General features: G+C 42.1%; 3 protein-coding genes and 1 non-coding gene across 18 annotated transcripts; 2 read left to right on the top strand and 2 right to left on the bottom strand.

Moving 5' to 3' along the window:
* Nucleotides 1–6,093: 6,093 nt before the first annotated feature.
* On the top strand, nt 6,094–466,076 carry FHOD3 (formin homology 2 domain containing 3). Of its 6 annotated transcripts, XM_046025395.1 has the most exons (28): nt 6,094–6,381; nt 65,455–65,561; nt 76,216–76,280; nt 201,405–201,472; nt 208,362–208,467; nt 274,270–274,364; nt 288,016–288,127; nt 295,602–295,696; nt 302,157–302,300; nt 319,982–320,214; nt 329,685–329,693; nt 343,661–343,747; nt 346,489–346,833; nt 352,397–352,504; nt 369,031–369,165; nt 373,614–373,664; nt 379,807–380,021; nt 397,019–397,297; nt 405,633–406,513; nt 416,591–416,749; nt 424,358–424,540; nt 425,930–426,049; nt 426,747–426,908; nt 432,722–432,912; nt 439,175–439,367; nt 444,745–444,919; nt 455,522–455,683; nt 465,478–466,076. In XM_046025395.1, exons 1-28 carry the CDS (start codon nt 6,217–6,219, stop codon nt 465,558–465,560), a joined length of 4,728 nt encoding a protein of 1,575 aa, XP_045881351.1. In that variant the 5' UTR covers nt 6,094–6,216; the 3' UTR covers nt 465,561–466,076. The 6 variants fall into 6 exon arrangements, with proteins under 6 accessions (XP_045881351.1, XP_045881345.1, XP_045881348.1 ...); XM_046025389.1 differs by lacking the exons at nt 329,685–329,693; nt 343,661–343,747 and having other exon boundaries at nt 346,486–346,833; XM_046025392.1 differs by lacking the exons at nt 329,685–329,693; nt 343,661–343,747 and having other exon boundaries at nt 346,486–346,833; nt 369,067–369,165.
* Nucleotides 466,077–475,037: 8,961 nt separating this feature from the next.
* On the bottom strand, nt 475,038–543,198 carry TPGS2 (tubulin polyglutamylase complex subunit 2). Of its 3 annotated transcripts, XM_046024697.1 has the most exons (8): nt 543,021–543,198; nt 534,418–534,497; nt 494,044–494,131; nt 492,264–492,392; nt 479,841–479,954; nt 477,919–478,079; nt 476,510–476,663; nt 475,038–475,266 (listed from the first exon to the last, which is right to left on the bottom strand). In XM_046024697.1, the coding sequence occupies exons 1-8, from the start codon at nt 543,196–543,198 to the stop codon at nt 475,070–475,072; spliced, it is 1,101 nt and encodes a 366-aa protein (XP_045880653.1). In that variant the 3' UTR covers nt 475,038–475,069. The 3 variants fall into 3 exon arrangements, with proteins under 3 accessions (XP_045880653.1, XP_045880655.1, XP_045880654.1); XM_046024699.1 differs by lacking the exons at nt 475,038–475,266; nt 476,510–476,663; nt 477,919–478,079; nt 479,841–479,954 and adding an exon at nt 481,306–481,636; XM_046024698.1 differs by lacking the exons at nt 475,038–475,266; nt 476,510–476,663; nt 477,919–478,079; nt 479,841–479,954 and adding an exon at nt 491,462–491,656.
* A 60-nt stretch (nt 543,199–543,258) lies between these two features.
* On the top strand, nt 543,259–875,882 carry KIAA1328 (KIAA1328 ortholog). Of its 8 annotated transcripts, none has more exons than XM_046024689.1 (11): nt 543,259–543,559; nt 550,394–550,429; nt 551,139–551,278; nt 561,876–561,970; nt 589,607–589,722; nt 663,233–663,360; nt 745,903–746,576; nt 755,399–755,506; nt 810,082–810,263; nt 822,960–823,068; nt 869,488–875,882. In XM_046024689.1, the coding sequence occupies exons 1-11, from the start codon at nt 543,259–543,261 to the stop codon at nt 869,696–869,698; spliced, it is 2,100 nt and encodes a 699-aa protein (XP_045880645.1). In that variant the 3' UTR covers nt 869,699–875,882. The 8 variants fall into 8 exon arrangements, with proteins under 8 accessions (XP_045880645.1, XP_045880646.1, XP_045880652.1 ...); XM_046024696.1 differs by having other exon boundaries at nt 543,513–543,559; nt 551,215–551,278; XM_046024692.1 differs by having other exon boundaries at nt 543,515–543,559; nt 550,394–550,452.
* Nucleotides 565,552–565,660, bottom strand: LOC123954754. Its single transcript, XR_006821131.1, has one exon. It is a non-coding gene; the product is annotated as a U6 spliceosomal RNA (small nuclear RNA).
* Nucleotides 875,883–882,181: the final 6,299 nt, after the last annotated feature.

Consider the following 882,181-nt stretch of genomic DNA (forward strand, 5'->3'; position numbering starts at 1 on the left):
TAACAGGGCCAGAGGAAAGAAGCCAGGTCTACCTTACTGGAGGAGAAGCTACATGGAGGAGATATGAACCATCTCACCTGAAGTCCCCTAGACCAACCAGCTACATATTACCAATACATATTACCAGGTTCAGATAGAGGCTTTCTTAGTCCAACCAGCTCCAGTCAAGCTTCCAGATGAGTGCCACTGCGTGAGTGACCCCAGCTGAACCTAGCCCAAATCGCAATTGAGAACAAACGAAACAGTTATTGTTTTAAGCTACTACTTTTTGGGGTGGTTTGTTATGAAACAAAGACTAAATAAAAGAGAAATCAGTACCAAGGAGTTAAGTGCTACCATCATGAAACTCCAAAATGTATGGTATTGGTTTTGGAACTGGGCTGGGGCAGATGCTAGAAAGGTGGTGAGGAAACTGCTATTCCAGTAGGCATGCAGATGAGGCATGGCTAGCTTCTCAGATACCGCACCTCTGATCCAGAGACCTGTGACCTAAACTGTTCCTTAAACACCTAATCTACAATGATGAGACTGGGATGGAATAGACACTTTCATTCGAAAAGAAAGGGATGGTGAGACACACAGCAGTCACTGATGGCAATTCTGAACTCCAGGCAGGACCATGCTGCCTGTTCCTGCTCTGGGGAGTAGGGTCCAGTTCTGTTCCCTGTCATGGTTCCCAAGTTTGCTGTTCTCCAAGATTCTTAGCTCCACCTTCTGATAGATCCTTACTTTCCCAAACAAAATGAAACAAAACAAAAATCCAACAAACAAAAACAAAGGCTCCATGTTTAAGCTGAATAGCTTTATTAACCTGTTTCTTATCCACTGCAGGTTGGAATTCCAGAGGTTTCTTCTTATTTTGAAGAATTTTAGTTCCCTTTTAGTCCAAATTTGCTGTGATTTCATCAACACAACTATCTTAAAAACTTTGTGGATTTTCTATGAATCTTATTAGGATTTACTCCATGTTCCAAACACTATATCCATAATTCTTTCTCATTCGGGTCTGTTAGGTTATGGAGTAACAGCCTTAGGATTCTTAGAAACCTCTTTGCTTAAATGAGAATATCTAATAGGCACTGCCTTAAATCTTTCTGCGATCTTATCAAGGGGTCTTATAGCCACATTTTAAAATTGATCTTTACCAAAGTCAGTCACTAGCTGGACAGACTGGGGATGAAAGATTATTTTATTTTACAACCCAGCAAGACTTAGGCCTTCTATATTTCTGCTAAATTCTGCTTGCAAACAGAATATTATTATATGCAGTTAGAAGCACCTGATACTTTCGATACTGTCTGGAGCTCCCCCAGCTAAGTCGCTATTTCATTAGATACATTTTCATTTTCCAAACTACTGTAGGCAGTTGGGTAGTCATTTTGCCAATTGTTTCACTGCATATAACATAGTTAACCATATTCTCAGTCTTCAGTAGTAGTTTTCTTACCACTTTTCTGAGGCTAGACCTGGTTTCTTTACATGGTAGTCTCAGGTCAACATTCTAAGAGGGTGAGAGCAGAAGTGGGAAAACTTCTTGATCTCTCATTTCAGAAGTCACACAAAGCCACTTTCAACATATCCTATTTGTTAAAGCAAGTCACAAAGCCATCTCCATTCAAGGGGTGGAAAAATAGTCCCACCTTTCATGGAAGAAGTGGAAAAGTCAGGTTGCAAAATGGTGGGACTAAAAGGAGTGGGAAGAATTACTGCGGCCATTCTTGCCAGCAAAACTACCACATTGAGACAAGTGTGAGGATAGAGAATGCAAATACTTCCAGACATAAAAGTGATTAAAATCTTTCTTTTCAGGAAAACACTAGGGTGTGTATTGACAAAAATGAGAGTATAAGTAAAGAAAGAATAAGACAAGGGATGGAACCAAGGGCTCCCACACAAGAGAGAAGATAAGGAACTCTCCAGGAAGATAGGGTTGAGAGAGCCACATTCCAAATGAGAGCAGGAGCATCAAGGACACCGAGGGGAGTATCTCTGAAAAGGATATCTTAATAGAAAACACAACACTGAGAAATTATTTGACAGTATTGAAAGAGACATTTTCAGGGCTGTTGCAGGATATGGGAAGACCTAACAAACTATTCAGGAAAAAAAAAAAAAAGTAAAAAAATTGAAGCAAATATTAACTTCAGAAAAACAAAAAGTTGTACAAGAAATGTCATGTAAACAAGTGCGCTACTTGGCACAAAAGTGAACAATATTAACATAATCATCATTTAAAGAAATCATTGAATAAGAATTTAATTAAAATTGTGAGAAAACTATTTTGGGAAGATGAGAAAGGAGAATGGTCTATAATGAAGCAAAAATCTTATTTAGTGTGAAAGAAAACAAATGTATTATCTAAAATTCATAGTTCAAAATGTATCTGTGTACTTATATTGTTTAGAAATGGGTGCCTCTAAAAAAAAGGTGCCTCTGAGAAGTGGGGGGGGGGAATGGTGGGATGAGAATGGGGGTTGATTTTTTTTTGTTAGAACTTCTTGTTACTCTTGACCTTTTAAATTAAAAGAAAGCATTATATTACTATAAAAGAATGATTTCAAAAAATAAGTTGAGGAAAAAACATTGACTACTAATCAGGAGAAAAAAATCATTGCTAAAAGTAGTCTCAAGGGAGTGTTTGGGGCAAAAATCCTTAAAAGAATTAAAGATAACTTACATAATTAAAAATCTTAAAGGTTTCACTTTACTGCCAGTTGCTGTTAGAAGTTTTGAGACTAAAACTGAGTAAGGCAAATTCCCATCCTGGAAGTTTATAGTTTAGTAGAGCATAGGTAAAATATAGATAAGCATGTATGAAAAGTGCTACAATAGGGACATGTAGAAAGTAGTCTGAGACCACAAAGCAAAGAGAGACAAGCCTCGTTTGGGGTTGAGCTGGAGATGGCTTTCTAAAAGAGTTGATCTTAGAAATGAGAGGTAAAGGATAAGTGGGTTTAGGTGGCCAACTAGATAGGGTAGAGCGTTCCAGATTAGAGAAGCTCACCATGAAAAATCCCAGCATGTTTGGGAAAGGGTAAAAAATTCCCCATGCCTTGAAACAGGGTAGGAAGCAGGGAATGACCAGGATGAGCCTGGTGTGGTAGACTGGAGAAGATCTTAGAGGTTCTTGTGAGTCATGCTAAGGGAGGTGGCATGTAAGAATTTTACCCTAAGGTGTGACGCATTAAATGCGCATCTGAGAATGATCACTGGTTCTGGAGAAACCAGTAGAAGATCAAATTTGGGATTTGCACTCGAGGAAGGGAGACCCACTAGAAGACTAGACAGGAAGAAAGAGGTGAGAAATATTTTAGAGACTGAATCAGTGATACATCCTAGTGACCAGCTGCAAGAGAGAGGAGTCAAAGATGACATTCAGGTTCACTCATCCATTAGACATCTCTTGTGTGCCTTTTCTGTGGTGGGCTCTCTGCCAGGCCCTGGCAGGGGGCATGGGGAGTCATATGGTTGAATACATTTTGGTCATTGCCTTAGAGGGCTTTTTCATTTAGTGGGAACATAGGAATAAATTAACAGTGATTGTAGCTGTGCTGCCCTATTCTCAAGAGGAGAACAGGTTCCAGAGGGACTCAGGAAGAAGCTGCCAAGGAGGAGGAAGGAGGAGAGCCTGGAGTTGGTAGAGCTGTGGGAGCTGGGGAAGAGTTTGGGGAAAGGGTGGTCCATGGTGACAGATGCTGCCAAGGAAGTGGGCATAGGACTGAGGTGTCCCCTGGATGGGGCAGTTAGGATGGCACTGATGATCTCAGAACGGTGGGGGCGGGGGGGTGCCCATCAGGTGTTGCCGGACGTGGAATGAAATGCTGGTGAAGGTACAGAGAAAGGAATAGTTCTCTCTTTCAGAGGCTAGTCAGGAAGTGAAGGAGAGATAAGCCAGTGAGAGGCAGGCTTTGTAAAGGTGCAGTTTGAAGATGGAAACCACTTGGGCAGGGTTTTTTTTTTTCTTTTCTTATTGGGACCAGCTACCTAACGTGTAGAGCCTAGCACATAATGAAAATTTGGGGCCTCTTGCTAAATTATTAAGACTTGTAAGACAGCAACAGCAGAGCACGAAGCCAGTGTGGGGCTCTCCTAAGAGCGGGGCTCTCCTAAGAGCAGGGCTCTGTGACTGCGCTGGTTGAATGCCATGAACCCATCCTTGATTCTCAGGGGAAAGAGCTCAGGGAGGAAGGAAGAATGGGGCTGCTTCAGTAACAGAGCCTGGTCCCAGAGCAATTGGGAAAGGAGGGACTCAGAGTCCGGATGGAGGTAGAGCCTTGAGTGAGAGAAAAACAAGGCTTTGGTCATCTACTGAGATGTGGGAGACAGAGGATGTGGATGGCAGATGGAGAGGAGGGGGGTGCTGGAGACACGAGTTTGCATACTGAATCATCTACAGGTAGGAGGGCTAAATGGGTCACCGAGAGTGGCCCTGAGCTCAGCAGGCATTGGCAGATGGAGCAGGGACAGGAGCCAGCCTGGGACTGACAGGTAGGAGAGGCCCAGGGAGTGGTGTGGCAAGAAGGCCCCTAAGAGGGTGGGTGGGGATTCCTTTTGGGACAGTGATGAGAAATGGGGTGGCCGGAAAGACTGGTGGGCTCTCTCAGTGAGGAGGGAGTTGGGGATGAAAGTGGGAAGGTAGGAGGCGCCTGGCAAGGGAGTAGAACTTGGGGGTTTAATATTCTGGCCATGAGCTGATGGGGAAGTTGGTGTAGGGCCTGCCCAGAGGATTCATTCAAAGAGTTAAGGAGCAGAAGTAAGGAGAGCTAGGAGTTCTTCTGGAACGAGCAGAAGTGTCATTGATCATTTTAAGACCAGGCATACGTGTTGCCTATGTGGCAGGGAGAATGCATGGTGGGGGAAAGCATCAGGTACTGGTGAAGGGAGCACCTGGCTGGCGAATTCCGCTGAGCGCGCGACGCTTGATCTCAGGTTGTAAATTCCAGCTCCATGTTGGGTATAGAGATTACTTAAAAATAAAATCCTGAAAAAAAAAAAAGGTGCCAGGGAAGGGACCAACTATGGGACAAGGGTTTCTTTCCTCTTGAAACTAGAAGAAAGGGTGAGAGATGACTTAGAGCCACCTTGTAAATAGACGCGGGATGTTAAGAGCCGTTCGGTATTAGCCCAGGCGAGGTAAGAGGAACCAGCAACTTGGCCACCACCTGGGAAAGGAGAGAACCGTGGAATTCCTACTGGAAACGGAGGGGGTCGCCCGCGAGCAGCGAGGAGAGCGGCGGGAGGCGGAGAGGAGGAGTCCCGGGGCGCCCGCCTGGCCGCCGCGGACAGGCTGCAACATTTCCGTCCACGCTCTTGGTAGCAAGAAGGTCTCTAAGCCTCCGCCGCCCCTCCGCAATTCGGTGACCTCGTCCGCAGCTCCAGTTAGGCTGCAGTGATACAGAGGGTCAACCAGTGCCCACCAGGTGGCCCCGGTGTCAGGCCCGGCGCTGGGGTCCTGGGGCAGGACCTCGCAGTCCCCCAGTCGTCTCTCCTAGCACCCCCTGGAATTGTTTCTTAGGAGCTGCCTGTGTTCCCCGGCTCACCCTTCTTCCTTTAAGCTTCCCTCTCCCAAGAGAAACCTCCCGGTCACCCTTGCCTGGGTGACTGCCACTACCCCGCTTGCTGCCGGGGGCCGGCTCCCTCGCCTGCAGGTGCCCAGCTGGGGGTTTTCAAATCCAGGGAGCAGGAACCCAGCACCGCCTCCTTCATCTGGAAGGGGTTAAGCCCTCTCTCCGATGCGGAAGGCAGGATGGCGATTCCCTCCAGTTCCCCGAGCTCGGAGGGGTACTGCTCCGCGGGTGCTCCCTACGCCGAGCGGCGCACGTGCAGCGGGCGGCCCAAGCGGCGCCTGTGCTGCCGGAGTCATTCCGCTGGGGATCCCCGCCCCGGGCTTGGCGCAGGGCTGCGGACGCCGCGCGAGCCGTTCTCCCTTTCCCTTTCCCCGCCGCAGGTCCCACGGGTCGGGGCAGTGGGGCCGGGCGCTGGGGGCCGGAGGAGGGGAGGAGCCGAGGAAGGAGGGGACACAGGAGCCCGTGGGCCCCGCCCCCGCCCCGCCCCCCGCGGCCGGAGCCCGGGCTGCAGCCGGGCGCGCCGGAGCCTGCGAGCCCGCGAGCCAGCGAGCGGCGGCCGCGGCCTCCCCTGCTCGCGGTGTGACCCCGGCTTCCCGGCCCGCGGCCCCGCCGATCCCGGCGCCCGCGCTCCCAGGGGCAGGGATGCATCATGGCCACGCTGGCTTGCCGGGTGCAGTTCTTGGACGACACGGACCCTTTCAACAGCACCAACTTCCCCGAGCCCAGCCGGCCGCCGCTGTTCACGTTTCGCGAGGACCTCGCGCTCGGCACCCAGCTGGCCGGGGTCCACCGGCTGCTGCGGGCGCCGCACAAGGTACGGCCGACCAGTCCCGGCTGGATTTTCTGGACGCAGCCCCTGCTGCGGAGCGCGCGGGGGTGGGGGCGCAGCGGGCAGGCTGCGGTAGGCGCCCCCCCCCCCGACAGGCGCCCAAGGGCAGACCTCCCCCCTCCCGGTTGGGCAGAGGAGCCCCGGGCATCCGCCGGCTGGCGCGGGATCTCCCGGGCGTGAGAGGAGGACAGCCCCGCGCTCCGGCCCAGAGCGGGCGGGGCCGAGCAGGTGCCGCGCCGGCCGGAGGCGGGATGGAGAAGGCTCCCCGGCTCGGGGCCGTTAGCTCTGCTGGGTGGGCGGGGTGGAGCTGGAAGCCGGCGGTCGGCCCTGCCACCTGGGCCGACGCTGAGCTGGGCGCGGAAAGAACCGGGGCCCCGGGGACTCAGGTCTAAACCTCTCAGGCCTCTGGGGCTGCTGCGGGCGGCCGCGCGACCCTCGCGACAAAGCACGCTTCCCAGGGGACACCTCCTCCTCCTCCTCCCCCCGCGGGGCATCGCCGGGGACGCCCACTGCGCACAGAGATAGCGCTCCGAGTAGTCCCCTTTTCTCCGGAGAAGCAGGTGGCCTTGGGAACCTTAGAGGAGCAGTCGCTGTGGGAGGAGGGGCGGGGGCGCGGAGGGGCGGCGCGCTCACAAAGCCCGAGCCTCGAAGCCCGAAATGAGTGTCCCCTGGGAAGAATGGCTTCTCAGTCCACCCGATAGAGGCTTTTTTCTTCTTTTCTTCTTCTTCTTTTTAACCCTTTGCAGGAGGACAGGCGTCTTGCAAAGTGTGTGTTGCAAAGAGCTGGGCATTGAAAGCTAACCATTTCGTTACCCAAGAAAACCCTTCCTCCTACTTAAACAGATTGCACCTTGAGAATTACCTCCCAGCACATTTTTTTTGGTTAGGGTTCATATCAAAGCTTGGAGATGATTTATTCCTTGAAGATCAACATTGATAAGTATTTGGAAGAGATAACCCTTGATACCAAAAAGAACAAAATTGATTTTTCAAAATTCTTTAGATTTCTGTATGATGTTCACCTGCCTTGGAAGAGAGGTAGATTGTATGTGGAAACTGGTGAACTTTGGCAGTGCCGTTTCTCTCCCTCTATTCGTAGTGTTTCAGTGCTTTCCTTCCCTACTTAATTAGTTACCTGTTTTCAGGGGTGAGAAATGGGGCAGTTCTATCTTATTCTCTCCATGTTGGTGCAGAATGGACGTCATGGTTTGGAGGAATCTCTTTGGCCATAAAAGCAGGTTGGATTAGGAAATGGAGGGACAGAATGATGTATTGTGAATTCAGTTTATCAGAACCACTTTTGTGAATTATTTGGGTCTTAATCAGTAGATTGAGTTAAAAGTTTTCGAAGGGCTTTTTTTGGCATCACGATATTCCATTCATTATGATCTCTGATTACAGTGATCTTTTGTTGAAACCACAGAAGGCTCAAAATTGTGGTCCTATGACCTTGAAGTGGTTTTCTTGGATTTCAAACCCTATATACATAGGTTGAACTTTCAAGCTGGAAGCTGAAGTACATTTTTATGTTTCCCTGGAATAGCCCCATAGTCTTGATCCAGTGTCTCTGGTCTAGTCTGGTAGGAGGAAATCCTGATGCTCCTGTGTCGGCTTTCTGCACCACCACCCCCTCCCACCCCCAGAAGCCGCAGCACTGAAATTGCACTGGCTCACAGAATTTTCTGAGGTGTCCTCTGCAGAATAAGCAGAGTCAGAGGTATCCCATGGAACCCCTTGACTCCTTGTCTTGGCAGCCAGCCAGACTTACTCCAGCATCTTTTGCTCAAAGACCCCTACAGTATATTCAGATGTTTGGCATTGTTTTCACATCTAGAGCTGAGTGATTGGCTGGTACTATTAGCCAGGGTTCTGTAAAACAGAACTCAGGGCATTTATGTGCCTAGGTACACATTCATGTTTTAAAATGCTTGTTAGTTTCTAGCAGGGAATCTTTAAGTCGGATGAACCCCTGTGATAGAGCTCAAGAGTTTGGTCACTTGGCATATCGGTATACACCCTCTGTCACAGAGATAGGGATGTGAGCACACGGTCTCACTGAATAATACCACATGCCTCCGTGAAGGGGATGCTTTTACAATTCCTATTTTGCAGATGAGGAAATTGAGGCTGAGAGCAATAAAGTAACCTAGTTTCTCTGCTGGGAGTCGAGAGCTGAGATTCAAGCCCAGGCCTGAGTGTCTTGAGCCCCCCTCTTGGGGCTGCTCTGCTCCCTGGACCAGCTGTGTGGCTGTGGACAGAAGCAGCACCTCCTGGGGGCTCATCCCATTAACTGGGGGGAGCTTACCAAATCGCTTTTGTGTGCCAGGTACTTTTTGGCCTGGGGCAGGTGAATGTTACAAGCATGAGTAAGAGCCCTGAGGCAGAATTCCTGGGCTGGTAGAGTTCACCTGAGTGGTGGAACAGATAGTTACCAACACTACTGTGAATTAGCTGATGGTGAGGGAGGGGGCAGGCTGTCACTCCAGGCCCTGCCTGAGTAAGGCTGCCCACACCACAGGGAACACTTCTCCCAGGTTGGGCCTGGCCTTGGCAAGATGGGGAGTGTCTTGGGGCAGGACCATCTGTGTGATGGACAGGAGGGAGAAGTGTGACCGTGGGACATGCAGACATCCTTGGTTAATCCAGCCATCCAGCACAAGCAATTCCCCAGGGTTAGTAAACTTTTGTTGCTTGAAGTAGATCACACAAACGGAAAAGTGTGCAGGGCACAGGTGAGCAGCCGGAGGCATGGTCACCGAGTGAACACACCTGCGTAAGCGGCATCTGGAAGGACCTGTGGCGGGTTCTCATTTGTATAGCCCCCCTCCTAGGATTCTCCTGTGCTGGGAATCTGTGAACTGGATAACCTCATAGGCCTTTCCCAGCCCAAACTGGAGTCTATGCATCTTTTCTTTTCTTTTTAAAGATTTTATTTATTTGAGAGAGTGAATGAGAGAGAGAGAGAGCACGCGCGCTTGTGCGCGCGGGATGTGGGGAAGGGGTAGGAGCAGAGGGAGAAGGAGAAGAAGACTCCCCACTGGAGCAGAGAGCCCTACTCAAGGCTGTATCCCAGGACCTGAGATCATGACCTGAGCCAAAGGTAGACACTTAGCTAGGTAGACACTTAGCTAACTGGCACCCAGGTGCCCCATGTACATCTTTTCTCAACTTAATGATATATTAATTTAGATCATGTCTGCTAACTCCTTAAGAAGTTAGTTGTTTATTTAACTAGTATCATCTTGGACAAAATGATATATTATGCTTACTATGCTTTATCTTCATTTTTTTCCCAAGCTGCTAGTAGTTCCAGGGAAGATAATTAAATTAATGATGAGTTTGATAACAAAAAGGTCAAAATAGATGCTGTATTTTCACTGGGGAGATGTTCGTTTTGGTGGTTATATGTTCTGTCTGGCCCACGTAAGGCCTTTTGTTCTCAAATGTTGCATAAGTAGGTGTTTGTTTCTGGTTTAGTGTTTTAAAGAATTATAATCATAGGACTTCTAATTTAGAAAAATCTATGCAGTAGAAATAGTAAGTCATAGGCCTTTCAAAATTTAAATGTGTTTGGATTGATGGATACAAAAGGCTAAGGATTCTTGTTTCCTTTTGATAGACAAAAGTTGAATTGGAGAATATTTTTACAAAAAAAGAGACAACTAGCCTACCTGTTAAAATGGCAATTAAGACAGTAATTTAGTTCAGGAGATGTTTCGGTGCCTTTTATGGACTAGACAGAGTGGAGTGACAGTAGTGACCATGTTCTAGGTACTTGCAAGTCTAGGAGCGTCCTAGACTTGCACCATCTCGCCATGTCCAGGGATCACCTAGGTACTGGTACTGTTGCATTTCATAGCAGAAGAGACCCAGAGCAGACGGAATTCCCCTGGTCACATGAATGGGAAGTTCCAGAGGTGGCATTTGACACTAGTCTGAGCTCTTAATGACTCCGTTTTATGTGTTGGATGTCTTCCTTCCAGGCAGCTTGTCCATTTGCCAGAGTTCTTTTCCAACATGCTTTGGTGATTCCTGTGCACACTACAGTGGAAGTGGCATGGATTATTTGAGATCATTTAGGTCAGCCTCTCACTAGGTGGGACTCTGACTTGTTTCCCCTGTTGCAGATAAATTCCTGGAGGGAGAAGACCTGGCTGTCCAGTTCTGCCATGTTTCTCTTGAAGCTAACTAGTGCTAAGATGGCGTGTGCTAAGTTGATTGATCGGTGTTAGTTATAGAACACAAATCCACTGGTATTATTGCTGTAATGAATTTCCACCTTAATCCTCTTAAGGGACACATTTGTTTGCTACATTACATTCGGATTTTTAAAAGATGAGATCACTGGTAAAGTTGGCAAGTGTGTTGTGTCACAGAGCATCTTAGGACAAAACTGTCTGAAGAATGTTGTATGAACTGCTAAGAGCATCTCTGTGCGAGCTGAGTTGAATCTGATTCTACCTTAATTAGCTCAGTTGGTTGGAGCCGGGCTATTGAGATCAGGATCATGGGATTGAACTCTTTATGGGTCAGCTGGCTTTGCTTCATGCATGGCCACAGACAGCATGGGTAACCCAGCCAGATGTTACGCAGGTGCTGTCAAGGCCCCCTGCAAGGATCTGGGTTGGAAGGGACTGGCAGAAGTCTTTGGGTGGCAGGGGAAGGAGACGTGTAATGGGAGTGTGCTGGGCACTACATGGTAGGCCCTCATGCATAACTTCATTCAACCTCATAACAGCTCTAGCAGGTGGACAGTAGTATCCCCAGGTAACAGATGGGGAAACTGAGGCATGGGGAGGCTAAGCAGGTTATCTGAGGTCACACTGCTTTTAAGTGAAGGAGCTGAGATTTAAGGTCAAGTCGTCGTCGTCGTCTTCTTCTTCTTCTTCTTTTTTTTTTTACTCCAAAGCCTGTAGCCAACTGTGTCCCATTATTAGAAAGCCAGCAGAGCACATGCTTTCTGTGCTGGAGGAAGGGCAGGTGGGGGAGGGGCCGACTACGTTGCCTTCTCACTCCACAGCTGCCTGTCACAGGGCTGTGACTTAAACGGTTGTGCTCGGGTAAGTTCTTCCAGCGAGGAAGCCCTGTGAGTCTGTGCCTTTTGTCCTCAGAGTCCAACCTGGGTCCCTCTGGAAAACAACAGGACTGCCTGCCTCCGCCCTCCCCCTGCGGACTCTGAAATGTTAGTTCTTAATGGTGGCAGATTTAAAACTGATTAACATGCTGAGGCGGCCGCTGAGCACCCCTCCCCCAGCCTTCTTTCTCCTCCAGGGTTTATTCCTCTGTGCAGAGGAAACTTTGAACATTCGGCGAACTTCTCTACCCTCTTCCAGTCGCCGCTCGTGGCACCCTCCCCGCCTCCTCTCCTGGTGATGCCCCTTGTGCCTGTGGCCCGCTCTGGAATGTCCCCAGTGTAACCTGGCTTTTGAAGCAGGGACATTTTCAGCATCTTGAGTTTGTCAGCGTCTGCTCCTTTACAGAGACAAGCAGACTGCTTTTTGTTTTTGTTTTTGCCTTTTTGACAATTTTATTGGGAAGTGTTTTTGGATCTTGTTCTGAAGTAAGTAAGAAAGAATGGGGAAAATTAAGTTACAATGAATGTTAAACCTTACCACAGGGGTGCAATCAGCGAAATCCAGATTGTGGGCAATTATAGTCTCTCCAAAAATTAGACTGCAAAGAAAAAAAAGAAGAAAGGAACCTTAGATTCAGAGAGATTTAAGAGATATATCAACAACCAATTGCAATGTATGGCTCTCATTGGATACTAATTCAAACAAACATACGGTTAAATAAATATTTGAAGTCATTGAGAAAACTTGAATAATGACTTTGATATTAGAATTTATTAAATTTAAACTAATAAAAATAACATAAATTGATATTAAACATTAAAGCATGATAACAATATTGTGGTTATATTTAAAGGCAAGTTTGTATTTTTCAGAGATACATACTGAAATATTTACAGATGAAATTATAGGATGTCTGGAATTTGCTTCAAAATAATCCTGGATGCGGGGCGTCTGGGTGGCTCAGTGGGTTAAAGCCTCTGCCTTCAGCTCAGGTCATGATTCCCAGGGTCCTGGGATCGAGCCCCGCATTGGGCTCTCTGCCCTGCAGGGAGCCTGCTTCCTCCTCTCTCTCTCTGCCTGTCTCTCCGCCTACTTGTGATCTCTGTCTGTCAAGTAAATAAATAAAATCTTAAAAAAAAAAAAAAGAAAAAAAAATAATCCTGGATGAGGGGAAAGTAGGTGGGTGAGTTTACGGGGGAACAAGACAGACCGTGAGTCCAAGTTGGATTATCGGTGTATGAGGAGGTCATTATAATATTTTCTATACTTTTGCATATGTTGAACTTTTTCTTTTGAACTTGTTAAATAAAAGAGCTAAAAAATTAGGTTATGAGTTCCGGTGTTCCCTTTGGGATCCGAGTCCTTTCATTAAGTGTCACTGGTGTCCTGGGCGTGTTCGCTACGGCTGAGAAGGCCAGTCGTCAGCAAATTTGCTGTTGTGCTTCCACTGGTATTTTTCTTCCCGTCCTGATGGTTGCATTCTCCTTAGGATCTTTGAAAAACAAGCGTAGGACATCAGTGTTGTTATGTTCAGGATCTCTTTCTAGGCTCAGTCCGTTCTTATGATGAAGGCAGCTCAGCAAACATCTGGCTCACAGACTCTCGGTTTGGTAAAGGAAGGGTTAAGGTGGAGAATTTAAATGAGGAGTTTCAGTAGATGCCCCCAATTTTTATCACTAAGCTGAGATGTTGCTCAGGCTGTAATTAATGATACTGGTATAAAGGCGCTCAGTTTCCCAGTGGCTGGTAGAGCCTGTGACTTGCTCTCATGACCACACTCGAGGTCTTGATTTCCTCTACCTCCACCTTGAGTTTGCCTCAGGAGAACCGCTCAGAATGCAGTGCATGGCGGTGATGCTGTCATGTATTTGAAAATGTGAGTTGGTATATGTTGGTACTCTGACAGGCAGCTTTTGATTTCTATGGGCAGCTTAAACCATTTTTCTTTTTTTTTTTTTTAAAGATTTTATTTATTTATTTGACAGATTGAGATCACAAGTAGGGAGAGAGGCAGGCAGAGAGAGAGAGAGAGAGGAGGAAGCAGGCTCCCTGCCAAGCAGAGAGCCCGATGTGGGACTCGATCGCAGGACCCTGAGATCATGACCTGAGCTGAAGGCAGCAGCTTAAACCACTGAGCCACCCAGGCGCCCCCAGCTTAAACCATTTATGGATGAGCTGTTGGTGAGGGGGGAAGATAGATCATTAAAAAAAAAAAATAGATTACCATGCATGAGCAAAATTATATACCAGAAGTTAATCTATTTTTAGAGCCACATAGTAACAAATGGTATTACACTGTGTCTTTTTACAACTCGGGAACATACTTCCTCTTCGCCACTTAGGTTTGTAACCAGAAATCAAAATTTTGAACTCTAAGGGGGAATGTTTAGAACTTAATATCAGGAAAAAAAAGTCTCAAAATTGTGAACACGATGGGAAAAAGGGAAAATGTTAAATAGCTTGCAATTAATTATAGCACAACGCTCTTAGATTTGGCCAAAGGGACACAGAAAAACGGATTTGTTGATTACCTCATCAAGTGTTTTTAACGCAGAAGGAGACTTTCTTGTCATTGATTAGGCTCCTCTGGTTCTTTGGGCACTGGTATCATGGCACTGAATGGAATGCCAGGTCCCCGCCAGAGTGCACAGGACACACCAAGGATTATTCTGAAGTTCTCAGAATGGAAGATGTAGTGGACGCAACTTCCAGCAGGTCTTCTGATCGGATCCCGAGAGCGGCTTGCAGCTCGTGGCCAATGAGCGGAAGGGCAGATGCTCCTGAGTGGCCAGACTAGGATATGGTTAGAGCAGGTGCATGACAGAGCAGTGGGTCCTCGGGGGAGAGAATGAGGAGAAGGGTCCTTCTGGCTAGGTTGGGGTCACACGGTACTCCAGCCATTGGCTTTGCCTGTTCATACTGGCCAGAGTTTTGACTAAAGGAGTTTATAGCACTTACTTTTTATATCACTTTAGTACTTGCTTTGTTTTCCCTATGATTTCACCTTCCCCAGTCCTCCCCGCGTGATAATTATCAACCCAGAGTCAAAGGTGAGTCCCTCATGACTCGTGAACACACGTGTGTGATGGTGTTGGGTCTGAGAGAGCTGACTGCGACAATGTTTCCTTCCCCTCCCCTACTGTAATTTAACTAAATGAAATTCAATATTGTTAAGTATGCTGCACCCCGCAAACTTAGCTTTCAAGTCTTGTGAACAATTATGCGGGGACTTCTGTCTGGTTCTCTGATTTCACCAGGGACGCTGTGCGTAGCCAAGGCGCAAGGGTGCGGGGCTCCCTGGGAGAGCAGCCGACTGAAGACAGGTTGATGATACCCCAGTCCAGAAGAATTGGGGGGTTTGGAGCCCAGTCTTCAGCGGTGCCGCCCTGACCCACAGGCTCGCAGTGGGGGTTGCTGGGCTGTCTGCTCCATTGTCTAGCTGTGTGTTCTTGTGCTAACTCCCCACTGGCTGACTGTGGTTCACAGTACGTCTTGACATCTGGGGGTGGACGTTCTCTTCTTGCCTTGCAACATAGACATTAATAGGAAAAAGGTGAAAAAGGTGAAAGAGGGTCCCTTTAATGGATTTTAATGTGAAGGGAACCTTACCAAACAGGCCTGTGTGACCCATTAAAGAGGGAAGAGAGAGGGGCACCTGGGTGGCTCAGTCGGTTAAGCGTCTGTCTTCAGCTCAGGTCATGATCTCAGCGTCCTGGGAAGGAGCCCTGCCTTGGGCTCCATGCTCAGCGGGGAGTCTGCTTGTCCCTCCCCCTGCTCACGCTCTCTATCTTTCAAGTAAATAAAACTTTAAAAAAAAAAAAAAGGAGGAAAGAGAGAGTCAGAGAATGTTACTCTTCTGCTCCAAACCTCCCTCAGCCCCCTGTCCTTCAGGGTCAACTCCAAAGCCCTTGAGTAGCTGGCCCATTGGTTCATGAAGGTTAGGTTGGTTGGCCCGTTTTATGGTCGGTTTGGTTTACTGATGTAGCCCTAGAGCCTAGAACAGCGCCTGGCACAAAGTACATATCTAGTAAGTGGTTGTTGAATGAGCATATTACCATAACATTCAGAGCTGGAGGGAAGGAAGAGTGGTCTCATTCCAACTCTTTCCATGCAGAAGGTCCTTCTGTAAAACCTCTGGCCTATGTGTTCTAGAATGAGAGGGAGTAGTTTCTTCTCCCTTCATGGGCAGCCTTTCCCATTTTTGAGCTCTTTTTGTTAGAATTTATTCTTTATTTGTGTCTGATTTTCACTTATAGAAGCAGGTTTTTCATAGCTTCACAGATAGGAATGGAGATGGGTCTGGATAATTTATTGGCTGACTCTGCCTAAGAGTGTGGAAATAGGATGGATAAGCCCAAAGGGCCGTGACTGCAGGGGTTGGTAAGTGAAGTGAGCTGTGACCTGCAGATAGTGCCTAAAAGGGGATGCTGGAAGGATCAAACTTGTCCCTTTCCCCTGTCATGGTGGAAGTAAAAAGCTCCTTTCCTGTCATGTTAATGCGGAGAAATATGGTCTGTGTTCCTCATCTGAGTCAATATTATCTGTATTGGTCTGTGTATGCTTGGTATCCTAAACTGTCTTCAGACTTGTGTTTCCACCTGGCTGTGAACTTAAACTGTGTGTTTGGAATCCAGAGTGATGTTGCTGGGGAGAGGTTACCATTAGCAAAGCTGGATTCAAGGAGAAAAAGACCAAGAGGCAAAGAGTCTACCCACGTGAAACTAACAGAGCATCTGTTCCCAGCACAGAACGAGCACGTGGGTAAATTTGGAAACTGCAGAAAAGCACACTGAAAAAAATACCACTCTTCTCACCACCCAAAGGGACCCAACTACTTTTACCACTTTGTGTCTTATCAGGCTTTTAATAGCTAGGCATTTTAAACTGTAACATTATGAATATGCTCCCAAGCCATTAATGCTCTTGGAGCATATCCTCCTTAATGACAGCATAGTGATCCATCCTGTGCCCGTGCTGTGGTCCATAGAAACATTGCTCCCCTGCTCTGTGAGGGAAAGGGCTCGGTCTCTTCTGTGGTTATTTGTCCCGTGCTCGGTGCTTAATAAATACTCATTAAATGCATGCAGGAGTGAATGAACCATTGGATGTTTAGGTAGTTGCCAATATAAAAACACAGATAAAGCTGTAATATATATGCTTGCAGAAAGAAAATCCTTGTGCTTATGTCTGATTATTTTTTTAAGATGAATTCCTAGGGGTTCAGTTGCTGAGAAGAAGGGGGAAGAATTTATTTTGGATAGCAGTCAGTTTCTGCCATTTTAAGAAGAAGGTTGGTTCACATGTTGGAGGGCTGGGGAAGAGCTAGGCCAAGTGAAGCCCAGCTCCAGGGTGACCTTGTCCGGATATGGCAGCTCACATAACGACTGAGAGGAACGTTAGAATTCTGGGACTACCACCTGGTGGGACTCAGAGAAGACTGTTGAACCCTTTGTAAATTATGTAAATGTATGTATCCCATTGCCTCTCCCTATTTTGAGGGACAAAATCATGACTATACTTTAAAAATCAAAGCTAAACTTAGAACTGTTACATTGTATGCATACAAGTAATAGTACTGTGTTCCTAAGACAAAGGGGTTGTGAGTGACTCCACCTCTTTCTAGAGACTGGGCAACACGTACAAATCATAAAAATAATTATTTTTGACCCAGGACCCCCACTTATAAGAATTGTTTGAAGAGATAGATAAAAATACAGAAATATTATATGTATAAAGATATTCAAGGATTATTTTAATAATGAAGAGCTTAAAAAAACCCCTCACTGTTCCATGACAAGGGAGATATTAAATATATTATGTTTTATTATGGATAGAATATCAGGTAGCTATTAAAATAACTCATGTCCTCATATGAGGCTGGCTGTTATAGCAAAATGCCATATAGATTGGGGGGCTTAAACAGCAGACATTTATTTTCTCAATAGTTCTGGAGGCTGGAAGTCCAAGTTCAAGGTGCCAGCAGATTTGGTTCTTGGTGAGGTCCTCCTTTCTGGCTTGCAGATAGAGAACCACCTTCCTGCTGTGTTCTCACTGGGCAGAGAGAGAAAGCTCTGGTGTCTCCTCCCCCTCCTCTCTCGCTTCCTTTCCCCCTCTTCCCCCCTCCCCCTCCTTCTCCCTTTCCCCTTCCCTCCTTCACCCCTTTCCACACTTGCCCCCTTCCCCCTCTTTTCCCCCCTTCCCGCTCCCCTTCCCTTCCCTTTCCCTTCCCTTTCTCCCTCCTTCCTTCCCTTCTCCTTCCTTCCTTCTTTCCTTCCTTCCTTCCTTCCTTTTCTTTCTTTTGTGGTTTCATACCTTTAACTTCCTTTTCTTCCCTTTCTCCCTCCTTCCTTCCCTTCTCCTTCCTTCCTTCTTTCCTTCCTTCCTTCCTTCCTTCCTTTTCTTTCTTTTGTGGTTTCATACCTTTAACTTCCTTTTCTTGTCAGGGTACTAATCCCACCATGGGGCCCCACTCTCATCTAAACCTAATTACCTCCCAAAGGCTCTACCTCCTGATACCCCACATTGGGAGTTAGGGCTTCAAAATATGCATTTGGGGGAGACATATTCAGTCCATAACAACCCACATGAATCATCAAATTGTACATATGGAAATGTAGCAAAGAAGTGTCAAGAATGGAACAAGTAACTTCCTTCTCCCAGACCGGCTCCCGTGGCTCTCCTTCATCGTACTCATTACAAGCGCACCATGAGAACTGTGAGTCAAACTCCATTCCTCTGCTCGCACCCAGGCCCCTCCTCTCCATTCCTGAGTCTTCTTGGCTCTCCTTTGGACTCCGGCTCTGGAAAACAGCTCTCTGATCCGTCCCCCCAACCCACCCCGTTCCCTGCCTCCTTCTTCTATGCTCTCGTGGCTGCCCACTATTTACTGGGGGAAGTCCCAGCCCTTCATAGGGACACTCAGGGTTCTCTGTGACCTGGCCTCTCGTCTGCCACTCCCCCATGGTCCCTGACTCTCCTTCCCTCCCTGCCCTTCCCAAACCCTGTGCTAAAATGCTTGCTGTTCTCCTCATAGGCTGCCCTGGATGGTTGTTCAGGTTCTTGCCTCCACCTGGCCGGCTTTTTCAGCCCTCCAGCTGCCCCCAGACCCAGGCGGGCTGTGCTCCAGGTGCCCCCTCACCCATGGCACCTTGTGTCCGTCTCCCCACCGGGCGTAACCCTTCCAGAGCGGCAAGTGCGTTGAACTTACCTTCCAGTTCAGGGTTCCTAGCACAGGGCATGACACATAATAAGCCCCAGTACATAATTTTTGAATATTTGAAAGAATGTTCAGCGGAAAAGTGCGTTATGTATTTATATCATGATGATTACAAGAATTGAGTAGACACTTTTCAAGGTCCCTCCTCAGATCCCTGGTCTGAGAACCTGGTTTGCGTGTTACAACGTCCCCCACAAACGGCAGGTGAGTGAGGGAGAACCAGTTCTTCCATCTCTCGAAACCCTGTTTTCTGGCCTTTTCCACACTGGGTCTGTGCTAGGATCTCGGAGAGGAAGCCCGGGGTCAGCAAAAGAAGGCCCACTGTCCCGTCAGGGACATCTCCTGTTTGGGCTGAAGGGTGGGGACGAGGCTGGGTGTCCGCTGCATTGGGTGGTGAGGGCTCCTCCAAGGGGCCCGGTTTGAGGCCTGTCGTGCGAGATGGAGAAGCAGCACCGCCTCATGGGCCAGATGTTCCCGTTTGCCTGGTTCCTGGCCTTCTTCACGGCCTTGCTTACTGTTCCTGCCCAGGCTGAGCCGTGGGGAGGGCGAGGAGAGTTGCGAGCGTGTGGGAGGGCTAGGGTCGCTGAAGCGGGGGGGAGGCCGCTGCCGCAGTGATGAGCGGGAAGCCCCCGCAGGAAGGTGGGTCTGGGAGACCGGAGTGCTGTCGGCAGAGTCCAGCCGCCCTTCATTCCACACAGGAAGCTTCGGCCCTCTGCCAGCCGCGGAGGTTGTGGATAGGTTTTATTTCAGGTGATGACACTCGGCTCACAGGGATATATTACCCATTGGCCATATCAGATCATCGTTTCAGGCTGCAGGAGCGCTCCGGCTGGCTCCTGATCACAGCTTCCAGAAATCACCAAGCCCCTGGCTTCTGCAGGACCTGGTGCTACCTGAGGGGCTAGTGTCTGGGTGGCCAGTGCCTGGTTGTGGGAGAGGTTATCCAGCCCTTCTGGGGGTCCTTCATTCAAGGTCAATAGCACCGGGTATTTGGGGGCAGGAAAGAAGAGCTCTGGCCTTCCTGTCCAGAACAATAGTCAAGGATATGAGTAGTTTTTTGTTCCCAGAACTGGGTGCATTTTTGTGGACAGTGATTCATCGCTGAATTTGCCTGTAATAGAACCGCGGCGTGTCTGTGCAGTTTACAAGGCATGGGGACACAGGTTTGCTGGCTGATCCTCACACAACCCCAGAAGGGGGTGAGATGGGTCATTTAGGCTCCATCTCCGAGTTAAGGGAACTAAAATCAGGTTGGCTTCTTGACTGATGCCCAGGAACAGCCCCTCAGTGGATGGCAGCGCTAGAACTGTGGTCCCACGTCTTCTGTCCTCCAGGCCCCCAACTCTGTCCAGTGGGGACTCTCAGCATCCGTCTATCAGAGATAAGCATGGAGAACATAGGTGGACACCCATATGTGGAGTGCACACGACTGGGAGGAGATTCGGCTGAGTTCATAGACGTTCTATGTAACCGGTTGGTGATTATTTCTCTGAGAGCTGCCGAGCAGAGCTTGGTTAAGTGGGAAGCTTTCTTTCTGTCAAGCCCCTGATCTCAGGCCATGAAAGCCATCTCCTTTATGGTTATGATTGGTTGGGGAAATCAGTCATAGACACAACAAAGAATGAAGTAACAATGGACAGGCAGCATATGACTCACGTCTACATGTGACGTCGGCGGCCAGGGCTATGGAGATGTCAGAAGTGGGAAAAATCGACGTGGGTTCACATTCCAGAAAGCCTCCTGGCGAGAGTGGGAAGGGTTGAGTAGGTGAACAGAAAGGTGAGACGTGGATGGGACTGGGAGGGGGTGGGGGTCAGGTCTGGATGGTTCTGGGCAAGTGAGAACAGTCCCCAATGTGGAGAGGGGGACCCACAAGGGTGGGCGGAGGGGCCGGCACACTGGCCTGTTGTCAGTGAGCACAAAACCATTTCAGAAGTTACTTCCGTTCCATGTAATGAAAACATAAGGGGAAAGGATGGAAAGAGGAGAGAAAAATGAAAGTCTGAAAAGGGGAATGATTACAAAGAAAAGGGGAGAGAAAGAAACTGGTAAGAGAAGAAAGGAGAGTGATGGACAGGCAGTCCCTGAAAAGCCACTGATGAAGAATGTGTGGGAGGAGGAGGATGGCTGGGGACAAGACTTAGGATGGGCCTGGCCTGGGCCTGGAGGGCAGAGTCTCCCGCTGCCCACGCCCCTGGTCACTGCTATTCGCAGTGAGTGCAAATGTTAGCCGAGGGCTAAGATGACCCTTTTCAGGGACTTTCCCTCCTTCCTCTCTTTCGCAAACGTTTATGCAGTGTCTTCTCAGCGTCAGACTCTGGGAGGGCCTGCACAGAAAAAAAAAAAAAAAAAAAGGAAACCAGGGGTCAGCAAAATCACAGTGGGTGACCACTCCAGCCCAGTCTGTGCCTTCCATAGTCCCTCTCTTAAAACCTCAGACCAATAGCCTCCTCCCTCACAGGGCTGTGTGGACAAAACCAAAAAAGTATCCTACCATCGCATTAGCGGCTCTAGCCTGGCTGCCCTGGGGTGGGTACCTGTTTCCTGCCCCCCACCCCCCACCACAGCTGTGACTGCAGACACAACGCAGCCCCTGCTTCCCACCTGGTACCTTCAGCCGAGGCTTCCCTTGGGGATTGTTGCTTTAGCAAGAGATGGTCTGAGGCTTTGGTCATCCAGAAACCCCTCCTCCCTGGCCACAGTCAGCTTTCACCGCCATGCATCTTAGACCTTGTCCGGGCTCTGCTGTTTTACCTCCTTCTCCCTCCTGTTCCATTCTCGCTCCTGCCCCTCCACCACCGTGAAACTGCCCTTGCTAAGGTGCTCATCCTTAATGCAGGGGACGGTTTTCTGTCTTTATCCCATTTAACCTCTTGGCAGCGCTTGCTAGTTCTGGTCATCCCCTCGGAGGAGTGCTGCTGTTCTGAGTTCGATAGTGACAGATTCCTCTTCCCCTTTCTTCCTTCTCAGCCCTCAGTGTCCTCCTGCCCTTTGAGTGTTGGCCTTCCTCAGGGCTTTGTCCCAAGACCATGCTTTCTCCTCACAGATGATCGCGTTTTCTGGGTGGCTCCCAGAGCTTTCTGATAACCCCCTCACTCTTTTTCCTAGCCCAGCATTCTCTCTGGTCCTGAGGCCAACGATCCAATGGCCTGTGGACGGCTCCCCTTGGATGTCCCACGGATGCTGAACACGCACGGGGTCGAGATCAGATCTTCTTATCTTCCCACAGACCCGCAGTGCCTCTGTGAGGAACAGACCCTGTGTGGCGAGCTGCCCAAACCAACAGCCTCTCCCTGGCTCTGGTCGCCATCTCTCAGCCGTCCCATGCTGGTGATTCTGTTGGCTCTTGGCACTTCTTGCCCCATTCCGTAGATAGTCCCTGGGATATGGAAAGTGCCCAGCAAATGGTGAAATGAAGGAAAAATAAGCAAGATAATATGTGAGAAAGTGTCTGTCACGTGGCAGTTGTCCAAAAAGTGTCCCTTTATTAGTTACCCACGGCTGCGAACAAATCCCTCTGAAGCATAGTTGCTTAACATGTTCGTGTTCTCTCTCCCAGTTTCCTCGGACCAGGAATTTGGGAGATCATGCTGGGTGGTTCTGGCTCGGGGTCTGTCATGAGGGTGCAGCCAGACCACGGCTTCTTCGGTTCCTGGGCTGGACAGATGCAGGGAGCTGGGCGCTCCTGGGGAAGCTCTCGTTATCTCTCTGGTCTCTCCATGGGTCTCTGGTGTCGTGGCTTCCAGGTAGTGGACTTCTTCCATGGCCGCTCAGGGCTCTAGACGGAGCCCAGGGGGGTGCCGTCTCCCTTTTTTTGTCCCTCTCATTGGTCCTCTATGTGTTTGAGCAAGTCAGCAAGCCTGGCCAGCGTTCAAGACATCAGTGGCCCATGGTGCAAGGTGTCAAAGATTTATGAACTTCTTAAAAAGACATTTATACACATTTATACATTTATAAATCGCCTTGATTTTTGGTGTGCAATCCTAGGAGTTTGGATACAGGCAGAAGTTGTCATAACTACTAGAGGATATGGGAGCGCTCCAGCAACTTGAAGAACTCCTTGAGGCTATCCATTCACCGTCAGACTTTCCCCTCGGCCTGATTCCTGGTAACCACAGGTTTGTTCTCTCTCCCTATAGTTTTATGTTTTCTGGAAGGTAATATAAAGAATCATTTAGCATGCAGCCTTCAGAGACTGGCTTCTTTCACTCTTCATAATGCCCTTGAGACCCATCTAAGTTGTGTGTTTCGACAGTTCATGCCTTGCTAATGCTGAGTGGCATTCCATTGTGTGGATGTACCAGTTTGGTCATTCATTCAGTCCTTGAAGGGCGTTTGTGTTATTTCCGGTGTTTGGTGATTACAAATAAGGCTGCTATAAGCATTTGATCTGGAGGCTCATGGCATAGTCCGTATGTCCTACTGCCTTTTCTGCTGTAAACGTTCATGTAGAGATTTTGTGTGAACATACATTTTCAGTTTTCTAGGATAAATACCTAGAAGTGGGATTGCTTTTTTGGCAGAGAATGACCTGGCACTCTCCTTGGCAGGCCTGTCAGGGGCTTTTCCTTATTAGGCAAATTACCCTTTGTCAGAAGAATTTGTTATTCGAGTCTTTGAACTTCAGAGTAGAAGAACCTTTCCTAACCCTGCCCAGAGAAAGGACCGTTCATGTAAAAATCATTGTCAGTAGGTATCTTACAATTCCTTATTCTTTGTAGTCAGAGGCCCTGCTGGGGATGAACAGGAGGTGAAGCCCCGAGGTCCCCCTGTAGTCTCGTCACCCTGAACTGTGACGTCACCTGCCACTCACTCTGTACCCTCCTTTCCACCACTTTACAAAGGGACGGTGCCTGTGACAGAACTGTGTGGGGACCGTTTTTCAAACCCCATGGGGCACAGATCATCAGCAATTCTCTCAGCTGGCAAAATATCATAAATCAGTGAAGCAGCAGGCAGCCTTGGAGGGTCTCAGAGTATGAAAAATGCACTTTGATCATCACAGAGATGCAGTGAGCCGCGGCGGGTAGGTGGCTGGACGGCTGTGGCTTTCTTCCTCTGGAGTCAGAGAAGAGACCCGTCTAAAGTGAAGGGGTGGTGGTGGGATCAGTGGGGAGAGGCTAAACCCTTAAGAAGTCCAGTCTTAAGAAGAAGTGTTAACGATTTGTTTGTTTGCTTTTTAAAGATTTTATTTATTTATTTATTTGACAGACAGAGAGATCACAAGTAGGCAGAGAGGCAGGCAGAGAGAGAGGAGGAAGCAGGCTCCCCGCTGAGCAGAGAGCCCGATGTGGGGCTCGATCCCAGGACCCTGGGATCATGACCTGAGCCGAAGGCAGAGGCTTTAAACCATTGAGCCACCCAGGCACCCCCTGTTTTCTTTTTTAAAGATTTATTTATTTGAGAGAGAGAGTGTGTGTGTGCAGGCATGAGTGAGGGGGAGGCGCAGAGGGAGCTAATCCTCAAGCAGACTCCCCACTGAGTGTGGAGCCCTATGCCGGGCTCAATCTCAACCCACGAGATCATGACCTGAGCTGAAACCGAGATTTGGACGCTTAGCGGACTGGGCCAACCAGATGCCCCAAGATCTGTTTTTTATTTTATTTTATTTATTTGACAGAGAGAAATCACAACTAGGCAGGGAGGCAGGCAGAGAGAGAGGAGGAAGCAGGCTCCCTGTGGAGCAGAGAGCCCGATCATGACCTGAGCTAAAGGCAGAGGCTTTAACCCACTGAGCCACCCAGGCACCCCCCCAAAGATCTGGTTTTAATGAGTTTCACCTTCTCTTTACTAAGGGAGCTCAGGGTCCGGAAGGTTGCGAAGACCTCAGGGTGGTCCTCGGTGGAGGACCCCCCTTCGTCAGGCTTCTTGAACATTCCATGTGTCCTTGGCTAAATGAAGCTCCCAGCCTGGAGACCTGCCTAGAATGTACAAGCAGGGCCCTCCTTTTAGCTCTCTCTCTCTTCTGTGGGGTTATTGGGGATATTTAGTTTCCTTAGGATATCATAGTACATAAATCAGGTAAATACCTAAATAGGGGGAGTTCGGTGTGATTCTCTAAGGATCGGTAACAACTGAGGACGTCGGTGCTCCTCTAGGAGTAAACAAGGGAGTGAAAAGTGAAATCAGGCCTGATGTTCACAGAAGCCTTTCCCTCGCCCTACATCCATTTGAATTTTTGCTCTCTGTCGGGTCCCTGCATTGCCCTTGGAAATCAAAGAAGAAAAAAGCCTGGGCCTTGTTGCCAAGTGTTTATAGGCCGCAACGGTGACAGGTTGGCCTGATAGCCTCACCATATGTATCGCTTTATTTCTATGAAAAATGCATTCAGAGTTGCAGACACCAAGTCATGGTGAGCTTTTGAATGTCACCCATGGGTAGGCTGGGGGCTGTGTTTACACAGGTAATCGTGATTGGCCTATATTCAGTTTCATCGACCCCTTTGGTTTCTGTCAAGATGTTTAGGACAATGTCCCTTGGTTGCCTCCCTGAGAAGTCAGTCTCGTCCTCTCTCTCTCTCTCTTTCTCTCTCTCGGTTTCCTGGTCTCTACCCATGTCCTTGGGCACTCAAGAGCTCTCTTTTCCGGATTCTGCCTCCAATGACTGAAGCCTTCTCCCTCTGATACATCCAACGGGCGCTGAGCCTCTTGGTTCTCTCATTCGTCCAGAATTCAGAAGCTTCCACCAGCCTCCCCTTTTATTTTTTTTATTTTAAAGATTTTATTTATTTATTTGACAGAGAGAGATCACAAGTAGGCAGAGAGTCAGGCAGAGAGAGAAAGAGAGAGAGAGAGAGAGGGAAGCAGGCTCCCTGCTGAGCAGAGAGCCCGATGCGGGACTCGATCCCAGGACCCTGAGATCATGACCTGAGCCGAAGGCAGCGGCTTAACCCACTGAGCCACCCAGGCGCCCCCAGGCTCCCCTCTTAGAAGAAAGTGGGGGGGTCCTCTGAGGGGATGTGGGGTTAAGCTCTTGTGTATCCTGAGATTTTGAGTTTTGTTTCTAACGCTTGTGTTTGGGAACGGTGCTTGGGTTAAGGCCCGGCCTGATGTCAGCGGGCAGGGAGGGTTTAATGAAAGCCCAGAACCTGTCTGTGCTGACTTATGTGCCTCATTAGCTCCTGCTCCGTGCCCGGCCTGCCTGGAGGCCCCTCTGATCTGCGATATCCCAGCGAACACCAGCAGTGCTCAGCTCAGCAAACTCCCTACTCCTATCGTCACCTTGACTTTGGGAAACATGGCTTTGGCTTCCTGATTTGGTGTGTGTCTCCCCTCTTGTCCTTGATGAGCTGTCCCCCAGCACTGTGACCTGCCAGGCCCTGAAGTGGCAGCTCTCTCCATGTGGTGCCTGGTCACGCCCCCCCCCCCAACCCCCTTGCCCCAGCCTGCCGGTGAGGCTGCCATGGGAAAGACAAGGGCTAATCCTAGGCTGAGGAGCGGGAAGGGAGAGGAGGGGCCCTCACTGGCCAAGGGTTCTTTGTGTCTCAGGGCTCTGGTGTCTGTAAGCCTCTTTTCTTCCCCCGCACTCTGGGAGAGCCATTGCTTTCATTTCCCACAAGTTCCTTGGCCTGCCTGGTCCCCGAAACAGAACATGCGAGTACCACTAAGTTAGTGAATGCAGTTCTGCAAAGTCTAATCAGGTTAAAATGCGTTATTCTGGGCTGTGCTTGTCTGGCGGTGAGTGCTTGCCAAAGCGGGAGGGATCTGTGATGGGGCAAGCACAGGTCTGGCGGCTGCAGCCCCCCGCCAGGCTCCGCTTCTCCCTTCTCGTGTGGGAGAGAGCAGGCCTCCCTCGCGAGTGCTCGGCCACACTTCTGCTTTTCACCCCAGCGTGGTGTTGCTCTCATTCTCCTGCTCGGGTCACCGGGGCTGAAAACCCATCTGATGGGGAGCGGGTCAGCTCTCTGGGTTTACGGAGCTGTCTGCATATCCCACAGCGCATTTTGTCCTACTGGTTGATTGAATGGCCTTGGATGTCATTAGTGTTTCCAACTAATTTATATAAGGTCAGAGTAATCGAGGGATTGGGGACGGACCTGATATGGCCAACCGCACTAACCTCCCCTCCCCCACCTTGACACCCCATCATTCTGCAGCAAGGCTCCCTGTAGGGGGTCTTTCGGGGAGGCTATGGGAATCCTTCTGGGCCAAGAACTGGCAGTGAGTTGAGAAGCGGTGTGATGTCCTCATGGCATGTTGCTCACGACCGTGGGTCATCCGCTATGGCAGCCCCGCTTTTACTGGGTGCCCGCTGTGTGCCAGGCTCTGTTTCAAGCACCATAGAAACAACAGCGCGCAGAACAGGCAAACATCCTGACCTTTTGGAGCGTCTGTTCTAGTGCAAAGATGGTAGAGAAAGAGGTAAGAAAACAAGTAGCGAGGGCATCGTGTGCTGGGTGATCCGCGCCAGGCTCTTTCGGCCTCTGTCTTCATCTGCGGAATGAGAAAGCGGGACCGGACCCCCGTGGTCCCTGTCTCCAGCTCCTCTCTAGGTCCTCCGATCCGTTTTTTGCACATACGGGCAGCCGGCGGTCTTTCTTACCTGCAGAGACGCGTCAGGAGAACACAGACTTGTTTCCAGCTGTGGGGTTTGGCGTGGCCACTCCCTTGGGTGCCAGCGGGCAGACGTCTGTAGGTGTCCAGTGGGAGGTGGTGCGAGTCCACGCTCTACACATAGCATGTGGCCCGAGCCTGTCCCAGCTCCTGGGGGTGTCCCGAAGCCCAGCGCTCCCACGTGTGGCCTGTGGGAGGGCAGGCGGGTACCCTTAGCCATGGGGGCTCCCCACTGTGGGTGTGCACAAGGGGAGAAGGAGAACCTGGACCTGCTCAGGCCACTGCTTCTGGACAATGGGCTGTGGGCTACTGTCCCTGTCTTTCCGCTCCCGCCTGGGGCTCTCTGAGAATGGGGCTGCTGCCAGCCTTCGTTAATACCATCACACTTCCGGAATCTACAGAGCTCTTGCTTCCCCCCCAGCTTAAGTCAAACAGTGGCCACCAGTCCCTAGGCCAGGTGCAGGGGACACGAGGGTGAGGAAGTAGCAAACAGCCCTCCAGGGGCCTGACGGCCCAGTGCCCGGAGCAGAGCTTGAGCCGTTTGCCTGTCCCACAACCTGCCTGACCATTGAGTGGCACGTGGCGCGTGTGCCGGGAGGGCAGCTTGTCACCCACAGGGCAGGGGAGTGGGCTTTCTGTTTCCTGTGTCCGTGAGCCATGAGGAATGGTGCAGGGCTACGGGCGACACCGTGGGCTCTCGGAGGCTCGCTCAGGTGGGAGTGCCAGAGTGACAGCCAAGCCTTGCCATCCACGTGTCCACGCGCAGCGGCAGAACCTCCCGCCTCTGGGATGCTGTCTCTTGGCAGTGTTTGAATGTGAGGGGCACCTGGGTGGCTCAGTGGGTTAAGCGTTCAACTCTGGATTTCAGCTCAGGTCATGATCTCAGTGTGTGAGATCAAGCCCCATGTGGAGCTCTGCGCTGGGCCTGGAGGCCGCTTGGGATTTTCTCCCTCTCCCTCTGCCCTCCCACAAAATAACAATAACAAAAAAGCAAAGGAATGTGACTTTGCCAGCTTTCTGGATGTGAGTATTTGGTGGTTGGTAAAAGGGACCCAGTGTAAGCGTGGCTCCTCTCCCCTCTTTCTTGCTGAGGAACGGGGTGCTGGCCATTGAGGTGGGGGGGTTCTTCTAAGAGGGTGGCAGACATGGGGGCGGGGATGGTTGTGAGCGGATGCCAGGGTCCTGAGGACAGGTGAGGAGGGAGGGTGGTGGGGCTGCATGGCTCCATCCTTGAAGAGGAAAGAGCCAGGTGGCCAGAAGCCGGTCCACCTTCCGCCCTGGGCCTGGGGACACCCTGCTTCCTCCTGAGAGGGTGGCAGAGAGAGAGAGAAAGACATCTTTGGGGGCTCTCGGAGGACAGTAAATCATGCTTGTTTTCTTCACTGCTGCATCCCAGGTTGGGCCCCGCTTACAGCTGTGTGGCAGGTGGAAGAAGAGGAAGGTGGAGCCGAGGCCCCAGTCGGGAGCTGGGGTTATCCTGGAGCCTGTGGGCCTGAAAGGAAGAGCGGGTTTTATGGGGGAGCTGGTGGGTTTGGGGTCAGGCACAATGCATTAGAGCTGCAGGGCCCAATGGGCTGCTCCCTTCAGTTACTGGTCATCACCATTGCCTGGGGGCCTGTGTACCTCCAGGGACCTGGCAGGTCGCCTTTGTCCAGACTCCTCCCTCATTCTCTATCTCCCATTTTATGATTTAGCAACATGGCTGCCCTAGTCCCTTACATTCCTGGCTGCTTCAAGCTTTCTTGCTTTTGCTTCTGCCTTCCCATCATCTTCCCACCCACTGCTCTTTTTCCTGGCTGGGTCGTCCTTATCTTCAATGGTCAGGTTTGGTGTTCACTCACTCATCTATTCCACTGGCACTTAGCGCTGCCTAGAAAATGCCAGATGCTGTCACTGGGCGCTGCAGCCTGCCCCCTGCCCCCTGGCTATGTAGTTGCCCTTGTGAATGCTCCTTTGGGCCTTCCTGCAACACCGTGCTTTAAAGCAAGGCTTTGGGTCCCATAGACATGCTTGCAATTTCTCTGAGTTTCAGTTTCTGCACATATAATTATAGTGCTCTTTTTTAGAGGGTGGTTGCAAGCCTTAAATGAAATGACATTTGGAAAATATTTAGCATGGGTGCTAAGCCCACTCAGGGAAAGGGAGGCCTCTGCCGCTGCTTCTCTTTCTTGTTTTATCACTGGCTTAGGATTCCCTGAGTGGGTCCTTTCCCCTGTGGGAGTCAGACCCATGTGGCCGGGGTGGCCCCAAGATGGTGGTAGGATGTAGTTAAGTATGGAGAGAAGATGTGAGTGTAGGTGGGTGGGAAAGCAGAGAGGAGGTTGGAGGCTTGGAGAGGAGCTGGGGATGAGCCAGGCCAGTTGGGGCAGAGCCTGGGATGCCAGGCCTAGGTTCTGGCCTTTGAACCAGGATTTGGTGTATCCATAATCACGGTCATAATAATATGTCCTGCTGATCAGCAGAGCTGTGGTCAAGCTGCAAGGCTTTCAAGCAAATCGAGAAATGCAATCAGTCTGTTTTGAGTCTTGGATGGAAACCAGGCACTGAGGCCAGCGGCGAAGCTGCATCCTCCGCTGCTGGGATCAAGAGTTTTGCTTCACCTGGGTGGCTCAGTGGGTTAAAGCCTCTGCCTTCGGCTCAGGTCATGATCCCGGGGTCCTGGGATCGAGCCCCGCATTGGGCTTTCTGCTCCGCAGGGAGCCTGCTTCCTCCTTTCTCTCTGCCTGCCTCTCTGCCTAGTTGTGATTTCTCTCTGTCAAATAAATAAAATATTTAAAAAAAAAAAAAAAGAGTTTTTTCTTCTCCTGACCACACACCCTGGGGGTGCTAGAAGGCATGGGGAGAGGTGTCAGATATGCCTGAGGCTGGATGCTGTGACCCCCAAGCCAGCAAGGGCTGCATTTTTCTCTCTGAAGCCTCATCATTATCTGCAATCTTGCCTTACAGACAATCCCATCCAGTGTAGGCTTTTATTTTATTTTATTTTTTGTCTTTGCCATGGTGCTAAGGGAAGATTTTGATAGTGTGCCCCGTTGCTGGACTTCGTGTTCTAAATTTTGCTTCCCATCTGCTTGGTGTGCTGTTGCTGACGTCCCACCTTGTGTGGCCTTGGTCGTGGTGCTCGTGAGACAACAGTGCTGAGTGGAGTGGAGAGCAGAAAGTTGGTTTGCTTAGAAAAGCTGTGCTTTGGATCCTGAGGCCAAAGGCCCAAGTAATTTGATATTCTTTACTTGACATTCATGGCCCTCCACAACCTGAATTGAGCCTGCCTTCCATCCCACTGTCCCCTGACCCATCCGTCCACCAGCCATTTCTTGTCCTTTCTCAGTATTCCTTCTTTCTAGATCCACATGACTGTGCAACCCCTGGTCCCTGCAGGAACTAGAGAAGCTGGTGCTGGGACACAGCCTCTTCCTGTGGTGCCCAAGCTCTGTACCCTTGTGAAGGCAGGTTTGAGATGCGGGAGATAACTGGGTTTCATGCAACTGCCTCCAACCATGTCCGAGCTCGTCTTGGACTGAGCCAAGCTCTGCACCCCCACACCGGTGCTCAGCTATTTCCGGTTCCCCAAGTCCTCCCCGTTTCCAGGGACTGGCTCAGATAGACATTGTTGTCCCCTTACATGGAGGCTGCTCTGCCGACGGTGGCCAGAAGTCACCATCCTCCTGCTTGCCTTCCCAGTGATGGGTCTCCACCTGTCCCAAGTTTTCCTTCTTTTTAGATTAGGAGAATGTGTTTGAATTCCTTTTCCCCGAGGGAAGAACACTCATTGGCTCGGATCCTCCTCTCAGTCATCTCTGTATCCCCAGAAGTCATTGCCATTGCCTCTGCCAACACTTGCTCAGCCTTTTCTTTTTTACTTTTCTTTGCTTCATGTTTATGGTATTATTGTTTTATTTATTTATTTATTTTTGGATGAGTTCTCCATCCTGGTTCTAGGTTTTTGGTGTGTATGTTATTAGAAAGCGATCTAAAGACTAAATCTGAAAAGGTCAGTACCATCTCAAACTTAATTTTTCATACGTTATTGTCTAATCTCTGAGACCCCCCCAAGTAAAAATGGTTGATTCATAAGCAGCCCAGTTGAGAGGGTGAACAGCTGAGCAGAGCTGTAAATAGTCTTATGATGCTAAGGAGATAAAAATGAGAGTTCAGGGCTCACAAAGGTGGAGAGATCCTGGAAACACCCATGCTTATAAATACCCTCCCACTTTAGTCAGCAACCCTGAAGGACTATAGCCTAGGAGAAATGGCTTGCCAAAAATAGGCCAACTTTATAAAGACCGAACCCCAACCTCAAACTAGCTGACCAGAAATATAGAAAATTTACGAAGACTGAACTAAACCTCAGATCAGCTCAAGTGCAAGTTTGGATTAAAATGGTCTGTTCCTGATCTGGTTTCCTGTCCCAAACTAAGAAAATCAGAAAATCATGTAACACCACCTACATCCTTTGTAATTTTAAATATACATACATACATACATACATACATATATGTGTATATCCCCAACACTCAGTTGAATAAATACCAGGTATAATAAGAAGTGAGGTCAAGAGAAGAAAAAGATTCAAAACAGACACACAGATGATAAGATATTGCAGTTATCAGACAGGGGCTTTAATATCAGTGATTAACAGGTTCAAGACAGTAAATGACAAGATGGACAATGTGATCGGAGAACTAGAATCTATTTACATAAAAAAGCAAATAGAAAAAAAATCAAATAAAAATTCTAGAACTGAAATAGAATCACTGATATTAAGCATAAGCAGGTGGATTTAACAGTGGCTTAGACGCAGCTGAAGAGAGATTACTGGTCTAGAAGATAGGCCGGTAAAAAAATATCCTGCCTAAAACAGGAAGAGGAAAAGAAAAAAGAAAAATAAAGAAAATGTCCATAAAAGAGATACAATATGTAATGAAAAGGTTTAACATACATGTCATTAGAACCCCAAAAAGATAATGGAAGAAGCCGTATTTCAAGAGATACAGAGAATTTTAAAAAATAATGGTATACCAAACCATAGACTAAAGAAGTGTTAACAGTGGGGGAAATGTAAAGAAAGACACAAACACATGTCACTAAAACTTTAGAATGCCAAAGACAAAAATAAAATTTAAATATAGCTCGAGGAAAAAAAAGACCCATTACCTTCGAAGAAGCAACAGGAAGACTAACAACAGAGTTCACAACTGAAATGACGGAATCCAGAAGACCATGAAATACACCTTTAAACTGTTTAAGGAAAATAAATGCCAAAGTAGAATTTTATACACAGATTTTCCTTGGAGATAAAGATGAAGCAAAATCATTTTTGGAAACAAAGACTGAATTTATGCCAGCAGTTATACCTGAAAAGAATACTACAAGGGGTTCCTCAGAAAGAAGCATATCGGATTCCAGTCAGAAGCAGGGAGAAGCAGGAAGGAACGAAGAGCAATAGAAAAGGCAAACATGTGAGGAAATCTAAATAAATAAATCTAAATAAATAAATACTATAAAAAACAATAGTAATGTCTCATGGGATTAAAGTGCATTTAAAATCAAAATATACATTAAGCAGCAATAATAAAAAAAGGAGTGAGGGGATAAAAAGAATTGAAGTATTTTAAAGTCCTTTTATTTTCTGGAGAATGGGAAAAGTACTAATCAATAATAAGAGAAGGATGTTATTTACATGATAATAAAGTAATAGTAAAATAATTAATAATTAATAAGGTAATAGAGAAGGGAATATTTAAAAAAACAAAACTTGATTAACCCAAAAGATGGTCAGAATTGAAAGACCTGTGAGAAAAAGGAACACTGAACAATAAGAAAAATGGAAAATGTGTAGGATGTAGATTTAAATCCAAAGGTATCAGTAATTGCATTAAGTAAAAATGGGTTAGAGGTGCCTGGGAGGGACAGTTGGTTGAGTGACTCTTGGTATCGGCTCAGGTGGTGATCTCGGGGTTGTGAAATTGAGCCCCAGGCTGGGCTCTGTATTCAGCACAGAGTCTGCTTAAGATTCCCTCTCTCCCTCTGCCCCTTCCCACCCCCACTCTGCCCTCTCGCTCGCTAATAAATAAATAGATAAATTAATTAATCTTTTAAAAAAATAGGTTAAATATTCCAGTTAAAATTGTGAAATCTGATTTTAAAAAGCCCAACAAAATCCAACTAATTTGCTTACAAAAATGCCTTAAACATATGGACACAAGAAGACTGATGATAAGTGAATAGAAAAATGATATTCCATGCAAATCAGGTGATACAGCAAATGAGACAAAGTGGAACTTAAGGCAGAAAACGTGACTAGATACAAAGAACAATCAACCAAGGAGACACCAGAAACTTCAGTTAGTTTACATCTAATTACAGAATGTATGAAATAAATTTTGACTGACAGAATAACATGTTGTATCATATAAATAGACAAATTTACAATTAGAGTGGTTTTATAGCATTTTTTTAGTAACTGAGAGCAGATGACAAAACATCTGTTTGACTATAGAGGATTTTATTTGGATATTATCAACCGATATAACCTAATTGACATGTAGAGATTATTACACCCCATAATTATGGAATATACATACTTCATAAATGCAGATGGAACATTCGTCAAAACTTACCATATTTGGGTTTTAAAGAAATTGAATCTGCAAATAGGCCTTTTCTATAAAGAAATTCTTAGGCTCAGATATCGTTAGTGAACTTTGCCAAATATTTAAAGAACAAGCACTGGGACACCTGGGTGGCTCAGTCGGTTAAGGGTCTGCCTTTGGCTCAGGTCATGATCCCAGGGTCCTGGGACTGAGTGCCATATAGGGCTCCTTGCTCAGCAGGGGGCCTGCCTCTTCCTCTGCCTGTTGTTCCCCCTGCTTGTGTTCTTTCTCTCTCTCTCTGACAAATAAATAAATAAATCTTAAAAAAAAAAAAAAAAAAAAAGAACAACAACTACCACCCATCTTATACCAGCTCCTCTAGAGAATGGAAAAAGAGGTGAACAATTTCAAACTCATTTTATGGATATAACCTTGACCCCCAAACCTGGCAAGGACGTTACAAGAAAGAAAAGTGCCTGGGTGAATCTCTTTCATAAGCATAGATACAGACTTAAAGAAAATGTTAGCAAAATAAGTTAAACAATGTATTCAAAGGATAAAACATGGTAGTACCTAGTTGGATTAATTCTATAAATGAAAATTTGGTTTAATATTTAAAAATCAGTGTTATTCACTATGCTAACAGGCTGAAGAGAAAAATCATGTTCATAATACAGAAAAAGCATTTGTTAAAGTTTATACTTATTTGTATTAAAAAAAAAACTCTTAGCAAACTGAGATCTCAGCAAACTGCAGATGTTGATGAATGATATCTCTTTAAAAATAGAGCAAACGGGGCGCCTGGGTGGCTCAGTGGGTTAAGGCCTCTGCCTTCGGCTCAGGTCATGATCCCAGGGTCCTGGGATTGAGCCCCACATTGGGCTCTCAGCTCCACGGGGAGCCTGCTTCTTCCTCTCTCTCTGCCTGCCTCTCTGCCTACTTGTGATCTCTCTCTGTCAAATAAATAAATAACATCTTAAAAAAAATAGAGCAAACATCATATTTCATGGTAAAATACTGAAAACTCTGAAACTGGGACTGAGACAAGGAAGTCAGTTTTAATCACTTCTTCTCAACATGGTTGCTGGAAGTCTCAGCAGGTCCAACAAGGCCAGGAAAAGAAATAAAAAGTATCAAAATTTGAAAGGAAGAATAAAATTGTCATTTGTAGACTTCATGATTATATGTAAGATTATCCAAAGCAATCTACATAGCTTATAACCTAGAATTAACAAACTTAGCAAAGTCACTGGAGATTAGTATGCAAAAATCAACTCAATTTCTATATTACAGTGACAAAAACTAGAAAATAAAAATGATGAAAAAATAAAATCATCAGATATCTAGGAATACATTTGACCAAAGATATTCTAGACCTCTACTCAGGAAATTTAGAGATATATATATTTTAAAGATTTTATTTATTTATTTGAGGGTGAGAGAGAGAGAACATGAGTTGGGGGGGGGAGGAGGAGGGGGGTAGGGAGAAGCAGACTCCCCACACAGGTAGCCTGGCACGGGGCTCAATCCTGGGGCCCTGGAATCATGACCTGAGCCAAAGGCAGACACTTATCCAATTGAGCTGCCCAGGTGCTCCTAGAGATACTTATAAACAACTGAATTAAGGGGCGCCTGGGTGGCTCAGTGGGTTAAAGCCTCTGCCTTCGGCTCAGGTCATGATCCCAGGGTCCTGGGATCGAGCCCTGCATCGGGCTCTCTGCTCAACTGGGAGCCTGCTTCCTCCTCTCTCTCTGCCTGCCTCTCTGCCTACTTATGATCTCTGTCTGTCAAATAAATAAATAAAATCTTTAAAAAAACTGAATTAAATGGACAGATACACAATGTTCATAAGTTGGAAGGCTTGGTATTGCAAAGATGTAATTTGTCCTAAATTAGTGCATGTAATCCCAATTAAAATCCAAGTAGATTTTCTTTTTTGTAGAAACTAACAAACTGATTCTAACATTTATGTGGAAATGCACAAGGCCGAGAATGGCCAAGGTGGTCTTGAAAAAGACAAAACTAGAGGACTTACATTGCCAGGACAAAGACTTGTTTCTAAGTTATAGTACCTAAAACATTGTGGTATTGGTGCAAGGGCGTATCAGTAGACCTTGGAACAGCATGGAGTCAGAGACATACCCCCGCATGTATTGGCGACGACAGAGGTAGTGAGAAAAGGTTTGTCCTTTCAGCAAATGGTCCTGGGTCAATTGGGTATCCACATGGGAATGAAAGCATCTTGCCCCTTATCTTGCACTATATGAAAAACTCAGTTTCCAAATGGATTATAAATGGTGAAACATTACACAATAAAGCCCCTAGATGATAGTAAAGGAAAATATATTCCCAACTTTGGGTAGGCAAGGCACAAAAAGCACTAGCCATAACGTAATAAATGTGATAATGTGGAGTACATTAAAATGAAAGTTTGTACATCAAAAGGCACCAATACAAGTTGGAAGGCAATGGGAGAAGATCTTTTTGGGCTCTTTCTCTATCTGTGTGTACTTATTATTCAACAAAGGACTCATATGCAACATCCATAAAAAAACATCCTCCTACTAAATTAATAAGAAAGGATCATCTCATAGAAGAAGAGGCAAGAGACTTAACGAGGCACTTCAAATGATATCCAAAAGGCCAACAGACTTTATTCATCAGGGGCATGCAAATAAAAACCGTTTTAAATTGCCCACCCCCCAGAATGGCTAAAATGTGAAAGCACGATAAAACCAAAGGTTGGCAAAGATGCGGAACCAAAGAGATGCTCACATACTCACTTGTAAATACTCTTTTACAAGCTACAAAACTGAACATCTGCATGGGCCATGACTCCCCGATTCCATTCCTAAATTGAGACCCAACAGATACATAAACATAGATGCCCCAAAGGACACATATAAAAATGTTCACAGGAGCAGTCTGCGTGACACCAAATAACAGAGACCGCGCAACGGCTGTCAGGCCTGGGACGGAAGGTCGTGTTATAGTCTACAGCAGTGTGTTGTACGATACTGAAAAGGAACGGGTTGTTGCATCCGTGCAGGAACCTGGATGGATCTCACAGACGTTCAGTTGAGTGAAGGAAGCTAGACACTGGACAGCACCTACACACTTCATATCAAGTTCAAGTACGGGAAAACTAGTTTATGACTTCACAGGTTAAGGTAGCAGTTACCTTTGGATGAAAAGAGGGATTTAGTGGCTGGGTGGGGCCTCCGGGTGCCAGGAATGTTCTACGTTCTTATCTGAGTGGTGGTTACCTGGAAGAATTCACTGTAAACATTCATTGCTTTGCACCCTTTTCTAAATGTGTTATACTTAGATAATAAAAACAATTACTTTAAAAAAACACAGAGGAATGAAGCCGTTGGCATAGAATCTCTTGGCTTTTGCCATTTGGGAATTGGTTATGTGGAAAAGAAGGAGGTGACGATGAAGTCTGGGTTATTTTCCAGATACTGTGATTGGGAGCCTGTTCAGTAGCAGACTTAGCTTCATCCCTAAGCACAGTGAGTGCTTCAGCAACATGGTGTCTGGTGCCTCAGGACCAGCAATCATTGAAATAGCCATTTCTGTGGCCCTTCTCTTCCTTGGAGACGCCAGAGCTCCATCGTCTCTGCCTTACCCGCCATAGACGACGCTGGCTGTGGGCAGGGTGCTGTGGGTGGAAGGAAGGAAAGCAAAGGCTCTTTTTTGTCTCCTCTTGTTCCTCTCCTTCCTCCTCCTCTTTTCTTACTCTGCTGCAAAGAGTGGAATTCTTGATAGGGGAGCCCACACCCACAGATGAAAGAGACAGAAGGACATTTATTTAACAAAAGGACAGATGTAAATTAGTATTTTATAGACTGAGATGCAAATGCTAAGATTTCATAATGTAGTAGAGCTTAGACCCAGTGGGTGGTAGAGAGGGCTTCTTTGAGAAGGCAAGAATTTCATTTTCAGAACGTGCTTGAAAAAATGTTTTAAAACAAAATCATATGTTAAAGCTTTAGCCTCCAATGTGATGGTATTTGGAGGTGAAGCCTTTGGGTGGTAACTAGACTTAAATGATGTCATAAACCATGACTCTGTTGGGAGTAGTGCCCTTGTATCCACCTAATAGGGACTTGGTGTCCTTAGAAGAAAAAGGCAGGAGAGATCCCTGTCTTCACATGGAGGTACTAAGGAAAGACCATGGGAGCTCACAGTCACAAGGTGGCCATCTGCAAGCCAGGAAGTCCAGGGAGTGAATCTGCTGGCATGCTGATCTTGGACCTCCTACCCTCTGTGGGAAATGAAGATCTCTGTTGAAGCCACCTAGTCTGTGGTGTTTCGTTAGAGCAGCCCAACATAAGACAGGGAACTAAAGCTTCACTTGGTCTAATGGAGGTGGTTCCCGCAAGCTGGAGCACTTGCAGGTTATTTCTCTGTGGACTGCTTTTAGCTGCGACCCCTCAGCAGCCTAGCCAAGTCCATCTTGTGTGAGCCTGGTGGTCGAGCTGAAATAAAAAATGCCCTGGGTAAGCACTAGGGTTTTCCAGTCTGGCCCCGTCTTGGTAATGGGGAAGTCAAGGAATGAAATGCAAGGCATGAGTTTATGGGAGTTGAAAGATTCAGCTCTGTGTGCCAGGGCCGTAATGAAGTTGACTTCCAAGTCAGGCTTTCCCTTTAAATTCTGCTTGTTCGTCTAATCAAATAAGTTAAAAACCTTATTTACTTCTAAAAAAGAGTATCATAAAAGAATTTGCTATCAGTTCTTAGGGCTGCTTCTCATGTATCCACTCCGAGTTGAACATTCTTTTCTCTGATTTAACAAACCGTGAATCAGGGGTGCCTGGGTGGCTCAGTCGGTTAAGTGTCTGCTTTCAGCTCAGGTTATTATTCCAGGGTCCCGGGATCGAGCCCCATGTTGGGCTCTCTGCTTGGCCGGGAGCCTGCTTCTCCCTCTCACTCTGCCTACCACACCTCCTGCTTATGCGGTCTGTCAAATAAATAGTAAGATCTTTGAAGAAAAAAAAAAAAACCCAGTATGTTTCAACGGTGCAGAATTTTCCCAAAATATTCTTTCTTTTATATATATTATGTATATATGTATTTTTTATATTCTTTCTTTCTTAAGATTTTTATTTATCTGTTTGACAGAGAGAGAGAGAGAGAGAGAGAGAGGGAGCACAAACAGGGGAAGCAGCAGAAGGAGAGGGAGAAGCAGTCTCTCTGCTGAACAGGGAGCCCAACATGGGGCTTGATGTCAGGACCCTGGGATCGTAACCTGAGCTGAAGGCAGATGCTTAACTGACTGAGCCACCCAGGTGCCCCTGAAATGTAGTTTGTTAAATTGGAGAAAAGAATGTTTAAAACCTACTGAGCCGGGGCTCCTGGGTGGCTCAGTGGATTAAGCCGCTGCCTTCGGCTCAGGTCATGATCTCAGGGTCCTGGGATCGAGCCCCGCATCGGGCTCTCTGCTCCGCAGGGACCCTGCTTCCTCCTCTCTCTCTGCCTGCCTCTCTGCCTACTTGTGATCTCTCTCTCTGTGTCAAATAAATAAATAAAATCTTTACAAAAACCTACTGAGCCACCCAGGTCCCCCCACACCCACATATTTCATAGTACTAAAGTGGTTCAAACTTTAGAAAAATACTTGAGAAAATAATACTGGGTATTTGGTTTGTGAAAAAGTCAAAAGAACCTCACTGGCTTAGGAAATGGAGCCCTAGCGGGAGCGGGTGCCCAGCAGAATTTGCCATTGCCACGCGGCTGTTCCTCTGCTCGGAGTCTGGCATTTTAAAGCTGGTGATTCAAGAGTTTTGCCTCCGCAGTGACCAGTTATCTGCTAACCAGCCAAAAATAGCCACCACATCAGTTGCTTTCCATGGTATCTCTGCAAAGTATGTCACGAGGTTTCTTTGAATCTGGAGATTTTCTTGCTAATTTGGGAAGCAGCTGAGGAGACTGAGGTCCTGACTGTCCCAGGGACCCCAGGTGGCTCTCCGGGGCAGCTCAAGGCTTTCCCTGACTCCCCAGAGTCCGTCCTTTCCCATTGTGGAAGCCATGGACTTCATATCCTTTATTTAAAAAAACTCAGTTTTTAGAATTGTGTTAATTAGAGATCCAGAAAACCCACTGAAGTCTTGGCCCAGCCCTGTTAGAGTCTCTGTGAGGGTCGTGAATCAAAACACGTTGTAGCATCGCGATTGTGTGGGATTGAGTAAATTCTCAAACAGTGGTTAGTCGCACAGATACATGGTGAGCTAGCTGTTGCTAGGGGCTTTACCTACCAAATCTTAACTCCACCCAATAGTTCTGCAAGGTGATTTGTAGTGTTTTTGATTTTACTGAGAAGGAAAAAGAGCCTCAGAGAAGTTAAGTTACATATGTAAAGTCACACAGCTGGGGACTGAACCACCACTGCCATATTCTCTCTACGACTGTCTCTCCAACTGGGGTCTGAGCCTCCTGGAAGATTGGCAGATGTTTTATGTGGGAGGATTGTCCATGAGTTTCCAGTTTGAAAGGTTCTGTTTTATGGGAGAGGTTGACCAGTGATTTCTGTGAAGGGCCAGGGATTAAGTGTTCATGCTCTCTGGGCCACGAAATCGCTGCTGGAACTGCTCAAATCTTGTGCTGTGGCAGGCCCTTTCGGCAAAATGTAAACAAATGCCCATGTGCCAATAAAGCTTTATTTGCAGGAACAGGTTGGGGGCTGGATTGGGCCTGCAGACCATAGTTTGCCAACCTCTGCTTTATTCCATGTTGCCTTCTTTTCTCTTCAAGCCCCTCCATCCTTGGTGCTCCCACTTCTCCGTTAACAGCATCCCTGTTTTCTTAGAAGCCTTCTATTCGACCTGCTCTGTGTTCAAAGTCCCACATTCTACTAACATTTGACTGGGTGCCATGTGCTGGGCACTGGGGATAAAGCGGTGGCCAGAACAAAATTCCTGACTCATAGAGCTGACCTTTTGTTGGGGAGACAGACAGGTATATGTCAGGTGGTGAAGGATAAGAAGAATAAGACAAGGGATTAGGGGGTGCCAGGGCTGCTGTTTTACATGGGGCAGAGAAGAAAGAGCTCCAGAAAGGTGACATTGTAGCAGAGGCCTACAGGAAGGGAGGGGAGAAGCTACTTGGCACACCGGAGGAAGAGTATTGCAGATTCCAGGCAGAGAGAAGAGCAAGTGCAAAGGACCTGGGGTAGGAGTGTGCTTGGCATGTTTGAGGAAAAATTAAGAATTCAGAGTGGCTAGGGTGCAGCGAGTGAGGGGAGGCATAGTGGGAGAGGCACACAGATAAGGGGCAGTTCTTGCGGGGCATGGCAAGTCACCGTAGGAAGGATGTCACGGTGGGTAGCCGCTCAGGGGGGTTTGAGCAGCAGTGTCAGGCTCTGATTCACACTACAGAGGATCCCTTTAGCTGCTGGGTCCAGAGAGTCTGTAGGGTGAGCAGAGGTGATACCAGGAGGCTCGTTGGGGGTGGATGGTGGCAGAAGTCAGATATCCTGAATATATGGTGAAGGCAGAACCACAAGCCTTCCAAAAAGATGGCATGTGCGAGGAAGAGAGGGGTCAAAGCTGACGGGCAGTTTTGGCCAGGGCAGCTGGAAGGTCAGAGGGACCCCTTGCTGAGATGGGAGGACTGTGGGAGGGGCAGGTTTGTGGGCAAGGTGAGGGGCTTAGTTTGGGTGTATCAAGCTGGGGCACTCGGTTGGATATCCGAGTGCAGACGTCAAGCAGGCAAGGGATTTCAAGTTTGGCTTTTCAGCCGGGGCTGTGTAATAGGGATGGGTGTCTTGGATGCCCTGAGTGGGTGGCACTGCCCAGGAAGTGAGTGCAGAGGAAGGTCGGGCAAAACCAGACACCGTAGCTCCCTTCTGATTTCATGTCTCAAGGGTCTCGCCTAAAACTTCTTTTTCCCCCTTAGATTCTGCTTTATTTGGTAAAACTCAGAAACTAACCACCACCTCACTTCTCCCCACCTCCTCCTCTCCCAAGAAGCCAGTTCCCTAGAGAAAAAAGGGCTGTGGCTTGGGGGTCATCCACCATCCCCGGGCTTCACATTCGGGCAGCCCACGGCCTGCAGTCGGGCCTCCAGACCCAAAGCTCTTAGCGGCAGCAGGAGGGAGCAAACGCCAGCTCCCTCTTCCTGCTGTCTGTGATCCACAGAGCTCCCAGAGATTCCAGAAACTCGACAGCAGCTCCGTCCCTCCCCTCTGAAACCTTTGCTATGTGCACAGAAGCGTGTGCAGGCACCTTCGTCCCGTGAGATCAGCCGCGGGCTGCCCTTCCACCCTCTCTCGTGTGCCAGCAGCCGCCTGCACCCTTCATGTGAGCGAAGCAGAGGAAGGTTCTGTCACTCTCCTTCCCTGTCCCGGTCTCCACGGTTCTGCCACCCAGAAGAACCACTCCTGTACCCGGTGTCATAGAATACAGGGGAAGCTTTTGTGCTAGAGGCACTAGAAGATTCTGGAGAGACGTAAGTCACTGCCATGCACAGACTTCATCTTTTTTTTTTTTTTTAAGATTCTATTTATTTATTTGACAGAGAGAGAGCACAAGTAGACAGAGAGGCAGGCAGAGAGAGAGAGGAAAGCAGGCTCCCTGCTGAGCAGAGAGCCCGATGCGGGACTCGATCCCAGGACCCTGAGATCATGACCTGAGCCGAAGGCAGCGGCTTAACCCACTGAGCCACCCAGGCGCCCCCACAGACTTCATCTTTGAGAAGTACTCCCCCACTACGGTGAAGGGGTGGAGGTGGGATCAGAGACGTGCCATGGCTTTGCAGTCCGGTGGCTTCAGGGATGCGGGGCAAGGTGGTTCAGTCACGCACGACTGTATTAGGGAGATGCAGAAAGGGGGCGGTGGGTGGGCGAGTCGAGTTTTAGCTTGACTGTGAAAGAAGAGAATGGGACAGGAGGAGGAAGGTGGCCAGCTGGTTTGTGGCCCTGCGATGTGAGCACGTTCCTGGCGAGGCGACAAATGTCTTGGGGAAGCTTGCGCGGACCCCTGAGCCATCTTGCAACAGGAGAGGGAAAGCTAGGGAAGAACTCGAGCAGGGCGCCAGGGCAGCGGTGGCTTAGGACAGGCAGGGAGCTTTCTGTGGCTTATACCTAGTTAGCCTGCCCCGGGTGCAGCTTGGAGGTCAAGTCTCAGGTGGAAGGGCGAGGTGATGGCTTAGTCACGTCTGCTGGGAGCGTGTGCATCTGGGTTTGCCTGTCTGGTCCTGGAGGCTGTTTCTGCATAGATAGAAGGTGTTTGACTATCACAGTGCCTGGCTTTCCCCACATACCTGCGGGAGATCATGCCGCACGAATCTGATACCCACTGAATTCGATTTGGCTTGAAATTAGCTTACCTAAGTGCAAATTAACCAAATCTATTATTATTATTACTTTTTTTTTTTTTTTTTTTTTTTTTTTTTTTTTTTACAAGTTGCAGGTTTTCTCCTTGTGCTCTGGAGGTGACCCTTAACATTGTTGTGGTCTGTGTTTTATATCATGGGGTAGATTACACAGAAGCTTCTCAAGAAGTGAAAACAAAGCATCTGAGAGAAAAAAATATCCAGAGTAGTGGGAGATTTCCTTTCCCAAAAGGAAATGTTTGTAAAAGTATTTTGAGTGCAGTAAAGTGCCCCATGGATGTAAGGACTTATTAGTACGCATTGCTTGAGGCAAACCAGCTCAGCCATAATGCCAGCAATCACGGAATGGACTTCCTTCTTGCTCTTCAGTCTGTGAATCTCCGGCGCGTGGACCCTAAAGGGGACCCCTGAGGATGAGGTTGGCCAGACCTGGGTGAAGGTTTGGCTGGTGAGGGCAGCTGAAGGCAGGGGCGTGTGACCTTGCAGAACCTGTTGTCCCTCCTTTGGATGGCCGCTTCACCCAGCAGAGATCCAGCCCGGGAAAAGCTGACTGTTGCTGACTGTGAGTTGGCTTCACATCGGGAGGTCAGCCTGGCTACTGAAAATGGCTGTGGCAGCTGGGTACCCTACTGTGTATGGACTCCGTCTCCTCCCAGCAGGGAGGCCCCCTTGGGGAGTCAGGAGCAGCTTAGTTAATGTGGCATCAGAATATGTATTTCATTCCATTCCAGTGCCCTAGGTGCTCAGAACCTTCTGGCGAGTGAGCAAACGGATGAGTGAGCGCAAATGCATTGGAGCCATGATGGTGGCTCACAGACAGTGGCAGGCCCGGGACTGAGCATGCTCTGTGCTCAGTCCACCTGCCCTCAAGAGGAGACATTCCCTGTTCCCTACCAAGTCCCTCCCCTGACCTCTGGGTAGGGTTTCCTCCAAAGAGGTGTATATCCAATTCTTTCCATTTCTTTTTTTTAAGGAAGAGAGAGAGAGAGAAAGTATGCGTGAGCATGCTTGTGCATGAGGAAAGGGAGGGGAGGGGCAGAGCAGGAGGGAGAGAGAATCTTAAGTAGGCTCCATTCTGAGTTTGGAGCCCCATGTGGGGCTCGATCCCACCACCCTGAGATCACAACCTAAGCCGAAATCAAGAGTCGGAGGCTTAACTAATTGAAACACTCAGGCGCCCCTTTCCTATTTTCTTTTGTAGAGGTAAAAAGTCATTGAAAATAAGGTACACATAATTTTGCCTGTGTTTGATAGAAATAGTCTGTGAAATATTCATTGTTAGTAAGCATCCAGAAAACTTTTAGATTGACTGGTAATTTGAGAATCTTCCAGAGGAGAGCTTGAGTCACCATTCCTGGCTTCTGCGCGTACTCAGCTGACAGAATAAGATCGGTCATCACACACTACACTGCAAGCTAGTGTCCCTACTTTGTAGGGCCCCCTTGTTCCTGTGAGGCCATCGGTGTCAGCAGATGAGCCACACAGGGTCTGCTGGCTTGGCTGTACCCCACTAACTGTAGGGCTTCTCTGGGGTGCACCTTCGGAACAGTTCTTCTGGCATCAGGGTCTGGGTCCAGTTGGGAGTAGGAACCACACCGTGATTTAAACAGGAGAAGCTTATAAAGAATTATTAAACTATGATGAAGGACTATAGGATGTACGAAAACTCTCCATGGTACCCCAGGGCTGAGGGAGAGTCCAGGAAAGGACAGATTTGGAAGGGGCGTGGACTTTGCTGGAGAAGGGGTAGTTGATTGCACCAGATGGCAGAGAAGTTTGCTGGTTTGCCTGCTCCTCAGTTACTGGGCAAACAGGAAGCAAGCTCCTGGAGTTGAGGCGGGCTGGGGAGCTGTGGTGGTGTGGGTGTCCAGGGGGAGGGGACTCCGGTGTGGGCAGGAGGCCAGGAGCCCAAGTGTCTCTGTCCAGGAGGCTGTACCATCAGGAGGACCATAGGAGAGAAACCTGAGGAGGCAGTGAGTGAGCAGAAGGAACTGGGGTGCTGGGGGGGCAGGAGGCCGGAGGCCAGAAGGGCTTGATGTCTGTCGTGAGAGGGACCACAGGAAGGCGATGGTCGGGCTGGCTGTGCAGCGCCTGCAAGATTGCTGGGAGCTGGAACATTCTGGGTGTGGATCTGGGGCCGAGCCCCTTTGGATGTCCTCAGCCCATATCCTCCCCCTGCAGTGCTTTCTTCTTGCAGCATCCCTCCAGGCCCTCTGCTGAGAAAGCTTAACGTTGTGCTTCTGTGCGGAGACGAGCAGGGAGGAGGAATTCCTTCCACTGACGCAGAGTACGGAGGGAGGGGTGAGTCTGGAATGAGGGAGAAATCCCCAGACGACTGGCTTCCTTGGGTCCTCCTTCCTGCTGCCCCTGTGGCTGCAGCACGGCTGTAAGGAAGGACAGTGCCCTCTCCTCTGGGCTGCCCTGTTTGTGTCTCTAGTCTGGCTCTCGAAGGGACTGGCTCTCCTTAGAAGGCGGCAGCTGGGGCGGCAAGGACAGTAGGAGAGGATGACGGTGACCCCTGTCAGGCCTGCGGCACAAGGATCGTGTGTGTTGGGAACTGAGCTCCTGCGGGAGAGGCATATTTTACGACTTTGACCTGATGCCCTGGGCTTGGGGCAGTGGCCTCTCTGATGGCTCACAGAGGGTGCCCCAGTCTCTTTCTCTCTCAGGCCAACGGGAGGTGCAAAATGCTCGAAGGATGTGTGTCTCTGCAGGCCCGGACTACTCTCCAGGCACAGCTCGGCCAGCTCCTGGAAAGAATCTCTCATTATTGGTGCACTTGGGGCACAAGGGCAGATTCTGGCCCGATGCCATGAGGGCTGGACCTGGCTCTTGGGCTCAGCTGGGGTGGGTGGCTGTGCCCTTAAGGGTGAGGCGCCAGGTGCAGGTTTGGAAAGACCAAGGCCTTCGTCCCCTGTCTGCCGGGGCCTGAGCGCCTGGACAGCCCGACTTCCCTGATCCCAGGTGGGCTCTGGCCTCTACAGGCTCTACTGGCCCCTCGGCCTCCGCCGTGCGGTTGGAAAGCACAGCCCAGGACAGGCGTCAGGTCTGAGCCAGTCTGCTCCCTGGGGCTGTGCCTCTCGGCTCGTGTGGGCGTTTTTTTTTTTTTTTTTTTTTTTTTAAAGATTTTATTTATTTATTTGACACAGAGAGAGATCACAAGGAGACAGACAGGCAGGCAGAGAGAGAGGAGGAAGCAGGCTCCCTGCGGAGCAGAGAGCCCGATGTGGGGCTCGATCCCAGGACCCTGAGATCATGACCTGAGCCGAAGGCAGCGGCTTAATCCACTGAGCCACCCAGGCGCCCCTCGTGTGGGCGTTTTGAAGGCAGAGGTTTCTCAACCTCTTTGTGTCTCTGTTGCCCGCGCTGTCCTTAGCCAAGGGCAGCCTTTCCGGAACTTAGGCTCACCCACCAGGCCTCAATTCCCTGGACTTGGTGAGTTGCTGGTGCCCCAGGCCTACCTCACGGTCGGCCCCAGGAGATCTCGGACTCCATCTGTGAGAGCTGACTTTCTAGACTTTCTCAGGGCCCAATTATTACTTGCCAGAGGAGGGAAGGAGGAAGATTCGTCTTGGAGAGGATGGCTGTGGGGCAGAGATAACTTAGTCTCAGAACACTTGACCACCTGGCATGGAGGGGTGGCTGTTTGCCAACTCAGCTCTTCCCTAGGAGCTCATTTACAGACCGAGAGGCTTCCATGTGGTCCTCACTTAACTTGGTGGGATGGATTCAAACCCATTGGAAAGCCTGTCCAGAGGGATGGATGATTGTGCCCTTTTGAATTTATAACCATCTTTGCCTTGGCAGGCTGTAACATGAGCGGTCATTGCCATTTCCGGATGGGAGCGGTCCACTCTTTGAGACAATTCAGTTGTCCTCCTTGGAATGTAGTGTGGGTGGGAGTGGGGCAGAATCCTTTGTCTTTGACAAACCCTATCCTAGCGGTTCTCAGAGTCTGGTCCCTGGACCAGCAGCTTCAACAACACCTGGGGAGTGGTTAGATGTGCAGATTGCCCCTCTGTCAGTGATTGGGAGACCCTTGGGGGTGGCTCCCGGCATTCCGTATTGTGAGAAACCCCCAGATGACTCTACATGCTCCTGCTTGAGAACTGCTGCCCTACCCAGTAGTCAGACCAGATAGACAATTGCCTTAGTGCGTCATGAGTCCAGTTTGTGGTTTCTTCTGTTTCTTTCTTTAACTTCCAAGACTTCATCCCTACCCACCCCTCCATTCTTCCTGTGTGCCTTTTGAAATCATGTCCATATTCCTGGCCATAGTCATATATTCCTTCCTTCATGATGCGTTGCCTGACCACTCCTCTCCCCCCTACTCTGGACAGGTGCACTTTCTCCTGATGGAGCTTGCTCTGTCTCTTCCCTCTCCATCCCTCCTCCTTCTCCTTTCCCACCCTGCTTCCCCTCTCCCCTCTCCCCTTTCTCTCTCTCTCTCTCTCCCCCTACCCCTGTCTCTCCCTCTCAGACCTTCACTGCGTATGGTCTTCCCATAGAAACGCCAGCATCAATGGGCTCTTGTTAGAAATGCAGAATCCTGGCCATGCCCCCACCTAGTGAATTCCACTCTGAGTGCACTAAAAAAAATAGTGTTTTTTGCTGATAATAATACATTCATTAGGAAAAAAACATCTAAGATATACAGAAGCCCAAGAGATTGACACTGACAGGAGCAGACTCTGGGGTCATTATTCATGTACCTGTTTCAGCTTTGTTCTAGAAGTAGCGATACTCGGATGACCTGTTTTTGAGACGGGAGTCATGCTAACACCAGGTCTTGCATAAAGCAGGGGTTCAGGAAGGATTTTAGGACACAAAAGAAGGAATTAAGAATTCTCTACTACTATAAGGTATTGTCTCCTTTCTAGAAGTGGGAGTCTCTGTGTATTACAGAGGTAGATCAAGGCTGTTTTGGGTTGAGCTCTTTGTGGCTACTAAGTCTTGGTGTGTTGGCCGTAACGTCTGTCTGAAACCTGCACAGCCCGGCCTTCCTGAAGGCTGGGAAACTGGGGGAAACTCTGCTGTACACAGCACCCAGGCCTGGTTGAGATGCTCTGTACCAGGAAACCCACTTTCTGACCTAGTCTGAGAACTGTAACCGATGATATGATTGTCGCTTTTACTAGAATTCGCCAGTGGGAATGAGAGGGGGGTGGGGGTGGGGTAGAGAGGGAATCTTCCTGCCTGCCACTCTGGCTCGGAGCCTAGCGACTAATTTAATTAATCCTGTATGGAGCTCCAGCAGCTGGTGAGAGGCCGTCCGAAGCATTCCAGAATCCACCTTTAGCCCACTCGGCCTAGGACCCCTGGCTGGGTGCCCTGTCATTCTGTAGCTGTGTCTGAGGCACATTGCCACCCTGCTTGGCCTCAGGAGTAGCTGGACCTGCTGTGGGCTCAGGGATGCCCACAGGCGTTGCCTAGTAGAAATAGCTGTGACCTTGAACTTACAGTCTCAAGGTTCTAGTGCTGTCCAGCATTTCATTTTAGTACACTCTGCCCTGTTTGTCTGGCTTTGCTAGCGCTGGCTCAGGGAAATAGCCGCCTTGCACACATCACCGTTCCTGTCCTCCAGCCAGGTGGGAACTTGGATGCTTCTGTGCTCCTTACGGACCTCTGTAGCTATGGAGCCATGGCTCTGAAGGGGTCAACACATGGCACCTAAGGCATGACTGGTTGGTTCCTGCCTGTCCGGCCATCACCCTCCATGAGGGCGCATGAAGGTGTGTGTGATCCCCAGGTGTGTCTGTGCGCACGGTGGTCTGGGCATCTGCAAGAGTCGCGTAAGGGTTAGAGGCAGCTTTATAGGACACGGGACATGTTCCTACACCAGACACATCTGGTGCTGTGGTCTGCGTGGCCAGAGCCTTTCTCTTGAGCATCTGGGAATGATTAATGTCTGCCTGACAGCCAGACTGTGAGATGGCCCTAAGACATTCTCGTTTAGGTGGAAAACAAATAAGCAGGCAGATGCACTCAACGTGTGCTCCTCCATGAAAACAGTAGTTACGAGGTTTTTCTCCCACAAACGCCTGAGGCCCTTTACCTGAGTGTTCAATCAGAAAGGGACCCGAGTGAAGTCCTGTCGCAGACAAGCTTCTTCTACCTGAAGCCACTGCGACTGTTTCTGGGAACTGAAGAAAATTTCAATTTTGATTTTTTTAAAAAAAGATTTAATTTATTTATTTGAGAGAAAGAATGGAAGATAGTGAGAGAGAGAGCATGAGAGGAGAGAGGCCAGAAGGAGCAGCAAACTCCCCTTGAGCAGGGAGCTTGATGCGGGACTCGACCCTGGGACTCCCGGATCATGACCTGAGCTGAAGGCAGTTGCTTAACCAACTGAGCCACCCAGGCGCCCCGATTTTGTTTTTTTTTTAAAGCCAACAGTGTTGTGTACTTTTCAGTGGCAGAGTATCCCCAGATCCCAAACAATGATGACCGACGACTCCTCTGAATCTACAAGTTCAAAAGCTCAGAGTGGATTTTTACTCACCGGAAAATATATACTATGTTAAAAAATATTCATGGGTTCTAAAAGCTTGATCTTGAACAATCATAGACTGAAAATTATTTGTGTATGAATAGTCGGATTCTCCAGACCCTCCAGTGAGCTAACCTGGAACGAACATGGCTGGAGTCGTGTCCTGATGGTCTTTATTTTCGGTTCCAGAAGTGCACAGCCTCTGTCAGGAGTGCGATCCCCGAATGCCCCGGACCTGGTTACGGTGCTGGTCCTGCCCAGGCTGCTGTATAATGTGATAATCCCAGAAGAGGAGGTGACTTTCCTCTCTACAGCCATTTACCAAACACTCGTTAAAGATGACATGTTTGGGGGTTTTTCAGGGAAACGTTACTTGAAGCAAGCGGCGTCCTGAATGGAAGTGCTTCCACATTTTTGGCTTTCCCTGCACATGGCTGTGGGGAAGGTGATCTTACAGAGGCCGGAAGCTCCAGGAGAGATTTGTCCGAGAGTCCCGTCTCTTCTGCTCAAGAGTCAGGGCCGTGTTTTGTTTTGTTTTTTGTTTTTTAAATTAACTATGGTAGCAATTTAGAAATTCATGGATGCCTGTGGATTTTGAAATTGGATTTAAAAAGTTGTGGCCAGGAGTACAGGGCCCAGGCTTTAACCACAGCTCTCCCCAGCCCTATACTTTGTCGTGCGAGGTGGGGGCAGTCCTCGTCACCAGGCAGGGCCCTCAGAAGTGGGGCATCAGGCAGCTCAGGGGACAACTCCTGTTTGCTGTGGTGGCAGGAAAGAAGAAACAGGGGAGCAGTGGATGCTGACTTGGGTACCTGGGACGCTGAGTACGCTAAAGGTGGCCCAAACCCCAGTGAGTTGCTAAGGAGTAGAGTGTTTTGTTGAGGGGCTCCAGCCGATCACTAACTGAGGGCTGTCTGGTCACATAGTTAATGAGTTACTAAGGGAACAGAGTAGAGTCAAATAGTCTGCTGATCTCACACTGCTGATTTTGAAACCCTCCGGTTATTCAGAATGTGTCAGGCAGAGAACGTTAGTGTTCTGCATGGTTGAAACTCAATGAAGAAACTGCACATTTTGTCAGAGAGCATTTGAGGAAAAAGAACCTTGGCATCCCCTGAGCCAGGGTCCAGACAGAGGATGGAAAGAGAGAGTCAGGTGGGCAGGTAGCCCAGGGGACCAGAAGAGCCTGTACCCCAAATAAGGGATGGGTGCTGCTCAGCTCAGCCTCCCTGGGCCTGGAAGGGATGGTCCAGGGCATCTGGACTTTCGCATTCTGCAGGAGAAGGTGGAAACTTGGAAGGATATGTACAGCCTCTTTTAACTATTTGGCAATTAACCAGAAATACTTTAAAATGCCATGCAGGCCAAGCTGGGTGCACGCCGCCATCCGCCAGGTTCCCTCATTTTACAGGAAGCGCTAACTGTCCGGCCCCGGGTTTTGCTGCTGCCTTGGCAGCAGCTGTAAATCTAGAGACCTGGTCTCTTGACTCTGTGGCTGATTTTCTTTTCTCCCCACAGGCTGCTTTTGGGGGTGCTGTGGAGTGACTGGGGTATTTAGGGTTTCCTGGCTGGCAGGTAGCTCCCCCTCTAGTGTTCTTGAAAGCTCTTCCTAGAAGTCACAGTCATGGCCAGCAGGACTTCCCCTGAGGTGTGGCTTCTGCTCCTGCGTGTTTATGGCACACATACCAGGTGGAGCTGGATCCTTGGCCCATGTATGTGCTTTCCTAGGATAAGAGGATAGCTTCTCTGGGGCATGGGCTTAATACTCCACCCCCCACTTGGACCCCAAGACACCCTGGCTCAGCATGAGCACCACACACACCGATGGGGTGGAGTAGGAAGGAAGTGCTGGGGACAGGGTGAAGAGGGCAAGTTTCCAAAAAATGCAGAGGGTTTGGGGCCTCCTCCCTCCCCGCTGAGTCTCTGCTCTTGGCCCTCAGCCTATGCCGAAACTCCCCCCACCATCCCAACCCGTGAGCTAGCATGGTGTCTTTGGGCCCTGTTCTAAGGGATGTTCTAGGCCCCTGCATCAGATCACCAGGGCTGGTGGGAAATGAGCAGCGTCAGCCCTGCCTGCCCAGACCTGCAGCATTAGAATACTGGGGTATGACCCCAAGCTTCCTCTTAGACACATGTCCCAGGAGGTTATTATGCACCCAGAAGTTTAAGAAGGACAGTTCTAGGGTTAGCAGAGACCCTGGGCATAGAGTCTGTGCACCCAAACCGTGTTCTGTAGGCCGCGCCACAGGAGAATATAAGCAGATCAGTGGAGTTGGTGGGTCAACCAGCCCGTTCTGGCTCATAGCCCACAGCCCATGAGGCAGAGTTAAGGGGTGGTCCCAGGAATGCTTTCGCTGGTGTACCACCAGTATTGGCCCACAGGGCCCTGTACTTGGGGGTTAAGGCTCTGCTTTTAAAAAAGCACCTTTTAATTCTAGGAAACAAACTGAGGGTTTTAGAAGGGGGGGAGCGGGGGGGTGGTGAGCCTGGTGGTGGGTATTAAGGAGGACAGGGATTGCATGGAGCATTGGGTGTTATAGGCAAACAATGAATTATGGAATGCTACATCAACAACTAATGATGTACTATACGTGGCTAGCATAACATCATAAAAAAATAACATTGAAAAAAGCAGCTTTTAAAACACTTTAAAAAAAAATACTTCAGAGGGGGTGCCTGGGTGGCTCAGTGGGTTAAAGCCTCTGCCTTCGGCTCAGGTCTTGGGATCGAGCCCTGCATCGGGCTCTCTGCTCGGCCTGTTTCCTCCTCTCTCTCTCTGTGCCTGCTTCTCTGCCTACTTGTGATCTCTGTCTGTCAAATAAATAAATAAAATCTTAAAAAAATATATTTTAGGGAGAGAGAGAGCATGCATACACATGCTTGTACACATGGGGGGAGGAGCAGAGGGAGAGAGTCTTTTTTTTTTTTTAAGATTTTATTTATTTGACAGAGAGAGACACAGTGAGAGAGGAAACACAGGCTGGGAGAGTGGGAGAGGGAGAAGCAGGCTTCCCACCAAGCAGGGAGCCTGACGCGGGGCTCCATCCCAGGACCCAGGGATCATGACCTGAACCGAAGGCAGATGCTTAATGACTGAGCCACCCAGGTGTCCCAAGAGAGTCTTAAGCAGACTCCATGCTGAGTGCGGAGCCTGATGTGGGGCTCCATCTCATGACCCTGAGATCACAACCTGAACTGAAACCAAGAGGTGGACACTTAGCTGACTGCACCACCCAGATGCCCTTTAAAACACTTTTGAAATTCTTAATAATTTTATATTTGCTTTTGTCTTTTAAATGAAGACTGAGACAATAGAGCCTGCTCTGGGGGCTTAGAGCCCCTCTTATATGTGGTTTTACCTGCTTCAGTCTCCCCGCGTCCCCAGGACTGGTTCTCCACTGTGGGCTCCCCACACTCCTACCACCCTGCCTGCCCAGTGACTTCCACTGCCCACCATCCCAGCAGGTAACATAGACAGAGTCCTAAAAATATCTTCTTGAAGGCATCAGAGAAGCTCCCAAGGCAGGCAGAACTTGGGAAGCCAAGATCACAGAGAGAAGAGAGAGTCATTGAGGTCAAAGTCAATGATCCTGACATCCAAGTTGTTTTTCACCTTGATGAACTCATCAGTTCATCAGTGGCAGGTCCAGAGACTATGAAGGCAAGTAGAACGTGACTGTGAGGAGGTTGAGAAGTCAGGGAAAGCTGTTAGTAGTTTCATAGTGCTGGGGAGAAGAAAACAGAGCTCAGAGCTCACCAAGGTAGACAAATCTTAACAAACACTCCATCCATTCAGTTGAGACCCCTAAAAATCACACCTAGAAGTAAGGGTTAACTGAAAACAAATTAGGTCTGCAAAGAGGGAAACCCAGTTCTAAGAGCTCAGTCCTTGATTGGATTATGGTGATGACTCCTATAGCTTGCCAGAAGCCAGGGAAAATCCTCTCTGGAGAAAGAAATCATCCAGAGCCTTGAAGTTTCTTCATAAACAATTATTGCAATCAATAAAATATACATGGTATATACAAGACTTGGATCAAAGAGCCATCTTAAGTGGTATAGATGCTAGACATGATCATTAAAATGATTATGATAAATACTTTAAAAAAATAGACAAGGTAGAGAATTTTAACAAAACAAATCAGGGGTATACAATATAAAGAAGCAAAGAGAAACTGTAAAAACCAAAAATACAAAAATGAAGAATGGAGTAGATAGGTTCAACTGAAAATTAGTCACAGATGAAGAGAAATTAAATGATCTGGAATATAAGTCAGTAGATGATGTGAAAACCAATTTATGGAGAGCCAAAATGGAAAATGCAGAAAAGAGCATAATAGACATATGGTACATGTGTCTAAAATACAGTTATCAGAGTCCTAGAATGGGAGTAGGAAAATGGGGTGGAAGCAATATTCGATGAGATATGGTGAAGATTTTCCATGACCAAAAAAAGGATGGTAAGCCGCAAGTTCAAGAAGTGCTATAAACCTCCGGCAAGATAAATACTAGGTTAGCCAAACATAAGCACTTCATAGGAAAACCAATGGAAATGAAGACAAAGACAACATTAAATGCAGCCTGAGAAATTAGATTCTCTTTAAAAGAACAATAGTAAGATTGACAGCTGATGTTTCACCTGAGCTGATGTGAGCTGGAGCGCTATGGGGTCACAGTTTGTGAGTACTCCAAGGAGATAATTGCTGTTGTAGAATTCTGTATCCTCCAAAAAAGTCTTTCAGAGCAAAGGTGATATGGTACCAAAAGTACAACAAAAGAAAAGTAAATTGTGTTTTATCGAAATTAAAAGCATTTGTGCCTCAAAGGACAACCTCGAGAAAGTGAAAAGACAACCCACAGAGTGGGAGGATATTTTGCAAATCACATATCCAAAAAGGGACTTGTATCCAGAATACAGAACTCAACAACAAAAAGGCAAATAATCCAGTAAGAATGGGTTAAGGATTTGAATAGGCATTTCTCCATAGAAGATCCCCAAATGACCAATAATAAATATGTGAAAAGATACAATCATAAGCCATCAGGGAAATGCAAACCAAAACCACGAGATACCACTTCACATTCATTATGATGGCTATAATCTAAAAGCAAACAAGTGTTTGGTAGAATTATGGGCCAATTGGAACCTTCATGCATCACTGGTGGGAATGTAAAATGGTGTAGCCTATTTGGAAAACAGTCTGGCAATTTCTTAAAAAGTGTACCCAAGTGAAAATATATGTCTATACAAAAAGTTATACAGAAATGTTCACAGTAATTCGTAGTAGCCAAGAAGTGGAAACAATTCCAATGTCTATCAACTGAAGAAGGAATAAATCAAGTTTGCTGTATCCATGCAATGGAATATTATTTTGCAATAAAGGGAATGAAATACTATAATATGGATGAACCTTGAAAACTTTACACTAAGTAAAAAAAGCCAGCCACAAATCATTACATATTGTGTGATTCCATTTATGTGAAATGTCTAGAATGGGCAAATCTTTAAGACAAAGTAGGTTAGTGGTTTCTGGGGGCTAGACGGGGGTGTGATTGTGGGAATGAGGAGTTACAGCTAATGGATATGTGGTTTCTTTTTTGGGTGATGGGAATATTTTAAAATTGATTGTTGTGATGGAGGCACAATTCTGTGGATATACTACAAGCTGTGGAATGGTACACTCTAAATGAGTTAGAGGATATATGAATTGTATCTCAATAAAGTAAGGATGTTTCCAGAAAATAGGAGCTGAAGAAATTTGTTGCCAGCATACTCTCCCTAAAGAAATAATAGAGAGTTCCTCAGGCAGAAGGACATTATCACAGATAGCAGCACAGAAATGCAGCAAGGAATGAAGATCAAGAGAAAGGGTAAATGTGTGGATAAATTTAAATGAATACTGACTGCTCAAAATAATACCATGCCACAGGATTCAAAATACGTTTCCTAATATCTCAAAAGGTATAGACCACATTAAAATGATCTAGTGCCCTTAAATTGTCTGGGAAGCGATAATGTTCATTTTTAGTAGGTACTTCTGACTCAGGAAGCCATGTGATTATCTATAGGGTAAGTTACTGAGAGAATTAACACAAGTGGGTCGCTAAGAGTGAATACAATAACAGAGAAATGCAAAGGATATATGGAGTAATAAAGAATAGGAGATTGATCCAAAAATTGGCAAAAAAGGAGGAAAAGGGAAACTAGAATATGTAGATTTGAACCTAAATACCAACAATCACTTTAGGTTAACAGACTTTGATTAAATACTTGTATTAAAACACTGAGATCGACAGATTAGATTTTAAAAACCCAAACTATGTTCTCCTTAAAAGAGACACTTCATTATTTATATATCTATATCTATGTATCTATATATCTATATCCCAAAGTGAAAGACGGGAAGACGGTAAACCATGTGGTGCTAACCTAATGAAAGTGGTCTGGTTGTCCTAGCAACAGATGATGTCATGTTTAAGGTCAGTAACATTCTTGGAGATAAGGAGGAATCTCATACTCCTAAGAGAGTCAGGCTACAAGGAAATATCAATCAATCAGTTAGATATTGACCAAATTAAAAGGAAAAAGGAAATTCACAGCTGCAGTGGGTGATTAATACGCCTCTCTATAGAACAGGCAGGTTATTAAAAGCAGTGAGGATAGAAAGCTGAGAATTCCACTTAACACTGTGGCTATTGAGGACATATCCATTCCATTTACTGGGCCATAGGTGAATTTTGAGAAATTTCAAAGAATTAAAATCATACAGAGTATATTTTCTGACTACAGAGAAATTAAGCTGGAAATCAATAATAAAAAAGATACTTGAAGATCTGTTTAAAAAGATTTTACTTATTTATTTGAGAGAGAACAAGAGAGCACAAGCAGCGGGAAAGGGAGAAGCAGGCTCCACACTGAGCAGGAAGCTCCATGTGGGGCTTGATCCCAGGACCCTGAGATCATGACCTGAGCTGTGGGCAGATGCTTAAGCGACTGAGCCATCCAGGCGCCCCTACTTGAAGATCTTCAAATATTTGGGAAGTATGGAACATATTTCTAAATAACCCATGGATCAAAGAAGAAATACCAGTGGAATTTAGGAAATTTTGTGGACTGAAGACAATAAAAATATGAAATATGGCATATCAGATATTGTGGGCTGTAGCTAAACCTGACAGAAGAGAATTATAGTCTAAAATGCACATAATTGAAAAGAGAAAAGACTGACAATCATAAGATCTTGGATGCTAGAAAAAAGCAGCATATCAAACACAAAGAATGTAGAAGGAAGGAAATTAATGGGATTAAAAAAACTTAAAATGGTGTAAAAGCAATATAATGAAAAGATTTTTCCTTTGGAAAGACAAATAAATGAATGAGGGGGCCTTCCCTAAACCATGAGAAAAAGAGAAAGCATAAATTAGCAATATCAGGAATGAAAAGGAGATACCATTCTAGATCTTCAAGATAACAAAACGTGAGCTGTTATCCTTAGATACACCAGTACGTTTGTGAGACTTCAGCTGCCATGTTTGTATTTGCACCTGAACCCCCCAAACTGATTTCTCTACTCAGTGTCTCCTCTTGTTTTAGATGTAACATGTTATAAACAAAACCCCCAATTCTATCCTGTCTTGCTGCCCACAAGAGCTTTCCTTCTCATGTTTCTCATGTTTGTAAAAGGTATCACCAATAGATATTTAGTTTGCTCAAACAAGAAACTCAAGATTTTGCTTCCCTCTCTTGGGTACCCCTGCATCTGATCAATCCCCATGTCCCTCTTGCTTTTCCTTTTCCCTTCCCCTTTCTTTCCACGAATCAGCCCTCTCTCTCCTTTCTCTTCATTCCCACAGCTTCCACCATTGTCCAAACCCCCTTCAAATCCTTCCCTGGCATCTTCATTTGTCTTCTCCCTTCCATCCCCGCATTGCAAAGCTGGTCCTTCATGCATCCCTTTACAACCATTTCATGGCTTCCCATTGCCCTAGAATCAAGCCTAAACTCTCCCGGGGCCAGGACATCTCCTTTTCCAGAGCCCTTGACTTCCTTCTTTCAGAGTCTTTACTCCTCACACTCCTTCTCTGGAAGGGATTTTGCATCCTTTAGCTCCCTGCTCCCCAAACCTGTCCTATGATGAAAACCAGAACAGACACAACAAAGGTCACGACCTCATTGTCCTTCTCATTTCCCTGAACGACAACCAGCTGTTTGGGGATCAGCCCCGTGTACAGGTGTGAGTGCTGCCAGGGCTGTCCTGGTCGTGGTCGGCTCCCTAGGACATGGCACGGTGCCTGTCACAGAGAATGAGCACAGGAAAGGATTATTAACCTGCATGAAGGAATGGGTTATTGTAATGGAGCATATATAATCCTGAACTTCAGTGCTGATACTGTTTTTCAAATTGACTGAAATGAAACAGAAAATGGAAAAAGGTACCTGTAAACACAAGCAGATATTCTAGCCTCTTTAAGAGAGGTTAATGCATTCTTGGTTATTTATTTAATGATAAAAAAGTCTTTTAAAATAACTCAAATATTTACCAGATTATCACATCCCCTCGGCTTGAGCTCTTAATGGGAAAAATCTTGCCGTTGTCTTTCGTGTAGACTTTGGCAGAAGCCCTGGCCTTTGGTTGGTGAGCTGTATGGTTTTGTTGACTTAAATAGAAATCTGGAAACTGCCTAAATCAATTTCAGGACATTGCTTTTCTCACTGAATTTGGTGGCCACAAATAACATAACTTACTAAAGGTTTCCAAGGAAGTAAAATCTAGCCTCTTTCAAAGTAAATGCATTCGTATTATTTCATAACCCATATATGCTGGATCTTCAAAAATATCCTTGTACTCTACGCTAAAACATTTATTAAAGTACCTGTGATATATTTGTTGTTCCAAAGAAGTTAAATGGGCACCTAGGGATTTAAGTTTGAGTAACGTTTGTTGGGGTTAGCCAATAGGATCTGTTTTCTTCTGATACCATGTGAATCCATTTCATTTGGTTTTTCTGTAAGAAAATGGACCAGTAAAAAAAAAAAAAAATGGACCAGTAGATGAAACGAATCATTTTTCATTATGAAATGTATTATATAGAGAAAGGAATAAATGTGAAAGTTTTGTATGATTTGAAGGACAATGAAACACATGCCACGTCTTCAGTACCCATCTTAGGAAATGTCAGGGGGCAGCCAAGACGTTCATGCCCTCCTCCATCTCGTCCCTCTGCAGTGGGTTATGGGAGAACCAGAGCCCACAGATGCTGGAATGGCTGAGCCTGGGTTTTGTCAGATTTTGTTAAGAAATCGTGGATAGACCTTATGGCACTGCTTACTGGAAAGCTCTCTTTCCTACTTTTTTTTCCCCCCGTCACCTATGTCTAGCTCCTTGTCTCTGCTGCTTTTAGAAGGAACCACAAAGTTTAAAGAAGCCATAAGCTTTGTGACTGCCAAGCAAGAGAAACAGCATTTGAGAAGGAAACAGGCATAGTGTTTAGACCTGATGAGTGGAAATGTGCTGACCACTTTTCACTACTCTTTGAGCTGGGATGAGCCTAAAAGGGGGGCACCCAGGGAGATCCCTGTCAGCCTGCCCTGGAGAGAGATGGGACCCAGAGTCATGCTTTGTTTCTGAGCCCATAGCAGGGCTGGCTTTGTGTGTGGTCAGTGCAGTCAGAAGAGCCCTGCGCTGGTAGGTGCTATCTTGAGAATCTTCATGCTTTCGTCTTTGAAAGTACATTTTGTACAGTGGGACGATGGAACGCGCTCTAAGGGCTCAGATCCACAACTCATGTGTTGTTTTACCTTCTGCTGCTGCCTTATCTCCCTGGGAGGGATTCTCAGCTGACTACTCTCCCACTCCTTGATGCTCCCAGCCTTTCCGCCCAGCATCTGCTGTTGTCCTCTGTTCCAGGTAGGGACTCCGGGAAGTCTGCTTTGTGGCCTGCTCTGTGGCCTCGGAGGACTGGGCATTGTGGTGGGATTCCTGTACTGAGCGGGCAGTGTCATGTGTGTTCGGCAGCACCTTGGGGATGAGAGCCTCTCACCCATCACCGATCCAGGCACGGAGCACCCTAAGTGTGAACTTGAATTCCCTGGGGGCTGTGTGTCTGCAGTGGGGTGAGGTGGCAGACCCTGGGAGGGGGAAATGGACCTAAAGCAACAATCATAAGACGTTGCTCCCAAGTCTATGGGTCTACTGGGTGGTTCTTCTGGTTTGGGTCCAGTGTGGCTGACATCTGCTGGGCTCTCTTGTGTCCGTCATCAGCTGGTGGATCGTCTGGAGGCTCCATGACCCACGTTGGCCTCCCTTAGTGTGCGGCAGTTGGCAGGGTGTCACAGGGGCAGTAATAGACTGACAGACGTCACGAAGGCTGGCTATCCCTAGCTACTTCTGGCGCTGGCAGAGTTCCAGGAGCATTAAGTGCGGACAGCCCTAGGGGAACGAGTATCTTTCAGGTCTCTACGATGTCACATGCTGAATTGGGCAAAGCAAGACACAGGCCAACCCGGATTCTAGACGTAGAGAAAATAATCCAGCTCTTGATGGAAGGAGTCACAAAATCATACTGTAGACTGTGCAGATACAGGATGGGAGGAACCAATTAAATGATGTGAGCAAATGATATTTTAGCTTTTATTTTTCTTCTCTTGAAAATCAGCCTATGTGTTCCCACTTCTGAACTATTACCAAAATTAGCTTAAAGAATAGCCCTTGTATATTTATAGAACGGTTCCGTGCAAATTTATTTTATTGCCTAGCCTAAGGATCACTGTGGACGCACTGGCCAAACCGAGGTAATCATTAAACCACCCCAGGAACATGCATGCCACTTCACTGGATTAAGGAAAGAAAAGAACATACAAATCGAGACGTGACATCAGCCTTGTTTAAGGTTTTTTTTTTTAACCCCCAATTAGGATGGTGAGGCTGCCTTTTCTTTTTGAATGCCCTGTCTTTGTAGGAATAAGCAAGAGAACCCCAGAGTGGCCTTGTGCAGCCCGCCTGCGAGGGGTGGACGGCCTGCTTTAACGGTGTGCGGAGGTGGGGTGACACAAAGTTCTGGAGCCCTCCTGTGTCTCCGTGGCCAACCCCCTCCTGAGCACCCTGCCCCCTCACCAGAATCTGGCCACACGTCCACAGCTGGATCTGAAGTCTCCCTGCCACACAGTGTCACTGCCGCTAGCCTTCCCTGCCCGCCGCACTCTGGAACAGCCCTGTAACGGTATCTTCCCATGGGGCTCCCCGCTTTGTCTCATGTCCTGCGGTGCCCGGCAGTGTCCTGACCACCGCACTGAAAGCCAAGAAAGGAGTGCGGGGAGCATGCTGCCAGGGGATCAGGGCCGACGTGAAAATTGTCGGAGTCAGGAAATTCCAGGGCCCTTAAGTCACTCAGGAAGACGGTTGACATGAGCGGCCAAGGGAGGGGATCGGGTTGCCTCGGTGGAAGTAGGAACTGAGGTTCCCTGGCGGGCACTGGTCGGGCAGGGAGGTAGGTGTCTGCGTCCTCTGTGCAGGTGAAGCTGGGAGAGTTCTCTGTGACCCTTTAGAACAACCCGGGCGGCACGAACGTTGACTCACTGCCTGTTCGCGTGGTGTGTTCTCTTGAAACAGGTATCCCGACAGGACTGGAGAACTCATTGAGGGGACTCACCAGTTTGCTTTTAAAGTGATCCCTAAAGTTGACCCTCCTTTAGGGGTTTTCACGGTTTCAATGCGTCCATCCAGCAAAGAAGCCCTTTCTTCCGACTCCTTGGCCCAAGGGATGGTTTAAATATTAACCTCCCGTGTCTCAGGTGCACCGATGAACTGGGGCTTGGGTAGTGGCGTGGAGCGGGTGGTGTGTGCCGACTCGTGGGGTGTCTTCACAGGCTGCGTGTGTGGTTGGGACCCCCGTGGCACTCACGTGTCCCGGTTCGCTAAAAGCTGTGACGTCTGACCTTGACCCCCTTCCCGTAGCTCTCCTGTGAGGACGCCACACATTCTTCCTGACAGATTAAAAGACACATGGTCATCTCCCCTGGCTTAGTTAACTAACACTAGCACAGATTGCCCATCTGTTAATTAGGGGAGCAGGGTCGTGATGCTGGCTTAAGAAGAAATGGCAGCCTTTCTTTTGGAAGGAGGACTGGGGCATTTTTATGGAGGATGCTTGGGTCGCGGGAGCCTGTGGCTGCTAATTATAGGGAAGGAGTATGACTGAGGATGAACTTCCACACATGATAACAGTTGGTTTAAATGGCTTTTAATTCTCTTCTGTGTTCTATTTGTGTGTTATATTTACTCAATAAAATGATCTTTGAGGGGAGGAAGCGTTTATGTCTTCCTTGGTGCCCAGCCCGTGTCTGATATATAATTTTGTTAAAATTGAACTAGGGAAAGGGTAGTAATGATGCCCTGAATGTGAGGAGAGGAATGATGAGAACAGGCAGTTCTGCTAAGCTTTTGGGATTCTGTTGCTGGAAGCCAGGGAGACTGTGGGGTGTTCTGTTGTGGTTCCGGGCTGGCTGGGAGCGTGCTGAGGCTGATACTTGGTGAATGTTGAGGAAAACCGGATATTTGTATTCGTCTCAGGCTCCTGAGAATAAAGCAGAAGGTATGGGATGGGCATGGTGGGTAAACTGGCCACAGTTGCTGGTAAGAACAGGGTTCAATCTGCTGGTGGCCAGGGAGCTCTGCCCCTGCTAAGGCGACCACGAAAGGCCTAGGTGGGGTGGTGAGGACGGAAAGCCCATACAGGGTCCTCAGCCTCTTACGCACCTTCTGCTGTCTCTATGTTGGGTGCCTCCAGTGAATGACATGGCAGGACCAGAGGGGTGTGTGCCAGAGTTGGTCTGGGTGGCTGGAGGGACTGACATGTGCATTCTTGGGAAATTTTATGAGCTAGTTGTTGAATGTCGCCATTATTAAAAAGTAAAGGATATAAACATAAAATTAAATAAGCTATATTTAAAACAAAGCTAATATATCCTCAAAACATTGTCACTTCCTAATTGTTGTACTGCTACTCATGAGTCTGACATCTTTTTTTTTTTTTTTAAAGATTTTTATTTATTTATTTGTCAGAGAGAGAGAGCAAGAGCGAGCACAGGCAGACAGAGTGGCAGAGTCTGACATCTTTTGTATCTGGTGAAAATACTATACACTGGTGGGCTTCTGTGTCTCTTTTTCCAACTCTATGCTCTGTGACTTTGCTGTGGTAGCTTGAAATAGGCCTTCGCGGCAGTATTTATACCACACGTACGTGCCCATTCTGCTTCTCTCCATGCCCACAGCAGCACTTCCTCTCCGTCTGGCCCGAGTGTGGACCCCATCCCTCAGAATGACTCAGGCCCCCTGGAGGAAAAGCAGAAACTCTTTATCCAAAAGCCTCTTTCTCTGGCCTCATGCGATTCCAGGGGCTGAGGCCAAAGGAACTGTTACAGTCTGAAGGGCTTTCATTATCCCCATCTTCTGGTCTGTTGATTATCGGTGGTATGCAAAATAAGCAACAGTGTTAGTCCTATCAACAGGACAGATGGAGTCAGTTTTCTTACTCACCTCAGCAGGGGGTCCGAGTAAGCCAGAGCTGTAGTCATTTCAGCTCGAGTCATGGTTTGGTGTACTTGTTCACTGGTCCCGTTTCTCATGGAATTTTCCATCTATGAACAATCAAGTCTGATTTCAGTCCACAGGAGACCCTTGGCCCAGGAGATGCCTTCTGCAGGAAATCCTTCCTGTCGGTTGCTTCTGCAGGCTGGGGGAGGCAGCTCCCCTGCGTGTTCCCCCAAACTCGGGGCGCACCTCTCACACCGCAGGACAGTGAGTTTGGCCAGTGGGACCGTCGGGTTTAGATGCTTTCTCAAATGAGATGATCCATCTGCAAAGTGCCAGGCAAGAATGTTGAAGCTCACCAGTGTGCCTTTAGTAGCTAAGGGGAGCGGTTTGTTATTAGAGAAATAAAACAAGTGAATCAAATGGGATTAACCCCTTCAAGTGATTTAGCTAGGTATTTCTTACAAATAATAATTAAAAAAACCCACAAATTCCTTTCATTCTGTTGAGGATAACTAGAAACAGGAACTGCAGGGTCTCTACAAGAATTAGCCCCCTGTTACAGATGCCGATTCTAACCAGTCGGCGGTCTATATTTCTCTTGTTGAGGATAATAAGCAAAACCTTTCCATCCAAAGAGACTAATTCCTTGTTTGAAATCCCACTTGCAGTGGGAGGATTTTCAGGCATTTATCTAGATGTTTCAAGGGAGCTAAATATTTGCCTTTGTTTTCCCCCAATCTCCTGTCATTTTGGAATAAGAGCCGTAACTCATCAGGTAGGTGAAAACTAAGCACCACACTTATGACCCCAGAAATGAAGCGTGAATTTGGATTTCCTCATCATGTTAATCTTCAGTAAAATTATTTTCTTGTGTGTGTGTGGTTTTTTTTTTTTTTTTAATTTTCCTGTATTTTCAAGTGTATCGATCATTCTAAGTGTCATGCAGTGCTGGCTGCTGTAACAACCTCACAGTCTTAACAATTTACCACAGCAAAGGCTCACGTCTTGTACTCTCGAAACCAGCCAGGGTGCGTGGTAGACTCCGGCAACAGGATGTTCTCTTCCATGCAGGGATTCAGGAACCAGAGTTCCTTGTAGCTGGGGCTCTGCTGGTTTCCAGACTCTGGAGTCCTCCTCTGGCTTCTCTGCCTCTGGGTGTGTGGGGATGTTAAGACCAGGCCTGTTGGGGGCCTTTTTTTTTTAACTTTCTCTCATATTCCATTGGTCAAGCCTCAGTTACGTGGCCATTAGCCCTGTTATAAGGCTGAGATGTATGCTCTCAGGGCCCAGAAGCAAAAGGGAAGGGGGTTGGCAAACTTGTGGCATGATCTTGGCCATACCAGAACACTATGATGACACATACTGCATTTTGCAAGCATGGTATTTTCAAGTCCTTTGTAGGTTTGTGCCATAGAAAGGATGCAGGGCAGCATAGGGATCAAGAGTTAGGGATCAACACAAACTACCAGCATCCAGATCCCAGCTCCACTATTCCCCAGGTGTGACACTGGGCAAGTAACTTAGTCTTTTTCTGTGTCTTAGCTTCGTCTTTGTAACATGGGGAGGGCAATAGAAGTTAATAGGGATTGTGTGAGAATCAAACGATGTAATCTACGTAAAATGCTTAGAATTAAGCATGGGACATAATTAACAGCATGTCGGTGTTAAATAATTAAAAAAAAATAAGACTAGTAACAAAAAGACCTAATGTCTTCTTTGGAATGTTGTAATTTGAATACGGTGTCATTCAGATAGAGAACGTTTCAGTTCAACTGTAAAACTGTTTATTGAGCAACTACTAATTGTCACGTACCAGATAGGACCATAGAATCTGAAGGAGTAAGCTTTTCATTGAATCAAAGGAAATGGCATGTTCTGCCCACCAGGTTTGCCTTTTAGACTCTGTGACTCTTAATCTACGGTCACATCAGCATTGTGATTTTGGTTTCCACTCCCCAAATCCTCCATGGCTTATTTCTGGGGTCCTCAGAGTAGAAAGTGACACGGCATCAAAGGGCTCCTTCTCCTCCCCTGTCCCCTGGACCCTGTCAGTGCCAGTCCCTTCAGAGGTGTCATTGCTGTCTGGTCACTGTGTCGTGTGCCCCCAATGGATGTGGACGAACCTGCTACCTCTTCCAGTTACGATCTGAATTTCAGAATCATGCTTGATTTTCAAAAACACCTGAGGGCCCCATGAAGTGATTTCTCCATCCGAAGTCCGCATCCCAGGAGCAGGCTGGGCTTAAAGGCTCTTTCTCTTGCAGCTGGATGACTGCACACTGCAGCTTTCCCACAATGGCGCCTACCTGGACTTGGAGGCCACCCTGGCAGAGCAGCGGGACGAGTTGGAAGGCTTCCAGGATGATGCTGGGTAAGAGCGACAGTTGTCCCTGCTGACTAGTCCAAACTGTCCAAGATACCGAGATATGGGGGTATATTAAGGCCTTAAAATACTCAGAAGAAACCACTCTAGCTTTGACCTTCTCTGCACTCACAGTCACACAAGAGAAGGGAGATGCAGGTGACTGACCAGCAGTCATTGCAAACCCTTTTGCATTTTGAGTCATTCTTCTTGACAAGGCCACTGAGGGGCAGAAAGATTTCTGGTATAGTTTAGTAAATCACATTCTATTGACCTTCTAGGTTTTGTTTTTTTTTTTAAACTAAATATAATTAAATTAATGTTTTCTTGATTTAGTAGTTTGACAACTATTTTAAGCATTGTTTTTAATGATAACTTCCTGGATATTTCATTTCCTTGGCAGATGTCCTAGCATATTATTTTATGCTATTTCACCTTTTGAACTCACAGTAGTGGAGAGAATGATTTGTGATGGTGTTAATTAACATCCAGTTACTTTTAGTCTACATCTAGAACTGCTTAATACTTCTGATTGCTGTGAATCTGAAAAAAGAGATAGATTAAAAAAACCAGGTGGTCAGAAAGTCAAATCACATATAAATCACATATAAACATACAGTCAGCTCTTCCTGTGTTTATTTGGTTATTGAAATAGCCTTTTTTAAAAAATATTTTATTTATTTGATAGAAAGAGATATCACAAGTAGGCAGAGAGGCAGGCAGAGGGACAGAGAAGAAGCAGGCTCCCTGCTGAGCAGAGAGCCCAATGCAGGGCTCGATCCCAGGATCCTGAGATCATGACCTGAGCCGAAGGCAGAGGCTTTAACCCACTGAGCCACCCAGGCGCCCCTGAAATAGCCTTTTGATTGGGGGCCCCCTGCCTTCCTTATGTCCTCATCCATTCAGAACCACGTGTATCTCATCACCTTCCTCCTTAGAAACCTTCAGAGATTCCCTGTTGCTTTTGCAAATAAACTTAGCTGTTTTAAACCACTGAGCCACCCAGGCGCCCCAAACTTAGCTGTTTTAATCTGGTGTTTAAGAACCTCCCCAAAAGTTGCTTTGAAACTACCTTGCCTGAATTAAAAATAGATTACACCCAGATGAATCTTATCTGGGAGTGCTGATTCTTCATGAAAGGTTCAAAAATGAGGGAAAATGGAAACCTCTTTAGTATTAGTTTTCTACCTGATTCTAGTATTTACGATAGTTTGCTGGGTTTTCCCTACACCTGCCACCGTTCATGGTGCTTTCTCCCTTAATTGTTCCCTCCCTCAGTTGTCTGCTGCTTAACCAGTAGGTCAGTACTGGGCTTGTCTGAGTATCTGTCATCTAGCATTTTTTCAACACATTTTAGGTGCTTACTGAACATTGGTAGTCAAGTAAATGGCAGGATCCCAGAATGGATTCCTGAATAATATGACCATGAGCACTAAGGCCAAGATCCTTGGTAGGAACCAGCAAGATTTTCTGAGGACCCAATGGGAACAGATCCTGGAAACTACCACAGGCTATGCACACACTCGTTATTATGTCACACCAGATTCTACTCATCATAATTAAAAACAAAACCAAAAACATTAGATTGATAGACTTGGGAAAATTCCATTGCTATAGTGTTTACTGACAATGACATCCCTTTGTATAAGATGTCAGAATTCAGGCTGGATGACTAAGTGGATGACTTCATGGCTCATTGATTAAGCAGGCACCAGTTGTGTTATGAGTAGATTATTATCAACTTGAAAAATATCTCTACTGGTGTTACAGTTGAAGACCATGCCCTGTTTTGACTTTTTTCTTTCTCATCAAAATTCAAATGATTTGGAGATGGGAGCTTAGCATGGAAAAAAGCATCACTACATTAGATAGCAGTATTTAGAGTTGAGGGTGGGGAAGAAAAGGGCACTTGGGTGGCTCACGTCATGATTTCAGGGTCCTGGGATTGAGCCCTGCTCTGTGCTGGGCATAGCATCTGTTTGAGATTCTCTCTCTCCCTCAGATTCCCCCTTGCCCCGCCCCCAGCACGTGCACACTCTCTCTCTAAAAGAGAAAATTCAAGTGCGGAACAAAATAACCTTTCTGGAGCGCCTGTTTTTGCACTCACAGTGCCAGGCACCTTGTTCACGGTCTGTTTATTTAATAGTTCATGCTCTTAACAGTCACGTGATTGGATTTCATTGTTTCTATTCTTCATCTGAAACAACTGAGGGTCAGGAGGTAAATTCCACGTCCAGGGAGAGAGAGCCAGGAGCTGGGAGAGCCAAGTTTGAACACAGATGGACCCGATTCCAAGTCTGTACACCCCTGACCCTCCCAGAGGTCCTGGGCAAAAGCGTTTTGGGTTTACTCAGGAAGTATGTTGGCGCCTTTGGTGATGTAAGGTTGGTTCATGCAAGGACACCATCGGTCCCAGGCTAAAATGCTGGATTTGGTTCAAAGAGCACTCAAGCATGCTGCACGGTGGCTCTGGGGAGGACGCATTTGCTGCCATCATCTGGCACTGTCGGCATCAGCATCCTGGTGCTCGTAGTCTCCGCAGCCATTCCTCAAGAGCCAGGTACCCAGCGAGCTCCCTAGAGGAGACCCTGGGGCTTGCTTCCTCACTCTGTTCCTTTTCGAATCATCACCTGGCCATGGTGCAACCTTGACCCCATTTCTGCACCTGCACCTAAGATGGATTACGGCAAGAGGAGAAGACAGGACTCATATGTGGGCAAGTGTCCACCGGAGAAGGTAGCCAGACCCTGCTGGGTAGCTGTGGTTTTGACAAGTGGGCCCCAAACTCACCCCAGAGGGGGCTTTATGTCTTTGCCAGAGTCCTGGTTTGTGGTGATCTTCCCACCTTGTCCTTTGGAGTGTACTCAGGATGACACTTCTTTTTGTCTGGAAGAGTATTAAGATGCCAGCTTCACTGACCACTGGTGGGATGGCCCCTCTGTCCCTGGCCTAGGTTGCAGAAGACAGATCGGGATGATGCTGTCCTGACCTTGCTGGGTCCTCCGCTCCCCCCAGGCCACTTACTGCCACTGAGCCCCAGCAGCATATGGCAGCTTGCTGGGAGCTTGTTGGAAGCGGCCAGCAGGCTGAGTCTTCCTGCACAAGTGGGCGGTGTCTGGCCACATCTGCCGTGTCATTTGCACCGAGTGTCCCTCCCGAGTCCTCCCCTAGGAGGGTGGCATTTGGCAGTCTGTATGCCTGAGAACTCTTGTCTCCCACGAATGGGAGTTAAAATATAATTTCTTTCTGGTTAAGAATTGCCCTTTTGAGGCATGAAAAGGACATATAAAACCATTCTTTCTCTTGATTTCTTTGTGTGAGCTAAAGCAACAATCTGCTAATGTCGTGACCATATAATGACAACGTGTGGCAGGCCGTGTGCAAATGGTGGTGTTTTTTTCCACAGGGTGTTCTGAGAGAATTTTCCTTGCTGGAGGAGTTCCTTTGTTCTTGTCCATTACCCGGCTCTTTTATGCCAAGACTAAAAATTAACTCACTCCTTGTTTAGAGTTATCACTTAAGCTATAGCTAACCAAGAAGAGGAGAAAGACCTTGAAAAGTAGAAGGACAAAGCAATTATTATGCTACCAAAATGGAGCCAGGTCTATTTACTGCCTTCCCAGGCCAGGGAAATTAGCCACCATACCATGCGGCACAGAACCAGACACTCCCAGCCCTCTGGGCGATTATTCCTGCCCCTTCCTTGTGTGTCCTTGTGCAAGCCACTTTATCTCTGATAGGAGATTATGAAATTTATTTGTAAAATAAGGACAATACTACCCAATTCCATTTACATCCCTGTGTCAGCAGGGATCCCAGCAAGGTCTCTGCAATGGAGGGGAGCCCCGCAGGGGGCAGCATGGCATAGTGGTTAGGGACATGGGCTTTGCAATTGGCTTCATGGCTGTGTGGCCGTGGAGATGCTACTTTCCCTCTCTGAACCTCAGTCTCCTAGTAACTGGGGATAATTCTAATACATCCTCGTTGGGCAGTTGTGAGGAAAAAATGCAATGACGTATAGTATCTAAATCAGCAAGCCGGTTCCCAGCATATAATACAAACTCGAAAGTAGTAGCCTTTACTACAATTCAAGAAGCGTTCGAGAGGCAGATATACTGGAACGGGAATCACTGGATTCTAGACCAGGAGGGGTCCATGCAGGCCAAGCACTCTGAAAGCTCATCTCTTTTAGTTAAGGAAACCAAGGCTGCATCCTTGCCCACAGGGCAGAGCTGGCCAGAGAGCCCCGGCCTCTTTTTTGCTTATTTCTACCTCTCCTGCCTCCAAAACCAGGGACAGCTGAGGGACACAGGGACCTGCCACAGAGGAGGTGGGGCTTGACCTTAGCCCTGTAGGGGACAGTGGCCTTGCGAGGTCGAGGGGTGAGGGGGCCATCTGGAGGAGCATGGTAGAGCTCCCAGGGGCTTGAGGACCAGTGTGGTTGTTGCATGTGGGGTGAGCGTCCCTGAGGGGTCCTGCCTTGGTCTTGGTCACTTACGGTGTTCACGTTCCCCTGCGCCCCAGGGGCAGCTCTGAAGAGAGCTTCTCCCCATCCCACATCGCCTGGGGCGCTGCTTACTCCTCCTCACCCCCTTTCTGCTGGCCCTCACAGGGCTGTGTGTGGTGGGGAACCGGTGCAACCCTGTGGGGTGGGGAGAGCTTGGCAGTGTGTGGCTTGAGGCTCGGGCCAGCCAGGGCTGGAAAGGGCCAAACATTGGAAGGTACTTAGAGCGAAATACCCGGGACAAAGCTGTCTCGAAGTGCTGGCTTCTAGGTGCCTGTTTCAGGAGGCCTGGTGTGAGGCCTGGGATCCTGGCCTCTTCAAAAGCTCCTCAGGTGGTCTACTATTGGGTCAGAAACCTCCAGCCTAGGTTCTCAGTGTTGGAGTGGGGACTGTGCCCACCTGGGGAACTTTAACAACTTCCCTTCCTGCTCAGCTTCAGACCAATGAAGTCAGAACTTGGGGGTGGGCCCAGATGGTGCTGCTTTTTAAAGCCCTCCAGAGCTGCCTGGGAAGGCCATTCCTGAAAATGCTGCTGGACATTGAGCAAGGGAGCGTGAACTCCTGTGCCAAGTGGACGGTGCGGTGGGACGGCCCTGAGTCCCCCCCAGGGCAGGTGAGGAAGCCAGTCTTCAGGGGCCCGTGTGCCCTGAGGCTTCCGGCTTTGTAGTCGACGTGCTGAGGGGCACGGAGCTGAGGGGCACGGAGGGGTTGGGGAGAGCTCTGGTTGGGCTCGAACGTGCCTAGCTTCTTGGCTCGTAGCTTGTGAACCCCATGGAAACGTGTGGGGGGCCCATGGATCCCTGAGGTTTCTGCCTGGTTTGTGGGCACGCAGGGTTTTAAGTGGGAGAGCTCGGCAGGGAGGAGTGGAGCCCTGAAGTTGCCACGGCGGCCCCTTCTTTTTTTTTTTTTTTTTTATCTATTTATTCGACAGAGAGAGATCACAAGTAGGCAGAGAGGCAGGCAGAGAGAGAGAGAGGAGGAAGCAGGCTCCCCACCAAGGAGAGAGCCCGATGCGGGGCTCGATCCCAGCACCCTGGCATCATGGCCTGAACCGAAGGCAGAGGCTTTAACCCCCTGAGCCACCCAGGTGCCCCCGACCCCTTCTTTTTGAAAAGAGTTGGTTTTCTCCCTCACCCGGACCAGCGGCTGGTCTTGGTGGGCTGCAGTTTGAGCCTGGCATCCACTAAGAAGATCGGAGACTCCGTCTCCTTTGCCGGTTTGCCCCAGGGGCCCCAGACAACACGCCTGCACTCTCAGCTGAAGGTCGTCCCCTGGGAGGAGAATAAGGAAAAGCTGCTCCTTGTTTCCCGTCCGCACCTGAGCCAGAGTCTTTCAGCTCATGCAGCGTTTCTGTTTGTGCATGGCTTGGGTTTTTAGATTTGGGTTCAAAATGTAGGTGACTTTTCAATGCTGCTAAGTCTAGAAACAGAGGAAACATGGACCAAAAGGTGACTGGATGAGGTTTCCTATCAGACAGTAAGAGGGGAAACCTTCAAACTTGACCTATTGGGATGCAAAGAAATCTTTGAGAATCTGATGGAAGGCTGTGGAACCCTGCCCCACCTAAAACTTTGCACACCAGCCCCAGGCCAGTTCTGGGTTGCCTCTGAATTACCTGGAGGAAAGCTGCCTTGAAATGCTGGCTTTTAGGCACCTGCTTCAGGAGGTTGGTCTGGGGCCTGGATTCTCACCTCCTTAAAAGCTCCTCAGGTGGTCTGCTGTTTGGCTGGGAACCTATGGCCTAAATTCTCGGTGTTGGAGCGGGCACTGCACCCACCTGGGGAACTTTAACAACTTCTCTTCCTGCTCTGCTTCAGATCCAGGAAATCAGAACTTGGGGTGGGCCTAGGCAAGGAGATGGTTCTGTAGGAAATCAGGAAAGAGAGCATCCACTCCCATGCTGAGGGGACAGTAGGAGTGGAAAGTCTCTAAGTACTTTCAAATGTTAGTTGCATCACTGGACAAAGATGGCATCCTGCAGGAGTGGGGCAGCTCGGGTGGGCACTGGGCTTTAAGGTGGGGGTAGGGAGTCAGAGAGACCTGTCCTACAAAGGAGGAGTCTTCCTGGAAGCCCAATAATGGGAAGGGTGGTGTGAGTAGACAGAACTTTGAGCTGGGAGGCAACTGTCCGATGTGGCCCACCGTGATCTCAAGTACCTGAGCCTGGTGTCAGAGGAAGGCGGGGTTGGGGGGTGGGTTGGGGCCTGTGGTAGAAGGGGAGGGTGCTGTGGCACTAGTTGACGATGGCGAGACAAGAGTAAAATGGGCACATGACATCAGTTGGCTCATGTACAGATAGCAACTTTAGAAAAACAATGAGCTTCTGGAGGTGGAGCCATTAGGGGAGGGAGAGAGCGTTTATACAAATCAGGTTACCTTGAACCATACTCAAGGTGTGAGGTGGCCAGGTGAGGAACAGTGGTCTAGGACCCAGGTGAAGAGTATCAAAGACCAGAGAGGCTGGGGTGATTCCTGGAGGAAGGGAGTTGTAAACCTCAAACTTCTATTAAGAAAGATTTTGAGACAGAGAGTGGACACGCCAGCACACCAGTTGCAGGAGAGGAAGAGAATCTTCAAGTAGATTCCCCTGCTGAGTACGGAGCCTGAGGTCAGGGCTCGAACCCATGATCCTGAGATCATGACCTGAGCTGAAACCAAGGAATGCTCAACCCACTGAGCCACCCAGGCACCCCTAAAAGGACTCCACCTCTGCATCCAGAGGAGTTGTTTTATTTGTTAAAATTTTTTGAGATATTTTATTTTTTTAAAGACGTCATTTAGGGGCTCCTGGGTGGCTTAGTCATGAGGAGTCTGCCTTCAGCTCAGGTCAGGATCCCAGGGTCCTGGGCTTGAGCCCCGCATCGGGCTCTCTGTGCAGTGGGAAGCCTGCTTCTCCCTCTTTCACTCCCCCACCTTGTGTTCCCTCTCTTGCTGTGTCTCTCTCTGTCAAATATGTAAAATCTTAAAAAAAAAAAAACAACAAAAAACAACAAAACGAAAACCTTCATTTATTTGAGAGTATGAGCAGGGGAGAGGGGTGGGGGTTTAGGGAGAAGCAGAATCCCCGCTGAGTGCAGAGTCCTCTGTGAGCTTTGATCTCATGACCCTGAGATCATGACCTGAGCTGAAATTGAGTCGGACACTTAACCGACTGAGCTACCCGGGTGCCCCTTGATGTATATTTAAATAAAACCTAGAGCTCCCTGTAATTCTTACTGAATTTTTGGAATAAGCCTAACTTGATTAGCCAATATTTTCTTAATTTACATCTTAATTTTCTAATGTCCTTTTTGTTAGGTTTTGGTATTGGTTACACCAGTTCCCTAAAAATGCCTAGACTTTTTATCCTTGGTAAGCCCTGGAGGAGGTTAGGCAGTCCTCCAGCAACAGGCAGGGGGAGCAGGTGACCACAGACTCTGTCTTCTTTCAGCCTGGGTCTGTTTCTACCAGCTGTGTGACTTGAGGCATTTTATGTCGTTTCTACTAGTGTGTTCTCATCTGCAAAATGGGCACAGCAGTGGTACCCATGTTGAAGCTGGGAGAAAGCAGGGATGGGAGATGGAGGACAGCTTCTGTGGACATAGCTGCCACTTACCATCACTCCCCTCAGCCGAGGCCAGTCCTCTCCTTTGCTAGGAACTCCTGGGATCTGGGGCCACCTTTCTCTCAAGTGGCTTCCACAGCCTGTGGCTCCCAATTCTACACAGGCTTTCTTCCATTGTAGGATTTCATGTTCAGGGGCAGATGGGGAAGGAGGTCGAATGTTGAAGCAGAGGAATTGTAAATGATGAAACTGCTACAAACTGCCTTTATTCTGTGGTCTTGTAAATTCCCTCGGGGTTTAGCATAACCAAGCCAATTGCCTGCTTTCTCAGTGCACTAGCGCAGAGAAGACACCCCCTCTGGGATGGTGCTTGTTTCTGCAGACGCTTCCAATCCCAAATTGCATCACCCCACGCCCCCACTGCGGGACGAGAGAATTCTGTGGGAAAACAGGGACATCCTCAAAATTCGGTTTTGTAGTTGCTTGACGCTAAAAGCAGGGCTATCAACTGGCACTCCTGAACTTTTCCAGAACTTGAGCTGTTCTGAAATCGTTTCCCTGGTCATTCCATGCATTTCCCCCCATACCTGGGCACCTAAAGCATGTACTTTTGTCTACATGCTTTATATGTCGACTCCTAATTGCTGAAAATACTAGGTACAGAAAATCTTGAGGTCTGTGGACTCAGGGTTCTCTGTTACTGGTCATTAGGTTCTTGGTTCTCTGGTTCCTGCTGGCCATTCTCTTTGGTTCTCTGGTTCCTGCTCCAGGCCAGACCTCTGCTCCCCACTGGGTGAAGAAGTGCCCCAGCTGGTGGCTGCTGGCCCCATCCCAGAACACCCCAGAGTCTGTTCAGTCATTCAGGTCCATGCACTTAGAACTTTCTAGCATGATCACAAGAATTAAAGGAAGGTCAGCATCTGGATTGTCCATAGAAAGACTCGTGTGTGTGAAGAAAGTTTCGTAGCCTGTGTTGATAGGAATCCCAGACTTGGGAAGATGGGTCAAGGGCTGTGTGCTTGGGAAAAGCTCCTTGAGACCGGGGCTTCCACACAGCAATTGTAAAACAATCAGATGAACAAAGAAAACATAAAGGAGAGTCTTGTGGGCATCTGAAGGGATCGTGAATGCAGATTTCCTGCTCCTGAGCAGCTGCGGGGCTGGGGGCTACTGCATGTTTTTGTAGGCGATGCAGGTGGTTTTCCTTTCTCCTTTGTAAGAGACCATTTTATTTTATTAAAAGCTTTTATTTATTTGACAGACAGAGATCATGAGTAGGCAGAGAGGCAGGCAGAGAGAGAAGAGGAAGCAGGATCCCCCCGAGCAGGGGGCCCGATGCAGCGCTCGATCCCAGGACCCTGGGATCATGACCTGAACCAAAGGCAGAGGCTTTAACCCATTGAGCCACCCAGGCACCCCTGGAAGAGACCATTTTAAAAGCCATACTTCTCCCTCTTATCGGGTCTCAAGAATGAATGTGCAGTGATTATGATGAATTCATAATCACGGTATTAGCTGTGTGCCCTGGTGAGATTTTGTTCCTTTGCCTCCAGCACAACCCCAAAGCAGGAGAGCACTGCCAGACTGTTCTGGAGTGGGGGTGGGGAGCCCTGATGGGGAGAGAGGAATGGCTAGAAAAGTGATGGGAGGGAGCTCAGCCACTGAGAGACCCCATAGATTATCTGCCGCCGTGCTGCTGAGCTGGCTCCATTTCACCTTCATTCACGGGCTCTTCCCTTTATCCAAATCCCAAAGCCTTTGTTACCTTGAGGTCACCAGGACTCCTGTTTTCTTCCAATTATCCTCCCAACTACTGTGTGCCTTAGTCCTTTTCTGCCCAGGGTGGGACGAGCCAGGAGCAGAATGGGGTCCATCTCCTTTTCTTTTAAAGGGTTTAAGAGTGTGTGAGCACATGTGGGGGGCAGGGGCAGAGGGAGAAGGAGAAGCAGGCTCCCCACTGAGTGGGGCACCTGATGTGGGGCTGGGTCCTGAGACCCTGAAATTATGACCTGAGCAGACACTTAACTGACTTGAGTCACCCAGGCACCCTCCCCCATCCTGTTCAATGAAGAAGGAGGATACAAAGGTGTGGTATACATTGGCGTTGTTGAGACTAAATAGCCTGTAAGCTCTTTGGTGGACCGCTACCTTCTTGTGAGCGAGGGGTCAGCGCTGTAACCACCTTGACTTACCACACAGCAAACCGGCTTTGTGTGATGACCCCGCTGTGCGCCTTTCTTCTAAATTCAAGAAGTGTAAAAATGGTTCAGAAGATGTGTGTTGTTACATTCCAGGGATCCCACTTGATGGGCACAGATTTGAAAGTTTTCCCAACGTGGTCAAGCATGCTAACGGTACGGATGGAGGGAATTGACCAGGCTTGTTACGAAAATGTGTGTGCAGTCTCCCAGGGTTCAACCTTCTCATTTAATTTTCTGTAAAGCCTGTGACCTCACACTCTTTCAGGGTAGACTCTCGTTCTGTTTAGGTCCCTGCTTACCTCAAGTCTCTTGGATGTGAGTGTGACAGAGCCTTCAAGCTGACTGACAGCATGTGGGTGTCATCTTGGCCACCGCTCTGATACCCGTGTCTGTTTTGTCTTCCGTCTCCATTAGGCGGGGCAAGAAGCACAGCATCATCCTGAGGACACAGCTGTCCGTGAGGGTCCATGCCTGCATCGGTGAGTGACTTGTGCGGAAGCGGGTGCTACCATACGCCCTCCAGTGATCAGACGTGTGCTAGGAAGTGTCCTCGAAGCAATAAAATGCTTAGGATACTTAGGGTTCTGCTCTCTACTTCAATAAGCCCCCATCCCAGATTGTTAGTTTAGTGAAGCCATTTCCGGCAATGGTTTCCGAAGCCGTGTTTCATGCTGACTTCCTTTGCTGTTCGGTGAGTGAATGGAGCTGGAGGCGAGACAGACTGATGATAAGGTTCTTTGTGGGGCAGTGTCTGTGGGACCCTCCATGTGCCTCCTGGTGGCTCTCCGCAGCTCCCTGTGGGGACGTGGGGGGGTTGAGGCCCCAGGCCGTGGTCAGGTGACAGGAGGGGATCTCTCGGGTTTGCGTAGGATGGGGCATACGTAGATACAAAGCAATATGGTGTCGAGGGGATGTATTTGTGGTTCAGAATGGTTTGTGAGCGGTCACAGGAACCCCCCCCTTGGGCCATTCCTACAGCCTTTTCCTGTACCTGTTGGTTTCCCCACCTACACGTGTGGGTTGAGTGGCAATGAAAGCAGTTACTGATGTGATGTAGATCATCTTTATGTGAGGCCTATCTAAAACCATGGCCTGGTTTCCTCCTGGCACTGGGCTACGTTGAGGCAAGTATCTAGTGTCATAAACAGAGGAAAATTAAAATTCATACACAGGAGTTTTTCATATCCAAGTCATTTTGCTTTTATACTAGCTTGTGGTCTTAATTCAGAACTCTCATGAAGAGAGCACAAATTATTGTGTTGAGGGCTAGTCTACACCTGGAATGTGGAGTGGGAACTTTCCCTTCCTCCCTGCTTCCCTGTTGGAGACCCAGGCATGGGTTGAGGAGGTAGCTGAACGTGAAGGGGAATCCATGTAATTTTAGGTCACCTGGTGTTTTGCGTGTGAGGCCGTAAGCGTCTCCAGTGACAGTCTGAACATGTGGCTGTCGAGGAACTGGATAGCAGGTTCCTCAGCCTTAGGGTGGGAGGGTTCCTAATCTTGATGGAAACCTAGTGAGATCTGTAGAAGCTTCCGCAGTGACTGTTCACTTCTCAACTGCTGGTGGCACCGAGTGACCATGAGCCATGTACTCTAAAAATATACACTAGATATTTAATCCTTCACTTTTTAAAAATTACCTGCTTTACCTCGTTTCCTGTTATTTCATATATATATGAATCATGTCTACCTGAAGAAAAGGCCTGTGACCTAGGACTTCTGGTAACCTCACCTTCCCCCACAACAGATCTACAGCAAATCCCAGTATGTGCTGAATCCTGTTGGAGTTAACTATTGGTTGAAGTATAGTTCATAAGCTGTAGAGATTTGACACATGAAGATAAACTGGTATTTCCCAAGATAGTAAGGTGGTGGAAAGCATATTAACACTAAAAATGGGTAGATCGGAATCCTAATGAGCTAATTCCTTCTATGTAATTCACTTTTTGTACTTCAATATTTCAAGTGCAGGAGTTTTTAAAACCAGCTTCTGGGTTATTGACTTGCTGCATTAACTTAGGTATCATATAGTCTCATGTAATCTATGTACCATGTAAAACACATCACTTCTCCCCATAGCACGCTGAGCACCAGCAGCCGTTCCATGCTCTCCCTTCCTGCTGGAGGGATTGACCTGGGTGCTGACAGGATCAGGGGATTTGTTCCCAAACCTCCTTAAAGCCAATTGCCCTTGCTTTGGATTGAAATAATTGAATGAAGTCATAGGTGCATATCCTATAAACTAATTCAATAGGAGTCTTAAAAAGTCACTGCTTTGAAAATTCATTGTTTTGGACAAGATTCAGAATTCATTACTACTAAAGTATTTGTCCACATAGGTGGGTGACAACAACTACAGAAGTTGGAGTAGTGCAAAGAATCTGGAAGGGCTGTAGTCTTCACAAGTGTCTGTTCTTGCTTGACTTCACAGAAAGTGAGATGGGAAATCCCAGACCACATCGGTGGAGGAGCTCATGAAAGAAGGTCCACAGAGAATTCTAGTTAGTAGACCCTTATCCAAGAAAGCTCATAGCTTGAAAGTAGGTGTGATTGTGTGTCCCTACTGTGCCCAATGTCTCATAAGCAAAACCAGGATGATCATGTCCTATAGCTGCACATTAAAGTCTTAAGGTATTTAATACTTTAAAAGGATTTTGCGCTTTGATTCTCATCATTCGTTACCTCAGCCCTACTTATGTTAGATGGAAAGGTTTGACTGTATAAAATTATCATCAGTACCTAAGAAGGCAAAGTTTTTCCTATGTAATAAAAACCCCTCTTTCTTGTCCCATTGCCTGTTATTGGCAAGATCTGGAATAGATTTATTATAATAGCACTAAATATTATCCTTTGGTTATGTCTAGAAAATGGAATGTATGCATCGTGTGTATGAAGTACCAACCCCCATTGTGACATATTCTTTCCCTTTCCAAGTGGCAATATTAGATTTCTTTGGGATGAAAAACCCAAACCTGGAACAACCTTCAGTTGAAATGACAAAAGAAAACATGACAAGAGGGGAGGGAACCTTTTTCATATCGGTTGAGTTCTTGTTTCTTTTCCCGATGACTTCCCCTCCTTGCCATACAAGCAATGGTTGGACTATCACAGGCATCGGACAGTCACTGTTCCCTTATCCCTGGCACCCATATACCATCTCCCCAGAGACCCCTTCCCCACCATGAGATTGGACTGGAAGGATCCAGGGGTTTAAAATGCTTTTATTAAGTTTTTTTTTTTTTTTTTAAATTAATGTTTAGAATCCAGGACTGCATGGTGATGAATTGGGAGTAACATGCCATTGGAATTTTCCATTGTTAACTTTGCAACTCTGGACCCAACGGGGACAAGAGTGGAGTGGATCCTTTATGGTCCACAACTGAACAGACCTTACAAAACGTGAAGGCTGTCAGGCAACTGTTTTGAAGGTCATGGCTGGCAGCCGACACAGGCCTTTTCTGATAATGCAGCAGGGCTGAAGCAGAAAGTTGGAATGAGGTCTCGGTATGGAGAGAGATGCTCCTCTCCACTGTGAATTTTATTTATTTGCACAGTTTCGAGTATGACTGCTTGATGTAACATTGTAGCAAACAGTGCATGACTTGCTTCCAAATCTAGCTTCAATCCTCAGAAAAACCGGTGGTCACATTGTAGGCATGAACTTAGATATGGACGGAAAAAAAAAAAAAATCTATGACGGGCATGTAAAGTCTGCATTTTTATGAGGTTAGCTAGAGAAAATAAATTTTTTGGTCTCTGCAAGTGATCCTATTTCCAGACACCAGGAAAATGTTCAGAGGGCCAATTGGCTCTGATGACTCAATCTCCTCTTGAAGAGAAAAGGAGTGGAAGAATTGTAGGGGTGAGGGATGGAATTGAGGATTTAAAAACAAAGACTTGAAGTTGTTAGGATCCTAAAGGTAGTATCCGAATGTTTGCTACTGGCATGCTTTGGAGACATTTTTTGGACTTAAAACCTCTGTGCTTCAGTTTTCTGGACCAGATCCTGTCTTCTCATGAAGAGAACAAACTGTCTAGTGATTGCAGCCCGTAAGGTTGACACTTCCAAGTATCCAGCACTGAGTTAAACAAAAGGGACGATTAGCTGAAGGTTGCAGAGTGTCATTTCTGATGACAGTTGTGAAGGACAACCTGGGACAAAGGGTTTTTAGAGTCTTTAGTGGCATTTCCTACAAACTTAGGAGATGATGAGATCGCTCATGAGGATAGAGATGAGGTAGGCAGAAACTGGCAAGGTAGCTGAGCTGGCTAATCTCTCCATTAGGTTAGTCTCCTTGCTTGGTAAAGGTCAAATCACAGAGGACCCTTGTAGAGGTAAGAAAATCACATGAGGAGAAGGCTTCTTCACCCACTGATGCAAAGAGTAGTCCGTTTCCAGCAACACAACAGAACGAGGCATCAGCTGTAATTTGCCAGGGTTTCTCCTCTCCTGAGCTAAATCATGCAACTCTGCTTCGTGCTCTACTGTTCCAGTAAGGAGGCGAATGACGAATGGGGGCGGGGAGGTGACCGCATCTCAAGAAGAACCTTCTAGTGCAGGAGTGCCTGAGGAGATTCAGCTCACATGCTGGCTGTTCTAGAGGTGGTGGCTCCCTGGGGCATGGTGTTGAGAAGTATCCTGAGGCCGTGTGTTTCTTGATGGGGAAGGGTCTGGGATCCATGCCAGCTCTTGCTGGTGGTGATAGGTGTTGTGAGTCTGTCAGGTATGACTGACAGCTGAGGGGCCCCCAGTGAGATACGGGTTCTGTCTGTGTCTGAATCTTCTCTCCCTACAGTGTAGAGGGCTCTGGCTTCTGTATTCAGAAGGCAGGGAGTGGAGCTCTAATCATGACCCCTGACCGCACCCTACCCCCTACCCCTACATACGTTTTTGTTCTTCAATCCTTTCTTTAGGCTCTGCCTTCTTAGGCTTGAGCCTCAGCCTGGCTGTACCCTCTTCCATCTTGCCAAGCTTTCTGACTGGGCCCAGTACCACTTCTCTGCTTCTGAGCTTCTTTCTCCCTCAGTGTTACTTTTGAGCTGGGGCTTTGTGTGGCTGAGCCCTTCTGGCCCTGCAGGGAGGCCTCCCTCCAACTATTTTTGATGTTGCACTTGCCCCTTGGGTGGGCTGTTAATTGGATTCCAATGTGGGCCTCCCTGCCTCTTGACTCTGGAATTCCCATGAAAACTAGAGGTTTCCTTCTCCAAACTGCAAAATGGCTTTTTGACGTTCTTTGGCTTCATAGCAGCTGGGTGGTATTTCTAAATTAGCTAATCGAGAGGAGGAGCCCCTTTGTGGGGGAAGGGGTGTGCTCAGATCCTGGAAGCCTGTGTGGTAACTTAGGTGTCCTGCCCCTCTGGGTGCTGGGAAGGGGAGAGGGCCCACACAGGTGCTGCTGGCCCTATGTTGTCTGAGGGGCAGCCCCCATGCATCCCTGGGGTGACCGTGAAAACCGTAATTGCGGCTTTTGTGATCAGAACACCCCCACAATCTCTTTCCCCTCCTGGCACCCCCTGCCCTACTGTGTCTGACTCCAAGTCGTGGGCCTGAGCTTCTCGCTGATTCTGTTCTGCACTCCCCCAGCTGTGGCTCTTAGCCTGCTTCCACAGACTTGAGACAGGGGCAGGGCTTCCCTCCTGCCTGTTTGTGGATGTCACGGTGGCCGAGCTCACAGTGTCCTGGCTATGTCCTTCCCTAGTGGAGTTAGGCACAGTGGGTCACATTTCCTATTTTCTGTCCTTCGATGTAGGGATCCATGGATTCTCCAGAAACCCTGGAGCCCATCTGTCCCAGCCTTTCTGTAGAGACTTCAGTGGCTGGCTGTGGCCTCGGCAGAAACTGGGCTCAGGTTTGAAATCCTGCGTCTACCTTTGTAGCAGGAGACTTTTAGTATTTAACTACATTAAACCTCTCTTTTATATCCCACCCAGTCTGTGACCCGTTTTTACCCACAGTTCTGTTCTCTAGGTAAGAATAGGCTCTCCAGGCTAATCAGATAAATAGCTCCCATCATCTGCTTCCTATTAATCCACCCAGCTCCCAGGTGCAGACACCACAGAATGTCTAAACCTCTAAAAGGCTGCTGGGTTCGGGTTGGGAGAGGCTGGCCTGTCAACCTTTCCACTCTATGTAGGTGGCAATTTCTAAGGTAACATATGGCCAAACAGTGATTGACAGATGGGGCCTCTCCAGTGCCCCCCAAGGGAGAAAGCATATCAGGAACATGCCTCTAGGTGATTCAACTGCCCAGAGTCTAGGGTTTAAATGCTGATGGCTATTGAGTTCTGTCACACCTGCCCACACATGCTGTAATCTTAGAGGACAGTATATAAATAAGGCAGGAATAGTTTGTTGCCAGGAATTAGAAGAACAATTAGAGAATGAGTTTGAAAATGACTCTGGTGCCGACAGACATGCAGGTAAACACAAATACAGGGAGTGAATATAGAAAAGGAGACACCTGTGCGATACTCAGCATGAGAACCTTCCAGATACAGCTGGAATCTCGGGTCCGCTATGGGAATTAGGAAGGAAGGAAAAATGAGCAAATGTGGACTGACCCACAGGAAAGAAAAACAGTTATACGAGGTCTCATAAGGCAGTTTGACGTCCCATTTGTGCGCTCACCTTCCCCCTTTGACTGTATATTTAAACTGTTCATTTGTTGCCTCTTTAGGACTTTGTTACCTTTTACCTCTGAAGAGCTTCGATTGTTGCTTGATACTAGAGCATTGCCTGAGAACCATTACTGATGTTTACTTTGCCCTGTCCTAGAAACTGCTTCTATCCTTAACAGGAACTTGACATTCTGGCAGAAATGGACTCCGGAGAATAGTCCTGATTGCGGAGGAGGGGGGACACGTGTAGCAGATGTTACGAGTTTAAACCACGTGCTGGCAGCTAGACTCCAAAGTTGCTGTCCAGCAGGACCTTCAGTGTTATCCAGAAAACAAGTCCTGGCAGGGAAACCACCATGCTTTTGAATGAGTTCTAGACTGTTGGCTATATATGCTTTTTACTTACAGGTCTGAGCTGCAGGGGGATGTCATTAATGCAGGCTCTCGTGATGAACTCTCTGCACCTGAGCTTCTCCCTCTCACCCCCCCCAACGCAAAGAGACAGCTTCATTTTTTTGTCATAGAACAATAAGAGTATGTTAAGAAACACAGTGAGTTGCTTGGTTATTAGAAATTTTGGTATCCAGAGGGCATGGGAGCTGAAAAGTAGGCTGGATGGCTTGCCCATACCTTGCTACAGGGAGATTGTTTAAGGAGTAGATGGGCACCCCTGTTTTTCAGGTCTTGTTGAGGAACCTAGAAAAAAAATGGATTCTTGGGTGGGGATTCTTGGTGCATTTTAGCGATTCCTGTTGGGTTAGAAATACCAAATGGGAAATATTTTAACTTGGGAATCAAAACACATGGAAAGCATTAGAGCAACCCGTGCAGCCAGTTCAAAATTTGATTCAAAGGAGGTAAAAAAAAAAAAGGTGTTTGGGAATTGGTTATAAGTGCTGTAGTCTCCAGTTGATATGCCAGAGTAGTAGCGACAGACTAGCAAGAGGAGAAAATGAAAAAGGTTAGTATAATTGGAATCTTGCCAGTGTAATTAGAAAGAAGAAAACAGGGGCGACTGTGTGGCTTGGTCAGTTAACTGGCTACCTTCATCTCAGGTCATGATCCCGGGGTCATGATCCCGGGATCCCCACGTCGGGCTCCCTGTCAGGGTCCCTGCTCAGCGGGGAGCCTGCTTCTCTCTCTCCCTCTGCCCCTCCCCTCCCACCCTCTCCCCCACCACCCTGCTCATATGCTCTTGCTCTCAAAAATCTTAAAAAAAAAAAAAAAATGAAAAGAAGAAAACATTGTGTTAATTGTACTGAGAGGTGATGTGATTTCTTTCTATCCTAGAAACTGGGCTGTGTTGGGGTGCACAGGAGGGGGTCCATTTTCAGGGATTTAGGGAAATCTTTGTGGGACAAGGTACAGCATTCAGCCTGCAGTCAATACTTCAGTCCTTTCTTAGCCTTCCCGCAAGATCGCCCTTGAGGTTCGAACGGCCAGTTTACTACCACTCTGAGAATTAGATAATCTGCAAGTATTTCAAATTGTAAAATGCTACGAAGATAGAGCATTCTACTAAATTAGACTGGTTACTTTGGCCATTTTATTTTTTAAAAAATTTTATTTTTTAGAAAGTACGCAAGTGTGCAAATAGCTGAAGCAGACGCCGTGCTGGGTGCAGAGCCCAGTGTGGGGCTTGGTCCCACCACGGAGGTCATGACCTGAGCCAAAACCAAGAGTCAGATGCTCAACAGACTGAGGCACCACGGTGCCCCCTACCTTTGGCATTAAAAAAAAAAAAGAAAGAAAGTGATGTGAGTCATGTTTAGGGAGCAGCACACTTGTAGCTGGGTCCTTTCCCACCCTCGGTTTCAGGGATCGTCACTACCACGGGTGGGGCTGAGAGAGTGAACTTGAATTTCTCCATTCTCCAACTAGTGCCCTTAGTGCTGGCCTGTCCCTTTGCTCTTTAGGCCACTTATATGGTCTTCAGCCCTCTTCTAAATACATGATTGCAGAGCCCGGTGCGACCCTTCAGACCCAAAAAGTCCGAAGGGCTACCCAAACCTCTAAACAGGTCTTTCAAAACATTTTCCCTAAGTGAAGTTTCAGCAGGCTTCCAAGGACAGTTTGCAGAGTTCTGGTGTGGTTCATGGATAGCCTTAGGGGAAGGTTAATCAGCTGAGACAAATGGGTTTCACCCTTCAAGAGCTGACTATGTTGAGTTAGGCAGTTGAAATCCTTTTTTCTGAGCCGGGCTGCTGACTGCTCTAGAAGGAGCCGGAGCATTCATGTTCCTTCCAGGCTTCCATCCTGCCTGGCTGGAATGGCTTCTCTTTTGAGCTTCAAGAGGGGAAGACCTGATCAGAACTACCTGCTGTCAGCTCTGGTTTTAGGAGCTGTTGGAAAGGAATGCAAGGGCTCTGGGCAGGAGACTGTGTGTCCTCTTGCTCTTGGTTTGGAGGTCTGGTTCTTACTGGGAAGATCTGGGGATAGGGTTTTTGTTCCAGGTAGCTCTTAGCTCTTGAGCACTTGAAGGTGGACTGTTTTGTGACTGGCCCACAGAAACAGTCCCCAAAGTGTTTGTTCATTAAGGAAAGCCACTGTACTAGTGATTTATGATAAACACCTGACCTTATCCTGTTTTTGGCACAGAGCTCCTAAAATACTTGAAATTCCTTAAGTGATAGGAGCAACAAAGGTGCCTTTTTATTATGTTAATGAGGTGACTTGGTCCCCACCTTGAGGATGGGGGTGGGTTATGGGAAGAACCACCCAAGTGACTGGAGAGTTGGAACTTTCAGTCCTATCCCTGACCTCTTAGCCATTGGTGAGTGATTCAGTCAATGGTGCCTATAATGAAACCTCCGTAAAATCCCAAGAGGTAGGGTTCAGGGAACTTTCTGGTTGGTGAAGACAGGGAGATTCAGGGAGAGAACATGGAAGGGCCATGCCCCTTTCTCATACCTTGCCCTATGCACCATTTCCATGTAAGTTACATCCTTTTATAAGAAACTGGTGATCAAGTGAAATGGTTGAGTTCTGCGGGCTTCTCTATCAAATTAATCAAACTCAATTAGGGATTCATTGGAACCTCTGATCAAAAGCTGGTAGATGAGAGGCACAGGTGACAACCTGGGTTTGTGATTGGCATCTGAAGGTGGTGGGCAGTCTTGGAAGACTGAGCCCTCAATCTGTGGCCTGTGATGTAATCTACCATTAGCATCAGAATTGAGTTGAATTATGGGGTGCCTGGTTGGTGTCTAATGCTTGATGGTGTGGGAAAGCCTACACACACAGATGTCGAAATTTGGTCCAGGAACCCAGAATTGCTGCTAAAAGCGTCATGGTACTGATGCGTGTTGAATTCATTTACTTGAGCAATGAAATTGTTTGGTATTTTCTTAGGAAAAGGAATAAAAAGCAGTAAGTAGAATGTGAAAGTAAATAGTAACAAATCTGGGGATGTGGGTGGAATGTCATTTTAAAGCATTTCCAGGAGCGCTCTGGGTTCTGTGGGGGAGTGTGTGGACCCAGAAGGCAGGCCTGACCAGGCTCTTGGCCTGGGTGGCCCAGGTGTGTGCCAGGCAGAGCCATGTGACTGAGGCCTGGGGACTCCCTCGCTACCTCAACCTTGTGAAGTCTGTCTGCTTATTTATAATGGTGAGGACCAGGGGGCCCTGGTGCTCTCTCCCGGCAGTGCTGGGGAGCCTTCATGGGGATAGCATGTGTACGAGCGAGCACTGTGCCCAGCACGTGCTACCTTGGGCAAACAGTGGTAAACATCCTCGTCGTCCACCTCACAACTTTGTGTTTTGTTCCTTTACAAATTGTCAGAGCAAAGCCTTAATGTGATTATTTGGTTCTCAAAGAAAAAGCACTTGTAGACTATTGGATGTGTGGAGAGACAGAATAGAATTGGATGAGATGCGGGTCTTGCCTCCCATTCTTGAAGGACCGTCCTTCTCCAGCACTGGGTATCAGACTTGTATTAAACATTAGGGTAAGACCTTGTCGAACTCTTGAATATAAAACCCATATATAATGCTCAGCTAGTGTTTGAGGTAGGATTTAGCTGCTCCCTCTTTCTGCTTGGCGGACAGACTGGAAACTGCAGGTCAGTAGGTTTCCATTAACACTATACTGGATACGATGGAATGGAGCTGGCCATCCCGCGTCCATGATTCCTGAGTAACCAGTGGCATTGTGGGCTTTTTGTGGTGTTCTTTTCTGGTACCCTGGTTTTGACGCATTTTAGAATGTTCCAGTGTTGGCAACATCCAATAATCAGCATGTTTACTGAAAAATTCTCCTCTTGACTGAAATTAAGTGGGTTTTGTGAGAGTGAAGGCAGCTTGATGCTCCCCTTCTGTGTGTTCCCCGATGGTGTTCTCCTGAAGGAACCCCCGAAATGGAGGGTAAAGTTTCCAAGAGCGTGCTCAGGCATTACACAAGACAGTTGGGTGCATGAAAAGCAGTGAAAACACCATAATGTAACACCAAGTGCTAGTTACATTGTGTAACTTCAAAGTGGAAAATTATGTTCTAAGCACTGCAAAAGTAGTCAAAATATTCTGTATGAGTTGATATTTACAGAACGGTCTGATAAGCTGTTGAAATTGCACCAAAAATATGTATATAATCTGTATGTTTTGTCTACAACTACTCTAGTAATGGTAAACTTTGACACTTACATAACCTATCACAGTCTTTGTCAACAAATCTGGAGGATTTTTTTTTTTTTTTAATGACTTGTTTAGCCCAGGATACCTTAAAAAGCTGTCCCACCATTTCTGTGTTGGCGTCTCTCCCTTCACTGGCTTAGGCTCCAAGGCCTCAGAAGCCACCAGGAAGCAAAGCAGAGTGGCACAGGGCACTTCACACTTCATCAGAAAGCCGTAAAACCAATCACCAGCCCATTAGGGACTTGAAAAGGAGCTCTGCAAAGCTGTCTTCCCTGGGAATTGCCAAGGCCCATCTGAGTCAGGGATGAGAGTCATGTGTGGATTTTTCTTTTTCTTTTTTCTCGTTCCTTTTCCTTCCTTCCTTCCTTCCTTCCTTCCTTCCTTCCTTCCTTTGATGGGAGATAGATTCTAGAAGTGAGGCATGTTTGTCGGGATGGCCTCACAGAAAGCCTAGAACAGCTCAGGCTGGGCTTCTCCAGGGTGGAATTGGTGGCCCATGTGTTCACAGCAGGTATTGGGATGATGATCCTCAGAGCAGCTCTGTCTTGGGGTTCTAGTCGTGGCCATGCCTTTCCTTGGCTGTCCTCCAAGGTTTGGAGTTGAGCTCTCTCTGGGATCTGACTCCAGGCCCGGCCTCCCTCAGGACTTTGAGGGAGCACCAGGCCATGGCAGCTGGCTCCGGGGCTTGGGGACTGGAGAGTGCTGAATCCACCGTGGACTTGGGCCTTGGGGAGCACTTGAGAGACTCCCAAGTGCGGAAGGACTCGAAATGAGGTTGTTCCTAGGATCCAAGATCAAATAGTGAAAACATACTGGCGGAGATACATCTATTTTATAGAACCCTCCTTTGGTGTGTTTTCATTTTACTTATGCCTGAGGAGGGCAAAGAAATAAAACTAGATAAATAAAAAGCAGGTGCTCAGCCTGCAGCGGAGGGTGCTGCTTCCTCTTCAGGGGTGTCGTCGTTGGTGGGGGGGCAGGTGGGATTTGAATTCTGGAATCCACACAGTTATGCAGCTAGACCTGGGACATGGCAGGTCTCCCCAAGAACGGAGACCCTCCCACTTCCCTCACGAACTGCTGAAGGCACGGATGGGCCACACAGCTGTCTTACGTCAAGCACCTGCCTTCTGGCTGCCCTGCATGATCCTCGCGAGCGTGAGCTTTGCTGCTGTTGTGGAGAGTCAACAGTGTCGTGGGTGGGTTTGAAAACGTCACCATCCCTTGTGTGACTGTAATGTCGGACATGGTCCGCTTCCCCCCTGGACTTGGAAAACAACTCTTCCACTCTTAGTAATGCCTGCTGGGTGCCACCACCGTGTTCATTGCCAGAAAAGAAATAGGCCTGAGGCTTTTTCATCTGCGCTCATGATTCTAAGGAGAGGCTATAGGCTTGCAATTTCCAGCTCTCCCAGAGCTCAGGATCTGCCATGGAGATCTGTGTCGTGTCCACTGGATACCTGAACTTCGTCCCACGTCCATCTCCTCTGCCTCAGCCCCCGCGGAAGGACTCTGTCTCACCCCACCCCTTGCGTCCCCAGCACTGGGACACTGACCATTCACCTCTTGCTTCTCCAGTTGGATGATCTGTGTCCTATTTCCCAGGGATGCTGTGTGATCTTAAGGGTGGGATGGAGGACCTTCCTGTCTGTCAGGGTGGAAGGGTAAAGAGGCCTGAAAGGAAGGAGCTGGTTTCTAGGAGCCAATCCTTGAACTGCCCGGAGCCTCCATCTCCTCACCTGAACTTGGGGATGGAATTCATTTCAAAGTAGAATTTTCCATACACCTTTGAAATACGTTTTTTGTCTCTTTGATAGTATGGCTACATTGAACTTTCTCCTGAATCTTGCCTTTGTTGTTCTCCAAGGAAGTTTGTTCATAAAATTCTTTTTTTAAAAAAATATTTATTTATTTGACAGAGTTCACAAGTAGGCAAAGAGGCAGGCAGAGAGAGAGAGGAGGAAGCAGGCTCCCTGCTGAGCAGAGAGCCCGATGTGGGGCTCAATCTCAGGACCTGTGATCATGACCCGGGCTGAAGGCAGAGGCTTAATCCACTGAGCCACCCAGGTGCCCCCATAAAATTCTAATTATATTCCTCATTTCTCCCGATCCTGTGTGCAGAATCTGATTAAGTGTCAAGCAAACTAAGCAGAGAGGAAACAAGCCCCCACGTGCCTCCCAGGTCCGTTGTTTCTTAGATAGGAACAGAATGGACAAAATGTGTTCTGGGGACCAGAGCTCAGCTCCCCAAAAAGGCCCAGGATGTTGGAACAGGCAGCTCTTCATTCCTTGCATTGCTTTTTTTCTCTCCTTACGCCTTGAGGAGGTCAGCAGTCCCAGACCCAGGAATTGAAGAATTAATCTTGTTTCCTAATGAACTTACATAGTTACTGATTATTGTCCTTTCCTGGAGCACTGATTTTTTTTTTTTTTTTTTAAATCCTAGTTCCGTGTATACATTGGGCCTAGGATGATATGCCATGGATTTTTATTTTCCTCTAATATGGGTACATCTTAGCAGAATCTTTGGATCCTTTTTTGCCCATTAGCAGTGGGAGCAGGGAATGCTCCTTGGGTCCTCAGGAGGACACTGTGGCTGCCCTCGCCCCAGCCAGGGAAAGATGGGTAGATGTGGGGGAAGGCCGTGGGCCAATGAGGCTCAGCCTCTCCCTTTTCTCGGAGTTTCCTATTGTGAGGATCTCTAAGATCTCTTTTTCGCCATGGGTGAGCAGCCTGTTCCCACAGCGGGCCAGGGGTCATTCCCTGAACTACTAGGAGCCCATCTGGCCATGGGTGGAAGGTCCGTTCTCTCCTGGGTGGCATCAAGGGTAAGGCATCAGGGCAGCCGGAACTCAGCGGGGAAAGAGCACAGTGTGGTCTGGACCTCAGAGCCCCACAGAGGAGTTCCCTGTGTAGGAGGCTCAGGAGCTGGGGTTGTGAGTATTTTAGCTTGATCCCTTCCCCCAGAGGCATGGAGGGCCATTGCCAAGCAGCATCCATCCGAGATGAGCTGTGTGCTCAGCACAAAGGGGTGGTGTGTCCGGAGTGGACAGACAGCTGCTTCTGCCTTTCTTGCCTCTGCAACATTTCCAGCTTGGAGCAGCGCGGCTGTGCCAGGCTAAACTAAAACGGGAGGTACCCCGAGCTGGCTGCTTTTTAAGGCTAGAGTATTTGAGGTTGAAGAGAGGGAGTGAGTCGAAAATAAAATGTGACTCTGTTGGCGGTGTGCAGCCAGAGGCTCTCTTGGTGCCTGCTGGTCAGGAAGAGACAGAGCCTGCTCCGTGCTGGGGTCTTGTTCTGACCTGCGTCATGGTCCTTGTCCTGAGCTCGGCCATTTTGATTTTTCTGGGAGCACGTTCTCTACTTAGCAATTTGTGGTCAACACTTCCTTAAGTCACAAAAAACAATTTAGGGCATCATGCTCTGACTTCTGGCTTGGTGTATCAGGGTGTGAACCAGACACGGTTTTGGGACGAGCGTGTTTGTGGCACACTCTTCAGAAAGTCCCCTTGTGAGTGACTGACGTAACAGGGCATGTTCGCTGACGGTGGTGGTTCTGTTACGCCTGGCGTGATTCTCCACTCAGCATTCTGAGGGGGAAGCGGGAAGCTAAACTATTAAATTCTGGGACCTGGAGAACTCATGGAATAGTTTTATGGAAGCACTGATTGCAAAATTTGAGGGGCAGGAGCAACAGGACCACGTAGATCAATACCCTGTCATTCATGCATGACACCGGCCTGTAAAGATCAGGAGCTCACCTCTGTGGATGGGAAATGATACTGCTTTAGCTCTTTCCTCCTGCCGTGAAAGGGGCCTCTGAGTACTGCCCAAGGAGTGACAATTGCCTGTGCACTGCGGTATTGGAAACTGGAGGGTAGGGAGCCCAAGAATTGAGCTGTAGTCATTAGGGTTCTGTTTCTGATGCTGGAGCATCTTCCCATGAGCCGAAGGCCTGGTTTCATGTGCTGAGGCCAGTGCTCCTGGGAGGGGACGCTTTGGGTGGAGGCCTGCGAGGCTTAAAGCCTCTCCATGGCCTGGGTTTAGAAGACCTTAGAGGCCATTGGCACATGAGCACCTGCTTTTGAGGGAGAGGGCTCGTGGAACAGGTGGCGGGGTCATTTTATCTGGGGTTGGCCCTCTGCCCACGCAAGTACCTGGGCCCCTGCATCCGAAGGGGTGCTTCTGGGTGCTTGCGAGTCCACATGGGGATCCCTCAGCTGGGCTGGTTTTGGAGCCTTGGTTGGACCACCAAGCAGCTTGTGACTTGAGTAGGTGACTTCGTCTCTTAGGGTGACTTTCTTGTAACTCTGTGGTCATCATTCCATGCATCTCATGGGAGTGGTGGGGGGGTCTGGATAAGAGGCCTTATGTCCTGCCTCTCCAGCTTCAGCTCTGCGGGGCTGCTGGGGACCCGTCAGGCCATGAAGCCCCATGACTTGGTGCCCTCCACTTGTTGACTCCTACTAAGACTTCTGGGCTTGGTTCCTCTATACCGCTATACCACCAGGCTGGCTGTTGTGTGGCCAGTCCCACTCCAGGAGGTTGGGTGTTGGAGCTGGTCCGCCTGGTTCAGCTTCTCTTGCCTGCCTTTTCTCACCTGTAAAATGACACAATCATAAGGTTGGTTGTGGTTAAAGGAGTTAAGTCAGGTGGTGAGGACCCCTCCCTCCCCCTCCCCAGGGCACATCGTCAGCCTGCTGAGAGCTCCGTGGAGCAGCTGCATTGGGCTTCCCCAGGACAGCACGGTGGGCCTTAAGATACCCAGAGGATAAGAAAGGGAGAAGAGTTTGGGATTATGGTCAAGCTGAAATCCCAGGCCAGAGAGTTGTCTCCCTCACCCTTTTTTTTCCCCTGAAAACCTCAAGATTCCCTGTAGTGCTGATAAAATAGGCCAAGGCTGAAGAAGCAGCTCAAAAAACCTGTCCCAAGCAGGGGACCGAGGAAGGACCTCTTCCCACCGTCCCCGGTCCTGACCCCCAGCCTCAGCCTCTGTCTGCTCCTCCACCCCTGCCCCAGGGAGGCGGCAGGGCTGTGGCGGCAAGGGCCTAGGTTGACGGGAACAAGGCAGGATGCAGCTCTTGCTTCCCCTACTGGCCTTGTCTGCATGGCATGCTCGGCAGCTAACCGGTACTCCACCATGGAGCCCCTTGACTTTTGGCTACCGTGACGGCACATGGGAAGGGCGGTTTTAACGAATTACTGTTTTCTTTTGGAGATTGAGCTTTCATTATGAATGTAATTGTGGACACTTCGCCTTCTGATACTGCCATATCATTTGCCAATTAGGATAATGGACTAGAGAGTCCCTTGGAAAGTGACAGGGACAAAGTTAAGCCTGTAACTGGGCTTGGGGTGCTGGCACATGGAACGTTCTGCCAACTGGAAGCAACATATATCAAGTCTATCCGCAATGTGCATGTGCTAAGAGGTCTGAAAATATTCCTGACCTTTGAGAAAGAGAGATTAAAATTAGTAGGCAGCCATGCGCCAGCCAGCCCCAGTAGTTTGTGATGTGGTCATTCTGGAGTGTCTGCCATGCCCACCACATGCTTCTGGGACGGCTGCAGGGCAGGAGGCTGAGCTGCTTAATTTTAGAATTCGGTAACGAGATGTAATGTTGAAAGCATTTATGGTGGGTCTGGATCTAATGTCATGATGTTGCCTTCACTTTTCAGGGGTCTGGGTCTCCTGGGCACTTTCTCTTATTTGCTCTAGAGCCAGATTTCCTCCCCTTGGCAGTGTTGATGTTTTGGGCAGGATACTTTACTGTGGGGGGTCCTGTGCAGTGTGCAACGTTGACCACCATCCCTGGCCTCTGCCTGCTGGATGCCAGTAGCAACGCCCCTACCTGTGACAGCAAAAAATGTCTCTAGACCTTACTGACTAACCCCTGGAGGGGAGAACTGGATGCTTCTCCTCAAATTGTGCTAACTGGATCTGTTCCTAACTCCTAACTGCATTGATGGTATGGCCTCAACCTTCAGAAAACTCGGAGTCTGTGGATACCCTATGTGAGGGCAGAGAGTTAATCCCCCTGGATTTGGGAGCGTTGAACTGGTCTTAGGTGAAGTCTTGGGAGGTGGTGAGTGGTTTGATGAAAGCCTGGAAGGATTACACAGGTAACATGGAAGGGAATTGAAGAGGTACTTGGAGGAGAGACACCAGAGTGAACGTGGGCGGGAGGAGAGTGTATGTGGCAGTAGAGTGAATCCATCCGACTTGGCCAGAAGATGGAAGCAGGGAACAGTTGCGGGGGGTGGGGGGGGGAGGGAGTGTGGACCATGGGGGGGGAGGCAGGAGAAATGCCTTGGTTTTCCGACCTATCTACTAGGGAGAATGCTGTCTGCTTTCTAGCTTCGTGAGCAAGTTCTAACTGATAAGACCAATTTAAATATTGGGTTGCCCAAATAAAGATGGTTATTTGTGTACAATGTCTTTGTGTAGGCAGTCTTTAAATACAAGATGTGATTTTTATTTTCTTTGCTAAATAGAAAATCAGGGAATCATGGAAACAAGATTTTGGGCAGGGGAGTAATATGGAACAGGCTATAAGGAAGACGATTCTAGAAATGGTTTATGGATGAGTTGGAATAGGTGAAGCCAAAAGGTCAGGGCGGAGGAGTGGAGGCTGGTGTGGCTGCTCACTACCAGAGTATTTCAGGGGGTCTTGGTGGTAAGGAGGGACTCCAGGGTTATAACTGAAGTGTGGTTGTGGGACGAGGCTGTAGCCTGATTCCATGATCAACTGAGGATGGTTGTATTTTTCCTGTTCCCCAAAATGATTAGAAGTGATGTACAGTATGAAAACAACACAAAATAGTGTAGGGGCTCCTGAGTGGCTCAGTCAGTTAGGTGTCTGCCTCTGGCTCAGTTCGTGATCCTAGAGTCCTGGGATTGAGTCCCGCATCAGGCTCCCTGTTCAGCGGGGAGTCCATTTCTCCCTCTTCCTCTGCCCTTCCCCCTACTTGGACTTGTGCCCTCTTGCTCTCTGTCTAATAAAAGCTTTTTTAGAAAACCAAAACAACACAAAATGGCATATTAAATATGGATCGTAACAAATCAGAAAGAACAAAGAAATAGGTGGTTCTAGGCATCAGGGCGAACTGGTTACTGCAACTAGTCATTCACCATTAACACTAAACTTGCTGGTGGTTCAGTTGCCAATGGCGACCACTGCCTTAGAACCTAGATGTGGTTCTTGGTGTGGGGTATCCCTGTGTGATGTTCTAGGGAAGAAACCAGCGTCTTGGCTTTGATTTAGATTGTTATACATAGGCACAGAATGTTTTTAACTACAAGTTAAAAAAGCAAAAACAAAAACCACCCAAACTTTGTTAACATGGACATTAATTTCATTGGGTCTTTCTGGAAAAATAGAGGAACACTTAAAAATCTTGCCCCGTTGGTCTTAAGGGTGTCTTTTGCCAAAAGGCTGTTTTTGCCAAACCCCTTTCTGAAGCTCAGCTGGTGCCCCATGGAGTCTGGCAGGCCTTGGCCTGGGTGGGAGGTGGCGGTGGTGGCGGCTGACTTGGGGATATGGTCATGCATTCAGTTTAGGGCAGGCTGAGCTGAGAATAAGGACGAGATACCTTGCTGAGAAAGATGGTTCTGGAGGCATGTGGAAGGGGAGAGGTGGGCTACAAGTTTAGGGTTGCTTGTGATGCTGCACACAGACCTAGGGGTGGATAGAATTAGGATAGCATAGGGTTACCCATTCACAGAGGTCCCAGAATGGCAACACTATGACCACTGGCAATATAATTACCTCCAAAGTTAAATTTCTTTTCTTTTTTCCTGTTTTTACTTTGCTCACTTGTATAGTTACAAATCTACACTATCAAGATGTAGAGCCGTTTCAAACTGTCCTGTTCATTTGAGCCCTAGTTTCCTCCTTGGTGCACAAGCACCTTCTTGTTTAATGTTCACCGCCAACCCTTATGTGGACACCTTTCTAGTCCTTTGTGTGTCCAAAGTGCATTCCCTAGTTAGGGAGTCCTTGAGGTCCAAACTGTTTTCAGGGATGCCTGGGTGGCTCAGTCAGTTAAGCATCTTCCTTTGGCTCAGGCCATGATTCCAGGGTCCTGGGATTGAGCATCACTTGGGGCTCCCTGCTCAGTGGGGAGTTTGCTTCTCCCTCTTCCTCTGCCCCTCTCCCTGCTCATACTCGCTCGCTCTCTCAAACAAAATCTTAAAACAAAACAAAACCCTGTTTTTGTAATAATTCTAAAATGTTATTTTCCTCCCCCCACCTCATTCTGTCATGAGTGTACAGTGGAGCTTTCCAGAAGCTTCTGTGTAACTTATGATCTCACAACAAATAGTTGAGTCAGGCTGTCATGTAGTAGGAGAGAAAGAGATTTATAAAAATAACAGTGATACTACTCTTTTCACAAATTATTCTTGCTTGGGAAAACAGTTGTTTTTCCTACAGTATTACTTATGAGATATCATAAAACATATCTGTTATTTTTTTGATTAGTAAAACATTTAAAAACTTGTTTTAATTTCTAAAAGGTAAGTTATGTGGATATCACTCACATACACCAAACTCTTTGGGCTCCTCAATAATTTGAAGAGTGTGAAGAGTCAGAGATGACTAAAATATTGCTGAAACAAGTCTGGTGGGGGCACTTGGGTGGCTCAGTTGGTTAAGTGTCTGACTTAAACTAGGGTCATGATCTTGGGGTCCTGGGATGGAGTCTCACACTTGACTCCTTGCTTGGTGGGGAGTCTGATTGTCCCTCTCCCCCAGCTCATGCTTAATCTCTCTCTCTCAAATGAAAAAGTAATAAAAAAGTAGTTTGGTGATAATTACTCTTCTTTCCTTCATAAGTCACCGGTTTTTGCTTAGATACCCTCTTGACTCTTCCCCCTAGCCCCAGTTCTTCAGTAACATTCAGTAATCAGAACGTGTCTTGGTGTAGGCTCTCCCAGGACAATATTCTCAGGCACACAGTGTGCTCTTTCAATATGTATTTTCAAATACATGTATTTCTTAATTTTAGGAAAGCCTTCTTGTATTCTCGTTTTTTGTAGTGGTTCTCTTGTTTGGCTTGTTGGCTTCAGGGACTCCAGTTTTCTGTATGTTAGATCTTCTTTGTCGACCTGTGGTGATTCACTTTGTTTTGAATCCTGTTCTTTTGAACTAACAGAAAGTCCTTATCTAAATTTACACATGTTTTAAAGCATTATCTCTTCATTTACTCAGGTGTTCTAGTTTTATATGTCTGAACTTATTTTTTAATTTCAAATACCCGAGTTCTCTCATTTCATGTGTAAGTTTTCCTAATTCTGATTTATATTGTTTTGGTTTTCTCTGTATCTTTTATCTCACTTTTAAACAAGTAGGTTATGGATTTATTCTTTAGGTATGCCTTTCCGGCATGTTTTCATCGTCTGTAAGGTGATCATTTGACTTCTTAATAGTTTTTGCCCTCTAGTAACTCTGTAAGTGATTTGGCGTTCATACTTTATGTTGCTCATTTTTATGTGAAATTAGTTTTCCTAAACTTTGAGAAGGTGGCTTGGTTTAGTGTTGTTTTCCTAACATCAGAGAGCTCCCATATCGATTTCAGTACAGAGTTCAGGGACTTGGCTCATGGCACTCTTAGACTTCTGGGCTCCATTCCTGTCTATTTTTAACGGGATCATCTCTTTCCTCTGTATTGTTCCTATCTTGTTCAGTTTTGATACCACTCCCAGCAGTTTCTCCTATCCTGGAAGGGTTCCCTGGCAGCCAGTTTTAAGAGTTCACAGGGGCTAGGACTTCTCCAGGATCATTCAGTCCCAGCCATGGGCCGATGGATTTGCCTGGTAGAGGACTGGTCAGTACCCATCTCAGTTTCTGCTGCTGATCTCAAGTTGGCCTACCATACTGTTCAGTGAATACCTGTTAGCTATTTTGGGTTCTGTTTTCATGTCTGTCAGATGTCTCATTGTTTCCTCTGTTTTCTGCTAAGCGGATGACAGTACCATGCATGTCTTAAGGCTACTGGTGGTTGTCCTCACTGGCTTAAATTTTAGTGTTTTGGGGTTTTTCCCTTACTCTCTTGTATTTTACATGTGCCATTTTATTAGAAAAGATGTTATTGGGGTTTTTGTTTCATCTGGTTGCTTTTTAAATGGTAGAATATTCTTAATATTGTTACTTAAAATTGTTTACCTTTGTGTAACAAAGCACTAAAAATGACAGCGAATGGTTTGAAGATAGAAGGTTCCTTCTTTATTGTGTAAAAGAAGTCAGGGCGGATGCACTCCAGGGCTGGTGTGGTGGTCCCAAGGTCATTAGAGACATAGTTTGCTCTTTCCTGTTGGCTCTGTCATTCCTGGCATAACCCCTCAATGACTCCTATATTTTAGGCAGCAGAGAGGAGGGAGGGCTGAGGAAGGGCCTTTCTGGAAGTTTCTGCGTATATCAGATTAGCCAGAATTGAGTTCTGTAGCTACAGAGAGCTGCTAAGGTGTCCTGGAAATGAATTCTTTTAGTAGGCTTCAGGGGCACCCTCAGGAAAACCAGATTCTTCTCATGAGAGAGAAAGGGAGAGTAAATACTGGGGTAGGCAACTCAGGCAAATGGACCTTTCCTACCATGTGCGTGAACAAACGTAACAAAAGTGAATAAATATATAGGAAGTTAGAAGGACATTTTGAGTATGATTCTGATCTCTAACATATTTTTCTTATTAAATTTATGCTGTTCTGCAAATGAGAACAATTCAGTGCTATGTATTGACCTTGTACAACTCTTGAGCTGCAGATGGCATCTCCATGCAGATCTTGAATCTCTTGGTGGGAGGGACAGGTGACTCTATCTGCCTTTCTAGCAGTAATTCCTTATCAGTGTGGTCTTATCAGTGTGGTGTTATGCCAACCCCTGAGTACATCCATGCTGTGACATTTGGATTTAAAGGATTCTGTGGCTTCTTGGTTTATTTAGATAGGTAAGTGTCCATATAAGCCATTAAAACCTGTGTATCATGGCAAAAGTGCTGGGCGAATTCTCCACTTTCTTCCTGAGGCTGGAATGGCCTCGTGGGAGTTTCTGCAGTTCCCTACTGACTAGAGTCAAAGCACTTGGCAGACTCTGGGTCTGATGTTAGGTTGGAAAATTTGTTTTGGGCTCACTTTTGGGTAAAGTGTGTGGAGCCACAGATGGTCTTTGGTGCTTGGGTGATGAGAAAACACATTGCCTTTGCCGTTCTGTGTGTGTCGGCCATTGCGAATAATGTACTTGTGAATATTGAGGTATAAATCTCTCTTTGAGACCTTGCTTTCAGTTATTTTGTGGGCATAGACACTGAAGTGTTGCTGCTGGATCCTTGAGTCATTCTGTTTCTCATTCCTTGCGGAGCAGCTGTCTTGTCCGTCGTGATGGCACCACTGGACGTTCCCGCCAAGAGTGCACGAGTTTCCAGCTTCTCCACACTCCATCCGTACTTGCAATTCTGTTTTCCTTGGATAGCATTAATTCTAAGGAGTAGGAGCCAGTAGCTCACTGAGATTTTAATTTGAATTTCTGCCATTCTATTTTTGAGTCCTTTCTTTCATTCTCTAGGTGGAGAAACGATAGGGTATTGTGTTAAAAGGATATTTGTTTTGGAATATTACAGGTTTTCAGGCGGTGCTAGTGCTGTCAGCTGGGATGGAAGAAGCCTCCGGGGTGCTTCAGGGAGTATTTGTTAAACTCGTGCACTGAGACCGTTACCTCATTGTACTTGCATGGGGGGGCCATGCGTCTTTTGCAAATATAAAATACAGTGAAAGCACACAGGTTACAGTAAATTGCCTTTTTAGAAAATCTTCGGAAGCGTGAGGGAATTATTCTGGCTTTTTTAAAATGCAGAGGTCTTGTCGTGGCATGCTTGCTTAAAAATTATTTGCTGTTTATTGAAAATTTAATTATAAATATAAATATAAAAAATATATATTGGTCCTTGCTGTTCCAGCACAGCTCATAAATCACTTTCAGGTTTGCTGTTACTTCTTGTATCAATACGGGACAATTGTACTAACATTAGCCATTGCCTGCAGGTGTACCTCGTTTGTTTCTCACTAGTTCTCAAGAAACCAGAGGGTCTGCAATTAGACTTTGAGAAGTAGGTAATGGGGAAGTCCAGAGGTTTTTTGTGCATGTAGCAAATTCTTTTGTAACCAGCTGAAAATAGTTACTGCTGGCTATATAATGCCTCACTGCCCTGAATAAAGTCAGCACTGTTGGACATCGTTCTCAGTGCTCCTCCTGCCCCCGCCCCCCCCAAAAATATATATATAAATAAATAAATATAAATATAAAAATCCTGCTTAAGTAGGTGAGATACTGAGCTCTGAATTCGGTAACACCCCATACTGATTGTTCTCCCCGCTGAAGCTGTGATGTGTAACTAATATCTTTTTTCTTTTAAAGATTTTATTTATTTATTTGATAGACAGATGACAAGTAGGCAGACAGTCCCCCCAGTCCCTGGCAATCATCATTTTACTTTCTCTTTCCATGACTTTGACCACTCTGGGTTGCTTAGAAAAGTGGAATCTTAGAAAAAGATGGAAACAGCGTTCCTGCCCATTTCTCATGGATGGGCAGGACATTAAAAAGAAAAAATCAGGTTGGCTGCCCACTGCCCCCTACCTCCTAGGTCTTGAGTGGAGACCCCAGGGTCTGTTACTCAAGGTGCAGTCTCCAGACCAGGTTAGAATGCGCTCTTCTGGCCCCACCGGAGTCTGCTTTTTCTCCCAGGTCCCAGGTGAGTGGCGGGCACCTTCAAGCGTGAGAAGTGCCTCGAAGCCTGATGAGGGAGGGAGGCCTCTGGGAGGCTGGGCAGGACACCTGTAGCAGGGACAAGGGAATGACGCGAGGGAGAAGCTTTTCTTAGTACATCTACAGAGATGAGAGCAGGTCCGGTCCTGGGACAGCGAAGTGATCAGGGGGTGAAGGTCTAATCTTATGTGATGGGAAAGTGGCTATCTTTGGCTATCTCTTCTGGAGCAGAATCCTTGTTTGTCTGCAGACAGATGGAGGAGAAGCTGTAGCCCAGAAGGAGAGTAAATGGTCAGAGGAGAAAAGGTTGCAAAGGCATTGGACATTGAGGAAGGAATTTTAAGGAGAGAGAGAGATAGAGAGCCACTGGCTTCCTTCTCTGTGTCTCAGATGTGAAGTCCGGAGCTTGGCGGGTGTCTTGCTCAGAGGGAGACAGGGGGAGGAGTCTTCATTCCAAGTGTGAGCCACTGAATTTAAGTTATGGCAAAGGAATGTTTTGGAGGATGTGATGCTTTATCTTTCTCATCTGCCAAGAGCGTGGGAGGGAGGGTCAGGCAAGTGTCTTCTAGAGAGTGCTGGACTAGGGAGCTGGATCCCCAGGTTCATGCTGGGCACCATTTCCTGCTGGAGTGTGACCTTCTCTGATCCTCAATCTCCCAGTGTGTGAAGTGGGCGCAATGACACCCTGTACTCTCTGGGCTTCTGTGATGAGCAGATGTGGTGAAGGAAGTCCAAGTGCTAAAAGCCAGTGAAGCACTTTATCTGGTGTTCAGCTTTAATCGATGCGGCATCTCACCGGGAGAGCTCTCACACGGACGGCACCGCGGGATGGCCGTAATTGGCTCCACCAAGCTGAATGCCCCTTTTGCCAACTTAGTGATATGTAGAAACAAGTTAGTCGCACAAGAGAGGACGGTCCCGTAGACGAGGCTGGCTCACCTCTCTCTTCCTAGGTCTGCTGGCTGGGAGCTGCCTGCAGGTGGCTCTGAGGGGGGCTTCCTTAGTTGTGTGACTCAGGGATTTGATGGTATCAGGTGGGCGTAGCCTCGGTGATCAGCCTGTCTCCCAGGGACTGAAGGCTGGGGGCAATTTTCTGTTAGTATGTCACACATCCAGGTGCATAGACTCAATATTTTAGGTTTTGAGATAACATTGACATACCCTAAAACTTCCTCCCCACTTTTGAAAAAGCATTAATCTAGTCTCCCTTGTTTTTCAGTATATCCAGAGTTGTACAACCATCACCACTAGCTAATTCCAGAATGTTTTTACTGCCCACCTTGTGTCCGTTAGAGCTCGTCCCCATTCTTCTTCCCAGGTCCTTGGCAACCACAGATCTCCTGTCTGTGTGGATTTGCCTCGTCTGGAAATCTCATATAAATAGACTCCTAGGACATGTGGCCTTTTGTGTCTGGTTTTGATTTTGCATATTTTCAAGCTTTGTGTGTAGCTTGGATCAGTCAGTACTTGATTCCTTTTTACAGTTGAATAATGTTCTCCTGGATAGATATACCACACTCCGCTTATCCGTCCCCCAGCTGGTGGACTTGGGGTGTTTGCATTGTTTTGGTTGTTAGGAATAATGTTGCTATGAATGCTGATGTTGAAGTGTTTATATGGACCTGTGGCCAGTTCTCTTGCATATGTTTTTAAAATTCATTTAAAAAATCCATTGGTTTTTTAAAGGCAGAAGTCTTTTAAACGTGCTTTTGAAGTCATGATGATGCATGGATAGCCCTGAGCACAGGAGATGACAGGGAGCCGTGGCCTTTGCGGGGAGGCCGGATAGAAGTGCTGAGCCAGCAGGGCTTTGCCTCTTGGTTTTTAAAGGCAGAAAACCTGGGAAAGCTACACGGTTGAAGAAGGCCAGCATCTATCTATTTATCTATGTATCTCTCTTGCTTGCTTTCTTCCTTTTTTTTTTTAAGATTTATTTATTTATTTGACAGAGATCACAAGTAGGCAAGAGGCAGGCAGAGAGAGAGGAGGAAGCAGGCTCGCTGCTGAGCAGAGAGTGAGGCTTTAACCCACTGAGCCACCCAGGCGCTTGCTTTCTTTCTTTCTCTTTTCCTTCCTTCCTTCCTTCCTTCCCCCCCTCCCTTCCTTTTCTTTCTTTCTTTCTTTTGACATCCAAGAGGCCTAGTAAAGATTCCTGAGCTTGGAAGACTGAAGAACCAAGTGCTCCCTTGGGTTAATGTCTAGCTACATATTTGCTCATGTCCCTGGAGAGGTGACCTGTCTAAGGTCACACAGCTAGCAACTGCCAAGGCTGGGACTGGAGTCCACTTTGCCGTGATATTAGATCAGCCCTCTTTCCCTGACCGTCACTGCTTCCCCTCTGATGTGACACTGTGGGACCTCTTTGAGCCGTGCCCGTCCTCTGTGTCTGAAAGGGAAAGGGCTGTGTGCTGAGTGGGATGTCATCCTTCTGAATTTTTCAGGCCTCAACAAATAGGTTCCAGTTTGCAGAGTATCTGAGCTAGAACCACAGTGAGTTTCCATCAGCTGCAGAAAACCCAACATTTACTCAGATCATCTTTTGTTTCACATATGCCGAGAGGCGTGTCTGTTTGGCCGAAGCTGTGGCCAACAGTGACGCAAGTTAGAAACTCAAGCTGGCTTGGTGGTAGGAAAGCTCTCCTTGGTTAGACAGAGCTAAGTCATGACCATGAAGAGGAAATCTGCGAGGACGGTTTTGTTGGGGAGGGGCTGGGGTGGTACAGGGGTCAGGAACCTTGGCTCTGCATGCATGGCTCCGTGAAAGCCCAGAGCCGGAGGGGGGCCTGGGCAAGTGGAGGATGCTGGAGCAGGTCTCTGGGTCTCATCTTCCTGTTTACTCATTGGGGGGAGGGGGGGTTGGTGGCCCGTGCTGCCTTCTGCCCTGGGGAATGAGGCTGGCAGAATAGAGTAGAACATCGCTTAAGGTGACATGTACCCACGGGTGTCAGTGTAGAAAGAAGAATCCAGATTAGTTCACGAAAAGCCCGTAATTGACATTGTACTTCTAATAAAAGACGTCCGTGAGGCTCCCTGCAAGGTGCGTGGCCAGTCTTCCTTCCGTGCCACCTACCAAGACAGAGACATGAGAAACCCTCTTGTGTGTCCAATTCCGGGTACCAATCCTGCATACTCCTCAGTTTTAGGGACCGCACTGTTCATCTTTACAGCAAAAGATAGGCCCCAACAAAGACTCTTCACACTTAGTCATAGCAAAAACTGGAGATCTTATTTAAAAATACAAAAAATGGGGCGCCTGGGAAACTCAGTTGGTTAAACATCTGACTCTTGATTTTGGCTCAGGTCATGATCTCGGGATATTGAGACGGGGCCCTGCGTGGGGGTCTACGTTCAGCAGGGAGTCTGCTTCTCTCCCTCTGCTTCCCCGTTTCTGCACACACACACACACACACACACACTCTCTCTCTCTCTCTCTCTCTCTCTCTCTCTTTCTCTCTCTCTCTCTCTCTCAAATCTTCAAGAACAAAAAAAAAACAATAAAAAGTTATAACAAGATGTTAGTACAATACTTACAGATTTCATTAGAATAACTCACGTAAGTTATTCCATAATTTTCCCAGCACCTGTCAAAGACACTTCAATTTAAGGCAGGAATGTTAGTGACTGTATTAGGATCACTGAGCAGTTGCTACAAAGAGCTGGTGCCTGGACCCTGCTGCAGGCCAGCGTGGGGTCCCACACTCCGGGGTGGGGCCTGGGCATTGGTGTCCTTGAAATGCTTCCCCAGAGGACCTCAAGGGTGCTAACTCCTGCTTCAGTGCCCTCAGGGTAACTAGAAGCCACGCTTGCTCTGTGCCCCACCTGTGCTAAGCACTCTACTGATGGGATCACATTTCTGCCTCATTAAGAGAGAGGTTTCATTATTCCTTTTATACAAAGGCAGAAACTGAGCTTAGCTGGGTTAAATAACTTCAGGCCCCCCTTCCAGCCCCCAGCCGCCCCCTGAAAGTCTGGGCAATGCTGGCTCCCTGCCCCAGCCTCCCTTACCTCCAGGGCCACACTGTCTCCTGTGGGGTCACCTGGACAGCGCCTCTGGAGAGCCAGCCCCAGGTCCAGCCCATGCCAGGTGTGGTCTGCTCCTGGGAGGGAAGCAGCAGGGCCTGGGGCTGGCTGGGTGTATGGACCCAGCCTCTAGGCGCTCTGTGACCTCCCCTCCCCTCTCCAGGTCTACGCTCGCTCACTTGTAAATCAGGGATTGCAGTGTCTGCATCACAGGGCTGATAGGATTACGTGAGCTAGCAGTGTGAAGGACCAGGCTCAGTGGCCAGTACGCCTACAAGGTGAGAGCTGTATATAACTCGGCCTGACCCCCCACCAGGCTGCAGATGTGTGAAGGGTAGTGTTTCCAACTTCGGTCCCTTGTGCATCCCCTGGAGACCTGGATTTGGTAGGTCTGGGTGGGACCAGAGATCCTGGGTTTCTGACAAGTTCCTGGATAATACTAAGGCCCGACTATGCTCCTGGGAGTCTCCTCCCCTACCCGGTGGCTAGCAGGGCACTGGGGGCACGACCACGGGGTGAGTCAAGGTGCCCTGTGTTCACGGTACTGTTCTTCCTGTTCCCAGATCCAAGGGCGGCTGAGCTGCCAGCTCTGGTCTGGAATGGTGTTGAGTCCTTTGAGATACCAATCACTAGAAGGGATTATGAAGTAAAAAACGTGGTGACACTTTGGTGGGAAACCGATGGACGACTAAATGATGTGTCTAATGCTCTTCAATTTTCAGGCTTTTGTAAGGTCATTACTACTCATTTCTGTCTTATAAAAAACATCAGCCCCATCAAGCAGAATGAGAAATGGACACGGGGCTGGAAGTTCTGGGTTTAATTCCTGGCACTGCCACTTAGTAGCTGTTTCCTCGGACTTCTTCAGCCTCCATCTGTGCGTCTGGGAAATGGGCCCGAGAGCAGCTATAGAACCAGGTGGTTCAATGGAAACCATCCCAAGGCACAGAGGCTGTGATTTTGTCTAATTATATTTTAAGGGAAAATTTTAATTTGCAGAAGGTTTTAGTGCAAAGGTCAAAATATATTTTTAAAACTCTGGAGATGTTCCTCTTGCTTGCCCCTTCTGCCTTCTTAGACGGTGGTGGCCATGAGGGGTGCGGTCACACCAGGAGCCAAACTGACGGCCATGGAATGCTTGCAGGATCCAATTTACATCTTAAAGTTCTAATTTCTGTGGCTCCATTATTTGGTGGATGTGTGACATCTTAAAGAAGGGTTTCTTGGGGCGCCAGGGTGGCTCAGTGGGTTAAGCCTCTGCCTTTGGCTCAGATCATGATCCCAGGGTCCTGGGATCGAGCCCCCATTCTGGCTCCCTGCTCAGCAGGGAGCCTGCTTTCCCCTCTCTCTCTGCCTGCCTCTCTGCCTACCTGTGCTCTCTGTCTGTCAAATAAATAAATAAAAATCTTAAAAAAAAAAAAAAAAAGAAGGGTTTCTTGAACATTGAAAATGCAGGTGAAAAATAAGATGATAAAAAACCAGAGGAATAAAGCTCAGGACCTATATCTGTAGAACTCGGGATGAACAAACGACACATCTTCATACACTTCGCAAGGACCCTGCTGTGAGGACCTTTCTATGATGATGAACATGTCAATACAGAACAGATGCGCTGCATCTCCTCAGGGAGGAATAACTCTTGTTCGTGGCTGTAAGGTTCATGGGTGCTGGACATTGCGTAATACATATTTTCCCTTTCCATTCTCGGTTGGTTAAAGTAAGCAGGGCTGTTTCTATTTAAAACATGGTATATCAAGTTTGCCTGTGGGTTCCAGAAGTTCAACCAGCTGTGCAGGGGTCTGCCCAGCATTACCAAGCATGTAGTAGGTTCTTGATGATGGCTTGGTGGGAAATTATATCAGGAGTGTGTACTTTGATGGACACTGATCTGCCCTAACCTCATACCGGGGCTTTGTCTTTTTTTTTTTTTAAAGCAATATGGCACCTGCAGATGCATTTAGAGGCAGAGGGAAGTGAGTGCTGGCTGTCACAGGATCCTGCCAGCTGCTGCTGGGTCACATGTTGGCTGCAAACAGCCATTAACAGGCGTCGCCACTCCAAATGGACTTGTGGAAATATGGCCCAACACAGAGATAGGAATTTGGGCTGTCTGAGCTGGGTAGCTCACCAACGCACCCATCTTCCTACCTTCCTTGGTATTCTCATGTTTTTGAAAGCTAAATATTCTACTTTTGTAAGAGTTTTCCTTTCCAAGAGAGGGATACAGAGAGCTCTGACATGTGACATTCAGAGGAGGTGCACTTAGACTAGCAAACTCTTCAGAAAATCTGCCCTCTCTTGTCTCAGTCATTCTCACCTGGAATGAATGAATTTGATTTGTTGTCTTTACCTGAGATCAGCTTCCCCCTGTCATTAGGGAGTGTTATTAGGGAAGTTAATGATGCTGCATGTTGTGGCTGGCAGCTTGAGAGTCAGAACAGTTTATAAACCACCTTCATGGGGTGGTGAAGAGGAAGGGCTGTTGGCAGAAGGTTGTGTATTAATGGTAGGCCACACTGGGACTCATCAGTGAGTGTAATCAGATCATGCATGAGTTTTCGTTTCAGCTCGTCACACCATCCATCCACTTGGCCCCCATCCACCTGAAAACATGTACTAAGCATACATGCTTCTGTGTCTGTTGAGGGATGAGGTCATATATGAGTCCAGCGCTTTGCACATAGCAGACCCCCAGGGTCCATCGATGGGCAGTGTCAGTGTGTGGTCTGCCTGGATCACGCAGTGATAAGGCTATGGCTACCATCCTCTGGCTGTCCTCTTCCTCTCCACTTGCCTCTCCTTGTCTTCTCCCCATGTTCATGGAGGTTTGTTTGTTTCTTGTTGTTTTGTTTTGTTTTTTAAAAGCAGATGTAGGGCAGGCCCAGGGGGCTTTGGTAAGGCCACAGAGCTTCCTGCCCATGTGCAGTTAAATGAAGAATTACTACTTCCTAAATTCTCGTTTAGCTCTAGTCTCCAGGAATTCCTTAGGCCTCTTAACTCGCATTTCTCTGCAGGTGCTGTTGGTGTTGCCTGTGCTCATGAACAACAGCCATGGGAGTAACAGCCCTGGTGCTGGAGAAGCACATCTGCCATGGGCTCCCAGCACGACTTTAGGAGGCTCACACTCAGGTTCAAGTCTACCAGACTTGCAAAATGGGTAGTCACATCTTCATCTTACAGATAAGAACTGAGGCTCAAAAAGATTCATAGACCACCAAAGACACAGGTGTAAATGGCCTTGGCAAGAATTTGTAGGGAGGTCTGCCTGACTCCAAAGCCATGTTCTTGCTGCATGTTACGCTGCTTCACTAAACTCTGCTTTGAGCTCTATAGACACCTTATGTTAAATCCCATTCAGTGTAGACTCATTTCAGAGTGTGGACTGGATTTGAATCCTGGCACTGCCACTCCTTGGCTGGGGTCTTGAATATCCTTTTTAACTTGTGCCCCTCAGTGTCCTCATCTGTAAAAGGGTAATGATAACACCTGTACAGTGACGTTGTCAATGATTATCAACCATTTAAGTAGCATAGTCCTTTCTAGGAGGAAACAAAGGCAAATGCTGTTGGGAGTGTTTGAAGCCAAGGAGTGAGAGGCCTTGGCTGCTTACCTTCCTGCAGGGAGACACCCTGCAGCCCTGAGGCCACCTTGCAGAGCTCTTGGGCTATACTTGATGACTACTTCTCCAGGGTAAAAGCAAAATTTAAAGTACATTACTTCATCAAAAATGGATGAGGATAGTCTTTTCAACAAATGGTACTAGAACTGGATATTAACATACAGAAACATAGGTTGTACCCTTACCTCACACCATACACGAACTCAATGGATAAGATCTAAATGTCGGAGTTAAAATGGTAAAAGTCTTAGAGAAAAACATAAGTAAACCTTTATGATATTTATGATTATGATATTTGATCAGCCAATGATTTCTTATAGGACACCAAAACCAGAAACAAGAAACTGATTGTAGGCTTTGTAACCTTCTGTCTTGTCCCTTTACCAACCTTTAAAATTAGTAGCAGGAAATTCAGTGGGTGGTGGTTATGGTCAGTATAAAGGAAGAAAAGAGCTGAATCGTGTGCAAAATTGGGGGATATAAATGTGGAATCTTAAAGATGGTCTTTGTCACTAAGAGGAAATGCCCATATCAGCCTGGCAAAACTCAGTCCCCCTTGGCAGGATTTATAAGGCAGGACCTGCATCAGTGGAAGGTAATGCATGCCCAGGAGAGGGGTGTTTGAAAGGGTTAACCCTCTAGGTGGGGATGCTATGGACAGGGCTGACAAATGTTACAGGGCAGCTGAGAGGGAGATGTGAAAGGCATAGAGAGCATGGGGTGGGTGGAAGCACTGATGGCAGCAAGTGGGAAAGGTGGCAGTCTCATCAGAGGATGAAGCTGAAGACCAATGCATTGAGTTGGATCATATCCAGGAAGCTGTGCCAGTGACCACCTGGAGGGAGGGCTGGAGAGCTGGGGACTTGTCAGGGAGCAGCCAGGAACCCAGGGACTAGAATCTGGTCAGGGCTGGAGAATGTCCATCATGAGGAAGACCAAGGATGCCCCCAGCCCAGGAGTCAAGCCCAGAGTGTGTGGTGGTTTACCTCCTTGGAAAGGGCAGGCCTCTTGACTCCACAGTGAAGGGGTCACATCCCTGGGCTGGGTAAGTAAAAAGTGTATGAGCAACGACTGGGGAAGTGGTCTGTGGTAGATGAGTTGACCAGGTCCTACAATCCTTGTTATTGTTGGGAGGAGCTCCTGAGATGCTTTGCTTACTTCCCTGCTGGAGAGCTAGGCCTGAGAGCTTTGGTGACTGGGTTGAGGTGATAGAACCAATTAAAATCATAGAACCAGTTAAAATCAGGGCAAAGGCTTGAGTTGAGGCCTTGCTAATGCTTCTTAGGGGCCTGAGCTTGGCAGCCTGCCAAATTCCTTGTCTCCCAGGAGGAGACCATCTGAAGCACCATCCTCCATTGACAGTGGGTCACTCCTCTTCCAGTAGTGAGGAGGAGCCACACTCCTCCTGAGTGTGGCTGAGGCATATGCTCATCTCCTTTAGCTCCTGCTTTTTAAGGCCTGGAAAAAATCAAGCTTCTGGTCTGAACATGTAGGCATGATATCAATAAATAAACAAGAATGGTTGTTTTAATGAGTAATAACACATGGTTGGCTGTTCCAAGAGTCTGTAAAAACTCCTCATTCTTGCTGTTGTTTGTCACGTCTGTTCCATGCTGGTCACCCTTCTCTGCTTTTCCTCACCTGGTTAACACCTTGTTGTCTTTCACTGTTCAATTCTGTGCTTGCTCCTCCAGTGAACCTCCTTCATTTGACCTGCCTGGTCTGGATGCCCACATGTGTTCAGGTGCCCCTATGTGTTATGGTTGACTTGTTGACTCCTTTACTAATCTGGGTTCCTTGACTTTGTCTTTCGTCTTGGTGTTCTCAGCACCAAGCACTATGTATATTTTAGGGCCTGGTAATAAATAGATGTCAATAGATATTTATTGTTTCAGTGAGTGAACAAAGGAAGAGGTCATAGTTTGCTGTCAGTCTTCAGAAGTGAAGATCAGATGCAGACTTCTGGCCACTGGAAAAATCCATAGCTTTGATATCTGTCCCATAGCTCTGCTCGTATGGTGTGTGGGGCTGCTTTGGTAGCTGGGGCAGCAGCTTTAGGGAGAAATAGTGCTCACTGCTTGAAATGTGGTTTCATAGTGGCTTGTCCAACTCTTACTAGGACTGGGAAATAAAATATCCTTTCTTCCCTGAAGGCCTTTGTCAGTTCTATCATGGGAGTTGGAGAGAGAGCAGTTAGAGAAACAATACTCATGAGAAAAATGATCAGGAGAAAAGAACATTGACAAGGAGTGTCATCACCTACAATCAATTTCTTCTGATTTTGGTGCCTTGTAAGAAATTGTTGGCTAATCAAATATCAATGATATCAAATATCATAATCATAAATATCATAAAGTTTATTCCACTTTTTTTCCTCTAAGAGTTTTATCATTTTAACTTTGACATCTATGTCTTTGATCCATTGAGTTTGTATATGGTGTGAGGTAGGGGTCCAGCCTATTCTTTGGCATGTTAATATCCAGTTCTAGCACCATTTGTTGAAAAGACTATCCTTATACATTTTTGATAAATTAATGCGTTTTGAATTTCACCTTTATAACGTAAGTGTTTTTGTTAACTTCTTTGGGATCTGTTGTAAAGAAAGTTACTAAAAATAAGGTAATTCCTCCAAGGGCAATTATGTGATCCTTAAGGAAGAAGTAATTGATTCCATAGCTCTGTTAATATTTTAACATTTATAAAAGGATATTTAATCATTGAATTTTAGTTCTTAGAGCACACAAAGATCTGACCTCTAGACCCCTTGTTCCTATTTTTCAGTGGTTGTTTTTATCTTATTCACTGTGCCCTATGTTTATTTGCTTCTTTATTATTGCTTTTTATTGGTATAATAGAGTGCCCACATTGAAAATGTTTGGAGCCCAATATAGAGTAGGTGCTCCCAGGGATCCATCTCCAAAACCTGGCCTCACCGGCACAGGACAGTGCAAGTGCAGCAGTTAATTTCCAAAAAGAGAGCAGAACCAAGATTCTGGTTCCTCCTCCCCAAATGAGAGAGTATTTAACTTATTCCAGAATTACCTGACACTCTTCTGCTTTAGAACCTAAATGAAGGCTACTGTTCCGCCATTGGCAGATTGACCTGCCTGCTGCCTTGCTCCCTTTGAGTAGGGGCTGTTCCCAGCAATGGCTGCTCCCTTGGCCTCCCTCTCCCTCCCACTGAGACACTCCTAAAATAGATATGGCCCTTATGGGCCATCTGTGGGGTCACTGGAGTTGTAGAGTAGGAATTGAGCCCGTTGTATAAAGTGTGCTCTGTACTTGCCTAATTATAACCAGGACTGCCCCTCCCCCCACCGCACAGAGGCAGCAAGGGGGGGGATGTTAACAGTGCTGGGGCTATGTAGGGGGAGGGTGGCAGGGGACAGAAAAGCTTCTCAAACAGAGCCCTTTCTTTAGCACTTTTAAACAACTATAATAAGGGTATCTGTACAAATGCAAGGGCCTTCCATTATGTTCATCCATGCATTTAAAGAACAATGTAAGATAAAACTACTTACCGAGAAAATAAAAACGACCTTAGTTCTTTTTAAAATTAAACTTATAGAAATGAGGCAAACTCTAAAGCGAAAGTTGTTGCCATTCTTAAAACAAAAAACAACTAAATGCTGTTTAAATGCACACGATTTAAGATCAGGATGATTGACAAGCGATGAGGAAACAGTTGTATTTATTCTTGAACAGCTGGGAAAGCTATCTAAATGTCTTGGAAGGTTACGGTGACATTTTCCTCATGGGGAGGTGGATGGGGTTCTGGGGAAGAGTTGCCCAGGTGGATTGCTTCCCCACTAAAGCAAGACTGAAGGTAGAGAGAAGCGTTGGCTCTTAAAGCAATTTTGTAATAGTCAAAATAGCTTTTGCCACAGTCTTTTCAGATTTTTTGCTTTAATTAGTAAAAGTTTACTATTGAATAATAAGGACAAAAAATATTGGTTAGGTGTGGAAATCTAATAGTGCTTAAAAGAACATAAAATCCAATACGTGAAAAAGAGTGAATGATAGAATTTGCTCACTGCCTGGTGGCACGTGGCTTTGGCACATGTGTCCCAGAGAGCTCACCAGTGAAGTTGTCCCCAGAGCCTGACCAGGGCCTCTGTCCACCAAGGCTGCACAGAGAACCTTGTTTCCAAGAAGGACTCAGTGAAACAGCCATCGATGGGTGGGGTCAAAACCAGAGGACTCTCCCCCTCGCAGAAATTCGGTTGTATAATTGAAACAGTCTAGTTTTTAGTAAGAGTGATTGGAACCCTGTCAAAAAGGTGGGCTCTTCATGTTTTACATCCTAAGTCCAAAGTTAGTGTCTGGTTGTGTTTGTGAAAAGTGGCCTTAAGTTGGGTGGCCGACGCTGTCCCCTTGGCCCAGAGGTGAAGATACGTGTTTCCCAGGTGAGTGGCCCAGTACCACCTGTGTTCTGATTCACCTGCAGACCCCGATGAGCCTGCGGCTTGCTCCCAGAGGTTTCTTTAATGATTCCCCTGATGAAGAAAGCAGTAAGTGTGACCTGTCCTTAATGTGAGCCTGGAACATGGCACCAGGTTTTTGCGTGGACTGTGCTCTGAGGCCCCAGCTGCTGATGGGAGCAGGGAGCCCGTACTCTTTGGCAGCCTGGGGAAACGGGGGGCTGCTTTCCCTGTGGATGGCGAATTGATTTTGGAGTCGAGATGGATCCTCCCGGGGTCACATCTCCATTTATCAATCCTAGCCACACCCATAATGCCAGGCAGCCCAGGTTTATAGACGTCCTTCATGGCCAGTTCTAAGGCACACTTAAACTGATTGAAATGCTCGAGTTCTCCTTATTCTTCAGCACTTGCCATATCCTGTATATAAGTCAATTAAATGTCACTGCGGTAAGATACATATAACAGACTTTGTTATTTTAGCCCTTTTAAGCATACAATTCTGTAGCACTAGTTACATTCAGTGTTGGACCAGTATCCTCACTATTGCCAGAACTTTGATCTTCCCCAATGAACTCTGTACCCCAAAGCAGTAACACCCCATTCTCCTCTCTCTCAGCCCTGTAGCCCTGAATCTACTTTCTGTCACTGTGAATTTGCCTATGTAATTTTAAAACCTAATTTAATACTATTAAATTAACTTAATACTATTTTAAATTGGCCTTTGAAACAAAGTTGAGCTAAGAGTTTAAACCTTGGATGGCTTGCTTCAGGTCGTACAGTCTTTCAAGGGTGCACGCTGACATCAGCAGGCCTGCCTCCTTTCCCACCCTTGGAGCGCTGCTAGGAGAGACTGACAGAACACGGACTGAAGGCGACTGATCTTGTGGGATATGGAGTGAGCCCAGAGGAGCTGCGTGGAGGTTTCTATGAGCAGCTCTTTGTGCGGCCTCAGGGAGGGCGTCCTTCCTGCTTTAAGATGATGAAACGGATTTTCATTGTGAAGTACATGGACCTAGAAGTCCTACTAATAGAGGAGTTGGGAAACCAAATCCTTCTGACCTCCACGTGTCCATCTCTAGGACTCCGTCTTCCAGAATGCAGAAAGGACATTTTTTGGGGGTGGGGGAGGGACCCTACATTTCTCTCTGTAACTAAATATGGCAGAGTGTTCCAGAGCACAAGGTATCAAGAAGGGCCAGAGCGACACCAGGACAAAGCAGGGGGAGCTCCTCCCTTACCCAGGGCCACTGGGTCACTTGTCTACCCATGTCAGCTCATCCCCAGGCCCTAGGGGGCAGGCCAGTGGCCCCAGCTGGCTGCCAGTGGTGATGACAACCATAAGGACAGTAGCAGCCCCACTGCCATGTTTATCTAGCACATTCTATGGGCTGGGCCTGGGTAGGGGATTTCATGAACATTGTCTATGGCTCTCATAGTCCCTAAGAAAGATGGCAGTGGATGGGGTTTGGGGAAAAGGAAGCTCTCAGAGGTCAGTTGAGGCTGTCAGGAGAGCACCCGGCTCATGGTATACCATGGGGCTTGGGAGGACCTCACAGTGGGCGGGGGGTGCTGCTGCTGCTGACCTTGTAACCCCTGCTGTACCACCCCTATGCTCTGCAGTGGGTAGGGCAAGGCTCCTTCTCCCAGGCCATTCCTCTGTGCAAAACAGACATGGAACCTGGCCTGTAGGAGGAAGGCGTTGGGGGCCTGGGGAGCAGAGACTGCAGGACAGGGGTGTTGCACATCTCCATTTCTTTTGGAAGGTCCTCGATGTTTCAGGGGAATGCTGGGCCTCTGCAGAGTGCCCCTTTCTCTGTGTGAACAGCGCAGGCTGAGGTGGGGGCAGGCTTCGAGCCCAAAGCAACCAGAGAAGGTCATCTGCCAGAATTCTAGGTGTTTGTGCTAATTTGCTCATTGGAAAGGCTCTCACACAATTCTTGTCTATTCTTACCTTGCATATATTTCTGTCAGCTTTGATTTTGTTTCTTAGTCACCAAATAGTGACAGAATTAAATTAGCAATGAGTCTTCTCTGATAGATAATCACAAAAACAAGAAGTAGGGGTGTAGGATGAGAGTTGATTGGGCTGTCAGTGAGAGAATGGGGAAGAAAAGAGAAAGAGAATTGGACTTTGTAAAAATGACTTTGTATGCAAGGATCTATTCATACATCATTAAAATTTAAATTGTATGCTTTGGTTTGTCACTGAGGACAAGCAGTCTCTTTTCAGCTTCATTTCATTTGAACTGTTTTATTAAGGCAATAAATATTTAATTGGTTGAGGTCTTAAAGTTTGCCAGGCTGCAGTAAATCTATATTTAGCATCAACCCCAGTAACATTGTTAGTCATTTCCAATAGGATTAAAATTATCAGCGTGTTTCTCAAATCCTAAAAGAAATACCAAACCCTGGGGTATTTACAGTTGTTGATTCTCATTTGTAGACAGACCTTTTTGTTCCACCAGCCAGCGATTCTTTTTCCAAGACCACAAAGGGTGGTGCTGCTCCTTCCCTTGCCGTGGCATCCCCGCAAGTGAAAGGAATCCAGTCTTCTTGGTGAAGGTTGATGACCTAACTGAACGGTCATCAGATGATCTCCCGGCCTTCTGTATTGCTTAACTTATGAATCAGCTGGAAATAAATTTTTCAAACAAGCCTCAAACACCGTAAGTGTCTGAGTAGCTTGGACATGGGTATCCTTTTTAGCCATGAAATTTAGAAATGAAATCTAGCCATGAAATTTAGAAATGAAGATCTGCCCAGGACATTCTGCTGCCTTCAAGGCCCACCCCCTCCCTTGCCGTCCAGCCACATCGGTGCCCTTAGATTAGTGCCCAGGCCCTTCCTCCTGCTGGCCAGCGCCCTCCCGTGCCCTTCTCTCTGCCTGCAATGGCCTCCCCACCTCTTACCTCCTTGGCTTGTCCAGCATTCTGTGGTCTGTCCAAAAGAACTGACAGGTTTTGGTTGTCTGTCAAAACCAAGGAGACCAGCTTCCTTAATTCTATGTAAACTTCTTCCCCCTTGGTGGGAGATACCAGAGGACTCAGAATATAGGTCCATATGCAAATGTTTTTATATCATGAGATTCTGTCTTTTGGAAATTTCTTGAACCACGTGCTTTGTCTCTTATTCCTGCCATTGAGATGTCTGACTGGCAGAGGATTAAGAGAGGAAGAAGACAAATAGGGAACTTTCAGTGACATTCCCTCCCCAGATAGTTGGAAAACAATTAAACCAGTCAGCCAACGAACTGCCTTAGAGACAATTATAATGTTGGCCTTAATTTCTTTTACCAACTTCTCATTTCCTCGAAGTGCATCTAATCAAGTACTATTTACTGGCCTGGAACTTTTTTTGGTGTCGAGGCATTATTTATTTTAAGGTTACTATGCATTCAAGAAATTGGGGCTGAAAAGTGTTACTTTTAACAAACAGGAAACTCATTAGACCTATTAATGCATAATTAAGCATAATAGACCATATTCAGTTTTCCCACCAAAAATAATCATTTTTGGTCTCTGCGATGCACTACCTTTTGCTCCTGTAGTTCGGTGGCGGTTTGGAATTTGGGGCCGGGCATCTTCTTGCATCTAAATGAACATCCCCATTTCGGATTAGGTTCAGAGTGCTGGGGTCAGCTCTGGGCATAGATGCTTCCCCACAGCTTTGTGTTCTAACGTAACCTGAAAAGGAATTTCACAGAGCTTAGCGTCTAGAATGTGTCTCATTCCAAGTGAAGACTTTAGGGGTAGAAAGATGGAACAAAAGGCTTTCTTCTCTGTTGCACTTCATTTTTATTTTTTTAAAGAAAGTACACATGTTGCTTTTGTGAACCCAGTCTGAAGATTCTCCATGTGGGTTTGAGTGCTTTGTACTCCAGACCTTGGCTGAGATTTAGGGGTACCCCAGTGAAACTGAGGTAACGGGGGTTGAGGCTTGTGACGAAAACGTGTGCATGGAAGGCATGCAGAAGTCAGACCCTTTGGTCAGAGCCTACATTCTCTTGCCAGATGGGAATTTCACTCTTCTAAGTAGGAGGACGAAAACAGCGGGCTGCAAGGGAAGGCTCCACGTTAGTGGGAGAGGAAAAGGAAGAGAAAATAGAGGGCTCTCAGAAGAACTTTGAATAAAATTAAGGCTTATTCGTTTTACAGTTGGTCTGGCCGTAAACATATTAAATTCTTACCCGTATCAAATTCAAGGAAAATGTTGTGAAATAACACTGGATGCAGTAAAAGGGATTTTAAAATAATTACAATGTGCCATTCCTCTCTTCAGTCGAGAGTACTTTGGAATCCGACGCCCCAGCAGCGAAGTCAGAAGGAACCGTTACCCTTCCGCTAAGCCTTTGGCCTTGCTTCGGTGTTGACTGTCTCCCCTTCGGTTCACGGGGAGGCCTCCTGGGCAGCTGGTGGCCGGGGCAGCTGCGGTGACCTAACTCCATGGTGCCCCTCCCATCGACGGAGCTCCTGATTTAGCTGTGGGGTTAACCAGCGCGGCAATCTGAGCCCTTGCTTTCTGTTTAAATAAAAAGGCAGATGCTTCACACATGTTTTCATGAATTGACATAAACCATGGAAGGAAAGAATGCTGGTACTCAGGAGTTGCCCTGCAGCAGCTTGTTGCTTGTAATTTTTAGGTTTTCTGTGCGAGCAAATGCTGACAGTCACCACGCATCTGTGCTGCCCTGGATTAGGAGGAACCCAGGCTCTTTTAAGTGCTTGAGGGGTGGGCGATGGGGCATCTATAAATAGGGGGCTCGTGTGTCTGACGGAGCTCGGAGAGACGGGAGGGCTTCCTTGGGCCAGCGTCGGCCCGCGCGGCTGAGGGGGAAGAGGGTGCTCTCTGATTTGGCCCTACTTTCCCATATCAAGAAGAGCAGATGCTTAAGTCATGGAATGAGTCCGCTGAAGGGCCTCAGCTCTGGAACCCAGGCTCCTAGGAAGCCCTAAAAATAACCTGGAGAAAGGGTTTGCCTTTTCTTGAAGGTACTGGCCTCTGTGACTTTGGAGGCATCAGGGGGCTCCCAGTGGTCTGTCCTGTTAAGTGACCCTTGATGAACGCTCGTGTTTCTTCCTGGGCTCCCTTCCTTATGAAGCTGATCTTCTCCTTGAAGGCAGGGGCTAGCAAGGAAGGAGGTGGGCCCCGGATATTCCCGACAGTTGTGGTGGGTTTATGCTGATCCATCCGTAAGCGTGCCAGGCTCACGTCCGTGTTGGATGAAGTGATGGTGAGCACACTTGGAAGCTGAGCGGTAGCCTGTGACCGGCTTGTGGCGTCAAGTCTCGCATGGACTGAGCTGTCCAGCCTGCAAGTCATGAACCTACTAGGGACACTTAGGGAATGGACTGTTTGTCGTGGACCCATCTAGAGTGGTGGGTCCTGCTTGTCACCTGGTATGGTGGTGTCCCCTCCAGGGTGGCTGAATGCCACACACGTCAGTCTGCTCACACACGGTGGAGCCTGCGTGCCTTGCCTGCTGCCTCGGCGGGGCGGGGGTTGGCCCCACGGGATCCGAGGGTGGGGCTGGGGGGCAGGTCTATTAAGTGAGCTCAGCTTTACGTGGGGCTGGTCCTCATGAGGGCAGGACAGCCGGCTTCAGAACAACCCTCAGATAACGATGGTTACAAATTCAGCATTAAATTGTTCTCATCCTCACACTTCAGGGTTTTTCTAAAAAGTAGTGTTTGCCTGAAGGCAGAACCGGCTTCTGGAAGCAGGTCAGGCAGGAGCCCTTGTATTTGGCTACTGTCCTTTAGCTTATCTGTGATTAGCTGAGATGCTTAATAAATTCTTCTCCTGTTCCAGCAGCTTTATGACCAGTGGGGTCTGAATGTCTGGTGGCAGTTGAAGATAACCAGTAGGAGGTCACACAGTCTGGGCGGTGTGAATAGTATGCCCAGACGTGTCTTGCTCGTCTTTCATTTCAGCCGATGACTCTGAAGTAGTGCTGGGGTTCTGATGTTTACCACGATTTCTTTCACTCCTGCCCATTCCTTACCCCAAAGACAAATGGTGAGGTTAAATATGGCTGTGACTCAGCCAACGCTTGGCGGAAGCCCAGTCGTGACCATGGGGAAAGCTGGTGCCACAGTCACAAGTCTTGTTAGAATTAGCATTCCACTGTTCTTCGTTTTCACTGTGAGGTTCTCATAGCTCATATTAGAACTTATTCTGACCACTAGTTAATGAAGTACTCCCAGGCATGTTTCAAAAACTAAAGCATTTTTTAAAACAAAAATAGAGATGAGATTGATTTGCCATGGGACATTCATGTGAGAGAAAAGACACACAAAGCCTAACACTTATGCTCAGATAAAAAATTGTTTTTCAGGGGCACCTGGCTGGCTCTGTCATTAAGCATCAGCCTTTGGCTCAGGTCATGATCCCAGGGTCCTGGGATCGAGCCCATGTCAGGCTCCCTGCTCAGCAGGAAGCCTGCTTCTCCCTCTCCCACTCCCCCTGCTTGTGTTCCCTCTCTCACTATCTCTCTGTGTCAAATAAATAAAATCTTAAAAAAGTCTTTGAATTTTCAAATACTGATTGAAGTAGAAACCAATGAGGAGGTTGGATAACCTCTTTTGTCAGGACTTCTCATTTTTTTAAAGTTAGTTGGCAGTAACCTCTTTGACCTCAGCCACAGCAACTTCTTTCAAGACACTTCTCCAAAAGCAAGGGAAACAAAAGGGAAAATGAACTTTTGGGACTTCATCAAGATTAAAAAGCTTCTGCACAGCAGAGGAAACAGTCAACAAAACAAAGACGTGACCTATGGAATGGGAGAAGATATTCGCAAATGACATTACACACAAAGGGCTGAATCCAAGATCTACAAAGAACTCCTCAAACTTAACACCCAAAAAACAAATAATCCAGTCAAAAAATGGGCAGAATACATGAGCAGACACTTCTCCAAAGAAGACATACACATGGCTAACAGACACATGAAACAATGTTCATCATCATTAGCCATCAGGAAGATTTAAATCAAAACCACATTGAGATACCACCTTACACCAGTTAGAATGGCCAAAATCAACAAGGCAAAAAACATGTGTTGGAGAGGATGTGGAGAAAGGGGACCCTCTTACACTGTTGGTGGGAATGCAGGTTGGTACAGCCACTTTGGAAAACAGTGTGGAAGTTCCTCAAAAAATTAAAAATAGAGCTACTGTATGACCCAGCGATTGTACTACTGGGTATTTACCCCAAAGATACAGATGTAATGAAAAGAAGGGCCATGTGTACCCCAATGTTCCTAGCAACAACATCCACAATACCCAAACTGTGGAAAGAGCTAAGATGCCCTTCAATGGACGAATGGATAAAGAAGATGTGGTCCACATATACAATGGAACATTACTCAGCCATCAGAAGGGATGAATACCCAACTTCGGTATCAACATGGATGGGACTGGAGGAGATTACGCTGAGTGAAATAAGTCAAGCAGAGAGAGTCAATTATCATATTGTTATCACTTATTTGTGGAACATAAGGAATAGGACAGAGGACATGAGGAGAAGGAAAGGGAAAATGAAGGGGGTAGAAATCAGATGGGGAGATGAAGCATGAGAGACTATGGACTCTGGGAAATAAACGAAGGGTTCTGGATGGGGGGTGGGTGATCCTGGTGGTGCGTATCAAGGAGGGCACAGATTGCATGGAGCACTGGGTTTTATATGTAAACAATGAATCATGGAACAGTACATCAACAACTAAAGATGTACTGTATGGTGACTAACATAACACAATAAAAAAAAAAAAAAAGGTTAGTTGGCTCTCAAAACTTGAGTCCAACCTAGCATTTGTGGAGCTGAGGTTTCCAAGACTGTAAGCATTGCAACCTAAAGGAAGACCTGAGATTGTATATAGTTAGTTTTTTGTATGGGTTAAATCCTAGAAGGAAGAATACAGTAAGTAAAGTGGTGAATGGCTTAATTTTTTTTCTTTAGAAAATATTTCTGAGGAATAAATGCAGTATGTACTGTTGAAAACCTATAAATGGGGCTCTGGGTCCTCCCCCAGGGGATGTGGCTGGTGGAGCTTCTGGAAGAATTCTCCAGATTTAGTAGTTGACAAGAACATAATAGGGACATGCAGCCTCGTCATCCAGCCAGGGCTGCCGTGGATGCTGGTTGTGGTTTTTGGTCACATGCCAGTTCTAGGGGACAGCAGGGCTGTGCTGTGCTGGTTCCTGGGTGGCAGCTCCTGTGTGAGTAGACAGTTTATAATGGGGAGAGAGGGTAGGCTACATGAAGAATTACAAAGGGGTCAACATTGGAGTGGGTGGAGCTTGAATAGAGACAGGAAGAGGGGAGCAGAGGTCCACTGGATCCCTGTGTGTGCCCAAAGTCTCCCTCCTAGATTGGCATACAACCATTGCTTCAGAGTGGGGATGGTATTCCAAAAGGTATACAACTTTTTTTCTAAATTTTTAAAGTAGTTTAATTAAACTGGTTTATTATTATTATTTATTTATTTATTTATTTATTTATTTTTGGAAGAGTGGCACATTCACCTGGCCCTAACCTTGAACAGTGTAGTGAAATATCCTACCTTCTTCTCTCTGGCGATATTCTCTACTCCCATTCCCCAAACTTACCAGTTTGTCATTACACGTAATCAGTGTTACTAATTCCCTGTGTTTTTATGAATGGAGAAAAAGTATAATTTACCTCCTTAGAATAAAAAAAAATATAATCTATTATATGCACTACTTCTCACTTAATATTTTTCTCTTTCTTTCTTTTTTTTTTTTATTTGAAAGAGTGAGGCAGTGGGAGCTGGACATGAGGCTCCCAGGAACCTGGGATCATGACATGAATTGAAGGCAGCCACTTAACCGACTCAGCCACCCAGGCGCCCTCACTTAATATTTCTTGAGGCTCTTTCCATTTTAGTCAATAAAGTGCTTCCTATTTTAACAGCTGCATAGTATGGCATTGCATGTATGTAGAAACTTCTATTCAGTCCTCTGCTCTGTAGAAGAATAGTTGGTTTCTTCTTGGCTATAGTAAACAACGCTACGATGAATAACTTTGTATGTGTGCCGTTTTGCACATGTACAAGTGTATCGGCAGGATAAATTCCGGAGTCAGGTCTGTGCACTTAGAACTTGGGTAGATATTGCCAAATTGCTTTTCACAGGACTTGTTCTAATTTCCCCTCCCACGAGCAATTTGAGATTGATTTGAATGGGTTGGAATACTTCTTAGTGTGTCAAATAGTAATGGAAAAATCTTATTCTATGCGTAGGTGTGAGAACACCATCAGAAATGGGATTGTAGCACATCCCAACAGCACAGGAGACCCCCAGAGGCCCGATGTCCCGTCAGAGAAGCCCACCCCGGACAGTAGTGCTTGTTGGACCCTGACCAAGGAGACTCACCCCTGGAAAGCTTGAATGGGCCTGTGATCCAGCTCAACCTCCTGGCTGCCCGGAGGGGCATCGTTCCCTAATTACCCCGGCAGCAGCTGTGGCTGAAAAAGCCTTTTGAGAAACAAAAAAGATCCAATTCAGATTAGGAAACACAAAGTAGGGTCCCTGAGTAAGGCCTTAATCAAATCTGATTTAATTAAACACTGACAGAAGCTATCTTCATCAGATGTGTAAGAAGGGTGTAACAGGGAGATGAGCAGTCAGCTTAAAATCTCCGTATTTTGACAGCACAAAAGATTCAATGTTTGCATCATTGCAACATGAAGACAGGAAACCACCAAGCAGGAGGTGGTAGGATGGGAAGCACAGCTCAGGGAGCCTTCCTGGGTGTCCCACTGCCCCGGATTCCCCACCGTCCCTGCCATTGCTTGCTCAGGTCCTGCCTCCTGGGGTTACGGTGCATATGCCCCCCAGCCCCTGCCTGCTTCCCCCTTCCTCAGCTTTGTATCCAAATCCTTATTGGGCTATGAACTTTGATATGTAAGAACTGAAAGCTTTCTGGTGATTAGAGCAGCACACATTTATGATAGACAATTGGCAGGGTTTGATGGAAAGCTGTGATTACAATTTTGGAGTCTTGTTAGGGGTTAGTTTGGGTTAGAATAAGGAATGAGCAGATGTGGAAAAGGAAGTTGGGAATGGGCTGTACTGAGTTGGAGTGAAGTTCTCAAAGTATGTGAAACAGCTGAAAGTTCTCAACAGCATCTTGACCACAGGGAATGTGTGAAGAGAAGATAATCTACCCCTCTTTTTTGCCAGGGTGAATCTGCGGATTCCTGAACACAAACCAACCTGATGGGGGACATTCAGATGTGTTTGGGCTCATTCATCACATGCGGAGCTGACTTGGATATACTAGACTGCCATTTTAATGCGTCGAATCCTGTTGGATGGAATAGTAAAAAGTCTCTGAGGCCCCATGGAAGGGCTGTGGGCAGTGGGCACAGTGTTGGGAGGCCCTGGGACCACAGCATACACTTGGGAAGGCTGGAAGAAGCACCAGAAGGATGGCAGGCTTGTGCATAAATGTCATGCACTCAGGGGTTTTTATTAGCAGTAGATATAGAATGAAAACAGTAGTAGAGAAGAATACATTAAAAAATTCAACCAATACCCTAATTCTTAGCTGTCCTTATTATCCTGCTGCAGTTTCTCACAGCAATTACCACCTTATACACCCAATTCTGTATACCACTTGGTTTTAAAGCACATGTTTATTTCAACGTGCTTGATACAGTACTGAACCATTTGAGCATAACACGGACTTCCGATTTGCTTATGTGTAATTGCCTTTGCAAAAGCGCTAGATGGATGCAGAAAATTGTACCCAGCTGAGCCGAGCCACGGAGGAATACACGGCGCACACATGCACACCCCTGAAATGTCTCCCGGCTGCCTCCGTTCCTGTCTTGTTTCATGAGGCACATTCTGTCCCCATGTGTTCCAACTTTGATCTCAGATAATCCTCCTACCACTCCACAGTTGCTCTCAAGCTGCCATCCCAGTGTCCGCTTCCTCAAGCACCCTTCAGGTTCTATTTTTTTTTTTTTTGCAGTAAAGTGTTATATTTATTGTAGTATTTATGTATTTCTTAATCACTCAGTATGTTTAAGATTGTGGTCATTTTTACTAGGTTCCTGCCTTTGCCCCCTCATATGGCTTTTGGTGTTTATTGTGTGATTTTTGCATAACATGGTGACTTTTTAGGGAAACATGTAGTGGCTAACAGGAAAGGAGTGTGATTGCTTTAGGTTTATTGCCCATTGTCTTGTCTCTGCCTCCTCTGCCAACAATGTCATTTCAAGGGGGCGGGGTCTTTTGATCATAGTCTCACAGTTGCCTTCCCAGGCCCCGGAACAGTGTCTGGCCCAGAGCAGGAGCTCACCAAATACTTCTTGAATGAACGAGTTATCAGTTCTTTTACTGGAAATAACATCTAGCCACATTCTGATATGAATTAATGGTTCTATTAAAATTATTACAGTGAAGGGATATAACACAGTGGATGAGTTTGGCAGATAGGTCTGGCTCTTTGGCTGACATAGCTCACTAATGGAGGGCAATAATGGAAGTGTAGAATATAGGTCAGACAACTTTTTAGAATTTGAATTGGAGAAGAAATGGCCTAACATAGCAAAAGTCAATTAAAGTAAGAACAATCAGAATAATAATAAAAGTGGCCAGCCCCTTGAAAGAGGTTATGTTCACATAATAAAAAGAGTGAAGAAGAGAAGGGATCTTAATGGTGATGTTTGATCCCAAAAGAATTCAATAAACAAAAAAGGAATTTTAAGATACTTTGGAAGGACCCAACTTTGTTTTTTTAAACTAAAGTTCTTAAATTAATGAATCATGGCCTCAGCACCTAGGCGTGTATACTGAAAATATGTCTGTAGTTCTCAATAAAAGACGGACTGTGTGTGTGTGTGTGTGTGTGTGTGTGTGTGTAAAACTGTTGGCTGGAATTATTGATACACACATGTGCAAGTGTATAACACGTACACACGTGTGACTTTGCTGCAACTCTGGGAAGTGCTCCATGTGCTGCCTCTAGTTTATGGTCACAACAACCCGACATGGCAGCTGCTGTTACTTTGTTCTCTTTCGGATGAGGACACCAAGGCTCACAGGGGCCAAGCAAGTTAGTGGGGATGGTGTAGCTGGTGAGTGTTAGAGCTAGGATTTGGGGATTTTGCATTCAGAGCCCATGTCTCCCTGCACTGAGGGGATTGTATAGGTTCTGGTGATTCCAGTTAAGAAGAGGTGTCTCCTGCCCTCCCTCAGAGGACATGGAGATGTAAATAAGAAATAGCAGTGGGCTTGGTACCCCTGTGAGCAGAGCATGAGGTTGGTGGGGTTGGGGAGCAGAGCAGAGGCTTACCCTCTATCCAGTGACTAGATGCTTTGGAAAGTGGCCTACATCAAAAGGAACCAAAAACTCCCCCCAAAGAAGAAAACGCAGGCATGCACGTGCAGGAAGGAAATAACATTTATTCGATTTCTACTTCATTCTAAGACTGGTCACTTTTTATACCTTAGTAAGCGATAATTGGAGATCCTGATTTTGGGATAAGTGCTTCTAGTTGTTCCATTTCATTTACTCTTGACAATATTTCTGAGGTTGGTTCTGTTACCTTCATCTTCTGTAAAACTCATAGAATGTATCCAAAGTCACTTTGGCTTTGTTTGGTTCTTATGCACCAACCAGTGAGGACTTATCTGAGAAACGATGAAGAAACACAGAGTGTAGCGTGGTTAGGATTTAAACTCAGGTCTGTCTTGATAGCTTGTCTTTTTCCATTGTAAATAAGGCATGTGTTGAGTGGAGGTGTGTTTCTAGAAAAAATATAGGAAGAGATTTGAACAGAAGTGATGATGTTTCAACAAAGCTTAATAAAAATGTGTACTTAGAATAATGGAGGTCTTCTTACTGAAGCACGTCAAGCTTCTCTCCTGAAACTTGCCTGATAGCCATTGGCCCTTGGATTCAGTGCTCAGGGTCACTGTGCAAGAGGCTTAAGACAAACTAGATTATTTGCTCACTTCTGGTGTATATGTTGTCTGTCCCCTGCTAGAATATAAGCTTCACAAGGAGAGGCACGTTTGTGGTGTTACAGTGAAGAGGGTTGTCGGTGAGGATTAAAGAATATGGGTCTTACAGTTGAACATGGCCATCCTTTAACTAAATTTAAGACAGAGGTCACTTTTAGCCAATCTAAGGATCTCTAGTAGATTGGACCTTTGGCATTGACCATTGTCAGGTGTAAATTCTGGAAAATTTTTAATGAAGTTGATAAGATTCTGGAAAAATTTCAGCAGGAATCAGTTGAGAGGAGAATGTTAAATTAAGGGGCTCAGGTTGCTCAGACTTCAGGTGGAGATATATCACACTGGGATGTGAAGCTCTGGCCTAGGAAGTGGCACCTCATGAGGAGTTCTGAGGTCTAATGAGAAACAGAAGATGGTCAGGCTTCCTTGTAGCAGAGACATCTGGGAAAAACAAACCAGCATGGCAGGTAGTAACTGGAGTGTCATTTAGGTGCTTATTGCACTAGGAATGGCGATGCTGGGAGGCACAGGGCTTCTTTGGGCTGCTGTATCTGCTGTGTCTGTGCAGGGGGATGAGAGTGGTAAATTAGCATGGTATTAATTGCTACCAGTCTTAAAGGATGAGCACACCTCAGTGGGAAAGGGAGCTGAAGAACTAAGTAGACTTATAGCTAATGATACTCAGAACCCCAGCCAAAGAGGTGTAGAGAACACCCAGTTTTCTGGCTGGCCCCAATGGCAGCCACACAGACCTCTGTTCTCACAGATGACCAGTCTGCTGCACTGGGGCCTCCCTATTGCCTTTGTACTTTGGAGAAATTTTCAGATCTGTTAAGGATGAAGTTCATTTCTTTGCCATGGGGAAAAGGAAGGGCTTTAAAAAATGTCAAAGTGTGCCTGAGTGGCTCAGTTGGTTAAGTGTCTGCCTTTAGCTCAGGTTATGATCTCAGGGTTCTGGGACCTAGCCCTGTGTTGGGCTCTGTGCTCAGCAGGGAGGGAGTCTGTTTCTCCTGTTTGCTTACATGTTCTCTCTCTCTAAAATAAATAAATCTTCTTAAAGTGTCTATTTTTATAATAAAGAGTAGGACAGAAAACAATGATACAGAAATCAAAAACAGTACAGATCAATAAAACTAGGAGATGGTTCTTTGAAAGAGTGTGTGATGGGCATTAAATAGAACAAGTGATGTGATGAGCCATGGGAGTTACATGCAGCTTATGAATTACTGGACTCCATGTCTGAAACGCTGGCTAATTGAATTTAAATTTAAAAAATTAGACTGATAATCTCCTAGTCAGACTTAAAAGAGAAAGGAGCCAAATAAAATCATGAAAGAGAAGAGATCACAACCAACACAAAGAAATACCATTATAAGAGAATATTATGAACTTTCTCATATGCAAATTAGGCAATCTGGAAGAAATGGATAAATTCCTAGAAATCGATAAACTACCAAAACTGAAACACGAAGATATAGAAAATCTGAACAGGCTCATAACCAACAAAGAAATTGAGTCAATCATCAAATACTGATGAAAAAATGCTCCCATCTCTCAGCATCAAGGAAATATAAATCAAAACCACAGAGATACCATCTCACTGGTTCAAGACAAGTGGGCTTCCCAGGGGTTTTCTACCAAACATTTAAAGAAGAATTACTACCAATTCTTCTGAAACTGGTCCAAAAAATGGAAGTAGAAGAAAAACTTTCAGACTCATTCTATGAGGCCAGCATTATCTTGATCCTCAAACCAGAGAGAATCCCACTAAAAAGAATTACAGCCCAATATCCTTGATGAACATGGATACAAAGATCTTCACTGAGATGCTAGCTAATGGGATCCAATAGTATATTAAAAGAATTATTCACCACAGCTAAGTGGGATTTATTCCTGGACTGCAGGTGTGGTTCAACATCATCAAACCAATGTGATATATCACATAAATAAAAGAAAGTACCAGAACCATATCCTTCTCTCTGTAGATGCAGAAAGAGCATTTGACAAAATACAGAATCCTTTCTTGATAAAAGCCCTCCATCATGTAGGGACACAGGGAACATACGTTAATATCATAAGAGCCATATATGAAAGACTCACAGTGAGTATCCTCCCCTGCGGGGAAAAACAGACAACTTTTCCCCTAAAGTCAGGAACACAGCAGGGATGTCCCCTCTCATCACTGTTGTTCAACTTAGTTCTGGAAGTTCTAGACTGAGTAATCAGATGACAAAAGAATAAAAGGCATCCACATCTGTGAAGAAGTCAAACTCTCGCTCTTTGTAGACAACATGAATGACTCCACCAAAAAATTGCTAGAACTGGTAGAAGAATTCAACAACGTCACAGGATATAATGTCAATGCACAGAAGTCAGTTGCATTTCTATATACTAACAGTGAAGCAGAAGAAAGAGAAAGTGAAGCAGAAGAAAGAGAAACCAAAACCCGTAGATACCTAGGAATAAACCTAACCGAAGAAAGGATCTGTAGTCAAAACTGTAGAATGGTTATGAAAGAAATTGAGGAAGACGGAAAGAAATGGGAAATTGAGGATTGGAAGAACAAATGCTGTTAAAATGTCTATACTACCTAAAGCAATCTACACATTAAATGCAATCCCTACCAAAATACCATCAGCATTTTTCATAGAGCTGGAATGAGTAATCCTAAAATTTGTATGGAAACGAAAAGACCTCAAATAACCAAAGTCATGTTGAAAAAGAAAACCAAATCTGGAGGCATCACAATTCCAGGCTTCAACCTCTATTAAAAACTGTCATCATCTAGATAGTATGGTACTGGCCTAAAAACAGACACATAGATTAATGGAATGTAACAGAGAGCCCAGAAATGGACCCTCAACTCAATGGTCAACTAATCTTTGACAAAGCAGGAAAGAATGTCCAATGGAAAAAAGATAGTCTCTTCAACAAATGGTGTTGGGAAAATTGGACAGTCACATGCAAAAAAATGAAACTGGACCATTTCCTTATACCACAACACAAAAATAGACTCAAAATGGATGAAAGACCTCAATGTGAGAAAGGAATCCATCAAAATCCTTGAGAACACAGGCAGCAACCTCTTTGACCTCAGCCGCAGAAAATTCTTCCTAGAAGCATTGTCAAAGGCAAGGGAAGCAAGGGAAAAAACGAACTATTGCGACTTCATCAAGATCAAAAGCTTTTGCACAGTAAAGGAAACAGTCAACAAAACCAAAAGACAACTAACAGAATGGGAAAAGATATTTGCAAACGACATATCAGATAAAGGGCTAGTATCCAAAATCTACAAAGACCTTATAAAACTCAACACCCAAAGAACACATAATCCAATCAAGAAATGGGCAGAGGACATGAACAGACATTTCTGCAAAGAAGACATCCAGATGGCCAACAGACACATGAAAAAATGCTCCCATCTCTCAGCATTAGGGAAATACAAATCAAAACCACAGAGATACCACCTCACACCAATCACAATGGCTAAAATTAACAAGTCAGGAAATGACAGATGCTGGCGAGGATGCGGAGAAAGGGGAACCTTCCTACACTGTTTGTGGGAATGCAAGCTGGTGCAACCACTCTGGAAGACAGTATGGAGGTTTCTCAAGAAGTTGAAAATAGAGCTACCCTATGACCCATCAGTTGCACTTATATTTATCCAAAGGATACAAGTATAGTGATTTGAGGGGACACCTGCACCCCAATGTTTATAGCAGCAATGTCCACAATAGCCAAACTATGAAAACATCCCAGATATCCATCGACAGATGAATGGATAAAGAAGATGTGGCATAGATATACAATGGACTATTACTCAGCTATCAAAGGAAAGACTTGCCATTTGCAACCATATGGATGGAACTAGAGGTTACTATGGTAAACGAAATTAGTCAGACAAATACAATATGATTTCACTCATTTGGAATTTAAGAAACAAAAAAGATGAACATGGGGAAGGGAAGGAGAAATTAAGATGAAAACAGAGAAGGAGAAAACCGTAAGACTATTAACTCCAGGGAACACCCTGAGGATTGCTGGAGGGAAGGTATGTGGGGGTAAAGGGTAACTGGTTGCTGGGCATTAAGGAGGGCACTTTAAGTAATGAGCACTGGGTGTTACATGCAACTGATAAATCCTCAAAATTCTACCCTTGAAACTAATAATTAAAAAAAATCTTTAAAATGTCTATTTTTAGTCAAGGAATTCTTAGAATTGGAAAAATTCTAAGGTAAAAATTCAAGGTAAAAGGGAATTCAAGCTTGATAGGAGAGGAACACGACATGTGGGGCAAGAAGGAGCGGACGGCAGAATTGAGGGAGGGAAGAAGCAGCTCAGCATCAGTGGAGGGGCCAGAAGAAGGATGTTTCTTGGGCGAGCAGCCTTTCCTATTCCCTGGACTGTCCGGAAGGCAGCACAGCAGTGTCGGCACTGGGAAGGAATCTTGTCGCTTTGCAATGAGGAAAGGTGCGAAGTAGCTGTCTAGAGAGCTGACCTACTAGCAGAGCAGCATGTCGTGTTTGCACAGTGGGGCGAAGAACCCGACCAGATTCTGTGAACTCGCTGGTGGACTTGGACGGTCGTTGCCTCATGCAGACTCTAAACCTGTGTCCATCTCCGGAGACCTCAAGGTTCAAGCTGTGAAGTGGAGAGATCTCAGAATACGGGAGATCGTTTCCTCTCTTCTTACAGATGAAGGATCCTCATTTGAGAGAGAACAAAGATAAGGGACTCTGACAGCTCATTGGTGTTGGTAGAAATTACTGGTTATTTCGTTGTGATGGCTCTCCATTTACCAGAGGACTAGGGAGGGCGAGTAGCCAGTTTTTAAAACCAGAAAAGAAACAAGTTCAAAATGTTGGGCTCCTGGAAGTCTGGCAGCAGGCTTGAGTGAAATCCATACCACTCAGCACATAGGAGATAAAAATTTATTGAATACAGAGTGAAACTGGGGGGCAAACTGATAGGCATATTGTGAGCATTTCTGAGTGATGTAGAATTAGGAGGAACTGCTGTGGGTAGCCAAGAGTGAATGATGCTGATCCTGTCTCAGATAGGAGATAACAGTGGGCTGGTAGGTCTTATTTTGGGGATAGATTTGATAGGGATTCTTGTAATGTTCTTGTGGACTAGATGTTAGTATTGAAACAAATCACCATTTCTTCAAAAACAGTCTTATTTTAAGTCATCAGAATGGACCCCACGAATGCCACAAGGCTTTCATGTCTTCATTTAATAATTTTTAAAAAAGTGTCCTGTATCTAGGGGACATACTCCAAGCAATTTCAAGTGTTCAGAAGCTGACAAGAATACCTAAACAATTGTGGGCCCAGTTAAGATCTCAGTTGAAGTCAACCAAAAATGTGGAACAGGATGGAACTAAATGTCTCGCTTCTTGGGTTAAACATTTTGACAGGAATATGGGCTTGAAAAAATAACAATCCTATAAAAGACCTGTATGTTTTGCAGAATATAAAGCTTTATAGGAGGGGACGGCCTATAAACCTTTACTTTCTGTTAAAGGCATATAAAGTGCCTCCAGCTTCAGTGCCCTACAAGCCCTGTCTTGGGGGGCCCTGACCCTTTGGAGGGTATACGGAAGAGCATTCAGGACAATACCGGACTGCCAGAGGGCTGGGGGAGGCCTGGCTGGAGAACCTGGCCCGGTTGTACAAGGCCTCTTCCCGATGGTCATGTCTGTCCTGGGAAAGCAGCAAGCCTGTTCTGGGTGCCCCCCAGGGCAGCCCTACCTCTGTGGATCAAGGTTATTGGTGACCAGATTGAACTCCATTCTGAGCAAGCCTGATGACTGGGTTAGGGTGTGTCCTTAGTGGGTGGAGAGCAGAATCTGGTAGCCTCTCTAAATCGGAGATTTTGCTCTACTGGACAATCTACATTTTAATTTTGGAGTCACTACCATATGGTTTAGAGATGGGTTGATCATTGTAATTTGGGTTGTGTAATACTATAAAAGGAAACTGTGCTAGGACTGTCCTTTAAGTGGGAAGGCTCAAGGAAATTTCCAGAGAAGTGAGAGAAACCATGACTGGTTTTGCAGAGAACGAGTCCTGTGCGATGTACTTGTGGGGACACAATGATCATGTTACTCAAGCAGGGGAGTGAGGGGAGAGAGGGCAGGAGCAGGGGACACAGGCAGCGGGCTGCGTGTGGAATGAGGCCCCAAGAAGGCATTTGCATCGAGCCTGTAAAGGTTGACTCCATTCAATAAATCTTGAAGATGAAACAAAAAACCCTTTTCCCCCTTTGGTCCTTCTTTTTGAGCATTTCCGCTTTCCAGTAATCACAGCTTTGATTTCCCAAGAACGCTCTGCCTCTCCGGGAGTTGTGTATTTCAGAGCGGTTATTAGTGCTGGCATGGCTGGCCGAAGCCCGTCAGGCCCATGGCCTGGAGACTTTCTTCAGAAAGAGACCCTGATTACTCCTTATTTTTGCTCATGTTGTTTTACTCTAATCTGTAATTTAAAATCCACTATACAAAGAGTCTACAGGACGCCAGCTGGATGCTAGTTTAAAGACTTTCTTTTCTTTCTCTCTCTTTTTTTTTAATTTTAAATAGGACTGTCAATTTTGGTGTTTGCTGTTTAGAAATTGGTGAGCTGCGCCTTTGGGTCTCCTTACCTTCCCTGCATGGGGAGGTTGAAAACAAAAGCGCCAGTTTGAGATTTATGTTGAAGCCCCCACGCCCAACCCCCCAACAGAAAAGAGGGTAGGAAATTCCTGCCGTGCCTTCATCTGACATCAAGGAGGGAAGGACCAGCAGGTTTCTGGAATTAGTCCTCTGATTACAGCATGGGAAGCTGTGAGCTCAGGAGGGTGTGCTGGGTGCCTGGCCCTGCCATTCTCTGGGTGTGTTGGGGTCACACGTGGAAGGGAGGAAGGTGGGCGGGGCCAAGGCAGCGCTGGCACTCATGGGTCACGGTCAACCACAGAGGGCAGTAAATGGCACCTTCTTGCTGTTTTTGTAAAGCAAATGCTTCACTCACATATAATAATGTTTCTGTCTTGACTTTTGTTTAGTGCTCTTGTGTTTGGACTGTGGTTTTCTTTTTGCGGGGGGGGGGTGGCTTTTCTTGATTTTATGAATCTCTGCCTTTTCAGCTTAGCTGAAAACCTTATCTTTTACATTCCCTCTAACTGTTCAAATATCTTAGGCCCACACATGGCCTTTTGAACAAAACCATTTCTACACCCAAGCTCAGTAGGACGAGGTCTAGTGGACATCCCCAAACTTGGTTCTTGCTCTGGAAGTACACTTCTTTCAGAAAAGCAATGAGGCAGTGTGTGTTTAGATATTTTTGCTATTTAGAAAAAGCCTTTACAAATTTATTTTTTGTCCCAGTCATTTAACTTCCAGGAGTCAATCCTAGGGAACTCTTATGAAATACAAGACCTCAACATGTCCATTTTATTATTTTTTTAAATTTTTTCAAAGATTTTGTTTATTTATTTGACAGAGAGAGAGAGAGATCACAAGTAGGCAGAGAGGCCTGATGCAGAGAGCCCGATGTGGGGCTTAATCCCAGGACCCCGGGATCATGACCCGAGCTGAAGGCAGAGGCTTTAACCCATTGAGCCACCCAGGTGCCCCAACATGTCCATTTTAAAGCATTATTTATAACAATAAACTCTAACAATAGTGTAAACAAACTTTATGTCTAATGGTAAGGGGATCCATGTTATTTCTACGCATCTGTATTTTTTTTTTTTTTTTAAGCATCTTGTTCAATGTGTTCATTTGACTTGTTCCAGAAAGTCCCGGGACCGGATTTCTTATGGATGAGAAGCTAGACTAGATAAGGTTTAAATCACTTTGCATGAACAGCTCATGTAAGAAAAAAAAGATGTTTGATTTAGAATATCTCCTACTTGTTGAATGTATACCCTGGGGTTTCTGTTCCTGGCAGTATGGGAGATTTTAAAAGCCCTCCTTTTAGAGAATGCCAGTACGGCTGATGGTAAACCATTGAGCATCCTTTAAATGTGTGCAGAGAGAGGAAGCACTTACCGGAAATCCCTTGTGTCCAAAAAGCTTTTCATGAGGACTGAGCTGATGCTAGGGCAGCTTCAGGAAAGCTGGCCAGCTTTGGTAACCTTGGGTCGTTTTAGAGGTATGGGCAGAAAAGATGAGTCCTTAAGCCCAAAAGAGGCGGGGACCTCTATTTAAAGCCAGGTCTAAACAGATGTTGGCGAGGATGCGGAGAAAAGGGAACCCTCTTACACTGTTGGTGGGAAAGCAAGCTGGTGCAGCCACTCTGGAAAACAGCATGGAGGGTTCTCAAGATGTTAAGAATAGAGCTCCCCAATAACCCAGCAATTGTGCTACTGGGTATTTACCCCAAAGATACAGAATGCAGTGAAAAGAAGGGAAGCATGCACCCCAATGTTCATAGCAGCAATGTCCACAATAGCCAAACTGTGGAAGGAGCTGAGATGCCCTTCAACAGATGAGTGGATAAAGAAGATGTGGTTCATATATACAATGAAATACTGTTCAGCCTTCAGAAAAGATGAAGACCCATCATTTGCATTGACATGGATAGAACTAGAGGGGATTATGCTAAGTGAAGTCAGTCAAGCAGAGAAAGACAATTATATGGTTTCACTCCTATGTGGAACATAAGCGATAGCACAGAAGACTATAGAGGAGGGAAACCTGAAAGGGGAGAGATCAGAGAGGGAGATGAACCATGAGAGACTATGGACCCTGGGAAATGAACTGAGGGTCTTAGAAGGGAAGGGGGTGGGGTGAGTGGGTAACAGGGTGATGGGTATTGAGGATGGCACGTGTCATGATGAGCACTGGGTTTTATGTTACTAATGAATCATTGAACACTACATCAGAAACTAATGATGTACATCAGAGTGGCTAACTGAACATAAAAAAAAAAAAACACCTTAAAAAAAAATAAAGCCAGGTCTCTCAGGACTATGTACTTGGTGAAAGAATGGACCCCAGAACGTGTGCCCATCGGACTGAGGAGATCACCAGGAAGCTGATGTGCCCTGGCTTGGGGCTGGGTGTGGTAGGATTGGTATCCTCAGGCCGGCCCTCCCTTGGGTTTGGGAATTGTTGAATCACATTAGCTTGTGTAAGTATCCCCAAGCTGTTAAATTAACGTGAGGGGGGTCCTAAGCTGGCGATGCCCTTCTTGAAGGATACGCTATGCTCGGGCTGTCCGGGATTCTCACAAAATGAATGCTCCTGACGATGGGCTCATGATCTGAAATTACCCCCGAGAGAGCCATTCACCTCACTGGAGACTCCATACACACGGGCAGCAGCGGGGTTAGAATGCTATAAACTTGAATAACATTGCTCGATGGAGCATATTAAGTACATTTAAAACAACGGGAGACCTACAAGAAGGAATTTAAAACAAAAGAATAAAAACATGGTATGAAAAAAGATTTGAAAAAATCAAAGGAGAGTAATTTACATACTCAATAGATAGGTTAACCACCAGATTAATGACATTGAAGACAGAATTCTGAACTGCACGGTGGATGCAAGTTAGGGAAGTTGCTCTGAGCGACATGCCTCCTGTGGGATAGATCCTGGGAGTCGTGGAAAAACACACAAACCGGGGCCAAAACAAGCTGCAAAATAGAAAAGCCAGTAAGTATTACCGAGCAGTGTATAACTTTAATGTGTAGTTGGATTGTTTCCAAATCATTTTGTTTTATGACAACTAGGGTGTCAAGTAGATGATAAAGAGACTAGTAATTGCTGCCATTTTGAGCACTTGCCCAGTTTTAAAGCCTTGTTTTCATACTTTCTATTCTGTGAGGAGGTACTGGTGTCCGGGGGGTGGGGGGGTCTGTGATGTTTCCACTTGCCTGACTCCCCTCCTTCCCTTGCTGTCCCATTGAGGGACTGCCCTTCAGCAGGGCCTGATGTTTGGGGAGGTCTGGGGGAGGCCTATGTGTGAATCAACTTAAACCAGAGCTCCCTGACTCAGGTCCTGCTGCGACATCTGTCTTGTTGGAATCCTGGTCTTGTGGGGGCAGGGAGGGGAGCAGGATCAGTCCCACAGCAGAGGCTTCTGAAGAGACACCAGTGGTCAGTTACCAGCATCCCCAGGGCTCCTGTGTTTCCTGCACTCCCCGGGGCCCAGCCATTAGCGTTTCTTTTGATTCTGAGGGCTGTGCTTACATTGTTAAGGCATTTCTCTGTTGTTTATTTTAGCCGGTAACTTTCTTGGTTGTGGCCCTGCGGTGGAGACTTAAACTGATTTAGTAGGTGTTTAACCTTCTGTCTCTCTGATAAGCAAGATGAGGTGTGGAGAAGTGATTCTCTACAGCTCCCAGGGTCAGAAGGGTGGAGGTGAACTGGAAACCAGATCTGGCCTGTGCCGGAGACTGCTCTCACGAGTATGACATGTGGCCTCCCTCCATGGGGTCTTCTGTGAATTGAGCTAGGTTATTTCCTTGTGACAACCTGGTTGCATCTGCTTTCTTTTCATGATGCTGTCTCTGTATACTCCCACATCCTTGGGGTGGAAACTTGCCAAAACTTGTGTATAAATGTAAATTATATTTTTGGAGTCTTCTCTTATTGGTTTCTTTCTTTCTTTTTTTTTTTTTTTAAGATTTTATTTGAAAGAAAGATCACGAGCAGGGGGGAGGGGTAGAGGGAGAAGCAGACTCCCCCCTAAGCAGGGAACCTGATGTGGGACTCGAACCCAAGATCCTGGGATCATGACCTAAGCTAAAGGCAGATACTTGACTAAGCCACCCAGGCACCCTCTTACTGGTTTCCTATTGTTGTGTAGTAAGCTAGTACAAATTTAGTAGCTTTAAAATACACATTTATTTTCCCACAGTTTCCATAGGGCAGGAGTCCCGGCATCACTTACTTGGGTCCTCTGCTAGGGATCTCACTAAGCTGAAATAAAGGTGTCGGCTAGGTCCTGTTCTCATCTGAGGCTGAAATTCCTCTTCTAAGCTCACTGGTTGGTTGTTGGCAGGATTCCATTCCTTGAGGTTGTAGGACTGAGGCCCACAGCTTCTACAGGCTACCTGCTCTTGCCTATCATATAGGCTCTTGTCAACATGGCCGCCCGTATTTCAAAGTTAATAGAGTTTCTCTGCTTGCTCCTTGTCTCTTACCTTCTGCTATTAAAGGGATCACCTGATTAGGGCGGGCCCATCTAGGATAATCCCCCCTTTGATGGACTCAAATTGATTTGGGACTTTAATTACACGTGCAAAAATCTCTTCTTTGCCTTATAGTGTAACCTAATTGTGAGAGTGATATTCTGTCCTATTCATCTGTCTCATTCACTATTCAAGGGGAGGGGGCTATAGAGTTTGTATGGCAGGGAAGGGAATCTTGAGGGCCATCCTAAAATTCTCTCTCTCACACTCCTCTAAACATCTGCTCATTTAAGCCTCAAAGAATTACACAGGACAGTAACCATTTTCCGTATGGGGTTTGCAGTCCTTGCCTCCTCCAGCTCACTCATTAGCACTTTATTAGGAATGTCACCAAAACCCCTATAAGGGAATGAACTTCACTACTAATTTTAGCGTAAGTGAAGAAGTTAACAATTTTGTTCAGTTTTAAAGCACGTTGAATCTAAATTATCCTGGGCGTGCAATTGAGACACGGCTACTCAAAGTGTCTATAGATTACCGCTGATCAGCGAGCTGTTGGCTGTCACTTCACAGTGAGCTAAGTACAGAAGCTGAGAGGAAGCGTTTAGAAGCAATCACAGGCAAATATTTTTGCCACACTTTGCTTAATTGTGCCTCACAGATAATGCATTTTTTTAAGTACATTGAAGGTTTGTGGGCAACCCAGCATCGAGTGAATCTTATTGGCACCATTTTCCCAAAATTTGTTGGATTGCTTCATGTCTCTGGGTCACATTTCAGTAATTCTTGCAGTATTTCAAACTGTCTCATTATTAGTTACAGCGGTCTGTAATCAGCAGTTACAACTTGCTGAGAGCTCAGATGATGCTGAGCAAAATTTTTAGGCAATAAAGTGCCTTTTAATTAGTTTCTATTTTTTTTAGACACAGTGGTATTGCACACTTAATAGATGATGGTATAACATAAGCATAACTTTTATATGTACTAGGAAACCAACAAATTCATGTGTTTCACTTTGTGATACTGACTAAACGCGTTGGTTTAGAATCAAACCTGCAGTATTTCCAAGGTATGCCTGGAGCATAATCTAATGTTGCTAGAATATCCACACAAGGGGTTAGGACACCAATCCTGTTGGCTAGAGTGTAGAACAGATGGGGTGTTGTTGGACGGATGTGTGGAGTGACAAATGGTATAGGCTGTGTGTGTCACTCATGTGTTTTACAACCATGTTTCACAGTGTTGTTTTATTCTTACTCAACTTTACTGAGGCAGACCTTATATTCAGTAACATGCACCCATTTCAGTGACAGTTGGATAAGCTTTGACCATTGGATACATCCACAGAATGACCATGACCTCAGTCTATGTGCCTTAAGTTTTCCTGTGCCTCTGCTCAGTTTACAGCTTGTCCACTTCCCACCCTTCACCCTTGAGTCACCAGTCACCACCAACATGCTTTCTGTCGCTGTGGGTTAGATTTTTCTTTTCTAGAGTGTCACAAAAATGGACTTAGTCACTACTTTTTTTTTTTTTGGTCTGGCTTTTAGTCAACGTAATGATTTGGAGACCCATTGATGCGTGTCTTATCAGTAGTTTATTATTCTTCATGGCCAATGAGTGATCCATGGTATGGATGGACCACAATTTATATCAAATGTCAAGTGTTGTTCCCATTTTTTGCCAGCATGAGTAAAGCTGGTGTGAATATATATATATATATGTATATATATGTATATGTGTGTGTATATATGTATATATATGTATATGTGTGTATATATGTATATATATGTATATGTGTGTGTATATATATATATACACACACATATATGATACAAGTATTAAATATTTTTATATATGTATATATATACATATGTATATATGTATATATATGTATATGTGTGTGTATATATGTATATATATGTATATGTGTGTACATATATATATATATACACACACATATATGATACAAGTATTAAATATTTTTTTACCTTTCTTGTGTAAATAGCTGGAAGTGGAATTGATGGTCCTTATGGTCAGTGTGTGTTACTTTGTAAGAAACTGACAGTTTTGTTCCAAAATGATTATACCATTTTACATTAATAATGGCAGTGGATGAAGGTTCCAGTTGCTCCACGTCCTTGACAACACTGGATATTCCAGTCTTACTAGTGTTAGTCATTTTGGATGTTTTTTTCTCTACTGATTTGAGCATCATTTTATGTGCTTTTTGTCTGTCCAGGTATCTCCTTTGTGAAATATCTATCCAAAAATCTTTTCCATCCACCTTTTTTTCCCCTTAAATTTCTGGGTTGTCTTTATCAAATTATGAGTTCTTCCTGTATCCTGGTAACTTGTCTTTTGTCAAACGTACATTTTGAGTATTTCTGTAGCTCGTTTTCTTTTCATTTTCTTAAGGTATCCCTCAAAGGGCAGAGGCTTTAAATTTTGATGGGTGTGTTAGTGTATTAGTTTTCCCTTTTAGGCTTAAATTTCTTTGTATCCTACTTAAGACATTTTTGTATATCCCGCTAATATGAAGATTCTTTCCCTCTATTTTTCTGGTGGAAGCTTTATAGTTTTAGGCTGTGTTTTGGTCTGTAATCCAGTTGTGAGTTAATTTTTACGGATAATGGAAGGTATGGACATCCAGTGGTTGAAAAGACTTTTTCTATTGAATTACACTGGCACTTTTGCTGAAAATCAGTCGACAACATATGTGTGGTTCTAGGTATTGAGTCTGTATTCTCTTCCACTTCTTTCTGTGTCTGTGCTCAGGACAATACCATATCCTCCCTGTCATTTGATAGTACATGTGGAAATTAAGTAGTGTAAGTCTTCAAAATTACTTTGGTTCTTCTCTGCCCTTTGCATTTCCATATACGTTTTAGAAAGGAGCTTATTGATTCCTCTTAAAACATGGGATTTTGACCGACATTGCAGTGAATCTGTAGATCAATATGAGGAGAATTGAGAAATTCATCTTGAGTCTTACAATGCTTTTACTTAAATATGTATCTCCCTTTAGTTAGGCCAGCTCAGTTTCTCTCTGCAGTGTGTTATAGTTTTCAGGGTACAGGCTTAAACACATACTTGAAGCTTATCCCTAAGTATGTCATTTTTGGATGTTATTATAAATTTAAATTTCCAATTCTTACTACTCCTCTATAGAAATAAAACTGATATTTGTGTATTGGTCTTACATCCTGCAGTTTTGCTATCCTCCTTCCTAGCAGCTTTTTAAAATTCCATTGAATATTCTAAATACATAATTATCTCCTATGTGAATAAAGATAGTTCCTTAAAGTTCAATGTTTGTTAAACATTTTTCAGTAAATGGTATATTAATTCTAACTTCAGTGATGGGAAATCACATGCCACTATACTTTTTTTGCAAAGAAAAACGCACAGTAGTCGTAAATGCAAGGTAGTAGTAAACAAAGTAGTGACGGTGGGAGCCATTTTGACAGCAAAAGGTTTTCTGTTAGTTTTCCTTGGCAGTATGGACCATTGTACATTTAGTTTTACAGCCATAATTAGCCAAACAAACTGCCTAAGAATAATATGTTATTTTGTGAGAATGAACTGGCCAAGGAAGAGTTAAGAGCATTGGTACTTAGAGCATTAACAGATTAAAAATATATTAAAAAACAAAAGGCTTTGCTAGTATCCCGTTAAGAGTTGACAGATGTTGGTGTTCACTATTGCGTATGTCAACATGAGTGCTTTGTGGGTTTCTTGTTAAATAGCACTCTGATTTTCTAAGAATAAAAAGACAGTAGGAACATCTGGGTGGCTCAGTTGGTTAAGTGTCTGACTCCTGACTTCGGCTCAGGTCATGATCTTAGGGTTGTGAGAATGGGCTGTATGCTGGGCGTGGAGACTGCTTAAGATTCTCTCTCCTCCCTCTTCCCCCTCCCCCCAAGACCGTCGTTGAGACTGGCATCAAAAATGCTTGTGTGGAAATGTTGGGTGAATCTGGGGCAAAGAAGTTGGTTCAAGTATACTTTCCAATGATGTATTCTGAAAATGAGCTAGTGTTACAGAAAGCCAACCCATAGAACGCATAGTAGAGAATTTTTCATTATAGCTTGAAGAACATGCAGATTTGCTGATGTGGCAATTCTAGTAAATGTGTAAGATGAGCATGAGGTTGAACTGGGAAGGATTCTCAGCTTTATTGCTGATTAACACCACTAACTCTGAACCATATAAAACTGAAGAAGGACATGGTCAACAAGTGTAGTTTGGGATTTCTTTTGCATAAGAGACTGTTCTGACAGAATAAGAATATTCTAGAGCAGGTACATAGATGAGGGAGCTTGGAACACAATGTAAGTCATGCACTCCTTCCTCCACTGAGAAAGCTGTAATAGGAAAAATGTCGTTTGAAGTAAACAGTGTGCTTAGTGATGATGTAAGAATTGTAAATTAGATAAAGGCAAAGGTGTTAAAGTTTATCCTCCCTTTTGTGTGATAATACGGATGCTAATCATTCAAAACTATTACTTTAGGCTGAGGTATGTTTGTTATCTATGGAAAATGAACTATGAAATAAGCTGTTAGTGGTTCTTGAAAACCAGGAACCAGCTTGCTCTCAGTTCTTTAAAGATACCAGTTAGTCAGACTTCCTTAGTTGTTTGATATCCTGGGTGTTGAAAGCAGCATGCTTTGGACAGCTATACACAGAAGAATGAAATCGGACCATTCTGTTGCACCACGCACAAAGATAAACTCTAAATGGATGAAAGACCTCAGTGTGAGACAGGAATCCATCAGAATCCTAGAGGAGAACATAGGCAGTAACCTCTTCGACCCCTGCCACAGCAACTTCTTTCAAGACACCTCTCCAAAGGCAAGGGAAACAAAAGCAAAAATGAACTTTGGGGACTTCATCAAGATCAAAAGTTTCTGCACAGCAAAGGAAACAGTCAACAAAACAAAGAGGCGACCCACGGAATGGGAGAAGATATTCACAAATGAAACGGCTGATATCCAAGATCTCTAAAGGGCTCCTCAAACTTAACACCCAAAAAACAAATAATGCAGTCAAAAAATGAGCAGAAGACATGAGCAGACACTTCTCCAAAGAAGACATACAAATGGATAACAGACACATGAAACAGTGTTCATCATCATTAGCCATCAGGAAGAATCAGATCAAAACCACATTGAGATACCACCTTACACCAGTTAGAATGGCCAAAATCAACAAGACAGGAAACAAGTGTCAGAGAGGATGTGGAGAAAGGGGAACCCTCTTATACTGTTGGTGGGAATGCAAGCTGGTGTAGCCACTTTGGAAAACATTAAAAATAGAGCTATCCTATGACCCTGCAATTGCACTCCTGGGTATTTACCCCAAAGATAAAGATGTAGTGAGAATAAGGGTCCTATGCACCCCAGTGTTCCTAGAAGCAGTGTCCACAATAGCCAAACTATGGAAAGAGCTAAGATGCCCTTCAGCAGACGAATGGATAAAGAAGATGTGGTCCATATATACAATGGAATATTACTCAGTCATCAGAAAGGATGAATACCCAACTTTTGCATCAACATGGATGGGACTAGAGGAGATTATGCTGAGTGAAATAAGTCAAACAGAAAGTCAGTTATCTTATTGTTTTCACTTATTTGTGGAACATAAGGAATAGGATGGAGGACGTTAGGAGAAGGAAAGGGAAAAATGAAGGGGGGGGATCAGATGGGGGGATGAACCATGAGAGACTATGGACTCCAGGAAACAAGGGTTTTAGAGGGTTTTAGAAGGGAGGGGTGTGGAGGGTTGGGTGAGCCTGGTAGTGGGTATTAAGGAGGGCCCAGATTGCATGGGGTGCTGGGTGTTATATGCAAACAATGAATCATGGAACACAACATCAAAAACTAATGATGTACTGTGTGGTGACTAACATAACACAATAAGAAAAGAAACACACTGCATGCAACAAAGGAATGCATCGTATTTTTAAATGGCAGATAAGATCAAAGGGCAAAAACAAGTTTATAGGATTAGAACCCACAGTTTGCTGTGTTAGGTACCATGATTCAGCTATAGTTGTCTGTGAAGCAGGTAATGATCATGTCATTGAACATCCAGGAAATATTATCACTGAATACATTATGAATTCTAACACTTTGAATCTGATTTCCTATCAAAAGAATCCATGCTTGGGAAATTTATGGATCTGGTACTTACTTATTTAAAAAATAATTTAAATTTAACTGTCACTGCACAGGATAGATGGGGTAATTGGCCAGTACAAAAGGATTGAAGTTACATTTTGGAAATACAGCATCATTTGCTTTTGTTTGAGTAAAAGCTAAAAACGAATTTTCTGCGTTTGTCAAAGTCATGCTTAATTCTCTTTCCCATTTCCATCAACATACCTCTCCCTAAGACTTGCTAAGATGAGTGTTACTAAACAAAATGCAGAAACAATTGAGATATATATTATCCCTTGAGAGTAATTTGGCTGTTATCAAACTAACAAGCAAAAACTAAGCTAAGTTTTCTCACGAAAGACTTTGAACGCTGATATATGTAGCTTTCCTTCACTCTATGTGTATTAGGTTCTAATGTGGGAATCTATTTCACTTGTGACTTTTTGTTTGCACGATGACTAAGTTGTAGGAGTCCTAGTGACTTTCTACATTAATTGCCTATGTGCTTTCTTTTAGATGCTTATATGTGTAATTCTTTTTGGGTTACGTCTTTTAGATCCTATTAACACAGAATTTTGTGGATTAAGTCTAATGATAAAGGATTTGGTATTTATTTGTATGTCTTGTTTCATTTCCTTTGCCAGGACTTTATTTTGATTGTAATTGACAAAAGCATTGGTTAACATGTATTGGAAACTATAACCTAAAAAACAGTTCCTCCAACAAGGATAGTTGGAGAAGCACCTAAGTGATCACTTCGGTTTTTCCTTGATAGCATTTATTTTAGATGGCCCATCCCCTGCACTGCCCACCATGTCCCACCTCTAGAGGTGGCTCCCAGGGGCACCTGGGACCTGTTACTGCCAGGTTCCATGATGGGGCTGGGGGGAGCCTCACTGAAGACTGGACAGTAGAAGGCATTATGCAGAAACACAGTTGACTTTGGGCATGCCAGGCAGACCAGCATGGCAGGTGCTGTCAGCAACTGCTTTTGCCTCTGTCCTCAGGACAGGCCAGCACCCTGGTCCCGAGTCCACGTGTCCTCCCTGACACCGCCAGCAGGGATGTGCTTACAGGTCACCAGCTACTTGGCAAAGGCAGGGGCCTTTTTTCTGGTGTCCTCACTTCCAGTGCTTCAGAGGCAGGTTGTGTGGGTCCTTTTTTGGCTCCTGGGGTAACGAACCCCCTTGGCCCTTTGCTTAGGCCTTACAGTGTCCTTTCTCCTCCAGCTGTGGCTTCAGTAGCCTTTCTAATCAGACCTAAGGACCTCCCCTCTGGCCCGCACCTTGGTCAGTCCACAGATGTCTTGGCTCGTAGCCCTCCAGATTTAGCCTATACACAGTTTAGTATCCCTCTTGTCAGCGAAAGCTGCCGGTGGTCCTCCACCTGGCCAGGTTCCTTCCCCACCCACTGACTCAGTTTTGGAGACCCGTGCCTAGCATCACTGCCTGGAAGTCCTCCAGCCTTGCTTTCTGCTCTAATTCATAGCCTGACTTGGCTCTGGCTTTCATGCTTTGACAGACGCTGCTCCCCGTTCCTGTCCTGCAGTTCCCTCCTCTAGCCCACCCTTCACTCAGACACTTGAGCTTTCACTGAAAAAACCAGTTCTAATCCTGAACTGACCTCTCTGTGGCCTTGGGGTAAGGCCCGGACCCTCCACATCCTGGCCCGAGCATTTCTGGCCGTCACCTCGGGTAACTCTGTGTCCACCTTGAACTCCAAGTCCTGCCGAATGCAGTCAGATGCTGACATGGGCCATTGCAGGTTCATGTTTTCTGAAACAAAACAACCCAATCTAGCATCTCCTATTGGGCGAGAGAATGGGCGGGTTTCTAGCCAGCAGAGGAGACTGCACGGAAGGAGCAGTACAGCACCTCATTGATGAACGGAATTTGTGAGGGGCCTTTTATGGTTTTTAAGAGTGCTTTCACAGCAGCAAAAGTATCATTTTCTTGAAGACTTTCATCCAGATCGATCCCTAGCTTTGGACCTCTGGCATCTTTCTGGAAAGTTCTTTTTGAAAAGCTCTAAAGTTTGTCAGCCATGGATTTCTTTCCTGGGGTTGCCCAAGGGCAGCGGCATCCCTCCCTCACTTGGCTCTCCTTTCCCCAGGTCCTAAATTCCCTGGATTTAGCAGAGAAGTCAATGAATGCTTGAGGAATGAATAAATCCATCTTTCTGCCCTCCAGGACTGAACCACTGCTTTTCAGATCTTAATGTATATGTGATTCTCCCAGGGATCTTGTCCAAAGTAGATGGTGCTTCAGTAGGTCAGGTCAGACCAAAGTTCTGTGCTTCTCACAAGCTCCCAGGTGATGCTGATGGGGCTGGCCCAGGCTCCACAATCTGAATAGCTCTAGATTAAATCAGTAACCTTTAATAAAAAATAGTGGGGACACTGGGGTTTGGCCAACCACCTGCTGCAAGGACTAGCCTAGCTGTACCCTTCTGTACTAGGAGCAGGCCCCAGGACGTGTCGGGAAGCCATTCTGCCCCCATCCCAGTGGCGGAGCCTTTTCTTCCTTATGGAGGATAGGATTACCCACCTGATCTCCAACCCCCTTTCCTTATTTGAGGAGCCCCTGCTCATGGGATGGAAAGGACATGAGGTGCTGTCCCGGTTGGGTGCTGGACCAGCTGACTGAGTCTGCTTCTGGAAAATGACCGGACAACCTCCAAAGCCCTCCAGGTGCTCCTCTTCGGCCACCAAGATCCTGACTAGTCCCGAGGGGTGTCGATTATCTTGAGGCAGCAGTGGCTGAGGCCAAACTCTGAAATTTTTGTTAATGGACCTTAGCACCTTCATGGTAGGGGAAAAAAAAAATCCAATCTGTAGTAAACTCTATGAATATCTTTCCACATATCAGCATAGTTCACATACTTGTCATTTTTAAATGGCTCAGTAGTTCCATTCCCTCAGGTTGCCTGGGTGAGGCCATGTGTGGTCATTCCCCCGAAGCTGACACTTGGCTCACCTCCAGGTTGTTTTCCTTGTATTTTCAGTGATGGGGTTGTGTTTGCTGAGATTCTCCCCAACCCCCATGACCGCCTTGGACAACCTTTAAAAATCGGGAACTTATGGGCACAGGTCATCTAGTTACATGATATTTTTTTAAAAGATTTGACTGGGGGAGAGGGAGGGGCGGAGGGAGAAGGAGAAAACCCTCAAGCGGACTCCTTCCTAAGTACAGAGTCCGATTTGGGGCTCGATCTCAGGACCCTGAGATCATGATCTGAGCAGAAATCAGGAGCTGGTCGCTCAACCAGGCATTTCTAGTTACATGATCTTAGAGCCCGGCTATATTTTTGTTTTATTGGACAATATTTTTTGCAATCATAGTTATATAATTTGCATGGTTATGTGTTTAAAGTCCATCTCCCCTGCCCCCTCCCCCCACTAAATTCTCAGGTCTGCAGGTTGGGCCCCTCTCTCTCTGCCATTGCACCATGCTCAGCATCTAGACTGCCTGCTTCTAGACATGTAGAAGCTTGGTTGCATGGGTCACGTGGACAAGCATGTGCTGCATAGCTGGACCGCAGGCATGGTCAGGTGCATCTCCTGCCTGCTGTACTTGACTCCTGGTAGGCATTCGGTGTCTGCATGGGCTGGCATCGTGTCAGACGCTGGTGCAGAATGCTGTGCGTGGACCCCAACTTGGGGTAGCTCAAGACCAGCTGGGAGACTTGACTGTTGGAAGTGCTAGCAAATGTGAAAGTACGGGGATCTTTGGGAACATAGAGGACGGGGAGCGGTCTCTGAGACCAGGGGTCTAAATGAAGTCTACTTGGAGGGAGGGAGGCCTCTGTTTGGGGTGGGGATGGGGTGTCCAGGAGAGTTCAGCACATGTCCTGATAGCTCTGTTGCAGGCTGGGTGTAGGATAGCTGCTGTTGTAGGCAGAGCCCTCACTGGCAGGATTTTTCCTAGTTTTGTGTTGGCTGGCGGGCTCCTTAACTTTGATTTCTAAGGTCATTATAGAGATGGTACATTGAGGAAACACACGTCACGGTGAGCTGGTCTGTGCAATGGCCTTTATGTGCCTTCATTATGGACAGTAGGGTCAAGTTCTAGCTCTCAGTCCCATTGTAGATGCAGTGCCTGCCCTGGGGAACAAAATGCACCTTCTCAGAGTGAGGGACTCACTGAATTTGTTTGGGAGAGCTAGAAGAGAACTTAGTGACACATTGCTCTATAGAAAAAAGTCCTCCAACCCCTGCCAGAAGGAGACAGGCCAAGCCAAGCTATGCTAAGTTAGAATTTTTCACTTCAGTTCACGAAAGTCTGTGAAAACTGAGGAACAGAATAAAAAAAAATGACTGATTACAGAGTGTTTCCTTTATGAGTCACGGTGTGAGAGAGCATCCTTATTTTTCACAATTTAGAAAGGACATTGCCAGCGACTGGACTTCTCCGCAACTTCCAGACACTGGACATTCCACGTGTTCTTGGGTTGCCCCTCCCAGCTCCCATTCCCCCCACGTTCCCCTTCCTGTTCACTCTGTTTCATGTAATATGTTTGCAAGATCGTGGTTCAAACATTCTTCCAAGTATGTGGCATTCGTTGAGCTGAAAAAAGTCTGTGGAGGCTAATTGTTCTTTTTTTCTTACAAAGTATATTCATGATCGTGTTTATCAGACACAGAAATGTTTCCATTTCTAGCTTAAAAACAGTGGATTTTATTCCTCATTTCTTGATAAATGGATTTTCCCTCCTAGATTTTTTTTTTTTTTTTACTGGATGATTTTCTTACCTTGGTATTTGGACTTCCTAGATTGATAGACTTATTTTTCATTCAGTCTGTTTCTCTGTCTTAGCTTAAGTGGTTGTATAGAAAAACACAGGCAAATTACCAAGAAATGAGGATTTTGGGGGGGAAATTTTGTTTAAATATAATTCTGCATTTTGAAATAATTGGGAGACATTCTCCCCTCACATTACAAGATCAGTACATAGACTTTTTGTGTGTCCTTCACCTACCTTCCCCCAAAGTTAACATCTTAAAAACCATAGTACCAGCCTCCAAACTAGGAAATTAATATTCCTACAATACCACTAACTATTCTATACACTCTATTCAAATTTTGTCAACTGTCCCATTATCCCCCCCCCCCCCCCCCCCGCGTTCCAGGGTCTAATTCAGTCTTCAATCCAGGATCCTGTATCTCATGTTAGGTGGCACATCACCGGACTCTCTTCTGCTTTGTGACCATTTCTTAGTCCTTTTCTTTCATGACCTTGACACATTTCGAGGGTACAGGCTAATTATTTTGTAGAGTGAGATTCAGAATGGATTTGTTGGATGTTTTCTCATGACTGAATTCAAGTTACATGGTTTTGACAAAAATATGGCAGAAATGTTGTGTTCTTCTCGGTTCATCCTAGAAGGTGGCGCATGTTATAGAGCCTGTTTCAGTGCTGCAGATGGTAACTTTGGTCATTGGGTAAGGTGTTCTCTGCAAGCTTTTGCCCCTTTGTAATTAATAAATACCCTGTCAGGAGGTATTTAGAGATGATGTCAATATTCTGCTTTTCATCTACTTTCAAATCTCTTTGTAATTCTTACCTGTGACAATCATTACTGTGATGTTTGCCTGTTGGTAATTTTCTCTTTTTTAATGCACTTATGAATTGAAATTGTGTAAGGAATATCTTCCCTTCTCTGTTTGTTTACCCATTAGTATCAGTATGAACTTAGGGATATCTGTTTTATTCTATGGGTTCTAACCCATTACTGTCATTTATTCTGCTCCAATTTTTTTCAGACTTGACCTTTGGGAGATCATTCGAGTTGACTCCTGTGTCCTTTAGATATGCTCCCATAATATTTTTTTGGACTAAAAAAAATTTTCCATCTCAAGGTGTTTTATGCTCATCTTGTGCTTACGCTGTTCAGTCTTGGAAGCTGTGGTTTCTCCAGGGAGCTCTGTTTCCTTTAATGGAGAATGGTGTCTAGAGAACCGGATCACAAAATCTAGGTGTGCTCATTGATACTGGAGTGTCATTGGTTTTTATACCTTCTCAGAGCACAGAGCTAGAAAACATGTACATATGTCTGTGTATGAATTTGCACACTTCCCTGTCTTTATGTATCTATCAAAATATTTGAGTTTGTCATGAAAGGACCTATTCCAATCTACCCACACAGGGTTTATTCTGGTCTTCTCCCTTTTTCTTATTTCTGACTCCTTTCTCCATCAAAAAGAAACCTGGCTCCTGTTAGCAACAATGTGTTTACTTATTTACTCAGTCTCAGAAAACAGAATGAAGTGCAATACTTTCTGAATCATTAACCCATGCACTTAAGGGGGGGGACTAAGAAGAGTATAATAATTACTCTACAGTTCTCTTATCTTCGGCTTTACAGTACCCAGTCAAGATATTTTCTTTGGAGAACTTATTAATAACCTACTTATTTCTTTACCTATTCTTTTAGTGTGGTTAAATTATTCATTTGTAGATTATTATTGTAATTATTCATTATTTCGACTTGTTTCTTTTTGCACTTTATTTTGGGTTCCTCATGCATCTTCGTGAATTTTAATTATTTTCTTGAATGTGAGAAACTAAGCATAATTTAAAAAATGGAAACAATTCAAGAAGGGAGTACTCAGAAGTCTTAATTTACTCTTCACCCATCATGTTGCCATTCCCCCTTCCTTCCACATTGTTGCCAGCCACACCCTGTAGTTAACCAGTCGCCTTAGTTTTTCATCAATCCTTCTGTATTTCTTATTGCACAAATGAACAGAGACCTGAATATTATCTCCTCTTTCTAACACGAAGGGTAACAACACTCTGGATACTCTTGGATTTTGCTTTTTCACTTAAGAGAATGCCAGGGACATCCCTTCTTACCGTTTTGCTGGGATTCTCCCTACTCTGTACAGCCACCTTGTAGTGCCTTGTGCGGATGTACCACAGTTTATTCAGCTTGCTTATGGAAGACCTTCGGGTTGTTCTCAATATATTACCGTTATTGCCCTGAATAAGCCTCTTGCTTGTGAATTTTTATGTTGGGGGAGATATATGGTCAGGGTAAATTCCTAGGAGTAAAGGGAAAAGGGCATTTATAGTTTAGATGTGGTAGGATAATTTAAATAGGACAGGCCGAGCAGACTGACTCTTGTGTCCCAGAGGTGGTGGGCCGTGATGACATTCAGTGCTTGTGAAGAGGTCATGGAGGGCATGACCCATTGTCCCTTCTCTCCTCCTTTCTTCTAGAGCAACCGTACAGTATAGCGGACAGAGAATGGAGGCCAGCTTGGGATTTAGATAAACCCTGCTTTTCAGGTTGTATCAGGAACATATGGGCTGTTCTTCACGGTGGTGCATGAAATGATCTCTTTTAGGGAACCAGCATGGACTGAGTCTGGGGAGTGGGTTAAAAAACTTCTGGGTTTGAGTCCTGCCTTGAGTTTTCGTGGTGTGACTCGTAAGCAGGCTTTTTACTTAGCCAACCTGAAAAATGGCAGAAATAAATACTAGTGTCTGGAAAGTACATTTCATTGGTGTCTCGCAAGGTTGATAGGGTAGGTCTGAGGTGTAAACAAATCGTAAATGGAGTGGTAAACACTGGAACGTATTTCCTTTCTCCGCTCTCAGATCCCATTCACTTTATGGGAAACGAGAAGAGGGATTCTAAATCATTCCAGTGACCATGAGTCTGTGTTTAAAATGCGTACAAAAATGAGCTTTGTTTCACTTCGGTACCTGACACACCTGGCTACAGGTGTGATGAAAAAGGTTAGGGCCTCGGCCTCCTCTCGGACTTCCTCTTTCCCACCTAGGAAGCCTTGTTGGGTGAGTTCAAGGAATTGGGGCATTTCCAGGTAGTTACCACTGTGGCCTTTTATCTGGTTACCACCACCACAACTGGGATTGTAGTCTCCTGGATCTTAATACAAGTCAGGTTGAAGCGGAAGTTGCAAATATCTTCTAAATTAATTAATGAAGTCTTGACCCTCTTCCAGGGTTTTCCAGTGTTTTCACCGCATCCAACACCCTGAAGCCTTCCTTGAGGCTTGTGCTGATGAACGGATGCCCCGGCTCCTATGCTGGGTCAGGCTCTGAGGGCAGGAGCGGGTTGCTAGGACGTGAAAGGGTTTAGAATTGCCCAAGAAGTGGCCGTGGTTCCTCCTGCGGCAGGTACAGGTCTGATCCATGCGGGGTGAGCAAACTGCATGAAAACCAGACCTCAAAATACGATGTCACCCCGGGCCACTGCTTGAGGGTCCAGAACGCTGGGGACCAAGGGGCCTGGGGGTTTTCGGAATGACAGATCGTCAGTAGTGACAGTTTGACCTCACCAGCAGCCCGAGAAGCCAGCAACAGAATCAGGCTGTCTTTTAACAGCTTCAAATCTACATATTGATTTCTCCTACTCAGCAGCAGGAGCCTCTGTGGGCATTTTCTTTTTCCAACACGCTGTCTCATCAGCCCTGGGGACTGCTCCCCAGGGAGGTCATGGGATAATATCTCATTGGCAAGTCTTGCCTCACTTTAATCCACATGTCCCAAATTGAACCCTTTTTTGAATGGAAAGGATCCCCAGGTTTGGAGCATGTGTTGGAGGGGCCCAGACCAGAGCAGCTTTCAGGATGCAATCATCCACATACCTTTGTGCTTGGTCTGGAACATGATGTTCGGTTTGGGGTTGGCACGTGACAAGTGTCCAGGCATCGTCAACTTGGCCAGGCTCAATTGCACAGGTTTGTTTTTCCCACGTGGGCTGGTCTTTACCATAGGGTAGCAAGGCTGGTGTGGACCTCTGCTTCTCTTCACCTTCAGTATCGTTATCGAAAGGTGGGGTTGGTGGGGTTGGGGAGGATAGGCAGTTCCAGCCTTGGGAAATTTTGCGCAGTATGGCAAAAGCTGACCTACATCCCCAGATGGCTTTTGCAGCATTATTTATCATGAAAGTATGAAAGCAACCTTAATGCCTAATTGCAACACGGTAAGTTCAAGCTAATTATCAGTTTAAGGGAATATCATGTAGTCACTAAACATCATTTTTAGGGTAGCCACCTGGAAAAGGATTAAGGTATATAAAAGCAGATTTTGTACTTTAAAACTTTATTTAAATTCAATTAATATATAGTGTATTATTTCAGAGGTAGAGGTCAGTGATTCATCCGTCTTCTATAACCCCCAGTGCTCATTCCATCACGTGCCCTCCTTCATGCCCACCACCCAGTTACCCCATCTCCCCACCTCTTCCCGTCAGCAATCCTAGATTTGTTTCCTATGGTTTAGAGTCTCTTCCAGTTTATCTCCCTCTCTGATTTTTGTCCTATTTTTTTCTCCCTTTCCCTATCATCCTCTGTTCTGTTTTTTAAATTCCACATATGAATGAGATCATATGATGATTGTCTCTTACTGACTTATTTTGCTTAGCATAATGCCCTCTAGTTCCATCCATGTCATTGCAAATGGCAAGATTTCAATTTTTCGATGGCTGCATAGCATTCCATTATATATATGTGTGTGTGTATGCATAATCATATATATACATATATGTGTTTATACATATATACACAATCATATACACATATATGTGTATATACATATATATCACATCTTCTTATCCATTCATCTGCAGATTTTGTACTTAATTTGGAAACACATTAAATGTATATCTGAGCAAGAAACTGGTTTCTTTGGCTGCCTCTGAGAAGGGGAATCAAATAGCTGGGGGGACAGATGGGGGCTGAGAGGCTATTGTACCTTTTGACTTTTATACATGTAAATGTCTTTTTCAAAAATAAAACAAATACGTTTAAAAAAAAAAGTAGCAGGAAAAGGTTAGTAGCTGCGTTCAACGAAGCCGTGAAGCAGGTTTTCATTTCACTCCAGCCTTCTTAAGACAATAAAGAATTAAAATTACTATTTTGAAATAAAAGAGCAAGTGTGGGTATATACATGGTGGGAAGAATTTCCCAAATGTTACTCACATGTTCCAAGTAAAGAGAGTTTGCTGTCTGTTTTCCATGCTGGTACGTGAAGAATGGGGGAGGAGCCAGCTCACAGATAATCCAAAACAATGGGTATGTGAGAGTAATTTGGAAGTTTGGATTGGATTTTGTTTCCGAGCCATACGTTTATTATCATACTGAAGCCGTATTCCCCAGACCCCTGCTGGTGGCCCTCATCAGCGTGCCTCTGCCAGGGCTACTGAGGCCTGGAGGGGCATGGTGGTGGATGCTACCTTTTCCAGGTGGCTCACTGGGACCAGGCTGACCTGACTTCCGAAACATCTGATGCACAAGGTTGCCTGCTTCCCTTGCATGAGAAAATGCTTTCTTCAGACAGCTTGACCGGGCCCGGGCTCAGGGATAGGATCTCAAAGCACTGTTCCTCTTCTGCTTCTTGCCAGGCTTAGTCAAGCTCCAGCCAGAGTGTGTGGGATGACTCAGGATGGGGTGTCTGTCAAGGTACAGAAGGAGGCTTGGGAGCTATCTGTGGCTGTCCCCGGGGCTACCCGTAACGAGTTTGTCCTTGGTGCCTTTCCTTGCTGTGCTTCTTGATTCCTGAGGCCTCAACTCCTTGTACTCTCTGTGACCAAACATGCAGCCTCTGTCCTCCTCTACTCAGCCCAGGGCTCCCCATTCTCCCCTGTTCGACCTCTCCAGCCCCCCCAACTTCCCCCTTCAGGACAGCCATTTGTCAGTGCTCCTTTCTTTTTTTTCTAGGAATAACTGGAAGTACTCCTTTACTCGGAGGCCTCATGAGGTGATTTGTGTTTAAAACCTGCTTGGGGGGGGTGCCTGAGTGGCTCAGTGGGTTAAGCCGCTGCCTTCGGCTCAGGTCATGGTTCCAGAGTCCTGGGATCGAGTCCCACATCGGGCTCTCTGCTCAGCAGGGAGCCTGCTTCCCTCTCTCTCTCTCTCTGCCTGCCTCTCTATCTACTTGTGATCTCTCTCTGTCAAGTAAATAAAATAAAATCTTAAAAAAAAAAAACCCTGCTGAGGGATGGGACACCTGGGTGGCTCAGTGGGTTAAAGCCTCTGCCTTTGGTTCAGGTCACGATCCCGGGGTCTTGGGATCGAGCCCCGCATCGGGCCCTCTGCTCAGCAGGGAGCACGCTTCCTCTGCTCTCTCTGCCTGCTTCTCTGCCTACTTGTGATCTCTGTCAAATAAATAAATAAATATTAAAAAAAAAAAAAAAACAAACCTGCTGGGGGAGTATGGTGTTTTAACCAAAGCAGTTAATCCCTAATGGTAAAATTTGGGGGCTGCACAGTTAGCAAGGACATACTGAAGATGTGGCTCAGTGGTGCTCAAATCACTCTGTCTTAGAAGCGACCTACATTTCCTGTTATAAAGGCAGTTCTATCCCTGGGCTTAACTGCTAGAGAACTGGGGAAAGGGTACATATGTGTTCTAAGTTTTTATTATGTTAAGATCAAACATGTAGGGAAGGCACATAATTTTGATTATACAGCCTGAAATGGTTTTGGTACTATATTTTCTTTACACGTCCATATCCCCTCCATGCTGTGAATGGCCTTGTTATCCTGATGTTCTGGGTAGGGGGGAGAGATTGTGAGTGCTTCAGGCATCTGCCCACTATTGTAGAACCAGAAAGCAGGACTGGAGCCCAAGTCCATCTTACCGCAGAGCTTGAATCACTGCATTAGCTGTTTCCGTTGCTTTACTTCCTTTCTTCCCCAGCTTGTTCCCCAGACTTTCACTGCAGGAGATAATGACATGCATTCTAAAATAGCAGCAAAACGTAAAGCCTAAAAAACTTCCAATATTTTATGCTTGGCTAGAATTCTTGGGATTTTAAAAATGACACTTCTTTCCTCCTGTTCTGATATGCATAATAATTAGTCCAGTAAGCTTTTCTTGAGACATCTATTTTAAAATAAGAATTATTTAGGGAAAAATGTTTTTCAAGTACAGTTTCATTATTGGTTCCTTACTGAATGGGGGCCCATGGTGGGTAGAAAAACACTAAAGATTTTTTATATGATAATCATGAAAACAAATATATGATATTTGGGGGGACTTTTGGAGTCATGGTTTTATTAGAATTTGTTAAAGGGAAGAAAGTCCCACTCGTAATGAGCAATGAGGAATCTAGAAGCAGAGCTAATGAGAGAAGTGGGGTTCCCTTGGGTGGGGGAGGCAGGGTGCCTCAGGGGTCTGAGGTGAGATCATCTGTGGTGTTCTGCAGTGGGGTGGTTAAAATGGGGGGGGCTTTGGACAAACAGCATTCATTAGTGTTTTTCTCAAAAGAAAATTCAGGGGCACCTGGTGGCTCAGTGGGTTAAAGACTCTGCCTTCGGCTTGGGTCATGATCCCAGGGTCCTGCTCGGCAGGGAGCCTGCTTCCACCTCTCTCTCTCTCTGCTGCCTCTCTGCCTACTTGTGATCTCAGTCTGTCAAATAAATAAATAAAACCTTTAAAAAAAATTCATTGTATTAGAGAATAGTTGACATGGTTTTATTTCAAAAAACTTCAAATTCAGGCATCTGAAATAACTGTTGAATGAGCAGTAAAACTAGAGGGGTTGAACCTGGCTTCCCTTCCCTGGGGTCTTAAAGAAGAAGAGTTGATAATGTGTTTGGTCCATTTACTTGCTCCGACTGCAACTGTCCTTCAGTTTGGGCTCTTTGTATAACCTAAATGGACCCACATTTGCCTGATGAATTTTCTTAGCAAACTACTTTCATGTCTTGATCCCAGGAAAGAAGCAAAAACCCAAAGCAATTGAAAAACAAAAGATCACCCTGTCCTGATGTCCCAAATTAACCTACTGCGCGGCCCTATCCTTATGGGGGCGTCACCAGTTGAAACGTGATGGGTGCAGGAAAGAGAACTAGTTGATACTGGACGGTAAAGCCCACGCAGCCAAGGCCACAGATCTGAGTTAAATAGGGTGCTGTGTTCCGCCCTAGGAAGCCAGCACTCAGCCTGTCCTGTCTTGGAGCGGTACCATGGTAAAGAAAGGCTCTCTCTGCCAAAAGTCACTTTGGAAGAGTCCTGGGATCTTTGCTTTCTTCAAAGTGGTAACAAATCTCCCTTTTTCTCCTCTCCCTGCCCGTCAGAACTCAAAGCTGCCTATGATGGAAAAGCCAAAAAAACTAGCCCCTTCCCCACCTGGGAACTGCCACGTTGCCCATCTCACCCTCCCCGCCCGGTCCCCCCTGATCCCCAGTGCAGCAGGAAGTAGATCCGACTAGACAACCGGGTACTTCCTCAGACTTGTGCCTTCCCCCTTCTGCTCTCCTCCTCCCAGAGTCCTGGGTTCTGCACAGCAGTATGCAGGAAAGCTTCCTGATGGGAGTCAGGCCTTCCGCAGGGCGCTGTGCAGGTTCCTTGTGCTGGCGGGAGGGGGAGGGGAGGAAGGAAAGGCACCTTTCTTACAGTTATCCAGGCTGACTGTGCTGTGCCATTGGCATGTCTTACCTGCTTGTCAGATGTCCCGTGTGCGGAATGAACTTGACTGGGTGCCCCCACAATTGCTCAGCCCAGCTGGGGTCTTGTGTCTGCTCTTTCTGCCTCACACCACTCTGCTCTCCCTCCTCCTCTCTCTCCTGCCTGTGGTTCCTTCTCCCAGATGTGCCCCTGGAAGCATCTGTTTTGCCAGAATCCACCAGAATCCACCTCCTCATTTGCTTGCAAGTTCTTTTGAGGCAGGCCTGGGGGCGGGGGTTGGTGCAGGGGGGACTACGGTCCCATTCACCCTCTGGAGTGACTGGCCACCATCGCAAACTGGGTGCAGCTCACTGTCCTCAGGAGTTAGGATTATGAGGGTGTCTCTTGGAATTTTTTTGTGCTGCAATTGCGGGGAACTCTGGGACTTGAACCATGAAGGCTCTGGGGGGAGACTTCTTGGTGCTTGTGCTGTCTTTCCAGAGCTGTAGGGTCTAAGAGTACTTTTCCTCAGAGAATTAATGAAGTTTGCCTGCAAAGCAGGCCTGTCTGGCTTGGAATTAGTCACCATTTGCTGTCCGTGGGAGTCGAGAAAAGAAGCCCAGAGAATCTGAGAAGTCACGAAGGGAGCCAGAGGTCGCTATCTCTGAATCTTGAGGTTCTAGAGATTAATTTTTTTTATGGCAGTAAGAGCATTTTTAATGAGGTCAAGCCTGGTAATTTTTAAGAGTATATATTTTTAAGAGAATAATACAGTATTAACTATAAGCACCACAATGTACAGCAAATCTCTAAAAGGAACACATCTTGTGTAACCGCAACTTCATGCCCTTCGGTTAGCAGCTCCCTGTGTCCCCCTCCACCAAGCCCCTGGGAGCTGCTATTCTTTCCTTCACTTCTATGAGTTTGACTATTTTAGATACTTCGTATACGTGGAATTGTGCAATATTTGTTTTTCAGTGACTGGCTTATTTCACTGGGCATAATATTTTCCATACTCTTCCTTGTTACATATTGAAGGATTTCTTTCTTTCTTTCTTTTTTTAAAAGACTGAATGTCACTGGAGGTCTATACCATGTTTTTTTTTGACCCATTCATTGGTTATAGACACTTTGGTTTCCACATCTTCGCTCTTGTGAATCATGCACCAATGAATACGGGAGTGCAGATATCTCTTTGAGATTCTGATTTTAATTCTTTTAGATACATACTCAGAAGTAGGATTGCTTGGTAAAACGGTATTCGCTGCTAAAAGAAAACTGCATGGAGGCCCCTCAAAAAATTAGAAATACAGACTAAATACTTTTGCCAGAGGTCTTTGTGGTCAGGTTTAATTCTAGCCTGGTGTTGGCCTGACCACACGCTCATTTTCTGTTAGCTTTTTGTCTTAGGTCAGATGCTGTGGAGACATCAGGATCCAGGGTTCAGCTTAGTGCAGTTTTGGGTCTAAAAACACCTTTGCTTAGGGAGAGGGTTTAATTTACATGGTGATTCAATCTCCCGCCAAAGTAAGGTGGTCAGGTAAGAACTGGAAGAGGGCCTCTGAGGAGAGTCAGCCTGGAGGACATACAGCCAGTGGGAAAGGAGAAGCTGGATCTTCTAGAGAGTCCTGTGCCCCCAATCAAATCCTGCGGCTTCTGTGCCCCACTGTGGTTGGGAGTGTGCGTGCGCTCCCCTTGTCTTCCCCATGAGAGGCCTCTCGAAGAGGCTTCATACCTGGTTTTTTGTTTCATGGAACCTGTATTTCAGAGGGGACATGGGTGTCCATACCAATGCTAACTGCCCACAACCTTGAAGTGGGGTGTTTATGGGGCCCGGAAAGGGCTGGAGCAGGGGGCCAGGAGATGTCATGACATTGGACATCCTGCTTGCTTCTCTGTGTGTCTGTTGTGAATTTATCCCTGAATTCTGACAGAGCTTTAAAAAAAACAAAAAACAAAAAACCTCCTCAATCTGTATGAACACATCAGACATTCTACCTCTTCAGTTTTTTTCTTGACATTTTTCCTGGTGCCTATCCCTCTAATCTCTCGCCAGAGAGTGGCGCCACAGGCCGCCATTGGCTTTTCAGTCTTACAATGGGGCACGGTTGGCTTCCTGGCCCTTTGGTACAGGAAAGCGTATCCTAGTATCCGACGCCTCCTTTAAAACTTGCAGCCAGTCCTGTTTTCAGCTCTGTCCTGTGTTCCCGCTTTCTGCGTCATGAACTGACTTGCTCCTTCATGCTCCTGCTTAGGGAGCTTCCCCTGGCCTGCGAAGTCTGAACACGTGCCCGTTGAGCGCTTTATCCCTCAGACCCACCAAACGGAGGTTTGCTTTTGATGGAACAAAGGCATAAAGCCACCAGAACAAAGGAAACTAGAGAGGAAATGCCAGCAGAGTCGGTGTGTTAGGAATATTTCAAAAGCCAGACTGCCTGTGTTCAAGCTGCCATGTGTAGCTGGAAGGCACTTCCGTTCCCTCTCAGTTTTCTAGTTGAGGCCTTGCAGAGACGATTCCAGAACCTTCCATTCTGCAGGGTCCCTGCAGTCCCGTCTCCCCCTGCTTCTGGTGTGGAGCCCACCCAGTGTACTAGTTTATCAGCACAGACACTAGGAAGAGCCCTTTGGGGCAAAAACCTTTCAATACAATTTTATTAAGAGAGACTTGTTTTCCATTTAGACGTGTCCTGTCAATATTGTTTTAAGTGTCCATTTCCAAAAAGCTGTCTAAGCTTCACAGGTAAATGTATTTGATATGGGAAAGACCCAACTAATTTATTAAAATATATAAAGTGTGCTGTGGGGCCTACCTTGCTCAAGCTCTGAGATGAGTCAGCATGTGTTGGAGTGATTGCCACGCACGCTTTGATTCTGGCTGTAGCTACTGTTTGGGGGCAAAGGTAGACCCAGGTTGGGCTGCAGGCTTCAGGAGAGTGGCACATTCCTTTCTTGGCATCTGTGGTTTGGTTCTGTGCTCTGCTCCCTGCCCCGGCTGGAGACACTTGCCAGACCCGAGTGTCTCCTGGGTCCTGACCCCAGTGCAGAAACTCTGCATGTAAATACTGCCAAGTCCGCGTGCACTGGCATTTGGACCCCCATCCCTGAGGGCCTGTACTTTTCCGATGTTTTTTAGGCCTCCCCCATGGAGTTAATGGGGCTTCTGTTCCTGTTGAACTCCTTTTGTCCGGAGCAGTGAACAGAGACAGGTGAGTCCAATGCCTGGGCCCCAGGTAAAATTATAATTAACTGTGGGTCTCAAAGCCTTCCGCTATGCGGGATTTTCCGTCTTTGTACAACCTCTGATGTTCTATGATGAATCCACTTCTGACAGTGATCGGAAAGAGGAATTCTCTGACAAAGGCAAGAGGTTGCTCAGAGAGCTGGGCTGTAAGCTCGAGAATTCAGAGCTCCAGCAGCTCCTGATTCATAGGTTGGAGATGCTTCTTGAGACAGAGAAGGCAGTTGATTGTAAGGCATTAGAAAGTATTTTGAAAAGACACAGTCATTTCTTCTAAAGACAAAGGTGTGCTCTTTGATACTAGGGAAGGGTGGAGGAGGAGCATAGGGCTGTTGAAATCATCTAGCCTACAGTTTTCAAAGTGCTCCCTGAGGTCCTCAGTGTTCCTGGGGGACTGTGTATTTCCCTATTTAGGACTTGTATGTTTGCTTTTGTGGAACAGTGAAGAGAAGTATCAGGAAGATAAGGGTGAGGCTGCTCAGAGCATGACCTTGGGCCTGGTGTGTGGGGAAGTGGGAAGTGAGCCTGAAGGACAAGAGAGAGATTTTAAGGGAATAACTGCGAGGATGCACATGATTGGATAAGAGAGACAGGGGAAGAAAAAGCTTGAGAGTGTTTTGTTGTGTTTTGATATCTGTTCAAGAGATTTCAGTATGGATTTTTAAAAATGCCATTGAGGGTTAATTTGATGTTGACTTGTGCTTTTGGGTTTTTGTTTTTGTTATTGTTCTTGTTTTTTGTATAATGAATGCCGTGTCCTGAGCTATGTGCAAGTCACTCAGTTGGGCTAGGGTCTTGCTGTGATGGGTCCTCAGACAGACCTCCTGGTGAAAGTTACAGCCACTAGTATTGGTGGCTTATCCACTGGGCCGAGCATCTTCAGATGTGTAGGAAGCTCCATGGTAAGCACAAGCTTCTCTACAGAACATCTGGTTTTTGCGAGGATTTTGGCTTAACCTTCAAATTCTGAATCCAGGTCATCCGAATCCAGCAGAGTATTCAGAGGCAGAGTGTTCAAAAGGAAAAAAGAATAGCTTCTGTAATTTGCCTCGATCGGTAGAATTGGTAGAGCTGAAACTGACTGCATAGAGTTTGACAGTCTTGCCTGATAGGATGAGAACGAGGAAAACCGCAGGTCTTGTTGCCGCAGGTGGAGAGGGAGCCAGGTGTCTGCTCTGAGTGTTTGTTCTCTGAGTCAGTTCCTGCTCTTTCTTGATTTCTCTGACATATCTTCAGGGCTTAGTACAGTTAACTTAGCTCAAGACATCACAGCTTGGCGATTGTAAAGAATTTTGTTTCTGCTTAATCCTATGCCATGTAATAAGCAAAGATCTAAGACAAATTATAGCCTCACGGTCTGTGTGCTACTTATTCTTAACATTTGGGAAACATAGAAAGTCCTGGTCTTACTGAGGGAGGGGTAAATCTTGGAGTCCACAAGGAGGAGGAGAACAGTTGAGAACCCATGAACAATTAGAGGAAGAGGAAGAAATAAGAGCAGCACAGACTCCCTTCACCTCCTTAGATCCATCCCTTCCCAGGTACCTAGAGCAAGGAGTGCCTACTGAGAGATGCAAACCAATCATTTGCAGGTGTGAATGATCAACTGATAAAATTCTCCCTGGGGGTATTTAGAGGTTCCCAGAAAACTCATGGGACTGACTCTGGTGAAATAAGGAAGGACAGAAAGGAAGACTTACTAGTTAGGTTGGGCATTGGTGGGGGAGGAGGGTTGCCTGGGGGTCCTTTCTGGTTGTCTTTTAGGGTGGCTGTCTCATTCTCTTGCCCCTTGATAATTCTGCAAGAAGTGACATAAAAGAGAATAAACAGTTTTCAAGAAATATTTTTGAGTAGCAGGTGGCTTACGACGGCTCACTTTCCCTTGTCACCTGTGTGATGCTATGTCTGCACATCAGGGGTCACTGCAGAGAAGACTGAAAATGAGAATTTGAGGGTGGAAATGTCTCTGTTCATCGTGCTCCCCTCTGCTGAAGGGCTTTGCCTGCCTCTGTGGGCTCATTGACCTTGTGCTGCAGCGAGGGGAGGTGGGACAGTCTCAGCCTCTTAACGGACACGCTCATTTATTGCTTGGTGGAAAATCATCCCCCCAGCCCCGTCATCAGGAAAACTAAAAATGGCTCAGTTGCACCATCTGGATAACTTGGCCAAACTAAATTTCATGAATCGTTCTCGTTTTTTAAAATCTTCATATTCAAATAAATTTTAGTTATTTCCAGCCTTTAAAAAAAAAAAATCAGTCTCTGTTGAACTTGACCCGTTTCTGAACTGCATTATTGTATCTGCACGTGTCCTTGATCACTTGGCTGAGGTGGTGTGTGTCCAGCTTCTCCACTATAAAGTTATTCTGTCTCCCCTTTCCATATATGAGCCCTTCAGAAGGAAGTTACTCACCAGATACAGCCCAAACTCAAGGGGGTGAGGGAGTTCTCTTCTTACTTGTCTGTTCGTCCCCTGTATGTGGTTTTCCATTTGTGTCAGTACAGCCTTGTGGATATTGGACTATAATCCAGTGTTACTTTTGAGCAGGGGTGTTGGAAGCCACAATGACAATGCAGATGTGAGACACTAATCACTGTGCTAGATGCCATCCCGGAGCTCATTGTCCCCATGAACCACCGCTGGGAGTTATTTCCCGAGCGGTCCCAGATACCTGTGCGGCACACAGCATGGACAGTGGGCTTCAGCAGCAAATAGCTTTTGTGTGTAGTGGTTTATGGGAACGGGTGTCGAGAGTGCTGGCTGATCGCTGGCTTTGCCATGTGGCCACACAGTTGTGGATCTGAGTCCCGCTTCCCCTCTTGCTCACCCTGGAACCTTGAGCAAGTCACTAAATCTCTGTGGGCCTTAGCATCTTAGGGATCATGTAAGGACATTAAGACCTGTGCCGGAGGGTGGTCATGGGAGGGGAATAAGGGGGCACCTGTGAAATGTGTGTTCAGTTCCCCACTTGCCGCTGTTGCACCCCTGCCCCTCCTGATCAGGGAAAGGGAAGCTCCCCACCCCCTGGGATCTGGAGTGTTGGTGGCGACCCCTCCCATGATAGCAGATAAGAGTTATTAGAAGGGGGGAGGAGCACAGGATGGGGGTGGGGGAGCCATGGACTAGCTAGTGGCTAGGGTGTCCCTGCAGAGTGATGGAGAGCAGGGCTTCCATGGTCCCTTTTTGGAAGTCCTCTTGTGACCCTCTGCTGCTGTTCTGGACACTGAGGTTGGCTGCCCATGTCCTTTTCCATTGCCACCATCCATTGTTCTGGAGCAAGGCTTCCCTCTTTCCCCTATGGGATGGCATCTTTCCCCCATTCTCTCTATCCCCTTGCTCCTGAAGGGAGAAGGACTGTTTTGACTTTGAACCCACTGATACATTGGGCATCTGCAGGAATAGGGAAAGGATTTCTTCATCCCACCCTCCTCTTTTTCCATGAGATTCCTACAGACAGAACAAGGTCTCTTACTATCTGCTAAGCTTGAGCGAACCTGATTTTGAATCTAGGCTGGTCTCATTCCAAAGCCTTTGTATTGACCCACTTTGCCCTCCTAGGTTGACAGCGAGTTGGTTCATGGTTCCGTGCTTGCCCGGCACTGGTACCAGGCTTAGAGGTTTTGGAGGACGTCAGGAATTGCAGAGGGCTCAAGGATTACCCACGTCTGCTTCTCAGTTCACTTTTGTGGGCTGGCCTGGCAATGTTGCTTTCGTAGGGAAATCTCTTTTAAATTTGAAGGAGCTGACTTACCAGTAAGTTCTTGGAATGTTAGGTAGTTTGCCTTGCAGACTTGGGGTTCTGCCTGTCTGTTGTGTAAGAAAAAGCAGGGTTCCAGCAGGGAAAGGGTAATGTGGTGGAAAGAGTTGCCCTAGGAATTGGAAGCCCTCTGCCTTAGTCATGGATCCGTCACAAATTACGGGGAGCCTGAGCCAATCCCTTCTAAGCTTGAACTTTACTTTTTTAATAAAATGAGTTGGACTCAAAGATCTCGATGGTCTCTTTCAGATCTAAGAACGTAGGCTTCACTGTAGAAGGATACACAGAAGTAAAATTGGTTGTGGTGAAGTTTAGATGATTTTATACAAACCCGTTTTCATTAAAGTACCCCAGTAGAAAGTGCTAGGCTGCCCCAACGGTTCTTATGTCCGAGCCCATGTCCTCAGTAGGATTGCTCGGTGGCCAGATATGGTAGGAAAAGGAGATAGACCTCCCAGGGGCTTTGACGGAGCTCTCTGGGTACAAGCAAGTAGGTTTTTCCCTCTAGCTACTTTCTTTCAGTTCTCCGATCTTTGTATTAGACGCCCAGATAATTTTTTATTTGATTCCTTCAGATTATTATTTACCGACCCTGGAAGATTCCCAGTAGTATAAATACAGATAGCGACCAATAGTGATCTATCCTTCCATGCATACTAATCCACTACAACTCTGATGGACATGATTTCTGGATATTTAAGATGGGCACTTTAGTTAGTGGGGATTCTTATTGCCAGAGATGAACTAGTTTTTATCTCCAGAGTTAAACATTCTCAGGAAAATCCAAATTAGTCAGGGTGGTGGTTTTGGGTTTCCATGATCTCGGCACGGTGAGAGGTGAATAGCTTGTAAGGCCGTGATGGGCATTTAGCCCAAGTGCTGGTTCATCTGTGGAAAATGTGAAAGTTCTTAGTACTTTCTTGTGGTTTTAGACCAAGGAGATATTAGAAGTTGGGGAAATTAAAATCCAGTAATTTCTTTCAAGTGTTTCATAGATGAAGATTAATAATGTAACCATTGTCTTGAAAACAGTAATTATTTTTTTCTTATATGGGTCCCTGTTTACTGATGAGATACTCAAGACCTGAAATTCAGAAAAGAGGTTAAGCTAAAAAGAAGGCCGCATATGGATGGAAATGTTCTCACTTAATGACATGGCCAGTGGTTTTTGCGATGAGATTAAATAGGAGAAAGCGACCGGCTTTCATCTGTAGTTAGTCAGAAAAGCCTTCTGTTTTCCATAGCTGGCCTTCAACTTGGACCGTATCTGTGGCCAGGTTGATAATTCTTTTGGGAAACATGCCACTCTACTTGAGTTTTCAGATGATTGCGTCCATATTGACGTGTCGAAGAAATGAACTGCGTGCCTGTCTGATAAAAGGTATCTGGGGAAAGGATTAGAAACGGACAAGTCTGTTACAGAGCAATGCACATTCCTTTCATTAATAACGTTCGAATGGTTCCTGAGGACATCTTGCTGCTCTTAAAATTCTTCCAGGAAAGGCTCTGAATGGTAGCAGCATGCTTCCTGCCCCTGGAGGCATGCAACAAGGCCGACCCGTGGCCCCCCCACCCCCCAAGCCCAGCCTGCCCTGTGCTGTGTGACAATGCGGCCTGGGCCCCAGCACCTAGCAGCCGGAGGCCAGGGACAGATTGGCTCCTGCGGAGTGAGTCAGGCCCAGTCGGGGAAACTTGGGTCAAGAAGATAAAAATTCCATCCACTCACAGCTAAGAGACATTGCATTTCTTTTCCTTTGCAGACGGCCAGTGTGATAACTTGCAGAAGTAGGAAGGATCCCAGTGCAAGCGGAGAAAGCATGCGTGTGCCAGAGACTCAGTGTCAGGGAGGGAGATGTGGCTGGATCCGCTGGGGGGGCGGGGGGCGTAGGCACACAGGATGAGGCAGAGAGGGAGAGGGAGGCCCCATGGACTAGGTGGTGGTGGTTTGGCTTCAGTGGAAGCAGGAACAAAGACCCATATCTGGGCTCCTCTGTTCATCCCTTCCCATCTTCTCATTCTCTCTCTCCTCCCTTCAGTGGGAGGGAGCCGCAGGCCCTGAACATCCATGCAGAGCTGCCCTCCAGTGTCTTTCTGTGAGTGTCTCTCTCATATCCAAGTGCATGTACCTGTGTACATGTTTTAAACTACAGTGTTTAAAACTTCTAAAATAAAACAAACTTGGAAAGGGGACGTGACAATTTCAGACACAAAATAGACAAGACCATCAGAAGGCAGTGACCTTTGTGGACAGGCACATCTGTAACCGTGGGTCCAGAAGGGAGCTAGAGTGACCAGTAGCTTCTGCAGAGCCCTGGGGTGGGTGGCAGGCCCTGCAGCTCCTGCCCTCCAGCCCTGGTGGAGGTCCTTCTGGTTTGTTGCTCTGCCCATGATGCTGTCTGTCGTCCAGGGTTGTAATGGGAGAAGGCTTGGCTGCTGTGCTCCTAATGCTTCTAGGCTCAAACATCTCTTAGGGATTGATGATCCACATGTTGATTTCAATCAAGGATCCCAGATAAGTTTTCATTTCAGGGGGTAGCACATACTTATTGATACTAGATTGCCAGAATGCTGGGTTAAGAGTGATGCGGAGGTGGCGCCTAGCCTGGTGGGTTCGATTACACAGTACCTGCCACAAGCATAGTGGGAAAGAGCCGTGTTTTTTTTTTTTCCTTCTATAATCTAAATCCTCCTGAATCACATTAAACTTAGGTTTTCCTCCCTTTTCTCCATGCATAGGTATCTTTCGCCTGCTCAGACTGAGATGTTTTTTGACCTCAATTCTAGACCATAAAATGAGAGCAAGTCCTTGAAGTAGATAATACTTGTCAGTTTCTCGTAGACATTCTGGGTCTTTCACCCTCTCGTACACCTGTTGTCCCTGCCTCCTCCCCATCTCCACATCCCCACAAAGCTCACGTAATGCCGACATGGTGAAGGAATAAAAATTTGTTGGCTCTGCCGCGGAGTGCTGCCATCCCTCTGGGTCGGGTCCTCTGGTCCATGTTTTCCTGGGGAGGAGGAGGCTCTCAGGCTGTCCGCAAGGACAGAGGTCACTGTAAATGGGGGAATTTGCTGTCCAGCTTGAAGGAGAGCTTGTCCCTGGGTATGGATTTCTGGCTGGGTCTTCCCAGACCCCATCCTCTCCTGCCGAGCCTCAATTCCAGCTCCTTAAATAAAGTGGAGACCGTGCCTTCTGGGAGGCGCCTCAGAAGACAGGAGCTGCGTGTCCCAACCTCCCCCGTGTGCTTCCCACCATCACCTTTGTCTTGGGAGACAGAATGTCCTCCTTGTTTTTGTTTGGTGCCTCTGCTGACTCTGTAGTAATGTTGACAGGCTTCCAGCCCACCACAGAAGATTCTCCTGGGGTGGTGAGAAAGTCCTGGTGTGCTGGAAACTTTCTCTTTCTCTCTCTCTCTTTTTTTTTTTTTTTTTAAGATTTTATTTATTTATTTGACAGAGATCACAAGTAGGCAGAGAGACAGGCAGAGAAAGAGGGGGAAGCAGGCTCTGATGAGCAGAGAGCTCGATGTGGGGCTCGATTCCAGGACCCTGGGATCACGACCCGAGCCGAAGGCAGAGGTTTAACCCACTGAGCCACCCAGGCGCCCGTGCAGGATACTTTCAACATGTAAAGTGGAAATGCCCTTTCCTGGGTACCATGTGTTTCTGAGAGAAGGAAGAGAGAGGGAGGCATCTTGCAGGCGAAGAGGTGGTACCATCCTCGTGTGGCTGCCCCACGAAGCTCTCCACCTGCAGCCACTCGCAGCCAGGGCAGATGCAGGAGGTGGTCCAGGCTGACCCCCACAGTGACGCCAGGAAGGAGTGAGGGAGAGCAAAGGTGCTGGGCTCTCCCTACTTGAATTCAAATCCCAGCTCCTCTGCTCATAGCTGGGAATGACCATGGGACCTTATTATCCTCAGTTTGTTATTTTATCAAAATCAGAAACATACCTACTCATGGGGCTATGGGGGGATCAGTTAAGATTACATGTAAAGTGCTTGTCATACCATCCAGCGTTCTAGAAGCACTCAGTGCTGGCTTTTGTGTTGTCTCTGCCCTCCAAGACTTGCTTTACCCTATATAATGTTTAACCTGCTAAGACTTGGGTCCGCTCATGCTTTGTGCAGGTGGGGAGATAACCTCAGGGGTCATCTGTGGCACGGGTTCCCATACTGCAGACCCAGCAGAAATGGAGAGAGTTGCTAAAATACATTCCATTGCCCAGAAACCCGCAAAGATGTGCCTGTCTGCAGGCGGAGGGTGGGTTTGTCCTGAGTTGGATGGTTAGTGTGGCCCCCAGGGTCTCTCACGGTCCCCAGCCTCCCTACACTGTCATGGAGACAGGTGTTCCTGTGTGAGCTGCTGGGTGTGGGGCGAATGACAAAGTGAGAGCCAGCCAACACTGGCTTTCTAGCACTGACCCCATAGCAGCCATTTTTGTCCTCTGCGGGCCCCCGTCTGACTGGGTGGCCTCTGATGTCCCTTTCACCTTAAAGACTCTGCAGTGCTGAAGCAGTGCCTGGTACTCCCTCCGCCTTTGTCTGTCTGGGTAATGGAGCAGGGTGGGAGCCAGGAGGACAGGGCCGCTAGGGAAAGTGGGGTACTAAGAATAGCCAGCCAGACACAGCGATAAGGGCCCAGATGGTCAGGGATGTCACTTGGGGACAGGGAAGGCGGAGGTGGTGGGGAAAGAACAGGGTGATAAGATAGGGATTGCACACAGAGCTGGGACTTGGAGATGGCTGTGTGAGCGTGCGTCCAACAAGCCCCCTCCCCCCCTCCCTTGCACTGTGGGCAAAGGGGCTGCTCCAGAGCCCTTCCCGGGTGTGCCCTATGGTGCAAGCTAGTGCAAAGGAAGGGCGAGACCATAAACGAGCAGTCCCTGAATGTCAGAACCAGGAGGATTTTAGTGATCTTCCAGCTTTACCTACTTGCCTGCCCAGTAACTGAAGGGGGAGATCTGTGGCTCAGATGTGTGTTCCCTCCAAGGTGGCGGGCAGAGCTTAGCCCAACCCTGCCTCTTCCAGGTCATCCCGCAGGGCTCCTCCCCACCTCCCCTACGCCAGCCAGACTCAGCCGTGGGGAGCTCCTGCAGGAGCAGGGCACCTCCAGGCGGGAGCCAGCAAGGGTACAGCCATTCATAACCCCACAGATACACCTGCATGACCTCTGCACAGCAGCTGCAGGCTTTCTCCCTGGGGATTCAGTGGGAAATACAAGAGATGAGGTCCGTGCCTTTCTGGAGCTTGGGGAGGGACGGTAGCTAGCTAACAACACATGGCGATGCTGGCTCAGACTGTGGCGAGCCCTGGGAGGGAAACAGTAACTTGGGGCTTCAGGCTGCCCTGGGTGGGGAGTTTGGGCTTGCCCCTCCTAGCATGGCAGGGGGGAGGGTGTCTCTCCTTGTAGAATGGTGACCCCGGGACCCTTCCTGAGAACTGGGCTGTATTTTCTGTTTTGCACGTGCCCATGTCCCCCAGCCTAGCCTGAGGGGCGGAGCCAGCTCCCCACTGTTCTTGAGTGCTGAGTCTCTGGGGGCTGGGTGGTTATTGCTGACTTCTTCCTCTGGAAACTTAAGGAGACATTTCTTCTGTGCTTGGCTTCTGTGCATTTGGGTGCAGAGGACGGGCCCATGCAAGCCACACTCCAGTCCCTGGGCCTCGCTCACGGCCTCAGTCACATGCATGGCCGCGTGGGCAATTGTCGGGCCCGGTGCTGTGATGGGGAGGCTGGCGGCCACGGCGGAGCTTCTGTCCCTCCCTCGCGGCCACAGGCTGCAAGCTGGCCGTGCTCCCCTCAGCTAGCAGCCACCTTGTCCTTCGGGAGCAGGGCTGTGAAGTGCTGCTGAAGATCCCGGAAATCAAAGCTTCCTGCTCAGCTGTCCCATGACCAACAAGCGGCTGATGGCACACGAAAATACCTGGTCAGGACGGCAGGCTTCACAAGGGGCTGTAAGGCCTCATTGTCGCCCTCGCTGGGATCCTACTGGGAAACCGGCTGGTGCTCTGAGCAGGTTTGAAGGGCGTTGGTGAGTTCTGGAGCTGCGGGCTTCAGGCCCCGCGGGAACGTGTTGGGGCATTAGGGGGTGGCAGTGGGTCTGTGGGGGAAGCTCCAGGGCTGAGCCACAAAAAGCAGTATTGTCTCCATAAGCCATGTTCATGCCTGTTTCCTCCTGCGTCCTGGATCTGTGTGATTGTGGAATGCGTATGTGTGGGAAGATGGCTTTGGAAGATGAGCTCCTGTTCTTTGTCAGGAGGCTGACCTTAAAGTTGGGGAAATGGGTTATGAGGAAATTCCATCGTGGAGAGCTGGCGGGAGTTCCAGACGGTGGGAGAGGGCTTGGTGGGAGAGGGCTTTGTGTGTGTCGCTTTGTCCCTGGGGACCCTGATGAAGGTCACAGGCAGAGCCCCCAAAGAATGTATGAACTTGGGGCAGCAGTTAGCATCCTCTTTTAACGACTGGAGCCTCCCATATGGATGGAGGGAATGCCCCTTCTTTTCTGGCCCACCCTTGTCTCCTCCTTGCTTAGCAGGTGCCTGGCATGTAGTAAATGCTCAGAGAATAGTAGTGATAGGAACACATGTCACATGGTCTCTTTGGTGTCCGTTTTCTCAGGCATAATGGGAAGGAGCTCCATGAGCTCAGAAATGGCAAAAGGTCTGATCATTCATGTCTGTGACACCTGTCTGGAGGATGAGGGGGCTTTGTGGAGAGGGCAGGAGACAGGGATTTGGGATGGAAATTGGGGAGGGGGAGGTGGAGTGTGCACTTCCTAAGAGGACTTTCTCATGTCCCACGCTCTCTAAAACCTGTAGGTTCTGTAATGACGTATCATTAATATATTTCAAGTTTATACGAGATTTTTAACTGGGATAGTACTCGGTGAACTTCACAGACACTGGATCTATTCAGTGACATTATACAGTCCTTGGGGACAAAATGAGGTAAGTGACCTGCTTCTAGAGTTTAGCCAGGTTCCTGCTTAGCTATGTACAGGGAGGAGAGTGTTGAAGTCTCTTGGTCATTGACGTTCTCACCAGCAATAAGGGATAAAAAGGCCAAGGTCACAGGGTTGGGGAGGGAGAAACAGATAAAGACCTGTCAGGTGGTAGAGACTTAGTGAATGGTGAGTAACTAGCAGCTTCCCCCCTCGACGGATCACCCCTTCCTAGGGAGAGGCCATGGCACCCAGTGTGGGAGGCCCACCTTACCTCTCTGACCAGAGACCTGAGGGCTTTCAGTCCTGGCTTTCAACACTCAGGTGTATTCCTTGCGACTCAGCTGTTACAGTGTCCCAGAGTTCATCGTGTTCATGCTTTTCCTTATATAATATAATATACCCTTATATAATAAGGGTAGAGGGCGTGGCTTTGAGCAGGTGCAGATGCCTCCTGTGGTCCTCTGCCTGGTCCCAGGAGGTGAGGAACCCAAGTGTGTGGTGTGTGGGAGCCGCCGCAGGTGTCAGGAACAGGTGTAATCCTCCCGGCCTCCCGGTGAGCTCCGTCCCCTGCCAGGGCCCTGCTCCCTGGTGCTCGTTCCCTGAGCCCCACTGCCTGGCTTCCTGCTGCACTGTCTGCTTTCCCAGGGTGCCCCGTAGTAGCATCTTCTTCCCAAGGGCTGCAAGGTTGTTATGGCTGGAAACCACTCCTTCCACTTTGCTGGGTCCCACATTGTGTCTATGGCAAGTGGTCGTCAACAGCTGCTCTGCACGAGCGGCCCCGGGCTCCTTCTGAGCCACTGGTCTTGTTCAGAACAAAGAGTAGTCCTTGTGGTTAGGAGCCAAACAATGGCGTATTGAGCACTTCTCCAAGTAAAGATTCCTTTGGTCCAGATTGCTGACTTTGAAAGTTGTTCTTGAGGTTTTGCTGTAGGAAATTAGAATCACCAGGGCAAAGACAGTAAAAGAGAACCTCCCCATGGGAAAATGACTCTGCTGAAAGGTAGTTGGTTTCCTGCTGCTCCCATAGCTGCTGGTGTGTCTGTCCACAGCAGAGGGGACATTTTCTCTGCAGCACACGGAAAGGTTCTTTGTTTTAGGGACAGAGCTTTCAGACTGCAAGTCTGCTTCTGCCCCAGCAAGATGGACCTGAACTAAATGATAGGAATAATGACTAGCATAGGTTCTAGCACCAGGGTTTCCAGTGTCCCAGTGAATACTGGCTAAGAGGATAAAAATTGTCAAGCTAAGGGGGTGCCTTCGTGGCATAGTCCGTTAAGCATCTGACTCTTCTGGGCTTGGTCATTGAGATGGAGCCCTGGGTCTGTCTCGGCACTCAGTGAGGAGTCTGCTTTGAGGTTCTCTCTCTGTCCCTCCCTCTTCCTGGCCCCCCTTCCCTGCCTGCTTGCAGGCAAGCTCTCTTTATCTCTAAGATAAATAAATCTTTAAAAAAATTGTCAATTCAGGTAATGATGTGCTTGAAAAAAGGCGTTTTAAGTCTAACCAAATATAAAGAATGGTAAATGCAAATCCCATTTCTCTATGGTCCCGTCTTGCCATAATCTCTAATATATAAATTATTTGCCCTACATGATCTGCACCTGAGATGCAACTTCTATGCACTTTGAAGCACGAATTAATATCGGGTAGTATTTTTGGCTCATGCTGTTGAAGGCATTGTGAGGGCCAGTTCAGGTCGCCAGTGTTAATAGAATGGCCGCTAGCTTCACAGCAATTCCTTGTAAGTTACCCTTACATCATTCCTGTTTTATGGATGAGAAAAAAAACCCATCTAACTTGTCTAAGGTCACGTATTTAGCAAGTGAAGGGGCTAGAACTTTTAAAAACAGCTTTACGGAAGGTACATACCATAAAATCTATCCTTTTAAAAGTGAATAGCAGACTGTGGTTTACCCAGAGTTGTGTAGTCATCACCGTGTCTGATCCCAGAGCATTTCCATCACCCCAAAAGGAAACCCCATACCCATTAGCAGTCACTCCTCCTCTGTTTCCCCCTCCACAGCCAGGTAACCAGCAAACTCCTTCCTGTCTTTACACATTTGCCTATTCTGGGCAATTCATAAAATAGAATCATAGAACATTTGGTCTTTTGTGACTGGCTTCTTTCACCGAGGATAATGTTTTTGAACTTCATGTTGTGACACGTACTGATACCTCCCTTTTTTGTTGAGACTATTCTATTGAATGTATATGCCACGTTTCATTTACCCATTGATCACATGATGAACACTTGGGTTGTGTCTACTTTTTAGCTGTTGTGCAGAAAGAATACTGCTATGAACATAGTGTGGGCAAGAAGGAGCTAGAATTTGAACCAGGCTCTTCACTCTGCTAGGCACATGTGGTTATTGTAAATGCTTTGCGTCTGCTTGGATTTGCATCTACTAGGATTTTACAACAGGAGAGTCCTTGGTGGTGAACAAAGCCAATTCTGAGCTTCCTTTGTTTGAAGGTATGACCCAAGGCCAGTGGAATGAAACGATCCTCTGATCCTGGCTACTCAAAATTACGGTCTTTGGACCAGCAGCACTGGCTTCTTTGGGGAGCTTGTGGGAAATGCAGAATCTCAGGTCCCACCTGCTGAATCAGAAACCCCATTTTCACATGTTCCCTGGGTGATCTGTCAACTCGTGGAAGTTGGAGACTTAAATCAGGGCTGGGGCTGTGATTGCCTAAACTTCTAGTCTAGGGGATTTCCCCGCCACATCATGTCCAGACATTTTCAGAGTGCATTACTATTCTATACGAGATGAAGAACTTCCTAAAGTGAGATAAGCGTCGACTCAGTGAAAGAGTGAAACCCACTGGGAGATGCTTGGCCCTTCATCGTTGTCAGGGAGTGCTGCTAACCCCTCAAGTCCCCTGGGCCAGTGGTGTCTAACCACCCTGTGCTGAATTTCCATTCCACAGGAATGTATCCGTGGCTCTGAGAATAGCTTGGTAAAGAAAGCTCTTGACTCTACATTTTTTGAGAAGCATCATTAAGAATCAGCAATATTTATGTGCAGGCTACCTCAGAAAGATGGTGGGTTCATTTCCAGACCACCTCACTAAAGGGAATATCGCAATAAAGTGAGTCGAATTAATTTTTTGGTTTCCCAGTGCACATGAAAGCTGTGCTGTATCTATTAAGTGTTCAGTAGGGTTATATGTTTTTTAAAAGTACATACTTTAATTAAAAATACTTTGTTGCTGAGAAATGTTAACCATCATCTGAACTTTCAGTGAATTGGGATTTTCCACTAAGGAAGGTCTTGAGCCATGTTGATGGCTGCCGAGGGATGGAGGGTGGTGGTTGCTGAAGGCTGGAGTGGCTTGGCAATTTCAGAAAAATAAGGCAACAGTGATGTTCGAAGCATTGAATGAATCTTCCTTTCATGAGTGATTTCTCTGTAGAATGTGATGCTATTCGACAGCATTTTACCTACAGTAGAACTTCTTTCAAAATTAGAGTCAGTCCTCTTGAACCCTGCCACTGCTTCACCGACTGGCTTTGTGTAATATTCAGACCCATTTGTTGTCCTTTCAATAATCTTCATGGCATCGTCACCAGGATCAGAAGCCATCTTAAGAAACCACTTTCTTTGCTCATCCGTAAGGAGCAACTCCTCATCCATTCAACTTTTATCAGGAGATGGTGCCAATTCAGTCCCATCTTCAGGCTCCACTGACCTTCTAGTTCTTTTGCTCATTCCACCACATCTGCAGTGAATTCCTCCACTGAAATCTTGAAAACCTCAAAGTCCTTCATGAGGGCTGGAATTAGCTTTTTCCAAATTCATGGTGATAGTGATATTTGGACCTCTTCCCATCATAAATATTCTTAATGGGATCTAGAATGGTGAATCCTTTCCAGATGGCTTTCATTTACTTTGCCCAGATCCATCAGAAGGACCATTATCCAAGACAGCGATAAACCTTACAAAATGTATTTCTAATTTTTTTCAAGGATTTATTTATTTATTTATTTGAGAGAGTGAGTGCATGTGAGTCAGTTGGAGGGGCAGAGGAGACGGAGAGAATCCCAAGCAGATTCCTTGCTGAGCGTAGAGCCCAACATGGTGCTGATCCCATGATCCTGAGATCATGACCCAAGTTGAAACCAAGAGTCAGACACTCAAATGACTGTGCCACCCATGGCCTCCCAAAATGTCTTTTTAAAATAAGACTTAAAAGTTGAAATGACTCCTTGGTCTGTGGATTGAAGAATGGGTACTGTTAGGAGAGATGAAAATGTTAATCTCATTGAATACCTTCATCAGAACTCTTGGGTGGTGAGGTGAATTCTCAATGACAATATTATTTTAGAGGACTTTTTTTTTTTTTTTCCCACCTAAGCAGTAGGTCTCAACAATGGGCTTAAAATATTCAGTCAACCATGTTGCAAACACATGTGCCGTCATCTAGGCTTTGTTGTTCCATTTAACAGCCCAGGCAGAGTAGATGTAGCAGAATTTGTCAGGGTCCTAGGATGTTCGGGATGGTCAGTGAACACTGGCTTCAACTTAAAGCCACCTGCTGCATTAGCTCCTAGTAAGAGCTGGCCTGTCTTTTGAAGCTTTGGAACCAAGCACTGACCTCTGTCTGGCTGTGGAAGTCCTCGATGGCATTTTCATCCAGTAGAAGGCTACTTTGTCTATACTGCAAATCTGTTGTTCAGTATGGCCGGCATCATGAATGATGGTAGCTCGATCTTCTAGATAGTTTTCCATCGCTTTGACATCACCTGCTGCTTCACCTTGCACGGTCGTGTTAAGGAGAAGGCTGCCTTCCTTAAACCTCACGAACCACCCTCTACGGGCTTCAGACTTTTCCCCTGCACCTTCCTCACCCATCTCAGTCTTCCTGGAATTGAAGAGTGTTAGGACCTTGCCCTGGATTAGGTTTTGGCTTAAGGGAATGTTGGGGCTGGTTCAATCCAGACCACCAAAACTTCATATCAACAAGAAGGCTGTTTTGCTTTCTTATCATATGTATGTTCACTGGAGTGGCACTTTTTTTTTCCCCCAAGAACTTTTCTCTTGCATTCACAACTTGGCTAACTGTTCGGCACAAGAGGCCTAGCTTTCAGCTGATCTTGGCTTTTGACAAGCCTTCTTGCTAAGCTGAATCATTTTAGCTTTTAATTTAAAGAGAGAGATATGAGACTCTTCCTTTTACTTGAATACTTAAAGACCATTGCAAGGTTAACTGTTCTAATTTCAATACTGAGTCTTGGGGAATAGGGAGGCCCAGGGGGGTGGGGGGGGGGTAAGAGAAAACAGGAAACTGCTGGTTGGTGGAGCAGTCGGAACACACACAGCAGCCATCGATTAAGTTTGCCGTTTTATATGGGTGTGGTTTATAGCACCCCAAAACAAAAAATGACTGATTGCCATAACAAACATAATAATAATGAAAAAGTTCAGAATATTGCAAGAATTACCAAAACATGACCCAGAGACACAAAGTGAGCCTATGCTGTTGGAAAAATGGCTCAGATAGACATGTTCAATGAGGGGTGGCCACAAACCATCAGTTTGTAAAAATGCAGTATCTGGGGTGCCTGGGTGGCTCAGTTGGTTAAGCGACTGCCTTTGGCTCAGGTCATGATCCTGGAGTCTTGGGATCGAGTCCCATATCAGGCTCCCAGCTCCACGGGGAGTCTGCTTCTCCCTCTGACCTTCTCCCCTCTCATGCTCTCTCTCACTGTCTCTCTCAAATAAATAAATAAAATCTTTTTAAAAAATGCAGTATCTGTGAAGCTCAACCTGAAATACAATAAAATGAGATATGCTGTATTAGGGTTTTCCCATGAAATGGAATCAATAAGATTTGCAGTTGACTCTTGAACAACACAGGTTAAAACCTGTTGAAAGTCCACTGTGATTCCTCCAAAACTTTAATCGCCTGCTGCTGACAAAAGCCTTAGAGATAACAAAGCATTGATTCACACAAATTTTGTGTATGTATCATGTACCGTATTTTTACACTGAAGTAGGATAAAGAAACTGTTAAAATCCTAAGGAAAAGAAAATACAGTTACTGTACTGTAAAAAATGTACATATAAGTGGACCGGCGCAGTTCAAACTTGTTTTGCTCAAGAGTCAACTGTATATATTAAAGATTTGTTATAGGAATTGCCTCATGAAGTTTTTGGAGGCTCAGAAGTCCCAACATGTATGGTCAGCAAGCTGGAGAACCAGGAAAACCAGTGGTATAATTCAGCTTGAGTCCAAAGGGCAGGGAACCAGGGGAGCTGATGGTGTAAATCATGGTCTAAGGAAGACCCAGGTACCAGGAGCATGAACATCCAAGGGGAGGAGAACTTGGATGTCCTAGCTCAAGCAGAAAGATAGCAAATTTATCCTTCTTCCACCTTTTGCTGTATTTAGGCTCTCTGAGGATTAGGTGCTGTCCATCAGCATTGCTGGGGTGATCTTCTTTACTCCTCTACCAATTCAAATGCTAATCTTTTTGAGAACCACCTCCTGGCACAGTTAAAAATAGTGTTTTACCAGCTGTCTGGGCATCCCTTAGCCTAGTCAAGTCGACACAGAAAATTGACCAACACAACTTGGAACCCATTCAGGGAAATAAATCTGAGCCCAATATTGCTGATCCCCACATCCCACCTTTCCCCTTTATTACAGTCCTACAGCAGTGATGTCCAAGTTCTCTATTTAAGTCATTCCTTTCCTTCCAACTTTCTTCTTCCATTGGCCACAAATAGTTAAAGATGGAATTTAGGAAACCATGTTTTCTTTTAATAGCTATGCAACATAGAAAATTACAAAGAGCTTGGAAGGGACTTAGAGATCCCAAAGGGGCCATAATGATTGTTGGTTAACTTTATAAATTATATTCCAGAATATTTACCAGCTGGTTTTATTGACTCCCCTACTGTGTCCAAGGGAACATGGATCCCTATGTTTTGTCCCATAAGTTCAGTCCCTACAGAAGAGATGCACTAATGATAATGGGAATGTCAAATAGGGAGTAAATTAGGATCGAGACATTGATGTTATTTGCATGGGTTTTGACAAATGCCTTAAAGACCATTCTCATCCAGTCCTGGCCACCGTTTGGGCCTGTCTTATAATTGGGAAGCTGGATTTCTAGAGCGGGAGGCAAACTGCCAACTGAGGGCTGGTGATTTTTCCCTATAGTTGGTGGACTTAGAGCCCGACTATCCTTGGAAGACGAGGAGGAAGGCTGATGTCTGAAGAGATGCTGGTCAGAGAATTGGGTAGTGTGGGGCAACTACCAGAGGAAAGTGGAGACCTCAGGGAAGAACCTTGAGGTAGCTGAGTTCTGGCACTCAGCTTCCCTGCACACCCCCCGCCCCGCAACCCTTCAGACCACCTCTGCCTTGGACCTGGCCTGTGATGCTGGGGTGGGAAAGGTTCACAGAACCAAGAAGGCTGGATGCTCCTTTCCTGGCCCAGAGTGGATTCCCAAGGCCTGTGGTCTCCTGGCAGGTTGTTCCCTCCGGACTTTGGAAAGTGTGACCAGTTTCCCTTTAAGCTAAGGTCGAAGCTGCCTGGAGTTGCAGGTCATTCTTGGCTAGTTTTGGGCCAGCTCAGTGTTCAGGGTCTTTTGAGGGGGTCAAATATCCTAAGGTTCAAAGAAGGGTAGGATAGTACCAGAATGTTCCAGAGGTAGAGGTTGTCTGGGTATTTCATGTTGCCTTCATTTTGTGAACCATTAGGGGTTTATGTGCTCTAGTCACCGATAATAAAAAATGTGTGTCTCCACTAGCTGCCACAGAGGATGTTTCAAGTCAGTCAAATAGTTCAAATCTGGGAGCGGGGTGAAGAAACACAAAGGGATTGAGGCTTCTAACTGGAAAGACCTGCTCTGAAATCAAGCAATTTCTGAGAAAGTTTCCCTAATGTAATGAGGTGCAGAAACTGTCATTCACACTACTTAGTTTAAATGTATATATGAAGTCAATCTATTCTGGAGGCATATATCCCAAAATATACAGGGGTAGGATTATAGGAGACTTTCACTCCATATATAAAAACATATAATTTATGGTGTTTTATTCTCTTTTCTGTATAATTATAGCCCTTTTTAAATAGTGGGAATGCATTTTTATAATCAGAGAAAATATACACAATTAAAAAGGTAATAATGGCCTAGACAAGGCTATTTAAATGCCATGAACTGAGAAAAATGTGACAGACAGAATTTATAAATCACTAGATATGTTAGCAAACATGACCCAGTGATTGGTCAAAAGAAACTTATTTTAAAAATCATTTAACTAACATAGTGACTTGACGTTTGAGTTCATGCATTCACTCATTTGGCTTTTGAGTCCTTCCCTGAGCCCTGTTGTTAGTCACAGTGTTGAGCATGTCCCAAAGACGCTGAGGTGCCCTGCCTGTGGTTCCTGGCCCCCTAAAGTGCTGTTTTGCTGACGGTGACAGCACCGTTTCCGTCAGATGCTGCTGGTAAGGAACGTCTGCACGTGCTGCCAAGGGCCCCCAAGAAGCATGCTTGCATCTCTGCAGAGTGGAAGAGGTGATGCCATCAGGTGGGCAGGAAGGGATCTCTGTGTGTAGTGCATAGATGCCCCCCTTGGCCAGGGGTTTGGGACCGTGAGCTGGAGCCCATTATGCCCCATTGGGTAAGCTGCTTGTGGCACTGTGGCCCAGGGCAGACAGGCCATTAGGTCAGAGAGTGAAATTGCTCAGCACTGGGAATGCCATGGTGGTTGGTGCTCTGGCTTCCCTTACCAGGCAATGCGTCCTGGCTCTAAGGAGAGCCCACCAAGATGGTGTCATCCAAGAAGGGCTCCTGGGAAGGGGCTGCCTTTGCAAGGCTGGACCCCTCGGGAGGTCTGGAAATGGTGAGGCGGGGGAGGGGCATTTAGCTTCCTCTCCTGTTCCTCTCACTTTGTTCCATCCTGATTCTCTTTGTTTGCCCTGAGTTGTCAGAATATTGAAATAAGTTGTGTGTACTTGCCGTATTTATTGAACCACTTGAAGGTTCTTATTAAAGATACAGATGTCCTACAATTTCTTTCTTTCCTCCCTCCGAAACAGTCCTCATTACAGGAAAGAAATGCAGTTTTTCTGGGGCGCCTGGGTGGCTCAGTGGGTTAAGCCTCTGCCTTCGGCTCAGGTCATGATCTCAGGATCCTGGGATCGAGCCCCACATCGGGCTCTCTGCTCTGCGGGGAGCCTGCTTCCCTCTCTCTCTGCCTGCCTCTCTGCCTACTTGTGATCTCTGTCAAATAAATAAATAAAATCTTTAAAAAAAAAAAAGAAATGCAGTTTTTCTTTATCATTGTGTTTGCTTTTAGGGGTCCATGATTTTTAGGTGAAAAAAGACTCAGAAGGACTTTTGGGCTGGAGACAGTGATCTAATTAGAACACAGTTATAACCAAACTCCCTGGTTGTCCAGATCTGGGATTCTGTGGCTCTTCTCCTGACCAGGAACCTGCAGGAACAAGTCAGATGAAGCAGTAAAGCTTTGCCATTTTATGAATCACTAATGGCCAGACAGGCCACGGTGGAGACCAAGCCATTGACAGAATGCAGAGGAGGGAGCTGGGAGGTCGGGGCGCGATGTCCCAGAGCAGAGTCCCTTGCGGGTGTGTGGGAATGGGATGTGGACTGGGGTTCTGGGCCCCCTGCCTAGAGATGCCACAGAGACAGCAGTTTCTTTAAGGTGACACAATAAAGTTTTGTTCCTCGAGTGCCCTTTTCTCGAAGCCCCCTGAGACTGAAGAGGAAAAGATCCAGGTTTCTCCCTCTCCAAGATGTTGCTCAAGGTGACTTCTCTGGCTTTTGGCTCCCTGTAGCTGGGTAAGGTCTGTAGGATACTTGGCACATTTATGTGTAAGTCTGTTTTTAAGCCAGTTTGAGTCACTGAATCCCTGCGATCAAAGGCAATCATTTCACCTCTTTTAGCCACTTCAAAGCAAGTCATGGAAAAAATTAGGCATCTGAAAGCAAATTGAATTATACATCAAAGAAAAACTCTCTTGACCTTTCTTCCTTCCATAATCAATTGTTACTGAGTGTGAAGATCCAAACTGGATAGCCAATAGAGTGTGGGGAGGCATGGAGAACTCAGGTACACTACAGGACTCAGGAAACACTTTCCTGACCAAGGAATGTTCCTGGAGCTGCCAGAACATGGAAAACACACAGGCCGAGGCTTTTGTCTGAGAAGTACTTATTAGCATTAGTTGGGGAAGCAAGGACCACACACAACCCCAAAGAGTCCGGTTAAATGGGGGGGGGGGGGGGGGGGGGCTGGGCGCTACAGTGGGATGTGCTGTGAGACTCCATAGTAGAAAGAGCCAGTGTTGGCAGCAGTTGTCTGGCAAGGAGGGATTTCCTAGCAGGTCTCTGGAGGTCTGTAGAGCCTGGTGAGAGGAGAATGGGGCACTCCATGGAGGAAAAGAGGCAGGAGGGGGATACAGGGGCTGTGCACGAGGGTAGTTGGACCTGACTTCTTGGGTGGGGAGGAGGACCAAGAAGTTGATTGGGGGGAGTGGCCGCCATTAAGGATAGGTCCCGGTGGCTGGATGGAATGCTCCAGATAAACAAAGCTGGGTACTAGGTAAAGTAGTAAGGGCAGATTTTAATCAGTAATCTACTGCAAGAGGGAAAAGGGTCTAGCATGAACTGGACTCAGCTTCGATTTGTGCCGAGGTGGCTGGAAGAGAGAGGGAGTGAATGGGGAGGGGCAAGTGGGGGCTCAGAGTCAGGGAAGTGGAACATTATAAAAAGTGGGAAGGAGACATTGGTCCATGTGAAACCCGTGTGAACTGGCACTTAGCAAAGTTAGGCTCCTACCTACCTGCAGAAGCTGGGAGACAGGGGATGTGTCTTTAGGTGTTGACTGCAACAAACTGAATTCTTTTGGCAGTCAGAAGATTTGTCAGGCATGGCCTTTGTTGGGGGGGTGCGGCTCAAGTCATCCTAGGAATGTGACCTTGAAATGTTAGGAACTGTTAGTGTTTGTTCAAGTCTTTTTTTTTTTTTTTTTTTTTTTTTAAAGTAGGCTCCAAGCCCAATGTGGGGCTTGAACTCATGACTCTGTGATTAAGGTTCACATGCTTTACACATTGAACCAGCCAGATGTCCCTGTTCAAGTCTTTACAGGCCAAGGTGGAGGTCTGGTGGAAAAGAGGGCTCAGAGGGACTTGTCTAGAGTCTGGTCAAGCAGACACCCTTCCTCAGGAGGCCAGAAAATGGAGTTGATAAAGTGGGAATAACCTGATGAAACAGACATTAAAGGAGATTAGATAGGCATTGAATATTAATTCTTTTCCATTGAATCTTAGGGCAACAAATGATCAAAGATACTGTTAAAGTCCTCCCTTTACAGAAGAGATAACTTAAATCTAAGGGGTCAAATGACGTGACAATGGTCAGAATATAGGTAGACTACCACTGTGTGTGTGTGTGTGTATGTGTACATGAACGTACCAGGAATGTGTTAGGCAGTATGGGAGCAAAAACATTTGTCCTACAAAAGGACTTCAATATTAGTGAATAATTTGCGTTTCTTATCCATAAGCAGATTTTGGTAATGATCTCAATTCATGATGCCATGAATTGCCTCCATGTACCTCCCCTACCCCCAACCTTCCTCCTTTGATCTGTCTTTCCAGTCGATTGCCCAGTGAGACTGTGCTGATGTCCGCCCCCCATGACTCTTCCCAGCCACAGCTGCAGGGAGCTGGCTCAGAAACAAATGAGCCTTTCCTAAGAACCAACCACCAGATCTAGGCAGAAGCAGCTATTACAACCATCACGCTCCACCAGATAGCTAAAACTTCCTAAGTGATGAGGAGAAACAAGTAAGTTCTGTGGATCAGGTTTGGGCAAATGGACATTTTTCAAACTGACCTGCTTCCATGCAGGGGCACCTTAGTGGCCCAGTGGGAGATGGCTTTTCTGAGTCTCAGACACCGTGGGTCCATTGGCCGGGGGCCTTCTGTTCCTTGTGGCTGCTCTAGACATCCTGAGCCTTCCTAACCTGTGCCGTGCTTTGTGTACTGCCTTCAATTTGCTGTGCGTGTTCTAACACCACATCACCAGGCCATTAAAACCGTGGACAAAATTTGATTTAAATCTGTGGAGAAATATTTGCACACATGCATGGAGATGTCCAGTGTCCATCAAAGATTTCTATGGTAGAAACCAGCGTAGCTGAAATGTCCACTCAGAAGAGGAAATGCGACTTAATTATGGCTCTTTTGTCCTAGGAACATGAAGCATGAGACTCTTGCCTGTGGCTTCAAGGACGTTATTACTATTGATAAGCATTTAAGTTTTTCAAAGGCTTTTTTCTGCTTGAATTGTTTTTAAACTTTATTCTGGAAATTAGTAGTTTCTGCCAGACTCTAGAAAATTGGAGAGTGGCTTGAATTATATTGTTCACTGTTGTGATGAGATGTTATATATAAATTGTAGCAGTCAAATGCATTTGGTTCCTGATTTATATCTTTGTAGCAACCTTGTTCTACAGAACAGGCCAATTTCAATATTAGTGAATAATCTGCCTATCTTATGTATAAGCAGGTATTAGTAATCTCAATTAAGGATCATCATGAGGTCACGAATTACCTCCATTACCTGCTCTGCTTTGGGATTCCAAAGTTTTCCCGAAATCCAAAGGTGGGATTCCAATTGTTTTCCTCCCCTGTCTTGACTCCTTCCTTCCTTGTGGCACTGAAAGAATATTCAAGACTTCTGTGAAATCTCAAGCCATTTCCAAGCCTAGTTTTCTTGTGTTGTGTTGGGCTGGAAGCATTGGGAGTCTTTTTTGCTTTTGAAGAGTGTAACTCTTTTTGGTAAGGCTTTTTTTTTTTTTTTTCAAAGATTTTATTCATTTATTTGACAGATAGAGATCACAAGTAGGGAGAGAGGCAGGCAGAGAGAGAGAGAGGAGGAAGCAGGCTCCCCGCCAAGCAGAGAGCTCGACGCGGGGCTCGATCCCAGGACCCTGGGATCATGACCCGAGCGAAAGGCAGAGGCTTTAACCCACTGAGCCACCCAGGCGCCCCTTTGGTAAGGCTTTTAAAGCATTCTGTAGCTGATGTTGGAAATAAACCTGAATTTCCCTTAGCTTTTTTCTCCCCCTCCCCCGAAGGAGAAAAGCAACAGGCTGGAAGGAAGGAGGGGAGTGGTGGAAAATCATTACTGCATTCTGTGTTTGCTGTCCACTTCTCTTTTCTTAGTAAATTGCTTCAGGAATTTCTGCAGTCAGCTATAATCTACTCTTGAAAGGCTGCCTTTTGGACCAAGCTCTTCAAGCGAGCCAAAACTCTCTAGGACCACAGAATTTCAGAGAAGACAATGAAAAGAAAGGGAGTATTATTAACATGTGGTCCTTCTATTGAGATTGTGAAATTTGCTTATGTTGTTGTAAAGACGGCTGGGAAAAAGGTAGAAAGCTCTGCTTTGGGGGAGGCAGTGTTCACCACCCTCCCTTTCTCCCCCACTTCTTTTATGTTCCTTTCATGCAAGTTGGTTGCCAGAGAGCTTTTTGTATATGGTTCTGAAAATGGGGAGCACCTGTGTCCTACTGGTACCATGGACAGATACCAAACAAATATCTTTGTCTTGATATTTTGAATTAGTGCCTCACCTCAAAATAAACCTAAAATGCGAATTATAAAGATGTGGCTTTTATTCTTCCTGAGTTAATTAACTATGGAAAGTAATGTTGGGCATACATTGAATGCAATTGAAACCACCAAAGACAGAAGTATTTTTATCTGACAGCCAGCATCTTAAAAGACAATTCTTTCCCTTCCTACCCCGGAAAGGAGAATTCTCTACGCTACCAAATCAGAGGCAGGCTTTCTGAACACGCACCTCCTGCCATTGATCTCGCTGAGAGTGAGAACAAATTAATTCATGTTTCCTTAATTCCAAACAATGATGTGAAGGCAGCATGCCACTATTTTGCATCAGGACCTGGGTTGGAGTTTTAAGGAATTAGGCAGCAGGTGGGTGTGTCTCACACTTAAAGATCCTGAAAGCTATTCCTAGCTCTCAGAAATTGTAAAAAAGAAGGGGGTGGTAACAGACTTCAAATACCCTATTCATAAGATCTGAGGAAGAGGGAGGGGAGGGAAGGTACTGATTCTTTCATTTACTCCACAAAATTGTATTCTGTACCTATTATGTGTCAGTCACTGTTTACGGTCCTGGGGCTCTAGCAATGCATAAAGAAGGCAGGCAGAAATCTCTGGTCCAGCAGGGCTTGCATTGCAATAGGGGAGACAGATACTAAGCAAGGCAAGTAAGTAAAATATTAGAGGATGGCATGTGTTGAGAAGAACAATAGGGAAGTGGCTCTGAATTGTGTGTATGTGCGAGCGTGTTGGCAATTTACAATAAGGTAGCCAGTACGGTCGCCAAACTGTGGAAAGAACCAAGATGCCCTTCAACGGATGAATGGATAAGGAAGATGTGGTCCATATACACAATGGAGTATTATGCCTCCATCAGAAAGGACGAATACCCAACTTTTGTAGCAACATGGACAGGACTGGAAGAAATTATGCTGAGCGAAATAAGTCAAGCAGAGAGAGTCAAGTATCATATGGTCTCACTTATTTGTGGAGCATAACAAATAACATGGAGGACATGGGGAGATGGAGAGGAGAGGGAGTTGAGGGAAACTGGAAGGGGAGATGAACCATGAGAGACTATGGACTCTGAAAAACAACCAGAGGGTTATGAAGGGGCGGCGGGGGGGGGGGGGGGGTGGGAGGTTGAGGAACCAGGTGGTGGGTAATAGGGAGGGCACGTACTGCATGGAGCACTGGGTGTGATGCCAAAACAATGAACACTGTTATGCTGTAAATAAACAAATAAAAATAAATATAAAAAAAAATAAGGTAGCCAGGGAAGATCTCACCCAGAAGCAGATATTTCCTTAAAGGTCTGGAGATGTGAGACTGCGAATCAAATGGGGATGAGGGGGAAAGCAAGACAACCAGATAGGATGCCACTGCATGACCCAGGTGAAGGAAGATTGCTTCTTTGTCCAGGGGTGTGGAAAGGCAGTCATAAGAAAAGGCTGGATGGAGGTCCTTTCCTGATTAGACGGAGGATGGAGGAGGGAGAAGCAGGAGGCTGGCCACAGGGCTCTAGGCTAGTGTAGAACAGGCTCCTGGTCCCGCTGCTGTGGTCTCTGAAGCAGTCACCTAAAGACTTTCAGTTTGTCATGTTTAGTGCTTGGTGGAATTGCTTTTACACGAGTTTATAAGCAAATTGGGAGCAAACCTTTTTAATCTTTCCTTCCTACCTCACGAGGTCTAGTAAATGTTGATTTGAACACAACTGAATATTCCAAGATCAGAGACAGCTTAAGAGACAACATTATAGAATACCTCCAGGTTCAACGTGCATGACTTGTCTATGGTCGGAATGATAGCCAAGGGCCACGATGGCCTGTTCCCTGAGCCAGCCAGATGCACTCATGCCCCAGGAACAGAGGCATGAACTCAGAACGCAGGGAAGAGACGCAGAGCCTCTCTGCTAATGTATCCCCCAGGCTCCCCTGACTGTGCTTTGGGAGGGAAGGATTAGAAGAATTTGGGGGTTTTGCCAGGTAGTGACTTCCATTTGGAAGGCTGGTCCCTGCAGGTGACCCACAGTTGTTAGCATGTCCCAAGCCTAGGACCAGGAGCCAGGAGCAGTCTGGGTCAGCGCTACCAGACGTGAACAGAGTTTCCAGTAGAATCAGGCTCAGCTCCAGGATCCACTCAGCCAACCCGTCAGGGTCTCTGAGCTGAAGAAGCAAAGGACGAGTGGTGCCAGTTCATTCAGACGTGCTCTTCACCCTTTCTAGCTTGTCAGTTTCTGGTGTTCTGCTGCAGAGGAGTTCATCTATTTCTTGCATATCAAAATCATGTATCAGAGGCGTCTACCTCCCCTGGCTCCTTTTGTTCTGTTCCCAGGTGGAAAGGCCATAATACTAATAAAGTACATTACCAAGTATTTTCACAGGCACGGGGGGCGTTTTTATATTACTTTCATTTTTCTGGTGAAGGACTGGGTTAGGGATAGAGGAGCCAGCCTGGTCTGTCTAGCCAGTGGCCTGTCTTGACGACCACACGCTGTGCGGTGGATGAAGTATTTTATCCTTTCCCAAGCTGCTTAATGAGCTCTGAGGCTCGGGTTTAAAGATCAGGATTAGAAGCACCTGTAGTCGTTAGGCCTTCCGTGGACTCCTTCAAATTCTAAGTAGCCTCCCCTGGTGGGTGGCCTCTCCTTCCAGGTCCTCGGGTGGCAACTCAAAGCTGCAAAATCAGTGGTTCTCCCAGTGTGATACTGGGACCTGGGAGTGGGTACATGTGCAGAAAGTTGGGCCGACTTCCAATCTATGGAACCCTGACCGCTGACCACCTCCCTTGGAGGTTTCTGCGTTCATTCCAGCAAGAGCTGATGGAAGCTAATGTGCCTCCGCTTCCGGACTGTTGTAAAGGAGACCCTGTCCCATGACCATCTCCACTGGGGCATCTCCTCTCATCTGGGCTGCCCTGCCTCTCATGGCTGCTGATTCCTCAAGACCTTTTTGTTGCTGATTCCTCAAGACCTTTTTCTGTTCTGTTGTCCAGTTCTTTCAGTATATGTCCCAGAAAACGTGTAGTGTAAAGTTCTGATGATCTGCTTTGCAACCAAAGATGGGATGTGACTGAACAGGTTCTCTGTCCCTCCTGTGCCATATGCCACCTATGCCACTGGATGGGGCCTCCGGGGGGCTCTTTAAATTCTTAATTCATGGAGATGCTAAAAATGCTTCCCCGACTTAAGGCTGACTTTGCTTAAATTTAGATGTGCTGTATCTACGGGCATGAACCGGTGAAAAATGGCTAAGATCTCGCCGTCTTAGATCTCAAAGAGAATATATGAAACAGGCCACCTCATAATTTCCAGGCTAGGAGAAAACGAAACAAGTCCCTGCTTCCTTGCAAGGCAAAGCAACAGTTTGGGTGCTTGGTTTTGTTCTAATGGCACCTTTATCTGCAGTCAGTGTTTGAGGGAGCCTCTAAGTGTGGTATAATGACGGGTATTCATGTCTCTTTCCTGAGGAAAGAGCTCCAGCTCCTCAGGGGGTGTGGTGACGGCTGGGGCCCTGCTGTCCGACCACAAAGATTACTGAGGACATTTTCCATGCCTGTGGCTCTGGTCTGTGTGGAGTTAGGGCCGAGCCCAAGGGAGAACCCACTGGGGGCCCCCATAACGAGCCACCCTTGCCAGCTTCCCATTCTCGGTTCTGTCACTCAGAGTGCCGCCCGCCCTCGGCGATTGCCACCAAGATAATGGTTCACGCAGACGGTGCCCTGGTATCACTCGAGTTCCTACTCCCGAAAATAGGTCTGCCCTTGGGAGGGCACACAGGCTGCCGTCTGTGCCTGAGGGGAGTATGTGTGGTGCTTGGGTATTAGGGGGTGAGAGGGGTGGTTGATGACCTCAAGTCAAAGAGAACTTCATCTCTTGAGAAGGCCCTCTGGAGTCCCCTTCACCACCAGCATGCCCCGCCTTTTGTCCTGTACCATTCAGAAGTCTGCTCACTTTCCCTGTCTGAGGTAACCCAACCAGGGGTAGGTCTGCCCACTTCACGGTGATGTGAGGACGGCTCCGTGGGGTTAGAAGAACGTGCCCTTTTGCTTGGCCTCCTTTGTCAGTGGCCTTTTCTTTCTTTCTTTCTTTTTTTAAAGATTTTATTTATTTATTCAACAGACAGAGAGATCACAAGTAGGCAGAGAGGCAGGCAGAGAGAGAGGAGGAAGCAGGCTCCCCGTGGAGCAGAAAGCCCGATGTAGGGCTGGATCCCAGAACCCTGGGATCAGGACCTGAGCTGAAGGCAGAGGCTTTAACCTGCTGAGCCACCCAGGTGCCCCCTGACTCTTTCTTTTAAAGGCTCCTTTGGCTCAGCCTCCAGTATGGCATGATGGTGAGGGCACCGGGGCAGTGAGAGGCCGACCGCGGGAGCCAGTCCTGGTCCGATCACAGCCCATGGGTGGTCTACTCTAGCTGTGCCCAGCCCCCGCTCCCCACCAGTCCTGGCCAATCCATGGGCTGCCCTGGCACTTCTTCTCTTTGCACTGACCAGGTGGAGCAGGTGGAACCCAGGGTGGATCCGCTGGAAGCAGAGTCAGCCAGATGTGAGAAGTGGGGCACAGTAGGCAGGTGGGGAAAGCGCTGTTGGAGTGCTTTTGTTTTCCCACAGATGGCACCACCATGGTAAGACCCCATCCACATCCACTGAATGTAAAACTTAGCACAAAGCCTGGTGTGTAATGGGTGACGTGGTGTTGGTTGGGAGAATATCATAAAAGCCACTCTGTCAACCTTCCATGTGACTGACGACTCTTCCAGGAGTCCGCCTGTGTCTGATCCAGAGAAATGATCCTGCCCATCCGTGGGTCCTGACCGTGGTGTCATAAGACTGCAAAGGTTACCTAGAGACCCCAGGTCTCTCACTTGGGGTTTGTCATATCTGTGCTCTCATCGTAGAAACCTTTGCCTGCCTTTATTCACCTGGATAACTCTGACCCCAGAATTTGCCTGACATCTTAGGCTTCTGGAAACCTCCCTGAACCCCCAAGTTTACTGGATACCCCTGCACCCCCAGCAAGCCCTCCTGTGTTTCATCACTTTCCACATTAGACTGAACCTGTCTGTCGATAGATCCATCCTATTAAACTCTCAGTTCCTCCTCAGCACCATCTTTTATACATCTTTGAGGCTGAGAGCAGCTCAGAGGCCACAGCCCCTGTTCCCTGTGTGATGTCCCTCGAGCTCCGTGTTCCCAAGGGGAAGTTACAGCTTGGCAAATAGTCGATTTCTTTAGGAACCACTGATGAAATATTAGGGTCAGAAAGACGGATTCCCCTGAGGCTTCAGTCACTAAGTTTTTCTGGTCCTCTGCAATGGAAGTCTGCCGAAACTTGAAGCTGTAGGCACGACGCTTCCTAATTAGGGTCTCCGCTCTATCTCACTCTCCTAGTTGTTCCCACAGAGGGGATGAGATGGGACGCTTGGGTCATTTATGGACCCTCGGCTTAGCCCTCCTTGGCACAGCCTAGAAATAAGCACAGAGGGAAAGTGTCAGGACGTTAGGAAGGATTGGGATGTAGCTTGTCATTTTGATGTGTAGAGACCTTCAGTTCAGATGTGAATTTGTTATAGGACAAAATCGATATTTAAGGTTTGCGGTACTTAGCGGTAAAAACGCTATGGTCCTCCCAGTCCTCACCCCTTGGTTAGAGAATAAACTCTTATCAGAAGGGTTGTTGTAAAACAAAACAAAACAAGAAACCAAACTTCGGTCCAGTTTTGTTTGTATTAGGATGCTTGCCATAGATTAATAGCTGTTTCCATCTTGAAGAAGGCTTAAAGGAAGAGCCGGGCCCCAGGGGGTGGGTCAGGTGAACTGTGGGGTCTTGCCACTCTGCTCCATGACATGATTGATGCCAGATCGTTCCCTTTTGACCCCAGCTAATGATCCTTATCTTTTCTCTGGGGATTAGACATTCACTTCTTTTCCTCAAAATGTTTAGGGCAGGGATGGTAAGTGTTTTCCCTGTCAAGAGCCATTGACCCCAGGAAGGAAGAGGCTGTTTCTTTGGGGAGGTGGTCATGGTTCGAGGGGCACCCCCAGAGCCCAGCCAGGGCTGTCTGAGCTCAGGCGACCTTCTCAGCACACAGAAGGACCTGGCGGATGACAGGAGGGGCCTGGCCAGCCCCATGAAAGCCTCGCCTATTCACTATGGGGAGTCGTGGGTATTTTTTTAGAAACGCCGTTGAAGCCTTTCAGGTTGGAGAGAGAAGGAAAAGTGGTTTTTACTGAGCACGAAAATGTGCCTGATGCTTTACCAACGTTATTGTGTTCTTCAAAATGTGGGGATGTGTACCTCTCAAAGTGTGTTGCCCAAAAGAGAACTGAGGCACAGAGAAGAATCTTCTGAAATGCAAACATCAGTTTAGGAGTCTAGATGGTGTTATCCAAGGCTACAGTGGAACAGCACAGAAGGCTAAGGGCAAACCACAGCAGGGCGCAGTGCAGGGTCCGGACCCTGCCAACTGGGAGGGCAGGACATGGCAGGTGATGTGGACACTGCCCCAAGGGTGGGCAGGACAGGAGGTCAGAGGCCAAGCATGGCGTGTTCAGTGAGCAGAGGATGGAAAAGAGGGGCTACTTTGCAGAGGCCAAGGCTAGGACTGTCCTGGCTACAGTCAGGCCTGGGTAAGGTAGCTGAGTATTTTCACGTGTGCGCTCAGGAGCTGTGGGGTGCGTATGTGGTTTCTGGCCCTTGGATCAGGATGGTTCTTTGCTAAGTTTTCTCCCTGGAGAGGAAAGTAGAGTTGGGCTTGATCCCGGATGGAGAGAGATGGTCTCTCCACCTGGGACTCTGGATGCTTCCAGAAGAGCAGAGCTGGGTTTCTTTGTTGAGGCAACTTCCCTTCCCCTTCTGCCTCCCACCTCAGGGGGCAAGCAGGGTTCGCTGCAGGCCAGTGAGGCTGTGATGCTGCGGCTAGCTCCGGGGAGAAACACCCTCAGCTCAAGCAAAAACAGTGCTTTGGATTCCGGGTTGTTATTAGAAGAGAAGTAGAAAGAAAAAAGAAGTGATTTTTGAAAAAACATACATCTAAAGGTTTTAGCTGAATTCTAAAAGAAAGGGAATGATAAAAGCCTATAAATAAAATATCTGGAAGTTCTCCAGTTTCCTAAGGAGGGGAGAAGAGAGCAAAGAGAGAAGAAACTAGAGCAAGAGAGGGCAGGGAGAGGGCAGGAAGGCAGGGAGCCAAGCCATTTACAGGACACTGAGAGGCAGAGGTGTAGACCGAGACGCGGGAGTTCTGAAGTAACAGGTCCCCATTCCATGTTTTTCACACTACTGCCTGGCTCACAGTGTTTTTGCTGCTTTTCCGATGCTCATATGGTCACCTCAGGCCAACAACCTTTTAGAGGGACACTGTCAAAGTGCTGCTGGCCCTGGGCACAGGAGCAGGGGTTCTGTGGTTTGGACGAGGGCCACAGCTTCTCCAAGGGGAGGTGTGGGGCATTGGATGTCTCTGTGGACCCATCTGTCTCTACCCGTCTTTGATCCTGAGGAGAAATTCTCCCCAGAATTCCCGTCCATGACATGGCCTGCCGTACCGTATCTTGCCTCTCTGTCTCTGACAGGGGACACTTCTGTGAAAGCGAAGATGGGAATAGACAGAAGTGTCCTTCCCTGGGCCCCAAAGCTGCCAGCTCCCTGAAACTTAGAGGGAAAAACAGTTGCCTCCAAGTGAAGTCAGAGACGCCTGGCTCTGCCTGGGCTGCCTGCCTCAGTGCCCGTGAGGAGGGTGGCAGCATGACTCCCAAGGTGACAAGCTGGGAAGCGTGTGGACCTGGGCGGGGCTCGTGTGGATGGCCACGGCCAACAAGCCACCAAGCACGTGGTTGCCTGGTTTGAAGTCTGGTGCTGCCTCCTTAGCCAACAGCAGCCAGGAGGCCCTTTGCCACTTGAAGGGGGCCCTGTGTGACAGGTGTTAGAATAGAGGTGAAATGCTAGGAGTTCACAGAGGGTTTGGGTGGTGAAGGACGCTGTCTTCAGGAGGGGGTGATGGGCACACAGGCAGGGGCGAGGTGGAAGAAGCAGGAAAACCATGTTCCAGGCTGGAGCGTGTGGCCTCTTCTGACCAGAGATCTGAGGACAGTCTTCAGCTGTCCTGGGGGTCCGCACTAGGGCAGAGGCACTGCTCGCCGGGGGTGATTGCCCATTGTGTCCCATGTCCCAGGGAGTGGTTTCCCCACAAACCCAGAAAGCTAGAGATCTGGGCGTCCTTCACCCATTTCACCCCACGTTCAGCTCTGTCCCTCAGTTACTCCCCAGTCCACCCCTCCTCGCCATCCCCACTGTTCCTGTTGCGAACTTGGTTTTCTGCTTCTACCCAGTCCCGTTCCAGTTCCTCTGCCCTGGCTGGCCGTACTGGCCGAGTCTCCTAGAACCCAGTGTCATTAGACTCCTTCCTGCTTGAAATCCCTCCCACACCTCTGTCATTGCCCGAGAAAGACACGGAGTTGAAACTTCACGGTGTGGCCTTGTGAGACCGTGAACACGAGGACTCTGTGTTGTCCCCAGGCTCATGCTGTCGCCGTCACAACCTTCCTGCCCAAGTGCTAGCCACGCCGAAGTGAACCTGCTGCTTCCTGGGGCAGCACCCAGGCGGCACCCCTGCTCTTCTCTTGTCCTCAGGTTCCGCTCTGCACCACACTGATCTCTGTGGCTGATTTTTTTTTAAAAGATTTTATTTATTTATTTGACAGAGAGAGATCATAAGTAGGCAGAGAGGCAGGCAGAGAGAGTGAGAGGGAAGCAGGCTCCCTGCCGAGCAGAGAGCCCGATGCGGGACTCGATCCCAGGACCCTGAGATCATGACCTGAGCCGAAGGCAGCGGCTTAAACCACTGAGCCTCTGTGGCTGATTTTTACTTACCCTCGAAGTTTGTTCCGTGTTACGTCTTCTGGATCTCTGCTCCCCAGCCCCAAGTGCCCAGGTGTCACCTGTCCTTCCTTGGCATCTCCTCCGTGTTTCCATCCCCTTCTCACATAGCTTGGGCATGATTTGGGGGCAGGTCTGTCCCCCTCCTTCAACTCCAGATGTCTGAGCGGGTCTTCCTCCACATCTGCTTCGGAGAAAATCAGGGATTTATATAAGGATTATGTGACATAAATATTTAAACTGATTGTACTCTAAGGGACTTTGGGTTTAAATGAAGTGATCTCGCAGGACTCCTGGCCTCTCCATCATTTGCATGTAGTCTCTTCATCCTCAGGCTGAATGGACTGCCTCCTGATGAATGGGGGGCAGGGGGAGCCCTCATGAATCCCTACTCCCCACCATCCCACAGGAACTTCTCAGAGCCGACCTCCAGAACACGAGCCTTTGCTTTTGTACGTGTGATTTCTCTCTGAATTAACATGGTGACGTGGATGTCTGTGCCTGGGATGTGGGCGAGTTTCCGTGGCCTATTTTCTTTGTATTGTACAAACAGAACATAACAGCCAGTTTCCATTTCTGCGAGCCGATTTTGGTCCCTTTCCCCCACTTCTTTGGACCCACAATTCCAGAGCTGGGGCCATGAACTCAGTAACTCTCCGGTTTTAGTTTCTTCACCTGCAAACTGAAGAGGCGGGGTTAGATCGGGCTTTTCCCCCATGGTCCATGGAATGTTCCTGGGGGCACACACTTAGTCCCTGTGCCCTCTGATGTTAACATTTGTGATGACCTGTATATAACTTCGAAATTGTGACTCCAAGGCACTTAAGCATTACTGGGAAGGAAGGATTTCTAAAATCGAACCAAGCCATGCTTTCACTGAAAAATTTTCTCTGGTGCCACTCCGGTGGTTTTCTTTAAAATATCAACACGTCATAATGAGACAACAGTTGCAGGTTGAAGCGGGGTGTACTTTCGGGTCGTCAGTGTGTCGGCGGCTTACTCGAATTCATGGGAAGAATGGCCAGAGTGGAATTCCTTTGACTTGGTGCTGACAGGAACTGGGGGCCGCCGCCATCCTGGCTAGGGAGCAGAGCGTAACCTAAGCCTGGCCAGCGATTTCTGTCCCATTGCAGAATTGTTCTTCACCAGCTCTCTCTGACGGGTGAGTCTGAGGAGGAACTGTCTCGCAGCTAATGCCTGGCAGAGGAGAGCGCCTGTCTCTCTGCTCCATCTGAAAAATCATGGTGGTCACATTCTCTGTAGCTGGTGCCAATAGACTATTAGATGCAGGTGCACACATTTTGTCTGTGACTAAATCTCCTCAGTGAGGTGTCTTTTGTGGCAGCTCGAGGAAAGTTCTTGCTGCATCTGCGCAGAGAGGGGTCTCCCGGTCCTGGTCCGAGTGTTTGCACAGAGTTTGGTTAATGGGTTTGGCCCTGGGTGAGAGAAGGGTGTGCTGAAATTATTAGCATTAAAGTCGGTGAATTTTATGGGTCTGAAGCATGATGTTCTAGATGTATCTTTCACTCCCCCACTTCTTTGGCACCCTCACAGATGCCCTGCGTTCCTCCCCGCCACGTTCTTTCACTAAATGTAAATTGGTTCTCATGTTCTCACCCATTCCTTCTGATGTTCAGGTCTGCTTTCCCCACACTAGGTTTTCTTCCCTGTGTCCTTAGCAGGAAACACAGGACCTCTGTGGCTGTGCCTTTCAGTGCCCATGTGGGCGGGCGGTGCGAGTTTCCTTCCTGATGAAGGAACAGGAATGGTCCCTAATGGCCTTAAATTAATTTTCCCTCTGCTCATCATTATAAACTGGTTTAAAGTGTAATACCTTAATCGTATCTCTTAAAAAAACATGTTTCATTGTAAAAGGCAAGAACCATGGAGAGAAAAGATGGGGGCAGTTATAAAGACTTTAACAAATGATGTTCTGGTCCTTCTTCCTTTCCCCACCAAATGTAGGCTCCAAAGACTAGTGCTATACATATGACTGTGCCCTGGGTAGATTCAGTTTGGGAGGAGGTGGGAAAACATATAAATACTTTCATTTATTGGCCAACCACAGGCTGTGCTTGACCTCAATAGGAATAAATTGGCCCCCATAGCTCCCCCAGCGGCTGGAACTGGCACTGCATCTTCCCTGGGACCTTCTGCCCTCTGAGCTCTCAACAGCTACTATCCCACCCTTGGAGCAGTGCTGGTGGGAGGCAGGTTCCTCTTTGCACACCTCCCACCTGGCCATCTCCAGGCTTTGGGAGAATGGCAAATCTCCTGGATCCCAACCGGAGCCCAGCCCAGCCCTTTACACATAGGATTCAGCTTTGAATTGAGATGCTGTGGGGCTTTTTTGTTTTGTTTTGTTTTGTTTTGTTTTGCCAGGAAGGGACGCACATTTCCCTGCTTAGTCACGTAACCATCTTACTTCACGGTGCTGACTCAGGACTCTTACACAGAGTCTGGCACAGCAGGAGCCATCGTCTTCTGCACCGTCTCTCCAGTAGAGGCTGTGTGTTCCTTGGCACGTGTTTACAGTGTAGGTGGACAAAGAGGAAAAGGGAGAGTCTCTCTGAATTCTTTTGCATATAGAAGAAGACTCTGGAGCTGCCCTCCTGCTAGCACAGGGTGGGCTCTGGGCCTCTCTCCCTGCTCTGCATTTGATGCCTTCTTTCTTCTGCATTGCCTGATTTTCAGGCAATAGGGACATATGGAATTCCCTCTCTTGGGACTCAGGACCCATGAGAAGAGTCTGCACAATGTATTGGGTGTATTTGGAGAATCAGAGGACCCCCGTGCTCTGTCGCATCACCCATAGGCTGAAGCCCAGTGTGCACCTGGATCTGCACACCTGTAGACCCACACAGAAAGCAGAGGCTGCAGATACTGCGGCAGAATAAGGGAGCCCTGTGGGGCTCAGTCATCCTTCCCTGGGAAGCCTTCCATGTACTGTAACCCGGGGCTGAGAATCACACCTGAGCTCTGCATAGATGGGTTGTTTCTTTTTTTTTTTTTTTTTTTTTTTTAAGATTATTTATTTATTTATTTATTTGACAGAGAGAGATACAAGTAGGCAGAGAGGCAGGCAGAGAGAGTGAGAGGGAAGCAGGCTCCCTGCCGAGCAGAGAGCCCGATGCGGGACTCGATCCCAGGACCCCGAGATCATGACCTGAGCCGAAGGCAGCGGCTTAAACCACTGAGCCACCCAGGCGCCCCAGATGGGTTGTTTCTAAAGGAGGAGTGATTAATGTTGAACAGGGAATGCGTCCAAGAGCCATGTCCAGCATCCCCTCAGGAAGCTGCCAAGCCAGCCCTGTTCTAGGGGAAGCCCTTGATAGTCTCGTCTGCACTGAAGGGGAGGCCTGCACAGCCATAGTGAGTCTGACTTTCTGTATGGTGAGGCCTGGATGTACTACAGATAGAACACTCCATTTCTTGAGTCCTAGTGTCCCCAGCAGTGAAAGCTCCAGACTACACCTCCCAAGGCATGGTTAGCTCTGTATCAAGGAAGCCGGGGCTTGGGCTGTGGGAAGCAGGCTGTGGAGGCTGCTCACGCAGGACACCAAAGGCTATCAGTAGTCACTGGTGTGGGACTGATGATGTGATAAAACGTCCGCTCTTCTCCTCTGCCAGCAGGAACCATGCCTCCCACAACGACAGATTATACCAGCTGAGCTCATGTTGTTGTACTTGATTGCACTTTCAGATATTACATTTTTTACAAAGTGAAGTTTTATGGCAACCCTGCATCAGGCAAGTGTATTGGTGCCATTTTTCCCAACAGCATTTGCTCACTTGGTGTCCCTGTCATATTCCAGTAATTCTCACAATATTTCAAACTTCATTATTTGTTATGGTGACTTGTGGTCAGAAATGACTACTTGTTGAAAGCTCGGGTGGTTGGCATTTTTTTTCAATAAAGAATTTTTAAATTAAGATATGTGCACTTTTAAAAAGATGTAATGTTATTGTGCATGCACTAGATTACAGTAGCGTCAACAGAACTTTCATATGCACTGGGAAACCAAAAAATGCATTTGACTCGCATTACTGTGATATTTGCTTTATTCCATAGGTCTGGAACCAAACTTGGAATATCTCCAACGTATGCCTCTATGTCATTTACAAATGTGCTTGGTTTCTAATCCTTTTTGTCCTCTAGGGGAACAGTGGTGTCTCCTAAAATGTATGTGAAGAACCAACAGAACAGGTCAGGTTGGGTCTAGAGACTATTGGTACAATTATGTTTTAAAAATGGCAATTTTGAGTTTTAGTTAAGCACTGTGATTTCATTGCATACCATGATTTTGGTTAAAAAAGATAATATCAGTGATCTTACAAAAAAGTCAGTTTTAGGGGTGTCCGTGTGCTCAGTTTGCTTTCAGCTCAGGTCATGATCTCAGTGTCCTGGGATTGTGTCCTTGGGCTCTGTGCTTACCGAAGAGTGTGTTTGAGTTTCTCTCTCTCTTTGCTCTGTCCTGTCTCCTGCCCCTGAGTGCATACTTTCTTGAAAATAAACCTTAAAAAAAAACAAAGCAAAACAGTACTTTAGAGTAATAGCTCTTTGAATAAAAATGTGGTCATTTTTATTTCAACCACAATGGTGATGATTTCAGTGTTGCTTTCATATGTTACAGAGACCAATGCATGACATTCTTAAAAATGTTGATTGTGTAGGGAAAAAATTGGTTTATAGTACGTGGGAGAGGATATCTTGGTCCATAAAAGTGAAGCTTCACTGCTAGCTGCTTTTACAAAGGGGTTAAATTAAGCAAACTACAGCTTAACAGGTGCCAGATTGGAAAGATTTCTGATCTAGCCCTCACCTAATTCTTTTAACATACAGAATTAAAACACTTTGCCTTTTAAAGGACGTTTAAGCCAAAATATGTAATATCCTTAAATAGGACAGCTGATCTTTTGCATTTGATAGTAAAAAGCCACAACAACAGAAGTGAATCTGTCTCTGAAGTTTGTAGTGATAATTGTTTTGCATAAAAGAATTATTTGGGAATATTACTATTTTATTATTCAGATTTGTTTGGAATAATTATTTAAATGAATGACTATAAACAGTTTTGTAAATTAAGGGCGATTGAAATAGTGCTTTTCAAATAGAAATTATAGGGGTGCCTGTGTGGCTCAGTCAGTTAAGCATCTGGCTCTTGGTTTTGGTTCAGGTCATGATCTCAGGGATGTGAGATTGAGCCCCAAACTGGTCTCTTAGTCCGCTTAGTATACTCTCTCCCTCTCTCTACCCCTCCTTCCTCACCGCTTTCTCAAAACAAAACAGAACAAAACAAAACAAAACACACACAACAAAAAAAAAAAAAAGAAAAGAAATTTTGTTCTAATTAAAAGAGACTTGGCAAAAAAAAAAAAAGGCGGGGGAGAGTGTTTTGGCACCACTCAATGATATTTTTGGCATTTGTACAAGGATGTTTCTCATCAAAGGTGATGTCCTAGAGGTTAAAAATATGGTGAATGCATGTCAATTAAAAGATAGAGATTGTCAGACTGGATAAAAACAAGTTGCAACTCTATCAGAAACTATGCAAATACTAACCCAAAGTGATCATGTTAATATTAAAAATATAGACTTTAAACAAGAAATATTGCCAGGGATGAAGAAAGACATTATATAATGATAAAAGGTCAATTCACTTAGAAGCCATAGCAATCCTAAATGTGAGTGCCCATAACAAGAGAAAGGCAAAGTGTTCCTAAAGCAAACACTCATACAGGTGCGAGAAAAAATGGAAAAATCTACTGTCATGTTTGGTAATCTCAACACTCTCAGTGGTATACAGAAGCTCATGAAAATATAGAAGACCTGAACAACACTACCACTCAGTTTGGCCTAGTGGATATTTCTAGAATAGTCTGTTCTTTTCAAGTGTATGTGAGATGTTCACCATAGTAAACCATATTCTGGGCCACAAAATAAACATTAATAAATTTAAAATAATTGATGTCTTATAAAGATTATATTCTCATCATAAAGAAATGAAACTAGAAATTGGTAACAGATATGTGAAAAATTCCCAAATAATTGGAAGTTAAACAGTATACTTCTAAATAAGCCATAGGTCCAAAACAAAACAAAACAAAACAGGACTTATTCCCTTTTGACCAGAAAGAAATGTTCAGCATTCACTGCATTTCAAATTGAATTAAAATGGAAACACAAAATAGCAAACTGTGCAGAATGCAGCCAAAGCAGCAGTTAGGGAGATATTTATAGCCTTACCTACTTAGAAAAGAAGAAAGGTTTCAGATCAATTGTTATTGAATTTCCGCCTTAAGAAAGTAGGAAGAAAGAGAAAAATAGGCCGAAAGCAAGCAGAAAGAAGAAAATGATTAAGCCAGGAAAGAAGGAGGAAGAACAATGAAATCAAAAGCTGATTCTTTGAAAAGATTGGTAAAATGGATATAACTCTAGCCAGACTAAGTGGAGAAAAGAGACAGACTGATTACCAATAATAGGGATAAGAGAGGAGATTGCTGTAGTCAATAAAAGGGTAATAGGGAATATGATGACAACTTTATGCTCATGCACTTAACAAATTAGATGATTTGGAAAAATTCCTTAAAAGATGCAAACTATCAAAGCTCATTCAAGAAGAAATAATCAGAATAGCCCTATAGTAATTGAAGAAACTAAATTCATAGTTGAAAACCTCCCAATACAGAGAACTCCTCCCTGCCTCCCTCTGCGCCAGGTGGCTTCACTGGAGAATTCTGCGAAACATTTAAGGAATGTGTAATATCAAGTCTACATAGACTTGTTCTGAAAGTAGAAGAGGAGGGAATACTCCCAACTCATGAGAGTCAATATTGCTTCAACATCAAAGCCATTAGAAGGGAACAAAACTAAAGATCATGAATATTCCTCATGAATATACATGTAAAATATCCTCAACAAAATATTGTCATTCTCAACTAAACTTTTTAAAAAACCTGATTTTGAGTATAATACCGAGTACAAATTGAACACAATTAACCATAATTTTCATTCACGTGAATTGGAAGCCAGAGCACATCATCAGTAACTCTCTGTGATGTTATAAGTTCACTTAAGACATACTTCTTCTTGTCACCTAGTGGGGCATGTGCAAGAGAAGTCTACTGCAAGTCTTATTACCTTATAAAGAGGTACTTAGAATTGACACTCTTCAGATGTTCTTACTGGATAGGATAAATCTCCTCTTTTGGGGGGCTTATATATTCCTATGCTTGCATCTGATTTATTCTTATTTATTAGAAATGGTTCTGGCAACAATCAAAATTTCTGTCCTTGGAATTTGAGAAGTCAGAGAGGTTTAGCTGCTGAAACTGTGGAGTGATCACCCTGGGGACCAGACCTAGGGGTGATGCCGTCCACTCGTTTATTACTTGTGTATGCTGAGGCTGTGCACACACTAAAAGGTCAGCTTGAAAGTTATCTGGGCCTCATGTCTTAGGGTCTGTGATAAACAAGATGTTCATTTTAGGGATGACTGATTTCTCTGGAATTTTCTCGGGTCTTGTTTTTAGGAAGGCGACGCATTCTGTCTTAATCAAAACTCTTCATAGTCAGTAAGTGATCATGGACTGCATATTGTTTAGAAGGCCTTGGGATTTAGCTACTTTCAGAGCTAACCCACCCCCTAGACTCTCAAACTGACACAATCTAGCCTCTATCCCTTACTGGGTGTTTTCATAGGTTTTGAGTCTGGAGGAACCTGACCTGCCCAGTTGCCTGGATGAGACCAGAGAGTCTACAACATAGTGACAAGGGGGCTGGGACTGCTTGACCAAGGACTTGACGGGTCCCGCAGAGGATTTTGGATTTCATTCTCAGTGCAGGGGTAGCCTTTGAAGGGTTTGAATGGGACCAGTGATGCCATCAGGTGGTCATTTTCTCCCAACCCTTCTGACCTTGGGTGGAGAGTGGATGGGAAGAGTGAAGATGTCTGTAGGGAGGCCTTTGGGGGCAGCTACTGCCATGCAGATCTGAGCCCCACCTACCCTACAGCCTTTTAAATCAAGGGTGGGAGCCTGTTCCCTTCCAAAGTTACTGTGCAAGCGGGCATATTCTTCTGATGGCCGGACTTCTGCCAACTCTTACAGACCTATGTGTTCTGTGCCCTTCCACTCAAGTCTGTGATATAAGCAGGCAATGTGGTTTTGCGCATTGCCTGCCATATGCTGGAATTGAAGTTCAGAGAGGCTGGCCTCCAGCATGATACTGCTTTTGACTGCTTTATTCTTTAACATTTTAAATAATTTGGCATCACCCTGTACCATATCAATGTTTGATTTAACACAAAAACTGTCTTCCCTTAAATCTGCTGTTGCATGTTCTTATTTTATAAACAGGGGATCTGAGTCTTAGAAAAATAAACTACTTTGTTCAAGGTCATGTAGCAAGTAGGGAGTGACACCAGCTTTGAGACGTAGGCTTTCTGACTGCTTAGTCCTTGCGTTTATTAAATCTACTCTTCACTACCGGCTGCCTAGAACAGTTCCTGGCAGGTGCTCAGGAAATACATGTTGGATGATTTTTTTTATTGGGTCAGTCTGGTACCTGCTGTTGGGAACCTAACCTGACCCCTGAGTCACCTAGATCAGGGCCAAGTTTGAGTCGTGTGAAGCTGAGCAGAGTCCATGCTCCCAGGCATTCTACATACACTGGAATAACTGGTTTCTTGCTTCCTCCTGACCTCAGCACTTGGGAGCTCTACTCTATTGGCTAACTAGTAATTTTAGCAAGTTCATTTGTCTCCGTGCCACATTGTGACCTCTGGAGGATGGGTCCTAGTTCAAGGTCACCTCCTTATTCCTTATGCCTGGCCTAACTGGTACATATTAAATATGACTAATGGAACACTGGGGGTTTTAGGAGTTGGCCTGGGTCTTGAGCCAGAGAAGACCAACACGGGACTCCTCCATCAAGGCAGATGGAGGCAGGTAGACCCAGAGCTAAGGCTATTTACAGAGCCATCCTCAAGTAATCCAGTCCTGAAAGCCACTGTGCTGTCCTTAGGTCTCTTAAGGTGACGGTTGGATCCTGGGGAAAAGGAGGTGTCTCAAAGCTGAGCCCAGCTGCAGAAAGCATGGTGGGTCAGGGGCTGTGAGGCAAGAAGCGGGGAGGTGGAGGGATGCATCCATCTTGGCTGAGTTAATTTTCTGGATATAGTTGGCCATTAAGTGCAGTGGTCGACAAGCAGCTGGAAATGAAAGTCTGGAGAGAGGGAGGGTGGGGGCTGAGGGTGCACAGGGGGGGGGGGGCTTGTCCTCCACAACTCTCTCGCCCCCTCTTTCGGCCACCTGCAGCAGCCCAGACTGTTCTCTGCACTGTCGGACGTGGGGGCTCTGTCTTCCATGGCTTCCATCTACTCACCTCCCCAGTGGAAATTCTGTTTATTTTTCGCATCCTGTGTTTTTACCATTCATTGAGTCAGTTTAATTAATTCTCTATGTTATGTTTTTTATTCCAGAGAAACTGTACAACTCCAGTGGGCGAGATTTAAGAAGGGCCCTTTTCTCCCTGAAGCAGATATTTCAGGTAAAAATCGAAGAAAAGCATGCTCTTAGGTCCTGTTTGTGCATTGCTTATGGAATTAGATACAGACATGTTTCTACCTCTTCCTGATTACAGAAAGAAAAGTTTCCTTGGATTAAAATGTCAGTGAGGTCAAAATCTCACGGCGAGAGTATCTTTACCATATCAAATATTTCAAACATTAGGAAGTAATGACAACTTGATCAAATCATATTTTTCCATATTGACCTCTGACTTCTACAAAGAGAAACCTACTACGGATGAAATTGAGGTCTTGTTTTCTCCCTCATTCCAACCACCATTTCCCTGCCCCAGGTCCCCTCTCTACTGATGGTCACGCGCATGTGTGCTTCTGTACCGATGGTGAAGAGTCTCCAACAGTGTCTGTGTTCTTTTCTGCTACCTTCACATATGATATGCTGCACGGGTCGCACTCCAGCTTGTTTACTAATGTGGGCAGGCATAGGCATGATGCACTGGTGTGGCTCTGAGTGTTCTTGGGTATGAATACAGCGCAAGTTGCCCCGTGCGTTCTTCTGTTGGCAGGCAGTTTGCTTTATCTGCAGTGTTGCTGTGTTAAAACCATGCTGCTCAGGACATGTCCCCTGTGCACATGTGTATGTCCCGCTTTCGGGGTCCATTTTTTCCTTTGCTCCTAAGCCTCCCCTCTTTCCCTGCCCTGAGGAAGTCAGGAGCCTAAGACGGGAGTGCAGACAAGCTCCAAGCCGCTCACTCATGAGAGACTGCAGGGGATAGAGAGAACGAGCGAGCCAGGGGAGGAGGAAGAGGCTGCTTCCCCGGGCAGAGTCAGGACGGCACTCGCAAGAACTGGTGTCTGTATGGGCTCATTGCTCCTTCTGTGATGGTTTTGGACCCTAGGGGATATAGCGTCCACTTCCCCTTAGCTCCTCTTAGCCACATTCTTAAAAAATTTTCATCGTCAGTGATCGTTGTGTCAGAGTGGCAGTGCCCCTTGTGGATGTCTTCCTGGGAAGGGATTGGCAAAAAGACAGGTCAACCATCCATCCCATCTGCACATTTCATGCCGCTGGTCCTCAAACTTGTTCAACCACACCCTCACCTTCTCCCTGAGCAGAGTCCCTTCTCAGGGTCAGCATTTCCGGACATGAGTCCTCTTGGCTCTCCTGACAGTTATGGTTGGGAACCTACCATGTCATCGCCCCCACGTGCTGCACATCGCCGAGATACCTTGGGGTTGGGGTCTGCCTTCAGGCTGTTACTTCTGGAAAAATTGCAAACAGCTCTCTTAGGGCCCTGCCAGCTTTTGGTTCTCTATCTCAGTCTGTTCTTTAATTTCCTACCAGAGATGTTTGAGGAAATCGTTCTCCTGATGGTTCCATGCAGCATTCTGGATTACATCTGGAATTCTCAGTATAACCTGGAAGCCCTGTGGATATGGCCTTTGCTGCCCACTTCTTTGCCCTTGGCTGCATCCTAAATTCAACTCGCAGTTGCCTTCTGGGGCAAGCCATACTCTCTGTACCTTTGCCCCTGGGCCCATTGGTTTTATGCCCGAATGTGTTGCCACCCCACGTCCATTCTCTGTGTCTCTCAGTTTATCTCCTGCTGTCCCCTCCTGCTAGGGAGGAGTGACTCCTCTCTGTCCCTTCAAATACCTCTGATGTTCCCTATATCTAGTATAGAACTTAAGGTACTACAGGGCATCCATCTGAGTCTAGCTATACACAAGCTCCCTGGATTTCATTGCTGGGTCTTTGGGGCCCCGCACGTGTTTGGGGTTGCTTCAGCAAAGGGCGAATGGACTGGGTGAATTGGATAGTCTTCCAGAAGATGCCTATGTCTTCATTCTTTAGCAATTTCCATCTGTATATCTATCTGTTCCTTGTTTACCCTCGATTACATCCTTCTTTTTAACTCGGATCCCCAGCTGCACTTGGGCTGGACTCATTGTGCCATCAGAGGGCCATGCTCTGGCCACTCCTCACCCTGACCCAGAGTCCCTCAACCTGCCTGCTGCTACTGTTGAGCTTTGACTTCTTTCATACTCTGTTGTTCACCTCACTGAGTGTCCAGCGGGTGGCTGAACTGAACAGAGAAGAGTTGGTTATTCCCAGTGGCTTTAAAACACTGTGATCTGTGTATGTTGAGTAAATCTGCTCTAAGAACAAAAAGAAACCACACACACAATCAGCTCTTCATAATAATCTTGTTGCTGCTGATGTTGTATTACTTTTCTGAGACTGGTGTGTGTGTGCTAACTTTGTCATTCTTAGAGTTCTTCAGGGTTAGGATTCTTGGTGTGTGGGAGAAAGAAGATAGAACGGTAGAAGAAGGGTGCCTGGGTGGCTCAGTAGGTTAAGCATCTGCCTTTAGCTCAGATCATGATCCCGGGGTCCTGGAATCAAGCCCTGCATCAGGATCCCTGCTTAGTGGGGAGCCTGCTTCTCCCTCTGTTGCTGCTTCTCCCCCTGCTTCTTCTCTCTCTGTGTCTCTTATTAACAAATAAGTAAATAAAAATCTTAAGAAAAAGGTAGAAGTGGTTAAATTAAAAACTCTATATTCCTGAATTTATTTACTTTTTAAAAGATTTTGTTTATTTGAGACAGAATGAGTGAAATCATATGGTATATGTCTTTCCCTGATTGACCTTATTTCACTTAGAATTGTATCCTCTAGGTTAATCCATGTTGCCACAAATGGCAAGATCTCATTCTTATGACTGATATTCCACTGTGTGTGTGTGTGTGTGTGTGTGTACACAGTGCATCTTTTTTACTCATTCATCAGTGGAAGGACAAATGGCTTCCATATCCTGGCTACTGTAAATAATGCTTCAGTAAACGTAGGAGTGTATATATCTTTTTGAATTAGTGTTTTCATTTTCTTTTAGTACATGCCCCATAGTGGAATTACTGGATCATATGGTAATTCTATTTTTAATTTTTTTGAGAATCTTCATTTTCTCCACATCCTCACCAGCCCTTGTTATTTCTTACATTTTTGAGTTTAGCCAGTCAGACATGCAAGATGTTAACTCATTATAATTTTAATTTGCATTTCCCTGATGATGAGTGATGTTGAGCATCTTTTCATGTGTCTGTTGGTCTCTTGGCCATCTGGATGTCTCCTTTGGAAAAATGTCTTTTTAGGTCCTCTGCTCTGAATTGGATTATTTGTTTTTTTGTGTGTTGAGTTGTATAAGTTCTGTATATATTTTGGATCTTAACCCCTCATTGGATATGTCATTTGCAAATATCTCCTCCAGTTAGTAGATTGCCTTTTTGCTTTGTTGATGGTTTCCTTCATCGTGAAAAACTTTTTATGTTGATGTAGCTGCAGTAGTTTAATTTTGCTTCTGTTTCCCTTGCCTTAGGAGATGTCTAGAGAAATGTTTCTAGGGCTGCTGTCAAAAAAATTATTGCCTATGTTTTCTTCTAGGATTTTTACAATTGCACCAAAAACAATAAATTCTCTATGTGAACTTTAGGATAATCAAACAATAGTTGAGGGAGGAAGTATTGTTTGTAATAATCTTCTAGCTTATAAGTAAGGGGGAATAATAGAATTAAAGTATCACAATTTTGCAACCCTCAGTGAACGGATCAAGCCATTGAGCATAAGGCCTGCTTGTGGTGGAAATGAGATAGAATCGTCTGTGGCTCCTCATGGGAATTCACATTATCACTGATGATGTGGTTAAGCCAACAAAATCAACCCTAGATCTCATCATGTCTCCATAGGCAGGAACCAATTTATAAATGATCTAAGAAGCGCATGTTAATCTACACCACATTGGTGCAGTCAACAAAATCCAGACTAGGTTACAGAGGACAAATAACCTAGTTTCTTCAACATATAAATTTCAAGGGGAAAAAAGGTGAATTAAAAGACCTTTAAATCCACATGTGTGTCTTATTTGGATCGTGGTACAAAATTTAAAAAAAAGAAAACAAAAACACAAAAACACAAAATGATATTTATGAAACAGAATTTGGGTCACTGATTGGACATTTAATAATAAAGTATTAGTCTTTTTTATTGTGAGTACATAATTTTAAAGTGAGTTTCTTCATTTTGGAGATGCATATTGGAGTATTTATGGATTAAATGATGTGATGTCTGGGATCCACTTCAAATTAACATGGCAGGAGACAGACAAATTAATATGGGGTGATAGAAGAAACAGAATTGGTATGAATTGATTGATTGGCACCTGGGGTTCACTAAATTGTTCTGTCTTCTTTTGTATATGGTTAAAGTTTTCCATGGTGAGAAAACTTAAAAATAAAGCAAAATAAACATGTTTGGGGTATTTGTTGCACTTTCCTTCACCGAGTTTGTTCCGTAGTGTTAACTCTGAATTCTCAGGGATGTTGTTTCTACCATTGATTCATCAAACAGATATTTCTGAGCAGTCGGCATTATGTAGGCAAGAAAGAAGGTGCTTGCTACCCACAGTGTATAATCTGTTTGGAAGACCACACACGTGGGCACAGAACAGCTCAAACCTCGGCAGGGATCATTGGGTGTTGAATGGATTATGCAGACTGCAAGCTCTCTGGGGCTTGGATCGCCTTCTCCCACGCCCACAGTCTGCATTTCCATCATCTCCTGTTTTCTACATGCAGGGTTTCTTTCTGGACCTTAGAGTATAAGCGTGTAAAATACAAAGTCCCTGGTCTTTTGCATTGAGTTGGATGTTGCTTGACTAACAGACATTAAAAAAAAAAAAAAATCACAGGTTAAAGTATGGCTAGTGTAGAAAATTCTGAAATGCAGGGATCATCTCTTATCAGTTGGTGTTAACCTTTTGACTTCATGTTAATTGGAAACCAGTGTTTTAAAAATCATTTATTAATGCCTAGGTATTTCAGAATATGTGTTCAAAATCTCAGGCATTGCCAATTTGGAGGACATTCTCCTGAATGTCTATTACTTATTGCCTTATCTACATATGTACATAAATTGTAGTTAGGGTTCTGAATTTTTATAAACACTGTCTCCCCTGTTCATGTTTGTTCCAAGGACCTTTGCCAGGCAGCCAACCCTCTGCTATATTAATATTAGTGATTAGCTTGAGTGATTTCTTGAGAGCTTGTTCTCACTTTTTCACCATGAAGTCATGTGTGAATCTAGTTTTAGTTAAAGTAATAAACATTTGTTACATGCTTGGAAAAACTTTCTGACTAGACATGAGCTCATCTAAATGTTCACTTTTCACATATGCTGGTGGAAAAGGATATGGATGGAGGGAGAATTATTTTTATTTCCTTTATACATACGAGTGTAAAGTAATTTTCCAAAAACTCATGATATTGTCCCATTTTCTCTTGCTTCCAAAACCATGATTATCTTGAAGTCTGAGTTAACACAGCTGCCTTTCATTACCTTCAGGGCACAAGCTTTGCTCCCCGCCTCCCCCCAGTGCCCTCTGAACGTTGAGAGTATTTTCTGGGTTCAAAGGGAGCCTTCGCCTGGCCTGCCCACATTTAGGTCAAGTCCTCCATCCATATAATTGGAAAATGCCATAAAATCAGAATGAGGGGCTGATTTCAGAGGGATAAGAGAATTATGCCCATTTCTCTATATTATTTTTTTCTTTTTTGGAGATAAACCATGGTTGCTGACCATTCCTATAACAAAAACCCTTCATTATTCCATTAAGCTTTCTACTATTTACATCACTGAGGTTTGTTTTTTTTTAATTTTAATTTTTGCTCTGTTGTTATAATTGAAGATGAATGTTCCAGTCTTAGGCTAGCTGCATTTGAGACCAGGCACCATCCAATTGAGGAAATCTCCTGAAATAATAGTGGAAAAATCCCTCTCTGAGAGCTCTCTAGGACCTGGTACTACAGAAAATGATGGGGCTGGCTGAACATAGGTGATCTCAGCCAAAGTTTTGAGTCTTTATCTGTAAAGTGAAGGTAGGCATATGTCGGTGGTCCTTGAACTGACTGCCCTGATTTCCTGGGGAATTTAGTAACAGAGCTGGAGCCCCAGCCCTAAAAATTCTGATGAAATCCATCTGCGCAGAGTCCTGCTTTCTCCTCCTTTTTAAAGTTCCCCCAAGCAATCCTAGTGGGAAGGAGTCAGTGGTGAGGACCATCTGAGCACCCCCGAGTCACTGGGAGGATGCAGTAAGCACACATTGCTGAGCCTCAACCTAGATAGGCAGTTGGGGTATTTGCATTTCTAACAAGTGCCCAGGTGATGCTCATGTTGCCTGTGAGTCTGGGCACTGCTCTTTGAGAACCACCAACTTAGATGGTCCCTGAGTTTCCTTCCACAGACCGCCTTCTGGGGCCTGTCAGAGTGGCCCCCTTGTGGGGTCACGTGGCTGCCCCCGATGCACGGCTTGTCATGCACTCTGCTTCCCAGCTTGTCCTGCGAGCATTCTGGGAGGTTGAGGCATTCACTTCCTCCCTTAGATACCATTTGCAAGACCCTTGTATCCACTGACCTTAAGGACTGCCTTTTGGAACACATGAATGGCTTTGAATCCTCCCCTTGATGGTCTGTGCTGCGATCGGACATTTCCTGTTGCTGGAACCCAGCGAGCTTCATGTGGCCCGTCCCTGGGGACCTGTCGGGGAGCAGAGCCTGGTGATCGTTGAAGAATGAAAAACAGAGTGCTATAAATATTCCTGACAGGGGATTCATTTGCTGGATCTTTATTAGATTGTCCAGAAGGCAATCATTGGTCTTTGGCAACCAACAATGTGGAGACTGGTTGTAAAATTCCTCTGGCAATAGCTCTAGATGCCTCATTTGAATAGAGCAGAACAATCTTCAGAGGTCAGTCTGGCTTCAAAGGCTCGTCCGTAGTTTTAACAGCCTGCATGAAGGAGGGATGGGGACAGTATTTGAAGATTTTTGTGTTTTTTTTTTCTCCCTCCTTTCCTGCCAGGATGACAAGGATTTGGTGCATGAATTTGTGGTGGCTGAAGGGCTGACGTGTTTGATCAAGGTGGGAGCTGAGGCGGACCAGAACTATCAGAACTACATCCTGAGGGGTAAGTTATGACATCCTGCGGCAAGGGAGGCCTGGCAGTGCCTCCAGGAACTTGGATACTGAGAGCTTTTATTTCGTTTTTATATTAATTTTTTTCACTTTTTTTCATTATTATGTTCAGTTAGCCAACATGTAGTAAATCCCCAGTTTTTGATGTAGCGTTCAACAATTCATTAGTTGCGTATAACACCCAGTGCACATCACCCACCCCCTCCGTCTCTAACCCTCATTTTGTTTCCCAGAGTCCAGCGTCCATACTGAGGGCTTTTAAAAAGACTTGGATTATGGAGTAAGGTGATAAGGACTTTCTGTAGCAAAAGATACCACTCACATCAGATTTTATCACTTCCTAAGAACTCATCAGTGACTGAGCTAACTTGACTCAGTTTTACCTCGCATCTCTTCCCAGTTACTAGGAAGAAAAAAAAAAACCTACTTCACATGAAGTTCTAGACAGTCTCTTTCATTTGGTAAGGAAAAGACCACACTAAGTGGGCCTGCATTTCAGCAGGAAGTCACCCAAAACCAAAGAGGCCAACTTATTTCCTGGGAAAAAGTTTTTTTTTTTTTTTTTTTTCCCAGCTTGGGTTGTTACTGGGAGCATTTGTCAGAAGCTCACATTCCTCACTGGGTCCTCATGTTTCTGACTTGGTAGGGTTGGGGTGGGTCCAGGACTTGCACTTTAAAGAACAATTCTGAAAGCTCCTGGTATAACTTTCCTCCCTTCCTTCCTTCCCTCCTTCTTTCCTCCTTCCTTCCTTCCTTCTTTCCTTCCTTCCTTCCTTCTGTATAAAGTGAAGCACCGTCGAGATTGAAGCACTAAGCATTGTTCCGGTTCATAAAGTTAATGCTCTCTGGTTACAGTATTTTTGTCTACCTTCATATAAATAATTTTATTTGATCCCATAAAGATGTGACAAGGGAGAGCAGGAATTATTAGTGCTATCTAAGAAATCAGTGCTATCAAGTTTTGAGCTACAAAAAGAGATGTAATGTCCTTCAGTCTTATCTCCATTTTGCAACAGAGGGATTTGAGACTCAAAGCCGTGGAGCAGTTGTCAAATAAAGTCCGTTTCTCTAGGGCATGGTCAAGCAGGGGCAGAGACCAGCCCTATCACACACATCTCATCTGGGTTTTGTTCCCTCATCTCCGTGTATACCTGCAACCCCCCAGCTCCCATCTTCCACGTTCACAGGAAGGGGAAAAAGAGTGCTTTTCCTTTTATCTTGGGTGAAGGACAAGTATGTTAAATATGATTTACTCTCAAACGTCCATAGTTGGACTTGAATGAGACAGGCAGAGTGAAAACATCTCGAGCTCCTGGTCTCTGGCTACCCAGCAGGGGCCTCCCCTGGGGGACCTTGGCCCTGGGGAGCCATGGCAGCAGAGGCCAAGAGAGAAAACGTAGGGCTCATGAAGAAAAAAAAAAAAATTAAGGACATATTTTTGAGTCAGTGCTGTTTCTGTTCTTGATAAATGCCAAATGTGTGCACGAGAGTTCCTCAGCTTCCCGGTTCTGCTCCACGGTGTTCGAGAGGCTGGGGCATCGCCTCCTTTTGCCCCACTTCCATCTTTTCCTGGGCATGTGGTAGATCCTCATTACGAGTTGTCAGCTTAAGGATGGATTTCATGGGTTCTATCCCTACTGTAGTTAAAACACGGAAGCTTCTACGGGGTGTGTAGACTGATGAACCATAAACTCGGTCCCAATGTTGCCTCCTTTTGCGGCTGTCTTTGTGTCTGAAGAGATTCTCATCTTTAGATTTCCTTTCACACAGGTCCAACTCCTAGAAAAGGGAAAGGCACAGGGATAAGGGTGAGGAAACTCCTCCAGTTTACTTTCCACCTGGCTTATGAATGTTTATAAGTTGAACCACCTGGAAGGAAAGAAACCTAAAATTACCTGATTTTGAATAGTGGGTTCACATGGTATGGATTTGTTGTTGTTGTTGTTCTGTTTAAAGCAAATACACACACCTCTCTATCGAATTAATAGTATAAACATCTACGTGTTTACCTTTCTTCTTCTGACCCTTATCTAGGAGCATGTATAGAAATGTCATTACACTGTAACTCCAGGGTAAGCTTCAGCGTTGGTCTACAGCCAAGGCTGGGTTGAGGGAAATGGCTCTGCTGGTTGGCATCAGCCCTTACTAGGACGGTCACATTTTTTTTTAAAAGATTTATTTATGAAAGGGGGTTGGCACAGAGGAAGGGCAGAGGGAAAGGGGGAGAGAGAATCTCAAGAGTATTCCCCACTGAGTGTGGACCCCAATCCCAGGGCTCAATCCCAGGACCCCAAGATCGTGACCTTAACTGAAATCAAGAGCCAGCTGCTCAACCAACCGAGCCACCCAGGCACCCCAGGAAGGCCACATTTTTGTCAGAAGCCCCTTGCAGACCTCTCTCATAGGTTGGGACCAGGCCACCTATAGCTGTGAGGGAGGCTGGCAGACAATTTGGCTTCCTGGACACAAGTGGAGGCAGCAGAAGAGAAAGGCATGTCTCTAGACCTGACGAATCCGGTTACCAGCACCTGCCACATAGCTGGAGTTAGGAGGAAAGAACTCAGTCCTGCCAAGAAAGCTCTTTCTAGTGAGCAGCCCTGTTGTGGCCCAGTAGGAGGGAGGGAGGGAGGACCTTCCTGCCATGGAGGGGATTGTGCTGGGGCAGAGGAGCTCAGCAGATGTACAGGGCCCCAATGGTGAACTGTGTGAACTGTGCTTCCTGGTCAGGAAAGATGGAAAGTTGCAGAATCCTTCAGCGAGGCTCTCTACCTCAGTGCTTCTCATTAAAGTGGCAGTGGTTTGTCTCATTTTATTTTATTTTATATTTTATTTTTAATTTTTTTGGCAGTGGTTCATTAATTGGCAGTTAGCATTATCAGAAAGGTGCCCACATCCGCTACTGAACGCTTGAGAATCCGAACACCCAAGCCCAACCAGGGGAGAGTCCTGCCGGCCATGTGCTGCTTCTCTGTGTAGAAAACACCACTGACGGAAGACCCTCACTGCAGACACCCCTTCCTTATGCAGGAGACGACTCTGCATTTTCACTGCCGCCACCAGGGTCTTGCCTTCAGAGCTGTCCTTTCCAGTCGTGTTCATTGACTGAAGGTCGGAGGCTTCCCGGGCATTCCCCGGAGAATGAGCAAGGGCTCACTCCCATTCAGGTGATTCCAGGATGTTCCGTTTCCCATGGAGTGGAGGTGCCTTTGCGTGCCTCTGCCATGTCCGCTAAATCTCAGAAGCCTCCCAGTGAGCAGAGCCGCGTGTGCAAACCTCAGCCCACTGTGACATATCTGACCAGAGCCCGTGCCAGGAAGGTACCTTCTGAGGAATGCAAACGACAGATTTCTCAGAGTGTGCCTTTTGTGTTTTTATATAAGGGAACTATCATTTTTCCAAGCCCGCATGTTGAGTCACCCCTTTCTGACTTGGAAGAACTTCCCCTGTAGGCTTTTTAAGGTTTTGATCAGCCGTCAGCAGCCACCAGACATTTGACATCAAGGACAACTTTTGAATTGCCTCCTTGTCCAACCGCACTTCAACCATATGACCTTGGGTGAGGTATGGTGAGGCCAGCTGTGGATCTGGAGAGAAACTGCAGAGTTTGATAGTTTTGTAACTCATAGTTCCCTGGGGAGAACACAGTGTGCCCCATGGAGGCCACTCAGGAGAAGCATGGGGGTCAGTCCTGAGGTAGAGGGAGAGGGCAGGCATCTTTGTTGTGGTTTCCATGGGAGGAGTGGGCGAGATGGGGTAAGACTCAGGAGGGGCTGGTGTGAATAATTTCTGTGGGCCCTGGGGCAGTTAGGGTGGAAATATCATGGCATAGAGTGTGAGAGCCCGCCAAGGCAGGTGGCTGGGGGTGTGCACTTAACCTCCTGGAGAAGAGCAGACTGACCTCTGCCCCTTGCCTCAGAACTGCATCAACAGGTGGGCATTTGGAAAACAATATTGCAACCTATAAAGTGGGTTGTTTGGTAACTGCTGTGGAGGATAGCGTGCCCTTCACGAAATTACCTTAGGAGCTCTGCTCCATGGGACCACATGTGAGTCCCCCAGATCCAAAGGAAACAAGAACATTTGGAGAACCCAGGGCTTTCCACATCTGCTTTTAGAACACGATTAATTTATCTTTCTTTTTGTGCTCAGCCGTCTGTCAGCCTTTTTTTTTTTTTAAAGGCCCAGGAATTTGTTGCTTTTTGTAGAGGATGTATCTGCTGAGAGGTAAAGATAGGTTTTGAGTTATGGTGTTAGTCAAGAGCTCTCCAAAAATGTGAGCCGGCTGCTGGGAAGAGGTCTAAATGCACAACATGCAGAAATAATATTTATCTGACTTATTATTCTTGGATGGTTCTAGCGAATGATCTAAAGTTTTCGTGATAGCCCGTATTTAATATAAGTCTCCTGTGGAATTTTGTACCTCCCAATTATTCTTATTAAAGTAGGACCTAGAATGGTATATTCCTGGGAACTTGGGCACCCATACTGGGCCTTCATTGTGGGCCCCGTCAGGCCCTGGGCATGGGACAGTGAAACCAGTGGGCCCTGGTGAGGCTCCCTGGGGGGCGCCGCACACGGGCCACTTCCCCTGTTTTGTCTCCTACAACTTACATATTTAGAGAGTGTATGTAGGTGATCTGCTTCGGGGAGGAGAAGAGATGAGTAGACTCTGTGAGACCAGCTGCCTTTTCTGGCTGTACTTCAAGGGAACCTGCTTCTTAAGGCCTAGTTTTACACAGAGAAATCTGATTTGATTTCATGTAAAGCAAAGTCCCTGTTAATCATAAAACATCTCCATCACTATCACCAGCTGGATAAGGTCTGAGAACTACTGTAGCTCAGCCCTTTCATTTTATTTGTCCCTATAATGCATCTTTAAAAAAATGGTTTAATGCCTGTCAACATTTAAAAATTGGAACATTTGACCTAAAAAAATAAAAAAAAATCCAGATTTCAGATTTCGTTGGGAAAAACCGGAACCAGAGAATTTCAGTGCTTTGCCAAATATCACTTAACTGTATTCCACTCTGGGGAAAGAAAATGCCTTCCATGTTAGGGGATCTCTTAATGAGGTTCAAGACTCTGAGCCAGGAGGTTTTTGTCGGTTTCAGCAGCACCAGCAATAGACATGTTATAGACGGCGTGGAAGGAGATTCCTGATCTTAGGATCATTTGTACAAAATGATCAAATGGTGTTTAAACCCAAATCCTTCATCCTGGAAAAACTTAGAAGTTTGTGTTTGGCATTTCAAAACATGGGAGGAGGGTAGAGGTTTTGGCTCAGATTGCAGACAGGGAGTGTAGGGAGGGGCCCAAACTGGCCCCAGGGTGGTGGGAATGGGAGCAGGAGTGGGGAGCTGCTCACTTCCTGAACTAAGCTCAGGTCCTGGGCCAATGTGTTTTCTACTGAACAGCCCGGCTTGACTCTCCATCCCCATACACTGGTCCTGGGGTGCCCCTGACCTGTCTTGGCAGAACCTTCCTTCCTCTCCTGAGATGAGCGCATAAGAGTGCTCAGTCAGGGCTTAAGGCGGCCACATAGCCGGGCTTTGATGGGGATGATACAAGGGCACAAGTGTCTAGGTGGGGATCTGTCACCAGCCCCTGGGGGTCGAAGCCAGTGTCCGTGATAGAGCTCTTCCTCACTTGATGTCCTTCCTTGTGCTAAGTCCGTGTGACAGGGACTGTTCTGGTAGGGAATTATGTTGGCTGGCATGCATTGGCAGCCCACGAGGCCCAGCTGAACTGGTAGGTTTTTGTTTGTTTGTTTGATTGTTTTTGCCCGGTAGAATATGTTAAAAATGTTTTAAATAGACGGAACATTAAAAATTGGGAAATTTGGACATAAAATTATGGATTTCTGGCTTCTTTTTGAAAAACCGTATGCTCAAGCCCACACTGCGTCCTCATTGCTGTGTGGCCATCCTTAGCTAGAGTTAGAAGCAGCTGTTGCCTTGACATGGAGCCCACGGGCTCTGTACGCCTCCGTCTCCACCTCCTCTTTTTGTGTTGCCCCTGGGTTATTTCACCTATGTCCTTGCCTCTGTGCCCTGGAGGCGTGGAAGTTTGAAATCTTTGACTGAGGACATCACCGAGGGTGAAACTAGGAGTCCAGTGAGGGAAATTGGAAGAGTCTAATTCTTTCACAGCTGGGCATAAGTTGTGATGTTGTCGTTACTTTGTGGACTTGGCTCTCAAGTCTGACATGAGTAAGTGTTTTCATTCTACCCCACCCCAGCGTTTCTCAGGAGGTGCAGAGCTCAGCAGTGTCCTCTGCCTTCTCCCCCACCGAAGGCTTTACACGAGTATTATCTAGGGAGAGAGATCGGGTCACCATACAGATTGTGGCATCCTCTAAATGGCCAGGCTGGAGAAATGGAGGCTGAGGGTAGGTAGAGCTGCTTACTGAGGCCAGAGCATGTTGACAAGAAGATGACCCTGTTGGACACTTGCTGCCTTAGTTTCTCTTGTAATGTGACAAAAGCAAGACTTTATCTCCGTCCCAAATCATGTGCCCTGGAATCCACTGCTGAAAGTCCTTATTGCCCACTAATCAAAGGAGGGGTCCAGGTGGGTGCCAGAGATGAGAATGTCAGGGTCAAGGCTAGCAGATGGGAGGCAATTTCAGATGGACGTGTCTGAAAAGGAAATGGAGTAAAACCAAATGATGTGCATATTTTTCTTAAAACAAATGGCCTTTTGTAATTTTTTATTGTGCAGTTTGTGAACACATCTTTGTATAGAAAGCAAACAGCACATAAAGGAAAAAAAAGATAAAAACCACCCATAGTCCTGTTAAAGATAAAAGCCATTTTCCACCCACACATGTTCATGCCTACTTCACACATGCCTTTTATAAAAATGAATTGTCCTTTAAGTGTGCTGCCCAGCTGTGTCAAGCCTGGGAGTGGCTTGAAAATGGCCTTGGAAGCTGGCTTTGTGACATCTCTCAGACCTTGGTCCAGTTATTTAACTGCTTTCTACGGCTGCTTCCAGGGATCCAATATCTACTTTATTTGGAGTGTTGTGAAGGTTCAAGGGCTCATAGAAAGGCCTGAATTGTAGCTATGACAGTTATTATCAATAATAATCAGTGATATCAGTGCCGTAACTACCTTTCGTGGGCTAAATTGTATACTTCCCCCAAATTCATATGCTGAAGTCCTAATCCCCAGGATCTCAGAATATGGCTGTGTTTGAAGATGGGGCCTTTATGTATTTTTTTAAAAAGACTTTATTTATTTATTCATGAGAGATGGAGAGAGAGAAGCAGACAGAGGCAGAGGGAGAAGCGGTCTCCCCAAGGAGCAGGGAGCCCGATGTGGGACTTGATCCCAGGACCCTGGGATCATGACCTGAGCAGAAGGCAAATGCTTAGCCATCTGAGCCATCCAGGTGCCTAAAGATGGGGCTTTAAAGAGGTCCGTTTCTGCGCTTAGACCCCTAGTCTGTGATATTTGTTACGGCAGCCTGAGAAGACTTATCCGCATCCTAGCACACAACCCTCTGGGGGTTCCTTGCCTATTACGTAGGGTGAAAGTTTGGAGGATAGTGTTGTTTTGTTAGAAGGTATGTACATTTGTATCTTGTTTGGGATTGAATCATTGTCCTGAGAAGGGATAAGGGAATTGATGCTCCCACCTGTGTTCATTTCTGTTCATTTGCTCCAGGCCTCGGTGATCCTTCCCTCTAAACTTTGTCACTCTTGGTGGTTAGGGCACCCTTATTACTACCAATGAATTTTAATACTCCCTTTAAAAAAGTGCTTTGTAATTCTGGTTGTCACTATGTTAAATCTGTCAATTAATTTGGGAAGAATTAACTTCCAATGTTTATTGGAAAATTCAAAACTGGGACGCCTGGGTGGCTCAGTCATTAAGCGTCTGCCTTCAGCTCAGGTCATGATCTGGGGGTCCTGGGATTGAGCCCCACATTAGGTTCCCTGTTCAGCAGGAAGCCTGCTTCTCCCTCTCCCACTCCCTCTGCTTGTGTTCCCTCTCTCACTGTGTCTGTCTCTGTCACATGAATAAATAAAATCTTTAAAAAAAATGAAAATTCAGAATTATTGCTTACGTGCACGTCTGTGTCCCAGGACAAATCCTTTTCAAGAACCTAACTTTTGTATGTGTTCTTCTGACTCTTGTGTGAGATGTCTAGCTCCTTTGCCTTGGCTACAGAATTTTCGGTGTATTTGTCCTTGGTGTTTCTGTATTTATTCTTGTTGGTTTCCATTTTTAAGTTGGGCCTGACATTTACCACAAGACAGAGTGAGAAGATTCTCTCCATGCCTTTCCTTATTTTCTTGTTCTGTAAATTGGGTTTTGGAGTGTTATCTCCCGAGAAGGGTCTTTCGCACTCCACCCCTGCCCTTGGTATGTTTTGCTTGAAACAGGGAACATTCTGGGGCCCTTGGTTCCTCATTTGACGCAACTTCTTGGTGAAGATGGTGAGGGAGAGTCCGCTCCTGTCCCTCTATGTTTCCGTGTGTGAATCTCTTCTTAGACAGGTAGCCGGCCTGGTGGAGACTCTGTCTGCGGGTTGCGGCCCCCACCAGCCAGCTGGGGTAGCTGCGCCACTTGTATAGCTGGAGGACATGGTCTTATGTTTCGTTTGTTTCTTTTTTTTTCCCCCATGTTGAAATCTTTGCTTTGGTGTCTAATGATCTCTGGGCCCTGGCTGTGTCTGACCTCAGCCTGACCTTCCCGCTCACGGGCCTGGCCTGCTGCTGGTGGTGTGGCCTCCAGGTGGGACCAGCCACAGGGCAGAGGAATTCAGTCAGGGGCAGGAAGACCGTAGCTCGTCCTGCTGGGGAGGAAGGCTGAGTTCCTCTTGTGGCCACTGTCGGTGTATGGGGACAGACGTGCCACCCCAGAGGGCTTTGAGTGTCCCATCTGTGGCCCCTCTTGTCACCGTGCACCCCTTTCTTAAAAACCAAGACAATAGCTAAGAGCTACACTTTGGTCCTTCCTCTTTTGGCCAGTTTGGGCACGGGGCCAAAAATGGGCTCACGGTGGGGCAGCTCACATCTCTCTCTTGTCCTGCCCAGATCATGGGGTACCGTGGGTTTGCTCAACTTTTGTCCATCACCTTCTACAACATGGCATTTCCCCAAAGAGGGCATTGAATGCCAGGTCCAGCCTTCCCCTGGAACCTGCGGCAGCTTCTGGTGTATGTGGCCGGACCCCCGAGTCAGCGGCCTGTGGCTGGCTCTGCCTCATCTCAGGGCTTGTGGGAGCTCTCCACTAGCACTTCTCACTGGTCCTCTGCGTAGATTGGTAGGAGGGTGGTTTGGAGGCTGCTTGCTGTGGTGTCATTTTTTCTGGAAGTGCTGCTATTGTATCCTCCTTGCTTGTGGCCTGTGCCCTGGCATGGCCTCAGTCTCTCGGTGCTGTGGACAGGAACACAGAGGGTCAGGAGGAGGAGCTCTTGCCCAAGGAAGCAAGGAAAGGCCAGAGCTGGGTCCTGAACTTTGTTGGGACAAAGTGCCCTTTGTTTTCCCTCTGAGTGCTCAGGTGAGAGAGGAAGGGACTGGGAGAGACCCCTGTTGAGGCAGGTGACAGGCGGGACCCTGAGCCCCTCACCACATCTGGCAGCCAGTAGCATATCTGCCTTTAGTTTCTAACTCTACATGGACACTTGGGCTTTAACAGGATTTTGATTTTTCCCTTTAACCCCTCTTCCAAGCTGCTTTCTCCGCCTGTACTTAGAGAACATTTGTTTCCTGGTAATTTTGCTTTTTGGGGTTTAGGATTAATAAGGCTTTTCTTCCAAGCTTTAGTTTTCCTAAAGTAAACATCAGTTATTAATACTGTTGAGTGTAGCAAGCATTAAGTAGTAATAGAAACACTGTGTAGAGCGGTCTTTATAAAGCAGTAGACAGCCAGGTCTGCCTGGGAAACATTGTTTCCAACCCAGGGCATCATGAGGCCAAATCAGGTGAAACTGCTGATACTTGACCATTTTTTTGCTTATAGAAATGGTAGGCTTGAATAGTTTTCCATAATATTTGTATCATCATTTAATCTTGCCTACTTCCCAGACGGATTAGATGCTTCATTAAAACTTGCCTTGTACTCTAGATAGAATTACAGCCCTCTAGAAATTCAGGCCAGTTTGCAGACCAAATAAAACACAACCCAAAAAAACCCCTTGAAATGTTGTGCTGTCATGTCTCTGAGAAACTTCGATCTAAACCATATCAGTCAGAGTCTCAGCCAAGGAGATCGTTCCAGAATGTTCCTCTCCTCCAGAAACCTCCATCTTCTCCAGTTTATCCGAGATGAGATAGAAGAAGAAAAAGCAGAGTTACTCAGCCATTCCCAAGTGTGGAGTTTTCTATGACCAAATCTCTCTCCCGTGTGTTTATGAGGAATTTTTCTGCTCTATTCTTATGGAAGATGGGCCTTCTCACCCCGCCCTTCTCTCCTTGCTCGGGAGACTTCCCGAGGGACTGAGGGCTAAGGCTACCTTCAGACATAATGGTTATTTCCTTCGCTGTAAATTTATCTTACATGTGATCTTCTTTTTTAGGACTTCTTAAAAATTCAGGCTTTTAATAGTACAGAATGTCTCCAGCAAATTTTAAACCTAGCGCTAAACGTGGATTAAAATTATCTTCTTGCCTGGAGTTTACTGAGGAAATGTCACTCACTGTGTTCATCAACTGTTGCATTTTGGAGTTTTGGGAGCTCTTAGGAGACTGGCCAGCCTCCCAACAGGATGCGCTCTTCTTCCTGGCACTGTGGCTTCCCCGGCCATCCTTACACACAAGGTCCCCGGCCCAGATCACTCTGCAGGGCCTCAGACCTGCAGAGCCAGCCACGTCCTGGGTATCCCGAGTGCATCTTGTCCAAACCCAGCCCATCTTTGGTCTGCACCCCCATGGTCCATTCATCGTGTGGTGAAGAGCAGTCAATCCTCCATGACATTCAGGACCCTTTACCTCCAGAGCCCTGGTCTCTTCCTCACTCTCTATAATCCTCTGTCCCCTAGTCCGGACTTCTCTGCCTCTTACTCCCTTTCACGTGCCTTCCTTTTTTTCATTCCCAGTTCAGACCTTCATTTTTCTCCTTCCTGATCTGCTCTACCAGCCTGCTGACTAGTCTCTCTGCTTTCCCTCCTGCCTCTCTTTGGTCCTTCTGGAACATTCTTTTGTTACCTGGAGTGACCTGCAATGCTGGCCTGGGCTCCTCAGTCCTTGGTGTAGATCCTTCAAGGGCTCCTCTCATCCTCAGGATGAAGCCCTCACTCTTCCATGTGGGTGGCCCCCACCCTGGGCCTTCTGAGTCTGTCTGTCCAGTCCACATCAGTGCTCTCTTGGACCTGAACATCTGCCTGGGAGGCCCTTCCACACCTGCTTCCCACTTTATCCCTTGCTTCCTGCTCCTACTCAGGATGGGGTTTACATACAATATTCTGCAGGCCACCTTCCTTTGCCCCTGAGATTTTGGTCCTGACACTTACCTCACTGATAATATTTGTTGAGCATGTGCTATGGGCCAGAGACCCTAAGATAATTCTGTTCATGATACTTGGCTTCCTATGTGTCCATTTCCATTCTTGATGCCAGGCATATTTTAGGAATTTAGCAAAAATTGGCTGAAGGAGAAGATTCATGAATGATAGAATGTCTGCGGGGAAAAGAACTCATGCTTCCAAGGAAGCTGCTGGTTTGTGCTAAGGGTTTGAGAGAGCTCGGTTCTGCTAATCTTGAAGCTTTAGCCCAACAGATCTCCTGTTCCGAAGCACAATAGCATGAGTTGATTTGTTTTGTGGTAATTAAAAAGAATGGCAAGTTACTGAATTTTCCTTTTGATAATTTTGTTGGTTCAGGAGGTCAAGGTGGTATATATTTTGATTTTAAAGATGCTAGGATTTCTGCAGATAAAATACATACAAAGTGGATTATATTGTATAACCTGTTTTGTGTCTCAAGGAATTATTTACCTGTTTCTGAACCAGATATGCTATGAGTTCCTTGGTGGCAGAAATAGTGTCATCATAGCCTTTGTGACCCCTGTTCTAGCCTGCTTCTTGATGCCTTGTTAGATAATCAACAGATACTTGATGGAAAAAAAATGAACCAATGGAAGGGGAGCTCTGTCTTGGTCTTAGTGTTTCATGAGTGATTATAGGTGGCATATGCTTTCTATCGAGAACCGTGCATACAGGATCTGAAGATGTGAAGCGGCGAGACAGTAGTATTATGGTAAATGATGAAGTGTGATTTGGAGGGTTTTCATTTACTTTGGTTTTTGATATTCTCATGATCTCAACCACATTATCTTCTGTTTCCTGTGCCTTGCCTTGCCTTTCCCCATCTCCTTAAAAATCAGATTCCCGGGCGCCTGGGTGGCTCAGTGGGTTAAGCCACTGCCTTCGGCTCAGGTCATGATCTCGGGGTCCTGGGATCGAGTCCCACGTCAGGCTCTCTGCTCAGCAGGGGCCTGCTTCCCTCTCTCTCTCTCTGCCTGCCTCTCTATCTACTTGTGATCTCTCTCTGTGAAATAAATAAACAAAATCTTTTTAAAAAAAAATCAGATTCCCCTAAAACCATTCCTGTGCTAGTCTGGCCTGACTCATTTCTGGAGCCACTTCCCGCAGGCACACCGTCATCTCTGCCCCCAGTGCATTTTTGGCTCCTGGGTTGCCTGAAACACCACTGAGGCACCCTGATTGCCCCGCAATTAGAGCTCCCTCCCTTTCCCTTCCAGGTAACCCTTGCTTGGAGCTGGGCTTGAGCCTCCAGGGGCTTAAGCAGGGGATAAGTTTTAGATGTAGTAGGATAAGTAAGGGGTTGTTTTTGGAGGAAGGGACAAAACTGTTGCTTTTGAAGGCAGATTAGGAGCAATGAGTAGGAGTTATAGGAAAGTGGTTTTTGACTGAAGACAAACTCCAAGAACAGAGTTGGAAAATTAGTTTATTTTCCTTGCCAACATAAACTGATCGGTGGTGACTTTCTGGAGCATTCTTTTGAGGATTCTGAAGCCACATCCAGCATCAGCAGAAAAGAGTGCCACAACTGATTAGGGATGTCCGTCAACAGCCTGAGAGGTGGAGAACAAATAAGAATACTATATATGGTATTTGTTTATTCTGGGGGATCCTGGGGATTTTTGGAATGTTTGTTGATTTCAGACAGGTGGGTGGCAATTAATTTTCTAGCCACACAACACACTACTCTGCATTGGGAATGCTCCAAAAGAGAGCAGATGACCTGTTAGGATTATAAGGCTTGGGGCAGGTTGAGCTGGATGACCTCTTTAAGATTCTATGATTCTCAGTAAAATATAAAAAGCCGATGAGGGATGAAAGCAGAGCTTCTTGGCTCTTCTTCTGTGTGCTCTGTGTCAGTTGCTTTAAGATTTCCAGCTTATCACCGAGCTTATGTTGTCCTGGTTCAGCTTCAAAGAAGGCCATCTGTTTGCATGACACAGAGCCCAGCCAAGTCATTGAAAAGGAAGATGAACTGTCCGTAGTCATTAAGGGGCTGGTGTTCATGTTAATCTACAGAATTTCCAAGGACTAGCACAGCTGAGTAATGGTTTATAGCCAGGACTTCATATGTACATGGTGAGGTCAGGAGCACAGGAGGCAATGGTGGGTTTGCTGCTCCTCCAGAGCTTGAGGACCAGGAGCCAGGAAGGCTTACAGAAGCACTATGAGGTTGGGCTCAAGGGTCAAAGCAAGGTAGGGCTGGAGAAGCAGGTTGGTAGCCATGAGGAGAGTGCCTACAGGGCGGGCAACCCATTGCTGGCTTCCTGACTTTCCTTGGAATCTACTCACACTACCAACAGGGCCTAAATCGATTCTCTTCCCATGTGCATTTTCCTGCCTTACACCTTTTTCCATGTTTTCTTCCTATCTTTTCCAGCTCCACAGGTCTTAACTGGAGGGTGGCACAAAGATGAACCTCTCCAAGTTTTAGATTTCATTGCTTTTTGGCAGTTGGTGGTCCCAATTTTTCTATGGTCAGAGGCCTCAGTAAATAAAGATGGGCCAACTAGTTCATTCATTCATTCATGTGACTTGATTCCCTTATGAAGCATTTACTTTGGGGTAAGGCATTAAGGAGAGCAAGCTGAGAATTTAGTACGGGAAGGGATGTGCACGCTATGACAGGCAGAATTCTAAAACGACTTCTGTGATTATGATGCATGTGTGAATATCACGGAACTGTGATTAGATGAGATTACATGGCAAAGGTGAAAGGATTTTGCAGATGTAATTAAAGTCCCAAATGAGTTGAGTTTGAGTCCGTTTAAAGGGAGATGATCCTGGGTGGGATGAGCCTAAATAGGCGAACCCCTAAAACAGAGTCTAGAGGTCGGAGAACTCTCCCTTCTGCTGATCTTGAAGAAGCAAGCTGCCATGAGTTCTCCAGCTGCAAGGAAGTGAATGCTGCCAACAACCACATAAGCTTGGAAGGGGACCCCAAGCCTCAGATGGGACCACAGTCCCAGCTGACACCTTGATTGCAGCCTTGTGAGACCTTGAGCAGAGGACCCAGCTAAGCTGGGCTTGGATTCCTGCCGCATGGAAATTGTGAGATAATACGTGTTGTTTTAAGCTGCTAAGTTTGTGGTGGTTTGTTCTACAGCAGCAGAAAACAAATTTGATCACATACAAAGAAACACAATGCAAAGCCATCTGGTCATGCTAAAATTGGTACAAAATACCGTATCAACACACAAGAGGCAGAGGTCTCTGGTGGGGAGTTAGGGGAAGGTTTCATGAGGTCACCAACTTCTTATTTTCTATGTTGGCTTTTTAGGCAAACATGTTATCCATTCAAGCTGCATTACCCTCTGTGCCCCTTTTGCTGCTTGTGTGTTATCCTCTCCTGTGGTCTGCTCCAACCCCTCACTTGGTCATGGTCATTCCTTTGGGGCTCTCAATTTTGGTGATGTCCATACCCATTCAAGTGAAGAGCTCTCTGTTGTACTCAAGTGAGTTTCTAAAGAAGGTGATGCAGAAAAAAAAAATCAGTATTTGCAGGATGACAGTGTCATGAGAAAACACGGTGGTCTTGTTAAGATTGGGCTGACTTTCAGGAGAAAAAAAGAAAATCCCAAAGCAGTCACTTGGGTCATCTGAGAGTGATCCTGCTGCTGATGTCTGACGTGGGTGATTGGGGCATAAGGGCTCTGGGGCAAGCCTTGCTCCTCTGCAAAGATAGTTTTGGCCCTTCTTTCCCTGTATCCACACCATTTGCTCCTTCACGTGTTCACACATCTGGCACGTGTCTTGTGCAGAGAACTGCAGTGGGGGTGGGGGAGGGCTCCAGCCGAGGCCCCTCACCACAAGGAACTTGGCAGTGGCCTTAGGATAAGAGCCATCGAGTAAGGATGGATATACAAAAAAACACTGTATTAAGTTAGGTTTTGGATGAAAATCCTGGAATCATCATGTTTTCTTTCCTCAACTTTGCTTGCATCAGCATTATGTTTCCAAAGGTGGTTGATAAATTGTCAGTAGTTCAGTCCTATACGATCCATTTCAGAGACACAGGAAACTGTTTTTCCTACCATTTTTCCTTCTTCTTGCTCAGTTGTTCAAGACGTTTGCTTTTCATAATTCAGCTTTTCATTTTTTTACAGAATCAGCGTACTGGATCAAGTTTCATGAGAATTTCATAAGACATGAAATGTCCTTGAATCAACTATTTTCATGTACACCAAACATAGCACAAAGGTTTTTAGGCATTATTGGGCCTGAAAATAAATACATAAGTGAATGGTTTTGTTTCTGAATTCAATGTGGATTAACGAATCCCTGTTCTATCAGTTTTACTCCCAACGGGAAAGGTGTTTGCAACCAAAAATGGCTAACAGTTTTGTAAATTATAGTTGAGACAATAACAACCTTCCAGGCATGTTGTGTGGCACAGTCACTTCCCCATCTGCTTGGACAAGCAGGTATTTGTGGAGGCCGCATCTGGATTCTGTGGCTCCAGGGAAGGGAACAGTGGCTGACCGGCTGGGGGCATTTTCCAGCCAAAGCGCCTTCCCTCTCTTCCCGTGGGAGAGCTGGGCCTGGCCAACATGTGAGCAGCGGTTGCTGTTACACTCCTTCAGTGAAGGGGAGAGGTGTATCATCGTCTGAGTCATCTGGTCTAAATGAGGTTTTCTGACTAGCACTAAGAAATAAATATAATCACTCATAAAAAGGGATTTATTTAAAAGGTACTGAACGTACACGGAGTGTTCTCGAATCTGCCCACTCTTGAGAGAGGGTAACCATGCAACCTGTCTTGTAACCTAATGGACTGCTTGAGTAGATGGACTCGTGCTCCCCTCTTCATTCTTCGGGTTGGCAGGGTACTACTGGGGGAAAGAGTTTGGGGCTATTTTTCCCCATGCAGCTGGTACTGAGTGGTGGTCAAGCCACGGTCCCCATCAGCATTTGGGTCTTCTGGCATGTGAGTGCAGTGGGGTCTCCTGAAAGTTGCCCCATGATCCCCTTGAGGCCATGTTCCTTTTCCTGGCACATGGCCATGGAAGGGAGAGCATATTCATATCACCAAGTGGGGAAGGTAGACCCCGCTCTGACTCTGAGATGGGGCATACATAGACTGGACTCCAGAAGTGTCTGCTTTTACTGGGCTCTTGACCTCTTTGCTTTGTGCATGCTGACCCTTCTTTCTGCCTCCCCACGCTCCTTGGCTTACTGCAAGCTCCCTCTTTACCCACTGACACCTGTTCCATGACCCACCCCCTTCTGTGATGCCTTCTGGGGAGCTCTCCCTAAATCTGTCCATGAGTATGGCCTTCTTACCTCATAGAATATTTATAACCATTTGTCCCCTTGTCCTTCCCCACCACGGGCAGGGTCTTCCTTAAGAAGCAGACACTCTTTCCTGCTCGTATCCCTGTCCCACTCGGAGCAGGCACCTCATACAGTGCCTGGTGTCTGTGAGGCCCTTCATCAAAGAAAGGCTGGTGACCAGATGATGTTGGGGGAGAGCAAATCTGTATCAAGGATAAGGTAGAGAGTCCTAGAATCAAAACCTAGGAAAACAGAAAGACCCACAAAAGATAAATGTGGAGGGGCACTTGGGTGGCTCAGTGGGTTAAGCCTCTGCCTTCGGGTCAGGTCATGATTTCAAGGTCTTGGGATTGAGCCCCGTGTCGGGCTCTCTGCTCAGCGGGGTGCCTGCTTTCCCCTCTCTCTCTGCCTGCCTCTCTGCCTGCTTGTGATCTCTCTCTCTCTCTGTCAGATAAATAAATAAAATCTTTCAAAAAAAATATAAATATGGCTGGGGCACCGAGGGGGCTCATTTGGTTGACAATCCAGCTCTTGATTTTGGCTCAGGTCATGATCTTGGCGATGTGGGATCAGGCTCCAGGCTCAGCGCGAGTCTGCTTGTCCCTCTCCCTCTGCTCCTTCCCCAGTGCCCACGTGTGCTTGCTCCCTCTCTCCCCCAAATAAATGAGTAAATAAAATCTTAGAAAAGATGAATGTGGTTCTAGCCAAAACCCTCTATGCACATGTGGACAGTTAGATGGCACCTTGGGATTCTTGGCTTGGCCCATTTAGGCTATGGTGTTAGGTACCAATGGCCATCTGGAATGATGAGCCCTGTTCTGGGTATTTGGGATGGTTTGCTGGGAACAGAGCACTCTGCATTCCTGACTGGAGCCTTGTGCTTCTAAGGAGTAAAGTCTTCCTTTTGGAGCTCACTGTGTTCTTCCTCTACGGAGGGCACAGGGCTTAGAGAGGCAGAGGGTAGTTGCAGAACGTCCTGGCCTCTCCTCCTCAAGGTGACCAGCTTTCTAGCCTGGGTGTCTAAGCTGGCATCCCCGGTCTCTCTGGGGAAGCTCACCCCGGTGGTCCTCGTGGTGCTGGGGGAGCTCATTTACTGCGTGTTGGCACAGCCATTACCATGCACGCTGCTGTATGCCGTTAGTTACTGTTAGACTCTGTAAGGTATTAGCAAAGGAGCAGGGCTGTTCTGCTCTGCAAAAGCTGACTTCATTGCCCAGCTTCTGCCCTTTTGGAAGGCTGGACGTGCACACATTCCCACGTGTTTTTCTGCACCAGCGTGTCGTGCCACATCCTCGTTTGCCTTGCTTCCCTCATGCTCTGAACCCTGCTCGTGGCTCAGCGTCAGCTGGACAGAATGCTACACATCGAGTCCGCAGTGGGGTGAGGTGTGGACCGGGGGTGACCCCAAGCCTATGGCACTGTCATTTGTGGTAAAGAGGGGCTCTGGAGGCAGACTTCTCACTTGTACTTTTAGAAGTTGATGTGGCTCTTGGCTACGCAAGCTGGCTTTCGATGTTGCTTCCCCTGCAAGAGCCAAACACTCTGGTGTTAGCTCTGAATATGCTTTTGAAGGACGTTCCTATGGCAGTTCTGGGAACGTGGCAGCATTCACAGACAGGGGGGTTTAAGTTTCAATTGCTTTATCAGAGCGATAGACTTGGACGTGTGATTTTGTCTGCTGAGTGCTGGCATTAGCCCTGACGCAGCAGCCATGTCTTTTCCTGATAGACAGATGATTAAGATTTGGAAGTGGTCTGCTTTGGCCACTGTATGTTTCCCAGGGTGAGAGCCTTCACTGAAGAAGTGCATCTTGCTTTCTGATATTTCCTTTCACAGAGACACCGAAGAGACACTGGGGGGACTATTTTCATATCACTTGTATTTTAAAGACGTAAAAAGCCCGAGGCGTCCTAAAGACTGAGAAGCCCGGGTAGTTCGGAGCAGGAGCCCGTCACCCAACACTCGAAGTTACATCTCTGACGAGTTTCTGCGAAAGGCTCTATAGCAGAAGGTGCTACAAGGATTGGCTGGGTTCCAGGGGCGTCGTTCTTGACCTTGAGGGCCTCTGCTTCTTGAGAGACACCAGCCTCCCTGTGTGGGAGGTTTGGCGACGTGGGGGTGAGAGACAGGACCTAAGCCTTGCAGTGTCTTTTCCTGTATCCACCAAAGGTGCAGAGGGACCTCTGCTGGGGCCTGGTTCCCCCTACCCCAGGGGAGCACTAGGCTATCTGTGCAGGGAGGAGGGGGCATGTGGGCAGGACGGGAGACTTGGGATCTTGAGGATGGGGTCTATTTAAGGTAGAAGACTACCTATATTCTCCTCTGTTCATTGCTTCCCTTGTCAGTCATAGTTGTAACTGAAATTATTTTGAAATATATCAGACTTAGGAAAAGGCATAAAGAATAATACAGGTGGATGCAGGGGTGCCCCCCTGCTCAGCCAGAAACATTAGCAATGCACAGTTTAGCAGCTCCTGGCCGCAGTGTAAGTTAGTACCTCCTCCCAAACTTGCTCGCTCTTGCTTCTTGCTTCTCTTCACAGCATACTGTGTCCTCCTACAGGTGTTACTTGGTGGGGGTTTATTTTCTCGGTCTCCACAGTGGGGCAGGGGATTCACCCATTTTACTCAATCACATGTCCCCACGGCCTCAAACAGCTCCCGGCACAGAGTCTCATGCTTGTGGGTGCTTGTTGGAAGGAGGAACTAGAGCGATGTGAGATTTATGCAACTGCCAACGCGGCCCGCATCTGTCCCTTTGCACTACTTGAAAATACTCCAATGCATCGATGGTCATTCTGGTTCTCAGGTGCTCCACACCTAGATTGTGTTCAGTGTTTTTGGAATTGTAGACAGTGGAACATGCACATTCTTGCAACTTCGTGTGAATTTCTCTGGGGTGCACGCAGAGGAGTGGACTTACTGGCTGTTTTGCAGCCCGGGTCCGAAGCACGATGATGGCACACAGCCACCTTCCATCCTCTGCGGGCTGCTTCTCAGTTGGTGAGGCTTTGGTTCTGAGTCTCCTTCCCCCTCAGGCTCCTGGGGTGGGGGACCATGTGACCTAGAGGGCTGGGGACGCCGGTACCAGTGTCTTTGGGCTGGGAAGAGACTTTTCCTTGGCCCATTTCCAGCGGCCATTTGGGCCTTGTCTCTGTGACGGTGCCTGTCCTAGTTAAGCGTCCCATCCAGAGCTGGCCTGCCTGGACACAGGGTATGAGAGCCAGAAGATGCCTTAGAAGCCTCCTGGTCAGGCCTCCCCATTGCACCCAGAGAGAAACTGAGTTTGGAGGGCTGAAGTGACTTGCCAACAGCCTCCCAGCTGCACAGTGTCTGAGCTGGGGGAGTCAGACAGCAGGGTGCTTTCCACAGTGTTGACAACAGGCCGGACACTGTGTGCAAACAGCAGCCTCCCTCGTGCCTCCATGTGTCTTTGCCCCACCCCCTGCCCCATGCAGGCCAGCACTCCTCCCTTCCACCTTCCCTCCCCTTGCTGACCCTTCACCTGTTTTCTCTTCGGCGATCCTGCTTCCACAGCTCGTCCTGTTGCCTTTTATTTCCACCAGGACTCTTCTTTCAGCACTCCTGCTCACTCCTGTCCCATGACACTCTGGCTGTGGGGACCCTTCCCCCTCCCGTGTGGGCACCAGCTCCCTGCCCCCACTTTTGAGAAACATTCCTTGCATCCTCTTTAGGAGGGACAGACTAACCCCAGGACTCATTTGCTGCCCCTCAGATGACATGAACTCCTTGGCCCAAAAAGAGCCTATTTGATATTAAAAAATTGTACCTCGAAAGCTTTTGTCTTGCAGTCAAACTTAGAGGAACAGGTTAAAACCAACTGAAGTCAGGACAAATGTCTCCAAAATGCAAGTCTCTGGGTTGCCTCCTCATGCAACTGCTGCTCCACATCTTTGGCTGTCCACAGCCTGCCATCCCCTTGGTGTCAGAGTTCCCAGACCAGAGATGTGTGCCCGCAGGCCGGCCCCTCCCTGGTTCTCCAGGCATGGGGGTGCGGGTCCCATGCTGCCCTGCCCAGCACTCTGGGCTCCCGGGGGACATCTCACCAGGCTGTGCACTTTCTTGAGGTTGGTCTTTCCACCCTCTTCCTCTGCCCTCACCCACAGCCTCAGCCGTGCTGCTTCGCCCTTGGCCTCTGGAAAAATCTCCCTACCATGCGGGTTTTATGTCTTCATTGGAGGAAAATCCAGAGTTCCTCCCATGCCCTAAATCATGCCCCTGAATGTATGTTCTCCATCACTGTAACTGGAGACACAGCGAGGCTGTGCAGTTTTAAGGCCTGAAGTCAGCTCGAGTGTGGAGTGTCTCATTTTTCAGCAGGTCTGCAGTGTGCGCACAGGAGCGAGCACCACGGTCCAGAAAGTCTTCAGTCTTGGTCTGTGTGTTTGAGAGCCTCCAGGGCACTCCCTCTCTTCTTCCTCCAGCCCCGTCCCTCCAGTCCCACCCTCTGCGGAAGATAGGGTGGATGGCAGGATGGCCCATGGTGTAGGCTCCTCCTGTGAGGCTGGCCGGCCGAGGCATCTTTGGGGTGACATGGCTGGTGGAAGGGGCTCCATGACTGGTTCTCAGCCTGGCCAACGGTGAATTTCCTTCACGGCCAGAGGCATTTCTAGGACTCCCACCTGCACTGCTCTTGGTGTGAGACTGGAAACTTGGTCCCAAGAACCTCTGTGTGTCGTCTTCAGATCCTCTCTGACTCCTGTTTGGATAAGGATATATGGTTTTTCATGTATTACTCCACAAATCTTGCGGTCCCTCTGAGTGCCCCATCTCCTCTTTAACCGCAGAGTCTTAAGTTTGTTCTGTTTTATATTCCAGGCTTGTGTGTAAGCATTCTCTTGAAAAAGGTTCTGTTAGAACAATTAAAGGTCAGAGACTACTGTTAGAGGAGAAGAATGGAGTGTTTCATCCTGTCATTCAAGGCTTTCTGTAATGCGTCTCCAACCAGATGGTCATCTCACCACCCCCAGCACGGTGCCTGCTTGGTGGTCCTCCCAGCTGGGCTCCCTGTGCTGGTGGTAGGGGGAGCTTTGTAAGGGCACCCCCTGTGTGATGTTGACCCATGTGTCCTCTGTAGGGTTGTCCCTCCTGCCCAAGTACTGTCTTTTAGGATCTTGGTCCCTGCCTGTGCAGAACTGGGCTCTGGAGCATTCACAGTCCTTGCCCCTGTTGGGGACCTCCCTGCCCATTTCTCCATTCCCAGAGCCTGGACCCCAGCTCCAGGGAGGAGAGGCTGCGCACATTCCCAGAAACAGCCACCTTTGCAGTGACCTCTCTGTTACCACGTCACTGTTGCTGTCTGGAGCTACTCAGGAGCCCTGCATGTTTAGTCATCATGCCCACAGGCTCACAATGCCAGAGGAAGAGGGAAGGACTGGGAGAAAGATGAGAGAGGGAGGGAGAGCAGAAAGCTCCATTTGAAGTCCAGGCCCGGGGCCCCATTGTTTCACTCATTGTAGAGAAAGAATTAAACATGTTCTTCTGTTCTCATTCGGCCTGCCATTGGTTCAAGGAGGCTGCGTCTTCATCAGCCAGCCTGGGTGTTGAGTAGTGAGGAGGCAGTTCTTTCTGTGGTGCTGACATTCATTCATAGACCTTCACTGACCGCCAGCTGAGGGCTGTGCCTGGAGATAAGGAAGTAAGATAGAGCCCCCACCTTGCTGTCTGGCTGGGAAAACAGATACAAGCTGGCCATCTCGTTCCCAGGGTGTCAGTGCTGACACAGCAGAATCCCCAGGGCTGTGGGGGGGCGGCGCTGTGGTGGGGGGAACTCCCCATGGTTCCCTGGGTGGCAACTGTCCCAGCCAAGAGGCGGTCACGGAGCTAGTATATAGAATGGTGGACTGGGGAGGGAGGAATTTATGATTATGATTGGCAAAGGAACAGGACAATAAAAACACGAGGGCAAGGGACAGCATAACGCCTGCCAAAAGCTTCCAGCTGCCGGGTGTGTGGTGAGGGCAGGTGTGAGTCAGGAGTGAGTAGCGTGGAGGCGGGAGGGGTGGCAGAGCCCGCTGGTGCTGCGAGCAGGACTCAGACATCCAGCAGTGGGCGGGAATTCAAAGGGTCTGGGTGGGAGGGGTTCCCGACGTGGACTGGGGACATCTCTTTGGGACCAGGTAGTAGAATGGTGGGGGAGGGGGGCAGCACCAGTGTGGAGAGAAGTGAGAGAGGAGAAGATCCTGACCCAAGCAGAGGGGTGAGGGGAGCAGCTCCATATCCCAAACAAGACGTAGAAGCATCCGTGTTTACTGCTGGGTGACTTGAGGGTGCCAGAGGCATCAGGGGACTAATGGGTGCCCAGCCAGAGTAATAAGGCACGTGATGACATTAGGAAATGAGTCAAGGTAGTCGGAGGAGCAGTTTGAGGCCAGTGTTTGGGTTGGAGCACCTGGTGGACATTTACGTGGAACTGCCAGCCGTCAGGTGGGTACCCGAGTCTAAAACTGAAGAGAGAGGTGGGACAGGTCGGACAGGCCTGGTGGCATCAAGGTTACCTAGGTGATGGAGAGGCAGCTACCAGACCTCCCAGCCGGGGTCTAGAACCACAGTGGGCTGCCACCGCCTCCGTCCTGAGGACTGATGGGGACAGGCGTGAGACTGATGTAGCACAGGGCCTGCCGAAATCATCCTCAGGCCCAAGTGTGAACAGGAAGTGCGTGTACAGTGCTCTACAGTGAGAGCTGGGGCCAAGGGCACAGCTTGGAGGCTCCAGCCCTAGGGGGCAAGGAGAAAGCAGATGCTGTGAGGGAGCAGGAAGGAAATGGTGAGAGAGGCAGGAGGAGACTCAGGATGGGGTTGTCGTGGCCGCCTGTGGGCAGATGCCTGGGGTCACCGGGGTGTGGGAGAGAATGGGCCTCTATTCTGGGTACTTGAGGTCACAGATGGGAATGCTGGTGCTTCATCAAAGGAAACTGAAACACTCAGGAGACCTGAGGGCTTGAGTTGGGCACCTTGCAAAACGTAGACAGCCAGATATGACTGTCAGGAACTCAAAATTCTCAAAGGGCTAGTTTCTTCCTCTCTAAATGGGATAGCACATGTATTTCCTTTATAGCTTGCTATCGGGTTGAGAGAAGGCAGGCGTGTGATGCACTGAATTCATCCCAGCACCTAGTGAGGGCTGTAGAGAAGCCCACTATACTCCTGGCATGTCTGGTGGAAGGGACAGGCCGGGGACAGAAGATAGATCTCTGGCCACGTCTCAGAGGCTGGCCTGCCTTTTCTCAGATGTTTACAAAGTGCCTGTTCTTCTGGGGGCCGGCTGTGGGACCACCCTGTCCAGAAGTGTTTGTCTTCAGGTAGACCATTAGCGGTGGCTGCATGGGGTCGCAGGGACGGAACTCAGGGCTGTGACCTATTGTTACACGCTCAGGGGCTCCTGCAAAGTTCTGAGGGTCTTGTTGTTGGTCTTCAGATGATGTCACAAGGAATGAAACTGATAATGATAAAGGTGAATGAGACTGAGCATTTGGTGGCCAGCCCCCTTCCAGAGGTCTACTAGGAAGACGACCTGCTGTCGTAGTTACTGAGAGAACCGTGGCGGTGTCTGGACTACCCTCTGGGGACGGTGGAGGCTTCCAGAGGGGCATACAGAGGACAGGAGTGGGGGAGGGGAAATCTGAACAGTGTGATCTCTAAAATGCCTTTATTTCATTGAGAAATAGGTTCCCCCTTAGTGTTAAGAACACCAAGATTACAGGGTCCTTGGAATTAACTTTCCTCCGTGACTGGTGGGTCTCCTACCTCCAGTGAAGGAACTTAACACTCCTGGAGTGGTGAAAACCCAGTTTGGGACATTTTTGAGGACCGGAGTCCCTCCTTCCTGGAGTCTGTGCCTTCATGGTGTCCTCCTCTTGGCCCTGGATGTAACACAGGCAGCCACTTGAATCCCCTATCTGGTGGCAGCCCTTCAGATGTCCAGAGACAGCGGCCACAGTACTGTCGTCTGCAATCCTCCAGGCCGCAGGAGCAGACGGAGCCGCAGCTAAGTCAGGGAGTGCGTGCGCTCTCCACCTGCGCTCGCCACCGAGCTGCCGCTTCCACGGGGCGAAAGGCAGGCAGCCTTTCATGGCCAGCAGTTGGAGACAGGGCAGGCCTCATACCCCAGGGTGATGGGAGGAAGGGACATTCCAGCAGCTGACCCTGAGAGGGATCGGTGTCCACCCAGGATGACCATCAGAGATGGAATTTTAGGGGCGCCTGGATGGCTCAGTCAGTTGAACATCTGCCGCTGGCTCAGGTCAAGATCTGAGGGTCCTGGGATCAAGCCCTGCATAGGGCTCCCTGCTTAGCAGGGAGTCAGCATCTCCCTCTCCCTCGGCCCCTCCCCCTACTTGTGCTTTCTCTCTCGCTCACTCACTCTCTCTCAAATAAAACCTTAAAAAGAATAAAAAGGAAGAACGAGAGTGGTGGCATTTTGTTAGTATGCTTTAGAAACGCGGCATCTGCCTATCTGGTTGCCTTCGGTTTTTATTGTTGACCAGTACCTTTGAAGTTACCCCAAGTACCTTCACTGTTACCCTGTTTTTAAAGCTCCATTAGGCCAGGTGGTTCCTAAGACACCTCCCAGGATGAGAGAGGGGCTTGTTTCCCTGGTGCTAATTTGCAAACTCCAAGGTCTAGCTTTTATTTGACTGTAAAATTTGCTGTCCTTAGAAGGCCCTTCAAAACACCGGGGACCATCTGTTCAAGTTTACCCGCCATAGGGGCGGGGAGGCCCGGAGACCCTACTGGGCCACTGGGCCGCTTTGATGTCTTTATCATGTTTTTCTTCTTGGGTTTTTGTTTTACAAACTTGCCCCATTTGCTCCTTCCAACTGTACTTCACTGCTCCCCTAGGAAGCCCATGTTTTCAGATTGAAAACTATCAGTGTTACAAACAAAACTTAGCCATTACCAAAGCAGACTGGCCCGTGATACTGGGCTGTGAGCTAATAGGCAAGGCTCAGTAAATTGGTGAAGTATGCTACACGTGCAGTTTTCAATCTCCGGGAGTGAAAACTGTGTGCTGTAGGCTAGAGACCTTATCCCGGATGAGAAGAGCCAGAATGGGTCCCTGGACCGGGGTTCTCAACCTGCCTCCCCCAGAGCCTGCAAGGCCAGGCTTGACGTCTGGCCGGCAGAAGCCACTCTCCAGCTGGCTGCTTCCTCTCCCTCCCCATGCTTTGCTCTTCTCCCTACCACAACCACTTTTTTGGGTTAATCTGATGCCTTTCTCCCTACCACAACCACTTTTTTGGGTTAATCTGAGGGCTGAATACTTGAAGGTCATCAGAAGTAAAAATGTAGGTCAGTGAGGCATGCATGCATTTAGCTGGAATCAGTTTAATCAGGTTTGGTTTGATTTCCCTTTGTCTGAAAACAGAAGGGCCCTTAGGAAAAGTCTGGGTTAGAGATAGTTCAACATATTGTACTTGTGGGTCGCCTGGGTGGCTCAGCTGGTTAAGCCTCTCACTCTTGATTGTAGCTCAGGTCATGATCTCAGGGTTATGAGGTCAAGCCCTGCATGGGGCTCTCTGTGCTGGATTTGGAGCCTGCTGAAGATTCTCTCTAAAAATGTATGCAGGAATGAATGTACTTGTTACTTTTTAAGTTAGAGTCCCTTAGGCACATTGAGTGCTGCTTAATTATGCTGTAGGGAAAGGGTAATGACTTAAAATTCATACATTTTGTTCTTTTGATAACCTTAACAGTATTTCAGACTTCTTTTTTGCTATTTATTTATATTATTAATTCGTGCCAGAGATAGCCAGCTTTTTCTGTATGGGGCCAGGAAGAAGATATTTTAGGCACTGCAGACCAAGAGACAAAATATTGCCTCTTGGATACTGAGAACATTGAATAGGCACTTCTGTGATAATGGAGAAAGCAAATATTTACAGACTTTTTACTAAGTTCAGATATAATCAATGAGTACAGTGTTCTTATCACTCAGGTCTACTAATGATACAAATAGAATTTTGGTTTAACTGAGGTTAAAAACCAGTGTTTTCTATCATCAGATTGGCCATGTTTCTCTGCACAAAACTGTTCTTAGCTTGCAGGCTGTTCAAAAGCAGGTGGCGTCCTGGATTTGGCCCATGGGCTGTCGTTGGCCGACTTTGATTTATACAGATGATTTGCTTTGAAAGTTCTTCCCTTTTCCTCATGAATGGGGTCACGGTAACTAACTGTCTGGCCTTACACACAAATACAGTTTTGTCAAAACTGAATGGACTTTAAATGCTTAGGACACTTTGATTGTAAACCATTGCTCTGTGTGTTTGTATAACTTTACAAATAAGTCCTGGTGACTTCGCATCGTAAAGAAAAACGGATTGCAGGCAGTCAGTGCCCCGCTGGGCCCCCTTAGACGCTTTGGAGTGGGCTTGGACAGGGGTCCCTCCCGGACCTCTTTCTCCTGTATGCACAGTCGGCTCCCTGCGGGTTTGCTCTGTCTAGGCCTGGTGCTGGCCCTGCGTGCACCTCTGTGACTGCAGCCACCGGCCTGAGAAGCTGTCCGGAGCATGGACTCCCTGATGGAGGCAGAGAGAGTCTGCGTAGCATACTGGTGGGGATCAAAGCAGCAGGAGGAGGGAAGGCCTTGTTCCCACACACCTAGCTGCTTTTTGCTGCGTAGAGACAGCATCACACCGGGCCAGGCGGGACACACGAATTCTGCTAGCGATCCTGGCCCCAACACAAATGCCCAGAAATATTCCCTTTTTCCCCTTAGTTCAGCTAAAATAGTGTAATTTTTCATATGGTATCTTTTCTAGAAATAACAATAAAAAAGAAAAGAAAAACAAAAGTAGAGAAAGGGAAACTTAGAGAATCCGAGAGGGGCTTGATTAAAATGTTTACCCATGACTAAAATCTGACATGGCCTTGGTTTCCCCGAAGGACAGGCCCCTCACCCTCCTTCACCTGCCTTGTTTTAAAGCCAACTTTTCTGTTCACCCTGCCTGCTTGCGATGTTGGGGTTAGCCTCCATGTTGCCTTGGGTTTGTTGGGTCCTTTGGGTGGTCAGGCTGGCTTGTCTTCACTGTTGATACAAGATCAACTCCCCTTCCCCACCCCCTTCTTGCTTTTGCTTCAGGGAGGGGGCTCTGGCCTTTGAGGTCTTTGGAAACTCCCCATCATTCACACTTGCTGTGGGCCAAGGACTCCAAGGGCTCCAGCTTTCTTGGCATCCCCATTTTCATCATGTCAAACTGTTGCTCTAGGTTTCTTTCTCCACTGTTACATCTCGTCTCCTCCTTGTGGTCACCATGCTATTCTCAGATGAGGAGCTGAGACATGTACCTCCTTCTGGCAGTGGGAGTGTCCCTCCCCCAGGAGTTAGTGGAGGCCACACGGGGAAACCAGACATTTACGCCTATCAGGTGGAAGTGAACGGCTTCCCCTTCTCCCTGTTGGGGTTGAAGACCAAGTGGATAGTTAGGACTTTTACTGCTATTCCGTTGAAACAAGGCAAAGAAAATGACCAGAGACGGAGAAGGATATTATCTAAGGATGAGAAGCTTGGTATACCCGGAAGGCACGGCAGTCCTAAATGTCCATGCAAGAAACAACAGAGCTATGGAAGAAGTGAAGCAAAAACTGGTAAAACTGAAGGGAAAAATGACAATCTGTGGTTAGCATGAGACCTGATTACCCTTTCCTCAACAATCAATTGAACAAATAGAAATCAGCAAGGATACAGAAGATTACAGTAATATCGTCAAACATTTACAGTGCACTTCAACCAGGAAGAGCAGCATATAGAAGCTTTTCAACAGCCTATGAAATGTACAGCAGGATAGACCGTGGACAGAGTCGTAAATCAAACTCAACAAACTTACAGGAAGTGAAGCCAGACGGACGGTGTTCTCCTAACTGGAATGGAATCAGACTAGAATTCAGTGACCGAGGGATAGCAGGAGAATCTCCAAAGCCTTGGAAACTGAACAACACCCTTCTACATGGGCCGCGGATCACAGGCAAGTCTCGAGGGAAATAAAAATAATACGTTCTGGATTGAGTAAAAATGAAACTGCAGATCTTAAAACCTGTGGGTTGTAAGAAACACAGGGTGAAAGGGAAAGTTGTAGAACACCTGTTGATGTTAGAAAGGAAGAAGAGTCTCTGATGAATACCCTGTGTTCCCACCTCCAGAAACTTGAGCAAAATGAACATAAAACAAGCAGAAGGAAGGAAATAATAAGAAAATTGAGTAGACAAGTTGTCCTTCGGTAGGTGAGTAGTTACACGGTCTATGGTGCGTCCCTATTGTGGCATACAGCTCAGCAATTCCAAAAAAAAAAAAAAAAAAAGAATGCCATGGGCACATACCATTCGGATGGATCTCAAAGGCATTACACTGACTATAGAAAGCCAATCTTTGGGGTCCCTGGGGGGCTCAGTCAGTTAAGCATCTACCTTCGGCTCAGGTCATGATCCCAAGCCCCACATCGGGAATCCCTACTCAGCAGGGAGCCTGCTGCTTCCCCTATTTGTGCCCTCTCTCTCTGTCAAATAAATAAATAAAATCTTAAAAAAAAAAAGCACCAGTCCTAAAAGTTAACACATTGTATGTAATATTCTCGAAACAATACTCTTACCAAGATGAAAGATGGAGTTGGAGATGCTGGTGTTGGGGTAAGGGTGTGAAAGCATCCGTGTGGGGGGGTGCCCAAGGGGATCTTTGCAGGAATGGAGTAGTTCTTTATCCCGACCCTGGTGGCAGTACACACATCTGCACATGTGATAAAATGATATGGGACTCCACACACATCATACCCACGGGACACCCATGGCTTTGATGTTGCACTATAGTTACAGAGAATATAACCATTGGGGGAAGCTGGTGAAGAGTATCTGTACTACCTTTGTAATTTTCTGGGTATTTCTATTTCAGAATAAAAAGTTAAGAGCAAGAAAGAGCAGTGGGCTTGATCTGTGACTTAGCTGTTCTAATAGGCCCCTCCTTGCCGCCCACCTGGTGCCCAAACCACCCACAAGCAGTGTAGGCCGCTGCATCGATGAATTTGTCGTGTCCGATAAAGGGACACCACCATCTTCAGGCTGTCAGTACTGATGAGGCCTATCTTGAGGCTGGCTGGAATCCAGGACCTGAGGAGCAGTTGAGGGAACCCAGACAAGGCTTGCCAGTGGAGAGCCTGCTGGGACTTGATTTGAATGGGTCACAGATACAGAAGACACAGAGTTGTGCTGTGGGTAGGCCCTGAGGCCAGATCTCCTGCCAGGGACTGGGTGGTGTGTATCTGGAATGGGATTGGGGCTCAGTGTAAGGAAACCTGGTCACTGGCCAGAGAAGTAGACAGGCTCCAGCTCTCCCACTACTCAAACAACTCTGCTGGTGAGCAGAGGCTCAGGGAGCATCTGCCAGCAATGCTGTCCAGGTGGTGACAGTGGTGGCAAAAATGAGGACTCCATGGCGTCTTTCCATGCACACCAAGGCTCTGGGTCACGTTGTGAATAATGAAATCCATCACTGGTGGCTGGAATCAGGGGTGACCAAATGTTCAAATGGGTCATGGATCTATCTCCACTAGGCTGAGAAAATCAAAGCATAATTTTCTGGGATTATTTTTGGTCCCATTGGGATACTGGCTCCAGAGTAGGAACGTCTGGATTCATTGAGGGTGAGGTGCTTGTTAATGGATCCCAAGAACAGAGAGCAATAGCGAATCAAAACAGGCCGATCTTGGGCAGAGGCCTAGTTCTGATGGGTGGTGATGGAGGTGCAGCTGTATACATCTCTGTGAAGCTTGGACCTCAACAAAGAGAAGCCCTGCAGAAAGTTCTCTGCTGCCTCTGGCTTCATATAGCCTACATTTAAATAATAAGCCCTTTCATTATGTTGCTCCAACAAGCACGCTTTTCACAGATCAAAGCAGATTCCTCGATGACACACACAGGACTGCAGGCATGGGGTGGAGTTGGCCCCAAAATGTTAGGTAGGTTTGTAGGGCCCCTGAGAAAGGAAGAATATTCTGCATCTCCAATACGTCCAATCTGGCCAGATTCCAGGGATAGTGGTGAAGATGTGAGTCCGAGGCAACCGTATCCAATGCTATTTGCATTTGTCGGTGCACAGAGCAGTCGAGTATACTCTCCATCAACATTTCTTCTTTTCAGAATAACTCCCAGAACTGCAAAGACCCCAAGTGTAGGTAGATCATGTGTGGCTTGAGCAGGCACCCTCATAGCAGAATTTGGGGTTACTGGAGGTAGGGCTTTCATAGACTGGTGCACTTGGGCAGAAGGATGTTCATGGTGCCAGTTCGACCTGGAGACTTGGTGGGTCTTGCTGATTAAATCAAGTTAATATGTCTGAGATAATGTATTTGACGTTGCTCTGTCCAGGCCTGCTCTGCCCTGAGTTCTCTTTACTGAGTTGTATGCAAGGATCTAAGCAGGCATAAGGGAGGGGAGCTGGAGGGAGTGCAGAAGGAAGGAGAATTGTACGAAGTAAGGACAGGAAGGCCTGGCTGGCTGGAGAGCACCTTTCAGGGAAGGAGTTGGAAGTGTCCTCATCCCAAATCCTGCCCCCTGGTCACTCTGTCTGGCATTTCTGTCACCAGGCCCCACATCAGTGCACAGCACACTTAATCCTGTGCGCCTTCCCTTGGCCTCTCTGTCCCCCCACCCTCTTCAAGGCTATCTTGTCCTTACCAAAAGGAAGCGTGTTTCGTTCTGTTTGGTTTCTTTTCCTGTTAATGCTGCTCTTCCGAAGGAGATTATTGTAGGAAATGTTGCTGTGAGTGGATTGTTTTGCTTTCCATTTTAGCAGTCAGAAATCTGAAACAAGATAGAGATGTATGTGTGTTTATTCATTCCAAGTAACACGGGAAGTTAATGGGATAGTCAGTAAAAAATGGAACTAGCCCCAGGACATTAGGATAGTAGGAAACTTGTTACATGGTTGAGGTTCTGGGTCCAAAGTTTCCTAAAACCTTTTTAAAGTTTAACCTTTTTAAAGCTGGCATTTGCTCTCCTGTGCCACAGTTGAAACTGAACCTCCGAACTGAACTGAGCTAAGTCTTCAGGTTATCCCCCTTGAGAATCCTGAAAAATTAATGCCCTTTCTTTTAAGTACTTAGAGATCTTCAGATAACCAAAGTCTATGCTTATAAAGGATCCTTTACGGGCGCACTAGCCGGAGGGAGAGGTACGAGATCCGTGCTAGCATCTGAAGGCTCCCAGGAAATATCCACGCTGGCTGGTCCAGTCCTCCTCAGCCCCACATCAAAGCGGTTTCACAAATGGGAACTTGGATCCCAGTTTATAATGCTGGAATTAAAAGGCTGATGTACCATGGATAGAGCTATTTATAATAAGGCTGATTTAATGGGTTTCCCCACAGTCTTTTGTAGAGTTAGTACCATCCTTGCATTTTATGAAGACAGATGCCCTGTGAAAATTAGAAGGATCAGAGCTTGAGCCCAAACAGGAAGTACAACCCATCATGACTTCCGTGGTTAACGTGCTTTCATCGCACAGATGCCAGGGTGGGTAGGCAGGTGGGGGCGGAGGAGCCTTGATCTCTTTTCTAGACTCCCATCTCTTCAGTTTTTTTTCATTTTTAAGCATTTAAAACATTAGCCTTAGTTTTTTGGTAAATTCTCAGAAAAATCATAGGCAGCTGTTTCGCACTAATAGTTCCTGAAAATAAAAATAAGAAGTTAAAGGAAAGGCTACACAGTTTCATTGAGTATTCTGTATCAGGTTTCTTGGCTTTGACATTTACCCTTTTACCTGCTATAAATATTTGTGGTGCTCCCTGAATGACCATCTTTGTCCCAGAATAAATTGGCTGAAAAAGAATTATGCTGGGAAAATATCCACTCTGTCTTAAAGCACTTTTTTTTGGCTTTGTTTTCAAAACTTTGATTTTTTTTTTCTCAAAGAAAAAAAAATGGCATATTTAGAAGAGAAAATTCTTGACCTTGAGACTTGCATGAGTTCCTTTGTAAAGGGAGAAACATTGAAGTTGTCAAAGATAGTGTTTAAAGCCTCACAGTTACTAGGGGCATCTGTATTACAGGAGACATGTTCCTGTATTAAAAAAAAAAACAAAAACACTGTGTAACTGGAAGAACAAACAAAGTGAAGAGGAGGGAGAGGGGAGTACATTAGTCCCCTGTGCTGGTTAATCTTATATGTCAACTTGGCAAGGCCACCGTGCCCAGATAAGTGGTCAGACATCATTCTGGATGTTTCTGTGAGGGTGTTTGTGAATGAGATTAATATTTAGGTCAGTGGATGTTGAGAAAGCAGATTGCCCTCCTTAATGTGGGTGGGCCTCATCCTATTAGTTGAAGGCCTAGAAAGAACAAAAGACTGATCTCCTTCAAGCAAGAGGAAATTTTGTAGCAGGTAGCCTTCAGATTTGAACTGTAGCATTGATTCTTCTTAGGTCTTCAGACTGCCAGGTCACCCTGCAGATTTTGAATTTGCTGGCTTCTACAGTTGCATGAGCCAATTCCTTAAAATAAGTGTGTGTGTGTGTGTCTGTGTGTGTGTGTGTGTGTGTGTGTATCCATGTATCCATCCAATCTATTGGTTCTGTTTCTCAGAAGAATCCTGACTAGTACATTTCTCTTCAGAGAAATCCACCAGCAGAGAAATCTGTGATCAAGTAATTAATTGCATGATGTTTTCCTTGGCACCCTGGTTGGGCCATATGCCATCACATGTGTACGTTTCCTGCTTATGTCCAAGGAGGAAAGTTCAGAGCACTCAGGAGTAACAGCCTGTGGAGCCAAGAAGAATCTCTAATTGGTTCGTCTACCTAGGGTGAGCAAAAGAAAATGTTCTTGAAGTTTCTAAATGCTCAAAAGCTTTTTTTGAGCCAAGCTGGGCTAACATTCGGAAGACCTAGGAGTCCGGCCACTCATTAGGGACTTGAGTGGAGGTAAAGAAACGGGAATGGTGTGTCAGCATTAAGGTGAGGTCCTGCTGAGTGCCATGGAGGAAGGCAATGAAAGGAACAATGTGCTTGTTCTCAAAGCTTGCTCTCTCTACCCTTTAAATAATATTTCGTGATATTGCCAGTGCTGGTGTTTCAAAACCAGTTCTACTTCTTAAAATGAGAATGTTTATGGAAAAAGATCATGCTTCAGATCCCTTCCAGTTATCTCTGTGATGAAAACTGGGCCCCTCATGGCTCAAACCCAAGTTTCATGGTCCAGGGCAAGAGGAGGGGTTCCAGTATAGCTGTCATGAATTAAATCTTCATGCAAAACATAAAATTATTTTAAAGTCTTTTTATGGGTTTCTGGCACATAATAGGTGTTCATTAAATACACCGTATAAAGGAGAAATTCTCTTTTATCCGTGTATTTATGGAGTATTATTGTATTGAACTGTATTGAATATTAGAGCATTGTATTGAGTATTGTATTGAATATTAGAGCCAGTCGGGTGTCACCCTGGAAGAAAGGCTCCTGACCATGTTCTTCTAAGGAGAGATGTAGGTTTGTAAAGTCACTATCAGACGCTGGTACAGGCTCCCTGCCCTGTGTCCCCACACACGCTCCTCATTGCAATGCTTCCCCCAGCTCATGGGATATGACTGGTGAGGAGTCTCCCTTGCTTGCTTATCATGGGTTGACTTTCCTTTTTACTTTTCCTTGTTTGCTTCTCATCTAATTGCATCTAGTCCATGGGTAAGTGCTTTATTAGTTGGGGCCAAAGCCCAGGCATCTCCCGGCCCCATGAATCAGGTCGCGTCTCAAGTCAGCTCTTGCCGTGAGGTGCCTGGGCAATTGAGTCACTGGGAGGTTGGGGTGGCTGCAGACGCCACAGTGACCAGTCACAGTTACTGGCTACCCCAGTGCCTCTGGACGTGAAAAAGTTTTGGCAAGCTGAAAAGTTGGCCCCAGACCGAAAAAACCAAGGAGAACCAACCAGGGCTGTGGAGCAGTAAATGTGTTTTGGAGGAAACCTAAAAACCAGGTGAGTGTGGGTAGACAAGTTGGGGCTTGGGAGCCAAGCAAGCTTGCCCCTTTCCTGCCGAACCTCTCAGACATGTCTCCTCCTACCTTAGCGTCTTCCCCAGGCAGTTCTTTGAACAGAGTGGTGGGTACTTTTCCAGCTCTATATAAACCTCTGAAAGGAAATTTTATAGATAATTTCAACTTAAAAATTAGACAAAAGTATCTTCAGAAGTTGGGATTTCTTCGATTTACGTCTTGGGCAAGATAACTTTCTAGTTTTCTCCTCCCTAAAACTAGGCTAATAATCCTGTCAACCAAGGGTCCCCATGAGGATGCAGTGAAGCGTGGTTGCAGATTACCTCAGTGGTGTCTATCTTAGAACGACATTAGAGTTACTAAGGCAGACGTTTACTTGACACTTGAGAACTTGGAATTTTGCCCTGCCCAGCCTGTTTTCCCACCCTTCTCTTCTCACTTGGGTCAACACACATTCATTTTGTCCCCATGGAGCCAGGACCAGGGTACACAATAGTGAGCTGTACGTGGCCCTGCCTCATGGAACTTCCCACTCTGGCCAAGGAGATGGACAAGAACATATGAATGTCATGATGACAGGCGGTTACAACCGCTGTGAAGAAAGATAAAGTGGGGCTCTGGGATGGAGGGTAGCGGAGAGGTGAGGTGGGCAGGCTTTATATTACATAATGTGGACAAGCAAAACCTCTCTGTAGAGGTGACATGTCACCAAAAGAATGGAGCAAGCTGGAGGTTCATTGGCACCCAAAATTAAAAAAAAAAAAAAAATAGGTGGCTAAAGACATTTGAAGTAAATTCCTGAATCCTTTGCAACCAGTGCTGCTACCAATAACGTATTAGCTCAGGGATGTTTATCATGAAGTGTTTTTAGGTCCTGGAAACAATTTCTGTGTTTCCCTGTCTATATGTATGTTATCTGTGTTTTTGATGAGTGGGGAAATGCCTTTCCCTCGGCATGGGTTACGCTTTATTTTAGGAAGACACCATTGTAGGAAGAGCTTCTCAGCGGCGTGATAGGGCCGAACTGATGCAGTGAGTAGAGGATTTGGGAGATGTTAGTGTTTGGTTCTCTCTCAAGTCAAGGTTGAAAGGAACTGTTGCTTCTTTGACATGCAGAAATGGGTAAAAACTTGATGCAGCTCTCTTTTTAAAAAATCCGCTACCTTTGACTTAAAAAAAGGGGGCGGGGACTGTTTAAAAGGAATTTCACACCCGTGCAACTATCAGAGCACTGAGCTGCTTGCTTGGAAGGAACTGCTGAGAGCCAGCTCCTGGGAGAGGCCCTCCACGTGCAATACAGGCTTGCTCTCCGGAGCGCAACCGGCGTGAAATCTGTCTGGAATCTGAGTCATGGCAGGCTGTTCCTCCCGGAGAATTCAGGGCTGGCGCTAAATTTTGTAGGTGTGCGGGCAGAAGAAATCCCTTTCAGGGTGCATTTCACCTTCAAACGTTTCTGCTAATCCTCTGCATTCGGTGTTACTACAAATGAGCATTGCTTACTAACCTAGGCTCTACTTAGTGGTGCAGGCTCCTAGTGACTTTGGGGCTGTTTTTATTTCACATCTGTGTATTTATTACAGTTTTCTGTTTCTTTGCACCAGCTCCTGTCATTTGCACCGCAGAGGTGTGATATTTTATTTAAAAAAAAAACAACAAAAAACTGACCCCGCGCAGCCCCCAAAGCAACTTTCACCATGTGTGTGCTGGTGGGTGTGAGTTTCAGCTTTGGTGCCCTTCACAGAGAATGACTGTCTGAGGAGCAAAGCGTTTTTTCAGATGTCCGTCTGTTGTTTGCTTTAGAGTCAGATTCATGAGCAACTCAAGGACATCCCCCGTGTTCCCAATCCGGCAGTGGGAAGGGAGAGGAGCGGGTGGGATGGAATGTTCATTAAGGAGAGTTCAGGTTCTTCTCTTTCAGGATGAAGTGGGCTTGAGGCTCTCTCTGCAAGATGATTGTTTCACAACATGATAGGCAAGGTTTACAGCAGAACAACCCAAGGAAGATGAGAATATGGTTTTGTTTTGCTTTGCTAACCGTGAGGTCGATTCCTAACCGTGGAACATGGATGTATTTGCTTGTGTGCTGATGTCTCCACTACGCCCAGTGCATTTGGTGTCATATTTATTGGGTGTTGCAGGAGACATCCAATAAATGGCACGAAGACGTAAGCCATGCCACTGCATACCTGCTTCATGCTTCTCTCTGGGTCTCAAATGCTGACTCGCTTAGGGCTTCTGTTCTTTCTGTTGTTGTTTATGGGGAAATCGGTATAGAAGCTCAAAGCAAGAATTGCCATCTAGGGACTGGAAAGTCAGGGCAGCCTGTGGCACAGGGACTAATGTGTTGACTTTACCACCTCACAGAGCTGACCCCTCCCTGCCCCAAACTGACTCCTGGGGACAGCCTTCACCCTGGCCTTCTTGCCGCCCCCCCCCCCCCCCCCCAGCCACCTGTAGACACAGAGTGACAGTGGAGGGGAGTGGTATCCTCATGGGGACAGAGGGCAGAGGAGAATATGGACAAGGAAAGGGCAAGCCCCTGGCCGTCCAGGAGCTGGTCCATTGCACAGGTGAAGTCCAAGGTCTGATGCAGTGACTGCGGTGGGAGAGAGCTTCTCCCTTCCCTTCTCTCTCTTCAGGATTATTGTTTCAAAACACAACAGCCAAAGACTTAGAGGAGAACAACCAAAGGTCGAAGAGAATATCACTGTGTTTTGTTTTTCTCTCTGTGAGGTAGATTCCTAACAGTTTAAATGGTCTAATTTTAAAACCAGGGGTGAAGACCTTGAACATTTATCCCCTGCAAACATACAGGACAAAAGGGGAGAGAGCGAGAAAAAGGTTCAGCAAGGGAAGTAACACTTGTGGGAGCTGGCCCTCTGCTGGTGGGTTTACACAGCGTGTGTTCTTTCCTCCCTGTGGGGACTTGGCAGCCCCCGCACAAGCCCAGTGTGGAGGCACCCAGGGAGACCGTTCCATTCACCAAGTGGGTGTTCCTGAGCTCGGCTTGGAGTAAAAAAAAGAATGTGGAGGAGTGATATTTGAGTTTGATGAGTGTTTAAGATTTGTTCATTTACTGAGCCAACCATCCATTGAAAATCGACAATTTGCCAGGCACCTCGTTTAGCTCTGCGAGGGCAAAGATTTCTGAGACTGCAAGAGTTTCTGGCTGACTCCCTGAGGAGAGTATATTTGTTATTCCATTGTTTCCTTTTCGTTTTGTAGAATATTTCATTTTCTCCTTTGTTAGGTGCTACCATAGATATTTCAAAACCACTCGAGGTTGAGTTGACCTACGATAAACTGTGCACATTTAAAACGTGCAATTTAAAACATTTTGACATATGTATACACTCGTGAAACCACCACCACAGTCAAGATAGTGAACTATGTCCCTCACCCCCAGAAACGTTCCTCGTGTTAATTCCTTTTATCCCCAACTGCCCATCCCTTCCCTCGGCAACCATTGAGCTCTTTCTGTCACTGTAGATTAGTTTGTATTCTCTCGAAGTGTATATAAATCGGATCATGTAGTAGGTCTTCTTTTATTATCTGTCTTTCACTCAGTGTAATTATTTTGAAATTCATGCAGGTCACGTGTTATTAATAGTTCAGTCCCCCTTGTGCTGAGTAGCATGCTCATGTGTGGATAGACCACAATTTGGAGGACATTTGGATGGTTCCAGCTCTAGACTTTCCAAAGTAAAGTTGTTGTGAGTATTTGTGTCCAAGTGTTTTCGTTGTGAGCTTTGTGTCCAAGTATTTTCATTTCTGAATGGTAAATCCTTAAGAGGGAAGTACTGAATCAAAAAATAGGTGTATGTTCAACACTACCAACTCTTCCAAAGGGGTTTACAATTTTCCATCCCCACCACTATTGTGTGAATATGAGTCTAGTTCGTCCACATCCTTTGTAATACTCGATACGGTTAGTCTGTTCAGTTCTTGCTATCCTGCTAGGTGAATAGTGATATTCCTTTGGGGTTTAATTTGCATTTACCTAGTGACTAATGATGTTGAGTATCTTTTTATGTGCTTATTTTCCATCTGCCTCTCTCCTTTGGGTGACATGGTTGTTAACATTTTTTGCCAATTTTAAATGGGATTACCTGTTTTCTGTTACTTTATATTTTGTTAGGTATAACTATTCCCTATTTCTGTTTTTTCTTTTGAGTTTTGAGAGTTCTTCATGTGTTGCAGATATAAGTCTTTTATCCAATATGTTACTTGCAGATATTTTCCCCAGTCTGTGGCCTGTATTTTCATTTTCTTACTGGAAATATTTTTCAAAGAAGGTATTTTTAATTTTGAAGACATCTGACTCGTGAGGTTTTTTCTTTAATCAACTGTACATTTAGTGTCATATCTAAGAAATCTTTACCTAACTCAAGTTTCCAAAGATTTACTGTGACATTTTCTTCTAGGTTTATAGCTTTAGGCTTTAATTTTATGTTCTATTTTGAGTTAGTCTTTCCATATTGTATGGATCAAAGTTCTTTTCTTTCTTATGTATAAACAATGGTTCCAGCATCATTTGTTGGGGGGAAAAAACAACTGCTATATTTTTCTCTAATTATCTCTGAAACTTTATTAAAAATTAGTTGTCCATATACATGTAAGTCTATTTCTGGACATTCTATTCTGTCCCATTGATTATTTGTCTATCTTTTTAAAAAAATTTTTTTTAAAAAAGATTTTTGTTTATTTGTCAGATAGAGAGAGAGAGAGGGAACTGTAGCAGGGGTAGTGGGGGAGAGAGAAGCAGACATCCCGCTGAGCAGGGAGCCTGATACGAGACTCAATCCCAGGACCCTAGGATCATGACCTGAACTGAAGGCAGACGCTTAACCGACTGAGCCACCCAGATACCCCTATTATTTGTCTATCTTAATGCCAATACCACACTGTCTTGATTACTATAGTTTATAGTAAGTGTTGAAATGAGGGAGTGTTAACCTACCAATTTTGTGTTTCTCTTTCAAAGGACCTGTATTAGATCCTTGGCATTTCCATATGATTTGGCTTGTCACTTTCTAGAGGGGGGGAAAAAAGATCTTGCTGAGATTTAATCGGGAATGCATGGAATCTTTAGATGAACTTGGAGAGAATTGACATCTTCAAAATATTGATTCTTTTACTTCATGAACATGGTTTATTTCTTCATTTATTTTGGCCATTTATCTCTCTCAGCAATATATTGTAGTTTATCCCTAAGTATTTCATATTTTTGATGTACTTTAAACTTTATTTTCAAATTGCTCATTGATATTACATAGACCTGAAAATGAGTTTTGAATATTGGTCTAGTATTCTGTAACCTTGTTAAAGTCACTTATTAATTCTACTAGCCTGTTGCAGATCCCATAGAATTTTCTCCCTAGATGATCATGTTGTCTGTAAATAAAGACAGTTTAGGTTTTCCCTTTTCAATGTAGATACCTTTTAATCTTTTTCTTTCCTTATTGCACTGCCTCTAAGGTTGGACAACGTTGAACGGAAGCGGTAAGAGTAGACATTCTTCTCATTTTCTGCCTTATGAGGAGAGCATTCAGTCTTTAACCATAACCATGGTGTTATCTGTAGGTTTTTTGTAGAAATCCTTTACCAGGTTGAGGAAGTTCACTTTTATTCTGTGTTGGCTGAGAGTTTTTTTTTTTTTTTTTAAGATTTTTATTTATTTATTGGACAGAGAGAGGTCACAAGTAGGCAGAGAGGCAGGCAGAGAGAGAGGAAGGGAAGCAGTCTCCTTGCTGAGCAGAGAGGCTGACGTGGGGCTCCATCCCAAGACCCTGGGATCATGACCTGAGCTGAAAGCAGAGACTTTAACCCACTGAGCCACCCAGGCACCCCATGGCTGAGAGTTTATATCAGACATACATATCAGTAATTTTTCTCCATATATGGAGATCTTTTTGAAAATTTTGTTAATGTGGTAAGTTACATTGATTCATTTTAAAATTATTAAACTGGAATAAACCATACTTGGCCATGATGTATTATCCTTTCTTTTTTTGTAAAGTCTTATTTTTAGGTAATCTCTACACCCAACGAAGGGCTTGAACTCATGACCCTGAGATCAAGAGTAGCATCTCCAGGAACTGAGCCAGCCAGCTGCCCCTGTATTTTTCTTTTAATACTGGATTTAATTTGCTAAAAATTCTTTTGCTGTTGCAGCTATGTTTAAGAGAGCTATTGGTCTATAGTTTTCCTCTAATATGTTTGTCTTTGTTTTCATTTTCATGGTGATACTTATTCTTTGTTTTGTTTTGTTTTTAGAAGTTTCTTTACTTTTTAAGTAATCTCTATACCCGAGGTGGGGCTTGAACACAACTCTGAGATGAAAATTTTATGGTCCTCCAACAGAGCCAGCCAGGTTCTCCAGTAATGCTCATTCTTTTATCATTGGATAAGTTGGGAACGTTTTCTCCTCTTCAGGTCTCTGGAAGAGTTTGTATAGAATTGGCATTATTTCATCTTGAAATGTTTACTAGAATTTGCCAGTACAGCCATCCGAGCCTAGAGATCCCTTCCTAGAAAAACTTAACTACAAGTTTTATTTCTTTAGTAGATGTTGAGCCATTCAGGGTGTCTATTTATTCTTTTTTTTTTTTTTTAAAGATTTATTTATTTATTTGACATAGAGAGATCACAAGTAGATAGAGAGGCAGTCAGAGACAGAGAGAGGGAAGCAGGCTCCCTGCTGAGCAGAGAGCCCGATGCGGGACTCAATCCCAGGACCCTGAGATCATGACCTGAGCTGAAGGCAACGGCTTAACCCACTGAGCCACCCAGGCGCCCTGTCTATTTATTCTTGAGTAAGTGTTTGTTTGTGTTTTTCAAGGAATTTGTCCATTCATTTTAGTTGTCAAAATGTTTCAGCATAAAGTTCGTAATATTTTCTCCTTATTTTAATATTAGCAGAGTGTATAGTGTTGTCCTCTATCTCATTTCCGATATGGTAATTTGTGTCCTCTCTCTCATCAGCCTCGCTAGAGATGTATGATTTTATTTACTTTTGCAAAGAACCAGATTGGTTTTCTTTAGTGTTTTCCTTTTTAACAAAAATTTCATTGACTACTCCTCTGATTGGTATTGTTACTTTTGTTCTGTTAACTTTGGGTTTAACTTGCTATTCTTTTTCTGGTTTCTTAAGGTGGAAACTAATGTCGTTGACTTCAGAACTTTCTTTGTCACATAGACTGGGAACTGTAAATTTCCCTCTACTGCTTTTAGCAGCCTCTCATAAATTTTGATATATTTTATTTTTATTAATTTTAAAACACTTTGAATTGCTTCTCAGCCTTTTGGCTAAGATCAAGTGTAATTTTAAAACACTTTGTGATTTCCTTTTTGATTTCTTCAACCCATGGTTATTTAGAAGTTTTATTTGTGATATAAATATTTAAGAATTTTCAGAGGTCTTACTATTATTTGTTAAGAAGTTAATTTTATTGTGGTCAGAGAATCCTGTCTTGTGTGACTCAAATCGTTTAAATTTATTGAGACTATTTTTGTGGGTCAGAATCTGGTCTGTCCTTGGACATTTAAGTAAAATGTACATTCTGTTGTTGTTGGGTGTAATATTCTGTAAATGTCTATTAGGTCAAGTTGATGGATAGCTGTGTTCTAGTCTTTTACATCCTTACTGATCTTCTGTCTACTGTTCTAGAGATGACTGTGAGAGTAAGATTGAAGTTTTCTGCTATAATTGTGTTGTTTCTGCTTCTCTTTTTGGCTCTGTCAGTTTTTACAGCAGGTACTTTGAAGCTCTGTTATTACATGCATGTATATTTAGGATTGTTATTTCTACCAGATAAATTGACCTCTTTGTTGTTCTGAAATGACATCTTTCATCCCTGGCAATACTCGTTTTTCTTAAATTTATCTCATCTGTTGTTGGTACAGTCATTCCAGTGTTCTTTGGATTAGGATTATCATGGTTTTTCTTTCATCCTTTTACTTTTAGCTAATTTTTTTCTTTATACGAAAAAAATATTTTCTGTAGGAACCACTTGGGTCTTTTAAAAAATACATATAATCTGTTAAGAAATTATTGAATGTTTATCACCTTTATATTTGATGTGATTAATGATATTTTGCTTTAAACATATCATTTTGTTGTTCGTTTTCTATCTGAACTTTCTTACATTTTCCTTTTTTTTTTTTGCTTGTTTTATATTATTTTTTAGGATTTCTTTTTGTTGGCTATAATTCTTTGGTAGGATTTGTGGATGCTTTAGATTTATAGCATACATCTTTAGTCCATTATGACATTCTTCAAGGGCTATTACACCACTTCATGTACCATATAAGAAACTCACAATGTAGTGTCATTTCTCACCTATTAGTCTTTGTGCCTGTTGTCATATCTTTTACTTTTACATATGTTATAAACCTCACACTTCATTGTTATTTTTCTGTTTATGTAGCCAGTTATCTTTCAAAGATATTTAAATATTTTTTTTAATTACATATTCACCCACATTGTTACATTTTCCAATGCCCCTTATTCCTTTTTGTAGATTCATATTCCCATCTGGCATCATCTTCCTTCTGTCTTCCTGCCTCTTATAGTGCGGTCTGCTGTTGATGAATTCTTTCGCCTTCACATGTCCGGACAACTCTTTATTTCACTTTTTTTTTTTTTTTAGATTTTTATTTATTTATTTATTTATTTGACAGATAGAGATCACAAGCAGGCAGAGAGAGAGGAGGAGGAGGAAACAGACTTCCCGCTGAGCAGAGAGCCTGATGTGGAGCTTGATCCCAGGACCCTGGGATCATGACCTGAGCAGAAGGCAGAGGCTTTAACCCACTGAGCCACCCAGGCACCCCTCACTTTTGTTTTTAAAAGATGTTTTCACTGGGTGTAAAAATTAGGCTGACAGTTTTTTGTTTTTTTTCTTGTATGTTATTCCACTATCTTCTCACTTGCAATGTCTCCAGCAAGAAATCTGCTGTCATACTTATCCTTGGTCCTCTTGTGTATACTGTCATTTTTCTGCCTCTTTTAGTATTTCTTTTTATCACTGATTTTGATCAATTTGATTATGATGTGAATTGGTGTAGTTTTCTTCATATCTCTTCTGCTTGTGGTTTATTGAAGTTCATAGACCTGTAGGTTTACAATTTTCATTTCATTAGATGTGGAAAAGATTTGGCCATTGTTTGCTTAAGTAGTTTTTGACACCTTTTCCATCTTTTCTCCACAGGACTTGAATCATACATGTTAGAATCCTTGAAGATGTCCCACAGCTCACTGATGTTTTCCTTATTTTTAAATTACTTTTTTTCTCTGTGGTTCATTTTGGGCAGTTTCTTTTGTATTTAATTTGCCATTAATTCCATTTAGTCTAATGTTCATCTTAAGTCTACTTATGATTTCATCTAGAGGTTTAACTTGGGTCTCTTTTTAATATTTTTCATGTATCTACTTTTAGCTTTTGAATATAAGGAATACTTTTCTAATACCTGTATAATGCCCTTCCCTTCCAATCTGTGTCAGTTTTGGTTAATTTTTATCCAGACTAGGGATTTTTTTTCCTGCTTCTTTGTATGCCTGGGAATTTTTTATTAAATTCTAAAATGAATTTTCCTTTACTGGCATGCTGATTTTTAAATTTTTAAAATTTACTTAATTTATTTTTAAAAGATTTTATTTATTTGACAGAGAGACACACAGTGAGAGAAGAAACACAAGCAGGGGGAGTAGGAGAGGGAGAAGCAGGCTTCTCACTGAGCAGCAAGCCTGATATGGGACTCGATCCCAGGAGCCTGGGATCATGACCTGAGCAGAAGGCAGATGCTTAATGAGTGAACCACACAGGCACCCCTGTTTTTTTCTTTCTTTTTTTAATGTTTGTAAAGTTTGTTCTGGAACACAGTTACTTGGAAGCAGTTTGATCCTTTGAATTTTGCTTTTAGGATTAATTAGGTGGTATCAGAGAAGCATGTAGTGTAGGGCTTAATTTTTATCCATGACTAAGACAAGCTACTTCTGAGTACTATATGTACCCAATGTCCCGTGAATTATGAGATTTTTTTTTTAGTCTGGTTGGTGGAAATAGCCCTGTATGAGTACTGGGTACTTGTCTTTCTAATCCTTTTGGGTGGTTCTTTTCTTGACCTCATGTACTTACATGCACTGAATAATACTCTGCTGACTACTCAAAGGGAATCTTTTGTAGATTTCCAAGTTTTTTTTATACAGCTCTCTCTTGTATTCTGTCCTATGAACTCAATCTTGCTCTCTCAGATCTCCCAACTCAGGAAGGGTGATGACTCCCCATTTCTGCTATGGGTCCTCTTCCCTGTGTCATGCCTGGAAATTTTCTCAAGGCAGAAAGCTGGGATTTTTTATGTTTTAAGCAGCAGGGGAAATTTGATGCTTTTTCTCAATCTTGGCCAGAACCAGAAGCCTTGCAACCATTTATATTTAAAAAGTATTGACAATGTATAATGATTCACCAAAAAATGCTCAAAATTTTTGACCTTAATCCTACTTCTGGGAACATATCTTAAATAATTCTAAAAAGGAAAAAGCTGTGCACACAAGAATACTCTGTACAGTGTGATTTATAATGGAAAATCAAGAGAAATCTATGTGTAAGAAAAGGAGAATGGTTAAAATTAAGGCATATATATGCAGTAAAACAGTGAGTTACTTTAAATGACAATTTCAAAGATTTCCAACATTAAATATGTTTAATGTTAAGCTCACTAATGATGTACAAAAATATTCCATAGTATGCCATCATTACAACCTCATGAAACATTCATATGTATAAACACTCAAAGAGAATACACAAAATGACATAGCATTTTGAGAAGATGGAATTGACCATTGTCTTCTGCTTTAAGAATGTATTCATCATTGTGTTCGAATCTGTCAATTTGCAGTTAATTTAATGATTCTTTTTCGTTTATTACAAAATATCAAAACATACAGAGATAGAAAGAAAAAATAAGATAAATCCCTGTGGGCATATTTTATGCATGTGTGTATTAATGTGTGTGTGTATTATGCGTGCATGTATTTTTTTCATTGTAGCGTGGTGTACGTGTGTGTGGATACTTTCACGAGCCACCTCCTGATGCTGATAGACATTTAAGTTGCCTCAGTTTTGCAGTTTCAAACCTCGATGTTGCAAAGAGTCTTGCTTATGTCTCCTTAGGCATGTGTGTGTTTCTCTAGACAAAACCATATTGGTATGAGAGAACTTAGGTTAATAATTACGTTTTATAGAGCTAAGTTTCATAACCTCTCTTGTTTTACCTGTTCTCTGGCAGAAGGTGTGCCTTGTATCTTTAGGTACATATTAAGAACATTTTTATGTGATTTTTTTTTTTTAATTTATTTGACACAGAGGGATCACAAGTAGGCAGAGAGGCAGGCAGAGGGAGAGGGAGAAGCAGGTTCCCCGCCGAGGAGAGAGCCCGATGCGGGGCTGGATCCCAGGACCCCGAGATCACGACCCAAGCTGAAGGCAGAGGCCCAACCCACTGAGCCACCCAGGCGCTCCTTTTATGTGATTCTTAATCAAAGCCACCATAATTCACATTACTAATCAGATTAACTGGAATTGAAAGGAGAGTATGGAACCTTTGTGGTTAATGCAGAGAGCTATGCCTTAGTTATCTAGAATTAGGGGGGTCTCCTAGAATTTCAGTATCTATTTCGGTGCCATTCTTGTGTGATTCCTTCTGCATTGAGCCTCTGTATAATGAGACTCCTGGGGTTTTCCTTCTGGACCCACCCCAGGCTAAATTCACCGCAGCTGCATCCCTGCCGAGCTGCAGTGTATCCAGGCTCTGCTTTCCTTCAGTTCTCCTGCCTGTGATTCCTCAGCTTTCTGTCCCACTGCCTCTGGTAGCCTGTCCTGTTGCCACCACTGTTCTCACCAAATGGGAAGAATCGCCTGGGCTCCAGCAGCCTCGCTCCTCTTGACTCGTTAGTATAAAGCACTGTATTCTCTCTTGATCTTCTGCTGGGATCCCAGTTATCCTACTGTTCCTTGATGGTTTCTGGGAGGTGGATTTTTCTGAGCATGCTCAGTGTTTCAGAGCAGGATGATGCAGAAAAGCCAGGAGGTTTCAAAACTCTCTGCCTTTGATTCCCCTTGCAATTGCAAGACAAACTACCCGCTGCCCACCCAGTGGCACTGTCTGTCCTCCAGGATCCCCCTCTCTACTGCTGCTTCTCCTGGCTCAGCAGAAAAAGCAGAGAAAGAAGAGCAGCTGCCCCTGCTCCCACACAAATCCCTCCCCAGCTCAGAAGGAGGCTTTAAACATAGGACCAGCTGGTTTACCTTTTCCTCCTCGTAGGTGGCAATTTACATGTGATTTCTGTGCGTTGATTGTATGCCATTGGGCTACCAATGCTTCTGCTCCTCTGAACCTGACTGCATTTCATTGTAGCACCTTGCTTGGACACAACACACACATTCAAGTGAACTGCATATTTCTTCATTGGGTGAGACTGGCGTTCCTGGAGAATGTGTCTATTTTGGCTATAATCACTGTCTTACTCTGAGTTCTCTTGTCTCCAGCTATTTGCTTGTTCAGTCCTATCAGTTTATTTTTCTGCCTCAGAAATCTAAGAGAGTTCTGTCTGGGGGTGACTAGGGTCCACAGAAGTGACTGGGTATCACGTCTTCATACATTAATAGGTACACAGTACCCAGATCTGTGTGGCCTGAAGCTAATATGACTTGGGCGTCCAAAAGAGAATTTTTTTTTTTAAGATTTTATTTATATATTTATTTGTCAGAGAGAGAGAAAGAAAGCATACAAGCAGGCAGAATGGCAGGCAGAGGCAGAGAGAGAAGCAGGCTCCCCGCTGAGCAAGGAGCCCGATGTGGGACTCGATCCCAGGACTCTGGGATCATGACCTGAGCCAAAGGCAACGGCTTAACTGACTGAGCCACCCAGGTATCCCGAAAAGAGAATATTTTAAAATGAGAAAACGAAGCACAACAAATTATAGATTACAGGAGGCTGACAGATACCATAAACATTTCAAAACCCAGAAAAAAAATCTTAACATGAAAAAAATCTTAATATTTTTATTAGTTGGCATACTAATATGCATCCGTAATAGTTTTCCCTTCATTTTCTGGCTGTAACTTTCTATGTTCTTACTATTACAATGATTTTGTAGTGTTTCCTATAGAGAAAGCGGAAGGTAATCCAGTCTTTGTTTTGCATTGATAATTAAGAGCAGTAATCACCAGAATTTTTCTGTAGAAGATCAGATAATACATATTTTAGGCCTTGGGAGCTTCTGTATCAACTAGTCAAGTCTGCCTTTATAGACAAAAGTGCCCCAGGCAATATGTAAATGGCTGGGTGTGGCTGTGTCCCAATAAAACTTTATTTATAAAAACAAGCAGGAGACCAGATTTGCCCAGTGGGTTGTAATTTGTGGGACCATAATTTGCCAACCCGTGCTTTGGACAGTTCTTTTTATCTTCATAGCTCATTCTTGGTGATTCCTTGGAAATGTCTCAGATTTTTTTTCAAATGTGCATAAACCTCTATTAGTTTCATATGGGAACTCTAAGAATTGGAAGAATATACCACAAACGTCTAGCTCTTTCCATCTGAAGTACTGGTTCTTCTATTCACATACTCGTGTTGCCTCACACTTAGGTCATGTTCATATTATAGCAGGACTTTAGGGTCTGCCCTTAGATCACACAGTTGGGTGAGTTACCCCATTGGGCAGCAGGAACATTCTGGACAATCATTCTTTCATCAGAATAATAAGCAAAAACTTCTGTACGCCAAAGACATTGTAAACTATGTAAATACGTCCCACCAAACCCCCGCTTCACCTCCCTTACCTCGATTCCCCAAATGCCCATGATCATCCTTCTACCTGCCATTTGAGAAAAGATGATGGGGGGAACCAGTGTGGAAAGCAACCATGGTCTTGAGTGATTGCTGTTAAAGTACTTTCCTCTTACAAATTATGTGCAGGACTCTGAGAATGCATTGCTAGACCTCTCAAGGTCTGGGAAGGGGCCTGTGGGAGTGAGGGGCTCTGGAACATAAGCTTTCTAGCATAAGTTTTATTAGTCCCACAAGGGGATGCACGCTCGGACCTAACCTCACCTTTGTGGAATGGAAGCATGTATCCACTGATAAAGTTTTAGCAAGAGGCATTCTACTCGAAGGCCTATTCCTTCTAGTGCCCATGAAATCATGCAGAAAACTTTTTTTTAAACTGCTTATTAGTTTAGTTTGTGGAATGTGAACTTGGTGTGTCCTTACAGTATGTCCTTGGGCAACCAGAGTGTGTTTTACCTTGGCTAGAAGAATTAGCTTCAAAAGGGGGGTACATATTGCTGAAACTCTTCACTGACCTAGAAACCCTGCCTGCTGCTGTTCCTATTAGTCATTGGGTTCTTCAGGTTGGGCTTTGCCTCTAAGCTGCTGGAGCCTGTTCTCCTATACGCTGACCTTGAAGCCGGAGCTTGCCCTAGCAGACAGTGGCAGGGCCCTAGCAGGAGTGCAGAATGATGTCCGTGCCCCAGGTCTACTAGTGGAGATTGTGACAGCAGGCTGTGTCCTTCGAGTTACCCTGTTTCACCTGGTGAAGCATGACCAGTCATTACTTAAGCTGGCAAGAGACCGATGTGTTTTGTCCTCTCTCACTGGATTCCCAAGGCAGTCCCCTATGACACATCGTCATCTCTTGTTTTCAGAGGAGCAATTGGAAGCATCACAGGCCAGATCATTGACCCAAAGCTGCTGGTTTGGTATGAGGCCAGGCCACGTGGCCTGATGCCTGGGTTCCTCAGCTTCCGAGCCCGTGCTGGCGACCCCTTCCCTGGTCTGCCCCCTGCTGCTTTTCTTCCAGGCTGCTGTTGGGCCAGAGGTCCGGTCACTTCCACTCCTCATGGCCGTGGGGCTCTGTCCGTTCCAGTGTGGAGGGTCCTGCCCAAATGGGCCCAGCAGAGTGCCTGGCACTTAATACTTGCTCGCCACTGCTTGGTGAATGATACGTGTGTCAGTCTTAGGGAAAGCTGAGGGAAGCTGTGCTGCATGGTGAGGAAGGCCCCTCGCCACGAGTGGAAAGGACCAGAGGGAGATTGCAGCAAAGCTGTCCCCTGGTCTTCCCTGAAAACTTCTCATAGCTTTCCTTTTTTTCCCCCTTCCCTTTCTTTCTTTTCTTTTGTTGTTAAGAGCAGCTGGTTTTTGTTTATTTTTGGTTTAAGGAAAAATCTTTAATTATAGGATACAAAGCAGTGTTTATCAACCCGTGCTTCATTTTCAAACCCCCAGGGACATTTTTTTCTTAATCACCCCTGTTTCTTCCCCCCACCCCTACCCCCCGCCATGAAATGTTAATGCTGCAGACATACTGTGTATCTCTTACACACTGTGTCCCTGCAGAAGACCATAAACCATCCTAATATTTACAATATTTTTGCAACCAAGAACTTGTTGTTCTTGCCCTTGTTTGAGAATGCATGGCCTAAAGTCTTTGTTTAGCTTCACTGGCTGGTGACATGTGAAATGCTCATAGGTTTATAGGAATGAAAATAAAGTCCTCATTGTTGACAGCCCATAATGACTATTAGCATGGCAAAACAATCCAATTGGAATGAACATGTGATCGCAGCTGCCAAGGAAGAGCTATTAATTAAATGGGAGTCTAACGCCGTGGCTAAGGAGACAGGATGGGTAGCGGTGACGTCCATAGGTGCCCAGCCGCGGAGCGATCCAGCAGCTCTGCAAGGGCATAGTTGCGCCCGGGGAAGGACTTCCGGAACTGGTGGAGCACGTGCCCAGGCCACCTGATTCCTAAGACATTTAAATTGCTTTTAGGATTTTCTGCTATGGGTGTGAGGCCATTGGTTTTACTGTTCTGTTTTGTTTTTTTAAAGCTATATCTCATATAGCATATATGGCATGTAAATAACATAACGTGTATATATAACAAAGTTTGCCATGTTAACCAAGTTCACTTGTACAATTCAGTGGCATTAATTCTCTTTACAATATTATACAACCATCACCCCTATTTCCACAACATTTTCATCACCCCAGCAGAGACTGTACCCACCAAGCTATACTTTCCCATTTCCCCCTTCCTCAACCCCTTTTTTTGTCTCTCTGAATTTGCCTTTTCTAGGTATTTCGTGTAAGTGAAATCACAGAATATTTGCCCTTTTGCCTCTGGCTTAGTTGTGCTTAGTGGGGTGTTTTTTTCAGGGTTCATCCGTGTTGTATGTAGCATGCATCTGATAGGATTTTTGGAATATATCCTTACCTATTTCAGCTTTATGACAGCAGATATAGATAATGGAGTGGATGTGTACATTCAAAAGAGGATTTGATTATTATTTATTTTTCTCTTTAGAAGAGGTTCATTATTTCTCTTCCTTTGTTGAACACCAATTTAGGGGCAACAGGTAGAAGTATGAATGAGTCACATGAAGAAGGCTTCCAGTTCTTTGACGATTTTGCCTATTTTAGTTTTGTTCTAGGTCTTAAAATCAGTATAAAATATCATAAAAAAATAATTGGCAAACTTGTAATCTAATAAAGAGCTTAAGCTTAAGTCCTAGGCCAGTAACTCCTACCATGGACCCCCATTTTGAAAACATCCTTGAGAATCCCATTGTGGGCATCTGTCATCAAGTCCTCTGAGAAGAAACTAAGGGATTGTCTTATTTATAAACATTATTTACTGCAGCACATGATGTTATGATTTTAAAATAATGCTTAAAAACTGAAATTTTGAAACTGTCCTTCCAACAAGATGAGGCCCGGAAGCCATTTCCAGCAATTTTGAGTTTTGGGAGAGGAGGAGGCTGGGCTGGTAGAAACAAGTGTCACCCACAGTCTTCTGCCCCATTGGGAAGCATGGAAAATGATTGCTGGACACGGGAATTTGGTTTTTCCTGCGTTTGCCTTTGAGTTTGGTTTTGGTTAAAGATAAGTACTGAGAGTTTGTGAGAGCCTAACCCAAGCATGTCTTCTTCAATAATGGTCAGTTTAGTATCCACCAGTGGTTCACACCCCTGGCTGCTCAGGAGAAACACCTGCGGGACTTTGACAACTTGGATGCCAGATCCACACCCAGGACCAATTAGGGGCTGGAGGTGGGGCTCTAGGGGAGGGGAGCTGTGGTTAAGGCTTCCCAGGCAATGAGTTTTCCTCCGCAGCCCTGCCTGAGAGCCCTGAGGAGGGTCAGTGCCTGAGATACTGGCAGCTAAGGTAATTACAGGGTACAGGTTCTTTATTGATGCTGCAGAGGCAACACCCTGAAGAGGGCCAGCACCGTGCAGTGTGCCCTTGGCAAGTCCCCTCTCGACGCAGATTTGCTAGTAGTTGGTAGAATCTTAGTAAGTTTGAAAGTTTAGTAAGTCAGGAATTTTTTAGGAAGTTAAAATTCTAAAGGGGTTGAAATTCTAAATAGGAGTACAGAATGAGTATACTGGAATATACTCTGATTGCTTTAATGCTCAGAAATGTATTTCTGAGTTTTCTGGAATCCCATCTTGGAGGCCTGGGTCTGCAGACCATTAGAAGTGCTCCCCTTGGTGCCAGACGCTTCATATTACATCCCCACCACGGACTTTGGAGTAATGTTATGAAAAGGGAGAATTTGGGAGCTGGAGAGCCTAGGAGGTCTTCAGTTAAACCCTTATATCGCCCAGATGACAAAGCTAAAGTCCAGAGATGTAGTTCAGCAACACATTGGCAAGGACTGCTGGACCATCACCCTTGTGCTGGACAAATACAGAACCTTGTCTCATCTTTACAGCTGGGGATCAAGGTAGGACTTACCTTCCATTTTGTGCAAATGTGTGAGCTGGGTAACTTGCACTTGTTTAGATCTAGGAATTGGTGGAGGCAACATGGAAAAACAGCTTCTCCCTGGGTCCCAGTTCTATGAATTTTCACTGATGCTACACTGTGCTGAAAGCAGAAATCGGGGGAAGCATCAATGTACTTTTTCTCTTCTCACGCCCTGCAATCTCTGTTTTCTTGCAGTGAAGTGTTCCCCAGCCTTTAAGGTATGACTCTGTTGCCCTCTTCCATGAAGCCTTCTCTAATTAAGCTCCTACGGCCCCACCCTTTTCTAAATTGGGGTGTTTATAAACCCCATCCCACTTCATCCCACCCCGCTTGGGTCTGAGTGCTCTCTCCAAGCCCATGCCTATGGCCTCTGTCATCACAGGGTAGAAGTAGGCCACTCAGAGGATGGTACCCCTTGGGTTCTGCCTCCTGCACGTCCCCTCCGTAGGTCAGGGAAGGAGATGCTTCTCCAGAGGCACTCTCCAGCAAGCCCTTGTCATGGACTCATGGTGCCACCCTGGGTCCCTGCACGGAGGAGCAGGGTTTGGATGGAGCCCAGGAGAGGAGCAGGGTGGGCGGGTCACTGCTGGGCCTGTGGAGTCTCTGATTTAGTGCCTCTCTGACTCCGAGATACCTTGGGAACAGGGTGCACGTCTGCTGTGAGGTTACTGACTGGATGTTCTGGAAGGTCATCATAGAGCACGTCGTTAGAGCGACTCTTCTTTTCGTAGAGAAATTAGGGGTCTGCCAAAACTTTTTAGAAGCTCAAAAGCTGCTAAAGTGTGAAATCTATCTTTATTCCTTTGGTTTCTCCTTATCTAAAAAGTGGAGGAATGTGGAAAGGCAGAGACTGAGAGAGGCTGGGGAGCCTAGGTGTGACCGAGGCCCGAGTAGCTGTGGCAGTGACGAGGCTGTTCCTGTATGGACGACTGGTGAGGCCTGTTGAAACTTTGAGCCTGACACACTGGGGTTTGAACTTTGCTGCTGGTTGGAAGGTGAAGGACTAGGCCAGCAACAAATCGGCCTGTGTGAGTGGTGTTGGATACAGACGGGGCTTGGCTCCATAATGACCTGGTAGGAAGGTCCATCAGGAAGAACGATGCCAATGATCCTGTTCTAGGGAGTCTGTGTGGGAGACCCCTCCTCCCTTCTCTGGATCTTACTGGCGAAGCTTGCAAGTGTCAAACGAGGCTCTTGGGCCTCATTTATTTTAAAACTTATCTTGGGGAACTTTTGGGCATTGGGGGTGAGGGGAGGTTCGTCATTTCTCTAAGAGTGCTTTGGAAAATTTGCATTGCAAATCCTGCTGAATGTCTGCTGGGGACTCAAAACTTTGACACCTTGTTGGAGCTCTTTGTGTTGATTACATTCTTGTCTCTCCTCTAGAATTGGCAGCTTCTTCTCCTTAATTTTCATATGATAATCAGTGTTGAAAGAGTATTTCTTTGACAGTTGCCCTTGGGGATAACTGGGCCCAGGCTTGTTATTTAGGGCGGACAGTTAAGTGCAAGAGCATAATAATAACTCAGACTCCAAGGTCTCCACTTAGTTCCAAGAATGTCAACATTATCAACCTCTTTTCACTATTTCCTGCGGGGGGAATAATGGAAATTGGGGATGGGCAGATCCATTCCAGAATTAAGGAAGAGACTGTTTTCACGGTCAGATTCAGAAAAGTTGAAATCTGGTGTCTGAGATGAATTAGCCCTTCTCAGAAGATAAGGTTTTAGCGGTGGTAGTGGTTTTCCCCTCTCAGGAGATAACTTTGAATTAAGCAGTCTCACTGCAGATTGTCAGAGCCCCCGCTGGGTTCCAATTGAAGAAAGCCATGTCAATCTGGTGCTTCCATTTGATTTTACCCGACAGCTTCATAACACCCATCTTTACCCTTGATGGGCAAGTTACAGGTCACCCCCCCCCACCGTCGTGACCAGTAATAGTTGTTAGTAGCAGACAACTGCCCTTGTGGTGGGGCAGTTTGTAATTTTTTACAGCTTATTTTTCTCCACTTTGAGTTAAATAGTGATTTGTGGTCACATTTTTCAAATGGTGAAATACCTTAGGAAATGGTTGTACACCAGGCTTACCTTCCTCCTGCTCTTGTGAAGAGAAAACCCAGAATGGGTAAGTGCAGTAAATAAGTCTGGAGGTATAAGGGACAAGCCTGACTCCAGTTAATGCTGTGTTAATTTCCTGAAATCGACTAAGAGAGCAGGTTTCAAGTGCTCTCCCCACACACAAATGTTAACCATGTGAGGAGACAGGTTAATTAGCTTGACTGTAGTAATCATTTCACTGTATGTCTATCCTATCATCATGTACACTTAAATATACCCATTTCTTTATTTAAAAATTTTAAGTCTCAGGGAAAGAGAATGATAATGTACACAGTATACAATGTAAATGTTTAATTTGGGTAAAATGTATACAACTAAAGAAGGGTTCCTTGTGCTATTTCTATAACTTTTTTGTAGTTTTGGGATTATATCAAAATGAAAAGTTATCCAAACATGCAAAAAAAAAATAGTAGGAAGGGGATATAGAAAGGTAAATTGAAATACTCTGACTTCAGTAGGCAGAGTCTTTTTCATGATGGAAATGTAGGGTCAGCACATAACTGGATACTTAGTTACAAACCAAGCCTTCTCTAGCACATAAAAGAGCAGTTTTAGAGTAAAGTGTGCACAATATCCCTACTTATAATGGCATTTTAAACAAAAGCAACAGCAGTGCATTTAAAATACATGGGCCTAAATCGTATGAACTCCCCTAAGAAGGTCATGTAGCTCCTGAAGCTCTGTGACTGTTTCCTGAACACGTGTGACCTATAATGTCACTGTAATATCGAATAAGAGGAAAGAATGGGTGAAGGGTTTATTAAAAGACTACATGGGGCAACAATGTTTGAGCTCTTTGTTTAAAAATTCGGAGTGATTCTGCCAGGAAGGAATTACCTTCCAGCTTCTTCAATGGCATTTTTGGCATCTTTGGCCAAAGAAAGGACATGAACAAGCAGGCAAATAACTGATTTGGAATTGTTTCCTTGCATGTCTCTGGGGTGTAAGGATTTTTTTTTTTTTTTTTTTTAAGAAAAATTACATCCAGCTCTGGTTTATGGAATGTATGTGTATTTTATATATTCTCTTAAATGCGAGGCATGGGTAATGAATTCAGAGTTGATGAATTCAGTGTTGAAGTCCTTCGATGGTGGCAGAATGTTCAGAGGCACAGGAGCCCAAGGGGTCTGGGCCAGAAGCAAAAGGCAGGCAGGTTGGCTGGGGGTGAGGGCCCCAGCCTCATCCTGAGGTAGGAGGGAGCCGGAAGGTTTTCGATGTTTTGGGAACTTGGGTGGTAACAACATCTACCTTGGATAAGCTCAAGAGTGGGAGTTGAGGTAGGGACACCAGCTGGGATCTGCAGTGGCTGTAATTTGAGAAATACAATGAAAGCTGGACCTGAGGCAGTGATGGGAGACAAGATGAATTTGCAGCCTGTTTCGGAAGACAAATTGAGGGAATTAAGTGACTCACTGGATGGAGGTGGAAGATAAGGGAAGGAGTCTGGAAGAGTAGATTCTAAACTTTTGTGGCTAGACTCCTACAGGAAAACAAGTTCCTATTTATTTATAATGGAATGAAAACAGTCCTTTTCTGAATAAATGAAATGCACTCTATTTTCTCTTGTGTTTCCTAAAAAAATATATATATATATATATATATATATATGTATGTATGTGTATATATATATATATATATATATGTATGTATGTGTATATATATATATATATGTATGTATGTGTATATATATATATATATATATATGTATGTATGTATATTTGCTGGTCTGGATTCACTAGGTTGATTTCATAACTCCCTAGGGGTGTTCAAAAATGCAAGTTTGCACCTGAGCTCCAGTATCTAGCCTGGGTGACCCGGTGCTGTGTGCAGGAGGCAGAGTGGGATAGGGGATCCAGTGTTAAGGTTGGGGAAGAAGTCAAAATCTAGCAAAGCATCTGGGAATTATCTGTTGACCATGTTAGGATCCCTTTTAAGAGTACCTGGAATAAAAGACCTCTAGCTTAAAAAAAAAAAAAAAAGGATGGAAAATAAAAGAGGAAGGAAAGAAAGTAAAAATGAGGGAGGAGGGAAGAAGGAGAAAGGATGGAGAGGGAAAGGATTGAAAACTATGGGGTTAAACTATGGGCAGAGGTCAAGTTCTGGTGGACACGACTCCCCCAGCCCCCCACCTCCTAGGACGTCCTCTCTCAAGGCCACTTTCCGTGTGGTGTCACTGCTGCAGTTCTTACTCTGAAAGCAGAGAGGGAGGGGAGATGTGGTTCTGGGTGAGATGGAATGAGAACAAGTGACCCCATCTCTCCCATCAAATGCAACCGTAAACCTGGGGTAAACACGTAGGGCAATTAGTCAAGAACTCTGAAGAGTAAATGGCAGATGGGGGGAAGAAGTCTAGATTTTGAAAGAGCATTGAACTGCTGGTACTTTTAACATTTTTCTTGTATTCTTTGGTCTGGACTCCAATCAGTCTGAAACCCAGAAGTGGGCATTTGTGTGGACGGAGAGCATTCCAGAAAAAGCCTTCTGCTTTTGGCTTGAGTAGGAGAAAAAAAGTTTCTCAAACACTCAGGGTACAAAAGCAGCCCATGTTTCTAATTTCTTTCTGTGTTACGTTGCACCCCAGCCCCTAGGGAATGGCAGGCTGAGAACAGCCAGAGCAATGCGTGACCCATGGGGGCCTCTGCGGCACCTGAAGCTTGGAGGGAGGCATAGCCTTTCTCACCGAAAGAACTGTGGTCATGGGAGGGCTCAGGTGAACACCTGTTGTTTTCTTCCCTTGGTTCTCCCACACTTGGCTCCAGATGAGGGCATAGTCACAGAAACTAAGAGGCAGAGTAGGATATATGATGGCCCAGTGTTCTGGCTGAAGGACTAGGATGAGGAGTCCCGGGGAACCTGAAAGCATCAGGGAGATGATGAAGATGAGGCTCAGGAAAGTTACCTGGAGACTTTTTCTTAGGAGCCCTGGGTTCCCACAAACTGTACGTGCGTGAATCTGACCCTACACGGCATAATGGAGAACGTGAGAATGCAGCAACAAGGTAGGTCATGTCCAAGTCTCAAACTAGATGGGGCCCATGCAGGATCAATCCAAAAAGCACAGTAAGAACTTTGAAAACAGAACTGGCATTAGAATCAGAGCCCATGAAAGGCAGGTCAGAACTTGTGGCTTGAGTTGAACCAGGCTAATTGCCTGCTTAGACAAAAATGTCAACATTTTCTGTAAAATTTAAACAAAACCCAGAGCCTTAGAATTTTCAAAGTGTCCAGGAAATGGGCCAGAATTACTTGGCATACAGTAAACTAGGAAAATCTCAACCTGTATGAGAAAAGATAAATCAACAGAACCCAGTGCCAAGGCAACATAGATATTAGATTTTTCAAATACTTTAAAGCAGCCATTCTAAAAATGCGTCAGGAAGAAAGGATGACACTTAGATAGAACATCTAAGCAAAGGAAGACTCAGAAGATCTAAAGAAGAGCCAAACTGAAAATACAGGAATGAAAACTATAATAACCAAAATAAAAAGCTCACTAGATGAGCTCAGTAAACTATTTGGAAATGATAAACCTGACCTTAGATGCACCAATAATTAAACATAACTGGCTTAATCATGGCAATTAAAAGGCAGAAATAATCAAAATGAAAACATAGGACCCAACTAAATGCTGCCTATAAGAAAGCCACTTTAATTATAACACTATAGGTAGTTTTATTTTTTTTATTTTTATTTTTTTTAAAGATTTTATTTATTTATTTGACAGACAGAGATCACAAGCAGGCAGAGAGGCAGGCAGAGAGAGAGAGGGAGCAGGGTAGAAGCAGGCTCCCCGCTGAGCAGAGAGCCCGATGCGGGACTCGATCCCAGGACCCTGGGATCATGACCTGAGCCGAAGGCAGCGGCTTAACCCACTGAGCCATCCAGGTGCCCCACTATAGGTAGTTTTAAAGCAGTGTGATACAGAAATAAATACCATGCAAACACTCAAAAGAAGGCCATGTTAACATCAGATAAAGTAGACTTTAAAGTAAAAAAGAAAAAAGAGAGAAAGAGAAGGGACAAACAAGGGATATTATAATGATGAAAGGGTCAGTTCACCCAGAAAAGAAAAACCTGTAGACCTTCAAAATACATTAAGCAGAAACTTAACTGGAATAAGAAGTAAAAAATGGTCAAAAAATGGTCAAAAAAAAAAAAAAGTAAAAAAAATAGCTGGAGAGTTAAACATTCCTCTCTTTGGTAATTCACAGAACTGGTAGCCTGAAAATCAGCAAAGCTATGGAGGAACTGAACAGCACCCCCCAGATCCATCCCCTCCCCCCAGTCAACCAGCTCTGAGTGCAGGCTCTTCCAGCGCACATAAAACATTTACCAAGATGGACTGCCTCCTGGGCCATAAGACAGACTATGGCAAACTTAAAAGAAAACCATATGATAGGTTTTCTGACCATAATGGAATTAAACTATAAAAAACAAAGATAATAGGAATATTTCATTATGCTTAGGAATTGAGCAGCGTACTTCTAAATCACCCCTGTGTTGAAGAGAACTTGCCAATGGAAATTAAAAAGCATTTTGAACAAATTAGAAATTAAAAGATCAGAAACCATGAGATACAGTTGAAGTAATGCATTGAGGGAAATTTTTAGCATTATGTGCTTATACTAGAAAAAAATAATACTAACATTCACCTTAAAAAACCAGGATTAAAAAAAAAAGAAAAACCAGAGCAAGTAGAAGGAAAGAAATAATAGAGTAGAAATTAGTGAAATTGAAAACAGGAAAAACAATAAGAAATCAGTGAAACAGAAAGATAATTTTTTTGAAATGAAAAATGACCAGCAATGATGATGATGGAAAAAAAGTCACTATTTGCCAACATCTGGAATGAAGAGAGGATATCATGACAGACCCCACAGACATTAACTGAGTAATAGAATACTATAAACTATTCTAAGCACATAAAATTGATACCTTAGATGAAATGGACCGATTCCTTGAAAACCACACACTGCAATGCTCCCACAACGTGAAATGGATAATCTGATTAGCCCTATTTTAACTATTATTAACAGTGTCTACTAAAGAAATTGAATTTGCAGTTACCAGTGTTCTTAAAAAGGAATCTACAGACCCAAGTAGTTTCCAGGTGAATCTGAATATTTAAAGACAAAATAAAACCCATTTTATATGATCTCTCCCAGCAAACAGAAGCAGAGGGAATGCTTCCCAAAATGCTTCATTTTATAAGGCCAGAATTACCATGATAGGAGATGAGACAAAGAGAGGGCACTACAGGCCAATATAGCTCATGAATCAAAACGTAAAAATAAAGCAAAAATCCTCAGCAAATATTAGTAAATGCAGCAGCATGTAATCAGAATAATGCACCAGGGCCAAGAGGGAATGCAAGGTTGGTTCAAATATCTGAAGTTCATTCTGTGTAACCTACCACATTCACACTGTGAAGAAAAAAACACATGATCCTGTTAGTTGAAATAGAAAAAGCATTTGACAAAATTCAGCATCCACTTCTAAAAAAAATTTAACAAACTAGAAATTGGGGGAAACTTCTTCACCTTGATGAAGGGCGATGTTAAAAAAAATCCTATAGCTAATATCGTAATTGTAGAAGACTAAATGCCTTCCCCCAATTATTGAGAAAAAGCGAGGGTGTCCACTCTTACTACATCTGTTCAACTTTGTGCTAAAAATCTTAACTATTGCAGTCGGGCAAGGAGGACAAAGGAGGTTATAACTTGAGAAAGAAAAAATGAAATGGTTCTTGGTCACAGACAGCATTACTATCTATGTAGAAAGTCTCAAAAATCTACAAAAACAAAACCTAAAAAGTCCTAGAATACATTCACCAAAGTTACAGGATACAAGGTCTACACACAAAAATCAATTTTATTGGGGCACCTGGGTGGCTCAGTGGGTTAAAGCCTTTGCCTTCGGCTCAGGTCATGATCCCAGGGTCCTGGGATCGAGCCCCACATCGGGCTCTCTGCTCCACAGGGAGCCTGCTTCCTCCTCTCTCTCTGCCTGCCTCTCTGCCTAGTTGTGATTTCTCTCTGTCAAATAAATAAAATATAAAAAAAAATCAATTTTATTTCTATATGTTAGTAATAAGCAGTTGAGAATGGAAAAGTTTTTAAAATATAATTTCTCATCGCTCCAAAAAAAAAAAAGTGAGACTTAAAATTTAGCAAAATGTCACATACAGAATCTGTAAAATACAAAGCACTGATCAAAACAATCAGATGATTTAAATAAACGGACATGGGTGCCTGGGTGGCTCAGTGGGTTAAAGCCTCTGCCTTCGGCTCAGGTCATGATCCCAGGGTCCTAAGATGGAGCCCCACATCGAGCTCTCTGCTCAGCAGGCAGACTGCTTTCTCTCCTCTCTCTGCCTGCCTCTCTGCCTACTTGTGATCTCCGTCTGTCAAATAAATAAAATCTTAAAAAAATAAATAAATTAGCAGACATGATGGTTCATGGAGTAGAAGAATCAACCTAGCAAAGACGTCAGTTCCCAAAGTTTGTCTATAGACTTCATGTATTTCTCATACTTTCAGAAAGATTTTTAGTAGATTTAGATAAGCTGTTTCTAAAATTTATATGAAAAGGGCAAAGGACAGGAACAGCCAAAACAACTTTGAAAAGGAGTTAAATTGTTGGAATCATACTACCTGATTATAAGACTTACTCTAAAGTGTGGTATTGGCAAAGGGATATATACAGATGAATGGAACAGAGAGTCCAGGAGGAGACCCCCACCCCACAAAAGAACCTGTTGATTTTTTTTTCCAATTGGCAAAAGCAATGAAATAAAAACAGAATAGGCTCTTCAGAAGGTGTTAGATCAACTGGACATCTGTATGGGGGGAAAAATGAGTCTTCATCCACACCTCACAGTTTACACAATTTACCCCAAATGGATCCTATATCTAAAGTAAAATTACAAAATGTTCAGAGAAAAATATAGGACATTTTGATGACTTGGCCTCAGGCAGAGGGTCTGCTCCCCCACTCAGGGTCTTTGAAATTCTTCTGTTCTGTAGACAATGGATCCACTGCCTTGAGATGGGCGATAGAACTAACATTCTTGAGCACGCACTCTGAGTCAGTCATTGTTCTAACCCAATCCCTACAGCACGCCTGTGACATAGATACTGCAGTATTACTGTCTTACTTTCCAGATGAGGAAGCCGAGGCACAGATATTCACGAGTATACCTAGAGCAAAGTCTCCCTGGGGCCAGGACAGATGCTCTGGGCAGTCTGTTCTCAGACCCAGCCTGTTACCCTCCACTCTGTTCCGACAGTCTCCTCTTTCTCATCCTTTTGAAAATGCAGATCACTGCTTTTCATGGCTCCTGTGACCCAGGCCTTCTTTTTCTTTCCGTATGAGTTTTATTCACGGGCCCACATTTAGGTTGGTGGGTTTCAGAGGTTAAATCCGCGCGGTAGGGGGCACCTGAGTGGCTCAGTGGGTTAAAGCCTCTGCCTTAGGCTCAGGTCATGATCTCAGGATCCTGGGATCAAGCCCTGCATCAGGCTCTCTGCTTGGCAGGGAGCCTGCTTCCCCCTCTCTCTGCCTGCCTCTCTGCCTACTGGTCTCTCTGTCTGTCAAATAAATGAATAAAATCTTAAAAAACAAACAAAAAACAACTTTAAATCCGCGCTGTATTAACCCACTTTAATCTATTTGGCGCCCTCTTGTGTCTGCAGCGGATTTGACAGGAAGTCAAGCTTCCGCCTTAGGGATAGGGGACAAAAGATCTAGTGGGAAAGCTTTGGATGATCAAAATAGGACAAATCAGTGTGATCAGAATCTTGAATTCCATTAGACATGAACTTTCTGGCGAGTTACCTCTAGCGTGATTTGTTGATAAGAATAGAATCTTGGAAGGAAACTGACCACAGAAAATGTACAGAAATTCCAGTTGGCTTTAAATCTCAGTTGGCAGCCTTTTGTAGCAAGTCCTTGGCCTTCTGGACATTCCAGTCTTCCCAGAGGATGCACGGCTCCAAAGGCAGAAGAGTGGATGGCCTCCCCCATGCCTTTAGGCTAATTTAGAGGCAGGTGTTAAAATCTGTCCCTGGATGTGCTTCTTCAGTGGCAGAACTAGAATGTGAAAAGGACAGAGGTGCACGCTCCCCTTCCCTAGAGATTTGCCAGTTTGTTTTGAGTGGGAGCAGAGGAAAGCGAGGGAGAAAGGGAAGAATGGGGTAGAAAGTGCTGAATTCTTGGAGCTATTCCCTGAAGTGGAGGCTGTAGCTTCCTGAGGGAGGGGGGAGCACATTGAGAGTGATAGGCTAGGAAAAAATTCTGAAAACCAAGAAGAACTCCTAACACTTTATATTATACAGTCTCATTTTGTTCCTTTTGTATATTTATTTACTTTTCTATTATAGGCATAATTGATGCCTATGATGGAAAAAAATATTCAAAGAATAGATACCCAATCGCTTACTATTTCATGTGTGTTCCTTCCTTTTGATTCATGAAGATTTGCGTGTTTTATTGCAGAATGTCATGTTTATAATTCTCTACTTTCTAATTATCAGAAACATTTTATGGGTGAGGACATAACCTACATAGTTATTTACCAAAGCTGAGTTCTAGAACTTTGATAGGTATTTAGGTCCTAGTTAATCTTAATATTACAGGTGACAGTTTAGTGACTATCTTTGCTGCTGCTTCATTTTTTTCCCCCTCTTAGGGTTATTTCCTTAGGATGGATTCCCGAAATTATCATGACAGGGAAGAGCTCAGAGAAGACTTTCAGGCTCCCAGTACTAACATAACAGAGCCTGCCCACCCTGGTTGGAGGTGGGCTCCCCCCTTGGTATCATTGGGTTTTTAGAGTACATTCCTGTACTATTCAGAGCCTTGTTTTTGTTTTTGTTTTTTCTGTCAAGTGGGGGTAACAATACCCACTGTAGAGGGCTATTGTATTAATAATGCCTATAAAATACCCCCCCCCAGAATGTCCCACACAGTGGGCATTAAATAAATGGAAAAAAATTTAAAACAATTACAGCACTAAGTAGCCTTGTTATAGGATTTGTATCAGTTTCTTTCCAACCATAATGTGTGAAGTTACTTGTTTAACTCCCTAGCATTTCATACCTAATTATTTTTAAAAAAAATACTTTTGCTGAGGGACGCTTGGGTGGTTCAGTTTTTAAGCGTCTGCCTTCAACTCAGGTCATGATCCCAGGGTCCTGGGATTGAGCCCCCACATCTGGCTTCCTGCTCAGCAGGAAGCCCGCTTCTCTTTCTCCCCTTCCCCTGACTTGTGTTCCCTCTCTTGCTATCTCTCTCTCTGTCAAATAAATAAATAAAATCTTTAAGAAAAAATACTTTTGGTGATTTAACTGAAAATGCTATCTCATTGTTTAAATTTTTTTATTACAGTGATGATGGACAAATTTGTGTATTACTGTAAACTGTCTTGTCATCTCTTATGAAATGCTTTTGACTTTTTCTCTTGGCATTTAGTATTTTCTTATCAATGTATAAATTATTTAAACCTTTATCATATTTGCTTTCCTATGTCTGTTTATCTACAATATCTTTACATTAAACTTGGCTTTCTTTATACGTTCCACCTTTCTTATGAAGATGGGAAAGTGGTTATGATTGTGATCTCTTCCTTGTAAATTCTATAGATGAGTTTTTAACCGGGTCTACATTTCTTGCAAATGATGGCAATAGTATGTATTCATTTCCAACCATCCTACCTTCCTTTAATTTTTATGTCTTTTAAATTTGCTTGAAATTCTATAACAAATAATCATGGGGACTAGTGGGCATCATCTTTTAGTTTTCCTCATTTTAATAGGACTATCTCCAGTGTTTCACCATGAAATAGAATATGAATATGCTATTTTCAAAAATGCAATTTTTTGTGTGTCAAGAAAATGCTCGATATTTTAAAATTTTGAGTTTTTCATATTTAAGGGCATCATTTTTCTCAGTGATTATGTGGTTTTGTTTGCTCTTTTGTCGGCTGTAGGATAACAAGTATTTTTAACATCACATATTTCTATGCTTGGAGTTAGTGTCTACTCACTCTTTTGTGTTTTACTGTTTTCATTCGGCCCCATTTTCCTATGACCTACGTATAAATGTGCACGTGCATGAGTGGATATAATAAAAGAATGGAAGAAGAGAGATCCATATATTAGGAATGATTATCCTTAAATTATGGGAATACGAGTTATTTTCACTCCTCTGTGTTTACCAGTTTTCTGCAATGAGATGTCCTATGTGACCAGGAACCTAAAGTGTTGCCTGTTGCCTAAAAATGTCAATCCTGTGCCAATCAATTATGGGTGAAAGAAGATTTGGGAGGTCACGCATGATTTAAGGACCTATTCAGCATATGTAACTTCTGTTTGTTCATTATCTAGAATCCAAATGGTTTTTTTATATTAAGGGCACTGAAAAATTAGAATTAATAATCTTTTTTAAAAAGATGGTAACATGACCTGTATTTTCTTTCTGGTGAATAAAGATAATATATAGTGACTGTCGTTTGCTTAAGTAGGAATCTGGGACTTAGTGTCTGACAAATGATTTTTCTCATGCTTTCTGACATTTCTCTTTTTAAATCTTTAAAAAAGAAAAGTCTTTTAAAGGAATTGCAAATGATAAAACACATATTTATCTCTTCTCTAAAGGATTAAAATTGTATGAGCTCGGGATGGTCCCATAACATCTGAGGCCTTCCAGGTTGCTTTTTAAAAACTTGATTTTTCCTCTTGGTCCCAGTGGGAGGCCACAACCCAGACACCATCCGAGGGATAGGGTTGCCCTGTCTGTGACTGCACACAGATATAGAAACATACAAACATGCATTTATACATCAAGACACACAGAAACAACAATCACTAGATTTTGTACCTTAATTGCATCTTCCAGACACCAGGAATAGCCCTTGCTTCCACTGCTATGGTCAACACTTTCTCTCTGAGATGAGATTTTGCTAATCTCGGAGCTCAGGAAATCTCTTCTGGTCTGGTTTGTGCCCCACTGTGTGCTTACCATATGAAGATCTCAGCTGACATTATGTTCACTGACGATTACATGTACATGTAAAACCATAATGTCTCCTCCTTTTTTCTCTTCTCTTCTGTAGCTTTGGGCCAGATTATGTTGTATGTGGATGGGATGAATGGAGTAATAAACCACAATGAAACCATTCAGTGGCTGTACACTCTCATTGGGTCAAAGGTAAGAGAAGGTTATAGTTGAACATTTTATTCATTTTGCATGTCATACACCTTTCTTTTTATTCTCCTCTCTGAGATGGTTTTGCGAAAGAAATTCTCTTCCGCTTGGTTCCAAGCCCTGTACCAGTACAACTGAGGACTACTATTTTATATGTATAAAAACACACTCAAGTTGCAAAACCCTTTTGAATTTTTAACGCATTTTATGTTTTTTTTCTTTTAAGCTTTAATCGGATGCTTCCGGCCCCCCTGTTTCTTAATGCTTAATTAAAAGACTGTATCATAGATACAGTATCAATCTTAGCTGCTCGGTTTCATCTTCATGTATGTTTAGTGACTTAAGGATATATTTTTGTGTGTACATACGTATATGCTTGTTCCTGTATGTAGTTAAAGGAATGTGAGGCCGCCTTTCAACTCTACAATCCGTTAGAAAAGTAATTGACATTGAGTGAAGGTTGACCAGGTGCCATGGAAGGGGCTTTATGAGCATTATCTCCTTTAACCCACCTAGAACTGTGATAAGATAAATAGCGTTACTGCCATCTCATAGCTGAGAAAGTAGTGCTTAGCTGGGACAATCCTCTCATTTCCCCCCGTGGATCTCGGCATGTGGGGACTTTATCCAGGTATGATGTGGCCTGAGGCCCACACTCTCTGGAACTGTTCCACTAAGGAAACCTACCCATAACTTGGGGCATACTGGAAGTGGGGCAAGGCTCCAGTGTGGTCATCCCTGGGTCTGCCAGTGGGGCCACGGGAGACGCATTTTGCGGGGGGGTGGGGATTGAGGAGGAGTGAGAATGGATCCTGTTCTGAGCAGGTGCAAATGAACCCAGGCTGGGGAGTGGTCAGGTCTGGGGTGAGGGTGGGTGGGGCATCACGGAGGAGATCCACGTGAGTGTGGTGGGCAACATGGTCAGGCAGAGCAGCGTCTTGAGGACCTGGATAGAGGCTTGAACCTGACTTACACAGGTCACAGAATCAACAGAACATTCTGGGGGTCTCTGGAGAGCACGGGGGCAGCCCAGTCTGTTCCCCATTGCCATACTTGCTCCCACACCCACTTTGGCAAACCTGTCAGGGCTGGTGTGCGCTAGCCTCTAGCTCCTGGTGGCGCGTTCCCATCCCTTAGCCCGACCTCTCCCATTACCTGCTTCCCAGAGACTTTGCTGTACCTCAGGAATGAGTGCTCAGCCCAGATTTGACTTTGAGAACAGATCCTGTTTGAGGTTTATGGTCCCTACAGACTTCCAGAGTCCTGGTGATGGTGTCCTTGTAGCGTGGGGAGGGCCTTTCTCTGTGTGTGGCACTGATACATGGGACTGCTTGGATCCCAGATCCGTGATTGACACTTAACATCTCCCTCTCATTTTTCTTTTTCCTCATATTACTGTTGATAGATCCCCCATCCCATTTCATAATAGAAATAGCCTAGTTTCTCTCAGAAGACTGACAATCTTTTCTCACTCTCTCTCTCTTTTTGGCTTTGTTTTCTATGGAAAATAGAAATGACTCTATTTACACCCTGCTGTGGGAGACCTTAGATGCTGAATGAAATGCTGGCTTTGCCTGGTTGATTTGGCCAGGCTGAGGGAAGATTTCTATCTTTTCTCTTATTTCAGTGTTTTCTGTTCTTTCCTCGTACTGGGAGCCTTCCCCAACCTTCATGTTTGTTTGGAAGCTGCTCCCTTCCCAAGGCTCTCTGGTTGGTTTTGAAGACCTCACAGTCTAGGGAGATAGAAGGGGATTCTGCAGTAGAAATGGACTTTTGGTACATGTGGTAGACAAAGAAATCTTTGGGGGCGCCTGGGTGGCCCAGTGGGTTGAACGTCTGACTCTAGATTTCGGCTCCGGTCATGATCTTGTGGTAGTGAGATCGAACCCCGAGTTGGGCTCCGCACTGGGTATGGAGCCTACTTAGGATTCTCTCTCCCATTCCTGTTGCCCCTCCCCTCCCTCCAGAAAAAGAAATCTTTGCAGCTTTATTACAACTGTGATAAAACACCAATAGCCAGCCCTATTTCTAAAAGGAAACAAAACCTAACATACTTAAAGTAGGAAACATGAGAGTCTTTTAGCTCATCAGCAAGAAGGGGCCCAGAGTGAAGGCAAAATCCAGGTGATGGGACTGGAGGAAAGAAGGGAGCACACAGAGAGAAAGGCACCAAGAAAGCGGGGAAGATGGAGAAACGTGAGAAGAGAGATCCCAGGGCAGGACAAGAAAAAGAGGAGAAGAGAAAAAGGAAACAGACCAAACAGAAACCATTTCTCTGCTCAGTAGATGAGAGGAGGGCTCAGAGTGTAATGTGTTTCAACACCATCATGTCGCTGTTTCTTGGGAATTGAAAGGACACCTCCTAGGGTGCCTGGATGGCTCAGGCAATTAAGCCTCTGCCTTCGGCTCAGGTCATGATCCCAGGGTCCTGGGATCCAGCCCCGCACCAGGCTCTCTGTTCAGTGGGGGTCTGCCTCTCCCTCTCTCTCTGCCCCTCACTCTTGTTCATGCTCTCTCTCTCTCTGTGAAATAAATAATAAAATCTTAAAAAAAAAAAAAGGTACTTCCTTATTGCCTTTCTAAATAACATGGAGAAATCATAAAATTAAAAGTCTTCAAGAATGAGTGTGTTGGAATTCTGCCTCCCAGCCTCCTTTCCCTGTCCAGTACACATATATTTGTGACCCTGGGCATCTCTCCCTGGGGTCTCTGTCTAGGGTGGATTGATCTCTTCCTTCCCAGCTGTGGATTCAGTGCTGGTTTTTTCTCCATTTTTCATTTCCCAAAGGAGGGTCCCTAATAGTCTCTGGCTTCTGAGCTCAACCCTGATCCGGTCACTGTGAAGGCGAGAAAATAGAGCCAATGATCAGCCTGAGCCTCGGAGCTTACCGTGTTGTGAGAGAGGGAACTGTGGGGGACACCTGCTGCCTGTGTCCACTTACTGGGATATCAGATGAAAGTGTCGCTCTGTTCCCCAGGGTGTGCTCGGTTCCGGGCCAGTGGCTGAAAGTGAACAGTGGCAGCAGCCATTAACCTGATGTTTGCTGTAATTCTCATGATATCACCTTTTATTTGCAAAGCCAGTGCCGGTGGCCCCTGACATTCTCCCCCACCCCCAATGCGTGGATAGTGAGGAATCTCCAAGAAGTGTGGCTGAACCGACCTGAAACCCTTAGGTCTTGAGAAGGAAGCCTCTATCCCCTCCTTACACATAGGCTTTCCCCCATGCACATTAAAATCAGGAAAGCCAGAGGCCCTAGGGATTTCTTTTGACTAAGAATCTGATTTCTCAGAACCCAAACAGTTTGTCTTAAGATCCCGTTCTTTTGCCTTAAACAGGGACAGAGCTGATGCATGAAATCTTGGGTTAGAGAAACTTTGTCATTCTGTTTTCATAAGTCTTCATTTTCCTTCCATGAAAGGCAACAAGATGTGATTTTACAGCCTGCCAGGGGCTCATTGTGCAATGCATATTTGCAGATATTTGAGACTCCTAGCCAGAGGAGAAAATGAGGCAATTGCAGCCAAATAATCACTTTTTTAAAAGAAAGGAAAAAAAAAAGTGTTTTCAATAAAGTGTTTCATTATATTTACACAGGCCCATCTTTAAGCTCCCCAGTCAGAGGTGAGAAGCCCATGTCCGTCCCATGACTACTCACCCAGCATGGGTTTTTTTCCCTCTTCATACATCTGGAAGTCTAATTAATTGGGGTGAAATGATTTGGCTTGTACAGCCTGGCCTTGTGTCACTCCAACAAAGAACGTCTGTCTCTCTCTGTGACAGAGAGGAGGCCCCAAGGCCCCCCACCTCCCGTGGGTTCTCCAGGGATGCCTCCAGATGCCGTCATGGAATCTGCACTCTCTGGACGACTGTCCACCTTGGCTCACCCCGCTGTCTCCATTTTTCTTTCCGTGCTGTGGAATCTGATTTTTCTCAGCTGTGCTCCAGGGGGCCGATCACCGATCTCTGGGCCTCTTTCGTCCTGGGTGGGGACAGGCTTGCTTGCACAGTATCAGAATCGTGAGATGGTGACACCTCATCACAAGTTGCTGTGAAAACAGAATAATGGAAATATGGGACATTTTTTGGAAAAGCCTCCTAGGTTTGGGTTTCTCCTTATGGATACATGAAAGTGGGAATCAAAGATAGGGTCACAGTTTTGAGTGTGGGCAGCCAGGAATCTGGTATGGCCTCTGGCGAGAAGAGAGAAGTTGGATATTGGGATTCATTGGCAGGAAGGCTTTGACACACTGGTTTTGAGGTGAAGGTCATGTCCACAAGGAGGGCTAAGACAGTGCCTCCATGGTATCCCTTGCTCCAAGAAGAGGAGAGGAGATGCAGAGAGCCCTGTGGTCTCAGGTCATAGGCATGACATTTCTGTATGTTTCGTGCAGATGCCCCCCCTGGGAGTGAGATCAGAAGCTCTCTCTGAGTTACAGAATATCAGACAGAACCCTGGCCTTGAAGAGATGGCAAAGTCCCGTTAAAGACATGATATTCACCAGCCTCCTTCCTGATCCTTCTAGAGGCAGAGGGAGCGCCATTGCTGGGCCCTGGAAGGGGTGGGAAGCCTTCCTTCCTGGGACCTGCGTCCACCTTTCTGATACTAATCAAACACTGTGCACTACTGTTGGGAGCAACACACCCTCAGTTCCCCCTAATAAGCTCTTTGAGCATTGAAAGGCCATTATCATGTCATCCTATCCAAGCTAAGCTTGATGGTTTCCGCAGATAGTCCTTGACAACATAATTTGCAACTCCTCAGAACACTGGATACAGCATCCTTCTTCCACAGATCTCACTTTTGATTCATGAGGCTTTTCCACAACAGCCCTGGGTGCTGGCTCACTTTAGACTGATAATGCCCTAAACCTCCCAGGGGTTTTGTTTTTGTTTTTCTTATACATCCTTATTTGCTAGTTTCTTTCATTCTGCATCTCTGTGATTTCCACCTAAATGCAGGGCTTTGTGTTTGCTCCTGTTGATATCAGGGCAGAGTTCCAACCTCAAGATTATTTTGCATTTTCCTTTGGCCATTTATTATGTAAATTGTTAATTCTAGTTTTGTTTAACATACATTTAATAAGCAGAGCTTATTTGTCATTCACCAAATTTTCGATATAGGCAAGGAATGCATAAGCTTGCAGGTTGACACTTTTCAGTCATTTTAGGGCCATTTTGGTGCAGTTAGTGGAAGGCACCAGACTCTGATCATCCAGCCTCATTTCTTCATTGAGTTCTAAGGCCAAAGTCAAGGTGTGCTACGTCTGCAGTTAAGTGCACGTCTCTGAGGCCAGATACACCTGTGTGATCCTTTGGGTGGATTATTTTTTTCATCTATAGAATGGGGATAATAATCTGTAAAATGGGGAAGGAAATAATAGTGAAGAATATGTAAACTACTGATTACTGCGTCTGCACACAAGAGCCCTGTGTTGCGAGCTAACCTCTCTTTCCCCACAACTCCTACCAACTTCCTGTTTCGGAAAAGGGAGGTAGGCTCAGCTTGCCAAAACCTGCTCACCTGGAAACTGCTGGTCCCAGGGATTTCCTTCTTTTTTCTAAGTTCGGATAAGACATTCATCCAGAAAGCCTTCGGAGCACATTGCCAGGGATCAATACAGGGTTTAATAAAGTGTGGGATATCAATTTTCTACTTCATTGGTAATCCATTTTCTGAAAATTGGGACTTTGCCTTGTTTGAGGTGTCTGCATTGTAAAATCTCAGGACGGCAAATATGCTCACTTATTAGTATCATGAGGGATCATGTTCATTAACAGGTTCAAATGTAAAAACTGAAATAGAGTTGCCATGTCGAGAAGTCATTATCTGAATTCCTGTTCTCACTCTAGGGGAACATCCGACGTACCATTGTTTGACGTACAGAATTTTCCAAGGTTTTAAATCTCTGCATCTTTGGATCCGCACATGAGGAAATGAGTATTGTGTGCCTTCGTTAGAATCATTTTACCTTCAGAAGGACGCTTGTTAAGATGTCCTTGCATCTGGCTTCTGTCCAGGAAGAGGAAGTTTTAGGCTCTTAAAATGTTGCCTGTGATTGACATAAAAATATGCTTTGCATGGCTATAACTGATTCACTCTCTTTTCCTCTGTTACTTTTTGGGCCATTTCTGTTGACTTATCAAGTTAACCGATTCTTTGCTCAGCTGTGTGAATCTTCTGGATGAACTTGGGAAATACGTTCTTCATCTCTCTTACAATGCTTTTTGTTTCTAACATGTCCATCTGACCCTTTCTAGTTTCCCTCCCCTGAAATTTCTCATCTGTTCATGCACCTTGTCCCCCTTTTCCACAGGAATTTTTGACATATTGATTGCTGTGAATGATAGAATTGCAACACTGAGTTAAATCTGGTTCTGTTGCTTGCTTAGTTTCTTGATAGCAGGGGTGGGGAGTTGGGGTTTTTAAAACTTTCAATGATTTTGTCATGATCAAATGAGTAATATTCTTGGGGTGCCTGGGTGGCTCAGATGATTGGGCATCTGCTTTCAGCTCGGGTCATGATCCTGGGGTCTGGGGATCAAGCCCTGCATCAGGCTCTCTGCTCAGCGGGGGGTCTGCTTCTCCCTCTCTCCCCACTGCCTGCCCTGCTTGTGCTCTCTCACTCTGTCAAATAAATAAATAAAGTCTTAAAAAAAAAAGTACCCTCTTTAAAAAAAAAAGAGTAATATTCTCTTCGTATAAAACTTTAGAAATACAAAAAATGTCAAAATCACCTGAAATACTTCTATATAGATTTAAGATACTTAAGATAAATACTTCTACATAGATTTATGTGATCACTTGGATGCCCCATCTGAGGATAATCTCAGTGGAAGAAAAAAAAAAAAAGAAATAGTTTCACTCGATATTATTTTAGGAAGATGTTGGGGGGAGAGACCAGAGATTTGAACCAGACCTTACAGGAGCCAGGATGTGGAGGGAACCCTATGGTCCAGGACGGGTCTCCAGACACAGGGCTGGACAGGAGGAGTTCATTCAGTCCACTCTGAGATGATCCACTGCAGGGAGCTGATTTGTGGTAGGAACCATAACTCTCAAGAGGCTTGTTGATAAACCAGGATAGTAGCTTACTAGTTGACCTAGGCAAGATCCCCATGAAACCAGAGTAGGAGGGTGGGACTGTGATCCTTCTGCCCTGGTAGGAGCTTGGGTCGAGGACTAGCAGCTGTGTTTGGGCAACTGAAGAGGCTAGAAGTGGGTGGTTCTAATAAGAATATTTGGGATGATGCAGAAACCCCAGGGGAGCCTGCGCACGGTTCCTCAGCACAGAGCGCTCTAGGGGAGCTGGATGAGCAAGGGAAACTGGCGAAGCATAGGCTCCTGGGAGCCGGCCTGGGAGTGGCCCTGCAGGCTCAGGGGTGCCTTCATGGCACTGCTCAGCTGGCTCCCACCTGCCAGGGCTCACCTGCCAGCCCTCCTCCACCCACTCTAAGCTGTCAAACTCTCACGAATTCACATGCACCATTCCTTAGGCTTAGTTGTCCTCTGTCAGGTTTCCAGGGCTGATGATTCCTTTAGGAAAGTTCTTTAACCTTGAATCTAGCTCATAAGAACGTATTTGCCTCATTTCCCCAGGGCTTAAGTTTTTACACCACAGGGAAAGATGGGGCTCCTTCTAGTACAGTGGAAAGAATTCACTTGGCCTTCGTGTTTTCCTTTGAGTTCAGAAATGAGTCTTAGGACACGTTGGGTATCCTTCTCGAACACGGGACTTTGCATCTGAGAATGGGCATGTCACTAACCGGATAAGGACCCAACCTCGCTGATTTCTCACCTTCACGTTGTAGATATTATCAGCATGTTCTCCAAGGTCGTAGCTTCGTGCAGAGGTTTTTTGTATTCCTTAGCTCACAATCACAGAGTAGATCTGTCTTACCTGTTACCAACAAACTCCTCATAATTACATGGAGGGTCCTTAAAGGAAAGTTAGCAAAGTGGCTATTTTCTGGCCTGACCACTTTAACCCAAACCTCCTGCGAAACCCCAGAATTTTATCTCAATAGAAAATATTCATTTGTAACATTTTATATTATTATGGTATTTAAGCATTACCAAAAACTCTGCTGTATGTTCCATCCTGCAAGGTGTCCTCTCCACTAACTGGTAAATGCTTAAGGGCTTCCCAGACACACACTTGGCTACTACCTGAATCACAAATGCAGTTTGTTCCCTTTCTGCAAATTCTGTCAAGGTCATAAGCAGGTCAGCCATCAGGCCCTGAGGCCACAGCACATGGCTTTGGGGCAGGTGACTTCCGGTCCTGGCAGATGTGCCAAACCTGGTCTCTGTGCTCCTCCCCCCACTCCCCACGCCAGGTACCTGCAAAGCCACAGCCCAGAGTTCTGTACTCATGGCATCTGTTGAGCCCACACTTGAATTCTGACCAGGCCTATCTCATTTTGCAGACAGCATCTTCAAAGGGGGATAGATTCAGGGTCTGAGGCATCTGTTAGACTGTTTGATAAGCAGTTACAAATGCTTCAGGGCCTGTTCTGAGCTGCAGGCTCAGGAATTCTGAGCTTAAGGATATGTCATTGGAATAAAGAATTTAAATGAGAAGGTCTTAAAAGTAAGTGTCTTGGTTCTTTGCTGTTGTTAAAATACTCAGTGTATTCTTAGTTCTGGTAAGCTGGTGAGCAGTGTGGCAAAGCCTTATGTCAACTACCTTACCAATTTCTAATTAAGCTTTAATAACCAGCATCCACTTCAAGAACATGTATTTATGCATTTTAGTGGAAAATGAAACAAATAGAATGAAGCATGTTTTTCTAACTTCCTTTGTAATTTAAATCCTGAGGTTTGGAAATTGTTTTCTTTTTATGGTTGTTGAATTTTTAGAAGAAGAGTAGGAATTCGGAGATTTTTTTTGGAATACTTTTATTTCTTGTTAATAAGCAGCATATTTGACCTTCTAAGTATAGTTCCTGTGTTTCTCTAAGTACAATAAAACATGAAGGGAGTTCCAGTTTGCTCTAATGTGCAAGATTATTCAGAAACTGGCTTTTATTCCTTTTCCATACATCTGGTAGTTACATTTTATCTAAAACCCAGATACCCGGTTCTGTACCAGCCGAGGCCACACTCTTACTGTGGATTGGCCCAGAAAATTTTAAAAAATAAAATAAAAAAGGCAGAGTGCTATGTTGACGGTATCTTGCCTCCCCTCCCTCGGGCTCAGCCTCCCTGGCACGGAGGCGACATCAGATCCCTACGCTGTTTATGGAATCTGGAGGCTCAGTCCCCGGACTGAGGCTTAACCCGACAAATATTACATCCTTTGGTCAAAAGCATCTCTGTTCCTCTGAAGACTCATGGCCTCTCTTTCATGCTGAGTGAGATCGGAGTGCAAAATGATAGCTGCGGCGGAAAGGAAAACCCAGCCCAGTGGCCCCCAAAGTGTGCTAAATACTTAAGAGAAACACAATTCGCAGCTGGCTGCGCGTTCTTGCCCTGCCCTCATAACAAAGGGGTTGTCTCGGAGTCCCGTTAAATACTGTGATTTAGCTACATGTTTTAGAGCAATATAAAGCATAATTTATTATAATGGACTAGTGTTAAAATAGAATACTAGTATTCCCTAGAATGTAATTACGTGGAAGGCAGGGAACCTGTGGCTCCGAGGCTGAATGTAGACCCCGCGTGTTTCGTCTAGCCCGCAGGAAGTGGCATTATCTGTGGGAGCTCAGACCCGAGGGCCGTCACTCGGCTTTTCTCTCCCGTGGAAGCCCACAGGCATCTGGATCAGTTCCACGCCAGTTCTACTGATGCTCCCTGCCCACTGTCAGGGCTGTTTTCTGGCAAGTGCTCTCTGTCCTCAGCAGCCTGGTTCGGAGGGCTTGTCGTATAGAGGACGCTAGTTGTGGCATGTAGAGGTACACTCAGTGCTGTCTCAGCAGCGAGACGACCATCTCCGTGAAGCCAGCACCATGGCTTTGTTAGCCCCTCATAGAACCCTGCTGGGTGCTGGCCATCTGGAAAGCATTCGAAGTTGTTGAAAGCGGCAGCACAGCCTCCTGCGATGGGAGGGACCTTAAAAGGGGTTAGCCATTCTACCACCATCTAGGTTCTGAATTTCTTCTGCCTTAGCAGGTGGTCACTCAGAACCCTCCAGATGAGAGGGATTTGCCCACTTGGCCTAGCACCACTCCTTCTGAGACTGACTCCTTTTTGCCCTGTACTCCTTGAACTGTTTTATGACTGGTTGCTCTCTGTTCTCATGTGATCCATGTACCTTAAGAACGAGAATCGATTCCTATGGACTTTCCTTCGGTGTAGACAGATGGGCCTGTGTTGGAGCCTGTAAGTCACTGCAGTGAAACCTGTCATTAGAACATGAGGGAGCACCGGGCAGAGCTGAAAATCTAACAGTTCACCTTGGAGGGACAGTGCCTCATCCCTTGGAGGAGCCTTCAGTGGCTGAGCCGGGCCATGGGGTGTGTGCTGGCCCCCGTGCCGCTTGCCCCCCACCTTCCTCATTTGTGGTCCTTGCTCTTGCTGCCACACGGGCCCTGCCTCTCCGGTCTGTCGCTCTCCTGTGGTTTGTCCCTTCCCAGTGGACACGGGCTGGCAACCTCCTTCGCCATTCGTATTAGAATGGGTCTCAGATCAGCACGATGGCTCCAAATGTGGATTTTTAAGAGCTTTGCGATGAGCAGCGTGTTTGGACTTGGAGGAATGGGTGTGTGGCCTCCGCTGTGGCTGTTCCAAGGCTCTGGAGGGTTTTGACTGCATTCCAGATACTTGTGGGCATCAAATTAAATGATTTCTGGATAAATAAGGGTTGATGTAGAAACCTATTTAAAGTAATGTGCTTTTATTACTTTCAAGTCTCTACAGTAATGCTAATAAGGTATTTCTGGGGAGGAGTCCTGCTGGACATATTTGGTGATTAGTTAGGACATGCTTGCAATTAGTACCATGCATTTCCATAAATTCACGTTCTGCTCTTTTTTCTAAAGCAGTTTAACTATCCAACATGTTTGTTAATTTCAGATAGTAAGGCTTCCAAACACACATAAATGTAAACTTAGACTCGATAGAAGCCTAAAATCATGAATCAGAAGAGTTTGGAATTTTTTTTATTTTTTTAATAAAAACACAATGCCAAAAGTGCTCCAAACAGAGCCTCTACAGCAAAGGAGAAGCAAACATGAATAGACATGTTGAGACCAATAAAAAAGACTTTGCTGGAAAACAGCAAATCCCTGGGACTGTGTTGCCCAAGATCTTGTGACCACAGAGATGCTCAGAAAGAACCTTGAGGAGAGGGGCACCAGGGGGGCTCCCTGCTGAGACCAGTTCATGGGAGGAGTGGGGTGGGCACCAGCCAGGATCTTGCCCAGGAAGGCACTGAGAAGGCTTAATGTACTTCGTAATAGTCTGCCCACGGAGGATGTTGCCCGGGCTTGCTAGGTTGTTTTATTTACTTGAAAAACTGTCTACAGTTCTAAACATACAAAGATAGAACAGTTCATTATGCCTTGCCCTCCCCTCTACCCCCAACCTTGTGGGTGAAAAAAATACTCTGGAATTCAGTCTGCGCCTAGTTTGGGAGCAGAGGGCTGAATGCCAGGCTCAAGTTATGCAGGTAAAAACCCACTAAAGAGCTTAGAGCCCTCTAAAGAATTCCGTTTTCGGGGTGGCAAGCACGGAAGATCAAGACGCTGCTTGTCCTCAGTACGATGGTGGAGGGGCCCCGGCGAGAAAAGTGCAGGGTAACCCTCGCATGGCCGCTCAGTGTGTGGCGGGACCTGGAGCTGACACGGGGAGTGGAGGGAACGGGCTGGGATGGCAGGTGGGATGGAATGAGCACATGGGGGAGATTAAGAGTTGTCTTCTGGCCGCCTGAATTTGAGGTGCTTGTTAGCGTATGAGTAGCGATGTCAGGGGTCATGTGGGTGTCAGAGCCCAGGAGCTTGGTCAGGCCTTTGAATCAGAGATAGAATTTAAACCCAAGAGACTGGTTGGACACACCTAGAGAGAGTATATGGAAAGAGAAGGGGAAAAATGCAGGAGTGAACGTTCCCCCACCTAGAGGTCGAGTACCCTAGAAGGAGCCAGCAAAGGAGTGGCCACTCAGGTCAGAGCCTGGGTTCGGCCATGGTGACAGGAAACTGTTCTTGGAGGGAGCAATTGTGTCCTGTGCTGTTAGGGGCTTCAGTAAGCAGAGAAGCAGCCATTAGATTGGACAACATGGAGGCCATTGGCAACCCTATGAGGAGGAAATTTAATTTGCTCCATGGTGATGTAAGCCCTGTCAGGTTGGGTCGAGGAGTCTGTGGGAAGTGAGGAAGAGGAGCCAGGGAGTGGGGCAATCCTTTGGAAGAGTTTTTCTGTTAAAGGGGAGCTGAGAGCCAAGGCAGTGGCTGGAGAGAGATGTGGAGTCAAGGAGAAGAGAGATTACTAGGGAAGTATGCCAGAGGAGCAAGGGCAAGGGGGTCAGTCGACGTGTTTGCATGACGTTGGGGAGATGACCTCATATGGGGGATGTTTTGATGCTGTTCGCTGTGGGGTGTACAATGCTCCAAGTTCCTTGTGAAATCTGCATGTGTCCCTAGTGTTTTGCTGTGAGCTGTCACTTCCGGGAGGCCCTGGTCTTCCTTGGGCTGCAGGTGGAGAACCTGGAGCTGATTCCACACAACGAAGGAGATAGAGATGAGGGGTCGTGCACTGATTGGTCACTCTCATTCATTCAGGGAGCAAAGCTCGCAGAGCCCACTCCATGCCAAATGCGGTTCTGGGTCCTGATGCGATGCAGAATAGCACCCCCCCTTCCCCAAGGTGTTACTTTATGCGGGGTGGGGCATTGTCAAGCAAATGACTAGGGCGGGATGGTAGCCCAGAGTAGGCTTCCCCTTTCTCAGATGCATGATTCGAACCCATTTCCAGGAGACAGTGGGTGGGTGAGTTCCTTTGGGAGGAGGTTCTTGGCAGGTGGGGGGCTGGGAGGGGAGAGTATAGATAACGAATTGAATTGTGGCAGCAGCACCCGGGGGGATGGGGAGGGGGGTGACCTGGAAAACCCCTCCCCCAAGGCTGCCACAGGTACCCCCCAGGGCTGTCGAAGCTTCAGCTGAGAGGCTCAGGGATTTCTCTGGGTGCGTAACCTGCAGCCTGTGTGACAGGAGACCCCTGGGCTGTGGGTGGCTCCTCACGAATGCTGTGCCCTGGGCCCAGCAGGACGGGACTTGGTTCAGATTCCTGCTTGCCTCAGCTCTATGGTGTGGCTTTGGGCAAATCCTTTACCTTGCTGTGCCTGCTTCCTTACTGGAAAAACGAGAGTTGTGATAGTTCCTACCTCACAGCATTCTAGTCTGGATAAAACAAAGCCCCTGCTGTGGGAAGGGCTACCTTGTCTGTCAAGAGACCCCAGGGTGTGAGCTCTGGAGCCAGAGGCCCTGGGTTCGAATTCTGGTTGTTTCCAGCCATGGGCGGGATAGTCTGTGCCTCAGTTTCCTGATCTGTGCAATGGAGCTACTATTAATTCCTGCTCCTGACACATCCGGCAAAGCGTTCTGTGTGCCCGCAGAGAAGAGTTCCCCAGGCCAAAGCAAGCATGGGGGACCAGCCTGCCTTCGGGTGCCCACAGGCGTCCACAACTACGTGATACTTTTCTGTTCTCTGGGCAGTTCCGGCTGGTGGTGAAGACAGCCCTGAAGCTGCTGCTCGTGTTCGTGGAGTACTCCGAGTCTAATGCGCCTCTTCTGATCCAGGCTGTCTCTGCTGTGGACACCAAAAGGGGTAAGTGGTCACACTCGCTATTCCATCGAGGTGGGCATGTCTGCTGGAGGCGGGCTCCCGTTTTTAACATGCTTGAAACAGGATTGAGAATGAGCAGAATTCCCTTTGTGCGGACTCCCTGCTAAAAAATATGGGAACATATTTTTTAGATCGTAAGCACACGAAGATCAGGGATGGAGCATGGTTTAACAGTGCAAAGAAAAGCATTTGTGGGCTTACCCAGGTCAGGTCAGACCCAAGCTTACGTCTATGCCCTGTCCCCAGCCCCTCTGCTGAACCCAGAGAACCAGCTCCTCCTCCCCTTTCCCGTTTTGTCCCGGTTGCTGTGTCTCCTTTCTCCACTCCTCTCACACAAGCTTTATCAGCTCTGACCCTTAGATGTTCCATGAATGTTCTCCCTTCCTTCCCTCCATCTCATACCCCCTACTGGGGCCCTCTCCATGGTCACCTGGCATCCTTCACCTCTGCGATCAGCGGATTCTTCTAAAACACAAATTTGGTTATATTGTTTCCCTGCCAGTCGCTTCCCAATACCTACAGAATTAGGTCCCTACCCTGCAACTGACCCTTGACCGTCCAGCCCCTGTCCATCTGCCACCCCCACCTTCCATCTGGCCTGCACAGCCCCTACCCTAGCATGGGTCAGTCACTCAGACCCCCATATGTCCCCGTCTCCACTGTGTTGTTGTCACTGATGCTTCCCATGAGTGTGCGCCCTGCTGGAGGGAGGCAGGATCTTTGGTTCTCCTCTTGGGGTCCTAGCACCTAGCTGGCCCACAGCAGGCAGGCCTTCCATACAGGCCTTTGGATTTGGCTTAGTGTGTAACCTGCTGTGGGCCCTAGAATATTGTGAAGTCTGAAGCTAAAATGTTAGGATGTTTTGGTTTCGTCCTTTTAAAAAGAATTGGGGGTTTGTTCTCCAGCAGGATATTATTATTATTGCTACTATCCTCCCCGCAAAGACGCAAGAAGAACAAAAACTTGGTAACATTTTCTTTCTTTTTATAATGGTAATTGGGGAAAAAGTATAAAAGAGACCATAACAAATCACCTGTAATCTCACCAGACAGAAATAATGGTTAACATGTTGGTATATTTCCTTACAGTTTCATGTATGTGTCTCTGGGCACACACTTATGCACAAATCAGCCCACATACAACTGTCAAAAACAAGGGGCCTAGATAGCACTCTTTGATTCAAACCATTTGTATCTCTGACTCAGCATTGCTGAGACCCACCTTCCAGGGCTGAATCCAAAGGTGAGATAAAGTAGCTCACTAGTTGCTTCAGCAGTTTGCAGATAAGCTAATGAAAGCCATCCAGGGCCATAAATTGAGCTCCCATACGTTTTCCACGAATGCAGAAGCAGATGTCAGCACGAGGCATGGTGGATGGCAGGCTAGAGGTAACTCCAGGCTTGTGCACGGGAAGGAGGTATGAGGGAGACACCCCCTCGTGTGTGGACAGGGGCCGTGAATCTGGAAGATGGATCGCAGACTGGGGCAGGCCTGTGTGTTTCTACCACAGTGCGTTTCCATCTGGTGCCTCAGTTTAAATCTCTTATGGCCAAGAGCAGATTATGGGGCCAGCTGAGAATCCTTAGTGAAGTCCGCCAGTTCCTCAGAAACCAGGGTTTGTGTTTCCAGGGCCAATTAATGAGGCTTAGGGCCAAAGTGGGGGCATATGGGAAGACAGCGAGGCAGACCATTTTATTGGTCCTTGGAGGGGTCATACTCCATCCCTCAACTTTGGGGATTACATTAGGACAGTTAATGGACTTCTTGTTCTACAGTCCTAAATTTCATGTAACCTAACCCATGAACCCTTTTCATGGGGGCTGAATTTAAGGGATAAGCCTTCTCACGACCTTGGGGTCTTGCTTGGGGTTTTGGGGGTCTTCCTTCAACTTCATTGAGTTGGGAGTATAGAATTTTCTTCCTTAGACTTCACATTCTTTGAAGGGGTGTGTGTGTGTGTGTGTGTGTGTGTGTGTGTGTGTGTGTTTAAAGGGGTGGAGGTTGGGTAGAGGAGTGATAACCGCTTGATACCACATCTAAGATTCCATCAATCAGCCCAGCCTGAGGCTCTCTGCTATCTTCAGTGTCTCTCCCAAGACAAAGCGAAGGCCATCTTTTCTCAACTTGTTTAGGAAAAAAGAGAAGCAGCAGCAGCTAATGGATTGTTTTCTCAACTTGATGGTTTGCCTATCCAATTTCTTAATTTCTTGGCGGCTGCTGCCATCTGTCTGGTACTGAGCGCCTGCAGCTGAATAAAAATGGAAAAACTCAGACATGGCCCATCACGTGGTTCAATAGCATGTTTCTCTGTGGACATGTGTGGTCTTGGCCATGATTTTGTAATGCATACATATAACATCATCCTATTTTACTGCTAGGAAAATTGTTCCTGAGCCCCGTGATGGAATTAAACATGTCACTACGTCATGGTGCTCTGCAGAGAGCACCGTGCCCCCCAGCTGAGTTTCTACCTGGATGGTTTAGAAGCCGCTCTCCATCTCCCTTTCAGCTGGGTGAAGGGCTAGACAGAGGTGCCAGGTGACTAAGGGCCAACAGAGCACGTCTGTCGGTGCACAAGTTTAAATAGGCCATAAGTTTTACTCCTCCAAGTGGCTTCAGATCCATTCTTCTGTGGGCTAGGGTGGGGATGGGATGTGCTGAAGTGTAGACGGGGTTGGTTTGTTTGTTTTATTAGAAAGGACTCTTTTGGATGATGAAAACTGTCAGATTTAAATAACCAGCAAAGAAAACCAACAAGCTGGGAGTCCTCAAAAATGAGCACCGCCTCCAGTGAATGACGTCCAGAACAAATTCGTCTGGTTGCTTTGTAAAGGCAACACACGCTGCACGGGGGTTACCGAGAAGGGTGTGTCCTGTGCATGTGCCTGGTTCGCCCTTGGCCAGGAGTGGGCCAGCCGCGGAGCAGGGCGAGAAGCTGAGGCGTCTAAGTCCATCATAGGGCCTAATAACTGTCTACGAATTAAGGAAAATGAAATATAGCCCCTTTGAGCCAGGCTGTCGGCCTGTCTGCTCGGGGGCGGTAATGGAGAGGGGGGCCGGCGCTCATGTCTGGGGAATGGCACAGTCCCCTAGAGGTTGCTCAGACTTCTCGGTCACCTCTCTCCTGGCATCTTTGGGTCATTTTCCCATCCTAGTGGACAGGGTGTGGCAGGAGGAGAAAAAAGCCGTGAGTGTGGACAGGCGCCTGTGAGAGCGCCTTGCTCTGTCATTTTGCCATCATCAGAGACTCCCTTTTGCTGAGACTGTCCCTGTGGGGGGCGGCAGGAAACTGATTGAGAACCGAACCCGCTGCTCCTCTGGGAAGGTGCCCTTCCCACTGACTCTCTGATTTGCCACTTGGATAGAGAGTGGGGCAAGTGACCAGCCTGGGGAACTGACTTTGAAATTTCAATCCTAAATCTCAAGTCAGCACTTGGGTCAGCAAGTGTTTTGGGGGTCAGCACAGCTTTTGAAGAAATTCCATTTTCACTGGGCTGTGAAGTAATGAGATACGACATCATTCCTAAAGGTGTTGATCACACATGAGTAACAGTGGAGATGAATCCAGCCATCCTTGGAGCCATCCCGTCTCTGACTTCTGCTCGAGGATCTGTTGATCTGTGAAGCACTCCCAGGGCATGGTGGGAGTTCGGTGCTGAAACCCAAGCTCTGCTTCCGTGGTTTTCTGTGGCAGAACCATACGTGTTAAGTGTATTTGTCAGTCATGTAGAAAGACACAAAACATGGTGCCCTTCTGACGGGGTGTGAGACCCCCTCGAATATGAGGCATTGGGCTAAATATCTTTCTTTGGAAGGGAGCCGTCACCACCGAGACCTGGGAGGAAAGTCGGAGGGAGAATGCGTTGCGTCCTCTGCGCTGTGCTTGCTTCTGGGCTGAGAGAGGGGCCCTGCCTGGGAGCCTGTAGAAGCCAGCTGGGTAAGCGTGGGTGTCACCACCGCCGCCCGCCCCTGTGACAATAACTACTTGATATTCAAGTGCCTGTTACGTAACAGACACTGCACCAAATATTTTTCGCATAAAACTCATTTGTTCAATAAACATCTAAGTGCCAGTGGTGTGCTTGAAACACTAGAGGAAAAAACGGGCTCTCGTGGAGCCTCTCCTCCCAGAGCTGGTGTCTGGGGAGGAGCTGGAGACCGACAGAGGTCACGGTTAAGGAAATCATCGTCTCCTAATGTACTTCATGAGCGCTGAGGTGAAAAGACAAAGTGCTTTGTCTTCCCAACAGCTCTGGAGATTCTCCAAGGTTGACACGATCACTCCTGTCCAGATGCGTTCCCTGAGCCTCTGTTCATTCCCGTTCTCTGGGGCTCAGTTTCTTTCTCTGTTATGTAGAGGGGTCAGATCATATGGTTTACAGTTCTAACCACAGGACCACCCCCTGCACACACACACACACACACACACGCACACACACACAGATACACAGACACCCTCTGTGTGGAGCAAGCGGAGGTCGGGCGGGGGCATTGACCTGGACCATTTAATTCCAGCAGGTGCAGCTCCTGGAAGCTGAGCCCCCGGTGCTTCCCATGGGCCAGCCTGAACCCTGTCAAGGCTGATGTGTTGCACCAAAATGATGCCTCCCCTTCACCTTCTTTCTTTTAAATGTTTCCCATTTTCTGGCCCCAAGATAATCAAAGGAGAGTAAACATTCATCTTGACATTGTAGAAATAGATGCAAGTTTCCAGGCTATGAAGTCCCTAAAAGGTAATCAGATACCACAGCTGAAGAACACATGTTTCAGTGAAGTTTTTTGACTAAATCAAACCAGTGTTTGAGTGTGTTCGTTATAAAGGATTAAATGGCGTGCACACGAGTATGTCTGTAGGTGAGAGAGAAGAGATGGTCTGGCTGCACTTCCCTCTCTTTGGGAGCCTGCCTTTGCTTGTTGACTTTTCCTTCCCTATGGTATCTTTGGCATCTTTGGCTGAAAGCATGCACCCAAAAAGCCGTTCTGGGTCCACTAGGACCATCGGAAATGCTTAGCTTCAATGCTAGCTCCTGCAGTCTCCCTCATAACCGTATGAGAGTAACCCTCTAGAACCCGTGTTTTATGCTGAGGTTGGGAGCGGAGCGTGAGTAATGCCAGGTGTGCTGGTCCTAAACACAGAAGTGGTTGGAGTGCTTGAATGGCAACTGGACAGAGGGACCCAAGACCTCCTGACCATAAAGATTGCCTATCATGAGGGCAGAAACAGTTACTTTGCTGGGGCTTGAAGAACAGGTGTGGACTTCAGAATAGTTTGATGGTAAATATCAGCCAGGAGATACGTCAGCAGTTAGCGGGCAAGGGGTCATGCATTTGTGCTTGGAGTTAGAAAGAGTTAGAGAAGCTTGCCTAGTTCTGACCAACAGGGCAGTTTTGCCCCAGGAAAAGGCTTTCTGTTTGCTACCTAGGAGAGCCAGCAGACCTCTATATTAAACTATATCTGTGTTCTTAACATCATATAGTAGTGCCTGTTCCTTTTTAAAATTCTCCTGATCTCCGTGGGGCGCCTGGGTGGCTCAGTGGGTTAAAGCCTCCGCCTCCAGGTCAGGTCGTGATCCCAGGGGACTGGGATCGAGCCCCGCATCGGGCTCTCTGCTCAGCGGGAAGCCTTCTTCCTCCTCTCTCTGCCCGTCTCTCCGCCTACTTGTGATCTCTGTCAAATAAATAAATAAAATCTTGGGACGCCTGGGTGGCTCAGTTGGTTAAGCCGCTGCCTTCGGCTCAGGTCATGATCCTGGGGTCCTGGGATCGAGTCCCGCATCCGGCTCCTTGCTCGGCAGGGAGCCTGCTTCCTCCTCTCTCTCGGCCTGCTTGTGTGTACTCTCTCTCTCTCTCTGACAAATAAATAAAATCTTTAAAAAATAAAAAATAAAAAAATAAATAAAATTCTCCTGATCTCCTTCCGACTCTTACTGTGTGCATTTGCCCTCTGACTCTTTTAAAGGTGCTCTTGCCTGGGCACCTGGATGGCTCAGATGGTTGGGCGTCTGCCTTTGGCTCTGATCATGATCTCCAGGTCCTGGGATGGAGCCCCATGTTGGGTTCCTGGTTCAGTAGGGAGTCTGCTTCTCATTCTGCCTCTCCCTCTCCCCCTGCTTGTACTCTCTCTCTCTCAAATGAATGAATAAAATCTTTTTTTTTAAAGATTTTATTTATTTATTTGACAGATAGAGATCATGAGGAGGCGGGGGGGGGGGGGGGTGCGGTGAGGAAACAGGCTCCCTGCTGAGTCGAGAGCCCGATGCGGGACTCCATCCCAGGATGCTGAGACCATGACCTGAGCTGAAGGCAGAGGCTTCAACCCACTGAGCCACCCAGGCGCCCCGTGAATGAATAAAATCTTTTAAAAAAAAAACAAAAAACAAAAAACCACCTCCCGCTTAACCTGCCTCATACCCTCTCAAAAACCCCCACTTACTCTTCAGACCTATTATGTGCCAGACTGTGCGAAGAGATAAGACAGAGGTCACTGCTGCCCTCGGGGAGCTTTGTTCTCAAGGCCAGCAGATCTGCTCTGACATAACCCATCCAAGAACCTGCATGTGGAAGCCACAGATTTTACAGTATTTCGGGATTTACTGTTACCAGCAAAAATAAGCAATATCCCTTTGAGATCTTTATAGAGAGAGCAGGCATGCCAAGGGCAAGGCAATACTTCACTTCAAATGTTTATCTCAAACATAGGAAATCACGTCCAGATTTTATATCCCCTTTGTGACCTTGGCCTTGACTTGGCAGTCCTGAATGTGATGGGTTTTCCTGCTGCTGTCTCTGGGAGCCAGGGAATAACCACCCCTGAGCCTTCACTTGCAGAACCCCATTTAAGAGCCACTTTTTGAGCCGGGCCCTCGGCGACTATTGGCACAAATGCTGTTTGAGCACCGACAGGGTATTAAGGACAGGTTCTTGGTGAGGTTGGTTCTTTGTAGCCTATTGAGGCTTAAAGAGTATTTGTACCTGGTTTGAATAGATTTAATATACTTCTGTTCTTGAAATGCTTGCTATACAGATTTCACTGGTATTTCTTGGGAGTCCACTGTTTGAGTGAATGTAAAGATCTCCCGTGTCCCCTTTCCTTGTAGGGGATCAGAGCCTAACATGCTGCTGGACACACAAAGAGTATTTATCAGGAGTTTCCATGCTTGGAGAGTGAAATGCACAGGAATGGATTTTTTTCAAATTGCATTTTTAATATAAAGGGAACTTTCAGGCAAATCGAAAGCCACGTGGAAAATAAAGGGTAACATTTTCAAATGGATGAGAATGATGTGGTATATTATTGACAAATTATTGACGTTCACCCTAAGGATAGTGTCACACTTTGAAAGTTGGCGACCAAAGGACACTGCCATCGTTGGGTGATACATCTTTGGATAAACTGTGATGAGTTGGATGAGAAGCATTGACTTGCCATTTTTAATGATTTTTGCTTTATTCCTAGGAGTCAAGCCCTGGTCAAATATCATGGAAATCCTGGAGGAAAAAGATGGGGTCGACACAGAGCTGCTGGTTTATGCGATGACTTTAGTGAACAAGGTTGGTTGATGACTGCTAAGGGTTGTATTATATCCCCTTTGAGGGGATACAGTTATGTTGACGTCTTAACCCTTATGAATATCTGTGAATGCAAACGTATTTGGAAATAGGGTCTTTGCAGATACAGTCAAGGTACGATGAGGTCATTCAGGTGGGCCACAATCCCACATGACCAGTGTCCTTAGAAGAGGAAAAGAGACACACAAAGAGGGAAGATGATGTCTGCACATGTATGTGAGGAAGATGGCTGTGTGAAGACAGAGGCAGATTGTAGGGATACATCTCTTAGCCAAGGAATGCCCAGGATTGCCAGCAGCCAATGTAGGAGAACACGGGGTACGGCCTTGCTCTGGGCCTTCAGACAGCATGGCCCCCCTGACACTTTGATATCAAACTTCTCATCTCTCAAACTGTGAGAAAATACATTTCTGCTCTTTTAAGCCACCCAGTTGGTGTTGCATTGTTACGACGGCCCCCCAGGGAACTAACACAATGTGAAAATCTACAGTTTAACCTCGGAGGAAGAGCCACATCACCTAGGCCCCATGTTGGCAGCTAGACCCGTGGCTGCAGCGCTGCTGTTTGCCAGAGGAAACACTTTCCAGCTGCACGAGGTGTGTGTGCATGCGTGTGCGCTGGTGCACGTGCGTGTGCAGGCCTGGGACTGTGTGTGGGCTTTCTCTGCTTTGTTTTTTTTTTTCTAACGAAACCAGAAAAATGACAGTGAGAACTTCATGATTACTTTTCTTACCATGATGTCCCCCTTAAAAACATTATTCCTTAAGAATATAAATTAAGAAGTTTGGGGGCTCCTGGGTGGCTCAGTTAGTTAAGCATCTGACTCTTGGTTTTGGCTCGAGTCATGGTCGTAGGATCGAGCCCCACTTGGGCTCCATGCTCAGCACGGAGTCTGCTTAAGATCCTTTTCCTCTCTCTCTCTCCCTCTACCTTTCCCCTTGCTCATGCATGCATGCTCTTTTCCTCTCTCTTTCTCTCTCAAATAATTTTTTAAAAAAGAATATAAATCGCAAATTTTACCCTAAGAAAATAGCTTACAGCTCAGGAGAAATGAAGGCAGCCTTTATTCACTGCTTATTGAATTCTCACTGTGGAGGGTGGATCCCGTCCTTTTGTGGAGGTGCTATCACCCTTGTGTTCTCCTCCCTCCCAGCACATCCCTCCTGGTCACTGGCTGGGGAGGGCAGTAGCTGTCTTAAGGATCCCTCCCTGGAGAGGGTGCTGACACCATGCTGCCCTGGGACAGCCCTCTCTCGGGACCAGAGTCCCTTTCTCCTTGAAAATGTCCTGCACATGGCTCTGCCCTACACCCCAGGAATCACACCAACCACCCCACTGGCCTGCCTTTCCTCCCCGAGGTGCTGGACGTAGGCCTACCATACAAACTGCAGTGATGCAGAGAAAATTTAGAACCTCTTCATGAAGTACATCTAGAGAAACATTTCCTCTGATGAGCTGGGAACACAGTAGTAGAAAGCATCATGAGAAGTAATTTCCACTAGATACTTAACTGTTGTGCAGGCTCTCAGGATTAAAACAATGTGGTCCTGGCTCTTTCCTCTGCAGACAGATGATGGGAGCAGAGGAGCTCTGAAAGAGATCTCGTTACGCAGAACAACTCCCTCTAGGACTGCAGTCGCAGGGCGTGGCTTAGCGTCATTCATGATTGGGGGTGGGGCTGTGCCAAATGGAAATAACCAAATACTTCCTTTGACCAATACTGAAATAAATTCCAGACAAAGTAAAGCGTTCAATGTAACACAACAAACAGTGGAAGATTAAGAGGTAGAGGTGAAGTTTAGTTTGTCTCTGGTAGGAGAAGATTATGTTAATCATCAAACCTGTCAAAAAGAATCCAAAGGGAAGGACTTTTTAAATATTTCACTGCATAAAATTATAAACAGACCTTATTTATAAAATGAAAACCACAAACAAAAACTAAGGGCAAGTGGCAACTTAGGACATTGTTTGCAAAGAGTGGGGTAGAAAATTATACAACCCTCAATATATTAAGAACCCAGTGGAAAAATGAAGGACATGAAATCTATTAAGATGAAAAGAAATATATAGTAAAACAACAAACATTTTTCCCCGGGGCTTATTGGCAGGGATTGCTTTTTAATGAAATGCCATCTGTTGGTGAGGACACCCGAAATTCTTCTACGGTCCTGATGAGGAATGGGCAGTACTTTTCTGTAGGATAATCCTAAGAATTCCATTTATGCTTTCAACTGTCTTCGTGAGTTCATTTTACTTTGCAATTTAAAAGCAATTTTCTGTTGTTGTTGTTGTTGTTGTTTTTTAAGATTAAGATCATCTATTTCCTGTCCTTTTCAGTCACTGACATTGTTTTGGAAACCATGGACTTCAGCAAAGATGGAATTTTCCCTCTTGTCTGGTGTTTTCCATTGCAGTACTACCCATCCTATTGGCGGAGGGTATGCTGGGCGGTGCTGAGGGTCCCAGCAGCATTGGGTGGGGGTAGGCATTCTGCTGCCAGTGGCTGGCCAGGACCCAGCGCATGTCACATTCTCCTTGGCATCAGATGGTGCTTAATGTCCAGGAATTCCTTGCTTACTTTTCCTCTCTGGCGGTTTTGTCTCATCTTTCATTAGCTCTGGCTCAGGGGAAAGTCTTATGGACATTACTCCAAATGTCATCCTTTGCCCCCAAAAGGTCAAGTAAACCACTGGCATCCATGCTGGGTTTGTTTTCCTTTGTTGAGTTTTAGTCCTGTTTAGTGCCCCAGTGAGTAAAATCTTCTGAGATCCCAAACAAACAAACAAAAAAATACACCAAAATGTTAATACAGGTCTGGAAAAAATTCAGACTCTGGAATCTGGGAAATTATTATATTGCTTTTCTAAGTTTTCTTTCAACAAAATTGAAGATGGACTAACAACATGGAATTCAAAACAGGAACATTTTTATGACAAAACAAGGGTGCTACATTTTAGCCTGCTTAGGGTTCTGAGGCTGGTGTCTGCTCTCTTTGTTGAACAGGGACATTAATGGGGGGTTTCCAAGTTCCAAACTAACCCCCCATTCCTGCTCCTACCCCCTGACCCCATGTTCTCAGATCTGAAGGAACATCAGAAACTAACCATTTCTCAGCCTGCACGCTAACATTCTGCAATGCCCTGTCTTGATCCAGCTGAAACCCTCTCAGTGCGAACCCCCCACTTTGAGGTGCTCAGGTACTGACCACCATATAGGAAAGGAAGAGGCTGATGAGGGGGCCTGAGTCACAAGAAGTATTACTGTTCCTCTTCCTGGGAGGCTGGCCTGGAGCTTTCAGGGAAGGGGGTGGGGGGGGCAGGTAAGCTGGATGGGATTCATGCTGAGTGCTCACCTTTGTTTTTACATTTCATTTATTGCTAATTACCATACCAGAAACTTGTAAAAAAAAAAAAAAAATTCAGCTGTGTCAGCTGTAAAACTTGTTTAGCTATGCATACCCTTCACAGAATATAGAACATTCCCCTCTCCCTCCAGATCTCCCTCGTGTTAGCCTTTTATCATTATCTCCTGATGGCCTCTTCCTACCCTGACAACCGTTCTCTAGCACTGTAGTTTGTCATTTCATCCCCGTCGAAAGGGACCATACAGGATAGATGTAACCCTTGAGGCTGGCTGCTGTCACTCAGCATAACGCCTTTGAGGCCGATCTGCTCTGGAGGGTGTTAACGGTTGCTCCTTTCTGCTGCTGCAGATACACCACAGTGGGTTCTCCCACTGAAAGAGACTTGGGTTTTTATAGCTTTTGGAGTTCACAAATAATGTTGCTCTTATAATGTTGCTCTGAAATTTTGTGTGCAGGCATTTGCCACACTGATTGCATCCTGTAAGAAAGATTTGATGCAATCAGGGAGAACCCAGGAGAGGCAAAAAACATGTCCTTTAGGACAGAAATTTCTCCCTCGGAGAGATGGCTTTGAAGGTTTACCTGTCACCAGCCCCAGAAGGATGAGGTTTGAGAGAAAGCAGGAAAGGGGGTCATGGACGTGATCTGAAAATGAAGGCATCAAGAGACATCTGCCTCACAGACTTCCTGGGGGTAACCTCTACCTTTGCCGGAAGGAGGCAGTTTAACCATGAGGTGTCAGGTAGAAATGAGAGGATAGGACCCAGGGAGTGGTGGGGGCATGGCACAGTTTGCTGGGCATGTTAGACAATCAGCGAAGACAGGTGAATGTGTTTCTAGGATGGATAGTCCTCTTCCCCTGTAACTGGAGAAAAGCCCCTGTGTTTGTAGGTGGCAAAAGGCCATCTCCCCTGTAGCCACATGTCAAAGGGGTTGGTATGTGGGCTTGGCTCCAGCCCAAATTTTCATGGTGGAAATGACAAATGACCTCTTCATACCCTCACTTCTGGACCTATTATTGAATAAGTCTCCCTGAGTGTGTTTGGTTCTTTGGACCTAATTGTTTGACTAATAGTAACCACAGCCCCCCACCCCCACCCCATCCCACCAACCATCATGGCTGGGCTCACTAAGATAATGGGAATTAGGTCGAGGAATTTAACCCTTTGAAGACTTTTATAAGCAGAGAAAAGGGGAAAGAAGAAGGGAAGGGAACTGAGAGGAGAGGAGAGCCCTCTGTGCCTCCTTGTGGCCCTCCACAGTTGAGTAGGAAGTTTTAAATCCAACACTAAATGTTAACTCACCTAAGTTCCTCAAGTGGGGAATTTGGCAGCGCCCGCCATCAGGGCATCTCCATGCACCAGCCCGGCCCTGGCTTGGGGTCCTGTTTTCTTTTCCTCATCTTTTAACAGGTTCAAGGGTTTTCACTAAAACCAGAGTTGGGTCGTTCTGATGACAGGATTCTTTGAACGGCTGCATACTTTCTCATTTAGTGTCAGGAGCCAGGGACCCCTCCGGGGACTGTGGTCAGCTAATGCGGAGGTGCCGCCTTGCCTGACACTGGCAGGTGCTGGCATGTGCTTTCCCGCTTGGCCCCGTAGGTGTGAGCACCTGTTTATTACGGAGTCTGACTGGTTTGCAGCCTGCTGCTCTAGGTCCTTGCTGGCGCCCCTGATGGGCTAAGTTATCCCGTCCCCGTTATTTTTCACTCATTTCTGAGCTCAACAGCAGTAAGTTGTATCCTCTTCGCTCAGCATTGAAAGGAAAAAGCCATTATTTGGGTCATGAATAGAGATGTTCTTTCCGATTATTAGTAGCCCCCAAATAGAAGCGTTGGAAAAGTTGGTGCTGTGAACCGTTCTTAGGACAGTGTTGGTCTTTTCTGAGTTCAGAATAATTTTGAAATCTACATGGAGGGTTCTTAGAAACACAAAGACAATGAAATAGGGAGTAAAGACCCGTGTTTGGAATTCCAGGCCAGAATAATTTGTGCAGAAGCATGAGTGTGTGAGGAGAGGTGAGGCTGTCCCAGGTCTGCAGGAACTGCTTGTTCCCTCAGGCAAACCCCTTTCCTCCCCAGCCCTCCTCTCATGAGATAAGGGCTTGCAGTGAATCACCTCGAGGGTCTCTCCAGTTCTGAGCAGAAGGCCCATCTGAGAAATCACCCTTCTTTTAAGAGACACAGAATCCAAAGAGACGTCATCTCCTCCCCCCCACCTCCCGCCCGGCCTCACACTTGGGTTATCCTTTCGTCTTTTGGTTGCTGCTTTGAAATTTCTCATGTTTTCCTAAATTTCTTAGACCAACGGGAAGGCCTACCCAATTGAAAGATAAAGGAATCATTACATTGTTATAACGTCAGCTGTCGGTAGATTGATCCTAACAGGAGTTTCTCATCACGGAGCGTGTTCGTTTTCTATTGCCGTATAACAAATTACCACAATTTTAGCAGCTTAAAACAACACAGACTTATCATCTCATAGTTTCCATGGGACAGGCTCCAGGCACCGCCTAACCGGGTCCTCTGTTCATAGTCTCACGAAGCTGTAGTCAAGGTATCGACCAGGACTGGAGTCTGGTCTGAGGCTTGGGATCCTCGTCCAAGCTTTTGTGGTTGTTGGCAGAGCGCATTTCCTTGCAGCTGGAGAACTTGTGGTGGCTTGCTCCTGCTTCAGGGCCAGCAGGGTCATCTCTCTCCTAGTCTCTGAGCTCCGGAAATGCCTAAACCTGCTTTAAAACAGCCCACCTGATTAGGTCAGGCCCACCCAGAATAATCTTCCCTGTGATTAACTCAAAATCAGCTGCTTTGGGTGGTGAATATCTGTAAAATCCCTTCCCCATGGCCATATAATGTACTTCAGTGATGGGAGTGTCCTGCTTAGACTCAAGGAAGGGGATTATACAGAACCTATATACCAGGGTGGGTTTTGGGGGTGTGTTCTGCTTACCACACTAAAGGAGTTTTTCGGAAATGATCTGATCATCTGTCTTGGTTTGTCCCATATAGTTATAATTCTGGCCGCTGCCTAACCTTGAGACAGTTCCCTAAAACATGTTCGTGTCCCGTTCTTTCTTCAGACACTGTCGGGGTTGCCAGACCAGGACAGCTTCTACGATGTGGTGGACTGCCTAGAAGAGCTGGGCATTGCGGCTGTGTCCCAGCGGCACTTGAACAAGAAAGGGACAGACCTGGACTTGGTGGAACAGCTGAACATTTATGAGGTAACAGCACAAACCTTCTGGATGGTGTCGTACAGCTTGTCAGAGGCTGAGGTGGACACATTCTAGTTGGGTAGTTCTGAGCATGGGGCAGCAGCATCCACAGCACCTGGGAGCTTTACAGAAGGTAGCTTCTGGGGTTCCCCTCCCCCCAGACCTCCTGGATCAGAAGCTCAGAGAGCGCACACAGCCATCTGTGTGGTGTAAGCCTCCAGGAACTGCCGGTGCTCCCTCAAAGGTGAGAACCCCTGAGGGAGGAGGCACTCGGTCACTTGCTTACTGTTCAAGATACTACACAGCTTTTCCCTTTCCTCTCTGATCTCTCTTGCCTCATTACTGTCTTTTATTTGCTATTTAAGGCCCTTGTAAGGAAATAAAAATTAAAAATTTAAAATATTAGCATAGGGGCGCCTGGGTGGCTCAGTGGGTTAAGCCCCTGCCTTCAGCTCAGGTCATAGTCTCAGGGTCCTGGGATCGAGCCCCGCGTCGGGCTCTCTTCTCATCAGGGAGCCTGCTTCCCCTCTCTCTCTGCCTGCCTCTCTGTCTACTTGTGATCTCTCTCTCTCTCTCTCTCTCTCTCTGTCAAATAAATAAATAAAATCTTTAAAAAAATATATTAGCATAGATTTTACCATCCATTTTCGTATTACACAATGCCAGTTCAAAATGCAACTGTAAGAGCATTTACCTTCCATGCAGAATCCTCTGCAATTTCCAGTTCTGAGCTCCTATAGGCCTGTGTATCTTGTTCCTATCAGAATAGTGGAAACACCATAGGGGACGAACTCTGTTTGTTACTTCACTTCTTGACACGCGTTTGTTCTATTAACACTCTCCCTTCAGCTGGTGAGTAAGGAAGGGCTGAAAGGGAGAGTAACTGTGGGCTGCCTTAGCTTTCCAGTTTTTCTATGTCATTTCAGTGTAAGTGGTTGGCTAGTACAGCAGAGTAACCCAGGTAAGAAAGGATGTGGTAGGACCCTTGATTTGCCATCTTTGTGCATTCAAAGTCACTTTTGTTTGCATGGAAGGCCTCTGGGGTTCCAGGGCTTAGTTACAAGGGAACACACTTAACCTTGTACTCATTTTGGTTCTCACTGAACTCCCATGGACCGTGCGGCTCTCAGCACTCTGTGCTAATGCGTGCAAGGACTGGACACGTGCCTGTTGCAACTTCTTCTCCTCCCATGCACATGTTCCCTGTTCCACTGGACTTCACTTGTAAAACACAAGTTAAGGGAGGCTTGGGTGGCTCAGTCGATTAGGCATCTGACTCTTGATTTCAGCTCAAGTTGTCATAGCGTGGGATCGAACCCCATGTCAGCTCTGACCTCAGCATGGAGTCTTCGTCCCGCTCCCTCTTCTCCTCCCCACCCACCCCTGCTGCTCACACTCTCTCAAAAAATAAATTGAAAAAAAAAAAAAAAAAACCACCCAGAAATGTAAAGATAAAATTAATAAGAATTTCAAGCTAGCAAAAGAGTATTAAACCAAGCACAGAGCCCTGCGGAGTGTGAGCATGGAGCCGGGCACAGTCGCACCTGTGACCCATCCAGGAAGGTGGCTTTGATTTGGGTTACGCATCATGACTTTGTGGCCTTGTTGACTTGAGTTCAAACCATTCCCTGTGGGTTAGTGTTAAGCCAAATGCCCCCTCATTAAAGTTACTTATCTGATGTGACTCTTGTCTGGACTCTGAGGGTTAGAGCACATCTTATGAGTTGTAGACCACATTCCTTATTGCTGATCCTCACTGTCCCCATTTCCTTTCATGCCTGAAAGGGGCAGAATCTGGAGATCTGATTCCCCTTGGTGTGTGACTAAACGGGAAAGCTAACTACTTTAGACACCTGCTTACCCATAATAATGGTGTGAACTAGGCTATCCTTGAGGACATTGTCCAGAATGTACTCATCATCCCCCCAAAGAAACCTCATACCTATTAGCAGACACTCTCCATTTCTCCCTGCCCCCATACTGTATACCCCAAACCACTGATTTACTCTCTCTAGGATTTACCTTTTCTAGACATTTCCTATAAATGGGACCATACAACCTGTGACCTTGGGGACTAGCTTTCACTTAACATGTTTTCAGGGTTCAGCCATATTTTAAGCATGTATCTATACTTCCTTTTTGTGCTAATGTTCCATTGATGGAAAGCACCACATTTTGGTGATCTGTTCATCACTGGATGTACATTTGGGTTATTTCCATTTGGGGGCCAGCTATGAATAATGTTGCTATGAACATCTGTGTACAAGTTTCTGTGTGGACGTCTACTTTCAGTTCTCTTGGTCATATGTCGAAGAGTAAAACTGCTGGTCATAATGGTAACTGGATGTGTAGCTCTTTGAGAGACTGCCAGACAGTTTTCCACAGAGCTTACCCCCAGGGTTCCAACTTCTCTTCATCTTCCTTGATGTTTATTATTGTCCTTGCTTCAAAATCACAGCCATCCCAGTGGGTGTGAAGTGGTACACATTTTGGTCGTGATTTGCATTTCCCCAGTGACCAATGATGTTGAGCCTCTTTCCTTGTGCCTGTTGGCCATTTTTCTATTCTTTTTGTGGAGAGATGGCTGTTCAGATCCTTTGCCGATTTTTAAATTGGGTTGTTTGGTTACCCTTGAACTGTAAGGATTCTTAATATATTCTGGATACTAGATCCTTATCAAATATAAATTTTAATGTATTTTTCCCAGTATAAGGGTTGTATTGTTCTACTTCTGGACCTAACTGATCAGTCTTATTCATAGTGATATATATTTTTAATCTTTCCTTTTTCCACTTGTAAAAATGATGTACTTGTTGAGGAATATATAAGTGTAAGAGGAAAAATCACCCATGACTTTATTACTAACCATGGTTAACATTTTGATCTATTTTTCTAGACTTTTTTGTATAGGTAGGTGTATGTTCTTAACTATGGAGATAATTGTCTTTACACGGTGTTGTGTACTGAATCTTTACTAGTAAATATGTTGGAGCCATTTTTTTGGTCATTAAATCTTCAAGAACTTAATTTATTAGGGACAAAATATTCTGTCCATGTGCATGTACCGTAATATAGCCAATCTCCTTTTTTTCAGATTTGGATTATTTCCAAACTCTTTGCAATTAGAAATGCTGTTATGATGGACAGCTTTATTCATAAACTTGTGTGCATGGCTAGAGCCCTTGGAGGGATATCTCCCAGTTAAGAGCCTCCATTGGGATTTTTTACTGGATAGAAGTGGAGAGACTGACATGTAATTCACTATCTGCTGTAAGTCATTGTCATAAAAAATCACAGTTGAGGGACAAAACAGAATTATCTTTATGTGATCTTAGGAGAGATCAGAAGAAGCTGAATGAGATACTTGTTATCAGAACTTAAAGCTTCCCATAACCACCCAGCAGACCTACTCCTTGTGTCCCTGCTCCGGGCATCTTCTCCCACTGAACCTCTTTCCCCCAGTTATCTGCTGTGACTTCTGTGTGTCGTTATCACTGGCACGTAGCATTGGAAAGCCAGTGGATAGTGGAGGGCTATATTCTTATGGCTGCTAAATGAGAGGTTCACATAAGAATACCAGAGATGGAGAAGGAAGAAACTAAACACAGTCGGCTTACAGAAAAGTGAAAGGTGGATTTTTCCCAGTACAGATACTTTCTTACCTTAGCTCCTTTCCACCCGATCGGAACTCCCATCTCTGAGACTGCTCAACCAGAGGCTTACTGGAATACAGCTTTGGAGTCTTTGGAATCAATATATATTGGAAGATGGCATAATGCAGGTAAATTTCCCATTAGTGAACCAACTAGGAGAGAATTTTGAAAAGTGGCCTGGATACCTACTCCAGGAATTTGTGTCTGTTTCAGGCTGCACCTGAGCCCACCCGACTCTCAAGCTACCTCCTCATCTTCCTCTTCTCCTTTAAGTTGTTCTCCACTCATTATCTTCTTTTATCAGATTGCATTTGCTTCATACGTTTAGCACCAAGGTCATGTCATTCACAAATATAGCATCTATGTGTTATTTAAAGAACAATAAAACAAATACCTGTTGTGATGGTTAATTTTACGTGTCAACGTGACTGGGCCACAAGGTGCTTAGATAATTGGTCAGAATGATTCTAAGCGTGTCTGTGAGGGGGTTTCTGGATGAGGTGAACACCTGAGTTGGAAGACTGAGTCAAGGAGATTGCCCTTGCCAGTGTGGACAGGCCTCATCCAGTCTGTTGAGTGGAACAAATTCTCTCTGCCTGATGGTTACGAGCTGGGACATTGGTTGCCAACTACCTTTGAACTCCCTCTGAGACTAACCCCGTTGGTTCCCAGGCCTTTGGACAGCCGATCTTGGGTCTTATTAGCCTCCACAATCACAAGAGCCAGTTCTTTGTAATAAGTCTCCACGTATATCCTATTTATTGAGTTTCTCTGGAGAATCCTGACTGGCACCCTCCTGCCTTTAGGAATCAGGACATTACCAGGAACTCGGAAGTGTGTTTTGTAGCCCTCTCTGGTGTTATCCAGTAGCCTCAGCACTATTCTTTCCTTTAGACTTTTACCAAAAAATCACTTACTCTGTGAGCTAACACAAAGGCTCAGGTTATCAAATCTGCCGACAGATCAGAGATCTTGTTACCTAGCTGTGTTAATCTAGTTATGCTAATAATTTCAAGAATACAGACTTAAGAGATGCAGAGGAACCAAGGAGGGGTCTGTTTTAGGTCTTTTCGTCATGGCTCAGACGTGTGCTCTCAGACCCAGAATAGGAGAGGTCTCCAAGTGTGGGGTCACAGGTCCCCCTGCCTGGTGAGTAACATTCCCTTACAAGACATCTCTACTTCATAGCTCAGAGAGTCGTGGCTGATGAGGCCATCCATCTACACTTATTTACCACAGGTAACCCACGGCCAGGTGACCCTTAGCCAGTCCTGTCCTGGTAAGAGCTTTCCAGAAACAAGAGCTCCCATTTTAGCAAGTATCACTAGGCTGTTTATTAAGTAGGCTGGTTATCGGCATACTTAACAAAGGGGTCACTTGCCTTTTTTCTTTCTCCAAAGGCATTGGTCTGTAAAAGGAGTAAAGAGGTCAGAGGCCAGCTGTTTTAACTCCTTCCTCCCAGTCTGGATCCCTAAACAACATATGTTTAATTATGTCTGTTCTCAAACTTTTTACAAAGGGAAATATATCATTTGTACCCTTTTGTAGTTTTCTCATTCGCTTGTTGTTTTTTAAACCTACCCATGTTGCAGCACTTGGGTGGCTCAGTCGTCTAAGTGTCTACAGACTCTTAATTCAGCTCAGGTCAGGATCTCAGGGTCATGAGTCCAAGCCCCATGCTGGAACCAACTTAAACAAAAACAAAAAACCTACCCATGTTATTGTGTGGCGTACTCACTTACTCATTTTACTGCTGGCGAATGTAAGACAGTTTATTTACCTGCTGTTCTCATAATGGATGTTGGCTGGTCCGTGGTGTTGTTGCCCTGACAAACAGTGTTGCTGTTGAGTCTTCTTGTACTTTCCTCTTTGTGTGTATATGCGATACTTCTTTGTACATCAGTTTTATTCTTGCTTTATAAAAATATTTTTTTCCAATGTTCTATTTCTTCTTTTTTTTTGTTATGTTAGTCACCATATGGTACATCATTAGTTTTTGATGTAGTGTTCCATGATTCATTGTTTGCATGTAACACCCAGTGCTCCATGCGATACATGCCCTCCTTAATACCCACCATCCGGCTCACCAATCTCCCCACCCCCCTCCCCTCTAAAACCCTCAGTTTGTTTCTCAGAGTCCACAATCTCTCATGGTTGCTCTCCCCCTCTGATTTCCCTCCTTCATTTTTCCCTTCCTTCTCCTAATATCTTCCATGTTATTCCTTATGTTCCACAAGTAAATGAAACCATATGATAAATGACTTTCTCTGCTTGACTTATTTCACTAATAATAATCTCCTCTAGTCCCATCCATGTTGATGCAAAAGCTGGGTATTCATCCTTTCTGATGGCTGCGTAATATTCTCTTGTGTATATTGACAACATCTCCTTTATCCATTCGTCCGTTGAAGGGCATCTTGGCTCTTTCCACAGTTTGGCTACTGTGGACATTGCTGCTATGAACACTGGGGTGCATATAGCCTTTCTTTTCACTAGATCTGTATCTTTGGGGTAAATCCTCAAGTAGGGCAATTGCCGGGTCATAGGGTAGCTCTATTTTCAACTTTTTGAGGATTATTTGTAGTAAATAAATGTTCAACATTTGCAAATCAATCAGTGTAATAGAACAAATTAATAAGAAAAGAGAGAAGAATCACAGGGTCCTCTCAATTGATACAGGAAAGCATTTGACAAAATACAGCATCCTTTCCTGATTAAAACTCTTCGGAGTATAGGGATAGAGGGAACATTCCTCAATTTGATAAAATCCGTCTATGAAAAACCCATAGCAAATGCCATTCTCAATGGGGAAAAGCTGAGAGCCTTTCCCTTAAGATCAGGAACATGACAATGATGCCCACTCTCACTTTATAAAAATATTTAGAAATTTGTGTCCTCTCTGATGATTTGCTAGAATTCCCTTAGGGAACTGTGTGGGCCTGTGTGAAGAGGAGTGCATCCATATGTGAGTGTGTGTATGTCTGCATGCATGTACTGGGGGGGGGCAGGAGAAAATCTTTGACAACTCTGTATCTTTACTGGGATCAATTTTGCTAAATTATATTTTACTAGGAAATCATTCATTTCTTTTGGATTTTAAATGGGTTATCAAAAAGACATATAACCTCCTATGAATGTTTTTAACTTTCTCTGTGTCAGTGGATATTTTCCCTTTGATATTTTATAATTTTTGTTTGTAATTCTAGACAAAGTAGTAGTTTTGTCTATTTTGTTGTTTTTTTTTAATAATAATTTTGACTTATATACGATTTGTACCACTTTTCTGTTTGTAACTCAATACTTTGTTTTTATTTATTTATTTTTAAAGATTTATTTATTTATTTATTTTGAGGGAGAGCAAGAATGCAGGGAGGAGAGGCAGAGGGAGAGCAAGAATCTCAAGCAGACTCTCCACTGAATGTGGCCCAGAGTCCACATGGGGCTCGATCTCACCACCCTAAGATAATGACCTGAGCCTAAATCAAGAGACACTCAACTTACTGAGCTACCCAGGGGCCCCACAATCCTTGTTTTTAAAATCAAGGTATAGTTGACATATAATATCCTATTAGGTATACATCATAATGATTCAATCGTTTTGTACATTATGAAATGATCCCAGGATAAGTCTACTTATATTCCACTGTAAAAGTTTATTGCAGTATTATTGACCATATTCCCTATGCTCTACATTATATCTCCATGACTTATTTATTTTATAACTGGAGGTTTATACCTCTTAATCCCTTTCATCTATTTCCCCCACCCTCTGAGCCCCTCCTTACTCTGGTAACAGCTTGTTCCTTGTATCTATGAGCCTGCTTTCTTGGTTTGATTTATTTTCTCACATTCCACATAGAAGTGAAATAATCTGTATTTGTCTTTCTCTATTGGACTTAGCATTATGCCCTCTCGGTCCACCCATGTTGTTGCAAATGGCAAGATTTCATTCTGTTTCATGACTGAGTAATTGTCCATTGCATATAGAGACTACATCTTCTTTATCCATTCATCTGCCAGTGGACACTCAGGTTGCTTCCATATCTTGGCTATTATAAATAAAACTGCAATAAACATAGGGGTGCCTGTATCTCTTTTAAATTGGTATTTTCATTTTCTTTGGAGAAATACCCAGAGGTGGGATTGTTGGGTCATATGGTAGTTCTATTTGTAAATTTTTGAGGAATCTCTGTACTGTTTTCCAGAGTGCACCAACTTACTTTCCCGCCAACAGTGCACAAGGGCTCCCATTTCCCCACATCTTCACCAACACATGTTATTTCTTGTCTTTTTGATAACAGCTGATTCCGACCACTGTAAGGTGTTATCTCGCTGTGGTTTTGATATGTTTCCCTGATGATTCATGATGCCGAGCATTTTTCATGTCCACTGGCCATCTGTATGTTTTCTTTGGGAAAATGTCTAAGCCCTCTGCACATTCTTTAATTGGGTTGTTCAGGAAGTTTTGGAGTTTCTTTATATATTTTGGATATTAACCCCTTACTGGTTGTATAATTTGCAAACATCTTCTCCCATTTAGTAGGCTGCCTTTTTTGTTTTGTTGGTGGTTTCCTTCGCTGTACAAAAAGCTTTTTAGTTTGATGTAATCCCATTTGTTTATGTTTGCTTTTGTTCACCTTGCCTGAAGAGACTAGTCCAAAAAGATACTTTTGAGGATGATGTCCAAGAGCTGTTGATGTCCAAGAGATGTTCTTCTAGGAATTTTGTGGTTTGCAGTCTTATATTCAAGTCTTTTCTCCATTTTGAATTTATTTTTGTGTGTGATACAAGGAACAGGTCCAGTTTCATTTTCTTGCCTATAGTCCAATTTCCCATCACAATTTATTGAAGAGCCTGCCTTTTCCTCCATTGTATATTCTTGCCTCCTTGTTTGTCAGAGGTTTATTGATGGCTTTATTTCTCTTCTGTTCTATTGATCTATGTATCTGTGTTTGTGCCAGTATCATACTGTTTTAATTACTGTAGCCTCGTAGTATAGTTTGAAATCAGGGAGTCTGATGGCTCCAGCTTTGTTTTTCTTTCTCCAGATTGCTTTAACTATTTGGGGTCTTTTGTGGTTCCATAGAAATTTTAGGATTATTTGTTCAACTTTGGTGAAAATGCTGTTGCTATTTTGATGGAGATTGCATTGAATCTTTAGATTACTTTGGGTAGTAGGGACATTTTAACAGTATTCTTCCAGTCCGGCAGCATGGTATATCTTTCCGTTTATTTGTGTCATCTTCAATTCCTTTCATCGGTGTTTTATAGCTTTTAGAACATGGGTTTTTTACTGCATTGGTTAAATTTAATTCCAGGTATTTTTTTGGATGCAATCATGCATGGGATTGTTATCTAATTTTTCTTTCTGATACCTCATTATTAGTATATAGAAACATAACCCATTTTGTATACTCATTTTGTATGCTGTAACTTTACTGAATTCACTTATTCTAATCTTTTTTTTCTTTTTGGTGGAGTCTTGAGGTCTTTGTATAGTATCATGTCATAAGTAGTGACACTTTTATTACTTCTCCCTTTCCAGTTTAGAAGCTTTTATTTCTTTTACTTGCCTAATTGCTGTGGTTGGGACTCCAAATACTGTATTGATTGAAAGTGAGGAGAGCTGGCATCCTTGTCTATTCCTGATCTTAGAGGAAAAGCTGTCAGCTTTTCACCATTGAGTGTGATGTTAGCTCTGCCTTTGTCCTCTCTGGCCTTTATTATATTGAGGTATTTCCTTCTATACCTACCTTTGTAAGAATTTTCACCATACATGGATATTGAATTTTTGTCAGATGCTTTTTCTGTACCAGCTGAGATGATCATATGATTTTTATCCTTTGTTAAGGTGATGTATGCTGTTGATTGATTTGTGGATGTTAAACCATTTTTGCATCCCTGGCGTAAATCCCCCTTGAGGATGGTATATGATCCTCTTAATGTATTGTTGAATTTGGTTTGCTAATATTTTGTTGAGGATTTTTGCAGTGATGTTCATTGGGGATATTAACCTGTAGTGTGTGTGGGGGGGGGGCGTGTCTTTATCTGATTTTGGTATCAGGGTAATGCTGGCCTCAGAAAATGAGTTTGGAGGTGTTCCTTCCTCTTCAACTTTTTATCTTCATAATTTTCTTCTTTCTCTTTCAGTTTACTTTGTTGTTATTTTTCTAGTTTTTGGGATTGATTATTTATTTCATTTCCTTACTTTTTGTTAACCGTCCTCATGTTCCTAGACTGTAACGCACTTGGCAATGATGCGTTCTTTTTTAAAAATATGGTGTTGAAATTCTGTTTGTTACTACCTTATTTAGGATTTGTACACAAGTATTCTTAAGTGTAAGATTGGCTTCCCCTCATCCTCCCCCCACCTCTTCTCTTCCTCTCCTTCTCTTTCTATGCCATTTTTATCAGGCGGGACATCACTGTTTCACTAGCCTTTTGAAAGAATGATGCTAGTGTTCGTTAGGTGACTCTTGTGTGTTGCATCTGTATTTCTAGTGACTAAGCTTACCAATGGCTCCAGGATAGCTCTCGGATCTTTCCTCCTCAGTGTCCTCCCCTGGGACCTTCTCTGACCTCCTTTGCAGTGTTGGGGTTTCCTTATCAGACCTCCTCTCTCAGTCTGTGTGGCCTGTTTAGGTTCACCGAGTGATCTCAGCAGCTTTTGAGGCTGGCAGCTGATATTTGACCTTGAGCTTTTGCCAAGGCACATGGCTGCCCGCTTCTCTTCTTGTGTTACATTCATTCATGGGGGCCTAGTATATATCATATACTGTGCTGGGGCTAAAAATACAAAGAAGTTCTGTCTCTGTCCAAGGAACTTTAAACCTGTAGTCTAAGACAAGCAAGTAGCGGATTCCTCTAGCAGCTAAATGTAACAGTGCTGAGGGACCCAGATGGGACCTGAGGTGCTCTGTGCTGGACATGGCTGCTTAGAAACTGCACACGACATGGAACCAGCCTTAACTGAACTTCATTCTTCTCCCACGAAGAAGATAAAAGTCCTGTATCATCTGTTCATTTCTCCACTTCTATAAGCAATAGAGTCTCCCATGTTACAAACCTAGAGGTATCTTAGACTCCTTTTTTTCCCCCTCCTCTGCACCCTACCCTCCCATTTAGAAATCTGATTGCTGACAGTTTCATTTTCTTCTCCATTCCCCTGGCTCTGATCCTGCTGTTTTGTACCTGGATTATTATGATATCTTCTTCTCATTCATTTGTTTCTCAGCACCACTTCATTGAACACCTACTATGTTCCAGGCCCTATTCCAGACCCCAAGACATAGCAGTGAGTTAGACAGACAAAGCCATTACCTTCAGGAAGTGCACACTCTCACAGGATGCAGACAGTGGCCAAGTACATGAATTAGCTGAGAATCGGAAGCCCCAGTCATGTTGATGAAGAGAGGTAGGATGAAGTAGGGGTGAGAAAGTGAGGCAGGGGCGGGGAAGACAGCTTCTGAGAGGGCCTAAAGAAGGATAGTGATGGAGGGCAAAGCAGGGGAGGTGCTCTGGCTTGGCAGGTGCGAAGGGTCAAAAAGAAGTTGGTGTGACCAGAGGGGTCAGGGTCTAGGAAAGCAGCATGACCTGAGCCTGGCGAGGCTGGCATCCTGCAGGGGCTGCATCCCAGGGAGGCCTCTCTGTTTTCTCCCCCCGCCTAACTCCCAGCAACTGAAGAAAGGATCCTCCTGACAGTCAGATCTGACTATGCCATTCCTCCAAGAGAACAAACTCTCAAGTAAGCAGATGAGTGAATGAATATATGGGAAACCTCTTCTGTGGCAAGCAGGATGGAGCCCAGAGACCTTGAGTTGGTACAGGGACCTACATTATCCGTAGCCTTTATAATCCTGTGGCCTTGTCTCTGGCCATCCCTACGATGTCTCTGAAGTCCCCTCCTGTCTCTGGAACATGGAAGGCAGGTCTTTGCTGGGGCGAGCAGGGGGCTTTCCTTCATTCTCTCTTCTTTGCCTTGAGTTCTTCCTTCCTGTTCTCACAGTTGGCAAATTCCTACTCCTGTAGGGGTCACCATAGCTGTCCCCTTATCCATAAGACCTTCATGGCAAGATAAAAGGAGTTCCGACTGCCTGTCCCCTGCTCTTTGCTCACAACTTAAGAGAACTCACTATGACCCTACCTCGGACTGAGCAGTCCTCAGGACAGACTTGTCTGTCAGTCTTCCTTTGAGCTGCTACTCTGAGACATGTCTTGTTTCTCTCTTTTGCCCCAGGACCCAGCAGTGTGCTTGTCAAGAGTAGACATTCAGTAAGTACTCAAATGAAGGTCCCTTTTAAATATCACTTATTTTATGGACTGTATTTGCCAGATGCCCCATTGAAGGAAGGGTGTGATTTAATCAGAATGCAGCTATCTTAAAGGAAAGGTGCCTTGAGTGATAGATACCTCAAGGGGACAGCTCGATGATTGCTATACTGCGCAGAATCAGGGTTTTTATTCCTTTCTGAAAGTGAATGTTTTGAAAAATATTTACCACCACAGGACAACTAAGTTCAGTATCTGCAGGGACAGCAAGGAGGTCTATATGCAGAGCCAGGCTTTTCCTCACAAAAGACTATGAATGTTTTCATGTAATTGTAGAGAACTTGGTTAGGCTTCTAGAATTCTTCCTAATAGTGGAGAATGTCTGGCGACCACATGTCCTGTTCTTTCTGGGGACAGGCCCAATTCCATGTAATTTAAATCCATTTCAGAGAGGTGTTTAATTCCTGTTTAATTAAATTCATTTTAATTTTTATAGCTCTATTTAAGTTTTCAAATACACAAATTCTGGATTCAAAATACAAAATCTTTTGTCAGATTCTATGTTCTTAGTTTTGATTCTAAAAATGTGGTCCTGGTAATGGAAAAGCATATTAAGGCTGGAGACTTTGGGGGTGAGAGTGTGATAATGTGATTTATTTTAAGAAATATGTATTTGGTCATTATCCTCATTTCTGGCTCACAGCTCCCCAAACCCTTGTAATTTCCCAAGTGTAAAGAGTGATAAAGGTATATTTTGTTATGTTAATGAGGTGGCTTTTGGAAAGCACTTAACAGTGGGGACTAGTTGCCAAAGGAGGACCAGCAATGTGATGAAGTGGTTGGAATTTTCAGTCCCAAACCCTGACCCCCTGGGGCTGAAGGGGTGGAGGTTGGATCAGCCAATGGCCAGTGACTTGTCAATCATGGCTACGTCATGAAGCCTCCATAAAAACCCAAGAGGACAGCTCTTTGGTCTACTTTGGAGAACTTTCAATCTTGGGGAAGCAGAATGCTCCCATATTCCACCAAGTTCCATGAGGACAGAAGCTCCTTTGTTTGGGAACTTGCCCTATGTATCTCTTAATCTGGCTGTTGATTCATATTTTTTATCCTATCATTTAATAACCTGGTCAATATAAGTATTTTCCTGAGTGCTGTGAGCCACGCCAGCAAATTCATTGAACCTAAAGAGGAGGTTGTTGGACCCTCCAATGTGGTTGGTCAGAAGAGTAGGTAAGAGCCTGGAGCTTGCAACTGGCTTCTGAATTAGGGTGGGAGGCAGTGGGGCAGTCCTGTAGAACCGAACTCTTAACCTAGAATATTTGATGCTGGCTCTGGGGAGATAGTATCAGAACTGAGTTGAATCGAGTTTAACTCTTAGACACCCTGCAGATGTCCAGGAATTGCTTAATCCCCTAGTGTTGGAATTGGGTCCAGAGACCCTGAAAAAGAGGGGTAGCTATGAATGTTAGGGATCATTAACTAATAAGTCCAATCTCTTAAAGTCCTTTCATATCATAGGTGATTTTTAAAATGTATGTCCATTACCGTTGCCGTGTAGCCAGCAAGCCAAAAACAGTGACCTAACACAGCCATTTTGCTCATGACTGGGTGAGTCAGACATTTGGGCCTGGTTCAGCCGAGAGTCTCATGCTGCCGCAGCCGAGAGTCTCATGCTGCTGCAGTTACCTTGTGGCTTGACTGGGGCTGCGTGTTCTAAGATGGCCTCATTCTCTTGGTTTGGCTTTGGGTGCTGACCCTTGGCTGGGCTATGTGTCTTTAGCGGGCTAGCCCTCACCTCTTCACATGGTAGCAGCATTTTAGAAGGGCCAGTCCCAATGTGCAAATACCTTTCAAGCCTTATTTGTCTCATGTTTACTGATGTCCCATTGGCCAAAGTAAATCCCATGGAAAATGGACTCAGTGTAGGGGGTGGGTACACAAGAACGAGGAAACAGGGAGGCAAGGCTCTCTGGGAGCCCAGCGCTGTGACCATCTCCTACAAGCTGCCATTGGCATAGTTGCTTCTTGAAGTGGTGCTAGCACTGGGATCCACTTCACCTAAAAGCTGAACCAAGATCTATAGGTATAGATGTATACGTAAAGGATTAAGAGGAAGGTGTGAGATAGTAGTATGGAAAAAGTGTATCTATTATGCAATGATGGCTGCCTGTCCCAATGGTAGTAGTAATATAATGATATAAACGCAAAAGAAATGTGGTAGCTTTTGACTTCCATCAAAAATGTTCACATTGTTGGATAGTTGATGGTATTAAAAAATTAGTTTAAGTGGAACAGTGTTATGGTTATGGTTTTTAAAAATCCTTATCTTTTAGGGGTATATACTAAAATAGTTACAGATGAAATAATATGATCTGGGATTTACTTCAAAGTCTGGACTTGGGGGCAGGGAGTGACGTATAAATAACACAAACCTGGATGGGGTTGGTACTTGTTGGACTATCAGGGATGATGAACACATCACAGTCTTCACAGGCTCTCTCATACTTTGCGTATGTTTGAAAATTTCCATAATAAAAACTTGAAAAGAGCATCTAGATCATTCTCCGGCCTCAGCGGTGGATGGAAGCTGTGACAGCGCCCTACACTGCTTCTAACCGCTTTCCTAGTAAGGTGGGGTAGAGTATGCAAGCACTCAGTGCTGGATTGAGAAACCCTTTGCTCTTTATCTGGGTGTTAGTGTATAGACAGTGTTCTACATTTAATTAAAAGAATTAGAAGGTGTTTGCTGAGGGGCCCAGCAAGTGAAGTGCTTCCTTATTAGGGAGAGACGAGAGATTCCCTGGGACATGGTTGAGCTCATCTTGGGTTTGGTGGAGGACGCTCGCTGCACATGTAGTTAATTAGATCTGACACTAGAGATTTGGAGGAAGAGGCCTGGTAAGCGCTGTTCTCTCCAAGTCTTGGCCAGCTCTGCACGTTCTTGACTAATTTGTCGTGCTCCCTAGAATCTGAATAAATGGGCACTCCCACCATAGCCTTGCATGGGAAAGGAAAGCCTCTCTTCCTGTCTCTGGTGGATACTGATGACTCTATGATTCTTTTTGTAAAAACAAAATCATGAGGGAACACCAGGTCCGAATTTTATGTTACACAGTTGCTCGCTGTGAGGCCTAAAGCGGACATTGAACCGACTGGGATTCTGAGCTCCATGACTACCCTTCTGTGTGCCCCTTTCTTTCTTTTAAAGAGATAGATGTTGCTGAGGTTCTGAACTTTAGAAGCCCCCATTCAAATTTGTTTTATGGGGTTGCTTTGATAATTTTTCCAGGTTTTTCTTTTCATTTAAACTTCTTGATTGTCTCCATCTTCTCTGACAAAAGGCAGTTAAAGTGGGTTTTGCTCTGTGCTGTGTGCACAAAGCTTCTCTCTGAAAGGAGCTGTGAGAGGCATGCTATTTGATCCTTGGATCTCTGAGGTTAGACAAGGAATTAGAAATATCTGAACTCGACTTTATCCCCTAATCTTATCATTCCAAATGTGTGCTTAATAAGAAGCAGAATCAATACTTCGGGTCAGAATAAGTTCAAACGGTCTAGAATTTTTATATCTAAAAAACGAGGGATCACAATTGGTTAGAAATACTTTAAAATGCCATCCTTCATTAGATGTACAATCCTTCTCCAGCATCCTCAGAAAATGCCATTTAAAGTGCTGATGTGGAGATGATAAACATAATTAACCAAATGTATCATTTCTCTCTTAGTTCCTGCAGTGATGTTGGAGGGGCGACCCCTAGGAGACGGACTTTCCAATGATATTTTACTTTAGTTTTTTTCCCAATGACATTTTATAACCATGCCTTTTCTGAACTGTTATCAATTGTTACCTCAAACCTCCCCAAATTATGTCTGACTAGTAAATTCTGGGAGAACAAATAGTCAAAATGTTATTAAATTGTCCTCCTATAGCTGAGAGTGTGTAAGAAAAGGTATCTGGAACAAAGATGGCGTTTTCACTAAATCGATCTTACCCAAAAGCTAGAGCCGGAGGAAACTGGAGATGGGAGGGAGGAAGCGGGTGGTGCACCCCTGTGAAACAGACCACCTGTCCCAGGTGTTCATCCCCAGGAACCGGGATGAGGGTGGTCAACCTGGCCTTGACATAGTCAAGCTCGCCTTGCTAGATGAACACAGGGGCCCAAACCTGGGGCATGGGAACCGCTGATTTTGCACTAGCTGTGGTTTTCTACAGACAGGCGATATGAAAACCATATTGCACGCTCAGCCAGTCTGGGTCTCCGTTCTCTCCCCTGTCAGGACTGAACTGTGAAAATGTGACCAACAGCTCTTACAGGGCCGGAGAACCGGCATCTCTGGAGGTGCAGGACCGTGGAACTCCTCGGTTGTGGAGTCAGAGACACTGAACTGCTGGACTTGGCTGGGACGGGTTCAGCCATGCCGCTTCTGTGCGGTGGGGGCATTTGTGGCCATCCTGGGCCCCTGCATCTGACGGCCTTGCTTGAGGAAGGATGAATCTATTTATTGAGTACCAGCCACATAACTCATCTCTATAGAAGCTGTTCTTAAGGCAGTCCCACAAATGCAACACTGTTACCCTCCCGGGGCCAGCTGGAGAAAAGGCAGAGAACTAGCTGCGGGTCTCAGCTGTTTGGAGAGTGGCACTCCAGCTTGCAGGCCAGGTCTAGGCAGCCACAGCTTGTGCCCTTCCGACTGTCCAGTTTTAGGCACAGGCACAGAGCCCACTTACGGGAGCTGGCGATGCAGGCGAGCGTCGCCCCTGGCCGGGAAGAGTGGGCACGGGTAAGGAGGGAGCCACGGCAGAGCCCAGGCCGACGGCGGCAGCACCCAAACCGAGGCCGCTGTAGAGCAGGACCCAAGACGGAACAAGATTAAGAGATGGCCGAGCTGGGCCTCCGCAGAGGGTGCCAACTAGGAGCAGGACTAAAATACCCTTCGGGGGAGGGCAGAGGTCCGGGAGTGTGGTGCCAGCTGGCTCGGGTTCCCGCGGGAAGTTCAAAGTGACCAAGTGCAAGGCGGTTATTCTCCTGGCCAAATATGCGTTACTTTTAAGAGGAGATTCAAAACAAAACGACAGCCTGAGAGGCGAGGTCTATCTCTGGTACGTATTTTTGTGACGAGCCTATGTTGGCTCTCTTGTGTCACTTCAGGCTCCAACCACACTCTGGGGACCAGGCCGGGGTGAGGGTAGGCCCCCTCGCTGCAGTGCGGGGGGAGGAACTGACCTCAGGCAGTCCATGCTGCTGCAGGGCCCTCTGGGACAGATCCACGGCTGAGGCCAGCTCGGCTCACCTGCCTCGTGTGGCTCTCACCTCCAGCCAGAATCCTTGCTGTGCTGGGTCAGGAAGTGAGCTCAGGAATGATCAGGCACTCCAGGGCCCCCCGCGGCTGGGCTTCAGGACAGACCCTTCCTTCTGGATCAGAGCAGAGCAAAGGGGGAGCCCGGAGAGCTGCGGCCCGGGAAAGGACAGTGCTGGGCTCCAGGGTAAAGAGCCTGTCTAGTTACAGAGTCCTTCTCAGACCTACTCAGAAAACTCGGGTTTTCCCTCCCCATTTGACTGGGAAAGTAGACAGCGGCAAGCCTCTTTCAGTTTGCAGACTGCACTCGGGCACGCCTGTGGTTGTGAAGATCTTGCAGAGAAGTGGAGTTAGCAGGATGGAAAGAATGGAAAGTCTCCTTAGAGGGAGACTGAAATGCAGATCACACCTAAGGTCTCGGAGAGGTTGTCACGTCTGACCTTGCCGTGGGCGCTCTCTGCTTTTTCAGGTGGCACTGCGGCTGGAGGATGGCGATGAGAGCGCTGAGCCGCCCCCCAGCGGGCGCCGGGACCGCAGGAGGGCCAGCGTCGGCGGCGCGGGCGAGCAGCGGGGCCTGGACCGCAGGCGCAGCCGCAGGCACTCCGTGCAGAGCACCCAGAGTCCCCTGTCGGCCCCCACCAGTCCCTGTTCCCAGTCGGCTCCTGGCTTCAAGCCCAGTCAAGTACGAGAGCACTGTGAAAAGTAAGCATCACCCCAGCCCTTGTGAGGGGCGCCGGGGACCCCGGAGAGGTGGGAGGGGTCACAGCCCTGCAGGGACCCACCGCCCCACCCTCCATGCCGGCCATACAGCCTCTTCTGACTTGCTCCCCGCCTCTTCTCTCTCCTTAAAACATCACCCCCAGTGGCCCTTGGAACGCCCGCCCCCCCCCCGCCCCCCCGCAAGGTGGTCCTGGGGATAGGCAGAGATTTGATCTTACCAACCCATGAGCTCTCCTTCACACATTTGTGCTTTGATAGTCCTATCTCGGTTAATATCTGTTCAGAAAATCTGTGCTTTATCAAATGGAAAAGAATCCAAAACACAAAACAACGTAGAAACAAATTATGCGCCATCCTGAAAATGTAAGATTGTAAGTCTTGAGATACTTGTAGCAATGCATAGTTGAGGGTGATTTTAGTTAAATAGAATAAACCTGTTTGAATTAAATCGGTAAAATATAGAAACATATATGTACATATACATTGCTTTATATTCATAGGAGTAGATAATATATAAGTATATATGTAGATTTCAGTAAATGCTATTGCCGTCGTTTTTTTAGTCATTTAGCAAACATTTTTATTGTGTATCTGTTATAGGCCAGGACTTTCTGATACAGTGAAGATATAAAGTATGATCTCTGCCCTTTTCAGGCTCACATCTGGGCTGGGAGAAAGTAAGAATGAGGAAGGTAGATAGGAAGGAATAGAAAGGTTGACGATCTCATGAGAAATTATATATATACACACAAATGAATGAATTTTGACAAAATCTATAGGAACTTAGAAATGGTTCTGTAAAGCAGAGGGACAGCCAAGTGGATGGCCATGCTGTTCTGGGGTCTGGGTCCACTGCTATCTTCCCGAGTGAATGCTGTCCATTCACGAGGATGATGGAGCTCTGTGGACCCATCCATGCCAGCCAGGTCCACCTGGATGGCCTGGTACACTGGTTTGCCAGTGCATACCCTCCTGCTGCTGGCATGTGGGAGATCCGCTTACATCATTTGGCTGCAACATTTTCTGTCATCATGGAAATCCACCTGGGAGCCACATGTAGGTCATGAGGCTGCCTGAAGTAGAAAATAACTCAATAAGTTAGGTGCCCTTAAGAGAGTGATCAAGTTATGTCCCTTCCTAAGGGAACACCTGCCCTCATCTTGAGAGAGCCCCGAGCAGTCTGGTACTCATAGGATCCCTGGAGGATGAGCCAGCCATGCCTTGGGGTGCCTCCTGGCACAGAAGGAGAGGAGGGCCTGAGTCCGAGAGTGATGTGCAAGCCCATTGGCATTGACACTCTTCTCTAGCACATAACTATCCATCTACAGATTGTTCTGTTTTTAAGGGTTTGTGTAGAACAACTTCTATTATAATGGAAGGAAGACAAAAACTTCTAAAGAGACTGAGGAATGAGAAGGTCGACCATGAACGTTGTTGCCCCTTGCGGTCTAAGATCTTCAAGACACTTAGACAGTGCTCAAAGGCTATGTAACATTCTCTTCAGCACTGTTGCTAGCTAATGGCTTTGGAAATTAACACGGAGAGAAGTGTGTACAGTGGGCTGAAACTATATGTAAACCAAGCGCAAAAGCTGAGGACAGTCCTCTGGAGTCCTTATCCACAGCATTTGGTGTTCTCTTGTTCTGTCCGACTTGTGTCATGTAGATTCCTGGTCTGTTTCTTGCTGTTATGCTTGTCAAAGGTGCCCATGTTGTGAGCTCAGGCGGCCATGCCTTGTGACAAGTTGGCAAGGACGGCAGCCACAGAGTGGACCATCCTGGGCATCGTTGACAGTTTTAAGGTGCGGGGCTTGGCGGGATCTGGCACGGGAAGCTACACATGACAATTTGCACTCTTCTTGTCTCATTATTTTCAAGTAGGACTGCATTTTCATTTTACTGAAATGAGTACTTTGACGTAAATTTATAGCATTTATTTGAGAAGAACACACTTTCCCACTTGTAAAGACAGATAACATTGTACAGATTGATTATGAAGTGACTTTATCCATGTAGCCTATTGGAGGGATTTTGCCCTCTGGCCCCAAAATAACAGTACAGTTTTGGCAGCAGTGGGAGTGGGATGGAGGGAAAGGGTGACGAGAAGCCGAATGGGAAATGATCCCGGCGTGCATAGCTTAGTCACCTGCTCCACATCTGTGCTTCCAAATGGTACATTAGAATCAAGTAGTTCATTGTGTCAGACAACCCACAGACCTTGAAAGACACAGAAGCGTGCCTGACCTAGACCACTCTTCATCTATGGGAGCATTCTGGCCCTGTTCCCTGCTGACTTGTAGCAACATGCCTTGCATATGGTACTTAGGAATTTTAGACTGGATTTTATAATTCTGACCCAACTAGTGCCAGCACCTCTGAAAGGAAGATGATAGGAACATGCCAGAGGTTAGAGATTCATGTTCTCCCTAAAATGCGTATGGCATTCTCCACTCAAATGGTCCTTTAACGTCATACAGAATTCTCACGGTGGTCCTCTGTAGGATCTAGGAGGATGAACGTCTTCATCCTCATTTTACAAGTGAGAAGACAGGGGCTTGGTGCCTTGTGATGAGCCCAGAACTAAGGGGCTGAGTGGTGGGTTAAACACAAGTCTTTGGCCCTTGCCTTTCACTGTCCAAAATCACACAGGATCACTTCCCAACCCACCATCTCTAACCCTAGTCACTGAATGAGAAGGAATTTTATTTACATACTATGTAGATATATTTTTTTGATGTAAGTATAAAAATTCTAGGAGATAAAAAGGAGAAAATTTCAAAGTCTCCTTATGGTGTAAGCCTGCTGGGCTCTGTGCTTTAATTCCAGTAAGGACTAAGACTCAAAGCACAGATTGTTTGCTTTAGTTTCTTAAGAAATAGAACTCTACACTCAGCCTTTATCAAATAAGGGATAAGTTTATGGTTATTGGTCATCTGTCACCTAAAAGCATCTTTTTTTTTTCTTTGAAAGAGAGCATATTTGTGCGAGGGGTAGCAGGGGGTGGAGGAAGGGACAGAGGGAGAAGGAGAGAGAGAATCTTAAGCAGGCTCCATGCCCTGCATGGAGCCCACGGGCTCTGTCTCACAACCCTGAGATCATGACCTGAGCCGAAATCAAGAGTCAGATGCTTAACCCACTGAGCCACCCAGATGTCCCAAAAATGAAATCCAAAATGTAAGTGTAAAGATAAAGCTCATCATGGCATATGTAGCCACAAAAGATGCTTTAACGGGCGCCTGAGTGACTCAGTCAGTTAAACACCTGACTCTTAATTTTCATCTCAGGTCATGATCTCAGGGTTGCGAGATTGAGCCCTGCATTGGGCTCTGTGCTGGGCGTGGAGCCTGCTTCAGATTCTCTCTCTCCCTCTGCCCCTCACTTTGTACCTCCTGTGCTTGTGTGTGCTCTCTCATTCTTTCTAAAAACAAAACAAAACAGACAAAAATTCATCTTTGTATTTCTGTCTTTGCCCTGGAAGGAAGAAAAATGTTGGTGCTTTCATTTTTTACCAAAAACATTATTTTTAGCCTCGAATCAGCAAAAGAACCAGCGTTGCTGGTTTAAATGATAAGTATATAATCTTAGGAGAAAAAAGTCTTAAAACCTAGAGCAGGGGGCCTTCCTAGGCACTTCCAGGCTCAGACCATCTTTTCTCTGGGGCACCCCATTCTATCCCTGAACTTTTCTGTTTGTAAGGAGGGTCTTCTGACCTAAATGCACTCCACAATATTGTAGCTCTATGATTGCTTGATATTCTGTTATGTGGATGAAATTTCCCCATAGTGTTTCTCTGTTCATCCTGGTTCTTCCCTCTGTCAGTACACACCAGGGCTTCTTCCTGCTCTATGCCAGTCTCTCTGATAATGAACATTGCATGTGACTTAATAATATAAAACCTTTCATCCTGCTGATTTCCACACAACGTTCCAACTCGCAGAGGTAATTTTGACCTTGATTCAGTTACTAACATTAACAGTTGTGTCATGCAGCCTTTAGCCCTGTGTGTATTTTAATACACATGGAAGAGTGACCTGGTGGGTAGTTGATGATGACAACTAGCTGGGAGAGGATGGCACAGAAGCCTGCCATGTGCCCCAAAGGCAGGGGCTGGAAGTTTTCTCTGTCAGGGGCCAGGTGATACATAGGTTAAGCTTTTCAGGTCAGACCTTCTGTGTTGCAACATTCAGTGGCATTCTGCCTTTCCCAAAGCAGCCAGAGACAGGTGAACAAATGAGCTTGCTTGTATAAGGACACCAAGACTGGACTTTTCCACGTCATGAAATATTCTTCTGGTTTGTTTTCAACCATTTAAAAATCTGAAAACCATCCTTAGCAGACAGACGCTATAAAAATAGGTGGTAAGCCCGATTTGGCCCCCACGCTATCATTGGCCAGCCTCTGTTCTGAAGCGCTGGGTTTCTAGAGGGAGATTGGGGGGAAAATGATCTGGAATTGGCAAAGACGGGTCTGTGGGGTGGGAGGGAAGAGCCCATCATGCCGTAGGAGAGGACTGTAGGGAACAACGTGCTAAGTTCAGGTTGGGAGCAAGGAATAGTCCATGAAGACATTGAGACTATCGGGGGTTTTGCTGAGTTCTGCTCATAAGTTCTCAAGGCACCGTGGATGGTTGAGGGGATTGGAAAAGGCAGGAGATGAGTTAGATGAGGGGACAAGCAGAGCCAGCAAGGAGAAGGGGATCTGGCTGTAAGTCCAGGAAAGGTGGGGCTGCTCCAGGAGGTGGAAACAGCCTAGAATCAGTCCCAGTGTTCCATTATGGTTGTGGTTTTGTCCCTCAGGGCATCTGGCCATGTCTAGACCCATGTTTGGTTGCCATATTTGGCACACGGAGTGCTATTGGCACCTGGTGGGTAGAGTCCAGGGGTGCTACCGAACATTCTGCAAGGCACAGGACAGCCCTCTGCAACCAAGAATTATCTGTCCAAAATATCAGTAGTGCTAAATCTGAGAAACCCCACCTTAAAAGACAGCAAGTCATTTGTTGTAATTTTCCATTCTTCCTTGGGATGATGCCAAGGTAGGGTGCCTGTTGACTGTTGGAAGGAGGGGGTGTCTTCCTTAGAAGCACATGGAACTCTGGATTTTCCTTCAAACATTTATGTGCACGGGTCAGAGTTGACTTTATTCAGCGAATAGACTTCAGATTTCTTGGCTACTGTACGGAAAGTAGAGTCCCTTTTTTGCTCATTTCTGTTTTAACTCATTTAGCAAAGTTTTACACTTCAAATTCTTAGGAAGTATGCTGAACCCTCTGGGGAAACCAAAGGTTTGACTCGACCTCATGATTTTCTCAGTAGTCCAGATGCCCAGTAAACCCGGTTCTGATCAGCTTCGTATCTATCACATTCCCCCAAATTGACAAAATGACGCGTGACGCCAGCGGTATTACAAAGCGGCAAGATCGAGCCATGATTCTACGTGATTCTATCATGGAAGACGTGCTGTTCTGCAGCCAGGCTCAGGAATCTGTTTGGGGGAATAGGAACACAGGACAAGCTCCCTGGGTTCGCTCTGACTACTCAGTGCTCCCAGAGTTCGAGTGGATCTGAGTACTCAGTACGGGGAAGGAGCAGTAGGCACGCACCTCTTGGCTGGTGGTATTATCGACTAGTGGTCAAGAAATGAAAAAAGTTGAATTCAAGAATTCCTCCTTTGTTAGGTAAGTTAGACGAGAGGTAAAAATAAGGAAAAAAAAAAACAAACCCCAAGTCTTAATATATGTGGCACCAGAGTACTCATTCTATTAGATTGAAAGTGATAAGAAAGTCAGCAGGTCCATGGGGGAGATTAGGGTTGGGGTCAAGGCCTTGAGCTTGCTGCTGGGAGGGACCAGACATGGTAGTTTGACTGAATATATACCTGATCCGCAAGCTGCAGGGACATGATGTGGCCTGGCTCTGGCAGGTTCCAGAAAATGAGAAATGGAGAGGGACCGTGCCCACGTGGGCTACAGGCCACCTGCACTTCAGGAAGGAGGAGTCAGGCTGGGTACAGTGTGGAGAAGAAGTGTGGACCCTAGCATCGGGAGCTCAGTCTGAACTTGCTGGCAGAGAAAAGACTGTGGCTCCTGAAGGGCAGAGGAGCACTCAGTCCGCACAAGTCCGCCCCATCCCCACCTAGGATGGGAGTACCCACGCTCGGGAGCAGGTGCTTGGCTCCACCACTAACAGCCACGTGTCAACTTAGATACGGCCCCTGGCACCTAGAGGGCACCGACTACATAGCCACTCTGATTTCCAATAAAAATGATGTAGGATGTAAAGACGTAGTACCGACTATGCAGTGTAAAGCAGACCCAGGAGGACCACAGGTGCAAAGGGGGACTGTAATGGCAATTAACAGATGTGAGAGTAGCTCGCCTTTCCTGGGCACCTGCTTATCTGCCAGGCCGTATGCTGGCAGCTTCAGGGTACTAAGCCCATTTTCACCGTTACCCCATGAGCTAGGTGCTCTTAGGGTCTCCATGTGGCAGGAGGAGAAACTGAGACAGAGAGAGTTAAAGGAACTGTCCAGAGTCTCACAGCCAGTGGCGCTGATTTTAGAGTTCATGGTGGAACTGGTTTTAGAGTTCAAGGGGTCTGCGTCTAGAGTCCCTGTCCCTCACCATTTTATTCAACTACTTTTTTATTGCCTGTGATTCCATAGAAATAAAACAAATATCTTTGGTACTTGGCAGTTAATAAGCAATGATCAAATACACATTGCCATCTTTTTATATTACCACTTCCAGATTTTTATGTCAGCACATTTAGAAAAGTTATTGTTTTAGTGTTCCATTATATGTGTATACTATAAAAACAGGATGCCTTCACTCATTTTGCTATGTCTTGATACCAATTTTTTTTTTCTAGTACTAAACTTTCTGGAATAAGCATACACACATGGGTTTATAGACATATGTTGGGTTTCTTTTAGGACAGATTCTTAAGGGTGAGATTCTAGATCAAAGGACCTGACATTTTTACTATTGATATCATACTGCTGGCCTTCAAAAATGTGATACCACTTTGCTATCCCACCCTCTGCACGTGACTGACCATTTTCACACACCATCACCGGCACTGGATGTTTGAGGAGTTGTTCAAAAGTTCAGTGTTTCTGAAAAGTAAATTGTGGTGCCTCAGCATTTCACTGTGCACTTTTAAATAAAAGATTTTATTTATTTATTTGACAGAGAGAGATCACAAGTAGGCAGAGAGAGAGGGGGAAGCAGCGTCCCCGCTGAGGAGAGAGCCTGATACAGGACTCGATCCCAGGACCCTGAGACCATGACCTGAGCCAAAGGCAGAGGCTTGACCCACTGAGCCACCCAGGCACCCCTCACTGTGCACTTTTTGACTACTATTGAGGTGGTTCATCTTTAATTGCTTCACTGGCTGTTGAAATTTCCTGAGTGTTGCCTGTTTGTATCCTTGGCTCATTTGTCTCCTAAATGGTTTATCCGTTTTAATGAGCAGATACTCTATTTTAATACGGGAATAGTCAAATAAAAAGCAGAGAGAAGGTAAGCATCCTTGATACATTATAGATAATAACTTCTGACCATTATGTCACAAATATTTTTACCTTTTCTATTAATATATTTTCTCTTCTGATGTCTCTTGGTGCCTGCAGAATACATATTGCTAGGGGGTCCAATTCGTTAGTCTCTTCCTCTGCAGCTTTAAGGCGGCTTGCTTATTCAGGAGAGTGGATCCTCCTCCTAACCGGCCTCCACTTTGTCCGGGAAAGATGCTTGGCTCTTTCTCCTTCACTATCTAGATGTGTAGTGGCCCCAGGAACAGCACGTAAGGAGCACTGACTTTGTGCTCGCTATGGTGCTGAATAGTTTGCATGTATTATAAATTATATGAAGAGAGTGGTAAACCCTTCCCCTTTTTACAGGTGAGGAAACTGAGGCACAGAGGTTGAAGAGTGGGCCCCAGATCTCACAGGTGTTGGGTGACACGACTGAGTTGGAATCCATTCATTCTGAGCCCAGAGTGTGTGCTCAGAACCAGATATCCCTGGGACTATGCTCTGAACCTATAGAACGTGTTCAACAGTAAGAACTGTTTTGAGGATGAATCAGATTTGCTGAACAAGCAAAAATTCAGAGCAAATATTTACTGTGACTTGGTAATCCTAATGAGCTGTATTGTTTATAATCACTGTTAGATTTTGATCTTGAGATAATCACACTGATTTGCTTGTTCTTTTCAAACATTGGCACTGAAGACGATTCCTAAGGAGTTCTGAAAATGTTCAGAGCAAGAGTTTCAGCACTGGAACAAGCCTTCCTCGAGTTTCATAACTAAGCCTAACAACTATCTTGGATAGAGGAAGGAGGGAAGGAAGGTGTAGGAACAGAAATGTATCTGGTTGAGAGGAAGCCACTGTTAACAATGAGCAGAGGCTGGGCTGTCCTCACCTTTTCGGGGCTCGTGCCTGGTGTGTATCAGTTAGTGGCCTGGTTGGTGGTAGGAGCCAAACCTTGAGCCTGAGCCTCGGAGTGGGAGCAGGAGGGAGGCAATTGGAGAGGGAGTTGTTTTCTATTTTCCTGCAGAAGTAGGAAGGGGTGTTGGCTCCTCTCCACCAGCCACAGGAACCAGTGGGCAAAGGGGAGCCTAATTATGGAAACATTAGCAGGGCGGGTGAGCTCATCTTCCCATATTTTGATGGGAAGAGGCGTGTTTGGATGCCCGGTTCTAGGGCAGTGCCTCGCTCTCTGGTCTGTCTCACACCTTGTCCACAGAACTCCATGGCCAGGGGTCACAGAATTCTCAGCCGATTAGTTGCAGGGTCTGTGACAGAAACAACAGATTAGTCCTAGCTCTCTCTTGCTCAGAAGCAGTTAGCAATGAGCAACGGATTGACAGACAAAGAGCACAAGAGGAGTCGGTGTTGGGTCATTGGTGCTGAGCCGCGAGATCTGCAACTCGGTGACTTGCTCGGTCCTGGTTCCTGGAGGAGGGTTTGACCAAGCGCAGTGAGGGAGCAGCAGCTGAGCTGGCTGAGAGCACAGGGTCCGTCTTCCCAGCCGCGGACTGTGCTTCCTTGCCAGCTTTGGCCTCCGTCTTCTCCCCTGTAAACTCAGGATGATGCTGCTGCTTTAATAGGGTGGTGGGTGATTTAAGAGAGGCAGCACCAACGTGTGCTTAGCTCACTGTTGTTCCTACCTACCGTCACTCCGTGCCCTGGAGCTTTCCTGGGTTTTGTTCTATTAAAGAAGGTATTTGTTAAATAAATACGGATGCGAGCTGGAGACAAGATTTTGTGCCCTGGCATAAACATGCTAGAGGATTACACAACGGCCAGGTTAACAACCCAGCTGGTGCCGTGTGCGGCAAGTGGCTACCTGGGAAGATGCGTCTCATGGCAAATGATTTGCTCTAAATGGGATTCGCCGACAAGGGATGTGACCTTGTGAGGTAAGTGTGACTGAAAGCCAGCCAGGGATTCAGAGTTACCGTCTGGTGCCTAAGAGGCTCTTTCTGGTTTCCTGAGTATTGACGGTAAGGGGCAGGCAGGAGGGGAGAGTTCTGGTGGGGGGGGCAAGGGGGAGTGAGCTTGATATGGGTAGAACCTAGGAAAGGCAGAGATACTGAGGCCTGAGAAAGAGGAGGCTTTGTAAAACTCCTTCTGATTTCTGGGGCAGGATCTCTGTTTTCTCAAAATCTCACTGTGACTAGATTGCAGATTTCTTGGGGGTTTGAACTTTGTTATTTTTTTTTTTTTTTAAAGATTTTTATTTCTTTATTTGACAGACAGAGACCACAAGTAGGCAGAGAGGCAGAGAGAGAGGGGGAAGCAGGCTCCCTGCCGAGCAGATAGCCTGATGTGGGGCTCGATCCCATGACCCTGAGATCATGACCTGAGCCGAAGGCAGAGGCTTAACCCACTGAGCCACCCAGGCGCCCCTGTTGCTTTTTTTAAAGTGAAGAATCATTGAGCTACTGTGTTACATTCCTGTGCACAACGTACTGATTCAACTGACGTTTGTATACATTTGGAGCTTTGCCGGATTGGATTTGGGAATCTTTCTGGGTTCTGAAGAAATTGGCAAAATTTTATCCTTAAAACTGAGCAAAGCTACTGGTGAATTTTTAAGTGAGGTGTGATCAGGGTTGTGTTTGGAAGAATGAAGGGCAGGTGGCAACAGTCTGGGAGAGAGCCTGACTCAGGCCGTGGCCATGGTGAGTAGGAGTCGCTGAGGAGACAGGGAGGGCATTATCTGGGGGACGGTGTCTGGATTTTATGGTGAGAAAAAGGAATCTGGGTGATGCCCAGGCAGCCACTAGCCCAGCACCATGGGATGGCTCTCAGGCCACTTTGCGGGCTTCGGGCATTAAGTGTGAGTGTCCATGGATCACAAGTACATCTTCCCCTAGCCAGCTATATAGATGTTTCTGGAACTCAGGTACATGTATGTGATGGTTGAAGACTAGGCTTAAATGCCGTAACCCGGGGAGACAGCAAGTGAGAGGAGCAGTGACTGGATAAAGCTGTGGAAACCAGTGTGTGGGCTGTCATCTTGTGAAATGCTGGATCCGGGAAGCTCACTTTCTTGCCAACTCAATGAACCTTGAAATTGATTGTCTTCAAGTGTGAGTATTTTTCAAGCCGGAGTGGCCTGCCTTAGTGTGATGTTTCAGGAAGAGACAGCCTTTACTGGGAGAGCCATAGTGAGCACATTTCAAAGAGAAGGAAAGGTTCTTATTTCCCATTAAATCTTTGACTTGCTCTGGAAATCTTCTTGCAGCATCCAACCTGCTTTCCCTTGACCTGTGCAAACCCCACATTTCCTATAATGTGCACCTTCCCCTCCATGTTGTGGATGTTCAAAGCCCTTTATGGAGAAGTTTGATTTTCCTTGGTAGTTTGTGTACGTGAGGGCATGGGTGGTCCTTCAGGATGTGAGCCCCTCTCTCTCTCTTTCTCTGTCTCATGCGATTCCCAGGATGCCTTTGGAAATGGAGCAGAGGCTTTCTAATGATTACTGAGTGAGCTGTTTGGATCCGGTCATGCAAGGAGGAATGTGATTACCTTTGCTTGACAAGGGTCTGCAGAGGAAGCTTGCTGGTAACTCTTCACTCATGAAGGTTGAATGAACAGGGAACTAAAACCCCGAAAATGTAGGTTGAAGAAGCCGACTCTGACCTGGTGAAAAAAGAAAGAGTGGCCAGAGGTGTAGCTGCTGAAGCATTTTGCAGAGGAGCCTTCTGGAAATTGGAGGGGACAGGCCCAAAGGGAGAGAGAGACTGGGGATGATGGCATTGGTATCTCACAGCACGTGCTCACCACACTCACCATGGTCACAGAAGCTCAGATTCACTTTGAAAAAAAATCTTTATTTCTGAGTGAGGTTATGTGTTTGGTTCAGAAACTGAACAGAATTAATATGGACTACAGCCGTGGTTCAAATACATCTCATGGTGCCCTGCACTGTGTCTCCTGGTAGGATGGGGCCTTGGTGGGGTGAGAGAAAGGTAAGAGCCAGGAGACTCACTGTGCACGTGAATGCAGTGAGAAGAGACATTGATGTTCAGGAAAGAATCTGGAAGAAGGAAGGACTAATGGCTTTTTCTAGTCCTTACATGGAAAAGTCTTAGCCCCCCCCCCCCCAACCCCGCAGAGAAATGATCACAGCGGAGGTAGCATAGCACAGTGGTTAGGAGCTTGGGTGCTAGAGCTGGACTACTTGGATTCAGATCCCAGCTTGCTTTTTAGCTGTGTGACTCCAGGGAAAATCTTTAACCACTCTGTGCCTCAGCTCCTCCTCAGTGAGTGGAGTAATACTAGTACTACGTCCGTAGCTCGTGTGAGAATTCAAGGAGTAAACCAAGTAAAGTGCTTCGCGTAAGAATGCCCCACAGAGGGTATATTAAATAACTAGAATTTGCGTGGGCACCCACCTCCACCCCAATGGATCCTGCTTTTCTTGGAGCAGAGGCAGAGCCCAGCCAAGAAGGAAGACAGCCTTGCCCTCGGAGAGTGCTCTGGAGAATTCAAGGACACCCGGGCACATCTGAGACAAGTATCTGCAGCCTAAATCCTGTTTGATGACTGTGATAGAGCATACTTCCCAAGACACGAGAGCTCAGGAATCCACAGGCACTTGCGCCACACTTTAGGAATACTCAACTTTGGTATTCACATCACCCCAGAGAAATAATGTCATTCCTGAGAGGTTTGGTGCCCCGCCCCCAACTGTGTGGTTCTGGTTTTATAAACATGAGATTAGAAATGGCTAGAGATGAGTCGCCATGAGGAAGCGGGCTGGTCAGAGCCTGCTGCATGCAGGCATCTGTCTCGTCAAGGTGTTGGACGGGACAGGGGATGAGGGGAACAGAGGGTGTGGTGACCCGTGTCAGCAGCAGGCCTCCAGGCGGAAACCAATAGTGACTTACTGGCCTTGGGAAGATACTGGAAAACTTCTTTTTTTTTTTTTTTTAAACCCGTGTCAAGCTTTGTAAAGTTGGCTTTGAAATAGAAAGGTAAATAATTTTGATCATGGAATTGGGGGAGGGAAGCAAAGATGAGGTACCTTGTGTTTGTAAAAACATGGCTGGGGTTGGGTCCACACTGATTGCTCGTGTCTGTCAGTCAGTGAGCAAACCCCTGGAAGAGAGCTCCCCAGGCCTGAGCATCTCATTTCTGTGACTTCACCTGGATGGACTTCTCAATGTCGACATTTTGTGAGCCTTGGTGTTAAGCTGACTGCTTTGCGTTTGTGGCAGAAGGAAAGCAAAATCCTATTCATGCCTCGTTATTTGTGCAGCTCCTATATTCCTGTATTTGCCACATTCTTGGTTCTGAGGTACAGTGGGGAAACGACCCGTACGAAGCCTCAGACAGTGTGCGTACAGACAGCGCAGCAAATAAATGTGTGTAGTGGGAAGAGGGCTTTTGAAGGAAGTAAACAGGGCTGTGTGGTGGAGGGTAACAGGGATAGACGGATACACCCTTGAGGAAAACTTGCAGAAGGGCACAAAGCTACGGGCAGGGGTTTCATCACACTATCATCTATAAGAGCAGAGAGCTGGGGAGTGGCTAGCGAAGGAAAACACGGAATAGGCGTATTATGGAATGCAACCGGCAGTTATAAGAAATGGAGCATCCCAGAAGCACTGACATCCTTGCTGTGTCAGTTGCTGTGTAAAAAGATTATAGGATGATATAGGCTTCAGTTTTCTTTTAATCTGGAAATGTACCCACCTGATGTGTTGTAGCAGTGGTTATCTCTGATCAAAGGGAACTTAACTTTTATCTGTAGTCTTAAACTTTTTTGAAGGAAGGATGTATTCCTGTAATTACATATTCATTTTTTTTTATTTTTTTGTCAGAGAGAGAGAGAGAGGGATCACAGGCAGACAGAGTGGCAGGCAGAGTCAGAGGGAGAAGCAGGCTCCCCGCTGAGCAAGGAGCCCGAAGTGGGACTCGATCCCAGGACGCTGGGATCCAAAAAAGGATAGTGGGATGGCAGTGGTCCAAGATGACTCCTCAGACAGTTAGCCTGAATTCTGAAAGACGAGACGAACTCCCTGGGCTGAGGGAATGCCATGTTCCGTGGCAAAGGTGGGGAGGGGCTTGATGTCCCCAGGTAACAAAGAGGGGTCTCAAGAGATAGGGTTGTAAAGCGTACACTGAGGACACAGGTGCCAAGAGACGAGACGAGGTTGCACAGCAAGCAGGTTATGTCCTGCAGGACCTTGGAAACCAGAGCATGGAGTCCGGCTGTCATTTGACGTGTACGATTAGCCATGCACCTCTGAGGAGATGCCTGTCTTCCGGGTGGGGATCAGATTGAAGGTGAGGAGAAGTGGACACTGGGAAGCCGGGGGTATAGCTCTTGATGCAGAACTACCTAAAAACATTGGTACCTTGGACTTGGGCATTAGTTCTCAACCCTGTGCAGCACTGAAAATAACCTGAGATTAGTCTACACCTCAAAATGGTGGAATATATTTTCTAAAGGTAGGACCTGAGCATTAACATTTTAAAATCCTGTATCTCATGGGTGAGGATCACTAGGCTGGAGGTTGCAATAGGCCATGGAGAATTTGAGGCCCACACTGGAGAAAGAATCAGTAGGCCTCACTGCTAGATCTCCCAGGACCACCCTCTTGGACCAGGCTGAGCCCCACACTGGGACACAATGGGGACTGTGTGACTTTGCAGGGCAGCATGTGGACTGGCGGCCTGTGTGCAGTTCCTTTGGTGATAGACCTTGTAGATAATTCTGGCCCCTTGCTGCTCTTTTTTCTCTTCCTATTATCTCCTTTTAATACAATTCATTCTTCATTGGCATTTTCACCAGCAGATGGCCAACAAAGTAGAAAGCCAATGCTACCCACACAAGTCCGTGTGGTTACTATTGGTAATTTGGAGGCATGACTTGAGGGGGTAGAAAATAGAAAATGAGGTTGTTGAGAAAAAGCCTGGATGAAATATAAGATTTGAGGTTTATCTCCAGCTGTCAATTATCTGTACTTTATTACCATATTAAGAGTTGACTCTGGTGGGTTCAAGTCTAAAGCATGTGAAAGGGCAATTAGAATTCTAGAAGCAAACTGAGTCATGAGTTAGAAAGGTACTGCTGCACACATACTCTGAAACACGCTGGGTTCCTCATGGTGGTTGCATTTGGTAGCTGGCTCTTAAAGACACCCAGAACCTGTTTCTCTGCTTTATAACTACAAGTTTTTCACTCTTTAGTGTACTTCTCTTCCCATCTGTCAAAAACAGAATGTGTCTAGGAGGGGCCATTAAATGAACGTTTAAAATTAAGCTTGACCAGTAAACATGGATTGGACTAGTAGTTGCAAATTCTGGAAATGGGAGAACTTGTCTAACGCCCACACAATTTTGTGTCTTAAGCTGTCACAGAGCACCAGAGCTGGAAGCTCCCATCCTCTTGTTTCACTTTATTATATGAGTAGATAAGTAGGAAGCCAAGCCAGACCCAGGGCAGGGCTGTTTTCACCTCTGGAGGCCACTATCTTGAAACCTCAGCCTGAGGCTTGGCATCCCGTCCATTTCTAAAAGTTCATAGAGAATTCCAGTCTCTCTTTATCCTAGTTTCACTTCTCACCTAGATCTCTAAGGGACACTTAACACAATTTACTAGTATCTGTGGCTTAGAATAAAGGTTTTTTTAAACATAAAATCAAAGTGCACACAAAGTAGTGAGATGCCTCACTACTGTCTACAGTTAATATTAAATTGATTTGCTTGGCACCTGAATTACCTTTACACCTGAATTAGCTGCAACCTAGCTAATGTATCTTTTCCTATTGCTGTTTATACTCTGTAGATTCAAATTCTGTTATATTAAACTACTCCGTGTTTTCAGCAGAAAGAATGTGTTGGACCCAATAGTATTTTCTTCTAAAACAGAGTAACAAAATCATGGCTTATGCATTAAGATTCTGGCCAGTAGTCCAGCTCTTAGATATATTCGGTATCCGTGACCCATGCCTTATACTCCTTCTAAACTTTGCATGCTACAGGGACAATAAATACTTTCCTGTCTAACTTTGGGTTCTCACCATGGAAACATCAGAGCAACAGCTGGGCTCGGTTAAATGTCTTTTCATTCTCTTGGCTGGCAAAAATCTTTTAAGGGAACTTTTAAAAAAAATTTGGTGGACAATAAAACTATTTTTGAATGAAATCGCTGCTTCATTTGGTCAGATATAGGTCTTAACTGATTAAGATCACTAATTGGAAGTTTTCACATCTCAACTTGGCCCTTGGCAACCTAGAAACAGTCTTGAAGTTAACAGAAAGTGTGAGTCACTGCGAAGCCAAATCCGAAGGGGTTTAAGTATTCGTTAACACTGATGCAAACGGAGCCAAGGGGATGCTTTCTCTGTCGTAAATTTAGCAAAACATTTCCATGAAATATTTTTTCATCTAATTTTGATAAGTCATGCACATTTTGCAGAATTCAATGGAGCATGTAAAATGTATGCATTTTATCTAAACCTTAAGACAGAGCTTTCCTATTAATTGCCACAAATGTCATACCAATGTCAAGTGTCATACTTAAGTCAAGACGTTGAGTTCCTCAAGGTACCCCAGCAGGTCTGGGTAACTGGGGCCGTGAGCAGCTTCATCCATTCTTCCAGTGTGTTGTGTATCATACTGTCTGTGCTGTGCGGGGGGAGGATTGAGAGGCACAGTGTGGGAGACGGTTGCGTAGAAGGACGGTGCAGTGATGACAGTGATACAACCAGTTTAGATTTTGGTTTCATGGGGTAGGCTGGTGGTAGAAAGGACACTGGCCTGGCTATCAGGAGAGCAGGGTTCTGTCTGGCAGACTGTGTGATCCTGCCCTCTCTGGACCTCATCTTTCTTATCTCAACATGGGGAGGTCTCTAAGGCCCTGTCTCAGTTCTTGCTAGGCTTCTTCTTTGACCACCCTTAGCAGGTGCCTCTGCGCTGAGCATCGTGCGAGGTGCCAAAGGTGCCATGCTGACGGACTTTACCAGTCAGCAGCTATTTACTGGGTATCCTTGGGGACTGGGTCTGCTGGAGAGACAGCTGGAGGAGTCACTTGAGGCAGGGAAAGGTCTTTTGTGGAGAGACCTGCAGAATAAGCCAGGCTTTGGGCGGATATCACTAGACTGATTGAATCAATAGACTTAATCAATAGACTGATTAAGACCGGGAGAGGGAGATTTAGGAAGGGAGAGTGAAAGGTGAAGTCGGAGAGATGGTAGAGGGACTTAAAGTATTAGCTGGGCAAATTGGATTGAATCCTAAGGTTTGAGTAGGGCAATGTCATGTGCAAACGCCCATCTTCTCTGGTCAGTTCCTCCTCAGCCTTCTGAGTTCTCCAGTAGCACAACTGTGTGGAAGTCTTGCTTTCCAGACCAGTCAGTCCTCCACTCCCCAGCTGAATACTTCCTGACACAATTAGTCATATAATGTCCTGCTCCCCCACAGGCCTATAAACTCCAAAGGCAGGAACCAGAGTCTTGCATAAAATAAATGTTCAATAAATAATTGTTGGCTGAAGGGAGAGAGCACTCTTGTCCCATAGTTAGAACTTTTTGCTTTGGAAAATAATGGTCGTTGCTTATGGGAAATCTCAGTATCATCTGCTGTGACCCTAAAATGGCTCCGAGAAAAACCTGTTGTAAAAATCCCAGGGGAACAGTGTTGGATCAATCATAATCCTTGGTTTATGTGTATCATCATTGTGGGTCCATGTGTGCCCCCTCCTCATTTGTTTTTATATAAAATTTACCTATTGGTATAAAAAAATCAATGAGACTATGGTCTTGCTAAAAAACAAAACAAAACAAAACAACAACAAAAAACAACACAAAGCCTTTCCCCTAACTTACACTTATCCATGTGCTTCCATGTTTCTCATCTCTGTGCCAGGATAACCAACCCTCTCAAATATGATTTATCATTGTCCTTACGGGTTTGTTTTTTTATGATGTTATCAAACACATTTGTCTAACTAAACCCATTATGTAGTTTTGTGGTTTTGAGCTTTTAGAAAGTGTATCCTAGGGTATGGTCCTTCTTACACGTCCTTCCTCCACATTGTGTATCTAACGTTCATCCGTATCGTCACGTGAAGCTGACCACCATCTATTTTTCACCGCTTGGACTCTACCTTGATCTGTTTATCATTTTTCTTGTTGGTGAGCGTTTGATGAGTGTTTGGGTTGTTTCCATTCCTTGGCAATTACCAGCAGTGCTGCTGAGAATATTTTTAGACTCCTATCTTGGCACATGAGTGTTTTGGTATCTCTAGGGAGGGTTTCTCAACCTTGGCACCACTGACATTTTGGACTGAATTCTTCTTTGTTGTCCTGCACGTTGCAGGATGTTTACTGGCATCCTTGACCTCCACCTGCTAGGTGACGACAGCACCCCTTACACAACTGTGACAACTCAAAGTATCTCCATTGACAAATGTCTCTGGGGGGGACTGAATCACCCCAGTTCAGAACCAATGCTCTGGGGTACAGAGGTGCCATCAGCAATGGCGTTGCTGGGTCATGTGGGTGTTTGACTTCCCATGATAGGCCCAGTTACTTTGCCCAAGTGATCATAGCGGTTCACACTCCTGTCAGCAACACATGGGTCAGCTAATCTCCATTCCCTTCTGCTCTTGCTGTCACCAGACTTCTTAATTTTTCCAAGCAGAGATAAGATGGTATCTCATTGTGGTCTTGATTTATATTTCCTGATCGAGAGGTTAAAATATCTCTCCCTAGATGTTTATTGGCCACGATCATGTATTTTGCCCAAGTTTATAGTTGTGTTTTTATTTTTAAAATATGTCTTTGTATATTTTGATATGAGTTATGTCTATTAGATGTACTGAAATGCTTTCTTTGAATTCATTGCTTGACCTTTCCTCATCCATAGTATTTTGGTCTTAGAATATATTTTGAATGTTTTTTGTACTTTTCAAACATTCAGAAACATTCATTTTCCTTTTTGTCTTTTGAAGCCTAAGAAATGTGACATCAGGCTGGAGATCCAAATTGGGGAAGTAAAGTTGGCTTTGAAGGAAACTACGCCCTGCAGACTTGGTCAGACCATGGGTCTCTTTTCTAATGTGGAGAGGGTGGCCTCCAGTCTGAGATTGCCTGTGGTATAAAAAGGGAAGGGCCTGTTGGGCTCAGAGTAGACCTCTGCAGTGGAGTAACTCTTTTAACATCAAAAATAAATAAATAAATAAATAAATAACCCTCTTGATATTTGAAAGCCAAAGACCAGAGACCCAGAATTCTTTCTGCATGAATGTAAACAAAAACAAGTTCTACTTTAAGAGAAAATTCAGCTAGGGGAAAATCAAAATTGTCTGAACTAATTCTTCATCCTAAATATTATCAACGTAAAAGATTCTCTTTGACTAATTCATGATGGGCCGAAACTAACATCAAGCATCAAAAATCTTATGCACCAAAAGACAGTACTTCTTTCTCCACTATTTGGATTATAGGGCAAGGCCAGTACCTTGACTATAGGGTACCCTGGAAGTGGGCCCTCCAACTAGGTCATTGTGCTGCCTGCCATCGGTCCTGTCCCACCTCTCATGAGAGTAAAGCTATGAGACACAAGTCATGTGACAGTTTGGTGCAGGATCAGCAGATTGGTCCCAAAGAGGATAGAGTTTGGGATGTAGGTCAGGATAGTGTTCTCCAGACGTCTGTGGGGCAACTACACAGAGGAGAGGGGGATCGGAAAGAGTGGACAAAACCGAAGTTAGAGGTGGAAGCGTGTTGCTGTCTGTCAAGGGTATAGAATGCTTTACAGAGTACTGTGTTCTCTTTTTGGGGGCATCAAGCAGAGTTCTGAGAGCCCCTCCGTGCGAAATATTAGGGATGTCCTGAGAGGGCCCAAAAGGCAGTGGTGATGTTGTCGATGATGCTGAGAGCTAAAACAAACTGATTTGTTTGCCCTATGCCAAGCCTTTCCCCAGTGCTTTTACATAGGAATGCAACCCTCCCACAAGATGTAGCATGTTGCTACCCCATGCAGGGTGAGGACCACGGGGCCCAAAGGCACACAGCAGTTAGTGGTGGAACTGCGGTACAACCCAGGCAGCTAGGTTCTGAGCATCTCCAACTCTAGCAGACTTTGCTTCTGGTGCATTTACCTCCTGGGGGAGCAAGCAAAATCAAAGCACTTTGGAGGGAGGGATTCAGTGTTTTAAAGAAAGACAACCATTTATTGTCAGGGTACAGGGCGTTCTCCGTAGACTAGAAGAAATGGCATCCGCAAATTCCCACTCAGCCGAGTGAAGGTGGTGGCATCAGGCTGCAGGCCGAGGGAACAGTTTCTATACGGGCTGCTGCTGGAGCAGGCGGGAGCAAAAAAAGAGTAAGGCTGATAAGGGGTGATGTGTGAGTGAAAGCTGTACTGGGCCCAGAAGGACAGACGAGGTGTGTGGGTTTACGTCGGGTGACGTCAGGAGGAACGTGGCCCTCAGTGATCCACTGGCCTCCTTGTTTGTGACACAGGCACCTTCCTTCCAGGTCTGGGGCGTGGCATCATTGGGTTTTGCCAATGCTTTTCTCTTTCAACTTTTTCAGATCCTATCCCTTCTTCCTTCGTTCTACAGTTGTAACCCTCGCTCTGCTAAGTAATTCTTTATGAGGCTTGCATGACTCTGACTCCAAAACCTGACACATACATTATAAGAAAGAGAATTTACAGATCAATTTTTGCAGATGTATGTGAAAATTTCATGATAAAATATTAACAAATAGAACCCAGCTATATATAAAAAGAATAATATGACAAAGTAGGCTTTTTTTTTCCTGGCATACAAGTTTGGTTTAATATTTTAAAAAAGTAGTCTCTGTAATTCACCATTAATAGAAAAAAGGAAAAATCATAGGATTATCTTTTTAAATGGAAAAAACACATTTGACAGAATTTAATATTCATTTATGATAAAAATTCTTGGAAAATAAGGAAACTTTCATCTTATAAAAAATGTCCACACAAAACTATGGTAAACCTCATACATTCTTATGATATTTGGAAAAATAAAGGAATATTTAAATTCATCACTTCCATTTAATCTCATTGGAGTTCATAGCCAGGGTAATTAGGCAAGAAAGACATGAGAATCTGAAAGCAATAAACACAACCATCATTACTTACAGATGATATGATTGTCTACATAGGAAGTCTAAAAGAATCTACATAAGATGTATTACAGTCAATAAATATGGAAAAGTTGCTAGATACAAGGTAAATTGTTTTTAAAAAAATCCTATCAACAAATAGAAAAATGAAGTTTAGAAATTGATAAATGATATCGCTTCTTGGCCTTTTGGCTAAGATCAGGTGTAGAAATTGATAAATGATAAAAATTTATACCTAGAAATACATTTAACAAAAGGTATGTAAGGTTTCTACTGAAAAATTACCACACTATTAAAAGAGATTAAAGATGGTTGCAATAAAATTAGATCTAAATAAAGACTATACCAGACCATGGTTTGAAAGACTCAATATATAGATGTCAGTTCTGCAAATTTGTATATAAATTTAATATAATCCCAAGCAGTAGCCCAGCAGAGTTTTTATGGAAACTGACAGGCTGATTGAAAATTCCAGTAGAAATGAAAAGAACCTTCATTTATTAAAAAACACCATGAAGTGTATCCAAAGGCAACCCAGAGAGGGAAAAGATTCTTGCAACACATTAAGTTCTTAATCTTTTTTTTTAATTTTATTTATTTGACAGAGAGAGACACAGCAAGAGAGGGAGTACAAGCAGTGGGAGAGGGAGAGAGGGAGAAGCAGGTTTCCCCACGAGCAGGGAGCCCGATGTGGGGCTTGATCCCAGGACCCTGGGGTCATGACCGGAGCCCAAGGCAGATGCTTAACTGACTGAACCACCCAGGGGGCCCCCGAGTTCTTAATCTTGAAGAAGTCTTATTTATCTCTCTTTTTTTTTTTTTTGATACTCAGTGCCCTTTGTGTCCTGTTTTCAATTTTTTTTGCCTACACCAAGGTCTTAGTGGTATCCTCTTAAGCTTATTACCTGTCACTACACACAGATTAGATGACTAAAACGAAATAGACAAAAATCGCCAAATCTTGGCCAGGATATGAGACAGCCAGGATGCATATATACTACTAATGGGGATGTACATTTTAAAAAACTGTTTAACAGGTTCTAACAAAGATGAACCCAAGCATAAATGATGTGGAAATGCCATTCCTGTATACATACTGCCTAGTAATATAAACATATAATCAATGAAAGACATATACTACTATGCTCGTATAGCCCTATTCAAAATAACCTCAAACCGAAAAGTGCCCAGTTATCATCAACAGTAGAATGGGTGATAACTAAATTGTGGTCTATTCATACAAGGGAGTATTATATAACAACGAGCATGAACGATCTTCAGTGTCACATAACACCATAGATGAATCCCACAAATGTTATGTTGAACAAAAGAAGCTGGACATGAGTCCTTCTACCCAGAAGGAATACCCGCCAGGCTAATCTCTGCTGTTTGGAGTGAGGTAGGGAAGGGAAGCATTGGAAGGGAGCATTAAGGGAGTCCTGGTTATGGGGATGTGTTTATTTTGTGAAACGTCAGTGATTTGTTTACTATATTGAATGTACTTTATACTTCAGTAAGAAGAGAAAACACGGGGGAAGGACAGTGAGGGCAAAAGAGTTAAAGATCTTGGCAAAATGTTGCCTGGGTGGGGAATGGTGGATTCGTGAGGACTGAAGGCATGAAGGTGCTGGCCACGTTGAGAAGGTGGAGGAGGGACACAAGGAGATGGCAGTGGGACCCTGGAGGGGGGGAGGGGAATGAGAGATGGGGGTGAGTGAGAGTTTGGGGTCAGGGTGCAGTAGGAAGTTTGGATGTAAGTTTTCCAAGGTGGGCTGGTTCTGTATCATGGTGAGGTCCGGAGCGTGAAGGCCGATGTGAGAAAAGGTGAACATTACTGGAGTTAAGAATGCAAGGGATGGAGAAATCCGCAGCGCCTGAGGTAGAGGTTCCCTGTGGAGAGTGACATGAGTCGGTGTGGACCAGGCTCAGAGCCCAGAGGAGGTCGTAATGATTCGGTTATCAAAGTCTGTACTCATGTAGCTTCAAGGACAAAACCCAAATTAAACTGTCTTAAGCGCAAGTGAGAATTTATTATCTTCCGTTAGTAAATGGCGAGGGTAGAGCTTCAAAAGTACTGGGTCCGAGTGTTAAAATTGTCGCGGGGTGGGCTACCTGCAACCCCCGACCCCCCGCCTCTGCTGTCCTTGGATCGGCTTTGGTGACAGGCAGCTGTCCACCACTCGCAGCTACACACTTCGGGGGCCTGTTCGGTTATTTGTCCCGGGAGGCACCAGGAGAAATCTCAGGGGTGACATCACTGACCCCATCAGAACCATGTGCCCACCCTTGAGGTAGTAGTGGATCAGCTCCTGCACCTCGTGCCCTGGGGGCCAGGGAGTAGAAGGTAAAAACCGTGTCCCCCGTGGAGGTAAGTGCCAGATCGGCCTGACCCTCCATGGTTTCTAGTCCAGAGGGGTGCGGTGAAGTGAGGACTCTGGCTTTCTGCAGGAGCTGGGACGTGGCCAAGAACACTTACCACTCGATTCTGTGCGGAGGAGGGGCCTGCCTGAGGCCAGAAGCTGCCCCGAACCGCGTGGTGGGGGAGGGCTGCAGGGCCGGGGGCCTCCAGCCAACCGGACAGAGAAGCTTGGCCCGTGCTGGCTTATTGGATCTCTACCCACATTCAGATTTCCTCATCTCTGAACTGTCTCCTCTCTCCCGACAGACTGAGTGCATTCCTTTCCTTTCGGCCAGCTGCAGTGTTTTGTTTAGGTTTTTGCTCTGTCTTCCTGTTTGTAACACTTATCTCGCTTTTCCATCTCGTGTCTCTGCGTTTCTCTGTTCCTGCCCTTGTCTCAGGGAAGAGGAGGAGGAAGAGGAGCCAGTCACGGAGCCCAATTCAGAGGAGGAGAGAGAGGATGACGCCCCCTGTCAGGGCAAGGACAGGTACCCAGCCTGGACCCTCCCAGGCTCCCACTAACAGCCTGAGGTCCCATCCTGGTAGAGAGTTTGCAGTCACCTTTCAGAAATCTCCCTTCCTCACCGGCTCCCACTGCCAATCCTCACCCTGAACACAGAGCCACAGAGTGCCTAGGTGTGTGGAAATAACTGAGCACCTGTTTGTTAGAGAGCTGCACTTTCCCTCCTTGACCTTGCTTTGCAGAAAAATCACAAATCACGTAGCTGGTTTTCTCCCTGCTCTTCCCTCCCTCATTAGTGCTTTGCTTAGATGGACTCCAACAGGAAGGAGGTTCACGTCTGCTCGGAGAACGTTACTAACCCTTTCAGCAGTGTAGGAAGGATAATTCCATGCGTCCCCTTCCTCCTGTAGATTCTACCAATATAATAGTGGCTAAAGAGTGTGGGTAACTACTGTGTTATTGAAGCAGGTTTGTTTTTTCTCCAAGTGGACAGGACTGCTTTTCACCCCATGAAGCCCAGAAGAATTTCCCATGATCTGTTTTCACTCTGAGAATAAGTACCCTGATTCTACAGACTTTTGAAGGAGTTTACTGTCCTCTGCTCATACCTTCCAAGGATGCCTTCTTTCTGCCTTCAGGCAACATTAACAGATACAGGCATCCTGCAGATATTTTTAATTTTATAGGTTTTCCCAAAATGATGTGTTTATAAGAGAGAAAAAGTGATCATCGGTAATTTCATTTTCTAACATTCGAAAATAATTCTAAAGTTGAAAAATTTTTTTACATTTAACTGATTACCACTGCAAATGGACAGTTTTACTGTTTTTTCCACAAATGAGCAAAATCAAAGAGATCTTGGATAAGTTAGGGTGAAACCTCTTTCTTGCAAACTTCAAAATCAATGGAATTTCTTGCTGCTCAGCTTCTTTCTCCAAGCCACCAGTGCACAAAAAAACGGGTCCGTTTGATACGCTGAGATGCCTCCATTCCCAAGAACCATGGGATCCTCTCTGATCGGACAAACTAGTGATTTGTTTCCCTGCTTTGGAAATGGCTGGGGAGAAGCCAGCAGGGTGCAGGTGTGGAGAGAGGAAAAGAATGACCTGGTCATAAAGAGTGAGCCACCCGTGTCAGGACGTGGGGAGAGAAGGGTCGTCATTAGCCAGAGCCCCTCACCTATGGGGAGCTGCCATGCCTGGGGGTAATGATACCCAAGGGTGCTCTGGGGAGAAAGAAAGTTTGGTTAATAGTCCCACCGTAGGTTGCAAACCAGCCACAGGAGATCCTGTAGACCCTCAGTGAATCCACTGGTCTGACTCTGTATGAGCTTATGTGCGTGGTCTGTCCCACCCACCCAAACCCATCCGCCCTCAGCTACTCTCATGGTACAGCCCCTCGGACCAGATGGAAGAGTCTGGCTAGAGAGGGCAACCTTCAAAGCATCCCTCTTGACCTTGTGCTCTCTTTACATGGGGTTGTAACTTCCACAGGTAAATGGTGGTTTATTGCTCTAAGGTCTTTTTTTCTATATGACCTGATCCTGGAGGCATCCTTGATCAAACTAGAGTTAGGCTTTCCAGCTTTAGGAAATAAAGTGGAAATGGTAAACACCGGGGCTGGATCTCCACAGTGGCTAAGGCACTCATTAACATTGACCTGGATGTATTTATTTCTTGGCATAATCCAATCAGACCTCCAAGTGGCGAGAAAGATGCTGCTTACTTCTGTTGGGTTAGTGTCTCGCCCTGCGTGTTCTGCCTGCTGGCTGCTGTTTTGTGTGTGCATGCTGTGTGTACTGGGCCTTCGCTGAGCACTGTGGTGAGGTCTCCTGCCATCCACCCACCTTCCCACCCCCTCATCCAGCCAGGGGAATGGCTATGTCCCCGCCCTTCTACACACAGGGACCTCTGAATTTGAGGTAGAAAAGAAAACGGGTTACGTTCCATTCCTGAATAGGCATGGCTGGGAGTCAGGTTCTCCGGGAGAATGACCATAGTCTTGAAAAATGCAGTTTAACAGATTCTCTGTGTACCTCCAAAGATCTCAGTGGTCCAAATGCAGTTCTGTGAAGATGGAAAAGTTTTACGACTGTGGCAGAACTGGGCGGCCTCCAGGAGTCCAGATGTCTAGGGCTTAGTCATAGAGGTGGGCTGTGGGGAAAGTGTGAGGTGGGCAAAATTTGACTTGAGTGCACCAGTCCCTCTTTTCTGGCTGTTGGCATTCCTTGCTGGCATCTCTTCTCCTTTGTTCTTTTCTGTGCATGCTTTTGAGGAAACACCTGAAAGCAGGAGCCTAAAGGATGAGGCTTGGCGGATATTTCTTCCTCCAGGCTGGGCTTTTTAGGAGGACGACCAAACTTCAATTGGACTAAGAGAAATGAAGTTCAAATCGTGGAAATTCACATGCCAGTACAGTCAGTGGGGAGAACCTGGGGAGACTGGGGAACTACTGAAGAGGAGCTTTAGGGACTCCATGAAATCCCCACACACAAGCCTCTGAAGGCCCGGAGGCCAGACTGGTTTGCAGGGGTGGGTCCTTGCGTTCATCGGGCAAGTCTTGCCCCCCAGATTGCCAGGCCCAGGGCACTGAGATTGTAGGGCAAAAAGCTTCTGGTGGTGGGCTTCCATGCTGCAGCTCAAGACACAGCTGGATTCTGGACTGAAGTGGCCGTAATGGTAGTGGGGTTCCTGTGTCTTGTTCGCTCTCCTAACCTTTGCTTCCCTTTCCTTCCCCCCGCTTCCTTCCTCCCTGCCGGGTCAGCAGAGAGGCCAGACCTGCCTCGGAGCAGAGCCCCGCCGGCGAGGATGCTGCACCAGAGAGCTCAGCCCTCTCAAGGGCCACCTTGCAGGGAAAGCAGCTTCCGGCCAGCCCTGCAGTGGGGAGTCCCTCGCGCAGTGTGTCCTCTGGGTCTACCCTCCTGTCACCACCCCTGACCCCTGCCTCTGCCTCCCGGACCTTGTCTACGGCACCTGGTCCACTGAAGGCATCACCGACGGTAGAAAAGCTGCCCTATGTGCCCCACAGCCCGTTCCACCTCTTCTCCTATGACTTTGAGGATTCGCCCTTGTCCGCCAAGGAGAAGGAGGCCGAGGCGCAGAAGGAAAGCAGGTAGATCCCGCCTCCTGGAGGCCTGTGTGAGCTTCACCCTGGGAGGGCCACAGAGTATGTTGACTGCACCTTCCCGCTTGCCTTCAGCTGTGTTTGTGTGGCTTCCAGTCCAACCAGAGGGCAGCTGGTGTCAACTAACTCCCTAACCACTAACTAACTACCAGGGTTCAGGCAAGAGCAGAAGAAAATTGTCATTCATTTGAATCAAAGAGCTCTTCTATTACACAATTACTAAAAATGGATTTTTAAGCATCAGGTTTTTAAAAATATACATGGTCTAAAAAAAAAAAAAATGCATGGTCTGACAAAATCGATACATTTTGCCCCTACCTGTGTGGCTCTTGTTTGACCTGCGGAGCATAGCACGAAATGTTCTGCCCTCTTTACATACGGTGTTTTGTTTTTTTTTTTTATTTGATAGCAGAGATTGCAACTAGTCAGAGAGGCAGGCAGGGAGAGAGAGGAGGAAGCAGGCTCCCCGTTGAGCAGAGAGCCCGATGTGGGGCTTGATCTCAAGACCTTGGGATCATGACCCGAGCCGAAGGCAGAGGCTTTAACCCACTGAGCCACCCAGGCACCCCTCCATACGGTGTTTTGAGTGGGATTTTCCTTCTTTTAATAGTCCCTCTGATTCCCCCATTTGAGCACGCATTCTGCGTCTGAACCTTACAACTTCTGGTCTTTCTCTTCTAATAGGTGGGTGTCTTTATTTTCTCTCCCTTTTCCAGAGCTTTCTGGTTTGATTCTAATGTATGTGTGTTTCTTTCAAAGATCTCCCCATGAGATGGCAAGAAATTGTGGTTTGAATCCCTTCACAGGCATTGATGCAATTACTTTATTAAGTATGTGCGCTCTGATAATTCTTGTTAAAATTGGAGAGAGGAGCAGAGGGAGGGAGGTGTGCAAGTCAGAACTGCACAAGAACATTCTGGCAGCTGCTCGTCACGTGCCCGTGTGCCTGCCCTTCACAATTGTCGGGCTTAGGAGTTCCCTGCAGGATGGGAAAGGGGGACAGAGGGTTTGAATATTTTGAATAATCAATTGTCCAAAATCAATGATTGATGATACCGATGGCTTCTCTCTTTGAGTGATAATCATTGATAATACTTATCTATTTATTATGAGCCAGGCCTTATACTTTCCATGAAATTAGCATCTTAAAGAATTAATGCTGAGTGGTAGTTTCTGTTACCAGCCCTTATTTACAATGAGGAAACTAAGGCAGGGGCAGCCAGGGGAATGGGGAGTGGTTTCTACCCCAAGCACCCTACACCAGGTTTTGGTCCTAACTTGTACCTTGTACAGGTCTCTCCTTTAGGCAGTCTCTCTCTCTCCTTCTTGGGCTCATCTGCGCAGCAGCTCCAAACACCAGGCCTGAACCTTGACCCCTCCCCACCAGGGGTTCTCGAGGAAAGTCCTTGTCAACAAAGTGCTTTTGCCCGAGCCTGCGTTTGGGGGACCCTTGATGTGGGGCCCAAGCAAGAAGTTATGCCTTGTTTTGAATGAAGGCTTGTGGGACCCAGACCTGAAGAACAGCTCTTTCACACCACAAATAGGTCCACTTGCAATAGGTGTTGGATATGCCATCTAATAAATACGATTAATTTAGAAGTGTGACCTATCAACCTTTCTGCTTGCATACAACCTAAGAAACCCTCAAGGTTTCTTTTTTTTAATTAAAGGTTTATTTATTTAGAGACAGAAAGAGAGCAGCACACATGGTGGGGAGGGGCAGAGGGCGAGAATCCCAAGCAGACTCCTCTCTGAGTGCGGGCCCTACTCGGGGCTTGATCCCATGACCCATGGGATCATGATCGGAGCGGAAACCGAGAGTCAGAGATTCAACAACTGAGCCATCCAGGCACCGCGTACTTCTCTCAAAGTTTTAAATAGCCTGCCTGTAGTTTTTTGTTAGGAGTTTAAACCGTTGTAAAAGATATAATTTGTCTATTGTCTATGTGCTTTAAATTCCTTTTTGTCAAAACCTTGGGGTTTCCAATTTAAATGATTAAATTCTGGGAAACACTGGCATATGCCTCATTGGCAAAGCCTGTCCTCAGATGAATGAGGCTGAGTTTCTGTCAGAAAAAGTCTGACTTCACGTTTCAATTCAGACACATGCATGTCCCTGTGACAACCATCTCACTTCTAGAATTGAGAAGCAAAAATGGACAGACTGTGAGTTATTTGGATAATTGTTCAGCTATTTTGAAAAAAAAAAAAAAAACATTATGCTTGTTTTATTACTTTCATGTCATTTCAGCGCAATTCCCAGGTAGGTGGGCAGGTAGATGGAGGTGGTATGTGAGGCCTGGCTCTGAGGTTGCTCCTGAATAAACTAGGGCCTTCTCCTTCCTCAGTATTTCTTAAGGGTTTCCCTCAAGGGGGAGGCTTTCCCACACTATGCCTTCGCCTGGTATCCTGGAGGTTTTGCCGCTCAAAACACTGCCCCACGCTGATTTGGAATGGGGGAGGGTGTTGCTTTTTGCCCTAAAAGCAGAAGGCAGTTGTGAAGGGGAGGCAGGAGAGGAGAACTTGGAGACCCTAGGAGTAGCCACAGGTGGACCCATTTTAGGAAAAGAGCAGATACAGAACGCGTGGCTCTGAGCTCCCTTCCTCTTGTTTCCAGGGTGGCGTGGTATGCCTGCCGGAGTGCGTGAGCTCCACTTTGAGCACCTTTACACTACAGCCTCTCTAGCAGTCTCTTCTAGGTCTCAAACGGTGGGCTTGCTGGACCTCTCACTTGATTTTTCTGGAGCATCTCCAACATGGCTCTTAGGTCCTCCAAGAACAGTATCTCTGTGCAAGTTAAGAAATGTACATTTGACTGGAATAAAAATAACTTGGCAACCTCGTCTTCCCCAGTAGGGCGTTGTTAGTCCATGAGGGTGACTCTGGGCTTCCTGGTGACGGTCTCACAGGCTCTGATGGGGCTTTCCTGGGCCCAGGTCCCTCCCACTTGGTCGTTGCCTCTGCTTATAGTCCTGGGGGATGGGAGTATTAGAAACACATACATCGCTGGAATGAGTGTACACATAAATTAAGAAAAACAGCTTCATGTTTGTGCATAAGGATTGCCTTATATTTAACTGATAAATTTTTATAATTTTTAATCTTTTCTCCGACAGGAATCTGAATGCTGTGTAAATATTGTTTGTACCTATTAATTTTCTGACGTTCACTCACTGTGGTTTTCATGGAGTCTGTACAGCCCAGTGATGGACTGCCACTGAGCGGTTCTAGTAGATACCAACCAGGTAGTCCACATAAAGGGCCAGAGGAGAAAACCACAGTGAACTGAGTGAGTTGTATGACCCAGTTTGTTGGGCTGAAATTGAGAAGCAATACTGAACAGACTGGGAGGTATTCCAATTTTAATTGCTCAGCCATTAGAAAAACCAAAGCAGGGGGAATATGCATTATGCTTGTTTTTATTTCCATCAGGTCACTTAAACTCCATTTTAGGAAAGTAATCCTGTTAAAACACTCTCCAAGATGTCCCCTTTTGGTGGGAAGGGGATTGTTTTAGATGCTTGCGTAGAGTAACAGGCTGAGTGCCCAGGCAGCTGGGGGATGCAGGGCTGCAGCCTGAGGTCTCAGAGCTCCTGACTGCGGCCACCTTCCCTGCCCACATCACAGTGCTCTCTGCCTCTTCTTTGCTCCTGAGCTTTCTTCTCCTTCCTTTGCTGCCTCCTTTCTTTGTATACTCTTCTCATCCTTTGCCTTTTGCCTTCTCTGTGCCCTGTGTTTTGGGAGACTCTCGAAAAGTCAAACCAACCCTCACATGGAGAAGCAGTTAACCTGTTAGACACATAGCGGGTTGGGTTTTTCAAGAGAAAAGAAAAGGAATGCCCAGAAGCCAAGTCCTATGAAGGTGATGTGTTCACTGAGGAGGACGGTGGGGTAAGATGGCATGAGCTGAGTCTTCATCTGCCTGGTGTCAAGTCTCAGTCCTAAGCACAGGCCTGACATGTGATCCCAAATACACATGAACAGTGGTGGCTAAGCCCACCAGACTTAGCAGCACAGGACAGATTTGGGGTAATATAAATATTTTGCTTCCCATTAAAACAATGTAATTTCTGAAGGCAAATGGAAAATATATGTCTATATTCCACTTTTTAAAATAGATGGCCTATTTTTAATTTTTTTCTATACATAGCTTTTGATTTGGAGAATATTTTTATACAGTTGTAATCTAACTTGGTATAAATAATATTTTCTGATGTTTGACTTGAGCATGCATATAACCATTTCTCATACTATCACGTACAGAATTGGTAGTCGTTTTTAATGGTTGCATAATATTCCATCGATAAATAACAGATCACACATTTTCGCCATTCTTGCGTCGTTACCTATTTGGGTAATTTCTACATTTTCTACCATGATCTTAATAATGTTCCAGTGACTATCACCATGCGTGACATTTTCTGTATGCAATTAACCATAATTATGTTAGCTTCCCAAATGTTGGCTTAATTATGTGAAAAGATATCCACATTTGAAGTTAAGTTGCTTCCCAGAATGATTTATGCTAATTTCTGTTGATAGGAGCTTGGACTGGTTTCACTGGGTATAGGAAGGTCTTTGTATCTTTGTACACTTATAGTGACCCAGGGGGTCCCATACACCCAAATACAGTGTCCCCAACCAGTTTAGGTAAAGGAGTCAGCCCTGCCTTGTGGCTGAGCAAATTGAGAGGCAGAGCTCATTGAATCTCATTATTTGTAACTACTCATGAGTGCCTGCACCCCAACCCCTCCTCCCCCACCACAGGGGCTTCAGGTTATGATATGTTTTCTGGGAACACACTGAGGGATAATAGCTAAATGCAAACTGCTAAAAAGGACAGCTATTCTAAAAAACAGAAGGAAAATTCTAGAATTTTGCAAATCCCAAAACTTGTCACAGATGACTGGGAAATGATAAAGGCTCATTTAAACCCGGTGGCTGTACTCTTGGTTCAAAAAAAAAAAAAAAATTGACTGAAAACGTGAATACATGTACCTCTGGTCAGCAGGTCAGTCCTGAAGGTCTGAGGACATTTTCTCCTTGGTCATCGAACACGTGACAAGATGACATTTAATGAAGGGCATTGATTGGGAAATACCTAAGGCAGAATTTTTACTACGATGTTTGTTTAGCTCATCATGTGGTATTTTCTACAGATCTTTAATGGATTTAACGCTAGTTATACCACCATGAGAAGCATGAAGAATCTTCATATTTTCAAATGAAAATAATTTGGATTCTTTGTTAGCAAAAAATATTAACATACACTTCACAAGGAAATATGAAGATTTTATTTAAACCCTTTGACATATATCCTGCTGCCTCAATGTTGGCCTTTGGGAAACCTCTCTAAATGAGAAGTAATCAAAACAAAGCAGTTAGTAAGTCTCTTTAAGTTAGAATAACCACTAACAGGATTAGCATTTCTAAGCATCTTTTTCTTGTAAAAAAATTAAGATCATTTGCTAAATGTTATTCATTTACTGACTTGTACTCATTTCTCTGTCCTTCCACACTCCTCCCCACCTTAAACTTCTGCACTGTTTAGATACAACAGCCTTGGCAACACCTCTTATCACTCAAGACCTTCTGGATCTGCTGTGCCTGCCACCCCCACATCATCTCTCTCAAACCCACCGGAGGCCAGGCCGGAAAGGTAGGTTTTGTGAGAAGCATGCTGATCGTGTCACTGTCCTCCAGTGAAGGAAATCGGTTTAAGAGGAACTAAAGGAAAAGTGTAAATAAAAAGCATAATCTGAGGTGTTTTCCTTTACGTAATGTAGTCCAGACGCAGGAATATCTTCCCTTTCACACTATCTACCAAGTAAATATTTTATTAGAGGTGATATTTGTTACTATTGTCTCATCTCCCTACAAACTTCCCATAGAAAGTATAAAAATTTGTTCCCAAGTACGTACATGTGAATGCTTTGATTGACCTGTGAAAAACCATTCTAGGTGTTGTGTAAGGTCTGCATTTTGTCCTATCAACATCAGTTTTTACCTTGGAATGATTAATTCCATAGAAATCAGGAGGCAGTAGGCCCATTAAGGTCAATGCCTTAATGTAATTAATCCCCGACCTACCAGAAGAGAAAAGAATTGCACGGGTCCATGGAAGGAATGTAACTTGGCAAGAGTATTAGACCACTAGAAATTAACTAATTATTACTTCTGGAAGTGAGTGATTGCACAAGGATGTGTTTACAAGGAAAAGGTAAGACCTGTAATTTTAGAACAATTAAAAACAGTTACCCTTATATGGTAAGAGTGCTGAGTTAGAGAAGACTGGCTAGGGTTACAACATACTCACTGGGAAGTTATTTAATTCCTGAGGGTGAAATGCCACTTTTGCCAACTCTTCCCTTAGAGGGTGGTTTTGATGAGCCAATGAAAAGGTACCCATGAAAGCGCTGTGTGAACCCCACTATATGGGTCAGTGGGAAGTGACAGTATGTCATAAGATAGAACATCCAGTGTCTCATGATCAGAAATCTAGACAGGAGCAATTCAGAGTTTGCCTCAAATCATGAATTAAAACAAACTCGACCTGTATTCCATACTCTGATCGTCTTCTTTGTATTCTGAAGTACGCTTTGTTGAGCGTGGCTGGTGATTAGAGCTTTGGTTGGGATGGAGAGCAGACAAGACCTTACAGTCCCAGGAAGAGGGGGCTGTCCAGTAGGCTTTATCTCACCACCCATCACATTAATTTCCAAGGTGGCACCTAAGCACCTTGTTGTCAAAATCTCAGGTTCCACAGCCCAGCATGGCCCTGGGCTGGGCATATTTGGGCTTAGTTAGGTCTTGACAATAAGACAACAAGTTGATTACCTTGAAGACCCTGTTCTACACCCTAGGGTACCTCTTCTTCGGATCAGCTGAGATAACTTCTGGTGACCAGAGAGGTCACCAATGAAGAGGATCCTTATCTTAAGAGATGTGAGATTGAAGGCCAAAGTCAGGAATATTAGAATCTTACTGATATTACATCTCAAATCTTACACATGCTAGGTGGACAGCAACTTGGGAAGAAGAACCAGGTCCCATTCATTGCTGTGTCCCCCATAGTACCTGGGGCCTGGCTATGGCAGAGATGGCAGGAAACACTAGGTGAAGAATCAGGTGAATTACCCCCTTATTGGTTGTGGGAGCAGTGTGGAGGTCCCTGAAGTTGACAAGTTATAAGGATGGGAAGTTTGCAGGTTTCCAAAGCCCTGGGCTTTGTGGGAAATTTCCTCCAGGTCTTAAAGAAGAAGCTCCAGCCTCTGCCTCCTTCCCATCCCCTGGAAGCCCAGTTCCAGGTTAGAGCTGGAGAGTCCTCTGGAAAGACCCTGCCTGTGTCTCCTTCTCCATCTGGCTGAGAGTCTCCTGGAGCCCAGGTGGGGTGGGATGAGGATTAAAAGAGGAAGGTGGGGCTGGACCCCGGAGTGTCTGGGGAGGAGCCTAGTCTTCCTCCTGAGACCTCCGGAGCTGTTAGAGTTTGGTATATGTGCTGCCGAAGCGAGCACGCTGTTAGAGTTTGGAAGCATTGGTGAGGTACTCTAACACATCCATAAATGGACCCAGTGGGTTGAGGCCACAGGGACAGAGGCTGCCAGAAGCTGTGTCTGAGTCCAAGAGAATTGACCATGGCCAGGAAGGGCAGTGGCCACGGGACTTGAGAGGAGCTATGGGTTTGGGCAGACCTGGAGGAGGGTGGGAGCAGGGCTAGTAGAATGAATGAGGGGTCAGGTTTGCTCGAACATGAGGGTGTTAGAAACTAGCAACTGAAACAGAAGGTACTGGAAGAAAAGCAAATCGAAGGTGGAGATGTTTAACCTGGGGCATGCAAGGCACGAGGAGTCTGTATGACACCCAGGGAGATGTTGGGGGGCTCCAGGATGGTGGACCCAGTGGTCCTTGGCTTGAAGAAGGTAGTGGCATGAAATCCCTCCAGGCAGCCTGCTGATACCTGGTGACCAGAGAAACCAGTAATGGGACATTTCCTCTCCTAAGTGGTCTGTTCTCTCCTACAACGGTCTCTGCCATAGCGAGTTCTTTACCTGCACCTTTGCCGCATCCACTAGCAAGTAACACTGCAAAGGATTTATTACTTCCTTTACATTTGCATGATTTTTCCCGACTATCACTTTCTATGGCTTTGAAAAACCACGTGATGAATCATTTGAAACATCAGATGTGCTGTTCCGTTATCAAGACCAGCAGGTCCCCAGGCCTGGCTGTGCTGCCATGTTTACTCTTGCCTTACTGGCTTATATTGGTGACTGTAAAAGTAAGGAGGACCCCAACTCCAACTCATGCTTGCTTACCATCACCCAAATGTACGACGTCAGTTGTACATATCATAATATATAATTTAATGCAGCTTGATTTTTTTCTTTTTCGTTTTTGACTACTGGATTCTTTGGATGGCACTCATAATCTGCTTTCAGGTTTATGATTATTTCTTGCCCTATTAAGGTATATGATTGTTTTTACGGAGGTATATGCTTCAGTAGAATTTGTAATGCTATTGAGATGTTTTATATACACGTAATTATTGAAACCAAGATGAAAAACTTAGGAAAGATGTTAAAGCATTACGAACAAGAGTTGCATTTTTGCAGTGAAAAACCACGTCTTCTGTTAACACACTCCTGATGAGTAAACAGCTTGTCAGGGTGCTGTGCAGTACTGGAAAGATCTAGAATTCTATTCCCTGGATTTGGAAATAAGTTTCCTTTCCCTGAAGTCCTAGGAGAATCAAGTCAACTAAAACACCTCTTCAGGCAGGTCGGGCCACTTACAACAGGCCTAGATATCACCAGGCATCATTGTGAGCTTAGAGTTTTCCACATTTTTCCCAAGCGTATTAGTATATTGGACATTAATCAAACTTGGAATGATAAGTTGACCTAGAAAGGAAGAACTGAAGAAACAATATACAGAATCAAGTCAAGGCAAGGGTATTAAAAGGAAGGCATCTCCGGATTTCCTATGATAGCCTCATTTATAGGGCTCTCTTTCAGAAACAGCGTTAGCATTAATTTTCATGAAATCGGAAGTTGAGTTGTGCCAAAACAAAAGAAAATAAGAAAACCAGATCTATTTGCAAATGCCCTCGGGGATATAAGAAGCAACTGTTTACCAAAAGCAGACTTTCTAAATGCTTCAGTTTTTAGAAAATGTGCTTTCTGAATGGAAATGTTCCAAATATTTTTATAAGAAAAAAATTAGAAGAATATTTGAACCATTCATGTTGAGTATTCAAATGAGACAAACAAGCAAACAATAATTACACCACAGCAAATGTGCCTGGGAAGTTGGGAAGAGCAGACGGAGCAGACGGCACTCTTTCCATCCCTGCAGTGACATCTCCATCTTGTGGGCCTTTTCAGAAATGGCGGCCAGGCGCTTGTTTCGTGCGGTGACCTCAGTTACTGCGTGACTGAGCTGGGGTCAGAAGTCCAGTGCCCGGGGTTGAAAGTACTCTGAGTCCGTCAGTCTTGGTGCTGGGCCTGGGGAATACGCTGATAACAAGGCCTGGCTTATACCATGAAAGGGGGTGTTAGCAGGGGCACACACTGAGTGCTCCATGGGAGCACACTGGGAGAACCCCAGGCCCAGATTTCAGGCGGTCAGGGGGGAACTTTGTACACTTATCGAGCTGAAACCTGGAGGGTCAGTATGTGCCTTAAGCAATGATTGTGTTCTCTCTTCCACTTACAACAGAAACATTGGTTACTGGAAAGGACAGTCACCTGCCTGTTCGATAGATTCTTATCAAGAGCGTTAAAAATTTGGGAAATGTCTGCCCCATATAGTTGTCCCAGCAGAGTTTTTCCTACTTCCTGGATGACAGTAAACCCACGTATAAGTAATGGCAGCTCCATTGGGAGTAATAATGCATAATAAGGGATGAGTAAAGGATGCAACTTTAAATTTTATTTTTATGTGGGCTTTGCATGTACAACATACAGCATTTAAAAGGTTACACAATAGTAATACACTGTATAAATTATTCTTCATTCTGCTTTTTCATTTAAAAAAATATACCTTGGTCTTTCCCTCCCACAGTACTTAAAGTTGTTGCATTCTTTTTAATGGCCGCATCCTGCTTTTTTTCTCTTCATGTATCCAATTCCATACTGATGGGCCCCAGTGTCTTGCTGTGACCAGTGACCAGTGCAGTATAATTCGTACCTCTGTGTCATGTGGTGTATGTGTGGTTATCCATAGGATCAGGTCCTAGAAACAGATTTACTAAGTCAGTTGTTGATGCCTTTTAAATTTTGCCAAATTTCTCTTCATGAAGACATTTTGCTTGTCAACCATAGTGCGAGAGAGCTTGTTTGCCGATGCCCCTGCGAAAGGATCATTCAGCTTCTCAACCATTGCTCACCTGGCAATGAAGAATTATATGTCAGTAAAATTTAAATTTGCCCTTGTCTTACCATGAACATGATTGAGCATGTTTCATATATCCATAGCCTTTAATTACTTCCTTTTCTGGGAATGTTTGGTTCATGGTCATTGAGCTCTTACCCAAGTGTGGAGGTTATTTATAGACTCTGATAAGAGCAGCCATTATTTTCCTCAGTCACTGTTCTTTTACTTCATTTCTGGTGGTTTTGCCATACAGAAAAATTTAAATTTTATGAGTTAAATGTATTAATCTTTTTTTTTGTCTTCTTGTTTTGTGTTTCTCATGAAGCAAGCCTTTTCTCCTGTGCTTGCTTCCAGAATTTCAAGCTACAACTTTCACACTGAAATATTTTATCTATCTGGAAGTTATTTTGGCATATAGCATGAGGCAGAGACCCACCTTAAATATTTTTGCTTGTTTGTGTACTATTTATTGAATAATCCATCATTTCCCTACCAGTTCGTCATACACTGATAGGAACACAGATTCATGCCCGGGTCTGTGTTCAGACTGTTCCCTTCGGTGCGTCTCCCATCTCCTGTCTTCTCTGAGGCTGTCGGGCGCTCTCCCTCCTCCCAGTTCTTGTCTTTACCAGTTAGTCAGTCGTCTTCAGAGGGGATTGCATCATGGGATACCTTGAAACAGTCCTGTTATTTTTGTCATCTGCTATTGTGCGGTGTTTGATGGTGATTAATATATGAAACAGAGAATGAGGGGTATCTGGGGAGCCTGAGACTGAGCAGCGAGGACTAGGAGAATGGGAGCCTGCTGTGTTGAGCAGTGACTTCTCCCAAGTCAAGCTCCCCCTTGTAGGACCCCCTTCAATACCTGTCTCCACCACTAGTGTGGTAACTTCTTCACCAGAATGAGGATGTCCGTTTCCATGCATTTCCTGCTTATTTTCAGGCTCTTCTATTCATTTATTAGCTGCCTGGAAGGCCTTTTGACTCTTGCTCTGACTGTAACTTGCTGTTACTCTGTCTTCTCCACATGGGCTCTCTGTTCTGCATGGATCTGCGTGTTCGTGTCCTCTTGTTCTGGTCAACTTTGGCTTCTATAATCTCTTGCCTTCACTCGTACCTACATGTGCCTTGAGGTTTTATTTGTTTGGTCTTCAAACCACCGCTTTCTTCAAATATATGATCCGTGTGGTTTTCTCGATCTCTAATACTTGCTGGTTATGTTCCATCACATGATCTATACAGTACTTTGTTAAAAATTGTGTTAGTGGAGTCAAGACCCCCACTGTCTAGTGGAGATTTAAAGTTGGTTTTTTTTTTTTAATTTAAATTAGCCAACATAGGTTTTTTTTTTTAATATTTTATTTATTTATTTATTTGAGAGAGCGAGCACAAGCAGGGGGAGCATCAGAGGCAGAGGGAGAAGCAGACTCCCCACTGAGCAGGGAGCCCGATGCGGGGCTCGATTCCAGGATCCTGGGATCATGACCTGAGCCTAGGGCAGACATGTAAGCTACTGAGCCACCCAGGTGGCTCCCCCGTAAAAGTAGATTAAAAAAAAATACATAAACCTCAAAAGTTACTGAGAAAATCCTGAATAGCATATAAAATAGGATAAAAGGCATAGCCTTACTATGTGATCCCAATTAATGGCTCCTGGTCCATAACTGCCAATAGGAAATAACAGGCACCAATGTGGACTGAGTCCCCACCTTTCAGACAGTCGTGTTCTCCTTTTACCACGTAGACTTCCTTCTTGCCTGCCGCTAATTCCTGATCCTAGTCTTGTCTCTCTGAGTTCCTGTAAGGCTCAGCGGGGTGCTCTTTAACTGTGTGTGTTAGAGCTGAAGTGCCGGAGGGAGAAGCACGGGTCCGTTGTCCACAGGAGTTGGCGGTGGGTCTGGCTCCCTGATGGCAGCTTCATGTGGCGGCGCCAGGTGTTGGGGGACCGTCAGCTCTCTGTGTTGCAGGACTCTGAATCCTCAGCAGACTCGAGGGACTCTTCTCCCACATGTGTTTTAGAGCCAACTTCTCACCATTCCTCCTATGAGAGATTTAGTTCCAGATCTCTGTCATGCCTGGACTAGCTATTGAGAAGTAAATGTCCTTCCAAAATGTAGATCTGAGTAGGTGACTTTTCCTGCTTAGAAACCTTGAATGATCCCCACTGCCTATCAGTGAGGCTCAGCCCAATTACCATCACCGACAGGATCGCTCCCATTTGGGTCCCGCATGTACCTTCCAGCTTCCTCAGCCATCATGACCCCCACCCTCCCTATACTTGAACCCCGTGGAGATGTCACCATGAGCATACCAGGCTCTCCTGAGGCCCCTTCCTTCAAATATGCTCTGTTCTTTGACTCACCTCTCCTTTATTCATTCACTGGATTCCTCCTCAGCCTCCAAGAGCCATGGAGATGACATCTGTCCCATAAAAGTCCTCTGACTTCCTCAGACAGAATGAACTGTAACATCTCTGTGGGTTCACGTACCTGTATTTCAGCTCTCGGTCCTTTGACTCATCATGGGTTTATCCCTTTGTTTCCAAAATGGGGTTCACAAATCTACGGTGATCTGTGGTAGTGGATTTGGGTCCTACAAACCCATGGGATCAAGATGGGTAATTTCACTAGACTGGCCATTTTATTATAAGATTTGGGGAAAATCATGAAGATAGGACTATGCTCTACAGGATCCATGTTCACATGACTTATAGAGATGGTTTTTCTTTGTGCAAGGCTAAAAGCACTCTGGGCTGATCTCCTGCGCCTTGCCTTCTCCCGTAGGACGACTGCTGCTGATTCACTGGTGGGCAGCCGCCATTTCTATGTCTCCCACATGAGATTCCCCAGCCCCCTGTTCGCTGCCCTGCCCCATACCTCTTTGTCAAATCAACAGGTGAACAGGTTTAACCTCACAGAATCCTCTTTTCTTCCTTTGGAAAGTGGGATTAGAATAGATTTTTTTTGACTACATAATTCTCTCATCCTTGTTTATATACAAGGTAAGCATAGCAACCTTAAAGGGTACGTATGGTAATTCTGTTGGAAGTGAGAACAGTGTGCGTAACACTTAGAGACAGGTGAGATCTCTCACAAGGAAATGCAAATATCTATCACTCCTCAGAGAATGCGGGTGGAAGAGCTACACCCACAGAGCTGGGAAAAGCAAAAAGAAGCCTTAAACCTGTGTCCCCGTCTTTGATGGCTGAGGTCTCCGGTATTGTAGCAGTGATGATGAAGAAAAGTTGCCTGTTTCGTGGCGCTGCCTCTGGAGCTTGCTCATTTCATTTTGAGAGCTGAGTTGTAGCCCAGAAGTGTGAAAGAAGATTAACATTTCCTCATTTCAGGGCAAGCAGATGCCTTCTAGAGCTCGGCAGGACCGAGAATTACCTCTTCTCCTGTGATCCTCAGATCGGGTGACCCCCAATTTCATAGCCAGGCTATGAGGACAACCTCACTGTTATGCATTGTCGAATTGCCATTTTATTACTATTCTTTGATCTCTGTATCTTCATGTTAAATTATCTACTTGTGAATTAAGTGATCATGTCAAATATCAGATAATTTGTGAGCTTAGTTCAACTTCTGTTACTATTATCACCAGAGATAATTTTTTAATAAAAAATGTTGAAGATCTGTTTCTCTTACAAATAAGACTTAACTCCAACTTACCAAAAGGAGTGTGTGTCTTTAAATAGCTTGTACAGTATAATTGATCTAAAAAAGCTGAGTAGAAGTTTTGACATATGTATATGCCGGTGAAATCATTATCATAATTGGGATAATGCAATATCCGTCAGCCCAGACATCTTCTCATGCCCTTCTGTGATTATGGCTGCTGCCCCCCCATCCCAAGCAACCACGGGTCTGCTTTCTGTCATTATAGATTAGTTTACATTTTTTAGACATTTATATAAATGTAATCACACTGTCTGGACTCTTAGGGAGGGGTTGACTTCTTTCAATTAACATAACCATTTTGTAAATCCATTCATTGTGTTGTACGTTTAAATACTTCATTCCTTTTTATTGCTGTCTAGTACTCCACTGTATAAATATACCACAGTTTATCTGTTTACCTGTTGATGGACATTGGAATTGTTTCCAAATTTTGGCTATGAGCATTTGTTTGCAAGTCTTGGTATAGAAATGTGCTTTCATTTCTCTTGGTTAAATACCTAGAAATGAAATGGCCAAGTCCTATGGTAGGAGCTGGTTTAGTTTTTTAAGAAATTGCCGAGCTGTCTTCCAAAATTGTTGTACACTGGAGTACCACTGGCCTCATAAAATGAGATGAAACGTCTTCCTTGCTCTTGAACTTTCTCTAAGACATCAGTCAACACTGGGGGTCTGGTGTAACGGGCTTGTTTAAATGCCCAGCTCTGCTATATCCAAAATGGGATGACTCTGGCCCCCGTTTCCTCATCTATAAAGGAGAGAATAACGGAACTTCGTGCAAGAGGTCATCAGGTTAAAAGAACCATTTCACATAAAAGCATTGCCACAGAGTATTGTCTCCATAAATGGTAACTCCTATTACCAACCCCATTTCAGTGAAATGGAATTCCTGTTTCAGACATACTGGCGAGGGAGGCTTTAACCAGATGGGTTTCTGGGGCAGCCCCCAGGGCCCGGTATGGCCAAGATTAAATATTGCAATTCCTCTCCCTCAGAGTATATCATCCGCTCGGTTGCAAAACCTCTCTCTGGCTCCTCTCCACCTGCATTCTTAGGTGGCTTCGCTCGGTTGCAGTTGCCTCGGGTGTAACTTACATGACTTCAGCTTTCCAGCTGCATTCCGGGGTGGTGCGCCATCCTGGTGACTCACCCAGCTGGAAGCCAAGGCGGGAAGGCTCAGATCAAACCCTGAGCCCGCTCTTGCCTCTCAACCTGGAATTGCCAAGGTCCTATTCCAGATCTAGCGTTGGCGACGGCAACTTGACTTCTCCCCCACGTTTAGAGATTTTAGGCTCCCCACATAAAATGAGATGGGGGCATGTACCTGTTACGTCCCAGGTGCTGCTCTGAGCAAATTCCTACCCACACTCATGTTAACCTGACAGTGCTTCATGAGTGGCAAGTAGTATTACCACCATTTTACAAACAAGTGAACTAGGCTCACAGGTGCTCAATGATTGGCCATGCTCAGGTTTTCTGTAAGCCTTGCGCTCATTCCTTTTCGCCATAGCTGGCCCTCACACCGGCCAAGGTTAAACATCACAGCAACTTCCAATCACTGTAGGTATTTTTCCTGGAAAACTTAATATGAAAGATAAAAATCTGTCAAAGATGCCTTTATATGGAGAAGAACTTACCATACTAGCTTGAATTCTGGTATTTGGGTGTTGGGGGTTTTTGTCTGTTTTTGTTTTTTAGGGAATGAGTTGGGATAGTCCTCCTTGTATGGTCCGAATGCATTCCCACATTGATATTATAGGTTGAGCCCATTTCCAGAAATAGGATTTACAAGACCAGGTGTATGTTCTTACATGTTGGGCTTATCCAGGAGACCTACATAAATTTAATTTATTAATTTTATGTTTCTAGACTTTTGTTTTCAGTATGACCAAAGTGGCTTATATGCATCTAGGAAAGAAAAGCTCATGGTAGGGGCACCGGGGTGGCTCCGTGGGTTAAAGCCTCTGCCTTCGGCTCAGGTCATGATTCCAGGGTCCTGGGATTGAACCCTGCATCAGGGTCTCTGCTCAGCAGGGAACCTGCTTCCTCCCTCTCTCTCTGCCTGCCTCTCTGCCTACTTGTGATCTCTGTCTGTCAAATTAAAAAAAAAAAAAAGAAAGAAAGAAAGAAAAGAAAAAGAAAAGTTCATGGTGAGGGCTGGGGTGGGTGTGTCTTTTTTTTTTTTCCCCCTTTTATTAATTTTTTCAGCGTAACAGTATTCATTCTTTTTGCACAACACCCAGTGCTCCATGCAAAACGTGCCCTCCCCATCACCCACCACCTGTTCCCCCAACCTCCCACCCCTGACCCTGGGTGTGTCTTTTTATTCTCCCTTCCTGCTACAGGGATCTGTGCGAGGGTTCTCAAGAGAATGGATCTTGAGTTGTTCAAGGCATTTTGTTTCATTTCCAGAAAAGAGGAACCATTCTGCATTGCTTTGAGTTAACAGCTCACGTTTCAGTTCTTTCCAAATGGAAATTATTAAGGAAGGAGACTTCATGTATCATTAATGCTGCCTGACAGTGCGATTGCTGTGCGCCGACCAGAGAGTCACTATGAAAATGTTCCTTATAAGGTCCAAGTGGGCATGAGCACAGTCTGCAGGAAGGACTGGCCTATCCATTTGGCTAAACTGGACCGTCCTTAACTTTCTCAAGTTCTAATGCTACTTTAATTTTATACAGGCTCTAATACAGCTGACATAAGGAAATTATGTTACAGTAGCTACAGAGAAGCTTCACTGTGACTTTATTAGCATAGTCACTAACGGCCCATTAGTAACTTATGTATCAATTTTTCCCTGAAATAAGCAGAAACATTCAGAAGCACAAACTAAAGTCAGAAGTATAAAGGGGACTGGCAGGGTCCTTATCTCGCTCTTCACCCAAGAGCCCAGACCACCAAGTTTGCTCCTATGTCTTGCCTCTGAAAAGAGAACTCAGAAGATAAAGCTGCTGGGGTTTAACAAATAGCCACACAGGGCAGGCTGGGAAGCTGGGCTGGATACAAATGCCCTATGTAGGGGGAAAACAGTCCCTAAAACAATTCTCTGTAGAGTACCTCACTTTTTGTTTTAAAATTCTGGAATTAGGGGCATCTGGGTGGCTCAGGTGGTTAAGCATCTGCCTTTGGCTCAGGTTGTGATCCCAGGTCCTGGGACGTGTCCCACATCGGAGTCCCTGCTTGGCAGGGAACCTGCTTCTCCCTCTCCCTCGCTTGTGTTCTCTCTCTTGGTTTCTCTCTCAAGTAAATAAATAAAATCTTTAAAAATAAATAAATAAAATTCTGGAACTAGACTTAACTTTTAATGTTCAGCTAGCTTAGGGCTTCAAAGATATTTGATATTAAAAGAAGGACTTCTATTTTTAAAGACCAAAAGAATGATTTCAAAAAATATATTCCAGGCTTACAGAAGATTTTCAATAATGACAAAGTTCTAGAGCTATAAAGAATATTATATATAAAATTGAAGCCCTTGTCCCTTTGATTTTTTTTTTCTTCTGCTGGTGATGACCACCTGAAATTGGTTTTATTGTTTCTGCACATGTATGTGTGTGTGTATATATATATACACATGTACAGAATATGTATATTCTGTACATGTGTATGTATATATTCTGTACATGTATGATTTTGCTGTGCATGTATTTAAATTTCACAGAAATATAGCTTGCTAGTCATATTCTTTCAATTACTTTCTTATTTTTTGTCAACCTACAATCTTAGACATCTGAAACAATATATCACTATGGGTTTAACTTGCATTCTTTTCCCCTCATATCTAGTGAAGATGAGATGAGCATCATTTGTATATTTATTGGTCATTAATTTTCTTATTCAGCAAAGTGTCCATTATTTTTTGGAAGGCAGTTATGCTAACCACTATACCACCAACGCTCTGGCACAAAATGTCCATTATTTTCTGTTCATTTTTTCACTGAGTAGTTTCTTTTTTTCTGATGTGGAGTGGTTCTTTTTGTTGTATGTATACTAATCCTTTGTGGTTTATGTGTTACAAGTAGCTCCTCCTAGGTGGTGGCTTTTCTTTATTCTTAAATACTCTTTATTTTTTTATTATTATTTTTAAAGATTTTATTTATTCATTTGACAGAGAGATCACAAGTAGGCAGAGAGGCAGGCAGAGAGAGAGGAGGAAGCGAGCTCTCCACTGAGCAGAGAGCCTGATGCGGGATTCGATCCCAGGATCCTGAGATTATGACCTGAGCTGAAGGCAGAGGCTTTAACCCACTGAGCCACCCAGGCACCCCTTAAATACTCTTTAAATGTGTACAAATTTCAAATGTTAATATATATAAATGTATCAAGTTTTTCCTGTTTGATTGCCCTTTTTGGTTTCTGGTATTAAAGTTCTTTCTTGAGATCAAACATTGCAAAGTTTTGCTTTTTACATTTTCCACTTAAACTCCTAGAAATTGTTTTGTATTTGGTATGTGGAAGGCCTAATGATATTTTGTTTTATGTGGCTGATAGTCCAATTGTTAAATAGTCCATCACTTCCCCACTGATTGAACAATTCTAACATTAAGATGTGCTTAATGTTCCAGGATTGAGGAATGTTTACCATAGTTTTAAAAAAATTTTGTTAAATACCCATTGTCAGGTTAAGACAGTGCTCTCCGATCCTAAGCTTTCTGAAGTTTTTTTTTTTAATAACAAATGAGTATTGCATTTAAAGCTTTTTCTACATCTATAGAGATAGTCATGGTTTTTCTCCTGTATCTATTAATTTGGTAAATTACAGTCATTGATATTTACATCTTAAACATCCTTGCATTCATTGGACAAGCAAAACATTTTATTTCAGACTTTGCAGCGGTGTTTATATTTGCAGTCAGTATATAAGTTTCTATCTTCATACTGTTCTTGTTTGGGTTTTGTGTCAGAGTACTACTAATCACATAATATGAGCTGGGTGCTTTTTCTTTATATTCTCTGAAACTGTGTATGAGTAAAAAGAGCTCTTCTCTGATTACCTTATAGAAAATACTTTAAAAAGTCTGAGACTTGTGGGGTTTTTTGTTTCACTTTGGTGTGTATGGATATATCTGTAACTAATTGGTTCAATTTGTTAAGGTTAACAGGGCCTTCTTAAATATTTCTTCCTCAGTCAGATTTAGTAAGTAATTTTTAGAAAATCATCCATTTCATCAAAGTTTCCAAACATACTGTCATAAAAATTTCTCATTTTCTCACAATTATTTTTGTCTCCTGTAATATTCATAGTTGTATCTAGGTGCCATTCTTGAATATTGTTTATTTGTAGCTTTTTTCTTGAACAATTTTGACGGAATGTATTTATTATTATGTAAAATATTATAAATCAGCTTTGATTTTTTTACAAGACTTTTTTTTAAGATTTTATTTATTTATCTGACAGAGAGATCACAAGTAGGCAGAGAGGCAGGCAGAGAAAGAGGAGGAACCAGCGCCCACGCTGAGCAGAGAGCCCAACGTGGGGTTCAATCCCAGGACCCTGGGATTATCACCTGAGCTGGAGACAGAGGCTTAACCCACTGAGCACCCAGGCGCCCCTGATTTTTTGATTTCCTCTGTATCTTGATTTCTCTATTTCATTCATCTTTGTTCATACCTTTATTTCCTTTCTTTTTTTATTGTTTTTTTTAAAGATTTTATTTATTTATTTGATAGACAGAGGTCACAAGTAGGCAGAAAGGCAGGCAGCGAGAGAGGAGGAAGCAGGCTCCCTGCTGAGCAGAGAGCCCGATGCGGGGCTCGATCCCAGGACGCTGGGATCATGACCTGAGCCAAAGGCAGAGGCTTTAACCCACTGAGCCACCCAGGCGCCCCCCTTTATTTCCTTTCTTTTGCCTTCTTTGAATTTATTCTACTGTTGCTTTTCAGATTATTGAGTTAACTTCTTTTCTAATACAAACACGGCAGGCAATAAATCTCCTTCTAAGTACTACTATAGAAGCATCCTCTAAATCTTGATATATAGCTTTTTCATTATAGTAGCCTTTGAATATTTTCTGATTTTCTGTGTGTTTCTTCTTTGGCCCAAGTTACTTAGAAGTGTTTACAATTTAAATTTTTACAAATTTAAAATTTTTAAATTTTATATTCTTCTGTTCAATTCAGTTGCATTGTGGTTAAGAAGGTAGCCCGTATGAAACCAGTTTTTGGCATTTCTTTATGAGCTTTGTGGCAGGATCGGTGGTCAGTGTGTGGACAGTCTCTGTGTATTTGAGATGAATGTGTCTTCTCTAACTTGGGGCATTGGGTGTATATGTTCCTTTGTTATGTTAAACTTATTAATTCAAGTCCAAAAATCCATCATGTCCATAACAAATTTCTGTCAATCCCTGTGTGAGAGGTATAGTAAACCTGGTCACTCTTGGCTTAGATTTAGTGGCATGTAACAGAAGAATAAACAATAGCAACTGAAGCAAGATAGTCTGGACTTCATTTATGTGAAGGAGAAATCCAATTCTATACATGCCTGAATGTCCAGGGCTGATGTCCAGCTCCCTAGTGGGCCTAGAGTATAGGGTGTGGTGACTCCCTTCCTGGAGCTATCAGGAATGGCCGTTTCTTCCCTCTACATCTGCCACCTCTAAAAGAGAGCCAGAGGTCGCTCCCCTTCTGTAGGGAGAATGGCTGTGGGACTTATGGCAGAATACAAGTAATATCAGAGTCATATCTTTCTCCTGTGCTAAGGACCCTTGTGTTCTCCACCAGGCGGCATATTTTCACTGAACTGAAGTAGGATTTCACTCAACCAATATTTCAGAAATAGTTGTATCTTACTTTTGGAATTTTTTTCAATAGATTAAGGCCTCATTGTTTATACAGATTTGTTTTGACGTTATCCAGAGGTCCAACAGACTCCTCTTCCCGACAGTCTCCCTTCCTTATTTTTCATGTAATTACATAATTTTCCCTTTTCCCACCCATTCTCCTGACTTAATATTTCCTGGGATCCTCACCTCTGTGATCCCTCTGAAGCCTCCCGCAGCTGGCTGTCCCCATAAGGCCATCTTCGGTGGACAGTCCAGATTGTGCGGTATCACCAAGAGTCAAGTCCTTTGAACATGCTGTATGTTCTTGGATGCTTCTTGACATAGAATGAAATTTCCTTAATTCCAATCAGATTTCAGACCATTGGACCATTGCTGTGTCTTTTTTTCTTCATCTGTTTTCCCAACACCTGTTTTCAGATGACGCAGTTATTTATTTTGAGGGCATATATTGAGAATCTGGTGTACACTAAAATATATTTTTAGTATTATGTAAAATAGAAAAGTTTTTTTCCTGAAGATAGATAATTTTTATTTTATTTCAATTCAATGAACATATACTGTATTATTGGTTTCAGAGGTAGACGTCAGTGATTGATCAGTTGTATATAACACCTAGTACTTATTACATCATGTAATTAATGTCTCTCACCCAGTTACCCCATTCCCTCCCCCCCTTTAGCAGCCCTCAGTTTGCTTCCTATAGTCAAGAGTCTCTTATGGTTTTTCTCCCTCTCTGATTTTGACTTATTTTTCCCTCCTTTCCCTTATAATCCTCCATTTTATTTTTTAAATTCCACATATGATTGAGAACATATGATAGTTGTCTTTCTCTGACTTATTTCGCTTAGCATAATACCCTCTAGTTCCATCTATGTCTTTGCAAATGGCAAGATTTCATTTTTTTTAAATTGATGGCTGAGTAAGAAAACGGTTTTAGATTGAATGTTGGTTCCATAAAGTCTTTCCGTAGACAGGTTTAAAATGTGTGTGTATCGCTCTGGAAAGAGAGAGAAAGTGGGGGGATGGAGAGAGGATGAACCTGTATTTATATGTTATGTGTATTACTGGAATTATTTTGGGGAATAGCAATACCCACCATTGATGACTGCTTCTATGCCAAGCATGGTGCTTAGTGTTTTATATACATTTCCACCTTCTTGTCCTTCCGGCACATGAAGTGGGTTAATTCCCTCCATTTACAGATGAAGATCCTGAAATACTCAGTAAATTTCCCCCAGCAATACCTAGGTACCAGTGGACCAGACCCTCAATTCTAACTGAAGTCTGGTTGGTTCCTACTTGGGTGCTTTTAATCACAGGTCAAGCCACTAAAACATTAACTCTATCTTTAGGTCATCACTGAGTGGTCTTCTCACATCATCCTTTAGGCAGCACCAAGAGTCACTGGCAGCAGAGAGAGAGCGGCGGCGGCAGGAGAGAGAAGAAAGGTTGCAGAGGATAGAACGGGAAGAAAGGAACAAATTCAAGTAAGAGGAATCTCAAGATTTTGTAACTAACAAACTGAAAATTAAAGCACATACCTTCATGTTCTCTATGATTAATACCGGTCTGAAGGGTTAGGTAGTAATATGTTTGCTTTAGATTGGGTCTCTGTTTTTAAGGAACAGCAAGACATTTCTGAAATGGGCTAGCTCTGGCTTGTTACAGCCTTTTCCCTCTAACCAAATGGCAGGAAGCACAGAAAACCAGCCAAATACAATTAGGAACTTGTGTATTTTGGGGGCCTCCATTATCTAAAACGGTCTTATCCAGGCCTTCCTGAAGACGGAGAGCCTAATTGTCTTAACTTGATTTATCATTTCCCCCTAAAGCTACTCATGTTTTATTCATGTTCTATTGGATGCCCAAAGAAATTGCTTTTTCCCCTTCCTGGTTTGCTTCTTCGCTCTGTGTAGCAATCTTCAGTATATTTTTTTTGAACAATAATTTCTCCTGTGGAGGAGAAAGCCATTCTGCCGATTACTCCCCGCCCATTATCCCACTGATCTCTTTGGTCTCCATCCAGCTCTAAGGCCGTGTTCCTGTCCCAGCCCGTCTGCCCCCACTGAATCCAGTATCACCCCATTTCTCCTCCGGCTCCAGCCTGTGCACCTGTTCTCCCAAGCCTCCTGGTCAACCTCCTTCCACTTCTCTTCCTTGAGCTTCATGCCGTGTGGTGCTCTGTGGACACTTGCTTACACATTTCATTCCGTCTACTCTTCCTTCCCCTCCTTCCTCTCCTCCTCCTAATCTCTCTCTTTGTCATCTACCTAGTCTCTCTCCTAGACCTTCTGTTCTTTCTTGTTTTCATTTCTCACCCCATCTTCACTTCCTGTTTCCTCAGTTTAATTTCTTTGGCAAACAGTATTCCCTTCAGTTACTCCCATTTAAACCCACAAATAGTATAAAACATTGTCATTGAAGATTTACAGGTTCAATAATGTTTTTTCGGGGGTGTCTGGGTGGCTCAGTTGGTTAAGCAACTGCCTTTGGCTCAGGTCATGATCCCAGAATCCTGGGATCGAGCCCCGCATTGGGCTCTTTGCTTGGCAGGGAGCCTGCTTCTCCCTCTCCCTCTGACTGCAGCTCCCCTTGCTTGTGTTCTCTCTCTTTCTCTCTCTCTCAATCTCTATCAAATAAATAAATAAATAAAAATCTTTAAAAAAATAATGCTTTTTCAAAACCCAAGATAGTATGTGTAATTGTAGAAATAGTCAAAATATAAGCGGAATTATGAAGTTGCCTTAACTGTAACTCTATTACATGGAAACAAATCTCCCAAGTCTTGGGTGAAATGCTAATCCTGGCTTTTGTAAGGCTGGGCTAACGGCCTGCATGAAGTAAACCGACATCATCCCTCCACTGTGATTGCATGGCGTGCCCTGGGCTGTGAGACTTTTCCCAAATTATATGTGGAAATGCCACACCTGTGTGCACCATTTCTCATGAAATAACTGTGGAAGTTGTCACGTCTGAAAAGACCAATTTGTTAAACCACTGGAACAGATGAAATCCTTCCTGGCCAGGACTTTCTGAAAGATTTGCATATTTTGCCACCAAGTAGCAGCTGAGAATCTGACTGAAACACGTGGAAGATTCAGAGATTTGTTTACGTATGTAAGGATTTTGTTGGAAAAACCAGGCTGCCAGTTCAGGGGAAGATGGAATATCCATCCTCCCCGTCTCTTCTGCTGCATCACTGAATGCAACCAGAAATCCTGGACAGAACGCATGGAGCTCTGAAAATTCGGAACCGTGAAAGGGAGCATGTGAACTGGACACAGAGGCTAGTCTGCAAAGTTCCAAGCCAGTGAGAGTGTACCCTTGTTTTCCTCCACTGTCACCTGGTGTGTCCTCAGAGGTACCCCAAAACCCAGAAACACATACTGAGTGTGAACTGAGAAACTCGGAGAGAAGGCCTCTCTTTCCGGACCAAGGAGCAGGAAATAGAGGTCCTAAGAGAGACAGGAGAAATGTCCTGTTTTTTTGTTTTTGTTTTTGTTTTTCATAATTTTGCCCTTCTTTCCTACCCCAGCCTCGAAACTATATTGTTACAGAAGCACAGTGATGGGAAAAAATTACCATTTTTTTTCACATACTGCAAATGGGTGCAGATGAAGTTACTGCAAAGCATAGAAAATAAAGCCCAAGCTTTCTGGCTAGAGGAGCAGGAAGGGGGAACCAGGGAAGCCAGAAAATTATAGGAAAGTCACAAAGAGTAGAGAAATCAAGAGAGCACTCCCAGCTTGTCTCCAGTTGTACACATGTGACTTAAAACCTAAACAGCATGCCACAGAGTTTGAGAGCAAGATATAGGGTGGAGCACCACTCAGGTCCCAGACTGGCTACTAGGTGGGTGCACACTGGGGCTTGATTTGGAGAAAATTAAAAATATTTGAAAACTGAGCCAATATTGGAACCAATGTGAGAAGGCAGTCAGAACTTGAAGGCTGAACCTAATCTAGTTGATTGTCTGCTGAAGCAAAACAAGGTTCTTCATAGAATTCAAGTAAGACCCGGAGTCTCCTTTCAAAATATTTAAAATGTTCTCAATGCAATCCAAAGTAACTTGTCACACAAAGAAACCAGGAGAATCTTGAAGGAAAAGAGAATCAAAATAGTCTAACTACAAAAGGACATAGATATCATTATCAGACAAAGACTAAAGCAGCTACTAGAAATATGTTCTAAGATGTAAAGGCAAATACTTTTGAAACTATGAAAAGATAAGTCTCTAAAGAAATAGAAGTTATAAAGAAGCAAATGGAAATACTTAGAGAACTGAAAAATACAGTAATCAAAATGAAAAATTCATTGGATGGGGTCGATAGCAGAATGGAGATGAGAGAATTTGAAAGGGTCAATAAACTGGAAGATAGAACAATAGAAATATTATCCAATCCAAAAAATAAAACAAAACATTGGAAACAATGCACAGTCTCTCAGGGACCTATAGAACAGTAAGGGAATGCCTCACACTCTTATAGTTAGAGCCCTAGAACTACAGGACAGGAGTGCATTATACTATGTATTAAGCTGTATGTATGTATATATGTAGCCAGACACTGTACTTGTAACTGTCCACTATTTGCTCTTGGTCCCAAGTGAGTCTCACTTTTCATTTAAGACGCAAATCCTGGCACAACCACCCTGTCCAGGAAGGAATCCTGATCATCAGGACAGACCACATACAGCTATTAATTATGACTGTAGTTCTATCCCAAAAGTCTTAGGATGTGAATGAAAAGAAATCAAAAAAGGAAATAGGAAAAGCTTTATCAAGTTGTCCCTGGATTACCCAAATGGCTGACTTTTCTTCAGCCATTTTATTAATTTAAGTTACTCAGTCTTCTTGTACTTTTTCCCTTAAGCATCCTTATCTGTTGTTATTATTATTAAATTATTATTAAAGGTAAGCATCCTTATAATATGTTATTATTATTAAATTATTATTAAAGATAAGCATCCTTATCTGTTGAGTATGATCTTTAGCTTCCTGTGCTATGGGAAGTATTATTTCTAATATGGAAAGTGATGAGGACAGGGGCTTACAAATGATAACAAATCTGGGTCTTTGCTACATTTTCTCCGTGTCCTAATCTGCTTTAATTCTTCTGACTTACTGTCCCCTTCATATCCTGTCATCAGTGCATGGAGGGGTATAATATTTAACCACATTGTGAGGTCCAGTTTAGAAAACCATGAATTCATAATTTTTCAGGAAAATAAGTGGTCCACTGAGAAGCGGCTGATCTTAAGTCTTAAACTTAGATTCAAGGTGGCATCTCAGCGGCAGGAACAGAACAACATACATTAAAGTTGGACGAAGTTTGGCATCTTGTGAGTGCAAACAAGAAAATGTACAAAGTAAGAGCCTCCCATGATCCCTGCATAGAAACGGGGAATGTGAAAGATGCAGAGAAAGAATCCTGCATTGTGGAATGATGTCCAAACTGCAGAGTACAACACAAAATGGCCAAGATGCCTGGACCCACCCAGATTTAATTCCTGAGACGGGAGTTGTGGAGCCTACCAGACCTTGACTGGAAGTTAATCATCTCCAAAAACTTTTTGCTTGCTTGTAATTGTCATATGTTACTTGTTTGTTGTTTGACATTTTTAAAAAGATATTCTCTTCTCCCTTCTCCGCCATATACATCTAAATTCTCCTTTCTTCAATTGTAGAGTCTCCCTGTTCTCATCCCTGTGCTTTTATAGGAAATCCATTATATTTAGTACTTTTAAAGTACTAAATATATAAATATATATAAAGTATATATATAAAGTATAAAGTATATATTTCAACAACCACTTTCCATTTCTGAGGCTCTGGAGTCTTTCATGATATACTGTCAATAATTTCTTGGCAATTTCATGAACATCTAATTCTTTTCTTTTCCTTCCTCATTTTGTTTCTCCTGCATATTTCCTTCAGCCGAGAGTATTTAGACAAAAGAGAGGAGCAAAGACAAGCAAGAGAAGAAAGGTTTGTATATTTCTTCTTTCCCGTTATAACCAAATGGCACTTGATTGTGCCATTAAGCAAGCATGCTGAGGAGACTGTGTCAATTAAAATAAATAGCTTCACTTCAGATGTCTAAGACTTTGGGTAACTGGTATTTTGGGGAATAGAGTGTCCTAGCTATGTAAATTTTCCAAGAAAGTACAGATTTATGGTTTAATGCCATCATGGTGTGAAATATATGTCTGTTCTCCACACTCTTCTCCACATGAGCATGATAATTTAGCATATTGATACATGGTATGTATTTTAAATACCCTGCACTTACCACCACTGAGCCTGTGGTAGGTGTCCCTACTGTGTGCTTCCATGTCACTCATTCAGCATTCCTTTGACAAATATTTGAACGTATACACTATGCCAGATGCTGGCCAAGGTGCCAAACATTCTTGAGACTCTTGCAGGATATGCCTGATCACTTACCTGTTTCCCTACTGAACTCTTCTCAGTTCCTAGACAGTAGGAACCATGTCTCATTTTCCTTATTGTCCCAATGCCCTCCATAGTGCTTGACACATAGTGGACACTTACGAAGGATATATGGAATAAATGAGCAAATAAACCCACAGATTTATTTAAAATACTGAGCTGTAAACTATTTTTTCAATGGCAGCATGCTATGAATCCTACTAAAATATCCAAAAGTGAATGTATTCATTGTCTGATAAACTAGGATAAGCAAAAGAAACTTTCTGGAACTAAACCAGCAAGACGAGTTTTGACCCTGTAGTAATTCCCTCTACCACCAGATGGCAATATTACACGGAGCAATGAAAAGGACGATTTCCTACTAGAGCCTGTGGGGAACCTCACCATCTGTGAACTATGCCAATAAGTGGAATTTTGCTGAATTTCCTTAGACACCTTCAGCTAAATAGTTCAAGACAGTCTGAGAGCAGGAAGAGTAGAGTCTGCCTGTGTCCAATTAAAAAAATTAGATGCTTTGGTCAGACTTATAAACAAAACTATGGCATTGTTTTAATTCCAGTGTTTTATTAGATTATTGCCATCATAATAACCAGTTGCGGCCAGCAAATTTAGAGCAAAAGAAACAAGAAACTCCTATTTTTCTAATTCATACCCATTTTTGACATTGGGGGACATAGACTTCTCCTGAAAATGCTGTCAACTTCATGCCTAGGCTTAAGAAACCAAATTTCATTTTATTTTTTTAGCTTACCTCCAGAATCTGGTTTTTTTTTTTTTTTTTTTTTTTGAGCTTTTTGACAACTTGACTGTCAGGTTATGTCTGCACAAGCAAGATTTGAAAGCTTCTGGGGAGATATCAAAGCCTGTACTGGCTCAGACTGACCTCAGAATTTTCCCAAACCATTGAAGGCTCCCTCTTTCTGGATATCAAATCGCAGCATTACTCATGCCTGGAAAACCTCCGCAGAGGGGTGTTTGCCATTCGTCTCCTGGTTCCTCTTGTTCTGACATCAGTCCTTGCCCCATGCAGCCATCTGCCTGGGCCTTCTTCACCAGTGCAGGAGCAAGCTTTCTATGGCTTCATGTGGGCCCCATCTCTGCTTACATGGAGGGTTATGGAAGCAGCCAAGAATTTCCCTTTGGTTTGGACCAGCCACTTTTCTTGGTTAGTTTGCTTCTTGAGTTACCTGGTGAAGAAGGGAGAGAAGGATATAAACTTTTGTCCTTGTTTGGAAAGCTTTTGGGGCTTTCTGGTAGACCAGGAAAAGCTAAGATTTCCAAGTGTAATGGAATTCAGAAATGAATGGGTAAACTGTAGGTCAGAGGTGAAAAGAGTTTCAAAAATAAGAGGACTCCATCTAGAAAGTTTTTTTTTAAAACATTTGTTTATTTTAGAGAGAGCAGGGAGAAGAGCAGAGAGAGAGAGGGAGAGAAACTTAAGCAGACTCCCCACTGAGCACAGAGCCCAACAGAAGGCTCGATCTCATGACCCTGAGGTCATTATTGAAACCAAGAGTCAGACACTTAATCAACTGTACCACCCAGGCATCCCTAGCAACTTTTGGTAGAGCCAGGTGTGTTTGTTGGGTCCCATGTCTCTTATTCTAAATGCAATGACTCAGAGAAAAATGGTCAGAGCCATAGCAGAGGGTTTTTGGAGGTTTGTAGTATAACAAGATGAATGTGGCTTTGCTATTTTAAGATGTAATGGCCATCCAGGCACATTTGATTTTATTTTTATTGATTTCCCATTATCTCATTTCATAATCTCAGGCAAAACTGTTTTATTGACAATGGTGCAGACTCAGAATAAGGTTCTGTTGAGGTGCTACTTCCTTTTTTTTTTTAAGTATTAGGAGAAAGGCTTTATCGGATCATGAATAAGTGACATTCACAAGCAATCTTTCTAAGGGAATAAGAAGGAATGAGATCAAGGCTGAACGTATGTTGGGGTAGGGTTGGGGCAGGGATTGGTCTGAGGGGGATGGCATGGGAAATGCCTATGACAAGTGGGGGTTATGGGAACAAAGCGCAAGGGGAAGGTCAGACTGGGCTGGGATTAGAGATATGACACATGTAAGTAATGAGTGAAGCGGTAAGAGAGGATTCTGAGCATTGCTTAGCAGGTCTGAGGATTTGTCCTCAGACAGAACTTAGAAGGAGCCAGATTTCGGTTTAATGTAAGGGAGAGCTCACAAGTAGGAGAGTGGCAGGAAAAGTCATCAGTGAGTGGGTTTGGGTTAATCTCAAGTCAAGCAATTTCTGTAAGGCCCTGTGTATGTTCCCTCGAGCATCCTACCAGCCCCTGCAGCCCATGACCTTGGCGGATGTGTGAATTCATTCCTAAGGTTTGTTTGTTTATCTCTCCCACTGAACTGTGAGATCCACGAGGGGGGTGAGTTCCTTGTTTATTATGAAATCTCTAGTACCTACGGCAACTCTTAGCACATGACAGGCACTCAACAAGTGTTCAATAAATAATGAAAAGAGGAGTGAATAAACAAAAGATATGGATAGAGGTAGGATAAATGGGAATGTTTAGCTGAAAGTGGGAAAGGTGAAAAGTCTTTCCTTGAGGCTGTAGTCTATGAATGGAAAGCCCAGTGCTTTGCACACAGGAAACTTCAGGAGGGTCTATTGGGTGGGGGTTGTGTCTCAAAGCCACAGGGACCTATGACCATCCTCTTATGGACTGCTGGGCTCCTGGGATCAGGTACTGTTGGACCTCTCAGGGCACTCAGAGTCTGTGTAAGGGAATGTGGTGACATAGGGCAAGCTTCCTCCCTGGGGACTGTGAGAGGTTGACATGGGCAGGAGAGGTTCCTAAGCCATACGCCCATAAATGCCATGTGGCTTAGCCCTTCCCAGGCACGCCAGGTCCCCTCACCTCTCTGGCCCATTGCAGGTGGACACGGGCACTGCTTTCTCACGAAGATTTAGTCACTCTTCACTTCAGTGTCCCCTGTCCCTGCCATTTCTTACATGTCTTTAATTGTGGGCCCCTGGATGGCTCAGTTGCTTAAGCATCCGACTCTTGGTTTCAGCTCAAGTCTTGATCTCAGGGTCGTGAGGGTCCATGCTGGGCAAGGAGACTGCTTGAGATTCTCGCTCTCTCCTCTCCCTCTGGCCCCCCTGCCACCTCCCACAGCATGCACATGTGCACATACTCTCTCTCTCCGAAAGTAAATAAATAAAGATAGATAGATAGATAGATAGATAGATAAGTCTTCAACTGTCGCAAAATACCCATAACATCAAATTTACCATTTTAACCATTTTACACACACAATTACTAGTGTTAGATGGTCACATTGTTGTCTGAGCCATCTCCAGAACTCATTTCATCTTGTAAAACTGAAACTTGATATCCATCAAACAAGTCTCCAGGCCCTCTGCCCCGCCATTTTTGTCTACCAGATAAACCTCCTCAGAGAAATTCATGAAATCCTTGACTCTCCCCATGTCCCCTGGATCCTCTCTGGATGACATCTGTGACCTGGCAGGAAGCCTTGAGTCCTATGTATCCAGGCCCAGGATGAACAACCCCTGGCGTCCCCTGGAAAGTGGGGTGAACCTCCACATGCCTGCTAGTCTGGCTGTCCTCAGGTAGGGCTTTGGAGAAGCCACGTCCAGGGCTGTGACCCCTGAAATGAATTTCGTCAATGGCTTGGCCTCCTGGCTTAGAGCCTTGGACCTACGTAGATCTCCTTGTCCGAGCTCCATTTCTCTGCTGCCTCTTTCTCCTGTGACCGAAGGCTTGGACTCAGCATGGCCATACCTCCCACACCCCTCCCAGGCCCACAGCATTCCTGGCCTGAAGGGGACACCACCTCATTTAGAACATGCCCCCTGTTGGGGCTCTGACTCTTGTCCTCAAGGTCAGTTTCTTCCAAGATTGCACAGCCAGGTGGTTTTCCTTGCTGGTCCAAGTTAAGCTCGGAAATAGCTTCCTTTTGTTACCTCTCCTGCCTCTTGAGATGGGATATTGTTGGCAAGGAAAGTACGGAGTTTCTAAAGCTTTCTGTCTGGGCAGAGTTCCCTTGCCCTGTCACCATGAGGCAGCTGTCCTTCAAATCATGCCCTAGACGTTCTCGTATGCAGACCCACCACACATCTTTTATCAGATTCACTGCGAGAAGGGGCTCCCTCCCCCAACCAGTGAAATGGGTTCATTTGCCACCCTGGGCCTCCGGGACTGCAGGGAGACCTCGGCAGGCAGGGTGCTGCACGCCTTGCCTGCTTCTCCTTGGCCAGGCTAATGCAAGGCGCTGAGGGAAAGAACAAAGGATGGTGATCTTCTGTTCTCAGAAATCCTATTATCTGCTTGTTAAGAACAGACACACACATGTGAAAAGATGACTAAATATGCCAGGCAGTAAATGTAAAATGCCATCTGAGTTGAATGGACTACATATCCGACATGAGTTCAGAGGCAGGGCCAAGATCACTTCCAGCTGTAGTGGTCAAGGCAGGCCTCACTGAGGCACACACGCGTGCGAGCCTGGCCCGAGGGGCAGATTGCCTTTGGACTGGCAGGGAGAAGGGGTGACCACCGTGGACAGACAGACCAACAGACCTGGGAGAGCCCTACCCACCTTCCAGATGCATGAAGAACTGCATGCCTTATCAGTACATTCTTTTGAAATGTTTTATGTATGCACTCTGCCTTTCTTATGTGGGTGAATTCAGAATGCCGTGTGCAGTGTCTGGTGGGGGCTTCGGGGGGCTGGAGTCGGGGGGCTTGCCTGTTGGGAGGAACCGCAGCAGTGAATCTGGCTGGATGGGAGTGAGCGTCTTGAATAACCTGTCTCAGAGTCTAGCGGAGGGTGAGATAGAAACCTGCTACAGCTGAGTTCAGAAACTTATTTCTGAACAAATAATGGTGGGTAAAATTAGCAGACATCTGGAAGAGGCACATATTTCAAAGTTATTTTGGTCTGATCTATAAAGCGCACTATGAGGAATATGATTGGTAGCTGGTCTTAATAAACAGTTAGTGGGTTCTGCCTGCCTGAAATGCAAAACAGATGTATCTTTGTTCTTTTAAACTGACTTTGATGAAAAAACTATATGTGACGTCAGGTCCAAGCTATTGGATGTCTGAGTTCTACTCAGAAATATTTTAGAATATAAAAAAGTTTCCATAGTCGACACGGAGAGAACAAAGTGAATTCCAGTCGTATTGCTGTTAGCATTGAAGCAGGTTCAGAAATTCAGGGAGGGCTTCGTCCAACAAGCCCTTTTGGTATTTGGGGGGCATTGTTTCTCCCCGCCTCACCAAGGCACCCTCCCATCTCACAGCTGCAAGCCCGGAGTGCGTGTGGTTTTCAGCTGTCACTGCTGGGGCTCTGTAATGGGCATTATTGCTGTTTGGCTTATTTGTACAAATGTTTCCTAAAAGAGCAAAATCGGATTCTGCAGCAGTGATCCAGGATCTGGAGACAGTGTGATGTTGCCATTCCTCCCAATTTGTTTGGTTATGAATGATGCGGGGTTTTTAATCATTAGCATCTTGGCTTTGCTGGCTGTTTTTGGCAGACTGGCCCTCCAGCCAGCCCTGTGCTGTGCTCTGTGCATCAGGAAACCAGCTCACTCTGCAGGTGTTTCAGCCATAAACAAGCATCGGCCACGGGCTCCTCTTTCTTTTTACGGAAACCCTTTGGAATTTAACTTTCAGATACAAATACTTGGAGCAGTTGGCAGCCGAGGCACACGAGAAGGAACTGAGAAGCCGGAGTGTGAGCCGGGGCAGAGGTGACCTCTCCTTGGACCTGACCTCCCGGGCAGCCCCTTCCTCCCCCACCCCTCAGCGCCGTAGCCCTCCATCTGTAGACTCAGAAGAGGCTCTCCCGGGATCCTCCTCCTCTCTGGGAACAGCTCAGCATCCCCAAGGTGAGTGCCAGGAGAGTAGAGGGAACTCTGATGGGGTAATTCGTGTTAAGCTTCTGGGCAGTAGGGACCATCACTCCATGCAGAGTGGTACCGAGTAGTCACCGAGGGTAAACTCAGGACAACTGCACCATGCTAATAAACCAGCTGCCTTCAGAGTCACTTCTGTTAAAGCAGAATTATGTGTGAAGATTGTCAGTGCATGGTCACTGAGAAGGGAGAATATTGAAAATAAGGCTTACTTAGCCATTTTCTTCCTTAATCACAAGGTATTAACTTAGTACCCTATAATTTGGATATTATTTATTTATTGGTTCTTCCCAATAAAGCAACCACTTTAAAATGTTCTGACCTTAGGAATTATGGGTCTGTTTCCAATTAAACTGATGGAGAATAAAATTAATCAAAGCAAGCAAAGAAAAAATGCGGACCCAGTGGAAATAGAAGTTAAACATTGAATCAGAAGAAAGGGAAGATAGTAGCGATTACTGGCGCGTGTGGTGTGGGTGTAGACGCTTGTGTGGAGACAGACGGGCTCTCTCTGGAGAGACTGTCTGTCATCTTAGCTTTATTTGGAGAAAAACAATGTTGTACACTGCAGCCTGAGAGCATCAGCTGTTTTCCTGATGGCTCTGAGGATGGTGGATCCGTTCTCTCTCACATTAACAGAGAGGATGGGTCTTGGACACTGGCGTCTATGTTGTGTGTTGACGAGCCTACAGCTAGCACTTTTCAGTGTGACCGGGTGTTATGGCTTGCAGTCTGGCCGAGGCTTAGCCAACTGAAGACAACAGACAAGCTCAACTTTTAACTCTCAGAGGTACTGACTAAATATGGCGTCAAGTTGAATTTCAGCAAGGCAGCACTGCATGACCTCAGCAGAACTGGATGTAACGGAACAGTGTTGTCCGTCCAAGTCCTGGCAGGCTCTCCAAGCCTCGGGGCTCATTCTGCAGGAGCAGTCTGGCTTCCCTGCGGCTTTCTATCGCGTCCAGTTCCTGCTGGTCCCCGAGCCGGGGAAGATTGTCCCAGGCAGATGGGTCAGTCATAGATGAGTAATGTTGGTCTGAAAATCCTGAGACTCGAAGACTCAGGAAAACAGACTGTTCTGTGACAGCTCTGTGCTTTCCAGCCCCTGCCTGGTATCCCTGCTCTATCTAAATTGTGGTATTGCCAGAAGCGAGATGAAAACCATTCCCCTGCGAAGCTTCGGTTCACCACTTAATCTGGAGACTTTTAACTCTAAGAGTTGTACCCTCTCCAGTTTGCGGAACGGCTGTCTAAACTGGGAAAACACAGAGTGGCCCCAAGCTGAGAGAAAATTGTCAGTATCTATAAATACTATTTGTCCTCAAAACGTTTCATCTTCTTGATGCTTGTGATGAAAAGACAGTTCCTCAAGAATTTTGCCCAAGGATGGTCAAACCTGAGATTGTTCTGTCCAATTGTAAAGGCAGAATATATTTTTTTTAATATTTTATTTTTTTGAGAGAGAGAGAAAGAGAGCGAGCAAGCATGAATGGGGGGAGGGGCAGAGAGAGAGAGAGAAGCAGGGTTCCCACTGAGGAGGGAGCCCAATACTGAGCAGGGAGCCCTATGCAGGACTCAATCCCAGGGCCCTAGGATCTTGACCTGAGCTGAAGGCACATGCTTAAACAACCAAGCCACCCAGGCATCCAAAAAGGTAGATTATGTTAAACTGCAGTAAGAACACAGAAGATACTTATTTGGGGTACATGCAGTATGCATTGGGGAAAATAAAGTTATTGCCGTATGCTTTCAGAGAGATTAATAGTAGGTGTCCTTTTCCTCTTCAGAGAGCTGACTCAGACTGAGAGAACGTTTGATGGAAATCACACCACATGCATCTGAAGTAGGGATACTGGGCTTGAAATGAGACATAATTACAAATTAATGCAATAACATCATATGATGTTTGCTCTGTCCAAAAAAACAAAGCAGTGGTTCCTGTGGAATCCAGAAAAGCTGTCCGTCATACATTAATTATCTGCATCAGTCGGAACCAGCCAAGCAATCTAATACCTGTGTCCTAATACATTGGTGAAAGACACAATTGGCGATTGGAAGTGTATACGAGGAAATGCTGTGAGAGGATGGTCTCAGAAAGGTGCTGAGAGGGGCGCCTGGGTGGCTCAGTGGGTTAAAGCCTCTGCCTTTCGCTTAGGTCATGATCCTAGGGTCCTGGGATCGAGCTCCGCATTGGGCTCTCTGCTTGGCAGGGAGCCTGTTCCCTCCTCTCTCTCTCTCTATGCCTGCCTCTCTCCCTACTTGTGATCTCTATCTGTCAAATAAATAAATAAAATCTTTAAAAAAAAAAAAAAAAAGGTGCTAAGACTTCCTTCCCATTTGGAGACCTTAGCCCTAAAGGCAGAAGCACCAAGCTGGGCTGGGGACAAGCTTTCTGTCAGCCTAGCTGGCTGTGGTTCTCTGAAACCTTCTACTAGTCTCCAGTTCATAGTCTGTTCTTCTTACCAGCTTCCATTATTAAAGGCTCACAGTAGTTTTTTGCTTATCCCTCACATTTACAATATCCCAACATCTGGGGGAAGAGTAAAAAAAATCTGATCACACATCCAGATGTTTGTCCCACTCCAAACACCTGGCACTGTGTGGTCCAAATGGGCCCGGGGCTGACTCGCTTTTTCACTCTCTCTCCTTGTGGAATCCTAGGATGATCATCTTCACACTTGTGTAGTTCTCTGTCCCTCCCTCACAAATGCTGCTATTCGACCCCTCCTCGGGCATCTGAGGAGGCGGGGGAGATGCTGCTACCCATATTTTACTGAGACTCAGATAGATGGGAAGGGACACCATTTGCGGAGTGAGTGGACACCATCCTGAGGGTCGAAGCCATCTTTTTCCACTCGGCCCAGCCATTTATGAGGGTGTCACGGCACCCCAGTATTTGTGGTAGTGATCACGTTCATGCCGCACCATCCCTTTGCTTCGACCCGTACATACGTTGCAGCCTACATTTCAGAGTTATGTTTGCCAAAGAAAGGAAAAACTGATATTTGCGACTGAATTATATATATCTCGGGATGAAAGGTCACTTTATGGGTTTTTTGTTTATTAAAGATTCTGGGGAATTTTTATTAGCAGAAGATAGGAAAGCATTAAACTCTCCTTTACCTTTGCTCTTACAAAATATATTTAGAAAGAAGGAAGGGTAAATGTTAAAATGCCAATAGCGTTATGGACCATCTAGTGAGGTCCCTCAGCCAAAAGGCTTCCCAGATAAATCTGCTCTGACTTTTGTATAACTTTAAGCCACTGCCCCCACCATCGAGTCAGTGTGTGCTTGAATTATTTTTCCATCTGGCCCTCTTGTGGCTCACAGCAGATGTGTGTCCCAGGACTGCCTAGACTTCATGGTGATGGTCTGAATATTTTTCCTCTGTGTGAAACTACCAGGCCCAAGTGAGGAGCAAACACATCCATGTGTTCTCATTTGCACTGTGCTGCAATTCGTGGAGACAATCAGCCCCCAAGTTAGGTAAACACAAAGGGCCTCTCTCTTCATTGCCTTAATTAGCCTTGCCTTATTTTCACTGAGCCCTGGTAGTACAGATCAGAATATCTAGTAAGTTTACTTACTGTTATTTTCAGAAACTCGTAGATGTCTCTGGAAATAAGTTATTCTCACTAATTAGAGAAAAAGGTTCAGTATTCTTATTGGGAGAGGATTCTTTGCTATGACTCTTGAGAAAGTTGCTGAGGAACAGAAGTAATCTGCGTAACTACAAGTGAAATCATTTTAGCCCAGTAACCTGTTACCCCAGTAGGTACACCAGATCCACGTAACCTATTTCGTGGAAACAAAATGGAGACACCGTCCATCTCAGAACCGGGGACGTTCTGTTGGAACGCCTGTTGGAAACCGCCTTTCCTGGAGGCTAGTTCTGTGTGACTTTCTTGGTCCTTGACTGATACCACTGAGTCCACCCTGAGGCTAAGTGGAGAGAAATTACCTTTCCCGTTGGAAAGCAGCTGCTGTCATGAGGCCACAAGTGGCTTTTTCCCCCTAATGCAGCCATGAAAGCATACATTATGGCTAGATTATTTTTATTTTTAGCTCAGTGCTCTTTACAATGCACACAGAAATCATACTTTAGAGATGCATTTGAGAATTTTTCCACACTGTATTATGTCAGGGAAAAATATTTTCAATGGTGGTTTTTTTTTTCCTCCCCATACCTGGATTCTTAGATGTTTCCAAATGTCTTCTTGTTGGGCCTTGGAGATCTAGAATATAACCCCTATGGCCATGGCCTACTCACCAGCATTCACCTGGAGGCATTGACAGAAATTACTGACATGCTGTACGATATTTTCTGTCATAGATCCAAGCTTTTAAAGTGCTGGTAAATAGGACTCTTCCTCTAGCTTCCTTACCTTCTCACCTGGAAATAAAATACAGACCTATAGTTATATCCTGAAATGTTCCATTGGCTTAAGTGAATAATCATTTTTCACGTGGGCATCGTTCATCATCACAGCTGTTGTCATTGTTACTAGTCATTGACTGAGCACCTTTGTCGCCTTGTGTGACATGTTTTGAGTCTCCTTCAGGTGTAGACACTCTCCTGAGTTACCCAATCCACATGGCAGAAATCAGAAACATCTGGTATCCTGTTTCCAGTTGGCACAGTAGCAATGGAATATCATCGGTCATCAGCCTAATGCATGCTGGTTCCCTTGCATAGAGCTTTTGGACGCCTCCAGTCCAGTATTTCATGCACTGGCAAGAAACTAGATTCCTTGTGGTTAATGTGACTCAGGGCAGCCCCACCTCCCCACACTCCACCTGACGGCTGCGACTTGATGCCATTTGGTCAGTTAGAACCTCTCAGAATCTCTCCCCTAGCCCAAGGCACTGCCGGCTACACCTGACGTGGAACTGCTTTATGAGCCTTTGCAAATCATTGTTTTTCTGCCTTGCTTTTTCTCTGTCTCTAAAAATGGAAAAGGGCAAAACTCTCCCTTTTTCCTTCCTATAGAAAATGACAGTTGCCTGCAGCGTGCTTTCATGCACCATATTTTAAGACATAGTCTTGAATCCTTTTGAAGTAGAACACGTATGAGTCTTACTTAAGTATGCTTAAGTGAAGACAAGGCAGGGAATGGCATTGGAAACGTTAAAGAATGGTATTGTGTGATCAACATGATCATTTCACAGGTAGTAATTAGGTATCAAAAGCTCTGAAGTTAACTCTTGTAAGTTAATAAGTTAGCCTGCCACAGCTTTGTGGATTGGGGCACAAGGCATGAAACTGCAGGGTTGGAGACAATGGACTTGATTACTCATAGCAACCTTGAGCTTAGGGACCCCTCATCTTTTATAGTGGGCAGTAAACACATCTTCCCTTTCTCCCAGAGGGAGACCTTATCTTCATCACAGCAAGCGCTAAACCAGCCAGTCCTTTGCTCCACGGGGAGGCACCATCTCTGTCTTCCAAGGCCATTCACTATGGACACATCCTCAGAAAGATATCCCAGAGCAAAGACTGTCCATGTCTCTGCTGGTAAGACTGCAGAAACAGGAGAGACCCATGGAGAGTTGTTTCCAAGATTGGATTATAATGGTTTTTAACCAACACTTACAAATTTGTGTCTTAAAATCTGTTTAATGGAAACAAAATATTCAGTTTTAGAATAGGAATTAGCCTGTTTGTTCTTACTTGACAAAAAGAAAGTGCATCAGAAGTTACAAGACCCAGTCTGGAGCTCTGGGGGTGAATGAGCTTGTCTGCATCTGGAGGCGCTAACAGGGAATCTGGAAAGATGTCAGTGCCTTTCATCCCAGGTGAGAGCCTTGGGTAAATGCTCCTGGGGACATTCAGGAGGCCTCTATAGGTAGGAACATTGAGCATTCTTCAGTCAGTGTGGTACTTTGAATTTCCACAGTTGTTAACAAAGAACTGAGAAATAACAAAGGTGGATAATTACCCAGTTCCTTGTAGCATTCCTCCCTGTGGTCAGGACCTTGATCAAGCCTCTTGCCATTCCACTTTTCCCTCCAGCACCCCTGCGCCCGCTCTACCACCCTGCCCCCACTCTACCACCCCTGATTTTCCCCCACCCACCCCGATAAGGCATTTGTGCCAAATGACACACTGTTTGCAATGTGGCAGGACAATCACACATTGATCTTCCAGTCCCTAAAGTACACTTTTGCAGGAGAACTCCAGGGGTTGGTGACCCTGCAGTGCATCTTATCTGTCTCTGAACATGGCACGGATCTTTAGAGCCTTCTGAAGCTGGAACATCCTCTGAGAAAGCTGCCTCCGCCAGATACATTTGGAAGTTTCAGTAGGTTGTTGTTGACTCTCTAGATTGGGCAGCTTTTGGTCCCTATGTATTCTCTAGATAATCTCCAGATTCAGCACGTTACTTGGCTGTCATATCTTCTGCATTTCTCAACACTGTTTTCTCATCATTTATCTCAGTCTTTCTCGTCATTCTGTTTCTTCCTACTGACTCTTCTGCCTGCCTGCCTCCTAAGCATTGGGATTTTCCAAGGGACCTTTCTCCGAACCCTCTGTTTTTATACCTAACTTCTGGCTGTTTTCTCATATCCCCACATGTGATTTTGATCTCCCTACCATCGATGAAAACCACCAGGTCTGCATCTCCAGCCTTGGCCTTCTGGAGTTCAGGACACATGGGTCCAACCTCCTTAGACATCAGCATCCGAATGTTCTGCAGACATGTCACACTCAACAGGTGCCCATCAGGGACATTCAGATGGGAGCTGTGCCCATCTCTCACCCATAAACTCCCTACCCCCTCAAACCTATTCATACCTTCCAGTCTTCATCTGGTTTAGACCATCTCTTTTGGCCTAGTCATTTAAGCTGGAAGCATGCATATAATTTTTGACAACTTCCTCAATGCTCACACCTACATGCAGTTACCAGGTGTTCATATGTTCCTTTCTCTCAACTCAGCCCTCTTTCCTGTCTCCCCATTGCCTTGTCTTAACCATCTCTCATCTGGACCATTTCAATAGCTTCTAATAGATCTCATATCTTCCAGGTTCTTATTAGCAACCCAACCAAAAAAAAAAAAATCATATCTGTCTTTAAATAGTTCTAGTGGCTCTCCATTATCTATAACAAGCCCTTATGGGCACTCAAGATTTTGGTTATGCGATCCCTACTACCAGTATTTTACCTCCACAGCATCTTCTACATGTTACATTTCATCAGCGCCAAACACTATTACTACCTGAAAGGTGCTGTGTTTTCTCACATTTTCTCTGTGCTTAAAAGACCTCTTCCACTGGGTGCCCACTGAGCTCTTAGCCATCTAGTTGAAGGATCTTCTCTAAAGCCTCCTTTGATTTCTCTTATGTGTTTCCCTTACATCTTGTGCATACCAGGAATACAGGGCTTAGCTCACTGTATATGTAGTAAATTGTGCCCCCTCCCCCACATCTGTGTGTTAAATTGTCCTCCCTCCCCCGCATCATCTCCCCAGAGGAGAGCCCATGCCCACACTCACCTTTGTTATCTCCTAATGCTTGGAGCAGAATAGATATTAGGTAAATGTTTTATGAGCTAGTGAATGAACAAATAGCATGAAAAAAGAAAACACACACTAATCTTTTTTTTAAGATTCTATTTATTTATTTATTTGACAGAGACACAGCAAGAGAGGAACACAAGCAGGGAGAGTGGGAGAGGGAGAAGCAGGCTTCCCACTGAGTGGAGAGCCCGATGCAGGGCTTGATCCCAGGACCCTAGGATCATGACCTGAGCCAAAGACAGACACTTAACAAATGAGCCACCCAGGCACCCCACAGACACACTAATCTATAGAGACAGCTCTTTACCCTATATGCAGAAATTTACTACATGGATCGTGATGGAGGACATGTATTTGCCAATATAGACCACTCTCTAAAGACTGAAGGAAGGATAGTGGGTTTAGTGCAGAAAGGGAACTTCCGCAGAGAATTGACATATGTGGGCTATTTCCTTTGAAGAATCTAACCCTAATGGAGGAAGAAAACTCAGAGGATGATTCTTGATAAATTGGTAGTTAAGAATGTATTCAACCACCTATTAAAATACCCCTTGTTTTAAGTGGATCTTTCTCCATTTTTTTATGAATGAATTTTCTAACAAGTTCAGATAAACTAAGTCATTGACTAAGTGGATTAGTGACTAGATATAAGTGAAGAAGGGTCAACTGCTTGGGGTGAGAGTTTAAGAGTGAGATTTCTAGTTGTACTCCCGTTCTAAGCCAGCTGGTTCTGCCTAGATGGGGTCAGACTCTGCTGGCAAGAAGAGCTAATATTTTCTTTAGGTAATAGTTGTTTTCATCCCATAATATCTCTTGGCTAGACCACTTTATCCTGAAAAATATTTTGGGGAAGATGTTTTTCATATCTGACTTCCTTATGCCTAACACAGTGCCTGGCACATCAGAGATATCAATAAATACTGACTGAGTGAGTGTTGCTGCTAATTACATTAGAACATCTAATTAAAAGTAACTATCTCCTGTTGAGCTGGAAAAAGTGAATTAACAAACTCAAGTTCAGTCAATTTATTTGCTAGCTGTTATTACTCAGGACTATCCATTTTTTTTTAAAGATTTTGTTTATTTATTTGACAGAGAGAAATCACAAGAGAGGCAGGCAGAGAGAGAGGAAGGGAAGCAGGCTCTCCACTGAGCAGAGAGCCCAGTGCGGGACTCGATCCCAGGACCCTGAGATCATGACCTGAGCCGAAGCCAGCAGCTTAACCCACTGAGCCACCCAGGCGCCCCAGGACTATCCATTTTAATGCTTGTGTAGACTTTCCAAAATAGGTTTTATTTTGATGTCATTGGTATTCTTCTGGGACCATGACAAGAGCCAGAGGTGTTCTTGAGATGCATTGGCAATTTGGAATTAGACAATGTCTTCAACCTTGAGGAAAGGCTTGTTTTCTTCTTTGATTTTGTAAGAAAATGAGCATGCTGTAAATTTAGGAACTCCACCAGCCGTACTGGGCATGGAAAGACAAATGAATATTGGAGTTGATCCTGTTCTGATCCTGAAACAATCCTGAGCCAAGACAGCATCTCTCTATCTGATTTTAGGAGAATTTAAGCAAGCTCAAAGGAAGTCTTCATATGCAGGGGTTAATGTTTGGGGTCATAAGGTTTGAGTTCAAGATAATGATAAAGCACTGATAGAGTACAGATAGAGTAATGATACATGATAAAATAATCTTAAAATAGTGATTTAAAATAATGACTTATTATTTAAATATTCAAAAAATTAAATTAAAATAATGACTTAAAATCTTTTCTTTTTTTTGTCTTTTCTGTTTAGAGTGTGAAATCAGATCTGTCCATTAACCAATATTGCAGTAATTGGAACTGAAACTAGAAACTTCTTTTTTTGTCCTAGATGATAATACAGTGGAATTATATTCTGTACATTTTTAACCAGGTGAACTCCATCAGAAGCATAATCTGGGGGGCATGGGTCAGGGGAGTGAAGATTTATAGTATGAACAGCGCACCATACCAAATGTGATTTTAGAGTGTAAGGTTTTGTGTGTCATGGTAACAGGGCCCCCCGCTACAAGCCCAGTACTTCTTATGACATTCTACTGAAGCGAAGTGAACACCTTGTTGGAACCCTGAGGGTTGGTATGGTTTCTACAAAATGGTGTCTTCTAAAAGATGCCTATCTTCCTACCTTCCTACCTTCTAAAGGTAATTTTGGCCCCTTCCAAAGGTAACTTTGGCCACGTATGTTTTCATCTTAAGAGGTGGCTTAGGCTGAACCTGTTTAGAAAATTTAGCTCTCGATTTTGATAATCATAATAAAACTGGGCTAAATTTAGAAGACATATGAATTCACTAGATGGATGGATCAGTATTTTGCACATGATAAAGTGGGTGGTTTGTGTAAAGCTTGAGGAGGCTGAGTTTGAGCCCATCCTAATGAAACTGTTCCCTTAGGGTCGAGATTCTCGACATAGGATGCTCCCTGCCACCCCCCTTCCCCACTGCCTCCAAGAGACATTTGACAGTGTCTGGAGGTATTTTTAGTTGTCCCAACTGAGGAGGTGGTGGTGGTGGCCTCTAGTGGGTAGAGGCCAGGAATGCTGCTAAGCACCCTGCAGAACACAGAACAGCCCTCCCACAACCAAGAATTCTCCAACCCCAAATATCCATGGTATTAAGGCCAAGAAATCCTGCTCTAGAGTGAATCTGAGTGAACAGCTTAGCATGAACTGGCCCAGCACCAAAGGCGAAGTCTAAAGAATTTTCAAAAGTTGTGGGCTTTTTCTCTTGGGACCTTTTTCACATTTATGTGATTAAACCACAAGTTTAAAGTTGATGGTGTTAGTTATTAGCTCTGAACTGGGGAGGTCCCTGGAATGTACATGATTTGGAGCAACTGTTATAGAATTGGCTGGCCCAGCCCTTGGTTTCGTAAGACCTGCCAGAAAGCCAAGTCCTGGCAGAGTCTTCGAGACACCATCACAGACAGAAATCAATTGAAGCCACCCAAAGACTTATTAAGTTCAGATCTTTCTACCAGCAATTTATCTCTTCAAAGGAAAGTTGCATGATGGGAGATTCCAACTGGACACTCTGGACTTGGCTGTCAGGGACATGGATGAAAGCAGACCTGGAACGGTTGTGTTATATTTGTGTATTTGTCTCTTCGGGAATGATTCTGTGCTTCTCCTTTACAGCATAAGTCACCCACCTCGCAGTGGACCATCATGATTAATAGCCTGAGCTTTTCAGTCAGTTCTGGTGGGGTTCAAATCCCAGCTCTGCTTGTCAGTGAGGATGGGAGGAGATGAACACTCAGAGGGTGCCTGAGAGCCGCCCGTGAAGGGACAGTTCCCAGAGGTGTGGGGAAGGTCACGGGACCATCAAGAAGCCCCCAGAGATGAACAGCAGTGAGAGTTTATCAACACTGCTCCCACCTCCAGGCCTGGAGGAACTTGGTTATGCCTGGGACTCAGTGGGAGTCATAGTCTTGGGGAGGAGAGCACAGGACAGAAATGGTAACCTGACCACTTCTGCCAGACTGAGGTCCCACTTAAAAAGAGTGGAGGCATAAATACCAGCCTCTCCTCCTTCTCTCTGGTGCTGCTACTTCTCTGTGAAAGTGAGAGGGAGCCAGCCCCCCAGGGCACAGAGCAGAGCAGAGAGCAGGTCTGGAGAAGTAGACGTGAGCAGCCAGCCCACAGTGTAACCTGGGCAAGTTGCTTAACCTCTCTGGACAGGTGTCCTCCCTTCTCATATGGGGACACTAATCTTCATACTGGTGTATGAAGCTGGTGTGAGGACTCCGTGGAGTGGTGTGTATGCATTTCTTGGGACGCACCAGTGTGTAGAAGGCTCTCAGTACCCAGTATGCAGGGCCTGATGTCTAGCGAGATTTTCCAGACCAGATGAGGAGTTGGTGCTGGGCTTTTGGAGGGACAAAGAGAACTAGCTATTAGGAGTCGTCCTCTGCCCTGGCTGAATTCCTCAGGGCCTGCTCTCTCTCTTCTCCCTCGCAGTTCTGTGATGTGCATGAGGGAAGCCCCAGCATCTGACCAGGCCCTCTTTAAATTCTCTCAACAAAAGCAGTGAAGTTTTCCCTCTTTCCCTGTGGTTCTCATGTTGATGGGTTCCCATCCTGATCCCATGTCCAGCCTCTGTCCTGTAACATCTGTTTTCTTTGGATAAAGCATTCCCCTCCATGGCCATGTTTGGGTTACAGGCCCATCCCCAATATGGCGACAACCAGGTTCCTTGTTACTTCTTTCTGAATATGCTGCGGATCTCTTCCTTTCGGTGATTTCTTCCACATTACCTACATTATCCATTCCTACATCCCTTTTATGCAGTTTAATTTTGGTTTCTTTCTCCTTTTTCTCCTCTCTGCACTCCAACCTTAAAATTTAGTTTAAAGCCCTTTGAATCAGGTCAGTGCAGGTTCTAGCCAAATACATTTTTCTGGCCTTTGCTAAGTGCGTTCTGGCAGTGCTGGGATCCCATCAGTCTGCTCGCTTAGGATGTGGTCCAGGAAGACAGGTCCCAGTTTTGGATGCCTTGTATGCTGCCAGGCATTTCTTGCCATGTCCTCCTTTCCGTACTCATGCCTCCTGCAGGAAGAAGGACTACCTAGCCCCTGGCCCAGGAACTTCTCGCAACTCCCCTTCTCCTCAGCACAGGCCCAGAGGTGGGGCAGACCCTTACGTCCTTCCTCTGTCCAAGGTGATGGGCACGCATGGCTGGTGATGGAAAAGCTGGGTTTGGGGCACGGCTGGCAGCTCCTGACTTGCAGGTTTGGTTAATTGTGGTCACTTCTGAGCCTGTGCCAAAGGCAGGGCTTCAGGGTCCTTACAGGTATGTGCTCGGGCGTGGCTGCCCTGCCCGGCACCATGGCCTTCACTCTTCCCTCCCCAGCCTTGCTCTCTGACGGCAGTGTGAGGGGCCTCCCCACAGAGGGGTTGTGCTCATTTAGGAGACTGTTTGTGTGAGGTGTGCTCAGTTGCAGTCCTCAGAGGGAGACAACACCCCATGCTCTCCTCAGATACTGACAGGCTACCTCCGCCAGAGACTCTATGGAGTGGGAAACAGCTTCCGGTTGGCGCCATGTTTTTTAATCATTATCGTGCGTTGAGCCCCAGTGTCTGGCATTCATCCCTCCCTGCTCAGTCCCCGTCTGCAGGGCTTGCTTCCTGGACTGTGCGCTCCACACAAGTGAGGAGCTTCTCCCATAGCCCAAGGCATGTGTCAGCCATCTCAGTAGCAAGAGTTGCTTGCGTGTCCCTACCTACAGCAGCCATCACCACCCTCAGTGTGACATCCCGGGTCCTCACCCCGCCCTGCAAGGCCCACAGCTAGAGCTCTGGCACGCACAACTTGCGTCCCTCCAGCGTGCCCTGTCTCTTCGTCTCTGCACGCGCTCTGCCCAGAACATTCTCACATCCACTCTTCCCCCTCTCAACTCATATTCCTCCTTGGAGACCCTGCTTAAACGTCACTTTGGAACAGCAACTTACCTTCCTTCTCAGGCCTTGCTAAAGTCCCTTGTCATACCCTCCCCTTGCAGCCCCCCACTGGCCACCATGCTTTTGCTTTCAGAGCATTGTCACATGGAGACGTGTTTAACTGTGTCAGGGTGAGCCAAGGGGCTGAGATTCCCATGTTCATTGGCGGTAGGGCTCCCCATCCTTTGCCATGCAGAGGCCATGGCCAGGCACGTACGGGCTCTTTGCTCCTCTGTAGTCCCTATGATGACAAGCACTGGGTCTGTCACTTGTGTCACTCGTGTACCCCTGTGTCTTTCACCACCAACGCTGTTGTTGGGCCACAGAAAGATTCATTAAATATGAGGGCTGGCAGGAGGGGGAAGTCGTGAGCAGTTTCCACCCCTAGGTGTTGACAAATGTCTTAGCTGTCTTAGGGCTGTTCCTGAAGACTCAGAAGATACGGTCGTCCTGCTTCCTGGGCACTCTGTGAAGGGAGATGATACTTTTTCTCCTGTCTGCTCAGAGCAGGGCAACCTGGCAGAGGATAGTGACTCAAGGAATGGAGGGCTGTGTGTGGAGGGGCCATGAGAGAGGACCTGCTGAGAGAGTATGGGAGAGAATGGGAACAGAAATGTTCTGGAACTTGGGGTGCAGTCTCAGCTTCCTGGGTGTCAGCCAAGACTTTATGAGCAGATGTTGGCCTGACACCATGCTGGGGGCTGTGGACACTGGAGGGAGGTTAGGTCTCAGTCCTCGGGGACCCTTTGCCTTGTCATTCCTGTGTTTGGTTAATGCAGCTGCAGAAGGGCTGTGCCGTGGGTCCTAGCTGCTCCTTCCAGGGATCCCCTGTCACTTGTGCCCTCTCTTGCGTGACTGGCGACACATTACTGTGATCCCCAGGGATGGGTTTTTATGTCCCTTTTCCCTAGCTGAGGAGCGAGCCCTCAGAAAGCGGGATGTGTGTTCTGTCATGACAGGGGTGTGTGCGGGACTCCCTGGCATGTGCGGGACAGTTGTCATCAGGAAGGAGCCACATGTGTTTGCTCTCACACCGCCACCCTCTAGCTGTGCTGGTTTTGCCCGACTCACGTGTGTGTGACTCTTATTTGTCCGTCGCTAGGACAACCTCATGTGCCACAGATTTGCAGTCGGGCCTGGTGGTGCTGAGTCTGCATTCTGGTCGGGGGTGGAGACGGCTGCCTCCCCAGCAGCGGGGCATGGAGAAACCAGCCGGTGCGGCTCGCATACAGAAATGACTCCACAAAGTGAGGTCCTAGCATAGGGGGGCTGAGGTTGCTGAGTGTTTTAGCCACAAGACTGGGGGGCTCTCTGGCACGTGCATGACTGTTGGGGTAGCACCTGTGCTCCTCAGGGGCCGGAGTCGCTGCATCCGCGGAAGGAAACGGGATGGCAGCGTGCACGTGGGCTGAAGTCAAAATGCCACCACACCGTGGGTCTTTTCTATTTCGTGGGCCCAGTCTCCTGGGATGGAGAGTAGACACGGGCTTCTGGCAACCCACCGCACCCGTCTCCCCGTCACTGACAAAGCCACATGGAGGCACCCTAGCCGGTGTTCACCATATGCTCGCCAGTTAAAACTCAAATGCCTGCCACATGCTAGACGGTTGGAAACACATTTGGGTTTTGATGTGGCTATTCTGATGTGAGTGTGTGCGAGGACATATGCCTTCTGTCAACCCTAGGATGACAGTGGTATTGGTAACACAGCGCTTCTGCCGTGCTCGTAAAAGAAGGGGTGATTGTAGCTCTTCGATAAATACTTCATTACCAGAGGAAGAAGAAATCACCAGAAAATTTCCTTTAATACCAAAGGGCATTTTTCCCAAGGTTGTATTCACGCTTTCCCTGTACTCAGTTCAGTCTGTTTTTGAGGAAGAGGGTCCGCCGGCACCATGCTTCGGTCAGTGGGCTCACGGTGTATGCCCTTTGGCTTCCTCCTGCTGCTGCCAGGGAGGACATTTCGGCCTAGAAACCTTGTCCTTGTATCACCAGTTCTTGGGGACACCAGCAGGGACAACCAGTAGACAGCAGAGGGCCTTTGCTGCCCCGGCTTGCTTCCTCCAGTCTCCCCGGGAAGCAGGTCCCCATACTAGACTAGAAAATAAACAACCTGCCATGAAGCCACGGTCAGGCAGGACAGGAGGGAGAGGCTCTCTGACCTCTACACTCAGTTCCTACCTGAAGGACAGTGGAGAGACTCTCCTGGAGGAATCATTCTTCCTTTGGTGGCTGGAAGTTGCCCAAGGACATAAGGAGAAGCTGACGTTGCACCTTCCCCAATTCCCTCTTTCTCAGAGGAAGGCAGCCTGAGAGAAGATGAGGGGTGGGGAAGTGGGCCCAGGGAGTCCTGGCAGAATGACTTATGGCTGGGAAGCAGAGGGCAGCTGGGCTCCCTGCCCAATGAGGCCTGAGCAGTCCTCTCCCATAGGAATGGCACCTCCTGGCCTGCTGGGGGGCCTGTTCTGCAAATTCCACTGCCAGCCGCCCCCACTCACCTGAGCCAGCAGGTTGCCTCCACAGAGGGAGTGCTCTGATCTGCTTGTTCTCCTGGGGTCTTCTGAGGTCTGGGCAGGTCCCTTACAGTTCCTGTCCTGTGCAGATCCTGCTGAATTTCTACATTCCTGCATTTGTGTAGCATTTGCTTAGGGCTTGAGCACGTACTCTTGGGGTACACTGTCCCAATCCCAGCAATGTGGTTTTGCCCATTCCTGAGGGTCACGCTCTCAAGAGTGACCTCTCTCCCTCTGGATTTCACATGTGGCAGCCAGCTCAGAACTTTCTGTGTTCTCTATCATTTTGCTACTCCTATACAGTGCATAGCTGAGAATTTTGCTCAGGAAAACCATGCAAAGCCATACTATGCCACTTTCCTGTTCCCTAGAGGATGTCCCAAACAGGAACGGGAACATCATACCTTGCTACAAGCATCAAATCTCCAGTCCTGATAGGTTTATAAATAGTTCTGTGCCCATGAGAGATTCTCAACTTTCCAAATCATGGGCTAATCAAATTATGAGTAAACCTAATTCAAGCGAAGGGCATCAGTCCTCATTGGTTTGACCACTGATAAAACACAGAGCTGCTCCTGGTGAGTAACAAATTACCGCAAACAGCAATTCAAATTAGACCCATTCATTATCTCACAGTTTCTGTAGGTCAGAAGTCCAGCAGGGTTCAACTGGTTCTTAGTGCTGGGGCTCATGAGGCCCCACTCAAGCTGTGGCTGGCCTGTCCCTTACTGGGAGGCCCTGGGAAGAATCCACCTCCTGTTCATTTAGGTTTTGGCAGAATTCGGTTTCTTGTGCTCTCAGGCCCAAAGTTCCTGCTCTTTATTTTATGTTGGCCAGGAATTGCTCTCTGCTGCTAGTGGCCACTCACATTCCTTGTCTGTCACATCATCCCTGCCCATCTTTAAAGCCACGTGCTTCTTACCTCTCTGACTTTGTGTTTTTTTTTTTTTTTAATTTTATTTATTTATTTGACAGACAGATCACAAGGAAACAGAGCAGCAGGCAGAGAGAGAGGGGGAAGCAGGCTCCCTGCTGAGCCGAGAGCCTGATACGGGGCTCTATCCCAGGACCCTGGGATCATGACCTGAGTTGAAGGCAGAGGCTTTAATCCACTGAGCTACCCAGACGCCCCTTTGACTTTGTTTTTTATGGCCCATCAGAAAACACTGTGCTTTTCGAAGTCTCCCCAGATTGTCTCAGGCCACCCAGATAATCGCCACATCTTAGAGTCAAGTGACTCGAGACTCCACTGTCAGCTGCACGGTCCCCTCCCAGCAGTGCCTAGAAGAGTGTTTGACTGAATGACCAGGGGATGGGAATCCTGGGGGCCACCTTTAGACATCTGCCCACCACAAACAACAAAGAAATCAACCTCCTGTCTCCTTTCACATCTCCCTTGACATTCCCAAGAAATTCCTGTTGTGATTATAATCTCCATTGTTGTTGTTTCCACCAGCGAGTGTTGGGGATCCCGAGCCTGGGCCGGAGGTGGAAGTGGGGCAGGGTACCGATGAGGCCAGCCCAGAAGTAGCCTGTGCCCGCGTGGGAGCAGAGAGCGAAGTGGAGCGAGCGCTGGAGCAAGAGCCAGAAGAGCGAGCCTCCCTCAGTGAGAAAGAGAGGCAGAGTGAGGAGGTGAACGAGAAGGACAACTGCTCTGCCTCCAGCATCTCATCCTCCAGCAGCACGTTAGAGAGGGAGGAGAAGGAGGACAAGCTCTCCAGGGACAAGGGAACTGGTAATACAGCCCCAGTAAACACGTTCCAGGGAACTCTGGGTGGGGGACTTGGTTTGTTGGCCACTGAGGTGACCCTGCTGGTTCAGCTCGCTCAATGGCCTGTGTCACCTGTTGTCTGGAGGTGAGGGGTGTGGCCATTCTGTGGGCAGCCCTCAGCTTCCTGCCCCATGGGGAGGTGGCCCCATGCCCTATGCCATGCTCACTTCGACAGGTGGGAAAAGGGCCCAATAATGAGGACAGCAAAGGACTTTTCCTGAGAAATAAGTCCCAAAAGAGACCTTCCTCATTTCCTTCTAATTGCTTGTTCATAGTAAATGTAGCTTTTGTTCTGAGTTAAATTGAGACATATGTCATGTTGCTATCTGCTCCCTTGAAATTTTCTACAGTGAAGTGTGCTAAGCCATCATGATGGACATTTCAGACCAGAGCAGATTGGTTAAAATGAATTGAATGAGTACTTCTAAAAAGTGGCAGTTCAAAGTGGGCTGAAGTCAGTTTGATGTTCTCTAGTAGAATATACATAATTTAAGGAACTTTCCACAATATGCTCAGAGCCACTCTTTTGTTAGAAGTCTTTGCTTTTCTTTATGAAATTAGATCTTTTGGGCATTATAACTGATATTCAATCAGTTCATCTGTGTAGTGATAATTTTATGTTGAGACACCAAATGGAACGTTAATCCTCACTGGGAACTCGGAGAGGGTGCCAGAGAGGATTATAGGAATTCTAAAGGATTCATGTAATCGTTTGAATTATGGTTCACATGCAACCCCATAAGGTTTGTTTTCCTACCCATGACTTGTGTGCTATTGAGATGACAGCCACCTCTCTCAGCTAACACCCTTCACCAGTGGAGGCATATCTTGCTAGTCAGCCTTCATTAACCTACAGGCTGATACACACTCAAGGAGCCTATACCTTGGGCCCAAAGTGCATCATGAAGGTTCCACAAGGGCCTGCCTGCTGGTGACATGACGCATGCCTGGCTTGTCAGCTCACAGATTAAGAATATGTGATCTCTGAAGCACGGATGTGCAAATGAAAACTGAATGAATGAATGGAGCTATAACGCCTGCCATGAGACCTATCAATCAATGCCTTAGTCCTAGTTGATACTTTAGTTTTCACCAGCTATATTAATAAGTTTTATTCTTTAAATTGCTGGTCATTATGATGCATTGAAGAAGAACTGAAAGACTTTATTAGTTTATATCTTAGTAATTATTGCTTTGAAAATCTCATGTCTGTTTGGTGTGCTAGAAGGTATTACATATATGGATATTTATTTAATTTTCTTTCAAAGTCAGATGGCAATTAGTCTCCCAAATCCTGCTTGTTAGTATTCACATTTAATGTGATCAGGGTCACAGTACAGGGGGTTGGGTCAGGGAAGTCTTTTTGATCAGTTTCATCTTAAATCACGTTTTATTATAAATAGCTGTAGAAATTATTCATCATCACTGGGTTTAGCAAGCCTAAAACATATCAACAAGTTGGGTTAGTGAAAAGAAGCCAAGGAACGGAACTTTCTTGGATCAGCTTGTCCAATATTTTTCCAAATAAGGGCAACTTTCCAAAAATGGAGACTCTACTCCCAGTGAAGAGCCATTGATTTTCTACCAAAAGCTGGTGGTGTCCAAGACTATTGACTCAGGAACTAAAGCTTTGCAGTGATTTTTTTCTGCTTCAGTCTGGTGCTATTAAGAGATGTGATCATGTTTATTTGTTGTAGCTTCTTAGTTCCTAGAAAATCCTACTGTTCCCAGGCACCATGAGCAGCGGTGAAGCCAGGCAGCTCTGTCATCATATCTCTTGCCTTTGGATGTGTTCTCAAATCACAGAAGCAATCATAATGATCCTAATGATTGTAGCCATTACTCAGAAATGAATCTGTAGGACTTGAAAGAGTCTCAACATTTTCTGCTTGGGTGGCTTTCTTTTTGTTCCATGTATTCCCCTCCATGGCATTAATGTGAGAGGAGTTATTGTGGCATTTGTTACACTTTGCTGTAATGCCTTGTATAAGTGTCCTTTATTGCCACTTGAATGTAAGCTTTGTGAGGATGGGGATGTCTGTCTTGTTCATTGTGAGTCCTCACTTCCTAGCTGTAGGACTAGTACATAGTAGAGGCTCAAAAAAAAAAAACAACAAACAAACCACTGATAAATAATTGAATGAAGAGGCATCTGGCTAAGATGGAGCAGCTCCATTGTTCCCAGTTCCCTCCTCTCACAACTAAGATAGGAAGACCCTGGGCATAGCAGAACCATCAGTTGTAGGAGGACTCTGAAAAGTGGAAAGAAGGCAGACTGTCTAGGGACCTTCGGACATTAATGACATGGCAGTGAAGCTCTAAGTAAATCCTATTCTTATAGCGAAAAAATTGGGATATGGATTGCCTAACAGAGCAGAAGATCATTTTGGCTATTAATACATGCCCTACCCTAGACAAGCACTAATGGAAAACCTGCTGTTGTCCTACTCCTCCCCTGCCTAGTAGTTTCAGTGGGACCAAAGAGGAAGTAATCTTCTATATCCTCCCCTCCATGGAAACAGGAATTATACGGTTCCCATTCTCCCCTCCCTCCAACTGTGTGGTGTCAGTGGGACTCAGGAGGGAGCTAGTTCTCTATCCCCTGCCCAACAGAAGCCAGTAGTGCTCTCTCATTTCCTTGCTGGCATAGTTCTGGCCTAATGGGGAACTGATATTTTATCACCTACAGGGCAGAAGCAAGTGGCATCCCGTTCTCCATTAGGGTAGTGTCAGTGGGGTCTTCTAGAGATCTGAGTTTACACCTTCATCCAGTAGAAGAGAGACTTAAGGAGGCAGTAGAAGAGGCAGCATTCTATGGCCCCGGCCCTCCTCCTCTGACACCAGCTGGGCCCAGCAGGGAGCTCAGTCTCTATCCCCACCCTCCATAAAAAAACATAGAATGATGTGGCTGGAGGTGGAACTAATCTGCAGTCTATTCTCCCCACCCAGAATCAGCAGAGACCAATGGAAAGCTGAGCCTTCACCTCCACGTGGAGGCAATGCAAGTGTTCCACTTCCACTGGGAAGATGCCAGTGGGGTCAAGGAGCTGCTGCACCCCCAAGCTGGCCGTCTTCAGTAAGGGCAAGTCAGCCCTCTTGCTGCGGTGGTGACAGTAGGACGCAGTAGGGAGCTGAACATCTCCCCCCACCAAGACCTGTCCACCACATCTAAACAGGGCAAGTGCCTGCTGAAAGAGAAGAATAAGTATGATCCAAAGTCTAGCAAATAATCCCCAAAATATCCAGGATAAAATCTCTCATCATATCAAGAACTAGGGCACTCACAACTTGAATGGGAAAGACAAGAAGCAGATGCCAACACCGAGATGAGCCGGATGCTGGAATTATCTAACAAGGCTTTGAAGGCAGCCATCATAATAATGCTTCTGTGAACAGTTCCAAACATTCAGCAAACACATGAAAGAAATCAAATATCTTAGCAAAAAAAAAAAAAAAAGATATAAAAAAGAACCAAAGAGAAATTATAGAACTGAAAAATATAATGACCAAAATAAAATACTTGTTGGCCTCTGTAGTAGATTGGAGACAGTAAAGGAAATAACCTGTGCAGTTGAAAACTGATCAGTAGAAATGAACAAATCTGAATAACAAAGGGCGAAAATAGACTAGAGAATGAACAGAGCTTCAGGGACCTGTGAGACTATATCAACAGAACTAACATTCATTTCTGAGTGAATGGGAGTCTGAGTGGGAGAGGAGAAAGCCTGCAGAACTGGAAAAACATCTGAAGAAATAAAGACTGAAAATTTCCCAAATTTGACAAAAAGTGTAAACCTCCAGATTTAAGAAGCTAAGCAAATCCTAATGGGGATAAATCCAAAGAAATTCACACCAGTTCTAAAAATTAAAGACCAAAAATAAAACATCTTGAAAGGGAGTAGGAAGAAACGGTGCGTTATCTATAAAAGAACACCAATTCAAATGTTTCATCTGAAACATGGGGGTGAGCAGAAAGGGCCACAGCATTTGTCAAGTGATGAAAGACTAGAATTATCTAGATCTAGATAGAATTCTGGATGCAGTGAAATTAGCCTTTAAGAATGAAGAGAAAATGAGGACATTCTCAGTTAAAGAAAAGCTAAGAGAATTTGCCACTAGCTGGCCACTCTTAAGAATGGCCAAAGGATGTTCTCTGAACAGAAAGGGAATGATGACAGCAGGCGGCTAGGAATTTTGGAAAAAACTGAACAATGGAATAGGTAAAAATAGTAAATAAAAGACTGTCTTTGCCTCAATAATTTTCTTAAACCCTATGTGATGGTAAAAACAAAAATTAGAATGTGATGTCTTGTGCTCAAGTATGTAGAGGAATTACTTAGGACAATTCTGTTTTTAAAGTAGGGAGAGTCAAAGGATCTAATGGAAGTAAGGGTTCTATGCTTCAGAGTCATAGAATTTCAGTACCAGCACCCGGAGAAGCTAGTGTTCATATTGTAATTCCTAGAGCAACTGCTAAGAAGATTATATGAAACAGTGGACTCAAAAGCAGTAAAAATCGAATTGAAATTCTAAAGAATATTCAGGTAACTCACCTGAGACCAAAAAAGAAGAAAAAGGTGGGGCGCCTGGGTGGCTCAGTGGGTTAAAGCCTCTGCCTTCGGCTCAGGTCATGATCCTGGGGTCCTGGGATTGAGCCCCACATCGGGCTCTCTGCTCTGCGGGGAGCCTGCTTCCTCCTCTCTCTCTGCCTGCCTCTGCCTAGTTGTGATTTCTCTCTGTCAAATAAATAAAATAAAATAAATAAGTAAATAAAATTTAAAAAGAAGAAAAAGGCACCAAAACAAAGAGAACAAACAAAAAATAAAGAGGCCGACTGAAGCCCTAACATAATAACTACCTCATTTTTTTTTTTTTTAAGTAGTCTCTACGCCTAACACGGGGCTCAGGCCCACAACCTCAAGATCGAGAGTCACATGTTCTACCGACTGAGCCAGCCAGGCACCCCAACAATTAAATTAAAAGACGGAGATTTGCAGAGTGGATAAAAATATAACCCAACTCTATGCCATGTATACAAAACTCCTTTTAAACATAAGGCCACAGGCAGATAGAAAGTTAAAAGTTGGGAAAAGATATACCATGCTATCATTAATCAAAGAAAGCAGGAAAGACTGTATTAATTTCGGATAAAGTAGACTTCAAAGCAAAGGAAATTACTAGAGACAAAGAAGCCTATGTAGTGTAGCATACACTGCATAATGATGCAAAGAGACCTAATTGAGTAAAGAGAGTAAGGGAGAAACCCAGCATTTAAAATATTCCGATTGTGTCCTTTTCCTTGTTGACAAAATAAGAAATTGCAACATTTCCCAGTACATGGAGAAGGAGAGACTCAGCCACTTTATGTGTTGCAGCTTGCTGACCTCAAAGCAGTCTTCCCATTTACAGGGCTGTCTGACCAGTTATGGGAACTCTCGATACCCAGATTTTCCCATCATGTCCTCAAATGCCATCTCTTCCCTCTTCGATGGGGGTTGTCTACTAAGTGTGTGCTTTGAAACACTTGTGAGAGGTTTCAAGAGCTCCTTGTTCTGGTTATTGGTCCTTTGGTGAGGTTAGGTCACTGCTGAACAGAGCTACAGAGGAAGGAAAGCACCAGGGGAACTTTGTGCCTCCCCAGTAATGCCTCCTGTAAGATCAAGGCAGGGCCCTGTGGGAGAGAACAGTGTCCCTCCCAGCATGTTTGACTGGGCCATTCTCCTTGGTGGAACAAAAGCTCCTGATGTGCATGTCCGTGGCCTAGGCCCCTGCCATTCCCCAACACGAATAAAGGCCTTGGGTATACCATGGAACTGACATCCTGAATGCCCACCAGACAGCCCTGCTGGCCCTTAGGAAGCAAACTCAGAAGAATAACTTTCCTGACCATTCATTGATTCATCCTCGAGGCTGGGAGTACAACAAAGAACAACAGCAATCACAAGACCCAATCCTCACTCTTGTAGAGTTTACATTCCAATGAAGAGGACAGTTTAACAAGTACTTATAATCATTCCAGTGGTAGGACAAAGGCAGCAATAAAATAAATAAGGAAAATGCGTGGAAGATGAGAGAAGTACTCTTTTTTTTTTCTTATTTGACAGAGAGATCACAAGTAGGCAGAGAGGCAGGTGGGGGGTGGGGAGCAGGTTCCCCGCTGAGCAGAGAGCCCAATGTGGGGCTCGATCCCAGGACCCTGAGATCATGACCTGAGCCAAAGGCGGAGTTTTAACCCACTGAGCCACCCAGGTGCCCCTAAAGTACTCTTGTGATGAATGCTGAAAAGGGTGAAAAATGGCATTGGGGAGAGGGAGGAAGTGTTGCACAATTTTAAATAAGGTGGTTGGGGAAGACTTCATTGAGAAGGTGCTATTTGAGCAAAGACTTAAAAGGAGGTTGAGAAACAAATTGTGTGGTTACATGGGTGCAGTTCGTCCTGGGATGGGCAAAGGCCCTGAGGCCAGATCACGCCCGGTGAGGTGTAAGAATGTCAAGCAGCTACTATAGCTAAAGAGGTCTGGGTATGTTTGTCAAGAAAATTAAGGTGGGTTCACACAGGGTTTGGGAACATTGAAAGGTCACTGGCTTTTTTCTTGGAGGAATGTGGCAGCTTTAGAAGTCTTTGAGCAGAAAGATCTGATCGGACATTTTAACACATGGCATTGCTGTCAAGAACTGACTCTAGAGGGACATGTGCGGAAGCTGGGACCAGCGAGGGGACACCCCTGCAATGTTGTAGGCAAGAAACCATGCTGGCTCAGACCAGGGCCATGGCAGGGCACATGACGAAAGTGGGCAGATTCTGGATGTGACATGAAGATTTAGCTAACAGGACACCCTGCTGTGTTAGACGGCACTCATAAAAGAACAGGAGGAGTCCAAGGACTGAGATTTTTGGAATCAGTCTCAAGATGGATGATGAAAGTTGCCATGTCTGCAACAGGAAAGACTGCAGGAAAAGCAGGTTAAGGGGGGGGGGGGTGTGGATGAGGGCAGACATGGCACCTAAAGCCCGAAGACTGGATGAGATGGGAACTAAGTGTGTGAGGATATAAGAGGGCCAAGGACATTTAAAGGGTAAAGATAAGGAGGAACTGGCATAGGAGACGGAGAAAGAGCAGCCAGAGGAAAGGCAGTAGAGCAGGTGAGTACAATGTTCTAGAAGCCAAGTGAAGGCGTAAGGAGGGATGGAGCTGCTGGGTCTAGTGCAGCACCAAAGTATTCAACCACCTGGGAAGGAGCAGCTTTGACAGGTGCTGAGAGCAAAAACTTCAGCAGACAGGGTTCCAGAGAGACAATAAGGAGAAAAATTGGAGCAGTGAGTGAAACAGCTCTGATAAGCAGCTTTAATTGAAAGGAAAGGAGAAAAGTTGGATTATAGCTGGAGGGCTAAGTGGAGTCGAGTTTTGTTTGCTTTTTTAAAGATGGGTGAAATTATACCATGTTAACAGGCCAGCAGGAAGGTCTAGTGGGCAGAGCATGGGTAATCAGGACAGAGAACTCCTGAAACGGCTTCCAGAGGCACACGTGGAGTGGCTGCCCCTGCTAAGGATGGTGATTTATCAGTAATCACAGGAGGGAGACTGTGGTTGGGGTTCAGGTGCAGGAGGGGAGAGGCGGGATGAGACCCTGCAAGATCTCCGCTGACTTCTTCTGTTGAGCTGCTGAACTAGAAGCAAGGCTATGTTGGTGTGCAGATGAGATGGTGGGGAGGTGAGAGGGGAGGTGGGGAGAGTCCCCCAGAAGAGGTCGTGGATGAGGCTGCCAGGCAGGCTTAAGTGTTTCCTGAACACCGGTGACCACAGACTTAAGGTCCGACTGGTGACATGGTTGGTGCGCTTCCCCAGGCATGTGAGCTGTACTGACACAGATGTGGAAACAGACCTCACTCTCCAGCCTTCCCAACACCTGTCCTATGGTGGGAGAGGGAGTATCTTCCTTGCCTCCCTGCATCTAGTTAGGACAGAAGCCCCCTAGTTACCCATGGCTGGGTGGGTCTGGACCCGCTGTCCTGGGTGGGCAGGAAAATACTCCCGTGAGCCAGGGTGGGAGCTGAGAGCGGTGTCCTGCCTACAAGGGTCTTGGGTCCTGGGGCAGGTCATTGAGAATCTGATGCAGCCTCTCTTCCTGGTCAGGAGCATCCTGTGAGCTGGACCACCTTCCCCTTCAGTCGCTTTACTTCAGTGTCTTGTCTGAAGTCGCTCTGTGTGTAAGGCCTCCCTATTCCCAACTGGTTTCTCGTGAGACTGAGACACCTGCCGCTTGCTCACTTTCTCTGCCCCCTCCTGTATGCTTTCAGGTTTGTGGTCTGCGGGTGTTCAGGATGCCGGTGTAAATGAACAGTGTGGCGACATCCTCACCAACAAACGCTTCATGCTGGACATGCTGTATGCCCATAACAGAAAGCCCACGGATGACGAGGAGAAGGGAGAGGGTGAGAGCGGAAGGACTGAGCCGGGCGCCGAGGCGGTGGCCAGCCTGGCCAGCAGGATATCCACCCTGCAGGCCAACTCTCTGGCCCCGGATGACAGCGTCAGAAGGGTGGACGTTGGCTGTCTGGACAATCGGGGCAGCGTGAAAGCCTTCGCTGAGAAGTTCAATAGCGGGGACCTAGGGAGAGGCTCTGTCTCCCCTGACGCCGAGCCGAATGACAAGGTCCCCGAGAAAGCCTCTGCACAGCCGAAGACGGAATCTGACTACATCTGGGACCAGCTCATGGCCAACCCGAGGGAGCTCCGAATCCAAGACATGGATTTCACCGACCTGGGGGAGGAGGACGACGTGGACGTCCTGGACGTGGACCTGGGTCCCAGGGAGGCCCCAGGGCCGCCGCCCCCACCCCCGCCCACCTTTCTGGGTTTGCCACCCCCACCCCCACCGCCCCTGCTGGACAGCGTGCCTCCCCCTCCAGTCCCCAGTAATTTATTGGCTCCTCCTCCAGTATTCAACGCTCCTCAGGGCTTAGGGTGGCCCCAGGTCCCCCGGGGTCAGCCGGCATTCACCAAGAAAAAGAAGACCATCCGCCTCTTCTGGAACGAAGTGCGGCCGTTTGAGTGGCCGTGTAAGAACAACCGACGTTGCCGAGAATTCCTGTGGTCGAAACTGGAACCCATCAAGGTGGACACGTCCAGGCTGGAGCACCTGTTTGAGTCTAAGTCGAAGGAACTGGCCGTCTCCAAGGTACCGCTGGCATCCCAAATGCTTCTTGATTTGCAGAGTTCCACTGTTGGGTAGGAGTGAGAGGTCTGTGGTGTGTAAAAATCGCTTCGGGCTGCTTTGGCTCCGTGGTGAAAGAGGCCGTTCACCTAACAGTCTGTTTCAGAGACAGACTGTTTTAGAGACAGTCTCTTTCAGAGACTAGTCTGTGCCCTGTGCTAGACACAAGCTACCGCGTGCAGGACCTTAACTGGCTAAGGCAGAGGGCAGCCTCCTAACACCTTTAGGCAAAGTAGCTTTCAAAGAACCAAATCACCCAGAGGAAAAGGCAGAAAGAGTCGCCGGGGAGTATTGGCATAGCCCAACCATAGACGCTGACATCAGCAAGAGGAAAGCAGTCTTGCACATTTATCAAACGCACGGACTTTATCCGTGGGTCTGCTTACTCTTCTTTTGATTATAGTGGGTGCTGGTGGTGGTTGGAACCTCAGCTGGAACCACACAGTGATTTAGAGCCTGCAGATTTACCTGCGAAAATTTACGGCGAGTTTAGTTTTAGCTGTGTGTGTTGCATTTATCAGTGTTTGGGGTGATATAAAGCTATCTGAGGTGGGCTCCCCCACCTGCCAGTCGAGTACCAATTCTGAATCAAAAAGTATGTGTAGCAACTTCATGATAAGAGTACCCTTTAGACAGGGAGCCAGGGGACAGGGTCAGTGCTTGGGGCGGCAGGGCCGGTGCCGGGGTAGCAGGTAGGGCTGCTTTTCTTAAGTTGGCCTTTACCCTGGTGTTGATTTCTGCCCAGTCTCAGGAAAGATGTGAATATAAACTCTTCCAGACTCAGGAATCTCCCCCCGCCAAGCCCCGACCCCCGGCCCCGCGTCAGAATGAAAGCTTCCTCCTGCTTATAAAGCCAAACAGCTAGGATCCAACACAACGAAGCTTGTCCTGCCAGTGCTCTCCTTCAGCCGAAAGTAGACCCCTTTTTGTCCTCTCTCAGAAATGACATCGAGGAAAGGGAGGTCGGGCACCCGCTCTGTGTGTGTGTGTCCTGACTTTGCCAGGACTGGGGACATGTGGTGCTGAGCCTCCCACACGCCCCCTTGAGTTCTTCCAGTGCAGTCCTGCATTTGGGACAAGACAGGCCTGGCTGGTTCCAACAGCCGTTTCTGTGGCCCAGAGTTCCCCAGGGCTTGCCCTCGCTCATACCACCCTCCAGCCCACTGATCTAGTTGGCTGGTGTCCCTCGGCTGCCACCTCCCACGTGGGCTCCTCTGGCTGGTGCACCCTCTGGGCTTCCCCTGGGTGCTCAGCCCCCATAGGTGGCTGGCCCTTGCCTCGGGTGGGAGGAAGACAAGGGAGTAAGTTTGGCAGTGAAGTTGCTTCTGACTTCATTTTTACAAAGGAAATAGCAAGATTAAAAGCTTCACTGAGAAGGGCACCTGGGTGGCTCAGTGGGTTAAGCCGCTGCCTTCGGCTCAGGTCATGATCTCGGGGTCCTGGGATCGAGTCCCGCATAGGGCTCTCTGCTCGGCAGGGAGCCTGCTTCCCTCTCTCTCTCTACCTGCCTCTCTATCTACTTGTGATCTCTCTCTGTCAAATAAATAAATAAAATCTTTTTATTAAAAAAAAAAAAAAAGCTTCACTGAGAAAACCCCAAATGGGAAGTCCACTTGCCTCCCTCCTTCTCTTGGCCCTACTCTGGTTGGTGACAAGAGTCTGGTCAGTGCCCGCTCAGTAGCCCAAAGTTCCATTCTGGCTTGAAGCAGGTGGTGACCTCATAGAATACTTTATTGCCTGGCTGAAGGACAAATGTTTGCCTGGTTTTTATAAGGTGAGAGCATAAGAGAAACCTAATAGTATATTGAAAAATTTACCAAATGGATTCAAGTATGTTCTTCCATGGGACCCAGAAAGCCATACCTTTGCTCTTTGGGTGGGGCCGGGGGTGGAGGGGGGAGATAAGAAATGTGAGCAGGAACTAATTCACAAATATTACAGAAGGTGAAAATGCACATTAGGAATAAGGTACATCACAGTGGAGAGTTGAATCCCTTAAGTGTAGGTTAGTAAAGCAGATATAACCAATTTTATTTCTGTTTCTAATTCTCGACTGTGATTTTCATAAAACACAGCTGTAAACAGCCACTTCCGAATTCTGGCTCATGAGAAGTTCTTCATTAAACACAATAGCAAGCAACACAAGTAAAATGGAATAGACTTCACAAGACAGCACAGAGCAAAGGGAATCGGTTTTGGGTTTTGTCAGAAAACTTACACCAGACCAGAGTTCTGGAACATGCTCGTGACCATCTGGGTCGCCCCCATAATAAAGACTCCTGTTCCAGATCCAAGGCTGGGTGACCACTTAGTGGAAGTAAGAACAGAAAACTATGCTTTTGTGTTTCCTTTCCAAATAGTTTTTGGAATTGGAGCCATTTTTCTCTCTCAGCAGGAAATATATATAGCTTTTTAGTAAGATGACTTTAATTATTTTCTGTGGAGAAAGGCAGAAATCTTGTGCTGCATTTCATCATGTTGTGCTTCTATTGCTGGGCTAAGGTGTGGCAAATCACAGAGGAGATCATAGGTGTGACCCAAGGGAAAGATGTCAGGGCAGAAAGCCCTGGAGGTAAGGGGAAATACCCCTGTGGACCTGCCGTCATCCTGAGGAAGCCCCAAGAAGTGGTCTTCAGCCTGTGTGCCCAGTCAAGAGTAGCAAAGCCCCTCCTGCTCCCAAAAGGCAGTTTTTAGATCCTAAGTTACAGACAGACCCAGACACGTGTGGAGTGGAAGAGGAAACAGAAGGAAGGAAGAGACTTGGTCTCCCCTTCTGGGGACTCAATCCTGTCTTACTCCCTTGGGCTCATTAGGTTTATCATGGGGAGGGAGCTTCAAAAGGGTTTGAAGAAAAATTTTCAACTTTATTTACCCTAGCATTTTAAAGTAGATCAGAAACGATTAGCAGGGACTTGTTAAGAAAATTCAGAGAATGATGATTTATTTGGTCTGGGGTATTTTTAAAAGCTCCCTAGGGACTCAACCAAAGTTGCACCCCTCTGATTTAAAGCGAAAAATCAGACACCAATGAGGAGGGCATTGATCCCACCTCCCCCTCCCCCCCCACACACCACCATTCTCCACATCGACTCCCCCACCCTCTACCCCACTCGGTTTTATTCTCCCAGGAAGAGAGTCACGTTTTCCTACCCTGTATTCTAGTTCAGGACATACAGAAAAGCTATTTTATTTAACGTCATACTCAGAGAAAACCCGACATTGGGACTTCAGTGGGCTGACCATACATCCCGTGTGTCCAGGTTGGCCCAGGTGTGTCCCTGTTGTCCTGGCGTGAGTATTAAGAGCTCTTCCTTGCTCTCCAGGGGTGTCCTGGTTTGGCTAATACACATATTCCATTCCCATGGGAAATGCAGCTGTTTTGCAGCTGGTCTCAGCTTCAGATGACTGCTGCAGATGAACTGGGAAACGAATACTTTTTTTTCCAAAACTTCATGATAAGGCAAGCCTGTTCTGGCAGGTTTCTCAGAAACTCCATTCCTAACTATGGGATTTTCGGCCTTTATTTAGACATAGTTGGGTGATGTTGTTGCCTTAATGCTCGCCCCTGTGTATCGGTCTCCCTTGTTACAGGACCTAGGAAAATTCCACAGTTGTCCCATCTTTATGACATCTGTATCGTGGCCTCACTGTCATTGTCACTTTCTCAACAGACAGTTTTGAAAATATCCTCTGGCGTCACTCTTTTGGCAGTTAGTGGGGAGTGAGGAGGAATGATTTATCATCGTGGAGCCCGTGCTTTGCTGAGCCAGACCAGGGTTTGTGACAGCGAAGCCGAGAAGCATTTTGAGAGGTTGTGCATTTCATGGGAGTGCTCTCCAGCTTAGGGCTATTCATCTAATAAATCACATCCTGAGCGCAGTTCCTATGTTCAATCACAGTACCATGGGGTGACAGGTTCTGTACACCGAAGGTCCACTCTTTAAAGGTTGCATCCTTTATTTCTAGTAAAATCAGTCTTTAAAAATTCAAAGGAGTGACTCTTCATGGTGGCATCAGGCAACTGGAAACCACGCCGTTTACCTGCCCAGCCTGCATGCCTCCACACCTGTCCCCTCTCCCCCCATGCTTTTCACTTTATATTTGCCCCTCATGAGGAATTTTCTGCCTTCACTGGAGCCCTACTCTGGAGCTTGGTCCTCCTTACCATGGTATGCCACAGGCAGAAGCCGCAGGACTGTGTGGAGAGGAGGAACCAGAGTATCTGTTTAATTTCCAAGAGCCTCGCCCATGATGTGGTTGTGTGGTGTTAGCTTTGGGAGAATGTGTGGCCATGTCTTCAGCGGTCAGCTGCACCCAAATCCAGAGCCTCCCATGGTGCCTTACCCATGAGTGTGGAAAGACTGTTTTTTCTCTGTAGCTGTCCGCTTGGCTCCCTGTCCTGGGATGCGAACTTGGCATTTGTTGGGTATGTCAGTCTCACTGTAACATTGATAAAAACTTCCTGCATTGTCTGTAGCTGTCAGGACTTTATCCTGCATCATTCATAAAAATGGTGGGACCAGTCCTTGTTACATTTTAGAATGGACAGGAGGACCCTGTTACTGTTGTTCTGTTTTAAGAAATGTCCTCTTATCTCTTGCCTTTTGGTTCCTATTTTTAAATTGCATTCCTCTTGAAAGAATACCTTTCTACTCAACATTCCTGTCTCAAAAGTCGAAATCAATAACTCCGATTTCATGAGAGATCATTTAACATCTATGACCCATTATGTCCTGCTCCAGACCAAGGAGCTCAGATTCTCAGAGGAGAGAACCCAGACATCACTGATGTTTAGAAGTACCACTGAAGATTCTTTGTGTACCCACAGTTGGTAAAGCGTAGGTCTAAAAAAAACTACATTTTCTGGTTTTTCTTCAGAAAGTGTCAGTAGATCTATCAGGCCTGTTTCCTCTTCAGATACATGATGTTGAATTTCTCCCAGCTAGTGGTAGTGACTTAATGTTTACCCATTCTGCCATCAGTCATGGAGGCAACCATATCTTCTGGCAAAAGAGACTCTCCTGTACTTCCTCCAGAACATCCCTTTGTGTTAGTCCTGGAGACTAGTCTGTAAGCTTCAGAAGAGAATTCAGCATGTGGAAATCACCATGATATTCTTTGTTAAATACAGAATCCGTGATGTTCTCTACATTCTTTTTTGCAAAATCTTTAGTACCCCTGAAGGTGCACTCATTTTCTGGGATTCAATGTGTCTGCTTCTGCACAGATTCTGATGAACACCCATGAGCTATTTTCACTCATTCATAAAGCCCATGCAATTTGATCATGTCCCCAGCAAGCAGCTCCGTGGGCTGCATTGAGTATGGAGTCTCTATACTCTCCTCTGAAACTGTCACTCTTCAGAGTGGGGACACTGATCTGATCTGACAGTCCTATTTATGTAGGTGCCTTTGATCAATAAACGTGGTAGATGCGTTAGGCATGAAAAATATACATTGGTAGACCACATGTTTTTAAGATGTCAATAAAGTAAAAATAATAAGAACCACTGTTGGTGAAATAGGTAAGCGCTCATTTTAGAAAGCACAATGTTCTGGTATGCCTGGGTGGCTCATTCAGTTAAGCATCTGCCTTTGGCTGGGGTCATGATCCCAGGGTCCTGACATCAAGTCCCGAGTCGGGCTCCTTGCTCAGTGGGAAGCCTGCTTCTCCCTCTGCCCACTGCTTCCTCTGCTTGTGCCTTCCCTCTCTCTCTCTCTTACAAAGAAATAAACAAAACCTTAAAAAAAAAAAAAAGGAAGCACTGTGTTCTAGGCATTGTCATAAGGACTTTATATGTATTAATACCAGTAATACTATTCTGATAGTTCTGGCGAATACTTCTGTAGTGCCCACCATGAGCCAGGCATTATTCTTGGTGCTCCACATCCTTGTCTCATTTATTCTCATAGCAAACCTTGTGAGATATATGCCAGAGAGGAAACTGAAGGTCAGAGAGGTCCAGTGACTTGCCAAAGTCACACAGTCACGAGTGGTCAGATCCCAGATGAAGCTACTTTTTTTTTTTTTTTTAAAGATTTTATTTATTTTTATTTATTTGACAGAGAGAGATCACAAGTAGACAGAGAGGCAGGCAGAGAGAGAGAGAGGGAAGCAGGCTCCCTGCGGAGCAGAGAGCCCGATGCGGGACTCGATCCCAGGACCCTGAGATCATGACCTGAGCCGAAGGCAGCGGCTTAACCCACTGAGCCACTCAGGCGCCCCCCAGATAAAGCTACTTTTAGGGCTCCCAAGTCTGTCCATGTGATGTTTGGATTCCATTTTATTTCTACTATTTCTTGATAAAAGGTCATCATGTTAGGAGAGTTCTGTCTTCCACCTCCCAAATCTCAAGAACTCTCAGGGAGGAAAGGATTGCTGGAAGGAGGCTCCTGGGGGTCCAGGCTCTGGGGACAGTGTGCTAGACTAGGACTTGGTGGAAAGTGAAAACAGGAACAGCAGACTCTGGGATGAGCAGTAGCGAGGCAGGATGGGGAAACCACTGTGGAGCTGTCTCCAAATGTGCCATTTCTCCAAATATGTCCTGAAGGGTTCAGGGGAAAATAGGAACTTCTTTAAGGGGTATGGGGTATCCCAGGAAGAAGCCAGGCTCTGCTTTGCTTCCAGAAAGCCTGGTTTACCTGAACTCTTGAGCAGAACCAGGCAGCAATGCTTAGTATCTAGGAGAGCACCACCTTTGGAACCCCAACTATCAGGCATCCTCTAGCATGCCAACAATTGCCTTTCCAGAAATACTGTCTCTGGGGAAATGCTTCAGCCTTGGATGCCATGTAGGGCTTGTGTTTGTTTTTGTTACTGCTTCAGCCAAGAAGATTGCGGGGGCGGGTGGAAGGAGCGCAGTATAGATGGCCAAACTGGTAAGAGAAGAGGTTACTCTCCATGAAAAGAGATGCTGTCAAGGCAAGGAGAGACCTTTTGGAAGGGGCAGGAAGGAGGTCTCTAAAGCAATTCAACTCCCTTTTTCCAAGCTGTGCAAGTTCTGGCTTCCAGGAAGGCAGAAGTGAGCCCTTCCAGGAAAAGGTTTCATATGGGCGGCCCCCAAGGCCACAAGGGTTTCTGAGAAACATAGTGGAGGTCATCAATTTAAGTGGTTGTTGCTAGCTGCTAAGGCATGGGGGAGGGCTCTGACCATTCCCTGCAGTCCCCGATTTACCTAGTTGTCTGCTTTCTAGGTTGGGGTCTGCTCTCTGGAACCAATCTGCTCTAAGACACAGAGTCCTGCAAACAGGTACTCTGTCACAGGACCATGTGAGGGACATCGTGAAGGTCACTCTTGCTGTTCTGGGGCTTTGACCACAGAAAGACAATTGAGATGGCTCAGACTTGATGACTACTGATCCTGAGACACGGACATGTGCTCCCAGGCACAGAGAACTTTGACTCACCCTTGAAGGTGCTGCTCTAGGTTATTGTGGGAAGGAAGGAGAGAGTCGGAGGTCCCCACATGACCCCTCCTTTGTCTTGGGCAGAATGGACCCCAGGGTTCTTGCATGCTCAGCAGCACCCAGTGAAGTCTGTTTTAATTTTGAAGAAGAGCATTTAAAACACCTCTTGAATAAAATTCAGAGATTGAAAAATTCAGTTTCAGATATTACTTTAATTCTTATTCTTTCCTTCACCAAGTGGGTCCAAAGGCTCTGAAAACACGTGGAGTCATCTTTGGGGCCAGCTGTCCCTGTCATTTCAGGAGGCTCAGCGGCTCTGCTGCTCCCTGACTCATAGGGGAGTGTGTGGGCGTGTCCACTGGTGTAAACTGAGTTCTGTTAGGAATGGGAACCAGGGTATGTCCGGCTCAGAACCATCCCAAAGGTGTCTGTAGGTGGTTTGCCGTAAGTGACTGCTGACTGAGGGGAGAGAATGAAATCTGAGTGGTGCTTCTCTCTCAAGTTGTTTGCCATGGGGCTGTGTCTCCTCCAAGGGGGCATCTTTTTCTCATTTGCACAAAGGCTGGGTTGGACTGAGTCTGCTCGTGCATCTTTCCAGGTTCTTGGAGTGAGATGGGCTATATAGATGAGGGGCTAAGGGCTAATGATTCCCAGGGAATCCCTGCCTTCCAGGAATGCCTCCTGTCCTGGAGCCTGGCTGTTCGTACTTGTTTCTCCTGCCGTGCCTGCTGCCCACCTCATGTGGCACCATTCCTCCTGCTCACAGGATGTCTACAGTGGGTCTCCAGGCCTTTTGTCCTGGCATCCCTCTTCGTTGCCTCTACCCAGCATTTTGCCAAACCTTTTCTCGTTCCTTCTTTGCTTTCCACACACAAAATAGTATCTTAAATTCGAAACTCAATTTGAGGGGCTCCTGATAAGCTTCCTTGATTAAATACATAGAAGATCAGTTTGCCCTGCGGAGTGGGGATGCTTCTGCACCACATGTCCCTGGGCCTTCAAAACAGATCACACCCACAAGAATTGTTCCTCCTGGCCACCAGGCCCCAGAACAGCTGGGATGCTTTCAGTTCTTTTCTTCGTGAGGAAATTTTTATTTATCCCCAAACACATATTTAGGGATTTAAAATAGAATTTTAGCAATTGAGTTGGGAAGGGCTCAGGAGGACGTAAGGAACCACAGCCCATTTCTCCTTGCCAGGTTCCAGCCTCCAGTGTTAGAGCAAGCCAGCTTCTTCAGAGAGCTCAGCCACTTGCAGGCCCGGCCAGTCAGTAGGGCCTCGGCATAGCCAACCGACCGTCAGAAGTGTCAGGTGCACCGCTGGGGCCAGCGTGCCGCAGACTGGAGCAGCTGGCTCCTGAGGTCCCCGGCCTGTGGCCCTCGAGCCTCCAGCTTCATCCCTGGCGGTTCCCAGCAAGCTAGACAAAGCCTCTTCTTCGCTCCTGATCTCCACTCCCTGGTTCCAGGCTCCGTCCTAGACATTGTTTAGGGCCCAGCTCAAGTGTCAGCCCCTCCAACCCTGACCCCCTCTGCCCCCAGGTGAGGTAGTTACTCGCTGCTGAGCGATTTCCCACAGGGGGCACACCGGCCATCATGCCAAACAGGTGTTTGCCTTCGGGAGATGCACTGTGCCTTATTCATCACTGTCATCCTGGGCGTGTTACATACATGAAAACAGGCATCTTCCCGGCTCTGTTTTGTCTCAAGGGAAATCTGAGCATGAACAGGTGCCTGCTGAGCCGGATCCCCTTCCCTTGCCCCCATTGCCACCCACCCCTGACTTCTGCAAAGCTGAGGGGGAGAGTGTGGAGGGCCTAGTCATCTCGGCCCCGGTACTTGTTGCTTTATCACCTCACAGACTCATTAGGCTCTGGTCATGTGCTAGCCCAGGGCCTACCCCCCCCCCCCCAGGGAGCACCCAGGTCAGCAGGGGAGCATACATGTGAGGGCTCTGTGAGGACACCTATCCCCTCTTTGGCCTCTGTGCCCGTTCACCCCTCATTCTTCTTGAGCAGGTTCCCTTTGGTTTCCCTTCCTTGGAAGGCCCTTCTTCACCTACCCAGTGGGCAGCCACCCGGTGTCTAAGTTCGGCAGGTGCTCTGTAGGTGGGGGCACAGGAGGGTGAAATGGTGGGAGGACCCTTGAGACGATGCCTCTGGGGATGCAGAGGGGCTGACTGGCCAACAACACAGGATTCTCCTTATCACTCTTGTCTTCTCCACATGTATACTGATGGTCTCCACCTCTGGGCTCACCAAGGTCATTCTGACACCTTGCAGCCTGCAGGAAAGGAGCGCTGAGAGGTTTTAGTTTTGTTTCCACTGTTTCTGTGGAAAAAAACAGGTTTTTTTTTCTTGCCAAATATCACATTTTTCCCAATTGAAGGAAAATCAATTTTATTTTGTAATGTGTCTGACTTGCGAAGTTCCATTGCTGACCCATGCTTGGCGGCTTCTCAGAGCTAGTCCTTGATCTCTTTCTTCTGTGCTGAGCAGTAGCCAGTCCTTTCCTGAGCTGAATCGGGGCCATTTGTTTTCATCTCTAAATAAGTAGTGAGTTTGCTTTTAATAATGAAACACAGAAAAGACGGAAGATGACGCATTAATCTTGGATTCTCCTTATTTTATCACCAAGAAAACTGCTGCAGATGGAAAAAGACAGGAGGTCATCGTCTTGGACCCCAAGAGGAGCAATGCCATTAATATTGGTCTGACAGTGCTGCCCCCTCCAAGAACAATTAAGATAGCCATTTTGAATTTTGATGAATATGCCTTAAACAAAGAAGGAATTGAGGTAAGAGAAGTTCTATCAAGCATTATTCGTGTTCTGTTAACGTGTCCCATATGTAAAACATTACTGTGTCCAATATGACTTTCTCCACAGGGTGGCTTGCCATTTTTCTGTTTCAGCCAGACTCTGAACAACATTAAAAATTCTCACATTTTATTTTGTTTTTTAAAGTTCTGGGTCGTGGGGGGAAGCCCCACTTGGCCTGTGAAGTTCAGTGAGCCTCACTCTCTGGTTCGTTTACTGCCTGCCTTCTGACCACGCTTCCACATCAGCTGTGGCAGAAGAGAGGACAACTTTCTGCGGGGGCTGGTGGGGGCTTCTTTCACGTCATTTCCAACCGTATGTGCTGAACGAACAGTTTCACAAATAGGGCTTTCGACGTGTGCTCACATCCTAGTGAATGACTTTGGTTCTCTCTTGGTGTTCATTGGAATATGTAAAGCTAGTTTGTGGGTTGATTAGCTGGAGAAGCCACGCCACCTGCGCCATTAGCTGTTGCTGGAGAGAGAGGGTCACTGGCTGGGACCACATGGCCTGCCAGGCTCGGTGCTCTTCTGCCACACCCCATTCTGTGTCCACCGTGGGCTGCATGTGGCAAGTTAAATCTCCTCTTCTAAAAACGAAGAGTGAGTGGGGCAAGTGGCCCATCACATAGGCTCCTCCGGATGGGCAGTATAGCTTGGGGCTCACTGGGTTGTCGTGGGGATGTGAGGACACTGCTTTGTGATGTTGGGTGACACCCACTCCATCCTTCCTGTTGGCAAGGAGGCCGGGATCCATTTAAAGCCTTCCCATAGTTGGGTTTCATTCATGTGCAGGGTTCTCTGAGGGACTGGAGAATGGGAAGGACCAGTGAAGACTGGCTGCAGAGGGAGAGCAAGCCCCTCAGAGAGGAAGGGCCCAGGACCATGGCGCAAGGCTCGTCCATGGCCCCAAGTGTGGGAAGGAGCATGGGGCCCATGGGACCAAGTGGGTCTGAACCCAGCAGATCAGGCATGCCTCTGTACTTTGGAAAGAAGAGGCCCCCTCAGGAAAAACTATGTTCCCAAAGGCTTATCCCAGGTTAGTAGTGTCCCTTCAAAATCCATGTCCTCCCACAAGCTCAGAATGTGACCTTATTTGGAAATAGGGTCTTGGCAGAGGCAATCAAGATAATGTCACATTCAATTAGGGTTGGTCCTACTGCAGGGACTGATGTCCATATAAGAAGAGGGAAGTTTGGGCAGAGAAACAGAGAGGGGAATGCCATCTTGTGAAGACCAGAACACAGGGACACACTTAGAACAGACTGCCATGCGATGACTGAGTTAGAGATGGGAGTTGATGTGTTTAGAAGCCAAGGGACACCAAGGATCGCCTGCAACTCCAGAAGCTAGGAAGAGATGAGGGGAGCCTTTGGAGAGAACGCTCCCCTGTGGACACCCTGATGTCAGACATGTAGTCTCTCAAACTGAAAGGATTCTGTTGTTTTAACCAAACAGCTTTGTAGTCCTCTGGCAACACTAGAAAACCACTGCGAGGCCTGAACTGCTCAACTCTGAGAAACACACACACACATACACACACCCTGTTCCAGGAGCTGGGCACAAGGAGGAGCATACATCTGCTTTCTGCTTGGAGAGGAAATGGAGCCCCGAGCCCTGGAGTTCATCCAGGCAGCCAAGCAGGGGAATCTGCCTAGGTGGGCAGCCAAGGAGTGTGAACATGCAGCCGACTGAGGCAGGAGAGAGCCGGTGACAGCAGGCAGGTACAGAGAGGAACACTAAGGCAGCTGCTGGACAGTGAGAAGGCGGCAGGCCAGGCCTCAGTGTGAGGCAGTCCCTCTTTGGGGCCCCCACAGAAGTGAGGAAAGAGAAGAGCATTGGCTGGCCCCTTGGCAGGTGGGAGCCGCCAGCCCGGAAGAACCCAGCGCAGCATGTCTTTCATCAGGATGAGCTACGTGGTAGGGCCAAGCACACGTGCCAGCCGTCCTGTTGACTTAGCAGTGTCCTTTGGAGGCTGCAAAAGCTTCAGATTCATACAAAGAGAGGCTTCAAATGCAGCCAGAGCCAGCCTGATGGAAGGGAAAAATGACCTCTTCCCGTTACAAATATTTCCCCTTCTTGTCATGAGAACTTGAAAGTCTGTCAGGAAAGACTGATTCCTTTGGGTTTTGCCTTTGTTCTTTCCTGAAATATAGCTCTGTGGGTAGGGAAAGTTTCAGATAATAAGTTACTTCGATTTTAGAAGAACGCAAATTACTTTTTTTCCTGAGTGGTTTCCAGTGAGGACCTTTTCGATCCAGGAAGGAGCAATGATAATAACAGTAGTGCCGCTGAGGGCTACGGGAACAACAATGCGGCACTATATGTGACTTCTGTGACTTTCTTCCTGTGGGCCAGGTGCAGGCCAGGTGCTCTACACAGATGCTCATGAGGTACAACTATTAGGTTCTCCATCTTGAAGATGTGGAGAGAGAGTCCCAGTTTCAGTCAGGGCCCAGGCTCATGTGACAAAAAGAACAAGAGGGAATCTGAAAGGTTAGGGAGAAGACTCCCAAGGCCAGCCGTCGGCCTCACAGCGCCACCTACAGGGCTCCCCTGGAGGTAGCCGATGTGCGTAATGGTTACAGCAGGAGGACGCAGCCATAGAACCACTGCTGAACCCTTCTGGGCATTAGTTGTGTCCTGAGTGCTCAGTCAGTGCACCCTACGCACAACACCAGAGGGGGGCGGCACATTTTTTTTTTTTTTTTTTAATCACAGTGTTTATCTAAACGGGGTTCTCAATTGTGTCACTATTGACATTCTGGATTAGATGGTTGTTGTCCCCTATGTCGTAGGATGGTTAGTCCCTGGCCTCCACCCAAAGAGGCCAGTGGTACCTCCCCAGTGGTGACAACCAAATATATTTCCAGCTTTGTCAGAAGTGCCCTGGGGACAAAAATCCCTGTGAGAATATCCAATCTGAAGGCTGCCCATGTGAATCCAGGGGCCATGTCTATTTTTCTTTCTTTCTTTCCTTCTTTCTTTTAGATTTTATGTATTTATTTGAAAGACAGCGAGAACACAAGCAGGAAGGAAGGGGGGAGGGATAGAGGGAGAAGCAGACTCCCTGCTGAGTAGGGAGTCTGGCCAATCAGGGCTCAATCCTAGGACCCTGAGACCATGACCTGAGCCAAAGGCAGTTGCTTAACCGACTGAGCCACCCAGGTGACCCAGGGACCATGTATATTTTTCAGTTCTGGTCTGTCATGCTGAAGAGTCCAGTGGAAACTGGACACACTCATCGGTCACCTGCCACCTCTGGTCATTGAGCTCCCAGACCTGAGTGGGCATAACTGGTCTAGATCCATGTCCTGAGCCACTACCCAGAACTTACTCTCTAGGCTTGTTGTTCAAGAGCTAAGTCAGGACTGAGAAGAGATGGAAGTCATATACTTACAGATCTTTCTTAATAAGATTTCCAGCTAATGCCTGAAGGGCCTTTTGCCAAACAAGCTGTCTGCTTCTTGGATGCAGGCACTGTAGCATGGTACCATGGCTTAATGGGGCCATTTGAAACCTCTGTGTACCAAATGTGATTACGATGGATTAAATTACATCCTGTGGCTTTGCTTAGCAACCCAGTGATATGTATCTGGCTTTGTCACGAAAACCTGAGAGAGTGCTTAACTAACTTCATTAAGGAAGTAATCTTTCGTAAAAGCATTAAACTTTAGAGCACATTTCGGGTCCATCTCTAAGTAGTATTCATGGTATTTTTCCAAATAAAGCATGCTGTCAGCTTATCATAAATGAAGTATTAAGGGTTTTCCTCTTTTTCTCTTGCTTTCCTAACTTCTGTCATAGGTATCTACAGAGGGTAGTACAATTGGTTGGCCCCAAATGATACTCACCTCGACTCACTTTGGTTGCCAGGGCTGCCAGCTTCCTAGGAACCGAAAGTCCCTTTGGTCACATACACAAAACCAGAGCACATTTTCAGGCCGTGTGTGCTGTGTCGCCCCCATTCGAGTGGGCGCTGGACACACGGATGAGCCCAGGCCTAGGAGCCGTGGTCACTCAGCGAGGCCGGGGAACTAGAATGTCCCTGCGGCTGGGTGCCTTAGCCACGCTGGTGGTTCTGCCTTTCTGGCTGAATGGCCACAGGTCATGAAAATGGTGCTGGGAAAGTAGAAGAAGCCCCCTTGGTGGCTCTCCAGCTCTGCCTCAGCTGATCGAGTTGACCTTCAGGCAAAGCACTTGACCTGCGAATTTGATGCGACCATTTCCTCCCCGAATGCCTCACTGAGGAGTCACAAAAATGAAGGAAAAGATAATCAAGATACTTTGAGAAGAAAGGGAAGAAATCCCTGCATGAGAATAAGTGCATGAATAGAGAACCATGGACTCATGAGGTTACGTGGGTTGTGCACAGCCAACCCCAGCTCTAGGACCCCAGCTTTCTGCTGTTGTCTCCAAAATCTCCGGGCTAGATTCTCATCCAGAGCTCTAGCCAGGTCCTGCTCGAAACTCATGGGGCAGAACAGTTCCTCATGATAGTCTTATCTGCAGGTGAATGACATGGCCAACCCCAAAAGCCTTTGGGTTCATAAAAGATGAGACCGCTCTATTTCTCTCTGGACTCAGTTTTGAGATAACCAAGCAAGGTAACTTAGAGCAATGCTGGTGGGACACCGTCTGGGAGAAAGCAAAAGAGGAAAACAAACACGGAGATTATTACATAGTGGTTTTGTTTGATGTCTTTTTCCCTGTGAAACCAAATGGTGATCATAAAGTCATCAGTAAATTCACAGACATGGTAGAAGAACGAATTAAAGGTAACTCTTCCCACTCAGCCCTAGTCAACCTCTCCTTGAAAGGGCCATCGGCTCACCGAAGGTGGCTTCAACCCACCATTTCCCCATCTTACAGCTATTTTTATTGCCAGGGATGTGTTAAAAAAAAATAAAGTGAAATAAACTGACAGATGGCAACCTCATAAATCTTCAGTGGTGAACAAATGGTTTAAATTAGTCAGAGAAGTAAAAAACAAAAGTAAGAGTGTGTGATTACTTTCCCAAAGGAAAGAAACAGCTAAAATCATTGCAGGAAAATGCCTTCTGAGGAAGGGGGGGAAAGGTGTTGACAATTTTCTGTTTTGGAATTCTCGTACATTCTTCAAGCAATTTAAGCAGTAAGAAAATTAAAATACAGATTCAGCTCTTGCTTTGAAGGCTGGTTCAGTTCAGATCCTGGATGTTTTTTAAGGGGTGACATCTGCTCAGATTGTTTTGGTTATTTTTTAACACCATCTGTGTGGACAGGTGGGAGCGAGAGCATTGTTGCCGACTGTGTGCCCGGATGCTCAGATTCCGCCCACACTGTGTTAAGGCCACAGTGAAGGGAATGGTGGCTCCCTTCTGCAGCATCACCGTGACCAAAGCATGGAACACGTGTCTTCAGTGCAGTCTGGCATCACTGGCTTCTAAGAAACTATAGAGATGACCAGCCCTGGGGACTCTCGGCAGACCCAGGATGCCAGACACCCCACCCAGACAGATCCCAAATCAGTCACATGAATGTTTGCATGGATTAGGCTGTCTTGTTCAGTTTTTTAATTTTATTTTGAATTTTTGCATTAACATAAAGGCAAATTGAGTTGTTTTGGTTCTAGGACTTTTAAAGTCTATAAAATCACGTAGTGACCACTATAGTCAGGATTCAGATCCATCCTGTGTCCCAGAATAGGTCTTATGCTAGCTCTTTCTAGTCATACCCATTCACCCACCTGTAGCCTCTGGTGACCATTGATCTCTTCCTTGCCTATGGTTTTGTCTTTTCGAGAATGTCACATAAATGGAACCATGCAGTGTAACCTTTTGAGAGCGGCTGCTTTCACTTAGCATAATGGATGATTTGAGATTCATCCAAGTTGTTCTGTGTAGCTAGAGTTGGTCCTTTTTGTATCGCTGAGCACCTCTGCATTACAAGGATGTACCATGGTTAGTCTGTTCATCTGTCCAAGGATCATGTAGCTTGACCTGGTTTTTGGCACTTGTGAATAAAGCTGCTACAGACACATACAGGTTTTTATGTGAACATTAGTTTTCATTGTTGTGGGGTCAACAGCTACAAATGGAATTGCTGGGTCATATGGTAAATCTGTGCTTAACGGGTTTGAGGAACTATAGTTTAGTCTCTGTTCTCTTCACAGTGTCTTTCACAGAGGAAAAGGTTTTTTATCTTGGTTGAAGTTCAATTTCTAAACCTATTCATTTTTGCCATCGTGTCTAAGAGTTCATTGCCTTAACATGGGTCACAAAAATTTCCTTCTGTGTTTCCTTTTAAAAGTTTTGTAGTGTGACCTTTGACTTTAAGATCTGTGATCCCTTTTTAGTTAATTTATGTGTAATGTTTAAGGTTTAAGATTCAATTTTTTTTCTTTTTTTTACATATAGATTCCAGTTCCAACACCACTTGTTAAAAATACTATCCTTTCTCTAGTGAACTGTCTTTGTACACTGGGCTGTATTTGTGTCTTCTCTTTCCAGACTCCCTGTATTGACCCACTGATCCGTGTGTGTTTCCCATGCCTGTATCACACTGTCTTGTTCCTGTAGCTGTTTAGTAGACCTTACCCATTTCCAAATGTTTTTGGTTCATCCGTTTTGCCGTATAACTTTTTATTTTAATAAGAAATGTGAATCTTTTTTTTTTAATTTAAAGACTTTATTTCTTTGACAGATAGAGAACATAAGTAGGCAGAGAGACAGGCGGGGGGGCGGGGAAGCAGGCTCCCCGCTGAGCAGAGAACCTGACGTGGGGCTCGATCCCAGGATCCTGAGATCATGACCCGAGCCGAAGACAGAGGCTTTAACCCATGGAGCCACCCAGGTGCCCTGCCATATAACTTTTTAGAACCAGCTTGTCTATATCCATGAAAAATCCATGATGGTGTTTCTATTGGAATTTAGTTAGATTTATAGATCAGTTTAGGGAAAATTAATCTTGAATATATTGAACCTTTCAATCTGGGAGCACCGTATACATCCAATTTATTTAGGTTGTCTCTGATCGCTTTCACAAGCATTTTTACTTTCCAGCATACAGATCCTGCATATGATTGGTTAGATTTATTCTTAAATATTTTATTATAAGTAGTACTTTTTTTAAAATTTCAGTTTGTAACTGTTTACTATCAATATAGAAATAAAATGGTTTTAATGTATTAACGTTAAATCATATGATATTGTTAAACTCAGTTTTACAAATTTTTTGTAGATTCCTCAAAATTTTTTACATAGACAATTATTCTGTCTATAATAGACATAGTTTTGCTTTTTCCTTTCTGATTTATAAGTCTTTTTTAAGTTTTATAAACCCTGTCCTGTTCCTGCTTCCCTCTCACTCTCTCTGCCTACTTTAAAGAAATTTACTTTAAGGAAAGAGATAAAGAGAGCATTTTAAAGTAAATGAATATGAATTTAGAGTCTACCTGATAACCTTTTTTTTCTACAGTATTTGGTTTATACTGATGACAGAGTCTCTTTACTACCTGTTTGGAAAATCACAGTATGATTTCGGCAACATCAGAGGGCTGGGACAGGGTCCATCACTAAGAATATACTACATTGTCCCATCTTTCCAGAAAATTCTAACTATGATTCCCACCGAGGAAGAGAAGCAGAAGATCCAGGAAGCGCAGCTGGCCAACCCTGACGTGCCACTGGGCAGTGCGGAGCAGTTCCTCCTCACGCTCTCCTCCATCAATGAGCTCTCAGCTCGGCTCCACCTCTGGGCATTCAAAATGGATTACGAAACAACAGAAAAGGTACACACTTAAGAAGGGAGTTAGCCAACCCTCACCCGCAGTGTTGAGAAAGTCAGTTTTTTATTGGTGACGGTAGTGAAGTATCATTCTTGAGTGAGGGTTTGAAGGGCAAGTTGAAGATAATGAGGTTGTAGCTACACTAAGTGATTGGTCATGGCAGTGAGATCTTTTTCTCCAGGGGCTGCCTGGCCCCTTCTGGCACCCTTGCTTGAGAGTCCCAGATGACTGGTTAAGAAAAAATTAAATTTTCTGACTGTTTAACTCATTGTAATAATTTGGAAAATGTAGAAATGCACTAAATAGAAAGGGACTTCTAGTCCTTCCACCTGATGACAGTCACCTACAGTGCCATTGACTGTGGCAACTGGCCTGGCAGAGTCACGTTGAGAGAGTATCTCTGTAGGAAGTTGAGGGCAAACCACTCTAAGAGGTTGAGAGGGGACTAGAAGGAAAGGGACCTTAACAGTGACGGCATGGGAAGACTCATCTGAGTGAGCAGTGTGGAAGGAGCTGTGTCTTCTAGACTGGGGAAATGGGAGTATTTTTACAGGCTGAGCAGAAGGAAGCAGTAGAGAGGAAAGAGTTGGAAGGTGAGCTGGAATGAGCTTAATTGAGAGGAAGTGCCCAAAGGGGACAGATCAAAAGCATAAGAGAGCCTATGGGATCTCCAGCCTCTGGCAAAGGAGGCGGCAGGGTTTATCCTAAGGACCAGATAGGTGGCAGTGGGTGTAGGTGTAGGGGCATCAAGAGAGAACCATGGTGTTTGAATTCATTCAGAAATCAAGTGAGGAGGAAGAGATATAGGACTGCTGAGGTGACTTGATGTGATGTGGTCTCAATACCATTGTGGAAGTCTGAGAGAGTGGGAGTTATGAAGGCAGTAGCAGAAATGAGGTTGGCAGTCTTCTAGAAAGTAACCAGGGCTAAGAGGTGGCCAGCCACAGAGTGCCCACAGGGGAGGTTGGGAAACCTGACGGGTCCAGGGACAGTGAGGGACAGTTCCTGGTGACATCTGCCTAGAAGAGGAAAGTGAAGAGGAAGACTGGTCCAAATGCTGAAGGTACATGTGAAGGAAGTAGAGAAGCGGGGAGAGTGGTCTAAGGGTCCTGCCTGAGCTTGGCAGATGGGCAGGAACAGGGGAAGACTTGTCACCCCAGCACAGGTGGCCATATGTTCCCATTTGGTCTCCACTCAGGAGACTTTGAGACCTAGACTGCCCTGCTGCCTCTTGGCACTTTTCCATACCTACGAGAATGGGCCCGCCACATGGGACTGCCTTACACCAAGGAGAACTCCACTGTGGTTACCCTGTACAAAAGTTAAAAAGGATAAAGTAAAGCCAAAATGTGCATTCTTTATCATCACCTTGTAACTTTTTGTGATTGAAAGGAAGTGGCAGAACCACTTTTGGATCTGAAGGAAGGAATAGACCAACTGGAGAACAATAAAACCTTGGGCTTTATCCTGTCTACTCTCTTAGCCATTGGGAACTTTCTAAACGGAACTAATGTAAGTGTCTTATATCCCTTATTGTCCTACCTCCCTTGTCATAAAATCCCTGCCCTTCATTTGCTGAGGGAGGTTGTACCTCTGGTCCTCCAAAGCACAAATGAAGCAACTTTTGTATTTTCTTTCTGGAAAATCTAGAAGGAATTTTGTCCTTAACTTATCGTGGCCTATTTATTTGAGTCTGTGTCTTGAAACTAAATAAGAAAATTTAGAAAAGTAAGCACCCTGTTCCTTATGAAGCTTGGCTACTCTCAGAACTGACATTGGAAAGAATTTCTTCCACCTCCCTCCCCCATTTTTTCCTAAACTTATCACTCAAGTATTTGTACTTAGGCACATTATAAACCAACTTTAAAAAAAAAAATGGCCTGTCTTTGGTCAAGAAGTAGAAAAGTAGAGGACAGAGAGAGAAAGAAGTTGTAGATACCCAGATGGGGAGACCCAGCCCCACAGCTCCCTGACTTAGGGGTAGAGGCCTGGGACAGCTCGTGGCTGATGGCTGTGGTGGGAAAGGGCTGGAGGCTTATTTCACACTCAGTTGTGGCTTGTCTATACGTGATCTGAGCATGTGGCCTGAGAAGTTCTGGTCACAGAGGAACTAAATATTAGGGCACCCCCAACAGGGCATTGATTCTAGCCATTTGCGCCTTTCTGTATAAAACTTATTCTTGTCCTTTATCTAATGTTTACCACACAGGCCAAAGCGTTTGAGTTAAGCTACCTCGAGAAGGTTCCAGAAGTCAAAGACACCGTGCACAAGCAGTCACTTCTCCACCACGTGTGCACCATGGTGGTGGAAAACTTCCCAGACAGCTCTGATCTGTATTCCGAGATCGGAGCCGTCACCAGGTCAGCCAAGGTACGTCCGTGGGCAGAGAGGAGCGGGCCGTGCCTTTCCCTCAGCTGTTGGATCTTTGTCAGTCGTCTCTGAGGAGCACAGACTCTATTAAGCAAAAACGTCCAAGGGCAGCCGCTGCTCTAGGGTTTGTGGCTATGACTTGTCTGATGTCGTTCCCAGTGGACTTTTAAGATCCTTTTGCCATCTCCGGGTGTCTGTCAGATTCTTTTTATTTTTTTATTTTTTTTATTTTTATTTTTTTAAAGATTTTATTTAGTCATTTGACAGAAAGAGATCACAAGTAGACAGAGAAGCAGGCAGAGAGAGAGAGAGAGGGAAGCAGGCTCCCCGCTGAGCAGAGAGCCTATGCGGGACTCGATCCCAGGACCCTGAGATCATGACCTGAGCCGAAGGCAGAGGCTTTAACCCACTGAGCCACCCAGGCGCCCCTGTCTGTCAGATTCTTTCCTGAGGTATGTGAGGCAGGTCTGCCGTCCCGGTCCCAGGTCCTGCACCCGCTCTGGAGCAGTGTTCCTCTCCAGGCCTGGATTCTCCCGAGCATGGAAACTTCTCCACTGGCGTTTGGTGGGCACAAATGTCACAACAATGCAGTTTGGCTCCTCCTCAGAATTCCATAGGACCCTGCGGTGAGGCATGGAGTCAGCAAACGGAGGGCACCTGGCCTTTTCTGCGCACCCATAGATTGGCTGGCTCTTCCTATGATCTTACACAGAGGGACCAGTTGACAGGGCTGTAAACTGTATGCAGTTCTGGCCCCCGGCTGCAGACTCTTACACTGAGTGCACAGTTAAAATCTTCCTGAACTTGTGGTTTATTAGAACAGAGACAGTGGCACTAGCAGGACACCCAGCTTCCCCACTTGCAGGAGCATCACTGAGGCTGAACTACCCTCGGGGAGTCCCCAGCACAGCAGGGCTGGACGATGAGAGGGTCTCAGGAGCAGCAGGAGACGCTGGGGGAAGAGCTGAATAGGGCAACAGGGGTCAAGTCAGTGTGAGGGAAACTCCTGGAAGCCCAGCCTGGGCAGGTCGAGGAGCTTAAAGCAGATGACCTTTAGCTCTGGGACACTCTGGACCCTTGTAGAAGAACAGGAAAGAGAGTAGTGGGCAGTGGGGAAGGGGCCTTGTCGGAGTCTCCTTCATGGAACTCAATCTTGCCACTTTCTCCCACAGAACTGGCTTGTGGGGCCACAGGGGCTGGGACCCTTCTTTACCGCCCTTGGGAGCAACAGGCAGGCAGCTGCCAGTTGCAGCAAGCAGGGGGCCCTGGGCCAGCCTGACAGTGGGCCTGCCTTGTGGCAGAAGGAGGCATGGCCGGCCGGCAATCCCCCAGCTGTAAGAGCTGACCACAGGCTTCTGAGAACACGGACTCCTTTACTTCCCAGCACCCTTCCTGTGTTTACTCTGTGCCAGGCACTGTTCTGAAGTCTTTTCAAACAGCACGTCAGGATCCTAACCAAGACGAGAGGCCCCTCTGCGTGTCACAGCTGGGGGACCTCCAATGGCTGCTCTGACACCCACTGTGAGCACCTTCCCAGAAGGCAGTTTGTTAGGAATACCTCCCTCTGAGACAGGGTCTGCTGCGAGGCTAGAGTCATCATTGTCCTGTTTCCCGACCCACACTGAACAAGTCCGTTCCTTAGTCGTCTGTGGTCCTTTGTTCTTCCCCGGGGCCGCCTTCTAGGTGGAGGCCGCCTAGGACTAAAGTAGCCTGACCGAGGAGTCTGGCCCCCAGGCTGGCCCCCAGTGACAGCACCCACCCCCACCCGACCCCTAGGATCAGACCTTTCCCAAAGGGTGTTCAGTTTTTAGTTAAGTAATAATGAAACAACGTAGCCTTATGCCAAGATTGGCTACACAAGCCACAAGTGTGGGTCAATTTTCTCGACTAACTGTGGCAGTTGTTAAAGATGACTATTGACTCAGCTCCTTGTGACTTGCAAGAGGGCATCTACGGCTTCTCAACCTTTCCTCCCAAAGCTTTTTGGGGTATTGAGGGGTCCTTCTGTGTAGATGGGCACCAGATAAGCCTCAGGAAGCCCTGACCCTCTGTGCCTTCACTCCATCCCCTGGTATGTCACTTGTGGGGCTTAGCACTGCCGCCGCCAAGAGCCAGGTTGCTCTGGCGTGGGTGGGATAACCGCGTCCCTGAGCTGTCCCACAGTGTCCCAGTCTGACTTGATAAGGTAGGACCTTGCTTCAGAGCACAGCTCGTGGTTCTTCCCACACACAAAAGCGGCCCCTGTGGATCTGTTCTCAGGCAAGTACTTCCTTCTCTAAGATGGCGGCCAGGCCAACTCTGTTCCTGGGGTGGGATTTTTTAGGGGCAAATCAAGGCTCACAGTGTGCTGGTTGAGAGCTTGGACTTGAGCCAGAGAGATTTGGGTTCAGATCCCAGTTCCACTGCTTAGAGCTGTGTGGTCTCTCACAAGAGACTTCACCGCTCTGTGCATCCGTTTGTCTCCTCCCAAGTGGAACCAGGAAGAGAACCCGAGGTCAGGGACTAATTGTGAAGACTCAGGTCGCCTGTGCCCATGGCCTCCGGCCAGGCAGCAGCTGGGGGAGGCCGCCTTCCAACCCCCGTCCAGAGAAGCTACATGAAGCTCCGCCCTCAAAGTGCTCTTCACCAGAAGCCTCCCCACCTGGCTTCTGCTGGCAGTGGGTCAGTTTCTTCTGCCCCAACCTTAAGGGCTCATGGTAGACAATCCTCCCCAGAAAACCATCTCTTGGGGCGCCTGGGTGGCTCAGTGGGTTAAGCTGCTGCCTTCAGCTCAGGTCATGATCTCAGGGTCCTGGGATCAAGTCCCACATCAGGCTCTCCGCTCAGCAGGGAGCCTGCTTCCCTCTCTCTCTCTCTGCCTGCCTCTCTATCTGCTTGTGATCTCTTTCTGTCAAATAAATAAATAAAATCTTAAAAAAAAAAAAAAAGAAAAAGAAAAACCATCTCTTACTGGGCGTCTGAGGCTGCTCTGTGCCCACTGCCTCGCTGGCCGAACGTCACCTGGTTAGGTGGGGTGCTGCTTCTCGGTGCCTGTCTGAGCGGAACTGAGCTTTTTTTATGGTGTCTCAGGGAGCTGCCAGGTGCAAATGAGGACAGAGCCAAAGAGTTAGGATTAGACGTCTTACAATTGGCTTAAAATCTCCTAGACGTTACTTGTTAGTCCCAGGTCATCTGGTCTTTTCTAGACTGAACTATTGAGTTCTTTTCTGAATCTCCATTTTTTCCCCCTCTTGGCTGAACACTTAATCTTTTTTTTTCTCAGCTCTACTACATCTTAGGAAAGTGAAGCTTTTTCTACTCTGGACCCAGAATTCCTCTGGTCTCAGGAAAATCATTTTTCTCGGAGTCACACGAACCCCCTGCTTACCTGAATCCTGGGGCTCTGCCTAAACTTGCATTCTGTTTCTGGCTCTTCAGCACCTAAGAAACCCAGGACTTGTGATGTCTTGCCTGGCCCTCAGGGCATCCCTTGTGCTCAGCTTGGCTTCATCCCCTCTGGTGATAGATCCTTCTACCTTCCTTGACTTGATCCCCTCCATTGTCTCGTGGAGGGCAGGACCACTCAGATCCAGGCTCACTTTTTTTTTTTTAATTTCTTTTCAGTGTACAGAATTCATTGTTTATGCACCACATCCAGTGCTCCATGCAATACGTGCCCTCCTTAATACTCACCACCAGGCTCACCCAAGTTCCCACCCCCACCCCTTCAAAACCCTCAGGTTGTTTTTCAGAGTCCATAGTCTCTCATGGTTCATTTTCCCCTCCAATTTCCCTCAACTCCTTTCTCCTCTCCATCTCCTCATGTCCTCCGTGTTATTTCTTATGCTCCACAAATAAGTGAAACCATATGATAATTGACTCTCTCTCTGCTTGATTTATTTCACTCAGCATAATCTCTTCCAGTCCCATCCACGTTGATTCAAAAGTTGGGTATTCATCCTTTCTGATGGAGACATAATACTCCGTAGTGTATATGGACCATATCTTCCTTATCGATTCATCCATTGAAGGGCATCTTGGTTCTTTCCACAGTTTGGCGAATATGGCCATTGCTGCTAGGAACACTGGGGTGCATATGACCCTTCTTTTCACTACATCTGTATCTTTGGGGTAAATACCCAGTAGTGCAATTACAGGGTCATAGGGAAGCTCTATTTTTAATTTCTTAAGGAATCTCCACACTGTTCTCCAAATTGGCTACACCAACTTGCATTCCCATCAACATGTAAGAGGGTTCCCCTTTCTCCACATCCTCCAACACACATTATTTCCTGTCTGGTTAATTTTGGCCATTCTAACTGGTGTAAGGTGGTATCTCAGTGTGGTTTTGATTTGAATCTCCCTGATGGCTAGTGATGAAAGGCAAAGGAAACAAAAGCAAAAATGAATTTTTGAGACATCATCAAGATCAAAAGCTCCTGCACAGCAAAGGAAACAGTTAACAAAACAAAGAGGCAACCCACGGAATGGGAGAAGATATTTGCAAATGACAGTATAGAAAGAAGACTGATATCCAGGATCTATAAAGAACTTCTCAAGCTCAGCACACACAAAACAGATAATCATGTCAAGAAATGGGCAGAAGACATGAACAGACACTTCTCCAAAGAAGACATACAAATGGCTATCCAGGCTTACTCTTAACCTCTGTCGTCTAAGCAATGGCAGCTCATCTCCATGCATCTGCTTTCTCCTTCTGACCTTGATTTGCCCAGCATTCCTCTTCTCCCACCATGTCCCACTGTGCTTCGACTTCTCTGTCCTCAGTCTCCTCCCTAAAGCTCACCATTTTATGTGTTTCTGCCTCCTCTCCTTGCCTTCTCAGTTTCTTTCCCCGGTCCCACAGCTGTCTGTATTAAATGTTCTCGAGTGCATTTTTTTCTATGACAAACTCTTTGATTCACATAATTTCTAGTCTAGAAATTCAGTAAAAGCCTTACTTTAGAAAGCCTCAGCTCGGGCTACCTCAGTTAATCCAGACGTCCTCACTTCCCTGAAGAGCACAGCAGGGGCCGCGTCACATCTGTTCTTTGCACACACGGCTTGCATCTGCCAGCAAGACCTCTCTCTCTCTCTCTTTCTCATGCACATGCACACGCATGCCTGCATGCCCGCTGGGTTCTGTACCTCCTCAGTGTTTGGTCTGTACACCTGTCTGTACAGCGAGTCTCCTTGTGTGAGATCAGCTTAGTCTCATTCAACATCCATCTCTGCATTCTCAGCACCTGGCATAGGAACCGACACACACTGGTTTCTCCACGGGCGTGGGTCGAATAAATGAATGGGGGGGGGAAATAAAATTTGTCACACAGTGTAAAAGAGATCACTGTGAAGAGACGCTGTCTGCCCCTGAACAGACCGTCTCCCCATATCAGAACTGCCCTGTATGACTGGTATGTTCCTATAACCCTCAGTGAAAAAAATCATCTCTTAAGAACAGGAGTGCTCTGAGAAATTTTATGAGACATATGCTCAGTTCATCTTGTACCAGAGTTCCTTGATACCATGTTTTAATTTATAGTTCCCAAAGACTTTCCTAAGATTTCTTTCCAAATATTAGGGTGGGGGGATGGAGAAAAGAGTGATATTTGCACTGGGTTCATTTGGAGAATAGTTTTATCACTAGATAATTTGATGTCAAGATAATGACAGATACACATGTGGGTAATTTTTAAGCCCTCAACATGTTTGCATTGCAAGATGTAAATTTGGTTTTGATGTTTATTTCTCCCTAGAGGCAGTTGAGTTTCCTGGTTCAGGTTGGTGTCCAGCGGTTTGAGCCCGTTTGCCATTGTTCTTCCTCTGATTTTCAGGTTGACTTTGATCAACTTCAGGATAATTTGTGTCAGATGGAGAGAAGATGCAAAGCTTCATGGGATCACCTCAAGGCAATTGCAAAACATGAAATGAAACCAGTTTTAAAACAGCGAATGTCAGAGTTCCTAAAAGACTGTGCAGAGCGGATTATAATTTTAAAGATTGTCCACCGAAGAATAATTAACAGGTGAGTGGGTGAAGGAACCAGTGGTAATACCTGTATACAGTGGCATGTTAAAAATGGTCTACAAACCACATCTGAAGGTTACGTTTACAAAAGTTGTACTGTAAATTCACAGAAAATACACCTTCGCACAGGTTTGTTTCAGGGGTATTTTTCTTACAAACACCCCCCAATAATAGAATGTCATTGGATTTTGAGGTTGCAAGCAATCTCAGAGTTAGTGTGATCCAAAAATCCCGTTTAATCTGGAATCGCCTCTCTCAGATCTTTTTTTTTTTTTAAGATTTCATTTATTTATTTGACAAAGACACAGCGAGAGAGGGAACACAAGCAGGGGGAGCGGGAGAGGGAGAAGGTGGCCTCCCGTAGAGCAGGGAGCCCGATGCGGGGCTTGATCCCAGGACCCTGGGATCATGACCTGAGCCGAAGGCCTGAGCCACCCAGGCACCCCGCCTCTCTGAGACCTGACCAGTAGAGCCTGTATGTCTACATCTGTTTGAACAGGTCTGCGTGCACACAGCCTGTGTCCTTGCAGAGCCGTTTGACTTGTTGTCAGTAAAACTCCTTTATGATCTGCAGTGTTCCCTCCAAGACCTCCCGCCTGCTGTGGCCTGCCTGGGTGAGGCCTGGGCCCACCACCTGTGTCACCCTCTGGGCAACCGCCCTTAGAGTCACGGGACCCAAGAGGCCCCTGGGAGATGCGCAGGGCTGTAGGAGGCCTTGCCTGCCTGCAAGGAGGCTGGCTGGGGTCCAGGCCTTCTCCACGGCTGTCCAGGGCTGGCTCACCTGTAAGCAGGAGCAGCACCCAGACCCAATCCTGGGTCTTCTGACTTCCTGGGCAGGCTGGTTCTGACCACACACCACCACTCTCTTCTGGGTGATATCAGAGTATGGTTGTAGGATCCTCGGCCTGGTCCTCGGGGTCCATCTGCTCTGTCCTGGGCCTTACTAAGTAGATGGGTCTGTCCCCAGACCTTCAGGCTGTGGTCCACCCAGAGAAGGTGCTCTGGTGACAGGCCTTCGGAGACAGGCCTCTTCGTGGTTCTGTGAAGGGAGCCCACCCCTTCGGCCCTTTCCAGGAGACCTGCTGCCCCTTGAGTGCATTCCTAGGCCCATGTCCGAGCACTTGATTATTTTTTTAAACAGATGGGCAGTATTTTCTTTTATCCTTATCAGTGTTGTGTTTTTTAAAAATAACTTTTTATCTCTTCCCTTCCCTCCCACCCTCCCACCCTCCTTTAACCTTCTTTTTTCATTCCTTCCTTCACCCTCTTTGAACCCATCGGCACTTTAACAACGTAATTGTCTTGTCTGCCTGAGAGCTCTTACCCACCTTCACTGCTTCGGTAACTGTACACCTCCTGGGTTTTGATCCAGACTATTGCAGGGCGGAGAAGGTAGTGGCAGTCTTTAGATGTTAGCCAGAGCAAGAGTAGGGAGGAGAATCTTCCCTCCAGGTCGACCACAGTCCACTACTCAGTACTTCAGGAATTCAGTTGTAAACCCCTTTCACTGCACTCCACCTTGACCTTACAGGGCCCCCTGGGGTGGAGGGACTGATCAGAGACTTCTCAGTGAAGTCAAAGTACACTGTGCTTTTAACTAGTTTAAAAAGTGGAGTCTGGGAATGTGAGCGGCTCTGGCCCTCCATGCTTAGTAGGACATGAGCAATTTCCAACTTAAAACTGCTCGAATAAACAAATAGTTTCCACTTGGAATGTTATGAAACTGGAGCAATTTTCTGAAGGCCTTGTAAAACTGTTAGGCCTGATCACATTAGCCATTTTATCCCAGACAGGTAAAAACCCATCTTGGTGATGCAGTTGTTCCTTAAGCTATAGGCATCTGTGTGTGTTTTCATGTGTGTCTCGTGTGTGTGTGTGTGTGTGTGTGTGTGTGTGTGTGTGTGTATAAAATGCACATAATGATTGCTCTGATTGTCCCATTCTCCCTGGTAAGCTGGTCACCCAAATGACGGTTGCTCTTGCATGACCTAGGTCCCTTTCTCCTCACTGGTGCCCGTCCCACTGGGGATGGGCAGCACGAACTGGGAATCATGCGTGTAAAAGAGGCATGGGTCCAGGTAGTCGCCAAGCCAAGACACCAAACCATAGCACCCTGGCTTCAGATGAAGTTGTTAGCAGGAACACCATACGCAGAAGCGATGAAAGTAGGATTATTTTGTTGAAATGGCCATGGAGGCCCGAGAGCCCGGGAGGCTGTCCTTCCTCTCTCCCTCCCCAACGACCAGCATTTCCAAGGAGCATTGCCTGTGACTGCTGTGGTCTAACATGTTCCCTTTACACGCTGGACAGCTGAGACCCAGAGAGGAGTAAAACCCTAGTCGAGGTGGGTACAGGTAGAATCCTTTGCGGTGTGCAGATGAGCCTAAACAGAGGACTTCAGAGCAGGAAGTTGGAAGCCGCTAGGCCTTTATCTTTTTTCCTCACCTGCAAGTGTGAGAGTTATTTTGTTATCTGTGTAATTAGGAATTCATGCAACAGGGCACTTTTTGAAAGATGCTGATGTTTCACAGACACGGCTCAGAGGTTCTCAGTGTGTGAAGGTTATCTGGCTCCTGGGGGTGAGCTCAGACCTTCACAGGCAGCAGAACTGCGGATCTGTTCTCATGACACTCAGATATGCAGAGAAAATAACTTTGGCTTCCCTCACCGTCCAGTCCGGCTCCTTAATGACCCACTGCCTGACAGGTCTGCCGACCCAGCCAGCAGTGTAAACAGCTAAACTTTTCGTCTCCTGAATGTTTGGTATTCAGGAGTTCAACTCGTCCCTGCTACCCCTCTCAAAGTTGGCCTTGGGGAAGAACAGAGATTTCTAGTGCTCAGTGGGGAAGAAGGGGAGATAGGTTCCCAGATGGAGCCATCTGGAACCTCACGGGCCTCGCGTGAGGACAGGATAGGCCCACTTCTGCTGGCACGCCCTGCTGTGATTGACAGCTGAAGGGACAAGTCGTTGGGTCTCCCCTCTCTCTGCTCCACTCATCCCCTCACACCCTTCAGGCTCTCTGCTCACACCCTCTGTGTTCCCTAGGGTCTGCTGTACACCACACGGGATCCCATGAGGGCTGTGGAGTCTGGCCAGACCCTCCTGTTTCCTCACCTTACCACGCTGCTGTTTGCACTCTGCCAGGCGTGTTCTGTTTGGGTCTGGAACTCTCTGTCTTGCACAGGGACCTCCTGATAGGACAGAAATCCCTCTTGGCCTCAGCGCACCGTAGCCTGTCAACAGACCTCTCTCTGCTCCAGGTTCTCCTTGGAGAGCAATGAGAACCCATATCTAGCCACCCACCTTCCCTGCTCCCCTTGGTCGTGGAGTGAAAGCAGCTGGCGCTCCCACCTCCCCTTCCTGTCTGGCCCTCCCTTAGTTATTCCACTGGGTCTCCTCTTGGTAAAGTGGCAGATAAAGGAACTTAGACAATCAGCTTTCAAAAACCATTGCATGGCTAAGAAGATCTCATTCTGCAAGGCTGAATGTGCATATTCCCCTTTCTTCTCACGCTGCCCCGTCTGCAGCAGCCTCGCATGCCCGTAGACTCACTCGTTGGGCTGAGTTACACACACGATGACGGGCACTGGAGGCCGGGGGCCCCTGGACGAGGCCTTCGGAGAACTCAGCAAGGGGCTGGCACTGCAGGGGGAGAGATGGGGAGACAAGTGACACCCACACTGGCTGGTACCTCCGAATCCGCCCCTCCCCTTCCTGGGCCAGACCCCATAATCATTGGCACACTTGAGGAAAAGAGTGGACGGCAGAACAGAGCAAAGAGACTGAGGGATCATCCCCTTGGTTTTTCTTGCATGCGCTATCCTATGCTAATGCATCATAGATCCTGTCTGCCCTCTCTGGTGTCAGGTAGGAGTAAGAGCCAGGAAGAACGATTAAGAGTGTCATCAACACAGGGAGTGACAAAGTGCTGTTTTATAAAACAGATCAGGCTTCTCTGTGGAGGGGATGGTTGGGCAGAATCTTGTAGGATGAGAGACAGGAAACAGCTGGGACTAGACACCTTTCAGAGCCTGTGGTCCTGCCGATGGAACGGCCTCCCTGCCCCTCCTACTGCAGGCTTTCAGCCATCTCAGTGTCTCTGTAGGATCCCCACACACCAGCCCTAGGGCCTGAGGCTTCTTAAGGAATCTTGAGTCCATTGCGGCTGGGTTTGGTCGAGAGGAGAGAGGAAGTAGGGCCACTTGTGCGGTACCTTGTACGGATGGACCACGTTTCATTAACCCGTTCACTTGTTGGACATTTGGATCATCTTTACTTTTTGGCTGTTATGATTATTGCTGTAGGAACATTTCTATAGAGGTTTTGTGTGGTCATGCATCTTCTTTTCTTTGGGGTATATACGTAGGAGCAAAATTGCTAGGTCATAGGGTAACCCTGTGTTTAACTTTTTAAGAACTGCCAGATTTTTCCATAGCAGCTGAACCATTTTATGTCTCTGCCTGCTGCATTATGAGGGCTCCAGTCTCTCTGAGTCCTCACCCACTCTTGTTACTGTCTGTAGTTTTGATTTTCATTCTCCTAGTGATATGAAACAACTTTTCATGCACTTACTGGCTATTCGTGTATCTTTTTTGGAGACATGTCTGTTCACATCCTTTGTCCATATTTCTTTTTTGTCTTTTCAATGTTGGTTGTAATATTTCTATATATTTTCTGGATATAAATCTCTTACCAGATACATGATTTGCAAGTTCTCTCCCATTCTGTGGGTTGTTTTTCACTCATTATGGTCTTTTGAGACACCAAAGTGTTTAATTTTGATGAAGTCAGGTTTATCTATTTTTTATTTGGTTGCTGATAGTTTTGGTGGCCATATAAGAACAAAATCATTGGGTAATCCAAAGTCATGAAAACTTACAGTCTTTGTTCCTCTAAGAGCCTTATAGTTCTAGCTAAATTTTATGACTTTAAACAGCATTTTTGGGGGCACCTGGGTGGCTCAGTGGGTTAAAGCCTCTGCCTTTGGCTCAGGTCATGATCCGAGGGTCCTGGAATCGAGCCCCGCATCAGGTTTTCTGCTCTACGGGGAGCCTGCTCCCTCCTCTCTCTCTCTCTGCCTGCCTCTCTGCCTACTTGTGATCTCTGTCTGTCAAATAAATAAATAAAATCTTTAAAAAAAATTTAAAAAAATAAACAGCATTTTTTCAGCCCCTTTAATTACAAGTTGTCTGTTTTACTTTATTATTCTTCACATAAAGAATAAGCCCATTTCCCTCACTTCAAAACAAAACCCCTATTCATACTGTACAAATTAGAATGATCAAAAACAAAAGTAGTTGTCCACAACTAATGGTATCATTTATATAAGACTGTTTGGTCTACATACTAATGTCCCTCTGTCTCCTAGTATCTTCTTTCTCATTTCCTGATAACTAAAGATGGTGTACATGTTTACTTATTTAATTTCTTTTACAAAGCGTTTGTCAAAAAAAATCCAATAGTTTTTTAATTTATAAAGTTAAATAGCTCAAATTTATTTTGGGCTGCTTATGTGGTGTTTTTTAATGAAATTAAGATTGTATGTGGGGTGCCTGAGTGGCTCAGTCAGTTAAGCATCAGACTCTTGATTTCAGCTCAGGTCATATCCCAGGGTCATGAGACCCAGCCCTATGTTGAGCTCCACAGCCGGCATGGAGCCTGCTTAGCATTTTCTCTCTCTCTCCCTTTCTCTCTGTCCTGCACCCTCCCCCACTCATTTGTGCACACTCTCAAAAAAAGAAAAGAAAAAAAGAAAAGGGATTGTATGTAATACCATGAGAAAATATTTCAGAGTATTTACTCACAGAAAACTTAATCAGCATTTTTACAAACCATCCATTAACAGCTCATGTGATTGGGTTTATTCCGATAATCATTACAGCAGATTCTCAAGGAATTGCTAAGCTGTATTTCCTTATTCCGTATTCAGCTCTTACATAATCTAGAAACTTGTGCAGTGTTTTCTTTAAAATATTACAAAAGTTTTGCACATACATTTTAGAAAAACAGTAAACCACCGAGAAGCAAACAAAACAGTAACTAAATCCTGAAATCCCATCACCTAGACATCCTCCATCAGTGAGAAAGTGAGTTGAACTTAACTTCCGGTTGAACTGGCGGCTCCAGAAGACTCAGCCCCAGAGTCCCAGGAATGAAGAGCACTGCCTGCCTGACTGGTTTCCTGCTGGGAGTTTTTAGACCATTGGTTTTTTATTCCTTAGAACTGGCGTCATCACCGCTATTGGCTTTTCCATTGCAGGTTCCATTCCTTTTTGCTGTTCATGGGGCACCCGCCTTATGCGATTCGGGAAGTCAACATAAACAAGTTCTGCAGGATCCTCAGTGAATTCGCGCTGGAGTATCGCACCACCAGGGAAAGGGTTTTGCAGCAGAAACAGAAACGGGCCAACCACAGAGAGAGAAATAAGACCAGAGGGAAGATGATCACGGACGTAAGTTCTGTGAAACCCGTCTCTTTGTGTCATTTGTTGCGAAAGCCCCACAGTGTGGGGCTGACCTTTTTTTTCTTTTTTTGTGGAAAAAAATGCCATCTTTTAAAAAGTGCTCTTAAACTCTTCCTCTCCTATTACCATGAAAATCTGCTATTATGACAGACATGGGATAAGTCCATGTGAATTAAGGCTATGTGGCTAGTGGAGGAACTTTAACCCATGTCAGGGTGTTGTAGGCTGTGGTGTCATGAAAAGCTTGATGCTGTTTTCAACCTCTGGAATGTGGGTAAAAGTGGAAGAAAAGAAAAAATATAAAAGTGCCACATGTCCTAGGAAGACAGATATACTGATTTGGGAATTGAGTCGGGATTTTAATCGTTCTAACAATGCTATACAACCAGTCAGTTGACACATGGACCACCCATTCAAAGGCACTGGATTGAGAAAAAATGGATGTGGTTGCTCAAAGACATAATCTGAGGGTCCCTTGGGTCAGAGAACATTCAGATGGGAAGAGATCCGCAGAACAGTGAATCCAACAGGAGTTCCCCACAGCCCCTTGGGGAGTAGGCACCTGCACACTTGTATACTTCCCCTGTTCCTGGGCTCCCCTTCCCCCCCAGCCCAGAACCCTGCAGACCACAGGTGCTGTGGGCATTCAGATGCAAGACACTCTGTAAGTGGAAGGGAAAGGGATGTGTGAAGGTGCCAGAGACAAAGACCCACCATGCAGGTGCCTCTTTCTGGTGGGTCTGTAGGAAACTTAACTCATCTGTTTATGGATCTGCGAAGCACATTGGCACTCAGTGATATGGAGAATGGGATGGGTAAAAGTCCAAGCAGTAGAGTGCCATCATTCTAAGGGTTGCAAGTCTCCACTGAGCTCAAATTAGGCAGATTTCTTTGGGGAGGAATCAAATCAGTTCTGCCCACTGTCTCCAGGTAGGTGTGCATGTTGTAGGAGAAACAGAGGCACGTGATTACTGGCCACATTCTTGAGGGATATGGAGACAGGATCCTTCAGCTCAGAAATCTTGTTGTAATCTTAAGACATTTCTAAGAACAACCAGGGACTCATCCCCTCACCCAGACTCCTTGTTCACCTGGAATTTTCTCAACCCTTACATCACTTCTCTGCAGAGGGGCCCTTTGTGTAGCCTGTTGCAATTCCGAATGGCCGTGCCACCAGCTGAAATCTGGGTTCGGTAGGACGTGTAGTCTCCCAGAGGACAGCAACGGGAAGCAAACTGAATCCATCTGGGCAAACTGTGCCCACTTCTCATTCCAAGGTGTTATTTTTAGAAGTTTTAAAAGGGGCTTCCTTGTTTCTGAGGAAGTGAGACACATTGGCGGGTGAAAACTACAAGCCCAATAGGCTTAATAGTTACGAAAACACAAAAATTTCTTGCCAAATTCTTGAGATTTTTTTTTACAGATCCCACTAATTTTCGAATTCTGCCCTTCTCTGAAAACATTCAGCTTGCCTATTTATAAACAAGGGTAAATGTTTCTAGAGTTTGACTCAAAAATATTTAAATTGCCATTCAGATGTGGACAGAGCTGGCTTCAGGGTTCATCCTCCTCTCCTCCTTGGGGTCCAATTTTCAGTGGTCAAAGTGGCATCATTCACGTAGAGAGACTGCCATCTGCTGGAAGATTAGGATATTGTTGCTCAAGACGAAGTGTAGAGCTGCTTTCCCGGATTCTCAATTAGGTTCCCCTGGTGTGCCCACATGTGCGACTGCAGTAGAAGACAAACTTATACCCCAAGGATGTCCTCATGATTAGAAAACCACATGTACACAACTTAAACCACTAAAAACAAAATCTGGCAATAGATGGAGTTCCTGAACGTTAGAGCTGGAAATGATTTTTAGAGAAAATCATTTTTAATATAGATGCTGGGTAAAATGAATGCGGAAGTGATAGCAATTAGAGATGATTTTAGGAAAACAATTATTGTTTAAGACACAGTGAAATCTGGGTAAAATCTAAAGACCCTGCGCTTGGAGTCTACCCTATATCTGCCCTTGTGTGCCTGGTACTCCTCTTCTTTCTCTGCTTCTGAAGTGCAGGCTGCTTTTCTCAAAATCCAGAAGCCCTCCCAGGTAGAAGTCAGTGAGAAACAAGGGATTCCTCATCCTTGTGCCCTGAGCTAGTTCTAGACAAAATAGTGACATAGACAAGGCAAGCAGCATAAGATGCCGTGGCCCTGTCTGCTGTCATCATACTCAAGATGGGCTGCAAGACCTCAGGCCATCAGTCCCAGGACCTCCCCATCAGGGCGCAGTGGGGAGCAGTGTTGACCTTGAAAATGAACCAGCTGTTATTTTAGCAGCAAAATGAGTTTATTCAGGAATGGCAGAGGAACTGCAGTTTGGGACATGCAGGCTATGACCAAAGCATAGGCAGGTCCAAAGAACAAAGGAGAGAGAAACGTTAATTTATTGAGCAAAGGGGGCATTGGGAGGGGCTGCTTCCAGTGAAAGTACCTTGGAAGAAAGTAAGCATTCAGGGTGGCAGTGGTTTCTCATTGGCTGAGTTGTAGCAGTTTCTTATTGGCTGGGCTGTTGCCAGGTGAGGAAAGAATCATCATCCCTTTTGGGTTGTAAGTTAGGCTGCTTCTTGTTGGCAGCTGCAACTGAGGACAGTAGTGAGGCGTGAGGGCACACCTTCTGCTGTCCTATTTTAAATATTTCCTTTAGTTTTGCAGGCATGTCATCTCAGCTTTGTCTTCTAGAAAAAGGGAATGCTAGTTCCTTTGGGGGACGGTGAGAAGGCTAGAGATTTTGTATATGTAGTGCCTTGCACTTGGGCTGATGGCTGAGAAAATACCAACCATCCTGGTTAAATAAATAAGCTCCAAGGTAGACACAGAAATAGAGAGGACGGTCGTCTCTGGGTATAGTGCCACTTGCCTGAGGGTGGTGGGAAACATGACGAACCGGAAGCATTTTGTCATTTTAGCTCCTGAAAGTTGAGTTGGTTCTTAAAAACCTCGTGTCCAATCTGCAGGCCTGGCTTTGTAACCTCTGTGGAAATGCAGGTTACGTTGAGGGTGTTTTTCATCTAAAACCAAGAGATGGACATGACGTTAACCCTCAGCTTATTTTTGGGAGAAGGATATTTTTTTAAAAGGTGCTTCAAGAAGTTTATCTGGTGATAATTAAAAGTTGGGCGTGTCCTCTCAGAAAGCCTCCATGAGGGACGGGTAAGATTTTTAAAAGGACTGAAGTTCATGTTTCTGAGGAGAGAGTAATGGGACCCATTCTGCTTGGGCAACTGTTGTGCTTGTTCTGTCTGGTGTGTGTGTGGCAGGATTCATGGAGGCCTAGACCTGGCAGCCTGGGCAGGGAGGCTCAAGCACTCGGGGTGAGAGGGGGATAGCAGCTGGCAGGGAGCACCAGACACGTGGAGGCTGGTTCACACATAGAGGCCCTGATGACTGGCAGGTTGTGGTGGGTTCCACAGGACGTGGCCAGCTGAGGAGCAGGGCACAGAGCTGGGAGTGAGGTCTCCAGTAGTCAGGACACCAGGTACGCTGGCTATGCACCCTTGGATGACCTCAGGAGGTTGGTCTGGAGCCCCACAAATGCCTCCTGACATTACTCAGAACTGGCCTTGGGGCTCAGAGAGGGAGTGCCTGGCCACAGGCAGGAGGGCTATGCAGTTGGGGTCTGGCAGTTCCTGAATCAGGAGGGCAGACCCTGGCTGTGGCGGCCAGTTTTTTTATTTGGAATATGGTGTGACATTGAGATGATCTCATCTTTGCTAACCCTTGTACCTTCTAAGAATCCCTTCTGTCTTTTCCATCCTGTCCTGTCCACTCGGGTAGACTGATGAAGAGGATGACATGGAGGTAGGACTGTTTCTGAACATGAAGAAGGCCACAGTTGACCTTCCCAAGTGTGCTGTAGAGTCTAACCTAACCTAAGCAGCATGAGGCGTCAGCACCAGCCAGTGCTCTAAACCATGCATGATCGTTTTCTGGTTGCTTTCCGTGTGATCACTAACCTCCTTACACGGGTTCTCATCATGATGGGGATGCCAAGAATCAAAAGGTTAACTGCATTTCCCAAGTCTCCCTCAGTCCTAGGCCCTGTCAAGAATGACAAGTTCAGCTGGTCTAATATTGGAGATATTTTCCCAATATTAGAGAAGTAGACAGGGAATTCTCCCTCCAGCCCCTTGACTGAGCCTTTGGGCAACCCCAGTATGAAAACTGGATTCTAGAATAACCATGAAAAGAGCCCTAAAACCAAAGATAAATTGGGACAGCGGCCACAGATGTGGTCATCTCTCAGGGGCAGCCATTGACTTGTGCCCCTTTTCCCAGCCGGCATCCATCGGACTCACTGGAAGTCATGCTTGCAGGGGTGGGATGGCAGGGGCTCCTCCTCCTGGCCCTGGTGCAGATGGGAGAACCAGAGATGATGTCAGGGCTGATTGGCTCCAGAAGATGAGGGGGCAAGCAGATGGTACCAGCAGATGTGTCCTGGGCTCTGTTGCCATGGCTGAGACACTCAATGAAAAGAAGGCAGGAATCCGTGGGACTGCTCTTTGCAAACATTAATCTGACTTTCTCCTTCTCGTCGGCTGTTTGGCCTTGTGTACATATGGCCCGGTGTTCCAGCATACCTCTTATAAAAAATATATGCCCTGATTCTTTGCTCAGCTGCAGTTAGAGGATATGATCGTGTATGTGTGATGCGTGTTCAAGCAACCCCATGTCTGCCACAGCCAGAAGCAATGAGTGCGGCCAAACTCCGTTTCAGCATGAGTGTCTGTGTCACATGCTGGCCAGGGGCCTGAAATTGATTCCCTTGGGGCCTTTGGCAAGTCACTGAATCTTGGAGGGTTTCAGTTTCCTTCTCTGTCAAGTGGGATGGGAGTAGCTCTGGAAAGATTCTTACCAGTGCTTTTACCATAGTAGGATTCTGTGACTGAATCCCACTTTTTAAATGCTAACATCATAAGTGATCTATAAGAAAATTTTAACTGCTCTCTGGTGCTAAATTAAAAAAAAACAACTCAATACGTTTGATTGACTGGGCATATTTAAACTCTCATATCAGGGCTTTGGTATTAGAAACAGGTGGGGTTTCTGAGTTCTTCCCAGGGTTGATGTCCTTGGTCCTTAGCACCCCCTGAGGGCAGCTGTGGGGGAGGGAAGGGTATGGGCCTTTTGGGACCAGAGCTCTTCTTTCTGATAAGAGAACTTCCTGTCTGTCTGGATGTTTGTCATTGGCACAAGGAAAATGTTAGGGACAGTGGTGGAGAATGTGGAATGCACACAAACAAGGAGGTTGTTTTCCTCAGTGGAAGTTGGTTTTCTGGGGAGTCACCTCACGCCCTTTCTCCTACTTTGTTCTTGCAGTCAGGCAAGTTCTCCAGCAGCTCTCCGGCACCCCTGAGCCCACTGCAGGGCCTGAGCTACGCAGAGGACGCCACGGAGCATGAGAACATGAAGGCTGTGTTGAAGACCTCATCGCCGGCGCTGGAAGATGCCACCCCGGTCCTGGGCGTCCGCACCCGCAGCAGAGCAAGCCGAGGTGACTCCTGGCAAGGGGGCGATTTGGGGGAGGGGTCCCCATCATGGTGGTGCAGGTGACAATGCCCAGGAAGTATCGGCTGAGGCCTGCCTGTGCTGACCTAGACCCATGCCTTCACTCACATCTCTGGGACTCACTCTAGTACTTCATCTCCAAATGGCAGGGCCCTCCAGCAAGTGTAACTTCATTCACATGGGAGGAGTTTTGGTTATGAATGGACCCTTATGGGTTAAAGCAGGGATCAGCCAGCCATGGCCCCAGGCCCAATTCAGCCAGCCACCTGTTTTATACCTGTAGTTTTCCCTAGAACGCAGCCAGGCAGATGGGTGTGGGTGCTGCCCATGGTGCGTGAACGCGGCGGTGGCAGAGTTGGCTGGTTGGGGCAGAGACAAGTGGGACCCGTAGAGCCCCAGATTTTCACTGGCTGGCCCTGTGTAAGGAAGTTTGCTAGATTCAAGCACAGCCCTTTTTGCCTTTTTAAATCTTTACAGGCAAGGAAGAAATGAAAACTGAAGGTTGTAAAGACAGATAAGAGTTTCTAGGTTTGTTTCATAACTTAGTGGGGGCTATTTTATCCCACCAATAAAATTATTTAGTAACTTTACTCAATTATAATTTAATTGAGAATAAGGTGCCTTTTTCACTTGAGAATGTTTGGTGGTGGTCCTCTACTTTGACCTGAGAATGTTTGGTGGTGGTGGTCCTCTACTTTGACCTGAGAATGTTTGGTGGTAGTCCTCGATCCAGCCCGACAGCACAGGACCCCTCCTCAGTCTCCGTACTGCCTGCAACATGGGCCCACGCTGCTGGTGCTGTCGCTTGGGGCCCCTGCGGTCGGGTCCCAGCCTGTCTCCCCACTCCGCACTCACTCTCCCCCACATGTGGGCACCACCCTTCTCTGCACCCTGTTGCTCTGAGCGCCCCCTGCTGGTGGTGCTGTCTCCTTTCCTCTGCCAGTCCAGGCCCCATTCACCTCCAGAATCCATCTCTGCCTCCATACTCCTCAACTCAGAGGGCTTCTCCTTCCTCCCATGGACTCCTGAGCCCCCAGTTCAGGCTGCCTCAAGATTACAGACTTTATCACTAAAGAGAACAAACTCCTGGAGGACAGGCTTTCTCCTCTCGGTGTTTGCTTGACACATGCTAGGTGCACCTCTAGAGGAAAGCATTATCACTTATTGTCTAAGCTGTCGTGCTCTGGCATGTGACAGTGGTTCTGGTAGTCATTATACTGGGTGACAACAGAGAAGAGACCAGGTCAACTGGGTTGTGGGTTAGCTTACCTATCACAAAACCTCGGTAAAGCAGTGAGCACATGCAGTGCCCATCAGGCATTGTCCCAGGCTTAGGAGAACATTGGGACTCACGAGATGGCAGCTGGAACGTCGAGCTGCAACCTGGAGAAAAGGCCCCTCAGTGACTCCTAACTGCCTTTGCAAACTGACTGGTACTTTGGGAATTTTGCTGTTGTCAACTCTCTTCCATATAACCAAAGGATAATAATAATAGCTGTAGTAATACAGTGATAATAACTTCCACATAAAAAATAATTGTAGTTTCCAGTTTTCTTTAGAAGAGAGTGGGTTACAGGGCACATACAGGTCCTTGGAGCTTCAAGGACCACAAGCTGCCATCGACAGGAGTTTTGAAAGGGCTTCCAGGCAGTGTGCCAGATCCCTCAGGTTTATGTGGAATTCCCTAGTGGAACTGCACTGCAGGCTTTTTTATGAAATTGCCAGGTGTTTGTTTTTTTTTTTTTTTAACTTCATGTGAGTTCAATACATCACTCTAGTTCCTTTCTCTGCTTCTTAATGTTGGACTTCAGTCTTTACCTTTTAGCAGGGTTTTTACTTTGATAGGCAGTTAAGATGACAGGAGAAGGGCTGCCTCCAGCCACCTTTGCCCCAGTGTTATCCTGAGACACAGACTGCAAAGTAGGAATGTCCTGTCTTCTACTACAGCCTTGATGCCCAAACTATACCCCGAATACTTGCAAATGTTATTTTTATATCGAAGAACCAAAGATTGGGTTCTCTGAGGTTTGGTTTTTCCAAACTCCCTGACTTCTAGGTAGTCTTGGATGTGGAGTTAGGAGAAGAAAATACAGAAATATTCTGCTTTATCAATGAAAGGGCAGGCTTTTGGTGACCAACAGCAGACAGATAAAGCTGTGAAGAACCACAGTCCTGAACACTCTACGTGGTACATTCCAATTGTCTCATTTTCTTTTTGTTTTTCATTTTATTTATTTGAGAGAGAGTGCATGCACATGGAGGTTGGGGGGTGACAGAAGGAGAGGGAGAGAGAATCTCAAGCAGACTCCCTGCTAAGCTAGGAGCCCAACACAGGGCTTGACCTCACAACCCTGAGATCATGACCTGAGCTGAAATCAAGAGTTGGATGCTTAACTGACTGAGCCACCCAGGCACCCCTGATTATCTGATTTTCTATAAGGAAGGAGAGGTGTCCTCTTCTTGGCCAGTGCTATCTATAAAAGGCCTCCACTTCTCAGAAAAGCCAAGTAGTGATAAGTAGAGAAAGGATGTGTGAGCAAGAAAGAATATAAAAGGAGAGAAAAAAGCGGGAAAGGTCAAATGGTAAAGAAAATAGTACCCTTAAATGCTTAGCAGTTAAGATTATTATTCTACATGCAGCATAAAACAGGGATAAGAATAAAAGAAAAAACACAGCTTGGCTGTGTTTTGGAGTGTGTGATGGGAATCAAGTGATGGGAATCACTTGTAACTCGGTACTCAAAAAGACCTAGGACATTCCATGGGTGAGTCTAGACTCTCTGGGCCCCAGCAGCTCTTGTAGGCTTTCTGTCCTGGCCACCAAGAAGATGAAGGGGAACAAGGCCATCAAGAAGATAAAGGGGAAGGAAGCCTGCGTGGCTCAGTGGTTTAAAGCCTCTGCCTTCCGCTCAGATCATGATCCCAGGACCCTGGGACCAAGCCCCACATCGGGCTCTCTGCTCAGCAGGGAGCCTGCTTCCTTCCTCTCTCTGCTTCTCTGCCTACTTGTGATCTCTGTCAAATAAATAAATAAAATCTTTTTAAAAAGAAGAAGAAGATGAAGGGGAGCATTAATGTCTGCACTGAGTTGACCACAACCATCAGGAACCTTGAGGTCCTATACCTGGGTGGATTCAAGTGTAGCTCCATGGAAGCCATCTGGGGAGATGGAACCTATTTTGCCTAATGGAACATACAGAATATATTAATTTTAAAAGAGAATATATTAATTTTAGAAAGGAAGGTTGTTCAGTTTCTCTGTATTTTCAGGGACTTCTGCTTCTAAATGGAACATAGCAAGGCAGGCAGGCCACCACTCCTTCTAAAACAACTAGAATTTTTTTTTTTTTAAATAATGGCAGGAGCTTTCTTTTTAAAGGTATCAGCAACCTGTGAAGGGAAAGAGAACTAGACAAACTAGAATTGTAGATAAGCTGAGCATGCCACTCCAGGGCCATTTGCCAAGTCTGGGCATAGGCTGAGAATTGGACCAGCTATGGGCAGAAAGACTCGAATAGGAAAGAGAAGCCAGCAGAATGTCTAATAGTCACATGATGTGGCATAAGGGATTGGAAATAGAGGATCTCCAAACTCCTAGAACGTTTTCTCCATGAGACATTTGCTAAGTGCCAGGACAGCATGGGAAAGGGGAGTGGAGCCAGAAAGGTTGGAAGAAATCTGTAGCCTTGAAGGTCTGAGAAAACAAAGCTAGAGTAAGCACTTTCAACAAATACAGATATTTAGAAAGAGATGTGGACAGATTCTTCACTAGTACTTCAACGTGTCTGGTCCCAACCCCACTCAGTATTTCACCATGTCTGCTTCACAGAAAAGAGTGAAGCCTGGGGGAAATGACTCTGGCCCCAGTCTCTGCGTCTTTCTGTACACAGAGTGCAGTGCATGGTCCAAATTATAAGCCAAGAGGAGAAATGAAAATGTGGCCATCAAGGAAAAGGAGGCAGTCGCAGCAGATCCACAGGTGGTCCAGATGTTGAAATCTGCAGCAAAATTTTAACCATTGCAAATGTTAGAGAATGTTAAGGAACGTTTAAGCAAATTTATTAAAAAGTGGATCATTTCAACCACAAATTGGAACTTATTCTTAAAAATAATCAAATGGATGTTCGAGAACTGCGAAAGAAATATCTGCATTAAGGAAGTCATTGGATGGGTTTAAGAGCAGACTCTCCCCAGCAAAGGAAAGGGTTAGTGCATTCAAAGACAAGTTATTAGAAAATGTACAAAGTGAAGGATAGCGAGGATAAAGCGGACAGAACAGAATAAAATGTAATCAAGTGGTCTTTCCTGTGTGTAAGTGGAGAAGCAACAGAAGGACAAGAAGCATTAACTCAAGATCTAATGTCTACGAATCTCCCAATGCTGATGATAGGTATCAATCTACATATTTAAGAAACTAAACAAATCCAAGGAGAATAAATAAAAAGAAAACTGTGCCTAGGTATAATGTAGGCAGACTGCTAAAACCCAACAATGAAGATAACATCTTTTAAAAAATCAGATGGAAACGATAAATTACCTTCTAAGTTATAACCATCAGAATGCGGACTCCGTGTTATCAGAAGCTGTGGAAGTCAGAAAGTGAAATGACATCTTCAAACTGCCAAGAGGAAAAGCTCTAAACCTAGGAGTCTGTATCCAGGGAAATTCTTTTGGAAACACAGGTGAAATTGTATTACATTAAAATATAATCTCTTTTTTGATATAATTATTTCCCATTTAAACTGTTACTTTAGGGTTAGATTTTTTTTTTAAGATTTTATTTATTCATTTGACAGAGAGAGATCACAAGTAGGCAGAGAGGCAGGCAGAGAGAGGAAGGGAAGCAGGCTCCCGCCGAACAGAGAGCCCGACACGGGACTCGATCCCAGGACCCTGAGATCATGACCTGAGCCGAAGGCAGCGGCTTAACCCACTGAGCCACCCAGGCGCCCCTTTAGGGTTAGATTTTTAAGGGGAAAATTAAATTACAGTGTTTTCTTTCCAACTGCATTTACATTTTTTTAAATTGAAGTATATTTGGCACACAATGTTATATTAGGTGCAGGTGTGTAACATTGTGATTCAATGAGTGTACGTTGTCAGTTTACATATTTTTAAAAATGAAGTAAAAAATAAAGTGATATGGTGCTATCATAATCTATAATGCCTCATTCCTTCTACCACATCCCAGTACATATAAATGTCTTGCGGGCCACCTGGGTGGCTCAGTTGGTTAGGCGCCTGACTCTTGATTTTGACTCAGGTCATGATCTCAGGGTCATGAGATCGAGCCACATGTCAGGCTCCACACTCAGCAGGGGAGCTGCTTGAGATTCTGTCCCTTTGCCGACCCCCCCCCCACACACACACATGTGCCCACATGTGCGCTCTCTCTTTCTCTAAAATAAAGTTCAAAAAAATCTTGCTAACATTTGAGAGACTGTAGTGAGCCAATGGCCTCTTGGGGTCTGTAAAAAGTGTGGGTAGTGTTTCCCTGATGTTCTGTGTGGGTGCAGGGTTCCAGGGGAAAAAGCTTATACATGGCCAGAAAGAAAGCATATAAACGGTTACCAGGCAGGAAAGTAACCAAGGGGGGAGGGGATAAAAAAGCAGAATCAGAACTGAGGTCATAAAAGAATGACATCATCACAAAACCAAATCTGGCAATCCTGTGCATATGGCAACACGTCCCTTTGAAGCATCTCCTGACATATTACAGTGAAAGCAGATCCCTAGGGACAGCTAAGATGGGAAGAATTGGGACTTCTTAGTAGGAAGATTAGAGGATGCCTTCATTTTTGGCCCAGTGCTCTGAAAATGTATTATGAGCAAATATAGATGATTGAAAATTGTGTGTTTTTGGAAGGATAGCCTGGCATTTTAAAATGAGACACAGAATTATAAATCAGTAGGTAAAAGGGAAAACTTGAAATTGCTGGGCAAAACGCAATCGCACTATTGATTGCTCTGTCTGCTCTGAGAAAGATCATTACTCAGAAGCGCTGAAGGGTCCAGTGTCAGAGCTGTTTCAGTGTGTGAGGACTCTTGCCTCCAGTTAGACCAGCTGAACCATCCTGAGAAGGCAGAAAAATTTAGCCATTTCAAAAATTCTTTTCTGAGAAGAGCCTATTCTTAAAGGGTTTTATTTTGCTGGAAAATCTAATCTGATGGAAGCAAATAGATCAAGTGAGCTTGGGCATAAGCAGAAAAGATACAATTACTGGTTTTATATATACCAGTGCTGTGGCTGTGCTCCCATTCATACGACAAATGTTTAAAATAACAACAATAACAACAAAACTTTGTCGTTGGAATACACGTAGACCTATAGCCACAGGTCTCAGACACATGCATGTGGCGGAACCCCAGGAATCCTGCTACTCCTTTTGCAAAGTGTGAACTACTTATGTATGCAATTCAGCAATGTGCATTTTACTGGCAGAAATTACGAGTGAATCATAGCATATTACGTATTTACTGCAAAATTTCAACCACAAACATGTGTCCATAAAAATTACAATCTACTAAGCCATCTATGAAAAACCCACCGCAAATATCATTCTCAATGGAGAGAAACTGAAAGCTTTTCCACTAAGGTCAGGAACACGGCAGGGATGTCCATTATCACCACTGCTATTCAACATAGTACTAGAAGTCCTAGCCTCAGCAATCAGACAACAAAAAGAAATTAAAGGCATCCAAATTGGTAAAGAAGAAGTCAAACTATCACTCTTCGCAGATGATATGATACTATATGTGGAAAACCCAAAAGACTCCACTCCAAAACTGCTAGAACTTGTACAGGAATTCAGTAAAGTGTCAGGATATAAAATCAATGCACAGAAATCAGTTGCATTTCTGTACACCAACAACAAGACAGAAGAAAGAGAAATTAAGGAGTCAATCCCATTTACAATTGTACCCAAAACTATAAGATACCTAGGAATAAACCTAACCAAAGAGGCTAAGAATCTATACGCAGAAAATTATAAAGTACTCATGAAAGAAATTGAGGAAGACACAAAGAAATGGAAAAATGTTCCATGCTCCTGGATTGGAAGAATAAATATTGTGAAAATGTCCATGCTACCTAAAGCAATCTACACATTTAATGCAATCCCTATCAAAATACCATCCATTTTTTTCAAAGAAATGGAACAAATAATCCTCAAATTTATATGGAACCAGAAAAGACCTCGAATAGCCAAAAGAATATTGAAAAAGAAAGGCAAAGTTGGTGGCATCACAATTCCTGACTTCAAGCTCTATTACAAAGCTGTCATCATCAAGACAGCATGGTACTGGCACAAAAACAGACACATAGATCAGTGGAACAGAATAGAGAGCCCAGAAATCAACCCTCAACTCTATGGTCAACTAATCTTCGACAAAGCAGGAAAGGATGTCCAATGGAAAAAAGACAGCCTCTTCAATAAATGGTGCTGGGAAAATTGGACAGCCACATGCAGAAAAATGAAATTGGACCACTTCCTTACACCACACACGAAAATAGACTCCAAATGGATGAAGGACCTCAATGTGAGAAAGGAATCCATCAAAATCCTTGAGGAGAATGCAGGCAGCAACCTCTTCGACCTCAGCCGTAGCAACATCTTCCTAGGAACAACGGCAAAGGCAAGGGAAGCAAGGGCAAAAATGAACTATTGGGATTTCATCAAGATCAAAAGCTTTTGCACAGCAAAGGAAACAGTTAACAAAACCAAAAGACAACTGACAGAATAGGAGAAGATATTTGCAAACGACATATCAGATAAAGGGCTAGTATCCAAAATCTATAAGGAACTTCGCAAACTCAACACCCAAAGAACAAACAGTCCAATCAAGAAATGGGCAGAGGACATGAACAGACATTTCTGCAAAGAAGACATCCAGATGGCCAACAGACACATGAAAAAGTGCTCCACGTCACTTGGCATCAGGGAAATACAAATCAAAACCAAAATGAGATATCACCTCACACCAGTCAGAATGGCTAAAATTAACAAGTCAGGAAATGACAGATGCTGGCGAGGATGTGGAGAAAGGGGAACCCTCCTCCACTGTTGGTGGGAATGCAAGCTGGTGCAACCACTCTGGAAAACAGCATGGAGGTTCCTCAAAATGTTGAAAATAGAACTACCGTATGACCCAGCAATTGCACTACTGGGTATTTACCCTAAAGATACAAACATAGTGATCCGAAGGGGCACGTGTACCCGAATGTTTATAGCAGCAATGTCTACAATAGCCAAACTATGGAAAGAACCTAGATGTCCATCAACAGATGAATGGATAAAGAAGATGTGGTATATATACACAATGGAATACTATGCAGCCATCAAAAGAAATGAAATCTTGCCATTTGCGACGACGTGGATGGAACTAGAGCGTATCATGCTTAGTGAAATAAGTCAATCAGAGAAAGACAACTATCATATGATCTCCCTGATATGAGGACATGGAGAAGCAACATGGGGGGTTAGGGGGATAGGAGAAGAATAAATGAAACAAGATGGGATTGGGAGGGAGACAAACCATAAATGACTCTTAATCTCACAAAACAAACTGGGGGTTGCTGGGGGGAGGTGGATTGGGAGAGGGGGAGGGGGCTATGGACATTGGGGAGGGTATGTGCTATCGTGAGTGCTGTGAAGTGTGTAAACCTGGCGATTCACAGACCTGTACCCCTGGGGATAAAAATACATTATATGTTTATTTAAAAAAAAAAATTTTGGAAGGGGAGGCGAACCATAAGAGACTATGAACTCTGGAAAACAACCTGAGGGTTTTGAAGGGTCAGGGGTGGGAGGTTGGGGGAACAGGTGGTGGGTAATGGGGAGGGCACGTTTTGCATGGAGCACTGGGTGTTGTGCAAAAACAATGAATACTGTTACGCTGAAAAAATAAATAAAATGGGAAAAAAATTACAATCTACTGAACAGTGATCAGCTATTCTTAACTATTGCCATCAATATCCAAATGCCAAAAACCTTTAAAAATAGTATGAGAGAAGTGCCTGGGTGGCTCAGTTGGTTAAGCATCTACCTTCAGCACAGGTCATGATCCCAGGGTCCTGGGATCAAGCCCTGCCATAGGCTCCCTGCTTGGCAGGAAGCCCTGCTTCTCCCTCTGCCACTTCCCCTGCTTGTGTTCCTTCTCTCACTGTGTGTCTCTCAGTCAAATAAATAAATAAAATATTTTTTAAAAATTAGCATGGGAATAGAACTCAAGAATGTAAGGTATATATTAACTAACATTTCTGCCTGTGGTTTGGAAAGAGCTGAGTGTTCGTCAGCTGGACCTTAGGTTCCAAATACCTGTGTTCCGTGGGCACAGAGTCTGAGAACACCCACGTACAGGCTTCTGAAGTTCTGTATTTATTAAGAAAGGCTTGTATGTGGAGGAAATTCACCATTTTGAGCACACTGCACATCTTTCTTCTTACAGAAGTTGATTTTCCTTCTTATAGGAGAGATTTCACAGGGAAGTTGATCTATCACAAAGGCACAGTTCTTAATACATTAAAATAGCATTAATTTCTAACTGTTGAACATGACTTGGGAGCTCATGTTTTCGTGGTGTTTTCCTCTTGTCTGTAGGTAGATGCTTTTATACCAGACTTAGAACTGCTCTGTCTTAACACATAATTATTTGTAAATGTATTTTTCTAGTTAAGAAGCAGAGAAAAATACGTCAGTTCCTCCTTTGCTAGTTGAAGAAGGTAATCCTGTTATGATTTTTTAGGTATTTAATTTTGTGATTTGACAAAGAGAGAGAGAGCAGTAGACTCCCGGCTGAGCAGGGGGCGGGATGGAGGGCTCAATCCCAGGACCCTGGGATGATGACCAGATCTGAAGGCAGACGCTTAATAGACTGAGCCACACAGGTGCCTCTCCTGTTACGATTTTTTAAAGGTTAGGTAATCCAGGGTGCCTCAGTCAGTTAAGCAGCTGACTCTTGATTTCGGCTCAGGTCATGATCTCAGGATCATGAGATCAAGCCCTGTGTTGGACCTCGCACTCAGCGGGCAGTCTGCTTGAGATTCTCTCTCTGAATCTCTCTCTCTCTCTGCCCCCCCTACACGGTGCGGTCACTTGTGCTAGCTCTCTGTCTCTAAAAATAAACCTTAAAAAAGTAAAATGAAGTTCCTTGCCAAAAAAAAAAAAAAAAAAAAAAAAATTAAGCAGCCCAAAGGTAAACCATTATAAAATCATGGTTTCTATTTAACTAGAAGAGAAGTTAGGGTTAGTTGATATTCTCTAGTCATAGACAGCTGTGGATAGAGAGCTGCATGAACCCATCTCTCCGGACATTACTGGGTGGACATCGCGGAGTATCTGTGATGTGTTCTGTGCTGTGATGTGTGCGCCCCCAGGATCATGGGGCCGGTCGGGTGGAGGCCTTCGGCAGCCGTGTTCAGGGGAGCAGGTAAGTGCTCCAGGTGCGCATGCGTGAGGGTGAGTCCTCGCGGGTCTGGCGGGCTCCCCGCTGTCGCTCTGGCCGAGGCTGTGGCCGGTCATTGACAGCGCTCTGTGCCGGGAAGAATGGGTTGGCGTTTTCTCTAGTGTGTTCCTTCTCTCTGGCTCAGGATCCGCGAGTTCCTGGACTATAGGAACTGATGACTCCCCAAACGTCACGGACGACGCAGCCGATGAGATCATGGATCGCATCGTCAAGTCGGCCACCCAGGTGCCCAGTCAGCGGGTGGTGCCCCGGGAGAGGAAGCGCTCCCGGGCCAACCGGAAGTCTCGTAAGTGCCTTGGAGTGGGGGTGAGGGACTTGCCCTAGGGGGGCCTGTCCTCCTGACCTATATGCCCAGAGAGGAGCAGACCCTCAGCGGCCGGCTCCAGTCATCAGTCAGTGACACCTGGAGGGTCCACCCAAACGCACCAACGGAAGGTCTCCTTGCTGGTGTGGAGGAGGGGGCTGCAGCCACACCCCGTCCAGTATATTTGCCACTTCTGGTCAGGCCTCCCTCAGTTCTTGCCTGTTCCTAAGAGCGTCTGAAAGACCCTTAAAAGTATTTGGCATGTAAGGGTAGGTGCAGGGGGGCCATTTGCCAAGCACTGCCCCCAGATTCTTTGCTGAAGCTGTGTTTCTGCATCAGGGGCCACTTTGTAGCTGAAGATGGTTCCCCTAGGGATTCACTGCTGCTCACAAACATGTCAAAGGTGAAAACCAATGATTTTATGGTCATTAGAGTGCTTAGAATACTTAATGCTAATCTAGATTGAGCAGTTTGATTTGTTTCTTTCGGTACCCAATGGAGAATTCCACTAAATCAAAGGGATTGATTTTTCCCCTTTGTCTGAACCCTCTGTCTGCTCCCACCCATGGGATGATGGGTGTGGGGCTGCCCCTGTGGGCACCATGCTAGCTCTCCGAGGGGCTGCTCTCCGGGTTCCTCTGTATCATTTGACCTATGTCTGCATTAGCCATGACCTTCGCATGTTTTAGGAAAGAGCTCAGCCCCCAACCTCTGATCTCGATGGTGTGCCACTCGGCTCAGGAGACCAGCTTGAGTCTCTATCGGCTCGGCCTCCAAGAATCAGGGATGGTGAGGGAAACAGGGATTTTGACTGTCACGGAAAGGAAGCCTGTTTACCTCTGCCTGTAATGGCTCCAAAAAGTGAAAGGAGATTGACTCCAGGTAGGCGTGGGTTCAGTAAGAACTCAGACTCAGTTTGGTGCCACCTTTGAGATTATACACGAGGCGGGGGTGGGGGGAGGGTGAGGATCAGGGTTTGAGCCGCAGAGCCCAAGGGAGAGGGCTGAGAAAGGATGCCAGGCGGAGGGGGCGCCCTCATGGAAGGTGGGCAATGTGGGCCCAGAGCTCTCAGAGAAGGAGACTGCAGGAGGCAGTGACCATTCCCTGGAGGCCTAGGCTATGTGCTCCTCCCCCAGGTTAGATGCCTGTGTTGGCGAAGAGTGTAGACCCTGCCCTCTGGTCTAGTCTAGAGGGAACCAGATTCTTAGAGAGATACATAATGTCACTGGGAACAATAACACAGTCATAATTAATTTTCCTCTTCAATCTGGCCAGGGAGATATTTTGCCTGTTTTTGTGGTTGACATAAACTAATTTCCTGTGGTATCATTTCCATTCCAATCTTATGCAAAACAGCCGTATATTCTTTTTGTTTAGCCAAACACATTTTATTCTGCGATGCAGTTACTACAACAAATACAGCCCTACATGTGTGTAAGTGTTTATCTGTAACAGGTTTAATTTATTAGTAATGGCACCATCAGTAGAAATTTAAGATGGGGGAAAGTTACTTTGATTTCTTTTTAAGGGGGATGATAAACTCCAGCTTTCTCGCAAGAGGTTAAAAGAATAAGAAAAAAACCAATTTGCAAAATCTATGTGAAGTTCCGTGGTATGGGTCTCCCTCTCAAACAATGGTGTATTTGATTTGATTGTTTAATGGCCGTGATGAGGCAAGGGGGTAATGAATAACCAATGTATTGGGGCAATCACTCATTTGGCTGAAGACAGTAATAGTCCGGCTATTGCAGGAAACCAAACAGAATCCATCCCATAACCTAGAAATTTACGACCTCCAAGCCACTTGAGAATCTTCCAAGATAATTAAATGTCTGCGTTCATGTTTGATGCTGGTGACTGGTACCGCACATGCCAAACGTCCTCCTAAAGCTTGAAATATGCAGCTGGTGGGGACACAGGGAAGGCGTCTTAATCAGTTCGCAGGTTCCATGGCTGAGCTCTGCTTTTCCAGCTGATGACGGTCTCATTAAGTAATGACCCTCATTAAGGGTCTCATTAAGTAAAGTGTTTTGACTTGTCCAGTTGATTTTTAGCCTGTGAAATGGTTGATCCAATGTTCTTTCATGTCCCTGCCCCTGATTCTAGCAAAGGTTCTACGATTGGCTGGTAGATCAGACTGAGGGAGAACATTCTGGAAGGGTCTTGGTTTTTTTCTTATATAGGTTTTTCGCTTCATCATATTGGGGCAACTATTTTGTCCCAGATCGGTTTGTTCTCTTAGACATCCTGGATGTTGGCCTTCTCTAGAAATCCTAAAGTCGAATGGCATTTGAAGTATCCTTACCACTGTGATTCTGCAGAATGGGCCCTGGTAGCTGGTAAGGAGGGGGAGCTGCTCCCCCACGTTCTTTTCTCTTGGACCTATCTTTGGAGGAACATCTCTGCCCAGCTGGCTGGCTACATATGGCCAACAGCCCAGACTATCAAAGAACAGAACAGGGCTTAGGGACTCAAACTCTCTGTTCTCTTTTCCCGGGGAGCCAGATCTTGTCACAGTAGAGAGGCTAGGTACCATTTTCATATTTGAGCTTCCCTCTAAGGTGGGGGTCTGGGCCCCACCTGTGCATGACTACGAAGTTTGGCTACAGAGCTATATTTCTATAAAGATGTGATTACTTTGATGTGACTTACAAATAAACTGGCCAATTTCTTAGCTAATTAAGATCTTAAGGCTGATCACCCTTAGAAGAACAGTTTCTCAGTGGAAAGAGTCAGAAGTCTAGTTCCAGGGACTACTGGGAAAAGAGCACAGAAACTTGATTTGATTTGACCCTCTGACCCCCAGCAGCCCAATCCCCCACCATGACTGCCTCCTTTCATGTCCTGAAGCTTCAGCATCTCTCTCAGGGAGCATGTGACATAGCTCACATTGATTTGATGTAACTAAAATTTATTTCTTGTACAGAATTTTGAGGGGTATAACCATGCTGTCTGTTAAGTAGAATTTCATGGAGAAGGAAAACCATCAAATCTGAAAAATTACTGAACTTGTTTTAGGGAAAGCAGGAACTATGCCTCACAAAATATTAGATCTGGCCCTGGATCTGATCAGTACACAACTTTGTTTACTTGTCCCTATGTCTCCAAGGTGGTTAATTAATTTTCCCATTACTCTCATTAAGGAAAACTTCCCTGTGTTTTGTTTAAATAGTTTTTGTTTACTGATTATGAATCACTTTTATATTCTTTTATAGGGCAAGCTAACAATGGCAATAAAACAGAGGTTTTAAAACTCATGTTCTTGCAATATAGTAAAATAAGATGTTAGCGGAAAGGATAAGAAAGGCTCAAACTTTTGTCTTCTCCCCAACAACCTCATTCCTATTTACTCAGCCCCTAATTTTGTTATAGAAGGACTGACCTTCCTCTGAAGATAGCTAGCTGAGGTACCCATGGGACAGGAGGAGAGAAAGAAGAAGTCCAAGTGAGGACTGACAGTCTGTTCCCTGAACCATGTGGGGAGTTGCTGCCTTGTGCAGGACCAGCTGGAGGGTGTGTGTCTCATGGGAGGAGCGGTGCCACCCATGTTTTCTCCAGGCTACGGAAGAGGGTGGCCAGAACAAGCTGGAGCTGACCGTGGCTCTCTGATTTCTTGCGGCCTCCTTTAAGCCCCTGGTGATTTTAAGATTTTCTCTCTAGAAAAGTGAGAGCAGGAAGTGAGGAAGGCATTTGCAGCCTTTGCTCTGCATTGGGAGGGTCTTGGATGTGGGGGTGGACAGTCCCCACCTGTCCTGCAGGAAAGAGACTCGAAGGGCTATGGGGGTGGGGGTGATGGAGGACGTCATCAGAGTCTGGGAACTTGGAAGAACAGTCAGGCCCAAACAAGAGGAGGTGCTGTCCGAATGGCCAACAGACCCCACGTCACCCAGACCCTGAAGGCGGGCCCAACAGTAGGGTGTATAGGTCTCACACCAAGCCTGGAGGCCCAGCCAGAGATCAGGACTCTGATGCAGCAAGAAGCTCAGCTAGAAGCTTTGGGTCAAAAAGGCAGATGCAGGAGGAGTTTGGAAATATTTTACTGTGTTGGGTGGCCCTCTGGTTTCACGTTCAGACAGCCCATCCTCCCAAACTGGGAATTACCACTGTCCTGAAAAAGGAGAGGCTGGCTTCTCTGTCTTCCCCCATGTCTGGGCGCGAGGTGCCCATTGGACTCAGTTGGAGATTCAAGAGGAGGGAGGATCAGTGAAAGGAGGAACCTGGGAGTCAGTCTGTCCTGCCTGTGAGAACTGCTCCGAAAGCAAAGCAGAGAGGGTTCCTGTAATGGGCTTTGGAAAGTGCCAGGCACCCTCCTGACATGAAGATAGTGTATTTCATTGCCTTTGCTGCTTTGCAGTTCCCATGGAATCTGTTTCCCTGTGTGGAACGTACCCATTCATACAAAAGAGCTGGAGACGGGGTCCCTCTTCACTCACTCAGCCGGACTGAGCCTTAGTCTGCTGTCCAGTGAGGCCAGCAGGGCCCGTCCCAGGCGGTTGTGAGCACTGAGTGAGGTTCTCTGCATCTGACAGGTTCCCACCATCCTCCCTCCCCAGCTTCTACCCAAGGGACCCCAGCCAGGGGGGAATATGAGGCCGAAGTCACACAAGAGCCCAGACACAGGAAGCACACCTACCTAGCTGTCACTCTGCTACCAGCACCCACCTGACTCGGCCTGTGGAGATTAGACCAGACCCGTCTTCACCTCTCCTGTCCCCCAGGGTGCAGTTTGAGTGGGCTTGTCGCTGTGCACCCAAGGCTGGGTTGTCACCAGCATTTCCATGAATGTCTTCTTTCTGTCCCACTACCCTACCCACGCTGTTCCATTGCACTGAGACAGCATGCCTCCTCCGATGTGTGGAGGACATTTTAAGAGCTTGACACTTTTGAAAAGTATTGGTCAGTTCCCTTGTAAAATGCCTGTCAATTTAGGAAACCTCTGCTTCTAATAGACAGATTGCGGAGAAAAGACAAGATGGAGGATGGAAACAAGAAAAAGGGCTCAGATGGTTAGATAATCAACGTTAACAGAACAAAACGAGCCAACACACAGAAAGTCTAATATAGAATCAATAAACATGATAGAGCTTAAAACAGTTCTCTGTATTTAAGTCCAAGAGGCATGAATGAAGCCACCATTTCGGCTCCACTCAGGGACGGGTTCCTCGAGGAACAAGGCATGAATAAATAGCAACAGGCTTGTTACTTCCCAGCAACCAGGCACATACAGTTAAGACCTCTTGATGTTCTGATATTAGTCCCCGTAGTCCTAGACACGGTACTCTCTGTTTTGGTAGGAAATTTTTAGTAGAATCTTAGGGATCATAAAAAAGCTAACTTACTTCCAAATTGTTTGGCATTCTGTGCGAAAGAGAGAAAAACTATCAGTGATCTGAAGGTGAAAGAGGGCTAATAGATTTCTGTCATATGGGAGTAAAACTCGGTGGATGTCCCACGGGTATGAATGGTGGTCCCAGGGACCCACCCGTTTCCAGGGTGGGCTGGTTCTCACATGTCCTGCCTTAAATCCGTCTGTGGACCACTGACTGTGTGCCCTTGGGCCAGGGACTTGATCTCTCTGTGCTGTTCGCTCACTTGCTAGAGAAATAATAACAGGATTCTTCTCATAGGGTTTCCACAGAATTAGATTCCACGGATTCCACATGGAATCATCTGGGTTAACCCTCAGTAAGGCCACCGTCGCTGTTATTCTCAGATTCAGCTCATTCTTTTTTTTTTTTTTAAAGATTTTATTTATTTATTTGACAGAGATCACAAGTAGGCAGAGAGGCAGGCAAAGAGACAGGTGGAAGCAGACTCCCTGCTGAGCAGAGAGCCCGATGTGAGACTCGATCCCAGGACTCTGGAACCATGACCTGAGCCGAAGGCAGAGGCTTAACCCACTGAGCCACCCAGGCGCCCCAGATTCAGCTCATTCTTAGCGAAGAGCTGCCTGAGAGCACTTTGTGGGATCAAACTATTTTTCAATTCTGGGGGCAGTGAGAGAAAAAAAACTTTCGGTTTTTCCCTGAGTCCCAGACACCCCGTGGGGCACGTTGACAGCAGAGGCTCTCGTGTGTCTGATGCCGCTGCTGTCACCACCACCTTGTGAGAGCTGTCACAAGAGCCAGGGGAGGCGAGTGGCTGCTGGGGCCAGCAAAGTGACCCATGCCATCTGTGGAAGAGCTGCAGGGCATGCAGGGATCAACATTTGCAGGGTCTGGTCTCTGTTAGGCGGCTGCAGGCAGGGGAGGCAGGCAGGTATGACAGGCCGGGGAGCAGCTACGCTGCAGGCAGAGTGTTGGCGCGGGAAGCGGGAGTTGGGAGCAGAGGGGGGGCCCAGGCATCATCCTGTCAGACGCCCGCCAGCACCTGCCTCCCGGGACTGGAGGAATCCCCTCTCTGATGACTTGTTTTTTCTTCCTTCCTTTCTTTTTTTAAAATTTTATTGTGTTGGGGCACCTGGGTGGCTCAGTGGGTTAAGCCTCTGCCTTCGGCTCAGGTCATGATCTCAGGGTCTGGGATCGAGCCCCACGTCGGGCTCTCTGCTCGGCAGGGAGCCTGCTTCCCTTCCTCTCTCTGCCTGCCTCTCTGCCTACTTTGTGATCTTTGTCTATCAAATGAATAAATTTTTAAAAAAATCTTTAAAAAAAATGTTATTGTGTTAGTCAGCACCCAGTACATCATTCATTTTTGGTGTCTTGCCTGCCCACTTGCTGGTCCCCTTTCTTTTTTTTTTTTTTTAAAGATTTTATTTATTTACTTGACAGACAGAGATCACAAGTAGGCAGAGAGGCAGTCAGAGAGAGAGGAGGAAGCAGGCTCCCCACTGAGCAGAGAGCCTGATGAGGGCTCAATCCCAGGACCCTGGGATCATGACCTGAGCCGAAGGCAGAGGCTTAACCCACTGAGCCACTCAGGCGCCCCAAGGTCCCCTTTTTCTTATGTCCCAGTCCTTTTTCACTTTCCAGAAACTGAGTGAGAGCCAACACTCTCTCCAGCCAGGGTCTGCTACCCTGAGCGCGTCTCCTCATACTGCATCCCTGTCAGTCCCCTGCCTCCCTGACTGCAGCACTTGGCTCAGGGTAGAGGCACAAGTAACATTTGCTGAGTGAATGAACGAATGAATGAATTGAAGAGCAGGCAGATGGAGAAATGGACACCCAAAGAGACCCTTTCTATGCATAATTGGAATGGAGCACAAAGATGAATTTTAACTGGTCATCTTCATTTCACACGTCTTTTCAAGTGATAATGTGACTTTTTAACAAAGGAAGAGCTCAGATTCTTAAGGTCTTCAGGGGTTACTATATGAGGTAGTTGTATTTAATATGAGAGAATTTATCTCAGTTGTCACGAAGACCTGCGGGTCTTACTGCGGTAAGTTGGATTCCATTAATGGGGTGCATTTTTCTGTGGATTCCTTTCTGGGGACGCACCTGGGGAGCAAAGAGACGTGGCCCATGCTGGCTTTTTCCTCCGCAGCAGAGAACACCTGGGCCCAGGCAGAAGGGGCAAGGGAGGTCCCCCCCAGGATGGCCCCTCAAAACTAAGAAGAGGCTACAAAGCTGAGGGCACAGACTCTGTGTGGCCGGGCAGTGGGGCCAAAGCAGCGCCATTACACTTGGTTCTGGTCTCTGCGCCTGTCCCAGAGAGGCTGGCCCAGTGCCCTTGTCGGTGAGATTCTTGCACATCCTACAAGGTGCCAGGGTCCCCACTCAAGTATTCCCGTGAGCTGAGCTGAACTCTACAGTTAGGGGACTAAAGCAAGTGCATGAACAGGTGTTAAGGAAGCATCTCTAAATGCCCTCCTGTGAGATGCCCATCAGCTCAGGAAGTCTCCTGTAGTCATCTGGCCACCACGTATCCCCGGAGGCTCAGCAATTATGCTTCATAGACTCTTGGCCAGGCCACCTCTGGGCCTAGCGAAATTCAGGATGCCCTTCGTGTGCAGTACGGTCCTCAAGCCGAATTTTGTGTCTTGGAAGGGAGGTCTTGGCAGTCCTTGTCAAGAATGAGAAACATTTTATCTTATTTTCTGCCATTAAAATTATCTTTAACAAACACTTGAAGGAGTGTTTAAAAAACATAAAAGGTTATTACAAACTAGTATTTTTATTGCTGCCCCATAGAACAAATTCCATTACTCAGTTAAATGCAATCTGCCTCCAGCTGAGGCTCTGGAGCCAAACATTTTGTCTGGACGACTTAGACAGTCTGCAGCCCAGGGGCCTGGGGTAGGGGGAGGGCGAGCCAGGGCAGGAACCGCTGCAGACGGATGGTCGGGGAGCCCAGAGATTGTGTGCGGGGACATGATTGGAGGGTAACCCTCAGCACAGATCTTTGTGTCTCTGTCTGTGTCAGATCCATGCTTGGTGTCTGTGAGCCTCCCAGCAGTGCTTCGATTCTTTACATCCCGAGCACACAATAGATCCTGCATAAAGTACTTGTTGATTGACCGACTGATGGGTTAGGTGCTGGCCCCTCTTCAAAGTGCTGATTCCCGGGAGAGAAGAAACCATTTATTTATAGATATTTAGACCCTGTACATTCTATGAGATCTCTTCAGATCCTTTATCCACAGGCTGAGTGGGCTTTTGCTTAGGGGAGGACAGAAAAGCATGGAATATAGGGTGTTGCTTGCAGGCATAGGAGCTGGGATCCTGGTGCGTGTATTATCTGGGGTCTCTCCCTGAGGAGGAGGACACAGGCCCCGGGGTCACAGGGGTTGCAGGGAGCTAGGTCTGGCATGGGAAGGTTGAGTTTTACTTTCTCCACATTCTGATCAAGGACCTGCCCTGCTCATCTCAGTTCCTCTGGCTGATTTAGGATTTAGGGTGGAAGGTATATCCATAACACCTCTCTTCTGAAAATGAAGAAAATACCCCAAACTTCCTATGACCATATATAGAAAGGAGGCCAAATACAACTTATAAATGAAGGGAAATGTAATTAGGCAACCTTTCAAATGCAAGGACTTACCTTGGAAGGGACAGCTGCCTCCTCATTCACCCTTATCTGGACTTTATTTTGATGTCAGAATTGGTCAGCACTAGACAGCGGGGATACCCACAATGCCAAGCTAAACACAAGCCAGTTCTTTGTCACATGTGAGCGTGCCTCCACCGGCCAGCTGTAAGCCTCAGAGGAGAGTGTGTGTTTCACAGAAAACATCTACCAAGTCTAGTTGGAAGTTTGGCAGTTTGCTCCTTGGCCTCCAGTCCATAAGGACTCACTAGTTGTTGCCTCCAGAGGCCCTTTGATCAGTTGAGACTAAAACCCATCATGCTCGTAGAGATTCCTCCTGACTGCCGCCGCTTGCCGAGTTCTGTCCCCAGCATCATCATCCCTCCTGCAGATTTGTGGGGTGATCTTACCTAGATTCAGGAAACCTGCATTTCCCTATGTTCTGTAAGGACTGTTCCAGCTCTGATCCTTTCCTTAGGCTGGCCAGAGGCTGAGCTCTCCACATGTCGTCTGTCCTTTACTCTCACACCCAGAAATCTTATAAGGGTGGGGCTTGCTTTGTCCCCTCTTACAAGGTCAGTCCCTCCACTTGGCTCTTCAGGTCAGCCTCTTGAAGCCCCAGAATTTGTCCTGCCCTGGCAGATGGCCAGGAATTTCGGCAGGAGTGAGATGGGGCTGAGCATCTCTGAGCCCTGTGACTACTCTGGGGAGGTCTTTGGGGGGCAGGGGGCGGGGGTGATGGGTTATCACGTGTCGGCTGCTAACCCCTCCCTGTCTTCTCACCCCTCTGTGATCTGTGGGCGCTGCTGCAGTGCGAAGGACCCTCAAGAATGGCCTGACTGCCGAAGAAGCCCGAGCCCTGGGCCTGGTTGGCACCCCGGAGTTGCAGCTGTGACATCTGTGGGTGCCCTAAGAGGTGCGCCCGAGAGTGCAAACTCCTGCTGGATGGAATCCCTGCAGCGGGGGGTGAAGACCCTGGACACTAAGCACCGAAGCTTCCGAAGGGGAGAGTCCATCTCTGGGTGTCTGCGTGCGGCGTGCTGGGCATTGACGGGGCTCTCGCAGAGTCTCCCTCACACGCTTCCTTCCTTGTGTCAGCTGTGTTTCTCTTGTTTCCTTGACACCTGGCTTAGTAGTTCCCAGTTGTGACACTTTTTCTGTGCGAGGAGCAGCCCTTTTAAGGAGCAGATGACTCGGTCACAGTTACCGCGGTCGTATGAGGCAGTTTGAGTAGGCCCATAGACTGGGTCTCTCCACAACACCAACATACCCAGATGGAAACTCCAAAATTGTACACAAAAAGAAAGCACAGATTGTTTACCAGTTGTGGATTTTAGCTGTACTAAATGTTTATACAAATTCATAAATGTACACCATGTTTCAAATACTAAATAAATAGAGTTTAATGCCAGAACTGGACACTTCTCTTCTCTTGGTTGGAAGGCCTTCAACAGCTCCAAAGGCTTACCTCCTTCTGAATCAGGGAAACCTTCCCTCAGGTTCATCCGAAGGCCTCTGGCTTGGAATGGCCTCCAGGCCGTTTGGCTTTCTTGTTGGTGTTTGTTTTGTGTTAATAGTGTGGGAAGTGCCTGTCTGCCAATGTGCTCTTCGTAACTACTTATTAATTAGGCATCAGAGTTTGTTGCAAGACTTGCTAGCAATGACTTCACATAGATCACCTGACCCACGGGCTTTGTTTTGCTCCATTGTAATGTTGACGCAAACATTAGAGTAGCATTTAAAACCTGTTCTGCAACTCTCTCACTAGCATCTTATATAAAAATTCATTTTCTCAAAAAATTTACTGAGTCCCCAGAACAAAATGGAAATTTAAAATTTTGTCTAGAGAGAACCTCCGAGTGATAAACGTAGTCCTTGGCCTTCGAGTACTGCTCAGCAGAAGGTAAGGTGTCTGGTGGGGAAGGCGCTGCCAGGTGCCACAGGGGGTGGCTGGTGCCCAGGTGGTGGTCGAGCCTCCACAGAAAGCCCTCTGCCCGGAGTTTCACGGTTCCTGGTATAGAACCTCTGTCTCTGGGGAAAGGGAGAGGTGAACCACCGCATGGGTAGATCGTCAAGCCATTAATTCCGTGTTTGCGTCCCTTTTAAAAACTCTGTGTTCCTGAACCTGGTGTATGTGATCTATAGACAAGAAGCAGTCGTGTTGTCTGAAGAGCCAAAGATCGGATGTTCACCCCACAGGCCTCCGTGACTGTGTCCCCCCGCGTCTGCATCCCCACTCTACTGAGAGCCGGAAGCTCTTTCCAGCAGGTTATTGGTCAAATAGTATGTAATGAATGTGAGCAGCCCAGAAATCCTGGAATCTGCCGAGAGTAGGTCTGTATATTACAGACAATGGAGTTTAATCACTTTATCGAAAAAGATACATGAGTTATTAATGTTTATTTTATTATGGTTCTAAATAACATGTAATATTCTGATATGATTAGCTGTTAGAGCATTTGCCTGTTCCCTCAGCACTGAATCCAGACATAGAATATATGTGCAAACAAAAGGAAGATGCATTTTTGTTGCCCTGTTTAGCAAACAGATACTTTGATGACCTTCTAGAGGGCCTTGGCTTTCTGCTGAGAGACACTGCTTTGGAATAAAAGGTCACGTTCAAAAGGAAGTGACAGATTAAATCTGAAGTTTATTTTAGGGATTAAAAAATTCTCAGAGGAAGCAAGCAAGGCCAACTAATTTCTTGGTTACAGCTAGGTAGTCTTTTTATAGAGAACTCTGTTTAGTAGTTTTTGGTGAAATGGAAGGATTATTCCTCTTGCTTGTTTCTTCCTTGTTGCCCCTTCCTCTGGCTCCCTCCATTAGTGCTTTTGTTCTGTTTTGTTTTGTTTTGAAGTCAGTGACCTTACCCTTGGGAGACGCTTTGCTACTCTTGCTGGTCATCACCATGGATATTCTCATGCCTGTTTCTAAATCTAGTTGGAAATTACAGAACTGCCAGTAAAGAAGGCAAACTCTTCTGTAAAAGATGCCTGGGTTTTGGTGTCTTTGGAATCTTAAAGGTTGTTTTTGTTTTTTTTTTTTTTTCTGTTTAAAAAATAACTTACTGCGGGATTTGAGGATGGAAGGGAGGATGCACAGGCCCCACGAGTGTTGAAGACCCTGTTTTGTCTTCTCCCAAGCCTGTCACTGGACACAGTACAGGAAGCAAGAGCAGGATCAGAGTCAGGAGACCTGGTTTCTGAGCTCCTAACCTGTGGGTGGCTGCCTCATTCTCCACCGCTCCTAAATCCACCATTTCTTTGCTCATGGCCCTGAGAGAGTGTATCGCCAAATACCACAAGTGGAGGCTAAAGCGTGGCCACCCAAAGAGAGCAGGTCCTAATCACAGGAACCTGTAAATGTTATAAAGAAGGGTCTTTGCAAGGGGCACCTGGGTGGCTCAGTCGGTTAATCTTCTGCCTTTGGCTCAGGTCATGATCCCTGGGGTCCTGGGGCTGAGTCCCATATTGGGCTCCTTGCTCAGGGGGGAGCCTGCTTCTTCCTCTCCCCCTGCCAACCACTCCCCCCTGCTTGTGCTCTCTGACAAATAAAATCTTTAGAAAGAAAAAAGGGAGAGTGTCTTCAGTTTTGAATAAGGATCCAGACATGGAAAGATAATCCTGGATTATCTAGGTGTGCCCTAAACCTAATCATAAATGTCCTTTTAAGACAGAGGTAGAGAGAGGTTTTATATGCACAAAAGAGGAGAGGGTCTTATGAAGACTGAGAGGCAGAGATTGAAGCAATGCGGCCACACACACTAAGAATGCCGGCAGCCACCAGAAATTGAAAGAGGCCAGGAACAAATTTTCCTCTTGAGCCTCTGGAGAGAGAGCATGGCCCTGTTGGCACCTTGATTTTGGCTCAGAAAAACTAATGTTGAACTTCTGGACTTTAGAACTGTAAGAGAATAAATTCCTATTGTTTTAAGCCACCAATTGTGTGGTAATTTGTTATGGCAGCTCTAGAAAATTAATAACAACCATCAGCCACAAATATGCAGCAAGGGCCTAATTTATAGAGGTGACCCTGGCCCAGGAGCTGCGGATTCAGCTGGGAAAAGGAGAGTCATGATCCCTCCCCTTAGGGCCATGGGAGGTAGTCATCCACTAAAATTAAATTTTAGTTTAATCTGCAGCTATTTATACATTTTGCCAGAGAAGTGAGTAAAAACAAAAATACCCGATTGTCTAGAAGAGATAAAATGTCTTCGCAAATGCAGTTGAGGTATAGGATATTAAAAGGCCCCATCAATGTTTGTCACAAAAGGCAGTTTCTGTGGTAGAAAAATCATGTTGCTAGGCAATTCTGGGGGATGAATTTTCTCAACGATTTTTAAAAGAGCTGAAGTATTGACGGCATCTCTGTGCGGTCACTTGTTGTGGATGACTTTATATAAGCCATATGGCCATTCTGCCTTTTCGTTTTACCTTGGAAGTAAGGAAGAGAGGGATTGAATGACTTGTCCCAGGGGCAAAAGATAGGAAGTGATATGTGCCGGCTTGTCATGCTGGTCCTGGTTTTGTTCTTTTAGAACCCTTAAGAAGGCCTGTTAATCAGCAGTACCCCTGCTTCCACATGTTCTCTTCTCAGCACCTGGCCCAGACTGACCCAGGGCTGGGCCTGGAGGCTGGAGAGCCAGTCAGCCCCACACTGACCAAGCCCAAACCCTGGAAGCCTGGTGGCAGGCCATGCGGCAGCACCGTCTAAACTGTCTATGAGGGCTCCTAACCACGCGGTTTTTACATCAATGATTAACTGGCAGTGACCTGTGTCACCCAGCCATCCATGTACACCTAAGTAGGGAAGGTCCAGAAGTATCTTTTGTGACTTTGTGATGATTCCTACTCCAACTGGTGAGAGGATATGGCAAGAGTTTAGTCAGATTGCTGGTACTCGACTAAGGGAGGGCCAAGCCATTTATATTCTTTTTTTTTTTTTTTAATATTTTATTTATTTGACAGAGAGAAATCACAACTAGGCAGAGAGGCAGGCAGAGAGAGAGGAGGAAGCAGGCTCCCTGCGGAGCAGAGACCCCAATGCGGGGCTCGATCCCAGGACCCTGGGATCATGACCTGAGCCGAAGGCAGAGGCTTTAACCCACTGAGCCACCCAGGTGCCCCCCATTTATATTCTTAATGAGTCCTATTTAATTCATGCGTTTAAAAAGTGTATTTGTTTAAGATGATCCACCTGAGGAAGTACAAATTTATGATTTTGTAGTTCAAACACCATTTCAGTTGTTGATTTAGTGGAAATTGTTCCTAACTCCTGAATTAGCAACAATTATTTGCTTCCAAAATGTTTTGTAATTTAGAAGTGGAGCATTACATGTACAGGAAAATTAAATCAGCTGGATAATTAGAACAACTGAGAATGAAAAATAGTACATCTAAGTGTGTGCTTCCAAGTCACCCAAGTGGCCATCACTGGGGAGTGATGGACACCCAGCTCCGCAGATGCTTTAGGGTCAGCGTGTGCTGGGCCGTTGCACGTCTGGGGCTGAATGCAGCAGGTTCCTTGCTCATGGCTGGTGGGGCTGGAAGAGGTTTGCATGGACCAGTCACTGTGTCTGTGGAGACTCGGGTGTGCTCACCTCCTCATCTCCTGTTAGAGGGGCTAGACAGCTGGAGTCTATTTAACACATTTCCCTCTGTTCATTTTGATATAATCTAGAAGTTAACTGACTTAGGTGGAAACAGGAAGAAATGGGTTTTGGTCAAATGGAAAAGATACTCCTAGAGGCCCTGCACCGCAAGGTAAGTAGGGTGCTTTCTGTGATTGTGTCAGCAGCTGGTTTTCCTGTACTGGTAGGAGGGGTTATTGCAGTACTCGGGACTCTTCGCTGGACCCAGTCAAGAGGGGGTCTTGTCTCTTGCACTTCCAGAAAATAAACTAGAAAGCTCAATTTCCTTCTGAATCACTGCCCCTTAATAGCCTCTGCCTAGAAATGCTTTTAAACCTGTACTGCTGTCTGGAAGGGGGTTCCAGGGGTGGACAGCGACATGCTTCTGCGCAGGGAAGTGGGCTAGGAAATGGAGACAGTTGCCCAGTCCTAAAAACACTTGAATTGTGGACCCAATGGAATACTTATACTTTTGCAAACTTCAACTTTCAAATACTAAAAAATGTGGTAGCTGTGCAGGAAGAGCTGTGTGCTGGGGAAAGCTTTTACAGCTGCTTTATTTGGTCTCTGAAAAAAATGTCCTAGATGATACACTGATTTGAACAAGGTCATCTTTACTAGAACTCAGTACATAGCAGCTGGTGGTAGAGCTGGACACAGGATTAGAGCAATTCAGTCAACATCAGAGCCCTTCTTGACTCAGAAGGTTAAGGCATAAGATTGGAAATGACAAGGGAAAAGAGTTGATTCCTACCTTAACCCAACCTTGGAAATGCAGTCTCAATTAAAAGAAATGGGTTCTAATCCAGCTTCCCCTCTCAGCAGGTGGTATGAAAAAAATTAATTTGAATCTCATTGGAGGAAAAACTGTCTTGAAATTGTAAAGGTTGTGGAATTTGACAACTTCTTCAACCAACATATGTATATAGAAGTTCACCCTTGGGTTAAACTCTCTAAGGGTGTATTTATGGAAAAATGATATAAGATGAATTTTTGAATATGCTTGTGCTTGACTGAATTCTTCCTGTTTTTAATGGATAATATTGAAGGTGATTTCCCATTTTTTAAAAAATGGTCTAAAACATGATTTGTAGAGTTAGTAGTAATTAAAGCCACAGTAGTCCATTTTAGAATCACATTTTTTAAAGGAAAAAGGTTTTTTTTAATTGAAGTTACTTAATAAGCCTATGTTCTGGAACCCTAATACTGTGTTTCAGAACCTGTGTGTGGCCATAGTCTAGAGCCACCCGTGGGAGATGAGCCTCAGGAGCCTCGACACATGTAAATGCACCCTCAAGAGAAATCTGCCTTCACCTGTCCCCCAAGGGATGACCTTATTTACAAATAAAGCTTAAAAGTGGGCAGTTGGGAACTGGAGCCGTGGTAAAGGTAAGCAGTTTTAACCTTAACCTTTAAAGCAGAGGTTTAATCTTGCCCTTAAAAGTTAGTCTTTATTTGCAGCCTTTGCTTGAAGAACAAGGTCTTTCCCTTAGTTGGACTTGAACCATTCTGAGGGCTGTGTGTCCCTGCTCTGGTTGGTCTCCAAGGTATTCTTTGTCAGTCTTGATGCTGTGGGAAAAGGTAACCGATCTCCAGAGGAATGGTAGATACTTTGAGAACTCTTCTTCTTTCTGAGCGCAGGAGGGTGTTCTCAAAGCCAGGCTCGCCTGTTCCTTTAAGGACAGAGGAGAGAAGGTGCTCAAAGAGGCAGAAACTTGTTCTTTTCTTTCTGTCCGCTTTCCACGCTGGACACGGCAGAGGCCAACAGGCCGAGCTGCCTCATAGCCTTTGACTGCCACATGGGGCAAAGCTCAGAACCTGCACAGCCCGCTGGGCCTTTCTGCAGTTCAGGGACATGCTGCCTCATCCCTGACTTTCCCTGTGAGTCAAGAGGTATAAAAAGAACATATAAAGTAGGATATGATGCTGTCTTTTTTTTTTTTTTTAAAGGTATTATTTATTTATTTGACAGACAGAGATCACAAGTAGGCAGAGAGGCAGTCAGAGAGAGAGGAGAAAGCAGGCTCCCTGCCAAGCAGAGAGCTCAATGTGGGGCTCAATCCCAGGACCCTGGGATCATGACCTGAGCCGAAGGCAGAGGCTTTAACCCGCTGAGCCACCCAGGTGCCCCAGGATGCAGTGTCTTACTGAGAAAAAGACTGTCTTCAGGTGATTTCTTGAGTACCGTAGGAGTATAAAAGGGCTTCGCAGCAGAATTACTCTGAGCATTGTAAGGCGAAGACAAGTCCCGTGCGGTCTGGGTCAGGGCTGCCCTGTAGAACTCTCCGTGGTGACAGAAATATTCTATATATGCACCATTCTGTAGGGTAGTCCCTAAACTTACGTGGTCACCAAACACTTGACATGCTGCCAGAGAGACTGAGGAATAGAGTTTTAGATTTTAAGTTCAGATGGCTACAGTGGTCAGTCGCTGGAGTACTGGATAGCACAGGTATGAGAGAATACACCTTTGTATATACTCTGTTACTGTTTTATTCATTTTACATACTTTTTGTATGTAAACTGCTTTGGCCTACGTTTACTCCAAGAAATGAACACCTTGTCTACAAAACTATGTCCAACGAAGGCTGGAGTCACATTATAAAGGAAGAAGGGAAAAAGAAGGGACTATTCTGATTGCTCACCTATGAGCTGATTTAATCCTCACAACAGCTCCATAACGGAGGCTGTTTACTAACCAGGGCATGCTCAGCTAGAAAAACAATCTAGTCTGGGTTAGCTTAAACCAAAGAAGAAAACTCATCGCAAGACCCCAAGGGTTAAAGTGTAGTCAGTATAAACTGGTACCTACCTACTGCCCGTGACCTGCAATCAGGGGGCCAGAGTTCTACTACACAAGTATGGCTACTTAGGGATGCTGTGTCTGAGTGGGTACTGCATTGAATAGAAAACAGTATATTATATATATATATTGCAATCCTTAGAGCAACTGTTAAAAATGTAATGCAAAGAACTGTAACTTAAAAGCCAACAGGTGAATTAAAATGGAGTTATTTAAAAAATTAAAATTGGAAGGAAGAGCAAAGACCAGATATATAGAAATGCTTGGTCACAAGAATTGCTGAAACTGGGTGATGCATACATGGGTTCGTTATTCTACCTATCTTTGTAAATATTTTAAATTCTCCATAATAAAAGGTTTAAAAAATACATGTGTTCACACAGGGCCCCTTGGTTCTTCTGATCCAATCATTGTCCATGCTTTTCTAGATGAAAAACAGCTTTTGAGCTCTTGTCAATGCAGTGCAAGCACAACCCCTCAGACCCGTTAGGTGGAAAGCTTCGGGCTCGGTCAGCATTCTTGTCACAAGAGCAGTTGATGAAGAGTCCTGGTATTTCCTTGCAGTTTTGACTGAGTGGGTCTGGAGTGGGACAGGAGTATCTGATTTTCTACACACAAGTCCAGTGACACGGATGCATGTTCAGGTTTGGGGAGGCGCGGTGTCAAGGGAGAGATTCTATGGATTATTTTGAGCAGGTAGCCGCCGCCCCCCCCCCCCCCAAGTCCCATCCTTTGCTGGGGCACTTCCCGGCTGTAGGACTCACGCAGCACGAGGATGTGGCACTTCACGCACAATCTTAACTACGCCAGTGCATCGTGAGGCATCCCGCCACTGGTTCTCATTTTGTGATTCCAGCATAGTCTCTCTTTCTGGGCAGCTGATTTACGGTAGAGCCTCCTGCCATGTCAGTTGCTTTGGTTTGGAGACACAACTCTCACGGGTGAGTTTTCTCCCCAGCTAGCACACCGAGCTTACGGGTTTGTCTGCACCTTTCCCCAGGAGAGCTCCCTTCTTCCTTCACGGGGGCGGCTTCATAGGCACGTGATGGGCATCATCACAGGGTGCCCCACAGCCACTGGGCCTCATGTGGTTGAATGCTCTCCTGTCACTGTCTGGAGTTCTTAATCTTCTCTTTGAACGTGTGTTTTTAAGTGAAGTCTGATGAGATAAAGCCACATACACAGGAGCAGAGGCGATCCCTGCAGGGTGACCACTGCTCCCCACCACCCCATTCACTTGGAGCCTTTGTGATGCCGGTGTGCACAGAATTCCAGCAGACCCACCACGTGCAGGTTGAGAAGAGATTCAATATAACCAAGTTATTCCTACAACTGAGTAAGTGGGGGCACTGAGAGTCCCAAGAGGCCGTGCTTTCCATTGGAATCAGACTTGATTTGAATGCAAAGGGAAGGTAATGGCATTCTAAGGAGTGTGAATGACCCTGGAACCCTGTCATATCCTTTTTCTACTCTTGTTACTTTTATTTTACTCCTGTCATTTTCCTTCGTTAGCCATCCACATCTGCTGAAAATGATGACTTAGGAGAAAAAGAAAACAGGGCAGCTCCTAGTTTTTCTTTTAGTCCTTCCTTACTGATCAGTAAGGTGAAAGACTGTTGATAGAATGTGTACGTATCAAGGAGGGAAATAATAGTTGAGCGAGGCTTTTCTGCGGTGTTTCCAGTGTTCTAGTGAGGACAAAATATGCATATCATACAAAATGTATACATAAGCTATGAAATACAAATTGTCTAATTTTGGTGATTCTGCATGAGTTCACTGCTCTTCTAGTTGCATTTAAAACTGGAATTGTGTACTATAAAGATGAATAAAATTAATGCTGATAATTTAGAATTTAAATTTTTTCATTACTTAGGACAGCATTAAGTAGCAAGTAAAAACCCCGCATAACAAGACGTGAGAAAGACCATGGAAGAAAGAACATTTCAGTACTTTTAATGGTACTATTTTCCTAATTTTTGGACATGAGGCCCCACATCTTTGTTTCGCTCTGGGTCCTGTACCTCAGGTAGCCAACCTGGCTCTTCACTGCTCTCCTTTCCTTCGCGGAGCCCCCTTCCTTCTCTCTTCTATAGCCTCCTGAGGACTCCCACTGATGTGAAGGGCACCACTGCTCTCCTAGTTCCTCTGCTGCTGCACCTGTGAGAACTAGAAAAGGGCCAGGGCTGAGTTCAAAGTAACTCAAGGGACCCACCAGCACTAGAGGCTGGCTGGCTGTAGGACAGAAGGACATGACTGCTCTATGCTCTTCTAACTCTGACTTGTCCTGGAGCAGCTGCCACATGCTGGAATCACTGATCTTGTGTGGTTGGCTCTCCCTTTGATTTGATCCATTCTGGCAAAACAATTCTTCTAATAGACTAAACTTCAGCTATTATCCTTGACAGCTTGGTCCTTCTTTGTCCCTTTCTGCCACTCCATGAATTGATGAAAGCTGGGGGTAGTAGACAGGACGGGTGGACAACTCTTGTCAATAGTGATTTCATAAAAACGCTTTATGAGGAGTCGTGGAAAACAATGCTTGGGAGTTTTTGTTTTTATATTAAGGTTAAGCAGAGAATTACTCCTCTTAAAAAAAGAAAAAAGAATTTTGGCAATGTATAAACACACTGCAAAACTGGAAACAACAAACTTTTATAGGAAGCTGAAAAAGGACCAGAGAGAATTAGGAAAAATAAAAAGAATATATACAACTGTATCTTCAAGAATTTTCATGGAACATTATGAGCCATCAAATCAAGATATCCAGATTTTCTAACAAAAATGAACTGATCTGAGTAAGGCAGCATGAAAATATTCTAATACAGTGCTGCTCAACAGAACTTTCTGTGGTGATGGAAATGTTCCATTATCTCTGTGGACTACAGAAGCTACTGGCCACACGGATGCACACAATGTGGCTAATGCAACTGAGGAACTGAATTTTTAATGTAGTGTAAACAGCCACTGTGACTAGTGATTACCACCTGAACAGCACAGTTCTAATGCCTCATGGGTCAAAATCAGTGGTTTCTTCATGGGATTTCTCATCACCGCTGACAGGTGTAGAGGGTTGGGGGTGGAAAGAGAGGAAGCTCTTAACAGCTCTATTTAACACTTACGTTCTGAAACTCTAAGAGGCAAGAGGGGAGGCAAGGACTCTGGGGGAGACCTGAGAATGCCCTTGAACTCCTGGCTAATGCCAATGGAAGCAGAAGGCCTAGGATTTGGCTCACTGTGATGGGAAGAGGGCTATGGTACAACTCATAGAATCTGAGGCTTGGGCCCTCTGTGCATGGAAATCATGCTGAGGGGCTCATGGGAAGGTGGGGTGCTCATTTCCGGACAGGGTTTCCAGGGCTAGAAGAGGATTTAGAGGTGGAGGGAGGACCTGGCGGCCCTTTCTGGCCACCTGCAGGCTGGACTGGCCCTTTCTTTTTGGGGATTAAGGTCTTGTTCTTGCTCTTGAACACTTTGCTGGGATCCAGCTTGTTCACGAAGGAGTTGGTCTCTTCTGCAAGTAGGTCTGTGTTGTAGGTGATGGGTTTATACATGTTGAACCACTGCTGTAAGGGAGAATTGGGAGAGGTCAAAATTCGAAGGAGAAAGGCGACTGTTTATGTTCTTTAGTGGGGAACCAGAGGTAGAGAGGTGGGGAAATAAGGCAAAGAGAACAAACATTTTTATGAAAAAAGCCTTGAAAATCTGTTAGGACTTCCTTTAGGTGAAAGTGGTGGCACACATATTGCTTTATTAAGTCTCGTAACCTTTAAACTAAATCCAGCACAAGGACTGAGAATGCGAGTAAACTTCCTTCCTTCTGATCTAGTGAGCCCTGAGCATGGGGATGTGGGTCCCGGAGCATCAGTGTCCTTCTAATTGTCCTGTCCTCACACCAGCTACCGCCCGTCAGGTGGATATGGCAGCACTTCGCCACAGGGAAGGTGCATGACAGAGGCCAGTGGCAGGCCCTGGCTGTGGGAAGCTGTGTGTGCTGGTGCTCTCTTTCCCTTCTGAGCAAAGAGCATCACATTTATTGACCTCACAATGGTAGGTGACATTTGGGCAAAGTAAGGCCCAGCAGATGAATACATGCCTGGCGCTGAGTCCCTGAGTCACTGCCACCCAGCCCACGTTCTTCCAGGCACACCTGGTCTCAAACTAGGCGGTAAATGAGCATTCCAGGAGACTGTGTTTGAAATGTCGCCCGGATCTATTACACAAACAAGGCGCATCCATACAACGCATATTCTGTATTACTAAAAACGACAGTTCTGTAGGTACTAGTAGGGAATGAACCCCAAGACGGGCTGTTAAGTGAAAAGAAGGTGCACAATGACGTGAGAAGTATAGTGCACTTGTGATTTAGAAAAAAGGAACCGAAAACCATATGCCTGTATGCCTTCTAGGCAAAAGTACTGTGTGAAAAGCACAAGAAAAACGGAAACAACGGCTGCCTCTGGGGGAGGCTGGGAGGCTGGAGACCCTGGGAATAAGACTGACTTTGCACCCTTCCTGCGTACATGTCCTATCTATCTAAAGCCAACACTCAGACCTAAGCCCCCACTAAAATTTAATTAGAAAGAAAACTCCCAGGTGATTATGAGGATCAGCCAAGTTTGGGAACCACTTAGTTCAGTACTAAGTCAGTCCATCCACCTTCACTGGCACCATCTGCCTTGCTTAATGAAAATGCAGGTTCCTGGGCTCCATCCTAGGTCTTCTGAATCAGACAGGGAAGCTGGGAATCTGTATTTAAGCATTTCCTCAGAGATTCTGATACGGTCCACAGATAGGAGATAGCTCATGTCTCTCCCTTACCTTGGCCTGCGGGCTAATGCCATAGCTGGTGAAGGCGTACTGCCACTGCGGCAGGCCCAGGTGCGTGATGAGCAGGCGATAGTAAGCGGTGAAGGTGTCTGTGAGAAAATGCCAGTATAATGCTCGGTCCAGGAACCAGATCTCAGTGTCTTGTGCTAACGCTGAAATAGCAAACAAAAGAAAGAAATGAACAGATGGCGTAAGACTTTTCTCTTTTTATCTGTAAAGCCAATATACTCTCATGGTTTAAAAAAAAAATTCCAGTAGTGGAAGGATGAAAAATACAAGTGAAGAGTTCCTCAGGCCCATTCTCCCGTGGCCACTGTTAGGGGTTTTATTGGTCTTCTTGTACAAATACCTGATCAGTCAGCTGACTGACTTATGTGCTGGGCATTGGCCATCTGTACATTCAGGCTGACCATTCAGCAGTCCCCCACCCCACTGGGCAGACTGGGGGTCTCAGTTTTCCTGATGGAGACAGACTCAGAAAGCCTAATTTCTTTTCTTTTCTTTCTTTTTTTTTTTTAAGATTTTATTCATTTATTTGAGAGACAGACCATGAGCTAAAGAGCACAAGCAGGGGGAGTGGGAGAAGCAGACTCCCCACTGAGCAGGGAGCCCAATGTAGGGCTCCATCCCAGGACACTGGGATCATGACCGGAGCCAAAGGCAGCCACTTAAGCAACCGAGGCATCAGGCACCCCAAGGCTCTGGTTTTCTGAAGAGGTCTCTGTCAGGAAGCTGAAGGGCCGTGAGCAGCCACTGTGCAGGAGCCCAAACCCGCTCCTGCCCTGGGTCCTGCCTGTGCTGTTGCGGGAGGTCTGGACTCAGCGGAAACAGGCACGGTCCCAGCAGTGCCAGCCTCGCACTCACTTCTGACCTTCCATTCTTCCTCCTGCAGGCCCCTAGTTCATCTCTTGTCTAATGGCTATGATGGCTTCCTCAGTGGTCCCCACCCTCCAGTCTCTTCTTCTAAGACTTCCCATGCAAATGTACATTTCCATCTTAATTTGGCTGTTCCTTGACTGCACTTCCCAGTGTCATGTTCAAACTCCTTCCAAGCTGTGCATGAAGGGGAACAACTGTCCTTCTGGCTCCATCTCCTTATCCACAAGATGAACCAGGCAGCCCTGTGATTTGAAATTATCATTCCTTCCAAATCAGCTGTACTTTCCCATGGCAGAGCTTTACCTAGTCTCTTTGCCTACATGCTTCCCTTACCCCACAATCTCTCCTGCCCCACCCTTCTCCACAATCCAAGATGTGGATGAAAGGCTACTTTGCAAAGTTGGTTCCTCCTTTCTCTAGGGGTAAAATCCTGGCGTCTGTATCTTCTCACCCGTACAGGCTGAGAGCTACCTGGAGAGGGGTGGGCCTTGTCCATAGTCCTAGCGCAGGGCCTGAACTGTTGCTGGGCCTGAACAGCTCATAGCTGTTGCTCAGGGGCCAGAGCCTTTTCCTCTTGAATTCTCATCTGAGGTCTCAGACTGATGTCTACTCATTCAGGTTTTTAGTGTTGTTAACTTGCCTACGTAGAGAAGTGTGTAAGAAAGATAATGCTTTTCTGGGATGCTTTTCTGATGTGTGAACCCGTTGGAGGAATGTTTATAGAGGAATGTTCTATAGAGCCTGTTTATAGAAACAGAATGACTATTTCTTTTAGTTTTTACTCACTTATTTTCCTTTTCCCATTCTTTCTGCAGTAACTCACAAATGATGACAGCTTAAAAAAGGAGTCTAGTGATTGGCCTAGAAGGGAATGCTCAGGGAGGACCAAAGGGGCTTACTGGGTCTTTACATCTCCAAGAGACCTGGCTGCATCTCATGGGTCCAGAGAGGAGTGTGCCTTTTGTGTCATGACTGGAGAGCAGGATCATCCTGCCACACCCAGCTGCAGGGCCACGCCTGTCAATGATTCCTACCTGGTTTCCCTCTTTTGTAGACAAGGCAAACCTTCCCATTCCCATTGCAAGGATCCAGCTCAAATATCACGCTGCGAGAATCAAAGTGAGGCTTCTCTGGCTGGTTCTCACTGGCTGCAAACCCAGAAGGTAACAGTTACGTTCACATACTCAACTCAAACACATACTTATCCAGCACTGCTAGGGTTGGGGGGTGGGGGAGAAAAACAGAAAAAAGCCTTATCTCGGACATATTCTTAACTACTATCTCCAATGTGGGCCAAATGAAATTTTTTTTGAAGATTTACTTCAGGGGCACCTGGGTGGCTCAGTTGTTAAGCGTTTGCCTTCAACTCAGGTCATGATCTCAGGGTCCTGAGATGGAGCCCCGCATTGGACTCCCTGCTCAGCAGGAAGCCTACTTCTCCCTCTCTCACTCGCCCTGCTTGTGTTCCTTCTCTCGCTGTGTCTCTGTCAAATAAAAAAAAAATAATCTAAAAAAAGTTAAGATTTCAGGAAGACAAAGAGCAAGTGGGAGGAGAGGGGGAGGAAGAGAATCTTCAAGTAGACTCCCCACTGAGCGTGGGACCCCGAGATCTTGACACGACCTGAGCTAAAGCCAAGAGTCAGGCACTTAACTGAATGAGCCCCCCAGGCACCTCGCAATGAATTCTATATTCTGTATGCCCAGGATCTTACCCACGTCTAAGCCTTTTGTCTGGCCTTCTCTATCACAGACAGACAGTGTCAAAGAATCTAGGGGACAGTGACACAGGAAAACAAACTGAACTTCCTGAGAGTGGGAATATATAAAGGCAAAATAATCTGGCCTGACGTTGCAATCTCTTTTTCCCAGATAACTGCTTTCCCCTTATTTATAGCACTTTATGATATTTTGATTAGAATCTCTTTTCCTTGGCCTAAAATATATTTATAATATTTAATATTAATTACATTATAATTAATGATAAGCCTGGCTCAATCAGAAATACCTACCTAGTAATCACAAATAATGGAGTACCAGAAAAGAAAGCCATTTTTAGAAATGCAAGCATCAGAAACCTTTTCTGCTTCTTTTGTTACAGCTATTATGTAATAAAGATTAATATTAGTGAGTAAGGGTTAGAATTTACAAACCTAGGAGAGACTGGATAAAACAAAGCCTATAAGAAGGCTACTTTTTTACTTGTACATATAGTCATACATATAATTTTAGGCAAATGCGGAGATATTTACATTTCTAACTAAAAAATGTTTTAAACATGGCTTTTCCTTCCCCTGGAGGTTACACTTTAACGCTCTTCTTCTTCTTTTTTTTTTTTTTAAAGACTTTATTTTTTTGACAGACGGAGATCACAAGTAGGCAGACAAGCAGGCAGAGAAAGAAGAGGAAGCAGGCTCCCTGCTGAGCAGAGAGCCCGATGCAGGGCTCCATCCCAGGACCCTGAGATCATGACCTGAGCCGAAGGCAGAGGCCCCAACCCACTGAGCCACCCAGGCGCCCTTAATACTCTTCTTGATCTTATGTGGTCTTCGATTCATGGAGTGCAACAGGTTCCACCTGGCTTCCTGGGTCTAGGCTGTGGACTGGAAAACTCTCTCAAGTCATAAGCTGAGGTTTCCCTTCTTTATTTACATCTCTCAGGCTCATGGTCCTTCACTGCCTTGTGAAATCCATTTTTATGTATCTTCTCTGTTGTTGTTGTTCCAAGAGGGCAGATAAATCAGGTCTGTGACTCCCGTTTTCAGTGAAATCCAAAGTCCAGACTGTAGGGTCTCAGCTCCAGCAGTCCTGCCCTAATTGATGCTGACGAGGCCTGCCCACAGAGGAAAGATTATAAAATAGGACACTCACTCAGTGTGGCTCCCTTCTCCCATTTGTAGATGCCACTCCAGTTTCTGCTCATTTTTGGTTATTCTCCAATCTTTTTTAGGTTATTGCCTGAAGTTTTCCCAGAGTTTATAGTAGTCTTTGACTTGGTAAAAGGTACTCTGCCATTAGCAGAAGAGGAAGAGGAAGTCAATATTTGAATTTTTTTTTTTTAACCAAATATGCAATGTCTTAGTTTCTCACTGAAATTTTAGTTTGGGTTTAATCCCCATGTATGCATTAGCATTACTGTGCCTAATAATTCACTCTCAGGAATACCCGTGAATCTCTTTCTTGTTACCTGTTATTTGTGCTGGTTCTTGTTCATGGTGGTGTGTTTTTCATGTGCCTAGTTTTTTTTTTTTTTTAAAGGAAGTATTTTTTTGAAAAATTATTTATAAAAACAATTTGAGGTCTAAGATACCATTATCATCCTTCAGGGTGGAATTTTCTTTTTAAATAAGAGCTTTACTGAGATATAATTCACCTACCATACCATTTACTCATTTGAAGAATACAATTTAATGGTTTTTATAATATTTACAGTTATATAACCATTAAGACAATCAATTTTAGAACATTTCTCTAGAGTGAATTTGTTTCTGCTATGCCCCTGAGGAGATCAGTAACCTCAAATCATTTTAGTCCAATTTCCAGATTTAACATTTTCTGGGCCACACAGAGGACTTACACTTGGGTTTCAGTCCAGGAGAAAAATGGTTACTTTTGGTTTATTCTGTCTTCTGGGTACTGCTCTTGATGGTGCCAACCCAAAAAGTAGCAAGTTTTTATGGGTGTCATCTTTGGTAAGGCCTGGGCTCTGTTTTATTCCCCTGGTCTCAAAAGGGGCAAATCCACAGCGTTCCAGCATCCTCATAGCCTGTTGTGAAGAGGGTAATCAATGTAATACAGGTGCTTAAATCTCTTCCCCGCTGGATTTCTGTCTCCTGGATGTTAATCTGATATTACCTCATCACCTTGTTAGCTCTCTGATGTTTTTAGGGAAGTGGCTTTTATATTTCGCTTTGACTTCTCAGTTGTCCTCAGGAGGAAGGCTTCTCTGAGTTACCTGTCTGCCATTTCCAGAAGAGGAAATCTCATCAGTTTAAGTATGCTCCTAAAAATAACATACAGATGAACTTTGCTTTTTGTATCAATCTAACAGTCTTTATTTTTCAAAAGGGAAATTTAGGGGCGCCTGGGTGGCTCAGTGGGTTGGGCCTCTACCTTCAGCTCAGGTCATGATCTCAAAGTCCTGGGATCGAGCCCCACATCGGGCTCTCTGCTCAGCGGGGAGCCTGCTTCTCCCTCTCTCTCTGCCTGCCTCTCTGCCTACTTGTGATTTCTCTCTCTCTGTGTCAAATAAATAAATAAAAAACCTTTAAAAAAAGGGGGGGGGGGCGCCTGGGTGGCTCAGTGGGTTAAAGCCTCTGCCTTTCGCTCAGGTCATGATCCCAGGGTCCTGGGATCGAGCCCCGCATCAGGCTCTCTGCTTGGCAGGGAGCCTGCTTCCTCCTCTCTCTCTCTCTGCCTGCCTCTCTCCCTACTTGTGATCTCTATCTGTCAAATAAATAAATAAAATCTTAAAAAAAAAGGGGGGGGTAATTTAATCCCAGCACATTTAATATCAAGATTGATCAGTCTTGTTTTATTTCTCCTAATGTTTTGTTTCCTAATTCTTATTTTTCCTCCTGTGATTCAATATTCCCTTATTAAGTTAAAAAATTTAATGTAGATTTTTATTCATTTAGTGGTTATCTTCCTCCTCCCCTACACTCCCCCTTTGCATGATTAGATCAATAGGACTTTATCGTATTTGAAAACAACAGACCATTATTTCTCCTAAACAGTGTGGCATGCAGAATTCTAAGGCCCTCAAGATTTCTGCTCCTGACATCTATATCTTGCAGGACCTCCTGCCCTTGAGTACAGTCAGGACCTGAGAATATGATGTAGCAGCCACTCCCTTGATTAGCTTACATGATAGGAGACTGTTAAAGCAGATTGCAGAGGCCATTTCCCTGCTGGCTGAGAAGTAAACTTGCCATGTTGTGAGAGGGTCACATGGCTAGAATCTAAGGGTATTTTAAAGATGCTGAGAGTGAGCCCTGGCAAATGGCCAGCAAGAAATAGGGAGTCCCAGAACAGCAAGAAACTGAGGAAGGCCATCCACTAGTGAGCTTGGAAGAGGCCTCTGGGCCTCAGATGAGATTGCAGTATCAGGGGATACCTTCATTTTAATCAAGACATTACTTATTTCTGGCTGAATTCTTGACTCATGAAACTGTTATATAATAAATTTGTGGTATTTTAAAACATTAAGTTTGTGGTAATCTATTACGCAAAAATAGAAAGCTCAAACACCAGGGTAATTTTGTTTCCCCCAACAAAGTGTACTATTTCTTCCCTATAATAGGAGGAGACCTTCCACTTTCTGCTGCTCTTCCTCCTTTGTCTTATATTTTCTACTATTAAGGACCTCAGGAACACTCTATATATTACTTACTAGGGCTGCTGTAACCAAGTACCAAAACTGAGCAGCTTGAACAACAGAAATCTGTAGTCTCACAATTCTAGAGGCTACAAATCCAGGATCAAAGTGTTGGCTGAGTTGGTTCCTTTGAGGGCTGTGGGGAAACAAATCTGTTCAATGCTTCTCCCCTAACTTCCGGAGTTTCCTAGCAAATTATGGCTGTCCTTAATATGTAGAAGTCCCACCCATCTCTGCCTTCATCTTCAAATGGCATTCTTCCTGTGTCTCCAAATGTCTTCAAGGATGTCAGTCATATTGCATTGGGATCCACCCTACTCCAGTATGACCTCATCTTAACCACTTACATCTGGAATAACCCAATTTCTAAATAAGGTCATATTTATTATGAACTGGGGGTTAGGACTTCATTATGTGAATTGGGAGGGGGTGGGCATTAATTTAACCCATAATACTTTTATATCTCCCTTTTTCCTTTCTTTTAGGTTTAGCTGAGACAGTATACAGTTGACCCTTGAACAACACACAAACTGAACTGCATGGCTCACGTATGGATTTTTTTACAGTGCTGTCAACGTATTTTCCTTTCCTTACTATTTCCATAACATTTACTTTTCTCTTAATTTATTGTAGGAATACAGTGTATACTACACATAACATACAAAATATGTGTTGACTGTTATTGGTAAGACTTCCAGTCAACAGTAGGTTATTAGTAATTAAGTTTTGGGGGAATCAAAAGTTCTACTGGGACTTTCGACTTCATGGAGGGTCAGTGTCTTCAACCTCCGCATTGCTCAAGTATTAACTACAGTAGGTTTTACAATATTCCTTGCACTGTGTCCCCGTTTCCAAGAGTTTTTTTTTTCTCTTTTTTCAAAGATTTTAGAGAGAGAGCACAGGCATGCGGGGGAAGAGATAAAATGGGGGCAAAGGGTGAGGGAGGGAAGCAGATGCCTGCTGAGCATAAAGCCCAATATGGGGCTCAATCTCATGACCTGAGCCACCCAGGTGCCCCTGTGTTGTGTAACTATTACATAAGAATTCTTAGGGGGCACCTGGGTGCTCAGTCAATTGAATGTCTAATGCTTGATTTCGGCTCAGATCATGATCTCAGGGGATTGAGCCCCACGTCTGGCTCTGCACTCATCAGGGAATCTACTTCCTCTTCCTGTGTCTGCATCCCCACCGAGCTTGTACTCTCTCTCAAATAAATAAAAGCTTAAAAAAAAATTATACAACACATTCCTATCTAGGAAGATTCCTATCTATTAAGATTAAATGCACCCATAACTCTTTCATGGGAGGTTCACTGATCCCTTGTTTCCTTTCCTCCCACATCTTGGGACCTCCATTCAGTCGCATTTGTCTTCTGGTTGGAGTACTAATATTCTTGAAGTTTTACATATCCTTCCATATTTTTTAAAATAAACTGAGAGGTATATATGGTCTGTATACATAGGATTCTATTTTTACTCCTTGTTCCTCAGTAACGTGTACATGCTTTTTATCTCTAGTTTCCACTGCCACAAGCGAGAAGTCTGGTATCAGTCTGATTATTTCATCACAAGTAATTTATTTTTGCCTAGAAACCTACAATTCTTTCCCACATTATACAATACCTAGGTGTGTCTTTTCTCAGCAGTTCAATCTGGGTCTCAGAGAGCCCTTTCAATTTGCAGAGAAATTTTCTTTTATTAGTGTTTCTTGCCTTTCTATCTAGTCTTTTTCTTATGAACACCAGTAATGACAATGAAAGGACTCTGGATGTATTTTCTATTTTTCTTTTATTTTTTTACGATTTTATTTACTTGACAGAGACAGAGAGATAGTGAGAGAGCGAACACAAGCAGGAGGAGTGGGAGAAGCAGGCTTTTCACTGAGCAGGGAGCCTGATGTGGGGCTCGATTCCAGCACCCTGGGATCATGACCTGAGCTTAAGGCAGACACTTGACAACTGAGCCACCCAGGTACCCTATTTTCTACTTTTCTTACCCTTCCACCTTTCCCCTCATAATTTCCCCCTTTTAAATTTATCTGTGCTTTTAAATATGTTTTGCACTTGGTTTATCAGGCTACTAACTTAAATCTTATTTATATTCTTCAGTTTATCAATTGCTTGAGAAATTTTACTTTTCTTCTATAGGAAGCCTTTATGCTGTCTTAAATGTCTCTAACAGATCTGATTCTTGTTTTACTTAGGTTTTCATGTGTTCTTTAGCAGTTTTATTTGCCTGGTTGTATATCCTGATATTTTTTCCTGATTGTCCACTATTTGAGTACCCTGAGAAAAGTATTTTTCCAATTAGATTTAATAAGACTTAGGGTCTAACTACTGGACTGTTCTAAAAAGTGTGAACTCAGCAGGTGCCAGAAGGCCAAGTGGTTTCTATCTCTATGGGTATGTAGGACAATGTCGTCTCTATTCCTAGCTATGTTGTCCTTTGCTGAGGGCCCTTGAAATCCTCTCTAGTACCCAGTCCACCTCTATTTTCCAACTTTGTCAAAGGGAGGGAAGACTAGTTCTACTTATTTAACAACTTGTTTGCCTTTGGGTATTCAAAAGCCCCAGCACACACATGAAGCATATATGACCTTTTCCCTTCTTGAGGACTCCACACATCTCTGAGTGGTGGGTCTTCCCAAGGCCTCTCTCCAGGCTTTGCTCCTGGATCCCTCTAGTACAGGCATAGCTTGTTTTATTGTGCTTCACAGATAGTGGGGGTTTTTTTGCTTTTTTTTTTTTTTTTTTTTTTTTAAACACATTGAAGGTTTGTGCCAACCTTATGTTGGTGTTTTGGCACCATTTTTCCAACAGCATTTGCTTACTTTGTGTCTGTGTTACATTTTGGTAATTCTTGCAATATATCAACCTTTTGCATTGTTTGTTATGATGATCTTTGATCAGTGACCTTTTAAAGTTTGAATCCATTCTTTACTCCCTTCCCCCCATATTTTAGGTACATAGTGTCATACTTCACATAGTTTTATTTTGTGAATCCCTTGATTGATTTTTACAGATATTTTTATTGCTCTTATTTTTTATATTCTTAATTACTGTCTTTCCTTTCCACTCTCAGAATCCCCTTTAATATTTCTTGCAGGGCTGGTTTAGTGGTCATGGACTCCTTTAGTTTTTGTTTATCTGAGGAACTCTTTATCCTTTCAGTACTTTGACTATACCATGCTACTCTCTTCTGGCCTGCAAAGTTTCTGTTGAAAAATCTGCTGATAGCCTTATGGAGTTTCCCTTGTATGTGATGGTCTTCTTTTGTCTTGCTGCTTTTAAAGTTTTTCTTTATCACTACTTTTTGCCATTTTAATTACTATGTGTCTTGGTGTGGACCTCCTTAGGTTGATTTTTGGGGTGGGGGGAATCTCTGTGCTTTCTAGATCTAGATATCTGTTTTCTACTCCAAATAAGGGAAGTTTTCAGATATTATTTCTTCAAATAAATTTTCTGTCCCCCCTCTTCTCTCTTCTGGGATCGCTATAATGTTGATGGAGTCACTGAGTTTCCTAAGTCTATTTTCACTTTGCATGATTCTTTTTTCCCTCACTTGTTCAGTCTGATTACTGTCCATTACTCTGTCTTCCAGGTCATTAATTCGTTCCTCTGCTTCCTCTAGCCTGCTATTTATTCCACCATGTGCATTTTAAATTTCATTTATTGTGTTCATCTCCGTTTTAAGGGTCTCACTGATGTTCTCCACTCTTTTCTCAAATCCAGTGATTCTCTTTATGACCATTACTTTAAATTCTCCATCAGGCATATTTTATGTTTCACTCAGGTCTCCTGCTGTGGTTTTGTCCTGTTCTTTCATTTGGGACATTCTTCTGTCTCATTTTGTCTAACTCTGCATCTATTTCTGTGTTAGGAAGGTCAGCCATATCTCTTGCTCTTAAAAGTAATGGCCTTGGGGCCCCTGGGTGGCTCAGTGGTTTAGGTCTCTGCCTTCGGCTCGGGTCATGATCTCAGGGTCCTGGGATCGAGCCCCGCATCGGGCTCTCTGCTCAGTGGGGAGCCTGTTTCTCCCTCTCTCTCTGCCTGCCTCTCTGCCTACTTGTGACCTCTCTCTCTGTCAAATAAATAAATAAAATATTAAAAAAAAAGAAAAGAAAAGTAATGGCCTTATGAAGAAGCAGTTCTACAGCTCCCTACAGCACAGTGTCCCCTGTTCACCGGGACCTGGAGCTTCAGAGGTGTCTCCTATATGTGTTGTGTGTGCCCTCCTCTGTCCTGGTCTCTTTTTCCTTCAGTGCAGTCATTTGCCTACTGTGGGCAGTGTTTAGTCCCCAGCCAGGGTAGGGGTATGTTTTAACAAGGTATGCACCAGTTTGCTCGAGAAATGAGACCTACTACCACTGCTGCCAGGAGAGGTCAGCCCCAACGGATCTGTGAAGTATGCATGGTTGGGGACTCAACCTTAACAAGGCACGATTCAGCCTTCCACAGGGCCTGCTGTAGCTGTTGTCATAGTCACTGTTGCAGAGACCAAGGGCCTGCAAAATGTGGGGATTGAGAGATGTGGTAGTGGTGAGGTTTGTGCCTTTTTTTTTTTTTAAAGATTTTTTTTTTTTTAAATTTATTTGACAGACAGAGATCACAAGTAGGCAGAGAGAGAGGGAAGCAGGCTCCCCGCTGAGCAGAGAGCCCGATGTGGGGCTCGATCCCAGGACCCTGAGATCATGACCTAAGCCGAAGGCAGAGGCTTAACCCTCTGAGCCACCCAGGTGCCCCTGTGCCTGTCTTCTTGACCAAAGTCCTTTAATACTACTATAACCATTCTGAGGTGCCATAAAACACACCTGCAGAAGGCAGCAAACCTGATAAATGTATGTGTTCTGAATGTATCACTGACTGGCCCTTCCATCTCTCTTCTCCCCTCAGGCTTCTCTATTCCCTCTGATACAATAATGAAATCAGGCCAATCAATAACCCTACAAAGGCCTTAGAAGGTTCAAGGGAAAAGAAGAATTGCATGTCTCTCACAAATCAAAAGCTTTGTGAGGAAGGCATGTTGAAAGCTGAGATAGGCTGAATGCTAGGTTTCTTGTTCCAAACAACCAACTTGTAAATGCAAAGGAAATATTCTTGGAGGAAATTAGAAGTGCTACTCCACTGAACACATGAATGGTAAGGCAGTAAAATAGACTTATAGTTGATATGGAGAAAGTTTTAGTGATCTGGATAGAAGATCAAATGAGCCACAACATTCCTTTAAACCAAAGCCTATTCCAGAGCACGGCTAGCTTCAATTCTAAGGCTGACAGAGAGGAGGAAGCTGCAGAAGAAAAGTCTGAAGCTAGCAGAGATTGGTTAATGAGGTTTGAGGAAAAGCTGTCTCTATAACATAAAAGTCCAAGGCAAACCAGGAAGTTATCTGGAAGATCTGGCTAAGATAATTAACGAAGGTGGCTACACTAAATAGCAGATTCTCAGTGTAGACAAAACATCTTTCTGTTAGAAGATGCCACCTAGGATTTTGAAAGCTAAAGAAGTCAATGCCTGACCTCAAAGAATGGGCTGACTCTTTGTAGGGACTGTTGCAGCTGGTGACTTTGTTGAAGCCAATGATCATGGACCATTCTGAAAATCCTAGGACCTTGAAGAATTATGCTAAATCAACTCTGCCTGTACTCTATAAATGAAACAAGAAAGCCCCAATGATAGCACATCTGCTATCAACATGGTTACTCAATATTTTAAGCCAATTGTTGAGACCAACTGTTCAGCAAAAAAGTTCAAAATATTACAGCTTATTGACAATGCACCTGGGTCACCCAAGAACTCTGACAGAGATGTACAAGGAGATGAATGTTGTTCTTATGCCTGGTAACAAAACGTCCATACTGCAACCCATGGATCAAGGAGTCATTTGAACTTTTATGTCTAAATATTTAAGACATATGTTTCATAAGGCTATAGGAGCTATAACCAGTGATTCCTCTGATAGATCCAGGGAAAGTAAACTGAAAACTTTCTGGGAAGGATTCACCATTCTAGGTAATAGTAAGAACAGTCATGGTTCATGGGTAGATGTCCAACTATCAACATTAACAGGACTCTAGAAGTTGATTCCGACCCTTAGGGATGACTTTGAGGGATTCAAGACTTCAGTGGAAGAGGTTAACTGGATGTGGTAGAAACAGCAAGAGAACTAGAATTAGAAGGAGAGCCTGAAGGTGTGACTGAATTGTTGGCAATCCCCTGATAAAACTTGAATGGATGAGGACTTGCTTCTTATGGATGAGTAAAGTAGTTTCTTGAGATAGCTTCTACTCCTGGTGAAGAGGCTATGAAGACTATTGAAATCAGCACAAAGGATTTAGACTATAACATAAACTTAGATGATTAAACAGTGGCAGGATTTGAGAAGAAAGACACCAATTTTGAAAAAAGTTTTACTGTGGGTAAAATGCTATCAAACAGCATGGCACGGTACAAAGAAATCATTCATGGAAGGAAGTGTCAATCAATGAAGGAAACTTCATTGTTTTAAGAAATTGCCAAGCCACCCCAGCCTTCAGCAACCCACCTCTCCGATCATTAAGCAGCCATCAACATGGAGGCAAGACCCTCCATCAGCAAAAAGATTACAACTTGCTGAGAGCTGATGATGGTTGACATATTAGCAATGAAGTACTTCTTGATTAAGTACTTCTTGATTAACAATGAAGTACATTTTTTTTTTTTTTTAGAAATCACACTTTAAAGGCCATAACATAGTATAAGCCTAATTTGTATATGCACTAGGAAACCAATAAATTCATTTGCACTTGCTTTATTCGGGTGGTCTGCAACTGAACCTGCATAACTCCAACGGATGCCTTGCCTGAACTAGTGTGCACCTGCTTGTGCAGTTGATGGAGAAGCCTTGCATCGGTTCTCTCTGCCAGACCTTCAGTGCAGCCAAGGCCTTAGTATTGGAGACACTAGTTGCTTAGTCAATATTCATTCTCCCTTTCTTTCTTAAACCCCAATTCTGTTTGAGGGGAAAACACTGGCACAGCTAACCATACTTCCTCAGATTCCCCCTGCAGCTATGGGTAAACTTTTTGGTTTTTTTTTTTTTAATATTTTATTTATTTGATAGGGAGAGATATCACAAGTAGGCAGAGAGGCAGGCAGAGAGAGAGGGAAGAAGCAGGCTCCCTGCTGAGCAGAGAGCCCAATGCGGGGCTCAATCCCAGGACCCTGAGATCATGACCTGAGCCGAAGGCAGAGGCTTTAACCTACTGAGCTATCCAGGCGCCCCTATGGGTAAACTTTTGACTCTGTTCTGGCCAATGGCTTTTGGGAGGAGCTTCTGAGAAAACTATTGTTTTCCTGATAAAAGAAGAGATTCTGCCAAAAGACAGTTTTTGTTGTTATTTTGCCTTTCACTCTTCTTTTTCCTCCATGGTACATAGACTGGAAGCTTGGAGGTACAGCCCACATTCTTCAATGATGAAGATGAAGGCCATATCCAAAGACTGGTGCAGGAGAAAGCCAGAGGGAGACTTTATTATTGACGTTCTCAAACAGCTGCATCAGCCTAGTTCCAGATTTCTTGTTATGAGAAAAATAAACTCCTATTTAGTTTAGATGTTGTAACTGGGTCTCTGACACACGCACCCAAACAAAATTCTAATCGACAAAGTCCTCACTTATGTGCAGTTGCTTATAGCTTTTCGCAGCCATTTGAATCAGAGATGGCAAAGAGCCTGGAGGGAGGAAGGGAGCTGCATTTAGAGTCCATGCTCCCCAAAAGCTCTTGATACTGAAATGCTGAGTCAAGTGATCTGTAACATTCATTCATTTACTAAGCATTCATTAAGTACCGACTATGTGCCAGGCCTGAAGTGGGTACTGGAAACAAAACAAAAATCTCAATCCTGGTATTTCTTCATGACAATTTCCTTTATGGATACAGGCTGTTTTTGTACGTTATTCCCATGGTCCTAAGAAGCCACAGCAAGGAAGGTTTTGGCTTGGGGAAAGGTACTACAATGCCACAGCATCTTCTTATGGCTTTCAGCATTATAAAAGGGAAACAAACAGGCTAATTTCTAACTCAGAGCACAAGTTCCTTGAGGTTACCTTCAAGTGCATCATCCTCCAGGTCTGCCAGAGTTGGTGCATTCGGGAGTGAATATACGGAAGACTGGTTGAGTTGAGTCAGTTTTGAGATGCTGTTAATGGCCATACTGCCCAATGGAATGGTGTGCTCTATGGAAACAGTAGCAGAGAGAAACAGCCTTATTACCATGATCATCATAAGGACTTCTGCCGGAGTAACTTAAGCCCAGCTATTGTTTGATCCCAGGGCTAAGGAATCTAATGGAAAGTGGAAGGAAGAGGATCAATGCACCATATGCCCCGGAGCACCAACCTTTTTTAGCAAGAGTCATGCGTGAAGAGACCCCACTGTATGCATTAGGATAGAGTACTGAAGAAAATTTAAAAAGGGGATGCTCAAAAAGAACCCAGAAATCAAGGCTAGGGACCCTGTTTGAAGAGCAAAGGATGAAAAAATGTTTTTGCTCCCCCTTTCCCTTGCATGAAGGGTTATAATTCCCATAGAAGTAACAACTTTGGTTATATAACCAAATTATATAACCCATTTTTCTCTTGTAAGCTTTCCATGATGGAAGATTGCTCCCCTTCTATTTGTCATTTTTTCTTACCCATTGCAGAGAACCTGACAGAAGACTAGGAATCAGCCTTACCTGATTACCTTACTAGGTAAGGTAATTGGTTTCTAGCCAATTACCTTACTAGGTAATCAGATAAGGCTGATTCCTCGTCTTCAGTGATTAGGGTATAAATAAGAAACAGGTAACTCTATATCTTCTTTATTATATAGAATCCTTGTCATATAGGATGGTGGCCACCGGATGGTATACAAAGACTTAGAAATCTGACAGCTGAAAAAAACCCAAAGACAGTAAAACAGCTGGTACACAGACTATGGGAAGTCCAAGCAGAACAGACCATTATGGAGGGAAACACCAGAAGCTGCCTTTGCTGTTGACTTTAGCTATCTAGGAAATGACAGAAAGGGGGATGGAAATGGGGACAGCATAAGAAGGCTAGGACTGGGAGGATTAAATGAGAGAAGGTATTAGAATAATGAGCAGGGACTCATTCATGAAAACTTTGTGACCCATTTCTACTCTGTGAGCCACTTGTGAAGGGGCTTGCCTATCTTCATGATGTGGGTAAGGGAAAACCTGACCATCGGTCTAGTCTGTCCATTTTCTCTCTCACTCCAGACTCCAAAGGCCATAGTCATGCTTCAAAGAAGGACTCTTGTGACAGAATGATCGTGGTAAGAATGGTTTCTAGGCCAATGGAGGAAATAATTCCAAGCTAAAATTTAATGGTAAATGCTCAGTAATAAGCTATAAAAAGTGACTCTAGAGCACCTGGGTGGCTCAGTGGTTTAAGCCTCTGCCTTCGGCTCAGGTCATGATCCCAGGGTCCTGGGATCAAGTCCCACATTGGGCTCTCTACTTGTCAGGGAGCCTTTCTCCTCTCTCTCTCTGCCTGCCTATCTGCCTACTTGTGATTTCTCTCTTGTCAAATAAATAAAATCTTTTTAAAATAAAAAATAAAAAGTGCCTCTAGCCAGCTGTGAGAGAGACAGAAAGGCTTTGGGAATCATCAAAAAAAGGGAACTCTAAATTGATTTTCTAGGTAAGTACCAGCTAGACTCTGGCATAGTGGATGGTGGCTGAAGCAAAGATGGTATTTGTTGGCTTTGGGGGGAAAATCATAGCTTTTGGACACTGCACTTTAGGAGAACTCATGACAACCATCCAGATACCCAAACTCTCAGCCAGAGAAATGTTCCCCTACAGCAAGAAGGTTGACTCACCATCCAGCTTCACACTCCATGTCATGTGGAAGCCATTGGTCATCAGGTAAAAATTCTTCACATCCTCAGGTAGCACACAGTTATTTTTCTAGAAATCACAAAGCAGCTGAGTGTTAGGTCAGGACTGAGAAAGGGCACAGGGCTATGCCCCAAAGCAAATGGAGATAATATTTATGTTTTAGATCCCCAATATGGGAAGATTCTGGTAATCACCTACAAACTCCATTATAGAGTTCTAATTCAAGATGGCAATACAGAAAGTCCCTGAACTCACCTCCTCCCATACACACACCAAATCCACAGTTACACATGGAATAATTCCCTCTGAAAGAAATCCAGAAGCTGGCTTAGCAACTCCTACACACTGGGTGAATGAGAAAAAAAATGCACATCGAAGTGGGTTGAAGAGGCTGAGACACAACTCACCATAAACCCCACCACTGTCACAGCAATACACAATCAGGAGAGAATTCACAAACTTGATCTCTCTAAGGAGTAAAGGCTGTGAACCCTATATCAGGGCACGCCACCTTTTAAGATCTGCATCTGAGAGATGAGCTCCCCAGACACGTAGCTTTGAAAGCCAAAGCGGTTGGCTCACAAGATCCACAAGGCTATAAAGCAAATTGAGAAACAGTTCTCAAAGGGCTTGTGCATGCAGATTTCCCATCCCAGGGCCTTTTGTAGAGGCAGCCAACTGAAAGTACCCACACTTTCTGTGAAAGCAGATTACTTGTTTATCTCACAGCATCCGCCTGAGTGACAGTTACCTAATTTCACACACATCTAGGGGCCACAGAAATACTGCCCAGGGAACAGGGAGGCCGGAGGGCATCATCTCCACCCTCTCTGCCTTGCTCCAGGCCAGCAGTATCTCCCAGAGAAGAGCCTGTGCACCTACCTGATACACTGGCCTTTGTATCTACTGACTAAGGGACACCCCTTGATTACTTGGTTCTGGTGGCCAGGGGGCTTCCATTTCTAGGTCCCACAGGACTATAACAAAGAAATAGTTCTAAATCGGCTATCCCACTGATAAAGGATAGCTGGAAGAGAGGCAGGCCTCCTCTCCACCTCCACCCCCCCTAAAAGGAAACCATACTTTAAAGGATTTTACACCACCCTGGAAGGAGCCCTTCACCCTTTCCCCTGTGACAGAAAGAGGACAAAAACGTGATTGCAAGACAGGTGCATGGAAGGTTCATCAGATTCAAAGAGCCCATCACAAAGCCCATAAAACCCCCTAGACTTAGAAACTCCAGTGGCAACCCTCTCAATTCCCCTCCTTCTTTAGGAGCTTTGTACTATCACTCAATAAACCTTGCTTTGCTGCCTAACCACTCCATCTGGTCTCTTCATTTTTCAAAGCAGGGTGACCACAGACTGCGGGAAGTAAAAGAAATCCTGAACCACCACCATGGCGCAGTACAGGGGCAGTGGACAGGAAGACAGTCTTTCCATGAAAGAGGCCTATTAGTAGATCTTTTTTTTTTTTTTAAAGATTTTATTTATTTATTTGACAGATAGAGATCACAAGTAGGGAGAGAGGCAGGCAGAGAGAGAGAGAGAGGAGGAAGCAGGCTCCCCGCCAAGCAGAGAGCCCGACGCGGGACTCGATCCCAGGACCCCGAGATCATGACCTGAGCTGAAGACAGCAGCTTAAACCACTGAGCCACCCAGGCGCCCCCCTATTAGTAGATCTTTAAAAGCTGTGGCCCAAGGGTCTGTCCTCTGCCCAGAACCAGGAGGCCTGTGGGCATCATGTTCGCACTATCCCTCTGCCACACTCTGGGTCACCAGCATCTCTGTGAAAGGACCTATGTAAATGTATGGCGCTCCGTCTTTTTTTTTTTTTTGGCTGCCACCTAGAGGGCACAGCTCTCAATAGCCGGGCTCCAGTGGCCAGCAGGGCTTGTGTTTATCAGTTCAATGGGACAGGAAGCAAAGAGAGCTCATGACTGGCTATCTACCAGTGTAGAGGGACCAGAGAAAAACATTCATTTACTAGTCTTCCCTGAAAGGTGTATACAGTTGACCCTTAAACAGCACAGGTTTGAAATGTGCAGGTCCACCTCTATGGACTTTTTTTTCCCCAATAAATACAGTAAAGTATTGTACATGTATTTTCTCTTACAATTTCTTAACTAACATTCTCTTTACTCTAGCTTTATTGTAAAAATCCAGTGTATGATACATAAAACATACAAAGTACATGTTGACGGTTTATGTTATCAGTAAGGCTTCCAGTCAACAAGTTTTGGGGAGTCGACTTATAGGTAGATTTTCCACGGTCCATAAGGACTGTTGTTCTTAATCCCCTCATTGTTCAAGGGCCAACTATATTTACATACTTAAAAAGCTGCTGCCTGAGGGCGCAGCTTCCAATTAGCCTTATCTAGGTGCTGAAAGAGATCCTCCCCTTTGGAACAGGACAGGTCTCTGCAAGCCTTCATCCAGGGAGAGTCATTAAGGACAAAGAAGCTTGCCTGGACAATCACAAAGGTTTGAGAGACAACAAAGAGTAAGGGCAAGGTTGAACAAGGTTCACCTCCAGCATGAGACCATGCCTTCAAGACTGGAAGAAGTGGCTATTTTACCTAATGCACAGAAACCAAGGTAGAGAAAAAAAAAAAAAAACAGAGTAATACATCCCAAACAAAAGAACATGATAAAACTTCAGAAAGATCTTAATGAAATGGAGATAAGTGATTTACCTAAGAGTTCAAAATAGCAGTCACAAATATGCTCATGTTGAGCTCAACAGAGAAATGAATGAACAAAGTGAGAATTTCAACAAAGAGATACACAATATAAAAAAGTAACACACAGATCCCAGAGCTGAGGGATACAATGATTGAACTGAAAAATACAATGGTGGGGTTCCAGAGCAGACTAGATGAAGTGGTAGAGGGGTCGGTGAACGCAAAGACAGGGTAGTGGAACTCATTTAATCAGAGCAGCAAAAAGAAAAAAATTAAAAGAGTGACGATACCTTAAAGGATTTATGAAAGAACAAAAGGCAGATGAACATTAGCATAAAGGGGTCCTGGGAGGAGAGAAAGGGAGAATGGGACACAAAACTTATTTGAAGAAATAATGGCTGAAAACTTCCTCAACCTGGAGAAGGAAAGAGACATCCCACATCTGGGAAGTGCAGAGTTCCAAATAAGTAGAACCCAGAGCCCCACACCAGAACACAGAATTGTCTAAGGAAAAGGAGACTCTTAAAAGCAGCAAGAAAAAAATTTTTTACAAGGGAAACCCACAAAAGACTAGGAGAATATTTTTTCAGCAAAAACTTTGCAAGCCAGAATGGAATGGCACAATATATTCAAAGTATGGAAAGAAAGGAACTGCCAACCAAGAATACTCTACCCAGCAAAATTATCCTTCAGTATTTAAGTAGAGATAAAGTTTTCCAGACAAGCAAAAGCTAAAGGAGTTCATAACCACTACAATGGCCTTACAAGAAATGTTAAAGGAACTTCTTTAAATAGAAAAGAGAAGCCACAGCGTATGAAAATTAAGAAGAAAATTTCACTGGTATAAGCAACCATATCCTGATGGTAGTACATCAACTACTTATAAAGCTAATATGAATGTTAAAAGGCAATGGTAGTAAAATCAACTATATCTACAATAATCAGTTAAGGGATAAACAAAATAATACAAATTGTGACATAAATACAAAAAAATGGGGAGAGGCATAAAAATGCAGTGCTTGTAAAATGTGTTTAAACCTAAGCAACCATCTACTTAAAATAGATCGCTACATACAAAGGGTGTTATACATGAACCTCAGGATAATCACAAACTAAAAATGTTTGGTACACAAAAAACAAAGAGAGGGAAATGAAGTCATCAAATCATAAGACAACAAGAGAAGAAAGGAACATGAAAGAATTACAGGACAGCCAGAAAACAATTGTGGCAGTAAGTAAATATTTATCAATAATTACTTTAAAGGAGCTTGGGAAGAGGGTGTAGTAGAAGGACCCTGAGTTCATCCCTCCCATGTTTACAACTAGGTATCATCCACATCCAAGTCAATAAACGAGAGAGTGATCAAAGGCTGGCAGAACAAACTCCACAGCAAAACATAGAGAAGAAGCTACATCTGAAAGGTTAGGAAGGTGAGAAAGGTGGAGGGAGGTTTAACCCCCTTAGGAGGTAGGTAGCTGCATGCAGGGAGACGGCACAGAAATGGACCCTCATATCAGGGAGCTCATGCGGGGAGGACTAATCCCCATAAAGTCTGGCTCTGAAAATCAGAGTTGCTTAACTGTGTAAGTTTGTATAACCAGTGGGTCTTAGAGCCAGCAGCTTTAAAAATCAGCTGACTCAGCACTGGGAGAACTGGGACAAGCCAAGCAGAGCCAGTCCAGCCAGGAGGGCAAGGGACAGCAGCCTGCATGGACAGATAATATGAAGACAGCAGTTTACACAATACCAGGAACAAATGGGAGACAGATCTCTTCATACAGATTTCAGAGCATGTTGGGGGACTTCTCTGAAAATGAGAGAGCTGGGAGGTGGCATTTTCCTCCCCCTGCTCCCCAGCATAAACACAGGACCATCTGTGGGAGGCAGAGCTGCACAGATACTTGGTACCTAGCTAGCAGTGTGCCATACTCACGAGTTCTCCTGAGGACTTGCCTACTCTAAGCCTAGTAGGTTTGGCCCTGGGCTCAGGACAAAGTTTGTTAAACTTATACATTCCCACCCAGCAGCCACTGGGTCCACAGCTGCCACCAGGCATCCCATCTAGTTGCCACATGCCCCCAGCTACTGTCACTTGCCAGCCTCAGGTGCACCCAGCCATCCCTGGGCATTGTAGCTGAGATTTCATGCAGTCCCCAGGTGTTACAGTGCTTCTACAAATCTGGCATAGAACTAGTGGCCCGGTGCAAATTTTGCTAATGCCACTGCCCTGCCACCAAATTCCCTTGCAGGCATATACCTCAGAGCTGGACTGCCCAAGTCCCACTAACACCACAGTGAGCAAGGAGAGCCCAGAGCAGGCAGAGTCAGTGCATACAACTACACTGAAAATAAAAGTGACTCAGACACAACAGCAGGATATAAGCAACACACACAGGATATTCTCCTGAAGTGCCAGCTTCAGAAGAACAGGAGAGACTGCACTGCAACACACACCAGGACCTCTTCTTCATGAAGTCACTACTTTCTTTAAGATTTTATTTGAGAGAGCATATGCACATGAGTGAGGGGCAGAGGTAGAGGGTGAAGCAGGTTTCCCACTGAGCAGGGAACCCCATATGAGACTCAATCCTAGGACCCTGGAATCATGACCTGAGCTGAAGGCAATGCTTAACTGATTGAGCCTCCCAGGTACCCATAAAGTCACTATTTTCAAGAGCAAAAGATATAGGTGACCTTCCTAACACAGAAATAGATACAGAGAGGCAGACAAAATGAGGAAAAAGAAAAATTTAAACCAAATGAAAGAACAAGACAAGGCCATGGCCAGAGATCTAAGTGAAACCAATATAAGTAGCATGTCTAATAGATAATTTAAAGCAATGACCATAAGGTTACTCACTGGACTTGAGAAAAGAGTGCAGAATATCAGTGAGACCCTTAACACAGAGATAAGGAACATAGTAGAGATCAAGGGCTCAATAAATCAAATGAGAAATACACTTGATGGTGAACGGCAGGTTGGAAGAAGCAGAGGAACAAACTAATGACCTAGAAAACAGAGAAATGGAAAGTAATCAAACTGGAAAAAAAAATCATGCAAAACAAGAATAGACTTAGGAAACTCAGTGACTACATCAAAAGTAATAGCATGAATATTTTAGGAGTCCTTAAAGAAGACAGAGAAAAGGGAGGAGAGAATTTATTTGACAAAACAATAGCTAAAAACTTCCCTAATCTGGGAAAGGAAACACATAACCAGATCCAGAAAGCAGAGAAAACTCCCATCAAAATCAATGAAAGCATTCCCCACCAAGGCATATTATCAATAAATTAGCAAAATGGGGTGATTTAAAAAAAGCAGGAGGACAAAAGAAGACAGTCACATACAAGAGAAAACATAGAAGGGTAGGAGGGAATTTTTCAGCAGAAACTTTCCAAGAAAAAAGGAAATGGCATTCAACGTGCTGAATGGGAAAAATCTGCAGCCAAGAATAGACTATCCAGTGAGGCTATCATGCAGAATAGAAGCAGAGAGAGTTGCCCAAACAGAAAACTAATAGAGTTCATAATCACTAAACTAGCTCTGCAAGAAATATTAAAGAGGACTCTCTGGGTGAAAAGGAGAGACCAGTGACAGTATAGAGGCAGAAAGCACAAAAGCAGTGAAAATGAATATTGCTGTAAAAAAATGAGTCAAGGAATTCACAAGATAAAAGGATGTAAAATAGGACAACATATACCCAATACATGGAGAGGAAGAGAGTAAAGAATGGGTTCAAATGTAAACAACAATCAACTTAATATACACTGCTATATGCAAAAGAGATTATATATAAATCTAATGGTAACCATATATACCAAAAGCCACCAGTAAATATGCAAAGTACAAAGAGAAAGAAATCCAAATTATAACTAAAGAAAAGGAGCAAAACATGAAAAGCAAGGATCAGAGAAAATCTTCAGAAATAACCACAAAACAAATAATAAAATGACAATAAATACATATTTTTCAATAATTACTTTAAATATAAATGGACTAAATGCCACAATCAAAAGACACAGTGGGGGCGGGGCGTGCCTGGGTGGCTCAGTGGGTTAAGCCTCTGTCTTCAGCTCAGTTCATGATCTCAGGGTCCTGGAATCAAGCCCCGCATCGGGCTCTCTGCTTGGTGGGGAGCCTGCTTCCCCCCACCCCGTCTGCTGCTCTGCCTATTTGTCGTCTCTCTCTCTCTGTCAAATAAATAAATATTTAAAAAAAAAAAAAAAAAAAGACACGGGGGGCAAAGCGGTGGAAAACCAAGACCCATCAAAATGCTGTCTATAAGAAACTCATTTTAGCCCTAAAAACACTGGCAGATTGAAAATGAGGGGATGGAGAAACATCTATCATGCAAATGGATATCAAAAGAAAGCTGGAGTAGCAACACTTATATCAGACAAAATTAATTTTAAAATAAAGACTAACAAGAAGGGGAGGAGCAAGAGGTGGAGAAGTAGGATACCTAAATCTCATCTGGCCCCAAGAATTCACTTAGATAGTTACCAAACCATTCTGAACACCTACAAACTCAACAGGAGATCGAAGAAAAGAATAGCAGCAATCCTATGAACAAAAAAGCGACCACATTCTGGAAGGTAGGACACGTGGAGAAGTGAATGTGAGACGATATTTACGAAGATAGACCGTGGAAGGAGGGAGCCTCTGTCAGCCAGCTACTGGCAAGTGATAGAGCAGTGAAGCACAAAATGAGAACTTTTAGAAGTTTGCTCCACTGAGGGACATCACTCCAGTGGCTAAGCTGGGGGTGGAACACTTCCTGGGACAGTGTGGTCTCAGGACCTTCAGGATCACAGAAAGACCAGAGGTACCTGATTGTGGCAGAGCTCCCAAGTATCAAAATGGGGAACCTGACTGCAAAGATGAAGCAGAGGAGTGGACTCTCAGTTTGGTGTTCCATAAACCATGATCCGTGGCATAGCTGGGCCAATACTCTTTGTGCAGTGACCCAACAAGTAGCAGATCTGGGGAGACACTCCTTCCCTCCCCGGGGAGGAGTGGCATGGGTGTGTACTGCAGGAATCTGCTGAGTTTGAAAACTCCAAATGGGGTCATGTGCCAGACAGAAATGCTCAGTCACAGGCTGGGTGAACACAGAGTGCAGCCAGAAACCAGGGAGACAGAACTGACTGACCGCTTTTTTTCTCAGGGCCCACTGAGGAGTGGGCCCCAAGTTCTCTGCTCCTCAGAGACCAGAGATTGGGAGGCCACTGTTTTCATTCTCATCCTCCAAAGCTGTATGGAAAGCTTTCAGGGAACAAAAGCTACAGAGCAAAGCTGAGCAGATTACTTAGCCCTGCCCCTGACAAGGGCAGTGCAATTCCACCTCCAGCAAAGACATTTGAGAATCACTGCAAGAGGCCCCTCCCACAGAAGATCAGCAAGAACATCCAGCCAAGACCAAGTTTACCAATCAATAAGAACTACAAAACTTCAGCACTTGGGGAATACAGTGCATAGAATTCATGGCTTTTTCCTCATGATTCTTTAGTCTTTCAAAGTTAATTTTTAAAATTTTCTTTACTTTTTTCTATTTTTTTTGGAATTTTTCATCTTTCCTTTTTCAACCAACATCTTATCAATTCGTTTTTTAAAATCTTTTTAAATTTTCAGTTTTACAGTCAAATTCTACCCTTTCATTGTATTTAACCTTATTTTTGTAAGTCTATATATACATAAGATTTCTTTTTTTAAAATTTTGGGATACAGTTTCCTCTAGCAGATCCAAATATAACCTAAATAGAGTATATGGCTTTGTTCTAGTCTCTTGCCTGACGACATTCTCTTTGTTTTTTTTCCTTTCTTTTTTCAACCAACTTTTAAAAAATCTTTTTAAATTTTCATCTTTACAGTCATATTCCTTCATCTTATTTGCCCTTGTTTTTGTATATATTTACATGTTTTTCCTTAAAAATTTGGGGGACAGTTTCTTCTAACAGACCAAAATACACCCAAAATTTAATATGTGGTTCTGTTCTACTCACCAGCCTGATCATACTCTTTTTTTTTTCTTTTTCTTTTCCGCCTGGTTTTGGGTGTTTTCCAATTTGTTTACTGTATATTTTTCTGGGAGTCGTTCTTATCCTTTTAGCATTCTGTTCTCTCATTCATCTATTCTTCTCTGAACAAAATGATAAAAAGGAAAAAAACACCTCAAAAATAAAAAAAGAACAAGAGGCAGTACCAATTGCCAGGGACCTAATCAATACAGACATTAGTAAGATGCCAGAACTAGAGTTCAGAATGATGATTATGAAGATATTAGCTGGGCTTGAAAAAAAAGTAGAGGATACTAGAGAATCCCTTTCTGGAGAAATAAAAGAATTAAAATCTAACCAAGTTGAAATCAAAAAGGTTATTAATGAGGTACAATTTAAAAAAATGGCGGCTCTAACTGCTAGGATAAATGAGGCAGAAGAGAGAATTAGTGATAAAGAAGACCAAATGATGGAAAATAAGGATGCTGAGAACAAGAAGGATAAACAAATACTGGACCACGAGGGGAGAATTGGGATTCCGGAAGAAGAGAAAGAGGGGCAGAAGGTATATTGGAGCAAATTATAGCAGAGAATTTTCCTTAATTTGGGGAAGGGAGCAAGCATCAAAATCCAGGGGGCACAGAGAACCCTTCTCAAAATCAATAAAACATAGGTCAACACCCCTACAGCTAATAGTAAAACTTACAGGTCTCAAGAGACAAAGATAAAATCCTGCAAGCAGCAAGAGGTCTGTAACATACAACAGTAGAAATATTAGATTGAGAGCAGACTTATCCACAGAGACATGGCAGGCCAGAAAGAACTGGCATGATATATTCAGAGCACTAAGTGAGAAAAATATGCAGCCAAGAATACCATATCCAGCTAGGCTGTAATTGAAAATAAAATGAGAGATAGAAAGCTTCCATGATGAACAAAACCTAAAAGAATTTGTGAACATCAAACTAGTCCTACAGGACATATTGAAAGGGGTCCTCTAAGCAAAGAGGGAGCCTAAAAGTAAGATAGACCAGAAAGGAACAGAGACAATATACAGTAACAGTCACTTTACAGGCAATACAATGGAACTAAATTCTTTTTTTTTTTAATATTTTATTTATTTGACAGAGAGAAATCACAACTAGGCAGAGAGGCAGGCAGAGAGAGAGGAGGAAGCAGGCTCCCCGCGGAGCAGAGAGTCCGATGTGGGGCTCGATCCCAGGACCTGGGATCATGACCTGAGCCGAAGGCAGAGGCTTTATCCCACTGAGCCACCCAGGCGTCCCCTGGAACTAAATTCTTATCTTTCAATAGTTACCCTGAATGTAAATGGGCCAAATACCCCATCAAAAGACACAGGGTATCAGATTGGATTAAACAAGGCTCATCAATATGCTGTCTGCTAGAGACTCATTTTAGACTCAAAGACACCTCCAGATTGAAAGTGAGGGGGTGGGAAACAATTTACCATGGTAATGGACATCAAAAGAAAGCTTGGGTGGCAATCCTTATATCAGACAAATTAGATTTTAAACCAAAGACTATAAGAGAGAGGAAAGACAGTATATCATAATTAAAGGCTCTATCCAGCATGATGATCTAACAATTTTAAATATCTATGCCCCTAACACGGGAGCAGACAATTATATAAGCCAATTAATAACAAAATCAAAGAAACACATCGACAATAATACAATAATAATAGGGGACTTTAACATTCCCCTTACTGAAATGAAGATCAACATGGAAATAAAAGTCTTTAAATGACACATTGGATCAGATGAATTTCACAGATATATTCAGAACATTCCACCCCAAAGCAACAGAATACACATTCTTCTCTAATGCATGTGGAACATTCTCCAGAATAGATCACATCCTGGGTCACAAATCAGGTCTCAACTGGTAAGAAAAGTTGGGATTATTCCCGGCATATTTTTGGACCACAATGCTTTGAAACTAGAACACAGTCACAAGAGGGAAGTTGGAAAGAACTCAAATACATGGAGGCTAAAGAGCATCCTACTAAAGAATGAATGGGTCAACCAGAAAATTAAAGACGAATTTTAAAAATTCAGGGAAACAAATGAAAATGGTATCACAGCTGTTCAAAATCTTTGGGATGCAGCAAAGGTGGTCCTGAGAGGAAAGTATATAGCAATACAAGCCTTCCTCAAGGAACAGGAAAAGTCTCGGGGTGCCTGGGTGGCTCAGTGGGTTAAAGACTCTGCCTTCGGCTCAGGTCATGATTCCAGCGTCCTGGGATCAAGCCCCGCATCGGGCTCTCTGCTCAGCAGGGAGCCTGCTTCCTCCTTCCTCTCTGCCTCCTTGTGATCTCTCTCTCTCTCTCTGTCAAATAAGTAAATAAAATCTTAAAAAAAAAAAAAAAGAAAAAGAAACAGGAAAAGTCTCAAAACACAAGCTAACCCTACACCTAAAGGAGCTGGAGAAAGAACAGCAAAAAAACCCTCAACCCAGCAACAGAAAAGAAATAGTAAAGATCATAGCAGAAATCAATGAAATAGAAACCAAAAGAACAGTAGAGCAGATCAATGAAACTTGGAACTGGTTCTCTGAAAGAATTAATAAAACTGATAAACCCCTGGCCAGACTTATCAAAAAGAAAAGAGAAAGGACCCAAATTAATAAAATCATGAATGAAAGAGGAGAGATCACAACCAACACCGAAGAAATACAAACAATTATAAGAAAATATGATGAGCAACTACATGCCAGCAAATCAGACAATCTAGAAGTGGATGCATTCCTGGAGACATATAAACTACCAAAACTAAACCAGGAAGAAACAGAAAATCTGAACAGACCCATAACCAGTAAGGAGGTTGAAGCAGTCATCAAAAATCTCCCAAAAAACAAGAGCCCAGGAGCAGATGGCTTCCTAGGGGAATTCTACCAAACATTTAAAGAAGAATTAACACCTATTCTCCTGAAACTGTTCCAAAAAATAGAAATGGAAGGAAAACTTCCAAACTCATTTTATGAGGCCAACATTACCTTGATCCCCAAACCAGACAAAGACCCCATCAAAAAGGAGAATTACAGACCAATATCCCTGATGAACATGGATGCAAAAATTCTCACCAAAATACTAGCCAATAGGATCCAACAGTACATTAAAAGTATTATTCACTATGAGCAAGTGGGATTTATTCCTGGGCTATAAGGTTGGTTCAATATCTATAAATCAATCAATGTGATATAATATATTAATAAAAGAAAAAATAAGAACCATATGATATCTCAATAGATACAGTAAAAGCATTTGACAAAGTACAGCATCTTTTCTTGACTAAAACTCTTCACAGTGTAGAGATAGAGGGTATATACCTCAATATCATAAAAGTCATTAAAGAAAAACCCATAGTGAACATCATTTCTCAATGGAGAAAAACAGACTTTTTCCCTAAGGTCAGGAACATGGCAGGGATGTCAACTATCACCACTGCTATTCAACACAGTACTAGAAGTCCTAGCCTCAGCAATCAGACAACAAAAAGCAATAAAAGGCATCCAAATCAGCAAAGAAGAAGTCAAATTCTCAGTCTTTGTAGATAATATGATACTTTATGTGGAAAACCTAAAGGACTCCACCCCAAAATTGCTAGAACTAATATAGGAATTCAGTAAAGTGGCAGGATATAAAATCAATGCACAGAAATAGTTCCACGTCTACACACCAAAAACAAGACAGAAAAAAAAAAACGAAATTAAGGAGTCAATCCCATTTACAATTGCACCCACAACCATAAGATACCTAGGAATAAATCTAATCAAAGAGGTAAAGAATCTGTATTCAGAGAACTACAGAATACTCATGAAAGAAATTGAGAAGACATAAAGAAATGGAAAAACGTTCCATGCTCATGGTTTGGAAGAACAAATATTGTGAAAATGTCTATGCTACCTAGCACAATTTACATATTTAATGAAATCCCTATCAAAATACCATCAACTTTTTCAAAGAAATAGAACAAACAATCCTAAAATTTGTATGGAATCAGAAAAGAACGCCAACAGCCAGAGGAATGTTGAAAAAGAAAACCCATCAAAGCTAGTGGAATCACAATTCCAGACTTCAAACTATATAATAAAGCTATAATCATCAAGACAGTATGGTACTGGAACAAAAAAAGACACAGAGATCAAAGGAACAGAATAGAGAGCCCAGAAATGGACGCTCAAGTCTATGGCCCACTAATCTTCAACAAATGGTTTTGGGAAAACTGGACAGCCACAAGCAGAAGAATGAAATTGGGCCATTTCCTTACACCACACACAAAAATAGACTCAAAATGGATGAAGGACCTAAATTCGAGACAGGAATCCATCAAAATCCTTGAGAAGAACACAGGCAGCAACCTCTTCTATGTCAGGCACAGTAACTTCTTCCTAGACACATTGCCAAAGGCAAGGGAAGCAAGGGCAAAATGAACTATTGGGACTTCTCAAGATCAAAGCTTTTGCACAGCAAAGGAAACAGTAAACAAAACCAAAAGACAACCAACAGAATGGGAGAAGATATCTGCAAATAACATATCAGATAAAGGGCTGGTATCCAAAATCTATAAAGAACTCAACACCCAAAGAAGAAATAATCCAATCAAGAAATGGGCAGAAGACATGAACAGACATTTCTGCAAAGAAGATATACAAATGACCAAAATACCCATGAAAAATTGCTCAATATCACTTGGTATCAGGGAAATACAAATCAAATCCTCAATGAGATACCACCTCACACCAGTCAGATGGCTAAAATCAACAAGTCAGGAAATGACAGATGCTGGCAAGGATGTAGAGAATGGTGAACCCTCCTACACTATTGGTGGGAATGCAAGCTGGTGTGGCCACTCTGCAAAGCAGTACGGAGGTTCCTCAAGAAGTTGAAAACAGGGGTGCCTGGGTGGCTCAGTGGGTTAAAGCCCCTGCCTTCGGCTCAGGTCATGGTCCCAGGGTCCTGGGATCGAGCCCTGCATCAGACTCTCTGCTCGGTAGGAAGCCTGTTTCCTCCACTCTCTCTGCCTGCCTCTCTGCCTACTTGTGATCTCTGTCTGTCAAATAAATAAATAAATAAAATCTTAAAAAAAAAAAGTTGAAAACATTAAAGGGGATTCCTGACGCCAACTCTGGAGGCTGCGGCTAGACATTTTGCACTGTTTTTATACTTGTATTCGTATCCTCTTATCACCTCAGATCAGACACAAGGCCTTTTAAATGGAGATTTAAAAATTTAACTGCCATTTATGTAAAATAATGTACTGTGACCAGGTTGCTTACATGGAAAATAAAGTGCTTCTTTAAAGAAAAAAAAAATACACTACTAGGTATTTATCCTAAAGATACAAATGTAGTGATCCAAAGGGGCATATGCACCTCAATGTTTATAGCAGCAATATCCACAACAGCTGAACTATGGAAATTCTGAACTATGGAAAGAGCCTAGATGTCCATCAACAGATGAATAGTTAAAGAAGATGTGATATATGCGCACGCGTGCACACACACACACAAACATACACACACACAGGAATATTATGCAGCCATCAAAAAAGAAATCTTGCCAGTTGCAATGACATGGATTGAACTAGAGAGTATTTTGCTAAGCGAAATAAGTTAATCAGAGAAAGACAATTATCACATGATCTCACTGATATGAGGAATTTGAGAAACAAGGCAGAGGATCATAGAAGTAGGGACAGAAAAATGAAACAAGAGAAAACCAGAAAGGGAGAAAAACCATAAGAGACTCTTGATCTCAGGAAACAAACTGAGGGTTGCTGGAGTGGAGGTGGGTGGGAGGGATGGGGTGGCTGGTGATGAACACTGGGAAGGGTATGTGCTATGGTGAGTGCTGTGAACAGTGTGAGACTGATGAATAACAGACCTGTACCCCTGGGGCAAATAATACATTATATGTTAATAAAATAAAAAAGACTATAGGGGCGTCTGGGTGGCTCAGTCATTACTGTCTGCCTTTGGGTCAGGTCATGATCCCAGCATTTTGGGATCAAGCCCCATATCAGGCTTCCTGCTCAGCGGGGAGCCTGTTTCTCCCTGTCCAGCTCCCCTGTGCTTGTGTTCCCTCTCTCACTATCTCTCTGTCATAATTTTTCTTTTAAATGTTAAAAAAAAAGACTGTAACAAGAAACAAAGAAGGATACTATATAGTAATAAAGGGACAATCCAACAAAAAGATGAAACAATTTTAAATACTTATGCACTCAGTATAGGAACACTCAAATACATAATACAGTTAATAACAAACATAAAGGAAATAATCATTAATACAGTAACAATAGATTTTAACATTCCACTTACGTCAATAGATAGATCATCTCAAGTTAACAACGACTTTGAATGACACACTGGAACAGATGGATTTAACTCATATATTCAGAACATTCCATCCTAAAACAGCAGAATACACATTCTTTTCAAGTGTATACAGAACATTCTCCAGAACAGATCACGTATCAGCCCACAAAACAAACCTCAACTAATTCAAGATCGAAATCATACCATGCATATTTTCCAAGGACAACACTATGAAACCAGAAGTCAACGACAAGAAAAAATCTGGAAAGACCACAGATATGTGGAGGTTAAAAAGCATGCTACCAAATAATAAATAGGTCAACCAGGAAATCAAAGAAGAAATTAAAAAGTACATGGAAACAAATGAAAATGAAAACACAATGGTCCACACAAATTTTAGGATTGTTCTTTTTTGGTGAAAATGATGACTGTATTTTGATAGGAATTGTACAAAGTATCTAGATTGCTTTGGACAGTATAGACATTTTAATATTTGTTCTTCTAATCCATGAGCATGGAATGTTTTTCCATTTCTTTGTTGTCTTCATCAATTTCTTTTGTAAGTGTTCTGTAGTTTTCAGAATACAGATACTTTACCTCTTTGGTTAGGTTTATTCTTAGGTATCTTATGGTTTTTGGCACAATTGTAAATGGGATCAATTCCTTGATTTCACTTTCTTCTGCCTCATTGTCAGTGTATAGAAATGCACATGATTTCTGTGCACTGATTTGCTATGCTTTGACTTTGCTGAATTCTTGCATCAGCTCTAGCAATTTTGGGTTTTCTTCATAGAGTATTATATTGTCTGTAAAGAGTGAAAGTTTAACTTTTTCTTTGCTGATCTACATGCCTTTTTTTTCTTTTTTCGGTCTGATTGCTGAGGCTAGGACTTCCAGTACTATGCTAAACAACAGTGGTGAGAGTGGGCATCCCTGTCTTGTTCCTGACCTTAGGGAAAAAGCTGTCAGTTTTTCCCCCACTGAGGATGATATTTTCCACGGGTTTTTTTGTACATGGCCTTTATGCTATTGAGATATGTTCCCTCTACACTACACTGTAGAGTTTTTAATCAAGAAAGGATGTTGTATTTTGTCAAATGCTTTTTCTGCATCTATTGAGAAGATCATATGGGTCTTGTCCTTTCTTTTATTGATGTGGTAGAACCAGAAAAGATGCTGAATAGCCAAAATAATGTTGAAAAAAGAAAACTAAAGCTGGATGCATCACAATTCCAGACTTCAGGCTGTATAAGAAAAGCTGTAATCATCAAGGCATATAGCACTGGCACCAATAAAAGACACACGGATCAATAGGACAGAACAGAAATCCCAGGAATAAACCCACAACCATATGGTGAATAAGTCTTTGGCAAAGCAGTAAAGAATAAACAATGTAAAAAAGAGTCTTTTTAACAAATGGTGCTGGGAGAACTGGACAGTGATGTAAGAAAGAAAATAACTGGACCATTTTCCTACATCATACATAAAAACCAATTAAAAATGCATTAAGGACCTAAATGTGATACTTGAAACCATAAAAATCCTAGAAGAAAACAGGCAGTAACCTCTCTGACATAGGCTGTTAGCAACATTTTTTTAGGTATATCTCCTGAGACAAGGGGATAAAACCAAAATTAACTATTGGGCTACATCAAAATAAAAAGCTTCTGTACAGCAAAGGAAACAATAAGCAAAATTAAGAGGCAACCTACAGAATGAGCGAAAATATTTGCAAATCACATATCCAATAAAGGGTTGGCATCCCAAATACAGAACTTTTCAAACTCAATATCCCAAAAACAAACAATCCAATTTAAAAATGGGCAGAAGACATGAAGAAACATTTCTCCAAAGACATACAGTTGGATAAAAGACACATGAAAAGATGCTCAACATCAATATCAGGGAAATGTAAATCAAAACTACAAGGAGATATCATCTCCCACCTATCAAAATATCTAAAATTAACACCACAAGAACTAAGAGGTGTTGGTGAGGATGTGGAAAAAAATGGAGCCCTTGTGTACTGGTAGTAGGAATCCAAACTGGTACAGCCACTGTGGAAAACAGTATGGAGGTTCCCCAAAAAGTTAAAAATGGAACTAGCCTACAATCCAGCAATCACACTACTGGATATTTACCCAAAGAATAAAAAAAAAAAAAAAACACTAATTCAAAGGGATACATGCACCCCCCACATTTATATAGCAGCATTATTTACAATAGCCATGATATGACAGCAGCCTAAGTGTCCATCGATTGATGAATGGATAAAGATGCAGGGTGTGTGTGTGTGTATACATGAAAAAAGAAATATATATATATGAATATATATAGACACTGTTCAGTCATAAAAAAAGAATGAAATCTTTCTATTTGCAGTGACATGGATGGAGCTAGAACATATCATAATAAAACAAAATAAGTGAGAAGAGAAAGACAAATACCATGTGATTTCACTCATATGTGGAATTTAAGAAACAAAACAGATGATCCAGGGAGAAAAAAAAGAGAAAGAGACAAATCAAGAAAAAGATTCTTAATTATAAAGAACTGAGGGTTACCAGAGGGGAGGGGGATGGGAGGATGGTTGAAATAGATGATGATTAAGAAGTGCACTTGTGATGAGCATTGAGTGATGCATATAAGCGCTGAATCACTATATTGTACACCTGAAACTAATAAAACAGTGTATGTTCAGTAAATGGAATTAAAATAAAAACTTAAAAAATTACTTTAAATGTAAATCAACTAAATGTTCCAATCAAAAGACATATAGTAGCTGGATAGTTTAAAAAACAACAACAAGAAGACTCATGTATATGCTGCCTATAGGAAACTCATTTCAGACGTAAGGACACACAAAGACTGAAAGTGAAGGGATGGAGAAAGATATTCCACATGAACGGAAATGAAAATAAAAGCTGGGGTAGCAATACTTGAATCAGAGAAAATAGACTTTAAAACAGAGACTGCAAAAAGAGACAAAGAAGATTACATAATGATAAAAATCCAAAAAGGTACAACTGCAAATATCCAAGTGCCTAACATGGGAGAACCTAACCAGGTAAAGGAAATATTAACAGACCTAAAGGGAGAAATGGACAATAATACAATAATATTAGGGATTTTAACACCCTCACACGCATCAGTGGATGCATCAGCCAGAAGGAAAATCAAAGAACAGTGGCCTTAAATGACACATTAGACAGATGGACTTAATAGATACATACAGAACATTCCATCTAAAAACAGAGAATACATGTGCTTTTTAAGTGAACATGAAACATTCTTCAGGACAAATCACATGTTAGGCCACAAAACCAATCTCAAAAATTTGGGAAGACTAAAGTCATATCAAGCATCCTTTTAAACAACTATGGTATAAAACTAGAAATCAATAATAAGGAAAAAAACACAAACACATGGGAGGCTAAACACCACTGTAGTACACAACCAACAAAGAACTCAAAGAGGAAATCAAAAAATACTTTGTAACTAATAAAAATGAAAACACAACATTCCAAAATACATGAGATGGAGCAAAAACTGTTGTCAGAAGGAAGCTTATAGCGATGGAGACCTAACTCAAGAAACAAGAAAAAATCTCAAATAAACAGTCTAACTTTACACCTAAAGGAAGTGGAAAAAGAACAAATGAAGGTCAAATATAGTAGAAGGAAGAAAGTAATAAAGATTGGAGCTAAAATTAATGAAATAGTTTAAAAAAGAAAAAATTTAAAAAGATAACAAACCTATACCTGATTTGTTGAAAGGATAAACAAAATTGATACACCTTTAGTGAGAATCATCAAAGGAAAATAGAGGGACCAAATAAAAACAAAATAAAAGAGAAATTACAGCTGAAACCACAGAAATACAAAGGATTACAAAATACTACTATAAACAATTACATGCCAGCATATTGGACAATCTAGAAGAAATGGATATATTCCGAGAAACATACAAACTTCCAAAAGTAAATCAGGAAGAGAGAGAAAATCTCAACAATTACCAGTAATAAAATTGAATCAGAAATAAAAAGCCTCGGACGCCTGGGTGGCTCAGTGGGTTAAAGCCTCTGCCTTCGGCTCAGGTCATGATCCCAGCGTCCTGGGATGGAGTCCCGCATCAGGCTCTCTGCTCAGCAGGGAGCCTGCTTCCTCCTCTCTCTCTCTGCCTGCCTCTCCGCCTACTTGTAATTTCTGTCTTTCAAATAAATAAATAAAATCTTAAAAAAAAAAAAAAGAAATAAAGAAATAAAAAGCCTCACTGCAAACAAAACTCCAGAACCAGATGGCAGGTGAATGCTACCAAACACTTAAAGAAGAGTCAATACCCAATACCTATACTTCTCAAACTATTTCCAAAAAATTGAAGAGGAAAGAACACTTCCTAATTCATTGTATAAGACCCTGACACCCAAACCAGATAAATTTTCTAATGAACACAGACACAAAAATCCTTAACAAAATACGGCAAACTGAATTCAGTGATACATTTAAAGGATCATATGCCATGATCATGTGTGATTTATTCCAGGGATGAAAGGGTAGTTTGGTATCCATAAATCAACCAATGTGTTATACCACGTTAACAAAACGAAGGATAAAACTCACATGATCATCTCAAAAGATGCAGAAGAAGAGCCTGACACAATTCAACATTCATTTATGATAAAAACTCTCAAGAAAGTGGGTATAGAGGGAACACACCTCAACATAATTATGGTCATGTATAACAAACCCACAGCAAACATCACACTAGTGGTAAAATGCCAAAAGCTTTTCCTCTAAGCTCAGGAATGAGTCAAGAATGCCTGCTCTTACCACTTTTGTTCAACATAGTACTTGAAATCCAACAACAAAAGAAATAAAAAGCATCTAAAGTTGGTAAGAAATACGTAAAACTGAACTATTTGCAGATGACATGATACTGTCTACACAAAACTTTAAAGATTGCCCCAAAAGCCCATTAGACACGGTAAATAAATTCAGTAAAGTTGCAAGATACAAAATTAACATAAAGAAATTTCTATACATTGCCACCAATCAGGAAGAGAAATTAAAAACAAAAATTCCATCTGCAATTTCATCAAAAAGAATACCTAAAAATAAACAAAGGAGGTGAATGACCCATATTCTGAAAACTATCTAACACTGATTAAAATAACTGAAGATGACAGAAATAAATGGAAAGATACCATGCTAATGGATCAGAAAATTAGTATTGCTAAAATGTCCAAATGATGCAAAGAAATCTACAGATTTGATACAATCCCGATAAAAATACCAATGGGATTTTTCACAGAACTAAAACAAATAATCCTAAAATTTGTATGGAAACCATAAAAGACCCCAAATAACCAAAGCAATCTTGAGAAATAACAAAGCTGGAGGTATCACACTCCCGGAGTGCCAACTACACTACAAAGCTATAGTAATCCAAACCATAGGATACTGGCACAAAAGCAGACACATAGACCAATAGAATGAGAATAGAAAGCCCAGAAATAGACCCATACCTGTATGGCTAATTAATCTACAACAAAGGTGGAAAGAATATACAACGGGGAGAAAAGAGTCTCTTCAACAAATGCTGCTGGGAAAACTGGACAGCCACGTGCAAAACAATGGAACTGAACCACTTTCTCACACCATACACAGAATTTACCTCAAAATGGATTAAAGACTTAAGTGTAAGACCCGAAACTGTAAGAGTCTTAGAAGAAAACACAATGGAAACTCTTGGACATTGTTCTCAGCCAAAATTTTTTGGATCTGTTTCCTCAGACAAGAGCAATAAAATAAAAATAAACAAAATAGGGACTACATCAAACTAAAAAAAAAAAAAAAAGAACAGCAAAGGAAAACATCAACAAAAAGAAAAGGGAGATAATATTTGCAAATGATATATCCAGTAAGGGGTTAATATCCAAAATCCATAAATTTTGGCTATTACATACATACAACTGAGCCCCAAAAAGCCCCAAATAATTCAATTAAAAATGAACACAGCAGAATATTATTCAGCCATAGGAAAGAATGAAATCTTACCATTTGCAACAAAATAGATAGACCTAAAGGGAAATTATACTAAGCAAAATAATTCAGAGAAAAACAAATATCATGTGACTTAATTTATATATGGAATCTAAAAAATAAAAGAAAATGAACAAAACAAAATAGAAACAGACTCATAAATGCAGAGAACAAACTGGTAATTGCCAGAGAGGAGGGGAGTAAGGAATGGACAAAATAGGTAAAAGGGATTAAGAGGTACAACATACAGGTCTAACAAGTAAATCATAAGGATATACAATACATTAGGGAATACAGTCAATAATACTGTAGCAACTTTGTATAACGACAGATGGTAAAGAGAACTTATCGTGGTGATCATCTCATAATGTATATAAATTTCATATCATTACATTATACACCTAAAACTAATACAATACTGTATGTCAACTATTAAAGAAAAAAAAAAAGACATAGTGGCTAACTGGGTTTAAAAACAAGCCCAACTATATGCTGCCTACATGAGACTAAATTCAGCTTTAAGGACACGCAGAGATTCAAAGTGAAGGGATGGAAACAAACATTCCATGCAAACAGAAATCACAAAAACAGAGGTAGCTTTACCTGTTATCAGCAAAAAATACACTTTAAGACAAAGACTGTACTAGGAAACAAACAAGAGGATATTTATGCACCAAATATCTTAAATATATATATTTACATATATATTAAATATATAGTAATAATAGTAATAGCACTTAATATATGTAATACTAATAGCACTTAAATATATAAATCAAAGTATTAGTAGGCCTAAAGGGAGAAATAGACAGCAATACCATAATAATAGGAGTCTTCAATACCCACTTTCATCAATGAATAGATTACCCAGATAGCAAATCAATAGACACTGGACTTAAATGAACATTAGACCAGATGAACTTAATAGACACAGAACATTACATCCACAAGCAGAATACACATTTTTCTCAAGTGCACATGAAACATTCTTCAGGACAGATCATACGTTAGGCCCCAAAACAAGTCTTAATAAATTTAAAAAGACTGAAACCCTATCAAGTATCTTTCTAATCACAATGGTATGAAGCTAAAAATCAATTAGATAAAAACTGGAAAGTTCACAAATATGTAGAAGTTAAACAACTTGCTCAGAACAATCAATGGCTCAAAAAAGAAAAAGAGAAATAAAAAATATCTTGTGACAAATGAAAATGGAAATACAACATTCCTAAACGTAGGAATTTAGCAAAAGTAGGTCTATGCAGGAAGTTATAATGAGAAATGCCTATATAAGAAAAAAAAACCTATAATAAGTAATCTAACTTTACGTCTCAAGAACCGGAAAAAGATGAATTAAGCCAAAATTAAGAAAAAGAAGGAAATAGCAGATTAGAGCAAAAATAAATGAAATAAAGAATAAGAAGATGACAGAAAGTATCAGTGAAACTAAGAGCTTCTTAAAAAAATAAATAAATAAAATAGATAAACCTTTAGCTAGAATTCCCAAGACAAAAAGAGGACTCAAATCAGAAATGAAAAAGAAGACATTATAAGACATACCACAGAAATACAAAGGATGAGAAAAACTAATGCAAGTAATTATACACCAACAAACTGGAAAACCTAGAATGGACAAATTCCTAGAAACATTCAATCTACTAAGACTGAACCATGAAGAAACAGAAAATCTAAAAGGGCAAATTACTATTAAGGAGATTGAATCTGTAACCAAAACCTCCAAACAAAAGTCTGGGACCAGATGTCTTCATAACTGAATTCTACCAAACATTTAAATTATTAACACAAATCCTTCTCAAACAATTCCAAACTCATTTTATGAGGATGGCATTACCTTACAACCAAAACTAGACACAGGCACTATAAGAAAAGAAAATTACAATTACAGGCCAATAATCCTGCTGAACATAGATGCAAAACTCCTCAACCAAGTATTAGCAAACCAAAACCAACAATACATAAAAGGATCACACACTATGATCAAGCAGGGTTATTCCAGACATGAAAGAATCATTCAATGTTGAAAAATTAATGTGATATACCACATTAACAAAATTAAGTATAAAAATCATATGATCAACTCAGTAGTTTCAGAAAAGGCATTTGACAAAATTCAATATATATTCATAAAAAAACTTTCAACAAAGTGGGTAGGGAGAGAACATACCTCAACATAATGAAGGCTGTATATTAAAAAAAAAAAAAAAAGGCTGTATATGACAAACCCACATCAAACATCATACTCAAAGAAGCTGAAAGTTTTTCCTTTAAGGTCAGAAACAACGCAATGATGCCCACTCTAGATATAGTACTGGAAGCCAGAGCCAGAAAAATTAGGCAAGAAAAAGCAATAAAAGGCATATAAATCAAAAAGGAAGAAAGAAAACAATCTTTATCTATAAATGACCTATTATTTAGAGAAAACTCTAAAGACCCCACCAAAAAAAATCTATTAGAATAACCAAATTCAGTAAAATTGCAGGATACAAAAGCAATATACAAAAATCAACTGCATTTCTATACACTAGTAACAAACTATCAAAAAGAGAAATTAAGAAAATAACCTCATTTACAACTATATTAAAAAGAATAATATACCTAGGAATAAATTTAATGAAGGAAGTGAAAGACCTATACACTGAAATTCCTATGACACTAATAAAAGAAATAGAAGAGAATTAAAAAAAAATGAAAAGATATCGTGTTCATGGACTGGAAGAAGAGGGATACAATCCCTATTCAAATTCCAATGATGTTTTTCACAGAAACAGAAAAAAACAGTCCTAAAGTCTGTGTGGAATCACAGAAGACCCAAAGAGCCAAAGCAATCTTGAGAAAAAAGAACAAAGCTAAAGGCATTACAGTTTTTTATTTCAAACTATGTTACAAGGCTATTATATTCAAAATTGAGTAGTACTGGCATAAAAACAAACACACAGATCAAGAGAGCCCAGAAATAAACCCGCCCATACATGGTCAACTAATTTCTGATAAAGGAACCAAGAAAATACAATGCAGAAAGGATAGCTTCTTCAAAAAATAGTGTTGGGAAAACTGGAGAGCCACATGCAAAAGAACTAATTCAGCCACTATCTCACCGTACACCATATACAATAATCAACTCAAAATGGATTAAAGAGTTGAATATAAGACCTAAAACCATAAAACTCCTAGAACAAAGCACACAGGGTAAACTCCTTGACACTGGTGTTGGCAATGTTTTTTTCTATCTGGCACCAGAAGCTAAGACAACAGAAGCTAAAATAAGCAAGTGGGATATTTCACTTGTTATGTACAGCATAGGAAACCATCAACATAATGAAAAGGTAACCTAGTGAATGGGAGAAAATATTTGCAACTCATTTACCTGATAAGGGGTCAGTATCTAAAATATATAAAGAACTCCTACAACTCAGGAGGAAAAAAAAATCCAATTTACAAACGGATTGAGGAACTAAATAGACATCGAAATAAGACATACGGATGGACAATAAGTATATGAAAAGGTGCTCAACGTCACTAATCATCAGGGAAATGCAAACTGAAATCATAGCGAGGTGTCATCTCACACCTGTTCGAATGACTATTATCAAAAACACAAGTGTTCGCGAGGATGTGGAGAAAAGGGGATGCTTGTGCACTGCGGGTGGGAAATATAAACTGGTGTGGTCACTATGGAAAACAGTATGGAGGTTCTTCAAAAAATTAGTAATAGGAACCACCATATGATGCAGCAATTCCACTTCTGGGTATTTATGTAAAGAAAACAAAAACGCAAATTCAAAAAGATCTATGCATCCCTGTTTCTGTGTAGCACCATATGTAACAGCCGAGACATGGAAAAAAACCCAAGTGTCCACCAATGGCTGAATAAAGAAAGTACGGTATACATACACAGAGAACACACACACACACACACACACTGGAATATAATTCAGCCATAAAAAGAATGAAATCTTGCCATTTGTGTCAACATGGCTGCATCTCAAGGGCATTATGCTAAGTGAAAAAATCAGACAAATACTGCATGATTTCACTCATGTGTGGAATCTAAACAAACAAGCAAACTCCTAGCTTGGTGAGGAGTAGGCAAAAATGGGTCAAAAAGGACAAATTTCCTGTTACAAAAAAGTCGGGGGATATAAAAAACAGCAAGGGGATTGCAGTTGACAATATTGTACTGTATATTTGAAAAGTTGCTAGGAGTGTTAATCTTAAGAATTCTCATTATAAGAAAAGTAAAACTTAGAAGTATGTGTGGTGATGCAAGTTATGGTATGATTATGGTAATCATTATGTATGTGGGTATATATATCAATTATTACATATATCTCTCTCTCAAACTATTACCTTCTACCTCTAAAACTAACACAATAATGTATGTCAATTATATCTCACTAACATTTAAAACAAAAACAACTATTAGAGAGGGATAGTCTACAGGACAGTCACCAGTTGGATCTCTGTTTTGCCTCATCAGATAAGACAGTGTAGGTACCTCCTCTGTCCAGACAATGCCTCCAGGCAGAGACGTCAGCTGGAGAAAAGCCTAAAGGAGCAGCTGAAGAGGAAGATTAGAAGGAACAACTTTTGAGAGGAAAATCTAGGCAAAGTTCTGATGATATTGAAGGAAAACGATCACTGCCATAAATTCCAGACCCATGCTCCTAAATTACCTTCCGAAAAAAAAATTATTGGGTAAATGAGAACATCTTCAAAGAGTACAGACTTCTAGAACATTTAATGAAATGAACCTAAGAGTTCTGAAAGTTCTTAGAAAGTAAAAATGTACAACAGGGGGCGCCTGGGTGGCTCAGTGGGTTAAAGCCTCTGCCTTCGGCTTAGGTCATGATCCCAGGGTCCTGGGATCGAGCCCCGCATCGGGCTCTCTGCTCAGCAGGGAGCCTGCTTCCTCCTCTCTCTCTCTCTGCCTGCCTCTCTGCCTACTTGTGATTTCTGTCAAATAAATAAATAAAATCTTTAAAAAAAATGTACAACAGGACACGAACAACTGTCTCATATGGATAGCAAATCATCCAATCTGGTAACGGAAAAGAATAAAGAAATAGCTTAGTATCCTTTCAAGAGGTCCCAGGAGCACACTCTAAGTTCCAAGTAACTCACATCTGTGCACATACCTGATCATCTTCTCTAGTCAATGAAGCCCCTGGAGTGGACAGAAGGACAAGTTCTTCACTTCCTTTCCTGGACCCTTCGGGCTGGCTTATCATGGTTATATAGACAGAAGGGGAACATATCAGTAACTCCACCCAAAACTTTTGGCTTATTGGACCCCCTGTGAGATGAGATACTGAACACTACTCTAGATCAAATTGCTGGTCAGTTCTAGGCAGGCAATGCATACAAGTTAGAACCCAGCAGGACAATCTGAGTTTACTTTCCAATTCTGCCACTAGCTGAGTGACTGTGAGGCCACCCAAACTCTCTGAATCCAGGTTCAAGAATAATCTCTAAGACAGTCTAAAGAACCACCGGAGGCAGGACGGGGTGTGAGCTTGGCAGGTAATTAAGATTTTAGAACAGCATGTTCAAGAAACGTAAGTGAGAAGAAAACTTCAACCTTGCACGTGATTTTAAGCAGCATTTAAAAATTATTATATTCACAATAGCTGTCATTTTAATGAAATGGGTTTGTCATTTTAATGAAATGGGTTTTTCATTTTCCTGATCTATGAATGAAAATAAACATTGTGATCAATTTTGTTTGATCTTTTGCCATCTAGTTCCCAATTTCACAGATGTGCAACCTAAAGCATTCTCAGACTTCTCAGGTAGCTTATTTATTTTCCTTCCTAGTAAGTTGCCTGGACTTGCTCCTACTGCCTCCTGAATGGCATATCCTATGTGCTCTCAGAGAGAGAAAGTGTGTATACAGAGTGACTTTCTCCCATCCACAGAACCCTAGCACAGGAAGCCTACAACTTTCAGTTCTCTGACAAAATCCTTGTTCCTTCTGTCGCCAGCTAAGTCTAGCATCTACTCTGAGATTTTTGGTCCCTAGTGCCACCTAGTGGTGGAGATGTGAAAACAACGGTCTATCAGCCTTTCTAAGCTGGATTCCATGAAATCCTAGTTGAGAGGAGCTAAGGTGGCATTGGTCATTTTGTAAGTTAAGCTGAAGAATTCCAGCAGAAATGATTGTAACATAAATTATGGTATTTATTTTACTCAAAGAAGAGATTCTGGTATTATTTTATGGCATCACAGAAAAAATTATTCAGGATTCATAAACACAGAACAAAAATCAGTGAAATCAAATTTTCATACATTGAAATACATACATATAATACATAAATATAATCATACAAAATGTCAAGTAGACCAAGTTCATAAAAATCTTAAGCCTGCACTGTCATTCTTATAAAAATTACTGTGGGCCCTGGCTCTGTTGCTTCCCGACTGCAGACCTCAGCACAGGGCACCCCAGATTGTGGCTGGTCCTGCAGGGTTTCAGTCCCGTCCTTTGGAGTGGGGCTCTCAGGGTACACTTTTAGGTGGCTCTTCTACCCTGGCAAGCGACTCGGAGCTACTGACAACTTAATTTCTCTCCTGCCCAATCAGAAAGAGAGTGCTCTTCTGTAGGTAAGAATCTGCCAACTTCAGAGGGCTTCTCCCCACCAGGTTCACGCTGTCTTTATTTTGTGGGGCATGGGGAAGATAAGCAGAAAGTGAATGAAAGAGGGGTTATCAGGCTTGGAAGGAGGATTTGGGGAGAAAGTCAAGAAGGGAGAGTCTCACTGCTGACCAGTGTCTGAAATAATAAGGTGGCATCAACACGATACAGCAATCTCTGTAGCCCAATGCTGATTCTGTCACAGAGATCCCAATTTTTTTTTTCTTTTCTTCTCCTAAAGCAGCTAACTACAATAGCTTCCTTAAGCTACACTAGACAGAGGCCACCACAAGCTGTGACTACTGCATACATTCTGATATTCTGGGAGCTATCAGCTTCATTTCCAGAAAACCTTCCTCAGCACTGACTGAGCCTGGAGGGAATGGCTAAGAGCTGCCCACTTTCCCCTGCTTCCCCCACTGCTCCCTCCTTTTCAGAGGGCACTGTACTGGGGAAGCAGGCTGGGCAGAAGATGTAGGATTAGGCAGGCAAAGGGGCTACGGCACAGAGATTCATGTTTCTGAAAGTGCTTGTCCATGCTGGGCAGGCTCTCCATATGCCCCATTTGCAACCACAGCAGAGGAAGAACTGCCCAGGAAGCCCATTGCACTAAAATCAAACTGGAAACTGAGGTGGTGAGGACAACTCCCTCTACCAAAACTCTTCTCAGGGAGGATGTCCCATGTAGTAAAAAGAAAACATGGATGGGCTGTGAAGGCCTAGTGAGAGACCTCCAAGAGAATTCTCAAATATATCTCAAACTCCCACCTAAAAAGGGGTGGGAGGCTAGTTAACTGGAACCTTTGTCTTGGTGGTGGCCTATGAAAGTCTGGGTCTGAGTTGCTTAGGACCCAGAGGAGAGGCAACATACTCCCCCCCAAATCCTTTCTGTATATAACCATCAAGTCTTCATCTAAACATGCATGATGAAAAAATATGTAAGTATTGGCCTGGGGCACCACATGTCTTGGTGAAACTCTATATATGACAGACATCAGCCAAGACAGCCTTCCAACAGCAATGCCCCTGGATTAACTAGTCAAAAGGTTTCTACATCTGGGGGAATTTGTGGGAGAAGCCCTGGCCCCTGCGGCCTCCTTGATTCTGAGACATTGGCTGTGCAGCCGGATTCTTGGGGCCGAAATTAAAGAATGCTTATGGAAACGAAGGTGGGTCACCTCAGGAAAGTTTTATATTCTTTCTGACCTTTGTATTTTATCTATTTCACTCATTTAGTAAAGATAAAATTTTTTTTTAAGTGTTAGGAATAAATGGGCACTAAGAACCGAAAGGAATGGGGCTAGGTACAGAGAAGGCTGTGGCGTAAATTACTGACTTAAATCCATCTTCCTCCTTGACAGAACCCTAATTTTGTCTGAGATGGCAATGTGCCCAGTTCAATACTTGTTTTTAGGCCCTCCTCTACAAGTGCAGGACATCAAAATGTAAATCCAAGTCCAATGAGTGGGGGGGCTCTAGAAAAACTTTTGTTCCCCTGTTAAAAGGTGACAGATACAGCTGGCAACTTCCCTTACTTCTTCCTGCCCTGAGCTTGCAGGTGACATGTGGGGCTATAGCAGTCATTTTGGCCCCCTTAAAAGACAAGGCTGAGGGGCACCTGGGTGGCTCAGTCATTAAGCATCTGCCTTTGGCTCAGGTCATGATCCCAGGGTCATAGGATGGAGCTCCGAATCAGGTTCCCTGCCTGATGCCTGCTTCTCCCTCTCCCACCCCCCTCCTGCTTATGCTTCCTCTTTTGCTGCCCCTCTCTCTGTCAAATAAATAAATAAAATAAAATACAATTGAAAATTGAAAAAAAAAAGACAAGGCTGAGAGAATTAGTGACAATGGCTTAACAGGTTAGGGCTGATGAAGCTACTGCAACTGCCCACCTCAGGTCTTATTATGCAAGAAATATTCATTCCTATTTGTTTAAGCTATTCTTAGTTTAATATTATATTTCCTTTTTTTTTTTTTTAAAGATTTATTTATTTGACAGATAGAGATTACAAGTAGGCAGAGAGGCAGGCAGAGAGAGAGGAGGAAGCAGGCTCCCAGCTAAGCAGAGAGCCCGATGCGGGGCTCGATCCCAGCACCCCGGGATCATGACCTGAGCTGAAGGCAGAGGCTTTAACCCGCTGAGCCACCCAGGCGCCCCTTAATATTATATTTCCTTCAGCCAAACACATTTCTAATTTCTACAGAGACAAATATGTAACATGTAAGTGTGGAGATAACGGGGTAGAGGGTGGTGCCACAGGCTCCAAGAAGAGAGCAGGGCAGAGAAGGGAGTGGTGGACGGAAATGCAGGAGATGCCACGTGAGACAAAGATGGATTCAGCAGTGAAGTGGTCCCTGGTGATTTGTGACAGTGGTGTCCTCAGAATGGTAGTAGAGAAAGAGAGGCTGAGGAAGGATGAAGACTAACTGGGAGGGGAAGGAAGAGGCTAATAACTTAGACCAGGGGTTAGCAAATCATGGCCCCCTGAATATCTCTACCCTGCCACCTGTTTTTGCAAAAGTTTTCTGGGGACCCTGTCACGCCCATGCATTTCAGCACTGCCCGTGGCTGCTTTCAGTGCTACCATGGCAGAGATGACTGGCTGAGGGAGAATACAGCCCCAGAACCCAAAATATTACTCTCTAATCAAAAAAAAAAAAAAAAAAAAAGTGCACTGGCGCCTGATTTAGACCATTTTTCCACATGCTTGGCTGTGCCAACAAAGGCACAAATGGCCAAGTAGCTAGAGGAAAACCCAAGGTTATAGGTTTTGTTTTTAATTTTAAAGAGATGGGGAGACCTTCTAGAATGGATGCCAGTGTAGCAGCAAGAAGCAAAGCCCTGGAGAGGGAGGGACTAAGCTGTGGGAGAACACAGAAGGGCTCCTGGAGCAGAGCAGGAGCACGAGGTGAAGGGCTCCCTGGTGACAAAGTGTCACAGACCGCTCCCTCCCACCGGGAAGGCTTACAGTAGATTCATAGCAGGGCATGTGAGGGACAGATCTGCAAGAAGGTTCAGAACCTACTCTCTGTAGACTGTAGGAAAAGTGAGCCTACAAAGAGAGGAGATATTCTGCCAAATCATTTGGTCTCTGTAGGCCATAGTTTCACCACCAGTAAACTGAATTTTTATCTGGGGATTGGAAAGTCTAACCAATAAAGAATTGTAAAGCTCTCTGCAACTATGAAATGCCACTGAAATACTTAATATTAGAACTCTCCTGACACCAGGATGCTGTGAGTGTGAGGAGGCAGATGCTGTCATCGTGCCTGAAAGATGAAAAGCTCCATACAGACGTTGGGCCTTACGACTACCATCATCACAAGAGGCAGGTAGCAGGCACGCTGTACATGACTCAGACGACTACACCAACCAGACAGACTGGAAGTGCTTTATAAGGAACAGAAACGGGGGAAATACATGAACATGGAAAGAAGTGGTTCTCTTATTCCTCTAACCTGAGGAGACTGCAGCAGGTATATGGTCATTTAAGTTTTAGTTTTCAGCCTTTTCTTCCCGTGTTTTCCCCAAAGAATCACAAAATATTAGAACTGGATGAATCCCTTCAGTAATACCGATTTCAAACCGCTTCTTTCATGGATGATGAACAGGAGACCCAGAGAAGGTGTATCATCTAGCGATGGGCCTAGAGCTGCCCTAAGACTGCTTCCTACTCCATCCAGACTGTTCTCCTCGCATTGGTGCCGGCCCAGCCTTACTCCCCTATCTTATCTCAGTGGGCTTCCCCAGGGGCCGCATCTGTCCCGAGGGGCAGGGCAGCAGTAGCGGCCTCTTCTGGGAGGACATCTATCATCACCCTGGAGTGCTGAGCAGCTGTGGACAGCAGGTGTCCCACATGGCAACCGGGCCCTGGCTGGGGTGTCTCCAAGCAGAAAAGTCTTTAAGGCCAGTTTTCTAGAGAAGTGGGAATCATCAGCCCCTAGAGATCTTCCTGCTTCTCTGGGATAGGCAATTCCTGGGGCAGGCACAAGTCAGGGAGCCCTACCAAGCCTGCTCCTATGCAATCACACTCTTCGGGAACCACCTGGGTAATTAACTGGGGTAAGGGAGTTTCAGATGGGCTCAAAGCTTCTGCCCTCCACTGCTTAAATGACAAAAGTAGGTACCAACAAATAACACATAAAGTTCTACCTGTATTTTGAATGAAAAACTTACTCTATTTCTAGATATGTCTCCTCAGGCAAGGGAAACAAAAGCAAAAATAAAGTGTTGAGATTATGCCAACATAAAAAGGTTTTGCACAGCAAAGGAAACCATCAACCAGATGAAAGGCAGCCTACTGAATGGGAGAACATATTCACAAATGGTGTATGAAATAAGGGACTAATATCCGAAATGTATATAATACTTTTACGATTTAACACCAAAAACTCCCAAATAATCCAAATTAAAAATGGGCAAAGAACCCGAATTTTTCCGAAGACATACAGATGGCTAGGAGACACACAAAAAGATGTTCAATATCACTTATCATCAGAGGAATGCAAATCAAACCGTGATGATAGATATCCACTGTACAGCCATCAGAATGGCTCGAATCAAAAAGATAAGAAACAAATATTGGTGAGGATATGGAGAAAAAGGAAACCTCTGAGCACTGTTGGTAGGAATGTAAATTGGTGAAGCCATTGAGGGAAACAGTATGGAGACTTCTCAACAAATTAAAAATAGAACTACCTTATGATCTAGTAATTCCAGAACTGGGTATCCCCCACCCCCCACCAAAATGAAAACACTATTTCAAAAATACACAGGTATCTCTACATTTCTTGCAACATTATTTGCAACAGCCAAGATATAGAAACAAGATGAATGAACAAAATGTACTATATATGTACAATGGAATTCTATTTGGCCATAAAAAAGAATGAAAAAAAAATGCAATCTTGCCATTTGCAACAACATGCACAGACCTACAGGGTATTATACTAAATGAAATAAGTCAGAAAGATGAAGATAAATACCACATCTTTACACTTAAATGGGGAATCTAAAAAAACAAGTGAAGAAAAAGTAGAAACAGACCCATAAGTGAGAAGAACTGATGGTTGCTGGGGGCAGAGGATGGGCAAAAGTAGTTAAGGGGAAGGGGAAAGTACAGGCTGAAATGAAATGAATAAGTCACGGGGATAAAAGGCACAGCTTAGGGAATACCGTCAACGGTACTGTTATAGCCCTGTATGGTGACGGATGGTAGCTACACGTGAGGTGAGCAAAGCATAATGTGTAAACTTGTCAAATCACTATGTTGAATACCTGAAACCAAAGTACATCGAGTCAACTATGCTTCAGTAAAAAAAAAAAAAAAAGAAAGAAAAAATTATTACAAAAACCTGTTCTTAAAGGTTATGAGTCCCTTTCAAAATTGGAAGAAATAACTCTGCAGTAAAAGGTACGTATTAGTAAATTTGACATACATTTCAGGAAGTCCGTGGACCACTTCGCATTTATGGACTCTTCAGGGGTCCCAACAGCACACTACTCATTGGTTACCCACCATCTACCCACACAACTAAAAGTGTACTAACAGCAATTGTCTTTAAGTGGTGAAGTCCTAGAGGACTTTTCATTTTTTAATTTTTTTTCTGTTTTCCACATTTTCTGTAGTGACCATGTTTTATCTAGTATAATCAGAAAAAAAGTGTTAAAAACTGAATCTTAAACCAAAGTACACAGTCCAAACTCCTTCTATTGTCTTTGTCCATACATTAGCTTTCTCGTATCCCACAAGACTCCAAAAAGCTCAACCAAGGAACCACTCAAGTGAATTTCTGTTACTGATCCTAATACTATCTGTGCTTTAACTAAGTGTGGGATATCGCCAGTAAAGGACACAATGGGAAATTCCAAATCAATGTATCTTATTTTTCTGGGTGCTTTCACAGAAATTTCTGCAACTGCATATGCCTGAAGAAAATGTTGCATTGATGGTTTCAGTAAACTAAAAATCTCTTTCTCTCACACTTACCCTTTACTTCTTTCAGATCTCCAACGGCGATTTAACAAGTGCTATAAACCACCTCCCCCTAAACGTCAGTCTCAGCTGAAGACAGCCTGATAAAGATGCATCTCAAGAAGGAAGATTAGATCTGTATGAGATCACAGGCACATTCCAGCCCTAAAAACCAGGCATGGGAGGGAGGCTCCAAATGAATAAACTACAAGTTCAACAAGGACAAATGAATAAAGTCATCTTAGAGAGTTCTGGGGGAATATCTGGTGTAAGACACATGGAAGACTATGCCTCAGAAATTACTTCATTAAATAAGATACATGATATGATACACCCTTAATGGTGTTCCACCCAGGATAAGGCATTCCTACCCTCTCATCCTCCCACCCAGGTCTATGAACTCGGCTTTCCAAGCCAGAAATCTCCCCTTCTTAGGCAGACAGGAAAATACCACGATCTCGCTCTCACAAAAGCAGCTCTCCCTAAAGGATCAGAGGACCGTAACAAAGCCAGTAAGGCCAGGCTGGCATAGCTGCACCAGAAGCAGGCTCTGTCCAATCAGCGAGTAAGAAGTTAAGAGAAATACACTGTTCTAAAATCCTCTTTTCTATTATGAACTGTGAATGGAAATGAGGGTGTGAGCTAAGAGAGCCCATGAGAAGCTGTAGTGGTGGCTGAGCTGAGGCCCAGGAGATAAACCTGAACTACCAATTACTGAGCTGCCCGAGAAGGTGCTGCTGGTTCCACCCAGGGAGGGTGAGCCCTGCTGGCAGGCACTGAACCTGCACACATACTGTGCTGTGACCAGAAGGAGGCTGCCACAGGGCTGGCCTCCATTACGGGGACAGTCTAGCAGAGCAGACATGGCATGTGCTTAGAGGCAGGTCTCTGAGTTTGAATTCAGGCTCCACCACTTGGTAGCTATGTGAACCAGGACAAATTCTTTCACCTTCCTGGGGCTCAGTTTCTTCGTCTGTAACATGGAGGTATCAATATCTACCTTGCAGGGTTATTATAAGGATTAACTAAAATAAATTAAATGACACATGTTAACAGGCACTCATTAAACGGCAGGGTAATTTTTTGCCCTGTAGTCAAATCCATTTGCTACTCCTCGACACAGTGATTTTTCCAAAGCAGAAATCTGACCTTCCTAGTTCCCTACTTAAAACATTTCAATGGTTCTCCTTTGCTCTCATAATAAAGAACAAACTCCTCCTCTGAGTACAAAGGAGAGACCAAAGTGGCAGTATGAAGGTAGGAAACACAAAAGGAATAAAAATGGATTTTTCTGTAAAAAAATCAGTCAAAGAACTCACAAAAAGGATATAAAATAACATATATCAAAAATGTGGGGAAGAGAGGAGAAAAGAATGGGTTTGAACTGAAATGATCATCAACTTCAGACATAATGCTATATGCAGGAGAGGTTATATGCAAACCTAATGGCAATCACATATAAAAAACCACTGATAAATATGTAAAATATAAAGACAAAGAAATCCAAATATATCATTAAGGAAAATCAGCAAAATATCAAAGACAGACAAGAAAGGATCTGAGAAAATCTTCAGAAACAAAGACAAGTAATAAATTAGCAATAAATACGTATCTATCAATAATTACTTTGAGTGTAAATGGACTAAATATGCTCCCATCAAAAGATAAAGGGTGACAGAGTGGATAAAAAACACAAGACCCATCTATATGCTACCCACAAGAGACTCATTTTATTTTCTTTAAGATTTTATTTATTCTTGTGAGACAGAGAGAAAGAATTTGCAGTGGGAAGGGGCAGAGTGAGAAGCAGACTCCCTGCCAAGCAGGGAGTCCAATGCAGGACTTAGTCCCAGGACCCTGGGATCATAACCTGAGCAAAAGGCAAACACTAAACCTACTGAGCCACCCAGGCGCTCCACGTAAGAAACTCACTTTAGACACCTGCAGATTGAGAGTTCTATCACAGAACTGCATGTCAAAAAAAAAAAAAAAAAAAAAAAAAAAAAAAAAAAAAAAAAGCAAGCAGGAGTAGAAATACTTATATTGGACAAAAATGACTTTAAAACAAAAGACAATCTTGTAACAAAAGATAAAAAAAGGACACTATACCATAATAAAGGTAACATTCCAACAAGAAATAACAGTTACAAATATTTAGGCACCCAACATAGGAACACCCAAATACATAAAACAGTTAATAACAAACATATAATAATGTTACTAGGGGACTTTAACACCTCACTTACATCAATAGATAGATCATGTAAACAGAAAATCAACAAGAAAACAGTGGGTTTGAATGACACTCCAACAGATAGATTTAACAAATATATTCAGAACATTCCATTCTAAAACACCAAAATACACATTCTTCTCAAGTGCACACAGAACATTCTCCAAAACAGGTCACCTATTAGCCCACAAACAAACCTCAACGAATGCAAGAAGATGGAAATCAGGGGCACCCGTGTGGCTCAGTGGGTTAAGCATCTGCCTGTAGCTTCGGTCATGATCTCATGTCCTGGTATTAAGCCCTGTGTGGTGGGCTCCCTGCTCAGCCCAGAGTCTGCTTCTCCCTCTCCTCTGACCCTCCCCACCCCTGCTTGTGCTCACTTTCTCTCTCTCCTCTCTCAAATAAATAAAATTTTAAAAACAGAAATCGAAATCATACCATGCATATCTTCCTACCACAATGCTGTGAAACGAGAAGTCAACCACAAGAAAAAATCTGGAAGGACCACACACACACACACGGAAGTTAAATAATATGCTATTAAACAATGAATAGGTCAAGCAGGAAATCAAACAAGAAATAAAGAAGTACATGGAAACAAAGGAAAATGAAAATACAATGGTCCGAAACCTCTGGGATACAGCAAAAGTGGTTCTAAGATGGAAGTTTATAGCAAAACAGGCCTACCTCAAGAAGAAAAATCTCAAACAACCTAACCTGACACCAAAATGAGACAGGAAAAAAATAACAAACAAAGCCTAAGAGCAGCAGAAGAAAATAAACCCTAGAGCAGAAATAAATGATATAGACACCAAAAAAAAACCCAAACAAACAAACAATAAAAGCAGATCAATAAAACCAGGAGCTGGTTCTTTGGGGGAAAAAAAAAATCAATAAAATTGACAAGCCTCTGGCCAGATTTATCAGGCAAAAAAGAAAAAGAATTCAAATAAATAAAAAAATGAGAGAAAAGAAATAACACCACAGAAATACAAACAATCCTAAGAGATTATGAAAAATTATATGCCAACAAATTGGACAACCTAGAAGAAAATGGATAAATTCCTAGACCATATAAACTCTTAAAACGGAAACAGGAAGAAATAGAAAGTCTGAACAGACCAATAATGAGGAAAGAAATTGAATGCTAAAAACACTCCCCAGAAGTCCAGAGCCAGAGGGTTTCATAGGTGAATTCTATGAAACACTTAAAGAGTTAATACTTATTCTTCTCAAACAGAAAGAGAAAGGAAACTTCCAAATTCATTCCTTAAGGCCAGCAGTACCCTGATACCGAAACCAGATAAAGACATCACTAAAAAAGAGACATACAGGCCAATGTCCTGGATGAACATAGATGCAAAAGTCCTCAGCAAAATACTAGCAAACCAAATCCAACAATACATTAAAAAAAAAAAAACAAACCCCAAAACAATCCTGTTTCCAATTGCACTAAAACCAATAAAATACCTAGGAATAAACCTAGCCAACAAGGTGAAAGGTACTCAGAAAACTAAAACACTGATGAAAGAGCGGTGCCTGGGTGGCTCAGTCGGTTCAGCGTCTGACTCTTGATTTCAGCCCCAGTCATGATTTCAGGGTCCTGGGATTAAGCACCGGGCAGGACTCTGTGCCCAGCAGGGACTTGGCTTGAGGATTCTCCCTCTCCCTCTGCCCCTGCCCCAGCTGGCAGGCTCTCTCTCTCTCTTTTTTTTTTTTTTTTAAAGATTTTATTTATTTATTTGACAGACAGAGATCACAAGTAGGCAGAGAGGTAGGCAGAGTCTCTCTCTCTTTAAAAACAAAAACAAAAACACTGATGAAAGAAGTTGAAGACAATGCATATGGAAAAACATTCCATTCTCGTGGACTGGAGGAACAAATATTGTTAAAAATGTCTATGCTACCCAAAGCAAACCACACATTTAATATAATCCCGACCAAAATATGAACAGCATTTTTCACAGAACTGTGAACAAACAATTTGTGCCATACCACAAAAGACCCCAAATAGCCAAAGCAGGTTTGAAAAAGAAAAGTAAAGCTGGAGGCATCATAATTCTGGACTTCAAGTTATATTATCAAGCTGTAGTAATCAAAACAGTATGTGCTGGCACGAAAAAAGACAGATCAATAGAAACAGAATAGGAAACCCAAAAATAAACCCACAACTATATGGTCCCTCTTTGACAAAGCAGGAAATATTACATCCAATGCGAAAAAGACAGTCTCTTCAACAAATGGCGTTAGGAAAACTGGACAGTGACGTGCAAAAGAAAAAAATGGGACCAATTTCTTACACTGTACACAAAAATAAATTCGAAATGGACTAAGGACCTAAATGTGAAACCTGAAGCTATAAACATCCTAGAAAAGAACAAAGGCAGTAACTTCTTTGACATCAGCCCAAGCAACTTTTTTCTAGATATGTCTCCTGAGGCAAGGGAAATAAAAGCAAAAATAAACTTTTGGGTTGGCTCTATATAAAAATAAAAAACTTCTGCACAGCAAAGAAAACAACAAAACTAAAAGATAAGCTACAGAATGGGAGAAAGTATTTGCAAATAACATATCCGATAAGGGGTTAGTATCCCAAATATAGAAAGCATTTATCAAACTCAACATCCAAAAATCAAATAATACAATTATAAAATGAGTAAAAGATATTTTTCCAAAGAAAACATACAGGTGGCCAACAGACACATGAAAAGATCCTCATCATCACTTGCCATCAGGGAAATGTAAATCAAAACTACAATGAGATATCATCTCACATCTGTCAGAATGGCTAAAATCAACAACACAGAAACAACAGGTGGTGTTGTCTGGCAAGGATATGGAGAAAAAGGAACCCCTTTGCCCTGTTGGTGGGAATGCAAAACAGTGCAGCCACTGTGGAAGACTGTTCGGAGGTTCCTCAAAAAGATAAAAATAGAACTAGCCTACAAACCAGCAATCACACTATTGGGTATTTACCCAAAGAATACAGAAACAGTAATTCAAAGGGATACACACACCCCCACGTTTATATAACAGCATTATTTATAATAGCCAAGATAAGGAAGCAGCCCAAGTTTCCATCTATAGATGAAAGGATAAACAAGATGTGGCATATACATACAATGGAATACTAGCCATAAAAAAGAATGAAATCTTCCCATTTGCAAGGACATGGATGGAGTTAGAGTGTATTATGCTTAAGTGAAATAAGTCAGAGAAAGACAAATATTGTACAATTTCATTCATATGTGGAATTTAAGAAACAAAACAAATGATCAAAGGGAGAAGAAAAGAGAGACAAATCAAGAAACAGATTCTTAATTATAGAGAAAAAACTGATGATTACTAGAGGGGAAGGGGTGGGTTAAATAGGTGATGGGGATTAAGGAGTGCACTTGTGATGAGCACAGGGTAATGTATGAAAGTGTTAAGTTACTATATTGTACACCTGAAACTAATATAGCACTGTACGTTAACTAAAAGCTTAGGGGCACCTGGGTGGCTCAGTTGATTAAGTGTCCAACTCTTGATCTCAGCTCAAGTCATGAATTCAGGGTTGTGAGATTGAGCGCCATGTACTTAAGATTCTCTCTTCCTCTGCTCCCCTCTACCCCACCTCCTCCCACCCCCAAAAAAGAGCAGTGCTGGTCCTTGTCAACCTCTCTCCCTTGTTCTCCTGTGCACCAGCCACAGGGATCTGCTTTATGCTCTTGGAAAATTTAATCCTTATCATTTCAAAGCCTTTACACAGGTTGAAAGCCCACTTCCCAGATCCCATGTATCTGGATAACAACTTCTCCTAATCTCTTTGGGAAAAATCTTTAACCTCCAGACTAGGTCAAGCTTCCTGACAATGCTGTTTGCCTCTCTCCCTCACAGAGCTAATCTGCTTGTGAATTATACTCATAAAGATCTACACTATGTCTTAGACAGTAACATTAAGAGATAAGGAACTGGTTTTTGATTATCACTGAATCCCCAGGAATCAACACCACTCACAATGCCTGGTTCCATTTTAGGAACTTATAACTTGTACTGAATAAATAAACACAAATTCAGAGGAGGTGTTGGGGAAGCAGTAGCTATTAATCTGGTTAGTACTTCTCAGTAACACCCACATTCTGCCCAGCATGCTTATTAATATTAAATTTTTCCTTTCTTGCTGGATTTTTAGCTCTGTTGCATACAACTTTGAAGTTCGACTGCCTCCAAATGATAGTGGGGCTCCGGGAGATAGAGGAGATGTTCCAGGCTGGGGAGATGGTATGGAATTGAAGGGAATGCCCGAACAGAGAGAGAGAGAGGGTGAACTCTACCCTAAAGGAAGCTGTGGCCTGAGGTAAGAACAGGTTTCCTGCCCTAATTTTTCCTTCTTAGGGCCGTTGGGAGTTGAGCTCTCTTTGTGGGGATGTGAGAATTCAAAAGGGCAACACTTACTTGCTCCCATGAAGAAATCATATGACGTTCAGCAGGTGGTTTCTCTATGATAGTCACCTCTGTCACACCTGGGGAAGATTCTGGAAGAGGAAAAGAAAGTCTGTAGAGTTGCAATGGAAGTGCTCTCACATATTTCAATACTAGAGGCTGATTGTTGAAGAGTACCTAGGAATATCAGATTCCTCTGAGTAGCATTTATTACCCCTGTGATAAAAAACAGGAAGAACTGTCAGTCCTTCAAAGGCACTCAGTCCCACAACCTAGGACCATGCAATCAACATAGTAGAAAGAACATCAGAATGCCTACTACACTCAGTCATTGCTCAGTACTTCAGCTGTTGGACAAAAATCAGAGATTCTACATTCCTAGTGATTTTGTACCTCAACTTCTCACTTACAACATGGTCAGAAGGAATAAAGAATAGCACCTTAATAAACTTTTACAAGATACAAAACTTGTTTGCTAGTTCTTCTTCTAAATAAAACCCATCTGTACTCTATGGGATCCCAGATGTATAGTATAGGCTAACACTATGAAAACTGGATTCCATCCAGAAATATAGTGAAAACAAAATAAATAATTTCTCTTAAGTCTTGAAAGCAGAAAAAGGTCTCCTAATAACCTCTTTGTGGAGCTATACTCTAGCATTCATTCTGAGGTAAGAAGAAGCCACCTGACTTAGAACTCAACGGACTTTAATACCTCCTCCTACATTCTCCAGTTGTCTGTTTACCCATACTCAGGATTTTAAAACCCTTAACCTAAGACATAAACTCTGCTATGGGTTGAACTGTGTCCCTCACAAAAAATATACGCTGACGTCCTAACTGCCGTTCCTCAGAATATGACTTGATTTGGAACGAAGGTCATTGAACATAGAATTCATAAGATGAGGTCACAGTGGAACATGGTGGGCCCAAATCCAGTATGACCGGTGTCCTTATGAGAAGAATGCTTTGTGGAGAGACAGAGGGAAGAGAGCCACATGAAGATGGAGAACTGGAGTAACAGATCTGTGATACAAGGAATGTTAAAGACTGGTGGCAAACCACTAGAAGTTAGAAAAGAGGCAAGGCAGGTTCTTCTCTTCCAGGTTTCAGAATAAGAGTGACACGGCCAACCCTTTGGTCTGAGGCTTTTGACCTCTAGGACTGTGAGAATAAGTCTACTGTTCTAAGGCACCTGGTTTGTGGTAGCTTATCTACCTTTCTCCCTGCGATACCGCAGAGATTATTCCCATTGTCACCACTGTTTTAGGCCATGGTCACTGCAAGTGTAGGTGCAATCGAAGCCAGGAACTCTCTGTGCTCTGATCCATCCTCAGCCATACCCGCATAGGACTTTCTTCAGACCCAGGCTTGCTTCCTGTCTGATCTAGTGGGTTTTCCTTGTGGTCTGGAGGATAAGGCCCTTCTCTATCTGGTCTTAACTTCTTCCACCCTGTAGTCCAAACCCTGTTCCAGGTGTGTCAGTTTCCTCATTGTCTCCACCTCTGGGCCCTCCCTCCAGAATGAAATCTGTACTTACCTTTGACTATGCTGTATCCCTTTCCCATTATACACACCCAAACGTGTCCACCTACCCAAGCCCTACCCATACTTCAAGGCTATGCTTCATGAAACCATTTCAGATGACTCTAATTCACCATGATCTCTGCTTCTCCCGATATCTGAACCCATCACATGCAAGCCTGGGGCCACATATGTTTATGCTTTTTTTTTTAAAGATTATATTTGAGAGTGAGAGAGAGAGAGAGAGGGACCACACGCACAAGCAGGGGGAAGGGCAGAGGGAGAAGCAGACTCCTCACTGAAGAGGGAGCCTGATGTGGGACTCCATCCCAGGACCTGTCCCAGGACCCTGGGATCATGACCTGAGCCAAAGGCAGATGGTTAACTGACTGAGCCACCAAGGAGGCTTTTTAAAAATATTTTATTTATTTAAGAGAAAGACAGAGTGAGTGAGAGAACGCACATATGTTTATACTTAATTACATTCTATTTTGAACCATATTTTGGTTATTTATGATAATACTGTAAACAGGGAATGTATTGAAAAGAATTTTATAAAACCTCTAAGGATAAGGCAGACACTTCTCATCCAGTTTAATGTATAAAATGGTTCCTGGACCCAACCCCTCCAATATTTTTGTGGGAAGGCTTCCCCATGGCAACAAGCAGTTCTCAGATATCCTGGTGTCTTACAAAGAAACAGCATCAGATACCACAGGGTATGGGTTCAGTCTAGAAGACTGCTACCCTCCCCACTTCAGACACCAGGGATGAGTCCAGTTTTACACCTGTGCTTCCTCACCGATCTGCTACAGACTGGGGCTCCTCAAGACCCCCTCTCTCCTTGTACTTCAGACACCAGTCAACAGCCCAGGCAGTCACCTATACTTCTCACTGACTGGCTGTAAGTCAGGAGGTTCCTAAGACCCCCTCCTCGGGTTACATTAATTTGCCAGAGGGGCTCACAGAATTCAGAGAAACATTTTACTTACTAGATTACTGGTTTATTATGAAAGAATATAACCTAGGAACAGCCAGATGGAAGAGATGCTTAGGACAAGGTATGTGGGAAAGGGCACGGAGCTTACTTTCCCTCTCTAGGCAGGCTACTTTCCCCACATCTCCATGTGTTTACCAACCTGGAAGTTTCTGGGTTTTTATGAAGGCTACATTATATAGGCACAATCGATTAAATCATCAGCCAGTGATTCAACCTTCAGACCCTCTTCCTTTCCCAAAGGTCAGGGAATGGGACTAAAAATACCAACCCTCTCATCGCATGGTTGGATCTTGGGGCAATCAGCCCTCATCCTTAAGTGCTGTCCGAAACTCACCTCATTAACGTAATGAAAGATCTTTACCACTCTCAAAACTTGGGAAATTCCGGGGTTTTGGGAGCTGTAAGCCAGGAACTGCAGACTAAAACAAAATACACATTTTTTTGACCTGAACATCCATGCCCTGAACAACATGGGTTTGAACTGCATGGGTCCACTTGAACACCTATTTTTCTCGATAAATGTACTGTTAAATGTATTTTTTTCTTATGATTTTTTAAATGACATTTTCTTATAGAAAACATAAAACATACAAAATAATGTGTTAATGACCTTGGTTATTGGTAAGATTTCCAGTCGACGGTAAGCTATTAGTTAATATACAGATTCGCTACTGCAATGTTGGTGTGGGGATGGGGAGAGCAATCAGCAGCTTAACCAAGCTTTGTCAAGGGTCAGCTGTCATCTGAGTGAGCAAATACATATTTCTTATAAATCAGAATATCACAGTGTGGTTCACTGATTCTGTAATCATGTTAGTGTCCTTTCTATGCATCATAAATTTCCTCCAAGTTGTCACAAAGTTCAGATCCTGAGACACAGCAACATCCCAATACAGGAGGCTAAGAATTCTGAACTCCACATACTCTACTCTTGCTTTAGGCATTCACTAGTTGTGTGACTGTTAGATGAGTCTTCACCTTTCCTACCATTCAGAGAGACAATAATTGTAATATTTGCCTTGAAAAGTGAAACAGGCAGGGTCGGGCCTGGTTAGTACTTGGATGGGAAAAGTGAAACAGAAGCAGCAAAGGTAAATGTGCTCTAGAAGAGCAAAAAGTACCATATACATAATTTTTTTTCCCTGCCTTCTGCTCAATGTCCTTTTAAAGATATTGGGAACCATGGTAACTATGACCATGAGCTTCAAGCCGTTAGACCTGGGGTAAGACCTTGCTATGCCCTTGACTAGTTAGGACGGGAGATGCTGTCCATCCCTTCAGAGGTAGTGACATTTGGCAATGCTCCACCAAAGATAAGACAGTGAATAGTAAATGTTATTATTCACATTTTATAGCAAGGACATTGAGGCTGAGAGACTAGGCCACTCTAAGGGACAAGGCTTACTCCAAGTATGGGTCTAGTTAAGAGTTTATGTGCAATAGTCTTTGTGTGCCTCTCAGCAAAGCCCCTTAGCAATTACCCCATGGAAATGCAGAGCCTAGCTTCAATCAGTCTTAGCAGCCTACTATTCCAACTTTTGTAGGACAGAGTAATACAGAATTCTTTGTTAACAACCCAGCTGGTTGCATAATGATGTCATCTGACTACACCCACAGGGTAGTCGAGTGTCTAGGGTTGTTACACACTTAATATAAGTACCTGACATGAAACTTTTGATTGCCAACCCTTCCATTTCAAATACATCCATCTTAAATAAATTACCAGCTGTATGACATGACTACTAGCTAAACAACTAGGAACCAGGCACCCCACCCGGTGAAGTTTCTTCCTCTTTTCTTTTCTTTCTTTCTTCCTTCCTTTCATTCATTCATTCATTCATCTGACACAGAAAGATAGCGAGAGAGGGAACACAAGCAAGGAAAGAGGGAGAGGGAGAAGCAGGCTTTCCGCAGAGCAGGGAGCCTGACTTGGGGCTTGACCCCAGGGTCCTGGATCATAACCCGAGCTGAAGGCAGACGCTTAACAACTAAGCCACCCAGGCACCCCATGAAGTTCCCACTTTTAAAAGCCTTTGGTAACCCAGGGAACTGATGGCTTGACTCACCATGCTTTTCCCTCCCGCATCTGAATTCCCACTTTAAGTTTTAGAGATTTTATTTATTTGTCAGAGAGAGAGAGAGAGAGAGAGAGAGAGCACGTGTGTGCACACAAACAGGGGGAGTGGTAGGCAGAGGGAAAACCAGATTCCCTGCTGAGCAAGGAGCCCAATGTAAGACTGGATCCCAGCACCCTGGGATCATGACCTGAGTCAAAGACAGATGCCTTATAAAACTCTATACTCCAAAACCCAAATAATCCAATTATAAAATGGGCAGAAGACTTGAAGAGACATTTCTCCAAAGAAGACATACAGATAGCTAACAGACACATGAAAAGATGCTCATCATCACTTATCATCAGGGAAATGCAAATCAAAATTACTGATATCAATGAGATATCAGTTCAGTCCTGTCACAATGGCTAAAATAAAAAATACAAGAAAAAACAAGTGTTGGTGAAGATGTGAAGAAAAAGGAACCCTCCTGCTCTGCTGGTAGGAATGCAAACCAGTGCGGACATTATGGAAAACTTTACAGAGGTTCCTCAAAAAATTAAAAATAGAACTACCCTACAACCCAGTAATCACACTACTGGGTATTTACCCAAAGAATACAAAAACACTAATTCAAATGCATACATGCACTCCTATGTTTACTGCAGCATTATTTACAACAGTTAAACTATGGAAGCAGCCCAAGCATCCACTGACTGATAAATGGATAAAGTTGTGGTGTACAAATACAATGGAATATTATTCAACCATTAAAAATGAAATGTGGCCATTGTCAACAACATGGACAGGGCTAGAGAGTATCATGATAAGTGAAATCAGTCAAAGAAAGACAAATACCATATGATCTCATTCATATGTGGAATTTAAGAACAAAAGAGTGAAGGAAAGAAAAAAAGACAAACCTAGAAACAGACTCTTAACTACAGAGAACTGATGGGGAGGCAGGTGGGGCAATGGGGGAAATAGAGGATAAGGATCAAAGAATACACTTACCCTGATGAAAAAATTGACTTAAAAAAAAGAATTACATTTTTAAAAAAAGGAGAGAAGTCTAAGATGGAGAAAGATATTATACAGTTGAACCTTGAATAATGCAAGGGTTGAAAATGAAGTTGAAAATCCATGTATAACTTTTGACTCTCCAAAAACCTACTGGGAAACCTTACTGATAACATAAACAATTGATTAACACATATTTTGTATATTGTATGCATTATATACTGTGTTCTTACAATAAACTAGAAAAAAGAAAATGTTAAGAAAATCATAAGAGAAAATACATACAGTACAGTGGTATAAATATACCACTGTACTGTAAAAAAATCCATGTCTAAATGAACCCACACAGTTCAAACCTGTGTTGTTCAAAGGTTAACTAAAATTGATCTTGTTGCATCTCAGGTAGATCTTACACACTATATTTAATCATCTGTTATCAAAATGTAACATTTCCTTACTCTTTGTTCCACTGAGGAGGAAACACTTCATTATCATAAAAATTTTTTTCTTCAGTTGATTGTTCAGCATTTCATTTTCTGATTTTAGCATTAGCTGTCTATAGGTTCTACTTTGCTCTTGTTCATCTTCTAAAATCGTGGTGTTTAATAAGATCTCTACTTTAATGACACCCTTTCCAGTCAGTTGAGGCAAAGTCCAGATATTTTAGCAGGTTTTTTGTGTAGGGGAGAGAGATGTGAGCTTTCCTTTTTCTTTGCCCTTTTATCATCAATGTTAAAGGACTCTTCCTTCTTTTTTGCACATTTTCTCCTCTGGAATGTATGTCCCTTTAAATTGCATGGCCAACCCTTTAAACAGTACCCACTTTGAAGTCACTTTCCTGCAGCCCCGCTCTGATCTACCCAGTGTTTGGTACTGTTGTACTTTCAGACTGGAGTGGTTTTAAACTTTCTGCTGCTTCAATCAGCCTTTTTGCTGGCATCATTTCTGGTTCTGCCGTTGCTTGCCACAGAGCCTTCTAGCAGTGAAGGAGTGGAGCAGGCACAGTGCTGGGATTTGTAGTTTTTTCTCTTGTTACTCATAGTTATTTTGCACTTCTGGCATTCTCTGTATTTTAAGTAGTGTTCGGCTTGGTTTTCGATAGAATTGTCATAGTTATGGAGTAATTTCACGCATCACTTACAGAGGAGATTTTGGTGTAGTAGTTTGCTTACCACACACCCACCACTGACTTCAGCCACCTTATTTTTAAAAATCCTCTATGTAAATTTTCAAAACAGAAATCAAATGTGAAAAAATAAAAATATAACTGATTTTTGACTTACGATTATTAACTTGAAATTATGAGGCTTTGATTAAATTTATAAATAGTATTAGAATGTTTATAGGAGGCCAGCTTCACTACAAATTTAATTACCAGAGTTGTTTAATTCCCCAGGTAGGTTTTGCCTTGTGTTACCAGTTTGCCAGACTTCTGAAATGCTTAATATTAGAATATATTAAATGTTTAAAGGAAATTTAAAATGTTTAGTTATTTATATAGGTTTTTAAATTGATTTGACAGCTTAAGGGAAATTTGCTTGGCCAGTCTTAAGTAGATTACACATTAATCAAAAGAAATATATTTTTTATTTTTTTTAAATAAGGAAATACATTTTTTAATGAGGAGATAGGATATGGTTGATCTGGATGATTAGATCTCTCCTTGCCCAACTCTGTAATTTCATTTCTAAAGCTCATCATTTCTCCCAAACATATAATGGTGTTTCGTGCTCATTTACAGCAGCATTTACTATAGACACTGGGGAATACCAAGGGAGAACAAGACAAAGTTCCTAAACTCATGGACTTCTAGTACAGAAGAGACGGGTAAATTTTAAAAAGCAACGAAATAAGTAATTCCAAGGAGTGATAAAGCCATAAGCTTTGAAAAAAATATAAAGACTAGGAAGATAATAATAGAGAAAGTTGTTATTAGAAGTATAGTCTAAGGCTTCTCTGAGGTAATAATATTTAATCAGAGATTTGAAGGAAGTGAGGGAAAGAGAACTCCAGATTTTTTTCCCCTAGCCTAGTAAAGGCCTTGAACCAGGCACAAGCTTTTTGAGCTTATGGTACAAGGAGGCCACTGTGGACAAAAAAAAAAAGGGGGGGGGTAAAAATAAGTCAGAAAGATAGATGAGGGCAGATCATAACGAACTTAAGGATCACAGTACAGAATTTGGATTTTATTATAAATGTGACAGGAAGGCATCAAAGCATGCCACCCAGCCTACTTGGCTACTTTTTTCTCCCCGGTTATCTGGTTAACTTCAATTTGTCTTTCAAAATCTAGCATCCTCTCCTGTAGGGCGTATAGCGTAACTCTGATTCCCAAAGAAGGTCAATCACTTCCTCCTGTGTGCTATTTTAGAGCCATAATAGAGGACTACTGGTCACCTTTCACACCTCTGGGGGGACCTAGGCTGTGGGTTTTTTTCACAGAACTGTGTTTTGGTTCCCCACCCCATCTCTGTAGTCCCCGAGTGTGACAGAGCAGCGAGTGCTAATTAATGGTTCGGTAAAGGAAAAACTAACCCACTCAGTGGCTCAAACCTCAACTCCTTCCGGCCACTTGGGGTGCGGTACCCCGGAGGCGCGTGGGAATTGTTGCCCTGGGAGGCTACGTGCAGCGTTCCCCCGCTCTCTGCTACCAGAAAAGGTTTGCGTTTCAAGGATACTCCACTGGCCAAGAATGCCTCTCGGGAAACCTAACGTCCCCACTGTCAGGTGCCTGCTTTCTCCCCTTTGCCCATCTTTGCTCGTCCTTTCTGGGACCTGGGGTGGGACTGGGTTGGTGGGGGGCGGAGGGGACCTCTGAGCTTCCCAGCTCCGCGCCCGAGCACTCCCCGCAAACGCTCCTATGGCCTAGTCACGCACCCGGCTGCCCTCTCCTCCTTAACATCGGAAGTCACCGCAGCAAAGCCCACTGGCACACAGCGGCCGCGTCGCCCCTCCGTGCGTCTAGTGTACATCCCCTCATTCCGCCGTCTCTTTCCACGGCTCCCCGCCCCGCTCACCTAATATGCGGGTGATCCCCAGGGTCAGCTTTTCCAGGTGCGGCTTGCTGCAGCCCGGAGGCGGTGTCTCCTCCATGGCTCGCGTCCCCGCTCCGCGCGCGACGGGCGCAGCGACGGGGACCCGGCGGGAGAGCGGGGCGGGCTGGAGGGCGGGACGCCGCCCCAGAGGCTCGGCCATCAATTTCACGGCATGCCGGGAATTGTAGTGCTTGGCGCCTGAGAGCGCTTCGGGGCGGAGATGGGAGGCCCGGGCTGCTCTGGGAGTAGTAGTTCCGCGGCACACTTGTTCCCTCTGCCCGGGCGGTCGCTCCACACCACGCCACCGAGACACAGCGACTCGTCCGCTGGGACCCTACCGCCCCGCCGGGGGAGACCTCGCAAGCGGGGGCGGGCCTCTACGCGGTGCGGCCAATGGGGACTGGGCCTAAAGGCCGGGGCGGGGCGGCCCCGGCGCGACGCCCGGAGTGGCGGTTGTTTCAAGATGGCGGACATGGCGGGCCCCTCCCGCCGGGGCGCGACGGCGTTCTGGAGTCGGGACTGTATCCTTTGCCCGCCTGGCAGGGGGCGCCGGCGCCCTCCCGGGTGCGGCGAGCAGCGGGCGGTCGCGTGAGACTCTGAGTCGGGGGGCGAAGCTCGAAGCTGTCCCCGGGGGCGGGGCCGTCCTTTCCGGCCGCGGTGTAGGTGCCGGGCTTTTCCCTGGCTGGGGTGTTAGGTAGCAGAAGAGAGCCTGATTCAGTTTCTAGGCTGGAGTACTAGGTTTGGGGACTCAGCACTGATGTTTCCCGGCCCTCCTTGGCGGTGAGCTTTGGAAAGATGGCCTAGAATCGTGGCCCTGCGGGGGGCTGGGAGGGCCCCTCTGACCGTGGTGACCTCAGGCCGGCCAAGTCTCTGCGGAGCGAAGGGTGTTGACTGGACAGGGAGCCTTTTTGTCTCGGTTTAGGACTGTCCTTGGTCTGCGTTGTTAGGAGCGAGTCAGGACCTTTTCGGACTTCGAAGGCCTGTCTGTGATTTACTTTCATGCTGGGATTTTCGGAGAGGTGTGGGGCTGATCGTGGTCCGGTGATGCTGGTTACGGAATAAAAAGCGTTATAAATCCTTGCTGCTGGAAGTAGTGTTGATTTACAGGTGGACTGTGGGTCACCACTGGCAGGATTGAAGTTCTGGAATTGTTTTGGGGGGTGGAGAAGCTGTGGAGCTTTTTATCGTTGTGGTGGTGTTCCCAGTTCAGTAACTGTGCTGAGATGTGTGACAGAACTGGTTCGTTCTCTGGTCCAGGTTGACTGTCCCAGCCTGCTCTTTTCCTGGTAAGTTACATCACTTTCGTTAGAGGAGTGTTACGTGAAGGAGGGCAATCCGTGTACTCCGTGCGTGCAGAGCAAGTCTCGTCTGTTTGCTAGGATTGATGATAGCATTATTTGAGGCATTGCTGTTAACTTTGGCAGAATCATTCTCTGCACACACTACTTAGCTCCTAGGGAAACTTACAAAATTGTATTCTCCGTTTTCCTTATTGAGTTACAGTACTAGGATTACAGTGTCGTGTGGAGGGAGGGATATTTTTGCATTCCTTGCTCTTCAATGTTTAGTATTAGGCACTTTCTAAACATAATTACCATTTGTCTCTGATAGGTGGGTGATGGTCAAGTAAAAATCATGTACATAGACTGGATGAAAACACTAGTGCACTGTGCACATTAAATATCTTTTTCCTTATATATCAGGAAGGACGCAAAGAGAGTATAGTATGTGCCTTGGGAATTGGGGGCTGAATTAGGAAGTTAGGAAATTGGGATGAGTCTTCTCATGAAATCCTGTGCTTGCAATGATAGAATTTTATGTTAGGAAATATTTGAAGGTTATCAGCTTATAAAGTGCTTTTGTAGTGTAATCATTTTCATAACCACCACCTATGTGGTTTGGTTATTACTCCTTAACTTTATCTATGACCAGTGGAATTGTTCTGATAGGTATAAATGGGGAGGAGGCAGTGTATTACTGTGGCATAGATTAAGTTAATAGGTAAATAAACTGAACCTGTGCACTTGGTCGAAGCAGCCCTGTATGCTCACTTATTCATATGGTCATGTTATTTCTCATTTTGCATAGAAGTTCTACATCCTCCCTTTTCTCTTACATTCTCCCTTACTTTGAAAATTAATGTGAAATACTCATCTTCCCATTGAAAGTGAGGAGTTGAAATTATATGGGGAAAATGGTGGTGATTACATTGATAGAAATTCCGATTTGAAATAAATTGCAAGGTTACTAGTATTACCTATTTCCCCACCTACTCCACATAATGACCAATTATCATCCAGCCTCAGGTATTTTCATTTGAAATGTCCGTAGGACACAAAAGCAAGGTCAAATGTAAATTTGCTATTGGATCTTTTCTAAAAAAGCATAAGGATAGTTATGAATCATTGGGTTTAATCATGTGTCTCTGGATCTGGATCTCTTTTTCTGTTACATGGATGACTTCCTAGACCACCCCATAGCCTTTATATAGAACTTTCAATAGTAAAAGACCAGAAAGTATGTGCGTAGAATCAGGTATTCCTTTCACACTATTGAAAGACAGATTTTCAGTGCTTTGCCTAAGCAATTCGAGAAATGTGATAGCGTTATTTCCCAGTCCTAGATGTTTCTGTCATGTGAGGACAGATCATCTGTGACTAAACATCATCTTTTATACTGTTGTCTTAATGAGTTATGCATTGCCTGCACAGTATGATTCAGCAGTGCTTTTTTGCACAAGGTATATTTTTATACCTTATATGTAAACAAATGAGTATGCCATGTTGTCATTTTATGGTTAAATCTTCAAGTAAAATATGCCCCTTCAGCCATAAACTGCTTTCTTACTTCATTGTAGCTCCTGGTAATATGAAAAGAAATTAGTGTTTCTGCAGTATCTGTATTTGATTGGGTAAATACACCCCAGCTAATTAACATTAACAGTATTTTTAAATTGATATTAACAAATATGAATTATAAGGGACTTGGTCAAAACATCATACAGCTATAATCCATGCCATTGAATATTCAATTAAAAATAGAATCTTTATGTTGATGTTAAAATAGTATACTAGCCAGGAAGGTTACTCAGGTCAGTAATGATTACATATACATGTGTTGCTGGTAAGTGATTGAAACTCAGAAGGTTAGAGTGTGCAGTGTTAAGTTTTTTATTTTCTTCAGCTCTTCATGATATGGAGTAGATATGATTCTTCCTCTCTATTGCTTCTACTTTGGGTTTCTAATTACTGCTTTAATTCTGGGGATTTGGAGATTGGTACCAGCAGCAAGGATGTTTATAATTTGCTTGTACTTGTCTTAGTGAAGAACTTCCAAAAATACCAAAGTAGAACTGAGGGGGCACCAAGAACCCAATGAGAGGTCCAATATACATTTGGTATATATTATGTCTCTTTGACTTTGCCGTAAAATATGTTTGTATATTTTTTAAACTTTGTATTTGAAGAAAGTAAATATTTGGGTTTTTCAGGTAGTGAGATGAAGATAGATTACAAATGATTAGAAAGGATGGGTTGGATGGAGGCAATTTGAATATTTTTAGACTTATCTTTTAAAACTCTTGTTAAGGTCATTTATTTAGCATTTTTATATTTGAAAAGATTCTTAGCATGAATGTAGCTCATGAGTTTTGCCCTCGTGTATTGAAATGTTCCTCTACCCTTTAAGGAACTTCTGACTGGTCTAAGAATTAAAATGACATGAGACAGATTAAGAGGAGAAAAATCAAACTTAAGTAGGTACATATGGGGAATCCACATATATGTGAGAGATTCCAAAGAGAAGCAAAATGAGTTATGCTTGTCATTCTGAACTAAGGAGACGGGAGTAGGGGTCTGGGACTTTTCAAGGAGAGGAAAGCCAATTCATAGGAAGATGAAAAGGAATAAATGTTTGGTAAACAAATGTTTTCTTGGCCATGTGGAAACAATGGGACATAGAGACAAATTTTAACAAATAGACTTTGCTAAATTCCTCCCTACCACCTCTTGTTTCTATTATACTGTAGTTAGTTATGGTGATATCTCCCTTCTTGGGAGCAGGCCCTCTATCCAAATTCTAGTAGGCAATTCGTGGGGAGGTCAGAGTTACTTCTTGAGTCTTTTGGGCCTTGATTGTTTTCAGCTCAAAACAATCCACATTCCAAAGTGGCTCATCTTGGGGTATTGGGTTGTGAACCCCAGAAAGATAAAGAGAGACAACACCAAAGAGTTGCTGGACAGTACCTCATAAAATTAAATATCACTTTCATTCTTTCAAAGATGGTCGACTATGAGCCTGTCATTTTTTGACGTTAGTCGATAACAAACATTGAACAAAACCGGTGGAAAATCCTCACCCACCTGGTGCTTACATTTTAGTGAGATGAGATGAGGCTGTGAATAAGTAAAATGTGTTGTGTGTCCAGTGATTATTGGTGATATGAAGAAAAAGCAGGAAAATGGTAGCCATCATGGGGATCTTTGTGTTTTCTTTTATGCCAGTACCATATGGTTAGAAATTAGGAAGTGTGATGCTTTACCTTATTCTTAAGATTGCCTTGGCTATTTGGGTTCTTTTGTGGTTCCGTACAAATTTTAGCAGTGTTCTATTTCTGTGAAAGATTGCTTTGGGGGGCACCTGGGTGGCTCAGTGGGTTAAGCTTCTGCCTTTGGCTCAGGTCCTGATCTCAGGGTCCTGGGATCGAGCCCCACATCAGGCTCAGCAGGGAGCCTGCTTCCCCAACCCCCACCTCTCTCTGCCTGCCTCTTCTCTGCCTACTTGTGATATCTCTCTTTCTCTCTCTCTGTCAAATAAGTAAATAAAATCTTTATTTAAAAAAAAAATTGCTTTGGAATTTTGATAGAGGTTGCACTGAATCTGTAGATTGCTTTGGGCAGTATAGACATTTTAACAATATTAATTATTCCAGTTTATAAGCATGGGATATCTTTCTATTTGTGTCTTCAGTTTCTTTCATCAGTGTCTTAAAGTTTTCAATGTATAGGTCTTTCACCTTCGTGGTTAAATTTATTTCTAGGTATTCTTTTTTGATGCAGTTGTAAATGGGATTGTTTTCTTAATTTCCCATTCTGTTATTCATGTATGGAAACACAACAGATTTTTGTATATTGATTTTGTATCTTGCAGTTTGGCTGAATTCGTTTATTCCAGTGGTTTTTTGGTAAAGTCTTTAGCATTTTCTATATGTGATACTATGTCATCTGCAAATAAAGCTTAAGAAAGATCTCTACAGTTTTTTTCTCTTAGATAAGTGGCAAAGTAGTATCAGGTTTGAGAGCAGAAAGTATAAAATACTTGATGAGTTTCTTGGGGCACCTGGGTGGTGTAGTCAGTTAAGCATCTGACTCTTGATTTCAGCTCAGGTTGTTTTCTCAGGGTCCTAAAATGGAGTCCCACGTAGGGCTCTGTACTCAATGTGGAGTCAGCTTGGACTGTCTCTCCCTTTACCCCTGTACCTCATCCCTGCTCCCCCATCCCTCTCTCTCTCAAATAAAAAATAAATCTTTTAAAAAATAAAATACTTGATGAGCTTCCAAATCTAGGTGCTAAAGCTGAGTTGGGTTCTCAGTGGCTGGTCTGTTCCAGCTGTTCCAGCTGTGAGCAGTCTTCTTTTTGACTATTCTAGGCAAGTGTACTATGTTTCCCAGGATTCAGTTATGTTAGTCTTTCCATAAGTCAACTTTGGAGAATATTCTGCAAATTCATCACTGCTGTATCCTCTAATCGAGGACGCTGCCAAATGGAGATTTTCCTGAATCATCTTGAATTTTTTTTCCCTTGGGTAACTTTTCCCATGTCTATATCTCCAACAGTAAATATTTAAATATTTATTGAGCACCTACTATATTTGCTAGTCCCAAGGGATATAAAAAATAGCTTGATGTTTGCTGTTAAAGAGCCTGCACAATTTCATTTTGTATGTTTTTTTTTTTTTTAGATTGCATGCCAGTGAATTTATAAATTCTCTCTGCTCCAGTGTTACCCACTATCATTTTCCTTGGACTAGTGGGGTCTAATTTTTGTTTGTTTGTTTGTTTGTCTTTTGTGCCCCTTAAAACTTTCTAAACTCCATGCCTGATGTCTGAGGGTATTTAAAGTTTAGGAGTACTACTTAACAGCCAAAATCCTGAATCTGTGATAGTATGTGTACTGCTGCAGAGGGCTATTCGAAATCACCTGGTGACCCAGACAGTAACACCATTTTTGTATTCCTAAATTCTTAGATGGATTCTAGGTGTTTATAATCAGCATTCTTTGTAAAGATTCCATAGCTATGGTTGGTCCTGAACTGAAATATATTGACTTTTGGAACATGTTATTAAATCTGTTTTTACTCTAGCCTTTACCTGGAAGGGAATTTTTAATAAATTTGTCTAGAAAATTTGGAAAAGAAAGCGTTTTATAAAAGAACAGAAAACTGGAATTTTCTAAGTCATTTGGAAAAATTTGTTTAGACACTTACTTCCTCGAAATGTAGTAGAATGTTATCAAATTGTGGACGTATCTGGATTTAGATAGAGTTCTGAATAAAATTTTTTTTCTGAAAGGAAAACTTTCTTATATTGGTTCTTCTATAGCAGGGGTATGATCTTAGCGTTTCTAAATTTCTCTTATTGAAATTCAAAATAGCTCTTTTTGTCTTATATTTCTTCTACCTGTTGGGGGGCTTGAGTGGATCTGCCCGTTAAGCCTCCTACTCTTAATTTCATCTCAGATCATAACCTCAGGGTTGTGAGATCAAGTCACACTTTGGGCTCCACGATGGACAGGGAGCTTGCTTCAGATTCTCTCTCTCTCCCTCTTCCCTCTTTAAAAAAAAAAATTATATTTCTTCCACTTGTTAAATAGTAGGGCTTCTTGGGATATTTCATGAATGCACTGCAGAAGAATAAAATCTTTGTGTTTGCCTGATTGACTTGCCCTCAAAGAGGATTTGTTCTTCAAAGCTAAAGCTCATTTTGAAATTATTCATGGCTAAAATAACTCACCAGTTCTCCAATAATAAACAAACTGGAGCATTTAACTCCCTGTTTACAAAAGGAGAGGAAATGAAAGGAACTTAACAGAATTTATATCTAATTTGGGAATAGGCATGGATGAAAGTTTTATGGAACAGGACTTTCAAAAATTTTGTAAAACATAGTTATGATTATATAAAGATGAATTTTAAAAGATTACTAATTTTGTTTCATTTATTTCACTTGCATTCCTTTCTAGTTTTGTTTTTAAAGCTTGTTATAAATTCCCAGGTCAAAAGAAATTAGGAAAGTACAGAATAGAGGCAGCGTTTGGATGATCTTTTCTAGTATTTTCCTTCATGTCCTTCTTCATAGTTTCTGATGAAGAACAATCAGTAGTATATGTTCCAGGTATGATTTTCTGTATTAACTTGGTAAGCTTCCTTTGCTTCTTAAGTGTTAGGAGAAAATAAAACAGTAGGACCACTTTGTAGATATAACTGTATACAGAACAATCCATTGGAAACTAAATTTTTTTTTTTAATATGTGGTTAGACGTTACTAAGGTTTGAAATACTGCCTTATTTTAGGATTTTAGGGGCTGGTTGGGCAAGTGAGCTTTTGATTAATTTGTAGAACACTTTATCTATTAAAGAGCAAGAGATCCTATTTTTTATATTACAAATAATAGCCTAAATTCAAAGAAAAATGTGAGAACTTCTTGATACAAGGTTTATGTGATAGACTCTTTTAAATCTTACTGATTGTTACTAAACCAATAGTAAAACTGAGCCATTGAAGGTACCCTAATTATGTGAGAAATCAGATTTTTAATTTCCCCTATATTAAGGTATATATTATATGTTGTAATTTATCAGTTTTAATGTGACTTATGAATTTTCATTATCATTTTAAAAATATTTCAATTGAATCTTAAATGTATTCAGAACATAATCTTTTCATGATTCATTATTTACTAAGAGTTTTAAAATGAGTTTTATAAAGTGAGAGTTTTCCCTGTCAGGTCCCATAAAGAGGTATATCAGAGAAGAGCTTCATGGGGGATGAGTTTAAGAGAATAAAGTATCATTTTGATATTTTGTTTGATGAAAATCCTTAGGAATTTCTGCAGAAGGAAACACCAGATCAAGACACAAGTTAAGTCCAAAAGCTGATGTTAAACTTACAACTTCCAGGGTTACTGCTGCTTCAATCTCCATGGAGTCTTTAAAAGGTGCAGGAGATTCAGTAGACGAGCAGGTCAGTAATTTCCCTTTTTTTCTTTGATCTCCAGTCTTTATAAATGCAGACCAATAAGTGATTTTTCTAGCTGTCCAGTTACTGGTAGAAAAGGGTAGAAGAGGTCAGTAATTTCCCTTTTTTTCTTTGATCTCCAGTCTTTATAAATGCAGACCAATAAGTGATTTTTCTAGCTGTCCAGTTACTGGTAGAAAAGGGTAGAAGAGGCACTTGTAGATAATCTACAAGTGATCTTAAAAGGTACAGAGAATTCTGGGATACTTTACATGGTATGAATATAAAATATGTAGATTACTCAGAGGTTTTGCTCTAAAATGTCTAGGGTTGCCTTAAGCCTTAGTTAAGAAAAATTTATTACCTTAGTTTGTCCCAAAAGACCCACATCGTGATCTCTGTCAAGTTAGTAAATCAAATTGACCACCGTTTCTTCTTTTATTAAGTGCGCTTTATGATTTTTGTTCTTGTGGATTTGTTAGATGATGATGGATAAACCTCTCTATATAAGAAAGAAACTTTGTTAAAATTCCCCTGCATTATTATTATTTCCTTCACTTCAGAAATTTTATAAAGACCCTTTATAGCCCAGTCATTGATTTCTCCTTCATCTTTGCCTTTGTATTAGTATCTATACATTCCTTTGCTACATGTCCTTATCTGATAGGTTGATTTTACTTTACTTTTTGTTAAGGTTAAGTTAGGGTTTGACAATCTATGATCTATAGGCCCAGTTTCTTTGTTGCCTATTTTTTTTTTCCCATTTTATTTATTTTTCAGCGTAACAGTATTCATTCTTTTTGCACAACACCCAGTGCTCCATGCAAAACGTGCCCTCCCCATTACCCACCACCTGTTCCCCCAACCTCCCACCCCTGACCCTTCAAAACCCTCAGGTTGTTTTTCAGAGTCCATAGTCTCTTATGGTTCGCCTCCCCTTCCAAATTTTTTTTTTTTTTAATAAACATATAATGTATTTTTATCCCCAGGGGTACAAGTCTGTGAATCGCCAGGTTTACACACTTCACAGCACTCACGATAGCACTTACCCTCCCCAATGTCCATAGCCCCCTCCCCCTCTCCCAATCCCACCTCCCCCCAGCAACCCCCAGTTTGTTTTGTGAGATTAAGAGTCATTTATGGTTTGTCTCCCTCCCAATGCCATCTTGTTTCATTTATTCTTCTCCTATCCCCCTACCCCCCCATTTTGCTTCTCCATGTCCTCATATCAGGGAGATCATATGATAGTTGTCTTTCTCCGATTGACTTATTTCACTAAGCATGATACGCTCTAGTTCCATCCACGAAAAAAGTTTTATTGCAACATAGTCTTGCCTATTCTTTTAATATTATTGGTGCTTTTCTGTTCTAATGGTAGAGTTGTTACCATAGTGCTGTTGGTCCACAAAGCCAAAGTATTTACTATTTAACACTGTAGAGAATGTTTTTCCTTATGTTCTTGAGGACATTTCCAATATCTAGTTTGTTACTGATTGTTATTTTTAGTAGTCTATGGGATTTAACTGTGATTTACCCGGAAGGCCTGCTTTGTTACTTGGATTTCCATTGTACCCACTTACATCCCCTTGGGGATGTAAATAGTAGTTGAATTTGCAAGATCTTATCAAAATTGCAAGTGTTTTTTCATAAAATGATTTGTGCATTTTATATTGAACAATATAATATATATGGCCTTTTTTGGATTAAGTCCATATTTTTTTATGATTCTATTGGGTCATTAACTATAATTCTTTGTTGGGCTATTTTCACTGGCATTGAGAATTATAGTATACATCTTTAACTTATCACAGTCTATTTTAACTTATATTTTCCACTTTAACTGTGATTTTGAGGACCTTTCAGCAGTTTGTGTCTTGACTTTTGTGATATTGTCATACGTTTTACTTCTATAAGTAAATTCCCAATACATTATTACTTTTGCTTCAACACTTTTTTTTCAGATTTACTTATAATTCGTATATCAAAAAACTTACCCTTTTAAAATGTATATTCATTTTTTTTGTATATTCACAGAATTGTGGATCCATCACCACAATCTAATTCCAGAACATTTTCATGACTCTAGAAAGAAACTCCATATGCATTAGCAGTCACTTGACATTTTCTATTCATCTCAGCCCCTAGCAACCGCTAATCTACTTTTTAGTCTCTATAGATTGTTCTATTCTGGGCATTTCATGAAATTGGAATCCTGTAATATGTGGCCTTTTGTGGCTTGCTTCTTTCATTTAGCATAATGATTTTAAGGTTTATGTGATATCATGTATTATTACATCACTACTTTTTATGACTGAGTATATATTTATCCATTTACCAGTTGAAGGACTCTGGGTTATTAGGCTTTTTGGCTACATGAATAATGTTGCTATGAACTTTCACATACAAGTTTTTGTGTGGATATATGTTTTCAGTTCTGTTGGGTATTTGCCTAGAAGTAGAATTGCTGGGTCATGTAGTAATTCTGTTTAACCTTTTGATGAACTGCCAAAATGGCTATACCAATTTACATATTACCAACAGTATTATGAATGAGGATTCCAGTTTCTCCACATTCTTGCCTACACTTTATAGCCACTCTTTTCATTATAACCATCCTAGTCAGTATGAAATGGTATCTCACTGTGGTTTTGATTTATATTTCCCTAATGACTAATAATAATCATTTCTTTATGTGCTTCTTGGGCATTTATATTTGTTCTTTAGAGAAACATCAATTCAGATGCTTTTCAGTTGAGTGATTTGTTTTCTTACTGATAAAGTTAAAAGTTCTTTACACATTTCATCTTCAGGTCCCTTATATATGATTTGCAGAGTTTCTCTCATTCAGTGCATTGTCTTTCACTTTCTTATTAGTGTCCTTAGAAGCATGAGAGTTTTAATTTCAAAGTCCAGTTTATCAGTTTTTTTCAGTTGTTACCTGTGCTGTGCTGTCATATTTAAAAAATCATTGCCTAATTCAAGTTCTTAAAGATTTACACTAATATTTTCTTCTAAGAGTTGTATAGTTTTAGGTATTACATTTAGTCTTTGATCCATTTTGATTTAATTTTTGTTATGTGGTGACTCAAATTCATACAGTAATATTTTCTTCCAACAGTTTTATAGTTTTAGGTATTACATTTAGTCTTTGATCCATTTTGATTTAATTTTTGTTATGTGGTGACTCATATTCATTCTGTCACCTGTGGATATCCACTTGTCCCACCATCATTTGTTAAGATTATTCCTTTCCCTTTGATTGTTCTTCCTTTGTTAAAAATCCCTTAACCATGTACATGTAAATGTTTATTTGTGGACTCTCAATTCTGTTCCATTGATTAAAATTTCTATTTTTATGCCAATCCCAAGTTCATTACCATTTGGAATTATTTTTTGGAACCAAGAAATGTAAGTCCTCCAAGTTTGATTTTCTTTTTTAAGATTTTGACTATTCTGCATCCCTTGAATTTCCATAGAGAATCACCTTGGCAATTTCTGCACTTGGGTCAACCTGAATTTTGATAGCAATTGTAGTAAATCTTCAAATAAATTTGGAGAGTACTTTAATAATATCAATTCTTCCAGCCCTTGAATATGGTATATGAGATAGCTTTTCATTTACATAGATCTTCTTTAATTTCTTTCAGTAATGTTTTGTAGTTTGAGGTGTATATATCCTGTACTCTTTTTGTTAATTTGTTTCTAAAGATTAGGTATTTTATACTTATTAATGCTATTATTAATGGAATTGTTTTCTTCATTTTATTTCTGTGTGATTTATTGCTAGTGTATGGAAATACAGTTGATTTTGTCTATTGGTTTTGTATCCTGGAACCTTTCTAAGTTCACTTACTAATTTGAATCTAATAGTTTTTGGCGATTTTCTTTCTTTCTTTTTAAAAATATTTTATTTATTTATTTGAGAGAGAGTGAGAGGGAGCATGAGCAGGAATGAGGAAGAGAAGCAGACTCCCCACTGAGCAGGGAGCCCAATGCAGGGCTTGATCTCAGGAGCCTGGGATCATGACCTGAGCGGAAGGTAGACACTTAACCAGCTGAGCCACCCAGGTGCTCCAGGGAATTTCTTTTCTTTTCTTTCTTTTTTTTTTAATTTTATTTTTGGATGCACTCTTTGGCACATTTTATTTTTTTAAAGATTTTATTTATTTGGCAGAGAGTAAGCAGAGAGGCAGGCAGAGAGAGAGAGAGGAGGAAACAGGCTCCCTGCTGAGCAGAGAGTCCGATGCGGGGCTCGATCCCAGGACCCTGAGATCATGACCTGAGCCAAAGGCAGAGGCTTTAACCCACTGAGCCACCCAGGTGCCCCGCCCTGCTGAATTTCTTATAATTTTTTATACATATATGATTATGCCATCTGTGAATATAGTTTTATATCTTCCTTTTTAATTTGGATTCCATTTATTTCAGTTGTGTTTTAAAGAGGTTCAAATAATTAAAATGATTTTTTTTTTTTAAGATTTATTTATTTTAGAGAGAGGGAGCATGAGTGGGAGAAGGAGAAAGAATCTCAAGCAGACTCTGTGCTGAGCGCAAAGCCTGATGTGGGATGTGATACCATGACTCTTGAGATCACGAGCTGAGCTGAAACCAAGAGTCAGAGCATAGGTGCTCTTCAACAAAAGGCGTTTAAATTTACCCGTGTAGTTACCATTTTTGTTGTTTTCCATTTAATATCATTGGTATGCTCCATCTGCTTAAAGTACTTCCTTTAACGTTATGATAGTTCAGGTACACTAGGAATGGATATTTTGACTTTTGTATGCCTGAAGAAGTCTTTGTTTCACTTTTGTTTTTGTTTTTACTGGTTATAGAATTTTGAGTTGATAGTTTTTTTTTTTCCTTTAGTGCTTTAATGATGTCATTGCGCTGTTGCCTGGTTTCACTGTTTTTGAGAAATCTGCTGTCATTCTTACTTTTATTCTTTTATATTTACTATGTGAGTTTAAACTGCTTTTAGGATTTTCCTTTCATTCCTAGTTTCAAGCAATTTGATTATAGTATGCCTTGAACTAATTCTAAGTGTGTCTTTTGATTGGAGTTTGTTGAATCTTTTGGATTTGAGAGTTTATAGTTTCCATAAAATTGGGAAACTTTTTGGCCATTATATGTTGAGATATTTTTTGAGGCCTCCAGTTAGGCCACTTGAGGTTACTCTGTAGCTTTTTGCTCATTTTTTATTCAATTTTTTGTTTTTATTTTCTGTGTTTATGTATAGATGGTTTATATTGCTTTGTTTCAAATTTATTAGTCGTCTTCTGCCACTAATCTCATCCAGTGTATTTTTTATATAAGAAAATGTTTTTATCTCTACCTGTTCAATTTGGGTCTTTTGTTTTATTTATATATTTCATGTCTCTACTTAACATGCTGGGTCTTCTACTTTCTTGAACATATGGAATGTAAATGACTATTTTAATGTTCTTGTTTATAATCCCATCATCTGAGTTATTTATGGAGAGATTTCAATTGAGTAATTTTTCTATTTATATATTGTATTTATCTGCTTCTTTACCTGCCTGGTTGTTTTTTATTGGATGTCCCCAGACAGTATGAATCATACATTTTTTTTTTTTTTGAGTTCTGGATATATTGTGTTTTTTATAATTGATCTTGAGGGTTTTTTTTCCTGGGACTAAGAGGAGTTATTTGAGAGTAGTTTGATCTTTTTGAAGTTTGGGTGTAAGCTTTTTTTTTTTTTTTAAGGATTTTTATTTATTTATTTGAGAGAGAGAGCATGAGACGGGAGAGACTCAGAGGGAGAAGCAGACTCCGTACTGATCAGGAAGCCCCATGATGGACTCAATCCTGGGACTCTGGAATCATGACCTGAGCCAAAGGCAGTCTCTTCGAGACTGAGACCAACTGAGCCACTCAGACATCAGGTTTAAGCTGTTAAAGGTGACACTAGAACAGCTTTTAATATAGGGCTAATTTTGCCCAGTATAGGCAGTGACCTGTGGAGTACTCTTCCTGATGCCCCTTGAATTATGAAATTTTCCTCTCTGGCTGGTGGGAATGTGGACTATTGCTGGCATTGTATTAGCGACAGAGATTATTCTCACATTCTCATTTGTTCTTTCTTTGGCTTTTGGTAGGCTTCCTCATAGACAAATACTAATCAGTACTCAATGGCTGATGTGCAGGGAACCCTCTACAGATCCCTGGAGCTCTCTTTTTGTGCAATTCTATCCTCTCCATGACTCCCAACTTTATCTTCTCAACTTGGCGAGATTGCTGGGCTCCATCTGGGTTTCCCCACATTGTACCCTGAAAACTCTAGAGGCAGTTTAACTGGAATAATTGCATGGCTCACCTTATTTGGTTCGCCTCTTTCAGGGATCACTCTCCGTGCTGCCTGTTGTCCGGTGTTCAAGAACTGCTTTTTCGTATACTTTGTTAGGTTTTTGGTTGTTGTAGGCATCAGGGTAAGCATGGTTCCTATTTGCCCAGAAGTGGAATGTAGGGGCTATGTATGTGTGTATTTATTTTGTTGCATAACTAGAAATGGTATGTGTAGGGTGTGTGTGTGTGTGTGTGTGTGTGTGTGTGTGTATGCATTTTTTTCTCAAAACTAGACAGATGTTGTGTGTGTTTTTCTTCAGAGAAATAAGTCTTGTAGTTTTTCTATATGTGATTTTTATAGCTATTGATGTTCAGTAGCTAGGTTCTTAATTCATTAAGGTTTTCAAAGTGGTAATTATGCCAGCTCAAGTCTTCTGTAAAGTAGGTACTAAGATGAAAGTTAAAATGGAAGAGATTTAGTGGGGGAAGAGCTGACGTGGGATAGAAAATAAAGTGAACAGGAAGAGACAAGGAGAGCCTTAGATTTTATTGCAGGTCTGGCATCTGTGAGAGAACAAAGAAAGAAGAAAAATTCACTAGGAAAATCCTCACACCTCATACTGCCTTGCAATTAGGGCTAGTGTCTATCAGCCTAGTGGGGAACCCCAGCGCAAATACTGTTCCTTAAGGATGCCCTGTCAAACAGAAATGGCTCAGTTCCAGTACCTCTGCGGTTTCCAGTCACTGGCGCTGTTGTGAACACCGCAGTGGATCTGAAGGAATGGCAGTAGTTAGGTGAGGCTGTTAGCCAACTATACTCTTTGCAACAGGTTCTCTCTCTCGTAGAAGCCACGTTGTTTTATTTCTCACAGTGAAAGCCATTATTCATCAGGAATTAGCATGGGTATGGTGTTAAGTTAGTTCAGTTAGTTTTTCCATATGGACAGTCTATTGGTCTGCACTGTTCATTGAGAAGACCATTCTTCTCCCCATTGAATTGCAATGATGCCGTTGTAAGCCAAGTGAAGGAAGGGTGTAACCTTCCTTTATTCTGTCATCTGCTTTCCTAATACCTATCCTCAATTTTGTGTTTATCATTCTTTTCTGTGTGTTTTTTTTTTTTTATGTCAGGGTAGGCAAACTTTCTGTAAAGGGCCAGGTAATAAATATTTAACCTTTCTGAGCCATGTGGCCTCTGTCTCAGTTACTCAATTCTGACACTGTAGTATGAAGAACTATATGTATATGTATATATACACATATATATGTATATATGTGTCAGTGTGTACATGAATGTACATGGCTGTGTTTTAATAAACCCTTATTTACAAAAATAGCCAGTGAGCCAGATTTGGCTTGCAGCTACAGTTTACCAACCCTTTCCCTGTATAGTCTAAATACATAATTGTTTTTTTTTTTTTGTTTGTTTGTTTGTTTTTTTTAAAGATTTTATTTATTTATTTGACAGAGAGAGAGAGGTCACAAGTAGGCAGAGAGGCAGGCAGAGAGAGAGGAGGAAGCAGGCTCCCTGCAGAGCAGAGAGCCCGATGCGGGGCTCCATCCCAGGACCCTGAGATCATGACCTGAGCTGAAGGCAGCGGCTTAATCCACTGAGCCACCCAGGCGCCCCACATAATTGTTTTTTAAACAATGTTCAGTGTTCAGTGTTATGTATATTTGAACCTTTACATAAATAAGCTCATACTATGTGTATTGCATCATTTGCTTTTTTTGCTCAATGTTATGTTCATGAGATTTACTTATGTTGTATATAGCTATATATCATTCCTTTTTTTAAAGATTTATTTATTCATTTGAAAGAGAGAGAGTTGGGGGAGGAACGAAGGGAGAGAATCTTCAAGCAGACTCCCTGCTGAGCATGGAGCCTAACATGGAGCCATCTCATGACCCATGAGATCATGACCTGAGCCCAAACCAAGAGTCAGGCACTTAACTGACTGAGCTACTAGATACCCCATTATACATTATTTCTTTTCACTTATATTTCAGCCAGAGTCTAGTCACTTTTTTTTCACTGAGAGTATTTCATATAAAGACTTGCTAAAATGGTGCTGGAGAACTGAGAAGGTAAACAGAACACCAACATATCATGTAGGTAGTAACTGCAAGAAATAATTCCCATCTCTAGAGCTTAGAAAACAGCCAGAGCAAGTTGGATTTATTAAAACTTAGAAGCTTGGGGGAGGGCCCCGTTAGAGCTGGAACATGAACTTCTGATGATGGGGACCCAGCCTAACTGATATTGCTGTCCGGGAGAAGACATGCTAAAGGCTGGTTCTGCCAGGGCTGGGAAAATGGCAAACTGAAATCTGCTGTCTTTGCCAGGACATACTCTGGCAGAGGTGACACTAGTGGGAATGAGATGTAAATAGGAAGGACTGTGTCTTTTCTACTTTTTCCAGCAACCTCTGTTCTCCCTCTAGTTCTTCCTATTGACGGGTTTTAACAGAAAGCCATCTGGCAAAGGAGATATGGGGTTTCTAGAGTCTGAGGCGCAGCACCACAAAGGAGGTCTCAGAAGGGTGGGTTTGAAGATGAAAGTCAATAAGTAGTTTAACAACCAGTACCTACAGAATTCCATTGTCTAAATATGCTACAGTTTATTCTCTAATTGACAAACGTGTATTTTCAATACAAATTGTATTGAAATTTGGCTGTTCTGTTAAACACAATGCTGCTGATATCCTTGCCCATGTGTAAGGGTTTCTCTTTTTTGTTCTTTTACTCACGGCATCACTAAGATGCCTTCTCATGTGTTTTCAGCAACTTTTCCCATTGCCAGATATTGTGGCTTCTTTCCACATTCTGTGTAACTTTTTTGATCATTAGCATCGTTAACCCCATACTCTTTTCTGAGAACCTTCTGGTTCTCTTTCATCCTTTATTATCTTGGATTCATAGATGATTTTTAAAAACTGATATTTTTTAATGTTAAGGAAAAAAACTAAAACATAGAGAAGTATAAAGAAAATAATAAAAATCTAAATATCATCCATAATACCATAAGCCCTACGGTATTATGGATTATATCTATGTTTTTCTCTGACTTAAGAGCCAGACCCACATTTCCAACTTCCTGCCTAACATTTCCATATGACTTTCATCCTAGCATCTTAAGTTGACCATATCCACAGCCAAACTCATTTTCTTACCCTCTCCTTTTTCATATCGCCCTTTTTCTCCCCTATCTTTCCCATCTATGGCTATCAGTATTTTCAGGACTTTTAGAAGTCTTGGATTGTTCTTGGCAACGTGAAGAAATTGGACTAACCTACTTGTACAAATGCCTAGGGTTCCTTCTGTTTACATGTTACCTCTAGTTTCCCTGTGACTCACTTAGTTTCAGTGCTTTAAAGATCCTCTTAATGAAGTTCAAGTACTGGGAGAACTTTTTAGAGCACAAGAAATAGTTCAGTGGTTGAGAGCACATAGTCTGGATGTGTGCTCAGGTGTTGGTTCTGCTGCTTTAAATGTTATCCAAGGCAAGGTGTCCCCTCACCATAAATAGAAATAATACCTAATTCATAGCACTGTTGTGCAAATGAGCTGGATTAGTAAATGTAAAGTACTTATAATGTTCCTCTCATGCAGTAAACATGAGATATGTGTTAGCTATTGTTATTACTCTTTGGTCTAGTACCCGTTGGAATGAACTTTAGGATATATTGAGAACTTAGAAACTGGTGACTTTGCTGTCAACCTTAGTGTACTTTTAAGCAGCGTGTGGACTGTAGTGTAGGAAAAGTTCTCAGTATCTTCCATTAAGTGTTTGTTTTGTGACATTCACCAGGGGAAATTTGTTTCCTTAAAAATCCCTAATATTTAAGCCTTTTGTGATCTTCTCTATATAAATTTCTCTGTGTAAATTTTATAATGTTCCCTTCTGGACAAGAGAGTTCCTTAGCCTGTTTTGAATTCATAATAGGTTTGAATGAAATGTAAAGCGTGTACCAGGACGCATGGGTTGTTCAGTCAGTTAAGCATCTATGTTTGGCTCAGGTCATGATCCCAGGGTCCTGCAGTCGAGCCCTGTATCAGGCTCCCTGCTCAACAGGAGTCTGCTTTTCCCTGTCCTCCCCGCTTGTGCTCTATCTCGCTATCATTGTCTCTCGTTCTCAAATAAATAAATAAAATCTTTAAAAAAAAAAAAAAAAAAGACCACCAGAGAAAAGATACTGAGAAATTTTACCTCCTGTGCTAATTTTAAGAGATTTTTCAAAAAGTCTTAAAAATTGCTTTTAGCAAAAGTTAACCAAAAGGTTTTTTTGTTTTGTATTAGAATTTCTGCAGGGGAGGACTAAAGAGTGCGTCATTGAAGGATTTGTGTCTTGAAGACAAAAGACGCATTGCAAATTTAATTAAAGAATTGGCCAGGTAAGATAAAATCTTGTATGAAATGTATTATTGTATAAAAGAGACAACTCTTTTTGAAAATAGAAATTACTGTGTTTTGATGTCATGTATCATTGATCTTATGGAAGCAGAGATACTTAGAAAAATTTATTCTGTGGCCCCAAAAAAAGAAAGTGGAAAAAAAGTAAGAAAGACCAGAACAGACCACTTCCCAATTTACATTTTCTTGTTTATTTAATTTCCCAAATTATTAGGTGCATGTATTTGCAGCCGCCCTCTATCAAAAGGGAAAATACAGAAACTTAACTCTGCTGTCGATGGAGGTTGAGATGTTGTAATGAGTGTCATAGCAATTACTTTTGGTTTTGTTGTAGATCCGAATAGAAGTGAGCATTCATTTTACTGTCACAAGAATATGTCACAAGAATAGCTATTGTCGTTTTGCTAGCTACCAATGCTTTCAGGATTCAAAATAAGGGATTTGGAATTTTGAGAATAATAGTTCATAGCTGTTTGGTTGTACTATGCCAGTTTATTAATGATGTGTATGAAGCATATCTCTTGGAGTATTTTTTTTTGGCAATATACACATCTAGTTTGGTGGTCTTAAATTACTTAATAAATGAAGATGTCTACAGTAGAATATATTAATATAAATTATAAAACTCAAATTTAAGGAACAGTCATACCTAAAAGTTGATTAAAATGGTACTGGTTTTTGTCATTAAATTCCATGTTTGGAAATAGTAGGTATTTTCCTTCTTTCTTTATTTTTAATTAAAAATAGCTATGTGAAGTGTTTCAAATTGTATTTCATGTCCAGGCCTTAAAATAATGTTTGTAGAGGCTTTTATAAAAAGACTGAGGTTAAAAAAATTGCCTTACTAAATCATAGAATTACATATAGAAATGACAACAATGATATTTTGGGGGCTAGGATACAGGGTATGACTATTTCCAAGTGCATGCCTTAATCTGAATTTGATATGCCACCTGAGAGAAGCAGTAATTTCAATTTCACTAGAATTCTTTGGCTGTTCTAATCTCTGAAGTAGAGTTTTCATTCCCTTCAAATACTGTTTTTTGTACTGGGAGAACATTTGTTACTCCCCATACTTGCAGATGATCTTCTCACAAGGCTTTTTACCACATAGATGGTATGGATATCCTTACGTATGCTTGATGGCTTTGAAAAGCTATTACCATTAGTTTGAATTCATCTATTAATGGTCCTGAGTTGCCATTATTGTCCTAAGTGATCCGTTTTATTTCAGTTGCAAGGCTTGGAGAACACCTGAAATATTAGAGCATGTTGTTTTGGCTTCAGCAGCCTTCTGCTTTCTAGCAAGAGATTCAGGGTGTTATTACAAGGTTAGCATTAATATAGATTTGCTCAAATTGCTAGAAACTCCATTATTATATTTACTATTAATATACAGGTATGTGGGAATAATGTGTTCTTCTTTCCTTGAGTTTGCTGGGTTTCTTCTGTTGGATATTTCAGTCTACTTTTTTCTGCTGGTACTTGCCAAAGCATTTTCTTCACTTTTTTTTTTTTTTCCCTTTACAAAATTCGTTTTTATTGAAGTGGGGAAATGTAGAACAAAATTCCATATGGCTCAGACACTGGCAACTAAGCACATGTAGCCTTTATGTTCTTTTACCTCTGGATTTTCACCCTGGTTTCAAATAACTGGTTTCCAGTTGACATTAAATATAGTCATTTCTCTTTCATCTTGAGAAATACTCCTCAGACCACATATTTCCTTCCAGCGACTACCTTCTCTGTACACTACAACATAACCTCATTCCTAGAAAGAATCTATAGTTTTATTTTCTACTCTGCTGCGATTCATTCCCTCCTCAAGCTTATTTGTTTATTTGAAAATATATGGAGGTGCAATTTGCATACAATAACATGTATGCATTTTTAAAAAATATGTGTGTAGTTTAAGTGTATATTTCAGTGAGTTTTGGCAAATGTAAGGTCACTTTAAAAAGTTCTTTTGAGATCTTTTACAGTCAGTTCCTTCTTCTCTTCTCCACCCCAGATAGCCATTCATGTGATTTCTGTCATTATTGCTTAGTTTTACATGTTCTGACATGCTATGTAAATGGCCATATAGTATATATCCTCTTCTATCTGACATTTTTCCCTCAGCAAAATGATTTTGTGTGTGTGGTAAAATATACATAACATAAAACTTATCATCTTAACCATTTTTAAGTGTACGGTTCAGTGGTATTAAATACATTCATACTGTTGTGCAATCATCTCCACAGTCCATTTCCAGAACTTCTTCATCATTGAAACTCTGTGTCCATTAAAAATATACTCCTCACTCTTCACTCCCTCAGAGTCTTTGGTAACCACTATTCTCTGAATCTTTGTGAATTTGACTGTTCTAGATCCTTCACGTAAGTGGAATCATAGTATATATGTCTTTTCATATCTGGCTTATTTCAGGGAGTAATGTTTTTGAGAGGTTTTTTTTTTTTCAATTTGTTGCATGTAGGTGTAGTTCATTGTTTATTGTTGATTAGTATTCTTTTGTTTGCATGTACTTTAGTTTGTTTATTCATCTGTAAAACGGACCTTTGGGTTGTTCAAGTTTTTGCCTTTTATGAATAAAGCTTCTATAATATTCATGTGCAAGTGTTTGTGTGGATTTGATGTCTTAATTTTTTTTAAAGATTTTATTTATTAAAAAAAATAAAGATTTTATTTATTTGACAGAGATCACAAGTAGGCAGAGAGGCAGGGGGGCGGGGGGGCAGGGGGAGTGGGGTGCAGGCTCCCCAATGCGGGACTCAATCCCAGGACCCTGAGATCACGACCCAAGTCAAAGGCAGAGGCTTAACCCACTGAGCCACTCAGGCGCCCCTTAATTTTTCTTCTGCAAATACTTTAGGTATAGAATTACTCTTTTCTGTGATAAATGTATATTTAACTTTATAAGAAACTGCCAAACTGTCTCCTAATGTGGTTGTGTTATTTCCCACTTCCCCTAGCAGCTGATGAGAATGCCATCATTCAGCATAGACACTAACTCTTGGTATTGTCATTTCTTTAAATTTTAGCCATTCTAATGAGTATAGTGATATCTCCTTATGGAATGAATTTGTGTTTTCCTAAGATTAGTGGAATGATTGGCCATTCTTCTTTTAAGTATCTGTTAAAATTTTTTGCCAGTTTCTTTTTTTTTTTTTTTTGACCCATCCCTTGCTCTTCTTGATACTGAGGTTTTCTTTATATACTTTGGATGATGCAAGTTGTCATATATATGGTTTTTCCCCCAAACCTTGCTTTCTAATTTTTTTTTAAAGATTTTATTTATTTATTTGACACACAGAGAGAGATCACAAGTAGGCAGAGAGAGAGAGGAGGAAGTAGGCTTCCTGCCGAGGAGAGAGCCCGATGTGGGGCTCGATCCCAGGACCCTGAGATCATGACCTGAGCCGAAGGCAGTGGCTTAACCCACTGAGCCACCCAGGCGCCCCGCTTTCTAATTATCTTAATGTTTTCTTTTTCTTTTTAAAATATTTATTTTTAAGTAATTTCTACACCCAACGAAGGGCTTGAATTCACAGCCCCCCCCCCCCCAAATATGGAACACTTCACGAATTTGCTTGTCATCCTTATACAGGGGCCATACTAATCTTCTCTGTATTGTTCCAATTTTAGTATATGGTGCGGCTGAAGTGAGCACTGTCTTAATGTTTTCTTTTGTAAAGCAAAATTCGTTATTTTGATGAACTTCAGTTCATCAGTTTTTTCTTTTGTGGTTCATGTCCTTAGTGTTCTATCCAAAAAATATTGCCTGTCCCACGCCAACAAAGATTTTTTCCTTTTATAGAAAAGACTATCCTTCCTGCAGAATTACCTCCACCTCCTTGTCAAAAGCATACCTGGTCTTTCCCTGAGCTTTTCATTCCATTGCATTGATCTTTGTGTTGTCCTTAGGCCAATACCAAACTGACTTGATTACTGTAATTTTATAGTAATTCTTGAAATCAGATAAATCTTACAGATTTGCTCTTTGTGAAAACTGTTTTGACTTTTTGAGGTCCTTTGCATTTCCCTGTAAATTTTAGAATTAGCTTGTTAATTTTTAAAGGATAGTTGCCTCTGAGAATTTTGTTTGGGATGTATTGACTTTGTAGATCATCTTGAGGAAAATTGACATCTTTGCATTATTGAGTCTTTCGGTTGGTATATGTCGTATTTCTCCATTTATTTAGATTATCTTAAATTTTTTTTCTGTAGTGAATTGTAGTTTTCATAGTACAGGTTATAGAATATGCACATATGTTATCCTCAAGTATTTTATGTTTTTGATACTATTGTAAATGGCATAATTTAAAATTTTTATTATACATTTATAAATTTTATTTCATTTCTCATATGATATAATGGATTTTTTTAATATTAGCTTGATCTCAAACTTTCTAAATTTACTTGTTATAATAGTTTTTTTGGCAGAACACTATGGATTTTCAATATACAGTAACGATCATGTAATCTACAAATAAAAACAATTATATTTTCCTTTCCAATTTTTGTCTTATGTATTGATGCTATAGTTACTAGTTATGCTCAATGTACTCATCTTCCTGTTTTTTTTTAATTTTTTTAAGATTTTATTTATTCTAGAAAAAGAGTGAGTGAGCTTGGGGTTATGACCAGAAGGAGGGATAGAAGCAGACTCCCCACTGAGCGGGGAGCCCACAGTGCTCAATCCCAGAACCCTGAGGTCATGACCTAAGCCGAAGGCAGATGCTCATCCAACTGAGTCACCTAGGCACCCCTCATTTTCTTGTTTAAATCAACCTGTGGTCACCCTGGGGATTTGTAATATGCATTCTTGACTAATCACAGTCTAATATTAATTGATACCTTTAGCTCTATTTTAAACATTTCAAGAACTTTAGAACTCAGTAACTTTAACTTCATTTTCCTCTCTTGATTATATGCCACAGTGTGTCATAATTTGTATTTATTAATATGTATTGTTTTTATATATTTAATTTATTTAAATTTTAATTCAGTGTAAATGATCATTACTTTTTTGTATTATTTTGAAATAATTTTAGGCTTACAGAAAAGTTGCTGAAATAGTACAGTATTGGAGGAATGAGAAATGGACAGTGACTGCTAGTGAATACAAGGTTTCTTTTGGGAAGGATGAAAGTGTTCTAATTTTAGATTTTAGTGATAGTTGCAGAACTCTGAAAATATACGAAAAGTCATTGAATTGTACACTGTAAGTGAGTTAATCTCATTATATGATGATTTATATTCAATAAAACTCTTTATCAGAACTCATCATAGCTTTTTTTTAACTTTCATCCAGCTTGCTATAGTTAACATCTTGAATAATGCATTGTGATAGTCAAAAATTAATATTGGTACAAGAGTATTAATTAGCTATGGTTTATTCAGATTTCCTCAGCTTTCCTACTATTTTTTTTCTGTTCCAATATCACATTTTATATTCATTTTTATGTTTCCTTAGTCTCCTCCCATTTGTGGCAGTATGTTAGTTTTTCTTTGCTTTCCATGACCTGTCACTTTTGAAGAATACTGGTCAGATATTTTGTAGTATTTCTTTCATATTTTTTTTCATGTTTTCTCATAATTATATTGCATTATGATATTATATCAGGGAAAGTATAAGGTTGATGTGTTTTTTTTTTTTTCCATTTTATTTATTTTTTTAGCGTAACAGTATTCATTCTTTTTGCACAACACCCAGTGCTCCATGCAAAACGTGCCCTCCCCATTACCCACCACCTGTTCCCCCAGGTTGATGTGTTGTTACTGGTGGTTTTAACTATGATAACGTAGTTGACATAGAGTGTACTAGTTTCTCTCCTGAAAAGTTGCGGTGTTCTCTGTAGTTAATAAATTGGTAGAGATCCATGAGGATTATTGAAATCCACCGGTTTTTTTTCTGAAACCTTTACCCACTGTTATAAGCACTTATCAGAGACTTCACTGCAACAACTATTAGTGTGATGTTCTAATAGTTACTTTATGTTTTCCCAGTTTGTTTGCATTTATTAATCAGAATTCTTATTTAAAGATGAGCTCTCCCTCCTGCTGTATGTATATTTGTATTTATTTATTTCAGTATTCATTTTGTTATTTATTTTTATCAATAATAGTAGTAATAATAATAATAATGTACTCATGGACATTTATTTTATTCTAGTTCAGGACTCACCAAAACAAAAATAAAATAGCAAGATGATTCTTTTTTTTTTTTCTTTAAGATTTTATTTATTAGAGAGAGAGCATGAGAGAGAGCATGAACAGGGGGGAAGAGGCAGAGGGAGAGGGAGAAGCAGACTCCCCACTGAGCAAGGAGCTCGAAATGGGACTTGGTCCCAGGACCCTGGGATCATGACCCAAGCCAAAGGCAGACAGTTAACCAACTGAGCCACTCAGGTACCCAAGATGATGCTTTTTCTTTTCTTTTCGTTTTTTTTTTTTAAGTTTTATCATTTTAGAGAGTGAGAGAGAGAGCATGTGTGCATGAGAGCAGGGAGGGAGGAGCAAAGGAGAGAGAGAGAGAGAGAGAAATCCTTAAGCAGACTCCTTGCTGAGCATGATGCCTGACTTGGGCTCTATCCTGGGACTCTGAAATCATGATCTGAGCCAAAATCAAGAGGTGCCTGCTCAACGGACTGAGCCATCCAGGTGCCCCAAGGTGATACTTTTTTTTGAACTTTTCATTTTGAGGTAATTCTGGATTTACCTAAGAAATAATACAGAGAGAGCTCAAGTGCCCTCTCCCCAGTTTTCACCAATGGTAGTATTTTGATTAACTATGATACAATATTTCAACTCGGAAATTGACATTGATAGGACCCATCAACCTTGTATAGATTTTACATGTACTCACGTGTGTGTGTGTGTGTGTGTGTGTGTATAGTTCTATGCAGTTTTATCACATGTAGATTTGTGTACCATCACCAGAGTAAAGATACAAAACGGTTTTGTTAAAAAAATCACTCATGTTGTCTCTTTATAGACATAGCTGACTTTCCTTCCTACTCCCTTCCCTAATCCTTAGCAACCATTAACCCACCTTCCATCTCTATAATTTTGTCATTTTAAGAATGCTTTGTAAATGGAATCATACAGAATGCTATCTTTTGAGGTTGGCTTTTTTCCTCACTCGCCATAATTCCTTTTAGATCCATTCAGATTGTTGCATGAATCAAAGTTTGTTCCTTTTATTGCTAAGTAATATTCCATGGGTGGATGTACCATAGTTTAACCATTCACCTATTGAAAGATGTGTGGCTTCTTTCTGTTATTCATTTTTTTTTTAAGATTTTTATTCTTTTAAGTAATCTCTACACCAATGTGAGGCTTGAATATTAATCCCAAGATCAGGAGTCTCATGTTCTATCCACAGAGCCAGCCAGGTGCCCCTTTCTAGTTTTTGATTGCTACAAATGAAGTTATGAACATTCATATATAGGCTTTAGTATGAGCATAACATTTCATTTCTTTGGGATATTGTGTCATAAATGCATATTTAGTTTTGTAAGAAGTGGCTGAACTGTTTTCAAAATGTTTACCATTTTACATTCCCACCAGCAATGCAAGAGAGACCTAGATCCTTGCATTCTTACCAACATTTGTTATAATTATTCTTTATTTTAGCCATTCTTGGAGGTACTTAGTGTTATCTCATTGTGGTTTTAATTTGTATTACTCTGATGACCATTTATGACCTGTTGTTTTGGACATTGTTTCATAATGCTTATTTGCCATTTATACCTTCTTCAGTGATATATCTGTTCATCCTTTTTGTTCATTTTTTGTTGGAATTTTTTTGTTGTTCTTGTTGAGTTTTAACAGTTCTTTATACGTTCTATAGACAAGTCCTTTGTTGCATATGTAATTTGCAGATGCTTCCCTGATCTGTAGCATGCCTTCTCTCAAGGTCTTTCATAGAGCAAAAAATTTTAACTAGGTCCAGTGTATCAATTTTTTCTCTTATGGATGATCTTAGGTGATCTCCTATTTTTTTTTAAGTTTTTTATTTTTATATTCTGTATTAAGCCAATAATGCATTTTGAGTTAATTTGCATAATATATGAAGTTTACGTTGAGCTGCTGCTGCTGTTTTTTTGTTTTTGTTTTTGTTTTTGTTTTTGCCTATTGATGTTCAAGTGCTCCAGCACCATTTGTTGAAATTTTTACACCTTTGGGAAAAATCAGTTGGACATATTTACATGTGTCTCTTTTGGAGTTCTCTTATCTAATCCATCCTTGTGTTTTTTCTTCTGCCAGCTGTCTTGATTATTACAGCTATGTTGTAAGCCTTAATATTGGATAGAGTGACTTCTCACACATTATTCTTTTAATTATTTTAACACTTTAGTGTTAAAAATGTTTAAAGTGTTTAAAGAGTTAAAAACACTTTAATTATTTTAACACTTCTAGTCCTGTGCCTTTCCATAATAATTTTAGAAGATTGTCAATGTTTATAAAAAAATAAACAAACAAACAACTTGCTGGTATTACATTAAAACTATAGATCAGTTTGGGGAAGAAGTGATATCTTTACTTTGTTGTATCTTCCAGTCCATGAATATGGTATGTCTCTTCATTTATTTAGGTCTTTTGATTTCTATCATCAGAATTTTGTAATTTTCAAGATACAGATCTTATATGTATTTTCTTGCACTTATATCTAAGTATTCAATTTTCTTTGGAGCAATTGTAAATGGTACTGTGTTTTTAATTTTGGTTTTCACGTTTGTTTGTGGTTGAAATGTAATTGAAGTTTGTGTGTTTGTCTGAATTCCTGTAATCTTGCTGAACTTGCTTATTAGTTCTCAGAGTTTTCCTATTGATTCCTTAGGACAATTACAGTCATATAATTTGCAAGTAGTTACAGTTTTATTACTTTCTTTCCAATATGTATGTTTTTTATTTCTTTTTTCTGTGTCATGGTGCTGGCTAGGGCTTGCAGTGCTATGTAAATAAGTGTGGTGAGAGAGGACATCCTTATTGTGTTCCTAATTTTATGTGGAAAGCATTCAGTCTATCATTAAGTATAATATTAGGTGTAGAATTTTTGTAGATGCTCTTTATAAAGTTGAGGAAGTTCCCCTCTATTCCTCACTTTATAAAAGGGTTTTTGTTATGATTGCATGCTAAATTTTTGTCTAACATTTTTTCTGCTTCAGCTGGTATGATCATATGAGTTTTCCTGAAGTTTTAGCTATTGAGATGGCGGATCTTATTAATTGATATTTGAATATGAAGCTGCTTTGCATACTTGTAATAAATCTTACTTACTATGTTTGATTTTCTGTTATTTTGTTTGGAATTTTTATATCAAAGTTCATGAAGGGCATTGGACTGTAGTTTTCTTTCCTTTTTTTTAACTGGCTTAGTCTTGTACTACTAGCCTTATAAAATGAGTTAAGAGGTATTCTCTCCAGGTGCCTGGATGGCTCAGTTGGTTAGCATCTGTCTTTGGCTCAGGTCCTGATTCCCAGGGTCCTGGGATCGAGTCCTGCCTTGGACTCCCTGCTCAGTGGGGAGTCTGCTTCTCCCTCTGCTTCTCTCTGGTCCCCTCCCTCCCTACTGCTTGTGCTCTATCATGGGCATACACACATGCATGCTTTCTCTCTCAAATAAATAAAATCTTTAAAAAAGTATTCTCTCCTTTTCTGTTTTCCAGGAAAAAACTATAAAATTGGTGTTAATTCTTCTTTAAACATTCAATAGAATTCTCCACTGAAATCCTCTGGGCCTGAAGGTATAGTTTAAAAGAACTTTTCAGTTACAGGTTTAATGTCTTCAGTGGTTACAAGATTATTCAAATTGTCTATTTTGTCTTGGTTGAGTTTTAGGAGTTATGGTTTTTGAGAATTGTTTCATTTCTTCTGAGTTGCCAAATTTATGAATATAAAGCTGTTCATAGTATTCTCTTATTATCCTTTTAATTACTGCAGGATCTATAGTGCTTTACTTGTGATATTGCTGATTTGTACCTTCTCATTTAGTCAGTCTTTCCTGGTTTATCAGTTTTATTGACTTTTGTTCAGAGACCAGCTTTTTATTTCATTGATTTTATCTGTTTTTCCTATTTTCAATTTATTGACTTTTGCTCTTATTTCCTTCCTTCATATTGCTTTGGGTTTTTTTGGTTCTTTTTCTAGTTTCTTAAAATAGGAGGAACTTAAAGACCAATCCTTTTACTGTCAGCATGTAGTGCTATAATCTTCCTTCTCGTTATGCCTTTCAGTGCATTGTATGCATTTTAATTTGTTTTATTTTCATTTGCATTCAATATGTATATATATTTAAAATTTCATTGAGACTTCCTTTTTGACTCATGCTTATTTAGAACTATGTTTTATAATTTCCAAGTGTTTGGAGATTTTTCTCTTGTCTTTGTAATATTGATTTCTAGTGTGTTTTATTCTGTCCAGAAAACATTAAATTTTTTTTTCAAACTTTTTATTTTTTTAAATTTTTTTGTAATATTTAATTTATTTATTTGACAGAGAGAGAGAGAGAAAGAGATCACAAGTAGGCAGAGAGGCAGGCAGAGACAGAGAGGGAAGCAGTCTCCCTGCTGAGCAGAGAGCCTGATTCGAGGTTTGATCCCAGTACCCTGAGATCATGACCTAAGCTGAAGGCAGAGGCTTAACCCACTGAGCCACGCAGGCACCCTCCCCCAATTTTCAATTTTTTTTTTTAGGTTTATTTCATGGCCCAAGGTATGGGTGTTATTCATAAATATTTGTGAGTGCCTGATAAATTATTATAACTCTCCTGGTTGACATACAGAAATCTGGTTTATGTTATTTTTAATATGTTTACTTTTTTGGTCAGTCACTTGTGTGTAACTAATCATCCCTCTCTGCTGCTTCTCCTTCTATTGCACAGAAGCCTTCTTTATAACTGCTTGAGATCTGACTCCCCATTCTAGTTCAGTCCCCCTCCCATGGACACCCTCTTCTCCCTGCTTATATTTCAGCACACCAGTCTAGGCCATACTCTGCTTGAATGCCCTCCTCACTCTACTCTTCGGACCCTTTATGTTGGGCTGCCCCCACTACTTGAATATCATGTTTGATCTGCTTAGGCTTTGACACCCACACCAGGCTCTCCCTTTGGAGTTATGGTTTCCTTATCCTTCTCTGGCTCTGACCTCCACATTGGTCCTCTCCCTTGTATTGATACCTTCCTCACTCACCCTCAAGCTCTGACATTTTACCAGCCAGAGCTTTCTTGAGAATAATCTTTCTCATTCTGCCTGAGCTCTGACACCATGAGTCTGTGTCTTCCGCATCTTCCTTTGGCCGTGATAAACTGCTGGAGGTTAGCCATTGTGTGTGTTCTCATCAGTCTTCATAGGCTCTTCTGTACAGGCACCTACTCCCAACCACTGCAGAAACCCTGCTTCACCCTCACCATACTTGGGCTCTGAATCTCCATGCTGGGTCACTCCTACCCCCTTACAAGGATACCCACCTCAAATGCTTAGGCTCTTATACCCATGCTAGGCAATTCTTCCACATGGATGCTCTTCTCATTTCACTGAGGCTGTGACACCCATGCTGGACTACCTGCCATGTGTCGATGTCCTTCTCAACCTGCCGGGCCATTGACATCCTACTGGGAAGACCTTGTACATTTGCCCTCCTGATCTCAGTCTGATTCTGATTCTGCCCCACTTTCAAGGTTTTAAGACTTAATTGTTCAGGAAGAAGAAGGAAAGTGGAAAATGAAGAAACGGAGAAGATGAAAGCTCAACTTTCATATCAGAAGAGAAAAAAGTTTTCTCTTTGAATAAAAGAGAGTTAGATATATTTGCTTGTTCATAAGTAAACACACTGTTTTAAATTTATATACTTTGCTTTTCAAATCATGTCTATAAAACAGGAGAGATACTGTTTGCTTTGTGTTCTGCCTACCTTGCCTGGTACATGGCTTTTTAAACTAATAGACTTGAATAAATAGAGAATAAGTTTAAAAGTATAATTTTAAAAGTAGAGAGGAAAAGGTATTAAGAGGGGATTATTAGGAAGCTGAAGTTTTAAAAGTTATTTTCATTTAAGGCTCTCCAGTAAAAATAAGGTATAAAGATTGAAAATTGTTTCAGTTGTGATAAAGGTCAAGTCAATGCAGAAGGTGTTAGAAGATTTGGAAAACCTTATGTAGTCCTATGACCTATTTAAATATAGTATACTTAAAGAATTTCAGATATCATGCAGATCTATTAACATTATATTAGGGGAGAAGTCACTGAGAGTGCTTAGCACCTCATACTGATCATTAGCAAGCATATTTCAAAATCATGGTCAGTAGCTCTCAACAGAATATACAAAATAAATAACATGTTTTTCAGTTACAAGGTGACAAGTAATATAAAGGTAAAGTGGTAACTAGCTTCTTTTAAATGTGCCTTTGAGGTGAAAAGCACCTTTAAAAAAGCATACTTTTTTTTTTTTTTTTTTTTTTTTTTTTTTTGGTAAAAGCATGGCCTTCACTTTCAAAATGTTAGTGGGAAAATCCTATGTATCTAAATTCCAAGACTGGTGTATCTGTACCTTGGAGGGGTCCATTAAGAATCTGGTTGTGAGGGGCGCCTGGGTGGCTCAGTGGATTAAGCCGCTGCCTTCGGCTCAGGTCATGATCTCAGGGTCCTGGGATCGAGCCCCGCATCGGGCTCTCTGCTCCGCGGGGAGCCTGCTTCCTCCTCTCTCTCTGCCTGCCTCTCTGCCTACTTGTGATCTCTCTCTCTGTCAAATAAATAAATAAAAATCTTAAAAAAAAAAAAAAAAGAAAAACACATTTAAAAAAAAAAAAAGAATCTGGTTGTGAGGTCCTTTGTAGTCAATATCTTTTTTGGTGTTAGGATGAAAAAGATCTATTTATCCAAAAGATGCCTATACGATTTTTTTGTATTTGTAAACAAGAATAAATGTTAATGAAAGAAACAAATAAAATTCAGGGTTGGCATAATAGTTTGGAAAATGGATTCATTCAAACAGGACAAAAGATGGTAGTTACAAGTACAGGTTATTATATGCCTGAGGATAAAAATAAATTAGAAATTCATTTAAGAGAAAGACTTACCAGTTAGGCCCAGTACATAAAGAATGTATGGTTCATAGTTAAATTTAACCTGAACATGCACAAGCAATATTGTGCCATTTGGGAAGAGAGCAAATAGAGTTAAACAAAAACAAACCTGGTGTGAGTTTTTAATAAACTTTAGATGCCTCCTTAATAATCTGTATATGCCCAGGAAACTTTTTCACGTGTGTTATGTACATTGACAATAGAATACGAATACAAATACAAATCAAAATTTACAAGCTAATGGAGAATAGATACCACAAAGATAAATTGGGAGTATTATGAATTATTTAGCTTGTGGAAGAGAATGTAAGACATGACTTGATATATGTGTTTCAAGTAAATGAAGGGGTTTCCCTGAGGTGTCCAGCATTGATTTACATTTGCAGAAGGATAAGTGGGATATTGATTGATCTTTCTAGAAGGTCTTAGGATAGAGAGAATTTTTTTGGTTCAAGATTGCTGAATTAAGTGACCTCAAAAAGTCTTTTACAGTAAAATTAATGAATTGTTTGCATAGATGGGAAAAGGAGTGTCATTTATGGGGACTTGAAAAATGAATGGCTTTGCAAAATATTGTAGTTTGTGCTGAAAGATGGTGACAGTTCTTTATATATGGATTTGCATTTTTTACTGAGACTTTTTAAGATGGGGAGGCATACCATAAACTAATGTACAAACTGTACTATAGCTTAGTCTTTAAAGGAAAAAAAGTTTAAAAATAATCTTGGCCACAGTTGCAGTTTTTGATGTATATGAGCCATGTTCCAAGAAGCCTAAAAAACCCCCACTATTTCATGTCCTGTGCCTACAGTGTCAAATAATGCATGGTTCCCCAGTGAATACTTGTGCACTAACTCATTTGAGGACAGGGTTCTTTTTTAGGCTCAGATACTTTGATTTTTCCCAGAGGACAGTTTGCTATTTCTACTTGCCATTTCTTAGAAGAAAAATAGAAAGTGTAACACCATTAGTTTCCCATTGTAAAATGAGTAGATCATTATTATTTTATATTTATTCTGGTCTTTTATTTTTTAAACTAATCATAACTTTTTTGTTATAATTAAATGTACATTGCAGTACAATAAGGAAGTTAGACTTTAATTTTTCAGTGACTTTTTGCTTTCCTATTTGAAGCCTTAGTGAATTTTTTTTGCATTAATTGTATTTATGATGGATTATATAATAAATTTCAAGAAAACATAAGGAATTTTCAACTTGACTTAGGTAAAAAGGCATTCTTTGAACTTTAGTGTATCTTGACACTATAGAACACTTAGTATGCCAAAATTCATTTTCAGATTGTCTATTCTGAGCTTGTACAATTCAAAGAATATTTTTTAATTGATTAGCATGTACTTGACAATCCTTTTTTTTTTTTTTTTTTTTGGTTCTGGCCAGATACTACTTCCTATAAGCAGTTAATTTTCCTATAGCATTTTTTTTCCTCTTATGGATGGCATAATGTAATATGCCTCGGTTTATCTTTTCACATTAATAAATATTATGGTTCTGTGGATTATAACCCAATACTATTGTCATTTATTTTGTTGATAAAATTGTTCCAACTTTGAAAATTGGGAGGGCATATTAGGAAAATAAGAGTGTTAAAAAATAAACTGAGACATACTACATTTTTAAGACTCAATATGAGCAAAAAAATCCATTCAAATCAGGCAGCCCAGCACTGACAGTGTTTAGGAGCCCTCCACCAACAGGAGCTAGGGAAGAGACTTTTATGGGAGAAAAGATGGAAGCAAAACAATGAAAGTATTTGCCTGGGCTGTAACATAAGCCATTGCCTTATTTGGGAATGGCTAGGTGGCTGTTGGTGATGGATTGGGTTTTAATTTCTTAACCTTAAGGCATTATGGGTGTAAGATTTGGTTTGCTACCTTAGGCTGCTAAGGCAGTAAAGCCACCTCAATCTAATTGTCTCCTTGTGGAGTTAATTAATTAATTAAGCTTTTATTTATTTATTTGAGAGAGAGCCTGCGCTCCAAAGGAGGGGCAGAGGCGGAGGGAGAGGGACAGACTCTGGGCTGAGCACAAAGTCTGGTGCTGGCTGTATCCCATGACTGCTCAGACCATGACCCCAGCTAAAATCAAGAGTCAGTCAGTCATTTAACTGACTGAACCACCCAGGCACCCCTGAATTATTTTAATAAGAGCAGAAACAACTAAATACGTAAGTATGTTTTAAATAATTATAGGTAAGTCTAAGTGGCTGCAGAGGATGTTGCTCCCAACCTTATAATTAAAAAGAAAAAAGGGAAAGAAGGAAGGAAGAAAGGGAAAGAGGGTAGGAGGGAGGCGGGAAGGGAGGGGAGAGGGAGGGAGGTGAAACAAACTGCAAGCTCAGGACATTCCTTGAAACAATCAGAGAGCTCAATTCACAAAGCAACCATAACTTGAAATGTCAGGAGAGACATGTGCCTGCAAGGAAAGATGAAGGGTGAGCACTAGCTTGCTTGGGGTAGACACAACTGGCAATAGGAAGGGACATTTCAGCTGCAGTAGATAACAAATTGGTGGAGGCCAACTGTGGGCAAGAGAGAATGGGGAACCCTCTGGAGCTTGAGCTGTCTTGCAGGGTGGATCTTGAACTGTCTTGCAAGCTTTTTCTCCATAAGCTCCACTTGATGAGAGCCCCGATAAAGCATTTTTTCTTGCTATAAGCCTGGGGAAGGGAACAATGGTTGCAATGGAAAGGACACAAATATGTCCTGGAGACCTCTTCTGTGTCTCTCCTATGTAACAAAAACCGTAAGTTCAGGAAAGAGGGGCCCTTAAAGCACTGTTGAAAACATTGAAGCTGGGAGAGGAGGGGACAGAAAATAACCTCAGAGGAATGCAGTATTACATCCCAGAAACTGCAGTTCCAGAACTGCAGTAAGAGAGAGGAGCGCTTTGAAACCCAGGCATGGGGATTCTGATTAGCCTAGGTCTACTTAGAATAGTGGCGAGCAGCACCCTAACCCAGACTCCCCACCAGCAAACTAACCAGTGTCTAGTAGAATTAACAACTGAATACTGGTGAGAAACTCATAAGAGACAAACCCTCTAGGTTGGGAGACAGCTGAGGGTACAGCAGACTTAGGAAAGCATGTGGTCCCACATGAAGAGAAGTTATGCTTTAGAGGAATTTGAAGCCTTTGGTGCACTGAGGATAACATAGCAACAGCAAACAACAAACCTGCCTAACTTCTGTTAGATAAATACAATTCCTGCACTAAAAACCTAACCAAAGGAAAGGTCTGCCCGTTACCAAGCATAGAAATTATTTGCCTCAGATTTTACTGTCTTACTCAAGATATCCTGATATCACTAAAATTATGAGCATTTGAAAAGACAAGGGAAATCGTGCAAAAGAGACAAAGCAACAGAAGCACATACAGTTGAAATTGTCTGATGAGGAATTTAAAATAACTAATATGTTAAAATATGTATTATCTATGGCTACCTAACATCACAGAATTTTAACTATATAAAATACTAGAGGCCCCCCTCTTTTTAAAAAAAACAAAAAACAAAAAACTGGAGGCCTTACTGTTTAACTGAGAGGATTGGTGAGGCCCATCATTCAACTCTTCACAGTGCCTTTTGTATGACTATATTGTGGCATCAACTTTGATCTTTCTAAGGTCTTAATAGTTAACTTTTGGCTTTATCTCTAGAGCTTGTTTTTCCTGGTAGTGTCCTGGATTTGAAATTTATTCTGAAGACTTTTCTTACTTTTGGCATGTTTGTTATGTGGAGAGGCTGAGAATCTTTGGAAATATGAAAGTCTGACTCATTTTGGTTTAATAGGCTTGCCTTGAATTTATCTTTTCTTCCAATTCACAGTAAGGCCCAGGAAGAAACCAGGCAGCACCTTCAACACTTTACTTGAAAATCACCTTAGATTCAGTGGTTATCCACCTCATTAGGCACATTTCTTACTTCCCACATTACTAACGATGGTATGATATGGGTAAACTTTCTGCTACCACATACAGTGCTTCCCCTTTCTTCAATTTCCAGTGATGTCTTTCTAAGACTTTTTTTTTTTTTTTCCAGTTCTTTGCTGGCTGTTGGCTGCCTCCCTCCATTCCTTGTTTCAAGTGCCTCTCCATATGGCAGCTTATAACTTGGCAACTGGCTCCCATCAGAGTGAGCAAGAATAATCCAGACAGAAGTCACTACCATTTGTAACCTAGTCTCTTAGAAGTGATATCCAGTCAATTTTGAGAGTCACTAGGTCCATTCAAGGGGAAGGAATTAAACAAGGACATGAATATGAGGAGACAGGGATCACTGGGACCCATTTTAGAGGCTGGGTACCATAATAACACTGTGATTTTCTTAAATTTACCTTATTTAATATATTTTCTGTAGTTTCCTTCTGTTTTCTACATTCACAATCATATTATCTGCACGTAAAATTCTACTTCTTTCTTTCTAATCTGTATGCATTTTACTTTGATTTCTTATATTATTGGACTGACTAGGAACTCCAATCAGTATTGAATGGGAGTAGTAATAGCTGACATTCTTGTTTTGTGTTTTAAGTACAAGGTTAAGGAGAGTTTTCTTTCCCATCCTTGTAATAACTCTAGGTTTTTACAGATTAGATGCTCCTTATTAGTTTGGGGAAGTTCCTTCAGTCCCTAGATTGTAGAGGTTTTATCATGAGTTGGTTGAATTTTGACAAATGCCTTTTCTGTATTTATAGATGATCATAGAACATTTCTCCTTTATTCTATTAATATGGTAAATTACATCATGTTTCAACTCTTACATAAGTCTTGCTTTCCTGGGATAAACTCATCTTGGATGTATTATCTTTTCATATCTTTGGATTTGGATTTGCCTTGGCTCTATTGTTTTTGTTTTTTTTTCTTTTTGGATTTTTTCCAGCTATATTTATTAGATAGATTGGATCATAATTTTTGTTTTCTATAATGTCCTTATCAGATTTTAGTAGTTAGATTATGAAATGAAGTGAGAATGTATTTGAACTAAAAGAAGTAATCAGTGAGTATGAGAATGTGAACTTTTTTGGGGTGCGCATTTAACCATGAATGTAATTGATCATATAACTCACCTCTAAAAATATTATATGTCATACTATCTTATGCTTTGTTCCTTGGAAAATGTGTTTTATTCTTAGTTTTAAAAACAATATGCGTTTCTGTCACTTGATACACTCATCAGCTAATAGACATTTGCATTGGTTCCAGTTTTTGGCTATTATGAATAATATAACTATAAACATTTGTCCACAAGTTTTTTGTAAACATAAATTTTCATTACTCTTGGGTGTATTAGGAGTAGAATTGCTGGGTTGTATGTCAACTCTATGTTTAACTTTTTGAAGAACTGCCAGACTGTTTTCCAAAGTTGCTGTACCATTTTGCATTCTTACCTGCAATCTGTGAGGGTTCCAGTTGCTCCATACCTTTGCCAATATTTGATTTTATCTGTCTTTTTTATTATACCTTCCTAGTGGATTTGAAGTGATATCTAATTGTTTGAATTTGCATTTGCTTAGTGGCTAATGATATTGAACGACTTTTCATGTGCTTCTTGGTTATTTGTATATCTTCTTTGAAGAAGTATCTATTTTGATGCTTTAAATTAGGTTGTCTTTTTAGTGTTGAGTTTTCAGAGTTCTTATATATTCCATTCAAGTCCCTTATGAGATATATTATTTGTAAGAATTTTATCCATTCTGTGCATTGTTTTTACTTTTTTGGTGGGGTCATTTGAAACACAAAAGTTTTGGGGATGCCTAGGTAGTTCAGTGGGTTAAGTGTCTACCTTTGGCTCAGGTCATGATCCCAGAGTCCTGGGATTGAGTCCTGCATCTGCTCCTTGCTCAACAGCGAGCCTATTTATGCCTCTCCCTGGCATTCTCCCTGCTTATGTGCCTGCGCACTCTCTCTCTCTCTCTGACAAACAAATAAATAAAATCTTTAAAATAAACACACAAAAGTTTTTCATTTTGATGAAGACTAATTTATCTATTTTTCTTTTATAGATTGTTTTTTGATGTTATACATACCTGAGAAACCATTGCCTAATCCAAGAAAACAAAGATATATGCTTCTGTTTTCTTCCAGGAGTTTATAGTTTAGCCCTTACATTTTGGTCTTGGATTCAATTAATGTCAATTTTTTTAGTGGTGTGAGGTAGGGGTCCAACTTTAATCTTTTGTATGTGGATAGCAAGTTGTTCCAGCACTATTTATTGAAAAGACTATTCTTTCACTTTGATTTTCTTGATACCCTAGTTGAAAAATCAGTGTACCATAAATGTGAATATTTATTTATGTTCCATTGTTCCCTGTGTCTGTCTTCGTGCAAGTACAACATTGTCATGATTACTATAGTTTTGTATTAAGTTTTAAAATTGGAAAGTGTGAGTCCTCCATCTTCTCCTTTTTCAAGAACATTTTAGATATTTTGGGTCCCTTTCTTTTTGTATTACTTTTAGAATTGGGTCAGCTTGTCAGTTTCTTCAAATAAACCAGCTGAGATTTTGATAGAGATTGAGTTAAATCTGAAGGTTAATCCTAACAATGTTAAGTCTTCCAATCATGAACATGGAATGCCTTCCATTTATTTGGGTTGTTAATTTCTCTTGACAGTGTTTTTTTAGCTCTCAGTGTACAAGCCTTGCTTCTCCTGTTGAATTTACTCCTTTGTAATTTATTTTTCTTGATGCAAGTATAAATAGAATTGTTTCCTTGATTTCCTCTTGGGGTTACTTACTGCTAGCATATAAATAGACAATTGACTTTTATACACTGATCTTGTATCCCATAACCACACTGAATTCCTTCATTAGTTTTAATAATTGTTTTAGTGGATTTCTTAGATTTTCTGTATACAAAAGCATGTCATGTGCAGTAGAGATAGTTTAACTTCTTTTAGAATCCAGGTGTTTTTTATTTCTTTTTTCCTACTTGATTGCCCTTGTTGTAGTCTCCAGTACAATATGAATTGAAATGGCAAGAGCAGGCATCCGTATCTTATTAGTGATCAAAGGGGAAAAGCATTAGATATGCTATATTAGATGTGGGTTTTTCATAAATAGCCTATTTTTAGATTGAGGAAGTTCCCTTGTCTTTCTGTGTTTTTGAGGTTTTTTTTTTTTCCTTTTTTTAATCATGAATCATTGTTGGATTTTTTTCACTTTTCCAAATCTACTTAGATGATCATGTGGTTTTTGTTCTTTGTTTTATTGATATGGTGTGTTACATTAATTGATTTTTGAATGTTAAACCAACTTTTCATTCCTGGGATAAATCCTAATTGGTCATGATTTAGAATCCTTTTGTTATGTTTCTGGATAACAGAACATGGTTTTTTTTGAGGATTTTTGGATCTATGCTCATTTGATACTACTGTGTAGTTCTTAGAGCCCTTTTGACATAGATTGTTATGTCTCTGATTTCTTAAAGCACCTGCATTCCTTTAGATGATGTTTTTAAAGTAATAGCCAAATGTTACAATTTGTAAAGAGGTCATTAAGGTGATTGCACCAAAATATTTTTTAATGTTGATAGCTCTTTTATTTTTCATCATGTATTTACTATTGCTTGAAAACAGTATGTCTCTTTCTCTTTGCCAAATTCCTATGAAATCTATTTCCTTCTCTAAATCTTACCTACTACTAAATTGCTGTTCAGAATTTATAAAGCATATCCAGCTTCCAAACACAAGACATTAAATAGGGCAAGAACTTTATCTGGTTAACCATAGAGTGAGGTACAGTTCTCATTAGAATAGAGGCTTGCTGCCTTGATCTTGTCTTTCATATTACTGTAAAAGTACTCCTTCCTGGAGTATCTGGAACATCAGGGTTATGCAAAGCCATAAAATAAATCTTTTTCTAGAATGCTAGTTTTACTAGAAAATTAAGAGTAGGTAAGTGTGGGAAAATGTTTTATATTAAAACAGGAAAGATTGTTTATGTAGAAAAATGCAAAATGTGCAGAGATGTTTAAGGAAAAAAATAAGACTTCAAAGAAATTAAGTATTTTTGGCACAATATTCAGCCTGACCATTCAACTCCAAGGATATAAATTCTCTCTTCTTGATAGATAAGAGTACATTTTTTGGAAGTTTTTTAAGGAAACCGTTTTAACAGTCCAATTTTGTGTTTTTTAAAAGATTTTATTTATTTATTTGACAGAGAGATCACAAGTAGGCAGGCAGAGAGAGAGAAGGGGAAGCAGGCTCCCTGCTGAGCAGGCAGTCCGATGTGAGGCTCAATCCCAGGACCCTGAGATCATGACCTGAGCCTAAGGCAGAGCTTAATCCACTGAGCCACCCAGATGCCCCAACAGACCAGTTTTAAGTAGATGCATCTTTTTTCAAGTTTTTATTTAGATTCTAGTTAGTTAACATGTAGTGTAATACTGGTTTTAGGAGTAGAATTCAGTGATTCATCACTTACATATAACACCTAGTGCTCATCACAAGTGCCATTCTTAATACCCATTGCCCATTTAGCCCATCCCCCACCCATTTCCCCTCCATCAACCATCAGTTTGTTCTCTGTAGTTGAGAGTATCTCATGGTTTGCTTCCCTCTCTCCTTTATTGTTCATCTGTTTTGTTTCTTAAATTACACATATGAGTGAAATCATATAGTATTGTTTTTCTCCGACTGACTTATTTTGCTTAGCATAATACACTCTAGCTCCATCCACATTATTGCAAATGGCAAGATTTCGCTCCTTTTGATGGCTGGGTAATATTCCATTGTATATACATACCACATCTTTTTTCTTTTAAGATTTTATTAATTATTTGAGAGAGAGAGAGAGTGAGAGAAAGAGAGAGCATGAGAAGGGGGAGGGTCAGAGGGAGAAGCAGACTCCCTGCCAAGCAGGGAGCCCGATGCAGGAGTCAATCCCGGGAGTCCAGTATCACGACCTGAGTCTAAGTCAGTTGGTTAACCAACTGAGCCACTCAGGAACCCCATACCACATCTTTCTTTATCCATTCATCAGTCTATGAACATTTGGGGCTCTTTCCATAGTTTGGCTATTGTTGATAATGCTGTTATAAACATTGGGATGCGTGTGCCCCTTCAAATCAGTACTTTTGTATCCTTTGGGTAAATACCTAGTAGTACCATTGCTGGATTGTAGTTGTAGTTCCATTTTTCACTTTCTAAAGAACCTCCATACTATTTTCCAGAGTCGCCACGCCAATTTGCATTCCGTCCAGTAGTGTAAGAGGGTTACCCATTCTCTGCATCCTCGCCAATATCTGTTAATTTTAGCCATTCTAACAGGTACAAGGTGGTATCTTGTGGTTTTGACTTCTTTTCCTGATGATGAGTGATGCTGAGCATCTTTTATGTGTCTGTTGGCCATCTGGATGTCTTCTTTGGAAAAATGTCTATTCATGTCTTTTGCCCATTTGTTAACCAGGTTATTCGTTTTGGGGTGTTGAATTTGGTAAGTTCTTTATAGATTTTGGATACTAACTCTTTATCAGATATGTCATTTGCAAATATCTTCTCCCATTCCGTGGACTACCTTTTAAGTTTTTTTGATTGTTTCCTTTGCTGTAGAGAAACCTTTTATCTTGATGAATTCCCAGCAGTTCATTTTTGCTTTTGTTTCCCTTGCCTCTGGAGATGTGTCTAGTAAGAATCTGGTATGGCCAAGATCAGAGAGGTTGCTGCCTATATTCTCCTCTAGGATTTTGTTGGTTTCCTATGTTACATTTAGGTCTTTCAACCATTTGAATTTATTTTTGTGTGTGGTGTAAGAAAGTGGTCCAGTTTCATTCTTCTGAATGTTGCTGTCCAGTTTTTCCAACACCATTTGTTGAAGAGACCGTCTTTTTTCCATTAGATATTCTTTCCTGCTTTGTTGAAGATTAGCTAACCATATAATTGTGGCTCCATTTCTGGGTTTTCTGTTCTGTTCCATTGATCTGTTTTTCTGTTTTTGTGCCAATACCGTACTGTTTTGATGACTATAGCTTCCACAATCAGACAACAAAAAGAAATAAAAGGCATCCAAATTGGCAAGAAAGAAGTAAAATTGTCACTATTTGCAGATGACATGATACTCTACGTAGAAAACCCAAGACTCCACCAAAAATTTGCTAGAACTGATACACAAATTCAGCAAAGTTGTAGGAAATCAATGTACAGAAATCGGTTGCATTTCTGTACACTAAAAATGAAGAAGCAGAAAGAAAAATCACGGAATCAATATCATTTACAATTGCACCAAAAACCATAACATGCCTAGGAATAAACCTAACCAAAGAGGTAAAAGATCTACACTCTGAAAACCATAGAACACTTAGGAAGGAAATTGAGGATGACTCAAAGAAATGGAAAAACGTTCCATACTCATAGACTGGAAGAGCAAATATTGTTATAATGTCTATACTACCCCAAGAAATCTACATTTAATTCAATCCCTATCAAAATACCACCAGCATTTTTCACAGAGCTAGAACAAACAATCCTAAAATTTGTATGGAACCACTGAAGACCCTGAATAGCCAAAGCACTCTTGAAAAACAAAGTGGGAGCATCACAATTCTGAACTTCAAGTTATATTACAAAGTTGTTGTCCCTTTTAACTTTTTAATCCTATTGGTCAAATATTTTCCTTCCCTGTATTTAGATTCTCATTTTCTTAATTAACTAATTTCTGTTCTCCACATGAGATAGAGGATTAAGTCTTCTTATATTACTTTGTGGTCTGAGAATGCTTTGATGAAAAATGTAGATCATGATACCAGATATTTTCTTGTTCATATACCTCCAGGGAAATATTATCGAACATAAATTTAAAAAGACAGATTTCAGAGTAGATATCAAATCTGGAGGCTATTTTATGGGCAAGTCCTCTGCGTTTAAAGGTTATATTAATATATGTGCTCGTATTAAGTAGGCTAATAGGCCACAAAGAAGCCATACATATCTTTAGATAGGCCTGCAGAAGAAGTGTTACCCTTTGTGCTTAAGTTTATAGGTTTCCAGAGTATAATAATTGCTAAAGAGTAGTCTAATCATAGCAGCATAACAGAAGAGATTAAAACAAAGGAGCCCTGTATAAACAGTGCAGTAACAAATTTCTCAAACATACTCCAGCATTAAATTTAGAAGAGTGATTTTTCTAGATAGAGTAGCTTAAGTTTTAGGAAAAGCTCATTGTAGACTCTGGCATTGTGAGATTATATCTATAAGCATTTCTGCCCTCAGTGATCTTTAGTTTTCGTGAATCTCCTTCAGGCCCAACAAAGGGAGTAAGTGAATATTGATGAATACCTACGTATTTTGACCTGGCAAGCTCTAGAGATAATCTCTGTGTTTAGTTTAATGTTAAAGTAAACTTGGCATTCTACTTTTCTCTTTTCTTTTCTTTTCTTTTCTTTTTTTACTGTTTTTCTGACCCTGGAGCAATTCTTGTTGACAAAACACATCTTTGGTCCATTCCTTGTATTTATAGGGGCCTTTATGAGTAGTCTTGAAATGATGGGGAGCCATTTTTATATTCCTTTTGGATACCCTGTAACTGACTAAAGTTACTTTGTTTTGTTTTGTTTTTTAAAGATTTTATTTATTTACTTGACAGACAGAAATCACAAATAGGCAGAGAGGCAGGCAGAGAGAGAGGAGGAACCATGCTCCCTGCTGAGCAGAGAGCCGGATGTGGGACTCGATCCCAGGACCCTGAGATCATGACCTGAGCCGAAGGCAGAGGCTTAACCCACTGAGCCACCCAGGCGCCCCTGGTTTTTTTTTTTTTATAGTAGTCATTCAGTAAATATTTTTTTTAACAGATTTCATTTATTTGAGGGAGTGTGTATGCGGACACCAGCTAACACCAGCAGGGTTAGGGGCAGAGGCAGAGGGAGAAGGGGAAGCCGACTCCCCACTGAGCAGAGCCTGACAGGGCCTAGATCCCAGGACTCTGGGATCATGACCTGAGCTGAAGGCAGATGCTTAACTGAGCCACCCAGGCGCCCCTTCAGTAACTATTTTTTAATAATTAAATGAAAATCTTTTCTTGTCTACTTAGGAATTTTACTCTCTAGTCATATCTTTAAGATTTTATCAGTCTAAACAGAGATTTTGCTGCATATTTTCTCACCTTGACAGTGCTTTTTTTCTCCTTACAATATATAGCATCACTGGGGCACCTGGATGGCTCAGACACTAAGCGTCTGCCTTCCGCTCAGGTCATGATGCCAGGGTCCTGGGATCCAGCCCTGCATCAGGCTTCCTGCTCAGCAGGAGGCCTACTTCTCTTTCTCCCACTTCCCTGCTTGTGTTCCCTCTTCTCTATCTCTCTGTGTCAAATAAATAAAATCTTTAATCTTATCTATCTTCTATCTATATATTTTACATAGATATATTAGATATATCTATTATATATGTATAATAGATGTATTATCACTTATTTTTAAATTTATTCATTGTTTTTAGTAACTTCTTCTTGGGTTACTTTCATAACCCAAGGTGGGGCTCAAACTCTAGTCCTGAGATCAAGAATTGCTTGCTCTTCTGACTTAGCTAGTCAGGTGCCCCTCATCTTTATTTTGTACCTAATTCTACATATTTGTCACTTTTTATGATATGCCAAATTTTACATCTTTATGCTTTTTAGTATTTCTCTTAACTACTTTTTCTCTCATCCTATGGCTATAGGTTTTGCATAGATTATAGTATTGTATGCCTTGCATCTTGACCAAATGTTTGAGAACTTCTTTCTTATTCCTTTATGAATGCTCTCCATATTTTTAAAGGATGTATGTACAGTATTAGGATATTTATAGTAGTGAATTTAGCTGGAGAGAATTTAAAAATTGTCTAGTCTAGCTTTATTCTTCATGAGTGAGAATAATGATGCTTAGAGAAGTAAGCACAGTCTTTCTCATGTCCCCATGAGTACATCATTTTCCACTTTGCCTTTGGGGGTTTACTTGATTTGGACAGTATCTTGGCAAAGATGTTTCAGAAGTGTTTCAGAAGGCTGACAGATTTAGATGGTAGAAATTTAGATGGTAGAAGAATTTAGAAATTTAGATGGTAGATGATTTAGATGGTAGAAAATAATCCAATGTTTGACAATTCTAGGAAGACTGAGAGGCAGCAGGAATTATTTCAAAAGGTAGGGCAAATATGCTTGAGAGTAATAGCAATAAAGGAGAAGACCTTGGAAAGGGATGGCAACAATGGAGGTAGGAGAACCTGAGACCAGGGGATAAATTGTCCTCATGTGTCTATTTGTTTAACTGTCTGGATTCCTTGTACTTGTTTTCTGTTTCAGGTAACCCTCTTAGAAGGAAGGGCCTGAGTCCCATTCATGGGCCTAATAGTATGCTAGACATAAATAATAGGGGCTGGGGGAAATGATTTTATTGTGATGATGAGCAAGAAAACATAAACCTCTTTTTTGAACACTATTGTGTGCCATGCTCTTTCATGTAAATTATTTCAAAGACAAGATGTAATCAACTCAAACATTCAAAATCCAATTTCATTCTGTTAACTCATTGATTTCAAGTATCTCCACCAGAAGGCTAGCAACAAAGGAAAGGCTACAGAGTTCATGTTTTTCAGAAATTGCTGTAGTAGAGCAGGGGTCTGGAAGGAAGTAAATTATGGAGCTCAAAGGAGTCCCCGTGGATTTCCTTTACACATATTGCTGTGTGATCTTGTAAGATAAATATTGTACTCTCTTTGGAGGCATAAGCAAGAGTCACAGAAAAATTCAGGGCAAACATCTCTATGCACAGAGTAACATGAGAAATAGAGTTGTCGTTTTAAGATAAGTTTTAATGTTGTTCTTGTTTAATTGGGGTTTTTAAATTTCCCTCCTGTGCTCTTGTCAGAAGTCACCTCTTTTTGATAATATTGAGTTGGAATACTTCTCAGAGTCAAACATTAAAGATACAGATTTTTTTGGTCAGTGTTTTTTTAACACTTGTAATTCTTTTTGGACTAAGAATAGTTGTTTTTTTTTTTATATTAATGCCATCTTTTTATTCTAGTCTGGTTATTTACATGCTATTGAGGAATACAGGATATCAGTACCAAGGAAGAGAATAAAATTAATTACCGATGTGTATATAATGAAATATTTAAGAGATATATAGATTGTTTATTTCATTGACATGATTTAAATAAAAATATGAATAAGATTCAAATCAAAATAAATTAATTGTGCCTGTTTTGATGAGAAATGAAACTGTGTTTTAAAAGTCGGATATTTTTCTGTCCTGGATTGCAATTGGAAACTTATATTCTATGTTGGACTTTCCATATTTAAGATACTTCTGATGATGGGAACATTTTTGGTATAAAATCGTGTTCATATTTTATCACAAAGGTATGCAAGATTGCCTTATGAGAGGTTAATTTAAAAAAAAAAGCCAAATATAGATTATCCTTGAAGAAAAGAGCACACCTCTGGAAGCAATCTGGTTTTGGTAGACGACAGCTCTAGGCACATATTTTCTTATTCTCATAGGCATTTTTTTTTTCATTTTTGTATTTCAGAGTAAGCGAGGAAAAGGAAGTGACAGAAGAACGATTCCGAGCCGAGCAGGAATCATTTGAGAAGAAGATCAGGCATTTGGAAGAACAGAATGATCTGATCATCAAAGAAAGGGAAGATATCCTTTTTGAAAGTCCTTTTTTTTAATGTGCAGGAAGTTTGACTCTTTCATGAAGAAAATGTAAGCTCCAGAGAAATAATTGTTCTAATTTATAACAGGGAATAAATCTGCATGGGCTGCCATTTTTAGGCAATCAAAACGACACTTAACAGCATGTGCTGTTGCTTCCTTTGTGCTTGATACGGCCACCCAGCTGTTCTGCTGCTGCTGTTATGCTGCAGAGCACATATTTGTCAACTAAAAAAGACAATAAGAAATTTGGGCATTAAAATGTAGTGTTGGAACTTTACTGAATTCTGTTCCACTACTCTGAGCCTGAAACCTCTTTGTATTTGGCATTCTTTCTAGCTAAAGCTTTGACAGCCCTAAGGAATTCTACTCTGAAATCGTAAAAATTTTAAAAAAAATCCATTGTAATTTGTAGATGTCATAATTGGTAAGTGTTTACATTACAGCATAATACATGAAAATTCTCATGGAGGAGGAGACTATTGGGTTTAGAACTAGAGAGAGAGGTGTATGTGTGAGTGTGTATTTAAAATATATTGCATTATTTGTAAGAAAGTAAAATAAAAACTGGTATTTTAACTTAAGAATTGTATGTTAAGGTATATGCAAGTTAAAATAAGCATATATTTCTGAAGTTTCTTTTGGCTGGACTACTTATCTTTGGATGTTTTTGCAGTGGTATTGATATAAAAGAGAAGTGACTATCCTTAAAGTTAGGATGATAGATTGGCCAGCTAAACTAGTATATGAATACTTGAAGGAACCAGTGCCCATATTGGCAATATCATTATTAACTTCATTGCTAATAATTATTTCAAAAGCTCTTCAAGTGTTAAAATGACCATACATGGACAATAACTCTACCTTTGTGAACACCAGGGAAATAGAAATGTAAAGGTACAAATAATTCACTTGGGAAAAAACATTTAAAAACTGTAAATGTAGGGGCACCTGGGTGGCTCAGTGGGTTAAGGCCTCTGCCTTCAGCTCAGGTGGGATCTAGCCCGCATTGGGCTCTCTGCTCAGCAGGGAGCCTGCTTCCTCCTCTCTGCCAGCCTCTCCATCTACTTGTAATCTCTCTCTGTCAAATAAATAAATAAAATCTTTTTTAAAAAAATGTAAATGTAAAAAATGAGTTCTGATTGTTTTATCAAAAAGTGGGAATACACCATTGGAAATTAATATAATCAGAATTTTTGGATTTGATTCGCTGAGCAGGACATTTATAAAGTTTATTTGCCTACAATTCTAAAGGTGTACTTTCTCAATTATTTCTTTTCTATAACTTTTAGCATTTGAATAATTATCTTGGATTTTCTCTTTTCTTTGCCTTCATTGACTTTATTGTACTAGGCTGTCAGATCTCAGGTTAGACCCCCTTTTGTGATTTTCTTCCTGCTACTTTTCTCTCTCTGGGTTACAGTAGTGCTGTGTAGTCGGAACTCACAACAAACTGCTCAGCCACTTCGGTCCCTCACTTGTCACAAGGATAGTGACTTGGACTTCCAAGAAAAGATAGATTAGGAATATTTTTATTTGTAACAAAAATTCTCATTTTACAGGATCTTTTTTTTTTAAAGATTTTGTTTATTTATTTGACAGAGAGCGCATGAGAGCACAAGCAGGGGGTGCAATAGAGGGAGAGGGAGAAGGAGGCTCCCAATCAAGCAGGGAGCCCAATGTGGGGCTGGATCCCAGGACCCTGGGATCATGACCTGAGCCGAAGGCAGACACAACTATCTGAGCCACCCGGGTGCCCCCCACGTAACAACTCTGGAGATAAGTGGCCTCTGGTATTGCTTCAGTGGCTTAAAGTTGTCAGCACTGGATCTCCATAGTTCCACTAGCTTGTTCTAAGGTTGCAGAATGGTTGCTCTAATTCCAGATACCATCTTTGCCCTAAGGTAGAGAGAAGGCAGAGGAAGGAGTTCTGGCAGTTGTGACTCAGTCTCCTTCTAAAAAAAAAATGTGAAATTTTTCTCAGGGCAGTCCCCACCGTGCCCCTCCCACCCCCCACCCTGCCCACCACAACCCCCCCCCGACCCCGCCTCCAACCTCCAGCAGTCTTTCATGAGATATTTATTATCTAGAACTTTATTACATGGCCATGCTACGCTGCAAGAAGGGCTGATAAAGTGGGCATTTTCCTTTCTAGTCTGGTAGCAGAAGTAGGGGAAATAGAAGCCTCTTTCTATAAAAGAGGGAGGAGGTGATGATGCCTTGGCCTTCCTGAGACAAAAAAAAAAAAAAAAAAAAAAATTAGTATTATGTCCACTGGAATTGGCATGAAGTGGGGAAATACGGTGAGAAATGGAGATAGTAGACAAGTTTGAAAGCCTGGCCAAAATTAAGGCCTTATTTATTTGGTAGTGTGCTTAACCAAGATGTGTAGCTATTTTAGCACTCTAGTCAAGAGTCATGGATTTAGTGCTGAAGTGTAAATTCAGCATGGCTATGAATGGTTTCCTCTGTTAGTCTAAGTAGTAAGATACCCCAGGTGATTGTAGTAGCCCAATTATTCCCATTTCTCCAATCACTTAGCTCCAATCACATCAGCAAGCTACTGCCAGGGGCCAAATCCAGTAGGATGCCCGCTAAGTCTAGCCACACCCATTCATTCAGCTGCTGCTTTTGCTTTGTGGCTGCTGGCTGAGTAGTTGCAACAAAGACCCCAGTGGCCTGCCCTGCCTAAAGTTGCAACAAAGACCCCGTGACCTGCCCTGCCTAAAGTACCTACTTCTGGCTCTACAGAAGTTTACTGACCCCTGATCTGTCTTATATGCTAAAAACGAAAGGAAAAGACATGTCAGTAAAGTCAAAGACTTAGATATATGTCACAGTTGGAAGTATTTTACATATGATATGAAAGGATTTGACTTAAACATTTATTATCATTGTGAATGAAGATTGGTATGAGACCATTATCAAAAATTGAAATTGAAAAATTGAAGGTTTTTTGGAATCACCAAATGATACGTGGTATTTGTGGAACTGTGGAAGAAGGGAGAGAGGAAGATATGATTTAAAAACAGTGATACCCATGGTTTTTATTCCAAGTAGATTGCTCAGGTACAAATCTCCTTTACTAGCATAAACCTGTCAAAGGTTAATATAGACGATTTTACAGTACATAAAACCCTATAAAACTTAGAAACATGAAACAAGGTTTAATTTAAAACAATATAATTTTAACTACAGATACATTTACCTATCATACATGAATGATTCCAGACTCTTTCATATACATGAAATCAGATAATATTAGGTCATTTTACAGTCTGTTTCTGTGTGAGGAAGTGTATGAATTCAGATTTTTGGAATTTTAAAGACGTGTTACACTAAATTTAAGGTTTTTTTGTTTTAAAAGTTCTAATAACTTGGTTTATGGCACCATATGAACACAGACCAGTCCCTTGGTGAAAAAGAGAAAAGATATTTTATGTGTTTGCATTTGGACCAGGCTTTTGAAGATTTGTTCTTAACAGTGAATAGAGAATTTATTACTAAAACATAAAAATTCTTGTAATTTTCAGTCTTTGAACAAAGCTTATTTCCTGAGAACTTAACTCTGTGAATAAATATGCCATTCAGTCAAGCAGTCTGATGAGCCAGGTAGATTTTTGCCTACCTAAATGAGTATGAAAGGAGAGATAAATCTGAAACTTAGAGAGAAATATGTCCAATTGAAATCGTTCTGAAGCATATTGGCAGGTAATAGTTTAAGACACAGAAAATGGAGTCATTAGAAAAGTTGATTAATATTTGAGCTAATTGTATTTTCAGAGCATATGTCTCAGGTCGGGATGATACCAAAGCTTAGAGAAGGAAAGTAAAGTCTGATGTTTGCTATTTTAACTGGCAGAACAAGGGAAGTGATAGAGAAGTACAGTGGCTTTAGAGACAAAATCCTGTTTTAGTGCTGGTAAGCTATCTAACCTTGAAAAGCTAGTGTCTAACCTTGAAAAATTAATGAACTTAGTTCTGAGTCTCTGTTTTCTTCTACGATATGTGGATAACTAATAATGCCTTCTCATTTCTTTGTCTTTCTTTACTGGGGCTCTGATGGCTTTCATCGGGTTATACAAGTACCTAGGCAGTTTCGAGACCTACTGGGAGAGTGAAAGTGATCTGCTCTATGCTTTATCTTCTAATTTCTGTGCGAGACGTAACTTCTCTTTACTGCTTATACCTGTTGGGTCGTCACTGAGAGGAAACCAGGTCTGACTTTCCTCTCCCAGAAACTGGACTGACAGAGATTGTAAGCTGACAGGGGACTTCTTAGGAAAACTATTAAAAACCACAAAAGAACTGAAAAGGCAAGCAGTCTAGAATTCTGCCCACCTAGATATATCTCAAGGCCTTCATATGATAAATGCAGTGCAGTAGCTAACATTCATAGTGATAATTCTGAGGCTTTGAAATAATGTCAGATTTTATCCCCTGTTACTTCTTAGTATTTCTAGTACTTCTTTTATTTTAGTAAGACATCTTATATTTGTATATTAGTTTTCTATTTACAGAGCACTTTCACGTGTACTTTTTACTTTTTATTTTACTACTGTCTTTAAAGATTTTATTTGTTTGAGGCGGGGAAAGGGGAGGGAGAGGGACAAGGAGACTGTGTTCCATGTAGAGCCCAAGATCACCACTCTGAGATCATGACCTGAGGGAAGTCAAGAGTTGGATGCTCAACCCACTGAGCTAGCCAGACGCCCCTCACATGTACTTCCTAATCTTCACAATAACACACTGAAGTGAGGCAGATACTCTTATTCTCATTTTACAGGTAAAGATACAGATCTGGAGAGGTGACTGAAACAACCCATTGTATTTCAGAATGAAAGCTTTTGACACCAAGTGGCTTTCCATTATACCTAATTATCTCTGCAGCAGTGAATGTTACAGATATCGAGAAGCCTTGCTTTTGCAACTTGCTTTATAGTTAAAGCACAATCTAATGAAAATTGCTTATATTAATATAGTGCTTTTTAGAAAGTTTTTTTGGTACTTAACCTAAGTTATCCAGAAATCTACACATGTAGAATGTTCCTGAGATTTTCTTTTTGGCTTTTTCATTCAGCCACCGAGCCTTTATCATTTCCCTCTGAAATCCTCAGCCCATTGTTTTTTGCTGTTTCCTTGGACATGTCTATGCATTCCGCCATTACACTTGTGGTATCCTTTTGTCACTGTCTCCTTCTCCACTGTCCTTAACCCACTTCTTTTCATCACTGCTGTCAGGTTAATTTTTCTTAAGGACGATTTTTGTTACATCACTTGGCTTTTTAATCCCTTTCTGTAGCTTCTTACGGCCCAAAGTATCAAATGGATATTCTTAATTTTGATGTTTAAACGCTCAGTTACTGATATCACATATGTGACCTTAATTTTTATGCCTCCCTGGTGTGGTCCCTACATATGAGGTACAAAAGATTCATTAGTTTTCCTGCTTATTACAGTTTATTTCTATTTCTTTGTCATTGCTCCTTTTATTAATTTTCTAATTTTCTTCTTTAGTACCTCTTTAAGACATGTTCTCTGATAATTTTTTTTATAGTACTTGGCTTTTAGAATTCTTCAAGAATTTATACCTATATTAACTGCCCTAACTTGTGTTTCTAGTGGTTCTTGGAGCAACTGCGGTGTTCTTGCAAGAGTATTGGATTTTTAATAAGTAAGCTTATATCAGAGTCTTGGATCAGCTACTCTATACCATTGTGGCTTTATACAAGTCATTGAATGTAGGAGCATTTCACTGGTATTTTAGGGGAATAAACCAGTTTGCAATGGCGTTGAGTCTAAGACTCAAGTCTGAATATGGGTGAGAAAGTAAAAGCTGTGAAGAAAAGGAGATGCTGTCTAGCCAAAGAGGTATCAATATTTGAAGGAATGTTTTTTAGTTTGTTTTAAGGCTGGAAGAGAGTTTTGAACATACTTATATGTTAAAACAGATGTGCCATCCAATGATTAAGATTTGCTTTCTGTCTTACAGTACCTTTTCTGATTTTCAGTTATTCTGTGAAAATGAAACAAGTCTTAAATACCGATAGATTTATCCAACTACTAAATTTACATGCTTTGGAGTATTGAGATATGCAGTTGTGCTTTTCAATCTCTTTGCCCTCTACTCTGGGTTTAGCAAGATTCATTTGTTTGTTTACATATGCATTTGTTATTTTAGTATTTGTGGTAGACTGACTTGGGTCCCTCCAATATTACTATTTTTAAAGTCCCCTCAATGTGACTGTGTCTGGAGAGAGTTCTTTAGGAGGTACTTAAGGTTAAATGAGGTCATAAGGGTCAGGTCCTAATCCAGTAGGACTGTGGCCTTGTCAGAAGAGGAGATGAGATCTCTCTCTCTCCATCCTTCTTTGCCTTCCCCTCCCAGCCTTGCACCTTAGGAGGACACATCGAGGTGGCCAGGAAGAGAGCTCTCACTGGAAACCAAACCCTGCAGGACTTTGTTGTTGAACTTGCCAGACTCTAGAACTGTGAGAAAATGAAGTTCTGTTGTTAAACCCCTTAGTCTGTGGTACTTTGTCATGGCAGCCTGAGCAGAATTAGACAGTATTTAACATGTACTTAGTTCTTTGGTACTTTTATTCTTTATTCTAAGTATAAGGTGAAAAGGCATTGCAGTGTACCTATATAAGGGTGGTGTTTCTAAACATTATTATTTTTTCAGATATTAATTCTAATCATTTTCCTTTATTTTTAATTCTATTTGGGCATTAATGCACTTTGAAGAATTATTTTTAAAATATGATTTTGTATTATTTTATGAGATTTGCTTTTAGGGATTTCTTCACCTTAATGTCTCAGATCCACCTTCTTAATGTGTGAGATCCTTTTAATATCTGTGGTTTGTACCCCTTTTATATTAAAACAAACAGCTTTACTTCCCCAGTATGATCTTTTTTTTTTTTAATTTTATTTATTTGACAGAGAGAGATCACAAGTAGACAGAGAGGCAGGCAGAGAGAGAGAGGGAAGCAGGCCCCCGCTGAGCAGAGAGCCCGATGCGGGACTCGATCCCAGGATCCCGAGATCATGACCTGAGCCGAAGGCAGCGGCTTAACCCACTGAGCCACCCAGGCGCCCCCCCCCAGTATGATCTTGATAGTGTTTTTATTTCTTTGGCTTGTTGAAGGCTCCAGATATGGAGGCTTAGCACCCCCAGAGTGTTGCTTTATATTGAGTAACACTGGGATTAAAAAAAAATTTGTTTTAATTTTATACAACTCTTTAATTAAAAAAGTTTTTTTCAGTGATAGTTCTGCATTGACCAAACAGTACTAAATCTGCTTAACATCAGTGTAAAACATCATTTTAACACTTTAAAATTACTTTGAAAAGTTTCAGTAGTTCTTGCATGAAGAATTAGACCTTTAGTAAGTCAGTCTTATAATAATTATTGTTCAGGAGAGTTCATTATTTTGATTAGTCTTTTACATTACTGATCTTTAAAGGGCTATTTTGACATACTCTCTTCAGCTAAATCCATTTGCCATACCACAGCTTGTAATTGCCTTAGATTTGAAGAATGTAGTTGATGACTTTATTTTTAAGCAGTAGCAAATTTGTCTTAGTGTTCTTAACTTTAGTATGGCCTAGTCATTTAAACATTTGTGAATGTCTAAATGATTCAGGTGGTAATATCCTCACTTCAGTTAGAGACTTATACAATAACATTTCCTTTTTTATTTTCATAGTTATACCCAAGATTCTGCATTTCCAAGCTCTACATTTTCAGAAGGAGTAATTATTGTATAGTTATATAATGATCAGAAGTTAACTGAATATCTGAAATAGTTTTCGCTATTGATAGATGGTGAGGATTGATGCTTTTATTAATACAGAAATCCCAATCAATTGAGCTGCTGTCTTAAATCCTGGAGAAAGTCCTTTGTGTCAGTACCATCTTAAGCAGCCCTTGAATTTCTAAATAAATGTAGCCTAGAAAAATCCAAATATCTAAAGATAATATTTGTTGTGTTCCTGTTGGTCAGTTTTCAACTAGTTGTTAGGATGTGTGTGTTTTTATTTTGGGGCCATACTTAGAAGACCTTTTCCACACAAAAACTGATAAACACAGGAGAAACGGCAAGAGGCAAAAGAATAAATAGGAGACGAAACCAACAGAAAAGAAGGTTAGGAATACTAATTGCCCTAGTGAGAAATTTGCACTAGACAAAGTTCGACAATAGAGAAGAGAGGCTATATGCTATGGTGACAAAATAGCTACTAGTCTAATGCAGGAAAAAGTTGCCACATGTCTCTGTCTCAAGATGATACCCCCAAGGCATCAGTGTTAAAAGCACAAGGATGAGTTAAGCAGTCTAGAGGCTAAGGAAATGAGGGGAAGTTTTTAGTTTGATGGTGAGTGTAATCATTGAGCGGTGTCATTGCGTTTATATCTTCTTATAGTATTATGTAGTAATTTGAAACAGCAGAGAAGTGCTTTATGCTGCTAAGGCAGCTTTTTGATCCTTAAAAATTATATGAAAAGTCCTTTTTGTAAACTTTCAGTTAATCAGAGACCAGAAGTCTCAAATATGGACTTATCTCAATGTGTATATCAAGAACACTCTAGCACCAGAATCATAAAACTTGAAATCTTGACTTAATTTTGCATTAAACTAGGTGTTTGACCTTGGATAAACCTCGGCGAGTCTTAATTTCAACATGTTAATAATATCTGAACTAGTCACCACATAAGGTGATCAAATGAACTAAAATATGCAGATTTTTCAAAACTGTAAATGTTCTATAAAAATTTAAGATCTACAAAAATATTTCCTTGCCCTGAAAAAGTTTACAACATACAAAATAGACATAAAGCCATAGTTGATAAATCTTGCAGATATTTTATTTCAGATGCTATAGTTGAAGATTTTTTTTTCCTTTTAGAGTCCACATGTAGAGTTCCGTTGCCCAGAGAATAACTAGATTCCTAATTTTAAAAGAAACTATATATGTTTTTGAAGCAAAATGTTTTTGTGTACATGAGGGAACATTCTTTAAAAATTTTAAAGCATTTTTAAGAAAGCTAATTGCCAAGAGAAATCAGTCAGGAATTGCTAAGGAATCTCCACAGCAGAGAAGAGATCTCAAGGAAAATAATGCAGAAACAAAGCTGAAAAGGCTAAGAGTGGGTGGAGCATACTTAAAGATGTTTTATGAATCTGTGTCAGGATTAAACTTTTTTTGCGTATAACAAGAAATGCCAAAGTAACAGTAATCAAAACAAGATACATACTTATTTTCCATGTAAAAGAACATCTGAGTTTTGGCAGTTTTAGGCAGGTACACTGACTCCATAGGTTTTAGGGAGCCACACTTTTTTAACTTGGCATTCCGAGCTCAGCACTCGTGCTCATTTTAGTCAGCAGGAGGGAGTGTGCTAATTTTGAAAAGTTGGTTCAATTTAGTTTTAATTTCAGTTTGTAATTGCTGGATTTAGAAATATAATTGATTTTTGTGTATTGGTTCTATCTTTTGACCTTGCTAAATTGTCAGTTGTTAATTTTAATTGTTTTACAGATTCCTTAGGATTTTATAATCAATTATGGCATCTGCAAATAAAAACATTTTTAGTTCTTTCTCATCTTTATGCCTTTTATTTCTTTTTCTTGCTTTATTGCAGTACCTCCAGTTAGGTATTGAATAGAAGTGATGACTGAGAACATCCTTGCCTTGTTTTATATCTTAGGGGGAACTATGTATTTCATCGTTAAGATTAATATTAGCCATAGATTTTTAATAGGTGCCTTTTATCACACTGAGGAATTTTTGTTTTCTTTCTAGTTTGCTAAGAGGTTTTTTGGTTTTTTTTCTTTTCTTTTTTTAAGTTGTAAATGGGTGTTGATTATTCATAGCACTTGGCAGTCTATTATCTATTTATTTATCGTCCGTTTCCCTCCTGGGACATCTTTTCTGTCTTGTGCACTGTTACATACAGAGAACCTAGTGTAGTGCCTAGTACTCAGTATGTACTCAAAAAATAATGGTTACATGAATGAATTGTAATGCCCAAGTCATCCTGCCAGACTCCTGGGGGGGAAACTTACACTTCATTACTGGGGTTGCAAGATCATAGCAGTCTACCACCACCTGCTGATACTATAGCTAAATTGTAGTAAAAGCTTCTTGGGAGATGAATAAACATATGAGAGCTAAAACTGCAAATGTTTGGACTGCTATGACTGTTAGACTTTTGAAATAAACATGTACTCTTGAAATATAACAAGTCTGTGTCTGAGATTTAGCAAATGTTTTCACATTTAGTAGGTACTGAGGTGTTTTGTGTTTTTCTGAATGCTAGAAAACAGTGAAGGATCACTTTAATTACATATGTTAAACAGAATAAATTGTGAAAGTTGACACAAGTAGAGTGAGAGCAAAGGCATTTCTATGTTTGCATTCCTGCCCTGTCAGCATTTCCTACTCCTAGGTGTTAGCTAAACTTGAATTTTTAACTACAAGACTTTTCTAGCTTCCTAATTTCTTGTGCTAAATATTTAATGTATCACAGGGAAGTCCATCTTGTGGCCAAAAAGGAAATTTTAGGTTTGTTCTTAAAAGTCCTATACCTTATTTCCACAGAATTCACTGAGACATGAATGTAGAACTGAACGTAGGCCTCATTTATCTGTTAGATCAGGGAGCATCTTTGAATGAAACCATTTATCTTCTGTACTGGTATAACTGCCTCTGTGTATTTTCATTTCTTCACCTCCCTTTAAAAAAAAAGGGGCCAGGTGCCAAAATTCAAATATTAAACATTTCTTATTGATGTTAAATGGTCAATCTTGTAAAATATTGATATTTTTACATAAAGGTTAGCCCTTTTTATGATCAAAATACCCTGGGGTAATGATATTGGGAGTACTGTTTCAGTAATAAAGATTATAGTGTGAATAAGTTCCCTACAAGGCCCCATGATGGTAATACCCCTAGATTTTGTCTTTAAAGAAAACTGCTGAGAGGCAATAATTTTTTTTGTATGTGTCCCATTTTCATTAATGCATGGTAATTGATGGAGTTGCAGTGACTTGTAGCAGTAATGAGTTCTAAACATAATAATGCACTCTTTTCTAATAAGTGAGCACTGCTGGGGTTTAAAAGCATACTAAATCAGTTGCTTTAGTATGAATTTATTAGTTTTTTTCAGCATTAGCTTTAATAGTAGTTATTTACATAAGCGTACATCCCATTAACCGCCATCAGGGCTGGAAAACATGCTGAACTGTTCATATTTTCATATAATTATTGAACATAATGGTTTCATTTGCATTTCTAAACAGTGATGTTTCTGTCAGCCTTGGAAATAGTGTCTTTACGCAGTCCCTATTTCACATCCACTTATTTGACATCGTTAAATTTTATGCTAATGTGCTTCCCTAGAATCTCATCAGTAGGACAGATGCTTGTGCTTTAATATACAAATCAGGGATGCTTTTCCATCCCCCAAATGGCGAAGGAAATTTAAAAAAAAAAATCTGCACTTTTAGATAAAGAGTCTGTCTCCATTTAAATAGGTTTATGAAATAAAACTTTCAGGATTAAATGTTATAATCTGGTTTTCTCTTCAAAATGCTTCGTTCATTACGAATAGCTGTCTACCTGACTAGGGTTAGTTTTGTTGTCTTGACTGAGGAGGTGAGTCTTGGTAAAGTTCTTGTTCGTTATGAATATTTAGAATTCTGCTTCCGCAGGGTTGATCTTGAGATGCACATTTTTCAGTGCCTTTGAATATATCAGACCACAGTGTTAGTTCTGAAAGTACTCCCTACAATTTTGTTCCTTTTGTTTCTTACACTGAATTGTAATACCTCATGGTGGAAACTTAGGTTAATGCTCTCAGGCATCTAAGCTCTTTGTATGCATTTAGGAGATGTTCAATGTGAAAAAAAAATGAGTCATTTGGTAGGGGAAGGGTGCAGGATGGGAGACCAAGAGCATGTTAGTGAGGTAACAGAACTAATATGGCAGGACAGGTTTTATGGAAAAACTCCTTGCCTTTTGGACTGCATGTACGATCAGCTTTTGTTTTTGCGCCATTTGTGGATGCTTTTGTGGATGTTGTCAATTGGATGGCTGGAAAATTTTAAATCAGAGCAATACACTGAAGGATTGTCTTGAGAGTAGATTCAGGTCTTTTTGGTTCCCATTCTGAAGGTATTGCCACTTCTTGATCTTTTGAAGCCCCTTCTTTTCTTATGTTCTGACAGCACATGGCAGCATTTCGCTGTTGACTCTTAGTGGACCTGCTATACCAGAGCTGACTTTGCAAAGTTCAAAACGCAAGGTTGGCAGTCTGGAAAGATAGGGTAAACAAGCAGCTCTAAGAGGATTCTTGCCCCAGATTACTTGCTAAAAATATATTAGAACTGATACAGCATAAAACTGATATAGCATAAAAAGATTATTTGCATAGAAATGTTGTTTGGCCTAACAGGTCAAGAGGCAAGTGAAATTTTTGCAAGGACTTCTGTTCTTTAGGGAATTGTCAGTGAAGAAATGTGGTAAGGATTGTGAAGAAACTACAATAGAGGTGAAGTTTCATAACTATTGGTTTTACCCCAACTTTTCATAAATTTTCCATATTATCTTTTACATAGTCTGCAATTAGGACTTCTCACAGTGATAGAATCTTCAACTATCATATTGAAAACATTAGTCATGGGACCCGTGGATGGCACAGTTGGTTAAGCGTTTAATGTGACTTTATCTGACTCTTGATTTCAGCTGAGATCATGATCTTGGGGTGGTGAGATCAAGCCTAACATTGGGCTCTGAGCTCAGCAAGGAGTCTGCTAAAATTTCTCTCTTCCTCTTCCTCTGCTCCCTTTCTCTCTCTCTCTCAAATAAATCTTTGAAAAGAAAACATAGGTCATACCCTTCTATCAAGGACAAATGTAGTCTACATTGTTGATAGACATAGGTGCATTTTTTTTTTTATTCTGAAAATCTAGCCTCACTTCCCAGCAAGGCAATATTTTCAGCCATTTGTAAAACTATTTGTGATTACATTCTTCAGCGACAAAGTTTTTTGGTTGGGTGCAGTTTGCCACAAAACTAGAAATACACTCCCTGTTGCTAAAACATACCGTTTTGCTTTTCTTCCTCATCCATATTTGTACCTTTTCTGGGAAGAGGCTTAATGTTGAAATGAAAGTTTCAGGGCGCCTGGGTGGCTCAGTAAGCCTCTGCTTTCGGCTCAGGTCATGATCTCAGGGTCCTGGGATCGAGCCCCGCATCGGGCTCTCTGCTCAGCGGGGAGCCTGCTTCCTCCTTTCTCTCTGCCTGCTTGTGATCTCTCTGTCAAATAAATAAATTAAAAAAAAAATTAAAGTTTCATCTGCCTGTTCAGTTTTAAAGTGTCATGATACTTAATTTGACAAGTAGTAGAACTTTTACTATCCTTAAGACAGGAAAAGAAGTGTGTGTTAAGTGCCATGTGACTGGTTTCCAAGCCCTGACTTAGGATAAAATAATTCTAAATTTTGTTTTGGGGCAGTTTCTTTGCAGATTTCTTGTAAAGTTAAAAATTCAAAAAAAAAAAAAAAATCAGATATTTCCCATAAAATGCCAAGTGGATGGGAGGACATTACATGTTTGTTTATACTTATTTTCTTTTTTTTTTTTTTTCCCCTTTTTATTTATTTTTTCAGCGTAACAGTATTCATTCTTTTTGCACAACACCCAGTGCTCCATGCAAAACGTGCCCTCCCCATCACCCACCACCTGTTCCCCCAACCTCCCACCCCTGACCCTTCAAAACCCTCAGGTTGTTTTTCAGAGTCCATAGTCTCTTATGGTTCGCCTCCCCTCCCCAATGTCCATAGCCCGCTCCCCCTCTCCCAATCCCACCTCCCCCCAGGAACCCCCAGTTTGTTTTGTGAGATTAAGAGTCATTTATGGTTTGTCTCCCTCCCAATCCCATCTTGTTTCATTTATTCTTCTCCTATCCCCCTACCCCCCCATGTTGCTTCTCCATGTCCTCATATCAGGGAGATCATATGATAGTTGTCTTTCTCCGATTGACTTATTTCACTAAGCATGATACGCTCTAGTTCCATCCACGTCGTCGCAAATGGCAAGATTTCATTTCTTTTGATGGCTGCATAGTATTCCATTGTGTATATATACCACATCTTCTTGATCCATTCATCTGTTGATGGACATCTAGGTTCTTTCCATAGTCTGGCTATTGTAGACATTGCTGCTATAAACATTCGGGTACACGTGCCCCTTCGGATCACAATGTTTGTATCTTTAGGGTAAATACCCAGTAGTGCAATTGCTGGGTCATAGGGTAGTTCTATTTTCAACATTTTGAGGAACCTCCATGCTGTTTTCCAGAGTGGTTGGACCAGCTTGCATTCCCACCAACAGTGGAGGAGGGTTCCCCTTTCTCCACATCCTCTCCAGCATCTGTCATTTCCTGACTTGTTAATTTTAGCCATTCTGACTGGTGTGAGGTGATATCTCATTGTGGTTTTGATTTGTATTTCCCTGATGCCGAGTGACGTGGAGCACTTTTTCATGTGTCTGTTGGCCATCTGGATGTCTTCTTTGCAGAAATGTCTGTTCATGTCCTCTGCCCATTTCTTGATTGGATTGTTTGTTCTTTGGGTGTTGAGTTTGCTAAGTTCCTTATAGATTTTGGATACTAGCCCTTTATCTGATATGTCGTTTGCAAATATCTTCTCCCATTCTGTCAGCTGTCTTTTGGTTTTGTTAACTGTTTCCTTTGCTGTGCAAAAGCTTTTGATCTTGATGAAATCCCAATAGTTCATTTTCGCCCTTGCTTCCCTTGCCTTTGCCGTTGTTCCTAGGAAGATGTTGCTGCGGCTGAGGTCGAAGAGGTTGCTGCCTGCGTTCTCCTCAAGGATTTTGATGGATTCCTTTCTCACATTGAGGTCCTTCATCCATTTGGAGTCTATTTTCGTGTGTGGTGTAAGGAAGTGGTCCAATTTCATTTTTCTGCATGTGGCTGTCCAATTTTCCCAGCACCATTTATTGAAGAGGCTGTCTTTTTTCCATTGGACATCCTTTCCTGCTTTGTCGAAGATTAGTTGACCATAGAGTTGAGGGTCGATTTCTGGGCTCTCTATTCTGTTCCACTGATCTATGTGTCTGTTTTTGTGCCAGTACCATGCTGTCTTGATGATGACAGCTTTGTAATAGAGCTTGAAGTCCGGAATTGTGATGCCACCAACTTTGGCTTTCTTTTTCAATATTTCTTTGGCTATTCGAGGTCTTTTCTGGTTCCATATAAATTTTAGGATTATTTGTTCCATTTCTTTAAAAAAAATAGATGGTATTTTGATAGGGATTGCATTAAATGTGTAGATTGCTTTAGGTAGCATAGACATTTTCACAATATTTATTCTTCCAATCCAGGAGCATGGAACATTTTTCCATTTCTTTGTGTCTTCCTCAATTTCTTTCATGAGTACTTTATAGTTTTCTGCGTATAGATTCTTAGCCTCTTTGGTTAGGTTTATTCCTAGGTATCTTATAGTTTTGTGTGCAATTGTAAATGGGATTGACTCCTTAATTTCTCTTTCTTCTGTCTTGTTGTTGGTGTAGAGAAATGCAACTGATTTCTGTGCATTGATTTTATATCCTGACACATTACTGAATTCCTGTACAAGTTCTAGGAGTTTTGGAGTGGAGTCTTTTGGGTTTTCCACATATAGTATCATATCGTCTGTGATGAGTGATAGTTTGACTTCTTCTTTGCCAATTTGGATGCCTTTAATTTCCTTTTGTTGTCTGATTGCTGAGCTAGGACTTCTAGTACTATGTGGAATAGCAGTGGTGATAATGGACATCCCTGCCGTGTTCCTGACCTTAGCGGAAAAGCTTTCAGTTTTTTTCCATTGAGAATGATATTTGCAGTAATAGTGTCTTTTTAATTATGGAAAAATCCATTGTTAAGAATTTTTTTTCTTTCATGGTTCATGCTGTTGATGCATCTAGAAATTTATCATCAAATTCATGGATATGCATATTTTCTCCTATGTTTTCTTTGAAAAGTTTTGTCACTGTGCTTTACAGGTAGGTTTGTAATCCCTTTTGAATTAACTTTTAAGGCTTAAAGTCTATCTTGGTTCAGTTTTGGATTTTGTCTTTTTTTTTTTTGCTTATGGATGTTCACTTGTTTTGGTACCGTTTTTTGAGAAAGCTGTCGTTTTACTACTGAGTTATCTTTGCCCCTTTGTTAAAAATTTATTGACTCTGTATCAGTCTGTTTTTAGGCTCTCTTTCTGTCCTTTTGATTTATGGGTCTCTTCTTTCCCAATTCACACTGTTTTGATTACTCTAGCTTTACAATAAGCATTAAAATCTTATAACATGAGTCCTTCAACTTCGTTCTTTTTCAGAATTATTTTGGTCATTCTAGTTCCCTTTTTTCCTTATCAGTTTAGGATCACCTTGTTGATACATACCAAAAAGCTTACTGGGATTTTGATGGGATTGTGTTGAATGTATATATCAGACCGGAAAGAATATGCACCTTAACAATATCGAATCTTCCCACTTATGAATATGGTACATCTCTCAATTCGTTTAGATCTTTTTTTTTTTTAATATTTTTTATTTATTTGACAGAGAGAAATCACAACTAGGCAGAGAGGCAGGCAGAGAGAGAGGAAGAAGCAGGCTCCCTGCAGAGCAGAGAGCCTGATGTGAGGCTCGATCCCAGGACTCTGGGATCATGACCTGAGCCGAAGGCAGAGGCTTTAACCCACTGAGCCACCCAGGCGCCCCTAGATCTTTTTTTAATGAGTGTTGTGTAGTTTTCACCTATAGATCTTGTGCATGTTTTGTTAGATTTTACCTAAGTAATTTTTTTGGTACTAATGCATATTAGCTTTTTTTTAAAATAGATTTTATTTATTTTTTTGACAGAGAGAGCACAAGTAGGGGGCACAGCAGAGGGAGGGGGAGAAACAGGCTCTCTGCTGAGCAGGGAGCCCGATGTGGGGCTCAATCCCCGGACCCTGGGATCATGACCCAAGCCAAAGGCAGATGCTTAACAGACTGAGCCACCTAGTGCCCCGACTGAGCCACCCAGCTGCCTCTAATTTGTATTAACTTTTAAAATATTTTCAGATTTTAATTTTTCATTGCTAGTATAAAGGAATGCATTCAACTTCAGTATGTTGATCTTGTGTCCTTTGACTACTAAACTTACTACTTTTAGGAGGGTTTTTTGTAGATTCTTTGGAATTTTTTTTAAAGATTGTATTTATTTACTTGAGAAAGAGAAAGAAAGGGAGAGAGCATGAGCGAGGGGGAGGGGCAGAGGGAGAGGGAGAAGCCGACTCCCCACTGAGCAGGGAGCCTGATGCGGAACTGGATCCTTAGGACCCTGGAATCATGACCTGAGCTGAAGGCAAGTACTTAAACCAACTGAGCCACCCAGGTGCCCCGAATTAGTTTTCTGAATTATGTACATTTTAACTAATTTGAAATAAAATCAGCAAACTTCTTTCCTCCTCTTTGGAATATACTTAAAAAGGAATGTGTAAAACATGGTTCTTCCCTCCTTATGGAGAAATTGCTGTTTGTCATTTTTTGAGCTTGATAGTTTGATAGCTCACTTAAGAAAGACAGTTGTTCTTAAGACAGCAAAGTATTTTCATTTATTTTATCAATTTGCAGAAAATTTGTCTGGAATCCATAAAGTTGCTTTTTTTTTATAACTAATTCTGACCATATGTTTGCAGACTTAGGAGACTGTGTTAAGTGTTAATATATTTACATGGGATCACAAGACAGAATTTTCAGCTATATGAATCCAGAATGTGCATTAATTATTTATATATTTAAAAAATGGCCAATTATTTATAATAATTTACCACATGTAAATGGAGCAGCTTTCCCCTTTTTCATTTTTTTTCTTTCTCTTTCCTTTTTTTTTTTTTTCTTTTTTTGAAGTAGAATCCATGCCTAGGGTGGAGCTGAACATAGGGTTTGAATGCACAACCTTGAGATGAAGATCTGAGCTGAAATTAAGAGTGAGACACTTAACTGACTGAGCCACCCAGGCATCCCCTCCCCCTTTTTACAATACACAATACTATGAAATGAACTTTATTCCCAGGGCAAGTTCAAGAAAGTATCCCTATTTCTAAGACCAAATTGAAGTACGCTTTATTATCTACCTAGGTTTACTTAGTAGAATTGATCCAGAGTTTGTTTGTGTGGTAGATTTAGCCCCAGTTCTATACCCATTCCTAAATTCACTTTCCATGTCACTTTGTAGCTACATATGTTTCCTTTCCTATTGACTTGGGCTATAATCATATTATTTTGATCAAACAGAATGAGGCAGAATTTAAAGATATATGCCATTTTAAACCCAGTCATTGAAGAAAAAGGCCTTGAGTGTTTCCTCTTGTCTTACTCATTGCGGTTGTTGTTAGAGAAACATGCTCAGGAGGATGAAAAGTCTTTGGAACCAGTCCATGCTTTATTGCCCAGAGTGAATATGTCACATCATCAGCACCCCAGAAGCTTCCCCTTCTGGCTCCTTCCAATTACTACCACCCCCCAACAAGTGGTGGCTTTTGTGAACCATGGGTTACTTTTTACCCTCTTGCCTTGCACATCCCCAGTTGTTTGGCAGAAATCCTGACGGAAAATCAGCAATGTGATTGAAGTTCCCCAAATCTACCAAAAGCTCTTTTGGTTTTGTACTCTTATATTCAAAAAACACTTCATGTAACAGTTTAGTTTTAAAAAACAATTTCTAGAATCAATTTACAGTGTAATTCCTAAGATCTTGGCATTTTTTAGCCTGTTATTCTACCTCCTTCATGACCATATTATAATTAGGAATTAGAATTGTGGCTGTGAATCCTTGTTAGCCATTAGGTAGTTACGACATTCTTCTTTCAGAATGCTTAGCTTACCAAGGCAGGAGAGGATACTTGGACTTTCTATTAAAAGTGGTAGTGTGTTTAAACCAAAAATGGCTTTGGTCATTTATCAATTGGAATTCCCATTTTCTCTTTAACTCTCTATTACTTCATTGTGACCTTGTACAAAGGCATTACATATATTTTATCTACTTTTAAAAATTGCTTTATTTTCTTGGAAAGCAAGCCATATGCAGTTAAAGCATCTCAACAAGAAACACAGACCCAAAGAAAGAAATTCCACACAGCTGTATAGTATAGTGGTTGAAAAAAAATAAGACCTATTTGGATTTAGTACAAGGATATGTTCCATTTAAGCTGCATGAATTTGGGCAAATTATTTTTTAAGCCTCGTACTCCCCCTATGTAATATGTGTGTGTATATGTATAACAGATTCTATCTCATGATTATTGAGAAGGTGGTATATGATGAAAAGACATACATAACCTTAACATAGTGCTTGGTGCATAGTAAACACAAAGAGCTCCTCTATGGTGTTATTGTTATTGGTAATTACTACTACTGTTCTTTGGTATTTCACTGGAAATAGGAAGATCTAAGGAATTTTTCAAGGCCTTATTAAAAACATTCTTCTTCCTATGCTTTAGGCATTGTAGGCTTTAATATCCTATAGATTACTAGTAAGACCTTGAGACACTTTTTCCCTCCAAATCTTTTCATCTTTTAGTTAAATGTATCTGTTTATATGAATTTTTCAAAATAGTCATATTCATTTTCTGTAGCTGCTGTAACAGATTATCATGGACTTAGTGATGTAGCACAACACAGATTTATTATCTTAGAGTTCTGGAGGTCAGGTCAAAAATCAGTCTCAGTGCTGATTACAGTGTCAACAGTGCTGCAATTCTTCCAGCCGCTCTAGGAGAGAATCTTTTCTCCCCTCCTTTCTCAGCCTCTAGAGTTTACCAGTATTCCTTAGCTTCTGGACCTGTGATAATCCAACCTTTTTTCTGTCACCCTAACTCATTATCTGACTCTGACTCCTTTTCCTCCTTATGAGGACCCCTGTGATTATATTGGGCATTCCCAGATAATCTAGGATAATCTTCCTATCTCAAGATCCTTAATTTAATCACATATGTAAAGTGACTTTGTCTAGGTAATGTGACGTGTATTTACAGGAATTTGGGATGAGGACATGGAAATCTTTGGGCGTGTCAGTATTCTGCCTGCCGCAGTCCATCCTCTGGCCCCCAGAGATTATTGTCTGTCCCACATGTAAAATACATTCACCTCATCCCAACATTCTTAAACTCTCAGCCCATTACAGTTTCCAACTGAAAGTTTAAAAATCTCTTCAAAATCCTATCAGCTCAGAAGTTCAAATCTCATTATCTAAACATCTAAATTAGGCATAGGTGAGGTTCTGGGTACAATTTATCTTAAAGCACAAATCCTATCCATCTGTGAAGTTGAATAAACAAGTTATCTGCTCCAAAAGACAGTGGTGGGACAGGCATAAGATAGAAGTTGTAAATATTCTCATCAGAAAGGCAGTAAGTGAAAGGAAAATGGAGTTACTGGTTCCCAGCAATTTTGAAATCCAGCCTTGGAAAATTCATTAGGTTTGAATACCTGGGAAAAATCCTCTTTGATTTGAGGTTCTCCTCTTGTGGACCCATGGCTCTGTCCTTTGAATCATCTTTGCTTTTTGATGAAGGGTAGTACATGTTTGCAGCTGAGTAGTTTCATCAGCCTGATTCCAGCTTATGGTATTTGGGGAGTCCAAGAACCTTCTTTTATTTTGTCCTCTCTGCCCCTAGGTAAGACAGAGCTAACAGGGCTTTTGGTTTTTTAACATTCTCGAGAACTTGTGGATTTTCCATGTATGTCTTGGGGATTCCTTCTATTATCAGTGGGCTCCTCTGTATGTATTTCCTGAATGATCCCATCTCTATATCTGGATTCTGCCTCAATGGCTGAAGGTATCTGTGAGTCACATGCCTAATCTGTTCTAAGATCCTTCCGTGTGTTTGAGTAATATGACTTTTTGATCTTCCCAAGGCAATATCCAGAGGTTCTAGCATATTTTTTTTATTTATTTGACAGAGAGAGAGGTCACGAGTAGGCAGAGAGGCAGGCAGAGAGAGAGGGAGAAACAGGCTCGCCACTGAGCAGAGAGCCCGATGCGGGGCTCGATCCCAGGACCCTGAGATCATGACCTGAGCCGAAGGCAGAGGCTTAAACCGCTGAGCCACCCAGGCGCCCCAGTTCTAGCATATTTTTGGGCAAAGTCCCCTTTGCTATTTAATGTAACATAGTCACAGGAGGGGGCAGGGGAAAGGGTAGAAGGAGAGGTAGAGAGACTCTTAAGCAGGCTCCACACTCAGTACAGAGGCACAGGCGGGGCTGGATCTCACAACCCTGAGATCATGACCTGAGCTGAAATCAAGAGTTGGATGCTTAACTGGCAGAGCCACCCAGGGACCTCAAGAGTTTACTCTTTTAATTCCAGGTACATCTCTAGTAATACACTCCTCCTCCACACACTTATTACGTATATATGCATTTGTGACCAAATAGTGTTACAGTAACTGTTATTCATTAGGGCAATACATGTATTTTGGTTATACCATCTTGGGTCTCTGATCCACTGTAATTTGTTTTTGACACAGTAGAAATGACTTCCTATCTAGCCATTTGTACTTCTAATCTAACTTAAATGGTATATTTCTCATTTCCTCTGGTGTTTGTGTGTGAATTTGCATTATCTGATTTTAAAATATTTTTATAAATTTCATAAGGTACCTGTGATTTATTTAAGTACATTTTAGGCTTTTCAGTTTAAAATGGCATTTTAACATGGCTCAATTTAACTTTCTTTTTGTTTTATCTGGTACTGTGCTCTGTAGAATAAATTCTCATTGATAAACTCACACTTCTATGTTTTGTTTCATATCTGTTTTGATTTATCTAATCTTCATCTAATGTTACTTTCCAAAAGTCTTACTAGGTAACACAAAAATATTGTCAGTGTTCTGAAGCTTCCCATTGGTCTCTTCAAATCAGTCTTATTTTGTATATATCTGACAGGATTTTTTTTTCCTTTTGTATTTTTGTGCTTAAGCATTGGCTATTCTAGGAACTTTGTAAATATTTTTTGAAGTTGTGTTCATTGTTGATGAAATACATTTTTAGCACTCAATTACCTCTTCAGCATCTAATACATTTTCAATCTTTAATGTTATTTTGCAGTTTTAAGTTATTGTTTAGTAGTGAATATTCACTGCAGTGCTTTAGGGAGAGTTGTGGCAATTTTTAAGGAGCACAGTAAAGTTGTATATCATCGATTGTTTTTAAATTATTTTTTAGAAATGTATGTTAATGCTACAAACTTTAAGAACAGCTTCTTAGTTTCATATGCACTGAGTTGAGAAACTGTTTGTCATTTTTACCATTGTAAACACTTTTTACATCTTTTAATGTTCACCCCCTCAAGAATGATATGTTTTTTAAGATTTTATTTTTTGTCAGAGCCGCCTGCGCACACAAGCAGAGGGAGCAATAGGGAGCAGGCAGAGGGAGAAACAGGCCCACCGAGCAAGGAACCAGATATGGGGCTCAATCCCAGGTCCCTGGGATCATGACCCGAGCCAAAGGCAGACACCCAACTGATGGAACCACCCAGGTATCCCATCCCAAGAGTGATAATATCTGATATATTTCATTATCTCTATGATGTGATTTTGAGAAAAAAAGAAAGTATAATAAGGCTCTCTTAATAGGCAGGTATCAAGGTAACCTGTAGTGATAAGAATAAATAATGGCAGGGTAGAAAATAATGGTGATTTTTATTCATGTTTACAGCTCAGAAAACTGAAATTCACAGAGGTTGTATAACTGGGGCAATCAATTATTAAGTAGTCTTGGAATTTGGATACAGCTCTTGCTATGCTTGAAGTCCTAACTCTTTTTAATTACCAGTGACACTTTTATGCTAGACTAGCAATTGGTTTTGAGATGAAAACTGAAATAGGTTACATATTTTATGTATTATATTGAGATAGGGTATCCTAATTGATTGTAAATACAAACAGTTTGGGCACTTGGGTGGCTCAGTTGGTTGGGCAGCTGCCTTCAGCTCAGGTCATGATCCTGGAGTCCTGGGATCGAGTCCCGCATCGGGCTCCCTGCTCAGCAAGGGTCTGCTTCTCCCTCTGACCCTCTCCCCTCTCATGCTCTCTCCCTTTCTCTCTCTCTCTCAAGTAAGTAAATAAAATCTTAAAAAAAAAAAAATACATACTGTTTTCCACACCTCAAATAATTTGCTTATATGCTTAAGTTTCCTCTAATTTCCAGTATTATTACAGAGATTAAGGTTTAAGTGGCAGTCTTTGCCATATTGACAGCAACATATATAATCTTGCCATTTTATACAAATAGTCACTTCATACAATTAAGCGTTTAAAAGTCAGTTGACACCATTTCAAATATTTTATTGGCTTATTTTTATTTACGCCCAGCCTGGCCATTTGTGTTTGCATTAGTCAACTCCATGTTATACAGCTGTCTTGTCCTAAAACAAGTCTTCTCTTTAGTTCAATCATTTCCCTTCCTTTTGTTTATTCATGTTGTTGTCTATTTTCCGTGCTACAACAGTGTCTGTTCTCTATCAAGCTAAGTCTCTCCCTTGTTAGCTAAGGAAATTAATCTTTTGTAACTCACCCTATTGGGAGATGTTCTGCCCTTATTTTAAAATTCTTTATTAATTACTTATAAATATTTATACTACATAGTGTGTACTTTTAAATAGTTTTCTCTGAGAAAAGTTTTCTACTTTGTTTTTAAGTGTGTGTATAACATATTTTTTACTTGTTACCCGGTAAATTTTCATATATATAATTAACTTACCAAAAGTCTAAGTTAATATTTTTATTCTTCGCTCATTGGACACATTAATTCTATTAACTGTACTCCGGTTTGTATGTTGTCATTGTTACATATTTGAGTTAAAGGTTTTTTTTTTATTTTTTAATTAATTAATTAATTTTTTTTAAGATTTTATTTATTTATTTGACAGTGAGAGAGAGAGATCACAATTAGGCAGAGAAGCAGGCAGAGAAAGAGAGAGGGAAGCAGGCTCCCTGCCGAGCAGAGAGCCCGATGTGGGACTCGATCCTAGGACCCTGAGATCATGACCTGAGCTGAAGGCAGCGGCTTAACCCACTGAGCCACCCAGGCGCCCAAAGGTTTTTTTTTTAAAAAAAGCTTTGAGTTACAGCTTAAAAAAAGAAAACACCACAAATTAGTTCTTGCATCTCAGACCTTCTAGCTGGCATCAGATACCTTCTGTTTCAAGTATATTCTTTTTTTTTTTTTTAAAGATTTTATTTATTTATTTGACAGAGCAAGATCACAAATAGACAGAGAGGCAGGCAGAGAGAGCGAGAAGGAAGCAGGCTCCCGCTGAGCAAAGAGCCCGATGTGGGACTCGATCTCAGGACCCTGAGATCATGACCTGAGCCGAAGGCAGCGGCTTAACCCACTGAGCCACCCAGGCGCCCTCAAGTATATTCTTTAGCGCTTTTCTTGTGTGTGTGAGGATTTCTTGGTGTTGATCTAAACTTTTGTTTGCCTTAAAGTGTTCTTGTTTCAACTTCATTCTTAAAATACTAAGTTGATGGTTACATTTTGCCAGCTCATTGAAGATTTCGTTCTCCTATCATCTGGCTTCCATTTTTGTTCCCTCTAGCCATCTGTTTGCATAATTCTCAGTCTCTTCTCTGTATGTGTTTTGTTCTATCGTTTCATTGTGACGAATCTAGGTACAAATTTCTTTCTATTTTCCGTGCTTAGGGGTCATCTGTTATCTTGAATCTGTCAATTTTATTTCATTTCTAGCAAAACATTTTTAGTTTTTATTCCTATATATTGCTGTTGCCCCTTTCATTCTTTGCCTTCAGGCAACTTTGAGTAGATACATTTTTGATCACTTTATTTTATCCTTTATATCTTGTCATCTCCATATTATCTTTGTTTCTCTAAGCAATATTCTAGCTAACTTTTTCAAATCTCTTTTAAAACCTGTTTCTCTTCTCTTTTCTGTCTAAGCTTCTGTGTTAAGTCCTTCCATTGAAATTTTAAATGTCAGCCATGTTTTTATTTAGCCAAAAAGTTATATATGGGTCTCCAGGTCTGTTTGGTCATTCTTTATTGTTTTCTGTCCTCTGTTCATGTTTTCATCTTTCTGTTTTCTTTAATTAGGCATATTAAATATAATTATATGAGGCCTTTTAAGTCTGTTCCTGCTTTCATTATGCTGATTCTCACTTTTGGTGTTTTATTGCTGTGTAGTTAATGATTATTTTTTTTCCTGTGAATTGCGTATTTGCAGTTTTATCTTTGGGAATTCTTTGAGGTTTAAAAATAAAAGTAGGTTTTTCTGAAGTAGATTCAGGTTTTTTTCCCAAAGTGCTGTCATATAGGGTTCTCTGTATTCTAGATTATCATTTTGCACCACCTGGGTAGTATAAATTTTAACTGAAAATATACATGAAGGCAGTTTCATGGTAGCAGATTCTTAGGATGATTTGTGTAGTCATGTAAGTTTTTCATTTTCGTACCATAGCATCTTTATAATACAAATGTAGGAAAGGGATTTAAGAAACAAAGGTTGCTCAGTTGACTCTATTTCATGTGTATGTGTGTGTGTGTGCACATGCGCCAAAGCACATAAACACGTGCTCTACAACGGACTACCCTTTGATGAGACAGCAAAAATACTGGAGATAGTGGTGGAAGAGAAGATTAGACATTAGCTTTAAGCTCTCATACTTTGATTATCTTCATAAAAATCCAAAGGAATCTTTAAAAAAAACAAAACAAAACAAATAACTCCTAGAACTATTAAATGAGTTTAAAGTATTATGGGATAAAAGATCAGCATACCAAAAAAAAAAAAAAAATCAATGTACAAATATCTATCACAATGAAGAACTGGAAACTGAAATTTTAAAAATTGCCATTTACAACATATCCCCCATAAATGAAACAATTTGATGTTAAATACATACAAAACTGAAAGCTAAAAGCTACAAAGTATTGACAAAAGAAATTAGAGAAAACCTAAGTACATGGACAGACCACCTGTGTTCAGGGAGTGAAAGATTCAGCAAAGTGAAGATATTAATTATCCTAGAATTGAAGATCCCTATCAAAGTCCAGCAAGATTCTTTGAAGATATTATCAAGGCAATTCAATTCTAAAATTTATATGGAAAGATAAGGAAGTTGGAATATTTAAAATAGAAATAAAAAGTTGAAAGACTCCCACTATGCAGTTTAGCTGGAGTAATCCGATGTAGTACTGGCAAAAAAATAAACCTATAGATTCATGGAATAGAATAGAGACTCCAGAACTGGAGCAACACAAGTTTGGCTACTGATTTTGACAAAGGTGTAATAGTGACTTTGGTTAGGGAAAAAATTCTTTGATAGGACACTGAAATCATGATCCATTAAAGAAAAATGATTAGCCTTTATCAGCATAAAAGTTATGTCTGTGCAAGACACTGTAAAAGAGAATGAAAAAAAAAGACTGGGAATAAACATTTGCAAATCACATATCCAACAAAGGAGGTAAACTCAGAGTATATAAAGAAGCTTCAAAATAAAAGAACACCCTAATTTTAAAAAGGAAAAATATTAGAACTAAAATGTAGGAGAGGAAAAATTTCTTCTTCTACCCTTTTGAATTCTCAGCTGGGACCCCTGTAGCAAAGGCTAGATTTACAGCAGAGAAGCATATAAATTTATTTAATATGAGTTTTAAGTAATGCAGGCATCTTTATTAAAAATGAAGACCTGGGATGCCTGGGTGGCTCAGTGAGTTAAACATCTGCTTTCAGCTCAGGTCATGATCCCAGAGTCCTGGCATCAAACCCACATCAGGCTCTCTGTGCAGTGAGGAGCCTGCTTCTCCTTCTCCTGCTCCCCCTGCTTGTGCTCTTTCTGTTAAATAAATAAATAAAATCTTAAAGAAAGGCAAATCTGAAGAAATGGTTAAGCCTGAGCATTTATGCTATGTTTGATGAAGAGTACAAGTCATGGAACACTGTGGTAGGACAAGCATGAACAAAGTGTAGTAAAATGTGGGAAATTTATATCAAAGCCTGTTTTTTCAAATCCACTGTACCTTCATCTTTGGTGGTAAAGATGTTCTTTTCCTCTGGGTATAGGAAAGGCACCTCTCATATAAGAATGTTACAGTCTGCTTCAAGGGAATGTTCAGAAAGTCCTTTCTGCACATTCCGTATTTCAGATTCTTTCAGCTTGAAATACGCAGTATGTCAAGGTGCCATCCAGCCATATTTGGGGGTTAGTGTGTTCTGAACCCTAACACACAAATGGCAAATGTCACCAAAGATAGCATACAAATGGCAAGTAAACACATGAAAAGATGCTCAACAATTTTACTCATTAGGAAATGCAAATTAAAGCCACAATGAAATACCATTTCATATGTATGATGGGTAGAATCTTTAAAAATACAATAGCGTTACTCTGGTCTCTCTTCAGATTGTATAAATCTTTCGCCTTTTACTAAAAATACAGTAGTGTTGTCAGTGATACAGAAGAACTGGATTTCTCTTATTTCTGATGCTATGCAAATGGCATAGCCATGTTAGAAAAGATTTGGCAGTTTCTTATAAACGTAAATTTATTGTATGACTCAGTAGTCCCAGCTCTAGGCATCTATGAGAAGTGAAATGAGAGACATGAAAACTTATCACACAAAATCCTGAATGTAAATGAATTTTAGCCGCCCTACAGTACATCGCCAAAAATCAGAAACAACCCAAATATCTCAGTGAGTGAATGAACATACAAACTGGTAAATCGATTTGATATAATACTACTCTGCAGTAAAAAGGATCAAACCATTGTTATACACAATAACATGGATAAGTCTCAAATGCAGAGTTAATCATATTTTCATGTTCCAAAGTTCAAGGACCCGGAGTTTTACATAACAAATAACATTAATGTACTGAATGAAGTTTTTCCCTGTCCTAGGTAAGTTGTTAGCTTAGATAAATCTTCAGATGAGTATGTAATTACTCAATCCTTTCACTGTAGCAAAGGCAAAAAAAAAAAAAAAAAAAAACCCCAAATGACTCTAATTAGGTATCTCTGGACTTTATATATGAAATGCTTGAATATATAAATATATATGCTCTATGGATATAGTTTATAATAATTATATTAGGCAACTTAAGGCATCGCATTACTATTACTAGTTCTTAATTTTCATGGACCATTTTGAGAATTTACATTTTTAGTAGTATCTTGAATATAGGATTCAAATTAATCTTTAAACATTTTTATGAATTAGGCAGCCATATGTGAACAAGGAATTATGGATTTTAAATTTTACTTAGTCGTCTTATGTAGTCAGGCTGCATCCTTTGGTTTGTTTCAGTTGGGAATCTTAATGTGTCCTCCTTTTATTTTGTGGACCCTGTGAGATAAGGATCAGGCATAGTTTCTACTGATAAAGAACCTAGGATCTGTATAAAGAAATGTTTACTCACCTTTGGTCACAGAAATATTCTCCTATGTTTTCCCCTAAAAGTTTTAAAGCTTTGGCTTCTATGTTTAGAGTTTTTTTGTTTTTTACCTTGAGTTAAAATTATGTATGCTGTGAGGTATGGGTTGAAATAGTTTTTTTCCATATAGCTAGCTATTCATTTGTTTCAACACCATTTGTTGACAGACTTTCCTTTACCCATTGTTGCTATGTCATCTTTGTTAATAATAAACATTTATTCCTAGACTCTGTGACTGACTTCTCACTTTTTATGCCAATACAATCTTGATTACTGTGGCTTTATTGTAAATGTCTAATTGTTCATAATTTGTCCAGATTGTTTTGGCTATTCTAGTTCTTGGCATTTTTATACAAATTTCAGAAATAGGGTGTCAGTTTCTATTTAAAAAAAAAAACTTTCTGGGCGCCTGGGTGGCTCAGTGGGTTAAAGCGTCTGCCTTCGGCTCAGGTCATGATCCCAGGGTTCTGGGATCGAGCCCCGCATCAGGCTCTCTGCTCTGTGGACAGCCTGCTTCCTCCTCTCTCTCTGCTTCCTCCTCTCTCTCTCTGCCTGCCTCTCTGCCTACTTGTGATCTCTGTCTGTCAAATAAATAAATAAAATCTTTAAAAAAAAACAAAAAACTTTCTGGGATTATCATTAGGAGGCTGTTGAACCCATAAATTAGTCAGCAGAAAATGGACATCTTAATAATATTGTGTCTTCCAGTCTCTGAAAATGTTACATCTCTTCATTTAGTTACTTATTTAATTTTTCTCTCCAGTGTTTTAAAGTTTTCAATGTAGAAGTTTTGTGTACTTTTTGTTAAATACATTCCTAAGTACTTCGTTCTTTGACATTATTTTACAGGGAGGTTGTTTAAAATTTCATTTTCCAGTTTGCTGCTAGCATTTACTAACATAATATTTGTCCACTGATCTTGTACACTGAAACATTCCTCAGCTCATTTATCAGTAAGCACAGATTTATTATTGTTCTTATTGATTCCTTGGTGTTTTTCTACTTAAATAATCATGTAATTTGCAAATAGAAACAATTCTTCCTTACCCATCTGTATACCTTTAATTTTTCTCATAATTTATTTTCCTGGCAAGACCTTCAGTACAATGTTGAACATAGCAGACATCCTTGCCTTTTTTTGATCTTGAGGAAAGCATTGAGTCTATCATATTGTATATATCAGCTTTAAGCTTTTCATAGATTTACTTACCAAGTTAAGTTTCCTTCTAGTTTAGTTTTCTGAATATTTTCATTGGGAATGGATGTTGAAACATGTCCAGAGCTTCTTTTGCATCTATTTGAAAGTATCGGACAGTTTTCCTTATTTAGTTAAAATGGTAGGTTTCATCGACTGACTTTTCAAATACTAACCTCTTATTCCTGGGAAATAATTCCTTATCTCATTGTGATGTATTATCTTTTTATATATTGCTGGATTCAATTTACCTAGGCTTTTTATTGCTATTTATAAGATATATTGTTCTACAATTTTCCTTTCTTGAAGTATCTTTTTCAAGTCTTGATATTAGGGTTATGGAGGTCCAGTAAAATGTGTAGGGAAAGTTACTTCATCCTATTTCCCCAAAAAGTTTGTGTAAGATTATCCCATTTATTCCATCACTGACAGAATTCACCAGTGAAGCTTTCTAGCCTGAAGTTGCCTTTGTTAAACTTAATAGCAAATTTGTATTTTCTAATTCATCATTTCAGTTTTTGCCCATTGTGTTTTTCAAGGCATTTCCTTTTTGTCTGTGTTGAATTTTGGGGCGTCATTAGTTCATAATAGTCCATTATTCTTTTGTTTCAGTACTTTGAGGATGTTATTCTACTTTTTTCTGACCTACATTGTTTCTAGTAAGTAAATTATGATTAGTATAATTTTTACTTGCATGTAATAAGTTGTTTTTCTTTCCCTTTTCCAAGTAATTTTATTACAATGTATCTAGGTGTGATTTTCTTTCCAGCATAGGGTTCACTAAGGTTTTTGAATATTTACATTTATATTTTTCAGCTATATGGGAAAATTTCAGCCATCATTTTTTCAAATATGTTTCCTGAATTTTTATTTCACTTTCCTAACCTGAGATTTCATGTATATCATACCTCCTAATATTGTCCCAAAGTTCATTCAATCTGTTTGATTTTAAAATCTTTTTTTCTTTCTGTTTCTTAGATTAGATGATACATACTCAGCCATCTTGAAACTCACCGACTCATCTTTCTGATACTTCCAATTTGCTTTTCAAAGTTCATTTAGTGAAACTTTCATTTCACATTCTGAATTTTTTAATTCTAAAATATCCATTTTGTAATTCTTATAGTTACTCTTTCTCCATGTAGGTTTTCTTAATCTGTTTCTCTATTATAAGTATAGTCTTAATAGATATTTTAAATCTGTGTTGGTTAACTCCAGCATCTGAGTCATTTTAGGGTCAGTCTTCATAGCTTGGCTTTATGGGTCATTGATTGACTTTTGGGGTTACCTTCTTCATATCATGAATGACATATTATAGATAATTTGTATTTTGTTGTCTCCCTTTTTTTTTTTTTAAAGATTTTATTTATTTGTTTGTCAGAGAGAGAGAGAGAGAGAGAGAGAGAGCAAGCACAGGCAGACAGAATGGCAAGCAGAGGCAGAGGGAGAAGCAGGCTCCCTGCCAAGCAAGGAGCCCAATGTGGGACTCGATCCCAGGATGCTGGGATCATGACCTGAGCTGAAGGCAGCCGCTTAACCAACTGAGCCACCCGGGCGTCCCTGTTGTCTCCCTTTTTAAGAGTTTTGAATTTTGTTTTGGTTTGTTTTCCCTGGATTCAAATACCATACTGTCTTTTCCAAGATGGGGCGGTAGCTGAAGTCTTTGCTCAGTTCATTTGGTCCTAGCTGGAGGCTGTGTATGTGTAATTCAAGTGTCAACCCAGAGATTTAAACACAGTTTAATACATAGAATTTTTATACTTCCTTTATCCTTGCTTGAATATTTCTCTTCAGTTTCCCCCAGCCATTATCATCCTTTATTCCCTTCTCTGATGTAACAATAGATAAGACTTTCTCCAAAATGTAGCCATTCTGCTCAGTATTTACTGGAAACTGCACTTTGGTAAAAAGCCATTAAGAACAAGAAGCTCATACCGTGTTCCCTTTTTCCAGTTGGCAACTCGCTTCCCAGTCTTCCTGTTCCTGGTTAACCTCTTGTACTTTGAGTTAGTTTGGTTTTTTTATATCTGGAGTTTTTGTGCTAGAGCTTTATACTGTTATCTGTGAGAGGTTTGGTTCAAAATAAGTTACAAGAAGTGGGATTCCCTTTATTCTCCTTTTGATTTGTGTAACATGTGTATGATATTTTCTCTTATTTTTATATTGGCAATTAGTGTTTTTTCCCTTTTCTGTTAGTTTTGAAAAAGATCCTGTCAATTTTATTAATCCTCAAAAAGTCAGCTTTTGGGATTCCAAATTTTTTTTCATGTCTGTTTTATATTTTCTTCATTTCTGCTTTTATAATGTATTCTTTCCTTCCACTTACTTTGGGCTTAATTTGCTAATCATTTTCTGTCATCTTAAGAAAACTGAGATCATTGTTTTAAGCCTGTCTTCATTTTTAACATAGCATTTAAAGATGTAAATATCCATTTAAGCTCTGATTCAGATTCATTCCACAAATTGTGAAATACTGTATTTGCGTTGTCATTCAGTTTAAAATATTTTTGAATTTTTTGAAATTTCTTTTTTGACACATGAGCTATTTAAAAGTATATAGCTATTGATTTCTAATTTAATTCCTTTATGCTGAAAGAACATACTCTGTATAATTTTACCCTTTGAAATTTAATAATAGTTGTATTACAACCCAGTATGTGGTATATCTTGATGAACATTCTATGTACACTTGAAAAAATTTTTACAATTTTGAGGGTAATATTTTCTAAATTTAAATATTAATTGGATCAAGGTGCTTGATGCTATCATTTAAAATAGTGTTACTAAGTATATTTGCCTTTATTGTTATATATATGTGGATAATGTGTTTACCCTTTTATTATTATGAAGTTTTCCTCCATATCTGTGATAATACTTCTTCTCTCAAAGTCTATTTTATTTTATGTTAATATGGTCACAAGAACTCTCCGATGTTTACTGTTTCTGTGATATGTCTCATTCTATTCTTTATATTTACAACCTGTTACTTTTATTTCCAGTGCATCTCTTATATATAGCATATAGTTGGGTATTTTTTTAATTCAATCTGACACTATCTGTGTTTTAATCATGAGTGCTTTAGTCTTTTATATTTATTTAATTATTGATATGGTTTAATTTAGGTCTTCCATTGTGCTCTTTGTTTACTGTTTGTCATATTTGTCTTTTATCTCTGAGACTCATTTCCTGCCTTATTTTGTCTTAGTTGAATATTCAGTGTATTATATTGATTCCTCTACTGGAATTTTAGCTCTACCACTTTACTGTTTGGTTGTTGCTGTAGGAATTACCATATGCACTTTAAATTACCAAAGTCTACTTAGAGTTAATATTGTATTCCTTCTTGTTAAAAGAACCTTGTAGAAGTGGAATAGCATTCACCCGGTACTCTGTGAACCTTAATTTGTTTACCTTTTGTAGATTATAAGAAGTTTTGGTCTTTGTTCAGACATGATGAGTTATTTGGAACCAACTTGCATCTTTTGAATCTTGCTTTTAAATTTAGTAGAATGTGTCCGTATCAACTTTTATTCTAGTAAGTTAGCCCCATTATTAAGATGTGTTATATAGTGTCTCTACTCTGATAGGAATGCTATTTTCATCCATGTGCAAGCTCTGCCTTCTATTGGCCAGTGGTTCTTTCACTGACTTCGTGGTGTAGCAGATTGGTACTCAGACAAAGACTGCTTCCCTCAGTAGATGCCCAGAACATTCACTCTTTGCAGCACTTTCCTGTGTGGTACTGGCTTTGAAAAGACTAGCATCCATGGCATATCCAGTGGCATATATATATATATATATATATATATATATATATATAGTCAGTCTATATCTGCGTAACTCAGCAAGCCTACCAGGTTCTGCTTGGATTGCTTCTCACTGTGCTATAGCCTAGCAACTTCCTTGACCAGTAAGCTGCATTGATTGTATGGCTTACCTAACTTTTTGTTATCTTTTCTCTGATAGCATAATGTTTTGTCCTTATCCTGCATCTGAACACAGTCGTTTCATATGTTTTGTCCATTTTTCTAATGATGAATGATAGGAGGGCAATTTTTGTCCTAATTCATCCCTTATGGTGGAAGAGCAGAAGCTTTTGAAAAGACAAGTTTTTATGATCATGATTAAAAGAGGGTTTTTTGGTGGTTCCGGTTGACTAAAATTCTAGGCATAGTTTTACCTTAGATCATCTGTGTTCTTAAGTTTAACAGATATCCAACTTACAAGTTTAGTATGACTTAACCCGGTCCATTCTTATCAGTATCAGAATCTTCCAAGATTCGTATAAATTACTGGATTTCGACAAGCTCCTACTTATGGCTGCATTATTATTCTAGGAACCCACTCCTAGTACTCATTTCCCTTATTCACATTTTTGTCAAAGTTCTTGTTACTTCACAAGTGGTTTGGAAATTTTTGAAAATATTTTTTTTTTACAATGACAACTTCTATCTTTTAGTCGTAGCACTTTTTTTTTAAGATTACATAGATATCACCAAAATAGGGATAACATTTAACACCATTATGAGGTTTTTCTGAGTATTAACACCATTGTCTTTGTTTGCTATGTCTTGAATATTTTAAGAAATAGAATAGTACTACCTAAGAGCAGTACTTAGAAGTTTTTAAGACTGAATATCACATAGAAAAGAAGAAAAGTTTCAGGTTGATAACCTCAGCTTTCACCTTGAGAAAGTAGAAAAAGAAAAAACCAATGAAACTTGGTGTTCAGGACAAAGAGTATAGTAAAGATCAGGGAGGAAATCAGTGAAACAGAAAACAGAAAACAAAAGAGAGAAATTCACAAAGCCAATATGGTTCTTTGAAAAGATAATAAAATTGATAAAACTCTAGTCACACTGATGATCAGGCAAAAAAAAAGGGAAGACAAATTACCAAGTCAGGAATGAGGTCTTATTTCTACAGATTCTGTAGATGTTAGAAGAAAAATAAAACAACGTTATGCATTATAAATTTGACAACTTAAATGAAAGGGAGAGAGTTCTTGAAGGACAGACCACCAAAGCTCACTCAGGAAGAAATAGATACTTGAATAGCCCTATATATATATTTTTTTAAATTGAATTTGTAGTTAAAAGGTGTTATACAACATCCTACCAGAAGTCCTATTAATGCAGTAAGACAAAAATAATAAAATAAAAGAGAAAATTGAAGGTATATATCAGGAGAGAAGAAATTAAGCTATCTTTGTTCACAGCTGACATGGCTGTCTCTGTAGAAAATCCTAAAGAATAACCAAAAAAACTCCTGGAACCTAGTAAGTAGTTCTGTCAAGGTTGCAGGATACCAGGTTAATACACAAAAGTCAGTTGCTTTCCTGTATACTAGCAATGAGTAATTGATTTGAAATTAAAGACAGCATCATTTACATTCCCAGAAAGAGAGGGAGAGAAAAGGTGGGAGAGAAGAGGGGGAGATACAGAACTAGGTGTAAGTCTGACAAAATATGTACAAGATCTATATGAGGAAAACTACAAAACTCATAGGAATGAAATCAAAGAAGACCTAAATAAAAGGAGAAAGAGTCTGTGTTTATGGATATGAAGACTTAATATTTTGAATTTCTCAGTTCTCAATTCGATCTGTTGATTCAATGCAATCCCAGTCAGAACCCCAACAAGTTACTTTGTGATTATTGGTAAACTGATTCTAAACTAAGGTTTATATGAAAAGGCAAAAGAACCAGAATAGCCAACACACTATTGAAGAAGAAGAACAAAGTAGGAGGAATGATGCTGCCCAACTTCAAGACTTACTATAAAGTTATGGTAATGAAGACAGTGTGGTATTGGCAAAAAGATAAATAGATCAATAAAACTTAATTAGAAAGCCCAGAAACAGGCCTACACAATTATAGTGCACTGACCTTCGAGAAAGGAACAAATATAATTTAATGGAGAAAGGATAGTCTTTTCAACAAATGGTGCTGGAATAACTGGACAGCCACATGTAAAGAAATGAATCTAGACACAGACCTTACACCTTTCATAAAAATTAATTGCAGATGGATCATAGGCCTAAATATAAGAGGCAAAACTATAAAACTTCTGCAAGATAGGAGGAATTCTAGGTGACCTTTTGTTTGGTAGTAAGTTTTGAGATAGAACACCAAAAGCACAATCCATGAAAGAAAAACTATTAAGTAGGATTTTATTAAAATTGAAAACTTCTCTATGAAAAACAGTTAAGAGAGTGAAGAGAGAACCATAGACTGGGAGGAAATCTTTGGAAAATGCATTCTCTGGTAAGGGACTTATATCCAGAATATACAAAGAACTCTTAAAACTCAATAATAAGAAAAGTAACAACCCAGTGTTGTTGTTGTTTTTTTTTTTTAATAAGCAAAAGATATGACAGACACCTCACCAAAGAAGAAAGTACTGATGACAAATAAGCATATGAAAAGGCACTCAGTATAAAATGTCACTAGGGAACCGCAGGTTGAAACAGCAATGAGATACTACTATATACCTAATAGAGTGACTAAAATCAAAACACTGCCAAACCCCCTGTGCATATGGGGATGCAGAGCAGCAAGAACTCTTTTGCTGGTAGGAATGCAAAATGGCGCGACCACTTTGGAAGACGGTTTAGCAGTTTCTTACAAAGCTACACCGTCCTAAAATATGATTCAACAGTCCTACCCCCTGCTGTTTATCCAAATCAATTGAAAACATATCTACACAAAAGCCTGCACACAACACAAATGTTTATAACATCTTTATTCGTCATTGCCACGACTTGAGAGCAATGAAGATTCCTTCAATAGGTGTGCGGATAAACAAATTGTCATGCATCCAGACTATTTATTTATTTATTTATTTACTATTTACTGAGCTATCAGGCCTCAGGAAGACATTGAGGAACTGTAAATAAATATTTCTAAGTGAGAAAGCCACTCTGAAAAGGCTGTACGTGTATGATTCCAAGTATATGAGTTCTGGGACAGATAAAACAATAGAGACAGCAAAAAGCCAGAGACTTGGAGTGAGGGAAGGAGTGGAGGGTGAATAGGGCTGTACAGGGAATCTTAGGGCAGGGCATCAGTTCTGTATGTTATTATATTGGTGGGTACATGGCAGTACGCATTTGTCAAATTCCATGGAACTGAACAACGCACAGAGTGAACCCTAATATAAACCATCAGCCTTAGTAATAATGTATCCAGATTCATTCGTTAGTTGTAAAAAATGTACCACACTAATCCATGCTATTAATAATGGGGAAAGTGTTGGGGGGCAGTGCTATACAGGAGCTCTCTGTGCTTTTTGCTCAAATTTTCTATAAACCTAAAATTGCTCTCAAAAATAGAGTCTGTCAATTAAGAGGCAAACAAAAGACTTTCCACAGAAAATTTCAAGCCCAGATGGCTCCACTGGTAAATGATGCCAAGTATTTAAGTAAAAAATACTACTAGACTCCACTGATGGGCCCCAGTGTCACACTGAGTGGGGGCTCCCCAGGACCACCTCCAGGGATAGTGACTTACTAGGAAGATCCTCAGGACTCTGAAATCATTTTATTGATAGCTACATTTTTTAAAAACAGCAAAAAGGTACACAACAAAATCAACAAAGGAAAAGGTTCATTAGGCAAAGTATGGAAAAAACAGGTACAAACTCCCAAAAGTCGTCACCCAGTGGTATCCCACAGGGTATACTTAATTCTGCCCACAGTGAATTACACCAATATATATAAGTATTGTTTAACAGAGAAACTTTCTTGAGCCTAATAATGTAGTGTTTTCACTGGGGATCAGTCACAATGCCTGCATGACCAACTATAGTTACCCAACAGCAGGTATTCACCATAAATCACCTTATTTGCACAAACTATCTAGACACAAAGACAAATTGGTAAGTGTGGTTCAAATGAGCAAAACAATTTTTATCAGAACATTCTAAGCATTCAGTTCTCAAGAGCCAGTTCTCAAGGGCCAGTTACAAAAGCAGGCCCTTCTAGAAATTTGGGAGATGTAAGTCAATCAGATCTCTTTTGCACACAGTCCTACACAAACTATTTCCAAAAACTGAAAAAGAGCAGATAACTCATTACCTGCATTATCCTGATAGGAAAACCTGACAAAGATTATACAAGAAAAATAAATTACAATTCAGTATCCCTTGTTAAACATAAATGCAGTAATTCTCAACATAATATTTGCAAAGCAAGTCCAACAATATAAAAATCATCATATAATCATGACCAAAATTTTTCTAAAATGCGAGATTTGTTTAACGTTTCAAAAAATCAGTGTAATTTCACCATATTAACTAAAACTAAAAAACTAAAAAACTATATGATTTTCTCAACAGATAGAGGGAAAAAATGAGAAAGTCTAGTATCTCTCGTATAATTTTCTCTGCCAACTAGAAATAGAATTTCATCAACCTGTCTTAGGGCATTTACAAAAAATTTATCCTCATGCTTAAATGGGAAGATTATACTTTTCCATTTAAGTTTGAGGCAAGACTGGAAGTTGGAAGTAGAAGTCCAAATTATTTTAAGCTGATTTATGATTCTTTCCTTTCACATATGTATAGAACTTTAATAATAGTTCAGTGCAACAAATACTTTTTTGTGTATGTGTGGGGGAGTCTTTTATTACCGGTATGTTTTTTTTTCTTTTGTCATTTATCTTATTTAATTTCGAAACTATAAAATGGCCATTGCAAAAATTGTTAGGTTGTTTAGTTTGATTTAAGAGGAAAGGTAGTGCGTGATTAAAATTGTGATAGGTGATGTTAGTTTTGAATAAAAGTGAACCCTATGTAACATCTATTGTACTTGGTTTCAAAATGCTTAAAACCTTTTTTTTCCTTGTAGGTGTTGGTCCCCTGAAGAGGCAGGGACTCAGGACAAGGCTCAGGTAGTTTCTTGGATAAGTTAAATAAGATTTTTCATTTTGACTTGCATATAGGTCTTTCAGAATATGAAAAGTGAAAAGTCACAGTTGTATGAATGTTATTGGCAGAAGTTGAGGAATAATATTAATTGATAATATCTCTCTTGTTTATTTTGTAGACACATATTTTCAAACATTTTTGGGTTCCAGCTATAGACCAGGCATTGTCTTATACACTGTATGGGGGAAACAAACTAGGTATTTGTAATGAAGAATGCTAAGTCTGTGACAGAGAAACTTTCAGGGTAAGATTTCAGAGCACAGCGGAGAGGCTAACTCTAGTGATCAAGAAGGACTTCCCAGGGAAGTTTCTCTAGCTCTAAATCTTAAACCACAAAAGAATTAATCAAGTAGAGAAGGCAAACGAGGGAATGCCAGACAGAAAGAAAAGCATATGAAAAAAACATGAAGATATACATAAGTATGGCATTGTTCAGAGAACCATCTAGATAGATACTTCCAGGGGAGTACCCCTCACAGAGTTTTGTGGTTGTCTGTTCTAATAAGTAATAAATTCCTTATAACAAAATTGTGATTTACTCTCTGTGAATCAGTGGCTTGCACAACATTTAATATACAACAGGGACTTAGTTTTGAAAGAATGACCACAGGATGATAAAGGATACTGTGTGTGTGTGTGTGTAAGCTCTTGTGGGAGTTGATGGGGGCAAAGACTTTAAACAGTGATTGAGTTCAGACTTAAAAGATGAACAAAAAATTACCATGCCAGTGAGTAAGGGGTTAAAAAAAAAAAAAAAGGAACATTCTGGGGAGGGGGACATATCCACATATCCCAAGATATAAAGAGCATAGAGCTGCACTGTTTAATATGGTAACAACTAGCTACACCTGACAATTTAAATCTAAATTAACTAGAATTTAAAAAAAACTTTAGTACCCTAGTCACACTGCCATATTTTAAGTTCCCAATTACCCACCTATGACTGGTACTATATAGAATGGACATAGAACATTTACATCATCACAGAAGGTTCTGCTGGACAACACTGTCATAATGTGGTTAGGAAATTTCAGGAATTTGATTTACTGGAAGTGTAGGTTGCAATGGCATGATGGAAGTTACAAAGGCAAGGTGGAAGGAAATGAGGCAACAAGAGTAAGCTTAATCCAAATCACAGAGTGTTTTGAATGGCAAAATGGGTTGGACTCACCCTGTGAGGTCTCAGCTGGGTGGGGGTGAGGAGTATTTGGTTTTAATTAGTGAAGATAGGGGCTGGTGAATTGATCTAAATGGTGTTTTTGAAGATCAGTAGTCCAGATGAGAAAGATGCTGAAGACTGAACTAAATCAGAGGTAGTAAGGATAGAAAGGAGGCCAACTTGATAGCTATTTAGCGATAGAATAGGCCTGAGGATTTGTTGTGGGAGCTAACAGCATCTGGATGACTCTCATTTCTGGATTGGTCATATAAATAGATGGTGTAGGACATAAATGGGGGAAAGCAGGTTTTAAGAAGAGAAAAAGGTTATGACTGATTTTGGCCACATTATCTTTAAAGATAAGTTCAATTTAAGAGTCTGGAGTTGAGAATAAAATTCAGGACCAGATATGTGCTTCTGGAAATCACCAGGGTGTAATTGGCTTGTGAAGCTTGGAAGTTTGGATGAGGTTGCCAAGGAAAAACAGGGAGCATGAAGAAAGGACAGCCACAGACAGACCCTAACACTTATTAAATTTGGAAAGATAGGGCCTTAGCAGGAAAAGGAGAAGGACTAGCTAGATGAAAAGGAATAGTATTCATAAAGAGTTGTGCCCAAAAAACTGAAGGGAGATAGTACTTCAAGAGAGTTACTGATCCTGAGAAGTCATGTAAGAAAACCGAAAAGTATATATTGGATTTGTTGAATAGGAAGTCATTGGGAACCTTTAGGAACTGCAGTTTGCTGAACTACCAAGTGAATTCAACCTTCATTTGTGGTGAATTTGTAAAGGGTCCTCGGGCGTCCCAGAACTGATATGGCCTTCAGTCATGTAAGTTACCTTGCTCTATTTGTAAAGTGATAGCACACATAGTGTTTCTTATTATAAAGATCAAGTGAGAGAATAAGAGAAAAGTGTTTTTTTAATTTTAAAATTTTTCTTCAAATTTACAGATTTATGATTACTTTTAGGTGAAATCTAAATTTAAGTTAAGCAAATCGGATGGAGTATTTTAGGTAAAGACAGAAGACACAAAGCTGTGCCTTGGTGTAGAATATTGGGATTCTGGAGGACACATTGGATTTGTATGAGTAGTGGAGGGATGAGCCAAGAAAGGGAGGGGCGGGGCTGGCTGAGTGAGGAAAAGATACAGCAATACCATGTTTTACAGGGCACTGGTTGAATACGTTCTTCCTGGGCAGATCTGGAATACATTAAATAAATTTGGAGCCTTTTGTGTACTGCACAAATAGATCACTATTCCTTAGATGTGTTCAAGCTAATGAGGTGAGCTACTCACTCAAGGGGTTCAATTTCATGGGAGCTGATTGGATGAGGAAGAGGTTATCTGGGAAAAGAGAAATTTTTTATAACCTAACCCAGAATAATTGGAAAGTCTTTTAACCTATCTGGTTATCATGCCTTCCATGGCCTTTAGAGATGTAATTTCTTTTTTTTTTTTTTTTTTAAAGATTTTATTTATTTATTTGACAGAGAGAGATCACAAGTAGTCAGAGAGGCAGGCAGAGAGGGAGAAGCAGGCTCCCTGCTGAGTAGAGAGCCAGATGTGGGGCTCGATCCCAGGACCCTGAGGCTGAGACCATGACCTGGGCTGAAGGCAGAGGCTTAACCCACTGAGCCACCCAGGCACCCCTAGAGATGTAATTTCTAATGGCAGATGGCAGCACCAGACATTTTTGTGTTACTAATAGGGAGAGAGAACACTAATTTCACCCATTTTGTTTTCTTCCTTCCATCCTACTCATTCTCCACCTCAGAGAGAAGAAGAGAGGGAAGAAGGAAAGGAGGTAGGGAGTGCGAGAGAAAGAGACACTTCTGTTGCACATGTGAAGACCAGTTCCTATCCCACTTTCCTCCATTCACGGCATACCTTGCGTGAACTTTTCCTCTTTCCTAAGCTTAATTTTACACAGATCCATTGGAAACCATTGTTTATGATTTAAATTTCTTTCTTTTCACTAGAGTCTGCCTTTGTTTGTCGGTAGAGTCTTGTTTGTTGGTTTTGTGATAGTGAAATCTCATCAAAAAAACATTTACTTTACATGACCTTTTTATTATGCCCACCTCATTTGAAACAATAGCTTCAATATAAAGTAGTCAAATTGGGGAAGAGAGACAACTCTTTCTCATAGAAGAATTTCAAATAATAAACATAGTCATCTTTTCAGAAGATGGAGTCTAACTCTCAACCTGCTCCTGAGAGTGGGCTAATGTAGTGACTTAGAGTCACTAAAGGGGAGAGTCTGGAAAGGGGAAAAACAATAACTTCACAGTGCAGAAACCTGGCAAACACCACCTTCACCCAAGTGATCAGGGTCCACATCACCAGGGTCTCATGGCTATCACGTGCCCCTGTCATGATGAGATGACAGCGGCACCTCATTGTATTCTCTTCAAAAACCCGTAACCCCGTTCCAGCCCTGAGGAAAACACCAGGCAAGCTTAAATGCAGAAACATTCTACAAAAATACCGGACAGTATTCCTCAAAATTGACTAAAGTCATGAAAAACAAGGAAAGACTGAGAAACTGCCACAGGCCAAAGAAGACTGGCATGTCAGCTTAATGTGCTGCCAACTGGATTATGGAAGAGAAAAAGGACAGTAAAGGAAAACTGGTGAAATCTGAACCAAGTCTGGAGTTTAGTTAGTAGCAATACAACAATGTTGGCTTCTTGGGTGTGACAAACGGACCGCGGTGATGTAAAGTATTAACAATAGGGAAAGCCGGGTGAGAGGGATATGGGAACTCTCTGCTGTATCTTTGCAACTTTTCTGTAAATCTAAAGTTATTCTAAAGTAAAAAACTTATTAGGAATAAATTAATTAATCATAACACTGACAAAACTGTTGCCTAGAGAGTGCCTGCTGTGAGCAGAGACCATTTAGAAATAGTAATAGCTTTTTCTGTGATGTGATTATGTTCACCGTGCTTTAAAGGAAAGAAGGGAGAGAAGTGGTTCTCAATGGGAGTGTCCTTGTAAGAACAAGGAAGTGTAATTCAACACAAAATATATTCACATAATACAGTTAAAGTCTAGATGTTTTGATGCTTTGAAGTGTTTATCTAATTTGGAAAGAAGTGTAAAAACTATGCTAACATTCACTGTCAACCCCAGTAGTCATCGAGGAAGTTTCTGTCCCTCCTTAAATCAGTGTACTTTCTCTTTAGGAGCACAGACTGGGCTAGGGTGTGTATGGTGGTGGTGGCGGCACGTTGTTTATTATTGTTTGTGGTACCCTAATGGGGTGGAAATGAAGGTCTTGACCAAAAGGTGGGGTATAGTGATTAAGAGTATGGATGCTGGTGCCACACTACTGGGATTTGAACCGTTGCTCCATAGATTCTGTGTGACCCTAAGCAATACACTTAACCTCTTTGTATCTCAGCTTCTTCATCCATAAAGTAAAATGTTAATTGTACTTCCTAGGGTTTTTGTGACACTTAGAACAGTGACTGACATGGGAAAAAAGTGCTCAGTATGTGTTACTTATGCCTGTTTTTATTTGTTATTATCAAGTGACACATGTGGAATGGTGACTATTGTGATATGCTATTGTTTCAGTACTGTGAGCAGTGTTTTTGTTTTTTTTCCTTCTACAGGATTTTCTCTTTGGCTTTGGTTTTCAGCAGTTTAACTATGGTATGTCTTGGGGCGTGTGTGTGTGTGTGTGTGTGTGTGTGTGTGTGTGTGTCCTGCTTGGAGTTCTTTGAACCTCTTTGGCCTGTGGTTTGTGTGTTTCATTAATTTGCAAAGTTCTTGACCATTCATTTTCTTTTTTTTTTTTTTTAATTTTTTTATTTGTTTATTTACAGCATAACAGTGTTCACTGTTTTGGCATCACACCCAGTGCTCCATGCAGTACGTGCCCTCGCCACTACCCACCACCTGGTTCCCCAACCTCCCACCCCGCCCCCCCCCCCCCCCCCCGCCGCCCCTTCAGAACCCTCTGGTTGTTTCTCAGAGTCCATAGTCTCTCATGGTTCATCTCCCCTTCCAGTTTCCCTCAACTCCCTCTCCTCTCCATCCCCCCATGTCCTCCGTGTTATTTGTTATGCTCCACAAATAAGTGAAACCATATGATACTTGACTCTCTCTGCTTGACTTATTTCGCTCAGCATAATCTCTTCCAGTCCCGTCCATGTTGCTACAAAAGTTGGGTATTCATCCTTTCTGATGGAGGCATAATACTCCATCGTGTATATGGACCACATCTTCCTTATCCATTCATCCGTTGATGGGCATCTTGGTTCTTTCCACAGTTTGGCGACCGTAGCCATTGCTGCAATAAACATTGGGGTACAGATGGCCCTTCTTTTCACTACATCTGTATCTTTGGGGTAAATACCCAGCAGTGCAATTGCAGGGTCATAGGGAAGCTCTATTCTTAATTTCTTCAGGAGTCTCCACACTGTTCTCCAAAGTGGCTGCACTAACTTACATTCCCACCAACAGTGTAAGAGGGTTCCCCTTTCTCCACATCCTCTCCAACACACGTTGTTTCCTGTCTTGCTAATTTTGGCCATTCTAACTGGTGTCAGGTGGTATCTCAATGTGGTTTTAATTTGAATCTCCCTGATGGCTAGTGAGATTTTATTTATTTATTTGACAGACAGAGATCACAAGTAGGCAGAGAGGCAGGCAGAGAGAGAGGAGGAAGCAGGCTCCCTGCTGAGCAGAGAGCCTGATGTGGGGCTTGATCCCAGGACCCTGGGATCATGACCTGAGCTGAAGGCAGAGGCTTTAACCCACTGAGCCACCCAGGCGCCCCTTGCCCATTCATTTTCTCTCCAGATATTGCTTCTTCCTCCCTTCTCTTCTCTCTCTCTACGATTCTGATTATACATGTTTGATATGATACCACAGATCTGGGATGCTCTGTTCTTTTTATCTTCTTTGTGTTTCATTTTGGATCATTTCTGCTCCCTTATTTTCAAGTTGATTGTTTCCTATGCTGTATCCAGTCTGCTGATAAGGCCATCAAAAGGAATTCTTTATTTTACTTCCTATTTAATAGCTGACATTTTGTGTTGAAGAACAGTAGAGGCAGAGGCAAATAGTATTTATACTCTGAAATGGGGATCTGTGTGTCAGGCAGGCGGTTAATGTGCACTTTGAGTCATTCTAGTCAGTAGTTGAGTTGGATGTGGGTTTTATTGTTACTGTAGTTATCTTCACTGTACCAGACTCTTAACAGTCTCTTGTGGTGGGCTTCTCCTACCTTCTACTTAGTGTGGGTTCTAGAGAACTGGCAGGTTTTTCTCAGTGTCCCTACTCCAGGAATGTTTTCTGACCTCCTTTCTCATAGAAGCTTCTAGCTTTTACTTTTCATGACAGAAAGTTCCAAGAAGTGAGCAGCTTTTACCACTTAAGCCCCTGTTAAAGATCTAGTAAGTGAGTGTGTACCCTTCTTACGTCTGGTGCTCCCAAGAATTTGTAAACTGTCACACTAGCCCACACACAGCCTTTGATAATGTGTTAACATTTTCTGGTGTTTTCTTCTTCTCTGACTTTTATGATGACCATTGCTTCCTTTGGGTTATGTGTCCTTTGTATCCTTAGAGAGGCTTGTCACCTTTTGGAATTCAGTTCACCTGATTGTCTTGTGACCTGCACTCTGATGGGCCCAAAACAGTTATATCCTACAGATTGTCTGGCTCTTTCGTTAGTGTGGAAGCAGCATTCTGTAGAGACTTTCTACAATCTAAGCTGGGTGGACCTCCCTTTTAATCATGATATATCTTTTACACATAAGCTAAATAGGTCTAAGACAAAAATAATTCACCTCTAGAACTGCCTTTTTAAATTTTGAATCTAGCAGTATTAGTTTAAAAATAACTTAGGGTGCTTGGGTGGCTCAGTTGGTTAAGTGTCTGCCTTTGGCTCAGGTCATGATCCCGGGTCCTGGGGCTGAGTCCCTCATCAGGCTCCCGGCTCAGCGGGGAGTCTGCTTCACCCCCTACCCCACCCCCCACCTATGCTCGCTCTTTCTCTCTCTCTCTCTTCCAAAAATAAATAACTAAAAAATAATTTAAAGTAATAGTAGTTTTAAAAATAATGTAAACTAGTAGTTTTAAAAATAATTTAAAAATAATAGTAGAAGTGCTGAAATGAGTGGATAAGAGTATATTTTTTAATTAGTGTTTGCATACCACAGAGATATGGTACAAAGTGTGCTGTGTAATGGAGTTAGTTGTGCATCAAGATGCTTTGATTCTGTAGTGTTAGAAAAATGGGCCTCCTGCCATGCTCTGTACTTAGTTATAGACTGTACTTTATAATTAGTGTTCTACTTTTGGATTAAATCAGATCAAAGCAATGGCGACTCATTTTTGCCTTAATTCTTTTTCTATTTTAAATACAGGATGATAACATGCTACTCAAAATGAATCTGAATATTATGGTATAGCTATAACAGTTGCACATAATTCCATAGCAACTCACAATAATTATGTTAAAGTAGAAAAAGCAATGTCCAGGCATAGGGCCCTACACTTTGCCACAGTTACCAATGTTTGTGACATAATAATGTCTTTATCTTTATGCCATTTAGTATATTTCTCCACTGGTTGCCTATATCCCCAAATTAGGGCAATCACTGAGACTGGTGCCATGGACTTCTCTTCCAATAATTAGAATCAATTTGTGGTTTAGCAAACCCCATATAAGTCCAGTGAAAAAGCAAAAGAAGAAAAAGCAAATGGGCAAAATCTCTGAACAGTATAGAAGTCTTTGGGTAGGACTTGGATTTACAAAGACAGTTCAAGCCATCCTGACCTTTTTCTTTCCAAATAGTGAGAGGATTTCTGGTTCTAGTGGCCTCACTCTTGAGGTCACTTTGCCCTATCACATATTTGAAGATTTGTTCTTCTCTTTTAGAATTGTGAAATATACTAATTTATTTTCCAGATTTTATTTTAAACCAGAAACAGAGTCAGTAATTTGCTATTTTGTGATGTTTTTGCTGTTCTTTGCTATAGGGAATATGTGCTGCAATGTAAATTTTTAAAAATTACCAAGATAACTTAGCTATTTTATTTTCTTAGATGTTCCTTTGTTTTAACATCTAACATTTTATTTATGCTTTCATATATTCTCCATAAGAATGTTTTTTGCCCCGTAGAATTCCACCTTGCATATTATATTACACAGAAAGTATGATGTATAATTTAACAAAATCAGTTATAAAAGATTTAAACCATATGCACTTAAATATAATGGCCTTTTTCTTACTTTCCATCTGTGATCCAACCTCCTCTTATCAGTTTATTTTACATCTTCAAGGGAGCATAAAGGAAAAATGTATAATATGAACAAAGGAAGTAAGTTTTTATTGAAAGTAAGCTTGTGATGATGCTCTTATTTTTATGACACAGACCACCTCAGTGACCATGAACATTTGCAATGATCAATCCTTTGATTTGCATTAGAAGTTTGATATTTTGTTTAAGTTTTTCTATAACTGACATTTACTATAATTACCTAAAGCCCTAAAAGAGAGATAAAATTCAGCAGTAGATGGGGGCAAGTCGCTCCATAGCACATTCTAAGGTAAGAAACAAACAACTGAGATTCTCCAAATTATGTGCTTTTTGCTTGCAGAATCAGAAGATGAAACCTTGCTGTGAGATTGGAACTGGTTTCAAATTCCACTTTTTAATCAGCATATAAAAATTATGAATGTGGAGCACCTGAGTAGCTCAGTCAAGCGTCTGACTCTTGATTTCTGCTCAGGTCATGATCTCAGTCATGAGATTGAGCCCCACATTGGGCTCAGTGATGGGCATGGAGCCTCTTAGAGATTCTTTCTCCCTCTACCTTTGTCCCTCCCCTCTCCCCATCTCTTAAAAAAAAAAAAAGGTGAATGTATATTCACACTTGAATTCTCAGCACCTGGTATATATATTTATGTCTGCACTAGGTGTTTTTAATGCCTTTTTTAAATAGATCTTCTTACCTGCAGAAGGACAGCCTTCTAAACTTCAATAGTAGAGCATCAGGAACTCAAGTCAACAATTGAGGGCACAAGAATAAGAAAGAAAAAGTGGGATGTCTTTAGTTTGGCCTATTTTGTTATTTTCTGGAGTGGAGCTGAGGTGAAAGGATAAATTCCGTCTTTTTTCCTTTTTTCCAACTTCTGCAAGATTTTAAAATTTCTGTTTCAGTCATATTGGTTTACTATAGCTTTTGATTAGAGTCCCATCATTACCACTCTGTGCCACTGATAGTCCTGTTTCTGCTCACAAATAAAGGATCGTTTTATTGCCATGATGATTAATGATATTGAACACCATTTCACATATCTGTTGGCCATTAGTATGTCTTTTTTGGAAAAAGATGGTCCTTTGCACATTTTTTAAAAATTGGATTGTTTGTAGGTTTTTTTTGTTTGGTTTGGTTTTTTTGTTTTTGCTATTGAGTTGTGTGAGTTTGTTGTATATTTTGGATATTGACCCTTGATGGGACATGTAGTTTGCAAATATTTTTAGTTTTTTATTTCTCTTAATGATAATTTCATGTTGGTGTTTAGAAACATGACTGATTTTCATTTAAAAATTTATTTATTTATTTATTTTTTCAGCGTAACAGTATTCATTGTTTTTGCACAACACCCAGTGCTCCATGCAATACGTGCCTTCCCTATTACCCACCACCTGGTTCCCCCAACCTCCCACCCCCCACCCCTTCAAAAACCTCAGGTTGTTTTTCAGAGTCCATAGTCTCTTATGGTTCTCCTCCCCTTCCAATTTCCCTCAACTTCCTTCTCCTCTCCATCTCCCAATGGAAACATGACTGATTTTAATATATTTCCATTTTTATTCTTTAAACTTCACCAAGCTTATTTTAATAGCATTACAGTGGAATCTTTAGGCCTTTTTATATGTATAATATCATGTCATCTGTAAATAGAGATAGTTTTACTTCTTCCTTTCTTATTCGGATGCCTTTTATTTCTTTTTCTTTTTTTTTTTTTAAAGATTTTATTTATTTATTTGACGGAGAGAGAGATCACAAGCAGGCAGAGAGGCAGGCAGAGAGAGAGGAGGAAGCAGGCTCCCTGTGGAGCAGAGAGCCTGATGCGGGGCTCGATCCCAGGACCCTGAGATCATGACCTGAGCCGAAGGCAGCGGCTTAATCCACTGAGCCACCCAGGCGCCCCTTATTTCTTTTTCTTGCCTAAATGTTCTGGGTAGCACTTCCAGTGGAGAATTGTTTCTTTATTAGAATCACTGAAAGTAATAAGAATGCAACTTAGGAAAAGGAAAATTATATGTCAGTGCAATATAATGAAATAAGTCTGTAATAAATATAAGCTTTTATTTAAAAATTAGCCCAAGTAGTTTTCAATGAGCTAATCATTCTTAACACCAGTCACAGTGATCTTAGAGACCACCTTCTTGCTGAAGGTCAAGTAATTCTTACTCATAGTTCTTCAAATCTGTTTTTTGTAAACTTCAGGGAAGGTACAGCCATAGTCTTTCTAGTTCTCAGCTAGAATATAGCAGAGGTTGCAGACTACAGCCTACTAATCCAGGTACTGCCCATTTTTGTAAATAAAGTTTTATTGGAACACAGTCATGTTTATTTGGTTATGTATTATCTATGGCTCTTTTGCACAGAGTTTAGTTGCAGGAGACCATATGAGCTACAAAACCTAAATACTGTCTGGCGAACAGGAAAAGTTTGCCAAAATTTGGGTGGAAATCATCCTCCCAAAATGAGATCTCTATCAAACAGGTCTCCCTTCTCTATCTTTATCTCTAATTTTGTGCTTTTATTACCCAACACAGTTGTTTGTTTTCCTATTCTGATCTTTAATACTTGTGTTCAGAATTCCAACATTTCACTTCAAGATTTTGTATTTTTATCTCTCTCAGTAAAGCAAAATCAGAGAAGTAAGAAGAAATTTATTTTTGCATTTTTGTTTCTAACTTTTTTAGTGAGTCTGTTTATCTGAGCATACATATTTTCTTCCTTGCTGTATTTTCCTTTACTCTCCTGTTTTCTTTTTCCCTTTCCCTATTTACCCAGACTCAAGTCATTTAATAAAACAACAAATTTGGAGCTCTTTTGATAAGACTTTTCAGTTTATATCTTAAGGAAAAGGGCACTTTCCCCTGTCATGAAAAGCTGCCCAGATAATGCCATCTTTGCCATCTCAGATAGCATATGGCCCTCTGACACCTGATGGTATCTAGAACCATGTGGTTGGTTAGTGGGGATTTGGGGTTTGGTTTAGTTTGGGTAGGATTGATGTTAGCCTTTATTTCATTGCTTTGGTTGTTATTATTGTATATGGGGACTCTTTGTGGGGGGCTGGTGATCCTTTCTAAAGATTCTATAGCATGCACAGGATGGACTTGTAAGAAACAGACTAAAGAGATAGGAAAACTTAGAACTAGTAGATAAGTGAATCCTGGAAATCTCATGCACAGTGAGTGTAGACAACAGTATGATATTATAATCTCCAGCCTTGTTAAGAGACTAGATCTTAATTATTCCCACCACAAAATAGAAATAATAGTTATGTGGTGTGATAGAGGTGCTATGGCCAGAATGATGATCATGTTACAGTATATAAATGTATCAAGTTAACATGTTGTACACCTTAAATTGACACAGCATAAGATGTCAAATATACTTCAGTAAAAAAATTTACAAAGTGTTATATGTCAAATATATTTTAATTCTAAAAAGCACACCCACAGAAAAGAGAGTGGAGGGTGTAACCTTCAGCACTTTGCAGCTCCTTGTCCTAATAAAGCAGCCAGGCTAGTCTGTTAAGTATATATACTCTGCGTGTGCATGGTAAGAGGTCAGGGAAGATAGCCTGTGAGAATATAGGGGTAATTTTACTAGAAAATTCCTGGGTGCGTGGCATTTAAAATTTTATGACAATATGCATGTTCTAATGAGATGTATAATGGTTTTCAGTAAAACTCTGTGACAGTCCTGTCATATCAAATCTTATAAAGCTATCATTAAGCCTTTTCTTATGTAGTTTTTAATCATTATAATCAGGATACTCAGGTGTTTTTATATCCAAGTGAAGAAGAAAACATTAACTCTCTCCACATTTTTAAAATGTTTATCTAATTAATGAAATATGTCCCGGGCTTGTCACATAAGCATGAATTGCTAAGCTTTCTATTGCACGAATGTTGGCTGTTTTGCATGTATATGTAAAAAAATATATTTTATACATACTTATGTATGAAACTCTGCCTTTTTAGGAATCAGTATTTAGTCATACTTAATCAGTTTTATCCCAGATATCTTTTGCAACCCATTTTATCTGTCCTTATTTATTGTGATCCAAACAGACTGTGTTCTAACAAGGTTAAAAGACTAACAAAATAGTTGCAAATTAAAACAAATAAACAAACAAAAAAAACCCTCTAGTTAATTCCCTATAAAAAAGCTATGACTTTGTGGCAGAGGATAGCTGCTTTTCTTAACTCTGTAGAAGTGCAAAATGGGCAGATATGGAGCGGGGAACTACATCATAGTACTTTAGATTGGTGGTCCTCAGATTTTAATATGTACACTCATCATCTGGGCAGCTTAATAAAATGTAGACTCTGATCCATATTTGGAAAGGGACCCAGGATTTTGCATTTATTGCACAGTCCCAGGTGATACTGATGCTACTGTCCATGAACAACACAATTTGACTTTCTGCCTAAGGGCAAGTTTTTCTCTATCTACAACAGATCAATAAGTTAAATCCAGAGTAGACAAACTGCTGACGTTGAGGTATACCTGTGATAAGGGTGGTGTGCACTTGCTTAAGCTTGCTGTGATTGTGAAATATCAGTTGTAAACAAGAGTGATAACTAAATGAAGGATTAAGAATTCCTGAAGGTTTTATCCTGGCTTCCCTTTTATCTAAATGTAGTACTGGTATTTTTCAGAAAAATGGAAAGCCTATAAGAAAACTACATTTATCTTTGGTGAGAACATCTTTTGGGCTGTTTAGGTTCCCTTGAACCCTGGTCTCCTTAACAGAGTGCTTATTTTTCTTATACAACTTTTTGGCTGATTCAAGTTTTGACTGACATCTAAATACAAAACAAGGTGTTTTTTTGAGTCAGTTGGACTTTTTCTCACCTCAGACTTCTGGAAAGCATTTGGTTATCAAGTTAGAGCAGCGGCACAAATTATCTGGTATGATTCATAGCTTGAATGGGGTAAGTGGCAATGTGTGTGTGTATAAATTTTCTTCCCTCCTGAATTTTTATAAAGGTCTATAACTGAGGATGAACCCTTTCTAAAAGAGATTCAATAATATTTCCAAAAATATTATTTTGTAAGTTAAAAAAACACACTTTTTTAACTTACAAAATTTAAATAATTATTTATAATTACTCTTGCCCTAGACACAAATGTAGTAGAGAACTTAAATTTTACTATTTATAATATAGTTATTTTGCTATAAGGAGCCATAGCCATTTTAAAAGTTATCAAACTATGCCCCCCAAACCCCACAGGACTTACAGTAAAAATTAGTTTAAGGGCACAACAGCACTTAAAAACATCATCAGTGAAACATTTTTTATAAAAGGGAACCTAATAAAAATGATAGCATAGTTTTATATATATTAAGAAATGAAAATATGCATAAAAACTACAATGAATACAGTACTTACCTTGAAAACACATTTAAAATGCTGTGGAAGTAGACACAGAAAGGGTTGCACCTTGCAGATTACTGTAAAATGTAGAAGGGTTGAGGAGATTGCATGGGAAGTTTTTAACAGTAGCTGTGCAGGGGGTGTGGCTCCTAACATAGGAGGTGGGATCCTGGCTGATACATGTTTGAGGTGTGAGGCTCACAGGCCTGTGTTTGTGATCGCTCTGGTTTGGATCAGCTGGGTGCTGTTTTTCTGCTGCGTCTAGTATTTCTCATGGGTGATATTTGCAATTTTCTCATATTATTTCCAAATACATCAAACACACTTAAAGTTTTTTATGTTTTCAAAACAAGTGTTAGAGCAGAACTGATTTGTGAAATTTCCCAATTGGAGAAATGAAACTTTTTATTTTATTGCAATTCAGTTGCATAGGCACCAGGGGGAGTAGTAGGTTCACATTTCACAAGAGCACTGACCAGTGCTTTTCTTCGTTTTGTAGCTGCACATATGGTAGATTATTATCATTTTATGGTTACAGTTATAAGCAATTTGGTAGAAAACGACAGCTAAATTATGCAGTGTTACTTTTATTTGTTTTAATTTTGTAATCTAAATATATTTTTTAAATGGGAAAACAAAAGGCAAAATAATTTTTAGTAGTAAGTAACTCTTCCTGTGGCTTAGTCTTGTGCCACCCAGTGGAGCTTGCATTTCATTTTTAATCGATCTCTTGTGTATGATAGAAATTGGAGCATATAGCTGGGAGTTTATGTCTATTCTGGGGAGTGAATATTTTCAGCCACATTATCATGACTCCGACTACTGTTTTAAAGGGAGATTTCACTGGCATTTGAATTGAAAAATACATAATTTAAAAATCCTCCACCATTCCATAGAGACAAAACATTCCCAAATTTTATTCCAGGAAGCATCCCTAGAAATGCTTCCAAAACAAATTTACTTCCTTAAGCCTATCAGGATTTGGTACAGTGCTGTACAGATTGCTGACTGGGTGTAGGCATCGTGGCCCATTGGCATCTTTACATGAAACCCTTTTTTGAGTTGAAGGAGCTAATAATGTGCCAGGGGGAAAATGTGCAGAATACCTACCTTGTTTGTTTGGGACTGGGACTATTGAAAGAGAGTGTCAGATAATTGGTATCTAACACATGTATGAAAGTCATCATAATTCAACTTTGAATACATATCTATTATAAGAGAATATATTTGCCTTGAGTAAAGGGACTAAAAATTTTTTTGCAGTATTTATTTAATTAATTATGTAACTACTTGCATTATTAAACCTTTCTTAGATATTTTTCTTGACTTGTTCAGCGTTAATACCTGTTAGTGCCTGGATGGTGATCTGCATGTCTTCAAACACAGTCTATCATTTATACATGGTCTGTATATTTCACAGCCATTACCTGAACTAGGGGAAAGATAAATCTACATATAGATATTGCTTGATCATCGATAATACTAAATCTAGTAATGTAATGTAGTGCTTATCACCTTTATTCTGTTAATATGAGCATGTCATGTCAGTGATTTTACTAGTGGGGGAGGTTATTTAGCATTTTCATTGCTTTAAGTTTTTTTAATTTTTTAAACATTTTATTTATTTACCTGAGAGAGTGTGTACAAGTGGAGGGAGGGACAAAGGCAGAGAATCTCAAGCAGACCCCTCTCTGAGCACAGAGCCTAATGCGGAGCTCGATCTCACCACCCAGCAATCACGACAGTGAGATCACAACCTGAGTCGAAACTAAGAGTCAGATGCTTAATCAACTCTGCCATCCAGACACCCTGCTTTTAATTTTTTTAAACAGTTACACAGTGAGACAGATGGAACTAGAAAACAATGTATTTGTTTGTTAGAAAATTAAATGTTACTATAATCTTTTTGATCCCAGTTAGAAAAAAAGAAGAAATTTTATTTTGATGAATATAATACAGTCCTTAATTTATTCAGTGTGATTTCTTTTTTATTGTATGTGGGCAACCCTAACTTAATTCATTTGTATTATATCATATGTCATTCTGGATTCACTTCCAAGGGTAATCAAGTCAAGAACTAATTGTCAAATGTTATTCTGTGTTAAAGTAAATTTTACATTTCCTTCAAATGAAAGTGGTATGTATTAGCACTTTCTTTATATTAAAGTGACATTATTCAACAATATTTGATGATGCTCTAAAAAGTAGTAGGATGTTAAAACTTTTTTTGAGCTGTAAGCTTTTGTTATTTAAATATAAAAATCCAACAATATGATTTGAAGGTACTAAGAACAACAATATGATTGAAGATACTAAGAACTAAGAGAAATTGGAGCTTTAACAATTATCTTACTTAACATTTTATGAACCATGTAAGTGATGAATACATGCATATACTCTTCTGGGTAATAATCATGTTTGTAACATGGGACTGCTGTAGAAACTCACATTACACTGCTTTTCTTGACTATAAGGTCATGGGAAGAGAGTAAAAACAGTAAGTTTTAGGACATTATCTTAGGAAATATCTGTATAATGGTGGGTAGAAGAATGGGAAAGTCAGTGAAAGAGAGTAATAAAGGAGCAGTCAGTAAAGGGAAAGCAGATTGGGCCAGTAACTCACAAACCGGGGGAGGAGATCCTTTGAAGAGGGATAAAGTGCCCAGCAAAGAGGATAAAACCCCAAATCAGGTGGTTATATTTAGCAATTCATAGAGGATATTTGTCATGAATAGAACGTAAAAATGTCACAGGACAGGGGGCCCTGGGTGGCTTTGTTGGTTAAGTGTCTGCCTTCAGCTCAGGTCATGATCCTGGAATCCTGGGATGGAGCCCCGAATTGGGCTCACCCTGGCTGAGAAGGGCGGGAGCTTCCCAAATGGTCTGCTTTCGCCCTCCACTCCTTACCGCATTCGTGTGATCTCTCTCTCTCAAATAAATAAATAAAATCTTTAAAATTAAAGATTAAATTGGAATTTAAATTAAATTGGAAGGAGGAAGTTGAGTCAGTAAGTACAGATTAATCTTTTAGAGTTTTGATAATAATGGGGATGAGAGAGAGATATTGGCAGCTTAAGAAGAAAGTATTTTTGAGGAGAGCTTTTCTTAGGATGCACTTAGTTGAAAACTTAGGGGAAGGAACCAAAAGCTGTTGAGATCATGAGAAAGATAAAAATAATTTATAGAACAGTATCCATATAACATGGAAGAGAGTGAGGTCAGAAACACAGATGGAAAAGTTTGTCTTAGAAAGCATCCATTAGGGGCACCTGCGTGGCTCAGTGGGTTAAAGCCTCTGCCTTTGGCTCAGGTAATGACCCCAGGGTTCTGGGATCAAGCCCCACATCAGGCCCTCTGCTCAGCAGGGAGCCTGCTCCCCGCCCCCCACCACCTGCCTGCCTCTCTGCCTACTTGTGATCTCTGTCAAATAAATAAATAAAATCTTCAAAAAAAAAAATCCATTCATTCATTTCTTTCCCTCATTCATTCAACATTTATCAAATGCTGTGGCCTGAGGGAATGATATATTGAGATGGGAGTTGTGAAGAAATTGGGGACATTCAAAAAGGTCCTGTTGGTTATCTGCCTTTTCAGTGAAATATTTATGAAATACTTGTTTTAGAGAAATACTTTCAGGTTGTACTTAAAAATGAGCAAAAATTTTACTTCCAAATGCAGTTACTTAAGCTATTACTCCTTAGTTTTTCCACTTAAGTTTCTTCATTATCCCCATCAGACAATATTATAATTTCTGTTTCAACTGTCAAACATAATTTTGTAAATTTAAGAGGGGAAGGAAAGCCTATTTGGCCATAGTTGTACTCTTTCTGTTCTTCCTTCCTGATGATCCAAAATTCTATCCTTTGTAGAGAACGTTTTGTCATTCTTTTAGAATAGATCTAAATTCTATTAGATGTCCTTCCTTTGAGAATTTCTTGATTTCTTCTGCACTTTTGAAGGACATTTTTGCTGGACATAGAATTCTGGGTTGACTGTTCTTTTTAGCACTTGAGAAATGGGCCATTTCCTTTTGGCCTCCATGTTTTGTGATGAAAATACACTATCATTTGATTTCCCCCCCTTTAAATAAATGCTGCTTCTCTCTTGCTTTCAAGGTTTTTCATCTTTGGTTTTCGGAAGTTTGGTTATGATTGTCTTGAAATGGGTTTCTTTGGGTTTATCCTGTTTGGGGCTTGCTCAACTTCTTGACTCTTGCCAAATTTGGAAATTTTCCAGACATTAGTTCTGAATATATTTTTTCAACCCTACCTTCTTCTGCTCTCTTTCTAGAACTCCAGTAAAATGAATGTTCTGTCTTTTATTATAGTCCCACACATCCCTGAGGCTCTGTTCATTTTTTTTTTCAGTTTATTTTTTCTCTTTGTTCTGATTGGATAATGTGTATTGGTCTCTCTTCAACTTCACCAGTTCTTTGCTATGTCCTCTCCATTCTGTTGTTGAGTACATCCAATAAGTTTTTATGCTGGTTATTGTGTTTTTCAGCTCTAAAATTCCCATTTGATCATTCTTTATATTTTCTGTTTCATTGCTAAGGTTGTTTTCATTTGATTCAAGCATGTCTATAATTGTTTATTGAAGCATTTCATGATGGCTGCTGTAAAATCCTTGTCAGATAATTCCAACATCTGTGTCATTTCAGTATTGGCATCTGTTGATTGCCTTTTTTATTCAAGTTGAGATTATCCTGGCTCTTGGTATGGCAAGTGATTTTTAATTGCATTCTAGGCATTTTGGGTGTTATGATATAGTCTTATGTAAGTCATCCCCTTTAGCACATCTTTTCTGACATCATACCAAAGGCGAAAGAAGAGGCTTCCCCTCTTTAATTTTAGGTGGGGATAAAAGCTCGGCTCTTCCCTCAACCTCCACTGATACTACCTTAGACCTCCACTGACTGAGAAGGGCGGGAGCTTCCCAAATGGCCTCCACTATTACTGCTGGTAATGTCGTGAAAGTCTTGGCTTTCCACTCAGCTTCCTCTCACACCACCCCAACAGGGAGGGACACCTCATTAAAACTAGATGGAATTTGAAATCCAGGCTCTCTGTGAGGCCTTACTAATAATCACGAGGCAGAACAAGGTGGAGGAGGGAGGCATTACTGTCAGATAGGGATTCAAATCCTGGCTCCTCAGTCTTCTCAATAACACCCCAGGAGAGAAGGGGGTGTAGGGTAGAGGAAAACCTAGAAGTCCAGGCTTCTCGCTTAGCCTGGACGTAGGGATAAGCTTGCAGTGTTTTGTGTGTAACTTTGCTAGAGTAAGGCAGTTCTTGTCTAAAAGTTTGCCATTTTGCTAAGCATCCTCCCCCCCCCTTTTTTTTTTGTCTAATGGAACAGGCTTGTCATAGATATTTTGAGTACATCTGTATCTGTTGGCATTTCTGGGTTGTTGACTTCTTCAATGCCCAGTCTAAGATATTTGAAGCAAAAACAAAAGTAATCAACACACCACAGTATTATTCTTCAGGTTCTGAGGCCCCTAGCCTCTCCATCTTCTCTCCATCTTTCAGTACTCTTATGTTCATTTTATATATGATGTCCAAGGTTTTAACTGTACTCAGTGAGAGGAATAGCAAAAATTATGTTTATTCCATCTTACGTGGAACCAGGGATCCCACTGTACTAATCTTACTTTTTTCTTTAATTGCCCCCACAGGGGACCTGGGTGACTTAATCTGCTAAGCATCCATCTGACTCTTGATTTCAGCTCAAGTCTTGATCTCAGGGTCATGAATTTGAGTCTTGCATTGGGCTCCATGCTGGGCATGGAGCCTACTTTAATATATATATATATATGTGTATATATATATATATACACACACACACACACACACACTCACTCACACACACACACACACACACAGATTTTTTAAAATATATTTGCTACTGACATTGACTCAGTTTTCTAAACACATCCTATTAGATATTTTAATTTAGTCCAAAAGAGGATATTTTCCCTCCTCCCAGTGCAGACATGGGTGAATTGTTTTAGTAGGCAGGGACTAACTATTTTTAGTATATGTGCTGCCGAAGCGAGCACGGCAGGGACTAACTATAGAAAGTTTCTGCTTCCTTGTAGAACTGCTTAAAACAATCAAAAAATATAGTAGAATTCATTGGCTTTAGCTATTCTGTTAATTATTTTTGAATTTTGTGATCTATTTTGAATTTTGTGATCTATTGTTAAACATATATAGATTTTAAAAAAACTTAGGTCTCAGGGATTGTTCTTTTACGTGTGTCCTCTTGGATTAATTTATTTAATAGTCAAGAGTGTTAAAATAGTTTAGCCAAAACCTAACTTATGATTTTAATGACATTGTAAAACTTTTCTCCATGGATGTTTTGAGCTATTTTTCTGTAGTATTTCTTGAGTGGAGGGTCAAGCAAATAATCTGGTTCTTTACCAGTTTTTAAAATATCATTCTGCTAAACAGTCCACATAAGCTCAATTATATTAGGAACCAGTGAAGTGAAGTTGTTCATAAAATGCTTTATTACCTTCAGTCTTTGCAGCATTTGCTGAGTTTAGATAATAAACCTGCACATAGAAGTTACTTAATTTTTCTCTGAGCAATAATTTACATTCGTGAGCAGTAGACTCTGTCATTTTCAAAGAGGCAAGAAATGAGATATTACTACTCTTTTTCTAGTTTAACCTTAAAATGTTAGGTGTGGTTCCATTCTATAAGAAATCTCCTTTTTCACTCTAGTTATGAATACTGTTTTATGGATATCGTTTGATTTTTACTTAGAATTATTATACTGGGTCATATTTTCATGAAAAAGTGCATGCAACTCCAGCAAGAGTGCTGTCCCCCAAGGCCATAGCTAATGGTCTGGCAATGTTAGACTGAATTCAGAAATCGTACTGCAACCATATTCATAATTGTGTGCTTAGGCAAAGTGGAGGCTGGATATTTGAAAGTAGAAGAGAAAACTGTGTCCGCTTACATTTCCCATGGACTTTTCCCCCAGTATAAATTCTCAAATCCTATAGGTGATGTTTGCTAATTGTTATTATTTCAGCAGCCAGTCACAATAGAAATGTTATAGTGCTCCGAAAATCCAGAATATTGCTTCCTTCTAAAGAAGAAAATGGGTTATTTCGTATATCCTATTTTATTTCTTATATGCTTCTTTCCAAAACAAAAGCAGTTGATGAAAAGAGAGAAAAAAGCCCATCATAATCTAAAGATGGGTTAAAAGGGAAGAAGCAAAGGAGTTGGATAGTGTGTTATCTCCTTCCTATAAAGTAGGAGAACTGGAGAAAGAAGGAGGGTACTGAGAAAGACATGCATGCTCAGAGTGTGGTCCCCAGAACACCCACTAGGATCACACAGAAGGAAGCTTGTTAAAAATGTGAATCTTGGGGGCGCCTGGGTGGCTCAGTGGGTTAAGCCTCTGCCTTCGGCTCAGGTCATGATCTCAGGGTCCTAGGATTGAGCCCCACATCAGGCCCTCTGCTCAGAAGGGAGCCTGCTTCCCCCTCTCTCTCTCTGCCTGCCTCTCTGCCTACTTGTGATCTCTCTCTGTGTCAAATAAATAAATAAATAAATAAATAAATAAAATCTTTAAAAAACAAAAAATGTGAATCTTGGGCCCTACCTCAGATCTACTGAATCAGTATCTGCTTTCTAACAAGATTCACAGGTGATTCCTGTGTACATTACCGTCTAGAAAACACTGAACTAATAACATGGAGGACATGGGGAGATGGAGAGGAGAAGGGAGTTGAGGGAAATTGGAAGGGGAGATGAACCATGAGAGACTATGGACTCTGGAAAACAACCTGAGGGTTTTGAAGGGGCGGGGGGTGGGAGGGGGAACCAGGTGGTGGGTAATAGGGAAGGCACGTATTGCATGGAGCACTGGGTGTGGTGCAAAAACAATACTGTTATGCTGAAAAGAAATTAAAAAAAAAAAAAATATATATATATATAAGGAAACACTGAACTAGTGGTTCTAGAACTTTACTCCAAGTCTTAGCTCACCGACAGAGTAACATTAGGTAAATTGTTAACCATTCTGTGTAGCAAAATTATTTGTAAAATGAGACTAATAATAGTACTTAATCATTTTTTTCCTTTTGATGAGAAGTAATACAATGGCTTTAGAACATGTCCCCTGAGTAAAGCCATCCACAGATACCTATTCCTGGTAGTAAGTATTTAATTTTGTATCTTTTTTTTTTCTTTTTTTTTTTTTATTCGTTTATTTGTTTATTTACAGCATAACAGTGTTCATTGTTTTGGCATCACACCCAGTGCTCCATGCAAAACGTGCCCTCCCCATTACCCACCACCTGTTCCCCCAACCTCCCACCCCTGACCCTTCAAAACCCTCAGGTTGCCCCAACCTCCCACCCCTGACCCTTCAAAACCCTCAGGTTGTTTTTCAGAGTCCATAGTCTCTTATTCGTTTATTTGTTTATTTACAGCATAACAGTGTTCATTGTTTTGGCATCACACCCAGTGCTCCATGCAAAACGTGCCCTCCCCATTACCCACCACCTGTTCCCCCAACCTCCCACCCCTGACCCTTCAAAACCCTCAGGTTGCCCCAACCTCCCACCCCTGACCCTTCAAAACCCTCAGGTTGTTTTTCAGAGTCCATAGTCTCATGGTTCGCCTCCCCTCCCCAATGTCCATAGCCCGCTCCCCCTCTCCCAATCCCACCTCCCTCCAGCAACCCCCAGTTTGTTTTGTGAGATTAAGAGTCATTTATGGTTTGTCTCCCTCCCAATCCCATCTTGTTCCATTTATTCTTCTCCTATCCCCCTACCCCCCCATGTTGCTTCTCCATGTCCTCATATCAGGGAGATCATATGATAGTTGTCTTTCTCCGATTGACTTATTTCACTAAGCATGATACGCTCTAGTTCCATCCACGTTGTCGCAAATGGCAAGATTTCATTTCTTTTGATGGCTGCATAGTATTCCATTATGTATATATACCACATCTTCTTTATCCATTCATCTGTGGATGGACATCTAGGTTCTTTCCATAGTTTGGCTATTGTAGACATTGCTACTATAAACATTCGGGTACACGTGCCCCTTCGGATCACTATGTTTGTATCTTTAGGGTAAATACCCAGTAGTGCAATTGCTGGGTCATAGGGTAGTTCTATTTTCAACATTTTGAGGAACCTCCATGCTGTTTTCCAGAGTGGTTGGACCAGCTTGCATTCCCACCAACAGTGGAGGAGGGTTCCCCTTTCTCCACATCCTCTCCAGCATCTGTCATTTCCTGACTTGTTAATTTTAGCCATTCTGACTGGTGTGAGGTGATATCTCATTGTGGTTTTGATTTGTATTTCCCTGATGCCGAGTGACGTGGAGCACTTTTTCATGTGTCTGTTGGCCATCTGGATGTCTTCTTTGCAGAAATGTCTGTTCATGTCCTCTGCCCATTTCTTGATTGGATTGTTTGTTCTTTGGGTGTTGAGTTTGCTAAGTTCCTTATAGATTTTGGATACTAGCCCTTTATCTGATATGTCGTTTGCAAATATCTTCTCCCATTCTGTCAGTTGTCTTTTGGTTTTGTTAACTGTTTCCTTTGCTGTGCAAAAGCTTTTGATCTTGATGAAATCCCAATTTTGTATCTCTTTTTTTTTAATTTAATTTTATTTTTTCAGTGTTCCAAGATTCATTGTTAATGCACCACACCCAGTGCTCCATGCAATACATGCCGTCCTTAATACCCACCACCAGGTTCACCCATCCCCCTAAGCCCCCCCTCCAAAACCCTCAGTTTGTTTCTCAGAGTCCACAGTCTCTCAAGTTTCGTCTCCCCCTCCAATTTATCCCAATTCACCTTTCCGTCTCCTAAAAATCCATGTTATTCCTTATATTCCACAAGTAAGTGAAACCATATAATTGACTTTCTCTGCTTGACTTATTTCACTCAGCATAATCTCCTTCAGTCCCATCCATGTTGATACAAAAGTTGGGTATTCATTCTTTCTGATGGCTGTGTAATATTCCATTGTACATATGGACCATATCTCTTATAAGATAACTCTACTGAGGAGTCTGAAGAAGCAAGAGATGACAAACACAAAAATTATAAGAGCTGGAAGATGAACTGTACGAGGAAAATATAATACCACTGGATTACTTAGTTTGAAAAAGAAGAACAAGGGGTCTCTTAAACTCAGTTTACATTTCCACTTGGAAATGAATGGTTTTACATAGTAGCATAAATAGTTCAAGTAGGCAAATAAAGTAATGTGAGAAAGGGAAGTATTATGTATATTGATATTGGTAGTTCGTGGAGGTTTTAAATTTAATGACAAGAATGAAACTCTCCTGCTTGAAGATAGGACGTAGAATGAGATGAGTCCTTTGTAAGGAACTTTTATCCTGTCCTTCATGGCTATTAGGAGGCCCCACCAGCTTGGTATGTTTAGATCTGCTTCACAAAGCATTATACACAGGACTTCACTTACTGGCCTTTTAGAGTCTAGAAAACTTGGTGTGTAGACAGTTTTCAGTGGTCTGTATTGTCCAAAATATACCCTGTCTGAAACTGGAAATTTCTTATTTAATATTTTGTTTATTTGAGAGAGAGAGCAAGCAAGAAAAAGCACAAGCCAGGGGAGAGGCAGAGGGAAAAGCAATCGTCCCACTGAACAGGGAGCCCAATGCGGGGCTCCATCCCAGGGCCCGGGGATCATGACCTGAGCCCAAGGCTGACAGTTAACTGACTGAGCCACCCAGGTGCCCCAAAACTGGAAATATTCAGGTGTAAGTCATTGTTACCACAGTTTACCTTAATAATGATTGGGAGAGGGGTGAGATAACAGACTTCTTTTTCTACAATTCTAGACTAGTTCCTGTAACTCAAGAACGTCTGAATGATTTGGAGCAGACTTCCAAATGGAGAAAATACTTCTCCTTTGGGTCTAGCTGAAACATGGAACATTTAAACAAAAGATAAATTTTTAAGCAAGTTAGAAGCAAGAGAAACACATGACTTTCAATAGAACTGCTTTTGCAGCCTTGTCTTTAATGTCTACCATTGAGTGCTTGTGTTTGTGTGTTTAATATTAGAGTGTGAGGTGAAAAGGAAACTCGAAAGAAATAAAAATTCTGGTCACTCTGGCACATTAATTGCCTGCTTTTTAGGATATCGCCATATGAACGTTTAAATGTAAGTAAGTGTCCTTCCCTTTAAACCTCCAGTCTCATTGTGTGGTTGGTTTCCTGAAACCTCATGGTCTGCTGATCTGAGCAAAGACAAACTGTCTAGTATCTCGGTCCTAAGTGTGTTGCAGCCTTATCCTGTTTTGCAAATCTGAAGAAAGTAAGGTAGAAACTATGATGCTTAGACAACTAAAAAAACTAGTTTATTACTCTAGTTAGATATCTTTCTGTGGCTCCTGTTTTTGTTGCTGTTTCCAGAAGAAAATGGGTGAGGCATTTGTCTTCTTTTGTAAATGTCCGGAATACTGAGTTTTCCCCTGTTTGTTTCGGAGATTTGTTCCCCTCCCCAACTGATTACTATCATCAGGAAATTGAAAAACACTGTGGCCTTGCACTGAATTTGCCATAAATTTAATTACAGGGAAAATTTCAGACTTGTATCCGTAGATTGTACTGTCGCACAGAACACAACTTAATAAAAGGGTATAAACATTGATGTGATGCTCTTGTCTAGCTCTGCTAATCAATTCATCTTGGTATCACTTTTTCTTTTACCAATAATCCATTTTTAATTGCATATATCGTCATTGAATACCAAATTAGTTATAGAATGAGGATCTCTGTTTATCTCAGACAATGTATACTTTTTTTGTGAAAGGGGGGAAGAGGAAATGATTGTGAGGTGAGAAATATGACATGGTCAGAAACCATATTTGCTTTAAGATGGGAAAATCTTTTTTTTTAAGATTTTATTTATTTGACAGAGAGAGATCACAAGTAGGCAGAGAGGCGGGCAGAGAGAGAGAGAGAGGGAGAAGCCGGCTCCCCACCGAGCAGAGACCCCGATGTGGGGCTCGATCCCAGGACCCTGAGATCATGACCTGAGCCGAAGGCAGAGGCTTAACCCACTGAGCCACCCAAGCGCCCAAGATGGGAAAATCTTATGAGATTAGGACAACTTAAAATTTTTAATGAATCTGTATTTTTTTTTAGCCATCCTCTTGTCTAGTTTAAAGAATATATGGCCTATCTATGGTTTGTTTCAATTCCCAGCCTCAAATGAGCATGAAATTCAATATACACCCCTTTACTTTGCATTTTTTTGAAGTGCTTGCTGTATACTAGAGAGATACCAAACTTACTACACTATGAATCCCAGGAACACACAGGCCACTTTAGGTGATAGAAATACCAAATAATTTTAGCTGTATGCTATTTACCATACTAAAAGTGTTTGACTTTGCCTGGGGGTTCAGAGATGGAGGGAGAGATGGCATAAGGGTAAATTTGAAAGGATAAGCAGGAATTTTACATGTAGAAGGATCAGCAAAACATTCTAAGTAGAATACAGTGAACGTTCTATCTTTGTGTGTTATGTCGTGTGTAGGTGTTCAGAGTGAAGGGAATACCCACTGTAGTGAAAATCTTCATATTCCCTGGGACTCTTGTGTCTAATGGATTACATTAGAATTGGACCCTCATGGTCCCCTGTTTTTGTCTCAACGTGACCCTAAGTAAAACATATCTTTTTGTCCAGAAGCTTCTCTCTTTGATGTGAAAAATAGCATAATTGCTGTCTACCCAAACAGTGGGGGAGATGGTGAATAACTAAGTAATGTCAGACTTGTGTCCTGGGAAGGGTTACCAGTAGCCTCCTCAGCTCTGCGTCTTTAACGGGCATGGCCTCTGCTGCTCTGGACATAGTTGGCAACATCTTTTTTATTGATTCCTTTTCCTTGGCCTGCCCTTTATATGTATTGTTATATTGGCCTCCTTTTCTTCTCACAGTGAGAAGACTTCTTTCTCCAGGTGGCTTTCCCTGGTTCCTCAGTCACTTATTTCCTTGGGGAGTGCTAGCATAATAGCACGACATGACGTTCTTACCATTATTTCCATCATTCGTTATTGTAAATACGTGTTTGATTACCTGCCTTTCTCCTGGATGATAAGCTCCCTGCAGGAGACAGTGTTGCTGGTGTTTATCACTATATGTCTAGAATCTGGCACAGTCTCAAATGTTAATGTACTCAGTAAATGTGTTTGTTCAGTAAATATTTATTGAGTACGTATTATGTAGGCTAAGGAATTTGGCAATAAACAAAACATGAATATTCCTGCTCTGTGGAGCTTACTCGTTGAATGAAAAAAACGAATGATCAGATGAATGAATGAAACCACACATTCCCTGGACAGTGTTACACACTCATGTGTTCAGCCACCATATAAAAAGTGATTGACTCTCAAATTCTCTATTTCTACTGAGCCCTCTTCTTTGAATTTCAGGCTCAGGATTCCAAGGGTCCTTCATTAGCCATCTCGAGTGAATGCGCCCCAAGCCTCTCCAACTCAATGTGTCTAAAACTTACTCCCCCATCACCTAAACCTTTTCTTTATTGTTCATTTTCTGACTTGATAAAGGGAACTGTACATCTAATCACACATCTTGTCAGCCAGTTTGTAGCTGATAGTGTCTTAAATTTCCCTTTGAAACCCCAGCCCCGCCTAATTTCTGTCACTGTTCAATTCAGGTCCCTTGCATCTCTTGCTTAGACTGTTGTAGCAAGTTTCTAACTGGTTGCTTTAATTCTGGCCTTAAGTTTTCCAGTCCACCCTTCAAAGGCCTACCAAAGATATCTTTATAAAACGCAAATTGGTTGTAAGACATCACTGAGTTATATAGAAATAAAATTCGATAACTTAATATTAACATTCCAGATCTGGCCCCTATTTGCCTCTGCAGCCTCTTCACACATTCTGCTTACTTGTGACCGGTTAACCCTCCATGCCGTGCTGCTGGCAGTCCCCTTCGTGTGCATGTCAATTTCATTTCTCCGTGCCTTTGCTGCTGATCTTTCAGCTGAGGGTCCGCCCCTATCCTGCCTATTCAGTGCACCAGTATACTCCTTTTCCAGAATTCATTTTTGGGCTCATATCTGCTCAGCTCTGGAGTCTTTCCTTACTGCCCCCCTGCAATATTGTCAAAGTAACCACATACCCCCACTAAAAAAAAAAAATCTCTATTGTATCCTGTGGTTAAATGCCTCTCCTAGAACTTGTTATTCTTATTTGTTTAAATCTCTTTCTCTCAGCCCCTTGATATAATTTTTTCACCTTTATTGAGACATATTTGACATACAACATTGTGTAAGTTTAAAGTGTACAACGTAATTATTTCGTATATGTATATATTGCAGAATGATAACCATAATAAGGTTAGTTTGCACATGTTACCTCCCTTATTTGTGTGTGTGTGTATGTGTGTGTGTGTGCGCGCTGAGAACACTTAAGATCTACTCTTTTACCAACTTTCAAGGATACCATACAGTACCTCTTGTTAACTATAGTTTCTCTACTGTACATTAGATTCCCCAGAACTTACTCATACTGTAAGTTTGTATCCTTTGACCACTGTCACTCATTTCCCCCAACTCCCAGCCATTAGGAGCCACCAATCTACCTTCTGTTTTTATGAGTTCAGCCTTTTAGATTCCACATTATAAATTACTTCACTTCGCATAATGTCCTCAAGTTTCATCTATATTATTGCAAATAGGAAGACTTCTTTCTTTTTTAAAGCTGAATAATATTCCTTTATGTGTCTGTGTGTTTCACATTTTTAACTCCATCTTTTGACGGACATTTAGGTTGCTTCCATGTCTTGGCTATTGTCAAGTAATACTGTAATAGAGTAATTACTGTGGATGTAGATATCTCTTTAAGATCGTGACTTCATTTCCTTCAGATACGTACCCAGAAATAAGATTGCTAAATCATATATAGTACTTCTATTTTTAATTTTTTTTTTTTAGATTTTATTTATTTATTTATTTGATAGACAGAGATTGCAACTAGTCAGAGAGGCAGGCAGGGAGAGAGAGGAAGCAGGCTCCCTGCTGAGCAGAGAGCCCGATGTGGGGCTCGATCCCAGGACCCTGGGATCATGACCTGAGCTGAAGGCAGAGGCTTTAACCCACTGAGCCACCCAGGCGCCCCCTATTTTTAATTTTGATGGGAACTTCCATACTGTTTTTCATAGTGACTATACCAATTTACATTCCCACCAACAGTGCACCAGGATTCCCTTTTCTCTTTACCCTTGCCAATACTTTTTATCTCTTGTGCCCTTGATCTGTTTTCAGAAAATCTCTTGAACGTATGCTCTGTGCTCTGCACTATGCCACGTGCTTTTCATTTATTAGCTCATTTATATTCATAGTTACCCTGTAAGGTGAGGTAGGTATTATCTCCAGATGAGGATGTCAGAGAAGTGACTTATCCAAAGTTAAATTACTACTGAACGCCAGAAAGTAAGATTTGAGCCAAGAATGTTAGGTGACACCAAAGCCTGTGCTCTAGTCACTCTACATTACTGCCTTTGTTAAGTGACTGGAAGAAAACTTGACAAGGTTTTTCTAAAATACTCTTTTGCTACCCTGGATATGCCTATCTTTGGCTTAAAGGATAGGTTTCTGTTGTTATATCATCAGAGCATACTAACAGCTTGTCACCTGATTTAATGACCATGGATCCAAGGAGTTGTAGAGAGCTCTCAGCAGTCTGATCTGATGCTTCCGATTTTGCTTATCCCCACAGAACTTGTGGTGGAAGTAAAAAGACAAGAAGAGACTGAACAATAGTAGAACAAAGAAAACAAACAAAAAAATACAACCAAAACAAAGTTTTTCTGCAACTAGTTATTATTATATATTCAAATATATAGAAGAGTTGACAGAATAGTGCAGTGAGCCACCATATGTATGCTATCTCGATTTCACAGTTGTTGACATTTTGCTCTATTTGCTTCATGTCCTCTTATATATTTGCTTTTATTTTTATTACAAATTTACATAAATATATATCTATATAAACATATAGATATGAATAAATGTATTTACTTAAATATATAAAAATTTATTTGCTAATTTTCTGAGCCAAGTGTCATATGTCACCCTAAATACTTCACGTTCATCTCCTAAGAATAAGAATATTTCTCTTTATGAACCACATTATGATACTTAACAAAATTAGCAGTAATTCCATTATATCAACTGTTGAGTCAATATTCCATTTTCCCTCATTGTCCCAAGAATATCTTTTATAGCTGTTTTCCCCTGAGTTAGGGTCCAGTCATGGTCCATGGGTTGCATTTGGTTGTGTCTTCAATCTCTAACCTCCAACCTCCATGACATGGACTTATGTAGAGCTCAAAGAGCTTGAAGAGTACTTTGTGAAATCTCCCAAATTCTGGATTTGTCTGATTGGTTTTTTGTACTATAATTTGTTCCTTTGTCCTCATTTCTTTGAAATGGGAGTTAGGTTTACAGATTTGATTAAATTCAAATAAAACATTTAGCAAGAATATTTCATAGGCAATATTGCCTACTTTATATATTAGGAGGTACATGATTTTTTTTTTTTTTCACTTTTAGTGATCTTAAATTAATTCTCTTTGGGTAATGACTACCACATTTCACTCTGGTAATTGTATGAGTCACTGCTTATATTGTCCCAAATTTGACTAATGAGAGTCTCTTCAGGGTTGCTTCTATTTCATTATAGCCCCTATCTATTTCTCTTCACATACTATTTTTGCAATATAGCATAGCAACATGTTTCAAGCTTGCTTTGTACTCTCCACACCCCAGGATGGGAATTAGCCATTTTTCCAAGGAGTTGTGGTTCCAGAAAAGGAGAATTGTTGTGCTTTTTATTTGTTTTGTTTTTGTTTTTTAGTTTAATGATTCTCCCTTTTTTTCCTGCCATACAGACCTTCCTTCATTGAGTTCTGTATTAAATCAGGATTACTGGGGCGCCTGGGTGGCTCAGTGGGTTAAAGCCTCTGTCTTCGGCTCAGTCATGATCCCAGGGTCCTGGGATCGAGCCCCACATCGGGCTCTCTGCTCCGCAGGGAGCCTGCTTCCTCCTCTCTCTCTGCCTGCCTCTCTGCCTAGTTGTGATTTCTCTCTGTCAAATAAATAAAATATTTAAAAAAAAAAAGAACTAAATCAGGATTACTATCAGATCCCGTATCCAAGGCAAGGGTGGGATGGGGTAAAGGAGTGGTCTTTGGTATGCCAGAGGAACTCTTCTAGCTTAAAGCAATCACTTCCTACTTTGGCAGCCTACTAGTGAAATATCCTGTCTCTGGTCCTTCTCCCTCTACTTCTGATTTTTCTTTCTTTTTTCTCCCTATCTCCCTATTTATTCTACATTGACCTTTACTTGTATTTACCTATATAAAGGATTTTGGAGTTAAGGGTTTAAGCTTTGCGAAATCACCATTTCCGGCAGCCATTTCAGCTAATTAATTTGATGTTTAGGTTTTGATATGATCTTGCTTAATATTAATTTATACTTACTTATCTTAAGAAGGTTTCTTTCGTTGATGAGGCTGTGATGACTGCTGCTTCTTTCAGTTCTTGAATGGTGGTTGGCCAGATTACCTGTATGTTATATGTGTTTTTTAAGATTTTATTTATTTGTCAGAGAGAGCACACAAGCTGTGAGAGCGGCAGGCAGAGGGTGAAGCAGAGGGCGAAATAGTCTCCCCACTGAGTAAGGAGCCCAAGGCAGGACTCAATACCAGGACCCTGGGATCATGACCTGAGCGGAAGGCAGACCTCTAACTGACTGAGACACCAGGCATCCCTATATGTTAGATTCTTGTCAATCATGGTTTGGGTGCACACCTTCCCTTAGATTGGATTTTCTACATCTGTTGCATTCTTTTCTGTCATTTGGCCAGGATTGAGTTAAATAGGTATTTTTTTTCTCACTGTACCCCTGCCCCCAAATCAGTGAAGACAATATTTTACCCACATTTTCCTTACATAAATCTCTCTCTCCAGATTGGGGTGGGCAGTGAAATCTCATTGTATTAGGGACGAAGGAAAGTTACTGGATTGTGTGGACATACATTTTAGATTTTCCAGGAAAAGTGGAGCATTTCAAAATTGGTGAATCAAGACAGATATAAAAAACTGATTAAGGATAGGACTGCCTGTTTTTTATACTCTGCCACATAGCATGTGTTTAAATGAATTTGCCTATAATTTGTCTTCAAATGCTGACATTTAATTCTTAGGCTGTACAATTGTGCTGGATTTTTCCAGAGTAAAATTCTATTCTGTATCCAAGCTAATATGTTAATCTACTATAAACATTACTGCCTATGGTAACAGCCAGGCTAAAAAATTCTTTATATATGTATCATAGCTGGCAGGAACTCTTAGGACCATCACACACCGTTCTTGTCTTTTGAAGCTTACTGACAAAAAGCATGGTGATATAAAACCAGCCTGGTCTGACATAGATTGACTTTGAAATCATATTAGCTTATACAGAACACTGTTCATTCTATTGTTATTGTTTATAAGATACTGAGTATTCAACAAGCTTTTCTAATTAATGTATTCTTTAAACTTGGTAACCTACCCTTTTATTAGAGCCGCTCCTCTTCTATAAGCCGTCTCTGGCTCCTTTTTTTGTTAAAGGTTAATAATGAGAATAATGAAGCAATTGGTTATTTATGCAGTCGTGATTGGCAAAAGTTATTAGAACAGGAACCTGCCCAGAGGCAATGATTAGGTTATGAAAATGTTAAGGAATACTGAAACCAGTCACCATTTTTGACATTTATGAAATACTGTTCCCACCCTTAATCATGATGGCCTGTTATAAAAGAATTTATACAGAATAATCTCATTGGACAGTAATTTCTATACCACCAGCATACATAATTTAGTGTAAAGGGGGAGATTTGGAAATGATCTGAGAGAAAATTGGGCCTGGGGAGGAAATTACCACAGTAAGAAGAAACAGAACTCTCTCTTGGGTGGAACTGTCTCCCACACACCTGATCTACAAAGTTAGGTGACCTTTCCGATTAGCATCTTCATCTTGAGCACTATGCAAATTTGAGTAGCTATAGAGGAGAATATCCCTAGTTAGGCTGCTGTATTCTTCATATTAGACTATGAAAAATGTAGAGAGATATATGGGCAGAAAATTTCCTGATGATGGTTTTATTAATGAAACACTGACTTAATTGATATTATAGAAAAACAAAATAAGACAAAAACCTAATTATATTTCCTTTATGTTTATTATGGTTAAAACTTTCTTTGTAGATTAGGCACTAATTTTTACCACAGCACTATTATCACTTCTACTCTGCATTTTTTTGTAGCAGTTTTATTAATATAGAATACATACAATAAGATTTGCCTTTTTGAAGTGTGCAATTGAATCTGTGACCATACCACCCTGAACGCGCCCAGTCTGGTCTGAAGTGTGTAATTCATTGGTTTTGAGAATATTCCCAAAGCTGTGTGAACACAACCGTCTAATTCCAAAACATATTCATTACCTACCCCCCAGAACCAGTACTCATCAGCAGTTGCTCCCTATTCTCCCTCCCCCACCCCAGCTGCTAGGAAACACTAATGTACTCTCTGTCTATGTGGATTTGCCTATTCTGGACATTTTTTCCCTTCAGCTTTTCTCATGTAATATGTACTTCAGAAAATTGGAGAAAAGGACAGAAAGTGAACATGGATGAATTAAAAAATTAAATGTGATCTTGTATACTTAAAACTGATTATTCTTTCCCCTAGTTCATTAGAATAGGTATTTAAAACAACAACAACAAAACCCCCACATCTTTATATACATAAAATCATACAATATGTGGCCTTTCATGTCTGTCTTCGTTAGCATAATGTACTCAAAGTTCATCCATATTGTAGCATATAGCAATACTTTGTTTCCTTTTATGGCTGAAGAGTATTCTATTGTATAGATATACCATATTTAGTTTATCTATTAACACTTGATGACATTTGAGTTGTTTTCACTTCTTCACTATTATGAAGAATGCAGCCCTGAATATTCATGTACAGGTTTTTGTATGGACTTCTGTCTTTTATTCTCTCGTGTTTATACCTAAATGTGCAATTGCTGAGTCATATGTAATCAATGCCTAACTTTTGAGGGGACTGCTAAATTATTTTCCAAAACAGCAGTGCCATGTTACATTCCCATTAGCAATATAAGAAGGTTGTAATTTTTCTACATCCTTTCAAAGCTTTTTATTGTCAGTCTTTTTGATGACAACCATCCTAGTAGATGCAAAGTGGTATCTCAAATTATGGTCTTGATTTGCATTTTCCTAATGTTTAATGATATTGGGCATATTTTCTTGTGCTGCTTGGACATTTGTGTATCTTGGGAAATGTCTATTCAAGTTCATTGCCCATTTTTAATTACGTTAAGTAGTTCCTTACTGCTGAACCATACAAGGTCCTTACATATTCTGAATACCAGTCTCTATGATTGGCAAATATTTTCTCTCATTCTGGAGATTGTTTTTTTAATTTCTTAATAGTGTCCTTTGAACCAAAAGTAGGTTTTTTGTTTTATTTTTAAAATGTTGAAGTCCAATTTCTATATTTATTCTTTGGTGTCTGTGTTTTCAGGTGACCATTGCCTAATCCAAGGTTATAAAGATTTACTTTTATGAGTTTTACAGTTTTAGCTCTTATGTTTAGGTCACTGATCCATTTTCAGTTAGTTTTAGTGTATGGTGTGAGATAGGAGTCTAAATTCATTCTTTTGCATGTTTGTTTTTATTCATTTACATGTGAAGATTTCAGAGAGAAATTTCTGTTCAAATGAGATGGCCATTGTTACTCTCTTTGTGAATTATTGTTTTCATGATTTTTTTTTTTGTGGTTATATGTACTGTGTTCATCTACTTGTGCTCTCACCAAATATGGTTGCATTTTTGTCTCTCCTTTATTTACTGGAATCTGAAAAGCAACACTGATAGATACAGTTTGAATCAGCTTATTCATTTTTTCCCTTAATTTGCAATCTCACCTCTTCAGCTACAGTATAGAGAATGCCAAGAACTTCTAAGTCTCTATCAGAAATATCTATCAGAGCAGCAAGAGAAGCTCACCATGTCTCTCTCAGAACTTGGTGCTGCTAGAATGCAGGAACAACAGGTAAGCATCTTTATTCTTACCTTTTCTTGACTTTAATGGATCAGCAAGATGTCAGAAGAAGCATTTGCCTTTACTTTGAGTCACAGAATATAACATTGTCTTAAAGCATGTATGTCATGTGATTGAATTGTGTCATTTACTTCTTTTTTTTTTTTTTTTCCATCTCCTGTTCCTGGGGCCCAAAGGTCAGGAATGATTACTTAAAGCAGGCTGTGGGTCAGTGAGAAAGCTCCTAGTTGTCTGAAACCACAGCAGGAATGGTAAAGAAAATTCACTGCTCTGTTGCTTAATGAAGAAGATCACGTGGACTGTTTGCTACCCATTGTCCTTATGGAAAACACTAATGAGCCTTTCCTAACTCACGTTTACATTTTTAGAACAATAAAGTGACTTGGTGCCTTATAAAATCTTTAATTGGAGAAAATTGGAATATTTTGCATGATTTTATGTTTGTATGTATATATTAATCACATAAGTATATATGAGAGTCTTCATATATAACATTTACATATATATCATTAAATGGTATATATTGTATGATTAAATGAAGGTTCAGAACCCTGCCAGTTGTAATGTGAAACAAGCTCTAAAAACTTACTTCTTGCCCTCTAGCAAGGATACTTTGTATCTTTTTCATCCAAATGAGTTTACATCTTCAAATGGATGAGAATAGTAAGTGTTATATACTAAAACATTGTAAGAAAAAACTGTGCAGTAGGGCCTAAGCCATTCATATTAAGTATTAAAGCCTGGCTAATGTGCTAACATGTTATCTCCCCCTTGTGAATAATATCAGGTCCTGTGAATGGTTTTTTGCAACCCTTATAAAGAACATCATTGCTGTTTAGCCTAGAGACCACTACCTCAGATAGGTTAAGAGTTTGGGCCAAGAAAACTTCAGTTTTGAACTTGAAGTTTAGACTCATAGAAAGGTTAAGATAATAAATAATAGTTTTGCTGGAATGTTATGTAGCTCAGACTTATAACATATACTTGTTTTGAAGTCACAACGTTGATAAGAAATGGCCTCACCTGGCTGGCTTGGTCAGTAGAGACTGCAGCTCTTGATCTCGGGATGGTGAGTTCAAGCAAAAAATGGCCAAAGTGTGAATGGTTTGTTTGTATCCTAACTTGAAATAGTTTCTTTTGTTCTGTTTTCTGAAAAACCTAGATGAGGCAGAGGATGGTGACAGCTAATCTTGATGGTTTGGCTGGATTTTCCCTGCCACTTTGAAAGCAGGGCAGGCAGTTTTTAAGGTGGTCCTTCTGTCTTGTTCTCAAGTAGGTTGGAGAAAATTGTACCACAAAGATCAGATTTCTGACCTTTACTCTTGTATTGCCACTCCTTCCCTCTGTATGACAAAGGTGTGTTGGGGGCACAAAAATGAAGGGCAACCCATTTTTCAAGAATATTGGAGGGGAGGGAGAGGGTTTTTCAGTTGCCAGTGTAGAGCCTTAGGACCTTAAAGATAGAGACTGAGAGTCAAGGAATAATCATAAGACGGCTCTGAAGACATCCAGAGGCCTCGAAAGACTTCTAGATAAGTAAGCCTCACTCTTTTTTTTTTTTTTTTTTTAATCTACTTCTGTAATTGGGGGGGAAATAAAACTTTCTTGGGTATTAATGTTTTATGTTTAAAGTTAGTGATTTTTAGAGGTTTCACTGAGACCCATCATAATTAACACTGTCTAACCTTAACTTTGAAGAACAAAACTAAAAAATATCACTAAGGATAGAATGAAGATGTTGGCCAAATACATAGAGAGAGCACCCTCAAAAACAAAAAAAAAGATACTTTTGAATTTTCATTTTGAGATAGTCATAAGAAAATTTTAAAGCCGTGTTTTCAGGAAGTGCCTGATAGTCAAGTCATTATGTCTTATGTACAATGAAAATGAAATTCAAGTCACTTATAGGCTCTGCCATTTGAATTTAGAGAGGGAATATAAGTTTCTTTTTGAATGCCAACTGGAGATTGTCATCTTGCCTCCTATGTTAATCTGTTTTGTTGTGACTTCTTTTACCTGAACAAAGGTAAACACCTTCTCATTTCCTTTCATGGGAATTGGGTAAGTTTGGTCAACAAGTTTGTTTTATGTCAGAAAGGGCATCACTGTAATAACTCTGATCCTGAATGAGGATGTAAGGTAAATATTAAATTTTATTTGTTCTCAAAATAAGATATTTTTTTAAATTTAACTGATGTCCAGATTTTGTGATGGAGATGGCAGCAGTTCATTTTTCATGAGGCATTTATTTGACTTTAAGAGACTTTATATTTCTTCTTTGCATTGTTGGCATCTGGCTCAAATTGCATATAAATTTTGTTTATAGTTTAATTAAATCCACAGTGCTCCAGAAGAATGCCCTACCATATGATTTTCTTCTTTGACTTCTGCCATTTCCTTGAAACTACTCCATTTACAAGGTGAATGCTTTCCTTGTTTCTCCCTCATCCTCTTTCTTGCTATGCCTCAAAGGTGAATTTTCTCATTTATTTAGCCTGGATTCATTGTGGATTTTAGAAATATTTTTCACTTGTTCTATTTAGATTAAAATATTTCATTGATGTGTTTCATTTCTTCATTTCCCTATCTTAAAAAGTAATTCTTACCCATAGTATAACCATGGTCTTGGATGTGGGAGGATCTAGTAACTATAGTTTTGTCCAATGTACATTTTAGAGTATAGCTTTTCTTATCATAGTTGAGTGTTATTTCTCTTTTGTGGATCTGAACTTAATGTTACCTCAAACTATGATGCTTATAACTTCTACTTTAGTCTTGATAGGCTCTACCACTTTAGAAATATTACAGTATTTCTCAAGTATTCTTTATATGTAGAGAAAGCCTAGGTAGCATTTTGAGTAGCTTCTCCCACAGTTACTCAAAAATGTTGGTATGTAAGCCTACCTAATTGTTTTTCTTACCTCTTCATTTTTTTTTTTTTTTGTCAAGAAAATATAAAAAGGAAGATTTGGAACCTTTTTGAGATTTCCCCTTTTCTATAAATTGAACAAAATCATTATTACTTTTCAGCCATGGGCAGTAGATATTAATGAATCTCTGCTGTTCTGACCTGGTAAAAGGCCTTTTATAGAAACTTTTCCATCTTGTTCATAATTACTTGTTCCATGTTTCTTAATTTGGGTCTGGGTCATGGATTGAACAGAATTTGAAAAATACTAAAGATAAATCATTGCTGAGTGTATGTTTAATGTTTCTCAGTGGTTTCTACTACCATTGTCTCCGTAGTTTTGTAAAAAGAGTTTTTGTTGTGCTTAGGGCCACAGTACCTTAGGACTACTTCCTATTATGTGATTACTTTCATCTATTTTTTTTGGCTAAATTTTTCTTGTTGTTGTTTAACTACTATATGTAGTCATGTGGCAGTTGAGTCCTTACCATTTTAATTCTAATTTTATTCATTTTAATGAGTATTTAATGTGTAATATTTATTTTATTTCCATCTAGTACTAAGCTACCTTTAAATTTGTTATAAGAAGACCAAATTTTATTGGCAGTCCTGAAGTTTCACCATACTTCTGACAAACCAAATCAAAGAAAAAGTCATGCTTTTTGGATATCTATAACAGAATGTCTGGCTCAAATATACTAAGCTCCTCACAGAATAAAAGATCTATAGAGATAACAAGAATATGATTAACAGCTGACTTCTCATCAGAAACAATGGAGGAAAGAGGCAGTAGGATGGCATAGACAGATAAAGAGCTAAAGGGGGTGGGGTGAGGGGTGCTGGGGAACAACCTAGCAGTCAAGGAAAGCTATCCTTCAGAAGTGAAGATGAGATAAAGACAGTCCTAAATAAAAAGAGACAGAGAGCTGGTTGCTAGCTTACCTGCCTTACAATATATACTAATAGAAGTTTGTTCATATGAACAGAAATGACATAAGATGTGATTCAAATTCACTGAGAAATAGAGCACTGGTGAAAGTAATTATGTATCCTCCTTTTCTTAAATAGCTTAAAAGATACCTGAATAAAACAATAATTATAAAACTGTATTGTTGAGTTTATAAGATACAAAGATGATATGTGTGTGTATTTGCACAAAGGGAGGAGAGTAGAGGAGAGCTATATTGGAGAAAGTTTTCTGTTACTGGGATAAAACTCTTCATAAATAATATGATCTTGTATGTAGAAAATCTTACAGAATCAGAAAAAAACCTGATAGAGCTAATGAATGAGTTCACCAAGGTTGCAGAATACAAGATCAATAGGCAAAAATGAATTTTATTTCTCTTTACTACCAATGACCAACTTAAAAAATGGATATGTACACGTAATAAAAGCAGTGTAAGACTTATACACTGAAAACAACAAAACATTGCTGAGAGAAATTTAGGATCTAAATAAATGGTATTCCATGTTTACGGATTGCAAGACTGAAGGCTGTTTAAGTGTCAGTTCTTTCCAAGTTCATCTATAGATTCATTGCAGTTTCTATCAGCTTTCCAGCAGATTTTGATAATTTGGTTTTTGCAGAAATTGATAAGGTGATAAAATTTATATGGAATTATGAAGGAATAAGAATAGCTGAAAATAATTTGAGAAAGAAGAGCAAATTTGTAGATTAATCTTTCCAATTTCAAAATTTACTCTAAAACTACAGTATAATAAAAATTTAACCTAACTCACATGACATTTCCCCCTTGCCAGAATCACACAACCACAAGGAATGTATTCTGTCAACAACCTGAAAGAGTTGGAAGCAGGTTGTTCTCAGATATTCCAGATTAGAGCCCAGTCCAGCTGACATCTTCCGGTCTTAGGAGAAACCAAGCAGAGAACCTAACCAAGCCTGCCTGGACTTCTGACTTACAGAACTATGAATTAATGAATTTGTGTTATTTTAAACCACTGCATTTGTGGCAATTAGTTATGCAGAAATAGAAAACAAGACATACAGTATTCACGATAGTATGGTTCATGCCATCTATATGATGGGCATTTAGATCAATGCAACAGAACTATGAATTCAGAAATACACTCTAGCAGTTATGGTAAAGATGCTCATGCAGTTCATGATTCAACAAAGATGCTCATGCAGTTCATTGGGAAAAAAATAACCTTTTCAGCAGGCATTGACAGGACAACTGGACACTTACAGAAAAGATAAATTTAGACCCTTCATACCATCCACAAAATTTTTTTTAACCATCCACAAAGATTAACTTCAACATTATTCCAACATTAATGACACCGTTTTTTGAAACCTAACTTCAGATACTAATTTTTTTTCCAGTACCAGTTTTGTTTTCTTTAAGTGCAGTGCTCTTTTATGTATATTACAGTAACCTTCTGAACTTAAACACTGATCACAGTATGTCATTGAGTCTTATATAATTAATAGTAACCACAAGTACTGTCTTTAAATAAGGATAAAAGTATTATTTTATGGTACATAAAATTCTTAATAAGAAAGAAAAAATCTAGTGGATGTTCTGAGATTTCAGTAACTGCAAAAAAAAGAGATTCCAGAACAGTCCCTGGAGCTTTGCTTTTCAGAACCATGTTAAGACCATTTCAAAATGCCTGGGTGTCTTGCTGGTAAATTCAGTGTGTTTATAGGTTTGTTTCCCAAATCCACTCTAAAAGCTGAACCTTGGGGCACCTGGGTGGCTCAATGGGTTAAAGCCTCTGCTCTGGGATCCAGCCAGTCATTGGGCTCTCTGCTCAGCAGGGAGCCTACTCTCCCCCCATGCCCCTCCTGCCTCTCTGCCTACTTGTGATCTCTGTCTGTCAAAAAAATAAACTAAATCTTTAAAAAAAAAATAAAAGTAAAAGCCTTAAAATTAAAAAATTAAAAATTAAAATTAAATTTTAAATTAATTTTTAAAAAGCCTTTTATTTAAAAAAAAATAAAAGACTTAAGTCAAGAAATAATGCTAATCAATAAAATATATACTTTTAATAGCCAAGGAAAAAGAGTAAGAAATGCTACCCTTGACAGGTCGGTGAACTTAATAAATCTGTTACTGAATCAGGCATGTGGCAAAGATTCTCTCTTCAAGGGGAATTAATATTAAAGTGTGGTCTATTTGTATGAATCATAATGATAATGAAGGTCCTCAAGTCCCAGCAAACTTTGTTGACCTGTGGCATACTGTGCATGAATTTTGAATCATAAGATGACTGTGCCTATTAAATTTCTCTGCCACCATGAATTGTGAGGATTGGGCTAAGGCAAACAATTAGAAGGGTAGTTATTTATCTCCCACCACCACCACCTAATCAAATAAATACATTTTTAACCCCAGTCCATCGAATTTTGGCTTGTCTACTCTTCTGATGTCCTTTACCCAAAAAGTAAAGTTAAAATGTGGCAGAATTTAAAATATTATTGGTTACAAATTCAAAATTAAATCTGAAAAATATTTAAACCAATAATACAGTATCAACAACATTGAACTTTGTATGTTCTCTACATTAGATATGATTGGTATACGTAGACAAAATATGTTGAACAACTTAGGTTATGGTCACTTTTTGTGGAGTCAATGTTGTTTGCCCTTGTATCTGACTATTTTGATACTTTTTTCTCAGCCCTACATCTCAGAACGCTATTTTGTTTATTTCAAGTGACTCTAAGAGTGTGCCAGCTGTCATAGGTCATCATGTAATAGGAAAGGGAATCTAATACTAAACAGATTGTCTATTGCATGATTCCATGTAATAGAAATGAGGTATCTAAAATAGTGAAATTCTTGTAAACAAAGTAGAATGGTGGATGTGCTGGGGGAGAGGAGGAAAAGGTAGTTAGTTTTCAATGGATATAGAGTTTTACTTCTGCAAGATGAAAAAGTTTTAGAGTTCTGTTATATAACAATGTGTATGACTAAAACTAGTGTATTTTATCTTTAGAAGTGGTTAAGATGGTTTGGTTTTTTTCTGTGATTTTGACCACAATTAAAAATAAATAGATTGTGTCAGTCCAGGAATGAATGAATTTTTTTACTCATGAAACAGGAAGTCTTGATCTGGAACCAGGTCTATTGACTGCAATATATAAGCAGCCACAATAGTCATACTTGATTTTATAGAGGTAGCAACAACCTGCTCATATAAGAAGTCTAAGTGCAGAAGAGAGAATTGGCCCACTTTTTATTATTATATTGATATGAGACTACCATCCATCTGCACTCTTTCTAAGCTGGGCTTTTTATCAAAGGACTAAGATACCAGCTGGAAGAATTCCTAAACATCCTTTTCCCCCATTTTGGATGGGATTATTGACATTCATATATCAAGTATCACTGACAAAGTTATATCACAGCACCCTCCAAGTAAACATAGTATCTCAGAAAATATAATATCTCTCTTATTTACGGAGTCAGACTTTCTCATAACTCTTCCTTCAAGTGCCTAACTAAGATAAACTTCAAATACTCTTGTTACCCGATTTTTAGTCTTTTTTTACTCAATGAACATTAAATTATTTCTTCCCTTGTTAACTTTTTATTTGAACCCTTGCTAGCCTGTTTGTTGCTGCTTTCAAATTAGTATGGTTTTGAGCCTTAGCATTTTATTTGATTGGTTAATCCTGTCATTATAATAATAACAGTCATTATCTGATTGAAATTTTAAAGTTCATGTCAATGTGTAAAGATTAATTTTCTCATATGGGAGGAAGAAAAGTAGAACAAATAGGTTAAGATGGAATTATTTATTTGGTAAATGTCTATTGAGCACCTACTATGTGCTCACTGTTTTGAGTGTTCTGGATACAGATCCTGCCTTCATGGGCCATATAATCTCAAAAGACAATTTAACAAGGAAAAAAGAAATTTCAGCTAATAACAAGGCTATGTGATAGAGAGAGACTGGGTAGGGCATACATGGATGAGCCCTTTGAGAATACTGCAATATAAAAAGAAAAATAGAGGTACAAGATAGGCGTTAAAGGAAGAAGAAAACTCGGTAAGAGGAAAGGCATATAAATAGGTCATGAGACCAGTTTATGAGACCAGTTTGATGTCACCAAATACATAACTGCAGGAGATTAGAAAATGTGTCAGCTGCCCATCACAAAAGCTGGAGGAATAGAGAAGGGTTTGTGCAGAAGTCAGAGGTGACGGAAAAGTGGTGCTAAGATTTGCCCAGTTCATTAGCCTCTTTTATGAAGCCATACCTATGTGGCTTTCAGCTCATTTTGATAATTGCTGTGTTTATTACCTTACTTTGTATTAGTATCATTTTTCTCTGGTCCATTGCTAAACCTTTTCTGTCATTGCTCATTATTTACACTTGTTTCTTTCTTTTTTCCCTTTGTTCTTTGGCTTCTCCTTATTTCCCTCCAAGTCTTTAGATGTTTCTCAAGTTCTGATCAGTCTTTCTCTGGCTTTTCTTTCCACCCTACCATCAGTTGTCCTACTCATTCAGAGAAGCTTATGTTGTGCACAATCACTTGCAGATGGAAGACTTATTAAAATTAAATAAAGGTCTTCACCTGTGACTATATGCCAAAATTACTTCATTATCTGTCTCATTACTTCCACTGCCAGTACTCAATGCCACACAATCTTGTGGCTACTCTCCCTGCCATTTTTTTATTTCTTGATTTTTCTTTGGTTAAAAGTCATTTGCCATATTCACTTTTGTAATCATAGAATTTAAGGATTACTTTGGTGCAATTCAGAGATGTCAGTAAACAGCCAACTGTACATGCTGCTATTACCTGCTACACAGAAGTGACCTCATTATCTTTATCATAGTCTTAATAGCCCTCGTTAGTCAGTCTGAATAAGCACAAAACCTGTTTTCATTCCTAGTTTAAAGAGGGTTACAGAAGGGAAGGGGTAAGAGGATGGAGTAACCAGGTGGTGGGTATTAAGGAAGGCATGTGTTGTGATGAGCACTGGGTGTTACATGCAACTAATGAATTGTTGATCACAAACTAATGATATACTATATGTTGGCTAACTGAACATAATCAAAACAAAACAAAACAAATTCACAATAAAGATTTTCCTGTACTTCCACTTCCAAACAGGATAGAATAACTGCAACTAAATATAGGCACTAAAACAGATGGGAAACTGGACAATGGTTTTCAAAATATTGGACATTAGACACCGAAGAATGTGATCCCTGAAAGAGGAGAAATAATCTAGATGAGCCATACAATTGCTGAAGAATGCTACCCAGAGGGAGATTCCAACTAGCAACGCAGAGAGGGGAAACCCAAGCAGGGACTGGTGGTTTCCAGACTATGAGAAAATGGAGCTGGGAGCTTGAGGAGGCCAAAATAATGTGAAATTGCAAGGCAGAACACCAGTAAAGGGAAAGCTGCAATGAGAGATTTCTCCAGAAATTGGCTGAAGGCCTCTCTCGAGTTTTAAACTAAGCAATGATGAATGCATAAGTATGAAAAAAACCTAATGAGTCTGGAGAAAGAACCACCAAAAGAGGAAAAAGCCTTGGAACTTACAGCAGACTGAGTATAGATACGGCTCCTACCAGCCAGACTGGGATCAGCTACAGTACGCAGAAGGGTAATTTGTTCAGTAGAGGGATAGAAGCAACCCTAGACTAAAAGATGCTGTGGGGGCGCCTGGGTGGCTCAGTGGATTAAGCCACTGCCTTTGGCTCAGGTCATGATCTCAGGGTCCTGGGATCGAGCCCCGCATCGGGCTCTCTGCTCCGCGGGGAGCCTGCTTCCTCCTCTCTCTGCCTGCCTGCCTCTCTGCCTACTTGTGATCTCTCTCTCTGTCAAACAAATAAATAAAAATTTAAAAAGATATTTTAAAAAAGATGCTGTGGCTCTCCCTAAAAAAGCTGAAAAGCAATACTTGATAGGATATATTTCTAAGTAATTAACTGCATTATACTTATAGCCAAAAATAAATATGAAAATATCCAGCAACCAGAAAGTAAAATTCACAGTGCTTGACATCCACTCAAAAATTACTAGCCCTGAAAAAAAAAATTACTAGCCCCATAAAGGAGGAAAAATATGACCCCAAATGAGACAAAATCCAAAACCAACCCAAAATGACATAGATTATAGAATACACAAAGACACTGAAGTTATTTTAACCTATTGCATTACATATTTTCAAGAAGTTAGAGGAAAGATGAACCTGTTAACCCGAAACATACATATTTTTAAAGTCTCAAATTAGACTTCTAAGGGCTAACTGCAATGAAAAGTAAACTGGAAGGAATTAATACCAATTTTAACATTGCAGAGGAAAAGATTAGTAAAATGAAGACATAGCAGTGGGAACTGCTAAAAATTAAACAGAGACAAAAAAGGACTGAAAGAAAAGGAACAGAGCCTAACAGCTGTAGAACAGAGCACAACAACTTCAGGTAACCTAATATATGTGTAATTGGAGTTCTGTGACAGGTTTGGGGGAGGGAGTTTGGGGAAGAAGAGTAAAAAAGAAATATTTGAAGAAAAAATGGCCTCCAATTTTTCCAGTATTATGAAAACTATAAGCCCATGGATCTAAGGATCAGTATATCAAAAGCACAAAAAAGATGGCAAAAACTCTATGAAGTGGGGCACCTGGGTGGCTCAGTGGGTCAAAGCCTCTGCCTTCAGCTCAGGTCATGATCTCAGGGTGCTGGGATCGAGCCCCGCATCAGTTTCTCTGGTCAGTGGAGAGCCTGCTTCCCCCACTCTCTCTCTGCTTGCCTCTCTGCCTACTTGTGATCTCTGTCAAGTAAATAAATAAAAAATCTTAAAAAAAAAAAACAAAACTCTATGAAGTCAAATTACTTAAAAGCAAACCAGTGATAAAGAAAAATTCTTAAAAACAGCCAGAATAAAAACCATGGCCCATAAAGAGAAATGAAGATGCAAGCAAAAAAAAAATTTTTTTTGGTCAAATAATGCAAGTGAGAAGACAGTGGAATGATATCTTTAAGTTACTGAAAGAAAAAAAATTCCAAGTTAGAATTCTATACTTGAACAAAAAATACCTTACAAAAGTAAAGGTGAACTAAAGACTTTTTTGGATTATAAAAGCTCAAAAAAAATCTTCACCTACAAACCTGCATTTCAAGAAATATTAAAGGAAGTCTTTCAAACCAAAAGAAATGATAGATAGAAATATGGATTTACACAAAATAATGACTACTAGAAATTCTAATTATGTGAGTAAATATAAAATATGCTTTATATTATTAAAGTCTGTTTAAGAGTAAAAGATAATTTTTAAGAAAGGTAATATAATGTGGGGTTTATAATATGTACAAGCAAAATGTATAACAGTAGTACAAAGACTAGATGAGGATAATTAACATACTGTGTTGTAAGGTTTCTTATATATCTGTAGTGGCATTATATCTCCTGAAAATACATAATAATAAGTCAATATATAGTCTATAAACTCTAAATCAGTCCCAAAAGTAATATGACAAGAGTAATAGCTATTAAGTTAACCATGTAGACTGACTGTAATTATAAAAGAGATAATCCAGAAGAAGAAATAAGAAGAGAAAAAAGGGAACAAAAACCAGAAGGGACAACTTGAAAATCAGTAGCAAAATTAAAAGTAAAAGGTTGGGGGGGAAGTGTACATATTAACATTAATAAAAAGAAAGTTGGACTAGCTAAGTTAATATCAGATGATGTATATTTCAGAGCAAAGAATATTTCAGAAAAAGGTCATTTCATAATGATAAAGCGTTCAGTTCATCAAGACAATATAATAAATACTAAATGTTCCTGCACTTAATAACAGTCTCAAAATATGTGATGCAAAAAATGATAAAACTTCAAGGAGAAATGGATATATTGATAATTTTAGTCAGATATTGTAATATCCTTTCAATAATTGGTAGAACAGTTAAGCAGAAAACTATTAAAGGATGGAAAAAAATGAATTACATTAGCCAATTTGATGTGACTTCTAAGGAAAACACTTTAAAGAAAACAGTAGTGTAATTTTTTTGCAGTGAACAAGAATATTTGATAAGACAGTTTATATTCTGCAGCTTAAAACAAGTCACAATAAGTTTAAAATAATCCAATTTATTCAGAGTACTTCTTTCACCACAGTGAGATTGAATTAGAAATCCACAACAGAAAGTTGTCTCTGAAATCACCCATTTATTTGTAAACTAAATGATAAATGCCTAAACAACCCATGTGTCATAGGAGAAATCAAAGAGGAATTATAGTGTAAACTGAATCAAATGAAGATGAAAACACAAATATCAAAATTAGTGATGCAGATTAAGCAGAACTTCGAAGCATATAAGACTGTCTATATCAGAAAAGAAAGGTTTCAAATAAATGACTTCAGCTTTTGCTTTAAGAAAGTACAAATAGAAAAAAAGAAAGTACAAATAGAGAAATTTAAATCCAAAGTAAGCAAAAAGTAAGAAAAAACTGGAGCAGAAACCAGTGAAATAGAAAACTAAGAGACAGAGAAATCGTTAACCAAAACATGGTTCTTTGAGAAGATCCATAAAGCTGATAAACCTCGAGGCAGACTAATCATGAAAAAAAGAAACAAGTCACCAATTATCAATACCATGAATGGGATATATAACATTATTACAGTTTCTACAGATGTTAAAAGGGAAACAAGGATTTTAATGAACCTGTTTATGTTGATAACTTTGACAACGTACATAAAGACAAATTCCTTGAAAAATACAAACTACCAAAGCTTACTTAAGAAGAAATAGATACCCTGAATAGCCCCATAATAATAATTGAATTTGTAGCTAAAAGTCTTCCCACACATAAATAGGCTCAGATGGCTTCACTTGTAAATGCTTCCAAATGTTATTATTTATTTAAGAAATAAATAGTACTAAAAAGAAAACCAAAGACCAATATCCAGGATGAACACAGATGCAAAACTCAACAACTTATTAGCAAACAATTAAAAAATATGTTAAAATGATCATTCATTATGATAAGTAGGATTTATTCCGGGAATGCAAGGGTAGTTCAGATTTGCAAATCAATTGATGTGATACATCACATTAACAAGATGACAGGTTAAAACCACATAATCATCTCAGCAGATTCAGAGAAAGCATTTGACACAATATGATATCCATTCACGTTAAAAATCAACAAAGTGGGGGGGCGCCTGGGTGGCTCAGTGGGTTAAGCCTCTGCCTTCGGCTCAGGTCATGATCTCAGGGTCCTGGGATCAAGCCCCGCATCAGGCTCTCTGCTCAGCAGGGAGCCTGCTTCCTCCTCTCTCTGCCTGCCTATCTGTCTGCTTGTGATCTCTGTCAAATGAATAAATAAAATCTTAAAAAAAAAAAATCAACAAAGTGGGTTTAGAGGGAGCATACCTCAATATAATAAAGGCCATGTCTTTTAAAAACCCATAGCTAAAATCATAGTCAATGACAAAAAATTGAAAGCTTTTCCTCTAAGATAGGAACAATACAAGAATGTCTACTCTCATCACTTTAATTCAACATAATACTGGAAGCCCTCGCTGTAGCAATCAGATGAGAAAAAGAAAAGTCATTCAAATTGGTAAGGAAGAAGCAAAACTGTCACTATTTCCAGATGACATGATAATATATATAGAAAACCCTGAAGACTTAAACACCCATACTCTAGAAACTGTAAGACTGATGAAAGAAATTGAAGATGGCACAAACAAATGGAAAGATAGACCATGCTCATGGATTGGAAGAATTAATATTGTTAAAATGTCTGTACTACCAAAAGCAACCTACAGATTCAATGTTGTTCCTATGAAAATTTCAACAGCATTTTTTACACTACTAAAATTTGCATGAAATGAAAACACTAATTCAAAAAGATATCTGTGCCCCTATGTTTATTGAAGCATCATTTACAATAGTCAAGATATGGAAGCAACCCAAATGTCCTTAGGTAGACAAATCGGCAAAGAAGATGTGGTACATGTACATGCGCGCGCGCGCACACACACACACACACACACACACACACACACACTGGAATATTACTCAGCCATAAAAAAGAATGAGCTCTTGCCATTTGCACCAACATGGATGGACTTATAGGCTATTATGCTAAGTGAAATAAGTCAGAGAAAGACAGATACCATATGATTTCTCTAAATGGAGAATCTAAACAATAAAAATAACCAATAACAACAAAAGCATACACTTTTTTGGAAAGATTTATTTTAAGAAAGAGCAAGTGATCAAGAGAGAGCAGGAGGAGGGGTAGAGAGAGCAGGAGGAGGGGTAGAGAGAGAGGGAGAAGCAGACTCCCTGCTGAGCAGGGAGCCCAATAGGGGCCTTGATCCCAGGACCCTGGGATCATGACCTGAGCTGAAAGCAGACACTTAACTGACTGAGCCTACACAGGTGCCCCCCAAAAATATACTCTTAAATACAAAGAATAAACTGGTGGTTGCCTGAGAAGTGGAGGGTGCGAGGAATGAGCTTAATAGGTAGTAGGGGATTAAGATTTTAAACTTCCAATTATAAGTCATGGAAATAAAAAATACAGCATACAAAATATAGTTAATATTGTAATAATGTTGTATGTTGACAGATGGTGCCTACATTTATTATGGTGAGCACTGAATAATGTAAAGAATTGTAAAATCATTGTTGTTTAACTGAGACTAACATAACATTGTATGTCAACTATACTTCAGTAATATATAGAAAGACAGAAATAGTACAAATTCTACACACATTTCCCAGAAAATTTGAGAATACTTCTAAACTCATTATATGGAGCCAATATTGCTCTGATACAAAACCAAAGACATTACCAGAAAAGAACACTGTAGACAAATATTTCTCATAAATTAATGCAAAAATGAACACAATTTTAATAACTTCAATCCAACAATATAAAAGTAAAACATAACTAAGTTGTTTTTCTCAAAAATGTGAGGTTGGTTTAATATTTGAAAATCAATTAGTATAACTCCCATATTAGCAATCAGAATATGAAAAGTACACTCATCTCCATAGATGTAAAAAATAAAAAAATTGAGAAAATTCACTTCCATTCATGATATAACTCCAAAAACTAAGAATAGAAGAGAATTTCTTTAACCTAATAAGAGCATCTCCTAAAAACTTATAGATAGCATTGTACTTTTTTTTTTAATATTTTATTTATTTATTTGACAGAGAGAGAGGTCACAACTAGGCAAAGAGGCAGGCAGAGAGAGAGGAGGAAGCAGGCTCCCCGCGGAGCAGAGAGCCCGATGCGGGGCTCTATGCGGGGCTCGATCCCAGGACCCTGAGACCATGACCTGAGCCGAAGGCAGAGGCCTAAACCACTGAGCCATCCAGGTGCCCCTGTACTTTTAATAGTGAAAGATCAAGAAAAGGAAAGTAATTTTCTCCCACTTCTTAATATTGTATGGGAAGTTCTGGCCAATGCAAAAAGAAATAAAAGACATACAGATTGGAAAAGCACTAAAACTACCTTTATGTGAAGATAACATGATCAAAACGTAAATCTACATAAAGTTTAAGTGTACACGTGGACTTTTTACAAATTATCAAAAAAGCAACTAGAAGTTATACAAGATTAGGACTATTGCAAGTTACAAGATCGATTTACAAAAATTACTTGTGTAACACTTGTGTGAGGTACTTAGAGTAGTCAGAGTCCTAGAGACAGAAAATAAAATTGTTGTCAGTAGCTGCAGGGTGGAGAATGTGGCTATTATTAAATGGGTATAGAGTTTCAGTTTTACAAAATGAAAAGTTACAAAGTTGGGTGGTGGTGATGGTTGCACAACATTACTATTTATTTGATACCACTGAACTACATACTTAAAAATGGTTAAAATGGTAAATTTTATGTATTTTACCACACTAAAAATGTTTATGTTCCAATGTGTACCTATATATTAGCAACAAAGTGGCACATTGAAACTTTAAAACATTTTAAATTGCTAATTTTTTAAAATGCCGTTTTGTAAGAGCATCAAAATATATGAAGTACTTAGAGATAAAATGTGACCTATACTCTACAACCACTCTGCAAAAGAATTTAAAGAACACCTAATACATGGAAAGACATACCATGTTTATAGATGAGAAAACTAATATTTTTAATATGTCAGTTCTCCGCAAATCTATATTCAACAAAATACCAGCTGAAATTCCAGCAGGCTTCTTTTGTAGAAATTGATTCTTAAGTTTATGTTGAAATGTGAAGGATCTTATTTTTAAAGTATAGTAATGAAGACTTTGTAGTAATTAAAGATAAACATATAGATCAATAGAACAGATCGCAGCATCTAGGATTGATATATAATCACTTGTACCTAAACTTAAATATAAAACATAAAGCTATAAAACTGCTAGAAGAACCCCTTTAAAAAGGAAAAAAAAACTTTTCACCTTGAGTTAAGGAAAAATTTCTTAGAATCAATACTACAAGCATGATTCATAAAAGGAAAATTGATAAATTGTACTTCAAAATTAAGAATTTGGTTTTTAAAGACACTGATATGAGAATAAAAATTCAAATCATAAACTCTGAGAAAATCTTCATAAATTGCATATCTGATAAAATTGTATATAAAGTATATGAAGAACTCTCAAAACTCCATGAAGTAGAGAAACAGCGTAGTGCCTTACTTCTAGACTTTTGTTGTTGGTTTCAAAGACTAGGGTAGAGAGAACTGGGAAGACAATGCAAGCGTATTTTTCCCATATTTACTCTCTTTATACACTCAGTATTATTTGAAATTTTATCCCTCATGTTCAGTGAGGCAATAAGTTCTCTCTGGTTTTTCTGGGTCTCACAACTTACATTTCAGAGTCTGTTTTAGGGACCTCTTAACATTAACTTAAAGCTTTTAATGCGAATCTAGACTCTACTCACAGAAATCTGTTAACTCACTTTACTTTTAAAGTGTTCATAAAGTGCCCTGACTTGCCCAGGTCCATTGAATAAGCCACTTGTAGTGAAAATTCAAACCCAGAATTTGTGATCTCAGGGTTTGTGCTCTTGCTACTATACCTCAGCTGCTTGGTTGAAAATGAGTTCAGGGTTCTAATTTTTGCTCTTTCCGTATAATTCAGTTGTGTGTGCTTGGATAAATCATTTAACTACTTTGATCTTTCATTTTCTTTGATAGAAGATGAGAAAGTAGAGGGAAAACGGAAAACCTCTAAAGTCCTCTCCATTCTAGCTTCAATATATTATTTTTTTTAGTCCTCATTTCTCCTTCACTTTCTCTGCCCCCTGTATAACCTTCCCCTCCACTTTTTTTTCTTTTTACCACCAAATGTGTCAGGGTCTGCTGTGTAAAAGTTGTCTCTACTGAATGGCATATGCACCTCACAAACTCTCAGAAGACCAGGGAGCTTTCCTTGCTGACTGCAGCTGTTTTCCTGTCCTCCAGCCAGAGGGATGGTCTGATTCTACTTTTTCTGTCTTTAAAGCACAGCATACTCTGAAACTGAAATTTCTATGAGTGTCATCTCAAATATACCTGGCTGGATATTTTACTTCTAAACTTTCACCAGCAGAAACAAGTCTTTTACTTCATGAGATTTCTCCTTTTCAAGGGTAGTTATTTAATGACAAGTCTGCCCTTTCTTGCAGCTCTGAATTAACTGTTGGGAAAAAAAAAATCACATTTCTTTAGAACCTTTGAGCAATGATGGTATTGAATAGTAGAAGGGAAGATACAAGACAATACTCCATAGTTCTTAGTTTTGTTGAGGGAAAAAATTTACTGTGGAGTTGCTGCACTACTATGACTCATCTTTACATTGAACTGTAGTCCTGATTTTATTCATACTCAATGCTGCCACTTCTGCCATTCTTTTACATGTATTTTAGCCCCATCATAATTTCTCAGGAATTTTCTTGCACAGAAGCTTACTTCATTAACCATATGTGGTCCCTTAAAGAGAAGCCAGTTTTCAAAACATAAAATAGGACATTTCCATTTGTGGCTAACAGCTATAGCTGGAAAGCCTGTGGTTGCTCTCATTCCTTTCTTTTCATGAGTCTGATGTTCATGTGAGAACACTTCCATCCAGCCTTCTTCATTCCCCCACCACTTCTCTGCCTGTCCCTACTCTCTGGTCATCAGGGACCAGGACTTAACATTTCCAGCCATTTTGGTATTATGTTAATAACCCAGTCATCACTTCATTTTTAAATAATATCACCTAATATAGGAACTATATTACGTAGTAAGAGCTTAAATAAATAACTTAGAATAGAAATGAATTGTACACTGTTGGAGAAAATAAACATTCATAAGTCTGTATCAGTAATACATACATACATGGATGGAGGAAGAAGGAGGGGGTTTCATTTATAGTATAGTGCTGAAGGCTGACTGATAAATGTGGAAGAAATGCTAACGTTGAATATTTATTATTTTGAAACCATCATGAAAAAAATTGAATCAAGCAACAGTCATCAATGGCTGCTCAGTTAAGGAGAAAATGGAAGGAAGATGAGGATATTTGCATGGTCTTTAAGTATCTCCCCTTACACTGCTTATTAATTGTAAAGAAGAAAAAAGCAGTATTATACAATATGGAAAAGTTGTCCAGGTAATCAAAATTAACATCCCCAAGGAAGACTGGTGGACTCTAAAAGTCTCCACATATTAAGCCATGAGAACACATCATCTATTCAGTATTCCCATTGAGCCTCAATCTAAATTTCAAGGAAACATCAAACACAAAATTACGAGCCTTCCACTAAATGAGGGAGGGGGCTATACACTTCAAAAATGGAAATACTGGGGCACCTGGGTGGCTCAGTGGGTTAAAGCCTCTGCCTTTGGCTCAGGTCATGATCTCAGGGTCCTGGGATCGAGCCCCACATCAGGCTCTCTGCTCCGTGGGGAGCCTGCTTCCTCCTCTCTCTCTGCCTACCTCTCTGTCTAGTTGTGATTTCTCCCTGTCAAATAAAAAAAAAAAAGGGAAATGATCCCTTCTTAAAAAAAAAAAATGGAAATACCATAAGAGACAAAAGAAGTGGAAATATTCTGGATTTAAAAAGGATTAAGAGATACAACGATTAAATGCAGTGTCTGACTCTAGACTGTATCATGTATTGTTGGCAGGAATATACTGTAGAGGACATCACTAGGCCAGCTGATAAAATCACAATGTTGATGGTAGATTACATAAAATTTATTGGATTTATAACTGTAATGTGGTTATATAAGAGAATATTCCTATTCATAAGAAATGGTCACTGAAGTATTTGGGGATAAAGGGTCATGATGTGTGTGAGTTACTCTCAGGCATCTCAAAAATATTACATATAGGGGCACCTGGGTGGCTCAGTGGGTTAAAGCCTCTGACTTCGGCTCAGGTCATGATCCCGAGGTCCTGGGATCAAGCCCAGCATCTGCTCAGCAGGGAGCCTGCTTCCTCCTCTCTCTCTCTGCCTGCCTCTCTGCCTACTTCTGATCTCTGTTAAATTAATAAATAAAATCTTTAAAAAATATATTACATATATATGTGCACAAATATCTATGCAAATGGTGAAGAAAATGGGGTATAATGTAATAATATATGTCTTCATAAAGCATGTATGAGTTTCGATGTACTTTGTTTTTACAAAGTTTTTATTGTTTGATACTTTTTTCTTCTCATTTTTTCACTTATTTATATTCCTCTTTTTCTAGCATTATTGAGATATAATTGACATATAACATTTAAGTTTAAAATGTACAACATAATGATTTGATCTATGTGTATGTATTACAAAATGATTACCACATGAAGTTATTGTGCATCATCTCACATAGTTAAAATTTTTTTTCTTTGGGATGAGAACTTTTAGGATCTACTCCCTTAGCCACTTTTAAACATATAATATAGTCATCATGTTGTACATTTTATCTTCAGAACTTAATTTTCTTATAACTGAAAGTTGTACCTTTTGACCATCTTTACCTAGTTGGTATTGTTCCTAAATAGCTCTTCAAATAAAAAAAAATTTAAAAAAAGAAAAGTTAAAGCTTTTATTCCCTTTCAATTAGAATTAATGGCCAAACCTGTATCTTTTAGAGAAATAATAATTTTAAAGTCCTACCACATGGTTGCTTTAAAAACTCTATTGTTTGTTTTTTACATGTATGATTTTATATGTGTCTTAGATATATGCTTACTGATTGTCATGATAGCCTCTGGATGAGGTACACTGGAAATACAAGCAAAACAAGGAAAAACATAGAGAAATCAATTGTGAATCCAAGTATGCTGTTAGCAGAACATCTCCTAGAGCCGTGCTATCCAGTAGAACTATCTGTGATTATCTGAAACGTTCTGTGTATGCATTGTCCAGTATGGTAACACTTGAACACTTGAAATGTGGCTAATGAGACTGAATTTTTAATTTTAATTAATTTTAAGGTTAATAGCCACACATGCCTACTGACTACCTGCAGTGGTGACTAATTCCTAGATATGCGAGGTTTGTAAGTTCCCATAATCAGTAAGTTTGTTACATAAAGATATGAACTAGTCACAGCTGGGCTTGTTAGCTTGAGTGAGATCTGTCCTTTTTAGAAAGAATGTGTGGTATATTTCCTATGTTTTAACCTTTTTACTGGTAGCACATTTTATTGTTGAATAATAGTGAGTCAAACTCAATGCAAATTCGAATGTCACAAATATAAGCATTGCTGGACTGATTTTTACAGGTTACAACATTAGCTACCAAAAACCTGAATTAGATGCAGGACTTCTCTTTTAATGATTTATTCTGATTAAAGAGACAGAATGGATATAAAGACAGGAGAAGTAGGAAAGAAGGGAAGGAAGTGTGAATAGTTGGATAGATGGATAGAAATAAAACAGTACAAGATATTCTTTTTTTTTTAAGATTTTATTTCTTTTATTTGACAGAGAGAGCATAAGCAGGGGAAGAGGCAGGGAGAGGGAAAAGCAGGCTCCCTGCGGAGCAAGGAGCCTGATGCGGGACTCGAACCCATGATCCTGGGATCATGATCTGAGCCAAAGGCAGGTGCTTTAACTGACTGAGCCACCCAGGCATCCCAAAATATTCTATTTTAAATGCCATAGGAGGAGAACATTTAGGCTCTTTTGTCAAACACTGGAATAGACTGATGTTACCTAAGACTCCTTCCAGCTATAAATCTTGTGATGCTGAATCTTAAGAATACTGAACTATACTGAACTAGAGGAAATCCGCAAGAGTGAAGCAGTCAGGGAAATTTGGGAATTGGAGTTCAACATTTGACTTGTGTTGCTATATGATCTTAATCTTCTAGGCATAGGAGTGATTTCTGACTTGCTATGTCAATTTATTTAATTTCAAATAGAATATTGATTAAGGGGCGCCTGGGTGGCTCAATGGGTTAAGACCTCTGCCGTCGGCTCAGGTCATGATCCCAGAGTCTTGGGATCGAGCCCCGCATCGGGCTCTCTGCTCAATGGGGAGCCTGCTTCCCTCTCTCTCTCTCTGCCTGCTTCTCTGATTCCTTGTGATCTCTGTCTGTCAAACAAATAAATAAAATATTAAAAAAAAAAAAAGAATATTGATTAAAAGGAAGCCCTGATAAACAGTCCCTGGAGTGTTGTATCTTCCTGCTTACTTATTAGTATTTTTAAGAGTAAGAATCAGCTTTGTAATCAGTCAGATATATAGTACTTATGAAGGCAACAGGTCAAGAGAATAGGCTAGAAGGAAGAATAAACATGTGTGTCTCCCCAAATACAGCACCAGTTAGCACTGAGGCCTCAGTCCAGTGTTTCTCCATCTTCACTGTGTATTAGTAAAGCCTTTCATTGGCATTAGGAGGTAAGACTGTTCTTGTTGATTAGCTACCCATGTTGGTAACTTCAGTTCTTCTTCCAGATTGAGTCAAGGCACTAACTTTTTCAGTTTAATACTCCATTGATTCATAAATCTATGGCTTTGTTTGGCTTATACCTTTGTGCAGTGTTCAGAGTTCTCAAAAAGACATTTAGGCTTAAGCATTTTGCTCTGCTTTGGGCATGAAATAAGTGCTTGATAAAAGTCTGCATGCTTGGGGTGCCTGGGTGGCTCAGTGGGTTAGCCTCTGCCTTTCGCTCAGGTCATGATCCCAGAGTCCTAGTGATCGAGCCCCGCATAGGGCTCTCTGCTTGGCAGGGAGCCTATTTCCTCCTCTCTCTCTCTCTCTGCCTGCCTCTCTCCCTACTTGTGATCTCTATCTGTCAAATAAATAAAATCTTAAAAAAAAAAAAAAAGTCTGCATGCTTGACAGGTTGAGTGCCTCCTGTTTTTTTCTACTACCCTCACTCTGCTACTTAAAAGAATCTTGTTTGCTTGGTGCTCTTCTTTCAGAGTTTTGCCTGAGTACTGAGAGCATGGTCTCATAGAGGAGAACACTCAGCTGGAACCAAGTGCCTCTTGCACTTTCTTTTTAAGCAAGGGACCATATTAATTTGTTAAACCTAGAAACTGGGGGTATCAGGGTTTCCATGACCACCCCACTAGGGAATGGTTTGGTGATTTACTGGGCGGACCCATGAGACTTAAGTCATATTCATAGCTGATTTTTACGTAAAAGGATATAATGCAAAATCAACAAAGAGAAAAGGTACATGGGATGAAGTGTGGAGGAAATCAAGTACAATCTTGTAAGAATGTTGTCGAAGTGGAGTCATACAACATGCACTTCTCCAGCATCTAACTATATGAGGTGCTGTCTACGAGGGAAGCTCATTAGAGGCTCATTGGTGAGGTTTTTATTGAGGGCTGGTCATGTAGATACCCTTTGCCTAACATCTACTAATTTCCAGGCTTGTAGAAAGAAAGTAGATGTTCAGCCTAAACTGTATTGTTTCTACAAACCATTTGAGCCTAGTAAAATACCACTATCCATTAGGGAATGGTGAGAATCCACCCAAAATCCAGTTCCCACACTGGCAACCAAGGGCCAGCCTTGCAAACAGGGTTTTCTAAGGATAGCAGTCTCAGGCCTGCTATGTTAACTCCTTTCTGCATCTGTATATATACCTCAATCAACATTCAGACTTGGAACTTTTAACTATTTTTAATTTTCCTTTTGTCTAGTCTCTTTACTAGCTTTTTGTTGAACATTAGTGTTTAGAGATTAATAGAAACATAGTGTGCTACACACCTACTCTTTTGCCTAATGGGGCTATTTCAACCTCTTTTTTTTTTTTTCAAGATTTTGTGTACTTATTTGAGAGAGCATGAGAGAATGAGCACAAGGGTGGGGGAGAGGAGCAGAAGGAGAGGGAGAAGCAGACTCCCCGCTGAGCAGGGAACCTGATGTAGGGCTCCATCCCAGGACCCAGGGGATCACGGCCTGAGCTGAAGGCAGACGGTTGAAGTGACTGAGCCACCCAGATATGCCTATTTCAACTTCTTGTAGACTACAGCAACAAATCTTTCCTTTTCATCCTTGCCACTGCTGTTTTGTTTCTTTTATCAAGTGACCAGCAACAAGTATTCTCTTCATTACAGGTCAGTCTTGAACCTTTCCTCTGTTTTTTATTTTGGGATTTACTTTCCTCAGTTCTCTAAGAGTATGATATCATAACTGCATCTGACTCTTTAACCAGAGACTTCTTTCTTCCTCAGCCAGAGTAGTATTACCTTGAAAGAAGATAGCATGAATGCTTATCAGTATGCTTCCGAAGACTCAGAAACCTTAGGGGTGAAGTATAGCACCTTAGAGAACTCTTCTGTCTATCACAGATATAAAGTGTAGGCATGTAGAAGCAGATTGAGAAGTAAATTAGACCTTTAATTCAATTCTAAATCAGTGTCAACTCGCATTTACAACTGATTTAAGAATTTAAGAATATAGAAACTAGAATCACAGTTAAAAGCATTTGGGTAAAGGATCGCCTGGGTGGTTCAGTCAGTTGAGCATCTGCTTTCAGCTCAGGTCATGATCTGAGGTACCCGGGATCAAGTCCCATGTCAGGCTCCTCGCTCAGTGAGGAGCCTGCTTCTCCTTCTGCCTACCGCTCCCCCTGCTTGTGTTCTCTCTCACACACTCTCTGACAAATAAAATCTTAAAAAAAGAAAAAAAAAAGCATTTGGGCAAAGATAATAGGAAAGAAATATGGAAGTAATTGTGGGAGTCTACAGAACAGGAATAGATGATGCTACCCTAAAAACCAAATAAAGATTGCCATGGAAATAAGATAGTAATAGGGACTCCTGAATATATAATATTGGGTATATGCTTGAAGACCTCTTGTTGTAAATTTGGAATATGTAATAATGTTTGGCCTAAATGATGATAAAGAGGTAGTAAGAAGTACTATTATTTTGGAGTTAATTCTGACTAATGAGAAAAACCTAATTGGTAAGGAGCAATGATGGAAACTTTTCAAAGAAATTGACTGTTTCATGTCAGAATTAATACAAGTAAAATAATAACTGGGAATAGTGCCTGCTTGTTTCAACCCAAGGGATAAAATTAATAATTCATGGGCATTAGGTAGAGTGTTCCAGTTAGATCTTCACTTTTGGATCATAGACAGAAATGTAAAACCGAAAACTCTAAAACTTGCAGGGGAAAATCTTTGCAACCTTGGGTTAGTCATAGACTCATTACCTACAACACCAGAAGCACAATCCATAAAAGTATCAATTGAGAAATTGGGTTTTATCAAAATTAAAAACTTCTGTTTTTCAAAAAGCTCTGTTAAAAAAATGAAAAGACAAGCCATGGATTGAGAGAAAACAGTTGGAATACAAATATCTGATAAAGGGTTCCTCCAGAATATAAAAAGAACTTTAAAAACTCTGGAACAAGGAAACAAACCACTGAATTAAAACAATAGGCAATTGTTCCTAGGAAGATGTTGCTGCGGCTGAGGTCGAAGAGGTTGCTGCCTGCGTTCTCCTCAAGGATTTTGATGGATTCCTTTCTCACATTGAGGTCCTTCATCCATTTGGAGTCTATTTTCGTGTGTGGTGTAAGGAAGTGGTCCAATTTCATTTTTCTGCATGTGGCTGTCCAATTTTCCCAGCACCATTTATTGAAGAGGCTGTCTTTTTTCCATTGGACATTCTTTCCTGCTTTGTCGAAGATTAGTTGACCATAGAGTTGAGGGTCGATTTCTGGGCTCTCTATTCTGTTCCACTGGTCTATGTGTCTGTTTTTGTGCCAGTACCATGCTGTCTTGATGATGACAGCTTTGTAATAGAGCTTGAAGTCCGGAATTGTGATGCCACCAACTTTGACTTTGTTCTTCAATATTCCTTTGGCTATTCGAGGTCTTTTCTGGTTCCATATAAATTTTAGGATTATTTGTTCCATTTCTTTGAAAAAAATGGATGGTATTTTGATAGGGATTGCATTAAATGTGTAGATTGCTTTAGGTAGCATAGACATTTTCACAATATTTATTCTTCCAATCCAGGAGCATGGAACATTTTTCCATTTTTTTGTGTCTTCCTCAATTTCTTTCATGAGTGCTGGCGAGGATGTGGAGAAAGGGGAACCCTCCTCCACTGTTGGTGGGAATGCAAGCTGGTCCAACCACTCTGGAAAACAGCATGGAGGTTCCTCAAAATGTTGAAAATAGAACTACCCTATGACCCAGCAATTGCACTACTGGGTATTTACCCTAAAGATACAAACATAGTGATCCGAAGGGGCGCGTGTACCCGAATGTTTATAGCAGCAATGTCTACAATAGCCAGACTATGGAAAGAACCTAGATGTCCATCAACAGATGAATGGATCAAGAAGATGTGGTATATATACACAATGGAATACTATGCAGCCATCAAAAGAAATGAAATCTTGCCATTTGCGACGACGTGGATGGAACTAGAGCGTATCATGCTTAGTGAAATAAGTCAATCGGAGAAAGACAACTATCATATGATCTCCCTGATATGAGGACATGGAGAAGCAACATGGGGGGGTAGGGGGATAGGAGAAGAATAAATGAAACAAGATGGGATTGGGAGGGAGACAAACCATAAATGACTCTTAATCTCACAAAACAAACTGGGGGTTGCTGGGGGGAGGTGGGATTGGGAGAGGGGGAGCGGGCTATGGACATTGGGGAGGGGAGGCGAACCATAAGAGACTATGGACTCTGAAAAACAACCTGAGGGTTTTGAAGGGTCAGGGGTGGGAGGTTGGGGGAACAGGTGGTGGGTGATGGGGAGGGCACGTTTTGCATGGAGCACTGGGTGTTGTGCAAAAAGAATGAATACTGTTACGCTGAAAAAAATAAATAAATAAAAAGGGAAAAAAAAAACAATAGGCAAAAGATTAGGACAGACGCTTCACAAGAGAAGATGTATAGATGGCAAATAAGCACATGAAAAGATGTTCAGTATCATTAACAATGAGGGAAATGAACATAAGAATCACAGTAATGTACCACTATACAGTTATAAGTAATTTGGCTATTGCCCACAAGTTTAAAAACTTACCCTGTCAAAGATGTGGAGGAAGTGGAACTCTCATGCACTGCTAATAAGAATGTAAAATTGGGGTGCCTGGGTGGCTCAGTGGTTTAAGCCACTGCCTTCGGCTCAGGTCATGATCTCAGGTTCCTGGGATCGAGTCCTGCATCAGGTTCTCTGCTTGGAAGGGAGCCTGCTTCCCTCTCACTCTCTCTGCCTGCCTCTCTGCCTACTTGTGATCTCTCTCTGACAAATAAATAAATAAAATCTTTAAAAAAAAATGTAAAATTGTACAACAACTTTGCAAAAGTCTGTTTAAGTGCAAAACATATGTCTACTATATGACCCATCCATTTTACTAGGCATTTACCCAAGAGAAATAAAAGCATACATCCACTGCTGTTGTTCATAGCAGCTTTATTTTTTATGGCCCAAACTTGAAACAACCCACATGTTATTAGCAGGTGTACTGATAAACAAATTGTGGTATATCCAAATAACAGAATACTACTCAGCAATAAAAAGGAACTGCTAATACATGCAAAAACGTGGATAAAGGTCAAAATAATTAAGCTGAGTTAAAGAATCCAGACTTAAAATATTATAAACTGTATAATTCTGTCAATATAAAACTCTAGAAAAACCCAAATAATCCTTAATGACTGTAGATTAGTGATGGCCTAGTTCTTCAGGAGCAGGAGTGAGTGAGTGAGTACAAGAGGTTACCAGGGGACACAGAGAGACTTTTGAAGATGATGGAATTTGTTATCTCTTTCATGGTAATGGTTCCTGGGTATATACAGATGCCAACACTGATCAACTTTAACAATTTAAATGTTTTGTTTGTTGCATGTTGGTTATACCTTGGTAAAGCTATTAAAAAAAAAAAAAAACTGCATGATTTTCCTTTGAAGTTTTAGTTGACTGGCCTTATTGTGACCCAAGTAAGTTCTCCAGCCCTGGTTCATCTTTATCTTTTCCTCTGTAATATATTTTACAGTACATGATATATTTAATACTCATAAAAGAAACTTGTAAACAGTTAACTACAGTCATTAGCCTAACAAACTATATTCCTGACAAGTAGAAATATTCCTATTTTAATTTCTGTTTTTTAAATGTCAATCTTTGTATTTTCAAACCTGCAGCAACTTGAAGTTTACATATAAGAGCAATCCACTCTGAGGGCAAGTTTCTGAAAATAAATTTTATATGAACCTTTTCTCCAGAGAACTTAACTTTAAATGCTTTTAACTATGACATCTTTACATAAGTGAATATAGTTTGAAGAAATAAGTGTAAGACCTGAAAGTTCCATTTTTTCATTCTTTTTTTGCCATGCCTGTTAACAGGATATAGCTAGATGTTGTGCACACTTCATCCGTTTACTCTGTGTGGAGGCCGAGAAAATTAAGGCCATCCTACCTCAACTTTAGCTGATGTGGAAAACAGAGGCAGAAGAAAATCATTAAAATTCCTCACGTATTGACAAGCCCTGGAAACCGAGAGAGTGGCTCTCCCCTGGGGACTTAACTGCCCTCACCTTGAGATTTTGCTAAAGGACAATCCTAGCCTGACCAACCCCCTACCCCAACAGGTCCGACCAGGATCCTGTAAGTCTACTTTAACAATTCCTTTATCTCTAAACCTCCAAGATAGTGTTGAGAATCATTCCCAAGTATATGGCCCACTGATATACATCTAAAGGGTCTCACGAGAAGATTGGTAATAAATAACCTTTCTCCCAACAATAGCTAGCCCCTCAAAGTCCTGGAGACCTTGCTTCTAAAATTCCTTAGAGACTTAACACCATCCCTAATCCCCTTTGTCCTCACTCACCGCCAAGTCCACCCCTACTCTGCCTTTAAAACTCTGACTGTTATCTGGTTCGGGGTCTAAGTCCCTACTCTGCCACACTGGGTATACTTGGACCCAAGCTTAAGCATGTTACCTTGGGGTCCAAGTCCCTACTCGACTGTGTCGGGTATACTTGGGCCCAAGCTTAAGCTTGTCAAATAAACCCTCGTATGATTGTATCGGTGCTTGGCTCCTTGGTGGTCTCTGGGACACGAAAACCCGGGCATAACACTCTGCAACACATTACTATTCTGACCAGGAAATAGACAGCCATCACTGTAAGCTAGAAGTGTTAGGCATTAGGCTATCTCCTAGAATATAATTCATGGTTTTTAAATATTGTGTGTGTGAAATATAAGTGACCATTTGACAAGCTACAGCATTCTGCTTCCTCAAGCTATGTTTGGGGGGGATACTGATTTATATTTATAGTCTTGCTCTAGGCCCTGCTGTTTGGTAGACAAAATGTTTTCTGCTCATTCCTCAAGGATTCCTTCTGGAAGCCAGCTAAGAGCATGAACTTCGGAATCAGAGTGTTTAGGCTTTTATACAGTAAGCTCTAACATTTACTGTGACATTGGGGAAGTTACTTAACATCAGCAAGCTTCAGTTTCCTCTTCTGCAAAATGCAGAAAATGTAGAGAATAGACTTACAGGATTTCTGCCAGGATCGAATGAATTAATAAATGTAAAACAAATACATTTTTACCTTGTATGCAATGCATGCTATACATCTCTTCCCAGTTGTTATCATTGTTATTATTAGAATAGATTTTTTGTTTGTATGAGATTGTGAAGTAGATTCTGGTGAAAACCAAAAATAGCATTTGTTTGGGAATGTCCCTATGTTTAGTTATTCAACTTTTGTGCTTATAACATTCAGCCTGAATTATTATGTAGTTTAAGGACTGATTATCACACCTGATTTTCATTTCTCTCAGTCCTGAGGTACTCTATTCACCAGCACTGAATACTCCGAGAATGAAATTGAGACTGGTCAATAAAGGGTTTTTCATCTTCTAAGAATAAAATTTTTGTAACCCCCAGTGTTCATTTGGTTTAAAGCACAGGAAAAGGGGCCCTTTATAAAATGGATTGCTATGTCCACCTGTTATTTGGGTTTGTCAGAATTGCTGCCTAAGCACTGATCTGTGCTCCATCCAGACTAGCATTTGCCTTTGGATAGGGCACCAAGGAGAGAACGTGGGTAAATCTAGAGGGACTGACAGAAGCCCCCACTCAGTTTTTTCCCCAGTTTTTTCCTGCTTTTATTCCCATCAAAACATGGCTCTTTGATTTCTTTAAATCATTGAGAGGTTCAGCCCCAGGAACTCCAGAAAAAGCTAAGGAATTAGAAACTGAACAGAAACCAGGAAAGACAGTCTCTTTTAAGATAGTTTATTGTTTGTTGTTGTTGTTATGCTAACACATTTTGGTCTTAGAATATTCAGGCAATTCAAAAATACATTATATGTTATATAGTCCTCTGTATTCTTCTCAGAAATAACTACTGTTAACTTTAAAGTATAAACTCCGTTTTTTTCCTCTGCAGATCTAATAATGTAATTTTAGAAAAGTAGGTTAATTCTATATATGTAATTCTTATAATTTTATTTTCTTAATAATGTATATATTTTCCAGTGGAGTACATACATGTATTCATGGCATCCTTTTTAAAGTCCATCCTATATTTTGGTGTATAGATGTATCATAGTTTATTTAATCAATCTTATTGATATATGATTCTTTCTAATTTGCTCCTATTACAAAGAATACTGCAGTGAACATTCTTGTTCATACAGTTTTAAATACGTTTGCAAGTGTTTCTATTGGGTAAATTCCCTGAAGTGGAAATATGTGTTCGAAGAATATTAAATTGTTTTGAAATGGTAGATACTGACAAATTATAGGTGCTTATTGGGTGAAAAAAGTAACATATTAGTAGTGGATACTGCTGATGTGAATGGCACCCTTTGCTTTGCCCTCAATTGAGACAGCTCTTTGTGTTAACAGTTAATAGTGATTTCTGGATCTTCAAAATAATTAATAACTCCCTGGGGCACCTAGGTGGCTCAGTTGTTAAGTGTCTGCCTTCGGCTTAGGTCATGATCCTAGGGTCCTAAAATTGAGCCTCACGTTGGGCTCCCTGCTCAGTGGGAAGCCTGCTTCTCCCTTTCCCACTCCCCCTGCTTGTGTTCCCTTTCTCAGTGTCTCTCTCTGTCAAATAAATAAAATCTTTTTTTAAAAAAATTCTTTAACAAAAATTAGTAGCTCCCCTTATTCTTATCTGTTCTAGCCATTCATTCACTGGTCCTTAATTTATTTAAAAAATATGTATTTTATTTATTTTTTTTTAAAGATTTTATTTATTTGACAGAGAGAGATCACAAGTAGGCAGAGAGGCAGGCAGAGAGAGTGAGAGGGAAGCAGGCTGTAATTTAACTATATTATATAATAAAATTGGAAAACAAGTTGAGAAAAAATTCATAATCCTTGTGGTTTTTGTCTGTGTATTTGCAAAGTATTACTCTAATCATTGTGTACTAACAATTTTGGATTCTGCATTTGTCATTTAACATTATATTTTGGTGTTTTCCCTAATGGCTTCAGAGTGTTCTGTTTTGTGTAACATGGCTTAATCATTCCATTTTAATAGGTAGTTAAGATTTAGAATCTTTTATTATTTGAATTTTGACAATTTTTCTTCCATATTAATTCCTCTCTGTGCCAAAAGGCATCTAATAAATATCTGGAAATTTAGTTAACTAACCACAAATGCTTAATAGTATACGCAGTTTAAAAAAAAAGTCTTAAGATTTTACTGAATGGATGGCTCAGTTGGTTACACATCTACCTTCTACCTTCAGCTCAGGTCTTGATCCTGGGGTCCTGGGATCGAGCCCATGTCCAGCTTCCTGCTCAATGGGGAATCTGCTTCTCCCTCTGCCTTCTGCTCCCCCTACTCGTGCACTCGCTCTCTCTCTCTCGTAAATGAATAAAATCTTTTAAAAAATTACTGAATGTATTTTTTTCCCTCAGTATATTTGACAGCTTTTTTTACCTTCCAGGTTTTTGGAAGACAAAAAGAGTAAAATAATTTTTGGTTTCAGTTATCTATTACTGCTTAACAAACTACCCCCAAACTTACACAACTAACATTCTTTACTTTGCTGGGTTCAGCTTCGCGCTTGTTCTGCTGATCTTGCCTGTGGTCACCCATGAGTCTCATGCAACAGTCTGTTAGCTAGACACTGGCATGGCTGGGCCTTTCTTTCCCTCCCCAGGTAGCCTCTCCCTGTAGTTATTTCATCTAGCAAAGTAGCTAGACTTCTTACCTGCGGGTTCAAGGCCTGCTGCAAGATTGGAAGCTGCCAAATCTTTTTCCGGATTTGGTCCACAACCAGCCAAGTGTCTCTTGGTTAAAGTGAGTAACTGCGCCAGACTAGAGTCAGCAGGAAGAGACTATTGGGAGATAGTGGTTTTCCTGGGGCCGCTAGTTTAACAGGCTACCACAAAGGGCATCTCATAGTTATTTTCATTTGTATTTCTCAGACTTCTTGGGGAGTTGAGCACCTTTCTATATGTATATTGTCCTTTTCCTTTTCTGTGAAATGCCTTGTCAGGTTTTGTCCGCTTTTCTTTTGGATAGTTTGTCTTTTTATAGTGATTTGTAAAAATTCTTCACAGAATCTGGGTGTTTTCCTTTGTTCGTTATATGTGTTACAAACATCTTAGGCCAGATTATGGCTTATCCTTCACTGTCTTTATGGTGTTTTTGATAAATAGAAGCTCTTAATTTTAAAATAGTTGGATTTATCATCTTTTATGATTTTTTGCTTTTGGGGTCCTTCTCTCCTCCAAGGTGTAAAATACTCTTGTACATCATCTTCTAAATGTTTTGTAGTTCTGTCTTTGATATGCAGGTTTATAATTCACCTGGAATTGATTTGGGAGATTGGTGTGAGGCAAGGGTCCAATTGCATTTTTTTTTCCACATGTGCCCTTTCCTTACACTTTACGTTTGGGTTAGTTTCAGTGTTTCTTAAATGCTGTATGTTCATCTTTTCTGGATCCCTTTTTTATTGTGCTGGAGCACAGCCATGCAGCAGTTCTGGAAAGAAGCTACGTACAAGCAAATCAGTATTTAGTCGAACATTTCTACAAATAATGATTAAACAGCTGCAGTCCTTTGGTGAGGAGTATCACTTGAGCTGAGCCCTCAGATATTAAAAGCCAGCATATGAAGAGCCTAGGAAGACTGTTCTGAGCCGAGGGAACAGCAAGTATTCTTCCCAACTGGGAGAAAGATGTACTTAGAAATGTAGTAAAAGTGAAAAGCTGTACAAGAAAGTCATGGTTCAGAATAACATAAACCAAAATGAGATGTAATTCTGAGGAGTTAAATGTTAGAAAGCGATGCCATTGACCTCTACATTTAGAATACTCCCTTTCAAGTATCTGGTTTAGTGTCCATATGCTGATATCTTGCTTTCTATTAATCTAATCACATGTCCTGTGTCTGCTGTAAGGAGTATTTATCTATTTTATGTGTTTGTAAACTTTCTGTTTTCATAATAAGTCTGTACACAAAGCACAGAAGATCCAATCATTATTTCTGAGAAGAATGCAGATCTTAAAGCCTTGATAATGTGAAAGACATGGCATAGTGTTAAAAGTTAGAATATGATGGGGAGGCATTGAGGTGGAAGGAAGTGTAGATACTGACTTTCTCATTTTACAGAACAGGGAGTCGGAAGATACAGTCTAAAGTAATGGGTCAAGTAGAACTCATAATTATTATTCCAACTTAGAAAGGTAATGTAGAGAACTGAAGATAAGAGACATTGCTAAGAAAAATTTTAAACGATGTAGTGGTATAAGTGAGCTAAATCCTACATCTTTCATAATGAGGAAAATGCTGGATCTCCTTAATAAATATATAACTATAATTGAAGAAATAGAAGTCTACACATGGTAAAGTTGTGGAGGTAACCCAGGAATAACTCACGTCAGAAATGGAGGAGAGGGTCTATCTCTGTCAGTGGGATTGGGAGTAGGGGACAGAGATGCTTTTGCTTTTCATTTTACTTCCTCCAGATACTTGTATTTTTACTTCTGTGTTCATTTATTACTTCTCAAATTATACAAAAAGGAGAAGAAAAAAGCTAAGGCTGTGACAAAAAAAACAATTGTGGGAAACAGCAGCATCAAAATCAGTTAGCTGGACATCTAGGATAGACTTACAAATATTAGTTATATAGTTTATGAATCCATTTATAAATTCTCCATATCAGGAAACTGTGAATCCTATCATAGTTTATTGGAAATGAACATATTTAATTGGAGTTATAAAATTAACCTCATGACAGCACTACCATGGATGCATTCATTGATTTGACAAACACGTTCATTAGTGGAGTAAATTCATATTGTTACTCTTCTATGCCTGTCCCCGGTGTGCTTCAGGATGGTTTAAAGGAAAGCTCACAATGGGTTTCTGTTGAGTGAACTTAATTATATTTATGTTTCTTCATTATTTGAAGTACAAAGCATGTTGAAATTAGAAATGGGTTTTTGAGATCACTTTCTTCAGTGATGGGGAGCTTTTTCTATAAGACACATAACCAGGAATCATAATTTCAGTCGATGGGACTCCAGACATGAATTTTGAGAAGCTATTCTGTCCTCAGGTGATACTCTTGTGAACCCTGAGTGAGAACCACTCATCTCATCCACTCCTTCATTTACAGAAGTGGAAACTTGGGCACTGTAGGTCACATAGCTAATTAGTGGCACAGAAGAGATTGACTCCTAGTATCATGTGATTTTTTAATGCTCTACTTTTATAAATTTTTCATCTCTTTTTACTTCTGCTGCATGTGGTTCACATCGTCTAGAGTGCTTTCTTGACTCTCACTGCTTATTTTAGTTTAGATACCTTTTTCTTTTAAAAACTAATCTTCTAAAACCTGTTGTCTTCTTAAAGAGACTTCCAGGGTGCTTGGGTGGCTCAGTGTGTTGAGCCTCTGCCTTTGGCTGGGATCATAATCCCAGGGTCCTGGGATTGAGCCCCGCATCAAGCTCTCTGCTTAGTGGTGGGCTTGCTTCCCCCTCTCTCTTTGCCTACTTGTGATCTCTCTCTGTCAAGTAAATAAATAAAATCTTTTAAAAAATAAAAATAAAAACCAATCTCCTTCTAAAACCTTTTGTCTTCTTAAAGAGACTTCCAGGGGCACCTGGGTGGCTCAGTGGGTTAAGCCTCTGCCTCTGACTCAGGTCATGATCTCAGGGTCTTGGGGTCGAGCCCTGCCATCAGCCCTGCACCAGCCCCACATCAGGCTCTATGCTCAGCAGGGAGCCTGCTTCCCCCACTCTCTCTGCCTACTTGTGATTTCTCTCTCTGTCAAGTAAATAAAATCTTTAAGATAAGAGAGAGAGAGACTTCCAATCAACACTCCTATTTTCGGCCTCACTTCTACCCTCATTTTTAGTAATCCCTAGTGCTTCCCATTCCTTAGCTTATACCAATCAGCCTACTTCGAATTAGGATTCTGCTCTGTTCAGGCTAATTCAGTTACCGATTTTTCCATCTACTATCCAACATCTAAAGTTTTGTTGGTGTATTTTCTAATTTTTTTTACCCCTGTGTGTCTGTACCTCTTTATATTCTTTTCCTGTCATTCCTTTTCTGTTCAATCCACCAACTTTAATCAGAGCTCTGATTTTATATTTACAGGTCTCAAATAAAAAACCATTTTAGCACAGAAAAATCACTGACGTGTTAATAAAACAACAAGGTGAAATGATTGCTTTTAAAATGAACAGTACATACATGATGAAACTGCCTTGTTAATGTGTTCTTACTTAGACCTCTAACAAGACAACCACTCCTTGTACTTTTGTCAGAGGATTGGATTTGGCAAACTGTTAGATAAATGTACCTTTCACCTATTTCTCCTTTCCTGGAATATAGGAAAGTTCTCCTTTGGCTCATGGTTTGTAGTGAAATTAAATTTGCATTTTTCTAGTTCCCCTCAAGGAACTCGAAGTAAAAAAGCACACTCCAGAGGGCAGAATTCCTTATTGTTTGGAAAGAAGCTAGGTGATGGTGATGATAATAATCACTGTTATTTATTATTTATTGATCACTTTTCTGTGTGTAATTTGTTTTATAAACACTATCTTTTATTAATTCTCAGAATGCCATAGGAGGTATTTCTGTCTCCTTTTCACAAATGATGAAATAGCTTTTATAAGGCTAAGGAACTTGTCCAAGGTTACATGGTTAGTGTCAGGCATGCCACCAAACCTTCTGTCTGACTCTAAAACCTATTCTTTTTTTTTTTAATTTAATTTAATTTAATTTTTTCAGTGTTCTGAGATTCATTGTTTATGCACTACACCCAGTGCTCCATGCAATACGTGCCCTCCTTAATACCTACCACCAGGTTCACCCATCCCCTCTCTCCCCTCCCTTCCAAAACCCTCAGTTTGTTTCTCAGAGTCCACAGTCTCTTATGGTTCGCCTCCCCCTCCAATTTCCCCCAATTCACTTTTCCTTTCTTTCTCCTAATGTCCTCCATGTTATTCCTTATGTTCCACAAGTAATTGAAACCATATGATAATTGACTTTCTCTGCTTGACTTATTTCACTCAGCATAATCTCCTCCAGACCTGTCCATGTTGATACAAAAGTTGGGTATTCATCCTTTCTGTTGGTGGCATAATATTCCAGTGTATATATGGACCATATCCTCTTTATCCATTCATCTGTTGAAGGGCGTCTTGGCTTTTTCCACAGTTTGGTGGTTGTGGCCATTGCTGCTATGAACATTGAGGTGCCTATGGCCTTTCTTTTCACTACATCTGTATCTTTGGGGTAAATACCCAGTAGTGCAATTGCAGGGTCATAGGGTAGCTCTAGTTTTAATTTTTTTTAAAAAGATTTTATTTATTTATTTGACAGATAGAGATCACAAGTAGGGAGAGAAGCAAGCAGAGAGAGAGAGAGGAGGAAGCAGGTTCCCCGCCAAGCAGAGAGCCCGATGCGGGGCTCGATCCCAGGACCCTGGGATCATGACCTGAGCGAAAGGCAGAGGCTTTAACCCACTGAGCCACCCAGGCGCCCCTCTAGTTTTAATTTTTTAAGGAATCTCCACACTGTCTAAAACCTATTCTTTTCCCACATTTCTACCTTGTTAGACTCTTACCTATTTTAATAGTAACAACAGCAACAATGATAGATGATATTTACATGGCACTTACTCTGTACCAGATACTAGTTTAAACTCTTCATATATATTGACATATTTAAGTTCTACCCCTTAACCTTCTGAGGCACCACTGTTACCCTCTTTGATGGTGGTCAGGGAGATTAGGTAAGTTCCTCAAAATCAATTATTTATGGCCAGAATGAGAAGAGCCAGGATCCTAACACAGTTGTTTGGTTGTTATTGGAGTAGATGAGAATGTTTCTGTGTTCTCATTGATTACTGAGCCTATTAAAAGGGTGCTAAACTTTACAAACAGAAAGCAAATACGTAAACGGGAAACTATCAGTAGGTAATATGAGGGGTGCCTGGGTGGCTCAGTTGGTTAAGTGGCTGCCTTTGGCTCAGGTCATTATCTCAGGGTCCTGGAATGGAGCCCCACATCAGGCTCTCTGTTCAGCAGGGAGCCTGCTTCTCCCTCTGCTCGCTGCTGCCCCTGCTTGTGCTTTCTCTCGCTGTCAAATAAATAAAATCTTTAAAAAAAAAAAAAGGTAATATGAAAAATAATCATCTTAGCACCCTTAGTATACCAATCCTTACCGAGAAGTGACTACATGCGAGGAAGGGGACAGGCAGAAGGAGGAGTGCTTTGCGTTTTTGTATTGGAGTTCTGATGTTAGCATTCACAGATTGAGAAAAGCTAAAGAATTTTCTCTTTATTTTGCTGTACTCTTTAATGTTTCTAATTCCAAGAGAGATCGTAATATGTATTTCTTCTCGCCTTCACTGTATCAGGAGGTTGAGGATCAGATGCACTATCTTGGCAAGGTTTTAGGAGAAAATTTGTTATATGTAGAGGTAGACATTTGGATCTGTCAGAACACTGCCTGTGTCTCACTTGGACATACACATTGGCTTTGCTTTCCTGTCTGTGTCTGTGACACTGCAAGATGTTCAAATGGAAGGAAATCACCCTGAGGCGTCTGGTTGTTGCTTTGACTTTCCAGTATCAAACTCCTGGCTTCTTATCTTTGTCCCCTTCTCCCTTCACTCCTCACCCAAAATGTTACTTTTAAAAAAGAACAATAGAAAATTCTTCAGGAATTATTTTGGTCTTTTCTCTATAACCAGCATGACCAATTGGTAGACTGACTTCATTGGTTCAGACACTTGGCTATGAAAAATTCCTTTTTCATTTTGATGATTGTTTTATATTAAAATGTATAATTTAGGAAGAAATATATTTTCTTCTTTATTTTTTGTTTTTTGCTTATTAAGATTTTGTGGTTTGGTTTGCGCAGCTAGTTTCTATGATTTCCATTGAAGTTTATAGTTCCATGACTTGAAAGTTTATACTCCTGCTATCATGGGGTAAACCCTTACAGCTTACCTTTTCTGCTGATTAGAGCTAAAAACTCTGGATAAAATGCAAAAGCAAGCTATGTAAGTAAACAAAATCAGATAGATAGGGGTGAGAAGTCAAAATTTGGAGAGCCAGTTTCAGGGTAAGTTTCCTACTCTTTGGTTTTTAGTTTGTTTACTTTCTCTCATGGCTTGGTACTGGCAACTAAAACTCTGATAGAAACTTCATTTTTTTTGGCCAGAGGAATCAAGGAGATGGGTCCAAGAGTCTAAGGAAATGCCTTGTTTTTTCTCCCTGTCTCCCTTTTCTCCCAGCTTTGCCCCAAACACAGACCAGTTGCCCAGCTGCAGCTGCCCTGCCTTTGTCACTAGAGGAACTAGGAAAAGAGGCCCCTCTGAGCCAAAGAGCATGAGGAAAACCTCAGAAAAGAGAGATCAGGGTAAAAGTGTCCCTTCATTTTGTATATGACCAGCCTAAGAACTATGCTGTGCAGCGTGAGACAGATCCACAGCAGCATCTTAAAGGCTCCGAGAACTGAACTTAAATTAGAAGCACTGCTCAAAGAAAGTCTGAGAGAACTTGCCATCTGAGCCTCACTGATTTGCCTACTTGATTGCCTACTAAAATTCTCTAGCAGATTATATCAGGCCACAGGATTCAGAGTCAACACAATATAACATTTAAAATTCACATGATCTAGCTCAAAATAATGCTACCTACAAATAAAAGAAGAAGAAGAAGAAAATTATAACCATTTCTCAAGGGAGAAGACAGTCAACAGATGTCAGCCCCAAGATTACTCAGACACTGGAATTACCAGGTGAAGACTTTAATGCAGCTATTATTCCAATTCTCCATAGCATAAAGGTAAACATGATTAAAATGAATGGATAGGAGGTCTCAGTGAAGAAATAGAAACTATTAAAGAGAAACAAATAGAAAATTTAGATCCGAAAAGTACAGTATCTAAAAAAATTTGCTGGGTGGGCGCATCAGCATAATGGAATAACAGAAGTCAGTAAACTTGAAGATAGATCAATAGAAACTATTCAGTCTTGAGAAAGAAAAAACAGATTGGGGAAAAAAAATGAACAGAGACTTAACGACCTAACTTACATGATTAGAGTACTAGAAGGAAGAAAAAGAAATTACATACAAAGAACCAGGAAAGAGTAACCAAATCATAAGGGGGAAAACAGCCTCTACCAAAAAGAGTCTTTCATAAGACACAAATTAGGGTAAAGTTTCTTTTTAAAACCTTGAGCGCCTTTGCAAGGGTATACTCAAGAATATTAGTTTAAAGAGCAAGTCTTGGGATGCCTGAGTGGCTCAGTCAGTTAAGCGTTTCCCTTCAGCTTAGGGTCATGAGCCCAAGGTCCTAAGATTGAACCCCACATCAGGCTCCCTGCTCAGTGGGGAGCATGCTTCTTCCTCTCCCTCTCTCTGTGTGTGCATGCTCGCTCTCTCTCAAATAAATAAAATTTTTTTTAAAGATTTTATTTATTTATTTGACAGACAGAGATCATAGGTAGGTAGAGAGGCAGCCAGAGAGAGAGGAGGGGAAGCAGGCTCCCCGCTGAGCAGAGAGCCCGATGCGGGGCTCGATCCCAGGACCCTGAGATCATGACCTGAGCCGAAGGCAGAGGCTTTAACCCACTGAGCCACCCAGGCGCCCCTCAAATAAATAAATCTTAAAAAAAAAAAAAAGGAGCACGTCTTAAGGGACCCCTGTTTGGCTCAGTTTGTAGAGCATGGGACTCTTGATCTTGGGGTCGTGAATGCGAGCCCCACATTGGGTGTGGAGATTACTTAAAAATAAAATCTTTTTTAAAAAAGCAGGTTTTAGTCATTGAAAAGAATAAGGAAAATCTTATGTTATATCTGGGCAAAGAGGCATTTAAAGAAAATATAGTTGGTATGTAGAGGAGTATAAAATCTGGCAAACAGCGGAATTGCTGGACTACTCTCATACATTGGCATATTGTTGAAAGACTAAAGATATCTTAAAGAAAGTTGAAAACATTTTGTGGGTTTCCTTAATGAGGCACTTTTCAGACACTTCTATAATGTATTTCATTCTGGCACCAGAATTTGGTCACATTAATTTCTGCTAGCTCTGCAGTTACCTTAGGTCACATAGGGGTTTAACTGCTTTCGTCTCCATTGCCTGGGGTTGCACATTCACTAAAGAGAAAGTGATGGAGGTAAGCAAATGTATAGACTGCGGAAGAATAAGAGGTGATGTTGGCTGAGCTCTTTGGGATCCTTTTCTGGTTATGGGGCAATATCAAAGCTAATGCATTATGTCCAGCCTTCGGACTCATTTAAAATGATGCTGTCATTAGAGATTATGCCACACAAAGAGCTCAGAATCTAAAACTGTTTGTTCTGACCTAAAAGGGTAGAGGCATAGCAGTAATTGACAGAAACAAAAAGAGGAAAATTCAACATAAAAAATTTCCTAACCATGAAATTGCCTCATGTTCTCACAGAAGTAGTATTTCTTTGCTATATACATGCTGATTCTAGCTGTCACGGAGCAATGCTGTATTCATCTAAATTATGGGGGCCCTGCAAGGAGCCTTTTGTGGACTATAAGAGGCTTAGTGCACCTGTACATTTGCACCTGTGACATCCTGATTCTCATCCCAGCATTTTGGGGGTGAAAAACACCCCTCAAACTTCTAATCCATTCCCTTAAGACTATAGGAAATCATATATTAGTAAGAGATACAGATTCTGCCTTAAAGGTTTTCAGTCTAATGAAGCTAACAGTAAACATATACTTGATCTGTCCGCTAACATCTCAAATTTAGCATGACTAAAATTGTACTCTCAATTTCTAAATTGTAACTTCCTTATCTATCTAGCTCTGTAAATGGCACTCCTTTCTGTTTGTCTGGAATACATCTTTGGAGTCATAATTCACATCTCTCTCTCTCCAATTCATCCCCAGATCCAATGCATCACCAAATCCAGCTCATTCTTATTTCTCAGTATATCCCAACTCTTACCATTTCTTACCACCTTCACTGCTTTCACCTTGGGCCAAATTCATATATCACCTGGATTGCCTTCTAGATTTTTACCCAAGGAAAATGTAAGTCTGTATTCACATGGAAGCCTATATGGGAATGCTGGCAATGGCTTTATTCATATTCACTAAAAATCAGAAACAATCCAAATAAGGTTACTTGGCAAAAAAAAAAAAAAAAAAAAGGAACCGACTGTTGATGTACACAGTATCTACATGAATCTCAAGTGCACTATGCTAAGCAAGGAAAGCCAGACTCAAAAGACTACATACTATATGAGTCCATTTCTATGACATTCTAGGAAAGGAAAGCTAGAGATAGAAATAAATCAGAGTCTGAGGTAGGAGGGAGAGATAGAAATAAATCAGAGTCTGAGGTAGGAGGGAGAGTTTGACCAAATCATGGGGAATTTTGTGGTATGATAGAACTATCTTAATTATTATGATGATTACCCAACTGCATTCATTTCTCAAAACTTGAAGAGCTGTATACTTAAGAAGGGTGATTCTTATGGTTTATAAACTGTAATAATTTTTTAAAAAGAGAAGTGAAATTGACTCTTGAACAATATGGGGATTAGAGGTGCCAGCATCTTGCACTGTTGGAAATCTGCATATAACTTTTGACTCCCTCCAAACAACTGCTTAACAGCTTACTGTTGGCCAGAAGCCTTACTGATAACATAAACAATTAACACATACTTTGTAGATGTATTACATATTATATAGTAAAGGAAACTAGACAAAAGAAATTGTTACCAAAAAATCATAAAGAAGAGAAAATATATTTATAATACTATACTGTATTTATTGAAAAAAATCCATGTGTAAGTGGACCCACATAGTTCAAACCCATGTTGTTCCAGGATCAGCTGTAATAACAAAAAACTGTCCATCAGGGTTGGGAACAGAAACCACTCTAGGTATTTTAAGCATTAAGAAATGTAATACTAGGAATAAAAGCTTTGAAAGGGCTGAAGAGGCAGGTTTTATGTTGGACTTCCAGCAGTGTCTTCAGAACAGTACAGAGTTAAAATACTTGGGCTCTGAGACCGTTGATGGAGCTATGCTTTAGAGGTCTGTGGACACCAAGGAAACTATAGAATAGACCCCCATCAGTGAGATCTAGGGGTTAGGAAGCCAGATCAACAAGTCATTGGTGCTTTTACTCCTGTCACAACTGCTGCTTCTTACCCAGAAAACTAAAAATTATTCCCTGAGATGCTATTGCTGGAGAGAGTTCTCATGTCCTCACCATTGTCCTTGGCAGCAAAGACAAACAAAAGGAGACCTCCAAAATCATGTGAAGTAGGCTGAACCTAACAGACATCCAGAGCTCTGGCTGCAAGGGAGTCTGGAATGTGATTTGTAGCTTCCCAAATCTTACACTTAAATGGAGGGTGGAAGAGCCATGTCTTGTTAATCAACCCAGTACCCAAATTTCCATCAATAAGAGACTGCTGAATAAACTAGGGTTTGTTATGGAGTAGTAGGTGAAGGGTTTACCCAGGTAGTGTTTATTTGGTAAACTGGGATATAATTGTACTCTTGAGTGTTGGTTAATAAATTCAGCTTATTTAAATGTTGAACTCGTAAATCTAGTTTATACCAAAGCTAATATCTATATCATGGTTTCCATAATACTGATTTTAAACTTATGCTACAAACATAACTATTTCTTGAAAATAGTTACATGCTTTTTTTTTTTTTTTTCAAAATTAGCCTGAAAGATTACAGCACTACACTTCCCCATATCCAAAATGGTATACATAAATTTAGAAAAGAATTTTTCTAAATGGTGAATAATATAAAAGATACCTTTTATAGCTTTCTGTGTCAGGGAAACTAGCTACAGATAAACAAGCAAGTTTATATAGAACCCATGGCAAATATATAGTGGAACATAACCTTACCTCTTGGCTATGAAGTCGAAACATTGCCTTCCAAATGGTATTTGGATCACCTTTCTAAAAGGGATGACCTTATGGCATCCTTTCACATATCATCTGCTGGAAATAGTTCCTTTATTTCCAGCTCCTATGTATATATACTCACATAGGAATGGCTTTGAGTCAAACTGAAGCTACCAGAAGTAGGGTAGTTTGTGAACACAAGTCTTGTGTTAAGTTCTGTCCTCTCTCACCCCCACCAAATAAAGTTCAACTTTAAAGTATTTTTAAATAAAAACTAAACTATTTTAAAGTGTACAAACAATGAGATTAGAGCATATTGCCTGAGCAGCTAAATGGCCAGACTTCCTCTACCAGATTTTAATTATTTTTATAGTTTTTCCCAAATGAAGACTCACAATAGCCATTTTAAGTAACTACAGCAGCTCTTCCATCTTCATTTCAAGCTTCAGACCCTAAACAAAGCATGAAGCTGAGCAGTGCACTGTTTAATTTTCAAATTGGATTTTTCATTATGTTTTATGATAACTTTTTATTCTTATCAAGTTGCATCTCAGCCTTCTGTTTAGAATCAAGAAGATTTATGGCAAATGATCTGGGTGCTTATTTGGACAAACAAATGCAATAAATCAGTTTACTGTTTCAATAAAATGTTATTAATAGAACACATTATTCTGTTCAATATTATGTTATCTTTAAAATTAAGCAGAACATTAGTGGCAGTGAAACTAGTTTCAATCAATACATTCCTGTAATGAAACCTATTGTATAAAAACTTTTCTTTTTAAGGAGGAAAAAATGTCTTTAGCACAACTACCAACTTGTGACTCTTGAGATGTCATTTCACAGCCCCCAAAATTTATTAGTAGGATTGCTTGGTGTTTGTTTGGGTGTTAAGAAGATAGTTTTTTGGGGGCGCCTGGGTGGCTCAGTGGGTTAAAGCCTCTGCCTTCGGCTCAGGTCATGATCCCAGGGTCCTGGGATCGAGCCCCACATCAGGCTCTCTGCTCCGCTGAGAGCCTGCTTCCTCCTCTCTCTCTGCCTGCCTCTCTGCCTAGTTGTGATTTCTCTCTGTCAAATAAATAAAAAATATTAAAAAAAAAAAAAGATAGTTTTTTGAAAGTTACCTTGTGGCAGTTAGATCATGGATGTTCCTTAAATGATTTTTTTTTTAAATGAAGAATTTAGTTGGCACTTGACCTGGCAGAGACCCAAGCATGTGCCCCAGTGTAATTGAGGTCAGAGAGGATTTTAAGAAAGGCAGAGCTGCTGGTGACAACCAGCAGTATTACAATTGCCAATTTCTCTTCTGATGGTATAGAATTCCTACTCCTATAGAATGAAAAATGTGTAATGCATGAAAAAAATGAGTAATATTCAGATAAGAAGGATGTAGATTTTAATGTTTCAAAACTCATGTAATAATGAGAATTTTCTGGGATTAGAATCCTGATGTAGATCCTCAGTTACCCACTATACATCCAAATGATATTTTAGGATGGTGGTTTTAAAATTAAAGGTGCCTGAAGTCCCAGGATGATAATTGCAGCCTGAGAGACCTACACTGAACAGGCAGGCAGGTTGTTTGAGTTGCTGTTTTAGATAGTGGTGTGCCTTTAGAGAAGGCTGCTATTTAATAATACAATGTGGAAATTAAAGACTTTAGGATGTTAAATTGCATATATGCTGCAGTGAAAAACTCTTTAAAGTACTTTAGGGATACTTTTGCTTGGTACGCTGTATTATCACATGGCAGTTTAGGGAATCTGGAGACTTGTCAGAGTCCCAAATTTACTCCTTTATTTCTGCCATTTCTTATTTTTAATCGGAATGTAAGAAATAGAGATGTTATCTTACTGTGGTTTTGTTCTCATTAAATTGTTAAGAAATCATTGCTTTAGGGGCGCCTGGGTGGCTCAGTCGGTTCAATCCTCTGCTTTCCGCTCAGGTCATGATCCTGGGGTCCTGGGATCAAGCCTGGGATCTCTGCTTAGCAGAGAGCCTGATCCGTTTCCTCTCTCTCTCTGCCTGCCTCTCTGCCTACTTGTAATCTCTGTCTGTCAAATAAATAAATAAAATCTTAAAAAAAAAAAGAAATCATTGCTTTGGCAGAGAGGGTCAATTATATGGTTTCACTTACTTGTGGAGCATAAGAAATAACACAGAAGACATTGGGAGTTGGAGAGAAGTGAATTGGGGGAAATCGGAGGGGGAGATGAACATTAAGAGACTGTGGACTCGAGAAACAAACTGAGGGTTTTGGAGGGGAGGGCGGTGGGGTGTTGGGTGAGCCTGGTCGTGGGTATTAAGGAGGGCACATATTGCATGGAGCACTGGGTGTGGTGCATAAACAATGAATCTTGGAACACTGAAAGAAACTAAATTAAAAAAAAGAAATCATTGATTTGGGAGATGAGAGTTACATTAAGATGAACATGCATTTATGAAAAGCTAAGCCATCATATATATTCTATTGACTTAGGATAAGTTTCCATAGCCCATCAGGCAAATAATTTGAATATATTGTTGTGCAACTCTAATAGAAGTAAGTGACCTCTGCATCCACTGACTGCTACAGCTAAACTTTATAGTCACACTCTCCTCTTTGATATTTTTTTCATACCAATAGGAAACTGCTTAAAATCTGCTTTGGAGTGAAGCTAAGAGAGCAGAAGACTGGATTCAGGTTTTTATTTCTCTCTCTCTCTTTTTTTTAATGTTACATTCTAAAGAAAGATTCATTTTCGTGTTATGTCTATGAACACCTATGAAGCATTGTGTGTAATTGGTCTACAGTTGAACAGTTGCTGCCATTGCTACTTTGGCAGTGGATAGCAAGGAGCAACTGACCATTTTGTTATCACTGCAGTGTTTTTTTCTTCTTTTTCATTTTTCCCCAATATCTTAACATTATCCATGTTTATAAAGAATATTTATATGTAGTTTTCTTTTCTAGTAATAGTCTTGTCTGGTCTTGGTATTAGAGTAATTCTGACTTCATTAAATGAATTGAAAGTTGTTTCTTTTCTTTTTTCTATCCTACATTATGGGTGTTGCTTAGTGACTCAAAGAATTTGCCACTGATGTCATCAGGGATGGAGTTTTCTTTGTGGTGATGTTTTCAATTTACTTCAATTTCTTTCATTGACATGGAGGTATTAAGATTTTCTCTTTTGCCTTCAGTGAGTTTTGGTAATTTCTGTATTTTGAGAAATGTGTCCATTTCATTTAAGTTGTCATACATTTATGGCATAAGGTTTTTCATAATATGGCTTGATTAACTGCTAATGTCTGTGGCCTCTGGATCTCTGTGCTCCTATTTCATTTTATATTTTGATGATTGTATCTTAATTATCAATCTTACTGATTTCTTTAACAAAGCAACTTTTACCGGGTTTTCTTTATTTTTTGTTTTCTGTATTATTTTTTCTGGCCTTATGTTTAGTTTTCCTTCCTTCTATTTTAGTTTTAATTTGCATTTTTTCCTAACTTTCTAAGATAGGTATTTATCTCATTGGTTTGGAATTTTATTCTTTTCTAATATAACCATTTAAAGTTATAAATTTCCCTCTGAGAACCCATTTATCTGCATCCCATACATGTTTATGTTGGTTTTGCTTTCATTCATTTCAAAGTATCTTCTAATTTGTGATTTCCTCTATGAATAGTTTACAAACATTTATTAGATTCTTTCTTAATTTCAAATGTTTATAGACTTCTCAGGTCGCTTTTTGTCTCTTGTTTCTAATTTAATTCCCTGTATTAGAAGATGAACTCTCAGGTAGCCTGGGTGACTCAGTCAGTTAAGCATCAAACTCTTCATTTTGGCTCAGATCATGAACTCGGGGTCATGAGATTGAGCCCAGCTTTAGACTCCACTGAGCATAGAGCCTGCTAAAGATTCTCTCTCTCCCCACTCCACTCACTTTCTCCCTTTCTCTCTCTCCCTCAAAATGAGAAAAAGAAAATGTACTCTCCACAGTTTTAACACCTTATAATTATTGAGACTTGTTTTATATCCTATGATATAGTCTATGTTGGTAAATACTTCATCTACCTCTAATAATAATGTAATCTGCAGTTACTGAACAAGTTTTCCACATACATCAATACTGTCAGCTTGTTTAAAGTTTTGTCTTCTACATAGCTGTTGATTTTTTTGGTCTACTTTCTCCATCATTTACTAAGAGAGGACTTTAAAAACTCCCCATATGGGGGCACCTGGATGGCTCAGTCAGCTGGGTGTGGGACTCTTGGTTTCCACTCAGGTCGTGATCTCATGGGTAGTAGTATCAAGCCTTTTGTTGAGGTCCATGCTTGGGGGAGTCTCTTTGGGGATTCTCTCCCTCTACCCCATCCGTCCTATTCTCTCTTTCTTTCTCTCAAATAAATGGGTAAAAAAAAAAAAAAAGTTTAAAAAAGCTCCAAATACGTTTGTGGGTTTGTTTTTCCCTTCATTTCTGTCCATCTTTCCTTCATGTATTTTGAATTTCAGTTATTAGATGTCTTTACTTTGAGATTGTTCTTGGTGTATTAACTTCTTTCATTTTGAAGTATGCCTCTTTATCCCTGTTATTATTACTTGTTCTGAAGTATACATCATATGATACTAATATGGCTACTCCAGCTTTCTTATAATTTGTATTTTTTTTAATTTTTTTTTATTTATTTATCAGACAGAGATCACAAATAGGCAGAGAGGCAGGCAGAGAGAGAGAGGGGGAAGCAGGCTCCCTGCCAAGCAGAGAGCCCGATGTGGGGCTCAATCCCAGGACTCTGGGATCATGACCTGAGCCGAAGGCAGAGGCTTTAACCCACTGAGCCACCCAGGTGCCCCATAATTTGTATTTTTAAAGTATATCCTATTTTCATCCTTCTACTTTTACGCTATCTTTGTCTTTATAATTTCAGTATACTTCTCAAAACTAGCATATATTTGGGTTTATAATCCTGTCTGACAATCTCTGACTTTTTATTGGCCTGTTTGGATCCTTTATACTTAGTGCAGTTATCAACATAGTTGGGTTTAACCTGCCATCTTATCATTTTTTTTCTGCTTTTCGACCAGTTTTTCAGTTTTTCCTGACTTTTGATTAAATAGTTTTAGTGTTTATTCTCTTTTTTGGACTCTTTGTCTTTGTTTTATTTTTTTATTAGTTTCTCTAGGGTTTGTAGTATGCATCTTTACAAGTGTGTTTTCAAATGATAATTTACCATGTATAATATACAGTATATAACCTTAAACAGAATACTTCCATTTACCCCCTTCCTTCCTCTCTGCTACTGCTGTCATACATTTACATATGTTAGAAACTCCACATTTTTTATTATTGCACTAAATGGTTTACTATCTTTTAAGTAAATTTTAAATAAGAAAGAAATATTACTTATATTTCTGTTTCTAGAAGTGTACATTTGTATAAATCCAGGTTTCCATCTAGTATCATTTTATTTATCCCCCAAAATTGTTTGTTTATGGTCATGCAGGTTTTCTGGCAATAAATTATTTTTTGTTTGCCTGAAAATACCTATCACATATTTAATTTTTAAATTGAAATTTTGTTTTAGTTGTATTATTTAAAAATTCCATTGGTTTTCTGAATAGCTCTTTCTTCTCTGAAACTCTCTCCTATAACTTCTGGCTACGTCAGTCTCCCCGGACTCTGATTTCTGTCTCTCTAAATCACCAAGACCTTTGTGTTCTGTTTAGGATGACTTTTTCTGCACCATAGTCTGGAACGTTTCTCCAGATGGGATCTAGGGCTCATTTGTTTGCCTTTTTCATTTACCTGTACCACCTGTTATCCAGTCTCTGAAAATGGTGGTTTATTATATTTGTCCAGTTTTCGAGTCTACTGTAGGCAGGTAAGTGTATTCCCTGTTACTTCAGAATACCCCCAAATGGAAATTCTTATTGAAACTATATTTTAAATACAGTTGTTAGGTTTTAGCATACAAATTTAGTGATATTCTTAGGAAAACAAAGAGGCTTTATGGAGGGATAAAGTGTATTATGAGCATAATAAATGCACAATAACAAAAACCTGTGGGAGATACAGTATTGAATGTTTTTCTGCTCTTCTAAAGAAGGCAAAATATAACCTCATGGGCTGGAAAAATACTTAAATGAGAACATTTAAGGGAAGAGAATCTGCTTTTTTGTCAGATTTATTGTAAATTGTAATTAAAGAAAGCCCAAATTGATGATAAAGAGCACTTATTTTGAGGGCCCAACGTAATAAAAGGGAAATAAAGATTTAAGTAAGAACTGCAGAAATAGAGATATTTCCTTTAGTCTTGGCTTCTAGGTTGAGAAGCAAACTCCATGTTTTTGTTGGTTGAGCGTCTGCCCTCTGCTCAGGTCCTGGTCTCACAGCCCGGGGTCAGGGTCTCGACTCAGCTGGGGTAGGGGGTTCTGCTTCTTCTTCTCCCTCTTCTCCCCCACTCATTCTCTCGCTCTTTCTCAAATAAAATCCTTAGCAGGGAGGGGGGTGGGGGGGAGGCCAAGTCTTTGACCAAGTCTCTTAGGTTCATTCACATTTCCTTATATGAATTAGATTTAACTCTTAATAAAAATAGACCTTTACTTCATCCAATAAAAAAGATGCTTTCCTCAGAGCATCTTCTTTCTTTATGATGCAGTGCTTTGTGAAAATCTGTTAGTACCCTGAAAAGAGAAATGAAAAGTAGTTACTCATAGGTTAATAATCCTCAACATCCCAAAGGTTTTCATGTACTGTTGTGAAAAATATATTTGGTTTTAAAATAAAAGCAAATTCACATGAACTAGGAAGCAGAAAATTTAATCAACATTGTTGAACAAAATTGCTGAATGAGGTACATCTGGTATTGTGCAGGACTAAAAGATCCTTTGAAAAGGAATAGATATAAAATGTGAATAGAGGAGAAAGCAAAAAAGTAAAAAGGACTCCACATGTAGTCTTTTTTTATTACTTACATATAGACCCACCGTCAGAGAACTTAAAGGAGATGATAACTGATGGACAAGATGAACACTGCCCAAAGCCGGATAGAATCCATCTGTGAAGTCAGGAGGCATTTGCTGATGCACTGGTTCAAAAAATGTGTTTCCCAGATAAGCAGCAGCAGCATCACCTGGGCACTTTCTACAAAATACACATCCTCTGGCCTGACCCACACCTACGGGATTACAACCTCCAGCATCAGGGCCCAGAAATCGGTATTTTAACAAGTCCAGGTGATTCCTATGAACACTAAAGTTAGGGAACCTTTGTGCTAGAGTCATGGAAATAAATGTCATCTGTTAAACTGCTGGTAAGCCCTATCACATGCAGAGTTTTATGAATACATTTCCCCCAATTATCTTCTTGGTAAAAATGGGTTAGAGATATTTACTATATGAAGAAATGATCAGTGTGCTCAGTCACACAAGTGCTAGAAAACAAATCTCTGAGATTAAAAAAAAAGAACAAAATCCATCCTCAGGTTTACCAGTCTCTTTCTTTGTCATCAGTTTCATCCATTATTATGTGATATGCTTTTCTGCAATTTTCCTGTGTTGATAAAGGGATTTAAATTAATTTTGGCTTAGAGATAAATATGCTATTTTTAGCACAAAGAATGAGTCCTTTAAGCTTAAACTGGTTTTTAAAAACCAATTTGAAATGTATGAAGCGATTTTTTTGCAGTATAGCTTTTCCTGGTTGAAGCGCTGCTCTTCCTTTCGTCCTTCCTCTGCTCCTCCCACTCCCCTGTGTTCCTCCCTGCTTCTCCACGACCTCAACTCTCTCCCATGTCTTTTCTCAGAGTGTGCCTTCAGAGAAGACAGATTCTGTGTTTAGGGTCAGATTTGGGCTTATGAATGTTAGGAAGGTCTTATGTTAACGGCTGCTTCTGTTTTCCCAATAATGCCAACAAATCTTGTGACCCTGCCTTGTAAGCATCTGATGGCAGATGTGCTTGGTGCTGCCCATTTACTTTCCTCAGAAAGCTGCTCTGTGAAGGAAAGCATACTTGGTCAGAGGGACTTCTGGAGAGCGCTAAAAGATAACGTTGTTTGTGACCATTAGGTAAAATGCCTTTCTTGTGCACTGAAGTAAGCTGATTTAGCAGACTTTCATAGCCAAGCCAGTAAGCATATATAATTATATTTCCAAGAAATGTAGTAAATCTCTGATGAATTTGCAACCATAGTGCACACTGGACACTCTCTACCAACCTGAAAAAGTATTAACTGGGAGAGAAATTCTACACTGATTATAGGATTACTACTGTATCAGTGAGGCGAGATTTCCAGCATTTCTTGGGAAGAAGCATATTGCCCTGTCCTCCCTATAAGAGAAAGTTTTTGTTCACAGATTAATCACAAGCATGCTGACTGTGGTGTCATTTAAATCACTAGATGATTAGGATTTAGCTAATAAGCCTGACAGAGCCTGGATGCTATCTATGGCTATTGAAGTTGTGCCCATCTTTCTAGGTGAGACTTAATTGGTGAAAGTCTTTCACATACAATTCATTTGGACACATCGACCGTGTTGAACAGATGCTGACATCTTGGCATGCACAGATATTCCATACAATTTGAGTTGATTAGTTCTTGTTGAAACATGCAGAAACATGACGACTGTTGCCAATATGCCAGTCCATGCTCACAGGCACCTGCTCTTTCTGTTTGGAATCATTGCCTGGGCTGGTCTCCAGTTTCAGTGCCTGAGTCCACCCTCCTTCCCACATGAAAAATGCCATCACAATTCAGATTTATGCTGTTGTTTCCACACGTACCTCTTCGAAGGGCCTTTTTCCCACAGTGGCATTTAGGGTAGTCTTTTGTGAGCAGGGCTTCTCCTAGTTTCTAGATTTAGCCTGGATTAAAGAGTTAATTTATTTTTGTGAGCTCTTTAGGCCATTTCAAGTAATAAAAAGCTTAAATAATCTTAATCATGACCTCAGCTAAAACATGTCCAAAATTATACAGTATATAATACCTCATAATGATTTTCAGACCCTAGTGAAACCATATAGAATAAATATTATTGCAATAATTTTTCATTTCAATTTTCATCATGATGCCCTCTTAGTGAAGAAAGCAACAATTTATGGCCCACTATTTGAAATGCTGGTATTTTCTGTTGTTGTAGTTACCTTTATCCCTTTCCACCTGTTTCCTACCAACTGTATTTTTCACTCTCTGTATATTATCATAAGTATATAGGTTTTGTGCAGTAAATCTCTCCCCAAATCAAATTACTTTTCAGCCAATAGGCTCTAAAGGCCCATCTGAAACAAGATAAAATTGAAGTGTTAAAAACGAATAGCCTACGTAGCAGAAATCTTGAGGAAAATAACAGAATAGAAGGGATTCCTTTAGTGTGTATCATTCATCCCAATTATTACTCAACAAATAACCCTATTTTTGTTGTCTTTATTTTGCTTTTACAAATATCCTTATAATTTATTTGCTTACTTGTTTGCTTCTTTCTATTAGAATATAGGTTTTCATTAGCGCAGACATTTTTAAATTTTTATTTTTTATTGTTTAAATTTCAGTGTTATTAGTCATATTAGTTTCAGTTGTACTATATAGTTATTCAATAATTATGTGCATTACTCAGTGCTCATCTTGAAAGCATACTCTTAATCTGTTTCACCTATTTCATTGCTGGTAACCACCAGTTTTGTTCTTTATAACTGAGTCTGATTTTTCGTTTGTCTTATTTTTCCTTGTTCATTTGTTTTGTTTAAGTTCCATATATGAGTGAAATCATATGGTAATTCTCTTTCCCTGACTGACTTTCTTTCACTTTGCATCATTCCTTTCAGTTCCATCCACGATGTTGCAATGGTAAGATTTCATTCCTTTTTGTGGCTAAATAATATTCCAATGTGTGTGCCTCTGTGTGTGTGTGTGTGTGTGTGTGTGTGTACACATACCACTTCTCCTTTATGCATTCATCTATTATTGATGGATACTTGAGTTCTTTCCATAATTTGGCTATTGTAAATAATGCTGCAGTAAGCATAGGGGTGCATATATCTTTTCAAATTAGTGTGTTTGTGTTCTTTGGAGTAAATACCCAGTAGTGGAATTACTGGATCATAGGGTAATTCTATTTTTAATATTTTGAGGAATCTCCATACTGTTTTCCACAGTGGCTGCACTAGTTTGCATTCCCATCAACAGTGAATGAAGGTTCCTTTACTCCTAATCCTTGCCATTCAGTATGTCATCTTTTTGTTTTGTTGATTGTTTCCTTTGCTGTGCAGAAGCTTCTGATTTTGATATAGTCTGAAGAGTTGGTTTTTGCTTTTGCTTCCCTTGCCTCAGAAGACTAGAAAAATGTTGCTATCACCAATGTCAGAGAAATTACTGCCTATGCTCTCTTCTGGGATTATTATGGTTTCAGGTCTCACATTTAGGTCTTTAATCCATTTTGAGTTTATTTTTCTGTAAAATATGTGGTAAAATATGGTGTAAAAGAGTGGTCCAGTTTTATGCTTTTGCATGTTGTTTTTTGGTTTTCCCAACATCATGTGTTGAAGAGACTATTTTTTTCCCATTGGACATTGTTTCCTACTTTGTCAAAGACTAGCTGACCATATGGTTATGGGTTCATTTCTGGGTTTTGTCCTCGGTTCTTTTTATCTGTGTGTCTATTTTTGTGCCAGTATCGTACTGTCTTGATCGTTACAGCTTTGTAATAGGAGTTAAAGTCCAGAATTGCAGGGCCTCCAGCTTTGCTTTGTTTTGCTTTTTCAAGGTTGCTTTGACTATTCTGGGTCTTTCGTGTTTCCATAAAAATTTTAGGGTTGTTTTTTCTAGCTTTGTGAAAAATGCTGTTGATATTTTGATAGGGATTGTATTAAATTTGTAGATTGCTTTGGGTAGTATGGACGTTTTAATAATACTTGTTCTCCTGACCCATGAGCATGGAATATCTTTCCATTTGTTTGTATCGTCTTCAGTTTCTTTCATCAGTGTGTTTTATGGTTTTTAGAGTACATGTATTTTCACCTCTTTGGTTAAGTTTATTCCTAGATATTTTATTATTTTTGGTGCAATTATATATGGAATTGTTTTCAATAAGAGAAAGGATAAGAATGATCATATGGTTTTTATCCTTTCTCTTGTTGATGTTGATATGTGAATATTGAACCATACTTGGATCCCAGAAATGTATCTCACTTGATCGTGGTGAATGATTTTTTAATGTATTCTTGGATTCAGTTTGCTAGTATTTTGTTGAGGATTTTTGCATCATGTTCATCAGAGATAGCCTGTAGTTCTCGTTCTTCCTCTCTCTCTCTCTCTCTCTCTCGATTTATTTATTTATTGTGTGTCTGTGTGGTATGTTTATCTAGTTTTGGTATCAGGGTAATGCTGGCCTCACAGAGTGAATTTGGAAACTTTCCTTCCTCTTCTATTTTTTGTATTACTTTGAGGAGAATAGGTATTAATTCCTCTTCAAATGTTTGGTAGAATTCACCTGTGACACCTTCTAGTCCTGGATTTTTGTTCATTGGGGGTTTTTTGATTTCTGATTCAACTTCATTACGGGTAATCAGTCTATAAAAATTTTCTATTTCTTCCTGGTTCTATTTTGAGATACTCTATGTTCCTAGGAATTTATGCGTTTCTTCTAGGTTGTCTTAATTTATTGACATGTAATTTTTATAATATTCTCTTACAGTCTTTTGTATTTCTGGGATGTTGCTTGTTATTTTTCCACTTTCATTTCTGGTTTTGTTTATTTGAGTCTGTACTTTTTTTGTTTCCCCCTTTATCAATTTTGTTGATCTTTTCAAAGATCCAAGTCCTGGTTTCATTGATCTGTTCTTTTTTTTTTTTTTTTACGTTTCTATTTCATTTATTTCTACTCTGATCTTTATTATTTCCTCCTACTGGTTTTGGATTTCATATGCTCTTCTAGCTCCTTTAGGTGTAAGGTTAGTGTGCTCATTTGAGATTTTTCTTGCTTTTTGAGATAGGCCTCTATTGCTGTAAACCTCCGTCTCAGAAGAGCTCTTACTACATCCCAAAGATTTTGGACCATTGTGTTTTCATTTGTCTCCATGTATTTTTTTGATTTCTTGTTTGATTTGTTGGTTGGCCCATTAATTGTTTAATAGCATACAATTTAGCCTCTCTGTGTTTGTGTTCTTTCCAGATTTTTTCTTATAGTTGATTTCTAGTTTCATAGTCTTGTGGCCAAAAAAGATGCATAATGTATCTTCTATCTTTTTCCATTTGTTGAGGCTTGTTTTGTGGCCTAGTGTGTAATTTATTCTGGAGAATGTTCTATGTGCACTTGAAAAGAATGTATTCCACTAGTTTTGGATGGAATGTTCTAATTTATCTGTTATGTCTAGCTGGTCCAATATGTCTTTCAAAGCTACTGTTTCCATGTTAATTTTCTGTATGGATGATGTATCCATTGATACAAGTGGGATGTTAAAGTACCCTACCCTTATTGTATTACTGTCTGTTACTTTATGTTTCTTAATTGCTCCTTTATGTATTTGAGTGCTTCCATGTTGGGTGCATAAATATTTACAATTGTTGTGTCTTGTTGGATTGTTCCCTTTATGGTTAGGTAATGTTTTTCTCTTGTTATAGTCTTTGTTTTAAAGTTATTTTGTTCCATATAGTATTGCTACCCTGGCTTTCTTTAACTGTCATTTGCATGATAAATGATTTTCCATCCCTTCACTTTCAGTCTGCATATGTCTTTAGGTCTGAAATGAGGCTTTTACAGAAAGCATATAGATAGGTCTTGACTTTTATCCATTCTGTCACCTGTGTCTTTTGATTGAAGCATTTTTTTCCACTTACACTCAAAGTAATTATTGATAGATATGTACATATTGCCATTTTGTTACTTGTTTTATAGTTCTTCTCTGTTCCTTTCTTATCTTGCCTCTCTCATGGTTTGCTGGCTTTCTTTAGTAATGTGCTTAGATTCTCTTCTCTATTTTTTTTGCCTATTACTGGGTTGTTTTTTTTTTTCAAGTTTTAAAGAATATTTGGGGGGATTTTTTCCTTCAATTTTTATTTTATTTTATTGATTTTCAGTGTTCCAAAATTCATTGTTTATGAACCACACCCAGTGCTCCTGCAGTATGTGCCCTCCACAATACCCACCACCAGTCTTACCCTACCCCCCCCACCTGCTACCCCCCGCAAAACCCTCAATTTGTCTCTCAGAGTCCACAGTCTCTCATGGTTTGTCTCCCCCTCTGATTTCCCCCATCTCACTTCTCTCCATCTCCCAATGTCCTCAGTGTGGATTGTATTACTTGTTTTTGATCTCTTATTACCATTAGGTTTATGTATAATATCTTAGGTATATAGCAGTCTGTATTAAGTTGGTTGCTTAAGTTTGAACCCATTGTAGAAGCACAAAATTTTTACTCCTCTCCTCCCCCCATTTTAGGTAAATGGTGTCATACTTTACATCCTTTTACTTTGTGAATCCCTTGACCAATTTTTGTAAACATACTTGATTTTACTGCTTTTGTGTTTCCTATCTTTTTTATTCTTGCTTATGGTCTTTCCTTTCCACACGAAGAATCCCCTTTAACATTTCATGTAGGGCTGTCTCAGTGGTCATGAATTCCTTTAACTTTTGTTTCTGTGGGGAACTGTTTATCTCTCCTATTCTGAATGATAGCCAACCTGGATAGAGTATTATCGGTTGCAGGTGTTTGTTTTTTTCAGGTTTTTGTTTTGTTTTCTTCAGTACTTTGAATATATTATGCCACTCACTCTTGGACTGCAAAGTTTCTATTGAAAAATCAGCTGAAAGCCTTGTACATAACTATTTTCTTTTCTCTTTTTAAAATTTTCTCTTTATCACTACTATTTTGTCATTTTAATTAGTATGTGCCTTTGGGGGCTCTCTGTGCCTTTTTTTTTTTTTAATTTTTATTTATTTATTTGACAGAGATTACAAGTAGACAGAGAGGCAGGCAGAGAGAGAGGAAGGGAAGCAGTCTCCCTGCTGAGCAGAGAGCCCAATGTGGGGCTTGATCCCAGGACCCCGGGATCATGACCTGAGCTGAAGGCAGAGGCTTTAACCCACTGAGCCACCCAGGTGCCCCTCTCTGTGCTTCTTTGATCTGGATTTCTGCTTCCTTCGCTAGATTCAGGAATTTTCAACTATACTTTCTTCAAATATTATCTTCTACCCCTTTTCTCTCTGTTCTGCTTTTAGGATCCTTATAATGTAAATGTTCCTATAGTGCCCTGCTATGCAATGTCCCTTGTTTACCAGAACCTGGTACTTTAGGAGCACCTCCTAAGTGTGTTATGTGCACCATGCTGTTGTGGCTGAACTGCATTTGCCTTCAGTCTGGTCCTCTGCAGTGGCTTTCTTTGTCTATTGTGGGCAGGGATTGGTCCCTGTGTTGTTAAGGGGCCAGTCTTGGGCTGCTTTGGGCATGGGTTGGTTCAGACCAGGAGTTTGCCAGAACTGTGCTCACACCAAACTTCAGGATACAGGTGGGCCTGCAGTCAGACCAGTTGTCTCCTCCCCAACCCTCTGTTAGGGCTGCAGTTAAACTGGTATGTGTATTTATCTTTACCTCTCCCTGGGGTAGAAGTCACATTGGGGTGGTGGGTGGGTCTGGTTCCTTCTGGGGCTGCTTAAATACTGCCATGCTTCTGGTACTGCCTGAGTAGACTACTGCTGAGGTTGTGTTGGATGAAGTGGATATGCAGGTGTGGGGTGCCCAGGATTAGCAGGGAGAGCATACTCTATATTCACTGACAATTCCATTGTAACTAGAACGATACTTTATACAATACTTTATAATCTGCTTACTGTCTCTCTGGATTTGCCTGTTGTGGACACTTTGTATAAATGGGATCACATAATAAATAGTCATTTGTATTTTTGGTTTTGTTTTTTTTTTTCTTTAGCATCATGTTGTTTTGAGGTCTTTGTTTTGTTTTGTTTTGTTCTAGAGATAGAGAGAAAGCATGTGAGCAGGGAGGAAAGGGGCAGAGAGAGAATCTTAAGCAGTCTCCACACGTGGTAGAGAGCCCAAAATGGGGCTTGATCTCACAACTCTGAGATCATTATCTGAGCCAAAGTCAGGAGTCAAAAGCTTAACCAACCGAGCTATCTAAGCGTCCCTTAGTGTCATTATTTTGAGGTCCATCCATATTGTAGCATGATCAATAGTTTGTTCCTTTTGATGGCTGAATAGTATTCCATTTTATAGATATACCACTTTTTATTTCACAGTTCACCAGTTAATAGATACTTAGATGGTTTCTAGTTTGGGGTATTAGGAATAATGATGCTGTAAACATTTTCATATAATTGTTTGTGTGGAGATATATTTTCATTTCTCTTGGATAGATACCTAGGAAAGAAATTGCTGGGTATTATGGTAATTTCATGTTTAATTTTTGAAGAAGTTGCTGAACATTTTCCAAAATGACCATACCATTTTACATTTTCAACAGTAGTACATGGGAATTCTAGTTTCTCCAAATTCTCATTGTCTCTGTTTTTTATTATTGCCGTTTTAAGAGGTGTGAAGTGCTTTCTCCTTTTAATTTTAAATGCTAATCACTTTAAGTTTCCTAATGATTAATGATGCTGAGTAGCTTTTCATGCGGTTATCATCAATTTATATTCTTCATTCATGAAATGTCTGTATCCTTTGCCCACTTATTGACCCATTTTTAAATTGGGTTCTTTTTCTTCTTATTATTGAATTATAAGAGTTCTTTGTATAATCTGGATACAGCTTCCTGAATCATAAAAATGATTTGCGTATATTTTCTGCCAATCTGTAACTTATTTTTTATTTTTTAAAAGTATCTTTTGAAGTGTGGAAGATATTAACTTAGATGAACTGAAATTCATCAGTATTTTTTATCGATTGTACTTTTCATATTATATCTGAAAAATCTTTATGCAACCCAAAAATCACAAAACCTTTCTTCTTGTTTTCCTCTAGATGTTTTATAGAATTTTAGTGATTTTAGTTTTTACATTTAGTCTTTGATTTATCTTTTGTGTGATATAAATAAGGGTCTTAATTCCTTTTATTCCCCCCTTTGGCATGTGGATATCTAATAATCCTAGCACCTTTTTTTTGCTGCAAGAACTATCATTACCCCCATTGAATAGTCCTGGCACTTAGTCAAATACCAGATGATTATAAATGTCTGACTATATCTTTTTAAGTTTCTAAATCAAAAACTGTAAGTTCTCCAACTTTGTAGTTGTTTCTCAGAATTGTTTTGGTTATTTTGGGTCCCTTGAACTTCTATATAAAGTTTAGATTTGTCTTGTCACTTTCTCCAAAAAAAGCCTGCTCAGATTTTGAGAGGGATTGCATTGAATCTTAGTCTAATGGGGGAGAATTGCCATCAATGAAACTGAATTCTTCAAATCGTTATCACGAAATGTCCCCTTTCATTTCTAGTAATATATTTGGCTCAAAGTATGTTAGTATAACTACTTCAGTTCTCTTATGTTTATTATTTGTATGGTATATCTTTTTCCTCCTTTTTACTTTCAAGCTATTGAAGTATGGATCTAAAGTATGGCTGTATGGACAGCATTGTTATTTTATCTAGTTTGATAATCTTTGCCTTTTGGTTGGGAAGGTTAATCCAGGGATGCCTTGGGTGGCTCAGTCGGTTAAATGTATGCCTTCAGCTCAAGTCATGATCCCAGGGTCCTGGGATTGAGTTCCACATTGGGCTCCTTGCTCAGCAGGGAGCCTTCTTTTTCCTCTGCCTGCTGCTTCACCTGCTTTTGCTTGCTCTTTCTCAACAAATAAATAAAATATTTTTTTTAAAAAAGGATTAATCCATGTGCATTAAATATAATTGTGATATTGGATTTATGTTCCATTTTGCCCTTTAATTTTCTGTATGTCTCTTATTGAACTTACAGTAAGTGAGGAAGTAAATTCTGCCAACTATGTAAGAGATGACCCCAAGTGTCATTTCATGGTGGCCAACACTTGGATTTCAGCCTTGTAAAATCCTGAGCAAAGGACCCAGTTACGGAAACCTGAGATATTAAATTCATGTTGTTTTAAGTTTCTAAGTTTGTGATACATTGTTGGATAGCTTTAGAAAACTAATATGTTACTTTTGTCAAGAGGCTATTGATCACTTAAGTATATGAGTCCATTTCTACACTCTATCCTTTTCCATTTATCTCTTCCTCTAACTCTAATTCAGGGAAATAATATCTTCGTTATACAGCTTTATAATATTCTGAAATTAGACAATGTTAAGTCCTTTAACTGTACTTTGCCTTCAAAATTATTTTTGCTATTCTACTTCCATTGAATCTTCATATAGATTTCAGATTAAGCTTGTCAACTTCTACAAAAGAACATAATGGGATTTCATTGAAACTATAAATCAATTTGGTGGAAACTGACATCTTAGCCATATTGAGTCCTTTGATCCATGGTCACAGTATCTCTCCATATATTCAGGTCTTCTTCAATTTCTTTCAGTAGTACTTTTTAATTTTCATTGTACAGTTATGCACATGTTTTGCTGAATTTATCTCAGTATTTCATGTTTGGGGATTCTATTATAAATAGGATTTTTATTTCAATTTCTAATTTTTCTTTACTGATATAAAAATATACAGATCGTCTGGAACTTGTGATGGGATTTGTCTCAATAAACCCATCATAAATTGAGAATACCGTAAGTCAAAAATGCATTTGATACACCTAACCTATCAAACATCATATCTTAGCCAAGCCAATGTGCTCAGAACACTTACATTAGCCTACAGGTAGGCAAATTTATCTAACACAAAACCTATTTTATAATCAAATGTTGAATATCTCATGTAGTTGATTGAATACTGTACTGAAAGTGACAAACACAATCGCTGTATGGGTACAGAATGATTGTAAGTATATCGGTTGTTTTCCCTCATTGTCATGTGGTTGGCTAAGAGTTGTGGCTTGCTGCCGCTGCCCAGCATTATAAGAAAATATTATACTGCATATCCCTAGCCCAGGAAAGGATTGAAATTCAAAATTTGAAGTACAGTTTCGACTGAATGTATTTTACTTTTCCACCATCCTGAGTCAAAGAATCATAGATTGAACTATCATAAATTAGGAGTTGTCTGTATTGTCCTTATATCCTGTGACATTGCTAAACTTAATAAGTAGTTTTGATATTCTGAGGTCCTTATTTCCTTATTCCTACATATATGATCATGTTGTCGTGTATAGAGTGGCAGTTTTATATCTCAGTTTCCAAATTTTGTGCCATTTATTTATTTATTTTCCTTATTGTACTGGCTAGGACCTCCAATATAATGCTGAAGAGATTTGCTGAGAGTGGACATAATTGTCTTTTTCCCAATTTCATATGGGATGCATTGAACCTTTCACCATTAAATCTGATGTTCAGGGATGCCTAGGTGGTTCAGTCGGTTAAGCGGCTGCTTTCAGCTCAGGTCATGATCCCAGGGTCCTGGGATCGAGTCCTACATTGGGCTCCTTGCTCAGCAGGGAGCCTGCTTCTCCCTCTGCCTCTGTCTGCCTGTGCTCGCTCGCTCTCTTGACAAATAAATAAGTAAAATCTTTAAAAATAAATAAATAAATAAATAAATCTGATCATTGCAGGTTTTGCATAAACACCCTTTATTCACTTGAGAAATCTTCCAATTTATAATTTGCTGACTGGTTGTTGAGTTTTTGCCAAATGCTTATTTTGCTTCTATCAATGTGACCATATAATTATATTTTATTCTGGTAAGACAGTGCATTACACAGATTGATATTCAATTGTTAGAAAAACTTACCTTTTCTGGGATAAACCCCATTTGGTCATTTTATACTTTTATAAATTTTTATTAAAATTGTTACTTATTGCTGTTTAACTTGCTATACTATTTTATTAAGAATTTTTGCCCCCATGTTTTTGAAGGATATTGATTTGTAGTTTTCTTAGAATATCTTTGGTTTTTATATCAGGGTAAGGCTAGCATTTTATTACACATAAAATAAGTTGCAGGTATTCCTCTTTCATGAAAAAAATCTCTGTAGTTGGTACTATTTTTACTTAAGTGTTTTAGAGAATTCATCAGTGAAGCCATTTGAGCCTTAAGTTATCTTCATGGGAAATTTTTAATTAAAAATTCAATTTGCTTAATTGATATGGAGCTATTAATGTGTTCTCTTTTGTCTTGATCCATTTGATAATTTGCATTTTTCAAGCAATTTATCTAGATTATTAAATTTATTAACATAAAGTATTTATAATATTTTTATTATCTTTCTAATGACTAGGATATGTAATGGAGTCTCTTTTATTCTTGATGTTGACATTTTTTCTCCCTTAATTGAACTAAAGTTTAATCTTTTCTAAGAATGTTTTTGTTTTCATTATTTCTCTATTTGTCTATGTTATACTTTATTCATTTCTGCCTTAATCTTTATTATTTCTGTTATGATTTCTTTGGTTTGGTATGCTTTCTTTTCTTATTTTTTTTTTTAAGATTATTTATTTATTTATTTGACAGACAGAGATCACAAGTAGGCAGAGAGGCAGGCAGAGAGAGAGGAAGGGAAGCAGGCTCCCTGCTGAGCAGAAAGCCCGATGCAGAGCTGGATCCCAGGACCCTGAGATCATGACCTGAGCGGAAGGCAGAGGCTTTAACCCACTGAGCCACCCAGGTGCCCCTCTTTTGGTGTTTTAGTATGGAAGCTTACATTGTTGATTGAGATCTTTCTTCTTTTCTAACATAAGTATTTAAGCCTATAAATTTCCCTTAATAAAACTGCTTTAACTGCATCCCCTAATTTTTGATATGTTATGTGTTCATTTTCATTCAGTTCAAAATATTTTCTAATTTCCCTTGCAATTCCTTTTTTGACCATAGGATATTTGGATATGTTCCTGAATTTTAAAATAACTGGTGATTTTCTAGATAGCTTTCTGTTATTGATTTTTTATTTAATTTCTTTGCCTTAATATCAGTTTTTAGTTTGAAGCTTGTTTTATAACTGCAAATGATTTATATTGGTGGTTGTTTCGTGCGCACTTAAAATGAATGTGAATTAGGTCAAATTTGTTGATAATGTTGTTTTAGGTTTTTCATAAGACGTTATTTTCTGTTTACTTCTTCTAACACTTACCAAGAGAAGAGTGTTGAAATTTCTGACTTTCATTGTTAGTAATTCTTTCATTTTCCTTCTGTCATTTTTGCTTCATATATTTTTAAGCTCAACTATTAAGTATTCATTCATTAAGACTGTTTTAATACTTTGATGAATTGAACCCTTTATCATTATGAAATGTTTTTATTTTTTCCCGGCAATTTTATTGTTCTAAAATCTACTTTGTCTAGGGGTGTCTGGGTGGCTCAGTCTGGGGCAACTGGGTTAAACCTCTGACTCTTGATTTTAGCTCAAGTCATGATCTCAGGGTCATGAGATTGAGCCCCACATTAGGCTCTGCTCTGAGCATGGAATCTGCTTAAGATTCTCTCACTTCCTCTCCCTCTGCCCCTCCCTGCTCTGTATGTACCCACACTCTTTCTGTCTCCAAAAAAAGAAAATGATAATAAATAAAATCTACTTTGTCTAAAATGACCATAGCCATTCCACCTTTTTTTTTTTTTTTTTTGGCTTCATGGTTTGAATGATACATGCTTTTCTTTTCTTTTTTTTTTTTAAGATTTTATTTATTTATTTGACAGAGAGAGATCACAAGTAGACAGAGAGGCAGACAGAGAGAGTGAGAGGGAAGCAGGCTCCCCGCCGAGCAGAGAGCCCGATGTGGGACTCGATCCCAGAACCCTGAGATCATGACCTGAGCCGAAGGCAGCAGCTTAAACCACTGAGCCACCCAGGCGCCCCGATACATGCTTTTCTATTCAGTTTATTTCTAATCTGTTTTTGTCTTTACATTGTATGTGAGTTTCCTTGGAAGCATGGAATTGAGTCTTGCTTTTTGTCCAACCTGAGAGTCTTAGCTTTAATTTGCTGTGTTTATTTACATTTATTATAATTATTGATATATTTTATTTCAGTCTACCATGTTGCTATTTAATTTCTCTCTGTTCATCTGTACTTCTTTCTGTCCTCTTAGGTTAATTGATTATATTTTAGTATTTCTTTATTTTCATTTTTGAGTTATTAGCTATGTCTGTTTTGTTTTTAGTAGTTCTAAGTTTTATAATGTTAACCTTTAACTTATCCCAATCTACCTTCAAATACTACTATTCCATGTTACATTGAATATGTGAACCTTCTATCAGTATACTTCTGTCCTTTGTGCTATTATTCTCAAGCATTTTACTTCCACATACATTTAAAATACTTTTTATTACTGCATTAAACATTGAGTTAATCTTTCAGAAAGATTAATTAATGATTAAAAATCTTTTATGTTTACCTACTTTGTTATCATTTATAATTGTTACCATTTGTAATATTTTAATTTTCTTTCAATATGTCCAGGTTCCCATCTGTTGTCATTTCCTTGTTCCTGAAAAACTTGTTTCAACTTTCTTATAGTGCACATTTGCTGTTAGTGAATTACCTTAGCTTTTGTTTTTCTGGGAAAAAAATAATTTCGTTTTCATTTCTGAAGTCTATTTTTTTTTTAATATAGAATTTGATATAGAATTCTAGGTTGATTGTCCTTTAAGCTCTTAGAAAATGTCATATTATCATCATTTGGCTTGCATAGTTTCTGATAAGAAGTCTGCCATAGTTCTTTGTTTTATGCCTGTAATGTTTTCCTTTTCTTTTTTTTTTTTTAAAGATTTTATTTATTTATTTGACAGACAGAGATCACATGCAGGCAGAGAGGCAGGCAGAGAGAGCTAGAGGAGGAAGCAGGCTCCCTGCTGAGCAGAGAGCCTGATGCGGGGCTCAATCCCAGGACCCTGAGATCATGACCTGAGCCAAGGGCAGAGGCTTTAACCCACTGAGCCACCCAGACATACCAATGTTTTCCTTTTCTCTGATTACTTTTGAAATTGTTTATCACCAGTTTTTGGCTATTTTATTATGATGTGCATTGGGTTCTTGTGCTTTTCTCACATGGACTTTATTGAGCTTCTTCAACAAATTTGAAAAAATTTAGACCATTCTTTCAAATATTTTTTCTATTGTTTCCCCACCCACATTGTTTTTTTTCTGGCATCCCGTGTGTTTATTTGTGTGTGTGTGTGTGTACACATACATGTATGTATACATATATGTATATAGCTATAGATACACAAATACATAAATATATTAAATTGTTTGGTGTTTTACAAGGATTACCAGTATTGTTTTTCTCTTTATCTCTGTTTTCTTTTTTTTTTTCATTTTATTTTATTTTATTTCTTTTCAGTGTTCCAACATTCATTGTTTATGCACCACACCCAGTGCTCCATGCAATACGTGCCCTCCATTAACACCCACCACCAGGCTCACCCAACCCCCCATACCCCTCCTCCAAAACCCTCAGTTTATTTCTCAGAGTCCATAGTCTCTCATGGTTTGTCTCCCCCTCCGATTTCCCCCATCTCACTTCTCTTCTCCATCTCCCAATGTCCTCCTTGTTATTCCTTATGCTCCACAGGTAAGTGAAACCATATGATACTTGACTCTCTCTGCTGACTTATTTCACTCGGCATAATCTCTTCCAGTCCCTTCCATATTAATATAAAAGTTGAGTATTCATCCTTTCTGATGGAGGCATAATACTCCATTGTATATATGGACCACATCTTCTTTATCCATTCGTCTATTGAAGGGCATCTTGGTTCTTTCCACAGTTTGGCAACTGTGGCCATTGCTGCTATGAACATTGGGAAAGAGGTGGCCCTTCATTTCACTACATCTGTATCTTTGGGGTAAATACCCAGTAGTGCAATTGCAGGGTCATAGGGAAGCTCAGCAGGGAGTCTGCTTCTCCCTGCTCCTCTGCTTCTCCACCCCCACTTGTGCTCTCTCTCATGCTCTTAAATAAATAAATAAAATCTTTAAAAAAAATCTTTTTTTTTAAAGATTTTATTTCTTTATTTGAGAGAGAGTGAGTCCATGCACATGAGCAGGAGGAGGAACAGAGCGGGAAAGAAATGAAGGGGCAAAGAATCTCGAGCGGGAAAGAAATGAAGGGGCAAAGAATCTCAAGCAGACTCCCCGCAGAGTGGGGAGCTCGATTTCACAACCCTGAGATTATGACCTCAATTGAAACCAAGAATTAGGCACTTAACTGACTAAGCCACCCAGACTCCCCTCAAGGTCTATTTCTAAACTGTTTTAGAGTGATTCTAGTTTAGCCTTTACTCTAGGGGTAATTTCTCCACGTGCCTAAGGTGTGACCCTTTTGTGATCTATCTTGAATGTTCTTCGTATTCAGTGAAACCTCTCTTCTGTGGCTTGTGTGACCTCTTCTGTGGCTTGTGTGACCTCCCTGTCTTTTTTTTTTTTTTAAGATTTTATTTATTTATTTGACAGACAGAAATTACAAGTAGGCAGAGAGGCAGGCAGAGAGAGAGAGGAGGAAGCAGGCTCCCTGCTGAGCAGAGAGCCCGATGCAGGGCTCGATCCCAGGACCCTGGGATCATGACCTGAGCCGAAGGCAGAGGCTTTAACCCACTGAGCCACCCAGGCGCCCCGTGACCTCCCTGTCTTAAACTTTCTGAGTTGTTCTTTTTGGAGCTTTCCTGTAATTCTTCCTACCCTGGAGTTCCTCATAAGTTTTCATCCTTATTTGTATTCATCCTTATATCCATATATGTACAGCCAAAGAACCAAGGAGACCCTTTTGCTGTCTTCCCTTGGATACTTAGTCCTTCAGATTATACCCATTTCAGCCTCCTTCAACTCCAGTCTCGGACTTCTTAACTCAGTTGAGAATGTTGGACTCTATTTGTGTTCTTCCTCCTCTGTGCTACCATTCAGAAGTTACTTTCACACAGAAAGCTTATGTTATTGTAGGATTTACTGGATTTTCTTCTTTTCTTTCAGATGTCACAATCTCTGCTACCTCTTTCCTACCTTCTGAAATAGGCTTTTCCTACATTTTGTCAGTTTTTCTTTAAGATTGGGACTTAATTTTTGATCCTCTTACTCTCTCAGGACTGGAAGCAAAATCTGTCACTTTTTTTGTCAGATTCATTTTTAATATTTTCAGTAGGCAACTCAATTGAAAGTCTTATTATTCTCTCTTTGAAAGTAAGATGCTTGTTTTTTTTGTTGAGCATGTTGGATTTTGGCTGTTGGCTGTTGAGCATGTTTTGTCCTGTTTTCAGCAGTCATACCATTATGTGCTCTAGGTGTGGTTTTCTTTATATTTAGTCTCCTTTGGATTCATATTACTTCTTAAATTTGTGCCTTGATAACAGTTTTGAACATTTTTTTTATCTCTTCAGATATTACTTCTTTCTTGTTCCCTCTTTTCCCTTCTTCTAGTATAGTATTTATTTTAGGCTTTTGTCTCATGTTGCACACATTCTTTTATACATTTCCATCCTTTTGTATCCATGTCTTCAAGTTGGTCTAGATATTTTCTTCTTTATTCCAGTTCACTAATTGTCCCCTCAGATATATCTAACCTGATACTAATTTTTAAGTTTTTAACTATACGTATTATATTTTCAGTCCTAAAATTTCCATTTGATTTTTCTTCTAGTTTATAGTTCTCTGCAGTATTCTCCATGGTATTTAATTTCTTAGTTTTAAATAATAGTTACTTTAAAGTCCATATTTGATAATGCCAACATGTAAATCTCTTGTGGTTCTATTTCTTTTGTCTTTTTTTCTCTTGTAAATTTGTTATTTTTATCTTTTTGTATCCTTCCTTATTTTTTATTGAATGTCAGACAGCATCTCTGAAAATCTTATTTATAATATACATCTCTAGTGTTATCCTTCTCCAGTGAGAATTTGCTTTTTCTTCTTGTAGGCGGTTAGCTTTGATTCAAATTACCTTAACCCAATCTGGGACTGAGTAGATTTTGAAGTTCAACTTCAGTATGTGCATGGGCTTTTCTATTTCTGTTTTATTTTTACTACTAGCTTTTCAGAGTCTCAATGGAAAGCCAGGTTTTTTGACAGGACCTCTTTCTTGGCAGGTTCTGAAATCCAAATTTTGTTTCCAGTCCTGTGAGACTGCTTACAGCTCTTCTCAGCTTCTCAGCTAGCATCCTAATTTAGAATGTCTTGAACCGAAAAGTGACAACTAATGTCAAACTATCTTTTCTTGTTTACCTTCAATCTGGGATCCTGGCCTCTTCATGTCCTCACTACCTTAGTAACACATCAGTGCTTTCAAACAGATTTTTTAAAACAGTTTGTCCTCATAGTTATTCATGAAGGGAGGTTGACTGAAATAAACTAATCCACAATGGATTTGCTCAACCTTTTTGAGAATTTGAAGGTATTAGACCCTGAAGAAATGCTATAGAGTATTTAATCAATAAATTGTAGGAAGTTTGTTGGTGCCTTCCTTCTACTGTAGTTCCTTTTTATGCCTTGGCTAGGCATCCATCCTCTACCTAGTCCCATACTTTCCAAAGATCATTCAATATAATGTATAGATCTGAACACTTTAGTTTTAATTATATTATTTCAATTCAATTTTTTAGGTGTTTTCGTCTGTGACAGGCCTTCCTTCTTCCTTTGTCTTTTTCTGTCTCCCCATATAAACTTCATGTCTTGATTTCTTCTGGTACTGAGTAGATTATCTTGCATTTTATTATTTTATTTCCTTCCAACTACCCACCATTTGGCTCATTGATCATCTCCTGTATTAGGTGGGTATAGAAAACTTAAAGTGGAACTTCTTTAACGTGACATTGACACCATTTATACTCTGTCATCTACCGATATTTTGGCTTCATCTACTCCCCATTCCCCTGTCCACCATGCTCTGGACTATTTAGACTTTCATACATACTCATCTTCATAATCCTTGTTTTTCTGCTGATATTTTCCCCTCTGCCTGAAATGTCTTATCCTACCACACTACACACCCTCTCACATACCTTTATCATTAATAAACTCCATTCTGTCTTCCAAAATGTAGTTGAAATATCTTCTCTACTATGAAAACTTCCCAACTTCTCTTTCCCCCACTACAGGCAAATCTAATCTCATTAATGCTCTGCTCCTCAACTCTTTGCATATAAGAGCCGTTGTTTTTTTTTTTTTTTTTTTTTTTTTTAAAGAGAGAGAGCACAAGGTTGAAGAGGGTGAGGAGGGGCAGAGGGAGATAAAGACTCTTAAGCAGGCTCCACACCCAGCATGGAGCCTGATGTCAGGCTCAATCTCATGATTCTGAGATCATGACCTAAGCCAAAATTAGGAGTCAGACACTCAACCAACTGAGCTACCCAGGCGCCCCTGCACATCACTCTTTATAGATCTTATAAAATAAAATGTTTTTTCCCTTAGCCAAAATTTGAGGGTCATAAAGGTTTTCATTTTCTTTATTGAGCTTTGTATTCCTGTCACCTAGCACAATAACTGCCAGATCCCTATGCTACTTGCTCACCCCATGGTGGGAGCCTGTACTTTGGGTAAATTGCAGAACAGGAGGAGGATAATAATACAGAATTTGCTTATCCATGGTATTTTATTTATATTTATGCTTCCGTTACATGTCTAGACAGTTATCCAAGACTTGGCTTTTAGCTGCACAAGTTTTACCTGTTCCTATGTATTTTACATTTCATGACTTTATTTAAAAATTAATAATTCCTCCCCAAACACCTAGCATCCTAACCCTTTCTTTGTACATTTAGCACCTGAGTAACACCCAAAAGCAGGGAACAGAAGAGAAGCTTATTTTAAGTATTTTTTTAAGATTTTATTTATTTATTTGACAGACAGAGATCACAAGTAGGCAGAGAGGCAGGCAGAGAGAGAGAGGAGGAAGCAGGCTCCCTGCTGAGCAGAGAGCCCCATGCGGGGCTCAATCCCAGGACCCTGGGATCATGACCTGAGCCGAAGGCAGAGGCTTTAATCCACTGAGCCACCCAGGTGCCCCTATTTTAAGTATTTTTAAAAATAATTTTAGGATTGCATTTGGGAGTATCTTTTACACGTTGGATGACACCATTAACTGAAAAGGGATTTGGGGGAAAACACAATTAACTTTACATTTTGAAAACCCTGTTTATCCAAAATTTCTATAATTTTTTTATTCTGAACTTAATGTTGTCTGTCTCAAAATATGCCAGCCTTGTTTATGATACGAAAGTCAATTATGTTAACACTGATTTTTTTAAAATAACTCAAAGTAGGAATCCTGACACCGTTGCCTTTTATTTCAGGTATTACATCTCATAACCTATTTGCCTATTCATAATCTAGGTTGATATAGTACACATGTTTTTTAGTCCCTTGGTGTAGTTTCTTATTTTAAAACCTTTACGTGGAGTATTCTAGAAAATAATATAATGATCTGCTTTAAGTTTAAATTCTCATCTCAGAAGCATACAGTGCTCTTATCATTTATTGTTTCACAGATCCAAACTAAACAGGCATTGAGACCCCTGAAAGATGTAAGTTGGAATTTTCTCTGAATTTGTGGAATTTTATATTAAGCTTTAAACACTCTGAGAAAAGGTACTTGTAAAAAAAAAAAAAAAAAAGTGGCTCCTGAAAAAAAAACCACATTTTGCCATAAATTACCATCAAGTTTCTTAGTATACATGTTAAGCCGTTTAGCTTAACTTAATACTCTTGCTTCCTGTTTATTGGTTCTTTCAACGAATGTTCATTACTTTAAGTATCTTTTATTTATAAAGACCAGTGTCATTGAAATATGAAATTGAAAGTAACATTGCCCCTCTTCTGAAGTTCTGCACAGTATGCACTGGAGTAGGGCCAAACTATATGCAAAAAAACCCGTTATTTATTAAGCACCTACTATCTCTTACAGGGGTACAACAATAAAGAAAAGTAATAGTATCTTTTGAGATCTCCACCCTCACAGAGTTTGTAGTTTTCATAGGAAAACGGGGAAACTTAGAGATGTGAAAACAGCTAACAGTTAACTAGTATGGAGCAGGACGAAATAAATACAATAAGGGAATGAGCAGAGTACTGCGGTGCCTCCTGGGGAAGGCACAACCAAGCTGGAAACCACAGTGGAAGGAGGTGTTGCTAAATCAGCCTTGAAGCAGGAGTCGCATTTTAAAGGCTAGCAAACGAAGCAGGGCATTTGCGCACGGAGAAATTGTATAAAATTTATTAATTTCTAAATGGAGTTTCTTCTCAATTTTTTACAGTACACTAAACTAGCTAATAAACAATGTCCTGAATTTTTTTTAAGACTTTATTTATTAGAGAGAGAGAGAACTTGAGTGGGAGGGACAGAGGGAGAGGGAGAGAGAATCTCCAACAGACAAACACACTCAGTGTGGAGCCCAACTCAGGGCTCAATCTCACGATCCTGACATCATCACCTGAGCCGAAACCAAGTCTAAGGCTTAACTGACTGCAGGCACCCTGCAGTGTCCTAAATTTTGAAAAGTCAGGACTTGGCTCTATACGTGTAAAGGACTAAGATTTCTAAAAGCTCTTGGAGTCCTCAAGAAAGGGCTAATCCTTACGGGTGACCATCTTAAATCTCTTTGGTTTGGTAGTTATTTGTGCTTTCAGAAATGCTTCTCATTAGTTTTGTTCGATATCCCTCTTCAGCAACCACCTATATAGGGGGGAAAGGGCGTAGAAGACTCTAATCTTTAGTAGAAGGACTGTGATTCATTTCTGGAAATCATGATATAATAAATAACAGTCTGGTTTTCCCTCCCTCCTATTTAAGTGCTCTTCTTCAGGAGAGTTTTTTTATTTTTATTTTTTTGTTTTTACTATCTAGTTTAAAAAATACAACACAGGTACTTTTTCCACCTCAGCCAACAACATGAATGCATTCCATGACCTCCCCTTCAGGGACAGTTGGTTATGTTCAAATGGTGTTAACTTTATGTTTTCTAGAAAACATACTAAGAATTCTTTGTTAAGATTTACCTTCATTCAACACAAACTAATCTTGTTTGCTTCCTTTAAAAAGAACTACATTGAAATATCTGCCAATGCTCACTTCTTGTGTTTTTGAGGCTGAAGGTCACTGGAGTTAGAGAGGAGAGGGCAGTGAACAGATAAGGGGAGCTCTGTTCCGAGCCCTGGGATATACCTGTAACCACAGGATACACTCTACAAACGTAAAGCCAAGAAGAGTGTGTAGGCATATTGGTGTAAACTCTTAAGAATCATTTTCTTGTACTGCCTCTCTAACTGATTCTAAGTACAGTTAACTTTATTACCCAATGTTTTATTTTCATTTTTATGCCTATGAAGCTTGTCCTCACCACTTCTAATTTGTCTTTGTTTCATTTTCTCTATAAGATTATTTCACCTTCTTTCTAATCTTCATTAAATTAAAACTAGCCCTGTACATCTGTTCCTTTTGGTAGCTGTAGAAAACTTTTGTATAAAGCTGCTTTTTTTTTTCTTTTAGCAATGACAATCACATATGTAAAAGCAATTTGAATCAGTACCACTGTTGTGTATTTCTGTGATGTATGGGTGTACCATCCTATCAAAATATTTAAATCCCATCAAAGTATTGGGATTATCCTCACCACTATACATTTGCCTTATTCAGTCTTCATTTATTTCTCTTTCAGATTTAATGATCAGTTTAGTTAAGATACTGATTTAAGTTTTTTAGTGTGTGAATCACGTAAGAAAATTATGTTTAAAAAAAAACCCAGAATTTGCTGGGGGAAATAGAACCAAAGAGCATTCAGTAATTTTGCAGTAACTCTCTTAGTTGATAGCTTAACATTTATTGAGTTGTGTGATTTTTCATCTAACCCCTTTTTTTTTTTTCATTCATCTCTTTGGGGGTATAACAAGCCAATCACTGAGTTTTTTAGCTTTTAAAGATAGCGTAAGCTATAGAGATCACCAAACCCAACCCCTATTTTACAAATGTCTAAACTGCCTAAGAGATGTAAAGTAACTTGCCAAAGGAAAAAAAAAAAGAGAGAGAGAGAGAGAGAAAGAGAACTCCTAAGTGGCAGAACTAGAATTCTAATCAAGGTCTTTTGACCTCAACTCAAGTATACTGTCAATTATTCCACACACTGATTCATTCTTACAGCAAATTAACACATTCCAACTTTCAAGAAATGTAGTAATGATTAAAGATTATGAGGTTTAGCCTTTTCTGAGTCTGGTAGTTACTATTAGAAATGTTGGTGCACTTATGGTATACATATCCTAAAAGGTGGTATGGCATTTGGTATCTGTTGCAGTGTTCCGTCATCTGTACATTATCATGTGTCTGTATTCTTTTAAATCTCATAATTATTGACTTTAATGTCTTTTTAGATTCAATAATCCTAGGTTGTGCCACAATCCCTATGGGAACTAGAATAAGTTATTAGAGCCTTGCAAATGCATTTGACTGCTGCATTCTGTTATTTTTCTCTTCCATTGATAGCCTACAGCTTCAGCTGCTGAGCAGCAGAGAGGCTTAAACCTCTAGGGCCCATTAGATTTAACTTGTTTACTGCATTGATATCTATATGTTAAATGACAAGAGAGTTCAGGTTATTGAATAATTTAAAATTCAGCTCTAATTGGTGTCATATGACCTGAAAAAGGCCATGGATGATGCCAAGAGCATGCTGTGAATTTCCTATAAATAATTCATAAATTAGATGATTCATTTGCCTGGATGTCTTCCTAAATGCAAAAGTTTGTAAGTTATAACTGATGATATAACACCTGTAAGTATTTAGTTCATAACGCTGGAAGGTAATCTACCTTGATGATCTTCTTGCAAAATCTGCCAGTATAGGAGAGTTAATTGCACTGGGGAGAATGAACATTTATTTGGGATGAGATTTTGGCAAACCATACAGTGCAGCTGTTGCATTACATAGCTTCTGTCAGCTTGACAACTGGCCCATGTAAGTCTGACTTTAAAAATGCAGCATATCATTCTATGCCTTATTTCACATTAATTCCAAATGTTCTGGGTAATGCAATGACCTGTCCCACACACAGTAATTTAGGTTTAGAAATAATTAATATAGGTTTTGAATTTCTGACTTCTCAATGAAGGGCACAGGGGGAAATTTTGAAGTTATAAAATTGAGATTTCATTCTTAAGGGCTATCTGTAGAAATGTGAGGATTATTAATAGGGTGCTTTTCAAGATAGTACATTAGTAAAAAAAAAAGATAGTACATTAGTGTTTGCCATCAGAGACATGAATATCATCAATAGATCAGTAGTATTTATTAGTATTGTTAAGCATAATTCTGCAGCTAACAATTCATAAGTGCATTATAAATAATCACTTCCTAATCGTGAAGAGTAAATAACTACCTGTTGCAAGAAAGAATTACCAGTTTAATTCAACTCTTTTCTTATGGATTCAGAGCAGAGACATTGGCTAGGCCTGTAAAAATGATTTGCAAAAACTTAAAAAAATCACTATTTACTTTTTGATTGTACTTCACAAGCAATACTGCAGGTGTTATTGTGTTTTTTAACATGTGAGAACACAGGAAAGCCTTGTATCACCTTAGGAATAGTATGTGATTGTGCGTGTTCATGTATATGCTTGCACACACGTGTGTGCATGTGTACATATATACAAGAGCATATCATACTGTGTTTTGAGACATCTGCGTTTCCTATGAAGTCTTTTCTAAAATGTTACATTAAAAAATAAATAAAACAAAATGTCATATTTTAAGAAGGTATCTTAAAGATTCAGAAAATCCTCTTCCAACTCAGAAATTTACTAATATCCACTCTCAGAAAATTCTTCACTGTGGCCAAGCTAAGTCTCTCACATTTTTTTAAAACCTATACTTTTCTCACATCTTGTTTGTCTCATGTTCCATATATTATTTTTATGTTGTCATTAGCGTGTATCTACCTAAGTTAGACAACATTGTACTGCAAATATGTCATAAGCCAAAAATGCCTGCAGTTTCTCCTCTTCTTTCTTTTGTGCTGTGGATCCCATAGGTATCACATCAAAGACTTTACTGGCTTTTTTGGTGACACTTCTAGAATCTCAACATGTAGTCACAGTTTGTGGTTCCTTTTATATAATACAAACCCTAACATGCTACCATTTGAACTCAGCTTTTTTATTTGTTGTGATCTAAGATCATTTTCCTGTCTAAACTTATTTTTTCCATTTTTTTTTCCTGCCTCGGTGTGTTCTTCTGTATACTTTTCTGCTGAATATCATTTTTTTCATCTCTGATTAAGCACTCCATTCAACTTGTTTCCATTACACAGTGATAGCCCACACTTTTGTAGGGATTAGGTTGGGTTTGGTGATCTCTATAGCTTACGCTATCTTTAAAGAGCTAAAAAACTCGGTGATTGGCTTATTATACCCCCAAGGAGACGAATGAAAAAAAAAAGGGTTAGATGAAAAATCACACAACTCAATAAATGTTAAGCTATCAACTAAGAGAGTTACTGCAAAATTACTGAATGCTCTTTGGTTCTATTTCCCCCAGCAAATTCTGTTTTTTTAACATAACTTTCTTACGTGTTTCACACACTTAAAAACTTAAATAGGTATCTTAACTAATCTGATCATTAAATCTGAAAGAGATACAAATGAAGATTGAATAAGGCAAATGTATAGTGGTGAGGATAATCCCAATACTTTGATGGGATTTAAATATTTTGATAGGATGGTACACCCATACATCACAGAAATACACAACAGTGGTACTGATTCAAATTGCTTTTACATATGTGATTGTCATTGCTAAAAGAAAAAAAAAGCAGCTTTATACAAAAGTCTGTGATAGCCCATCACAAGTCATATTGTTCAGTGTGCTTATTGGGTTTTAAACATATCTAAGCATATTCATAGAGTCCTTTATTTGGAGGAGCACTTAGTGCAATCATCAGGTTTAATTGGCAAACTATAGCAGGCCAAATCCAGTCTCATGAGTTAAGAATAGTTTTTAACTTTTTTAATGGTTGGGGAGAAAAGAATATTTTATGAAATGGGAAAATTACCTTGAAATTCAAATTTCAGTGTCCATAATTAAGTTATACTGGACCAGTCATTCATTTATGTACTATCTCTTGCTTTTACACCACAAAAGTGGAACTGAGTAGCTATGACAAAAACCATACAGCCTGCAAAGTCTAAAATGTTTGTTATCTATCCCTTCACAGAAGAAGTTAGCTAACGTTTGCTGTAGAGCTATAAAAATGAACAAGTTACAGCCACATGCCATATTGTGTATAAAGAAGTCAGACACAGAATAATATTTTTCATATTAGTCTATTTATATTTTTAAAATAAACAGGTATGGACTTGCAAGCACGGAAGTATTCAGCAGAGAATTTATTCCCATAAAAGTCATAAGATAGTCATTCCCTTGGACAGGAGAGATAGAGAGCAGTGATTGTGCTATGCCGTCAAGGGCCTTCTGCATATAGGCAACGTTCTGCCACTCAGTTGTTGGTTACATGGATAGACATTGTCTTGTGATTATTCACTGAGGTGGTTATATTGGTTTAGTGCACTTTTCTGTGTTTATTGTATTTTATATTAAAGAACTTTTTTAAAAAGCTACATCATGGAGGGGTGCCTGGGTGGCTCAGTTGGTTGGGTGGCTGACTTTTGGTTTCTACTCCAGTCATGATCTTGGTGTCATGGGATCGAGCCCCTAGGTGTGGCTCCATGCTAAGCAGGGTGTCTGTCCCTCTCCCTCCTCCTCTGCGTCTTACACTCTTGACAATCCCCTGCACGCTCTAGCTCTCTCTCTCATATAAATAAATAAAATCGTGTTAAAAAAAAAAAAGCTACATCGTGGAGTAATGGAAGACTAAAGATCTGGAGCAAGATGTCTTCCCACTTATCACATATAGTATTGACGTGATCTTGGGAAAGTTTTATCAATTCATTGAACTTTGTCTTTTCATCTGCAAATTGGCAATGATAATAACTATCATGCAGAGTTGTTAAGAATTACAGGTTGAATATGTAAAATGTTTAGCATAGTACACAGTAAAATCTGAGTTAAGAATGGCCAAAATGACAGGGTTTTCTGAGAGCATGTTATCCATTCAGTGGTCAGTGGAGATGAACATTTGGAGCCAAGTTTTCTCATCAGAAAGAATTTGCATAAAGTTGTCTTCCCTAACCTTCATTTTTCATTTTGCATCTCAGTTCTTTAAAGATTATTTTGAATTATAGGGGCACCTGGATGGCTCAGTTGGTTAAGCTTCTGCCTTTGGCCCAGGTCATGATCTCAGGGTTCTAAGATCAAGCCCCACATCAGGCTCCCTGCTCGGTTGGGAGTCTGCTTCTCCCTCTTCCTCAGCCTCCTACCCCTGTTCATGCTCTGTCTCTCGCTCTCTCTTTCTCTCTCAAATAAGTAAGTAAAATCTTTTTAAAAATTTAAAAATTAAAAAATAAAAATTATTTTGAATAATTAAAAGGTATTGGTTTCACCAAGCACTTAATAAAACAAGATATCTTAATGGGTAATAAGCACATGTTTAATACTATCATTACATATCAGGAAATTGCAAAATAAAATCATAGTGAGATTTCACTACACACCAGATTGGCTTAAAGTAAAAACATACTATCAATGTGGGCAGCTCTTTCTGCCCACAGGTCCTATCCCTGTGCTTTAATAAAACCACTTTTTTTGGACCTAAAAAAAAATAAGTGTTAGTGTGAATATGAAACAACTGGGATTCTTTAGTATGCTGATGCAGCTGTAAAATAGAATGACCACTCTGGAAGACTTATTGGCTATTTCTAATAAAGTCAACCACATGCCACACCCTATGCCCAAGAGAAATAAATACGTGTTTCTAGAAAAAAGACTTATATAAAGGGGCACCTGGGTGACTCAGTTTGTTAAGCATATGACTCCTGATTTTGGCTCAGATCATGATCTCACAGTCATGAGATACAGCACTGCATTGGGTTCCGTGCTGGGCATGCAGCCTGCTTAGGATTCTCTCTCTTCCTCTCCCTCTGCCCCTCTCCCCTTAAAAAAAAAAGACTTGTATAAGAGATTGCTAGCAACTTTATTCATAGTAGCCCTAAACTAGGAGCAACCTAATCCAGTAAGAGAATGAATAAACAAATTTTGCTATATTCATACAATGAAATACTATGTAGAAATAAAAAAGAATTATATATTAATACAGGCAACAACATGAAGGAAGCTCAACATTATGTTGAGCTTAAGAAGCCAGCCACAGGGGTGCCTGGGGGCTTAGTCAGTTGGGTGTCTGACTCTTGATTTCAGCTTGGGTCATGATCTCATGGTTGGTGAGACTGAGTCCCTCATTGGGCTCTGCACTCAGCTCAGAGTCTGCCTAGGATTCTCTCTCTCCTCTTCCTCTGCCCTCCCCACACTCTGCCACTCACTCACGCTCACTCTCATAAATAAAGTCTTGAAAAAAAATAAGTTAGCCACAAAAGAGTAGCATACTTTATTATTCCATTTATATGAGGCTAAGCATAGGCAAAACAGATCTGTGGTCATAGAACTGAGAATAATGATTATCTCCGGGAATGTAAAGATGTTGATATGAAGGAAAGGAAAAGTGAATTGGAGGAAATCGGAGGGAAAGATGAACCATGAGAGACTGTGGACTTTGAGAAACAAACTGAGTGTTTTAGAGGTAAGGGGGGTGGGGGAAGGGTGAGTCTGGTGGTGGGTATTAAGGAGGGCATGTATTACATGGAGCACTGGGTGTTGTACTTAAACAATGAATTTTGGAACACTGAAAAAAAAGATGTTGGTTTAACTAGAAAGGGTACAAGGAACTTTTTGGGGTAATAATGATTACTTGGGTATATGCAAATGTAAAAATTTATCAAGCTGTACACACAAGACGTGCATTTTAGCATATGTAAATTACGCCTCCATTAAAAAAAATCTATTGGTTCCTAAATTAGTGTTATATATCTGAAAAATTCATATCAAACCCATATGCCAGAGACAGCAGTTTGGGATTTGTTAGTTTAAGCCTTAGTTACAAGAAGTTACATTTGTAAACATCTCATAGAAAGCATAGAGCAGCAACTCCAGAAAGAAAAACACATCTGTTTCATTCAGGCCCATTGTGACTTCCATGTGTCCCAGAGGCAATATTTGTCTCTAATAAAATAACTTAATTTCTTATATTCAAATTCTAACAGGCAGTTTTCTCTTTCTTCTCTCTTCCTCTTCCTTAGTAACACATAATACAGCCTAATCATGGATTCTGGTTTTCATTTCTAATTTTCTGTGACCCATAACCCAACTTGACTTTATCTACTTGATCTGATACAGCTAGCCCCAGTGTTTGCCCCAGTGCTATATGTCCCAAGGTGTAAATATAGCCCCTGACCTCAAGAATTGTTGAGGCAGAGAAGTCCATGATAACAACAGTAGTAATAATTATAATAGGAAACATGGTTTGAATACTGACTTTAGGTTAGGCAGTATCCAAAGCGCTTTACATGAATTACCTCATCTAGTATCACAACAACCCTAAGAGGCAGTGCAAGATGTCAGGGTAAGACTGACATCTTTTGTATGAGGACAGAGATGAAGAACCTCTCTTTTATCTCAAGCATTTCAACTCCGGCCCAACCTGCAATCCTCACTGCAGCAAAATAAAGCTGGATAATGGAACTCATTGTTTTTAGAGGTAATCTGCTGTACCTGCACCTGTCTCTTGGAGATCTTACCTGACCCCCCAACCACCACACACACACCCAATAATGTTCTCCTTGAAAAAAGTTAGGGTAAATATAAGAGGGTTTTTTTTTTCCTTTTTGTAAAATAGTACCCTTATAATTGGCACCTTTAATCACTGCTTGTCCGACCACCATGTTCAGTTTTGAGGTAGATGCTGTCTTTAATCCCTGTTTTACTGATGAGAAAACTGAGGGTCAGGCCAGTTGAATAATGTGCTTTGTTTGATTTGAATTGCTGTGTAACAAATTACTACGAGTTTACTGGTTTACTACACACGCATATTTATTATCTCACAGTTTCTGTGGGTCATGAGTCAGGCACAGGTTAGTTGGGGCCTCTGCTCAGGGTCATAGAAAGCTGCAGTCAAGGTGACAGTTGGGCTGTGTTCTAATTTGGAGCTCTAGGTCCTCTTCCAGACTAACGTGGCTGTTGGCGGAATTTCGTTCTTGCATCTGTATGACAGACGCACCATTTGTGCATCTTTTGGCTAGCCGCCTTCTGCTCCAGAAGTCGTTGCCACATGACCCCCTTCATTGGTCCTCCCACAACATGTTAGCTTATTTCTTCAAGGCCACTCTCTGACATTAGGGTGGGCACCAGACCCTTTTTTAAAGGACTCCTTAATTAGGTCTGGCCCATATAAGGTAATCTCCTTTTTGTTAATTCAAAATCAGCTGATGAGGAGGAGCCTTAGTTAAATCTGTAACATCCCTTTGGCCATTTACTGTAGCATAATAATGGGATTCATATCTCATCATGTTCACAAAGTCTACCCACACTCAAGGGGAGGAGATAATACAAGGTGGGTAAATCAAGAGGTCAGGAATCTTGGGGACCATCTTAGAATCCTGTCTACCAACAAGCACAGTCACCTATCAGGTAATTGGCAAAGCAGTATTCTCTTTAAGTAGAGTATGCATCAAAATCATTATGTTGCACTGCCTCAAAAACAGAAAAAGTTAACTACCAAAAAATTTTTTAATATTACAAATACCTGATACTTATGAATAATTTAATAATTAGTACCATTAACGGAAGTATCAGCTATGTCAATACCTAAAAATGCACATACGTAAGGAACAAAAATAAGACGATAAAATAATACATATGTGCCATTGTTATGTTGCTAATACATGAATTAGGAAATATATGATAATGTTAAATAGCTGATTTAAGTTTCCAGACCTTTAAAAAATTTACCTGTCATTTTTAAAATATAATGATTCTCTAAAAAGATAGCTTACCATACAAAATAGCAGATGATAAATGTTAAATATTTGTTTTGACAGTAAGTGCTACAGAAGCTCAGAGTAGGGGAGATTAATGTAGACTAGAATTTCCCTTTAGTTGTAAAATAAGGTTAATTTTTTTCTGAGGTAGTTTATCATAAATTTTGCCCTAGGACTAGTTTCTTTTCTGGAGCTTGCAACCTATTCAGTGTCATCTGCTCAGTGTACAGGATTACGTGGCCCAGAAGTGGTGGCTCATTCTCAGTTGAATAGAACTCCTTTAGTATTGCTGTAGAAACTCAAAATCTTCCAAATCATTGTAATATCAGAAGATAGGAAACATGGTATTCCTGTGTATCTGTCGACACTTTTTTTTTTAAAGATTTTATTTATTTATTTGACAGAGATCACAACTGGGCAGAGAGGCAGGCAGAGAGAAAAAGGGGGAAACAGGCTACGCGCTGAGCAGAGAGCCCGATGTGGGGCTCTATCCCTGGGACCATGACTGAGCCGAACACAGAGGCTTTAACCCACAGAACCACCCAGATGCCCCTGTTGATGCTTTTTACCAGTCAGTTCCTCATTTTCAACTATTGCAAAGTTAATTGGCAGAATTTTTTCTACCTTCTGCTAGGGATCGCAATTATTCATTTATTCCATGTCTCCAGAATAAGATAAGCATCTCAACTATTTATGAGTTCTAATTTTAAAAAGAGGTTGTGGTAGACTGAATAATGCCCCCCCCAAATATACCCATGTCCTAATTCCTGGAACCCATGAATGTCTCTTTATATGACACAAGGGATTTTATATGACAAGAGACTTTATAGATGTGATTAAGTTAATGATTTTGAGATTAGGAAAGTATCCAGGATTACCTGGGTGAGCCCCATGTTATCAAAACAGTCCTATAAGAGGGACAAAGGAGGAATCAGATGCCCCATGATACAGATCAGTGGTTCTCAAATTATGATCCCAGCATCAGTATCACCTGGCAACTGGCTAAAAACGCAGCTTCTCCAGCTCTGCTCCAGACTTCCTGAATGCGAAACTCTGGGGATGAAGCCCAGCAGTTCACATTTAACAGTTTCTCCAGATGATTCTGATACATGCTAAAGTTTGAAAATCACTGGTATAAACTAAGTTTTGCTCTCCCTGGATAGAACAGGCCTGAGGCTAAAATACTGGGAAAACTCACTCTATTGGCCTGCCAAAGGTAATTTGCAACTACTTCCTTCCTGCATGAGTTGTATCAGGCTATAATCACTTGAACAGCTTAATTGAAAAATCACTTATGTTTATAGCTGAAATTAAATATGTTTTGTATTTAAATAACTGCTTTTGATTAGAATCATATTTTGGGGGAAGTGCTTCATTTTATTTGTGTGCTGTAAATATATTCATAAAATCTCGTCAAATTTCTAGCGGTAACTAACATCCTATTCAGTAGAAGATGAAATGTTTTACATCAAATTTCACTGTGTGTAATGGACAGAGGGCATTAGAAGGGGTATTTAAGGTGGCTGAGTAGATTTCTTGGCTTAGTATTTGAAAGTAAACATTTAAGACATTAACATTTAACATGTTTTTGCCTCTTCTCAAAGTTGATTTTATGTAACCCTCATCATTTGCAACTCCCCTTGTCTTGCTTAAGCAGCAAATAGCAACACTTTATTTTTCTCATCCTTATGGATTTACTGAAATAGATTGTTTGAAAATGGTTTTAGCTTTGTGGCGCATGTCTGTTCAGCTGTGTGAATATGATCATTTATTATTTAAGAAGACAAAACAACAACTCTGTTTTGGTAAACATATATCATTGATTTCTGAAAAGCCAAAAGAACTCATTTCACTGTGCTCTTATCTGACAAATGATCTTTCGGTTCCTTTTAGGCATCCAATAGGAAAAGCACTCTTCGGTCTTCAGCTATGGAACTAGATGGTTCCTACTTGAGTGTAGCCAAATCACAAACCTGCTATCAAACCAAGCAGAGGCCTAAGTCTACAAACCAGGACTCAGCTTCAGAAGCCCTTCTGGAGTTTAGGAATAATTCTTTGAAACCAGCAGACTTTCATTATCCCAAAACAGACCTAGACAGGGTGCCGTCAGAGACCAGAACATGTGATTATGGATCCCCAGGAAGAAAACTAGCAGATGCAGTCCCTACAGAGAAGGTTCCACCAGCGGAATTGAAGATGAAAGAATGCCAAACCCTGAAGCCTATTCCATCCAGTCAGTGTTGTGGTCATAGACTTTCTGAAAATGCAGATCCTATTCCTGAAAGCCATCCTACACACATGGCCCCTCAATATTCCAGAACACATCTGGAATCATGCAGTTATTGTGGGCTTTCCTGGACATCCCGGATGCATGGTCAAGGGACACAGCAGTCTAGTGAAACTGATGTCAAAAAGCAACTCTCAGAAAATAGAAGGCACCAACTTATGCTTCAGAAAATGGAGCTGGAAATTGAAAAAGAGCGCCTTCAGCATCTGCTGACCCAGCAGGAGACAAAGCTTCTCCTAAAACAGCAGCAGCTTCATCAGTCTCGACTGGATTATAATTGGTAAGTCTTGCTTATTCTTTCAGCAATGTCTATAGCTTGGAAAACATGGTATAAAGTTACTATTGTGCTACTGTAACACTTGCAAAGGAACAGAGGTTTCTCAGGGGCTTGGCTTGCTCAAGATGCATATTTACTAGGACAACTAAATAAATTCCACTGTCTGCTTTGGAAGACTTGGAAGATTACTTTGTCTTCCAGAATGTTAGCTTAGAATATCTACTTATTAGTGGTCCATTGTCACTTTTACCGGATGCTAAAGAGAATATATTTTTTTAAAGATATGATTGTATAAAAATCCTTTGCTGTTTGTGGTCATTATAGAGAATATTGGGCATTAAGTAAAAAATTGAGACTTCAGGATATGGAACCAAATTGTGAAGCAGAGTGATTAACTATCACCATTCCATATTTATGTCTATCCACCATAATATAAAATATAACAAATAATAGGAACCTTTTCAGTTCAGCCTTTTCTCATCATGAAGCATAACCTATTTAATAACCAATTCTTATAACTTTACCCACATTTAAACTCTTCCTCCCTTAACGATTCTTCCCTAGGAACAATGTTTCAAAAACTAAATTGGTATTTTGGAATTACATAGCTCAGCGTAGTTTTCCATGCAGCATCATAAAGTTTGCCATCTTAATTTATTCAAGCAAAATTATTAATAAACAGTTATATTTTAAACATAATGCTTTATTATGTTACTTAACACATTTGACATATTCCACCAGTGAAGTTAAAGATGAAAAAATGTTAAAATAACATATTTTAAACATAATATGTCATTTATGTCTTTAAAAAATAAATTACAAGTCATAAGGAAGGGCTTGTATATGTGTGTATATATGTATGTATATGGAGATATATATAGATATATAGATATGTAGATATATATATCCCTGTCATTTCCCTCTTGATCAAACTATTTCCCCATTTGTATACACTCATACATCCTATATAGACACACTTATTATGAATGTCATTTTCTTTTACTTCTTAATTTTCGCTCACTTAAAAATTATGCCTAATATTTTTTAGATTCTAATTTCTTTGAGAGCTCATCTTGACATTTTTCCGTTGGTGTAATACTTTCTTGGAACCAGAAATGCTCTTCCTCTTTCTCTTCATTCGTGATCAGACAGTTCTTTTTTTCATTGTCAAAAGCTGGAGGCTTTTAATGTAACTGAAAATGCAGGCTCTTATAACAAGATTGTCACCAAACGCCTAAGGTTGCTTCAGTTTTATGACCCCAGTCCCTAATCCTCCAGTTAATGTGTAATCTCTCCTAAGAATGTTATTTAACAAACATTATGGAATGTCTGTGATATGTGAGAAATGGTTCTAGGCACTTAGGATAGAAAATGAATCAAATGTGGTCTTTAAAGAGGGCACACAGTCCAGCAAGGGAGAATGGATAATTTTAGAATAGAACAGCACTGTTTATTGAAATAATGCTACATGATGATGGTAAATAGACACTGTGTTCATCTGAACAGCACTATTTATTAAAATAATGCTGCATAATGACAATAAAGTCTTTATTGTTCTCTTTATCATCCTAGCTTAGATGAGAGAGCTGTGAAACAATTTTTGAGCATGTTTTATTTACGTATAAATTGCAAAAGTTTACACATATTTATAGACCTCTTACAAACTTTATTTTGAAATAATTAGGGATTGACAGGAAGTTGTGAAAATAGTAGAGGTTCCCCTCCAGTTTCTCCCAATGGCTATGTCTTACATAATTATAGTGCAATGTCAAAATGAGTAAATTAACATTGGTACAATGTGTGTGTCTAGCTCTGTTCCATTTTATCACATGTGTAGACTTGCATAACCACCACAGCAGTTAAAATATAGAATTATTTAATCGCTATCAAGATTTCCTTTTTACTACTCTATTTGAGTTGCCCACCCTTTTCTGCCCCCACTAACCCTTGGAACCCACTAATCTGTTGTTTTTATCTATAATTTAGGCATTTTGAGAATGATATATAAATGAAATCAGACAGTGTGTGAACTTTTGATATTGGCCTTTTTCACTCAGTTTGATTTTCTTTAGATCCTTCTAGGTTGTTACATATACTGTACCTTTTGATTGCAGAGTCATAGTCCATAGTATAGTTATACCATGATCTGTTTAACCATTTATATATTGAAGGACAACTTGGTTTTTTGACCTATTACAAATAAAGCAGCTATGTACATTTTTATACAAGTTTCCATGTGGACTAAGAGTCTCACTTTTACAAATTAAAGCTAGCACTGTGACTGCTAGATCATATGATAAGTGTATATTTGGTTTAAAAAAACTAAATCTACGTTTAGCTTATACACTTATTATATCATACTTCTTCACCAGCAATTGTATCAGGGACTTTTTCCTTACATCCTTACCAGCATTTGGAATGGTCACAAATTTTTTATTTTGCCTGTTCTAACCTGTATATAATGATATTTTGTTGTGGTCTTAATTTGCATTTCTCAAATGATAATGATACTGCAAATCTTTTCATTTGCTTGTTTGCCCTTCCATCTTTTTGGGTAAATTGTCTCTTTAATGTCTTTTGTCTTCATTCTTATTGGATTGCTTGAGGTTTTGTTTTTTTTTTTACTGTTGAATTTTAAGAGCTTTTTATATATTCTAGATATGTCCTTTTTCAGACATGTGGATTGCAAATATTTCCTCCTATTCTGTAGCTTATTCTTTTAATCTATTAACAAGATCTTTCACATAACAAAAGGTATTAATTTTGATGAAGTTTAACTTACTAGTTTTTGTTATAGATTATATAAAGTTTTTATCATGAATGTTTGAATTTTCTCAAATCTTGTTTATGCATCAATTAATGTAATCATGTGATTTTTTTTTTAATTTAGCCTGCTAATATGGCAGATTACATTTATTGATTTTTAAATATTGCCCTAGTATTGTATCCCTGGAAAATAAACTCCATTTGATTACAGTATAAAATACTCTTTATATATTATCAAATTCCATTTACTAGTACTTTGTTAAGGGCATTTGCATCAATATTGGTGAGAGATTTTGATCTGTTTTTTTGGTATTGTCTTTGTCTGATTTTGTTATCAAGGTAATACTGGTCTCATTTATTTCATTCATTTCTCTTTTTATTTTCTTCCTTATGCTTGCTTTGGATTTATCTTGCTCTCCTATTTTTAAATTTCTTAAGGTGGGAGCTTAGATTACTGATTAGAGACTTCTTTTCTGGTGGAAGCCTTTACTGCTATACATTTCTGTCTCAGCACTGTTTGAAGTACGTCTCACAAGTTTTGGTATGTTCGTGTGTTCACTTAGTATAATGTTCTTCTTGGTTCATCTATTGTGTTGCAACTGTCTGGATATTCTTCTTTCTCATGACTGAATTTTACAAATGTGTGTATATATGTTATATTAATATTTATTTATTACATTTATAACATATTATAGATAGATTTTTTTATCCATTTGTTGACAGACACTTAGGTTGTTTTCATTACAAGTAACACTGCAATGAACAGGGGAGTACAGCTATCTCTTCAAGATACTAACTTCATTTCCTTTAAATAGATATCCAAAAGTAAGATTGCTGGATCTTACAGTTGTTCTCTTTCTTGTTTTCTTAAGAAAGCTTCACACTGCTTTTTAAATAGTGGCTCTACTAACTAACATTCCCACTAACAGTGTGTAGGGATTCCTTTTCTCCATATCCCGCCAAACATTTATCTTTTTTTTTTTTCCATTTTATTTATTTTTTCAGCGTAACAGTATTCATTCTTTTTGCACAACACCCAGTGCTCCATGCAAAACGTGCCCTCCCCATTACCCACCACCTGTTCCCCCAACCTCCCACCCCTGACCCTTCAAAACCCTCAGGTTGTTTTTCAGAGTCCATAGTCTCTTATGGTTTGCCTCCCCTCCCCAATGTCCATAGCCCGCTCCCCCTCTCCCAATCCCACCTCCCCCCAGCAACCCCCAGTTTGTTTTGTGAGATTAAGAGTCATTTATGGTTTGTCTCCCTCCCAATCCCATCTTGTTTCATTTATTCTTCTCCTATCCCCCTACCCCCCCATGTTGCTTCTCCATGTCCTCATATCAGGGAGATCATATGATAGTTGTCTTTCTCCGATTGACTTATTTCACTAAGCATGATACGCTCTAGTTCCATCCACATCGTCGCAAATGGCAAGATTTCATTTCTTTTGATGGCTGCATAGTATTCCATTATGTATATATACCACATCTTCTTGATCCATTCATCTGTTGATGGACATCTAGGTTCTTTCCATAGTCTGGCTATTGTAGACATTGCTGCTATAAACATTCGGGTACACGTGCCCCTTCGGATCACTATGTTTGTATCTTTAGGGTAAATACCCAGTAGTGCAATTGCTGGGTCATAGGGTAGTTCTATTTTCAACATTTTGAGGAACCTCCATGCTGTTTTCCAGAGTGGTTGCACCAGCTTGCATTCCCACCAACAGTGGAGGAGGGTTCCCCTTTCTCCACATCCTCTCCAGCATCTGTCATTTCCTGACTTGTTAATTTTAGCCATTCTGACTGGTGTGAGGTGATATCTCATTGTGGTTTTGATTTGTATTTCCCTGATGCCGAGTGACGTGGAGCACTTTTTCATGTGTCTGTTGGCCATCTGGATGTCTTCTTTGCAGAAATGTCTGTTCATGACTCCAAATGGATGAAGGACCTCAATGTGAGAAAGGAATCCATCAAAATCCTTGAGGAGAATGCAGGCAGCAACCTCTTCGACCTCAGCCGCAGCAACATCTTCCTAGGAACAACGGCAAAGGCAAGGGAAGCAAGGGCAAAAATGAACTATTGGGATTTCATCAAGATCAAAAGCTTTTGCACAGCAAAGGAAACAGTTAACAAAACCAAAAGACAGCTGACAGAATGGGAGAAGATATTTGCAAACGACATATCAGATAAAGGGCTAGTATCCAAAATCTATAAGGAACTTAGCAAACTCAACACCCAAAGAACAAACAATCCTATCTTTTTTTCCTTTTGATCAAAGCCAGCCTAACAGGCGTGAGGCAGTATCTCATTGTAGTTTTGATTTGTATTTACCTAACAGTTAGTGATGTTGAGCATCTTTTCATGTACCTGTTAGTCACTTGTTTGTCTTCTTTGGAAAAATGTCTTTTCAGTGCCTCTTCCCATTTTTCAATTGGGTTGTTTGGTTTTTTGCTGATGAGTTGTGTAAGTTCCTTTTATATTTTGAGTATTAACCCCTAATCACCCTTATGATATATGTAATTAACCCCATATCATATATATAATTTCCAAATATTTTCTCTCATTCCACAGGTTGCCTTTTCATTTTTATTATTTATTTTGCTGTGCAGAAGTCTTTTATCTTGATGTAGTCCCACTTATTTTTGCTATTGTTGCCTGGGCTTTTGGTGTCAAATCCAAAAAATCATTGCCAAGACCAATGTCAAGGAGCTTATTTCCTGTTTTCTTCCAGTAGTTTTAAAGTTTCAGGTCTTAGATTTAAGTCTTTAATCCAGTTAAGGTTAATTTCTTATTCTAAGTGTTTTGTTATTTTTGATTCATTTGTAAATGGGATTGATTTCTTCATTTCTTTTTTAGATAGTTCATTGTGAGTGTATAGAAATGCAACTGATTTTTGTATGTTGATTTTGTATCCTGCAGATTTAGTGAATTCATTCATTAGTTCTAACAGTTCTTTGGTGGCATCTTCATTGTTCTTTTTATATAAGATTGTGTCACCTGCAAACAGGTGATTTTACTTTTCTTTCTTATTGGGATATCTTTTATTTCTTTTTCTTGCCTAATTACTCTGGTGGGTACTTCCAATATTATGTTGAATAAAAGTGGGAAGAATAGATATCCTTGTCTTGTTCCTGATCTTATAGAAAAGTTTTCAACCTTTCACCATTGAATATGGTATTAGTAGTGAGCTTGTGATATATGGCCCTTGATTATGTTGAGGTATGTTCTTCCTAAGTTCTTGAGAGCTTTATCATGAAAGGATGTTAAATTGTGCTAAATGCTTTTCCTGCATTTATTGAGATGATCCATGATTTTTAATCCTTTATTCTATTAATGTGGTAAAATCCACTTGATAGTATTTTATTGAGAATTTATTTAATCTATTTTCATTAGAGATATTGACTATTTTTTTTTCTTTGTAGTGTCCTTAACTAGCTTTGGTATTAGGCTAATGCTGCCTTATAGAATGAGTTTGGGAGTGTTCCTTCCTACTAAATTTTTTGGAAGAATTTTATTTTATTTTTAAAGATTGATTTATTTTACTTTAGAGAGAGATAAAATGGGTATGGGGGACTGAGGGAGAGGGGGAGAGAAAGAGAATCCTTAAGCAGACTCTGGTACACTCAGAGCCCCACATAGGACTCTGTCTCACAAACCTGAAGTCATTACCTGAGCCGAAACCAAGAATCAGACACTTAACTGACTGCACCACCCAGGTGCCCCTGGAAGAATTTTAGAAGGATTTGCATTAATTCTTCTTAAAATGCTTAGTAGAATTCACCAATTAAACTCTTCAGCCCTGGATTTTTCTTTGTTGGAAGGTTTTCAGTCACTTATTTAATCTCCTTAGTCATTTTTGGTATGTTAAGATTTTCTGTCTCATTATTTAGTCTTGGTAGGTTGTATATTCCTATGAATTTATCCCTTCTTCTAGGCTCTGCAATATTTTGGCATACAACTGTTTATTTATTTCTTATTTTTTTATAAACATATAATGTATTTTTATTCACAAAACAAACTGAGGGTTGCTGGGGGGGGTTGGGAGAGGGGGAGGGGGGTTATGGACATTGGGGAGGGTATGTGCTATGGTGAATGGCATACAACTGTTTATAGCAGACTCATGATCCTTTGTAATTCTGTGCTATCAGTTATAATTTCTTCTCTTTCATTTCTGATTTAAATATTTGAGTCTTCTCTCTTTTTCTTCTTAGTTTATCTAAAAGTTTGTTAATTTTATTATTCTCTCAGAAAACAAGCTTTTAGTTTCAGTAACCCTTTCTGTTACTTTTCTGGTCTCTATTTCTGCTCCGGTCATTATAATTATCTTCCTTCAGCTAACTTTGGCCTTAGTTTGTTTTTCTTCTTACGGTTCCTTGAGGTGTAACTGTAGGTTATTTATTGGAGATCTTTCTTTTTTCTTAATGTAGACATTAACATTATAAACTTCCTTTTTAGAACGTTTTTGCTGTATTCCATAAGTTTTAGTACATTGTATTTCTATTTCCATTTGTTTCAAGATGTTTTTTAGTTTCCCTGCTGATTTCTTCTTTCACTCATCGATTGTTCAGGAGTATATTGTTTAATTTCCACTTACATGTGAATTTTCCAACTTTCCTCCTGTTACTTACTGACTTCTAGTTTTATTCCATCATGTTTGGAAAAGGTATTATTTCAGTCTTTTTAAATTTGTTAAGAGTTGTTTTGTGACCTAACATGATCTATCCTGGAAAATGTTGTATTTATACCTGAAAAGAATACATATTCTGCTGCTGTTGGATGGAATGTTCTGTATCTGTCCAGTAGGTCTTTTTCATATAAAGTATATTCAAGTGTAGTGTTTCTTTGATGTTTGGATGATCTATCCATTGTTGAAAGTGGGGTTTTGAAGTCCTCTATTGTTATCATATTGTTGTTTATTTCTCCCTTCAGATATGTTAGTATTTGCTTAATAAATTTAGGTGCCACAATGTGAGGTACATATATATATTTACAATTGGTAATATACTCTTGATGACTCAACCTTTTATTATTATATAGTGATTTTGTCTCTTTTTACAATTTTTGATTTGTCAATTTTTTCTGGTATAAGTAGAGCTATCCCTCCTCTCTGAACTTGTCTACTACCTAACTATATGTCACGACCAAATATTATTATTAAATTTTAAGTTCCCAGAGGATAGTTAATCTACACATTTTTCTTTATATATTACTGTGCATAGTTAGTTGCAGTTATAAGAGTGTCTTTGATAATGATGGAAATGATACTGTTTTAATAATAGTTTTCCCTCTTCGTGGTTTTATTTCATAGTTAAAGAATATACTTTTACAGATTTCATTTCTAAAACTGAACCAGAGAAGATTTCTAAAAAATTTAGAAAGATGGGTAGAAAAGGTCACATATTATGTGCCAGTAATTAATTGCCACTCAGACTTCTGGTAGAACATGCTAAATTTCTTTATTTGCCTTCCCTCCTCAGTACATTAAAGATGGGGCTAAGTTAGCATTGTTGGACAGAATTTCTTCCAGTTTTGGCAGGGCAGGGACATTTTTCTGTGATCCTGAGAAAGCACATTGGTCAGTGAGACATAGGCCCAACTTTTTGAACTGTCAATATGGGAAGTAGTTGCTTCCTGTGGATATATTGGGCAGGGTCAATGATATTTGACATTACTAGAACTCCCATGAAGACTCTTGTGATCAAAATACACTTGCTTAGGAGTGAATAGAGAGAAGCTTAAAATTTCTAGAGAAGAAACTTAAAGTACTCCTAAAGCATCTATAATGTTGACATTTTGAATGTTATTCTGACCAACTCAGTCTTCCCTAACTCCTCTATAAATAAAGAACATTTAAGTTCCTATAAAATGAATTTGTGTTTATTTTATTTTATTTATATCATGTGTGTATTTAGGAAGTACCCATTTATTTTGACAGATTGAGTTTTAGTTTGAAAATAATCTCTGGAGGTCTAGCTGACAGAATATGGTCTTCCACGGGTTACCATTCAGTTTGTTAGGTTCCACAGGATTAGAAATTCTCTAAATTTACTTTTTCAGGTTAAGAACTCAAGCTGTATTTAAGTCAAGAGAACTCCTTGCTGCTAAAGAGTTTACCAAACCCCGAGAGTTCAATCTGGATATGAATGGGGATGACTCTGGACCAAGGTAAACCTGACTGATGGGTGAAAGCAAGAACATGTAGGACACAGATATTAAGACACAGATATTAAAGATATGTTTGGTATCTATTTATAGCTTTCTACAGGTCCAGGTTTCTGATAGTAAGAATAAATACATTCTTACTATAAAATTTTTAAAAATATAGGAGAGTGTAAAGAAGAAAATAAAAATCATTTATGATCCTACCATTCAGAGATAATCCTTTGAACCTTCTCCCCCTTTCTGTCTTTCTTTTATAATAATATATCCTATACTGAGTAATGGGGGTTATGCTTATGAAGAATTTTAATTATGCTTTTTTTCACTGAATCAGTATTTTCTGATACCATAATTTATTTTATGAAAAGTTGATGCTAATTTATTCAACAAATATTTATTATCTGACATATTTTTCTATGTTGCCCTAGTATTGTATAATCCAGGCTTTTACTATTATGAATGTGCCTTGAAGAATATTTCTATGAATAAGTTTTTTACTTTGTCTCTACCTATGTCTTTGATATAGATTCTATAACTGAAACTACTAACTCAAAGTATATATGAATCCTTTTAAAATCCTTGATTCACATTACCCAGTTGCTTTCCATAAAAGTTAAATCAAGTTTTCACTACCAAAGCTGTGTTTGAGAATTCTCTTTTCATGAAATTTGAAGAATTTTTGGCCATTTTTTTTTTCCAAAAATTTTTTTGCCTATTCTCTTTCTTCTTTCCTTTTTGGATTTCATTTACAGGTATATTAGGCCTTTAAGGAAGTCCCTTACCCTTCTAATTTTTTTTCTTTATTCTTCATAGTGGATAATTTCACTTGATCTGTTCTCAAGTTCATCAACTCTTCTGTTATTTCCAATCTGCTTTTAAGCCTGTAGAATGATTTCTTTTTATTTAGATAATGGATTTTTTTAGTTTTAGGCTTTCCATTTGGATCTTTGTTTAAAATTTCTATTTCTCTGATGAACTTTCCTTTTTTATTCATTACAAATATATTTTTCCTTTAAAATGCTTTTCTCCAATTCTAACACCTGGATCATCTTGGGATTTGTCTCATTGATCATCTTTTCTCTTGAGTATTGGTCATTTGTACATTTGTACATTCCTTTGTACATTTAGCAAATTTTTTGATTGGTTTCCTAGTATTGTGAATGACTGAAATTCAATTATAATCCCTCTAAACAATGTTAATTTTTATATGGTAGCAAGCAGTTTACTTAACTGAATTCAAATTCCAAGCTCTGCTTCCCTTGAGCAACAGTGAAAATCACTGCTGAGCTCTTTTAATTGGGCTAGATGTTTGAGTCTGCCTTATTTGCAGGTAGTTCAGGGGTCAGCCACAACTGGCAGGGCTGTTACACAGAATTTGAGGCTTTCAGTCTTTCTCTCTTACCTCTCCAGGATTTTTCCCTTTTCAGGTGCTTTGGTCAGCTCAGACTCTGTCCTCTGGTCCTTCAAGACTGACCTTCAGCTGAAAGCCATTAAAAAAAAGAAAAAAAAAAATTAAGAACTCTCCCAGCCAGCCAGTCTGTTTTCAAGTGCTGATCCTCTTCCAGTTTCTGCTTGTTTTCAGTGACTCTTCAGTGCTTCAGGTTTGGTTTTCCTCCCCAGGGTTTTAATTGTTAACTATGGGAGTTTGGTCCTATAGAAACTACTCATCCAGTGTAAAAAAACCCTAAGAATTCTCATTTCAGACAATTCTGCCATCTTTTAATTTTGGTAAAATACACATAATATAAAATTTACCATCTCAACCATTTTTTAGTGTACAGTTCAGTAGTACTAAGTATATTCACATTTTTATGTAACCAATCTCCAGAACTTTTTTGTCTTGCAAAATTGAATCTCTATACCCATCAAACTGCTCCACATTTCCTCTCCCTACCAGCACCTGGCAACCACCTTTCTACTGTCCATTTCTATAAGTTTGATTACTCTATTACCTCATATAAGTGGAATCATATAGTATTTGTCTTCTTATGACTTGCTATAATTTATTTTTTATTTAATTTTTCTATTGATATCAAGCACATGGATAGTTTAAAAACTCCACTAGTTCAACAGGGCTTGTGCAAAATACTAGCCTCCTCTACACTGGAGAAGCAGGACTCCCAATTTTCACTCTTCAGAGAGAAGAAATTTTGACTGTTTTAGATGTTTTTTCCTTTATCTGTTTCTTCTAGCATTATATCCATATTTCTGAACAATAGACTTCTGTAGGCATTGAGTATTAGCTTTCTCCTATGAAAGATGGTGACTTAGCTCTCACAGATAACCATCTGTTGGCTTTCTCCCTTTCTTCTCGCTTTTCCTCACATTTGTTCCTTCTCCCCTCCTTTCCTTTTCCACTTCCCCCCTAATATACATACCCACACACATGGGTGTGAAAATAATATTTCCCTTTTCCCTTCATTCTGTCCTCACAATATAACTATATCATAAGATGGTTACAATTACAATAAGTTTGTATCTATTTTATACACAGCTGGTCCATGTACTATATGATTACTAAATTTAATTTCCAGATAATTGTTTTCTTTAGAGTTTGGAAATACCTTACTTAATTTTCTGTGTACTCATTGATTTGTTAATTCATTCAAATATTTATAAAGTTTCCTGCCAGATGTTAGACACATTCTAAACTTCGGGTGATATAGCCATGCACAAAAGAAAAATTTCTGACCTTGCACAATTTACATTCTTACATCCCAAACTCACCCAAAAAGTTTAATTCTCTGAATATATTTAAACACATTAGTTATTCTATCATGTCTTCATTACATTCTTTTGCTGCTTTATTCCCTTCTTTCTTCTTTCTTTTTTGTTTTTTTAAGATATCCCTCCTGGAGCCCTCTGTATTCCTGCTTATATATTTACTTGCTTCCTTGTGGTACAAAAAATATATATATAAAATGCTGATAAGCTGGAAGAAGAAATCAACACATACCTATAATATCATCATCTAAAGGAAATTTTAGTATGGAACTTCTAGATCTTATTTCTTTATGGTATATGATATGTATTATATTACATAGTTTGTTTCGTATCCCACTTTTTAAAATTCAAGTGTAATTAGCATACAGTGTCATATTTGTTTCAGGTATACAAATAATGATTCAACAATTTTGTACATCACTCAGTGCTCATCAGTGTAAGCATACCCTTGATCACTTCGATCTACTTCACCCGTCCCCCTACCCCCCTTCCCTCTGGTAACCATCAGTTTGTTCTGTATATTTAAGAGTCTGGTTTTTGTTTGTCTCTTTTTTCTTTGTTTGGTTGGTTTACTCCTTAAATTTCACATCTGAGTGAAATCATATGGTATTTGTCTTTCTCTGACTTATTTCACTTAGCATTATAGAATACCCTCTAGTTCATCTGTATTGTCATGAATGGCAAGATATCATATTGACTGAGGCAAGTGGGTTGCTCAAGTGAGTTAAAGCTTCTGCCTTCAGCTTGGGTCATGATCCCAGGGTCCTGGGATGGAGCCCAACATCAGCCTGTCTACTGAGCAGAGAGTCCGCTTCCCTTTCTCTCTCTGCCTGCCTCTCTGCCTACTTGTGATCTCTGTCTGTCAAATACATTAAAAAAAAAAAGGTATCATTTTGACTGTCTGATATTCCAGGGTGTGTGTGTGCGTGTGTGTGTGTGTGTGTGTGTGTGTGTGTATGCGTGCAGGCATGTGCCACATCTTTTTTTTTTTTTTTTTAATTCCAATATAGTCAACAGACAGTGTTAGTTTCAGGTATACGTTATAATGATTCAGCAATTCTATACATTACTCAGTGCTTGTCAAGATAACTGTACTCTTTCCCTTTACCTATTTTTACCCATTCCCCCACCCTTCTGTTCTATAGTTAAGAGTCTGGTTTTGGGTTTCTCTCTTTATTTTTCCTTTTCATTTGTTTTGTTTCTTAAATTCCACATATGAGTGAAATCGTGTGGTGTTTCTCTTCTCTGATGGACTTAGTTCACTTGTCATAATACTTTCTAGATCCATCCATGTTGTTGTAAATGGCAAGATTTCATTATTTTTTATGGCTATGTAACACTCCATTGTACATATATACCACATCTTTTTCCATTCATTTATAGATGGACACTTGGGTTGCTTCCACATCTTGACTATTGTGAATAATGCTGCAATAAACATAGAAGTGTATGTGTCTTTTTGAATAGGTGTTTTTGTTTTCTTGAGGTAGATGCCCAATACTGCTGCAATAAACATAGAAGTGTATGTGTCTTTTTGAATAGGTGTTTTTGTTTTCTTGAGGTAGATGCCCAATACTGACTGGATCATATGGTAATTCTATTTTTAATATTTTGAAGAAATTCCAGACTGTTTTCTACAGTGGCTGTACCAATTTGCATTCCCACCAATGGTGGATGAGGGCCTTATTCTCTGCTTATTAGCCTATACGTGTTATTTCCTATATATATTTGTTTTTATTTTAGCCATTCTGACAGATGTATGGTGATATCTCATTGTGATTTTGATTTCCATTTCCCTGATGATTAGTGTTGAGGATCTTTTCAGGTGTCTGTTGGGCATATGTATGTCTTCTTTGGAAAAATGTCTATTCGGGTTCTCTATCCAGTTTTTAAGTGGATTATTCAATTTTGGGAGTATCAAATTCCATAAGTTCTTTATATATTTTGGATAGTAACCCCTTTAATAAGATGATTATATGGTCTTTATTCTTTCTTTTATTAATGTGATATATCACACTGATTAATTTGTGAATATTGAATTACTCTTGCATCCCTAGAATAAATCTTACTTTATAGAGGTGAATGATTTTTTTAATGTAATGTTGGATTTGGTTTGCTAATATTTTTCTGAGGATTTTTACATCTATGTTTATCAGAGATACTGACCTATAGTTTTTTTGGTTTTGGTGTTTGTTTTTGGGAGGGGTGGGTTGTTTTGGTCTTTTTTTGTTTCTTATAGTATCTTTACCTAGTTTTGGTATCCGGTAATCGTGACCTCAAAGAATGAATTTGGAAGCTCTCCTTCTTCTATTTTTTGGAATAGTTTGAGAAGAATAGGTATTAACTCTTCTTTAAGTGTTTGGTAGAATTAATCTGTGAAGCCATCTGTCCTGGACTTCGGTTTCTTTTTTCTTCTTTAATTTTCTTTTTTAATTTCTTTTCAGTGTTCCAGAATTCACTGTTTATGCACCACACCCAGTGCTCCATGCAATACGTGCCCTACATAATACCCACCACCAGGCTCACCCAACCCTCCACCCCCCCTCCCCTCCAAAACCCTTAGTTTGTTTCTCAGAGTCCACAGTCTCTCATGGTTCGTCTCTCCCTCCAATTTCCCCCAACTCACTTCTCTTCTCCATCTCTCTTGGGAGTTTTTTTTATTTCTGATTGAATCTCATTGGCTAGTAATGGGTCTGCTCAACTTTTCTATTTCTGATTCAGTTTTGGATGTTTACATGTTTCTAGGAATTTATCTGTTTCTTCTAGATTGTCCAGTTTGTTGGCATATAACTTCTGTAATTCTTTGTATTTCTGTAGTGCTGGTTGTTATATCTCCTTCATTTCTGATTTTACTTATGTGAGTCTTTCTTTTTTTCTTAGTGCGTCTGGCTAAAGGTTTATCAATTTTGTTTAACTTTTCAAAGAACCATCTCCTGGTTTCATTCGTCTGTTCTTTTGTTTCTTTAGTCTCTGTTGCATTTATTTCTGTTCTAATCTTTACCATTTCCTTCCTTCTACTGGCTTTGGGTTTTGTTTGGTCATATTTTTCTAGCTCCTTTAGGTGTAAAGTTAGATTGTTTATGTGAGATTTTTCTTGTTTCTTGAGATTGGCCAGTATTATAATCTTCCCTCTTAGAACAACTTTAGCTGTATCCCAAAGATTTTGGAATGCTGTGTTTTCATTTTCATTTGTCTCTCTCTATATTTTTATTTCCTCTTTGATTTACTGGTTGACCCATTCGTTGTTTAGTAGCATGTTATTTTTCCTCCATATATTTGTGTTCTTTCCTGATTTTTTTCTTTTGACTGATTTCTGGTTTCATATTGTTGTGTTCAGAAAAGATAAACAATATGATTTCAGGGTTTTGGGTTGTTGTGGTTTTTTTTAAGATTTTATTTATTTATTTATTTATTTGCCAGAGAGAGAGCACAAGTAGAGCAGCAGGCACAGGTAAAGGGAGAAGCGGGCGCCCCACTGAGCAGAGAGCCAGGTGTGGGACTCGATTCCATAACCTTGAGATCACGACCCAAGCCGAAGGCAGACATTTAACTGACTGGGCCACCCAGGTGCCCCGATTTCAGGTTTTTTTTTTGTTTTTTTTTTGGTGTAATGCAATCTGTTCTGGAGAATGTTCCTGTGCATACTTGAAAAGAATGTATATTCTACTGTTTGGGGATAGAATGTTCTTTTTTAAAAAAAGATTTTATATATTTATTTGAGAAAGACAGGGAACACAAGCAGGGGAGGTGGTAGAGGGAGAGGAAGAAGCATGCTCCCCACCAAACAGGGAGCCAAATGCTGGGCTCAAACTGAGGACACTGAGATCATGATCTGAGACAAAAGCAGACACATAACCGACTGAGCCACCCAGGCACCCCAGGATAGAATGTTCTGAATATATATGTTACATCCATGTGGTCCAGTGTGTAATATTCCAATTTACTTTTAGTTATACTTTGATAACTATAGATATACTTTGATATATTTTGGATGTTTGGATTATCCTGGATTATCTGGGTGGGCCCAGTCTAATTACAAGCCCCAAAAAGTGGGTCTGTGCTGGGTCCAAGAGATGAAAGGAGAAGGAAAGATTCCAAGCATGAGAGTGACTTAACCTGTCATTGCTGGCTTTGAAAATGGAGGGAGGAGGTCACAAGCCAAGGAATGCAAGTAGCTTCTAGACACTTGGGACAGTCCTCAGCTGACAGCCATGAAGGAAATGGGGACCTCAGTCCTCTAACTGCCAGGAACTGAATTCTGCCAACAACCCAAATGAGCAAGGAAACATCCTCTCTTAGAACTCCAGAAAGGAACATAACCCTACACCTCGCAGTGAGACCTGTGTCAGACTTCTGACCTACAGAACTGTAGAATAATACATTTGTGTTGTCAAAGCCACTTTAGTGATAATTCATTATAGCAGCAATAGAAATCTAATACAGATACTAACTTGTTTTTTATAAAAGCATATTAGTCTATGGTTTCTTTATATACTGTAACTTATCCAGCACTTCTATTTTTGGGCATTCAGGTTGCTTTAAGCTCTTTGACACTATGCACAAGACTAAAACAAGCATAACTGTACTTATAGTCTTAAGTTCAGGTACTTATTTTTTTTTAGAATAAATTCCCCAACACGAATAAGTCAGAGGCTATTTTTACATAAAGATATTTTGATATAAGTTAGAGTTATAAATTATAAAAGTTCATGCCAATTTTCTTTTCCAAAAGATTGTAGCAGTGCATACTCTTGCTTGCAATTCATGAAAGTTTTCATCACTGCTGTTCGGGTAAGTGTAGTGAATGCTTTACAAACTAGCACTAGTCTAAGAGATGGACATGTTTTAAAAGTTTAAGTGCACCTGGGCATGCATGTCCTATATACCAATTATGATAAAAATGAGGTAAGACTATACACTGCTTCCAAAAAAATATTTCCTAATATGCCTTTTATCACATCATAGACCTTTTAAAATATTAATCTACATTGTAAGAGTTTGGATAAACTCTGGCAACTGCTTCCAAAGTCTGACAGTCTTTGGAAATCCAAGAATTCTTACTCAACAGCACTTAAATTATTTAATGTAATGTGAGATTCAAAGAAGTAAAGGCAATGAATTCATCCATCTCCTTGATTCATTTGGCTATGAAAATGATATTGTCTTCACTAACCAGAAAGAGGTAGAGATGGATCAAGGGAGAGAATACATACAGCTTGAGAAGCCTTTGCAGAATGATTTAAATAAAAAATGTCTGTTGATTTTAGAAAATATAATATAAAATTGTTATGGGAAATGACCTTCTTTCTACCTCGCAGGCTCTTTGATTTTGCCAGTGGAATTCCCTAGATAAAATTTAATTTTAAGTTAAATTTTGTTTATTTGGAAATTTAAATTACCTTAGTATTAAAAATGTGTATTTAAAATATTAAACTTACTCAAGTGAGGCATTAAGAATTTGGAACTAAAATAAATGAGATAATGAGGAAGTGAAAAACATATTTTTTATAATTAACAGCTCATTTTGAGTTAATTATATACAATTACCAAAATCTAATTGCAATTTATTTTCTATTATCTGTGGGAAGAATCACAGGCAAGGGAGCTTACATTGCTGCCTTCCTGCATAAATGCTATAGAATGAAAATAAATAATATGTGAGGCCTTAATGACAAATAAGAGCAAATAGTAGGGCACAGCTGAGCCAAACCACTGGAAGATAATTACCACATGAAAGATGATAATGACCTAAAGAGTCACAAGAACTCTGATTGCTTATAGGTTTTCTGGTTTGTTTTTTAGTTACTTTGGTGTCTTTTTGTTGGCTATGCAAAGATGACCCTTACAAGTTAACATTAATTCTGTAATTCTGCAGATTTCTAAAAATCTGACCATTTTGTATTTTTATATAATACTGAGCAACAAAATTTTTATTAGACATCTATTATTATTATTTTAAAAACTGGCTTGCTAAGTATTACAGGAAATACACAGAATCCCCTACCATCAAAAAAAACTTTTACTAAGTACTACAGGAAATATATAGAATCCCCTACCATCAAGTACTCTAATAGTAGAGTAAGGCAAATATCCCAATATTTATCACCTATTAGACAGTATAGGGGCTATAAATGAAACACAAATTAAGAAAAGGTTTTTGAAGATGTACTATTTGAAACAAGCCCTAAAAGATAGGATAAAATTTTGATGGGTTAGGGGCACCTTTGGATGTGTATGTGTGTTTCATGTGGGTGAAGACATGCAGAGAGTCTGAGTAAAGGAAGATAATCACATGGTATGTGAAGGGCATAGCAGGAAGTATGCTTTAGTTTTACCAGAAGTGTAAGGGAAAATGAAATTAAGATTAAAATCATAACTTGGGTTAGATTATGAATAGGTTTAAATATCAGAACAAAGGTTTTGGACTCATGTGACTGGAAGAGTAAAGAAGTCAGGAAAAGGAATTGATTTTGTGATAATGATGATTAATTTTTTTAGTTTTTTTTAAATTTTTTATTAATTTTTTATTTTTTTTATAAACATATAATGTATTTTTATCCCCAGGGGTACAGATCTGTGAATCGCCAGGTATACACACTTCACAGCACTCACCATAGCACATACCCTCCCCAGTGTCCATAACCCCACTCCCCCTCTCCCAACCCCCCCTCCCCCCAGCAACCCTCAGTTTGTTTTGTGAGATTAAGAGTCACTTATGGGCGAACCATAAGAGACTATGGACTCTGAAAAACAACCTGAGGGTTTTGAAGGGTCAGGGGTGGGAGGTTGGGGCAACCTGAGGGTTTTGAAGGGTCAGGGGTGGGAGGTTGGGGGAACAGGTGGTGGGTAATGGGGAGGGCACGTTTTGCATGGAGCACTGGGTGTTGTGCAAAAAGAATGAATACTGTTACGCTGAAAAAATAAATAAAATGAGAAAAAAAAAAAAAAAAAAAAAAAAAAAAAAAAAGAGTCACTTATGGTTTGTCTCCCTCCCAATCCCATCTTGTTTCATTTATTCTTCTCCTACCCCCCTTAATTTTATTTTATTTATTTTTTTTTTTTTTACTGTTCAAAAAATTTTATTGAGTTGTAACTGACATATAAGATTGTATTTAAGCTTTAGGTGTACAACACTTACTACATGTTGGGAAATGATCAGCACAATAAGTTTAGTTAACATCCATCACGTCACATAGTTAACAATTTTTTTCTTGTGATGAGAACTTTTAAGATCTACTGTCCTAGCAGCTTACAAATGTACAACACAGTATTATTAACTACAGTCACCATTCTGTACATTTTATCCCGTGACTTATTTATCCTATAACTGGAACTCAAATTTTAAACTCAAATAAAAACTGCAAGTTTGTATCACATAGAATGAAAAAAGTGAAATATCTCAAGGCCCATTTCTTCATCCCTACAATCACTGCCCTCTCTTGGTTTATTCTGAATCTGCTGGGGTTTTAAAAATTTTTTTTTTCCCTTTTTATTAATTTTTTCAGCGTAACAGTATTCATTCTTTTTGCACAACACCCAGTGCTCCATACAAAACGTGCCCTCCCCATCACCCACCACCTGTTCCCCCAACCTCCCACCCCTGACCCTTCAAAACCCTCAGGTTGTTTTTCAGAGTCCATAGTCTCTTATGGTTCGCCTCCCCTCCCCAATCTCACAAAACAAACTGGGGGTTGCTGGGGGGAGGTTGGATTGGGAGAGGGGGAGCGGGCTATGGACATTGGGGAGGGGAGGCGAACCTTAATTTTATTTTAAAGACCATTGGAGTGAGAGTCAAGAATACCAGGTTTTAGTCCTTCCAGAAATTAGCCAGTGACTTTAAAGATAATGCTATGCTCTTCTGTTTCCTTGTCTATAAACAGAAACTTCAACCAGATTTTCACAGTTTCTTCCATCTCTAACCTGATTATTTAATAATTAAACAGATTGGATTTCCAACCCAAGGAAATTGATTACATTATTGATATACATTGTTGTGTGTGTGTGTGTGTGTATATATATATATACATATATATATAGTATATAAGTAGAAATTTGAATCTAAATCGAAATCTCCTAAGAGAAATATAAGTTAGAGGTTTAGATTTGGGAGTCATCTAGATTGGTGTTGCCCCTGTGGGAATGAGTATTAATTTCTGAGAAAAAGTTCAGAGAAATGTAAACAGAACCTTTGAAAATGCCTAGATGTAAGAGTCCAGAAAAACAAGAGTGGCAATCTGAAAAGCTGTCAAAGAAACAGGCTAGGGCCGTGTCATGGAAGCAAAAGAGGAAAAGCAGAAATTTGGTTGAAAGAGTATGATTTTGGAGAGAGGAATGATTTGAAATGTTGATGATCCTGAGAAGTAACTGGTGAAAGAAAAGATTGCAAGATGAGTAATTGATGGAGCCCAGTCCTAAAAAGGGTAGGATGATTAATTTCTATTACTGGTCAACCTTTCACTTATTTGTTATAGGCTTCTCTTTCTCCGCTTGTACCCACAACCACCCCTTCTTCCCTTTATTCTATACATTCTACTGTTGTGACTTTATCTAGGCCCTTGGCTTCAAATATCATCTATATGTTGGTGGCTCCCAAATTTGTTTCTACAGGCCTGACCTTTCCCCCTAATCATTAAACCCATGGATCTTGTCTGTTCAAGACTTCCACTAAACTGTCTGTAGGTATCTTACAGATAACAAAGCTAAAACAGAAATCTTTTTTTTTTTTTTCTCATTTTATTTATTTTTTCAGCGTAACAGTATTCATTCTTTTTGCACAACACCCACTGCTCCATGCAAAACGTGCCCTCCCCATTACCCACCACCTGTTCCCCCAACCTCCCACCCCTGACCCTTCAAAACCCTCAGGTTGCCCCAACCTCCCACCCCTGACCCTTCAAAACCCTCAGGTTGTTTTTCAGAGTCCATAGTCTCTTATGGTTCGCTTCCCCTCCCCAATGTCCATAGCCCGCTCCCCCTCCCCCAATCCCACCTCCCCGCAGCAACCCCCAGTTTGTTTTGTGAGATTAAGAGTCATTTATGGTTTGTCTCCCTCTAAAACAGAAATCTTATTTCCCTTTTCTACCCCCAACTCCATGTTCACCCCATCCAAAGCTTCATTTCAATAAATAATAGCCACTCAAGTCAAAAATGTCCTTTACTTCTCTCCTTTCTTCTCTTTCCCCTCACAAGCAATCCATAAGATATTGTTTTATTTCTATTCTACCTCCAAAATGTATGTATTCCTCCCAACCATAGTTCAGACCTGAGCTTCTATATTCTATAGAGAGTTCTGTTCTTACCCCCACACAATTCACTTTCCACAGCAGATGGAAAGATCATTTAAAAATAACAGTCTGATGGACATTGGGGAGGGGAAGCGAACCATAAGAGACTATGGACTCTGAAAAACAACCTGAGGGTTTTGAAGGGTCAGGGGTGGGAGGTTGGGGCAACCTGAGGGTTTTGAAGGGTCAGGGGTGGGAGGTTGGGGGAACAGGTGGTGGGTAATGGAGAGGGCACGTTTTGCATGGAGCACTGGGTGTTGTGCAAAAAGAATGAATACTGTTACGCTGAAAAAATAAATAAAATGATAAAAATAACAGTCTGCCCCGGCCTAAAATTCTTCAGATTCCTCAACCATGTAGAATGAAATCTAAAATCTTTGCCTGTCTTAGAATATTCTACATGATCAGCTTCTGCTTACCTCATTTTATAGAACTCTCCTTAAATGTTTACTGACCCTTACTTAAAATTTGAACTTCTTACCATGGCCTTTAGGGTCCTTTATGTTTTTTCTTCCTTGAATCCTATGTTCCAACTTCATTAGTCTTGGTCTTCTTTCAGTTTCTAGTATATGCTGCAGCATACCTATAGCTGTCTTTGGCACTCATAACCCTGTTCTTTCTTGTGTTAACTTTTTTTAGACGAGAGCTTAAATATGATCTCCTAAGAGGGTACTTTCCTGATCACCTACGTATCACATGTGTCTCTCATTGTTCCCTGTTTCAGTATTCTGAATTCCCATGTACCACCACCCAACTTTAAGATTCATGAGGGCAAGGGGGCGCCTGAGTGGCTCAGTGGGTTAAGCCGCTGCCTTCGGCTCAGGTCATGATCTCAGGGTCCTGGGATCAAGCCCCGCATCGGGCTCTCTGCTCAGCAGGGAGCCTGCTTCCCTCTCTCTCTCTCTCTGCCTGCCTCTCTATCTACTTGTGATCTCTCTCTCTCTGTCAAATAAATAAATAAAATATTAAAAAAAAAAAAAGATTCATGAGGGCAAGGATCACAACTGTCACCTTTAACTGTAACCATCTTGTTATATATGATACATTATAACATATCTTCTATAGTTATGAAGATTAAATATTCAGCATATAGGTTCATAAAATGTTGGTGCAATGGATTTTTAAAAATCTTAATCTTCTCAGTAGAGAATGAAGTGAGATCATCTACTAAGAAAGGTGGCGGTTAAGGACAGTATCTGGGAGGAGGAAAGAGATACCTGGAATAATCTCAGGGGAAGGTATAATAAGAAGTCATTAAAGGGATGATTAAGAAGTGTTGCATCCATATTATAAAAATTCCTTTGAATAAATAAGGCAAACTACCCTAAGAGACAACTCTCAGAAGAATAAACCCGAAGAGCCAACACATATATAAAGTCTTCTGACAACTAATCTTGGGAAAATAAAAATTAAAAGCAATGGAAACAGATGAAAAACCTAAATGTGAGACAGGAATCCATCAAAATCCTGAAAGAGAACACAGGCAGCTACCTCTTTGACCTCAGAGACAGCAACTTCCAACTAGACATATCTCCAAAGACAAGGGAAACAAAGGCAAAAATGAGCTATTGGGACCTTATCAAGATAAAAAGCTTTTACACAGCAAAAGAAACTGTTGACAAAACCAAAACATGACCTACAGAATGGGAGGAGATATTTGCAAATAACCTACAGATAGAGGGCTAGTATCCAAAATCTATAAAGAACTTATCAAACTCCACACCCAAACAACAAATAATCCAATCAAGAAATGGGCAGAAGATACAGACATTTCTCCAAGGAAGACATAAAAATGGCCAGTGGACACATGAAAAAATAGTCAACATCACTTGGCGTCAGGGAAATACAAATCAAAACCACAGTGAGATGCCAGCTCACACCAGTCAGAATGGATAAATTAACATGTCAGGAAAAAACAGATGTTGGTGAGGATGTGGAGAAAGTGCTGGTGGAAATGCAAGCTGAAACAGCCACTCTGGAAAGCAGTATGGAGGTTCCTCGAGAAGTTAAAAATAGAGCTACCCTACAACCCAGCAATTGCACTAGTAGGTATTTACCCCAAAGATACAAATGTAGTGATCTGAAGGGGCATCTGCACCCCAGTGTTTATAGCAGTGTCTGCCTTCAGCTCAGTTCATGATCCTAGGGTCCTGGGATGGAGCCCCACATTTGGCTCCTTGCTCAGTGGGGAGGCTGTTTCTCCCTCTTCCTCTACTGTGCTCTCTCTCTCTCTCTCTCTCTGAAAAATAAATAAAGTCTTTTTAAAAAGAATTGTTCATGTAAAAAGATTACGTTTCTCCAGTATTTCAGAGTTCTTTAACAACCTGACTGATTAACATGGGTAGGATGTCATTGGTAAAATTGAACTCAAAGACATCCCACTATAAACCATAACTAAAATGAGTAAAAAATGTTTGCTATTAATTGAATGTCATATAGCTTCAATAACAGAGAAATTTTCAGTGATTGTATAGTGATCTTCCTATCATCTCTCAAATCTCTCAAGTAATTTTGAGCCATAATAAAAAGAAAACAACCTAGTACTTTCTTCTAGACCCATATTCCACTCTTTAAATCACTTGCCTTTCTGATAAATATAAAAATCATCACTTAAACATAAAATTACCATATAATCCAGCAATTCCCCTCCTAGATAACATTCATCTACACAAAGACTTCTCTGTGAAGTCTCACAGTAGTATTATCCGTAACAGCCAAAAAGTGGATATAACCCAAAAGTCTAGCAACTGATGAATGGATATACAAAATGTTGCATATCTATACGGGGGAATATTTGACAATAAAAAGGAGCAAATTACTAATACATGCTACAATGTGGATAAACCTTGAAAACAAGCTAACTGAAAGAAGGTCTCACAAAAGATTGTGAATTATGTCTTCTGTCTATATGAAATGTCCAGAAATGGTAAATCTGTAGATAAAGGATGTCAGTTAGTGATCACCTAGTACAGGGAGTGGAAAATAGGAGCAACTGCAAATGAGGATGAGGTTTCTTCTGGGGGTGTTAGAATTACATTTTATATTATATTTTGGTGATGGTTGCACAACTCTAAACTTACTAAGAATTACTGAAAATTGGTGAATTTATGGTATATAAATGTATCTCATACTTAAAATTTCTTTCCACTATTTTTAAGATTTTTTTTTTTTATTTGACAGACAGAGATCACAAGTAGGCAGAGAAGCAGGCAGAGAGAGAGGAAGAAGCATGCTCCCCACTGAGCAGAGAGCCCAATGCGGGGCTCAATCCCAGGACCCTGAGATCATGACCTGGTCTGAAGGCAGAGGCTTTAACCCACTGAGCCACCCAGGCGCCCCTCCACTATTTTTAATATTGCTCAGTATTCAAAATAGATAAGAACAAAAGAAATGTTACAAAGTTTTGCATACTCTTAGGCCATATCAGCCTTCTTCCTCAAGATTTTTCTGCCTACATACCCCTTCCTCTAGTTCGTAATTACTTTTTAAAACTTAATTCTTCCAGATGACCACCTACTCTGCATTCAAAAATAGATACAATGCTAAGACAAGTAGTAGCAAATACTCAAATTCTATTTATGAGACTTATGTCCTGGTGAATGATAACTTGATAAATCAAGAATTGGACACTCAACTGAGCCACCTAGGTGCCCCACAAGCACAGTTTTAAAATGATGACTAATAGACTGAAACATAAGACTACCCGAGGTTCTCCCCAGCTATTGTCTACACATGCTTTGTTACTTGGCATATTAATGGCACTCAAATAGGAAAGGACAAACCCACTGTCCCCTTGTACATGGTATAGCATATCCTTAGAATTACCTTCTTCATGTGTAAAATCTACATGTTCTTGATACTGGATAATTTTTTAATTATATCTGTCCTCTTAGTATACAGTGGGTTTGTGAGATAAATATTTTCTAAGATGGCAATTCATGAATTTGCAGGATATTCAATTATTTAGCTGCATATCATTTTCCTAGGGTCTGATTTATATGTATATGGGGCAGGGGGTAGAGAGCATCATCTACAGAAATTAGAGTAATTTCCTGAAGAATATTGCTGCTACCACTGGTTAAATACAAGGAGCTGGATAATAAATTGTGTAATCATTTACATTTAATATGCTCCACACAAATGGATAGAGTCGTGGTGGTTTTTATCCTTCACTTTAACAAACATATACGAATCTTTGTAGAAGTAATTTTCTTCCCAGACAACATTAGTGGGATTGGGGAATTGGAAGTTTCATTGCCACTAGAGTCGGCTTTACTTTGATAACCTCATTCCCGGTTTTATTTGGAATAAGAGCAGTTTGATTTCTGTTTATATAGTAACTGCCTATCCTGTTTCCAATCTGAAACATAAGGATTCTTGTCCTGATTTGGAACAAGGGTAGCATCTTGCATAGTGAACATTATTTCCCAGGAGATACAGAAAAACAATAGTCTCGGAGGTTCAGCTGGTTAAAAAAGTGTGATTTCTTTGTTACCATCTTTTTTGCAAGCCCCAATTAATAGAGATTAGGCTAAAGCCTACAGCTGCAGATTTTGGTATCATATCAAATGGTGGGTAGAACCCAAAGGACTGTTTCTGGATCTAGTTGATATGTCCAAGTCTTGATTCCTTTTTTCTTTCTACAAGTACGTAAGATTTTTATTTGAAAGGGAACAGTAAACATTGCTGTGTTTCATTTATACAACTGAAGTATTTGCACATAAGGTATTTTGCAGTGGCAAGAAGTAGTCAGGCAGAATGGATGGAAGGCAAAGACATTTTACCAAAACGTTATACTGGCATATAAGATATTTATATGCCTTTAAAAGGATGGAGGCAACAAGGTAAAGACGTGATTATTAAGTCAGTTTTTTAATTCTTGTTTTCAGAAGTCCCAAGAGTTCTCTCTGAGAGGATATACAATTTTTCCTTGCCATAAACAGTTATTTTTAATTAGCAATAGCTTCAAATGGCTTTTCTAAATGCCTGGATATAGTTAAAAAAATGATTTTTGGATTCAAGACAATGGAATACACAAAGGATAATCACATACAAACACAAAGGTTAAAAAACAAGTGCATTCTTTTATTTGTAGAAGGATGTATGTAGGGACTTCCTGGGTAGGTAGAGTAACTGGAGTTTTCTTTGAAGATAAGATGAAAAGAAACAATGACTGTGTTTCTGAGCATACATTTTGATCATAAAGTGTCTGAGGATATGGTTGTGATCTTGATTAGCCCATGATTTGTTATAGGTAGATGCCTGTCTCAGAAGGACTGGCTATTACATATGAAACAGTGCTAATTTTTTATAATCCTACAGAGAAAATTTCATATTGAACTCAACTCATTTGTTTTTCACATTGCTCCTGTGGTGAAGAGGATTGATTTCTGTGTTGCTTTTGCTATTTGGCATTTTCTCCTTTGGTAAACAGTGTCTGCAAGCTTTAATCCTTTAACCTTGAATCTGAGCCCTGGGCTATTTGTTGGAAAGAGAATCTTTCTTTGTTCTATCATGTGACATGGTGAAGGACTGCATTAGTCAGGGTCAACCAGAGAATAGAAGCAGTAGGAGACATGTATTATGAGATGTATTGCAAGGAATAGGCTTATGCTAAGCAAGTCTGAAGTCATAAGGCAGGCAGGCTGTCAGGAAGATCAGGCTGGAACTCTTAGGTACAGGCTGAAACTGCCGTCCACAGGAAGGGTTTCTTCTTTTTCAGGGTAGCCTCAGCTGTGCGTTTAAGACTTTTCCAGAAATTTAATCAGGCCCTTGAAAATTCCCTAAGATACTATGGATTTTTTTTTTTTTTTTACATATAATGTATTATTTGTTTCAGGGGTTTAGGTCTGTGATTCATCAGTCTTAGACAATTCACAGCACTCACCATAGCACATACCCTCTCCAGTGTCCATCCCCAGCCACCCTATCCCTATCACCCTGCTCCACTCCAGCAACACTGTTTGTTTCTGAAGAATAAGAGTGTCTTACGGGTTGTCTCCCTCCCTGGTTTCATCTTGTTTCATTTGCCCCTCCCTTCCCTATATCATCTGTCTTGTATATCAAATTCCTCATATCAGTGAGATCATATGATAATTGCCTTTCTCTGATTGACTTCTTTTGCTTCGCATAATACCCTCTAGTTCCATCCACATTGTTGCAAATGGCAAGATTTCATTTTTTGATTGCTGCATAATATTCTATTATATATATACACCACATCCTCTTTATCCATTCATCTGTTGACAGACATCTGATTCTTTCCATAGTTTGGCTGTTGTGAACATTGCTGCTATAAACACTAGTGTGTATTGTACCCCTTTGGATCACTACATTTGTATCTTTGGGTAAATACCCAGTAGGGAAATTGCTGGGTTGTAGGGTAGCTCTATTTTCAACTTTTTGAGGAACCTCCATAGTGTTTTCCAGAGTGGATGCACCAGCTTGCATTCCCACCAAAAGTGTAGAAAGGTTCCCCTTTCTCTGCATCCTCACCAACATCCGTCATTTCCTGACTTGTAACTTTAGCCATTCTGACTGCTGTGAGGTGGTATCTCACTGTGGTTTAGATTTGTATTTCCATGATCCTGAGTGATGTTGAGTACTTTTTCATGTGTCTGTTGGCCATTTGGATATCTTCTTTGCAGAAATGTTTTCTGCCTATTTCTTGATTGGAATATTTGTTCTTTGAGTGTTGAGTTTAGTAAGTTCTTTATAGATTTGGGGTATTAGCCCTTTATCTAATAGGTCATTTGCAAATATCTTCTCCCATTCTGTCGGTTGTCTTTTGGGTTTCTTGACTGTTTCTTTTGCTGTGTAAAAGATTTTGATCTTAATGAAGTCCCAATAGTTCATTTTTGCCCTTGCTTCCCTTGCCCTTGGCAATGTTTCTAGGAAGAATTTGCTGCGGCTGAGGTTGAAAAGGTTGCTGCCTGTGTTCTCCTCAAGAATTTTGATAGATTCTCACATTGAAGTCTTTAATCCATTTTGAATCTATTTGTGTATGTGATATAAGGAAATTGTTCAGTTTCATTGTTCTGCATGTGGCTGTCCAATTTTCCCAACACCATTTATTGACAAGTCTGTCTTTTTTACCATTGGGCATTCTTTCCTGCTTTGTTGAAGATTAGTTGACCATAGAGTTGAGGGTCTATTTCTTGGGCTCTCTATTCTGTTCCATTAATCTATGTGTCTGTTTGTGCCAGTACCATATTGTATTGATGATTATAGCTTTGTAATAAAGCTTAAAGTCTGGATTTGTGATGTCACCAGCTTTGGCTTTCTTTTTCAACATTCCTCTCGCTATTCAGGGTCTTTTCTGGTTCCATACAAATTTTAGGATTATTTGTTCCTTTTCTTTGGAAAAAGTTGATGGTATTTTGATAAGGATTGCATTAAATGTATAGATTGCTCTAGGTAGCATAGACATTTTCACAATATTTGTTCTTCCAATCCATGAGCATGGAATGTGTTTCCATTTCTTTGTGTCTTCCTCAATTTCTTTCATGAGTACTTTATAGTTTTCTGAGTGCAGATTCTTTGCCTCTTTTGTTAGATTTATTCCTAGGTATCTTATCGTTTTGGATTCATTTGTAAATGGAATCAACTCCTTAATTTCTCTTTCTTCTGTCTTGTTGTTTGTGTGTAGAAATGCAACTGATTTCTGTGCATTGATTTTATATCCTGACACGTTACTGAATTCCTATATGAGTTCTTGCAGTTTTGAGGTGGAGTCTTTTGGGTTTTCCACATAAAGTATCAGATCATCTGCAAAGAGTGAGAGTTCGACTTCTTTGCTGATTCGGATGCCTTTTATTTCTTTTTGTTGTCTGATTGCTGAACTAGGACTTCTAGTACTATGTTGAATAGTAGTGGTGATAGTGGAAAGCCCTGCTGTGTTCCTGACCTTAGAAGAAAAGCTTTGAGTTTTTCCCCACTGAGAATGATATTCACTGTGGGTTTTTCATAGATGGCTTTGATAGTATTGAGGTATGTACCTTCTATCCCTACACTTTGAAGAGTTTTGATCAAGAAAGGATGCTGTACTTTGTCAAATGCTTTTTCAGCATCTATTGAGAATACCATATGGTTCTTGTTCTTTCTTTCATTAATGTATTATATCACATTGATTGATGTGGATATTGAACCATCCTTGAAGCTCAGGAGTAAATTCCACTTGGTCCTGGTGAATAATACTTTTAATGTACTATTGGATCTTACTGACTAGTATTTTGGTGAGAATTTTTGCATCCATGCTCATCAAGGATATTGGTCTGTAATTCTCCTTTTTGATGGGGTCTTTGTCTGGTTTTGGGATCAAGGTAATACTGGCTTCATAAAATGAGTTTGGAAGTTTTCCTTCCATTTCTATTTTGTGGAACAGTTTCAGGTGAATAGGTGTTTGGTAGAATTCCCCTGGGAAGCCATTTGGCCCTGGGCTCTTGCTTTTGGGAGATTTTTGATGACTACTTCAATCTCCTTACTGGTTATGGGTCTGCTCAGGTGTTCTATTTCTTCCTATTCCATTTTGGTAGTTTATATGTCTCTAGGAATGCATCCATTTCTTCCAGATTGTCAAATTTGCTGGTGTATAGTTTCTCATAATATGTTCTTACAATTGTTTGTATTTCTTCAGTGTTGGTTCTGATCTCTCCTCTTTCATTCATAATTTTATTTATTTGGGTCCTTTCTCTTTTCTTTTTGATAAGTCTGGCCAAGGGGTTATCAATCTTAATAATTCTTTCAAAGAACAAGCTCCTAGTTTGTTGATCTGTTCTACTGTCTTTTGGTTTCTACTTCATTGATTTCTACTCTGATCTTTATTATTTCTCTTCTCCTACTGGGTTTAAGCTTTCATTGCTGTTCTTTATTCAGCTGCTTTAGGTGTAGTGTTAGGTTGTGTACTTGAGGCCTTTTTTTTTCTTGAGAAAGGCTTGTTTTGCTATATACTTTCCTCTCAGCACTGCCTTTGGTGTGTCCCACGGATTTTTGAACAGTTGTGTTTTCATTTTCATTTGTTTCCATGAATTTTTTCAATTCTTCTTTAATTTCCTGGTTAACCCATTCATTCTTTATTATGATGCTCTTTAGCCTCCATGTATTTGAGTTCTTTCGAACTTTCCTCTTGTGATTGAGTTGTAGTTTCAGAGCATTGTGGTCTGAAAATATGCAGGGAATGATCCCAATCTTCTGGTACCAGTTGAGACCTGATTTGTGACGCCAGATTTGATCTATTCTGGAGAATGTTCCATGTACACTAGAGAAGAATGTGTATTCTGTTCCTTTGGGATGGAATATTCTGAATATATCTGTGATGTCCACCTGGCCCAGTATGTCATTTAAAGCCTTTATTGCCTTATTAATCTTTTGCTTAGATGACCTGTCCATTTCAGTGTGGGGTTTGTTAAAGTCCCCTATTATTGTATTATTGTCGACATGTTCCTTTGATTTTGTTATTAATTGGTTCATATAATTGGCGGCTCCCATGTCAGGGGCATAGATATTTAGAATTCTTAGATCTTCTTGTTGGACAGACCCTTTAAGTATGATATAGTGTCCTTCCTCATCTCTTATTATAGTCTTTGGCTTAAAATCTAATTTATCTAATATAAGGATTGCCACCCCCAGCTTTCTTTTGATGTCCATTAGCATGGTAATTTGTTTTCCACCCCTCTCACTTTAAATCTGGAGGTGTCTTTGGGTCTAAGATGAGTTTCTTGTAGACAACGTATCGAAGGGTCTTGTTTTTTTATCCATTCTGATACCCTGTGTCTTTTGATTGGGGCATTTAGCCTATTTACATTCAGGGTAACTATTGAAAGATATGAATTTAGTGCCCTTGTATTGCATGTAAGGTGGCTGTTACTGCATATTGTCTCTGTTCCTTTCCGTATGCTACTTTTAGGCTCTCTGTCTGCTTAGAGGACCCCTTTTGATGTTTCCTATAGGACTGGTTTAGTGTTCACAAATTCTTTTAGTTTTTATATGTCCTGAAAGCTTTTTATTTCTCATTCTATTTTCAATGACAGCCTAGCTGGATATAGTATTCTTGGCTGCATGTTTTTCCTCATTTAGTGCTGTGAAGTCCGTCCTTTCTGGCCTGCCATGTCTCTGCATATAGGTCTCCTGCCAGTCTAGCCTTTCTGCTGTTGTAGGTTGCAGACTTCTTGTCTGGAGCTACTTGAAGGATTTTGTCTTTGTCTCTGAAACTTGTAAGTTTTACTACTAGATGTTAGGGTGTTGACCTATTTTTATTGATTTTGAGGGGGATTCTCTGTGCCTCCTGGATTTTGATGCCCCCTGCCTCCCAAACTTTTAAAGAAAGAAAAGCTTATATATATATATATATATAGAGAGAGAGAGAGAGAGAGAGAGAGAGTCATATTCTATCCCTTCATCATACTTACCCTTATTATATATTTATATGTGTATATATATATACATACCCTTATTACTTACCCTTATTATACTTACCCTTATTATATATTTATATGTGTATATATATATGTAATAAGGGTAAGTATGATGAAGGGATAGAATATGACTGTAAAGATGAAAATTTTAAAAAAGATTTTAGAAAAGGAATTGATAAGAAGTTGGTTGAAAAAAGAAAGAAAAATAAAGGAGAGAATGTGATAAGGCGGGAGACTAGAAAAAAGCCATACACTAGATTTAGGGTATATTTTGATCTGTTAGAAGAAACTGTATCCCAAAATTTTAAAGAAAGAAAGACATATATATACAAAAATAAAGGTTAAATACAGTGAAGTGATAGAATATGACTTCCAGAAAGTGGTCACCTTTCTATTCATAGAATTTGCTTCTTTTCTTTTCTTCTGTTGAGTTCGTAGCTGTTCAGGATGGTTTGATAACTATCTAGCTGAATTCCTGGGACCAGATGAAATTTAAGTTTCCTACTCCTCTGCCATCTTGCTACCAATCCAATATTATGGATTTTAATCATATCTGCGAAATATCTTCACAGCAATCCCTAGATGAGTGTTTAACTAATTAACTGAGTAATGTAGCCTAGCAAAGTTGACACATATAGACCATCATAGCACACCTGGTGTCAGCTCGACACCCGTGTACATCTCCTTAAACCATACTTAACCAATAAAGATACTAAAAAAGGTATACTTCCACCTAATGTGATATAGTTATCCCACATACAGCTGAAAAACCCAGTCCCCACAGGAGGCTATGAAGTCTTAGGTTGATGGTTATTGTCTTGCTAGCCTGTAATTTTAATGCTGTAATGTGATGTAAATTACTATTAATGAATCTTTTGTTTGATAATAAAGGGATGAGAGGAAAGAAACAAAAAATTTAGTTAATATGCATATACCAACATACTCAAAGTAAGGAAGAAATATTAGTCTTTATCTCTGAAACTGGCCACATGGCTGTAGTTTATATTGATAACTACTTTTTTTCAGTTATCCATTCCATTATTCCCTTTGCCGTTGGCAAACGCTACAGCTGGTTATGGATCTTTGTCCAATAAGGTGACCCAAGCCTTCAATCCTGAAGGGGTGGGCCATTAGCGTCATGTCTGAATTGGATTTTTTTGTAGCCTCCCATTGAGTTTAATCAGAGGACATAGTACTAAGAGACACCCCAAGGGATTTCTTATATTCCTGACATCCTCTTCCTTATCTCTGTTGTGTAGTAGCAACCCATTTCCCTCTCAGCTCAATCATCCCAGCCAAATAGTAACCATCTTCTTAGGCTATTAAGTTAGAGTCATGAAGAGCCAAAGTGGAAACATGCCATGTCAACTTCAGTTCAGTGGAATCAGTGTCACATCTCCTGGTGGGGGTATTCCTCCTTTACAACTCTGGACCAACAGATCCTAAGGTCATGAAGAACCGAAGCAAAAATTTTGCTAATAGATCACTCAGGGAAATAGTGAGTAGAACCACTCCCATTTCCAACCTTTCTTTTTTGGACTTATGAGTCCTAGTTATGCTATAGCAGAAATAGTACATATATTGGCACTGACTTAGAGGATATTTAGAATATCCTATAGGACTTTTTCCCAGCCATGCAAGGTATTCCTTCCTAGCTGGCACTGTTGCTAAGCCTTTAGATGCCATTTCAATATTCTATCAAGATAGCTGCTTTAGGATAATTGGGGATATGGTGAGACCAATGAATTCCACTAGTATGGTCCCACTGCAGTACTTCATAGCAAATGTAAGTTCCTTGATCAGAGACAATGCTGTATAAAATACCATGGTGGTGGGTAAGACATTCTGTAGGTCCATGGGTAGAAGCATTGTATACACAGAAGGAAAATCCATATCCAGAGTAAATTCCTATTCTAGTAAGATATATGACAGCTACTAATACCATGAAAGCTGCTAATACTGGACACCTACAGTCTGTCAATTGAAAAAATAATATATGGCTAGAATGAATGCTGTGGTACTGGATTAGAATTGGAGACATTAGTATATTTTCACATTTTTGTGTTGTCTTAATCTTCTCTGGCTGTCATAACCATATACCAAAAACTAAGTGGCTTAAGCAATGAAATTTATTTCTCACAGTTCTGAAGCCTGGAAGTGTGAAATCAGAATGCCAGCATGTTCAGGTTATGTTGAGGGCTCTCTTGGCTTGTAGATGGCCACCTTCTAACTGTGCCCTTACATGGTAGAAACAGAGAACCAGTGAGCTTTCTGGTGTCTCTTCTTCTAAGTATACTGTTCCCATCATCAGGGCCTCACTCTCATGACTCATGTAAACCTCATTATCTCCCAAAGGCTCCATCTACAAATATAAAAACCATCACATTGGGAGTTAGGGCTTTAACATATGACTGGGGGGCATAATTCCACCCATGGTGTGTTTGCATATGTGTACACACTAATGAATATATACAAAAATAAAATTAGATACAGGTTAGTATGCATAATATATATTCTATAGCTATGTCTGCTGAGAGGGCCTAGGAACAGTGATTCCCCAGTGGCAATAAGCATCCAGCATCCAGATCTTGGTTTCTAAATACCATTCTCCAATAAAAGAAACCAGGACTCTTGAGAGAAGTGGCTAATTTTATGGATGGTGCAAAGAAAAAGAGAGGTGAGCCTAGATCCAGAAAGCAAGGAAGTGCTCAGAAATCAAAAGAATGAAGGCATGTCAGAGGGACAAAGACTTCAACCTAAATGGCCAAAGCCACAATTTGAGCAACAAAACAAATGGTGTACTCTATTACAACCCAAAGTATAAAATAAGTACAAATGACCATACAGATATGAATAAATGATTGAATGAATAAACAAATAGAAGAAAATAGAAAAATCTTCCTTAGAAGAATTCCAAGTAAATATTTCTCCCTCCAGGAAGTAGAACTTAGTACTAACTCCACTTGAGCATGAGCTAGGCTTAGTGAGTCACACCCAAGGAATAGGATATGGAAAGGAAAAAGCATACTTTATGGTGGAGAAATATGGTGAGCACTACCTTAATCAAATGGCCAGTGATTAGTCATGTTGATATCATGTAACCCTTGGTATGATGTGATAAGGTGGGAGCTTCACTGCCACCGTATTCTTCCCAAATATTTATAATCATGGGGAAAACAACAGACAAATCCAAACTGAGGAACATTGTACAAAATACCTAACCAGTCCTCAAAACTGGTCAGGTATAGTCATTAAAGACAAAGACTGAGCAATTGTCACAGACATGAGGAAACTAAGAAGACACAATGACTAAATACGGTGTGATACCCTGGAATAGATCCTGGGACAACAACAACAAAGGCATAAGTGTAAAAACAGATGAAATCCTAATAGTCTAGAGTTTAATTAATAGTATGTACCAATGTTGTTTTCTTAGTTTTGGCAAATAAATCGTGCCATTGTAAAATGTTAACTTTAAGAGGTAGCTTGGTGAAAGGTATGGGGAAGGTCTCTGTAATATCTTTGCAATTTTCCTGGAAATCTAAAATTATTCCAAAATAAAAATTTTAATTTCAAAAACAGGAAAGCATAAAGATAGGATATTATGCAAATGAATCAGAGAAAGGATAGTTTTTTTAAAAAATAACACGTGATTTTACAATGTACTAATTATTCAATATCTACTAGTGTGATCTAATGGTATCTGCACTACTCTAGCAATAAGATGGGACTATAAACAGAATGTAGTTGCACCGAATCCCAGGGACACTTACTAAGATGTCCTCCACAAGAATAGTAATGTCAGATGTTTTAGCTTTTATTTGTTTATTTCCTTATAAAATGATACACAGGTTTGTTAGTAGGTTGTTGAAGGTGTTCCCACACAGTACTCTCAATTCTCCCTGTGAAGCAAGAGGTTAGGTGATCTTCTTGTGGTCGAAGTGGTGAGGAACATACAGGGCTGAATGAGGGTGGAATTGAAGGTTTGAAGAGTTAAAGAGCTTGAAATTACTGCTATGAAGAGCTTCAGAGAAGGAAAAACAGCTGACCAGGAAAACACGAAAGAGATCTGGTGGCACTGCATGCATGTTCAACTGACTTTAGAAATATAGAATTCAACATGGGATTTTTTTGACTTTACTATGGTGTGAAAGCCATGTGAATTAAGTAGAAAATTTACTTTGAATTTTGAATTTGGATCTTTTTCCAGACTAGTGATATACCCTACAATCTTCCCTCATGATGCTGGGCTAGTGCAGCAAGTCGCAGCTCCCAGTCTGCCTTGCAATCATGAGGTTAAATAACTGATACACTTACAACCATTCTGGGCCCGGACAACCATTCTGTTTTTCACTTTCGGTATAGTAATCAATACATTTATGAGAGATTCAAGACTTTACTAAAAAATAGGATTTGTGTTAGATAATTTGGCCCTACTATAGGCTAATGTAAGCATTCTGAGCATGTTAAGATAGGCTAGGCTGAGCTGTGATATTCTGTAGGTAAAGTGTATTAAATGTATTTTTGACTTATCATATTTTCAACTCATGATAGGTTTATCAAGATATAACCCCATCATAAGTTGAGGAAGATCTGTATTGAATTTATACTGCCTTTTTGAGAAGTAAGTCTCTTAGGACATTGAAGTGGTGATAGAGGTAAAGAAAATATGCACAGGTATGGAATTTCATAATCTGGAATCATTATAAGGCAGTATAGTACAATGATTTAATATCTCTAGCTCTGCCACTTACTAGTTGTATGAACTTGAGCAAATTATTTAACCTTGCAAAGCTTTGGTTTCCTCAGCCTTTCTTAAGAAAACAGGGGATAGTTTTCAGATTTAAGAGAGAAAGCATTCTCACATGTTTTTACTATACTGTAGAGCATTTGGATAAAATCAGAGAGAAGGGAAACTGGAAGTCTTATTCCACTCTCAAGAATTCTTGACTGCCTGTTGTTAGCACTTCATATCCTAAAAGGAGGTGAAGGCAATCAGTAGAGTTGTCATGTTCAGCCCAGTTCATGACAAATGAAAAATCTGTTGTAATTAAATGCATAACCAAAACTTAAGAAAGTGAGAGAAGAAGTGTGATTTTCTTATCTGAGACCCAAGAGGGTAGGAGTCCAAAGAGCTAGGAAACTATCAAAAGTGTAATTCTGACCATGTGAACATAAATTAATTGAGGAATTAAGAAAAGATTTTTTTAAACTGTGGCTACAAAAATAGGAAGATACATCTCAGGGTAAATATAAGAGAACTTCAGTGAGCAGTCTGTCAAATACACTAAGTTCCAAATAAGTTTAGAATTTTATTTTTTTAAGATTTTATTTATTTATTTGACACAGAGAGATCACAAGTAGGAAGAGAGGCAGGCAGAGAGAAAGGGGGAAGCAGGCTCCCCGCTGAGCAGAGAGCCCAATGTGGGACTCGATCCCAGGACCCTGAGATCACGACCTGAGCAGAAGGCAGAGGCTTAACCCACTGAGCCACCCAGGTGCCCAAGTTTAGAATTTTAAAACATGCCATGCATAGGGGCACCTGGGTGGCTCAGTGGGTTAAAGCCTCTGCCTTTGGCTCAGGTCATGATCCCAGGGTTCTGGGATCAAGCCCCGCATCAGGCTCTCTGCTCGGCGGGGAGCCTGCTTCCTCCTCTCTCTCTCTCTGCCTGCCTCTCTGCCTACTTGTGATCTCTGTCAAATAAATAAATCCTTAAAAAAAATATGCCATGCATAACTAAAATATGTTGTTTGATTTTGCTTAAAGGATTAAGGGCAAACCAAGGGTGGGTTTATTGTTTAGAACCTGTGATGTTTCAACACATGGCAAAGATAATAAAACACAATCCAATTATTTTTCCTCTCAAAGATGAATGATCTTTGCTCTAGAAAGAGTGGAACAACCATTGGTACAAGAAAGCTGAAGTAAAAAAATAGGTGGGAGTTTATTTAAAATATACAAATATATGCATGTATGGACATATATACATAGATAGAGATAAATAAATTCAGTTTTTCCAGTTTAGTTTATTTATATCTCAGGGCAGTAAAATTTCATATAGATAATCCTGCTTAACATTTATTGATAATATTGAAGTTTTGTGGAAAACTGTGGAAGTACAAGGAAGCTAAAGATGGATAAATTGCATTTAAAATTTAAATTAAAAAAAAAAAAAGAATTTGTGGTGCCTGGGTAGTGCAGTCACATTAGCATCTGACTCCTGGTTTCGGTTCAGGGCATGATCTCAGGGTCATGAGATCAAACCCTCGACCAGCTCCACGCTCAGGGTGGACAAAATCTGCGTAAGATTCTCTCTCCCTCTGCCCCCCTATTCCCTGTGCATGTGTTCTCTCTCTCTCTCTCTCTCTCTCAAATAAATAAATCTTTTTAAAAAAATCATCATATTATATGCCAATGAACTAGACATTAATTCTGGAAATGATTTTTTTTCTTAAGATTTTATTTATTTATTTGACAGGCAGGGAAGGAGAGAGAGAGAGAGCAAGAGAGAGTACAAGCAGGGGGAGCAGCAGGCAGAGGGAAAAGGAAAAGCAAGTTCCCTGCTGAGCAAAGAGCTGGATGCAGGGCTCGATCCCAGGATTCTGGGATGGATCATGACCTGAGCCCAAGGCAGATGCTTAACCAACTGAGCCATCCGGGTGCCCCTCTAGAAATGATTCTTAAGTATAAGATGATTTACAATCTAGGAAAACAGAATGAATGTGTGATTACCACTGTTCCTATGGAATACCACTAACCTGTCACAAGAAGATGTTTGGAAACCCCAACCTTGTTCCTTTCTTTTTTACCCATTTCAAATGTATGTGTGCCTTGTGACTCAAGTCAAAAACTATATAAACCACCTTGACTTATTTCCTTCCTTCCCTCTCCCTGCATATCCAGTTCATTATTAACTCCTATTGATCCTATTCATAAAAGAATGCACTTTCTGTCATCTTCCCTCGGTGTCTGTTGCTTCCACCTAATCCATACCATCACCATCCACCTAGATTGTTGCAGATACCTATTTCTACTTCTAACTCCTGCAGCCTATCTTTGACCCAGCTGTCAGAGTAGTCATTTTAAATCATGTGTCTGAATCATGTTTGTCCTCTGCTTAAAAATCCTCTGATGGGTTTAAATCCTACCTGAAACACAAATCTCCACTCTACCTCAGTTTACTAGACCCTATGAACTGTAGGGGAAATTATGGAAGAAACCTAGAACATATAACTTCTACCTGTTGAATCACCATTTCTGTGGATGAGACCCAGAAATCTGTATTTTCAGAAAGCTCCCAGGTGATTCTGATAATGTCTGATTTGGGGACCAACTAGACAAGATCCCATCTGTGCTCAGGTTGTGTATGTTGTCAATTAATTTACAATTCTTACATGTTCTACTATAATCAACTGATGTTTGGTAAATATTTTATTATAATGCCGTTGTCATTATCTTTAGCAAATAGTTTTTGCCTATTTTTATGGTCACTAGAGATTCATAGTACCAAAATTGACATTACTTTCTAGAGCAGATATGTGCCAAAGGTAACTAAGGAGTGCTATCCAAAGTCAGTCTTCTGAGCCATGGTTTCTGATCCCTTGCTTCGATGTTTGCAGAACCTTTGAGTAATGTAAAAGGAGCTTGCCTGTCTAAATGAATGAACTAATAGCCATAATGTGCTGTCATGATCTGTTTTTCATGGCCAAGTGGTTATTATGTACTTGGTAACTCTCTGCTCCTACCTTTCACTTTTCTCCAAGAAGCAATCCAGCATGACACCTAATAGTGAGGTTTTTGATGAAACACACATACTGCACAGAAGCCTTTTTACAAAACAGCACAACTCAACAGAGACCAGTTTTTAATTGCAGAATTTTAAAACTATGGTTCATTTGGTAGCTATACAGTAATGTCAATAGCAACAAATGTTATGTGAAAAAACATGCAAAAGACTGTCTTTGTGTAAATTATAAAGAACTATTAACATTAAGGTAGCATGATTGATTTCCTCTAAATTACTCACACTGGGGTAATTAAAGCTTTCATTTTATCCTTATACTCTGGGGCTTTTCATACTGTTGGAGGGTTCTGGGTCAAATGGGTGCCAGGGCAAGGCCCTTACAAACTGTAAGAAATCCACAGTTTTATAGCTCAAAGCTGGCTGCTTTAATTATGGGTCCTTTTAAGTGTTTTTCTTTGAATCCAATCTAAAATGTTGCATTTTCTTTTGCCCAGCTTTCTATTACATTCTCATTTACTTCAGCAGATGATGGTTTTATGAATAGGACCTATTGGAAGAAAAAAAAAAGGATTTCAAAATTGCTCTTCATTTCCCCAAAGCTGCCTGCTCTCAATGCGTCTGAGCCAGTTCTAAGGCCCCTGTGGTGGAGAATGGCGTATATATTCTTATGGTCATATTGAGTATTTGAAAACATGAAAGATCTTATAGCATGCGGGTGTGCTCAGAATTTTTATAGCAGGTTCACTGACTCTAAGTCTCATGTTACCAGCTTGGTTGTCCCCTATATAATAATCAAAGCCCTAAAGGGAGATTCTTTATTCTGTTTGGCTCAAGGACACAAGGCCTTCTTGATGGCCTCTTTTAATTTTTTTTAGGTTTTTATTTAAATTCCAATTAGTTAATACAGTGTAATTGTAGTTTCAGGTGTACAGTATAGTGATTCAAGACTTCCATTCAACACTCAGCGCTCATCATAGCAAGTGCACTCCTTAATCCCCATCACCCATCTTCCTACCCACCTCCCATCAGTTTGTTCTCTATAATTAAGAGTCTGTTTCTTGGTTTGCCTCTCTCTTTTTTTCCCCTTTGCTCATTTGTTTTATTTCTTAAATTCCACATATGAATGAAATTATATGGTATCTGTCTTTCTCTGACTGACTTGTTTCACTTAGCATAATACTCTCTAGCTCCATCCATAACATTGCAAATGGCAAGATTTCATTCTTTTTGATGACTTAGTGATATTCAATTGTATATATAGACCACATCTTCTTTATCCATTCATCTATAGATAGACATGGGCTATCTATAATTTGGCTATTGTAGATAATCCTGCTATAATTTTTTTTTTCCCTTTAGAGAGAGCGAGCCAACGAGCAACATGAGTAGGGTGGGGGAAGGGTAGAGCGAGAGAATCTTAGGCAGACCCCATGCTGAGTGTGGAGTCTGACATGGGGCTCAACCTCACAACCCCAAGATCATGGACTGAGCCAAAATTAAGAGTCAGATGCCTGACTGAGCCACTCAGGCATTCTGATAATGCTGCTATAAATGTAAGCATCAGGGTGCATGTATCACTTTGAATTAGTATTTTCATATTCTTAGGGTAGACACCTAGTAGGGTAATTGCTAGGTCATAGGACATAGGGTAGTTCTATTTTTAACTTTTTGAGGAACCTTCACACTGTTTTCTAGGTTGGCTGTACCACTTTGCTTTCCCACCCAGCAGTGCACAAATGTTCCCCTGTTCCACATCCATACTAACATCTGTGTTTCTTGTGGTGTTGTTTTTACTCATTGCAGTTTTGATTGTATTTTCCTGATGATCAGTGATGTTGAACATCTTTGCATGTGTCTGTTGGTCACTTATATGTCTTCTTTGGGAAAATGTCTATTCATGTTTTCTGCCTATTCTTTAATTAGATTATTTGGTTGAGTTTTATAAGTACTTTATATATTTTGGATACTAAACCTTTATCAGCTTTGTCATTTACAAATATCTTCTCATATTCTTTACATTGCTTTTTTAGTTCTGTTGCTTGTTTTCTTTGCTGTGCAGAAGCTTTTTATTTTGATGTAGCCCCAATAGTTTATTTGTGCTTTTATTTCCCTTGCCTCCAGAGACATATGCAGAAAGTAGTTGCTGTGGCCTATGTCAAAGAGGTTACTGTCTGTGTTCTCCTCTAGGATTTTTCCAGTTTCAGTTCTCACATTTAGGTCTTTAATACATTTTGAATTTATTTTTGTGTTTGGCATAAGGAAGTGGTCCAGTTTCATTCTTTTGCATGTTGCTGTCCAATTTTCCCAACACCACTTATTGAAGAGACTGCATTTTTTCCATTGGATATTCTTTCCTGCTTAACCATATAATTGTGGGTTCATTTTTTGGTTTTCTATTCTGTTCTCTTGATCTATGTGTCTGTTTTTGTGCCAGTACCATACTGTTTTGATTACTACAGTTTTGTAATATAACTTGCAGTCCAGAATTGTGATGCCTCTAGCTCTGCTTTTCTTTTTCAAGATTCCTTTTGCTATTTGAGGTCTTTTGTGTTCCTTACAAATTTTAGGGTTGTTTGTTCTAGCTCTGTGAAAAACGTTGTTGGTTCAACAAGTGGTGTTGAGAAAATTGGACAGCCACATGCAGAAGAATGAAACTGGACTATTTCCTTACACCATAATATAAATAGACTCAAAATGGATGAAAGACCTTAATATGAGACAGAAATCCATCAAAATCATAAAAGAGAACACAGGTAGCAACCTCTTCAGCCTCGCCACAGCAACTTCTTGCTAGACATGTCTCCAAAGACAAGGGAAACAAAGGCAAAAATGAGCTATTAGGACTTCATACAAGATAAAAAAACTTTTGCACAGCAAAGGAAACAGTTGACAAAACCAAACAAGGACCTACAGAATGGGAGAAGATATTTGCAAGTGACATATCAGATAAGGGCTAGTATCCAAAGAACTTACGAAACTCCACACCAAACAACAAATAATCCAGTCAAGAAATAGAAGACATGAACAGACATTTCTGCAAAGAAGACATCCAAATGGTCAACAGACACAAGAAAAAATATTCAGCATCACTTGGCATCCAGGAAATAAAAATCAAAACCACAGTGAGATACCACCTCACACCAGTCAGGATGGCTAAAATTAACAAGTCAGAAGACAACAGTTGTTGGCAAGGATGCAGAGAAAGGGGAACCCTCCTACACTTTTGGTGGGAATGCAAGCTGGTGCAACTACTCTGGAAAACACTATGGAGGTTCCTCAAAATGCTGAAAATAGAGCTACCCTACGACCCAGCAATTGCCCTACTGAGTATTTACCCAAAGATACAAATGTAATGATCCGAAGGGGCACGTGCACCCAATGTTTCTAGCAGCAATGAACACAATAGCCAATCTACGGAAAGAATGCAGATATCCATCAGATGAATATGTATAAAAAAGATGTAATATAGATATACGATGGAATAATGCATAGCCATCAGAAAATGAAATCTTGCCATTTGCGATGATGTGGATGGAACTAGAGGGTATTATGCTAAGCAAAATAAGTCAATCAAGAAAGACAGTCATCATATGATCTCACCGATATGTGGTATTTAAGAAACAAGACAGAGGATCATAGGGGAAGAGAGGAAAAAAATGAAACAAGGTGAAACAGAGAGAGAGACAAACCATAAGAGAATCTTTTTTTATTTTAAATCTTTTTTTTTTAAAGATTTTATTTATTTATTTGACAGAGAGAGAGATCACAAGTAGGCAGAGAGGCAGGCAGAGAGAGAGAGAGAGGAGGAAGCAGGCTCTCTGCGGAGCAGAGAGCCCGATGCGGGGCTCGATCCCAGGACCCTGAGATCATGACCTGAGCCGAAGGCAGCGGCTTAATCCACTGAGCCACCCAGGTGCCCCACCATAAGAGAATCTTAATCATAGGAAACAAACTGTGGATTACTCCAGGGGAGGTGGGTGGAGGGACAGGGTAACTGGATGATGGACACTGGGAAGGGTATGTGTTGTAATGAGCACTGAGTATTATATAAGGCTGATGAATCTCAGACCTATATCCCTGAAACAAATAATATATTATATGTTAATTAGTTGAGTTTAAATTTTAAAAAGGTAAAAATACAAAAAAAATGCTGTTGGTATTTTGACAGGGATTATATTAAGTACATAGATTCCTTTGGGTAGAATCAACATCTTTTTTTTTTTTTTTAAGATTTTATTTATTTATTTGACAGAGAGAAATCACAAGTAGGCAGAGAGGCAGGCAGAGAGAGAGAGGAGGAAGCAGGCTCCCGCCGAGCAGAGATGGAATGTCTTTCTATTTCTTTGTGTCATCTTCAATTTCTTTCATCAGTGTTTTATATAGTTTTGTGAATACAGGTCTTTCACCTCTTTGGTTTATTCATAGATATTTTATTGGTTTTGGTATAATTGTAAATAGGATTGTTTTCTTAATTTCTCTATCTGGTGCTTTATTATCAGTGTATAGAAAGCAACAGATTTCTGGACACTGATTTTATATCCTACAACTTTACTGATTTCATTTATCAGTTTTAGCTATTTTGTGTTGTGTGTGTGTGTGCGTGTGTGTGTGTAGTCTTTTTAAGGTTTTCCATATTAGAGTATCACGTCATCTGCAAAAGTGAAAGTATCACTTCTTCCTTGCCAGTTTGGGTACCTTTTATTTCTTTTTGTTGTCTGATTGCTGTGGCTGGGACTTCCAGTACTATGTTAAATAATAGTGGTAGGAGTGGACAGCCCTGTCTTGTTCCTGGCTGTAGAGGAAAACCTCTCGGTTCTTAACTATTGACTGTGTGATTTTTGTGTATGGCCTTTATTATGTTGAGGTATGTTCCCTCTAACCTGCTTTGTTGAGAGCTTTTATCATGGATGGATGTTTCACTTTATCAAATGCTTTTTTACATCTACTGAAATGATCATATGGTTCTTATCTTTTCTTTTATTAGTACAGTATCACATTGATTGGTTCATGAATATTGAACCACCCTTGCAATTGATTGCCTCTTGCTAGTTGTTTTACTCAGCAATCAGATCCTAAAACATTCTGTGAATGCCAGAAAATAGATTATTTCTTTGATACTTATTGATCCCATGAGGTTATTGTGAGTCTTAGATGGACATGAGGAGAAAGGTAAATTAGAATTGTAACTCCTTAAAAATTCTCATGAGTTTATTTAAAGGTTAGTTGACTTTTCTTCAATAAATAGGAAAAAAACATTCCCTTAATGTATATGATGTAGTCTGATTTGAGGATCTTTGGATGACATTTTTAAAGTTTGTCATGAAACTTTTGTTGAGAACAGAGGAACAAGACTCCTTTTGATACTTGCTATTATCAGTGCTAAGAGCCAGAAGAAGACTTCCAACTTTATGCTCTTAGAAAATTTAGGAGTTTCCTTTGTTTACATGAAGGTTCACAGTAACTTCATTTGCAATAGTCAAAACCTGGAAACCACACAAATGTCCTTCAGTGAGTGAATGGATAAATAAACTGTGAGAAGTCCATACAAGGAATACTATTCAGTAATTAAAAGGAATGAAGTATTGATACATGCTACAACTTACATTACTCTCAAAGACATTGTGCTAAAAGAAGCCAATCTCAAGGAAAGAGAGAAAAGGAAGGAAGGAAGGAAGGAAAGAAGGAAGGAAGGGAGGGAATCCTGTTTGATTCCATTTACACAGCATTCTGGAAAAGAACTGTAGTGATGGAGAACATCAATGGTTGCCACAGGTTAGGTATGGGAAGAGGGTGTGACTACACAAGAAGAGTAGAGTAGAGGGAGTTTTTTGGGTGATGGAACTATTTTGTGTCTTGATTGTGGTATGGTTAAAATAATCTATAGATGTATTAAAATTCATAAAACTATATACCATCCCCCCAAAATTAAATTTTACTATAATCTGTTTTTAATTAAAATCTTTTCATGGGAGCACCCTGGGTGGCTCAGTCAGTTAAGTGTCCAACTCTTGATTTTGGCTCCAGTCATGCTTTCAGGGTCCTGGGGTCCAGCCCACTGTGGAGCTCCATGCTCAGTGGGGAGTCTTCTTGAGGATTTTTCTCCCCCCTTCCCTCCTCCCATTCGTATACTGTTTCTCTTTCTGTCTCTCTCTCTAAAATAAATAAATCCTTTAAAAAATTAAGTATTTAAATGAAAGTTTTCTTCTACCATTGATTCTCTTGGAAGCTTCCATTTTGATGCCACATTAAATTTCCCAAAGAACATGTTGGTAGTTATTTCCATAGACTCATCATTTATCATGCTGTATAAAACAGCAGTTCTCAAGCATTCTTATGGAATGCTTAAGGACCCCTTTACACTCTTAAATTTTATTGAGGACCCCAAAGAACTTCTATATACATTATATCTTTTTAACGTAGGTTATATCTATTATGTATATTAGGAATTAAAACAAATATTCATTCATCTAAAAATAATACTAAATCCATTACATATTAAAACAAATAATTTATCTTTATGAAAACTATATTTTCCAAAACAAAAAAAAATTAGTAAGAAGAACATCATTGTTTTATGTTTTTGCAAATCTCTTTTGTGTCTGGCTCAATAGAAGACAGCTATTTTCTCACATCTGCTCTGCATTCAATCTGTTGTGATGTCACATGTCATATACCTTCTGGAAAATTTCACTGTACACTTATGAGAGAATGAAAGTGAAAAAGACAAGTAACATCTTAGTGTTATGAATTTTTTTTTTTACCATCCTTAGACTATTACACTTGAGGACCACTGTTATTGAGATAGCAGCAACATGGGCAGTCCTCACCTTATATATTCAGTGAAGACTGTGTGTTAATTTACCATCAGACCTTGAGTTTCTTTAGGAAGATTTTCAACCATAGTCCTTAACTGACTACTATGTGGGTTTTTTTTTTAATTTCAATGAATTTATAGGTCTTTGTTACCTTGTATTGGATTAGCCTTAGTTCTAAAATTTTGTTTTGTATTCACAGTTCAGTTGCAAGGTGTTTTTTGGCATATAAACATAACCTCATAATGTCTTTCTCATCTTAATGCCAGATTTTTGAAGTTTCAGAAATACATGCTTCAATGAAATTAAAATATGGATTATAGATCTAGGAATGCCTCTAAATGGTACCACTATGTAAGGAAGAGGTAACAGTTAACTAACTCAGATTTCGGTGTTTTAATTCCACAAATGCCTCCTGAATTTTCATGATTTCTTCAGTAGATGTATGTTGGGCCTCTTCTCAGTGTACATCCCCATGGAAGGCAATTCTGGGGATTCAGAAAGGAACAGCGAAAAAACCCAACCAACCTACTGAATGGGAGGTGTTTGCAAGTGATATGTCCAATAAGAGGATAACATCCAAAATACAAGAACTTTATAACCCAACAACAAGAAAACACAAATAATCTGATTAAAAATGGGCAGAGAACCTGAATAGACATTTTCCAAAGAAGACATCCCGATGACCAATAGACATATGAAAAGATGCCTGATATTACAAGCATCAAGGAAATGCAAAACAAAGCCATGGGAGATAGCACCTCACACCTGTCAGGATGGCTAAAATCAAAGACAAGAAATAACAAGTGTTAGCAAGGATGTGGAGAAAAGGGAATCCTCATGCACTGTTGGTGGTAATGTAAACTAGTACAGCCACTATGGAAAACAGTAGGAAGGTTTCTCAAAAAATTAAAAATAGAACTCCCACATAATCCATTAATTCCACTACTAGGTCTTAACTGTCAAGGAAGAAGAATTTTCTCTGCCTTTCAACATCCTCCTAGTTGGACTAAGAATCAAATGGACATGAAACAGATTAACAGGAGAAAATAAAATTTAATACTGTATATAACAGGGATTCTACCCATACATGGAAATTCCAAAGATAGGCAGCATGATACTTATAGGAGCTGAGGAGAGGGTAGAGTCGAAGGAAACAAAGGGAGAAAGACCATTAACAAGAGGTGAAAGGAGATGTTTAAAAAGAAAAGTTGCCTTATTACGCAAATATGTTTCTTAGAGAAAGATGAATCTATGTTAATAGCTTTCTTCTTGGTACAGGCCTGCTTTTGAGGGGAAGGTAAAGAGATTTAACTGAATCTTCTGGGTTTTTATCGTTTTTAACTGAAAACTGTCTTCGTGCCATAGTGGCCCATCTTGGGGCAGTCTGCCCTTGGCCTCTATTTATCCATAGAAAGCCAAAACATGAATTCAAAAAGATACATGCACTCCTATATTTATTGCAGTGTTATTTACAATAGCCAAGATACAGAAGCCAAGATGAATGAATAAAGACATGAGATAGGTAGATTTAGATATATCTAGATATGTAGCTTGTTTAAGAAATCACATCTGTGGGTGCCTGGGTGGCTCAGTGGGTTAAAGCCTCTGCATTTGGCTCAGGTCATGATCTCAGGATCCTGGGATGGAGCCCCGCATCGCATTGGGCTCTCTGCTCCGTGGGGAGCCTGCTTCCTCCTCTCTCTGCCTACTTGTGATCTCTGTCTGTCAAATAAACAAGTCTTTAAAAAAAGAAAGAAAGAAAGAAAGAAATCACATCTATGAGAACTTATAGACAGAGCCCAGTTCTATCTGACACTAAAGCTAATATTCTAAACTACTAGGCTGCCCCAGCTACCTACCCCTCAGGGTTAGACTCCTCTCTTTCTTATGCTGTGCGCATCTAAATTATGTATTTTCTGCTTTGAAGTACCTATTGTCTTCCAGAGACCATAGTTCTACCTAGCACACTTAAGGGGTTTAGCACACTCCCATATGTAAATTCTTAACTGGGATGGCCACATCTTTTGGAGCCAGGGTCCTTTGCATAGTATATGCTAGTAAATTACCATTCCTTTTTACTGACCTTCCTTACCTCATCCCCTTCATGATCCTCCATTCCCTTCTTATAAGCTTCCTGTTACATTTATCAGCTCTCTACAGCACTTTGCATATACTGTCATCATAACACCAGCCATATTATGTATTCATAATTGGGCTGGCTATTTCCTCTGGTTTACCTGTAAATATTCAAAGATAGTCACTTACTCTTCTGTGTACCCTTATTACCAAACACAGAACTGACACATAGTAGGTTCTCAGATCATCTTTAATGGGATATATGGAAATAAAATTTGTGTTGATGATTTTGGAGTGGGAAAATAGAGATCTAATGGCATATGGAATATTATCATTTTTGAAATTTTACTCTCTAAACTTTTTCTTAGAATAATTTGTTTATTAACAGGTCCATCTCAGAGGACTATAAAGATCTAGTTGGGACATTGAGGAAAATTTTTTTTTTTTTGAGGAAAATTATTTTTAAGCATTCTAAGCAGAAGAGTTATGTGCCATCTGGCTTTACATTTATTGGTAGCCAACTCTCACAAGAAACCATGAATCCTTTCTTTACAAATACCAGGTGGAAAATAAATACTAGCTCACTGGACCTCCTTTTGCTACTTGAATTACTTAGCAGCACATGAGTGGATCCATAATATTCCATTTATAGACCAAGCAGACCATTTTTGCTAGATTGATTCATTGAGATGAACAGCTAAAACAAGTCAAAATCCATCATCATATCCCTGCATTAATCTCAAAATGAATTTATTTGGTGTTAAATGGACATTTGTTTTTATTATCTCCAAGATTGGGCTTTTCCTCCAGTAAAGCAGAATAATGTATCTATATGGTATTCTAACTTGAACAGTACATAAAGATTAGTAAATAAGGCCCCATTAAAAATACTTATAATGTAAGTAACATGAGTCCCAGTAGCATTTCTAATGTCCATTAATGCTTATTCTGAGGATCAGAGCTCATTTTACTGAGCCATTTAGTCAAACCGTGTGATTATTTAGAAAGTTAATTCATGCATACTAAAATCTAGCTTAAGTAATGCAGAGGGTAGGAGGTAAAACTCTATGGAGACGGTAGTCCTTTTTGTTATTTAATGATCAGCCATAATTAACTTGCAAATTTGAAATAATTAGAACAAATTAAAGGTATTTAACTTTGCCTCCCTAAAGAAAAATTCAAATTGCACCAAATGCAGCTTTAAATTATTCAAATCTCAGAGGTCTGGGCTAGATTTTTTTTTTTTAATGCCTTTTCTATGATGAGAATACCAATCTGCTTTTTGTCAAAAGGCATCCTATCAAGTAATTGTTCTTTGTGTTTAATAAATGACAGCTATTCTTCTTTGTAAAAGTATTCCAGTCTCCCAAGACTACATCAGCATTTCCGTGGCATTTTAATTCAATAAAACAAAAGGTTAATGTTTTTCTACTTTTTAAGGAATGCAAATACAAGTGGTATTCAGTTGGTCCTGCGTGACATTTAATATTTGCCATTCAAGCTCAGACAGACTATCGCGATACGAGATTTGGGCAAAATAGCGAGGGAGTTTTGGATTATTCGAATTTTATTGAACTTGAAGAACTGAAAATGTTTTTCATTTCAGTATCCTAAGTCAGGGCTACTCAGTTTCCCATTTACTATGTTATAATATTAAAATATGGATAAAATGTTAGTGACTTTAGAGTGACTAACACAGTGCAAGCAGTCCTAAACGCCATGAGTTTAACTCTTTTCTGCTACTCTCTTGAATTTAATCATTTTGCCATCACTTTAACAGCTCCAACAGATGCTAAACACGAATAACAGACAACTACTGGTAATAATTTCATCATTATCAATGAATGAAGTTGTCCTATATTAGTCAGAGCCCCTCAGTGAATTTTGTACACATTTCATCTGAACTGTATGTAGTGATAAACACTGATCATCTGACGATTAGGTTTTGACTTTATGATGCCTCACACAGTTAATAAGATAGAAAATACATGGTCGGTGAATCTTTTCTTTTAGTAGTCAGGTTTCTATAGTTTGGGAAACAAGATATAGTTATTAAAAAAGATACAGTTATTTTTGTATATCACAGTGTATCTTTAAGTTTATTTGGTAAAATTTCCCCTGCTGTTTCTTTTAACTTTATTTTTAAATCAACTTTATTGAATATAATTTACACTTAGTAAAATGCACACATCAAATTTAGAGTGTTTTAACAAAGAGATACACTTGTGTAACTAACATCCGAATTAATATAGGAAGTATCCATCATCCAGAAAGTACTTTGTGCCACTTTGCAGTCCCTGGACAAACCCCTGGCCCAGGCAACCAGTGATCTGATTTCTGTCACTCAAGATAGTTTTGCATGTTTTAAATCTTCATATAAATGAAATCATACTGGATGCATATATCTGGCATTTTTGCTTACTGTATTTTTTAGATATATTTGTATGTTGCTGCATATTACATTAGTCCATTATTTTTTTATTCCTGAGTAATAGTTCATTGTATAAATCTACCACAACTTGTTTATCAATTCATTAATTGATGGACATTTAGATTGTTTCCAGATTTAACAGGGAGGGAGAAAAAAACTGAGCTGTTATAAACATTTGTGTAGAAGTCTCTTAACAGGCATGTTTCTTTCTCTTAAGTAAATATCTTAGAACTGAATTGCTATATCATATTGAGCACATGCAAGTGGTGGGGAAGGAGCAGAAGGAGAGGGAGTGAGAGAATCTCAAGCAGGTTCCATGTCCAGCAGGACAACACAGGGCTTGATATCACAACCCTGAATCATGATCTGAGCCAAAATCAGGAGTCAGCTGCTTAACTGACTGAGCCATCCAAGCACTCTATGTTTATTTTTTTTTAAAGATTTTATTTATTTATTTGACAGTCAGAAATCACAAGTAGGCAGAGAGACAGGCAGAGAGAGAGGAGGAAGCAGGCTCCCCACCAAGCAGAGAGCCCGATGCGGGTCTCCATCCCAGGACCCTGAGATCATGACCCAAGCAGAAAGGCAGAGGCTTTAACCCACTGAGCCACCCAGGCACCCCTCTATGTTTATTTTTAACTATATGTGAAACTGCTAAATTATTTTCCAAAATGATAGAACTTCACAGTCCTACCAGAAAAATACCTGAGTTCTGTTTGCTCCTCATCATTGCCAAGGCTTAGTATAATCAGACTTTTCCATTTTAACCATTTTAGTAGATGTGAAATGGTATCTCATTGTGATTTTTGTGTCCTGATGACTCTAATGATAATGTGTATCTCTTAATGTTGTTTATTGGCCATTCATTCAAATATATCTGTTCAAATCTTTTGACCATTTTTAATTGGGTAAACAACCCAAGTATGAACATATAATTGTTTGTATATTTGTATATATATCCTTTGTCAACATATATTGTGATTATTTTCTCCTTGTGTATGACTTGCCTTTTTACTTCCTTAATGGTGTTTTTGAAGAATAAGACTTTTTACTGATGAAGGTTTCCTTATGTTTCCTTATGAGAGTTGTACAGTTTTAACTTTTACATTTAAGTCTGATTTATTTCAGATACACTCTCACGTGTAGTGTGATGTAGGGCTCAACGTTCATTTTTTTTTAAAGATTTTATTTATTTATTTGACAGATAGAGATCACAAGTAGGGAGAGAGGCAGGCATAGAGAGAGAAAGAGAGAGGAGGAAGCAGGCCCCCTGCCAAGCAGAGAACCCGATGTGGGGCTCGATCCCAGGACCCTGGGATCATGACCCGAGCGAAAGGCACAGGCTTTAACCCACTGAGCCACCCAGGCGCCCCTCAATGTTCATATTTTTTATACAGATACTCAGTTTTTCTGGCACCATTTGTTAAAAAAAAACCAAACAGCTATTTTTTCTTCACTGAATTGTCTGATGCCTTTTCAAAAGTCAATTAGATATGTATACACACACACACACACACACACACCCCCATTCATGGGTTTCTATTCCATTGATCTATCATCCCATTGATAAGAATGTCCATTCTTATGTCAGTGTCATACTGTACTACTTTAGCTTTATAGTAAATTAATGAATCTTGAAGTCAGATAGTATATGTCTTCAGCTTCACATTTCTTGTTTAAAATCCTTTTGGCTATTCTAGGTTCTTTTGTTTACATTTTAGATTGCGTTTACCAGTTTCTATTAAGGAGCTAGAAATATGATTAGATCATTTTGGAACAGAATTGACATCCTAAAAACATTGACTTTTCTAATCCATGAACATGGTGTACCTCTTCATTTATTTGGGTCTTTTTAAATTTAACTCAGTAATACTAGGTAGTTTTCAGTGTAACAGTCCTGCATACTTTTCACTGAACTTATTGGTGGTATGTAAAAAGAATATTGATTTTTTAAAAAAATATTTACCATTATACTACAGTCTTGATAAATGCATATATTCCAGCACAGTTTTTGTTTTGGTTTGGTTTGGTGGCTTTTTGTTTTGTTTTGTTTTAGGGATTTGGGGGGTTTTTTGGTAGATTCCTTGGGATTTTCAAGGTCACAGTACATTGTCTGAATAATAGCAGCCTTTCCAAGCTTTATGCCTTTTGTTTCTTATTCTTGCCTGATTGTATTGGCTAGAACTTCCAATAAAATATTGAATAGAAGTGGTTAAAGAAGACATCCTTGCTTTGTTCTCAAGGACAGGAAATTCAGTAATTCTCCAATAAATATTATGTTAAATATCGGTTTTTGACAGATGCTCTTTATCAGACTGAAGTGAGTTCCCTTTGCTTCCTAGTTTGCTAAACATGTTTATCCGGATTTTACCAAATGCTTTTTCTGCATTTATTGATATAACTCTATGCTTTTACTGCTTTATTCTTTTAATGGGATGATTTACATGGATTTATTTTTGAATGTTAAGCCATCATTGCATTTTGGAAAAATACTCATTTGGCCATGATGTAGTACCTTTTTATATATTGCTGGATTTGATTTGCTAATATTTAGTTGAAGATTCTTAAGTCTATATTCATGAGGGAATCTAGTTTGTAATATTCCTTTATTTTAATTATTTAATCAGTTTTGGTATCACACAGTAACATAAAATGAGCTGAAAAGTGTTCCTTCCTATTTACTGAAAGCTTGTGTAAGACTTAATATTTCCATTAAATATGATAAAATTTATAAGTGAAGCTATCTGGTCAGTTTTCTTTGTGGGAATGTTTGGTTATGAATTCCATTTCTTTAATAAATATAGTGCTCTTCATATTTTTTATTTCTTCTTGAGTCAGTTTTAATAAATTATATTTTTCAAGAAATGTCTGCATTTAGGGCAGAAGACTTGGATGGACATTTTCCCAAAGAAGATACCCAGATGGCTAACAGACACATAAAAAGATATTCAACATTGGGGCGCCTGGGTGGCTCAGTGGGTTAAAGCCTCTGCTTTCAGCTCAGGTCGAGATCCTAGGGTCCTGGGATTGAGCCCCGCATCGAGCTCTCTGCTCAGCGGGGGGCCTGCTTCCTCCTCTCTCTCTGCCTGCCTCTCCACCTACTTGTGATCTCTGTCAAATAAATAAATAAAATCTTAAAAAAAAAAGATGCTCAACATCACTAATCTTCAGGGAAATACAAATCACACCTGTCAGAATGGCTAAAATTAACAGTATGGAGGCTCCTCAAAAAGTTAAAAATAAAGCTATCTTACAACGGAGAAATCACACTACTAGCTACTACTACCAAAGGATACAAAGATTCAAAGGGATACATGCACCCTGATGTTTATAGCAGCATTATCAACAATAGCCAAACTATGGAAAGAGCCCAAGTGTCCATCAACTGATAAATGGATAAAGATGTAGTATGTGTACACATGTACACACACACACTGAAATATTACTCAGCCATCAAAAAGAATGAAATCTTGCCATTTGCAACAACTTGGAGCTAGACTGTATTATGCTAAGAGAAATAAGTCAGTCTGTCAGAGAAAGACAAATACCATATGATTGCACTCATATGTGGATTTTAGGAAACAAAAGAGATGAACATATGAGAAGGGGAAAAAAGAGAGAGAGAGGGAAGCAAGCCACAAGCGACTCTTAATGATAGCAAATAGACTGAGGGTTGATGGAGGGAGGTGGGTGGGGATGGGCTAAATGGGTGATGTGCATTAAGGAGGGCACTTGTGGTAAGCTCTGGATGTTGTATGTAAATGATGAATCTCTAAATTCTACTCCTGAAACCATTATTACACTAGATTGTTACACTCCTATAAACAGTACACTATATACACTATATATATAAATAGTATTAATATAAAATAATATTTTATATATTATATATTATACTATATATTAACTAACTAGAATTTAAATAAAAATTTGGAGGGAAAATGTACATTTTATCACATTTCAATTATTGAAGATAATGGCATTGTTACTCATGACTATCCTTAATATTCTTATACTATCATTAGAATCTATAATGATATCTCCTTTCTGATTTTTAACATTCATAAATTGAGTTTTTTTCTTTTTCATAGTTTGTCTTGGTAGAGAGTTAGCAGTTTTATTAATATTTACAAAGGGCCCACCTGTGTTTCTTCTATTTGTCTATTTCATGATCTTCTACTCTTGTTTCCTTTCTCCTACTTACATTTAGTTTGCTCTTCTTTTTCTAGCTTTATAAAATGTCTTATTATATCAATGATCTTAAACTTTTCCTATTTAATATAGGCATTTAAGTTATTTTCCCTCTATTATCTTCTGTATCCCTCAAGTCTTGATAAGTTATATTTTCATTACCATTCATTTCAAAATATTTACTAATTTCACTTGTAATTTTCTTAACCTATGGATTGTTTAGAAGCATGTTACATAACTTTCAGATTCTTGAGATTTTTTCTAGATGGCTCGGTTTTTATTTTTAACTCCATTGTGGTCAGATTACATACTCTATAAGCTTTCATTGTTTTGAAATATATTGAACTTTATTTTATGGTTCAACATACTTAGCTTGATCAATAGTCCATGTGTATTTTCTTAAAATGTATGTTCTGTGGGTGCCTGAGTGGCTTAGTCGGTTAAGCATCCAATTCTTGATATCAGCTCAGGTCTTGATCTTGGGGTCATGACTTCAGGCCCTGCGTTGGGCATGGAGCCTACTTAAAAAAGAAAATGTATAATCTGCTGTGGAGTATAATATTCTGTACATGTCAGTTAAGTCAAATTGGTTCATAATGTTCAATTCTTCTTTAGCCTACTGAATTTTTATCTTTTTTTCCATCAATTGATAATAAAAGGACATTAAATGTCTCCCAATGTGATTATGATTTTCTCTTCTTTTTCCTTTATCTTACCAAATTTACTATATGTATTCTGAAACTCTATTTTAGATGCATATGTAGTTAGGATTGTTTTGTGTGTCTGATGATTTTCCACTTTAATCACAATGGCATATTTATCTTTATCTTTTATTGACTATTTTGTTTGATATTATATAACTATTCCAATTTTACACGTGTGCTATTTACATGGCACATCTCCTTCCATCCATCCTTTTATGTCAGTTTATTTATTCTTTCATATTTAAATTGTGACTCTTGTAAAGTACATATGGTTTAGGTTCTCCATTTTTCTCTCTAGTCTAATAATCTCTTCTATTTCCTTGAGTATTTAATTTGTTTGAATTTAATTTAATAACACTGTCATATTTAGACCTAGCATTTTGCTTTTTATTCTTCCTTTCTATTCATTCCATTTGTTCTTTGTTCCTCTCTTCTTTTCTGTTTTGGTTTTTTTTTTTTTTTTTTTTGAGGTAATTAGGGGGAAAATGAATTTTTTTCCATTTGCCTTTTTAATTCCTCTATTATTTCTTTGTTATCCCTTTTTTAATTTTCTTTAGTGAATTCTATAGGGACTATAGTATCTTTCCTTAATTTATTGAAGTCTACGTGGCACTAATATTGTGCCATTTTATGTGGAATGTAAGAACTTTTCTATTGCATAGCTTATTTACTTTCTTATTCTTTGCAATATTATTGTCAAAAACATTACAGCTTAGTGCACTATAAATCCCATAAAACAGTGTTATCTTTTTGCTTTAAACATTTATATATCTTTTAATGACATTGAGAGAAACATAAGAATATATAGACTAGACTTCTAGGGCCGCCTGGGTAGCTGAGTGGGTTAAGCATCTGACTCCTAGTTTCAGCTCAGGTCACGATCTTGTGGTTGTGAGATGGAGCCCCACATAAGGCTCTGCACTCAGTTTGGAGTCTCCTCCAAATTCTCTCCCTCTCCCCCTCCATCATGCTGTCTCTCTAAATAAAAACAAAATCTTTTTAGAAAAAGAATCCTTTTATATTTATTCATCTATATGATATTTCCAATGCTTGTCATTTCTTTCTATAGATCCAGGTTTCCATCTTGTGTCATTTCTCTCCAGCTTGAAAAGCATTTTAATATTTCTTGTACTGCCAGTCTACTGACAACAGATTTTCTCTTTTTTGTTTATCTGAAAATGTTATTTCTCCTTCATTTTGCTTATTATTTTTTTTTTTAGTTTATTTATTTTTGAGAGAAAGAGTGTGTGAAAAGTGGGGGAGGGACAGAGGGAGAGGAGAGAGAGAATCCCAAGCAGGCTCCATGCTCAGTTCAGGGCAGAGCCCAATGCGGGCAGGGCAGGGGCAGAGCTCAATCTCATGACAGTGAGATCATGATCTGAGCCAAAATCAAGAGTCGGAGGCTCAACCAACTGAGCCACCCAGGCACCCCTATTTCTCCTTCATTTTTGAAGGATATTTTCATGAGATGCAGAACTATGGGATGACAGGGTTTGTTTGTTTGTTTTCCAGTACTTCAAAGATACTCTTCTACTTCCTCTTGCCTGCCTTGTTCTGATAAGAAGTTACTGTCAGTATCACTATTCTTCTTTATGTAATAGACATGTTTATCTAGTTGCCTTAAAGATTTTCTTTATCTTTGGGTTTCAACAGTTTGACTGTAATCTGTAGGTCAACATTTTTCATCAAATTTGGGAAATATTCTGTCCATTATTTCTTTAAAATATAATTTTTCAAATTTTTAAAAATTTCATTCTCAGTCTCTTTTTCTGCAACCTCACTTATGTTTGTTAGACAGCTTAATACTGTCTATAAGATCCTTGAGACTCTGATCATCTTTCTTCAACCATTTTTTTTCCCTCTGTGTTCTTCAAAGTGGGTCATTTCTATTGATTCTTGGATCTTTCATCTCCTTTTTTCTAGTTTTTATTATAATTATAATTTTTAGCTCTATATTTTTCATCTGGTTCTTTTCTAGATGCTCTCTCTTTCTCTCTGCTATTACTGCCTATCTCTTCACTCATTGAGACCATGTTTTCCTTTATATCCATCAACATTTTATTATATTTTATTTTATTTTATATTTTCAGTGTTCCAAGACTCATTGTTTATACAACACACCCAGTGCTCCATGCAATACATGCCCTCCTTAATACCCACCACCAGGTTCATCCAACCCCTAACCCCCTTCCCTTCCAAAACCTTCAGTTTGTTTCTCAGAGTCCAAAGTCTCTCATCGTTCATCTCCCCATCCAATTTCCCCCAATTCACTTTTCCTTTCCTTCTCCTAATGTCCTCCATGTTATTCCTTATGCTCCACAAGTAAGTGAAACCATATGATAATTGACTTTCTCTGCTTGACTTATTTCACTCAGCATAATCTCCTCCAGTCCCGTCCATGTTGATACAAAAGATGGGTATTCATCCTTTCTGATGGAGGCATAATATTCCATTTTATATATGGACCGTATCTTCTTTATCCATACGTCTGTTGAAGGGCATTTTGGCTCCTTCCATAGTTTGGTGATTGTGGCCATTGCTGCTATGAACATTGGGGTAATTAAGGCCACATCAAAAAATGGGCAGAAGACATCAACATATTTATAATAGCTGATTTAAATGAAGTTTTTGTCTGCCCAAATCCAACATCTGGGCCATCTTTTGGTGAATTTTAAGTGATTGATTTTTTTTCCCCTTAACTGTGGGTCACACTTTCTATCTTTTTTGTATTTGGCAGTTTGAATTATATCCTATATATTATGGATGATGCATTTAGAGAAGTGGATTTTATTATCATTCTCTGAAGGTTGTTGATTTTTTTTGTTCTCAGCAACTTAATTACTTGGTAGTCACCCTGAACTAAGATAGGTTTGGATATATGCTTTGTGAGGGCATATCCCTGGAAAGTCCCATGTGTTTTCCAAGTCCCTCTAAATTGGTAAGACTCAATTGTCTTTCCTCCCTATGTATTTGGTCTTTCCTCCCTATGTATTTTGTCATAGCTTGGTTTTAAGCTTTGTTAGAGGTTCATAATAAACATTTGTCTAGGTTGTAAACCTTTTGGTGTCTCAGCTAAAGTCCAGGACATTAACATACCTCTTCGTTCTTTGCCAGAACTCCTAATTTCTCCCAGCATTTTCCAATTTGCAGTACTTCCATATTTCTATTCTGCTTTCAATTTTCTAGTGTCCACTCTTCGATAAGTCTTGCAGTGGAAAAGAAAACAAACAATAGAGAAAATCTACAAGCTAAAAGTTGATGCTTTGAAAATATATGTAAAATTTGTAAGCCTTTTCAAGATGATCAACCTATTATAGAAAGAGAAAAAAATTCCAGTATCAGGAATAAAAAAGAATCTATGTCACCAGAGAGTCTAACAATATTTTTTAAAGTAATTAAGGGATATTATGAACAATCTCTTAGAAGTACATTTGACACCCTAAATGATATGAAGTCCTTGGAATTTACAGTATACCAAAATTGTTAGCCAAAAAATTAGGAAGTCTGAATAGCCTTATACCTGTTGAGGGAATTTAATTTTTAATTAAGAAATTTCCTACAAATAAAACTAGACTTGTGAATTTTACCCAACATCTAAAGAAGAAATAATATCAATCTTACACAGATTCTTTCAGAGGCTAGTGTAGGGTTTCTCAGCCTTGGCACTATTGACATTTCAAATCACACAATAATATTTTGTTGGGGAGTTCTGTGTATTACAGGTTGTTTAACAGCATCCCTGTCTTCACCCATTAGTTGCCAATAGCATTCCACCCCAACTTTGTGACAATCAAAAACCTCTGCAGATATTGCTAAATATCCTCTGTGTAACAAAATGTCCTCTAGAGAACTATTGGACTAGAGGAACAAAGAACTTACCCAACTCCTTTTGTGAGACCTAAACCAGGTAAAAGCATTAGAAGAAAAGAAAATGGCAAAGTGATCTCCCTCATGAACATAAATGCAAAACAAAAAAGTTTCTTAACAAAATATTAGCAAATTAAGTCCAGAAATATATGAAAAGGATAATCCTGTTTAATCAAGTACAATTTATAACAGGAAAGCAAAGTTGTTTTAACATTTGAAAATCAATGTGATCTGCCATATTAACATAATAAAAGAAATCCAGTGTCTCAAATAGATGCAGAAAAAGCATTTAACATAGCTCTTCCATTGCTCATACATTATAAGGAGAAAAAAATGGCCTGTCATTGAACTAGAAAGCTGATAGAGGATATGGACAAAGATCATCTCTTTAGTGATGAACACTTTTAGGAATAAGGAAAGAATGTCCATACTTAGTACTTATATTTACATTGTACTGGAGGTCCTAGCTAGTATGATCAGGCATAAAAAAATATTAGAAAGAAAAAAGTAAAACTGTCTTTATTCTCAAATAACATGACTGTACACGTGGAAATATCCTAAAGAACCTACAGAAACAAGTACTAGAATTATTAAGTGGATTTAACATACTCACAGGATTCGAGTTAAAGTTCAACATACAAAAATCAATTTTATTTCTATATAATGCAATTAGCTGTCATATAGCAATAGATAGAAAACAACAATTAGAATAGAAAATTTACAGCAACATAAGAAGTCATCAAATACCTGGAAATAACAAGAAATGTACAAAACCTCTACATTGATCACTATAAAATACTGCTGAGATAAATTCAAGAAAACTTAATAAATGGACAGAAAGATATACCATGTTCTTAAATTGGAAAACTCAATATTGTGAAGATACAAATTTTTTTCTGAATTGAAGATTAGATTCAATGCAATTTTAGTCAAAATACCAGCTACTATTATAGAAATTGGCAAACATTCTAAAATTTGTATGGAAATATGAAGGGCCTAGAATAGCAAAAACAGTCTTTGCTATTTTAGAAGAGTGAATTGAAAAACTTGTGAACCTAAGTTTTGGTATGTTAACTAAAGATATATAATCAAGACAGGTTGTTATTCACATTAACATAGATAAACAGGTCAGTGGAACAGAATAGAGTCTAGAAATAGACCCAAACAGTCATATGTTCAATTGCTTTTTGACAAAGGTATCAAGCAAGTCTATGGAAAAAGTATCAAGCAAGTCTTCCAAAAAAATAATACTGGATATACTAGATATAGATATGGGGAAAAAATGAACCTTGAGTCCTACTTCACATCATACCCCAAAACTAATGAAGCCTGAGCCACAGAAGAGGGCAACTTGGCACAGAATATGAGAGCTTGTGTGGGGTGGGGAGGACTTTCCTCCTGGGGACCCTATTGGTGTTGGAGTTTGAACCTTGACCAGTATACTGCACCCTCCCAATAAAATCCTAACCCAGGATCAAGCTCACGGGCTGCTTTCTCTAGTTTTACATCTGTAACACCTGAGTCTTGACACAAATTTATGATTTCTAATCATTAGACTTTAAACATTACGGGATAGTTTTTTCCCTGTTCTTGGTCATTTTTATCTTGAATTCCCTCAATACAAATTCCAGATCTTCACTTCTCTCAATACCCATTTCTTTCACTCACGAGAATGAATTTACCTTCTGCTTCACTGAGAACACTGAAAGTGAAGTATGTACTTGCTCAACTCTGTCTCAACCCAGCACTGTTAAGTCAGCCAGCCAAGTACCAAAACACTATAGAATTATTGATCCAAATGCTTTCTTGAAATATCTTCCCAAATGTTTTATAAGTAACTCAGCCTACATTTAATTTCTCCCACATTCCCAATCTTTCCTCTCTGTATTGCTTATGCCCCCATAATTCTGCCAGTCATTCTCACTACCTTTTCCCTTCATTTTTCACATTCGAACACTCATCAAGTCCTACTGTTTTTAAATCCTAAATATGGTTTTGGAACCATCTCTCTTGTTTTCATATGACCGCTTCTCCATCCCAACCCTCTATCATAGTATTTTTTATTGATTCTTCTATTGAATATTTGCATCCAGTTTTCCCCTGTTACAAATAATCCTGCAATAACTGTCCTTGAACAAATATCCTCATGTTGTTGTTAATGTAATTCCATATGATAACTTCTTAAAAGCAGAATTATTAAGAGGTAGGTACATAAAATGCTATACCAATTTGCAGTTCCTCCGATAATGTATTACAGTGCTCTTGTCCCTGCACCCTCACTGACACTGAGTATTATACTCCTCCCTGAAGGGAGGAGTTAGCGGTTTTAGGTTTAGGTCTTGATTTTTAATGGAAAGTCTGATCGTGTTTGTAATCCTAGGAAAGAATCCAGTTGAGAGGAGGAGTTTATAAATTATAAGAAAAGGAGATAACTGATAGACTCTAGTCACAGAGGGTATAGGTCAGTGATATCAAGAATACGAATAAAAGGTGTGATTTTCTTCTGAGACACTAACAGAGGGATAGTAGATAGGTAAAGATGGAAATAAATGCAAAGGAAATAAGAAAATTTTTGTAGTCATCTTTATTTTAAAGAAATTAGAAGCCAGGTCCCCTGTTGAGATAGAGGATCCGGTTTATTTGAGAGAGCACAAGCACTCTCTCTTTTAAATACATAAAGTCTTTAAAAAAAGGAAAAGAACAAGCAGAGATGGGGGCACCTGGGTAGCTCAGTCAATTAAGTGTCTGACTCTTGATATGTACTCAGGTTGTGATCTCAGGGTTGTGGGATCGATGGAGCCCCACTGCAGGATCCACACTTGGTGGGGAGTCTGCTTGGGATTCTTTCTTTCCCTAACGGTTCTCCCTCCTTCTGCCCCTCCCCAGCCCCCCCAACTCATGCATGCTGTCTCGAAAGAAAGAGAGAAAGAAGGAAAGAAAGAGAGGTAGAGGAAGGAAGAAAAGAAAAAAAAGAAAAGGTAGAGATGTAGTCCTTGGATTTGCCTACATCTGGAGCTTCTAGGTTAAAGTAAAATTATCTTATATTCACAGTGAGGTAGTTTTATTCTCTTCCTTTTCCTTTCCCATGAATAGAAGTTATATGAGCTAAGATATACATCCACTGGTTAGTCCACATGGGAAAGTGATCCCTGAGTTCTGGTATTAAAAAAAAATTTTTTTAAGAGTATAAATTTAATATATTGCATTATGCCCATATAAAGCCATACCACGAATAGTTACTGTTTCTTTATATCATTCCAAACATAAAGCCATTTAGTGTCTTGATTTTTATTAGTAAATTATGATATGAGCAAACATTATTAAAAATTCTGATCAACGTAAACTAGAAGCCAAATGACTTGGATGGGTTTACATGATTTGAATCCTGGTCAAGAGCCCTGAGATTAGCAATGGATCCAGTAATACTCTGTCAACTTATTCAACTTATATACTTATATTCTTATAAGTATGGAGTTCAAATACCTTAATATTTAGACTTTACTTTTTGATTAAATGTCTTCTCTTTTTTTTTTTTTTTTTTTCACTTTAACTCTTACATTGTTTTTGGGCATGGGGAGGACAAGACCAAAGTGTCATGAGTCTGTGGTGAATTTAAATGTAAAGGAAGAGGCTGGTAGAATAGTAAGAAATACACATCATTGGGACACTTCTCCCTAAAAATAAAATGTTACAAGAGGAAATGTGTTAATGGTGGGAACACAGTTTATTAGCAAGAAAAACATATGCACACGTGTTTATTTTCATTAAAATTCCTTTTACTCCATACTTGCCTTGTTGACTTTGTAATGAACTTATGTGAGGGCAGAGACCAGCTATTCCACATGAACCATTGTACTGCTCTGCACATACTCTGAGCACATAATAAATACTGTAACAATTGAACATGAGAAAAACAAATGCATTTTGAAGCAAATTGGTGATATTTTAATCCCTACTGTTCAATTTTAGTACTTGGAAACATTTTAGTTATACAAGTCTTGTTTTAGCGTACTTTTTATTTCTACAGATATTCTGGTTCTTAGTCATACTCTTTGGCTTTATTAGCAGTTTTATGGGTCTGAGTCTCATTTCTCCAACTCCAAATATAAGCTTTTTGAGGATAAAGACCATTTCTTCTCTAAAATTATTGTGGCAAGATACAAAATAGACCCTCGGTAAATTATTCAAATTATACTTCAATAAAAAATAAGAAAAAGAAGTTCTTGCTGCCATGAATTGCATTTCAACTCATGCTGAATTTATATGCCTTTATATGATCATGTGCCCCCCCATCTGTGCTCTCTACAGCTCATTCATGTTTATTCTTTTCAGTTTATTGAAGTCAAAATGTGATGGCTGGCTGTTGGGAGCATCATCGTCCATCAAAAAATACCAAGAGTCCCCTAACAGCGGTGAGAATAGAAGAGAGAAGAAGACAGTTGGGTTTCAATCACATACAGAAGATGATACCCTATGGACATGTCAAAAGAAAGATACATATCGACCCCAAAGAGGTAAGTTTAGCATCTATATGTAGCAAAAGGAGAAGCTGTTCTGGGGCCAGTTCTTGCTGGTGGGTGCTAGCCACAAACTCCAGATGATTTTTATCACCCTGAACAAGAGTTAAGTCTATTACCAATTGAAATGTGTCTGCAAGGCCACAGGTGGCACATCTGCTACATCACTGAATCACATCAGCCTTTCTCTTAGAATACTCTTAAAAGCAACTGTCCGATTTGTCCCTCTTTGCAAGCAGCAAACTGTAAGGCTGATTTAACAGTAAATATGGTTATAGGCATAAAATAATGTTCAAAGTGAGTAAAGAGGACCGGAAATTGAATGTAAATTTCTGCTGGGAGCGTAAATTCTAACAACTATAGTTAATCCTCGATTAACTAGAAATATGGGAAGGGTGAAGGAGAGGTCATAGACAATTCTACATTGTGGCTGAAACGAAACTTCTTCAGTCTGAAACATGTATTGCCTAGCAGTCTTTTAAGTGCCAGTAATTCTTCCTACTTTAGATGTCGCAGATTTTGTTTTTAAGATTTTGTTTTTAAGTAAACTCTATACCTAACATGGGGCTCGAACTCACCACCTCAAGATCGAGTCACACACTCCACCAGTTGAGCCAGCTAGACACCCAGATGTCACAGATATTTTAAAAGAAATCAATTATAAAATAACTGAAATGTTGAGCGAAGTGGTCAAAATTTAATTGTGTTTACTCATTGTATCTGGAATGGCTTATGGCTTCATCTCTCCTGAACTTACCAAGAGAAGCACTTCCCAGCAGAAGCAGCCAGTCCAAGCTTCCTTGTGCAGAGATGTACAGGAAAGAGAGGGCCACAACAAGTCTGGGAGCCCCCTCTGCTCACACCTTTTCCCCAAATATCTCTCTTACCTGCTCACAACCATTAACCCTGGCTTCCTTCTTTTTTTTTTTTTTTTAATTTATATTTTAGGTAATTAATGCGCAGTGCAGTACGATTCATCAGCTCCATACGACATCTGGCGCTCATCACAAGTGCCGTCCTTTCATCTCCATCAACCATCCAGCCCATCCCTCTGCCCACCTCCCCCAGTCAACCCCATTTGTTCTCTCTCCTTAGGAGTCACTTATAGCTTGTTTACTCTCTTCTTCACCCCCCATATGTTTGTCTGTTTTCTTTCTTAAATTCCACACATGAGTGAAATCATGTGGTATTTATCTTACTCTGACTGACTTACTTCACTTTGCATAACACCCTCTAGTTCCATCCACATATCTGCCTCTTTTTTTTACTGGACTGGCACCTGCCCCACTCTGGTACTAAGCAACCAACTTTCCATAATCTCTCTGGCCACTCTTACATTCATTTGTTTGAAAAATGGGCAGCAGTTTAATAGAAGACCTTGTATACCACACTCTCATCACCCACCGCCTTTGTCATGATTTTTAGTTTTAACTATGATTAATCTAGAAGGTGTTTAATCTTCTTCCAGATAACTGAGAGATGATAATTAGTCCAAGATTCAGAAAGGGAACTATCCACATCTTGAAAAGCAAGTACATTTTTTTTGACATAAGGCAGAAGTTCTGCAGACCTCCATTGTATTAGAACAACTTTTGTCTTTGTAGATTCTGCTAGCAGAAACAAAAATGAGATTGAAGAGACTTCATCTCTGAGATAGAATCTTCTTTATTTTCTCTGTGAGTCCTTGAGTGATGGGAAACTCGTATTCTCTTCTTAGTCATTGCACTTTGGAGAATAGAGAACCAATCAAAACTGGTGTATGTGGTGGTTACCCTGCAAGTCTTAACATAGTTTTCTGTTAACTTGTCAACAAATTTGTGTTGTGTGCCAGCACGAAAATAAAATGGCAAAATGAGAAAAATGGAGTGTAATAGCAAAGGGACAAATGACTTGTGTTATTGGTTAAGACCACAGCCGCATTAGAAGGCTGCAGTTGAAAAGGCACTTTGAGAAAGGTACCATCAGGCCAGCCCTTACAGTGGTGGAGGTTAATCTCTCCCGGGCCCAGCTACGGAAGCTATAAGCCTGGAAAGGGCTCGTGTCCAAAAAAAATCAATTTCTAATTTGAAACAAAATCATTTTTGACTAACAGGGGTTCAGAACCCATTACTTTTTGCTGTATAGTCTGCTGACATTTCAGCACTTTCTGTTGTGCACAATGAATCCTAATAGTCATTTTATAATGTTGCTATACCAATCAATTTAACCAAGACAAAGCTGTTACAATTCTGCAAAGTTTTCAGGAACAGTTTTCACTCACGGTTTTATTTTTTTGTTAGCTTTTTTCCTTTTGTGTGTGTGTGTGTGTATGTGGGGGAAGGGGGAAGTTTGTTTTGTTGCAGTGGAAAAAAAAAATAAACTTTCTCATTGTTTTAAGAGAGTTTTGTTTTAAGGTATTCACAGGAATTAACTTTTTTTTTCTACTTATAAGATTATCATGTAAGGAGTGTCTGAGTGGCTCAGTCAGTTAAGTGTCCAACTCTCCAAGACAGCTCAGGTCATGATTTCAGGGTCATGAGATCAAGCCCCGAGTCAAGCCCTGCACTGAGCATGGAGCCTGCTTAAGATTCTCTCTCTGCTTCTCCCTCTCTCCTGTGCCCCTCCCTGCCCCATTCATGCACATGCACTCCATCTCTCTCTCTCTTAAAAAAAAAAAAAAAAAAAAAGAGGATCATCATGTATTTTTCTCTTATTTTATTCTGATATGGAGCCATTGCCAAATTACAGTATGGGTGATCACTGAGGAGCTGTAGCTGCCCGTCTGAGTCCTTCTGCTCATGAGAGCCGGTACGCGCAGATCACACAACAGGGCAGTTAAGGCAGAGGCCTTTCCAGTGGCACACAGCCAGATGGGAGACGGGCTTTACAGGTGTGCTGCAAGGGGTTTGGACACCCTGTGTAACATAAGACCGGTAACCTAGCACTAATTGGGGAGGGTATGTGCTGTGGTGAGTGCTGTGAATTGTGTAAGACTGATGATACACAGACCCATACTCCCGAAGCAGATAATACATTATGTATTATTAATAATTATTATTTAAATAATTATTAATTAAAAAAAGAAAGAAAGAAACAACCTTGAGATCACAACAACATGTACAGTTTTGTGAGAATCATACTTAAAATATAATTTGTTTTTCAATCATCAGTGCTTGGTATATTCTATTTTATATGCCTTTATTGAGCTATGTGGAAACCAGGAGACGTTACTTAGGAAAATCTAAACTTGAGTCAAGAACTTTTAAGCCAAAGACACAAATCTGGAAACACAGCACTGTTCATTCCTTTTTTCCTCCCTACTCAGTGGTGGTTGTTTTTTTGTTTTTATTTCCCTCTCCCAGCTTGCCTCCAACTGCCCTTTTCTTATCAATCACCGATTCCCTTTCATAAGAGCCCTCCAAGCTGAGGGCATTTTTTTTCTCTGTGATGCTGACAGGCTAGCAGAGGCTGTGAGGCCACTGAGCAGACATGTTCCAGAATCGAAATGTTAGACCTCAGGGCTTGGCATTGCCCATTTCTAAGTGAGGCTGCAAAGCCATCCCAAAGGCCTCTGCTACAGTTAGAGCTATGCCTGTTTGTTCCTTCTCCATGGATCCCTGAGTCTTCTTAAAACTTCAAGAGAGGCTAAACCTAAAGTAATTTGGATTTAACTGATGGCATTGACCATGCCCCCCATTTTGTCTTTGGCCTTTTTTCGGCTATATGATATACAGCAGCGATCACTGGTTGACGGCCCCTGAGGGGCTCCGAAACACATTTTCTTTTACTAGAAGAGGATTATTAGACTCATCTGAAATGAGAAATAATCTTGAAACTCCTAGTTGTTCCTCTAAATAAGCCTGTGCTTGCAATGATACGAATGTTCTTTGTGGATGATGGATTGTGAATGATGGATTAATATAGGTGACGATGTTAAAGAAATAAACAAGTTGGAGTATCCAAAGTTTAGAAGGCAGTTCCACTTTGCCTCTAAAGAACGCTTATTTGTTTCTTTTGTTATTAATATCATAATCATTGTTGTATGTTTAATCATTAGAAAATGTACCACAAGATATTACTTCTGATTCTGAGAACTCTGAGCTAAAAGATTTATTTTAAAGTTGATGACTTTATCAACAGAACACAGAAGAAAGGAATAGTATAGTGCTATGCATAAAGCTAGACATGTAGATTAAATTGTCCTGCTCAGTCCCCCCCCCTTTTTTTTTAAGATTTTATTTATTTATTTGACAGAGAGAGATCACAAATAGGCGGAGAGGCAGGAAGAGAGAGGGGGGAAGCAGGCTCCCCACCCAGCAGAGAGCCTGATGCGGGGCTCATCCCAGGACCCCGGGACCATGACCTGAGCTGAAGGCAGAGGATCAACCCATTGAGCCACCCAGGTGCCCCTGCTCAGTCCCTTTTAAAAAGGAATTCAAGGGACGCCTGGGTGGCTCAGTCAGTTAAGCCACTGCCTTCAGCTCAGGTCCTGAGCCCAGGGTGCTGGGATCAAGTCCTGCATCAGGCTCCTTGTTCAGCAGGGGGCCTGCTTCTCTCTCTGCCTCTGCCAGCAGCTCTGCCTGCTTGTGCGTGCACGCTTGCGTTCTCTCTCTCTCTCTCTCTGACAAATAAATAAATAAAATCTTTTTTTAAAAAAAAGGAATTCAAATGCAAGAGACCAGCATTAAGAGTAGAAGTTGCTGTATATGAAATATTTTCCCTTAAACCAGAACCTCTACATTTCCCAATCTCTATAATAGAAGTATCTCAAATACTTTATAATTCACTAATTTTTTATATTTTGTATCTTCTCCCACTAGAATATGAAAACTCTGTGGTTTACTGTTGCATCCCATAACAACATTGCTTAACATGTAGTAGGTACTCATTATATATTTCTTTTTTTTTTTTAAAGATTTTATTTATTTATTTGACAGAGAGAGATCACAAGTAGGCAGAGAGGCAAGCAGAGAGAGTGAGAGGGAAGCAGGCTCCCTGCCGAGCAGAGAGCCCGATGCGGGACTCGATCCCAGGACCCTGAGATCATGACCTGAGCCGAAGGCAGTGGCCTAAACCACTGAGCCACCCAGGCGCCCTCATTATATATTTCTTGAATGAATTGGTATAACATAATAGATAAACAGACAGATTTCTCTTTCTGTGACTTTGCACCATTTCCCAGCCATAAAGATCTGATCAGTTAGACCTTTGGACCTCAGTACCTACATTAATTAAGAAGTGTACATGCTTGTCCCTTCAGAGTCTTTATGCTGATTGATTACAGTGTCAAAAAGCTCAGTAGAGTGCGGTCTTGAAAACAGCACAGCCTTGAGAATCAAGAAAACTGTACGGTTTTTAAATTTTTATTTTATTCTGATTGAGATTTAATTTACATACAGTAAAACTGCATAGGTCTCAAATGTACAGTTTGATAAACTTTGACAGTTGTATACACCCATACAATTAAGATCGAGTACTTTTCTGTTGTTCATGAAAGCTCACTCATGTTCCTCTCTAGTCATTCCCGCCCAAGGCCTCTCTCCTGTGTTTGCACATGGCTGCCTTCTGTATCCTCACATGGCCTTTTCTCTATGAGAATACATCCCTGGTGTGTCTCTCTCCCTGCCCCCCCTTTTTTTTTTAAGATTTTATTTATTTGAGAGAAAGAGCATGAGCTGGATAGAGGAGAAAGAGAGAATCTAAAGCAGACTCTGCACTGAGCTCCAAGCCCAATGTGGAGCTCAATCCCACAACCCAGACATCCTGACCAAAGCCGAAAACCAAGAGTCCACTGCTTAAGGGACTGAGCCACCTAGGCACCCCCTGTCTCTCTCTCCTTTAGAGACAAAGGATCAGATTAAAAGCCATCTGTATGACCTCATTTAGCCTTGATTACATCTTTAAATGTCCTGTCTCCAAATACAGTCACATTCTGAGGTACAGTGAAAGTTAGGACTTCAACATATGAATTTGGGCAGGGTCGGGGAGCACAATTCAGTCCATAACAACTACTTTTTTCCCAGTCTTTTTGCTTTTTATATCTTTTTCTTATCTCATTATGCTGCCTAGAACTTTTATTACAATGTAGAATAAAATGGTAAAAGTGAACTTCCATAAGGAAGCCTTGATCTCATAGGGAAACAGTTCCCACCATTTAGTATGATTTTAGCTGTAAGTTTTTTGTAAGTGCTCTTTATCAGGTTAAGAAAGTTCCCTCCTCGTTTGCTGAGCGTCTTTATCATAATGAGTGTTGAATTTCATCAGGTCTTTTTTGTGTACCTATTGAGATGACCATGCATTTTCTTTTTTTTATTCTGTTAATTTGATGAATTACACTGATTGGGAGATATTGGTGTATAGTATCTCTTTGGTAATGACCTTGTCAGGGTTTGGTAACAGAGTTATGCTGTGTCATAAATAAGTCAGGATGTCAGCAAAAATGGCAGAGTAGGGACTTCCAGAAGCGCTCCCCCTACCACCTTCAACTCCCAGAAATACTGAAAATACTGGCAAAACTGCCAGAATCAGCCTTATCAGAACTCTGAAAGATAGTGAAAGATTAATAAAAATGAAGCAAATGCTTAGCCAGCAAAAAGGCCACTGAAACATAGAAGGAGAACTTTGTGGAATTTTAAGTTGGGCTTGTCCCATCCCCAACCCTTTCATGGCAGCATTCTTTTTTTTTTTTTTTTTTTTTAAAGATTTTATTTATTTATTTGACAGACAGAGACCCCAAATAGGCAGAGAGAGAGGCAGAGAGAGAGAGGCAGAGAGAGAGAGGAAGGGAAGCAGGCTCTCTGCCGAGCAGAGAGCCCAATGTGGAGCTCGATCCCAGGACCCTGGGATCACGACCCGAGCCGAAGTCAGAGGCTTTAACCCACTGAGCCACCCAGGCGCCCCTCATGGAAGCATTCTTGAAGACGGCATCCTGAGTTCCAAGTATGAGCATCTGGTCCCAGAGAAAGCAGAACAGATCTTGTTCTCAAGGAATTGTGTTTGTCTCTTTTCACCTGTCTATTCCCTAAATGATTCACACAGGGTTTTTCCTAAGCCTGACCTCTCTCAGGACAGAGAAGCAACTACACGTAGGACATTGCTTGTAAACATTAAAAACCAAATGAACACACCACTGCTGCCTGATGTAAAAAAGTAATAGTTGAGCCAAACAGTAGACACATCAAAAGCCGACAAATTAGGCAACCATAGATGAAATGGACGAATTCCTAAAAAACACACTAACTACCAAAACTGACTCAAGAAAGATAGGAAATCTGAATAGACCCAAACAAGTGAAGTGATTAAGTCATCAATCAAAAACCCCTCAAAAAAGACAAGCCCAGTACTTGAAGCAGATGGCTTCACTGGTGAATTCTACCAAATATTTAAAGAATTAACCTGAATCCTTCTGGAACTCTTCCCCAAAAACACTTCTTCACTTATTCCAGGCCTCACTCTGATGCCAAAGCCAGACAAAGACATTATAAGAAAAGAAAACTGCACATCAATATCACTTGTGAATATAGATGAAAATGTCCTCAATAAAGTACTAATAAAACTGGATGCAGCAGCGTATTAACAGAATAACATACCAAGTGGGATTTAGCTCAAGAATGCAAAGGTAGTTCAACACACAAAAACCAACTGGTGCAAAAATCACACATCAGTAGAATGAAGGGGAAGCACGTCTGGCTGGCAGTCCACAGAGCATGCAACTCTTGATCTCAGGGTCATAAGTTCAAGCCCTGCATTAGATTCCATTGCTGGGCATGGAGCCTACTTAAAATTGAAAAAGAAAAGAAAAAATTATGATAATTGAGAGAAGCAAGACACAGAAGGCCATATGTTGCATGATTTTACTGATATGAAATATCAAAAACAGGCAAAGCAGATTTATGGTCCCCAGGGACTTAGGAGAAGAAAATGGAGAATGACTGCTTCATTGTTACAGGGTTTTTGTCTGAAGTGATTAAAACGTCCGGAGCTAGGTCGTGTGATGGTTGCACAACATTGTGAATGGACCTAATACCAACATACTATACACATTAAAATGGTTAAAATGGCAAAGTGTATTTTACCACAATTTAAGAAAAATAAATGAGTATTTTCTCTCTCCTCTGTATTCTGAAAGAGGTTGTGTAAGCTTGGTATTGTTTCTTCCTTACATGTTTTATGGAATCCACCACTGAAACATCTGGCTTGGAGTTGTTGCTTTTGTTGTTAGCATTGATGGTGATGGTATGTGTGTGTATGGGTTTTCTTACTTTGGATTTTATTTTTCTTTAACAGATATTGGACTACTCAGATTTGTCATTTCTTTTTGTGTTCAATTTTGCTAAATTTTGCTTTTCATAGGATTTGCTCATTTCATCTAAGTTGTTGATTTTATTGGCTTAAAATTGTTCACAACATACCTTTTCTTTAATGCACTTAACATCTGTAGTGATATACCTCTTTCGTTCCTCATATTGGTAATTTTTAATTTTCTCTCTTGATCAGCTTTGCTAGGGGGTAATCAATTTTACTGGCTTTTTAAAGGAAAAAAAAAACCTTTGTTTTTAGTTGATTTTTGTCTATTATGTGCTTGTTTTCTATTCCATTGATTCTTGTTCGTATTTTTATTATTTACTTTATACTAATTTGGGTTTAATTAGCTCTTTTTTCCCTTGCTTCTTAAATTGAAAACTGAGATCAATGATTTTAAATCTTTCTTCTTTTCTTATATAAGTATGTAAAACTATAAATTTCTCTCTAAGCATTGTTTTAAGCTGCCTCCCACAAATTATGATAAGTTGCATTTTCATTATCATTCTTGTGTTAGCAAGACTAAAGCACCAGGAATGCTTGTCTGCTGATCAGAGTGTAAATTTATACAACCACTTTGGAAAACAGTTTTGCATTATTTATTGAAGATAAAGAACAAATACCCCATATCCAAGAGATTCCATTTCTAAATGTATATACTAGAGAGAATCTCATACACACAATAATTAACTTACAAATATGTTCATAGCAGCTATATTTAGTTGGCTAGGCTAAAATACGGTAACAAATAGAAAAAATATCAACAGCTTAAGAAACGAAAAGTTTCTTCCAAGATCACCTTGAGTATAGAGGTTAGCAAACTTTGTTCATGGCCAAATCTTGTCCACTGCTTATTTTTGTAAATAAAGCTTTATTAGAATACAGCGATTTCCATTTTTTATGTATTGTCTGTGGATGCTTTCATACTACAATAACAGAATTGAATAGTCATAACAGAAGCTCAGTGGCCCACAAAGCTAGTATATTTATTAAGTGGCCCTGCGACAACAGGTCAGCAAGAAGTAGGAAGGTATAGAGTACACATGGAAGGTTTTTATAGGATAGGCCTTGAAACGGCACATAAAGCATCTCCTAGTTTTCCAGCCACTGAGCATATAACATCTACTTGTTTTCCAGCGGCTGATGTGGGGCTCGATCCCACAACCCTGAGATCATTAGCTGAGCTGAAACCAAGAGTCAGACACTAAACCAACTGAGCCACCCAGGCGCCATGTGCACTTCTATTTTTAAAATGCATATGTTGTGTGTGTGTGTGTGTGTGTGTGTGTGTGTGTAAACAGGTATGTAGTTTTATGAATATGCATAACTGTATGTAATTGTTGGTATACTTAATATGAAATCAAATTTTGTAGAAGAAATGAGTATAATTAAAAGATGATATGTAACTTCCCAGAAACTTAATAAGGAATAGCACTTAAAAGGAATAAGCTTGTCCTATGTCTTAGACCAATCATTCTCAACTTTTGGGGGGTCTCATGCCTTTTTAGAATGTGATGAAAGCTATGGCCCCTTTCCTTAAAGAGTAATGGGCACACATACACACATCATTGTGCCTGCAATTATGAGGGAGTCACACATTCATGAAGTATATCCATGGATTCCATAGGAGTCCCTGGGCCCTCTGTTACAATTCCTTCTTTAAGTTGTCCTCATCAAATGTCAGTTATTCCAACTAAACTTCTGATAGAAGGATCAAAACAGAATAAATAAGACTAATGTTCAAGTCTTCTATAATAGTGATTGCAGAGATAATTATATTCTTTCACCAGGCATATCTTCTTCCCTCACCTTACCCACAAGTCCCTCTCAGTTGTTTCTACTCCTGTTTACACATTTTAATTTCTCCTCACTGCACCCAGGACTCTACCTAGACAGTTGTAATAGTAATGAGCTGCTTTACCTGCCTCGGTTCTCTCTGTCCCACTCTATTCCAAGGTCTGCCACAGAAGTAATCTCTCCAAAGACCATCTTGGTTTTTTAAATTGTGTTTGTTGCTGCTCTGTTTTATTTTTGAGGCCAACTAGCACAGTGTTTAAGATGAGTTTGCAATACAAAGTCAAAACCCAGCCTCGTTCTTACTAGCTGTGTGATACTGGACATGCTGCTTGACCTTTCAGTTTCTACTTCCTTATCTATAAAATGAGGGCAATAATATAATTTAAGGACTGTTGGAAGGAATAATGAGATAATGCATGTAAAGTGATTTAAAGTGATTAGCAAGGTACAAGGACGTAATGATGCTCAATAAATATTTCCTGAATATATTAAATATTTAGCCTCAGGGTTTTTAATTGAATACTTTTGCTAATTCCATGCTCCTTATTCCTTCCTATCAAAATACCACCTCCTGCATCAAATCTTCTTTAATCCTACAGCCATACATGATCTCTCTCACTTCTTAATTTCTCAGACTTGTTGTGCCGTTTATTACGGGGGAATAGCCTAAAAGTAGAACTCTCGGATCAGATTATCTGGACATGAATATTGTCTCCATCACTTAACTAGCTCTGTGACCTTGGGCAGGTCATGTAAGTCCCCTATAGCTTATTTTACCTATCTGTAAATTAGATGTAAAAATAGTATCTATTGCAAAGGAGTTTTATGAGAATAAATATAACTAATTTCTAGAAATAGCAAAACTAGAGAGAGAGAACTAGAGGAAGGATAGGAACAAAACAGGAACTTTGGGGAGTGAGGAAATATTCTAAAATCAGATTGTAAAAAGAAATGTCAATCCCATGAAAATTTTTTAAAATTATTAATTTGAGAGGGAGAGCATGCACATGGAGCAGGAGCAGAGGGAGGGATGAGGGAAAGGATCTCAAGCAGACTGGGTTGTGGTCATGCTTTCATAAGTTATATGAATTTACTACTGTTTATCAAGCTGGTAAGTGTAAGATGATTAAATTTTATGGTATTCAAATTATAATGAAGCTGTTTTAAAAAAAAAGATAAATGGTATATGGCAGAGGCCTAGAACAGTACCAGGCACCTACTAAGCATACCATATCTGTTAGCCATTGTCACCTTATACTGCCTTGGCTGATTTGTGATTCTTTACCAGGTTGTTCAGAGTATCTCATGTTCTTACTCTCCCGTCTTCTTTACCATCCCCTAAACTAATTCTGAGCTTAATCCTGACACCAGCCCTTGCCGATCATTAGGTACTTGGTAAATATTTACTGATTGGTGCACTGCATGTACTGATGGAGTTTGTGTCTAGTATGAAAATATACTGGTTTGGGTTCAGGGTCCCACGGGTTTGTGTATACAAAGAAGACTGAATTGTGCATTTAGGTGGCTAGTCTTTTACATCTATACATAATAGAGAACAGCCAGTATTGAGTATAGCTTTTGAATACCAAGGATTATGGTCACTGTTTTGATGCTAATCTCTGCACATAGAAGACTCTTGCTTTCTCTGGGCCTGATTTTTCTCTGGTAACGCTGAGAAAGGGTACCATTCCCAGAATATAGAATGCTATATTCTTGGCATTTGAGGGTCTGGTATTTGCAACACATCAAAGCTGTCTTCATGTTACTTTCCTCGAAGAAAGAGTAAATCTTCCCAAATAATTTCTTTAAGCAGCCTGGGCTGTAGTTTTCCAGGAACCAGAAGAAAATTATGGGTGAGATTCTTACAGTCTTGTAAGAAAAAGACAGGGATGTTTTGTATTGTTTGGGAAATAATATTGGGAAGGAAGAGGAGAAGGAGAAAATTATTGTTATTAGAAATAATAATTAGAAAACAAACAAAAACAAAAAAATCCTTCTGCCCATTCCATCTTATTTAGCAATCCAGAGGAGAAAAATAATTATTAACTGAACATTGCCTGTTAGAAAGGAACAGAGACCAAATCAGCCCTGGAATGGTTAGGTGAACATCTTTTCCAGTCAGACACTTGTTTTAGCCCAGTGTACAGGTCTTTGAAAGAAGCATTCAAGATTTATATCTGCCTTGAAAGTTTTAGGGGTAAGAGCGGTTTAACTTGGGGGGGTTGGAGGTACGAAGTGCTGGACTCAGAGAGACGAAAGATGTTTTCTTAGAATGGTTAAAGGGAACAAAATAAAGCAATCTACCTCCTTGGTCATTTTCACAGTAAACTCAAACCAGCAGGAAGATGACAGACCATCAGGTTTAAAAACAAAATCAGTAGTCAGTCTGTTATTGCACAGAGGTACTTTTTTAAAACAAGTTACTGTGGATCTCTGATTTTACAAAATCAAAACAACCCACTGAGTTTCCCATCTGCCATTGTTTCATTTCAGAGGGGGAAAATAGCTTACTTTTAAAGCTTAGGGATTTTGGAATGTCTAATATATTGCTCAGAATGGACTTTTCCATTTCCTTTTATTGAATGCCCAAATTAATGCCTTTTATTGTTCATACAGGAACAGTGGCAGGAGTTAGAAAAGATGCATCCACATCTCCGATGAGAATAGGAAGCCAAAGGGAGCTTGGAATCACAAGCTCATCAGCACTGCAGCACGACACTTCTCGGTAAGCCTCAGGGACTCTTTGGTTTAACATTCTCTAGGTAAGAGCCTTTTGGGGGGTAGGGAGTCATTTAATAAGGAGTGGAAAAGTCTTGACAATTCTTAAGAGCTGTTACTCAAGAGAGAGGCCTTATTTGGAAGCATCTAGATTTGGCCAGGTTGATCGCATGGAGCTCTTTCCTTTACACATGCCTCACCTTAATTGAAACTGGTAATTGGCAAGGATTTCCAGAAAAACACAAAGCTAATCCTATCTTTCATCAGAAAATGTGCTTCACAGCAGGTCTTTCCCAGTTTGTCGCAGAATGGTTATACACTTGGACTTTAAGTTTAACTAATTGAATTCATTGATTCTGAAAATTATGGTGGGTTTCGTATTACAATTTTAAAGAACTGTCAATGTTTACGGATACCAGAGACATTTAAAGAGTTAAGAATTTTCTCAGCCTTTTCTGGAGTTAGGAAAAGAAATACATTATTAAAATTTTTTCACATCCAATAAGCCACCTACCTATTATGCATTGAAGGCTGATTATATAAACAGCAACACCAAATGGGCTTAGTTTCAGCTTCCTTGGGAATGTGCTTGCTTGAGCACTTAAATTCCCAGCATCTTATCAGATGAATGTAGCTTTCAAGACTTAATTTTAATTATAAAGAACTTTTGGGAAATAACCCTAACACAGAGGACAGTAATGACTGCCATCTGTTAGATACCTACTGTGTGTCCACCCTTGTATGGACTGTCTGATTTAATCTTCATCAGAGCCTTAGGAAGTGGTACTACTATCATTCTCATTTCCAAAATTAGGCAACTAAGAGATTGAGTGACTGGCCTAAGGTCGCATAGCTAATAAGATGTAGAACTAGCTTTTCAGACTACAAAGCCCATTATCTTAAATACTGTAATAGTTGACAATGACAACCTCCTTATTTTGAAGGTGACCAACAAGCAAAAAAAAAAAAAAAAAAAATTATCTGGTTTACCACGTTCTTTGTCCATTACCCCTTTCTTTCATTTTTAATGCTGCCCTTATTAGTATTTCCCAAGTACCCACATTAAGCTGTCAGTTCTGAAATGTTGAGGGTGGGAGGTCCCTCCTTGGACCACTCGGCCTTGTGGCTGAATGCTTGTGCTCCAAGAGGATCCATCCCAGTCACCTTGAGGGCTTCCTCTGGAGAAGTTACAGGAAAAGAGGAGAAATGATCTGGATTTTCACTCTTAGTGAATTTTCCTATTGAAGATTAAAGCGAGCTCTTTAACGCTACTTTAATGTGTTTTTGATGATTGCATTTCAGTTTAGAGAGAAGCATGAAAAAGAATAAAATGTTTCCCCAGTAAGAGTTTTGTAGAACATTCTCAGCACACATTTTCTGAATGGACCATATCAACTTCGTACAGTTTTACAAGCCCATGTTAGAATTACTGTGAAGACTCATATTTATGGACCTTGGAAAAGAGATTCTGTATCAGTTAGTTCTTAATACTGCAAATCAGCTAAATATAGATTCGCAGAGGTTTCATAAATAATGAGTACTTGGCTAAATAAAACAATGTGTAACACACTGGATTTCATCCTTAGAAGTGCATGATGGCGTATTATAGGTTTATTATACAAAGTGCAGAGTTGAAAAAAAAAAGATTCAGTACTATGAAAATCAGTTACCAGGAGGGCACAGTGGTTGCTTTCCAGATTTCAGAATCAGGATTATTTGAATTATTTTTATTTCAAAGTATAGAAAAGGCATTTTTTATAGACTACTTTTCAGTTACATGCAAACTCTGAATGCAAGACAAAACTCTGTTTATTTTTCATCCCAACAAACCTTTAAACGTACTGAGAAGAGTAAAAGCCTTTCCACCTTTGATTCCCAGAATTTTCCAAACTTGGAAAACAGGATGGGGGTGGGACAGATGGTAGTGGGAAATAGGTTTTCCTTTGTTCTCTGAAAAACGTTAACAACTTAAAGAGTCCCATATTGTCCCACATGCAGGTGATAAAACCAGGCGTGGCAAAGTCATCTTTCTCATTCACAATGTGGGCTGTTAATTGTTCTCTCTGCTGCCTGTCAATATAATGTGAAATTTTCATTCCCCATTCAAGATGGGAAAAGTTGTGGCTGAAAATGTTAACATTTGCATTTTTATTTGTTGATTTATTTAAAGGACAGCCTCTCCCGCAGCAATCCATCACTTGGTGACACCCCAAATATGAATAATGTATTGTAGACTTGCGGTTACAATGTGTAATAAGTGCTAGAGACAGTAAAGGAATGTTAACTATGTTGCAAATGTAATATTTATTGACTCATAAAGTTTATTGCTTTGGAGTTTCAATAATACTGACCATAGGCCATTAATATCACTTATCCTGATTTTAGCTGGGCACCTTTATATGTAGAAATATTCATCTATCTCATGCTAACAAAATAAATAGGTAATTTACAGCACAAGCAAAGAGGGCTTTATAGTTTTCAGTGCTGAGAGCTGCAGTGCTTCTTTCTCTTCATTCAATTCTGGCCTCCAGCATTGATCACACACCCCTGAGCTGTCCAAGAGAGAAACCACAATGGTCGCATTGGCACAAGAGGATGGAGCTGTTGAACCAAACAGGGCCATGCATTTCTGCTTGCCTGAAACAGGCAATGCCTCCCAAATCCCCATCACCTGGGGCTTTTCTCCCTGTCATTCTGAACACCTGGTGAGGAGGTGCACCTTTTTTTTTTTTTTTTTAAAGATTTTATTTTATTTATTTGACAGAGAGGTCACAAGTAGGCAGAGAGGCAGGCAGAGAGAGAGGAGGAAGCAGGCTCCCCGCGGAGCAGAGAGCCCGATGCGGGGCCCGATCCCAGGACCCTGAGATCATGACCCGAGCCGAAGGCAGCAGCTTAATCCACTGAGCCACCCAGGCGCCCCAGGAGGTGCACCTTTGAGCGGAAAGTTCAACAAATACTTCTCCTGCCAGGATGCTGGGTCAGAGTTTACAGATCCTACTGGATCCTCTAGTCTCCAAGGTGAAACCAGAACTGGTCAGGTTACCAGTTAATTTGTAATGAACACAACTGTTACTGATAATTAACCCTTTTGTACCTTCCGGAATTAGGTATGTCCATTGCCAGCAATAAAGATCATACAGGAAATATCTGACACCAAAGCAAAAGAAGTAATGTTAATTAGCAACTATCAGCTGTAATTGTCATTCCCATTAAGATGCAGAATTATGTATTTCTTCGTTATAAATAACCTTTCTAATTGTACTTGATGTATGCCAATTTAATCAAAAAGTATACTTGCAACAGACCGATATTTGCATTGATGTAGCGTTGGATCTTCAAATCTTTTATTTCAAATTTGGGGAGAAAAAGCATAGTAGAGCTGTATATCCTTTATATGGGGGGATCTTTTTCTATCTGGGTTTGGAGATCTAAAACATTTTATATTAAAATGAAGACAGTATCTTCTGAGGTTGTTCACTGAAACAGAAATCTTGTCACTTCTTAAAATACCAGTAAAGTTTCTATCTTCCAGTCATATGACAGCTCAGTGGTAATTGTTCCAATCTGATAAACAGAGGCAAATACCAGGCCTGCGGCACCAGGATTATGTTCTGAGTCCCTAAAGTAAAATGCTACTGAGGCTTCTTCTCTCTGTTGTCCCTTGATGTATGAGAGTTAATGCTGGTACTCTTGCCCTCGTGTGTGTGTGTGTGTGTGTGTGTGTGTGCGCGCGCGCCGCGCGTGCGTGCACGCACAAGCGCGCACGTGTGATGTGAAGAGAGAAAAGCAGATCTCACCAAAGCATACCAAATTCCTGAATTTGGGGAACTGAAGATATAGTTGGCCTGTCTCTGGGTAGTACTGCTCACCTCTCTACTCTAGCTTTTTTCAAAAAGGTTTTTCACCATAACGCAGAGTTGGCAATTTTGCTTTCTCAGAGAGGGCATGTGCTCACGTGCATGTGGGGAGGGGCAGAGGGAGAGAATCCCAAGCAGAATCCTCCCACCCCTTCCCCAAGCACAGAGCCTGACACAGGGCTTGATCGCATGACCCATGAGATCAAGATGCAACCAGAAGCCAAGAGTCAGACACTTAACCACCTGAGCCACCCAAGCACCCCCAGAGTTGAAAATTTTTGTTTTCTTTCATTTTGTTGGTTTTTTAGACATGTTGGAGAGGGTTGATTTTGTGGAGCTTGCTTTTTGTTGAGGGAGGTAAGAAAATATTTAAGTATGTATTTTCAAAGATTTGATAGCTTATTTGGGGGCTTTTTAAAAAATAGCCTAAAAAGTAACTTAATTTGATCTTTTTTTAAAGACTGTGGTCCTTTGCTGTCAAACTATATGCTTAATTGTCCTGAAAACTTTGCTGTAAGTTTATAATTTGAGGAGCTCTCCATAGTGCATATGCTTGTGCCATCATGCTCACAGACAACTATTTGTGCATGGTGGATCTGAAGCTTCTAGAGACTTGCTGTCCATTGAGGTTGAGACTGAGGGACCCACGCTCAGAATACTGGAAAACTAGGACCACATTACACTAATCCAGGCTGGAGGAATCCAAGTACCCTGCAGTCTAGAACTTAAACTTCTGTCTTGAAAACTGTATTTTTCTGTGTCTTTGGAAGAATGTCTGTCTCTTTAGATCCTCTGCCTCTTTTTTATTCAGACTGGTTTTTTGGTTTTGACTTGCTATTGAGTTGTAAGAGTTCCTTATATATTTTGAGTATTAACCTCTTACTAAATATGTAGTTTATAAATATTTTTTTCAGTTTGTGATCATTTCCTTTACAGTTTGATGCAGTCCCATTTGTTTTTACTTTTGCTTTTGTTCCTTGAGCTTTCAGTATCTTATCCAAAAAATCATTTCAAAGACCGGGGTCAAGGAGCTTTTTTTTTTCTGTTTTCTCCTAGGAATTTTACAATTCCAGATTTTATAATTAAGTATTTAATCCATTCTCAGGGGTTTTTTTTAATATCATGAAAGATGAGAGTCCAGTCTCCTTCTTTTCCATCTGAATATCCAGTTTTCCCAGAACCATTTATTGATGAGACTGTCCTTTCCCAATTGTATATTCGTGGTGCCCTTGTTGAAAATTCATTGATCATTTATGCTTTGTTTTTTTTCTGGGTTCTTGATTATGTTTTATTGGTTTGTGTCTGTTTTTATGGCCAGTACCATACTGTTTAGATTACTATAGCTTTGTAATATAATTTGAAGTCCAGAAGTGTGATGCCTCCAACCTTGTTCTTTTTTCTCAAGGTTTCAGCTATTTAGAGTCTCTTGTGGTTCCTTATGAATTTTGCAATTGTTTTTTCTATTTCTGTGGAAAATGCCAATGGAATTTTGGTAAAGATTGCATTGAATCCATACATCACTTTGGGTAGTACGGTTATTTTCACAATATTAATTCTTTCCATGGAGATGGAATATCTTTCCATTTATTTGTGTCTTCTTCAATTATTTTCATCCATGTTTTATAGTTTTCAGTGTACAAATCTTTTACTGCCTTGATTAAATTTATTCCCAAGTATTTTATTCTTTTTGATGCTATTATAAATGGAATTTTTTCTTGATTTACTTTTTGGTTAGATCATTATTGGTATAAATAGATTCAACTGATTTTTGTATATTATTTTGTATCCTGGAACTTTACAGAATTTGTTAGTTCTAACCGGGTTGTTGTTGTTGTTGTTGTTGCTTTGTGTGTGGAGTGTGTAGGGTTGTCTCCATATAGAATCATATCATTTGCAGAGATAATTTTACTTCTTCCTTAACTATTTGGATGGCTTTTATTTCTTTTTCTTTACTTATTGCTGTTGCTTGCACCTCTAGTACTTTGTGTAATAGAAGTGACAGGAGCAAGCCCTGTACCAGACCACAGAGGAACCAAGCCTTCAATTTTTTGCTATTATGATGCTATCTGGGGCTTTTTATAAATGGCTCTTATTGTGCTGAGGAGATTTTCTTCTATATTTTATTAAGAGTTTTTTTCATGAGTGGATATTGAACTTTTCAAGGAAGACGTATAAATTGCCAACAGGTATATGAAAAGATGCTCAACATCAGTAATCATTGGGAAAATGCACATGAAAACCACAATGAGATAGTCCCTCACACCTGTTAGGATGGCTGTTTCAAAACGATGGAGGATAACAAGTACATAATGGTGAGGATGTGGAGAAAAGGGAACCTTGTGCACTGTTGGTAGGAATGTAAATTGATACAACTATTGTGGAAAACAGTATGGAGGTTCCTCAAAAAATTAAAAATTGAACTACTGTATGATCCAGCAATCTTCCGGGTATATACTCAAAGGAAATACAGTCAGTACCACAAAGAGATATCTGTGCTCCTATGTTCACTGCAACATTATTCACAGTAGCCAAGATATGGAAACAACCTAAATATCCTATCACTGGATGAATGGACTTTGGAATAATATTCAGCCTTTAAAAAGGAGATCTGCCATTTGTGACAGATGACATGGATTAAGCTGGAGGACATTATGCTAAATGAAATAAGCCAGACACAAAAATACTTCATGATCTCACTTATTTGTGGAACCTAAAAAGTTCAAAGCATAAAAACAGAAAGGAGAATGGTGGTGACCAGGAGCAGGACAGTAGAGGAAATGAGGAGATAGTGGTCAAAGGGAACAAAGTTGCCGTACTGTAGGATCAATACATCTAGAAATCTAATGTACAACATGATGCCTATAGTTAATAATACTGTATTAAATATTGGAAATTTGCCAAAAGAATAGATTGCCAGTGTTCTCACCACCCTTTTAACTATATAATTTAAACTATATGAAGAAATGATATATTAGTTTGATTGTAGTAATCATTTTACTTTATATGTATATCATTAATAATTTCCTAATATTGAACAACTCTTCCAAAAAATCATGTTGTATATTTTAAATATATACAATTTTAATTTTTTAAGTGGGTTTTTTAAATCTCTATTTTCATCTTAAGTAACTTGACATAGAAATCCAGTTGCTTCTAGCACCAGATATGATGATATAACCCTTAAAGACCTTGAACAACGGTCATGTTGGTCATTTGTTGTGCTGTACAGTTCTTCATTTGTCCCTGTTCATTCTTTGTGTGTCATCAACCAAGGCCTTAGCGTCTGGGCAGTTCAAGCATTATTTTAGTTTCTAATCTCAATTTCCCAGTAACCATTTAGATTATGTAGAAGGAAAAATCATGTAAATATGCTATTCCTGATTGTAAAAAATTATCTGTTTTATCCCTGGCAAAAAAGTTCTGGATTGGCAACATAAGTATCAAAACCTATGTTAAGCAATATATATCTATCATACTATTAACAAAAATATAATGCTGAAAATAATAATTACCTGTTCACAATCCTTAGCATAGTACCTCAGGGTTGACAGGATGCTTCTAACCTGCATTTTCTTATTTAAATTGCACCCAAACCCTGAAATAAGTAGTAGTAGTAATAGTACCTCATTTTACAGTGAGGAAATGGGAACTGGAACTGCCCATGGTCACAGAAAAGAGGCCCTGAACATAGTTCTTCTGATCCCAGATTTTAGTGTTTTTTCATTCTTCACCATTGCCTAAAACTTGAATTTCAGGTCAGGGTGTAGGCACTAAGCTGATAAAATTCTGGTGTAGAGTAGGAATGAGACAAACTTGCCTTAAGAGTTACAGTTTATTTTTATAACTTAATAGGAAGAAGCAGTCATTCAAGAGAAAGAGAAATGCTGTGTTTCCGTTATGCACAACAACCAGATTGCAACATTTTCTTGCACTTGTGCCTAGAATCCTCACTGTACCAATATTTTTTTCTCATCTGTAGGTTCACACAAATGGTTTGTGTAGTCAACTAGATTCCCTCCTGTGCCTAGCACACAACAGTGTGTCATTCTCCCAGGGTAGAGAGAGGGGAGCTACACTAAAATTCCAAACCCCAAACTACTTGAGTTTATGTGGTAGTTGGAATAGCGGACCTCACTGCCTCTATATACTTGAGTATGTGACTGACGGCCATAAGTGACAGTACAGCCCACTCTTCATTGAATGTCTGCTGTATATCAGGTAATTGGTTGGGCATCTACAGATATGTCCATTTAAAATTATATGTTCATATAAATTACATGGCATTGTAAAGCTCTCTTTAATGACTACTAAAACTCTATTGCAAAATATTAGATAAAATTTCTTTTTAGGTTTTTCAAAATGACTTCCTAAAATGTGGGCTTCAAGGCTAAGCGCTGTCATTTTAGCTTTATGTGCCCTCGGAGTAAGTTTGCCCACCACACAATCAGAGTAGCATTTACTGTAACTTTTCCATTTTGAGCCTATTGTAAATAAAATAAAAACAAAACCTAATGAAATGACGCACACAAAAAATGATGACAATAAAAAGGAATAGTCTGAAAACTTAGAAAAGAATGTGTTGAATATGTAAAAGAAAACATGAAGTATAATGTGCCTCTCTGTCTTTCATCTTTAATCAGAAGGATGAAAAGCCCAGCCATTCAAAAGGGGTTTTGCTTAAGTTGAGTTGATACTTTGAAATTCCCTGCCAGCAGGGGCATTACTCCCAAGAACAGTTGAACACATGGAAATTCTTATGTGTTTGATGAAAAGATGTAGCTTTTAATTAAACCAGGATATTGTGTTGTTACTGTAATTCCCACTGTTAAAAGCCATTAATATAATCATCCATTCCTCTGACACACACTGTTATACTGTGTATAAGTTTAAAAAACAGAAACAAACAGGCTATGTAGAAATAATAGAGATAACATAATTTCAAGAAATGAATTCAGCTTGAGGAAACTTGTCAAGACATTCTTACAATAGAAAAAAAAAGTACTGCACAGAAAAAATATACATTCAAACAGCTGATATTTACTAGTCATTTAGATTTGGGTCCCTTGGTTTCAGGAATTCTAAGTTCTGGTTGAAGGAGTTGTAAAAGCTCCTTCAGTGTTCACAGTTTTCTATATTTTCCAGATATTCTACAGTGATGTATTACTTACGTAATTTTTAAAACAATATTTAAAAAGAAAACAAAGGGCACATATTAATAGGAGGTAAACCCATTTCAAAATTTTTTACTCTATAGTTTCAAGTATTTCCAAATACCCTAAGGTTGAATGCTGAAAAATGGTATGATTAGTGACATCTGTTCAGCATTGCCAGTTCCCATTATCATTTCACAGTGTTTATCCTCATGAACTGCTGTTTTAGAGTCGTTCCTTTGCTCCAAGGTCACCAAATTCCCTGAACTTCAATGTTAAGAAACATTTGTTGAGTGTCACTTAGTGTTCTAGGCAGTTCAATGCTTTTCTAAAATTCTTTTATATATGTCACCTGACATAATCCTCAGAATCATGAGAAAATAAAGCTCACCGAGGCAATTATAGAACAGTCTAGAGCTCAGGTGTAATAATTATAACACCTGGGTTTATAGACCTAGGTTTAAATGGCTTTGAACAAATCATTTAATTTAATCTATAAGATGGGGATAATACTATCTCCTCATAGGCCTGTCGTGATGATTAAGCAAAACAGTTTACATAGAGTACTTAGCACACTCCCTGTGTATCACTAAATAGTAGTTGTCACTGTAGAACTTCCCAAGATCACACAAGCAATAAGGAGCTAGGATTTGGACCTTGCTATTGTAATTCCAAACTCTATGTGTGTTCCCTGACAAAAGGCTGGGAATAGGATTAGAAGTTGGCAACATCTAAGAAGTTGGCAACAGGGTTGTATTTTTTCATTTTCACTATGCAGACATGTTTGCGAACATGCCTTTTATTTTACCTCTCTAAGCATGACTTCTCAGATGAAAAGAAGAATTTTAATAATTACCTTGAAAATTTGCTCAGAGTATTAACTTTAGGTATGCAAAGTTAGTTTGGTTAGATAAGCACCCTAATTTGGTGCTGGGCCACAGTGTACACTCAGTCAGTGTTCACTCCTTTCTCTGTGGGAGAAGGAGAGATGCCAACTCCCCGCTGAGTAGGGAGCCATGGGGGGGCTTGAACTCACAACCCTGAAACTACGACCTAAGCCAGAATCAAGAATCAAACGCTCAGTGGACCAAGCCACCCAGACACTCCAGTGCAAGGATTTCATTTATTATATTCATTGCTCTATCCTTGTCCTAGGAGAAGGCCTGGCACATAACAGATATTCATTCAATAAGAATGAATGAATGAATGATCACAAAGTAATCGTTTCCTTTTCAGTTTTCCAGTTCGTGGCATTCCTGTAGACAATTATTTTCCATTAGGTCTTCTTCACATCTGCAAAAGAACCATGGGTTGGTGCCCTGCTCATACATTTAATCGTGCTTCTTTTACTTCCCGAACTTCCTTGCATTTTCATTGACTTTAAGGTGTTCCTGTTTTGTAAGGACTGAAAGATGTCTAGTTTTTTAGGAGGTTTTCAAGGAGCAGATTCTCCATGGTGAGTGGTTTCAACATGTTCTTTGCATTGGGATTTGATTGCTTGGCCAGTGTCCCATGGGTCTCTTCACTTAGCTATTCCTTTGCTTGTGTTCAGCCATAGCATACAACTTCTAAGCCTCTGCTTTGGACTGTGGCTACTTTGCTGTTCTGGTTTCATCAAGTTAAAATCCTTTCATGCAGACAGGCAGCATGACTGAGAGGAAGGGGCATAGGTATTAAAGGCCAAAGATCTGGATTCATCCAGCCTCCACAACTAACTAGCAGCAAAACCTTGACAGAGTCCCTTAACCTTCCATCTCAGACTGAGCCTTACCCTTTGTTTAGACACAAAATCAAAATGAGATCATATGCATCTTCCACTTGATTTCAGAGTAGTTAATACATTTTGAGAATAAAATGAGAAATAAACATTTTCAAAAACAAATAAGTGATTTCAGTATAATATGTTTTAAATATCCCTTCAAAACCTTTGGGTTTTGTGCTAGCCAGTAGTTTGGAAACATTAAGTAGATAAATGTGATACCCATCATTCACAGCATGGTGCAAAGCAATTATATGGGTATCTCTGACCTTCCTAGTTGAAGGGGACTGGATGCAATTTACATTTCTGGAGATTATGCTATGTGAACATGTGTTTACTGAGGGTTTTTCCTTTTTAATGTTTAAATGAAACCATGTCTGGAAAACATCAGATCTTACTTTCAGGAGGATGCCCAGAGAAAAACAAGAAAAAAGTTAACAACCTCAAAGTCCAAATTGAGGTCATTAGCCACCTGGAAAGAGGTGACCATATCTTAGTGTAAGCTACCTGCTCTGCCTTAGGGAAAGAATGGTCAGGATTGTGCGTGAGAGTTCCAAAATCACCACTGAGTAAATCAAAGACCTTAAACTTATAGCGGAGAAGACAGAGAATAGTGTAGTTAATGGTCACTGGCTAATGTATCTTAGCTCAGTTGGATCTCTTTATATACTGTTTATATATTTAAATATATATACACACACCACTTTAAATATGTTTAACACTTTTTTGAGTATAGTTGTATAGTTGATACACAGTGTTTCAGGTGTACAACATAATCAACTTCTCTGTATATTATGCTATCCTCATCACATGTGTAGCTACCATCTGTCACTATAGATCACTATCACAATACCATGTATATTTCTTATAGTGAACCTTTTATTCCTGTGACTTACTCAGTTCACACCTGGAAACCTGTATCTCCTACTCTCTTTCACCCATTTTGTCCATCCTTCCTCCACCGCTCCCCCTCCCCGACAACCATCAGTGTGTTCTCTGTATTTATAGGTCGGATTCTGCTTTTTTGTTTATTCATTTGTTTTTTATTTATTTTTTTTTAAGATTTTATTTATTTATTTGACAGAGAGATCGCAAGTAGGCAGAGAGGCAGACAGAGAGAGAGAGAGAGAGAGAGGAGGAAGCAGGCTCCCTGCCGAGCAGAGAGCCCCATGCGGGACTCGATCCCAGGACCCTGAGATCATGACCTGAGCCGAAGGCAGCGGCTTAACCCACTGAGCCACCCAGGTGCCCCTCATTTGTTTTTTAGATGCACATATGAGTCATACGGTATTTAATTTAGTCTGACTTATATCACTTAACATAATACCCAGTAGGTCCTTTATTGCTGCAAGTGGCAAGTCTCTGACCCCTTTTGTGGCTGCAGAATATTCTTCTGTGTGTGTGTGTGTGTGTGTGTGTGTGTGTGTGTGTGTACCCACCACATCTTTCATAAGGGGTACATGTATCTTTTCAAATTGGTGTTTTCATTTCTTTGAGTAAATAGCCAGTGGCGAAATTATTGAATCATAATGGCATTTATATTTGTAATTTTTTGGAGGACCCTCCATGCTATTTTCCACATTGGCTGCATGAATTTGCATTCCCACGAACAGTACACAAGCATTCCTTTTCTCCACATCCTTCCAATACTTGTTATTTCTTATCTTTTGTATTTTAGCCTTTCTAACAGGTGTAAAGTGATCCTTCATTGTGGTTTTGATATTTAACACCTTTCATATTTTCCCCATAAACTATTTGCTTCTCATATTAATGGAATATTATACCCCCAGCCTACTTTTCTTTATTTCTTTTTTTTTTATAATTTCTTTAAAGATTTTATTTATTTATTTGACGGACAGAGACCACAAGTAGTCAGAAAGGCAGGCAGAAAGAGAGGAGGAAGCAGGTTCCCCGTTGAGCAGAGAGTCCAATGCAGGACTCAATCCAAGGACCCTGAGATCATGACCCGAGCCGAAGGCAAAGGCTTAACCCACTGAGCCACCCAGGCGCCCCATACTTTTCTTTACTTCTTATGGAGAAATTTATTTTAACATTTTGTATTTTCTGCAATTTTTTTGAGTTTAACCACAAAAATTAAGAGATGGATATATATGAAAATTCTTTGGAAAGAGTAAAGGGAAGCACATGAATATTGTTATTTTCATTAGTCTTAAGAGTTCTGGATACATCATCACACCAAGCATCCTTCCTAATTTACCTTTAGAGAATTTCAGTAAGCCATTTGGTGTATAAATCCTAATATTATCCAAAGAAGGAAGATTCCAAGTTGATCTTGAAGCTCTAGAGTAATTGCCCGGTGCATTACGTATTTACTTACCAAGACTTTCATTGATTTTTTTTCTTTCATGGGTGCATACTAAAGAAGACTCTTACTGAGAGTGAGAATCCATCTTGGTTGAAATGTAAGTCTCTTGGCAGGCAAGGGCACAGTGATTATTGTTTTACATATGAGAAGCTGTTTCTTTCTTGGGGAGAGCTGGGGTATTCTGAGATGGGTTGTAGTTTGTGTTAGAATAGGGACCCTGCTTAACACCCTGTCACAGGACATGGGCCATGGAAATCCAGAGCCCATTGTTAGAGCCTAGAAGAAAGGCCCCAACCTAATAAGAGGACAGCAAGCTAGAAAGCTAACAAACCTTATATACCATTACACATCTCGTAAAAGTCTTTTTTTTTTTTTTTAATTTATTTATTTGACAGAGAGAGATCACAAGTAGACAGAGAGGCAGGCAGAGAGAGAGAGAGGGAAGCAGGCTCGCCGCTGAGCAGAGAGCCCGATGCGGGACTCGATCCCAGGACCCTGAGATCATGACCTGAGCCGAAGGCAGCGGCTTAACCCACTGAGCCACCCAGGCGCCCCTCGTAAAAGTCTTATATCCACTTGTGTTTCTTAACATACATGAAGAATTTGTCCTTTCTAAATCTCAACAGTTTAAAAATATTCTGGACAAATGTTTATGTTTAATAATAGTAATGTATAAGGAAAGTACAATAAAACACATGCCTAGCCAGTGGGATTATTTTATAAATGTTATGCATTAGATAAATTAAAAGATGCAAACAAGTTGTCCCTGGGGATTTTTCTTCTTTCTAGGGCTCTGAATAACCCTGAGCAGGCACTTTGAAGAGTCAAGGTTGAAAGCTAGAGCTGGAACACCATGCCAGCCCATGCTGAGGGGAAGGATATTAAACTTATTTCTTGTTGAAGGCAGTCTCTTCCCTATTCCCTGGAAGAATTCTGCCCATCACAAGTCCCCACGACCATATACTTAGCTCTTGGTGTGACCTGATGAAACCTAGAAGTATCTTACCTTGGGACATCTACCCTACCAGATGCAGATTGGACTATTTACCACAAATGGCATTCTGTGTGGACTTCCATTAGGACACTTCTGAATGTTCTCCATGAATGAAGTGGTTCCCTCCTGCTTGGGTAACGGGAAGTACTGTGCCAGCTAGCTCAGAGGAGAATCCTCAGTTAGTGACTTCTCAGCCCCAGGTCTGCTGCCTTCACAGTCTCAGCTCAGGTCTGGAAATATGCTGCTCCTAAAATAAAGCTTGCGTGTAGACCAGTTGATACAGCCCACTGCCTGTAGACTCCTGTCTTCTAGGTTTGGGGAAGAAGTGGACTGGTAGTAGAAGAACCAGATTCTGGTAAAAGCTGAGGTGCGGCATCATCTTAGGGGCGGATCCTAACTGTAACATAAACCACTGATTTACACAGGAACAAGCTTAAGTAGTGGCAGAACCAAGACTGGCCCTGGCCCTGAAACTTCCAGAATCCCAGCCACTCTGGACCACAGGAGTTAGGAGCCCGCAAGATTGCTGTGCCGATCGCCATGAGCCACCCTCTGCCAGGATTGCATGTTCCCTCCGCTCTCCTTCAGTTGCTGCTAGAGCTGAGCAGCTTTTCTGGAACTGTCCCCTTCCAGAAGTTTATGCTTCATCACAGCTTGCCCCAGTTCTTTTATCTTCTCCCTTTGGATATACATATTTTTGTGAGCAGCAAAATGTTTCTACTGAGGTGCACATGTAGGTCACATGGCAATGACTTTTAGTCAGACCAGAAGGTCTTATGCTAAGATTGTAGCATTGTATCATTAGTTCAAGTGGAGGTTATTGTATCAGTGGGAAAATTTTAATTTCATGCCCTACAGACTTCACAGTCTTGTGTGCTCTCTCTGGTCCTATTGTTGCACAAAGGGCAAATCCCTGTGTCACGTTCGTTTCACATTGAAAAAAAAAGTAAAGTTGATCCATCTGAGATCTTCACACAAAGACAGATAAAAATCTGTTGTCAGAAAGTTATTATATGAGGAGGGAGCTAGAGGGAAGAAAAATTCTTTACAGCTAATATGGCTTTCCATATGAGTGAGTATGGCCTCAGGGCACAAAAAGGGGGGGGACCTCTGTTAACACTGGCTACTGATACAAGATATCCTCAAATGTTTGGGTATAAAAACCAATCAGACTGGGCCCAAATCTTTTTTTTTTTTTTTTAAAGATTTTATTTTATTTATTTGACAGAGAGAGATCACAAGTAGGCAGAGAGGCAGGCAGAGAGAGAGGAGGAAGCAGGCTCCCTGCGGAGCAGAGAGCCCGACGCGGGGCTCGATCTCAGGACCCTGAGATCATGACCTGAGCCGAAGGCAGCGGCTTAATCCACTGAGCCACCCAGGCGCCCCGGGCCCAAATCTTTTTTAATCAGTTATTGCTGTCATAAAAAAATAAAATAAAAATTTCTCCTTCACACAACTGTTTTTTTAGAAGAGAGAAGGAAACATCGTAGTAGAGAAAATGGTCAACGTAAAATCTGGAATAAGTTAAAGTAAACATGGTGGAAACAAATCAGAGCTTAATATTTAAATTGGATATTTGACTAAAATTATTTTTTAACTATGTAAAAGGGTTATATGGAGAAGTTGTTGTATCAGAGGTTTAAGATTAAAAGTACCACAGATTAGAATTATACTTAATATCATAACCTGTTTAACATTAACCTCTAAGAAATCTATCCATTTAGCCTTTACAAAAATTGTGAAATACTGTGGGGCCTATAATGAACTATTCAAATTTCCTTTCTTGCCACCACCTTTAGCCTTTGATCCTAAAGTCAGGTTTAGACTGCTGAATAAGATCATTTGGCTACCACATAGGCAACTACCTTTTTTTCTTTTTTAAGATTTTATTTATTTATCTGACAGAGAGAGATCACAAGTAGGCAGAGAGGCAGGCAGAGAGAAAGGAAGGGAAGCAGGCTCCCTGCCGAGCAGAGAGGCGGATGCGGAGCTCCATGCAGAGCTCCATCCCAAGACCCTGGGATCATGACCAGAGCCGAAGGCAGAGGCTTTAACCCACTGAGCCACCAAGGCGCCCCCAGCTTTTGCTCCTTGATAATATCAACTGTAATCCTTCTTAGAGGGCTGTGTGTAGGACTCAGCAGAGTTAGCAAGGATCCATTCAAGAATCTGTTTGCTAATAAGTTTTTATAGAAACTGACACCAGTGATTTGACAGCCATCACTTTAGCACTTATGCTTATTTGGGTCAATAGCAGTTGTGATGTAGTGTTTTTTTTTTTAAAGATTTTATTTATTTATTTGACAGACAGAGATCACAAGTGGGCAGAGAGGCAGGCAGAGAGAGAGAGAGGAGGAAGCAGGCTCCCTGCTAGGCAGAGAGTCTGATGTGGGGCTCGATCCCAGGACTCTGGGATCATGACCTGAGCTGAAGGCAGAGTCTTTAACCCACTGAGCCACCCAGGCGCCCCATGATGTAGATTTTTTTAAAGTACCATTTACATCACCTGCAATCCTACCATCCATTGTAGGTGCTGTAAACACTGTGTATAACACCGTTAATATTTTGGTAGTTAGTGTATTTCCTTCCAACCTTTTCTTTTTGTTTTATTTATACTCTTCTCTTTCTTTAGACTGAGTTTTTCTAAATTGTGAAATACCTGAAAGTTAAAAAAGCAAGACATTTTGTGTGTGTGTGTGTGTGTGTGTGTGTGTGTGTGTGTTAATCATTCCATGCATAAATAAGAAAGACATAGGTAGGAATTAGCAATGCTAAATAAAACTGCCTAGATTGGCCTATTAGCAAGGTTGATTGTTGGAGTGAAGATGTCCATGTTTCTCTTCTAAGTTACCTTAGGGATGCTGCAATGTGATTGTGTTTCCAATAAAACTTCTTGTCTTTTTTCTTCTTTATTGGATCTATACACAGATTTAATCTGTAGTATAAATCACTCCTATAAAGTGTATGGTATATTTTAAATGTGACTCATACAACTGTCTTCAAGGTGAGAAAAATATGTATTAAAGTTAAGTCATGCAATTAGAATGTATTTCTTTGTAGAGGGAAAAAAATGTAGAGGAAAAATTCCATTAAATGGAATCTTCCTGGTTAGGAATAATGCAAGACAAAGGCATTTATAGGTCAATGCCACTCAAGTTTGCTGGTTGCCCTTCTTCTTTGTCAATTTCCAGAAACAGAGGTGGCTTTAACGAGCCATATTGCTTCACCTTTTAGGCAGTTGCAATCTGTGCTAAGAAATAATATTATTCTCTTGCTCTCAGCCTCTCATAAGACAGCAAAATAGTGTTGTGTTTTCACCTTAGCATACTCCATTTATTTGTCTTACCTCCTTCCTTCCACTTATCATTGATCTTGACCCAAACAAGGGACATCAGATTTAATTATTATGCTGGCCCAGTGCCAACAGCAGTGAGCCAGAAGGAGATCCTGGCCTTCCTGTCAATTTTCATCAGATTCAATCTTATTGACACCTCTTGTATCCAGTATCAAATTCACTGGGCTTTTCTTTGTCATCCAATTTTATAAATTCTTCCAAACTGGGATAGATAGTTGATCTGGAGGGTCTTTTTACTGCCAGCACACTGGGAGAAACCTCCATGGGTTCCCCAGTCTTGGTAATGCTCTGTTAAAAGTCTGGTTTCTTTCCCATCAATTTCTGCTTTTTCCATTCCGTTTATTTATGATTGAACTATTTTCACCCTATTTGGCTACACTTGTTTTCTCTATTGACTCTCCTTCCTGTCCTACCTTTCTACCAAATTGTTCTAATTTTCCTAGCATCAGTAAAGACTATTAAAGGAAGTTGGAACAGTAAGTCAGATACAGTTTCTTGCACTATTTCTTACCCTCCTACCCCCACCCCGGAACAAAGTAACATGAGAAGAACGTTAGGTGCACTCTAATCACATCTTTTAATGTGGTCTAGGTCGGAGGTGTATTTGTTGGGAGAACATCCTGGTTACCATAATGGCAACCAAACATGACTTGCATTGACAGCTCATCAATTGCTTCACCCGTGGTGTTCCATTTTGCATTTAATAGGGGAGTTCAGCAATTGCCTTTTCGAGGTACTGTGTATGGTTTATGGTTGTGCTTATCTATCCCAAAAGGTTGGATATTACCCCATCTCTAATTTTCATCCACAGTGTCATAGATAATGGCCAGTTGGAGGGCCTATATTAACCCAAACATGCCTCCCCATGCAGCCATATCCAGAACTAGGGAAACAGTCCTTCAGTTTACAATCCCAACAAACAGGATAAAGTAATGACTCTTCTGGAGCTGTCTACACCTGTCAACGAAGTGGGTGACCTCTTTAACCAAATATTCACTGGTTTCTGTTTTTTCATAATTTCACCCCCAGCCAACCTGTAGCATCTTTGTGGCCAGAGGGTGGAGGAGTATAATCTGCTATCTGAAACTGGAAGAATCTCAGGTCTCCTCCTTACAACAAATTCCTCTTTCAGCTTGCTCGTGGTTCTAGTCTCCCAGCTTCAGCTGTGGCCCTGAAAGCAAGCTGAACACCTAGCTCCCCAGTTCATTCCGTCCCTGCTAAAGCAGCCCTGAACACACGTTTGTTCTTAAGCTAAAGAGAACAGCCTGTGGCATGCACACAGAGAAATTGTGTGTGTGTGTGTGTGTGTGTGTGTGTGTGTGTTTGTGTGTAGGAGGAGGAGAGAGTTAATTCTTTTCTGCTGGGTTGTTGTCCCCAATAGGTTTATATACAGGTTATAAAGTCCATCAATTGATATTGTCTTTCTCTTTGAAAGTACACATGGTCATAGAACACTATCATTTAGTTCTGTAATCTTAAACTTCAAACAAGGCACTGATGAATTATTTATATTACAGAATGTGCTTTCAGTAATGTGTAGCAGAAAATGGAATGAATGCATATCCATATGTGTCCTGAACTTTCTAAAGTGCATGCTAATAAACAGGGTAACCTAGCATCACTTTGGTCTGGTAGAATTTATAAGGCAAGCACTTCTCTTGCTCTGGGTTTCTACATTATGTTCTCTGACAATCAGCTTACAGTTTTTCCTCCTGGAGCCTAGAAGGTAACATTTTTCTATTGCAAACTAACAATGCCTTTGTCTCAAGATAATGAAGGTTGAGGTCTATAAATTTCACTTGTCATTCTAGCTTCCAGCCATACTAAATTAGGCTTTAATTCATAATTAGTAGGAAGTTACAAATCCATAGAAAAGAGAATATTTTATATTAAGTGGACATTATCTAATCTCATGATTTCATAAAATAATTAAGATACTAGAAATAATTAAGATTTTTTTTAAGTTTTTCATTACTATTTATTTATTTTAGAGAGAGAGAGAGCAAGAGAGGAGAAAGCACAAGCCAAAGGAGGGAGGACCAGAGGGAGAGGGAGAATCAAGAAGCAGACTCCCCACTGAGCAGGGAGCCCAATGCAGAATAGATCCCAGGACCCTGGGATCATGACCTGAGCTGAAGGCAGACGCTTAACCAACTGAGCCACCCAGGTGCCCCAAGTTTTTTCATTACTTAAAAGTATAGGTATGGGGGCGCCTGGGTGGCTCAGTGGGTTAAGCCGCTGCCTTCGGCTCAGGTCATGGTCTCAGGGTCCTGGGATCGAGTCCCACATCGGGCTCTCTGCTCGGCAGGGAGCCTGCTTCCCTCTCTCTCTCTCTCTCTCTCTCTGCCTACCTCTCTGCCTACTTGTGATCTCTCTCTGCAAAAAAAAAAAAAAAAAAAAAAAGTATAGGTATGGATATCAGGGTTGGTAATTTTTTTTAATCTGTATATAGTTCCTTCAACAATGACAGAAAGAAAAGAAATTCTGCTTAAATTATTTTTACAATTGCACAAATTGTCAGATTTTCCCAAATATGCTTTCCATATCAAAATCTGAGTTCAACTGCATCGCTTGCATAGTGATAGTCTTTTCCCAAAACTCCCAGAGAACAAAAACAAAAAGCTAGCAGTAGGCATCTTGAGAACCTTGAATGGTAGGCATTGTTGAAGAAGAATGAGAAACTTTCAGGAGGCTGTTGCTGTTCATGATATCTTTGTGTGAAGACACAACTCAGGATTGCCAGACAGGAGAGAAATGAGCCAGGTCCCCAGTCCCTCATATGCAACTCTTGGAGCCAAATGTATTTCGGAATTCACAATTGTTTAAGGTAACGTAGTGTATATACCCTGTGAGGTGCAGCAAAATGTTGGATTATTCACATTAAATGGGATAAATGACAAGTATAAATAGCTTCATATTAGCTCAAGTCAGATTTTGCAACCCAGTAAGTTTGGTGTAGGTCAGATGTTGCTATCAAAAAGGTTATGAAAAAACTTGCAGTTTTCAGTACTCTTAAGATTTCAAAATTACAGATAAGGTTTGTGAGCCACCACTCTTGGACATCTTATTTATTCCCAATCCAGGAATCTCCATAAAAGGCAATGTCTTCTGCCTTCCTCTTAATCATTTCTTTATTCTGTTCTCCATAAAATGCGAGGCTACACAGATTACAGGAGAAACCCATTAAGGTATCTCAGATCCAGATGGGTCAAATAGTCACTTGTCAGAGACAGAGAACCAAACTAAATTGTTTTTATAATTATTGTCTTATTCAAGAAGTACAAATTCATAAGGATATTGTTTGAATAAGGCTTTCTCACACCCCAGGCTCCCAGCCAGCCAACTGCTGTCCTGTGTTTGATGTAACCACCACCAGTTAGTTTCCTGTGTGTTCTTTTAGGGATAATTATACATGTGCAGTTTTGACTGTATACAAATGTGTGTACCGTAGAACCACCTTATTCTTTTAAATCTACACAGTGTCCCATTATATGGATGTACCATAATGCATTTAACCAGCCCTCTGGTGAATGGATATCTGGGTTATTTGCAGTCTTTAGTGATTGCAAACAAGGATGCTGTGAATATTCTTTTTTTTTTTTTTCAGCATAACAGTATTTATTGTTCTTGTACAACACCCAGTGCTCCATGCAATACATGCCCTCCCTATTACCCACCACCTGGTTCCCCAACCTCCCACCCCCCGCCCCTTCAAAACCCTCAGGTTCTTTTTCAGAGTCCATAGTCTCTCATGGTTCACCTCCCCTTCCAATTTCCCTCAACTTCCTTCTCCTCTCCCAATATCCTCCATGTCGTTTGTTATGCTCCACAAATAAGTGAAACCATATGATACTTGACTCTCTCTGCTTGACTTATTTTACTCAGCATAATCTCTTCCAGTCCCGTCCATGTTGCTCAAAATGGATAAAAGACCTCAATGTGAGACAGGAATCCATCAGAATCCTAGAGGAGAACATAGGCAGTAACCTCTTCGATATGCTGTGAATATTCTAATACATGTCATTTATGCACGTGGAAGGCTATCTATAGGATAAAGTCCTAGAAATGTAATTATTGGTCTCACATAAGTTCATGATGAATTTTGAAAGATACCACTAAATTGCTTCAATAGAGATTGTACAACTTATGTTCCCACTGGCAATATATGAAAGTGCCTATTTTATTACATCTTCAAGAGCATAAAAAAGGTTCAATTCTTTGCCAGACTGAGACATGAACATGGTCACTAGTATTGTAACTAGCATTTCTGTTGTTTTGAGTGAAGCTTTATATTTGAAAGATAGGTAGATGGTTGATATTCAAGTATTTAAATTGTTATTCTTAACTATACATAAATACTACATACTCTCTTCTGTTTTCAAAAGTAAAAAGGGAAGATAGAAAAGGAGAGAGATTGAGAGGAGAAAAACACTCTAACACATGCAACAGTAAATAGGAAGGTCTTGATGCAGGAAAAACTTGTCCATTCCATAAATAGAAAGAAGACCACTGTACACTGGAACATAACAAATGAAACAGTCATGTGAAATGAGATTGGAGAAGAAGGCCAGGACATAACATTCAGGGTCCTGTTGCCTACATTAGTCAGGGTTCTCCACAGAAACAGAACCAATGGGAGATACATAGATGAGAGGGCCGAGGAGGGGAAGAGAGGGTGGGAGAGATGGTATGTTAAGCAGTTGGCTCCTAAGTTGTGGGGCCTGGCAAGAATTCGTAGTAAAAAGTCAGCAGGCTGGGAATTTGGGGTAAACGTTGATGTTTACAGTCCATAGAGCAAGCCAGCAGTCTAGAAACTCGGGCAGAACATCTGTTGCAGTCTTAGGGCAGAATTCCTTCTCCTTTAGGAAACCTTAGTCCTTGCTTCTAAGGCCATCAACTAATGGGATGAGGCCCACCTACATTCTGGAAGGTAATGTACCTTACCTAAAGTCAAATGATTGTAAATGTTAATCATATCTAAAAATGTTTTCACAACATTTCACAGACTAGTTGGTTGACCAAACAACTGGGCACCTATCCTAGCCAAGATGACACATAAAATTAACTGTCACACTGCCCATGTGAGCTGTTTTGTACTTTAAGTGCAAGGGGATGACCCTGAAGGGGATTGACAGGATATGTTTCAAATTTGTAAAAACATTCCCTGCTTACTATATGGAGGGGAACAGGAATAAAATGGGAAACCATTGAGTCTGCTGCAGTAGTACAGATGAGAGATGATAATAACTAGGACCCAGGGGTTAAAATGGAATAGAAATAATCAAAACCATAACATATTTAGGAAGTAGCACCAACAGGACCTTATAGGGAAGAGGGCAGTAAGGTGTCAAGGATGACTCAAGATTTTTGGCTTTGGGAATAGAAAGGATGAAAGAGCTTTTACTGCAATGAGAAAACTGGGAAAGGAGGGAGCAGATTTACCATGGGAGAAAGGATAGATATAGAACAAAGATGAAGACTCCAGTTTTAAGTTTGAGATGCTTCAAAATATACAAGTGAGGAAATCCAAGTAGATGATTAGAATCTGGAGCTTGGACTAAAGATAATAGATTTGAGAATTGACACAGAGAGGTCACAAAATACTGAGATCACCTCAAGAGAAAGAGAAAAGTACGAGGAAAAAAGCTGAAAAGAGAAAAGAATACTGACCTAAGCACTGAGGAGTGCCAATGTTTTGAAGTTGGATAGAAAAAATTTTTAAAAAATTAGAAATGATACTGAGGAGTGATCCAAAAAGCTAGAAGAAATTGAGAAGATTATAATGTCTTCCATGAAACCAGGAGACCCAGAGGGAGAAGTGTTGACAGACAAGGTTAGTTCTGTAGAATAAGTCTGAGAGGTCAAAATAATTGAAATTCTACTGAATTTGCCAAAATAGAAGGGGTTTGATAACCTTAAGAATGGTTTCAGAGAGGGGTACCTGGGTGGCTCAGTGGGTTAAAGCTTCTGCATTCAGCTCAGGTCATGATCCCGGGGTCCTGGGATTGAGCAGGGAGCCTGTTTCCCTTCCTCTCTCTCTACCTGCCTCTCTGCCTGCTTGTGATCTCTGTCTGTCAAATAAATAAATAAATAAAAACTTTAAAAAAAAAGAATAATTTCAGAGATTATGCTGAGTGAAATAAGTCAAGCAGAGAGTCAATTATCATATGGTTTCACTTATTTGTGGAGTATAAGGAATAACACAGAGGACATGGGGAGATGGAGAGGAGAAAGGAGTTGGGGAAAATTGGAGGGGGAGATGAACCATGAGAGACTGTGGACTCTGAAAAACAATCTGATGGTGGTGTAGCCACTTTGGAGAACAGTGTGGAGATTCCTTAAGAAATTAAAAATAGAGCTTCCCTATGACCCTGCAATTGCACTACTGGGTGTTTACCCCAAAGATACAGATGTGTGAAAAGAAGGGCCATCTGTACCCCAATGTTTATAGCAGCAATGGCCACGGGCACCAAACTGTGGAAAGAACCAAGATGCCCTTCAACGGACAAATGGATAAGGAAGATATGGTCCATATACACTATGGAGTATTATGCCTCCATCAGAAAGGATGAATTCCCAACTTTTGTAGCAACATGGACGGGACTGGAAGAGATTATGCTGAGTGAAATAAGTCAAGCAGAGAGAGTCAAGTATCATATGGTTTCACTTATTTGTGGAGCATAACAAATAACGCGGAGGACATGGGGGGATGGAGAGGAGAGGGAGTTGAGGGAAACTGGAAGGGGAGATGAACCATGAGAGACTATGGACTCTGAGAAACAACCAGAGGGTTCTGAAGGGGTGGGGGCTGGGAGGTTGGGGGAGCCAGGTGGTGGGTATTATGGAGGGCACGCATTGCATGGAGCACTGGGTGTGGTGCAAAAACAATGAATTCTGGAACACTGAAAAGAAATTTTAAAAATAAATAAAAATTAAAAAAAGAAGAATAGTTTCAGGAAAGTGGTCAGGTGAGTTGGAGTGATTGCAGACCAAATGAGATATGAGGAAGTAGAGGCAGAAAACATGCTACTGTTTCAAAAAGCTTGTTATAAAGATGAGCAAAAGGGGTTGTGGGCTAAGGGAGGATTTCTGTTTAATTTTATACTATGGGAGTTCTTAAATACACACAAAAGTAGAATGTAATGGACTGATGTGGTTTACTGAGTTTCAGAAACCCTTCAGTGTTCTCTGTTCTTTCTGAATCCCAGGCATCATGTCATTTTACCAATAAATACTTTAGTATGTATTTCTAAAGATAGTAATTTTTTAAAACATAACCACAATACCATTATACACATTATACACAAAATAACGAATTTTTAATATCATCCGAAGCTCTTTGCATGCTCAGTTTTCCTGCTTTGTTTCAAACATACATATTTATCATTGACTTTTTAGATCACTATATAATTGAAGTCTGCATACTCCATTTGGTTGATTGATCTCTTAAATATTTTATCTATAACAGGTTTCCATTCTTTTGTTATATCATTTATTTGTTGAAGTAACTAAGTCATTTGTCTTATAGAATTTCATACATTCCGGGACACGGATGTTATATCCTGATGATGTCATTTACTATTCTTCCATACTTTGTATTTCATGTGAATTGGCAATTAGATCTAGAGGTTTGATTAGGCTTAAAATTTAATTGTTCTGTAGTAAGAATACTTCATAGGTGATGCTGTGTACTTTCTACTGTAATAGATAAGGTAGAAAATAATTACTGGTTGTCCTACTTTCATGAATATAAAATGGATAAGTGGGCTTAGATTTCATCCTGATCCATCCATTATAAAGGTCCCTATCAACCTTTCTTCACTTAAGGTTTTTCTTTTTTTAACATTTTATTTATTTATTTGACAGACAGAGATCACAAGTAGGCAGAGAGGCAGGCAGAGAGGAAGGGAAGCAGGCTCCCTGCTGAGCAGAGAGCCCAATGCGGGGCTCAATCCCAGGACCCTGGGATCGGGGCTCAATCCCAGGACCCTGGGATCATGACCCAAGTGGAAGGCAGAGGCTTTAACCCACTGAGCCACGCAGGCACCCCATTCACTTAAGGCTTTAGCAGCCATTGATGATTGCTGACTAGGCATTGCAAAATAGTTAATTTTCTGTTGTTACTTCTTCATTTATTTGTTGTGATTTTTCTGAAAAAAAGAACTTTAAGGATTTTTTTTAAATATTGGAAGATACTAGAACCTGTTTGAATGCTGATGATAGTGATTTGGTTAAGAGAGAAAAAGTAATTTTGAAGAGAGAGGAGATGATCAAACCATGAAGGTCCCCAAGAAGGTGACAGGGGTTGGAATTCAGAGCAGATAAAGAACAATCAGCTTTTGTTAGGAGACATCCACTCCTTTCTTTGTAATGGAGGGAAGAAGTTGAATGCAGATGCAGGGAGGTTGGTAATTTGGCACTTGGAAGAGTAAAACAGTTCCCTATGGCTTTTACTTTTTAATGAACCATACAGGAAGGTCACTGGCAAGGAGGTTGGGGAAATTGGGGGAAGAAGGTAGAGGAGCATAGGTTTTAATTCTGCTTTTATGTTTAATGAGAGCTTTAAAAAAATAACTCTACAGAAATTCCTGCAATACCAATGGCTTTGTTAGAGCCTCTAAAACTAAATTTTTTTTCTTAGAAATCTTATCTTTTCAAAGAGATTCCCCAGAGCTGTCTAATCCCTTTGATGGAAAGATAAATCAATAATTTGTTCCACTTTATTTTACTGTGTTTCTCTCTTTCTTCCTGAGATCTAAATTTGGTTCTCAACAAAGAAGGGTTCTCTTTCCAACTTGGCATGTTAGATAACCATGCCCTTTTTGCTCTGCTCTTCCTCTTTGTGGGTGGGAGGGGCAGAGGAGGAGAGAGAGAATCTTAAGCAGGCTCCATGCCCAGTGCAGAGCCAATGTGGGCCTTAGTCTCACAACCCTGAGATCATGACAAGTCGAAATCAAGAGTCCGATGCTTAACTGACTGAGCCACCCAGATGCCCTGCTCTGTTCTTCTTAAAGATTTTATTTACTTCTTTGTTTTAAAGATTTTATGTATTTATTTGACAGAGAAAGTGAGAGAGCATAAGCAGGGGGAGAAGCAAGCTTCCTGAGCAGGGAACCCGACACAGGGCTCTGTCCCGGAAGCTGGGATCATGACCTGAGCCCAAGGCAGATGCTTAACTGAGCCACCCAGGCACCCCCCTTCTTACCTTTCATTTGTATGCCTACTATGGAGATCTCTCTTAAGGAGACAATATAAATCAAACATGAAGGTAGATTTTGGTCTGCAATTTGTATTTATTTTTCTGACATGTAAGGACACAATAGGATTACTCGTACTTCAAATCTTAGGACTGTGTCTTCTGCAGTTGATATCTCTGTTACCTTCATGTTAGTTAATCCTTGATGTAGATTTGAATCACATTGATATACATTTTTTTAAATTTTATCGTTTGCTCTAAAAGGAAGGCTAAAATATATGAGATGTAGGATTGGAAAATGGTAAATAAAACTGTCCCTATTCACAGGTGCGATGGTATCTACATAAAAGATTGCATGGACTCTGCAGAAAGTTCTAAAAACTAAATGAATTGATAAGGGCTGAAGGATAAAAGGCAACACACAAAATTCAATACTACTTCTGAACACAATGAACAATTAGAGACTGCAATTAATAAAAGTGCCATTTACAGTAGTTCTAAATAACTGGAACAGTCTACCTTTAAGTAATATTAATGCACTTCCTATATGGTGTAAGACCCGTACAACAGTATACTTCCACTTCCCCTGGGTGCTGTTGTTAGTATACATTTAACTCATATGTATGTTCTCCACTTTGTGTCTATCCAGATTTCCATCTGGTATCATTTTGAGACTTATTTATATATTCTGGGTAGAAGTCCTTTGTTAGAAATGTGATTTTTAAAAATATTTTCTCCTAGTATAGAACTTGCCCTTTCATTCTCTTAAAGTATCTTCCACAGATAAATGTTTTAAATTTTGAAGAAGTCTAATTTGTAACTTTTCTCTTGTGTTCACTATGCTCTTCATGGCATATCTAAAAATTCTTTGCCAAAACTCCAGGGCACAGATGGTTTTTTCCTATATTTTCTTCTAAAATTTTTGTAATTTATGTTTCATACTTAGTCTGTGATCCATTTAATCCATTCTTTTAAATATTTAATTTTTTAAAGCAGTTTTAGGTTCACAGCAAAATTAAGAGGAAGATACAGAAATTTCTCATATGCCCCTACCCTCACACCTGTCCAGTCTTCCTCATTATCAACACATCCTGCCAGAGAGGTACATTTTATAACAATTAATGAATATACACTGACACATCATAATCAGCTAAAATCCATAGTTTACATGGTACACGTATGGTGTACATTCTGTGAGTTTTGACAAATTTATAATGACATGTATCCACCATTTATAGAATCATGCAGTATCATACGGTGTTTGCACTGCCCCCCCCCCACCTTACCAGCCTCTGGCAACCAAAGATCTTTTTTTGTCTCCATAGTTTTGCCTTTTCCAGAATGTCATATAGTTGGAATCATATAGTATGAAATATTTCCAAATTGGCCTTTTTACCTTAGTGTAATATACATGTAAGGTTCTTCTGTGCCTTTTTATGGTTTGATAGTTGTTGTTGGTTTTAGTGCTGAATCATATTCCATTGTCTTTATGTACCATAATTCATTTATCCATTCACCTACTGAAAGACACCGTAGTTGTTTTCAAGTTTTGGCTATTATGAATAAAGCAGCATAAGCATCCATGTGAAGGCTTGTGTATAGAACGTTTTTAACTCTTTTGGGTAAATATCAAGGAGCATAATTACTGGATCATGTGGTAAGAATATACTTAGTCTTTTAAGAAACTGCCAAACTGTTTTCCAAAGTGTCTGTACTGTTTTGTATTCCTACCGGCAATATAGGAGAGTTCTTATGTTCCATATCTCACCAACATTTAGTGTTATCAGTGTTCCAGATTTTGGCCATTCTAATAAGTGTGTTGTAGTATCTCATTGTTGTTTTAATTTGCATTTTTGTGATGACACAGATGTGGAGCATCTTTTCATCTGCTTATTTGCTGTCTATATTTCTTCACTGATAAGTATATATTAAGGTCCCTAGTCCATTTTTTTTTTTACCTTTTTTTAAATTTATTTTTTTTTTCAGCATAACAGTATTCATTGTTTTTGCACAACACCCAGTGCTCCATGCAGTACGTGCCCTCCCTATTACCCACCACCTGGTTCCCCCAACCTCCCACCCCCACCCCTTCAAAACCCTCAGGTTGTTTTTCAGCGTCCATAGTCTCTTATGGTTCACCTCCCCTTCCAATTTCCCTCAACTTCCTTCTCCTCTCCATCTCCCAATGTCCTCCATGTCATTTGTCATGCTCCACAAATAAGTGAAACCATATGATACTTGACTCTCTCTGCTTTCTAGTCCATTTTTTTAATTGGGTTGTTTGCTCTCTTATTGCTGGGTTTTAACTGTTCTTTATATATTTTGGATAGTAGTCCTTTATCAGATGTGTCCTTTGCAAATATTTTCTCCTAGTCTGTGGGTTGCCTTCTCATTCTCTTGACATTTTCTTTTGTAAAGTTGAAGTTTAAAATTTTTTTAAATTTTTTATGTGAATTCAGTTTAGTTCACACATAGTATATCATTCATTTCATGGGTAGAATTTGTGCTTCATCAGTTGCATATAACACCTAGTGCTCATGACATTAAGTGCCCTCCTTAATGCCCATCACTGACTTATCCCATCCCCAACCCACCACCCCTCCAACAACCCTCAGTTTGTTTCCTAGAGTTCAATGTCTCTTATGGTTTGCCTCCCTCTCTGTTTTTATCTTATTTTCTTTTTTCTTCCCTTTTCCTGTGTTTAACTGTTTTGTTTCTTACATTCCCCATAAGAATGAAGTCATGGTATTTGTCTTTCTCTGACTGACTTACTCATTTAGCATAATACCCTCTAGTTCCACCACATCATTACAAATGACAAGATTTCATTCTTTTGATGGCTGAGTAATATTCCATTGTGTGTGTGGTATTAGTAAAATTAGTAAAATTATACACACACACACACACACACACACACACACACACACCACTTCTTCTTTATCCATTTGTCTATTGATGGAAATCTGGGCTTTTTCCATATTTTGGCCATTGTGGACATTGTTGCTATAAACATTGGGGTGCATGTGCCCCTTTGATTCACTATGTTTGTAGCCTTTGGATAAATACCTAGTAATATAATTGCTAGGTCGTTGGGTAGTTCTGTTTTTAACTATCTGAGTAATCTCATGCTCTCTTCCAGCGTGGCTGTTCCAGTTTGCATTCCCACCAATAGTGTAAAAGGGTTCCCATTTCTTTGCATCCTCACCAACATCTGTTGTTTCCTGACTTGTTAATTTTAGCCATTCTGACAGGTGTGAGGCAGGAGCTCATGTGGTTTTGATTTGTATTTCCCAGATGCTGAGTGATTTTGAACATTTTTTCAGTTATCTGTTGGCCATCTGTATGTCTTCCTGGGAGAAATGTCTGTTCATGTCTTCTGCCCATTTCTTGAATGGATTTTTTTGTTTTAGGGTGTTGTTTGATTAAGTTCTTTATAGATTTTTGGATAGTAGTCCTTTATCTGATAAGACATTTACAACTATCTTCTCCCTTTCTGTAAGTTGCCTTTTAGTTTTGTTGACTATTTCCTTTGCTGTGCACAAACTTTTTATCTTGATGAAGTCCCAATAGTTCATTTTTGCTTTTGTTTTCCTTGCCTTTGGAGATGTGTCAAGCAAGAAATTGCTGCAAAGTTTTTAATTTTAATGAAGTCCCATATTCCTTTTATGGCTGCTGCCTTTGGTGTTGTACCATAGTAATCACCATACCCAAGGTCATCTAGCTTTTCTTCTATCTTCTGGGATTTTCTAGTTTTGCATCTTACATTTAGGTCTGTGGCCCATTTTTAGTTAATTTGTATGAAAGGTGAAATGTCTGTGTTCAGATTTATTATCTTATATATGGATGTCCATTTGTCCCAGCCTATCTTTGAATATTTGTTGAAAAGGCTGTCTTTGCTCCAGCATATTGCCTTTGTTCTTTTGTCAAAATGTCAGTTGATTAAACTTAAGTGAGTCTATTTCTGGGCTCTCTGTTGTATTCCATTGATCTATTTGGCTGTTATTTTATCAATACCACACTGTCTTATTTACTGTAGCTTTATTACTAAGTCTTGAAGTTAGGTAGTGTCAGTTCTCCAACTTCGTTCTTCAATATTGTGTTGGTTATTCTTCATCTTTTTTCTCTCTGTATAAACTTTAGTATCAGTCTGTTAATATCCACAAAACAGCCTGCTGGGATTTTTCTTGTGCAATTTTTGGCACATTGTGCCTTTCAGGGAATTCGTTCATTTCATCTGTGTCATCACATTTGTAGGCATAGAATTGTTCATAGTATTCTTTGATTATTCTTTTAATGTTCATGGGCCCCATAGCAATATCTCTTCTTGTATTTCTAGTATTAGTAATATCTGTCATCCCTTTTTTTTTCTTAGTTAGCCTGGCTAAAGGCTGATCAATTTTATCAATCTTTTTAAAGAACTAGCTTTTGATTTCCTTGATTCTCTATTGATTTCTTGTTTTCAATTACATTGATTTCTGCTCTCCTTATTGTTTATTTTCTTCTGCTTCCTTCAGATTTAATTTGCTTTTCTTCTTCTAGTTTCATAAGGTAGATGGTCAGGTGATTGGTTTTAGATTTCTTTTTCCTTTTTCTCTAATATATACATTTATTGCTATAAATTTCCCTTTAAGCACTGTTTTTGCTGTATCTCACAAATTTGGTTAAGTTGTGTTTTCATTTTTATTCAGTTCAAAATATATTTTAGTTTATTTTGAGATTTATTCTTTGATTTACATTTTATTTAGAAGTGTATTATTTAATCTCCATATACTTTCGGATTTTTCAATTATCTTTCCATTTTTAATTTCCACTTTAACTCCCCTGTAATCTGAGAATAGATATTTTATGATTTTTTTTCTTTTCAATTTTTTAAGGTGTCTCTTGCAGCCCAGAATGTGGTCTGTCTTGGTGAGTGTAAAGTTAATTTTTGTATAACGCGGGAGGTTTATGCTGAAATGATTCTTCTTCTTCCTCCTCTTCTTCTTCTCTTCCTCCTCCTTCTCCTCCCTCCCTCCTCCCTCTTACCCCCTCCTCCTACATCCTCCTCCCTCCTTCCTCCTCCTCCTTCATCTTCTTCTTTGTGTATATGTATGTCCAATTGTCGCAACATTATTTGTTGAAAAGTTTATCTTTCTCCACTGTATTAACTTCACATCTGTAAAAACTTCAGTTGATCATATTTGTTTTGGTATATTTCTGGACTCTTATTTTTTCTATTGATCTTTCTATCCTTTACTAGTACCACATTGTCTTGATTAATGTAGCTTTACAGTAAGTCTTAAAACCTTGTTATATAAGCCTTCCAACTTTGTTTTCTTCTTCATAATTGTAGCTTCTCTAGTTCTGTATAAGAAACGAAGTCTTAGATGGAAAGGTAAAGATTACAGAAAAATATTTTATAATAAAATAAGTAAGAGATTTTACTCTGTTAGCTGCGCCGCCTTTTAATATGTTATATTAAAATTGTTCTTGAGGGGTACGTGGGTAGTTCAGTCAGTTAAGTGCCCAACTTCGCCTCTGGTCATGATCTCAGGATCCTGGGATTGGAGCCCCGAATTGGGCTCGCAACTCAGCAGGAAGTCTGCTTGTCCCTCTCTCTTTGCCCCTCCCTCTGCTCGTATACTCCTGCACATTCTCACTCTGTTTCTCTCTCTCTCTCTCAAATAAATAAAATATTTTTAAAAATTGTTCTTGATTGGGGAATCTTCCATATACTCATTGACTTTCTGATAAATTCTTTAGCCTCCTTTCAAGGTGAACTGACTTTACATAGTATTCATTCTGTGGCTTATAAGCACTTCAGGAAGAAATATGTTAAATTAGAGTTAGCAAAGTCCTGTTGTAATAGCACCTGTGTTGAATATTAAAAAAAGAGACAGAAAGGTAAGGTTCTGAGTAGTACCCTCAATCCTATGTCTGCACACACTTGATTTTCTCTTGATCTATATGAGTAGTTCTCCTATGGGGTCTGCAGTTTCATAGGCAGGTTCACAACCACCCCATTATTCTTACTAGCCTTTTTATTGATGCTTGACAAGTGATTGTGAAGCACTTATAAAATATGCTGTATCTTCTGTAAGTGCTTCAGAAACCTGAATAGCAGCCTAGGTTTGCTTTAGCAATTAGAGAACTTTTGAGAAGAACTATTTTAGGACTCCTGAGAAGACCTATGTGAGGACTCCTGGCCCACTGTGGTAATTGGTGATCCTTCTACTTTCTTTATAAAGCCATTCTTTCTTGAATTGATACCATTCCTGTTTCCCACCCAGGTAAGGATAATATATAAGGAAAAAAGAACCATAAAGAATACTATAAACAAGGGCACCTGGGTGGCTCAGTGGGTTGGGCCGCTGCCTTCGGCTCAGGTCATGATCTCAGGGTTCTGGGATCGAGTCCCGCATCGGGCTCTCTGCTCAGCGGGGAGCCTGCTTTCTCCTCTCTCTCTGCCTGCCTCTCTGCCTACTTGTGATCTCTTTCTGTCAAATAAATAAAATATTTTTAAAAATACTATAAACAAATATTCCCTATAAATGCAGCATTTTAAACCCCTAAATAATTGTAAGGAATCTAATTTAATAGTATGTGTAAAGAATAATACTACATAACCAAGGAGAATATATTCTAGGATCTTGAATATGGTTCCTATTTCAGAAGCCAAAAACAGAATATTCCTTAGCAATATATCAAAGAAGAAAAAGCATATTATCATCTCCATATATACTGAAAAGTTACTTGATAACATTAATTTTTCATTCTTGATTTTAGTAAACCAAAAGAGGAAATACTTAACATAATAAAGAAGATCTGGATGGCAAATACTTAAGAGTTAAACAATAGATAATTCCTTTTAAATCAGCTTGGGTGGCTCAGTTGGTTGAGGGTCTGCCTTTGGATCAGGTCATGATCCCGGGGTCCTGGAATTGAGCTCCATATCACCACATCGGGTTCCCTGCTCAGCCGGGGAGTCTGCTTCTTCTTCTCCCTCTGTCCCTATTCGTGTGCTTGCTGTCTCTCTCTCTGTCTCGCTCACTCTCTCTCTCAAATAAATAAAATCTTTAAAAAAAATTATAATTAAAAAAAACTATAGTTTTAGCATTTCCCTGGAAGTGTTAGGTAATACAATAATATAAGAAAAAATAATGCAAATAATAGAAAACACATAAACCCTATCACTATTTATATTCAGTGTAATTGCTCACCCATAAAACCTATAAGAATCAATTGAAAAAATAATCTAAAGAAATTAAGAGAGTTCAATATTGTATAAAACTTAATTACTCTAAATCTCTGTACCAGCATTAGATATTTGAAAGATACAGTGGGGAAGGGGGATTCATTCATATGAGCAATGAAAAAATTAGGGAATCCCTCCTAATAATAAACCTAAAAGAAAATTTTTTTAAGAAGTAAATTTTTGAATAAGTAAATAAACAAGCAAACCTAAAAGAAATTTGTTTAACCTCTCTGAAAATACATTCCCTAGCTAAGATAATTGAGAACTTATACTTATCTATTTCCTAAAATACCAATATGATGACAGTAAGTGAGTGCTTTTAAAGGAGTAAGTTCACAAGAATAAGTACATCAGAAGACTCATCAATATACCAGAGATTTATATACATTTTTGGAAAATGGAAAATGAATGGAAGATTAGTAACTTACTAAATAAAACAGAGGAAGCTACCACATAGAAAGCACTGAGAAAGGTATTCACACAAAAAAAGATGGATGTCACAGAACTTTGGGAAGGTTTGGGAATTAGAAGCAACATGAACAACGGAAAGTAGTGATGTGAAGTGGAACTAAAAATTTTATGGAATGCACATGTGAAGTGAGAATTGAGAAAACACAGTGCCACTGCCACAGTGCCATATATGGAGTATTAGTCCCAAGCAGAAGACTGGAGACTAACTCTATCTAGAAAATTCAACAGAGAAGAGACATTATGGAATGTTATACTTTGGAAGGTGAGATTAATCAGATTGGGCTGAAAATAGGATAAATTCAAAGTCTACAAATGGAAAGGCTGGCTTCTTTTCCTGGCCCAGAAGTACACCACATCTCGTTACCATGTAGAATATTGAAAGATTCTTCTCTGAAGAAGCTTAACAGTCTCAGAAAAAAGACCTCCCCATACTGGTATGGAATGGTGCATCCAGCTTGGGAAATAGTCTGGCAATTCCTTAAAAGGTTAAACATAGAGTTTGTAACCCCACTCCTATTTATCTACCCAAGAGAAATGAAAACATATGTCCACGCCAAAATTTATACATAGCTGTTTATTGAGGCACTGTTCACACTAACCAAGGGTGGAAACAGCCCAATGTCCGTCATGTGATGTATGGATAAACAAAATGTGGTCTATCCAAACTGGAGTATTATTTGGCAACAAAGAGGAGTGAAGTAATGATACATGGTATAACATGGTCGAACCTTGAAAACATTTGCTAAATGAAAAGGCCAGTCACCAAAGTCTATATATTGTATGGTTTTATTTATATGAAATATCCAGACAAATTTATGGAGATAGATAGTGGTTGTTTAGGTCTGGGAGAGGGGGTGGGAATAGAGAGTGACTGCTAATAGGTAACAAGGTTTCTTTACGGGCCAGGGGGAGATGAAAATATTCTCAAATTAAATTGTGAGATAGTTGCCTAATTCTTTTTTTTTTTTTTTAAGATTTTATTTGACAGAGATCACAAGTAGGCAGAGAGGCAGGCAGAGAGAGAGAGGAGGAAGCAGGTTCCCTGCTGAGCAGAGAGCCGGATGTGGGGCTCAATCCCAGGACCCTGAGATCATAACCTAAGCCAAAGGCAGAGCCTCTAACCCACTGAGCCACCCAAGTGCCCCTAGTTGCCTAATTTTTAATAAACTAGAAACCACTGAACTATGTACTTTAAATAGGTGCATTTCAGTGTTTTTTTATTTCAATAAAACAGTTTGAAGTTTATAAAGAAGCAGTCAGCCACACTGAATGCTGCAGAGACATTATGTAAAATAAGTGCTACAAAAAGATCTATTTTATTTGACAACATGGAGGTCATTGGTGAATTTGGTGATTTCAATTTTAGTGGTGTGGTAGAGGATGAAAGTCAGATTGTAATAAATTGAGAAATGGTTTGGTTATGAAAGGGGAGGTCTTCTTAAGTGCTCTTGATTAACCAGTAAGCAGGGAAAGATTGAAGATTCTAGAGTGGATAGTAAATACAAAAATGTCCCTAAGAAACATAAATGGAGTGGTTAGTCTTGTCTGAAAGAAGGATCACTTCCTTCAGTGTGAAAGGAGGAAATGATGAGTGCTGAAAGACTTATAAACTTGATAGAGTAAAGACAATTTCTCTTTAATGACCTCTGTTTTTCTCTGAAGTGGGAAGCAAGGCCATCTGTTTAAGAAAGTAGTGAGAAGGGGAAATGAGGAGAACAAAACAGCTAATTAGAGAAATACAGTAGCTTTGTCAGAATATATGTAGCACCCACTTAAGGTTAGTGGCAATGAATTTATATTGGATCTGCTCTTTGTTTGCTTGTTTCTTTGAACATTGTTTTATTTACACTAAGTTGCCCAACTATAACCCACAGAAAAGATAGACATTTAGATTCATGCAGTATTATGCTTTTGCCAGATTTAGGGGCGAGGACAGAAAGACTGTGGACACATTATTAAGAGCATTGTTAAATGAGTGATTGGAATGCCAGACCATGGAATTCAAGATGAATAAGGGATAAAGGGAAGAAAGTATGATATTAATGATATTAATGGTCCCACCAGGACAGAGATTTTAGCAAATTTGTTCACCACTTTATTCTTAGTTCTTAGAACAATGATTGTTTGAATTAATGTTCTAATGAGACCAATAGACAGAGATAGTGGAAATAGTTGAAAAAACAAGTTTGAAGGTAGCATGTGGGCATCAGGAAGTAGTAGAACATTTGAATTACTGAATTCAAAAAAGATGCCATTTTAATTGATAACACATTCCAGGATATGAAGAGAAAGTCTTGCTGAGAAAGTCTTTGACCTGAGATGTCAGGAACTAAGAAGTCAGAGTGTTGGTCCAGTGTCATTCACGTGATGTTAACATTAGCAAGGATGATGGCAAAAGTTAAATTGAAGGTGAAGACTGAATCAAGTGTTAACATCTTCAGTGAGTGAAAGCAAGTGGGTAAATAGATGATACAGATGAAGAGAGGTTAAGAGTGGTAGAGCAGGAGACAGGATACTCAGACTAATAAAAATTGAATGTGGTACTGGGGGAATAGTCATCAAAAAGCAATAATAGAAGCAGTGATGATTCCAATACTACCTCTGGCCATGAAACACATTGGTTATGTTGAGTATAAACAGTGCCTACAGAGAATAATGTAGGGAAAGCACTGACCTCAGCAAAGAGCCAGGTTTCAGGAAAATAGGAGATTAAGGAAGAACTCTAAGAGGGATACAAAATATAGCCAAGTATGGCATGAAGCAAAGCTCCAGAAGTGTTGGAGGGTATGGGAAGGGATGGGAATAAAGAAGGAGGAAGTACAGAATATAACAGAGATAGCAGTATTTTGCTAATCTGTGATGGATTGTAGTGGGGAATTCCTTCAGGCATTGACCTGTTGAGGGAAGGAATAAGAGACATAGTTGATTTCATCTCAAAGGACCTTGGATCTAACTTAAGTGCTCTTCATTAAAAACGATATTGTAAAAAAATTGGTAAGGTAAAAATAGTCCCAGTATATAAAATGAAAAGGTAGTTTATACAAACCATATGTGTAGTATCCTTTTTTGTAAAATAAGAACAACAAGAATATGTGGATGGGTAGTACTTTTCAGAATGTGTGAAATATATTGTAATTTTTTTTTTGGTAGAGGTATCATTTGAAGATTTATTTACTTATTTTAGAGAAAGAGTGGGGAGAGGGGCAGAGGGAGAGAGAGAATCTCAGGCAGACTCCCCACCCAGTACAGACCCTGACATGGAGCTATATCCCAGGACCCTGAGATCACGACCTGAGCTGGCCACTTAACCAACTGAGCAACCCAGATGCCCCGTATTGTGATTTTTTAAAAGACTAGCTGTCCAAAAATTTTTAAAAGCTGCTTATGAAGGAAGGTACTAAAATCTAAGCCATTGGACCATTCGTTTTTTTCAGCAAATATTTAACACCTGCTTTGTGTCAGATACCATTCTTGGCACTGGAGAGAGTATCAATTAACACAATAACGACCCTGTCCTCATGGAGCCTATTACTATTGAAAGAGATAGGCAATAAATAATGTATTTTAGGTAGTATTGAGTGATATAAAGAAAATAAAACACCATAAGATAAAGTGGCTGTGGCATGATGGCTATTTCAGATAGAGCATTTAGGGAGCATTTGAGGAGGTGGCATTAACGAACAGAGGGAGCAAGCAAGGTCTGACAGCAGAGCACCCTAAGAGAAGATCCAGCACGTGTTCAGGCCTAGAGATAGCTGGATTGATGGAGACGAGCAGCATTTCAAGGGGGAGAAAAATGAGTTCTGTTTAGGATAATTATAAATGCCTATTACACATCCAAGTGGAGAGATCAGGCAGCAGGTTGGGGATGAGTCTGGAACTTGGAAACAAGCTTTACATCGGAGCTATATGTTTAGGACATACTGATATTATTAAAAGTCATGTGAACGAATGGAATTGCCTAAGATATGAGAGCTGAGGATTGAGCCCTGGGACATGCCATCATTTAAAAGGCAAGAGAAGAGAAGGGTATTCAGGAGAGATCTGAAATCCCAAAAGATGATAAAAGGGAATGTGAGGGGAAAGCTCCAGAGACCACATCCTCCCCTGGGTTTTGTCTCAATGTCTTGCTAGGTCAGAGGCAACCAAAATTGGAGTTTTGCTTCAAAATTGGAGCAAGAGCTCTAGGAGAACAGAATTAATGCCAGTACAGCCTACTCCAGATTGCTTCCTGGATGGCAGAATAAAGCAAATAACCCTCTGCTTATTGCCTCTCCATAAAGAAGCTTGTAAGTCAGCCTGTGTGCCCAGGTAACTTGGGAGTACTGGCTCTGTGAGGTACAGATGCAAGATAGGCCAATGCCTATGGCTCAAGTAGAGTACATACCATAGGGATGGTATTTGGTAGATTGTGAAGAAGTTGCCTATCCCTTTAAATTGTTTAAATACCAAACTCCCATCAGTCAGGCCAAGTTAATCAACTTTTATAACTAACCTCCTGAACACATATCACCTCAGCAAACTAAGACACACTGCTCACAGAACACAATTTGATAAACACTGCTCTTTGCTGGCATTTAGTATAAAATGCCATAGGAATTCACTTTTTAGTTTGCTTTATTGCATATATAATTCTGGTGTAAAATTGGGTGATTTCTCAAGCTCTGGTTTTTAAAGCAATCTTGGCTATTTTCTTGCTTTTTAATCTGCTAAATTGTTTGGTCTTTCCTAATAGCAAAAGTACTGTTAAAACACTTGTTGAATGAAATTAGCCATAAGGGGGGACACTGAAATCTGAGATCCTTGTCTACCACAGACTTTCTGGTTCTTCTGCCAAAGTATAGTCCATGACAGGAGATGGCTTCTAGAGAAAGAGAATTTTTGTGGTAACAGCAGAACCATGCAGATAAGCATTTGTACTTTAGGGTAAATGAAATCATTGGCAAAAAGATAGCCCAGTTGATTAAGAATGTGGGTATATTCATGCTGAGTTACTACTGGTCATACTATACTTTTTAAAATAAAATGTAGGGGCACCTGGGTAGCTCAGGGGGTTAAGTGTCTGACTCTTGATTTTGGTCAGATCATGATCTCAGGGTCAAGGGATCGAGACCCAAGTCGGGCTCTGGACCTGCTTAAGATTCTTTCTCTCCCTCTCCCTCCATCCCTCCCCCTACCCACTTGTGCATGCACGCACTCTCTCTTTAAAAAAATAAAATAAAATGCAATTGGAAACAGCAGCCATTTTCTTCTTTTACTTTTCCTTTAGTTACACATCTGATTTATCTTGGTAGAAAGACTGAAGATACCCAAGTCCAGGAAGTCACAGTGCCTAGAGTAAAACCACTTGGCTCTACCCCCTGACTTGCTATTTGACACTAATCAGTTCACTTATAGCTCTCTGGACCTCGGGTTCCTCATCAGTAAAATAAGAGAATTATTTCAAATTCTGTCTAAGACCCGGTCCTCCGTGACTAAGCATTACTAAGTGTTTGCCAATATCCAGTTCTCCTCCCTTTCTGGAGCTACGTGACTAGTTCTGGCCGCTCAGATAGAAGGAGAAGTAGTGTGTCGCTTCCAGGCTGGAAACCTATGCACAATTCTTCAGTTTCCCTGCCCTGCCAAAACAATAGAGAAGCTTACGTGTTCCACATGATGTAGCCAGAAGAGAGTGGAGCCACTCTGCCTGGAACTATTTTGAGCCTATAAAATAAGCATGACATATATTTGAGTTCTATGAAGCCATTGGAGTTTGACGTTAATTTTTCTGCCACATAACCTAACTTATCCTAATACATCAGATCTAACTCTCTGTGGTTTTGTGGGTCACTCCTTCCGTATTGTAAGGATCTTTTCTACTATATTGTATGTAAGAGTACTATGAAAGAATTTGAACCCCACAACTTTTTTTTCAAATGATCAAATAAGTTGGTACCTACTAAATCAGTCTTTAAACACAAATCCCTATCATTACTCTCTATTTTAGCTTTTAGCTTATGTCTCTGAAAGATTGATTTCTGGCATACTTTTTTTTTTTTTTAAGATTTATTTATTTATTTATTTGACAGAGAGTTATCACAAGTAGGCAGAGAGGCAGGCAGAGAGAGTGAGAGGGAAGCAGGCTCCCTGCCGAGCAGAGAGCCCGATGCGGGGCTCGATCCTAGGACCCCGATATCATGACCTGAGCCAAAGGCAGCGGCTTAAACCACTGAGCCACCCAGGCGCCCCTGGCATACTTTTTGATCCCCATTATTTGGGCTCTATTTTTTTTAACAGAGGAAACAGCTCATTTATTTCCTTATTCAGAGTATCTCTCCCTAGCTGTTTGAAGCACGAAATTGTAATAGAAAAATACACCTTTCCATTGTTTCTTAACTTTTAAAAAAGTTTTGACAGTCTGTATAAAGAGATGAATATTACCACAAGATTGCCACATGTTTCCAAGGAATACTCAAACAAAGCCTGTTCCTTGAGCATGAAGTAGGTCTGTCTTTCTGATAAAGAAACTTTCTTGGAAACAGTACCCAACTCTTGGTTTACATCTTAAATGAAGATGTTTTGGTTGAACACAGAAACCATTGTTTTGAATGGCAGAGATAATTGTATTGAAATAGTGCCTTAATGCTGTGAGAATAAAACCTGCCCAAAAAATTCTACTCAAAAGAATTTCAATTTACAATTTTTCATACCATAGAAAATATGACATTTCCATGCCTGAGATGTTAGTCTGATCTTGCCTGGGACTTGAGGGCAGGCTAGCTAAATAATTTAAGAGACCAGTGTAAAATGAAAATGTGGAACCCCTTGTTCAAAAAGGATAAAAAAAAAAGTAGGAAGAAAATGTGCAGTTAAAGGTAATAAAATACAAAACTTTTTCCTCTATAAATTTATATAGTGTGACCAATAATGGTGATACATGAGTAATAGCATAAACCTATAGATAGCTAAAAATTTCTATTTTTGAGGTCATAATTTTATATAATAAATAATACCTTATTAATGTGATAATGACTGATCATAAGATTTTTCTGGCTCACTTTTCTTTAAATTCATTTATTAGATCATCAAATTTGATACATTTAGCAACTTTATTTTAAATGATACAATTAAAAGCAAATCAGTTACTCTTGGCAAATGAAAGATCACACATAATATTTGGTAATTTTTAATTTTGAGAAGAATCTTTCTGCTGATACAACTGACACGAGCTGTTGGGAATATTTGATAGGCTTGGCAACACTAGGATAGACTTCTGATAAATGATTTCAAAATATAAATTCTAGTATCTCTTGAGCTGATGACACAGAACAATTTTTCTAAAAAGGTACAACTCTTTATGCACATTAGTTTTATGTATGTCAGAAAATCTAATTTTAAATGTTTGTTCAGTGTTGTTTTTCTCTGGTATGTTTCATAACTTGTAGAGGTTCTATAAGAAACCAGAAGTTGGGGCGCCTGGGTGGCTCAGCGGGTTAAAGCCTCTGCCTTCAGCTCAGGTCATGATCCCAGGGTCCTGGGATCGAGCCCCGCATCGGGCTCTCTGTTTGGCTGGGAGCCTGCTTACTCCTCTCTCTCTCTCTGCCTGCCTCTCTGCCTACTTGTAATCTCTATCTGTCAAAAAAATAAATCTTTAAAAAAAAAAACAAAAAACCAGAAGTTACTTGTATATGATTCAGAACACCTACCTACGCTTTCTATAACCATATCTTCCATGACAAAGAAAAACTAATTTTAAAATTGTCATCCTCATTCATTGGTTCATTTGAAGCTGCATGTGAAAATAACGTTTTTATCCATCAGATGCAACAATTTTTACATTTAATTTCTAAACCCTTGGGTATTTACTTAGCAGTGGAGCAGCTGGTTTTTGAGGGGAGAGGAGTTCTGGGTTTGTTTTGTTTTGTTTTGTTTTAGAGCAAGAGCACATGTGTGAGTGGGGGGGAAGGGGCAGGGGGCAGTGGGCAGAGAGAGAGAGAGAGAGAATCCTAAGCAGGCTCCATGCCCAGCGCAGAGCCTGACTCAGGGGCTCGATCACAGGACCCTGAGATCATAACCCAAGCTGAAATCAAGAGTATGACACTTAACCAAGTGAGCCACCCGGGCACCCCAGTGCAGCAGGTTTTAAAACCTGATTCTAAACTCTTTGAAGAATTCTTATATCTCTTTGATATGCTTTATTGCAACATCCATGTGTATGCTTTTATTTTATAATATTTTACTGATGCATATTGCCAAAACGCTACCATTCTCCTCCCTGTACTCAGGCCAAGGGCTAATATCTGCTGCTTCTCCTGCTGCCACCATTGCCGTCTCCATCACCAGAATAGGCTCAGGTCCCAACCCCAGCCCCACCCTCAGAGCCCTGCAGCGCCCCAGGCGGCTTTGGGCAGGAATGTGCACACCAGGCAGGCAGGCAGAACAACTGTTTGGCAAACACACTGCCTATTGCCCACTGTGCCTGTAGGCCTGAACCGGCATATGCATACCTCGCTTATCTCCTCTGTTCACGTACCTGCTCCCGAGTCCCATCAGACTTCATTTGTAAAACACAAGGTCAAAGATAAAATCAAGAGTTTCAAGACCACAACAGATCATTAAGCCAAGTCCGGGGTCATGTGTGACTGCTCAAGGCTTCATGATCTATCTGTAGAAATTACCTGGCCCTTTGTATGAATGAGTATGGAGGCAGATACATTTATGCCTTTGGCTTTCTCTAGTGGGAATACATGCAAATGGGCTATGGATGAGGGTGTTACTGACCACTATTAGTTTCTCTGTCTCTCTGCTGCTCTAAGCCTACCCCCTTTTTTTGAAACTTTTATAACAATTTTTTATTAACATACAATGTATTATTTGTTTGTAACATAATTATTATTATACATTAATATAATGTATATAATACACATTATATTTGTATAATATAATGTATTATGATCAGTCTTAAACAATTCATAGCACTCACCATAGCACATACCCTCCCCAGTGTCCATAACCCAGCCACCCTATTCCTACCCCCTCCAGCAACCTTTAGTTAGTTTCCTGAGATTAAGAGTCTCTTGTGGTTTGTCTCTGCCGCCCCCAGTCCCATCTTGTTTCATTTTTCCCTTCCTTCCCCCCACAACCCAACTCCCTGCCTCTCAAATTCCTCATATCAGAGAAATCATATGGTAATTGTCTTTCTCTGATTGACTTATTTCGCTTTGCATAATAACCTCTAGTTCATCCACGTGGTTGCAAATGACAGGATTTGGGGGGGGGGGGGTTTGATGGCAGCATAGTATTCCACTGTATATATATACACACCCCACATCTTCTTTATACCTTCATCTGTTGATGGACATCTAGGCTCTTTCTGTAGTTTGGCTATTGCGGACATTGCTGCTCTAAACATTTGGGTGCATGTGCCCCTTGGGATCGCTACATTTGTATCTTTAGGGTAAATACCCAGTAGTGTGATTGCTGGGTCATAGGGTAGCTCTATTTTCCACTTTTTGAGGAACATCCATAGTGTTTTCCAGAGTGGCTACACCAGCTTGCATTCCCACCAACAGTGTAGGAGAGTTCCCCTTTCTCCACATCCTCACCAACACCTGTTGTTTCCTGACTGGTTAATTTTAGCCATTCTGACTGGTGTGAGGTGGTATCTCACTGTGGTTTAGATTTGTATTTCCCTGATCCTGACTGATGTTGAGTACTTTTTCATGTGTCTGTTGGCCATATGGGTATCTTCTTTGCAGAAATGTCTGTTCATATCTTTTTCCCATTTCTTGATTGGATTATTTGTTCCTTGGGTTCGATAATTTATTTATAGATTTTAGATACTAGCCCTTTATCTGATAGGTCATTTGCAAATATCTTCTCTCATTCAGTTGGTTGTCTTTTGATTTTGTTGACTGTTTCCTTTGCTGTGTAAAAGCTTTGATCTTGATGAAGTCCCAATAGTTCATTTTTACCCTTGCTTCCCATGTCTTTGATGATGTTTATAGGAAGAAGTTGCTGAGCTGAAGTTGAAGAGGATGCTGCCAGTGTTCTCCTCAAGGATTTTGATGGGTTCCTGTCTCACTTTTAGGTCTTTCATCCATTTTGAGTCTATTTGTGTGTGTGATATTAGGAAATGGCCCAGTTTCATTCTTCTACATGTGGCTATCCAATTTTCCCAACACCATTTGTTGAAGAGTCTGTCTTTTTTCCAGTGGACATTCTTTCCTGCTTTGTCGAAGATTAGTTGACCATAGAGTTGAGGGTCCATTTCTGGGGTCTCTATTTTTTTTTTTAATATTTTTTTATTTTTATTTATTTGACAGAGAGAGATCACAAGTAGATAGAGAGGCAGGCAGAGAGAGAGAGAGAGGGAAGCAGGCTCCCTGCTGAGCAGAGAGCCCGATGCGGGACTCGATCCCAGGACCCTGAGATCATGACCCGAGCCGAAGGCAGCAGCTTAACCCACTGAGCCACCCAGGCGCCCCTGGGGTCTCTATTCTATTCCATTGATCTATGTGTTTGTTTTGGTGCCAGTACCATACTGTCTTGATGATTTTAGCTTTTAAATAGAGCTTCTGGTATTGTGATGCTGCCAACTTTGGTTTTCTTTTTCAATATTCCTCTGACTATTTGGGTCTTTTCTGGTTGCCTATAAATTTTACGATTATTTGTTCCTTTCTTTGAAAAAAGTTGATGGAATTTTGATAAGGATTGCGTTAAATGTGTAGATTGCTCTAGGTAGCACAGACATTTTCACGATATTTGTTCTTCTATTCCATGAGCATGGAATGTTTTTCCATTTCTTTGTGTCTTCCTCAATTTCTTTCAAGAGTACTTTATAGTTTTCTGAATGCAGATTCTTTGCCTCTTTGGTTAGGTTTATTCCTAGGTATCTTATGGTTTTGGGTGCAATTGTAAATAGGATCAACTCCTTAATTTCTCTTTCTTTCTCTTATTGTTGGTAGCCTACCCTTTTTGATGAAAATGCTGGACACCAAGGCAGTCTTTCTTTGGAGGGAGCTCTTCATAGATTCAGATGAGAGTTTCTTTTCCCCAGATTCTAGAGAGAATGGGAGTAAGACAGCAGGATGGAACTAATATTTATTGAGTATTTACTGTGTTAATATATGCCAACCTATTCATTTAATCCTAACAGGAGTTCTGTTAGCCCCTTATGCATGAGAAGCTGAACTGAGAGGTTGAAGAACTTTCCCAGGATCACACAGCCTGCAAATGGTAGAGCAGAGATTTGAACCAGGCAGCTTTAATGTCCTGAATGAGAACACTGGAAACAAACTACCTGGATCCAAATCCTGGCTGTGCCATATAATGGCTTCATATTGGATGAATTCCTTCCCTGAGTCTCAGTTTCCTCACGTACACACTAGAGATCAGACTTAGTAAAGTACCTGCTTCATAGGGTTGTTCAGATGGAAGGTTGAATACATGTCAAGCATTAAGAATAGTGCGGGATTGGGAGGGAGACAAACCATAAATGACTCTTAATCTCACAAAACAAACTGGGGGTTGCTGGGGGGAGGTGGGATTGGGAGAGGGGGAGCGGGCTATGGACATTGGGGAGGGGAGGCGAACCATAAGAGACTATGGACTCTGAAAAACAACCTGAGGGTTTTGAAGGGTCAGGGGTGGGAGGTTGGGGGAACAGGTGGTGGGTGATGGGGAGGGCACGTTTTGCATGGAGCACTGGGTGTTGTGCAAAAAGAATGAATACTGTTACGCTGAAAAAAAATAAATAAATAAAAAGGGAAAAAAAAAAAAAAGAATAGTGCGGGACACTTAATAAGCCTACAGTAAATGCTACTACTGCCGTCGTTACTATTATCACCATTCCTTTGCCTACTCCACAGTCTCTCTTCATAGCTGAGAAAAGAATGTTGGTAATGAGCAGAAGAGAACAGCTTACAGGCAGACAGTGGGGGCCATCTGCTGTTTACTCTCCATGAAGTTCTTCTTGTAGGCCCTCTTACATGTGATGTGATCAGTGATTGGATTCTTGCTCCTGGCAGCGCATCTCTGTAGGCTTCTTGGATTCTGATGTTCCACTGGTCTGATCATTTTCTGTCTGGGTTGTGTGTGTTGCAGGTATGAGACCTCTCTGCTGGATTTGGTTCAATCTCTGAGTCCAAAATCTGCTCCCAAACCTCAACCCCATCCCTCCAGAGAAGCTGGGGCCTGGATTCACAGTAATCGCCGACTCAGTCCTCGAAAATCAACCTGGAACAAGATGGGGACAGACAAGACCCCTGAAGACCTGGAGGAGAATCAAATTCTGGAAGATATCTTTTTCATTTGACGTTGAAACACACACTACAAAATATCCATCTGAAATGTGTGGGCTTCTTTATATCCTGATCTAGGATTTTAAATTATTTGATTGCAAACTAACCGTGTCTCTCCTTTCACAGGGGCCTCTCTTACTAACATCCTGTTATGTGTTGAACCATAGAAATCATGTTACAAACCCAGAGTGGTTTTGATCAGACCCATCAGTAGGTAACACATTAAGGGCAGAGCGGGGGAGGGCATATCTTTTCTGTCCCAAGCAGAGATTAGAAAATTAACATAGGACCCTTTCTACATGCAAAGGCCTTTACATATTCAGCCTCATTCCCATAGTGTTTCCTTCTCCATACTTAGTGGGAAAAGGTTGGTTCTCTTTCGTACACAAGGAAGACGTTTTCACAGAAAAATCCCTCTGATTTAAAAGTAGCCCCTTTGCAACATAAGCAGTTTCAGAAAGACACTCTTTACCTCTCCACCTCACCTTTACCTCTGTTCCCTCATTGCCTACCTCTATATACGTGTAGTCATTTAATTCCGAAGTTGGAGTTGGTGCCCCAACCATCGCAAGCAACCCTGATGACCAATTGCAAGTCAGTTCCAGAAACATCAGCCATAACCAAAGGGCACAGTGGGCTGGAGGGAGGGCCCCAACCAATCCTTGGAAACCAGCATTAAGTCAATATCATAGAGTGACTGCCCTTAGGAAATAAAATGGAGACACAGGTCTGACATGCTTTTCCTGCCATCCACCCATTTCCCAGGATAAATAAAAGCAATAGCTCAGTACTTTTTACTGACCTAAGTGTCTGTATTTGTGAGCTGCCCATGGCTGTCTCTGGGGAAGATGCCACTAGAGAGAGGAGCATCAGCTGCTACAGGCTGAGAGGCCTTCCCTGGTCCTCCCTCTTACCTCATGAGGATCAAAGGCCCTATGTTGATCGGGCTTTTGTTGTGCTCTGCTCAGGCTATTGTCCCATGACCTCAAAGAAACATCTCTACTTGCCAGATTCTCCTCCTCTACTCCCAAGCAGAATCTCCCTATCTTTCCTACTGGGCCTCCATTTGACCCAGAGAAGGTCTGTGGTAGAAAAAGTACACTTGCAATCTCATTCTCTCTCTTCTCCTATTTGGCAGAGCTCTTAAGATGGGTCCTTCAGCTTACAGTGGGCTCCAGTGGGCTCTCATGCCCCTGGGCAGCATGAGGAACCTGGTAGAGTCAGTAAGTTGATGACTTCCAGTCACTGGAAGCAAGGAAGGTGTGTCCCCAGATGTGTCTACTTGGTGACCTTATTTGATTTGTTCTGTTTCTCTTTCCTTTCACCCAACCGCCAGGCTTGAAGTGGGACCAAGAGTCTTTGTCAGTCAGCATTGGTAGCCAAGGTCAGACCACCCAGAGCCTACAGGGCTTCCCTGAAGTCTTTATCAAAACTAGATTAGCCCAGCCTACAAAAGCCTTGTTAAACAGATTCTTTATGTGGATGGATTGAAATCTCATTGTCTCTTCTGCCTGAGGTGCTCCCCCCTCTACTCCGCCTTCCTCCACTTAGGTCTTTTTGCTCTTTGAAGAGAAGAATGGGATCTACCAACACCAGTCCTTCATCTGAGGTCAGGATTGACGAGTTTTAGGCATCCAGTTGAAAAGTTGAAAAAACACTGCAGATTAAAGTATCCTTTTAAAGTTCATCCTGTGACAGGAACTGAGTCAATTTCATCCCATCCGGAAAGCATTTGGAAAATTTTGTTTCCTTTGGTGTGGCAAACTGGGGAGAAAAAGACTGAGAGTCCTCAGCCATTTTCTCAAATTTAGGTTTCTAGAACTATCTTTTACTTGCCCCAGGTGTCAAGAGCACCTTAAGTAGATCCAGTTCCCTTGGATCAGCCATAAGCGCACACCCATTTGTCACCAGTGTCTTTACAGATCTCTAGAATAAGAGGGTGCCAGAAGGACTAAGAAAAGGATTATGCTTTCTTTAAGAAGCTTGTTTGCCTTCAGAAGAATGCTAAATGAGACATAAACTAAGGGATTTTGGCAGGGGGCGGTGGTGGTCACATGCCACAGATTGGAGTTTAATTGCTTCTATACCTCCCCCTGCATGAGCACTTTGGAAGAGCAAAGATGGATTTTCAGCAGAGTATCAAACATATTTTTCATATGCTCCATCCCCACACCAGTTGCCTTTCTCTATCCTATAGGCATTTCCTGTGTGGCAGGGCAATAGGATGTGAATTTGTGTCTAATCCAATGTCTTCCTTATGAACTGAATGGTGTATGTTAATATCTTCATTTGTCAGACTTTGAGGTACATATGTATATATATGAAAGGGTGGTTGTAGAGCCTTGAGGCTGTTGTGGAGCCCAGAAGCTTGACCTAATTGCAGATATCCTACAGAGAGAGGGTCTGACACAGAGAAGTCAGCCTTTCTTCCTGGTAAAGTGCCCGCAACAATGACCGGTTGCCTCCACTGCTTTCTAGACTAAGACTAGACACATATTAGGGGTGCTGCAGATAATGCCGCCACACTGCCCAGGCTGCTGCCTACCACTCTGTGGGAGAAAAACCCATCAATGTTTGCAAAATGGGCCAGGCCAAAGTAGGTCCGTTGAAACTCCTACAGGGGCCCAAAGTGCTTGATTTAGGAAACTAAGGTCAATCAAGGAAAAGCTTTGCTGACAGTCATCCTTCCCATAGGTACACTTGTGTCATCCAAACCTGACCAGCATGGTGAGGACTTAACTAGAAAACCCCAAATGTCGTGGGGAAAGGAGGTAGTCTCTCCTCCCTCAGAGCCACTCTTTTCACTTGGCCCTGCTCCCAGCACCATGGCCAGAGACTCTAAGAAGGGACAGGCCGAAAGGAGAGAAGCTGGAGGAAGTTGGTGGTCATTAGTGAGGTGGATGGAGGCTCTGGCAGACCCCTCCCAGCACATGCCTTATCCTCACCTCGGAGAATATCGTTTTTAATGTGGGTAACTGTTTATATACATATGAGATTTTAAGTTAATAAATTATCTCCATGGATATTTTCCCCACGTGGTTTTCGTATCAAATTGTCCCTTCAACACCCTTCATCAGATCCATGGGGCAGAGCTTGAAAGCAAGAGCAGAGCCCCTGGTTATCAACATGTTATTCTCTTCAATATGTGTTAAAACAGCAGGAGCTTGGGTTAACAGAAAACGATTTGCCAAGTCCCAATAGGTTTTCCTGGTTGACTCTGGCTCACTCCCATGACATGGACACCAACCCTCCTCTAGTTCTGTGGTTGCTGGAATGGAAGTTTCGATCTGCGTGCACCTCTGAGACAGGAAAAGTGGTCCTGTCTAGTGGGCTTTAGGTGCTAAGAGATATTAGGCAAGGGCTTGTGTGCCTGAAATGCCCAGTTTTGAGATCATACTGGTAGATTCAGTCAACAGCCCAAGACCTTCTGTCCTTGTTTCCCTGGTCAACCTGACGCCTCCACCAGCCCAAGGAGACTGCAGGTGCCCCTCCGATGCAGAGGTGGTGGGAACACAGTCATCACTCAACCAACTCCAAGCCCTGTGCGCCATCTTATTCAATGCTAATGAAGAGTCATACTTTAAAAAAAAAAAAAGTCCATTTACATGGAAGAGAGAGAGTATGAGGGGGGAGGCAGAAGTAGATTCCCTGCTAAGCAGGGAGCCCCACACGGGGCTTGATCCCAGGACACTGGGAACATGACCTGAGCCAAAGGTAGACCCTAACCAACCAAGCTACCCAGGCACCCCAAGAATAATACTTTAAAGAAATTATTTGGATATGTGTTTCTTATCAGCATCAGTCACCTCAAGTCCTTTATGGAATGAGGACAGGGATACATCTATGGACACCTAAGTTTTCAAGGTTATCTTATGCACCAATAATGAAAATGAGGCATAACAAAACCTAACTAAGTTCATCAGCTAGTAAAGAATAGAATTGCAACTCGGAATCTGGGGGGAGAGGATCATTATTCCCTTCCCCCCCTCCTCCTTCTAGTCAAACTCTCAAGTAGTATCAAGTCCACCTCCCGTCTCTCAACCCACCCCTTCGCTCTATCTCTGCTGGTGCTTCTCTAGCACAACAGTCTCTGCATTGGTCTTCCTGCTAGATGGCCGGATTCATCCTTGAACAAGTTTGACTTTACCCTTCTTTGCCTCACTCTTATCTTTTAATGGGGATCATAGCAGAACCTTCCTCCAGGGGTTATTGTGGAATGCAGTGAACTAATGTATGTCAAGCGCTCAGCACAGATAAATAAGCATTCATAAGGATACTTGTTACTATTCTCCAGGAAGCTACCAGGGTCATCTTGCCAGGTTGTACCCTGGCTTAAAAATGTTGGATAGTACTTAGTTTCTTATTGTGCTTAAGAAGGAACTTGGCGTTATGAGCATAATGCACGAGGATCTTCATGGTTTGGCCCACTGTAGACCTCCAGCCCCTTCATTTCCCCACTGTTTCTGTTGACTTCTGTGCTCAACCACTGTGAACTGCCATAGTTCCTGAAGGCACTGTGATAGCCTCCTGACCTTGTGACATCCTTCATCACCACACTTACTGTGCTAGAAATGCCTGTTTATCTGATCCCTCCTTTAGACGGCAGGCCCCATGGTGGCCAGAATAAGATGTTGGTCTTAGCCGTCGCTCACTTCCAAGAACTTGGCACGGTTCCCGACACGCTGTAGGCTCTCATCATTATCAGTTAGATGGATAGGTAAGTGCATCGGTGAAAGAGAGGGAGAGCAGGAAGGAAGGAAGCCATCAAACAGATCTGTGCCTCCAAAGTCCACTACTTTGTACTATGCCAGGCTGCTTGCCCCTTTCTCACAGAGAAAGTGAAGGCTGTACTAAGAGGCTTGGGAACACCTCCATTGCTCCCTCCTCATTCCCACACTGACTCGCATTTTCTTTCCAGAACAACCCTAAGATGTGTAACTTTCTTGCTTAAAAATCCAAAGGACTCCACAAGGCTTACAGGGCAAGGAGCATACCCTTTAGAGCGACATAGCAGGACTCGGCATCTGACCCCGTGTCCCTTTTCCCACCTCATTGCCCTCCTTTCTCTGCTCCATTCACCTGCGCAACTCACAGCTGTTGGCCACTTCCCAAAGACATACTGCTCTTTCCTATCTGTGTGACTTGTCCACATCTCTGTCTCATGGATGAATCTTTCCAGACCCAGCTCAGATGTCACTACTTCCACATTTTCCTGATTCCCCCCCGGCACCCTTCAGATTCTTTACTCCTGGCTCCAAATATGCTCCAAGAGCCTTCCGTCCTATCCCACCTCAAACTGGGCTGTATTGTTTGTCCCCTGTTAGAATGGGAAGTGTCCAAAGATGACAAATATTGACCTTAGAAACAACTCGGCCTTACCACTTGTGAGTTGTACACATTTAGACAGATTATACTTTATAAATTCAAACTGTATTATAAAGCTAAGCTTTACAAATTATACTCTCTAAGCCTCACATAGAATAATTTATAAAATTATTTGTGTAAAGGGGGTGGTCATTCCTACCTTACAAGTTGGTTCCTGGGACGCTGATCTAGCCCACAGGAAAGACAGAATGATAAGACAAAACTGTCCATGCAAGGAGGCCTAGGCAGGATGTCCAGGAGAGCCAGAGAGGGGTCCATGGGGTGTGGAGGGACCGGAAGACCCAGGAGTTAAGAGCATCGTTGAGGTTTGTGAGAGAAGAAGAGGTGCTTGGCTGGAAGGCCAGGGCCCAGACAGGGTGGGCGCTGGCCACTCCCTCCCCTTCCTCTGCACTCCCCAGCTGGCAGCCTGGCTGGTCCCTCCCTCACACCACCACACAGACAATACCCTGACCCCCTGACCAGGATGTCCAAGGTCCAGGGTCCCTCACCTGCGCTGCTGTTCCCTATACACCGTGCTGTTCCCTGCTCTTGGTCCTGTTCCCCAGTGCTGAGATGAGGAGCTGGAGGAAGGGAAACCCAGCTGTCCTGCTTCTTGCCACTGCCACCGGAGACCCTATGAACTCCACAGCTCCGGTTTTCAGCCTTCTCCCAGCTGGAGGTGATTTAAGCTTGTTGGATTTATATAACATTGGGAAACGGTAAACTGTGTAAATTTGCTATGTTTTCCAGGGACAGTTATTTATGGAGAGGCATTTTTAACTCAAGTGCAGAAGTGTTAAATCATTATAATAAATTCATGCTATTCAGACTTTCTTACATTGTAATAAATTTTTTCTAAGCATGAATGAGGAGATCCATGATTCCTCTAATATACCATTATGTATTTCTTCTCAAAATGACACAACTTACTATATCAACTTGGGGAGTGATAGAAGGAGATTTACTGTGTTGGGGAAAAAAGTCAAGTAGCAAGGAGTGTCAGAAGGGTCTCAGGAGCAGCTACCCACAGCGGGGGAGGGCCCGGCAAAGGGGGCAACCCCCACATCTCCCAACTGAGCTTCGGAAAAGAGCAGGGAAATGCCTGAGGGACCCAGGTACTTCTGTCCCCCACAGTGGGAGGGGGAGTGTTGGAATGGGCTATCTCAGAAAGGAAAAGTCCCCTGGTCTTCCAAAACCGTCAGTCTGGGTAGAGAGCTGCCCTCTCATCACCCATCTCCCACCTCACTCCTCACCTGGACGCGCACCAGACCAGAGGATTCATAGCTTTCTCAGATTCTAAAAGTTCAGGACACACGGTCTTCAGTAAACTCGGACGCACTTTTTGATCGCCCTCTCTGCCCTAGGCAAAGTCCAGTGACATCGTTCCTGACCCCCAGCAGCTCCCAGGCGCTATGTTGAGCTGCAGCCACAGCTCCTACCGGCCAGTCATCACAGAGGCCTGACAGGGGCTCCTGCAAGGGGGGCTTCGATCAGAATCTTCCCCGAAGATGGGACATTTTGGCTGGGCAAAGGCAGGCAGGACCATGAACCGAGGGCAGAGAGAATGTGAATGGTCGAAATCTAGAATGACAGAAGAATCTGTGTCCTTAAGCTATCTTAAGGGCCCCCAGTGAGACATTTCCGAAAGGCTTAGCATGCCACCAGCTCCCCAGGTAATGAGGAGACCGGACCACCAGGCTTTCTTCTACTCCTCATGCAGACCTGGGGCAAGGGGTAGCCAAGGGGCCTTGCTGAGAGTGTGCTGGGTAGGGGGCCCATGGGAGTCATGCCCCGCGCCACCCCTCTTCTCATCCATTCAGCAAACATTGTGGAGGCCCTATGTGCCAGCGCAAAATACACTCAAGTAGTTCTTGATTAAAGGGGATCCCTTGAAGCCAGAGGTCTCCTAAGTTTGCCCAGCACTCAGGCAAGACAGCAAGTGTCAAGATTCGCTTCAAATTCCACCTGGACTTGAGAGCAGAATCAAGTGGTGGGAACACACGGCTGCGTCTCTCACTCAGGTGGCTCTTGTCTCAAGAGCTAGCCTGAGGGCATTCGTGGTCTCCCTCCTCTGCCCTCTCTCTTCTCCGTGGCCCTTCCCAGCACTTAGCAGAGAGCTGGGCCAAATCCTTGAGAGCCAGGCACCTGCTCTCTTTGCAAAGGAGAAAACTGGCAGGGGCAGGGGTCTAAGCCTTTCCAGGACAGTCTTCCGTCCTGAGGTTCGATTGTATTGTCTTTGGGTGAGGCACGGGAATACAGTCAGTGAAGAGTGGTCATGCTGTGGCCTCGACAAGGTGATCTCTTCCAAAGTAACAGAGTGATGACAAACACAGATTCTTCCAGCAGGGGACCTGGGCTCACACCCCAGTTCTGCCCTACCGTGTGACTTTGAGCACCCTGCTCAAAACAATGGGGCCCAGCGTTGTTGGGAAGATGACTGGGGTGGGATCGGTGAAGTAGGCAGGACAGTGTGTGGGTCAGCAGTAAGTGGACTGTTCTGAAACAAGGCCCGGTCCTTCCCAGCATATTCCCCTCCTACCTAGACACCCTGGCCGTTCTTCCGAAGGCTGGGGTCCTTTCTTCCTCCATGGCCCCCACCTTTGGGGTCTATGGAACCCTTGCTCACCTTCTAACACTCAGCCCCAGCGTCTCCCTCTAGGCCAGGCTACCAGCCTTCCCTCCTCGGGGCTCCCCGGGCCCCTGCACCACGCTGTCCCGCAGCTGTCTTGGCTTGTCAGGAAGCCTCCTAGGGCAGAATGAGAGCCGCTGATTTGGAATCTGGGCTCCATTGCTATGTTGCAGTGTGATTTGGGGCAAGTTACTTACCTTTCCCAAGCCTCTGATTGTTGGTCGGTAAAGTAAGGTGAAGGCACCCTGCAGATAACTTCCAGGGTTAGAGAGAATACCCGTAACACACTTGCCATTGTCCTAGAACGTGGCTGTGACCATTACGTCTCCCTGAATCCTTAGCACAGTGCTGGGACTTGGGGAAAAGATGCACTCCCCATTCCAAGATGACTTTCTTCAAAGAGTAGGATGAATGGAGGCCCAAGCCTCACCCAAGGAGAAGGCCCAGCAGCGGGACCTGAGACCCTCAGCGGCACTGGCATGTAGCACAGAAGGTAGAATGGGTCCACCTGGCGGCGCTCACGTTGGTTCCCGTGGCGTCCCTGCCCCGCCCATGCAGAGTGAATACGAACCGCAACTGCCTGGCCTCTGAAGGCCCTCTTTGGACCCCAGGAGGAAGAGGAGTTGGGACACAAAGTTGGCAGCACCTGCGTCCACGGATTTCCTGCCACCCCGGTGCCCACAGTCCTGGTGTTGGGCCCCAGGAAGAGAAAAGGAGAGAGGGCAAATGGCAAAGAGGATTCACGTGGAGACTCTGGAGACGAGAGGAATCCTCCTACCTCAATTAGTGGAGTACAGCGCTCTCAGAAATGGTTAAATTTTCCCCTTGCTTTTTGAGTGATGGAGAATCAGTTTGCGTTGATCCTAAGAATTTGCTTCTAGTTTTCTAAGAGTTCAGTGCACTGGGGAAAACAGAGCTGACACAAGCTCAAAAGGTTTTGAACCCCAGGTGGCTGCATAAACTGCTAATAAATAATCCATTGATTTCCACTGAACTTCCTCTCCTTGCGAAGAATAAAAGCCAACTGGGTCTTCGGGCTTTTCTCTTTCCCTCCACGCTCCCCCTCGGTCCCCACAGCCAGCAAGGGCTACTAGGCAGGGAGAATTCTGGACTCCTTAGCAGCACACTTAGTACGTGTCACCCACTCATGTCTAAGAACCCCAGCCCCAGCCCAGCTGGCGGAGAGGAGAAAAGGACCTTTCCTGGCACCAGAACCACAAACATCTATGTGGATAGATGTTTCCCAAACGAGAAACTGGATCGTTGAGAAACCCATGAGAAGAAGTGGGGAGCAAGGAGGCAGGACCCCGCATTGGAAGAAGCTGCTGTGCAGGGGTTCACAGTCCCGGGGGGTGGGATGGGAGGAGAAGAACTCCCACCACTCTGTAGATGCCGTGGGCCCTGACTCTGCGTTGTCTGGGCAAGAGACAGCACTTCTCAGAGACTGTTTCCTCATTCATAAGACGGGGAAGAAAACACCCACCTCAGACAATTAGGTGAGATTATAATTAGGCGCCCCACATGGGATCCGGCTCAGAGCAAGCACCCCTAATGGTAGCTACACCCGTGGCTCCAAGAGAATGATAGAGCGTGAGCAGAAGGGCCCTGAGTCCTCTACCCAAACGGCGGGGGCCTGAGCTCCCACAGGCCTGGCCCGGGACTCCCACAGGCCAGCTCCCGTCACTGCCAGGCTCTGGGTCTCCCCACTGAGTTCTTTACGCCAAGGTGACCCACATGTACACATTTAAATGGCGTAATAGAAAAAACTGATAACACTGGCCAGAAAGGGTGGACTTTTCCCCGGACACTTCTTCATACTTTTATGAATTTTCAAATATGTGAATATGTTACCTTAAAAAAAAAGTAACATTTTTAAAATGCAAAGACCAAATTAATATGCAGCCTGAGGCCACATGACCCCAGAGGAGAACTGGCTGTAGACAGTAACAGCCACACTGGCGCCGGGGACGCTCTCGGGAGAAAGGGCAGAGAGAGGAAGGGGCACGGGAGCAGCAGCTAATTGGGGTCCCTGGGAAAGAGCGTGAGCAACCAGAGACAGAGGTGTGTGCACCTCCGCATGACAGGAATTCTCCGGGAGTGTCGCGGGGCTGACTGCACTGTGAGAAGATGGCTTGCAGTGGTCTGATGTCAAATTCAAGCTTACTTCAGTTGGGACATGAACTGTCAATGGGATGGAACTAAGGAAAGGGAAGAAGGGGACTGAAGCCTGAAGTGTTCGTTGTACCTGTACTATACCGTCAGAGAATTCCTAGCTCAAAATCTTTGGGGTGGGATGAAGCTGTGCTTGGTGGCGTCTCATGAACTCCTGACAACTCTCGGGGTGGTGGTATTATTACCCCCCTTTGAAAGAGGAGACTGGGGCTCAGAGAGGTTAGATAACCTTTCCAAAGTGACACCGAAGATATTTGAAAGAACTGGGGTTTGCATCCAGTCAGACGTCAAAGCCAATGCTTTCTTCACTCTGATACACTAGTCTCGGAGCCCCCTCCTGGTCTGGGCAAATCCTGGTGAGAACCCTACAAAGGGTGCAAGCCCAGAGTGGGATGTTTGGAGCTCCCTAAGGGATGAGGAGTTAGGTTAGCATGAGGGAAGTGGAGTTGGGGTGATAGGAGGGGCCTAGGGTGCTGGGGCAGGCCTGAAGACCAGATACACTGAGTAGGCGGGGGAGAGGGCTGGAAAGCAAAGGAAGGACTCACCATGGGAAGGGAGGGCAACTTAGAAAAGCCAACGGAGGGGCAGAGGAGGGAACTCTCAAGCAAAAACCCTATACTTGCAAATACTCATCTGAGGGGAAAGGGAGTGTCAGCTACACACTTATTCCAAATGCGCTATTACTTAAAAAGCATTTTCGGAACACCCTCCACGTTGGAACATGTCCTCAGCTGTCTGCGGTTGGTTCTGTCCTTCCTTCCTTCCCTCATTCATTCCTGCTGGCAGTGAAGCCACAGTGATCGAAAGGCCAAGTGCCAGGAATGAAGAGTCTACCAAAGGGGGTGTATGAGCCATAGCCAAGGCTTTTCATTTGAGGGTGGATTCCATTCTGCAAGATAGACAAATGGTCTTCCCTGCCAAGGCTGATATGTCACCTTGGGCAGGGCTGGGTCCTGGAGCTCGCCACCCAGCTCGGGGTGGGGGCGGGGGATGAGGATGCTCTCTTGGGTTCAACCTGGTGTAATTGCAACGCTGGCCCAGCAGACCCCATGCCAGAGGGAGCTGTCACTGTGCCCAGCCCACTGGCAGCAGAGCTTGGGAGGCAGGCAGCCACGGGGCCTGGAAGCACCCACGTGCGTACAGAGGCTCTGGGGCGTCTGCGTCTCCCTGTACCCTGTGCACGCGTGCGTGGGATCCAGCTCAGAACAGGACAAATGTCAGATCTTTATAAAAACCTAGAAGCAGAAGGGAGCTATTCGCTCAAAGTTCTCACTAAATGTCTCCTTTTCATATTAGCATCACACAGAAAGAAAGGGAGAAGGGAGAGAAAAGTGAGTACAAAGAGTGAATAGAGAGCCAAAGGCCTTTGAAAGTCGCTGGGAGCAGGGGCTGGAAGGAGCCCTGGGGTCTAACCAGGGACCAGCACTGGCACGTGGGTGCGGCTGGGGGAGGCCACCAGTTCCCCCCACCAGCAACATGAGTGCAGCTAGCTGCGCCCCACCCCAAGGCCACAGCCAGCCTCTACACTTCAGCGCTGCATCAAAAATGTTGCAGGCAAACTGAGATACCTATCAGTAAAATGACTTGATAGCGAGGATTTTCTTCAAAATAATTCACGGGTTGAAACTAGGTGGGGAGGGGGTGGATTCTTCGGGGGCTCAGTTGGTGAAGCGCCTGACTCTGGGTTTAGGCTCATGTCACGATCTCAGGGTGCTGAGACTGAGCCTGCGGCTGGCTTGGCTGATCTCAGCAGCGAGTCTGCCCGAAGACCTCTCCCGCTGCCCCTCCCCACTTCAGGCTTGTGCACGCGCGCGTGCTCTCTAAAATAAATAAATCTTCAAAGGAAAAAAAAAAAGCTAGGTGGTACATGGAGGTTCGTCATGCAAGTATCTCTACTTTTCATCATGCTTGAAATTAAAAAAATGTATGATAAAAAGGGAAAAGTCTTTTAAATGGAGGAGCTAGGCAGAAATCAAAAACTGCAGGTAAAATGCTAGCAGAGGAATCTAAGCCATAGAACATAGGCAGAAATTAATGAGAAGTGGGTCTTGGGTTTTCTTAAATAACACTGCAGATCAGGAGTTCCAAGCCCCGGGGATGATGGAGGAGCTGCGGTCTCGGAGCCCCCGTGCGAAGTGACCTCATAGTTTTCAAAGAATCTGTGACTTTCCCCCAGAGGTTAATAATTGTATTCTCTCTTAAATATGCTATGCATTCATTAGTCACTGCGTGTGTGGCTTTTAATTAAAGGGGTTATTTTCTAGAATTGGCACATTCACATCTGGACCCCCATCAGCCATACCTGGAACAGGACATGGGTTAACCCGCTTCA

The sequence above is a fragment of the Meles meles genome, chromosome 12, assembly GCF_922984935.1.
Source record: "Meles meles chromosome 12, mMelMel3.1 paternal haplotype, whole genome shotgun sequence".
In the NCBI taxonomy this organism is placed as follows: Eukaryota; Metazoa; Chordata; class Mammalia; order Carnivora; family Mustelidae; genus Meles; species Meles meles.

Bases quoted from the DNA above. Each gene is read 5' to 3' on its own strand.
- FHOD3 (XM_046025395.1), top strand. From the start codon at position 6,217: ATGGCCACGCTGGCTTGCCGGGTGCAGTTCTTGGACGACACGGACCCT. The intron at 201,473-208,361 runs GTAAAAATCGAA...CTTTCCTGCCAG, and splicing joins CCCTGAAGCAGATATTTCAG to GATGACAAGGATTTGGTGCA. The intron at 295,697-302,156 runs GTTGGTTGATGA...TTCTTTCTTCAG, and splicing joins CGATGACTTTAGTGAACAAG to ACACTGTCGGGGTTGCCAGA.
- KIAA1328 (XM_046024689.1), top strand. From the start codon at position 543,259: ATGGGAGGCCCGGGCTGCTCTGGGAGTAGTAGTTCCGCGGCACACTTG. The intron at 561,971-589,606 runs GTAAGATAAAAT...TTTGTATTTCAG, and splicing joins TTAATTAAAGAATTGGCCAG to AGTAAGCGAGGAAAAGGAAG. The intron at 589,723-663,232 runs ATATCCTTTTTG...TTGCAATCTCAC, and splicing joins GATCATCAAAGAAAGGGAAG to CTCTTCAGCTACAGTATAGA.
- TPGS2 (XM_046024697.1), bottom strand. From the start codon at position 543,198: ATGGCCGAGCCTCTGGGGCGGCGTCCCGCCCTCCAGCCCGCCCCGCTC. The intron at 492,393-494,043 runs GTGAGTCAACCT...CTGTTTCCATAG, and splicing joins ATGGAGTGTGAAGCTGGATG to AGCACACCATTCCATTGGGC. The intron at 478,080-479,840 runs GTAGGAATCATT...TTGCTATTTCAG, and splicing joins CTACAAAAGAGGGAAACCAG to CGTTAGCACAAGACACTGAG.